At 38.7% G+C, this 1,153,433-nt stretch overlaps 1 protein-coding gene and 1 pseudogene across 2 annotated transcripts; one reads left to right on the forward strand and one right to left on the reverse strand.

Moving 5' to 3' along the window:
- Positions 1-120,824: 120,824 nt before the first annotated feature.
- Positions 120,825-125,068, reverse strand: LOC149256447 (uncharacterized). Its single transcript, XM_089455374.1, has 3 exons — positions 124,864-125,068; positions 124,631-124,713; positions 120,825-121,475 (listed from the first exon to the last, which is right to left on the reverse strand). The coding sequence occupies exons 1-3, from the start codon at positions 125,066-125,068 to the stop codon at positions 120,825-120,827; spliced, it is 939 nt and encodes a 312-aa protein (XP_089311500.1).
- A 334,540-nt stretch (positions 125,069-459,608) lies between these two features.
- On the forward strand, positions 459,609-463,891 carry LOC149256448 (ACT domain-containing protein ACR3-like; annotated as a pseudogene). The gene is made up of 6 exons (XR_016267275.1): positions 459,609-460,476; positions 460,606-460,673; positions 460,806-461,430; positions 461,808-461,912; positions 462,048-463,227; positions 463,667-463,891. The product of XR_016267275.1 is annotated as an ACT domain-containing protein ACR3-like (transcript).
- The last annotated feature ends 689,542 nt before the right edge of the window (positions 463,892-1,153,433 follow it).

The raw sequence follows: 1,153,433 nt of genomic DNA on the forward strand, positions 1-1,153,433 counted from the left end.
ATATCATTATTCAGCAGATGTTTCCCTTTTGAGTGATGTATGATGAGACTTGTCCTGGATGAATTCTTCCTTTGATCTTTCAGTGATGTGACCAAGAGCTATATCCTTCAAAGTTGACTATTAGATATCATTCATGATGTCACGAGCTCTTACTTCTAATGCTTTTCTTCTTCCTTGGACTTCCTTGTTCAACTTCATCCACTTCTTCAGTAAAATGGACTTATTTTCTATTCTTCTTGTTATTGTCCATCTTAAGCTAAGGAAAATCTTTCCTGTAATGTTCAGAGCATTGAATCTTAGCTACATTCCTCCTTCCTTTCAACAAAATGTTTGAATCGTTCCATTTGATCCTTTAACACTTTTACCCTGAACATGTCTTCTTCTATCTTGCATACTACCAACAAGTTGTTGAATGGGACAACCTTCTTATCTTTACAGATGTTGTTACCTTGTTAATGAGTTAGTGCATTTATAACAATGTGTTGGACAGTTGGCATTGTTTGGATGGCCACTAGCCTAATGAAGGAATCTGCAAGTGTGTTGGCATTGATGACAACAGTCATGCTTGGGAGATGTGTTGGGTAGTTAGCATTACCTAATTGTTGGTAGGAGTGTTGGAATTGATATCAACCAGACTAGTTCAGATTCTTGGTGCAACAGATGTTGGCAGTGGTGACCCAGGGGAAATCTCATGGTAGCTGCAGGCTTCATGCAGAGGATCACCTTAGTGTTTTTTATTTCAATTGTCTAGAGAGTCGAGGCATACAACAGTAGCATATATTTTGGAGCGATTTTAGAGGTAGATTATGGGGTCAAAGCCTACATTGTACCATATCCATTGGAAATTCCTCTGGAAGAGATTTCCAATGATATCCGGAAGTCCAGAAATGGATTCCTAGTTCAAACGTTATGGCATGTCGATGATCATAGGCTTGAAGTCCTAAGAAGGCTAGAATATCATAGGTCGAGCATATTGGCGATTGGAAGATCGAAAAATCAATATATCACCACATCCGTGATTAGAAGTCAGCGTATCAGCACATCAGTGATCAGACGCCACCATATCAGGGCATTTGTAATTAGAGGCCAGCATATTGGCGCATCGACGATCGAAGGTTAGCGTATATGAGCATCAGGAGATAGGAACCTTGGAGATTGAATTATCGACACATTGGAAATGTCTGAGGTCAACATATCAACAACATTATATTATCAAAGGTGCAATATATCAGAGTAGGTTGTATCGAAGGTTGGAGAATATAGAAATCCTAGAATTCGGCGTACCGAAACATCGGCCTATCAGATATTGCAATATCAGAAATTTTTCAAATGAGGAACCTTTAAAATGTTTCAATATTGATAAGTGCCAATAAGCCTTTAAAAGCACCGAGGAATTTCAAAAGAAAAATTAACAAATGATTTCGGTGTAAAAGCAAGGTTGGTGGGTCCTCCTCTCTCTCCTCTAGTAGGACACATGACAGCATGTGATTGGCTCCGATAAGGACACATGGTAGCATATGATTGGCTTTGATAAGGACACATGGCAGCATATGCTTGGCTCTGATAAGGGACAAGTGGAAACTGATGTCAGCATGACGTGGCAGTATGATAGACCAAGTAGTAGGCATATTCAACCCGATTGGGTAGGCTAATGACCCAAAACTTGGTGACATGTGTCACCACTAAGGAGTCACCACTTCGAGTGATAATGTCAGATCGGAAGTCGGTGATCAGAGATTGAAGAAATCAGAACTCTATAATAGTTGGAGTATTTAAAAGTTCTGATATAGAAGGGATTCTGATATTGGGTTGGCAAATGGTGGTGAGAGTTCAAATAATCAAGGACGAAAATAATTTGAGAAAGGAAGAATGGCCTATGGTGAGAGGTGCACTGTGAGGGCTAAGAAAAAGGAGCTCGACAATGGGAGGATTAGGATATCAGAACTCTAGAATAGTTGGTTATTGAAAAGTTCCAATAGAGGGAGATTCCGATATTGGGTAGGCTCTTGGTCATGAAATCCATAGAGTCAAGCATACAGAGTAGTAGCAAAGGAAGATTATCCCCTAACAGGAACATTGGATTACTGTGAAGTTGCGGTGTGGAATTTGTCTGATACACAGTACAAAAATTGAAAGGCATATGTCTTAGCAACTATGAGTTGAATGTAGAAACAAAGGAGTTTGTCTCAAGAGTAATGGCTACTATCAGAGATCGTTGGGTCAAGGTAGAAAGGACCACGATCTTTGGGAAGGAGTGTTGGGTTTGCTTTGAGGTCATCTAAGAATTAATTTTCGAACATGGAGCTTCATGTAGTGAGGCGATGAAGGACTACAAGGTCGATTATTGTTTCTGCATAGTGAAAAGAAATAGATCGGAGACGCAACATTGGAAAGGAATTCCATACCTGAGTACAGTTGAGAAGCCATGTTAAAGGATAGCCAAACCATGTGAAACCATGAATAAGTGTGGAGATCCTTAATGATAGGAGATTTGTTCACAGAGAGGACTATGTATGGTGGAGTGTGCAGGTGCACTAAGAATTCATTCTTAGAATGGAGAAACTATCAAGTTCCCACTCTCATGGTTAATGCAGTGGTAGAGACCAAGTCAGACATGACATTAGAATGGTATAGCCATGCCGAGCTACACTCACGTAGTGTGAATGCAAGAAAGAGTGGAAAAATCGATCTGGGGGAAGTAGAGGAACAAAATCCAAAAGCTCAGTTGAGTAATGTGGGGGAAAGAAGCATAGTTAAAAGTGAGCTAAGTGGAAAAGTTGTGAGTGAGTACGTTGTTGTGTAAGGCTAAGAGAGATCATGTTCTATAGCGAAAGGTCGAGAATGCCTAGGCAGAGGTAAGAGACCTCGACAACAACCCTGTTGTGAGTAAATGTGAAATTTTCATTTGTGCTACTGTGAGAAAGGCCGAAGTTGCCTATGTTGTGTTCGCAAGGATGAAGTTGCCTATGTTCTGTGAGAAAGGACGAAAGTGCCTATGTTGCAAGAAAGGACAAAGGTACCTGTGTAGAGAAATAAGGTCGAGAGTTATGGGTGTGTTGTGGAGAGAAAAATTCTAAGAGGTGAGTGATTTTTGATGAAGAGGAGAGAAAAGAGTTTCCTTAAGTGCGATGAGTGATTGTTGTTGAGCATATCAATGGGTTGTTGTAGAGTGAGCACTATGAATAGAGAGAAAAAATTTGTTATTAGGAAGAGTGGCTGCCAAACTACATAGAACATCCAGTTCCTATTTGAGTGTGTGTTGGTGCCTGCATAAAAGAATTTGGTGCTTCCATATCTAGTGGTTCTTGAGAAATATTAGGGGTTGGTGCCTCCTGTAGGTTGGCTTGCAGAAATCCAAGGAGCTACAAATTGTTGCTTGCAAAATATCTTGAGGTTGGTGCCTCACATAGTGCTTCTAGTAAGATTGATAGGTCTCTATGAAAATAGGGAGTTGGCGCTTCTTGCTAGTCAGTGCTAGAAAACAATCAAAGTGAGTTGGTGATTCTTGTTAGTGGGTGCTCACAAAATAGATTGATGTAACACAGTAGGTGCTCTTATTTACATCAATAACAACAACAAGATTTGGTGGTTTTTTCCCGAAAGGGTTTCCACGTAAAATCTTTTTGTCTCATGTGTATGATACTCATGGTTTGTATGCTTGTATGTTGATTTCATGTTGCTACCATGTTATATATTGTTGCTAATTATATCGATGGTTTCCAAGTATGAATCAGAGAATTAAATTTGCATAAAGTTTTGTTAATAGTAGAAGGAGTCCCATTTTTAAATGAATCACACCATGGTTTCGACTATGAAGTCTGGAAGGTTCGAATAATGGCCTATTTGGCACTCTAGGATGATGATATGTAGATCTTCGTTGTGATTAGAGAAAAGAGTGACCATAATGAAAAAGCCAAGGATGCCATCATGAAAGGGCTGTCTAAGCCAGATGCTGACAAAGTAAGGAATTGTAACTCAATAATGGAAGTACTGTACATACTGCAATGTCTACATGACAAAGATATCCATATGGCCCAAGAAGAGGTTGAGGAGGTCTACTGCTCTAGCAATGGTCGAGAACATGGACAAGTTGTTGCTCAGCACACTCTTGTTGATGAGGAAGAAGTCTCAGAAGAGAGACCATGTTGCTTAGAGTGTAGCACCTATGATAGTGAAGAAAATAATCTAGAGGAAAGGATATTTTCTACAAATAGGTTGACCTTGCCTCTAAAGGAGGTCAGGGACCTATCAAATGAAATTCTCAAGTAAGAGGAGAAACTGAAAAATTATGAGCTTGATAATGAGATGTTGAGAAAACCAATAGTTGAACTAAATTCTCAACAAGAAGAGGCTGGCAGACTGATAGGGATGTTAACCAATCAGCCGAGTGAAAAGGAAGCTCACTGTGGGAGACTACAAAATGAGGCAGTCCCATTGAGACGTGATTTAGAAAAGTAAAAAATAGAGTTGTCTCAATATTAAAAGTCTGAAGAGAGGAGGAAAGTCTTGGATGAGATTCCTGGAAAGACAATATCCCCTCCCATCAAGACTGGTGTGGGTTTCAAGGAAAAACCAAGCTCCAAGATTGTGAATGTTGAAGTATCAACTTCCCATGGAAGGGTAGTTCAATATTCCAACAACAAAAACAAAGAAAGAAAGATTGTTGGAAAACAAAAACAGCATGGAATGCAACAACAACAAGAGAAGAAAAGGAAACAACATCAGGCTAAGATGGCCTTCATCAACTTTGACACCTTAGCTCTAACACGATGTTAAGGGCATTAGTATTAAGCGATTTCTCTTTGATTAGTAACTACTTGTGAATGATTTTTACTTATTTATATTAGGATAATCTTCGTCTTAGATTATTAATGTTCTTCTTCATGAAACAGTAACTAATACAAGAACATAGATAGAGAAGAGACACAAAATGTAGGCTATCACTGACAACCAAAACCTTTCACTCTTTGAGAGGAAAACATGCACAAAATATTCTTATAGATATTTCAATTGTCAAATACGAAGACCAAGACCATTGACCTATTAGCCAGTGCAACACCAAGACACTATTTCTCTTGACTATCTTCTGCTTCTTTCTTCTTCTTCATGACTCCTTTTCCTTCTTGTCACTACTTCATCAAGAAACTCCTCACTACATGAACTATGATGGCACTCAAGCGAATAGGCAGAAAAACCTTCTCACTGTGTGAGCATCAAACTGTAAAGAACTGAACTATGAGCACTTCAAACTCTTCTTCACTTGTGGCACCTTCAAACTGAAGTGACACTAAATTTGTCACTGTCATTATCATTCGAATCTCAGAGGTATCATTGATATTATTTCTGCAAAGTTGTCTCTTTATTTGAGCTCATGTCTTCTCACAATATACCCGACTTTATCTCTTCTTCTGACACCCAAATTTGAGAGAAATCTAAACCTTCCTTTTCTACCTCTGTCCTCCAAAATCACAGATGGGCCATCAAACTTCTCACTGTAGATATCATCCGAAAATCTTAGAAACAGATCTGAATTTTTCAATGTCGAAATTTGAAGAGTTTGGCCACATATTTATAGTGGTTTGTCCATAAATAAGTGGACTTGACATTTCGAATAGACGTGTCTCCATATAAGGGTAGCCGACATGAGTTTCCTTTTTGTTTTGAGGCCGACTTCAAGAGCAAGACTAGTGCTTGTTGTTGGAGGGCTTCTAGACATTTTCATAGACTCATATACATTGTTATATCCCCAAGAAGGGTTCTTCATACATGACATTGACTCTTTGACTTTAATGACAAATCCTAAGGCTCTCAATGGGAGCCATCTACATAAATTCTCTTGCTCATGAAACCCATGAATCAAGTCTTACGATAATAATTTTATTCTCTTATTTTCATCGTTTACAAATATCCTAATGACATGTCATTATGAAGACCGAACCTAGTTACACTTTTCAACAGGTCGTTGTTATTTTTGTAGGGATTCAATTGAAAACGTGACAAATATATTCCTAAAATGGCCCTTCTCCAGAGCGATTTGGGTTCTAGTTCTCAAAGATTTCAGCTTAAATTGAGGATGGTCATTCAAATCGATTGAGGATTTCTTCAAGTGGTGGTTTAGGTGTTGAACAAAACACAAATTTCTTCCTCTCTTCATCATATGGGGTATATTCCATGCAAGAAATGAAAATGTCTTTGAGGAAAAGAAACTAGACATTTGTTGCACTTCTTCTCGCATCCATGCTATATATTCAGAATATGCAAAATAGACTAAGAGAATTCCAAGTGCTCGGGGCTGGATTCAAACAAGTCTAATCATGTCCCCACTAGCATGATACTTTGACGGTGCCTCGCAATAGGGTAAATGTGGTTGCGGAGCATTTATTTGAATCAAACATGGCATGGAATATCACTTTTATTGGGTTGGAGGAAGAGGTACAAACACAAAGGCCGATATTATCAGCCTATGGGGTCTATTACAAAATGCAAGGAGACTTCAGATCAACAAAATTTCTATCTTCAAGGAACTGAAATGTGTTATGGACTCAATTAGTGGAAGGGCAAGCATAGGCACTCCAAATTTGGAAAATTAGATGCATCTCATTCAATCCATAAAGAGGGCCTTTAGTAACATCAATTTCACCCATGTTTACAGGGAACACAACACGGTGGCAGATGGACTATCGAAAAAGGGTTTAATCGCGACAGGTCGGTTCATACATTACCATCACTCGAAAAATGGTGTTCTTCAAGAGGAAGGTCTTCTTCCAATTTGATAAAGAGGCTATATGGGAACGTGTAAAAGCATGTTTCAATACCTTCATATGTATCCATTGTGTTGTTGTATGTAGGTGATAGTTCATATATCGCTGAAGTTATAAGATGGTACTAGATAGTAGTTATATGATAGTTTTTGATAATAGCTCACTCAGCATCAATGGTTCGGACAATATTTGATGCTTTTTTTTTATGTGAAAATTTTTCCCATTAAGCTAGATGTTTTGACTTCCTCGATTAAAAGCTAATCCTACATATGTACTGATTTTTTTTTGTTTCAAATGAAAATCCAAGGTTTTTTTCTTACTTCAATTTTTTTATTACAAATGAAAAAGAGGTATAATTTCATATTTGGAAATTTTTTTTCCATATTCTAAATGCATTTAAAGAAAAATTTAAGTAACGAAGAATTAAGCTTTAGCATATTACGTAGGGATCACAATAGTTTGGAGATTATTTACCGAAACAATACCAAGATCCTGCACGTATATCAAAGGCAGGCCTCGTATCTTCAAACAATCTTTTTGTTAGACAAAATACCCAAAGAATTTCAGAGAGTTACTAGCAAGTACTTGCAAGTTCATCCATGGAGAGCATGCTACACAGTGACGACTGACTCAATAATATGATTAAAATCATTATTCATCGAAGATTTCTTATCACATTCACATTTGTAATATGATAAAAAAAAAAAAAAATCAAAAAATATATTATAATCAAAATCATGATTTATTGGAAGGTTTTTTAATTCATTTATCAGAATTTAGGATGATTTAGATTTGATTGTTTAATATTTTTATTTAATATATAGATAATTATTTGATTTTGCAGTGTGATATGCGGTGGAAATACTGGTTTTTATATGGCATAGGGTGGATTTCTATTATTAATTAAGAATTACGCATTAAATAAGGATAGTCTTAATAGTACATTAATTCACGTACTAATCTAATTCAATAGGTTGTAATTTCTTTATATTTAATTTTAATTTTAAAATATAAAGTTATATTTATTCACAACTTAGTACACATTCTTGTAATTTTCATTACTTTAGAATTTAAAAATACCTAACTAAAATAAAAAATTATTAATTCAATTCGCGCTTAAATTTACTAAAGGATGGTCAATTTCTTGCCCAAAATGATAACTCTGCTTGCCATTAAGTCTGTCGTGAAAGCCATGAATATAAAACTCAAACAAACCAAACAATAGTTATCAAATTTGTTTTAAAAAATCCATCAATCCATTACATAATGTAGGCGCATCCAATTGTAGATGAATCTGTTGATCGAATTGAAATGACAACAGAAACGAAAGCAGTAGCCGCAATAGCCACGAGAGGGAGAGGGTGCCTTAACTAGGATGAGTGCGTTAATAGGGAAGTGAAATTTGTGGGCAGCATGTCGCAATCTCCAGCCCGAGACACACTTAAAAATATGTTTGTATTTAATAATGTATGATGAAATATATTCAAATGTTTGTTTAATAACGTTGGTTGTAATTCAATTTTTTTTATCTTTGAAATTTCTGTTTCAAAGATAGATCACATAGTTTCCAAACCTTTCAGATAACGTATAAAATAACGTTATGAAGATGACAAATGAAATTTTCAAACTCAAATCTAAAATGATAACATTGATATGGTTGAATTTAAACGTATAGTCCTACTGATCAGCCACAGTTGAATGAATCTATGGAGTATCGAATGTCTTATCACATTATCTTCTTGCTACGTTGACTGCCCATTCACAAAAGCTGAGCTAAAATGTTTCCACTCCCAATCACTCGAGAAGATAGCAATGTGATTGTTTTGGCTAATGTGCATGAAGATGTCTTCATCACATTATTGAAAAGATGTCTTCATCACATTATTGAAAAAACCTATCATTTGTAAAATACCAAAATTTTGCATAAAAGGTCTCTCCCTTTTTTTCTTGTAAGTTCAGAGAATCAAAAATAAATGATGTGTGAATTTCACACACGCATGTTTGACGTTTTTTCTTTTGACTTCAGAGAATCAATAATAAATGATGTGGTGTGAAATAACATGCATGTTTGATTTGAGGTTGAGGAGGTTGAGGTTGTTTATCTTTGTATGTCTATCATCTTCTCGAGACGTAGTTGACTATCCATTTAACAAAAATAAAATAAAAGCCAGATAATGTATTCCTATACCTAGTCATTCAAGGTAATGTGTATGTAATTCCTACACCTAGTCATTCAAGGTAATGTGTATAATGACTAGGTAATGTGTATAAAGATGTTACATGATTGAAACAACTTATTATTTGGAAAATATATATGTATATATATATATTCTATAAAATGTCTTTCTCTTTCCTTGGGATGTTTTTATCCCGTCATTGAAACAATCTATCATAAAAGAAATTTAAAATATTTTATGGAAGGTTTTTCTTAGGTTTTATTTATTTATTTGAGAGAAACAATGATATGGTGTGAAATAAAATGTATGTTTGATCTAAAGTTGTTATTGCTTCTGAAACAGGATGGAATTTAAAGAATTGGTCTTAATTTCAATTAGAAAGACATATATTCATGCTGTCTTTAGATAATAAAAAACTATAAAAAAAATTCATTTCAATTGACCACAATATGTTATCTTTACATTTCATTTTCAAATAGATTTATTTTTATTAAATATATTAAATTCATAAAACTAGATAAGTAGTGTTTAAGATAAAGTGATAAATAATTGTTCTAACTAAAATAAATATTAAAATATTCAACATAAAATGATAAACAATTATTCAACAAAAATAAATGTAAATTATAAAAAATTAAATATTAAATAAGATGCCCTAAATTAATATAGGTCATTTAACTTGATTGGTCATTTAACTTTGTATCCTTTACACCAAAAAAACTATAATAAAATGTTAAAATGAATAATTATTTAATATAAAGAAAATTATAAATTATAAAAAAACAAATATTAAATACTATGCTGTAAAATAATGATTGGTTTGTTACTGATATTATTAACTTGAAAATAACTTTTACATTAGTAAGAAAGCTTGATTGGTTAGATTCTGTTGTTGTGATATGTGCACATAGATTAGTGTAGATATGTTTGTATGTGTGACTGTATATTAAGTTTGTTGAAGTATGATTGCTTCCGATGTGGTTGCTTGTGCGTTGCGGAGAAGAAAGTTGGACTAGAAGCCGTCCCTGGTTTACAAGGATTATCGATTCCTACAACCATGTTCAAAAATATTGATTGGAGTCCTGAGTATCTATGCCATCGACCAGGGGTTGTATTGTGTCATTCAATGCAAAGATGTGTTGCACATCATGATAAATAGGAATGTCATTCAATTGCATATAATCGTGCAGGGCCTCGATCAAGGCAGGAAATTCTGACGCTCACACTTCACTTGGCATTCTTTGGTGAGGCCGTGCAAGGGGTCCGATAAGTTGGCCACAAAATGGTATATTTGCACAGCAGAACGACCAAAAACGGGTCTGCAAATGAATTATAACCACGCTCCCTGGGCATTTTTACCTTTGAAACCTGTCCTCATCTTTCAAAGCCAACTTTAATGAGCGGCGACACCGAATGCAGCCAAGATACCATTGGATCATGGCATTGATGGTATCAGCGTGGTTTGAAGTTGATGGTATGAGTGTCGATGTGAAAGATTGAAGTTGTGACTCATTTGCAACTGTTCGTTGTGATCTGGACTCTTTGCCACCATTTTTCATTTTGCTCCGCGTGAAGTGAAAAAGAAATCCGCTAAAATTAGTTGAGGATACCTGTGTAATGCGTCTAGGGTTTGTGGTGTGAGCGGCCACATTGGACCTGTTTTACTATGCTTTGAAGAGGCGTGGAGTGGTGCGATGTTATTTGGCGCACACAATTGTCGTCATATCAGTTTTGTATGGAGTCCCGGAAAAGAACTTGTAAGCATTTCGATCATACGCTATGGAAATATCTCTAATTATTCCAGTTGTTTATAAATATTCCAACAATATTAATTCCAGTTGTTTATAAATATTCCAACAATATTAATTCCAGTTGTTTATAAATATTCCAACAATATTAAGACTTATAGTGTGTTGAGAGGGTTTGAAGTTTTTTTAAGTTTGTTTCTATTATATTTATAAAAGGTGAAAAACCAATGAATGAACAGAGGTAAATTAGTGGTTTGTATAGCTAATTTCTTGGAATATTAATTCCAACTGCAGGCAGAGTTTGCCAACACGGACAGGGACAGCGACCGCAACAGTAAAACCACTTCAGCAAAACCACATCACACTCATCCGACCGCCTTTTGCTGTGAAGCTGTTCCGTACACACAAGCCCGATGCAATAAGATTTCTCCACGCGTCCTCTGTACGTTTGCAAAACCACTGCTCCATCGGAACGTAAACGTCGATATCCACCACAACCGTCCGATTCAGTTCAACGTTCTCCGCCGTCCAGTACAGGCCTGCAACAAATAAATATTGCGTGTAGTGAAAGTCTTCCTCTTGACGGCCGTTTGCGTCAGTAAAACATTTAATTAAATTTACTTTGGTTCGTAAATGGTTGGTGAAGATTTAATTTTAATGTTTTGTGTTTGGTCACGATAGTATGGCTAAAAATAAAAAAATTGTCATATATATTTTTATTATGTATTGTGACCAGCCGCATGAAAAAAAGGGTTTTTTCCCTTGAGTGAAAAAAATGGAATGTGCAGTAAATCTTTTTGTTGAGAGTGTTTTTTTAATATATGAATAGTAGTGCAGAGGCTAAGCTGCATTGAGCTTAAAAGGCAGAAGCCGTGAAGGTATGTGTGAGTAATGGCTGTCAAGTGAAGATATGAATTGTAATGCAAGAAGTGGAACGCATATGTTTTAGATATGTTTTTGGTGATGCGTTGATCATGTAGTGTGAATATATTGTAAAAAATGCACAGCAGTGCCAGTGTAGAAGAACAGGGAGCAGCGTGGAAGTTTTTGGCATGTGTTGACTTCGTTTTGTAAGTAAGGATCGCACAGCAGTGCGAAAACGATTTTGATGTAGATCATCTGCATTGTAATGCAAAGAAAGAAGAATCGCACAACAGTGCGAAGAAAATGAAACTCGAGCAGCTTGCAAATGAAGTATAGGTTTTCACACAGCAGTGTGAATGAGAATGCACAGTGTGGTAATTTTTGTGGAGCTCATGTATTGGAATGCATAGCAGTTTTATGTAATGTGAATAACGGATTTGTAAGTTTTTATTTTTACAATAGTATATGTAAAAGTTTTTTACAGCAGTAAATGTAAACAAAAATTTACACACAGCTGTGTAATTTTTTTTACAAAGGAGACAGAGTAATTTTGCTGAAATGTTTTTGGTGAATCCCTCTGAGTGAAAGAGGATGAATGTTGTATCAGACATTATGTCTTTAATGAATACAAATCATTTTGTGTATGTGTAATACTCTGTTCTTCAGTCATTTTTTTTAAAGCTTCCGTGTACACAAAAGATCCTGTGGAGAGAAAAACAGAGCATTGCGTCCAGTTTTTTTTTGTTTTTGGGATTTTACCAAAAAAATCCCCAACAGTGGTATCAGAGTAGGGTTAGGCTTTTTGAAGGTGTTCAAGAAGCTCAAGGGAGGAGTCTTTTGTTGCAGCAGAGAAAGCTTCTCCAGCAGAGTGAAGTCTCACGCAAAAGAATCCAGGTATTTCTCAAGTTTTCTGTGTTACTGTTGAAGACAGTGAGTTATTTTAATACACAGTCAAGCATTTTAAAGCATAGTTAAGAAGTGCAAGGAATGGCCAGCACGAGCACTAGCATGGGTATTTTTAATACTCAGCTCCCACTACTCAATGTGAAAAACTATGACTATTGGGCAATAGTTATGAGAGCTTTTCTTTTCTCAGAAGATTTATGGGAATTTGTTGAAGATGGTTTTGAAAAACCAGCAAATGATGATGAGTTTAATAGCTTAACTCACGGAGAGAAAGAGCTGTTGAAGAACTATAAGAAGGAGGATGCTAAGGCCCTCTACTTCTTGTATCGAGCAATGGATGAGAGTGTGTTTCTAAGGATAGCAGCAACTAAAACATCGAGAGAAGCATGGGAAACTCTCAAGACAACCTATCAAGGCATGAAGAAAGTGAAGAGAGCAAAACCTCAGTTCATTGAGGAGAAAGCTTGTGATGAAAGCTTAGAGAAAACAGTGAACGATAAACACTGTTTGACTCATAATGAAGATGATGAGGAGATGGCTGAAGTACATCCCCAAACAGCAGTGCCAACGCAAGGGCAGCAAGAGACACCCTTGAGGAGAAATGAAAAAGAGGCAACAAATGAAGGTATGAATTCTTTGTTTTCTTTATCCAATCATGTTGATGACCCTGTTCATTTAGAAGATGGAGTTAAAGATAAGAAATCGACAGAACCCATGAATGGGAGAAAGGAATTAAAGTTCCTCGAAGATCTGTTTAAAGAATATAGAGTTCGATATGTAACTCTTGCCAAGATGGTTGAGATGGGCTTCACTGCCAACACCCTTATCAATATGACAGAAGAAGAGATTGAAGATTTGATGAAGACCCTGGTAGAACTCTATCATATGGATCATCTTATAGGGGAGAGATATGAAATTAAAACTCCCATGAGAGCAGAGAAGGACAGGTAAAAGATATACTGACCAAACCATTGGATCAGAAGAGTTTTGAATTTTTGAGGAAGTGTCTGGGTATGTCTAAACGCCCAGCAGTTGAAATTAAAGGGGAGAGTTGAAATATTAATTCCAACTGCAGGCAGAGTTTGCGGACGTGAACCGGGACAACGATGGCAACAGGAAAACCACTTCAGCAAAACCACCTGACACTCATCGGACCGCCTTTTGCTATGAAGCTGTTTCCGTACACACAAGCCCGATGCAATAAGATTTCTCCACGCGTCCTCTGTACGTTTGCAAAACCACTGCTCCATCGGAACGTAAAGGTTGGTCATGTAAAGGCTTCTGATATCCACCACAACCGTCCGATTCAGTTCAACGTTCTCCGTCGTCCATCAATCCAAGTTGCGTACAGGCCTGCAGCAAATAAATATTGCGTGGAGTGAAAGTCTTCCTGTTGACCGCCGTTTGCGTCAGTAAAACATTTAATTAAATTTACTGTGGTTCGTAAATGGTTGGTGAAGATTTAATTTTAATGTTTTGTATTTGGTCACGAGAATATGGCTAAAAATAAAAAAAAATGTCATATATTTTTTTATTATGTATTGTGACCAGCCGCATGAAAAAAAGGGTTTTTTCCCTTGAGTGAAAAAAATGGAATGTGCAGTAAATCTTTTTGTTGAGAGTGTTTTTTTAATATATGCACAGTAGTGCAGAGGCGAAGCTGCATTGAGCTTAAAAGGCAGAAGCCGTGAAGGTATGTGTGAGTAATGGCTGTCAAGTGAAGATATGAATTGTAATGCAAGAAGAAGTGGAACGCATATGCTTTAGATATGTTTTTGGTGATGCGTTGACCATGTAGTGTGAATATATTGTAAAACATGCACAGCAGTGCCAGTGTAGAAGAACAGGGGAGCAGCGTGGAAGTTTTTGGCATGTGTTGACTTCGTTTTGTAAGGATCGCACAACAGTGAGAAAACGATTTTGATGTAAATCATCTGCATTGTAATGCAAAGAAAGAATCGCACAGCAGTGCGAAGAAAATGAAACTGGAGGAGCTTGCAAATGAAGTATAGGTTTTTCACACAGCAGTGTGAATGAGAATGCACAGCGTGGTAATTTTTGTGGAGCTCATGCATTGGAATGCATAGCAGTTTTATGTAATGTGAAGAACTGATTTGTAAGTTTTTATTTTTACAGTAGTATATGTAAAAGTTTTTTACAACAGTAAATGTAAACAAAAATTTACACACAGCTGTGTAATTTTTTTTATAAAGGAGACAGAGTAATTTTGCTGAAATGTTTTTGGTGAATCCCTCTGAGTGAAAGAGGATGAATGTTGTATCAGACATTATGTCTTTAATGAATACAAATCATTTTGTGTATGTGTAATACTCTGTTCTTCAGTCGTTTTTTTTAAAGCTTCCCTGTGCACAAAAGATCCTGTGGAGAGAAAAACAGAGCATTGCCTCTGTGTTCAGTTTTTTTTTTTTGTTTTTGGGATTTTATCAGAAAAATCCCCAACAAATTTGATTGTGTGATATTGTTATAGGCTAATGGGTCTTGTTGTGCTTTAGGCTTAGAGAGCATGAGTTACAGGTTAATTTTATGAGATCCATATGTGTAAGACATGTCAAGTTGTATGGTCAAATTTTGAACACATTCAGTACCCACACAACTATCCAGATAACAGATACAACCCACACAACTATCAAGATAACTGTGAGATACAACTAGCTATGTCATGTGAGAGATGGGAGCTTGTCAACACCATGGTTCATTGCTTGGCTACTTTTTCTAATAGTTACAATTAGCTATATAATTTGGCGAAACAAAGTATGTCAACATTGTTGATCATGCACTTCGTCAAAGATTTTAGAGGCGTTTATTTTTAAATGGAGTTTGTATGTCAACATTGTTGATCATGCAAGTTTCTCAAAGATTATTAGAGGCCTTTTCAACATTGTTGATCATGCAAGTTTCTCAAAGATTATTAGAGGCCTTCTCAACATTTTTGATCATGCAAGTTTCTCAAAGATTATTAGAGGCCTTTATGCTTTAAGTGGAGCTCAAGTGAGAGCTCAAAGATGTGATGGTGAAGGAAGATGTTTGTTTGCAAGATTCTAGAGTGGATGTGAGTGCTCATGAAGACGAGTATGACATAAATCAATTACATTGTTGTAATATGTGTTCTCTATATTATTGTAATTTTTTATTTATGTAATAATGTAAGGGTTAAGGGGGGCAACGTGAGGATTGTTTGTTGGTTAGATTAGGTTGTTGAGATATTCTCTGAACAATATTCTCTTGTTTGGAATATATTGGATCTCAGGATAATTATTTGTGTGGCTTGTATTTTGGTTTTGAATGTGCAATATATGAATATTTTCAATGAATCTGTCCACAATGTTTGTTCATCAAATTTCTTTTTTGGATGATAGTGTTTCATTTTTATTCATGAAAAATATTCACATAATAAAATAAATAATTACTTATTATAAAAGAAATATAAAATAAATTAGAAAAAAATAAATATTAAATACTATGCAGTAAATTAATAGTTGATTTACTGCTTTTTATTCTAATATTATGTTTCTCTATCATTAGCCTATGATGTTTAATATTTATTTATGAAAAAATGTTCATATAATGCTATAATATAATGCTCAAATACTCCAAATATTTATGAAAAAATGTTCATATAATGCTATAATATAATGCTCAAATACTCCAATAGAAGTGTTCTCATTGTCAAAGAACCGGTCATATGGAAGATCAGTGTTTTGATCTCCATCCTTGTCGCCATTGTGGCAAGCCCAATCATTCCTCAGAAAAATGTCACCACCAACAAAAATCATCCATATTGAAGATACATTATGAATGGATTGATCCTTGGGAATGGTCATCCATAGTCAAAAGATTGTCTCAGTTCTACAACCGACTACAATCACACATAGTGCAGCCAGCAGTGAACCGATGATGGTACTCTCATGCAATTGAACGTGGGAGTACAACAGTGAAACCCCCCCCTTCAGGTGTAGGAGAGTTTCATTGTTGTACTCCCTCGTTCAATTGCATGAGAGTACCATCATCGGTTCACTGCTGGCTGCACTATGTGTGATTGTAGTCGGTTGTAGAACTGAGACAATCTTTTGACTATGGATGACCATTCCCAAGGATCGATCCATTCATAATGTATCTTCAATCTAGATGATTTTTGTTGGTGGTGACATTTTTCTGAGGAATGATTGGGCTTTCCACAATGGCGACAAGGATGGAGATCAAAACACTGATCTTACATATGGTCGGTTCTTTGACAATGAGAACACTTTTGTTGGACTTCAACTTCAGGTTGTGTGCAATTCTGTTTGCCTAAAACTTTCTCAGAACCTACTGAGGTGAGTTGTTCAAGAAATCCTGCAATCACGAACTTAATTGGCTTGGAATAATCTGGGATATGTAAGTTGGTGCCATCAGTGACATATCCTAAGCCTCATCGATTCTTGTTATGTTGAATCTCTTCCCAGGGCTTGGTGATGGGTTTGGAAGAAATTTGAATTTGTTCATGAACAACTTCGACACTTGAAGTTGTTTGGATGAGTGATTTGGAATAAGCATCTTTATCTTCATCTATATGGTTGAATGACTTGGAAGAAGTACTCTTCTGTTGCAGCTCATCTCTTTGTAGTTGCGACTCTAGTTGAAGGAACTCAATTGTTTCATGTGTTTTTCGTAGATGTCGTGAAATATCAGCAAGAGTTTCTTTGCTGATGTGCACCATGTCTTCATCACTGGAGATGATCAAACTATGAAGAATGTTTAACAACTGAATATGTTGCGCCATCTGAATTTGCTCACTTGAAATCAGGCTCTCTTGTCGTAGATGTCGTGCTTTGAACTGTTGCACTTGATTTTGTTACTTGGATGACAGGCTCGCTTGCTATGGGACTTGAATGGCACGTTCGCTTGATTTTTTGCTTATTGTACTTGCTGAGAACACTTTCTAGAGTTGTAGAACTTTCTTGCTTAAACTCTGGAATTCACACTCGCTTGATGACGATCGTGTTTGCATGAATGCTCACTTGCCTTACTTGATGATTTTACGCTCACTTGAAGGAATAGCCACGCTTGCTTGATGTCGATCTCAAATTTCTTGATTGGTGTTAGAGTTGAACTTGTTTGGTTGCTTTGATGGTTGCTGCAATGAACTTCACTCTGGCTCGCTTGAAGATTTGAACTTTGTACTGTTTTGACACAAATTGCTTGAATCAATACTCACACTCACTTGCAGGAGATGTGAACTTGTTGCTTTTTTTCTTTAGAATGAAAATTCGTGCATTCATGTGATTCTGCTTAAAGGGTGTTGAACATTGTCGAAAATGCACCCAAAAAACGCTTAATGATTTAATGATTCACTACAATGAATTCAATTTGACTCAATTCAAGACTTGGGTGTCGGTTTCAACCCAGAATGCACCCTTACAATTCAATGTAATTTGAGTTTGATTACAAGTTCAATAATGTTGATGTAGACTGTGCTTTGAAACGTTGAAGTTTACAGATTCATTAACTTGAATGTAGTGATGTAGACTTTGCTTTGAAATGCTGGAGTTTGCAGATTCATGAACTTGATTGTATTGAGTGAAATTGTTTGTTGAGGTAGAATGCCGATGTTGAAAACTTTGATTATTTGTTGTAGTGACACAAATGCATGTGTTGAGCTTAATTATCCTTCCTTGCAGCTATTTTGTTACAGGTGTTGTGCTTTCTTGCATTGAACTTTATGTGTGTTAAATGAGATCATTTATGTGTCAAAACTAGACACAAACAAAAATGCAACAACATGAAGCATACACCATCATCAACACACTCTTCATGTACCTAAGATCCCCTTATTCAATTTTGGGCGGATCTAGGACACAATCACCACAAAAATATGATATCTTTATTAATCACTGAGTATATTTGAAGCAATGATAGTGCCAAGCTGACAACCCTTTGAAACAACTCGCCTTCAAAATCTAAATGGATAGTGACACGATCCATCTAAAAGTAAAACAATACTTTGAATTACAACAACTTTCCCTTATCACTCCAAATACAAAATCACTTCTTACTTCAAAAATACAAAATATACTCCTTATCTCTCCAAAATTACAAAACACTTATCACTCCAAAATATTACAAAACAAAATTCACCTTATCGCTCCATAAAATCACTTCAAGCCTCTCCAAATTACAAAAGTTTTGGACACTTACATTTATATCCATTTCATAAAGTCATCTCCAATCTCAAAAACATAGTTCCATGGTAATCATGTGCGATCATCTTTCGGATTCAAAATCCGATCTCCATCAAACATACATTTGCTACAATTCTTAAAAAAACTCAATCTTCAAAAAGAGTTGTTTCCATTCACCCAACTCCACACACTTGCCATTCACATAAATGTCAACACCTTATCACTCCATTACATAGAGAATGCTCAAAATCTCAAAATAACTCATTAAGTAACTTTTCAAACAAAAGAAACTCTTTATGAAATCACGCGAAAAGTGATATAAAGTTACTTTTAAAAAAGGTGAACCAATTTTGGATTTTAATTTAAAACACATGCACCATTCCCTTCATAAAAACTATACGTACCATAATCATACTTATTTTTCAAAAGCTTGTTCACCTTAAACTTCTATTTGAATTTTCTTCATGCACCTTGTGAGTTCCACGTTCTGCGTATTATATCTTGAAGGACGAGATCATCGTGCTGCAGAATAGATGCTTCGCCTTTCTCAAATCACGCACAATCCACAACAACAATAATGCTAATCTTAGACTTCGGCTCTATTTCACAACAGGAAAATATCGATTTCTCATCAGGGCTCCACTTTTTAAACCATACACTTTAGCTTTGATGCGTTGAAAAGTCACTTTGAAAAAAGGAATTGTCATTTCAGATTAACACATTTCCTGCACAGATTTTATGCAGGTTCCTCCACGCCTTTTGAAGAGTATCTTTGATGCATCCTCTAGCTCTCCTGTCAACGATGATAATTGATGATCGCGCTGCTTCACTACCATTATCAGCAGTGGAAGTTCACATCGTCCATTAGCCGCACAAATCTCGTCAAAAGGAATACCGAAAACTGCCTTCCATTGAACAAAATTTCACGAGACAGCTCCTGGATCAGCCAAAAAATTATGCAATTTGAAGCCCAACTCAATTTGTTTCAGGTAGGACAAAGCAAATTGGAAAAGATGTAGGCCACGAGATTCCAACGCCAGACGTCTTGAGCTTGAGGCTTCGCAATTGCCTAGAAATTTCACATATTTTTTCGGAGAAATTTCTTACTGATAGCGTTGAGAGTCGAAATTTCAAATTGGGCGGGTCTAAGAAAGATAATGTCCCTCCATATATTGAACCACAATCGATATTCACAAATGTTTTCTCAAAGATTTCTTGGTGAAAAAAATTCGAGAATCTTCAGGCACGAGTTGAAATTTTTGAAATGGGGCTAAGTAAGCTGAATCTAATCCATACACTGAACATTAAGCCAAAAGCGTCCCCCAAAAGAGGAGCACAGAAGAATGAGAGAACCGCACCTGCAAGGATCCGTTTGAATATCGTATAGTTGACCCACAAACGAGAGCCCAAACCATACGGGGTCATTAAAAATCCTGAAAAACCTAGGTTGTGCACAATGATATTCCTCCAACATTAGAAGGGTTTCACTGATAAATAAGACAGATTTATCAGAAGGAGGGGCGAAGGCAGTGCTTGATCATCTACTGTGTGAAGGAGCAAACAATGCTCAGATCATCGCTGCGAGTACATCCATTCGATCATTCCTTTAAGCACATCACAACACAAATTTCAAACTATGAATACAAGATAAAATTAGATGATAAAATATATGATTTTGTGGCAGAAGATGACTATGCCAATCTGGTCACACAACCTCGTGCAGCTATCAAGGATTTCATGGTGGACGATGGCAGCCTCGGCTACGATTCTGGCGGTCGGTTTCCTTAGTTTTGCGGCTCCTTCACGCACTGTGGCTTGTTAATGCGAATTAGTGGCTCGAACGTAGTAGCAGCAAGCCTTTCTCACCGGACTCTATACTTTCCATGGCTTCGACTTTTTCTATTTTCACAGAGACTTCACTACTTCCTCAACAACCCCACAGCTCTAATACCACATATTGAAAAATGAACTTAACTCAGACAAATATATAAACAACACATAAAAACCAGACACATAAATATTGGCAGAAAAAGGCTGAAGCCTCATGCTTCTCTCTCACATTTTCATTCATATAAAAAAATTGAATATAGTGTTACAAATAAATAGATGAGAGATTGTGTTCTCAAATAGTGCATGCTATGTTAGACACTTTTGGTTGAGATAATTTCTCCTTTGGTTGAGATAATTTCTCACCAAACACACACCAATATAGGAGTTATCTAAACTAACTCCTATCTTAGAGGAACAACCCAAAAGTTCGGCACAAATTCCTAACTTGGAATATTTAATTTATTTATTTATTTTTGGATTTATTATTGTTTTATGAGAGAGGCTAACAATTAATCACGTAAAAGAAAATGTTACATATATAACCACTACTAAAAATAATTTTTATAACGAGGAGGACTAAAATTAATTATAAAAAACGACAGTTGAAAGACAAATGAACTTGGTCAATAAAGTCAGAGAGTACTTTCATCAAGATCTTCTCATAATTACCCTTCTTATAAGTTCTTGCATATTAGTGACTGTAACATAGTAGTGATCAAAGTTTCTAATTGCATATTAATGACTGTTACATAGTAGTGATGAACGTTTCTAGTTAAGCGCAGGCTAAGTGCTAAACCCATCATTTTTCCACAAAGTTTCTAGTTGCATATTAATGATTGTCACATAGTAGTGATGAACGTTTCTAGTTAAGCCCTGGCCAAATGCTAAACCCTTCATTTTTCCAGAGATTATCTACATATTTAGGAAAGTTGAAATATTCCATTCTATAAATATAGAAGTGAGAAGAGCTAAGGGTTTTTTTGCTTCATCCTTAAGAAAAAAGTAAAATTTTAGGGAAAATTATTAAGATTTTTAGACCCTTCATTTTCAGTGGTTTCTCTTTATGGTGAAAATATTTATGAAGGTTATAAAGTTTTATTTATTAATTTAGAAATGGGAGGAGCTAAACGTTTTCTTCCTTTAGGTTGATATAAAAATAAACTTACAAACGAACCAAACAAAAAATAGAATTATTATTAGAATTGATAATTCCATAATAATGTTACAACATATTTCAAAAATATTTGAAAAAACAAAACAAGAAAGGGTGTTGTCAACGACATCCTTCCAAATATGTCATTTAAGCATTTATGAGGTCAATGTAAATATATCGCTGTATTTTAAATTGTATATACTTCGATGTTGCTTGAAATGTGTAAGGGGCTCCTATTTTTTTAATTTAAATTTTGATATTCGTGTGTGTTTACTGTGTTACATGTAATAGTTAATTGACATTGAAAAGCCATTTAGGGGCCACATGTAACCTTTAGCTTCACACAACATCAATCATTATTCAAAATGAAGGGTTTAATGTTTAGCTCACGTCTAACTAGAAACATTGATCAGTACTTTGCAACAGTCATTAATATGCAAGAATAATGTCATTATATTTTAATAAGAAAAAAGGGTATTGTCGACCAAGGTTGCAAAATTTCAGGGAATTCAAAAAATGTCCGATTCAGACAACTTTTTTCTCAAGAAATCTAATAGAGCTTTATGAGCATTGTACCGAATCCGACCACTTTATCCTAAAATATATGTCAAATTCAATTTGTTTTAAGTCCATCGTCAAAGCCATCCATATAAAATTCAAACAAACCCAAGTATTATTATCAAATTTGAATTTAAAACTTTGACAATAAATTTTGATTTTCCCATTAATATGTCAAATTCAATTTGTTTTGGGTCAAGTAATTTGAGGTCTTATTCCATTTGTCTTGGGCGTAGAAAGGCCCCTCTTCAAAACGAAAAGGACTTAAGCAATCCATCCATTACATAATGTAGGCGAATCCAATTGTAGATGAATCCGTTGGTCGAATTGAAATGACAACATAAACGAAAGCAGTACCCGCAATAGCCAGGAGAGGGAAAGGGTGCCTGCACTGGTATTATCTAGAATGAGTGCGATAACACGGAAGTGAAATTTGTTGGCAGCATGTCACAATCCCCACATCGTCCATCGCGTGCTCGTGAAAGAAAACCGGTTCACTGGATTTGTGAGGACTCTACCAGGCTACCACTTTTCTATATATTTGGTAACCTCCTCCCGATTTCTATTTCATTATTTCAATGAGTTATCATCGATAGGGTGATACGTAGATGGTTATAGGCTATGAAGGGTGAATTGACGGCGTTGAAGTTTATATATCAATTAAGTAAATTGTGAGAGAAATTAGGTCAATAAGATTTGAATCTTGAACTTTGGGGTGAATCATTCTTGCATTAAGGAATCGTAAGCAGACGTGACATTTTGTTAACTATATATGGAATTGATCTATGACTTGCTAATCTACTTAGAAGGGAGGGAAGCCACGATGACAAGTTAACGTGCAACTTCACAAAGACACAAACCTGGAGCTTTTGGGTATTCATGTCCTATTACGAATTCCTACCCTTTCAAGAGAGAGAGAGAGTGTTTGATATTGAGAGATTCAACGCTTTAATATGGTAAGGTACAAGGAAAACTAATTTTACGAATATTTGACCTAGAAATTGAATATAATGAAATATATATGATGAAATATATTCAAAGGTTTGTTTTTATTAATCTATGGTGAAAGATATTCAAATGTTTGTTTAATAAGGTTGGTTGTAATTCAATTTTTTTATCTTTGAAAAATTTGTTGCAAAAATAGATCACATGGTTTGCAAACCTTTTAGGTAACTTATTTTCATATAAGTTATAAAATAGCCTTATGAATATATTGCAAACTTTTCAGATAACTTATTTTCATATAACTTATAAAATAGCGCTATAAGAATATGACGAATGAAATTTTCATTTCAAGTCAAATGTAAAATGATAATATTCCTATTTTTTGAATTCAATCTTTTGTAATCTATAATTTGTATATTAATCTTTTTTATTGTAGAAATTACATTATAATTTTGGAGTTTATTTGTTTCGAATTATTGAGTATGGTTCATCCTCAACATTAAGATAGAGAGTTTGATCCAAAAGCAATATATTGAAACTATTTTTGTAGAAATCTCATTATAATTTTGGAGTCTACATGTTTCGAACCATCAAGTGTGGTTCATCGTCAAAACTAAGATGAAAAATTTCATCTAGCAGAATGATGAAGAGAAAATCCAAAGATTGGAACTAAACTGTGAAATTAGGAACAAAATATTATTAAAAAAAATTATGGTTATTATTAAATGTTTAACATTCATGAATAAATTAATTGATTGAAATAAATAAATAATAAAACTAAAAATAAAAATAGAATTAAAATATATCAAGAAAAGGAAAAAAAATTGTGTTTAAGTAAAGGAGAAATTTTTTTGAAAAAAATAATGAGAGATAAAGACAAAAAAAAATTGAACAAAATATTATTACTTAAAATAATAATAATAACAATAATAAATGAACATAAAAATAAGATAATAGAAATAAGAATAAAATTAAAGAGGAAATTTGAAAAAGTGAAAGGATGATATTGGGTCATAATGATCAAAATAAAATTCCTCAATTAAAACAAATTAAAAAATATTATTAAATTATGACTAAAATAAAGAGACCTATCATATATATATATATATAATACTTAGAAAAAATTTACGAATAAATTAGAAAAGATAATAACAATTTTAATCAAGGAATAATAAGGGTGAGAAACAAGAATAACCAAAAAGAATAGAACGAGAAAGAAAACTTAGGAATAAAGGGCAAGGACCTAGTAACTTCTAATTTTCTAGCCATCACCTCTATTAAGATTACAGGGTCTCCTTTCAATCTCTATGGCCTCCCTAAATTTTCGATGATGGAAATGATCAATCATAGCAATGACTCGAGCCTCTTCAATATAGATGTGGTGTTTCATCTTCTATGCATGTTCCTGCAATGCTGAGGAGTGGGTCCTACCATAGTTGATGTGAGTTGCATGCTTCTGAATCCTTTGATTCATAGAGTGATGGGGCCAGCCCATGTGGTCCCGCCGCTGCAGTGGTGTGGTGTAAACAATCGTTGTGAATATAATAATGTGATGGATCTGTTGGATAGTTATGTGGGTTGATTTGCAATCGGCGCCGTATGGATTTATTTTTATGAGGGTTGTACCTTAACGCTCTGTCCTTTGAACATCTGTCCTCCTCGGGATCCCACGAATCCATTCAGGGTTTGGGGTTTTCACCCCTTCGTGCCCACCTCACTCTTGTTATTTCGCTTAGTCTTTTTGCTCTGCAAGCTATGTAACTCGCGGTCTTCTCCTCTGGGTGCGGTTTCCTGTTACTTGTTTGCTCGGTTCGCTGTTATGACTCCTGGTTACCCTCTCAGCTTCAGTCGTTGCTGTCTCGTCCAATATGGCCCTGTTCCTGCGGCATTTTATAATTGATCTGGTAAGTCTGGATGGCGTTGCTTCTCGGCTTGCATGTCGAACGTTGCTGTGGTTTGAGTTTTCATTATTTTCTTTCCTTAGAGGGTCCCCATCTCTGTATATGTTGTTTGTACCCTGTGTATGATTTCGATTTTCTTCTGTTGACAATGTCCGCCCCTGTGGCTACTGTTTGCTTCCGGCACTGGTTCGGCTCCTCTTCACGGTTCTTGATAACTCGATGGCGGCGTCCTCAGTTGGAATCTCTGCATGCTTATTCGGTAAGTTTGGGTTCTATGCCGGAATTGTTTTGTAACCTTCTTTTCCTATTCCTAATGTTGTGGCTCCTTCGTGAGCAGGAGTCCTCTTGGGGTTGGCTGGAAGTTATGGTTCTTCGAACAGGTAGGCTCCGTCGCCTCTTCGTCTGCTCGCCTTTTCAGAGGGTTTTTTCTTTTACCCGGTTTATACTGTCGCCTAATCTAATCCTTCCTGCGCATGTTCTTGCAGGTGTGGCTGTTCGAGTTTACCGACGTTTGGGCTTCCTGCAGTTCGGCAAACACAGGTAGTTTTCCCTTTGGTGTTTGGCAACTTGTCTTAGGGTGTTTCGACTTCAACTGTTGAACTTGGTTACTGGTCTTAGACTGCTCTCCATATGTGCTTGACCCTTCGTTAGTTGCTGGGCGTGGGTATGATGCTGAATCTTGTGCGAGTCGGTTCCTTGTTTGTTGTAGGGTTAATGTCTTGACTGTGGTTTTAATTTGGGCTCTTAATGCGGACAGTATGTAAAGAAAACTTATATTGGAAATCTATACATATATATTTTGACCGACTGTGAGGTGTATTCGTATGAATTCTAATTTAGGTGAATGACAAGGACTTGTATCATTTTTTTCCACATACCTGTGATGAGGCTTTCTTTAATGGTCTGTTTGTATGAGCTTTGGCTACTGCTTGTCGTCTAGCTTGTTATTCTTCCCTCTGGCTCGAAACCTGTAGCAAACACATTCGGCAGTCTTGCATGATACTCTATTTGCACAAATGCACAGTTTCTGGAAGCACGATAGGAATATATATATATGCACAGAATGTTTTTCTTATTATTTCTTCTCTGTTCTCTTACACGAAGTCGAACCCCTGCAATGGTTTGTTTCACCCATTTTATAATATTGTCTACAAACAGTTTTGTAACTGCTGTCAGTTGTGTTGTTGGTTATAACAGTTGTTTCATATGCGGCTTTTCCATAGCTAGTTAGTACATTCTGTTTTACATGTATTTCTCAACCGTAATATGGTTGTTTGGAAAATAAAGAATGCTACCTAATCACTACTGTTCCTAATTAAAATTAAAAACCATAACAGTATTGTTTTTCTTTGTTTTTTAGCAACTTAAAAGGTAAAGTAAAATAAATAAATAAAAAACAAAGACAGATTTACTGTCCATCCAACGAACTGTGTCCTCTGTTCTTTTCGGAAACCACTGCCCTGTTAACCAGATGCTCCTGCATCAGCCTCCCGGGGTGAAAGAAATTCATGGCTCCGTTCCATGAGTTCCTCCACCGAATAACCAGCCTTTTGTATCTGCGTCGCGTTGAGCCATGAGCTGTCCTCCATTGGACGATCTCTCCACTTGACGAGGTAACGCAGATATTCCTTCCTGCGTGTCTTCTTGGCTACCTGGGTGTTGAGGATCCCTTCAATCTCATGGGACTAAGCCGAAGGCAATTGTTTCTTCCAAGAACCGTCTCCAAATTGGGTGTTCCGTTCTGGCTGTACCACACTATCATCCTCTGCCTAGGCATTATATGGGAACAGGTCTGCCACGTTGAATATAGGTGATATGCCTATGTCAGGTGGCAGCTGAATCTCGTAAGCGTTGGCTGAAAATTTTCGTAGGATCTTGCATGGACCAATTTTCTTATATTTCAACTTATTATATGTGCCCTTAGGAAACCGTTCCCGGCGCAGATGCGCAAGGACCTCATCCCCAACATTAAAATGTACCTCTCGTCGCTTTGAGTCTGCTTGCTGCTTGTATTTCTGTACGCTGTCCTGCAACCTTAGCTTGACTTTTTCGTGAAGCTCGCTCATTGCTTCTGCAAAATCTTCCCCATCCGCGCTTCTCTGTTCCAGCTTTCCCAAATCTCGCAGTTCATGTATTCCCCGAGGGTGCATGCCATACAAAATCCGGAATGGGCTAAGTCCGGTGCTACGATTGGGTGAATCGTTATAAGCGAATTCTGCCTCGGCGAGAGCTCGATCCCATAATCGTGAATTTTCTCCAGTCAAACTCCGTAATAAATTTCCCAAGCTCCTGTCCACCACTTGCGTTTGTCCATCGGTCTGCGGATGATACGCAGAGCTGAAATTCAGTTGCGTGCCCAACTTTTTCCACAGGGTGCGCCAAAAGTGTCCTGTGAATTTTACATCCCTGTCTGAAATGATAGTTCTAGGTAGGCCATGTAATCTAACAACCTCCGTGAAAAACAAGTGTGCCACGTACGTGGCGTCACTAGTTTTCCGGCAAGGAATAAAATGAGCCATTTTTGAAAATCTATCTACCACCACCATTACTGAATCATATCCCCGCTGCGTTCTAGGCAGTCCTAGGACAAAGTCAATGCTGACTGAATCCCATGGCCTGCTTGGAACAGGTAGTGGTGTGTAAAGTCCAGTATTCTGACTGTGTCCTTTCGACAGTTGGCAGACTTTACACCTGGTTACATATCTCTGTACGTCCCTGCTCATTTTAGGCCAATAATAAAAATGTCCGAGTTGCTCCAAAGTTTTGTTGATGCCAAAATGTCCCGCTAATCCGCCACTATGCTTTTCCCGTACAATATTCTCCCTCATCGAACAGTCTGGGATACATAACTGCCCACCTCTGAACAATAATCCTTCCTGTAAATTATAGTCCAACCACGGGCTCGCATTCCTTAATACGGGATTTTGGCAGGCTTCAAAAGCTTCCTTGAAATCTGTGTCCATTTGGTACAAATCCTTCAGATGTTCGAATCCCAATACCTGTATGCTACTCTCCTGTAAGAGCAAGGCTCTTCTGCTCAAAGCATCTGCCACTTTGTTGGCTTGCCCACTTATGTGTTTTAACACGAAAGTGAAACTCTGCAAGTATTCTACCCACTTGGCGTGCTTATGGTTTAACTTGTGCTGCTGCATTATGTATTGCAATGCCGAATTATCAGAAAACAAAATAAATTCATTGCCCAGCAGGTAGTGCCTCCAATGTTTTAAAGCTTGGACCACTGCATAAAACTCCTTGTCATATGAGGAATATTTCTGTCGGCTTTCATTCAGTTGTTCACTGAAAAATGCTACTCGTCTGTCTTCCTGACTGAGCACATCGTCAATAGTTGTTCCACTTGCGTCACACCGAACCTGAAAGAGTTTATTAAAATCGGGCAGCCTCAAGATTGGCTTCTCTGTGATCTTCCGCTTCAAAAGCTGAAAACTGTCTTCTGCCGCCTTGGTCCAACAAAAAGGCTAACTGGCCTTTTTGATGGTCTCTAACATTGGTGCGCAGATTTCACTGAAATTTCTAATAAATTTCCGATAAAAAATTGCCAGACCGTGAAAACTACATACCTCAAATAAGCTCTTCGGTGACGGCCAATTTATAATTGCTGCAATCTTTTCCGAGTCCATTTTAAATTCATTTTCTGCGACTACAAATCCCAGATAGACCAGCTCCTTCTGTAGGAAAGTGCATTTCTTCAAATTTATCAGCAGTTTGTTCTTCTACAACTTTTCTAACACCTTTCGAACATGTTGAAGATGCTCTCTTTTTGTTCTGCTGAAAATTAAAATGTCATCAAGATAAACTATCACGAACTTACCAATAAATTCCTTTAACATCTCATTCATCAACCTCATAAAAGTACTAGGAGCGTTACTCAATCCAAATGGCATGACCAGCCATTCGTACAACCCTTCATTAGTCTTGAAAGTTGTTTTCCATTCATCTCCTTCCCTAATTCTGATCTGATGATAACCACTCTTCAGATCAATCTTTGTAAAATAAGCTGCTCCACTAAGACAATCCATCATGTCGTCCATCCTGGGTAAGGGAAATCTATATCGAATCGTAATTTTGTTTATAGCCCGCGAATCTGTACACATTCGCCATTCTCCACCCTTCTTGGGTGCAAGTACGGTTGGTACTGCACAAGGGCTCAAACTTTCCCTGATCAGTCCCTTATCCAGCAACTCCTGCACTTGTTTACGAATTTCCTCATTGTCTTTCGGGCTCATCCTATACGCTGCCTTGTTTGGTAAGCTCGCTCCAGGTATAAAATCAATATGATGGCTAATACTCCTCTTGGGAGGCAATTTATCTGGCAAATCGTCAACTACAATGTCTTGGAATTCTTCCAACAACTCCTGAATTTCTACAGGCAGTTCTGACTTTTCTGTACTCAGCAACATCGGTCTTGTCCTCCTTACAATTGCGTAATTGACCTCATTTTCCTCAATCTGTTTCACAAACTGTTTTCCTCCAATTAATAATGTTTTTGTTCCGCTTGGTTCTGTTGTGTCTTCCTCTTTGATGGGTACAAGCGTGTGTTTGACCCCATCTTTCACAAATTTATAGCAATTTGTCTTCCCATCGTATGTCACCTTCCGGTCATACTGCCATGGTCTCCCAAGAAATATATGGCACACGTCCATAGGCATAATATCACAGACCACCGTGTCATGATATTTGCCAATGTGAAATTCTACCTCGCACTGTTCATCTACTAGTAGTTGGTGGCCCTTCTGTAGCCACGACACCCTGTAAGGTGTGGGGTGTTTTAACCGCTTCAATCCCAGCTTTTCCACCATTTCGGTGGCAACCAAATTGTCTGTACTTCCGCTGTCTATAATCAATTTACAGCACTTCCCCCGTGATTTGCAAACTGTTCGAAACAACGCTTTTCGCTGGGTCTGTTCAGCCACCTCCTTGGCTGGTTTCAACAACACTTTGTTCAAAATTAAAGCTTCCCCTGTTTCTGCCACGTTTTCGATCTCCTGGGGTTGTGCTTCAGCTTCCTCAGGCTGCGCAACAAATGCTCCCCTCTGGCCAGCGCGTTCAGCTTCCGGGCATTCGAAGGATCTGTGCCCCCACTTATGGCACCTGTAGCACTGGACATTAGTCCCCCTTCCACGACCATTTCCTCTTCCCCGCTGATATGGTCGACCTCCTCTAGTGCTTTCTCCCTTCTCCGCTGTCCCTGAAGTTCTGGAACTGCTGCCTTCTTCACTATTGGTGGCAGTTCTCCCTCTGCCATAGGACTGTCCTCGTCCTCTACCATTCCCTCTCCCTCTCCTATTATTCTGTTTCCTATTAATTTTCTCTTCAGCCTTTACAGCACTCTGGAAGGCTTCTTCAATATTTCGGGGAGAGAGAATACTGATTTCGTCCAATATTTCCATCCTCAAGCCATTCACATACCTCGCTGTTTTTTCTGGAGTATCGTCCATATAACCAGCACGTAAATTTACTCGATAAAACTCTTCTGTGTACTCTTTTACAGTCATACCTTTCTGCCTTAAATTTTGTACTCGCCGATAAAGTTCAACCTGGTAATCTTTAGGCAAAAACCTGCCCTTCAGTTTTGCCACCATCCTTGGCCACTTCCTTATCGGCAACTTGTTCATCCGTCTTCTGTCCGCTTGGACGCTATCCCACCATAGGGCAGTGTGTCGTTCTAGCTTAGTTGCAGCAAATCTAACTCTTTTATCCTCACTAATCTCCTCATTTTCGAAATACTTGTCTAATTCACTCACCCAATCCAATAAAACATCAGCGGACAGACTGCCATCATAATTAGAGATTTCCGGTTTGGGTTTGCTGCTGGCTAACAATACTGACCTCAACAGTTTTAATTCCGGGGCTTCTTCCTCTGACCCATCTGTAACAGTTGTTGCCTCGTCTTCACTGTCATCTCCAAGTTCCGGGTCTCTTCGCCTTCCTGCCTCTACTGCTTCCAAGCGAGCAGTAAGGATTCTCAACTGTTCTCTCAAACCCTCGTCTCCTATTCTGCGTGCACCTCTTCCTCGTCCCCGTCGTTGTACTTCCATCTTTCTCTACCTCCTTAAAACAAAAAACTGCTCTGATACCACTTGATGGGGCCAGCCCACGTGGTCCCGCCGCTGCAGTGCTGAGGTGTAAACAATCGTTGTGAATATAATAATGTGATGGATCTGTTGGATAGTTATGTGGGTTGATTTGTAATCGGCGCCGTATGGATTTGTTTTTATGAGGGTTGTACCTTAACGCTCTGTCCTTTGAACATCTGTCCTCCTCGGGATCCCACGAATCCGTTCAGGGTTTGGGGTTTTCACCCCTTCGCGCCCACCTCACTCTTGTTATTTCGCTTAGTCTTTTTGCTCTGCAAGCTATGTAACTCGCGGTCTTTTCCTCTGGGTGCGGTTTCCTGTTACTTGTTTGCTCGGTTCGCTGTTACGACTCCTGGTTACCCTCTCAGCTTCAGTCGTTGTTGTCTGGTCCGATATGGCCCTGTTCCTCCGGCGTTTTATAATTGATTTGGTAAGTCTGGATGGCGTTGCTTCTCGGCTTGCATGTCGAACGTTGTTGTGGTTTGAGTTTTCGTTATTTTCTTTCCTTAGAGGGTCCCCATCTCTGCATATGTTGTTTGTACCCTGTGTATGATTTCGATTTTCTTCTGTTGACAATGTCCGCCCCTGTGGCTACTGTTTGCTTCCGGCACTGGTTCGGCTCCTCTTCACAGTTCTTGATAACTCGATGGTGGCGTCCTTAGTTGGAATCTCTGCATGCTTATTCGGTAATTTTGGGTTCTATGCCAGAATTCTTTTGTAACCTTCTTTTCCTATTACTAACGTTGTGGCTCCTTCGTGAGCAAGAGTCCTCTCGGGGTTGGTTGGAAGTTATGGCTCTTCGAACAGGTAGGCTTCGTTGCCTCTTCGTCTGCTCGCCTTTTCAGAGGGCTTTTTCTTTTACCCGGTTTATACTGTCGCCTAATCTAATCCTTCCTGTGCATGTTCTTGCAGGTGTGGCTGTTCGAGGTTACCGGCGTTTGGGCTTCCGGCAGTTCGGCAAACACGGGTAGTTTTCCCTTTGGTGTTTGGCAACTTGTCTTAGGGTGTTTCGACTTCAACTGTTGAACTTGGTTACTGGTCTTAGACTGCTCTCCATATGTGCTTGACCCTTCGTTAGTTGCTGGGCGTGGGTATGATGCTGAATCTTGTGCGAGTCGGTTCCTTGTTTGCTGTAGGGTTAATGTCTTGACTGTCGTTTTAATTTGGGCTCTTAATGCGGACAGTATGTAAAGAAAACTTATATTGGAAATCTATACATATATATTTTGACCGACTGTGAGGTGTATTCGTATGAATTCTAATTTATTTGAATGGCAAGGACTTGTATCGTTTTTTTCCACATACCTGTGATGAGGCTTTCTTTAATGGTCTGGTTGTATGAGCTTTGGTTACTGCTTGTCGTCTAGTTTGTTATTCTTCCCTCTGGCTCGAAACCTGTAGCAAACACATTCGGCAGTCTTGCATGATACTCTATTTGCACAAATGCACAGTTTCTGGAAGCACGATAGGAATATATATATGTATGTATGTATGTATGTATGTATGTATGCATGTATATATATGCAGAGAATGTTTTTCTTATTATTTCTTCTCTATTCTCTTACACGAAGTCGAACCCCTGCAATGGTTTGTTTCACCCATTTTATAATACTGTCTACAAACAGTTTTGTAACTGCTATCAGTTGTGTTGTTGGTTATAACAGTTGTTTCATATGCGGCTTTTCCATAGCTAGTTAGTACATTCTATTTTACATGTATTTCTCATCCGTAATATGGCTGTTTGGAAAATAAAGAACGCTACCTAATCACTATTGTTCCTAATTAAAATTAAAAACCATAACAGTATTGTTTTTCTTTTTTTTTTAGCAACTTAAAAGGTAAAGTAAAAAAAAAAAAAAAAAAAAACAAAGACAGATTTACTGTCCATCCAACGAACTGTTTCCTCTGTTCTTTTCGGAAACCACTGCCTTGTTAACGAGATGCTCCTGCATCATAAAGCGGCCAGTTTCGCTAATGTAGGGAGTTCCATGGAAACATGGGATAACATAAACATATTTCATATTGTTCATGTCCACCGGGTCCTTTACAAAACTTGAGGAGCTTCAAATGTTGTTAAGGGGCCTAAAGTTTGACGAAAATTTATGCTTTCTTGGGACTCACACCATTTTTCTAGTGGTCCCTTGAATAAAGGGAAGATGAACCTCATAAATCGGATGTTTGGGTTGTTTTTTTCTCTTAGGCCATTTGGATGCTTCTGGGAAAGCTTTGAGACCTTTTTTCCTACTATATCCATTATTCTCAAACACCTAAAGAAGATAATTCTTCTCATCTTCAAGGTGAATATCGTCAGAAACACTTAAGGCACGAGTAGCTAATGTGTTAAGAACTCCCATTTTTGGTTAGTTTCGACCCCGAGGATATTTTGGTTAGTTTCAACATAGTCTCCCTTTACACTAATATCCCTATTAATGAAGTCATTGAGGTTATCAACTACATTATGCATCCAGATACTACTATACTCATTAAAATTTGTCCTACCTCCACTTTCTTCATCTTGGAAGGGGAAGTTTCTGAACAAGCTTGTGGTGTTGCTAGGGTTCTCCTATTTCCCCTATCATAGCTAACTTGTTCATTGAGGGCTTTGATTCGAAAGCATTGGCCTTAGCTTAATTCAAGACAAATAATTTGAAGAGATTTATGGATGACACTTATGTCGTCTCGCCTAATTGGCGAGAACAATTCGATCTTTTTGTTCTGCATCTTAGCAATTAGTTAATCTCCATTAGGTTTACGATAGAATGTTAATCAAATGGTAGCTTACCTTTTCTTGATGTTCTTATTTCTAAAAGCGATGATGGTTCCTTCTCCCACCATGTGTTTCGTAAAAGAACTCACAAAGAGAAATACCTTCATGATAATTCTCCTCATTATCGTACTAAAAAAATGGGAGTTCTTAACACGTTAGCTACTCATGCTTTAAGATTTTTTGGTGTTATTGACCTTGATGATGAGAGGAACCATCTCCTTAAGGTATTTGAGAATAATGGCTATAGTAGGCACCAAGGTCTCAATGCTTTCCTTAACGAAAAAACTAACCCGAAGATCGGATTTATAGGGTTCATCTTCCCTTTATCCAAGGGACCACTACCAAAATCATGAGGGTCTTGAGGAAGCCTAAAGTTTTTTCAACCTTTATGCCCCTTAACACCATTTGAAGATCCTTAAATTATATAAAAGACTGAGTGGACCCGAAGAATATGAAAGGTGTATATGTTATCCCATGTTCGTGTAGAACACCCTACATTGGTGAAACTGAGCGCTTTGTAAATCAAACGATTTAGGAGCTTGCAACCGACATCAAGCATGGTAGGACTCACTCCTTAGCATTGACATAACATGGAAAGAATAAAAAAAAAAACCACATCTATATTGAAGAGACTCAAGTCTTTGTTAGGATTGATTATGTCCATCATCGAAAGTTTAGAAAGCTCCTAGAGATTGAAAGGAGACCTTGTAATCTTAATAGAGATGATGGACAGAAAATTAGCAGTTGTTGGGTCCTTGCCCTTTCTTCCTAAATTTTCTTTCTCATTCTATTCTTTTTGACTATTCTTATTTCCCAATCTTATTATTCCTTAATTAAAAGTCTTATTATCTTTTCTAGTTTCCTTGTAAATTGTTTCTAAATTATATATAAATATATAAAAATTATTATAATTATATTTATTTTTAATCATAACTTTAAAATAAGAAAAGAGCCTTGACGAGCTTTGGAAGCAGCGATGGAGAAACCCTGCACCTAGGGTTTAGCACTGTTTCTGAACAGGTTCACCAAAAGTTCTGGCAGCGCACAGAGATCGATTAACTGATCTTCTTCTCAGAGGCCGGGTTCTGGCCCGACAAATGGCAGACGGGGGGTCCACTGGGACCCCATCTTACAGGGAAATAGTCATGCAGAAACTCAAAACTCACGAGGGTTTCAATATCTCTGGGTATGAAGCTCGAAAAGACAGCTCTGGGACAAGTAGCGGCAGAGCAACCCAGGGGCAAAAAGATCCAAATCACGGATCAGAAATGCCAGGAAAAGTCAGCAACAGGCAGGAGAAGCACGGGAACAAACCGAAAGCAGGCCAAAATAGCTCTGACCCAATAATCGCCCCCTCAGATGAAGAAAAGGAACACAGGGAGGGAAAACGCCCCATAGATAACGAGGATAAATCGGAAGCTTCCAACCTCAGCCCTAAAAATACCCTGCAAGGAGTCTGCAAACCCAAAAAGAAGGAAGCCCTTAGAGTGGTCTTCTCAGATCCAGACATTCAGGCCTACAGAGACCACATGATGGAGCATGCAATCATTTGTAAATTTATGGGTCTGTGGCCAACAGAAAGAGCTCTCTGCCAATGGATCAAGCAACACTGGCGACCAAAAGGTGATGTAAGACTTCATCTCGGAGCCAAAGGTTTCTTTACTGTTGTCTTTTCTAACCTAGAAGACAAAGATAGGATCTTCGATGGAGGGCCTTACTTCCTTTCATCAGCTGGCCTCTACATGAGGCCTTGGAAGGCAAACTTCGTTCCTGAAAAGGAAACCTTCACCCAAGTCCCTGTATGGATTCGCCTCTTCTCTTTACCTATAGATTACTGGGGCCTAGCAACTCTAAAGCGCATAGGAGACCGACTTGGTACCTTCATTAAAGCCTCTGAGGCAACGATTCAAAGGAAGTACACTTCCTGTGCCAGGATCTGCGTTGAAATGGATGTCTCAGGTGCCTTACATGAAGGACTGTGGCTAGAGTTCAGAGACGAAGATTACTTTCAAGCTATCGACTACGAACAGATCCCCTTCCGCTGTAGGAAATGCCATGAACACGGTCACCTTGTAAGGGAATGCCCATTAATCAAACCAGTGGAAGAAGCCAAGCCTGAGCAGCCAGCTAAGAACCAGGAGGTTTTTAAAAAACCAAAATCACGACAAAGGACCTACAGGAAAAGAGTAAACAAAGCAGTGACAGATCCCAGCATAACTCTTAATCCCTTCAGCATTCTGGACTCAGAAGCAGACTCGGAAGGGCACAACAAAGAGACAAGGCTTCCAGAAGCTCCTCCAAAAAATAAGACAGACTACAGAGCAACAGATGCAGAGGAAACCACTGAAAACACAGCAATACACACGCATGAAGTAGCAGATGAACGAGATGAAGACACAGACATGCTAACAAGCGATGGGGGAAGTGAAGACCTGGAACTCAATGAAGTCCTAGAAAAAGAAGGGGTAAACCTGTCAGATATGGAAAAGCACTGGAGAACACAAGGACTGGAAAATATCCCAGAGGAAGAAATAAAGAAGATCAGCGACCTCTTCATAGCAAGACAACAAGCGGCGCTAGACAAGCAAAAGAAAAGATTAGGAATCATGAAAGGCACAGGTAACCAATCCAAAAGTCTTTTTCTTCATTCATTAGGACGGAAGCAAAATAAGAAAAGAGGCCGAAGGACGAATGGAGAGGTTCTTCATGATTTGGGTATCTTTATGATCAATTCAGGCAAAATGAAGGATTTACACGCCTTCCTGTCCTACCAATAACCTCATCATTATCAATGAAAATCATCTCCTGGAATACAAGAGGGCTTAACAGCCACGTCAAACAACGCCTTCTCAAGAGGAAGCTACAACAGGAAAAGCCAGATATTATGCTCATTCAGGAAACAAAATGTGCCACTGATCAGCTGGAGAATATCACCAAAAAGTTAGGGAAAACTATCAAATATATAGACATAGCCAGTCACGGATGGGAAGGAGGCATTGCAACCCTCTGGGACTCCAGAGTAATAGAAATCACCTCCATGGAAGCTACCAGATCATACATCGCCACAGAATTCCAATTAACAGGTAATTCTGAAACCTACCTCTGTATAAATGTCTATGGGCCTCAGCGTTTAGAAGATAAAATTTCTTTCCTGAACTCGCTAATGAAGCTAAAGCTAAGATACAATTATTCAAAGATCATAATGGGAGGGGATTTCAACATGATTACCTCCCTCCTGGAAAAAAAAGGAGGCCTTCGGCGTCTGAACAAAGACTCAGAACTCTTCATTGACTTCATGGAATCCGCCCAACTGGTCGACATCCCCCCAAAAAATGGGCTCTACACTTGGAGCAACCGAAGAGGAGGAGAAAACAGGATAGCCTCTCGCCTTGATCGTTTTTTGATCTCAGAAAACATCTTACTGGAAGGAACAACCGTTGATTCTGATATTCTCCCCAGTGGGGGATCAGACCACTGGCCCATCGCCCTGGAAGCTGCTTTTCTAGAGACTCCCAAAAACAGGCCTTTCAGATTTGAGAAATTCTGGCTAACTCACCCAAATTTTCCAGAGCTGTTGAAAAAATGGTGGGATGAACCCAGAAATGTAAGGGGGACCAAAATGTTTAAACTTCAGTCCAAACTCAAGTACATCAAACACAAAATCAAGGATTGGAATACAACCGAGTTTGGTAATATTTTCCAGGAAAAGCACAATATAGAAGACCGCCTAAGTCAAATTCATAAAGACTGGGCTTCGGGGATTAACAGGGAGGACTCAACTGAACAGGAAAAGATCCTTATGCAGCAATGGCAGCTTCGCTGCCAACAGGAAGAAATCCTTTGGAAGCAAAAGTCTCGTATCCAATGGTTGAAGGAGGGAGAGCAAAACACAAAGTTCTTCCATAGATCGACGATGGATTATAGGGGGGCAAATAAAATCCTTAAGCTTACCAATGCATCTGGAGAAGTCATTCAAAACCACAATGAGATCTCAACTCTGCTTACCAGCCACTTTAAGCAAATTGCCCAGGAATCTCAAGAAGATCGTTCGGAAGCCAGAGAGGAAATAACACAGGCCATACCCCAAATCATCACTCCAGCCCAAAATGCCTCTTTGTTAAGAAAGATCTCTATGGAGGAGGTGGAGGAGGCTGTAAAGGACATGCCAAATGATAAAGCTCCGGGACCTGATGGTTTTACTATAAACTTCTTCAAAGCTTGTTGGCAAACTGTCAGAACAGAGGTATGGGAAGTAGTTGAAGATTCAAGACGATCTGGCTCAATTCTTAAAGCCCTAAACTCTACTTTCCTAGCCCTAATCCCCAAAGAAGAGGAAGCCAGAACTCCGGAAAAGTTTCGCCCCATAGCTCTGTGCAACGTGATTTATAAAATTATTTCTAAGGTCATTGCTAACAGGCTTAAACCAATCCTCCCTGACATCATCTCAGAGGAGCAATCAGGCTTCGTGGAAGGCAGACAAATTCTGGACAACATCCTCTTGGCTCAGGAGATGATACATACTTTACAATCCAGAAAAATCCCTGGTATGATGATTCAACTCGACCTTTCAAAAGCTTTCGACAAAGTAAATTGGAATTTCCTGGAGGCCACCTTAAGTGCTTTTGGATTCGACATTCGGTGGATCAACTGGATCCTCGCCCTTGTCAAGTCAACAAATTTCTCTATTCTGGTTAATGGTTCCCCCTCGGCCCCCTTCTCTCCTACCCGCGGCATAAGGCAAGGAGACCCACTGTCCCCCTTCCTTTTTGTGATAGTCATGGAAGGGCTCAGCAGATATATTCACAAAGCCAAAGCGGAAGGAAAAATCAATGGATTGCGCCCTTTCCCCTCCACCCCTGCAACCACTCATCAGCAGTTTGTCGATGATACCATGCTGCATGGCTCTCCAACGATCAAAGATGCCAAGGCTTTCAAATCCATCTTATCTAAATTCAGCAGGGCATCAGGTATGGACATAAACCACTCCAAATCGACTATATTTTTCTTTAATACTCATGTTTCAATTCAGAACCATCTTACCAGCATCCTAGGCTTTCGAAAAGGTTCTCTTCCCTCGAAGTATCTGGGAGCTCCGCTCACCACTAAGCCTTGGCAAAAGCTTCACTGGGAAAGGCTCATAGCAAACATGGAAAAAAGATGCAAGCATTGGACTCACAGGGCACTAAATTTTGCGGGACGCCTAGTTTTAACTAAAGCTATTCTTCAGGCCATACCTCAATATATGCTTTCTATCCTCCCGGCGCCTAAAGCAATCCTGCAGAAAATCAGATCCATTCAAAGATCCTTTCTATGGAGTGGCAACGCAGAGAAAAGGAAATGGGCTCTCGTGGCCTGGGACAAGGTCTGTAAATCAAAACTAGCTGGAGGTTTAAACCTAATCGACCCCGACACTAGCAACAATACTGGTGGAGCGAAGCTGTGGTGGCGCTGGCTGAAGGAGACTAACCTCCCCTGGGCCAGACATTGGAAAGAGAAATACACTCCCAACTGCAGAGACCAGGACCTCATAAGACTTCAGGCTTTGCCAGAAGGTTCCCCAATTTGGAATTTGGCAAAAAAGAATAAAAATCTAATCCAAGAACACAGTTTTTGGGAGATCCGGAATGGGAAATCTGCCCTCTTTTGGGAAGACTCCTGGCAGCAGCACCCAAAGCTTGAAAACCCAGATCTTGCAGCGTACAAAATTAACTGTCAGAACAGTGGAAAGCACTCCGTCCATCACTACTGGAACCCTGATAGCCAAGATCAGGAATGGAGAGAATGGGCCCTCCCAGCCGCAACAAACCCTAATGAAGAAAATATTAACCTTCAAAACCTGCTTCTAATCCTAAACAAAAGGAAAATCAGAATAACCGCAGATGAGGACAAATTGAGATGGGGGCTGAAGGGCAATGGCAACTTCAATCTCAAAGAAGCCCGAAGGCAGATGGAATTCACAGAGCAGAGGGAGGACGTATCTTGGTACATCAAGGTTTGGGACCCCCTCTTCTGGCCAAAAATTCAAACTTTTCTTTGGCTTCTCATGCGGCGAAAGACCCTAACTTGGGAAAACCTGCAGAAAAAGGGTTTTGAAGGCCCTTCCTTTTGCCCTATGTGCAACCAAGCCGCTGAAACCATGAACCACTTATTCAATACATGTGAGTGGGCGAACCTCATTTGGCAAGAGATAGAAGCAATTATGCAGCAAAACAACAGAGATTTAGACTCCATACACAACACTATTAACAATTGGCCAAGCAATTTTTCAGAAAATCCTCAAATCAACGATATCTGGAAAGCTCTACCAGGTTTCATAACTTGGACTCTGTGGAAAGAAAGAAACAGAAGGATTTTTCAAAGCGAGCACAGGAATATGGAACATTTGAGAATTACCTTATTCCAGAACATCCGCCAATTAATTCTGGTTAAAAGTAAAGCCGACCCAGCCAGGCGAATCTCTCCTGAGGAACAGCGAATCCTAAACGCTTTCAACATTTGCACCGGCCAAAGTCTCGTCCTCCAGGCCAAACAGAAGAACATTAACAGCACGCTAACAGGATGGACTCGGCCCCCTGCAGGTTTTCTGAAGTTAAATTTCGACGGAGCCTCGAAAGGAAACCCGGGCCCAGCTGGTATAGGAGGCATAATCCGAAACCATTCAGGCGAAATACTCCATATCTACAGCACAGCTCTGGGTGAGGGCACCAACAACGAAATGGAATTCGCAGCAATGGAAAAGGGGTTAAAAATCCTTCACAGAAATCACACAGAAAACGCAATAATTGAGGGCGACTCTGAGATAGCCATAGCAGTGGCCAAGAAAATTTACAGGGGCACTCCAATAAGCAAAGTAACGAAGCACTGGCGCCTATCCATGGTCACAGAAAATATTGGGAATTTGCTTGGAAGAATGAAAGGCCTCGTCTTCCAAGCAGTAAGGAGAAAGGCAAATTCGGTCGCCGACCACTTGGCTAACCACGGGATCGAATACCCAGCTGAAATGGTGGACAGTTGTTGGCAAATGGTGGAAAATCATCATTTAAAAGACCGATGCTCTCAACTCGCTCGCTTAGATTTAGTGGCTGCGGAAAGGGCAGGTCAGCATTCCGTTTAATGATCTTACACAGGTACATGGATAGGCCGACGGGACTGGGGCCATCAACTCCTAACAACTACCGCAGGACAAGCCGGTTAAGGGCATTCATGAATATAGCAGGTTACAGGGATTTGTACAGAAACATGATCCAGGATGACATAGCCCGACGCAGAAGCGCTGGACGGAGGGACACGTGGCACACTCAAGATCGAGCAGGAGGCGGCGAAGGCAAACATTCCCAATCAATGAAAAACCCCTCCAATTTTTCGCACAATAACATTTATGGTGATCGGACAGGCAAGGATCACACCGCGATCCACTCCCCAGCCCGAAACCTCCCCGCCAATTTCTATATATTTGCTCCTGCTCTCCATTGGAGCATCATGTTTCATGCACTCAGAAGGCAGAGTCTCAATTTTCGCATTTGCATCCAGGAGGGTATCAGTCACGAAAGGTTTCTCATGGCGGGCAATAGCAGCCGAAATCAATCGGCAAACAAAGACCTGCAGACGGCCCGAGAATTGTTTGAGCGGAGAACTTCTCAGAGGAATAAGAGAAAAATTATAGACTTGGAGGCCTCTGCTCAAGAAGAGGAAGCAAAGCTCTCGGATCACCAGCTCAGCCAGGAAGTGGACTGGTTGCAGGACCCTGGTACGCCCAGCACCAGAGCAACTCAATTTGTCCGCACTCAAGCCGAAGCATGGCGGATAAAGACCATCTTGGCAAAGGCCATGGACGTTCAGGGGGAACAGGCGGAGCAACTTCGCACCCTCCAGCAGTTTGCAGCCAAGATGACAAAGGAACACAGAGCTGTGGTCGAAAGCAGCGAATTTAAACTCTGCGCTCTGCATCAGGAGATGGATTCTATCAGCAAAAAGCTCTCTGTTCTGATCAAGCTCCTCCAGAAATCCATTGAGAAGGATAGCAAGCCCGCTGATTCGCCGAAGGGAGGTCCGTCGTGCATCCACCAGGCCCAGGCCCCCAGGCACAGAGAGGCGCATGCAACCCCTCCCAACAACCATGATTAGTCTTCCCTGTCCCTTTGCGGGACTCTGCTATATTTTCTGTTACTGTGTTTTTCAGATATGTGATAATCAGTTTTTTTGGGACCAAGTCACCCTGCGTGGTGTTATTCTAGGCAGCTCTAGTTCTCTCTATGTCTTCTATAGCTCTCTCTTCCTTTTTCAATCTGTTGCTACTGAGTAAGGCTTGCCATGCAGCCAGCAATCTGCCTCGGCAGAAGTTTTGTACTATATGTTTTACTTGTTAATACAAAAGCTTATTTACAAAAAAAAAAATCATAACTTTAAAATATTCCTTAATTTATTTTCAATAATGAATTTTGTTTTCTTCCTTATGAGCCTTTCACCTTTTTAAATTTCCTATTTAATTTTATTCTTATATTTATCAATTTATTTTTATGTTCTATTATTATTATTATTATTTCCAAAAATTTTATCCTTTAGTTAAATTCCCTTATTCTTTTTATTTTTGTTATTATTATTTATTTATTTGTTGTTGTAGTAGTATTATTTTGTGCAAAAATTTTGTCCTTTACTTAAATTCCCTTATTCTTTTGTTTATTATCTTCTAATTAATTTAAATTGTTCTTCATATTTTACTTAATTTAATATTTGTTGAATTTGTTTCATTATTTTTACTCTTATTGTTTAGTTTCAACAATATTATTAGATTGTTAATTTTGACTTTTAATAATATAATCATTTTCTTTTCTTTATATATGTTAATTCTATTTTCAATTTATTTTTATTTTTTAATTTAATTTAATTTAATTAATTATTTATTTTTATTTATTAAAAATTTAATAATAATCTGTTTCATAAGAACATTAAATTTTTTTAATAATATTTTATTCATAATTTGATTTTTTTTCCAACTTTTGGATTCTCTCTTTATGAATCTATCTATTTAATCTCTTACTAGGATCAAATTCTCCACTTTAGTCTTGATAATGAACCACACTAGATGATTGGAAACACATAAACTCCAAAATTATAATGTGATTTCTATCGAAAGAATTTCAAGATACAAACATTAATACTATTGAATTTAAATGTATAACACCATTAATCAATCACAATTGAATGAATACATCCAATGTCTTATCACATTATCTTCTTGCTACATATTTGACTACCAATTCACAAAAATTGAGATAAAATGTTTCCACTCGCAATCACTCAAGAAGATAGAAATGTGATTATTTTGGTTTTTGTGCATGAGGATGTCTTCATCACATTATTGAAAAAACCTATCAATTGTACAAAACCAAAATATTTCATAAGATGTCTCTTTCCCTTTTTCTCTTTTAACTTGAGAAAATCGATAATAAATGATATGATGTCAAATAACATGTATGTTTGATTTGAGGTTGAAGTTTCTCATATTTGTGTGTATATATTTCTTACTTGGACCTCTCATCATCTTTTTTGTGTGTTTATATTTCTTACCTGGGCTTATCATCATCTTTTATTGTGTCTATATTTCTCACTTAGTTTAGGTTTATCATCATTTTCTTGAGACATAGTTTACTATCCATTTAACAGAAAAAATAAAAACCAATTAATGTGTTCTTACACCTAGTCACTCAAGAAGATAACTATGTGTTTTTTCTAGTTAATGCGTATAAATATGTTACATGATTGAAACAATCTATTGTTTGTAAAAAATAAAAATAATTTATAAAATGTCTTTCTTCCTCCTCAAAGTGTATAAAGGTGTCTCCATAGTGTCATTGAAACAATCTATCATTAAAAAAATCAATTTTTTTTTATAAAAGGTTTATCTTCCTCTTTATCTATTACTTTGAGAGAAACAATGATGTGGTATGAAATAAAATGTATGTTTGACTGGAAGTTGAGATTGCTTATGAAATAGTGATCAAATTTGAAAAGTTGGTCTTAATTTTAGTTAAAAAAGCAATATTTTCATGCCCCTTTTCCATAATGAATTATTTAAAAAAAATTCATTTCAATTCACAACAATATGATATCTTTACATTTCATTTTCAATCAAGATTATTTCTATTAAATATACTAAATTCCTAAAACTAGATGGCACGCAATGTTCAACATACAATGCTAAATAATTGTTCAGAAAAGGTAACTATAACTTATAAAAAAATAAATATTAAATATTACATAAGATTTTGTAAATTAATGATTGGTCTTTTAACTTTGTATCCTTTACACCATAAAATATGATAAAAATTCAAAATAAATAATTATTTAATATAAAAAAGCAACCTAAGTTATAAAGAAAAAATATTAAATACTACTTAGTAAAATAATCATTACTTTATTACTTTTCTATTTGATCTTTTGAATGTTATATCACTCATATTATTAACTAAGAAATAACCCTTACAATAGTATACAGGTAGGAGAGGTTTATTGGTTCAACTAGGTTATTGAGATATGGGCCTAACTCCCTCAAGGGAGGGCCAAGGGAGATGGAAGAGACCTGGAGATTGTTCCTATGTACATAGATTAGTGTATATATGTTTGTTTGTGTGGTTGTGTGTTAATCTTGTTGAAGTATGATTGTTTCCGATGTGGATTCTTGTGCGTTGCGGAGGAGAAAGTTAGACCGGAAGAATTTCCTAGTTTATGAGGATTATCAATTCCTACATCCATGTTCAAAATATTGATTGGAGTCTTGAGTATCTCTATCACTGACCGGGAGTTGTATTGTGTCCTTCAATGCAAAGATCTATCACAGATCATGAGAAATAGGAATTTCATTGAGCATAGAATCCCTTTACATTCAGGGCCTCGATTAGGGCAGGAAATTCCAAGGCTCACACTTCATTGGGCATTCTCTAGTGACGCCACACAAAGGGTTCGATTAGTTTGCCATGAAATGGTATATTTGTATAGTAGAAGGGCCAAAACTGGGCCTGCAAATGAATTGCAACCATGCTCCCAGGACCTTTCTACCTTTGAAACTTGTCCTCATCTTTCAAAGGAAACTTCAATGAGTGGTTACACCTCATGCAACTAGTATACCAGTAGATAATGGCGTCGGTGGTATGAGTGTGGTTTGAAGCTGATGGTATGAGTGTCAATGTCGAAGATTGAAGCTACGACTCATTTGAAATTGTTCATTGTGATGTGGAATCTTTGCTGCCATTTTTCATTTTGCTCCGCTTGAAGCGAAAAAGAAATATGCTAAAATTAGTTGAGGAGACCTGTGTAATATAGCGTATGTGGTGTGAGCGACCATGTTTTACTTGTTTTACTATGCTTGGAAGAGGCGAGGAGTTGTGCTATGGTATTTGGTGCACACAATTGTTTTCATATGAGTTGTGTGTGGAGGCTCGGAAAAGAGCTTGGAAGAATTGGCTTCGCCTCTGGATCTTGGACTATGGAAATTTCTCTAATTATTCCAGTTATTTAGAAATATTTCAACAATATTGAGATTTATAGTGTGTTGGGAAGCATGGAGTTATTTAGTTTGTTTCTATTTTATTTGTAAAAAGTGTAGTGTAAATTAGTGATTCTCGACATTCTTCGATACACAGAGAATGTGCTAATTTGATTGTGTAAGTCTATTATATGATAATGGGTCTTGTTGTTGTTGGAGCTTCAAGAGCATCAGTTACCAATTATTTTTGTGAGATCGATGTGTGTGAGCCAGGTCAAGTTGTATGGTCAAATTTTGAACACATTCATTTTCCACAAAACTGTCCTAGATAACTATCAGATACAATGAGCTATGTCATCTAATAGATGGGAGCTTGTAAAAAGGATGGTTCTTTAATTGGCTATTTTTTCTAACAGTTACAACGAGCTCTATAATTTGGTAGAATAAAGTATGTCAAGATGTGGTGGTGAAGAAAGAGGATTGTTTGCGAGATTCCAAAGTGGATGAGAGTGTTGATGAAGACCAGTAAGACATTATGTTGTTGTAATATGTGTTCTCTATATTGTAATTTGTGATTTATATAATAATGTAAGTGTTAATGGGGGAACTTGGAAATAACGATTACAATAATACAATAGTATATACGTAGGATTGGTTTGTTGGTTAGATTAGGTTGTTGAGTTTGTTGGTTAGATTAGGTTGTTGAGATATTCTCTAAACAATATTTTCGTTGTTTGGAATCTGTTGGATCTCATTTTTATGTAACTTGTATATTGGTTTTGAATGTGTAATATCTGATTTTTTTTGAGTGAATCTATCCACAACATTTGTTCATCAAACTACTATTATGGTGTTTCATATTTATTCATGAAAAATATTCACATAATAAAATAAATAATTTCTCTATATAAAAGTAAATATCATTAGATACTATGCCGTAATTTAATAATTGATTTACCACCATTATATTCTAATATTTCATTTATATTTACATAATAGTTAAAATATTCAAAATATAATATTCAATTAGTAGATTAATCATGTAGAAAATGCTACATATATAGCAAGGACTAAAAATAATTCTTATAATGTGAAGAAGACTAAAGATAATTAAAAAAAAAACGAGAGTCGAAAAACAGATGAACTTGTCAAAAAAAACGACAGTCGAAAAACAGATGAACTTGGTCAATAAATTCAGAAAGTGATCTTATCAAAATCTTCGGGAGGACAACCTCATAATGACCCTTCTTTCTCATTAAAATATAGTGTTCTTCTTGCATATTAATGACCATTACATAGTAGTGATCAACGTTTCGAGTTAAGCGCGAACTAAGCACTAAACCCTTCATTTTTCATCAGATTGTCCACTTATCTAGGAACTCTGCAATGTTCCATCATATACATTTAGAAATGGGAAGAGCTAATGGTTTTCTTGCTCCATCCTGATATAAAACTAAAATTTCAGGAAAATTATTAAGATTTTTAAACGTTTTATTTTCAGCGGTTTCTCTTTATGGTCAGCTTATTTATGAAAATTAAAAAGTTTATTTATTAATTTAGAAGTGGGAGGACCTAAGTGTTTTATTCCTTTGGCTTGATATAAAAGTAAACTTAAAAAAACAAAATAGTTTTGAAATTTCTTTGTTAGGATTTATAATTCCATCTAATTATGTTAGAATTCTTTTCAATTCTTTTCAAAAATAGATGAGAAAACAAAACAAGAAAGGGCTGTTGTCAACTAGATCCTTCCAAGTACGACATTTAATCATTCATGAGCTCAGTGTAAATATATGACTCTATTTTAACTTGTATATACTCCGATGTTGCATGAAATGTGTAAGGAGTTGTGATTTTTATAATTTAAATTTTGATGTTGGTTGTGTTTACTTTGTGACATGTGATAATTGACATTGAAAGGCCACTTAATGGCAACGAGAAACCCTTTGATTCATATAACATTAATCATTATTTAAAATGAAGGGTTTAATGGTTAACTCGTCTAATTGGAAACATTGATCATTACTTTGTAACAGTGATTAATATGGGAGAGAATGTTATATTTTAATGAGAAAAAAGGGCGTTGTCTATTGAGCCGAAAATTTCTCTGAAGTTCAAATCTAATTTTTTTGGGTCAACAAATCAATAGAAGGGTGTTTGAATCATTTTTTTACTGGTGAATCTTGGAATTTAAACAATCTTCGGAATCCAATTATTTTTTCTCAACAAATTGAATAGATGAGGTGCTTGAGCCCCATCAGAAACCCCTCGAATACTCAAAATTTTGAAACTTGACAGTTGTAACCTAGATTTCCCAAAATATCTACCAAATTTTATCAAAATGTTGTAAAAAATTCCATTGTTTTCTAGGCAAATTTAAGGCTCCTTAGTCTAATTATGAAGTTGTCCTAAGTAGGAGATTTCTATATTTGATCAAAATATATCTATACATACACTACATGGAAGGATAGCATAATACCCCAGAAAAAATCTTGCAAATCTTTAGTTCTGGAAGCTTGGAGGAACAGCGAGCAGTATATATAAAATCAAAGTATTTTTAAACAACAATGTCTTATGGGTGGACTTAGATTAGCAAGAGATATCTATGATTGTTGGAATTTTGACCAAATTCATGCTATAGAGGAATACCTAGAGCCAGGCAATTAAATTTGATAACAAAACTTGGTAAAATCAATGTAATGGTCAGATTCGGCTTGGAGACGAAACCCTTTTGCAGCCGAATGAAGTTTTTATAAACAAATAGGTCACAAAATACCCAATCTGATATGTATCACATCCCCCATTGAAAACATCAAGAATACACATCGACTGATATGTTGGAATTTTCTGATAAATTCCATAACAGACAGACAAAAATTGCTCTGTTTTTGCACTCTATTTTTGCACAGAAAAACAGAGAATCGCTTGCTGGAAACGGTGTTTCAGCAACACAGTTTTTTTTCAGTTGCTGTAACTTTTGTTGCAGCAACGCTCTTCGTGGTGTTGCAGCAACGTAAATTTTTTTTACGTCAAGTATTTTTTGAGTTACGGTGTAACAGCAAGAGGAAAAATAACTTGTATTTATTAAAATAAAACTAACTGTTACAGATTTGTTTTCCTCATACTGAGGGAATTTCAGAACTTCTATTGCTGAACATCTACTTCAGAAATTCATTAAGGAACGCTTCTGGGAAAAGTTGCTGTGCATTTTCCCTTTCTGCTGTCTGTTGCGTTGTTGCATCTACTCCTGCTGTCCGCTGCTATGCATTTCATTGTTCTGAAATTATTCTTCTTCCTCACGCTGCTGCGTGCTCTCCTCTGCTCTGTGTGATTCTTCAGCTGCTAACCTTAAAACAGAATTGTTGTGTGGTATTTATATGCTAAAACATATCTGATTAAAACAATAAAATATTACAAAATATCTTCTAATGTTTATCTCTAAATTTATTGCAGCAAGGCGGTGATGCTTCTATCAAAAAACAAGTCGGCTGTCTGCAGGGGAATTCAAATGAAACTTTAATGCATATTAATGTGCAAAAATATCGGGCTTGACTTTAAGGCATCGAACACGCTGGAATATTTACTGAAAATCCAGTTGTTCATTGTTGCAGTTGGAATTAAATTCCAACACTCCCCCTTAATTTCAACTGCCGCATACCCAGACATTTCCTGAAATGATCAAAACCTTTCTTTGCTAATGGTTTTGTCAAGATGTCAGCAAGCTGATCCTCTGTTCTGCAGTGCTGCAAAACAATCTCACCATTGTTAACCAATTCACGTATGAAGTGAAATTTGGTGTCTATGTGCTTTGTTCTTTTATGAAAAACAAAGTTTTTAGACAATGCTATTGCTAAGCTATTGTCACAGTAAATGGTTGTGCCCTTTTCTTGTTCATGACACAAATCTTTGAGAACTCTTCTCAGCCATACTGCTTGGCATGCTGCTGTTGTTGCTGCCACATACTCTGCCTCTGCTGTTGACAAAGCCACAACTGGTTGCTTCTTGGAAGCCCATGATATGGCTCCTGATCCCATATGAAACACATATCCCGATGTGTTTTTCCTATCATCAACACTTCCAGCCCAATCACTGTCAGTGTAACCTGTCAACATGAAACTTTCAGAAGAGGAGTATAAAATACCAAACCCCTTCGTTCCATTCACATACCTTAGAATCTTCTTGGCTGCCTGCCAATGAGTCTCTTTCGGTGTTTCCATAAATCTGGAGATTAAACTCACAGCGTGCATAATGTCCGGCCTAGTTGCAGTTAAGTACATAAGGCTGCCAACTATGCTCTTGTACAGTTTTGGAGCAAAATATTTGCTGCTCTCTTCTTTGGTTAATTTCAGCCCCACTACTGTTGGAGTCACAACAGCCTTGTTGTTCTGCATGTTAAATCTCTTCAACACAGCTTCTACATATTTATCTTGAGAAATGAAAACACCATTTTCACTTTGGAATACTTCAATTCCAAGAAAATATCTTAAGAAGCCCAAGTCAGTCATTTCAAATTCACTTTTCATGACTGCTTTAAAATCAGCAATGAGAGAAGCATCATTGCTAGTAAAAATCAGATCATCTACATATAAAACAACAATAATAATCTTACTGTCATTTTGTTTTATGTAGAGTGTGGGTTCACCATCACACTTATCAAACCCATTCTCAATCAGATAAGCATCAATTCTGTTGTATCATGCTCTTGGAGCTTGCTTCAGCCTATAAAGAGCTTTCTTCAGTTTACAAACTTTATGCTCTTGGCCTTCAACTTCATAGCCCAAAGGTTGATCAACATAAACCTCTTCTTTTAACACTCCATTCAGGAATGCAGATTTAACATCCATCTGATAAATCTTCCATTTGTATTGTGTTGCAATAGACAACACTGTTCTGACTGTTTCCATCCTTGCTACTGGTGCAAAGGTTTCATCATAGTCTTTGCCTTGTTGTTGCTTGTAGTCTTTCACAACAAGTCTTGCTTTGTGCCTGTCAATCTTACCTTCAGCATTGCTTTTGGTCTTATAGACCCACTTAACTCCAATGGCATCCTTGCCTTCAGGGAAGTCCACTAACTCCCATGTTTTACTCTTCTCAATTGCACCAATTTCTTCATTCATTGCTTCAATCCATTTATCTTCATTCACAACATCTTCAAAATGGATTGGGTCATCAATATGACAATACAAAGCGAATAATGAATTCAGACCGGTATTGTTACTTACCTCTCCTTGTTCATAAATCTCATTCAGATTTCTGAATCTTGGTCTTCTTGGTGTACTTGGAGTTCCATCCGAACTTGAGGGTATATCTGATCCTTGTGGTGTTTCAGCATCAGCTGTTTGTGGTGTAACAGCATCTTTTCTTCCTTGACTTCTCAAGGTTGTTCGAATTCCATCTTGTGGTGTGGTTTGTTGTACTTGCTGTGGTGGAGGAGGAGCCACAAAGGAAAGATTATTTGCTGCTGTCCCTTCCTCTTCTTCTTCATGAGACACAATTGTCTTCACATTCACTGTTTTTTCCAAGCTTCCATCCCAAGCTTCATCTTCAATGAACTGCACGTCTCTACTTACTATTAACTTCTTGGTGGATGGATTATAGAGTTTGTATGCTTTTGACTCATCACAATAGCCAACAAAGACACACTTCTCCCCCTTACTATCAAGCTTTTTCCTTAGCTGATCTGGTACATGTGCATATGCTACACAACCGAATACTCTCATGTGAGTGACAGCTTGTTTTTGACCACTCCATGCCTCTTCTGGTATTCTGTTCATGACAGCTTTAGTTGGGCATCTATTCAACATGTAAACTGCGCAAGTAAGAGCTTCTGCCCAATACTCATGTGGCAAGTGTTTTGCCTTCAGCATACTTCTGACCATGTCAAGAATGGTCCTATTCTTTCTTTCAACAACACCATTTTGCTGAGGTGTATACCTTGTGGTGAACTGCTTTTGTATGCCATTCTCTCTGCAAAAACGCAGAAAGTCTTGGGAGATGTACTCTCCTCCTCTATCTGTTCTGAGCACTTCGATATAATGCCCACACTGCTTTTCAACAAGAGTTTTGAAGTGGCGGAATTTCTCAAACACTTCACTCTTCTGTTTCAACATATACACCCATGTCTTTCTGGTGTAATCATCAATGAAGGTTAAAACATATTTATTTCGAGCAAATGATGGTATTTGCAGCGGTCCACACACATCAGAGTGAACAATTTCCAAGGGTGCTTTTGCCCTTATACTCTTTCCTGCTGGAAAGCTTTCTTTGTGTTGCTTGCCCAAGATGCAGTCTTCACAAAGGCTGTCTGGTTTCTCAATCAACGACAATCCCTTTACCATGCCCTTTCTGTGCAACAGATTTAGGCCGCCGAAATTGAGATGTCCAAATCTCAAATGCCACAACCAATTCACATCTTTCACTTGTTCCTGAAAGACTTCTTGTGTTACAGCCGCAATAGTTCTGCCTTCCTTCAAATCTGCCTTGAGTTTGAGAGGAAACATTCTATTGCTGGTCATCTGCACCTGTGCAATGATCTTCTTACTTGGAGGTATGTCTCTTATAGTACACAAATCATCTTTGAAGAACACGTTGTAACCTTTGTTTATGAGCTGCCCAATGCTCAAAAGATTACATTTCAGACCAGGTACATAGTATACCTCTGGCACAATCATCTGTTCTCAATTTTTTGCTCGAATACTCACTCTGCCCTTACCCTTGACGGTTATCTTATCATCAGTCCCTGTTGTTACCTCAGATTTCACATTTTCATCCAGATTGGCAAACATTGCAATATTTCCAGTCATGTGATTACTACAACCTGAGTCTAATAACCAAAAATCTTCTTGTTTGTCTTGTGCTATGTTACATGTTAACAACACGTTCTTTGGGTTCTTATCTTCTTCATTTGCAAAATTAGCATTCTCCATATTATTTATGTCATTTTGTTTTTTCTTGCATTCATTGGCGTAGTGCCCAAATTTCTTACAATAATGACATTGGACTTGGGATTTGTCATACCTTTGTCCATGAGCTTGCTGTTTGCTTGAACCTTCAGCTTGGTTCTGATTGCAGCTCCTTCCGCTTGTGCTAGCAGGATAATTTCTGCCTCTGTTTTGGCTTCTTCCACGACCTCTGTTATTTGCTCTGCCTCTACCTCTTCTTTGGCCAAAAGACATCTGAGTCTTGAATGCTTGCTCAAATGAGGAATCTATTCCTCTACTCAGTCTGTGTTCATGAGACAAAAGTGAAGCACTAAGCTCATCTACCGTGAACTGTGAGAGATCTTTTGTTTCTTCTATTGCTACCACAATAGATTCAAACCTTGAGGGTAAACATCTCAAGATTTTCTCTACAATCCTTCTATCTTCAAGAATCTCACCATGAGATCTTATCTGGGTTATCAAGCCAATAACTTGAGTGAAGAATGAATCTATTGTATCAGATTCCTTCATGTTGAGATTTTCAAAGTTTCTCCTCAACATCTGCAACTTTGCAGTCTTCACCTTCTCCATGCCTTGATAGGTAGTTTTGAGAATATCCCATGCCTCCTTGGATTTTGTTGCTGCTGCAATCCGCAGAAAAAAACTTTCATGTACTGATTGGAAGAGGAAAAAGAGGGCTTTGGCATCCTTCTTTCTGTCGCTCTTTCACTGGTCTCTTTCTGCTGCTGTCAAAGCAGCCAACGCTGTTGCATCTGCAGGTTCAGCATAGCCATTTTTAACCAGCTCCCATATTCCTTGAGAAGCAAAGAGTGCTTTCATAGTTATGGACCAATAACTGTAATTTTTTCCATTAAATTGTGGCAGTTGGGGATTTTTCAAACCTGTTTCAGCATCTGCCATCTTAACCTGTCTTGGTAAAGAAGAGATATTGAGTGTAAAATGAAAACAAGCAAAATCTTTCTCTGCTGGAAAAAGTCAGCTCAACAAACTTCTTACAGCTCCTACAGTGAAGAACAATCTCTGTTTTTGACTCACTGAGTGCCTAGACCAGCTCTAATACCATGTTGGAAGTTTCTGATAAATTCCATAACAGACAGACAAAAATTGCTCTGTTTTTGCACTCTATTTTTGCACAGAAAAACAGAAAATCGCTTGCTGGAAACGGTGTTTCAGCAACACAGTTTTTTTTCAGTCGCTGTAACTTGTGTTGCAGCAATGCTGTTCGTGGTGTTGCAGCAACGTAAATTTTTTTGACGTCAAGTATTTTTTGAGTTACGGTGTAACAGCAAGGAAAAATAACTTGTATTTATTAAAATAAAACAAACTCTTACATATTTGTCTTCCTCATACTGAGGGAATTTCAGAACTTCTATTGCTGAACATCTACTTCAGAAATTCATTAAGGAACGCTTCTGTTCCACACAGATAAACATCAAAAACGAATTACATTCAAATTTCTGCACTGCTGTGCATTTTCCCTTTCTGCTGTTTGCTGCGCTGTTGCATCTACTCCTGCTGTGCGCTGCTGTGTATTTCACTGTTGTGAAATTATTCTTCTTCCTCACGCTGCTGAGTGCTCTCCTCTGCTCTGTGTGATTCTTCAGCTGCTAACCTTAAAACAGAACTGGTGTGTGGTATTTATATGCTAAAACATATCTGATTAAAACAATAAAATATTACAACATATCTTCTAATGTTTATCTCTGAATTTATTGCAGCAAGGCGGTGATGCTTCTATCAAAAAACAAGTCGGCTATCTGCAGGGGAATTCAATTGAAACTTTAATGCATATTAATGTGCAAAAATATCGGGCTTGACTTTAAGGCATCGAACAGGCTGGAATATTTACTACAAATCCAAATGTTTATTGTTGTAGTTGGAATTAAATTCCAACATGATAGACGCAAGTGTCAAGGCATTCCAAGCCTCAACAACTTGTACCGTTTTTACATCGTGACTCTGTGAGGATATTTGTTATTATCTACTATGATTGCTGATTTCAAGCCTTCTGCAATCAAGCGGGAGAATACAAACGAACTGAATGATGTCACCTTAAATACCACAAGGTTCTTAATAATGTTCTCCCTTGCATCACAACCGCCACTATGTTCTAAACTCTTTTTCCTAGGAGTTGCCAATGAAAATGCAACGAATACTGCAAATTTGAATGACTTCACACTCACGAGGCCGCCCAGTTTTGTTACTTGCACACTTGTTGCTCCTTTTTTTAGAACCTTGTTAATCTCTTCTAGACTTGGGTGTTTCACAACGAATGAAGAAGTACAAAGTAGGGAAATTCTGGGCACGGAAAAATGCCGCCATGATGACTGTTGGCAAATTCAATGCTAACAACCTCCAAGCTCCATTACCCTGTATTTATCGCTGCAACAACCTTCTGCGTACTCTATATATAAAACGTCAAGTTGTCAAGATTTACAGAATGACTCACGTGAACCAGGCAAGTTGCAACTAGGCTTCTAGCTCGATAATAGATATCCTACAATTTATGTGGACCTATAGCCTTTCATAAGGCATTTTATAATATTATTTAATTTTTTTTAGAAAACAAGAAAAATGAACATTTACATTTTTAACAAACAATTTTAGCTTTGCACTTCTCTCACATGCTAGAGGCATTTTGACGAGCTGTGAAGTGTTCAATTTTGAACACTGCTTCTGAACACTCCTAAGACATCCAGAGATGGAAAAGGATGATTTCAGTGAAGAAGTGTTCAATTTTGAACACTGCTTCCGAGCGCTCCTAAAACATCCGGAGATGGAAATGGATGATTCCAGTGAAGTTTCTTCCAGGGATGCTTATAGGCACCAACAAATACATGGTAACCAGCGTCCATTCCATAAGGCACAAACAGAAATCGTAGAGAATCTTTCCTTTTTGTTTTTCGAACTTCTAATAATGACTTGTAATAATGGCAACTATTGCTACTTACACGTTCGGCCACCTGCATAGAAACGCGTTTATTATGGTGGTAGAATGTAAACTTGTATTGAACCCAATATCTCAATGAAGAGCTGTAGTAGCTGTCTATTGGATTCTGAGAGATTAAAATTTGCAATCGGGATCAAAATAGCCGTTTATTTTTTTGTCCTATATTGTATATTATGAATGCAGAGAGGCATGTGGAAAAATCAGATAACCTTCGAATATTACCTTTATAATAATCTCCCAGAATCTGGAATCTGGATAAGGATGCCCGTTTAGTTGTGATATGAAAGCAAAGAAGCACCTGGGGAACCGGACAACCTTCCAATATTACCTTGGTCGTTGCCTTCAGCTTTGGATGCTACCCATTGAACCACCTATACTTCTGCGCAAGTCAGTGAACAAACCAGAAACGAAATTGGGAATGGAAATGAAAATGGAATGGAGCACTCTAAAGGTGACATATTTTTTATTTTTTTATATATGTTTTTGAAAACTCTTCGATCATAAATTCAACCCCTTAAACTTACAATTTTTCAAATTTATTTTTAAATTTTCAAATCTCAAAACTATTGTTTTCTAAATCTATAAATAGATTTTATATAACAAAACCATTTTAAAAATATTCATAACTGAAATTGGTACTACACTAACGTAACCTGAATCATCTCTCTAACTTGGCATCATGTCTCTAACTTGGCTTTGCTTTACATCAGGGAAGTAACATGTCTACTTTCACTTTTGAAGTATGCTTCCCCACCTTTGTTACGGCATGTTGATATCATAATTACCCATGTTGATGTCATGAAAGCATGTCGGGTTTCATCGAGATTCCATCTGGATGAGAAATAATTCGAAATGGAGATGAGAAATAATCATTAAATAATTTGAAATGAAAAAAATGGGGGAACATAAATATAAATATAAGTAAGAATTATTAAGTAAGAATTATTAATTTGGCTAGGGTTTTTTTATGGGAAAGATGGATAGAAATTTAAGAAAGATTGAATGTTAACATTTGGGAAGATATATTTAGAAAAAATGAAAAAAAAATAAATGTTGGTTTTATATGTTTTAATTGCTCTTAGTTGTGAATAGGAAAGTTGAATTCATAATCTTGCTTTGGACGAAGCTAATAAATTAAAGTTTGAAGTGGATAGATTAATTTATTATTAATGCACAAGTGCTTGCATAAATTTAAATTTTAGTGTGCAGTAAACACTAGTAAGTCTAGACATTTGTAGTTTTACTCCTATAGAAGTGTCCAAAAAAATATGAATAATGGTGGGAAGTGACTTGTTATATGTACATTTATTTACATCTTATTTCTTTTTAATTTTTATGCGAAGATTTGCTTAAATTATTGTGGTAAGTAGTTGATAATAAATATGTTATATGAACTATTTTCCATGATTTTATTTTTGGATTAAAAAACCTTTACACATATATCTAAAAATTGTTTTTGAGTATTGGAACCATTTCCATAAATTATGGCATAAAATATGTGATACAATTATCTACATGGCATTATATTATGCAAAAGCTACAATAACACTTTCAAGTTATGGTCCAATCAAATGTTTGACATTTTTTTTTAATAATATTAAAAAAAATATTTATTTTGCAAAGTTAAACATTATAAGTTGCATTGGTCAATGCTAAACTAATAATGGTCAATGAGAAAAAGGGTTGCTAGAACCTTCCTTGGTAGGGAATAATGACTATTTTGTAAACATATTTAATTTTAATTAATAAACACATAAATACTTAATACATGCAATCAACTTTTACCGTGGATGTTATTAATTTGTAAGTAGTTTATGTAACAATCCGAGGGACCAATACCATGGCTTATCAAAACAACATGTCCAAAAATAATAACTCATTTCACAATCAAAATATTTTAATTTAATTTATTTTTGTAAAAAACTTGACTAAATCTAAAAGAAAAAAGCTATACTTTTGAAATATATGTAAACCCTTCACCTCACTATTACTAAAAATATTTATTGATATTCAACATAGATTAAATAAAGGTTTTGAGAATACATATATAAATATGCAAAATATATAAAATACTAGTTTTCTTTAATGAGTATTTTTGTAAGCTTTTCCGGTGGAATTTTTGGGTCTAATTTCTCTTGAAATCACAAGCTTGATGGGTAACTCCTGGGCCATTGAAGTAATCGAAGTGCCCTAGGGGTTTCTCAAGGTGTTGAACCCATATATATAGTCCAAAACCAGTTTAAATAACACAAATCAAGATTTCACTTCAATTGTTTCCGGTTGACGGTAAATTCCAAAAAGTTGCACTAAAGACAACTCCCATAAAATATATTCATCTTAATTCCATATCTACCAAATGTCCAAATAGATCAGATTTCTTTTCACTTTAAAAAAAATTTACACCTCAAAAAATTTGATACCTCTCCATACTTAATCGATCTAAAATTAAAATAGACCTAAACTAATATCTAAGTAAATAATTTTTAAAAAATAATTTTTAACACTCAGAGTTATAAAATTTTAATATAAATGACACTCTCTATACACCTTTATTGAGCCTTCAAGAAAATTTGGAAAAAAATCAAGTAATGCCCTAAGTAATTCGTAGAGTACAGCTTTAAAACTAAATGCGAGTGTCGTGTCATATCTTGTTTTTGAATTTAGGGATCCCTTCCGAAAGTAAGGTTAGGGATACATTCTTAATTCAACATACATTCTTTTGGTTAAAGCATTGGGTAATGGCAGTTGTGATCCAATAATAAATATTATTAAAATTCACCAAAAAAATGTATTGCACTCATTAAAAAAATGAGTTTACATTATTGGTATTTCAAGAAGAAAATAAATATTTTTAGAGGTAAATACAAAATCTAGCGCGTATCATAGACAAACAAGGTGCCCCAGAAAATTTTAGGAAATTTTAGTAGTTAATTTGCATATGTAGATTAATATTGGATGGTTTTTTTCAGAAAAGTGGTTCTTTAATTTCTATTTTTTTAAAGGATTAAAAAATTAAAAAATTTATATAAAATTAATAAATTTTTTATATAAAATTAATAAAATTTTAATATTGTTATAAGAATATGGTTAAATATTAGGGTACTAATAAGATTTAGGTACTACTAAGATTTGACAATGTTTCTAACATAAAGAAAGTTTTTATCTTTAAAATTTTCTCTTACTCAAAGTAATCTAAACTATTCTCATATGAAAAATCTCTACAATGTGACATATAATTTAAATAGTGAAATGTACTTTCCAGTGGACTTTGTAGCCTAGAAAAATATAAAATCTATTTTTCAATATATTATGGTTACAATCAATGACTTGCAAATTGTCACAACTACTCCATTTGAACAACGTCATCATAAAATATCATAAGATTTTGCAACAACTTTTTTATGTAATTCTTACTTAATATTAAAATTTAATTTTACAAGTTTTGTGCTAAAATACTAAAATAAGTTGAGAATGTAATAAATAATGTTAAAATAATATCACAAGGAATGAAGATGAGATGTAGTTTAGGAAGCCCAATATGGAAATCCCTGCCAAAACCTAAGCACTATTCTTTATGAAATTCTTTATATGTTCTTCCGCCAATAGGCCATTGTCAGGATTAAATTTAGGTAACCATTTTTCAGGATGTGTTGGCAATTGGGTCAAAGGTGCAGGCATTCTGACAGCTCCTAGGTTGGTCCATGGCCTCGTTTGAGGTTGATTATGTGCCATTGTTGAGCTATTAGTAGAAGAGGGTGAATAAGCAGTTGAAAGTGATTGGGTAGAGGATGTTGAAGCTCCAGCACCTATTTGGACTACGAGCTGGAGTTGGGAAACAGGTGTATGACCTTGCAATGGTATAGATAGAATGGATGATGATGAGGAAAAAGTCTCGCTGTTAGATTCTAATGGTGTCTTTCTAGCCCATTTTTGACTTGGTAGAGGAAATTCAACTAGTGGGATACTGATCTTTTCACTTTTTGCCCTCGCAAGCAGCTGTGATGGGATATATTGGGAAGTAACACTGGCTTGGGATAACTCAGACTCCTCTTGGGATATTGAAATCCCCTAGAGTTTGTGAATCAAATTATGTACTTCATGAAGTTCAGAAGAGGGACTTTCTGGCTTGTTTAGGGTTTCAGCAATGGGTTTTGTATTTTTGTTTTCAACTTCTCACTTAGGAAAAAGAGATTTAGAATGCGAAGGAGAAGTTGGAGCTGATGGTGAGGGAGTTTTACTCTTAGAATGGCCTGTTGATTTAGATTTACTCTCCATTCACAGTTAGGTCGTCCTTCTAGTGCCAAAAATGTTGATGCCTCTAAAATCGCTGCAACAACATTGGGGGATAACCACCCAGTCCAGCCCTTAATACAGTTCCTTCTTCGTTTGGTATGGTGGCTCCGACTGGATAATACGGGACTAGTTTCCCTATAAAGATGTGTTTAAGATGAGTGGGTGTTTAAAATATGTGAAAGTATGATAGATGGTTTGAATGATAAGACTTCTGAAAATATACTAATATATATATATATATATATATATATATATAGTTAACCCGGGTAACTAAATATCTATGCAATTTATGATGACTTCAAGTAATCAATCACCAATAAATATTAATCGATCAATTTATAGAAGTGAAGCATGAACAATTATTACTTCAAACAAAGTAATATAAAATAGGTCGCATATCATAATAGCATTAATTTCCAGCATACATGTTCAAGATATCAATTCTAGAATTACTCAGAAGTGATATAAATGCATAATTGAATGGACAGTCACATATACAACAATATTGAATCAAAAGACTGTTAAATTTCATAACATGAAACAAAATGACATAGATATAAGTACCATATGTATTTGATCATGCTACTGAAGTAACAGTCTAGTTCGTTCCTTTTTATTTATGAAAACTCCAAAAAAGATACAGAAATGCAAGTACTTTTGAAGTCTTCTTACACAAAAAAGTTTGAACCTTGATCCTTGCTCTTCTACAAAAAAATAAATTAAGAAGTGAAAAAGTGCTCTCTTCTTCAATCCAATTTTTAATACAAATTCAGGACCCTTTCTGAAATGACATGAAAGGGTCTTTATAGTGAAAATAAAAACAAACTCTTTGTAAAAGATGCTTGGAGTGGTTGTAACACCCTCTCTAAAAATATGGGATTTCATGACAAAAATAGAATTTCAAATAACTTCAAAAGATGCATTGCATATATCATTCCTCCTGTGGCTTTATTTTAAAAATCTCGAGCATCGTTTGGACTTCGGGTGGATGACTCATCTTGTCATGCAATTGACCTATGTACACCGCATCCGAGAGTTCGGGTATCATGTGATTGATTTCATCTACAAGACATTTGACTGTCATTTGTTGGCTATGCAGTTTGACCAAATAGATCCAATGTGTGCCCCAATTGAGACCTTTTAATTTTTTTAGTTTTGCTTCTCTGGTGTTCGAATCTTGCTTCCATTATTTTTCTAATGCTTTTTACCTTAGGAAGATTTTCAGGAGTGCACTCAAAAATTAAGGTGGCGCTATGTAAATTATCATTTATCAATTCAATGACATTATTCCTTCCTACCCTGGCCCTTGAAGTTGCTCTTTCTACTTTGATCAGCTGTGTCTCCAATTCTGAGAACAATATCTCTTTATGAGATTCTTCAATCACTGGTAATTTAGTAGCCCTTCCCTTTTATGTGTGTTGCCAAGAGATATAATCTGTAATCTTGTCATCTCCTTCCTCGAATTCCAAACTGGAATTGGCCGCTTGATCTACCAACGTGTTGGTTTTGATGCAAAATGGATGAATGAGGCATATCTTTTGGCATAGTTGGGTTAGCTGTTGAGATAAAAAATTATTTATTTCTAGGACTTCCTTTATAAACTCTTCAACTTTAGGATTTTCCTTGAAATGCTCTATTGAGAGTTGTAGTTGCCTTATTTTCTCATCCTTAGCTTTAATCTCTTCATGATGCACTAGTTTTAGTTGTTCAAACTCTTGGGATAGTTGTCGTTGTCTTTCAATTGCCTGCTTAATAATCCTTTGTTTCTCAGCCTTTATCTGATCTTCAAGTTGTTTAATTTTTTGATCTTTTTTCTTGATCAATAGATTAACTTCAATTGCTTTATCGATCGTGGCAGCTGTGTATGCACCTGCGAACAGAGATAATTTAGTCAAGTCTTCGGAGGGATCAGCTTATGAATCTTTCCAAATGACATTCATGTATTCATCTTGAGAGACGGTTATTGATACTTGGTCTATTTTCCTCCTCTTCCTCTACCTTTTGACTACAACCCTGTGTTTAGGGATATAAAACACATCTAACGGTGGGATTTCCTCAATACTCAATATAATCTCTAATGAAGGATTCTTAGGGATTATCTCGACTTCCCTTGCAGTTGAATCCTTGTTGGATGCCTTTTCAACCACAAGATCATGAACTATGGGTTGTTTTTCTAAGGGAGATTGCGGTGTGATAACAGTTTGGGTATCACTTTGACCCTTAATCCGATGGTCAAATTGTTCCCATTATTTTATCAACACCAGATTAATGTGAACATCTGTGTCCAATTGTTCACTGGCTTTCTTTCTTGTCTCGGCTTCACCCGAAGTTTTCTCTATGTCCTGCTCTGTGATTTTCCCTGTTTGATGGATGACTAGTGTAGTGTTTAATAAATCCAGTGGTATTGATTGAAGCCCTTGTACCCCGTACTGAATGAATTGTTCTATTTTTCTCGGTCGCAACTTGAGCTTTGCGCTATGGCTCACTTGCGCAAATGTTTCTGCTGAATGGAAGAAGTCATCGAATTCATCTTTTTCATGGATGAATTTATTAACCTTTACTTGAGTAGTAAAATTATAATTCACTTTATTTGGGTCATATTGTCTTCTGGGAATAATAGCCAGGTTCAGACCCCTTATTTTCTCAGCTTTAGCTAGTGCATGCTTGTAGTCATGCATCAAATAGATACCGCATCAGATTGGAAAGGTGGGCCATAACTGTTTCTTGGCATCTTTGAGATTTTTTGTAAGGCCCTTTTCAATCGCGTGACAGGTTATTTCCCTAGCCAGTAGTTTATAAGGGACATATAGAGGAAGCACATGCGGATGAGTGATACTACCATAAACCCTAACGTATGTAAACAATTCTTCCCCAAACCAACTACCAATTGAAGTTAGATCAATGATGGCTTCCTCAGAGAGTCAAAGGCTAGCCTATTAAAGATGGCCTGATGAATGGGTAGGATGAAGCCATGGAAATTTTTTTAAAAATGTTTCTTATATTTCTTTTTCCACAGGTATTTATGCTAAATATGGATAGGGGTTGGGTCTTGCACATTCCATATCCATCCCATGATAGGAAAATCAGAGTTAAATAAAATGGTGTCAACTATATATGCGCTCATATAAAATGGGGGAGCCACTCGGGTGGTAACAAACCTTTTCTTCGTATAATCAAGTATTTGGACATCCATTTTATCTAATAGAATGATTGCCCAATCCATCACATAAGAAATCAAAGCCCCTTCTATTAAGGGAACCATTTCAATGGAAAACTTAGGGGAATTGAGGATTCCAAATAATCCACACATCATTGTGGCAACATAACAATATGGAGACGCTAAAGAGTCCACAGAATACATACCGACTGACTCGTGCTTGTGTTTGTTAGGGAAATTCCTCCATTGTTTGATGGGGTCCGACTCTACTTCATTTTCCTTCATGAAAGCTTCAAGGAATGATTTGTTGTAGCACTTCTGAGGCTTTGGCAGATGATACATTTTCTTCAAATCCTTAGGCTTGAAGGACTCAAATATTCTCCCATTAGATGTGAAGAGTTTTCTATCTATTATGTTGATAGCTTCAACTACCCATTTTACCATGTGATTGTATGGAAAAATCTTTACGCAGACCGCTATTTGGTGAAGGAAAGAATCGGCTAAATAACTGAGTGTATTCTCTGACTCTGCAGGTCCATTAGCCATTTCCTGTCCTTCGGCTACCTTTGGGTTTTCCTTTTCCAACATATCATATATTCCTTCCCATGAAATCTTCCCACAGTCCTGGCATGTCGTATATGAGATTAACACAACCTTTTTTATTCCTTCGGCTACTGTAGGGGAAGCTTTCGTCTTTCGGGCCTTCTTTGTCATTTTGGCTAGCTGGATACTTCCAGATTCAAATTGCAATTATATGAAATAGAAAAGAGCAATAAACTTAAAACCTTCAGAGCGGCTAATGTTTGAACAGATAGTCGTTATAATAGTACAGTCGAAGATCATGGTAGGAGCATTTGGTGCAAAATATTTCGTATTATGAATTGATATTGACATGCAAGACAAAATATTTGAAGGACTGAAGTCATTAATGTTCTTAATGCTTCACCGTATTGCACAACGTCAAACTTAAAACGCATTGCATTCTTCCCAAGGCCTAATTAGAACGCGTGCCATAATTCTGCCGATTTTGCGATGAGCGATTTCAATATATATTATTTTAATATTCTGAGAGCCATCACATATCACAAATCGAGAGTTGTAAGCGCCATGTTCTAAAAGCCTTTAGAATTTATGCGATTGTGATGCATGGTGACTTTCCACAAAGAGTTGGGGAAATCCTTATTTACCTGCCTGCATAATGTTTTCTTTTTATTATCACTTTATTTATTTTTAACATCTCATCGCATTCCCCCGAAGTGAGTCTTATCTATTTCTGTTGCAATTTCAATATGCGATCAATACATGTCGTATTGCAAGTTTTCAAGTGTGGATTCATATGGTTTTTAACGATATGCGAGATGCGAGAATCTTATCACATCGCAAAGTTTCAATGGCCCATTACAACTTATTTTCCAAAATTGGTGATATGCGATATGCGACACTTTTATCGCAATCGCATGTTCACCAATGAATTTTTTTAAGAAACCTAACATTTAGGATTGTACGGTAACTTGGCCTTAAGCGCATGCGATGTGTGTTGTTTTTAGAGGGTTTTTGAAGCACTTTTATTTAAAAATCAAGAAACAATGAAATTTATTTATATATAAAGATTTTATTTCTTTTTATAAATTAAAGGGACACTATTTCCTATTTAGCGTCTAACAATAAAATTAAGTAAAATTTGAAATGGGGGGTTGTTGTATAGCACAACCCATTCTCAAGTTATAAGAGGAATCATAGCAATTAAATAGATTTGCAATCTGGATCAGTTCGAAGGATTGAAACACCAATTTTTTTCAAATATTTGCTACAAAGAGGTAGAACCAAAGAACTATATGGGAAAATTAAACTCGCTTAGGTGAAAAGTGATAGTATTGAAGAAATTAGTAAAGAATCGAAGAAATTTTTTGAGGACATTTTTAAGAAAGAATCCGTAAGGACCGAACCAATCAACTCTGGTTCGTCGATGAATTTCCCAAAATGTTCGTGGAGTACAATGAGAACATTGGACAACCAATTACTATGGAGGATATTTCTAGGGTCCTTCAATCTTTTTCCAGAGATAAATGTCTCAGGTCTGGTGGTCGGATGGTGGAAATTTTTCTCCATTCCCTAGAAATTAGGGAAAATACATCCTCAATATGGTGGAGGACTCTAGGTGATCATGGGTGGTTAAAAGTGCAATAAATTTAGCCTTCATTATATTGATTCTGAAGACAACAAATCCTAAAACCTTCAAGGACTATCACCCTATCTCATTATGTAATATCACATATAAACTGATTTAAAAAATGATTTCTTTTAGAATCAAGGATAAACTTCCTTTCCACATATTGAGAAAAAAATTTGGCTTTCTCGAGGACCAAATTATCCAAGACGTAGTAGCAATAGTGTAGGAAAGCATACACTCCATCAAAACTAGGAAGAAAGAAGCATTGGTATTGAAGGTGGATCTGGAGAAAGCCTACGATTCCATGGACTGGAATTTCCTTCAAATGATATTAACAAATATCAGATTGGATCTAAAAAATGTGGATTGGATCATGGCGTGTGTGAAATCATTTCAATATGAAAACTTGGTCAATGGAACCTTGACAGAGTTCTTTATAGTGGGTAGGGGACTTTGATAGTGTTACTCCTTGTCTCTTCTACTTTTTCTCCTAGTGATTGAAAACCTGAGAAAAAATTCAAGTGAGCAAGGGAAGAGGGCTTCTTTGATGGACTCTAGGTAACCCGAAATGTTAATGTTTCACATCTTTTACTTGTGGATGATTTGCTCATATTAGGTAGGTCTCATTACCCTAATGGAATACCCTCTTCCCTATCATAAACAAGTTTGTAGATGCCTCAAGTCTATATATAACTAGTGAAAAATATCTGATGATTCAATTTCTCAATAATAAATAGGTGGTTGCTGAGATAACACAATTATTTTGGGTGCAAGTACGAAGTTCGAGGGATTTACATATCTGGGATTTAAATTGAAACCAAACAACTATAAAATTAATGACTGGAACTGGCTCATGAACAAATACGAGAAGATGGCTCTTTGGACTCATAGATGGATATCTATAGGAAGCAGGGTCGTGTTGGTGCAGTGAGTCGTACAACATATATTCCCTTACTAGATGCATTTATAGAGGCTTCTGAGTAATATTATTCAGAGGATCAAAGCCATAATTACAAGATTCATTTGGTATAGAATAAGAGGAGAGAATAAATTCCACTTAGCTAGTTTGGATATAGTCCCAATAGGAAACGGATATGGAGGATGGGATCCGTTGGATATTAGGGGTTTCAATTGGGAATTAATGACCAAATGCTTATGGAGAGTGATAAAGGGGGAAATCATCTTGCAAGATATAATAAAAGAAAAATATATGTGTGAAACATGCATTTTTTATTGGGGAAAAACTATTCAGGAGTTGAATAAACAAGGATAATATATTTGGAATGGGCTTGTAAAAGTAAAACTTTGCATGTTAAAAAACCTCCAGTGGAATTTTGGAAATGGTGGCAAAATTCTCGCAGGAATTGACCCTATACAAGGTCTTGAAAATTATTGATTTCTTGGGGATCTCATTGAGTCTTTTCATGAAAAAGGAATTTTTTTCTAACCCAAGTACTTAAGCATACAGAGGACCATCCAATCTATCCCATATGGAAAAATGAAAAACAATTAGGCCATAGGGAAGGATAGGTATTTTCATGGAAGAAATGTGTAACATAATGTAGTCTGATAGGGATCAAGCTTGGGAACGAAGAGGATGATCTTATATAGAAGAGACCCACAAAGGAGGGACAATTTATTTTGGCTAAAGTATAAAAACATATACAAAATGAACTACAAAGAAACAAGACTAAATGTTGGTTTCATGAAGCTTGGAATAGAACTATTACCATACTCTTTGGCTGGCATGGAAACACAAAATTCTTACATGGGACAATCCGAGAAAGTGTGGATTCTCTTGTCCAGGATGTGTTAATAAATCTAGGGCATTAGTATTAGGTGATTTCTCTTTGATTAGTAACTGATTGTGAATGATTTTTACTTAGATTAGGATCTTCTTCTTCTTAGATTATTAATGTTCTTCTTCATCAAACAGTAACTAATGGATGAACATAAATAGACAAGAGACAGAGAATGTAGGATGTCATCTAGGGCCAAAAAATCACACTCTTTGAGGGGAAAACCCGCAAAAAATCTTCTTATAGAGATTCCAATTGATGAATACCAAGACCAAGACCCTTGAACTATTAGCCACTCCAAAACCAAGACTCTAGTTCTCTTGACTATCTTTTTCTTCTTTCTTATTATTCGCGACTCCTCTTCCTTCTTATCACTACTTGATCAAGAGCCTCTTCACTGCATGAACTATGATGCCACTAAGGTGAAGAGGCAGCAAACCCTTCTCACTGTGGGAGCATAAAATTGTAAAGAAACTGAACTGTGAGCCCTTCAAACCCTTCTTCACTTGCGGTAGCTTCAAACTAAAGTGACACCGAATTTGTCACAGTCATTATCACTCAAATCTCAGAGATAACATTGATATTATTTCTGAAAAATTTTCATCCTATCTAAGCTCCTTCATTCATGCAATATAATCAAATTTGTGTCTTCCTTTGACACCTAAATTTGAGAGATATAGGAACCTTACTTTTTTTCCTCTGTCCTCTGAAATCATAGAGAGACCACAATCTTCTATTTGTAGATATCATTCGAAAATATCAGAGATAGATCCAAATTTTTCACTATGGAAATGCGAAGAGTCTGCCCATGTCTTTATAGTGGTTTGTCCATAAATAATCTGACTTGACATTTTGAATAGACGTGTCTCCATATAATGGTAGCTGACATGAGTTTCCTTTCTATTTTGAGGATGACTTCGAGAGCAGGACTAGTGCTTGTTGTTGGAGGGCTTCTAGACATTTTCATAGACTCATATATAGTTTTATATCCACAAGAAAGGTGCTTCATACATGACATTGACTCTTTGAATTTAATGACAAGTACTAAGGCTCTCAATGGGAGCCATCTACATAAAATCTCTTGCTAATGAAACCCATGAATCAAGTCTTATAATAATAAGTTTATTCTGTTCTTTTCATCATTTACAAAGATCCTAATTACATGCCATTATCAAGACCGAACATAGTTACACTTTTCAACACTCCCTCTTAACTAGGGAGGTATTCATAATGGTACTTGGTCATTCTCAATCTGAATAATTTCTGATAAGAAGAATCAAATTAGTAACCCATATATCTATCATCATATCAATCAACATTTTCATATAGCAAGTCCTTGACTAACAACTCTGTCCACATGATAAAAGCACAATGTTGGTGAGACCACTGATTCATAGACACCATAATCATTGTCCCTCATGGTACATACTCCACCCATGTGTTCATAGAGGATGACCTACTTTGGACTATTCTTATCTTGGATATCCAGTCCTCAAAGAATATCATTCCATGACTACTCTTATATTGGATTCCCTATCTCATCCTCAAAGAGTATCGGATTCCAGATGATTACCCAATCCTCCATTTTGTCTTCCTAGGTGAAGACCATAATGATGTGTTTATCTCTCCTTCTTAATAAGAGAGGACATATCAATTCCAATAAAGGATTTTACTCACTCCTTCGGAAGGAATGTACTTAAGCTCCCTCGTGGCTTAGGAATTTCCAAGTTTCTTCCAAGTAGGAAAATTATTTTCAGGCTCCCTCTTAATTAGGGACCTACAAGAACTCTGCAACCAGCTACTTGAAGAGCTCCTTCCTTCAAAGTCATGAATTTATTTGTTAAGGAGTCTTCATCTTTTGAGGCTTCTTCATATGGCAGAGACCATCCATCACTTTCATCCATGGGTCAGTCTTGTCATTATTCCATTCATCGAAAAGTGATTCGTTAGTCTTCATTCGGTCTTGATTCATGTCATGCTTCCTTCTTCATGGCATATTTTCCGAAAGGATCTTACATCCTTCTATATGGTCCTCTTGCAAGCCATCCACAATTCTTCCCTTGGCAAACCTTCATAAACCCATCTAGATATTTGTTAAAAAATAAGAAATGAACACTTAAATCAAAATTACCTTTGCGATGGTCTTTCATCATGACATCTTCTAGTGTGCATCAACATCCTGCATAGACATTGGCATATCTCCCAAAGATAACCATTGTCAAGGGTCTCCATATTTTTCAAACTTCCATCAGAGGCTTCATATCTTTCCGGGAGGTCTCCTAGTCAAATTTTATTTGTCTTTCGAATGTTGATTTCCTTTACTATGGTTTCATATCTCATGATCTCTTCCTTTCTTTCTTCACAAATTTCATTCCCAGGAGCTTCCAATCAGAGTTCCTCAATTGTAGTCAACCACCTCATACTATATATCAAGAAATGTTATGTTGGTTTCATCTAGTGTCACCTATGCCTTCTTGCATCGTTTTAGAGGAGGAGACCCTTTCACCTTGATCATTCTTCTCAAGATAGAAGTAGTTATCCATGTTATCTGAAACCACACGACCTGAAATTATAGTATTGAATAAAATCATACATACCTCAGTTACCTTTAGGTCATATAGGCTTCTTTCAATAGATTTCTTAATTGAAAATATCTTCAACCCCTTAATTTGCTTCATCTCTTAGGTCATCATACCATCATCCCATGAATTAACAAAGTTGGAGTTCCTGATGAAACAATTGCTTCCGCTCTAGATCGGTGAATCCTCCAATGAGAATTCCATCAAGGAATCTTGAGGATATTGCATATCCTTATTCAGTAGATGTTTTCCTTTTGACTGATGTATGATGAGACTTGTCCTAGATGACTTCTTCCTTTGATATTTCAATGAGATAACCAAGAGATATATCCTTCAAAGTTGACTATCAAATAGCCTTGATGATGTCACAAGCTATTACTTCTAATGATTTTCTTCTTCCTTGGACTTCCTTCTTCAACTTCCTCCACTTCTTTGGTAAAATGGACTTCTTCTCTATTCTTCTTGTTATTTTCCTTATTACGCTAAGGGAAATCTTTCCTGTAATATTCATAGAATTGAATCTTAGCTACATTCTTGCTTCCTTTTGGAAAAATATCTAAATCCTTTCATTTGATCCTTTAACACTTTTACCCTCAACCCGTCTTATTCTATCTTGCATAGAAACCACAAGTTGTTGAATGGGATAGCCTTCTTATTGTTATAGACATTGTTACCTTGTTAATTAGTTAGTGCACTTAGAACAATGTATTGGACAGTTGGCATTGTTTGGATGTCCAGTGGCCTAGTGACGGAATCTACAAGTGTGTTGGCATTGATGACAATGGTCATGCTAGGGAGATGTGTTGGGCAATTAGCATTGCCTATCTATTGGAAGGAGTGCTAGCATTGATTCCAACTAGACTAGCTTGGATTCTTGGTGTAGAAGATGTTGGCAATGATGGCCCAGGGCGAATATCGTGGTAGCTGCAGGCTTCATGCAGAGGATCACCTTAGTGGTTTTTATTTTAATTGTCTGGAGAGCCAAGGTGAAAAACAACGGAAGAGATTTTGGAGCCATTTTAGAGGTAGCATGTGGGCTCAAAGCCTACATTGTATATTTCCATTGGAGATTTCTTTGGAAGATCTTTCCAATGATATGCAGAAGTTCAGAAATGGATTCCTAGTTCGAAATGTATGGCATGTAGATGATTAGGGACTTGAAGTCCTTAGAAGGCTAGAATATCAGAGGTCGATCATATCGAAGATGAAAAGATTGACACATCATCATATCACCACATCGGTGATTGGAAGTCACCATATCGGTCCATTGGAGATCGAAGGCCAGCATATTGGGGCATCGACATTCAGAAGCCAACATATCCATGCATCGATGATCGAAGGTCAGTGTACTAGAGCATCAGGAGATTGGAACCATAGAGATTGGTGTATTGGCGCATTGGAAATGTCTGAGGCCGACATATTGATGACATCATAATATCGAAGGTGCAATACATTAGAGTAGGTTGTATTAGAGGTTGGAGGATATAGAAATATGAGAGATTAACGTATTGAAACATCTCCCTATCAGAGATTGCAATATCGAAATTTTGTCAAGTGAGGAACCTTTAAAATGTTGCGATATCGATAAGTGTCGATAAGCCTTTAAAATCTCCGAGGAATTTCAATAGAAAAATTAACAAAGGATTTCGATATAAAAACAAGTTTGGTGGGTCCTACTCACTCTCTTCTAACAAGACACATGTAGAACGTGATTGGCTCCGATAAGGACACATGACAAAATGTGATTGGCTTGGATAAGGACACATGGTAGCATATGATTAGATCCGAGAAGGGACAAGTTGAAACTGATGTCATCATGACATGGAAGTACGATAGGACACGTAGTAGGCATATTCAACCTTATTGTGTAGGCTAACGAGCCGAAACCTGGCAACACATGTCACCACTAAGGAGTCGCCACATGGAGTCATGACGTCAGATCAGAAGTTGATGATCAGAGGTTGAAGAAATCCAAACTATAACAGTTGGAGTATTGAAAACTTTCAATATAAAAGGGCTTCCGATATTGGACCGGAACATGGTCATGAGAGTTCAAAGAACCAAGGGCGCAAAGCATTTAACAAAGGGAGAATGGCCTATGGTGAGAAGTGCACTATGAGGGCTAAGCAAAAGGAGCTTGGAAATTGGGGGATTAAGATATCAGAACTCCAGAACAATTGGTTATTTAAAAATTTCCAATAAAGGGAGCTTTTGATATTGGGTAGGCTCTTTGTCAGGGAATCCATAGAGTCAAGGGCACAAATTGGTAGTAACGAAAGATTAGCCCCCGACAAGAACATTGCACTACTATGAAGTCATAGTGTCGAATTTCTCTGACACCGCAGTATAGAGAGTTAAAGGTGTATGGGTTGATAGTTGTGAGTTGAATACAGAAATAGAGGAGTTGGTCTCAGGACTAATGGATACTGCCAGAGATCATTGGGTAAAGGCAAAAAGGACCACACTCTTTGGGAAGGACTGTTGGATATTCCTCGAGGTCATGTGAGAATTAATTTCCCAGCATGGAGCTCCATGCAGTGAGACGATGAAGGACTGCAAGGTCGACTACTATTTCTGCATTGTGACAAGAAACAAATTAGATATGCAACAATGGTAAGGAATTCCATGCCTAAGTATAGTTTAGAATCCATATTGAAGAATAGCCAAGCCATGCAAAACCATGAATAGGCATTCATACCCTTAGTGATAGAAGATATGTTCACAGAGAGGACTATGTTTGGTGGAGTGTGAAAGTGCACTAAGAATTCATTCTCAGTATGCAGAAATTGTCAAGTTCCCACTCTCATGGTTAATATAGTAGAAGAGACCAAGTTAGACATGACAGCAGAGTGGTAGAGCCATGCCAAGGTACACTCACACAGTCTGAATGCATGACAGAGTGGCAACATCGATCTCGGGGCAGTAGAGGGACAAAACCTAGGAGCTCAGATGAGAAATGTGGGGAAAACAACATAGTTGCAAATGATCTAAGTGGAAAACCTCTGAGTGAGTTAACTATTGTGTAAGGCTGAGAGAAAGATAGTTCTATAGAGAAAGGTCAAGAATGCCTATGCAGAGGTAAGAGACCTCGAGAGCTATGTTGCTATGAGTAAAGGTGGAAGTTGTCTGTGCATTATAATGAGCAAGGTCGAAGTTGTTTGTGTTGTGTTAGAAAGGGTGAAGTTTCTTGTGTTGTGTGATAAAGGCCAAAAGTGCCTATGCTGCGAGAGAGGTCAAAGGTTCCTGTGTAGAAAAATAAGGTTGAGAGTTTTTGGTGTGCTGTGAAGAGAAAAATGCCAAGAGTTGAGTGACTATTGATGAAGAGTATAGAAAAGAGTTGTGTGGACTTCGATGAGTGATTGTTGTTGAGCAGATCAATGGATTGCTACAAAGTGAGCAGTGTGAGTAGAGAGAAAAAAGATATTATCAGGCAGAATGGTTGCCAAACTACATAGAACATTTAGGTCCTATATGAGTGTGGTTTTGTGCCTGCATATAGCAATTTGGTGCTTCCATCTCTAATGGGTGCTTGCGAAAGCTTGGGGGTAGGCACATCCTGCAACTTGGCTTGCAAAAATCTAAGCAGCTCAAAGTTGTTGTTGTAAAACATTTCTGAGGTCGGCGACTCACATGGTTCTTCTAGTAGGCTGGATACTTATCTACAAAAAGAGGGAGTTGGTGCTTCTTGCTAGTTAGTGGTAGACAAAACTCAAATGGAGTTGGTGATTATTGTCAGTGGGTGCTCACAAAACATATTGATGTAATGAAGTAGGTGCTCTTATTTACATCAATAACAACAGCAAGCTTTGGTGGTTTTTTCCCGAAAGGGTTTCCACATAAAAAAATTATGTCTCATGTGTATGATACTCATGGTGTGTATGCTTGTATGTTGATTTCATGTTTCTTCCATATTACATATTGATGCTCATTATATGAATGGTTGCCAAGTATGAATAAAAAAATTAAATTGGCACAAAAAATTAAAATTAGCGTTAATTCTGATTCACCACCCCCCCCCGAGTTAATTATCATTGTTTCCAACAATTGGTATCAAAGCCAAGTTCCTTCGGGAATAGCTTAATCGCTAGAAGGTAGATCAATGGAAAACAATGGATAATAAAGTTTGGCTAACAAAAGAAGGAGTCCCATTTTCAAATTAATCAGACCATGGTTTCGACTATGAAGTCTCAAAGGTTAGATAGTGGCCTATTTGGCACTCTGCGATGATGATATGTATATCTCCATTTTCATTAGAGAAAATAATGAGCATAATCAAAAATCCAAGGAGCTCATCATGAAAGGTTTGTCTAAGCCAGATGTTGATAAAGGAATTGTAAGTCAACAATGAAAGTACTGGAAAGAATTCAATATTTTCATGATAAAGATAGCCATGTGGCCCAATAAGAGGTTGAGGAGCCCTACTTCTCTAGCAATTGACAAGAACATGGAGAAGTTGTTGCTCATCACACTTTTGTTGATGAGGAAGAAGTCTCAGAAGAGAGAACATGTTGCTCAGAAGCTATCACCTCTGGTAGTGAAGAAAAGGATCTAGATGAAAGGATGTTTTCTAGAAATAGGTTGACCTCAAATCTAAAGGATGTCAAGGACCTATTAGAGGAAAATCTCAAGTAAGAGGATAAACTGAAAAACTATGAGATTTAGAATGATAAGTTGAGAAAAAATAATAGTTGAACTAAATGATCAACAAGAAGAGGCTAGCAGACCGATTGGATGTCAAACAATCAACTAAGTGAAAATGAAGCTTACTGTGGGAGACTACAAAATGAGGTAGTGTCATCGAGACATGATTTAGAAAAGTAAAAAATAGAGTTTTCTCCACATCATAAGCTTTAAGGGAGCAAGAAAATATTGGATGAGATGCATGGAAAGAAAATATCTGCTCCCATCAAGACTGGTGTAGGTTTATAGGAAAAGACAAACTGCAAGATTATGAATGCTGAAGGGTCGAATTCCCATGTAAGCGGAGTTCAAGATTCCAACAACAACAACAAAGTAAGAAAGGTTTATGGACAAAAAAAGCAATATGGAAAGCAGCAACAATGAGAGAAGAAAAGGAAACAGTAGAAGGCTAAGAAGAAGCAGTTGATAGTGCAGAAGAAGGTTAAGAAGTAGCAGTCAGTAGTGCAACAGAAGAAGTTGAGGCAACTACAAGAAAGAGTGCATGATAGCAATGAAAGTTGTCATAGAAGGCACATGAAGAGCCAACAGAGGTCCTTTCCTACTCATGGAAAAAGCCTATAAAGAAAATGTAACCTATGTCATCAGGCTCCATCTTAATTAGGGACCTACAGTAGCTCCGAAACTAGCTTCTTGAGGAGCTCCTTCCTTCGATGTCATGAATTTATTTTTTAAGGAGTCTTCACATTTTGGGGCTTCTTCATAGGGCACAGACCATCCATCACTTTCATCCATGGGTCAGTCATGTCATTATTCCTTCCATCAAAAAGTTATCCTTTAGTCTTAATTTGGTCTTACTTCATGTCACGCTTCCTACTTCATGCCATATTTTCTGGAAGGATCTTATATCCTTCTATATTGTCCTCTTGGAAGACATCCACAGTTCTTCCATTGGCATACCTACATAAACCCATCCATGTATTTGTTCAAAAATAAGAAATGGCCACTTACAACAAAATTATATTTGTGATGGTCTTTCATCATAACATCGTCCAGTGTGCATCAACATCTTACATACATGTTGACATATCTCGCAAATATATCCATTGTCAAGGGTCTCCATCTTTTTCAGACATCCATAAGAGGCTTCATATCTTTCAGGGAGGTTTCGTAGTGAAATTTTATTGGTCTTCCGGATGTTGATTTCCTTTACTCTGGTTGCATATCTCCTGAGATCTTCCTTCCATTCTTCACACATTTCATTCCCAGGAGCTTCTAATCAAAGTTACTCAATTGTAGTAAACCACCTCTTACTATATATGAGGACATATTATGTTGATTTCATCTAGTGTGACCTATGCCTTCCTGCATCTTTTCAGAGGAGGAGATCCTTTTCCTTTGATCATTATTCTCAAGATAGAAGTAGTGATCCATGCTACCTGCAACCATACAACATGACATTATAGTATTGAATACAAGCATACACACCTCATTTACCTTTAGGTCATATAGGCTTCTTTCAGCAACTTCCTTTATTGAGAAGATCTTCAACCCCTTGATTTGTTTCATCTCTTATGTCATCATACCATCATCCCATGAATTCCACAAGTTGGAGTTCTTGATGAAATAATTCCTTCCACTCTAGATCTGTGAATCCTCCAATGAGGATTCCATTAGAGAATCTTGAGAATCTCACATATCATTATTTAGCAGATGTTTCCCTTTTGAGTGATGTATGATGAGACTTGTCCTAGATGAATTCTTCCTTTGATCTTTCAATGAGGTGACCAAGAGCTATATCCTTCAAAGTTCACTATTAGATATCATTCATGATGTCACGAGCTCTTAATTCTAATGCTTTTCTTCTTCCTTGGACTTCCTTCTTCAACTTCATCCACTTCTTCGGTAAAATGGACTTCTTCTCTATTCTTCTTGTTATTGTCCATCTTAAGCTAAGGACAATCTTTCCTGTAATGTTCAGAGCATTGAATCTTAGCTACATTCTTCCTTCCTTTCAACAAAATGTTTGAATCATTTCATGTGATCCTTTAACACTTTTTCCCTGAACATGTCTTCTTCTATCTTGCATAGTACCCACAAGTTGTTGAATGGGACAACCTTCTTATCTTTACAGATGTTGTTACCTTGTTAATGAGTTAGTGCATTTAGAACAATGTGTTTGACAGTTGGCATTTTTTGGATGGCCATTGGCCTAATGAAGGAATCTGCAAGTGTGTTGGCATTGATGACAACAATCATGCTTCAGAGATGTGTTGGGCAGTTAGCATTACATAATTGTTGGTAGGAGTGTTGGCATTGATATCAACTAGACTAGCTCAGATTCTTGGCGCAACAGATGTTGGTAGTGGCGACCCAGGGGAAATCTCATGGTAGCTGTAGGCTTCATGCAGAGGGTCACCTTAATGGTTTTTATTTTAGTTGTATGGATAGTCGAGGTGTACAATAGTGGCATATATTTTGGAGCGATTTTAGAGGTAGAATATGGGGTCAAAGCCTACATTGTACCATCTCCATTGGAAATTCCTCTGGAATAGATTTCCAACGATACCCGGAAGTTCAGAAATGGATTCTTGGTTCAAACGTTATGGCATGTTGATGATCACGGGCTTGAAGTCCTAAGAAGGCTAGAATATCATAAGTCGAGCATATCGGAGATTGGAAGATCGACAAATCAACATATCACCACATCAGTGATTAGAAGTCAACGTATCAGCACATCAGTGATCAAAGGCCACCATATCAGGGCATCTGTAATCAGAGGCCAGCATATTGGCGCATCGACGATCGAAGGTTAGCGTATATGAGCATCAGGAGATCGGAACCCTGGAGATCGATGTATCGGAACATTGGAAATGTCTGAGGTCAACATATCAACAACATCATATTATCAAAGGTGCAATATATCAGAGTAGGTCGTATTGAAGGTTGGAGAATATAGAAATCCCAGAATTTGACGTACTAAAACATCGGCCTATCAGAGATTGCAATATCAGAACTTTTTCAAGTGAGGAACCTTTAAAATGTTTCAATATTGATAAGTGCCAATAAGCCTTTAAAAGCACCGAGGAATGTCAAAAGAAAAATTAACAAAGGATTTCAGTGTAAAACCAAGGTTGGTGGGTCCTCCTCTCTCTCCTCTAGCAGGACACATGACAGCATGTGATTGGCTCTGATAAGGACACATGGTAGCATATGATTGGCTTTGATAAGGACACATGGTAGCATATGATTGGCTCTGATAAGGGACAAGTGGAAACTGATATCAGCATGATGTGGCAGTACGATAGACCAAGTAGTAGGCATATTCAACCTGATTGGGTAGGCTAATGACCCAAAACTTGGTGACACGTGTCACCACTAAGGAGTCGACACTTGGAGTGATAACGTTAGATTGGAAGTCGGCAATCAGAGATTGAAGAAATCAGAACTCTATAATAGTTGGAGTATTTAAAAGTTCCGATATAGAAGGGATTCTGATATTGGGTTGGCAAAGGGTGGTGAGAGTTAAATAATCAAGGGCACAAATAATTTTACAAAGGAATAATGGCCTATGGTGAGAGGTGCACTGTGAGGGCTAAGAAAAAGGAGCTCGAAAATGGGACGATTAGGATATCAAAACTCTAGAATAGTTGGTTATTGAAAAAGTTCCAATAGAGGGAGCTTTCGATATTGGGTACGATCTTGGTCATGAAATCCATAGAGTCAAGCATACAGAGTAGTAGCAAAGGAAGATTATCCCCTAATAGGAACATTGCATTACTGTGAAGTTGCGATGTGGAATTTGTCGGATACGCAGTACAAAAATTTAAAGGCATATGTCTTAGCAACTACAAGTTGAATGTATAAACGAAGGAGTTTGTCTCAAGAGTAATGGCTACTATCAGAGATCGTTGGGTCAAGGCAGAAAGGACCATGATATTTGGGAAGGAGTGTTGGGTTTTCTTTGAGGTCATCTAAGAATTAATTTTCGGACATGGAGTTTCATGTAGTGAGGCGATGAAGGACTACAAGGTCGATTATTGTTTCTGCATAGTGAAAATAAATAGATCGGAGACGCAACATTGGAAAGGAATTCCATACCTGAGTACAGTTGAGAAGCCATGTTGAAGGATAGCAAAACCATGTGAAACCATGAATAGGCATGGAGATCCTTAATGATAGGAGATTTGTTCACAGAGAGGACTATGTCTGGTGGAGTGTTCAGGTGCACTAAGAATTCATTCTCAGTATGGAGAAACTGTCAAGTTCCCACTCTCATGGTTAATGCAGTGGTAGAGACAAAGTCAAACATGACATTTGAATGGTATAGCCATGTCGAGCTACACTCGCTCAATGTGAATGCAGAACAGAGTGGAAAAATCGATTTGGGGGCAACAAAGGAACAAAATCCAGAAGCTCAGTTGAGCAATGTGGGTGAAAGAAGCATAGTTAAAAGTGAGCTAAGTGTAAAAGCTGTCAGTGAGTACATTGTTGTGTAAGCCTAAGAGAGATCATGTTCTATAGCAAAAGGTTGAGAATGCCTATGCAGAGGTAAGAGACCCTGACAACAACCTTGTTGTGAGTAAATGTGAAATTTTCACGTGTGCTACTGTGAGAAAGGCCGAAGTTGCCTGTGTTGTGTTAGAAAGGATGAAGTTGCCCGTGTTCTGTGAGAAAGGACGAAAGTGCCTATGTTGCAAGAAAGGACAAAGGTACCTGTGTAGAGAAAGAAGGTCGAGAGTTATGGGTGTGTTGTGGAGAGAAAAATTCTAAGAGGTGAGTGATTGTTGATGAAGAGGAGAGAAAAGTGTTTCCTTAAGTGCAATGAGTGATTGTTGTTGAGCAGATCAATGGGTTGTTGTAGAGTGAGCACTATGAACAGAGAGAAAAAATTTGTTATCAAGAAGAGTTATAGAAAATTCAGTTCATATTTGAGTGTGTGTTGGTGCCCGCGTACAAGAATTTGGTGCTTCCATCTCTAGTGGGTTCTTGAGAAAGATTAGGGGTTGGTGCCTCCTGCAGGTTGGCTTGCAAAAATCCAAGGAGCTACAAATTGTTGCTTGCAAAATATCTTGAGGTTGGTGCCTCACATAGTGCTTCTAGTAAGATTGATAGATCTCTATGAAAATAGGGAGTTGGTGCTTCTTGCTAGTAAGCGCTAGAAAACAATCAAAGTGAGTTGGTGATTCTTGTCAGTGGGTGCTCACAAAACAGATTGATGTAACACAGTAGGTGCTCTTATTTACATCGATAACAACAACAAGATTTGGTGGTTTTTTCCCGAAAGGGTTTCCACGTAAAATCTTTGTGTCTCATGTGTATGATACTCATGGTGTGTATGCTTGTATGTTGATTTCATGTTGCTACCATATTATATATTGTTTCTCATTATATCGATGGTTTCCAAGTATGAATCAGAGAATTAAATTTGCATAAAGTTTTGCTAATAGGAGGAGTCCCATTTTTAAATGAATTAGACCATGGTTTCGTCTATGAAGTCTACAAGGTTCGAATAGTGGCCTATTTGGCACTCTGGGGTGATGATATGTATATCTCTGTTGTGATTAGAGAAAAGAGTGACCATAATGAAAAAGCCAAGGAGGCCATCATTAAAGGGCTTTCTAAGCCAGATGCTGACAAAGTAAGGAATTGTAACTCAGTAACAGAAGTACTAGACATACTGCAATCTCTGCATGACAAAGATAGCCATGTGGCCCAAGAAGAGGTTGAGGAGCTCTACTGCTCTAGCAATGGATGAGAACATGGACAAGTTGTTTCTCATCACACTCTTGTTGATGAGGAAGAAGTCTCACAAGAGAGACCATGTTGCTCAGAATCTAGCACCTCTGATAGTGAAGAAAATAATCTAGAGGAAAGGATATTTTCTAGAAATAGGTTGACCTTGGCTCTAAAGGAGGTCAGGGACCTATCAGAGGAAATTCTCAAGTAAGAGGAGAAATTGAAAAATTATGAGCATGATAATGAGAAGTTGAGAAAAACAATAGTTGAACTAAATGCTCAACAAGAAGAGGCTAGCAAACTGACAAGGATGTTAACCAATCAGCTGAGTGAAAAGGAAGCTCATTGTGGGAGACTACAAAATGAGGTAGTCTCATTGAGACGTGATTTAGAAAAGTAAAAAATAGAGTTGTCTCAATATTAAAAGTTTGAAGAGAGGAGGAAAGTCTTGGATGAGATGCTTGGAAAGACAATATCCCCTCCCATCAAGACTGGTGTGGGTTTCAAGGAAAAACCAAGCTCCAAGGTTGTGAATGTTGAAGTATCAACTTCCCATGTAATGGTAGTTCAATATTCCAACAACAAAAACAAAGAAAGAAAGGTTGTTGGACAACAACAACAACATAGAATGCAGCAACAACAAGAGAAGAAAAGGAAACAACATCAGGCTAAGATGCCCTTCGTCAACTTTGACACCTTAGCTCTAATACCATGTTAAGGGCATTAGTATTAGGCAATTTCTCTTTGATTAGTAACTGCTTGTGAATGATTTTTACTTCTTTATATTAGGATATTCTTCTTCTTAGATTATTAATGTTCTTCTTCACGAAACAGTAACTAATGCATGAACATAAATAGACAAGAGACACAAAAAGTAGGCTATCAGTGGCAGCCAAAACCTTTCACGAGGAAGAGGTACAAACACAAAGGTTGATATTATCATCCTGTGGGGTCTATTACAAAATGCAAGGAGACTTTAGATCAACAACATTTCTATCTTAGTGAAACTGAAACGTGTCATGGACTCAATTAGTGGAAGGGCAAGCATAGGCACTCCAGATTTAGAAAATTAGATGCAGCTCATTCAATCCATAAAGAGGGCCTTTAGTAACATCAATTTCACCCATGTTTATAGGGAACACAACACTGTGGCAGATGGACTATCGAAAAAGGGTTTAATTGCAGCAGGTGCGTTCATACATTATCCTAACTCGAAAAATGGTGTTCTTCAAGAGGAAGGTCTTCTTCCAGTTTGATAAAGAGGCTATATGGGAACGTGTGAAAGCATGTTTCAATACCTTCATATGTGTCCATTGTGTTGTTGTATGTAGGTGATAGTTCATATATCGCTGAAGTTATAAGATGGTACTAGATATTAGTTATATGATAGTTTTTTATAATAGTTCACTCAGCATCAATGGTTCGGACAATATTTGATGTTTTTTTTTATGTGAAAATTTTTCCCATTAAGCTATATGTTTTGACTTCCTCGATAAAAAGCTAATCCTACATATGTACTGATTTTTTTGTTTCAAATGAAAATCCAAGGTTTTTTTCTTACTTAAATTTTTTTATTACAAATCAAAAAGAGGTATAATTTCATATTTGGGAATTTTCTTTTGTTGGAAATTTTTGGTAATTTCAAACAATTACTGAACATAGAAAATAATATGTTTCTGCCACAGGATCTTTAACACAGGGAAGCTAAATTGTTTTCTGAGAACAGAGATTTTTCACACCCATAAAAAACACTATATTCATTGATAAATAATGCCTGTTACATATTTCTTCCTCTCTGTCAGAGGGATTGACCAAGAACTTCCACAAAACAAAATACTCTGTTTTAGCTCCAATATTTATTTTTACACTACTATGTGTAAAAATAAAACTTACATTTACAGCTGTAAAAAATCAATCTCAATACATTTGCTGGAGCTCATTACATTTCATTTTCAACCAACAAAATAAATTCTTTTTCATTCCCACACTTCTGGTTTCATTATTTTCATACTGCTGGAGAATACATTTCAATAACAAGAAAAACTTTCTTCACCCTTTTCACGCTTCTGCACTTGTTACATTACATATCCACCAATAAAAATTTTATATGCGCTGCTACACATTTCAACATGCCTTCACTGAAAAATTAACCCCTACACTTTTCTTTTTCCGCACTGCTGTGCCCTTTTTTTCTTTGCATTACATATGCGAATGAACACAAAAATTACATATACCAAAACCAAAAAAAGAACTTAACAATGCCTTGACTTACCCATACCTCCGTAAGTAAAAAAAAACAATAAAATTAAAATGTTTTACCGACATTCACCTATCACATTAAATTACATTAATTACTTTTACGGAAACTGTCGGTCAAAGTGAAAACTTCATGCAAGGTTCATGCACTAGACTGAATGCAACTTTAGTTTTAATCAACGGTGGACAACGTTGAATTCAATAGGACGCATATCGTTTGCCCTAACCAAACAAACATTACCGACCGAGGAACTGATGGTTTTGGAATCGTACATTGGATGTGTGGCAGCAAGTCGGGGTGATCGGAGCCCTCCTGACAAATACCACGCTCGGAAAAAGGTGGTGCGATAAGAAATAGGTGGTTTTGTTGGAATAAATGGGGCAGATGGAAATTACAGTTTCAACACTCCCTTTTAATTTCAACTACTGGGTTATTAGACATACCCAAACACTTCCTCAAAAATTCAAAGCTTTTCTGATCCAATGGCTTGGTCAGAATGTCTGCAACCTATTCCTAAGTCCTGCAATGTTGTAAAACAATTTCTCCATTGTTCACCAATTCCCTGATGTAGTGAAACCTTGTGTCGATGTGTTTCATTCTCTTATGAAACACAGAATTCTTGGATAATGCAATAGCAGAGCTATTGTCAGAAAAAGTCACCGTTGCTTTTACCTGCTCTTGGCATAAGCTCCTTAACATCCTTCTCATCCAAACTGCTTGACATGCTGCTACATATTCTGCCTCGGCTGTAGACAACGCTACAATAGGCTGCTTTTTAGAAGCCCATGAAATGGCTCCTGAACCCATGTGAAAAACATAATCGGATGTGCTTTTCCAATCATCTACACTTCCAACCCAATCACTATCAGTGTACCAAATTAAATCTGAACATTCTGAGACAGTATATAAAATTCCAAATCTTTTAGTACCTTTAACATACCTCAGAATTCTTTTTTCTTCCTGCCAATGTGCTTCGTTTGGCCTCTCCATAAATCTGGAAATTAAACTAACAGCATACATTATGTCCGGCCTAGTTGCAGTCAAATACATGAGGCAGCCAACTATGCTCTTGTACAAACTAGGATAAAAATCCTTGTTGTTGTCCTCTTTGCTGAGTTTTAATCCCATCACTATGGGAGTGATTGCTGCCTTGTTGTCCTGCATATTAAATCTTTCCAACACTTCATTTACATATTTTGCTTGTGAGATAAAAATTCCATTTTCATTTTGATCTACTTCTATTCCTAAGAAGTATCTCAGCAAACCCATGTCAGTCATCTCAAATTCTTCTTTTATAAGTGATTTGAAATTTTTAATGAGGTAGTCATCATTACCTGTAGAAATCACATCATCAACATACAACACAACAATTAAAATTTTACCATCATTTTCTTTGATGTAGACGGTGGGTTCTCCCTCACACTTCTCAAATCCATTTTCCAGTAGATAGGAATCTATCCTACTGTACCATGCTCTTGGCGCTTGCTTCGGCCCATAAAGAGATTTCTTCAATCTGCACACTTTATGCTCTTGGCCTTTTTTCTCATAGCCTAGAGGTTGCTCAATGTAAACCTCTTCCATTAACACTCCATTTAGGAATGCTGACTTCACGTCCATTTGGTAAACTTTCCACTTGTTTTGTGCTGTTATGGATAGCACTGCTCTCACGGTTTCCATTCTTGCAACCGGTGCAAAAGTCTCCTCATAGTCTCTCCCATACTGCTGCTTGTATCCTTTGACAACCAGCCTTGCCTTATGCCTTTCTATCTTGTCTTCAGCATTACTCTTGGTCTTGTAGATCCATTTAACTCCAATGACTTCTTTACCTTTTGGTAGCTCAACTAAATCCCATGTCTTGTTTCTTTCTATGGCATTAATCTCCTCACCCATAGCTTCTATCCATTTCCTATCCTTAATTGCATCTTTGAAATGAATAGGGTCATCAACATGACAATACAAAGCGAACAAAGAATTCATATCTTCATCATAAATGTCACTTAAATTTCTGAATTTCTTACCTCTTTCATTCGGTGTGCAAGTGCTTGAAGATGCACTTGAATTTCCTCCTTGTGGTGTGCTTGGAGAAGCACTTTCATTTCTCCTCAAGGGTGTCTCTTGTTGTCCTTGTGTTGGCGCTGCTGTTTGGGGATGTATTTCAGCCATCTCCTCATCATCTTTATCATGAGACAAATAGTTTTTAACATTCACTGTTTTCTCTATGCTTCCATCCCAAGCGTCCTCCTCAATGAACTGAACATGTCTGCTCACAAAAAACTTCTTGGTAGATGGGATATACAACTTGTAAGCTTTGGATTCCTCACTGTATCCAATGAAAATACATTTCTCCCCTTTGCTGTCCAACTTCTTCCTTAGCTGATCTGGAATGTGTGCATAAGCCACACATTCAAAAACTTTCATGTGGGTGACTCCTTGCTTCCTCCCACTCCATGCTTCTTCCGTCACTTTGTTTCTCACTGCTTTTGTAGGACACTTATTCAAAATATATACTGCACAGTGTACAGATTTAGCCCAATAATCATTTGGCAAATGCTTTGCCTTTAACATGCTCCTCGCCATATCCATAATTGTCATGTTCTTCCTTTCAACAACTCCATTTTGTTGCAGGGTGTACCTAGCTGTAAATTTCTTATGAATTCCATTTTCTCTACAAAACCGTAGGAATTCCTTGGAGATATATTCACCTCCTCTATCAGTTCTCAGAACTTTGATATGCAGCCCGCTTTGGTTTTCCACAAGTGCATTGAAATTTCAAAAATTTTCAAACACTTCACTTTTGTTCTTTAGAAAATAAACCCAAGTCTTTCTGGTGAAATCATCAATGAATGTTAGAAAATATTGGCTGCCTGTTAGTGATGGAGTTTACATTGGTCCACATAGATCTCAGTGGACAATCTCTAAGGGTTCTTTTGCCATTATGCTTTTCCCTGATGGAAAACTTTCTTTGTGTCGTTTCCCCAAGATACAACCTTCACAAAGGCTGTCTAGTTTCTCTATCAATGGTAATCCTCTTACCATTCCTTTCCTACTCAACAAGTTAAGACCTCCAAAGTTGAGATGTCCAAATCTCAAATGCCACAACTAATTTTCATCCTTTGGTACGCTTTGGAAAGCCTCTTGTGTAACTGCTGCAATTACTTCTTTGTTCTTCAAATTTGCCCTTATTCTGAGAGGGAACATCCTGTTCCTTGTCATCTTCACTTCAGCAATACATCATTTACTGGGTGCTCTATCCATGATGGTGCATACATCATTCACAAAGAAAACATTGTAACCCTTTTGAACAAGTTGTCCAATACTTAAGAGGTTACACTTCATTCCAGGAACATAATAGACATCTGCTATGGTTTTCCTTTCACCTTTCTTTGTAAATATTTTAATTTCTCCTATTCCCATAACAGAAATTTTACTATCAGTCCCAAGTGTGACTTGTGGCTTCACACTCTGATCTAAAGCACAAAACAGGGCTATGTTTCCTGTCATATGGTTACTACAGCCAGAATCTAGAAACCATATATCTTCATAGTTTGTTTCAGCAATGTTACAAGCTAAAAGCACATTATCTTGGCTAATATCTTCTCTAGTGATATTTTCACTTGATCTACTATTCATAGCATGCTGTTTCTTTGATATTTTCACTTGATCTACTATTCATATCATGTTGTGTCTTCCTACATTCATTTGCATAATGCCCATATTTTTTACAATAATAACATTGGATGTTGGATTTTTCATACCTTTGTCCTTAAGCATGATGTTGTCCACTTTGTTGGCTGTTGCCTTGGCCTTGGTTCTGATTTGGATTGCTGCCTCTTCCTTGAGCATTTGTTGGACTGTTCCTTCCACCTCTGTTTTGGCTTCTGCTTCTTCCTCTCTTGTTTCCTCTGCCTTGAACTCTTCCTCTTCCAAAGGACATCTGGGTCTTGAAGGCTTTCTCTAGAGATGAGTTTTCATTTCTACTCAATCTCTGCTCATGTGTTATCAGTGATGCACGAAGTTCATCAACTGAAAAGTTTGTGATATCCTTTGTCTCTTCTATGGTGGTGACAATCACATCAAACTTTGAGGGTAGGACCCTTAATGTTTTCTCCACAATCCTCCTTTCTTCAAGAACTTCTCCATGAGTCCTTATTTATGTTACCAGACCAATCATATGTGTGAAGAATGAGTCAATATTGTCTGACTCTTTCATGCACAGATTCTCAAAATCTCTCCTTAGCAATTGTAGTTTTGCTGTCTTCACTTTCTCCATGCCTTGATAGGCTGCCTTAAGAGTTTTCCATGCTTCTTTGGATGTCTTGGCTGCTGCTATCCTTGGAAACACACTCTCATGCACTGCTTGATATAAAAATACGAGGGCTTTGGAATCCTTCTTCTTGTTGCTCTTCAATAGATATTTCCCTGCCTGAGTTAACCTATTAAACTCATCTTCATCTGTTGGTTCTTCAAAACCATCCTCAACTAATTCCCATAAATATTGTAAGTAAAACAGGGCTCTCATGGTTATTGCCTAGTAGTCATAGTTTTTCCCATTAAACTTGGGAGCTCAGTATTAAAAATACCCATACTAGTGCTAGTGCTCGTCATTCCTTGCATTCTCAGCTATGCTTCAAATATTTGACTGTGTTTTTTTACAAAAAAACAGTGACTGTTTCTTCAAGAGCAACACAAAAAAAACTTTGAGAAATACCTTGGATTCTTTTGCCTGAGACTTCACTCTGCTGGAGAAGTTGTTGCAGCAAAAAAAACTCCTCCTTCCAACTTCTTTGACACCTTCAAAGAGCTTAGATCTGCTCTCATACCATGTTGGAAATTTCTGGTAATTTCAAACAATTACTGAAGAGGGAAAATGCTTTGTTTCTGCCACAGGATCTTTAACACAGGGAATCTAAATTGTTTTATGAGAACATAGATTTTTCACGCCCATAAAAAACTTTATATTCATTGATAAATACTACCTGTTGCATATTTCTTCCTCTCTCTCAGAGGTATTCACCAAGAACTTCCACAAAACAAAATACTCTGTTTCAGCTCCAAAATTTATTTTTACACTACTGTGTGTAAAAATAAAACTTACATTTACAGCTATAAAAAATCAATCTCAATACATTTGCTAGAACTCATTACATTTCATTTTCAACCAACAAAATAAATCCTTTTTCATTCCCACACTTCTCGTTTCATTATATTCATACTGCTGGAGAATACATTTCAATAACAAAAAAAACTTGCTTCACCCTTTTCACGCTTCTGCACTTGTTACATTACATATCCACCAATAAAAAATTTATATGGACTGCACATACCTTCACTGAAAAATCAACCCGTGCACTTTTCTTTTTCTGCATTACTGTGTGTTTTTTTTTCTTTGCATTACATATGCTAATGAACACAAAAATTACATATACCAAAACCAAAAAAACCTTAACAATGGGTTGACTTACCCATACCTCCCTAAGTAAAAAAACAATAAAATTAAAATGTTTTACCAACATTCACCTATCACATTAAATTACATTAATTACTTTTACGGAAACTGTCGGTCAAAATGAAAACTTTATGCAAAGTTCATGGACGGGACTCTATGCAACTTTACTTTTAATCAACGGTGGATAGCGTTGAATTCAATAGAACATTACGGGGGAACTGGTGGTTTTGGCATCCTACATTGGACGCTTGGCAGCAACTCAGGGTGATCGGAGTCCTCCTCACAAATACCACGCTCGGCAAAAGGCGGTGCGATAAGAAACAGGTGGTTTTGCTGGAATAAATGCTGGCAGTTGGAAATTACAGTTTCAACATTTTTCCATTTTCTAAATGCATTGACAAAGAATTAAGCTTTAGCATATTACATAGGAATCAGAATGGTTTGGAGATTATTTACCGAAACAATACCACGATCCTGCACGTATATCAAAGGCAGGCCTGGTATCTTCAAACAATTTGTTAGACAAAACACCCAAAGAATTTTAGAGAGTTCCTAGCAAGTACTTGCAAGTTCATCCATGGAGAGCATGCTACACAGTGACGACCGACTCAATAATATGATTAAAATCTTTATTCATCGAAGATTTCTTATCACATTCACATTTATAATATGGTAAAAAAAGAATTCTAAAAATATATTATAATCAAAATCATGATTTATTGGAAGGTTTTTAATTTCATTTATCAGAATTTAGGATGATTTAGATTTGATTGTTTAAATTTTTTATTTAATATATAGATAATTATTTGATTTTGCAGTCTAATATGCGGTGGAAATACTGGTTTTTATATGGCATAGGGTGGATTTCTATTATTAATTAAGAATTGCGCATTAAATAAGGATAGTCTTAATAGTACATTAATTCACGTACTAATCTAACTCAATAGGTTGTAATTTCTTTATATTTAATTTTAATTTTAAAATATAAATATAAATTTATTCACAACTTAGTACACATTATTGTAATTTTCATTACTTTAGAATTTAAAAATACCTAACTAAAATAAAAATTTATTAATTCAATTCGCGCTTAAATTTACTAAAGGATGGTCAATTTCTTGCCCAAAATGATAACTCCGCTTACCATTAAGTCTGTCGTGAAAGCCATGAATATAAATCTCAAACAAACCAAACAATTGTTATCAAATTTGTTTTAAAAAATTCATCAATCTATTACAATTGTAGATGAATCTGTTGATCGAATTGAAATGACAACAGAAACGAAAGCAGTACCCGCAATAGCCACGAGAGGGAGAGGGTGCCTTAACTGGTATTATCTAGGATGAGTGCGTTAATACGGAAGTGAAATTTGTTGGCAGCATGTCGCAATCTCCAGCCCGAGACACACTAAAAAATATGTTTGTTTTTAATAATGTATGATGAAATATATTCAAATGTTTGTTTAATAACGTTGGTTGTAATTCAATTTTTTTATCTTTGAAATTTCTGTTTCAAAGATAGATCACATAGTTTCCAAACCTTTCAGATAACGTATAAAATAACGTTATGAAGATGATAAATGAAATTTTCAACTCAAATCTAAAATGACAACATTGATATTGTTGAATTTAAACGTATAGTCCTACTGATCAGCCACAGTTGAATGAATCTATCGAATATCGAATGTCTTATCACATTATCTTGTTGCTACGTATTTGACTGCCCATTCACAAAAGCTGAGATAAAATGTTTCCACTCCCAATAACTCAAGAAGATAGCAATGTGATTGTTTTGGCTAATGTGCATGAAGATGTCTTCATCACATTATTGAAAAGTTGTCTTCATCACATTATTGAAAAATCCTATCATTTGTAAAATACCAAAATTTTGCATAAAAGGTCTCTCCCTTTTTTTTCTTGTAAGTTCAGAGAATCAAAAATAAATGATGTGTGAATTTCACACACGCATGTTTGACGTTTTTTCTTTTAACTTCAGAGAATCAATAATAAATGATGTGGTGTGAAATAACATGCATGTTTGATTTGAGGTTGAGGTTGTTTATCTTTGTATGTCTATCATCTTCTCGAGACATAGTTGACTATCCATTTAACAAAAATAAAATAAAAGCCAGATAATGTATTCCTATACCTAATCATTCAAGATAATGTGTATGTAATTCCTACACCTAGTCATTCAAGGTAATGTGTATAAAGATGTTACATGATTGAAACAACTTATTATTTGGAAAAAATATATATATTCTATAAAATGTCTTTCTCTTTCCTTAAGATGTTTTTATCCGGTCATTGAAACAATCTATCATAAAAGAAATTTAAAATATTTTATCAAAGGTTTCTCTCAGGTTTCATCTATTAATGTGAGAGAAGCAATGATGTGGTGTGAAATAAAATGTATGTTTGATCTGAAGTTGTTATGAAACATGATCGAATTTAAAGAATTGGTCTTAATTTCAATTAGGAAGACATATATTCATGCTGTCTTTCCATAATGAAAAACTTGTAAAAAATGTGTTTCAATTGACAAAAATATGTTATTATCACATTTCATTTTCAATCAAATTTATTTTTATTAAATATATTAAATTCCTAAAACTAAATAAGTACTGTTAACCTAAAGTGATAAATAATTGTTAAAAAAAAACATAAATTATAAAAAAAATATTAAATATTAAATATTAAAATAATGATTGGTTTGTTACCTTTCTATTCTATCTTTTGAATATTATATTATTCATATTATTAACTTGAAAATAACTTTTACATTAGTAAGACAGGTTTGATGGTTAGATTCTGTTGTTGTGATATATGCGCATAGATTAGTGTAGATATCTTTGTATGTGTGACTGTGTATTAAGTTTGTTGAAGTATGATTGCTTCCGATGTGGATGCTTGTGCGTTGCGGAGGAGAAAGTTGGACTAGAAGCCGTCCCTGGTTTACAAGGATTATCGATTCCTACAGCCATGTTCAAAAATATTGATTGGAGTCCTGAGTATCTATGCCATCGAGCAGGGGTTGTATTGTGTCATTCAATGCAAAGATGTGTTGCACATCATGAGAAATTGGAATTTCATTGAGCATATAATCGTGCAGGGCCTCGATCAGGGCAGGAAATTCTCACGCTCACACTTCACTTGGCATTCTTTCGTGAGGCCGTGCAAGGGGTCCGATAAGTTGGCCACAAAATGGTATATTTGCACAGCATAACGGCCAAAAACGGGTCTGCAAATGAATTATAACCACGCTCCCTGGGCATTTTTACCTTTGAAACCTGTCCTCATCTTTCAAAGCAAACTTTAATGAGCGGCGACACCCCATGCAACCAAGATACCATTGGATCATAGCATTGATGGTATCAGCGTGGTTTGAAGTTGATGGTATGAGTGTCGATGTGAAAGATTGAAGTTGTGACTCATTTGCAACTGTTCGTTGTGATGTGGACTCTTTGCCACCATTTTTCATTTTGCTCCACGTGAAGTGAAAAAGAAATCCGCTAAAATTAGTTGAGGATACCTGTGTAATGCGGCTAGGGTTTGTGGTGTGAGCGGCCACATTGGACCTGTTTTACTATGCTTTGAAGAGGCGTGGAGTGGTGCGATGTTATTTGGCGCACACAATTGTCGTCATATCAGTTTTGTATGGAGTCTCGGAAAAGAGCTTGTAAGAATTGGCTTCGCCTCGATCATACGCTATGGAAATATCTCTAATTATTCCTGTAGTTTATAAATATTCCAACAATATTAATTCCTGTTGTTTATAAATATTCCAACAATATTAATTTCAGTGGTTTATAAATATTCCAACAATATTAAGACTTATAGTGTGTTGAAAGGGTTTGGAGTGTTTTTTGGTTTGTTTCTATTATATTTATAAAAGGTGAAAACCAATGAATGAAGAGAGGTAAATTAGTGGTTTGTATAGCTAATTTGATTGTGTGAGACTGTTATAGGCTAATGGGTCTTGTTGTGCTTTAGGCTTCTAGAGCATGAGTTACATGTTAATTTTATGAGATTAAGACATGTCAAGGTGTATGGTCAAATTTTGAACACATTCAGTACCCACACAACTATCCAAATAACACATACAACCCACACAACTATCAAGATAACTATGAGATACAACGAGCTATGTCATGTGATAGATGGGAGCTTGTCAACACCATGGTTCATTGCTTGGCTACCTTTTCTAACAGTTACAATTAGCTATGTAATTTGGCAGAACAAAGTATGTCAACATTGTTGATGATGCACTTCGTCAAAGATTTTAGAGGCGTTTATTTTTAAATGGAGTTTGTATGTCAACATTGTTGATCATGCAAGTTTCTCAAATATTATTATCTAGGCCTTTTCAACATTTCTGATCATGCAAGTTTGTCAAAGATTATTAGAGGCGTTTATGTTTTAAGTGGAGTTCAAGTGAGAGCTCGAAGATGTGGTGGTGCAGAAAGATGATTGTTTGCAAGATTCTAGAGTGGATGTGAGTGCTCATGAAGACGAGTGTGACGTAAATCAATTACATTGTTGTAATATGTGTTCTCTATATTATTGTAATTTTTTATTTATGTAATAATGTAAGCGTTAAGGGGGCTATGTGGAAATAATGCTTACAATAGTATATAGGTAGGATTGGTTTGTTGGTTAGAATAGGTTGTTGAGATATTCTCTCAACAATATTCTCCTTGTTTGGAATATAATGGATCTCATGATAACTAGCATTTGCACCTTATGTTGCAAAGGAAACGCCGTAAGGCATAGAGTGGGGAAGAATAGCATAGAGTGGGGAAGAATAGGGACATGTGAATGGACATTGTTGAAAGCAAGGGTGGATGATAATGAGTTACAATTGCAATAGTTAGTTATGTGTATTCTGAAAATGGATATTTTGTAAATAATAATAGTTTGTGGAAAAATAGCGACATGTGAATGGACATTGTTGAAAGAAAGGGTGAATGATAATGAGCTACAGTTGAAAGTATTAGTTATGTGTATTTTGAATAGGGATATTTTGTAAATAATAGTAGTGTGTGGAAAAATAGCAACATGTGAATGGACATTGTTGAAAGCTAGGGTGGATGATAATGAGTTATACTTGAAATGATTAGTTATGTGTATTCGAATATGGCTATTTTGTAAACAATAGTAATGTCATGTAGATGTTATCCATTATCCATGTAGTTTTTTTTGTTTATGTGAACATGTTTTTGTACAAAATAGATATATCAATAAAGCTACTCAGCCGCTTAGCAACTTTACACTATTTGATAGGAGAAAAGTAGATATTTTATTGAGAATGATTAATTAATTCTTTTAACAATTTATTGTATTGAAATATATTTTTTATAACCTAATATAAAAGAAATACATAATTCCTTCATAATTCTATATAAATAATAAAATAATTTCTATCATAAAAATAAAGATGTATAATTATTTTAATGTTAATATGAGATTTAAATAGAATATCTATAAATATTAATAAATAGTAATGAAAAATTAATTTAATTTCTATTTTAATTAAAATATTTTTATTTCAACCTTTTATGTATAAAAATATATATTATGAAAATATAAATTTTATTTAAATTTAAATTTAAAAAAAAATATCATTAAAAAATATTTCATTATTAAAAATAATCAAATCTATCAAAATTAAGATTAAATTGATCCATTAATTTTTCATTTACATACATTGAAATCGTATGAACCTTGTTTTTTTTGCAGCGTGGGATAAGAATCTCAAGTTATCATTCAGATAAATTTCTATAGTCCATGCTCTATTTTAAATATTTTACTCTTTTGTCATAACTGGAAGAATCTCAAGTTATCATTGAGATAAATAGATATCTATAGTACATACTCATATATATATATATATATATATATATATATATATATATATATATATATATGAATGGAGATCTCTGCTATGATTTATATTATTGTGGCAATGCCATTGCGTATGGAAAACTTTGTCAAAACAACATTACCCAACAAAGTTTAAGGTTCCGGAGTTTATGTGTAATTTTTTGGAATGACATTTATGGTGTTGTTACCAAAGTTTATGTTCACAATAAATATCTTCGCATAGGGATTCCATACACTTCATACGTAGTTAATTCGCAGCGTTGTAAAGAAATACAACTGTCATTTCAATTCTGCGTTCACCTCATTACCTTATATTTCCTGATGGTTTTTATTATTTTTTTGTATTAATTGCCTGCTCTGCCTGGTACATGGCACAAGCAGGCTCGTCCCATCGCAGTTCCCTTCCTCGATCACTTCGCTGCATCGATGGTGGGGATCCAAGTCATTGAATCCTACGGCTATGATTGATTCCAGGTTTATTCAAGCCAGCTCTCAAGAACTAGGCCGCATTTTCCTCTTTCGGTCGAGAGTGCCAGCTCCGCTTTCCTCCTTGTCTCCGTGAACTGGTTCCTTCTTTCACCTTGACCGTGACCATCTTGGGAGATTTTCTGGCATAGTGAATGGTTTCAACTCTGAACGACAGTTCCAGGGTAAGAAATCACTGTTTACTTGCTTCTGTATTATCTCTTCTCTGTGGTTTACGGTTTCAGTGATTTATGTTTTCCTGATTAATTCAATTCAAATACTAATGCAATTTTTGAAACCTCTTCCTTTGGATTTTGTCTTAGAGGATCAAGGAGCTACCCGTCAAGCAGTAAAGTGGTCACCCTACTAGGTTCCAACGCTCAAGAAGTTCTGGGTAAGAGTTTACCACCGGTCCTCTGGTTACTTGGCTGAGATGTTCGTCCTCTCCATGGATTTGTTGTCTATACTTCTCGAATCTTTTGTAATTAAGTTCAATGGAAAGTTGTATAGTTGGCAGCCAAGCGCTGAGAAATTTTCGTTTTGCTCTCTGTCGAAAGAGGGTTTGATTTTCGGCTTCAATTTGTAAAGTCCAAGTTAGCCGAGGGTTTGATTTATAGCTTCAGTTGTAAGTCTGAGTTAGCTTAGTTCTTTGAAGGGTTCTCCCATGTGGAGACCCCTTGTTTTAGTCTTGTTTTCTTTCACATTATCTTGTATTTTCTAAGAATCTCCTCTATCATAAAGATTATGTTTTGCTTCTCTTATCAGTGAGACTAAGCTTATTGTTCCACTGGTTAATAATTTATATGCTTTGAACGTTGTATTAGTTATGGGCTTCCACTAGATATCAAGGTTTTAATGGTCACCTTCTGTAATATAATCACATGGTTCCTAATTTAAGCTTTCATGGTTTTATGCATATGTTCATGAAATTATTCATATGTATTTATGGTTTTTTTCGTGCCCCTTCTGAATTATATTAATGTTATTCTTGTGCTCTAGTTTGTGCATTTATGCACTATATTTACCATTGTTATTTTGTTCAAGGGCATTGGAACGTATTACCAGGGTATCTCTGTCTGAATTTCCATTTGAAATTATTGTTAGAGTTTATCTCAGGTTAACTATCAGTGGGAATAGCCCCCTTCACTTGATGGATTTCCATCATTTCCTAGTAAATTCCTTCAGGTGCAAGCATCTTTGTTCAAAGTTTGCTGGTCATAAGATTTTAAGTTACAAATTCTGGGTTACCATTAATCCTCTAAGATAATTATTTTTCCAAATTTGCATTACTTTGCAACAGTATAATCTTGCAATACTTTTACAATGTGGCTACATACATGACATCTAGTTCTCGCTTGTACCCATCTTGTGGACACCCTACAGTTTTAAGATAGACATTGTCTTTAAAGAATGGGTTTTCTATAGCTACGATAGTTCATTCTTTCCTGTCATATCTTGTTTCTATGTTTACTACAGTACTAAACTCTCTATTGTTTATAACTAAGGAACCTTATGGTGTAAAATAAATTCATTAAATTACTGTTACCTCTACATTTTACATTCAATTGAGGTTCTAAAACAAATGGTCTTTCATTTTCTGTAACGGTCTCGTTTTCTTAGATATGAAGACATTGTTGCTTATTCTTTCATTTACTGCTAGAGTCCTATACAGTCACAGTAATAGAAATATTTCATTACTAAAAATAATTAAAAAATATTTCATTATTAAAAATAATCAAATCCGTCAAAATTAAGATTAAATTGATCTATTAATTTTTCATTTACATACACTGAAATCGTATGAACCTTGTTTTTTTTGCAGCGTGGGATAAGAATCTCAAGTTATCATTGAGATAAATAAATATCTATAGTACATACTCGTTATATATATATATATATATATATATATATATATATATATATATATATATATATATATATATATATATATATATATATATATATGAATGAATGAAGATCTCTGCTATGATTTATATTACTGTGGCAATGCCATTTTTCTCTCGCAAAGTTGCATCCATTGGTTTTTTTAAGATATCAAAAGAATCTAGCTGTTATGGTTTGTTATGATCGATGGGTTATCTTTCAGATTATATTGTAAGATGATGTTAGATACATTAAATCATTTTGAAATAAGCACGGACATGCCGTTGGCATTGATAAGCGGCACATGCTACAATAACTTATGTTCATTGAAAAAGAGGTTGATGTATTCATTGAGAATCTCTCACACTAACACGTGGAAACCATATCTTTATGTCGAAATTGAGGATTCTAAAACCATAAAACTTCATCCTGCGAGTGAGCATTGTAAAACTATAAAACTTTATGCAGGCAGTGCACATTGTAAAACCCAAAACAAACTTTCTACGGGGAGCACGCATTCTAAAATCCAAAATGACAATGTTAGGGCCCAAGCATGGAATTTGAAGTTTGTTCCGCCTATCCAATCAAAAGTTTGGGAAGGTTATTAATTTTTTTGTGTCGGCCATTGTAATAGCGGCTTCATATGTATCAGTGCAAAAGAAATTCTAAGTTTTAAATAACAATACTTTGTATTTAAAATTTTCAATGTTAATTAAAAATGAATTCTAAAAAACAAATTACATATAGTTCAATACGAGTAAAAAATAAATTTATATAATCAGAAGAGTTTCGTTATTATTATCTAAGTTTCTTGAAAATGAATCATAAGAATAGTTCAATATCTATCTGAACATAATAGGCTATCTACATAATAAGATATCTGAGGTTTTTTATTAATATCTAAGAGGGAAATAAGATTAGGTTCCATGACCTACCTCGGTGTCTTTCCTGAACTCGCTCGTGGCTCTCTCGAGCTCCTCGTAGATGAAGACCTATGTGCAACAAATCTTTATCTCACTGCCGGTTCTCGGACACTTGATGTCGTTGTTTCCACAGATGTAGATTTGCTCGGGTAGATCGTTGTCATGGTTTCAGACGGGTCAACCTTAAGCTTGAACCAAACCGAGATGATAGTGACACATACCAGAATGCTCACAACGATGATCTCACTACTGGTTCTCAGACACATGATGTCGTTGTTGCCACAAACGTAGATTTTCTCGGGTAGATCGTTGTCATGGTTTCAGAGGGGTCGCCCTTAAGCTAAATCCAAACCTAGATGACAGTGGCGAATACCAGAATGCTCACAACGATGATCCCCATGGTCATCTCTGTAATAATTATCGGAGTCTAAATCAAGGGAACCACCCTGCAATCCTTGGAGCAAGGCCTAGATCCAGCGCAGGCAGAGCAATTGTAGTTGCGCTGTCATTCACTAGCTAGAATACAAGCCAAAGACTGATATAGACTCTGGGGGAAGGTCGGGAAGGTGGCACCATGACAGACCCCAAAACATTTACAGTCAACTGAACTTGGGAGCAATATTCTTTCATATCAAGCTTCTCCATGAATGGAAGACGCTTTTTCATTAATCGTTTTTTTCTGTTATTCATAACTTATTTCAATTTTATTTCTGTTTTGGATCAACGATCAAAATTCATTCAATCATCTAACACACAAATCCACGGTGAACAATAGGACACGGTGGCGGCTGGGGCAATTCATTTCAAAGGGAAATGACTTACGGCGTAATTATTTATGTGGCTTGTATTTTGGTTTTGAATGTGCAATATATGATTATTTTCAACGAATCTGTCCACAACGTTTGTTCATCAAATTTCTTTTTTGGATGATAGTGTTTCAATTTTATTCATGAAAAATATTCACATAATAAAATAAATAATTACTTACTATAAAAGAAATATAAAAAAAAAATATTAAATACTAGGCAGTAAATTAATAGTTGATTTACTACTTTTTATTCTAATATTATATTTCTCTATCATTAGCCTATGATGTTTAATACTTATTTATAAAAAATATTCATATAATGATATAATATAATGCTCAAATACTCGAAATATAGTATTCAATTCATAGATTAATCACGTACAAGAAAATGTTACATATATAGCCAGGACTAAAAATAATTCTTATAACGAGGAAGACTAGAAATAATTATCAAAAAACGACAGTTGAAAGACAAATGAACTTGTTCAATAAAGTCAGAGAGTACTTTCATCGAGATCTTCGGTAGGAAAATCTCATAATTACCCTTCTTATAAGTTCTTGCATTTTAATGACTGTTACATAGTAGTGATCAAAGTTTCTAATTGCATGTTAATGATTGTTACATTGTAGTGGTGAACGTTTCTAGTTAAGCGCAGGCTAAGTGCTAAACCCATCATTTTTCCACAAAGTTTCTAGTTGCATATTAATGATTGTTACATAGTAGTGATGAACGTTTCTAGTTAAGGCCAGGCCAAGTGCTAAACCCTTCATTTTTCCAGAGATTATCTACCTATTTAGAAAAGTTGAAATATTCCATTCTATACATATAAAAGTGAGAGGAGCTAAGGGTTTTTTTGCTTCATCTTGCTTCATCATAAGATAAAAGTAAAATTTTAGGGAAAATTATTAGGATTTTTAAACCCTTCATTTTCGGCGGTTTCTCTTTATAGTGAACATATTTATGAAAGTTAGAAAGTTTTATTTATTAATTTAGAAATGGGAGGAGCTAAAGGTTTTCTTCCTGCAGGTTGATATAAAAATAAACTTACAAACGAACCAAACAAAAAATAGAAATTTTTATTAGAATTGATAATTCCATAATAATGTTACAACATATTTCAAAAATATTTGAAAAAACAAAACAAGAAAGGGTGTTGTCAACGTGATCCTTCCAAAAATGTCATTTAAGCATTTATGAGCTCAATGTAAATATATCGCTGTATTTTAAATTGTATATACTTCGATGTTGCTTGAAATGTGTAAGGGGCTCTTATATTTTTAATTTAAATTTTGATATTCGTGTGTGTTCACTGTGTTACATGTAATAATTAATTGACATTGAAAAGCCATTTAGGGGCCACATGTAACCTTTAGCTTCACACAACATCAAACATTATTCAAAATGAAGGGTTTAATGTTTAGTTCACGTCTAACTAGAAACATTGATCAGTAGTCATTAATATGCCAGAATAATGTCATTATATTTTAATAAGAAAAAAAAGTATTGTCGACCAAGGTGGGAAAATTTCAGAGAATTCAAAAAATTCCAATTCAGACTGTTGGAAATTTTTGATAATTTTGAACAAAACAGAGGAAGAAAAGTTCCTCAACTCAACACAAAGAAATGAGAGAAATCTGGACAAAGAAGATATGGAAAAAAGCTCTACTTTTATTAACCATAAAAATTACAAACTTCTTCAGAAGTACAGTTCTGGAATAACTAAAAACTCCATACTCTGTTTTTACAAACTCTGTTTTTTAACACAGATTCGTGTTTCAGCATCTAGCAGACAGTTGCTGAAACACCAGTTTCAGCCAAACAATTTGTTGCTGAAACACACAGAGAGTTTCTAAAACAACCTGTAGAATGCATTGCTGCTCCAAAACACAGCGACTCTGTTTTCTCGCTGTTTTCTCTGCTATGCCTTCTTCTCTGTCTTTTTCTATTTTTCACTCTCTAACATTCTTCTAACATAAAAAAGAACTGTTGTTCATTACATTTATATGTTAAAAACATATTTGACTTTAAACAATAAGATAATAAAAATATCTTCTAAAGCTTATCTGTGTATTAAATGGAGCAAGCGGTGATGTCTTTTGAAGAAATGAAGTCGGCTGTTACAGGGGAATTTAATTCTGAAAATTTAATGCACATTAATGTGCAAAATATCAAGCACGACTTTGAGGCATCCAACAGTCTGGAATATCTACAGCAAATCAGATTTCTGTCCAGCTGTTTATGTTGCAGATGAAATTAAATTCCAACACTCGCCCTTAATTTCAACTCCTGGATTTTTCTGCATACCCAGGCATTTCCTGAAATGATCAAAACTTTTCTTTCCCAATGGTTTTGTCAAGATGTCAGCGAACTGATCCTCTGTTCTGCAGTGCTGCAAAACAATCTCACCATTGTTAACCAATTCACGTATGAAGTGAAATTTGGTGTCTATGTGCTTTGTCCTTTTATGAAAAACATAGTTTTTAGACAATGCTATTGCCGAGCTATTGTCACAGTAAATGGTTGTGCCCTTTTCTTGTTCATGACACAAATCTCTGAGAACTCTTCTCAGCCACACTGCTTGGCATGCTGCTGCTGTTGCTGCCACATACTCTGCCTTTGCTGTTGACAAAGACACAACTCGTTGCTTCTTGGAAGCCCATGAAATGGCTCATGATCCCATATGAAACACATAACCCGATGTGCTTTTCCTATCATCAACACTTCCAGTCCAATCACTGTCAGTGTAACCTGTCAACATGAAACTTCCAGAACAGGAGTATAAAATACCAAACCCCTTCGTTCCATTCACATACCTTAGAATCATCTTCGTTGCTTGCCAATGAGTCTCTTTCGGTCTTTCCATAAATCTGGAGATTAAACTCATAGCGTGCATAATGTCCGGCCTAGTTGCAGTCAAGTACATAAGGCTACCAACTATGCTCTTGTACAATTTTGGATCAAAATCCTTGTTGTTGTCTTCTTTGGTCAATTTCAACCCCATTACAGTTGGAGTCACAACTGTCTTGTTGTTCTGCATGTTAAATCTCTTTAACACTGCTTCTACATATTTAACTTGAGAAATGAAAACACCATTTTCACTTTGGTCTACTTCAATTCCAAGAAAATATCTTAAGAAGCCCAAGTCAGTGATTTCAAATTCACTTTTCATCACTGCCTTAAAATCAACAATGAGAGAAGCATCATTGCTAGTAAAAATCAAATCATCTACATATAAAACAACAATAAGAATCTTACCGTCATTCTCCTTTATGTAGAGTGTGGGTTCACCATCACACTTATCAAACCCATTCTCAATTAGATAAGCATCTATTCTGTTGTACCATGCTCTTGGAGCTTGCTTCAGCCCATAAAGAGCCTTCTTCAGTTTGCAGACTTTATGCTCTTGGCCTTCAACTTCATAGCCTAGAGGTTGTTCAACATAAACCTCTTCTTTTAACACTCCATTCAGGAATGCAAATGTAACATCCATCTGATAAATCTTCCATTTGTGTTGTGCCGCAATAGACAACACTGTTCTGACTGTTTCCATCCTTGCTACTGGTGCAAAGGTTTCATCATAGTCTTTGCCTTATTGCTGCTTGTAGCCTTTCACAACAAGTCTTGCTTTGTGCCTGTCAATCTTACCTTCAGCATTGCTTTTGGTCTTATAGACCCACTTAACTCCAATGACATCTTTGCCTTCAGGGAGGTCCACTAACTCCCATGTTTTACTCTTCTCAATTGCACCAATTTCTTCATTCATTGCTTCAATCCATTTATCTTCATTTACAACATCTTCAAAATGAACTAGGTTATCAACATGACAATACAAAGCGAATAATGAATTCAGACCTGTATTGTTACTTACTTCTCCTTGTTCATAAATCTCCTTCAGATTTTTGAATCTTGGTCTTCTTGGTGTGCTTGCAGTTCCATCCGAACTTGAGGGTATTTCTGATCCCTGTGGTGTGCTTGGAGAAGCACTTCCTTGACTTCTCAAGGCTGTTCGAATTCCAGCTTGTGGTGTGGTTTGTTGTACTTGCTGTGGTGGAGGAGGAGCCACCAAGGAAGGATTATTTGCTTCTGTCCCTTCCTCCTCTTCTTCTTCATGAGACACAATTGTCTTCACATTCACTGTCTTCTTTAAGCTTCCATCCCAAGCTTCATCTTCAATGAACTGCACATCTCTGCTTACTATCAATTTCTTGGTGGATGGATTATAGAGTTTGTATGATTTTGACTCTTCACAATAGCCAATAAAGACACACTTCCCCCCTTACTGTCAAGCTTCTTCCTTAGCTGATCCGGTACATGTGCATATGCTACACAACCGAATACTCTCATGTGAGTGACAGTTTGCTTTTGACCACTCCATTTTTCTTCTGGTATTTTGTTCATGACAGCTTTAGTTGGACATCTATTCAAGATGTAAACTGCGCAAGTGACAGCTTCTGCCCAATACTCATGCAACAAGTGTTTTGCCTTCAGCATACTTCTGACCATGTCAAGAATGGTCCTATTCTTCCTTTCGGCAACACCGTTTTGCTGAGGTGTATACCTCGTGGTGAACTGCTTTTGTATGCCATTCTCTCTGCAAAAACGCAGAAAGTCTTTGGAGATGTACTCTCCTCCTCTATCTGTTCTGAGCACTTTGATATAATGCCCACACTGCTTCTCAACAAGAGTTTTGAAGTGGCGGAATTTCTCAAACACTTCACTCTTTTGTTTCAGCATATACACCCATATATTTCTGGTGTAATCATCAATGAAAGTTAAAACATATTTATTTCCGGCAAATGATGGTATTTGCATCGGTCCACACACATTAGAGTGAACAATTTGCAAGGGTGCTTTTGCCCTTATACTCTTTCCTGCTGGAAAGCTTTCTTTGTGTTGCTTGCCCAAGATGCAGCCTTCACAAAGGCTGTCCGGTTTCTCGATCAATGGCAATCCCTTTACCATTCCCTTTCTGTGCAACAGATTCAAACCTCCGAAATTGGGATGTCCAAATCTCAAGTGCCACAACCAATTCTCATCTTTCACTTGCTCTTGAAAGACTTCTTGTGTTACAACTGCAATTGTTCTTCCTTCCTTCAAATCTGCCCTGAGTTTGAGAGGAAACATTCTATTGCTGGTCATCTGCACCTGTGCAATGATCTTCTTACTTGGAGGTATGTCTCTCATTGTACACATCTCATCTTTGAAGAACACATTGTAACCTTTGTCAATGAGCTGTCCAATGCTCAAAAGATTACATTTCAGACCAGGTACATAGTATACCTCTGGCACAATCATCTGTTCTCCATTTCTTGCTTGGATACTGACTCTGCCCTTACCCTTGACAGATATCTTACTATCAGTTCCTGTTGTTACCTCAGATTTCACATTTTCATCCAGATTGGCAAACATTGCAATATTTCGAGTCATGTGATTACTACAACCTGAGTCTAAGAACAAAAAATCTTCTTATTTGTCTTGTGCAATGTTACATGTTAACAGCACAATCTTTGGATTCTTATCTTCTTCATTTGCAAAATTAGCATTCTGCCTACTTTTCATGTCATTTTGTTTTTTTCTACATTCATTGGCGTAGTGCCCATATTTCTTACAATAATGACATGGACTTGGGATTTGTCATACCTTTGTCCATGAGCTTGTTGTTTGTTTGAACCTTCATCCTGGTTCTGATTGCAGCTCCTTCCGCTTGTGCTTGCAGGATTATTTCTGCCTTTGTTTTGGCTTCTTCCACGACCTCTGTTATTTGCTCTGCCTCGACCTTTTCCTTGGCCAAAAGACATCTGAGTCTTGAATGCTTGCTCAAAAGAGGAATCTGTTCCTCTACTCAGTGTGTGTTCATGAGACATAAGAGAAGCACTCAGTTCATCTACTGTGAACTGTGAGAGATCCTTTGTTTCTTCTATTGCTACCACAATAGCTTCAAACCTTGAGGGTAAAATTCTTAAGATCTTCTCTACAATCCTTCTTTCTTCAAGAATCTCACCATGAAATCTTATCTGGGTTATCAACCCAATAACCTGAGTGAAGAATGAATCTATTGTATCAGATTCCTTCATGCTGAGTGTTTCAAAGTCTCTCCTCAACATCTGCAACTTTGCAGTCTTCACCTTCTCCATGCCTTGATAGGCAGTTTTGAGAATATCCCATGCCTCTTTAGATTTTGTCGCTGCTGCAATCCGTGGAAAAACACTTTCATGTACTGATTGGAAGAGAAAAAGAAGGGCTTTGGCATCCTTCTTCATGTCACTCTTCAACTGGTCTCTTTTTGCTACTATCAAAGCAACCAATGCTGTTACATCTACAGGTTCAACATAGCCAGTTTCAACCAGCTCCCATATTCCTTGAGAAGCAAACAATGCTTTCATTGTTATGGACCAATAACTGTGATTTTTCCCATTAAACTGTCGTAGTTGGGAATTTGTTAAACCAGTTCCAGCATCTGCCGTCTTAACCTGTATAAGTAAAGAAGAGATACTGACTGTATAATTAAAAACAAGAAAAAAACTTTCTCTGCTGGAGAAAATCTTCTCAATAAGCTTCTTACAGCTCCTACAGTGAAAAAACAAACTCTGTTTTTGACTCACTGAGTGCCTAGACCAGCTCTGATACCATGTTGGAAATTTCTAATAATTTCGAACAAAATAGAGGAAGCAAAGTTCCTCAACTCAACACAAAGAAATGAGAGAAATCTGGACAAAGAAGATATGGAGAAAAGCTCTGTTTTTATTAACCATAAAAATGAAAATAAAAATTACAAACTTCTTCAGAACTACAGTTCTGGAATAACTAAAAACTCCATACTCTGTTGTTACAAACTCTATTTTTTAACACAGATTCGTGTTTCAGCATCTAGCAGACAGTTGTTGAAACACGAGTTTCAGCCACACAATCTGTTGCTGAAACACATAGAGAGTTGCTGAAACAGCGTGTAGAATGCATTGCTGCTCCAAAACACAGCGACTCTGTTTTCTTGCTGTTTTCTCTGCTCTGCCTTCTTCTCTGTCTTTTTCTATTTTTCAAACTCTCTAACATTCTTCTAACATAAAAAAGAACTGATGTTCATTACATTTATATGTTAAAAACATATTTGTTTTTAAACAATAAGATAATAAAAATATCTTCTAAAGCTTATCTGCGTATTGAATGCAGCAAGCGGTGATGCCTTTTGAAGAAATGAAGTCCGTTGTTACAGGGGAACTTAATTCTGAAAATTTAATGCACATTAATGTGCAAAATATCAAGCACGACTTTGAGGCATCCAACAGTATGGAATATCTACAGCAACTTTTTTCTCAAGAAATCTAATAGAACTTTATGAGCATTGTACTGAATCCGACCACTTTATCCTAAAATATCTGTCATATTCAATTTGTTTTAAGTCCATCGCGAAACCCATCCATGAAAAATTCAAACAACCCCAACTATTATTATCAAATTTGAATTAAAACTTTTTCCAATTAGTCTTGATTTTACCATTAATATGTCAAATTCAATATGTTTTGGGTGAAATAATTTGAAGTACTATTCCATTTGTCTTGGGGTAGAAAGGCCCCTCTTCAAACCGAGAGGGACATTAGCAATCCATCCATTACATAATGTAGGCGCATCCAATTGTAGATGAATTCGTTGATCGAATTGAAATGACAACAGAAACGAAAGCAGTACCCGTAATAGCGAGGAGAGGGAGAGGGTGCCATAATTGCTATTATCTAGAATGAGTGCGATAATACGGCAGTGAAATTTGTTGGCAGCATGTCGCAATTAATTGCTATTATCTAGAATGAGTGCGATAATACGGCAGTGAAATTTGTTGGCAGCATGTCGCAATTGGGAGCACGAGACACATTATGATCGTCCATTGCGTGCTCGATAGAGAAAACCGGTTCACTGGATTGATGAGGACCCTTCCACTTTCCTATATATTTGGTATCCTCCTCCCCATTTCTATTTCATTATTTCAATGAGTTATCATCGATAGGGTGATACGTAGATGGTTATAGGCTATGAAGGGTGAATTGACGGCGTTGAAGTTTATATATCAAATAAGTAAATTGTGGGAGAAATTAGGTTAATTAGATTTGAATCTTGAACTTTGGGGTGAATCATTCTTGCATTAAGGAATCGTAAGCAAACGTTACATTTTGTTAACTATAAATGGAATTGATCTATGACTTGCTAATCTACTTAGGAGGGAGGGAAGCCACGATGACAAGTTAACGTGCAACTTCACATAGACACAAACCTGGAGCTTTGGAGCTTTGGGGTATTCATGTCCTATTACGAATTCCTACCCTTTCAAGAGAGAGAGAGTGTTTGATATTGAGAGATTCAACGCTTTAATATTGTAAGGTACGAGGAAAACTAATTTTACAGATATTTGACCTAGAAATTGAATATAATGAAATATATTCAAAGGTTTGTTTTTATTAATCTATGGTGAAAGATATTCAAATGTTTGTTTAATAAGGTTGGTTGTAATTCAATTTTTTTATCTTTGAAAATTTTGTTGCAAAAATAGATCACATGGTTTGAAAACCTTTCAGGTAACTTATTTTCATATAAGTTATAAAATAGCATTATGAATATATTGCAAACTTTTCAGATAACTTGTTTTCATATAACTTATAAAATAGCGCTATAAGGATATGACGAATGAAATTTTCATTTCAAGTCACATCTAAAATGATAATATTCATATTTTTTGAATTTAGGATTTTGTAATCTATAATTTGTATATTAATTTTTTTTACGTAGAAATTACATTATAATTTTGGAGTTTATTTGTTTCGAATTATTGAGCATGGTTCATCCTCAAGATTAAGATAGAGAGTTTGATCCAAAACCAATATATTGAAACTATTTTGGTAGAAATTTCATTATAATTTTGGAGTCTACATGTTTCGAACCATCAAGTGTGGTTCATTCAAAACTAAGATGAAGGATTTGATCTAGTAGAATGATGAAGAGAAAATCCAAACATTAGAACAAAACCGTCAAATTATGAATAAAATATTATTAAAAAAAAATTATGGTTATTATTAAATGTTTAACATTCATGAATAAATTAATTGATTGAAATAAATAAATAATAAAACTAAAACTAAAAATAGAATTAAAATATATCAAGAAAAGGAAAAAAAAATGTATTTAAGTAAAGGAGAATATTTTTTTTTTTTAAATAATGAGAGATAAGGACAAAATAAATTGAACAAAATAGTATTACTTAAAATAAATAATAATAATAATAATAATAATAATAATAAATTAACATAAAAATAAGTTAATAGAAATAAGAATAAAATTAAAGAGGAAGCCCCAAGGGATATCTCAAATGGTCGAGTTCCCGTTGCTAAGCACTTTCCCAGTTGGGAGGTCACGGGGTCAAATCTCCTCGACGCCCTCGGGGTTAGGCCTGATATGGTCGACCGGCAGATCCCTTCGGGTGGAACTGCCCCGCTTCTCTACGTGGACGTAGTGGCCACTCATTGAGTGCCCGTGAACCACATTGAAAAAAAAAAAAATTAAAGAGGAAATTTGAAAAAGTGAAAGGATGATATTGGCTAATAATGATGAAAATAAAATTCCCCAATTAAAATAAATTAAAAAATATTATTAGATTATGATTTAAAATAAATAGACCTATATATATATATATATATATATATATATATATATATATATATATATATAGATACATATACATATAACTTAGAAAAAATTTACGAATAAATTAGAAAAGATAATAACAATTTTAATCAAGGAATAATAAGGGTGAGAAACAAGAACAACCAAAAAGAATAGAACGAGAAAGAAAACTTAGGAAGAAAGGGCAAGGACCTAGTAACTTCTAATTTTCTAGCCATCACCTCTATTAAGATTACAGGGTCTCCTTTCAATCTCTATGGGCCCCCTAAATTTTTGATGATGGAAATGATCAATCATAGCAATGACTCGAGCCTCTTCAATATAGATGTGGTGTTTTATCTTCTATGCAAGTTCCTGCAATGCTCAGGAGTGGGTCCTAGCATAGTTGATGTCAATTGCATGCTCCTGAATCCGTTGATTCATAAAGCGGCCAGTTTCGCCAATGTAGGGAGTTCCATGGAAACATGGGATAACATAAACATATTTCATATTGTTCGTGTCCACCAGGTCTTTTACAAAACTTGAGGAGCTTCAAATGTTGTTAAGGGGCCTAAATTTTGATGAAAATTTATGCTTTCTTGGGACTCACACCATTTTTCCAATGGTCCCTCGAATAAAGGGGAGATGAACCTCATAAATCCGATCTTCGGGTGGTTTTTTTCTCTTAGGCCATTTGGATGCTTTAAGGAAAGCTTTGAGACCTTGGTGCCTACTATAGCCATTATTCTCAAATACCTAACGAAGATAATTCTTTTCATCATCAAGGTGAATATCGTCAGAAACACTTAAGGCACGAGTAGCTAATGTGTTAAGAACTCCCATTTTTGGTTAGTTTCGACCCCAAGGATATTTTGGTTAGTTTCGGCATAGTCTCCCTTTACACTAATATCCCTATTAATGAAGTCATTGAGGTTATCAACCACACTATGCATCGAGATACTACTATACTCATTAAAAATTTTCCTACCTCCACTTTCTTCATCTTGGAAGGGAAAGTTTCTAAACAAGCTTGTGGTGTTGCCAGGGTTCTCCTATTTCCCCTGTCATAGCTAACTTGTTCATGGAGGGCTTTGATTCGAAAGCATTGGCCTTAGCTTAATTCAAGACAAATATTTTGAAGAGGTTTATGTATGACACTTATGTCGTCTTGCCTCATTGGTGAGAACAATTCGATCTTTTTGTTCTGCATCTTAACAATTAGTTAATCTCCATTAAGTTTGCGATGGAATGTTAATCAAATTGTAGCGTACCTTTCCTTTATGTTCTTATTTCTAAAAAAGGTGATGGTTCCTTCTCCTACCATGTCTTTCGTAAAAGAACTCACAAAGAGAAATACCTTCATGATAATTCTCCTCATTATCGTACTAAAAATATGGGATTTCTTAACACATTAGCTACTCTTGCTTTAAGAGTTTCTGATGTTATTGACCTTGATCATGAGAGGAACCATCTCCTTAAGGTATTTGAGAATAATGGCTATAGTAGGCACCAAGGTCTCAAAGCTTTCCTTAAAGAAAAAAATAACCCGAAGATCAGATTTATAGGGCTCATCTTCCATTTATCCAAGGGACCACTGCCAAAATCACTAGGGTCTTGAGGAAGACTAATGTTTTTTCAACCTTTTGGCCCCTTAACACCATTTGAGGATCCTTAAATTCTATAAAAGCCGAGTGGACCCGAAGAATATGAAAGGTGTATATGTTATCCCACGTTCGTGTAGAACACCTTACATTGGTGAAACTGAGCGCTTTGTAAATCAAACGATTTAGGAGCTTGCAACCGACATCAAGCATGGTAGGACTCACTCCTTAGCATTGACATAACATGGAAAGAATAAAAACAACACATCTATATTGAAGAGACTCAAGTCTTTGTTAGGATTGATTATTTCCATCATCGAAGGTTTAGAGAGCCCCTAGAGATTGAAAGGAGACCTTGTAATCTTAATAGAGATGATGAACTGAAAATTAGCAGTTGTTGGGTCCTTGCCCTTTCTTCCTAAATTTTCATTCTCATTCTATTCTTTTTGGCTATTCTTATTTCCCAATCTTATTATTCCTTAATTAAAAATGTTATTATCTTTTCTAGTTTCCTTGTAAATTGTTTCTAAATTATATATAAATTATTATAATTATATTTATTTTTAATCATAATTTAAAAATATTCCTTAATTTATTTTCATTAATGAATTTTGTTTTCTTCCTTATGAGCCTTTCTCCTTTCTAAATTTCCTCTTTAATTTTATTATTATATTTATCAATTTATTTTTATGTTCTATTATTATTATTATTATTTCCAAAATTTTTATCCTTTACTTAAATTCCCTTATTCTTTTTATTATTATTATTATTATTTATGTATTATTATTATTATTATTATTATTATATGATAATATTATTTTGTCCAAAAATTTTGTCCTTTACTTAAATTCCCTTATTCTTTTGTTATTAATTTTTTTATTATCTTCTAATTAATTTAAAATTTTCTTGATATTTTAGTTAATTTAATATTTGTTGCCCCTGGATGCGGGGGTTTAAGGCGATGGGACGGGAGTTGGAGGCTGGCCACATGCCGATCCTCGGGCATCACGTGGCACTCCATGCGATCGGACGGCGAGATCATTCCCGGTTTAAGGCGAAGGGACCTGGGACGGTAGCAGTAAATGCCCGGAGAGTGCACTCGATCCAGAGCATCGCTGCAGTAATGGCGGATGGCAACCTGAGCAGGGTAGGTGACGATGAAGAGCATAAATCCGGTTTGGAGCAGGGAATGTTGGTCGTGTTGCATTTGGCTGGGCTCTCTGTCGTTGAAGCGGTCCCTTCTCAGACGGTTGGGTCCATTACGGGGCTGGTTCTGGTAATTGACAGTCTGGTTCACTTAGCAGTTTGCAGGGAGTCTCATCCCAATATGGTGAGACCCAGACAGAGGTTGCTGAGCCGTCGTGGTTCTTCTAGAGGAGGGGGTTCGAGCAGACCTGAGAGAGATAATACGGGGCATTGCTGCCACTGTAATCTGGCAAGCTCCATTGGAGCCATTCGCCTGCACTCAGGCCAACATATGGATGTTGGGGCTTCTAGCTCGGCCTCCTTGCCAGCTTTTGGCTCCACTATCTTCAACTTCACCAGCTCTACGGCAAACCCGAGAATCAGTGCGCATGTTTCCATTCTGTTCATCGAGAATCCTCCTGAGGTGGATGACCCCATAGAAGCTCGGGAGCAAGGGATGCAGGACTACCATGGCGAAGCAGAGCAGGCTCCGACAGCTGATTTGGAGCAGGAAGAAAAGGGACGGGCCACTGTCGAGGAAAAATCCAAGCATTCCCAGAATGCTCCTAACGCGGCTATTGGGGAAGCGGAAGCGACCTCGCCTACTGAAGCTCAGCCGGATTACTACGGCTGGTGCCCAATTGTGGAAGAGCAACCGGATGAGCCGAATGAATAATCACGCCGGCGCCCCTGCTCCACCAGGTCGCTCCAGGTTCAGTCGCCGTCTCCTGGTTTGTTGTTGGTTCAGTCAATGTTTTTTTTAGGATGTCAAAGCTATTTGTTTTTTGTGTTAATGATGAGACCACTTACTGTTTCCCCTGTGCAGGACGACTTGAACAATTCTTTTTGTCTAAGACCCCTGCGCGGGCTTCCGTCTATGGACAGTCTTGGAACTTCATGGAACCACCCCTGCCAGGGCTTGATATGGGGAATTATGTCCGGGTTTCTGTCAGTCTTAGTTTTTGTCTATGTCTGGTGCCCTTTGAGGGCAAGAGCATACTCGTCTTACCTGTTGTAATTTTGCACTCTGTACATATTTAATAGATTAGCCTTGTTACCGAGATTTTTTTTTTTTTAATATTTTTTGAATTTGTTTCATTATTTTTACTCTTATTGTTTAGTTTCAACAATATTATTAGATTGTTAATTTTGACTTTTAATAAAACAATCAATTTCTTTTCTTTATATATTTTAATTCTATTTTCAATTTATTTTTATTTTTTCATTTAATTTAATTATTTAATTATTTTTATTTTTTAACCAATTAATTTATTCATGAACATTAAAAATTTAATAATAATCTGTTTCATAAGAACATTAAATTTTTTTAATAATATTTTATTCATAATTTGACTTTTTTTTCCAATTTTTGGATTTTCTCTTTATCAATTTATCTATTTAATCTCTTACTAGGATCAAATTCTCCATATTAATATTGATAATGAACTACACCACTAGATGGTTCGAAACACATAAACTCCAAAATTATAATGTGATTTCTATCGAAAGAATTTCAATATACAGACATTGATATTAGTGAATTTAAATGTATAACACCATTGATCAATCACAATGGAATGAATACATCCAATGTCTTATCACATTATCTTGTTGCTACATATTTGACTACCCATTCACAAAAATTGAGATAAAATGTTTCCACTCGCAATCACTCAAGAAGATAGCAATGTGATTATTTTGGTTATTGTGTATGAGGATGTCTTCATCACATCATTGAAAAAACCTATAAATTGTAAAAAACCAAAATATTTCATAAGATGTCTCTTTCCCTTTTTCTCTTTTAACTTCAGAGAATCGATAATAAATGATGTGATGTGAAATAACATGTATGTTTGATTTGAGGTTGAGGTTTCTCATCTTTGTGTGTATATATTTCTTACTTGGACCTCTCATCATCTTTTTTGTGTGTTTATATTTCTTACCTCCGCTTATCATCATCTTCTATTGTGTCTATATTTTTTACTTAGGTTTAGGTTTATCATCATTTTCTTGAGACATTGTTGACTATCCATTTAACAGAAAAAATAAAAACTACTTAATGTGTTTTTACACCTAGTCACTCGAGAAGATAACTATGTGTTTTTTCTAGTTAATGTGTATAAATATGTTGCATGATTGAAACAATCTAGTATTTGTAAAAAATAAAAATAATTTATAAAATGTTTTTCTTCCTCCTCAATGTGTATAAAGTTGTCTCCATAGTGTCATTGAAACAATCTATCATTAAAAAAAAATCATTTTTTTTATAAAAGGTTTATCTTCCTCTTCATCTATTACTTTGAGAGAAACAATGATGTGGTGTGAAATAAAATGTATGTTTGAATGGAAGTTGAAGTTGCTTATGAAATAGTGATCAAATTTGAAGAGTTGGTCTTAATTTTAGTTAGAAAGGCAATATATTCATGCCCTTTTCCATAATGAATTATTTTAAAAAAATTCAATTCAATTGACAACAATATGATATCTTTATATTTCATTTTCAATCAAGATTATTTCTACTAAATATACTAAATTCCTAAAACTAGATGGCAGGCAGCGTTTGACATACAATGTTAAATAATTGTTTAGAAAAGATAACTATAACTTATAAAAAAATAAATATTAAATATTACATAAGATTTTGTAAATTAATAATTGGTCTTTTAACTTTGTATCCTTTACACCATAAAATATGATAAAAATTCAAAATAAATAATTATTTAATATAAAAAAGAAACATAAGTTATAAAGAAAAAATATTAAATACTACTTAGTAAAATAATCATTACTTTATTACCTTTCTATTTGATCTTTGGAATGTTATATCACTCATATTATTAACTTGGAAATAACCCTTACAATAGTATATATGTAGGAGAGGTTTATTGGTTCAACTAGGTTATTGAGATATGGGCCTAACTCCCTCAAGGGAGTTCCAAGGGAGATGGAAGAGACCTAGAGATTTTTCCTATGTACCTAGATTAGTGAGGGCCAAGGGAGATGGAAGAGACGTGGAGATTGTTCCTATGTACATAGATTAGTGTATATATGTTTGTTTGTGTGGTTGTGTGTTAATCTTGTTGAAGTATGATTTTTTCCGTTGTGGATGCTTGTGCGTTGCGGAGGAGAAAGTTAGACCAGAAGAATTTCATGGTTTATTAGGATTATCAATTCCTACATCCATGTAAAAAATATTGATTGGAGCCTTGAGTATCTCTACCACTGACCGAGAGTTGTATTATGTCGTTCGATGCAAAGATCTGTCACAGATCATGAGAAATAGGAATTTCATTGAGCATAGAATCCCTTTACATTCAGGGCCTCGATTAGGGGCAGGAAATTCCAAGGCTCACACTTCATTGGGCATTCTCTAGTGACGCCACACAAAGGGTTCGATTAGTTTGCCATGAAATGGTATATTTGTATAGTTGAAGGGCCAAAACTGGGCCTGCAAATGAATTGCAACCATGCTCCCAGGACCTTTCTACCTTTGAAACTTGTCCTCATCTTTCAAAGGAAACTTCAATGAGTGGTTACACCTCATGCAACTAGTATACCAGTAGATCATGGCGTCGGTGGTATGAGTGTGGTTTGAAGCTGATGGTATGAGTGTCAATGTCGAAGATTGAAGCTACGACTCATTTGAAATTGTTCGTTGTGATGTGGAACCTTTGCTGCCATTTTTCATTTTTCTCCACTTGAAGCGAAAAAGAAATATGCTAAAATCAGTTTAGGAGACCTGTGTAATGTAGCTAGCGTATGTGGTGTGAGCGGCCATGTTTTACTTGTTTTACTATGCTTGGAAGAGGCGAGGAGTTGTGCTATGGTATTTGGTGCACACAATTGTTTTCATACGAGTTGTGTGTGGAGGCTCGGAAAAGAGCTTGGAAGAATTGGCTTCGCCTCTAGATCTTGCACTATGGAAATTTTTCTAATTATTCCAGTTATTTAGAAATATTCCAACAATATTGAGATTTATAGTGTGTTGAGAAGCATTGGAGTTATTTAGTTTGTTTCTATTCTATTTGTAAAAAGTGCAGAACCAATGAATGAACAAAAAACATAGTGTAAATTAGTGATTCTCGACATTCTTTGATTTGATTGTGTGAGTCTATTACATGATAATGGGTCTTGTTGTTCTTCGGGCTTCAAGAGCATCAATGACCAATTATTTTTGTGAGATCGATGTGTGTGAGACAGGTCAAGTTGTATGGTCAAATTTTGAACACATTAAGTTTCCAGAAAACTATCCTAGATAACTATTAGATACAACGAGCTATGTCATCTAATAAATGGGAGCTTGTCAAAAGGATGATTCTTTACTTGGCTACTTTTTCTAATAGTTACAACGAGCTCTGTAATTTGGTAGAATAAAGTATGTCAACATTGTTGATCATGCAAGTCCATCAAAGATGATTTGAGGCATTTATGTTTTTAATGGAGTTCAAGTGAGAACTTGAAGATGTGGTGGTGAAGAAAGAGGATTGTTTGAGGGATTCCAAAGTGGATGTGAGTGTTGATGAAGACCAGTAAGAAAAAGATAAATTATGTTGTTGTAATATGTGTTCTCTATATTGTAATTTGTGATTTATATAATAATGTAAGTGTTAAGGGGGGAACTTGGAAATAACAATTACAATAGTATATACGTAGGAGTGGTTTGTTGGTTAGATTAGGTTGTTGAGATATTCTCTAAACGATATTTTCCTTGTTTGGAATCTATTGGATCTCATTTTTCTTTTTCTTAATTAGTCTACTCCTATATTGATACAAAAATATGATTACATAGAGGCTGATGCCTCAAGATTTCTAGCCCAAGAGATGACATTCTTACAAAAGATGTTTGATGTACTTACTGGAGGACCTCCACAGTGACTTATTTCAGGACTTAAAGTATCTGAAGACATTAGACAAGGTACCATGACACTGACCAGAAACTGAACCATACATTGACCAAAACTGACCTGTAAACTGCTAGCTCTTAGACAGATACTAACATAGACAGATACCAACATACATGAGAATGTCGCCCTCACAGGGGAATCGACAAATGGAGTTGATAGAGACCTCATATTGGGAGCTTAAAAACATGAAAAACTATGTATCCGGAGGGGATTGAACGTCTTCCTTCAGCAGCTGACAAAAACCAAAAGGCGCGGACCTGTTCAATCTTCATCCGAGGTTGTTGGCTGTTCTTCTACAATTCGGCACCCAAATTGGTCTGTGTCTTTGAATTCAGAGGGATGGACCTCTGAACCTGAAGGATCACCTCCTGCTGGTGCGCTCGGGCAGGCGTGTGCGTTTGAATTCAGAATTGGCGAGCCGCCTGAATCTCTGCGCTGGGAGACGTTCTGGTCTGCCATCCGAGGTTCCAGAGGAGTCCCAGGATTGACCTCCCCCGAACCCACAGCATCCTCGCACATCTCGACGGTAACTGACACGATGAAGGATGAGTTTCCTAGAGAACAGGGGAAGCGGAAGCGAGCTGTGTGCGAGTGTGAATGATGAGAGCAGACTTTAGTGAAGACTTGCCCTCTTCCCCTGCTCCTGCCACTTCTTGTTGTAGGATATCTATGGCAGCAGAACTTCGAAGCTTCAGACGAGGGGTCCGAAGTGGTTGAGGAAGGCTGGCACGAGACATGGCCATGGGAGCTGCCCCGTTTGCAACCAATCCTAGTGCGTTCTCTTGGCATGTTGAGGTGAGCAGAACAAACAATCGGAGAGGGAATGACGAGGTGGTGACAAAGGAGTATAGACACCGAATGAAAGGGAGCCTAGGCGCACTGATAACCGCCAGCACCATGAACCAGAGCCCGACAATGCACAGTTCTGTTTTGAGAGCAAGGAGCTGCCACCTTGCTGAACCTAAAGGCGCGCGGAGGAGAAGTAGGAATGAGGTCTAGGCCAAGCGCCATCGCAGATAAATCAGAATCGAGGGAGGGCAGCGTTAATGCTGCATTTAATAAGTTTGTGTGAAACCATATTTCCGTCCTCCTGCAAATCCATGTGGTTGTGAGTGGCGGCGCGCCCACCCTCCACGCCTCCTTCGTACCACTAACTTGACTATTCACCCGCATCTCAGACTGTTGGATCTCATTTTTATGTGGCTTGTATATTGGTTTTGAATGTGTAATATCCAATTTTTTGAGTGAATCTGTCCACAACATTTGTTCATCAAACTACTATGATGGGGTTTCATATTTATTCATGAAAAATATTCACATAATAAAATAAATAATTACTCGATATAAAAGTAAATATCATTACATACTATGCCGTAATTTAATAATTGATTTACTACCATTCTATTCTAATATTTCATTTCTCTATCAATAACTATAATGTTTAATATTATTTCAGAAAAATATATTTACATAATACTATAATATAATGTTCAAATACTCAAAATATAATATTCATTAGTAGATTAATCATGTAGAAAATGCTACATATATGGCAAGGACTAAAAATTATTCTTATAATGTGGAGAAGACTAAAGATAATTAAAATAAAAAAACGAGAGTTGAAAAACAGATGAACTTGGTTAACAAATTCAGAAAGTGATTTTATCAAAATCTTAGGGAGGACAACCTCATAATGACCCGTCTTTCTCATTAAAATATAGTGTTGTTCTTGCATATTAACGACCATTACATAGTAGTGATCAACGTTTCGAGTTAAGCGCGAACTAAGCGCTAAACCCTTCATTTTTCATCAGATTGTCCACTTATTAGGAACTCTGCAATGTTCCATTATATACACTTAGAAATGGGAAGAGCTAATGGTTTTCTTGCTCCATCCTGATATAAAAGTAAAATTTCAGGAAAATTATTAAGATTTTTAAACGTTTCATCTTCAGCGGTTTCTCTTTATGGTCAGCTTATTTATGAAAATTAAAATGTTTATTTATTAATTTATAAGTGGGAGGACCTAAGTGTTTTATTCCTTTGCCTTGATATAAAAGTAAACTTACAAAAAACCAAAATAGTTTTGAATTTTCTTTGTTAGAATTTATAATTCCATCTAATTATGTTAGAATTCTTTTCAAAAATAGATGAGAAAACAAAACAAGAAAGGGCTGTTGTCAACTAGATCCTTCCAAGTACGACACTTAAGCATTTAATATGACTCTATTTTAACTTGTATATACTCCGATGTTGCATGAAATGTGTAAGGAGTTGTGACTTTTATAATTTAAATTTTGATGTTGGTTGTCTTTACTTTGTGACATGTGATAATTGACATTGAAAGGCCACTTAATGGCAACAAGTAACCCTTCGATTAATATAACATTAATCATTATTTAAAATGAAGGGTTTTATGCTTAACTCGTCTAATTGGAAACATTGATCATTACTTTGTAACAGTGATTAATATGGCAGAGAATGTTATATTTTAATGGGAAAAAAGGGCGTTGTCTACTGAGCCGAAAATTTCTCTGAAGTTCAAATCTAATTTTTTTTGTCAACAAATCAATAGAAGGGGTGTTTGAATCATTTTTTTAATGGTGAATCTTGGAGTTTAAACAATCTTGGGAATCCAATTATTTTTTCTCAACAAATGGAATAAATGGGGTGTTTGAGCCCCATCAGAAACCCCCGGAATACTCAAAATCTTGAAACTTGACAGTTGTAACCTAGATTTCCCAAAATATCTACCAATTTTTATCAAAATCTTGTAAAAAATTCCATTGTTTTCTAAGAAAATTTAAGGCCTCCTTAGAATAATGATGAAGTTGTCCTAAGTAGGAGATTTTTATATTTGATCAAAATATATCTATACATACACTACATGGAAGGATAGCATAATACCCCAGAAAAAATCTTGCAAATCTTTAGTTCTGGAAGCTTGCAGGAACAACTAGCAATATATATAAATCAAAGTATTTTTAAACAACAATGTCTTATGGGTGGACTTAGATTAGCAAGAAACATCTGTGATTGTTGGAATTTTGACGAAATTCATGCTATAGAGGAATACCTTGATGCAAAAATGGCTCGAGGCAATTAAATTTGATAACAAAACTTGGTAAAATCAATGTAATGATCAGATTCGGCTTGGAGACGAAACCCTTTTGTACCCGAATGAAGTTTTTATAAACAAAGAGGTCACAGAATACCCAATCTGATATGTATCACATCCCCCATTGAAAACATCAAGAATACACATCCACTACTAGACCCAAGTGTCGAGGCAAGCATTCCAAGCCTCAACAGCTTGTTGTTGATATGAACCGTTTTTGCATCGTGACTCTCTAAGGATATTTGTTGTTGTCTACTATGATTGCTAATTTCAAGCCCTCTGCAATCGAATGATGTCACCTTAAATACCACAAGGTTCTTAATAATGTTCTCCCTTGCATCACAACCGCCACTATGTTCTAAACTCTTTTGCCTAGGAGTTGCTAATGAAAATGCAGCTAATACTGCAAATGTGAATGACTTCACACTCACGAGGCCGCCCAGTGTTGTTACTTGCACACTTGTTGCTCCTTTTCTTAGAACCTTGCTAATCTCTTCTAGACTTGGGTGTTTCACAACGAATGAAGAAGGAGAAAGTAGGGAAATTCTGGGCGGGGAAAAATACCGCCATGATGACTGTTGGCAAATTCAATGCTAACAACCTCCAAGCTCCATTACCTTGTATTTATCGCTGCAACAATCTTCTGCGTACTCTATATATAAAACGTCAAGTTGTCAAGATTTACAGAATGACTCACGTGAACAAGGCAAGTTGCAACTAGGCCCATGGTCTGGGCTTAAGCTCGATAATAGATATCCTGCAATTTATGTGGACCTATAGCCTTTCATAAGGTATTTTATAATATTATTTAATTTTTTTTTAGAAAACAAGAAAAATCAACATTGACATTTTTAACAAACAATTTTAGCTTTGAACTTCTCTGACATGCTAGAGGCATTTTGATGAGCTGTGAAGTGTTCAATTTTGAACACTGCTTGATGGGTCCAGCCCCTCGTCACACTTACCAATGTTAATAAAGGATTATAAATGTATTTAAATGATGAGCAGTTTGATTAAATGAGAGATTTGTTCATTCGGGAGTTGATTACAAAGATTTAATATTTGTTTGTTTCCCAGTACTTATGACTTGTACCTGCACCGCTCGTTCTTGGACAAGTGTCCACTCCTCGAAGGTATCACTCCCGCTTTGGTAATGGGTCCACAAACCCTATCTCTAGGTCACTTTGCTCGTCGAGCTGTTGAGGCTGAGGATTTCACAGTATGGTCCTTCTGTGTGATTTTCACTGTAAAACTTTATGCTGCTCCTGGTATTTTGGTTCGTCTTTCAACCTGGAAACTCATTCGACTTCACCCTCTGGTAAGAGACTCTTGTTGACACTGGTTTTCCTTTGCTTGTTTCTCCGCCTCGCGCTTAATCTCTCTGCTGAGTTATGGACAGTAGCGTACTTGAAAAGATTTAGTGATTTTCTGTGTACAAGGTTAATGTAGGTTGTTTTGCTACACTATGCGACTGTTCTTGTCTTGGCTTCTTCTGTTCAACCATTCTTTGAGCTCTCTAGTCACATTACCATGTTTCTTGGATAGGTTGTGGTCTCAGGGTCTTAGGCTTTAGTTTCTTCTTCAATGACAAGGTAAGGTCTTGTTCTCTACTATCATTCATTTCTCCTCTTCACGCTTTTGTTTAACTCACTCGCTCCTTCGTGAGCAGAGTGACCCTTGGTGACTGCAACGTAGGTGCCCTGTCTCCACAATGTAAGTTCGAAACCCTTGTCTTGGTATTTTTTTTTTCCGTCCCTTCTTTCTCTATCACATAATGCTCACGCTTTGCTGTTGGTGTCTGTCGTTGCAGGTGGGTTTGTTGTGGAGGGTTTTGGCTTCGACTTCTTGGCGTGCTGGCTAGACCCGGGTAGAGTCGCTCCTTGTCATCCTTGTCACTTGTTTTATTTCCATCGTTGGCTAGGGTTACAGTAGTCTATTGTGGAGACTTTTGACTGTCTGACAGTATGTAGTCGAGGTCTGTTAGGCTTGCATTATTTCGTTTATGGGTAGTTGTTGTAGTTTGTTTTTCGGCTAGGGTTTCTAATCCTCTCCATTATAACAAACTCATTTAGACTTGTACAACGTTATTTCGCATGGACTGTATGTATATTGGTCAGAGATTTTGTGATTGTATGTATCTTGAACAGAGATTTTTGTGGTTTATTTGTGAATGAAAAAAAGAGGGTTTACTCTTCAGAAAATACCTGTGCGATTTGTCTCTGTCTTTGTTGCTCGAAATGTATGCGACTTGTCTCTGTCTTTACTGCTCGAAATGTATGCGACTTGTCTTTGTCTTTACTGCTCGAAATGTATAAAACTTCCAGGAACCCTTTGCATTCTTTTAACTAATAATTTCTGGAACCATGCGGCCTTGTTTCTGTAACGTCCTCCATGGCTATATTTGCAAGCTTGCTTTGTTGCTTTATCGACCTGTTTTAATTAGTACAGATAGAACAAAATATCTGTATATGCATGTAGAATAAATATCAGAGAGCGTGTTTTCCTTGTATCAGGCAATTTAACAAATGATAGATAGACGGTTGTAGGATATTAGAATGTAGCTTGTGTGCTCAGAGATATTATTATTATATTTCTCCTTCTAAAAGGTCGAACCCTTTGCAATTGCATTTTGTCTCTTTTTCAATAATTGTCTGGAAATTGTTTCTCCTAACTGTTGTTGGTTGCACTCTGTTGGTTACATTTTTAGTTCAAAAACTGTTTATTTCACTACGCTACAATCTGTAAATGTTGACATGAAAATAAAAATAATTACTTGCAACAGTTTGACTAATTAATCCTCTACCTTCCTAAATATTGTTTCTTTACAAAATTAAAATAACAACAAAAGAAACAACTACAGTGTTCACTTTGCAATTTCCTTCTGAGTCCTCTCAGAGACCAAACAACCTTCCTTCATGATGACCCGTCAGCCTGATACTCCTGCATCAGGCTCCTGGGGTAATAAAAAGTCATGGCTCCGTTGCATGAGCTCCTCCACAAAATAACCCACCTTCTTTATCTGTGCCGCGTTGAGCCATGAACTGTCCTTGATTGGATGGTTCTTCCACTTAACAAGGTATCACAGATACTCCTTCCTGCGAGTCCTCTTGGCCACTTGTGTGTCAAGAATCTTCTCGATCTCATGGGGTTGAGCCAAAGGCATTTGCCTCATCCAAGAACTGCCTCCAACTTGGGTGTCCTGTTCTGGCCGTACCACACTGTCATCTTCGGGGTTGGCAGTATGTGGGAATAGGTCTGCCACGTTGAAAATATGTGATATGCCTATACCTAGTGGCAACTGTATTTCATAAGCGTTGGCTGAGAATTTACGCAGAATTTTACAAGGACCAATCTTCTTAAATTTCAGCTTGTTATATGCGCCCTTAGGAAACCGTTCTTTGCGTAAGTGTGCAAGGACTTCATCCCCTACATTGAATTGTACTTCTCGTCGCTTTAAATCTGCCTGTTGTTTGTATTTCTGAATGCTGTCCTGCAACTTTGATTTCACCTGTTCGTGTAGTTCATTCATCGCTTTGGAAAAATCTTCCCCATCAGCACTTCTCTTCTCCAATTTTCCCAGATCCCGCAACTCGTGTACTCTGCGAGGATGCATGCCATACAGGATCTGAAATGGACTGTGTCCGGTGCTGTAGTTCGATGAATCGTTATAAGCGAATTCTGCTTGAGCGAGCGCACGATCCCATAACTGTGAATTTTCCCCAGTCAAGCTCTGTAACAAGTTCCCCAAACTCCTGTTCACCACTTCCGTTTGCCCGTTAGTTTGTGGATGATATGCAGAGCTAAAGTTCAATTGTGTGTCCAAATTCTTTCACAAAGTGCGCCAAAAGTGTCATGTGAAATTTATGTCCCTGTCGGAAATAATAGATCTGGGTAGGCAGTGTAATCTAACAATCTCCGTGAAAAACAAGTGAGCTACGTGAGAGACAACACTAGTTTTTCGACAAGGGATGAAATGCACCATTTTCTAAAACCTGTCTATCACCACCATCACTGAGTCGTAACCTCACTACATTCTAGGCAGTCCTAAGACAAAGTCAATGCTGACTAAGTCCCATGGTCTACTTGGAACAGGCAGTGGTGTGTAAAGTCCGGTGTTTTGACTATGTCCTTTTGCCAATTGGTAGACTTTACACCTACTCACATATCGATGCACATCCCTTCGCGTTCTTGGCCAGTAATTGAAGTGTTTGAGCTGATATAAAGTTTTGTCTATGCCAAAATGTCTGGATAGACCTCCACTATGTTTCTCCCGAATAATATTTTATCTCATCGAACAATCAAGAATACATAACTGTCCCCCTCTAAACAGTAGCTTCTCCTGCAAGTTGTAGTCCAACCATGGACTATTGTTCTTTAGCAAGGGATTTTGATAGGCTTCATAAGCCTCTCTGAAATCCATGTCAGTCTGATACAAGTCTTTGAAATGCTCGAAACCCAACACTTGTAGCGTACTTTCTTGTAAGAGCAAGGCTCTCCTACTCAATCCATTTGCCACCTTGTTGGCCTGCCCGTTGATGTGCTTCAACACAAAGGTGAAACTCTGCAAATATTCAACCCATTTTGCATGCTTGTGGTTCAATTTATGTTGTTGCATCACATATTGCAACACTGAATTATCAGAAAATAACACAAATTCACTCCCCAACAGATAGTGTCTCCAATGCGTCAGTGCTTGGACGACATCATAGAATTCCTTGTTGTAGAATGAATACTTCTGCCTGCTTTCGTTCAACTTCTAGCTGAAAAATGCAATAGGTTTGTCTTCTTGGCTGAGTACAACACCAATAGCTATACTACTTGCATCGTAGTGAACCTGGAAAAGCTTATTAAAATCTGGTAACCTTAAAATTGGCCTTTCTATAATTTTCTTCTTTAGGAGCTGAAAGCTTTCCTCTGCTGCCTCGGTCCAACAAAAAGGCTGACTTGCCTTTTTAATAGTGTCCAACATAGGCGTGCAGATTTCACTGAAATTTCTTATAAATTTGCGATAAAAACTCGCCAGCCCATGAAAACTATGTACCTCAAACAGGCTTTTCGGAGATGGCCAGTTAATGATTGCTGCAATCTTTTCTGGGTCCATCTTCAACTCATTTTCTGCAATTACAAAGCCTAGATAAACCAGTTCTCTTTGTAGGAAAGTACATTTTTTCAAATTTATCAGCAGCTTATTCTGCTGCAGTTTCTCCAGCACTCTTCGAACATGTCGAAGGTGCTCCTCCTTAGTCCTGCTGAAAATTAATATGTCATCAAGGTACACTATCACAAACTTGCCGATGAACTCTTTCAGCATTTCATTCATCAATCGCATAAAAGTACTAGGGGCGTTACTCAAACCGAACGGCATGACCAGCCACTCGTACAGCCCTTCATTAGTCTTGAAGGCTGTCTTCCACTCATCTCCTTCCCTGATCCGGATCTGATGATAGCCACTCTTTAGATCAATATTCATGAAGTATGCTGCCCCACTTAGGCAGTACATCATATCGTCCATCCGTGGTAGTGGAAATCTGTACCTAATAGTGATTTTATTGATGGCCCGTGAATCTGTGCACATCTGCCATTCTTCTCCTTTCTTGGGAACGAGAACTGTTGGTACTGCACAAGGGCTCAAGCTTTCCCTTATCAACCCTCTATCTAGCAACTCCTGCACTTGTTTCCTGATATCCTCATTATCTTTGGGGCTCATCCGATATGCTGCCTTATTTGGTAAGCTTGCTCCGGGTATAAGGTTGATATGATCACTCATGCTTCTTTTGGGAGGCAACTTGTCCCGCAAATCATCAACTACAATATCACTAAACTCCTACAGCATCTGATGAATTTTTGTCGGCAAATAAGACATTTCTGTATTCAACAACACTGTCTTTGCCTTCCTCACAACAACATAGTTCATTTCACTTTCCTCGATCTGTTTCAAAAACTGTTTTCCACCTATTAGCAATGCTTTCGTCTCGCTTGCTTCTGTTGTCTCCTCTTCCTTGATGGGTACAAGCGTGTGCTTGATCCCATCTTTAACAAACTTGTAGCAGTTTGTCTTCCCATCGTGTACTACCTTCCGATCATACTGCCATGGTCTTCCTAGCAGTATGTGACACACGTCCATTGGCATAATATCACAGATAACTTTGTCTTTGTACCTGCCAATGTGAAATTCAACTTCACACTATTCATCAACCAACAGCTGGTGGCCTTTCTACAGCCACGACACCTTGTAAGGGGTGGGGTGCTTTAGCCGCTTCAAACCCAACTTCTCTACCATCTTAGTGGCAACCAAATTATCTGTACTCCCGCTATCAATGATCAACTTGCAGCACTTCCCGTGTGATTTGCAAACTATCTGGAATAATGTTTTCTGTTGGGTCCGTTCAGCTGTTTCTTTAGCTCGTTTCAGGAATACTTTGTTCAGAACTAAGGCCTCCCCCGTTTTCGGTACATTTTCTGCTTCTTGGGGCGGTGCCTCAGCTTCCTTAGGCTGTGCAACAAATGTTCCTCTCTGGCCAACTTGTTCCGCTTTAGGGCATTCAAAAGATCTTTGCCCCCACTTGTGGCTTCTGTAGCACTGGTAATTAGCTCCTCTACCTCGGCCATTCCCTCTTCCTCGCTATATGGCCTCCCACCTCTAGTGCTGTATCTTTTTTCTGTTGTTCTTGAAGCCTTGGAGCTACTACCCTCTTTGCTATTACTGGCAGTTCATCCTCTGCCATAGGACTGTCCTCGTCCTCTGTTGGTTCCCCGTCCTCTCCTAGCATTTTGTTTCCTAGTAATCTTTTCCTCAGCCTTCATAGCACTCTGATAGGCTTCTTCTATATTTCTCGGGGAAAGGATGCTGATTTCATCCAGTATTTCAAGTCTCAAACCACTTACGTATCTTACTATCTTCTCTGAGGTGTCATCGGTGTAACCAGTGCTCAAGCTCACTCGGTAGAATTCTGCTGTATACTCTCTTACTGTCATTCATTTTTGTCTTAAATTATGCACTTGTCGATACAGTGCAACCTGATAATCCTTAGGCAGAAATCTGCCTTTCAGCTTGGCCACCATCCTTGACCACTTCTTTATCGGTAACTTGTTCATCCTTCTTCTCTCTGCTTGGACACTGTCCCACCACAGGGCTGTGTGTCCTTTCAACTTTGTTGCAGCGAACTTGACTCTCCAGTCCTCGCTGACCTCTTCACATTCAAAATACTTGTCCAACTCGCTTACCCAGTCCAACAGAACTTCTGTGGACAGGCTGCCATCGTAATTTGGAATCTCCGGTTTGGGCTTGCTGTTGGCCAACAGGACCGACCTCAACAACCTCATCCTTGGCCCTTCTTCATCCGATTCATCTGTTATAACTATGGCTTCTTCCTCACTGTCATCTCCTATTTCTGGATCCCTTCTCCTTCTTACTTCCACTGCCTCCAAATGAGCAGTAAGGATCCTTATTTCTTCCCTCAGTCCTTCATGTGTTGCTCTGCGCACACCTCTCCCACGTCCTCATCTTCCAAATTCCATATCCTGGCACTTTCAATTTCTTGCTCTAATACCACTTGATGGGTCCAACCCCTCGTCACACTTACCAACTTTAATAAAGGATTATAAATTGATTTAAATGTTGAGCAGTTTGATTAAATGAAAGATTTGTTCATTCAGTAGTTGATTACAATGATTTAATATTTGGTTGTTTCCCGATACTTATGACTTGTACCTGCACTGTTGGTTCTTTGACAAGTGTCCACTCCTCGAAGGTATCACTCCTGCTTTGGTAATAGGTCCACAAATCCTATCTCTCGGTCATTTTTCTTGTCGAGCTATTGAGGCTGAGGTTTTCACGGTATGGTCCCTCTGTGCAAATTTTCACTGTAAAACTTTATGCTGCTCCCGGTATTCTGGTTCGGCCTTCGACCTGGAAACTCATTCGACTTCACTGTCTGGTAAGAGACTCTTGCTGACACCGGTTTTCCTTCGCTTGTTTCTCCGCCTAGCACTTAATCTCTCTGCTGAGTTATGGATAGTAGCTTACTTGAAAAGATTTAGTGATTTTTCTATGTACAAGGTTAATGTTGGTTGTTTTGCTGGACTATGCGATTGTTCTTGTCTTGGCTTCTTCTGTTCAACTGTTCTTTGAGCTCTCTGGTCACATTACTCTGTTTCTTGGACAGGTTGTGGTCTCAGGGTCTTCGGCTTCGGTTTCTTCTTCAATGACAAGGTAAGGTCTTGTTCTCTGCTATCATTCCTTTCTCCTCTTCATGCTTTTGTCTAACTCACTCGCTCCTTCGTGAGCAGAGTGACCCTCGGTGATTGCAATGTAGGTGCCTTGTTTTCGCAATGTAAGTTCGAAACCCTTGTCTTGGTATTTTTTTTCCGTCTCTTCTTTCTCTGTCACAGAATGCTCACGCTTTGCTGTTGGTGTCTGTCGTTGCAGGTGGGTTCGTTCTGGAGGGTTTTGGCTTCGGCTTCTTGGCGTGCTGGCTAGACCCGGGTAGGGTCGCTCCTTTTCATCCCTGTCACTTGTTTTATTTCCATCGTTGGCTACGGTTATAGTAGTCTATTGTGGAGACTTTTGATTGTCCGGCAGTATGTAGTCGAGGTCTGTTAGGCTTGCATTATTTCGTTTATGGGTAGTTGTTGTAGTTTGTTTTGCGGCTAGGGTTTCTAATACCATCCACTATAACAAACCCATTTTATACTTGTACAACGTTATTTCGAATGGACTGTATGTATATTGGTCAGAGATTTTGTGACTGTATGTATATTGAACAAAAGCTTTTTGTGGTTTCTTTGTGAATGCAAAAAAAATAGGGTTTATTCTTTAGAAAATATCTGTGTGATTTGTCTCTGTCTTTGCTGCTCGAAATGTATGTGATTTGTCTCTGTCTTTACTGCTAGAAATGTATGCAACTTGTCTCTGTCTTTACTGCTCGAAATGTATGAAACTTTCAAGAACCCTTTGCGTTCTTTTAACTAATAATTTTTGGAACCATGCAGCCTCGTTTCTGTAACGTCCTCCGTGGCTATATTTGCAAGCTTGCTTTGTTGCTTTATCGACCTATTTTAATCAATACAGATAGAACAATATATGTGTATATGCATGTAGAATAAATACCAGAGAACGTGCTTTCCCTGTATCAGGGAATTTAACAAATGATAGATAGACGGTTGTAGGATATTAGAAAGTAGCTTGTGTGCTCAGAGATATTATTATTATATTTCTCCTTCTAAAAGATCGAACTCTTTGCAATTTCATTCTATCTCTTATTGAATAATTGTTTGGAAAATGTTTCTCCTAAACGCTGTTGGTTACATTTTTAGTTTAAAAATTGTTTATTTACCTACGCTACAATCTGTAAAAGTTGACATAAAAATAAAAATAATTACTTGCAACACTTTGACTAATTAATCCTCTACCTTCTTAAACATTGTTTCTTTACAAAATTAAAATAACAACAAAAGAAACGACTACAGTGTTCACTTTGCAATTTCCTTCTCAATCCTCTCAGAGACCAAACAGCCTCCTCTAATGATGACCCGTCAGCTAGATGCTCGTGCATCACTACTTCTAAACACTCCTAGGACATCCAAAGATGGAAAACGATGATTTCAGTGAAGAAGTGTTCGAGATGGAAAATGATGATTTCAGTGAAGAAGTGTTCGAGATGGAAAATGATGATTTCAGTGAAGAAGCGTTCAATTTTGAACACTGCTTCCGAACACTCCTATGACATCCGGAGATGGATATAGATGATTTCAGTGAAGTTTCTTCCAGGGATGCTTATAGGCACCAACAAATACATGGTAACCAGCGTCCATTCCATAAGGCACAAAAAGAAATCGTAGAAAATCTTTCCTTTTCGTTTTCCGAACTTCTAATAATGGCAACTATTACTAGTTACACATGGGGCCACCTGCATAGAAACGCGTTTATTGTGGTGGTAGAATGTAAACTTGTATTGAACCCAATATCTCAATGGAGAGGTGTAGTAGCTGTCTATTGGATTCTGAGAGATTAAAATTTGCAATCGGGATCAAAATAGCCGTTTATTTTTTTGTCTTATATTGTATATTATGAATGCGGAGAGGCATGTGGAAAAATCAGATAACCTTCGAATATTACCTTTATAATAATCTCCCAGAATCTGGAATCTGGATAAGGATGCCCGTTTAGTTGTGATATGAAAGCAAAGAAGCACCTGGGGAACCGGACAACCTTCCAATATTAACTTCGTCGTTGCCTCTAGCTTTGGTTGCTACCCATTGAACCACCTATACTTCTGTGCAAGTCAGTGAACAAACCAGAAACGAAATTGGGAATGGAAATGAAAATGGAATGGAGCAGTCTAAAGGTGACATATTTTTTATTTTTTTATATATGTTTTTGAAAACTTTTCGATCATAAATTCAACCCCTTAAACTTACAATTTTTCAAATTTATTTTTAAATTTTCAAATCTCAAAACTACTGTTTTCTAAATTTATAAATAGATTTTACCTAACAAAAACCATTTTACATTTTAAAAATATTCATAAGTGAAATTGTTACTACACTAACGTAACCTGAATCATCTCTCTAACTTGGCATCATGTCTCTAACTTGGCTTTGCTTTACATCAGGGAAGTAACATGTCTATTTTCACTTTTGAAGTATGTTTCCCCACCTTTGTTACGGCGTGTTGATATCATAATTACCCATGTTGATGTCATGAAAGCATGTTGGGTTTCATCGAAATTCCATCCGGATGAGAAATAATTCGAAATGGAGATTAAAAATAATATTTAAATAATTTGAAATAAAAAAAATGGTGGTGAAAACATAAATATAAGTAAGAATTATTAATTTGGCTAGGCCCTTTTATGGGAAAGATGGATAGAAATTCAAGAAAAATGGTATAAAATGGTATGTTAATATTGAGAAAATATATTTAGAAAAAATAAAAAGAAATAAATGTTGGTTTTATATGTTTTAATTGCTTTTAGTTGTGAATAGGAAAATTGAATTCATAATCTTGTTTTGGACAGAGTTAATAAACTAAGGTTGAAGTGGATAGATTAATTCATTATTAACCTATAAGGACTTGTATAAATTTAAATTTTAGTGGGCAGTAACCACTAGTAAGTCTACAAATTTGAAGTTTTACTCCTACACAAGTGTTGAGAAAAATATAAATAATGGTGGGAAGTGACTTGTTATATGTATATTTATTTACATCTTATTTCTATTTAATTTTTATATGAAGACTTGCTTAAATTATTGTGGTAAGTAGTTGATAAGAAATATGTTATATGAACTATTTTCCGCCATTTTATTTTTGGATTACAAAACCTTTACACATATATCTCAAAATTGTGTTTGAATATTAGAACCATATCCATAAATTATGGCATAAAATATGTGATACAATTATCTACATGGCATTATATTATGCAAAGGCTACAATAACACTTTCAAGTTATCATCCAATCAAATGTTTGAAAATAGTTTTTTTAATAATATTAAAAAAAATATTTATTTTGCAAAGTTAAACATTCGAAGGTGCATTGGTCAATTCTAAACTAATAATGGTCAATGAGAAAAAGGGTTGCTAGAGCCTTCCTTGGTAGGGAATAATAACGATTTTGTAAACATATTTAATTTTAATTAATAAACACATAAAAACTTAATACATGCAATGAGTTTTTACCGTGGATGTTATTAATTTGTAAGTAGTTTATGTTACAATTCCAAAGGCCAATACCATGGCTTATCAAAACAACATGTCCAAAAATAATAACTCATTTCACAATCACAATATTTTAATTTATTTTATTTTTATAAAAAACTTAACTAAATCCAAAAGAAAAAAGTTATACTTTTCAAATATATGTAAACCCTTCACCTCACTATTACTAAAGATATTCATCTATATGCAACATAGATTAAATAAAGGTTTTGAGAATACATATATAGATATCCGAAATATATAAAATACTAGTTGTTTTAGTGAGACTTTTTGGAAGCTTTTCAGGTGGATTTTTTGGGTCTAATTTCTCTGAAATCTCACAGGAATTTATTGAAATCATAAGAGCTTTTGAAATCGAAGTGCCCTAGGGGTTTTTCAAGGTGTTGAATCCATATATATAGTCCAAAACTAGTTTAAATAACACAAATCAAGATTTCACCTCAATTATTTCTGCTCACCATAAATTCGAAAAAGTTGCACTAAGGATAACTCCCATAAAATATATTCATCTTAATTCCATATCTACCAAATGTCAAAATGGATCAAATTTCTTTTCACTTTAAAAAAAAATTGCTCCTCAAAAGATTTGATACCTCTCCATACTTAATCAATCTAAAATTAAAATAAATCTAAACTAATATCTCAATAAACTATTTATCAATTTTATTTATATAATAATTTTTTAAAAATAATTTTTCCCCCTCATAATTATAAAATTTTAATATAAATGACACTCTCTATAAATATTTATTGAGCCTTAAAGAAAATTTGGAAAAAAATCAAATAATGCCCTAAATAATTCGTAGAGTACAACTTTAAAACTAAATGCGAGTGTCGTGTCATATCATGTTTTTGAAATTGGGGATCCCTCCGAAAGTAAGGTTAGGGATACATTCTTAATTCAACATACATTATTTTGGTTAAATCATTCGGTAATGGCAATTGTGATCCAATAATAAATATTATTAAAATTCACCTAAAAAAAATTATCGCACTCATTAAAAAAAAATGCATTTACATTATTGGTATTTCAAGAAAGAAATAAATATTTTTAGAGGTAAATACAAAATCTAGCTAGTATCATAGACAAACAAGGTGCCCCAAGAAAATTTTAGGAGTTAGTTTGCATATGTAGATTAATATTGGATGGTTTTTTAAAAAAAAATGGTTCTTCAATTTCTATTTTTTAAAAAATGATTAAAAAAATTATAAAATTTATATAAAATTAATAAAAATTTTAATACTTTTATAAGAATATTGTTAAATATTAGGGTACTAGTAAGATTATGGTACTAGAATATTGTTAAATATTAGGGTACTAGTAAGATTTGATAATGTTTTTAACATGAAGATAAATTTTCATTCTTAAAATTTTCTCTTACTCAAAGTAACCTAAAATATCTTCACATGAAAAATCTGTAAAATCAATGTGACATATGAATTAAATAGTGAAATGTACTTTTCAGTAGACTTTGTAGCCTAAAAAATATAAAATCTATTTTTCAATATATTATGGTTACAATCAATGACTTGTAAATCGTCACAACTACACCATTTGAACAACGTCATCATAAAATATTATAAGATTTTGCAACAAATTTGTTATGTAATTCTTACTTAATATTAAAATTTACTTTTACAAGTTTTGTGCTAAAATACTAAAATAAGTTGAGAATGTAATAAACAATGTTAAAATAATATCACAAGGAATGAAGATGAGATGTAGTTTAGGAAACCCAATATGGAAATCCTTGCCAAAACCTAAGCACTATTCCTTTCGCTTTTCTTCTCACATTTTAAATGGAAATCGAAAAAAAAAAAAAAATTCTCCATGGTGTTGTTATAGGCATTTCAACTTGTATGTTTACTACAATGTTTCTACTTCATGTGTTCTATTGATAGTATCAACTTCCTTACTCTACTCAACCATACAAAAATGATCAATCTAGGAAGAATGGATTCCCTCTTTTTCCTAGTGGCCTAATATTTAGCATGTCATGATAGTCATCTACAATTAACATTATGGTTTTTTTGTGCCTCAACTCTTAATAAGGCTTATGTTTTTTTACTCCTGAGAAAATTATTGGACTTCCACATCTAAATAATTAAATTTATATGAGTAATAGGAATTGACATAGCTTCCACTCCATAATATGGTAGTTAAAATCATAAGTTCACTTGTAAGAGGCCTAACGTTCACATAAAAATTATGATTCATGTGATATATATGTCATTGGAAAGATTTCAATGTGTATAACAATGTTGAACGATTAGTAACTTTATTCGCATCTTTTAATTGGGAACTATTCATTTAATGCCCCAAATGGGACCCGTATGCTTTAGGACAAGTAATCACCAAAATAGGACATGCCTTTGAAATGGGTCATAGAAATAAATACTTCTAATATTTCCACTTAGAAACTACCATGATATATGAAAAAGATATAATTATCTACCTTGTATCATCCCTTTCCATTTGAGGATGGAAAATTTGGTTACCAAAGGATTTTACTAAATGCATTGAAGGCCCTTACCTTCTTCTTGGAGTACCATTTAGCTTCTCTTGGATGTTATCCTATCAATGCAACTTTAAATAGTTCTCGATGCTTCCTTTATTAAATTACCGAAGCTTATGGTGTTAATCCCTCTATGGTAACTAAGAGTTACCTACCATTTTCCTTGTCTAACATGGAAGAATCAGAGTTTTAACTTTAAAGAATTACTACTAGTTAAATTTGTGTATGTGGAGGTCAAATAGGTCTACATTAATTCTCACTTAATTTTTCTATTTGTTCAAAAGCATAATACTAGATAACATTTATTTTTTCTACAACCTTATAACCTTTATTTGTTCATATATAACTAGACTAAATGTCCTACCTTGAACGTATTTTTATTCTTGCATTGGTTAGATCTGTTTTGTACTTTTTCTACAAATTTTAATTGTTTATTGTCCTTATAAATGGATCTTTATGATCTTGTTAATGAAGCTTTTAGTTCTTAGTACTTCTCCTATGTTATCTACCTTTGCTTCTCCATGTTTTCTATTTCCCTCCTCAAGATAACTACTTACATACCATCCTCTTATGGGTGTGGTGTTGTGTCTTTCATAAGAACTCTTGCCCATATCTTCTGACTTGCTTTTCTAATTCTTATAATAGATACACGATGATCTAGCTTCACAGTACTTATAAATTATCTTAAGTGACTTAGCCATGGTGTATCAACTACTCTCTCAATCACCTTAGTTTACACATGCACTTGCATATGGTACCTCATGGATTCATACACATTATCTTATTTTCATTACTATTTCATGCCCTCATGTGTGTGTTTCATACTTAAACATGGTGTAATGGTTTTATAACTATCCATGAAAACAATGGGCATTAGATATTTTCAAATAACACTTTGTAACATTAAAAAATTGTTATTTGGCCTAATTATAACACAAAGGACATAATTATCTTTCGATAAGTGTCATGAAGAATTGGATAAAGTCATACTACTAAAAATATGGTTGTGGTGGTGTACTTAATGTCTGAACAATACTTAACACATTTCATCTTTTCCCTTCTACTTTCATCTCATTCATAAAAAAAGGTTTACTCCTAGTCATGTTTGACTTGTCATATGTACTTGAACATTGTATAACAAAGAAAATTGAATATTAATTTAATACTAATTCAAATGAAGTCAAATTTACCCCTAAGTGTTATACTAAAATAAAATGTCTAGAAAAAAAGGGCTAATAAATTAAGCAAGCATGATACAAAATGGGGTAGCAAAACAAAGTCCCAACGTCGTAACTTTAACCAAATCTTATTCTTGGAGCTTACATGTGTAAATAATGAATATTCCTATATATTTAAATCTATTTGGATAAGGTAAAATTCCTTCACATGACTATATAAGACTTTGGGGATTAATACATGAAATAACTCTTCTCCTTCCATAAGTTATGCATCATTTTTACCTATCTTCAACATAGTGATTTAGGAATACTTCTTATCTCGGGAATTACCACATGTCAAGGGTACTAAGGTTGTTCCCTCATGGTGAAAATTAGAAAAATATTATTATTAACTTATGTCATAATATTGCTAGAATAGATTACTTATTGTGTATTAATTACTAACTCTTGTAATGAGGCTTGAGTCACCACTATAGCTACCTGCCTTGCATTAGGATCTCTGCACTATTCCTTTACATCCATGTGGTTGCCATGGGATTCAAAAATCACATTGTAATCCATGTATCATGCCTCAAGATTCATGTACTTGCTTTAGGATTAATGACATTGCATTGTTATGTCTGACACTACCTTGGAATTTTTGATCCAAGATCTTCAAAACTGAGTTGGTTTGAAAAAATGTTGTGTGGATGATTAAATTTAAAGTAGCTTAAGAGTGAAATTATCTTAGCCAAAAGGTAATTATAATATTTTAAAGAAGGAAATAAAAAAACATAGAATGAGAAAGTGATACAATGATGTTGTTAATGAAGTTCACCCAAAATTGTAAATTATGTCTCTAGGTCCACTTCCATGGGGTGGAATCTTATATTAGCTGAAATAACCTAATTACATAAAAGACTCCAATATATATTATATATTTATTCTATATTATACTACAAAAATGTATTTTAATAATACGGCCAAAATTCCTCCCTTAGCTACTCTAAACACGACTGCAAACCACTTGATTTAAAAAGTTTGCAGGGAGGAATAAATTACAACAAATTTTGGATTTAAAATCATATCACACTAAATCCCCTTCATGTGATAGAAGTATTTTAATATATAAAACATTTGCAAGGAAGATATCCAAGGTCGACCCTACAAGTGTTACGGTCCACAATTCCTTATACATATCTTTTATTAGAATGTTTTCATACAAAGTTATTGAACAAGGCCTCTAGCTGCAACATATTAATGGTGTATTGTGATTGAACAAATTCGTAGTCCAATATGTGGATGGAATATTTTTAACACATCATAACCTTTAAATAAAGGATCTTTTATTGTTTCAACTTCTTCTGATGATTCATTGACAGGGTGGCTGCATGTACTCTCAGGGATCATGTGGTCAAGACCCATGGGCTCCAACCACCAAAATACGAAATTTAAATGATTTTGTTTGTTTTCTTGTTATGGTTGTTGGGGGAGGCCATGGGTTCAAGCCAATAGACCTTTCCCATTTTCATATTCTACTCCAACAATAACTTTAAATATAATATGTATTGTCATATAGTTGAAACCCATCGTATGTCCTATTCGTAAGTCATTCAATTGGTTCCAGTGAAGTTATGGGTTCGATCCTTGTTGCCTAAACATTACGTTGTGGGTAAAGCCTCATTTGGGAAAATTTTGGATACCACATGGCACCATACTATTAGTCTACATTTCATTGCCTCAATTGTCCAATTTGGGATACCACATCGAACTATACTATTAGTCTACATTTCACTCCCTCAATAGTCCACTTAGCACACTGTCAACACACGTTCAACTACACAATGGTCCACCTAGTAGGCAATCAACACACATTTTTCACTCCCTTAATGGTCCAATTTGGGATACCGCATGGCACCATACTATTAGTCTACATTTCACTCCCTCAATGGTCCAATTAGCACACCGTCAACACCCATTAAACTACACAATCAACTACACAATGGTCCACCTAGCACACAATCAACACCCATTCAAATACACAGTCACCTGCCATGTTAGCTTCAAAATCATCTTCCTCTTTCATGTGACCTCTTCTAATTCTACCATGTGGAAAGGAAAATTTGGGATACCACACGGCACCATACTATTAGTCTACATTTCACTCGCCCAATGATCCACCTAGAACACAGTCAACACCCATTCAACTACATAGTCACTTGCCATGTCATATTCCTTTGTCATGTCTCATTTGCTCATGTTGTCATGTGTCACCATATTTAGATCCTTTACACAAGTTCTATCCGAACCTTTCCACGTGTCATCCCTAGAAAATACAACTTGTTCTACCACATGAGTTCCCTTTGTCTACTACATTTCATTAGCTATATCAGCTCCATGCTACACATCTACACATGTCAAATCCATATCTTGCCATGTTAGCATTCATGTAGTGCCACGTGGCACCTCTTACTGTTTCTACATGGAAACCATGTCCCTCCTTTAGCTATATGATTCAAACTTCAAAAGATGATAAATTTAATGTAGGAAGTCCATTTGAGGCCATCCAAGTTGTGTTGGAAATGTATCATGGGATCTTTGACGTGGAACTATTTTCATCAAGGTTTGAGAACTTTAATTTCGCTGCATTTCTAGATCCTCCCATATTATTTCTCCCCATTCAGAATATTTTGGATCTCCAAAAAAATTATGTTGAGATATGAAGCGAAAGCACTCCCTCCCCACTTGCCTAGTAACTGTCCACCCCATTCTATGCACTTAGCTCATAAAAAAAAATTATGTCAAATATATGACAATTTAAACCATATTAATTATTCCCATCTTCCCACATTCATCTGCATTCACTACTCCAACCACTATCCTTGTAGAACACCTTAGCAACAATGACGAATATAAATATGATAATGAAAATAAAATAACAACATTTTTTATCCTCTTAACAAGTTCACACAACAAATTTTCATTTTGGAGTATTGATGTTTCCTTAAAAACATCATAGTTAGGTTTACATGCAACTACTTCATTCCCATGCTTTAGATCACATGTTTTATCCACCTTTGTAGACATGAGTGAAAAGGTTTTGCTTGCATTCACGAGCCTCTTTAATTTCCCTATGGTTACTAATAAGAGGTCATCTTTCACGTGATGCGATTTGATGATGTACTCAATTTCATCCATGTAAAGGTGGAACATTTTCTCCTTTCTATATAAACTAGCTTTCGTGTCAAACAATTGAGGTCTTCCAAGCATAACTCCACAAATACCCATGAAACCACATTTAGCTTAGCCTCATTAAAAAATTTGAATGTACCTAAGCCTGCATTTTTTAGTTACTTGTAACTTAGCATTGTTACATAGCCATCTAAGAGGATAACATGTAGGATGCATTGTTGTTTCTGATTTTATCTTCTTAATAATTGTTCTGGATACCAAATTGGCTTGAGAACTAGTATCAAAAAAGGTATTAACTTTTGTATGATTGGTTACAATCCTTATATGGAAAAGTTCATTTCTTATTCTTTCATAAATAGGAGGTGAAATAGAAGAACTAGAACCAACATGAGAAGTTGACGTACTTTTCATACCCATAACCATTATTTGTTTCTCATCTCTAGAGTCAGACCCCGTATCTCATTGGAATGTCGCAACTAGCTTCTACCTGCCCTTACAATCTCAAAAAACCTTGGGGCTAAGCTATGTATGCAATCTCTAGCAATGATCATCTTCATTCCCTCCTTTCCGCATTGGGAATAAGAAAATATCTCATCTCACTTCTTTAAAGAAGCTATTTTTTTGGTTTCTCCTTTCCTTTTCCTTTGTCTTGATTTGACTAAATGGATTCATGGAGACACCTTCACCTTGTTTACATACGTCAATGTAGATGGATTTCACATATACTTTATATAGGTTACATGGTTTGAATAAGAAAATACTATTGCAGATATAACCTTGCAAGCTACCAATGTATTTAAGGAGAGTATCTTGGATATATAATGGAATGTTAAATCCAAGGCCTTATTCCTAAACTCCTCAGTGAATTTTTTCACACTTTTTCCTTTATAGTTCCTTGGATTTTTCTATTATGTAATTGAATTATGGTTATGTAATAAGGGATATAACTACTTTTTTAATTCCAAGGTGAATCCATACCATGAGGAAAGATTCGTACCTTCCTGAAGCCTAGTTTCCGACCAAATTAGCAAAACAACTTGTAATCGAAGAGAGGCCAATTAAATTTTTACCTCATTTACAATAATCTATTGAGGCGATAGCATGGAGTTGGTTAAACTTTTTGGAGAAGCGAGGGTGCATTTTGGTGAAAATAACACTTCATTATTAATTTTAAGCACTCGATTGAGAAATTTTTTAGCACTCTATCAAGCCATTTAGGGATTTAAAAGTAGCTCGATCGAGCATTTGAACAAACCCTCGATCTAGCCCTTTTCTTACCCGAGTTAGAGGCTCAATCGAGCCCTTTTATGAACTGAGTTAGAGGCACAATCACGATTCATGGCTCAATCAAGTGTTTTAGCTTGATCAAGCATTATTTCTTTTGAAAAACCCCAGTCATGACATGAACAAGTCATTCTTCTCATACCGCTAGAGGAAAATGAGTTTGACAGAAGATTTCTATGCATGACCGAGATGGAGGAACTCAATCGAGCTATCCATCTATCTTGCCAACGGCCTAGAGACTCAAGTCTTGCTAGGTTTCCATCATTTTTGTCTCCTTGATTTAATCGTTTTTGGAAAATAAATTAGATTAGCTTGAAGTAAAACATACCATACAGAAACTACAAAAATAATTACAAAAACCACCATGAAAACCACAGAACACCACCACGAAAACCATTGAAAACTACAAAAATCAACCTAGAAAACCACCAAGAAAACCCTTGAAGACCAAAAAACAACTTAGGAAACTACTAAGAAAACCCTTGAAAGCAATTGTAATTTAAGTTCTATTTTTTATTTTTTTATTTCATTGTATAAGTTATCCACAATGATAGCATGTTTATTATAAATATTTTCTATGGTAGAAACTTTTTTTTTATAATTATTTTAGGTTTTAAAGTTTTTTTACGAATTTAGCCAAATGAATTTAAAAAAAAATGGTTTTTTTTATTATTAAAAATGTATTTTAAATTTCGAACAAATTTGACCAAAAATATGCCCAAAACAATTTCGAAACAGAAAATAATTAAACTATAACCAACAAATAAATTAGGAGCTTTAGATTGACATAATGAATATGATTGATCATGGTAAACATCTATTAAATCAAATATGAAATTTTAGTTCAGTTTTATTTCAAATTTAAATATTTTTTAAATACTTTTTAATAATAAATACGGTAATTTGTTTTTAAAAAATAATTGTATTCAAATATTTTTTTTTCTTATTTAATTAAATTTTATTAACCATATATATAAAAGAAAACATAATGTTATATATAACATAACTATATATATATATATATATAACATTTAAGATATATATAGTATAGAACATTTATCATAATTGTATATAACATCTAGTATATAACATAACTATATATAGTTATATAACATAACATAGAATGTAACATAATTATATATAACATAGTTATAGTTATAACATCACACACACAAATATTTATACTATTTAACATAGTTTTATAACTATTTAACATTATGTGCTCCTAATAGTAACATAAGATGTGTGATGCTCAACAACTTTTTAAGACTTTAGTTGATCTATGAACTGTAATTTTCCTTAAAATTTCTACTACTCGTATTTGTAGAATTAATTAATATAATGATATGAGAACTATATATTTCTTAGTTCCTGCCCTTATTAAATTTATTAGTTGAGTAATGATTTTGTAACTTACACTTTCTATATTTTTAACTAACTATATAATACAACATATCATTCATATATATATATATATATTCATTCAATTTTCAACAATGCATCATTGATACATACATTAAATCCATGATGAAAAGTGGATTTAAAGTGAATATATAAGCATTTTGACTCTTTTCTAATTTGTACCATATTGTTTCATTATGTAGTGTGTTGTACTAGAAACAATTTTTTTTTGTGCTTGCACCTAGTAGATGTCATGTGTCAAAACCAAACATTATAAGAACTTGTCTTATGGAGTATTTGGTTGGCATGAAGTTTTATTAGTTTTGCAAATAGGTTTATTTTAATTTTTTACATATATTTACATATTTATGCTCTATGAATAAAATGTGTTATTTATAAATGGGAAAAGGTGTAAGTTAGATTGGATCCCATTTTTCGATTGTGCTTACATGGAACTCAATACTTTGATTGATAATTTATCAAAAAAGAGACTTTATTTAGTTTAGGACTTCAACCTAGATTATTCTACTTGAGCTTATGTTATGCACTTGACCTGTAAGAAAACTAGAATACCAGAAATACGAAACAATATGGCCCAAAACATAGAATATCACATGAAATGAGACAAGTTGCAAAGGTATTTTATTATTCAGAAGTAGAATACAATGTTCGCTTGCCTCTTCGAGGGGGCAACCTCCAACAGAGAAGAGTTCAATTACAATAAGACTCAATACTTTCTCCCCTGCTATATAAGACTATTTATAGCTTTATGACATCTAAAACATTAAATACTAGTGGTCCTTTGTATAACATGGGCTAACCGCTTTATTTATTAACTATGACCTGTTTATAACTAATTGTGGTCCCTTTTCTATAATGTGGGTCAACCACTTACAATTATTATTAATGCAGATAACTGCTTACATGATTTATTGACTCAACTAAATAACTATGACTCTAAAGAGGATTATAACATTAATATGGGAGTTAGGGTTGGATCCTAACATGCCTCCCGCATCACAAGCAATATATTCCTCAAGGTTGAAGTTGTGGAAACTACTGAAGAATATTGGTTGCTTCCCATATCGCATCTTCTGAAGAGGTGTCTTTCCCCTTGATGAGAACTTCCTTGATCATGTGGATGCAGATAATTTTCATGAGTATTGAGGAACTTTTCAAGTCGAAGCCATAGTGAACATTTCTCATCTAATTATGGCAGACTAGTTTGAACCCTGCAATTGTTCCCCACAAGTTTGTTGAGGTAGGATACATGGAAGACTGGGTGGATTTTTGAAGTAGTTAGCAAGGCTCATTTGTAAGAGACTACTTCTATATGTTGAAGTACCTGATAAGGCCCATAGAATTTTGGGGCTAGTTTCTAGCAACCCTTTTCTTTGAGAGAGCTCTTCTTATAAGGTTGGAGTCACAGGAACACTTGATTGCCTACTTGAATTGAAATCTTTGAACGGTGTGTTGGCATTATGATACAGGTGTTGTCCTTGATGGCAACTCTCTCAGAAGATAGATCATAGTGCAGGAGGTCAAATAGCAAAGAATTAATGATTAGACTACAAAGAATGAATAAAGAGAGGTATACGGAGGTTCAGCTTGACAAAGGAGCGTATACACATCGGTTAACAAACCAAAAGGAGCGTATAACGTACACACGCACTTTCACAGAAGGAAAAGTGTGTATATCTTGGAAAACTAAGTTTTGGTCCAAGGTATTTGGTCCATGGTATTTTGATCCATGGTATTGGTCCAAGGTATCTGGTCCGAGGTATTGACCCTAGGTATTTGGTCTGAGGTATTGGTCCTAAGTGGTTTTTGGTCCATGGTATTGAGAAAGGCCTAAACTATAAAAGGAGGAGAAGATAATTAGGCCAAGCGTGCAAGTATTGAATATCTGATGAAGTGTGAGATTCAGTATGCAGGTTATGGGTTTGTGATGCTTTGCTTGATCTGAACCAAGGATGCACCTATGTGCATGATGATGGATGATGAATCGGGATCTTAAGGCTTGGAATGCATTATCATTATGAGGTTTGATCATGGATAGACTAGATAGGAATACTGAAGCATGTTTTATTCTGCAAAGGTTATGAGCTCGGTATCACTGAATTCTGAAATAGCTGTGAAGTTTTTAAGTTAGTATTTACAGATTTGTACGTGGGTTCGCTTTGGTAAAAGCATGTATACATGCTGGTTCGGCTCATCAGAGTAGCGTATACATTATGAAATATGATATCTGAATTTGTAGTTGGTTCTAGTGGATGTTGCGATGTTCTGGGTCCTGTTATATGTTCTTGTGACTATGTTTTGAGGACAGGGCTTCAGTGATTCAGTTGTTGGGTGATTCAGGGATTGAAAAGGATAATTTTAGGGGCGAATGTTCGCCCTTTGGCGAAATTAAGGGGTTTTAAATTTTTAGTGGGCGAATATTTTGTATCATAGTACATTTTTACAAATCACCTCAAATAGCCCACCTTATTTTAAGGGAGAGGATGAAAAAGGTAAATTTAGCCCTTGAAATTAGGACTTACAACCTTCCAATCGCCCATTTTCAAGAATAGGTTTTATTTAAGTGAATCCTTTCGCCCATTTTCAAGAATAGGTTTTACTTAAGTGAATCCTATGGGCCAAATACCATATTTATAAAAAGGTATGGTAAATTAATAAAAATATAAATAAATGAGAGGTATGGTAAATAAATAAAACATTTTTTTATATTTACTCCATAAGTCACCTTATATACATGTCACGGTGTAAACAAATAAAAATATAAGTAAAGTGGAGGTATGGTAAATAAATAAAACGTCTTTTTATACTTACTCAAAAGGCATGGTAAATAAATAAAAATATAAATAAACTAGACGTATCGTAAATAAATAAAACCTCTTTTTATATTTACTCCATAACCCTCGTTCTATTTATGAATGCTCAAGAAAGAGGTTTTATTTAAGTGAATCCTATGGGCCAAATACCATATTTGTAAAAGAGGTATGGTAAATTAATAAAAATATAAATAAACGAGAGGTATGGTAAACAAATAAAACATTTTTTTATATTTACTCCATAAGTCACCTTATATTTACAAACACTCAAAAAATGGGTTATATTTAGGTGAAACCTATGGCCAAAATACTATGGGACAAATACCATGGACTAGATTGTTATTAATACCATGCAAAAAACCATTATTAACCCTAATATTAGAATTAATAAAAATAAAAATGGCACATGGTATTGACCCATGGTATTCACCAAAATGGCACATGGTATTGGCCCATGGTATTCACGTGGAATGTAGCCTATTTAAATGGGGGAATTAAACCAGCATGTAGCCTATGCTAAGATTCATTAGGACATTACAAAGTTTTATTATTTAGTGAAAGACTCGCCAAGATCTTACAATATTTTATAATTGAGTAAAATATTCGCCATGCCTGGTGAGAGATTCGCCAAAAAATTATATATACATATTATATTATTGATAAAATCGCCTTCCGTTTTTCCTATATACCATGGATATTCGCCCATTTATTATATTTATAAATTTAGGGGGGGTTCTTAAAATTTTCCCTGGGGATTGATGACTGTGTATTCAATTATTCGTTAATGCAATGGTTGTATTGCAGTGCTAATTGATTTTGAGCTTCAATGTTGTTGATGGGTCCAGTATGAAAATTGGATGAAATGTGGCCTTCATATATTAGTGTAGTGATCAAGGAGTATCCAGTCTCAAAATTTATGAAATGTGGTCCCTGGAGGAAGAGAGAAGGTCGTAGCCTTCTGTAGGCTGGTGCCTACGTACTCATAAACATATCGGCCAGTACAAGAGCTATGGGGTTGGAGCTCCCTTCCAGTAGCAGCTGGAAAACGAGTGAAGGTTGGAGCCTTCAGTAGGCCGACATCTACATACTAGTAAATAGATTGGCTAGTAGAAGAGCTAGGGGGTTGTAGCTCCCTTCCAGTAGAAGCTGGAGAACGAGAGAAGGATATAGCCTTCTGCAGGTGGGTGCCGGCGTACTGGTATGAGTCTGCGCTAGTAAAAGATTGTAAGCATGTTTTTCTTATATTAAAAGAGGACAACATTAGGTGGTTTTTGTCCCGCATTGGGTTTCCACCTTAAATCTTCGTGTTCATGTGTGTTTCTTATGTGTGATGGTCTGTTCTGTTTTTACTGCACCTGGTTACTATTTATATGGTTAATGAAGTTCTAATGCACTGATTAAAGATCAACATATGATGAATTAAATGAATCATAAGTTTTCTGGATATACGCTAGTTGCCTTAAACATAGTTGCGTGTACACATGAGTTCCATTAACTGAAGTAGCGTATATAAATCTGATTATGGAAATCAAAAAGTTATTGACTTGTTAATACTGATTCACCCCCCCCTCTCAGTATTATTTCCAACACAGTGTTGGCCAACTTGTTGCTTCATTCAATTCTAAGCTTGACGTAGATTATCTTTGAGATGAGTGATCATGGTCACACAGTTTTGCTGAAGCTAATCAATAGACTATACTTTGGACGATCCAAGGATATCAGAAGCTAGTGAAGGTGGTATTTGGCCATAAAATTCCTCATAGGGCGTCATCTTGGTGGCTTCATGATAGTTAGTATTATACCACCATTCAGCTAAAGTCAGCCACTATACCCATTGATGTTTCTTGTTTGAGGTGAAGCACCACAAATAGGTCTCCAAACATTTGTTAACAACTTTTGTTTGACCATTGGTTTGGGGATGATAGGTTGTACTCATTTGGAGGTGTGTGTCCTGTAGCTTTAAAAGTTCCTACCAAAAGTTGTTGGTGAAAATGGGGTCTCGATTAGACACAATGGAAGTTGGTATTCCATGGAGTTTGAATATTTGGTCACGAAAACCTAAGCCACCATTGTTGGGGTAAATGGGTGTGGGAGAGCGCAAAAATGAGCATATTTGGAAAGTATGTCAACAACCACCATGATGACAAACTAGTTATCTGATTTGGGAGACATATAATAAATCCATGGAAACATCTGTCCAGATGGAAGTAGGGAGTGGCAAGCGCTGCAAGGTATCCAGTATCTTGATCATTTCCCCTTTGTTGTGCTAGCATAATTCACATTTAGCTACAAAATTAATAATGTCATGCTTCATACTGATCTAAAAAAAAAGAGTGACGTAGATGTGCATAAGTCTTATGAAAGCTTGAATGTCGAACAATGGGAGAGGAGTGAAGCTCTTCCAAGATTTAGGATTTGAGAGTGGAGGTTAGGGCCAACACCACCCTATCCTTAGAGAAGAGAACCTCATCCTTCTAAGATTAATCCTCTGAGGAATTAGGGTATCCTCATAATTTTTTAATGAGTTGGGACAAATAAAGGTGGCAAAGCCATTCGTAATGGTATTATTCAATCAAACCTAGTATGGGTATAGAGAGGGATATCATGGTGCCCTTGTCCTCAAACTGGCATGATAAGGCATCAACAACTACATTGTCACGTCCCTTATTGTAAATTATCTCATAATCATATCCCAACATTTTTGCAAGCCATTTATTTTGTTGTGGCCATGATAGACACTTCTCTAGAAAATATTTTAGGCTATGATAGTAAATACGATTTGGAAACGATGCCCCAATAAGTATGGTTGCCAAATGTCTATTGCATGTAATATGGCCATCATTTCTTTCTCATATGTAGATTGACCCAGATGTTTGCCACTGAGTTGTTCACTAGTGAAAGCCAATGGTCTACATTCCTTCATTAATACGGCACCAATGCCCGTACCTCAAGCATCACATTCAATCACAAAATATTTGGTGAATTCTAGTAAGGCCAATACTAGAGTGAAGCACATGTCCTCTTTGAGAGCCACGAAAACCTGTTAAGCTGCATTAGTCAATAGAAATGATTTTTTCTGGAGAATATTAGTGAGCGTTCAGGTAATGCATCTGTAATTGATGACACATTTGCGATAGAAACCCGTGAGCCCCAAGAATCCCCACAAACTCTTCAAGTTTTTCTGTTGGGGCCAATATTGCATTACCTAAATATTTTTTGGATCAACACTGACTCTATCATGAATCACAATGTGCCCCAAATAATCTACTTCTTCCATGCCAAAGGAGGACATCGATAATTTGACAAATAATGTGTGATCTTGGAGAAATTGCAATATGTGATCAACATGCTGAAGGTGTTTGTCCCATGTTATGTTTTAAATGAGAATGTCAATGAAAAGGACCAAGAAAAAATTTCTGAGATATGGTTTCCGAACGTGGTTCATGAGGCTCTAATAAGTGGATGGAGCATTACAAAGACGTGATGCAATGACTAGGAATTGATAATGGCCTTCATGAGTTCGGAATGATATCTTGGGAATTTCAACTTCCTTCATGCATATTTGGTGATAGCCCAAGCGAAGGTCTAGATTGGTAAAAAATTGGCACCATGCAATTCATCAAGAAGGTCATCTACTACTGGAATAGGAAATTTTTCCTTCATAGTGAGCTTGTTAAGGGCCCTAAAGTTGGGACACATGTTCCATTCTCCATATTTCCTTAGAACCATGACCACTAGAGATGAATAAAGGTTGGTTCTGGAATGAATATCACCGACTTTTAGGAGTTCCTTGATGATTTTTTCTATTTCATTCTTTTGTGAAAAATAATATCAATGCGGGTAGACATTTGGTGGTTGGGCACCTAGGAGAAAGGGGATGTTATGATCATGTTCACCCATAGATGGCGAGAGCTACTTAGGTGTTGTAAAGACCCATTTGTGGTGATCTAATACATGTTACATATTAGGATGAATATGAGGAGGAGTGGATTCAATTTCCTCAATGGAATTAAATTGGGCTACTATCCCATGATGGCCCTTTTCTGAAAGCTTCTTCGTTCAATGAGAGTTGATTATAGTAGGAGAACCTCCATGGAGTCCCCTTAATGTAAGAGTGTGGATGTTCTTCTTAAAGATCATATATAACTCCTGGAAATCCATTGTGATAGGGACCAATGTTTGAAGGGATTCAACACCAAGGACAATGTCACAACCACCCATTTCAATGGAAAACATGTGGGTTTTGAGGTGATAACTCCCCATCTGAAGCTTAATATTTTAACAACATCCTCCAGATTTCATGGAAACCCCATCAGCGATAAGGACATGGAAATTAGATACTTCCCTGACAAAACAATGAACATTTTTTGCTACTCTCTTATGGACAGATTTATGTGTGTTACCACTATCAATCAACACCACTATTGGTCGATGTTTAATAAAACCTTGACTTTTGAGAGTCTTGGGTGAAGAGATTCTAGCTAAGGCATGTCGTGATATAACCATCTCATCTGATGTAGTTGTGAGATCATTGTTTGGGTCAGTTTGGGGTTCACCCGCTTCTTCCTTAGGCACTTTAGTGGATGGGGCTTCATCGCCTAAGTTCTTTTCAGTAGCATCAATTTGAAAGAATTTTGGTTCCTTGCATTTAGGTCTTGGGGAGTGCTTGTCATCACAATAGTAGCAGAGTCCTTGTTTCCTTCTTAAAACCGTTTCTTTTGACAACACCATTTGAACCTTAAGTGTTTGGGTGGGGCTCGTAGCTTGGGTGTGGTGTGCCTTTACAACAAAATTTGGACAATTGGACTGGGAATTTAAAGAAAATTCTACATCTAAGGACTTGCAACATGCATCCAACCAAGTAGTTGGGTGATGCATTTAGTAATGGGATTGGACGGCTTCCTTTAGGCCACTGATGAAATATTTGAAGTAAAAGGAATCTTCTAGTCCTTCAATTCTGATGGACAATTGTTAAAAAACTGCAATGTAGTCCCTTAGCATACCTTCTTTCCTGAGTTTAGTGAGACAACCCAAAAAGTTAGATTCCTGGTCAACGTAGTCACAAATTAATTTTGAGAACATGTTCAAAGTTGGCCTCCCTGGATAACATTTTTGATGCCACTGTGTTATATAGTAATTTGTTGCACCCCCTATCTAATACCCTGAGTTGTCGAACTTTACCCAAAATGTCGCAAAGCGACAAAAGTTGTCAATGGATTCTTCATGATAAACATTGATCAGAGCATCGCTCAAGAAAATGAGAAGAAATGCCTTAAAGTAATTCTGGAAGAACTTGTCAAAAAACCCTATTTTCAAGCCCAATGCTGCTTATAATAAGAAAACCTGTGCTGGCATCCTTTGGTCTAACTAGTGACTGTTAATTTTCCTTAAGGCAACATTGTTCTTTACTATGATAGTTTCATTTCACCATTAATACTTTAAGTTCACCCCATATCATCATTTCATTATTCATATCTACATTATTATACATTAACATGTGAAATAGCATAGAAATAAACAACATCACAATCATAATCAATGTAACAAGATATAAAAGGAATAGTAGAAGAAAGCATACACACATATAGAGACACCAATATTGGCTTGCGACCAAGGCAAAACAAACTATGGGGAAAACTCTTGCAAATTTTCTTCTTCTTCTTAGATCGTCATAAAAAGTTATAACAGTGAGTACAATGAACCAAATACATATGATCAACAACATGTAACAATAAGCGAGATCTACAGAACTAGAGATCTCTCATAATAGCAGAGAAACATAGATCCGCCGATCTCTAGCAAAGAAACTGAGATCCACGAATCAATGATGCCTAGATGCCAAAATTGTAGATCTGAACTGGGTCACTCTCATCAGTATTGTCTGTGAGCTACTGGAAATGTCAAAGTTGCACTCATGAAGACATTATCTAAGTGATTCTAACAACAAAGTCACTCTAAGGAGCTCTTTGTGCCTATGACTGTGGCCCTGAATAGAGAAGAACCAAATTCACCCCCTTGCCAAGTTGTTTGAGCGACCAGCAAGTTAAATTCGCAACCTTGCAGTGCTATCCGAGTGACTAAACTCACAAAGTTTCTCCCTGGGCTACCTGAAGCCAGTGACCAGGGATCGAAACCTTCCGATTTGTCTTTAAACCTAAATTTTCTCCCCCTGCACTGCCTCCCAGTGACCAGAGGGCCAAAATCTCTCTCTTACCCACTTTGTGCCTATGAATGAGGACAAAAGAACTCATATATATGCTGGGAATTGAGATCCAAACGACGCTAACCCAGAGTGAACCTTTTGCCTGTTATCTTGGACCCTTGAGCGAACTCCATTCGTCGAAGTTGTATGAACCAAGAAAAAAGATAAGAGAATATGTGTGTTTCCAAATGATCTTGAGGTCTCTTCTATTTGTAGGATTTCTTAAGTGGTCACTTGGGGTTAAGATTGGCCCAAGCAGTTACTCCTGTGGTTAGGGCTGACCCATTCCATAATACATGTGTCAATAAAATAATTCATAACTTAACTTCCGATTGACCAAATTGGGTGATATTTAGGTCAATTTTGATCCTCTAAAAAATGGGAATCTAATGAGATCATTATCTCGGTCGTTTGATATGTCTATGGTGGAATGTTATCACATTTGTAAAATTTAACACTCCATCTCAACCAGGGAGAATTCCACCAGACAATATCTGTCCATTGATCAATATGCCATTTTGGAATATTCGGGTGTCACCACGTATCATCACAGATTATATCTGTCATGTAGTTATCATTCCATGCCCATATCAATTTTCTCATCATCACAACAAATAATTGTAGATCTCGATCTTTCCTTTACTTATTCTTGTTTATCTCTTGATTTTTCTTGCTTGTCCAAATCTTTATGTCTTATCAAGTTGTTGTAATGCTTGACTATCCCTGCTCAACTCTAACTCTAAAACTTTATCTGATCTAAAAGAAGAAGAATTTGCTACCAACAGGGAGCTAAATCTACCACCCTCTATCCATCAGGATGTTATCTAGAATCTCTGTTAGTGGGCTATTACTTAGAATATCATCAAGCTACTACCTAGACATTTCATTGGGCTACTACCCGAAAACACCCGCGGGGAGTTAGATTTACAACTCGCATCATCATCAGAGATCATATCATCAAGGAACATATCTCAACCTGGAACCATATCAAGGAGCTACTACTCAACCCAGAATCCAATGATAATGAGGAAGGTCTTATGGGACACTCTCACCTCATGTTTATGACAATGGGGAAGGTCCTATGGGACACTCTTACCCCAAGTGATCTCATATAGCGGAGCATATATCTATCATCTTATATTGAGCAATATGATAACTCTCCTCACGGGGTAGCACACCCTCAACCTTTGAATCTCATCGAGGAAAACATCTTGACCCATAATCTCATGGGGGAGCAATACATCTACAAATCCATATCTTAGAAATACAATATCCAAACATACAAGGGAGTGCATCTTGACCCTAGGATCTGATCAGGGAGCTCAATCTCAACTTGTAATCACATAGGGTTATCTCAACCCATCCTATTTCCTTTTGATCTTCCCATCTATGGTAGAACACCTGCACCATAATAGACTTGGGTTGTACACCCAAATTGGCCAAAATGAGGAGCAATATTCCCATCAAGCTAGACTTCTTGAGGGTATGATGCCAACTGGGGTATAATCTGCAAAGACCAAAAGAGGAGCAGTATTCTCTAACCCTATGAAGATAAGGAAGCAACATTCCTTAACCCTAGGTAATAGATAGGGTAACAGCCTATTGTCTAGAGTTCCCTCAACCCCAGAATACCACTATCTCATTTCCTCACCATGGAAGCTCAAGTGCAATGGGAAGAGTATGCTCAGTCTCCTCGATCAGCATCACCCCTTATCTGGAGGGGCAAGATCAATTAGTCCAAGTTTTTTTCATCATCTTCTTGCCTCAATAGCATTTGTTTCTTATTCATATAGAACATAAAATCAAATATCATGTCAGATCATATATAATCATATGAATCAAAAAAGGATACCATAATCATCCTCCCTCTCATGAAGGGGCCAACCACAATCCTAAGCTTGTTTCGAACAGTTGCACTGTCTCAATATATGATAGTACTTCAGTCCCAACCATCGATATGGGACTTAGTATCAATTGGATCATAAAAATGTACCCATGGTATCCATGTCATATCCAGATCATGCTCAAACAGCTCTTCTAAGGAGCTTCAATATCCAACCTGACAGCTAGCTATGCCAACAACATGATGATCAACCTTGGTCATGCTATGGACCTCTCATTCAAAATATCAGGGAAGATCTCATGCTAAAGCAATATCTAAATGTGCATATCAACAATAATCTCAAGTATCAGCAATACATCTATGTAGATACATATCATAGGATAAATATCACATTCTCAAAATAGAACACCTCATGCAGATATTTCAAAGCATGCTCGGTGGAAACTCTATGTGAGTGAAGCAACTCACTCATGAATGCATTATGCACATCATACACATACATATGGATGTTCAAAATGGAACATCAATTCTCCAACTATCGGATTCCATGTCAATTTCAACAACATCTTGAACTTCAAATCGGAGTATTCATGGATTTTCATTTTCATGACATTTTCCAATAGCTTTGCAATATGGAATTTCTTTCCAAATTCTAGAAATCGATTCATCATGCCATGATACATTATTTCAGGCTTCATAATATTGCTCCCTCTGATTAGATCATCATAGGCTCATCACCTGTCACAAGTAGATCATCAGGGTATAAAACCAAAACCATAATCAATATCAAAGCCATACCTTGGAACTCATCATCCTGACTTCATCAGATAACTGTCAAATCTAGACATATTTGGTTTGCAATTCTCTAAGAATAATGCCAACATTATCATACTTACATAACTCAATGTTGTACCATCAACAACAAAGTCAACTCATCAAAGTTTAAAAGATAGATCGTGGCCATTATCAAAGTCATCATTGTCAAAGTATTAATACTTTAAGCCAGGAGATAGGTGTAGCTCATAACAAATCATGACTTCATCATAACAACAACTCATGCATTATCAATCTGAACTTTATCTACTCATTCTCATAAGCATAATATAAGTCATCTGGTCACTAGGTGTAAATGAATATGTCAAGGATGAGTCATGCAGGTTCCATTCTTCTTGCCAAATCACAACTAACATTATTTCAACTATTGTGCTACGAATGAGGAGGCCAATAAGTCATCAAGCCCACATAGTATCGATGTGAGGGAAAATCAACAATCGCCAAATCATATCACTAGACATCAGGTCAAGTCCAAATTTTATTGAAGAGAGATCTATAGTCAAAGCACATCTCAATCTTTAATTCAAAGTTATTGTCAACATCATGACAAAACACTTTTCATATATACTAGTAATGCCAAATCATGCCAACTTCTTCTAGCTCAGATATAATGAAATATCTATCTGTATGTCCCGATCACATGTAAATACAAATTCAATTTTCATGTTAATGTTATGGAAAACATTTAACCTTTTCATGTTAGCAGATGTTGTTGTTATCTGCAATACATATTTGGTCCTGATATCTTTCAGCTGACCATCTAATTTCAAGCACAAAACTTCATTGTATGATAAAACAATTAACTCAACAACTTCAGAAATCAGTTAACAGTCAAAAGATATGTTAGGGACATCATCATTCAGAGTTCCAAAAGCTTTAGAAATCTTTAGATGATGGGCAACAATAGTCAAACCTCTGGTCAGTATCTTTTGGTTAGCATGGGAGTGAATTTACCTGTCTGGGAGTGCGAACAGGGATGAGATATCCTAGATTTGTGACTGCGATCAGAACATAAACCCTAATTTTTTTATGGGCTTCAAATTTAAGGTCCTGTTATAGATCAATACTATCAAACGCACTTAAAGTCATACTTTAGCAACATAGAATACAAATAATGATAAGGGTAAGAATCTTGAGAAGTGATTCTCCCTCTAATTGGGGATATGCATCATTCATCTTCATTCATGTAGGAAGCCTTTCTTGACTTGAGTCATGCAACAACAAATCTGTGAGATCATAAACATATGGATATCAGTACCATGACATTAATATTTCATCAAAGGTTTAGACTCAAAGTAAAAAATAGAAGCATCATCATATCTCAAAGATTATGAACACAAGAGCATTTTCTGTAAAGTCACTCCATCAAGTTGTTGTATCCTGTTTAACCATATTCCATCAAGACAAGACCACAAGTACTAAGAGATATGGAATATTAATCTTACACATATACTTCTCATATCAAAGTTATCGTTCTCTTCATGACCAATGAGATAAGATTAGGTCAAAAAACAAGAGTGTCAATCACTCTTTCCATATGCTTTCATCATGCTTATCACAAGAATTACCAACAGAGTCATGTATAGGAGTCAATCAACTATGCTTCTATGCCAAGTATCATTTTATAGATCCAAGGTGCTAGCCTTCTTTAATATCAAGAGATCCAACAAATAGATCATAGAAGTTTTCCAAACATCGAGTGTATCAATGTATCAACATTAGATAACCTCATTGAATTCAATAAGATGAAAGTGTTCAATACCAGGTGCATCTTTTCATCATAGGAAACATAGATCGAAGTCACTTTCATATAGATGTATGAGCCAGTAAATAAGGAGGCATTCTCATCCAACTTTAGGGCTTACCAAGTCAATAGCTGAAACACAACATACCATTCATACCTTGTAGTATTCAAATACCAGAGAATCTTATCATTAGTCATAGGCTGCTTGAAGTACTTTGTCATCTTTTCATCAAGTACCTCTCTACCCCTTTCTATATCTACATCCCAAAAGGATCCTCAAGAAGGACCTACTCATCACATCTCATCATGGAGGTTAGAAACATCCATATACTCAAATACATATGTACCAATAAAAGTTTTCATCAAATCTATAAGTAACAAGCATCATAGGTCAAGAAATACTCATCTCCAATCAGAGGTGATCCTCTCCCTCTTGAATCAATCTTCAAGAGCCATCAATGTCCATGATCTATATACCAACGTTGTCTTCAAGTATCCAACCAAATTTGCTAAGGATTATCCCATCTGGAACTTCATCATATCTTCCACGAGTTGTTCAGAATCTTATCATAGATCATGTTGGAGTTTTTTCCATAGACCAGGATTTTCTCTCCAACCATAACCTCATATAATACATCAAACCCTAATCATAAATAATCCTAGGGTTTTCTTCAAACCCTACAATTATTATAGGTCTCCACCATCCTCTTCTTGCTTCCATCAATGGTATCATCATCGGGGTGATCTCCATGGCTTTTCTTCAGCCTACCTTTGATACCATTTTAACTTTCCTTAAGGAAACATTGTTCTTTACTATGATAGTTGCATTTCACCATTAATACTTTAAGTTCACCCCATATCATATTTTCATTATTCAAATGAGCAATATTATACATAAACATGGGCATTTACATAGAAATAAACAACATCACCATCATCATAAATGCAACAGAATATAAAAGGAAAAGTAGAAGAAATAATGCACAAATATAGAGACACAAGAATTGGTCCACGACCAGGGAAAAACCTAGTATGGTAAAAAATCTTGCAAACCTTTTTCTTCTTCTTAGATCATCATAAAAAGTTATAGTAGTGAGTACAATGAGCACAATACATATGATCTACAACAGGTAACAATAAGCCATATCTACAGATCTATAGATCTGTCATAACAACAGAGAAACAAATATCAACTGATCTGCAGTAGAGAAACCCATATCCACAAATCATTGATGCCAAGATGGAAAAACCCTAGATCTGAATTGTGTCACTCTCACTAGTGTTATTTGTGCACGACTAAAAACTTCAAAGTCACACTCATGAAGACATTATTTGAGCGATTGTAAGAAAAAGGTTTCTCCTAAGAGGTCTTTGTTCCTGTGACTATGACCCTAAATAGAGAAGAACCAAAGTCTCTCTCTTTCCAGGCCATCTGAGTGACCAATAAGTCAAATTCACAACCTCACAGTGTTATTCGAGTGATTGAACCTACAAAGTCTCTCCCTAGGCTACCTAAATCCAGTGACCAGGGACTAGAACCTTCTGATTTGTCTCTAAACCCAAAGTCCCTCCCTCTGAACTGCGTCATAGTGACCAGAGGCCCAAAGTCAGTCTCTTACCCACTCTATGCCTACGACTGAGGATGAAAAACCTCAAATCTATGCCAGCGACTGAGATCTAGAAGACCCTAACAGAGAGCGAACCTTTCACTTGTTATCTCAGACCCTTGACTGAACTCCTTCTGTTGAACCTGTGCGAACCAAGAAAAAAGAGAAGAGAACATGTGGGTGTCCAAATGATCTGGAAGTATCTTCTATTTATAGCATTTCCTGAGGGGTCGCTTGGGGTAAATACTAACCCAAGTAGTTACTCATGTGGTTAGGGCCGATCCATTCCATAATACATGTGTGAATAAAATAATTCATAACTTAACTTCTGCTTGACCAAATTGGGTGATCTTTAAGTTGATTTTTGTCCTCTCGAAAAGGGGAATCTAATGCAATCATTATATAGGTAATTTGATCTATCCAAGGTGGAATTTTACCATAGTTAAAAAAATTAACAATGACTAGCACTAACAGTGTGACTTTGGATAGGAAAGTCTGGGCTGATTCTCTCTAGGTAGTTTCTCCAAAAATGGAGCAGAATATTCTCTTACTAGAAGCCTCCAGAATGGTGAATTGGTTATTGTTGAATAAGGATATGGTCGACTTCTCACATTTTGAGTCCTTGATCCTACCTTTAGGGATATTCCGCTTAAGATGTGGACCTTCTTCCCCCTTTTTTAGATCCCTAACTACCTATCCTTCCCTCTAAATGCATTTCTTTACAACCTCAAATGGTTGGTTAGACTAGATTCGTCATGTTGTTGCTTAATTATGCCTAATTGCTGCCAATTTGTGAAGGAGAAAGGAGAGCTTTAGAAGTCTTGGCTTGGACTTGGAAATCCATCCGGAAGGAGTCGTCCAACATTAAGGCAATGGTTGTATGCTTCTCTCTTGTGTTTATTATCAATACAATGCATGTTTACTTTCGATAAGCATTTAAATAACTACATTAGTATGATGCTTCTTGATCTATCATATGGTTTACATTAGAATGTATATGTTATGTTTTTCCTTTGTTGTTTTTGCTTGATCTCTCTTAAGGGTATTCGTTCGCAACAGAATAGTTAGGGTTGAGCTTGGAAGTGAGGAGATCGAGATTGACATCAAAAAGAGACCACATAGGAGTTAGGGAGGCCATCTTTCCTCTCTCATGTCATTTGATTTAAACTAGGAAATTTTTTGATGTATTTGTTTCGGTTGTTACTAGATCCACTCATTGGACTAGAGGTATCGCTTCTATCTGTAGAAGGGATTTCCTAGATAACAAATTGGCAACTCCACTGGGAAGCGTATAGCCCTTTCAACCCTCCTCTTACATTTGTCCTTTTTTGTTATTTTGGCCACCTTTTAATGATCCTTGGTTTTGATTTCCTTTGAGCCTATAATATGAGTAATCGGTCATTTAGGGTATGATGTCTAGGATTTTTCTCAACATATACTTGTTTTTCCTAAAATTTCCTCACTCAACACGTTTTTATTAGTTACATTCGCGCTAGCAGTGCTGATTTTTCCTAGTACACTCACGTTAGAAACCCTGTCTTCCATTGTTTTCCTGCGCTGGTTCATTTTCTCAGCAAACTCAGATTTTGTTGTGTAAATTAGTGCTTCTAGCATGCATTTTTCTATATAAAGTAGCGTTGATGACCCTATCAGTGTGGATCATTCTATGTAAAGTAGTGTTGATCCCTAAAATAAAGTTTTTTTACAGTTTATGCTAAAAATGGTAGTGTGTCCCGATCTCTAAGGTCATCCTCCTACTCTGTGTGCATTGAATTTTCTTTGGTTCATGTTAGTTCCTTTGTGGTGTGCAAAATTTCCTCCCATTGTTTGAAGTGGTGAAAGTAAGTTTTGGTTGAGTCTTTGATTTTGTAGGTCAATTGAATTTACTATTTTATGCTTGTATGTGTCGAAGGAATATTGATTTGTTGTTGATTAAAGCATTATTAATTCTTTTGAGACAATAAAGAAATTGATTTTTCATTCATTTAGTGTCCATCTCATAATTTACTTTTTGTAAAGTGCATCAGATCACATTGCAATGAAAAGTCATTTTTTGAGATTTATCATTGGACATAGGTTATATTGTTTATTTATTGAAAGCTAAAAGTGCATCGAGTGCATTCTCATTCGTTGAAAAAAAATTTGAAATCATTTTTCTTTTGGTGGTTACATTTTGAAAATGAAAGTGAAAGATCTAGTTAGAAAAGCTTTGTTTGCTTCATTCTTCAATGTTGCATATTTCTTTGAATCTCTTCCCTTACTAGATTAGATTTCATTGAGATGGAAAGAATCATTTTCTCATGATAGTTGCATCATAGGTGTTTAGGTGACCTCGTTTTGAGACTTAAAACCAAAACTTAATTGAAGATAAACTTAAAATTTACCTCAAGTAACCTAAGGAGCATTTGGAACTTCACACAAACATTTAACAGGTCTAGGATAGAGACATCTTCCGACGTTGTTAAACGTAGGATCTCTCATTATTTTCTAGTATTGTATCCCAGGTGTGAAATTTTGTTCCATGTATGAAATTGTATAGGACTGTTCTATAGTGCTTTCAGGTATATCAGTGGCACCCCATGCATGGTAAGTATATGGGAACGCTCTCATCGAATAGTTACGCATTAGACAACAATACTATATAATGCACTCCCATGTACCGTCATGTATATTTTCAGGTTCACTAATACATTGCTATCCATCCATAGGTAACAAAGTCTGCCGCCTTGTATACCGTGACACACCAAACACAACATTCAGGGAGATTGGTTGTCGTACATTAAGTCCTTGGTTTGCCAATGTGTATATTGCAGTTCAAAGTTTCTTGGTAAACCTTTATTCGTACTAAATCATCCTTCTTGTGGAAATACTCCAGCAAATATTAGGTTGAGACTAATGGAAACAGTTCCCGAGTTCACCCAACCAAGGAAACTCCTCTGACAGGAATCCTACTCCTTTTCGTTCTTTTGGAAATGTTGGTGCTCCCTATATTGCAACGTTTTCCCTTCATGGATTTACCATTGGTTTTTCAGTTTGGTTATTTTCAACCCCTGTTGTTCTAAATTTCTAAATTGCTCCTCAACTAGGCTCTCCTCCACCTAAAAGATATCAACCTCCAATTGCTCTTAAAGTTGACCCTTTTCCTTCTTCACTCATTCAGTCTTCTTCCTCTTCTTCTTCTTCGTCTAGTGAAAACATGCAAGTTAATAACTAGGTGGATAAGAAGAAGAATATAAGGAAGATTAAGAAGAAGAAAAATAAGTAAGGGGGAAACTAAGTAGTCGATGCTATTGATGCAATTGATGTTGAGAAACTTTCTAATCAACCTCGTAAAGTGAAATTCCCTTGCAAGATTTTTAAGGGTGACCATCTTTTTCGAGATTGCCCTGGTATTTCCAAGGTATTAAAAGTATAGTCCATTGGCTCAAAACAACCTTTTTCATCAACCTCTCGAGATCATGATGGTGACAAACCTTTAACTAGTGACAGTAAAGCCCATGTGAAAAAGGGAAAATTAAAATTTCCATGTAGATTATGTGAAGGGAATCATCCTATTCACCTTTGTCCTTATATGGATGAAGCCTCAAAAATGTTGGATAACATTACTGCTTCTCAACCTCATCTTCTAATTGGTCATCAAAAGCTTTCCCTCAAACCTAAACTAGTTGATCAAGTAATTGATCATAACTCATCCCTGGTCCATCTCACTCTCTCTGAAGTTGTATCCCATTAGTTTGTTCCTGACCAACCATTGGTTGAGAAAATGGTTGATCCGATTCTGCTTTCATTTGATCATATCCATAATGTAGAGAGTGAAGTCAATATTGCTTAGGTTATTCTGGTCTTTTGAGATTCCAAAGAATTAGGGCGAAATCCTCTTGTTCCCATGATACATGGGAACGAGCCTTCCATTCCAATGATCTAGGGGGTGATCCTCCTATTCTTGTAATGTAAGGGGGAAATTCTCCCATTCTGATGGCACCCCATCCAAGTAGTCTAGTCACATTATTTGAATTGAGTCGACTGACAGGATATCGTCTTCCTTCTCATGAGCCTTTTCAGATCACAGTACATGCTTATCATATACTTGTACTTAGCACAATCATAGATGGAGGCGCATCTACTAATATCCTGTCTTCAACAACTTGGCAAGCTTTAGGTTCTCGACAACTTGTGCCTGTTACCCAGAATTTAGTAGCTTTTAATAGAGGAACTAGTCAACTGTTAGGGATCCTTCCCAAGTTTCCTATTACTTTGGGAGGAAAGATCATCTATCTCGATGTGATGGTTGTCCAAGTCCATTTATGTTTTAATTTAATCCTCGACCGTGACTATGTTTATGCCATGGGAGCTCCTCTCTCTTCTCTCTCTCATGTGATATGTTTATCGCATGAAGGACGAATTCTGGCCATTAATCAACTTTCATTCATTGGTCTTAATTTGATTCTCCACCAACCATCTTCCCTAAATGTTCCATCTATTCAAGTGGTATCATCCCCGCCACAAGTTAATTATGTGGCCACTTGTTCATGCCATTGTCTACTGATGATCTAGTCAATGATATAGTGCACCATGTACTAGAGGCATTGGAACCTAATATTTCCATTAGATCCCTTGACATGTTTCCCTTGGAGAGCGTTGTTCTCCCATTTGATGAGAACCTCATGGAAGTTATGACCTCTTATAGGTTGTAACCAAGGTGTCATGAGGATGGTTCTTTAAATATTTCAACCTCGTTAAAAAATGAAATAGGTTCCCATAAGTATATTTCTTTTACTATGTCAACCTTGTTAAAAAGTGAAATAGGTGTCATGAGGATAGTTCTTTTACTATGTCAACCTCTTTAAAAAATGAACTAGGTGTCATGAGGATAGTTATTTTACTATGTAAACCTCATTAAAAAATGAAAGAGGTCCCCATGAGGATATTTCTTTTACCATGTCAATCTTGTTAAAAATGAAATAGGTTCCCATGAGGATAGTTCTTTTACTACGTCAACCTCATTAAAAAATGAAACAAGGTGTCGAAGCAGAGTTTCTTTACCTGCCTCAAACTCGTTAAGCAATGAAACAAGGTGTTATAAGCATGGTTATTTTCCTGTTTCAAGCTTGTGTAAAAATGAAACCAAATCCAAGCATTGTTTTTTCTCATGTTTCAATCTTGTGAAAAAATGAAACCATTTTCAATTATCCTCAAGCATAGTTTCCCATGTTTCAAGCTTGTGTAAAAATAAAACATTTCCTTTTTTACCTCACGTGATTATGATTTTATCAGCCTGTTTTTTCTATATGAGCCTTGGTTTTTTCCTTTCCATCGTCACCATATCTTTGGCTGATAATACATTTTCACTTGGTTGTTTTACCCTCGCTGGAGGAACATCTACAATGAGTGGCCTTATTAGCTAGCCTCTTGACCTTTACATGTTTTGAGTAGTTCCACCATGACCAAAACCAGTTGTTATACTTTTATACCACTCGTTCCTCTAGGTGGAGTCCTCTTTCAGTTCTTTTCAAACTCCAAAAGTATGAAAATATTGTCGAGAACTTGCCTTTTCGAACTTGTAAAAGTAAATGAAAAGACATCTACTCAGTATAAGTTTAACCTTTTTTCGGACTGAGATGAACTACCTAAGAAAAAGGAATACCTTAGTTGAACATGACTAAGAGGTTCTCTTGAATGTTGTTTTCTACCTTTTAGGATTTGAGAGACTATCTATGAAAAGGGAACTTTGGAGTTTTCTCTTCCACTTCTTTTTCAAACTCTCTAAACCTTAAAAATATGTCGAGTTAGCCCTTCGTTAGATTTGTAAAACTTAAACGATGCAGGATTTGTCACCATGATGAGACCATGCTACTCCTTCCTAGGTCTCTTTAGACCTACTAGGATGGATTCATCCGAAGGATGAACTTAAGAGGTAATCGTTAGAAATAGCAGGGGAAAAGTGGAAGTAAATGTTTCTTGTATTCTTTATGAAAGGAAACATTTCACTCTTGAACATGACACTCATCTCCATTTCTTGTCATGTTTGTGATATCCTCACTTAGTCACTTTCTTTCCTCGATTTAGGAAATCCATTTTCCACTCATTTGATCCTTACCTATCATCATCATGACCATTGATCCCATTTTGAGTCAAATGTTTGCAAACTCCAGAGTCGTGTCGTCGATATGTTCAAGAGAAGTCCCATCTGCAATTTAGACCACTTATACCCTATCCGACCTTTCTACAACAATCCTGAATCACTCTTACCTACTCTACTACATCCTTTGTTTCATGTTGATGATGTGGGAAACGTTATGGCCCTCCTTTGATGTATCACTTCCTATCGACTTCAACTCATTATCTAGGAAGATGGTCTAAAAAATCCCTTTTAGTACCTTGGAACTCTCATGCCCCAATGGCAGGTTCTTCGCATTCGACGATAGGTTCACATCAATTTCCTTTGTTCAGATGATTCTATGAGTGTTCAAATTCAAATTCCTAATTCACACTCGTGGATTGTGTTTTTGTACCTTGAGAGCCATTTTCATTATTGGTGGTTTCTCTCTTACCTGTTAACAGTTTACATCATTGAATAGTAATCAGGTGGTTTCTACCATGTTCGACTCTGACACGTTGATTCACATGGTTAGATTTGTACTTTGGTAGGATCGGTATAGAGATTAAGACCCTGGATTTCATTTAATAAATCTAGGCTGTGTGGAGTTATTTATTATTCATGACTGTATACATGATCCATTCTATTTGGATGGTTACCTCCATGTCGTGGATCAATACATATGATCCCTTTAAGTCAGATGGATGCATCCATGTCGTGGATCCACACATATGATCCTTTCTAGTTGGATGTCTGTGTCCATGTCGTGTATCCATACACATGATGTTTTCTATTTGGATGGCTACACCCACATCATGGATTCATGTATTAATAAATGGTGTATTATGTTTGATTTTGAAGTCTCGTAATGGTACTTGTGATTTCATTCTTTAGGTGGCATCTATTATACAGTAATTTTTCACACTCCCTATCTCATATCGTGAGCTATCGAACTTTGCCCAGAATGTCGCAAAGCGACAAAAGATGTCAATGAATTCACCATGAAAAACATTGATCAGACCATCCCTGAATAAAATAAGAATAAATGCCTTGAATTAATTCTGGAAGAGCTTATTAAAAAACCCTATTTTCAAGCCCAATGCTACCTTTAGTAAGAAAACCCGTGTTCGTACCCTTTGATCTAACTAGTGACTAGCACAATTTTGGATAGGAAAATCGGCATTGATCCTCTTCAGGATATTTCTCCAAAGTGGATCAAAAGCTTATTTTACAAGAATCCTCAAGAACAACAAGTTGGTTATTATTGAATAGAGATATGGTTGAGTTATCCCATTTTGAGTCCTTGATCCTATATTTAGGGACATTCCCCTTAAGATGTGGACTTTCTTCCCCCATTTGTGGATCCCTAACTCCCTCTCATTCCCTATAAATGCATTCCCTTACACCGTTAAATCGTTGGTCATACTAGATTGTTCATGCTACTGCTAAATTGTGCCTAATTTCTACCAATTTGTGAAGGAGAAAGGAGAGCTTGAGAAGTCTTAGCTTGGACATGGAAACCCATCTCGAAGGAGGCTTCCAACATCTAGGTAGTGGTTGTATGCTTCCCTCTTGTGTTTATTATTAATATGATGCATGTTTACTTTCTATAAGCATGTAAATGATTACTTTCTTAGTATGATGCGCCTTTATCTATCATATGGTTTACATTAGAATGTATATGATGTGTTTTTCCTTTGTTGTATTTGTTTGATATCTCCTACATGTATTCTTTCACAACATAATAGTGAGGGTCGAACTTGGAAGTGATGAGATCAAGATCGACATCAAAAAGCGAATGCATAGGAGTGAGGTAGGCCATATTTCCTCTCTCATGTCATTCTTATTTAAACTAGGATATTTTGCATGTATTTCTTTCGGTTGTTACTAGATCCACTCATTGGACTAGAGGGATTGATTATATTCGTAGAAGGGATTGCCTAGATAACACACTGCTACCACTACCATCTCTCTTGGTCTAGGTAAAGGGATCCCACATGTAGTTTAGTTCCATCCTCCCAAATATTATTAAGGAGGAAATACTATTCCATTTGTGCCACCCATACTATAGGGTTAGAGCCATCAAATTTGTACATGTCGAGCTTGGGTGTCTGGTGGCTCGAACATTAGTGATCTCCATTAAAATGAATGTGATGGTTGGATGAACCTTCTATGTTTACATGAACATTATGTTCTTCCCTCATGGGTTCGTGAGGGTTCTTTAGAGCTTCCAATATTTGTGTGAGTTGGGTGTTAATAGAAACGTGGAAATCATTGAATTTTTTCTCGAGGTTGTGAACCTTCTTCGCAGCCTTTTCTGGAACCATAAATCAAGACCTGGTACCAAGAATACACTAGCCCCAATCAAATTTTTAACTTACTTAAAAGTAATATTCTTGTAAAGTGGGCAAGCTTAGGAGTCTAGTGATGTGGGTCACTTTAAGCTGTGTTGGGAAAATTTTGGAACCACTTGAAAATTGGGTGTTATAAGTGAATGGTAGCACTATGACCATCTTGTCATCCTAAATCCTATGGGCTAGGTCTCTTGCAAGAATCCTAAGATGGCCCAAATTTTTTATTTTTTTTTACTCCATAATGAGTTTTATTGATAGCTGATCAATACTGCGATGGTTGAATTACATAAATATTGATACTTCTAAATATCTTGTGAAAATCAAACCTAGACTATAGTAACAAAAACACCAAGGTATTGTACTGCATAATGTGCTGCAACAATCTGGTTTGGACTATGGCGGCCAAAACTCGCACTACATAAATAGTTTGATTTGCGTTGTGAAAACCCCAACTGTTGAATTTGATTTTTACATTGGCTGCATAACCCCAACTTCTCGATCTGAATTGGACAGACACGGTCAAACGCTAATAATTGGATTTGATTTGGACAAAAAGGTAGGGGGTGATCTTTCCATAGTTTAGGGACCTATGGTCTCAACGGAGTGTGAGGTGCTACAGATCCCAATATATGCAAGGGCCCAACAATAGTTTTGACCCATTCTTTGAGGGCGCTAACTGAGGAAGATGGATTGTACCCTTAGACATACTACGAGACTACCCTATTGTTATGGGTGAAACCACCCTAGGGCTTTGGGTTGAGAACCCCAACAGAGCAGAGGGAAAAATTAAACAAGAAATGCCCAAACAATCATTAAAAATCCTTATTCTACTAAATCACGTAGGAGTGTCCTTACCCGATGTCCTTCATTTGGGTATATCTCATAGGGTGTAAACCATCAACTTCTCCCAATGTTCTTGAAACCTGAGAATTATTCAAATAGAACATACAGGATAGTAGAAACATAAAGGATATACATGATGTTAAGTTCAAATCATATAAATGAATGACTAATTATACATCAATAAAGATTCATAAATGAATTACAACATAACCTTGATGCATAAACACATTTCAAATTCAGAAACAGAACAACATTCCTTTTTATCGAAGTAAGCTATAGATAAGGTGGAGAAATACAACCTGAGTCTTTCTCCGACTACAAGTGGAACCGTCCTCTGTATCTGTCCTTTCCTGGCCTTCAACAATCTTCCTCCATCACCAACACAAGGATATCTCAAGGAAGGTGGGGGATATCTATAATTAAGGAAACAAGGGTTTCTTGAAGCTTTGGGGAGTGTAGGAGGCTAGGAATCCACCAATAGGGTCGAATGGAAACCAAGGCATTGCACAAATCCCAATGTGTGATAATCAAAGCTGATGTCAAACACAAGGGAAACCACCGAGTAAAAGACCCATGATACTGATTGATGTTGAACACAAGGTAACCTATCAATAGTGAAAATAGAGCCCGGGTGTGGCTATAGATCTACCCTCAGAGCAATTTATCGTAGTCGATAAGGACAAGTCCCGCCAACAGGAAGTCAATGGAGACCTTCTCACATTGGCATGAGAAAAGGACCAATACCAGTAATGTGATAACGGAAATGATGCTGACAACCAGGGATGGTCGATTGAAAGATAGGTCAAGAGACACTGCAGGGAGGCCAACTCAGGCTTACTTTCCTTGAACAAAAGCACAACTCAACTGTGACTATATGGCAGCATATGATAACTCTGTATAAGTTTGTCATGCAGGAGGCATAAGAAAACTCTCCATATGATTGGAAGAGGTAACCAATCGGAGGAGAACTGAATCAATAACAAGGTTAAGGCTTTCCTAAGTCAAATTAAAGCCCACCCCAATGGAGGAAAGACTTTCTCTTGAGTGCTTTTCTCAAGGGTGACACGATTGGGGCTAGCTACCATCAAAATATGGAAATAATGTCCCATTCTCGCTCTTTTTGGAATATATATATTTTTTGTCTTTTTCTTTTATATGAAGCAAAAAGAAGAATAAAATAATGCTATAGTACAGTGGAAAGAATGAGTGTCAGGAAAAACGGATGCTCTAGTTCCTGGGAGGGGAACATTCGTATGCTCAAATGTAAGGTGGTGAAACTGATCAAGGACACTCAAAGGGGTGTTCTTTCGATGGGTAAAAGGGTGTGTCAAATTGCAGAAGCTAAGTGATTGTATGGTTGATTTTGCAGAAGAAATGGTAAAAAAAGTGGCTTAAACACGAGTCCAAGTGAAGCCGGCTCAAGGCCAAAAGGTGCAGGTAGTCAATATGCAATGCAACAGTACAACTCAACACAAAGGATCCTCTAGGGTATAAGACCAGAAAGCTAGCGAAGAAGTAGAGGAATGAGGCTTCAATCCACAAGTCATGGTGGGACTAAAGAGGAATCTTGAGACTATGAACAAAAATTCAGCATGGGTGCCATGTGACAACAAGGTACTATCTAGGGTGCCCATGTTAAGGTAGGCTCTACCACACAAGTTATGACACTTCTAAGCAATGAGAAGGTTATGCACCATAACTTTGTGGAGTAGATCCTAAGGCCAAAATGGGAAAGGAAACTGATAAGTGCACAATGCAGGTGAAAAACTTAACCTATATGCCAATTTCGAGAACCAATACTAGTCAGAACGGATCAACCATAAAAATGTCCAAAGGAGAAATCTTCCAAGTTTTGTAGACATAAATAGGAACACTAGAAAAGAAGTTAATATATCCCACATATAAACTTAAGATAAAATCTTGTGTTATAGCATACAAAACTTGAAAATGAGTACCTTATATATACAATATGCTACAAGGAACCATGCAGCCTTGCGGCTTACACATAATAGTTCTTCTGGACAAGCCCCTTGTAGGGCTTAGGCCAAGGACTCCTTTGGTAGTCAAAACTCATGGCTTCAAAGAGTTCCTCCTGTGAAGGTAAATCAAACCCTGAGGAAACATGAGAACTATAAGGATCAAAATAGGGAATTAAGGGGTCCGATGTCCTTATAGGAAGAATTTGTTAGTCAACTACTGGGACCAAGTCCCAAAAAGGAGAACAATAGGTCAAATGATCCTTCTCGATAGCGATTGAACATTGAGGATTCAACACCACATAATTAACCCATGGCGGGGTAGAGTCCACTTGAACACTTGGAACAAACCAAGGGGTATTCTGTAGTAAATTCGAATTAGGGTGGTGATTATCAAATGCAAGTTGATCAATAGTGAAAATATTCCCTTTATGAGGAAAACACATCACTCGAAAGAGTGAAGACACCAAAGAATTCATATCATAGACATAATCCTGCTGAATTAGCATATTAAAGCCTAAAGGGAAATCAACCACCATCATATCGATTAAGAAAGTCTTCCCACCTAAAGTAATAGGCAATTGAGGAAGAACACCCATAAATTCCCCAGGTCTTCTATCATATGTTAACAATTGACTCTCAGCTGTCAACAACTTTGGAGAACCCAAAGCTTTCCAAGTAAACGAGGATATAATACTTGCAGAGAATCCTTCATCCACCATACATCGATAGACGTTTGTGGAATTAACTCTAACCTTTATTTGTAAAGGTACAACAGAAGGAAGACGAGGCTCGACAAGACTATCCCAATCAAAGGAGACACTCTTAGAACTTGGAAGGGGAACATTTGAAGAAACTAGAATGCCCCCTATACCAGAAGACTATGTACTAGAAATGAAACAGACTTTGTTGTTAGGAACTTCACCCCCCAAAAGAGGAGTGTAATCAGCCATAGGTTGCATTGGCTCAACCACATTGTCAACCAATGGTTGATGAGACTGATGAGAAACCATATTAGATTCAGGAGTAGAAGAACTTTCAGACTCGGACGATATCCTTTGTACCTTTGGAATACCAGGGCATAAATGAGTAAGATGGTCACCTTGCATATATTACAAGGGAACTTAGGTTTAAAACTTCCACGCATAGGTTTCTTATGAACATCCATTCTGCCAACATGACTAACAGTGGTTTGCAGAAAGTCCCAAACATGACTTGCACAAGTCAATGACTCTTTCCCAAGACAGACAGGACTTGTGCCCCCAACACTACTCACAGAAGCAATTTAGTCAACAAAAATATGATTCATGGAGGTAGGTGACCGATTGCTAGCATGATTCACAGTGACTAGACTTATGCCCCCAGCATGACTTGTAGTGGCTGAAAGCTCATCTCCAGCATGACTAGCAGAGGTTGATGACGAATTGTTAGTATGACTTGTAGTGACTAGACTTGTGCCCCCAACATGACTTGCAGTGGTTGAAAGCTCATCTCCAACATGACTGGCAGAGGTTGATGATGAATGGATAGAATTATTCTTCTTCTTCATCTTCCTCTTTCTCCTCTTTTTAGATTTCTTATTACGAGAGGGAGGATGAAGAGGAATCCCAGATTTCTCTTGGAAAGAAGATGAACAACCCAATTGATGCCCTTGAAATAAAGAATTTGTTTGAGAATATTCAAGAACATCTGGAATATTAGGAGTGGACCACAGCCAAACTGGTAGTCCAACATTCAATCCAGGAATATTCAAAGTGGCCATCAAGGGGGTACCAACATTTCCAAACAAAGGAAAAGCACAAGGACACCTTTTTGGAGGGTACCTTGGCTGGTTTCCATAGGAATATTGGCAATATCTAACTTATTCACAGATACTTCCCTTTCGAGAATGTACAAATGAATTTCCAAGGAAGATAGATGCACAATCAAAACCTTTTCCCTTAAGGAGGCAACTCCACAACTTTCAAAAGAAGATAAAAAACCCTTCAAGTTTGGTGGAGTGGTAGGTCAGTCACTCTGAATCTAAATTCCAAAAGTGACAAGAAAAAAATACCTAAAGCCAACTATATACAGAGAGCAAAGAGCACTCGACTATAAAGTCCCTAAAGATACAACCAATCAAGTAACTTCCAAGTATTTCCGTTCCAGGTGATGACGACCAGACACCAAAATACAAGAAAGCAAAGTAAGGGACCTTCCAAAGATAGTCTGGGATAATGACAGCCCAGGCCTACCAGCGAAGGTATCAGAATTAGTTACATTGACCTCCAAATAACAACCTTTGCCAGTGAAAGCACCCAAGCTTTGCAAGGGTACCCTCCAGAAGTATTGCTGAATGTGATGCAACATCAGCCTCAAGTACCACGGGATTCCCCTCCATAGCCACCTATGTGATCCCTAGAAAAGGCCACTATGGATACCAAGTCATATCAAAAGCCGAGCGGAACAGTTGTGAGGTGGGATCCAATAAGTAGGAGAGGGGGTATCTCTCTTCCTTGTCTTCACTCTCACTCGTGCTTAACTCCCAGTCACAGAGCTTTCCCGGTCTTTCTAACCATATTGGGTTTTGCTCTTTATTCAACTTCTAAGTTTTGTAATCTGAGAGGCCTTAGACAGTTAACTCTCCACTCACCTAATCCAAGGCCCTATGAACCTAAACTTGTTAGTGTTTGTTAATGCCAACAATCAAAGTTATAGTTGATTTTATTAATTGCTTGATTTTATATAACTATTCTTTAAGTCAAGGGAATTATGAGAGTGAAACTGATGATGTTTTGACGCAACAAAAACCAATAGAAACTTAGCTACATGCCAATGCAGTTATTTTATTCAATGAAAAGGGATTTCTATAGAGTTCTACGAATAAACTTGTACAAGCAACTTTTTCTTTTTCTAGAAAACACACTCCACACACCCAAAAGCTAAAAAAAATACTAAAATGTCTATAATGCAAACTACCTTAATGCAAACTCTAATGATAGTGCATGGATGCTCATACAAGAAGAAAAAATGTGTTTCTTTATAGAGACAATAAGCCAACTTGAAAATGAAGATGGCAAAAATTTGAACACAAATCTCTCTTCAAAGCAAGTGGAACAAATCGCAAAACATCACAATTCGTTTCTCAACAACAAAACAAAAGAAACTGTAAACCAAAAAAAAACTTGGAAAAAGAAAAACAAAAGCAATGTTTTTTGAGATTTTTCTTTAAGGAAACGAAAACAACTTTTTGAAGTCACAAAATTACTACTAAAACTCAAAATATCAATAAATAATCACCAGGAATCTTTGAATCTCACAAGTCATGAAATTGAAAATGAACGAAACTTGAACAAGAAAGACTACAACTTGTATAAACTGACCCAAATAACAGCAAAAGATTTCAACAAATTGACCAAAAGGCCAAGAAATAAATACTTTCAAACTTGTCAAAAAGACTCTCAAAAAGCAAGAAAAGTAATAAGGCCACCAAATAAGGGAAATCAAACAAAGAGAACTTGAAATCCAGGCTGAAAAGAAAATTGAAAACAATTTCCTATTCTGGAATACCAGAACAACCAAGAACTTCAAAACGAAGCCTTGAACACCAAGATACACACTACAAACTTGCTTACGAAGCAAACCTATGCCAAATCGTTTCTGTGAGAAGGAGATTTTGAAAAAGAAAGCTTACAGGAAAAGTAAATTCTCCAAACAACAAATGACCATACAACAACAGAAATCACCAGGCTACAAACCTAAATGGGTAGAAATATTTGAAAAAATCATCCAAAAAAATACATGTGCGACTGTGTAAAAACACAGAAACGTGCACACACATTTCTAATACAGGAAAATCGCATATGCATGAGTCTTATTTACAAAAACCTGTGTGTATATGCTACTGTAAGCAATGTAAATAGTGTATACAAAACTTTATAGGGAAAAAAAAAGTCAAGGTCTGATCAAGAAGATCAGACTTGATGCCTCAAACACTAACGGACCAAACAATGCTACAAAAATGAGCAATCAAGAAAGTGATCCTTGATTGAGAACAAACGACCCAAACCAGGAATAACAAGATTGTTATCCCTAGTGGAGTCGCCAAGTCTGTTATGGGTTAAACCACCCTAGGGCTTTGGGTTGAGAACCCCAACAGAGCAGAGGGAAAACTTCAACAAGAAAAGCTCAAACAATCATTAAACATCCTTATTCTACTAAATCACGTAGGAGTGTCCTTACCCGATGTCCTTCGTTTAGGTAGATCTTGTATGGTGAAAACCCTCAGCTTCTCCCAATGTTCTTGAAACCTGAAAATTATTCAAATAGAACATACAAGACAATAGAAACATAAAGGATATACATGATTTTAAGTTCAAATCATATAAATGAATGACTAATTATACATCAATAAAGATTCATAAATGAATTACAACATAACCTTGATGCATAAACACATTTCAAATTCAAAAACATAACATCATTCCTTTTTATTGAAGTAAGATGTAGATAAGGTGGAGAACCTGAGTCTATCTTCGGTTCCAAGCGAAACCATCATCCAGATCCGTCCTTTCCCGACCTTCAACAATCTTCCTCCATCACCAACACAAGGATATCTCAAGAAAGGTGGGGGATATCTATAATTAATGAAACAAGGGTTTCTTGAAGCTTTTGGGAGTGCAAGAGGCACAGGGATTCTTCAAACTTGATGAGGGATAGTCTCACTATAGTATCAATATCTCATACTTTCTCTTTTAAGGCGTTCCCATGGAGGTTTATTTATACCTCTCCAAGTTAGTTTTTTAGTTGGGAAACAGTTGGGCCATGGGAAATAGCAAGTGAGTAATAGGTAAAACCCGTGAACTCCACCCAAAATTAAGGAAATTTAAATTTTTAAAGTGTTTTAACATATGTGCATTGGTTGGGTATATGCTGACCCGCGTGTACATGCTTTCAACACAGGGAAAAGTAGCATATAGTGAATAAAACACTGTTTTTTAAGATTTTGGACCAAGTCTGGAAGGAAGGGTTTCCCAAGGCCATAAACAAAGCATCACATCTGCCAAGAGTGGGAAATGGTGCTATATCACCTATTGTACGTGTGAGGAGTCTCCCCTAGTGTTGTTCTCAGTGTATTGTAGCAAAAAGATTACTGATGCATTATCTAAGGTTGGGTTTCAGGTTACCATAGGAGGGCTCTGACATACCCAATGGTATGTGGAAGCTCAGTCCATGTGCGGTCATATTTAATGCGCTGATACACGAAGGGGTACCCATAGGGGCTACAAAGGAGTCCAATAAGCGTTACTAGATCTTGTAGTTCTTGTGTGCATGACTCCCAAAATATGTAGGTTTATGTTCTCAACGAAATATCCCATGGTTTAAAGACACCGAAACACATCTCTAGCGAAAAAAAAATTGTGACACACAAAAATATCACATGAAATGAGATAAGATACAAAGATATTTTATGATTAAGAAGTAGAATACAATTTTCACTTTCCTCTATGAGGGGGAAACCTCTAAGGGAGCATATCTCAATTACAATAAGATTCGATACATCGTCCCCTACTATCTAAGACTAATTATAGCTTTATGACATCCAAAACCCTAACTACTAGTGATCCCTTGCATAACATGGGTTAGCCACTTTATTTACTCACAATTGACCTTTTATAACTAATTCTGGTCCTTTTTCTATAATGTGATTCATCCACTTACAATTATTATTAATGTGGATAACCACTTACAAACTTTATTGATTCAAATAACTAACTATGAATCTGAAGAGTCTTATTACATGAATAAGGGAATTAGGGTTGGACCCTAATAGTTTATAAATGGTTTTCTTGTCAACATTTTTTTTCCTGGATTAGTTTATATGTATTATATGTAATTTGTAGAGCCATCTTTTATATGCCCACCAACCATAGCCCATCATATTTTTGGGGGATCTATTATACATGTTCGATCTAGATCAAATCACTATACTAGAGTGTTTGTTCCACTCATAGATCCTCCCTTTGACACTAGTCGGAGTGTCAAAGGAAGTGTTTATGTCTTTGTTAATGATATTGCTATGGACAGTGGACCTTCTTCACCTATTGTAGGTACATATATTTAATTCTAAATCCTCTTTAAACTTTATGTTCTTATGCCTTGAAGTTGTATTTAATTTTTAAATCATCTTCAATTCATGTGTTTGAATTTAATGTATATGTTATTATGCTTCTAGTTTGTTATATCTATTAAATTATGTTTATGATTTGAAAACCATCAACAGTGTGAAGATGAGGATCAAAGGGTAGTGTTGATCCCTGTGTGGAGAAAACCTATAGCTAGTATCACCTTTTGACGATGTTGGCGCACAACAGACATGGATCACATGAGAGTTGGATAAAATCTCTGTTAGTTCGCCTACTAGGCGTAGTTTGTCTCTAATGTTGGATAGCATCAACAGGTTGATCGAGACATACCAGAGGGGCCTAGAAAGCCACCTCCTATATTCCATTCATAAGATTAGGAGGCTGAAGGTTAAAGGCCGACATACTTTGAAGGCAGTGAAAGATGCCACCAGGAACATTTATGTTCATGGAGATTTGTTTGACATCACTCTAGACTGTCGTGCTAGACATGCTAGTCCAATTTCACTAAAATATTTTAAGAATGTTGATATGACACATTTTCTTTATGATTGATTCATTGGAGCTTGGTTCTAGTTCCCCCACCATGACCAAGTCCCCCTGTTTACTTTGCAGATCATATATATCTAGAGTTTGTGCTACATATGAGTCTAGATTACACCAACACCAGATCTAAGTTTTATGGACTCCAGTTGGGACATAGTTATGAATGTGTCGGGGCTCATAGGGAGCTTGTGCATGTAGCACCACCTCTACGATTGTTGGCACAACCATCTTATAGCGTGGTATTGCCAACAAAGCTAGAGCAGTCATCACAAATTGTTACTGAGAGATTAGCAAAGCACCTTCGTTACCTCATGGAAAACTAGTTGCATTACATGATGACTCAGATCTCAAGAGTCTAGGGTGTGACGAACTTTTTTCATATGCGCGTATGCATCTGATAACATCCATGAACTTGGAGGGTTCACGACCCACATGACACACACTAGGTGCATAGACATAGAAATTTTGACTCTTACCATCAAATTCTACATTATTTATATTAATAAGTTCATATGAGATTGCATTTCTATTAATAATTTCATGATAACATGCATGCACAACCCAACTACATAGTTGAGCTTTTGAGGTCATCTGAGGGTAAAGTTGACGAGCCAAAGCAACCTCCTCTAGTGCATGATTCCATGGCTTAGTCTCCTCCACCTCCACGTCCACCTTGTAACACTCATGGACTCACAATTGAGGTAAAAAAATTTATTCATAAGATTTCAACAATTTCTTTTTTTAAGTTACATGTATGCATGCTAATTAATTCGTAAACGAATTATAATTTTTATTTTCCATTATGTACACAGGATTAAATGCAAAGGGGAGTCGATGTTGCAATTATGTGGAAACATGAGTGGGATGTTGGGTATGGAGGCATTGAGCCACAGGCAGGGGAGTACCAAACCCAAATTGATCAGACCCTAATCCCACATAACTTCCATTTGCACTCGACTGACTCATGAGTAGGGGACTATTTAAATACATAGTTCAAAATCATTTATTTCCATATTTTTATTTTGTGCAAATAATGTTGAAACTAATTTTAATTTGAATGTGTCATATTGTAGTATCGGATTATGGATACTCACTCTGTGCAGCGAAACACACATAAGAGTTCTAGAAGTAAGACTTTCTAGAGTGTATCATAGATAATTTGTATATTCCATGCCCACTTCATAGGGAACATTCACATGTGATGTAGATACTTTGTATATTTTCATACATGGAAAGTTTATGGATGCTTATTATTTTAGTTTGTGGATGTTCATGTATAATGTAATTTGTATATATTTTCATATGGATAGTTTATTATCATACATAACTAACAAGATAACAATTTTGACTTCTCAGGAAATAAATTGAAAAATGATACAATCTTAGACTATGATGCAAGCACTTTGATACTTACTAAAATATATGTTCAGGCTTCAATTAAAAAGGACAAATAGGATCAAGATATATTTTAAACTCAATTTTAAGAGATGTCTTCAACTAGTAATTTTCAACTAATAAGTTTTATTAAACTTTATTTCTTTTGAGGTCATCTATAAGAGCTTAGTCTTAACACATGATATAAGTCATATATATTAGAATTTAATATACCAAAAAATAATTAATGATATGTTTTTAGATAATTTTGTATAATTCTATGAACATTCCTAATTAGAGTTGGCTACCCAAATATTTCAATCAATTCCTTAACTTAATACATTCAATTAAGAACATTCAAGAAGTAAAATTTTACAAAATAACAATTGTGAATTCCAGTTTCATAGATTAAGGAAATAAGTACAACCTAACTAGAATGCAAGTCACGTTGATACTTAAATTGAACTAAAATATATCATGTACATCAATTTAATGTTGAATTTATAGAAAGTGTCTTTTAGTGTAGTCAATGTGTGTTAATTTAAACAATTATTTATATGTTTCTATAATTTTATGTACTTTCCTAAATTTACTTGCCTATTTACATATTTAAATCAATTCCTTATCTTAAGTCCTTCAATTAAGAACATCCAAGAAGTAAAATATTACAAAATAACAATTTTAGTTGTCTTATTGGCTTGTAGAAAGTGTCTTTTAGTGCACAATCAATGCATGTTAAATTACAATGATTTTAAAAGATGTCAAGATGTAAACTACAAATAAGTTTTATTCAATTTTATCTCTTTTGAGGTGACCTAAAAGAGTTTAATGTTCATAACATGCTATATCTATATATATATATATATATATATATATATATATATATATATATATATATATATATATATATATATATTCTATTTGTTTCACATTTTACAATCCAATATGAATCATGTGTTTAACTTGTTCCATGTTTTATATCAAATTCACACATGCCATATTTATTAATAACATACAAATTTGTCAATGTTGTTCATAACCTAGATAGTTGAATTTTCATTTTAAGTAAAATAATATTATATTGACTTGGTTGTTACATAATGAAATGGATTTTCTAGAAACCAAATGTATGATATGTATATAGATCTATAAAATTTATTGCATGCTCTACATGACATTTAAAAAAATTAGGATACAAATTTTTAATTAAATCTAAATCTAAATCCCTATTGATTCTAAATTTTAATTAAATTTGAGATATATGGGTTTCACATAAGGATCTTATCCCTAAAAATAAAACCTCGTTGAAATTTGGTGTACTTTAGAACCTTAAGCACCTCAAGGAAACTAAAGCTTACATAACATATATGTACATCATTGTGAATTCATCCTAGATAAGAGGGAAACATTTCTCTATTCAAATTACAAATTTACAAGAGTATTCAATTGTCACATTTATAGATTACAAAAATCATACATTTGAGATCTCTTATACTAGATTAGATTAGACTTTACTACCATAGACTCGACTTCAGGGCTTGCCATTTGAATCGTCTACTCTTCTGGTGAATGGATAATAAGAATACAAGTCTCCATAATATGTTCATGGTCTAATTTTGTCATCTTCCATCTCCTTGGCTCAACTTTCTCTATTTGTATTTCTATGAGATTGGTCCGAGCTGCTATGAGTACATGACCGTATTAACAAGATATATATTCCAATATAAAATCTTTATAAATGATGTGATGAGTCTATTTTTTAACCTTTTTTAAAAAAATGGCCCATCACAACCATGTCACCAATTTTTTATGTGAATTTTCCATCTTCATATGGTCTCAACAATCTACTTTTAAGCTATGTGAATCACATCAAATAGTAGGCCATGTTCTCTTTGTTTCCTCGGGGGTAGTGACAACAAAAATATTGCCTACAGTCGAAACACAAAATATGTATTAATTAAATAGGTTAAAGATTTCAATTTAAAGATGAAACTATTAATGATAGATGGGCCATATATCCTACCTTACAAGATCAAATACTCAATCATGATCAAGTGAAATGATGGCCTCTTCATCGTGAATTTCTTGCCACGTCAAAATTGGATGAGGTCCCTTTGGATTAAGAGGGACATATTTCCATCCTTTTATGTACCCATGTTTTTCATAATGATCAAGTCTGCATCCATCAACACCAATGAAAAACTCACAAAAACATGCCATTTTTCTTGTCTCAATGGCAAAGATTCTGCTCATGTCTTTGCTCCACACATAGTGTGATTCCCTGGTTCCTTCTACAGTATTATAATACCAATCAATTATATATTCACATTGTCAAGTTCAACATTCCAGAAGAACCTCCACACAAGCCTAATAGATTTGTGACCTTCATGTCCTAAATGCGATCTACATCAGTTGACCACCTCTAGTGATGATTTAAGTTGATGTGCATTTGACTCATTTGGTACTTCCTGAATGATCAATTCACACACGAACCTGAATCATCATGCTCACCCTTTCCATGTCTCATTTCAAAGTAGCTCCAAGTATGTTTATTTTTTGCCTTATTTTGTAATTAGCTCAATGAATAAAAAGTGTGAGCTAACTTGAACTACCCTTCACAACCATCTAACCATATCCAATGCTTCCTGAATGATATGTCATTTTTTTTAATGATTCATAAATTAGGTCAAAGAAAACTTGCACTAACAATGTATCATGATCATGACCATCACTGATCTAAAATTGATACTCCTTAATCACATCACATGACTCGTCAGTCCTATCCCTACCACCAGGATTCAATTGTGCATGTTTGTATAGAACATGTACGAATATGGACACCTGGTCTGAGTGATAATACTCACTTTGGAACTCTATCTAAGGAGAAAATGTGTAATTCTCAGCAAAGCCCACCACTGATATGATTGTTCATGGCTTAAATACTTCGCTCGAATGCTTAAATTCATATGCTACCACTTGGACCAGTGTGAGTGTTTGATATATTTATGGATCTGGTTTTGAAACACCCCGTGAATTGTCAAATATGAATCTAATCCTAAACTTAGTTGATGATCTTAGGAATGAGAGTTGAAGAAGAAGGTTGATTTCCCACAAAATACTCATAATGCTTCTATGTGATCGTGACATCTAACACCCCAGATTGGTTGGGATCAATAAGAAATTTCTTATGGAATAATGCCAAATCACTGCATTCATTGCATCTTCTCCCACCTATACATATTTTCTTGTAAAACAAATATTTTGGATTGCTTCTAAACAATACTAATTAAACAAAATCATGCACTATAGGAGGATGTAGGGCGTCATGACATTTCTTCTTGTAAAATTCCTGAAAAGTGTCATAATGAAGCTAAAATTAAAGATGATATCGGCAACAACACATGTCACGGATTTTCTTAGGCATAATGAACCATGCTTTCAATATCTAGAAAATCATTATGGATATATTCACATGTTGATTTATTTCTTAAAATTCCCCGAACAATGCAACTTTTGTCATTTATACAATGTGCTTAGTGTGTTCCACATAGTCACCTTTAGCTACGACATGCTTTCTATCTGGAATAGCACAGTAATGGCTCTCCCAAAACACTACCACAAATGCTCTCAGTCATGTTCTAAACATGCCTTGGTAGCGTTTTCTGGTGATAAGATCCCAACAAATAGTTTCATCATTTAAAGTCACTTGAACCCTTAATTTGGTATGCTTGTGCAGTGTTTTCTTGAGACATGAAGAAATTTTGAAATTGTTGCCAACTTTTGTTGTCTTGATGTACTTGGTGTAACTATAACATTTGTAATTTCCCTACGTGCAACTCAAACGTCGATTTTTCTTGATTTTTCAAACTTATTGAATTCTTTTGATTTATTTTCATTGACATTCGTATGCGTCGTCTTAATTTTAACATATTGGACACCCAAAATATTTGTGGCATGTTTCGGTTTCTTATGTTTTATCAACCCATGTAGTACTTGAGCTTGTTCAACATCTAAATGATTATCAAAATATTGTTGAAATTATGATGTTATTGAGATTGTCTCTAATAGTGTGAGCAGGGCTAGGCTCCCCAAGGTCCTTGATGAGCCCCATAAATGGGTAATTATTTGGCCTCATTTTTCCTCCTAACTCAGCTTAATCCACCATTCTCATTAGTTTATTGCATGTTTTTTATTATATTTATGCTAATAGAGTGAATTGGGTTAGTCATTATGCCATGAAGTCTAATGTGTGCTTTATGTAGAGTTTTGGTCAATTTTGAGACAAAGTCAAAGGTTTAATGAGCATTTGGCAGCCAATATTCGAGGAAAACAAGAGAAAGGATTTGTAGGAGGGTGTCCCCCTCATTTATGACACCCTACCTCGAATCCTCCTTCAGAATGATTGGAGCACAAGCAGCCACATCAATACATCAAAAGGGCAGCCAAGAAAGTGAAGAAGAACTGCTACTTTTAGGGGTCTCACCATGGAAATCACCCCAGAGTTTATCAGTAGGGTTACCATTCTTCCACTTGGACTACCCTGGAGCAAAGAAGAAAAGCCATTGCGTCAAGTTGCCAAGAAAACATTCTTCCAACCAAATGAGCATCCTGTAGAGGACAAAAATGGCATCAGGAGAACAAGCATACCTTACCCTTGGGATGATGTTAGTTACCAAATTATCAAGTACATTTCCTATGAAGGGAGATATAGCATAGTTTATGGTTACCATTTCAGACTTCTGCATGAGTTGAGATATGGCATGGATATTCCCACACCCCAAAAACTTAGTATTCCCTATTTTCTCCTACAGTCCCTTATAGATTCTAGCATCAAATTGAAGGCAGGAGGTCCAGACCAATTGGCTCACCATGGACTAATTAAATTGTTGGTGGAAGAAGCCCTCCACACCTTAAAAATCCCCATAGCCTAGGATATTTTTAGAAATATGACAAGAGAGGATGATATAAAAACCCTCACATATGACCTCAGTCCTTTTGAAAGTGAGGGGGAAGAACAAAAAGGGGAAGATGAGGAGGAAACCAAAACAGAGGAAGAAGACACCAACACAGAGAAGGAAGAACCTGAAACAGGGAAGAAAAAGAACAAAATAGAGAAGGAAAAACCTGAAATAGAGAAGGGAAAGACCAAAGCAAAGAAGAAGGAACCTAGGATAGAAGAGAAAAAGACTAAATCTGAGAAGAAACAGACTAAATCAGAGAAGAAGACGACTAAAGTGTAGAAGGCAGAAACTAAACAAGATGAGAAAGAAATCCAAACAGAGCTAGAGGAGACAAAACTAGCAGAGGAAGAAAAGACAAAAGAAGAAGAAAAAAGGGCAAAGAAGACAAAAGTGTCTCTTGAGACACTAGAAAGGGAAGCAACAAATGTTGTTGCTACACTCAGCAGCCCAGTTAAGCCCAAACAAAAGAGAAAAAGGCAACCATCAATGTATTTCAGGGCTATAAAAATTACAAGAATAAAAATAGGGAAGCCACAGCCACACTCAAAAGAGCCTATCATCATTGAATATTCCCCTACTGTCAAAGGGGAAGAATCACCTTCCAAAACCCCCATCACTTATGAAAGAGGCAACGCTATATCTTCCACTTGGAAGGAGAGAATAAAACTACAAGACTCAAAAATAGTCATACAGAAGGCGCAGACTGCTCTACAGGAGACCCTAACAAAGCTACATGAGACTGAGAAACTTGAGAAAAGGGCAGAAGAAAAAACCAAAGGGAAGGATGAGGTAGCAGAGATAGCAGAACCTGACCCCTAGCCTAGTTTAGTCTCCTATTACAACCTTCTTGAAGGAGGAAAAATTATTCCAAAGAAATTCACAGTCCCACTTTTCTTTGAACTGGAAAAAGAAAGGGTAAGGAGCCATAGATGGATGCATATCGCCAAGTCCAAAGGGGTGGAGGAAATTGGACACATGGAGAACAAGCTAAGAGAGATGGGTAAGGAATTGAGCACTGTAAGACATACAGAAGAAATCAGAAGATCTCACTTGGAAGCAGAAAATGAAATGTTAAGGAAACAGCTGCAAGAAAGGGAACCACAACTAGCATGCATGGCCAGCTGGGCTATGGAGGCACTACAGTGTAGAAAACTAGCCAAATCAAATGGAGTATACCTCAAAGACCAGTGGCTACAGTTCCAGATCAAGACTCTGGCACAGAGAGGTACCATTCCTTTTAAGGATTATAAATAGTTCATGGACCTATGTGACCACAGTTCAGCAAAAGACAAGGCAAAATTGGTAGAGTTTTATTTACATAACATGGCCCTCACTGATATGAACCTAGGGGACCCTAATGCTAGGTTAGGGGACTTGTAGCAGATGGCCATGGCATCATGGATGAGTCATGAGGAGAAAAGGGCCACAGAAATCAAGAAGTTGATGGCAAAAGAACAAAATGAGCCCCTGATGATTAGAGAAGAACCATCAAACCCCATGGCTCTTGTTAGCACACGCCAGTTGCTTGCGGCTAATCCTCAAAGGGCCCCTAAGTACATCACTGATCAGGCCCAGGATATTGCACATTTTGAGGACATGGAAAGATTTCTTGGAGATGACTGCATTCGTGCCTATATGAGAAGGTGGAACACACTACCACACAGCCTACAAATTAGAGAGTATCACTCTCTAGCCAGGATGAAAGAAGTATTAAGGAGAGTATCATTGTAGAAGCACTCTACGCAGAGTTTGAGGGCCAATTAGATTGGCCTCAAGTTGAGTCCCCCACTGCTGCTAGGATTTCTAGAGGGCACAAAGGAAGAAGAAGAAAGACAACAACGAGAAGAGGTGGACAGAAAGGCTGGATTCCATGATAGGGAAGAGGATCTCACATCAGAGGCATGGGATGTCACGGAGGCCATCAGGGCCATCAAAGATGAAGAGATGGACTAGTTGCTCAGAGGATGAGCAACACATTTAGTAGGGGGTGATGATGAGCCCCATAAATGGGTAATTATATGGGCTCATTTTTCCTCCTAACTCAGCTTAATCCACCGTTCTCATTATTTTATTGTATGTTTTTTTATTATATTTACGCTAATAGAGTGAATTGGGTTAGTCATTATGCCATGAAGTCTAATTTGTGCTTTATGCATATTTTTGGTCAATTTTGAGACAAAGTCAAAGGTTTAATGAGAATTTGGCAACCAATATTTGAGGAAAACAAGGGACAAGATTTGTAGGAGGGTATACCCCTCATTTATGACCCCCTACCTTGAATCCTCCTTCAGAAAGCTCGGAGCACAAGCATCCACATCAATGCATCAAAAGGGCAGCCGAGAAAGTGAAGAAGAATTGTTGTCTATCCCTAGTCTTGGGAGCCAAGCCTCCTTGATTTTAGGAGAGTTGTTGGAGGCTCTAGTTGTATGAATAGGAGGGCTTAGGTGCTCAGTATTTTAGTTGGATTATATTCAATTTTTCACACTTTTGTTGCAGCTCTTGCTCAGCTCATTTCTAGCTTACTTTTGTGAACAGTTTATGTAATGTGACTATTATTTTGATAATGGAGATGAAATATTTTCTGAGCCAGCACTAAGTTCTTCCAGGGGGCTAAAGCTCCTAGGTTAGGGCCCAACCCAAGCTACCCATCACCTCCTGTTTTGTATTTATATGTCTTATTTCAGTTCATGAATTAGTTGCTGTTAGATCGATTTCTTCCTTAGTAAAATAGGTTTCTTTTTGGTGATTTACATAAGATTTTTCCATTTCAGTTGCTGAAGTAGGTTAAATAGTGGTAAGGGAAAGATACAAAAAGGCCATAAACAGATCCTTGACCTCCTTTCCTCCCTTTGGGACAATGAACTGAGGTCAAGGTCTGCTTGCTGCCATAAAAAGACAGTTTTGCTTCTTCCATGCAATTTCTAGTGTTACAATTTGATTTAGAGGTTAGTACTTTGCTTCAGATCCATTTTTCCATGCCTATTTCTATTTATACATTAAATATATTTCCATGCTTTCCTTCCCATATAAAATTGTTCAACATTTTATTTTCCTAGATCAGAATTTAGGTCAACATGAGATATAGTTCTAATTTTTTTTTGTACGACTAGTTCTTTTCTTGCTCAGTTTCAGTGTTTGATTTGCAGCTCTCTTGCAGTACATCTCTGCTCAAAATAATTCAATAAATCAGCCATCACCATCTCTTTTGCTACATGTTTCATAGGTCATTCACAGCCCTTCAGAAATATTCCCTAATTTCTGCACTTTTCTCATAAGCTTTCCTCTCGTCTCTTGAATAAATCCAGCCATCATTTTCTTTCCCAATCATCCTTGATGAGCTTCAGACACCTTAACACATCCCTCTAGTCCTCAGCTACCCTTTCCCACCATTTTTTCCACCTTTAAAACCTCTAAAATATCCCTCAGCACCCTCTTGTAGATCCTCCTGTAGATCCACTGCAGCCTCCTGTAGAATTTCCTGTAAGTTACTTTTTGATGTCTGATTATAGGTAAAGCCTCTAGAAGGTTTCCAGAGGCCTCTTAGGACCCCTCCACAGCTTCCTACACCTCTGAAAATCCCAAATTCACCCTCCATCACCACCTAATCACTGCCATATCCACAAACGAATAAGTTACATGCACAACAATTTCACATAAAATACATAAAAATCCAAAAAAGACAATTTATCCTCATTTCCTTCTAGAAATTGTTTGAATAGATGTAGTTTACTTCCTCGGTAGGTAATGGCACTCCCTTCCTAGATTTTCACCTCTCTTCTTGCAAAAGTAGGGTTAGTCGGTAAATTAGGGTTTGCTAGGTTTACTGCACATTTTAGTCTTTTTTCTCTTTCTGCAAGTAGAATAGCCTCTGTAGAGTTAGATTTCTTTCATCACATTTAAAGATTCTTCTGGAATTCATAGAAGTTGGCTTGAGCTCCTAGTGATCTTGTGCCAGCTGACCAAGCGACAGCCTACAGTAGGAACTAGTACTTGTGCATACAACACCGCCGCTTCCATGTTTGTTACGAACTACCGGGTTGATAAAAGTAAAGTAGGAAGCCCCAGGAGTTGCAGCATTATTGCTGCAATACTGGTACTCACAACTTTTTGGCGCCGTTTCTGGGGAAGCATCAAAGCATTTTGTGATTACTGCTTTTCTTCTATTTTCTACTGCAACATTCTGCTAAGTAGTTCATTTCAACAAAAGTAAAGTAGTTGTTTCTTTCAATTTCTGCATTTCCTTGCCTTCATTTCAGTTCTGCAATTTCCATTTCAGCAAAAGTAGATTAATCCTCTCAATTTTGAAATTTTCATTCCAGATTAGTCATTTCCTTGCTTTCATTCCAATTCTGCAATTTCCTTTCAGCAGGTTCATTTCAGTAGTTGCAATTTGTTTGTTTAATAAATTTCAATTTTGCAGGTACAAGTAGAAAAAACAAAAATCACCAAAAAAGATTTCCTTTCATGCCTTGTAGGAATAGAGATAATTAGAGAAAATTCTTACCCAATATCCTGACCACATCACAAAGCCACCCTTCTTTCTTCTTCGGTGGCAGTGATCCAGAAGAACCTTTAGGTGAACAACCAGAGATATTTGAAGAACCTATAGGAGAAGACGAAGAAGAAGAAGAAGAAGAAAACATGCCCCCTAAGACAATGGCTAAAAACATAAATGCTAGGGGAATGGAGAAAGCGTAGAGGGTACCTTCCCCATCTGAGAGACCAATGGGGACACTAAAATAAAGAACATAAGCCCTTCAACCCTACCTCACTTCCATGGATTGACTACAGAAGATCTTGACACCTTGCTGTTTGAGTTTGTTGTTATCTGTCGAACCTATGACTATGCAGAAGATGAGAAGAAGCTGGAATTGTTTCCTTCTACCCTCAAGGATGCAGCATTGCACTAGTACATGGGGTTACCTGGCAACAACATCACAATTTGGGCTCAGATGCGGCAAGCCTTTAATAACAAATATCGAGACTACTGTAGGCCAAAAGATACCAAGGAAGAAATCTTCCGAATGACCATGGGAAGTGATGAATCCTTGGAAAATTATGAAGAGAGGTTACAGCTCAGTTATAAAAGGGCTAGGTGTACACTTGACCCCCAAATCTCGGAAGTTGGTCCTGCTCAGGGAAATTCCGGAAGACCTTCTAGACACCCTCCATTTACTGGCTGGGGGAGATATCTACCAACTACCTTATGAAGACATAAATACTGTTTTTAGAAATAATTCTAGGGCAACCAGAAAGAGAGGTAGGGGGAGTCAACCCATAGCCAGTACCTTCTCATGCAGCTCATCCCTCAAAGGTGAACTTGGAAACATGTTGGAAGATTTCAAGAGTGAGATGCCACAGACTCTTGCCATGCAAATGGATACTTTGCATATCAAAAGGAAACAAGAGGAAGCAGAGAGGGCTTTGGCCTTTTTTTGTCCTAGGTGCACCAGAAGGAATCCTAGGAATGAATGTCCATTGAACTCTATAGAGGTTTGTTCGGTTTGTGAAGAAGATCATTCTACAGATAAGTTCCCTTCCTTGCCAAGACTTAAAGCTGTATACCAAGGGGTTGAAGGAGCCACTAAACCACTCTATTTCGCGAACCAAAGGAGACCACATGGACCTACACCTCACCAGCGGGGAATGCAAGGGACTTCCCACGCATACTACAACCCCAGTAAAGCCACTTCCATACCTTCTTAGGGTCCCCCCTGCTCACCCTTCCTGGTCCACACCTCCTCCTTAGTTATATCCATCTCAATATCATGCTCAACTAGCCACTCATTCATTTCACTCATCAGGGGTGAAGGCCCCATTACAACTCTCTTCCCACTCTTTTGCCTCCACTACCTGCTCAACTACAACCATTACCTCTTGCTCCACCAAGGCAACCCCAAATGCCTGCTCAACTGAACCTGAACCCAAACAATAGACAGGCTCAGCAAGTATATAGGGGAACCATCGTGCCCAACCTATGTTGTGGAGATTCAGGAGATTAAACTTCGATATCAGAAGGTTCTCCTAGATAGCCAACCTCCTCCTCAGGAGGTTGAGGAAGATAAAGATGGAAGTGAACCAAAAGAAAATCCACCCTTTCCTGAGAGATTATCCGAAACAACACAGCCTACCCTAGAAGAAACCGAACTTTTGGGAGAACTAAAACAATTATTTGTAAAGATGCCACTTCTCCAAGCCATAAAGGATGTGCCTATATACAACAAGATGATTAAAGAGAAGTGCTTCGGGCACCCAGGCAGGCACAAGATAGATGCCCCAACCATCAATGTCATAGGACAACTATCCGACCTAATGTTGGGGCAAGTAATTTGTCTAAAGTATCTAGACCCTGGAAGCCCAGTGGTTGATGTCCACATAAATGGCACCATGATCCCACATACCGTGATTGATCTGGGAGCTACCATTAATGTGATGACAAAGGACACCATGCTCAAGCTCAAACTCTAGGGCTCCATGACACAACAGTCCTGCAGTTAGTAGACCGCTCGAATGTGACCCTGGAAGGGATTGTGGAGGATGTGATGGTCTCCATTGATTGATGGGAGTACCCTGCTGATTTCCTGGTTCTCCAGCTGAAGGCAAAGCTCACTGGGTATCCTCTCATCCTCGGAAGACCCTAGTTGGTTATTGCAGATACCTACATTAGCTATCGAGTTGGGAACACGAAAATCAAGAATGGGCATATGTCAAAGCAGCTAATCCCATACCCTCTTACCCAAACTTTACTAGAACATGATCCACCTCTCTCGTTGGAGGAGGAGGATGAGGATGAAGTCTATGTTGCACCACTGTGTGCAGTAGAAACTACCATGGGGGGGAAATCGCAGGATGAGGATGATATCATTGAAAATTTAATTCAGAATCCACCCCCCAATAGTTTTCCATTAGAATATCTAGTGAAAGAAACCCAAGACAATCCCTTAGCTGATGTCTGTGTGGCCGACCCTACCTCTCTTCGTGTTAAGAACATAGAGTTCAGCCCAGAAAGAACCTTGAAAGTCAATTCATCCCTATCCACCTCCTAGGAAAAGGAATTGTGTAGCTTATTGAGGAAACATTTAGATGCCTTCACCTGGAGCTAGAAGGAGATGAAGGGAGTGCACCCTTCAGTTTGTACTCATCACATTTACATTAAGGAAGATTGCAAACCAATCAGGCAACCTCAAAGGAGGATGAATCTAACCCTTAAAGACATTGTCAAGGAAGAATTGCAAAAGTTACTGGATGCAGGATTCATCTACCCCATCTCTGACATCGAATGGGTCTCTCCTTTGGTGCTAGTGCCAAAGAAAAATTGTAAGTGGAAAATCTGTGTCGATTATCGGGAACTGAACAAGGCCACCGAAAAGGACCATTTTCCTTTGCCTTTCATAGATCAAGTGTTAGATGGTCTGGCGAGGAAAATGTTTTTCTCCTTCCTAGATGGGTTTAGCGGGTACAATCAAATCCAAATCTGTCCGGAAGACCAAGATAAGACCACCTTCACTTGTCCTCGGGGTACCTTTGCATATCGGGTCCTTCCTTTTGGTTTGTGCAATGCTCCCGCCACTTTCTAGAGAGCAGTATTGAGTATATTTTCTGAACTGGTTCATGATGCAGTGGAAATATATATGGATGATTTTACTCCTTATGGTTATAACTTTTAGGAAGCTTTATCTAACATGGGAAAAGTTTTGGACAAGTGTATTGAAATGAACCTGTCCCTCAGTTCGGAAAAATATGAATTCCTGATGACTGAAGGGACTGTGCTAGGTCATGCACTATCTCAAGAAGGATTATAGGTGGACCCCAAAAAAATTGCCATCATCCAAAGGGTCCCACCTCCTCAAAAGGTGAGAGATGTCTGAAGTTTCCTAGGCTTAGCGGGATATTATAGAAGATTCATTAAGGATTTCAGTAATTTAACCTCTCCATTGTTTGGTCTTTTGGGAAAAGATGTTGAGTTCATATGGATTGAAACCTGTCAAGAAGCCCTAGATACCGTGAAAAGTAAACTTGTGACCGCCCCAATTTTGAGAGGCCCAAACTGGGCCCTACCTTTCCACATTCACACAGATGCCTCGAACAAAGAAATAGGAGTAGCCTTAGGGTAAGTTGATGAAAATTTACCTTATGCCATATATTTTATAAGTAAAAATTTGTCAAAGGCAGAGTTGAGCTACATGATGATCGAGAAAGAACTCCTAGCTGTAGTACATTCTTTAAATAAATTCAGACATTACATCACAGGTTATCAAACTTTTATCCGCACCGATCATGTTGCAATTAGGTATCTAATGAACAAACTGGATGTAAATTCTCACATTATTAGGTGGTTGCTTTTATTGCAACAGTTTGACTTAACCATTGTTGATAAGCCTAGTAAGGAAAATGTTGTTGCTAACTTTTTGTCTAGAGTAAATTTGCCAGCAGGTGAGGAAGGAATGGTGGATGATCAAATGCCATATGAGCATCTATTTTCTATCTTAGTACTCTCCCCATGGTTTGCTGATATAACAAATTACAAGGTTTCAGCACAATTCCCACCACACCTGTCCTCAAAAGAGAAGAGTAAGATCATGAGAAAAGTGCCCCTTTCACATGGATTGGGGGAAATCTCTTCAAACTTGGCCGAGATCAGATCATGAGAAGATGTGTCAGGGAAGAGGAGGTTTCTTTGCATTCTCTTGACCTATCATGACGAGCCTTGTGGAGACCATTTTGCAGCAAAGAGGACTGCCTTCAAAATTCTGCAAGTAGGTTACTATTGTCCCACTCTTCATCAAGATGTGAAGAGATATATCAACCATTGTGATTGGTGCCAAAGGATGGGGAAACCTATTCCAAAGGATGAGATGCCCATGCAGCCTCAAGTGACTTTTGAGCCATTTGAGAAGTGGGGCATGGAATTTGTGGGTCATATCAACCCTCCTTCAAAACATAAACAATACATCATTGTGTGCATCGATTATATGACAAAATGGGCAGAGACAAAGGAAATCAAGGTAGAAACAGAAGAAAAAGTAGCTGAATTTTTAAGAGAAAACATCCTCTATAAGTTCGGGTATCCAAGAGAACTAGTTACAGATCAAGGTAGTCAGTTCACTTTCAAACTGGTTGAAGACCTACTCGCACATCATAAATTCAAGCAAAGAACTTCCACCCCTTACCGTCCACAAGCAAATGGATAGGTGGAAGTCACTAACAGAGCTTTGGAAGGAATTCTGACCAAGGTAGTGAGCAACAATAGAAAAGATTGGGGAGATTGATTGGTTGAGGCCACCTGGGCCTACAACACAACATGGAAGACCACCATAGGGTTCAGACCCTATGAACTAGTTTATGGGAAGAAGGCTTTGCTATCAATAGAATTTGAATACAATACACTAAGGATGGTAGCTCATCTGGACCTAGATATCAACCATGCACAAAGGGAAAGGCTACTCCAGCTCAATGGATTGGATGAACAAAGATTGCAGGCCCTTCTTCACACAGAGGTAATCCAGCTTCAGAGGAAAATATGGCACGAAAAAAATATCAAGGAGAAGCAATTTCAAGAAGGATATTGGGCGTTGCTCTATGACTCAAGGTATAAATATTTCAAAGGAAAGCTGAGGACAAGATGGCTAGGACCCTACACTGTAGAAAAATGCAATGAAAATGGTTCAGTTCTAATCAAAACCATTGATGAGGAAGCCATCCCCATGCTTGTCAATGGGCATAGATTGAAAATTTACAAGAAGCCCCTCTCCAAGCAAGAATTCATTGAAGATCTGAATAAGATAGTGTTGGTAGTGGAACAGGTCTCAGCCTCCACTCCATCCACTCACTGAGAAAAAAGAAAAAATAATAATGACTCTTGTGAAAACCTCTATGAGGCACTTGAGTCCCATCATTGGGTTGAAAACCTCTTTGTAGGTGGCCCAGTGATGAAAAAAACAAAAAAAAAAAGAGAATAAGATCCCTTGGTGAAAATCTCCATTGGTGGGGCCTAGGGTAGGCAAGTAGGGTGAAAACCCCCTGGAGGCACCCTAGTTGTCTTTTCAAAAAAACTCTGTGTTTTTCTGAAGACTGTGCATCCTACAGGTGACCCTATGTGTTCTACAAGAGGCTCCTGTAGAAATCATAGAGAGCCGAAATAGATTTTAAAAATAATTTGAGGAGCTGAGGATTTTTCCTGGAAAGCAGGTAGGTGATCCTAAAACTATTCACCATCCTAACCATCCATCCCACACCTGCACCACTTCATTTCCATCGATTTCTTTCCTTCCTGCAGAAAAAAAGCAGAAACCAGTTTTTAAAAAATAAGGAAATAAAAAGAACAACACCTCCACAACTCACTTGCAGCTTACCAAATCCCTCTCCATTGCCATCAAGATCTTCAGTAGCATCCTCACAGCTCCTATCACAAGCATCAAATAAAAATTTTAGAGGGAGAAGCAAATATAGGAAGGATTTCCTATAGCAACTGATCCCCTTAAAATCAAGCTCCAGCAGCAAAATAGGTGCAGCCACCGGAGTGCAAAAGATGTCCGAAGAAAGATTCAGCTAAAGGGCACTTGTACAAAGCAACTGATCCACATATCAAGAAGCAAAGAGCATATAGCAAAAGGGATACAGGCATGCAGCACTGAAATCCGAGCATGCAACAACAACAGAACCTAACAACACTACAGTACGAGCATTCGACCTGCAGGTAAGTGTCTAACCCGCTCCTCTATTGCATATATATAATTCAAAAAATGCATGAACGAATGGAATGGTTGGGATTAAACCAAAAAGGTGGCTAGTTAACTGGCCACCCTCATCCAGTTTGACTGCGCTCATCCGGAGATCCACCACACGTGTATCTAGTCAACTCACGAAAAATCCAAAAAGACAGGTAGTGGCAGATGTTTGAACTCCAACGCAAATGATGGGAAGTGATTGCAAGCAGAGGGCATGAAGACTCATGATGACACAGCAGTGGGGACCAACGGTCCAAATAATGGCAATGTACCCTTTTCGCCACCTCACATCATCGTCGGAAATATCTCGAGTGAACATAAGTACTCTGCCTCGAACTCATCCACCACCTTTGTTTCCATTTTATCATCATTCCCGCAGCTACAGAAAGCTCCATACCACCTCCATAACCTCAAAACTACCATTCTCTATCGTTTTCAGTCCTCCACCTCTTATCAGGTTCTATAGGAATAGTAACAGTTCTACAAGAGAACCTCCAACCATTTCTACAGGAGGGCCAATAAGCAGGTTTACAGAAGAGAACACGGGGTTTTCATTCAAATTTAGACTTGAAGAGGTAGGCTCGGTACAAACCCACTTTACATATTCATATATACAAGGAGTGATGCTATTTTAAGGAAGGATTAAGCCTAAAAAAGGAGAGGAATTGCATACAAAAGTCTGCATGTTTCTTGAAAAAACACAGTTTTTATCTATTTCCCGTTTCTACAAAAGATGTGTTGTCCCCTTCTCCACCTTGGGTACTCACATATACAAGGAATGATGAAATTTTAGGGAAGAATTAAGCCTGAAGAGAAGAGAAATTGCATTAAAAGAGTTTTCCTGTTTCTTAAAGAAAAACACAATTTTTTCTCTGTTTCCTTTTTATTTTTTGAAAAATTGTTGTCTCCTTCTCCATCTGAGGTATTCCAAAATATTATAAACATAATGATAGGGGGATTCATGGGGAAGGAACCCCTAAATTCAGTCAGGCTCCATGAACATCCTGAGGTAGTAGCCATTTTTACCAGAGCTAATTGGATGCCATTTTTCAAAAAACTTCGAGGGTATGATGAGGAAGTGACTCAACAATTTTCCCTTTCCTTGGTACCCCACTCAAAGACCCATGCCACTACTACTTTCAGGGGTCTCACCATGGAAATCACCCCAGAGTTTATCAGTAGGGTTACCAGTCTTCCACTTGGACTACCCTAGAGCAAAGAAGAAAAGCCACTTGGTCAAGTTGCCAAGAAAACCTTCTTCCAACCAAATGAGCATCCTGTAGAGGACAAAAATGGCCTCAGGAGAACAAGCATACCTTACCCTTAGGATGATGTCAGTTACCAAATTATCAAGTACATTTCCTATGAAGGGAGATATAACATAGTTTATGGTTACCATTTCAGACTTCTGCATGAGCTGAGATATGGCATGGATATTCCCACACCTCAAAAACTTAGTATTCCCTATTTTCTCCTATAGTCCCTTATAGATTATAGCATCAAATTGAAGGCAGGAGGTCCAGACCAATTGGCTCACCATGGACTAATTAAACTACTGGAGGAAGAAGCCCTCCACAACTTCACAATCCGCATAGCCTAGGATATTTTCAGAAATATGACAAGAGAGGATGATATAAAAACCCTCACATATGAGCTCAGTCCTTCTGAAAGTGAGGGGGAAGAACAAAAAGGGGAAGATGAGGAGCAAACCAAAATAGAGGAAGAAGACACCAACACAGAGAAGGACGAACCTGAAATAGGGAAGAAAAAGGGCAAAACAGAGAAGGAAAAACCTGAAACAGAGAAGGGAAAGACCAAAGCAGAGAAGAAGGAACCTAGGACAGAAGAGAAAAAGACTAAATCAGAGAAGAAATAGACTAAATCAGAGAAGAAGAAGACTAAAGTGTAGAAGGCGGAAACTAAACAAGATGAGAAGGAAATCCAAACAGAGCTAGAGGAGACAAAACAAGCAAAGGAAGAAAAGAAGAAAGAAGAAGAAATAGGGGAAAAGAAGATAGAAGCATCTCCTAGGACACTAGAAAGGGAAGTAGAAGCTGTTCTTGCTACACTGAGCACCCTAGTTAAGCCCAAACAAAAGAGAAAAATGCAACCATCAATGTATTTTAGGGCTCGAAAATTTACAAGAATAAAAACAGGGAAGCCACAGCCACCCTCAAAAGAGCCTATCATCATTGAAAATTCCCATACTGTCAGAGGGGAAGAATCACCTTCCAAAAACCCCATCACTTATGAAAGAGGCAGCCCTAGATCTTCCACTTGGAAGGAGAGAATAAAACTACAAGACTCAAAAATAGTCATACAGGAGGTGTAGACTGCTCTACAGGAGACCCTAACAAGGCTATAAGAGACTGAGAAACTTGAGAAAAGGGTAGAAGAACAGACCAAAGGGAAGGATGAGGCATCAGAGATAGTAGAACCTGACCCACAACCTAGTTTAGGCTCCTATTACAACCTTCTTGAAGGAGGAAAAATTATTCCACAGAAATTCGCAATCCCACTTTTACTTAAACTGGAAAAGGAAAGGGTAAGGAGCCATAGATGGATGCATATCGCCAAGTCCAAAAGGGTGGAGGACATTGGACACATGGAGAACAATCTGAGAGAGATGGGTAAGGAATTGAGCACTATAAGACATACAGAAGTAATCAGAAGACCTCACTTGGAAGCAGAAAATGAAATGTTAAGGAAACAACTACAAGAAAGGGAACCACAATTAGCATGCATGGCCAGCTAGGCTATGGAGTCACTACAGTGCAGAATACTAGCCAAATCATATGGAGTATACCTCAAAGACCAGTGGCCACAGTTCTAGATCAAGACTCTGGCACAGAGAGGCACCATGCCTTTTCAGGATTATAAATAGTTCATGGACCTATGTGACGACAGTTCAGCAAAAGACAAGGTAAAATTGGCAAAGTTTTATTTACATAACATGGCCCTCACTAATATGAACCTCTGGGACCCCAATGCTATGTTAGGGGACTTGCAACTGATGGCCATGGCATCATGCATGAGTCATGAGGAGAAAAGGGCCATAGAAATCAAGAAGTTGATGGAAAAAGAACAAAATGAGCCCCTGATGATTAGAGAAGAACCATCAGACCCTATGTCTCTCATTGGCACATGCCAGCTGCTTGCAGCTAATCCTCAAAGGGCCCCTAAGTACATCACTAATCAGGCCTAGGATATTGCACATTTTGAGGACATGGAAAGATTGCTTGGAGATGACTGCATTCATGCCTGTATGAGAAGGTGGAACACACTGCCACATAGCCTACAGATTAGGGAGTATCACTCCCTAGCCAGGATGAAAGAAGCATTAAGGAGAGTGTCATTGTACAAGCACTCTACACAGAGTTTGAGCGCCAATTAGATTGGCCTCAAGTTGAGTCCCCCACTGCTGCTAGGATTGCTAAAGGGCACAAAGGAAGAAGAAGAAATACAACAAAGGGAAGAGGCGGACAGAAGGCTGGATTCCATGATAGGGAAGAGGATCTCACATCAGAGGCATGGGATGTCAGGGAGGCCATCAGGGCCATCAAAGATGAAGAGATGGACTAGTTGCTCAGAGGATGAGCAACACATTCAGTATGGGGTGATGATGAGCCCCATAAATGGGTAATTATATGGGCTCATTTTTCCTCCTAACTCAGCTTAATCCACCATTCTCATTAGTTTATTGCATGTTTTTTATTATATTATGCTAATAGAGTGAATTGGGTTAGTCATTATGCCATGAAGTCTAATGTGTGCTTTATGCATATTTTTGGCCATTTTTGAGATAAATTCAAAGGTTTAATGAGAATTTGGCAACCAATATTCGAGGAAAGCAAGGGACAAGATTTGTAGGAGGGTGTACCCCTCATTTATGATCCCCTACCTTGAATCCTCCTTCAGAAAGCTCGGAGCACAAGCAACCACATCAATGGATCAAAAGGGCAGCCGAGAAAGTGAAGAAGAATTGTTGTCTATCCCTAGTCTTGGGAGCCAAGCCTCCTTGATTTTAGGAGAGCTGTTGGAGGCTCCAGTTGTATAAATAAGAGGGCTTAGGTGCTCAGTAGTTTAATTGGATTTTACTCAAATTTTCACACTTTTTTTGCAGCTCTTGCTCAGATCATTTCCAGCTTACTTTTGTGAACAATTTTATGTAATGTGACTATTATTTTGATAATGGAGATGAAATATTTTTTGAGCCAGCATTGAGTTCCTCCAGGGGGCTAAAGCTCTTGGGTTAGGGCCCAACCCAAGCTACCCAAAACCTCTTCTTTTGTATTTATATGTCTTGTTGCAGTTCATGAATTAGTTGTTATTAGATCGGTTTCTTCCTTGGTAAAATAGGTTGCTTTTTGGTGATTTACATAAGTTGTTTCCATTTCAGTTGCTGAAGTAGGTTAAATAGTGTTAAGGGAAAGATACTAAAGGCCATCAATAGATCCTTGACCTCCTTTCCTCCCTTTGGGCCATGAATTGAGGTCAAGGTCTGCTTGCTACCATAAAAACACAGTTTTGCTTCTTCCATGCAATTTCTAGTGTTACAATTTGATTAAGAGGTTACTACTTTGTTTCAGATCCATTTTGCCATGCTCATTTCTGTTTCAACAATAAATATCTTTCCATGCTTTCCTTCCCATATAGCACTGTTCAACATTTTATTTTCCTAGATCAGAGTTTAGGTCAACATGAGATATAGTTCTATTTTTTTTATAGTACAACTAGTTCTTTTCTTGCTCAGTTTCAGTGTTCGATTTGCAGATCTCTTGCAGTACATCTCTACTCAAAATAATTCAATAAAGAAGCCATCGCCGTCTCTTTTGCTACATGTTTCACAGGTCATTCACATCCCTTCACAAACTAATTTCCGCACATTTCTCATAAGCCTTCCTCTCGTCTCTTGAACAGATCCAACCATCATTTTCTTTCCCAATCATCCTTGATGAACTTCAGAAACCTTAACACATCCATCTAGTCCTCAGCTACCCTTTCCCACCATTTTTTCCACCTTTAAAACTTCTAAAACAGCCCTCGACACCCTCCTGTAGAATTTCCTATATGTGAATTTTTGAAGTTTGATTGCAGGTAAAGCCTGCAGAAGGTTGCCAGAGGCCTCTTAGGACCCTTCCACACCTTCCTACACCTCTGTAAATCTCAAAGTCGCCCTCCATTGCCACATAATCTTTGCCACATCCATAAACGAATAAGTTACATGCACAACAATTTCACAAAAAAATACACAAAAATCCAAAAAAGACAATTTTTCCTCATTTCCTTCTAGAAATTGCTTGAATAGGTGTAGTTTACTTCCTCGGTAGGTAATGGCACTCCTTTGCTAGATTTTCACCTCTCTTATTGCAAAAGTATGGTTAGTCAGTAAATGAGAGTTTGCTAGGTTTATTGCACATTTCAGTCTTCTTTCTCTTTCTGCAAGTAGAATAGCTTCTATAGAGGTAGCTTTCTTTCATCACATTTAAAGCTTCTTCTAGAATTCATACAAGTTGGCTTGAGCTCCTAGTGATCTTGCGCCAGCTGACCAAGTGACAGCCTGCAGTAGGAACTACTACTTGTGCATATAATATCGTCACTTCCAAGTTTTTTATGAACTACCGGGTTGATAAAAGTAAAGTAGGAAGCCCCAGGAGTTGCAGAATTATTGCTGTAATACTGGTGCTCACCAGTCCTGTGTTGTGCTTGCTTCCAATGTTTTTGAAAATGGTACACCCCTATCCAAACCACTGCAACTCCCTGTTATTCTGTCAACTTGAGAGGAAACATTCGTTCTTTCGATGGTTGATCAACTTGATAAGGAAAATATTCTTCCTCTAGTGGTTGATTAGCTTGACGTGGGACATATTGTTCCCCTAGTGATGGTTGATAAGCTTGATAAGGAACATGATTCTTTGGTGGTTGACCCGGTCTATATGGAATATCTCAATCATCATATAGTTGATCATATTTATGGGACACATCCTCTCCCTCATGTGGATGCTCAATTCCATCCCTCCATAGTGGAATACAAAATAAACTTGTAAATCAAGTGAATCATCATCATAAGACTAGTGAATAGTAGATCTAGATACACATTCTTATTTAAGAAATCAACATAGGTGGAAGGTATTGATATGATTTTATAGTAGGAAGCTAGGTAGCATAAGTTGACATGGACCAAGGATTCTAAGTTGAAACATGAAAATAAAACGGTTTTGAGCTCAGGGAAAGATGGGTTGAAGAATAGTGCACCAATAAACATATCAGTCCCTATGTCAACACAAAAGATGATTCAGAATATGATGAAAAGTAAAAGCATTCATCCGCACTCAACAAAAATCATTTTGGAAACCCTATGTTTCTAGTCACAAATCCAAGGGAAAATTTAAATGAAAAACAAGTTGAGACTTGGTAGCTAGGTAACAAAAGTTGACATGGATCAAGGGTTCTAAGTTGAAACATGAAAAGAAAATGGTTTTTAGTTCATGGAATGATAGGTCAAAAAAGAGTGCACTAGTAATGGTATCGGTCCATGTCTTAGCAAAAAAATTGATTCAAAATATAATTAAAGGTAAAATCATTCCTCCTCAATCAATAACAATCAATTTGGAAACCCTAAGGTTCTAGTTAAAAACCCTACGGAAAAGTTAAATGAAAAATAAGTTGACATTTGGCAACTAGGTAGCAGATGTTGACATGGACCAAGGGTTATAATTTGAAACATGAAAATAAAAGTGTTTCGAGCTCAATGAAAGATGGGTCGAAGAAGAGAACACTAGTAAAGGTATCGTTCCTTATGTCAACAAAAATGGCGATTCAAAATATGATGAAAGGTAAAATCATTCTTCCTCAATCAATAAAACTAAATTTGGAAACCATAGCCTTCTATTCACAAACCTTACAAACAATTTAAATGAAAAAAAATTGACATTTGGCAACTCTGTAGCACAAGTTCAAACATCAAAAGAAAAGAGTTTCAAGCTTAGAGAAGGGCGGGTCAAAGAATACTGCACCAGTAAAGGTATTGGTCCCTATGTCAATGAAAAGGGTGATTCAGAGTACGATGAAAGGTAAATGCATTCCTCCTTAATCAATAAAAAAATTAGAAACCCTAAGGTTCTAGTCACAAACCCTAGGGAGAAGTTAAATGGAAAACAAGTTGACATTTGGAAACTAGGTAGAAGAAGTTTACATGGAACAAGGGTTCTATGTTTAAACATTAAAATAAAGGGTTTAGAGCTTACGAAAATATGGATCAAACATGAGAGAAAGTCAGTAAAAGTATTGGTCCCTATCTCGACAAAGAGGATGATTCAGAATATGATGAAAGTTAAAAGCATTCAACATGTATGAATGGTAAAATAATTTTCATGATGATTTGAATTGTATGTATGAGGCACTTGAGTTGATATAATCCCTATGAAACATGTAACTTATGATAAGCATTATATTCTAAGAAAGAGATCAACTGGAAAGAATTTAGGAAAGAAATCAAAAAGACTGTTTCATTTGTAAGAACACTTGAACACATACATTTCCTTTAGGAAAACCAAATGACTCACATACATAAGACAAAGAAAAAAATAAATGGTTAATTGTCACTTTATTTCTAATGTGTGAACAATCAACAAATTTTTTTTATTTAAGGTTTTGTGTATGATTAAACTCCTAAAATTACCTAACGTCATTCCGCTCTAGTAGTAATTGGGCCTTGTGAATATTTTAGAAAAGGGTAATCATGCCATGTCATAAATGTCACTAGCGACGCTTCCAAAAACCAAAAACCAACCAAGGTACGGAGAGGGTGTTAGAGGTCAAACATGCTACGACTACAACACTAAAGATATAGCGATGCTTCTAGTAGACTGAACATGATCACCTCAGGTCTAAGTGCTCATGCACCTCAACCTATAGCAAAATATACCATAATATTTGACCACTAAGTTACCTAGGTCCAGTGTGAATGGATCAATCTCAACTTTTGGTCGTCAGTTTTAGACCCTTAAACCCTACCCCGGGTTGGATGATAACATGAAGATCTGTGATAATCCACCTCTTATGCCTTACCCCCTTCATGGGTTTCTTTCGACATACCATATTTTTCGCTGGATGATGTAGGATTTTAAGCTCTCTAAAAGAAAACTTTCTATATTTCAATATGAAAAACATCCATGAAGGCTTATGTGTTTCCTTTCACCATGGTTTTGATGTGAACTATAAATTATCATGTGGCACCTGCGGAGAATTTAGTGTGTTTAGGTTAATATTTTTTTTATAAAGGCTTTGCTTCACATAGGGTGTGGAACAAAATATAAGCTCAAATAAATTAGGTACAAATATTCTAGAAAGAGGATACCCTTTATACAAAGTTTTAGTGAGCTTAGTGTGTGGGGTAAATGTGTGTGCAAGTGAAATTGTGAGCATACAAAGCGTGAATTGATGTGGATATGTGGTGATTCTTTACAATTCCCTTAATTAAACTATGTGATGTTTGTTATTTGCAAGAAAACAAATGATGTGTGGATGATGAACCACTTACCTCTTTCCTAAGTATACTATGTAAGCATATGTTTGTGTAGAAAATTTCAAAATAAAATATAAAAAATAAATCTACTTGTAATGGTTAGTAAAGGAAATTTCTTAGTAATGATCGTGTGTGCAAGATGAATCTAGTGCACATGCATTTAGTGTTTGAATTGCATGCATGTGAATATGTGGCTCATTATCCCTTAATACCAATCCCCTAATTACACTATGTGATGTTTGTTCCTTGCAAGAAAAGAAATGATGTGTGGATGATGGACCACTTACTTCTTTCCTAATTATACTATGTGAGCATATTTTTCTGTGAAAAATTTTAAAGTGAAATATAAGCTTCAATTACTCTACCTGTAGTGGTTAGTAAAAGAAAGTGGTTAGTAGTGATGGTGTGTGCAAGGTGAATCTAGTGCACATACAAAGTGTTTGAATGCAAGTATGTGGATATGTGGTTCATGATCCTTTAATACGATTCCCCTAATTAAACTATGTGATGGTTGTTCTTTGCAAGAAAATAAACTTCATGTGTGGATAATGGGAAAACTACTTTTCCAAATTATGCCATATGTGAGCTTATAGGAAGACTAAAAATTTGTAATTTGGGGAACATTATATTTCCATTACCAACTAAATTGAATTGCGTAACTTGATTTAGTTAAATAACTAAAACTTGTTGTTTATGCATAAATCATGATTTAACTTCAAGTGATTCCAAAATTGAGAACACCCAATACAGGAATCCCCATGTAAAGGATAAGAAATTTGCAAACTAGTTGAAGGTATGCAATTTATAAAATATTGGCACACTTAAAAATTTATATTTTGTGCTCTAAATATGATGTTATGTTAACAATGAAAAATTAATTCATTTATATATACATTTTAATGATATTTTATAATTTAAGTGTTTAAAAATTTTCATTTCAGATATGTATTATATAGTAATGTGAGGTTAAATATATTTCTATAAACAGTTAATAAAATACAATATTGTCAATTTTTTAAAAATAATTTATTTAAAATTTGTTTTTATAATTTTTCCAATATCATAATTCAAATTTGTTAATTTATATATCAAATTTTGTTAATTTATATTTTTATCTTATTTATATAAAATTATTGTATTTAATTCATTTAATAATGTAAAAAAATAAAAATAAATAAATTAATGAATATATATATATATATATATATATATACCTCCATTTATCCATTTACTAAGTGAAGCATTTGACCTTTTTCAAAATTAGTTCTTCTTAACAATGATTTTTCATTTTTTAAGAGACTATATAAGTCCTAAACTAAAAGTGATTTTTACAACAAAGAACAAGTTATATTTTTGTTCATACATGTCATCCACCAAACATTTGAATTAAAACCTAGTGCCAACTAAAAGTGATTGGGAGAATGTAAAGAAAGAGAAAATTTATGTAAAAATAATAGGCCTTCAGAATAAAATTAGAGGAATTAGAGAGTAAATTTTCAATATATACTTATCTCTCAAGTAATCTAGTCGCACGAGCAATGATCTCTTCTTCACTTCTCGGCATAAAGGGTGTTCGATAAAAATCTAGTTAAAATTTTACTAGTTAATTTATGTTTGAAGCTTTGTTTGGTTTCGGGCAAGTCACATTTACCAAATGAAACATTTGAAGACTTTTTTCAAATTTACTTCTTCTTATCAACAATATTTTATCTCTTCAAAAAACTATATAAATCCCAAACTAAAAGTGATCCATATTATAACAAGGAGGGTAGTATATTTTTGTTCATATATCTCATTTACCAAACATTTCAATTATTTAAATCCAATGTCAATTATTTAAATCTACTCATTTTTATAATAATTTGCAATGTTCTTGAACTGAAGACTAATAGAAATTAAGTTTATATTTTAGATGGAATTATTTCTTAAATAACTTAATGATATGGAAGATATTTTAAATTTGAGAGAATGAGAGATGCTTGAAAAATCAAGCATTTCAGGAAATTTCAGCATAAAAGTTCCCATGAAATTTTCCGAGAATTTTCATGTCATAAACAAATCAAGATCCTTTAAATTTAAAACGAGGTAAATGTCCTAAATAATTTTAAATTGTTTAATTTGCGTATCTCTAAAATATTTTATTATTAAATTGGGTATCGGTGAAATATTTTATTATTAATTTGGGTATTCATCAAATATTTTATTAATTTAATTTACCTACCTTACTCATATGAATTAGAATATGGAAAAATTATTAACGCAATGTAAATCTCAATATTAGTGAAAAATATAAATTAAAAATGTGGGCCCATTTGACATTAATAACCATGTCCCAAAAAACACAAAAAAGTAGATAAATATAAAATATAAAATAGTTAACTAGTTAAAAAGTAGTTAAATATAAAATACAAAATAGTTAAATAGTTAAGAATAAAATATAGTTATAGTTAAATAGCTAAAAGAATTATTCCAAAAAGACAAATTACTAGATTACGGCCAAAAATATAAAATACATAGTGAAATTTAAAATAGTTAAACATAATTAAATATAGAATAGTTAAATATATGTAAATATAAAATAGTTAAAAAAACATATTCAAAAAATGATAAATTACTAGATTCTGCGCAAAAAATTAGAATATATTGTTAAGTATAAAATAATTATATATAGTCAAATATAAAATAGTTAGTTAACTATAGTATGATTAAATAGTTAAAAAACATATTCGAGAACCCACAAATTACCCGATTCTAGTCAAAAATATATTTCGCCTGAAATTGTGGCTTCATTAGACAAAATAGTTATATATAAAAAATATATAGACAATTAAATATAAAATATAAATATAGCCACTTAAATTTAAATATAAAATATATATAGAAAATTATTTTAATAAAACTGCCATATATCGAGGGATTTAGATAAAAGTAAAAAAATAAAAATAATATATTAAAAAATTGTATTAAATCTCGTGCTTATAAATATTGTGGAACATATAAAAATAAAGTATCATTAAGAAATTATAAACCATAAAATACATAAATATTCAACATTAAAAAATTATAACCCATACAATACATAACCTATTAACATAGTTTTTGAGTATTTTAATATTTGAAAGCCTACTATACAAAATGAAATTAGTTGGAAACATTATAACCCATACAATACATAACCTATTAACCTAGTTTTTGAGTATGTTAATATTTGAAAGCCCACTATAAAAAATCAAATTAGTTGGAAAATTTTTCTTGGTTAGAAGCACCATATCATTTATTTTTTAAAATGTGTAACTACAATTACCATAAAATAATAGTAAGAAGAACTTTTTTAAAGGAAGAACTTATCATAACTACAGACAATTTCACAATTCCAAATAAAAAGTGGAAGAAATGTGGGATGAGAAGTATGAGAAGGACAATGAAATTGTTGATAAGGAAACAAAAAGAAGTCAAGAGACAAAGGTTTTAGTGGATCTAGAGAAAAAGGAAGATGCTTCAATGTCTTATCAACAATGAATGTACATTGTTATCATTTGTGGTGAAGAGGGAACAATTGATTTGAGTGTTTTTTGGGGGATAATTCACATGGAAATTTTAGTATAACAACCAAGCAGGGCACAAGGAGGGGTAAGAGGATAAAAAAAATTAGAAGTTTCTACAAGGAACCTTTTTATGCACATGCAAAGATTGATATCCAATGTCTTTTATGTTTTCAATTATTTTCATCAAATCTTGACATTAAAATAAGGAACTCCTCTTTTTTCACTTTCGAACCATATTTTGCAATATATTTCACAATTACATGTTGAGAAACAACTAGATAAATTTAATTGACATTAGATTGCCACGGTCTAAAACGATTAACATTGTAAACATTTCTAGGATTTCATCAATACATACATGCTATTTTATTTCTTTTACATTTATTTTTATGAATTTAATATTGATCAATCACATGAACCTTCCATGGAATATTATAATTATATGCAGTAATACACTCTTTCTTGTGCAAGCACGAATCTACACTACACTTCATATGTCTTTAAAAAACTTATTCTCTTTAAAAAATTATCATAACCTTCATGTGAGAATTGAAATAAGAAACTTGTGAGGTTTTAAAAGGTAGGGAACATGATTTGGATTCAAGGAACCATTAAATGTTATATATTATGACGAATGTCACAGAAGTTTAATGTTTTTATATATGTTTCACAAATAATGTCTCCTCAGTTCATGCACAATGGAAGTAGGGATATTCTTTCTCCCTTTAGATAGTGACATATTTTCTCTCCTTCAACTCCTATAAGGATATAAAAAATCAATCAAAATAATGTTTATAGGTTTTGGAGCACCTATCTAACAACCATTTTTTCTAATCCCTCTTGTAAATAAATTTCCATGAATTGTAATTCGTGTAAATAATATATGGAAATTATGTCCCAATGGTTTTCTTTGGTTAAATCATATCCTTAGTTTTTTTTGGTTATCCTAAACCATCACAGTTTGTTGGCATTATGGTGCATGTGTTGTACTTGATGGCAACCCTCTCATAGAAGAACATCTCACTTACATATAACTGGATCAATCTACAGATGTGAATAAATGCTTGGGATGCAAGACAGCTCAAAGGAATAAGAAGATCAAGTTCTAAGTATGACAAGTTAGCTTTGCCCTCAAGTCCAAAGGGGGAGATTGTTGGCATTATGAGACAAGTGTTGTCCTTGATGGCAAAATGACAGATTATAGTGCAGCAGGTCAGTAGCAAAGAATTGATGATCAGACTACAAAGAATGAAGAAAGAAGTTTATATACGCAGGTTCACTATATACCAAGTAGGGTATACACGCAGGTTCACTATATACCAAGTTGCGTATACGCAGGTTCGCTATATACCAAGTAGGGTATACACGCAGTTTTATGCACGGAAAAGCGCGTACATGTTGGAAAGCTTACTTTTGGTCCGTGGTAGTTAGTCCTCCATATTTGAACCTATGGTTTTGTACCATGGTATCTCGACAAGTGTGTTGATCCCAAGTATTGGGCTCTTGGTATTGATTTATTATGGTTTTGGACCATGGTATTGAGCAAGGCCTAAGACTATAAAAGGAGAAGAAGATCATTAGGCAAGAGAATCCAAAAAAAAAGGTCTTGAATATCTAAGGAAGGATGAGATCCAGTATACAGGTTATGGGTTGATGATGCATTGCTTGATCTGAGCTAAGGAGGGATCTCACGGTTGATGGAGAACAAGATCTAAGGATAGATCGGGATCAAATGGTTTGAAATGAACTCTCTTTATATGGATGATTATGCTTATTCTAGATCTACATACTGACGCATGTAATGTTCTATAAATGTTATGGTTATGACTGATGTCTGGTACAGCTGCAAGTTATGAGAAATTATTTTTAGATTTGTACGCGGGTTGTCTTTGGCAAAAGCGCATATGTACGCGGGTTTGATTCATTATAGTAGCGTATACATTATGAAGGATAATATTTGAAGTTGTAGATGGATTTGATGGTTATGGCAGAGTTCCGTTATCTGCTCTGTGTTCTGGTGACTGTGTTGTTGACAGGGTTTGAGTGTTTCAGTGATTCAGAGATTGATGATGTTAGTAGTGATTGTTTTGAGCTTCAATGATAGTTATGGGTCCAGTATGAAAATTGGATGAAACGTGGCCTTTCAGATTATGTGTTGTGCTTCAGGAGTATCCAGTCTGAAAATTTATGAAACGTGGTACCTGGAGGAGAGAAGATTGTAGGCCGGCGACTACGTACTAGTATCTTAGCTATTACAAGAGCAAAGGGGGTTGGAGCTCCCTTCCTGGAGAGTCTGGAGAACGAGAGAAGGTTGTAGCCTTCTGCAGGTTGTAGCCTGCGTGCTGGTAAAGGACTGCACCAGTACATTGTAAAAGAAGTTTCTTAATAAAGGAAGATAGAAACGAATTGCAGCAGGTGGTTTTCACCCACATTGGGTTTCCACCTTATATCATGGTGTTCATGTGTGCTTCTTGTGTGTGATGATCTGTTCTATTTTTACTGTTCATATGGTTAATGAAGTTCTGATGCACTAACTAAAGATCAACATTTAATGGATTAACTGAATCATAAGTATTTTGGATATACGCTAGTTGCTTTAGACACAGCTGCGTATACACGTGGGTTCCCTTGAATGAAGTAGCGTATATGTATCTAAGTATGGAAATGAAAAAGTTTTATTGATCTGATAATACTGATTCACCCCCCCCTCTCAGTATTATTTCCAACAATTGGTATCAGAGTAGGTCCTTTGGTAGAAGCTTGATCGCTTGAAGGAGATCCGTGGAACTATGGGAAAGAAGCTTAAGAAGAAAGCACCTAAGAAGAAGAAGACATCTCAGAAGAACTATGACAGTGGGAGAATCGATTGGGGATTAGGTATAAGAAGCTCTTCAGATTCAGAATCAGATTCAGAATCATTTCAGAATGAAGATGAACTATCAGGTATGAATTTGCTATCCTCTGATGTTCCAGCTATCTATCCATTTGGAAAAGATGAAAGTGATAGTGAAGCAACTGAATTTGCTTTTATGGGTGAGCAATAAAAGTATCAAATAGAGGCAGTATTTAGAAGGCTTACAAACAAAACTAAAGATCAACAAGATCTATTGAACAAAAGGGAATGTGCTTTCAAAGAAGAAGTTACCAAACTAAAAGCTCAATCAGAGGAAGGAAACAAGGCAAGAAAGTTACTCAAGGACAAGGAAAATCAATGTCAAAAGTTGCAGGGTGATGTGACATCATTAAGAGATGAAGTCAATGAAAGAAGCACAACCATCAAGAAACTTAGAGATAGATCCAGTTACTATGAAAGTCTTGAAGCCACGATCTGGTCGCTAAAGGAAGATCTTGAAGAATCAAAGAAGCAGAATAAAGATCTACTGCAAGCTATTGAAAAATAGGTAAATGAAGATATCAGCTTAAAATCTCAATTGGAATGTGCCTTCAGAATTCGTCAAATGCAGCAGGATCTGAATGAAGAACAAGAAAAGGATATTCTCAAACTCAGGCATCAGTTGGAAGAAGGAAGGAAAGCTAAAGAAGACATGAAGAAGCAATGTCTAGAAAAGGAGGAACAACTTCAAGTTGAGGTAAATATCTTGAAAGGTAAATTAGAAGAAAAGGATAAACTGTTGTGATTTCAAGATAGTACTAAAGCCTTGGATGATATTCTTAGTAGTCAAAGGTCTCCTGCTATCAAGACAGGTCTTGGTTTTCATGAATCTGTTGAAGGTGAGTCTAGCTCACAAGGTGAGGCAAGGAACTATAAAGAGAAATCTAAAATGATCAACAAGGAGATAAGAGAGATGAGAAGTCAACCCCATCAACAATCAAGTAAAGAGATTCTTCAAAGGAAATCTTTTACTCCTCCTATGAATAATGTTGAATGTTATGTATGTCATAATCTTGGACATGTTGCAGCTAGATGTAGAAGAAGAAGGTTTCAAGACCATCATGCAGAAAGATCATCACATTCAAGGTACTTTAATGGATATTGCTTTTCTTGTAATATGTTTGGTCACAAAGCTGCTGATTGCTACAGGAGGAATATGAAAAACGTAAGATGTTATGCATGTAACAAGCTTGGACATATAGCAAAGGAATGCAGGAACAAAGCACGGACTTCACACCAAAAGGAGAAAACAACATCACACTTGAAGATATGAAAGAAGAAGGAAGTACAGACAGAAAGATGTGGCACAGCACAATGTACTCAGATACAGCACAACACAGACATAACAGACTCAGAGGGAGCTGAAAGTATAAAACTTCAGTATCCTGAATCTCATACGCAAGTTCCATAAAGGGAAGTCACGTATATACGCGAGTTGGACACTGCAAAGTCGCGTATATGTCAGTCTGAGGAAAAGCAGAGGGGACAGGCTCAGAAAAAGGATCCGATATGATTCAGTCCATTATCTGTTCTATTGGTTAATAGTCACAGTCTACTGAGGATGTGTGAAAATGTTTTTGATACTTTTAAGATGTTTAGAAATGTTTTGATCCTAACTTGATGATGATGATGTCTTGATGCTTATTGCTGATATATATACATGATCAGATCTAACAGTAAATAGATGGCACAAGTTGAGGGGAAGCATATGCCTTTAATAATGCATTGTTGGCATTATGGTTAATAGCCTTTGATGATGATGCCTATATGGCTAAAAGATATAGCTTGCTATGATATGGTTATGAGTTGTCCATCTCATATGATTCTTGGAGTTACATAGTTGATGTTTAGATCAGATTTGTGGATGATGCATATATGGTGATTACATGGTGATCTTCTTTACTTGGTGATGAGCCCCTCATATGCTGTTGTCATCATATACATAAATATCATACAATTATGATTGTTCTTTGCACATATATGGGTGAGGATTGGATACATGGATGATTATTCAAGTTGCATTATTGGAGACATGATGATGATGAGTTCCTACCTATATGATGATAGGTTGTTTCGTACATATGTTGATTTATGCAAATGTTCCCAAACAATGATACTTGGATCATGTAGATATTGATGTTGATGAAATGGCTATGGTGGTTCAAAGGGATGAATTGATGTAGACATACCTTGTTATAGGTTAATGACTTATACTCTACAGGACATTTACAGGTTGCTGATCTGGAATTGGTCGTATGCGAGTTTCACAAGGAGTATCCGCGTATATACGCTAGTTTCTGTGGACACAGTCGCGTATATGAAGTTTCTGAAGGAAATCAGCAGGGACAGACTCTGGTTGCAGAGAGTCTGATATGGGTCTGTCAGAGTCCATCTGGCACAGGTTCAGGGGGAGCAGATAATCTTCTAACAATGCATTGTTGGCATTACCTTAGAAGCTTTTGGTTCTAGTTCACAGCTGTTGTTGGTTTCAGGTGAAACAAAGGCAGAAGGATCTCTTGGTTGCTGATCTGAATGGTGATCGACAGATGCTGGCGATATCAGTTATTGGTGACTTTCATAAAGTCTTGCTCTAGATATTTCGGTCATATATCTCTTTTGTGATATCTCTTTCATGATGTCAAGGTCATGTAACGGCCTATATTGGTTTCCCCACTATGCCTGGGATGAAAATGTAATGCTCTTGCTTTATCATGTGTAAACTTTTGATGTATCCCCACTTGGTTGGGTGGATGAGTCAATTCTAGTATATCCCCACGTGGTTGGGAAATGGATGTATGTATTGAGTCTTTTGGTGATAGGAAGGTCTCTTATGATGTATAAGTCATGGTTCTTCTTGAAGAACATCTTTTTGTAGATCTTGCCTTCAGTCAGGAAGAGCATGAACAACACACTTCAGCAGTACAGAGACTTGGCATGTACTCAGGGGGAGCATGGACAAATTGGTACACTTTGGCATATATAAAGGGGGAGCAGATTTGGAGATTTCAGCAGGTACTCAGGGGGAGTATGGAAAGCAGAATGTTTATCAAGGAAAGAGAATATCTTGGTCCACCCTTTGCCCTTGATGTCAAAGGGGGAGAGTGATTTGGTGTTGTTGCCATCAAGTCCAAAGGGGGAGATTGTTGGCATTATGGTGCATGTGTTGTACTTGATGACAACCCTCTCATAGAAGAACATCTCACTTACATATAACTGGATCAATCTATAGATGTGACTAAATGCATGGGATGCAGGACAGCTCAAAGGAATAAGAAGATCAAGTTCTAAGTATGACAAGTTAGCTTTGCCCTCAAGTCCAAAGGGGGAGCTTGTTGGCATTATGAGACAAGTGTTGTCCTTGATGGCAAAATGACAGATTATAGTGCAGTAGGTCAGTAGCAAAGAATTGATGATCAGACTACAAAGAATGAAGAAAGAAGTTTATATACGCAGGTTCACTATATACCAAGTAGGGTATACATGCAGGTTCACTATATACCAAGTCGCGTATATGCAGGTTCGCTATATACCAAGTAGGGTATACATGCAGTTTTATGCACGGAAAAGAGCGTACATGTTGGAAAGCTTACTTTTGGTCTGTGGTAGTTAGTCCTCGGTATTTGAACCTATGGTTTTGGACCATGGTATCTCGACAAGTGTGTTGATCCCAAGTATTGGGCTCTTGGTATTGATTTATTATGGTTTTGGACCGTGGTATTGAGCAAGGCCTAAGACTATAAAAGGAGAAGAAGATCATTAGGCAAGAGAATCCAAAAAAAAAGGTCTTGAATATCTAAGGAAGGATGAGATCGAGTATACAGGTTATGGGTTGATGATGCATTGTTTGATCTGAGCTAAGGAGGGATCTCATCGGTTGATGGAGAACAAGATCTAAGGATAGATCGGGATCAAATGGTTTGAAATGAACTATCTTTATATGGATGATTATGCTTATTCTAGATCTACATACTGACGCATGTAATGTTCTATAAATGTTATGAGTATGACTGATGTCTGGTACAACTGCAAGTTATGAGAAATTATTTTTAGATCTGTACGCGGGTTGTCTTTGGCAAAAGCGCGTATGTACGCGGGTTTGATTCATTATAGTAGCGTATACATTATGAAGGATAATATTTGAAGTTGTAGATGGATTTGATGGTTATGGCAGAGTTCTGTTATCTGCTCTGTGTTCTGGTGACTGTGTTGTTGACAGGGTTTCAATGTTTCAGTGATTCAGAGATTGATGATGTTAGTAGTGATTGTTTTGAGCTTCAATGATAGTTATGGGTCCAGTATGAAAATTGGATGAAATGTGGCCTTTTAGATTATGTGTTGTGCTTCAGGAGTATCCAGTCTGAAAATTTATGAAACGTGGTACCTGGAGGAGAGAAGATTGTAGGTCGGCGCCTACGTACTAGTATCTTAGCTAGTACAAGAGCAAAGGGGGTTGGAGCTCCCTTCCTGGAGAGTCTGGAGAACGAGAGAAGGTTGTAGCCTGTGTGCTGGTAAAGGACTGCACCAGTACATTGTAAAAGAAGTTTCTTAATAAAGGAAGATAGAAACGAATTGCAGCAGGTGGTTTTCACCCACATTGGGTTTCCACCTTATATCATGGTGTTCATGTGTGCTTCTTGTGTGTGATGATCTGTTCTATTTTTACTGTTCATATGGTTAATGAAGTTCTGATGCACTAACTAAAGATCAACATTTAATGGATTAACTGAATCATAAGTATTTTGGATATACGCTAGTTGCTTTAGACACAGCTGTGTATACACGCGGGTTCCCTTGAATGAAGTAGTGTATATGTATCTAAGTATGGAAATGAAAAAGTTTTATTGATCTGATAATACTGATTCACCCCCCCCCCCCCCCCCTCTCAGTATTATTTCCAACACAGTTTTCAATTGGTTCATAATTTTCATGAATTCAAGTGGTTTCATAAAATTCCAATAATCCATGCTTTAAAGTAGTTTTCAATAGTTTGCATGGTTTCAAGTGATTTTCTTTAGTTGTTTTTACATCATATTTTTTAACTACATGGTATTACTTGCAGTGCTTAATTTATCTTAGTTTTATTGTTTCATTCTCCATTTGTTTATGGTTTTCAATCACATTTCCTAATGCATACAATATGGAGCACGTAATATGAGAAATGAGACAATTTGAATTGCCTGTATTTGCATGAATTTTTTGAATTGCATGATCTTCTTGTTCTCTCAATGGTTGGTGTATTTTTCTCATCCTTTCTCTATATTTTTCTCACATTTCCTATGTGGATGGAAATGTCTTTCCTTTTCTAAATCTCCAATTTCTCATGTTTGTTGTCAATCCTTGTGTAATATTCATGCTCTAATATTTCTCTATGAATGAACGTTTGTTGTTTTTTTCTACATTCAAATTTAAAGACTGATTTTCTTTTTTGGTTGATAGAAGAGGGTCGATCGAGCTATAGACTCGATCAAGCTCTTGAGCCATAACATTTTTCATTAATAACATTAATAAAAGCTGGTAGGTGATTGGTGGTGGTTAGCATTTTAATGGCTCGATGAAGCCATTGATTAACCACCTATATGGATCGATTGGTGGATTATTTAACGATCGATCAAGAAATTTGAATTTATAATTTAATCACTCAATCGAGCTCCCTAGGTCCTAAAAATCATAGTTTCAACACCTCTTATGTAGATTTCTTTGCAACAACAGTTTGTACCCTAGATGATTTAGGGTTAAATTTGTCCGTAAGTGGCAGAGCTAAACATGTTAGATTCATGAAAGAATATGCTATCCAATGGCATATCAATTTGACACTTTGAAATTTATATGATATTTTTCATTTAATTTCTTTTAAACATAACACTTGAAATATTTTTGGATGGTTTCAAAGGGGTTGAATCAAAACATCAATAACATAAAATATACAAAACAGAAAATTTTCAAAAAATACCACTATTTTTGTTTACGAGTCCTCATCAAAAGGTTACTCTTGTTTTTTCACTTTATTTAAAGATTTTTAAAAAATATTATGCGAACACATGTGTCTCCAAAATCCAATTGAAATATTACTTCGCCAACTTCAAAAAATAATAAAAAACTTAGTTTTGCATAAAAAAAAAATTAATATGAAAAGCTTAGTTCTCTCCGCATGTACCATGCTCATATATATATTTTTAAAATTACACATTTTAGACTAATTTATGTTACACGAACACATGCATAACTTTGAAGTTTTAAGAAAAATTGCAAGGACGAGTATTCTCTTTAATGGAAAATTGAGAGATTATACTACACTAATTCTTTTTTGCAAAAAACATTATTAGGAAAACAACATAATTCTTCAAATATTTTATTTTTACTCTGAATCAAAATTCATAATTCTTATATGAATTTTGAGGGTTGCAATTCTATAAAATAGGAAAAACTTGAAATTTCATCACCACATTGGGCCCAAAAGTGTAACCCATCTTCATGCATTAATCCATTGCACATAGTAATAGACTTCCATTTGGTCAATCCAATTATCAAATCTTTCAAAACTAAGCTTGCCATTATAGACTAGCATCTTGAAATTGACATTCAGCTTCAATACTTCTTTGACAAAATCTGTCTGTAAGGAGATGGAAGTGTAGAAAGAGGAGGAGAGTGAAAAGAATGAGTACTTGAAGTAGGATAATAAGGAGGATGATTCTTTTTAAAATCACCATCATTTCATTCATATTTTACTTTTCTCAAAAAATTACCTTCTCCAAGCTTCTTCCATTCCAAATACATTTCTTCTACCATGGCCTTCATTTCATTAAAAGCTTTGAAAAACTCTTCCTCCAAGTTAAATGGGTTTATTTCTATTGGTTAGGCCATATCTATTCATTGGGCTGACATTGAATGAATCTTTCAATTCCCTTAAATGAATGATCATTCACCTCACTTGAGTTTTCTCCTAGCTATCATGCACTCTCACAAACCAATATCAATATTGTCCTGATACCACTTCATCCAAGATATTCAAAGTAATTTGGTGTCTGAAAATGTTCAAGTGTGGATGACTAAATTTAAAGCATCTAAAGAGTGGAAATAGCTTAGAAAAAATCTCATTAAGTAATTTTAAACAAGGAAATAAAACAATAGAGAATGAGAATGTGATACAAAGAGATTATTATTGAAGTTCACCCAAAATTGTGGGCTACCTGTATGGGTCTACTTCACATGGGGTGGAATTTTCTATTAGTTACAAAACCTAATTAGATTAAGAGACCTCCAATCTACTATAGATTCTTCTTCTTTTCTCTGCTACAAAAAATTGTTTAATAATGTCATCAAAGCCCCTCCCTTCGTTGCTTCAAACATGAGTTAAAACCACTTGATTTCTAAAGTTTGTAGGTAGGTATAAATTACAAAAGTTTCACACTTACTCCCCTTGGAATGATGGAAAGTATTTGAATATATAAAATATTTGTGGGGTGATGATACAAGGTCAATCCCACAAGTGTTACGGTCCCCAATCCCTTTGCAAATTTTTTCAATCAAAATGTCTTGATATGCAACTCTTGAACAAGGTGTATGGTCATAGCATATTAATGGGGTGTTGTGATATTGTTGGACAGGTCACATGACCCATCCATAGAGAACCCATTTTTTAACACATCATAACATTCATATGAAGGTTATTCCATCTTTCCGAATTCTATCGAGGGTTCATTTATTGGGTGTCGGTGCATGGTCCTAAGTATTATGGGGTCAAGCCCTGTGGGCTCCAACTACCAATTATATGAAATTTTAAATGGCTCTTTTCATTATGGTCTCTAGGGGAGGTTGGAAGGTCAAGCTCACAGACCTCCTAATTTTAGTATTCCACTACAATGATCATTTTAAATATCACATGTACCACAATATGGTTAAAACCCTTCGCGTGACCTCTTGTAAGCTATTGAATTGGTTTATGTGAAGTCATGGGTTTGATCCTCATTTCCCAGTTGTTGTGCTATCAATAAAACCTCTTTTGGGGAAATTCAACATGCCCCGTCATACCATATGATTGGTCTATGTGTCACTACCCAAATGGTTTGATTGGCATAGCATCAACATCCAGTTAAGTACATAGTCACTTGCCACATCAACTTCCCAGTCAAATTCCTCTACCATATGTCCTCTACTCATTATGCCACATGTCATCTTTAGATCCTTGCTCTGTGTCATCTCCAAACCTTTCCATGTGTCATCCATGCACAAGTCACTTGTCCTACCACATCAATGCCATCTATCTACCACATGTCATTGAATACATCAACTTTTTACTGCACATATTCCATGTGTCAAATCTTGACTCTACCATGTCAGCATCCGTGCGGTTCCATGTGGCACCTCCTAGTGTTACCATGTGGTAGTATTGTCCCTCTTTTAGTTGTTTTTAAAAAAATAAGATCATGATAGATTTTGTGTATGAAGTACATTAAGGCCATTTAATTTGCATTGGAAGGGTCTCATCGAGCTCTTCGACATTGCATTGTTTTCATCAAGTTTTGATCACTTTTAATTTTGAGTAATTTCTAGATCCTCATAGATCAATTTGTGTGCATGACTATGGATAAATATATTTACATTGTGATCCATATCTTTATTCTTGGGATATGTGACACCACATTGAGATATTATCACTACATTGTAATCCATGATAGTATGTTGGACAATATAGAAAGTCCACATCATCATCGTTTGCCACAGGGACCATATCCTGAGGTCATTGATGTTATTACATTATTTGAAGGGAAGGAAAATTATCTTTTGATAGAGTTCATTTAATTTTGTCAAAACAATTCCATTAGATGAAAAATACCCACAAGATTTATAAATTTGGGTTATATTTAAAATTGGAAAAAGATTGACCTAGTTAAACTGTTGTTGAAATATTTCATGGGAGAATTATCATAACATTTTAACCACTTCATTCTCCACTTCTTTATGCCACACATTTAAGTCATTAGAACATATTGTGGAGAACATCTCTCTTGTATGTTTATTCCATTCACATTTTTAGTTTGGTTGATGTGATTATTTTACGATATATTACTTTATTGACTCAAAATTGGTTTAGACTATGGTACTTAAATTTTCTCTTATTTTAGGTCATAACATTCCTTCCACATATTGTATTATCTCGTGGTATTTTAATAACACATGTTTTGATACTCATGGTTTTGTGAGGTTCCTTATCTATATATGAGTTGATCCTCTATCAATCGTATTTGATGGAAATCAATTGGAAGATCTCATTTCTCATAAAAACAATTGTGTGAGTATCACATTACTCTTGAGTATATGTTCTATAACTACAATATAGGGTAATTGATATTATGTGTTTCTAGAAAAAAAGAAGCTACTACAACATCAAGAAAATATTAATACATCTCTCTTACCTCTCACAATTTTTTAAAATTTTAGCTTAAATTATTGTATAGGGCATGGATATCATGGGGTTATATTCTCTGACTATACTCTTATTTAAGTTTCATGTTGTAGTGCTTTGGATATGTCCTCATAAGAGTAGACTTCACTAGAAATCTTCTATTATTTCAATAATCTAAACTTGAAAATCATTAGCAATCATTTATGGTGCTAATCAATTTAAGTGTTGAAGAGACAAGAATGTCACTTAGGTTTTAACTATCTTACCCCATTACCCAAGTGGGATAGGTAGTGCTCTTTCTTGAATTTCTGGCCACATCATTTAAAATTTTCGCTTGTATTTTGTTACATGTAATATATGGTTTTAATTAGGTATTTATACATTTATACTATAAACTTTTATCAATCCTTTGGACCAATTAGGTTATATCTAATGGTAGTCCCAATTTATAATGAAAATCATAGCATGTTCATGCTTTAATATCTCATATGTTTTGCATATTATTTTATATATAAGGATTTAATATCAATCCTTTTCTAGATATTTTAAACAAATCTAAATTTTTTATTTCACATAATATGATTGGATCTAGTAATAATACTTCATAAGTGATTAAATCGATGCAAGAATCATTGGAATTATTTGATGGTTTTGGTCTCTTCTACAACATTTGTTTGCATGTATTCATCACTATGTTGATCAATAATGGTAGATATAACAAACATAACTCAAATTTGACTGTAGATCTATAGATTTATACACCTAAAGAGAAAAGTGGTGCTTCACCAATGTTAACACTTTAATAATTTATGTTCCTTTTAAAAGTTTATTAATGTCCTGTTTCAATTTTTGTAGTTCAAGGGTTAAATTCAAATCTAGAAATTACTTTAATATTTTCCAAAATAGAATTGGTGGTCTCATGAGTATATTATGGCTCATTTTTCATGTTTTTTATCTTGTTCACATAGTTATTTTTCAAATTCATTTATTGGAATTTAATTTTATTGTTATTAGCTTATTTGGCAGCCCTAGGATGTAGGAGAAACCTTATCTTCAATCACATTATTTCAGGGCTGAGATACCACTCCAATATCCCCAAATATCCATAGTTTCATGTGTCATCCCTCCATCTCCTCAACAAAAGGGAGATGCACAACTCTCTATCAATTACCAAAGGGTGATATCAATATCAACACCACTATTTTCATTTTCCAAGAGAGCAGTGAGCAGTCAATTATTCTATATTTTAGTTTCCAAATATGGTAAATTTAAATTGGGATGATATGAATAGCATGGAATCAATAATTGATGCCTTTAGTCCAAATTCTTTTGGCCCTAGGTGTCCAAATTCATCATGCCAAATCTATGAGAAGCCTATATAATGAGACTATTCTAAAGGTTAAAGGGAGATAAAGAGACACAATTGACATCTATATACTAGTGTCTTTCCCAAAACAAACACTTCCTTGCAGTGATGCCATCATATCGATGATAGCCAATGAGCCAAGGAGGACAAGGATCGAAGGTAATTAGTAAGGAATGACCTTACAACAAGGTACATTTGTAAGCGATTATTATTTTGTTAATATAAGATACATGATATTTCTCCCATAAACTCTATTGTTATGTATTTTGGATCTGAATACATATGTATGTTTCCAATTACATTGATGATTGTGCACTAAGTGATTTCCATTCAGAGAAATGATACTCATCATTTAGTTGTGTTATGTGTAGGCTACAAGAATTGGTAGTAGAAGCATGATCTCTGGAATTGGGGCAAGGTATTCCATGTTTAGATTAGTTAGAAAAAAAATCCATCTACTTAAGGAATGAAGTATGTATATTTATAATCCTCTTATTACCGTAAACATGAAGAGTTGTGTGTCGAAGCACTAGGGGAAAACTATAATCAATGTATCATTATTTTCTGATAGATATAGTGGCAAGATCTACAGAGAAATATCTCCTTTTCCAATAGGAGCTTTTATGAAAATGGAATTGGTGACCATATTTGGGAGAGATCATTGATTTCTCTTCATACCTTTGAAATTTATTCATTCTTTTCATTTTCTAGGAATTGTATGACCACTATTTTTTGTTTAATGTCCTTTTTAGGTTATATCTACAATTGTTTGCATAATATTAAAATTTTTGAAATTCTCACTTAGAAAGTGCATCACTCTGTTCATGTGGTGAAAAAGTGACATTTGAACATCTACCACATTTGTTCATTGCAAAGGAGTGATAACCAAGATTACATTACCTATTGTTCACCTAGAAAGAGCAATGATTCCAATAAGGTGCCTTCTTTATTATATTTTAGTCTTATTCTCCCTATTTGAGCTTGCATCTTACTTTTTTTTACTATCAAAGGGTAATATCACCTGTGGATAAAGTCTAAACCCATGTTTTTCTCAAGAAACCTATCATATTTTGGAGAATTTGTGCTCACATTTATCCATTTTTAATTTACTTGTTTGTTGCATGTTATTTGAGTTTATTATTTAGTGAAGAGCTATCTAAATAAGGTACTAGGTTCTCATAAATTTATTTTCATTTCTGATTAGTATTTTCCTTTTATTTCACTTGAAAAATCTCAACGAAAAATCAAGAGTGTCATTTTGAAGCCTTGATTTTTAAATTTTTTTCACTTTGTTTGCTTGTGTTTTCCTTATGGGGTCACTGGGGAGTGGATATCATAAGGCACCTTCATTATCTTCACAATCAAAATTTTATTTTCTACCTATTTATGTCTTTATTTTCCTCCATAGATAAGTTAAAATCACATATCTTTCTGTCAAAGCCTTAATTTAGAGTTTTTGAGTGCTTAAGGATTACAAATTGCATTACAACTTGGCCAACATAGCCTAAATCAATTGGAGGATAGGAAACTATAAATATTAGAGGAAATAAATACTTTCTACTACAAAGTAAAATCACACGTTTCTACAAAGGAAATCACACTTTTCAAGGAAATAAAAATAACTAAGAGGTGACTCTGCAAATCTATACTTTCAAAATCTTAAATCTATAAATTAATGACTAATAAACTCTATATAATGCATAAAAAGTGAACAAGGCCAAATTCCTATTATGGGATTTCACATATTTTATTGTAAGAAACACAAATTACAAGTGAGAATTCAAGAATTTCACAAAATTATGAACATAAAGAGCATTGCTATTTACGTAAATAGGTAAATATATTTTTGTAATAAAAAACGTAATTTTGTTTGCAACAATTAATTAATGATAATAACACATATATAATCTAATAAATAGACCAATTTGAAAAATTACTAAACTCCACCAAAATGTAGCAATACCTAGCTAGGTGTGGGGGGCTACCTTCTTAGAGGAGGTAATGGATGAAACGAGTAGTTGAACTTGGGCTTAGATATTCATTCACCATAGAGGAAAAAGGGATAGAAATGGTACATTATTTATTTTAAATAGTAAAACCTTTTAATACAATAGCATTACATTAAAGGATTATTCTTCTGTTACTTTGAGTTCCAAGAGGGGTTTTATATAATCATTAAATGTTTTATTATTGGAAAAGATTTTGAGGATAACCATGATATTGTACAATTCTTAGGCCATTCCAAAATTCTAATCTAAAATAGGAACCTTGATCCCAACATCTTGTTCAAATGTATGTAAATTACAAATTATTACATGGCATACATACCATTCATTTAAAATTATGACAAAACAATGTGCTTTGCATAATGAAGTGGATATATCCAGCCAGTGTGGAAATGAGAAATAAAATTATCTCCTTTGAATGATGTCGATTACTAAGGGTCCTTTAGATGTTCAACTTTTATTTTCCTTAAGCAATAGTTCCATTCCATACAATTAACCAACATCATCAACAAGTGACATTAGTGCAATAACAACAACATCTATTTCTATAATAATTGGTATAGAAACATCAGTAATGATAGTGTAGAAACTATATCGATGGCACTGTAATAGCCATGCTAGTGGATCTCGTAACATTAACGTGATGGATGGTGTAACAAAAATGGTGATGGAGAGTGTAATATCAATGTTTCCTGGATACAGAACCACAATGGTGATAGTTGGTGTGACAACATTGCCAAGAGGTGGTGTGGTAGAAACCCTCATCAGTTGTGATGCAGGAGCATCCTGCTTCAGAAAATCATTGTATATTGGGATGATTAGGGGGTATGATGTTTTAATTAATTTGTATATTTTTTAATAAATTGAGTGGAAATTTGTGTGGTGAGGTTTTAATTGTAAATATTCTCAATTATGAGAGAATATGAGTGATGATAGACTTGTAAAGATCTCATAGAGATCTTAGGGATTAGGGGATCCTAGAATAGAGGATTAGTTGAGTTAAAAGCAGAATTATAGGATTTGTAGGATTTGGATGATAGATTTTAGGGATTAAGAGAGATATTGTTGGAGTTTATTAAGGGATCTAGAACATACTTGGGTTTTAATCCATCTGTATAAATTAAGAGTAGCCCATGAGGCATGGGGGAGAGAGAAGTGTGAGAGTGAGGAATGAGAAGTTCTCCTGTAAATATTTTATGTCTTTAATAAATTATATTTGAGAGTTATATAAATTCTTGTAGTGTGGATTTTAGAGTTTTATTGTGTGTTTTGATTTAAGTGGCAGAACTTGTGTGACAATGAGGTATCAAATTCCCTACATATGCCATCCTAGATTGTGATGAACCCTTTCATATATAAGCATAAAAGGACCGGTTCCCATTAATCACATGGCCATAATCACAAAATGACACAGATAGTAGAAGAACATAACTTGGACAAAATATATCAATATAAATATAGCTAAGCTCCAAAATAGCTATCATGATAGGAAATAATGATTAATAGGGTAGAAAATGGATATGGAAAAGATATAATTATAGGCTCTCATCAAACACCCCTTACCAAGTCAAAGGTAGCTCTTCCCCTTTAAGAGAAAGACCATGTTTTCTACTTGAATAGGAGAGAGATTAGTTAGACATGGTGAAAGATCATGTTTCAACCAATGAAAATAATTAACCCATGGTCAACTAGACAACAAAACTACAGAGAACAATCCTAGAAAATGGGGGCCATTAATCGAAAAACCTCTAGGGAAAATATTATTTTAAAATCCAAACCTTGGTGGATGTCAAGTCCCCAAGACTTAGCTAGTCAAGGTGCAAGGGATATTTATGGAAACCTACACGTAATGGGCCTTACAAGTTGAACTACATTAATGAAGATTGATACTCTCAATGGGAGGTAAAGTGGGGATTCAATATCTCCCTCCGGTACCGCAAGTACTTCCCACTCGTGGTCAGTCACGTGATGCCCTCACAAACATCACTATGCATACTAGTTCATAATTAGTGACTAGGAAGAAAAATTACAAGTCATTACCAGATGTATGGGAAGGGAAAAAAAAGCTGTAAATTTTAAGGAGAACTACCACCACTTCTCTCCAAAACAATTGTACATGTAGTAGTTTGATAGACACCAAAACAAATGAATATGAGATATCACTAAAGATTCCCTAGTTCAACCACATGCTTCATACTTGTATTAGCATTGTTTTCCTCAAAATCCCTCATTTCTACAAAAGGCTTTAAGATATCTATAGTTATTATCACTTTTAGTTTTATGACATTGGAGAATTTAATCTCCAAACCTACAACAAGGTGTGAGGTGTTAATTTATGTTGGTTTTCTAAAAGGAAAGGAGTTTGATTAATTGTAGATTAATTTGTTTCTTTTACTGTCTATTGATTATTCAAGGAGGGTATTTAATGGACCAAATGGTGTTTTCACTTTGTCAGACCCAATGAAATTTTTTCTTTTTGATGAACATGATATATGGAAGAGAAGGGAATTTTCCCTTTCTATAAGCTTAGAAAATAAAATAAAATAAATCCCATTTCCAAATGTAATTACCAACAATCCCAAAATTATTTTATATCCTAAAGAAAAAAATTAAAATACTAGTGGTCATAGAAAGGCACACCCAAAAATGTTCAACCCTATTGGATTATGACATGAAAGGTTTTAGCCTTGACGAATAATAATATCAAGAAAATACAAAATCATAAATTGAAGATGCAAGGTTCTATGATATTGACTAGGTCACTATTCACTACTGAATGTTGATACATAAACCGATGCCCAAGAATTTGAAACAAACAACTATGTAATGAAAATTTTCTCTTTATTTTAAAATAGAATTACAAATGAAACAAAAAATGCACTGCACATCTAATCTACAAGAAACATGCCCAATAATTGTACCTAGATCACTACTCACTAGCACATGCTCATGCAAATATTGCAATAAAAATCAACTCCATGTGAGGCTTCTAGGTCCAAATGATGAGATTAATAGAAGAATACACACATGCATTTCCATTTATAGATAAGGTATAGTACACTTGCAACCTCCACATGCCAACATTGTACTAGATCTAAGGGTAAGTGGATTAAAAAAAAACCATTTAAATTACTTGGTTATGGGTTTCCTTTAACCAACAAGTGACCAAATGGACATAAATATACATGACCATGGGAAAAAATATGGAATCTGACATATTAGATCCCTATAAAGAGGATATTAAGATTCCATACACCTGGGAAGAGGTAATGCATAGTGATAGAATATTATAAACTTTTAAAACGAGAAAACAACTAGGGGAACTTATAACTCTAAGGAATATAAACTAGCCTCTTCCTAATGTATTCCGTTATTATATTGCCAAAGAATATCTACCACAGAGAAGAAATGATTCCCACTAGTTTAATTAAGATCAAAATTATATAGGGTATAAGTCCCTATGGCCACATACTCTAGAATGTTTTATTCATTTATATTAACATGAATGAGAGTGTAGTCCATATCTTGCTCTCATGGTTTCACTCATATGATCATAGCTCTTGTTGTTAGAAATGTGTTTTCATTGATGGTAAATACAATTAGGATGAAGGAAACAACAGAGAACACTGCAAAAAGAATGAACATCAGATCAAGGTATGTAGAAGGAAAAGGTGGAGATGGTTTAGGATATTTGAAGCCTTTTATAGTTTATAATATCTCTTCAAACATATACAGTAGCCACTTAGATGGATAGATCTCTAAAATAAATTTACATTGGTATATGGAAGTTCAAAAATGGCCTCCTCAAACACAAGTTAAAGCCAGTCAAATAAGGGACCCCCAAAGTAAACAATTATAGAGCTAAAGTGGTTAGAGATTCTTTGGGGAAAGTTAATTTTTCCATATTTTCCAAACATAGTCACGATTTAGCAGATAAGAAACATCCAAGGACTCGGCAGATGTGACCTAACAACAAAGCAATGGGGAGCATTTTGATTGGTCTTCATTGGAGCCCATTAAAATACAACCTCAGTGGATACTTCCCTAGAAGAAATAAATATGTAGACATAGGATTAATTATCAGGAAGTAGGGAAACCAAGGAGTTGGGAATGCAAGCAGTCACAAACTGAAAGGTCCTTCCCTTGAAGAAACTGAAACTACTTGTGGGTGTTAAAGTTTGGTATCATGGATCTTAGAAGCGAGGAAGCTATGAAGTCAAGGAAGTCACAAATGTTTAACCTTGGAGATAGAGCCTTTCATACAAGGAAGGAAAATATCGGAAGAAATTAAAAAAAATTAAAAAAAAAAACATGGAAGAAAAACTCAGGAAAAAACAAAGGTGCACAAAGGTGGGGAATTTTGGATGACAGTCAATTGTTCAATAATAATTGATTATTGAAGGTGTTTTAATGGTTGTTTTGGTGAGTGTTTCAGAGACAAATTGATTTATTTTTAAAACATATTGACTTCATGATTTCAATATGAAAATTGTGTGAAAGATGAATCATTGAGGTCATGCAAGTTGTGGCTTTCAAGTCAGGGGTTGTATCTCCTTCCAATAGTTGATGGTAAATACTTAGGGGTTGAAGCTCCTTTCAATAGTAGATGATAAAACTAGGGGTTGTAGCTCTTTTCAGTTGTAGATAATAAATAAAGGAGTAGTTTCTTCTTGTTGGTTGTAGCCAGATAACTTTGTAACAACAAGTTGTAGCTTGCCTTGGGAAGAAATTGAAAAACAAAATTGAAGATTTGTGTCTTCTCATTGTGATACTTATGTTATTTCCTGCAATGCCAATATGAGTTAATTGTTGAAGTATTTCTTGGTGTTATAAGTTTCATTGAAAGTGAAATAAGGTTTTAAATTCCTATAATATTGATTCACCCCCTCTCTCAGTATTTTCCTGGTTTCTAACAATTGGTGTCAGAGAATCAAGGTTACTTCAGATTAGTTTAATAGTTAGAAAAAATATCAAGGACCATGGAAAACTAGGAAGGATGATTCACCAATAGGGCACCTATGTTCAATGGAACAAATTGTGTTTTGGAAAGTAAGAATGAATACCTACATTAAATCACTTGGAGTTTATGTGTGGGATGTTGTAGAAGAAGAATATCAAAATCATCCAATTGTAATTACTAAAGACCAAAAGATGGATTTCACATGCAATGAAAATCCATCAATGCATTTTTTGTTGGCCTACCAGAATCATAACTTGTTAAGGTTATGGACTACTAAAAAAGAAAGGCTATTTGGGAAAATATGAGTAACTGCTATGAAGGAGATAACAAGGTAAAGAAATCTAAACTTAAAAGTTTTAAAATGGATTTTGAGTCTTTAAAGATGCATGATGATGAATATATCAGAAAGTATTTCTTGAGAGTTGATGAGATTGTAAGAATTACACAAGTCCTTGATGAGAAATTAGAAGAACGTGTAGTAGTTCAAAAGGTGTTAAGATATCTCCCTAGGTGGTTTAATCCCAAGGTATCAACCATTGAGGAGATGAGATAATTGAAGCCTCTCACTTTGGATCAACTACTTGGCACACTTATTCCTTATGAGATGAGAATCTCCATTGGAAATCCTACGACAAAGGGGCCAACTTTCAAAGAATATAAAAATCCCAAGGAAAATAATGATGATTCTTGTTCTGAATCAGATGAAGAAGAAGCCAAGTTTTCAAGGAACCTCAAGAGAATCTTAGGAAAGTACAAATATTTAAGTGATTTAATTATTGTAAAGTTTGTCACTATGCTTCCAAGTGTCTTCAAAAGAAGAAGAAGGAATATGATCAATGAGAAAAATTCCCAAAAAAGTACAAGGATAGGAAGAATGCCTAAAAAAGGGCTTCTACACTCGAGATTCTAGCTCATATGAGAGTGAAGGCACCCAATCCTTTGATGAGAATAGAGATGATAAAAAAACAAAAGAGTTTGTCCTTATGGCCATAGACAATCTAAAAGTTGAAACCATTAATTTTGATGGTGAAGAGGTCGAGGTAGACTTAGAAGGAGAGTTGGTTAGTGCACTTGAAGAAATTGAAAGGTTGAAAAAGAAAAATAAATATCAAAAGGAGTTGTTTATCAAAGAAAAATTTGAAGTTGTTCAACCATTACTCTTGCAAATCGAAGAAGGTAACAAGGTATAAGATACTTTAAACCAACAACTCATTGAAAAGAGTCAACATGTGAGAGGTTGGAAAGAGAGGTTGCTTTGCTGAAAAAGGAGTTAGAAAAGTCAAGGACTCAGTTGAGTCTCAACTAGAATCTTGGAAAGGGGACAACAAATTTACATGAGCTTATGGAAGCATAAAGAGTCTCCTCAAATTGATTTGGTCTTGGATTTATCATTGAATCTAGCTCAAGGGTAGAGTCAAAGGTAAGGAAACCAATGACCTTTGTGAAAGTAGCTAAATGTCGTGACAATGCAACAACAAAAGGAGAGTCAATGCAATAGAGAAAAGGAAAAACAAGTTCATAACCCAATAGCGAGTAGCAGCAACATAATAACACGAAAAAAATTTCCCAGCCAAAGACAAACAACATTGAAGAGGAAAATCAAAATGAAAAGAGATCAGTCTATCGAATGTTCATAAGTCAATTTTTTTCCAGGTATGCAGACATATTTCTATGCTATTTCTTTACATGTACCAACTATGGACATAAGGAAGAGCATTGAAGAGTGAATTTATATATGAAAATCGTCGATCAAGAAGAAGAAAATATCAGCCAGATCAAAAAGTTAAATAGAGGATGAGGAGACCCAAGTATATTGACAAAATTTTGGGAATAGAGTAGCTAACTGCATATTCAAAACTAAAAGGACTGATCTAGTCATTGAGCAAACTAGCTAAGAACCCAAAGTCTGGAAAGAAAAGGAGAACTTAGAGTAGTGTAACATTATTTTATATGCATAAAAATATGAAAATCATTTGTATATGGACAATGTTTATACCACACATGTTAGGTGATAGAAATAGGTTTTTGACATGGAAACTAGTTGAGAAAGGAAATCTGACCTTTGGTAATTGAGTGCACCTAGTAATATTTTTGGAAAAGGAATTATAAGTGCGTCAAATAGAAGAGGTAAATCCAAGAATGTATTATTTGTTGATAGGCTGAAGAACAATGTGCTTAGTGTAATTCATATTTGTGACCAAGGCTATGTTGTGGTTTTCAAGTCTAAGAATTGTCAAATCAAGTCTACAGGAAATAGTGAAGTAGTTGTTGAAGCTATGAGAATATATAACAATCTATATGTTCTGAGAGAGAAGACAGAGAGGTGCTCATTATCAAAGATTAATGAAGGTTGGATGTGGCATAGGAGACTTGGACATATGAATTTTGATTAGATAGTTAGATTGGGTAAAAAGAATGCAGTCAACGACCTACCAAAGTTATCAAAACCTTAGAATGATATTTTCAAGTCTCATCAGTTGGGTAAGCAAGCTCGAGTACCATTTATGTCCAAGGAGATCTCATAAAGTACAACATTGTAGTTAGTTCGTATGGAATTGTGTGGCCCAACAAGAATGAGATTGGTCTGAATATTTTCTTAGAGAGAAATATGATTTTTTTGAGAAGTTTGAAGACTTTAAAGCCATGGATGAGAATGAGACTAATCATAAAATCAAGAGTATAACGTATAATAATGGAGGTGAATTTACTTCAATATCATTTGATGACTTTTACAAGAAACATGGCATCAAAATTAAGTTCACTATAACCGATACTCCATAGTAAAATGGTGTAGCAGAAATAGCCAACAAATCAATTCAGTAGTTAATCAGAGCCATGATAAATGAAATGAATGTTCAACAGATACTTTGGCCAAAATCCATTCATACAATTATAGTGATACTCAACAAAGCCCATTTTAGAACAAACAATGATAAGACTCCTTATGAGTTGTGGTATGGGAGACTTGCAATAGTAAATCATTTCAAAGTATTTGGAAGTAAGTGCTACATAAAGAGGAATGATGAAAAACTTGGGAAGTTTGATGCAAGGGATAATGAAGGTATTTTTCTTGGATATCCTCATAATGGAGTATCAAGAAAGCTATAAGAAGGGCTCGGGATAGGGCCCTCTCTGAGCGTCCCCTTGGAGACAAGGAAGAAAATCAAGGGAAAGTTTACCTTCCATTCATCGAAGGGATTACAGATAAGATTGCAAAAATTTTAAGGAGGAAGAACATTCACACTCAATTTACAACATGTGGAACAATAAGGCAAATAATGAGGTTAGTTAAGGATAACATTGATCGTCAACAACTCAAGGGGGTGTACAAGATCGATTGTTCTTGTGGCAAGAGTTATATTGGGGAAACAGGTCGATCTCTGAAAATAAGGCTTAAAGAACATACTGCTGACATAAAGAATGAAAGATCCCGCACATCAGCCCTTGCTGAGCACTCATCCAAAACCAAACATCATGTGTGTTTGGAAAGCGCCAGGATAATTGCAAGGGAAGACAACTATCATAAAAGAAAAATCAGGGAGGCCATTGAAATTATGAAATACCCTCAGAACCTCAACAGGGACAATGGAAGTGAAATCAGTGGAAATTGGCTGCCTCTGATAAAGCAAATGAACCCCCCCGGACCCTTGGAAGCTCAGGATCGGAAATAAAGGGTGTTGCATTCAGGGGTTTACTTAAAGCAATTAAGGTAAATTTATATAAGTATATAATTATATTAATTATATTAATATAAAATTAATATAAATTAATTTATATTAATTTTATTAATTATATTAATCATAATAATTAATTTATATTAATTATAATAATATAATTAATATAATCTAGTTATATTAATTAATATAAATGAATTATAGTATAGATTTTAATATAAATTAGAAGGATTATATAAATTAATTTTACTTTATATATATTAGATATATTATTTTTAATAATATAATTAATATAAGTAAGTTAGTTATATTAATTAATATAATTGAATTATAGTATAGATTTTAATAATTGTTTATAATTTAATAATTAATATATTTTAACTATGGTAAAAATTTTATTCATTAATTTAAATAATAAAATCCTCATCTAATAAAAAGAAAAAGAATAAAATTAAATCAATTAAAGCAAATTTATATAATTATATAATTACATTAATATAAATTAATATAAATTAATTTATATTAATTATTTTAATTATATTAATTATATAAATCATATTAATTAATTTATATTAAATATATAAATTTTTTAAAATCTTATAAAATATTAGAATTTATATTAATTAATTTATATTAAAATATAGTAAATAGGAAATTTTTATTAAATATATAAATTAATTAAAATAATTAGAATGATTATATATACCAATTATAATTTATATATATTATATTATACATATTATTTATATATATTAATTATAATAATATAATTTAGTCATATTAATTAATACAATTTAAATATAGTAAAGGTTTTAATATTTGTCCATAATTTTAATAATTAATATATTTCAATAAAAAAAAAAATTTAAAAATTGTAAATAATAATAAAATCCTGTTTTAATGTATAAGAAAATAATAAATAAAATAATAATTAAAAATCATATGTCGGCCTCTATCTATTTATTTATGAATTTAGGGTTCTTGTATTTATTTTCAGGTCGCAATTCTATTCTCTCTCAACAATCTCTCATTCTTATTCTTTCTTATTTGTCCTGATGATGGACCCCCTTTGGGGTTCGAAACGTTGGCAAAATGAACTGAAGACTGTGGTTAATCCGGATCAGGAATCAAAAAACTCCCACAGAAGCCTAAAATCTAACAAGGGTTATAGATGCTACAATAAAAATAAAAATAATCTTTTTTATTATATTGATGTCAAAGTGGATGAATATGTTGTATTTAAAGTTAAATGACCAATAAATACCATCTCCCCTGATCTAGTGAACAATGGTGATAAGGTCAAATAGCCACTTTTCGGTGAAGAAAATGAAGAGCCCACAAGTCCTCAAGCTAAAGAATCTTCAAGGTATGTGTAAAAACACCACTCAGTTGATCAAATTGTTGGTGGTTTAGAAATAGGTGTATAGAAAAGAAGCAAGTTGTTAAATCCCTCTACACAAGTGCATGTAGCTCTATTATCCATGGAGGAACACAAGGATGTTGCGCAAGCAAGCCAAGATGATAATTGGTTAAAGTCCATGCATGAAGAACTGAATGACATATAGAAAAATCAGACTTGTGATCTTGTTCATATACCGGCAAACAAGAATGTCATTGGCACAGATTGGGTCTTTAGGAATAAGTTGAATGAGCATGGAGAAGTGGCCAGAAACAAGATAATATTAGTGTGCAAAGGCTATGCTCAAATCGAAGGTCTACATTTTGATGAAACTTGTCCTCCTATTTCTTTATTAGAAGCTATTAGAATGTTTTTAGCATTTGCTTGCTTCAAGAAATTCAAGATATATCAAATGGATGTCAAATATTATTTTCTAAATGGAGAATTGTAGGAAGATTTTTGTATAGAAAAACTGATGGTTTTCAGTTGTCGGATCAGCCAAGTTATGTTTGCAAGTTAAATAAGTCCTTATATGGTCTCAAGAAATCCCCAAGAGATTAGTATTCCAAAGTTGGAAACTTACTTTCTCAAGCGTGGTTTCAAAAGGGGCGCAACTCATAGTAATTTGTATATTAAATCTAATGATGGAAAATTAATAGTGGTGGTTCTTTATGTCGATGATATTTTTTTTCCCAGTGATCTAGATCAGATAACACACCAGTTTGCCACTAATATGAAGTTCAAGTTTGAGATGTCTATGCTTGGAGAACTCTCTTATTTCCATTGATTGCATATTGCACAGACTTCCAAAGGAATTTTTTTCTCACAAAGTAAGCATCTCAAGGAAGAATTGAAGAAATATGGCATGAGGGGGTGTTATTTGGTAAGCACACCAATGGTGACAAGTTGCATGATTTGTAAGATTGATGAATCACTAGAAGTAGACCAAACTTTATAAAAGTCTATTATTGGCAGGCAACTACATTTGACAGCTTCAAGACTAGACATTATGTAAATAGTTGGTATTGATGGAATATTTCAAGGAAACCCCAGAAAAAGCCACCCTCTAGTAGGAAAGGGAATTATTTAATATCTCAAAGCTACGATGGACTATGGACTTTAATACCCAAGAGGTAAATATTTTTCACTAACTGTTTGTAATTTTTTTGATTGGACAGGTGATGTATTTCATTGAAAAAGCACTAGTTGCGGGATGTTCCTTCTTGGAGAATGTTTATTTTCATGGTTGAGAAAGAAGAAAGCTTCAATCTCACTATATACCACTGAATGAGAATATAAAGAAACAAATTCTTTTTGCAGTCAACTCTTATGGATGAAGAAAAAATTTCGATATGTAAAATTATTTTATGATAAGTTATTTCTATTATTTATGACAATACAAGTGACATCATCATGTCATTCACTCAAAGATAAAGAATATTGTAATCAAGTACCACTTCATGAGAGAGAAAGTTGTGAATCAGATGGTAAAGTTGGAGTATGTATTTACAAAATAACGATAAGTTGATATTTTCATGAAACCTCTCCCAAGAGATCAGTGTGAGCATTTAAGGCAGATACTAGGAGCAGTTCCTCTTTCCTCCCTCCAATAAATGTTCCTTATAGAGGAAGAAATAAAACCAACAAGAATTTAGGATATAGCTATGAAGCTACCAGGTCTAGAGGATCCACACGATAGGGGGAGCATGCTGGTTTCTTTGACATTGATGTCAAAGGGGGAATAGTATTGGTAATAAAAAAATAGAAGAATAAATTCAAACAAAATAAGGAAAAGTATGTTAATCAAATGAAAGATGGAGAACAACTTCAGTATATGTGAAGTAGCATCTAAAGGAGTCCAAAGGAGAAGAAGATGATGATTCACACTATGTTTCTTTATGGTGTTGATTCCTTTTCATCAAGGTGTTTCCATCAGTGCCAAAGTGGTAGAATGTTAGAAATGTGTTGTTACTTATGGCAAAGGTGATTAGGATGGAGGTAACAACAGAGAAGAATGTAAGAAGAATGAAGATAAAATAAATTCATGTAGGAGGAAAAGGTGGATATGGTGTAGGATCTTTGAATCCATTTATTTCTTGTAAGATATCTTCAAACACATATGGGACCCACTCAGATAGATAAAAATATTAAAACTATTTCCAGTGGTATATGCAAGTTCAAAAATTTCCTCCTCGATCAGAAGTTAAAGCTAGTCAAAAAGGGACCCCCAAACCAAAACATTACAGAGTTAAAGTGGTTAAATATCCTTCCAATACATTTACATTTGGCACATTCACCAAATGCGGAAGAGCTTTAGCAGAGAAGCTAAATCCAAGGATTGAGTAGACATGGCCTGACAGAAAAGGAGCAGGGAGCATTTTGATTGCCTGTTAGTGGAGCCCATTAAAATACAACCATGGCGGGTACTTCCTTGGAAGAAATAGAGATGCACATAGAGGATTAATAGTTAGGAAGTTGAGAAGTAGGGTAGATGGGAAGCTAGAAATTCGGGATGTCGAGAAGTTGCAAAATGAAAGGTCTTTCCTTGGAAGAAATAGAAAGTGTGCACGGGTGTTGAAGCCAAGGAGTTGGGAAGTCGAGTTGGAAACATTTTAAATAAAGCGTTCGAGTTTTGGCTTGAATGAGCTGACAACTTGAATTTAGAAATCATGCCAAATATAAAAAAGAGTGTTGATGTTTAAAAAAAAATGAACGAATAAATTGGTAGCTTTGATGGAGGCATGGATACATTAGGAGGAAAAATTGGCCAAAATGCTAAGTTTGGGGATTCACCAAATTTAGAAGAACCTCAGCTAAATTCGGAAAATTTACAGAATCGAAAAAATTATTAGTTTAACTCAGAGAAACAATAGAAATTCATTACTTGAAGAACACATTGATATGACCTGACAAAAGTAGGACAATGGAAAAAATACAAGATCCATGCAAGTTACCAAGTTCGAGAGAGTTATATTTCAATTCCAAAATATCAGTCCAAATTTATTCATAGGCAGAGTCAAATTTTAAAATGAGAGTCAAAGCATAGGTGTGGAATTGTGGATGACGGTGAGTTTTTTTAGTAATAAGAGATTGTTGAAGGCGCTGTAATGGTGGTTTTGGTGAGTGTTTAAGATAAAATTTATTTATGTTGTAAAAATGATTGGATTCATGATTTGAGTATGAAAATCGTATGAACGATGAATCATTGAGGTGATGAAACTTGTGGTTTGCAAGTCAGGTATTGTAGCTCCTTCCAGTTGTTGTTAGTAAATACTTAGGTGTTGAAGCTTCTTTAAGTAATAACTAATATTGGGGGTTGTATCTCCTTTTAGTTGTAGTGGATAAATCACAGAGTAGCTACTTCTTATGGGTTGTAGCGAGAGAACTTTGTAACAACCATTTGTAGCTTGCCTTGTGACAAAATTGAAAGCAAGATTTGAAGACTTTGTGTATTCTCAATGTGATACTTATGTTATTTCTTTCCATTCTCATATGGGTTAATTGTTGAAGTATGTCTTGGTGTCCTAAGTTTCATTTCATGTGAAGGAAATCTTTAAAATTCCTACAATATTGATTCACCCTGCCCCCCTCAATATTGTACTAGTTTCTAACACTTGCAACACCAAGAATATAGTCTTTTCTCCATTACTCGACTACCTGTCCCTAAGTTACAAAATAATACCTCAAACCCATCTAATATAAAAAGAAAATAAATGGTCATTAGATCTAATCCACTCTTCTCAACTAAACGTATATGAACCAATGCTTTCAAAATATGTAATAATAATTTTCAAATATTGAAGGAGAAATATCGTAGGACTATATCACGGGGGCTTCACTAGGGGAGAAATATCATACCACATGGGTTCATATTGGGGGATATATATTGAGGAAAAAAAGACATAATATATTGGGGGATATATAGGGGGTAAAGGATTTTTTTATTGGAAGATATAAAAATCGACCTTAAAGTTAATGAAAAAATATAAAGGGGTATAAAAAATGTTAATTAAAAATGGATACCTACATTATCTAGTGACAGTAGGGGTTTTTTTAATTGGGAAGCTGTATTCGATTCATATTGGTAGGGGGTTAAATAATGGGATTTTAAGTTGGATTTTCCAATATGTAGTCAAATTAAGGGTATTGTTTAATATGCCATGAATGCACGTCATATGTCAAAGGTTCACTCAATGAATCTCCCGTGGACTATATCGATAATGAAGAAAAAATGTACTGACACAATATTACCTTGAGACTTGTTGAGATACTTTCTATCTCCAAGCTCGTTCAAGATTCTTTAGCCGTATCTCTAAATTCTAATGACATTAGCAAGGATGTCTCTCTCATGCTATATTATAGTACATTTAGGGTGTTGACCAAAGTTTTCCCATTGATGTCAAAAAGTGTTGACATTGATTTCAAAGTCCATTATCATTGATATCGGAATTGATGTCAAAGTGTGTTATCAATGATGTTAATTTTGAAGCATTTATATATGTTAATTTTATTGATGTTGAGTAAGAGTTATGAACATATCAGTTGTTGTAATTGGTTGTGTCAAGCTCAGTGGGAGATTGGTGAGTCAAGAATGGAGGTTATAGATTTGAAGCTTTGAAGGAAATTTTTCTTTAATGCCTTACCTCAAATGAGAAAACTAATTGTTTCATTATGTAGACCTCTTAGAGACCATTCCAATGGTATTTAACATTTATAAAAGAATCTAATGGTTGTTGAAAATCCCATTTTGAAGTTTCGTTAGGTTTAGCTGTGAAATATAAGGGTCCATCGAGACCCTTAGAGAAATTTGAAATTTTGATGATATCTGAGCCTGTTCGGGATATTTAGGAATATTTGGTATATCTAAGAAATTTTGGTTGCAAAAGGGTTGGAACATAGCTAAAGTAAGCCAAATAATAGATATATCTAGACACATTTTGGAAGTATGTCATATCCGGGTCATCCAAACTTGTGAAAGATATGGGACATCCAAATATTTAGACATATAATTTTCTACACAAAGTGACAAATTATAAATTGACCCAGATTCAGATTGCAAGTTCTATTGACCATTTTTTTGCTCCTAATGTTTAGATATGGGCATCTAGCCCTCGAATTTTTTTACAAAGGAAAACCAAAAAATGCACCCTGATCTAGATTATTCGGCTGAACAGATGAATGATATGGTAGATCATGTGGTTTGTGAAGTGCCATATAAGAGGATATAATGGCATATGGTAGAACATGATTAGACAAGGCAGATTATGTGGCAGTGTCTAGTAGTGATGACATGGAAAGTTATAATGTGACACACTCCATACATGTGACACATGGTAGGTGATTTTGTATCTTTTAAATGGCCATGTGGGCCAAATCCATGTGACATGTGGCACCACTCAGAGGAAGCCATGTTTAAAGGTGATATACACAATGTGGTGTAGAAAATCCTTGATCTTTATGGCAGATTTTCTATAGATTTCACAGTGTTAAATGATTTGGAATACGACTAGGTATTGGGCCAAAAATAACTCAAAACACAACTAAGTGCATTAGGTGTTAAGGTGTGGTTCTAGCGGTCATGGATGTAATGCAGGTAGATAGTCAACATGGATACAAACCTAACTAAAAATCAATTAAATAGTCGATTTCTTTCACATCAGTGATGTTGTGGCATAGAAAAACATGGAAGTACTACATTGGTTGACAAAGTTGAAGTGGCTAACGATATGTCCAACGAATATCTAGCTAACATGGCTAAATCCATTCCTTTTTAGAGGTGTATCCATGCATTTTCCCCTCTAAGAACTTTATACAAACCATAAAATCAAAATCGTCTGTATATCAGATTGAATGATTAAAATTGGTAACTACTTCTTGAACTTAAGATGTGCTTCTTGATCATGTCCGTAGAATGCTAAAGTCTGGTAGGAAAAAAATAAAGGTTTGGATTCTGAGCACTAAATTAAGATAAAGCACTAACTATTGTTAATTGTAGGGACATATGTAGCTTCTAATATAACAAGAGCTAAGCAAATGTGACCAAATTGCATGTCTTTAGAACAATGGAGGGAACTTATGCTAATTGAGGTAGCGAGAGAGAGTGTTTGATCTATATGTGAAGAAGAGAAAATTGCACATGAATTTGTATATTTTGATTTAGTCAAATGACTTGATTGGTGATATACTCAAGAATTTAAAATTCTCATGGGAAAAATCATCGAATGACATGGTATTTAAATATTCATAGGATATAAAAGAAACTAAAAACATGGTAATATTGAATGTTATATGTTCCAATGAATAACTGATATGGATGAGTATGTCAACTTAAAAATAATGAACCTAAGGTGATTTAATTCCTGATAATTGTGAATATGAAAAGACACAAGTAATGAAAATTAAAGGATGAGTAAGTGAAAGAATTGGATGTTTCTTAATAAGGACAAAACGAGGACTGATAAAGTTGGTAGAATGTTGGAATAAGGTGAGTTCATCAGAAGAGACTAGAATAGAGATGAGTGTGCATATCATATTTGAGATTCCATAGAAAGAGTTGATAAAATAAATAAGAAAAGTTGTGATCATATTTGAATGCCAAGAAAACATTATTGAGAAATATGACAAGTTATGATAAGATATGGACTTGGGGAGAGAGTTGTAGGATAGAGGAAAATATAAAATAAAATGGGATGATAGTTTGATGAATTTGGTCATGTAGTGAGATATATAGATGGTTAAAAAATATAGTAGTGAGAGAAGAAAATATAAATATGAAATTTAATGTGACAAAATACATGTGGATTTGATTTTGAAAATGAATTAAAAAAGTATCTATTAGGTTTTGCAAATTAGTTCCTACACATCACGGAGTTGGTGTTTCCTTCTTGTTAGTTCCTATAAAACAATTGGGGGTTAGTGTCTCCTGTAAGTGGGTGCTGCCTTTTGGTTGGTGCCATATAAATATAATGTAACAACAGTTTCAATCTTGCATTTACATAAAAAACTAAATTAAGATTTCTTTTTTTCTCCTTGTATGGGTTGCCATGTACAACAGATGTCACGACGGGTTACATATGTGTATGTTGTTTATGATGTTGCTATGTGATCCATGAATTGTTTATATGTTTGATTTCTAAATGAATTCAAATATTGTATACTGGTAATAATTGTTAAAAATGGTCATAATACACTTTTCACCTCCCCTCTCATTGTATCCCAGTTCCCAAAAATTTGTATCATAGTAGGTTCCATCAAGAGAAATTTAACTACTAGAAGGTAGATCCAAGGAATTATAGCTAATAGAAGGAAAAATAAGAAGAATCCATCTTAGAAGAAGAAAAATCATATCAAATGCTATGATTTTAAAATAAATGTACCAGAATCTATGTTAGAAGTGCTAGGAGATGCCAATGAAGAAAATATATTCTTGATTATGGATGGAGAAGAGGAATTTGATGTAGCACAATCCACTCTAGAAAGTAGATCACAAGAGACAATGCCTAATCATGATTGGCTTACTCGAGAAGGAATACCATTTTTAAATAAATCGAGTTATGTATTATATAAGATAATAATGGAAGCACACCTAATGGATTTTGATGTAAATGTATGGTTATCTGTAGAGCATGGAATGAAGAATAAATATAATATAAAAGAAGAAAAATTTATCTTGAAAGGAATATCAAATTTAGACTCTTATAAAGTGAGCCATTGTGAGACTATAAAGGAAATGCTAAATAAGTTTCAATGTATTTATGAAGGAGGAAATCAATAGGAACAAATAATATTAAATACCCTAGCTGCTTAAGTTATGAATTAGATAATGAGAAATAATCCCTTTTCATATATTCTCAAGTCGCTTATCATATAGACGATGAAGATAGAGGTGAAGAAAGTACTAATGAGGAACGATCTACAGGTAAGTTGTTGCTCCGCTATAAATGTAAAATATTATGTCATCTTACTCTTATTTGTGCAAATGAAATTTCAAAAAATAGTTCTAATAAAGGAGTAAGAAGTTGAGAGAAAACCCAATGAGGGAAATAAGAAAATATCTCATAACTATTCATTGGCAAAAAATAATGAGTGCACAACTAGTAGTGATGAAGAAAGAATACTTCTTATGTCTATCGAAGACATTTTAGAGTTAGAAAGTGAAATAGACCGTGGATGTGAACTTACCAGTTCACCTAATGAGATAGGTGAAGAAGAATATATTGATGAAGAAATATATTTAATAAGAAAAATAATATATGATCTAGAAGAGGTTAAGAAGCTTACATAAATTGATCAGAAACAAAAGGACTTACTACAAGAATATGAGATCAAGAATCATTATTTTGAAGTACTAAAAGAATTTAAAGTAATTTTGAAGACTCTACATGAAAAAATTCAAAATAATGAATGATGTAAAGACAGATTAATTGATCGAATGAGAGGCTCATTACGAGAAAGTAGAAGCTAAGATTCTTTCACTAGGAAATGATCTAACAAAAGCTAATGATCAACTAAATAAATATCAGAATAGTACTAGAACTTGGATGGAATTCTCAACAATCAAATATCCCATTTCATCAATACTAGTTTGAGATTCAAACATGAACCAAGATTTGAGAAAGCATAATTCAAAGAATTAGTCACCCATGCTAAGGCAATTAAAGGATCCAATAGAAATAAACTTAGAGGAAGTAATGAGCATGAACAATAGAAAAGAATTGTCCATAACTACAATTTGAAAAATGACAGGGATCGAGTGAATAAATCAGCATAATTATATCCCCCTCAAGGATAAAGTAATCAAACGTTCATAATTTCTATTCTCAAAGAAAAAGTTCCCCCAAGTATCAAATTTTTTTCAATGGATACTATTTTTCTTGCAATAACTTTGGACACAAAGAAATAGATTGTGGATATTATGCAAGAAATAAAAATGTATTGAGTAGTAGCAAGAAGGGAACATATCAGATCTCAAGAAATTACTATGTAAGAATAAATAGAGCATATGGTAAGAATGGTGCTAGAAATCACAACTCCTTTGCTCATTTCCTAGATCTTGTTGTCTGCTCAAAATGTAACAATTATGGGAACAAATCAGTTGATTGTAGATATGGAAAGATTTATATATCTCTCAAAAAGGTAAAATAGAAGAAGGAACTAATATATTGAAATTAAATAAGCATACAGAGGAAGAACAATATGAATATGCACGTTGTGCTCAAAGTTAGTTAAGCATTTTAAAAGGAGAAAGAAATCAACAAATATTTGATCTCTCCCATAAGGACAGTCAGAGTAAAAGTAAAATATACAATTTATTTTCTCTGTTTATTAATATCCCTAAAAAATATAGATATGATATCCAAAGATATAAAAAATGTGACAAAATAAGCAACCCAATTAATTCTCCAATGCAAATTAAACAAAAAAAAAAGCATGAAGGTATAGAAAAATAAGGGAGAGCAGCAAGAGAAGTGTGGTCTTGTTGTTTTGTCTTGAGAAATGGATGATTAGTGGTACATTGAAAGTATATGACCTCATCATAAAGCTAAAGGCACTCTGTTAGTTGAAGGTTTGATGCACAAGATTTTAAGTTAAATCGACAATAGTGGTAATGAAGTCATATTTTCTTTTGAAGGCTACAAAATAATGAAGAAGGAAACTACTAGAATGGTAGAAACAACAACAAGGACCCCAAGTAATGCGTAAGTCTTTGATAAATACAAGTTCAAAGAATGAGATGAGAGAGTATTATCTCTCTTATCTTATCAGTAAAATAAAAGTGAGGGGAAGAAACAACTCAAGATATAAAGGGAAGAAATATTTGAGGGTGAGATGTATGAGAAGAACCATGAAAGAGAGAATTAAGCCAATATACTATTAGAGGGAGTATCGAAAAACATATCAAGTTACATAAAGAAGAAAATAATCATTGGAGTTGCAATAGAATAATGGCATGATAAGTCCATAGTAATATCTCTCAAGAATAATTCAAGAATGTTGATGTTAGGTAGTGTTAAAGAAATTTGTATGTTGGGAGATTAAAAAAAAAGGATAATACATAAGATATGGAGGAGATACACAATCAACAATTCAATGCATCATCATTTGGTCTAAGGAACATTTGATTTCTCAAGAAAAGTAGGAAATGAAAGGTATACACATATTAAATGGTTTTCCTTATCTCTGTTAAGTAGTTGATATGATGATTCTCAACATTGATATGGAAAGGTAAGAAATTAGTAGTTAATTGATATCATAGAATGGACAATCACAAAGGGAATGCACAACACATTGTTATTTACTCGTATCATATTACAAAATGAAAAATATTTCATTTTTGGAACAACCACTAGTGTGTCTTTGACCCATTTATACAACAGTAACATATTTAGTTTATGGAGAAAAGGAAAAGTGTGCAGAGAAGGAGATGTTTGTCTCAACAAGGTTATGTTTCCAAGGGAATATATTTTTTTTTTTCCAACTTGGTGCCAATTGGTATTATTTTTTTTTTAGTACTACCAACCTCTTGTATGTTGAACAACCCTTTCAAGCGAAGCATCGTTAAATGGGGATATTAATTATTCATTAACTCTGAAATCCAGGCACTATTGAAGCACCAAAAGGAAGTATTAGGAAACATTGGAATAACATTTGAGAAATGTAGTATAGTTAATGGTAATTAAATGAATTAGAAAATGAAAAATGATCAATGATTATATTTTCACAATAAAATGGCGAGAATGAGTTTATAGCAATAATGGAGAAAGTGAGCAAAGTTTGATGGCGATTGATTTTAATCACAAGGATGAATCATCATTGGCATAATATATTCTCTTAGGGCGAGAAGAATCAGAGATACTCTCTTTTTCCATTGATGTCAAAGGGGTAGAATGAACAAACATTGCCATGTGTTATTAATTTGAAAGTAGTATCGCCATCAATGACCAACAATGTTTGGATATATTTCCATAAACACCAAAGGGGGAGATCATTGAGAAAATGATTTTCATTGATACCAAAGAGTCTGTTATTTGATGTGAAAGTGTGTTGTCATTGATGTCAAGGTGTGTTATCATTGATGTTAAAGTTGAGGTATTGTTTTATATTTGTGTTATATATTTTAAGTAGGATTTATGAGCATGTTGTTCATTGTAGTTGGTTGTGTTAATTTCAGGGGGAGCTTTGTGAGTCAAGAATGGAGTTTATAGCTTTGAAGCTTTGATGTTATTTTTTCATTAATGCCTCAACTCAAATTACAATACTAAGTGTTTCAATGTGTAGTCCTCTTAGAGACATTTTGAATGGTATGTAATAGTTTAAAAAATCCTAAAGGTTGCTAAGAAACCAAGTTCTAAAGTTTAGTCAGGTTTAGAAGCGAAATATTTGGGTCCCTTTGGATTGTTGGAGAAATATGGGATTTCGGTTATATCTGGGCATAACTAGGATATTCAAGCACATTTTTGATCTTTGGGAAATATAGGGCATGGGTTGGTTGGTTTTTGGCTAAAATAATATGGATATTAAATTTATCTGGGCATATTTGGGAAATGTGACATATCTAGGTCATCGAGACTGATGGAAAGTCTATGACATTAAAAAATATAGGAATTTCGTGGTCTACACGCAATGAAATTTTGAAATTAACCTAGACCTGGATTATAGTTTCCATTGATCATTGTTCCATTCCTAATGTTTGAGTTTTCACATCCTTCACTCATAAAAGTTTACGAAGGAAAACCAAAAAATATGCTCAAATTTGGATTGTTCCTTCATATAGATATATAACATGGTAGACAACGGGGTTGGTGATGTGGCATACAAGCGAAAGAAGTAACATAAATTAGAAAATGATTGGACAAAGTATATGATGTGGGAGTGTCTGGTGGTGATGACATGGCAAGTGATGATGTGGTACGCTGTATGCATGACATGACAAGTGATTTTGAAATTTTTTTATATCCAAGAGGAAAAAATCTATTTGACACATGGCACCACTCATAGGAATCCACTTAGAAGAATGAAATTAGCAAAGTGACGTGGTATATCATTGATATTTGTGCTAGAGTTTCTAAAAATTTCACAATGTTAATTGATATGGCATGTGACTTAGAAGTGGGCCTGAAATAACTCAAAAAATGACTAAGAGCTTTATGTGTTAAGGTGTGGTTCTAGCCTTTGGCATATACAACAGGGAACCACTCTATAAAATTAACTCAAAGTCACCCAATATTGAATTTATGTCCGGTCAGTGATGATGTGGCACAAATAAATGTAGTAGAACTAAATCGGTTGATAGAATTGAACAGGTTGATGATCTAGCCGATTAATACCTAGCTAATGTGGAAAAGTCCACTCATTGTGAGAATTGTATTGTAACATTCAAGCTTATGGGATTTTTTCATAAGTGTTGCAATAAAAATTACTCATATACTAGAGTGAACAAGAAAATGTGGTAAGAACTTCTTGAAATTAATATGTGGTCATGGTTGAAGGTCATATGAGGTAGAGTGCTAAAGTCTGGCAGGAACAAAAATTAATATTTGGCATCTGAGCACCCTAATTAAGCACTAATGGTTGTTATTTGCAAGCACTAATGTGGCTGGGAATATAATAGGTGTTAAGGAAATGTAATCGACAAGTGTGTGTGTGGAATACTAGAGAGAACCTATAATAAGTGAGGTAGTCGAGAGAGAACTTTTGTTCTCACAGAGTTGAACAAATAACCCGAATTGTATGTGAAATAACTATGCATGACATTTTCTATTTAGATTTAGTAAAATGACCTAGTTGTTCATACAATCAAGAAAGGAAAATTCTGATGGTAAAATCCATGGGCTGATACCCATGGTATTTAAGGGTATCGAGGCCATAAGAGAAAACAAAAATGGGATGATTGAACATTAACTATTCTCTTATGATTATGTGAACTTAAAAAGTTCTGAATCTGAAGCAATTTAATTCCTAATAATTGTGAATGAGAAAATATGCAACTGATAAAAAGTAGAGGCTAAGTAAGTGAAATGATTGGATGTTTCTATAGAATATAAGAAAATAATGAGGACCGAGAAAGTTGGTAGAATGGTTGAGTAAGGTGAATTAGTCATAAGAGACCAGAATAGATATGAGTGTGGATATCATATCTAAGATTACAGAGAAGGGGTTGATATAATAAATTTGAGAAGTTGTGATCAAATTAGAATGTGAGGAAAGAGTTATTGAGTATATTTGAGCAGCTATGATATTGTTTGTGCTAAGGAGAGAGTTGCGAGATAGAGGCAGAGATGAAATAGAAAGGGATGATGGTTTAAGGAATCTAGCCGTATAGTGAGATATATAACTAGTTAAGAGTTGAAGCAATGAGAGAATAAAATACAGATTGAAGTTTAACATGACAGAATTCCTGTGAATTTGATTTTATAAATGGATGAAAAAAGGAGATTATATATTTTACGGGTCAGTTCCTACACTCAAGGAGTTGGTGCTTCCTTCATATCAGTCCCTATAAAATAATTGGGGGTTGGTTCCTCCTATAAGTGGGTGCTTGGATATAAGGAAGTAGGTGTTTCCTTTTGGTTGGTGTCAATAAACATACTGTAATATAAAGTTGGAGCTTATACTTACATAAAATAGCTAAAAGAATATTACTTGGTTTTCTCCCTTTATGGGCTTCCACATACTTTTGGTGTCTCTATGTGTTACATATGTCTATGTTGTTTATGATGTTGTTGGGTGATTCATGAATTGTTTATATGGTTGATTTATAAATGAATTGAAATGTTATATATTTGTAATAACTGTTAACATTTGTCATAATATTGATTCAACCCCCCTCTCAATATTATCTTGGTTCCCAATGAAGGGTATTTAGTTAATTAAGCTCACATACCCATTAATTCACCATTTCTTTATAAAATGATGAAGAATGTTTACATATAGGTTCAAGGATTTAATTTTGATGAATAATAGAGCATACATAGGTTTCAAGGCTTATAATAGATTTTGGAAAGCCTATCCCAACTTGATCATCTTACAATTTTTTTAGTCTAAAAGATTCTACGAGTGGTCGATTATAACATTAAGGTAATAAGAAATTTATTGCACATTGGAAAGGGAGAATTGGTTGGTCACACCTTGCAAGAGGACATAGAGAGACCATTCTGAAGAAAAAAAATACCTTTTTTGGTAAATACATGTTATTTTATCATGATAAAATGAGTGGGTCCTCTATGATGCCTAGGGTGACAAATAGAAGCATAGAAAATATGACATAACCCATAGATCACATGCTCGATTGTAATAAGTGGGACTAAATTTTCCTTCAAACACAAGTGTGTAACTTTGTAAGTCATATAATCATAGGAAGAAGTAGGAGTAAGTGGAATACTATTATTTTTTAGTGATAGTAACCATTCAATATGGAGAAATCCATATAATATTGACCATGATTCATGGTGAAGCGGGTATATTTTTGTTCTCTACTATGATAAAAAAGGTAGATGCATAGTTACAATTAGGGGAAAAGGGAATGAGATTTTGAAGCCACATCATTCTTGGAGGTGTTTTTAACGTGTTAAAAAAACTCTCTATAATCACATGTAAATATTTAATAGATGTGTCCTCAACAATATCTCAATAAGCATAGTAATGACTATATACAAACAACTAATCATGAAACTATTAGATTGAGCATGGATCAAATCTAGCTAAAAGTTAATAATTTTGGGCTATGTTCACCAACTTTTTCAATGTGGTCTTCACTTAATGAAATTATAGCATAGTTACTATGTTCATGAAATACCAATAAATTCCTCCAATTCACTAGTTTCACTAGGTATCATTAAACACCGCCCAAAATCCATTTTTTGAACTATAAGCACCCCACCCAACATTTATCCACTTTTTCAAGCTCTCCAGGGTAAACATGAGCTAAGAGTTACCATGACATTACCCAACCACCAAGTTATAGTTATGGAAGTGGAGCTTACAAACCAAAACCATACTAACCTGTGAGGAACCCCAGCTCACCCATATGTCAGTCAACAACCTCTAATGATTGAACTTTGATATGGAACATCTTTTTAACTAAGCTCATAGCACATCCATGTGGGCCTTTGTTTTTTACTTATTTTTATTATGTTTATCTCGATATTTATCACTTTTTCCCACCATCTTTCTACCATATTCACCTCATTTTCATCCGTCCATGCATAAGAAGGTAACTAAAGTAAGTATTTTAATTATGTTAGTAATTTTCTAAAAATTGAGCATTTAATTAAAATTCAGACGAGATTAGAAAAGCTTGTAATAGCTCCATTGAAGTCATGGTTGCAGGACACTTGGGCTCAAACCAAGCATATATCTGGAAACTATGAGAACCAAGGATGAATGACCATCTATTGGGACACCTCAAAACAACTGCGAAGTAGCCGGTCAACGCTGGTCAAACTTGACCAGTCATCCAGAATATCCCCTAAAAAAGGGGTAGTTTTAGGATTTTTGGGGATTCTTCCTGATTTTTTGTAACTAATGGACAATTTCGACCTCATGAAGTGGGATAACATTAATGATAATTGTTTCATACTTTTTAGCTTATATGGATACCATTTTTCCTATTTAAGAAGAGGCATCCATAGTTAGAAATGATGAGAAAAAATTGAAGACTATTATTTTGAGATAATTGAAGACAAAGATTTTGTTTTATAATTTCTTTGTGATTACTGGAGTGAATGAGTTGTTGTAGCTAAGTGTTTTAACAATGTACCAGCAAGGTTGGAGGGCCCCCATACCAAGCTAAGTACACTTTGTTGTATAATGTTTATATGTGTGTATATGCTAGTTTAGTTGTTAATGTTCATCACATTTATTTGTTGTAAATCTTTATAGATGTTTTCAGTATGAATTCATTTTATGTCCATGTGTTAAGTGAAGATTGATTTCCTTTCATTAATTAGCTTGAATGTGGAATGACAACCAGGACTCTTAGAAAAGAGCCTCTTCTCCATGAGCTAGGACTAAATTGAAACAAGATTCACTTTCTTAAATGCTTTTCTAGATTAAATTCTTATGCTTTCATAGTTTACATTCTCTCATGATTTCTTAGATGTTTGGAAATGTTATTATAGAAATATTGTGGAAGGAAAACTAGGTCTCTTTGAAAAGAGCCTCTTCTTCATCTTCTAAAATAGACTAATCTCATTGACCAATCATTTATGCTTTTATAGAATAAATTTGAAATTTTTTACTTACTTTTGTAGAATGAATTATATTTGTAATATGCATTTCCATTTTCACAACTACCTTCTATATTAGTTTTTATCCAAAATTCTATAAATTATGGTTTGCTTCTAAGATTACCAACCTGGATTGATGAGTAAAATATATATTTTAATTTACCAAGTAAATTGAGTTGACATTTTTGGCGTCATTGTCGGGGAAGCATATTTGGATATAACTAATTAGGAAGATCATTTAGAAAACATAAAAAAAAAAAAAACAAAAACACAAAAAAGATTAAGATTTTTCATTATGGTCATTTATGCCAAGAAAAAAAGAGGAAAAGGGTAGATACACAAAACAAGACCTCCCAACTACTAAACCATTGGTAGAACCAGGACTACCTCCATTTGAATTAACTACACCAATTGTTACAAAAACAACCTTGGAAGAGTTAGAGGAAAAACAACATTCAAGACAAAGGTTAACATTTGTTGAAAGACAAACTTTGTTAGATTATGAAGTAAAGAGAAAACGAAAACAAACAGGAACATCTTCCATAGGAAAACAAAGAGAAATAAGAAAACCAATTGATCATCATATTTCTGAACAATTAGATTAGCCTATCTTTGAACAATTACATCAAACTATTTCTGAACAAAAAAAACAAGTTGAAAATACACAATCTCAATGTGTTACTAAAACATTTGAAACTGCTAAAAAATATATGGTAGAAGAAGGGACAGGATCTAAAATCCCAATACTCACTCCAGAACAAAGGATACAATATGAAAAAAAAAAGTGGCGAAGAAAAAGGGAGGAACAGATAACAAGAGAAGCAAAAAGGAAAATAGGTGAAGATGCCAAAAGCGAATATGATCATAAGAGAAGACAAGATGCAGAAATAGAAAATGATGAAGAAGTTACTTTGGATTCCAAATTTTAGATACTAAAGCAATTCTTGGAGAAGAGGTAAAAATGAAGAATATTCCACCTATGGTTTTACCAAATTTCTGTGCAATGTCTTTTGAAGATCCTCATTCATTCATGTTTGAATTTTATATCTTATGTCATACTTATGGTTATATTAATGATACACATAAGATTCATATTTTTCCTTCTATTCTTAAAGCAGCTACATCAAAATGGTTTATGGGATTAGGAGAACACACTATAAATTCTTGGGAAGACATGAGGAATTTTTTTCTTAAGAAGTATCAAGCCTATTGTAGGCCTAGAGATTCAAAGGAATATATATTTAGGATGTCTCAACAAGAATATGAAAGTTTGGAAGAATACTTAGAACGATTTCTTTACAACTTACAGAAATCCAAACAACATTTTCTAAATCTTGATACCATTCGAACAAATTTTCTCAAAGGAATACAAGATGAGTATCTTGATATCATCAATTTGATGGGAAAAGGAGACATCTCATATTTTCCATTTGATGAAATTACATAATTGTGTCAAAAGTATTCTATAGGTACAACAAAGATTGGAAAAGGAGTTGTAAATTCAAAAGTTACTAAATCAGCAACAGGAAGCATAACAAGAGCTAAATTAGGGAATTTGTTTCAGAATTTTAAAACTGATATTTTGAGCACATTAGGAACACAAGTTGATGTACTTAAGGCTAAGAAGAGACAAGATGAACAAGATCTAGTACTGTTAATTTTTTGTCTTAAATGCAGGAAGAAACATCTACTAAGGGAATGTCCTTTAGATGGTATTCGGATTTGTGGACTTTGTACTGAAAATCATCTAACGGATAATTGTCCAAAGCTAAAGGAATTACAAGAAAATTCAATAGATGAAAGTCAAGGAATTGACTCTCTCTATTTTTTGGCACCAAGAAGACATCGGCAACCACGGTCTACAGGTATGCCTCAAAATTTACCTTAACAAATTCCTCAACAATTTAATCGATATCCTGCCCGAACTTCATGGAATGCTCCTATGCCATAGTAGGATTGGCCTCCTTAGCGAAACCAAAACCAACCTTCACAAAGTTGGAGAGGATATGCTTATGGAGCCAACCTCCCCAACAATTTTACCCTCAACAACCATATCAACAACAATATCAATATTATCCTCAACAGTCGTATCAACAACCATATCCTCAACAACCATTTCCGTATTAGCAAACCCCTCAATCAAATCCATTCACGCAAAAATCAATGCCTACACTAACTAAACCTCAAAAGCTTCACTTGCCTTCTAACCAAACACCACCCAAACCAACTCAACTACCAGCCCAACCGGTAGCATATCCAAGCAACAAACTGGAGAGGCCAATCTACAATACTGAAGAAGGAGCATCATATTCAATTCTTCATACTCAAAACATCCACTTGAGGTCTGGAAATTAAAAAAAAAAGTCTCTGCTATGATTATAAAAGAATAATAACAACTCAATAACGAATAAATTTAGAATGGTAGAATAATAACAACTCAAACACCTCTTTTTCCATAAAGTTTAATAGAGAAAAAATCTTTAATCTCTCTTCTCGAATTTTACATTTTAGATGAATTGAAAAACTCTTATGTTAAAATTCCTATATTGTGTTATATTAAAGATATTCTTGTTTATACAAAGGCAATTAAGGAATTGTGCACAAAGAAAACTGCAAAAAGAAAACAAGATCCACCTATGATTCATGTCATTGGGAAATTAGCTAGTCTTATGTCAAAAAAAACCACAATGGAAAAATATGATGATCTCGCAATACCTATGGTAGCCATTTCAATCAACAATATTTCAGTTTCTAAAACTCTAATTTACTTAGGAGCTGTTATCAATGTCATGACAACAAAAACCATGAAATATTTGAACTTGCCAAATATCCGACCAACCACTAAAATTTTGGAACTAGCTGATAGATCCAAAGTAGTTCCAGAAGGAGTACTCGAAGACATCATTGTTTCTTTGGATTCTTAGGAATATCTTGTAGACTTCCTAGTCCTACAACCAAAATACAAATTTAGGAGGCCATAATTTAATTCTTGGCAGACCATGGTTAGCCACAGCTGATGCCTTTATTAGATGTAGATCAGGAAGTATGGTCATATCACAAGGAAAATGAAAGGAAACACATAACACTTTATTCTCCTGCCCAATCTCCTTCTTTATTATCTTGGCCTGATGAACAAAAAGAAGAAATGCAACCCATTCTAAGTATTAATCAATCTTTCGATCTTAGAGAAGAGGATAGTTAGGACTTAATGGATCTTTTCATTTCAGAACCTCACATTTTAGAGAAGCTAAGAACCCTTCAATATGAAGCCACAAATCAATTGCTAAATCAATGTTTTCAGGAAACTTGCACTATCAATTCACTACAAACATTATTTCAAGAAATTCTTCCTGTTAACAAAATAAAAAATTATCAAAGTAAATTGATTCAAATCAGCGCCGGAAGAAATCTTGACATTGGTATCAATCTACAATAATCACAAGAAGAAAAAGTAATTGTACTATTAAAGAAATATTTGAAAGCTTTTTCTTGGGATTATACAGATATGAAGGGAATCCATCCAAAAACATGTATCCATCACATTCACACAGATGAAACTATCAAACCGGTAAGACAACTAGAAAGAAGAATGAATCGAATGATGAAGGAGATAGTGAAAGAGAAATTGCATAAACTATTACAAGTAGGATTTATCTACCCAACCTCTGATAGTCAATGAGTTTCCCCCTTAGTTGTCGTTCCTAATAAAAATGGAAAATGGATAATTTGTGTAGACTATATAGAACTGAATAAGGCAACACTTAAGGATCATTTCCCACTACCATTCATTGATCAAGTACTAAACTCATTGGCAAGGAAAAAGTTATTTTCCTTTCTTGATGGATTTAGTGGTTATAATCAAATCAAGATAGCATTAGAGGATGATGATAAAACAATATTTACTTGTCAATGGCATACATATGCTTACAATGTGTTATCTTTTGGACTATGTCATGCACCTGCCACTTTCCAAAGAACAGTCCTAGCAATTTTTGTTGATATTATACATGAATGTGTAGAAGTATACATGGATGATTTTATTGTTTATGCGAACACATTTGATGATTGTTTAAACAATTTGGAATTTTTTTTACAAATATGCACTGACATAAATTTATCTCTTAGGAATGAGAAGTGTTTTATGATGCTAACTGAAGGGATAATGTTGGGACACCATATTTCATCATCTGGAATAAAAGTGGATCCAACAAAGATAGAAGTCATTGTAAACCTATTACCACCAACAACACAAAAGAGGTAAGATGTTTTATGGGATATGCAGGCTATTACCGTAGGTTCTTTGAAAGTTTCAGTAAAATAGTTTTTCCATTATTTAAAATTATTATAAAATACATAGAATTTCAATGGAATACAAATTGTAAACATGCATTTGACAAACTCAAACACAAATTGTCCATAGCACCAATTCTTAGAGGACCACATTGGTCACTACCATTTCATATATGCACTGATGCATCTGATACAGCAATAGGAGCCTCTCTCGGACAAAAAGAAAATCAATTTAACTATGCTATATATTTCATCAGCAAAAATCTAGCTCCAATAGAGTTGAATTATACTGTAATTGAAAAAGAAATGCTAGTTGTTATGCATGTAGTCAATAAATTTAGACATTACATAATAGGATATCAAGTGTTCATTTATACTGATAATTCATCCATAAAATACTTAATTAAAAAACCTATAACTAATGGAATAATCACTATATGGTTGTTATTAATGCAAGAGTTTAATGTTACTATTTTGGATCGACCAAGAAAAGACAATCAAGTAGCATATTTCATGTCAAGGATTCATCTCCCTGCTAAGACTGCCCCTGTTTCTGATAATTTTCCTGATGAGCACTCATTTTCTATAACAGTCAAAACCCCATGGTTTTCTAACATAGATAATTCTCTATCGTCCGGAAAAATACCTTCTAATTTTACCAATAAACAGAAAAATAAAATAATTAGTGATAGTGCTAGATATAGTTGGGTTAATGGAGACCTTTTCTATACTGGAGCTGATCTTTTAATTAAAAAATGCATAAGATAAAATGAAATTACTGATATTTTAAAACCATGTCTTGATGAACCATGTGGCGTCACTTTGCAGGGAAAAGAAAAACATACAAGTTCTTGAATCAGGGCTGTTATTGGCCATCAATCTTTAGAGACTCAAAGACTTATGTTAAAAAATGTGATAGTTTCCAAAGGATAGGAAAACTTGTGGTTTCCGATGAAATGGCATTAAAACCGCAAGTACTCATAGAGCCATTTGAACAATGGGCTCTTGACTTTGTGGGTCCTATAAACCCACCATTGAATGGTAAGAAGTAGATCTTAGTATGAATTGAATACGTAACAAAATGGGCAGAGGCCAAAGCAATGACCAAAGCAACGGAAATTGCAGTAGTATCTTTTCTTTATGAAGAAATATTTGTAAGATTTTGGGTTCCAAGGTATATTGTCACATATCAAGGAGAACAATTCACCTCCAAGATTGTTCAACACCTTACCGAGAAATACAAGATCAAGCATAGTAAATCAACTCCATATCACCCTCAGGTGAATGGACAAGTCAAGTCAACAAAGTACTTGTAAACACCATGACGAAGACAATGAACATGCACAGGAAGGATTCGTTAGAGAAACTAAATGAAGCACTATGGTCTTATAGTATAACATGGAAAATACTACTCAATTTATCCCCTATCATCTTTTTTATGTAAAAGAAGTTTTGTTGCCAATTGAATTTGAGATATATATATATATATATATATATATATATATATATATATATATATATATATATATATATAATAAAATGATTTGACTATGAAAACTAGATATCTGGCACAGTTCAAATCTGAATTCATATTTGGAAACCAAATCATAGGCGAGTATGAATTATTTGTTTTTCTTTTCAGTTCAAATTTCATTTCATCATTATATTTCAAGACTTGAGGACAAGTCTGCAAATAAGAAAGGAGGGAAGGTAAAATACAACTAGTATTTATACTCTCGTCTATTGTTACTTTCAAACCTTGTATACACTTCAAAAGAACCTGAAAGAAACATCAAGAAAAGTATGTCAGAAGAGACCTAAAAGAATCAAGAAAATACTCTAGAGGGACCTGAGCATCAAAAGAAAAATATGTCAGTAGGGACCTAAAAGATCAAATACTCTAGAGGGACCTGAGAAAATATATATATATATATATATATATATATATATATATATATATATATATATATATATATATATATATATATATATATGCTAGTAGGGACTCGAAAGACAAATACTCTAGAGGGACCTGAGCATAAAAAATAAAAAAAATGTCAGAGGGACCTGATTATCAACTACTTCAAAGGATTACTCCATCTCAAAAAGAGCTCCAACACAACAAATACAAAACCTTCTTCCAATATCAAGCTACAATCAAGAAAAGTTTTGTTAATTGAATTGTTTTTATGCTTTAATTTTTGAATTAATACTTATAATTAAAGAGTAAGTTTCCCTTGCTATTCCCTCCTCTTTACTATATACCCTTCTAGGCCTTCATTTCCTTTCATAAAATTCATTCATTATGCCTCCATTTTTCTCAAAATCCACTCTTCTATAGATATTTTATACCCTCATTTTTAAAATTTAAGTCAAAATCAGAGGGTAAACCTCCCTTCACTTCCAACAAAGGCAGCATAAAAATATTGACAGAGACAGGTGTGAGCAATAAGAGAAAGTCTGGGCAAGTGTTTCCTGTAAAATAAGACAATAAAATTGTTAAATTTTGAACTAAGTTGAAAGGTAGCATTGGAAAAATTTGTTACAACATGCTATATTTAACAAACAAAGCAATGCAACTACGAAGTATGAGCTTGTAGACCTCTTCTTTTGCTTGTTTCTTAAATGACCTTAAACATGGTCATTTCAAAAACATTAGAATATATTGAAAACACGAATAAGGGAATGCTTGAAGGATGCAGTATCACAAATTAATTGCATGAGTACAAAACCTTGTTCTATGTACAAACAATCTCAAGCAAAAAGGAACATAAGCCTACTAAGTCTAATGACGAAACCAAGATAATGAGACAACAGAAGCAAGAAACGATCAGCCTAACAAGGCAATGAAAGTTGGCACTCTGTCCAAACAAAATTATTAATGCATACAAAAAGCATAAGTGGAAGAGATCATGAAAATAAAATGCAGAGCTGCTTTGAAATGATTAAGCAACCAAAGGAGAAATAATTTTCGTGCAATGCTCGTCAAGAGGAACGCAGGAGAAAACACTCCATCAAGAACAACATTCCATGTAATTCAAAACACAACTATGGATATGGCAGAATGAGAATGAAACAGAGGAGAATTTAAAAGAAAACAAGAACTATGACTGTAAGTGAAACTAGCAGTGTAGTATGTGATTTTGGGGAGAGAAAGATTACACTAGTTGTGGTCACAGGTAAGAAATCCAAAAAAAATCTCATGAATGAATCATCATAGAAACTTCCACATATAAATCTCGAAGTTCTAATTCTTATAAAATGTGTCAACATAAACTCAAACTTTGGAAAATGCGTGGAGGAGATATATGTAAGAACTCAACTTTGTTTCCAGACTGGTGAATAAATGAGTAATTGACAGAGAGTAAGACTGATGAAGAAATCTCTATAGCATGGATTTGGAAATTGCATGGAGAAAATATAGGAAATAACTCAATTCTTGATTCAAGTTTGGTAAATGTGGGTAATTAACAGTCATTCAAACTCGTAGAAGAGCTGAGAATTAAGGAAATGTTGCGACAAAATTAGCCTTGAAAACCCTGTATCAAATTCATTTTATTTTGTGCCTCCGATGTCAAATGTATAGGAGACTTAAAAAAGATGCAGAATTATATAGGGCATAGTTTTGACTTCAGCACCAACTTGACCATGGTATCACACGAAAATTGGTATGTATAGGGCATCATTTTTTTCATTCTCCTAAGAATTTAATAGTGTGTTTCTTTGAAATTTTGCATAAATTTCATTTTTCAAAACCCATAAGTTGAAAGTGTTTTGTAAAAAAGTAAACAGAGCCTCTTCAATGGAATGAAGAACTGAACCTATAGGCTTTCAAATAGAAAATTGGACACCAAAGAGTATCACAAAACTCCATGAGGAAGATTTGCTTGAGTTTTAGAGTAAATTCAGAGGGCATAATGATGAAGTCATAGAATCATTTGTAGCCAATTTTTATAAAGGAAAAACAATCATAGGATGTTTGACTATTCTAGTAAATGAATAATATATGGACCAAGTCACAGGACTACCACAAACAGGGGGAAAATATCATAGGGGACAACACTTCAAGGGCAAAGAGTGGGACTAATTTTTGCAGAAGTCTAGAATAGGGACAATTAGTTGGAAAACTGGAGTTATAAGAGATTGGTTTGAGGAACCCTGGAAGCAACTCATTTTGATCATTGAAAAGTATCTTATCTATGATGGAAGATGCAGTATGGTGCACATGTTCCATGTTAAAATTCTCCAACATATGCAAGGGGAAAATAAAATTAATCTACCCCACTTCATTACAATGAGCCTATTGAAAATGATTGAGGCAGTTAATCAAAATAAAGACAAAGAGGAAACAAGTTGTTATCATCAAGGGCTAATAAGAATGATGGTTGAACATGAATTGGAAAATACAAAACATGAGATATGGGTAGACTTTATTAAGAGAAATAACTTCATAAAAAATAAAGAAAAAGAATAACAAGAAAATAGCCTAACAAGTTTTTCGAGATAATGAACACATATCCATACCGAAGAACAAGATCAAGGTAAAGGCTCCAATTAGAAAACAATGAGAGTGATAAACCCTTTTTCTCTTTCCTTAGGAAATCTAGGAAGAGGGTGTCAGAAGAAAATAGAATGCTTGAGGAGACTAGCCATATTGAAATTCAGGATGAAGGTGAACAAGGGAGTTTCGAGGAGTTGACTATTGATGAGGCACAAAAAGGACATCATGGTCACCTTGAAAACTTAGAAAGACAAGTAAATAAAAGATTGAAGGAAGTAGAAGAAGACAAATGGGACAGGTGGGGTGAGGAAACTGAAAAGGACCATTGCTCTTCATACTCTCCTTATGAGAAATTGAACAGGAAACTTAATGAAGTGGCAAAAGAAACATATGGAGATACCTCTAAACCAAGAAAAGAAAGTGAAACAGAACAAAAAGAGAAATCAAAGGCAAAAATTCATGTATTAGAGATCATGGAGATGCATCTGAAGAAATAAAACAAAATGTACAAGACAGAAAATAACCAGTTAGTGAAAGAGAATAAGAAACTAAAAAGGAAGGCAAATAAGTTGGAAACACAAAATATTCTCATTTCAAAACAGGCTTATAGATGGTTAAAAGAACAAAAACACTTAAAATACAAATATGAATCCAAAAAAGTAAAGACTGGAAATTATAAGAGGCAGGTGGAAGCAGCAGGGATAGAGGCACTTTTACATCCAGCACATGTATAGGCTTCAACATCAGCTCCTAGAAAGAGGAAAAGATCTAGGAGAGGCAACCAAGCATGAGGACATGCTTGATGCTTAGCAGGGGGGAGTGTCGGCGTCTGATTTTGACTTATTTTTATTATGTTTATCTCGATATTTATCACTTTTTCCCACATCTTGCTGCCATATTCACCTCATTTTCATCCATGTATGCATAACAGGTTAACTAAACTAAGTCTTTTAATTATTTTAGTATTTTTCTAAAAATTGAGCACTTAATTAAAATTCCGACAAAATTAGAAAAGCTTGTAATAGCTCCATTGAAGTCATGGTTGCAGGACACATGGGCTCAAACCAAGCGTATATATGGAAACTACAAGTCCCATGGATGAATGAACATCTATTGGAACACCTCAAAACAACTACAAAGTAGCTGGTCAACATTGGTCACACTTGACCAGTCATCGAGAATATCCCATGAAAAAGGGGCAGTTTTATCATTTTTGGGGATTCTTCCTGATTTTTTGTAACTAATGGAGAGTTTAGACCTGATGAAGTGGGATAACTTTAATGATATTTGTTTTTAACTATTTATCTTATATGATTATCATTTTTCCTATTTAAGAAGAGACATTCATAGTTAGAAACGATGGGGAAAAATTGAAGACTATTATTTTGAGATAATAGAAGACAAAGGTTTTGTTTTATGATTTCTTTGTGCTTTTTGGAGTGAATCGGTTTATGTAGCTGAGTGTTTTAACATTGTACCAGCAAGGTTGGAGGGTCCCCATACAAATATATGTACACTTTGTTGTATAATGTTTATGTGTGTGCATATGCTAGTTTAGTTCTTCATGTTCATCGTATTTATTTGTTGTAAATATTTGTAGATGCTTTTGTATGAATTCATTTTATGGCCATATGTTAAGTGAAGATTGATTTCCTTTATGTAATTAGCTTGAATGTGGAAGGACAACTAGGACTCTTAGAAAAGAGCCTCTTCTCCATGAGGTAGGACTAAATTGAAACAAGATTCACTTTCTTAAATGCTTTTATACATTAAATTCTTATGGTTTCATAGTTTACATTCTATCATGCTTTCTTAGATGTTTGGAAATGTTATTATAGAAAGATTGTGGAAGGACAACTAGGTCTCTTCGAAAAGAGCCTCTTATTCATCTTCTAAAATAGACTAATCTCGTTGACCAATCATTTATGCTTTTATATAATAAATCTAAATTTTTGTACTTACTTTTGTAGAATGAACTATATTTGTAATATGCATTTCCATTTTCACAACTATCTATATTAGTTTTTATCCAAAATTCTATAAATTGTGGTTTGCTTCTAAGATTACCAACCTGGATTGATGAGTAAAATATATGTTTTAGTTTAACGACTAAATTGAGCTGAAAATCCACATGGATTATGAGTTGTGCATGCGGCTAGAAATCTCAAGTTGCACAAACAGTCCTTTCTTCGTGCGTTTGCACCAAAAAGTTCCTAGAACTATGCATGTGACCACAAAATTAGTGCCAAATCTTTAGGGTTAGTCCACAAGCGACTACCCAGAATTTCCTAGAACTTTATAGAATAAATTCTAAGGTAATCACAAGTGTACACAATATATAATAGGCTAAAAACTTACTCAAACATACCAATCATATGATATTTTTTCATCAAACATATAGTAAACATAGTTGGTACATGTCGTGAATGCATATCTGATCAATTTCTTATTGTCTTCATGAGAGAATCATGAAGAAGTCTCATTTCCCTCTCAAGTTAGATGCAATAACACTTGTTATTCTATGCATGCATATAACTATAGAATAAATTATCAAATCATGAGCAAGTTCTATAATAAGAGAACATCATTTAACCATGCCTATAACCAGCATTTAAACAAAAGGAAGCCATGACAAACAAGTCATAAAATCAACAAAATAACCAATACATGTGTTCAGTATTCTCGGTAGTAATCAATACAAAAATACATATGCAAATTCCAACCACGTAAGGGACTTCTATGTACCACCCGACCATATATTGGGCTGAACCAAATTTTTCTTTCTTACAATCACTCTAGTGAAACATTCCAAGCTTTAATGCGAGATCTCATGGGATAAAAAAAAAAAAAAACAAAACAAACTAGGGCATCCAAAGGCTAAACCACCTCAACCATAAACCATAGTGATTTCACCTAAATTGGTCCAAAAATCACCAAACCAACACAAGATTGGATGCCTCATAGTTTATTCACCATACCTAGAGGAATTTTCTTGTCTCCACCCACTTGTAAATGGATTCGTAGAGAAAACCATCTCCACCACCAATGCTTGGAATTTTCCTGAGACCACCTCACCTAAATCCAACATCTTCTATAAATCCATAGCTCAACCAATAATGAATCCCATCACACCATGGTTATCTAGGAAATGGTAAGGTAAGGCTGAAACCAATGTCAATCCAGGAAAAACACATGTAAATGAAGAAAATGAAACAAACAAACAAATGCATGTGCCATGAATTCACATTCCAACAATAAAATTACACATGCAACCTGTTACCTGGAAAATATACATATTGTGGTTGTTGTTCTGACTTCCTCCCTATGTTCCCTTGCGATCCTTTGCTTGTCCTTTGCTTGCCTCCTTACTCTCTCCTCTTGGAGCTCTCTCTCTCTTTAATTGATCCAAATATAAAAGTGACAAAAAGTTTTGAACTATTTCTTTGATTCCATTTTATCATTGATGTCTATTCTCTTCCTTTGTTTTTTCATTTTCTTTTATTTTTCTGAATTTCTAATTTCCTTTGCATGGATATTCTTGTCCCTTCATCTTTATTTTATCTTATTTTCCTTTATTTCTTTTAATTAATTTTTATTAACTGCCCCTTTCATTTTCCAATGCCTTTTCTAATTTCCATATCCATAAATAAACCACAAATTATTCGCACTATAGTGTTTTTTGTTTGGCGTTGGATAAACCAACACTCCTTGTCTGTTTCCTGACATGTACTTAATGGCCTCTCGTCGATCCATTAACTATGGCGATGGGTTTGTTTACTAACACCTGTGGGTTTTGTTGTAATGGCAATCATGATTCCAACAAGTGGTATCCGAACCAAATGCCTCGAGCTTGAATCACATTGAGATCGTGTTGAGGGGGTGATTGTTCAACATTAGATAAACGAATGATCCCCTTGTATTTCGTGACATGTGCTTAACTGCCTCTCGTGGATCCATTAAATTTGGCGATGTGTCAATTTACCAACACCTATGGGTTTTGGCGTAATGGTAACCATAATTCAAACATTTTCCCCTCCATTAAGCTTGGAATACATGTCCCATGACCTTCGCCCTTGGGGGAACACTCTCCTTGTTTTATGACACTTATGACCAGAAAACCTCTAAAACCATAACATTCTAATTATGGAGATTTATAACACGGCTTGGTGCAGTATTCACAATGATGACACACACACACACACACATATAAATATGAAGAAAACTCATTTTCTTCAACAAAAAAATAAAGAAGGATATAATTCTCGCATATCGTCAGCCATATTCCATGTACCTTCATCGAGCCAAAAGCCTTTCCACTACACTTTAAAATTCTCTATTACTTAGTTCTAGAGCATGACTTGTTTCTATTTAATTTATCCATTGTGGCTTTGGCTAGCACTCTCGCTCTGGTTCCACCTACAATATAGACCAATCAATCACATGATCAATGTCCTACACATATCTCTTAAGTAATGAAACATGGAAAACATCATGGGCTTTCACTCTTTGAAATAATGTAAGTTTGTAGGCCTCTGGTCCAATCCTTTCAAGGATCTCAAAAGGATCACAATATCGAGGTTCTAACTTTGCACATGATCCAATCATTAAGGAGATCCTCTTGGGCTTGATGCATAAGTACACAATCTACCCAACCTAAAACTCAAATGCTTTATTTTGATCCATATAACACTTTTTTTTTGTCTTTTGTTGCCTTTAGATTCCTTTTAATAACTCACATTTCCCACTCCATCTTAGTTGACATATCCAATCCAATCAACACCTTATTCATTGGATCACTCCAACTGATAAGAGTATTAAAACTTCACCCATAGAAGGCCTCAAATGGACTCATCTTCAAATATTCATGATACCCATTATTATAAGAAAACTCCACCATTGGAAGATACTCTTCCCACTTCCTCTGATGATGCATGACATACATCCTCAATAGGTCCTCAAGAATCTTGTTAACTCTCTCTATCCATCGATATGTTTGTGGATGATAAGTTATATTGAAAGCTAAATTGATTCCAAATCTTGCAAACAATCCTTCCAAACATTGGAAGTGAACTTCACATATTTTTTTGATATAATCTTCTTGGGAACTCCATGCAGCCTCACTATATCCCTGATGAAGATATGAAATACCTCACTAGCTGAAGTAGTATACTTCACTGCAATGAAGTGAGCTACCTTCCTCAGCCTCTCGACCACAACCATGATGGAATCATGTTGCCTTGATGTCCCTGACAATCCTGTAATTAAATCCATGGAAATGGCCTCCCATTTCCATTTTGGAATCAGAATAGGCTACAACAAATTAGCTGGGTGCTTTCATTTCATTTTCACTTGCTGAAATTCCAAGCATTTAGCAACAAAATCAACCACCTGTTTCTTCAAATTCGTCCAATAGTAGAACTTATTCATAGTTTTCAAAATCTTCTCGTATCCTGGGGGGCTGCATATGGATTGAAATGAAACTCTCTCAATATAAGCTTCTTAAACTCGTTATTATTTCACGCATAAGTCCTACTCCTAAATCTTACCAAGCCCTCTATTGTGAGGTGATACTCTTGATCGTGATCACCCTCACCCTCTTGTTGCAATCTCTTCCTTAGTTTCTAGTACCCGTGATCCAGGTGGATATTGATGGCCACCCACCTATTCCACTTTGACACCCACCACTATTTCCTTCAGTTTTTTGAGTTTCCTTAATTGTAACATAGTTTACTATTTTTAGTAGTTTTTCGGGTCCTAAACTTTTTGGTTCTGTTTTTAGTCCCTAAACGGATATATTTTTTTTTAAACGGGAAAACATGAGTCTCTATATCATGTTTCTACTCAAAAGTTGTAGTCCTCATATTGATCTTCCTAACGACATGTTGTGTGCATCAAACGAACATTTTATACCAAAGTTACAACCCCGAGAAGTTGATGTACCAATTTACCCAAATGGGGATCACATTTTTGGCGCTTCATCTCCTAGATTTATCTTTTTGGATGTCTATGGTTTTTCATTATTTCTTAATAATAAATAGGCCATTGAGCCTCATTGTAACACAATTAAGAGGCATGTATCTGTCACATCTCTTCTCAAAGATAAGCTACCATCGCCCGAGCTAGTTTATTTCCATTCTACATGTAACCATATTTCGTTTATTTGATATTAATTAAATAAAGTGTTATTTCCACTGCAACTATGTATCTATGATTATATTTGTATTTTGTCTCATTCCTATTTAATTTCAGATTAGTGGTATCAGAGAGGTTTTCTCTTTCTTTGTTTTTCTTTACATGTCCCCAACGAGGTTAGGGTATAAGGAGTTGGGGCTCAAACCAGTTGAACCTTTTCAAGACGAGCCTCGCAAACCCTGATCACCTCCCATGGAAAAAGGAAAGAAATATGAGGGGCCAGGATATCATTTCAAAATATTACTTGAAGAATCCCTCAAGTGACAGACGAGTGTGATGATGGATAACTATTTCTAGATCCTTCGGCAGCTACCAAGAGGCAACACATCCCTTCTAGCAGCTAGTATGGAAGTGCCACACCTTTTAAGGTGGAATTTAACTTTGATATCCCCATATTTAAAGGTCAGAGAGATGAAGATGTCATAGATAAATGGTTAAATATGCTAGAAGGATATTTTTGGGTTCATGATTTTTCCAACCAGGAAAATATTACTTTTTCACTCCTCCAAGTCGCCCACCACATCAAGGACTAGTGGGAAACCTACTATGAGAAGACAGATGAGAGTGCACCCTCCCTATTTTCAATCGAACCCACTCCGAATTCTTTTCAGGATGTCATCAAGGAGAATTATTACCCTCTCGGGAGCTACGAGGATAAATACATAAAGTGGACCATGCTTCAACATGGAAGGGACCAAGATGTGTTGGAGTTCACAAATATGTTTCATACACTTCACAGGAAGTTGGGTATCAAGGATTTTGAGAAGCATTTGGTACTCAAGTACCACGGCTGTCTACATAAGTACATCCAGGACGAGATGGAGTTCCTGGACAGATCCTCGCTCAGGACGGCCTATCAATACGTTGTCAAGATGTAGAAGAAATTTAACCAGAAGAAGTGAGACTTTGGATCTGCAAAATCTGAAGCAAGGGAAAAGTGCCCCTAAATGGTAGATCAAAGGACAAATCCAATGTTGGGTTGTGTTATATTCTTTCCTGGAAAGAGGCCATGGTTGATGAAATGGCATCTCTGCACAAAAATGAGTCCAGGGATCTGGTGGAGTTGTCGGATGGAAGGAAATCCATTGGTAGCAAATGGGTGTTCAAGAAGAAAACAAATGCAGAAGGAAAGGTGGAGAAATACAAATCTCAGTTGGTAGCAAAATGTTATTCTCAGGTGCCGATAATTTATTCTGGTGATACTTTTTCTCTTGTTGCCAAGGTAGCTTCTATTAGATTATTTTCATCTGTTGTTGCTGCTTTTGATTTTGGGGTAGAACAGATGGATGTGCAGACAACATTTCTTCATATGGATCTGGAAGAAGAGATCTACATGAAGCAACCTGAAGGCTTTGCAATGAAGGATAAGAAAGAATTGGAATGCAAGTTAAAGAAGTTTCTGTATGGGTTTAAATAGTCACCAAGGATATGGTATCAAAAATTTGATACATTTATATGGGGACTTAGCTTCACCAGAAGAAAATAGGATCACTGTGTGTATTTTAAATTAATTAGTGATCATGTTATCTATCTAGTCTTGTACGTGGATGATGTGTTGGTGGTTGGAAATGACAAAGAAATTATACAAGATTTGAAGACCCAGTTGTCCTCCAAATTCGACATGAAACATCTTGGTGCTGCAAAATGTATTTTTGGCATGGAAATTAAAAGAGATTGATGAGCACTAGTATCTCAGCAAGGATGTTGCAACTCTTGAGCTACCAGCTTTACTTATCAACCCGTGTTTTGTACAAACTTGGAGGTGATAGTGCTATATGCATTAGTAAAAGTGATGGTTCTATCTGTTGTCACTGTTTAGTTGGCGAGAGACCACTGGGGCTCCAAGCCAGACTTCTATAGAGTCAGAAGAAGCTTGATTCTTTGATGGAATAAAGGTAAACCTACTCTAAGAGAGTTACTCTACTACAGTAATGGGAAAAGACAACATGTAATGCTAAACCACACCATAGCGAAATTAGCCATTTAAGAAGCTATTCTAAGAAGAAATGCTAAATCAACAATAAACAAATGCTACTATCTAAGTTGAAGAAGTAATAGGCATCAAACAGTACTAATGTGAGAGCAAAGAAACTAAATTAAATATGTTTTCACATTTTTGGTCTTTTTAGGAAAAATCAAATATGCAAACTAATTGTTCTTGTGGATGTAACAGGTGGATTGAAGGTGTTTGAGGATGGCTAACAGGTTTATGAAGTGGTTGGATGGTGTGGATGGGTCCTAGGAAGCGTTTTGTGACTTCCTAGAGGTTTCCCATCAATTTGACCTTAAAACAGGCCATTTCAGGAAATCCTACAAGATGTACTAGAAACCTATAGGATGATATTGTAGGAATTACAGGAAACCTACAAGATACAACCAAGAGCTAATTGTGAGGTGTTGGAGGTGTTTGGAATCTTAGGAAAGGTGTGTGATGGGTAGAATGGAGTGTTAGAAGGTCTAGGAGCACTAGGGAGTCAATATCCAAGATAAGAGATGGCTATATTCACTCAATGCATTCAGGAGTGTTACAATAAAATTTGTCACCATGACTATTTACAGTTAGTATGGCTCCATCAACTGTCATACTATCCTCCTTGGAAAGTCTAATACCTCTGCTCTCCATGTCAAACTCCAAGAAAGAGAAAGTCTTTAAAAATCTATATATCTCTGGGTATGCAGTTTCTCTTAGCCTTACTTGCGTGTACGCACCCCAAGTTCACAATACCTGCGTACTTGTACACTCTGTCTGTAAAGGGGAGGGTGCGTACTCCTGTAAAGGTCAAAAGGCGCAAGTTTCACTCCAAAAAAGTTACTTGTGGTCATTTCTAGAGCATTCTAGAAGCTTGTTTGACGTGTATGGAGCGCCTCCAGATGGTTCATGTATCCCTATGAAAGAGGAACTTATCCCATCAAGAGGGGAGCTATCCCATCCAAAGAGGGGCTTATCCCATTGATGGTGGACCTGAATAACTTCCTCTAGAGCACTATAAATACAGGCATTGGGCCAGAGGGAGGGGAGGTTGAAAGCTGAACATTCCTAAGGGTAGATGCTGCTGGAATTATGACTCCCTTGTAAAGCTTGAGAGGAGAGATTCCCATCCTTTCCTAGCCTTATTTGGGAGTGGGTGAGCTGATCAAAGTAAAGGAAAACTCTTGTTGGACCCTAGGAGGGACCTGCACAACACCAAGGCTCAGGTTGTAATGGTTTCTTTTGTTTCCACTTAATACAAATGAACTCATTTTTCTCAACAGATTGTTATTCATGATTTGTTTCATATACTCCTTGGTCTGTATGATGGATATGTATTATTTTATGAGTTTATCAAGTGCTATTTAATCTTTTGGCTTGTTAGTGAATGCAGGTTTCGAAGAGAAGGAGGAGCTCATCCGGATCGGCGAGACTGGACTACTACAAAGCGTTGGACTAAAGGTATGTTACAATCACCTGATTACTTGTATTCTAAATGCATGTTTAGAGAAAGGTAGTGTTTATTTGTCTTGTTTGTCACTAGAAAGCCTTTGCTTCTAGGGAGGTCGGTTTTGTCCGCAATATCGACTCTTTTCGCATGACAAAATGGCAACTCCACTGGGGAATCCATTGATGTGAATGTTTTTTCCTTTGTATGAAACTTTGGTCTGAGAAAAGTCGTTTGTTTTCTGGTTTTTGGCTGTCTGACTGTGTATTTGGGTGGGCTAGCTTAGGGTTAAATTAGATTTTAGTTCTTCTTAGTTTTACTAGAAGTACGCAGCCTCTGCGTTGAGCACAGTGCGTACTTGTATGCACTGCAGCTTTGTGCATAGAGCGTACATGCACTTGTGCAAACAGGTTGCCTGCGTACCCCGTCAAAATTGAGAAAATTTCAATTTTCTCCTTTTTTGCCTTTTAGATTTTGTTTTTAATTTGTTTTTCCTGCCCAGATCCATTGGTTATCTGCCATCAATCTTCACCTAAGCTTGTTTCGTCAGCGTCGAGAGTTTTAGTGAAATTCATAGAGATTTTTCCCTAGGATTTGATTTTTGCACTAGTCCTGTAGTGACTTTGGCTTTAGAGGTTGTCAAACTTTGGATCTCCCTGGTTTTGTTCAGTCCTCTTAGGATTCGGGCCTTTCATAGAATCCACCCTTGTGAGAAACCTACCTTTGTGTTCTCTCTTTGCCAAATCTCGAAAAAGTTTGTTGATTGAACTTTGAATTTTATTCTTGAGAAAAAGAACAAAAGATTTTGATTTTTGTTTTTGACTGGTTTTTGGTTCTGCATTAACTAGTCCTTAGTTACATTTTGACTGAGTAAAACATCCTGGAATCATCTTTAGTAGGCTTTTGCCTCATTAGATTTACTTTTAGGTGTGTTTCTCTTTAGAATTGCTTTTGAGTGAAATTGAGTTGATTTGATTGCCATATTTTTTTTTAACTTGGATTTATGTTAAGGTAAGTTTTACATGCTCTGTTAATTAGGAAAAAATACAAAAAAATATCTTTTGAAGGAAAGTTTGCTTTGGTAGCATTTATGTCTTTGAAAGGAAAAGGAATTTTCGTGAAATAATTAGTGGTCATGTGTTGTATGTTTTGGAAAAGATAAAGAGTTTGTTTCTTTGATTTTCATTGCCAAGAAAGTTGTCTTTATATCAATTTTGCATTCTCCAACTCTCTTAGCTAGGAAATTCATTGAAAAAGAAAATTAGTATAAATCATCCTAAGTGCATCTTTTTAGTGGATTTGAGTCGATTCTACACACCGCCAGTTTCATCTCCACTACCTTTTGTCTTAAAGAAAAGCCATAAAATTAACGCTTAAAGTAAAATCAACTTAGTAACTTTTTATTTACTAGGGCTCTGAAACACCAATATAGATCAGGCTAGTGTCTTGGAGTAGGAGAGTAATTAACTCTCCAAGACAGTAAAACCAAACAAGTAGCTCATCTTGTGGTAGGATAAATCCAACTGTTTCATTTGTACTCTGGGAAAGCTCCTCTTAAAGGAGAAGCACGAGACCGTGTCCGAACTAGTGAGGGGATCAATCCTCCTTCATTGGGAAATACGCCAGATACGCACGTACTACAAACGGTAAACCTCGGATTATTGTTGAGGAGCCTGGGGTCACTTGTCGGTAAACCTTGGATTATTGTCAAGGAGCCGGTGAGGGGATTGAGCTTGTTACTCTGCCCTTGCGTGCTATCGGGTCGTAGACTGTTCCCCTAGGTATATTTGTTGTTGTTGGTAACCTTAGTGACCATTATCTTTAGGATTATACCGAGGTGACGGTGGAGGGAAGATCCCACTGTACCTGGAGCAGACGTTGGCTAGACTCACTTGGATTTTCCGGGGGGTTCACTTCACTCGAGACGGTTAAAGTGGAGGAACTTGTGCCGGTCTATTCATTAAGCAGGTTGCCGGGGTAACTGTTCCACCCACCACTTCTGTACTGAATTCGGCGATGTTGGGTTTCATCTCCAACTAGTGTTTTCGGTCCGGAAGGCTACTCTTTGTGTATGGTTTGACGCCCTAGATTCTTTAGGCATGTGATTCGAATTTGTTTGGTTCTTTAGAGACTTTAGGTGGTTTGCTTTGAGATTTTACTTTGTTTGCGTGTGCAGTAGTTAAAATTTTTTAACTGTGGCTGAATTACCGAGACAGTCCCATAGACTTCGGGGCAAGTCTCCTGAGATTGTTACCGTGGCCGATTTGTTGAGGAAGTCCCGTAGACTTCGGGGTGAACCTCCTGAAGAGGTTTCGGGTCATTACGAAGGTTTGAAAGTCCTTGTAACTCCTAGTGGCAGTAAAGTAGGTTCACCTGAAGAAGGAGAGTCGTCATTGGTAGTCCATCCAGATTACCAAGGTCTAGAAACAGGTTACAATCCCGAAGCTATTGCAGTTTCCGAGCTTGCTGGTAGTTTTTCATCTACCAGTGATATAGGCGAAGAACCTGAAATATCTGAACCTATTACTCCAACTTCTAGTGCACCTGATTCACCTATGGTAGAAAGAGTCATCATCGAAAATCTTCCTGCTGGTTTGATAGCTATTGAAGAACTTGCTCCAGAGGAAGAATTTGGCGTCTCTATCCTTGAAGATCAACCTACTATTGATCTAAGGGAGCGTGAATCCATCTTTTACAGTCCTCCTAGAAGTACTACTTGGTACCTTTCGTTAACCAATTATTTAGACAACTCAGGGATAAGTTTTTCTCCACCTCGTACTCCTTATCCACCTGGAGGTATTTATACTCCTGTAAATATGTCTGGTCAGTCGTCCATGTTCACTCAATCTCCTGAATCTTTCTTGTACGGCGGTCCTTCTGTTCCCTCTGGGTATCAGTCACTTTCTGGTACTTTTGCGGGAGCATCTCCTCAACCCATTGAACATGGGTTATTAGCTGGAAACAATGGTAATAAACCGTTGGGTGTAGGGGACATTTACATGATGTTAGGTTCAGTTCCCGGTTCTCAACCTCAAGGTGGCCAAATACCGCCTGGGGGGCAGTCTCAATTAACGCCTGGGGGGCAACCTCAAGGTACACAAATTGCGTCTGGGGACAACCTCAAGGACAGTATGTACCCATAGTACAATACATTCCTCAAGGTCAACCCCAGTCTCAATATGTACCCCAAGGTCAACCTCAGTATCAATTCATAGCTCAAGGTCAACCCTAGTATCAGTACTTACCTCAAGGGTATCTACCTCAAGGTCAGTACTCGAGTCAGGGTTATCAACCACCTCAAGGTCAATCTTATGTTCAAGGTACGGGAAATGTACCTTTCAATTATCAATCCTACCCTCAATCCGGTTATGGATCTCAATATCCTCAACATGTCATGGGTCAATACCCCGGAATGAACATAGTGTGGGATCCATTGCAAGTTCAACAGGTATTGCAGCCAAGCGTACAGTTGTCATCTCAAGCTGGACAACCCTTAGTTGCTGGTTCATCCCAGCAACCAGTCCAGTCTAATGTTCAAACTTCTGTACCTTTGGTAGTTACTCAGTCACCCATTGCACCTAGTACTCCATCTCAAACGACTGCTGCAACTACCGCAACATCTATTCCTTCCACCACACTTGCTTCTAGAGTATCGACAGCTCCGGTTTCTACTGTCTCTGCAACTACTCCTCAGACATCTTTACCATTGTCTGGATCTACGATTCAAACTACGGTTCAGATGCCTGTAGGATAACCTGGTTTAAGTACGGTTGTCACTAGTCAACCACAATTCGCTTATCAATCGTACCAGGGTCAGTACCAATATGAACCTGCTGTCCAACAGCTAGTTTACCAGTATCAACCGTATCTTGGGTACACTTATCAACAACCTCAGCAACCCCAGTACGGTTCGGTTAATCCTGGTTTTCCAGAAGGATATAATATCCCAAATGCGATTCCTATTCCAAGTTATCCTGGATATTCTCCTCCTGGGACTGGTCTTGTGACCCAAAGTTTTAGGGATCCTAATCGGCAATTACCGTTTATCGCAACTTTGGATTTACCAGACTTGTCGTGCCTAACGAATGATCCAATAAATTATCTTCCGTTCTGGCCGCCAATGCCAAATAAGTTTCCCAGTGATATACCCAAGTTCGAAGGTAAGTCTGGAGAGGATCCGTCAAATCATGTGATGACTTACCACCTCTGGTGTGCTTCAAATTCTATCTCGGATGATTCGATCCGCTTACGTCTTTTCCAGCGTACGCTCATTGGTCTCGCAGCCAAGTGGTACATTGAGTTACCACGGGCCTCTTTTTACAATTTTAGTCAGTTAGCTACCTCGTTCCTAACTCATTTTCAGTTGCCGGTCAGATATGATAATGGCACGGAGCTACTAACTTCACTAAAACAGTCGACGTCCACTTATATTTCCGATCATATACATGAATGGAGACGTCGAAGGCGATTAGTGAAATTTTTTATCCCGGACCAAATCTTAGCTGAATGGTTTGTTAAATCATTATTACTGAAGATTACTGAAGACGTAGCTAAGGCTGGAGTAATTACTGAGGAGCAATTAATTGCTCAAGCGCAGTACCTTGACATAGTTTACACTCAGTCAGGTACGTTACACGAAAAGATCCTAGATCTTCCAAAGTGAAATCAAATCGATGATGCTCCTTTGGGATCTCATGCTGCTGATGGCATGATTGGTACAGTAAATACTAAAAGCAAGAAGAAGTCTTCAAAGAATTCTTCGCCCATTATAACCTTACCAGATTCCCCGACAGGAGAATCTTCTCCTGAAATTTCCGCTGTAGAGTCATCTATGGCTAAATCAAAAAACGGTGGGAAAAAGAAAGGTAAGAAGAAGAGTAAAGCAGATAAGACTCCAAAGGAGAAAACAGAAAAGTCGGAAACCAATGACGAAAAGCGCAAACCTCGATATCCTTGTCTTATTTTTGAAGAGGATCATTTTACAAGAGATTGCCCCCATCGGGCCGAGGTTGTGAAAATCGTCAAAGGTTCCCCAACTCCTGCTGTTTTGAAAGATCCATTTCCAAAGCAGGAGAGTAAGATGATAGGTTCTTCCCTGGGTGCCACTGAAGAACCCATATTGATGATGTCTCATGTAAGGATTGCGACTCGATCACAAGATTATGGTAGTAAAAGTCCTGTTGATGGATCGAAAGAAGCAGAGTCTTCTCATTCAAATCCATCAACCTCAGCTCCCGGTTCCGATCCACTACAGATCGAGAAACCTAACCCTGACTTAGTAATCAAACCGCCCGCCAAGGGTGTACTTCGAAGGTCTGCTTTCAATCCACATGCGAGAGCGGCCCAGAATTACAACATTGTTGAGGATTTAGCTGTTTCACCCTCAGCAATGTCGGCTTTAGAATTGCTGTAATGATGCCCAGCACAGCTAAAATTACTTTTGCGGCTATAGGAGCTGTTGATGTTCAGGACCCGAATCTAATAATCTTTTATCTAGAAAATAGTACACCGCGTTTGCCTCATCAGATGGCTTTCCAAATCCCAGTGATAGTCAAAAACAGGCCTATTCATCGGACTGTAATTGATGAGGGAGCTTCCACGTGTATTATGTCGATACAGTGTTGGAGATCGCTTGGTTCTCCTTCACTAAATCAATCCCCGACAATTCTTAAGGCCTTTGATGGCTGTGGGTTCCATCCGTTTGGCATTCTACAGGATTTGCCTATAGGGTTTGAAGGAAAAACCGTTAACCTTCTTTTGTGTCGAAGTTGGTCTTACGTTATGACAACGGTCGTTTCATCGGTCTTCAGAGTAATAAAGTTTCCACATAATGGCAAGATCGTAACCATAGACCAGCTGGCTTACTTTTCATCCGACCCAGCCTCTTCAGAGAGTATCCAGCATGTCGGTAAAATGACTATCCCTTACAAGGATGTTGGTGTAGGATTAGTTAAAGATGTCGGTTTACTGGGAACTTTTCCTTTTCCTCCAATCAACGTCGTGTCTTCATTTGCATCTATTCATATGATTACTTCAGACACCATTATTTACGATGATCCTTGGATCGTTCCTTCTGAATCTGAGATAGACTCATTCGGTGATGCAATGCCTTTGAGTCCATATGAAATAGCCTATGAAGCCGTGCAGTCTTTTACCGACCCAAGTTCAACCAAAATCGACCAAATGAATGTGGTCCATGAGGAATCCCTTTTCGCGTCAACCTTAGAGTTAATAACGTTTCCCGAAGTTGTGTCATCTGACGAACAACTTTGTGAAGTCCTGTGCGTAGACGATTTACCATGGGAAGATCTCCATCATAGATCTTCGTTTTTACCTTAGGATGATCGTTTTGAAAACGATTTCTCATCAATCTTTACAGCTGAATATGTCAAAGACGCTCAAAGTCCAATGAAACATCCTGATTCATAGCTGAATTTGGGAAACATTTCTCGCACTATTCCCATTGACATTTCAGTGAAGTCTGGAATTGTTGAGCACATTTATATAGGTGCCTCATGTTCAGATGACAAAATTCAAACATACAAGGCCCTATTTCAAGAATTCCGCGACATGTTTGCCTAGTCTTACGAGGAAATGCCAGTAATTGATCCCGCCATTGTTGTCCATGAGATCAAGACTTACCCGGACGCTAAACCCGTCCGGCAACGTCTGCGTCAGATTCACCCACGAAAAGCGGCTGCGATTAAAGCAGAAGTTGAGAAGCTGTTGAAAGCAGGTTTCATTTATCCGATCCCATTAACGGATTGGGTATCGAATATTGTTCCGGTTAACAAAAAATAGGCAACAATAAGAATATGTATCGACTATAGGGATATCAATCGTGCTTGTCCCAAGGACAACTATCCAACACCCTATATCGATCAAATAATTGATGATTGTGCCGGCAGTGAAATATTTTCCTTTATGGACGCTTTTTCCGATTACAACCAAATCAATATTCTACCTGCCGATCAACCAAAAACGGCTTTCATTTGTCCATGGGGGACATTTTCTTATTGCAAATTACCTTTTTGGCTTAAGAATGCCGGAGCCACTTTTCAAAGGGCGATGTCTTATGCATTTCATGACATCAAGCACATTGTGCAACCGTATCTCGATGATTTGCCCGCTCACTCCTTACATCGAGCTGATCACCTTGTCCATTTATGAGCAATTTTTATGAGGTGTCGGCATTATCATATACGGTTGAACCCACATAAATGTGTCTTCTATATTGAAGTGGGACGATTGCTGGGATTTGTAGTTTCAAAAGCCGGCATCCGCGTCAATCCCTCGAAGGTAGAAGCTATCATCAAATTGCCTCCTCCTTCGAGTCTTCGCCAACTCCAAAGTTTGCAGGGGAAAGCAAACTTTTTACGCCGATTCATTCCTAACTACGCCGAGATTACCAAGGGTTTTACCCGGTTGTTGAAACAAAATGCTCAATTCTCTTGGGATGAGATAGCTCAGAAATATTTTGATGCGCTCAAGCACGCGTTGACCCATGCACCGTTGCTGCATCCTCCCAACTACAACCAGGATTACTTTTTGTACCTCGCCGCCGCTCATTCCACCATTGGAATGGTCTTAGTACAGGAAGATGAATTCAGAACGGAACATGTGATCTATTATCTTAGTAGGACGTTAAACCCCACTGAGCTCAAATATTCACATGTGGAGAAATTGGCCTTGGCAGCCGTTCAATCTGTCCAACGTTTTCGTCACTACATTCTTCTCCGTAAAACTACAGTCATTTCGGATTGCAACCCTATGATCTACATTTTGACTAAACAATTGCTAGGGGTCAAGTACTCTAAATGGATCGTTATCCTGCAGGAGTTTGACTTGGAATTTGAAAAGTCTAAGTCTAAGAAATCTTTAGTTTTTGCGGAGTTGATGTGTGATTTCCCGCGTGCTGACACAGAAACTGTGGCAGAGGAACCCGTTGCGGACGAATCTTTGTTTCTCATTAGCACTTTAGATCCGTGGTATGGGGATATAATTGTCTATCTCCAAACCCAATCCTTTCAGCCCGAAGTTTCAAAGTCGGAACGTCAGAAAATTCGATTCCAGTCCCAACAGTACAAAATTATTGGAGATACTCTTTATCGCCGTGGGGCGGACTTGGTTTTCCGTCGTTGCTTAACTCATGAGGAAGCTGAAAGGGTTTTGAATGACTGTCACTCTGGAGCGTGTGGCGGTCATATGTCTAGGTATGCCACAGCCCAAAAGATATTGCGCGCTGGCTAGTTCTGGCCGTCCTTGTTTAAAGACTGTATTATTGCGGTCCGGAAATGCCACAACTGTCAAGTGTTTGATCGCAAGATGCGCGCACCACCTGCTCCTCTCCACCCTATAATTGTCGTTGGTCCTTTTGCTACGTGGGGTATCGATTTTATTACATGTAACCCTCACTCGGCCGGGGGGCATGCGTATATCATCCTTGCGGTTGATTATTTTACTAAGTGTGTCGAGGCGATGCCTACATTCGAGGCAGACAACAAGACAGCTGCGATTTTCGTATTCAATCACATTATTGCTAGGTTTGGTGTCCCACAAGCGATAATCACTGACCATGGGCGCCATTTTCGAAACGTTATGCTGACAGAACTTACAGGCCAGCTTGGTTTGCGTAACGATAGCTCAACTCCTTATTATCCACAATCCAATGGCCTGGTTGAGTCTATCAACAAAGTTTTAGTTATCATGATCCGACGAATCATTGGTATTCATCGGTCGAATTGGCACAACATGTTATTTTCCGCGCTTTGGGGCTACCGAACCTCAGTGAAAACGTCAACAGGGTTCACTCCTGTGATTTTTGTATTCAATCACAGTATTGCTAGGTTTGGTGTCCCACAAGCGATAATCACTGACCATGGGTGCCATTTTCGAAACGTTATGATGACAGAACTTACAGGCCAGCTTGGTTTGCTTCACGATAGCTCAACTCCTTATTATCCACAAGCCAATGGCCTGGTTGAGTCTATCAACAAAGTTTTAGTTATCATGATCTGACGAATCATTGGTATTCATCGGTCGAATTGGCACAACATGTTATTTTCCGCGCTTTGGGCGTACCGAACCTCAGTGAAAACATCAACAGGGTTCACTCCTTTCCAACTAGTTTATGGTTTGGAAGCAGTGCTGCCCATTGAATGCAAAATCTCGTCACTTCAAATGGCTGTTGAATTACTTCCAGCTACTTCCGAAGAGGAGAAGCGTCTATTATACTTAGCTCAATTAGATGAGACTCGACGTGACGCTGCATTGGCAATCGAGACTCACGCAAAACGGATGAAAGCTCAGTATGATCGCAACGTGACCCCTCGAAACTTTTCGGAAGGAGACCTAGTGCTATTATATGATCAAGCTAACGATAAATTAGGTGCTGGAAATTTTTTTCCTATGTGGCATGGGCCCTACATTGTCAAGCGAAAGCTAGCAAAAGGGGCCTATGAGCTGGTAGATTTTGATGGGGACTCTTTGGGTAAACCCAGAAATGGACTTTACCTAAAGAGGTATTATGCTTAAATGATAGGTATGGAGATTTAGTTAGGTTAGATTTTTCTTTCTAGCTGGTGTGTTTGTTAGTATAGACAGTGTGCTTAGCTTAGAGAGTGTGTTTTTCGTCGTTATTCTGGCTTATCATGGTTTTACTCTTAATATTGCAGATGTCGACGCCTCTCCAAACGTACATTGGATTTGCTGATGGTGCTTGTCGTAGTACACGGAATATCTCTTCCGCAGCGTGGGTTATCTATTCGCCCTCTGACGAGTTAGCTTCTATGCATGGGGTGAGCCTCGGTCAAACAAAAAACAACATTGCAGAATACAGTGCAGTGATTGAATTATTGTCTGAATCTATTTCGTTTGGGATTCGGAGTTTGATAGTGAGGTTAGATTCTGAACTCGTTGTATTACAGCTTAATAGAGTATATGCCATTAGAAATCCAGTGTTATTAAGGTTATTTTTGAGAGTGTGCCTCTTGGAACGTGAGTTTGATTACATTGAATATCAGCATATTCCAAGGTCATTAAATACATTAGCAGATGCAATTGCTTCTCGAATGTTAGACAGACATTTGTGATAATCATACATGTAAATTTAAAAACATTTCATCACACATGTTTAACAAGATAAGCCTGTAATAATTATATATATAGATAGGAGTGTGTCAAAAAATACATCGTCTTCGATCATAGGTTGAAAAACACCTTATGATCGGCAAAAATGATAAGTACAAAAAACCAAAATGTCACATGTGTCTACAAAAGTGACCAGCCAGTCACTGGTGGTGTCTCTATACGACACCACTGCACGCGCTACCCTACACAGGAACCTCCTAAAAGGTCCTAGGACTGTGACCACATAGCGCTGATGTCTGATAGGGATATCATCTATAGTCGTCTCTGGTATGTCTGCCGTGAGACGCTCTAGGTCTTGTTCCAACTCGGCTAAGGTCTTTGCGGCCGCATCCTGTGGGGCCGGTGCTGGTGCAACTGGTACTCTCCTCTCGAAAAGCCGGAGATTGGCCGGACGCTGTGGGCCTACATCTGCATTTTGAAAATTTTCACTGTCAGTTTTGAGATGATATAAAAACAAAAAAAAGTAAATAATTTAAAAACTTGTGGAAAATGAAGTACCTGTGTCGTCCCACTGTTCTCCTGGTGGAAGAATCATGTCCGGATCTCCGCGAAAATCAACTCTGGCATACGGAAAATCCTGTATCGAGAAGACCTGGTTCTCTAACCAGTGAAAATACTCCGGTATAAATCGGACAACCTCCGTGCCCTCGTCAGGATGACGGGCCATCACCGCAACCCATCGCATCAACTTAGCCTCTCGGGGAGGCCCAACCTCAACAGTGAGCTACTGTGGGATCAGCATTGAAACCCTCTCTAGGGAAAAACTCACAACTAAGGGCCCATAACCAAAAGTCTTCAGTTGTCCGTTTTTGGTCCTAGTCAGTTGGCCCTTTAAGTTGGCCAACACAACATCGTACCAGTTGAAAATGGTGCCCTGATAGCAATCAATCGCCATCTGCATCTGGGATCTAGTGGCAATGTGCAAAGCGAAAGCCTCGCAAAGTCTGGTAACTGTAAAGGCAATTACCATAAGTTCAGGTCGGGATATCTTTTTGATATCTATCCCCTCATCCTAGTTTTGGTTATTACACCACTCTAGTCGGAGACTAGCAATGGACTGGCCACCCGCCCTAGTCCCGGACAGAGTCAATTGTTCGCCCCTTTTGGGCAAACCAGTGAGAAAGTAAATATCCGAGGGCTCTATCTCGAGCTGGTGCCCTCCGATGTAAAAGCACTGATCTTGAACGTTCCACCTTTCGACCAGCCACTCTAGAAAGCGCACCTGGGCCCTCATGCCAGGTATGGCCCAGTATTTGTAAAGACCGCATGCCTTCAAAGCATCAATGGAAGGTTGTGTTAGATACCTATACCAATAGGTTTCATATTTCATGATTGGCTGTGGAAGGTCCAAATTTGTTCTGCTTTGATGACTCAAAGATCACATATTTTCAAGAGAATTCAAATTATGCTTATAACTTGGTATGAGCTTCTAATTTTGATGGATGATTCAACAGCTTAATCTGGATCATTCCATGGTTTAAATTTGCAATTGTAGAATAGAGAAAGGAGTCTGTCCAAACTATTTAAACTTGGCAGACAAGTAGTTCAGGTAGAGAAGAAAAGGCTCCCAACAGCTTAATCTGGGACCTTGGAAGAGATAAGGGTAGAAGTAGATAGCAATTACAAAGAAAAAGCCAAAGAAAAGAAAAAGGCAAGTAAGGGTCTGCAAGTCCAAGTGCACCCTCTAAGAAGAAATAAAAAATGCTAGGCAAGTAGTTGGGTAAGTAGTTGGGGTTGCAGAAAGGTTATCTTTACCAGTGCAGATGTGTTAACTATGCCTATCAAGGCAAAGTCTATCAAGTGACAAGGTGTTCATCTTCATCAAGTTACATCAAGGAGCATGACTAACCTCCCTCCTCCCCCCTTTCTGTTTATTGCTAACATCCCCTTATCAGCTGAGATTCATGGAGGAAGATCATGGTTTCATAGTGGTTCTTGTTCATTCAAAAGCCACATTTCTTGTGTAAAAATCTTTTCATTTTGATCTACTCTCTAAACTAAGTGAGTTTCAAACAAACTTAGTGATATCCCCTTCATTTGCCTTCCTCATCCATATTAACATCTAATTCTACTATATAACTCCCCTATCATACCTTTCCCCTACTAGTATTAAACACCATGGTGTATAAATCCCAGCATTATCTACATATTCTCCTTTTGGCATTATAGCCAAATAAAGGTCTAAGGGGACTTCAGTCCATCTGGGACTGTGGTCAACCTTGTCTTGGATGTGCTCTAACCTCTGGTTATGAGCAGAAATCTCTCCCCTGAACCCTCACCGTCCCTCTGCTAAAAAACACACAAAACCCCTTTTCTTGTATAAACCCTTGCAAAAAACCGGAAAACCCAAAACACTACGAAAAACCCATTTTTCTATAGTCCTCCGCCCCAAATATTAAATTGAATATTATATTGTGCCAGCGGGACCCCCCCCCAACCTGCTCGATCCGTCGGAGGGCCCGCCAGCTGTCCGATCTCCACCGCCCAGATCTAAAGGTGGGCGGTCATTCTCACTCCCTGACCTGCCGACCTTTAGCGTCCGGGGAAAGTGGTTTTGGCCGTCCCGTACAGGGGACGCGTGGCAGGCGGTGGGGTTGTTCGGAGCCCCCCTCCCCGTTACCGCCTTTGCCCAAAGGTGGTGCGGGGAACCCGCTTACCGCCACCCCTGTTACCGCCCTCCCTCCTACGTCATCGGCACGTCACCCTGACGTCACCTCACCAGTGCCCGCCCCAGCGTCCCGTGGCCCTCCACGCGGACCTGCCACCGCATCCGCCCGCCACCATGTCCTGCCACCCTGGCAGACACCTCCGCTGCGACGTCACCTCCGTACCCGGGTCCCGCCATGACGTCATGCTGACGTCATCGGCAGAAAAGCGCCAAGTGCACACTTTTACCAAAATTAACGTTTTAAACGACTAAATAAGCCGTTTTCGGTCATTTTCATGCAAAAGAGAAATATCCGTTGCCAACAGCTGCCGCGAATTTTCTCAGCCAGCCATCAAATTCGACAATTCAACCGCTGAAAGTTCGGAATTCGACGGCACTAAGTCTCCACAGCCCGGCCCGCGAGCTTCCGAGTCGGTTTTTCCAGGTATTTTGCCAGTTTTCCCACTTTGCCCCTGCATTCCAATTATCTGTAAAAATCACCATTAAAGGACTGGTAAAACTACTTAATTCAGTTCTGCCTGATTACCTAAACTAAACCCAAGCAATCTGCACCATCCCTAAACCACAATTCGACATCAGAGATATCAGTCCGCGGGCTAAAACTGTAAAATTTCCCCCGAGGTGCTCGACATTGTTCCCTTTTGCCGAGTATAGGCCACCTGCATTCTTTATAAAAAGAAACATCAATATCTCTGCAACTTATCTATTAGCAATTCGCATCCCTGTGAATTTGCAGCAACTTACAAGCCTGCTTGCCTTTATTCACTAAAAGAGGACACCAGACAGTGTTTACAGTTCACCTGCTACTTAAGTCTTTATAGACTTGTCAAGCCAGTACCTCCACCTGCACAAATTCAGATTATAGCATGGCAGCCTCTGCATCCTCTTCCCTCAGTGTAGCTCCATTAAATCAAACCAACAAGGAGCTGGAGGCCTTGCCATTCATTGACAAGGATTGTCTCATTGAGGACTTTGAGGGAGACAGGGACTTCTTGAAGACCTTCACTCAACTAAGGGAAGATTATAAGGATGCGCATGGTACACATGGGATATGGGAGTCAAACCTGCCCTATTACTGTCTCCCAGCTGTGAATGTTTTCCCTGAAATCATTCACCTATGTGCTGAACACTATGATGTCCAGCACAGAGCTGTCAATACTCCATCAGGGAGGATCCTCTTCTATGTAAATGCTGACTCCATCAACAAGATGTTACAGTTTGATCAGACAGAGTTGCTGATCCCGTTCTCCACAACTTATTTGCTGGAAACGGGTGATAAAATGACCAGTGAGGAGCTGCAAAAGGTCACCCGGAACTTCATGATACCTGAATGCCAGCCTACAGGGCCACCTCCCTATCTGAGGGAGCATTTCGATGATATAGGCAGGCTATTACTAGACATGATAGCCTATGTATTGGGATACCAAAACAGTGATCATGTGGATAAATCCATGCTAGTGTTGCTGTCTGTTTACAGCCCGCGTCAACCCCCTGCCCGAAAGTATAACTTTGCTAAGTTTATAGCCAATAAGATTCATGATCAATTAAGCAAAGTGGACAGACAGGGGGTCTTCAGATACTCAGCTTACATCTACCATCTGTTCATGTTTCATCATTCTGAAGCCTTCCCATGCTACATCAGAAGGCTGGATAATAAAGGGGAGAGAAGATCTGTCATCTTCTGGACCTCAGTTTATCATAAAGTCACAAATTCACCCTATACCTACTGTGAATTTGTTGACCAGTTTGTGTACCCAGTCTCTTGCATGCTGATGAGGTCCCCTCCACCTAGAATATCTAATGAGATTAAGAAAGCTATGCAGCTATCTAAGAAGTACAAAATAGGTGACTGGTACCTATATGAACACCATACTGTGTTCAGAGTATATGGTTGTGAGCTCTGTCCATACAGGCTCCCCAAGTATGTACCTATGAGATTATTTGCCTTGGAGTATTACAGGCAATTAATTCAGTCAGACCTCACCCATTTCCACAGCTCCAAGAAAAAGGCCCACCTTAATTTCAAAAATGAGTTGGGCCCCTTCATTATGAACAAGAAGGAAGGATGGGAATCTGCAGACTTGATCCTCAAAGACAAATATAAGTTGTCCTATAGTTTTCGATGGGTCCCTTATGACCCTCAAGGTTTCATCACTGCTAGGAGAAATAAGTACAGACTCCTAGGTATTAAGCACTGCCACTACCCACACATAGAAAAGTATGCCAACTTGCAAGAATGGCAGCTGGACACTCTAGTGGAGAGTTTAACTGAAGAAGAAAGAATGCTTAAAAACATGAAAGAGCTTGAGAAGACTATTGACCTGGACTATGTGCAGCAGGTACCTTTCAGGCCGCCTCACTCAGTGGGATAAGGGACCTCAATGACAAGGACAACACCACAGGCACCCTCTACATCGGCAGCAGCAGTGGATAAAGGCAAAGGCATAATGGATGCAGAACATGAAACACTGAAAGAGAAGGAAGCCCCTTCAACTGAACAGCAAACTAAGCAGCAAAATGAGCTGCAGAGGGAGGAACAAACAGAGCAGCTGAAAGATCAAACTCCTCCTCCACAAACTGAGACTCCTACAGCACCTATTTTGCAAACCCCAGCCCATGAGGAGAGGGGTTCTAAAAGAGAAAGAGAAGAGTCCACTCCTATTAGTGGACCTTCCCATCAGCCAGAGGCCAAAAGACAAAGGGAAGATTCCCCTGAGGTGGAAGACATTACTGAGGATGTCTTAAACAGCACAGGAAAGGACAGGGAGGGAAGCCAACATACAGGGACAAGCTCCTTTCAGCAGGAGCAGACTTTACAGCTTGGTTTGGAGGTGTCATCCTCATCTCAGCAAAGCCAGAAGCCTAAAGGCACTAAGGCTTCTTTTAAAAAGATCAAGGCAGCAAATGAGTTATTAAGGGCTGAGGTTTACAAACAGTTCATAGATGCTACACTAGCCCAGCAGGAAAGATTGATGTCGGTCTATGACTTCAAGGAAGAAAAAATGATATTCAGCCATTTCAAACCCAAGGGGCCACAGCCAATGACAACTGCAGATTTCATCAAAACAAGGGTGGAGGTCCTAGCTAAAGACATACATCCTATGGACCAGATTGAACTCCACAAGCAGACTGGGGAGATGGTCTATGCCACATTGGTAGAGAAGGCCACACTGGCCCATGAGCTGAAAGATTCCTTGAAGAACACAAACACTCAGCTAGATTTTGAGAGGATGTCCTCTAAGGCCAAGGACAATAGAATAAAGTCTCTTGAGGAGATTATTATTGATCTAGGGCATGATCCTAGTGATCCAACAGGTATAAAGGCCCTCATAAAGAAGAAAGATGATGATCTGAATGCAATGAAGAAGAGGTTGGGGCTGTTACCTACAGAACACCCTCAGACAGCAGAACTACAAAAAGAAAAACAGCTTAATGAACAACTTGACCTCCTTCTACAGCAAGATCATAGGATCAAAGAATTGGAGAAAGAGCTGGAAGGAACGCTACAAGACAAACAGGGAGAATCTACACTCCAGGCTCCTCCAACAGCTTCAACAACAGCAACAACTTCAGGGGCAACAGTGGCCCCTACAACAGAAGCAGCAGGCACAACAGCAGCTCCAGATGCCCACCCAAGTGTAGAAGAATTGACCAAGGCTGTCAAGGCAATGGAGCTCCAGGCAGATGAGATAAAGAAAGCAAAGGACAAATTGGCAGAGATAGATGCCAAGTATGACAAATCAAAGGTAACTATAGCAGAACAGGGCAGAGAAATTAAGGCCCTAAAGGATAAAATAAAGGCCCTGGAAAAGGAGCTCAATCTGGAAAGTACCATGGCCGACATCAAAAGAATTTTGTGGGGTAAGATTACCCAAGCTATCACCAAACAATGGAAATCCATCAAAACAATCCATGAGTACATGGATTTAATTGGCCAAGCACAGACAGAAATCCAGAGGGCCAAAACAGTGCTGGGAAACAGACCTGAGCAGGCAAACCAACTGATAGATTTTTTGAACAGGCAAGACAAAGAGGAGCTGGCAGCCATTGGCATCGTCAACAGAACAGAGGCCATCCTCACAACTAAAAAGGTGCTAACTCTCAGAAGTTATGTACAGACTGTAGAAAGAAAATGCTATGAAATACAGGCTGAGGTGGAGGAGTATAAACTCAAAATGGGAATGCTGCAAGCAAGGGGATTGCCTGGCCTGCTGAACAGCACAGGGAAATTGATTACCAGAGATCAAGTCACCAACAGGATGGCTACTTACATTGAAAATCAAATCATTGCATCTGGCAGTACTCCTGAGGAAACAGGGCCTCCAACAGGACAGAGCTTGTACACTAAACTTGAAGGCCTATTCTTCATTGAAAGTGAGGCAAATCATTTGTTTGAATCTCCTCCTAACTTTTGGCGGTATACAGAGGCCGATGAGACTCTAATAAAAATTCGGAGACATCAAATGCCTAAGGAGGACTGGTGGCAGGCCATGCTCCAAATTTTGCCACGATAGCTTCAAGTCATTCGGCCACTGACAGCTCCAGGTCACCAGAAGACAGACAGCAAAAAGGTTAGCGTTTAAAGAGCGGCCAAAAAGTGACTCATCACATAGACAATGATGGCTAGCCAAGTTTTGAACAGCGCGTCTCCAACCGACTCCAATTGCCACCAAGTCAACAGTCTCTGACCATTTTTGACAGCTAAGGGACTAAAAGTTATTACAACATTTACTCTTTCAGCTGCTGCACTCCAGCAGTTGGTAGGACATTTATGGAGCATTTACTCTTCATTCAGATATTTTCTAATGTAAATTTGTATATATACCCCCCTTAGTAACGCATAAGGGGTTGGAAAATTTTACTCTGAGGCATGTATACTCTGTACTTTCAGAAAAGTTTAATACAAAGAGCAATTCTAGCTCAGTGACTTCCTAGAACTTTGGTGTCTTGTTGATAATCTAAGTGCTGTTGCAGAACCCCTGTGTTGTTTGGTGGAATGATATGTTTTCTTTAAACTCTGTTCTGTTTCCCTGTATTATTTCATTTTCACGTTTTCATCATATCTAGCGATAAAGAAAAAGAATAGTTCAGGACATGTTTCTTCACACCCTGTGCTCAATCTTATATTGCTGCAAATGTTTTCTTCAGGATTAAAACAGACATGAATTCTTAAATGCTCATGTTATATTTAATTCCATATTGTGAAAGTTATCTAGAAATTCTTCAATGCTTCCAGGTAACAATTGCTTTCTTTCATATCAGATTACAGAAAGATTCTTAATTGCCTTTCTTATCCTGACCATATCACACCCAAACTCAATTCCAAAGCATTGTTTCCCAGACAATTATCCTGCTCTGCAGTTTTCATTACTGTATCAACACAGCACACCAAACCAAAGGACCACTGACTCCATTGCCCAATGTTATATAAGATTTGGTAAGAGCATACAAGTTTAGACTGAGCCTTTTCCAACCAAACAATTAAACCAAAGTTGAATTTCACAACTAGCCTAAAAACCAATAGAACAGAAACAATCATTAAGAGAGAGCCCTCTCTGATCACAGCTTGGCTAGAAGCTGTAATCCAAAGATTGGTTAGTGGTTACCCCGGCCGTATTCCCTTGGGAGTCACAGGGAACAACCTGGGTGTTAACATAAATGGCGACTCCACTGGGGACTTCTTAGGATTTTTCAGTTACTATCTATCTTCCAAAGCTACCATCAAGCCTGAAACCAGCCAAGAGGCCTTAGAAACTGTTTCTGTACCACAGTGACAGCTTTAGGGAAGAGCTAGTTAGGGAATCTTCATCTTAGCCTTGAAACATATATAGCCATTCCAAAATCTTCATCCAGTCCCTGCATATATAAAAACTTCCTATAAAAGTCCTGAAAAACAGTTAGAAACTGGCTCCTAAGAAAAATCCTCGACATACTAGGGCTAATCCTGACCCCAATCCACCCATGATTGTTGATAATCCAAACACTATTCCAAGAAACATCAGGAAGCAACAAAAGCAGGACCAGCCTGCTATTTTGACCTCAGTTGCAGATTTTCCCAACCTCTCTACTCCACTTAAAGTCCTCTTTAGGTCTGTTCCAAGTCCTCCTAGTTCACCATCCACATCTCAAAGTTCTCCTCCCTCATCCTCATTCACTGCACATATCCCCTTCAACCATCATTCAGGTTCAGCTTCACCTGTTACCCCTGTGGTACCCGTTGTTCCTATTATCCCAGCAGGCCCTATAAATACACACAACCCACTAAATATGGCAAATAGATATGCACCATTGTGGCTACCTGCTAATCCACCAGCTCTACCCCAGGATTACCAAACCAAAATCACATATTTTGACTCCACTGGCCCTTACTCTGCCATCCAACATGCTAAGAGGATGCAAGACCATTTTGAAAACTATGAGATAGATGATGACAGTGTGAGGATGAGAATCTTTGTCCAAAGCCTGACAGGTGATGTTAGAACCTGGTTCAGGTCAATTGCTGCAAATACTATCACGACCCCTGATGAGCTTTATCAGGCCTTTACTACCAGATGGGAGAAGAAGAAAGATCCCCTGCACATACTTGGTGAATATGAAACAATCAAGATAGGCCCTCAAGAGACTGTTCTAGAGTATTGTGCTAGATTCAACAATGTGTACAATGCAATACCACAAAACTTGAGACCCCCCCCTGATTTGGCCTTGTACAAATTCCCTGATCGATTTGATTCTGACATAGCATTTCAGTTGAGGGAAAGAGAACCTGAAACCCTTGAAGATGCTCAAAAGGCTGCTGTCACAGTGGAAGCAAACTTGATTGCCAAGAGAAACAGGGCAAGATTAGAAAAGAGAAGTATATACAAAGAAGAACCTACAGCCTTTGATCAAAAACTTGATGCCATACTCAATAGCATGAAGAGACTAGGTGACAGGGTGGAATCAGTTGAAAGAAAAGCATCATGGGAAGCTCCACAAAATAACCCTCCTAGAAATCCAAATTTTAGGAGGAACCCAAATACAAACAATGGCAGGGCTAATGCTGATCCGGAAATCAGGCCCCCATTCCAAGAAAATTATGCTGAAACCTCCACTTCGGCCGAGCCCAATGAAGATCCTTAGATTAATTTAATAGGGCTGGATGGTGAAATTCAAGTTTTCCTAACACAAGAAGATCATGAGGATGAAGAAATCAAATTGTTCCACACTAAATCGGGGGAATCCTTTGACTTTAAACAAGGCTATGACACTGCTGTTTATGAAGTCCATAAACAGTACAAGCTAAGGAGCAGAACTGTGAATGTCAACCAACCTGAAAAGAAAAAGGATAATCAGCAGCCTGAAAGAGTTATAGTCACACCACCTAGTGACAAACTAAATTCACCTACAGAAGAAGTGATTGTTGAAGAAATCACTGAGCCACTGCCCTTAAGACAGCAGTCTCTGGACACTTCGTCTTCTCACCCTAATTTAAATGTTGCTCCTCAAGAGATGAGTAAAAGGGATAAATCTCAAAGTCAAGACAAAAATCTAGAAGGAGACTTAATGAGCAAGGAAAGAATTGTCACCTACAACCCCAAGACCCAATCTGACAAACCTTTTGATCTAGAAGCAGAAATTGGCAAAATAAAAATAGCAATTCCTCTCTTGGAATTAGCCAAGCATCACAGCTATAAATTGCAAATCAACAGGTCCCTTCAACTCACTAGCAACAAAGATGATGTCAATGTACTGGATGACACCCCAGAACTCCTGTTTGGCCCAGAAGTGGATGGAAAAACAGTAGTCACAGGGGTACTGCCTTTTTATGTCAGTTTACATATTCATGACAAAATACTACATAATGCAATGTTTGACTCAGGTGCCTCCCACAACCTCATGCCAAAAGCAGTCATGGAAAGACTAAATTTGGATATAACAAGACCATACAAGGACCTGTTCTCTTTTGACTCAAGCCAAGTCAAGTGTTTAGGCCTCATAAAAGATTTATGTGTGTCTTTGGTTCAATACCCTAACAAAACAATTTTAATGGATGTTGTAGTTGCTGATATCCCACCTAAGTATGGGATGCTGTTGTCAAGGTCATGGGGAGCCAAACTCCAAGGCTCCCTACAGCTAGACATGTCTTATGCAACTATCTCTGTTTTTGGACAACCAAAAAGACTATACAGGGAAACACTCATGAAATACATGGTCAGCAGTGAGGAAAAGCCTCAAAACTTTCCCATATATGCTGTCCACTCTGACATAGACTCATATATTCTCTTCAGTGATAACACAAGTCTCTCAAAAAATGATATTGGGACTAAAACACTCATACAAGAAGAAAACATTAATGAAGGAAGTACCATCCATGAAACTTCAATCAAACATACACTAGACATTGCTCCTGCTCTAGTTGTGAAAGATTTTCAATCAAATGATGAAACTGTCCTAGAATACAAGCTAGAGAATAAACCCCAACTCCTACTTACATTACCATCTCATGAAAAGATCATCAAATCTCCGTCCCAACAAGATATCCTATGGTTCCTCGAATTTGATGGTTCAGTTAACAAATTAGGAGCAGGAGCTGGAGTTTGGATACATAATAAAGAAAACAACCATGCAGAAGGCAGGGCTTATAGATTAAACTTCAGGTGCACCAATAACATGGCAGAGTATGAAGCCCTTCTACTAGGTCTGAAGCTAGTAAAGTCATTACAAGCTGCTAGGGTTTCAATCATGGGAGATTCTGACCTGGTCATTCAACAAGTGAAAGGAAACTTTGTCACCAATGACAAAAGGTTGAGGTCCTATAGGTCTGCTGTGACTGAGATACTAAAAACCTTCTCTGAATCCCAAATCACCAAAATTTCCAGAACCCACAATCTCCATGCACATAGTTTGGCAACATTTGCTAGCACTTGCAAATTGCCACTGGAACCCAACAACCGTTTTACAGCTGAAATTAAACACAGACCCTCTGTTCCAAACAATGTCAAAGATTGGCAAGTATTTGAGGATGATATGCAAATAAACAATTTTTTAACTTTACAACAAGAATTTGTAGGATTAAATATTGACACTGACAGAGCAAGTCAATCACAAATACTTGACAGAGCAAGTCAATCACAACTTCAGTTACAACAGGTTGTTCACCCAATATCACCTAGAACAACAAAACAAATGCTAAACCCAACCATTTTCAACAAAGAGAACATTCAGCAAATCCAATCAATCAATTGTGAAGAAATGACCAATGTTGAGGCTGAGATCATAGAGCTGAAAGACAACTTTTTACCCACTGGCTTAGCTCCTTTGGAAGACATTTTTGATTCAAATGATGTTCCCAGCAAGCCAAAAATGCAGCCCATCAACAATGCCATAGAAGAGTGCAACATTGGGACTGTGGAAAAGCCCAAGATAATTAAACTGTCTGCTTCTTTACCTCCTGACCAAAAGCCAAAATACATTGACCTCTTTAAAGAATTCCAAGATGTTTTTGCTTGGAGTTATGAGGACCTGAAGTCCTATGACACCTCTGTTATCCAACATACTATCCCTCTTAAGCCTGATCAAAAGCCCTTTAAACAAAAACTGAGGAGAATCAATCCTATGCTTCTCCCAGCAATGGAACAAGAAGTACAGAAGATGTTTAAGGCAGGCATCATAGCACCAATCAGATTCTCTGAATGGATCTCCAACTTGGTCCCTACAAGAAAGAAGATCGGTGAAATTAGGCTGTGTGTGGACTTAAGGAATCTGAACCAAGTATCCCTCAAAGACAACTACCCCTTACCCAAGATGGATCACATTCTTCAAAGGGTGGTAGGGGCCTCAAGAATCTCACTGCTAGATGGATTCTCAGGTTTCAATCAAATCCTGGTACACCCTGATGACCAAGACAAAACAGCATTCACCACCCCATGGGGAACCTTCAAATATGTGAAAATGCCTTTTGGATTAAAAAATGCAGGGGCCACATTTCAAAGAGCCATGGATATTGCTTTTTCCAAAGAGATTCATGACTTCTTAGTTATCTACCTAGATGACCTTACACCTTTCTCAAAATCAGACCAAGAACATCTAAAGCATTTGAGGCAGATCTTCCTAAAATGCAAAAAATATGGAATTTCTCTGAATCCCAAGAAATCCCTGTTTGGTTTAGAGGAAGGCAAGCTCTTAGGACACATCATCTCAAAAGATGGCATTAGAATAGACCCAGACTGAATACAAGCTATCCTGCAAATGCCTCACCCAAGGAATGTCAAAGAATTACAAGGGTTCTTGGGAAAAATTAATTTCTTGAGAAGGTTTATCCCAAATCTAGCAGAGCTAACCAGATTATTAAACAACATGCTGAAAAAGGATTCAAAAGTAAAGTGGACTGTGGAAGCCAATCAAGCATTTGAAGGTATAAAATTGGCCCTCACCCAAACCCTAGTCTTAACCAACCCTCAGTTTGACAGAGAATTTATTATTTTCTCTTTTGCTTCCCAGCATACTATTGCTGCTGTTTTGTTACAAAAAGATGACCAAGGAAATGAGAAGCCAATTGCTTTCTTTAGCAAAGCTCTCAGGGATGCGCCTTTAAAGTATCAAATCATGAAAAAACAAGCTTATGCTTTAGTCAAAGCAATCAAAGACTTTAGGATTTATATCCTTTACTCCCATGTGAAAGCATATGTGCCAAGTCCTATTGTCAAAGACATTCTCACCCAAGAAAACTTAGAAGGCAGAAGAGGAAAATGGATAGCCAGTATCTTGGAATTTGACATTGAGATAAAACCTACAAAACTAATAAAAGGGCAAGGCTTGGCCAAATTAATGACAGAAACAAATTTTCAAGCCTTAGACATCAATCAGCTGGACAGTGAAACAGAGATGGCGACTCCAAAGATCAATGTAGCCTTTGTACAATCTCCTTGGTACTCTGATATCTGTTATGTCTTACAAAACCTGTGTGCTCCCCCAGGACTGTCCAAAACTAAGTGTAGGTTCTTAAAAATGAAAACATCAAAATTTTGTGTAATGGATGGCAATTTGCTTTGGAAAAACCATGAAGGTATATTATTGCACTGCTTAATTGAAAATGAAACTAACAATATCATGCAAGACTTTCATGCAGGTGACTGTGGTGGACACTTATACTGGAAGTCCACTGTGGACAAAATACTGAGGGCTGGTTACTACTGGCCCACCATGTTCTCTGATGTCAAGAAATTCACAACCTCATGTCACAAATGCCAAGTGTTTGAGGGCAAAAGACAATTGCTGCCACTTCCCTTAAGGCCCATCGCAACGGAAAGACCTTTTCAACAATGGGGCTTGGATTTCATTGGGGAAATTCATCCCTCATCTTCAGGACAACACCGATGGATTCTGACAGCCACAGACTACTTCACCAAGTGGATTGAAGCTGCCCCATGTAGGCAAGCAAATGATTCAATAATCATTCAGTTCTTGGAAAACAACATACTTGCTAGATTTGGCTGCCCTGATAAGATAATTACAGACAATGCTGCTGCTTTCAGATCCAAAAAGATGGTGAATTTCTGCCACAAATTTCACATTATCCTGGGTCATTCTACTGCATACTATCCCCAAGGAAATGGCCTTGCTGAATCATCAAACAAAAGCCTGGTAAACATCATAAAGAAGGTGTTGGAAGAAAATAAAAAGAATTGGCATAAGAAGTTAGTCAATGCCTTATGGGCAGATAGACTGACAACCGAAAGATCAATTGGGACCAGCCCTTATGAGTTGGTTTATGGACTAGAAGCCAAATTTCCCTCATCACTAGGAGTGCCTGTTATGAAACTTCTTCAAGAAAGCCAAGCTGAACCAAATGATATGCTAAGAAGGATAAATCAAATCATATGCCTGCAGCAAACCAGAGATCAAGTTTTCAGCAGAGCTCAGGTATTACAACAAAAATTAAAGAAGGCCTTTGACAGAAGAACCAAAGCAGAAGATTTTAATATTGGTGATAAAGTCCTCAAGTTGGATGCAAGAAGAGAAGAGAAAGGAAAACATGGAAAATTTGACTCCCTTTGGAGGGGACCATTTGCTGTCCAAGCAGTACAAGGTAATAATACATATTTTCTCAAAATTCTAAATGAAGCTGACTTGGATGAAGGTCCTGTCAATGGCAGGATGCTGAAGCACTATTTTGACTATTTCCCATGAGTGCAACCTAGTTGCCCTTGTATATATGCCGATGTACATATTGTTTTCTGTTTAGATTGTAAAATGCAGTTTTCCAAGCTAATTGACTGACCAGCAAAAGATAAATAGAAGCAGAGGTCTAACAAGAAGAGAAGCACAAGATTTGGCACTTCAAAACAGCAAACTTCAAAAATGATTTGGGCAGCCATGGACCAAGGCAACCTGACCTGCTGTTCTTGGTCTTTCAAGAGAAAAACCATCCCCATGTGGAGCCACTGTTAGATACCTATACCAATAGGTTTCATATTTCATGATTGGCTGTGGAAGGTCCAAATTTGTTCTGCTTTGATGACTCAAAGATCACATATTTTCAAGAGAATTCAAATTATGCTTATAACTTGGTATGAGCTTCTAATTTTGATGGATGATTCAACAGCTTAATCTGGATCATTCCATGGTTTAAATTTGCAGTTGTAGAATAGAGAAAGGAGTCTGTCCAAACTATTTAAACTTGGCAGACAAGTAGTTCAGGTAGAGAAGAAAAGGCTCCCAACAGCTTAATCTGGGACCTTGGAAGAGATAAGGGTAGAAGTAGATAGCAATTACAAAGAAAAAGCCAAAGAAAAGAAAAAGGCAAGTAAGGGTCTGCAAGTCCAAGTGCACCCTCTAAGAAGAAATAAAAAATGCTAGGCAAGTAGTTGGGTAAGTAGTTGGGGTTGCAGAAAGGTTATCTTTACCAGTGCAGATGTGTTAACTATGCCTATCAAGGCAAAGTCTATCAAGTGAGAAGGTGTTCATCTTCATCAAGTTACATCAAGGAGCATGACTAACCTCCCTCCTCCCCCCTTTCTGTTTATTGCTAACATCCCCTTATCAGCTGAGATTCATGGAGGAACATCATGGTTTCATAGTGGTTCTTGTTCATTCAAAAGCCACATTTCTTGTGTAAAAATCTTTTCATTTTGATCTACTCTCTAAACTAAGTGAGTTTCAAACAAACTTAGTGATATCCCCTTCATTTGCCTTCCTCATCCATATTAACATCTAATTCTACTATATAACTCCCCTATCATACCTTTCCCCAACTAGTATTAAACACCATGGTGTATAAATCCCAACATTATCTACATATTCTCCTTTTGGCATTATAGCCAAATAAAGGTCTAAGGGGACTTCAGTCCATCTGGGACTGTGGTCAACCTTGTCTTGGATGTGCTCTAACCTCTGGTTATGAGCAGAAATCTCTCCCCTCAACCCTCACCGTCCCTCTGCTAAAAAACACACAAAACCCCTTTTCTTGTATAAACCCTTGCAAAAAACCCGGAAAACCCAAAACACTACGAAAAACCCATTTTTCTATAGTCCTCCGCCCCAAATATTAAATTGAATATTATATTGTGCCAGCGGGACCCCCCCCCAACCTGCTCGATCCGTCGGAGGGCCCGCCAGCCGTCCGATCTCCACCGCCCAGATCTAAAGGTGGGCGGTCATTCTCACTCCCTGACCTGCCGACCTTTAGCGTCCGGGGAAAGTGGTTTTGGCCGTCCCGTACAGGGGACGCGTGGCAGGCGGTGGGGTTGTTCGGAGCCCCCCTCCCCGTTACCGCCTTTGCCCAAAGGTGGTGCGGGGAACCCGCTTACCGCCACCCCTGTTACCGCCCTCCCTCCTACGTCATTGGCACGTCACCCTGACGTCACCTCACCAGTGCCCGCCCCAGCGTCCCGTGGCCCTCCACGCGGACCTGCCACCGCATCCGCCCGCCACCATGTCCTGCCACCCTGGCAGACACCTCCGCTGCCACGTCACCTCCGTACCCGGGTCCCGCCATGACGTCATGTTGACGTCATCGGCGGAAAAGCGCCAAGTGCACACTTTTACCAAAATTAACGTTTTAAACGACTAAATAAGCCGTTTTCGGTCATTTTCATGCAAAAGAGAAATATCCGTTGCCAACAGCTGCCGCGAATTTTCTCAGCCAGCCATCAAATTCGACGATTTAACCGCTGAAAGTTCGGAATTCGACGGCACTAAGTCTCCACAGCCCGGCCCGCGAGCTTCCGAGTCGGTTTTTCCAGGTATTTTGCCAGTTTTCCCACTTTGCCCCTGCATTCCAATTATCTGTAAAAATCACCATTAAAGGACTGGTAAAACTACTTAATTCAGTTCTGCCTGATTACCTAAACTAAACCCAAGCAATCTGCACCATCCCTAAACCACAATTCGACATCGGAGCGATCAGTCCGCGGGCTAAAACTGTAAAATTGCCCCCGAGGTGCTCGACATTGTTCCCTTTTGCCGAGTACAGGCCACCTGCATTCTTTATAAAAAGAAACATCAATATCTCTGCAACTTATCTATTAGCAATTCGCATCCCTGTGAATTTGCAGCAACTTACAAGCCTGCTTGCCTTTATTCACTAAAAGAGGACACCAGACGGTGTTTACAGTTCACCTGCTACTTAAGTCTTTATAGACTTGTCAAGCCAGTACCTCCACCTGCACAAATTCAGATTATAGCATGGCAGCCTCTGCATCCTCTTCCCTCAGTGTAGCTCCATTAAATCAAACCAACAAGGAGCTGGAGGCCTTGCCATTCATTGACAAGGATTATCTCATTGAGGACTTTGAGGGAGACAGGGACTTCTTGAAGACCTTCACTCAACTAAGGGAAGATTATAAGGATGGGCATGGTACACATGGGATATGGGAGTCAAACCTGCCCTATTACTGTCTCCCAGCTGTGAATGTTTTCCCTGAAATGGAGTCCAGCACAGAGCTGTCAATACTCCATCAGGGAGGATCCTCTTCTATGTAAATGCTGACTCCATCAACAAGATGTTACAGTTTGATCAGACAGAGTTGCTGATCCCGTTCTCCACAACTTATTTGCTGGAAACGGGTGATAAGATGACCAGTGAGGAGCTGCAAAAGGTCACCCGGAACTTCATGAGACCTGAATGCCAGCCTACAGGGCCACCTCCCTATCTGAGGGAGCATTTCGATGATATAGGCAGGCTATTACTAGACATGATAGCCTATGTATTGGGATACCAAAACAGTGAGCATGTGGATAAATCCATGCTAGTGTTGCTGTCTGTTTACAGCCCGCGTCAACCCCCTGCCCGAAAGTATAACTTTGCTAAGTTTATAGCCAATAAGATTCATGATCAATTAAGCAAAGTGGACAGACAGGGGGTCTTCAGATACTCAGCTTACATCTACCATCTGTTCATGTTTCATCATTCTGAAGCCTTCCCATGCTACATCAGAAGGCTGGATAATAAAGGGGAGAGAAGATCTGTCATCTTCTGGACCTCAGTTTATCATAAAGTCACAAATTCACCCTATACCTACTGTGAATTTGTTGACCAGTTTGTGTACCCAGTCTCTTGCATGCTGATGAGGTCCCCTCCACCTAGAATATCTAATGAGATCAAGAAAGCTATGCAGCTATCTAAGAAGTACAAAATAGGTGACTGGTACCTATATGAACACCATACTGTGTTCAGAGTATATGGCTGTGAGCTCTGTCCATACAGGCTCCCCAAGTATGTACCTATGAGATTATTTGCCTTGAAGTATTACAGGCAATTAATTCAGTCAGACCTCACCCATTTCCACAGCTCCAAGAAAAAGGCCCACCTTAATTTCAAAAATGAGTTGGGCCCCTTCATTATGAACAAGAAGGAAGGATGGGAATCTGCAGACTTGATCCTCAAAGACAAATATAAGTTGTCCTATAGTTTTCGATGGGTCCCTTATGACCCTCAAGGTTTCATCACTTCTAGGAGAAATAAGTACAGACTCCTAGGTATTAAGCACTGCCACTACCCACACATAGAAAAGTATGCCAACTTGCAAGAATGGCAGCTGGACACTCTAGTGGAGAGTTTAACTGAAGAAGAAAGAATGCTTAAAAACATGAAAGAGCTTGAGAAGACTATTGACCTGGACTATGTGCAGCAGGTACCTTTCAGGCCGCCTCACTCAGTGGGAGAAGGGACCTCAGTGACAAGGATAGCACCACAGGCACCCTCTACATCGGCAGCAGCAGTGGATAAAGGCAAAGGCATAATGGATGCAGAACATGAAACACTGAAAGAGAAGGCAACCCCTTCAACTGAACAGCAAACTAAGCAGCAAAATGAGCTGCAGAGGGAGGAACAAACAGAGCAGCTGAAAGATCAAACTCCTCCTCCACAAACTGAGACTCCTACAGCACCTATTTTGCAAACCCCAGCCCATGAGGAGAGGGGTTCTAAAAGAGAAAGAGAAGAGTCCACTCCTATTAGTGGACCTTCCCATCAGCCAGAGGCCAAAAGACAAAGGGCAGATTCCCCTGAGGTGGAAGACATTACTGAGGATGTCTTAAACAGCACAGGAAAGGACAGGGAGGGAAGCCAACATACAGGGACAAGCTCCTTTCAGCAGGAGCAGACTTTACAGCTTGGTTTGGAGGTGTCATCCTCATCTCAGCAAAGCCAGAAGCCTAAAGGCACTAAGGCTTCTTTTAAAAAGATCAAGGCAACAAATGAGTTATTAAGGGCTGAGGTTTAGAAACAGTTCATAGATGCTACACCAGCCCAGCAGGAAAGATTGATGTTGGTCTATGACTTCAAGGAAGAAAAAATGATATTCAGCCATTTCAAACCCAAGGGGCCACAGCCAATGACAACTGCAGATTTCATCAAAACAAGGGTGGAGGTCCTAGCTAAAGACATACATCCTATGGACCAGATTGAACTCCACAAGCAGACTGGGGAGATGGTCTATGCCACATTGGTAGAGAAGGCCACACTGGCCCATGAGCTGAAATATTCCTTGAAGAACACAAACACTCAGCTAGATTTTGAGAGGATGTCCTCTAAGGCCAAGGACAATAGAATAAAGTCTCTTGAGGAGATTATTATTGATCTAGGGCATGATCCTAGTGATCCAACAGGTATAAAGGCCCTCATAAAGAAGAAAGATGATGATCTGAATGCAATGAAGAAGAGGTTGGGGTTGTTACCTACAGAACACCCTCAGACAGCAGAACTACAAAAAGAAAAACAGCTTAATGAACAACTTGACCTCCTTCTACAGCAAGATCAGAGGATCAAAGAATTGGAGAAAGAGCTGGAAGGAACACTACAAGACAAACAGGGAGAATCTACACTCCAGGCTCCTCCAACAGCTTCAACAACAGCAACAACTTCAGGGGCAACAGTGGCCCCTACAACAGAAGCAGCAGGCACAACAGCAGCTCCAGATGCCCACCCAAGTGTAGAAGAATTGACCAAGGCTGTCAAGGCAATGGAGCTCCAGGCAGATGAGATAAAGAAAGCAAAGGACAAATTGGCAGAGATAGATGCCAAGTATGACAAATCAAAGGTAACTATAGCAGAACAGGGCAGAGAAATTAAGGCCCTAAAGGATAAAATAAAGGCCCTGGAAAAGGAGCTCAATCTGGAAAGTACCATGGCCGACATAAAAAGAATTTTGTGGGGTAAGATTACCCAAGCTATCACCAAACAATGGAAATCCATCAAAACAATCCATGAGTACATGGATTTAATTGGCCAAGCACAGACAGAAATCCAGAGGGCCAAAACAGTGCTGGGAAACAGACCTGAGCAGGCAAACCAACTGATAGATTTTTTGAACAGGCAAGACAAAGAGGAGCTGGCAGCCATTGGCATCGTCAACAGAACAGAGGCCATCCTCACAACTAAAAAGGTGCTAACTCTCAGAAGTTATGTACAGACTGTAGAAAGAAAATGCTATGAAATACAGGCTGAGGTGGAGGAGTATAAACTCAAAATGGGAATGCTGCAAGCAAGGGGATTGCCTGGCCTGCTGAACAGCACAGGGAAATTGATTACCAGAGATCAATTCACCAACAGGATGGCTACTTACATTGAAAATCAAATCATTGCATCTGGCAGTACTCCTGAGGAAACAGGGCCTCCAACAGGACAGAGCTTGTACACTAAACTTGAAGGCCTATTCTTCATTGAAAGTGAGGCAAATCATTTGTTTGAAACTCCTCCTAACTTTTGGCGGTATACAGAGGCCGATGAGACTCTAATAAAAATTCGGAGACATCAAATGCCTAAGGAGGACTGGTGGCAGGCCATGCTCCAAATTTTGCCACGATAGCTTCAAGTCATTCGGCCACTGACAGCTCCAGGTCACCAGAAGGCAGACAGCAAAAAGGTTAGCGTTTAAAGAGCGGCCAAAAAGTGACTCATCACATAGACAATGACGGCTAGCCAAGTTTTGAACAGCGCGTCTCCAACCGACTCCAATTGCCACCAAGTCAACAGTCTCTGACCATTTTTGACAGCTAAGGGACTAAAAGTTATTACAACATTTACTCTTTCAGCTGCTGCACTCCAGCAGTTGGTAGGACATTTATGGAGCATTTACTCTTCATTCAGATATTTTCTAATGTAAATTTTTATATATACCCCGCTTAGTAACGCATAAGGGGTTGGAAAATTTTACTCTGAGGCATGTATACTCTGTACTTTCAGAAACGTTTAATACAAAGAGCAATTCCAGCTCAGTGACTTCCTGGAACTCTGGTGTCTTGTTGATAATCTAAGTGCTATTGCAGAACCCCTGTGTTGTCTGGTGGAATGATATGTTTTCTTTAAACTCTGTTCTGTTTCCCTATATTATTTCATTTTCACGTTTTCATCATATCTAGTGATAAAGAAAAAGAATAGTTCAGGACATGTTTCTTCACACCCTGTGCTCAATCTTATATTGCTGCAAATGTTTTCTTCAGGATTAAAACAGACATGAATTCTTAAATGCTCATGTTATATTTAATTCCATATTGTGAAAGTTATCTAGAAATTCTTCAATGCTTCCAGGTAACAATTGCTTTCTTTCATATCAGATTACAGAAAGATTCTTAATTGCCTTTCTTATCCTGACCATATCACACCCAAACTCAATTCCAAAGCATTGTTTCCCAGACAATTATCCTGCTCTGCAGTTTTCATTACTGTATCAATACAGCACACCAAACCAAAGGACCACTGACTCCATTGCCCAATGTTATATAAGATTTGGTAAGAGCATACAAGTTTAGACTGAGCCTTTTCCAACCAAACAATTAAACCAAAGTTGAATTTCACAACTAGCCTAAAAACCAATAGAACAGAAACAATCATTAAGAGAGAGCCCTCTCTGATCACAGCTTGGCTAGAAGCTGTAATCCAAAGATTGGTTAGTGGTTACCCCAGCCGTATTCCCTTGGGAGTCACAGGGAACAACCTGGGTGTTAACAGGTTGGTGATTAATCGCGGCCAAATCAACATCTTTGTGTTCCCTCTCGCGCCAATCAAGCATGGTGGGAAATCTACACATCATAAAACATCTGTTAGAGTCCATAAAAATGAAATTTTTTGGTTCATTTTGGAGAAATTGGAGTTTAAAAATCCACTCCGCGGTGTACGCAGCCAGCCCTTTAGAGACAGGGCGTATGTACGCACCTTCTCTTAAGGCAAGCTGCGTACGCCCAACATTTTCCCAATGGAGAAAATGTCAGGGTACGCAGGTCACCCATGGGGCACCTGTGTACCCCGAAACGCGGACCTTGAAACCCCCAAGGCCTCCAAAAAATAAAACTAAAGCCTAAAAACGAATTCTAAATGGATGGAAATGCAAGGGAGGATGTTGTAGAATACCTGATGAGACGACGTTCGGTTTCGACGGTCGGATTCTCCGGAATGTCCATGGGAAGTTTCTTGCCAAAAGCCCTTTTTCTCTCCTCAATAGTAAAATGGTAAAAATGAAATGGTAAAAGCCTTTTTATAGGTTTTTTGAGTAAATAAATGTCAAATTTGTTTATTTTCCACCATGAAAAGGTATTTTTCAAGTATTTTTATCTATCTTTAAACAGGTATGAGTAATGTGTTGGTTTTTGCGCAGGATAAAAGGATTTTCAGGGAGAAGTCATTTTTCACAAACAAAAATATCAGAGTCATCTTTTAAGCCCTTTTCTAACTCCTAAAATATGAAAAGATTGCCAAGCGTTTCTTTTACACTCGTTAAAACGGAATTAAAAGATGGTCCCCTTATAGCCCTTTTTTGACCGTAAAAACAGGAAAAGATTGCCGGATTTTTGTCGTTTCAAATTCGATAATGGAAATAAAACGACGTGTCCTTGATCGCTTTTTACTTTTCAGGTCAAAGACACTAATCATGAAAGTACTCCTTGGTCGTAATATCAAGCGGTTCTCTCAAGTATTATTTTATACTTTTTCGGGCTTGGGAGACACAACGTTACGAAAAACTTCAACCTGGAGTCTTCTTAAGTTTTTTCAGACTCTCTAAAATTGAAAAAGTCGAGTTTCTCCTATACTGGACTCGTTAAAATTTCACAGTAAAGGACCTTTTCGATTACAAACAGGAATGGACCACTCCTTCTTAGGGTTCGAATCAAAACTAAGTTGGACTCATCCGAAGGATGAGCTTATAATCAAGCATATGTTATCCTCCTCAAGCTTGTAAAAAATAAAGAGGTACTTGCCAGAAATGGTGGGGGAAAAGAGAGAAAAATGAGCCTATTTGTTATCCTTTGTCTCAAAAGAAGCCTTATTACCACTCTTGAACACGACACTTTGCATTCACCTGGGTTGGGAAATCCTTTGCCTCACAGTTGATCAAACCACATTGAAAGTCTTCAGCCGGGTATTAACTTTGGGTCAAATGTCACCAAGCCATCTGTCGTGTCGTTATGTGTTCAAGAGGTCTCTTCATATAAACCAATCATCTGCAAAATACCTGTCATCCATCTTGACCATCCCTGAGTCAGTCCTTACAACTGCATTTCTTCAACTTGATCTATGATTTCGCGTTGTGGGCTTGCCTGCAACGGGTCGCTTTCTATCGACATCAGCACATTATCTAGAAACATGACCTAGGAATCGTCAGTACCTTGAAGTTTGCATGCATCAATGGCAGGTTTCTCGCCTTTAACGACGGTTTACATCATTGACTTTCGAGCGAAGGATTCCGTGAAATGTTCGACATCAACTCATTCATTCACATCTCATGTATTGTACTGGGTACTTTGAGAACCATTGACATCACTGGTGGTCTCTCTCACGCTTGTTAATAATTTACATCATTGACTGGTAATCAAGTGGTTTCTACCATGTTCGACGTCAACTCATTTATTCACATGGATAGAATCGTACCTGTTCGGGAAGTAGAAATGAAGACCCTGGATCTAGTTTCCACCATCCAGGCTGTGAGGAGTTTTGTATTCATTATACAGTAGACTAATCATAAACAGATGGCTGCGCCCATGCTGTGTCTACAAAGTCTATGATTATGATGTACTGCAAAATCATTCCTGTATCAGAGCAGTAGATATTTTGTTAGTTAAAGTTTTCAATCTGAGTATGGGAATGCCTACCTCAGCGATGATATGATCTTATATATGTATTTTGTGTTGAATACTTGCAGGTTCTGACTGGGCTCTCCACAAGATAATCCTTGAAATGATAAAGTACTTCACCCTTCCTAGATGATATGAAACCCTTATCTACTACAGGCTTCGCACTTTAGGGGGCAATCTGTTCCACTAAAATTTGTCACCATGACTATTTGCAGTTAGTATGGCTCCATCAACTGTCATACTATCCTCCTTGGCAAGTTTCATACCTCTGCTCTCCATGTCAAACTCCAAGAAAGAGAGAAAGTCTTTAAAAATCTATATATCTCTGGGTATGCAGTTTCTCTTAGCCTTACCTGCATGTACGCACCCCAAGTTCACAATACCTGCGTACTTGTACGCTCTGTCTGTAAAGGGGAGGGTGCGTACTCTTGTAAAGGTCAAAAGGCGCAAGTTTCACTCCAAAAAAGTTACTTGTGGTCATTTCTAGAGCATTCTAGAAGCTTGTTTGACGTGTATGGAGCGCCTCCAGATGGCTCATGTATCCCTATGAAAGAGGAACTTATCCCATCAAGAGGGGAGCTATCCCATCCAAAGAGGGGCTTATCCCATTGATGGTGGACCTGAATAACTTCCTCTAGAGCACTATAAATACAGGCATTGGGCCAGAGGGAGGGGAGGTTGAAAGCTGAACATTCCTAAGGGTAGATGTTGCTGGAATTAGGACTCCCTTGTAAAGCTTGAGAGGAGAGATTCCCATCCTTTCCTAGCCTTATTTGGGAGTGGGTGAGCTGATCAAAGTAAAGGAAAACTCTTGCTGGACCCTAGGAGGGACCTGCACAACACCAAGGCTCAGGTTGTAATGATTTCTTTTGTTTCCACTTAATACAAATGAACTCATTTTTCTCAACAGATTGTTATTCATGATTTGTTTCATATACTCCTTGGTCTGTATGATGGATATGTATTATTTTATGAGTTTATCAGGTGCTATTTAATCTTTTGGCTTGTTAGTGAATGCAGGTTTCGAAGAGAAGGAGGAACTCATCCGGATCGGCGAGACTGGACTACTACAAAGCGTTGGACTAAAGGTATGTTACAATCACCTAATTACTTGTATTCTAAATGCATGTTTAGATAAAGGTAGTGTTTATTTGTCTTGTTTGTCACTAGAAAGCCTTTGCTTCTAGGGAGGTCGGTTTTGTCCGCAATATCGACTCTTTCCGCATGACAAGGAGGACTTCAATGAAAAATGATGAAAAACTAGTGAGGGTGATGGCGAAACAAGGGATGGATAAGGTGGATGAAGGGGAAGGTGGTTGCTGGTTATGAAGACTTGGTCTCCTCCTGAATCACCTTCTCTGCATAAAACATGTGTGTCTTCCAAAAAGAACTATGCAACAAGATACATTTTCATAAACTAGAAAACCATGAATCAACTACCTATATTATGCATGAAGAAAGTTGCTAAAGGGAATGAAAGCATGAGTGATATTGTATTGCATAATTGGAGATGGAAAAACATGACAATTAAATCTTCCTTGCAACATTAACCAAATACTGAATTGAAAACAACAAACACCAAAGCTCATAAAAGAACTAGAAATCTGTGTTTTTGGGGCTGCTGAAGGGTCTCTTCCTCAAGTCATGGTCCCAGAGGGAGGAAGTGAGGTTGAGACACCTGCTGATAACCTTGTGGTGATCCCCTTTTTCGTTGCTAACCTTCTACTTGAAAGAAGGCACAAATGGAAGCAAACTATCACAAAACCAATCTAATCTACACTACTTGTAATGGAAATGCATCTAATAAGCAAATTAACAATTAAGCTATGAATCTACATTAACCATACATGTACAATAAAGAGGAGCCTTGGCTGCTAGGGTTGGGCCCTAACCCAATAACTTTATCCCTCTGATTTAACTCAGTGCTTGCTCAAAACGAAACTCATTCTTATTAACAAAACAACATATTACATCAAAAGAACTGTCACAAGTCTTGCAGTTCGAAAATATAGTAGAGTTTTACAATGAAAATATTAATCTTACTGAGGTCCTAGGCCTCTCTACTTATACATCTGAAGTATCCAATGAATTCCTTAAAAATAGGGAGGCTCGGCTCCCAAACTCGAGAGAAACTAGTTCTTTGTCTCTCACTTGCTCAACTACCTTCTAGTCCTCATGATTTGATTGTTTTCACTCCGAGCTGATGGAGGAATATTCGAATGGAGGGGTAATAAATGAGGAGGATTTGCCTCCTATAGTCCCTCTTCCTTCTCCCATTTGATTTTTGACCTTTGTCTTTGCAAAAATTCCTTGATTTTCTTCCTTTAATCCTACATTAAATAGACATTAGACCACAAAGAAAAATATCCAACTGTAACTCACCTCATAAACAAAATATAATAAAAAGCATGCAATAAGCTATGAGAGTAGTTTGTTTGACTAAGCTATGAGGTGAATTAAGGCCCATATAATTACCCAATGATGAGGCTCATCATCACCCCCCTACTGAAGGTGTTGCTCATCCTCTGAGCAACTTAGTCAAAATCCATATCCTTCATGGCTCTGGTAGCCTCTCTGACATCCCATGCCTCTGATGTGGTCTCGTCTTCATGTTCATAGAACCTTGCTTTCTTTTCTACCTCTTCCCACTACCACTTTTCTTCTTCTTCTTTTATCCCTTCTAGAATCCCAAAGAGTTCTGGTGGACTGAGTTTTAGGCCTATCCAATTGACCTTCAACCTTTGCATAGATTGCTTATACATAGGTGTCCTGTTGAGTGCCTCTCTCAACCTTTGAGGGGAGTGATATTCTCTTATCTTTAAGTTGTATGGTAGGGTGTTCCATCTCCTCAGGCAAGCATGTATACTATAATCTCCTAGTAACCTAAACATGTCCTCAAAATGTGAAATTGCTTGCTCTTAGGTAGCAGGATATCTAGGTGCCAGCTATGGATCATTTGAAATCAAATTATGGGTACTAATGAGGGCCATGGGATTTCATTATTCAGCTTCGATCAAAGACATTCAACTTTCTCTCTTGCCAATATCCTTTTCATCTCTGCAACTCTTGACTCCTTATGGTTCATCCATGATGCCAAAGCCATTAATTGTAGATCTCCTAGCTTGGCATTAGGGTCGCATACATTCATGTCTATGAGGGCCATGTTGTGAAAATAAAACTCAACCATTTTGGCCCTATCCTCTAGTGTACTTTGATCACAAAGATCAATAAACTACTTATAGTCCTAAAATGGCACGGTTCCCCTCTGTTCTAGTGTCTTAATCTGAAACTGCAGCCATTGTTCTTTGAGGTAGAGAGCATAGGATTTATCTGGCATCCTACATTGGATTGCCTCTAAGGAGAGGTTGGCCATACATGCCAATTGGTTCTCTCTTTCCTGCAACTGTCCCCTCAGGCATGCATTTTCTGTCTCTAGTTGATTTCTCATTATAGCTTCTCTGTCCCTCAAGCCACTTAGCTCTTTGCCCATTTCTTTGAGTTTCTCTTCCATGTGCCCAATGTATTCCACCCCCTTTGATTTAGTGATCTGCATCCATCGGTGAGTTCTGGCCCTCTCCTTCTCAAGCTCGAAGAATAGTGGGATGGCAAATTTTTGAGGTATGACCCTGCCTCCTTAAAAAAACTAGTAATAGGAGTCCAGGTCAGGCTCGAGGCTGGGTTATTTTGTCTCTGGGTCCTCCTCTTCAGCTTCTTTCTTATCCCCTACCTTCCTTTCAAATTTTTGTGCCTCTTGTACATTCAGCAAAGTATCCTGTATGACTGTTTTTTCTTCCTGTAGATTTTGTTGTGGATCTTGTTCGATTGCCTTACCCTTTGAGGAAGTTGATCTCGTAGTAGGCCTCCTTACATAGGTGATAGGGGACTTAGGGGAAGGCATTTTGTCTTTTTTTGTATGGGAATATCCAATCGAAATAGGAATTTTGGTTTATTTTGTGGCTTCCCCTATCTTATTCTTGTCCTAAAATATAGTGGGGTATGCCTCTGCCTTTTTCCGTTTTGCTTGATTGGGGTACTGAGAGCAGTGAGGGTGGTTTTTGCCTCTCTCTCAGTGGAATCTGGAGACACCCTAGGTGACTCCTACTTGTTTTATGTCCCCTCTATTCTATTGCCTTCTTCCTTTATGTCTTTCTTGTCTTCTTCTTCTTGTAGATCTTCATCATCTCTATTGCTTTCCTCCTTAATTTCCTCCTCTGTTTCTTCATCATCCTCCTTATCTTCTCCCTCTTCTTCTTCATCTTCAACATGTTCCTCTGTGCCAACTCCTCCTTCATCCATCTCATCCTCATCTCCTTTTGTATCTTCCTCTTCCTGTTTTACTACCTCTTCACTAACAATAGGACTAACATCATAAGTGAGAGCTTTGATGTCATCCTCTGCTGGCATGTCTCTGAAAACTGGCCATGTTATAGGGGTTCTCAGGTTTTGGAGGTAATATTCTATGAGGATCCTAATCAACCCATGGTGAGCTAATTGTTGGGAATTCCCCTCCTTCACTTTTGATGCTTGAGTCTATGAGTGATTCAAGTAAGAAATATGGTATGTTCAGCCTTTGGTGAGGGGTTTTTTCTGCTCCAAATCTTAATTCTTCAAGGATCCTAAAATGATAGCCATAGACAACACTATACCTACCCTCACATGAGATGTATTTGATTATTTGGTAGCCTACCCCATTCCATGGATATGGCAAACTTTCCCTCCTTACTCCATTTTTTTCCTCAGTGGGTTCCTCACCTTCTAAAAAGAATTTTCTTTTGGCAACCTAGCTATCTCCTTTGTCTTCTTTTCTCCATGGTATGACTAGGGGATGTTTGGTGAATCTACTGATGAGCTCGCAGGTGAGAGCCCCTTATTACAATAGTGGCATGGATTCTGGTGTGTGGAGTGAGGGAGAGAGAAAATTCTTGAGCCACCTCATCATCGTACCCTCTAAATTTTTCGAAAAACCTCATCCAATTATGTCTCATGAAGATTTCAAGTACATGGGGGTGTTGTTGGATTCTTACAGTGTTTGTGGGCTCTCTCCTATGTTGGGTTGTGTTATATTTGGGTGAACATACCTATGGTTTTCAGTCCATGGTTTTGGACGCAATGGTTTTCGGTCCATGGTATTGGATGCTTCGGCATGTATATATATGTATTGTAACATTAAAAGGAATATAATGAAAAATCAAGCTGGTAGTCCTGGTTTTGGGATCCAGTGGAAAACCTTTGTGTATATGTGTTTTATGTGTTATGCTCTCGCATTGTTTATTTTCTGTCTTTTAGAATTCGTATGTAGGTAATTTTTGTACAGGGTTAAAACCTACATTTGGTATCAGAGCTATTTTGGCTTCAAGGGGATGCCTTTATTGCTGAGGGGCTTCGCTTGGGCCTTTGGTAGACCCTATTCAATGGGTGATCTGCGAGACCAGTTCTGGTGGTAAAAGAAGATGGCGAGCAGTGGAAATATAGAGATCAAGATATTTAATGGTCAGAGTTTTGAGTTGTGGAAAATCAAGATGGAGGATTTGTTGGTGGATAAAGTACATTGGATCATGGTAGATCCAGGTACTAAACCAATGGGAGTGTCCAATGAAGAATGGAAGAAGTTGGATCGGAAGGAAAATAGCACAATATGATTGTGTGTCTCAAATTCAGTATTGCAGAATGTATCAGGGGAAGCTACGACGAAGGCTTTGTGGGACAAGTTAGGGACTTTGTACCAATCTAAGTCTCTAGTGAATAAACTGTTCTTGTGGAAAAAGCTGTATAGCCTGAGGATGAAATATGGAGACTTGGTGACAAAGCATCTGAACGCATTTAATACTATGGTAAGTCAGTTAGCATCTATTGATATTAAAATTTCAGATGAAGATAAGTGCATCAGTTTGTTGTGTTCTCTATCTGATGCGTGGGATAGTCTGGTTATTGCAATAGGTAGCATTGCAATTGCCTTGTAGTTTGATGAAATAGTCTCATCCTTGCTGACGGAGGAGATGAGATGGAAAAATATGGAGAGCCAGAATCGTGATGCTTGGTCTGTACGAGGACGGTCCCAAAACAGAAACAAAAATAAGTCATCAAGTGGAATATCTAAATCTAGAGGGAGATCTAAATCTCCAGGAAAACCTGTAAATGTGGTGTGTTAGAAATGCGGAAAGGAAGGGCACTACAAAAGGGACTATAAATCTAAAGCTCCTGACAAAGGAAAGGGATCTGATGATGCTTCTTCTGCAGAGGTGAAAACCACCTCAGATGAAGGTGGGGATGTGTACTTGGCTTCTTCATGTACACATGTAGATCGTGAGGCATGGTTGGTTGACTCAGGTGCATCCTTTCACTTCACTCCCCATAAAGAGTGGTTCTTCGAGTATTGTAAATACGATGGTGGTGATGTCTTCTTAGGGGATGATAGGAAGGCTAGAATCGTTGGTTGCGAAAAAGTAAAGTTGAAGTTGCAAGGTGGAAGGGCTATAACACTTCCTAGTGTTCTGCATATTCCTGCATTAGCCAAAAATCTGATTTAACAATGTAAACTTTGAAACGGGAACTCTGGCCAAAAGACACCAAAAAAACATCAAAAACAGTGCTAAAAATGAAAAGTGTGTATACTGGAACGATGGTTTTTTTTTAGGGACAATTTTGAACATGTTTTAAAAATGGTAGTGAAAACAAAATTTTCGTACAAAATATAGCTTGAAAATGAAAAAGTGATTATACTGGAACGATGATCTTTTTGTAGGGTCAATCTTCAAAATTAAAAAAAAAATGCTAATAAAATGATCCAACAACATAAAAACGACTCATAACTTCTCATTTAACACCATATGGAAATCAAAAATTTTATTTCAAGATATGATGCATACATTAGTTAGATAAACTACCTTAAACAATTATTCAAAATCACTCATATTTTATCGCACACCATTAGAATTCACACCTTTAGATGAGTGACTGGATGCTGACGAAGATGTTCCATATTCTTCTCTTTCATCAACTAGTGCCCCATTTGAGTCCACATGCATTCCCATCATTTCATGTTTCAAAATTCTTCTAGATCTATGACTGGTTTTAGCAGACTCCCATCACAACACTGTTCCTTCTGGTAACAACCTTTTCAGAATCTCTATCATCTTGAAGCGAAGAGTTCCACTCTTTGTTAAATTGAAGTCATAAACAAGTATGTCAACATCCTCCAATTTCAATATGTCTATGCGGCGACGATTTATATTTGTACCCTTTCTTTTTATCTTTCTGCCATTTTTTTGTCAACTACCATCTCTGGCTTATACACACCATTGAATTGGTGTGTATTTGTGGCATACCAATGTACTTCAACACTTGTAACATCCTCATTTTATGTAAAGACCTTTATAACTTTAGCAACCCAAAATGGATAGCCATTGAGATCTTCATCTACTAGCACTGCGATCATGCAACCCTCCTTAATATCCTATATTGAACCCCTGTAAAGGTCTTCCATGGCTTCAAGTTGTGCACGAGATCTTCTAGAACCAATATACATCTCTCTTTCCTCTGCCTGTGAAGAATTAATGATACCTTGAGATTGTTACTGTTCAACAATGTTTATTTCCTCACGTGCATTCGACACATTTTGTAGCCAAATAAATGGATTTTTCAAAGGTATATCTTCATTTGTTCTTGTTGAAATGATATCACCTTGATTATTGAAAAATGACTCCCACCAAACTGAATCAGCAATGTCAAAGTACTCATATGTATATCTAATACATTTTTTAATTTCTTCTAGGCAATCAGAATAATTTATATCTTTGTTTTGTTTGCGTGCATTATGAACTTCACCAACTAATTGTAATAACAATATTTTTGATGCAAATATTGGATGATCTGCAATGAACTTCAAAAATTGCAAACCTGATGACGATGCCCATTTTGTAGTAGTTGAATACTTCTTGCCCCATATTAGTGTTTTCCCATCAATTTTTTTTATACGAAATTGATGTTGGAAGGTAATGTCATTAAGTTTTTCAATGCATTTCCCCTCACCATATGATCCCATAATAAACCTTCGCATGTCAACAGTTTCTTCCAACACATCAAAAGTAGGCTCTGGCATGTATGATTTCTTAATGCATTCAATTAATGATGGCAATATTCCAGCTTCCTTCCTCCTCAATGTGACTGAAAAATGACTGAACATCTGATCAATATGGTCATGAGTGTGCCCAACAAGAAGGAAACCAACCTTTACCTTCAGAAAAATTCTCAATTCAACAAGCATGTTTAGATATCCAAAAACAACCTGATGTTTTTTTCACAGCAAGTGTTGTCCAATTGTAGATACAAAACTTCAGGAAGATTACTAGACCAATGATAAAGCACATCATGAATTATGGTTATGGTCAGATTTGCATAATTATGAATATTTGGAGCTGTGAAGTACACCTTTGGCAACATTTTCCCATCGAAGACCATACAACTGACCAAGTGATACTGAATAAAATTTCCCTCGTGTAAATTTTTGGGTGTGCGAACAAAATGTGGTAAAAGTGTTTTCTTCTGGTCCATACCATCAATTATCAAACCAAAATATTTATTCGGAATATCATAACACTTCTTTCGATGCTTGTATGACTTTTTCCGTTCATTTGTTTGTTGTCCTCAATGCTCCTGAAGTTCTTTGACAATTGAATCTACACAACATAAAATAAAGCCATTAAGAAATATGTTTTCATACTTGATGAATATACAATTTTAAAAGATAAAGTTATGAATGCCTATGACCCTTCACATTTGTCCCTTTTTTATTTAAGAGAAGCAAAAGATCCCCATCCTTGTCTTCTTAGGAATACAAACATTGTTGAATTATTTCTTCCATATCTTCACAAAATATTGATATGTAATAAACCAGCCATGTCCCTCAGCACCTTCTGCATATTCTTTGTATAAGTTGTAGATTTTGTGTCTCGAAAAATTATCGGGAATATGTATTGTCACTCTATTTGGCATACGCTCTCCATGCTTTGAAAAGAAATCTTTCATCCATGACATTGCAGTGTTTGATAATGGCCCAAACTATCTTTTATGATGTACTTCATAATAAAATGTGGGATCCTTTTCCAAATTTTCTTGAATTCTTGAGAGACGAAAATTCCAATCGAATGAAACATTTTGAAAGCTTTTCTACAGATAAATAAAGTCTTAATATGATAATAATAACCTGACAATGTAGATTGCATGCGCCCAACTAAATATGAATTTTTCATGCTTTTATTCATTGACAAATATCTCTTCCTACTCTCTAATGGAAATTTGAAATCCATATGTTTCAAGCAATCTTTTTGGCAACATTCACTTGAAATGAGTGCACTGATAGAAATTATTCTCGTCAGATATTCTGCTCTACCCCTTGTATAACTAGAACATCTTGCATTGATACGAAAAGGTCTGCTCCTACTCCTCGCTCATCATTTGTATAAGGATTTTCATCATCAGTAAGAGGAATGTTATCCACACTATGATCAACTATGCTTTTCAAATACTGACTTGGAGGATATTCTTCATCTTCCCCTTCTTCAGTGTTAATGTCATAGTCCATAGGATTTGGACTCAATGGAAAATTTGACTCGATGTTTATTGGATATTCTTCCTCATGTGCATTTTCAGTGCTGCTCTCACAGTCCATAGAATTAGGACTAAGTGTATCATCATGTCCTTCATCACTGCTACCTTTATACTCATTAGAATTAGGACTAAGTGCATCATCCTATCCTTCGTCACTGCTGCTCTCATAGTCCTTAGAATCTAAACTAAGAGGACATTGTGACACTCCATTCTTTTGAAATTCATCATCGCGCTCTTCATCACTGTTGCTCTCATAGTCCTTAGAATTAGAACTAAGTGGACACCATGACACTCCATTCTTTTGAAATTCATCATCCCGCTCTTCATCATTGTTGCTATCATAGTTCTTAGAATTAGGATTAACTGGACACCATGGCACTCCATACTTTTTAAATTCATCACCCTACTCTTCATCAAAGCTGCTTTCATAGTCCTTAGAATTAGGACTAACTAGACACCGTGACACTCCATACTTTTGAAATTCACCATCATGCACTTCATTGTTGCTGCTCTCATAGTCCTTAGAATTAGGACTAATTGGACACTTTGACACTCCATTCTTTTCAAATTCATTATCACGTTGCTCATCACTGCTGCTCTCATAGTCCTCAGAATTAGGACTAAGTGGACACCGTGACAATCCATTCTTTTGAAATTCGTCATCATGCTCTTCAACACTGTTGCTCTCATAGTCCTTAGAATTAGGACTAAGTGGACACGATGACACTCCATTCTTTTGAACTTCACCATCTTGTTCTTCATCACTGTTGCTTTCATAGTCCATAGAATTAGGACTAAGTGGACACCGTGAGACTCCATTCTTTTGAAATTTGTCATCAACCTCATCATCACTACTGCTTTCATAGTTCTTCGAATTCAGACTAAGTGGAATCTGTGACTCTTTATTTATTTGAAATTCTCCATCCCCTCTTTCACCAGTGCTGCTCTCATAGTCCTTAGGATCACGACTAAGTGGAAGAATTTACTTTCTATTCATAGTGGAAGAATTCCCGCTATATTTATCCATATGAATAGAGTTGTTACGTGATGAAGATGTTGATGTTGTATAAATCGAAACTTCACTATCAGGACAATCCATCCCTTTCACATAGAAGATGTTGAATGATAAAAATGGAGAGTATCCTAAAGATAATATATAGCTTAGAGAATGAAATTTTCCCTCCAAAAATCCCCCCCCAAAAACGTTCACGAAAATATTTCCCTCCAAAATTTTTTCTCCCAAAAAAATTCGCAAAAATATTTCCCTCCTAAAAGTTTGTGAGATTTATTTCACTTCATTATCTTATTCTACAATTTAATGAAAAATGTAAACTTAATTTTTTTTATGAAATAAATCATTAAAGTTAAAATTGTAAACTACAACTTCTACCTAAATTATTTTGATAGTCAAAGTATATAATATTTACTAAACAATTGAATGTTTTTTTAAATTTTTATAATACATTCTTAAACAAGTTAATCCCACATTCACCCTGCTGTAAAACAATTCCATACTGTTCGCTTTATCATATTTTCATTCATCACCATAAAAAAATTAACATTTTAAAATTTATTAAAACTAATTAATCCCGCATTCACTGTACGGTAAAACATCTCTCTAGTTTCACCTATATATTCCATTATCACTATTACTCATGTTACATCAAGGTTTTATGAGGTTCATTGAAAGACTTGGAGCAAATTTGTGGGGCAGCTACATTGGGATCAACAACATATTCAACGAGGAATTCTCGCAATTGAAAAGTCAGTTAAATTTTTTTCCTTGAAATTTCTCATATTAAATTAGTTTAATGAAGTAGATTCTTTTTTTTCTAAACTTAATGTCAACCAAATTAAAAAATATTTCCACTGTGAGCATGGTGGGCCTAGGGCAACCCCATCCTGTAATCAGCCGGCCACCAATTTTTTTTTTTCTAAACTTAAAATTTTTTGTCAACCAAATTAACAAATATTTCCACTGTGAGCATGGTGGGCCCAGGGCAACCCCATCCTGCAATCGGCCGGCCACCCACTCCCTCCGCAGACCCTTCCGGCCCCCTCCCCAAACTCAGCCACCCCTTTCCCCCTCACCCCTCAACCCCCCTCCCACCCCACAACCCCTATCCCACCCCACCTCCCTAACCCCCACGACCCCCTCACCCCTACCCGGGCCCCCTACCTCACCCCCCACGGACCCACCCACCTGCCCCCCTACCCGACTCCCCTTTCCCCCCCTCTACCTGGTCCTCTGCCTCACCCCCTCCTCCCTCGCCACCTCACCCACCCCCCCTCCCTCACCTCACCCCTCATTCGCCTCCCCCTCACCCCTCGTTTCCCCCTTCCTCTCCTTACCCTCCCTACCCCTACCCCTCCCCATCACCCCTCGTCTCTCCCTACCCCTCACCCCTCACCCTACCCTCCTTCATCCCCCTCTTCTCCCTACCCCTCCCCCCTCATCCTCCCCCTCCCCTCATCCCCTCGATCTTCCTACCACTCCCCCTCCCCCCTCCCCTCATCCCCCCGATCTTCCTACCACTCCCCCTCCTTCCTCCCTCCCCCTCTCCCCTCGTCCCCACCCTACCCATCCCCCTCCCTCGCCGCTCCACCTCCTGCTACCTCCCTCCCCTACCCCTCCACCTCCCCCTCCTCCTCCACCACTTCCTGATCCCTCCCCCACCCCGCCCCCTCTCCCTCCCCCACCTCCCAACCTCCGCCCCCTCAGACGGCCACCCGGGTGCGCCGGCAGGCTGTCGAGGTGGTGCGGGGTACCTCCGCCTACCTCGCGCCACCTTGGCACGCCTGGGTAGTCGTCCGAGGGGGCGGAGGTCAGGAGGGGGCAGGGGGAGGGAGGGGGAGGTGGGAGGCGTGGGAGGGAGGGAGGGAGCGGGAGGCGGGGGAGCGAGGGATCGGGAGGGAGGGGGAGAGGGAGGGGTGGTGTAGGGAGGGGGAGGCCGAGGGGCGGGTGAGGGAGGGGGAGAGGGAGGGGTGGTGTAGGGAGGGGGAGGCCGAGGGGCGGGTGAGGGAGGGGTGCCAATAGGGAAGGGAGGGGGAGGGGGAGGGGGAAAGGACGGGTGGGGAAGGGAAGGGGAGGGAGGGGGGAGACAAGGAGCGGGGGGGTGAGGGAGTGGGAGGGTGGGCGGACAAGGGCAGAGGGGGAGGTGTAGGGAGAGGGGGGGGGATGAGGGGTGGGGGGGTGAGGGGTAGGGAGGGTATCGTGGGGGGTGAGGAGGAGGGGTACGGAGGGTAGAGGGGTGAGAAATGAGGGGTGAGGTGAGGGGGGGGGATGAGGGGTGAGAGGGAGGGGTAAGGTGAGGGAGTTGGGGGGCGTGGGAGGGGGGGGAACGAGGGGTGACGGGGAGGGCCGGGTAGAGGGGGGGAAGGGGAGTGATGGGGTGGGGTAGGGAGAGGGGGAACGAGGGGTGAGGGGGAGGGCCGGGTAGAGGGGGGGAAGGGGAGTGAGAGGGTGGGGTAGGGAGAGGGGCGAACGAGGGGTGAGGGGAGGGCCGAGTAGAGGGTAGGACGAGGGGTGAGGGGGAGGCCCAGGTAGAGGGGGGGAAGGGGAGTGAGGAGGAGGGGTAAGGAGAGGGGGGCAACGAGGGGTGAGGGGTAGGGAGGGTAGGAGGGGTCAGGGGGAGGGGTGCGGGGAAATGAGGGGTGAGGGTGAGGGCCGGGTAGAGGGGGAAAGGGGAGTCAGGTAGGGGGGCACGTGGGTGGGTCCAGGGAGGCGTGAGGTAGGAGTGCAAGGTAGGGGGGCTGAGGTAGGGTGTAGGGGAGAGGGGGGGTTAGTGGGAGGGACGAGTTAAGGGGCGAGGGTTAAGGGTAGAGGAAAGGGTGGTAAGGGTGGGGTGGGGTGGCCATCCAATTGGAGGGAGGGTGGTGCGGTTGGGGGTGAGGGGGTTAGGGGGAATAGGTGGAAGTGGGTTAAGGGTGGGGTGGGGTGGCCGTCCGATTGCGGGGTGGGGTGGCTCGGTTGGGGGCGGAAGGGGGTAGGCTATTGGGGGTTTGAGAGGGGGGAAGGGGGTGAAGTGGCGTGGGGGTTGTGGGCCAGTAGGGAGGGTATGGGGTGGTGGGGAGCATGGAGGGGAAGTGGTTGGGGGTGGGGTGGCATGGGGGTAGGGGGGAGGTGTGGAAGAGGGGTAAGGGTGCAGTTGGATGGTCGTTCAATTGCGGGGTGGGGTGGCATGGATCCGTTGAGGGGGAAGAGGGGTAGGGGGGCATGCGGGGTAAGGGGTGGGGAAATCACCTGCCACTCTGCGGATGGACGGGGTGGTATTAGTGGGCTTCTGCCATTTCTTTGTGTTATTTCAATTATCTAATTATACAAATTAAAAATTTAGTATATATTTTTGTTGTGGATTTAAGTTAATATGTTTTCGTTGTTTACTAATTTATGTGTTTCTATTTTTCAGGAAAATGGCATCAAAGAAGATTTTTGTGAATATGTTTGGACCAAAGACACTTAAAGGTGCATCTTCAAAAAACATTGGTGAACGAACTCCACCTGAGCTCATGGCTACAAATCTTTCAAGTGCCTCAAATGATAAGAACATGATTTCGGACTGGAAGAATTCAAAAGAGGTGAAATTCCCATCAAGAATCTGATATGTGAAAGAAAGACAAAGCCAAAATGTGAACACATATATATATATATTGATATACCGAATGAAAATGGATTTTTTGAGTTGATGGGAAGAGTCATAGATATGTGTTTGGTACCGGACACTAAAGTTGTTTACATAATTACAAAAGCTCCCAACTCGCATGAAAGGATTAAATTTCGACTAACATATTCATTGTATGACACGAGAGAGTTATCTACAAAGTTGTGTAAACAAATTTTAAATGAGATGAAACAAAACATCGTAAGTATTTTTATTTATATTTGTATTTTGTTTTCTTGAAAGTGTCTCGCTATATTTTTTTAATTTTGTTTTTATTGACATATGATATTTTGTTTGGAACAATTTTGTTGAAAGTTGTTCAATTAGGTTGGGAGGCATTCATTTCACAGAGCATGATATCATGAAAGTTGTCAGCATTTTTTACTCAGTGTTAGAAGAAGATATGGAAAACAAGAAAAATGTAGTAATTGATGATGCTACAAAACTACATCCAAAGGATCAGAAAAAAAGGCCTGTAGTGGATAAATCTAGCAAGGGTAAACAAGTTACTTTTGAGGGCAATGAAGTTGAAACTGACAGTGAAGCATATGTTTCCATTACTGAAGATGACATTGGAACTCAGAAGAGTCATAAAATACCAAAAGTAACAACGCCGAAAAATAAATATGTTGAGAATGTTATGACGAAGAAAAGTAAAGTTGAAGATTTTGAAGTAGTCATTACAGCAGTCAAGAACCCAGTGAAACTTCAAAAGAAAGCAGAGAAATCATTACACCAAGAGCTAATTTAGAGGATGGAATTATTAAAACAAAACAAAATTCCATTTGAGAGAATTTGACAAAGAAAAACTTAATTGATGGTGGTCGTACATTTCAGCTTAATGTTAGACAAACCTATAAGGCAAATGAAGGACAATATCAATATCAAGTCAGAAAGCCACACCATCTGCATGTTCATGACTTGAAGACATTGATGAGGTATAATCCATATGCTCATTTGGTTAATTATGTGCTTCTTGTTGACCCAGTTCAAGTTACCAACAAAGAAGCATTTGATAAGTCAAAATGTTTTGAATACAATTATTATGTGCTTGGGGGGAACCATTCTGTAGAAGCTCAAAAACAATTGATGGAGGAATATCCTAATAACCCACGTTTTGAAACAATGAAATGTATCATTTATGCTGGTTTATCGGATACAGAAGCAAAGTTAGTGGCATGGGATCATAGTTCAGATAATGAATATAGGATGTCTATGACTTTCATCTAAAGGGTTAGATTTATTCATAGTGAATTTCAAGAAAAATGTGGTGGGGATAGGATAAATGTTACTGCAGATTTCCGAAGGGAATGTTGTATGGAAATAGGCTATCAAATTGAAGAGAAACCCAATTCAAAAGGTGGAAAATGAAACCTTCTTAATGATATATTCAGAGGTGTTGACAACATTTTCCAATTGGAATTTAGAACTGGACATGTTTGGAGCTTGATTGATGAGATTTTTAGCATGTGGGAAAACATTGGCATTAAAAACTAGAAGGTCAAAAGGTCTAAGCCATTGATATGTGGCGACAGTAAATTAGGTCCTGACTTGAAGCAGCTTCCAAAATATATGACTATCACACCTTGGAGAGAAATGCAAGGAGCGAAAGATGAAAAAATTGTCAAAATAATATTATCTCGAGTGAAGTCAGGGGAATTATCATTGGAGGAAATGTCCGAGGAATTTTGAAAGTAAGTTTGTTGAATTATTTTTATTTATTTGTAGATTATAATTTTCTTTTAAATAAAAGATGTTGTTCTTGGTAGTATTTTTTATACATATCATTATATTTAATTTGTGTTACTTTATCTATGTAGTCACAAAGTTTACATGAAAATTCAAGAACAAATGGTTAGATTGTTGAATGAATATAGTTGGGATGATGTCGTACGCAACTATCAGGATTCACATTCTACATCAACATTAAAAGCTTTTTATCTTGCATTTAAAAAGGTATCTTGATTTACACATTCATTTTTATTCATCTGTGTACTATTTTTAATTTATAACTTACACATATATTTGTTTATTTTATAAAAGATGAAGAAGGATGATAATAGAGCGCCAACTAGCTTCAGAACCTTTATTGAAAAAATAAAGACCGAAAAACTGAGGAAGCAACGTGTTAAGAATGTTGAACTTGATCCAACTCTTACTCATTTCATTTGGAATGGGATATGTTGGGTGTGGAGCTTGATTATCTTCTATACTCAAAGGTATCGCCACATAGGACCCCAGCTCGAAATGGGGGCGGCAACGCCGCCCGTAAAATGTTCGCTGCAGGGGGGGTCCAGGGGGGGGCGGCTGCAACCTTTGGGAGCCCCCCCCTGGCGGGGGGTTTCGGGGGCGCTGCCCCCGAAGCTAAAAACAACTATAAAATTGCCTTGTAAAAGTATAGTAATTTCTAGTCAATCTGGGTCGTTCATTAGGCGGATGATCTGATGGTAGAACTTATGTTTAGTTTAGGGTTTTTTTCCCTAGAAGGCAACCCCTCTCTTTGTATGAGGGTATTGTATTTGAGGCTGTGTGATAGATGTGTATTCTGTGAGTGAGAAACAGAGAGGTGAGACTGTGAGAGAAAACAGAGGATATTACAGCGGATTTGCTGTAGGTTGTGTCTCTTCATTTTGCTGGATAATAAAAAGGAAGGACTGGCTGTTCGGGGTGGACGTAGCCCAAACTGGGTGAACCACGTATATCTGTGTCTCTCTTGTTTTGTGCGTTTTCTGTGTTTATATTTCTGCAATATTTTATGTGTTCCATTGCTCCGTAATATATAATTTTCTAACAGCATAGACACTGTTCAATATCAAGTAATACAAGGCGACTATGAAGACATTGCTAAACTCATACCTAAAAGGGAGTATGCCCTAGTTATTGAAGATATTCCCCATGGTTTCAATATTCCAAATATTGACTATGATAGTGACCCTTATACTTATCAAACTCTTAGTAAAGTGGTTGCAGGATTTGTAGAAGTCACGTCATCACCATTATGGACATTTGTGACATTTCATTCAAACACACAATTGGCAATGATATTGTCAAGCTTCAAAGGGAAAACAAATTCAAGGATGCAGCTTACATGGTAAGACGTTTAAAATGTATATTTTATTAATGTTGAAAAATTCCTTTATGTACAAGTTGATTTAACTTTTACTATTTCATGTTACAGGCAAAAGTCAAATCTTCTTAACTGTGATGATCAAGTATTTATAAATGATTGTAAGTTCATTCATATTGATAGTTGGGCAAAAGATAATAGCTCTATGTCTATGATTTTTAATCGGGTGGACGGAAAGATTCATAGCCAAATATTGGGTTATGATGCTGTTATGAGAAAACTAACATATGAAGACAAAGAAGCAAAAGGAGAGATAGTTAACATTTATCAAAAACCACAATTATTGATTAACTATCTTATACACATATGTTCAAATGAAGGAGATTGGGTTTTGGATTTATTTTCTGGCTCAGGTAAGTTTTATTATATAGAATTGAATTTCAATATGTTATTTTTTTAATTAATATGTCATTGTACTAATTTACTTCATTATTTCTTTTGTGCTTGATAATTAGGTACAACACTAGCATGCTGCCTTCAAAAAGGAAGAAATTGCATTGCAATTGAAAAAGATCCATTACAATGCAATTTCATTCAGCAAAGAATTAATGCTCTTCAATTTCTTCCAGATGCAATGCAAGAAATTGGGTTGAAGAAAGGGGACTTTACTGAATCACATGTGGCAAAAAAGGCAAAGGAACCTCCACCACCATTACATGGGATGTTTGGAAAGAAATACATTGGGAGATTGGCAGACATGAAAGAGCCATTAGAAGACGAAAATGAGAAAAGGAAGCAGAAAATATTGAGGAAGAAAACAATGATAAAACTCTAGAGGATGAAGAGTTTGGATTATGTGACATTGTTGATTAAATTTAAGTTATGCTTGGAAATCAAGCTCATTTTTTGTAACTATTAAGTAGTTATACTAGCAATATTTTGACTTTGACATTTTATGAGAAGAATATACACTCAATTAAGGTTGTTATGCGTTCAATATTTGTAATATGTGATTTTTGCATTAATTTTTAAGTTAACCATTACTTTTTGAAAAAAAATGATTATTATTATTTTTTTGACATGAAATTCATAAAAAAAAACTATTATTTAACTATTTTTAGTTAAAATTTTCGTATAAAAATTGTGATTTTCGCATGTCAATTGTAGCAAAAAATTATCAAAACGTGTATTCTTTTACTTATATTTATGTTAAAAATGGCTATTTTTATGTCAATTGTTAGAAAATATTGTTTTTTTAGAAACAATTATTTCTTGTGGATTGAAAAATTAACTAACAATGTATAAATATGTAGAATATCGAAAATTCAAAATATCAACCTTCTTATTTAAATATGAAAAACAATAAAAACCTCACTACAAAAAAAATAAAATTAAAACAAAAACAAGAAAATATGAAGAAAAAGACCACTTCAAAAATTATTAAGTTTACAAAATAATTATTTACATTTCATACATTAGAAATTTAAAAAAGTTAAAAAAAAAAAAAAAAACTTTTAAAAAAAGGGCCTGGTGCAGAATTATCATGTTCTTAAATCAGCATAAAAAACACTACCATTATAAAACGCAATGTACATAAAAAAATTATAGTGCCAAAAACTAAGCTTTAAAAAACACGTGTGTTCTGCATAACCCCTTTTCGAAATCAGGTCACTTTTTTGCTATCTCTACGGAACGGGTAACAGTATGGGTTCCCGTTTCAAAGTTTACATTGTTATTTTTGTAAGAAAGCTAGATGATGCAGGTGTAAATACAGTGTTCGAAAAATATACTTGCAAGATGGTTCAGGGAGCACTGGTATTGATGCGGGGAGTTCAGATTGGAACTCTATACAATCTACAAGGTAGGTCACTGTTGTTGATGGCTGCAACAGTTCTGTGGTTCCTGAAAGTGGAGCTGAAAATCTAGTGGTCTTTGGAGAGAAGACCATGTTGTGGCATCAAAGGCTTAGACATATTGGAGAGAAGGGCCTTCGAATACTTCATGGTAAAGGTATGGTAGAAGGTATGAGTAATAGCTCTCTAGATTTCGATTTCTGTGAAAATTGTGTATACGGGAAACAAAATCATGTGAGTTTCCCCCTTAGTGGTAAGACAGCGAAACAAATATTAGAGCTTGTGCACAATGGTGTGTTTGGACCTGTGAAGGTTCCATCACTGGGTAATTTTGTGTACTATGTATCATTTATAGATGACTTCTCAAGGAATACATGGATATATTTCCATAAGAAGAAATATGAAGTCTTTGACAGGTTTAAAGAATTTAAGGCTTTGGTGGAAAGCCAGACAGAGAAGAAGATAAAGGTGCTAAGGACAGATAACGGTGGACAGTTTTGCAGTAAGGAATTTGAAGAATTTTGTAAGAAGTGTGGTATAGCATGGCAGAAGACTACTCTATATACACCTCAGCAAAATGGAGTTGCAGAAAGAATGAACAGGACATTGATGGAAAGGGAAAGAAGCATGCTCAGTGGTGTCGGGTTAGGACAGGAATTCTAGGCAGAAGCGGTGGAGACAGCATGTTACCTAGCCAAAATATCACCTTCATCAGCGTTGGAGGAGAAGACTCCACAAGAAGTATGGACTGGTAAGAAACCCTCTCTTTCACATCTAAGGGTATTTGGATGTGATGCATATGTACATGTTCCAAAGGAGAAACGAACCAAGTTGGATAGTAAATCTGAAAAGTGCATCTTTATTGGGTATAAGGTTGGTTTAAAGGGTTATAAAATTTGGAACCCAACAACAAGAAAGTTGTGTACAACCGAGATGTGGTGTTCAGAGAGGTGAAGGATGTTATTAAATACGAAGTCCAACCAAAGGAACCTGAGAAGATAGAGTTTGAACTAAAGGAGGAAGAATCAGATTCTACAACAGAGGAGGAATCAAAAGATGAAGAGCTGCAAACTCTGGGTGTAGGAAGATCAATTCGAGAAATAAGGCAGCAAGAAAGCTATAGTAGATCTACATTCTGTTCAAATTTTTCTTTATCTATTATTGATGATGATCCTAGAACTGTGAAGGAGGTAGTAGATTCAGAGGATGGAAAACTCTGGAAAGAGGCCATGGTTGATGAAATGGCATCTTTGCACAAAAATGAGGCTTGGGATCTGGTAGAGTTGCCGGCTGGAAGGAAACCCATTGGCAGAAAATGGGTGTTCAAGAAGAAGACAAATGCAAAAGGAAAGCTGGAGAAATACAAAGCTCAGTTGGTAGCAAAAGGTTATTCCCAGGTGCCGGGAATTGATTTTGGTGATATTTTTTTTCCTGTTGCCAAGGTAACTTCTATTAGGTTACTTTTATCTGTTGCTTCTACTTTTAGTTTTGAGGTAGAACAGATGGATGTGAAGACAACATTTCTTCACGAGGATCTGGAAGAGGAGATCTACATGAAGCAACCTGAAGGCTTTGCGGTGAAGGGTAAGAAAGAACTAGTATTCAAGTTAAAGAAGTCTCGGTATGGGTTAAAACAATCACCAAGGATGTGTTATCAGAAATTTGATACATTTATATGGGGACTTGGCTTCACCGAAGCAGATCACTGTGTGTATTTTAAATTAATTGGTGACCATGTTATTTATCTGGTGTTGTATGTGGATGATACGTTACCGATTGTAATGACAAAGAAATTATCCAGGATTTGAAGACCCAATTGTCCTCCAAATTTGACATGAAAGATCTTAGTGCTGCAAACTATATTTTGGGCATGGAAATTAAAAGAGACTAGGCAAAGAGGAAGCTTTGGTTAAACCAGAGGAAGTATGTCAAGACAATACTGCAGAGGTTTAATATGCATGATAGTAAACTGGTGAAGGTGTCTATTCCTGTAGGTGTAAAGTTATCTGTTGAACAGTGTCCCAAGACACAAGAAGAGGAAGAGAATATGTCCCGTGTTCCATATGCTAGTGTAGTCAGTAGCCTGATGTATGCAATTGTTTGTACTAGACCAGACATTGCACATGCAGTGGGATTATTGAGTAGGTTTATGTCAAAACCAGGGAAGGAGCACTGGATAACAATGAAGCGGGTTTTCAGGTATTTGCGTGGCACTAGTGATTATGGTTTGTGCTTCCAAGGAAGACCAGGATTGGATAGAGTGTTGGATATTCGTGGCTTTGTTGATGCAGACTGGGCTAGAGAGCTAGATCAAAGAAGATCTACAAGTGGGTATGTGTTTAACCTATTTGGAGGTGCAGTCAGTTGGATGAGTAAGAAACAATCTATAGTGGCACTACCAACTACAGACGCAGAATACATGGCAGCCATTCATGTAGACAAGGAAGCAGTTTGGTTGCAGAGATTATGTTCAAGTATGGGGTTCGTACAAGGAGCTATAAGGATAGACTGTGACAGACAAAGTGCAATTTTCTTGGCAAAGAACCCTGCTTATCATTCAAAGACAAAGCACATTGATGTTCAGTATCACTTTGTGAGGGATATGATAGAAGACAAAAAGGTGTTGTTGGTAAAGGTGGACACTTTTAAGATAAGTGCAGATGCATTGACAAAATCTGTGAGCACTGAGAAGTTCTCCTAGTGTAGATAAACAATGGGCATTTCAGGGCTGGAAAAATGACTAAGCTCTCTTGTGGCCCCTTGTGGAAAGAAAACAACAAGTGGGAGAATAGTGGGTTGTGATATATTTTTTCCACGACTAACCTACGTAGTGAACGAGGGGGTTAGAAGGGGGGCAGAGCCCTCCCTTCGTTGCGTCGATTGCATAGCGGGGGGGTCATAGGGGGGTTTGAAGGGGGCAGGTAGGCTGTCTCTAAGAGGTCCGGTGTATCGCCCCGGGAAATTTTTGTTTGGACCCTATATTAGGGTGGGCAAACCTACCTATGGTTTTCAGTCCATGGTATTGGATGATTCGACATGTATATATATGTATTGTAACACTGAAAGGAATATAATGAAAAATCAAGCTGTTAGTCCCAGTTTTGGGATCTAGGGGAAAATCTCTGTGTATATTTGTTTTATGTGTTATGCTCTCGCATTGTTTATTTTCTGTGTTTTAGAATTCATACGCAGGTAATTTCTGTACAGGGTTAAAACCTACATCCTATTAAACACTCTTGTCATCTTGCTGGTGAAGCTCGAGGAGAAAATGATAGGTTTGAAACAATTTTTCAAATGCAAGAGCAAAACAGAGATAATTGTGTATTTAATTCCCTTCACACAGTTGCTAAACTCACTCAAATTTAGAGTATCCTTGGTTCATTTACTTGTAAAGGGGAATGTAATTTTAGAGCCTACCTCTTTAGACTAGTTTCAGTTGCCAACTCCCGTGATATCCCTTTTGAACTCTTCTCTGCCTATCTTGTATACAATCTCTATGTATCCTGTAGGAGTTCCTGTGCATGCTCCTATAGGAATTCATGTTCAGTGAATGATGGATATTTTCTTTCGGTGGGTTGCCTAGGTTATGAGAGTGAATTGAGTGAGGGAGTTTCGATGATATGAAATGCATGAATGCATGGGAATGATTTTTTATTTCCTCTTATGGTGATTCAGGGTAAGGTACGTTTCCATTTCAGCGTTGGAGGAGAAGACTCCACAAGATGTATGGACTAGTAAGAAACCCTCTCTTTCACATCTAAGGGTATTTGGATGTGATGCATATGTACATGTTCCAAAGGAGAAATGAACCAGGTTGGATAGTAAATCTGAAAAGTGCATCTTTATTGGGTATAAGGATGGTTTAAAGGGTTATAAAATTTGGAACCCAACAACAAGAAAGTTGTGTACAACCGAGATGTGGTGTTCAGAGAGGTGAAGGATGTTATTAAATATGAAGTCCAACCAAAGGAACCTGAGAAGATAGAGTTTGAACTAAAGGAGGAAGAATCAGATTCTACAATGGAGGAGGAATCAAAAGATGAAGAGCCGCAAACTTCGGGTGTAAGAAGATCAATTCGAGAAATAAGGCAGCCAGAAAGGTATAGTCGATCTACTTTCTGTTCAAATTTTGCTTTATCTATTATTGATGATGATCCTAGAACTGTGAAGGAAGCAATAGATTCATAGGATGGAAAACTCTGGAAAGAGGCCATGGTTGATGAAATGGCATCTTTACACAAAAATGAGGCTTGGGACCTGGTAGAGTTGCCGGCTGGAAGGAAACCCATTGGCAGAAAATGGGTGTTCAAGAAGAAGACAAATGCAAAAGGAAAGCTAGAGAAATACAAAGCTCAGTTTGTAGAAAAAGGTTATTCCAGGTGCCAGGAATTGATTTTGGTGATATTTTTTCTCCTATTGCCAAGGTAACTTCTATTAGGTTACTTTTATCTGTTGCTGCTACTTTTGATTTTGAGGTAGAACAGATGGATGTGAAGACAACATTTCTTCACGGGGATCTGGAAGAGGAGATCTACATGAAGCAACCTGAAGGCTTTGCGGTGAAGGGTAAGAAAGAACTAGTATTCAAGTTAAAGAAGTCTCGATATGGGTTAAAACAATCACCAAGGATGTGTTATCAGAAATTTGATACATTTATACGGGGACTTGGCTTCACCGAAGCAGATCACTGTGTGTATTTTAAATTAATTGGTGACCATGTTATTTATCTGGTCTTGTGTGTGGATGATACATTGCCGGTTGGAATGACAAAGAAATTATCCAGGATTTGAAGACCCAATTGTCCTCCAAATTCGACATGAAAGATCTTAGTGCTGCAAACTATATTTTGGGCATGGAAATTAAAAGAGACTAGGCAAAGGGGAAGCTTTGGTTAAACCAGAGGAAGTATGTCGAGACAATACTGCAGAGGTTTAATATGCATGATAGTAAACTGGTGAAGGTTTCTATTCCTGTAGGTGTAAATTTATCTGTTGAACAGTGTCCCAAGACACAAGAAGATGAAGAGAATATGTCCCATGTTCCATATGCTAGTGTAGTCGGTAGCCTGATGTATGTAATGGTCTATACTAGACCAGACATTGCACATGCAGTGGGAGTATTGAACAGGTTTATGTCAAAACCAGGGAAGGAGCACTGGATAACAATGAAGTGGGTTTTCAGGTATTTGCGTGGCACTAGTGATTATGGTTTGTGCTACCAAGGAAGACCAGGATTGGATAGAGTGTTGGATATTTGTGGCTTTGTTGATGCAGACTTGGCTAGAGATCTAGATCAAAGAAGATCTACAAGTGGGTATGTGTTTAACCTATTTGGAGGTGCAGTCAGTTGGATGAGTAAGAAACAATCTATAGTGGCACTACCAACTACAGACGCAGAATACATGGCAGCCACTCATGTAGACAAGGAAGCAGTTTGGTTGCAGAGATTATGTTCAAGTATGGGGTTCGTACAAGGAGCTATAAGGATAGACTGTGACAGACAAAGTGCAATTTTCTTGGCAAAGAACCCTGCTTATCATTCGAGGACAAAGCACATTGATGTTCAGTATCACTTTGTGAGGGATATGATAGAAGACAAAAAGGTGTTGTTGGTAAAGGTGGACACTTTTAAGATAAGTGCAGATGCATTGACAAAATCTGTGAGCACTGAGAAGTTCTCCTAGTTTAGATAAACAATGGGCATTTCAGGGCTAGAAAAATGACTAAGCTCTCTTGTGGCCCCCTGTGGAAAGAAAACAACAAGTGGGAGAATAGTGGCTTGTGATATATTTTTTCCACGACTAACCTACGTAGTGAACGAGGGGGTTAGAAGGGGGGCAGAGCCCTCCCTTCGTTGCGTCGATTGCACAGCGGGAGGGTCATAGGGGGGTTTGAAGGGGGCAGGTAGGCCGTCTCTACGAGGTCCGTGTAGCGCCCCGGGAAAATTTTTTTTGGACCCTATATTAGGTTGGGCAAACCTACCTATGGTTTTAAGTCCATGGTATTGGATGATTCGGCATGTATATATATGTATTGTAACACTGAAAGGAATATAATGAAAAATCAAGCTGTTAGTCCCAGTTTTGGGATCCAGGGGAAAATCTCTGTGTATATTTGTTTTATGTGTTATGCTCTCGCATTGTTTATTTTCTGTGTTTTAGAATTCATATGCAGGTAATTTCTGTACAGGGTTAAAACCTACATCCTATTAAACACTCTTGTCATCTTGCTGGTGAAGCTCGAGGAGAAAATGATAGGTTTGAAATAATTTTTCAAATGCAAGAGCAAAACAGAGATAACTGTGTATTTAATTCCCTTCACACAGTTGCTAAATTCACTCAAATTTAGAGTATCCTTGGTTCATTTACTTGCAAAGGGGAATGTAATTTTAGAGCCTACCTCTTTAGACTAGTTGCAGTGGCCAACTCCCGTGATATCCCTTTTGAACTCTTCTCTGCCTATCTTGTATACAATCTATGTGTATCCTGTATGAGTTCCTGTGCATGCTCCTATAGGAATTCATGTTCAGCAAATGATGGATATTTGCTTTCGGTGGGTTGCCTAGGTTATGAGTGCGAATTGAGTGAGGGAGTTTCGATGATATGAAATGCATGAATGCATGGGAATGATTTTTTATTTCCTCTTGTGGCGATTCAGGGTAAGGTACGTTGCCATTTCTGGACCATTGGTCCCCACTACCACCTCATCATTTCCCACTCCTCGTAATCAACTCCCACCTTGTATATCCGTAGTTTAACTTCTTTCTGTCCTACTCCTTCTCTATATTTGAGTTGACTGTAACTATGTGTGAGAGGACATCCGGTTGTGGATGTGTTGATTGAATGAAGGTGGCCAAGTTAACTTACCACCTTTTCACTTATAAACCAAATATCTCATAACCCTTACAATTTTTTACTACATGATATATACGAGAGAGCGAGCGGGACACTTACCTGTGGTTTCAGTGCTATGCTGCAGTTGTCAAAGACAAAAGGTGTTGCTGTGTATATTTGCTGCATGCCATTCTTCTTCCTCCACTTGTTGTATTCTAATGGCTTCTCTATTTTTGCTGGTACCTATGGTTGAAGATCTGATGTTGCTCCTTTGGAGCTCCTGGATTATCATGGTGAAGACTTGTTGCTAGTGTGATTGGTATTATGTGGGATACGTTACTACAGGAATTCCTACTAGATGTCCTGTAGCTGCTTCTCCCTCAGAACTCTTTAATCATTTTTCTTGTTGGGGCTGTGAGGGTGGTGACATGGATGGAAATAAGGAGTGGGAGTGTGGAGAGCAAAGGATACTTAGGCGATTCCCTTTACTCCTCTTTGTTTCCCTTTGTTTTTTCTTTTTTCTTTGAAGACTAGATAAAAAACTGTTGAAACTGATCTTTTTTGTAGGGATGGTGATGGTCGACAAGGTGAGGTGCTAGGGCATGAAGAAGGTGAATTTTAGGGACCTAAAAAGTCCATCATTTTCCTTTGGATTGCTACCTATAGGATTTCTAGGTCACTGTAATTCCTACAGGATCATCCTGTAGGTTTTCAGGGGACCCTGTAGGAATACAGGGGATCCTGTAGAAAAAACAGACTTTGTATAAACCAAAGCAATGGAGTGGGAAAATGACACAAATGATGGAGGGATGCATGGTAAGGAGTGAAAAAATGAATATGTGAGTGGCAGGGGTCTCCTTGGGATCCTCTTTTGCTCCTTGATTATCCTTCTCACCCACTTGCAAATGGAAATTTCATGATAAAAATATATATATATATATATATATATATAGAAACAACTAGGCTGCCTCAGAGAGGTTTTCACCCTAACTGTTTTCCCTGGGCGCCTCAAGAGTTTTTCAACCCAATGATGGGACATAGGCACCTCATGGAGGTTTTCACATGAGTCCTTATTCTTTTTTCTTCTTTTTTTTTCATTGATTTGATGAGGGAGGAGCTGGAACTTACTCCACTATCATCACTGTTTTATTGATATCATCAACGAACTCTTGTTTTGATAAAGGTCTCTTGTAAATTTTCAATCGGTGTCCATTAACAAGCAAAGGAATGGCTTCTTCATCTATGGTTCTAATTTGCACTGAACCATTATCATGGTACCTTTCCACAACATAAGGTCTGAGCCATCTTGTCCCTAACTTTCCCTTGAAGTATTTATACCTAGAATCATATAACAATGCCCAATCGCCTTCATGAAATTGCTTCTCCTTGATATTTTTATCATGCCAAATCTTCCTCTGAAGTTGAACTACCTCTATATGTAGGAGGGCTTGCATTCTGAATTCATCCAAACCATTCAATGGGAACAATCTCTCTTTCTGTGCACCACTAAGGTCCAAATCTAGTTGAGCTACCATCCTTAATGTGTTATACTCAAATTCAATGGACAACAAGGCCTTTTTCCCATAGACCAGCTCATAGGGTGTGAATCCAATGGTGGTATTCTATGTGGTATTATAGGCCTGGGTGGCCTCAACTAGTCTTTCTGCCCAATCATTCCTGCTGCTGCTCACCACCTTGGTTAAGATGCCCTCTAGTTATCTGTTGGTCACCTCCACTTTCCCATTAGCTCGTGGATGATAGGGAGTGGAGGCCCTATGCTTGATCTTGTGATGGCTGAGTAGGTATTCAATCATGTTGGAGGTAAACTGGCTGCCTTGGTCTATGATCAACTCTCTAGGGTACCCAAATTTGTAAAATACATTCTCCCTTAGGAACTCAACCACCTTCTCTTCTGTTGCTTCCCTAATTGCCTTAGTTTCAGCCCACTTAGTCAAATAATCAATGCACACAATAATGTATTGTTTTTCTTTGAAGGAGGGTCAATATGCCCAATGAATTCCATGCCCTAGTTGTTAAATGGCTTGAAAGTCACTTGAGGCTGCAGAGGCATTTCATATCTTGGAGTAGGGCTTCCCATCCTCTGGCACCGATCACACTGACTAGTGTATTTTTTCACATCCCGATGAATATTGGGCCAATAATAGCATACTTGTAACACTTTGAATGTTGTCCTCTTTGTTTAAAAGTGACCCCCATAAGGCCCATCATGACAGGTGAGAATGATGTCAAAGACTTCCTCTTCCCTGACACACCTTCTCAAGATTTGATCTAGGCCAAGTTTAAAAAGATTGTCCCCAATCCAAGTGAATGGGGTGCTTTTCCTCACTATCTTGCTCTTTTATTTGGAGGACAAGTTTGGTGGGAACTGTGCTGATACCAAATAGTTTTCTATACTAGGAAACCATGGAGAGAGAACTGAAATAGAAAATAAGTGCTCGTCTGATAACTGGTCATCCACCATTTCTTCTTCACCTGCAAGAAAATTTACCCTAGATAAAAAGTCAGCAACAACATTTTCCTTACCAGGCTTATCAACAATGGTTAGGTCAAATTGTTGTAATACAAGTAACCATCTTATAATTCAAGCATTCACATCTAGTTTGTTCATTAAATATTTGATTGCATCATGGTCAGTATGAACAAATGTTTGATAGCCTGTAATGTAATGCCTGAATTTGTTTAATGAATGCACAATAGCCAATAGTTCCTTTTCGATCACTGTATAATTTAGTTCAACCTTTGATAAGTTCTTACCGGTAAAATAGATAACATGAGGTAGTTTTTCATCTATCTGACCTAGAGCTACTCCTATGGATTTGTGTGAGCCATCAGCATGAATATGAAATGGGAGGGCCCAATTTGGGCCTTGAAGAATTGGTGCAGTGGTTAGCTTATCCTTTAGGATGTCTAAGGCATCTTGACAACTTTTTGACTGTATAAACTCAAAATATTTGGCCAACAAACCAAACAAAGGAGAGGCAAACTTGCTGAAGTCCTTTATGAACCTTCGGTAGTATCCAGCTAACCCTATGAAACTTCTGACATCTCTCTACTTTTGAGGAGGTGGGACCCTTTGGATGATAGCTATTTTGTTTGGGTCCACCTATAGTCCTTGATGAGATATTGAATGACCTAGCATGGTCCCTACAGTCATTAAGAATTCAGATTTTTCAGGACTGAGAGACAGGTTCATTTCAATGAATTTGTGCAGTACTTTGCCTACGTTTGAGAGGGCTTCTTGAAAATCATAGCCATAAGGTGTAAAATCATCCATATAAATCTCCACTGCATCATGGACTAATTCGGCGAAAATACTCAAGACTGCTCTCTGGAAAGTGGCAGGAGCATTGCATAGGCCAAAAGGAAGGACCCTATAGGAAAAATTACCCCAAGGATAGGTGAATGTGGTCTTCTCCTGGTCTCCTAGGCAGATCTGGATTTGGTTGTACCCACTGAATCCATCTAGGAAAGAGAAAAACCTTTTCCTTGCTAGGCCATCTAGCACTTGGTCAATGAAGGGTAGAGGAAAATGATCCTTCTTTGTGGCTTTGTTCAACTCCCTGTAATTGACACAAATCCTCCACTTACCATTTTTCTTGGGAACTGACACCAAAGGAGAGACCCACACACTATCGGAGATAAGGTAAATGAATCCTACATCTAGTTGTTTTTGCAGTTCTTCTTTGACTATATCTTTAAGAGCTGGATTCATCCTCCTTTGTGGTTGTTGGACTTGCTTGCAACCTTCTTTGATGTATATGTGGTGAGTACACACTCTGGGGTGTACTCCCTTCATTTCCTTGTAACTGCAAGCCAAGGCTTCTAGATTTTCCTTTAACATGCTCCACAGCTTCTCCTCTTCGAGAGAAGAAAGACATGGATTGATTTTCAAGGTTCTCTCTGGGTCGATTTCTATGGTTTTGACATGGAGTAGGTTGGAATCGGCCAAGCATAAGTCAATTGGATGATTTTTTTGGGTTTCCTTTATTGCTTCTTCTAAAGATAATGAACTGGGAGTTGGACTTTGGAGCTGGTGTTCAATCAAGTCATCCTCATCTTGATGTCCTCCTCCCATGGTTTCTTCCAAAGCATTAAGTTGGGCGAAATAAACTTCATCTTCTTCCTCCTCCTCCAACCATAATGGTAAATCATGCTCTAGAGAAGGTTGAGCAGGAGGGTATAGGACTAATCGCTTAGACATATGCCCATTCTTGGTGGTCATATTCCCAGCTCTACAGCTAATGTAAGCTTCAGTAGTGGCCAACCATGGCGTCGCAAGGATGAGAGGGTAACCAGTAAGCTTAGCCTTAACCTGAAAAACTAGGAAATTTGTAGGGTACTCCTAGGAGTCAATGGAGACCATCATATCCTCCACAATTCCCTCAGGGGTTACTGTAGAATGGTCTGCAAGTTGCAGAACTATTGTAGTCTTCCTCAATGAACCTTGGAGGTTGAGCTTGAGCATGGTGTCCTTGGTCGTCACAATTATGGCAGCCACAAGATTGATCAGAGTGTGTGGGACAATGGTGCCATTGATGTGCACATCTACTACAGGGCTTCCAGGGTTCAAATATTTTGGACATATTACCTACCCCAGCATTAAGTCGGACAATTACCTAATGATATTAATGGTAGGGGCATCCCTTTTTCACCTCCCTGGATGCTTGAAGCATTTATCCTTAATAAAATTATTGTAAATGGGAACATCTTTATTGCTTAGAGAAGGGGGATCTTTACACATATATTTTTCAAATCTCCCAGTAGTTTGGTCTCTTCTGGGGTAGGCTAGAGTGGTTGGGCTAATCTCTCAGGAAAGGGTGGATTTACTTTAAGGTTTCTTTCCTCTATGTTGGCTTAGTGGGGCCTGACCCAGGTTTGGAAGTGATTTAGCCAAGCAAATCCTGGTACTACTGGCACTTTCGGCAACAGTCCACGGAGAGCGGACTAAGGTCTCACCCAAAGTAGTATGGGAGGGTGCTAGAACTAGGTTTTCGCACCCTGGGGATGTCTGATATGTGGTGATTGGTATGCAGTCCAACTTTCTCACTTACTGCACTATGCGCACCTGCAAGTACCCTGCACCCTATGACACTATCTTCACATAGTTCTAGCCACAACATGACCCATGTTATTTACCCAAATCTTCCTTAAGTAGTCTCCATTAGCTGATTACTTAGATTAAATTCACATATAAGCATTTATACAAGTATTCATCAAGTGCACGTAGTAAATAAACTGAGTAAAAGTAATGTATAACATCAACATAAAGATTCCAGAACAGATGCACAGAATAAACTTCTCTTTATTATTTTTCACTCCCAAGTACAAACCAAACTCTGCCCTGCGCACTTAGCTGTACGAGTCCGCGCACTCAGCTGTGAACTTGTTACGCAGTATTTTGTCACCGACCCTGCATCCCCTGGTCTCGGGTAGAGTCGGTCCCTTAATGGCATCTGTTCTGTGTCATACATCAAAATATATATCCACATCTTCCATATCACTCAAGAAGATCAACCATGCTCATTAATCCTGAAGTTGACCCTTTTGACCTATGTTTTAAGATTGTCATGGGTCATCAATATCTTGTCTGCGATGATGGACCAAACTGAACTAGAACCTCGCAACATCGTTGCAAGAGTACATATGTTCTATACGACGGTCGGATTTTAGGGATCGTCGCAAGTCATCAATATCCTGCTTGCAACGATAGCTCTGAATACACTGTTGCCTCATGATGTCGTCTCTGAGTCTTTGTGTTTGACTCGCGACGACCCAAACATTGCGAATTAGTTCAAACATAATGCTTCTGGGTGGTTTTGGAACTGGTTGTTGGGTCAAGGAAGTTCACCTTTCCTCATTTGAGATGGTGGTTTTTCCTTTTGAGTAACCTCCCATGAAGATAAGCTTCCTCTCCCTCATTTTTATAGATTCCTCCTTTTATAAAAGCATCCTCTATGACTATGATCATCTAGTTTTTGGTAGTGAGAAAATTAGTTAGTTTCAGTGTGAGATTGATAGTTTGCAGTGTGAATTTCTGATAGTCTAGCAATTGGTTGTGGATTGCCTTAGCCTTATATTAGTGCTTTTAGGTGAGAGAGACAGTCATAAGCCTTTCTGGGAGACTTTTTGAGAGTGAATGCTTGTGGAGACACACTGAATGGACCCTTCGAGGGAGCTTGCAATGTCAAGGCATGGTTGTAAGATTTACTTTTGCTCATATTAATACAATCAATGGTTATTTCCTATATTGTGTATGAGATATATTTGATAGCTTATGGTTCCTTGACTTTGTAAGTGAATAGTTCATTGTTGTGCTCTATTATGTGTTCCGTTTTTCTCGTGTGTTGTTTCAGGTGAATCACTCATCAAGGAGAAGAAAATGATAGCTGGAGCAACGTAATGAAGACTGCATCGAACATCGGGATAAGGTAGGCTCTTTCAATGATGACTATTTAAGGAATTACCTGTTGTATTTGTCTTGCTGTGACTAGAGCCACTCTAGGGCTAGAGGGGTTGCCTCTGTTCGGAGAGGGAACTTTACCTACTTCACAAGTTGGCAACCATACTGGGGAGTCCTTTGTGTGTTGTCTTTTGTTTTGCTCTTGATTTGTGTTTGATTGAATTACATAGTGTCTCTTTGTTTTGGGACTGAGCCATCAGTGTTTTGGATTACTTGAGTCAATCTGGTAGTCCAACTCACTGTCTAAGTGATAAGTCTGGTGTATTTTAGTTGTTTTTGCCTTGTTTTTCCTCTTAATTAAGATCGTCGTTGTTTAGATCTTAATAGCTACGATGAATCGCCCCTGTCCTCTTTGACCAAGTTGTACGTCATGGATATCCCATCATACAGCTACGATGATCCTGAAATCAAACCATCACGAAAGATAGGTGTACTCTTGGGATGATGTCACTCAGTTTCTAACGTCGTGCCTATGACGATTTGGCTTTCATCTCATGTTGCTAGTCTAACCCCTGTGATGATTCCTGTAGGGTTGCTTTTCACAACCCTGCCTCCTAAATAGGCTAGTGTTGCTTGTCCTCTGTTGTCTCTTACATCTTATCAAGCTTGTTTTGATTGTGTTTACTAAGGTATATCCTTCTTGGTTCCATTTGTTTGAGTTTTTGGGTTTTTGGGCTCTGTGACCTAAGTCTTTTGAGGTTTCGTCAAGAAGTCACTTGTTTTGGGTTGCTTGTCCTTCTAAGATTCTGAACTACATCCACAACCATCTTATTGACTTGTTTGAAGCTATTCCCTTACTGCTTGTCGATTCTTTCTGATTGGTCTGTAGTGATTGGTCATCGAACCAGTTTGATGTGTTGATTTGATTTCCGTTCACTATTGAAACATAGATTACATTTGTTTTGATCAGTCAGGCTTGCATTTTCTTGTTTTTTATTAAATCCAAAAAATCAAAAACATTGCACTCATATAGTATGCGAAAGTGAAAGCATTTTGCATTAGTAGATTCTTCATGATTAGGAATTGAAAAGCGAAATTTGCATCTTTCATTTTTTCGTCATAGTATTTGCGAGATAAGCGAAATTGATGCATTGTGTTTCCTAGTGATTGGATTTCTTGCATGCACTGTTGTTCTTGCATTTGTTTGTTTTGTTTTCTTTCACTTGGAAATGAACTCCTTACCCTCATTTAGGTAGTCATTCATCGAAAAGAATGGTCTTTTACTCATTGTAGTTGCATCCTAGAAATTGTTGAAATACATTCGGTAGGGCCTTAAAATCGAGACTTAATTCAAGATTAACTGTTAAAATATATTGAATGAACTTAAAAATGCATTGGAACGTAATGCACACATATCTAGAGGTCTAGGCTAGAGATGTGTTCCAACATCATTAAACCTAGTTGCTATTGTTTTCACTAAGGTTGTGTGATTCCTCCTTTTGTGATTCAATAGGTACTAGTACAGATTTGTGCTCCCCGTATTGTCAAGTATATATTGCGAGACCCCACTAGGTTATCATCCTATTATCCATAGGAAGCTGAGTCTGCTGCCTTACAAATCACAATGCATCGAACACAACATTCGGGAAGATTGACTGTCGTATGGAAAGTCCTTGGTCATTCCTCTTTCATTTGATCACCAAGGTGTATATGTAGTTTTGCGATTTGTCTGGTAAACCTCTTCTCTAGTACTCCAGAGCAATCACTTTAGTTCCTTTTCAACTCTTTCAAATTAAAAGGATCATCTGAGCACTTGTCCTTTCAGGCTCATTAAACTTCGAAAGAGATAGAGTCACCTTTCGTCCTTTTCTCGACTCTTAAAATATGAAAAGGCCACGTTTTGTTTCAATGTCGTAAAATTAACTGCCCACAAAATATTCTTGGTTACAGTTAGAGTTCCATTCAAGGTGATTCCAATGGTAGCCTTTCCAGAGTCCACCAGTCGAGGTCTCCCCCCAGATGGGAGTCCTGGTCCTTTTCATTCTTTTGGAAATTCTAGTGCTCCGTATATGGAAACGTTGTCCTTGCTTGGGTTAACCATCGGTTTACCCGTTTGGTTGTTTTCAACCTTGGTGGTCCCAAGCATCATGACTCCTATTTCGCCATTTCCTTCATCTGAATCATGACAAGATGATTCTAGGGTTGACGTATCGCCTTCTTTCCCTGTTTCTTCACCCTCCTCTCCTACTTCACTTGGTGAAAGTTCCAAATCCGGTAACCAGGAGGCTAAGAAGAAGAAGAGGAAGATGAAGGAGAAGAAGTGTGATAAGCGAGAGGCCACTCGTGCAACTATTGCTCTGAGTACACCTCCAGTAGAAAAACCTTCCGATTCTTAATGAAAGGTCAAATTTCCTTGTAAGTTGTGCAAGGGTGACCATTTCCTCTGAGACTACCCTGGAATTCCCAGAGTCTTGGAGGTATGGTCTCAGATTTCGGATTGCCCATCCTCATCGACCTCTGGAACTCATTTCGATGTTACACCCTCAACTGGCAGTGGTAGGAAGAAAGGGAAGATCAGATTACCCTGTAGGTTATGTGAAGGCGACCATCTTCTTCACCTTTGTCTACTCATGTATAAAGCTTCAGCAGTTTTGGAAAATCTTACAGCTCCTCCACCCCAACTTCCAGTTGGTTATAAAAGGCTTTCTTCTAACCCTCTCTCGATTGGCAAAGATATTGACAGTTAGGTAAACTTGACTCAGGATAGAGTCAAAGTTGACCAGGTTAAATAGTGATGGTTTTGGGGCACATGGTATTGTGCACCCATAGTATTTTTCCCGTGGTATTATATGTAATGAAGATTATAAAAGGCTGGAAGGACTTCATTGTAATGTAAGACGTGGAGGTGAGCAGTGAAGGCTCACTTGGTCGGATTGGCCAAGGATTTGGCAATGCTAATAAGATCTAATTAGGTTGGGTTTTTCCCTATATTTGGGGTTTTCCCAGACAAACATTTGTATTTATGTGTTTATGGTTGTTTCTGGTTATTTTTATATTTATTCCTCTCAGTAATTATTTATGTTATGTAGTAAATTTCTTAACAACTGGTATCAGAGCCGAAGGTCTATTTGGCTGATAAACTTGCAGGAAAGAAGGGTTCCTCGTTCCAGTGGGAGCAATGGTGGAAGATGGTAATTTTAGGGTCGAGAAATTTAATGGCCAAAACTTCTCACTGTGGAAGATGTAGATGGAAGATTATTTGTATCAGAAAGATCTATACTTACCATTGGGCAGAAAAGCAAAGATGCCAGTGGGTATGAAAGATGAAGAATGGGACCTTCTCAATAGAAAGGCACTCGGAACAATACGGTTGTGCCTTGCAGCGTCAGTCGCCTTCAACATTTCGAAGGAAACAACGACAGAGGGTTTGATTAAGACATTGGAGAAACTATATGAAAAATCCTTGGCCTCAAACAAGGTATTTCTTATGGAATGGTTATTTAATATGAAGATGTTGGAAGGTGGATCTGTTGCAGATCATTTAAATGATTTTAATACTGTTACAAGTCAGTTATGTTCTATAGGGGTAAACTTTGATGATGAAGTTAGAGCTCTGTTATTCTTGTGCTCATTGTCAAAAAGTTGGAATGGTTTAGTAATGGCCATTAGTAACTCTGTGTCTAGATCTAGTACTTTAAAGTTTGATGATGTTGTTGGTGCTATCCTTAGTGAGGAAATGTGACGGAAAAGCTCTGGTGAGACATCGGGAAATGCTTTGAGTGCAAAGTCTAGGGGAAGAAAAATGGAAAGAGGAAAGAGCTCAGGATATCGCAGTAAATCAAGGAAAGGCAGATCCAAGTCCAGATCGGGGATAGTGTGCTGGAAATGTGGAAAGAAAGGACACCTAAAGAAAGACTGTAGATCTCGGAAGGGAAAAGAAGGAGATTCACAACAAGAAAAAAATCATGAAGCAAATGTAACAGGTGAGGTGTTACAAGATGCTTTGATTATTTCTTTCGAAAATATTATAGATTCATGGGTGGTAGATTTGGGGGCCTCATTCCGTGCCACACCTGATAAGAAATACTTTCATGACTATGTTCAAGGAGATTTTGGACAAGTTCGTTTGGGTGATGATAAACCCTGTAAAAGTGTTGGAATGGGTAAGGTTCTTGTAAAACAACAGAATGGAAACCAATGGCTACTAAAGGAGGTAAGGCATGTTCCAGATCTAAAGAAAAATCTGATTTCAACAGGGTAGTTAGGCGGTGAAGGTTGTGTGACAACTTTCACGGATAAAGCTTGGAAGGTCACCAAAGGAGCCCTGGTAATAGCAAAAGGCGAAAAGGTTGGTACATTGTATTTATGCAATGGTATTTCTAACTCTATTAATGCTTTAACTTCCAAAGGAGCGGATGCAGCATTATGGCATCATAGGCTCGGACACATGAGTGAAAAGGGGATGAAGATTCTTCACTCAAGGAATTTGTTTCTGGTTTTGAAGAATGTTGATTTGGACTTCTGTGAGAATTGCATTTATGGAAAACAGAAGAGAGTTAGATTTCTCAGAGTTGGGAAAGAAAAGAAGAATGAAAAATTGGAGCTTGTGCATACAAATGTATGGGGACCTGCTCAGGTATCATCTCTCGATGGCTCTCGTTATTATGTTACTTTTATTGATGATGCAACTAGAAAAACTTGGATTTATTGTATTAATAATAAATCTTATGTATTTGATACTTTCAAGAAATGGAAAGCTTTAGTTGAGATTGAGACAGGAAAGAAATTGAAGTGTCTTAGATCAGACAATGGAGGTGAATATTGCAGCAAAGAGTTTGATAGGTATTGTTCAGAGCATGGAATTCGTAGAGAGAAGACAGTTCCAAGAACACCACAAGAAAATGGTGTGTCAGAAAGGATGAACAGAACAATCATGGAGTGTGCAAGGTGCATGAGATTGCATGCAATATTGCCTTTACAGTTTTGGGCAAATGCTGTAGATACTACTGTTTATCTAATAAACAGACGGCCTTCAAGTTCCTTGGATGGTGGTGTTCCGGAGGAAGCATGGATAGGTAAAAAGGTAAACTACTCTTTTTTAAAGCCTTTTGGTTGTGAGGCCTTTGTCCATATTGATAAAGAAAATAGAACAAAGCTTGAGGCAAAGTCAAAGAAATGTACCTTTATTCGATATGGTGTTAATGATTTTGGTTATCGCTTATATGATTATGAAAATCACAGAATCATTAGGAGAAGAGATGTAATATTCAATGAAAAGGTCTTGTATAAGAATCAATTGCAGGAAAAGAAACAGGAAAAAGGAAACAAAGAATACGCAGTTCTTGATGAAATCACTAAAAATGTAAAGGTGCCTGAAAATAATAACAATCAACAACCACAATAGCAGGAACCATCACAATAGCAACATGCACCCCAAACACCTGAAAGTGGTGTTAGAAGATCTACCAGGATAAGTAGACCCCCTGAACGATACTCTCCTTCATTATATTATTTATTGTTGATTGATTCTGGTGAACCCAAATGTTATGAAGAAGCAATCCAAGTTGAAAACAGGAAGAAGTGGGAGGTAGCCATGGAAGAAGAGATGGACTCCTTAATGCATAACCAGACTTGGGACTTAGTCAGGTTGCCTGCAGGTAAAACTACATTGCAGAATAAATGGGTTTACAGGCTGAAGGAAGAAGATGGAGGAAGACAGAGGTACAAAGCTAGACTTGTGGTGAAGGGGTTTGCACAGAAGAAAGGTATTGATTTTGATGAAATATTTTCTCCTGTTGTTAAAATGACTTCAATCAAAACTATTTTAAGTCTAGTGGCAGTTGAAGATTTGCATCTTGAGCAATTAGATGTAAAATTGCCTTGTAAAAGTATAGTGATTTCTAGTCAATCTGGGTCGTTCATTAGGCAGATGATCTGACGATAAAACTTATGTTTAGTTTAGGGTTTTTTGCCCTAGAAGGAAACCCCTCTCTTTGTATGAGGGCATTGCATTTGAGGTTGTGTAATAGATGTGTATTTTATGAGCGAGAAACATAGAGGTGAGACTGTGAGAGAAAACAGAGGATATTACAGCGGATCTGCTATAGGTTGTGTCTCTTCATTTTGCTAGATAATAGAAAGGAAGGACTGGTTGTTCAGGGTGGACGTAGCCCAAACTGGGTGAACCACGTATATCTGTGTCTCTCTTGTTTTATGCATTTTTTGTGTTTATATTTCTGCAATATTTTATGTGTTCCATTACTTCGTAATATATAATTTTCTAACATTGACATGGATTCATCTCTTCCCCACCCTGCTCTTCCTGGGCCTGACTATGTTATGTCTGTTCCCGACCAACCATTGGTCAAAGAGAGTGACGGCTTGGTTTCGCTACTAATTGTTCACTCTGTTCCTGAAGAGCATAATGATCATACTGCTCATGTTCTTCTTGTCTCATCAGATTCTCCTGAATCAAAGAATGACCCTCCTATCCCAGGTCACCAAGAGAGTCCTTCTTCGATTTCTGTAGTGCATGGGCCAATCATACAATACCCCCACCAAGTAGTTTTGTCGTTTCCTTCGATTGGAGTCACTTGACTGCTTTCTGCCTCCCATCTTATGTGCCTTTCCAGATCACCATGCACGCCTATAATATGGTGGTACCTGGCACTTTATTGGATGAGGGTGCATTAGTTAGCCTCATGCCTTCCACTACTTGGCAAGCTTTGGGCTCCCCACAGCTTGTGCCTGTCACCCAGAATCTGTTGGCTTTTGACGGAGGAACTAGTCAACCTTTGGGGATCCTTTTGAAGTTCCTGGTTACTTTGGGAGGTAAAACTATCTATATAGACGTGATGGTCGTCCAAGGTGTGTTGGATTTCAGTCTTCTCCTTGGCCGCGACTATATTTACATCATGGGGTCTCTTGTTTCTTCACTTTTCTGTGTGGTTTGTTCTCCACATGACAGAAGAATTATGACTATAGTGTTGGCATTATGATTCAAGTGTTGTCCTTGATGGCAACTCACTCAGAGGTTGGTACAGGTGATGGCAACTTAATCAGAAGACAGATCTTAGTACAGCATGCCAAGGAAGTTCATATACGCATGTTCGTTAAGCCCAAGTCGCGTGTACACGCAAGTTGGTTTCAGAAAAAGCGCGTGTATGTGGAAAAGTATCTTTGGTCCATGGTGGTTAGTCCTTGGAAGTTGTGCCTATGATTTCGGACCATTGTGTCTCGACGGGCGTGTCGATCCCTAGTTTTGAAGTTGATGGTATTGTGTTACTATGGTTTTGGCTCTTGGTATTGAACTAGGCCTAAGACTATATAAGGAGAAGAAGATCATTAGGCAAAATCATCTTTCAACAAGGCTTGAATATCTAAGAGAGAAAGAGATCTGATATGCAGGTTCTGGGTTGCTTGATCTAAGCCAAGGAGAGATCACATCGGTTGATGGAAGACTAGATCTAAGGATAGATCGGGATCTAATGGTTTGAAATGCACTATCATGATATGGTTGATTATGCGTATTTCTAGATCTGCATATTGTCGCAATGTTACGTTTTGGATCTAACTAATGTCTGGTACAGCTGCAAATTGAGAAAGTTTATTTTTAGATCTGTACGCAGGTTGGCTTCGGTAAAAGCACGTGTATACGCGGGTTTTGCTCATTGAAGTAGCGTATATCTTTTGAAGCTTGATTTTGGGTTTACAGTGGGGTCTGACTGTTATTACAGAGTTCTGTAGTCTGCTCTGTGTTCTGGTAACTGGTGATTGACAGGGTTCAGTGGTTCAGTGATTCAAAGTTTGGTTGTCTTATGCTTCAATGATCTGTTGTGGAAATTGAATGATTTGTGGTCTTCAGATTGTAATGTTGTGCTTCAGGAATATCCAAGTCTGAAAATGTATGAAAAGTGATATCTGAAAGAAGGAAGATTGTAGGTCAGCACCTACGTACTAGTATCTTGGCTAGTACAAGAGCAAAGGGGGTTGGAGCTCCCTTCCAAGGAAGTTTGGAGAACGAGAGAAGGTTGTAGCCTTCTGCAGGTTGTAGCCTGCGTACTGGTATAAGGCTGCACCAGTACAAAAGATTGTAAACTGAAGTTTCATATTAAAGAAAGATAGAGACAACTTGCAGCAGGTGGTTTTCACCCACATTGGGTTTCCACCTTATATCTTGGTGTTCATGTGTGTGGCTTTTTATCTGTTCTGTTATACTGCACATGTTTACTGTTAATGTGGTGAATAATGTCCTGATGCACTTAATTGAAGAATAAGCTAACTAAATTGTGAGTTTTCTTCTTATACGCTGTTTTACTTCGTCACAGTAGCGTGTACACGCTGGTTCACTTAACTGAAGTAGCGTATATGTTTCTGAGCATTTAAAAAGTTTGATTAATCTGATAATACTGATTCACCCCCCCTCTCAGTATTATTTCCAACAATTGGTATCAGAGCAGGTCCTTCAGAGAAGCTTGATCGCTTGAAGGAAGATCATTCATCATGAGCAATTACGAGAAAGAAGCATCAATCAGGCCACCAGTTTTTGATGGAACAAATTTCAATTATTGGAAGGTAAGAGTTACTGCATATCTTCAATCTCTTGGTACAGAAGTTTGGGACATTGTAGAAACAGGCTATGCTTTTCCTTCAGCTACTCCTACAGATCCAGCTGAGAAAAAGGCATATGAAACAAATGCAAAAGCAGTCAGTACTCTATTAGGAAGTATATCTCAAACAGAATTCATGAAGGTCATGCACTTCAAATCAGCAAAAGAGATATGGGACAAAATGATCACTAGCTATGAAGGAGATGAACAGGTAAAGCAAGCTAAACTTCAAACTCTCAGGATTCAATATGAGACCCTCAAGATGTATAATGATGAAAGTGTGGCTAATTATTTTCTTCGGGTAGATGAGATTGTTAATTGTATGAAAAATTTGGGTGAAGAAATAAAAGAGACTATAGTAGTTCAAAAGATTCTAAGATCATTATCCCCCAAGTTTGAATCTAAAGTATCTGCAATAGAAGAAAAGGAAAATCTCAAAGTTCTCACTATGTCTCAGCTACATGGAATTCTAACTGCTTATGAAATGAGAAAGGGAGGTCCATCAGACAGAAGGGAAGCTGCTTTTAAGGCATCAAGAAAAGAAGATTACTATGAAGCAAGCCATGTTCCAGAAGAAGAGGAAGAAGAATCAAATTTTGTCAGAAATCTTCAAAGGGGTGCTGGAAGGTTCAGAGGTAAGCTACCTTTCAAATGCTTTGCTTGTGGAAGAGTAGGTCATTATGCTGCAAAATGTCCTAATAAGGATAAAGGAAAAGAACCTGCTAGATGGAATAAGAAACAAAGTGCAAATAAGAAAAGCTACTACACCCATGAAGATAGTGATGGCTTATCAAACAGTGATGAAGATGAACAAGGTAATAAATATAAGCTATTAATGGCATTTGAAGATGATGATTATGAGGATGCTGTAGATGTGGATAATCTCTATAATGAAATTACTAGACTCAAGAGATGCATAGAAGAAAAGAGTGTGATCATTGATACTTTGCAATTTCAAATTGATGAAAAGGAAAAACATCTTGAAAAACTAGAAGGTGAAATTGTTGGTCTCAGAAAAGAAATTGAGAAAACAAAAGCTATTAATCTTAAGTTTGTCAAAGGATCTGAAACTTTGGATGAGATTATCAATGTGCAGCGGTCTCCTCTAAACAAGACAGGTTTGGGCTATAATGGAGAAACCTCTCAAGCATCCACCTCAAAGAGTTATCTTGATGCAGCAAGAAGAAATGAGCAGAAGAACAATGAAGATAATCAGGTAAAGCAGGGACGAATTACAAACAGAAACTATCAGGGACAATCCTTCTTAAGGGTGAACAAAAGCTACAACCAACCACAGGTAAAATCTTCTCAGTTTGGCACAAGAATAGATGAAAATAGAAATTACAATCAGTTGGCTGGTAGATTCAATAACCGCAGAAGCTTCTTCAATGGACAATGCTTTTCTTGCCATAACTTTGGTCACAAAGCAGCTCAATGTGTTGCATATAAAACAATCATGACTAGGGAAGCTCAAAAACAAAGAAGTATGACAGGGATTACAAAGAGGACCTATAACAACTTTTCGGTTCTTGAAAATGAAGTTGAATGTTCTATTTGCAATAATTTTGGTCATAAAGAATCTGAATGCAGGAGCAGGTTTCAGGAGAAAAAGGAACAAGCCACGAGCACCAAAAAATGGAGAATAAAAGAACCTCAGACAGAAAGATGTGGGATAGCGTTTTATGCAGAAGGACAGGAAAATCTATGGTACATTGACAGTGGATGTTCGAAACATATGACAGGTGATAAAGAAAAACTTGAATCTTATTCTACTTTAGAAAAGGGAAAGAAAGTTTCTTTTGGAAATGATACTCCTGCAACTATAAAAGGAAAAGGTATTGCTCCTTTGAAAGAAAAGGTCAAGGCTGGAAATGTTTTGTATGTTGATGGATTGAAGCATAATCTTCTAAGTGTCAGTCAGATGTGTGATCAAAAAACCGAGGTTATTTTCAGATCGAATGGATGTCTTGTTCGTGATCTTGATACAGGTAAAACAGTTCTCAAAGGCAAAAGAACTCCAAATAATCTGTACATATTTGAAGAAGGACAACAACAATGCTATCTTAGCAAGGATGAAGAGCACTGGTTATGGCATCGAAGGTTGGGACATCTAAGTTTCTCACAAATAAGAAAAGCATGCAAATATCAGGCAGTTCGCGATCTTCCAGATATCAAAATTCCAGACAACACTATATGCAAATCTTGTCAGTTTGGAAAGCAAACCAGAACTAACTTTCCAGAAAAGGAAGGATCAGCTAGCTTGCCTCTTGAGCTAGTCCATACAGATGTATGTGGTCCATTTAGGAAAAGGACACCTCGAGGAGAAGAATATCTGATATTATTCATTGATGATTTCTCAAGGTTTGTTTGGTTAGGGCTTATGAAGCACAAAGATGAAGCATTCGAAAAATTCAAATCCTTCAAAGCATTGGCTGAAAATGAATCAGGACACAAAATTAAGTGCCTCAGATCTGACAGAGGTGGGGAGTTCACATCAAATGAATTTTTCGATTTCTGCGATGAACATGGGATAAGAAGAGAATTCTCTACAGCTAGAACTCCTCAGCAAAATGGGGTTGTGGAAAGAATGAACAGAACTATCCAACAAATGGCTCGTGCTATGCTCGATGAATCAGGTACTCCTGCAACCTTCTGGGGTGAAGCTGCACATGCTGCTGTTATCATTCTTAACAAAACAAATGTCCGAGTAAACAGCACTCAAACACCTCATGAGCTTTGGAGTGGTAAAACTCCTTCCGTAAAGCATTTCAAAATCTTTGGGAGCAAATGTTATATTAAGAATACTGATGAGCAACTTGGCAAACTTGAACCTAGAGCAGATGAGGGCATTCTTCTTGGTTATTCTCCACATAGCAAAGCATACAAGTGCTACAATAAAAGACTTGGCAGAATTGTTGACAGTATTGATATAGTGGTTGATGAGAAGGGATATATTCCTAGGCAAGTTCATCATGAAGACATTGAAGAAGATGAAGGTTACTCTCAAAGGCGAAATGATGAAGAAGAAGAACCTCAAGAAGAAGAAGAATTTCAAGAAGAACCAGAGGAGCAGACAAGAATAGAAGAGAAGACTCCATCCAGATATGTCCAAAAGAATCATCCAGAAACTCAGATTGTGGGGCAGAAAGAAGCAGGAGTACAAACAAGAAGGACACTTGCAGAAGCTTCAAGCTACTTGGCTCTACTCTCCTCCATTGAACCACAAAATGTGAAAGAAGCATGCAAAGATGAATGTTGGGTCAAAGCAATGGATGAAGAACTTGAGCAAATCGAAAGGAACAACACTTGGGAATTAGTTCCTAGACCAAAAGATAAGAATGTAATAGGAACAAAATGGGTCTTCAAGAATAAGTTAAATGAAAATGGAGAAGTAATTAGAAACAAGGCCAGACTTGTTTGTAAAGGGTATGCACAGCAAGAAGGAATAGATTTTGAAGAGACCTTTGCTCCTGTGGCAAGACTAGAGGCCATCCGAATGTTCCTTGCTCTCTCAAGCTTTCAAAACTTCAAGGTATTTCAAATGGACGTGAAATCAGCCTTCTTGAATGGAGACTTAGAAGAAGAAGTATATATTGAGCAGCCAGATGGGTTCATTCTTGGAAATGATCCAAACCTTGTATGCAGATTGAAAAAGGCACTCTATGGGCTCAAACAAGCTCCAAGGGCTTGGTACTATCGGTTGGACAAATATCTTCACCAACAAGGCTTTTCAAAAGGATCAGCAGATAGCAATCTCTATATAAAAGTTGAAAATAACAAATTGCTAATTCTTGTTGTTTATGTAGATGATATTATTTTTGGCAGCAATGAAGAGACTATGAGTCAAAACTTTGCCTTGGTTATGCAGAAAGAATTCGAAATGTCACTTCTTGGAGAATTGACATATTTTCTTGGATTGCAAATCCAACAAAATGAAGGAGGTATCTTCTTGTCTCAAACCAAATACCTCAAGCAGATCTTGAAGAAGTATGGCATGGAAGAGTCAAAGCCAGTATGTACACCCATGGTTACAGGATGCAGCCTCAGTGCAAATGATGAATCAGCAGCAGTCCACCAACCCACTTATAGATCCATGATTGGGAGTTTGCTTTATTTGACAGGTACTCGACCAGATATTACACATGCAGTAGGAATGGTTGGAAGATTTCAAGCCAACCCAAAGGAAACTCATCTTCAGGCAGTCAAAAGAATCTTCAAATATCTTCAAGGGACCCAAAACTATGGCTTATGGTATCCTAGAAATACAGATCTCACTCTTCATGCTTACACAGATGCAGATTGGGCTGGAAGTGTGGATGATAGGAAAAGCACAAGTGGAGGTGCTTTCTTCATGGGTTCCAGATTAGTATCTTGGTTCAGCAAGAAACAAAGTTCGATTGCCTTATCTACAGCTGAAGCAGAATATGTGGCTGCAGCATCTTGTTGCACACAACTTCTTTGGATGATGCAGACCTTGCAGGACTTTCAAATCACTTGCACTCCACCTGTCTCTATCTTATGTGATAATACAAGTGCAATCAGCATTTCAAAGAATCCAGTCATGCACTCAAAGACCAAGCACATACCAATCAAGTACCATTTTCTTCGGGAACAAGTGCTTGAGCAGAAGGTCAAGTTGGAGTATGTTCCTTCTAAGGAGCAAGTTGCCGATATTCTCACAAAGCCACTGCCCAGGGAAACTTTTGAATATCTCAGACAAAAGCTGGGAGTAGTTGATGCTTCATCCTGTTGTTGAAGTTTGTTTGTTCTACAAAAAGTTGGTATACGCAGGTTACGGAAGGGATATACGCGTATATACGCGGATTCATGCTGGGTAAGTCGCGTGTATGCTGGACGCTTGTTGCAGAAAGAATATCCGCGTACATACGCCGTTTTATACAGGATAAACCGCGTATATGAAGTTCTGAACAGCAAGGGAAAACTCTGAAGTTCTGAACAGCAATGGGAATGTCAGAATTCTTCAGGCACAGTTTCAGGGAGTGCAACAGGCACAGGTTCAGGGGGAGCAGCTTAAAAGTCTCATAAAGCATTGTTGGCATTCAGATGTTTTGGTTGTTGGTTTCAGGAGAAGGAGCTCAGAAAGAAATTCTGGTTGCTGATCTAACAAGATGTTTATCAGATGCTGCTGGTGCCTTTCCTAAGTCTTGGTCTAGATCTGTTGTCTCTATGTCATGTATCTCTCTTGTCATATCTCTTTTATGGTATCAAGGTCATGTAACGGCCTTTGTTGGTTTCCCCACTATGCCTGGGATGAATGCTGTAATATAATTGGTTGTTTCTGTTATGTCCCCTCTTGGTAGGGAGTATGGATGTATGTATTGAGTCTTTTGGTGATAGGAAGGTCCCTTATGGTGTATAAGTCTTGGTTCTTGTTGAAGAACATCTTTTGCAGATCTGGCCTTCGGTCAGGGGGAGCACAAGTCAGCACAGCCAAACAGAGATATCAGCATGTCCTCAGGGGGAGCACAGCCCTTTGCCCTTGATGTCAAAGGGGGAGAGTGACTTGGTGTGGTGGTTGCCATCAAGTCCAAAGGGGGAGATTGTTGGCATTATGATTCAAGTGTTGTCCTTGATGGCAACTCACTCAGAGGTTGGTACAGGTGATGGCAACTTAATCAGAAGACAGATCTTAGTACAGCATGCCAAGGAAGTTCATATACGCATGTTCGTTAAGCCCAAGTCGCGTGTACACGCAAGTTGGTTTCAGAAAAAGCGTGTGTATGTGGAAAAGTATCTTTGGTCCATGGTGGTTAGTCCTTGGAAGTTGTGCCTATGATTTCGGACCATTGTGTCTCGACGGGCGTGTCAATCCCTAGTTTTGAAGTTGATGGTATTGTGTTACTATGGTTTTGGCTCTTGGTATTGAACTAGGCCTAAGACTATATAAGGAGAAGAAGATCATTAGGCAAAATCATCTTTCAACAAGGCTTGAATATCTAAGAGAGAAAGAGATCTGATATGCAGGTTCTGGGTTGCTTGATCTAAGCCAAGGAGAGATCACATCGGTTGATGGAAGACTAGATCTAAGGATAGATCGGGATCTAATGGTTTGAAATGCACTATCATGATATGGTTGATTATGCGTATTTCTAGATCTGCATATTGTCGCAATGTTACGTTTTGGATCTAACTAATGTCTGGTACAGCTGCAAATTGAGAAAGTTTATTTTTAGATCTGTACGCAGGTTGGCTTCGGTAAAAGCGCGTGTATACGCGGGTTTTGCTCATTGAAGTCGCGTATATCTTTTGAAGCTTGATTTTGGGTTTACAGTGGGGTCTGACTGTTATTACAGAGTTCTGTAGTCTGCTCTGTGTTCTGGTAACTGGTGATTGACAGGGTTCAGTGGTTCAGTGATTCAAAGTTTGGTTGTCTTATGCTTCAATGATCTGTTGTGGAAATTGAATGATTTGTGGTCTTCAGATTGTAAAGTTGTGCTTCAGGAATATCCAAGTCTGAAAATGTATGAAAAGTGATATCTGAAAGAAGGAAGATTGTAGGTCAGCACCTACGTACTAGTATCTTGGCTAGTACAAGAGCAAAGGGGGTTGGAGCTCCCTTCCAAGGAAGTTTGGAGAACGAGAGAAGGTTGTAGCCTTCTGCAGGTTGTAGCCTGCGTACTGGTATAAGGTTGTACCAGTACAAAAGATTGTAAACTGAAGTTTCATATTAAAGAAAGATAGAGACAACTTGCAGCAGGTGGTTTTCACCCACATTGGGTTTCCACCTTATATCTTGGTGTTCATGTGTGTGGCTTTTCATCTGTTCTGTTATACTGCACATGTTTACTGTTAATGTGGTGAATAATGTCCTGATGCACTTAATTGAAGAATAAGCTAACTAAATTGTGAGTTTTCTTCTTATACGCTGTTTTACTTCGTCACAGTAGCGTGTACACGCTGGTTCACTTAACTGAAGTAGCGTATATGTTTCTGAGCATTTAAAAAGTTTGATTAATCTGATAATACTGATTCACCCCCCCTCTCAGTATTATTTCCAACATATAGTTCAATTTTCATTCTTTGGTCACCAAGTACCTCCTGTACAACCATCATCCCCTATCAGTTCTTGTTTGCTAGCAGTACATTCGCTGCCACAGGTCAATTATGTGGCTACCTGTTCTGTCTCTGCATCTGTTGATGGTCTCATACATCACGTACTGGGGGCATTGGAACCTGATCTGTCGTTGGTGTTCAATGACATGTGTCCCTCCTAGAGTATGGTTTTTCCCTCCAGTGAAGACCTCTTGGGATTCATGTTCTCGTATGGCCCACGAACGGTTTACCGAGGATAGTTCATGATCTTGTGTCAACCTCGTTAATAAATGAAACAAGGAGTATGGAGCATAGTTCCCGATCTTATGTCAAGCTCATTAAAAAATGAATCAAGGGATTTTGAGGAAAGTTCTCGCTCTTTTGTCAACCTCATTTAAAAGTGAAACAAGAGGCCCGAGGAGAGTTCTCGATCTTGTGTCAACCTCGTTAAAAAATGAAACAACTCCCTTTCCCCAATTGAGTCTTTGATTAATATCTCGTCAAATCCTAGTCGAGTCTTTCCTGGCTTTCATTATTGAACCTTCATTACATCCACCTCGTTGAATGCAATGAAGCTTGGGGGGCATGTACCTTAATTGGATCATTATGTTGGGGGCATGTTAACCTTGTTCAAGCATAGTTTTTCGTTTCAAGCTTGTGTAAACAATGAAACTGAATCCAAGCATAGTTCTCCATGGTTTGAGCTTGTGTAAAAATGAACCCGTGTGCCAATGTAGCCTTTTTGGTTTGGTGTGTCAAGTGATTTCTTGCTTATTGTGTCTTTTGTCTTTTATGCAGATGTTATGTATATTGATTGATGCATTAGTGAATTATGTATTAGGTGGACATTTGCGCAAATTATAAATCATAGACAAGCATTCAGACACAATAAATAGATGCAGTAAAACATAGATAGGTGTATATCATGTGTTGCGCACCATGGCACTCAAAAAATATATGTATATTTTCAAAAATATATGTGTGTTCAAGTTACATCGCGAGACACATGTCTCTCAAAATTTGCAGAAAACAAAACCTAGAAGTCTACTATGGATGATGCTCCCTATAGCAGACTACTGCTTGGACCACCCGTCTAAGCAGCCAGTGTATCCTATTCGACACACTCGTGGTGTGTCGTTGGTACTGTCTAGGGATCTCCTCGAATCCTTTGTAATTTAGGATCCCCTCATTCAAGCCCTCTAGGTTCTAGGCTATCTCTCCTCGGCATCGCCACTCGAAGGTGGTAAATCAACCTCTCTGGTAGCCCTCTGGGTAGTAGGAGCGAGACCTACAGGTCTCTCAGGTCCAACATCTGCAAAGAATTGAACATAATAATCAGGGCATGTATATTTAAAATCCAAAAACAAATTACAAAAATTTTGTTGGTCAAACTGAGTATACCTCTCTCATCCCACTGTTCTCCAGGAGGAAGCAACATGTATGGGTTACCTCTGAAGCCCATACCATTGTATGGCCAATCCTCGACTACGATCTACTGACGGTTTATCCACTCGACAAATTCAGGGCCCCATGACACTGGCTAGCCACCGCCTCCTCGCGGCATCACAAGAGCCCACCGAGTGATTCGAGTCTCTCATGGTCCTGGCCACCCCACCGCATGTCCGGTAGCTAAAGGATCGGTACTTGCTCCAGCATGAGTGGTACCAAGATCGAGCCATAACCAAACTGTTTTGTCTCACCATTATGGCATTTGGTCAATTGTCTCTTCATGTTAAGAGACACAGCCTCCGCGCAGTCAAACATAGTGGGATTTAGACATTTTAAGGCTAACCATAGTTTAGTTTTAGTTGCCTTGTGCTGGGCTTGGGAGCTAGCTACCCTAGTGATAGTGAACAGCAAAATCCGCAATGAAAAATCATTCACCGAGGTAATCTGTAGTTTCCCACTGGTAGATTATTTCCGTGCCCATGGGCACACTCTTGCAATAAAAGTGTCTAGCGAGTCTCCAGTAACTTGAGTACCCATCATGCGTGGTATCTCCCCTCGCTGTGACAATCTAGTCAAAAAATAGATGTCTGTGGCATCAAATTCGACTTCTTATCCATGGATGATAAATTTTCCCTCCATTGGGTTCCACGCTCGGAGAAGGTACTCCAGGAGATACAGTTGAGCTCTCAGTAGTAGTGTTAAGAAGAATTTTAATAGCCCACAATTCCATAGGATATTCTAGCAATGAGTATCGGTTGCCCCCATCTCATCATCATCATCATGAGTGTGTTCTTGCCAAGAGGAAACCATTTTGTACCCCTGCATGCACCAACATCCTTTTATTAAAGCCATTCAACCATTTTTCATCTTTTAAAACTGTGTAAAAATGAAGTTTTTTTGGTTCCGGCACTTGTCACAGCTGTTTTTAAATCAGCTATGAAAAGTCGATCTGCACAGTTCACAAATTCTCAGATCATCGCAGGTGTACATCACTTTCTTGTGACGATCTCTTTTTTTCCCTTTTCAAATTTCTCGGTCGTCGCAACCCGAAAGGGGAAACCTGCAACGACTGAGGCGGAATTGTTTCTCCCAAAAAACCTCTTCAAATGCTGGCCTAAAACATGAAATTGCATCTAAATTTGGTGGAAAAAAAAAGATAGGGATCAGGTATTTACCTGGAGGAAGCAGGAGAAGTAATGGACCATTGAGTTTCCTGGAATCAATCATTCAGTTTCACAAGTATGCAAGGTTTGAGTTTTTTTTTACCACAGTGAGAAACACAAAGTGAATTGTTTTTTACCCTAATGTCTCTTTTATAGCCTTTTTGTTCAAAATTCAGGGTTTTCTAGGGTTTTGAGCGTTAGTTGTGTATTTTTGTGAAATAGGTCCTATCCTTGAATTTCCTTGTGTAGTGACAGGTGTTTTAAGCACTGGTGATGATCAATGCTGAATTATATACTCGAGCAGTAGTGAAAAACCTTTTCCGAGTCAACTTTAAGCTCTTCTCTGACTCTTGAAATATGAAAAGATTGTCGAGCCCTTGTTGTTTTGAGTTTATTAATGGTTACGAAACATCATGTCCCCAGTAAGTTTTTTAGTTTTTCGGGCTGTTAGAGCCTAGATTTACCTTAGGCTGAAAAGGTAAGCTTCTAGGTCCACATCAAACCACGCTCAGCCTCGTAGCTAGCCCTACGAGGACAGGAGAGGGCTCTCTCCGGGTCAATCTCAGCAAAATATAATCGATGGGGCTTGATATGACTGAAATACAAACTAATTTTAGGCTAGGTATGAAGTGCAAAGATTTGATTTGATTTTTTGAAGGTTTTGGTGGAAAAAAGGGAAAGGCAAATTTTGGGTCCGGGGATGAGGCCTAGTTTTTGTAGAGTTCTGATTGGGGCAAGGAAGGCAATTTTTTTGATGCTTTAGATTGAATGTATGGATGGATTAGACCAGTGAGGAGCCAAGGAGGGCAAGAGAGTCTCAAGAGTCCTCCTTAAACATATGAAAACATTGAAAATTAAACAAAATTTCAAGGCAGAGCACAACAGTCCAGTGAATTCTACCTTAATCACTCATTTGTTTAATTTAAGAAGAAAAGAGAAGGGAGAATGATACACATAAACATGAATGAACTTACAAGTACATAGAGAAAAACACCATGAAAACACAGAGCCACTTGGATCCCAACAAGTGCTGCAAAACCCTGGTCTTTCCTTAGCCAAAAATGTAGAGATAGAATGTACAATGATGTGCCAAGAAATCCCAAGTGTCCAACCTTGAAAATGACTGAGAAATTACATAATATAGACAAGCCTAACTCCTTCCCATGCCTCTAGGGGTCGAGCTCATCATTCTAGGAGCTGTTTGAACTAATTCTAAACAAGGAACTGAAATCTACGTAGTCAAACAACTTGCCCCTATATGAAAGGAAATTGATTCATTCAGTTGTTTTTCACTTTTTAGTGAATGAATCTAACAAAACAAGTAAAAATGTGCCAATATTAAATCATGGTTATCAAATTACATCATGCAAGGTCAAGAGTAACATCAAAAAGCAAAACTGGTCAAAACTGGGTGAATTTCTGAGTTGAACAGTGAAAAGTAGGCAAAAATCCTCTATGCGTCGCGGCTGATTCTCTATACGTTGCACCACTTTGGAGCTGATTTTGAGGCACTTACGGAAGTCCAAATTGAGCCCAAGTGTGCTTTTGGGAAATCTCTACCTGTCTACTTTCCAAGCCAGGTGGAATTTCTGAAATTTTCCTCCATTTGCCCCTCCAAAAGTCAGTTCTTCCAAGATTGCTTCCTGTGTGTCAAAATAGGGGTAGTGAGGTCATTTTTTGAGTGTTTTTGACCTCCTGACGACTCAAAACTTGCCCAAATTTCTCTTCCATGCACCAGAAACCACAATTTATCATGAAAAATCTAGAAATGTAAACTTTTTGTGATTTGGAGCTCCCTAGCAAAAGCGCGCGCCACGTGGCGCAACACATAGGGAGGAAAAACCTATTTTTTAGTGCAAAAAATTTCAAAAAGTCAAAAATTGCTCCAAATTTCTTGAAATTTGGGCTGGACCTTCTCCACTAAGTGTCATGTTGGGTTAAAGAGGCTTTGTCCAATATCCAAAGTCGATCATGCTCTTTTTGCCTCTTTTGCCTTTTTGATGCCTTCCTTAATTTTGCCTTTAGATTCCTTATTCGTGCCTTGCAAACCTTGTTCCGTGCCATGTAGTGGAAAGCCATGTGTCTCAGTAATGCTTTTTCCTTGTCGACCTTGTTCAGCAGTCCCTCTAAGTGGATGTTTATCCTCTCGAGCCAAGACTCCCGATGCTTGCTAATGTGTGAGGTTTCTTGATGAGATTTATGGTGATTTTAGTTTTTTGCCTCCAAGGGTAAGAATGTATGAGGGATTGTGGAGAGAGAGGGTACGAGGGGTTTTAGAAATTTTGCTGACTAGAATTTGTGGAATAGAAAGGTTTTAGGGATATATTTTAGACTTTATGATAACAATTAGGGTTTAGGAATGTGTAGCTAGGGTTTGGGATAGTGGGAGTTAGGGATATAGGGTTAGTGAATTTAGGGATAAGGGAATTAGGGATATGGGGATGAAACTAGAAAAAGAATGGGGGAAACAAAGAGTGTGGAAGTGAGGGAATTGAATTTGGAAACAAAAACACCAACTACAAACCCTAAGCACTTGTTTGTGAGCACAAATTGCAAGGTATTAGGGTTTGAATTTTCTTTTACACAACCACAATAAATTGTATGAAAAACTCCTTCACTAGCAAGGAAGAGGGCTTGAATTACTTGCACACTAGAAGATTTGAGTGACTTTGGAAATTTGAGGGAGTTTTTGATAGAATTCAGGCTTTTTATCCCAATGCGCCGTGCCTTCCCTATGCGTCGCGCCAGTGTAAATTTACACTGGAAATTGCTGCCCAATGCGCCGCGCCTTCCCTATGCGTAGCACTTTTTCTAGGAGACTTTTGGAAGCCTTTCCGGTGTCCCAATTGGGTGCATGATAGCTCATTAGAAATGTATTTGAGTCTACTTTTCAACTCAACTAGAATTTGTCAATTTGGAGTTCATTTGCCCTATCAAAAATCAAATCTCCCAAGACTGGTCAAAATGTGCCAAATGAGGCTGCCTAAAGGCAGAGTGCTGTTGCAGTCAACTTTTGAAGGTCTTCCTCAACTCCAAATTCAGGTCATGATAGCTCATTGGAAATATCGTTGTGTCTAGTTATCATTTGACGCATCAAGCAAGTCATTTGGCCAACCAGACTAGGAGAAAACTTGATTTTCCCAAGGTCACTTCAGAGGTGCATCCATTCTCCCAAGGAAACCGTATTTTTAACATTTCTCCTAACGCATGAACCCTGTGTAAAAAGTAAAGGAGTGTTTTCTTCCCTAGCCTATCATGGACAAAAACCTCTCTCAGTTTTCCAAAATTCATCTTTTCTTGCTCAAAAACATCATTTTAGTAAAACCTATCCCGATGTGTGGAACAAGGGATTTGTCGAAATGAAGCGAAATGAAGGGGATAAGGGGCTTCTAAATTCTTGAGAAAATTTTCGCAAGTATGGAGGGATGCTAGGAAGTAGGGAAAACAAGAATATCAGAAATTGAGTAAGGGAAAGGGGTCCAAAAGGGCAAAACACAGACCTAGCCTGGAAAATTGCCAAGTTGTAGCAAGAAACTAGGGTTTGTGCAAAAATGAGGAATTTGGGGGATCTCAGTGATGGGAAGTGTTTAATAAGGTACATTAAGAATAGGGGAAGCTGTATGAACATCAGGATACAAGTTTTGCTGATGATTTGACCATCCAAGAGAAATTGCCTTCAAAACCCTAGGAGAGGGAAATGAACCTTACCTAGGCACAACTGAAGCATGAACAAGGTGTAAAATGACCCAGTGGAACTTGACATGATGATGAAAACCCTCTAAATGATGGTACAATCAGCTGAATGGTGACATGGACTGACATTTGGACAACTTTGGAAGAAGTAAAAGCAAACCCTAGACCTAATACTTAGTGACCAAATTTTTCTTGAAGACTCACTGAAATGACAAAATTTGACCTTGACACCTTAAAATAACTTTGTAAGAGCATGTTTGATCACTGGAGGAAGGTTGTAAAGACTGACACTAACATTGGCTTCAATGGGGATGGTAGCTCCTTGGAGGTGCCAAGAACGGCAGATCTTTGAGAGAGCAGACCGTGCCTTCATCCATTGGGCAATGGATTCAAAAACTCAAGCTAAAATGCATGACTGAAAACCGACACAAACTAACTCAATAACAAGACTGAAAATTGACTCACAAATGACTCATGACTAACTTAACTAAAACAAGTACTTACAAAGCTTTTTAATGGCAGCAGTCCATGAAGATTTCAAATCATGATGACAACCACTTGCATACTAATGAAATATGTACAATCAGGTGTAATGAGCTTTCCAATGTAACCAATCTAGCAGATGGCTACATACCAAATTTCTGCTCTCACTTTTCTCGAGCAGGCGGAACGATGAACCTGTAGGCAACTCAAAATAACCACTGAAACCAAAGCTTATGATAATGAACCAGGCAATATTTATCTTTTCTAATGCTTACAAAAGAATGTCGAAGGGATCTTGAAAATCTTGAAGAACTGGCTTATCTTGAGATCCAGCTGCAAAAATACAAGTACTCCCTCCATTTTGATCTGAAAGAACAATTGATTTCCGAGGGATAGGAATGCACAGAGAGGTATGTGCTTCTACCATCTGAGTGTTAGCTGTAGGTTCCTTGACCATGAGAAATCCTGACATATTGTCTCTCTCAAGCTCATATTCCTCAACTTCATGGTCTAGGTCATTCTTAAACAAAAAACAATCTTCAAGATTATAAAACATGACAGCCTTATCATCTTTGTGAAAATAAATATTATGTGTTTGCTGATCTACAAAACTGATTACAAGACTGTCATCATTTTCAAAAGAGGAAGAAGTTCCACCATCACCTTCTTGACCATGTGCACACTGCAGATCTGCGTTAACTTTGGCTGTAACTTGACCTTTCAGGAGTTGATCTATCTCATCTTCAGACAAAGGAGATAATACTTTTTGTTTTCTTTTGCTCAAGCAAGTATTGTCTTCTTGAAATAACATTTCTAAACAAAACCTGAATTACAATCCTCAATTCCCTGATCTTCTGAAATTTGGAAACATTGTTGATCATCTTCATATGACATGGCAATCAAATTATCCAAATTATCCTTTACCACTGAGTTATCAAAAGAAGATTTTTCACTTACTTGAACAAAGATCCCATCTTGTTTTCCATGAAATGACTGGATTACCTCCCCATGAAGGCTTGGGTCAGTAACTTTGTCTTCTTCATTCCAGATGATCTCAACAGTAGATCTCTCCTTCATGTGATTCAAAACAAGGTAATCTTCATCATCACAATCTGGATCTAGATCTGAAATAGCTGACTTGACTTTATCACATTCTGAAACTGAAACTTGACTTTCATGCATGTTGTCTTCTTCTATGGGCAGATTTGAAATAAAACCTTCTCTTTCATCTTTTTCCATTGTGCTAAGATCTTGATCCGGCTGCAAAGTTTCTTGAGCATCTTGATGAGTATCTTCTAAGTTCTCTTTATGCTGTTGAAATGGATTTTCGTACAGAGCTTCCACGATCTCATCATCCATAAAGTCAACATCTTCATAAACTTTCTCAAGACTTTCAATAAAACTATAAGCATGTTTGCAACAGTTCTGAACTAAATTTAATGATGGATAATATTCTTTATACCTTTCGAAGAACATGGTATGAAAATATTTCAAACAGTAAATACAAGCAGGTGGTAAACTTTCATACCAAGATCGGGCTTCACCTTCCAGAGTGGCCATGAATATCTTCATCAAGAAATCTTCAGGAAAATCAACCTTCAACTTGCGAATATGTATGTGAAATCTAACCAGATGTAAAGCAGCATCCTTCATATCATCATCTTTAAACATAGGCAAATTCCTTTGCCAATTTACCTTTGGAATTTTATTTGGAAAACTTGGAATGTGATCTCGGCTCATGGGAGCGTATCTTCTTGCAACCCGTTCCATCTTGAAAATCTTAAAGCTACTAATTTTCCTGCGGTGGAGTCACCATGAAGCATTGATCTCTGGATTTTTCAGTGAATGAAGTTACCAGGTGAATGATTTCAGCCTATCGAATTATAGACTCATCACCCAAAGTGTAGAACAATCTGATGTACTGGGGGGGTAATTCACAAGTAAAGTGTCACGTTCACAAGCTAGACTGGAGATTGACTGAAGCAGTGTTTATCTACTTGCGCTAATGCAAAGCAAGAGCGTTTCGAAGGCTACCTGGCATAACTTCAGGCTCTATCTGTAGCTTATAAAACAAATGACATCAACAAGCAAACCATTTTCTTCCCCGGTACGGTCGCCACTATGTTAGAGCCTAGATTTACCTTAGGCTGAAAACGTAAGCTTCTAGGTCCACATCAAACCACGCTCAGCCTCGTAGCTAGCCCTACGAGGATAGGAGAGGGCTCTCTCCGGGTCAATCTCAGCAAAAGATAATTGATGGGGCTTGAGATGACTGAAATACAAACCAATTTTAGGCTAGGTATGAAGTGCAAATATTTGATTTGAGTTTTTGAAGGTTTTGGTGGAAAAAAGGGAAAGGCAAATGTTGGTTCCGGGGATGAGGCCTAGTTTTTGCAGAATTCTAATTGGGGCAAGGAAGGCAATCGTTTTGATGCTTTATATTGAATGTATGGATGGATCAGACCGGTGAGGAGCCAAGGAGGGAAAGAGAGTCTCAAGTGTCCTCCTTAAACAGATGAAAACATTGAAAATTAAACAAAATTTCAAGGCAGAGCACAACAATCCAGTGAATTCTACCTTAATCACTCATTTATTTAATTTAAGAAGCAAAGAGAAGGGAGAATGATACACATAAACATCAATGAACTTACAAGTACATAGAGAAAAACACCATGAAAACACAGAGCCACACGGATCCCAACAAGTGTTGCAAAACCCTGGTCTTTCCTTAGCCAAAAATGCAGAGATAGAATGTACAATGATGTGCCAAGCAATCCCAAGTGTCCAACCCTAAAAATGACTGAGAAATTACATAATATAGACAAACCTAACTCCTTCCCATGCCTCTAGGGTCGAGCTCATCATTCTAGGAGTTGTTTGAACTAATTCTAAATAAGGAATTGAAATCTAGGTAGTCAAATAACTTGCCCCTAAGGTACATTAAGGATAAGGGAAGGTGTATGAACATCAGGATACAAGTTTTGCTGATGATTTGACCATCCAAGAGAAATTGCCTTGAAAACCCAAGGAGGGGAAAATGAACCTTACCTAGGCACAACTGAAGCATGAACAAGGTGTAAAATGACCCAGTGGAACTTGACATGATGATGACAACCCTCTGAATGATGGTACACTCAGCTGAATGGTGACATGGACCAACATTTGGACAACTTTGGAAGAAGTAAAAGAAAACCCTAGACCAAATACCTAGTGACCAAATTTTTCTTGAAGAGTCACTGAAATGACAAAATTTGACCTTGACACCTTAAAATCACTTTGTAAGAGCATGTTTGATCACGGAGGAAGGTTGTAAAGACTGACACTAACATGGGCTGGAGTCACTATTTACAAAAAGTACTCCTTGACTAAAATGGTCAAGCAGTTCTCTCGAGTACTGTTTTCTACCTTTTCACGCTTGAGAGACACAAACTTACGAAAAGGGCCCATCTGGAGTTTTCTTTTCTGTGTCTTTTTCAAACTCTCTAAACATGAAAAAGACTCTGAGTTTTACCTATGTCGGACTCGTTAAAACCTTACGACATTGGACTCATTTCCAGGATGAGACCCAAGCTTCTCCTCCCTACAGCTCGTGAAAAGTTCACTGGGTTGGATTTGTCTGAAGGACAAAATTATATTGCAAGCATATACTATCCCCTTCAACCTTGTTTTTCAAAAATAATTAGGGTACTCACCAGCAATGGTGGGGGAAAATTTGGAGATATTATGTTGGTTACCTATGGCAACTTGTCGCTTTTGAACATCGACACTTTTTGCTTCTCGCAGTGTTTGGGATATCTGCACTTCATCATTAGCCTTCTAGGGTTTGGGTCCTTCATTTTGCCTCATTCCATTCGATCCTTGCTATCTCTTCATGACCTTCGATCCCTTGCTACCAGAATGCTACCACATTCTGGAGTCGTGTCACCGATATGTTCAAGAGCTTAATCCTTTTGAATTTTGTACCCTTACATCCTCCTCTGATTCTTTGTTTCATCCATCTACATATTGTTACTTTGTCTCGCATCATTGATGTGGGAAACATTATGGCCCTCCTGCAATGGACCGCTTCCTGTCGACCTCAACTCATTATCCAAGAAGTTTATCTAGAGAATCCTTTTGGGTACCTTAGAGCTTGCATGTCCTAATGGCAAGTTATTCGCATTCGACGGCAGACTTACATCATTGGTCTTCGATCGGGTGATTCCATAAGTGTTCGAATCGAGATCTTTCTTCACACTTTATGGATTATACTAGCAGTATCTTGAGAACCATTGACATTACTGGTGGTCTCTCTCACGCTTGTTAAATGGTTCACATCATTGGCCAGTAATCAAGTGATTCTCTAGTATGTTTGACTTTGACACATTTATTCGCATATTAGAAATTGTACTATGATCGAGTTGGCTTCAAGACCCCAGACTCAGATTACATAAGTTTGGGTTGCATGGATTGGTTCGTGATTGCATACATGACTCTTTGATTGGATGGTTGTGAATGCACCTGAGTCTTTCTGGATGGTTGTGACCATACCTGTGTTTTCATATGGTCTTTTCAACTAGATGGCTATGTCCATACCACAAACCAGTTCTATTTGTCTTTTGGATGGCTGCGCCCATACCTTAACTACATGTATTTCTTTCACTATCAAAGATATCAGTTGTACTTGCATCTACAGGTTCTTTGCGATGGTGTTGTCGTTCAGTTATGGTTTTGTAAAGCATTTCACCCCTCCCACTCTCTCGGCCTTCATACTTTAGGGGGCATCTGCTACACAATATTTTGTCACCGACACCGCATCCCCTGGTCCCCGGTAGATTCATTCCCTGAATGGCATCTGTTATGTGTCATACATCAAAATATGTGTCCACATCTTCCATATCACTCAAGAAGATCAACCATGCTCATTAATCATGAAGTTGACCCTTTTGACCTATGTTTCAAGATCGTCGCGGGACATCAATATCCTCTCTGCGACGATGGACCAAATTGAACTAGAACCTCGCGACATTGTCGCAAGAGTACATATGTTCTCTACAACGGTCGGATTTTAGGGATCATCGCAAGTCATCAGTATCTTGCTTACGATGATAGCTCTGAATACATTGTTGCCTTGCAATTTCGTCTCTAAGTCTTAATGTTTGATTCGCGAAAACCTAGATATGGTGAATTAGTTCAAATAGAATGCTTCTGGGTGGTTCTAGAACTAGTTGTTGGTTCAAGGAAGTTCACCTTTCCTCATTTGAGATGGTGGTTCCGTGTTTTGAGTAACCTCCCATGAAGATAAGCTTCCTCTCCCTCATTTTTGGAGGCTCCTCCTCTTATAAAAGCATCCTATATGACTATGTGTTATAGACATTTTTGTGCCTTGCAACACCAAGCATGAAATGTCCATAAACCAAGGGCTCCTAAGTCCCTAAAAGTGTTGTTCCAACCCCTAAAGGAACAAGGTCAACAAATTACATCTTCTCCCAGAAGTTCTCCACCAGAAATTGGTCAGAATAAGTCAAAACAGGATCATTTCAGCTGCTCCACTAGCTAGCTGCGTTGCATAGCACTTAAATACACTAGCTGGGTGCATTGCAACGCACCTAAATGCACTACCAGGGTGAGTTGAGCGGTAAATGACAAACGACAGTGCCATTTCGTGAGGTGGAAAGACAATGGAAGCTTCCAGAATCTTCTCCAATGACACTTGCCTCACTGAATTCGACCAAGGATGAGTAAGAGGGTTTCAGTCTCCAAGTGGAAGCAAGAAATGACAGAGAGAAGACAGTAATCAAATCATAAGCTGACTCATCCTCCTTGCATACATCTATATATGGATCCCTCATCCCAGAGATCCAGGGGCTGGAATTTTGTGCATTGCAAGGAATTGCTGTTGGTTTTGAGATAGAGATCAGAGTATTGGGTGATTTATGCTTTGTTGGAGGTGAAGAAGGGGCTTCTTTGCTGGGAGGTTGATGCTAGATCAGGAATCATCGGTTGTAACTCCTCCTGGATCTTCTTGTTATATCAATAAAACTATTTGAGTTTCTCCTACATGCTTGTGTATCATTGATGTTTGTTACATTTGTATGTTTAGCTTAAATCTGATCCTAAGCTTTTTATGAATATAGATCCATGTCTTTGTGTAGTTTTCTTCTTCTGTGATCTTACAAGAACTTGGTGAAGCTGGGCAAGTAAGGGAGCAGGTAGCTGGAAGCTGTCAAAGAAGAGAGGGATTGTATCAAAGGATTAGCGCAAGACACAGGTCGGTTCTTTCTATCCCCCTCTATCTTTAATTCATAAAGGAAATACAAAAGTAGTTTTCTCTGTTTGTTTCTAAGGTAGCTGTCACACCTTAGTGGGATAGAGCAGTTCTAAATAGACACTTTTCCCGGTAACAAAATGGCGACTCCGCTGGGGACGATTGTCTAATTAGTTTATTTGTGTATCTTTTGTTGTTTGTTTCATAAGCTTATAAGTAGCATTCGAACTGCATTTGCCATAACAAATGCAAAGTAGACATCTGCTACTTCAATCCATTCACTGGATCTATTTATGATTTGAATAGCTAATTCACAAATGATCTGATTGCCCTTTGTGATAGCTCTTAGACCCTCCTTAGATCCACCCCCTGATTGTGCATTACTGATTGCTTTTACTCGGCCAAAAACCAAAGACTAAACTTCAAACCGTGACCCAGAACCCGGATAGAATTCTTGTTTCTGCCCCAGCGTAGGTACTGTGAAGAGTTCCTGCATTTCAGCGCAGTTCCCGAGAGGGCAACCTGCGCTACAATCCAGTTTCTCTGTGTTACAGGTGCGCTGATCAGACTAGCCTTGTGCAGCTGAGGTTCTTGTGCTTCATTCTTTCCAGTTTTGTCTCTGATTTTTACAGCCTGTGATCAGTGTATGTGTCTATTTAAAAACCCCTTTTCCTTGTTGTAATTCCGCCTCCTTTGTACAAAATAACTGTAGATGCTTTTGTGTGTTTGTTGCGTCATTTACAATTTTCCATTGCAAAAGTAGAATAGTCGTACTGTCGTCCTTTGGTTTAGATATATCGCAAGTGTCGATTTCGATCATAGGAGAAAGTTTGATTGTTGTTGATAGTTGACTATACTTTTACTTTTGCCTTTGGTCTGAATTTGTGATTTTCTAGTGTCAAAAACAAGTATTTATTTCAAAATCGTAAAGCGTCGTAATCGTCTTTATCTTTTGATTTCGAAAAGGAGCTTTTTCGCTTGAAAGCAAATTCAGATTTGTACATCAACTTTCTTTTTAGCATCAATATTAAGAAAGTCGAAAACAAATACATGCACATGTGCATTTGTATATTGACAGTCTGTTTGGCTTGATTTAGGAAAGTGCATTTACAGTGTGCTTTTTGCTCTTTGTGAAAAGATTGTGTCTTTCTTTTCCCCTAGTAGCTAGGATTTTCATTGCTGAAAAGAGATAAAAGTTTGCTTATCATCTTTAGATTGCATTTTAGGAATTACATCTACATCTCGTGGTGAACCCAAAAGGCAAAATTCATAAGAAAGATCAACTTAAAATAAATTCAATGAATCTAACAACACTTTGGAACTTAATGCACAACATTTAGAGGTCTAGGATAGAGACGTATTCCAGCGTCGTAAAGCCTAGTAACTGTTGTCCTCACCGATGGTTGGGTGATTCCTCCACTTTGAGACGATAAGTGCCAGTACGGACTTGTGCTCCCACGTACCGTCGAGTATATATTGGGAGACCCCTATAGGCTTAAATCCTTTATCCATAGGAAGCCGTGTCTGCCGCCCTATCGATCGCAATGCACTGAACACAGCATTCGGGAAGATTGACTGTCGTACCGTAAAAAGTATTCTGCAGTTTTGCGATTGGTTTGGTACTCCCTCTACCTAGATCTCCAGAGCAGTCCCTTTCGTTCCTTTTCAGACTCTTTAATGGAAAAGGTCCATCTGAGCACTTGTCACTTCAGGCTCATTAAAAATCGAAGGAGACTAGAGTCATCTTTTGTTTTTTCTCGACTCTTAAAAACTGAAAAAACAAGTTGTGTCAAAGCATCTTAAAATCTATTTTAAACGGAATATTCATTACCCCTTTCCTACGTTGATCTTGGGTTGAGAAAATGGAGTCTACCAACCAAGGAATTCCCCTTGGTGGAAATCCTAGTCCATTCTCCTCTTGGGGGAGATGTTGGTGCACCCCATATGGCCACATTGTCACTTCCAGGACTGACAATTGGTTTGCCTGTATGGCTCTTCTCAACCTCTGTCGTTCAGAACACCACTATTCCTGAACAATCGAATCAGCAATTAGACGAGTCCAGAGTTGCCCACCAACCTTCTACTTCATCTAATTCTTCCTCTCTTCCTTCCTCTTCGCTTGATGGGGCTGGTAAAGCCAAAAATCAAGTTCCTAAGGAGAAGAAGGAAAAGAAGAAGAAAGAGAAGAAGAAGAAAGAGCCAAAGGCGAATGGGGGAAAACGAGTGTCGTCTAACGAAAATCCACACACTGCACCGACCAGGCCTAAATTGCCATGTGTCATTTGCAAAGGAGACCACTTTCACAGAGATTGTCCTTGCATCCCTCGGATATTAAGGGACTGGTCTCCTAGATTTCACAACCCAGTGTCGTCAACCTCTGATGATCATGTTGAAAGCGCACCGTCGACTAGTGAAAGTGAAGTCCCAGGACAAAAAGGAAAATACAGATTTCCTTGTAAACTGTGTGAAGGCGATCATGCCGTTCACCGTTGTCCCTTCTTAGACGAAGCCAAAAGAGTTTTAGATGATCGTCTGGTTTCACCATTACGACTTCCTCTTGGATATAAAAAACTCTTGCCGAGTCCGTCACTAGTTGAAAATCCGGTTGGCCCGCTCAGGTGGTCAGCTAAAGCACCTATCATTGAAGATAAACCATCTAGATCCATACCAGATGAAAGTCAAAAGGTCGAGGCGGCAGTTGACCCGGTCTTGCCTCCAGAGGTTTCATCTTCAGATGATACAATCACTGAGGAGAACAAGGATGACACCGTCCAAATCCTCTTCATAAGCACAGACTCCAACGAACATGGGGGCAATTTACCCGTTCCTTTACCGCAGGAAGGAAGTTCGTCAGAGTCGTACCTAGTCGTCTATTCGGTCCCACCTCCAAGCAACCTAGTTGTCTCCTTCGACTGGAATCAACTAGGTAGACCCCGTTTACCAGCTAGCATACCATTCCGAATTATCGTTCAAATATAAAGAATGGTTATGGCTGGTACCATCATAGATGAGGGGGCTTCTGTGAGTATCCTTTCCTCAACTGCTTGGAAAGTGCTTGGTTCGCCATCGCTTTTGCCTGAGATGAGAAATCTGCCAGGATTTGATAAAGGAACCAGTCGACCTTTAGGGATCCTTCCTGATGTGCCCATAACATTGAGAGGGAAAACCGTTCACCTGAACGTAATGGTAGTTCAAGGACCCCTAGATTACAATCTACTCCTTGGACGAGACTATATTTATTGCATGGGAGCGATTGTCTCCTCACTCTTTAGAGTAATGTGTTTTCCGCACGAAGGAAGAGTGGTCAAGCTCGTGGACCATATTTCATTCCCTGGATCATACAGAGCAAATAGTCATATACCATCCCTAAATGGTCTTTTCACGCAAGAAATGTCTCAATCTCCAGTCCGTCCTCCCGATGAGTGCGAGTAATTCAGAGGGATATGACTAAAACCCAGGGGGCATGCGTCCTGGTCTGCTTTGGCAGGAAAACTTCGGGTATAGGGTAGGTTTCCGCGGGAGAATATGACTAATCTGTACCCCGTCCGTGATTGGAAGAGGGGTTATTCTAGAACAAGATTCTCTTGTCAAAGTTATGTGAGTTGGCGGGCATCATCACTCACCTTTGTTTGTTTCGATAGACATCGCCAAAGAAGTGTTTTGTTTGCGCCGCAAATAGAACAATCTTTGGGTAACCTGTAAGAGGTAGGCCTCTCCTGTCAAAACAAGTGTTTTGCTGGAGAGAAGTAGAGGTAACCTTGAAACTTTGTTTTATACCTGGGGGCATGCAAACCTTTTGGAGTGCAAGCAAAGAGCGATTATTTATCTGTTTTTTGGATTAGTCGTTTCCTAACTTGCATAAAGAAAGGATGTGGGGCAAAACTCTAAAAGTTGCCGTTTTTATATGAGACATTCTTATCATATGACTGGATTAATCGAACAGTGTTTACCGCGAGGTTCAAGCTCGTTAAAAAATAAACCCGAACCGAGCAAATGTTTCCACCCGCGTTTAAGCTCGTTAAAAAATGAATTATTCCCCAGTAAATAACCACCGTGAATGTAGTACTTCAGCCATTAAAGCCTTGGTCATGTTTGCACCATCACCTCCACTTTTACATTGGCCGATCATTCACCTCCATTTGATTGTTTACCCATTTTGAGGAACAGCTGTAAAGAGTGATTTCACTAGCCATTCTTGTGACACTGCCATGATTGGAAAATTCCAAACCTTACTTGGAATCAGCTGCTACCCTTTTTATCACTCGTTCCTCAAAAGACGAGTCTTCTTTAAGCTCTTTTCAACTGACTCGTAAAATATGAAAAGATTGCCGAGTCCTTGGCCTTCCAGTTTGTTAAAGGGACAGGAAGTGCTATCCCTCCTCTAGATTTTAATCTTTTTGGACCTGAGGGATTATTGCACAAAACGATTGTGCGCTTGTTTTGTTCGGCTCGTTAAAACTATCGAAAATTCATCCCTTCTGTATTGTTTTATACATTTTCGGACTTAAGGGATTAGATGACGAAAAAGGAATTTCGGAGTTACCTTTACGTACCTTTTCAGACTCTCTAAAAATGAAAAGGACTAAGTTATCTTTGTCGTTAAACTCGTTAAAAAGATTAATAGCGACAAAATTGTCTTTAGACGAGAACAAGTTTCACTATCGCTAGGCTCGTTAAAACATAGCGATGGGTTTGCCCGAAGGGAAAATTATAGAACAAGCATATGTTATCCTCCTCAAGCTTGACAAAAATAAAGAGGTACTGGTCAGCAATGACTGGGGAAAAATTGGGAAGAAAACTCAAAGAATCTTTATTGGTAGCAAGTCGCTCTTGAACATGACACTTCCACTCCGTGTCCAAGTCGGGTTGGGTTATTTCATTCACCAGTCACATCGCCATGGTCTTGCCATACCATCCACACTTGGTGTTAATGCTACCAATCCATCACATAAGTGTCACCGACATGTTCAAGAGAAGTCATCCAGAGAAGTCACATGTGTCCCACCCACTACCATACATTATACTCCATTCTTTCATGACCGCCATCCTGAACCATATATCATCAGATTGTTTTCACCTCCATCAAAATCATTTGCTCCGTTCCGTGTCATTGATGTGGGATTCATTAAGGCCCTCCTTTGATGGATCACTTCTTGTCGACATCAGCTCATTATCCAAGAAGTTGGTCTAGGAACACCCCATTCAGTACTTTGAAGCTTGCATGCCTTAATGGCAAGTTTCTCACTTCCGGCGATAGGTTTACATCAATGGCCTTCGACCGAAAGATTTTGCATGATGTTCAATGCCAGGTCCTTTATTCACATCACGTGAATTATACTGTAGTACCTTGAGGGTCATTATCATTATCGGTGATTCCTCTCACGCTTGTTAACAGTTTACATCATTGACTGGTAATCAAGCGATGTCTTTCCATGTTTGACTTCAGAACATTTCTCACATGGATCGACTTGTACCTCGAGTGAAGATCAGAAGAGATTGAAGACCCCGGATCTAGTTTCATCCATTCGGGCTGCGATATATATTCAGGAAAATAAAGACATTAAAATGTACAACATTGCAGCACAGATAATCATCCTACCAAAAGGATGATGGCTCTATCAGAATCATCAGTCTACACTCAAACGATTGTCTGTCCTATGTACATTAAAATGAATTTATAAAGCTGAGCATGGGAATGCCTGCCGCAGCTAGATCATGAAAAACAGTATGAAGATAATGTATTGTATTGTATCTTATTACAGGTCTCCTCCCAGCATTGAAAGAACTTCGGATCCTCATAATAAATCATTTCACCCGATTAACGGCCTCATACTTTAGGGGGCAACTGTTATAGACATTTTTGTGCCTTGCAGCACCAAGCATGAAATGTCCATAAACCAAGGGCTCCTAAGTCCCTAAAAGTGTTGTTCCAACCCCTAAAGGAATAAGGTCAACAAATTACAGCTTCTCCCAGAAGTTCTCCACCGGAAAATGCTCAGAATAAGTCAAAACAGGATCATTTCAGCTGCTCCACTAGCCAGCTGCATTGCATAGCACCTAAATACACTATCTGGGTGCGTTGCAACGCACCTAAATGCACTATGAGGGTGCGTTGAGTGGGAAATGACAAATGGCAATGCCATTTCACGAGGTGGAAAGACAATGGAAGCTTCCAGAATCTTCTCCAATGACACTTGCCTCACTGAATTCGACCAAGGATGAGTAAGAGGCTTTCAGTCTCGAAGTGGAAGCAAGAACTGACAGAGAGAAGACAGTAATCAAATCATAAGCTGACTCATCCTCCTTGCATACATCTATATATGGATCCCTCATCCCAGAGATCCAGGGGCTGGAATTTTGTGCATTGCAAGGAATTGCTGTTGGTTTTGAGATAGAGATCAGAGTATTGGGTGATTTATGCTTTGTTGGAGGTGAAGAAGGGGCTTCTTTGCTGGGAGGTTGATGCTGGATCAGGAATCATCGGTTGTAACTCCTCCTGGATCTTCTTGTTATATCAATAAAACTATTTGAGTTTCTCCTACATGCTTGTGTATCATTGATGCTTGTTACATTTGTATGTTTAGCTTAAATCTGATCCTAAGCTTTTTATGAATATAGATCCATGTCTTTGTGTAGTTTTTTTCTTCTGTGATCTTACAGGAACTTGGTGAAGCTGGGCAAGTAAGGGAGCAGGTAGCTGGAAGCTGTCAAAGAAGAGAGGGATTGTATCAAAGGATTAGCGCAAGACACAGGTCGGTTCTTTCTATCCCCCTCTATCTTTAATTCATAAAGGAAATACAAAAGTATTTTATCTGTTTGTTTCTAAGATAGTTGTCACACCTTAGTGGGATAGAGCAGTTCTAAATAGACACTTTTCCTGGTAACACTATGATCAGCTAGTTTTTGGTAGTGAGCAAATTAGCTAGTTTTGGTGTGAGACTGATAGTTTGCAGTGTGAATTGCTGATAGTCTAGAAATTGGTTGTGGATTGCCTTAGCCTTATATTAGTGCTTTTGGGTGAGAGAGAGAGTCATCAGCCTTTCTGGGAGACCTTTTGAGAGTGAATTCTTGTGGAGACATACTGACTGGACCCTTCAAGGAAGCTTGCGACGTCAAGGCATGGTTGTAAGCTTTACTTTTGCTCATATTAATACAATCAATGGTTATTTCCTATATCGTGTATGAAATATATTTGATAGCTTATGGTTCCTTGACTCTGTAAGTGAATAGTTCATTGTTGTGCTCTATTATGTGTTTTGTTGTTCTCTTGTGTTGTTTCAGGTGAATCACTCATCAAGGAGAAGAAAATGATAGCTGGAGCAGCGTAACAAAGACTCCATTGAACACCAGGATAATGTAGGCTCTTTCAATGATTACTATTTAAGGAATTAGCTGCGGTATTTGTCTTGCTGTGACTAGACCCACTCTAGGGCTAGAGGGGTTGTCTCTATCCGCAGAGGGAACTTTACCTACTGTTTCCGGGAAAACTAGTGTCTTTTCAATTGACTAGCCCTCTAGGTTTGGAAGAAACCCTAGAGACAACAGTTTAAAGCAATTTGTGATTTATTCTATGTATAATAGACAAGAGAAAGATAAAGCAACCAACTTTGATTGTCTGCTTAACTCCTTGCTTGATCTCTCTCCCCCTCGACAGAGATTGCAACTCCTCTTCGTATTTATCCCGCTTGGAGAGTGCCTATAGAAACACAGTAACAAAGAACCATCAAAGCATCCTAATCTATTATATCATAAGCATTATAGAATCATAAATGTAATGAACATACAATGCCATTCATAAAAAATAACATTCACAATTGCACAGTTTCATGGAAGAAAACTCAAAGAAATTTATTAAATAGAAGGGAGAATTACAACCCAGTTGTCTAATCCAACATCATCCTCCTAGCATCAAAGCCCTCTTCACCTCATGAAAAGCAAGATCACACCAACAAATACAATGCTCTTTCTCAAATACAAACTATCAGCACTTCCTTGCAAATTACAAAATTCCAGCCTCCAGATCTCTCAGATGAGGGATCCATTTATAGATGTGTGCAAGGTTGTGAGTCATCTCTGGGGTTTTGATTAGTGTCATTCCACTTGCTGTATTTGGTTCCACTTGGAGATTTCTTGGATCTCTTACTCATCCCTGGGCAAATTGAGAGAGGCAAGTGTCATAGGACAACTTTCTAGAAGATTCCATGAGCATCCACTTAGCAAACTATCTCGGAAATTTGTCCATCCTCGCTCATCGCAACCTATAGAAGGCCTCTTCAGTATGCATCACACCTAGCTAGTGTAGAAGTCAGTATGCATCGCACCCTGAGAGTGGAGCAGTCAGTATGGTCCAGTTTAGGCCAATTCTGGATGGTTTTTCAGGTGGAACTTTTGGGGAATGATGTAATCAGTTGACCATGATATTTTAAAGTATGAAACAACTCTCTTACGGGTTAAAATAGCCCTAGTTTATCGACATATAAGATTGGGGTTGCAGTGCGCAAATATGTCTATAACAATTTCCCCCTAAAGCATGAAGTTGTAAATATTTAATGTCAGGTGAAATGCTATATCAAGAGGATCTGAGGTTTTCAAACTGGAAGGTGGCCTGTATAAGATACAATACAATACATCATCATAAAATAATTTCCATGACTAGCTGAGGTGGGCATCCCCATGCACAGCTTATTAAATTCATTTCATGTACATAGGACAGATAGTTGTCTGCAGTAGCAGACTGGTGATTCTTCATATGTAGAGTCATCATCCCTGGCTTAGATGACCATCTGTGCAGCTTCTCTGTACATTTGATGTATTTATATCCTTGAATATATCACAGCTAGGATGGATGAAACTAGATCCGGGGTCTTCAAAACTCGTTCAATATTCGCCCAATGTACAAGTCAATCCATGTGAAGAAATGTTCAGAAGTCGAACATGGAAAGACATCGCCTGATTACCAGCAAATAATGTGAGCTACTAACAAACGTGAGAGGAATCACCGATAATAATAATGACCCTCAGGGTACTACAGTACAATTCACGTGGTGTGAATATATGATCCAATGTCAAACACCACGCAAAATCTTTCAGTCGAAGGCCACTGATGTCAACCTATCGCTGGAAGGGAGAAACTTTCCATTGAGGCATGCAAGCTTGAAAGTACTGAAAGGGGTGTTTCTAAGTCAACTTCTTGGATAATGAGCTGATGTAGACAAGAAGTGACCCGTCGTAGGAGGGCCTTAATGTATCCCACATTTACGAGACAAAACAAAGCAAATGATTTTCTAGAGGTGAAAACGATCTACCGACACAAGGTTCAGGAATTGTGGTCACAAAATATGAAGGGTGAAGGTATTGCAGTGGATGAGGCATTAACTGGATTTTGGTTTCTCAATTGAATGACTTCTCTTGAACATATCGGTGACAATGAGATGGATTGGTAGCGTTAACCCCAACAGATGGATGGTGTGGAAGACCAATGGTGTAATAACCCAACCCGACTCAATCATGGTGACAGAGTGAAAGTGTCATGTTCAAGAGCGACCTGCTACAATAAAATTCTTCAAGTTTTCTTCCCTTTTTCCCCAGTCATTGCTGACCAGTACCTCTTTATTTTTGTCAAGATTGACGAAGATAACATATGCTTGTTCTATAATTTTCCCTTCGAGCAAACTTGTCGCTATGTTTTAACGAGTCTAGCGAGAGTGAAACTCGTTCTTGTCTAGGTGGACAAGTTTGTCGCTATTGCTTTAACGAGTTTAACGACAAAGACAACTCGGTCCTTTTAATGTTTAGAGAGTTTGAAAAGGGACGAAAAGGGGACTATGTCTCACCTGGACGAGTTTGGCGCTATTGTTTTAACGAGTTTAACGACAAAGATAACTCGTCCCTTTTCATGTTTAGAGAGTTTGAAAAGGGATGAAAAGGAAACTCCAAAAGTTCTTTTTCGTAGCATAATACCTTAAGTCCGAAAAAGGATAAAATAATATGAAAGGGATGACTTTTCAATCACTTTAGCGAGCCGAATAGACAAGCGCTCAAACTTTTTTGTGAGATAATCCCTTAGGTCCAAAAAAGATTAAAATGTACAAGAGGAATGAATTTTCGATCACTTTAACGAGCCAAAAAGACAAGTGCTCGACAATCTTTTCATATTTAATGAGTCTGAAAAGAGTTTAATGGGGACTCGACAATCTTTTCATATTTAACGAGTCTAAGAAGAGTTTAACGGGGACTCATTTTTGAGGAACGAGTGGTGTTTAGGGTAGCAACTAGTTCTGAGTAAGCTTGGAACTTCTCAAAACATGGTGATGTGAAGAGGTTGGCTAACAAAACCACTCGTTGCGACTGTTCCTCAAAAAGGGGTAAAAAATCACGTGGAAGCGTATGATCGGCCAAAAGTATGGAGGTGATGGTAGGAACATGACTAAGGCTCAAAAGGCTGATAGCATGGAAATCACAAAGGTTATTTACCGAAGGTGGGTTCATTTTTTAAACGAGCTTGAACCGTGGGGAACTATGCTCAGTAGTAGGTTTATTTTTTAACGAGCTTGAACCATGCAATAACATATGCTCAGTTTTAGTTTTTCTTTTTATGTAAGCTACAAATGACAAAACTAAAAAGCTAAAAAGCTAAAAAAAATAAAAAGCTAAAAAGCTAAAAATGAAAAAAAAATTGCACGCCTCTAGTATGATGAAAAGGAGAGTCTCATGTAACCATATGGAAACTACTGTGGTTACGCAAGATGGTTTCGTCCACCAAATAGAGAAAAAACTTCCTTGGCTTCGTCCGCCAAATAGACAAAGGTGAATGGTGTGTCAGACCAATCACATAACCAACAGTGAAACTCATATGGTAGGATGGTTTCGTTCGCATAATAGACAAAACACTTCCTTGGCTTTGCCCACCAAATAGAAAAAGGTGAATGGTGTCTCAAACCAATCACATGACCTACAGGGAAACTTATATTTTCAGCTGGGTTCGTCTTCCAAATAGACAAGGGTGCATGCACCCTATGCTTCGTTATATTCACCGGACTACTCCCGACAATCAAATGGATGGAATGAAGGTTGGAGAGAAGGATGATTTAGGGATGATGATCGACTTAGAGCTATTCTTGAACCGGGAAATGAAAGTTGGTCAATGGTGACAATTTTGCCTTCATATGGGAAACACATCACTCGAAAGAGTGTTCAAACAATAGCTTCCATGTTGTAAACATAGTCATGTCCAAGGAGTAGATTGTAATCTAATGTTCCCAGGACTACCATCACGTTCAGGTGAATGGTTTTTCTTCCCAAAGTCATCGGTAACGTAGGAAGGATCCCTAACAGTCGGCTGGTTCCTTTGTTAAAGCTTGACAAATTCTATGTACCAGGCATAAGCGATGGCGAACCAAGCACTTTCCAAGCAGTTGAGGAAAGGATACTCACTGATGCACACTCATCTATGATAGTGCCTGACACGATCATTTTGTAAGCTTGTACTATGATCTGGAAAGGTACATAAGAAGGAAGGCGAGATCTTGCTAGTCGATTCCAATCAAAGGAAACGACTAGACTACTTGGAGGGGGTACCGAATAAATGGGAGAAATAACCCCTTGAGTAGCGGGAGTTGGCGGATTCTCTTCATGTTGTGAAGGAACGGGTGGATTGCCCCTAAGTTCATTGAATTCTGAAGTAATAAAAGGAATTTGAATGGTATCATTCTTACTCTCTTCGGGAAGGGTATGATCTTCTGAAGGTAAAACTGGGTCAACTGTCAGCTCGACCTGTTGACTTTCTTAAGGTATGGACTAAGAAGATTCACTTTCAGTGATAAGTGTTTCGATCGATGGTTGAGTTAAGTTAGTTGGATTTTCAACGAGTAAAGGACTTGGGGAGAGTTTCCTGTATTCAGATGGAAGTCGCTGTAGTGAAGCAGGACGGTTATGCAGGACTCTTTTGGCTTCATCTAAAAAAGGACAATCAGGAACGGTATGGTCCCCTTCACATAATCTACATGGAATTTTGACCTTTCCATTCTGTCCATGAACTTTACTATTACTAGTTGGTGGTGTGCTGTCAACATGATCACCAGAGGTTGATGACACTTGATGGTGAGAATGGGGAGACCATTCTCTCAAGATCCGAGGAAGGAAAGGATAGTCTCGATGAAAATGGTCTCCATTACAAATTACACAAGGAAATTTGGTTTTAGGAGGTTTAATGTGTGGATTTTCACCAGATGATTCATGGTCTCCCCATTGCTAAATGGGCTTCCTCTTCTTCTTCTCCTTCTGTTTCTTCTTCTTCTCAGCCACCTGGTTACTAGCATTGCTATTTTCACCAAGAAAAGAGGAAGAAGGGGAGGGAGAAACAAACGAAGAAGAAGGTGAAGGGTCAACTTCAGTATCAATTTGATGTTGATTCGATCACGGAGGAATCACGGTATTTTGAACCACAAAGTTGAGAAATTCCATACTAGCAGGCCAATTGTAATTCTCGGAAGGGACAATGTGGCCATATATGGAGCACCAACATTTCCCCAAGAAGAAAATGGACTAGGATTCCCCTCAAAAGGGATTCCTTTATTGGTGGACTCCATTATCTCAACCTAAGATCAACGAAGGAACAGGGATGTTATTCCGAATTTAATAAATTTTAATGATGCTTCGACAAAACTTCGCTTTTTCAATTTTTAATAGTTGAGAAAAAGCTAAAGATGACTCTAGTCCCCTTCGATTTTTAATGAGCCCGAAGTGACAAGTACTCAGATGGACCTTTTCTTTTAAAGAGTCGAAAAGGAACAAAAGTGACTACTCTAGAAATCTAGACAGAGGGATTACCAAACCAATCGCAAAACTGCAATATACACCTTGGTGATAAATTAGAGAGAAATTACCAAGGATTTATGTACGGCAGTCAATCTTCCTGAATTTTGTGTTCAGTGCATTGCGATCAATAGGGTGGCAGACACGACTTCCTATGGATAAAGGATATAAGCCTATTTTGGTCTACCAATATATACTCGACGGTACGGGGAGCACAAGTCTGTGCTAGCACTTGTCATATCAAGGAGGAGGAATCACTCAACCTTCGATGAAAATGATATTTACTAGGTTTTACGACGCCGGAACACGTCTCTAGCCTAGACCTCTAGATGTGTTGCGTTAGGTTCCAAAGCATTGTTAGGTTCATTGAGATTTACTTTAGATTTGATCTTGTTTAAAAGTTTGCCTTTCAATGGTTCATCGTGTGATGTTGATTTGAAATTCCTAAAAATGCAATCTACAATGATAAGCAATCGTTGTTTATTTTGAACAATGAAAATCCTAGCTACTAGGGAAAGAAGATTACAATTTCTTTCAAACAAAGAGCAAAGAGCACACACTAGTGCATTTTCCTAAATCATTTTTCACACAAAAACTAAATGCAAATGCAAATGCATGTATTTTTTTTCCGTTCTCCTTAATGTGAAAAATGCCAAAAAGGAAAAACTAAGTATAGCAAAGATCTGAAACATTTCATTCAAAGCGACATTTTCGACAATTTCTTTTTCAAAATAGAAAGGAAGACTAAATGACACTTTTCAATTTCGAATCGAAAATGCTTTTGACACTTCAAATATCAAAAAATCAAATCAAGTACATGACAAGAAGTTCGATCGAATATTCAGGGAAGGAAGACTCCATGAAACTTCTCTTTTTTGACACAAAATGACAGTTACAACACTTTTTGTACCAAAACGACAGATCGATTTAAGCAAATTTTTGGCAAAGGATTGTAAATGATGGAAAAATATATAAAAACATTTACTAATCCTAATCAATGGAGGCTTATCTATGTGATGCAAGTAGGCTTCAGTAATGAGGCATTGTCCATAAGCAGCAAATCAACTAAATAGAACTGAAAACAAAGACAAAACCCCCAAATTTCAAGAAGGGAAATAGGCTCAGTCAGTCATCGCACCTGGGCTTCACAAAAATAGGGATGAATCACACTTTTCAGGCTCAAGAGGTGTGATGCATACTGGTTGACAGTGACAGATAGTACGATGGGCCAGGCAGCATAACTTAAGTGGGTTTTAGCTCAAATTTCCAGCTGATTTCAGTGAGTTAAGCTGAGCTATGATGGACAATAAAGAGAAAAGTATAGAGGGATGATCTTGAGAGGTTACTGAGCTACCAAAAGGGCATCTAGAATGCTTGTAAGTCAAATGTTCAATTCATAAACTAAACCGGAGATTAACTAAAGTAGCATTCATCTACTATGAAATTATAGAGAAAGAGCAGTTCGAAGGCTACCTGGCTGACTTCAGGCTCCGTCTATAATTTATAAAGCAAACAACAACAACAAACAAACATCTATTCATTCCCCAACAGAGTTTCCATTTTGTTTCCGAGAAAACTAGTGTCTTTTCGATCGACTAGCCCTCTAGGTTTGGCAGCTACCCTAGAAACAACAGTTTAAAGCAATTTGTGATTTCTTCTATGTATAATAGACAAGAGAAAGACAAAGGAACCAACCTGGATCTTCCGCTTAACTCCTTGCTTGATCTCTCTCCCCCTTAACAGAGCTTGCAACTCCTCTCCATACTTATCCCACTTGGAGAGTACCTATAGAAACATAGTAACAAAGAACCGTCAAAGCATATTGGTCTATTATATCATAAGCACTATAGAATCGGAAATGTAATGAACATACAATGCCATTCATAAAGAATAACATTCACAATTGCATAGTTATATGGAAGAAAACTGAAAGAACTTTATTAAATAGAAGGGAGAATTACAACCCAATTGTCTGATCCAGTGTCATCCTCCCAGCATCAAAGCCCTCTTCACCTCATGAAAACCAAGATCACACCAAAAATACAATGCTCTTTCTCAAATAAAAACTATCAGCACTTCCTTGCAAATTACAAAATTCCAGCCTCCAGATCTCTCAGATGAAGGATCCATTTATAGATGTGTGAAAGGTTGTGAGTCATCTTTGGGGTTTTGATTAGTGTCATTCCACTTGCTGTATTTGGTTCCACTTGGAGATTTATTGGATCTCTTACTCATCCCTAGGAAAATTTAGAGAGGCAAGTGTCATAAGAAAAGTTTCTAGAAGATTCCATGAGCATCCACTTAGCAAACTATCTCGGACATTTGTCCATCCTTGCTCATCGCACCCTACAGAAGGCCTCATTAGTATGCATCGCACCTGGCTAGTGTAGAAGTCAGTATGCATCACACACTGATAGTGGAGCAGTCAGTATGGTCCAGTTTAGGCCAATTCTGGATGGTTTTTCAGGTGGAACTTTTGGGGAATGATGTAATCAGTTGAACATGATCTTTTAGGGTATGAAACAACTCTTTTAGGGATTAAAAGAGCCCTAGTTTATCAACATATACGATTGGGGTTGCAGTGCCAAAATATGTCTATAGCACCTACTTCAAAGGACTCTACTAGGCCTTTGTGCACTTAGCTACAGAGCCTCTTCCTACTACTACGACCCAGTACACTTCAGATTCCACTCTAGGCTCTAACCATGTCTTTGCTATTCTATATCTATCATTCGCTAAACCTAGCTATCTTTACACTTAGAGCCTCGCTCTATTTTTACAATCCCATGGTCCATGGACCATCGGTAGGCTGACACAACTTTATATTAAATTACAATACAATGCTTAGGGCAGACAACCCTATGACTCGATTGTACACATCCCGCTCTGCGCCTTCACTTCACAGAGTCTTACAATACAATTGACCAAAACTTGGTCTTTGAGCCCCAAAACATGCTATGGGGGATCCCATGCCCAACAGGCCTCTAACACAATCATCATGACTCATCCTGAGTCACTCTGCTGGTGCGGCGATCTTGGCGCAGAGTCCATCCAGTAGGTCTCGCGTAGCTTGGATGTCCATGGTACACTGTTCTGCTATCTATTGCACTTGCTATATGCGTATCTCTAAACCTTCGTGAGCAGGGTAATGTCCCTATCTAATCACATAAAGTCCCTGCATTTGTGCCAGGTTTCCTTCTATGGTAGCTGAAATTGTGAAAGCTTCACCAATCCATGGCTGGATGCACGCTTTAAGTAAGGCTTCTTTTTGTCGTGCGACATCTAACTGATCCTTCAGTGCTCTTGCCTTCTACAATTTGGCGAGTGGTAGAGTAAGGGAAACTATCTGCACATTCCCCTAGACATTGTCATACTCTTCCTGCAACTCGCGCGCCTTTGTCTCTAGGCATTGTAGGTTTGGATCTTCCTGTAGGTATGTAAGCATGGATAGTGTTTGATCCAACATCACGGTGTTGTCTTGTACTGCTTGGCCAATTTGCTCCAACCCCGTTTGGATAGCGCGGGCGCACTGCTCTCTGACCTCTGGGTGCATGGAAGGTTACACCTTCAACCGTAGTTCAGCGATCTACAAGTTTAGCTCCAACTGAACTTTTGTCATTTCCTCCCTGGCCTCGTAAACTCCAGTCGCCAATCGATAGACCTGCTCTGCTGCTGGTAGCTCTACCGGCATGGCCAACTCTGGGACACTCCTACATGCATCCTCTACCACCTACTCTAGTCCGCGAGACTACGCAACCAAATCATCATGCTTGAGGCTGAGCTGATCCATGTTGACATTATGCTCATTCAAGACCTATACTGCATGGCCTTCCCTGGCATGGAGCTCTGCGATAACCCCATCCTGCAACTAGTATATGGTTTCACGCGGCTGGGATTCCAAGTTTAAGCCTACGCCTTTCATGCTGCTCATTGCAGCCCAATCAACTTCGCTTGCTTTTGCTAGCACACCTTCGAGCAACACGAAAGGGTTGTCCATACGAGTGCACAACATCTGTTCGGCCTCTGTGGTTCCTGCTGCGACGTACAGAGCCATTGTACCTATTTGGGGGGTTGTACCTGTAAGCCTTGTAGTTGCACTCTGAGCACCCCCAACACAGCGTTCTACTCCATCATTATCTCTTGGAGCGTGTCCTTAGTGACATCATGAACTTTTTCACTAATGTCAAAAAGATCACCTTCTGTAAGCGTGATTGGGTCAATGGACATCTTGGATGCCTTAGTCTCCTTTTTGGGACCTTGTTTCTCAGGGACACACAGCCGTTTCAATTGCTGTGAGGTGGTTTCCAGATCCACGCATTCTTCATCCAGGTCAATGTCCTCAACCCCCTGCCCTATAGACATTTCCTAGCCCCCCTCTACCTCTTTTATTAGCATTGTTGTGGTTTCTACCGTCTGCATCGTTGCTGCTGCATCGATCATCTTCTGCTTTGTAGCTTCTTGTTCCTGGTGCCTCTTCTCAGCCAGCTGCATGATGCGCAACTTGGTGTCCTTCTTCCTTTGCTAGGCTGTGGCCTTCTCCATTCTTGCCAAGTCCGGGGCGCGCCACTTCGGAGGCCATGTTTCTCATGATGTGAAGATGGCGTCATCCGTAGCAATAAATGGAAGCTTTGTCCATTCCTTCGCTGGATCCTTCCGTGCCTGGACATGAATGTTGTGTGCTTTAAACTCTACAAAGCTCTTTAGAGTGGCGTACACTATGGAAGACAATCATGGCCTTCTATTTATCCATATTTGGATGCTTGCCTCCATCAACACCCAAAACACCTTGACCACGTGAATTCGATTTACGTCCTTCGTCCCCCAGAGTGAAGCGTACTTCGCGGCCTTACGAATGTCTTGGTCGATCAGCAGCAACTGGCTATCTGTCAGTAGTTCACCTGCTACCAGCGCAATGGATAAGAGCAACCACGCATAGTGGAAGGTCTTACCCTGCTCTTCGGCCTCTTTGCAGTTCATCAAAAATTCCTCACAGAGGAACTTAGCCCAGTTGAATTAGACCTCCTCTGTGCATTGCTCCGCCAGCACAACCACAGGGGCTAGTACTTCATCGGCATGACACTTCCTCGTTAATTTTCTGGCCAAGAGCTGCGTGGCTATGCGCATGCCTTTGTCCTTGATAGTCGCAATTGTATAGCCGCGCTTCTTCTTCTCCAGCTTGTACTTGGTTTTCATTGCTTCCGCGAGAGCCAAATCGCTGCTTCTACTAGCTATTTCCACAGGGTCCCTTCCCTTACAGGGAAGCCGAGAAATTCTATGAATCAGTTCCGCTATGATGGGAATCGGCTCCTCCAGCCATAGATACCCATCATGCACTAGGCACAACAGCTACCTAATGATGAAAATGGTGATGGGCACGCGATGAAAGTGGGGTATCCATTGTATATGAAGTAACTCGGCTTTCTCCACACCGCGCAGCCATTTTTGTAGCTCCAATGTGATCACTGGCCCCTCCACCTTCTATTTCATCAAGCTTTTTGTCATCATGTGTGGGAACTTCTCGCTGTCTGTGAGGTCCCAATCTTTGAATTTCATGGTAGGCACCCATCCAAGAGGTAGACCTTCAAAAGTAATGTCGTTAGGGAGGATCAGGGTCTAGAGCGCACTCTTCGTGGCCTCCAGGGCTTTGGCCACCTTAACTTTCCCCTTCCACAGAGGGACGTACATGGGTAACTTTGATGCAGAAGGCATCAGTGGGACATCCTCCTCTTCATCGTCCTGTGCCTCTATTTGGTCAATTAGCACTTGTAAGTCTTCCTCCTCTTCATCGAATTCGACGGTGATGGCTTTGCCTTTTTCTTTCATTGACAATTTGTCAAACCGTGGGTTTCTTGGGGATACATGGACTGGTCCCATTGTTTGCTTATCTTTCTTCAGTCACAGCAGCCGTGGGGATTTTGGAACTTCTGGCACAAGTGACGAATATCTAGTCTCCTCATGGACCATATGGGGCTCCGCAGCCTCACCAGTGGTATCTTCTGCGAATCGCACTCCTGGTCTGGTAGTAGTCATTATGTTTACACGGGACATGTTATGTTGCATACTCAAAGGTGGCAAGAGTGCTCGGCGCTCAATGCTCTATAATCGCTCAAGTCCCAAACAACCAAGTGTTGTCTTGTGGCTAGCCCTGGGGGTTTTTTAGCATCTTTTGAATTTGAATTCGACCATTCCCCCAACTTATGAGTCATTAATGCCTTCTTGGCGGTAGATCGTCCCAAATCTAGCTCTTAATTTGTGTCTTAATTGGCCACCGCCCGCTTCTCTTTTTCTGAAATTGGACATCTTGTCATGAACAGTGACACTCATAGTCACCTCCCAGCCTACCTGCATGGCAGCGCAGCCCCCTATGTGCGGGCTCAAACTTTGTGACATACTGATCCTGCGTGCAACCTCCTTATTGCGTAGCTCCCACACAAACTCTTTTATAGTCCCGCACTCTCTTTCAACTGTTTGAAGCGCTAAGACTGTGCTTCTAACGGCTATTCAGGTGGCTGCACCACCTATTCGAGAGTACAATTCACCTCCTAGCCTAGCCCGTGGGCACTTTTCAATTATCCTTGCAACAGTCAGCGCCGCATGTTCTTCCTTTTGTGGTGCGCTCCTCTGGTTACTTTGTTTGGTAAGGTGCGGTTGCAGCCATGGTAGTATAGTCACAATTCCTCCACGACAATCTTCTAATGCAAGATTCTGGTTGTCTGTATCTTGTCTAGTCACACTGAGTCCATTGATGCAACACACTTGCGCAATTTCATTTTCCATATTTTTGATTTCTGCATCCATTAACATGTTTTTCTTCCTTAGTCATACCCAATCATCTTTGAGTTTGCAAAGCTTAAGGTTCCCTTGTTGAATGGCTTCCTGTAACAACATAATTCCTTCATCTGGGTCCTCACATACTGTCCCAACCATGGGAGCTATTGCATGAGGATTCCTTTCCTTCAAAACTATGGTCTCGACTTGGCTCCTCAGCTTCGGAATCATCGCCACGCTTAGGTTTATGCACATGGCCCTATAGGCCGAACGGACCATTTCAACTTGTCTCACCTGGTGAACTCTATTTAGGATTCCACATACCTTCTTGAATTCTTCTACGTGGAATGTTTGTAGTGCACATCATCCCTCTTGTTGTTGTGTCTTGTTCCGATTTTTGATCGTGAATTCGGGGTGTGCTTGTGTGGACTACACAGCACATGTTTGTACCCATCAAGACAGGTGGGCACGCAAGTTGTTCCGTCCTCATTGATCGAATTTTTTTTGAAGCTGGGGGCTTCCAAATCATAGGTGCATAATCCTTCTGCCTTCGTGCCAGTCCTTGAAATTTCCTTGATGTGTATCCCACCATCGTGCGAGTGTTGCGCGTAGTGCCCATTTCAACGCATCGAATCGTTGCTGTTCTGGTACTGCGCTCTCAAATTTCCTCAGGAATTCATCCACCACTATCAATCCATCATATGCTGACAACTCTCTTGGCTCAGTTGTTACGCGATGCAGTGATCTAACCATCATGTTGTAATTCAGTGTTGTCACTTCTTGCAACCGATTCTATTAGCGCTCTACTTCTTCGTCTGAATCTAAAGTGCAGGAGCTTTCGTGCTCCCACGAGATCCTCCCATCTACAGTCAAATTCACCCAATCCTGGTCTCGCACAGCTATCTTGTAACTACAATCAAGATCATCGTTGTTATCATCACTATGCACTGGTTCAGTGTAGCGCGCTCCTTCGGCTAGGTCCAGTGGGACTACTATGTGTAACAAATTTTTCTCGAAGATCATTTTGCGCTTCTTCAAATTGATGACTCCATTCATATCACTGACCCAGTCTATTCCTAAAAATGTGGGATAGGGCTTGCTATCATCAACAATCTCTACTACTTCAAAATCTTCCCGCGTGCTCGCACCTCCAATATCAACTGTTACCCGTTGCAACCTCCCCATGGGCAAAATATTCTATTGGTTCACCATTCGTAATTGAATAGGGGACCATTGTAACATGGGCCTGCCCATGCATTCCCATGTTTGCTTCTGTAATACATTCACGTCCGACCCCAGATCTAGGACTACCTAATCCATTTCATATTCCCCAATTTATGCAGTCAATGTCATTTCCCTTCCAGTGTGCAATGCATGCTTTCCCAATTTCTATATGACGCGTGGTTCCCTTGACCTCGTGCACCTGGTGATTAGTTCCTATAGTCCTTTAACTGTCGTGTTGTCACGCAGCAGTTTCATGCATGTCTCTAGAAAGGTAGTGAGCATTAAAGGATCCATTCTTGGCTCTAGTTGATCCTTACTACCTGAAGTGGGGGCCTCCGCGAAGCTCTTCTTAGCTTCCATAAATGTCTCCTTTGCACATTATAAGTCAAACTCGGTTCCTTTACAGGAGCCTTACAAACCCACGTACTTTCCTCTGGTTGCTTCCCCTTATCCTCTCCTGTGGTAATACCACTTCTAAGCATCATGTTTACATTCGGGTCCTCTTCGTACGGCTCAGACATCATCATTTGTATATTGTTAGCTCGAGGAGGCTGGAATACCCTTTTTTCATGCATCTTTGTGATCAACGTAGGACAGTCTATTGTTTCATGATCAAACTAAGCATAATATGAATAGGATATCCTCATCGGGTTGGTAGAATCGCGGGCATAGTACCCTATTCCTCCGCAATTGTAATAAGTTAACTGTCTGTGGCCCCTTCCTAGTCCCATTCCACCTCGTCCTCATCCTCGCCCATGAAATCTAGCACACGCCATCCCTGCATCTGGGTTGAGGGCTCACGTTTTGGTCTGCATCCTATACGATGGGATCTGATCCATCATTAGCTCATAATTGTGGCAAGTGCACTGATCATGGCCTACCAATCTGCAAAATTTACAGAACAATTGCTGGGGCGTTTGTGTATATTTCTACACCAAATGAAAATTTTCCATCACATGTTTCCCTCCTAACTAACAGATTGAGCAACATAAAGTAGGTGCTGCACTCGTCCTTGCCTGCGCCTCTGATATCAGTGGCATTAGCCCTCCTCCTGCCAAGTAGTTGACAAATACTAGGCACTGATCCTTATCATGGCCCTAGCCTTTGCACTTTATGCACCATACTTCCTCGTGCACCTCTCGACGCGGTGCCCTATCCTACTTCAAGCTTTTCATTTCCAAATACAAATTTTATAGTTGCACGTGGATTTGTTGAACTCCCAACCCAAGGTTTTGTATTGGGGTCTCATGTAATCTCATCACCATTTCCAACACTTCAGCCTGGGTAGAAAGTTTCTATTGTGACAGCATTGTCCTCATGTGTGGTGCCAGAGATTGCTACAAACCATGCGCGATGTTGTGCATCTGTCAACGTAATATTGACTTCACGAATCGTACTCTTCAGTCGTTGATCTAGATCCCAGGGAGTCTCGCCTGGGAGTATCGCATTCTCTTTAAACCTGATGATTGATTACGCTTCTAACTTTGGTCTACTAAATTCTCTATTCAGCACATTCTGGATCTCTTCTATCCCTATGTTTGGGTGGTCGTTAGAGTGCTTGATATACCATGTCAATGTGCGATCCTGCATTGCGCTCACCAATGTAGCCTTCTTAATATTATCATCCGTGACACCCTTTGCTTCCCATACTGCTCTCACCATGAACCAAAATTGGTTTGGATCCTCATTCCCTACTCCTATAAACACTGGTAGTTTGATTGCGCTTGCCATACTGAACTGTGGAGGTGGTGGAGGTGGAGTGGGTGGAGATGGAGGTGAGGGAGGTGAAGCGAGTGGCGGTGTGGGTGGAGGTGGTAACCGTGGAATCCGTTGCCTTATCAAATTGACCGCGCTTCTCAGAGAAACCTTTGCGAGCGCGTCCTCACTCTCCCGCGAGGGTGAAATTAAGGGATTGCTTTCTAATTCTTCACTACTTTTGCTTCTGTAGATCTTTCCACTCTGCATAGTCCCAAACATTAATTTATTTGCATAACTCGCTTTTCACATAACAACATCTTAATCTAGGTGTTCAAAGATTTAATATACTTGCCTCATGGTCCCTTCAGAAAGCGTCACTCTGCCTTGTTGTACCTCATGGTTGTGTCTATTGCAAACTCAGTGATAAATCCCCCTATTATCCGGTCGAGTCAATGGTCCACACCTCACGCAATCTTATCCTCTAATGCTTCTAGTCTACGCACTAATTCCGGAGTCCACACTATCAGTTGGTCGAGCCTACAACTTCACTGGCTGTTGGCTAACCTCGCAATCCACTCATATAGCTATGACGGAAATGATGAAAAGAAAATCTCGTGGATTTCAGTGTACAAATAGCGATCCAACCACTATTCCTTAGATACCTGCAGATTTCTGTTTTCCTGCGTTGCGAACTCATGAATCTTCTTATCCAACCACTCTTCAATTTCCTTCTTTATTGGGTTCCTATGGCATGACATCACATATCCCTTATGCAGATCCCAGTCCTGGAAATGGAACCATTTTTTGGGTTAGTGGGTCTTGACCCAAGTTCGAAAGTGATTTAGCCAAGCAAATCCTGGTACTACTGGCCCTTTCGGCAACAGTCCGCAGAGCGCAGACTGAGATCTCACCCGAAGTAGTATGAGAGGGTGCTAGAACTAGGTTTCTGCACCCTAGGGATGTTTGATATGTGGTGATTGGTATGCGGTCCAACCTTCGCACTTACTGCGCTACGTGCACCCGCAGGTACCCCGCGCCCTATGACACAATCTTCGTGTAGTTCTAGCCATAACACAACCCATGTTATTTACCCAAGTCTTCCTTAATTAGTCTCAGTTAGAATTCACATATAAGCATTCATACAAGTATTCATCAAGTGCACATAGTAAATAAACAAAGTAAAAGTAATGTATAACATCAACATAAAGATTCCATAATAGATGCACAGAATAAACTTCTCTTTATTATCTTTAAATCCCAAGTATAAACCTGACTCCGCCCTGCACACTCAGCTGCAGGGGTCCACGCACTCAGCTGTGGACTCTACTAGGCCTCTGCGCACTCAGTTGCAGAGCCTCTTCCTACTACTACAACCCAGTACACTTCAGATTCCACTCTAGGCTCTAACCATGCCTTCGTTATTCTATCTCTATCATTCACTAAACTTAGCTATCTTTACACGTAGAGCCTCACTCTATTTATACAATCCCATGGTCCATGGACCATGGGTAGGCCGACACAACTTTACATTAAATTACAATACAATGCTTAGGGCAGACAACCCTATGACTCGATTGTACACTTTGCACTCCGTGCCCACACTTCATGGAGTCTTACGATACAATTGACCAAAACTTGCGCTTTGAGCCCCAAAACATATTGCAAGGGATCCCATGCCCAACACTCCAGTTCTTCCTCAACCTCCCTAAGTGGAGGGGGAGGTTGGTTATCCAGGAGAACTCTCCCATATCTCAGGTTAATCTCTTGGATTTCCACAACATAAGTTGGATTTGATGTCTCTCCATTGTATACTTGTTGATCCTACCTATTGTTCGGGTTTAGATTTGGCTAGGGAGGCATCTGGGGTTTCTTGGGTGGAGTAGAGTGTAGGAGCTATGGTTGGGCAGGTGGTGGAGGCAATAGAGCTGGAGAATTGTTGTATTGGGGCCTCCACCCCTAGAGTGGTGTATTCCACTGAGGTTTTGGTGGAGCATAAGGTTGGAATAACTGGCTGGCTAGCTGGGAATGATACTGAGATGCATTGGATCAAGGAGCGGGTGTAGACTAGGAAGGATGAGTAGGGGATCCCCAAGAAGGTATAGTTGTGGTTTGGTTGGGGTTGTAATATGCATGGGATGACCCTTGCATGCCCTGTTGGTATGGTCTAGGCCCAAGGGGTCTCCTTTGGTTAATGTATCAAAGTTGCTCAATGAACCCTTTAGCTCCTTGACATACAAATTTGAGTCCAGGTAAAGAAGGGCACCCTTTTGTGGAGTGGTTTTCCTCACAGAGCAAGCAAATTTCAATAGATTTCAATGGACATTCATTCCTAGGATGCCTCCTGGTGCATCTAGGACAAAATATGGCCAAGGCTCTCTCTACTTCCTCCTGCTTCCTTTTAATGTTCATGGTGTCCATTTGCAAGGCAAGGGTTTGTAGCACCTCAGTTTTGAAATCTTCCAACATGTTTCCAATTTCACCCTTGATGGATGATTTGGAAGATGATGTACTGGCCATAGGTTGACTACCCCTACCCTTTTTTCTGGCTACCCTAGAATGGTTTCTAAAGATAGTCTTGATATCCTCATAGGGTAATTGGTAGATATCTCCTCTTGCTAATAAATGTAAGGTATCTAGAAGGTCTTCTCTTACTCCCCTAAGCAGGACCAACTTTAGTGACTCAGGGTCAAGTGTGTACCTCACCTTTTTGTAACTAAGCTGGAACCTTTCTGCATAGTCTTCTAAGGATTCATCATGGCCTATGGTCATCCTGAAAATTTCTTCTTTAGTATCCTTTGACCGATAGTAGTCCCAATATATGCTGTTAAAGGCCTACTACATCTAAGCCCAAGTTGTGATGCTATCTCCAGGTAAACCCATGAACCAACGCAATGCTGCATCCTTGACGGTAGATGGAAATAGTTTTAAATTCTTCTCATCGTATGTATAGTCATAGGTTCGGCATATAACAACAAACTCAAACAGGAAAGTGTCAGGGTCCTGTGTGGTCAGGCCATGGAAATGAGGTAGGGCAGAGGGGCTTATATTTTTCATCTTAATGTCCCCATTTGTTTCCCTAATGGGGAAGGAACCCTCAATTCCCTCTCTATTCCCTCTATCATTTCTGTTTTCAGCCATTGGTTCAGTAAGAATGGGTTCCTCTTCCTCTTCTTCCCCTATAGGTTCTTCAAATATGTCAGGTTGCTCACCTAAGGGTTCCTCCAGTTCACAGCCATCGAATAAGAGAGAAGGTTGGTTGTTGGATGTAGTGGGGGTATTTGGAAAGAATTTCCCTAAGTTTTCCCTGTTCCTATGAGGCATGAAAGGAAATATTTTTGGGTTGGTTTTGTATTCCTTTTAAAACTTGGAAAGTACTTATAGAATTGAAACTTATGATTGAATGAAAATTACTGATAGAATCAAAAAGCTACTTGCTGAATTGAAATCCTACTTGCAGAATGGAAAGGAAAGAAGATAAAGCAAAATGAAATAAAGGAAACAACTAGATTACTTTTGCAGAAATAAACTAATAGCAGAATATTGAACACAAGAAATAGAAGAAAAGAAATAAGTAATCACATTCTACTCAAACACCTCCTCGACAATGGCGCCAAAAAGTGATGAGCACTTTTATTGCAGCAAGGATGCTGCAACTCCTAGGCTACCAGCTTTACTTATCAACCTTGGGTTCGTACAAACTTGGAGGTGACAGTGTTGTATGCACAAGTAAAATTGATGGTTCTGCATGTTGTCACTATTCTGCTAGCGAGAGACCACTGGGGTTCCAAGCTAGACTTCTATAGAGTCAGAAGAAGCTTGATTCTTTGATGGAAGAAAGGAAAATCTACTCTTAGAGAGTTACTCTAATGCAGTAATGCAAAAAGCCAACATGTAATGCTAAACCACACCATACCCTAATTAACCATTTAAGAAGCTATGCTAAGCATAAATTCTAAATCAACAATAAACAAATGCTACTATCTAAGTTTCAGAAGTAAAAAGCATCAAACAATACTAATGTGCAAGCAAAGAAACTAAACTAAATATGTTTTCACTTTTTTTGTCTTCTTAGGAAAAATCAAGTATGCAAACTAATTGTTCTTATTGATGTGACATGTGGATTGAAGGCATTTGAGGATGGCTAGCAGGTTTATGAAGTGGTTGGATGGTGTGGAGGTGTCCTAGGAGGCTTTTTGTGACTTCCTAGAGGTTTCCCACCAATTCTGCCTCAAAATAAGCCGTTTCAGGAAAACCTACATGATGTACTAGAAACCTACTGGATGATCCTGTAGGAATTACAGGAAACCTACAGGATACAACCGAGAGCTAATTGTGAGGTGTTGGAGGTGTTTGGAAGCTTAGGAAAGGTGTGTGATGGGTGGAATGGAGTGTTAGAAGGTCTAGGAGCACTAGGGAGTCAATATCCAAGATAAGAGATGGCTAGATTCGCTCAATGCGTTTAGGAGGATTTCAATTAAAAATGATGAAAAACTAGTGAGGGTGATCGTGAAACAAGGGATGGCTAAGGTGGATGAAGTGGAAGGTGGCTACTGGTTATGAAGTCTTGGTCTCCTCCTAAAGTACCTGCTCTGCATAAAACATGTGTGTCTTCCAAAAAGAACTATGCAACAAGATACATTTTCATAAACTAGAAAAGCGTGAATCAATTTCCTATATTATGCATGAAGAAAGTTGTTGAAGGGAATGAAAGCATGAGTGAGATCTTATTGCAGAAATGGAGATGGAAAAATATGACAATGAAATCTGCCTTGCAACATTAACCAAATACTGAATTGAAGACAACAAACTCCAAAGCTCATAAAAGAACTAGAAATCTATGTTTTTGGGGCTGCTAAATGTTCTCTTCCTCAAGTCATGGTCCCAGAGGGAGGAAGTGAGGCTGAGACATCTACTGACAACCTTGTGGTGATCCCTATTTTCCTTGCTAACCTTCTACTTGAAAGAAGGCACAAATGGAAGCAAACTATCACACAACCAATCTAATCTACACTACTTGCAATGGAAATGCATCTAATAAGCAAATTAACAATTAAGCTATGAATATACACTAAACATATATGTACAATAAAGAGGAGCCTTGGCTGCTAGGGTTGGACCCTAACCCAAGAGATTCAACCCTCTGAGTTAACTCAGTGCTAGCTCAAAAAAAAACTCATTCTTATTACCAAAACAATAGATTACATCAAAAGAACTACCACAAGTCTTTCAGCTCGAAAATAGACTAGAGTTTTACAATGAAAATCTGAATCCTACTAAGGTCCTAGGCCTCTCTACTTATACATCTGAAGTCTCCATGAACTTCCTTAAAATTAGGGAGGCTTGGCTCCCAAACTCGAGATAAACTAGTGCTTTGTCTCTCACTTACTCGGCTGCCTTCTAGTCCTCATGATTTGGTTGTTTGCACTACAAGCTAATGGAGGATTATTCGAATGGAGGGGTAGTAAATGAGGAGGATTTACCTCCTATAATCCCTATTCCTTGTCCCATTAGAGTTTTGACCTTGGTCATTGCCAAAATTCCTTGATTTTCTTCCTTTAATCCTGCATTAAATGCACACTAGACCATAAACCAAAATATCCAACTCTAACTCACCTCATAAACAAAATATAATCAAAAACATGCAATAAGTTATGAGAATAGTTGGTTTGACTAAGCTAGGAGGTGAATTAAGGCCCATATAATTATCCAATGATGAGGCTCATCTGAGATCGGGGAACGAGGAAGCTTTGGTTAAACCAGAGGAAGTATGTCGAGACAATACTACAGACGTTTAATATGTAGTAAAGTAAGCCGGTGAAGGTTCCTATTCCTATAGGTGTAAAGTTATCTACTGAACAGTGTCCCAAATAGAAGAAGAGGAAGAGGACATGTCCCGTGTTGCATATGCAAGTGCAACCGATAGCCTGATGTATGCGATGGTATGCACTAGACCAGACATTGCACATGCAGTGTGAGTATTGACCAGGTTTATGTCAAAACCAGGGAAGGAGCATTAGACAGTAGTGAAGCAGGTTTTCAGGTATTTGCGTGGAACTAGTGATTATGGTTTGTGCTACCAAGGAAGACCAGGATTGGACAAAGTTTTGGATATCTGTGGCTTTGTTGATACAAACTGGGCTAGAGATCTAGATCAAAGAATATCTACAAGTGGGTATGTGTTTAACCTATTTGGAGGTGCAGTTAGTTGGATGAGTAAGAAACAATCTGTAGTGGCATTATCAACTACAGAGGCAGAATACATGGCAGCCACTCATGCAAGAAAGGAAGTAGTTTGGTTGCATAGATTGTGTTCAAGTCTGGGGTTAATGCAGGGATCCATAAGAATAGACTATGATAGCCAAAGTGCAATTTTCTTGGCAAAGAACCCTGCTTACCATTCAAAGACAGAGCACAGTGATGTTCAATATCACTTTGTGAGGGATACGATAGAAGGAAAAAGTGTTTTGCTGGTAAAGGTCAACACTTTGAACAATACTGCAGATGCATTGACAAAATATGTGAGCTCTAAGAAGTTCTCTTGGTGTAGAGAAATAATGGGCATTGTAGGGCTGGATAAATGATGAAGCTCTCCTGTGGCCTGCTATGGAAAGAAAACAACAAGTGGAATAATTTTGGGTTGTGTTATATTCTTTCCACAACTAGCCTCCCTAGTTAACTAGGGGGTTAGAGGGGGGGTAGAGCCCCCCCTTCATTGCGCCTATTGCGTAGCAGAGGGGTAAAAGGGGGGTATGAGGGGGGCTGGTAGCCCCCCTATACGGGGTCTGAGGTAGCCCCTCGGGGAAATTTTTTTTGGACCCTATATTAGGTAGGGCGAACCTACCTATGGTTTTGTGCATGGTTTTCGCACATGGTTTTGGATATGATGGTTTTCGGTCCATGGTATTGGATGTTGCGGCATGTATATATATGTATTATAACATTGAAAGGAAAATAATGAAAAATCAATCTAGTAGTGTCGGTTTTGGGATCCAGAGGAAAATCTCTATGCATATTTGTTTTATGTGTTATGCTCTCGCTTTGTTTATTTTTTATGTTTTAGAATTCATATGCAAGTAATTTCTGGACAGGGTTAAAACCTACATCCAAGGTGGTGCAACCCAGCACAAACCATTGAGGCCATAAGAAAATAAAAACACCACAAGGATAAAGAAGGACGCATGAAAATGGTGTGAGTTACATAAGATCCCCACTCACAACACAAGTGAGTGTCGGTTTGATCTGAAGGTCGAGCTAAAGGCTTCTAAATCAGATGCGTGCTATGGATCTGCGTCATTGTCTAAAAAGTGGAATGACAAAGGGAAGTAAATTATTTATGTGGGGCCTAGTGCCATCATTTCGACCACCAAGATCCAAAAGAATGAGCTCAAATATCCAAAGGTGGGGGAGTGTCTCTTCCACTCAGAGATGTGGGTGAAGGGCTCTCTGCTACAATTCATTATCGATAGCGAGAGCCAAAAGAACCTAATTTTAGTAGATTTCGTGAAGAGGTTGGGCCTACCGAACACAACACACCCATAGGCATACACCATCGGGTGGCTTCATAAAGGACAAGATCTTCACATTAGCGAACCATGTTGCCTTCCCTACAACTTCAAACCCTTCACAGATGAGGTACTCCGTGAGGTTGCTCCTCTTGAAGTTTTTGATGTATTATTAGGACAACCATAATTATGGAAGCAGTATGTTGTGTATGAGTCTATGCCTCACATTGTTATTATAAATTCAGGCAACAAATTGTAAACGATACTGTAGGTAGCACTGCCTACTGCGATCTCTTTAATCACTGCGAAGCAACATAGTATATCATTTCCTAGACTAGGAAATTTTTTTTCCTTATAATTTGCCCTCAAGGAAAGAAAAAGATTAAGGCCACATCCTCCAGACATGGCTTCTCCACAAGGCAAAAATAGATGGAAAAGGTCATGGGGGCATACATGGACATTCTCAACTCATCCATAAGGGTACCCCTACACAATCAGGTCAAGCACTCCATCGATTTTACCCCAGGTGCACCACTACCGAATGGACCAATCTATCAATGTTTTGTTCTCAATAACAACGAAATCAAGAGGCAAATTCAAGAAATGTTGAAGAAAAGGCACATCAAGCTAAATTCATCACCTTGTGGGAACCTGATCGAGAACAAGGATGGGACCTTGAGAGTTTGTATTGACTTTTAGGCATTGAACAAGATCACTCTCTGGAATAGGTATCCAATCCCATGGATTGATGACCTTCTGCGCCAACTCAAGGGGGCAAAATATTTTAGCAAGATTGACCTGAAGTCTAGTTATCACTAGGTACCAATCAAACCCTCCGATCTATGGAAGACTACCCTGAAATTCAAGGAGGGCCTTTTTGAATGGTTGGTCATTCCTTTCGTGTTGATGAATACCCCCACAACCTTCATGAGGCTGATGGATGACATCTTACGACACTTCACCAACTCATTCATGGTGATGTATTTGGACGACATCTAGTCTTAACTCAAAGTTCGGAAGAGAACCTGCACCATATTCGACAGGTCCTCCAAACCCTACGAAAACACAAGTTGTGTGCTAATTTGGAGAAATGCACTTTTGTTATGAGCCAAGTTCAATATCTAGGGTACATCATTGATGAGCGGGGTGTGCATGTTGACCCAGCCAAGATACAAGTCATTCGTGATTGGCCAGCTCCCACCACTCCAACAGAGCTCTACATATTTCTTGGTCTTACCAATTTCTACTGTAGGTTTGTGTTGGGGTGTTCTCATATCACTTGGCATTTAATTCAAGTCACCATGGGTGGAGCGAAAGAAAATTTCTTTTGGTATGAATCCTAATAAAGGTGTTTTTTGAGTTGAAGCATCACCTCTGCTATGCACTAGTGCTCACATTACCATACCTGCAACAACCATTTATGATTGAGATAGATGCCTCTTACTATGTTATTGGTGTTTTTCACTCAACATGGGCATATAATGGCATATCACATTGAGACACTTTCAGACACAGTTTGAAAGTATCCCACCTATGACAAAGAGATGTATTCCATTGTGCAGGCCTGCTGACAATGGAAGCATTATATTTTGGGGAAAGAAATGGTCATCCACACAGACCACTAACCCCTTCAGTTCATCAAGACATAAGGGAAGTCGCAAAATGATCACCATCTGAAATTTTCCACATACCTACAATAATTCCATTTCAACATTAAGTACACGAAGGGAAGAAACAATAATGTTGCAGCCTGCCTTAGCTGAACACAGGTCATGGCATAGATCTCTGTGCTCGAATCTTGTGGGAACGAAACTTTAGGGTGGCTGCATCTTTAGAAGAGCGATCAAGAATTCAGAAACACATACCAAGTGTTCCTTGAAGGCAAGCAAGTTCCAAATTTTCACCTACAATATGCATTGTTATGCCATCCGGGACACATATATTTTCCTTAAATCAAGCCAAAATGATTTTGGAGGTGCATTACAATATTTTCATTGGACATTCTCGAATAGAGAAAAAAGTGGCATTGTTGTTGAATAGTTTTATTGGCTAAACCTTTGAGATGATTCTTGTAAATACATCAGATCCTACACTACCTGCACCATTGCCAAACCAACCATCAAGAAGTCAGACGTATACACTCATCTTCCTACTCCTAGTCAACCTTGGGAATCCATCTCCATGGTTTACATGTTGGTCCTTCCTCCTACTAAGCATGGAAACAATTATGTTTTCATGGCCGTGAACAGATTCTCTAAGATGGAGATTCTGGCCACCTGGAAGAAGAGTATCAAGCAGAAGTCACTGCTAAGCTCTTGTTTAAATGAGTTTGGATACAGTTTGGGATCCCACAATCCATTATCTTAGATTGGGATAGAAGGTTCCTAAGTACCTTTTGGTCAAGTCTTTGGTCGATGTTGGATGCCAATCTCACTATGTCCATGACTTTCTACCCCCAAACGAATGGTGAAACAAAGGTCATCAATAGAATAACCGTGCACATTTTTGCATGTACAACTTGAAGAATCCATGCACTTGGGATGAATTTCTCCCCTATGTCCAACACAGCTACAATAGAGCTCTCCATATCTCAACTGGCCACAATCCATTTCAGGTGGGGTTGGGGTTATAGCCATTATGTCCCATTGATGTGGCCATACAATTTGCAACTACTCAGGAAAATTCAACTCATGTCCATTCTGAAGCTAACATTGCTAACAACTTCATTGAGCGCATTTAGAACATATGCTAGCAATTCCATGACATATTGGATAGAGCCAATGCTAAGTACAAGCCACATTATAATCAACATCGGGTGCCACACAAGTTCCAAGTGGGCAACAAAGTTTGGTTACATATGCAGAAGGAACACCTTGTTGGGCCCCACCACAAGCTTCACCCACTCTGATATGGGCCTCACACCATCAATAAGGTTGTAGGGAACAATAATTTTGAGCTCAATATTCCACCATTCCTTTTCCTACACCCACTCTTCAATGTGGACCACCTTCGACCATACTTTCCACCATTAATGGGCATATCAGACAGTGCAGAACAACTCACACCAATAGAGTTAAACCCAAACTACATGGAACAAGACATAATTAATCGGATCATGGACACACTGATCAAGAACACTCGCCAATATAGGATACAAATGTATCGGGTTGTCAAATCTGGCCAACTCTTGCACCAAGGCAAGTGGCTCACCAGGGACAAAGTTCAATAGAAGTTTCACCAACTCATGGCGACACTCACCATAATAGGGACCAATTCTTCTAAAGGGGGGAGGACTAATCTAGGTAGATATTGGTGGCCACCCTCTTATTCCACTTGGACCCCCACCACTCTTTCTTTCAGTTTTTCAGTTTCCTTAATTGTAGAACAATTTACTATTTTTGGCAGTTTTTCGGATCCTGAACTTCTAGAGTTGTTATGAGGACCTGAACGATTTTTTTTTGGAAAATGGGAAAACATGAGTCTTTAACTCATGTTTGTAGTCAAAATTTGTATTCCTTGGCTAGATATTTATAATGAGGTATTGTGCGCATCAAATAGAGATTGTATGCCAAAGTTACGACCCCGAGAAGTTGATGTACCAATTTACCCAAACGGGACCCACAATTTTGGCGCTTCATCTCCTAGGGTTAGGATTTTGGATGTTTAAGGTTTTCCTTTTTTTCTCAATAATAAATAGGTCTTTGAGCCTCATTGCAACATAGTTCAAAGGCATGTAACCACCACATCTCTTCTCAGAGATAAGCTACCATCGCTCGAGCTAGTTTATTTCCATTTTGTATGTAAGCATATTTCAGTTATTTCATATTAATGACATAAAGTGTTATTTCTAATGCAATTCTATATTTATGGTTATATCTAGATTTTTATATGTTCCTATTTAAGTTCGGATGAACCTGTGATCACACTAGCCTACATGCAAGATCCATTCTTATAAATTTTTCCCATAAGACCTTACAATTGTTTTATGATTCACCTGCACTCTCCTACTGAGAGCATCCACAACCTTGTTCTCCTTGAATTTGATGTACTTGATATCAAAACCAAACTCACTAAGGGTACCCAACCATCTAGCTTGGCTTGGCCAAACAAATGCCTCAACCCACTGTGATCAGTCATGAATACGATCTTCCTATCAAGGAGATATTGTCTCTAGATCTTCAATGCATGAATGATTGTTGCCAACTCAAGATCATGAGTCACATAGTTTTACTAGTGCTCATTCAACTTCCTTGATTCATAAAAAACCACCGACCCTTCCTGCATTAGGACTCCATCAAGTCATTCCTTACAAGCAAGTTGTTATCACCAAAAAATGATCACCTAGCCATTTTGAACTAGGTGGATCGAAATACACCATGTAGGATTAATTTTTCCATCATAAAATGACTTTCACCATGGGAAATAATTTATAAAATAATTTTTATTAAATTATTTCTCATTAAAATTAAAAACCCCCATGAGAATTATTGAACAAATCATTATTTATTTCATTTTCTCTAGGAATAATTATTAAATCATTATTTGATAATTATTCATTTTCACATTTAACTAAATCACCTAGCGATAATTAAATAAATCACTATTTATTTATTATTCCTTAATTCTATTATTGGAATAATTGTTAGATCACTATTTAATAATTATTTCAATTTCACACCATTCTTAATCCTCTCAAAATAATTAATAAATCATTTTATTTGTTAATTATTTATAAATAAAGATATTTGACCATTTTAAATATCTTTTCCCTCTCCAAAAAATATAATAAAGTATTCCTAATGGTTAAACATTGATTTGATCAATATTATTTTATTATTCTCCATTTTTGAGATCAACCCAATACTTTTTTATAAATAAAATGGTTTTCCATTCATTCTTCGCCACGACCATTATCATCGTCACCACTATCATCTTCTTGCATTTGAGCTCCCACTTAATTTATACACATTGTTTTGGGTTTTTCACATATTGAGAGAGAGAATCGATTACTGAAGCATCAAGGAAATCAAAGGACCCATCCCACAGAGGGGGATTTTCACACCCTTTTTGTAAATCTCCTTCACCGGGCATTATCAATAAATATTATTATTCATATAAAAGTCTTTCCATATTGGGTTATTACATTGGATTTTTATTGTTGTTTATTGTTTTGGATTTCATATACCTTTTTATTGGAGGTTTTTCTCATTTTATTGTTGCAGATCTGAAGCATAAGAAGCCAAAATTTGTTGTTAGGGCCACTCGTCACCAGTGACTTAAGTGAGATGTTTTTAGTACACCATCCAAGAAATTTCACACTAAAAAATGGCGACTCCACTAGTGTAGTAATTCGGTTCTTCGGTGAATGAATTTTTATTAAATTTGAGGGTTTTATACAACTATTTATAGCCTCTGAATTTCTATTTATAATTTTCTTTCCCTTTTTGCCAAAATTCCAGATTCTAGTGGTTTTCTGGCTCTTTCTGTAGGTCACAGGTACCAGCCGAGCAAGAGATGGAAACATTTGTGTGAGACCTGCCAAATGAGAGTCTAGAGAGAAAAATTCACTTTTCAGCCCCATATATGCATTCCAGAGCGCAATTTTTGGCTAGTTTTGTGTGCTTTCAATTATTTCCAAATCAGTACCTACGTTTTGGATTTTTTTCGAGCAATCTTTGAAAAAAAAAATCAAACTTGAGGAGAGCATTGTATGTGGATTGGGAAGGGTTTCTTATCTCTATTTCAGTCTCTCCTAGGCCTATATTCTTTTAATTTTTCTCTTTTAGGAAGGAAAAATCCCCCTAGGATTTAGAGTACACCTCCACCTTTTTAGGAAGAGATTGCATGGGTGAGGAGTGTAGTGTTTCAACATTTTTCAGCCATTGATTTTCAGAGTTTGATCCATTACTTTACAACACTTGTGGATAGGTGTATTTCACCTTTTCTCCTTTAGATTTTGGATTTTTCCTTTCCCCCTTAGGATCCCCTTAAGCATCCTACGTTTCAGAGCTTCATACCTATCCTTTACAACATTTATCACGTCTGATTTTTGTTGCATGTCTAGACCATTTACAATAGATTAGTGCCTTTAGATCTCAGTCCCTTTCAAATAAGGTCTTTTATGTCAATTATGTGTCTTTGAGTAGCTTTTTTTCCTTCTCTTTCTTAGCTTCTTGATAACCTTTTTGGGTGGGGTTTTGTGTTCTTGATTGGTTGTTTATTTTTTGTCCTTCTTAGCATTGTTTACAATATTTCAATAGTTCATTTTCAGCAGCACATGGAATCATAAAACATTCTCAATTAACTCATCCACTTGACACATCATTTTCACACACTAACACCCTAAGTGAACGTGAGTTTGGTTGACACCCCCAAGCCAAGCACTACACCTTAAAAATTTAACATACATAGATTAAGTCTACTTGGGCACTAGGGCTAAACAATTTGTGTAGTTTAGGTGTAGGATCGGTGAGATAGGCTTCCAATAATACCCATTGATCACTTACACTGAGACATAGAAATTGACATATTAGGGAGCTTAAAATACTACACCATCCCAAAGGACAAATACGGAGTGTGTCAGAAACTCGATTTAGAGGGGGTTAGGCTAGGTCATCATGCAAGTGGTTCTCCTCGGTGTTACCCAACCTACGGAAATGGATCCCGTGTGGTGGTTTATGAAAAATAATCTCAAGACTCTATCACTCCCGTGGGATGAAGGTAACCATAGTAACAATTCATAGGAAAAAACCCTATAACAAAGGCTCTGGGAAGTAGTTGGTTCTCTACGCTACCTTTCTCTAGATAGCTCTATTGGTAGGGATCAGAATCTATCAAGTAAGAATTTCTTCGGAAGGCCATTTGAAATTGTATATTTAGGATTGTTTGAGGTTTTATACCACTATAGGCTAGATGTATTTTTCATTGATAGGAAGTGCTTTCTTGTATTAGAATAGCATCATTAATATAGTTAGTTTACACTTGGAACCACTGCACTAGGTGGTTGCTTGTTGTTTGTTACTCTTTTTCTCCTATCATCACCCTTTAGTCCTTAGATTCATCATTGCCTTTACATAATTGCACCCCCTAGGAATTTTTCATGGATAATTCGAGGGCCTTTCCCTCAGTTTCTATTAGAACATATTACTCCTCCCCATCAAATTAGAGTCCATCCTCCTGGTCCTCTATTGACTCCTCATTTTGACTTTAGTTCTACTAATTCTACTAGTTATTCCTATGATTTTGTCTCTTCTAAACCCTATACTGTCACCATGTCAGGAACCAATGCATGTGCAGGAAACCAAGTTGGTAACCCAAGTACTAACCAGGGAAACCCCACAAGTGGGACATCCACCAGTCTAGTCACTCCTAGTCCATTTCTTCCTTTTATGGCTAGTTTGAGTCTCCTTGATTTCAGCCAACTCATCAACGATACTCTTCTCCATGACCCCAACTAGATATCTATCCCTACCAAGCTTCCTTCCGACATCCCTAAGTTCAAAGTTAATCCTGGAGAAGATCCCACAAATCATGTTTGCTCATTCCATATGTGGTGTTCATCCAATTCTATCACTGAAGACTCCATTTGTCTTTGACTTTTCCAACACACTCTTACTAGAGCTATAGATAAGTGGTATGTCAATCAACCCAAAGCCACTGTTGGCCCTTAGTTTTGGTCTATTTTTGCTGAGGGAAACCTACTTAATCTTTATATTTTCCATCCATTTTGCATCACATCCATCTCATTTTGATATATTTTATGCATATTCAGGTGTTTAATTTTAATTTTTCAATTTCTAGAAGTTTTTATGAAAATTGAGTTTCAAGTGCAATTTTGGACTGAATCAGAAATTCCCGTAATAGCTATGTGGATGATATGTTTGCAGGACACTTGGGCTCGAGTTTGATGCATGGATGGACAGCTTTGGAACTAGGACTAAGCTAACTGCACTTGGTTCGGCCAGAACAAGCATTATTAGGCCCGGTCAAGGCTGGTCAAACATGACTAGTCACCAGAAAATCCCTAGAAAATAGGGCAATTTTGAGATTTTATGGGATTGACCATATTTCTTGGGATGAATTGGATGAGTTCGACATAGATAGGTGGATATGAGTAGATATGAGTGTTAGAGATAATATATATCAGTTTGTTTTATTAAACCTCTATTTAAAGCCAAGACTTTGATGGCTTTTGAAAAGGAATTTGTATGTAACTTCTGTATAATTGGAGTTAGGAGCTAATTTGAAGAATTTGTTTCATTCCAATTTGTTGTTCATGCTTGGTTGATTTACTAAATTTGCTGTAGCTAATATTTCTTCAAGTGTGCAAGACAAGGGTGGAGGGCCCCCACACCAAGCTAAGTACACTTCTTGGTTCAATTTTCATAGTTTTCATAGACTAGTTTTTGTTTCAAATGTATTTAGATGTCTGATGATTGCTGAATGAATATTGGTTTAATTCTAATCTACATATGAAGGGACACAAAGGAATTTAAGTTAAATTCCCCTTCTATTTGATCTTGAAATAAAATTTAATTTCATTCTCCATTTCTCATTTGAAGTTATTTCTGCATTTCTAGTTTGAAGCAATGGTGATTTTGATATAGTAGGATTGTGAAGAAGGACAATCTGGACCTCCTTAGTTAGGAGCATCTTCTTTTACATCTTTTTCATCATAAGCCATTGTTAGTTAGTGCTCTTAGATTTATCTTCATGAAAGTAGTATTGTAGGGAAGAACAACTTGGTTCTCCTAAGTTAGGAGCCTCTTCCCTCATATATTACATAAATGAATTAGAAATTTTTAAAATAGGTTTATATTTGTAATACGTACTTCTCTAAATCTTCAAATTTTATCTTCTAAACTTGATTATATCTGATGTCCATATACAGTGGATTTGCCTCCAAGTTTTACAAACCCGGATTGATAATTAAATACTTGTGTTAATTTAGTCAATAAATTAGCCCAACAGCCACTCATTCAACTTTTACAACTGTTGCCAAAGATTTTCTAGCTTATTTCGATTTTCCTCTCTGTTATGACACTGCTACCAAACTATTGACTTATTTCCCTCAAACTTCTGCCACTCGCCTATCTAACCACATTCAGGCATGGCATAGAAGGAGGAGAACATGTACATCTCCTATATTAAAAGACCATGTCTATTTGGATTGGTTCCTTAGGTCTTGTTGAGCATTAGGAAAGGTATGTAATTGCCATTATTTATTTATCTTTTCCTTGAATTCATAACTTCTTTACATTCTAAGATGGGTATATGATAAAGGATTATGATAAAGTTAAGGGGATTTATGATTAACGTAAAATGACTAATTATTGTCGTTTTTCTATGTAGAAAATGAAGAAAATGGAAGATCGCCATTTCAGAGGAAAAGACAAGACAAAACCAACTGTTGTCCCTTTGACAGGAAATCGCATCCAGATGAGGCAATCAAGATTGGAGCACATGAGCTGGGAAAAGGAAGAAGAAACACAATATCAGCACAAGAGGATGAAGAGATAACTAAAGATTAAAGATCTGGTGAATCCCTCAGGATCCTTTGATCTTGGGATCGCTACCTTAAGGATATCTATATTTTTGGTATTTCCGTGTGGCCACTATAAAAAGGGACAGTGCTGCAAGCCCAAGGGGTGAATTGTTGTTGACTTATAGAATTTGTTGTTGCAATCTGAACTTTGATCATCATCTCTCTTTAAAGAGCGATTATTGTAACTCTGTTTTCATGATTAATACATAAACTTCGTTGTTGTTCCGTCTTTTGTTGCGTCCCTGGTGGCTAAGGGCCCAACCCTAGTGGATCACATGCTTTCTATATCATTATTTTCTTATTTCAAGTCGTGTGTGGTTTTGATTTCCTGTATTTGCTTTACTGATTAATCTGTAGTTCCTTGACATTTCATTTACTTGCTCTGTTATATTGAATTCGTATTTGAATAGTAAGATACTTGCTTTGTTATATTGAATTCGTATTTGAATAGTAAGATTATTATTTGCAACTGAAAATGTTAAGTTGTTCCTTCTAAAATCATATCGCGTTGTCTAATTCAGAGATTGTTGTTCATTTACAGATTGACATTGTTGTTCATTTACAGATTGATAAGTATTGTTCATTTGCAGAGTAACACTGCTATTCATTTACAAATTGGTATTGTTGTTCATTTAGCTATGGTTTACCTATAACTGTGATTGCTGTTCATTCAGATTATTGTTCCATTACCATCACAACTGTTGTTCCCTTATAACCGTGGTTAATACTTCTGATGCTAAACTCAGATTACTGACTCCATCATTCTAGATTCACTATGTGTTTACATTTGATTTAGTTTGTTGTTCAATATTTCATAGACTTGCTTAGGTTTGCTGTTCCATTCTTGGATTGTTGTTCAGTTCATTTACTAGTTAAAGATTACGGTTCAATTCCTTTCGGTTACAATTGCTGCTTGATTTATTCCTGTAGGTTAATCTTTGTTGTTTGATATTTTCAATAGATTAGTTGTTGTTCCTCTTTATGTCAATTGAATTGTCATTTCAAGTATTTTCTTTGGTGTGAATAGAATGATCTGCAGCTGTACCAAACATTGACTATTACTGTCTAGTTCCCAGATTGGAGATCTTCTCTCTGATTGAATTTCTTTTGCATCAGTTTACAAAGGAAAGAGTTATCATTACTGCATCCTTGATTGATGATTGTTGTAGTTTCTTAAGTAAATAGTTACAAAGCATTTAAGTTTCTTGCTATTACATTTAGAGTTTTTTTCCAGCATTTGCTTACTTTTGTAAAATCACTATACTATTAGCATTACTCCTGACAAGTGACTACCTCAGACTGAGTACACTCTTGAGATAACAAATCATACCTAGATTGATAATTAATGTAGGGTAAATAGAGGTTAAAAAGACCACTTTTACTGCTCAACATTTTGGCGTCGTTGTCAGGGAAGAGCGTAGCTATTTGTTTCTTTTGAAGAGAGAGTAGTGTAAGTACCTGCTAGGAGAGAATTGGGTCTTGAAAATGAAAGGTAAGAACCTACGTATGGGGCATGTAACAGCCCTGATCCCCCGCCCACTTTCCTGTAGTTTTGTTATTGTTTTGGGTAGAAATAAGCATTTTATTTGTGTGCATGACTAAGGAGAAAAAGCCTTAAAAGAATCTTAAACCTCTACCCAAACATGATAAAGCTAAGGGGCCGGTGGCCCTTGGCTGATCAACCTTTATAGAAGAAATCCTTAAAAAAGTAGAATCTCATCCTTCAGTAGGACCTAGAAAAGTTGTTTCTAGACAACCTACTAGTTCCCTTCAGGCCACAGAATCACCATCTGTAGCCTTTGCTGAGGTGCACAACAAAACAGAGGAGCAAGATTTTCAAGAAATTGAGAATTCTAGCCCAAAATCATTACAAGAAGGGAACCTTAGTAATCTCTGCGAGGGAAGAAGAGAAACAGGGGAAATTGAAGAACCAAGATGTCCTCTTGCAATAGTTCAGTCATTACGCAACCTAGATAAGGGAAGTGTTGTAAAAATCATCCAAAATGAAGCTGAAAAAACTGAAGAGCTAAAATCCCCCCAGACTTTAGTTCAACAAGGAACTCTCATCATCCCAGACAAAGGAAGTGTTGTTAAGACCATTCCTGTTAAGATCATTCCTGCTCCTTCTAGCTAGCCTAGGAATACTCTCTTAGAAATCCCAGAAGGTTATTGGCACATATTTGACCAAATGGCCCAGAACCGGCAAACCCCCCAAACCTCCACACTGCAATATCCCATTGTAGATACTACAGTTAACTCACCTATGAAGGCCATTCCTCTCCAGCATATCCCTACATTTCTTGGCTTAACATCGGAGGATCCAGACACATTTTTGTTTGAATTTGATGTGCTATGCAGGGGGTATGACTATACCACTGATCCCCAAAACTTGAAACTATTTCCCTCTACATTAAAAGGAGCTGCTTTATGATGATTTATGGGGTTAGGTGGAGGTGTTATAAATGACGGGGATCAAATTCTAGGTACCTTCTTGAAGAAATATCAGGATTATTATAGGTCTACAGAGTTAGAAGATGAAATATTTCAGATGGTAGCTAGACCTAATGAGACACTAGAAGAATATGTTGAACGTTTTCAGTATAATCTTCAAAGATCTATGTATGCATCATTACCCTTATCTAAAAATGTATTAATAACAACATTAATTAAAGGCATGAAGGAACAATGGATTGAAACACTAAATATTATGGGAAAAGGAGACATCTATCAAGAAGATTTTGCTAACATCATTGATTTATGTATGAGGAGCTCACGAGGCAACACAAGGCTAAAACCAGCGGAACATGACGGGATCACAAGGCATAATAAGATCTCTAGAGAAGGAGTAACTCGTGCAGAAATTGGAAATTTATTGGAGAATTTCAAAACTGATATAGTGGGGACTCTAACAACGCAACTCGATATTATGCAAGCGAAACAAAAACAAGCAGAAGCAAAGCAAAATCTGGCAATATTCTGCCCCAGGTGCAGAAAGAAATATAGCCACAAAGAGTGCCCATTAGATGCAGTTCAAGTCTGCACTATTTGTACAAAAGACCACTCTACGGAGAACTGCCCCTCACTTCCTGGTTTGAAAGCAGTATACAAAGAAGCAGAAGAAGAATCAGAACTAGTGTACCTACTTAATCAGTGTTGTCAATGGCAGCCACGACAATTAGGTATGTCTCCTGATCCATCTTCTTCTTTCCAGCCTTCACAATATTATGCTCAGCAATATAATACAATGTGGCAAAATCAACCTCCCTTCTCAAATTGGTCACAACAACCATTTCCTTCATCATCACCATGGCCGAATCAAGCAAGCCAATCTAATTGGCCAAATTTTCCCTAAGCTCCACCATATTGGCAAAACAATGCATATCCAACACAATGGTCCCCTCCCACTTCGCAGAGTCAAGCCTGGCAGACAAACTGGCAAATACTGATGAATCAGCCAGCAAGAACCATTCCACTCCCTAAACCTACACTGCCAGCACTACAACAAAATCCCCAGTCCAACTTAAGGCTGCAACTCCCATCCCAACCCAACCCAAACCCAAATAACAGACCAGTTCAATCCATTCAAATAATCCAAACACAAAAACTAGAAACTGATCTAAGGGAGTGCAACGACCTTCAATTAAGGTCTGGGCACATTATAGAAACTGAGGGAGATAAAAGTGTTCAACCAGAAAATAATTTACCCGCAGAACAACCACTACAAGAAGAAGATGTGGTCAGACAACAGACTCATGACCAAGCAACCACATCTTCTCCCTCATTCCCAGAACAATTAATCATACCACGCCCAATAGAACATCCTAACTTTGATATTCTTCGAGAACTAAACAATTTGTACATAAAAATCCCACTCCTCCAAGCTATCCAAGATATCCCAATATATGAAAAGACCATTAAAGATCTATGTCTAAAAAAACCGAGGAGAATAACAAATAACCCAACAATCCAAGTAGTTGACACTCTATCTAATCTGTTATCAGGAATAGAAGCACCTGTCAAATATGAAGACCCAGGAAATCCAATAGTGACAGTGCAAATCAATGGACAAACCTTTTCAAATTCCTTCATTGATTTAGGGGCTGCAATTAATATTTTAACAACCACCACTTGTCAAAAACTAGGCATTACATTAGTAGAATAACCTCCACCTTATTAGAACTAGCTGACTAATCAGTAGTTAGGCTAGAAGGTACACTACATGATGTCATGGTATCCGTTGATTCCTGGGAATATCCTGCTGGAATTTTGATAATAAACCCCAAAAACCAACCTGATGGACACCCGTTAATTTTAGGCAGACATTGGCTTGCGACCGCTGATGCTTACAATGGTTGCCGACAAGGTAGTATGACCATAACTAGAGGGAGTAATATCAATAATCTATCCCTATACCCTCCAGCCCAGCCAAGTGTAACAATAATAAAAACTAACAAACATCTTGTATCATACCTCATAGAAAACATTAAATCCCCATTAACCATAGAAGATGCCCTCGATTTTAAAGATCAAACAGAGGATGATGTTATTAACAACTTCATTAACTAAGCTGAATCCAGATCCCATGTACAATGTCACATGATAGAGGCAGCATTTGACAATGAACTAGAAGAAGATCCTCTTAAATACACTCATGATCAAGCGATACCTACTACCTCTGTTTCAAATAGCAAAACTATAGAGATTGAGCCAGGAAAAACCTTGAACATCAATAACAACCTGACTCCTGAACAAGAAGAAAAGCTGGTCCAACTACTGAGAAAATATAAGGAAGCTTTTGCATGGGATTATCCGGACATGAAGGGAATCAATCCCCAGCTATGTACGCATCACATTTATACAGAAAAGGATGTGAGACCCGTTCGCCAACCCCAACGGAGACTCAACCCTCACCTGAAAGACATTGAAAAAGCCGAATTACAAAAACTTTTGGATGTAAACTTTATTTATCTAATCTCCGACAACAAGTGGGTCTCTCCGCTAGTATTGGTGCCAAAGAAGAATGGGAAGTGGGGGATTTGTGTATATTATAGAGAATTAAACAAAGAAACCCAGAAAGACCATTTTCCCCTTCCATTCATTGATCAGGTATTAGATATATTAGCAGGAAAGAAATTCTTTTCTTTCTTGGATGGCTTCAGTGGATACAATCAAATCTAGATTGCCCCTGAAGACCAGGACAAAACTACTTTTACCTATCCTTGGGGAAAATTTGCCTACAGATTCCTACCCTTTGGCCTATGCAATGCCCCTGCCACATTTCAAAGGGCCATCCTTAGCATCTTTTCATATTTAATAAATGAAGGGCTCGAAGTATACATGGATGATTTCACACCATATGGAGATGATTTTGACCCAGCACTAGGCACATTGGAAAAGGTACTACAACGATGTATCACCACCAGGCTCTGCTTGAGCCATGAAAAGTGCTATATGATGATTACTGAAGGACTCATCCTAGGTCACTATATCTCAGTGGTTGGAATACAAGTAGATCCAGCCAAAATTCAAATAATTTTTTTAATACCTACTCCTACCACACAGATTGAGGTACGGAGTTTTCTTGGATTTTCTAGTTATTATAGGAGATTTATAGAGCATTTTTCTCAAATAGCCACACCTTTATATGCACTAATAGGAAATGTTGATTTTTTCTGGATAGATAAATGCGACCATGCTTTTGAGGATCTGAAGAAGCTTGTGTCAACAACCTCAGTGCTCAGAGGCCCAAATTGGGACCTGCCATTTCAAATTTCATTAGATGCTTCAGACACAGCTATTGGAGTAGTCCTTGGGTAGGAAGAAGATAAAAAACCATACACAATCTATTATATTAAAAAGGATTTGTCTCCTACTGAGTTAAACTATACTGAAAAAGAATTTTTAGTTGTAATACATGCTGTAAATAAATTTAGGCATTATATCACTGGATATCCTTTTGTTTTATATACAGATCGCTCTGCCATAAAATATTTAGCAAATAAACCAATTACAAATGGTAGAGTAACAAGATGGTTGATCTTATTGCAGGAATTTGACATCACAATAAAATATCGACCTGGGAAAGAGAATCATGTAGCTGATTTCCTCTCACGAATGCCAAAACTAGTGGACGTAGCAGCAGTCGAAGATCAATTTCCAGGTGAACATTTATTCGTTGTTACTATCAAGACACCCTGGTATGCTGATGTTGCAAATTATTTAGAAGTAGGAAAATTACCAAAGCATCTAACCCCCAATGAATGAAAACAGATTGTGCAACGTAGTACCCGATTTTCTTGGATTGGAGGCTACCTATTTCATACGGGGGCAGATATGCACATCAGAAGATGCATCCATGAAGACAAAATATTTGACATTCTAAAAGCCTATCATGACGGACCGTGTGGTGGACATTTCACAGATCAAAGAACTCATCACAAAGTTCTGCAAACATGGTATTACTAGCCCACAATCTTCAAATACGCGAAGAAATTTGTTCAAGCCTATGATAGTTTCTAAAGAGCAAGACGCCCTAGATAGTCCGACGAAATGCCTTTAAACCCACAGCTAGTAATCAAACCATTTGAACATTGGGTGCTCAATTTTTTTGGTTCGATCAACCCATCATCAAACCAGAAAACATATATTCTGGTGGCAACAGAATATGTGACCAAATGGGTTGAAGCAGAGGCACTTCCAAGAGCTACAAAGGACTCTGTCATTCATTTCATGTTCCAATTATTTGTGTGATATGGCCGCCCAAGAGACATAATCATGGACAGGGGACCATAGTTAGCAAGTAATAAAATCACTGCAATGTTAAAAAATTATCATATTCAGCACAAGATTACCACTCTGTATCACCCATAGGAAAATGGCCAAGTAGAGAGCACAAATAAAGTGATAGAGGCAATATTACCAAAAACCATTGCATCACATAGACGTAATTAGGCTACAAGATTATCAGAAGCCTTGTGGGCATACCAAACAATGTGGAGAAACACCACCAGTTATTCACCATATCAGTTGGTATTTGGAAAGGAACCCATCTTTCCAATAGAGTTCGAAATACAAACATTGAGAACAACACACGAGGTCGGTCTAGATTTAAATGAGGCCCAGAGTAATAGATTGCAACAAATTAATGAGCTACACGAAATTAGACTCTCAGCTCTTCAATGCACTGCATTAATCCAGTAGCAGAGAGAAAAATGGCACGATGCCCTGAGAAAACAGAAAATCTTCCATGAAGGAGATTGGGCACTCCTATACAATTCCAGGTTTCAGGATTTTCCAGGAAAACTTCAGACTCGCTGGCTTGGACCGTATGAAATCCAGAAAGTGCATGACAATGGCACTATTACTTTGACTACTATTGATGGATCTAGACATACCTTTAAAGCAAATGGCCACCAAGTGCGACTGTACCATAAACCGCTTACTCGGGAATCCTTCTACCAACAACTCCAGGAAGATTATGACATGTAGATTCTGGCTGAGGAAGATAATTCTTCCTGGCATTTGGTTCACTAAGTAATTTTGTTGCTTTTAAATTTTGTACATAACTTTTTCTGTTATGTTTGTGTAAATTACTTTCTGTACAGATTTATGCATTTCTGCGATTTTTTTTACATTTTGCTATTCCTTTCCGAAGGAACAACACTTTCGCCATTTTGTTGTTCCTTTTCGAAGGAACAACACTTTTGCATTTTTTTGTTCCTTTCCGAAGGAACAATATTTTCACCGTTTTGCTGTTCCTTTCTGAAGGAACAAGACTTTTGCATTTTCTTGTTCCTTTCCGAAGGAACAACATTTTCGCCATTTTGCTGTTCCTTTTCGAAGGAACAACACTTTTGCATTTTGTTGTTCCTTTCCGAAGGAACAACATTTTCGCCTTTTTGTTGTTCCTTTTCGAAGGAACAACATTTTCACTTTTTTGTTGTTCCTTTCTGAAGGAACAACACCTTCACGTTTTGTTGTTCCTTTCTGAAGGAACAACACTCCCTCATTTTTTCTGTTCCTTTCTAAAGGAACAGCACTTTTACGTGTTGTTGTTCCTTTCCGAAGGAACAACACTTCCACATTTTTGATGTTCCTTTCCAAAGGAACAACACTTTCACGTTTTGCTATTCCTCTCCAAAGGAATAGCACTTTTGTATTTTTGTTGTTCCTTCCGAAGGAACAACACTTTCACTTTTCGTTGTTCCTTTCCAAAGAAACAACATTTCTGCATTTTTGTTTCGCGCTTGCTTTAGATGTTGTTCCATCTAAAGAACAACACTTTTTGAGTGCATTTTTCTTCTTTTTGTGTGTATGTGTGCTTCACCATTTAGAGGATTTTTGTGAGTGATGGTCATTTAAGGCACAACTATACATTTATGCAAGAATACAAAAACTAGAGCATACTGAAATCAGTAAACTAAAGAAAAATCGTTATCTTTAGAGAAACTGCTTTGAATTGATAAGAAGAAAGAGGAAAGGACACAACTATTTATATCACTTTGTTGTCTTTATTTTCACTAACATCAATTTGATTGATTATTTTTATCATGATGCTTCTTCATAAATCCCCATAATTCTCTTTGATCATTATTATTGAATAAGAATAAGGGAATATTCTCCTCTAGTGAGATGTTCAGACTTCTTCCACTATCCCTACTCTTAAGGAGTGTTGAGACACCCTCTGTATATAAATAGGAAAGTACTATATAAAAGAAAAGAAGAAAAGAAAAGATACATATCTATATGATTACTAACATGATTTGTTAGATGTAGGATAAGGGGTCTCATCAAGAGCCAGCCTACCATGATCATAAGGGAGAAAGTGAAGTGACATTCCCACTATGGCCACCACACCAGGGATATGATCCAAGAGGCACATCAGAAAAATAAAAAGTCCTTCGAAAAGGAGGTCTCATCATGAGCCGACCTGCCCACCTTTCACTCCTTCCTGGTGAATGGCATTGTGATTCATCTAGTTATCAAGCTAGCAAAATGGCCTCCAATCTGACATTTCACAACACTTTCCTAGGCATACACAAAGGATTATGGTTCCAAGGGTGAAATAAGCAACTCTGTCAAGGTTATGGACACTTGTGGGCAACAGAGCTCTATTGATGGTATTGAAGTCGTATTTTTTTACACTAATAGTCATTATAAACCCTTCTTCTTATATCTTTATAGTGATTTCAAATGAGATTATGTCATATAACCCTTTTGAACCTTTGATACATGAAAATCATTTACAAATCAATCATGACGGTTAAAGTGGATATTGACCACATAAGAACTTTTAATCATGTCAGCTGTCCTATCCTCTATTTTTTGCATCATATCACGACATTTCCATATTTATTAGTGATTTCCAACATAAGACTCGATTTCAGTAATCCGGTCATATTTGCAAACATGTCATCGATCTATACGTTGTTCCTTTATTCCACTGTACGATGGTAGTTTAGCATGATGCTCCTTTATTTGACAGCCGAGGATGGCCTATCACATTGTAGGGGGCCGCCGGTGATCTCCATAATTCACTGGCATATGTGTCATCTCATTATTCGGAGGTATTATGACTTCATCAAAACTCGAGAATAGCAATTCTAACAGTATTGTATTTCCCAACATGCATGGCTTGTTGTTCCAACGCCATTTCTATGTTGCTCTGTAAAAATTAACAGTGAGTTAAAGTTTGAACTGCTTGTTGTTCCATTATCTTCTCTGTGTTTTTTTAACAGCGACCTAAAATTTGAACAAGCTTGTTGTTCCATCATCATCTCTATGTTTTTATAGTGTGCTAAGCTTGAACAAAATGGGAGGAATATCAATTCATAGCAAGCCATAGGTGTTAATGGTCTCTAATTCTGCACGTGATATCTTAGTAAGGGTGGGATGGATAGCCTACCTTAACTGTCTACAACAATCTAATGAGACGGTGGCAATTGAATTTCAACAGAATTTGTAGGAAAATCATTCCATGGTGGGAGGGAGACAAATAGCAGTAACATATGAGATAATTGCTGAACTTTCGAGACTGCCTGATGTCAAACCAGTATGGACCCTGAAAAAGGTGAGACTGCAAGACGCTGTAACCATCCTCCGGGACGACGGTCAGAACCTTACTGTCAAAGGAAAAGGAGTCCTACCGGCAACCCTAGGAGAGCCTTGGGCAGAATTGGCCAGAATTATCCAAATCTACATCACTTGTGATGGTAGAAAAGATGTGGTAAGACCACGCCATCTCAAACTGTTAGCTGTGTTAAGACAAAAATGTGCTATGAATTTACCCGCTTTATTAAATTTTTTATTGCATGATGTTGCCTGAAGTATAAGAAAATCTCACCATGTAGAATCAGTAGTAAGCCATCATGGTTTAATTCGGTTGATAGTTAGTTACAGTCTTGCCCAACAGCAGAGTAGTTGGGAAGAATTTATCTTCTCGATAGATGGGGGACTGGCCTTGCCTGCCCCAAAATGAAAACACATTGCTAGCACATCAATTAGACCATCGAAACAAAGACAATCTGTTAGATTGGCAAGAAGCAGAGGAATGTTGGGAAATTCCGAGGGAAACAGTAGACAACCAGTAGAAATACATGATTCAGAAGACGAGCAACCTCCACAGGTTGAAGGAGGGGAAAATGAAGAAGAATTAGAGGAAAATGAAGAAGAGCAACCGAAAGAGGAAACTGCGCAATCTGGTCAAGAAGAACGGGAGGAAGCAGAGCAACGCAGAGAAATTCCACTGCAAAACCCTCTACAAGAAGACGAATTGGCACAAATTTTGGCCAACATGGGTGAGTATGTCCAACCTCATAGCCCACTCAACCTCGATACCGAAGAAGGGCTGCAAGAACACTCTGCTCATGATAAGAGTGCATATAAAGAGATGTGTGACGAGGAGGAAGAAGAAGAAGAATCCCAGGATCACTCTACTCATGATAAGAGTGTATCTGGGGAGAAGGGTGACGAGGAGAAAGAAAAAGAACAGTCTCAGGAATACTCTACTCCTAGTCAGAGTACACCCAAAAAAATGCGCGATGAAGAAGAAATAGAAGAAGAAGCTACCCAAGAGATAGCAGAACAAACCAGGGTTTCTACCCCTGAAAAACCTGATCAACAGAACACTGAAGAAGTGTTCCAAGAAGGAAATATGGAAATTGGCCAAGGCGAGGGTACAATCCCTGAAACACAAAGCCTAGGCCCAAGTAAAGAAACAAATATTCCTTCTAAGAAAAAAATGAAATTAAAAAGTTGCGAAAGGAACAACAGAGATTGCTTAATATAATTAAGCAACTTCACCAACAAATAAGGGTCCTAAAAATGGGGAACAATTCAAAAAGAACCCCTGGGGTAAAGTGTGCAGCCACCCAGGAAAAACCCCATAAGAAAAAGACCAAGAGGACTCAAGTCAAACCCGTTATTCAGGACCACAAGGAACAGCATGTGGTTGTTACAAATGTAGAAGAACAAATAGACAACACACCAGCCTGTGATAAGGAAGTCTAGATAGAGGCGCTGACAGTTCGTGAGAAGGAAACATAGACTATAAAAAGTAGACACAATAAGGAGATCCAAGTAGATCTCCAGCCCAAAAATTTCATGATGGATAATGACCCGAGGATAGTAATGTTGCAAAAAGATCTGGCACAAGCCCAACAAACGATAGAAAAGTTCACAGAGGAAACTGTTCCTCAAGAGAAATATCAGAAGTTACAACAGCAGCTAAATAACATCAATGCATCAGAAAGCCAGGCCTTTGATGGATGGCGAAGGGCAAAGGAGAAAGTTGAAAAGGTAACCCATAAACTAGACACAGTTATGAATCAAATGGATACCTTATGTTCTCTGTATACTGATGTTCTAGCGTGTAGGGAACCCGCCAAGAAACTATGCCTTGTTTTTTATGGAAAAATATTTACAATTGAAAATCAAGGCTATCAAGGCAGGGGTGCCTATAGAGATAAAAACCATTGATGATTTCATAAACTATTGTAAGCATTACGGGGTGAAAGTTTAGCGATTGTTATGTGAGTTTTATTTACATAATCTTGTATTAGATGGAGAAACAGAAAAGAAACCTAGCGCTTTTGTGGGAAATATCTAGCTTTAGGCATTTATTTCTTTTGTTGTTAATTAGATAAAGTGGCTTAAAGCCTACAATACCTTCCAGAGACAGGAGAATGGGTTAGATTTGTGGGTAAGGGGTGAACCTAGAAACCCATTGCAGCTATGGAATAAACATAGGAGCTTAATGAGAGCGCAGGGTGTAATCCAGACATTGGGACCTATTCACACAGAAGTCATCTGGAAAGGGGTAGAATACTTCCTAACCATAAAATACCTTGCCATAGAAGCAGCTAAATTCCGATACTAGACTTCCAATCAGAATATCAAAAGCAGAGAACTATTCAATTATGAGAATTTTAAGCTAGTTGTTGACTACTTGGTTATCTATGGTGACCTCATCTTGAGAGAAGGCCCATCTTGGTTAGGCTGTAGGTTCCGAAGTCCAATCATTTGGTATCCTACACCAGGATATAGAGCCTTATATGAATTGCCTGAAGGTCAGATAGGGAAAATTTTTGAAATCTTAGTTAGGAATCATGGTTGTAGACCACTGACTGAGAATCCTTCTCCAGCCTATTCCCTAACTGCCTTGCATGTCAATTACAATATTTTCATGAGGGCATGAAAAATGGTAAGCAGGTGGGTGTGTTGAGCATTAGGAAAGGTATGTAATTGCCACTTATTTCTTTATCTTTTCCTTGAATTCATAATTTATTTACATTCTAAGATGGTATATGATAAAGGATTATGATAAAGTTAAGGGGATTTGTGATTAACGTAAAATGACTAATTATTGCCTTTTTCTATGCAGAAAATGAAGAAAATGGAAGATTGCCATTTCGGAAGAAAAGACAAGACAAAACTAACTGTTGTCCCTTTGATAGGAAACCGCATCCAAATGAGGCAATCGAGATCAGAGCGCATGAGCCAGGAAAAGGAAGAAGAAACACAATATCAGCACAAGAGGACGAAGAGATAACTGAAGATTAAAGATCTGGTGAATCCCTCAGGATCCTTTGATCTTGAGGGATCGCTACCTTAAGGATATCTGTATTTTTGGTATTTCTGCCTGGCCACTATAAAAAGTGACAGTGCTCCAAGCCCAAGGGTCGAATTATTGTTGACTTATAGAATTTGCTATTGCAATATGAAATTTGATCATTGTCTCTCTTTAAAGAGTGATTACTGTAACTCTGTTTTCATGATTAGTACCTAAACTTCGTTGATGTTCCGTCTTTCATTCTAGAGTAACCACAACAGTGCGTCCCTGGTGGCTAAGGGCCCAACCCTAGTCGATCACTTGCTTTCTGTATCATTATTTTCTGATTTCAAGTCGTTTGTGGTTTTGATTTCCTGTATTTGCTTTATTCAGTAATCTGTTGTTCCTTGACATTTCATTTACTTGCTCTATTATATTGAATTCGTATTTGAATAGTAAGATACTTGCTTTGTTATATTGAATTCATGTTTGAATAATAATATTATTATTTGCAACTGAAAATTTTAAGTTTTTCCTTCTAAAATCATATCGTGTTGTCTAATTCGGACATTGTTGTTCATTTACATATTGACATTGTTGTTCATTTGCAGATTGATAAGTATTGTTCATTTGTAGAGTAACACGACTATTCATTTACAGATTGGTATTGTTGTTCATTTAGCTACGGTTTACCTATAACTGTGATTACTCTTCATTCAGATTATTGTACCATTACTATCGCAATTGTTGTCCCCTTATAACCATGGTTAATACTTATGATGCTAAAATCAGATTACTAACTCCATCATTCTAGATTCGCAGTGTGTTTACATTTGATTTAGTTTGTTGTTCAATATTTCATAGATTTGCTTAGGCTTACTGTTCCATTCTTGGATTTCTATTTAGTTCATTTAATAGTTAAAGATTACGGTTCAATTCCTTTCGGTTACAATTATTGCTTGATTTATTCCTATAGGTTAAGCTTTGATGTTCAATCTTTTCATTAGATTAGTTGTTATTCCTATTTATGTCAATTGAATTGTCATTTCAAGTATTTGCTTTGGTCTGAATAGAATGATCTGCAGCTATAGCGAACATTGACTATCACTGTCTAGTTCCGAGATTGGAGATCTTCTCTTTGATTGACTTTCATTTGCATCAGTTTACAAAGGAAAGAGTTATCATTACTACATCCTTGACTGATGATTACTGTAGTTTCTTAAGTAAATTGTTACAAAGCATTTAAGTTTCTTGATATTACATTTAGAGTTTGTTTCTAGCATTGGTTTACTTTTGTAAAAGCACTATACTACTAGCATTACTCTTGACAAGTGACCGCCTCAGACTGAGTACACTCTTGAGATAAAAAATCGTACCTGGATTGATAATTAATGTATGGTAAATAGAGGTTAAAAAGACCCTTTTTACTGCTCAACAGGTCTCTTTTGGACCCCATAGCTAAATATGTCACTTCTCACTTCCCTCAATATGAGGAAGATGCACTCCAAGTAGCTTTGAAATTTGACCTGATCTACACCCAGTCAGGTTAAGTTTATATTGTCATTCTTGGTTTTCCTTGACCTAGAACTGTTAGTGCACTGAGGGCGTATCATGCCATTGATTGTATCGTTAGACCATTTCACACCCTTAACTTCAACCATATGCTCCACCTCCGATGCATTACAGTCAACCCCAAGGGGAGACCAATTCCTCTTACACATATCCCCCCCCCCCCAATATTCCACATTGAAACTCTAATCAAGGTTCCAGCACATAGTATGCATATCCCTATCCACATCGGCAGATACTAGGGCTAGTTTTTGTACCACCTGTCTATCTGAATGTTGCCCCATCTCCTTACTATCCATATCCAATGCCAAGTGCTCCATCCATGCCAACACCAATGCCCCAACCCACCATGCCTCCTCCACTTCTGTCACAACAACAACCTCCTCCATAAGGTCGAGTGTATGCTCTACAGAGTGAAGCCAATCCCCCTAAAACTAAGAAAAAGGACAAGGGGAAAGGTAATCAGAACCAACAATCTCAAGTTAATCAAGGTAGACAAGGTCCACCACCTAATGCACCTCAGGGAAACTAGCTTAATCCTACAATCCAATGATATGGTAGATAACTCAAACAAAATAAGGCTCTTTGTACAAACAAACCTTGTTTTTGTTGTGGTTTATTTGGCCATTATACACATGAGTGTCCCCTTTTAACTCAAATTTGTTAAGTATGGGAAGATCAAGAAACTTCTTCTAGAGGACCGCAACACATATGTCCTCCTCCTCCTCGTTCTGAATCTCAACAGGTTCTGCTTACCAATCCTTTTCCTCACCATGGATATCTCACTTCTCAACCTACACAAGGTCATTCAACTCCCCCATCCCCACCATCTCGTCAAAACAATTATCAGATTATTTTGATTAATTTAGACGAAGTCAAAATCAAACAAGTTAACCTTCAGAATCAATCGCGCCAATATGACAAACCACCTGCTAAGTCAGCGACTAAGTCCTAACCCCAAGCTTTGACCAAGCCTCTGTCGTCATCAAATGGTACCTTACAAATCCATCCAGGTAAGGTAGAGGTTATCCATAAGATCCCCAAAGGTCCATTACACCAAAATGTTACTTCTCCTAAATCCACCCATACCTATAGCATAGTAGATGACTTGGCATAGTCTCTTGCTTCCATGTCAATGCTAGAAGTCCTCTAGATGTTCCCATCCCAACGGAAAGCTCTAATCTCATCTTTGGTGGTTGTGGATCACTGTAACGATCGTATGATTTTCTTTGACATTTACAAATCAAAAATTCCCCCCTTTCCTTCATCTGTTTCATTTGAAATACCAGTCTCCATAAGAAATATGACTATTCAACGGTGTATCATAGATGAAGCTTCCTCCACCTGTGTGATGGCTACTAGTGTTTGGAAGTAACTTGGTTCACCTAACCTATATCCTTCCACCATCACTCTTCGTGCTTGGGACGGACATCCATCTCATCCCCTTGGCTTATATCACAACTATCCTATCACTTTTGCTGGCAAGATGGTCTCTATTGACATCAAGGTAATTGATTACCCATTAGACTATATCATCCTCTTAGGTCATAGTTACACCTATGTCATGTTAGTTGTTGCATTTGCAATTTTACGTAAGATGTGCTTCCCTCATAATTGAAAGATCATCACTATCGATCAATTGACGCAATGTGATGCTAAGTCTCAGACTTCACCCCGGTCCACTATCTCATCGATAAATGAGAATAAGACTATATCGTCCCTCACCAATGTCTCTCCTAGAATCTACAAATATGCCACCTTGCTTGGTGCTTATTATGATCCATAGCCAACTCCTTCTGAGCTTATATCTTCCAATGTTTACATTCTCCAAGCATCATGGGCCACCCACAAGTGGTTTAGTATGCCTTCCCAATATCCAACACCCCCACAACCTATTGTTCCCAACTCAACCTAGCCTTCAAGTAGTACTCCTGAAGGTCCTTTCCCTTATGCTAGTATCTCTCCTAGTCCTTTTCAGCACAGAACCATTCCCTCAGGTCTTAATCATCTCGAAGCAGTTCCCCCGGGTCATTACCCTGTTGCTCATATATTGTTCTTATTACCACCCCTTGGAGTTTATTCTACACCTGTCATGGTTACATTGAATTTACCTAACATTACCTTGAGGGTCCCAATCTAGTACATTGATCCTCCCGCAAAGACTCCCCCTGATCAACTAAAACCTTACACTTCTTTGACCGCATTTCAACTTGTTGTTCCTACCCCTTCCTTTTCTTCAGTTCCTCAACAACATCAACAAGAACCTACTCCTATTGTGAAAGCATTTGGTGAGGGTGGAAAATCCTAGAAAAAAGGAACCAAAGACAAGGCACCCCAACCAAATCCATATCCTCCTAAGCCACCAAAGCCTACTCCTCCATGTGCTTTGTGTTATGTTGTTGGTCATGCCAGTAATAATTGTCCAAAGCTCCCACATATCAATAATGTTGTCTCTGATACCTTCCCTAATTCTAACCTTCCTGAGGTCCATGTCACCTTACCTGAATCAGCTAAGAAGAAAAGATCATTACACATGAACCACCCCTATGCTTTATGTGATAATTATGGAAATTATTCTCACCGTTGTCCATATCTCAAAGACTTTCGTGATACACTTCAAGTGCTTTGTGAAACAGAGGCCTCTCATAGTGAGTCCAACTCTCCTATACTTGCAGGTCTTGGTCCCACTGCTATGCCAGAGCAGGAGGTCTGTCAACCACCCATCATGATCCCTCCCCCTGATGTAGAGATGGCGAATAGTAGCACTCCTATTCTCTACCTATCATCATCCATGGAATCGATATATTGGGACTCCCTTGACATCTGTTATTGTGATTTATTTGAACCCTTTTTCAACAAACACTTCGTTCTCAACATTGGTAGATGTCACATCTACTAGTCATATGTCCCACCTTGTTGATGATGCACATTTGAACCTTGTCTCTGATGATGGTGCCTGAGGTAGCTCCTCTTCATCATGTGGTTTCCCTTCCTCCAGTCCTCCCATCTTTCATTCCAATGAGGAAATCATGGAAGCCATGACCACCCCTGATTATCCTTGGAATGATATACACCATCATGCATTCTTCCTTCTACAACAAAGCCATGAGCAATATGTTGTGGAGTCCAACATTATCCTCACCTATTTACAAACCCAGAAATTTCCCCCTCATCTTCCTTATGATGATCAACGACATATTCGACATTATCCCTTTGTTATCTCCTCATCGGGGACTGTTGGGCCTAGGTTTTGGCAACTTTTTGACAGCATTCCTAAGGCTTTACCCTTTTTTAATACCCATTTTTCCTATCTATTACCATCCTTTTGATACCTAGTGCCACATTTTGACCACGAAAGGTGATTCAAACTGTAAGGTATGCATATCATTAAACATATAATTTTTCTTTATTCCTAACAAATTTGATATTGAAAGCTAACTAATTTGAATAATCTATGACTATCAAAAGAACTAATCAAATTTCCTACCAAACATCTATTTTTTGGCAGATCCACGGTTTCCTGCAGCAACATTGATTTCCTGCAGCAATGCCAATTTCCTGCAGCAAGACTGATTTCTTGTAGCAGTTGTAGAATTTCCGATCACTCCCAGGAGAAACAAGAACATGGGTTTAATTGGAAAAACCTTCCACACAGATTCTATCCTATCGGCTACTCCATATTTAGCTTTCTCAATTTCCCAGCTCTCGTCCTTCTCATTTCAGCCAATTTCAGGGAAAAGTGGTTCATTTTCAGCAAATCTGCATTTTCTCCATGCTTCCAGTCATGGAGCAAAACCATCGATTTCTATTTACTATGTCTTTGTCTCATTTTAGCAAAAATATGTAGTTTTTACTTAGTTAGGCAAAGGAACTGCCCTGTAGGATGTATAATCACAATTGTTATAGACAATTTTGTGCCTTACAGCAACAAGCATGAATTGTCAATAATCCAAGGGATCCAAAGTTCCCTAAACATGATGTTCCTACCCCTAGAGGAACAAGGTCAGCAAACCAACAGCTCTCAGATCAGTTCTCCACCTGAAAACACTAAAAAACAAGCAATCCTGAAATCAAAGCAGGTGCTCCACTAGGCTTCTGCGCTGAAACACAACTGCTCCATGGTGTACCTGCGTTGCAAAGCAGGCAGAACAAAGCCCACCTGCGTTGGGCGAGTTTGGACATGTGGCACAGTGAGTCATTGCTTTGGAATCTTCCAAAAATGACACTTGGATCAGGTATTTCGCCTTGTGATGAGTCAGAGGCTTTGTTTCTCCAAGTGGAAGCAAGGTTCACCAAGTGGACTCAAGAACTGAAGATCAACTAAAGATTAACTGAAGAGAGAGAGGACACAAGGCAGCTACACATCAGTTGCAAGCTGACTCATCCTTTCTCAATTCATCTATATATTGAGCTCTCTCCTATGAGCTCAGGAGGCTGGAATTTTGTGCAAAGTAATGATATGTTGTTGGTTTCATTCTTGAGTTATTGGGTGATTGTTTGAGAGAGGTGAAGAAGAGCAATTCTTTCTGCTGGGAGGTGTTGCTGGGTTGGAGCCTGCAATGGTTGTAATCCTCTCAGAACCTTTATTTCTTCATTAATAAAAGCTATTGAGGTTCTTCTATGTGCTCTTGTTTCAATTATGTATTGTGATGATTGCATGTTTGGTTTACACTAATCCATGAACCAGTTATGATTGCATGCCTCTTGTAGTTTCCTTCTTTGTCATTGTGCAGGATCTCATTGCAGCTGGGCGAGCAGAAGGACAAAGAGCTGGGAGCAAGCGGCCAAAGAGGAGAGTTTGGATTCGACATTAAGCGCAAGGCAACGGTTAGTGCTTTCTCCATCCTCTTTTGCTTTCATAAAGAAGTAAACCTTCAGTAGTTTGTTTTACAGTTGTTGCTAAGGAACTGTCACCCTTAGAGTGGGTTAGGGTCATCCGAGTCGGATACTTTTCCCTACAACAAACTGGCGACTCCACTGGGGATCGTATCCGTTTGATTGTGTTTGTAGTATTTTGCTATTCATTTCCTGAACAAAAGAGTACCAAATCGAAAAGCTTTTGACTATATCAAAAGCAAAGTAGAGGGGCTGCTACTCTTGCTCATTGTCTGAGCAGATTCATGATTTGAAGAGCTGATCTACAAAGATCCTTGTAAGCTCTTAGTGATAGCTTTGCACCTTCTAAATCATCCCTTTGAGTGTGCTTGACTGAATGCTTCTGATTTGAGCAAAAACCGTGCATTTTTGAGAAAATTATGACCCGGAGACTGTGAAAACGCAATTCTCGTTTTCCAAAGCAGGTAGTACACAGGCTACCTGCTTTGCAACGCAGGTCCCGAACTGACTACCTGCGTTGAGAGTCAGTTTGACTGTGCAGAGCCTGCGTTGACCCAAATTTGCTTAGTGCATTTGGGGTTTCCTCCTTTCTCTTGCCTGTTTTCACTTAGTTTTGCTGCTAGGTGTCAGTCTTGTGCCTGTTTTGAAACCAGTATTACTTGCTATCATTCTGCCTCTGTTATATAACGAAATTGTACTTGTTCTTTGTATTTCTTACTCATTTACAATTTCCCACAACGAAAAGTAAACTAGTCATGATTTTGGCCTCTTAGATCTGAACCTGTGTTAGGCGTTTTGCTGGTCTAAAGAGTTAGCTTGTTTGCTATCCATAGCTGATTAGTCATTTTACTTTCGTTAGTATGGTTTGATTTCATGTATTTCCAGTGATTAAGCAAGTGAATCTTAAGGCGTCTTTTGATTTTGGACAAACTTGTTTGTTTTCGCTTTAAATCGAAATCAGAGTTATATAACCACTTTCTTTTTGTAATCCATCCACATTAAGAAAGGGAAAAGAAAATACATGCATTGTGCTTTTTGCATTTGAAAAAGTTTGCATGATGATTTAGGAGAAAGTGCATTAGTTTGTGCTTTGTGAACTGTGTGAAAAGAATTTGCTTTTCTTCTCCCTCAGTAGTTAAGATTTTCATCAGTCAAAAAGATTTGAAAAAGCTTGCTTCTCATCTTAGACTGCATTTAGGAATTTGTCATATACATCTCGTGGTGAACCTTGAAAGGCAAACTTTAAAAAGATCAACTTAAAATATACTGAATGAACCTAACAACGCATTTGAAACATAACGCAAACATCTAGAGGTCTAGGTAGAGACGTGTTCCGGCGTCGTTAAACATAGTGACTGTCGATCTCTACGAAGGTGGGTGATTCCTCCTGAGAGTCGGTGGCACTAATACGGACTTGTGCTCCCACGTACCGTCGAGTATATATTGGGAGACCCCTATAGGCAATTATCTTTTATCCATAGGAAGCCGTGTCGGCCGCCCTACTGATCGCGATGCAGTGAACACAGCATTCACGAAGATCGACCACCCGTACCGTAAAACGTATTCTGTGGTTTCGCGAAAGGTTTGGCACACCCTCTGCCTAGATCTCCAGAGCAGTTTCTTTTGGCCCTTTTCAAACTCTATAACTGAAAAGGTCCAACCGAGCATTTGTCACTTCGGGCTCGTTAATACATCGAAGGCGACTAGAGTCATCTTTAGCTTTTTCTCGACTCTTAAAACATGAAAAAGCAAAGTTATGTTTAAAAGCGTCTAATAAAATTCATTCAAATTGGAAACACAAATTTTCCCCTTCATATTTTAGTTGATCGAGTAATCCGCAATCGTGGAAGAAAGTCAATTGAATATCCGTCGTTCTCGGAGGCTTGCGAGTCAACCGTCTTTGTCTCCGGAATCGAAAACAATCCGGACAAAGCGAGCTCGTCGGACTAGTTCAAAATCTCCTTTAAAAGTTAGAACAAGCGTTCCAACAACATCTGAGATTCTGGTCACTCCAAACATTTCCGGAAACCCTGCCTCTATAGAAGAAGTTCAATCGCCACAGAGGGACAGTAATACTGATCCCAGTCTGGGGGCAAATACTTGTATGACTGAACCAGTTCCATCTGTAACCGGTCCAGAGAGTTTTGTTCCTCAAACATCCGTCGCGGTCGATACAACCCCTTCTTCGGCACCGGAAATCTTTTACGGACCTGACGGTCTTCCTCTTCCACCTGGTCTGATTGCGATAGAGGAAATTATAGAAGAACCGCAAGTATCCACTCCAAGTCAGTTTGGGGTAGGGGTCGCTCTATTTCCTGCTACAACAGAAGTTTGTCTATCACCAGTGGAAGTTCCTGTAGAATCACTAGGTGATCAATTGGATAGACTAAAAATGACTGAACAACCGTCGACATCTAGGACTGTGTCGAATGACACGGCGACAGCAGAATTACCTGCTGCAAATCCAACAATGTTCGCCGGCATACCATCTGTCCCAACTAGCTCGCAGTCGCTAGAAGGAGTCCATCAAGAGACTATCTCGACAGTATGGTCTGTTCCTGTTTGTTCCGGAGTAATGTCTGGTAACTCTCATGGTGAGGCTCATCAAATTGACCCTTTTGGGAATCTAATTAGGCCATCCAGTCCTCCAAGGCAGGCAGTTGCCTTGAGTTCTGGGTTGCTACCGTATGGGGGGCAGTACCCATACGGGAGCTCTCAACCTTATTCAAGTTATGGCGGAATTGCAACGAGTAGTTGGGTACCTGTGCTATCCCAGCCACCGAGAGTTGTATATTCTATGCAACAGTGTGTACCTGTGACAAACATCCCAACTACACCGGCTATTGTGACCGTGTCGCAAGTTCAAACAATGCCTGTTGTGTGTCAACCTCAGATTGCTCAGGTTCTCATGCAACAGCCACTTGACCCTGCGACCCAACCATGATCACCTACTGGTGGGACAACACAAGTACAGTTGGGTACGACTACCCCACATCTTGGTCCAATGGTTAGTGTAGCGCAACAACCCATGGTGTCGCAACCGTGGATAATGCAATACCAACAGCCGCAATTCCAACAAGTGTACCAAGGTTCTGAACAGCAAATATTTGCGAATACTGGACAAGCATATATTCAAAATGGTCAAAATCAACCACTTTATAGTGGTCAAGTCCATCAACCGTATTCATCATACCAACATCAACTCCATTATGCTGGTATGCAAAGACCGACTGTTCAGGCGATTCCATCGTATCCTGGTTACGCTTCACCTAACTTGAACCAGCAGTTACCATTCGTGGCAACTTTAGAGTTGCCTGATTTACATCGGTTAACAAACGATCCAATTGCTTACGCCCCTTGGTGGCCAGTGATTCCACACAAACTTCCATCCGACATTCCTAAATTCAATGGAAATCCAGGTGAAGACCCGTCGAATCATGTGATGACATTTCATCTATGGTGTTCGTCGAACACTTTGAATGACGATTCGATAAGGCTTCGCCTCTTTCAGAGGACATTGACAGGTCCAGCGGCAAAATGGTATATAGAATTGCCTAGAGCTTCATTCGACAATTTTGGCTCCCTTGCCACAACATTCTTGACCCACTTTCAATTACCAATAAGGTATGAAACAGGAACGGAGATATTGACTAACTTCAAACAGACAACCGCGACTCATATATCAGATCATATACATGAGTGGCGACGTCGACGAAGAATGGTTAAAACATACGTTCCTGATCAGCTTTTAGCTGAGTGGTTTATAAAGTCATTACTTCCGGCTATAACGGAAGATGTAGCAAAGGGAGGAGTCGTAACAGAAGAGCAAGTCATCGCTCGTGCACAATACTTGGATTTAGTATATACTCAGTCCGGCACGCTCTATGACAAAATACCAGACGCCCCTAGACCAGAGTTTTCAATCCCTCCTCCTCCTAAATCAAACAGTGACTCTCATGCCAGCGATGGCGTGATTGGCACGGCAAACACGAATCCGAAAAGGACCCATCAAAAGAAGGCCCGTAAGGATTCGAATCAAAATGCGCATGAAGAAGTTCTTGCTTCGGAAGTAAATGCCGTATCGACGGATAAAGGCAAAGAAACCAATCAACCAGGAAGCAAGAAGAATCAAAACAAAGGGAGGAAGAATAAACAAGGTGGGTCATCCCCTAAGAAAAATTCTTCAAACCCTCCTGGGAATAGGAAACGGTTTCCGTGTCAAATATGCGATGACAAAGATCACAACACTAAGGATTGCCCATTCAAAGCTGAGCTAAAGAGGTTCTTTAAAAGTCCTCATACCTCACCTGTGTCAAGTGATCAATTTCCTAACCCAGGTCAAAATCTGGTTGATAGTGGAAACGCTTCCCCGTCCCAAGTACTTATGTTGTCGATTTCGAAACAGCAAAATGATGCTTTGATTTCGACAAGGAGCAAAGATTATGGGAATCCGCAGGTGTCGAGCGATAAAGGGACAGATCAACCTAGCAGTTCGACGACAACTTCGGCAGAAGTTGTACCCCCCATCACACATGAATTAACAATAAAACCGCCAAAGGGAGTAATACACAAGTCGACATTCAATCCTCGTGCCAGAGCGGCACAGCATTACAACATAGTAGAGGATTTGGCGCAATCGCCATCTGTTATGTCGACTCTTGAGGTATTACAGCATTGCCCATCCCAAAGGCAGGCATTGTTATCAGCGATTGGTGGGGTGGATCCTAAAGATTCCAATCTGGTATCCTTTGATCATAAAGGGTATGATCCTCAGTTGCCGGCTCAATTAGCTTTCCTCGTCCAAGTGAAAGCCCTCAACAAAACAGTTCATAGAACGATTATTGATGAGGGAGCATCAACATGTATTATGTCGATGAGTTGCTGGAAAACTTTAGGATCTCCAACCTTGTCGCGATCATCGACAACGTTAAAAGCATTCGACGGGAGGATATACACCCCTTACGGTATCCTTAGTAACCTGAAGGTTGAACTAGGGGGCAAAACAGTAGAAATAGATGTTGAAGTCATCGATGGCAATCTTGACTATAACATCCTACTGGGAAGGCCATGGATTTATGCCATGCAAGCTGTTGTGTCGACTTATTTTAGGAAGATCGCATTCCCCTTTGAAGGAGGGATTACGGTCGTCGATCAACAAAACTTCCTCCCTAATGGTTCACAAGTTACAGGAAGCGTTCCCATGATCCATGGCAGCGACCGGTCGATTCAAGACATTGGAGTAGGTCTGTTGAAAGATCCCACTATGATGGGAACTTTCGCACTACCACCTCCTATTTGCATAGGAAATGTACCATTTGTAGCAACATGCAATATGGTATCCACCTTGAAAGTCACAGAAGGCAGAGTCGCTATGGATCATGCAATGGTTTTGCCACCAAACCCCATTGAAATATTGTAGCAATCAATGTTTCATGCGTGGGAGGCAAACCCAAATCAACGCTCGTCGAGCGTTTGGGTAGATAGATCTAAGGAATATGGTACCCCGTTAGATCCTTGGTCGAAAGTACATGGGACTGACGAAGGAATCTTACAATCAATGATGATTGAGGGGGCACCATGGAATGATCACCACCATCGTTCCCTTCTTCCAGAATACGAGGAAGATACTCAGAAAGATCTTTACCACCCTTCAGTCTTTGAATTCCTAACAAATACTGTAAACACGGTGGATTCCGAGCGAAACTTATCGAATATCGAAGAGACTATAGCCATAAATATCTCAACAAAACCTGATGTTGTAGAGAATATTCATGTTGGCAAAGGTTGTTCCCCTTCAGAACTGAAAATATATAACGCTCTCTTTCGTGAATTTAGATATGTCTTTGCTTGGTCATACGATGAAATGCCAGGCATCGACTCGAGTATCGTTGAACATGAAATCAAAATGTATCCTGATGTCAAACCAGTAAGACAACGGCTTCGACAGGTGCACCCTAAGAAAGCCGCTGCCATTAAAGCAGAAGTTGAGAAACTTCTCCATGCTGGATTCATCTACCCGGTTCCTCTAACCGATTGGGTATCGAATATTGTCCCTGTTATGAAGAAACAAGGGACGATAAGAGTGTGCGTCGATTATAGGGATGTAAACCAAGCTTGTCCGAAGGACAACTACCCTACACCCTTCATCGACCAGATAATTGATGAATGCGCCGGATGTGAAATCTTTTCCTTTATGGATGGATTTTCCGGGTATAATCAAATAAATATCCGCCCACAGGACCAGTCAAAGACTGCATTTATATGTCCGTGGGGCACGTTCGCTTATCGAAAATTACCTTTTGGCTTGAAGAACGCAGGGGCAACATTTCAGAGGGCTATGAATTACGCCTTCCATGACATCAAGAGCATTGTTCAACCATATCTCGACGATCTTCCAGCTCATTCACGAAAGCGGACTGATCATCCGCAGCATTTAAGAGCGATATTTTTACGTTGCCGACACTACAAGATAAGACTCAATCCTCACAAATGTGTGTTTTGCGTCGGTTCTGGTCGTTTACTTGGCTTCGTAGTCTCTAAAGATGGGATTCGTCTCGACCCCTGTAAGGTTCAGGCAATCATTAATTTGCCTCCACCTTCGAATTTGCTTCAGATTCAGAAACTCCAAGGGAAAGCAAACTTTCTGAGGAGGTTCATTCCAAATTACGCAGAACTTGCTAAAGGTTATACACATCTTTTGAAAAAAGATGTACCCTTCGATTGGGACCAGGTTGCGCAAGCTTCCTTTGACGCTTTGAAAGAGTCCCTAGTAAAAGCATCATTAATGTACGCCCCAGATTATCTTAGGGATTTTAACCTGTATCTAGCTGCAGCAGATACAACCATTGCGATGGTTTTAGTACAAGAAGTCGATGGAGTTGAACATCCTGTATATTATTTAAGTAAAAACTTAAATGATACAGAAAGTAAATATTCTTACGTTGAAAAGCTAGCGCTCGCTGCTGTTCAAGCGGTACAGAGATTTCGGCATTATATCCTCTTTAGGAAAACTACCATTCTGTCAGATTGCAACCCCGTGACTTATATACTGTCGCGACAGTTGCTGGGGGGCAAATATTCCAAATGGATAGCAATCCTTCAAGAGTTTGATCTGGAATTTGTGAAATCCAAGTCAAAGAAAGCTCTAGTATTCGCAGAATTATTATGCGATCTCCCATCATCGTCCAACGACGAAACTTCTAAGGAGTCTATAGTGGACGAGACTTTATTTCTGATATCTGCAAGCGATGAATGGTATGGAGATATAATTATCTATCTCCAAACCCAAAAGTTTCGGCCTGACACCTCTCACTCCGAACAGAAACGTATACGATACCAAGCAAAAGACTACATAATCGTCGGTGATACTCTTTACCGTCGGGGTATCGATACCGTTCTGAGGAGGTGTCTCACCCATGAAGAAGCCGAAAAAGCCCTGAATGAGTGTCATTCGGGCGCGTGTGGGGGGCATCAATCAGGTTTCGCTACAGCCCAAAAGATATTAAGAGCAGGATATTTTTGGCCAACGATGTTCAAAGATTGCATAATCGCAGTCCGAAGTTGTCATTCCTGCCAAATCTTTGATAGCAAAACTAGAAGACCACCCGCACCGCTGCAACAAATAGTTGCGGTTGGGCCTTTCGCCAAATGGGGCATAGATTTCATGCAATGTAACCCCACCTCGACCGGGGGGCATGGGTATATTATAGTCGCAGTTGACTATTTTACCAAATGGGCCGAGGCGATGCCTACATTGGACAATACTGGTGAAACAGCTGCCCTATTCTTTTTCAATCATGTAGTCGCCAGGTTCGGTGTACCCCAGGCTATAGTTACAGATCATGGATCGCACTTCCGCAATCACATGATGGTCGAATTAGCTGCCAAACTAGGGCTATCGTACGACAGCTCTACTCCGTATTATCCACAAGCCAACGGACAAGTTGAAGCAATCAACAAGATCCTGAAGCGTATGTTGCAGAGGATGATCGGAGTTCATAAAAGAAGATGGCACCTAATCCTGTATGCAGCCTTGTGGGCCTACCGAACCTCGGTAAGAAACGTGACCAGTTTCACACCTTTTCAATTGGTGTACGGTCTAGAAGCAGTCTTACCGATCCAGTGTGAAATTTCGTCGCTTAAACTCGCAATCGATCTCCTCCCCGGAACTTCGGAAGAAGAGGCTCGTTTCATGGAATTAATCCAATTGGATGAAACCCGTCGTGATGCCGCTTTGGCTAACGAAGCCCATAAGAAACGAGTCAAGGCTCAGTTCGACAAAAATGTCAAACCCCGTGTCTTCTCAGAAGGTGATTTGGTCTTGCTTTATGACCAAGAATCCGATAAATTAGGAGCAGGCAAATTCAATTCCTTATGGATGGGCCCCTATATTGTTAAAAGAGTATTAGCAAAAGGAGCCTACGAGTTAATAGATTACGACGGAATTCCACTGGCACAGCCCCGGAACGGGCTGTACCTCAAGCGTTACTATGCTTAAATAGTAACCTGCGTGCTTTTGTTATATTTTGTTTTCGCCAAAGTTCTTACTCTGGTTGAGTGATTCCCTTTTGCATTCGTTGCAGATGTCAAACCTCATGGAGACATGTGTTGGATATGCCGACGGAGCAAGTCGTAGTTCGCGAAACCTATCCTCCGCAGCGTGGGCCATTTTTAATCCAAATGGCGAGTTAGTAAGTTTCAGAGGTGTATGTATTGGGCAATCAACGAATAACATCGCTGAATATAGCGCGTTGATAGAACTACTCTCTGATGCCATCGCACGAGGCATACGCCGACTAATTGTCAGGCTAGACTCACAGCTCGTAGTACTACAACTCAATGGTATATATTCTGTCCGCAATCCAGCTATTTATCGCATGTTCCTAAGAGTAAAGATCTTGGAAAGACGATTTGATTCAATTCAATATCAACATATTTCAAGAAATCTAAACACATTAACAGACTCATTGGCAAACTATGTGTTAGACAGACATTTGCAACATTTATAAAGGACACATCATAAAAAGTGTACATATGAATCATCCAAAGCAACCAGAATAAGACTCGAAAACCAAAATATATATATAAGCTGTTCATAAAGTTCATACATGATGTTCTGCAACCAAGACAAAATTGGTCATATGACCTAAAAACTCAAAATGCTAGGGGGCACCCTAGCCTAGTGATGCTCCTGATAGTAAGCCACAGTATGTGCGATCATGCGCAGAAGACGGGTCCATCGTCTAGGTACACCGATAGTATGCTGCTGCATCGGTAAAGGTAACTCGTCAACCTGTACATCCGGAAGACCACGGGTAAGGTTCTCAACCTGCCCCTGCACAGCTGTAAGGGTCTCTGTGTCGCTAAGATCACGGATAATAACTCTCCGAGCAGGTTCCTCTGCCGGAACAGTAACAGGTGGCCTCGGACGAAATGCCGGACGAACAGGACCGACATCTGCAAGCGCACATGAGTTCAATTAAAGTCTTGAAAGAATAAAGCACAAGAACATTATGAATGAAAACAATGAACGGTAATATGGTTGAAGTTCTTACCAGTAGCATCCCACTGAGCACCGTCTGGCAGTATCATATCCGGATCGCCTCGGAAATCCATACCAACATATGGGTACTCGGAAAAAGCCATCTCCTGGCGATCGAACCACCTAAAGAAAGCAGCATTGAAAGAAATCTGGGATTGACCGGCATGCCTGGACATGTGATCGACCCATCGCTGCATACGTGGCTCGGTAGGAGAAGGCACTCCGAGATCAATGTACTGAGGTTGCATCAGAGGGATCTTCTCCAAGGCGAAGGCTGTCAGAATTGAACCAAAACCAAAGTTCTTCAGCTTCCCGTCTTTCACCTTGTTCAATTGATTTTTCATCTGACTAAGCACTGCATCACTCCAGTTGAAGATTTTCGGTTGGAGACATTCCAAGGCATGCTGCATGTGAGACCTGTTGGCAACATGTAAAGATGCGCTACCGGCCATCCTACCAAGAGTATACAGAATGGACCTGAGAGGCCTGCTAGTAACATCACAGATAACCACCTTGCCGTCTCTGCTCGGCTGGGACCCCTCCCTGCAATACTGGCGAACATAATCTCTCACGGAATCATTCCCCCGAACTGTACCTGATAAAGAAATGGGGGCACCCCGCCTTGACAGGCCAGTCAAGAAGTAAATATCTGTCACAGTCAATGGAATGGGTTTGTTCCTGATCTGGAATACTTGGTTAACAGGATCCCAAGCATCAAGTAAATACTGCAGTAGTGAAATCTGTGCTCTCATGCTAGAGATACGGAAAAACTTCAATAAACCACAGTCTCGCAATGCGCCCACCGTAACAGGATCATGAAGGGCAATCATATCTTCTTCTTCGTGTTCTCGTTCTCGCCATGTTAGGGCCATCTTGCTCAAGAATCCCTGCAAAACAAACAAGAGGATGAGTCAGCTCCTGAAATTGATGAAAAACTGGCGAAAATTTCATCAAAAAACTGTGAAAAATTGTTGCTTTTTTGCCCCAAAGCAGGTGCCCAGTGTACTACCTGCGTTGGGGGACAAGCTGCCTTCAAGCAGCTTGGATCCCAACGCAGGTTTCGAATGGGGTACCTGCGTTGATCAGGGGGCGCCCTGGCAAAACCCCAGAGGCTCAACAAAGCAGCAAAACAGGCATAAAACAGGAAAATGAAACCATGAAAATGAAGAGCTAAGGTTTAGCTCCTACCTGGTCCAAACGGCGCCGAAAATCGTCCGCAGAATCCTCCGGAATCAGCTGGTGAAGATCGAGGGGAAAGAGGCTCCTCCAAAGCTCCAACAAGCAAAATGCAAATGAAATGGTAAAATGAGAGGTAAAACCCTTTTTATTTTGCTTTCTTACGTAATTCAAGGTAAATATTGTAAGTTAATCTCATTTTCAAGTAAATATTACCCATTTCTAACTAGTTTGTTGCAGCAAATGGAAAATGCAGTGCTATCAATGAAAAAGAGAAGCTAATTATGGTAAAAATCAAAAGTAAACCATATATCGAGCAGTTTTAGCAATGTTCATGCTCGTTAAAAAATAAACGCAAGAATCGAGCAGTTTTTGTGCAGAAGTTCATGCTCGTTAAAAAATAAACGTAAATTGTGAGCAATCTTTCCCTAGCAGTTCAAGCTCATCCAGAAAAATGAACCGGTAAACAACCTCGAGAAATGTAACCTTTGAAAGCCATATTAAAAGCCCTTGGTCGTGTTTATATGCCATCACCTCCATCTGTTCATTTGGCCAATCGTTCACCTCCATATGTTTGTTTACCCATTTTGAGGAACAGCTGCGAAGAGTGATTTCACTTAGCCATCCTCGTGACACTGCCGTGATTGGAGAATTCCAACCTGTACCTAGAATCTGCTGCTATCCCTGTTCATCACTCGTTCCTCAAAAGACGAGTCTTCTTTGAGCTCTTTTCACTGACTCGTAAAATATGAAAAGTTTGCCGAGTTTTGGCCTTCCAGCTCGTTAAAGCGACCGGAAAGCTATCCCTCCTCTAGATTTTAATCTTTTTGGACCTGAGGGATTATTGCACAAAAAGATCGAGCGCTTGTTTGTTCGGCTCGTTAAAGCAACCGAAAATTCATCCCTTCTGTATTGTTTTAAACTTTTTCGGACTTAAGGGATTAGATGACGAAAAAGGAATTTTGGAGTTAACTTTTCGTACCTTTTCAGACTCTCTAAAAATGAAAAGGACCGAGTTTTCCTTGTCGTTAGACTCGTTAAAATGATTAAATAGCGACAAACTTGTCTTTAGACGAGAACGAGTTTCCCTATCGCTAGGCTCGTTAAAACATAGCGATGGGCTTGCCCGAAGGGCAGGTTATAGAACAAGCATATGTTATCCTCCTCAAGCTTGACAAAAATAAAGAGGTACTGGTCAGCAATGACTGGGGAAAAATTGGGAGAACCTCACAGTATTAATGGTAGCAAGTCGCTCTTGAACATGACACTTTGTCCTCCGTAGCACATCGGGTTGGGTTGTTTCATTCACCGGTCGCAGAATCATGGTCCTCGCCACACCATCCACCATTGGGGTAATGCTACCAATCCATCACATCAGTGTCGTTATATGTTCAAGAGATGTGGTTCTGTAAAGAGTCAACCGTGTTCCACCCACTGCCATACATTATCCTTCATCCACTTCATGACCGCCACCCTGAATCATACATCACAGTTTGTTTTCACCTCATCATAATCACTAGCTCCGTTCCGTGTCATTGATGTGGGATTCATTAAGGCCCTCCTTTGACGGATCGCTCCCTGTCGACATCAGCTCATTATCCAAGGAGTTGATCTAGGAACACCCCCCTCAGTACTTTGAAGCTTGCATGCCTCAATGGCAAGTTTCTCACTTCCGGCGACAGGTATACATCAATGACCTTCGACCAGAAGATTTTGCATGGTGGTCGACGCCAAGTCCTTTATTCCCACCATGTAGATTGTACTGCCGTACCTTGAGGGTCATCATCCTTATCGGTGATTCCTCTCGCGCTTGTTAACGGTTTACATCATTGACCGGTAATCAAGCGATGTCTTTCCATGTTCGACTTCAAGAAATTCTCACATGGATCGACTTGTACATCGAGTGAAGATCGGAAGAGTTTGAAGACCCCGGATCTAGTTTCATCCATCCGGGCTGCGATATATATTCAGGACATAAAGACATTTGATATGTACATCATTGCAACAGATGATCATCCTTTTAAAAGGATGATAAATTCGGCAGAGAATTATCAGTCTAGCATCAGACGATCGTCTGTTCTATGTACCAAAATGTAGTTATAAAGCTGAGCATGGGAATGCCCGCCTCAGCTAGATCATGAAAAATGTATGAAAAATAATGTATTGTATTGTATCTTATTACAGGACACTTCTCAGCAGATTGAATGAACTTCGGATCCTCTCAATAAAGCATTTCACCCGATAAACGACCTCATACTTTAGGGGGCATCTGTTATAGACAATTTTGTGCCTTACAGCAACAAGCATGAATTGTCAATAATCCAAGGGATCCAAAGTTCCCTAAACATGATGTTCCTACCCCTAGAGGAACAAGGTCAGCAAACCAACAGCTCTCAGATCAGTTCTCCACCTGAAAACACTCAAAAACAAGCAATCCTGAAATCAAAGCAGGTGCTCCACTAGGCTTCTGCGCTGAAACACAACTGCTCCATGGTGTACCTGCGTTGCAAAGCAGGCAGAACAAAGCCCACCTGCGTTGGGCAAGTTTGGACATGTGGCACAGTGAGTCATTGCTTTGGAATCTTCCAAAAATGACACTTGGATCAGGTATTTCGCCTTGTGATGAGTCAGAGGCTTTGTTTCTCCAAGTGGAAGCAAGGTTCACCAAGTGGACTCAAGAACTGAAGATCAACTAAAGATTAACTGAAGAGAGAGAGGACACAAGGCAGCTACACATCAGTTGCAAGCTGACTCATCCTTTCTCAATTCATCTATATATTGAGCTCTCTCCTATGAGCTCAGGAGGCTGGAATTTTGTGCAAAGTAATGATATGCTGTTGGTTTCATTCTTGAGTTATTGGGTGATTGTTTGAGAGAGGTGAAGAAGAGCAATTCTTTCTGCTGGGAGGTGTTGCTGGGTTGGAGCCTGCAATGGTTGTAATCCTCTCAGAACCTTTATTTCTTCATTAATAAAAGCTATTGAGGTTCTTCTATGTGCTCTTGTTTCAATTATGTATTGTGATGATTGCATGTTTGGTTTACACTAATCCATGAACCAGTTATGATTGCATGCCTCTTGTAGTTTCCTTCTTTGTCATTGTGCAGGATCTCATTGCAGCTGGGCGAGCAGAAGGACAAAGAGCTGGGAGCAAGCGCCCAAAGAGGAGAGTTTGGATTCGACATTAAGCGCAAGGCAACGGTTAGTGCTTTCTCCATCCTCTTTTGCTTTCATAAAGAAGTAAACCTTCAGTAGTTTGTTTTACAGTTGTTGCTAAGGAACTGTCACCCTTAGAGTGGGTTAGGGTCATCCGAGTCGGATACTTTTCCCTACAACAACAATGGATTTGATTTGTAATGGCACTAGCAAGGTACTAGGATAGGTTAATAGATAGAGGCTAAGAAACATATATCAGACCTCTATACTATTGTAATGTGTTATTTTTTAGATCAATATAAACTTATGTTTTGTTGATTTTTCTATAAACCCTTGATTTATCAAAGGGTTGTGAGTGAGGGAGGCCCCCCTTCACTCACAACTCCAATAGTTGTAGCTTGTTCTTAATTTCATTCTCTTATATATTGAAAGTAGATCTGCACAGAGTTCTTGTTCTCTTCGTTATTTTCATGGCAGCATATTCATTTCATGGTTAATGTTTAAGTTTATTGCATGAATGGTTTAATTTGATTGAAAGTTAGAAATAGGCATGCATCTTGTGCTCAGATTTGCAAGATTGAATGATTGGAAAGAGTATGATTTAAATTGTTGTTTGATTCTTAATCTTTCTCTTGATGTGCATCAACAATCTTAGATGTTGTGGAGAGATGAATTATTTTCTTCATAACGTTTGTTGCTAAGTGGTAAGAGAGAGAAGGGAATTTTGGGATTGTACAAGTGGTATTTTTTCACTGGAACTGTTAGCTTGCATGTATTTTTTACGGCACCTCACAAGGTGACAAATAACCCTTGGATAATAATCAATATATGTATGTCAAATTATAAAGTTATATTTTTCCCCAATAATGAAAATCTTCAATGTCATGGTGTTGACATTGTCCTTTGATGTTGTCTCAACCATTCGTTGTCTTCTTACACCTTTCAGAAAGATCCCTCATCCACACCTCATATCAGTTATGCCGATGGTGTGAGTCACTTCTCCAAGAATCTAGCCTCAACAACTTGGGCCATTTTTAGCACCTTGCATTTGTTAGTCCACTCCACTGACATCTGCATCAGATCTGCCACCAATAACGAAGATGAGTATGATGTTGTGATAGGTTTATTAGTTGATGCCCTTGATCCTCGCATCCTTCACCTTGATGTTTGTCTTCATTCGTTGCTACTTGTCATGTAATTAAACAACGTTTATCATTTGTTTAATCCTATCCTATTTAGAAAAAATATCTATGAGTTAAGCTTTTGGAACGTGAATTTGAAACCATTACATTGAGTCATGTTCCTAGAGTCCAAAATCACTATGTAGATACGATTTCAAATAACATTATATATTGGCATTTATCACATGGATATACAATAAGACATCCATAACATAAGAAAATGGTGAAACAATCACAAAAAGATGCATAGCCATATTATGTATCATTATATCCAACATATATTGTTTGGAGTCCACCACTTTAAATACATCTGACATGCTGATTTCATGTTACAAAAAAAATGGGGACCCACATGTCCCTATGAATAATCACTATCATCTGGAGGATCTCGATCCAATGGATCCATCCCACCAGCTTGTAACTCTTGCACTTCCTGACCAGCCATAACAATGCACCTCGTGACACCTCGGTGCTCTATGGGAAGACCCATGCACTCATTTGTATACTGATATTCTAACTCATTCCACCCATGTTTTTCCACCCCGATCGGTAGCATGTTGAACGTACAATGGAGATCCTCTAGTAGAGGATTGCTACCTGATATTTGTTGTGATGTTGAACCACCGTGATTTGCAGCCCTAAGCATTGTGGCTCATCTTGTATATACTGTTGGCTTCACTAGTGCTTTATCTACATACCACGAAGTTTAGAAATCAGTACCACATACACATATTTATTAAACTATAAATGCATCAAATATAGAACAACTTTAACTTACCATATATACCCCACGCTCCTCCCAGAAAAACTTTAAATATTAGTGTTTCCCTAACTCATGAACAAGAAAATCAATTAAGACATACATTGGAAGATTTTTGATATACATTTTATTGGGAATATACGGATGTGAGGGGCATTCACTCGAACACTTGTATTCATCAATTTTAATTATAAGGAAATGCCAAGCCTGTAAGGTAGCCACAAATAAGGAGGAACTCTGCTTTAAGAGAAATTGTAAAAGATGAACATCAGAAGTTATTAAATGTAGGCTTCATTTATCCTATTTGAGAAAGCCAATGGGTATCTCCATTGGTTATCGTCCCTAAGAAGAATCGAACATGACAAGTGTGTGTAGATTATAGGGAACTAAATAAAGCCACATTAAAAGCCCATTTTCCCTTGCCTTTTATAAATCAAGTGTTGGAAACCTTAGCAGGAAAGAAGTACTTTTATTTCTTGGATGGGTTCAACAGGTATAACTAGATCAAGATAGATCCAGAGGACCAGGATAAAACAACATTTACATGTCCATGGGGTACTTATGTATATAAGGTATTACCATTTGGTCTATGCAACACACAAGCCACATTTGAAAGGGTGATAGTTGGCATTTTTTCTGATATTGTACATGATTGCGTAGAGGTCTGTTACAAGAATAAGTACCCTGGGGATTTGGGTTGAAAGCCAATCAGAGAAAGAGAAAACTACAGTAAGAAACACTCATACAACTTAGGAAACATGCTTATATAAACAAACTATGCGATAGAGACCATACTTGGATGTACTTCGTTTGGGTAGTTCCAGCAGGGTTCAGACCCTCTACAACTCCTAATGATCTTCGAATCTGCAAATCAACCAATCCGAACATACATAGCAACATATAGATAAAAATTTTAATGAAATCAACTTTATATCATATAAGAAAGATGATTAGTTATACATCAAAATAACATTCATACATGAATCACAACAATATCTGATGCATAAAAAAAGTTAATCTCAGGAACAAGACAATGTTTCTTTTTATTGTAGAATGCTATAACCCACACGAAGAGAATTCACCTGATTCTTCTTCTTTCGGCTCCAAGCGGAACCATCCTCTAGATCCGTCCAGTCCCAGTCTTCAATAGCCTCCTTCCATAACCAATACCATGATATCTCAAGCAAGTGGGAAAATATCAACACTTAAGGAAACAAGGGTTTCTTGAAACTTGTGGAAGTGCTTGAAGCATAGGGATACTTTAGACTTAGTCAGGGAATAATCTCATTATAGTTATTCTCTCTCTTCTCCTCCTTAAGGCCTTCCCATAGAAGTCTATTTATACTTCTCCCAATTAGTTTTTTTAGTTGGGAAACAGTTGGGCCATGGGCACTAGGAGGTAATCAATAGATAAAACCTATGAACTCTGCCCATAGTTAAGGAAATTTAATTTTTTTAAGTGTTTTAACACATATACGTGGGTTGGGTATTGACTAACCTGCGTGTATACATTTTTATCACAGGGCAAAGTAGTGTACAGGGAAGAAAACACTCTTTTTAAAATATTTGGACCAAGTCTGGAAGGAGGGGTTGCCCTAGGCCTTAAACCAAGCATCACAAGTACTAAGGGTGGTATTTGGAGTTATAACAGATGCCCCCTAATATATGAGGTCAGAAGGGGTACATGATGGCTGAAATGTATTAAGCATATGGGAAGGAATTCTGTCAAGACTGAGAAGGACTTCACTAGAATTCAGCCTGCCAAGCCATCAAAAAGAGATTAGAAAGAAACAACTGTCTGAGGCGGGCATACCCATGCTCAGAGAAAGTAAAGCATGTCCGCATATCAAGTACAAGTAGATCCACTATGTATATAAGTATAAAGGACTGAAATTACATAATGGATCATCTGATCGTGATTGAAAGTACATGTCTGAATATCACATATAAGAAGATGATCAATGAAGCTAATCACTGATGCCAAAAATTGATCCCAATAGTGCCAAATGAACATGATGGAATAAGATGATACTACATTGCAACTCAGATGCTAGCATATACGATGTCGTTGTGAAGGACTGCAACATATAAGGTGGATGGTATCGACTAGCAATAATAAGAACAACTGACAAGTGAACCAAAACATGTTGATGCAACCCGAGGTCTTCACCGACCGCCATGGTACATTTCTACACAATGGGAATAAATGATCTGAAGTCGACCATGTGAGAAATCGTTTGACTACGGTAATTGATGTATACCATTAACAAATGCAAGACTACTCACCAATAATGATAATGAGAGTCAAGGTACCCAGTACAATCTAACAAGTGCGAATGAATGAGTTGAAGTCGAACACCTGGAAGAATCTATCAATCAGGGGACAATGATGGTTTCCCACTATTGATAGTGAAGGAATCTGCCACTAATGACTGCTAACCCCAAGGTACTGCCAAATGGACTCTAGATATTTTTCCCAGAGAAATAAGCCGTAGTTGATAGGAAAAGATCCGCTAGAAGGAAGGCATTAAGGCATCCTTCATCAATCTAGCGCGAGTGCAACCTGTAGGACAATAATGTGGAAGGAATCGGACAAAAAAATATGTAGTAACCCAACCAATGCACGTTTCTAGCGTACACAAGATGTAGCTAGCGCACGATATAAACCCTCTAAACAAACCAATAATGAAAGCTAACACAAAGGCGAGGAATCCACCAATAGGGTCAAATGGAAACCAAGGCACTGCATAAATCCCAATGTGTGATAATGAAAGCTGATTTCGAACACAAGGGAAACCACTTAATCAAAGACCCATGATACTGATCAATGCTTAGCACAAGGTGACCTATCAATAATGAAAATAGGGCTAGGGTAGAAATATGTAGTTGTCGATAAGGAAAAGACCCACCAGTAAGAAGTCAATAGAGACCTTGTCAAACCGGCATGAGCACAGGACCAATATAACTGATTTGATGACAAACATGACTGACAACCAGGGATGGCCGGTCAAGGGACACCATAAAGAGGCTGACTCAAGGTTACTTCCCTTGAACAAAAGTACGACTTAATGATGACTATATGGCAGCATTTGATAACTCTGTATAAGTTCGTCATGCATGAGGCACAAGCGAACTCTCCATATGATTGGAAGAGGTAACCAATCGGAGCAGAACTGACTCAATAACAAGGTTATGGCATACCTAAGCCAAACTAAACCCTGCTCAAAATGGAGGAGAGACTTTCTTTTGAGTGCTTTGTTCAAGGGCGACACGACTGACTCTAGCTGCCAACAATATATGGAAATGTTGTCCCGTTCTCGATCTTTTTGGAATATATAATTTTTTTGTCTTTTTCTTTAAGCTGGAGAAATAATAAAAGAATGCTATAGTATAGTGGAAAGAACGAGTGTTAGAGAAACAGATGATCTACTTCCTGGGATGGGAACAATCCTATGCTCAATGTAGGGAGGCGAAATTGGTCAAGGACACTCAAAGGGATGTTCCTTCCACGGGTCAAAGGATGTGTTAAGTTGTAGAATCTAAGTGATTGCATGGTTGATTTTGCAGAAGACATGGTCAAATAAGTGGCTTAAACATGAGTCCAAGTGAATCTGGCTCAAGGCCAAAGCGTGCAAATAGTCAACATGCAATGCAGAAGTACAACTCAACACAAAGGAGCCTCTAGGGCATAAGGCCAGAAATAAGCATAGAAGAAAGGAGAATGTGTATTCAATGCACAAGTCATGGTAGAACTAAAGAGGACTCCTGAGCCTAATCAATATAACAGCATGGGCAACCAATGTCAGTGAGGTTCTAACAATGATGCCCATGTAAAGGATGGCTCTACCATTGCATCATGATTTAAAAAATCGACGAGTGAACATGGTTTGCTAACCAAGACATGATGGGGTCGACCCTATGGCTAATGTATCACTGAACGGAGGCTAGTATGCAAAATGTAATGGAAAAAATGGTTTCCCTAAAACTTATGCTAGTAAGTGAATGATACTTGCCATGACGGGTCAGCAGTCATGCGGCCAAAATAGGATCTCGAAGAAGTGTCCAAAATATCGTGAAACAATAACCCATTCTCAACAATCCAAGCCCACAAGTCAAAAAATTCATGAGACGAAAAATCAAGTTTTGAGAAAAAAATTTGAAATTTCAAAGCTATATATTGACTTTTAGACTCACAAATTTTTCATTTGCATTTGGAAAAAAGTTGTGGATCAAAAAAGGAGCAAACTTGCCTCTGAAGAATTCAACCGTTCAAATCATGCCAAAGTTACCAGGTAACCCTCAAACCATACTTGCAATGTTTTGTGATGTTTTTTATAAGTTTTAATTAAGATTTGACCGTGGGAATTCATGTCAAAAAATCCAACTCTGCATACATGCAGTTTGGCTGTGACCAACCCGCATATACAACGGCCCTACACGTGACTGTGTGTAAAGGGAACTCGCGTGTATGCAGGTTGAAATTCAAACACAAATTCTAACAGTTGAAACTCATTTATTTTCTAGATGATCATCACATGGAGAGAGAGAGAGAGCATACCACAATTGAAAATGAGGTAATGAATGACCAAACTGCACTAGATGCATTGAGAGGGTGCGGCTTGTTGAAATTCTTCAAAATGCCGAACATGAAAGCTAACACACGCCTGCTCGAATTACTGATCCACTACTCGAGTGTGGAGGATGATGCCTTCATGATAGATCAAATGCCTCTCAGGATTGAGGTGGAAGACATCTACTTTATCACAGGTCTCTCCCGAAGAGGGGAGGCTGTGCATTCAACCGGCAGGACACAGAGTAGTCTTTCAATAGAAGACTATGTACACATATACTATCCTGGGCATCTAGAAAAGATTGGAAGTCAGATTCCAATCAAACACTTGGATAGTTTATCTCTAAGGATTCTACTATTTACCATTGTCAGGATAAACGGATCAACTTCACTACATCATGCTTCATGGGTGCCCATGAGCCTGGCAGTGGAATTCCTAACCACTATGTTCGATTGGTGCACACCTCTTCTAACCAACATGAAGAGACAACTAACCTCCATTTAGAAAGATCAGACAAAAAACTTTGGATATGGGACCATTTTATGCTCCTTCTTTTTCAAAAAGGTAACTGGGCTACGTCCCAAGGTGTCTATCTCTATCAATAGCCCGCGAGTTCCATGTATGGGTAGGTGGGTTGACTTGATGAAATGCCTTAGAGGTGGGGATGTGCCGAGGATGACTTTCGATGATGAGTTTTTCACCTGGTGGTACCAACAAATCATCGCAGTCAACCACTACCGTTATGCTGGAATGGATTTCTGAGGAGATCCAGACTTGGTGTTGCCACCAAATGTAGCATGGGAAGACATAGGTAACAATTTTTTAAGTTTTTATCAATTTTTAAGATATTTTTCTTTTTTAAATATGAAATGAACTTAGAAATATTTTTTATGGGAAAAAACACTGAGAAAATGATCCTGTTCCAAATGTGGGTCCAGTGAGATCAGATGGATTCCCGTGGCAAAGGAATCATGGAAGAGGTGTTGAAGAGGTAGCTACTGAGATAGAGAGGGTTTTATATGTAGTCCAAAGAAACTTGGTGAGATTGACTCACCAGGTAACGATGATAGCCATAGAGGACCTACCTGAGGAGATGCAGTGCCGCGTGGTAGGAGTACCATGGGACTGGGTCTGCATGCTTCGGCTTGTGGCCAATGCAGTAGTTACCTTCATAGCTGCTCATCCTGATTTGGGTTGATAGATAGACTGGAGATTATTATGGGCATTTAATCCCGATTTTGTATAGTATATATATATATATATATATATATATATATATATATATATATATATATATATATATATATATATATATATATATATATATATATATATATATATATATATATCCAAATTTTTTATGTTTGTTTAATTTGATGAATTATTGATATCACAAAATGCCCCACAAAATATAAACAAAAATACAATATATACAAAGAAGCAATTGCTCAGCTGAAACCTAAGAAAAATACTTTTTACAGTAGAGCCCATCAAGGGGCTCCGCTAGCTTGTTCCTAGAGATGTTTATAGGTACGGTCCTTGATCTAATCGACATATGACCTTCGGCAGATAAATGTGTTGGAGCCAAAGGGTTTGACACTATACAAACATCACTAGTAAGTAGATTGGAGAACCTGGATTCGACTTCCTGCAAAGGATGAAGAAAATATGAACAATGATGTAAATCTTCCCAAGGTCAATCTACAACCGTCATTGCTTCTAAAATTTCTTCCTCTTATGGTAAAATTGTATCTAAGAAATCTAGAATAGAAGTAGAGTCAAGGGTCCAAGTTGGAGCCACATCACCATCTAACTCCTCCTCTAAAAAAGGAGTGGGATGGTTCTCTGTAGAGTCAACGGTAGATTGATAGCTAATTTCTTCTACGGACATGGGAAATACCATTCCATTAACTTCCTGTCCATATAATGTGGTCGTAGATGAAGGTAAGGCCCAAGGGTCTGAAGGCCCCTTGGAGGATGAAATTGTATCGATTCTAGCTGTAGGAGGGGGAAGATCAAATAAACCCATCAAAGAAGAGTACATCCAAACTCCTAAACTCTCTATAGGTTGATGGGGATTATCCACCAATGGAATGGTAGAATTTGAAGTTGCATGAGAATCACCCAAATAATAATCTAATTGATTAATTTTGACAATTCTCCCCTCATGAGGAAAACAAAGGATGCAAAATAGAGATGAAACTATGGCGTCCATCTCATAAAACCAATTTCTTCCCAAGAGGAGGTTATAAGCCAAGTTGGCATCAAAAATTTCTACGTCAATATTAATGACCTTTCCTCCAATACATATAGGAAACGTTGGGATAATTCCGTGTGGCCTATGAGAATGACCATCAAATTCTATTAAGAGAGTCGGTGAAGGAACAGTTGAAGGTGATCCAATGGCCTTCCAACATGACATAGACATTACGCATGTGGAAGCCCCCTCGTCTATAACTGTCCGAAAAATATTGGTTTTCTGGTAAGTAGACTTTATCTGGAAAGCCATATGGTGAGGAAGTCTCTTTTTGACATTGAGCATATCAAAAGTGAGAACTAAAGAATTTTTTGGATCTACTGTCCCGATTGCCAAAAGAAAAGCACTTCTTTGAGCAGGACACAACTGGAGTACCTCTAATGCAGACATAGCACATGGACTTTGAGCCAGATCGTCTACAATCCAGTAGTTCTGGGCTGCCCTAACATTAGCATTAATCGTCGAGTGCTTAGCAGAACCTTTCGATATCTGAGGTACATATTCAACAGAGGTTCGCGCAATACGAAACGAGTATGAGGTTTCGGGAACAGATTTTTCCTTAGATGTTTCTGTTTCATCGTAATCGCATGCACATGTGGCAATGTCGACATGAGAGTTCATCATAAAAACATTTGAGGAATTTTCCCCTTCCTAGTTTCCCCCTACGAAGGTACCAGCATTCGAGTTCGTGCCAGCAAGTAATTGTTGCCCTTAGGGAAAAGGGTTAGTCACAATAGCTTGGGAGCTAGAGGGCCCTTGCTGCACTAACAAGCATTGAGCATCCTGAATCTTGGGGCAAAGGTGAGTCAAATGATCTCCATTGCATAACATGCATGGAAATTTAACCTTCTTTTTAGACTTTTTCTACCCTCACCGGCACTGTTGCCGGGGTTGTTCGCATTACCCTTCCCTTCCTGATTTTTCTTCCTACCTCATCCCTTCTTCTTCCCATCGGATTGTTTATTTCCTTTGGGGTTAGAAGTATGGACGAAGTTAATGGAGGTAGGTTGGGAGGGTGAAGGTGTAGACGGTGCTACCTGGTTAGAAGAAGCAGTTTGTAGAGACAGTTGCTGCAATTGGTTCAAAAGGTTCCTCGTATTTGCGTCAATTGATCCAACTATAGCATCGGCGTGAGGTTCGAGCTTTGGTTTGGCGAGTCGCCTCTCCAGGAATCCAGCCTCAGTAGCTTGGGCCATGTTTACCACCTTGCATTTGTTAGTCCACTGCAATGACGTCTACATCGGATCTACCACCAATCACCATGATGAATATGATGTTGTGATAGGTTTATTAGATGATTCCCATGATCCTCGCATCCTTCAACTTCATGTTTGTCTTGATTCATTCCTACTTGTCATGTAATTAAACAATGTTTACCATGTGCATAATCCTATCCTATTTAGAAAAAATATCTACGAGTTAAGCCTTTGAAATGTGAATTTGAAACCATTACATTCAGTCATGTTCCTAGAGTCCAAAATCACTATGTAGATACCATTTCAAATAACATTCTAAATTGGCATTTATCACCTGGATATACAAGAAGACATCCATAACATAAGAAATTGGTTAACCACAATCATCACAAAAAGAGGCATAACCATATTATGTATCATTATATCTAGCATATAGTTTTTGGAGTCCACTACTATAAATACATCTGACATGCTCATTGCATGTTACAACAAAAAAATATGGGGACCCACATGTCCCTATGGCTAATCACTATCATACGGAGGCTCATGATTGAATGGATCCATCCCACCAGCTTGTAACTCTCGCACTTCCTAACTAGCCATAGGAATGCACCTCGTGATACCTCAACGCTCTAAGGGAAGACCAATGCACTCATTTTTATTCTAATATTATAACTCATTCCTCCCATGCTCTATCAACTCGGTTAATATCACATTGAACCTACAATGGAGATCTGCTAGTAGATCATCACTACCTGATATTTGTTGTGATGTCGAACCACCATGATCTACAGCCCCAGGTGCTATGGCTCATCTTGTATATATTGTCGGTTTCATCAGTGCTATATATGAATACCACAAAGTTTAGAAATCAATACCACATACACATATTTATTAAAATATAAATGCATCAAATATACAACAACTTTAACTTACCATCTGGACCCCATGCTCCTCCTGGCGAAAGTGGTAAGTCAGGATCTTCCTGATATTTCATTCCCCTATATGAATAGTCATCTATGTACATTAGCATTTGTACCCAATGTGAAAAAAACTTAGGTTGGAACACCGGTCTAAATCCCCTTCTTCCACCTTGTCACAGTATCTTCCCCCAATGATGAATATTGGGCCCTTATGTGCCCCCATCATGGATATGTACATGTGGTCAGATGGTTGGGATATTCTCAAAGAAGAATGAGAATAAAACTATCCAAAATGAATAGTTACCATTGGTTCATCACCTGCATAGTTTTAACTATCGTTTCAATGACCACAAAATCATTCGGGCTCACCCATAGTATCTCACTGTCAATACACTCTCCACAAGCATCATTTGTCCCCCAACGATGTGATGAAAGACATGACTACCCAAGATCTGCAACAATATTGCGATTGTAGCTTGTGTCTTGAGCCTTTCTAAGTCACTGATATTGATGGTTTTTCCCTTGGCATGAATATCCAGTACACAATGATGATACACAAACTCTCCTATATGCCTCCCACGAGGTAGCACTGGATGTATCTCCCCCACCATCCTTAACGGGGGAAATCCTATCAGAAAAAATATGTCCTAGATCGTGATCTCGATCATGTCCCCTTGTACTATAAAGGCCTCCTTATCTGGGTCCCAATAGCTCACAATCCTCAATAGCAAGGGCTCACCAAACCTCATCAATGGGTGCTTCAAAAACTTCAGCATCCCATACTCTTTGAAAACCCCTTTGACTGCTTGGTTCCCATGAATTTCAGTAGAAATAGTTTCCAAATCACTTTCTCGCCATGACACCTTTAGCTCTGCCATACCTGTAACATACCATTATGTTTTGTCAGTTCAGAGTCAAAGGCACATATCATCAGTTCAAAGCTTCAACTCAAGGAGGACCCGACATCCTATTTTTCCTCTTAGTCTAGAACATAGTTTTTTCCCTCAGAATTGCGTTGGATGCATTTATCAGCCCAATTTCTACATTCTAGAACATAGATCAGGGCCAAAAAGTGTGCTCCGACTGGGATGAAGACCAGGGGTTTCACCGAGTGAGTTGAAACCCTAATCTGAAAATCTAGTCCACAAAAATTGGTGAGTAAGGTTAGGCCACCCACCTCCAACTTAAAGATCCTGATTCTGATGGTGGGTTTGTCTGTTATGTTCTCCACAAGATTTAGGGCCTTCCCCTCCTCTCCAAATTATCCAACAGCTCACTATGCAAATGAATTGGATTTGGGGGCAAGAATCCCTTTTATAGAAAAAACTCTAGTTTTCCCGTCGCCCACTATGACAAAACGGTAACTTGATTTGATGAGTTCTCAGCACCTTTGGAAATCTCTCACCGAGTTCTATAATGTGTTTCCCTTTATTTTTGGTATTTTGACACTTTACTACGAATCCATTTCTTCCATGTGGTCTCACTTTGTTGCATATTAAAATCAAATTTCTTCATTTGAGACACTCGTACTCTAGTACCACTTTACCTTTGCATTGGTTACTCATGTGTCGATTTTCATCATAAGTAACAATAATTTATTCATGTTTTTATGGTCCCCTCCAGGCCTCCCTCATGTGGCAACATCATCAAATCACCCTTGTTCAGAGCATCTGAGATGAGTCATCCTTGTATCTATGGAGTCTGTTCCAAGACCCCTTGAGGCTAGTTACAGTATTCCATACATAGTTGTGTCGCATTATCCCAACGTGTTCATCTTTGGCCTCAAGCTATACTTCTCCATCTTTCAAAAGCCCTCGTCTAAGTAATTCAGCATCCCCTCTAGAATCAAGTCAGTCACTGCCAGGTTAACCATGCATATTATGCTCTGATAAGGGAAGTAGTTAGTCGACCACTCATCTTCTTTCCTTCCATTGTCATCTCTGGCATAAGTCCATCAGTCACTTTACTATGATCCCTTGTACCTTTGTTGAGGATTCTCAATTAACTTAACTCTGGTGGGATCTCTTCTATCAACTTCAACACATTTATTCCAGAAGTTCGGTCTAGAGGGTAGTGTACCTTGGTTCTAGCCTTGATTTTTGTTCGGTATCTTGGATCAAGTAAAGGGAATAATCATTTTCCATTGAATTGGTTGTTTCTCATGTGATTGAAGCTAGCTCATTATTGCTTGATTGAGAATCATAAACTTGATGGTTATGTGATCTAGACGATTATCCTAGTGATTCTCAAGTGTGTGTGATATGTTCCTAGCCTCATAAGGTGGTGGCCATTCAGGTGGCCCCCCACATGCCCGAATTTAAGCACATGTTGATCCAGCCTTAGATGCATTTCTGCAGATGTGATGGGTTTGGTTTCAACCTCTTATGGCACCCATAACATGCATGTCTCCTTCAGATGATCCATTCAGATCTTTAGAGCCCTTTCCTATTCATGCTTACAATCCGCCCTTACCATGTTAGCTTGAGGGGCATTATGTCTCATGTACTTAGCTATTATTGTATTCATTCTTGGCCTATGTCTCTCCAAGCACATTATGTATATGGGATTCATTGTATTATTTTCTGGCCCATTGATGCTAGCATATCATGTATCATGTACTCTATACCACATTGTTGGGCTCACACATATTATTTTTACTCAATTATCTCGACAGGTATGAGTACGCCTCCCCTGCCTCATTTGAGATCATGTACTCCAACATAAAAGGAGACTTATATCATTTTAGTAGGTATCGCCCCCTTCATTTTTGTCCTTCCTTGCATTGCTTTAGTTCTCTCTCCTCCCCTGCCTCATTTGAGATCATGTACTCCAACATAAAAGGAGACTTATATCATTTTAGTAGGTATCGCCCCCTTCATTTTTGTCCTTCCTTGCATTGCTTTAGTTCTCTCTCTCTCTCTCTCTCTCTCACTGACTCCCCTTGGGTGTCTCATGGAAGTGTAACCTACAATGTATTTCAGTCAAACAATTTGTTCCTAACACTCATGCGTTGGGGGGGAATCCATTATCATTGAAAAATTATCACCTAGCCACTTTTAACTAGGCAGATCAAAATACACCATGTAGGATTAATTTTACCATAGTAAAATCGCTTTCACCATGGGAAATAATTAGTAAACCATTTTTATTAAATTATTTCTGATTAAAATTAAAAAACGCCATGAGAATAATTGAATAAAACATCATTTATTTAATTTTCTCTAGAAATAAGTGTTAAATAATTATTTGATAACTATTCCTTATCACATTTAACTAAATCACGTAGGAATAATTAAATAAATAACTATTTATTCATTATTCCTTAATTCTATTATTGGAATAATTGTTAAATCACTATTTAATAATTATTTCAATTTTACACCATTCTTAATCCTCATGAAATAATTAATAAATCATTTTATTTATTAATTATTTCTAAATAAATATATTTGACCATTTTAAATATATTTTCCCTTTCCGAAAAAATATAATAAAGTATTCCTAAGGGTTAGATCTTGATTTGGTCAATATTATTTTATTATTCTCCATTTTCGAGATCAACTCGATACTTTGTTATAAATAAGAGGGTTTGTCATTCATTCTTCATTATGAACATTATCATTGTCACCAATATTGTCTGTTTTCATTTGAGCTCCCACTTGAGTTCTACACATTGTTTTGGGTTTTTCACATATTGAGAGAGAGAATCGATTACTGAAGCATTAAGGACATCAAAGGATCCATCCCATGAAGGGGGTTTTTCAAGCCCTTTTTATAAATCTCCTTCACTAGGTGTTATCAATAAATATTATTATTCATTTAAAAGTCTTTCCATATTGGGTTATTACATTGGATTTGTATTGTTTTTTATTGTTTAGGTCACATATATCTTTTTATTGCAGGTTTTTCTCATTTTGTTGTTGCAGATTTGAAGCGTAAGTAGCCACAAATTATTGTTAGGGTCACTTTTCACTAGTGACTTAAGTGATATGTTTTTAGTACACCTTCCAAGAAATTTAACACTAACACATGTACAAACCACAAACTCCTTATCAGGTTCTACAATATTCAAAACCAAAGCATTTGTAAGCAAATGCTTCAACTGATTAAAACTAATTGCACACTCCTCGGTCCATTCAAACTTCTTTCCTTTCCTCTGCAAAGATGTGATAATATAGAAAATCTTGGAGAAGTTCCCGATGAACCTCTTTTAATAACCTGTTAGTCCTATGAATCATCTGACCTCATCCACATTCTTCGGACCTAGCCACTTGATGATAGCTTTAATATTTTTCAGATCCATTACTATCAATTCCTTAGAAACAACATGTCTCAAGTAGTGAATATGAGTCTAAAAGAAACTACAATTGTTGAGCTTGGCATAATTGATGCTTTCTCAATAATCTCAATGTTGCTACTAGGTGCTCTACATGGTGCAACACATTTTCCATCAAACACAAGAAGGTGGTTTAAGCATTGGTAAGACCAAAAGGAGCCACCACAAAATCATAGTGCCCATACCTTGTACGAAATGAATCCTTGTAGATGTCTTCTTCTTTGATGCACACCCGATGATATCCTGATCTCAATATGTTTTTGAGAATAATGTTACTCCCTTCAGTTGATCAAACAAATCATCAATCTAAGGCAATGGATAGTTGTTCTTGGTGGTCACCTTGTTCAAGTTCATGTAATCAACGCACAATCTGAGAGTACAATCCTTCTTCTTTAGAAACAACAGTAGTGTACCCCAGGGCAACATACATGGCCTTATGTATCCCTTATCAAGCATCTCTTTAAGTTGCAACTTCAATTCCACCAACTCTAGAGTGCTCATACAGTAAGGTGACTTAGATGTTGGTGTTGCCCCTAGTATCAACTCAATAGAGAAATTATCCTCTCTATGAGGAGGTGACTTTGGAATCTCTATAGGAAACACATCTTGAAACTGTTGTAAGATAGGATACTTCTTCAGGAATTCATCATCCTCATCCTTCTTCCCTTTGCCACTGGAAACATGAACTATAAACAATACATGCCCTTTCCTAAAGCTGCGCTTGGCTTTCATAGATGTAAACACCTATTGATGGGCTGAAATGTATCGCCAACAACTAGGGGGTATCCCCGATGTGAAGTCCGAATTAGACCTCATACCATTTGGGATAGGAGCCCCATTCTATATGTGGGTCTGGTTGTCGTCATAAGTATTTGCCCTCTTGATTATACAATGAGGAAGTGCCAAAGTAGGGGGAAGAATGAAATGCCCAGACAATGAAACAAAATTAGTCCAAGATTGAAAAATTGTGGAAAGAGGTACAAACAAGTCTCATCGGACATAAGAAGAGGTATGTCATGAGAGGGATCAACGAGCCAAAACTCAGTCAAACATACATAAAAAATAACATGCTAGAAGTTAATTGAAAAATAGCTTACAATAGATCACTGACATGGAAAGGAAAAGGTAAAATCATTTTCGAAAGAAAAACATACGTGCAACCACTATGAATCAGTCCATAACATATTGCGTATATGAAAGCGCACATACAAATATAATGAAGGATCAAACATCCAATGCAACCACCATTATTAAGCATAGGAATCAGTGTCAAATATAGAGGGCATGTTATTAATTTTGTTGCAACTTGAAGTACATAACTAGCAATTGGTCAAAACCCAACAATGGAACATGGGTTGCTCATATAATTGCCTCATGAAAAACCCTAGCCTCACTGCAAGTCCACTCTACTAGTTGTCAAGCGCTGAGTGGGTCTGGCTCTCAAGCATAATTAGCTTTCTAATCCTAGCCTCAAATGAAGTGCTAAAGTCCCCTATCTATGAGGAAGGATGGTGCATTTATAGAGATGAGATGATTGTTCACCTTTCGTGACCATTGAGCTCCCCTCATGACTCTTGAACTTCCTCACTGCTCTTTCATGCTTATTTCTATTACATGCATAATTCACCTCAGCATGGCCACTAGCATTACGATGAGGAACATTCACATGGTGCTAGAAATAAGACATGAGGAGAGTATTGAGGGTTATTTGAAACCCTGGGATATTCATTATCAATATTTTTCTTAGTCATGAGACAAGCCTATTTGTTTTCTATTCTGCCTCACATACATATGTCCACCTTTGATGTTGTTCCTTTTGTATGGTTGACCAGTTCCTAGAGCTTGCTAGGAACTATCTTCCCGCCTTGTAGCTTTTATGAGAAACCCTAACCCCTTTCCCATGGTAATACTTCTCACTCCCTTCCTTTTAAATTCATCGTAGGAGGTTTAATGGGCCTTGACAACACCTTTTGTGGAAAGCACCATCCCCTTTAGAGCTTTGATGAGGCCTTCCCCTCATCCTTGATGCCCACGTTGACTAATATTTCACATTAGGGATCTCAACAAGAGACTGTCTTACTACTATGCCAATCCTGGAAAAGCATATTCAATATTTTGGATACGACCTTGAAAATTCTTAATTATATGAAATCAAAGTAAATTAGAGTGATTAACAAATTATGTGAGATCAACAAGAGTTTGCATCCCTTTTATACTGATTTCCCTTTTCTGCTAAATTGCATTAAACCCTAATTCCTCAAGCTTCCCTTTTGGTACCATCATTATCCTTTTCACTACCTCATACAAATGTCCTCAATTGATCTGAGAGGTCCCTATTCAAAACAACAATGTTTACATGGCCACGTTTCCTAGGAAGAAACCCATCAATATTCATCGATAGAAATGTATAAATGAGTGTCCTTTTGAAGATCAAGGGGTATCCAAGAACCCTCATATAATTTGTGCACCATCTATCTGCAAGTTGTAATGTAATTTACATTCCATAGGACCAACCCACTTGCATGGTGTGTATCTTAACAATCTTTTGACACATTTATAAACCATTTGAATGATTTCATATGCACAAAATGCTCTCTATGTCATGTTTCCATAGGTTTTCGACCGATCCCTTTATTATTCCTGGATGTTGGCTCTAATGTGATACTTATGGCCTCGTCATGGCCCAAGCCTCCATTCAACACCTTCATGTCCATCATACTATTCTTATTAAAAACTAAGGTTGCATAGTCACATTATGACGGGCTCACATCTTCTAGTTGATTTCTTTAAGGCATAAAAGTGTGATGGTATGACCCCGGTGGAAATGTGACTTGTTGTAGGTCGAACAGTCACATCTCTGATAGGTCACATTCCATGTAGGCTTGCCTCAATGTGGACGTTAGTTTGTGGTTTAAATTTCAGCATAATAGTGCGCTACCACCATTCTAAAGAACCTTGTTTAATTTCACACCTTCGCCAATGTTTTGTGCATGCGATACACTGAGCACCACTTCTTATTTATCAACCTACCTTCCCATATTACATTGACACAAACGTGAATATGGGTCATTTGTAATGACACAAGTTTAAGGGTAGGGGAGTAGTAGTGTCAACGGGAGCAGCAATGTCAATGGGATTTACTGAGGGTAATGTGGTTCGCTAGGTAGTATTACAATAGAGATTACATTGCTGGCCACATCATCGGGCACATCTTGTGACCTTAAGAGGGCTTGCATCATCGCACAAGTTGCACCAGCAACTGACTTATGTCAACAGCGATTCTGCGACTTAGCGACCATAGGGGAGGTTGCATAGTCATAGCACTAGTTGGGTCGCACTCCTGACTATCTAGCTGCAACTTCGTGAACTTGCGGGAGGTCGCAATTTGACCAACGCTCTAGCTCTTCAGATGCTTCATGCATTGCCAAACAAATGTGATCCTTTGTGTTGAGTGCATGATGGTTTCATCACATTATAACATGCCATAGATACAATAACACTTATTTCATATATGTGGCAATGGTCCCTTGGAGGTTTTGTTTCCACTATTGATGATTTGCATGCATGGTGCTCATGGTATGCCAATCACACCCTTTTTGATTTTGAAGCAGTAAGTTACAATTATTTGATGATCCCCAAGGTTTTATTTCATGACTCTCGATAGACACATTTTTCAAGCACTCAGTGTGCCTAAACCAAACTCCCACATTCTACATACATGTCCAACAGTCGGTTCCCAGTATAGACACACAACGTGTAACGAGTTGTTCTGGAATGGTTCTGAAACATATAATGCAACACTCAACTTCATCATATGAAGCATGGAGCATAAAACCCTTGGACGATGCACCTATGCACACTTTCAATATTTCCACATGTTTCTCACATGGGTTGAACTACTGCAAATCGATTTGCAAAATTTGAGTCATTGACTCGCTACCCTCAGTCTTTATATTGACGGGTGAAACTCGTTTGCTCCAATTCGTTGTATGAAATGTTATGGTCAAAGGATTTAAATCATACCAAATAGCCTCAATGAAAAGAAGGACCTCACATATCAAGAGAAACCTTTTCACTACATATTAAATGTAGTATCATGAATATGTCCAGCCCTGCATAGTATGATTTTAGTGGTGCCTTCGAGGTTACCTCTCCATGTTTGCGCATAATGCGTGTGATATTTGTAAATTACCATTCTACCACAACACTAGTAAGGCCGTGAGGGGTGAGCTGCATAGTGTTCTCCTTTGACATCTCATTGGTGTATATGAACCTCTATTCTAGTATAACGTTGATGTGTGCTTTCCCATGTAGTTTATAATGAACCAAGACTAAAACAGGTTGTCAAAAGGCCCTTTATCTTTTCTTTAAGGTCATGAACTGATAGCACACTTTGGAAATAACTTCAAGAGGCTCGACTGGTTTCATGTCAACGTATTGTTAGTGTAGATTTTGCAACAATTGATGTGTATCTATGCTCACTCCATTTAATGCCCCATTTAATTCTTTTCCTTAGGGTATCCAAGGTCCATTACCCCTTTTAAAACTCCTTAAACAAGTACGTGAGGTTCACAGTGTTCATTAAAGACACCATATTTGTGTTAAGGTATTATTTAATGCCAATTTTGCATTGATCAATATGTATCCATGGCTCCTTCAGCTAATTCCCTGCAAAAAGGATGGAATGAGAACAAGTTAGCTTGTCATAGCGATATTTCCATATGAGAGCATGAAAGAAAACCATCTTCACGTGAGAGCATGAAAGAAAATAAATAATAATGAAAATAGTTTATTCACGGAGCATTAACCATAAATGACCCAAATTAAGATGTTATGGGTGGCATGGGTTGAGAAAGTCATGCTTCAAATTCTCCTTTTTGAGATGAATTCTAAACTAGGAATCAATGGAAACCCCAATCGTGAGTGACTTTAATATATGTATTTCCTATGGGGGATGACATATTTGAATAGAAATTGCCTTGAAACACTTGTGAACATGCATTATGAGGGGTGAGAATTTTTAGTCATGTCAAACTAGGGTTTCAAGGGTGAAAGGGAAAGAAAACATTGTTGTGACCCTAATGCACATGTTGACATGGGGGGGAAACAACCATGAACCTAGGGGACACAACATGCAATGATTCTTCCCATGATGATAAACAATGTAGGTGAGAATTGTAGAAATTCCCATTGTAGATCACTTGATAATGCAATAGATTAAAGCAAAATACAAGATCTACTTCTACAACAAACTTTGTGGAAGCTTAATCGAATTGAGCAAGATCAATTGAACAAATATAACTGATAAGGAGAAATCATTCACACATAACACAGAAGAAATAACCAGGGGAAAGCCTCAGCCTAAAACCCCAAATCTGTATTATCATACAAGTGGAAATATAGCCAGTATTACAAAAAGAATCAACTCAAAAGCTATCCTGCTCTCTCTGCAATACCTATGCTACTCATAGACAGTCAAAGGCCTCTATCTAACCTCTGGTCTACCCTCCAAGCCTCCTATTTCTTTGCGCAATTTTGACTGGGGTCTAGTGCAGCCACTTGTGGCAATTGGCCTCTTCACTCACTCACTAACCTTTGATCCAACTACATTGTCCTGAAGGAGATAAATCCTTCTCCATGGATGAGCTTCCTTTATAGGAAAAATCCATCCAACTGATAGTACATTGTCCCTCCCCTGATCTCAACTGGGTCTCTGTCTGAATTGACATGCATGAGTTATTCATGAGAGAATATTCAGTTATCTGAAGAACAACAATTATATTCAAGCATGCATTAACTAACTGAACTCAAATTAATTTAAACAAACTATTTAAATCAATCTAACTGGACTTGAATCAGTTAACTGAGTCAACTAATTACTACTCAGATTAGAACTCATCCTTATCTCTTTAACTAATGGATAAATTCCTTAAGTGATAGAGAAACTGGTGCATGTCCTCACATAGACTTCATGTTTTATTTTTCACAACTAATTAACTCATGGTTAATTAATTAATTTATTTTCAAACAGTTGTTAAATTCAAATTCGAATTTTACTTCTCAATTTTAGTCCAGGGACTGACTAAAATTGGAATCCATCCCGAAATGTTATTTTTAGCACTTCCATTTCTCATTCCTTGTTGCTCAATCTAGCACTGGTACCTAAACTGCTATTTATAGCAGTGCTATTTTTTGCACTTCTATTTTTAGCATTTCTTCTTGCTATTTTCAACAAGAATGCACCCTTCCTTTCGACAATTTAGGGTCTCTCCCAAACCCTAATATGGGCAACATAATGAAAGGCCACTTGAAGTCTTGTATGTCTACACACAGTGCCTCCACTAATTGACAAAGTACATTATAGGAGGATAGGTTTAGAAGTCACGGGGCTGTCAATGTTTCTTCAAGCAACACACCCCCAAACCCTAATGCAATCATAAGGTTTATAACTAGGAGAAAGCATGATGTGTGGATGAAATGCATGAGGTGTGAGCGGGTGGATCAACAAGGTTTTATAGGAAGGGTCGCGGGGAGAGTAACAAGTTGAAGGCCTTATCGAAACCCTACTATCTTGGGGTGAGCAGTAGGGTACCCAAAATTTTGGATATGCCCAAACAATTTGGGTGGTGTTGTAGTAGCTACACCAATTGGTGAACCACTAGAAAAATCTAGTATCTTGGTCAACATCCATGTAATAGTCTAAGTCCAAATAATAATGAAAGGGAATATTGAACAGTCGCTATGGGTACCTCTTGTGTTGCCTCAACCTTTACAGATATACCTTGCCTTTGTGTCTCAACTAAGTATTTCTAGCTAGTAAACACCTAATTAGAAGTTCCCACATGCCAGTAGATGATGATGATGCAATGAATTAGGTAGAGGACTTATTGTATTCATAATTTTTTTAAATAAGTTTATGATATTTCTTCGTTGGAAGCAGCCCTGGACAGTACCCTGACGCAGTCACTTCAATAAATCACAGACATTGCTCCACTACCAGTGAGCCTAGTCAATACCCCAGTGGAGTCATTGTGTTACCTCTCTGTGTCGTAATCCTTTCTAAATCCTTTTTCCTTTATTTAATTTCATTTTCTTCAATCTGTGCATTTGCACTTATTACTGGGTATTCATTGTGCCAGGGCAGATTAGGTATCCCAACTTATCTTACGAGTAAGAGAGATTGTCTCTTATTTGATAGAAACTAAGAGATATCCTCATTTAGGTTTTCCCTCATGCCGTTCTCCCACATATCATCTCCAGTTAACAAGTGAACAATGAAAACAAGCCATTGAAACATTCAATACCACATTAAGCACAAGGTTCTGGTTATGGGTATAGGTCATTCAAACTTATTAGGGTCCCCCATAAGCAATCCATTCTTATTTTCCTTGTTAATAAGTTAGACTCATAGGAGAGATATCGAGGGTGTAAATTTGATGACTGGTTTTAAGGGAGGCTACCTATTGGAGTAACCATCACAACTACACGCAGTCATTATGGCTATGGTTTTAATGTTGGTAACCATTGAAGCTCTTCTAGGGTTTCAACATGTGCGAGGTGACTGAGAAATATTCCTTTAGGGTTTGAGCATGTGCAAATAGGTGTGAGAAAGATAGTCACAACACCAAATTTTTTAAGGCTTCAGGTTCATGAAGGCTTATGTAGTGGCATTCAACATAGAGGAAAATGTGAGGTTATGTCAAAGGTGAGTATATTCAAGCATGAAGAAAGATGCATGATGTAATGTAGCAAACAGGGCTTAGGATGCAATGTAATGCTATGTGCAGAAGAGATTAGATAATTGCAGATAAAATAACCATGCAAAGATGTTATGCATGCTATGCATCAACGAGAAGTTCAAGAATGTGAATGAAAGCCAATGGAAAATTGAAATGCAAGAAAATACATTACCTACAGTAAGGAAAGCCAAACATAAAAAATTTAAACCATAAAGAAAAATGATAAGGAGAAAACCTTAATCAGAAAATTAATAAGAAAAACCTAAAACATAACTAGTCGAAACCCTAAATCCTAATTTATCTAGAGAGGAGGTCGGGTCATGTGAAATCAAACTTCCAATGTCACCACCGCAATAGTTCCTTCTTTGCAAAAACAAAGATGAAAATGATTAGAATCTTTAAAAAGAATTGTGCAAAAGCCAAAATGCTCACGTGTGAAACATGCACAACAACTATAAATCCACTTCTACTTACAGGAAAATGTGCTAGAAAAAGATCATTCAAGGAAAGCTTCAACCCAATCCTAGTAAACAAAATCACAAATGTGAAATTTATAGTCATCTCGCCATGACATATATCCATTCATTCTTAATCCTAAATCCCATGTAAGTAAGGCAATATGTTTCCTACTAGCACAATAATTAATCAAATAATATCCTTCAATCCAATCAACAACCCTATCATGATATGGAAGATGATCAACTTGATGACCCTGAAAAGAGTGGTTTTCGCACGGTGTAACTTGGATACCAAAGGATTCAAGCATGGAAACCCTAATTTCGGAAACCCTAGTTTGAATTTATCCATGGATTTCATCAAGGATGTGAGGTCTTGACATAACCATAGTGGAAGCTAAGGTGCCTCACCATCCTGACAAATCTCTGAACCTTCAAAAGGTACACCATCAAATATCGGTAGTTTCGCAAGATTAGGAAGTGAATGGATATGGTCAGCATTAGTTATGCGAGGACAATTACCAATGAACACGTTGTTAATTGAATTAGATGTTTGAATATTGATAGGTTGGCAGTTCAACAAATCAGATTATTTAGATTCCCAAGAATGAATTGAATCAACCAGAAGAGTCTTAGGTAGATGGGAGGTTAGGCGATTGGCACCTTTCCAAGATTGGAAGACATTGTTTTCTTGTATACATTCACAAACTGCACTGGTTGGGCAACAATAAAAAAATATTTGAGACAACGACCAGAGTACTCCCTTCAACAAACAAATTAGGGTATAAAAGTTTATGCATATCAGCTGATAGGGGGTGGAAATATGTGTTCAGAGAAACCTCAACTAAGTCAAAGGATTTCTGAGATGAGCTTGCATCTGGCAAGATGATGTTGAGAGGAGAGTGAAGTGAATAAACCCTAATTTGATTGGGTTTAGGGGTCTCTTCAGGAAAGTGAGAACCTGACATAACCATCAACAGAAGTTGAAGTTCGTCAATTGCCTGATGAGTCCCCAAACTTTCGTAAGGTGAATCATCGAATTCTAGTGGCTTTGTAGGATCAACACATGGGTACAAACAATAATCACTAGGGGCATGAGAAAGTATGTTTTCGGTATAGTGACAACCATTAAAGCCACCAGTTTGATCAATTTGGGTATCTGGCACATAAGGCTCTCCTTGGATTGCGAGTGAAGAGGAATTAATGAGAGGACCATATTGAATTGGTTGAGATGTAAGCCCTTATCCTTCACCTGTTAAATATTATGGATGGAAGAGATCAAGAAAAGGTGATTCATCATTCTCATAATGGAATTGTGAAACATCACCCTCATGTTTATTGTTGCAACCAACACCAGTAGGATAAATTTTCGAATGGTTTGTAGTAACCTTCAGTGTAGTAGACCCATGAAAAAAATTAGGGTACAATGGATGCAAAGGGTCAGATGAAGGGGAACCAATTGGACAAGGACTCACATCCTGCACATTAGTGTCAGCTAGAGGGAGAAATGGATTTGCATGCATGTCATGGTCCTTGGATTTGATAAGACAATCAACTTTATGTGAGATAAGACCCGAGCCATTTTCGACAAGTGAATGAAATCTAGAATTGAGTGATACATGTGTTCAATGGACAATGCTAGTTCCATCCACAGGAAGAGACGTTATATCAACATAATTTTCAGATTCAAAATCAAAAGGATGTACAAGAGCTTCAGAGTCAAGACAATTTGATTCATTTCCCAAAAAGCATTTTTCATCATCTTAACCATTTACGACCAAAATCTTATTATGTAACAAATCAAGAGGAGGATGAGAAATGCCACAAGCAGTAATTTCCTCCTCGAAGGCTTGAGGTTTTTCTGGATTTAGAGAGATAGGAAAAACAAGATTAGGGGTAAAACCTGGACAACTTGTAACTTTTATATTATCATGATACTCATGACAATCAAGGTTTGTTTCCGATTGAAGGTGTTGCAAAGAAATGAGAACCAACCATTGAAAATGCATACTTAATACACCCAATTGACATCTCCTTCAGGAAATTCAAAACAAATATGAACAAATCTAGCAACAAAATCCTCTAAAGATTCTTCAGGTTTCATTCTAAGCTCATTTATCCTTCTAAACACATCTTGAAAATCGTACATATGGAATGCTTGTCGGACCTTACCGATGAGTTGCTCGAATGAATGAATGGAAGTTGCTAGAAATGTGTGGAACCATCGCTTCACGCAACCTTCAATGGTAAGGAAGAGAAGCACACACACAAAACCCTTCGTCGTCGACCTTGTAAGATTCACAAAAAATAAGGAAATACAAAATATGCTTGGCCAAGTACGGTCCATCCTCGCCATCAAACTTTAACTAAGACAAGTGATAGAGAGGCTCATCGAGGATTAAACATTGACTAATGGATAAGTTAGCGAATCACCTTGGGAGTGACATTTGAGATAGAACCATCTACATATATGAGACTAAAATGTATGCTCCAAGGGCTCAAATTTTCAATTGGGCCTCCTCCAAGCGCTAATTTCTTGACAGGATGAAATGTACCGCCAACAACTAGGGGGTGTCCGCGGTGTGAAGTCCTAATTATACCTCACACAGTTTGGGATAGGAGCCCCATACGATATGTGGCCCTGACTTCCACCATAAATACTTCCTCTCTCGTTTATCAAATGAGGAGGTGTGAGAGTAGCAGGAAGAATGAAATGCCTAAACAGTGAAACAAAATCAGTCCAAGATTGACAAATTAAAAAAAGAGAGTTAAAAAAAGAGGGATAAACAAGTGTCAGCAGATATAAGAAGAGGTATGCCATGAGAGGGATCAGTGAGCCAAAACCCAGTAATACATACATAAAATATAACATGCCAGAAGTAAGTGCAAAATAGTTCACATTAGATCACTAACATGGCAAGGAACAAGTAAACAAAGATTCAAAAAAAAAACATACATGCAACCACTATGAATCAGTCCATAACATATTGTCTACATGAAAGCACACATACAAATATAGTGAAGTATCAAACATACAATACAACCACCATGCATAAGTATGTGAATTAGTGTCAAATAGAGAGAGCATATTATTAATGTTGCTGCAACTTCAAGTACATAACTATCAGTTGGTCAAAACCCAACAGTGGGGCATGGGTGGCTCATATCATTGCGTGATGCAAAACCCTAACCTCACTCAAACTTTACTCTACTAGCTTCCAACAGCTGAGTGTCTCTAGCTCTCAAGCATAAATCAGATTTCTAATGCTAGCCTCAACTCAAGTGCTAAAGTCCCCTATCTATGAGGCATGAGGGCGCATTTATAGAGATGAGGTGACTATTCACCTTCCGTGACCCTTGACCTCCCCTCATCACTCTTGAACTTCCTCACTTCTCTTGACATGGTGCCAGAAAGAAAACACAAGGATAATATTGAGGGTTATTGGAAACCCTAGGATATTCATTATCAATATGTTGCCTAGTCATGAGACAAGCCTATTTGGCTTCTATTCTCCCTCACATACATGTCCACCTTTGATGTTTCACTTTTGGTATGGCTAACCGGTTCCCACAGAGTGCTAGGAACTATCTTCCCATCTTGTAGTTTTTATGAGAAAGCTAACCCCTTTCATATGGTCAAAGTTCTCGCTCCCTTCCTTTTAAATTCATCATAGGATGTTTAATGGGCATTGACAAGTCCTTTTGTGGAAAGCACCATCCTCTTTAGAGCTTTGATGAGGCCTTCCCTTCATCTTCCTTTTAAATTCATCATAGGATGTTTAATGGGCATTGACAAGTCCTTTTGTGGAAAGCACCATCCTCTTTAGAGCTTTGATGAGGCGTTCCCCTCATCCTTGATGCCCTCGTAGCCTAATATCACACATTAGGGATCCCAGCAAGAGATTGTTTTGCTATGCCAAACCTGCAAACATATATTCAATATTTAGGATACAACCTTGCAAATTATTAATTATATGAAATCAAAATAAATTAGAGTGATTAACCGATGATGTGAGATCAACAATAGTTTGCATCTGTTTTATACTGATTTCCCTTGTCTGCTCAATTGCATTAAACCCTGATTCCTCAATCTTACATTTTAGGACCACCGTGATCCTTTTCACTGCCTCATACAAATGTCTTCAATCGATATGAGAGATCCCTGTTCGAAACAACATACATGGCCATATTGCCTAGCAATGAAGCCATCAGGATTCACTGACAAAAATATATGAACGAGAGCCCTTTCGACGATCAAGCGGTACCCAGGAACCCTCGTATAATTGGTGCACCATCTATCTACAAGTTGTAAAGTAATTTACATCCCATGGGACTATCCCACTTTCATGGTGTGTTGTGCACGTCTTAACAATCTTCCGATGCATTTATAAATCTTTTGAATGATTTCATATGCACAAAACGCCCTTTGTGTCATGTTTCCACAGGTTTTCGACCAGTTCCTTTATTATTCCTGGATGTTGGATCTTATGTGATGTTGATGGCCTCGGCATGGCCCAAGCCTCCATTCAACACCTTCGTGGCCATCATACCAATCTTGTGACAAACCAAGGTTGCATAGTCACATTATGACGGGATCGCATCTTCTAGATGCTTTCTTTAAGGCATAAAAGTGCGATGGTGTGACCCCATTGGAAATGCAACTTGACGTTGGTCACACAATCGCATCTCCAATAGATCGCATACCTTGTAAGCTTGCCTCAATGTTGACGTTGGTTTGTGGTTTCAATTTCACCGCAATAATGTGTTACCACCAACCAAAATAACCTTGTTTAATGTCAACCCTTAGCGAGTGTTTTGTGCATGCGAAACACTCAGCACCACTTCTTATTCATCAACGTACCTTCCCATAGTACATTGGCAGAAATGTGAATATGGGTCGTTCGCATGATGCAGGTTTAACGGTAGGGGAGCAGAAATGTGAATGGGATCATATGAGGGCAAGGTTGATTCCCAAGTCGTGTTACAGCGAAGGTCTCATTCCTAACCACGTCACCGAGCACAACTTATGACCGAAAGAGGGCTCACATAGTCACACAAGTCGCATCAATCACTGGCTTATTTCAATGGGGATTTCGCAACTTAGCGACCTTAGAGGAGGTCACATAGTCGCAGCTTTGGTTGGGTCGCACTCCTGGCTATCTAGCTCCGACTCTGAAGTGCGACTTCACGACCTTGGGGGAGGTCGCAATTTGACCAATGCTCTAGCTGTTCAGATGCTTCATGCATTTGCCCAATGAATGCGATGTGCTGTGTTGAGTGTATGAAGGCTCTGTCACATCATAACATGCCATAAATACGATAACGCTTATTTCATATGTGTCGATGGTCCCTTGATATGTTTTGTTGCCACTATTGATGATCCACATGCATGGTTCTCATGGTATTCCCGTCACACCATTTTTGATTCTAAAGGAGCAGTTTTAGAATTATTCGATGATCCCCAAGGCATTATTTCATGCCTCTTGATACACACATTTATCAAGTACTCGGTGTGCCTCAACCAAACTCCCATAATTTACATACATTTTCAGCAGTCGGTTCCTTATATATGGACGACGTGTAACCAGTTGTTCTGGAACCGTTCCTTACGTATAATGGAACACTCAGCTTCATCATATGAATCGAAGAGCATAAAACCCTTGGCGACACACCTCTGCACATTTCCAATATTTCCACGCATTTCTCACACGGGTGGGACTACTGCAAATTGATTTTCACAATTTGAGTTATTGACTCGCTACCCTCAGTCTTTATATCGACAGTTGAAACTTGTTCGCTCCAATTCGTTGTATGAAATATTATGGTCAAAGGCTTTAAATCATACCAAATAGCGTCAACGAAAATATGTATACTTGTTGGTGGCACCTCTTTGTAAAATAAGGAGCTCACGTATCAAGAAAAACCCTTTCACTACATATTAAATGTAGTATCATGAATATGCCCAGCCTTGTAGTATGATTTTAGTGGTGCCTTATAGGTTACCTATCCATGTGTACGAATACTACATGTGCTCTTTGCAAATTTCCATTCTACCACAATGCTAGTAAGGCAATGAGGGGTGAACTACATAGTGTTCTCTTTTGACATTTCATTGGTTTATATGAACCTCTATTCTAGTTACGCCGTAAGGCGTTTCCCTCTGAAATCAACTCCCCTAATTTCCTTTCTGTCTTAATGCTAACCGTCAGATGCATTGTTAGACGATTGAACAATAGGATGCCGTCCAATTTAATTGAAAAACATTAAAAAAACTTTTAAAATAAAATTGGTTAATTAAAAATTTAATTAATTATGTTACCTACAAGCCTCGTCCGTCGTGTTTTTCTTTGCCGCAGGAGGACGAGGAGGGCCGCGGATGGGAGTGAGGGAATCCCTTCTTTGCTGCAAGATGACGACTCAGGATTGTTGAGGCATGGTTAGGGTAACGACCCACGGGAAGCAGCGAAAACACTGCCATTTGCGCACCTTTTTAGAATGAAATCCAGATCTTGTAAAAATCTATGCACTCATTCTATCTCCATGGTACATTTGTCCTTTGATTGATCCAACAATGGAGATTATGGTAGTTCAGTAGAGGTAATAACCATCGTCAGGGTTTCCGCTCATTCTTATTGTTTTGAAAGAGATCCCCTTTTCAGGTAAGGGTTTTTCATTGCTTCTCCAGGGCCTTCCATTTGTAGGTTTACGGGTGAGTTTCCTTTTTTTTCTTTTTAAACTCCAAAAAATGTTTCTTCTCTATTGGGGTTTCCGCCTGATCTTCACATTTGAAATTTCCTTCTATTGGGGTTTCCGTCTGATCTTCACATTTGAAATTTCTTTCGAGTTCATTATTGTGTTGGTTAACTAGATCATGGAGGCCATTGCCATGGCAAGGCATTGCTAGTGTTACAATGGCTATTTCCAATCATGGTAAGAAACCCCTCCCACCTATGCTTGTCCTCATGGGGATGGAAGGATTGTTGGCTTCAGCCCAAGGCTGAAGAAAATCCTGTGCAACTACAGGCTGTTAGTAATTTTGTCATGATGATGTGCTTCTCTCTCAGTAGTTGGGGTTGTGGATGATCTCTGTGCAAGTGGATAGTAGGAACAAGCATGGCATACTTCTTGAAGTGGTCCAACTTTTGACTGATCTAGATATAACCATTTCGAAAGCATATATTTCCTCAGATGGTGGATGGTTTATGGATGGTAAGCTCGCTCCTTTAGATCTATCATTGAACATTTCCCTTTTCATCTCTGCAAATGCTGCTGTGTGGACATTGCAGGGGACTCAGCCAATTGTTTGATTGAATGATTCAAGTTTTACTTTTGTGTTAGCGTTTCATGTGACAGACCAGCTAGGGGATAAACTTACAGATGAAAGCATCATTGAATACATACAGCAGGTAGCTTTAGCTTGACGTTGGAAATTAAATTATTTTAACAAGAGGATGCTGTGCAGATTGTTGGTATATTGGATTTGTTGGAATTGTTTATGAGAATTTACTCATTAATATTTGTTGACTTTCTTGCTGCAGTCCTTGGGACCAAAGCGTGTCACTTCCAGTAGAGAGGTGAAGACTTGTTTAGGTAGGATTGTAGGTGTACAATCATCCATTGGAGAATACACAACAATAGAATTGACTGGGACAGATCGCCCTGGTCTTCTTTCAGAAATTTCTGCAGTGCTTACAAGCTTTGGTTGCAATGTAGTAGCAGCAGAATCTTGGACCCATAATATGAGAGTAGCATGTGTTGTATATGTAACCGATGAATTATCAAACCAGCCTATAGAGGATGAAGTTCGTCTGTCTACCATTAAGGAATGACTTTCAAACGTGCTTAAAGGGAATGACAATGGCACCAAAGGAGTCAAGACAGATTTTTCCATGGGCTTAACTCACCGAGAGAGGCGTCTGCACCAGCTGATGTTTGCTGACAGGGACTATGAGTGTTCTTCTGATTCCTCAGACCCCACTTTGTTGGATGAAAACAAGAAGCCTGTCATTACCATCGAGAACTGCAATGAAAAAGGCTATTCTGTGGTTAATATCCAGTGTAGAGACAGGCCAAAGTTGTTGTTTGATACAGTCTGTACTCTGACAGATGCAGTATGTTGTCTTTCATGCTTCAATCACTTGCAATTTACCTTATGCATTGCAGGTAAGTTAAAGAGGTAAAAATATATGCATTTTCTTCCATCAGGCTGTGGCTTAGTGATTGAGATGGGAGCCAGCATGCAAACTGTTCAAATTCAAATCTTAGTTGCCCTTTGTATGTGAGGGAAGGTGTTTGACCCTCCCAAAATTGTTTTCCCTCAAGAACCGAACACATAAACATGTCCTTAATTAATGTGTGGCAATAATGTGTTCAGTCTTTCTGATTGGGCTAGTGGGTATATACTGTGATTTGTATATATTGTGATTAGGTGTGCTGTTAAGGAATTTCTTAATATTAAGGTTATTAGTTCAAAACTCATCTTCTCATCTGTCTTAACCCAAAAAAAAATTCTAATTAAATAAAAAAAATTGCACTTACAGGAATATTACATTCGGCATATGGATGGTTGTACCCTAGACACAGAAGATGAGAAACACAGAGTTGTCAAGTGCTTGGAGGTTGCAATAGAACGCAGGGCATCTGAGGTCAGTGGATTTTGCCTTCCATATTTTAAATCTTTCAAGTTTTATCCAACTAATTGCTCACTGAGATGTTGATCTGAAGATCTAAATCTCTACTTCTGTTGCTGAATCTAATAACCTCTAGCTCCTACTGAACAGGGCCTGAGTCTTGAGCTGTGTGCAAGCGATAGAGTAGGCCTTCTTTCGGATGTCACTCGCATGTTCCGTGAAAATGGTCTCTCAGTGACAAGAGCAGATGTGACAACATGAGGGGATAAAGCGATCAATGTATTCTATGTCAGGGATGCTTATTCATGAAATCTTGCCATGAATATCGATATGAAGGTAGTTGAAGCTATGAGGAGAGAAATTGGCCATACCGTGTTTCTGCAGGTTAAGAATATGCCAAGTGACATTGCTAACTCTCTCCCAGTCGATTCCGGATTGAAATTCAGATTTTTTTTTGTTAGTTTATTCAAGGCCCAGCTTGACCGTCTCTCATGCAATTTTCGTATGATCAAGTTCTGAATCTCAATGGCAGAATGCTTACTACCACTAATGCTTCTACTCCTTGTGCGCTGAACTTGATCCCATGGCCACTTTCGAACCCAGTGTTGCTTCATTCGCTTTGTATCTTATAGTGGCAGGCAAGATTATCAGATGAACTTATGTTTGGAGTTATTTAACCTGTATGTATGAATGACTGACTTGGGATAGAAGGGTGTTTCAGAGAAGCTCGCTTGTAATGATATCTTACTGGTTATTATCATGCCATGCCTTGTCTGTTTATTTCTTTAATGGAATGGAAAGCTAAATTCCTCCCTCTTCTTCTCCCTCCAGGAAGAACGTTAGTAAAGTTATTTTTTTGGTATTAGATTAGAAAACCAATTACGGTCTCTTTTGAATTAAGATAATCTACCAGACAAGCTCAATCAAGAATTTTGAATAATAAGTCAGTGGGTTTCTTAGAAAAAGTCAAGGATAGATTTCTCTTTACAAATGGCTTAATTAAAGCGTTGATAAATTATTTTTAACCTTTAAAAGAACACTGTAAGGAGTCTTAACATAGATATGTAAATCACACATATAGTCTTTCACTTTATTATTGACTGCTGTAATTGTTTTGAGACTCTGTTTATCCTTACACGTGAGTAACTGTCTTGGAATTGATGTCTTACTGGCTTTCTAATTGTACAATTCAGTGTTCAACCAGAAGTCCCTATATAATGCCTACAAGAAGCACACCAAAAACATCCCTTTGAATGCGGATGAATATACAAAGATGAAAGAAACTGATCCAGAATTTTATCGTGATTGTTCAAATCTGCAATATGGAAAGGTAAGGTTATACATGTTTTATTTGGATTTTAAGATGAGGAAATTATTTTTGCATGTATAAAATTTAAACTCTTTGGATAGAAGGTCATATCAGATGGAAAGTGAGTTTAAGCTAGTAAAACATATGAGCTTGAAGTCAACACTTGCAATCTATCACTTGGAAGATTGCCTGCCACTATAGTATCTCCATTGCAGTTCCCAGTGCCAACTAAAAAACGGGAGTTGGAATTCTCATGGCCTCTTAGAGGATTATAGTTTTATTGTGATATTGGTTTTATAACACTGTTTATATAAGTTGTACTTGACTCTAGCTTTACCTTTTTTAAAACATATTTGAAGATATATTTCCTCCAAAAACATGTAGCTACTCATTTTAGCATCTCAGTTTGTATTTTAAATAAATTTTTAACATTTGATTTTCATCACGATGTGTCATGTAGGTGTGATCGTATACTTGGTATGGTAAAGGATTAAAGCAGATTTCTTATGGCTGAGGGGAATCAAAATTCTCTGATCATCGACCTGTTTATTCTGCGGTTTATTATGTTTTATTATGTTTTCATGGCGGAGGTGGACATGCTCAACAAAAGAAACTTAAAGAAAGATTTCATCAGTTCAAGTTCAAAATTCCATGTTGAAGAGCTTCTGCCATGAACCCAAAATTCTCTTCAAACTCCCAAAATTTATGTAAGGAATTTATCCACTCTGTCTTACTATACCATTATGACTACAAAAAATTCAGCTAAAATCAATGTCCACTCCCTTTCAAAGGATCAATTAGCCATTCGAGCATGGTGAATGAAAAGGTTTCAGCTAATTATATTAATCATCTATCCTCAATGACTCCATATTGATGCATTTGGTTCCATTTATTATTAGACAAGTGTGATATGCTGGAAAAATTTGTTGAACAAACAAGAAGAATCATGAATGCACATGGTTCTAAACGTGTACCTTTTCAACAGCTAGCACATCAAATATGAATTCCATAAAGAAAATCAGGATAAATTGTGAACTCGAATTCCATAAAGAATATCAGGATATATTATGAACTTGAATAGATTTGTTCAAAACAAATCTAATGCCTATCATGGTAAACATTTTCATTATATGATTTCTAATCAACCTCCCCTTCATTTTAAGTTACCGGAAGTAAGTGGTAGGTGAAATATAAGGGGTAATTTGAATATTTTGTAATATAGAAATTTTATATTAGACATACATTTTCATTATATGATTTCTAATCAACCTCCCCTTCATTTTAGGTTACCGGAAGTAAGTGGTAGGTGAAATATAAGGGGTAATTTGAATATTTTGTAATATAGAAATTTTATATTAGACATTATTAAGATTTATTAAATTTTCAAGTATTGGTTACCTTAGTTTTATTAAATTTTTTAGTGGTGGTTACCCTCTGTTTTCATTGGAAGCAGGGGAAATATAAATCTAAGGGGATATAATTTTGAGAAGTAATTTGAATATTTTGCAATATATAGTTATTATATTAGACATTAGTAAGATTTATTAAATTTTCTAAAATTTAAGAAATATTTCTCTTTTTAAAAAAAATTTGAATTTTTTATTAAATTAATATTAAATTAGTATAATTACATTTTTCAATATATAATATATATAAAATATTTAACGTAAAAATAAAACATTACAAACAATACTATTTTTTCATGTTCTATAAAGCATTAAAAATATATAAAATATATAATCTTTCATGCCCACTAGAGAATTACTATTATCACAGGGGATATATAAATCTTAAAGATAATTTGAATATTTTCCAACATCATATTTTAGATTTTTTATAACAATACCATCTTTTCATGTTCTATAAAACATTAAAAAAATATCAAATATAAATCTTAAAGATAATTGGAATATTTTCCAATATCATATTTTAGATTTTTTATAACAATACCATCTTTTCATGTTCTATAAAGCATTAAAAAAATATCATCTTTTCACGTAAAATATAATATAAATCTCAAAGATAATTTGAATATTTTACAATATCATATTTTAGATTTTTTATATTAAACATTAGTTAAAATTATTAAAATTTCTAAAATATTTTTGTTTTTTAAATTTTCTTGAAAAATCTATTAAATTAATATAATTATACTTTTTAATATATAATATATGTTAAATAATTAACCTAAAAATAAAACATTACAAATAATACCATCTTTTCATGTTCTATAAATCATTACAAAAATACCCCCCCTTCACACTATAGTGATTGGAGTTTGAGGTCAATTTTTTTTTTTGCTCAAGCAAGAGTTGTACCTTCTATTTAATTAATAAGGAAAATAAATTACACAAAATACAAGAGCCCACAAGGAAGAAAATTTGCCAATTTATTGGCCGTTCTTCACACATAATTAAAACTAATTGTGTGAAGGCACTGAAGGTGAAGTTGAATCCGTTGAAAAACCCGGATCAGCCTCCTGTGTTTAGAGACTATTTCCGAAGCCTACTAAAAATTAGTCAACTACTCAACTAATAAGTTTGCAGTGGATTATTTGTGTATGGGTTATACAATAATATGTCATTTTGAATATTCAAATATCTCTTCAAAACTAAGAAAAGAGATTAGAAGTTATATCTACATATTATTTGTGTTTGTAAAGAAAGTAAGCAATACCTTTTTTTTTATAAATTAGTAATCTAAATTTCCAAATTTTATTAGTATAATGTTAATTTTTATCATTCCATTATTGTTATTTATATTTACATTTTGTTTTAATAGAACAAATATAAGGCAAGGTTAGACTTTTTCAACAATTTATTTTCATATTTTGTAATGCTTACCTCTTTGGTGTTATTGTCATGCGGAAGATAGTTGTATGCACAAAGAAATTTAGTTATGCACAAAAGAAATTTAGTTATGAGGAAGGTTTTAGATACATAAATATTATCTTCCCAAAAAAAAGCCATATGTTACCCCAACCAATCAAATGTAAATGTGAAGCAAAAACTCAAACTCCAATCTATTTTCGATCTAACAAAAAAAAATATCAAAAACTCCAATCTATTTATGCTCTAACTAAAAAATATACCTTGGTTGAGGTTGAGTATCGACATTGATTGTTGGAAATCACAAATGGACCCAACCATTTAAAATATATTCATCATTTACAAATTAAAAGAACAACATATAGCTCAAGATAAACAAAATAAGTTACTTTAAAAACGTATTACTACATAGTTCAATAAAAAAAAATATTAAGAACATTTCACTACATATAAAGTCATAAGATACCAAGTTGAATAATTACATGAATTCTAAGTGACAAATGGAGGAGGTTGTTTAAAGATTCACCGAAAGCACATATTTTGGGTTACTCCCATGTAACTGAGTGTTTATGGACAATGTTATGAATATGATCAATGATATACATATATAACAATAACATGAAGTTGAAAATGGTTCAATTAACACTAACATGAAGTTAAAAATGGTATGGATTCAGTTTCTACAAAAGCCTCTTTTTCTAAGATATCATCAGTTTGGACATATTAGAGACTTCACAAGATGATAACCTCTTTGGTGTGGTCCTCGTGGTAAAGATAGTTGCATGCACAAAATAATTTATTTTTTGAGTAGGTTTCACGTACTTAACCATCCTCTTACTAGAAATAGGCCTTAATTTTTGAAACACCTAACTAACCTCTTACTAGAAATAACTTCAATTACATTATAAATTACAATGATTGGAATATTGTTGCTCAACATCCAAAATTTTCAGCTTCAATTACAAGCCATTTGATCCATATGCATCTATGAGTAAGTAACTCAATCCTTTTCCCCTATGTTTTCACACTTCACTGTTTCGAACAACACCTTATCAAATTTTCATTTAAATGCTAATAAGTTGAGATATCCATAGTCATGTTTATGTCTTTGATGGTGCTTTTACAGATGACAATGCATTGTTTTGGGGAATCAAATACTACAATGATATGATTTTGGAAGACTAATGGGGAATGACAATGCATTGTTTTGGGGAATCAAATACTACAATGATATGATTTTGGAAGACCAATGGGGAATGTCTAGTCTGAATTGTTTCTTCGGAAGGATACACAAACATTCACTCTAAAACAAAAGTGGGTGGTCCCTCCAAGAAGTGTTGACAAATCACTCTTCATTTATGTTTTTTTCCCATATGTAGCCTTACGGCGTTTCCATTGCAACATTTGATGCAATTGCTAGTATAACGTTGATGTGCGCTTTCCCATGTACTTTATAATGACCCAAGACTAAAATGGGTTGTCGAAAGGCCCTTTATCTTTTCTTTAGGGTCATGAAACGATACCACACTTTGGAAATAACTTCAAGACGCTCAACGGTTTAGTGTAGATGCCACAATAGTTGATTTGTATCTACGCTCAGTCCATTTAATGCCCCAATAATTCCTTTACTTATGGCATCCAAGGTCCTTTTACCCTTTTGAAACACTTTAAATAAGTACGTGAGGTTCACACGGTTCATTAAATCCACCATCTTTGTCTTAAGGGATTATTTAATGCCATTGTTGCATTGATCAATGTGTATCCGTGGCTCCTTTAGCTAATTCCCTGCAAAAAAAGATGAAATGAGAACAAGTTAGCTTGTCATAGCGATATTTCCATGTGAGAGCATGAAAGAAAACCATCTTCACATGAGAGCATAAAAGAAAACGAATAACAATAAAAAATAATTTATGCACGAAGCATGAACCATAAATGACCCAAATTAAGACGTTAGGGGTGGCATGGGTTGAGTAGTTCATGATTCAAATTCTCCTTTTTAAGATGAATTCTAAACTAGGCATTAATTGAACCACGAATCGCTAGTGACTTCAATATTTGTGTTTCCTATAGGGTATGACTTATTTATAGAGAAAGTGCCTTGAAACACTATTGAACATGCATTATGAGGGGTGAGAATGTTTAGTCATGTCAAACTATGTTTTCAAGGGTGAAAGGGAAAGACAACATTTTACGACCCTAATGCACATGCTGACATGGGGAGGAAAACAACCATGAACCTTAGGGACATGAGACACAATGAGTATTCCCATTATGTTAGAGAATGCATGTGAGAATGTGCCCTCCCTTTTGACAATTTATGGTTTCTCCCAAACACTAATATGTGCAACATAATGAAATACCACTTGAATTCTTGTATGTCCACACACAATGCCTCCACTGATTGACAATAGACACTATAGGAGGATAGGTTTGGAAGTCACAGGGCTCCCAATGTTCCTTCAAGCAACACATCCCCAAATCCTAATGCAATCATAAGGTTTATCACTCGGAGAAATAATTATGTGTGGATGCAATGTATGATGTGTGAGTGGGTGCATCAACAAGGTTTGATAGGAAGGGTCGTGGGGAGAGTAACTCTTTGAATGCATTATCGAAACCCTAGTAGCCTAGGGCGAGCAGTGGGGTACCCAAATTTTTTGATATGCCCAAAAATTTTGGGTGGTGTTGTACTGGCTACAACACCACTCTAACTGATGTAGGCTTATTCTTTCTCCACAAGCCTCTCTTTTCCCCATCATCATCCAGGCAATCAATGGATTTCTCATTACAATCTACCTTGGTCCTGTGAATGAACAATCAATCCATGACCAATAAGATACTATATGAACCCAAAGGAAGCACATTTATATGCGTTGATATAGACATACCATTAAACTCAAATGCATGATGTCTCGCCCAGTGATGAACTCTTCTCTTGGTCTCTATAGCTAATTGCACCAACCAAGATTCTCCATGCACTTCTTTATTTGAACGAGACTGGTCCACCAGGGTAGGACTAACATAGCTATAATTAGATCTAGGATCAATCAAAATGGAAACAACTTGATCACAAAGCTTACCTTCCATCTCAATAACATATGATTGATGATCTATCTCCTTGTTATCAAGAACTACATAGCTCATAGGAATGCTCTGAACAACATCCACAACTATTTGCGCCTCCTGAGCACTACAGATTTGTGGTCTGCCACCCTAGTACAATGGACAATCCTTCTTGCAATGGTCTTTACCACAAATACAACACTTCAACGGTTCCCTGCCACTGCCTTTGTTCTGCTACTCTCCAAGATGAGACCCATGTCCTTTCTCAGCTAAATTAAACTTCCTGTGTGGGGATGCACTTTCTTTCTCACCTACATCCTAATATTTTCCTTGATTCTTAGGCCATTTTCCTCTAGTCTTCTCATTACCTTTCGAGACACACTAGAACTAAGGCTTGCACTTTGACTACTCATAACAATGCTTTAATTTTATGATAGCTTCCTTTAATTACAAAGGCTCATGAAACTCAATTTGATCCTTGAATGACAAAGGAAATCCACTTATGAACCTTTGAATATTTTCTTTATGATCCTTGAGGTAGGGAAAATACCTCAACAACTCTAGAATTTTTTTTATATACTCTTCATATGTCATGGAACCCATCATAAGCTCATAGAAATCCTTAGGCATCATAATATCTCTCAGACAGGTACATATTTTTGAAGAGTCTTTCAAAATCATCGTTTCCATTATTACTAAAGTGTTGTCCTTGATGGAAACCTACTTGATAAAGATGTCAAAATGATAGTAGCAAGATGATTATATAGGATGGTACAAATGTGACAGAGAAAATGGACAAAGGAGTATCATTTCAGAGACAGAAAGATGATAAAGCTGAATTTTGGGACAGTATGCGTGGGTCCTATGAATAAATACCACATACGTATGCATGTATGGTGAAGTAAAGTTGCCTACATATTCTACACCATGGTAATTGGAATACCAAGGGTCTTTATCATGATAATGGCACATAGTAATGAGCACGACAATGGATATTTGATCCTATCAAATAATACCATCGACATAAACTAAAGGATTGGCCTAAGGCATTGGCTAAGGCTTATACTATATAACAAGTTGGAGATTAGGTGTTAGAGTGTGCAATTTTTGTGTTATCTATGAATAATTTGATCTGAAATAGGTGTGCACCAAGGAGCAAAGAAAAGACAAGGATTTGAAAAATCTGAACCAAGGCAATATTCAATGATTATAAATTTGTACGTTGGTTTTCCATTGAAAGGGCACATACATATGCAGATCTTCTTCTAGGTAGTCACATATAGATTCTGCAAAAGTTGAGAATCAGTACACATGTGTCAAACATGAGAAGCATATACACACGTAGATGTTCTTTGTAATAGTCACATATACAAGGCTAGGGTTTGGAGTATGAGATGATGATGATGGTTGATATATTATGTTATGCTTGTTTTTTTCTGTCAATTAAGTATCTCTTATGATAATCCGTGTTTGACAGTATTGATTGGGTTGAACAGATTATGACATAGAATTTTACTAAGTGATGATGCTACTGTGTGGTGATTTGTATTTGGTTGGTTTCGGTATCTGATTGAGTGATTGATTCAATGGTATAGTGATTCAAATTCAATAATGAGTGTTTTAAGATTTGTAGGCGGATACTCATAAGGAGAAGCACGTACATAGGAAGGTATGATTTAAAGCAATAGCATATACATTCTGACATATTCTTGATCAAGGTTTGCAATGACAACAACTAGATTCTGTGAAAAACAGATTATGGTCCGGTACTCTGGTGAATGGTTGCGTACTGATAGGAATTAGTATAATTTAGTTGTTTCTTTTATTCAGATTCAGTGATTGATTTGATGATTCAGTTGGTTCAATAATTGGGTAGTTGATTTCAAAACTGTTGGGAGTGGATCTAGTTTGAAACATTCTGAAAAGTGATCCACAAATAGCTAAGGATAACAATATTCAAAAAAGGGGTTGTAGCTCCCTTACAGTAGGAACTGAAAAATGAGAGAAGGTTTTAGCCTTCTACAGGTAGGATTTTTCATGTCGTTTAGAGTTTGTGCCAATAGAAGATTAAGAAATTTCTTTTTGATAAAATAATAACACAGAGACGACAACAATGGTTGTTTTCTCCCACATTGGGTTTCCACCTAAAATGTTGGTGTTCATATGGTTTTTGTGTGTTGATGTTCTATTTTCTTCTTAACTGCCCATAATTACTCATTAGTTAATGAAAATGAAGTAATGATACAATGATTAATGATGAAGAGATGATGAAATTAATAATCAGATAATCTATGTGGATGTATGTGAGTTTCTTTAATAACAGTCACATACATACGCTAGTTTCATTTATAACAATAGCATATACAAATCAAAATAAGAAATTGAAAATTTAAAGTGTGTAAAATACTAATTCACCTCACCTCAGTATTTTTCTTAAAAATTGGTATTAGAGCAGGTGCTTTAGAAGAAACTTGATTGCTTGAAGGGATATTCATCAAGATGAGAAATCAAGAGAGAGTAGCATCTATCAGGCCACCATTGTTTAATGGAACCAACTTGGTTTTTTGGAAAGTCAGAATGAGATCATATCTACCACTTGGAGCTTATGTTTGGTCTATTGTTGAGGAGGTTATTATTATCCATCCTCCATTCGAACAAATGAAGTAGAAAAGAAAAAATATGAGACCAATGCAAAGCTTTTCAATGGCCTTTTGGGAAGCTTGGCAGAATCATAATTTGTGAAGGTCATGTAGCTGAATACTGTAAATTCTATATGGGAAAAAATAATCCAAAGTTATGAAGGTGAAACTAAGGTAAAGAGTGTCAAACTTCAAACATTTATAATTCAATATGAAATTCTCAGATTGCATAGTGATGCAAGTATTGCAAGTTTATTTCTTAGGGTAGATGAGATCGTTAATTCAATGAGAAATCTTGGTGATGAAGTAAAAGATTCAATGCTTGACGAGAAAATACTGAGATACCTAACTCCAAAATTTTATTCAAAAGTCTCTTCCATTGAATAAATACAGGATTTGAAGAACCTTACTATTGAACCACTTCATGGGATCTTAATAGCTTATGAAATGAGAAAAAGGGGTCCCTCAGATATCAAAGAAGTGGCATTGAAAGCTACTTATAAAGGAAAATAAAAGGATAATCTTAAGGAATCAAGGTACGTATCACATGAAGAAGAGTTGGACTTCACAAAGGAACTCCAAGTAGGAACTAGTAGATTTAGAGGCAAGCTTCCTTTCAACTGCTTTGCTTGTAGAAGAGTTGGTCATTATGCTACTAAATTCCCTTATAAAGAAAACCATGAGAAAGGGAAGAGTTCTGAAAAAGTAAATATTAGAGGAAGGTTTAACAATAAGAAACATTTCTACACACATGAAGATAGTGGCGATCTTTCAAAGGATGAAGATGTTGAATCAGATCAAGAATATCAATTACTTATGGAATTTGAAGATAAATGTGTTGATGAGTTTGATGATGTTTTTATGGATTCCCTAGAAGAAAAGGATAATATCATTGAAGAAATAATTCAACTTAAAATACTTCTGGAAGAAGCTAAATTAGTTGAAGAATCCCTGAAGAAACAAATTCTAGAAAAGCAGAGGCACAATGAAAAGTTAGAACTAGAAATAGTGAATCTAAGAAAAGAACTTGAGAAAACAAAGGGTCTAAATTATAGATTTTCTAAAGGGTCTGAGAACTTAGAAGAAATCATCAAATTACAACGCTCTCCTCTAACAAATAAAGGTTTTGGAAATAATGGAGAATCATCAAAGGCTATCTAATCTTCTGAAACATGTACAAGAAGCTATCTAAATGTAGTAAAGGGAAGCGATCATCAAAATTCCAACTCTCAGTACAAGAATGAGGAATCAAAAGCCTCTCAGCTAAAACATCCTTACCACAATCAAAGGAGAAGCTACTAAAAAAAGGTACTATATCCCAAAGAACTTCTACTTCAATGGTTAATGTTTCACTTGTCATAATTTTGTCATAAAGCTGCTAAGTGTGTCACTTATAAAACTATCATGACTAGAGAACTAAGAAAACAAAAGAATGAGATTGGGTCAAAGAAATAATCTTACAATTCTTTATCATGTCTCCAAGATGAAACAAAAAGTTGTTTTTGCAATAAATTTGGCATAAAGAAACTAGATGTAGAAGCAAAATGAGACCATCCCCTTAACATGAACAAAAGGAATCAACATCCAAGGTATGGAAAAAGAAAACCATATAATCTGAAAATTGTGGTTTGACCTTGTATGTAAGAGATCAAGAAAATATGGGGTACATTGACAGTGGATGTTCAAAGCATATGACAGGTGAAAAATACAAGTTTATGTCCTTTAATGAAATGAAGAAAGAAAATAATGTAACCTTTGGAAATAAATCAATTGTTTTTATCGAAGGGAAAAGAACTATTTTTCTAAAGAAGAAGGTTAAGGCTGGAAATTTTTTGTTTGATGATGGATGGAGACATAACTTGTTGAGTGTTATTCAGATGTGTGACAGAGGGCATGAGATTGTTTTCAGATCAAATAATTGTGTGGTACAAAATCTCGATACAAGGAAGATTGTGATAAAGCGAACAAGAACTCCAGGAAATGTCTATGTCCTGGAAGGCAGCCAAAATCATTGTTACTTAAGCAAATTAGAAGAAAGATGGCTTTGGTACAAAAGGTTGGGACATCTAATCTTCACTTAACTACACAAGTCAAACAAAATAGGAGCAGTTCATGACTTGCCTAACATCTCCCTAAGAGAAAATAGCATATGCAACTAAAGTCAATTCGGTAAGCAAACCAGAGTTCAATTTAATCCTAAATAAGGTAATTCAAGTAAGCATCTTGAACTTATTCATACTAATTTTTGTGGTCCTATGAGAAATAAATCTCCTTGGGGTGAACAGTACTTCATATCATTCATTGATGATTTTACAAGTTTGTGTTGGATTGGCTTATTGAAACATAAGGACGATGTATTTGATAAATTTAAAGTTTTCAAGGATCTAGTAGAAAATGAGTTAGATTTGACGATAAAATGTCTTAGATCTAATAGAGGTGGAGATTTTATATCAGATGATTTTTTTGACTTTTTTGAACAACATGACATCAAAAGGAAGTTTTCTATAGCTAAAATGCCTTAACAAAATGGAGTGGAAGAAAGAATGAACAAAACAATCCAATAAATGGCACGTGCCACACTTTATGAGTCTGGAATGCCTCATACCTTCTAGGGGGAAGAAACACATACAACCATGAATATCCTTTAAAAATCTCATATTCGAGTAAACAATGATAAAACTCCTTATGAACTATGGTTTTGTAAGCCTCCAACTTTCAATAATTTTTGAATCTTTTGAAGCAAATTTTACATAAAGAAAAACGATGATAAGCTTGGAAAGTTTGAATCTAGAGCTGATGAAGGATTCCTCCTTGGATACTCTTCTAGAAGCAAGGGATATAAATGCTACAATAAAAGGCTTCAAAATATTGTTGAAAGCATTGATGTTGTCATTGATGAAGCATCCACATGTACCAAAAGGGAAGCTCCAATAGATGACGAACCAATTCCTACTACAAGTCAAAGGATGCAAAATAAGGTAATAGAGAAGCATTAGAAGAAAGAAATGAAGATATAGATACATTAGAAAAGACACCTTCAAGGTACATTCAGAAAAATCATTCGGAATATCAAATTTGAGGTGAAAAGGAAGCAGGAGTACAAACTATAAGAACTCTTGTTGGAAATTCTAGTTACCTAGCCTTACTATGCACAATTGAACCTCAAAAATTGAATCAGGAAAGAAAAGATAAATGTTGGGTTAAGGCAATGAATGAAGAAATTGATCAAATAGAAAATAACCATGCCACAGGGGCTTCACTCAATGAACCTTTGTCCTATCATGTGCGTTCGCGGCATATTAAACAATACCCTTATTTTGACTACATATTGGAAAAAATCCCTAAAAATCACATTATTTAACCCCCTACCAATATGAACGAAATATACCTTCCCAATTTAAAAAACCCTACTTCCACTAGATATTGTAGGTATCCATTTTTTCATTAACATTTTTTATACCCCTTTATATTTTTTCATTAACTTTGAACTCCATTTTTTATACCTTCCAATATAAAAACCCTTTACTCCCTATATATCCCCCAATATGTTATGCCATTTTTTCCTCAATATATATCCCCCAATATGAACCCAAGTGGTATGGTATTTCTCCCCCAGTGGAGCCTCGTGAACCATACATGGGAATTCATACCAAGGCCTCATGATAAAAATGTTATTGGGACAAAATGGGTATTCAAAAACAAACTGAACGAAAATGGATAATTAATTGGAAACAAGGCAAGACTCATATGAAAATTCTATGCTCAACAAGAAAGAATGGACTTTGAAGAAACATTTTCACCCATAGCTAGACTTGAAGCCATAAGAATGTTCCTTGCATTTTTAATCTTTCATAACTTTAAAGCATATCAAATGGATTTTAAATCTTCATTTCTAAGTGGGGACCTAGATAAAATATTGTTTGTAAACTTAAGAAGACATTGTATGGATTAAAACAGGCTCCAAGTGCATGGTATTATCATCTTGAAAATTATCTTCAACAACAAGGCTTCACTAAGGGGTCTGCAAATAGATATCTATATATCAAGATGGATAAAGATAAACTTTTGATAGTTATTGTTTATGTAGGTGACATCATATTTGGAAGTAATGAAGAATCCATGAGTCAAAGGTTTCTTTAGTTATGTAGCAATAATTTGAAATGTATTTACTTGGTGAAATAAATACTTTCTTGGTCTTCAAGTTCAATAAACAAATAATGGTATCTTTCTCTCACAAACCAAGTATCTCAAGCAAATTTTGAAGAAATATGGAACAAAAGAGGGCAAGAATGTATGCACACCAATGATAACAGAATGTAATATTTGTTCACGTGATGATTCTCCTTTAGTGAATCAACCAAAATATATATCTGTGATTGGAAGCTTTCTCTACCTTATGGGCATGAGACCAAATATTATGCATGAAGTTGGGATTGTTTGACAATTTCAAGCAAATCCTAATGAAACACATCTCCATGTAGTTAAGAGAATATTCAAGTATTTATAGGGAACATAAGATTTTGGTCTATGTTATCCCAAAGATGCATATTTTTTGCTTCATGCTTACACAAACACAGATTGGTCAAGAAATATTGATTATCGAAAGAGTACTAGTGGAGGAGCATTTTATTTGGGATCTTGCTTGGTATCATCGTTTAGCAACAAAAAAATCTCCATCGCTTTATCAACTGTTGAGGCAGAATATGTTCTTGTTGCATCTTACTATACTCAACTTCTATGGATGGTGAAAACATTGTGGGACATTCAAATCGCTTGTCCTCAACCTATACGTGTTCTTTGTGATAATTCTAGTGCCATAAGTGTTTCTAAAAATCCAGTCATGCACTAAAAGATGAAGCATATTCCAATGAGATATCACTTTTTGTGAGAACATGTTCTTGAATAAAAGGTAAAACTAGAATATGTTCCTTAAAGGAACAAGTTGAAGATATATTTACAAATCCTCTTTCATGTGATTCTTTTGAATATCTGAGATAGAAACTAGGAGCGATCTCTTCTTCATCACTCTGTTAATGATTCTAATAGATATTTCATGTTTAGAGGGAGCTGAGACTATAAATTAATGCAATTTACTTTTTTTACACAAATTCCATGAAGGAGAATCATGTATATGCACGCGTTTTTATCTATGCAGTCACATATGTTTCTTTGAGATGAAGAAATAGTGGGACAACCTCAAGAAAAGTCTCTGATATGTTGGCACAGTTTCAGGGGGAGCCTTTGTTATGCCTCTCATAGAACATTGTTGGCATTATAGCTGCTTGAGAACTACTTTCTAAACGGTGATATTTTTTTTATTATTTCTTGCTAACATTGATGAAGAGATGCTTAGTAATGCTTGAAAAGAATTGGTCATACATTGATGGTTGATGATGAAAATCATGCCGTTGTTACCTTGAGGTCTCCATTTTTTGTTATAAATAGCATATTTGTCTCTATGTAAAGGTCATGTAAAGATCCATGCTATAATAATTGTGATATTCAATCATGTTTTTGAGTAAGTCAATTATGTATGTAATCCCATTTTGGGCATTTGATGTAATGTTGAGTCAAATATGTAACCCCACTGTGTTGGGTGATTGATGAAATCATGAGTCCTTGGTGATATGAAAGGTCATATTTGGTTGATTCATAGAGTCATGTAATTATTTGTATATCTTCGAAAATATTCAACATATGCTCAGGGGGAACATCGTCAATATACAATGTTTATATTCAGTAGATCATATATGTCGTTCTCATCTCTACAAAGGGAGAGAGATGTCTTCTTTCATCAATGATCAGCTCTTTTCCCTTGATTTCAAAGGGGGAGAGTAGCTTGGTGTTTGGAGAATAATTCTTGGAGAGAAGCTTGTTGTGCTTACAAATGCTTTTGCAGGTATTTAGAGGTGATGGTGACGAAACACCAAAGTGGTTGCCATCAAGTCCAAAGGGGGATATTGTTGGCATTATGACTAAAGTGTTTTCCTTAATGAAAACCTACTTGATAAAGATGTCAAAATGATGGTAGCAGGATGATTATACACGATGGTACAAATGTGACAGAGAGAATGGAAAACGGAATATCAATTTAGAGATAGAGGAATTATAACAATGAATTTTGGGAAAGTATACACAGGTCCAGAATTATGCATGCGACCATGAAATCAGTGCCACATTTTGAGGGCTAGCCTACATGCCACTATCCAGAATCGCCCAAAACATTCCAGAACAAAGTCTAAGGAAAACACAAGTCTACATAAGCTATACTAGGCTCAAAATGTGCCCAAACATACCAATAATATGATAAGCATTTCGTTAAACATGTGGTAAACATAATTTCTATAGGTGATGAATGCATATCTAATCAATGCCATATTATCTTCATCAAAGAATCATTAATAAGGATCAATTCCCTCTCAAGTTAGATGCAACAATAATTGTTATACCATACATTCAAATAACCATACAATAAATTATCGAATCATGAACAATATCTATAATATGAGCACATAATTTAACCATGCCTATAACCAGTATTTAACCATAAGGAAACCATGACAAACTAGTCATAAAATCCACACAACAACTAATACATGTGCTCATTATTCTTGGTAGGAATTAATGTAGAAATACATATCCAAATGCCAATCAAGTCAGGGACTTCCATGTACCACCTGAGCATAGATTGGCTGAACCATATATTTCTTTCATCCAATCATCCCCATGCCATATTCAAATCATGAATATGGGATCGCGTGGGATAAACCAAAGCGAAACAAACCTCCTCAACCCTCAACCACAGTGATTTCACCTAAACCAATTTAAAATTTACCAAACCAATAAAAGCTTTCATGCCTCCAAATTTCTTCACCATACTTAGAGGAATTTTCCTCACTCCACCTACCTTTCAAGGGCTTCCCAAAGAAAACCATCTCCACCCCCAACCCTTGGGATTTTCCTGAGACCACCTCACCCGAATCTAAAATCTTTTGGCAATCCAAAGATCAACCAATAATGAATCCCGTCACCCCATGGTTGTCTAGGAAATGGCAAGGAAAGGCTAAAACCACTATCAAGTGGAAGAGAGAGAAAACTGCTCACATCGGACGGGTAAACATCGAGCAAGTTATCTGCCCGATATGTGCAATGACAATAGGATCTGGAGGGTCCAGATCAACGGCGGAGATGCGACCTAATGGATGACCGATTTGACGAAGTTATAAAGTAGAGTGTGTGGGATTTTGAAGTCTGACGTGGACAATGAGTTGGCAGAGATTCATGTTTTGCGAGCATTCTTGGAGTAAATGAAAATAACACCTGTTTCAAATGATCGAGTGTTTCGAGTGAACTTGACATGCTCATTCGTTAAAGGAATAGGTGGCCACCTCCCTATAAGGCATTATGCAATTACTATAGCTGCCGAAAGAAGGGATTCGAATGGATAGAGGAAAGGAACTAGATAGCTGAGAAGCGGAAACGAACAGTGAGAAAGCAGATTGGCTTAAAAGCCATAGACTTACAGAGAGGAGAAGGGGGTAGCCTAGGAAGCAGTAAGAAGACCTAGAAGTAGAGAAACCAGAGTCGAGCTGACCTGAAGAAGCAAAGGCAGCAAGTGAGCCAGGGTTAAGACAAAGACAGAGAGACTTGGGGGATCCAAGTACATTCCTACTGATTGTATCTGTTGTGTGAGACTCAAATTGAGCTCACTGCAGAGCCACCAGAGGTTGGAGCCAGAGCCGCAAAGCCAGAGAGCTCTAATAGACTTTTAAAGAGCCACAAGGCTACAGTGAAGTTGCAGGATAGTAGGAGATCGAATGATCGAGCTGTGCCTGGTTGTCTGAGGTGTGTTGAAGAGAGGAGAAGGAGTTCCAAAGACAAATGCAGAATTCTGAGGGAGTCAGAGAAGCGAGAAGCTCGAGAAGCTCAAAGCACTGACTGAAGGAGTCAAGTCTAGAGAAGCCTAGACCTATCTGCAAAACAAGGACAACCAGGGGTAAAATGCCATTCTAAGCCCATTGGTTCAGCTGTAAACCAATCGAGTTAAGTGTAGCACTTGTAAAAGAATTGAAGCCATAATCCTAGAGAGTCTAATCGAGTTGATTAGACCTGAAGGAGATGTAGCCCAAGATATCACGGTGAAATCCATATTATATTCTTGTCTTATGGGTTTTTTGAATTGCTGCTTTATTTACTGTTATTTGTGTTTCACATTAACATAAGAAAATGAACATAAGCACTCAAAATTCAAAAACAAATACAAACATACACCTATATGTTCAACCATTTCTTAATTCCGCATTGGTTAATCATTAAGATTTGGGAAAATTTAAAGCTTTGGAAGTGGGAGAGGTTCTTGTAAGTTAGACAAGAAGCCTAAGATCCCCATTTTCAGATCACATACATCCTAATTTATCATTGTTTTCTAAAATTTTGGAGTAGGCTTGGAGATAGGTTCAAAGGTTCAATTTTGATGAATAGTATGCCATACATCAGTTCTAAGGCTTATCATAGATCATGGCCAATCTATCTCAAGTTGAAATCCTTGCAAATATTTGAGGCTAGAAGGTTCAAGGGGTCATCGCTTGTTTCATTAAGGAAAAAATAAATTGGTTACATGGTGGGGAGGGATAAGAAGTGGCTATTATTTCATTTCAAGAGGACAATGAGCATTAGTTCTAAAAAAACATGGATTTTTGTGAGAGGGATGTGTGATTTTATCATGATGACATTGATAGGTCCCTTGCAACGTCTAGGGTGACAAATGAAGTATTAAAGGTACGAAAGAGCTCATAAATAACATTCTCAACTTTAAAGAGTGTAAATAAATTTTCCATAAAAGATTTAATGTATAGTTTTATAAATGATATCATTATAGGAAGAAATAGGGGTAAGTGGGAGAGTAATATTTTGACTCATAATAGCAATTCCAATAGTAGGAGTAGTCCATACGATATTTACTTACCATAGTAGGAGTAGTCCATATGATATTTTCCATGATACATCGTGAAGGGGTTGGATTATGATTCTCTATTATGATGGAAAAAATAAATACATAGTTACAATCATGGGAAAATGGAATGTGCATTTAAAGCCACACCATTCTTAAGTTTGGGCTATGTTGACCAAATGATTCTCATGTGGCCTTCACATAGTGAACTTGTGAAATATCTCTCATGCTCATGAATATTAAGGTATACCTCTAATCTTACTAAGTATTGACAAATATCTCCCAAAATCCTTTTTTCGAAACTCCACTCCCAGTAAAGGTTTCAAATAAAACAAGCCATTATTTTTACTAGATACTACTTTTTATGACCCTCAATACCTACAAACTCATTGGTACTTTGCATCTACCCAATACCTAAAATATATTAAAAAAAAAATCACAACATTAAAACCCCTTTACAAATGAATGTGATAAAACATTGATTTATGAAATAAATACCTAATATCTCTTCATAGATTATATAAGTTGCACAAGAAAATTTTAAAAAATGTAAAAAAACAATATAGAGTACAATACATACTTATTGGTAGTACATGACTCAATTCCCTTTTGAAATGAAACTAATATTTAACTTGCTATACACTCCTCCCCTACTTGTACTTAAAAGCTGTACTTAAAGGTTACCATCTTAGTGCACATAAACACAACCTTCATTATCATAAAAAAAAATATTATGATATAAAAAATGCAATAGAATTCATAAAATTAACACAGACTTATTTAATAATCTCTTAGTATAATTTAATATAACGGAGTAATCTCTTAATATAATGTATTATATAGGAACTTTATAAACGAAACATTATCTATTTATACATTTATATTATCATGGCTTGTGCCACGTAGATATATAAACCAACCCCATTTTATTATACATTACATTTAATCACATTAAGGAATACATCCAATGCCTCACTAAGGAATTTCAAATCGAGTATTAATCCAGCATAAAGAAATTATTTTGATGTCGATTATTTATCACCATCCATCAACCTTCATCGACCATTATTCGTGAGAAAAATTGCATTACGTTTTTGTTATGGAAGGATCAACATTCATGTGTTTAGCCAACCCTAATTCATGCCATAATTGCCCGAGGATTTACTCACATAATTGTATAACTGTATCATGTTAATAAAGCCACAATATCCCCGGATGCGGGTGCCAATGCGACAGCCAGGGAAGGGCCACATGCCGTGCATGTGCCTCCCCGTGTTGAATTAAGGCAGACACTTCATACTGCCGTCGAGGATTGAAGAATGTATGTTCGGGCTCAAATGCATTCAATGCCGCACAGGGTGAAACACTGGAGGTGCAGAGTGCAGTTATGGCAGGCTACTTTCGAGAGAATGATGGATAGGTTAAGAGCGGCAAGGGAGCATTGCAGGCTCATTTGTATTGTGTGCATTGTATGGTGCTGGAGCATTTCGGTCTGGGGGGTGCCCGTTCCCTGCAAGCTTCAGTTACTGCTGTTGCAGCTTACCAGCACGAGGTGGTGGAACAATTAGAGTGGGTACTCACGAGTGAGAGTCATTCGTGTGAATTTGGTCCGGGAGCTGACATAGGAGGTCTCAACTCCACAGGGGGGCGACGCAGGGCGGAGAATTGTTCCTCAGAAGCTCCAGGAGGGAAAATGGCTCCAAGGCAAAGACTGCTTAGTAGGCACGGCACAGCTCGCGGAGGCTCTTCGCGCAGCCATGTCGCAGACTCTCATCACCATTGCTGTTGTCAATATTGCCACCGAAGGTCAGGCGCCTCTCCTTTACGGGTTAGCCAGTATATGGATTCCGTCAGTCCCAGTGCCGGGCCACCCCCGCTGCCAGCGTTTGGCACCGTCGTTTTCACTCTGGGAGGCTCAAGGAACAACGCTCGTATCAATGCACATATATCTGTTCTTTTCACGGAGGACCCTGAGGATGAGGAGGGAGGCTCAGGTAGCAAGGAGGAGCCCTCCGAGGACATGCAGGAAATCATTGAGGAAGCACAAGTGGGAGTTCTGGAGCAGACTCCTTCCCATCCACAAGCGAATGAAGCGTCGTCCTCCAAGCAGGCTGAAGTGGACGCTTGGGAAGGCCGCCCTGAAGGAGATGGATGGAGCCGAATCCTCGAGAAAAAGCCTGAGGAATGACAACCCTCGGCAAGCTCCGTCTCCATCCTCTTTTGCTCAGGTCCGGTATCAGCTCTTTGTTTTTATCTATGTCGGATACAGGCCAAGTATCTCTATCTGGGTCTTGTTTGTTTTTCCTTATGTTATGGTTATCATAGTCCTGCCAGTTCGGCTTTTGTCAGTGTCTGTCAAGGATCCTCGGTCACCCCTGCGTGGGTATAGTTCTGTTTTTGGATGGAAACCCCTTCGTGGGTCGCTGATGCAAGTAGTGGGTACAGTTTTAAATTTTGTCATAGGCTCGAAGCGAGTAAGTCTAGTTAGGAAGCCCCTACGCGAGCCTACTTTGAATCATGAACAGCCTCAGTTGGCCCTCGGCCACATGTCATTCTGGATGTAAGGTTTTACTGTACATAATATAATAGATTAGTCTAGTTTAACGAGAAAAAAAATAAATGCCACAATATATCATAATGTTCTGAGTCTTTTATTAGCACCTTACTAGCTTGTGATATTATTTTTTAACGGAGTTGTCTATAATGCGACTTTTTGGAGATTCCCGTGACGGAATCCGACGGAAGAAATTGAGATTAAATCATGATTTGTTGCAGTTAAAATGGTTTTTTAATTGCATATTTGGATTCAGCACCTTGAAAAACCCCTGGGACGCTTTGATTGTGCAGAAACTAACTATCAAACTTGCGATTCCAATAAATTGCTGCCGGATTTTGACCGGAAAAATCCACCGGAAAGACTTTCAAAAAGTCACTTTATAGACAACTGCTTTTTTAACATCCTAAAAACATATTTAAAATAATTATTATAACAATAATGGCATTTTTTTTATTTATATTATATTATTTTTTAATATTTTAAAAACATACTTAACATAATTATTATAACAATAACAGCACTTCTTATCTTAAAGATTATGATGTAAATATGTATGAAATCGATGGATAAGTTCCTTATGGTTATACATCAAGGAAGTTTTTTCGTCTATTTATTTAACTACCCAACTTTGTATCGCTGTAAATAACACTAACTTTTTTATGAGTTCGATCATATAATGTATAAAGATAAAATACATACTCGCCATCCATTAAGTGTAATAAAATGAGAAATTTTATAATTTATCATAATATATATTAATAACAGAGATACTATAATTTATAATTCATAGAGTTGCGTTAAGTATTTTTTCTGATTAATTTTAATTGAAATTTGGTATGGGTTTTTGAAAATATGAATTTAAGTTGTTTAATCAGTAGAATTCTAGTTTTTTTTAGGATTTTCAAGATTTATGCATTCAAAAATATACTTTAAAGAATAAAAAATCACAATTATGACTTCACATCAAGGAGTGCTTTAAGAGAAGGTCCATTACTATCCATCCAAGATCTAGTGAGCAAGATACATTATTTTAAAATAAATAAAATAAAATCTCCACCTCACAAAAGAAAATAAAATACTGTGAAATAGTCTATTTGAAAACATGGTTTCTAGTTAATTTTAATCAAAATTTGGTAGAAATTTTTAAAAACATGAGTTTAAGTTGTTTAATCTATAAAAATCTAGTGCCTTAAAGATTTTTAGGGTGCTGAATCTATTTATACATTCTAACATGTATTTTAAATGACAAAAAATCACAATCTTATTTGAAATTATATCATCAGATTTTTTGAAAAATACTATTCCATTTATAATAATATAGTTTAAATAAATTTAATAAACAAATTACCTTAATAATATATAATTTGAATGAATTTAAGATATATATAGATATTAAGATAAAAACAATCAATTATTTTATTAATATTTATTTCCTTGAGTATAATCTTACTGTTTTTAATTTTCTGTTCAAAGAAATAAGATACACTTTTTCGAAATATATAAAATAAAACAAAATCCTCATCCCACAAAAAAGAACAAAAGAACAGCTCATCATATTTTTGAGAAAATATCAAAATAATAATAATACCAAACTCCTTACCTAGGATTTTATAAGTATCCATACGAGCCTTGCGATGTTTTTATGACTAAATATAAATGACAGCTCAGCAATAAACAAAGTGCCTTGTGTCTGTTCTCATACCAGATAGTAAAGTTCCATGAGCTAAGATGGCTAATATCAGCCACTGAACACAAGGCAGATGTGTAATCCCATCTGAAACTGATGAGGCAGAGGAGATGATCCATGGCTGCCAGTGAAGCCTTCTACTGGTTAGGCATAAACAATTTATCTATATTGCAATTGCATAAACAATTTATCTATATTGCAATTTGGATATGAGCTGCCACCAATTTAAAATTTACATATAACCTGCAAGTTTACTGTAGAAACTGCATGCGTTACAATAACTGAATATCACTCTAGCGATTATAGAGTGTTAGTGATCACAAAATTAACCCCTGTGCCATGGCTTATTGGTCACAAAATGAGTAGTCTCATACACAGGATGCTCTATTTTGTACAAGTCCAACCTCATGTCGCTGGTTGCCAAATTCTCCAGTTCGAACAACTCAGAACTTGAACAGCTCGAAGCATCGTCTTCTTCTTCCACTTCCTCTGGCTTGTCAGGACCCTTCTTTACCACAGTTTCCATTTTGTTGTTCCTTTTCTGATACTTGGCAATAATTTCCTTAGCTGTTGCTGCAGCTGCAGCATGCCTTTCCTCCTCGGCCATATGTTGTTTCAATTCTTTGCTGACCAGTGGAAGCTTGTATCGATCTACTGACCGATGCATAATTTGTGAATAATTCGAAGGATTTGGATTAGTGTCTGGATGTGTAATTTGAAGATACCTTTCCATTTTCTGATGACACTTCTCCACACAGGGTTGAGGGTTCTCATCCACAATTACACTTGTTGGGCAAAATGTTACAGACTTATGATTGTTCAACCCTCTTGATATTTTGCTCAAACATGGCCGCGATTGGACTGAAGAATAAGATGAATATATGGAGGCAGTTTTTCTCTCAGAAGAATCACATGAAATGGAGTCAGTTACAGAAGAAAATGATGAAATTTTTACCTTCTTGGTAAAGCTAGACATAAACAGCGAATTGAAAAAAACTGCGAGCTTCCTTCCCGGAGAGATAGGCTGCTTGGGCTTCTCGGAATCCTTACCAGGTTTGGACTTTGACTTAATCTTGGCGTGATGATCTGCAGCTATGAAGGACTTCTCTTTAAATCGAAACCCTCCATCTTTAACTAATGATTTTCCTTGTAAATCTCGAGAGCAATCTGCACCAACAGTCCATTTGCATGCTTTATCTCCACGACCGGCCACATGATGAGAATTCCTGTGTGTTTTGTTAACAGTAGGAATTGAAGACCTATGTGTGTAAAGGGACTCTGCATCTGAAGATAAATATGGGCATGAGATTGAGGATTTATCTCTGCGATACTCAGAAGAATACGATGTTGCAGATGACATATTAGACCGAAACGACAGGTGGAGTTCTGATCTGCTCCGCGTATATGCAGCCTCAGCTTCGTGTTTTTTAGCTTTGAAAGCACACATTTTAGCAGATTCCCCACGAACAGATTTCTCATTATTCAGCCATGGATCTTCGTCCCTCTGTGTCTCGAATCTGGAATTCCTTCCAAATCTATTGATCTCGGCCTCGACATTTCTCGTCTCTACTTGACTTCTACTCTTCATGTAGCCCATCGTTTCTCTGTCATCGTCGGTCGACTTAGAAATTGCTGCGAGCAGAGCAGACGAGAAAGTCTGATTTCTTGATCTATGATTATGATTGCGATGCAGTGTCTGTCCATTGCGCGAATTATAATCCATTGGATGCCAATCTAACTTCTTCAAGAAGAATTAAAAGAATTATTTCTCTCCTAAGGATGGGTGAGGATACTAGATGGGGAAGAATTATTTCTCTCCTAAGGATGGGTGGGGATCTTAGGATGGGTAGGGATAATAGATGGGATACTGGAGAGGAGTGTTTACTGGAAATGTTAGAGGTTTCATTTTAATTTTTTAAGATAGCTATTATGTTATAGATGGAGTGTCTACTCAAAACCTTATATTTTATAAATAAAGTATCTACTCAAAAAGTTATAGATAAAATATCCACTCAAAACTCTCTCTAAATGTTGCAAACTAATACATACAATTCATTTTAGAAAAGCTATCAAACAAACAGAATTAAGGCAGTGCTAATCAGTGATAGTACTAAACAGAATTACGACAGTGCTAATCAGTGATAGTACCCTACAATCTTGCATCCAGAATCAACTTGCTATCTTGCAATCCAGGACCTGCAACACTATATATAACTAGAAAAAATGTGGATGGTCTCCTTACGACCATTCAAAATCCACAAGGCTGCAGTCGAAGCAACCAATAGAAAAATGAAGAAAATACATAAAACCTAGGGATTCAGATTTTCTGAGACACTTCCTCCCCTCCTGTGAATTCATCCTTGAGGATTAGCAGAGCTGCAAATTTGTCGCACCAGAATCCATATCAGCTTTCTGTCATTTCCTCCACAAATTAGATGAGCAGACACACAGGGCAATGGATGATTTAGCCGCACTTTCTGGACTAGTGTCTATTATTACCAACCACGACATTGCGATCGGTTGTGATTTATGGACTCAGACAAACAAGTTGTTGAAGAATAGAGCCCTCAAATATCACCCCCCACAAATATCACCTCGGTACTTTACTTTTAACTTTTTGATGATGGGGATTGAACCAGCCGCCTATACCTGTCTGCACGCCAAAGAACTATAGCAAAGAAAAAGAGTGGGTACAACCACCGATCGACATGTCTATCCAAAAGTTAAGTGGGACGTCTATTTTCACTTTAAAATAGGCCCCGTGGGTTTCTCTCTGGTGGTTGAAATTGAGATGGCGCTGTGACAAATAATGATCCAAACTCCAGTGGACAATAGACCATGAAACAATAATAGGTCTTGGTGCCCATGGATGAAATTGAAATGAGTTTTTTTACAAAATTCTATCTTAATAAAAAGCTCAACTGGTAAATGTTTTTAGTTATGATTATCCCATGTGGATTTTAAATTTTTTGCTTTATTATTATTAAATAATATTTATAAATATTAAAATAAAAAATTTATAAATTATAAATTATTTATTTTTTTAAATCATATATTATTATATAATTTTAAGGTCACTGTTAAACCGGATATCATATTAGTGTATTTGAGTGTTAAATCAAAATATAGTGTATTTGAGTGTTAAATCAAAATATATATTTATCACTCTATTTTGAACTTATAATCTCTTAAAAAAACAAAAAAACTTACTTATATTCTTAATCATTATTACACTTTTTTAATTAACAAACATATATTATATAATAATTAAAACTTTAAGATACATTGAATATGTACATTTTTTTAAACTAATGATTAAAATGGGTAACTATAATATTCCAAACTACAATATAGATAAAACCATGTGAACTTTTAACTATTTGTTCACATTGATTATTATTACAGAATTCAATTTTCATAAATAACCAAAACTAAAACATGTGTATTGAATAGGAAAAACATGTATATTGAATAAGAGATTTCATTTTGATACGGATACAATACCATGTGAGCTTTAAGTTAATGGCTGAAATAGAAATGAGATTACTTTTGATTGATAACCAAAATTAAAACATGTGTCTTGATGAAGACATTTCATTTTTATAAACGGCCACGGAAGAATGATGTATATTGAATAAGAAAAAGCAACAAGATATTTTGAAAACCTAGTTCAGTAGATCTGCTTTTGAGTTAATAGTTAAAATTAAAATCAGTTCTTGTGATCGTTTCCATTTATTTTCATTGAAATTACAAGTTCATATCAATTGTAATTCTTCTTATATGTATTATTTTTTAATATAAATAAAATGAGTTGAAATATAAAACATATGGTATAATTTAATAAACATGAAAAAGGAGTGTAACATTGTCATGATAAAGTATTAAAAGAATTGAACTTGCAAAGAAAATTAAAACCAAACAACGAGAATGTTGAGTCAATCTTTGAAATTGAAATTTAAATGTGATTATTATCCTAAATCTCATTTTTAACACACAACCAAGACATGTATATTGAAGCAGAAGTAAAAAGGAGAAATCCATACGAAAGTAGTTTAGTATTTGTGGTTTTGAAGCGATGATTGAAATTGTAATGAAATGTCGTGGCTATTTAAATTCAAGTAAAAAGAAAGTTATAATGATAAATAAATTAATTAAAATTTTTTAATAAAATTTTAAATATATATAAATTGATGATGATGATGGTTAACATCCACTGAGATCAAACTTTGGTCTATCAGATCTAAAGAAACCAATTATTTAGTTTGATTTAAGATTTTATTCCTATGCTCAAAAAGCTTGGAGAGAAGCCTCGTGAGTTCACTATAATTTTGACATCGTAAAAGGCTAGGAAGTTAAGTATTGCAACAAAGGTTATGAAACTGAGATCTAATGTCACAATGTGGTTGTACGTGGGGCATTCTAAGAGGAAGTGATTTTCGTCCTCGATGTTCATATTCTCACAAAGATGGCACGTCCTTTCCATCCATGGTGTTTTAGGCACTGCCCAACGACCCGTTTCACTATGGTTCTAATCTTGGCTATATTAATTTTCTTCTTTGAGCTAGTTAAAACAGAGAGATACTTTTGATCTTCTAGGGTGGGGTTGATGACCTCCTTATAATATCTTAATTTTCTTTTAGCTTCTATGTTGAGATTTTCTGTTTGGAGCCAAATAGGAAAAATCTGAGCTGATGACAACAATAGAAATTCAGTTCCTAGATTAACTCCAGGTTGTTGGGAGGGAGTTAATGCCTCCTATATTTGATGTGAGGGAGTTAATGAGGCTGTTAGATTCTCTATGCTATATAACAGGCAATCATTCGGATGGTTTGCTAAGAGGGTGAGAGTTTTATGAGGTTTTCAGTATGTAATCTCCAATTTGATTAATAAATTCCTGATGCCTATGTTTGGTGGACGTAGCCCAGATTGGTTGGGTGAACCATGTTAAACTTTTGTGTTTATGTGCTTGATATTCTGCTGTGTGTTTATTTTGTTTGCTGTGCCTCTAGATTCCAACAATTGGTATCAGAGCATGTTGGAGGCAAGTTGAATTGCGCGCTGTAGGCGAAGCGCTGGTGTGCCTATATGTCCCTTGCTGCGTGTGTGTGCTGGAGCTGATATATCTGGTGGAGTTCTGCGTGAAGAGCTGGGGTTGGTGCGTATAAAAATGGAGCAGCTGTTGCTGGAGCGCTGGCTGTGCTGGAGCGCTGAGGGTGCGTTTGTTTTGGACGTCACTGTTGCTGCGTGGATGTGACCTGCTGGGTGGATAAGCGATATTGCGTGCTGGAGGCAGCCGGAGTTTTGGTTGCTATTCGTGTGCATGGAGCTGTATTGGCTGGAGCTGCATAGCGTGGAGGTATTCAGAACTGCCCACCGGAGAGCAAACGTTTGCGTAGGGCGTTGGAGGAGTCAGCAACTGCGATTGAAAGGAATTTGCACAGGCTTTACGGTAACTCACTGATAAATCTATATTATACATTTGAATGTGTGATTGTTTCTGAAAGAGAACCTCAGAATGAATGTTTGATCCATAAAAAAATCGCATTGTGAGTTCAATGGGCGTCTGATTTGGTACTGCGTATTTCTATAAATCGTTTTTATGATATACCTGGTGCGTATGAGGGATATACCTGGTATCTGCTGTGCGTGAAATTGGTTCTGCGTGGGTTTATCGCCAGCGTTCAGAGTCTCACCTCCAAATTCGATATTGGTATCAAGGTAGGCGTTTTAATTTCTACTTTTCGTGAATAGCAGAATATGAACACTGTCTTCTATCGTTGCAAGTAACGAATGCATTTGGTGTTGAGATTTTCTGCAAAACTATTTGTGGCAAAACTGTAAATAAAACATTGGCTTATTGGTGTAATTTATTGGTGGATGCTCAGTACCGAAAGCGCTTCTGTAACTTTCAGAGTAATTGCTCAGTGGATGCTCAGTTTTTTATACTGCAATTTTTCACAGCAATAAGTCAGTTTTTTTTTGTTGTGTAAAAACAAAGGCATAGGCAGTTTTTTGAAAAAAAACATAAGGAGTTTGTTTTTTAAATTGCTGGTATTTAAACGTTGGTATTGGAGATTATTGTGTTTTTTGATACAAAATGGCGAAAACTAAAAGTGCCCGGTTTGAAATTGAGAAATTTAATGGCAAGAATAATTTTGAGATCTGGAAGGTAAAGATGCACGATCTGCTGGTTCAACAAGGTGTGGCGAAAGCACTGTTGGGGAAAAACAAAAGGCCTCCTTCCATGACGGAGGATGAATGGGATGAGATGGACGATAGAGCTCTGAGCGCAATTCGGTTATGTCTGGCGAACGATGTTCTGTTCAACATTGTGTTAGAGAAAACCGCCGCAGGCTTGTGGTCGAAGCTTGAGAAGCTCTATATGACGAAATCTTTGACAAATCGGATTCTCCTGAAACGGCAGCTTTACGGTTTGTGGATGAAAGAAGGTACCTCAATTGCTGATCACCTGAATGTTTTTAATACCTTACTGGTGTAATTAGACAGTCTAGATGTGAAATTTGATTCAGAGGATAAGGCAATAACTCTATTATGTTCATTGCCCGAATCCTGGGATCACTTTGTTACTTCCATAAGCTTTAGTACCTCAGAAATCCTTGAGTTTGAAGATGTTGTTGGAGCCTTGTTGGCTGAGGAGACGAGGAAGAGGTCGAATGCAGACACCTCTACATCAGAGGTAATGATGGCCAGAGGTCGCTCAAGAGAGAGACACTCCGGGGGAAAGCATAGCGACTCTCGCTCAAAGTCCAAAGGCAAGAAGCCAAAGGTGAAGTGCTGGCATTGTGGCAAGGCTGGACATCTGAAAAAGGATTGCTGGAAGTGAAAGCAGGCTGCTAAAGAAGGCTCTTCGACAGAAAAGAAGGAAGCCAACACCACAGATACAGGTTCAGTATCTGGTTTAGGTATGAGTGATGAGGTATTGTCTGTTAATGTTTCAAAACATGATCAACATTGGTTGTTAGATTCCGGGGCATATAACCACATGTGTATACATAGAGATTGGTTTAAAACATATAGATCAGTTGATGATGGAGTCGTGTACATGGGTAATGATGTCACGTGCAGTATTGTTGGAATAGGAAGTGTACAACTACAAATGTTTGATGGCACAACCAAAAATGTTAACTGATGTGAGGCATGTACCAAATTTAAGGAAAAATTTGATTTCATTAGGAGCACTTGATTCAAATGGATATAAAACTGTAATTCAAGGTGGAGTAATGAAAATTTACAAAGGCATCTTACTAGTTATGAAAGCTAAGAAAGTAGGAAATCTATTTCAGTTAGAAGGTAGAACTGGGTCAGATCATGTGTCTGTGTCTAAACATGACAATAGTTCCATTCACTTATGGCATCAAAGATTGGGGCATATGAGTGAAAGAGGATTGAAAATTTTGGCTGACCGAAAGTTACTTCCTAATCTAAGATCTGGAAAATTGGATTTCTGTAAACATTGTCTGTTTGGTAAACAAAGTAAACAAAAGTTTAAAACAGGCAAACATACTAGTAAAGGCATACTTGATTATATCCATTCAGATGTTTGGGGTCCAGCCCCTACAGCGTCATATGGTGGCTCGTCATATTTTGTGTCATTTATTGATGACTTTTCTTGGAAAGTATGGGTCTACATGTTGAAAAAGAAGTCTGATGTTTTTACAGTTTTCAAGCAGTTTAGAGCATTGGTAGAAAACAGCACTGGTAGAACAATAAAGTGTTTAAGAACTGACAATGGTGGTGAGTTTACTTCCAAGGAGTTTGACAGCTATTGCAAGGATGCAGGGATCGAGAGGCATAAGACCACGGTTTATACTCCTCAGCAAAATGGAGTTGCTGAACGCATGAACAGAACTCTTCTAGAAAGAGCAAGGTGTATGCTGAGTAACGCCGGGTTGAAAAAGGAGTTGTGGACAGAAGCAGTGGCAACAGCTTGTTATGTGATCAACCGATCTCCATCAACGGCGATAGGCTGCAAGGTTCCGCAAGAGGTATGGAAAGGACACCCTTGTGACTATTCTAAACTCAGAGTGTTTGGTTGTGATGCATATGCTCTTGTGCCTAAACATCAGCGAACTAAATTAGATCCGAAATCGAAAAAGTATGTCTTTGTTGGGTATGGTGATGGAACAAAGGGATTTAGATTGTGGGATCCTACTACCTGCAAAATCATCATCAACAGAGATGTAAAGTTTGATGAATCCTCTCTTGTATAGTTAGATGTAAATAGTAGATTGAAACAAGATGATGTATCTGATTTCCAGCATATTCAGTTTGACAGCATTTCTAATGATAGTGATAACGACCATAGTTCAGATTCTAGTCATGAACATGTTTCAGAATCAGATTATGAACAGGGTTCAGATGGAGGTCATGAACAGGTCTCAGATGGCGATCATGAAGAAGTTGGTACAGATGATAGACAGCCAATTGTGGAAGCACCAGAAACATTCTTAAGGAGGTCTACAAGGATCAAACGTCCTCCAAGAAGGTATGATGATCATGTTACTTCAGTTGCTTTGATCGCTAATGATGATGAACCTTTGTGTTATCAGGAAGCTGTAGAAGGTTCAAATAGTGACAAATGGAAAGCAGCCATGAAGGAAGAAATGATGGCCTTAGGTAAGAATGGCATGTGGGATCTGGTTGAACTTCCTAAAGGCAGGAAAACTGTGGGATGCAAGTGGGTGTTCAAGGTGAAACGGGGTGTGAATGATACGGAAGACAGGTACAAAGCGAGGCTGGTTGCAAAAGGGTTTTCTCAGAAAGCTGGCATAGACTTTCATGAGATTTTTTCACCAGTGGTTAAAATTGTTTCAGTTAGAATTGTGTTAGCATTAGTGGCTTTGCTTGATTTAGAGTTGCAGCAATTAGATGTTAAGACTGCATTTCTACATGGAGACTTAGATGAGGAAATATATATGGAACAACCGAAAGGGTTTGTTCAGCATCACAATGAGAAATTTGTCTGTAGGCTCAAGAAGTCATTATATGGCCTGAAGCAGTCGCCTCGGCAGTGGTATAAGAAGTTTGATTCTTTCATGTTGAGTCAGAAATATGTAAGAAGTGAATATGATCATTGTGTTTACTTTAAGCAGTTAAATAATGGCATGTTCATTATCTTAGTGTTGTATGTTGATGATATGCTTTTAGCAAGCAAAATCATTGAAGAAATCAACAGGTTGAAGACTTAGATGGCAAGGACATTTGATATGAAAGATATAGGAGCAGCAAGACAGATTTTGGGCATGGAGATTTTCAGAGACAGGAGCAATGGTAAGCTATGGCTATCACAACAGAAGTATGTTGAGAAAATACTTTTGAGGTTTGGTATGGATAATGTGAAGCCTGTTTGAGTCCCTTTAGCTTCCCATTTTAATCTTTCTTCGAGTTTATGTCCTAATACAGATGAAGAAAAGGGTTATATGTCTCGAATTCCATATGCCAATGTAGTAGGGTGTTTAATGTATGCGATGGTTTGTACTCGACCAGATATTTCACATGCAGTTGGGGTTGTCAGCAGGTACATGGCAAATCCGGGTAAAGAACACTGGTCAGCAGTGAAATGGGTGCTTCGGTATTTGAGAGGCACAAGTAGTTATTGTATTTCTTACAATAAGAGTAGTGAATTTGTTTGCGGATATGTTGATTCCAATTTTGCAGGTGATTTGGATAAGAGAAGATCAACTTCAGGGTACGTCTTTACTCTTGCAGGTGGAGCTATAATCTGGATGTCAAAGCTACAGAATATTGTTGCTTTATCCACTACTGAAGCAGAATACATTGCTGCTTCTCATGCTTGCAAAGAGGCGGTTTGGTTGAAAGGTTTGCTTGGTGAGTTTGGTAGGTTACAGGACAACGTCAGGTTACTTTGTGATAGTCAAAGTGCAATACATTTGGCTAAGAATCCGGCCTATCATAGTAAATCAAAGCATATTCCAATTAAGTACCATTTTGTAAGACAGGTTATCACTGAAAGGGGAGTCTCTCTTGAAAAGGTGCATACAAAGGAGAACTGTGCAGACATGTTCACGAAACCAGTTTTGTTGTCGAAGCTACGCTGGTGTTTGGCTTCTCTTGGCTTGCAGAAAAGATAAAATAATAATAACAGGGCATCAGGCGAATTGTTGTCAAGTTGGAGATTGTTGAGATTTTCTGTTTGGAGCAAAATAGGAAAAATCTCAGCTGATGACAACAATAGAAATTTAGTTCCTAGATTAGCTCTAGGTTGTTGGGAGGGAGTTAATGCCTCCTATATTTGATGTGAGGGAGTTAATGAGGCTGTTAGATTCTCTATGCTATATAACAGGCAATCATTCGGATGGTTTGCTAAGAGGGTGAGAGTTTTATGAGGTTTTCAGTATGTAATCTCCAATTTGATTAATAAATTCCTGATGCCTATGTTTGGTGGACGTAGCCCAGATTGGTTGGGTGAACCACGTTAAACTTTTGTGTTTATATGCTTGATATTCTGCTGTGTGTTTATTTTGTTTGCTGTGCCTCTGGATTCCAACATTCTAAATCTTTTTCACACCACAATTTTTCTTTGAACTTAGACGTAAGAATATTTTTAATGTTATTAATGTTTTATAGTGCAACATTCTAGTCAATCTCCCAATGGTTTAACCAGGCCCTCGTGTCTTTATACCAACCTCATTTGAGCCTTTGGTGGTTTTGAAAGCTAGCTTAGGAAGTCTATGGTCTCCTATGTTACAATAGAAGCCTAGTCATAGCTAGCCTCTCGATAGGGGAAAGACCCACTTCTAGAAAGAGAATATGATAGGCTGTATTGCTTTTAATTTTGAGGTTATACGTTATAAAATGCTTCTGGATTTGCTCAATCTTTCTCCACGATTCTCTAGAGATGCTGCAACCCCAAACCTCACATCCATGTAAGATAACAGGAGTGACTAAAGTTTCAAAGAGGAACTTCTTTCTATCTCACATTACGAGGTTTTCCGTTTTAAAATTATTTTCAAGATCAAAATAAGTTTTCCACCCCCCATTAATCTTTTTTCTCAGTGCTATAGTTCCAATTGAGCTTGTGGTTAATATCATTTCCTAGGTACTTGTAAGAAGACACTTCCTCCAAGTTACTAATAGTGTGAGTTGTACCATGAGGTAAGCATTTGGTTCGAAATTGAACGCAGAGCTATACCATTATACCGCAGAGAAAGATTACAAGCCACAGAGATTACAAGCTGTAGAGATATACCCTTACAAACCGCAAAGAAAATATGTAATGTATTTTATAAATCAATATAAATGAGATTGGTGAAATTTTTATGTTAAAATAGTTTCTAAAAATAATTATATATGTGGAAGAATAAAGTATTTTATTAAGTCAAAATTAATCTTTTATATATATATATATATATATATATATATATATATATATATATATATATATATATACCATGAAAAACTAATAATAATATATTTTTAAAGTAAAATATTCAATGTCAACTGAGAATCATATTTCTATATTATCTCTACTTAATCATTTAAAACATTCAGTTGAAATATGGAATAAAAAATAATAATAACAAAATAATAGGCTAATATTTCCTATAAATAAAAGATTTTAATATCAATTATACATATAATAATATTAATTATACATATAATAATTGTATAGTATTTTTATCTCTCTATTTAAAAAATTGAAAATAAAAAGTTTCTTATTTAGGTGAAAGGTTTTTTTTATAAAGAAATGTAAAAATATTTCAATACTCATGAGGTTAACAAGTTAATTTTGAGAAAGTATTGTGAAATATTAATAATGAAAATTTCAATATTTGTAATAAATAAAATATTAAAATGTTAATCTTAAATAAAGTAAGTGTAAGTGGATTTAATATTTTTAGAAGGATCAAATCTTTTTAGGTGTAAAAGGTTTTCCAAATTTTTTTAATAAAAAATTTCAAAAACTTTATCATTCTCCATATTTAATAGCTTAGGAATATTAAATTTATGTTATTTAATTAAATTTATGTTATTTAACGTCAACTTATGAATTTGAATTATAAGATAAAGAAATATATATATATATATATATATATATATGAACATAATCAGCCAAACGTAAATAAACATTAAATTATAACTAATCAATGATTGATATTAAAAAATTATATTATTTTCCATTAAAATAGACCAATTAATTTATGTTACTACAAAATTCAATCTTATAAATAGTTAAATACATTTCTATGGAATAAGGTAAAAGTAAATAAAATCATATGAAACATTGGAGGCATGTACTTAATATTTATTTGTTAATTTATATTATAAAATATATTTTATATTGTGTTTTATTATTAAAATAATAATTTAAATTCAAATAAACATTAAATTATAATTAATTAGTGATTGAAATTAAAAAAAAAAAAAATATTATTTTTTATTTTGAAAATAACTAAGAGTTGAAATTGAAAGGAGATGTTATTACAAAATTTAATTTTGATAAATAGTGAAATCTATATGTATATACTCGAGAAACTTTTAAGAAATGTAATTTTATCATAGGATTGACACTAATAACACGATGGACAATCCTCAAAAATTGGATAAGTTGACAAACAAGTAATAGATTATGGCTAATAGTTTGGCAGATGGAAGTTGGCAACGACCTCCAAGTGGCTATGCACAACTGAAGTTTTGTTGATGGCATATTATGGGAATATCTTGAAATCAAGAGAGAGGTAAATTGTTTGATCTCTCATTAGATTCTTCAAGAGAGGAATGGGTGAGCTTTAGAGGGTTCAACCAAGGGTGCGTCCAGATATAGCCACTTAGAGAATCTTGGGGTCTCTAAGTGGTGATTGATGATGGAGGGCGAAGTAGTGCACATTCCATTGACATGCTCCATTGGGGGATGCATAATACAATAAATTTAGTTAGATAGTTTCTTTTCGGATGCATGTTATTAATAGCAAGTTTGAGATTTTTCTATAATTGTTGAAGGGGTTGGTTTTCTAGGCCTCAAGGTCACATATTTTACATTCCACAGTAGGTTTTTTTATAGTTACAATTTAGATAGAGATTATTATCTTTGAGACCTCTTCATGCTTGGATGGTTTGGTGTTTTTAGTGAGCTAAGGTCTTAAGCTTTGTTTTGAATTAATATCCAGTAATTTCATGAGTATTTGACGTTGATACTGAATGTCTCTCTGGCATTCTACACTTCATTACTAGTGCATTACTAGTCTTTATTTGTATCAATGGTTCCCTTTTTTAGGAGGGATAAGCTATTTTACAATTTCTTCATATCAAAGTGTCTCCTTTGTGTTTTTTTTTTGTGTATTATGAGATAGTAGTTATATAAGTGGGATCTAATCAGATTCGTACAACTCCTTAGCTTGGTAAATGATGTTCCTTCATTTGTAATGGTTCTCCATTAGCCTAGATCGAGAATTTTGAATTTGAGTAAGTATTTTTTGACATTAAACGGATTCAGCTAGATTGTGATTCATTAATTTTGGTTTTTCTTAGAGAACTCTTGATTTACTTCTTTGGTAGTAGACATTTGGTGGAGTATGTCATTTTTATCTCATTTACAAGGTGGAATGATTTTAAGTTATCCCTTAGGTGTAATCTATGAAGGCATTTTTTGTGGACTACTACTTTGGGAGTGTTGCATGTGGGTTATGTGGCATCTATGATGATGACACATCATTTATTGGAGAGGAAGCCTCTATCGATGATGAAGACATAGAGAGGGTTGTCATTTTGATAGAAAAACAAATATCATCTCCTAGTAGCAGCTTGCAGTTTTGTGCATCTTCTCATAAGCTTATTGATGAGCCTCATAAATGGGTAATTATATGGGCTCATTTTACCTCCTAACCTAGTCAAACCAGCCATTCTCTTAGCTTATTACATGATTTTTTGATTATATTGATGCTTATAGAGTGAGTTGACTTAGTTATTGTGCCATGTGGTCTAATGTGTATTTAATGCAGATTATTGATGATTTTCAAAGTCGAAGTCAAAGTCACAGATCTAGTGGACAAATGGCAGCAATAACTCGAAGTGGACATAGGAGAGGACTTATAGGAGGGAATACCCCTCATTTATTACTCCTCACTTCAAATTCCCCTCCATTCAGCTTAGATTACAAGCTATTTAATCATGCACTAGGAGGCAGCCGAGCAAATGAAGGATGACTGATGATTATCTCAAGTTTTGGGAGCCAAGCCTCCCTGATTATAAGGAAGTTGTTGGTAGATTCATTTTTATAAGTAGAGAGGCATAGGGCCTCATTAGGGTCGGATTTTTATTGGATTTTTGCTTATGTAAACTCTGCCCAATTTCGAGCTTGTTATTTTGTGACAGTTTCATGTAATCTTGCTATTGTTTTGGAAATAAAGATTGAATCCTTTTGGAGTTAGCAATGAGTTACCTCAGAGGGCTAAAGCTCTTGGGTTACAGCCCAATCCAAGCAGCCAAGCTCCTCTTTACTTGTATTTGTATGTTTTATTTCAGTTATAGATTAGGTTGTTGTTAGATGTATTTCTTTTATGGTTAAGAATAGGTTGCTTTTGATGATTTAGTAGTTCCCTTCCATTTGTGCTTTCTGTAGTAGGTTAAACAGTGATCAACAAAGATTCAAAAAGCTAGCAACAGTGCCTTGGCCTCTCTTCCTCCCTTTGGGACCATGATTTGAGGCAAAGACCCTCTTACTGCCCCAAAAACACAGATTTTCCTCCTTCATAGGACTTCTAGTATTTGCAGCTTTTTAGAAGGTTAATAGTCCAGTCTTGCTTTGCTTTAGGTATTCTTCATCATGCTTACTTATTGATTTACAATAGTCTTCTTTCACGCTTTCCTTTCCTATAATACTTCTCAATATTTCCTTTCATAGATCATAGTTTAGACTACTTTGATGCAAAACTATATTTTTCTAGATGCACTCATTTCATTGCTTGTTTGATCTTATTGGTTGATTGTTAGTTCCTTTGTAGCAGATCTCTTCTAGCAGTAGGCAATCCTATCAGCCATCACATCCTCCATCTGATCCATGCCCTATAGGTCACCTAAACCTCACCTCAATTCTGTCTTAGTTTCCTGCATTTTTCCTAGAACTTCTTCCTCTCTCCTTGAGCAAATCCAACCTTATTTCTCTCTCCTGTTGGTTCATGGTAGACCATAGGCACCCTAACACCTCATTCCAACCTCCATCCACCTCTTTCACCCCCTCTCACACCCTCAAAACAATGAAAACTTCTATTGGCCTCCTCCTGTAGGCCTCCTATAGAACATTGTTTTTCCTCCTGTAGATTTCTTGTGTCCTCCTGTAGATTTTCCTGTAGGCTTTCTTTTGAAGGCTGAGTGTGGGAAAAGCCTCTAGAAGGCCACCTGAGACCTCCTAGGACCCATCCACACCATCCTACATCCCGTCAAGTACTAAAACCGCCCTCCAACACCACCTATTCACTGCCACACCCACACATAATAAATTTACATGCATGTCAATTTCACATAAAAATACATAAAAATCCAAAAATATGTTTTTTGCTTATTTACTTCCAAAATAGCATTGTTAGATGTTGTTTACTTCCTTGTGTAGGTAATTGCATTCCATTCATGGTTTTCATAGTGCTTTCTGCAAAAGCAGAATTAGTTGGTTAATTAGGATTTACTAGGTTTACTTCACATTTCAGTCTTTCTCCTTTAGTTAGAGTAGCATCTGTAGAGTAATCTTTCTCTCCTTTCATCACATATAGAGCTTCTTCTGGAATCCATAGAAATTGGGCTGAGCTCCTAGTGACCTTGCGTCGGCTGACCAAGTGACAACCTGCAGTAAGAACTAGTACTTGTGCATACAACACCGATGCTTCCAAGTTTGTTACGAACTACCGGGTTGATAAGAGTAAAGTAGGAAGCCCAGGAATTGTAGCATTATTGCTACAATACTGGTGCTCACCACTTTCTGGCACCGTTGTCGAGGAAGCGTCAGAGTATTCTATGATTACTGCTTTCTTCTATTTCCTATTGCAACATTCTGTTAATAGTTCATTTTAGCAAAAGTAGACTAGTCATTTCTTTTCCTTTCAAGTTCTACATTTCCTTGCTTTCCTTCTCAATTCTGCAAATTTCTATTTCAGCAAGTTCATTTCAATTAGTTCCAATTTGTTTTGTTCAATCAATTTCAATTTTGCAGGTACTATCAGTGTGGGAAAAAAAGAAACAAAAACCAACCAAAAATATTTCCTTTCATGTCTCGTAGGAATAGAGATAACTTAGGAAAATTTTTGCCCAACACCCCCACTGCTTCACACAGCCAGCCTTCTCTCTTCTTCAGTGGCTATGATCAAGAAGAACCCTTAGGTGAACAGCCAGACATATTTGAAGAACCTATAGGGGAAGAAGAAGAAGAAAACATTCCTTTGGAGCCAATGGCTGAAAAAGAAATGCTAGGGGAAATTGAGAGAGAATAGAGGGTACCTTTCCCATTCGGGAGACCAATGGCGACACCAAAATTAATAATATAATCCCTTCCACCCTACCCCATTTCCATGGTCTGACTACAAAAGATCCTGACACCTTTTTGTTTGAGTTTGTTGTTATCTGTCGAACCTATGACTATGCAGAAGATAAGAAAAAGTTGAAACTGTTCCCTTCTACTCTCAAGGATGTAGCACAACGCTAGTTCATGGGATTACCTGGAAATAGCATCACAACTTGGGCTCAGATGCATGAAGCCTTTAATAACAAGTATCGAGACTATTTCAGGTTAAAATATACTAAAGAAGAAATCTTACGAATGACCATAGGAAGTGATGAGTCCTTGGAAGACTATGAAGAGAGGTTCCAGCTCAGTTACAAAAGGGTCGGGTGTACACTTCACCCTGAGCCTCTGAAGTTGGTCCTGCTCATGGGAATCTAGGAAGATCTTCTAGACACCTCCATCTACTGGCTGGGGGAGACATCTACCAACTACCCTATGAGGACATAAAGACTGTTTTTATAAATCATTCTAGGGCAACCAGAAAGAAAGGTAGGGGGAGTTACCCCATAGCCAGTACCTCTTCCTCCAACTCATCCATTAAAGGATAAATTGGAAACATGCTGGAAGACTTCAAGAGTGAGATGCTGCAAACTCTTGCCATGTAAATGGACATCTTACATATCAAAAGAAAAGAAGAGGAAGTAGAGAGTGCTTTGGCCATTTTTTGCCCTAGATGCACCAGGAGGCATCCTAGGAATGAATTCCCATTGAATTCTATAGAGGTTTGTTTAGTCTGTGAAGAGAATCATTCTACAGATAAGTGCCCTTCCTTGCCCAGACTTAAAGCTGTATATCAAGGGGCTGAGGGAGTCACTAAACATCTCTACTACATAAACCAAAGAAGACCGCCTGGACCTAGACCATACCAGCAAGGGATGCAAGAGATATCTCAAGCATACTACAACCCCAATTGAGTGCTCTCCATACCTTCTTGGGGTCCCCCTGATCATCCTTCCTGGTCCACACCACCTCCTTGGTCCTTCACATCTCAATATTATGCTCAACCAGCCACCCATTCATTTCAATCCTATGCTCAGCCATAGCCTCAGTGGAATGCATCTAATCATGGGTGGAGGCCCCAATACAACTATCTTCCTGCTCTTTTGCCTCCACCACCTACCCAACCACAATTGTTACCTCCTGCTCCACCAAAGCAACCCCAAATGCATGCCCAACCAAATTCGAACCCAAACAACAGACAGGAAGAACAAGTGTATAGTGAGGAACATTCATGCCCAACTTATGCTGTGGAGATTTAGGAAATTAACTTGTGATCAAGGAAAGTTCTCCCAGATAGCCAACCTCCAACCAGGGAGGTTGAGGAAGATAATGTCAGAAAATTATATATTATTGAGCAATGGAACACATAAAATATTGCAAAAATATAAACACAGAAAACGCATGAAATAAGAGAGACATAGATATACGTGGTTCACCTAGTTTGGGCTATGTCCACGGAGAAACAACCAGTCCTTCTTTTTTATATTATCCAGCAAACTGAAGAGATACAACCTACAACAGATCCACTGTAACTCCCTCTTCGCTCTCAATCTCCTCTCTCTTCCTCACTCAGAATACAGATATACATAGACGCAATACAATTCCCTCATATATATAGTGAGGGGTTACCTTCTAGGGAAAAACACCCTAAATAACTTCTATCATGAGATCTCTGCCTACTGAACAGCCCAGATTAACTAGAAATTACTATACCTTTATAAGGAAATTTTACATCTATTCTTAGTTTCGGGGGCACAGTCAGCCCCCCTGGACCCCCCTGTAGTGAATATTTTACGGGCAGCATTGCCGCCCCATTTCGAACCAGGGTCCCATGCGGTGATACCTTTGAATGCAGAAGATAATTAGGCTCCACACCGAACAATCTCCCACTTGGAGACTGATTATAGCTACTCCACCGCTGCTTCATTTCTTGTAAATGACTCCACTTTGGACCTGGTTGTCGGTGGGCTCTAGTATTGCAGCAATAATGCTGCAACACCTGGGACTCCCTTCTTTACTTTTATCAACCCAGTAGTTCATAACAAACTTGGAAGCGACAGTGCTATATGCACAAGTACTAGCTCTTGTTGTAGGCTGTCACTTGATCAGCTAGCACAAGTCCACTAGGAGCTTAAGCCAACTTCTATGAGCTCTCAGAAGAAGCTTTTAACTGTGATGGATGAAAGCTAACTCTAAGGAAGCTAATCTATTTGCAGAAAGAAACTAAAAGCTGAAAGGAAATGCAAACCCTAGAAAACCCTAGTTTTACCAACTAACCCTACTGGTGCAAGAAAAGAGATGAAAGCTACTGAAATGGATGCCATTGACTCTTGGAAAGGTAGAATGCATGTGTCTAAGCTACTTCTGAAGTAAAATCTGGAAAAAACATCTTTTTGTATTTGTGAGTCATTTTGCAGAATTATTATGCATTTGCTTTAACTATTTTTTACTGTGCAGAGTTTGATTGATGAAAGGAGATGGGGTAGGCATTCGCAGGTGGTTGGGAAGGTGAGAAGAGGGCCTAAGGGGTCCCTAGAACCCTTCCAGAGAGTTTCACAGTGATCAGATCTCAAGAAACTTCCCACGTGATCTTCTACAAGAAGTCTGCAGGGGTTCTATAGGATGTTCTACAGGAAGAGCCGAGAGAGGATTTTTGAGGGTTTATGGAGGAAAACTGGTGGGAAAGTGGAAATGGAGGTTGGATGAGGTTGTGAAGAGGTTTAGGACCTGGTAAATGAGGCTAGGGAGTGATGAAGAAAGTTGGATTTGTTCAAGGATGGAGGGAGCAATGTTGCACAAAAATAAAGAAATTAGGTCAAACTGGCAAAGTGTGGCAATTGAAGGGAAGGAATCTGGAAGTTGGGGTTGGAGCAGGTGGTGTGAGGGAGGAAGGATAGGCAAGGATGGATTACAGGTGATCTACACACAATCTCTCAAAACTAATCAAAGAAAGACTAAAAAAATCAGAGATCGATCTACTGTGACCTAATCTGACCTAAAAAACCAGCAATCATGATGAACAGAACTTTATTGGTAGAAATCATGTAAGATAGCTATGAAAACCAAACAAGAACAGATCTACGCATGTAATCACAACTGGTATCAACTTTTGCAACTGAGAATCTAACACTAGCAATTGCATGAAGAAGCAAGAACAACATTTTTGTGGCAACAAGGACACCTTGGTCTCAGCTCATGGTCCCGAGGAAGGAGAGGTGAGATCAAGGGTTTCTTGATGGCCTTTTTTGAAGATATTTTTGTTACCAACCTATCAAATCAACTTGAACATGAAAATCTATTCCAATCATCAAAAATGACCTAAGTAACAAAGCAATATGTTAATATAAGTAGCAAAAATTATTCTAGGAATGCAACAAAAACATATAAAATTACACAAAATGAGGTACTGGCACTTGGGTTGGGCCCAACCCCAAGAGCTACAACCTCCTTAAAGAAGCTTAGAGCTGATGCAAAATGAAATTGATCTCCATTACTCAAAAAATAACCATGTCACAAAAGTGTTTACAGCAAAAGCTCCAAAGTGAGTTGAAAAGCAGAGCAGCACTAAAGTGTGAAAATACAATTGTTCAAAAGCTAACCTACGAAGGCTGGAAGCCTTCCTATTTATGCAATACGAGGACCTCCAAAAACCCTCCTTAACTCAAGGGGCTTGGTTGCTCAAAACTACAAGTCATCAACCACTTCACAAAAGCTGCTCGGCTGCCCTTGGGGATCATCTTCGGTGGGCTGCTGAACTCCAAGCTGATGGTGGAGAATTCGAGGAAGGGGCCATTTAGTGCAAGAGACACCATTCCTACAAATCCTTAGCCTTGTTTCCTCATATTTGGCTTTCAATGGGCTCATAAATGCTTGACCTTGGTCCAAAAGATGTCTAAAAATTTGCAATAAGTAGGTATTAGACTTCATGGTCAAGTGACTATTCTCGTTCATTCAATTAACATAAATATACTCAAAAGCATGCATAAACTATGAAGAATGGTGGATTAATGGAGAAAAATAGGCAAGATGAGCCCAATAATTTACCCATTTCTGGGGCTCATCATCACCCCCCTGCTAAATGGGTTGCTCATCCTTTGAGCAACTAATCCAGCTCGTCATCTTTGATTGCCTTGACTGCCTCTCTAAGATCCCAGGCTTCCGAGGTGATGTCCTCTTCTTGGTCATGAAACCCTGCTTTTCTCTCTACTTCCTCCCATTTCATGTGCTCTTCTTCTTCTTTGACCCCTTCCAACAGTCCTAAAAGCAATGGAGGACTAAACTTTAGGCCGATCCAGTTGGCCTGCAGATTTTGCATTGAATTTTTATAGAGTGGTACTCTTGCCAAGGCCTCCCTCATCCTTGTTGGGAAGTGGTATTCTCTGATTTTTAGACTGTGGGATAGTGTGTTCCATCTCCTTGTGCAAGCATGAATGCAGTTATCTCCCAAAAGTCTTTCCATGTCCTCAAAGTGAGCAATGGCCTGAGCTTGTCTTTCAATGTAATCTGGGTGAACTTGGGGGTTGTTGGAAAGTTGATGATGGGAATACACTAAAGCTAAGGGATCTTCTAATTCTTCTCTGATCATGAGTGGCTCCCGTAGCTCCCTGTCCATAACATTCCGAATTTCTGTTGCCCTCTTTTCCTCATGGTTTAACCAAGAGGCCATGGCCATGAGTTGCACATCCCCCAATGAAGCATTGGGGTCCCACAAATTCATGTTTGGAAGGTCAAAGTTGTGTAAATAGAATTCTGATAACTTGGCCTTATCTTCTGCTGAGCTACTATCACACAAAGCCATGAATTGAGGGTAATTCTGAAATGGAATGGTGCCCCTTTGGGCCAAGGTGTTAATCTGGAACTGCAACCATTGATCTTTAAGATATAAGGCATATGAATTGGTAGGTTGCCTATATTGCAAGGCTTCTACTACCCAACTGGCCATGCAGTCCAGTTGGGCTTCTTTCTCTTGCACCTGTTGCTTTAGAAACTGTATTTCCTCTACTGCTTGTGACTCCTTTTCCTGTAGCAGTTTTGTTAGCGCCTCAATCTCAACTTGTAGCTTGTCCTTTTTTTGTTGTTCATCAGATGTTTCCTTGTCTGTTGGAGGCTCTTCTCGCTATTGCTGTTCTCCCAAAATGGAGGGCCTATCTTCCCTATGACTTCCTTGTAGTTGTAGCTGCTGTTTCAGCAGCTCATTCTCTTCCTGCAGCTGGGCTCTTTTGCAGCTTTCTACATGTCTGACCATGGCCAGTTCTCCCCTTAACTCTTTTAAATTCTCCTCCATGTGGCCTATGTCCTCAATTCCCTTAGATTTGGCAATTTTCATCCATGTGTGTGTTCTGATCCTCTCCTATTCCAATGCAAGGAAGAGTGGCACAACAAATTTTTGTGGGATGATTTTCCCACCCTCTAACAGGTTGTAGTACGAGCCCAAGCTAGGCTGAGGGCTTGGTTCCAGTATCTTCTCGGTCTCTCCCTCTCCCTATGATGATTTGGCTATCTTTTCCTCCAATTTCTCGGTCTCTTTTAACTTAGCCAGAGTTTCCTGTAGAGACGTCTCGGCTTCCTATAGAGTTGTCTTTGAGTCCATAATCTTAATTCTCTCTCTCCAGGTGGAGGTTTTTGGGCTTCCTCATTCATAGGTGATAGACATCTTTGAAGGGTACCCTTCTTTTGGTTTAGCTGTTGTGTCCTGAATGACAATTGGCTCTTTTGACTATGGCTGGGGTCTACCCACTTTTATCCGTGTGCTCCTCCTTGCCTTAAAGTACATGGAGGTTTTCCTCTTTCTCTGCCCTTTTTGTTTTGGAGGTGTGCTTAAGGCAGCAAGCATAGCTATTGCCTCCCTCGCCAATATCTCAGGCTATTTCTCCTCTTGCTGTTCTTTTTCCCTGGTTCCTGTAGAAATCCCTGTGTCAATTATTTCTGTCTGTGTTGCTGCTATTTCAGGATGTGTCTTTTCCTTTTGTTTCTGTGTGCCTGCTTTGGCTGTGACAGCCTTCATTTGGGGTTTTTCAGCCCTCTCTGCTCTACTCTACATTCTCTTTTCCCTTGGTGTTTGTGCTATTGTTTCCTCCTCTGTTTTAGGCTCAACAATCTGGCCCATTTCCCCTTTTTCTTTCTGTTCTTGCTGTGCTTGAATGTCTTGTGTTCCTTCACCATTGGTTTTCTCACCTTCTTCAGTGTGTTCTCCCTCCTCACTGCTGGATGAGGTGATGTTTTTGGCCAAAATTCTAATATTTTCATCCCTAGACATGTTTCAGAAGATTTCCCAAGATATGGGGACAGTGTAGGTGTGTAAGGCATCCTCCACCAATAGTTTGATGAGCCCATGATGGGCCAATTGATCTGGGATCCCTTCATTTAACTTTGTTCCACATTCTATTAGTGATTGAAGAAGAAAATAGGGGATGCTCAGTTTCTTGTTTGGAGGTGAGTCAATTCCATGTCTTAGTTCACACAGTAACCTGAAATGATAACCATAGATGATGCTAAATATTCCTTCACATTTAATGTACTTCATGATTTGGAAACTAACTTCACTCCAGAGAGGAGGTAAGCTGGTTCTTCTAACCTCATTTTTGTCTTCAATAGGATGCTCCATGGGTAGAAAGAATATTTTCTTGGTAGCTTGGCCCAATGACCTCTCTTCTTTGCTCCAAGGGAGCCGTAATGGTAAACCAGTAACTCGACTGATGAGCTCCAGGGTAAGTTCTAGGGTCAAACCCCTAAAACTAACTGTGGCATGTGTCTTTAATTGAGGTCTCAGGGACATTAAAAATTCCTCAGTTATCTCCTCGTCATGACCCTGAATATTTTTAAAGAAGGACATCCAATTGGCTTGGGTGAAAAGGTCCACCACCTCACGATGCTCGTGCAGTTTGCTGGAGTCCGAGGGTTCTTTCCCTATGAATCCACCTGGCATGGTGAGAGTGCTCTTTTTATGCCTTGATCAGAAAAGGGAATGTTATTTATGGTTTCCCCCTAAACTCAAGAAGGAATTTCTCGTGTGTCCAATATCAATTAGCAACAATTCCCTGGTTTTAAGAGTGCTGTTACTCAGAACTCTGTTGTCTGTTTATGAAAGGAAGAATTTTGTTTCTATAGATAGAGTACAAAGATCAAGTATTCTTCTCAGCACACATATAGATATGAAAATTCAAAATTTTTCATACACAGGCTAGCCCCCACAACTGCATATATCCTCCCTACAAGAGAATTTAAAAAAAAAAAAGGAAACATGGAGGAGAATCTTGATGCAGAAACAACTGGGAAACCCAGTGCAATACACAGGAAAACGTTTTACGTCCAATTCACAGGTAGATTTTTTCTCTGATTTCCAAACCTAGTGTTGTTCAGCTCACCACCTTTGCAAAACATACCATGCATAGAGGATTTTTTTGAGCCTACCTCATTTGGAGCTCCAAATTCGACGAAGAAAAATCCCAGGCTTCCCTGCTCCAGAAAGCTATGCAGTCTTTCCTGTAGAACTCTTCCTGTAGAAGACCCCCCCGGTTCTTGTAGAATGTCACTGCACCTCTGAGCAAGCTCGATACGTGGGAGATTTTCGAAAACAGGTAGAAAAACCGGTGGAGGACGACTGGTTAACAGTTTTTGGAAGCGGAGGATGCGTACTCCAGTCGAGGATGTTGCAAGTGCAAAATGAACAAATTGGTGGTGTAAGTTTCAACCGAGCATCTTTTAACTGCGGCGTGATTCGTGGTGAGGGAATGAGGTGGCCGGATCGAACCGTTGATCCGATGTCACGGCCATAATTTCTCTGCGTGTTTCTGACCGCCATCACCTCCCCTCTGCCGTTAACTGCCGCCACCACTACCAGTCCCGACGATTTCTCCCTGAATGGACACTCCACACGTGCTGGATGCACATCTCATTGGCGATTTTGAATGTAACTAGGCTTGTTCAGATCCCACGAGGCTATGTAACTGGCCGAGGGTGGCCAGTTGACTGGCCATCGATTCCACTCAATCCGAGCCATTTCCATAGGCATGCAGTGTTTAAAATATAGTTTATGCAATTGACGAATGATTTTAGGCACTTACCTGTGTGGTCACAGTCATGTTATGCAGACTTCGGGTCTTGGAACCACTCCTTCATTTGTTGCTTCTTCATGCACGGGTTTTGGAACCCATTCCTTCATTCGTTGATGCTGCATGCACGGGTTTGGATCCTATTCCTTGTTTGTTGTCATTGCATGCCCAGGTTTTGTTTGGCTTTGACTGTTGATGATATTCTCGCGTTCAAGATGAGCCCTTTTCATTTCTCCTTTGTCGTTTTCGGCTGCCCCTGTCTCCAGAGTATGTCTTCCAGAGGGATCAACTGCTACAGGATTCTTGTAGGATGTCCTGTAGCTGCTTGGCCTCCTGGAATGCAAGCTAAAACGAGTAGGGCTATATTGCTAACGAGGGATTCAGCTGATGAGGATTCTAGATGGAGATTGACAGGTATGGTGAGTGAGACACTACTTCTTGATTTGTCACTAAAAGTTCTTGCTAGCAATATGAGGAAAACAGGGTTTTTTTTGTGTGACTGTGCAGGAACAAATAACAGGATGGGTGCAACGGAGGTGTAAAGAGATGAAACGGCGTGACATATGGTGATGGACGGAAATAGGGGTGTTTACAAGCCTAACAGGCAGATTCCAACCTTCAAATTCCCTCCTAAGATCAATTCTGGCCTTTCTGAAGGTTCTATAGGATCTTCCTGTAGAAGACATAGAACTTCCTATAGAAGGCCCAGAACTTCCTGTAGAAGGTGAAATCTTGACCCGAATGTGATCAAATCTTAGGAAAGGGGAGTGGTCATGGAGGAAGTGTTTGTGAGGGATGCTCGCAGCCTGGTGCTGACCTTTGTCCTTATTTTGTGTGACCCTCCTAACATGCAATGTCTTCCCTACAACCTGCAATTCTTCAACAGAAATTTGGTCTATTTCTTGTTTTCTTCTTTTTCTTTTCTTTTTTCTCTCTTTTTTTTTTTTGTTTGAGAGAGAAAGTCGAGGCGCCTCCAGGAGGTTTTCACCCTCACTTTCTGCCCCAAGTGCCTCTAGGAGGTTTTCACCCAAGGATCTTTTTATTCTTTTTCTGTTTTTTTTCTCTTTTTTTTTTTTGATGATCAAGGTGTGGGTGGAGTAGAGACAGGGCCCTACTCCACTACCAGCACTGATTTATCTAGCGTTTCAATGAACTCCTGCTTAGAAAGGGGCTTCCTGTATATCTTCAAACGATGCCCATTGACAAGCATGGGGTTGGCTTCTTCATCAATAGTCCTGATAAGGACTGAACCATTTTCATTGCATTTCTCCACTGTATATGGTCCCAACCATCTTGTCCTCAACTTCCCTTTGAAATCCTTGTATCTTGAATCATATAACAGTGCCCAATCTCCTGGCTGAAATTGCTTCTCTTTAAGGTGTCGGTCATGCCATACTTTTCTTTGAAGTTGGAGTACCTTTGAGTGGAGGAGGGCTTGCATTCTTTGTTCATCTAGTCCATTCAGCTGAATTAATCTTTCCCGTTGTGCATGGCTAAGATCTAGGTCTAGCTGAGCTACCAACCTCAATGTGTTGTATTCAAATTCTATGGACAGCAAAGCCTTCTTCCCATAGACCAACTCATAAGGTGTAAAACATGTTATAGTTTTCCAAGTGGTGTTGTAGGCCCAGGTGGCCTCAACCAAGCGATCTGCGCAATCTTTTCTACTTCTGCTCACCACTTTAGTCAAAATCTCCTCCAAAGCTCTGTTAGTGACTTCCACCTGTCCATTTCCTTGCGGATGATAAGGGGTGTAGGTTCTGTGCTTAATCTTGTGATGAGCAAGCAGGTCTTCAATCAGGTTAGAGGTAAACTGGCTCCCTTCATCTGTGACTAATTCTCTTGGGTAGCCAAATTTATAGAAGATATTTTCCCTCAAAAACTCAACCACTTTTTCTTCTGTTGATGCCTTGATTGCCTTCATTTCTGACCACTTTGTCAGGTAGTCTATGCACACAATGATGTAAGAATTTTGCCTTGAGGGAGGGTTGATAGGACCCACAAAGTCCATGCCCCACTTCTTAAATGGCTCGAAATTCACCTGAGGCTGGAGGGGTATTTCATCCCTTGGAGTCGGTTTCCCCATCCTTTAACATCGGTCACAATTGCTAATGTATCTTCTGACATCTTGATGAAGAGTGGGCCAATAGTAGCTTGCGTGTAGAATTTTGAAAGCGGTTCTCTTTGCTGCAAAGTGGCCTCCACAGGGTCCATCATGACAGGTCAGGAGGATGTCAAAAACTTCCTCCTCCCTGACACAATGCCTCAGAATCTAATCCGGGCCAAGTTTGAACAAGTTGCCCCCAATCCAAGTGAATGGGGCACTTTTCCTCATGATCTTGCTCTTATCTTTTGAGGATAGGTGTGGTGGGAATTGTACTGAAACCAAGTAATTTGCTATATTAGAAAACCATGGCGAGAGTATTGAAATAGAAAACAGGTGTTCATCTGGAAGTTGATCATCCACCACCCCTTCTTCTCCTGCAGGCAAATCTAGTCTAGAGAGAAAATCAGCAACGACATTTTCCTTACCTGGCTTGTCAACAATGGTCAAATCAAATTGTTGCAATAAAAGTAACCACCTAATGATATGATAATTTACATCAGGTTTATTCATCAAATACCTAATTGCAGCATGATCAGTGTGTACAAATGTTTCATAACTAGTGATGTAGTGTCTGAACTTATTTAGGGAATGGACTACATCTAGGAGCTCTTTCTCGGTTACAGTATAGTTTAATTCCACCTTGGACAGGTTTTTGCTGACAAAGTATATGGCATATGGTAGCTTCTCTTCAACTTGTCCTAAGGCTGCTCCTATGGCTTTGTTCGAGGCATCTGTGTGAATGTGGAAAGGCAGGGCCCAGTTCGGACCTCTCAAGATTAGGGCAGTTACCAGCTTATCCTTCAACACATCTAGAGCCTCTTGACAACTGTCAGTCCATATAAACTCAACATCTTTCCCCAAAAGCCTAAGCAATCGAGAGGCTACCTTACTAAAATCTTTAATGAACCTTCTATAATATTCTGCTAAGACTAAAGAACTTCGAACATCCTTTACCTTTTAAGGAGGTGGAACCCTTTGGATGATAACAATCTTGTTAGGATCCACCTGTAAGCCTTGCTGAGAAATTGTATGACCTAGCACGGTCCCTTCAGTCATCAGAAACTCACATTTTTAAGGACTGAGGGACAGGTTCATCTCAATACACTTGGTTAAAACTTTTCCCAGGTTAGTCAATGCTTCTTGGAAGTTGGACCCATAAGAGGTAAAGTCATCCATATAGATTTCCACCGAATCATGAACCAGCTTAGCGAATACGCTCATTACTACCCTCTGGAAAGTGTCAAGATAATTGCATAACCCAAAGGGAAGGACCTGGTAGGCAAAGTTACCCCATGGACAAGTGAAAGTGGTCTTCTATTGGTCTTCCGAACTGATTTGGATCTGATTATACCCGCTGAACCCATCTAGGAAAGAGAATAACTTCTTCCCTGCCAGCCCATCTAACACTTGATCTATGAAAGGCAAAGGGAAATGGTCCTTCTTGGTGGCTTTGTTAAGTTCTCGATAATCTACACAGATTCTCCACTTCCCATTTTTCTTAGGCACAAGCACCAGAGGAGAAACCCACTCGCTGTTAGAGATGGGGTAGATGAATCCTGCATCTAGCAACTTTTCCAATTCTTCTTTAATAATGTCCTTAAGGGATGGATTCATTCTCCTTTGAGGCTACCTGACTAGTTTACAATCCTCTTTAATGTAAATGTGATGGGTACAAACTGAAGGGTGGACTCCCTTCATCTCCTTGTAGCTCCAAGCAAAAGCATCCAAATGGTGGTTCAACAAGCTACATAGCTCCTTCTCTTGAGAGGGAGATAGGTACAAGTTGATCTTCAAGGTTATTTTAGGGCCAAATTCCACATTTTTAACTCGGGAAGAGGTCAAATCAGCCACACAGAGATCCCCTAAAGCACTAGCTGGTGTACCTTCCACCAACTCCTCTAATGGTAGCACACTGGGAGGTGGATTTTGAATCAAATTTTCAATCAAGTCATCCTTGGTTTGAGGACCTCCCTAGGTGGCTTCCACTGTGCACATTCGTGCTGAGTAGACTTCATCCTCATCTTCCTCCTCCAACTAGAGAGGTAAGTCATGTTCTAGCAGAGGCTGGGCAGGAGGGTATAGGACTAACTGTTTGGACATAGGCCCATTCTTGATGGTCATGCTCCCAGCTCGACAACTAATTTAAGCATCTGCAGTAGCTAACCAAGGCCTTCCCAAAATGAGGGGGTATCCAGTGAGTTTTGCCTTTGGCTTAAGGACCAAAAGGTTCGCAGGGTACTCCCAAGAATCAACAGAGACCAGGACATCTTCCAAAATCCCTTTGGGAGTCACGGTGGAGCGGTAGGCTAACTGCAGTACTGTCGAGGTCTTTCTTAGGGAATCCTGAAGGTTAAGTTTGAGCATAGTGTCCCTGGTCATCACATTAATGGCAACCCCTATATCAATCAGGGCGTGGGAGATTATGGTGCCATTGATGTGGACATCCACTACAGGACTCCCAGGGTCCAAATATTTTGGACAGATTACTTGTCCCAACATTAGGTCGAACAGTTGTCCTATGAAATTGATAGTTGGGGCATCTCTCTTGCGCCTGCCTGGGTGCCTGAAACATTTCTCTTTGATCAATTTGTTGTAGATTGGTACATATTTGATAGTCTAGAGAAGTGGTATTCTTACACATAGCGGTTTAAGTTCTCCTAGAAGTTCAGTCTCTTCTGGGTTTGGTTGCGTGCTTCCAGTTAGTCTCTCAGGAAAGGGTAGAATGGCTTTGGGTTCACTTTCCTGTTTCTCTTCTTCATCCTCCGGAGGAGGAGGTTGATGATCTGGAAGGACCTTCCTAGATCGTAGGTTGATCTCCTGAATATCCACAGCATAGGTAGGGCATGTTGTCTCTCTAGTATACACCTGCTAGGCCTATATGTTGTTGTGGTTTGGGTTCAGTTGAACAGGCATCTGGGGTTGTCTTGGAGGAGCAGGAGGTAATGGTTGTGGTTGAGCAGGTGGTGGAGGCAGAATAGCGGGAGGAGAGTTGTACTGGGGCCTCCACCCCTCTTGCGGTGCATTCCACTAAGGTTGTGGTTGAACATGAGAACGAAACGAATGAGTAGTAGGTTGAGTATGGTACTGAGGTGGATATGACCAAGGAGGGGGTCTGGACTAGGAAGGATGAGTGGGGGGACCCCAAGAAGGTATGTGAGTGGATTGGTTTGGGTTGTAATATGTTTGGGATGTCCCTTGCATCCCCTATTGGTAAGGTCTGGATCCGTGTGGCATCCTTTGGTTGAGGAAGTAGAGTGGTTCAGTGGCTCCTTCAGCCCCTTGGTACACAGCTTTAAGTCCGAGTAAGTTTGGGAACTGGTTTGTAGGGTGGTCTTCCTCACAAATGAAACATACCTCTACTGAGTGCAATGGGCACTCATTCATAGGATGCTTCCTTGTGAATCTGGGACAACAGATGGCCAAAGCCCTCTCAACTTCCTCTTTCTCCTATTGGATTCGGAAAGTATCCAGTTGCATGGCAATGGTCTATCTGACCTCGCTTTTAAGGTCTTCCATCCAATTTGTAAACTCATGTTTGGAGAAGGTTGCACTAGCTGAAAGTGGATTCCCCCTACCTCTTTTCTAGGCTGCCCTAGAATGGTTTCTAAACACAGTCTTTATGTCCTCATAAGGTAGTTGGTAGATGTCTCCTCCAACTAGAAAATGGAGGGTATCTAGAAGGTCTTTAGGGACTCAGAGTAGAACCAGCTTCAGAGATTCAAGGTCAAGTGTGCACCTGGCCCTTTTATAACTGAGTTGGAACCTTTCTTCATAGTCTTCCAGAGACTCATCACTTCCCATGGTCATTCGAAAGATTTCTCCCTTCGTTTCCTTTGACCTATAGTAGTCTCGGTATTTGTTGTTAAAGGCTTGCTACATTTGAGCCCAAGTTGTGATATTGTTTCCAAGTAACCCCATGAACCAGCGTAGTGCTGCATCCTTGAGGGTCGAAGGAAAGAGTTTCAACTTTTGCTCGTCTTCTGCATAGTCATAAGTTCGACAAAGGACAGCAAACTCAAACAAGAAGGTGTCAGGGTCTTCAGTGGTCAATCCATGGAAGTGAGGTAAGGCTGAGGGACTTATGTTTTTCATTTTTGTGTCCCCATTTGTCTCTCGGATGGGAAAGGCACCTTCTATTCTTTCCTCATTCCCTATACCGTTCCTGTTTTTAGCCATGGTCTCAAGAGGGATGTTTTCTTGCTCTTCTTCTGTTATAGGGTCTTCGTATATCTCTGGAGGTTCACCTATAGGTTCTTCTAGATCACCACCACAGAAGAAGAGAGAAGGGTGACTCAGTGATGTGGTGGGGGTGTTGGGTAAGAATTTTCTTGTATGGTCTCTGTTCCTACGAGGCATGAAAATGAAATATTTTTGGTTGATTTTTGCTTTTTCTGCTTGTACCTGCAAAACTAAAGTGGATTGAACTGCAACTAACTAAAATCTATCTTGCTGAAATGAAAATGCAGAATTGAGAAGAAAGCAAGAAAGAACTAATTTATGCTGCTGAAATGAAATTGCAGAAAGGAAATGCTAAGCTATGCTTGAAGAATTGAAATGCTAATTTACGCTTGCGGAATTGAAATTGTAGAATGGAAATGCTAATCTACGCTTGCATAGTTGAAATTGCAGAATGGAAATGCTAATCTACGCTTGGAGAATTGAAATGCTAGTCTAGGAAAGCAGGAAATGTCTAATCTACTTTTGCGGAAATGAAATTGCAGAATGGAAATGAGACAACTACTCTACGCTTGCTGAAATAAACTACTGAGTAGAAGGTTGTAGTAGAAAATAGAAGAAAAGTGGCAATCACAAATACAGATTTCTATTTCAGAAAGTTCATTTCAATTAGTTGCAATTTGTTTTGTTCAATCAATTTCAATTTTGTAAGTACTATCAGTGTGGGAAAAAAATAAACAAAAGCCAACCAAAAATATTTCATTTCATCTCTCCTAGGAATAGAGATAACTTAGGAAAAATTTTGCCCAACACCCCCACTGCTTCACACAGCCAGCCTTCTCTCTTCTTCGGCGACTGTGATCAAGAAGAACCCTTTGGTGAACAGCCAAAAATATTTGAAGAACCTATAGGGGAAGAAGAAGAAGAAAACATTCCTTTGGAGCCAATGGCTGAAAACAGAAATGCTAGGGGGAATTGAGAGAGAATAGAGGGTACCTTTCCCATTCAGGAGACCAATGGGGACACCAAAATTAATAATATAAGCCCTTCCGCCCTACCCCATTTCCATGGTCTGACTACAGAAGATCCTGACACCTTTTTGTTTGAGTTTGTTGTTATCTATCGAACCTATGACTATGCAGAAGATGAGCAAAAGTTGAAATTGTTCCCTTCTACTCTCAAGGATGCAGCACTGCGCTAGTTCATGGGATTACCTCGCAATAGCATCACAACTTGGGCTCAGATGCATCAAGCCTTTAATAACAAGTATCGAGACTATTCCAAGTCAAAATATACTAAAGAAGAAATCTTACGAATGACCATAGGAAGTGATGAGTCCCTGGAAGACTATGAAGAGAGGTTCCAGCTCAGTTACAAAAGGGTCGGGTGTACACTTCACCTTGAGTCTCTGAAGTTGGTCCTGCTCATGGGATTCTAGGAAGAGCTTCTAGACACCCTCCATCTACTGGCTGGGGGAGACATCTACCAACTACCCTATGAGGACATAAAGACTGTTTTTATAAATCATTCTAGGGCAACCAGAAAGAAAGGTAGGGGGAGTCACCCCATAGCTAGTACCTCTTCCTCCAACTCATCCATTAAAGGAGAAAATTGGAAACATGATGGAAGACTTCAAGAGTGAGATGCTGCAAACTCTTGCCATGCAAATGGACATCTTACATCTCAAAATAAAAGAAGAGGAAGTAGAGAGTGCTTTGGCCATTTTTTGCCCTAGATGCACTAGGAGGCATCCTAGGAATGAATTCCCATTGAATTCTACAGAGGTTTGTTTAGTCTGTGAAGAGAATCATTCTACAGATAAGTGCCCTTCCTTGCCTAGACTTAAAGTTGTGTATTAAGGGGCTGAAGGAGTCACTAAATAGCTCTACTACATAAACCAAAGAACACCGGCTGGACCTAGACCATACCAGCAGGGAATGCAAGGGATATCTCAGGCATACTACAACCCCAACCAAGTGCCCTCCATACCTTCTTGGGGTCCCCCTACTCATCCTTCCTGGTCCACACCACCTCCTTGGTCCTTCACATCTCAATATTATGCTCAACTAGCCACCCATTCATTTTAATCCTATGCTCAGCCATAGCCTCAGTGGAATGCATCTCATCATGGGTGGAGGCCCCAATACAACTCTCTTCCTGCTCTTTCACCTCCACGACCTACCCAACCACAACCGTTACCTCCTGCTCCACCAAAGCAACCCCAAATGCCTGCCTAGCCAAATCCGAACCCGAACAACAGACAGGAAGAACAAGTGTATAGTGGGGAACCTTCATGCCCAACTTATGCTGTGGAGATTCAGGAAATTAACTTGCGATCAGGGAAAGTTCTCCTAGATAGCCAACCTCCAACTAGGGAGTTTGAGGAAGATAATGTTAGAAAATTATATATTACGGAGCAATGGAACACATAAAATATTTCAAAACCATAAACACAGAAAACGCATAAAATAACAAAGACACAGATATATGTGGTTCACCTAGTTTGGGCTACGTCCACGGAGAAACAACCAGTCCTTATTTTTTATATTATCTAACAAACTGAAGAGATACAACCTACAGCAGATCCACTGTAACTCCCTCTTCGCTCTCAATCTCCTCTCTCGTCCTCACTCAGAATACAGATATACATAGACGCAATACAATTCCCTCATATATATAGTGGGGGGTTGCCTTCTAGGGAAAAACACCCTAAATAACTTCTGTCGTCAGATCTCCACCTAATGAACGGCCCAGATTGACTAGAAATTACTATACTTTTACAAGGAAATTTTACATCTATTCTTATTTTCGGGGGCGCAGTCAGCCCTCGTGGACCCCCCTCTAGTGAATATTTTACGGCAGCATTGCCGCCCCATTTCGAGCTGGGGTCCCATGCGGTGATACCTTTGAATACAAAAGATAATCCGGCTCCACACCCAACAATCTCCCACTTGGACACTGATTATAGCAACTCCACCGCTGCTTCATTGGCTAGAAAATGACTCCAATTTGGACCTAGTTGTTGGTGGGCTCCAGTATTGCAGCAATAATGTTGCAACTCCCGGGACTCCCTTCTTTACTTTTATCAACCCGGTAGTTTGTAACAAACTTGGAAGCGACGGCGCTATATGCACAAATACTAGCTCTTGCTGCAGGCTGTCACTTGATCAGCTGGCACAAGTCCACTAGGAGCTTAAGCCAACTTCTATGAGCTCTCAGAAGAGGCTTTTAACTGTGATGGATGAAAGCTAACTCTAAGGAGGCTAATCTATTTTGTGAAAGAAACTAAAAGCTGAAAGGAAATGCAAACCCTAGCAAACCCTAGTTTTACCAACTAACCCTACTAGTGCAAGAAAAGAGATGAAAGCTACTGAAATGGATGTCATTCAATCTTGGAAAGGTAGAATGCATGTGTCTAAGCTACTTCTGAAGTAAAATATGGAAAAAAACATCTTTTTGTATTTGTGAGTCATTTTGCAGAACTATTATGCATGCGCTTTAACTATTTTTGACTGTGCAGGGTTTGATTGACGAAAGGAGATGGGGTAGGTGCTTACAGGTGGTTGGGAAGGTGAGAAGAGGGCCTAAGGGGTCCCTACCACCCTTCTAGAGAGTTTCACAGCGATCAGATCTCAAGAAACTGCCCACGTGATCTTCTACAGGAAGTCTGCAGGGGTTCTATAGAATGTTCTACAGGAAGAGCCGAGAGAGGATTTTTGAGGGTTTATGGAGGAAAACCGGTGGGAAAGTGGAAATGGACGTTGGATGAGGCTGCTAGGGAGTGATGAAGACAGTTGGATTTGTTCAAGGATGGAGGGAGCAATGTTGCAAAAAAATGAAGAAATTAGGTCAAACTGGTAAAGTGTGGCAATTGAAGGGAAGGAATTTGGAAGTTGGGGTTGGAGCAGGTGGTGTGAGGAAGGAAGGATAGGCAGGGATGGATTATAGGTGATCTGCACACAATTTCTAAAAACTAATCAAAGAAAGACTAAAAAAATCAGAGATCTATCTACTGTGACCTAATCTGACCTAGAAACCCAGCAATCATGATGAACAGAACTTTATTGGTAGAAAATCATGTAAGATAGCTATGAAAACCAAACAAGAATAGACCTATGCATGTAATCACAACTGGTGTCAACTTTTGCAACTGAGAATCTAACACTAGCAATTGCATGAAGAAGCAAGAACAACATTTTTGTGGCAGCAAGGACACCGTGGTCTCAGCTCATGGTCCCGAGGAGGGAGAGGTGAGATCAAGGGTTGCTTGATGGCCTTTTTCAAAGATATTTTCTATTACCACCCTACCAAATCAACCTGAACATGAAAATCTATTCCAATCATCAAAAATGACCTAAGTAACAAAGCAATATGTTAATCTAAGTAGCAGAAATTATTCTAGGAATGGAGCAAAAACATATAAAAGCACACAAAAGGAGGTACTGGCACTTGGGTTGGGTCCAACCCCAAGAGCTACAGCCTCCTAAAAGAATATCAGAGCTGATGCAAAATGAAACTAATCTCCATTACTGAAAAAATAACCATGTCACAAAAGTGTTTACAGCAAAAGCTCCAAAGTGAGCTGAAAAGCAGAGCAGCACTAAAGTGCAAAAATACAATTGTTCAAAAGCTAACCTACAAAGGCTGGAAGGCTTCCTATTTATGCACTACGAGGACTTCCAATAGCCCTCCTTAACTCAATGGGATTGGCTACTCAAAACTGCAAGTCATCAACCACTTCACAAAAGATACTCGGCTGCCCTTGGGGATCATCTTCGGTGGGCTGCTGAACTCTAAGCTGATGGTGGAGAACTTGAGGAAGGGGCCATTTAGTGCAGGAGACACCCTTCCTACAAATCCTCAGCCTTGTTCCCTCGTATTTGGCTATCAACTGGCTCATAAATGCTTGACCTTGGTCCAAAAGATGTCCAAAAATCTGCAATAAGCACGTATTAGACTTCATGGTCAAGTGACTATTCTCATTCATTCAATTAACATAAATATACTCAAAATGATGCATAAACTATGAAGAATGGTGGATTAATGGAGAACAATAGGCAAGATGAGCCTAATAAGTTACCCATTTCTAGGGCTCATCAGTTGTTTCTCATCTTCTTCATCATACTTGAAGTCCAATTGAAACTGAGAAGATTCTTAGTTTCTCCCTGGTTACAACTTTTGTTAACATATCTACAGGATTCTAGTTAGTGTATATCTTTTCCAGCTTCAACTATTCATCTTCCAACGCTGAGCGTATGAAATGATACTTGAGCTGTATATGCTTAGTCTTGGAATGAAATGCAGAGTTCTTTGCAAGATGTATGGCACTCTTGTTGTCACTGTATAACTTTCCCAACTCCTGCTTCTTACCCAATTCATCTAGAAACCTTTGTAACCAAATAATTTATTTACCATCCTCTCTAGTAGTAACATATTCTGCTTCTATTGTTGAAAGCGCAAAAACACTTTGGATTTTTGAAACCCAACTGACAGCTATTCCACCTACAGTAAATACATATCCTGTAGTGCTCCTCCTGTTATCTCTATCACCTGCAATACCTGCATCAACATATCCCTATAGATAAATCTTTGAACAACCAAAGCATAATGCTTGATTTGTGGTACCTCTCAAATACCTGAGAATCCACTTCACTGCCATCCAATTTTCTTTTCTTGGATTGTTCATGTACCTGCTTACAACTCCCACTGCATGTTCAATATCAGGCCTTGTGCAAACCATTGCATACATTAAACTTCCAATTGTTGATGCATATGGAACTTTAGACATATGAGCCATTTCTTCCTGAGTCTTAGGACACTCATCCTTAATTTGAAATGGCTAGCAAAAGGTGTACTAACTGGTTTTGCGTTCTGCATATTAAACCTTTTCAACACCTTTTCTATGTACTCACTTTGAGACAATTTTAATTGTGATTCTTCCTGTCTCTAGTTATTCTCATACCAAGGATTTGTTTTGCAAAACCCAAATCCTTCATTGCAAATGAGTTTGCCAATTTCCTTTTGAGCACATTTATTTCCTACATGTTAGAACCTGCAACAAGCATGTCATCTACATACAATAACAATATAATATAGCTACCATCATTTTTCCTTTTGAGATAAACACAATGATTAGAGTGACATCTAGTATAACGTTGTTCAGACATAAACCTGTCAAATTTTAGATACCACTGCCTTGGAGCCTGTTTTAAGCCATACAAGCTGTTCTTCAACCTACACACTAGTTTCTCCTTCCCTTTTACCTCATATCCTTGTGGCTGCTGCATATATATCTCTTCCTCCAAATCCCCATGGAGAAAGGTTGTCTTTACATCTAAGTGCTCAAGCTGCAAACCTTCAGCTGCTACTAGACTTAAAATAGTTCTAATTGAAGTCATTTTAACAATAGGAGAAAATATTTCATCAAAGTCTATACCCTTTTTCTGTGCAAATCCTTTCACCACAAGTCTAGCTTTGTACCTTTTCCTACCTCCATCTTCTTCCTTCAACTTGTAAACCCATTTATTCTACAATGTTGTTTTACCTGTAGGCAACCTGACTAAGTCCCAAGTCAGGTTATGTGCTAAGGAGTCTATCTCTTCTTTCATGGCTTGCTCCCACTTCTTCCTAGTTTCTACCTTTCTTCATAACATTCTAGTTCACCAGAATCAGTCAACAATACATAATATAATGAAGGAGAGTATCGTTCAGGGGGTCTACATATCCTCATAGATCTTCTAACACCACTTTCAAGTGTTTGAGTGCTTGTTGTTGTTGTGGTTCTTGTTCTAGTTGTTGATCATTATGATTTTCAGGTACCATCACTTTTTCTGTGATCTCGTCAAGCATTGTGTATTCTCTGTTTTCTTTTTCCTGTTTCTTTTCTTGCATCTGATCCTTATACAAAACCTTTTCATTGAATATGACATCTCTGCTCCTAATGATTTTGTGATTTTCATAATCATATAAGCGATAACCAAAATCATTAACACCATATCCAATAAAAGTACATTTCTTTGATTTTCCTCAAGCTTTGTTCTATTTTCTTTATTTGTGGACAAAGGCTTCACAACCAAAAGTCTTTAAAAAATGGTAGTTTACCTTTTTACCTGTCCATGCCTCCTCTCGAATACCACCATCCAAGGAACTTGAAGGCCCTCTGTTTATTAGATAAACGGCAGTATCTACAACGTCTGCCCAAAATTGTAAAGGCAATCCTGCATGAAATCTCGTGCACCTTGCATGCTCCATGATTATCCGTTCATCCTTTCTGACACACCATTTTTTGCGGTGTTCCTAGAACTGTATTCTCTCTATGAATTCCATTCTCTGATCAGTATCTATCAAACTCTTTGTTGCAATCCATTGTATGATCTGAGACACTTCAACCTTTTTCCTGTCTCATTTTCAACCAAAGTTTTCCATTTCTTTAAAGTATCAAATACATTAGATTTATTTTGAATACAATAAATCCAGGTTTTTCTGGTTGCATCATCAATAAAAGTAACATAATAACGAGAGCCACCAAGAGATGATACCTGAGTAAGTCCCCATACATCTGTATGCACAAGCTCTAATTTTTCACTCTTATTTTCTTTCCCAACTCTAAGGAATCTGACTCTCTTCTGTTTTCCTTAAACACAATTCTCACAGAATTTTAAATCAGAGGGGGGGGTGAATCAGTATTATCAGATCAGATAAAACTTTTCAATTTCATACTCAGAAATATATACGCGACTTCAGTTAAGTGAACCCGCGTGTACACGCGACTGTGTCTAAAGCAACTAGCGTATATGCAGAGATCTTATGATTCAGTTAATCTTATCTTCAGTAAATGCATCAGGATATTATTAAGCATATTAACAGTAAACAGGTGCAGTATAACAGAATAGATCATCACACAAAAGCCACACACATGAACACCATGATATAAGGTGGAAACCCAATGTGGGTGAAAACCACCTGCTGCAATTTGTCTCTTTCTTCTTTAATGAGAAACTTCTTTTACAATGTACTGGTGCAGTCCTTTACCAGCACGCAGGCTACAACCTGCAGAGGGCTACAACCCTCTCTCGTTTTCCAACTACTTTTGGAAGGGAGCTACAACCCCCTCAGCTCTTGTACTAGCTGATCCATTTACTAGTACGTAGGTGCTGACCCTACAACCTTCAGGGACCACGTTTCATACATTTTCATACTGGATCCAAGAGTACAAAGCAAACATTACCGCAATACAATCATCAACTTATACTTGCATGATAATTCATTAAACAACCCAATACCGAATCACTGAAACCCTGTCATCAAGAACACAGAACCCAAACCAGAATCTAGAACTCTGCAACAACCACCAGAATCAGCAGCAACCTGAAATATCAACACTTATCATGCATACGCTACTTCACTGTACCAAAACCGCGTGTATACGCGCTTTCTCCAAAGGCAACCCGCGTGCAGATCTAGAAATGATTACTTCTGCCTTTGCTGTCAGATCCGACCCTTGCCAAGCGTCCCGAACAGATAACCAGCAATACCAGATCCTCTCACTACGTCAGACACCCACACACATCTTTGCCTAGTGATCTTCTCCTTATATAGCCTTAGGCCTTGTTCAATACCAAGAGCCAAAACCATAGAAACACAATACCATCAACTTCAAAACTAGGGATCGACACGCCCGTCGAGACACAATGGTCCGAAACCATAGGCACAACTTCCAAGGACTAACCGCCATGGACCAAAGGTACTTTTCCACATACACGCGCTTTTTCTGAAGCCAACCTGCGTGTACACGCGACTTGGTCTTAACAAACCTGCGTGTATGAACTTCCTTGGCAAGCTGTACTAGGATCTGTCTTCTGATTAAGTTGCCATCTCCTGTACCAACTTCTGAGCATCTGTACCAACCTCTGAGTGAGTTGCCATCAAGGACAACACTTGAATCATAATGCCAACAATCTCCCCCTTTGGACTTGATGGCAACCACCACACCAAGTCACTCTCCCCCTTTGACATCAAGGGCAAAGGGTGGACCAAGATATTCTCTTCTTTGGTATACCCTCTCCTGTCCATACTGCTGTCCATACTCCCCCTGAGTACATGCTGAAATCTCCAAATGTGCTCCCCCTTTGTGTATGCCAAAGTGTACCAATCTATCCATCCTGCTCTTGCTGAATTGTGCTGTTCATGCTCCCCTTGACTGTAGGCAAGATCTGCAAAAGATGTTCTTCAAGAAGAACAAAGACTTATACATCATAGAAGACCTTCCTATCACCAAAAGACTCAACATACATTCATCACCCAACCTAGTGGGGATATACCAATATTGACTCATCCACCTAACCATGTGAAGATACATGATAATACATGAACATTTCATCATTCATCCCAGGCATAGTGGGGAAACCAACATAGGCCGTTACATGACCTTGACATCATAAAAGAGATACATGACATAGTGATGAAATATCTAGACCAAGACTTATGAAAGCCACCAACAGCATCATGATCTGTACCATAAGCATCAGCCTGCAATACCATTCCTAAACAGTAAGATGTATCATTTAGCTTCATAGACTTTATCAACACCTTCTAACCATAATGTCAATAATGCATTATTTGAAGAATATTCTCCCCCTGAGTGTAAGCCAACCATGTCTGAACCATTTCCTGAGTCTGTTCTGCTCCCCCTGAGCCTGAGCCAACCATGACTGAACCTGGGTCTGTTCTGTTGCCCTTTCTCCATATACGCGACTTTGCAGCCTGTAACTCGCGTATATACGCGACTTGTCTTCATTATATAAGCGTATGCAGGATGGAATACTGAATTTCATCACTTTCAGATTCCCCTGTGTCTGTTATGTCAGCTGACTGAGTTATCCCACACCTTTCTGTCTCTGTCTTCTTCAATTCCTGCAACTGTGATGATGTATGGTCCTCTTGTCTTGAATTTTGAAATCTGCTCCTGCATTCCCTTGCTTTATGCCCATAGTTGTTGCATGTATAGCACCTTATATTTTTCATGTTCCTTCTATCACAATCAATTGCTTTGTGTCCATATGCATTGCAGGCAAAGCAATACCCTCTGAAGTACCTGGGATGCGATTAATTTTCTTGAACCATTCTACTTCTGCATCTGGCTGCAACATGTCCAAGATTATGACATACATAACATTCAACATTATTCAGCGGAGGAAATAATCGTCTATTACGTCCATAGTTAGGAGTGAAGGATCTTCCTTGAGGAATTTCTTTCCTTGGTTGTTCCTTGAGCATTTCAGATTTCTCATTAGAGTTTCTTGTCTCACCTTGTGAACTAGATTCACCTTCAACATATTCATGAAAACCAAGACCAGTCTTGATAGCAGGAGATCTTTGACTATTAAGAATATCATCCAAGACTTTAGAACTATCTTGAAATCGTAAAAGCTTATCCTTTTCTTCTAGTTTACCTTTCAAGATATTTACCTCAACTTGATGTTGTTCTTCCTTTTTCAGATACTGCTTCCTTAGGTCTTCTTCAACTTTTCTCCCTTCTTCCACTTGTCGCTTTAGTTTGATCACTTCATGTTCTTGATCTTCAAGATCTTCTTTTAGAGAGAGGATCTTTGATTCAAGTCTCTGAATAGTTGTGCTCTGATCTTTTGCTATATCCTGCAATTTCTCCCTTACCCTGGTTTCTGTCTCCAATAGTTCTTTTAGTTTGGCAACTTCTTCAGTTTCTGCATTCTTCTCTTCATGTGCCATGAGACTTTTAATATCCTCGCTATTATTGGATGAAGCATTCTTCTTCTTATGTGCCATGAGACTTCTAATATCCTCACTATCATTTAATGAAATTTTAATATGGGTATAATAGCTTCTACCATCTTCTTCATATATCTTTTCTTTGTTATGAGGACATCTAGCAGCATAGTGACCAACTCTACCACATAGAAAACATTTGAAAGGTAGCTTATCTTTGAACCGTCCAGATCCCCATTCAAGATTCTTGACAAAATTTACCTCATCTTCTTCCTCTGACACTTCGAATGCGGCCTCTGGTGGTACCTCTTGTCGCATTTCAAAAGCAGTTAAGATCCCGTGAAGCTGTGACATGGTAATTTTCCGCACATTCTCCTTTTCTTCTATGGCAGATACTTTAGAATCAAATTTAGTAGACAGAGATCTCAAAACCTTTTGAACTAAGACAACTTCCTCAAATTCTTCACCCAGATCCCTCATACAATTCACAATCTCATCCATACGCAGGAAATAATTAGCTACGCTTTCATTACTTCGCATCTTAAGAGTTTCATATCGGATTCTGAGAGTTTGAAGCTTTGCTATTTTTACCTGATCATCTCCTTCGTAGCTTGTAACGATTTTGTCCCATATTTCCTTAGCTGATTTGAGATGCATGATCTTCATAAATTCTGATTGAGTCAAAGTACTCAATAGGACAGTAACTACTTTGGCATTGAGCTCATATTGCTTTTTCTCTGCTGGATCTGTAGGAGTTGCTGATGGGAATTTGTATCCTCCTTCTACGATTCCCCAAACTTCTGCTCCAAGCGACTGTAGATATGCAGTGGTTCTTATCTTCCAGTGAGTAAAATTGTTCCCGTCAAAGACTGGTGGCCTGATGTGTGCCTCTCTTTCTGGATTAGCCATTTGATGGATCTTTTCCTTCAAGCGATCAAGCTTTCTCTGAAGGACCTGCTCCGATACCAATTGTTGGAAATAATACTGAGAGGGGGGGGTGAATCAGTATTATCAGATCAGATAAAACTTTTCAATTTCATACTCAGAAATATATACGCGACTTCAGTTAAGTGAACCCGCGTGTACACGCGACTGTGTCTAAAGCAACTAGCGTATATGCAGAGATCTTATGATTCAGTTAATCTTATCTTCAGTAAATGCATCAGGATATTATTAAGCATATTAACAGTAAACAGGTGCAGTATAACAGAATAGATCATCACACAAAAGCCACACACATGATCACCATGATATAAGGTGGAAACCCAATGTGGGTGAAAACCACCTGCTGCAATTTGTCTCTTTCTTCTTTAATGAGAAACTTCTTTTACAATGTACTGGTGCAGTCCTTTACCAGCACGCAGGCTACAACCTGCAGAGGGCTACAACCCTCTCTCGTTTTCCAACTACTTTTGGAAGGGAGCTACAACCCCCTCAGCTCTTGTACTAGCTGATCCATTTACTAGTACGTAGGTGCTGACCCTACAACCTTCAGGGACCACGTTTCATACATTTTCATACTGGATCCAAGAGTACAAAGCAAACATTACCGCAATACAATCATCAACTTATACTTGCATGATAATTCATTAAACAACCCAATACCGAATCACTGAAACCCTGTCATCAAGAACACAGAACCCAAACCAGAATCTAGAACTCTGCAACAACCACCAGAATCAGCAGCAACCTGAAATATCAACACTTATCATGCATACGCTACTTCACTGTACCAAAACCGCGTGTATACGCGCTTTCTCCAAAGGCAACCCGCGTGCAGATCTAGAAATGATTACTTCTGCCTTTGTTGTCAGATCCGACCCTTGCCAAGCGTCCCGAACAGATAACCAGCAATACCAGATCCTCTCACTGCGTCAGACACCCACACACATCTTTGCCTAGTGATCTTCTCCTTATATAGCCTTAGGCCTTGTTCAATACCAAGAGCCAAAACCATAGAAACACAATACCATCAACTTCAAAACTAGGGATCGACACGCCCGTTGAGACACAATGGTCCGAAACCATAGGCACAACTTCCAAGGACTAACCGCCATGGACCAAAGGTACTTTTCCACATACACGTGCTTTTTCTGAAGCCAACCTGCGTGTACACGCGACTTGGTCTTAACAAACCTGTGTGTATGAACTTCCTTGGCAAGCTGTACTAGGATCTGTCTTCTGATTAAGTTTCCATCTCCTGTACCAACTTCTGAGCATCTGTACCAACCTCTGAGTGAGTTGCCATCAAGGACAACACTTGAATCATAATGCCAACACTCTAAGGAATCTGACTCTCTTCTGTTTTCCTTAAACACAATTCTCACAGAATTTTAAATCAACATGCTTCAAACCTGGCAACAAATTTCTTGAGTGAAGAATCTGCATCCCCTTCTCACTCATGTGCCTGAGCCTATGATGCCACAATGTTGTATATTCTCCTGTAGAGGTTAAAGCATTAACAGAATTAGAAATACCAATGCATAAATACAATGTACCAACCTTTCCTCCTTTCGCTATTACCAGGGATCCTTTAGTGACCTTCCAGGTTTTATCTGTGAAAGTAGTTACGCAACCTTCACCTCCCAACTGCCCTGTTGAAATCAGATTTTTCTTCAGATCTAGAACATGCCTTACCTCCTTCAATAGACACTGATTTCCATTTTGCTGTTTTATGAAAATTGTATCCATTCCAATGATTTTACAGGGTTTATCATCACCCAATCGAACGTGTCCAAAATCTCCTTGAACACAATCATAAAAATGTTTCCTATCAGGTGTGGCATGGAATGAGGCCCGTGAATATACCACCCAGGCATCAATAATATTTTCTAATGAAAGAATCAAAGCATCTTGCAACACATCACCTATTACATACGCTTCATGATTAGTTTCTTGTTGCGCATCTCCTTCTCTTCTCTTCCGAGACTTGTAGTCTTTCTTCAGGTGTCCTTTCTTCCCATATTTCCAGCACACTATCCTCGATCTAGACTTGGATCTACATTTTCTTGATTTACTGCGATATCCAGGGCTCTTTCCTCTTTCCATTTTTCTTCCCCTAGTCTTTGTAGTCAAAGCATTACCTGCTGTCTCACCGGAGCTTTTCCGTTGCATTTTCTCACTAAGGATTGCACCGAAAACATCATCAAACTTTAAAGTACTAGATCCAGAGACAGAGTTACTAATGGCCATAACTAAACCATTCCAACTTGTGAGCAATGAGCACAAAAATAACAGAGCCCTAACTTCATCATCAAAAGTTACCCCTACAAAACTTAACTGACTTGTAACTGTATTAAAATCATTTAAATGGTCTGCAACAAATCCACCTTCTGACATCTTCATATTAAATAAATTCTTCATAAGAAATACCTCATTTGAGGCCGAGGGTTTTTCATATAGTTTCGCCAATGTCGACATTAAACCCTCTATTTTTGTTTCCTTTGAAATATTAAGCGCTACTGATGCCACTAGGCATGACCGTATTGTTCGAAATGCCTTTCTGTCGAGAATATTCCATTTTGTGTCTATCATACTCATCGGCTTCTTTGTCTTTCCACTCAATGGTAGGTATAAATCTCTCTGATACAGATAATCTTCCATAGCTGGTAGTTTTGGTCGTTGAATTTTTCGACCCTAAACCTACCATCTTCCTCCATTTCTCCCACTCGAACCAGGAACCCTTCTCTCCTGCGAGTTTATCAGCCAGATAGACCTTCGGCTCTGATACCAGTTGTTAGAAAATTATATATTACGGAGCAATGAAAAACATAAAATAATGTAGAAATATAAACACAAAAAACGCATAAAACAAGAGACACACAGATATACGTGGTTCACCCAGTTTGAGCTACGTCCACGGAGAAATAGCCAGTCCTTCTTTTTTACATTATCCAACAAAATGAAGAGATACAACCTACAGTAGATCCGCTGTAACTCCCTCTTCACTCTCAATCTCCTCTCTCTTCCTCCCTCAGAATACAGATATACATAGACGCAATACAATTCCCTCATATATATAGTGAGGGGTTGCCTTCTAGGGCAAAAAACCCTAAATTAAATATAAATTCTACCGTCAGATCTCCACCTAATGAACGGCCCAAATTGACTAGAAATTACTATACTTTTACAAGGAAATTTTACATATATTCTTAGCTTTGGCGGCACTACCCTCGAAACCCCCCGCCAGGGGGGGCTCCCAAAAGGTCGCAGTCACCCCCTAGACCCCTCCTGTAGTGAATATTTTATGGGCAGTGTTGCTGCCCCATTTCGAACTGGGGTCCAATGCGGCGATACCTTTGAATACAGAAGATAATCAGGCTCCACACCCAATAGATAAAGAGGAAAACAAACCTAAAGCAAATCCACCCTTTCGTGAGAGACTATCTGCGACAGTCCAACCTACCCTAGAAGAAATTGAACTCCTAGGAGAATTGAAGCATTTATGTGTAAAGATACCACTTCTCCAAGCCATAAAAGATGTACCTATCTACAATAGTTTGATCAAAGAGAAGTGCTTTAGGCATCCAGGAAGGCGCAAGAGAGATGCTCCAACCATCAATGTCATAGGACAACTGTCCAAATTGATGTTAGGGCAGGTAATCTGTCCAAAATATATGGACCCTCGAAACCCAGTAGTTGATGTCCACATCAATGGCACCATGATCCCACACACCTTGATTGATCTGGAAGCTGCCATTAATGTGATGACAAAGGACACAATGCTCAAACTTAACCTCTAGGGCTCCTTGAGGAAGACCATGACCATGCTACAGCTAGCAAACTACTCCACTGTGACCCCTGAGGGGATTGTGGAAGATGTAATGGTCTCCATTGATTCTTGGGAGTACCTGTTGATTCCTTAGTTCTCCAGCCAAAGGCAAAGCTCAGTGGATATCCTCTCATTCTGGGAAGACCCTGGTTGGCTACAGCTGATGCCTACATCAGTTATCTAGCTGGTAACATGACCATAAAGAATGGGCACATGTCCAAGCAGTTAATCCTATACCCTCCTGCCCAACCCTTGCTAGAACATGATCTACCTCTCTCGACAGAGGAGGAAGATGAGGATGAATTTTATTCCACACCACTTTGTACATTAGAAACTGCCATGGGGCGAAAACCCCAAGATGAGGATGATATGATCGAAAATTTGATTCAGAATACACCTCCCAGTATATCACCCTTAGAAGAAATAGTAAGAGAAACCTAAAACAATCCCTCAACTAATCTCTGTGTGGTCGATCCTACTCCTCCCCATGTCAAAAATATAGAGTTCAGCCCAGAAAGAACATTGAAAATCAATCCATCCCTATCTACTTCCCAGGAGAAGGAGCTATGTAGCCTGCTGAGAGAACATCTAGATGCCTTCACCTGGAGTTATAAGGAAATCACGGGAGTGCACCCTTCAGTATGTACTCATCATATATACATCAAGGAAGATTGCAAACCAGTCAAGCAACCTCAAAGGAGGATGAATCCAGCACTTAAAGATATTGTTAAGGAAGAACTATAGAAATTGCTTGATGCAGGATTCATATATCCCATCTCTGATAGTGAATGGCTCTCTCCTTTGGTACTAGTGCCAAAGAAAAATGGTAAGTGGAGAATCTGTGTCGACTATCGAGAATTGAACAAAGCCACTTAAAAGGACCATTTTCCTTTACCTTTCATATATCAAGTATTAAACGGTCTGGTAGGGAAAAAGCTTTTCTCTTTCTCAGATGAGTTTAGCGGGTACAATCAGATTCAAATCAGCCCGGAAGACCAAGATAAGACCACTTTCACTTTTCCTTGGGGTACCTTTGCATATCGGGTCCTTCCTTTTGGTTTGTGCAATGCTCTAGCCACTTTCCAAAGAGTGGTATTGATTATATTTTCTGAACTGGTTCATGATGCAGTAGCAATATACATGGATGATTTTACTGCTTATGGCTCTGACTTTTAGAAAGCTTTATCTAACCTAAGAAAAGTTCTAGACAAGTGTATTGAGATGAACCTATCCCTCAGTCCGGAAAAATGTGAATTTTTTATGACTGAAGGGACCGTGTTAGGTCATGCAATATCTCAACAAGGACTGCAGGTGGACCCCAACAAAATTGCCATCATCCAAAGGGTCCCACCTCCTCGGAAAGTGAGAGAGGTCAGAAGCTTCATAGGCTTAGCTGGATATTACAGAAGATTCATTAAAGATTTCAAAAAGCTATCCTCTCCTTTGTTTGGCCTCTTAGGCAAATATGTTGACTTCATATGGTTAGAAAACTTTCAAAAAGCCTTAGATACCTTGAAGAGCAAGCTAGTGACTGCCCCAATTCTCAAAGGCCCAAATTGGGCCCTACCTTTCCACATTCACACAGATGCTTCAAACAAAGCAATAGGAGCAGCCTTAGGACAAATTGATGAAAAGTTACCTTATTCCATATACTTTGTAAGCAAAGACTTGTCAAAGGCAGAGTTAAACTATACAGTGACTGAGAAGGAACTCCTAGCTGTCGTGCATTCCTTAAACAAATTCAGACATTATATCACAGGCTATCAAACCTTTGCACACACCGATCATGCTGCAATTAGAATATTAATGAAAAAACTAATAGGTCCCTATAATACTAATGATTACCCCATTAATGTTGTAGTTATATCCCTTATTAATATTGTTGTGCCCCTATTGTCCCCATATTGTTATTATTGTGCCCCATAGAATCCCTCTATTGTTATTTTTGTGCCTTTATATTATTATTGTTAGGTCGGCTGGGTTATATTATGACTCCTTAGACTCCTATATATAGAAAGGAGGTTTTGTCATTTGAATCATCAAAGAATCATTCATTTGTGTAATGTAAAGGAGGTTGCCCCCTCGAAGAGGCTGAATTCTAAGGCATTGATCTATCTTTTCTATCTCTTTGTGAGCTGGTTTCATAACATTTGGTATCAGAGCTTTGGATTCTAGGGTTTCGCTGCTCCAAATAGGTCATCGTGGTATTTTCGCTATAACTGTTTTCTGCGACATTTCAAAAGGAAAAAAAAACCCATTTGAGACGAAATCGCACTAAACCTTGGGTCTGAATTTCAGAGTTTTTCGTGCTATATTTGCAGAGATATGATCTGAGGAAGTTGGTCTTTTTGCAGACTCCTGAATTAAATTCCAAACAGGGGACCGGGGGAAAATCGTCATAACTTTCTCTCTAAGCATTGGATTGAAGTTTTGTAAGAAGGTACAAAAAGAGGACAGACTGTAGTTTCTTGTATATATCTTTTAGAGCCAAAGGTCAAAACAGGGACACGTGGCAGGTCGTACAAGTTCGCTCTACTGAACTAGTCTATAATCAGGTCACTGTGGGAGATTTGGCATAACTCTTCCTTGGACAATCCAATTTGGATCAGACTGGTGGCATTGGAAAGAGGGCACAGAGGGATACCACAGGTCACAATTTTAGAACTAGATGAGCCGAAATTACAGAGATACATCAGAGGCAATATCGAGCTCCTACAAAGTGAAAAAAGGTGTGTAGATTTTTTTAAATTTTTGCTTAAGCTTGGTTTGAAAATTTATTTTGAAGGAATTCAAAGGGCATAGTAGAGCATTATTATCGGTAACTGATGCCCCGAGGAAAGAAAATGCAAACACCTAGTAAGCAACCTGAAATCTCTAGCATGACTCATGAAGAAGAGGAAGAAATGCTACATGATATATCAAAATTACAAGACCAAGTGCAACAAATGTCACTCTCACAAAAGCTAACAGAAGCTAAGATAAATGGTGTGGAATCTAAGATAAAGGGCATGGAAGCTAAGATGGATGATTTGAAGATAGATTTGAGGATAGATTTGAAGAGAGACATGGCAGATTTGAAGACAGATTTGACAAATTTTCTACAAGATATTCTTACAAATAGTGAAAGGGTAGTAAAGGAAACTCATGATGCGAACAAAATAAATTTTAATCATGATTTCATAGACTCTAATGTTGGATCGAAGACCCACCATATTCCAAAAATCGATATGAGGAAGTTTGATGGCAAGGATCCCGCAACATGGATATTACAGATGGAGAAATTTTTCAATCTCAATAATGTGCAAAACACACAAAAGGTATGTATTGCAACTTTATATTTGGAACCAAATCAGTTTGTATGGTATCAATGGCTTTACTCTTGTAAACAAATTATCAGTTGGGCTATTTTTACGGAATAATTGACAGCACATTATGAGGATACAAAAAGCAACACTTTTTTTAGCCAATTGATAAGTCTCAAACAAAACGGTTCAATAATGGAGCACATTGAAGAGTTCCAAAAATTTAACATAAGGGTAAAAAATATTCCAGAAGAGCATAGGATTGATGTGTTCATAGGGACTTTAAAGGATAATATCCAACATGATGTTTGCCTTTGGGAACCTAATTCATTAGAGAAGGCATTCAGGTTAGCAAGAAAGATGGAAAGCAAAATTATGGCAACTAGGAAGCATACCACTCACAACTATAAAGATGGAAGTGTTGTTTCCCCTAGTCTTCCACAACCTATAAGGTTGACACCACAACAATTGGAAGAAAAAAGAGCAAAAGGGCTTTGTTACATTTGTGATAGCAAATACACTAAAGGTCATAAGTGTACTTGACATTCAGGTTAGCACCAGAGTGTCAAGTGCTGGCTGCAAATGGAGGAACAATAAATTGCTCTGGAAAGTTCCATAATATCAAACTATCCATGGGAGAATATGTATTGACTAGCCCAATGCTTTCCATTCCAATGGGAGGTGCTGATGTTGTACTAGGAGTCCAATGGCTACAATCCTTGGGTACAATAGCTTTTAATTTTCAAGAACTTTTCATGAAATTTTCTGCAGAAGGAAAGGAAGTTGAATTAAGGGGTATTGTAGGGAAACCGGGAAAGATAATCAGCTCTAACGGTATGACAAAGCTTCTAAAAAATGAATAAAGAGGTGTAATTGCACAATTATGTTCGCTAGATGTTTCCACATTGAAATCATCTATTTCTCCAGATCTCCAAAAAGTCTTGGACAATCATTCCAAGGTATTTGAGACTCCCAAAGGTTTCCCACCTATTCGTGATCATGATCATGCTATTCATCTGATTTTAGGAAGTGTTCCTCCAAACATCAGGCCATACAGATATCCCTATGCCAAAAAGAGTGAAATTGAACGTATGGTTGCAGAAATGCTAGAGGCTGGTATAATTCAACCTAGTCAAAGTTCTTTCTCTACTCTAGTAGTATTGGTGCACAAGAAGGATGGATCATGGTGCATGTGTCCAGATCATAGGGAGCTCAACAAGCTCACTATTAAAGATAAGTTTCCCATTCCTGTCATTGATGAATTACTGGATGAATTGCATGGATCAATTTACTTCACCAAGTTGGATCTTCATTCAGGATATCATCAAATCAGGATGAAGACTGAGGACATTCCGAAAACAGCATTTAGAACTCATGAGGGTCATTATGAATTTTTGGTCATGCCTTTTGGCCTTACCAATGCACCTTCTACATTTCAAGGTTTGATGAATTCCATTTTCAAACCCTTCCTTAGAAAATTTGTGTTAGTATTTTTTGATGATATACTAATCTACAACAAGTCTTGGAAGGATCATGTTGAACATGTTGACAGGGTGCTACAACTATTGGAGGAGAAACAATTATATGTAAAAAGATCCAAATGTTTCTCTGGAGTACAAGAGGTGGAATATCTGGGTCATATTGTATCTCATGAAGGAGTTAAGGTAGACCCTAGAAAAATTAAAGCCATTAAGGAATGGAAAATCCCCACATCCATAAAGCATCTGCGAGGATTTCTTGGGTTGACAGGGTATTATCGCATGTTTGTTAAGAATTATGGGAGAATAGTAGCACCTCTAACAATATTTTTAAAGAAAGATGCATTTTCATGGTTTTTAGAAGCAACAAAGGCCTTTGAACATCTTAAAAAGGCAATGCGCTAAGCACCGGTCTTAGCTACACTGGACTTCACAAAAACCTTTATTATGGAATGTGATGCTTCAGGAAATGGAATTGGTGTTGTTTTAATGCAAGATGAAAGACCCATTGCTTTTGAAAGTCGTTCAATTAAGGGAAAGTTTTTACACAAAGCTATTTATGAGAAGGAAATGTTGGCAATACTACATGCACTTAAGAAATGGCGACCCTACCTAATGGAAAGACACTTCAAGGTAAAAACGGATCATGATAGCCTTAAATACTTTTTAGAACAAAGATTATCCTCTGAAGAGCAACAAAATTGGGTCACAAAGATGTTGGGTTATGACTTTGAAATCATCTACAAAAAAGGGAAGCAAAATGTGGTGGTAGATGCACTCTTAAGAAAGGATGAGGATGTGGAAGAATTATTGTGCGCCATTTCTATTATCCAACCAGATTGGATAAACGAAGCAATGGAGGAATGGAAGAATGATGAAGAAGTGTGGGCACTTATTCAAAAGTTACAAGAAGATTCCAGTACGTCTGATACATTTAGCTGGCAAAATGATTCGTTATGGTACAAAGATCACTTATACCTCTGTAAGAATTCCCAACTCAAACAAAATATTCTTATGGAATTGCACACTTCTCCCTTAGGAGGGCACTCAGGATTTTTAAAAACTTACCACAAGGTTAAGAAGGAAATTTTTTGGGATGGCCTTAAATCAGATATTCAAAAGTTTGTGGTAGAATGTTTGGTTTGCCAACAAAATAAAGTTGAAACAATTAAGACCCTGGGTCTATTACAACCTTTATCCATTCCAAGCCAACGTTGGGAGGAGGTTCCAATGGATTTTATCACAGGTTTACCCAAGTCTGAGGGAAAGAGTGTCATTGTGGCAGTAGTTGACAGACTTACCAAGTATGCACACTTTTGTGCATTATCACATCCATTTAAAGATAGTACATTTTCTACTGCATTTATGGAAACAATTCAAAAGCTACATGGAAACCCAAAGATTATTGTAAGTGATAGAGATCCCATTTTCAGTGGAAATTTTTGGACAGAATTATTTTCTTGTCTCAGTACTCAGTTAGCTCATAGCTCATCTTATCATCCTCAATCTGATGGGCAAACTGAGATAGTAAACAAATGTTTGTAAGGATATCTTCATTGCTTTGTATCTGATAAACAGACATAATGGGTCAAATGGTTGCCTCTGGCTGAATGGTGGTATAACACTTCCTTCCATATAGCAACAAAAATGACCTCATTTATGGCACTTTGTGGATATCATCCACCATCCATCACATCATATTTAAGAGAAAATTCTAAGGTTCAAGCAGTGGAACATCACATCGAGCATCAACAACAAGTCCTCCAACTCTTAAAGGACAACCTCGTGTTGGCACAGAATAGAATGAAACAACAGGCAGATCAACATCGCAGCGAAAGAAGTTTTGATGTAGGTGATTGGGTATTCCTACGGCTACAACCATATAAACAAATGTCCCTCAAGCAAGCTAAGAAGGATAATAAATTATCACCAAAGTATTATGGTATGTACAAGGTGTTGCAAAAGATTGGTACTATGGCATACAAATTGGAGCTTCCTGCAGCTTCTCGAGTGCACCTAGCTTTCCATGTTTCATGTTTAAAGAAGGTTATAGGCGACAAGCTCCTAGTTCAAACAATATTGCCAGAACTTGACGAGGAAGGAAAAATTATATTGCAATCGGAAGCAGTCACAAAAACAAGAACTCGACAACTACGAAATCAATCAATTTCATAGTATCTCATCAAGTGGAAGAACTTATCCGCTGAAGATTCCACATGGGAGGATGAGAATTTTATACAGAAGCATCCAAAACTACTCAAGCGTTGAGGACAACACTTTTTTGAAGGAGAGGGGCATGATCGGTCCCTATAATATTAATTATTGCCCCATTAATGTTGTAGTTATATCCCTTATTAATATTGTTGTGCCCCTATTGTCCCCATATTGTTATTACTGTGCCCCATAGAATCCCTCTGTTGTTATTTTTGTGCCTTTATATTATTATTGTTAGGTCAGCTGGGTTACATTGTGACTCCTTAGACTCCTATATATAGAAAGAAGGTTTTGCCATTTGAATCATCAAAGAATCATTCATTTGTGTAATGTAAAGGAGGTTTCCCCCTCGAAGAGGCTGAATTCTAAGGCGTTGATCTATATTTTCTATCTTTTTGTGAGCTGGTTTCATAACAAAAACCAGATGTAAATGCTCGCATTATTAGATGGTTGCTTTTACTGCAGCAGTTTGATTTGACCATTATTGATAAGCTTGGTAAAGAAAATGTTGTTGCTAAGTTTTTGTCTGGAGTAAATTTTCTTGCAGGTGAAGAAGGAATGGTGGATGACCAAATTCCAGATGAACATATGTTTGCTATCTCAGTCCTCTCTCCATAGTTTGCTGATATAGCAAACTACTTGGTTTCAACACATTTCCCACCACACCTGTCCTCAAAAGAGAAGAGCAAGATAGTAAGGAAAAGCACCCCTTTCACCTGGATTGGGGGTGTCATGCGGAAAGAGTCAATTTTGCGGACAAAACCAACCTCCCTAGAAGCTAAGGCTTTCTAGTGACAAACAAGACAATTAAACACTACCTTTCCCTAAATATGCATTTAGAATACAAGTAATCAGGTGTTTATAACATACCTTTAGTCCAACGCTTTGTAGTAGTCCAGCCTCGCCGATCCGAATGAGCTCCTCCTTCTCTTCGAAACATGCATTCACTAACAAACAAAAGATTACATAGCACCTGAATAACTCGTAAAATAAAACATATTCATCATACAGACCAAGGAGTATATGAAACAAATCATGTATAACAATCTGTTGAGAAAAATGAGCTTAATTGTATTAAGTGGAAACAAGAGAAACCATTACAACCTAAGCCTTGGTGTTGTGCAGGTCCCTCCCAGGGTCCAACAAGAGTTCTCCTTTACTTTGATCAGCTCACCCACTTCCAAATGAAGCTAAGAAAGGATGGGAATCTCTCCTCTCAAGCTCTATAAGGGAGTCCTAATTCCAGCAGCATCTACCCTTAGGAATGTTAAGCTTCCAACCTCTCCTCCCTCTGGCCCAATGCCTGTATTTATAGTGCTTTAGAGGAAGTTAATCAGGTCCACCATCAATGGGATAAGCCCCTCTTTGAATGGGATAGCTCCCCTCTTGATGGGATAAGTTCCTCTTTCATAGGGATACATGAACCATCTGGAGGCGCTCAATACACGTCAAACAAACTTCTAGAATGCTCTAGAATCGACCACAAGTAACTTTTTTGAAGTAAAACTCGCGCCTTTTGACCTTTACAGGGGTACACACCCACCCCTTTACAGGCAGAGCGTACAAGTACACAGGGAATGTGAACTTCAGGTGCGTACACGCAGGTAAGGCTAAGAGAAACTGCGTACCCAGAGTTATATATATTTTTAAAGACATTCTCTCTTTTTTGGAGTTTGACATGAAGAGCAGAGGTATAAGACTTGCCAAGGAGGATAGTATGACAGTTGATGGAGCCATACCGACTGCAAATAGTCATGGTGACAAATTTTAGTGTAACAGATTTCCCCCTAAAGTGCGAAGCCTGTAGTAGATTAGGGTTTCATATCATCTAGGAAGGGTGAAGAACTTTATCATTTCAAGGATTATCTTGTGGAGAGCCCAGTTAGAACCTGCAAATATTCAACACAAAATACATATATAAGATCATATCATCGCTGAGGTAGGCATTCCCATACTCAGATTGAAAACTTTAACTAACAAACTAACTACTGCTCTGATACAGGAATAATTTCGCAGTACATCATAATCATAGACTCATGTAGACACAGTATGGACGCAGCCATCTGTTTATGATTAGTCTACTATATAATGAATACAAAACTCCTCGCAGCCTGGAAGGTGTAAACTAGATCCAGGGTCTTCATTTCCGCTTCCCGAAATAGTACGATTCTATCCATGCGAATAAATGAGTTGATGTCGAACATGGTAGAAACCACTTGATTACCAGTCAATGATGTAAACTGTTAACAAGTGTGAGAGAGACCACCAGTGATGTCAATGGTTCTCAAATTACCCAGTATAATCCGTGAGATGTGAGTAAATGTGTTGATGTCGAACATGTCATGGAATCCTTCGATCGAAAGTCAATGATGTAAAATATCGTCAAAGGCGAGAAACCTGCCATTGATGCATGCAAATTTCAAGGTACTGACGATTTCTAGTTCATCTTTCTAGATAATGTGCTGATGTCGATAGAAAGCGACCCGTTGCAGGCAAGCCCACAACACGAAATCATAGTTCAAGTTGAAGAAATGTAGCTGTAAGGACTGACTCAGGGATGGTCAAGATGGATGACAGGTATTTTGCAGATGAATGGTTTATTTGCAGTGACCTCTTGAACACATAACGACACAACAGATGGCTTGGTGACAATTGACCCAAAGTTAATACCCAGAAACCGGCTGAAGATTTTCAATGTGGTTTGATCAACTGTTAGGCAAAGGATTTCCCAACCCAGGTGAATGAAAAAGTGTCGTGTTCAAGAGTGGTGATAAGGTTTTTCTGAGACAAAGGATAACAAATAGGCTCATTTTTCTCTCTTTTCCCCCACCATTTCTGGCAAGTACCTCTTTATTTTTTACAAGCTTGAGGAGGATAACATATGCTTGATTATAAGCTCATCCTTCGGATGAGTCCAACTTAGTTTAGATTCGAACCCTAAGAAGGAGTGGTCCGTTCCTGTTTGTAATCGAATAGGTCCTTTATTGTGAAATTTTAACGAGTCCAGTATAGGAGAAACTCGGCGTTTTTCAATTTTAGAGAGTCTGAAAAAACTTAAGAAGACTCCAGGGTTGAACTTTTTCGTAAATTTGTGTCTCCCAAGCCCGAAAAAGTATAAAATAATACTTGAGAGAACCGCTTGATCTTTACGACCAAGGAGTACTTTCATGATTAGTGTCTCTGACCTGAAAAGTAAAAAGCGATCAAGGACACGTCGTTTTATTTCCAATATCGAATTTGAAACGACAAAAATCCGGCTATCTTTTCATGTTTTTACGGTCAGAAAAGGGCTATAAGAGGACCGTCTTTTTAGTTCCGTTTTAACGAGTGTAAAAGAAACGCTCGGCAATCTTTTCATATTTTAGGAGTCAGAAAAGGGCTTAAAAGAGAACTCAAGGTTTCACTTTTTCGTAAGTTTTAACGAGTTTGAAAAAATGATAAAATTTTCTCATGGTTTTCATTTTTTCATTAATTTTAATGAGTTCGAAAAAATGATAAAAATGTACTCATATGGCCGACTTTCAATTTAATTTACGAGCAGGAAAAGATGGAAAGAACTCGGCATTTTCATTTGTTTTACGAGAATGAAAGATAGCAAAATAATCTCGGGATTTTCATGAGTTTAACGAGTCTTGAAAATAACTGAAATTGACTCGAGATAGGTTTCATTTTTACAAAAGCTTGAAACAGAGAAAAACTATGCTTCAAAGTAGTTTCAATTTTACACAAGCTTGAAACAGAGAGAAAACTGTGCTTAATGCCCCCTAAGCGTAACTGCTAGAGCGCATGCCCCCCCAGCTTCATTTCATTCAACTAAGTACAAGCTAGATGGAATGAAGGTTCATGTACGAGATCATTTGAAAGACTCGACCTAAAACTGTAAGAAAATTATGCAAAACACTGAAATAACTAACCTAAATATATAACTTAACATTTACAAGATCTAGTCAAACTCTCGATTCAAATAGAGGAGGATTTGTTTCATTTTTTAACGAGCTTGACATCAGAAAAGAACTATGCTCGGATTCGGTTTCATGTTTACGCAAGCTTGAAACGAAAAACTATGCTTGTTATAAGTTCTCATGCCCCCAACATAATGACGCAAAACGAGGTACATGCCCCCCAAGCTTCATTGCATTCAATGAGGTGGATGGAATGAAGCTTTACTTTCAAGATCTTGGAAAGACTTGTGGGAGTTGTTTCATTTTTTAGTGAGGTTGACACAGGAAAAGAACTATCCTCAAAACCCTTGTTTCATTTTTTAAACGAGCTTGACACAAGGTAAGGAACTATGCTCGTAACTACTCTCTACAATATACCTAACAAAAAACTCTACTCTAAAAACCTTGATTCATTTTTTAACAAGCTTGACACAAGACAGGGAACTATGCTCTAAAATACTTGATTCATTTTTTAACGAGCTTGACGCAAGACAAGGAACTATGCTCATAAAATCCTTGATTCATTTTTTAACGAGCTTGACACAAGACAAGGACTATGCTCATAACTACTCTCTACAATCTACCTACTTAACCTACCCTTGTTTCATTTTTTAACGAGCTTGACACAAGACAAGGAACTATGCTAAAAAAAAACCTTGATTCATTTTTTAACGAGCTTGACACAAGACAAGGAACTATGCTCATAAAATCCTTGATTCATTTTTTAACGAGCTTGACACAAGACAAGGAACTATGCTCTAAAAGTTCGCATGCCCCTAGTATAATGATGCAAAGCAAGGTACATGCCCCCCAGGCTTCATTGCATTCAATGAGGTGGATGGAATGAAGGTTTACTTTCAATATTTAACTTGAAAAGGGAGTTGTTTCATTTTTAAGGAGGTTGACACAAGAAAAGAACTATCCTCATACCTGATTCATTTTTTAACGAGGTTGACTTAGTAACAGGAACTATCCTCATACCTGATTCATTTTTTAACGAGGTTGACTCAGTAACAGGAACTATCCTCATACCTGATTCATTTTTTAACAAGGTTGACTCAGTAACAGGAACTATCCTCAAAATCCTACTTTCTACAATCTACCTACATATCCTAAAATCTACCTGATTCATTTTTTAATGAGGTTGACTCAGTAACAGGAACTATCCTCTAACACCCTGTTTCATTTTTTAACGAGGTTGACACAGGAACAAAACTATCCTCGTAACCCTGATCATGGCTTCCAACTGGAAGAAAGACATGTCAATGGCCACACCTTGATCATGGCTTCCAAGAGGTCTTCATCAGAAGGAAGAATACTTCTCTGGAAGGAACACATGTCAAGGGACTCAAAAGGGATAAGAACATCGTGTTTAAGTAATCCCATAGAGTTTTCCATGTCAATTACTGGATCTAAATCAAAGGAAGATGAGCAAACAGTGAGAGGCTCACTTACATCGGTAACTGAAAACATGGGACCAGTTGCCACATAATTAACCCGTGGCAGGGTAGATACCACTTTAGAATCAGGAACATTTAGGGGTGTCATATTATTGGTAGTTGAAACAAGACTAGGGAACGCAAGCTGGTCGACAGTCACAATACTGCCATTGTGAGGGAAAGACATCACGCGAAAGAGTGTCGATACAACAGCTTTCATTGCATAAACATAGTCTCGCCCAAGGAGTAAATTGAAATCCAAGGGACCTCGAACTACCATAAGATCAATATTGACAGTTTTACCTTCCAAGGTAATAGAAAACTTAGGAAGGATCCCTAAAGGTTCACTAATGGTTATGTTAAAAGCTTTCAGATTCTACGTAATAGGCGCAAGCTGAGGGGAACCTAAAGCTCTCCAAACAGTTGAGTATAAATACTAACAGAAGCACCTTCATCTACCTGAGTACGATGTATGTCCCTACCACCAGCCTTGACAATTATTTGGAAAGGGATGGAGGAAGGAAGACGACGTTCTGTCAGTCTATTCCAATCAAAGGAAAAGACCTCAGTACTTGGAGGGGGTTCCATAGAAACAGGTGAAATGCCCCCCGGCATAGAAGAATCTGATGTAACAAGAAGAACCTGAGCGGTATGAAGTTCACTCTCTAAAGGGAAAGTGGGATCGACCGAATGTGAAATTGAATCGACCACTTGATCAACTAATGGATCATCAACCTGAGTGACATGAGTTTCACTCTCCAATGGAAGAGTGTGATCGACCGAATGTGAAATTGAATCGACCACTCCGTCAGTTGACGGTAGGTTGGGAGAAAGTTTACGGTAACCAGTTGGAAATTCTTGCTGTGGAACAGTAAGGTTTTCCAACAATTTTGAGGCTTCATCCATGTGACGGCAAATGTGAGTTTGATGACTCCCTTTGCATAACTTACAAGGAAACCTAACTTTACCCTTTTTCCCAGGAACCTGACTATCACTGGTTGATGGATCAATGGAAAGTTGATGAGATTTTTCTGACAATACTTCCAGGACCTTTGGAATACCAGGACAATTGACAAGGAAGTGGTCACCCTTACAAAGCTTGCAAGGGTATTTGGGTTTACGATGCATGTCGGAGTTTTCCTCAACACAACTAACACTTATAGTCGTGGTTGGTTGGTTGACTTCTTTCTTATCCTGCTTCTTCTTCTTCTTCTTCTTCCCTTTCTTCTTCTTCTTAGACACCTGGTTACTAGCATCAAGGCTTTTACCAAGCGAAGAGGAAGAAATGGAGGAAGAAAAATTAGGCGAAGAAGGTAAAGGGTCAACAGAAGGTTGGTGATGTTGAGATGGTGAACTCTGTTGAGGTGAAGCATCCGGTTGAGATGGAACAATTGGAGTACTTTGGGCCAACGAAGTTGAAAATAACCATATCGGTAAACCTATTGTAAATCCAGGTAATGACAAAGTAGCCATATAAGGAGGACCAACATTTCCAAAGTAAGGAAAAGTACTAGGATTCTCGTTAGGAGGGGTTCCTAGGTTGGTAAATTCTGGAACATTTGCCATTATATTCAACTTCAGTGAATTTTATTAACAATTTAAAAATAAAATTAACAATTCACAATTCACACCTAACAATTAAAATTCACAATTCACACCTATGGTCTCTAAAAATAAAAACAACAAATTAACACACGCTATCAAATCTAGGAGTCAAACCACATACAAACAGTGACCTTCTGGACTGAAAACACTAGTTGGTGATGAAATCCAACATCGCAGAATTCAATACAGAAGTGGCGGGTGGAACAGTTACCCCGGCAACCTGCTTAATGAATAGACTGGACCAAGTTCCTCCACTTTAACCGTCTCGAGTGAAGTGAACCCCCCAGAAAATCCAAGTGAGTCTAGCCGATGTCTGCTCCATGTACAGTGGGATCTTCCCTCCACCGTCACCTTGGGTAGAACCCTAAAGATAATGGTCACTAAGGTCACCAACAACAAAAAATATACCTGGGGGAACAGTCTACGATCCGATAGCACGCAAGGGCAGAGTATCAAGCTCAATCCCCTTGCCGGCTCCTTGACAATAATCCAAGGTTTACCGACAAGTGACCCCAAGCTCCTCGACAATGGTCAATCCAAGGTTTACCGTTTGTAGTACGTGCGTATCTGGCGTCGTTCCCAATGAAGGAGGATTGATCCCCTCACTGGTTCGGACACGATCTCGTGCTTCTCCTTTAAGAGGAGCTTTCCCAGAGCATAAATGTAACTATTGGATTTATCCTACCACAAGATGAGCTACTTGTTTGGTTTTACTATCTTGGAGAGTTAATTACTCTCCTACTCCAAGGCACTAGCCTAAGCTATGTTGGTGTATCAGAGCCCTAGAAACGTAAAAATTACTAGATGAATTTTAATTAAGCGCTGTTTTATTTAGGCTGTTATTACTCAAATGGGTAAATGGATACGAAACCAATGGTGTTATGACCCAACTCAACTGAATGCAATCGAATATGATAATGTAATCTTTTCAATTCGATGAATCCTACCTAAAGTAAGGAGAGAGTTTCCATTCACTTCCAACAATGCAAAAAAATTGATCACTAAGAGAAAATATAACAAATTCTCTAATGCACTAATTTCATCAAGAAAAACTAATGCAAATCAATTCCAAAATAGTTTTTTTTTTATTTTTATTTTTGTGTAAATTCAAATCAAAGAAAACTGATCTAAATCTACGATTGATTTTTCAGAATGTAAACTATGCAATTGTAATATATGCACAATTCACTTGAAAAGTATGCAAATGTAATCTATGCACATTTTTCATTAATATTCTGAAAATGAGAATTCTAATTATGCAAATGTGATCTATGCAAGAGAATTCTCAAACACAAGACGATTCTAATGTAATCTAAGAACCAATCAAGTGCAAGTCAAGAAAATTGGGTGAGAGTTCCAAAGATCAAAAAATAAAAACACTCAAAGGCGATTAACACTCATACACAATTTAGCCCCCCCCCCCCCCGGCGAATGAGGGGGAAATTTTTTTGCAAAAACAAAAGCAAAAAAATGCAAAATTGTGAAAGGAATGAGAGAAACCTCCAAGCAATGACCAAAGGAAAACAAATCAAGAATTTCTCAAAAAGAGACTCAAAACACCCAATTGATAAAATCTTAGAGCAGGAATGCTAATGAAACAAGCTTAGATGAAGACTTCTGACAGGTAACCAGTGGATCTGGGCAGCAAAAACAAATTATAAGCAAAATCTAAGAGTCAAAAAGGAAAAAATTGAAATTTTCTCAACTTTTGACAGGGTACGCAAGCAACCTGTTTGCACAGGTGTGTGTACGCTCTGTGTACAAAGCTGCAGTGCGTACAAGTACGCACTGTGCTTAACGCAGAGGGTGCATACTGCTAGCAAAACCAAGAAAAAAAAAATCTAACTTAACCCTAAGCTATTCCACCCAAATTCATAGTCAATCAGTCAAAAACTAGAAAGAAATCGACTTTTCTCAAATCAAAGTATCAATTAAAAGAGAAATCAATCAAATCCATGGATTCCCCAGTGGAGTCGCCATTTTGTCATGCGGAAAGAGTCAATTTTGTGGACAAAACCGACCTCCCTAGAAGCTAAGGCTTTCTAGTGACAAACAAGACAATTAAACACTACCTTTCCCTAAATATGCATTTAGAATACAAGTAATCAGGTGTTTATAACATACCTTTAGTCCAACGCTTTGTAGTAGTCCAGCCTCGCCAATCCGGATGAGCTCCTCCTTCTCTTCGAAACCTGCATTCACTAACAAGCAAAAGATTACATAGCACCTGAATAACTCATAAAATAAAACATATTCATCATACAGACCAAGGAGTATATGAAACAAATCATGTATAACAATCTGTTGAGAAAAATGAGCTTAATTGTATTAAGTGGAAACAAGAGAAACCATTACAACCTGAGCCTTGGTGTTGTGCAGGTCCCTCCCAGGGTCCAACAAGAGTTCTCCTTTACTTTGATCAGCTCACCCACTTCCAAATGAAGCTAATAAAGGATGGGAATCTCTCCTCTCAAGCTCTATAAGGGAGTCCTAATTCCAGCAGCATCTACCCTTAGGAATGTTCAGCTTTCAACCTCTCCTCCCTCTGGCCCAATGCCTGTATTTATAGTGCTTTAGAGGAAGTTAATCAGGTCCACCATCAATGGGATAAGCCCCTCTGTGAATGGGATAGCTCCCCTCTTGATGGGATAAGTTCCTCTTTCATAGGGATACATGAACCATCTGGAGGCGCTCAATACACGTCAAACAAACTTCTAGAATGCTCTAGAATCGACCACAAGTAACTTTTTTGAAGTAAAACTCGCGCCTTTTGACCTTTACAGGGGTACGCACACACCCCTTTACAGGCAGAGCGTACAAGTACGCAGGGAATGTGAACTTCAGGTGCGTACACGCAGGTAAGGCTAATAGAAACTGCGTACCCAGAGTTATATATATTTTTAAAGACTTTCTCTCTTTTTTGGAGTTTGACATGAAGAGCAGAGGTATAAGACTTGCCAAGGAGGATAGTATGACAGTTGATGGAGCCATACCGACTGCAAATAGTCATGGTGACAAATTTTTGTGTAATAGGGGGCAATCTCTTCAAACTTGACCTAGATTAGATCTTGAGAAGATGTGTCAGGGAGGAGGAATTATTTGGCATCCTCCTGACCTGTCATGATGGGCCTTGTGGAGGTCACTTTGCTACAAAAAGAACTACCTTCAAGATATTTCAAGGAAGCTACTACTGGCCCACTCTTCATCAGGATGTGAGGAGATATATCAGCCAGTGTGATCGGTGTCAAAGGATGGGGAGACCTACTCCAAAGGATGAGATGCCCATGCAACCTCAAGTAACCTTTAAGCCATTTGGAAGTGGGGCATGGAATTTGTGAGTTTGATCAACCCTCCTTCAAAGAAAAAACAATACATCATTGTGTGCACCGATTACCTGACAAAGTGGGAAAAGACAAAAGAAATCAAAGCATCGAGAGAGGAAAAAGTAGCTAAGTTTTTGAGAGAAAACATATTCTACAAGTTTGGGTATCCAAGAGAGTTGGCCACAGATCAAGGCAATCAGTTCACTTCCAATTTGATTGAAGACCTGCTCACACATCATAGAATCAAGCACAGGACATCCACCCCTTACCATCCACAAGCCAATGGGCAGGTGGAGGTCACTAACAGAGCATTGGAAGGGATCCTAACCAAGGTAGTGAGCAGCAGCAGAAAAGATTGGGCTAACAGAATAGTTGAGTCCACTTGGGCCTATAACACAACATGGAAGACCACCACAAGGTTCAAACCCTATGAACTAGTGTATGGGAAGTGTTAACACTCGGGTTGTCCTTAAGCTCCTTAAGGGATACGGCCGAGGTAACCACAAGCCAATCTTTGGACTACAGGTCCTAGCCTACCTGCAATTAGAGAGGGCTCTCTCTTTATAATTTAGCTTTGTTTTGGGTTGATTTTAGGCTAGTTATGATGTTCTTGGGTTTTGTTTTGATTTTGGTGGGAAGGAGGATTCTTTCAAGCAGAGTTGGGATGTATACTGTGAGAAGTTCAAACCATTGGGCATGGAGTCATGGTTTAAGGCTGCTGGTGCATTTTCTTGGTCACAAGAGGAATACAGAGCAGGATAGCTACACATAAAACAATACCAATTACTGAAAAAGATGGAATGAGGGCCAGAGATGAAAGGCAATTAAGGATCTTTCATCAGCTAGTAGAGAAGGAAGGTGAGTGAATGTTTATCTAGGAGTAGTCAAGGATTCCTAAATAACAGTCATAGATGGATGAATAGAGCAAATACGAGCCATGAGGTATTCATATTTATGCCTAAATCAGAAGAAAACATATAGAAATCACAGAAACTGAGCATAGATTGCTGCTAGGCAAATTCTAAGCTAATATTTATTTTTGCAACATGGATCGTGACATATAGATGGTAAAACATATATAAATTGAAAAATAGAGACAAGAAAGACTTATTGAACCATGTGGGAGCACGAGAATCCTGTAGTCACTCTTCAAGCCATTCAAACATCCAACAAAAAGTCCATCAACAAGCTCTTCAGCAATCTTTGATTATAGAAGCTCACAAATATACAGCACAAGTCTAAACTCTGGATTATCAACCAACCAACCCTTTTTTCATAACAGAGGGTGGTTTAAATAGAGAAAATATCTACAAACAACAGATCTGAGACAGATCTCATGAAATAAATGTCTTTAACCTAATTTTTACAGAAGTAAATGCCAGAAATATCTATCTAACAGTTGCGCTGGGGTAGCGGGTATCTCAAAATATCTATTACAGCAGATCTTAAGCAGATCTGAGGGAAATGAGTGCTTTAATCTATCTTATCTTGAAGTAAATGCATAAAATGTTTATCTAAGTGCTGTGCTAGGGCAGCCACATCAAAAATGAGTTTAAATTTGGTCCTTTGGAGCTCTGCACTGGCCATTTAGCAATAACTGCGCCTTGGGCTCTGCAACGCTGCTCTTATGTGGCTTGGTGCAGTGTTCTGCAATAACTGAGCCTTTAAACTCTTGAGCTACTTCCCTTAGGCGGTTCTGCTGGCCTTAGGTGGCACTGATTCTCTTAAAATTTGATATGAGTCGTCTTTAATGGTTTTAATTCTGTTCTAGTGATACTTTTTGACCTTTTGGGGCTTTTTAAAGTTCATCTGCCTTGCGCCATAACTGCTGCATTGATATTTCTTTTGTCTGATATTCTTTTCGGCACTCTAATACTCTTTAAACTAAATCAGGCCGCTTTTCTCCCACTGAAACACTTTGCTGCTGCAAAATCACCCCTGCCTGCCACATTTGGCATAAAAAAAACGTTGTTGGGCATTCCGCGGTCTTTGGAAAGCTATCGGCGCTTGGCCGATCAAAACACTACTAAAAAGTGATGAATCAATGCAAAAATGGCGGAGATCGGGCATTGATGGCTTGCCGAGGCAAAAACTTGCTATTTGGGGCAATTTGGGCCTGGAACGATCCAAGAATGGCTGAGAAACGATCATGATCCTTTGGAGAAAGAGCGCGCTCCGCCGCCGAATTGAAAATATGAAGAATGACCCTTTTCCATTTAAAAGGGAAAATAACACTTTATACATGAATTTTGACCCAAAACAGGCGAAAAGCGAACACTGTAGCTTGGATTAGATCTGGGCCGTTGGACTAGCGCGGGAAGATCTAATGTCCACGATTAAATCGGCATATCGCTGTCGGGAGGACCATCGGGCGTAACATATATGGGCGGAGCGAAATGGCATAACGTGACATGATCAAGGTCGTCGATCTAAGGGTCCAATCCGACGGCTCAGATCTAGTCGGCATGTCGCTCATCGGCGGGATGGAGCAACACATACATATGAGATTGCAATGGGCCGATTACCGAAATAGGGAGCGATGGATTGTGGACCGTCGATGCGGTTGCGCGATCGGACGGCGACGATTAACTCGGCGCATCGGCGGGGGAATTGTTATAATATATGATATGCGATACGCCGACTGCTGATGCGATATCGCAATCGGCGATCGGCGACCCACCATGGCATATGTATTATTCCATAGCCTTTGCGATACGCCGACAGGCGAAATCGCATCGGCGCTTATGACTCGGGCCTGCATATATGTGTTGCGTTAACGCATGACTCCCCTCCCGACTACGATATCGCATCGGAGGGGGTCCCAAAAGAGCCCTTTACCAATCGGACCAGGATTTTTATAAAGAGGCAAAGGTTTATGAAGTTGGAGGAGCATTCTTTGATATTTTGGATGGATTATAAGGCATCGGAGGGGGTCCGATAGCCCAAAAAGGAGGAATTTCATGCCTTGAGGGTTTTTTAATGGTTTTTTGCATGATTTTTTGGGTTTTTCATGCCTTGGAAGGAGTTCAAAGGCACTTAAGAGGAATTTTATGTGGTTTGAGAAGGGTTTTAAGGCCAAACAAGGGGTTTATGCCTTGAGAAGGTGAAAAGAAGTCAAAAAAGATGGTTTTTATACATATGGAGGGGATTTTATGCATAGGAATGAGTCTTAGTTGCATTGGAAGATGGTATGAGGGGGGAAATGAGGGTTCTTGCTGAGTTTCAGATAAACTTAGCAATTCCCAAGTGTACTTATGGTTATTTTTCAACCAGGGGGAGGGGATAAGTATATAGGGGAGCTATTAACATAGTTTTAGGAGGGGAAGGGGAGATAGATAGGGAGTTACATAATAGAGTTATTAGTTAACATGATAATGATAAGAAAAAGCGCTAAGTATGTAAATCTTAGGCTATCAAGGAGAAATGAGACTTGTAGAGGAAGTATGGACATTCCTTGAGTAAAGCAGATCTTTTACCAAGGCAACTGATATGAAATATGATGAAACTAAGAGATATCAAGCAGATCTTGATCTCTTTAGGCGAAGTTAGTGAGTGATTTTGGGAAGAGGAAGAAGGGGGAGTTAGACATGCCTCTCTTGAGCTCCACCAAATGGACTTGGCCTCAAACTTGTGATGTGAATAGATATGACACTTGAAAACATGAAATGGATCACAATCCATGATTCTGCAACCACAAAGCTACCTACCCAACCTACTCACCTAGCATTTTCTCTTCTTTTTGGTTTGGGTGCACTTGAACTAGCATACCCAGCTTTTCAAATTTTCTTCTTGCTATCCTCCTATCTATATCTACTCTTATTGCATCCAAGGGCTCAGATTAAGCTGTTGAGCACCCTTGTTTCTCTACCTATCTACAAATCTGCCAAGATTAGGCTGTTTGGGCAGATATTCATTCTCTACATTCTACAACAAGAAATTGAAACCTAGGGAGGCCAAGATTAAGCTGTTTGGCCTTCCCTTAACTGAAAACTCATCAAAAATGGATTAACACATCAAAATTGGAATACAACAGTGGCATTTAGACTAGCACACTTTCATGGCCTTTTCTTTGGCCTCTTTTTGGAAATATGGAACCTTGCAACATGGAAAGATGACATATTTGGCATGTAAAACAGTCAATCATGAAATATGAACACCTATTGCAATAGGAGGCTAACAGTGGCTCCACTTGGGGATGGATTTTCCTTGTGAAAAGCTAAGAACAGCAGGTCAGACTGCCTTGATCTTCTATTGTTGCTGTAGACTGAAACTTCCCCTGTGTTGACTGCTAAATGTGTGAAACTTTGAAATATGAGCAGCACTCTCCTTCAACTGAATTGTTGTGAAAATGAAGCATTTCCTTCCTTCTTCTGCGTTCTTGATATTATATACAATGTTGCTTGAACATTGCCTTTGAAATAAACACAAAATAGGAAACAAACTGGTGTACTCTCCTTTGCTTCTGTCTAGAAAAAGTTGCAGATGTGAAACTAAAAATGCTTCTTTCTTTTTGATACTATTGATTGAAAAACTATAAGCTATAAACAGCTTCTTTTTAACTGAATCGTTGTGATATGACAGCGCTGCTCTTGCGGAGATTAATGCAATGACAGAGATTTGAAATGGAGGACTTGCTTTGGTTCTGCCTTTAAATAAATTTGTTCTTGCTCCTCTAACAATCGGACTGCTATACAAAAAATAAAAGTGCTGATAATATACAAATATCAATGTACAAAGAGATATATACAGAGCTGCATTATGTTCAACAAAAGGGATCATGATAATGATTTAACATTCGGCCATTAACAGGGCCTTCTTCAACAGTGCTACCTGTTAGCCTCCTGTTGCAACAAGTGTTCATCTTTCATGATTGACATTTTTACATGCCAAATATGTCATACTTTGCATGCTGCAATGCTTTATATTTCCTAAAGAGGCCAAAGAAGGGGCCATGAAAGTGTGCCAGTCTAAATGCCACTGCTTTATTCCAATTTTGATGACTTAACCATTTTTGAAGAATGTTCTGTTAAGGGAAGTCCAAATAGCCTAATCTTGGCTTCCCTAGGTTTCAATTTCTTGCTTTAGAATATAGGGAATGAATATCTGTCCAAACAGCTTAATCTTGGCAGATTTGTAGATAGGTAGAGAAACAAAGGAGCCCAACTGCTTAATCCGGGCCCTTGGCAGAAATAAGGATATATTTAGATAGGAGGGCACTCAAAAGAAAAATTGTAAAGCAGGGTCTGCAAGTCTAAGTGTACCCAAACCAAAAAGAAGAAAAAATGTTAGGTAAGTAGGCTCGGTAGGTAGTTTTGAGGTTGCATAATGTTGATTTGTGATCAATTTTGTGTTTCAAAGTGATATTGTACTTCAGATCACAGGTACCAGGCAGTTTTCATTTGGAAGAGCTCAAGCGAGGCATGGCTAACTCCCCTTTCTTCTTATTCCCCAAATCACTCACTAATTTCCTAAAGAGGTCAAGATCTGCTTGATTCCTCTTAGTTTCATTATTTTCCATATCATTTGCCTGGGTGAAGATCTGCTTCACTCAAGGATTTCCATTCTTCCTCTATGAGTCACTTTTTCCCCCTTGATAGCCTAAGATCCACATACTTAGCACTTTTTGTCATCTCCATATTAACTACTAACTCTATTATTTAGCTCCCTAAATCATTTTCCTATCCCCTACTATGCAAAAATATATAAAATCCCAAAAATATTAAATAAATCCCCCCCTTCGCACTATAGTCATATTTTTCTAAGTCCGGGAGGCAGTAGTCCATCTGGGGCTCCTACTAATCCATCCGTGTCCAAACTAGAGTTAGTCTGACACCTGGTCATGCTAACAACCATTCCCCCTTAACCCCAACCCTACAACACCCATATTCCTCCCTTATACTAAAGTTTTACATGTAAATATCTACCCCACCCGCTTATAACCTTGTAAACCCACTCTTCTAATGTTTAAAACCCCCCCCCCCCCGCGATTTAATAAATTATTCAAATGCGCCGTGAGCCCCGTCCTTTATCCCTCCGCTGCCTCATCTGTGCTGTCGACCGTCAGATTTGGCGTGCCGCAGATCAACGGTGGGCGGGTCTTGTCATCTCCGAAGCCGCCGAGGGTTAACGCCCAGGAGATCAGCGGTTTTCCCGTCGTACTCCTGCCACGCGTCACCCTTTCGGCTGTGGCAGAGCCCCCTCCTCCAATACCACCTATGCGGAAAGGCGGTGCGCCATGAAACCGGATACCGCCTCCGCCGAGTGACGTCATCCTGCCACGTCATCAAACTGCGTCGGCCTCCTGCCACCGTACCGCCAAATCATCCTGCCACGTCCCTGCCACCGTGTCACTGCCACGTCATCCACCGTACTGCTGACATCATCCTGCCACGTCACCACCGTACTGGGACCCACCACTGACATCATGCTGACGTCACCGTCAAAAAGCACGTAAGGCGCAAATCGGAGCCTAGGAAGCCCGGAATCAAAATCTGAGGCAATTTTTCATGCGCGATTAGCGCCTAGCGCTAATCGCGCATGGCTACGGGAAATATGCCAAAATGGAAATCCCCTTCGTGACTCGGCCTCCAGCAAGCCTGAAAAGCGCAAAATGACCAGAATTCCTTTGCGAAGCATTCAGAAAGGGGAAAACACAGTTTTTAAAGAAACAGAGGGCCGAACAGCTGCAATGAAAGGTCGATGAGATAGTCTAAAGCACTCAAAAGACATTAAAGAGGCCAGGTTCAGCGCCAAAGAGTATCAGGAAGCGACAAAGTGTATCAGTGAAGATATGTCAGTGGCCCGAAGCAGGAAAACATTAAAGAGCCCCCCAGCAAAGTCAACGAAACAATGCTAAGCCATTTAAAGCTCTCAGATCAGTGATTAAAGCATTTAAAGCCACATGAGATCTGTGGATCAAAACCCAAAGCATAGTTATGGCTAAGTGATCAGCACAGATGCGATAAAGACAACACATTAATTCCTTTTTGTTACAGCTGCACCCAGCGCAGCTCGAGGATATTTTCCCACATTTATTTCAGACATGTGTTAGGTTTAAAACATTTATTAAAACAGATCTGTCTGAGATCTGATTAGGGTAGATATTTTGCTTATATAAACAACCCTAATTCATTGTTTAAGGGGTTGGTTGGTTGATAATCTTCATGAGAGACTCGCACTGGAGATCTGAGATGTTTTACCTAATCAAAGATTGCTGAAAAGCTTTAGAGAAATGATTGTCTGCTCTGTGTCTAATGGTTTTAAGAATTGAATGCGGAATTCTTGTACTGCAATATGAATCAATAAGTGTTCCCTACCTCTGTTATTTCAATTTCACATATGCTCAAGTCACAGAACAAAGGATTGGTTTAGAATTTGCTTAGCTGCACTCTATGCTCAGTTTCTGTGGCTTCTTAATGTTTTCCTCTTGATTTAGGCATAAATATGAATTCTGTTATGGCTCATGTTTGATCTATTTCACATATGAATGACTGTTATCTAGGAATTCTTAGCTGCTCCTAGATAGGGCTCATTTATCTTTCTTCTGCTAACCTGAATGAGGGATTCTTAGTTGCCCCTCATTCCTTAGCCTTTAATCCATCTCCTTTACCTTGAATGATTGTTTCATATGCATCTGTCTTGCTCCATAATTCCCTCTTGTGACCAAGAAAACGCACCAACAGTCCTACTCCTTGACTCCATGCCCAATGGTTCTAAAAATTTCATGCTATCCCTACCTCTTTACCTGAAAGCATCATCCTTCCCACCAAAAAATCAAAACAAAACCCCTTGAACTCAATAACTAGCCTAAAAACCTTATCAACAAAGCTAAATTAGAAAGAGAGAGCCCTCTTTGATTGCAGGTGGGCTAGAACCTGCAGTCCAAAGATTGGTCTGTGGTTACCTCGACCGTATCCTTTTGAGCTGACCAAAAGGACAACCTGACTGATAACATAATGGCGACTCCGCTGGGGACCATCCTCAGTTAATTCCACGAATCAAGTTGGAAAACTCCATGGGAACAAAAATCAGTTGTTCAAAGTGTTGTCTATTCCTTAAAACTACAGATGAAGTCTGAATGTCGGCCAAGAAGCCTTTGAAACTGTTCTTTCTTTGCATTTGCAGGAGTAAATAAATGCTACTTCAGTCAATCTTCATGCTAGTTTTAAACTGCAGATAGCTGTCCCAAAAGTTTGATCAATTCCTTGCTAATTCTAAAAAACATTCACAAAAAATACCAAAACAAATTCAGAATCTGGCTCCCAAAAAGAATTCTTGTTATACAAGGACAAATCCAGACCCAAATCCCCCAGCTGCTTTTGAAAATCCGAACTTAATCCCAAAGATCCTTAGGAAGCAAGAACAAAGAGAAGACTTTGCTGATAATAGTCCTGAAGCAGTTCACCCAAGCAGTGTTCCAACCCCTGTCAAAGTTTTATTCCATTCAACCCCTGTTTCCCCTTGTTCATCATCCACCTCTCAAAGCACTCCTTCCACACCTCCATTCACTGCACATACTACCACTACCACCATTGTTTTTACAGCTGTTCCCGCTGTCCCTATTGTCCCAGTTGTTCCACTTATCCTTGTAAACATGGCTAATAGATATGCACCCCTGCAATTACCTGCAAACCCTAGGGCTATGCCTCAGGATTATCAAACTAAAATCACATATTTTGATGGAACTGGTACTTGCACAACCCTTCAGCATACAAAGAAAATGCAAGACTATTTTGAGAACTACGAAATAGACGATGATAGCGTGAGAATGAAAAATTTTGGCCAAAGTCTGACAGGTTATGTCAAGACTTGGTTCAGAGCACTTGCTGCAAATTCCATAACCAATCCGGATGAGCTTTATCAATCCTTTATCAACATATGGGAGAAAAAGAAAGACCCCTTGCACATACTAGCTGAATACAATACAATAAAAAGTGGCCTTCAGGAGTCCTTCTTGGATTATTGTGCAAGATTTAATAATGTTTATAATGCAATACCACAGAACTTAAGACCTCCACCTGACCTTGCCTTGTATAAATTCCCTGATGGATTCGACCCGGATATGGCCTACCAGTTAAAAGAAAGAGCCCCTCAAACCCTTGCAGACATGCAAAATGTTGCTGTTAGCGTAGAGGCCAACCTAATTGCCAAAAGAAACAGAGCTAGAATGGAGAGAAGAACCACCTTCAAAGAAGAACCCTCAGCCTTAGATCAGAAACTTGATGCTATTATCAATGGCATGCAAAGGCTGGGAGACAGAGTAGAAAGTGTTGAGAGGAAGTCATCATGGGAAGGACAACAGTCCAATACCATAAGGAACCCAAATTTTAGGAAAACGTAGAACACAAATGTTGGTAGGTCTAGCCCAGACCATGATATAAGACCCCCTTTTCATGAAAATTATGCGGAAGCATCTACATCTAGTGAGCCCCCAGAGGACACTCACATGAACTTGGTGGATTCGAGGGCTGAGCAACAAATTTTCCTAACTCAACAAGACCAAGATGAGCATGACTTGAATCAATTTCAGACTAAGTCTGGTGAATCTTTTGATTTTAAACAAGGCTATGATACTGCTGTGTATGAGGTCCACAAACAATATAAGCTGAGAACTAGGACCATTGACATTCCTGAACCTGGTAAACCAAAGGACGCCAAACAGCCCAACAAGATTAAAGGCAAGGTTGTCATAACAGAACCAGCAGATATACCTGTCCCAAACCCGCATCAAGTGACTGTAGAGGACATAACAGAAATGCAGCCTTCTAATGATCAGCCTCTGCCACCCTTTTCCTCAAAAGAGAATTTGAACAACGTTCCAAAAAGCCCTCCTAAAACTGAAAAACCACAAGCAGTCACTTCCCATAACACTGATAAACAAGACCAAATTGCTGATACTCCAATGGAAAAAGGGAAGCTTGCCTCTCAAAATACTAAGACCCAATCTGAAAAATCATTTGACTTAGAGGCAGAAATAGGTAAACTGAAGATATCCATCCCCTTATCTGAACTTGCCAAACATGATGTGTATAGGCAACAAATTCAAAGGTCACTTCAAATGCCAGAAGTCAAGGATGATGTCAATGTTCTTGATGATCAACCTGAACTACTGTTCGGTCCAGAAGTTAATGGAAAATCAACATATGGATCTGTTCTACCTTTTTATGTCAGTTTGCACATACATGACAAAGTCTTACACAATGCCATGTTTGACTCAGGTGCCTCACACAACCTTATGCCCAAAGCTATAATGGAAAAACCGAACCTTGATATTACAAGACCCTACAAAGATCTATTCTCCTTTGACTCAAGTCAAGTCAAGTGTTTAGGCCTCATCAAAGACCTGTGTGTCTCCTTAGTCCAATTTCCTAACAAGACAATCCTCATGGATGTGGTGGTTGCTGATATTCCACCAAAGTATGGCATGTTATTGTCAATATGTTGGGGAGAAAAACTCCAAGGATCCCTCCAATTAGATCTCTCTTACGCCACTATGTCTGTCTTTGGGAAACCAAAGAGACTGTATAGAGAAACACTGATGAAATATGTGGTAACTAGTGAGAGCAAGCCTGAAAATTTTCCCATTTACTCAATCCATTCTGACATGGATTCTTTTATTTTATTTAATGATGAAACAAGTCCTCCCATTGATGACAAGCCGTTGGCTTTAGAACTGAACACCCACGTCAATAAAGAAATGGTTTCCCATACTGATAAAACTGTCAACACAATAAAGGCAACCAGCTTACAGGAAGAACCTCCCCAAACAGAAAATTCAAATCTGTCCACTGCAAGAATGACTGAAACTCTTGATATTAACCACAAGCAAGAAATCACATGGTATTTAGAGTTTGATGGCTCTGTTAACAAGTTAGGAGCAGGGGCGGGTGTCTGGATTCACAATACACATAAAAATCATGCAGAAGGTCATGCCTACAGACTGAACTTTAAATGCACCAACAACATGGCAGAGTATGAGGCTCTCCTTTTAGGCCTTAAACTGCTCAAAGCTCTAGGAGCTACAAAGATGTCCATCCTAGGTGACTCCAATTTAATCATACAACAAATGAAAGGTAACTTTGTTACCAATGACAATAGAATGAGGGCCTATAGGACTGCTGCCACTAATATACTCAATGCATTTACTGAATCCAAGCTTGCCAAGATTTCAAGCGAGCATAACATTCATGCACACAGCCTAGCTACTTTTGATAGTACATGCAAGCTCCCTTTTGAGACAAATCACCATTTTACTGCTGAGATAAAACATAGGCCTGCTATCCCAAATAATGTTAAAGATTGGCAAGTGTTCGAAAATGATGCCCAGATTAACAACTTCCTCACTCTTGAGCATGAGTTTTCAAATATTAACATTGACATGGATGCCATGACAGATGAGCAATAGCAAACGAACGAAAGTCAGCAGGTTGTAGCTACTGTAACAGCCAAACAAATGTTAAACCCAACTGTTTTTGACAAAACCAATATAGAAGAGCTGAGACAAATGCATTTGGAGGAAATAGCTGAAACAGAGGCCGAGATGGTTGATCTAAAGGATAACTTTCTCCCTGCTGGCCTCACTCCGTTAGAAGATATGTTTGATGCAAATGATGTTCCCATGAAGCCAAAAATGCAGCCCTTAAACACTGCTATAGAATAACATAACATCGGGACAGCAGAGAAGCCCAAAATTATCAACTTATCCAAAAATTTGCCACCCGATCAAAAGCCTAAATATGTTGATTTGTTCAAAGAATTCCAAGATGTATTTGCTTGGAGTTATGAGGACTTGAAGTCCTATGACACCTCAGTAATCCAACACACCATTCCCTTAAAACCAAACCAAAAGCCCTTCAAACAGAAACTGAGGAGAATCAATCCTATGCTTCTCCCTTTGATTGAAAAGGAAGTGAAAAGAATGTTTGAAGTAGGTATCATAGCACCCATCAGATTTTCTGAATGGGTATCCAATCTTGTTCCCACAAGAAAAAAGACAGGTGAGATTAGGCTATGTGTAGACCTAAGAAATTTAAACCAAGTCTCCCTAAAAGACCACTACCCATTGCCCAAAATGGATCATATTCTGCAGAGAGTAGTGGGGTCATCTAGAATTTCTTTGCTAGATGGATTTTTAGGTTTCAATCAAATACTGGTTCACCCGGATGACCAAGACAAGACAGCCTTTACCACACCGTGGGGAACATTTAAGTATGTGAAGATGCCTTTCGGACTTAAAAACACTGGTGCTACCTTTCAAAGGGCAATGGATATTGCATTCGCCAAAGAAATACATGATTTCATAGTTGTCTACCTTGATGACTTAACCCCTTTCTCTAAATCTGATCAAGAGCACCTGAAACATTTGAGGCAAATATTCATGACATGTAGGAAATATGGCATTTCCTTGAACCCCAAGAAGTCTCTCTTCGGCCTTGAAGAAGGCAAACTTCTTGGCCATATCATATCAAAGGACGGGATTAGAATTGATCCTGAAAGAATCCAAGCCATCCTCCAAGTCCCATATCCAAGAAACATAAAAGAGTTGCAAGCATTCCTTGGAAAAATCAACTTCTTGAGGAGATTTATTCCAAATCTAGCCGAGCTAATAAGACTGTTAAGTAACATGTTAAAAAAGGATGCTAAGGTAAAATGGTCTCTTGAGACCAAGCAAGCCTTTGAGAGTATCAAAACTGCCTTAACCCAAGCCCCTGTCCTCACCAGTCCACAATTTGACAAAGATTTCATCATATTTTCATTTGCATCGGAGCACTCCATAGCCGCTGTCCTTTTGCAAAAGGATGACCAGGGAGCTGAAAAGCCAATTGCATTTTTTAGCCGAGCCTTAAGAGATGCCCCTCTGAAGTACCCAATCATGGAGAAGCAGGCCTATGCCCTGGTCAAAGCAATCAAAGATTTCCGAGTCTACATTTTATATTCACATGTGATTGCTTATGTACCAAACACTGTTGTAAAAGAAATATTAACCAAAGAGGGATTAGAGGGCAAAAGAGGCAAATGGATTGCAAACATCCTTGAGTATGACATAGAAATAAAACCAATGAAACTGATAAAGGGACAAGGTTTAGCCAAACTGATGTCCGAAACGAACTTTCAAGCCTTATACATTAACCAATTGGACAATGAACAGGAGCTGGCGACTCCACAGATCAGTGAAACCTTTTTGCAATCCCCATGGTATGCTGAGATATGCTTTGTATTGTTAAACCTGTTTGCTCCCTCGTGATTGTCCAGAACTAAGAAAATATTTTTAAGAATGAAGGCTTCAAAGTTTTGTGTCATAGATGGTGCATTATTTTGGAAAAATCATGAAGGTATATTGCTTAATTGTTTAACCATGAATGAAACTAACAATGTCATGAAAGAATTCCATGCAGGTGACTGTGGAGGACATCTATATTGGAAGTCCACTGCTGATAAAATTTTAAGGGCTGGTTTCTATTGGCCCTCTCTTTTTGCAGATGTAAGGAAATTTTCCATTTCATGTCATAAATGCCAAATCTTTGAGGGCAAAAGAAAGTTGTTGCCCCTGCCCCTTAAACCCATCTCAACTGAAAAGCCTTTTCAACAATGGGGTCTTGACTTCATTGGAGAAATCCATCCCTCTTCCTCAGGCCAGCACAAGTGGATTCTAACAGCCACCGACTATTTCACCAAGTGGGTTGAAGCCATCCCATGCAGACAGGCCAATGACTCCATCATTATCCAGTTCCTTGAGGGCAATATCCTTTCTAGATTTGGCTGCCCTGAGAAGATCATTACTGACAACGCCACTGCTTTTAAATCCAAAAAAATGATCAATTTTTGCCATAAATTTCACATCACCTTGGGGCATTCCATAGCTTATTACCCCCAAGGTAATGGCTTGGCTGAGCCATCTAATAAGAGCCTGATTAATATCATAAAGAAAGTGCTAGAAGAAAACAAGAAGAACTGGCATACAAAACTCACAAATGCCCTATGGGCAGACAGACTTTCAACAAAGAAATCCATTGGGATGAGCCCTTAGGAGCTAGTATATGGCATGGAGGCCAGATTTCCTTCATCCTTGGGCATCCCTACTATTAGACTGTTACAGGAGATTCAGGCTAAACCAAATGACATTCAACGAAGAATCAATCAGACCATTCATCTTCAGCAAACCAGAGAGCAAGTTTATGACAGAGCTCAGATTTTGCAAGAGAAGCTCAAAAAGATGTTTGATAAAAGAGCTAAGGCGGAAGATTTCTGTGTTGGCAACAAAGTTCTAAGGTGGGATTCACGAAGAGAAGACAAGGGAAAACATGCAAAATTTGATTTTTTATGGAAAGGGCCATTCGTTATTTCTGTTGTTCAGGGAAATAACACATATTTTCTCAAATCTATAGAGGGCAGCACTACTGAAGAAGGCCCTGTAAATGGCCGAATGTTAAAACATTACCATGATCCTTTTTAAGGGATACAATGCAGCTCTGTATATATCTCTTTGTACATCGATATTTGTATATATCAGCACTTTGTTTTTATTTTTTGTATAAGCAGTCTGAGTGTTAGAGGAGCAGCAGCAAAGTTTGTGAAGACACAACCAATGCCAGTATTCCATTTTTTTAAAGCTCTGTCTCGGCATTAGTCTCAGCAAAATAGCAAGAATAGCACTATCATATCATAGAAATCCATGGTAAAAAGAAACTGTTTGCGGCTTGTAGTCTTCTGTCAAACAGTATCAATAAGAGAGGAGCAATCTTTTTAGTTTCACATCAGCAACTGTTTCCAGATCAGAGGCTAAGGAAATGCATCAGTTTTGATCCATGTTTTGGATCTATTTCAAAGGCAATGCTCAAGAAACATTGTATATAATATCAAGCACGCAGAAGAAAGCAGGCAGTGCTTCACTTTTTATGACAATGCAGTTGAGTAGATGGCTGTTTATATTTCCAAGTTTCACACTTTAGCAGCCAGCGTAAAGAAGTTTTTCCAATCCACAGCAACAATAGAAAATCAAGGCAGTCTGACCTGTTGTTCTTGGCTTTTCACAAGGAAAATCCATCCCCAAGTGGAGCCACTGTTAGCCTCCTGTTGCAACAGGTGTTCATCTTTCATGATTGACATTTTTACATGCCAAATATGGCATACTTTGCATGCTGCAATGCTCCATATTTCCTAAAGAGGCAAAAGAAGGGGCCATGAAAGTGTGCCAGTCTAAATGCCACTGCTGTATTCCAATTTTGATGACTTAACCATTTTTGAAGAATGTTCTGTTAAGGGAAGTCCAAACAACCTAATCTTGGCTTCCCTAGGTTTCAATTTCTTGCTTTAGAATATAGAGAATGAATATCTGTCCAAACAGCTTAATCTTGGCAGATTTGTAGATAGGTAGAGAAACAAAGGAGCCCAACTGCTTAATCCGGGCCCTTGGTAGAAATAAGGATAGATTTAGATAGGAGGGCACTCAAAAGAAAAATTGTAAAGCAAGGTCTGCAAGTCTAAGTGCACCCAAACCAAAAAGAAGAAAAAATGTTAGGTAAGTAGGCTGGGTAGGTATTTTTGAGGTTGCAGAATGTTGATTTGTGATCAATTTTGTGTTTCAAAGTGATATTGTACTTTAGATCACAGGTACCAGGTAGTTTTCATTTGGAAGAGCTCAAGCAAGGCATGGCTAACTCCCCTTTCTTCTTATTCCCCAAATCACTCACTAATTTCCTAAAGAGGTCAAGATCTGCTTGATTCCTCTTAGTTTCATTATTTTCCATATCATTTGCCTAGGTGAAGATCTGCTTCACTCAAGGATTTCCATTCTTCCTCTATGAGTCACTTTTCCCCCCTTGATAGCCTAAGATCCACATACTTAGTGCTTTTTGTCATCTCCATATTAACTACTAACTCTATTATTTAGCTCCCTAAATCATTTTCCTATCCCCTACTATGCAAAAATATATAAAATCCCAAAAATATTAAATAAATACACCCCTTCGCACTATAGTCATATTTTTCTAAGTTCGGGAGGCAGTAGTCCATCTGGGGCTCCTACTAACCCATCCGTGTCCAAACTAGAGTTAGTCTGACACCTGGTCATGCTAACAACCATTCCCCCTTAACCCGAACCCTACAGCACCCATATTCCACCCTTATCCTAAAGTTTTATATGTAAATATCTACCCCGCCCGCTTATAACCCCGTAAACCCACTCTTCTAATGTTTAACCCCCCCCGCCATTTAATAAATTATTCAAATGTGCCGCGGGCCCCGTCCTTTATCCCTCCGCCGCCTCATCTGTGCCGCCGATCGTCAGATCTGGTGCGCCGCAGATCAACGGTGGGCGGGTCTTGTCATCTCTGAAGCTGCCGAGGGTTAACGCCTGGGAGATCGGCAGTTTTCCCGTCGTACTCCCGCCACGTGTGAGCCTTTCGGCTGTGGCGGAGCCCCCTCCTCCAATACCACCTATGCGGAAAGGCGGTGCGCCATGAAACCGGGTACCGCCTCCACCGAGTGATGTCATCTTGCCACGTCATCAAACTGCATCGGCCTCCTGCCACCGTACCGCCAAATCATCCTGCCACCGTACCGCCAAATCATCCTGCCACGTCCCTGCCACCGTGTCACTGCCACATCATCCACCGTATTGCTGATGTCATCTTTCCACGTCACCGCCGTACTGGGACCCACCACTGACGTCATGCTGACGTCACCGTCAAAAAGCACGAAAGGCACAAATCGCAGCCTAGGAAGCCCGGAATCAAAATCTGAGGCCAAAATGGAAAGCCCCTTCGTGACTCAGCCTCCAGCAAGCTTGAAAAGCGCAAAATGACTAGAATTTCTTCGCGAAGCATTCAGAAAGGGGCAAACACAATTTTTAAAGAAACAGAGGGCCGAACAACTACCATGAAAGGTCGATGAGACAGTCTAAATCACTCAGACGACATTAAAGAGGCCAGGTTCAGCGCCAAAGAGTATCAGGAAGCGGCAAAGTGTATCAGTGAAGATATGTCAGCGGCCCGAAGCAGGAAAACATTAAAGAGCCCCCCAGCAAAGTCAACGAAACAACGCTAAGCCATTTAAAGCTCTCAGATCAGTGATTAAAGCATTTAAAGCCACATGAGATCGGTGGATCAAAACCCAAAGCATAGTTATGGCTAAGTGATCAGCACAGAGCCATAAAGACAACACATTAATTCCTTTTTGTTACAGCTGCACCCAGCGCAGCTCGAGGATATTTTCCCGCATTTATTTCAGACATGTGTTAGGTTTAAAACATTTATTACAACAGATCTGTCTGAGATCTGATTAGGGTAGATATTTTGCTTATATAAACAACCCTAATTCACTGTTTAAGGGGTTGGTTGGTTGATAATCTTCATGAGAGACTCGCACTAGAGATCAGAGATGTTTTACCTAATCAAAGATTGTTGAAAAGCTTTGGAGAAATGATTGTCTGCTCTGTGTCTAATGGTTTGAGGAATTGAATGTGGAATTCCTGTGCTGCAATATGAATCAATAAGTGTTCCCTACCTCTATTATTTCAATTTCACATATGCTCAAGTCACAGAACAAAGGATTGGTTTAGAATTTGCTTAGCTGCACTCTATGCTCAGTTTCTGTGGCTTCTTAATGTTTTCCTCTTGATTTAGGCATAAATATGAATTCTGTTATGGCTCATGTTTGATCTATTTCACATATGAATGACTGTTATCTAGGAATTCTTAGCTGCTCCTAGATAGGGCACATTTATCTTCCTTCTGCTAACCTGAATGAGGGATTCTTAGTTGCCCCTCATTCCTTAGCCTTTAATCCATCTCTTTTACCTTGAATGATTGTTTCATATGCAGCTGTCTTGCTCCATAATTCCCTCTTGTGACCAAGAAAACGCACCAGCAGTCCTACTCCTTGACTCCATGCCCAATGGTTCTAAAACTTTCATGCTATCCCTGCCTCTTTACCTGAAAGCATCATCCTTTCCTCCAAAAAATCAAAACAAAACCCCTTGAACTCAATAACTAGCCTAAAAACCTTATCAATAAAGCTAAATCAGAAAGAGAGAGCCCTCTCTGATTGCAGGTGGGCTAGAACCTGCAGTCCAAAGATTGGCCTGTGGTTACCTCGGCCGTATCCTTTTGAGCTGACCGGAAGGACAACCTGAGTGATAACACTTCCCTCTACAGATTTGAGGAAATATGTGTTATTGCCCTGAACAACAGCGATAAAAAATGGCCCTTTCCAAAGGAAATCGAATTTTTCATGCTTTCCCTTGTCTTCCCTTCGTGAGTCCCACCTTAGGACATTGTTGCCAACACATAAATTCTCAGCCTTAGTCCTCTTATCAAACATCCTTTTGAGCTTCTCTTGCAAAATTTGAGCTCTGCCATAAGCCTGCTCTCTTGTTTGCTGCAAATGAATTGCTTGATTTATCCTCCTTTGTATATCATTTGGCTCAGCTTGAATCTCCTGTAACAGCTTGATAATAGGAATTCCCAAGGATGAAGGAAATATGGCCTCCATACCATATACTAGCTCATAAGGGCTCATCCCAATGGATCTCTTGGTTGAAAGTCTGTCTGCCCATAGGGCATTAACAAGCTTTTTGTGCCAATTCTTCTTGTTTTCCTCCAGCACTTTCTTGATGATGTTAATCCGACTCTTGTTGGATGATTCGGCCAAGCCATTACTTTGAGGGTAATAGGCTGTGGAGTGGCCTAAGGTAATGTGAAATTTATGGCAAAAATTGATCATCTTTTTGGATTTGAAGGCAGCAGCGTTGTCAGTAATGATCTTCTCAGGGCAGCCAAATCTAGAAAGGATATTGCACTCAAGGAATTGGATAATGATGGAGCCATTGGCTTGCCTACATGGGATGGCTTCAATCCACTTGGTGAAATAGTCGGTGGCTGTTAGGATCCACTTATGCTGGCATGAGGAAGAGGGATGGATTTCTCCAATGAAGTCAAGACCCCATTGTTGAAAAGGCTTTTCGGTTGAGATAGGCTTAAGGGGCAAAGGTAACAACTTTCTTTTGCCTTCAAAGATTTGGCATTTGTGGCATGAAACAACAAACTTCTTTACATCAGCAAAGAGGGAGGGCCAATAGTAACCAGCCCTTAAAATCTTGTCAGCAGTGGACTTCCAATATAAGTGCCCTCCACAGTCACCTGCATGGAATTCTTTCATAACATTTTCAGTTTCATTCATGGTTAAACAGTTAAGAAATATGCCTTCATGATTCTTCCAAAACAGGGCACCATCTAAGACACAAAACTTGGAAGCTTTCATCTTTAAAAATCTCTTTTTGGTCCTGGACAATCCTTGGGGAGCAAACAGGTTTAACAATACAAAGCATATATCAGCATACCATGTGGATTGCAAAAAGGTTTCACTAATCTGTGGAGTCGCCAGCCCCTGTTCATTGTCCAGTTGGTTAATGTCTAAGGCTTGAAAGTTTTTTTCGGACATCAATTTGGCTAAACCTTGTCCCTTTATCAGCTTGGTTGGTTTTATTTCAATGTCATACTCAAGGATGTTAGCAATCCACTTGCCTCTTTTGCCTTCTATCCCCTCTTGGGTTAATATGTCTTTTACAACAGCATTTGGGACATAGGCAATCACATGTGAATATAGAATGTAAACTCTGAAATCTTTGATTGCTTTAACAAGGGCATAGGCCTGCTTCTCCATTATTTGATATTTCAAGGGTGCATCTCTAAGGGCTCGGCTGAAAAATGCAATTGGCTTTTCATTTCCTTGGTCATCCTTTTGCAAAAGGACAGCAGCTATGGTGTGTTCAAATGCAAATGAAAAAATGATGAAATCCTTATCAAATTGAGGGCTTGTGAGGACTGGTGCTTGGGTTAATGCAGTTTTTATGCCCTCAAAGTCTTGCTTGGTTTCAAGAGACCATTTTACCTTGACATCCTTCTTTAACATGTTGCTTAATAGTCTTATCAGCTCGGCCAAGTTTGGGATAAATATCCCTAGGAAATTGATCTTTCCTAAGAAAGCTTGCAACTCTTTGATGCTTCTTGGATAGGGGATTTGGAGGATGGCTTGAATTCTTTCAGGATCAATTCTAATCCCATCTTTTGAAATGATATGGCCTAGTAATTTGCCTTCTTCAAGGCCAAATAAAGACTTGTTGGGGTTCAAGGAAATGCCATATTTCCTACATGTTAGGAACACTTGTCTCAAATGTTTTAGGTGCTCTTGATCAGATTTGGAGAAAGGGGTAAGGTCATCAAGATAGACAACCAAGAAATCATGGATTTCTTTGGCAAATCCAATGTCCATGGCCCTTTGAAAGGTGGCACCTACATTCTTTAGCCCAAAAGGCATTTTCACATATTTAAATGTTCCCCACGGTGTTGTAAAGGCTGTCTTGTCTTGATCATCCGGGTGAACCAGTATTTGATTAAAACCTGAAAATCCATCTAGCAAAGAGATTCTAGATGACCCCACTACTCTTTGTAGGATGTGGTCCATTTTTGGCAATGGGTAGTGGTCTTTAAGGGATACTTGGTTTAAGTTTCTTAAGTCCACACATAGTCTAATCTTACATGTTTTCTTTCTTGTGGGAACAAGATTGGATACCCATTCTAAAAATCTAATGGGTGCTATGATACCAACCTCAAACATTCTTTTCACTTCTTTTTCAATCAAAGGGAGAAGCACGGGATTGATTCTCCTTAGTTTTTGTTTGAAGGGCTTTTGATTTGGCTTTAAAGGGATGGTATGTTGAATAACTGAGGTGTCATAGGACTTCAAGTCCTCATAACTCCAAGCAAACACATCTTGAAACTCTTTGAACAAATCCACATACTTTGGTTTTTTATCAAGTGGCAGATTTTTGGACAATTTAATCATTTTGGGCTTCTCTGCTGTCCCAATGTTGTATTCTTCTATGGCAGCGTTTAAGGGCTGTATCTTAGGATTTTTGGGGACATCATCAGCATCAAACATATCTTCTAATGGAGTGAGGCCAGCAGGCAGAAAGTTGTCCTTTAAATCAAGGATTTCGGCCTCTATTTTGGCTATTTCCTCCAAATGCATCTGTTTCAGCTCTTCTATGTTTTCTTCATCAAAGATGGTTGGCTGTAGCATTTTTCTAGCTGTTTCAGCTGTTACAGTTTGCTGGATTTGGTTCATTGCTTGCAGTTGTGGGTGATCCATGGCATCTTCATCAATTTTTAGGCCTAAAAACTCATGCTGTAAGGTAAGAAAATTGTTGATTTGAGCATCATCCTCAAACACTTGCCAATCTTCAATATTGTTAGGGACTGCAGGCCTGTGCTTTATCTCAACTGTAAAGTGGTGGTTGGGCTCAAAAGGAAGCTTGCAAGTGCTAGCAAAAGTAGCTAGGCTGTGTGCATGTAGATTATGGCTTCTTGGAATTTTAGCAAGCTGGGATTCAGTGAAAGTATCAAGTATTGCAGTGGCAGTAGTCCTATAAGCTCTAAGCCTCCTATCATTTGTAACAAAGTTTCCTTTCATTTGCTGTATGATTAGGTTAGAGTCACCTAGAATGGAAACATTGGCAGCTCCTAGAGATTTGAGCAGTTTAAGGCCTAAAAGGAGAGCCTCATACTCTGCCATTTTGTTGGTGCATTTGAAGTAAAGTCTGTAAGCATGACCCTCTGCATCGCTGTTATGTGTATTTTGAATCCATATTCCTACCCCTGCTCCTAGCTTATTAACAAAACCATCAAACTCTAAATACCATGTGATTTCTTGCTTGTGGTTAGTATTCAGAGTTTCAGTCATTTTAGGATTGGGCGGACCTAGGTTTTGTGCTTCATGTGGTTCTTCTTGTATGCTGGCTGCATTGATTGTTTTAACAGTCTCATGGGTATGGGCAGCCAATTCTTTATTGATGCATGTTTCTTGTTCTAAAGCCAAAGGCTTATCATCAGTGGGAGGAGACATATCATCATTAAACAAAATAAAAGAATCCATATCAGAATGGATTGAATAAATAGGAAAGTTTTGGGGCTTTTCCTCACTACTTACCACATACTTCATCAATGTTTCTCTATACAGTCTCTTTGGTTGCCCAAAGTGTTATTGGGAAAAGTGTCTATTTAGAACTACTCTATCCCACTAAGGTGTGACAGCTACCTTAGAAACAAACAGAGAAAACTACTTTTGTATTCTTCTTTATGAACTATAAACAATGAGGAATAGGATGAACCAACCTGTGTCTTGCGCTAGTCCTTCTATCCAATCTCTCTTCTCTTTGACAGCTTCCAGCCACCTGCTCCCTCACTTGCCCAGCTTCACCAAGTACCTGTAAGATCACAGAAGAAGGAAACTATACAAAGACATGGGTTTATATTCGTAAATAACTTAGGATCAGATTTGAGTTAACCATACAAATGTAACAAGCATCAATGAAACACAAGCATGGAGAAGAAACTCAAATAGTTTTATTGATATACAAGAAGATCCAGGAGGAGTTACAACCGATGATTCCTGACCCAGCATCAACCTCCCAGCAAAGAAATCCCTTCTTCAACCCCGACAAAGCATAGATCACCCAATTCTCTGATATGTATCTCAAAACCAACAACAATTCCTTACAATGTGCAAAATTCCAGCCTCTGGATCTCTGGGATGAGGGATCCATATATAGATGTATGCAAGGAGGATGAGTCAGCCCATGATTTGATTAGTGGCTTCTCTCTGTCAGTTCTTGCTTCCACTTGGAGACTGAAAGCCTCTTACTCATCCTTGGTCGAATTCAGTGAGGCAAGTGTCATTGGAGAAGATTCTGGAAGCTTCCATTGTCTCTCCACCTCGTGGAATGACTCTGCCACTTGTCATTTCCCGCTCAACGCACCCTGGTAGTGCATTTAGGTGCGTTGCAACGCACCTAGCTAGTGGACTTAGGTGCTATGCAACGCACTTGGCTAGTGGAGCAGCTGAAATGATCCTGATTTGACTTATTCTGAGAAGTTTCTGGTGGAGAACTTCTGGGAGAAGCTGTAATTTGTTGACCTTGTTCCTTTAGGGGTTGGAAAAACACTTTTAGGGACTTAGGAGCCCTTGGTTTATGGACATTTCATGCTTAGAGTTGTAAGGCACAAAAATGTCTATAACAGTTGCCCCCTAAAGTATGAGACCGTTTATCGGGTGAAATGCTTTATTAGGAGGATCTGAAATTCTTTCAATGTTGGGAGGAGACCTGTAATAAGATACAATACAATACATTATCTTCATATTATTTTCATGATCTAGCTGAGGCGAGCATTCCCATGCTCAACTTTATAAATTTATTTTTATGTACATAGGACAAACAATCGTCTGATGGTAGTGTTGTAGGGAAAAGTATCCGACTCGGATGACCCTATCCCACTCTAAGGGTGATAGTACCTCAGCAACAACTGTAAAGAAAACTACTTAAGGTTTACTTCTTTATGAAAGCAAGAGAGAATGAAGAAATGCACTAACCATTGCCTTGCGCTTAATGTCGAATCCAAACTCTTCTCTTTGCTTGCTTGCTCCCAGCTCCTTGCTCTTTTGCTGGCCCAGCTACAATGAGATCCTGCAAAATAACAAAGAAGGAAACTACAAGAAGCATACAATCATAACTGATTCAAGGATTAGCATAAATCAAATATACAATTATCACAACACATCATTGAAACAAGTGTATATAGAAGAACCTCAATAGCTTTTATTAATAGAAGAAGTAAAGTTCTGAGAGTGTTACAACCATTGAAGGCTCCAATCCAGCAACACCTCCCAGCAGAAAGAATTTCTCCTCTTCACCTCCCTCAAGCAATCACCCAATAGCTCTATAGTGAAACCAACAGCATATCATTACTTTGCACAAAATTCCAGCCTCCTGAGCTCATAGGAGAGAGCTCAATATATAGATGAATTGAGAAAGGATGAGTCAGCTTGCAACTGATGTGTAGCTGCCTTGTGTCCTCTCTCTCTTCAGTTGATCTTCAGTTCTTGAGTCCACTTGGAGAACCTTGCTTCCACTTGGAGAAATAGAGCCTCTGACTCATCACAAGGCGAAATCCCTGATCCAAGTGTCATTTTTGGAAGATTCCAGAGCAATGACTCAGTGTGCCACTTGTCCCATCTCGCTCAGCGCAGGTGGCCTTTGTTCTACCTGCTTTGCAACGCAGGTACACCATGGAGGAGTTGAGTTTCAGCGCAGAAGCCTAGTGGAGCACCTGCTTTGATTTCAGGATTGCTTGTTTTTGAGTGTTTTCAGGTGGAGAACTGATCTGAGAGCTGTTGGCTTGCTGACCTTGTTCCTCTAGGGGTAGGAACATCATGTTTAGGGACTTTGGATCCCTTGGATTATTGACAATTCATGCCTGATGCTGCAAGGCACAAAATTGTCTATAACAGATGCCCCCTAAAGTATGAGGTCGTTTATCGGGTGAAATGCTTTATTAGGAGGATCCGAAGTTCATTCAATCTGCTGAGAAGTGTCCTGTAATAAGATACAATACAATACATTATTTTTCATACTTTTTCATGATCTAGCTGAGGCGGGCATTCCCATGCTCAGCTTTATAAATTCATTTTGGTACATAGAACAGACGATCGTCTGATGGTAGACTGATAATTCTCTGCTGAAATTATCATCCTTTGAGAAGGATGATCATCTGCTGCAATGATGTACATATCAAATGTCTTTATATCCTAAATATATATCGCAGCCCGGATGGATGAAACTAGATCCGGGGTCTTCAATCTCTTCCGATCTTCACTCGATGTACAAGTCGATCCATGTGAGAATTTCTTGAAGTCGAACATGGAAAGACATCGCTTGATTACCGGTCAATGATGTAAACCGTTAACAAGCGCGAGAGGAATCACCGATAAGGATGATGACCCTCAAGGTACAGCAGTACAATTCACATGGTGGGAATAAAGGACTTGGCGTTGACCACCATGCAAAATCTTCTGGTCGAAGGTCATTGAGGTATACCTGTCGCCGGAAGTGAGAAACTTGCCATTGAGGCATGCAAGCTTCAAAGTACTGAAGGGGTTGTTCCTAGATCAACTCCTTGGATAATGAGCTGATGTCGACAAGGAGCGATCCGTCAAAGGAGGGCCTTAATGAATCCCACATCATTGACACGGAACGGAGCTAGTGATTGTGATGAGGTGAAAACAAACTGTGACATATGATTCAGGGTGGCGGTCATGAAATGGATGAAGGACAATGTATGGCAGTGGATGGGACACGGTTGACTCTTTGCAGAACAACATCTCTTGAACATATAACGACACTGATGTGATGGATCGGTAGCATTACCCCAACTATGGATGGTGTGGCGAGGACCATGGTGATGAGACCGGTGAATGAAACAACCCAACCCGATGTGATACGGAGGACAAAGTGTCATGTTCAAGAGCGACTTGCTACCATTAAAGCTGTGAGGTTCTCCCAATTTTTTCCCCAGTCATTGCTGACCAGTACCTCTTTATTTTTGTCAAGCTTGAGGAGGATAACATATGCTTGTTCTATAACCTGCCCTTCGGGCAAGCCCATCGCTATGTTTTAACGAGCCTAGCGATAGGGAAACTCGTTCTCGTCTAAAGACAAGTTTGTCGCTATTCAATGAATTTAACGAGTCTAACGACAAGGATAACTCGGTCCTTTTCATTTTTAGAGAGTCTGAAAAGGTACATAAAGTCAACTCCAGAATTCCTTTTTCGTCCTCTAATCCCTTAAGTCCGAAAAAGTATAAAACAATACAGAAGGGATGAGTTTTCGGTACTTTTAACGAGCCGAACAAACAAGCGCTCGATCTTTTTGTGCAATAATCCCTCAGGTCCAAAAAGATTAAAATCTAGAGGAGGGATAGCTTTCCGGTTGCTTTAACGAGCTGGAAGGCCAACACTTGGCAAACTTTTCATATTTTACGAGTCAGTGAAAAGAGCTCAAAGAAGACTCGTCTTTTGAGGAACGAGTGATAAACAGGGATAGCAGCAGATTCCAGGTACAGGTTGGAATATTCCAATCACGGCAGTGTCACAAGGATGGCTTAGTGAAATCACTCTTCGCAGCTGTTCCTCAAAAGAAGGTAAACAATCATATGGAGATGAATGATTGGCCAAATGAACGGATGGAGGTGATGGCATATAAACACGACCAAGGGCTTTTTAATATGGCAGTCAAAGGTTACATTTACCAAGGTTATTTACCGGTTCATTTTTTCTGGGTGAGCTTGAACTCTAGGGGAAGATTGCTCACAACTTATGTTTATTTTTTAACGAGCATGAACTATGTGCTAAAACTGCTCGGATCTTGCGTTTATTTTTTAACGAGCATGAACATTGCTAAAACTGCTCGAATCTTGCGTTTATTTTTTAACGAGCATGAACAATGTTAAAACTGCTCGATTTTGCATGCCCCCAGCATCATAATAACGCATGTCAAAGGAGGGTGCCCCCCAAGCTTCATTGCATTCAACTTGGTGGATGGAATGAAGGTTTACCTTTGAATTTTGAAAAGGGGATTTGTTTCATTTTTTAACGAGGTTGACATAATAAGAGAACTATCCTCATGTCTCCTTGTTTCATTTTTTAACGAGGTTGACACGAGATAAGAACCGTCCTCGGAGCCCACTGTATTTACAGTATTTCCATTAGGGCGACGATCCATGCTGACAAAATATTTAGGAGTCTTCTGAATCCGTTGGATATAGAAGATTTCATATTGTAGGTTTCCACTGTGGCTACTTCCGCCAGATTACCTGCCGGCGGTAGGGCAAAAGTACCCATTAAGGCAGGGTCTTTTAGGAGACCTACTCCAATATTTTGGAGCGATTGATTACTTTCATGGATCATTGTGCTGCTTTCCGTAACTTGAGAACTGTTGGGGAGAAATGTTTGTTGGTCGACGATTGTAATTTTTCATTGAAAAGGAAATACAATCCTCCTGAAGTAGGTCGACACAACTGCAGCCATGGCATATATCCAGGGTCTTCCCAGTAGGATGTTGTAATCGAGGTTTCCGTCGATTACTTCAACATCAAATTCTACTGTTTTGCCCCCCAGTTCGATTTGCAAGTTACTTAAAATCCCGTATGGAGTGTATGATCGTCCATCAAATGCTTTTAATGTCGTTGACGATTTTGACAAGGGTGGTGAGCCCAAATTTTTCCAGCAACTCATCGACATAAGACATGTAGATGCCCCCTCATCAATAATTGTTCGGTGAACAGTTTTGTTGAGGGCTTTCACTTGAATAAGGAAAGCTAGTTGAGCTGGTAACTGAGGGTCATATCCTTTATGATCAAAGGCCTCAAGATTGGAATCCATTGGGCCAACCCCACCTATGGTTGATAATAAGGCTTGCTCTCGGGAGGTGCAATCTTGCGCTACCTCAAGTGTCGACATAGAGGACGACGATTGGGCCAGGTCCTCTATTATATTATAATCCTGTGTTATTTTTTCACGAGGATTAAATGTCGATTTGTGTACTACTCCCTTTGGCGACTTTATCATTGGTTTAGGAACGATGGGTGGCACAACTTTGGTCAAAGTTGTTGTCGAACTACTAGGTTGTTTATTTGCCTTGTTGTTCAACTGCTTTGGATTCCTGTGATATTTATTCCTTGTCAAAGCATTATTCTGCTACTTTGAGGTGGACAACATAAGCACTTGGGATCAGGAAGCATTTTGATTAGCAACCAGACTTTGTCTTGGATTAGGAAACGGATCAGTCAATACTGCTGGGGTTTTTGAACTCTTGAAGAGTTTCTTAACTTCAGGTATATGTGGACAATCTTTCGTCCAATGATCCTCATCGCATATATGACACCCTGTCGGGGGTCTCCCTTTCCTTTTCTTTTTCTTCTTGCCCCCTGGTTGCTTCAGTTGTTTGCCCTTATCGGTCGACATGGCATTTACTTCTGAGGCAAGAAGTTCCTCATTTGCATTTTGACTAGAAATTTTGCGTTTGCCAGTCACGCCATTACTGGCGTGAGAGTCAGTATTCGATTTAGGAGGGGGAGGAATTGAAAATTCAGGTCTAGGGGCGTCAGGTATTTTTTCGTAGAGCGTGCCCGACTGAGTATATACTAAGTCTAAGTATTGAGCACGAGCAATGACTTGCTCCTCTGTTACGACTCCTCCCTTGGCCACATCTTCCGTTATAGCCGGAAGTAACGACTTTATAAACCATTCAGCTAACAGTTGATCGGGAACGTAAGTTTTCACCATCCTACGACGACGTCGCCACTCATGTATATGATCAGATATGTGAGTGGCCGTTGTCTGTTTGAAGTTGGTAAGGAGCTCTGTTCCCGTTTCATACCTTATCGGTAATTGAAAATGGGTTAAGAAAGTCGTGGCTAAGGAGCTGAAATTGTCGAAAGAGGCTCTTGGCAATTCAATGTACCATTTAGCCGCTGGACCTGTCAATGTCCTCTGGAAGAGGTGAAGTTTTATCGAATCATCATTCAGGGTGTTTGATGAACACCATAGATGGAATGTCATCACATGATTCGACGGATCTTCACCTGGATTTCCATTGAATTTAGGAATGTCTGATGGAAGTTTATGCGGAATTGCTGGCCACCAAGGGGCATAAGCAATTGGATCATTCGTCAGCCGGTTTAGATCTGGTAATTCTAGAGTTGCTATAAAGGGCAACTGTTGGTTCAGGTTAGGCGAAGCATATCCAGGATAAGATGGTATCGCCTGAGCAATGGGTCTTTGCAGACCAGCATAATGCTGACAACTTTGACAAAGTTGATGGGCATAACCATTATAGCATGGTTGCCCATTACTTACAAAGACTTGTTGCTCAGGTCCTTGATATGATTGCTGGAATGGCGGCTGTTGAGATTGAGCCAGCTCTGGTTGTTGGACCATTTGCTGTTGACCAATACTGGATGATTGACCAAGATGAGGAGTCACAGTACTTGTTTGAGCCTGAGTCGCTCCAAATAAGGAGGCACTACCCTGAGATTGTGATTGATGCAACGCATTCACCATAGCAGGAGTGGTGGTGATATTCGACACAGGGTGTACTGTTTGCATTGAACATACAACTCCTGGTTGTTGAGGCAGTATTGGTACCCAACCGCTAGATGTGATTCCAGTTTGACCTGAACTTTGTTGTAAACTCCCACATGGTTGTTCTCCGGGAGGGAACAATGAAAGAGCATACTGCCCTCCACATGGTGGAAATCCAGTACTTAAAGGGTAAATTGGCCTTTGAAGACACATTGGATCAATTTGTTGAGTTTCAACATAAGAAGTACCAGATGATAATCCAGATGAAGAAATAGGAACTAACCATATTGTTGTCCCTGATGGGACTCCGGCTTGTTGTTGGCAATTTGCCGGGACAGATGGTATACCAGCAAACATCGTTGGAGTAGCAGCAGGAGGCTTAGCTGCTACTGTGTCGGATGACACAGTCCTAGATGTCGACGGTTGTTCAGACATATCTAGTCTATACAAAAGATTTCTTAGCGATTCTACAGGAACTTCCACTTGTGGTGGACTAACTTCGAAGATCAACGCAGGAATAACAGGTGATTATGTTCCGTTTAAAATAAATTTTATTAACGACGCTTTAGACACAACTTTGCTTTTTCATGTTTTAAGAGTCGAGAAAAAGCTAAAGATGACTCTAGTCTCCTTCGATGTTTTAACGAGCCCGAAGTGACAAATGCTCGGATGGACTTTTTCAGTTATAGAGTTTGAAAAAGGCCAAAAGAAACTACTCTGGAGTTCTAGGCAGAGGGTGTGCCAAACTTTTCGCAAAACCACAGAATACGTTTTACGGTACGGGTGGTTGATCTTCGTGAATGCTGTGTTCACTGCATCGCGATCAGTAGGGCGGCCGACACGGCTTCCTATGGATAAAGGCTTTGTTCCTATAGGGGTCTCCCAATATATACGCGACGGTACGTGGGAGCACAAGTCCGTATTAGTGCCACCGACTCTCAGGAGGAATCACCCACCTTCGTAGAGATCAACAGTCACTAAGTTTAACGACGTCGGAACACGTCTCTACCTAGACCTCTATGTGTTTGCGTTATGTTACAAAGCGTTGTTATGTAAATTGAATTTATTTTAATGTTGATCTTGCTTAGCAGTTTGTCTTTAAGGATCACCACGAGATGTATGTAACAAATTCCTGAATGCAGTCTAAGATGAGAAGCAAACTTTTCAATCTTTCAACTTTGAAAATCTTAACTACTGAGGGAGAAGAAAGGCAAATCTTTTCACACAGTTCATAGAGCACACACTAATGCAAAAATTTCCTAAATCGTCATGCAAGCAGTCAAATGCAAAATGCACAATGCATGTATTTTCTTTTTCCTTTCTTAATGTTGATGGGTTACAAAAAGAAAGTTGTTATATAACTTTGATTTCGATTTAAAGCGAAAGTAAACAGGCTAGTCCAAAATCAAAAGACACCTTAAGATTTACTTGTTTAATCACTGGAAATACATGAAATCAAACCATAATGACGAAAGTAAAAAGACTAATCAGCTATGGACAGCAAACAAGCTAACTCTTTAGACCAGCAAAATGCCTAACACAGGTTCAGATCTAAGAGGCCAAAAGCAAGACTAGTTCACTTTCATTATGGGAAATTGTAAATGATGTAAGAAATACAAAAGAACAAGTACAATTTCGTTATATAACAGAGGCGGAATGATGGCAAGTAAGGTTGGTTTCAGATAGGTACATGGACTGGTAACTGGCTGCAAAAAACAATAGTGAAAACAGGGCAAGAAACGGGAGGAAACCCCAGCAGCACTAGGCAAAACTGGATCAAAGCAGGTAGTACACTGTCAGTTTGACATTCAGCGCAGGTCCTGAAGGGGCTACCTGCGTTGCAAAGCAGGTAGCCTGTGTACAGCCTGCTTTGGAAAACGAAAGTTGCGTTTTCACAGTTTCCGGGTCACAGTTTTCTCAAAAATTCACGGTTTTTGCTCAAATCAGAAGCTATCAGTCAAGTACACACTAAGGGATGACAAGGAAGATGAAAAGCTATCACTAAGAGCTTACAAGGATCCTTGTATATCAGCTCTTCAAATCATGAACATGCTCAGAAATGAGCTAGAGTAGCTGCCCTCTACTTCGCTTTTGATATAGTCAAAAGCTTTTCGATTTGGTACTCTTTTGTTCAGGAAATGAATAGAAAAATACTACAAACAATCAAACAGATACGATCCCCAGTGGAGTCGCCAGTTTGTTGTAGGGAAAAGTATCCGACTCAGATGACCCTATCCCACTCTAAGGGTGATAGTACCTCAGCAACAACTGTAAAGAAAACTACTTAAGGTTTACTTCTTTATGAAAGCAAGAGAGAATGAAGAAATGCACTAACCGTTGCCTTGCGCTTAATGTCGAATCCAAACTCTTCTCTTTGCTTGCTTGCTCCCAGCTCCTTGCTCTTTTGCTGGCCCAGCTACAATGAGATCCTGCAAAATAACAAAGAAGGAAACTACAAGAAGCATACAATCATAACTGATTCAAGGATTAGCATAAATCAAATATACAATTATCACAACACATCATTGAAACAAGTGCATATAGAAGAACCTCAATAGCTTTTATTAATAGAAGAAGTAAAGTTCTGAGAGTGTTACAACCATTGAAGGCTCCAATCAAGCAACACCTCCCAGCAGAAAGAATTTCTCCTCTTCACCTCCCTCAAGCAATCACCCAATAGCTCTATAGTGAAACCAACAGCATATCATTACTTTGCACAAAATTCCAGCCTCCTGAGCTCATAGGAGAGAGCTCAATATATAGATGAATTGAGAAAGGATGAGTCAGCTTGCAACTGATGTGTAGCTGCCTTGTGTCCTCTCTCTCTTCAGTTGATCTTCAGTTCTTGAGTCCACTTGGAGAACCTTGCTTCCACTTGGAGAAACAGAGCCTCTGACTCATCACAAGGCGAAATCCCTGATCCAAGTGTCATTTTTGGAAGATTCCAGAGCAATGACTCAGTGTGCCACTTGTCCCATCTTGCTCAGCGCAGGTGGCCTTTGTTCTACCTACTTTGCAACGCAGGTACACCATGGAGGAGTTGAGTTTCAGCGCAGAAGCCTAGTGGAGCACCTGCTTTGATTTCAGGATTGCTTGTTTTTGAGTGTTTTCAGGTGGAGAACTGATCTGAGAGCTGTTGGCTTGCTGACCTTGTTCCTCTAGGGGTAGGAACATCATGTTTAGGGACTTTGGATCCCTTGGATTATTGACAATTCATGCCTGATGCTGCAAGGCACAAAATTGTCTATAACAGGTAGACTGATGATTCTGATAGAGCCATCATCCTTTTGGTAGGATGATTATCTGTGCTGCAATGCTGTACATTTCAATGTCTTTATTTTCCTGAATATATATCGCAGCCCGGATGGATGAAACTAGATCTGGGGTCTTCAATCTCGTCCGATCTTCACTCGAAGTACAAGTCGATCCATGTGAGAAATGTTTTGAAGTCGAACATGGAAAGACATCGCTTGATTACCAGTCAATGATGTAAACTGTTAACAAGCGCGAGAGGAATCACCGATAATGATAATGAACCTCAAGGTACTACAGTACAATTCACGTGGTGTGAATAAAGGACTTGGCGTCGAACACCACGCAAAACCTTTCGGTCGAAGGTCATTGATGTATACCTGTCGCCGGAAGTGAGAAACTTGCCATTGAGGCATGCAAGCTTCAAAGTACTGAATGGGGTGTTCCTAGATCAAATTCTTGGATAATGAGCTGATGTCGACAAGAAGTGATCCGTCATAGGAGGGCCTTAATGAATCCCACATCAATGACACGGAACGGAGCAAATGATTTTGATGGAGGTGAAAACGATCTGATGATATATGGTTCAGGGTGGCGGTCATGAAAGAATGGAGTATAATGTATGGTAGTGGGCGGGACACAGGTGGCCTTTCTGGATGACTTCTCTTGAACATGTCGGTGACACTTATGTGATGGATTGGTAGCATTAACCCCAAATGTGGATGGTATGGTGAGACCATGGTGATGTGACCGGTGAATGAAACAACCCAACCCGACTCGGGCACAGAGTGGAAGTGTCATGTTCAAGAGCGACTTGCTACCAATAAACATTCTTTGAGTTTTCTTCCCAATTTTTCCCCAGTCATTGCTGACCAGTACCTCTTTATTTTTGTCAAGCTTGAGGAGGATAACATATGCTTGTTCTATAATTTTCCCTTCGGGCAAACCCATCGCTATGTTTTAACGAGCCTAGCAATAGTGAAACTCGTTCTCGTCTAAAGACAAGTTTGTCGGTATTAATCTTTTTAACGAGTCTAACGACAAAGATAACTCGGTCCTTTTCATTTTTAGAGAGTCTGAAAAGGTACGTAAAGGTAACTCCAAAATTCCTTTTTCGTCATCTAATCCCTTAAGTCAGAAAAAGTATAAAATAATACAGAAGGGATGAATTTTCGATTGCTTTAACGAGCCGAACAAAACAAGCGCTCGATCTTTTTGTGCAATAATCCCTCAGGTCCAAAAATATTAAAATCTAGAGGAGGGATAGCACTTCCCGTCGCTTTAATGAGCTGGAAGGCCAGAACTCGGCAATCTTTTCATATTTTACGAGTGAGAAAAGAGCTTAAAGAAGACTCGTCTTTTGAGGAACGAGTGATGAAATGGGTAGCAGCTGATTCCAGGTAAGGTTTGGAATTTTCCAATCACGGCAGTGTCATAAGGATGGCTAGTGAAATCACTCTTCGCAGCTGTTCCTCAAAATGGGTAAACAATCAAATGGAGGTGAATGATCGGCCAATGGAAAAGTGGAGGTGACGGTGCAAACACGACCAAGGCTTTAATGGCTGAAATGCTACATTCACGGTGGTTATTTACCAGGGGATAGTTCATTTTTTAACGAGCTTAAACGCGGGTGGAAACATTTGCTCGGTGCGGGTTTATTTTTTAACGAGCTTGAACCTTGCGGTAACACTGCTTGATTAATCCAGTCATATGATAAGAATGTCTCATATAAAAACGGCAACTTTTAGATTTTTTCCCCACATCCTTTCTTTATGCAAGTTAGGAAACGACTAATCCAAAAAACAGATAAATAATCGCTCTTTGCTTGCACTCCAAAAGGTTTGCATGCCCCCAGGTATAAAACAGAGTTTCAAGGTCACCCTCTATTCGAGCTGACAAAACATTCGTTTTATCAGGAAGGGTACTACCTCTTACAGATTACCCAAAGATTGTTCTATTCGCGGTGCAAAAAAAACACTTCTTCGGCGATGTCTACCGAGATAAACAAAGGTGAGTGGCGGCGCTCGCCAACTCACATAACTTTGACAAGAGAATCTTGTACTAGAATAACCCCCTCTTCCAATCACGGACGGGGGTACAGACTAGGCATATTCTCCCGCGGAAACCTACTCTATACCCGAAGTTTTCCTGCCGAAGCAGACCAGGATGCATGCCCCCTGGGTTTCAGTCATATCCCTCCGAATTACTTGCGCTCATCGGGAGGACGGACTGGGGATTGAGACATTTCTTGCGTGAAGAGACCATTTAGGGACGGTACATGACTATTTGCTATGCATGATCCGGGAAATGAAAGCTGGTCCACGAGCTTGACCACTCTTCCTTCGTGCGGAAAACACATTACTCTAAAGAGTGAGGAGACAATTGCTCCCATGCAATAAATATAGTCTCGTCCAAGGAGTAGATTGTAATCTAAGGGTCCTTGAACTACCATTACGTTCATGCGAATTGTCTTCCTTCTCAATGTTATGGGCACATTGGGAAAAATCCCTAAGGGTTGACTGGTTCCTTTATCAAAGCCTGTCAGATTTCTCATCTCAGGCAAAAGCGATGGCGAACCAAGCGCTTTCCAAGTAATAGAGGAAAGGATACTCACAGAAGCCCCCTCATCTATGATGGTACCAGCCATGACCATTCTATATATTTGAACGATAATTCGGAATGGTACACTCACTGGTAAACGGGGTCTGCCTACTTGATTCTAGTCGAAGGAGACAACTAGGTTGCTTGGAGGTGGGACCGAATAGACGGCCGGGTACGGCTCTGACGAACTTCCTTCCTGCGGTAAAGGAACGGGTAAATTGCCCCCATGTTCATCGGAGTCTGTGTTTATGAAGAGAATTTGGACGGTGTCATCTTTGTTCTCTTCAGTGACTGTATCATCTGAAGATGAAACTTCTGAAGGCAAGACCGGGTCAACTGCCGCCTCGACCTTTTGACTTTCATCTGGTATGGATCCAGATGGTTTATCTTCAATGATAGGCACTTCAGCTGACCACTTGAGTGGGCCAGCTAGATTCTCAACTAGTGATGAACTCGGCAAGAGTTTTTTATATCCAGGAGGAAGTCGTAACGGTGAAACCGGACGATCATCCAAAACTCTTTTAGCTTCGTCTAAGAAGGGACAACGGTGGACGGCATGATTGCCTTCGCACAGTTTACAGGGAAATCTAGCTTTCCCTTTTTGTCCTAGGGCTTCACTTTCACTAGTTGACGGTGTGCTTTCAACATGATCACCAGTGGTTGACGAAACCGGGTTGTGCAAGCGAGGAGACCAGTCCCTTAGTATCCAGGGGATGCAAGGACAATCTCTGTGAAAGTGGTCTCCTTTGCAAATGACACATGGCGATTTAGGCCTGGTCGGTGTAGTGTGTGGATTTTCGTTAGACGACACTCGTTTTCCCCCATTCGCCTTTGGCTCCTTCTTCTTCTTCTTTTCTTTCTTCCCCTTAGGAACATGGCTTTTAGCTTTACCAGTTCCATCAAGCGAAGAGGAAGGAGGAGAGGAAGAATTAGAGGAAGTAGAAGGCTGGTGGGCAACTCTGGACTCGTCTAATTGCTGATTCGATTGTTCAGGAATGGTGGTGTTCTGAACGACAGAGGTTGAGAAGAGCCATACAGGAAAACCAATTGTCAGTCCTGGAAGCGACAATGTGGCCATATGGGGCGCACCAACATCTCCCCAAGAGGAGAAAGGACTAGGATTTCCACCAAGGGGAATTCCTTGGTTGGTAGGCTCCATTTTCTCAACCCAAGATCATCGTAGGAAAAGGGTATGAATATTTCGTTTAAAATAAATTTTAACACGCTTTGAAACAACTTGTTTTTTCAGTTTTTAAGAGTCGAGAAAAAACAAAAGATGACTCTAGTCTCCTTCGATTTTTAATGAGCCTGAAGTGACAAGTGCTCAGATGGACCTTTTCCGTTAAGGAGTCTGAAAAGGAACGAAAGGGAATGCTCTGGAGGTCTAGGTAGAGGGAGTACCAAACCAATCGCAAAACTGCAGAATACTTTTTACGGTACGGCAGTCAATCTTCCCGAATGCTGTGTTCGGTGCATTGCGATCAGTAGGGCGGCCGACACGGATTCCTATGGTTAATAGGTTTTAAGCCTATAGGGGTCTCCCAATATATTCTCGACGGTACATGGGAGCACAAGTCCATACTGGCACTTATCGTCTCAAAGTGGAGGAATCACCCAACCCTCAGTGAGGACAACAGTTACCAGGCTTTACGACGCCGGAATACGTCTCTAGCCTAGACCTTTAAATGTTGTGCGTTAAGTTCCAAAGCGTTGTTAATTTCATTGAATTTATTTTAAGTTGATCTTTCTTATGAAGTTTGCCTTTTGGGATCACCACGAGATGTAGATGTAATTCCTAAAATGCAATCTAAATATGATAAACAAACCTTTATCTCTTTTCAGCGATGAAAATCCTAGCTACTAGGGGAAAAGAAAGACACAATCTTTTCACAAAGAGAAAAGAGCACACTGTAAATGCACTTTCCTAAATCAAGCCAAACAGACTGCCAATATGCAAATGCACATGCATGTGTTTTGTTTTTCACTTTCTTAATATTGATGCCTAAAAAGAAAGTTGGTGTACAAATCTGAATTTGCTTTCAAGTGACAAACACAAACAAGCTTCTTTTCGAAATCAAAAGGTAGAGATGATTACGACACTTTATGATTTTGAAATAAATACTCGTTTCGACACTAGAAAGTCACAAATTCAAACCAAAGGCAAAAGTAAAAGCATAATCGACTATCAACAGCAAATAAACTTTCTCCTATGATCAAAATCGACACTTGCGAAAGATCTAAATCAAAGGACGACAGTACGACTATTCTACTTTTGCAATGGAAAACTGTAAACGACGCAACAAACACATAAAAACATCTACAGTTTCTTTTGTACAACTAAGGCGGAATATCAGTAAGGAAAAGGGGTTTGAAACAGTGAAATACTGATCACAGGCTGCAAAAATCAGAGACAAAACTGAAAAAAATGAAGCAAAGAACCTCAGTTGCACAGGGCTAGGCTGATCAGCGCACCTGTTACACAGAGAAACTGCATTGCAGTGCAGGTAGCCCTCTCGGGAAGTGCGTTGAAATGCAGAACCTCTTCACAGAGCCTGCGCTGAGGCAGAAACGAGAATTCTATCCGGGTTTTGGGTCACGGTTTGCAGTTTAATATTTGGTTTTTGGCCGAGTAAAAGCAATCAGTAATGCACAATCAGAGGTAGATCTAAGGGGGGTTCTAAGAGCTATCACAAGGGCAATCAGTTAGTCTATGAATCAGCCGTTCAAATCATAAACAGATCCAGTGAATGGATGGAAGCAGCAGATGTCTACTTTGCATTTGTTAATGGCAAATGCAGTTCGATTGCTACTTCTATGTTTATGAAACAAACAACAAGAGAAACACAAACAAACTAACTAGACACGATCCCTAGTGGAGTCGCCATTTTGTTATCAGGAAAAGTGTCTATTTAGAACTACTCTATCCCACTAAGGTGTGACAGCTACCTTAGAAACAAACCTACTTTTGTATTCTTCTTTATGAACTATAAACAAAGAGGAATAGGATGAACCAACCAGTGTCTTGCGCTAGTCCTTCGATCCAATCTCTCTTCTCTTTGACAGCTTCCAGCCACCTGCTCCCTCACTTGCCCAGCTTCACCAAGTACCTGTAAGATCACAGAAGAAGGAAACTATACAAAGACATGGGTTTATATTCATAAATAACTTAGGATCATATTTAAGTTAACCATACAAATGTAACAAGCATCAATGAAACACAAGCATGGAGAAGAAACTCAAATAGTTTTATTGATATACAAGAAGATCCAGGAGGAGTTACAACCGATGATTCCTAACCCAGCATCAACCTCCCAGCAAATAAATCCCTTCTTCAACCCCGACAAAGCATAGATCACCCAATTCTCTGATATGTATCTCAAAACCAACAGCAATTCCTTACAATGTGCAAAATTCCAGCCTCTGGATCTCTGGGATGAGGGATCCATATATAGATGTATGCAAGGAGGATGAGTCAGCCCATGATTTGATTAGTGGCTTCTCTCTGTCAGTTCTTGCTTCCACTTGGAGACTGAAAGCCTCTTACTCATCCTTGGTCGAATTCAGTGAGGCAAGTGTCATTGGAGAAGATTCTGGAAGCTTCCATTGTCTCTCCACCTCGTGGAATGACTCTGCCACTTGTCATTTCCCGCTCAACGCACCTTGGTAGTGCATTTAGGTGCGTTGCAATGCATCTAGCTAGTGGACTTAGGTGCTATGCAACGCACTTGGCTAGTGGAGCAGCTGAAATGATCCTGATTTGACTTATTCTAAGCAGTTTTTGGTGGAGAACTTCTGGGAGAAGCTGTAATTTGTTGACCTTGTTCCTTTAGGGGTTGGAACAACACTTTTAGGGACTTAGGAGCCCTTGGTTTATGGACATTTCATGCTTAGAGCTGTAAGGCACAAAAATGTGTATAACACAAAGACTGAAATAGTGGCATAAGAGAGATCTAATTGGAGGGGTCCTTGGAGTTTTGCTCCCCAAGATCTTGATAAGAAAATGCCATACTTGGGTGGAATGTCAGCAACCACCACGTCCATTAGAATTGCTTTGTTGGGATATTGGACTAAAGACACACATAAATCTTTGATTAAGCCTAAACACTTGACCTGACTTGAGTCAAAGGAAAATAAGTCTTTGTAGGGTCTTGTTACATCAAGGTTTAGTTTCTCCATATCAGCTTTGGGCATAAGGTTGTGTGAGGCACCTGAATCAAACATGGCATTATGCAAGACTTTATCATGTATATGTAAACTAACATAAAAGGGTAGAACAACTCCATGTGCTAATTTGCCATTGACTTCAGGTCCGAAAAGGAGCTTAGGTTGATCATCTAGTACATTCACATCATCCCTATTCTCTGGCATTTGCAGCGATCTTTGATTTGCTGCCTGTACACATCATGTTTGGCAAGCTCAGAGAGGGGGATGGAGATCTTAAGTTTGCTTATTTCTGCTTCTAAGTTAAATGGTTTCTCCAATGGAGTCTTTGTGTTGGAAGTAGCAGATTTCCCCTTTTCAAGCGTATTTTCTGCGTTTTCCTCTTGATTATCAGCATTATTGTGAGTGATACCTTGCGGTACTTCTATTTTGGGAAGGCTTTTAGGAGTGCTGTTCAAATCTTCTTTTGAGGACAAAGGTAGCAGTGGCTGATCATTAGAGGGCTGAATGTCTGTTATGTCTTCTATAGTTGCTTCCTGTGGGTTTGGGACAGTCTTATCATCCAGTTCTGTAATAACAGCCTTGCCTTTAATCTCGTCGGACTGTTTGCCTTCCTTTGGTTTGATGGGCTCGGGCACATCAATTGTTCTAGTTCTTAGTTTATATTGCTTGTGCACTTCATACACAGCCGAATCGTAGCTTTGTTTAAAGTCAAAAGACTCACCAGACTGAGTCTGAAATTGATTAAAGTCATGCTCACCTTGGTCTTGTTGGGTTAGAAAAATTTGTTGCTCACCCTTCAAATATATCAAGTTCATATGAGTGTCCTCTATGGGTTCACTAGACGTAGATGCTTCTGTATAGTTTTCTTGGAAAGGAGGTCTTATATCATGGTCTGGGATAGACCTACCAGCATTTGTGTTCTGAGTTTTCCTGAAATTTGGGTTCCTTATGGTATTGGGATGTTGTCCTTCCCATGATGATTTCCTCTCAACACTCTCTACTCTGTCTCCCAGCCTGCGCATGCCACTGATAATAGCATCCAGCTTTTGGTCTAAGGCCGAGGGTTCTTCCTTGAAGGTGGTTCTTCTCTCAGTTCTAGCTCTGTTTCTTTTGGCAATTAGATTTGCCTCTACGCTAACAACAACATTTTGCATGTCTGCAAGGCTTTGAGGGGCTCTTTCCCTTAACTGATAACCCATGTCGGTATCAAAACCATCAGGGAATTTATACAAGGCAAGATCAGGTGGAGGTCTTAAGTTCTGTGGTATTGCATTATAAACATTATTAAATCTTGCACAATAGTCCAAGACAGCCTCCTGAGGGCCTCTTTTAATGGTGTCATATTCAGATAAGATGTGCAGGGGATTCTTCTTTTTCTCCCATCTGTTAAGAAATGTTTGGTAAAGGGCCTCTGGGTTAGCTATGGAATTTGCAGCAAGGCCTCTAAACCAGGGCCTTACATCTCCTGTGAGGCTTTGGACAAAAATCTTCATTCTTACACTATCATCATCTATCTCATAACTCTCAAAATAGTCCTGCATTTTCTTGGTGTGTTGCAGGGTTGTGCAAGAACCAGTACCATCAAAATATGTGATTTTAGTTTGGTAATCCTGAGGCATAGCCCCAGGATTAGCAGGCAGCTGTAAGGGCGCATATCTATTAGCCATATTAACAGGTATAAGTGGAACAGCAGGGATAAATGGAATGCCTGGAACAGGGGTGATAACAGTGGTAATGGGAGTATGTGTAGTGAATGGAGGTGTGGAAGGAGTGCTTTGAGAGGTGGACGATGAACTAGGGGAGGTAGGGGTTGAACGAAATAAAACTTTGACAGGGGTCGGAACACAACTTGGCTGAACTGTTTCAGGACTAGAATCAGCAAAATCCTCTATTCGCTCTAGTTTCCTTAGGTTTCTTGAGATTAAATTCGGATTTTCAAAAGCAGCTGGGGGATTTGAGTCTAGATTTGACCTTGTATAACGTGAATTATTTTTGGGAGCCAGCTTCTAGCTTGTTTTTTGGGGATTTTTCTAAGAATATATGGGTTAGAAAGAAACTTTTGAAGATCTGATTCTTTCCCAGCGGAGCTTTCGAACTTGATTCGTGAAATTATTTGAGGATGTTCCCCAGTGGAGTCGCCATTATGTTAACACTCAGGTTGTCCCTAAGCTCCTTAAGGGATACGGCCGAGGTAACCACAAACCAATTTTTGGACTGCAGGTCCTAGCCTACCTGCAATCACAGAGGGTTCTCTCTTTATAATTTAGCTTTGTTTTGGGTTGATTTTAGGCTAGTTATGATGTTCTTGGGTTTTGTTTTGATTTTGGTGGGAAGGAGGATTCTTTCAAGCAGAGTTGGGATGCATAGTGTGAGAAGTTCAAACCATTGGGCATGGAGTCATGGTTTAAGGCTGCTGGTGCGTTTTCTTGGTCACAAGAGGAATACAGAGCAGGATAGCTAAACATAAAACAATACCAATTACTAAAAAAGATGGAATGAAGGCCAGAGATGAAAGGCAACTAAGGATCTTTCATCAGCTAGCAGAGAAGGAAGGTGAGTGAATGCTTATCTAGGAGCAGTCAAGGATTCCTAAATAACAGTCATAGATGGATGAAATAGAGCAAATACGAGCCATGAGGTATTCATATTTATGCCTAAATCAGAAGAAAACATATAGAATCACAGAAACTGAGCATAGATTGCTGCTAGGCAAATTCTAAGCTAATATTTCTTTCTGCAACTTGGATCATGACATATAGATGGTAAAACATATATAAATTGAAAAACAGAGACAAGGAAGACTTATTGAGCCATGTGGGAGCACAAGAATCCTGTAGTCACTCTTCAAGCCATTCAAACATCCAACAGAAAGTCCATCAACAAGCTCTTCAGCAATCTTTGATTATAGAAGCTCACAAATATACAGCACAAGTCTAAACTCTGGATTATCAACCAACCAACCCTTTTTTCATAACAGAGGGTGGTTTAAATAGAGAAAATATCTACAAACAATAGATCTGAGACAGATCTCATGAAATAAATGTCTTTAACCTAATTTTTACAGAAGTAAATGCCAGAAATATCTATCTAACAGTTGCGCTGGGGCAGCTGGTATCTCAAAATATCTATCACAGCAGATCTTAAGAAGATCTGAGGGAAATGAGTGCTTTAATCTATCTTATCTTGAAGTAAATGCATAAAATGTTTATCTAAGTGCTGCGCTGGGGCAGCCGCATCAAAAATGAGTTTAAATATGGTCCTTTGGAGCTCTGCGCTGGCCATTTAGCCATAATTGCGCCTAGGGCTCTGCAGCGCTGCTCATATGTGGCTTGGTGCAGTGTTCTGCAATAACTAAGCCTTTAAACTCTTGAGCTACTTCCCTTAGGCGGTTCTGCTGGCCTTAGGTGGCACTGATTTTCTTAAAATCTGATATGAGTCGTCTTTAATGGCTTTAATTCTATTCTGGTGATACTTTTTGACCTTTTGGGGCTTTTTAAAGTTCATCTGCCTTGCGCCATAACTGCTGCATTGATATTTCTTTTATCTGATACTCTTTTCGGCACTCTGATACTCTTTAAACTAAATCGGGCCGCTTTTCTCCCACTGAAATACTTTGCTGCTGCAAAATCGCCCCTGCCTACCACATTTGGCATAAAAGAAACACTGTTGGGCATTCCGCTATCTTTGGAAAGCTATCGGCGCTTGGCCGATCAAAACACTGCTAAAAAGTGATGAATCAATGCAAAAATGGCGGAGATCGGGCATTGATGGCTTGCCGAGGCAAAAACCTGCTATTTGGGGCAATTTGGGCCTGGAGCGATCCAAGAATGGCTGAGAAATGATCATGATCCTTTGGAGAAAGAGCGCGCTCTGCCGCCGAATTGAAAATATGAAGAATGACCCTTTTCCCTTTAAAAGGGAAAATAACACTTTATACATGAATTTTGACCCAAAATGGGCGGAAAGCGAACACTGTAGCTTGGATTAGATCTGGGCCGTTGGATCTAGCGCGGGCAGATCCAACGGCCACGATTAAATCGGCATATCGCTGTCGGGAGGACCATCGGTCATAACATATATGGGCGGAGCGAAATGGCATAACGCGACATGATCAGGGCCGTCGATCTGAGGGTCCAATCCGACGGCTCAGATCTAGTCGGCATGTCGCTCATCGGCGGGACGGAGCAACACATACATATGAGATTGCGATGGGCCGATTGCTGAAATAGGGAGCGATGGATTGTGGACCGTCGATGCGGTTGCGCGATCGAACGGCCACGATTAACTCGGCGCATCAGCGGGGGCATTGTTATAATATATGATATGCGATACACCGACTGCCGATGCGATATTGCAATCGGCGATCGGCGACCCACCATGGCATATGTATTATTCCACAGCCTTTGCGATACACCGACAGGCGAAATCGCATCGGCGCTAATGACTCGGGCCTACATATATGTGCTGCGTTAACGCAAGACTCCCCTCCCGACTGCGATATCACATCAGAGGGGGTCCCAAAAGAGCCCTTTACCAATCGGACCAGGATTTTTATAAAGAGGCAAAGGTTTATGAAGTCGGAGGAGCATTCTTTGATATTTTGGATGGATTATAAGGCATTGGAGGGGGTCTGATAGCCCAAAAAGGCGAAATTTCATGCATTGAGGGTTTTTTAATGGTTTTTTGCATGATTTTTTGGGTTTTTCATGCCTTGGAAGGAGTTCAAAGGCACTTAAGAGGAATTTTATGCGGTTTGAGAAGGGTTTTAAGGCCAAACAAGGGGTTTATGCCTTGAGAAGGTGAAAAGAAGTCGAAAAATATGGTTTTTATACATATGGAGGGGACTTTATGCATAGGAATGAGTCCTAGATGCATTGGAAGATGGTATGAGGGGGGAAATGATGGTTCTTGCTGAGTTTCAAATAAACTTAGCAATTCCCAAGTGTACTTATGGTTATTTTTCATCCAGGGGGAGGGGATAAGTATATAGGGGAGTTATTAACATAGTTTTAGTAGGGGAAGGGGAGATAGATAGGGAATTACATAATAGAGTTAGTAGTTAACATGATAATGATAAGAAAAAGCACTAAGTATGTAAATCTTAGGCTATCAAGGAGAAATGAGACTTGTAGAGGAAGTATGGACATTCCTTGAGTAAAGCAGATCTTTTACCAAGGCAACTGATATGAAATATGATGAAACTAAGAGATATCAAGCAGATCTTGATCTCTTTAGGGGAAGTTAGTGAGTGATTTGGGGAAGAGGAAGAAGGGGGAGTTAGACATGCCTCGCTTGAGCTCCTCCAAATGGACTTGGCCTCAAACTTGTGATGTGAATAGATATGAAACTTGAAAACATGAAATGGATCACAAGCCATGATTCTGCAACCACAAAGCTACCTACCCGGCCTACTCACCTAGCATTTTCTCTTCTTTTTGGTTTGGGTGCACTTGAACTAGCATACCCAGCTTTTCAAATTTTCTTCTTGCTGTCCTCCTATCTATATCTACTCTTATTGCATCCAAGGGCTCAGATTAAGCTGTTGAGCACCCTTGTTTCTCTACCTATCTACAAATCTGCCAAGATTAGGTTGTTTGGACAGATATTCATTCTCTACATTCTACAACAAGAAATTGAAACCTAGGGATGCCAAGATTAAGCTGTTTGGCCTTCCCTTAACTGAAAACTCATCAAAAATGGATTAACACATCAAAATTGGAATACAGCAGTGGCATTTAGACTAGCACACTTTCATGGCCTTTTCTTTGGCCTCTTTTTGGAAATATGGAACCTTGCAGCATGAAAAGATGACATATTTGGCATGTAAAACAGTCAATCATGAAATATGAACACCTATTGCAATAGGAGGCTAATAGGAAGAAGGCTTTGTTGTCAATAGAATTTGAATTCAATACCCTAAGGATGGCATCTCAGCTGGACCTAGACCTTAGCCATGCACAGAAACAAAGATTACTTCAGCTCAATGGATTGGATGAACACAGATTGTAGGCACTTCTCCATACAAAGGTAGTTCAACTTCAGAGAAATATAGGGCATGACAAAAATATCAAGGAGAAGCAATTCCAAGAGGGAGATTGGGCACTAATCTATGATTCAAGATACAAAGATTTCAAAGGCAAGCTGAGGACAAGATGGTTGGGACCCTACACTGTAGAGAAATGAAATGACAATGGTTCAGTTTTGATCAGAACCATTGATGATGAAGCCATCCCCATGCTTGTCAATGGACATCGGTTGAAAATCTACAAGAAACCCTTCTCCAAGCGAGATTTTATTGAAGGTCTGGATAAAACAGTGATGGTAGTGGAGCATGTCTTAGCTTCCATTTCACCCACTCACTGAAGAAAAATAAAAAAGAAATAAAAATTAAGGACTCAAGTGAAAACCTCCATGAAGTGTTTGAGTCCCATCATTGGGTTGAAAACCTCTTCTGAGGTGGCCCAGTGATGTCAAAAAAAATGAGAGAAAAAGAAGATCCTTGGGTGAAAACCTCCCTTGGAGGTGGCCAGGGTAGGCAATTAGGGTGAAAACCTCCCTGAGGTGCCCTAGTTGTTTTAAAAAAAAAAAAAAAATCATTTGCATTACAGGTTGCAGGAGGACTACAGGAAGCAGAAGAATGTGCCAAGGGAACCCTGACATCCACACCAACACCTATCCTATCTTCTCCACACTTTTCTCCATCATTTCTACCATTTCTTTCACCCCACTGTGTTTTTTTTCAAAAACTGTGTTTTCTACAAGAGGCTCTGTATTTTCTACAATAGGCTCCTGTAGAAATTATAGAGAGCCAGAAATGAATATAAAAGGCAGTCCGAGGGAAGCTTCATAAAGAACCTATAAACCCTCCTACAGTCTTCATACATCCTTGCTATCACTTCCAAGCCTGCATCACATCCCAAGCATCATTCTTCTTCCTGTCCAAGAAAAACACACACAAAAAAAACAATTTTTCAGGAAAAGAAAAAAAAATAAGAGAGGAAGTAGCACCATCCACCTCACCTGAAACCTACCTACTACCTCTCCATATCTATCTACACTTTGGCATCATCCTCAAAGATCCAAGCATAGAAAGAAGCTAAAGTTTCAAGGGGAGAAAAAGCTACAGGAGCTCCTGTAGGAATTCCTGTAGCAGTGGATCCCATCAAAACCCAGCACCAGCAGCAGAAGAATGCACACATGAAGGTTCAATAAGGCACCTAAAGCTCAGAACCACCTAGAGGAGAACCTGCACAAGACACATCAGCAAGAAAATAGCATGCATCAAAAGAAATAAAGGCATGTAACAGAGAGGGAGCCACAACAACTCACAACAAATACATTCAGATCACAGGTAAGTAACTAAATTGCTCCTCTGTTTGCATTTGTGTAATTAGAAGTCATGAAAAAGCAACGAGATGGTTGAGGTTGAACGAGGGAAAGGTGGGCAGTTAACTTGGCCACCTTCATCTAGTTAACTCCACTCATCTGAGATGTCACCCACACGTGCGCACAGTCAACTCAAGAAAGATGTCAAGGACAGGTAGTGGAGGAAGTGTGAACTCCGATGCAATCATCAGGGATGATTACGAGGAGGGGCCATGGTGACAAGGCAAGTGGGGACCAACGGTCCGAATATGGCCAACGAATACTTTGCCATCTCACCCCCCATCACCGGAAATATCCATAAAGGTTAATAAGTACTCCTCCTCGAGCACTCTCACCACCTTTTCCTTCATTATCCCCTCGTAACTCAGCTACAACAGTCTCCTTGTGCCCCCACAGCCTCGTAACCATCATCCTCCATCGATCTCTCCCATATTCCTACTCTCGGTGTTTTCTATAGGAGCACTTACAGGTTCTACAGGAGCACCTACAAGAATTCTACAGGAGGGACAGCAAGCCTCTACAGGAGGGGCAGTGAGTTGTTTTGAAGGGAGAAAACACGGGTTTTAGCACGATTTTTAGTCTGAGGAGGTAGGTTCCATGCATGACCCCAATATCAATATATGCAAGAAGTGGTTTCAAATTGAGAAGGAAATAAAGTTTTTAGGAGAGGAGAAAATACATAAGAAAATTTTTCTACTTATTTAAAAAAACAGAGTCTCCTCTGTTTCTCTATTTTTCTCAAAAATTGTTGTCTCCATCTCCATATTTGGTTTCCCAAAATAGTATCAACAAAATGACAGGAGGGTTCATGAGAAAGGAACCCACTAACTCCACTAGGCTCCATGCACATCCCCAAGTAGTGGACTTATTCACAAGAGCAAATTGGATGAACTTTTTTGATAAATTCTGAGGGTTTGATGAGAAGATTGCCCAAGAATTTGCCCACTCTTTGGTTCCTCACCCAAGAAAACATGCCACTGTCACCTTTAGAGGTACTTCCATGTAGATAACCCGTGAATTTATCAGTATGGTCACTACCCTTCCTCTTGGGCTCCCTTGGAGTAAGGATGAGAAATCAATTGGCCAAGCTGCCAAGAAAAACTTCTTCCAAAACAATGAAACCCGTGTAGAGGATAAAAATGGCATTAGAAGGGCTATCATACCATATCCTTGGGATGAGGTTAGCTAACAAATAATCAAATACATTTCGTGTGAGGGGAGGTACAGCATTGTCTATGTCACTTTAGAATCCTTCATGAATTAAGATATGGCATGGACACTCCAGCACCTCAGAAGTTCAACATCCCCTACTTCCTCCTGCAGTCCCTCATTGACTCCAGCACTAAGGTTCAATCAGGGAATTCAGAGTAGCTAGCTCACCATGGGTTAATCAAAATTTTAGTGGAAGAAGCCCTCCATACATTTACACTCCCTATAGCATGGGAAGTCTTTCGAAACATGACAGTTGAGGATGACATAAAGGCCCTAACCTATGATGTCAGTCCTACTGGCAGTGAGGAGGAAGAGCAGCAAGGGGGAGAAGGTGAAGCCACTGGTGGCTTAGCAGAACAAGAAAGGAAGGAGGAAGAAACTAAGATAGAGGAGGAGAAAGCTGAAGAAATAGAGCAGGAAGAAACAGAGCAAACAGAGACAGAAAAAGAGACAGAAGGAGGAGAAGAAGAGGAAGAAAAGGAAAAACAAGGAGAAGGGTCCCCTAAGACTCTAGAAAAGGAGGCAGCAACTTCCCTTGCTGCCCTCAGTACACCAATCAAGCCAAAGCAGAAGAGGAAAAGGTAGGCCTCCATGTATTTCAAGGCTAGGAAGAGCACAAGAATCAAAATAGGCATACCTCAGCCCTCTTCAAAAGTGCCAATTACAATTGAAGATTCACCCTCTACCAAAGGGAAAGAATCCCCTTCCAAGACACCTATCACATATGAAAGGGGGACTCCTAGATCTTCCACATGGAAGGAAAAGGTAGTACTACAGGACCCAAAAATAGTCCTACAGGAGGCTTAGACAGTTCTACAGGAGACATTGCCAAAACTACAAGAGACCCAACAGCTTGAGAAAAGGATAGAAGAACAACCATAGGGGAAGGAGGAAGAACCAAAGATACAAGAACCTGATCCCCAGCCTAGTCTGGCTTCCTATTACAATATGCTTGAGGGAGGAAGGATAATTCCACAAAAGTTTGCAATTCCACTATTCTTTGAATTAGAGAAAGAGAGAATAAGAACACATAGATGGATGCAAATAGCCAAATCCAAGGGAGTTGAGGATGTTGGCCATATGGAAAACAAACTCAGAGAAATGGGCAGAGAGTTGAGTGATATCAGAAATAGGGAAGAAATTACAAGAAGCCACCTTGAAACTGAAAATGAATTGTTAAGGAGGTAGCTACAAGAGAAGGATACTCAGCTGGCATGCATGGCCAACTTATCCATGGAGGCATTGCAATGTAGAACACCAGCAAAATCCTATGGCCTATATCTCAAGGACCAATGGTTACAATCCCAGATAAAGACTTTGGCACGAAGAGGCACCATGCTCTTTAAGGATTACAAGCAGTTTATGGATCTGTGTGACCAAAACACATCAGAGGATAAGGCAAAAATGGTAGAATTCTACCTACATAACATGACCCTCACAGACATGAATGTGTGGGACCCCAATACCAGGCTAGGGGACATGCAACTAATGGCCATGGCCTCATGGATGAACCATGAAGAGTTGAGGGCAGCATAAATAAGAATATTGATGATAAAAGAGCATAATGAGCCATTAATGATAAGAGCTGAGCCATCAGATCCCATGGCACTCATCAGCGCACACAACCTACTTGCGAATAATCCTTAGATTTCCCCTAGATATATAAGTGATTAGGCACAAGCCATTGCACACTTTGAGGATATGCAAAGGCTACTTGGAGATGACTATGTGCATGCATGCATGAGGAAATGGAACACCTTACCACATAGTTTGCAGATCAAGGAATCTCATTCCCCCATGAGGATGAAGGAGGCATTAAGAAGAGTTCCAATGTACAAGTGCTCCATGCAGAGGCTGAAGGTCAACTGGATTGGCCTCAAACTAATTCCCCCACTACTGTTAGGCATGCTGGAAGGCAGAAGAGAAGAAGAAGAGGAGGAGCAGTGGGAAGAGATAGACAGGAAAGCAGGATTTTATGACAAGGAATAGCAGACCACATCAAAATCTTGGGATGCTAGGGAGGCCACTAGGGCCATAAAAGATGAGGAGATGGACTAAGTTGCTCAGAGGATGAGCAACACTTTCAGTGGGGGGTGATGATAAGCCTCATAAATGGTAATTATATGGGCTCATTTTACCTCCTAACCTAGTCAAACCAACCATTATCTTAGCTTACTACATGATTTTATGTTTATATTGATGCTTATAGAATGAGTTGAGTTAGTTATTGTGCCATGTGGTCTAATGTGTATTTAATGCAAATGATTGATGATTTTCGAAGTCAAAGTCAAGGATCCAGTGGACAAATGGTAGAAATAACTCGAAGTGGACAGAGGGGAGGACTTATAGGATGGAATCCTCCTCATTTATTACTCCTCACTTCGAATTTCCCTTCATTCAGCTCTGAGTACAAGTAGCCGAATCATGCACTAGGAGGCAGTCGAGCAAGTGAAGGATGACTGATGATTATCTCGAGTTTTGGGAGCCAAGCCTCCTTGATTTTAAGGAAGCTATTGGTAGCTTCATTTGTATAAGTAGAGAGGCCTAGGGCCTCACTAGGGTCGAATTTATGTTGGATTTTTGCTTATGTAAACTCTGCTCAACTTCAAGCTTATTATTTTGTGACAGTTTCATGTAATCTTGCTATTGTTTTGGAAATAAAGATGGAATCCTTTTTGAGTTAGCATTGAGTTACCTCAGAGGGCTGAAGCTATTGGGTTAAGGCCCAATCCAAGAAGCCAAGCTCCTCTTTACTTGTATTTGTATGTTTTATTTCAGTTATAGATTAGGTTGTTGTTAGATGTATTTCTTTTATGGTTAAGAATAGGTTGCTTTTGATGATTTAGTAGTTTGCTTCCATTTTTGCTTTCTATAGAAGGTTAAACAGTGATCAACAAAGATTCAAAAGGCTAGCAATAGTGCCTTGGCCTCTCTTCCTCCCTTTGGGACCATGATTTGAGGCAAAGACCCTCTTGCTGCCCCAAAAACACAGATTTTCCTCCTTCATAAGACTTCTATTGTTTGCAGCATTTTAGAAGGTTAATAGTTCAGTCTTGCTTCACTTTAGATATTCTTCATCATTCTTACTTCCTGATTTTCAATAGTCTTCTTTCATGCTTTCCTTTCCTACAGTATTTCTCAGCATTTCCTTTAATAGATCATAGTTTAGACTAATTTGACGCAAAACTCTATTTTTCTAGATGCACTCATTTCATTGCTTGTTTGATCTTATTGGTTGACTGTTAGTCCCTTTGCAGCAGATCTCTTCTAGCTGTAGGCTAGCCTATCATCCATCACATCCTCCATCTGATCCATGCCCTACAGGCCGCCTAAACCTCACCTCAATTCTGCCTTAGTTTCCTGCATTTTTCCTATAGCTTCTTCCTCTCTCCTTGAGCAAATCCAACCTTCTTTCTCTCTCCCGGTGGTTCATGGTAGACCATAGGCAGCCTAAAACCTCATTCCAATCTTCATCCACCTTTTTCACCCCCTCTCACACCCTCAAAACAGTGAAAACTACTCTCGGCCTCGTCCTGTAGGCCTCTTGTAGAACGTTGCTTTTCCTCCTATAGATTTTCCTGTAGGCTTTCGTTTGAAGCCCGAGTGTGGGAAACGCCTGCAGAAGGCCACCTGAGACCTCCTAGGACCCATACACACCATCCTACATCCCCTCAAGTACCAAAACCGCCCTCCAACGCCACCTATTCGCTACCACACTCACACACAATAAATTTACATGTATGTCAATTTCACATAAAAATACATGAAAATCAAAAAATATGTTTTTTGCTTATTTACTTCGAGAAATAGCAGAGTTAGATGTTGTTTACTTCCTTGAGTAGGTAGTGGCATTCATTTCATGGTTTACATATTGCTTTCTGCAAAATTAGATTAGTTGGTTAATTAGGATTTACTAGGTTTGCTTTACATTTCAGTCTTTCTCCTTTCTGTAGTTAGAGTAGCATCTGTAGAGTAATATTTCTCTCCTTTCATCACATATATAGCTTCTTCTAGAATCCATAGAAGTTGGCTTGAGCTCCTAGTGATCTTGCGCCAGCTGACCAAGTGACAACCTGCAGTAAGAACTAGTACTTATGCATACAACACCGATGCTTCCAAGTTTGTTACGAACTACCAGGTTGATAAGAGTAAAGTAGGCAGCACAGGGGTTGCATCATTATTGCTGCAATACTAGTGGTCACCACTTGTGGTGGAGAGTTTAGAGGAGAACACTGGCACACAACAGTCTCTTCAGAACCCACAGGTTCATAGAGAAAAACATAAGGTTGTTAATTGGGTTACAGAGCATCGAGAGAACATTCAGGATAAATGTTACGTCGAACAAACTCTCCAATATCACTAAGAGGACCTTTATGGTTTGTTGGGAATTTGGGCACTTAGACATTAAGCAAATGGAATGGGTGGACCCTGTGTGGGCACCAGTGATTTCTTATGCGCCTAAGATGATTCTTTTAATGAATCACATGTACTATTTTCATTTTTTATCTTGATAAGATGCGAAGAAATCCCATCGGAGGCTTTATGTCTATGAGCATTGTCTTTTGAGCTTGCAAAGATTGAATTTTAGATTTAACCATTTTTTAGAAAAATCAAGAAAAAAAGAAGTGTGGGTCTAGTAACCTAGGTTGCCTATATGGACTCGTAGGGCTCTGAGGGGCATTGGGAATGAGATAGGTATTTTTATATATCTAGAATAAAAAATTTGGGCTATTGTGGACAAGAGGATGGCTTGGCTCCTAGTTGAGGTAAATTTCTTGGGTTGACTCTTGGAAGAGAATGAGCTATGTTCGGAAGGGAATCACCATAAAAATAATATAGACTATTGGAGGATCTCATCTCATTATCTTGAATTCCACTAGACTAAACATGTTATAAAGTTTTTCCCCTCTCGTGGAAAGTGGGATGATAAGTGAAAGGGTAGGAAAATGTCTTCACACCTTGTTGTGGAGGTAAGTGACAAAAGGGTCAAATTTGTGTCATCTTCAAGAAAACATACATCATGAACTGACATAGGCTACTTATCTTCTTTACCAACTACTTGTCATGATATTCAACAACCTGGGGATAACATTAATGAAGGAACATGGTCTCCATGTTTTGGAGAGGATGTGGGTTTCACATCATATGGTCATAGTATTCCTTAGGAAGTGTTTGATAATATTTGGGTTGAGAATATATTTCAACCTCTCCATTGCTCTAGTTCTTGTTTTCCTAAGATTTCAAGCATGGTACAACCTAATGGAGTCGTAGGAAAACCCCAATCTCTTGATTTACAAGCATACCCTAATCATACACTACCATTACTTGTTGAATCTAGTTGGTATGTTGCAATTCATAAGGAGGGACCCTTAAAAAGTACACATGGTACAGGTTTTCTATCACAACCTTATTATCCTCATTTTGATGAGCATTGCTTTCCCTATAAGAGTTTCAATCTACATCCCTGCCTATTTTTTCTACCATTTACTCCCCTACCTATAATTCCCCCCACCTATGGAAAATTTCAATGTAATAATTCAAATAAATAGAAAGGCTAGGAAAACATATGATTTCTCTTTGGATGATTGTACTCTTGTATCGATTTTGGTATTACACATGTCAGACTTGCCTCACCCTCTTTCTCATTCACATGATGACAAGGCTCTTAAAGACTTTTCCTCTGTTTTGGTTTCCAAATGATAATTATTTCATTGAACATTAGAGGTTTGTGACATGCCTAAAAAACATTCCCTTAAGTATCTGTTAAATTCAACAAAACCCTCTATAATATTTTCTCAAGAGATATTGGTGAATGAGGAAAAAGCTCATTCTTATTTTCTAAGCCTTTGTCTAGGTTGGCATCTTTGTGTAACTGGATCAAGAGGCTTATTAAGGGGATTGGTTTTCCTTATAACTCATGTACATGTATTTTTTTTTAACAATTATGTTTAGGGGCTCAATTCATAAGCTCTATATCAATAATTATTATGGACCATAAGTGGTAGCATTAGATTTCTGGAACTAGCCAGACATGGAGGACCTTTTGAGTGTGGATTCTCTCCTTATAGTGGAGATTCTAAATTTGACCATGTTTTCTAATGATATTTTAGGGATAAAAGTATATTGGACCCTTATGTAGTCTTTTTCCAGAACTATTTTGTGCAGCACCACCTTGTGGATGTATCTCCTCTTCCTATTTAGCCAACTTGGAGCAATGGTTTTTTAGGTATTGATGGGGGGGGAAAGTGTTTAGACGAGTTCCTATTGTAGATACTCTTCAAAGTTTGGGTGTATTTAGCTATTGGGTATTGTTTGCTAGCATCTTGGATCCAGGTGGCACTAGTGAGTCATACAAGACAAAGAGGACTGATGGAAGCTCAAAAATCAAAGTTTTTAGAAGTTTCTCAAACCAAGTTCAAGTTGTAGATCTGGTTTTCCTGATCACAACGGTGTGAACGGTTCGTCAAACCGAGTCCGTATGGAGAAGTTAGAACCAATCAAAGCTCAGGGTTGACTTGCTCACTAGGCAAGGTTAAGGAGGACACATTTTGGACAAAACCCAGCCATTGGATTCCAGCCAGATCTGGCTGGATTCTGGGTGAATTTTTTGCCTCCTTAAAAGAACTCCTTCGTCCAAATTTTGAAATTTTTGAAATGAGTTGTTAGTATTAAAAATTATATATATATATAAAAGAGGGGGGTGGTGGGCCACCACCCCATGCCTCTCGACCCCACATCACAATACATTAAAAAAAAACATAATGTGTTATTTTGGGCCGGCAGGAATCGAACCCGCTCGGCCACGTGGCCGACCCACACCACAGGCGGCCCAATCAATGTACCACACATAAACCAACGGCCCAAACTGTGCAATCAAACCAATGCACAAAAAATTAAAGCGCCGACAAGCAAGGGGTTGCGGAGTTGTGGGGGTGGGCCGCCCAATGCGGACCTGACCCCCAAAAACCAAATAAATTCGGATTTTCAAAATTAAACGAGCGTGCAAATGGAGGGGTCAGGGTTTGACCACCTGACCTCCTCAATATAATTTGGGATTATTACCAATCCACCTAAACGATTTTCATGATAAATCTGCCCACTAATTTATATATAAACCTCAATTTCATAGTGCACAAGATAGATGGAGGAACCAGGAGCAGGCACGGATTTCAAGACAGAGGAGGCAAAATCTTGGCATGCGGTTCGAGGCAGCGTTTTGTAGGAAGGGTGAAATTTCACTGTGTCAGATTTTGACAAATTTTATATGGTTTCAGCACTTCTCGATTTCAGTAACACAATGGAATTGTCCGTGTCTCCATCAGAGTTCTGCATTTTTCATCCATTTTCAGTATGAGGGTGGAACCATGACTGCTATAGAAACAGGGAGCAGAACCATGATCCTTGAAATTTTCCCAAGGAGATAATTTTTTTCCATGTTGGAATATAGTCAAGTTTATAGTCATTTTTCATGGTTTTCCACAAGGATCACAATAGCAAGTTCAAATTCACCTTTGGAGTTGCAGATTTCCAATCCACCTATGGAGCAAAATCTTTGAGGAATCTAGGGGGAATCTAAAAGATTCCTTGAGCCCCAGATTCTCAATTTCTTAGAATTCAAAAATTGGATAGTCGATTTTGCACTATTCAACGCCACAAATCTGATGGTACATTTAGATTTCTCATTTGCTCATTCTATTCTTCAACCACTTTTCTAAGTGGAGTGTAGGGGTTGACACTCATGTGCGAGCAGCCATTTCCGTGTGATTGATGACGTGAGATCAATGGCACGAACAACTTCAGTAGCTTGACATCTGCTTCTTCAGATGGCCCTTGATTGTGAGGTATATGCAGTGTTCATGTACTTCTTTTGCTATGCATTGTGCTGCACAGGTCCTTGCTTGATGTTTGATGTGGGATCTTGTTTCTTACTCGTTTTTACAATTCCTTGCTTGATGTCATGCGGAATCGTCTATGTGATGTACTTGTTTTCATGATTCGTCAAGTTGTGTTTTGAGACCCCTTTGTTGTATGTTGATGGGATACTCATGTTGTCGTCATGCATGTTTCCATTGAGATCCCTTTTATGCCATGTTGGAAGGATGCTCATCATGCATGAGTTTATGTCATACTGATAGGAATCCTTTTTTACTGAGAGTTCCTATAGCGTAACATATCTTGGAGCCACTCCTGCGTGAGGTAATTTTCTTTGTATGATAGTGACATCACCTCTTATGTACATCATCACTATTGACAACACTTAATACAGTGGCCTACACCATCTCAACACCGAGGCCCGGAGATGTAGTCCCGCTTGGACGAACTCCGTTATCAACGGCTTATGTTTTCATGCGTTGATGATTGTTATGTTCCTCTTCTTTACAACATGCAGATGTATTCATTGATGTTCTTTTAAAAATGCAATTTAACACATCATGAAAGTAAAAGGTCTTGGAAGGGTCCTTTGTCACACCCGAACCTGGATCAAGTGGTATCAGTGCGATATTTGTGTGTATGTGAATTGTAATGTGAACAATGGAACATGCAGCAACAAAGGATGAAAAAGTGATGTACGAGACCATGCTCAAAATTTCCAAAAGAGTGGAAATGATGTATGAAACTCTATAGAAAGAGACAGAGGAAAAGGAGTGATTGTAGCTTCAGTTGCAAGCCACAGAAGAGGCCCTGGAAGAACTGAAGCATAACAACCAAAGTCTTCAAATAGATAACGTTGAATTGAAGATGTGTCTACATGAAGAGAAAGATGAGAAACATAGTTTGCTATGACAACTGCAAGCAAAGGACGAGGCCTTGGAAAAGCTTCAACATGACCCATGTGAGGTAAAATGTAATCCTCTGAATTCATGTATGTGTCCTTATGATGATTTTGCTATTTTTGAAAATCGTACCACATGAATTGGCTCCAAACTATTGAAGAAAATGGGCTATGAAGGGAAAGGCTTGAGCATTAATGGCCAAGGCATTGTCAACCCCATCAAATTACAATAATTACCCCGTCAGGTAGGACATGGGTATGTCAGAAAGGATGTTTGGGAATGCGCCAAGACAGAAAGTGAACCACCAACAATAGATGATGAGCAGCCCTCATCAGTTCTTTCCAAATGGACAGAGGAGGTAAAATATGTTGATTTCCTTTCGGTTTCGTTGTCACATAGTATGATTTCTGTTGGAGATATGGAGATCCCAATTACAGGGACAAACATGAGGCTCCTTACCAGAACAAGGCACGAGGCGGAGAAATAACTTCATGTTAATAACCAATGCATAACTCAACCATTGGAGGGTGTGCAGAGACCTCAAATTGCAGGCTTGAGATACACTAAAGGAGAATGCTCGAAGGTGTCAGATTCCTCCGAGACATCGTTGAAATCATCGAGGAAAGAGAATGATGGGAATACATCACCATCATCCCATGGTAATTTCCATTGCATGGAAAGAGCTGAGGCAAGCTCTCATGCCATACTTACACCAGAGACAACAAGGAAAGGTATAACTAGTTTCGATATTCGAATGGTCATTTCAATTATAATTATGTTTTTAAAGATGAACGTAAAACATGGCATCGGAAAACATGTACCCTTTGTGGATTACATAACCATACATTTTATAAGTGTTGGAAAAGAATGGAAACACACAAAAGGATGAGGCGTGAAAGACCGTCTCAACAACAGGTAAAGAAACATGTTATATAGATCTGAAGGAAGAAGACCTATTGTGGTCATTGCGACAAAATTGGCCATCAAAGAGCCACTTGTTGGAGGCTCCATCCAGAGCAGCGCCTTAAAGACAAAGCGTCGATGCATGAACCATGTGAAGCAGTTGTTCAACCATCGAATGTGCCACAAGGAGGTGACCCATTCACCTTGATAAGTGAAAAATGGTTTCTAGATATGTTAGCATTTCATGGTCATAATTTTGTAAATAATTGTTGCATTTTAAAATGTAAAAGTGATGATGTGTTTCTATCACTTGTTCAACAACAATGATGTTTGATATTATTTTGGGTTGTATGTTAAACTTTGAAAGTGATGTCGTGTTTCCATCATTTGTCAAGACAATAGTGTTTGACCTTATGATTGTAAATCATGTGTTGCAGTGATGATGTGTTTTTCCATCACTCGTTGAAGAAACAATGATATGTTGGCCTTGTTTTCGTAGCGTGGTATTGTTTCCATTTTTATGTAAACTTGGGCGTTGAGTATGTGTTATAAACTCGTGGCAAGTGTGAGATGCTTGGGTCATTAGTTGGTCATGAAAGTCAAGCATGTAATTTGCAAAACAATGTACTACAAGTTGGAGAGGTTGCAGGTGTCGACTCATCGCTTCAGGCTCTGAAGAACAAACGTGAATGAGATGAAAGCGAGACCCTTTCAGGACACTTGTGATGCAGACAAGGTACAAAGAAGTTGCAGATTATTTTTCATGCTTTTGGAGGACCAAAAGCTCCTCAGTGGGGAGGATTGATCCAGGTGGCTCCAGAGAGTCACACAGGATAAAGAGGACTGATGGAAGCTCAAAAATCAAAGTGTTCAAAAGTTTCTCAAACCAAGTTCAAGCTGTAGATCTTGTCGTCTTGATCGCAACGATGTGAACGGTTCATCAAACTGAGTCCATATGGAGAAGTTAGAGCCAGTCAAAGTTTAGGGTTGACTTGCTCACTAAGCAAGGTTAAGGAGGACACATTTTGGACAAAACATGGCCACTAGATTCTAGCCAGCTCTAGTTGGATTCTAGGCAAATTTGTCGCCTCCTTAAAAGCAATCCTTCGTCCAAATTTTGAAATTTTAGAAAATGAGTTGTTAATATTAAAAATTTTATAAAAGAGGGGGGTGGTGGGCCACCACCCCCACCAGCCCACGCATCTCCACCCCACTTCACAATACATTAAAAAAAACACATAACATGTTATTTTGTGCCGGCGAGAATTGAACCCGCCCGGCCACGTGGTCGGCCTGCACCACAGGCGGCCCAATCCATGTACCACACATAAACCAATGGCCCAAACCATGCAACGAAACCAATGCACAAAAAATTAAAGCATCGACAAGCAATCGGTGGCAGGCCGCCCAATGCGGACCCGACCCTCCAAAACCAAATAAATACAAGTTTTCAAAATTAAACAAGTGTGCAAATAGAGGGGTCAGGGTTTGACCACCCGACCTCCTCAATATAATTAAGGATAATTACCAATCCACCTAAACGATTTTCTTGATAAATTCGCCCAGTAATTTATATATAAACCTCATTTTCATAGTGCACGACATAGATGGAGGAACTAGGAGTGGGCATGGATTTCGAGACAGAGGAGGCAGAATCTTGGCACGTAGTTCGAGGCAGCATTTTGCAGGAGGGGTGAAATTTTGCCTTGTCAAATTTTGACAAATTTTATATGGTTTCAGCACTTCTCGATGCCACAAATGCAATGGCGCTTTCCATGTCTCCATCAGAGTTCTGCATTTTCAGCCATTTTCAGTATGAGGGTGGAACCATGACTATTTGTTATTGGTAAAAGTGTCTATTTAGAACTACTCTATCCCACTAAGGTGTGACAGCTACCTTAGAAACAAATAGAGAAAACTACTTTTGTATTCTTCTTTATGAACTATAAACAAAGAGGAATAGGATGAACCAACCTGTGCCTTGCACTAGTCCTTCGATCCAATCTCTCTTCTCTTTGACAGCTTCCAGCCACCTGCTCCCTCACTTGCCCAGCTTCACCAAGTACCTGTAAGATCACAGAAGAAGGAAACTATACAAAGACATGGGTTTATATTCATAAATAACTTAGGATCAGATTTAAGTTAACCATACAAATGTAACAAGCATCAATGAAACACAAGCATGGAGAAGAAACTCAAATAGTTTTATTGATATACAAGAAGATCCAGGAGGAGTTACGACCGATGATTCCTGAACCAGCATCAACCTCCCAGCAAAGAAATCCCTTCTTCAACCCCAACAAAGCATAGATCACCCAATTCTCTGATATGTATCTCAAAACCAATAGCAATTCCTTACAATGTGCAAAATTCCAGCCTCCGGATCTCTGGGATGAGGGATCCATATATAGATGTATGCAAGGAGGATGAGTCAGCCCATGATTTGATTAGTGGCTTCTCTCTGTCAGTTCTTGCTTCCACTTGGAGACTGAAAGCCTCTTACTCATCCTTGGTCGAATTCAGTGAGGCAAGTGTCATTGGAGAAGATATTGGAAGCTTCCATTATCTCTCCACCTCGTGGAATGACTCTGCCACTTGTCATTTCCCGCTCAATGCACCCTGGTAGTGCATTTAGGTGTGTTGCAACGCACCTAGCTAGTGGACTTAGGTGCTATGCAACGCACTTGGCTAGTGGAGCAGCTGAAATGATCCTGATTTGACTTATTCTGAGCAGTTTCTGGTGGAGAACTTCTGGGAGAAGCTGTAATTTGTTGACCTTGTTCCTTTAGGGGTTGGAACAACACTTTTAGGGACTTATGAGCCCTTGGTTTATGGACATTTCATGCTTAGAGCTGTAAGGCACAAAAATGTCTATAACAGTTGCCCCCTAAAGTATGAGGCCGTTTATCGAGTGAAATGCTTTATTAGGAGGATCCGAAGTTCTTTCAATGCTGGGAGGAGACCTGTAATAAGGTACAATACAATACATTATCTTCATAATGTTTTCATGATCTAGCTGAGGCGGGTATTCCCATGCTCAGCTTTATAAATTCATTTTTATGTACATAGGACAGACAATCGTCTGATGGTAGACTGATGATTCTGATAGAGCCATCATCCTTTTGGTAGGATGATTATCTGTGCTGCAATGTTGTACATTTCAATGTCTTTATTTTCCTGAATATATATCGCATCCTGGATGGATGAAACTAGATCCGGGGTCTTCAATCTCGTCCGATCTTCACTCGAAGTACAAGTCGATCTGTTAACACCCAGGTTGTTCCCTTTGACTGCTTAGGGAATACGGCCGGGGTAACCACTAACCAAACTTTGGATTACAGGTCCTAGCCTACATGTAATTAGAGAGGGCTCTCTCTTTTGATTTTAACTTTGTTTTTTAAAGATTTTAGGCTAGTTATGAGATGGGATTTTTGTTTAAATTTTGGTTGCAGACTATTGTTCAAGGAAGGACATACAAATATCAAAGAGAGTTTAATCCATTGGGCATGTGGAGTCCAGGAATGAAAGTGTTTGATATATGTGATAAAGAAAGCTTCATTGCAGGGCCAGATGGGTATTCATGATACAAACTTAGATTTTTAGACAATAAACAGTATAAATTACACCAGTAAAAGGCAGTTAAGAGTTCTTTCACAGTGCAACACGAAATGAAGAACAAATCCTACTCAGCAGCAACAGAGAATTACTGAATAAAGACTTATCATGTGGTTAGAGCAAATAGGAGCATTTAAGAATTCCATAGTTGCAGCTAACCCTGAAGAAAACATATTTAGTAGTAAGGATCGAGTTTAGGGTGTCTTTAATGGACAAATCCTGAACTAGTCTTTTACCTTTCTACTAAGATTAAACACCATACATCACAGACAGACGATGCAAGAGATGAAACACACATACAGTTAGAAAACACTTATTGTATCACGTCATAACGCAAGAATCCTGCAGCAGTCAATAATTTCATCACATCAGCTCCAAGCCAAACTCATTCCTTTAAAACCAACCGCTCCTTTGTATTATGTCTTTCAGAGGAATACAGCCGAGTTCTCTTGAACAAATCAGTAACAACAACCCCCCATCAACTGTGCGGGGGTGCATATATACAAAATATCATAGAAATATCTCAATAGTGAGTTATTGCACAATAACTGCTCTTACCAACTTTTCAAGATATTTCTCACAAAATTAAAAGCTACTTTAATGAATATACAACAACTACTTGCTGTTTTTCAGAAGTTCTTGACTTTTGAGGGCAACTGGCTCTGCAGGGTGCTTTGCATTGATTATGAATAATACGCTCTTTATTGCTCTGTCGTGCTGTAGCTATCTCAGCCCCGTCATCTGCATTTGTCGATGTTGCTTTAGTGGTCAAATTGGTTTGCTGAGTTGGCTCAGTCCACTCTTTTCCAGTCATAGTAAATATATCAACTATCTGAACATGATGATTTATATTTGATGTACAAAAATTTGATGAAAAATCTGTTTGTTCACAGCAATGTCTGTATCATGCTTGTCCACCATTCCTAAGTAGGCAACTGTTGTCTCAAAATTGTGCCTAATGTTTCATCTGCCTCAGTATATTTGTAGTAATTTGGAGGCACTTCAAATAGATGTCTAATCTCATTCATGATAAAAAACAAATTCTCTATTCTGTCATAGAGGCTCTGCCCAGATGCAAGCCCTGTTTCCTCTGGGGCACTTGATGTTGCAGTGATTTGATTTGTAGCAAATGTATTTACCCTCTTGGCATAGTTTTCATGGGATAGTAACCTTCCTGCACTGTTTAGTAAGCTGGGAAGGCCTCTGTTATGCAATGCTGTAAATTTCTCCATGAACTTGTTCACCTCTGTCTGCATTTCCTGGCACCTTCTATCCAATGTCTGCACAAGATTTCTCAAAGTGAGCACCCTCTTTACTAGCAAAATGGTATCAGTTCTGTTAGAGATGCCCATTGCTGCCAGTTGGGGACCTGTGCGATTATTAAGGACATTGATCATCCTATTGGCTATCTCAGGCATATTGCCTAGAGATGCCCTTGCTCTTTGACTTTCCTTGTGGGCCATGCCTATGAGATCTATGTGCTCATGGATGGTTTCAATATATTGCCATTGATCTATTATAGACTGACCAATATTGGCCCACAGGACTTTCTTGATTTCAGCCACCACTTTGTCAAGAGAGAGCTCTTTCTCCAGTTATTTTATTTTCTTCTCAAGAGCCTTCACCTCTCTTGTTTTTTCAGCTACACTTTGCTTTGATTTATCATACTTTTCATTAAGTGTAGCTAATTTTTCCTTGGCCTCATTTAGTTCTGCCATCTGGGCCTCCAGAGCTTGAAGTTCTTTCATCATATTTTGCATATCAAGGCTGGGTGTCTGTCCTGATGTTGTTGCTGGTGCCGCTGCTGTATTTGGTGCTGATGTTGAAGGGCCTGTCCCAGCTGTTTGTTCTGTGGTAGGACTTATGATTTGATGAGGTTCCTCAAGGTTAATCACTTGCTGAGGGGGATGAGATGTCTGCCCTCCTTCTTTCTGTTTCAGGGCTGCCTATAATGCTCCCTCTGTTGCTATCAATCTCCCTTCTGTTTCTACCAATTGTTTGTGTAGTGTCAGCAGCATGGCTGCTACATCTTGGTCCTTTCTCTGCTGAGCAACATCTTCTGTTTGAGGGTGAAGGGTTGCTGGAATTTTGACCATCTTCCTCAAAGCTGCTATATCTTCCTCTTTTTTCTTTAGTAGTGCCTGCACAGCTTTGGGATCACTTGGGTCATGCCCAAGCTCTATAATGATATCTTCCAAAGGCGAAATCCTGTTGTCTTTGGCTTGAGAAGATGCTTTCTCCAATTCTAATTGGGCAGTAGTATTATGGAGACTATTTTGCAGTTTGTGTGCTAGAAAGGTTTTGTCTGCAAGAGAGGAGTAGACCATCTCACCCGTTTGCTTATGTAGCTCAATTTGGTCCATTTGGTGGATGTCTTTTGCAAATACTTCCAGGTTGGTTCTTATGTAATCTGCAGCTGACTGTGGCTGCAACATAGTAGGCATGAAATGACTCATAGTCATCTTCCCCTATGTTATGTCATATGTTGACATAAGCCTCTGCTGGTTTGTGGGAGCCATCTTGAGCAAATGATTGTAAAGCTGGAGTCTAACTGGCTCATTCCTTTTCTTAATATCAATAAATTGCTGCTTAATGCTAGATTCTACCCTTCTTTGCTGGCTTGAGGAGATGACCTCTCCTCCAAGTGGTCTTTCTTGTTCCTGTTGGAAGGAACTGGCTGATGCTTCCATGCTAGGGGGGCCCATACCTATGGATGGTCCAATAGGCATCTCTTCTTCAGAAAAAGGATTTAATCTTTGCCTTTTCTCCCCTTGTTGACTTGCTGATGTAGTGAGGGGAGTTTCTTGCTGTCTATCCCTCTTCCTGGTTCTCTCTTCATTCAACGGCGTTTGGAGCACCGAGGTATCCACTACTGTTTCCTGCCTTGGAGGCACACTCTCTTGAGCCTGTTGCTCTGTAGATACAGGGACCTCAGCCATTTCTTCTTGCTGTTTGGTCTGCTCTTTCTGCTGTTCTGCTGTTGGGAGCGGCTGATCCTGCTCCATTTCTTTCCCTTTATCTGTGCTGGCTGCCTGAGGAATAGTTTGAGCTGCTTGCTGGGGAGCTATAGAAGATGAGGCAGCTGCTCCAAGTTGAGTATGATAAGAAGAAGAAACCTGTCCACAATATTCCAAGTCAGCTTCCTTCTCAAGTTTCTTTGCTTCTTTTTGTGCTATTTCCTCTTTAGTACTTGCCTCTTCTAGAGTGCCCTCTTTCCATCTTAACAGATTTTCATATTTTTCAATATGAGGCAACCTAACATGATCATAGCTAGCCAACTTATACTTGACCCTTCTAAGACTAATGAAATGATTGGGATCATAGGGTATCCAGAGGAAACTGGTTTGCAACTCGAGGCACTTTAGGATCTTATCTGCTTCTTGCCATGCCTCTTCTCTTTTATTATAAATAAATGGGCCTAGCTGGTTTTTGACTTTGAGTTGTACCTTCTTATTTTTGTTGTGGAAATGGACCATGTCTGCATTTCCAAATTGTCTGAAATACTCTAAAGAAAAAAGTCTCATAGGGACATATCTTGGTAGCCTATATGGGGCTAACTCACAACCATATATTCTGATTACTGTATGGTGTTGGTAAAAGTACCAATCCCCAATGCTGTAGGCCTTTGAGAGCTGGAGGATTCTTTGCATCTCATCTGTCAATCTTGGAGGAGGGGCACTCAACAGCAAGGACATGGCTGGATGGATAAAAAGGTCTATGAATTCACAGTAGCTGTATGGTGAATAAGATGTATGATGAAAGATTGAGGACCAAAATACCACAGACTTTGGGTTTCCCTGAGCATCAAACTTCTTGAGAGTAATAGGGAAGCTACCAGGCTGGTAAAATAGGAACAAGTGATAGATGTAAGAAGTGTATCTAAATATCCTTTCCATCTCTAGATTCATCAATTGCTCATGAATTTTATTGGCAATGTATGTAGCATAATCATAGTGAACAGAAGGAGGCTTTCCAGGGGAGAAGATAGACATCATTGCCAAAATGGTTTCATCAGCATCCTCAGTTGACCTGTAACCCAGGACATAACTGATCATATCCACAAGCAACCTGCCCAACTCATTGAAATATACATTTCCTATAGGAGGGGTCCTCATAGTTTGAGAGCCTGATTCAATGAATAGCTGATTAATCTTTATGATTTGGGCACTCGACAGCTTGCCTCCTTGGTCTATTAAGTGCATCATGGACAGAGGAGTCAGTGGCTTTGTACTGTGAAAGTGCAGCATTTGATTTATAGCCTCAGGGGTGACATGGAACAAAACTGAACCTGAGGGACTAAGGACAGCTCTTTGACATGGATCATAGTTGGCACTGCATCGATGAATTAAATCTGGGAGGACATTGACTTGAGGAAGATTGAAAATGGGCAAATTGGAGTCCCAAATCCCTAGAATATCAGTTCCATTAAGATGTTTGGCTTTCAGCTCATTGAGTACATGAATATGATACTTGCTGTACAATGGAATTACTTCTGACATCTGGTAGTCTCTGTCAGCCAGGGCCTGCCATTCTAGCTCTCTTTGTGGGGAATTCAAGGGTGGAATGTTTAGAGCTACAGGGGCTTCCATGGTCAATTGATATTTTGAACTATATTTGAACTTGTTTTTCTGGGCACAACAACACAGAACAATGAATTTTGCAATGAGGGGGCAATTTCCAGTGAGGGCAGGGTAGACAGAGGAGAAACTGAGTCGAAATGCTCCAGGAAGGTATTCAAATGAGCAAATGCTAGGTTTAAGGTGGCCTTCCTGGTGGATTTGTCTGGCAAAAGGTTTGGATTTGCGAATGTGCAAACAGACAGTGAATTTCGGGTAATTTGGCTCAATGTGGAAACTCTGTAGGTGAATTCAGCCTTACAGTGGGAAATAAATGGTAATCACCGAGGATTTTTTGGTAATTACAGTGTTTTTCTTCTCCTAGCTTGTTCAGTGAACTATGTGAAAAACCAGGCGCGGAGGGGAGATTTTGATAAATACGTGGTGCAATCGGCCAATGGTGGAATAACAGGTGAATTGAGGGTGCCCACAGTCTTTAAATCAATTTCTACAGGCTGGCGGCGAGGACGACGTGAAATTGCATGCAAGAGGCGCAACAGTCTTTTGGTGAAAAAGTGCGAAAAATGTGATTTTTGGCGAAAATATGGGAAATTTGGCCTTTGGCGCGCTTTTCTTGGATGATGTCAGCATGACGTCATAGGTGGGGTCAGTACGGAGTGATGACGTGGCGGTCAGTGAGTGGTCCGCGTGGATGGGGGACGTGGCGGGCTGCTCAGGGCAATGGCGAATGGAACGGTGATGCGACGCTGAGGTGGCAGTGGCGTGGAGATGACGTAGGGCCGACTGGGCGGGCGGTAAGCGGTAATATTGGACTGCTTAAGGTACGGGCGCAGTATTGGCAGGAGTCCGCCCGATAAAACTCAGGAGCGACGCGTGTCCGAGCCCTGACGTCATGGTCTGACAAATTTCGGGTGCTAACGTACTGCCCTCGTGGGTGGTCCGATATCGATGTGAGCCGTCGGATGGGAGGGCCCAGATCCGACGGTCGACGGGAAGCAAAAGTGATAGGACAATACGGAGGGGAGCGGGCAATAAACAATAATATTTCTGGGGATGCGCGCTGTAATCAAAACTTTGGATAAGCGGAAAAAATGGGTTTTGCGATGTTTTATAAGCCAACATGGGTTAATTATCATTTGTTCACAAAGCGGGGTTAGGGCTGTTAAACCAAGCAGATCTTGGATTAATCCCTAAACTTTGTTTTTGGCGTTATTTTGCCTATTGCGCTTAAATCTCTTAGCGCTCCAACCTTTGAAGTTTTAAGGCTATATTGCCTAGGGAAGGGGGAATATATACTTTGGGGCTTTTTATATACAATGGTGATATAGTAGTAGGGAAAAGGGGAATATAGGGAATTAAGTAATAATGGTTAATAGTTAATATGGGAGGGGGATATGAATGAGAGGTGATAGACACTAAGTTTTAGGGAACAAACTTAGTTTTGAGAGTAGATCAAAATGAAAAGATTTTTACACAAGAAATGTGGCTCTTCTATACAACAAGGATCAACAAATGAGTTTGATTTCTCTTATGAACCAAGGTGATAGTGGGATGTTAGAAAGGGGTTTGATGGGGGATGATTGGGAAGTTAGACATGCTTCACTTTGTTGCTACAAAACTGCTGAATAGGAAGATCTGCACTGGCCACCATGTGTTTCCTTTGCTTAGGCCAGTGATATGAAAGAAATCATGCTTCTGCAACCCCATCTACCTACCCATTCTATTGCCTAGCATTTTTTATTACTTCAAGGAGGGTGCACTTAGACTGGCAAACCCTCATGTGCCCTTTTCTTTTCCTTTGGCATTTCCTTTTGATTTTCTATCTAAGGCTAGCCTTATTACTTCCAAGGCCCCAGATTAAGCAGTTGGGAACCTTCATTCTCTACCTAACTACTCATCTGCCAAGATTGAACAGTTTGGACAGATTTCTTTCTCTAATCTACAACAAAATTGAAATGTGGCATGACCCAGCTTAGACTGTTGGATCACCCATTCAGAAGTAGGACATGCATCAAACAACTGTAGGTAAGTGTTTCCTACAAAAATATGAGATCTTTGCATCATCAAAGTAGAGCATATTTGCACTTCCCCTGCCAATCATGAAAAATGAAACCTATTTGTATAGGTAGCTAACAGTGGCTCCACTTGGGGATGGTTTTTCTACTTGAAAGACCAAGAACAGCAGGTCAGAATGCCTTGGTTCTTGACTTCTTATCAAAACTTGAGAGCTTTCTCTTTGGATTTCAAAAACTGGAATCTGTCACCATTGTGGAACTTCTGAAATAAAAGCCTTTTCCTGCTTATTTACAAAACTTCTGAAACTGAACTATCTATATGCTGAAAGAAAATACTATATACAACTGATAATGTATAGGAAAAAGCCATGTTATATACATGGAAAGTGGTCAAAATAATGCTTTAACATCCGGCCATTCACAGGGCCCTCTTCAGCTTCAGTGCCATCCAAATTCTTCAAGAAATAAGTGTTATTTCCTTGTACTGCTTGAATTACAAAAGGTCCCCTCCAAAGGGAGTCAAATTTTCCATGCTTTCCCTTGTCTTCTCTTCTTGAATCCCATTTAAGCACTTTATCACCAATAAAGAAATCTTCAGCCTTAGTTCTTCTGTCAAAGGCTTTCTTCAGCTTCTCTTGTAGGATTTGAACTCTGCTATACACTTGATCTCTGGTTTGTTGTAAACAGATAATCTGATTGATTCTTCTTTGCATGTCATTTGGTTCAGCTTGACTTTCTTGAAGTAGCTTCATGACAGGGACCCCTAATGATGAAGGGAATTTGGCTTCCATTCCATAAACCAACTCATATGGGCTGACCCCAATAGATCTTTTGGTTGTTAGCCTGTCTGCCCACAAGGCATTTACAAGCTTCTTATGCCAATTTTTCTTATTCTCTTCCAGTATCTTCTTAATGATGTTGATAAGGCTTTTATTAGATGATTCAGCCAAACCATTGCCTTGAGGGTAGTATGCAGTAGAATGGCCCAAAATGATATGGAATTTGTGACAAAAGTTCACCATCTTCTTGGATCTGAAAGCAGCAGCATTGTCTGTTAAAATCTTGTCAGGACAACCAAATCTGGAAAGAATATTAGTTTCGAGGAACTGAATGATAGTAGAATCATTTGCTTGTCTGCATGGAATAGCCTCAATCCATTTAGTAAAGTAATCTATGGCTGTTAGGATCCATTTATGTTGGCCTGAAGATGAAGGATGAATTTCCCCAATGAAGTCCAAGCCCCATTGCTGAAAGGGCCTTTCTGTTGCAATAGGCTTTAAGGGAAGTGGTAGTAACTTTCTTTTTCCCTCAAACACTTGACACTTGTGACATGAAGTGGTAAAGTTTTTAACATCAGAGAACAGAGTGGGCCAATAGTAACCTGCCCTTAATATCTTATCCACAGTGGACTTCCAATACAAATGTCCACCACAATCACCTGCATGGAAGTCTTTCATAATATTGTTAGTCTCATCCATATTCAAGCAATTCAGTAGTATACCTTCATGATTTTTCCATAGTAAATTACCATCTATAACACAAAATCTTGAAGCTTTCATTTTCAGAAATCTAGATTTGGTTCTGGACAATCCTGGGGGAGCACACAGGTTTTGCAATATATAACAGATATCAGAATACCACAGGGATTGTTCAAAGGCTACATTGATCTTTGGATTCGCCAGCTCTGGTTCATTGTCCAGTTGGTTAATATCCAGGGCTTGGAAGTTTGCTTCAGACATCAATTTAGCCAAACCTTGCCCTTTTATCAGTTTTGTAGGTCTTATCTCAATGTCAAATTCCAATATGTTAGCAATCCATTTTCCTCTTCTGCCCTCTAAGTTTTCTTGAGTCAGTATGTCTTTCACAATGGGATTTGGTACATAAGCAATAACATGGGAGCATAGGATGTAGATCCTAAAGTCTTTGATGGCTTTGACCAAAGCATAAGCTTGCTTTTCCATGATCTGATATTTCAGAGGTGCATCTCTAAGAGCTCTACTAAAGAAAGCAATAGGTTTTTCATTCCCTTGATCATCTTTCTGCAATAAGACAGCAGCAAAGGTATGCTGGGAGGAAAAAGAGAAAATGATAAATTCTCTGTCTAATTGAGGATTTGTTAAGACTGGGGTTTGGGTAAGGGCCAATTTAATACCTTCAAAAGCTTGGTTTTCTTCTACTGTCCACTTCACTTTTGAATCCTTTTTTAGCATGTTGTTTAGTAATCTGATCAATTCTGCTAAGTTTGGGATAAACCTCCTTAAGAAGTTGATCTTTCCCAAGAAGGCTTGTAATTCTTTAATATTTCTTGGATGGGGCATTTGTAAGATGGCCTGTATTCTGTCTGGGTGAATTCTGATGCCATCCTTTGAAATGATATGACCCAATAGCTTACCTTCTTCCAAACCAAATAGATATTTCTTAGGATTTAAGGAAATTCCATATTTCCTACATGTTATGAATATTTGTCTCAAGTGTTTCAGATGTTCTTGGTCAGATTTTGAAAAAGGTGTGAGGTCATCTAAGTAAATAACAAGGAAATCATGAATCTCTTTAGCAAAAGCAATATCCATTGCTCTTTGAAATGTATCTCCTGCATTTTTCAACCCAAAAGGCATTTTGACATATTTGAAAGTCCCCCATGGGGTTGTGAAAGCTGTTTTATCTTGATCATCAGGGTGGACTAGGATCTGATTGAAACCTGAAAATCCATCAAGCAATGAGATTCTTGAAGCTCCCACCACTCTTTGGAGAATGTGATCCATTTTAGGTAAGGGATAATTGTCTTTGAGGGATACTTGATTCAAATTCCTTAGATCAACACAAAGCCTAATCTCCCCAGTTTTCTTTCTTGTGGGCACCAAATTTTAGATCCAGTCAGAAAACCTGATTGGTGCTATGATATCGGCTTTAAACATTTTTTGTACCTCTTTCTCAATTGAAGGGAGAAGCATAGGATTGATTCTTCTTAATTTTTGCTTGAATGGCCTTTGATCAGGCTTGAGAGGGATGGTGTGTTGAATAACAGAGGTGTCATAGGATTTTAAATCCTCATAACTCCATGCAAACACATCTTGGAACTCTTTAAAGAGGTCAATGTATTTGGGCTTCTGGTCAAGAGGTAAAGATGCAGATAATTTTATTATCTTGGGTTTTTCAGTAGTTCCAATGTTGCATTCTTCAATGGCAGCATTAAGGGGTTGCATTTTTGGTTTTCTAGGAACATCATTTGAGTCAAAAATGTCCTCCAATGGAGTTAGGCCTGTTGGTAGAAAATTGTCTTTTAGCTGTATGATTTCAGCCTCTGCACCAACTATTTCATCAAAATGCAATTGTTCAAGTTCTTGCATATTTTCCTTGTCAAAGGTTGTTGGACAAAGTATTTGATTTGCTGTTTTGGGTGATATAGTTGTTTGGTCTTTTTCAGTCAGTGGCTTTGTGTCTTTCACAGAATCAACATCAATGTTCAAACCTGAAAATTCATGCTGCAAGGTCAAGAAACTATTTATCTGTGTGTCATCCTCAAATACTTGCCAATCTTTGACATTGTTTGGGATAGAAGGTCTGTGTTTTATCTCCGCTGTAAAACAATGGTTGGGTTGAAAAGGCAATTTGCATGTACTGGCAAATGTAGCTAAACTATGTGCATGAAGGTTATGGGTCCTAGGTATTTTGGTCATTTGAAATTCAGTGAAAGCTTTGAGTATTTCAATAGCAGCAAACCTGTATGATCTTAGTCTTTTGTCATTGGTGACAAAATTGCCTTTCACTTGTTGAATAATTAGGTCTGAGTCTCCCATGATTGAAACTTTTGTGGCCTGTAAAGATTTTACCAGTTTGAGGCGTAGCAGAAGAGCCTCATACTCTGCCACATTATTAGTACATCTGAAATTAAGCCTATAGGCTCAACCTTCTGCATGATTGCTTTGTTTGTTATGAATCCACACTCCAGCTCCTGCCCCTAATTTGTTGACTGATCCATCAAACTCAAGAAACCAAAGGATTTCTTGATTTAGGGGAGATTTAACGGCTTCTCTATGACTTGGGATTATAAGTTGGAGTTCTTGTCTTTCATCTGGTTTGTCTTCTAGAATTGTCTCATCAATTGATTGCTCAACCTTGATTTCTTGGGAACTTGATCGCTTACTCATATGCAGATCTTGTTCAAGTAAGACAGATTTGTCATCACATATTGGACCTATATTGTCATTGAACAGAATGAAGGAATCCATGTCTGAATGGACTGCATAAATAGGGAAATTTTGAGGTTTTTCTTCATTGCTCACCATGTATTTCATGAGTGACTCTCTGTATAGCCTCTTTGGTTGCCCAAAGACAGAGATGGTGGCATATGACATGTCCAATTGCAGGGAACCTTGGATTTTGGCTCCCCATGATCTTGATAACAGCATTCCATATTTGGGTGGAATATCAGCAACTACAACATCCATTAAGATTGTTTTATTTGGGTACTGGACAAGGGACACACATAAATCTTTTATCAAGCCTAAACACTTAACTTGGCTAGAGTCAAATGAAAATAGGTCCTTATATGGTCTTGTGATGTCTAGATTCAATCTCTCCATTACTGACTTAGGCATCAGGTTATGAGAGGCGCCTGAATCAAACATTGCATTGTGTAATACCTTATCATGAACATGCAAGCTGACATAAAAAGGTAAGATTCCAGTACCTCCATTCTTTCCATCAACTTCTGGACCGAAAAGCAATTCTGGGGTATCATCCAGCACATTGACATCATATTTATTATGGGTCAGTTGAAGGGACTTCTTGATTTGTTGTTTGTAAATGTTATGCTTGGCTAGCTCTGAAAGAGGAATGGCTATCTTCAATTTACCAATTTCAGCTTCGAAGTCAAAAGGTTTTTCAGATTGGATCTTGGTGTTCTGGTTAACAACCTTTTCTTTCTCAATTGAGTTTTTAGAGGTTTCTTCTTGACTCTCAATCTGATCTTGAGGTTTGTCCTTTTTGCTTACTTTTTGAAAAGTGTTACTTGGATTGTGCTGTGAAGGCGGTGTAGCCAATGGTTGTTGATTTGAGGGAAATGCTTGAATTACCTCTTCAACTGTTACTTCATTTGTAATTGTATCAGCTTTGTCAATTGGCTCTGTGACAATAGCCTTCTTAGGCAGTGGGGTGTCCTTTGTTTTCTCAGGCTGTGTCACATTTATAGTTCTGCTTCTCAATTTGTATTGCTTATGAACTTCAAAAACAGCTGTGTCATAGCCTTGTTTGAAATCGAATGATTCACCTGATTTGGTTTGGAACTGATTTATGTCTTCATCTTCATGATCTTCTTGACTCATAAAAACTTTCTGATCATCGTTCAAGCCCATCAAATTGATGTGGGTATCATCTATCTGCTCACTATAAGTGGATGCTTCAACATAGTTTTCTTGGAACGAAGGCCTAATCTTTGGTTTAGGACTGGCCTTGCCAACATTAGGATTTTGATTTCTTCTAAAATTGGGATTCCTGATAGGGTTATTCTGTGGTGCTTCCCATGATGATTTACTCTCAACTGATTCTACTTCTTTCCCTAACCTATGCATACCAGTGATTATTGCATCTAATTTCTGATCCCAGCCTGAAGGCTCTTCTTTGAAGGTAGTCTTTCTTTCAGTTCTGGTCCTATTTCTCTTAGCTATCAGGTTGGCTTCTACACTAACTGCTATGTCTTGCATCTCAGCTAAAGTTCGGGGAGCCCTTTCTCTTAATTGGTATGCCATATCTGAATCAAACCCATCAGGAAAGGTGTATAGAGCTAGATCAGGTGGGGGTCTAAGATTTTGGGGAATAGCATTGTAGACATTATTGAACCGAGCACAATAGTCCAAGACAGTTTCTTGGGGACCTCTTTTGATAGTATTGTATTCAGATAAAATATGAAGTGGATCCTTTTTCTTCTCCCATCTGTTGATAAAGGTTTGATACAGGGCTTCAGGGTCAGCTATGGAGTTTGCTGGGAGTGACCTAAACCATGATCTTACATCTCCTGTTAGGCTTTGCACAAAAATTTTCATTCTAACCCCATCATCATCTATCTCATAATTTTCAAAATAGTCCTGCATTTTCTTAGTATGTTGAAGGGCTGGATAAGAGCCCGTACCATCAAAATATGAAATCTTGCTTTGATAATCTTGGGGCATAGGCCCTGGATTGGCAGGTAACTGCATTGGAGCATATCTATTAGCCATGTTTGGTGGGACAATAGGGATAACAGGAACGAATGGGATAAGGGGAGGAAAGGGGATGAGAAGGGTATGTGTAGTTGATGGAGGGGTTGAAAGGACACCTTGTGAAGTGGATGAAGAACTAGGAGGTTGTGGAACAGTGGTATGAGGATGTAGAGAAACCTTAGCAGGGGTTGGAATACTAGTTTGAGATCCTACTTCAGAACTTGAATCTGATAAAGTCCCTTCTGATTTGTGTCTCTTAAGGATTCTTGAAATCAAGTTTGGATTTTGAAAGTCAGGTGATGGATCTGGATCTGGGTTAGATCTTGTATAGCGAGTTTTCTTCTTAGGATCCAGTTTCTGTGATTTTCTTTAGGAGAATTTTCTCAGAGGTATTGATATTCGACAAGGACTGATCAGGTATAGCACAACTGTATGGAACTTAAGACTGAATAAATATTGATTGAGGCAGCTTTTATGTACTCCTGCAAATGCAAAGCCGAGGCAGTTTCTAAGGCTGTCTGGCTGTCACTCAGGCTTTATCTACAGTATTAAGAATCAGACAGGGGGTTTATGAATTTCATCCACTCCCAGTGGAGTCGCCATTTATGTTAACACCGAGGTTGTTCCCTCTGACTCCTGAGGGAATACGGCCAGGGTAACCACTAACCAAACTTTGGATTACAGGTCCTAGCCTACCTGTAATTAGAGAGGGCTCTCTCTTTTGATTTTAACTTTTTTTTTTAAAGATTTTAGGCTAGTTATGAGATGGGATTTTTGTTTAAATTTTGGTTGCAGGCTATTGTTCAAGGAAGGACATGCAAATATCAAAGAGAGTTTAATCCATTGGGCATGTGGAGTCCAGGAATGAAAGTGTTTGATATATGTGATAAAGAAAGCTTCACTGCAGGGCCAGATGGGTATTCATGATACAAACTTAGATTTTTAGACAATAAACAGTATAAATTACACCAGTAAAAGGCAGTTAAGAGTTCTTTCATAGTGCAACACGAAATGAAGAACAAATCCTACTCAGCAGCAACAGAGAATTACTGAATAAAGACTTATCATGTGATTAGAGCAAATAGGAGCATTTAAGAATTCCATAGTTGCAGCTAACCCTGAAGAAAACATATTTAGTAGTAAGGATTGAGTTTAGGGTGTCTTTAATGGACAAATCCTGAACTAGTCTTTTACCTTTCTACCAAGATTAAACACCATACATCACAGACAGACGATGCAAGAGATGAAACACAAATACAGTTAGAAAACACTTATTGTATCACGTCATAACGCAAGAATCCTGCAGCAGTCAATAATTTCATCACATCAGCTCCAAGCCAAACTCATTCCTTTGAAACCAACAGCTCCTTTGTATTATATCTTTCAGAGGAATACAGCCGAGTTCTCTTGAACAAATCAGTAACAACAACCCCCCATCAACTGTGCGGGGGTGCATATATACAAAATATCATAGAAATATCTCAATAGTGAGTTATTGCACAATAATTGCTCTTACCAACTTTCAAAGATATTTCTCACAAAATTAAAAGCTACTTTAATGAATATACAACATCTACTTGTTGTTTGTCAGAAGTTCTTGACTTTTGAGGGCAACTGGCTCTGCAGGGTGCTTTGCATTGATTCTGAATAATACGCTCTTTATTTCTTTGTCGTGCTGTAGCTATCTCAGCCCTGTCATCTGCATATGTCGGTGTTGCTTTAGTGGTCAAATTGGTTTGCTGAATTGGCTCAGTCCACTCTTTTCCAGTCATAGTAAATATATCAACTATCTGAACATGATGATTTATATTTGATGTACAAAAATTTGATGAAAAATCTGTTTGTTCACAGCAATGTCTGTATCATGCTTGTCCACCATTCCTGAGTAGGCAACTGATGTCTCAAAATTGTGCCTAATGTTTCATCTGCCTCAGTATATTTGTAGTAATTTGGAGGCACTTCAAATAGATGTCTAATCTCATTCATGATAAAAAACAAATTCTCTATTCTGTCATAGAGGCTCTGCCCAGATGCAGGCCCTGTTTCCTCTGGGGCACTTGATGCTGCAGTGATCTGATTTGTAGCAAATGTATTTACCCTCTTGGCATAGTTTTCATGGGATAGTAACCTTCCTGCACTGTTTAGTAAGCTAGGAAGGCCTCTGTTATGCAATGCAGTAAATTTCTCCATGAACTTGTTCACCTCTGTCTGCATTTCCTGGCACCTTCTATCCAAATGTCTACACAAGATTTCTCAAAGTGAGCACCCTCTTTACTAGCAAAATGGTATCAGTTCTGTTAGAGATGCCCATTGCTGCCAGTTGGGGGCCTGTGCGATTATTAAGGACATTGATCATCCTATTGGCTATCTCAGGCATATTGCCTAGAGATGCCCTTGCTCTTTGACTTTCCTTGTGGGCCCTGCCTATGAGATCTATGTGCTCATGGATGGTTTCAATATATTGCCATTGATCTGTTATAGACTGACCAATATTGGCCCACAGGACTTTCTTGATTTCAGCCACCACTTTGTCAAGAGAGAGCTCTTTCTCCAGTTCTTTTATTTTCTTCTCAAGAGCCTTCACCTCTCTTGTTTTTTCAGCTACACTTTGCTTTGATTTATCATACTTTTCATTAAGTGTAGCTAATTTTTCCTTGGCCTCATTTAGTTCTGCCATCTGGGCCTCCAGAGATTGAAGTTCTTTCATCATATTTTGCATATCAAGGCTGGGTGTTTGTCCTGATGTTGTTGCCGGTGCTGCTGCTGTATTTGGTGCTGATGTTGAAGGGCCTGTCCCAGCTGTTTGTTCTATGGGAGGACTTATGATTTGAGGAGGTTCTTCAAGGTTAATCACTGGCTGAGGGGGCTGAGATGTCTGTCCTCCTTCTTTCTGTTTCAGGGCTGCCTGTAATGCGCCCTCTGTTGCTATCAATCTCCCTTCTGTTTCTACCAATTGTTTGTGTAGTGTCAGCAGCATGGCTGCTACATCTTGGTCCTTTCTCTGCTGAGCAACATCTTCTGTTTGAGGGTGAAGGGTTGCTGGAATTTTGACCATCTTCCTCAAAGCTGCTATATCTTCCTTTTCTTTCTTTAGTAGTGCCTGCACAGCTTTGGGATCACTTGGGTCATGCCCAAGCTCTATAATGATATCTTCCAAAGACCTAATCCTGTTGTCTTTGGCTTGAGAAGATGCTTTCTCCAATTCTAATTGGGCAGTAGTATTATGGAGACTATTTTGCAGTTTGTGTGCTAGAAAGGTTTTGTCTGCGAGGAGTAGACCATCTCACCCGTTTGCTTATGTAGCTCAATTTGGTCCATTGGGTGGATGTCTTTTGCAAATACTTCCAGGTTGGTTCTTATGTAATCTGCAGCTTACTGTGGCTGCAGCATAGTAGGCATGAAATGACTCATAGTCATCTTCCCCTATGTTATGTCATATGCTGACATAAGCCTCTGCTGGTTTGTGGGAGCCATCTTGAGCAAATAATTGTAAAGCTGGAGTCTGACTCGCTCATTCCTTTTCTTAATATCAATAAATTGCTGCTTAATGCTGGGTTCTACCCTTCTTTGCTGCCTTGAGGAGCTGACCTCTCCTTCAAGTGGTCTTTCTTGTTCCTGTTGGAAGGAACTGGCTTATGCTTCCATGCTAGGGGGGCCCATACCTATGTATGGTCCAATAGGCATCTCTTCTTCAGAAAAAGGATTTAATCTTTGCCTTTTCTCCCCTTGTTGACTTGCTGATGTAGTGAGGGGAGTTTCTTGCTGTCTATCCCTCTTCCTGGTTCTCTCTTCATTCAACGGGGTTTGGAGCACCGAGGTATCCACTACTGTTTCCTGCCTTGGAGGCACACTCTCTTGAGCCTGTTGCTCTGTAGATACAGGGACCTCAGCCATTTCTTCTTGCTATTTGCTCTGCTCTTTCTGTTGTTCTGCTATTGGGAGCGGTTGATCCTGCTCCATTTCTTTCCCTTTATCTGTGCTGGCTGCCTGAGGAATAGTTTGAGCTGCTTGCTGGGGAGCTGTAGAAGATGAGGCAGCTGCTCCAAGTTGAGTATGATAAGAAGAAGAAACCTGTCCACAATATTCCAAGTCAGCTTCCTTCTCAAGTTTCTTTGCTTCTTTTTGTGCTATTTCCTCTTTAGTACTTGCCTCTTCTAGAGTGCCCTCTTTCCATCTTAACAGATTTGCATATTTTTCAATATGAGGCAACCTGACATGATCATAGCTAGCCAACTTATATTTGACCCTTCTAAGACTAATGAAATGATTTGGATCACAGGGTATCCAGAGGAAACTGGTTTGCAACTCGAGGCACTTTAGGATCTTATCTGCTTCTTGCCATGCCTCTTCTCTTTTATTATAAATAAATGGGCCTAGTTGGTTTTTGACTTTGAGTTGTACCTTCTTATTTTTGCTGTGGAAATGGACCATGTCTGCATTTCCAAATTGTCTGAAATACTCTAAAGCAAAAAGTCTCATAGGGACATATCTTGGTAGCCTATATGGGGCTAACTCACAACCATATATTCTAATTACTGTATGGTGTTGGTAAAATTACCAATCCCCAATGTTGTAGGCCTTTGAGAGCTGGAGGATTCTTTGCATCTCATCTGTCAATCTTGGAGGAGGGGCACTCAACAGCAAGGACATGGCTGGATGGATAAAAAGGTCTATGAATTCACAGTAGCTGTATGGTGAATAAGATGTATGATGAAAGATTGAGGACCAAAATACCACAGACCTTGGGTTTCCCTGAGCATCAAACTTTTTGAGAGTAATAGGGAAGCTATCAGGCTGGTAAAATAGGAACAAGTGATAGATGTAAGAATTGTATCTAAATATCCTTTCCCTCTCTAGATTCATCAATTGCTCATGAATTTTATTGGCAATGTATGCAGCATAATCATAGTGAACAGAAGGAGGCTTTCCAGGGGAGAAGATAGACATCATTGCCAAAATGGTTTCATCAGCATCCTCAGTTGACCTGTAACCCAGGACATAACTGATCATATCCACAAGCAACCTGCCCAACTCATTGAAATATACATTTCCTATAGGAGGGGTCCTCACAGTTTGAGAGCCTGATTCAATGAATAGCTGATTAATCTTTATGATTTGGGCACTCGACAGCTTGCCTCCTTGGTCTATTAAGTGCATCATGGACAGAGGAGTCAGTGGCTTTGTACTGTGAAAGTGCAGCATTTGATTTATAGCCTCAGGGGTGACATGGAAAAAAACTGAACCTGAGGGACTGAGGACAGCTCTTTGACATGGATCATAGTTGGCACTGCATCGATGAATTAAATCTGGGAGGACATTGACTTGAGGAAGATTGAAAATGGGCAAATTGGAGTCCCAAATCCCTAGAATATCAGTTCCATTGAGATGTTTGGCTTTCAGCTCATTGAGTACATGAATATGATACTTGCTATACAGTGGAATTACTTCTGACATCTGGTTGTCTCTGTCAGCCAGGGCCTGCCATTCTAGCTCTCTTTGTGGGGCATTCAAGGGTGGAATGTTTAGAGCTACAGGGGCTTCCATGGTCAATTGATATTTTGAACTATATTTGAACTTGTTTTTCTGGGCACAGCAACACAGAACAATGAATTTCACAATGAGGGGGCAATTTCCAGTGAGGGCAGGGTAGACAGAGGAGAAACTGAGTCAAAATGCTCCAGGAAGGTATTCAAATGAGCAAATGCTGGGTTTAAGGTGGCCTTCCTGGTGGATTTGTCTGGAAAAGGTTTGGATTTGCGAATGCACAAATAGACAGTGAATTTCGGGTAATTTGGCTCAATGCGAAAACTCTGTAGGTGAATTCGGCCTTACAGTGGGAAATAAACGGTAATCACCGAGGATTTTCTGGTAATTACAGTGTTTTTCTTCTCCTAGCTTGTTCAGTGAACTATGTGAAAAACCAGGCGCGGAGGGGAGATTTTGATAAATACCTGGTGCAATCGGCCAATGGTGGAATAACAGGTGAATTGAGGGCGCCCACGGTCTTTAAATCAATTTCTGCAGGTTGGCGGCGAGGACGACGTGAAATTGCATGCAGGAGGCGCAACAGTCTTTTGGTGAAAAAATGCGAAAAATGTGATTTTTGGCGAAAATATGGGAAATTTGGCCTTTGGCGCGCTTTTCTTGGATGACGTCAGCATGACGTCATAGGTGGGGTCAGTACGGAGTGATGACGTGGCGGTCAGTGAGTGGTCCGCGTGGATGGGGGACGTGGCGGACAGCTCAGGGTGATGGCGGATGGAGCGGTGATGCGACGCTGAGGTGGCAGTGCCGTGGAGCTGACGTAGGGCCGACTGGGCGGGCGGTAAGCGGTAATATCGGACCGCTTAAGGTACGGGCACGGTATTGGCAGGAGGCCACCCGATACAACTCAGGAGCGACGCGTGTCCGAGCCCTGACGTCATGGTCTGACAAATTTCGGGTGCTAACGTACTTCCCTCGGGGGTGGTCCGATATCGATGTGAGCCGTCGGATGGGAGGGCCCAGATCCGACGGTCGACGGGAAGCAAAAGTGATAGGACAATACAGAGGGGAGCGGGCAATAAACAATAATATTTCTGGGGATGCGTGCTGTAATCAAAACTTTGGATAAGCGGAAAAAATGGGTTTTGCGATGTTTTATAAGCCAACATGGGTTAATTATCATTTGTTCGCAAAGCAGGGTTAGGGCTGTTAAACCAAGAAGATCTTGGATTAATCCCTAAACTTTGTTTTTGGCGTTATTTTTCCTATTGCGCTTAAATCTCCTAGCGCTCCAACCTTTGAAGTTTTAAGGCTATATTGCCTAGGGAAGGGGGAATATATACTTTGGGGCTTTTTATATACAATGGTGATATAGTAGTAGGGAAAAGGGGAATGTAGGGAATTAAGTAATAATGGTTAATAGTTAATATGGGAGGGGGATATGAATGAGAGGTGATAGACACTAAGTTTTAGGGACCAAACTTAGTTTTGAGAGTAGATCAAAATGAAAATATTTTTACACAAGAAATGTGGCTCTTCTATACAACAAGGATCAACAAATGAGTTTGATTTCTCTTATGAACCAAGGTGATAGTGGGATGTTAGAAAGGGGTTTGATGGGGGATGATTGGGAAGTTAGACATGCTTCACTTTGTTGCTACAAAACTGCTGAATAGGAAGATCTGCATTGGCCACCATGTGTTTCCTTTGCTTAGGCCAGTGATATGAAAGAAATCATGCTTCTGCAACCCCATCTACCTACCCATTCTATTGCCTAGCATTTTTTATTACTTCAAGGAGGGTGCACTTAGACTGGCAAACCCTCATGTGCCCTTTTCTTTTCCTTTGGCATTACCTTTTGATTTTCTATTTAAGGCTAGCCTTATTACTTCCAAGGCCCCAGATAAAGCAGTTGGGAACCTTCATTCTCTACCTAACTACTCATCTGCCAAGATTGAACAGTTTGGACAGATTTCTTTCTCTAAACTACAACAAAATTGAAATGTGGCATGACCCAGCTTAGACTGTTGGATCACCCATTCAGAAGTAGGACATGCATCAAACAACTGTAGGTAAGTGTTTCCTACAAAAATATGAGATCTTTGCATCATCAAAGTAGAGCATATTTGCACTTCCCCTGCCAATCATGAAAAATGAAACCTATTGGTATAGGTAGCTAACACGATCCATGTGAGAAATGTTTTGAAGTCGAACATGGAAAGACATCGCTTGATTACCAGTCAATGATGTAAACTGTTAACAAGCGCGAGAGGAATCACCGATAATGATAATGACCCTCAAGGTACTGCATGTACAATTCACGTGGTGTGAATAAAGGACTTGGCGTCGAACACCACGCAAAATCTTTCGGTCGAAGGTCATTGATGTATACCTGTCGCCGGAAGTGAGAAACTTGCCATTGAGGCATGCAAGCTTCAAAGTACTGAATGGGGTGTTCCTAGATCAACTTCTTGGATAATGAGCTGATGTCGACAAGAAGTGATCCATCATAGGAGGGCCTTAATGAATCCCACATCAATGACACGGAACGGAGCAAATGATTTTGATGGAGGTGAAAACGATCTGATGATATATGGTTCAGGGTGGCGGTCATGAAAGAATGGAGTATAATGTATGGTAGTGGGTGGGACACAGGTGGCCTTTCTGGATGACTTCTCTTGAACATGTCGGTTACACTTGTGTGATGGATTGGTAGCATTAACCCCAAATGTGGATGGTATGGCGAGACCATGGCGATGTGACCGGTGAATGAAACAACCCAACCCGACTCGGGCACGGAGTGGAAGTGTCATGTTCAAGAGCGACTTGCTACCAATAAAGATTCTTTGAGTTTTCTTCCCAATTTTTCCCCAATCATTGCTGACCAGTACCTCTTTATTTTTTTCAAGCTTGAGGAGGATAACATATGCTTGTTCTATAATTTTCCCTTCGGGCAAACCCATCGCTATGTTTTAACGATCCTAGCGATAGTGAAACTCATTCTCGTCTAAAGACAAGTTTGTTGCTATTAATCTTTTTAGCGAGTCTAACGACAAAGATAACTCGGTCCTTTTCGCTTTTAGAGAGTCTGAAAAGGTACGTAAAGGTAACTCCAAAATTCCTTTTTCGTCATCTAATCCCTTAAGTCCGTAAAAGTATAAAATAATACAGAAGGGATGAATTTTCGATTGCTTTAACGAGCCGAACAAAACAAGCGCTCGATCTTTTTGTGCAATAATCCCTCAGGTCCAAAAAGATTAAAATCTAGAGGAGGGATAGCACTTCCCGTCGCTTTAACGAGCTAGAAGGCCAGAACTTGGCAATCTTTTCATATTTTACGAGTCAGAAAAGAGCTTAAAGAGGACAAGTCTTTTGAGGAACGAGTGATGAAATGGGTAGCAACTGATTCCAGGTAAGGTTTGGAATTTTCCAATCACGACAGTGTCACAAGGATGGATAGTGAGATCACTCTTCGCAGCTGTTCCTCAAAATGGGTAAACAATCAAATGGAGGTGAATGATCGACCAATGGAAAAGTGGAGGTGACGGTGCAAACACGACCAAGGTTTTAATGGCTGAAATGCTACATTCACGGTGGTTATTTACCAGGGGGTAGTTCATTTTTTAACGAGCTTAAACGCGGGTGGAAACATTTTCTCGGTGCGGGTTTATTTTTTAACGAGCTTGAACCTTGCGGTAACACTGCTCGATTAATCCAGTCATATGATAAGAATGTCTCATATAAAACAGCAACTTTTAGAGTTTTGCCCCACATCCTTTCTTTATGCAAGTTAGGTGACGACTAAGCCTACGAGTTTAAAGGGTTAGAGGTCCTAAAAATTTAAAAAATAAATAGTCGCCCATCGCTTGCACTCCAAAAGGTTTGCATGCCCCCAGGTATAAAACAGAGTTTCAAGGTCACCCTCTATTCGAGCTGACAAAACATTTGTTTTATCAGGAAGGGTATACCTCTTACAGGCTACCCAAAAATTGTTCTATTCGCAGTGCAAACAAAACACTTCTTCGGCGATGTCTACCGAGATAAACAAAGGTGAGTGGCGTCGCTCGCCAACTCACATAACTTTTGACAAGAGAATCCTGTACTAGAATAACCCCCTCTTCCAATCACGGACGGGGGTACAAACTAGGCATATTTTCCCGTGGAAACCTACTCTATACCCGAAGTTTTCCTACCGAAGCATACCAGGACGCATGCCCCTTGGGCTTCAGTCATATCCCTCTGAATTACTCGCGCTCATCGGGAGGACGGACTGGGGATTGAGACATTTCTTGCGTGAAGAGACCATTTAGGGACGATATATGACTATTTGCTATGCGTGATCCGGGAAATGAAAGCTGGTCCACGAGCTTGACCACTCTTCCTTCGTGCAGAAAACACATTACTCTAAAGAGTGAGGAGACAGTCGCTCCCATGCAATAAATATAGTCTCGTCCAAGGAGTAGGTTATAATCCAAGGGTCCTTGAACTACCATTACGTTCATGTGAACTGTCTTCCTTCTCAATGTTATGGGCACATCGGGAAGGATCCCTAAAGGTCGACTGGTTCCTTTATCAAAGCTTGTCAGATTTCTCATCTCAGGCAAAAGCGATGGCGAACCAAGCGCTTTCCAAGCAGTAGAGGAAAGGATACTCACAGAAGCCCCCTCATCTATGATGGTACCAGCCATGACCATTCTATATATTTGAACGATAATTCGGAATGGTATGCTCACTGGTAAACGGGGTCTACCTAGTTGATTCCAGTCGAAGGAGACAACTAGGTTGCTTGGAGGTGGGACCGAATAGACGATCGGGTACGGCTCTGACGAACTTCCTTCCTGCGGTAATGGAATGGGTAAATTGCCCCCATGTTCGTCGGAGTCTTTGTTTATGAAGAGAATTTGGACGATGTCATCTTTGTTCTCCTCAGTGACTGTATCATCTGAAGATGAAACTTCTGAAGGCAAGACCGGGTCAACTACCGCCTCGACCTTTTGACTTTCGTCTGGTATGGATCCAGATGGTTTATCTTCAATGATAGGTGCTTCAGCCGACCACTTGAGCGGACTAGCTGGATTCTCAACTAGTGACGGACTCGGCAAGAGTTTTTTATATCCAAGAGGAAGTCGTAACGGTGAAACCGGACGATCATCCAAAACTCTTTTAGCTTCGTCTAAGAAGGGACAACGGTGGACGGTATGATTTCCTTCGCACAGTTTACAGGGAAATCTAGCTTTCCCTTTTTGTCCTGGGGCTTCACTTTCACTAGTTGACGGTGTGCTTTCAACATGATCACCAGAGGTTGATGACACCGGGTTGTGCAAACGAGGAGACCAGTCCCTTAGTATTCGGGGGATGCAAGGACAATCTCTGTGAAAGTGGTCTCCTTTGCAAATGACACATGGCGATTTAGGCCTGGTCGGTGCAGTGTGTGGATTTTCGTTAGACGACACTCGTTTTCCCCCATTCGCCTTTGGCTCCTTCTTCTTCTTCTCTTTCTTCTTCTTTTCTTTCTTCTCCTTAGGAACATGGCTTTTAGCTTTACCAGTTCCATCAAGCGAAGAGGAAGGAGGAGAGGAAGAATTAGAGGAAGTAGAAGGCTGGTGGGAAACTCTGGACTCGTCTAATTGCTGATTCGATTGTTCAGGAATGGTGGTGTTCTGAACGACAGAGGTTGAGAAGAGCCATACAGGCAAACCAATTGTCAGTCCTGGAAGCGACAATGTGGCCATATGGTGCGCACTAACATCTCCCCAAGAGGAGAAAGGACTAGGATTTCCACCAAGGGGAATTCCTTGGTTGGTAGGCTCCATTTTCTCAACCCAAGATCAACGTAGGAAAAGGGTATGAATATTCCGTTTAAAATAAATTTTAACACGCTTTGACACAACTTGTTTTTTCAGTTTTTAAGAGTCGAGAAAAAACAAAAGATGACTCTAGTCTCCTTCGATTTTTAATGAGCCTGAAGTGACAAGTGCTCAGATCAACCTTTTCCGTTAAGGAGTCCGAAAAGGAACGAAAGGGACTGCTCTGGAGGTCTAGGTAGAGGGAGTACCAAACCAATCGCAAAACTGCAGAACACTTTTTACGGTACGGCAGTCAATCTTCCCGAATGCTGTGTTCGGTGCATTGCGATTAGTAGGGCGGCCAACACGGCTTCCTATGGATAAAAGGTTTTAAGCCTATAGGGGTCTCCCAATATATACTCGACGGTACGTGGGAGCACAAGTCCGTACTGGCACTTATCGTCTCAAAGTGGAGGAATCACCCAACCATCAATGAGGACAACAGTTACCAGGCTTTACAACGCCGAAATACGTCTCTAGCCTAGACCTCTAAATGTTGTGTGTTAAGTTCCAAAGCGTTGTTAAGTTCATTGAATTTATTTTAAGTTGATCTTTCTTATGAAGTTTGCCTTTTGGGATCACCACGAGATGTAGATGTAATTCCTAAAATGCAATCTAAAGATGATAAACAGACTTTTATCTCTTTTCAGCAATGAAAATCCTAGCTACTAGGGGAAAAGAAAGACACAATCTTTTCACAAAGAGCAAAGAGCACACCATAAATGCACTTTCCTAAATCAAGCCAAACAGACTGCCAATATGCAAATGCACATGCATGTGTTTTGTTTTTCACATTCTTAATATTGATGCCTAAAAAGAAAGTTGATGTACAAATCTGAATTTGCTTTCAAGTGACAAACACAAACAAGCTTCTTTTCGAAATCAAAAGGTAGAGATGATTACGACACTTTATGATTTTGAAATAAATACTCGTTTCGACACTACAAAGTCACAAATTCAAACCAAAGGCAAAAGTAAAAGCATAATCAACTATCAACAGCAAATAAACTTTCTCCTACGATCAAAATTGACACTTGCGACAGATCTAAATCAAAGGACGACAGTACGACTATTCTTCTTTTGCAATGGAAAACTGTAAACGACGCAACAAACACATAAAAACATCTATAGTTTCTTTTGTACAACTGAGGCGGAATATCAGTAAGGAAAAGGGGTTTGAAATAGTGAAATACTGATCACAGGCTGCAAAAATCAGAGACAAAACTGAAAAAATGAAGCAAAGAACCTCAGCTACACAGGGCTAGGCTGATCAGCGCACCTGTTACACAGAGAAACTGCATTGCAGTGCAGGTAGCCCTCTCGGGAAGTGCGTTGAAATGCAGAACCTCTTCACAGAGCCTGCGCTGGGGCAGAAACGATAATTCTATCTGGGTTCTGGGTCACTATTTTCAGTTTAATCTTTGGTTTTTGGTCGAGTAAAAGCAATCAGTAATGCACAATCAGAGGTAGATCTAAGGGGGGTTCTAAGAGCTATCACAAGGGCAATCAGTTAGTCTATGAATCAGCCGTTCAAATCATAAACAGATCCAGTGAATGGATTGAAGCAGCAGATGTCTACTTTGCATTTGTTAATGGCAAATGCAGTTCGATTGCTACTCCTAAGTTTATGAAACAAACAACAAGAGAAACACAAGCAAACTAACTAGACACGATCCCCAGTGGAGTCGCCATTATGTTATCGGGAAAAGTGTCTATTTAGAACTACTCTATCCCACTAAGGTGTGACAGCTACCTTAGAAACAAACAGAGAAAACTACTTTTGTATTCTTCTTTATGAACTATAAACAAAGAGGAATAGGATGAACCAACCTGTGTCTTGCACTAGTCCTTCGATCCAATCTCTCTTCTCTTTGATAGCTTCCAGCCACCTGCTCCCTCACTTGCCCAGCTTCACCAAGTACCTGTAAGATCACAGAAGAAGGAAACTATACAAAAACATGGGTTTATATTCATAAATAACTTAGGATCAAATTTAAGTTAACCATACAAATGTAACAAGCATCAATGAAACACAAGCATGGAGAAGAAACTCAAATAGTTTTATTGATATACAAGAAGATCTAGGAGGAGTTACAACCGATGATTCCTGACCCAGCATCAACCTCCCAGCAAATAAATCCCTTCTTCAACCCCAACAAAGCATAGATCACCCAATTCTCTGATATGTATCTCAAAACCAATAGCAATTCCTTACAATGTGCAAAATTCCAGCCTCCGGATCTCTGGGATGAGGGATCCATATATAGATGTATGCAAGGAGGATGAGTCAACCCATGATTTGATTAGTGGCTTCTCTCTGTCAGTTCTTGCTTCCACTTGGAGACTGAAAGCCTCTTACTCATCCTTGGTCGAATTCAGTGAGGCAAGTGTCATTGGAGAAGATTCTAGAAGCTTCCATTGTCTCTCCACCTCATGGAATGACTCTGCCAGTTGTCATTTCCCATTCAACGCACCCTGGTAGTGCATTTAGGTGCGTTGCAACGCACCTAGCTAGTGGACTTAGGTGCTATGCAACGCACTTGGCTAGTGGAGCAGCTGAAATGATCCTGATTTGACTTATTCTGAGCAGTTTCTGGTGGAGAACTTCTGGGAGAAGTTGTAATTTGTTGACCTTGTTCCTTCAGGGGTTGGAACAACAGTTTTAGGGACTTAGGAGCCCTTGGTTTATGGACATTTCATGCTTAGAGCTGTAAGGCACAAAAATGTCTATAAAACTATTTCAGAAACAGGGAGCGGAACCATGATCCTTGAAATTTTCCCGAGGAGGTAATTTTTTTCAATGTCGGAATATAGTCAAGTTTACAGTCATTTTTCATGGTTTTCCACAGGGATCACAATAGCGAGGTCAGATTCTTCTTTGGAGTTGTATATTTCCAGTCCACCTATAGAGCAAAATATTTGAGGAATCTAGAGGGAATCTAAAAGATTCCTTGAGCCCCAGATTCTCAATTTCTCAGAATTCAAAAATTGGACAGTCGATTTTTCACTATTCGATGCCACAAATCTGATGGTGCATTCATATTTCTCATTTTCTCATTCTATACCTCAACCACTTGTCTAAGTGGAGTGCGGATGTCGACATTCATGTGCGAGCAGCCATTTCCATGTGATTGATGTCGTGAGATCGATGGCACGAACAGCTTCAGCAGCTTGACATCCGCTTCTTCAGATGGCCCTTAGTTGTGAGGTATATGCAGTGTTCATGTACTTCTTTTGCTATGCATTGTGCTACATAGGTCCTTGCTTGATGTTTGATGTGGGATCATGTTTCTTACTCATTTTTACGATTCCTTGCTTGATGTGATGTGGAATCGTCTATGTGATGTACTTGTTGTCATGATTCATCATGTTGTGTTTTGAGACCCCTTTGTTGTATGTTGATGGGATACTCATGTTGTCATCATGCATGTTTGCATTGAGATCCCTTTTATGCCATGTTGGCAGGATGCTCATCATGCATGAGTTTATGTCATACTGATAGGAGTCCTTTTTTACTGAGAGTTCCTATAGCGAAACATCTCTTGGAGCCACTCCTGCGTGAGTGCATTTTCCATGTATGATAATGACATCACCTTTTATGTAGATCATCACTATTGATAGCACTTAATGAAGCGCCTACACCATCTTGACACTGGGGCCTGGAGACGTAGTTCCTCCTGGACGAACTTTGTTATCAATGGCTTATGTTTTCATGTGTTGATGATTGTCATGTTCCTCTTCTTTACGGCATGCAGATGTATTCATTGATGTTCTTTTAAAAATTCAATTTAACACATTATGAAAGTAAAAGGTCTTGGAAGGGTCCTTTTTCACACTCGAACGTGGATCAATCTTGGATCATTATCGAATCTTTCTTCAATGGAAGGATAAATCCTTCCATCAAAAATATCCCTACAAGTTTAACCATGTGTGGTTGTACGAGGTGGAGATTTGGTACAAGATTGTGGAACCAACAAATTGAGGAAGTATATTTGGGCAATATGTATAGAATTTGTAGAAAACTGGGAATTATTGAAAAATAAGTCAAGTTATGGGAAAGGAAGATAAAGAAGTTTCCTTCATTTGAGTTGGAGGAAATAAACAAAAGTATGGAACATCTGGCAGTTCCAAAAAGGTAAACATTTTCTCAGAGGACATCCAGCTGAAATTATTAGATCTTGAAAAAGAAATACATACATATTGATTCTTTAGGAAGAGGAGTGGCATTTGAAAATTTGAGCTATTTCGATTTATCTAGAGACAAAAATACAAAGTTTTTCCATGAATTTCTCTTAGAGAGTTATAAGGACAATACCATCTACGAGATTCACATGGAATACGATAGTCTTATTCAAACCTTAGAGTATCTTCAACATGAAGTTGTTAGATATTTCAATAGTTAATTCAAGGCAAGGGACTTTGTTGATATTAACCTACAAATCCAAATTGCATAAACCTTGCCATGTATTTTTAGTCATCAAGACTTAATAGACATTAGTAGACTGATTACTCTATTGAATGTGTTGGGAGTCTTAAAATCCTTTGCCAAGGACAAGATCCTTGACCCTGATGGATGGTCAATCGAACCTTTTAGCTTCTTCTTCCACCTTATGGGGTAGGATTTGTTACAAACAGTGGAGGAATATAGGACTACTTTGAAGGTATTAGGTACATTAAATTCTATATTTGTGGCTTTAATCCTTAAAACATTAAAATTGGTTGCTTTTAAATATTTCCACCCTATTTCATTATGTTGTCTTGTACAAGTTGATCATTAAGATCATTCCATATCGATTAAGAGACAATTTTTCACTCATGTGTCCTTGTAGTAGTTCAAATTTCTTAAGGATAGGTAAATCCACGATGCAATTTGTATTGCACAAGAGTTTCTCCACTTGATAAAGGATAGATAATTGAAGGCTATAATCCTTAAATTGGACCTTGTTAAGTTATATGATTGTGTTGATTAGACTTTATTGCACATATCGTTGTAAATGATAGGCCTCTCATACAAATTTTTGTGGTGGATTATGGTGTGTACCACCTCTGTGAAATTTTCTCTTGTTATTAATGGAATTCCATCACTTTTTTTCAAGGCTTCTCAAGGGTTGACGCAAGGTTGTTCACTCTCACCCTTACTATATGTGATTGTCATTGAAGGCCTCAAGAGAATGACTATGGTGGAGAAGGAGAAAAATAAAATTAAGGGCATTGAAATATCAAGAAACATTTCATTGACACATATAATGTTCATTGAATATGTGCTACATTTTGGTATGGTGGTTTTGTAGGAATGGGGCTCCTATTTTTATATTATTGAGGTTTTCGAGAGAGTGATGGGGTTGTTGGACAGTAGAGAAAATTCTTTATTTATTTAATCAGATGTGGATGAGGAGGTATTTTAGGGAATCACTGAGTTGATTTCTTTCAAATGTTAGCCCTTGAAAAGATACTTTACCTACTTGAGGTTTCTCTTTTAGGCCTCAAATTTCCATATTTTAGACTGGATGTGGCTGGTGCAAAAATTTGAAAACAACTTTGGAAGTTGGAGTTTGAGGTGGATAATTTGGCAAGGGATTCCCTCCAAAACCTTCTAGTATATTACATGCTCATTGCCAAAATTCCCAAAGGCATTATGAATAAGCTAAACTTTATTTTAGCAACTTTCATTTGGTCAAGTTTAAAGGAGAAGAAAAATATCCATCTTGTCATGTTGAGGGATATTACTAAGTGCTAATTTTTTATAACAATGGTATGTTCTATGCTTAAGAGAAATTTACTTCAATTTTCTTATTAGCCTAATATCAATTTGTAGATTAGAAATCACATTAAAATGACAATAAATGCGGATAGAACATAAATAAAACACTAGAAGACAAGCCAATATAGGAGGACACAAGATATGGCACCAGCTAGGGACAAACCCCAATGTGGGGAAACCCTTTGATCAATTCTTCTTATTATTCTTCAAAATTTCAACAAAGAGAAAGAGTACAATATGTAATATTCACTTTCCCAGTCAAAGTGAAATCTATCCAGTCAAACAGCAGCCATAGAAAGCCCTAATGAGAACGTCAACGCTGGTCCACAGGGAAGAATTTGACCTCCAAAATAGCTTGGTCAAACCCAGTCACATCAAACTCCAACACTGATCTGAATCATCCCAAAATAGTTTCTAAAAACTCAGTCAAACTTGGTCAACATAGGTAAACGTTGCAGTCAATCCCTTCTTCATTCAACACTAGTCAAACAGTATGGATTGACTCGATTTCTATGACCATAAATGTAGCATGTCCAAAAAAAATCCCCTAACAAAAATGTAGTCAAACAAGTCAATGTTGGCTGGTAAACGTGGATCAAACCCTTCCTAAAATTCAGTCAATGTCCAAAACAAAAAATTGTTGTCCTTTCCTTCACACGTGTGGAGAGAGAAGCTACCTAGAAATTCGTACCCAATTAGATGAGGAGAGAGATATGTTTGAAGATAAGTGAGAAAATGAGGAAGAGGCTCCTTCTATTTATATGCAATGTTGAGGATGAATAGACATGACTATTGGGCTTTTGATCCTACATTAGTTTGTTGGTCGACCTACCATTTGTCCATAAATAAAATAAATTCATAATTTGATCCAGGTGGATGTTGGTGGCCACCCACCTATCCCATTTGGACCCCCACAACTGTCTCTTTCAGTTTTTCAGTTTCCTTAATTGTAGCACAATTTACTATTTTTAGCAGTTTTTCGGGTCCTGAACTTTCGGAGCCCTTTTGAGGCCCTAAACGACTTTTTTGGGGGAATCTAGGGACAACATGGGTCCATGGACCCATGTTTCGCTTCCCAGAGTGGTAGTGCTTGGATAGATCTTTCTAACAAGCTATTATATGTGTCAAATGGAGATTGTATGCCAAAGTTACGACCCCCGGAAATTGATGTACCAATTTACCCAAACGGGGCCCACAATTTGGCGTTTCATCTTCTATGGTTAGGTTTTGGGATGTGAAGGGTTTTCCATTGTTTCTCTACAATAAATAGGCCTTCGAGCCTCATTGTAACGCAGTTCAGAGGCATGTAGCTGCCACATCTCTTCTCAGAGTTAAGCTACCATTGCCCTAGCTAGTTTATTTCCATTTCTGTTTGTAAGCATATCTCAGTATTTTACATTAATGAAATGAAGTATTATTTCCACTGCATCTTTGTGTTTATGGTTATCTCTGTAATTTGTTGCATTCATGTTTAAATGCAGATCAGTGGTGTCAGAGCGGTCTTCTTTTTCTCTATTTTTCTTTGCATGTCCCCAACGAGGTCGGGATATAAGGAGTTAGGGCTTGAACTAGTTGAACCTTTGGAAGAATAGCCTCGCAAATCCCGATGGCCTCCCATGGTGGATGAGAAGAAAGATGAGGGGGCAGGAGATCCTATCAAAATCTTGCTCGAAGAAGCCCTCGAGCGGTAAAGGAATGCGATGATTGATATCTTTGTGTAGATCCTTCAACGGCTACCAAGAGGCGACGCATCGGCTTCCAACAGCTACTCTGCAATGCCACACCGTTTAAGGTACAAGTTAATTTTGAAATCTCCATATTCTAGGGTCAGATAGAAGCAGATGCCGTGGATAAATGGTTAAATCTGCAAGATAGGTATTTTTCTGTTCATGAATTTTTGAGTCGGGAAAAGATTGCTTTCGCTCTTCTGAATGCAGCCCCCCATGTCAAGGACTGGTGGGAAACCTACTACGAGCAGAAGGATGAAAGCACAGGCTCACTATTTTCAGCCACACCCACTTGGGATTCATTCCTCGGTGCCATCAAGGAGCAGTACTACCTTCTCAAAAGCTATGAGGACAAATACATAAAGTGGACCACACTGCGGCAGGGATGGGACCAAGATGTGCCAGAGTTCACAAAAATTGTTCATACTCTTCGCACACAGTTGGGTATCAAAGATTTTAAGATGCATCTAGTACTCAAATACCACGGCTTCCTACACAGATACATCCAGGAAGAGATGGAGTTCCTAAACATCTCCTCGCTCGGCACTGCGTACTGATACGCTGTCAAAATTTAGCAAAATTTCAAACAAAAGAAGCAAGACTTTGGATCTGCAAATCCGAAGACCAAAGGACAAAGCCAAGGCAGGGTGACCCAAGACAACCTGTCAAAGCCGCAAGGAAAAAACAACACCACGAAGTCGAAGAAGGACACAGGAAAGTGGTGTGAGTTCCACAAGAGCCCCACTCACAACACAAGTGAGTGTCGGACCAAGCAGTCGTTGGTGGCCGAGTTGAAGGCTTCCGAATCAGATGCATGTTCTGACCCTGAGCCAGAACCCGGCAAGGGGAATGGCAAAGAGAAACAGATCATTGATGCGGATCCCAGTGCCACTATTGCCACTTCCAAAATCCAGAAAAATGAGCCCAAAAATCCAGAGGAAGGGGAGCGTCTTTTCCACTCATAGATGTCGGTGAAGGGTTCACCGCTGCAATTCATTGTCGACAATGGCAGCCAAAAGAGCCTCATTTCAGCGGAGGTCGTGAAGCGGTTGGGCCTACCGACTACACCACACCAGTAGCCGTACAATATTGGGTGGCTTCATGAAGGACAAGATCTCAAAGTTCGCCAGCAGTGCCGCATTCCCTATAGCATAAAGCCCTTCACAGACGAGGTATTGTGTGATGTTACACCTCTGGATGTTTGTGATGTACTATTAGTCTAGCCATACTTGTGGAGGCGACATGATGTGTATGAGTCAAGGCCTCGTGCTGTCATTATTTCTTTGAATAATTCATTATACAGGATACCGAAGGTAGCCCCACCTACTGCCACATTTTTTATCACTGCTAAGAAAGGCAGCAAGCTCATCTCCCAGACCAGGAAATTCATCTGTCTAGTTCACTCCCAAAGTAAGGGGAAGATCATCACCACATCCATGACCCCTGCGAAGGGTTCCTCCACGCAACAGCAGCAGCAAAGGGATATGGTCATGACAGAACACAGGAACAACTTCTCCTCACCCACAGGGGTACCACACAAGTTTCAGGTGGGTGATAAAGTCTGGTTACATCTACAGAAAGAACACCTTACAAGAGCCCATCAGAAGCTCCAACCACACTAACATGGTCCTCACACCATTACCAAGGCTGTGGGAAATAATGCTTTGGAGCACAACATTCCTCCATTCCTTCGCATGCACCAAGTGTTCAATGTGGACCATTGCCGAACGTGCTTCCCACCATTACTGGACACATCAGAGATTGCATAACAACTCACTAGAGACCCAACTCAACAGAAGCTTCCTCATCTCAGGGAGAAACTCAACACAATGGGGACCATTGCTTCCTAAGTGGGGAGGAATGATCAAGGTGGATATTCGTGGCCACCCACCTATCCCATTTGGACCCCCACAACTGTCTCGTTCAGTTTTTCAATTTCCTTAATTATAGCACAATTTACTATTTTTAGCAGTTTTTCGGGTCCTGAACTTCCGGAGCCATTTTGAGGCCCTAAACGACGTAGTGCTTGAACAGATATTTCTAATGAGCTATTGTACGTGTCAAACAGAGATTGTATGCCAAAGTTACGACCTCGGGAAATTGATGTACCAATTTACCCAAACAGGGCCCACAATTTGGCATTTCATCTTCTAGGGTTAGGTTTTGGGATGTAAAGGGTTTTCCATTGTTTCTCAACAATAAATAGGCCTTTGAGCCTCATTGTAACACAGTTCAGAGGCATGTAGCCACCACATCTCTTCTCAAAGATAAGCTACCATCGCCCTAGCTGGTTTATTTCCATTTCTGTTTGTAAACATATCTCAGTATTTTACATTAATGAAATGAAGTATTATTTCCGTTGCATCTTTGTGTTTATGGTTATCTCTATAATTTTTTGTGTTCCTGTTTAAATCTGGATCATAATTCCATTTGTACATTTCAGAATGGGATGGTGTTTAGATCAATCCTACACCTCTCGAAGAGAGGAATCGAATAAAAATATCAGTTGCATCATATGAGTTGTTCAAGGTGGAGTTTTTCCCTAGTTTCCAAATTTAATAATCCCTCTCAACTAGGAAGAACTCCACCTACCAAACCATCTGAAAATCAATACCATCCCTGATCTGCTCTGTTGAACCATGAAGAAATAATGAAGAAGAAATGATCGAGAATGTTTCATACCATTCTCCACTGACCCAAAGTCAATCTCAATTGATCCCAGATCAATATTAGACATCCTAGCATAGGGAGTACGATAGTACATGATGTGTCCATCGGTAGTAATATGGTCCCCATCCTCATTTCCCTACTCATTGTCCAGATCAGAGGTACTTCTCATGAGTCCCAGACTTCATGGGTAGGATATACCGGTAGGAGAAGGTGAACCACTCATCCTATGCATATCTCAACATTAGGTATCACAGGGGAAGGTGAACCACTCACCCTCTACATCATGCACCACTAAGAGAAGGTGAACCACTCACCCTATGGTTGCTCATTGCTCCAAGAAGTACCTCAAGCCCCCCCGAGCTCCCGAAGACCCCAGAGTTCAACATCCATCTCATACGGGATGATCCAGGTGGATATTGGTGGCCACCCACCATGTCCATTTGGACCTCCACCAGTGTTTCTTTCAACTTTTCAATTTCCTTAATAGTAGCACAATTTACTATTTTTAGCAGTTTTTTGGGTCCTGAACTTCTGCAGCCATTTTGAGGCACTGAACGCCGTTTTTTCAGAAACCTGGGAGAAACATGGGTCCATGGACCTATGTTGCTCTTCCCAGAGTTGTAGTTCTTGGATAGATCTATCCAATGAGATATTGTACGTGTCAAACGGATATTGTATGCCAAAGTTACGACCCTGGGAAGTTGATGTACCAATTTACCCAAATGGGGCCCACAGTTTAATGTTTCATCTTCTAGGGTTAGGTTTTTGGATGTTTCGGATTTTCCCATGTTTCTCAACAATAAATAGGCATTCAAGCCTCATTGTAAGATAGTTTAGAGGCATGTAGCCGCCACATATCTTCTCAAAGATAAGCTACCATCGCCCTAACTAGTTTATTTCCATTGTTGTTTGTAAGCATATTGCAGTATTTTACATTAATGAAATGAACTATTATTTCCACTGCATCTCTATGTTTATGGTTATCTCTGTAATTTATTACGTTCCTGTTTAAATCCAGATCAGTGGTATCAGAGCAGTCTGATTTTTCTCTGTTTTTCTTTGCATGTCCCCAACGAGGTCGGGATATAAGGAGTTAGGGCTTGAACTAGTCGAACCTTTGCAAGACCAGCCTCGCAAATCTCGATCGCCTCCCATGGCGGATGAGAAGAAAGACGAGGGGGCATAAAATCCTATCAAAATCTTGCTCGAAGAAGCCATCGAGAGACAAAGGAACGCGATGATGGATAGCTTTGCCCAGATCCTTCAGCGGCTACCCGGAGGCGATGCATCGACTTCCAGCAGCTACTCTAGAAACATCACACCCTTTAAGGTACAAGTTAATTTTAAAACCCCCATATTCAAGGGTTAGATAGATGCAGATGCTGTAGATAAATGGTTAAATATGCTAGAGGTTTATTTTTCTATTCATGAATTTTCAAGTCGGGAAAAGATTATTTTCGCTCTTCTCAAACCAGCCCCCCACGTCAAGGACTGGTGGGAAACCTACTGCGAGGAGAAGGACGAAAATACTGGCTCACTATTTTCAGCTGCACCCACCTGGAATTCATTCTGGGATGCCATCAAGGAGTAGTACTACCCTGTCGGAAGCTATGAGGATCAATACATAAAGTGGACCTCGTTGTGGCAGGGAAGGGACCAAGACGTGCCGGAGTTTACCAATATTTTCCATACCCTTCACACAAAGTTGGGTATCAAGGATTCAGAGCAACATTTAATACTCAAATACCACAGCTTCCTGCACAAGTACATCCAGGAAGAAATGAAATTCCTAAACATCTCCTCACTCCGCACAACATACCGATATGCCGTCAAGGTCGAGCAAATGTTTAAACAGAAGAAGTGAGACTTTGGATCTGTGAATCCAAAGCAAGCAAAAGGTGCCCCCAAACCGCAGAACAAAGGACAAAACCAAGGCGGGGTGGCCCAAGACAACCTGCCAAAGCTGCAAGCAAAGAACAGTACCATGAAGCCGAAAAAGGACACAGGAAAATGGTTTGAGTTCCATAAGAGCTCCACTCATAACACAAGTGAGTGTCGGGCCAAGCAGTCACTGGTGGCTGAGCTAAAGGTTTCAGAATCAGATGCATGTTCCAACTTTGAGTCAGAACCTAACAAGGGGAATGACAAAGGGAAGCAGATTATCGATGCAGAGCCCAACACCACCATTGCCACCACAAAGATCCAGAAGGAGAAACCCGAAGATCTAGAGGAGGAGGAATGTCTCTTCCTCTCCCAAATGTGGGTAAAGGGATCCCCGCTATAGTTCATTGTCGACAGCAGGAGCCAAAAGAACCTCATTTTGGTAGAGGTCGTGAAGCGACTGGGCATACCAACCATAGCACATCCACAACTGTACACCATCGGGTGGCTTCACCAACGACAGGTTCTTCCTGTGAGCCAGCAATGTCACCTTCCATACAACATCATGGCCTTCACGAATGAGGTATTGTGTGACATTGCTCCCCTTGAAGTATGTGATGTACAATTAGGACAACCATACTTGCGGAAGTGACATGCTATGTATGAATCAAGGCCCTGTGCCATTATTATTACTTTGGGAAATAATTTGTACATGATACCAGAGGTGGCACCGCCTACCGCCATCTCTTTGGTTACTACAAAAAAATGCAGTAAGCTCATTTCTAAAACCGGGAAATTTGTTTTCATGATGATATGCTCTTAAGGAAAGAAGAAGATCGTGGCCACGACCTCCAAACAGGGCCCCTCCGCATGACAACTACAGATGGACAAGGTCATGGAGGAGTACGAGGACATCTTCAACCTCGCTCGCAGGGGTTCCTCTGCACCGTCAGGTCAAGCACTCCATCGATCTGACCCCAGGTGCGCAGCTGCCCAATGGACTAATCTATCGGCACTTCGTTCTCAAGAACGATGAAATAAAGAGGTAGATTTAGGAGATGTTGTAGAAAGGTCACATCAATAATGTATCCCAGGTTCAGTATCTGGGATACATTATTGATGAATAGGGGGTGCATGTTGATCTAGCCAAGATCCAACTCGTTCGGGATTTGCCCTCTCCAACTACTCTAACAGAGTTCCGCAGCTTTCTAGGTCTTGCCAACTTCTAACACAGGTTCGTGTTGGGATTTTCTCATATCACTTGGCCCTTGAGTTAAGTCACCAAGGGAGGAGTGAAAGCAAAATTCTTTTGGTCTGAATCTCAACAGAAGGCATTCACAGAGTTGAAATATCACCTTTGCTTGGCGCCAGTGCTCGCATTGCCAGAATTGCAACAACCATTTGAGGTCGAGAAAGATGCCTCTAACTATGCTATTGGGGCAGTCCTTACTCAACACGGGCATCCAGTGGCATATCACAATGAGACACTTTCAAAAACAGTCTGAAAGTATCCCACTTATGACAAAGAAATGTATTCCATTGTGAAGACCTACTGACAATGGAAACATTACATTTTGGGGAAGGAAACAGTCATCCACATAGGCCACCAATCCCTCCACTTCATACAGACCCAAGGGAAATTGCAGAATGATCGCCATCAGAAGTGGTCCACATACCTGCAACAGTTCCATTTGAATATCAAGTATAAGAAGGGAAACACCAATAATATTGAAAATTGCCTCATTCGACCACCAATCATGGCATTAACCACCGTGCTCAACTCTTGTGGGCATGAGACTTCTGACAGGCCACTTCTCTACAAAAGCGACCCAGTATTCGGCCACACATACCAGACACTCTTGGAGGGTCGGCATGTTCCAGATTTTCACCTCGAGGATGCTCTGTTATGCCACCTAGGTCACCTTTGTGTTCCTTGAAGCGAGTGTGCAAAGATGATTTGGGAAGCACACTATAGTAGGGCAGCTAAGCATTTCGGGGTCAAGAAAATGGTGGCAGTACTGCAGAAGTATTTTTATTGGCCGAATCTTCGACAGGATGTCAGGAAGTACATCGGATCATGCACTACCTACGCCATTGCCAAACCGACCGTCAAGAAGCAAGGCCTTTATACCCCACTGCCTACCCCTAGTTGACCTTAGGAATCCATCTCCATGGATTACATGTCAGGCCTTCCTTCCACTAAGCATGGAAACGACTATGTTTTTGTGGTCGTCGATAGGTTCTCGAAGATGGCCATTATGACGACCCGTAAGAAGAATATCACAACAGAAGCCACTGCTAAACTCTTCTTTGAATGAGTGTGGGTACACTTTGGGATCCCACAGTCTATCATCTCAGATTGGGATAGCAGGTTCCTTAGTACATTTTGGTCCAGTATCTGGTTGATGTTGTACACCAAACTCACTAAGTCCACAACCTTCCATCCTCAAACTGATGGCCAAACAGAGGTTATCAACAACATGATTGTACACATTTTGCACAGGTAAAACTCAAAGCATCCATGCACATGGGACGAGAGCCTCCCCTATGTTCAACATAGCTACAACCGGGCTCTCCACAGCTCGACTGGCCACAACCCTTTTCAGCTGGGTTTGGGATTCCAGCAACTATGTCCCATTGATGTGGCCATGCCATTTGCAGCTACTCACGCAGATTTGGCTCATGTCTAGTGCGAAACGAATAAGGAAAACAACGTCATTGAGCACATCCAACATATTCGCCATCAGGTCCATGACATTTTGGAGAAATCAAATGCCAAGTACAAGGAGCAACATGATCAACATCAGGTGCCACACAAGTTTCAGGCGGGCGACAAAGTTTGGTTGCATTTCTAAAAGGAACGCCTTACCAGAGCCTATTGGAAACTTATACCACTCCGATATGGTCCTTACCCCATTACCAAGGCTATGGGAGACAATGCATTTGAGCTCAGCATTTCCCCATTCCTTAGCCTACACCTAGTGTTCAATGTGGACCGCCTTCGACCATACTTTCCACCATTACTAGACACATCCGACATTGCAAAACAACTCACACCCACAAAGTTAAATCCAGACTGCATGGAACAAGCTGCAGCTAATCAGATCATGGACACATAGATCAAGCACACTTGCCAGCAGAATATCCAACTCTATCGAGTTGTCAAAGCAGGCCAACTCCTTCACCAGGGCAAGTGGCTCACCAGGGACCAAGTTCAACAGAAGTTTCCTCATCTCATGGAGGAACTCAATGCAATGGGGACCATTGCTTCCTAAGTGGGGAGGAATCATCCTGGTGGTTATTGGTGGCCACCCATCAAGTCCACTTGGACCCCCACCATTGTTTCTTTCAGCTTTTTAGTTTCCTTAATTGTAGCATAATTTATTATTTTTAGTAGTTTTTCGGCTCGTGAACTTCCAAAGCTGTTTTGAGGCCCTAAATGATGTTTTTTGGGAAACATGGGAGAAGCATGGGTCCATGGACCGATGTTTCTCTTCCCAAAGTTGTAGTTCTCGAATAGATCTTTCTAACGAGATATTGTACGTGTCAAACGGAGATCGTATGCCAAAGTTACGACCCCGGGAAGTTGATGTAACAATTTACCCAAACGGGGCCCACAGTTTGGTGTTTCATCTTCTAGGGTTAGGTTTTTGGATTTTTAGGGATTTCCCATGTTTCTCAAAAATAAATAGGCCTTCGAGCCTCATTGTAAGACAGTTCAGAGGCATGTAGCCGCCACATCTCTTATAAGAGATAAGCTACCATCGTCCTAACTGGTTTATTTCCATTGTTGTTTGTAAGCATATTTCAATATTTACATTAATGAAATGAAGTATTGTTTCTGTTGCATCTCTATGTTTATGGTTATCTCTGTAATTTATTGCATTCCTATTTAAATCCGGATCACGGGACCCTCATAAGATGGTTTCTCCACAACTCCAAGTCGTTCACGGAAGGTTAAGGATTTGACCTTCCCCAAGGGCTTGGTAAGAATATCTGCGACTTGATCATCAATCCCAATATGACGAAGTCTTATTGCTCCCTGTTGTACCATATCCCAGATAAAGTGGTACTTGATATCAATATGCTTGGAGTGATCATGAAACACAGGATTCTCAGAAAGATGAATCCCACTTTGGTTGTTACAATAGATCAAAGTGGTATCCAACACATGTCCAAATAGCTCACTAAAGAGCTTCGTCAACAAAATAGCTTCACAAGAAGCCATACTAGTAGCAATGTATTCAGCCTTAGCCGTGCTCAAAGAAACTGACTTCTACTTCCTACTCATCAAAGATATCGAAGTAAAACCTAGAGAGAAGCAATATCCAGACGTGCTTTTATGACCCACCACACTTTCAACCTAGTCAGCATCAAAATAACCATCGATCCTTACATTACCAATAATGCATCTCAGTCCATAGGTGATTGTGGCCCAAAGATATCTCAAGAGATTCTTGGCAGCAATCCAATGTGTGATGAGGCTCAAACATAAACTGACTCAATGTGTTCACTGCAAAACATATGTCCGAATGGGAGTTCACCAAGAACATCAAGGCCCCCACGAGTTGATGATATTTAGAAGGATTTCCCAAATCGGGCCCAACAACACTTCCACATAACTTCTTGAAGTTAAATTCAATCGGAGAAGTCACAGACTTGCAATCCACCATCCCAAATATTTCAAGTAGCTTCACGATGTATTTTCCTTGAGAAAGGAAAATCTCACCTACCTTTTGCTAGACCTCCAACACTATGAAGTAATGGATCAATCCTAGTTCCTTCATCTCGAATTTGGAAGCCAAATCCCTCTTACATTCATGAATAAGACGGTATGCACTAGTCAGAAAGAGATCATCCACATAAAGTACCAAGATGAGATGTATATCATTCTCAACCTTAAAATAAAGGTTTGGATCAAATTCACTTCTCGTAAATCCCAACTTCATAAGATAGTTGTTGAACTTCTCACACCAAGCTCGGGGAGCTTTCTTCAACACATAGAGGGCTTTCTTCAACCTACATACATGTGTCTAACGATATTGAACTTCGAACCCCTCAAGTTGTTCTGCATAGACTTCCTCCTTAATTGAACTATGTAATAAGGTAGTCTTGACATCCATCTGATGTAGATTCCATCTTTGCGAGGCAGCAAGGCCTATAATTGAATGGATGGTATATTGGGCAACAAGTGCAAATATCTCATCATAGTCACCTTTCTTTTGAGAGAAGCCTCGAGCAACAAATCTAGCCTTGAACTTTTCAGCACTTCCATCCGTTCCATACTTGATCTTATAGAGCCATTTCGAGGTGACAACAAATTTGTCCTTGGGTCTAAAGACCACATCCCAGACATCATTCTTCATAATTGACTCATAATCTTCATTCATACCATCGTTCCAAACTTGGTGCTTCATAACTTCTTCAAATGTGCAAGGTTCAGATTGAAAAATGGTGCTCAAGGTAGTTAAGTACCCTATTCAGCTTCTTACCTTCACAAAATGTCCCCCTTAGTGAAACATGTCTCTCAAAATCTTCGAGAGTTTCCATAAGCCATGAGGGTCTCCTTTTTAAGGAGGAGGATTCATGAGGGGGTGGATCAATGGGAGCCATTGGTCCTTCAACATCGGGAACCGTCTCGTCCTATGATTCTCCCTTCTTTCCTAAATCTGCTTCTTTGTCATTCCTTGGAATAGGAATGTTACTAATCTTTCCAAGGCGAGCATCTTCATCGAAGGTGACATCATGAATTATCTCCACTTCTCTTTGAACAAGAATATAGCTTTTATATTCCTTAGAAGTTTCATTATACCCCACAAATGTTCCTTTCTTCCCAGAAGCATCCAATTTGCTTCTTTTTTCTTTCCACACATAAAAATATACGGGGCTACCAAAAATTATAATGTGAGAAACATGAGGTTTCTTACCGGTGAAAACTTATTCGACAGTTTTGGAGTCCAACGCTTGGTGAGGGAATCTATTTTGAACATACACGGCAGTGTTTGCAGCTTCGACCCATAACTTCAGAAGGCTTTGACGATGAAGCATGGCTCGAGTGGATTTAATACAACAGTTCTTCCTTTTAGAAACACCATTTTTCTCAGGATTATATGTGGTAGTAGTCTCCCTCTTAATGCCATCTTCTCCATAATAGTTATTGAACTCATTTGATTCATATTCGGTCCCATTATCAATCCTCAATATTTTTATCTTCTTCCCCTGGTTTGATTTTTTACCAAAGCTTTGAAAGAACGGAACCATGAGAATACTTCATCCTTCTTATTTAAGAAATAAATCCAAGTCTTGTGAGAGAAATCATCCACAAAGATAGCATAATGTAAATATCTCCCCAAAGAGTTCATGGGCATCATACCACATAGATCAAAATGAACCAATTGCAATGTGTTAGTAGTCTTGTTATCATTGGAGGGGAATGGTCCCCTTGTATTCTTTCCTTCGAAACACCCCTGGCAAACACCTTCATGTTCGACTTTAATTTCAGGCATACCCATCACCATCTTCCTCACATCGGGTAGAGCCTTATAATGTAGATGGGCAAACCTCTGATGCCATAATTTAGATTAAAGAGATGTGTCGTAAGACATAGCTCCCAATGGACTTCCTTCAACTTGATATAGGATATCAACCCTGAATCCAAGTGTAACTGTGTCTTTGAAATTTTTATTCCACACACATACCTTTCCATAGATGAATTCCACCTTGAATCCTTTGTCCTCCATTGCCGATATAGATACCAAGTTCTTCTTTAGATCAGGTACATATAGTAATTCTTGTAGATGAATGGTGTTACCTTGATTCAATTGAAGAGTAACATTCCCAACTCCCTTCACGGGATAGGTGGCCTTGTCTCCAAGGATAATTTCAAAATTTGTATCCTTTTCAATCAGATTTGAAAGAGCTTCCTTATACCCAATGAAGTGACTTGAGGCACCACTATCAATCAATCCATTTCCCAAGGTTTCTGGAGCAGATGCAGTAGAGAGGGCAGATATAAGATAAAATTATTTTTTCTTATTATCAACAAAATTATATTCAGCATATCTAGATTTTTTTTATGTCTTTGGAGGGCGATAATTTCCATGTTGAGTAGCAGGAGCATTCCTTTTTCCTTTGTTGTTGAATCTATCATTCCTTTGATTTTTGTTGCCCCTGAAATTTTTGTTGTTGTGATTATCATCATCATGAGGTGTATCCCTTCTATTAGGAAACTCCCTAGCATAGTGGCCAAACTTGTTGCAAATGAAGCATCTTCCCTTCCTTCCATTCCTGAAACTCGATCTTCCTTGACATTGCTTCTTTAAACCTGCATTGTTCTTCTTTTTAGCATGAGTAGAGAATGTAGTAGGATCATTCCTATTTGAAGACATATCTAGTTCCCTCATCCTTGTTTCTTCTTGATAACATCTAGTTAGTAATTCTTCAAAACCTATAATCATGTCGTTGTTAAGAAGAGTAGTGTTGAACAAGTGCCATTCACGGGGGAGTCCTCCAAGGGTAATGAACTTGGTTTGCATTTCTAGCTTTGAATATGCCAACCAACCTATCATATATCTCCTTTGATGTGTTCAAATCACTGACATAAGCAACTAAATTATTATGACTAGAATCCCTGATGATCTTCTTTGCTTTGACTTTACCCTTCTTGTACTTTGTCTTAGCAACAACTGGTGCATTACAAGGAGGTTCAGAAATATTTCCCTGCACATAGTCCATAACATCTTGCTATTCTAAAGTCAAATCAAGATATATATTCCATGCATGAAGATCAGAATTATCATGAAGCTTGTGATCATATTTGAAGTAGGATGTGGAGGCCATTGAATCTTGTCCTTGCCCAACAAATCTTAGTGATTTCTCTGCTTAGTGGTTGGTCTTTTCACTCTGATGCCATGTTAATTTTAGATAACAATGGTATTTTCTATGCTTAACAAAAATTTACTTCAATTTTCTTATTAGCCTAATATCAATTTCTAGATTAGAAATCACATTAACATGACAGTAAATGCAGATACAACATAAATAAAATAGTAGGAGACAAGCCAAGACAAGAGGGCACTGTTAGGATATTTCGACACATAGGAAATAGTTAAGTATAACTTGGTCTAGTGTAGAGTTAGGTAAAGTGTGTTTCTTTACTATGTACAATTGTAACTTACAAGCTGACGATCATGATATGTTCTAGACAAGAAGTGATCCGACGGTTCATTCTCTCCTCGGCATTACCGACACTTAATCTGTGGCTTAACACCCAATTGGTCCATGATCTCTATTTAAAGAGCATCGAGGGTCATTTGTAGGGTGACCGTTCATAAGAGAAACTTATGTAAATTTTATTTCTTTTATTAATAAATTGCCTGAAGTGGCCGCGTTGGCTCAGGCCTTGGACTGTTTCCCTCTTTAAGGGTTTTAACCACGTCAAGAATACTGGTGTATTGATCTGTGATGTATTTGTGAGCGGTGTCCTTTGGTGTTCTATCTCAGGAACCTACCTTGTAAATTCCTACATGGTATCAGAGCTATTTGAGGGCCCATCCGTTGGTGATCCAAATCTGAATTCGACACAACTACATCCGACTATCGTTTCCTAGATCTATTGTTTTTTACTGCTTCGAGGCTGAGAGGACTGCTCTATTGTGTTAAGAGCATCTATTCCAGTGAGGAACCCCTTTCGTTTCACACGAAAAGGTTTTCGGTAGCCCTATCTACGTCATTTTTAAGATCTGGAGGTATATAGTGTTTATTTGCAGTTTTTAGTTATTTTCTCTCTGTTTATTTCAGTTTATTTATCTCTCTGTTTTTTATTACTGGATCTATACATTTCATTTCTGCGTATTCTCTTTGCCCCACGACTCTGTGTGATCTGGGCAAATCAAAAACAAAGAGGAAGGATTTTTCTCATGCATATGCTCTTTTCTGCTGCGCCTTAGTGTGATCTCGGAAAATCAGAAACATTGAGGAAAATTTATAGTTTCTGGCTAAAGCTAACTTCAATCCATAAGGTTTGTTTTTTTTTGGTATGTCCATGTTGAGTTTTGTGGTTTTTGTTTTGTAGGCAAAAAAGAGCTTTTTCAAGTAAGCACTCGCCCCAAAGCTTTAGTGACAAAAAAAAAAAAAAAAAATAAATAAATAAAATAAAATGCCTCTTTTCCAAAAATTACTAACCCTTTAAACTAGCTCACTTGGTCCAAAGTTACTTTATGAGAATAGAGGTCTTGAGTTCAAGTCTTTCTTTTTGCAGAGTTACTTTTTCAAAAAGCACATATAACTTATGTTTTAAAATTACTTTATGTAAAAGTGTTCTCACCCATTATAAAAAGTGAGTCACTTATAATTTTAAAGTCTCTTTATCTTTTATTTAAATTACAATTTAGTGGATAGCTCATAAAGTACCATTGTAAAAGTGACTTTCACCTATTTATAAAAGTGAGTCACATAAAAACTTTTTTTTTTAAGTGAGCTAATTAGATTAAGTTTGGAAAGGGGTGGAGAGAGGGGGGTGGTGATTTTTTCTAAATATAACATTATCATTCACTTCTGCACATTCACACACTTCATCCGCATCTTCAACAATTTTTTTCAAAAAGTCATAACTTCTTCATCCGGAAGCCGTTTTTAGAGCCTTTTTTTTTAATCAACCTAATTTTTCGAGATCTTTCCATTGGAAAATTTAGTTTTAGCATCTACAACTTTAGCATATGTTAAAATGGAAATTCCATGCCAATTTATTCTTGACAGCACCAACTACTTCCAATGGTGGTTCTACATTGTGGATTTACCTAGAAGTAAAGGCCTTTCCAGAATAGCTTCAGGCCAAGAAACTAAACCTAAAGATGAAGATAAGGCAGCCAAATGGCAAAATAGGCAAGATCAAGCATGTGGGTTGATATGGATGTCTATTTCTCCAGACCTTAGATTCCATATCGTAGAACTTGATACCCCTAATGAAGCAATGAAACAACTCACTAAAGTTTTTGGAATAAAAAATGAAATTAGAGCCCATCAACTTGAAAATGAGTTGCTTACATTGGACCCCAATAACTTTTCTTCCATTGAAGATTTTTTGTCCAAGTTCAAGGCCCTTAGACTTCTCTTGGAAGGTTTTAAGGTTAAGAAAGAAGATGATAGCCTTATCTATTCCATTCTAACTGAGTTGGGACCAGCGTACTCTGCGTTTGTTTCCACCTTCCATTGTACAAGATAAGCCTTTGTTTCTCAAGGACAAGACTACAAGTCCCCTTCCTTTGATGCCTTTTGTGATTCTTTAATAAAAGAACAAGAAAAACTCTTACACCTTGATCTTCTTAATCTTGGAAACTCTTCTAAGAAAGCCTTAGCTGCCCAGCAGCAATCAAATTCAAAGAATCCTAAGAAGTAGTTCCTAAAAAGAATGGTCCTAAACCAAACAAGATTCCTAAGCAATTTCAGTCTCAAAATGAAAAATTATTTCAACAAAATGATAAGGAAAATAAAAACAAAGGGAAGAAGACTCATAGACATTGCCACTTTTGTAATCGAGATGGCCACTTAGAATCCAAATTCTTTAAGAAGATGGAAGCCTTGGAAGCAACAATGAAGAAGCATAACATCCATTTGGAGAACTCTTCAACTTCAACTTCGTCTTCAGGAATAACACTTTCTGCATGTGGTTGTCAAGAATCTCAGTCCAGTTATGCACTAAATGTGTCTTCTTCTTCTCATTCTCATCAGTGGCTCATTAATTCTGGAGCTTCTTATCACATGGCCAAAAAAAAGGCCACGTTTTCTTCTTTAAATGATTGTAACACCAAAAATATATATGTTGGTGATGATAGATGTCTTAGTGTTGTAGGGACTGGAACTGTTCATCTAAACAATGGTCAATTTAATGATGTATTATGTGTTCCAACCTTATCCTGCAACCGTCTATCTATATATCAAATAACTCATTCAGGTGAAGGTAAAACCATTGAATTTTCACCTCACGATGTTGTAATTAAGGACCTAAAAGATCCTAAACAGATTTTAGCTACTGGCATTGCTGATGATTCTACAAGGTTGTATAATTTTAAAAACTTTGGGTCGGTATTTGTTGCTCATAATGATGAAGTGAGAAAACTTTAGCGTGAGAGATTTGGTCACTTAAACTATCGCTCTCTTCAAAATCTATGTAAAGAAAATATGGTGACAGGTCTTCCTATGGTATCTTGCAAAGATGGTGCTTGTTCTGGATGTGTACTTAGAAAACATCATCGGGATAGTTTAGAAAAACGTGCCTCTTGGCATGCCTCAGCCCCTTTACAACTTATCCATAGTGATTTTTGTGGTCCACTTCTAGTTGTTTCATTCTCTGGCTACAAGTATTTCTTAACTTTCATTAATGATTTCTCCAGACACACTTGGGTATACTTCTTAAAACTCAAGAGTGAAGTATTTAACATGTTCTTGGCCTTTAAGGCCTTTGTTGAAAAAAAATCTGGACATGAAATTCTTAAGCTAAGATCTGATAATGGCGGAGAATATGTTAACAACAAATTCATCAACTTTTGCACTGAGAATGGAATTCAAATGCAACATACTATTCCATATACTCCACAATAAAATGGTGTAGCTGGAAGGAAGAATCGCACCTTAAAGGAAATGGCTAATTGTATGCTTCAATCTAAAGGACTTAGTCTTAATTTTTGGGAAGAAGCAATTAACTATGCAAATTACATAATAAATCGCACTCCTACTAAGATTTTAAAGAATATCACTCTAGAAGAAGCATAGAACTCAATTAAACCAGATGTAAGTCACTTTCGTATTTTTGGAAGTGAAGCATAGGCCCATATTCCAGATGAGAAGCATAAATCTCTAGAACTTGAGAGTGAAAAATGTATTTTTGTTGGATATTCTGAACATGTCAAAGGATATAGACTTATTCCACTTAAGTCCAAAAATGTTATCATTAGAAGAGATGTAAAGTTTGCTGAAAATATATCGGCCTACAAGCCTAGTTCGACAAATATGACACCTCTCTCTATCCCTTCTACTTTTGAAATTATTTCTTCTTCAGATGATGATAGCAAGGATGGCAATCCTCCCTGACCTTCTCAGGATTCTCCTTCAGCTCCTCAGCTTCCAAAATGGGTTCATGCTACTCGAGATGTAGCAGGTGCTCTTGCAGGTGATCCTACATATCAGCGATGTACACGTTCTCAGTTCGATAGAGCCTCTTATTGACTGGATCAAGCTTTAGAAAATTATGATCCATACACCTTTGCAGAATCGACGTACACGTTCTCAGTTCGATAGAGCATCTTCTTGACTAGTTCAAGATTTAGCGAATTATGATCCCGACACCTTTGTAGAAGCTTCAGGCCATCCATATTGGGACGTAGCTGTGAATGAATAATATCGTTCATTATTGGAAAATGATACATGGGATCTTGTTCCTCTTCCAATGGGACGAAAACTTGTTAGATGCAAATGGGTTTGCAGAACCAAGTTTGGACCAGATGGAAAATTTGATAAGCGTAAAGCTCGTCTTGTTGCTAAGGGTTTTTCACACGTTGAAGGCATTGACTGTACTAAAACCTTCTCCCCTGTTGCCAAAATGAACTCTATCCACCTTGTTCTTTCCCTTGCTACCTCTTTCAAATGGGAAGTCCATCAGATGGATGTTAAATCTGCCTTCTTGCATGGGGACTTGCATGAAGAAATCTATATGGAACAACCTCCTGGCTATATACAAACAAACTCCAACCTTGTATGTCATTTTAAGAAATCCCTTTATGGTCTCAAGCAAGCCCCTTGTGCTTGGTATGCCAAAATGGATAGCTTTCTTTTAGATACTGGATTTTCTAAGTTTCATTCTGACAATACTGCCTACACTAAGAAATTGGGTAAGTCTCTTGTCATTCTTGTTCTTTATGTTGATGATCTTATCCTTACTCGTAGTGATCCAAACCTTATAAACCATGTGAAGTCCGGCCTTAAAAAGAAGTTTGAAATGATAGACTTAGGGCACTTGCATTATTTTCTTGGTCTTCAAGTCTTGCAAACCAAGGAAGGTATTTCCCTTTCCCAGTCCAAGTATGCCTGTGATATTCTACGCCATTTTCACATGGAAGACTGTAAGCCAACCCATTCTCCCTTTCAGTCTGGAGCCAAACTTTCAGTCACTTGTACTTCCCCTGAAGTTGATGCTACCTTATACCGTCAGCTTGTAGGAAAAAAAATTATCTGACCCATACTCGTCCTGACCTTTCCTTTGTTGTTGGCCTACTTTCTCGATTTATGCAAAACCCACATGAAATTCATTGGAAGCAGCTAAAAGAATACTTCGTTATGTTAAAAGTACAATTCATTTTGGGATTCATTACAGTGTAGAAGCATCTCCTCGATTGGTTGATTTCACTAATTTCGATTCAAATGGTGACCCTAATGATCAGAAGTCTACTACAGGTTATGTGTTCACTCTTGGTTCTAGACCTATTACATGGGCTTGCAAGAAAAAAAGTGCCATTTCTCTTTCTTCCACAGAAGAAGAGTATCGTGGCGTCATAGAAGATAGTAAGGAAGTCATGTGGCTTCGTTAGATACTGTCAGAGTTTGGTTTTCAGTAGCAACATCTGATAACACTTTGGTGTGATAATCAAAGTGCCATTCAACTATGCAAATATCCAGTCCAACATCAGCGCAGAAAACACATTGAATTACACATTCACTTCATCAGAATTCTCATTCATGACCATGTTCTTGAAGTGCAATATTGTTCAACCAATGTTCAAGTTGCAGACATCTTTATAAAGGCTCTCATAGAGTGCGAAGTTTTCTAAACTTCAATTTATGGTTGGAGTTCAGGAAGTTGTCACTAAGGGGGGATAGGCTCTAATGCCTCCTTCCTTCTCCCATTGTGTCATATTTGTACATCCTTCAATCCTATCCCAAGTTGTTCTTAAGGGGGGAAGTTAGGATATCCTGACACATAGGAAATAGTTAAGTATAACTTGGTCTAGTGTAGAGTTAGGTAAAGTGTGTTTTCTTTACTATGTACATTTGTAACTTACAATTTGATAGTCTAGAAAGTCATGATACGTTCTAGACATGAAGTGATCTAACGGTTCATTCTCTCCTCAGTATTACCGACACTTGATCCGTGGCTTAACACCTGATTGGTCCATGATATTTATTTAAAGAACATGGAGGGTCATTTGTAGGGTGATCTTTCATGAGAGAAGCTTATGTAAATTTTCTTTCTTTTATTAATAAATTGCCTCAAGTGGCCGCGTTGGCTCAGGCCATGGAATGTTTCCCTCTTTGATGGTTTTAACCATGTCAATAATATTAGTGTATTGATCTGTGATCTATTTGTGAGAAGTGTCCTTTATTAATAAAAGAGAAAGATATGGCGCCAACAAGGGACAAGACCCAATGTGGGGTAACCCTTTGATCAATTCTTATGATTATTATTCAAAATCTCAACAGAGAAAAAGAGTACAATATGTAATATTCACTTGGCCAATCAAAGTGAAATCTGTCCAGTCAAACGGTAGCCACAGAAATCCCAAACCAGAAAGTCAATGCTGGTCAACAGGGAATAATTTGACTTGCAAAACATCTCGGTCAAACCCAGTCAACTTGGCCTCCAATAGTCATCTGAAGTAGGCCAAAACAGTTCTAAAAAACACAGTCAAACTTGGTCAACGTTGCAGTAAACACTAGTCAAACAATACAGGTTGCGTTGATTTATGTGCCTAGAAATACAGTCTGCCCAAAAATAATTTTCCCGAACAAAAATGCAGTCAAAGAAGTCAAGGTTGGCTGGTCACTGCTTGTCAAATCCTTCTCGAAATTCGGCCAATGTTGGTCAACATCCAAAAGAAAAAATTGTTGTCCTTTCCTTCACATATGTGGAGAGAGAAGTTGCCTAGAAATCCGTACATAATCATGAGGAGAGAGATATGGTGAAGATGAGTAAGAAAATGAGGAAGAGTCTTCTTCTATTTATATGCAACGCTAAGGATGAATAGACATGACTATTGGGCTTCTGAGCCTACAGTAGTTTGCTAGCCAACCTTGATAATTTGTCCATAAACAAAATAATTTCATAATTCCATTTGTTCATGTGAGAATGGGATGATATTTAGATCAATCCTACACATCTCGAAGAGAGGAATCCAATAAAAATACCAGTTGCATCATATGAGTTGTCCAAGGTGGAGTTTGGCCCTAGTTGCCAAATTTAACACTAATCCTATGCACGATGGAGGATGGGGTCTAAAAAACCTTGAATCGTTTGGATGGGCGTTTGCGCTAAAATCTTTATGGAGGGTGATTTTTGGAGTGGGCATTTGGCATGAAGTCATTCTTGACAAGTATTTTAAGAATATAGGGATTTATGAATGAATTCATTCACAAGCACATCAAAGGAGAGGGGCATCATACATTTGGAGGAGCCTATTAGAAGTCAAAGCGTAGATCTTTAAAAGGTCACAATGGCATATATGTTTGGTTCAGTTGGTAAGAGTGGGAGTGTATGATTTTGAAGGGACTAAAGGAAATTATAGGTTTTCTACACAACTTCTCAATTATCTTCATGAAAAGGACATCTTCTTATTAATTCAATTTAAAAAGGAAAATGATTCCTCTGTTCTTATTCCTTAGTGGGTCATTGCATTAGACTTGGGTTTAGAGGAAGATATTACAAAGTAATGGGAAACATACAAGGAGGACTTGTACGAAGTGAGAATCTCATTGTCCTCACACGATGAAACTTTAATATGGAATGAAAGGGGTATTTCTAGTAGGGTATCGACAAAGGATCCCTACTGTTTTATTGCAAACTCATTTGGTTATGAAGATAGAATGTGGTGGTTCAAAAAGATATAAACTTGTAAATCATTTTTGAAACTCAAAATATTTACCTGGTCCTTTCTGAATGGTTGTATTATTACATGGGACAATGTGAAGAAGCAAGGTATTAGTGGGTCTATCAAATGTGCCATGTTTTCAGCTGAAGAGGAATCAATTCAACATTTATTCTTACTTTTCCCTTTTGCTAAAAGTATTTGGGAAAGGGTGTTATATCTTCTTGGTATCAATTCAGTTTGGGTTTCAACCTCTTTCCGTGATAGTTTGTTGGATTTGATGAGTAGACATCATGCTTACAAAGAACTTCTAGTGTTCATTTTTCAGTGCATATGGAGAAGAAGAAACTCATACATTTTTAGGGGAAGGTGCCTTATCTCCATTTAAGTTGTGTGTAAATAGTTGCTTAATTGATAAAGTTTGGTCTAGAGGATAAACATAAAAATACTAGGAGGACCTAGTCTCATGAACTTGCTAATTCTTTTCAAATGCTTATTTTGATGGGGCTTCAGAATTGTGACACTATAGGGAGTGGACAAATTATATTTTTGTTAGAGAATCTGAATTACAATTTTTTTTGGGAAAGTGGAGAGGGTACAAATACCCACACAAAATTAATTTCTCTATTGGGTATATTATTCTTTGTGAATAAGAAAACAGTTCCCTCTTTAATAGTGTTTGGATATTCCATAATTTTATATTTATTGACTAAATGATAGGGTGTCACTTGAGGCATCATTTGTCCATAATTGGAAGAAAAGGGTAAAGACCTTGGCATCGTTTTTCAATAATATTACCTTCCACCACGTATACAGGGAATTAAACAAGGATGTTGATCTATTATCAAAGTGGGGTGTAGGTCAACATAGGAACACAAAGAACATGTGTTGGTGGTTAGAGTGAAGATGTCATTAACAAGAAACTAGCAATACGAGTTTTATAAATAAATTTTGTGAGTTATTATCACTAGTTTTTTGAAGAATTATCTGAACAATCTCTATATATATTATGTAAATAGAGGTGAAAATTGACACTCTTTTTAATTGATGTAATCATTGCATATAGATATTTATATACAGACATATGTAAACAATTTTCATTTTTAATGAAAAATACTAATTTTTTCTTCTTTGGGCAAAAAAATGCTATTTTCACAAACCTTAGGGAAATTGGAACGTAGAATCTCGGTAAATACACTCCATTTTCATTAAACTTCTGAATCAAAATGCCTAAAGAAATATTAAATAAATTATTATATTTCTTAAAATTGAATTAAAATAAATATAAAAAATAATGAAAATATGATAAGTATAAAACTTGATAATTTTTATTTTTATAATTATTTATTTTAAAATAGAGATAAGATCAGATACGAAAAATAAAGTGCGTTGTACAAATTAATATTATAAAATATATCATTGTAAATTTCATTTTTTGTAACTACTTTATTCGATGAAGTACATTGATATCAATAAAATGAGTACCATGAGGGTACACTGTTCCTATACATAAGACTGAACGTTGTTGTTATCATATGATATTTATTTAAAATGATTATCAAGAAATAATATTTTATAATAAAATATTATATTTTTTATTTTTGAAAAATATATTGTAATGATAAAAATTGAGTTGTATTGTGTTAGAAATTAATAGTTAAAATTAGTGAATGATCCCCTTTACATCACCATGAAACTATGATATTTTCAATTTACAATTGAAATTGAATAGGATGTTGTTACGTAATTAAACCTTCGTAAATAATCAAAGAACATATTAATCAAAATTAAATATAATCATGGGCCTTAATTCAATAAAATAGAACTTTAACCATGGTGGTTAATTCAATAACATTAAACTATGTGATTTTCAATTTATAAATATAATTATGATAATTTATTTAATAATATAATCCTGAGATTTAATTTAATAGATATGATTTAATCATTAAAATAAATTTAATAGATATGATTTAGTTTATTATTAATAGATATGATTTAGTTATTGAAGTTAAAAAAAAATGATTTAAATAAATATTTAGTTTTTGCCAAAGCAAGAGTCGAGCCTTCTATGTCATTAAAAGAGAAAATAAATTACATAAAGTACAAAGCCCACGAGGCCCTGAGGGCTAAGGGCAGCACCCTGTACGCCCAAAAATCAAACCCTAACAACAAAACTTTAGACTAACCAAAATGAGCATGCCCCAAGCGCCCACGTAACCTTTTACAAACGGGTCCTAAACGAAAAGGAAACAGGTTCTAAAAGGATATCGGGTTCATCTATTAGCCATACTCTAGATAATGAATCCCGCCAGGGGTCTATTACTCATCCCACCTTTCCTCTTTAATCTCAACCGTTTAATCTTCTCGCCAGATCCGACGGCCATGGAGAAAATCGTGGAACTAAGCAGCCCGTCGCTTAACCCACAGACCCACCGACCAGCACACTTATTCCAAACTGTCGATCCCCCATGAAAAATCGGACGGTTAAGAATCATATCGCATGGGTCAAGTGGACCGAAAAATAATGCACGATGAGGGCGGAATTCGTTTCCTCTCCTTGGCCATGTGTCAACATATGTATGGAATCACTCCCAAAACTCTAAAACTGCTTTCCATCTAGAACTCTTGCGATACACTGTAAACCGCTTCGAGGGTGGTATGTTGTCCATTGATAGAGAACCTGAGTTATTCAACCCGCCGATAAAACCCAGATTTCGCCGCTTCGCCCTAATCCGACCATGCAGATCCTCCCGCCAACATTTCCCGCACATTTATCCTCTGCGGCAACTGTGTCCGAAAGTATCTGGGATGCGGAGACCAACTGTGCACTGCCGTCTACAAGGCCCAGCTTGAGAGATCGGTCTAGAAACAAAATGAAACCTGATCATCTGGAATCAGCTTCCATGGCTCTGAATTGATCCATCCTTCGATCATCCTTAGCTTGATCATAACAAAATGCCTTTAATCTGCTATGAGGCATATCTTGCCACTCCATTTTAACCTTACCCTCTAAACAAATCACTCCTTGGTTGGCTAGAATATCCGCCAATTTATTGGCCGATATTTGCACATGATTAAATCTAACTGTGCGGAGGCATTGGAGGTGTTGTTGAATCCTTTGAAAGACGTGGATCAGCCTCCAGTGCTTGGAGACTTTTTCCGATCTTTGCACATGATTAAATCTAACTGTGTGGAGGCATTGGAGGTGTTGCTGAATCCTTTGAAAGACCTGGATCAGCCTCCAGTGCTTGGAGACTTTTTCCAGCGCTGAGCCATGGATGATTCTCCTGACTGAGTTAATAATTAGCTCAGAATCCACTTCAACTATCGCATTCTGGTGGTTATCCTGCTTTAGAAAATCAAGACACTGTTCCATAGCCATGAGTTCCGCCATATTGTTGGTGGCTCTTCCTAAATGGCAATGAAAGATGACCATAATGTTGCCATTTTTGTCCCTCAACACCCCTCCAAAGCCGGTAGTTCCTAGGTTGCCTTTTGAAGCTCCATCAATATTGAATTTAAAGAAACCCTGTGGGGAAGGGTGCTAGATATCCTGGTCGGTGACCATCTGAAAAACCTTCCTATCACGGTCCTGAGGGATGAGCCCCTGTAATCCTAGCCGATTAAGAATTCTCAACTCAACAACTGAAGGAGGGTTCATAGGGGGATGCTGAACAATAGTGCCAACCGTTTCCTTTATCTGTTTTATGATCTGCTCAAATAGTCGATGGGGGTGACTTCTTTCATTCTTGAAGATTCTTTTATTCCTTTCTTTCTAGACATTCATATTATAAATCTTGGTGAAAGATCCCAAGCCATATCTAGAAATTCATTCTCTGAGAAGTTACGTCTCCATTTGGCATGTGCGTTGATAATACACCCTTGGTCTCTATCAGTCTGCTGGAGTATGGCAGTAAACGAATCCCACAACCAAGAGGTAAAACTACAATTATTAAGAAGATGCTCCATAGTTTCCTCTTGTAAACCACAGAGCTGGCATCTGGAAGGCCCCAGAACACCCCTCTTCCTGATGTTTTCCCAAGTCAAGATTTTCTTATGATAAACCAGCCACATGAAAAGCTTGATTTTCATCCATCCTTTATGCCTCTAAAGGTTCATCCAAATTCTATCTGGATCCTGGGAGTCCAGCCCAAGGAGTAAGCGTTTTGCCTCCTTAAGATTAAAGGAACCCTCATTATTATTGCCCCGTCTTAGTTGGTCCTACCCTTCAATAACTAATATCCTCCTTTGCTCCACCAAATTCCTAAGCTCCTCTGCGTTTTCTTTCAAAGGGTTACCATCTCTGTAATCCATGTGTCTCCAAGCTCTCCATTTTCTTTCATTGATGGTATGATCCCAAAAATCTTTTACCTTAATTAAACCTTTAGAGTCTATCTCATTCTTGAGCTCCACAAAATCCTCTATAAGTAGTATAGGTTCTTGTTGCCATTTATCTTCCCAAAATAAGGCTAGATTTCCTTCTCTGATTTCCCAGAAGCTGTTTTGTTGAATTAGTCCTCTATTCTCCCAGGCCTTGTTCCAAATGTGTGAGCCTTTTATACTTCCAGACATTCTTATGTGATCATTATATTGCCAAGAGCTGGCATATTTTCCTTTCCAGATGCTAGCCCATTGTGCCTTTGGATCTTTGACCCAGTACCACCATAATTTTGCCCCTAAAACTTTACTAAGAATCTCCAGTTCATCCAAATCAAGTCTCCCATAGATTTTGGGTTTGCAAATTTTATCCCAGGCCACTAAGGCCCATTTCTTTCTTTCCTCCCCCTCACCGCAAAGAAAATCTCTTTGAATGGATCTAAAAAGTTACAAGACACCTTTAGGCGCTAGGATTGCTGATAGCATGAAGACTCGGATTGCTTGAAGAACAACTTTTGTGAGGACCAGCCTTCCAGCCAAGTTTAAAGATCTTATAGTCCAATTCTTGATTTTGTCTTGCATCTTATTAATCACTTGCTCCCAAATGCCCTTGTGCAAAGGTTTAGCAGTTAGTGGTACTCCCAAATATTTTGAAGGGAGGGTATCTCTTTGAAAGCCTAGAATTTTGGAAATATTCCTCTGAATGGCTATATTAGTATTAAAGAAAAAAAAAATTGATTTGGAAATATTAACTTCCATACCTGAAGCCATTGCAAAGTCACCTAGGATTTGTTTATATGCGAGAGCTTCTTTGACCGAAGGGATTCCCTGCAGCATGGTATCATCCACAAATTGTTGATGAGTCAAGGCCTATCCATCCTCAGATAGTTGGAGACCCTTAATCTGACCTATTTCTTTTGCATGCTTGATAGACCTACCTAGTCCTTCCATCATGAGGATGAAGAGAAAGGGAGAGAGTGGGTCTCCTTGTCTGAGGCCTCTTGAGGGAAAAAAAGTCTCCGAGGGAGAGCCATTTACCAGAATTGAAAAGCTGGAAGAAGTAACCAGGGCCATGACCCATCTAACCCAGCTGTGATCAAACCCAAATGCAATAAGAACTTTCCTAATATAGGTCCAATTCAGCTTGTCATAAGATTTTGCTATATCCAATTGCATAATCATACCTGCCTTCCTATTGCTGGTCAACGAGTGCACCACTTCATGAGCTTGAATGATATTATCAAGGATTTGTCTACCTTCCACATACCCCGATTGTTCTGCAAAAACTAGAGTAAGAAGGAGAGTTTTGAGTCTATTGGACACCACCTTAGAAATAATTTTATAAACCACATTACACAAAGTAGTGGGTCTAAACCTATCAGGAGTTTGAGCCAAGTCTTGTTTTGGGATCAGGGAGATAAAGGAGGTATTGAGAGCCTTGAAAATGGTCATATTCCTCCTAGAATCTTCTACTACATTTAGAATATCCTGTTTGACAATACTCCAGCAGGCCTTGAAAAAGTCCACATTGAAACCATTAGGGCCTGGCGCCTTGCCATTTTGAATTTCCTTAAGGACCTCAATGACCTCCTCTTCAGTCACTGGCCTATTAAGGTTAAAATTGTCCTCTCTAGACACCAGCCTGGGTATATGTCTTGTAAGATCCCTAATGGACTGATTTCGATCTGAATTGGGTTCCTTTGCTATATCGCTAAAGTGCCGAACTAGCACAGCTTCTATTTCTTCATGAGAATTGAGAAAATTACCATCCTTGTCCTTGATCGAGGAAATCCTGTTATGGGCTCTATTCTCAATTGTGGATCTATGGAAAAATCTAGTATTCCTCTCACCTTCTTTTAGCCATTGAACTCGAGACTTTTGTCTCCAAAATATCTCCTCTTGTTTACATAAATTCTCCCAGTCTTGCTGGTATTTGGAAACCTGGTCACTTTTGTCTTTGTCAAAGCCATCCGTGATAAGGGCTTGATTGAGTTCCTACATTTTACCTTCAACAGATTTTTTAGCTTCAAAAATATTGCCGAATTCATTTCTATTCCAGTCCTTGAGCCTGAGCTTGATGTGTTTTAGTCTTTTTTGAAGAAGGAACATTCTTGAGCCCTGAATGTTCAAATCTTCTGACCACCAGGTTGCTATGTTGCTAATGAAATATGGGTGGGAGAGCCATATGTTCTCAAATCTGAAAGGTCTATTTCTAGGGGTTCCAATGCCCTGCATCTCTAGCTGAACCATCTAGTGCTCTGAGCCTCTGAAAGGGAGAACTCTTGCTCTCATTTCCTTGCCTATGAGCATAAGGTCCTCTGAGATGATGAATCTTTTTAGTTTAGAGGCCACTTGAGACTCACCTCCTCTTTTGTTGTTCCAGGTAAAGAGACCATTACTTGTTACAATGTCCACTAACTTCATATTATCTATGAACGTTTGAAAAGCTAAAGAATCTTTACCTACAATTCTGGTTCCCCCTTTTTTCTCTGAAAGTGACTTGATCATGTTGAAATCACCCCCCAAAATCCATGGTAATCCTACATGTCTGTCTCTGAGATCCTCCAGAGAATTTAGAAACCTGAGTTTCTCATCCATTCTTTGAGGACCATAAACATTCGTTAATAGGTAGGTTTCCTTGTCTCCCACCAGCTGAATGACCACAGATAAATAATCCCTGGATGCCTCAGCATCTATTATGCCAATTTTTTGGGGATTCCAAAGAGTGAGAATACCTCCTGCAGTATTCTCTGCTTTAACTTCTAGAAACTCAAATCTATTGAGCCATTTGCTATGGATTTCTTTTATTTTCTGAATGGAACATTTGGTTTCCTAGATGAAGATCACATCCAAACCTATTTGTTTCATTCTATTACTCAGTAGTCTTTGTTTTCTTTTACTACCTAGACCCCTGATATTCCAAGAAGTAAACTTCATAATTAAAGATTTGTGAAGGAGTAGCTGGTTAGGTCTTTCATCTTACCTAAATCTATCATTAGCTTTCCACATTCCATCAATAGCTCATTCTGCTTTTTTCTACCTCTTTTCTTTCCTGGGTTTCTAGGTGCTAATCCTGGTGTGGTTTTCATCGTTTTCACAACTTCGCTGCCCTGTCTTTCCTTATTTCTTTGCCCCTACATTCCTTTGTTCTAGGTTTTCCATAAAAACGACTGTTGAACTCTGCGAAATTCCTCTAGAGGTAACGAATCCACACCTTCCCTGGTTACTTAATCCAGGAAACCTTCTAGATATAGGTTCTATTTCTCAAGTATTTCCTGTAGTTCATCGTCCTCCATTCCATCTCACTTTGGTTCATATCCTGGTCCATTTCCAGATCAGCTTCATTCATCATGGTTTCTTTTTGTTTGATATTATCATGTACTTGATCATTATCTTCTTCTATACCCTCCTCCACTAGCTTCCCTTCTTTTGTCTGATCTGCTTTTGTGATCCCTTCTTCCTCTTCGAGAACTTGGAACCTATTTTGACTGGTTTGTTGCCCTCCTGATTTTTGTGTCTTTGGCCCCCTTTTGCTTCCTTTTTCTTTATGTTCCACTTTGTGAAAGCTTTCAGTATCTTTTATAGTGTTAGCTTTGTTCTTATTCTCTATTTTACTGAGAGGGGAGTCTCTCATTAGGTGCCCATGCTCATGGCATTTGCGACATCTGAAGGGAATATGTTCATAATCTACTGTTTGAACCCATTATTCATCATAAACTTCCAGGATTACTTCATCTGGTAGAGCTCCAGAGAGATCCATGTCCACACATATTCTAGCAAAGGAAGTATATTTTCCCCTTCTAGTGGTCTTAGAAGCTTTAACAAAACGTCCTAACCTGCTTCCTATGGCAGATAAGGATTCCGTTTTCCAGTAATCAAGAGGTAGAGAATAGAGTCTTACCCAGACCGGGAATGATGTGAAAGTTTCATGTTCCGGAACAAAATTCATGATCTAAGGTCGCATATAGAGTCCTGCTGTAGCATAAAAGTAGGGTCCTCCTTCAAACACTCTATCCTTATCTTCAATGTTTGCAAATACCACAGTAAAGAAACCCTTTGACCCAAGATGTAGGTCAATGCTTCCTTTTGGTTTCCAGTGATATTTAATCCATGTTTGTAAAGCTTTTTTAGTGGGCCATAAACCCATGAATTTGCAAATGATTGCATAAGTCTGCATGTGTTCCCTGTGCGCCTGTAGCGCAGGATCATTTAAAACAACTCTGGGTATGACCGTAGCTTTAGGTTTACATGGTCCCTTTTGTGCTTTGTCTTTAGTTCCCTGTTCCTTGTCTTCTTCCTCATTTTCCTTAGTGTTGTTATTCTCCCTTGATTTAGTGCCATCTTGTTCCTCTTCACTGTTTCTCTTCCTTCCTTCTGAAGGACCTCTATCATTCTCCATTGGTTTTTTACCCTTGCTGGCCACAACCTTCTTGTAGGAGGGAGTGGAGCTCCCTCCTTTGCGACCCTCCATAGAGCACGAACTCTGCAAAAACCTGGAGCCCTAGCAAATCGCCCTGCACAGTTTTTCGCCTCCTCTTGAGTCCTATTTAAATAAATATTTATTGATAATGAGAAAAATAAACTAAAAAAATTATTACAATTTTATTTTAAATGTTGATTATATTTTTTAAAATAGTTTTGTGATATAATTTAAACAAAACAAGTACTATATAGTAGCTTATAGTTGTTGTTTAGTTTAAATATATAGAGAATAGTCTTTCAGATTAATCACATTGTAAGGATTGGGTCGATTTTTCGAACATACTAATGTGTTTGTCTAATGTGTTTGTCCTGAGGATGAACCACATTAGTTGGTTCGAAGCATCGACCCAATCCTTACAATGTGATTAATCCAAAAGATTATTCTCTACATAATGGATCACAACAGTCTTAGATCTAACATAGTTTAAATATAGTTAAATTAAAATAGAAGTATTGAATTCAAGTTAGTGTTAATGTTTAGAATCAAGTGAATTTAGGCTTTATTAGATGGTAAATTGAGGTATTTTGTTAATTGTAATAATGCATTCTGGCGATAGGGAATCCAATCCTGCCTAACCACAGTAATAATGACTTATTTTAATAATAATGCTTTTGTTGAGAAAGTTGTCCCAAATGTTTCACATTTTTTATGTGAAGTATAGATAAATATATTTTAAAAAATAATTATTTTTGTCAAATATTTTTGAAAAATAAATTAAATATATTCCTTAAAACAATATAAATATTAAAAAATAATTATTTTATCTACTTAATTATTTGTTATTTAAATTGATAAATATTTTATTTTTTTATTAATATTAAGTAAAATCACATAATTCTGTTTATTTATTAAAATTCATTTCATTTTGAAAAAAAAAAGACTAACAATAATTAATATAACAATTGTTTTTGCTATAATTAATATTAAAATGTTCCTTAAAAAACAACCAAACAAAATTTGTTATTTTTTAGTCTTTGTCATAAAATTTGTTAGTCTTTGTCATAAAATTTACACCTTTGAAATAACATAACATATATTTGGAATTGAATACACATGGTGATGAGGGATAACCATATTAATGAACATGCCTACATTTGCTGTGCGTGTAACAACATGTATTATTATTATTATTATTTTCGGAGCATCCATTTAACATGAACTCGTTTTAAAACCAGATTTAAAGCATGTACCATAAAGCAACATATAGATGTAAATATTTAATTTGATAATGATTTAAGTGTTTTTTTTTTTTAAAGCAAAATTAGCGTTCGTGCACAGTATGATCATCTGACCATCATAATTTGGAAATAAGAGGTAAACAATATCAACGAATCAAAAGCAAGAAAAATATATTTAAATTATAAAAATGTTGAGATTTTTGGTTTTAATAAAGTAGGCAAAATCTCATGTATGTGACAACAATAGGATTTGTTGGTAAATTAGCTCTATTTTGTTGGGAAAGAGTTAATGCATCCTATATTTGTTGTGAGAGGATTTATGAGTCAGTTGGATTCTCTTAGCTATAAAATATATGCCCGTACACATATTGGGGTGTGGTAGTAGAGTGTATAAGGAAATAATTATTTGTAATCTCGTGATTAATAATAAGATTGCCGATGCCTCTGTTTGGTGGACGTAGCCCAGATTGGTTGGGTGAACCACGTTAAATCACTGTGTCATTTGTGTATGGTTTTTATATTGTATTTGTCTTTTATATTCCGCTGCGCACTGTTATGCTCTAACAAAAAAGAAATAAATAATAAAAAAGATTAAAGTTAAAGTATGACAAAGGTAAAAAAAAAAGTAGACACAATTAACTTAATACACAATCATGGGAAAACTAATGCATTATACCTCCTGCCGCCAGTATAATAAGATAATGCCGCGGGTATAATAAGATAATGAAATAAGAAAAATGAATTATAATTTATAGTTTACAATTTAGTGTAGATAAGATTTAAATGGGGCAGTGCACGGTGGTTCTACTTATTGAATCTATGATATAGGAGGTGTATTTATGGTATATTAAATAATATTTTTAATTTGATTACATATCGTAAAATATTTCTAAAAATAATTTTATTTAACTCCTTATAAAATAAGCCTAATACATCTTTCCAATTAAAAAAACCTTTACTTTCACTAGATATTGTATGTATCCATTTTCCATTAACATTATTTTATATTTTTTTATTCATTTTGAGCTCAATTTTTTATACTCAACATATAAAACCATTTACCCCTATTATATGGTCAATATATTATGTCACTTTTTCTTCAATATATATCCCTCATTATAAATGCATGTAATATGAGGAACGTAATTCATTTTCCCAGTTGGGGAATATTTGTGTTTGGGAGAAGGATGGCGACCAAGGAGGAAAGTTTCCCTTCAAAAATCCACCTTGCACTAACATGTTATCATACTCCAATCTTAAGGCCTCATAGGCATTGATCTTTGTGGATTATGCAAGTCATAACATTCTTGCTCAAACACAGGTCACCTTGAATTGAATTCACCGTGAATTTTCTTTGTGTTTAGAGGTTTCCATTGAAGATGTTGCATACTTCATGGTTGGATCTAGTTATTTTAAGAAGCAAAATGGAATGTTTTATATCTACGGTGATTTTTATAGCGACGAACATAATTATAGCCTAGTCGCTTGCATATTTTAACAACCTTTTCCTACTTGTTTTCTCATTCCAAGTAAGGGGAAGGAACACGCCCTTTTATCTTGCTTCCTTCCTCCTCACCCTTGCATTACTTCTACTTAATCCTTGTGCTCTCATAGGTTGTTGTGTTGCGAAGAGACTTTGTACAATTTTTACTTTCAACAAGTTGGTTTCTCATGCAGTTATACCTTGTTTTATAGTGTCAAACTCTTACGCAAAGAGGAGTCTTGATTGACCTTTCATTCTAGATATGTTGTGCTTTGTGGGTGACTTTTCTCTCATTTGAATGCCATTCTAAATACCGATTATTGTTTGCCTCCTCCAACAGGTTCATTTCATTATTTGTCGGTAATCTGCCTAATTTTGCTTTATTCATGAAACTTTTTGTCTCTTTCCTATTCCTCTCCTAAGCCGCTTTCTATGGATGATTCTCATTTTGTCCCATAACTCCCATTACATAGTTATTCTTTCCCTCTCCCTCCCAATTTCTTTATCCTACATCACTCTTCAGCTAGTCATTGGATTTATTCACTTGCTATGTTCCACTAGAGAGGAAAATTGGGAAGGAGGATAAGAGGTCATGATGGCCTCATCAACACCCATGCTCGAGTTAGACTGCATGCCTCCTCAGAGAGATACAGAGCACACACCATTGACAATCTAACAAGAATTTGAAGATATTGAACAAGAAGTGGCTAGAGAAAGAGATTATGTCTTTGAATTAGAAGTCATGGTATCCATCTCTAGTTGGTTCCTTGACCCGGGCTTGCAAAGAGGGCTTTGCAACCGATATCTTCTTATAGTTGATCTATATTCTCTCCTGAAGGAGATGTTGGGAAAAAATTATTTGATTGTAATTAAAGTTGTGATGAACTCCTCCTTCAAATGGAGGAATTACGCTTGCTATACTAGATCATGGACAAGCGTATGCAACACATGGGTGTTGTTCTCCTATATGGTTGCAGGCCACCTCCTCTAGTCAGTATTCATCATCTAGCTTCGAGGAAATAACATTTCTATTCTTGTTGCTCCTACTATATATGGCACTTGATATACTAGATATGTTATAATTAGATTAAATATTCTTTCTATATTATGTAATTGCAATTTATATGGTTGAAACCCTAGTTTTTATGCTAGTCATATTAGACATATCATACAAATTATGTATATATTGATAACTCTATATTGGAATCTCATATTTTTCCTTTAGTCTAGTTTCCGAACTCGCATACCAAGGCATTCTCAAGTGTTTTCCTATTATATGCAATGTAAATATTTTCCTAATTAATAATAGAATCTCAATTTACAAAGAAAAATATTTTTTATATATAAAAAACGCCCCATGCTTAATGTTGAAATTAAATTAAATATTCTATAAAATTGATTTTATAAAAAAAATCATATAATATAAATATATGCATTTTGATGCGAAAGTAATTTATTAAAGATTGTCTTCTTGAAATGGAAACATATTTTTTTTTCCATTTTCCAAATTTAATTTAATTAAACAATAATATCTATATATATATATATATATAACAACTTTTTATAACCAGTTTATTCAATAATATATAAACCATTGAAATACAACTTAATAAAGATAAGGTAATGTAATATAAAAAGTTAAATATAAAATCCAAATTTAAAAATATAGAAGAGAAAATTAAAAATATATAAATATTAATTAAAATATATTTTTAACAATTTTAAATTAATTTTCTTATAAAACCTATAATAATGTGCTTTGTATTTAAGAACAAAAAAACAGCAGAGATTTCAAAAGGTTATATCGTCAAACCTACGCATACAGACCATTACATTCTGAACTATAAACCATTATATTCTCAACCTAGAATATATGACGATGTCTTATTCAAACCATTAAGTTACGAAATAGTTATTAATCATTTTTTATTAATAATTTTTTGAGAACTTAGTTATTTGTTTTATCGTTTTAGTGATTAATAATTTTTCATTTAAAATGTTTTTAAACTGGTATTATTATACAAAGAGAAATAATTTTACAATCCATTATAAATGGGACAACTAACTTTTAAGTGTAATGCCTTATAAATGGGACAACTAACTTTTAAGTGTAATGCCTTCAAAACAACTTAGATTAATCTTAATTTAAGATATATGAATAAACAGTGAAATCCATTTTAAGGGTCTAAAAGGTGGAGAATTTCACAGGTTTGATCCATCTCATTCCATAGTTAATATTAAAAATAGGATGATCATTTATATTTATAAAATGTAAGATTATATTTTGGTCATTAATTTAATTTTACAATGATTGAATTGTAATGATATTATTTATATGAAAATATTATTTAAGATATAAATAATAAAGTTATAAAAATAAAAGAATAACTTATTATTTAGTTTAAATTATTAAATTATTATTTTTTAATTTATGTAATTATTATTTATTGGGTGAATTTTATTAATTAAAAATTTGGGATTTATATAGGGAATTATAAAAGTGAATTCAACTTCTCACACGGACTATATTTAGAAATAGACTCTCTTTAAGGTGGAGAGCGACATTTGAGAAACAAAAGTAACTAGATTACAACTAGGATATTAGTGTAATTGAGCTTGTACAAAGATAGCTAAAAATAAGATATTAAAAACCATAAGAAAATCACCATCAAGCTCATGGATCAAAATTTGAGCGTGCAAATAGGATTAGTGCTTTTGGGTCCTCTAATGATCTTCTTATAACTAGGGGATTATCGAGATGTTGCTCGATATTCTCCATCGTTTGATCTAGATCCCGCGAGTTCCTGTGCAGGTGCTCAAGAGAGCAAAGAATGTCCATGCATGTATCATGATGGTCTAGAAAATTCTACCCCAAGAGAAACTCATTTTCGAGTAAAAGTATACCTTATGCATATATTGATTGAACCAACCTGTCATATGCCCTATATCGATTATCCAACCAACCCACTCAGTTAGAACCTCTGTGTCTAATAGGGAGTTCCTATGAGAAGAGTCTTACCCCTCTTCTCTGGTTAGTTCTTCCTATATATGGGTTGGTATGAGCTCTTATTAATGAGAGGAAATATTCTTTATCTAATGGTGCAAATGAATGTTGCCTCGGTGGGCCTACCCTTGATAATAATCAACTCCTTTTCTACGAGTTTGTTGGCACATCATGGTAGACTAAGCAACTGAATATCCAGGTTCAGATCACATCCCAATCTATTTGAGAAGGGAATTGAAGGCAAGTGACCACCACAAATTTTTGGTACTAGAAAGAACTTGTTGATGAGTAGGGGGACTAGTTAGTAAGAGGTGTAATACAACCACACAAGGGAGCAGGAACAATTGAATTTCCCCCAGTATAAAAATTCACTTCATCCACCAAACCATAATTTTTCGAGCATACAACCAAACACTCTAACTATCAACATAACAAAACCACAATGTAAAAACAAAAGCAGAGCTATTAACATGAAGGGTGATACATAACCAAAGACATGATTGGATTCTCACTGCCACTGAATTCCAATCCACCACCAAGCCTCACGTCATTGGTTTGGCCTCCAACAACACCACTCTCGCTGTAAAAAAATAGGCCAAATGAAAGAAAGGAAATGGAGCCATAAGCTAGAACTAAAATGCACAATCATTACAATAGCTAAATACCTTCAACCACCAGTATCCTACCCAACACGATGCAATACGATAACTACCAAACCACCAAGGACACTAAGCTTTCACATAAACACAACCAAAAGGAATGAATGGACCCAAAATTGCAAGCTAAAAATAAAGACACCATCACTCATAGATAACATGCCCAAAGATTTATATAAAAATCCATGGAACAAGAAGAAGGGATAACTTGGACTCAAATCCCAAAAACAACATATAAATACCATTAAATTCCTTACCTCTCCAAATTCCCCACTGACCACCCTAGAGAATAACAAAATTAATTGAACAAATCCATTACTAAAGCACTTTATGGCATAGGTCAAACTGAAAGGCAAAACTTGCTCAAACCACAATGCAAAAACTAACTAGTTGTAGGCGGTGCAAAATACTTTTATAGCGTTTCCAGAAATTCTGTTTTCAGGCTCTTGGAAGGAAAAAAGACTAGATCCTCTGCATATGTTACTCTCCACCACCTTAACATGTCATCCATGCTCTATAATGATCTCCTACTACCTCTCCTTGTCACGATTTTTCCGTTATTGAATTAATGGGCCGCCCTCTAATAGGAAAAAATGTGTTACTGCCTACAAAACAAATATGCTACAAAACATGATTTGGGGGTCACATTAACAAGAATGCATAACAACTACAACTCAAAAATCGAATGTCTATAAGCACATAATGCTATAGACTTTGGCCATGTGACACACAATTCAAACTAGAGATAATAACACATATTTATGAGTAAATGTGTTGTGCACAACTTATTTTTATTTATTTCACATGTACAGACTGAGATGTAGGAGAAGAATCTCTCCTCCTCTCCAACTGATACTCATTTTATGCATAATATTTGCATGTTATTTGCTTCCCTTTCTCTCTAATTGAGGGAAGTCAAAAAGACAACAACATAATGATTCTTTCATTCCTAGACTCTTCAACATATTTGAATTTTGTATTTACATTAAGTATTTAAAATATCATGAAAGGTGACAAAATCGATTTTCCAGCTCAACATGTGGCCAATCCAACACATTTTCAAGGCCCCTCCATTTCTTCATCACAATAATGGTCTAATTCTTTTGCATTATACTCCCCAAGAAGAAAAACTCGTGAGCTCCTACTGATAAGGTCCTCTAGAGAGGAACCTACCTTCTATGGAGCTGCAACAATCATCCATGTAGAATGATCTAGCAAAAAGTCCTTCCACTTCACCAAAAAGTATAGATACTAATTTCCCCTAGAATGCCTTGCAACTCTGGTGTCCAAGATTCTTTCGGCTTCTAGATCCACTGCACAGGTATTTACTTCATCCAACTGTGCTCGCTAACTTCTCCACTACTCCCATTCATTGTGGTGGCACCTTCACCACCATCTTGGTAGGGGTACAAATCAAACACATAGAAGATAGGTGAGATACCCATGGCCAGAGGTAACTCCAATTCATAAGCATTTGTAGAAAATTTTCTGAGTATTCTGGAGGGTCCTAATTTCTTCATTTTGAGTTTTCTATATTCCCCCTTGGGAATCTCTCCTTCCTTAGGTGTGCTACGACCATGCCCCATACCTCAAAGTTTACCTCTCTTCTTCTTAAATCTGCTCTTTGTTTGTACTTGTAGTTATTTTCTTGTAGCTTCTATTTGATCTCCTCATGTAAGTCAGTCATTGTCGTTGCAAACTCTTCCCCATCAACACTCCTCTACTCAAGTTTTCCTAAATCTCTTAGCTCACAAAATCCTCTAGGATGCATCCCATACAACATCTGAAATGGAATGTTCCTAGTGCTCCTATTTGGTGAATCATTGTATGCAAACTCAACTTGCGATAACATACAATCCCATTGTTTGGGATGCTCTCGCACAAGGCTCCTCAATATGTTCCCAAGACTCCTATCCACAAATTTATTTCTCCCATCAGATTGCGGATGATAGGCTGAGTTGAAGTTCAATTGTATTCCAAGCTTCTTCCACAATGTCCTCCAAAAATTTCCTGTGAACTTGGTGTCCTTGTCAGATATTATACTCTTTGACAAGCCATGCAATCAGAAAATATAATTGAAAAAAAAATGAACCAAATGTGTAGCATCGCTAGTCTTGTAGCATGGGATAAAGTGAGTTATCTTCGTAAATATTTCCACAACTAAAAGCATAGAGTCCTTACCTCGTTGTGTTCTTGGTGAACCCAAAACAAAATCCATACTCACTAAGTCCCATGGTCTACTAGGAATGGGCAAAGGACTACATAGTCCAACATTTTGACTTCTCCCCTTTGCATGTTGACATACTCTACATTTTCCTATATATTTGTGTACATCATCTCTCATCTTTCACTAGAAGTAGAAGTGTTATAGCTGCCCAAGTGTCTTGTCCACACAAAAATTCCCTTCCAATCCACCATTGTGCTTTTCCTACATCAGATTTTCTCTCATTGAAAAATGAGGGATACGTAATTGATTGTTCTTGAACAAAAAACCATCTTGCAGCATAAACTCCCTCCATAAGCTGCTATCTCTTCTCATGGGGTTCCTGCATGCTTCAAAGGTCTCTTAGAAATGAACACCACCCTCATACAAGTCATTCAAATAACCAAAGCCCAAAATTTGTACATGGAACTTCTGCATGATCAAAATCCTCTTGATCAAAGCATCAACTACCTTGTTCTCTTGTCCACACACATGTTCCAGAACAAAAGTGAAACTTTGTAGGAATTCCACCCACTTGACATGCTTATGGTTCAACTTGTGTCGTTGCATTATATATTGTAATCCAGAATTGTCAAAGAGAAAAACAAGTTCCGTGGGCATCAAATAGTGTCTACAATGCTTCAAGGCTTGAACCACCACATATAATTCCTTGTCATAAGAGGAGTATTTCTTCTTTGAATAATTCAACTTCTCACTAAAATATGAAACAAGTCTTGCTTCTATTGAGAATTCAATAGGGGAATGTATATGTTAATTCTCTTAACTTGATAACTATTTGTGTTACCTTTTTACTTGTTAGCTTTGATATATTATTCCAATGTGAAATACATCAAACAACTACCAAAACAGTAAGAATAGTGACACAATATATAGGCTACAAGCTAGGGCCAAAACCCCTCCTCTTCAGGGGAGGACCCAAAAACATCTTCTTTTCTTTTAGATCTTTAAATTCATGAATACCATGACCTAGACTCAGACAAATACCCTGCAATATTAATTCTTCCTTGACCTCCATCTGAAATATCTTCGACCTCCCAGTAAATATGAAATTATACTACCCAACAATTGTTGCTTCTTCTCTAGTAGACTTAGACCTCCCTCTAACTTCTCTTCCCTTGACTTCACTTGCCTGTATTTGAGTCCTAGGGATGGTAGGAAACCATAAGAGACCTTCTCTTGCATTCTTGCGCATCTTTCTTCCAAAATCGAATCTTAGTCTTCCCTACTGCAGAAACCCTAACTTCACACTTCCACAAGAATCTGTTGCTTAGACCTTTGCATTGCCACAAAAGATTTTGCTGCCCAGATTTCGCATTGCCCCAAAAGATTCTGCTGCTCATATTTTGAACTACCCCAGAAGATTCTGTTGCCCATATTTCATACTGTCAGAAGAATCTAGATAGACCCAAACACTTTGACTTTCCTTGTCCTTCTCTTCTTTGTATTTCCCTTTTCAACCTTCTGTTGCTTCCTTGGCATGAGAGATGAGTGACTGATTGATCCAAATGGAGGACGAGTTCTTCTTATATATAGGCTTCCTTCAAGGGTGGACGTGGCTCTTAATGTAGGCCAACTTTATCTTGGATGTATTTTTGACATTTTCAAGACAAAATAATTTTTCTTTTACAATTTACAATGTGTCCATACGGTCTTTCATATATGACAATGAATCTTGTTAGCACTCCGTAAATCCCTTAAGGCTCAGGACAAGGATCCCATAGGTAGCCACAAACCACTTGTAGGTTAAGGTCCAGTCCCCCTAACCTGGGAGAGGGCTCTCTTACTGGATCAACTATCAATGAAAATATTGATAGGATATGGATTTTAGACTGGTTATTAAGATTAGGGGTAGATGATATAAAGTTGAATGGAAATTGTTGGGAGAGAGGGCCACTGAAGTATAATATTATAGCACATCAAGGCATGCATGATCCATTGTGAAAACAGAGGCAAGGTAGGCATATATATCAAGTCAATTGTCAATTGTAGTATAGTGAAGAATGGGGGAAACACATAAATATTCAGTGAAATGTAACAACACATAAGGTTATGGATTCTTCTACACAAATTATAAGCAACTTTTCAGAAGAAACATGACAGAGCAATAAAGAATTATATCATGTATTAGATCCAAAATTGTCCTGAGAATAAAAAAATGAATTTAAGACAACAGTTTCAGAAATGGATATTAATTAAACACAAGGAAAACAAAGACTTAATGTCACGCACCACAAGAATCTCTGAAATATATAACAAAGTATGCTCTGATATTTTATCGAAATGTTTACATACAATGCCTCTTCCTCTCAACAATTCTCCATCATCATTACATTGTAGATTTAGCCTTTTATAAAATTTAGGCCAAGGGCCAGATACATTGCTTTTTATCTAGCTAAGTTGATCAAAATTTGTGTCTAATAATTTTTGATAGAATCAACAAGATTCAGGTCAAATATAGGAACAACATTCTAATCCTTATCTGCTCGGCCTAAACAAAAACAATATTACCAAACCTTCCTTATACAACTGTTTGTATCCTCTTGAAAATCTCGACCTACCTGCTATGATGCCAAAAATCCTACTAAAAATCTCTCGGATGTCTTATCGGGTCACTTATGAATAGTATAGACCATAAAAACATGTTGGATTATCATGACTATGGAAATGATGTGAATAACTTTGCCTCAGTGCCTTTATGTATTTCTTAGTTTTGTGACCAGAGGCGAAACCCAGACTTATTTTGTCAAAGCTTTAGTTGTGTGCCGCTTTGAACTGTGTGGGGGTATGAAACTCTGCGATATGTATAGCCCCCGGGGCTTAGGTGGTAGCTTCATAATCGAGACTTGGGGATTTAAGTCCAAATGATTTTTAGGGGCTAAACCATTTGTCTTTAAAGGGGGGCGATTCTTTAAAATGATTTAGAATATTGCCACATTTTAAACAGTCCCCATGTGAAATACATGGGACCACAACCCATACACGCCCAAGCTTATTTTCATATCAAAATATCACAATAGGTGATCTCATAGCGATGCACATGGTGGAAGCTTTTAAAACTTACAATCACCGAATGACGATCACCCTTTATGTTGTGGCCCCTGGTCCTGTGAAGCTTCATGAGACCATGTTCCATACCCCTTATCAGAGCCCTTCTCTCGGCAATTCCAATCGACAGTTTGATTCAGTGCACACATTACCTTTCGCTGATTGTGATCGCCAATCACCTTTTGCATGTGGCCCTTGGTCCTGTGACCCTTCATGTGCCCATTTTCAGATCTCTTATCAGAGCCCCTCTCCCATATGTTTTCACTCCGATGCACAACAAGCCTCAACCTATGATCGCCCATATGCAATTGCTGATCTTATCACTTCCACATCACTGCCACGTCACTGCTACATGAGAGCGTGTGAGTGGTGACATGTGTCACCCCTTTTTTCCCTTTTTGACCCTAAAAATTTCGATTTTTCCTACCATGTGTCCACCATACTGCCACATTATTGCTGACATCATCCTCCATGTAGCCCTTATCAGAACCAATCGCTGACTTCCACATGTATCTAATTGGATCCAATCTCTATTTGTCACCTGTCCTTTATCAGATCTAATCATTAGGCGACATGTGTCTCTTTGGGAGGAGAGAGAAAAGGCCCAGCTTTCTCTATTTTGGCAAAAAATTCCTTGGTTAAAATTCTTTCGGCCTTCCCAACACTTTAACACTGGAGGCCTATTTATGTCTCAATCCTAAGGTTTTATTCACAAATCGGTGATCGCATATCGAAACTTTTGATATGTCACCACCCTGCCACCCTTTTCAAATCGTCGATGTGATCTTCGATGAGGCTTGGACCCTAGATTGTCGATCTCTAATATTCTCTATGATCCAACTACTGATCTTCGATATTGTAATCCCGCATATCGCAATTTTGAAATATGATGGCCTTATCCTTCTTTACAAATCTCCGATCAGTGATCTCTGATATGCCTAATCGGAGATCAAATTTCGCTTGTTTCAATCTGACCTATTTTGCTTTCCCCTCCAAACCTCTGATATGCGAGATTTGGGACTAAAAACTTAGGCAAATTTTCTTTATTTTCTACTTTGCAAAGGGGAACTTTGATTTTCTCTAACTTTTGAATTTGGGGATCTTGGACTAAAAAATTAGGCAAATTTTCTTTATTTTCTACTTTGCAAAGGGGAACTTTGATTTTCTCTAACTTTTGAATCTGTGGTCTATTTGGAGAGTTCCAAAATTTTATCCTGAGATCCATATGATGGTTTCACCTGCAAGATCATTTCACAGAGGCTTGACAAGAAAAAAGCCTTCCCAACCTTAGACTAGTTTGATAAATGACCCTTTGAACATGAAAGCCTTTTAGGCTATGACACCTAGAGATTCATTGTTTAAACTAACCAAAATGAATTATGAGAGGCCAACCCCACAAATTCCTATTATAGGACTCTAACAACTCTTATACCTAGGACAAACCCTAGAAGCACTAAATGGGTGCTTGACCTATAAAATAAATTCCTTGGGCAAGAAACCCAAGCTTAATAATAACAATAATACTTTCCTTTTCATTTTATATATACACGAGTACATTTCATAATTATGAAGACCGAACCTAGTTACACATTCTTCAACACTCCCTCTTAACTAGTGAGGCATTCATAAGAGGTACATGGATATTCTCAATATGAAGACATCTCATAAGAAGAGTCAGATTGGTAACCCATCTATCTAGCATCTTAATAACCAACATTTTCACATAGCAAGGCCTTGACTAATAGCTCTATCTCTCCACAAGATCATAGCACAATGTTGGTAAGACCAATGATGTACAGACACCATCATGATTGTGTCTCCAAGGTACATACCCTACTTAGGTGTTCATAGATTATGCCCTCCCACTGGAGTATTCTTATGTTGGGTATCTAATCCTCAAAGAATATCCATCCAAAACTACTCTTATCTTGAATTCCCTACCACATTCTCAAAGAGTATTGAATTCCATATGGTTACGCAATCCTCCATTCTTTCTTCCCAAGTGAAGACAAGAATGTTGTGTCTATCTCTCCCTCTCAATTAGGGAGGACAAATCACCAAATCAAGCTTGTTCCTTAAGTATGCAAGCTTCTTGTTTGGAAGTGCTTTCATCAATATGTCAGCTACCTGCTCATCATTGGAGATATACCATATCTACACCACACCATTTTGTACTAGTTCTCATATATAGTGATACTTGTAGTTGTTATGCTTTGTCTTCCCATGAAACACCGGGTCCTCAGAAAAACAAATACAGCTAGTGTTATCATAACGTATCACTGTAGGGTCCATTAGTCCTTCAAATAAGTCAGACAACAACTTGCTTAACCAAGATGCTTCCCTGCTAACTTCACACGTTGCCCATATTCTCCAATTTACTTTTCTTGTTCATGGCCTTCACTCAGACTTATGACTATTAGTCCTGGTCTAGTGCATGACACATGAAGCAGAGAACCATATCTGTCACTCCCTCTCAACTAGGAAGTACCTCTTTATCTGACCTCCCTCTTAATCTTAGGAAGGTCTGTTCTATTCATGCTTCGTTTAGGAGATTAGCTTCTTCTTTTCAATATCGGAGAATCTTTCATGGCTTCCAACCATTTCATCAGAGTTATCGTCATTCCCATCATGCTTATCACATCAATGGACATCTTCACCAAGTTGATGATTGTGTACCTGCACAACATTAATAGCAGGTACAACTAATTATACAGAATCATGATGTTAGCCATGTTAGAATCACATAAGCATTTCAACTTTATACATATAAGATACCTAGCCTTAATTACGAACAAGAGACATATACTTGTTAACATATTCGCTAGGGACTTGTCATAACAATATTTCATTCCATATAGGGTTTCAATGTTTCTTCCAAAGGTATGACATACCTTACTTCAACATTTTGCAAACCCTAGAAACACTTTACACAAATATAGATCTACAAAGCATCTAACAACCTTTCAAAATACATATGTTAGACTTCTCACTTGGGATTCATACAAATCCTACATTTCATATAAAAGTATCAATCAAAGCCAATCATAGCTCAGTCATTATCCTAACTAGCTTCCACTAGGGTTAGTTCCAAACCCCTAAATTTTCAATGAACCATTAGACAATCAATAACATGACCAACAACTACTAGGGTTCGTTGAAAACCCTAGATTTCCAAGAAATCATCAATCTCAACCAAAAATTCAAATTTCAACAAATCTCTCACACATATCAAGTTAACATTCATCAAATATTTCTACTTCAACTAAGGTTCGACTCCAAAACCCTAGAACTCATAAATTCATCAAAGTTTATACAAATCTCAAATCATCATATTCTAGAGATTTTTAGTTTGACTAAGGTTTAATTCCAAAACCTTAGAATTCCATTTTCATAATATCAACAAGCATTACATACATAGATATCAGATTGTTACATTTCACACTAGACAATGTTACTACTAGGATTTAACCGCAAAAACCTAGATTTTCATTTCCAACCATCACTTAATAGATTTCATATTGTTATATTACACACACTAGACAATTTTAACTTTACAAAGGTCTAGCTATAACACCCTATATCTTCATATATCATCATCCTAGAATCTCAGATAAGGACTTCCATTAAATCCTAAAGCTCATGGCCATCAATGACTAGGTCAACACATATATAGGAATTCATAACCATACATTTCATATCATGTGATATTCAAACCCAACGTCTCAACAATATGAAATAAGATTTAGACACTCAATCATTTCGATCAGACTAGGGTTTGATCACACAAAGACACACATACCAAGGAAATCATTTTTAAGATAGTATAAGGGTCTTTCTCACACATTCCACCAAACCCTAATGATATAGGTTTCCAATGTAGAACACAACAAACCTTACATTACCAAAACTTCAAAGGTTTAGAATTTTGGATTTTGGCTTTCATCCTTAACAAGTCACGTTTTCCTAATTATACCAAAATCCTAAACATGAAATTATCAATAAAAATTCAACCAACATTTCACAATATCCCTAAACAACTTAGGGTTTCATACAATGACAATAGCATACCCTTCGGTTAGGGTTTTTCTAGAACCTGTTTATGGTTCTACAAAAATCATATAAGAGTGGTGTTATCAATGGGCTAGAAAGGATTGGGATGTTTCAACCTTTAACCTAGTGTAACTATTTCAGACCACTTGAACTGGAAGTTAGTCCTTGCAATTTGAGAGGGCTCTCTCAAATGTTTACCAAATCTTCTTGAAACAATTGAAATAGTTAGATGACTAACTCTGATCTCTTTTTGTGATTTTATAGGTGAAGAAAAATATGATGACGACTACCATTCAACATGGAGTAAATTTAAAACAAATTTTGGTCAACAACAATGTTTATTGGAAGTTGAGGCATCTATAGATTTTAAACTGACACAAATGAACATCTATAATCATAGATATTAAATGAAGGAAATTGAAGCAGTTTGATAAGATTTCCAAGTAATCAAGATACTATGTAAAACTTGAAACAACATGATAAAAACCCATAAAAGCTATGACATGAATCTCAGGTACATAAACAGAGTAGTTGCAAATTTTCTATTTAAAGGATCAAAATATTACGAAAGATCAGTTCTTCACATTCTTCATCAACCCTCCTCAAAGTCTAAAATCTACATATTTATAGAGAAAATATCTTTTTACATATCTTTCCACTTGGGCCAAATTCAATCCTCTATTCTAGAGACCTATTCCTAATTTTCTTCTAACTAACAGAGTCCTCATAGGGATTTTTTGTTTTGCAATAGTTGGAACTCAACTAGGACTCTACTAGCTTTAAAACCGTAACCACTTTTTGTTGATGTACATAACCAAAGCCAATTTCATGCTAGATTTTTTGGAGTGCCATTAAATCTTCAACCTATTGATAGACATCAATTTAATTTCCCTTTTTTTCTCACTGTCTTGATGAGATGGTTGATATGTAGATGTGGCTATTTGCTGACTTGGCATGCTGAAAAATAGGAGTTTATCATGATGAGATGGACACCCTTTAACATCTGAAATCCATATGGAGCTTGGATGTTTGATATCAAAAATCTTCAAAAAGGTAGAAAAAAAATGTTTTTTCATGATTTCATAGCAAAACAACATTTTCAGTAGTTTTATAGCAAACTTTGGTAGCAACTTTGAAAAACACTCCTATGCTACCTTTTTCCTCGATATGCTGGTTCTACGGTCTTTGTTGATGTTTATCAGCTAAACATAGGCCTTTAGAATGACCTTTATTGAACTTTAGACCATCCATAACCCCCAGGGAATGCTACAACAATTTCGTAGCATAAACGCAGCTTCATTATGGGAAGTTGCTACGAAAGCTCCAAAATTTTGATTTTATCAAGTTTCCATGATTTTAGTGCCTCCTTATGACTTCTAATATCACGTTGAATATACATATGGTTGAGTTAATTGAAATAGGTATAGTAAAGACAAAAATGAAAAATTTTCCATATCATGGATTAGCACTTACTTCAACAACAATCTTAAGGTTTCTCTTCTTGAGTTTAACGTGGATCATTTCAATTGGACTTTCTGGCACTGTAACTTGTCCTTCTAGGTTTTTCCTATATTCCTGTAACCACCTATTTCTTTTATACATATGTTCCAACATTCTGTGTAAATGCAGAGTCCTTTTTATCATCTTCTTAGACTGGTTTGCAATTTCATCATAAAAGCATATTTGCTTTAACACTTCATTTTGCTATTCATCAAACTCGAGCTTGGTCTTGATCACTACTTGTTTGGCCTCCCTTAACTATTCTTGTAGGACTTTTATTTTACTTTTTTCTTGAGCAAACTCCTTGCCTTTGTTTTTCTTTGATGATTTCTTTGATAACTCTGTTTTGCTCAATGGAGGTATCTTCTCAACTTGTTGCATTAATCTTGTGACAGGTTTCCTTGGCCTAAAAATGAAACCTTGTTCTTGTTGAGTAAAATCTAATTTCTTTTCTCTTTTACTTTTCTTCTTGTTTTAGTTGGGGTCACTTCTACAGGTTACTCAACTGGGCTTTCTTCAATGTCTATAGCTTCTAGAATGTCAATCAATCTTCCCTTCTTTGCACTCTGTTCTTGTTCTTTATTCTCTCTTCTGTTCATTCTCCTCTTAGTACTTGTAGAAGCTTCAATTATATTTTGCTTCTCTGTCAATGATTGTTGTCTTGCTCTAGGTTGTTGCCCTATTTTAGGTTGCTGCCCTCTTCTAGGTTGTTGCCTTGTTCTAGGGGTTACAGATTTGGATATTGAAGTTTCTCTAGAGGGGGTACCAACATCTAGTGCATATTCACTTAGGAACAAAATGGTAATCAAATCCTTGTTCAATCTGTTTAGCTCTTCAACTACTAACAATTTGATAATATCATGATGAAAAACAAAGGTACTAATTGCATCTTGTTTAGCTTACACCTTGTCATCCATATTTCCTAAACTTCTAAAGTAATAAAAGGGAATATCTAAGGACTATTTACCTATGAAGTGGAGCAGCGACCTCAAGTAGTATTGGTGGACCATATGGAACCTTCCCTCTCATGTAAAATACTTCTGAATAACCATAAGAAAATTGGAATAATGTTCTTTAAGACAAGTTATGGGGATGCCCACTATCATATCAATCCCTTGATGTTCTTCCTTAAGGAATTCATCACAATTCTGCAGCTGGAACTTGTGAACTTTAAACCATGTTTCCCCTGACCTTGGGATTTCAGTAGCATGAGAAATGGTGTTTGGAGAGAGATTCAAACATAGGATGCCCACCTTTGTGCCAACCCTTGTGAAATTGAGAGCGAATTCCTTGGTGATTTGTGCATGAAAACCTTACAATTTTTGACAAAATCGAAGGCAGCCTACGCTGGTAAATGGTTGTATAAAAGTTGGGTCTTCTGAAAGAAGTTTCATGTCTGTGGGCTCATAACACACTACCACCCCTCCTTTGTAGTGTTTTCTAGTGGCCATACTTTCTAACACGTTGAGAGCTACTTGTGAGCAACTTCCTTTTCACTTGCACAACAAATTTAGAACACCTAGACCTCACCTATACCATGACTAAACATGTTTTGATAGTGCAAACCCTGATCTATGAAAACACTTGTGAATATTTTTTATAAGAGAAGATGGTATAAAGGGAAAAGAAGAGGTAAAAGTGAATAAAAAGGAGTGGAGGACACGAGAATCAAGAGGCATAATGAATTAGTACATTTGGCATCACTAACAATCATTTTCAACAAAACCGTTATAAAACAACAAACTTTCATAGCGAGATATGTTTTGGAGAGGACTGTTTAGCTTTGGAAGTGTCAGGGACTTTCGTAGAAAATTTTGGTTTTGTCTAATTGCGTTTGCTGCGAAAGTTTGTGAAAGTGTCTGACTAACCTAATATGAAATGATGACCTCAAAAATGGATGGAGTGGTGACGTTTTCTTGTTATGATGACCCTATTAAACATTGAATGGACCCTATAATAGGTGTCATATGAACCTAGACATAAAAACCCTATCTATAATGACCAATCAAACTAGAAGATGGTTTTTAGGGTTATCATATATAATAAGTTGGGTGGGTAGACCTATCAAGAGACGAACCTCCCAAACAAGAATCACTAAGATTCAATATGATATATTCATAACAAGGTTAATAATAGATCATCAAATGAATAAACCTTTCAATCAATTTAGTCAAAGCATACCTTTTTTTCTTAATTAACCTTGTTTTGAGAGATCCTCCTTCTTGTAGATGTTTTTCCTAATCAAGACAACAGAGGGAGAAAGGTGATTACTATTTAATATAATCAAAACTAAATGAGTACATGAACCCAAAACTAAAAAGACATGAGATACTTATCTTTAAAAGTTGATGGGGGCTTCCTCTGAAGCTTGAGGGAAACCTACAATCTGGAAAAAACAGAATGTTGTTGAGGTGGATGTTGCTTCCATCTTCTAGCTTTATAGATGATGATTCAATGTGTTTCACTAGATAGCTCTTGTTGTCTCCAAGTTCCACTGAATATGCAGATTTTCATTTTGATAAGGTCTTCAATTAGTGGGAGTGATCATTCATGTTCCTTTATGCATCACTATCAATCACCCAGATGTCTACATCTTGAAAGGTCCTAGAGAAAGTCGAAAAGAGTCTTTCATCCATTTCCTTGAGTGATACCTTGTTTGAAGAGAATATGATATTCCATACTTCTTTGAAGAGAATATGAGATTCCATACTTCTTTGATGCCTTTGAGATGGCTTGCAATATTTGTGATGGCCTTCTTCATTGTAGAGGAAATATTCATGATGCCCTTAGAGAACCAAAGCTATGATACCATGTTGAGAATTCAATAGGGCAATGTATATGTTAATTCTCTTAACTTGATAACTGTTTGTGTTACCTTTTTACTTATTAGCTTTACTCTTTATTATTCCAGTGTGCAATACATCAAAAACCTACCAAAATAGTAATAACATTGACATAGTATATAGGTTGCAAGCTAGGGCCAAAACCCCTCCTCTTGAGGGAAAAACCCAAAAATTTCTTCTTATCTTTCAGATATTTCAATTGATGAATACCATGACCTAGACTCAGAAAAATACGCTACAATATCAAGTCTTCCTCGGCCTCTAGTTGCAATATCTTCGAACTCCTAGTAGATCCAACATTTTGCTGCCCGGCAACTGCTTCTTCTTTTTTAGGATACTTTGATCTCCCTCTAACTACTCTTCCCTTAACTTTTCTTGCTTTTATTTGAGTCCTATAGCTAGTAGGAAACCCTAAGATACCTTCACTTGCCTTCTTTCTGTTCTTTCATCCAAAATCAAACCTTAGACATCCCTAGTGCAGAAACCCTAACTTCACACTTCGAGAAGAATCTACTGCTCAAACTTCACACTGCCCTAGAAGATTCTACTGCCCAGATTTTGCACTGCCTCAAAATATTTTTCTGCCCATATTTTGTACTGCCCTCGAAGATTTTGTTACCCAGAAGAAACGGCTTCCCATATTTCATACTTCCATAAGAATGTAGAGAGACCTAAACACTTCGACTTTCCTTATTCTTCTCTTCTTCGTATTTCCCTCTTCGACCTTCTGTTGCTTCCTCCTTCGCATGAGAGATGAGTGAATGATTGATCCAAATGGAGGACAAGTTCTTCTTATATATAGGCTTCCTTCAAGGGTGGACGTGGCTCTTCATTTAAGCTGACTTGACAACTCATTAGGCTGACTTGATCTTGGAGGTATTTTTGACATTTTCAAGAATGTGCAGATAGGGTATTTGATATATGAAAATGACTCCTATACCTAGGACAAACCTTAGAAGCACTTAATGGGTGCTTGATGTATAAAATTAATTCCCTTGGCAAGAAACCCAAGCTCAATAATAATAATAATAATAATAATAATAATAATAATAATAATAATAATAATAATAATAATAATTTATTTTTCATTTTATATATACAAGAGTACATTCCATAACTATGAAGACCAAACCTTTGCACATTATTCAACACCTTCTTGACTCAATGCTTCCCCAATGGCTATATCACTAGCATCACAACTGACTTGGAAAAGTTGATTGAATTTAGGGAGCTTCAATATCGGTTTCTCGGTGATATTTTTCTTCAAGAGCTGTAATTTTTTCTCTGTTGTTGTTGTCCAACAAAATTGTTGTCTATCCTTCTTATTTGTTTCAACGATGGGTGCAAAAACACCACTGAAATGGTTGATGAATTTCTGATAGAAGATATCGAAAGCATGAAAACTCCTAGCTTCGAAAATGTTCTTGGGTGAAGCCCAACTTACAATCACCTCTATTTTCTCTAGATCCATTTTCAACCCATCCTTTGAAATGAAAAATCCTAAATATATCAACTCGGGCCTCATGAAAGTACATTTATTGAGGTTAATCAACAATTTCTCTTTTTGCAACCTTTCTAGAACATAACTTACATGCCTAAGGTGTTCTTCCTTTGTTGGCCAGGATGAGCTTGATCTCTTCTTTGATCATCTTAACAGGCAGTCCTCAGCCATTAAGTTCACTAAGGAGCAGGAAGTTGAGGGATGCCTTCCTTTCCTTGATATTCTTATTTCTAGGAATGATGATGGTTCCCTCGCCCATCAAGTTTTTTGAAAGAAAACTCATACGGAGCAGTATCTTCATGCCAGTTCCCACCATTTCCCAGCTCAAAAGATGGGTGTTCTTAGTACCCTTGCTACTCGGGCCCTGAGGATCTCGAACAAGAAGAGATTTGAGAAAGAAAAGTCCCATCTGCTGGATGTCTTTGTGGAGAATGGTTACAGTAGATACATGGGTCATAGGGCTTTCATTAAAGCTTCCAAGAATTCCCTGGTGAAAAGAGAGCCAAAAGATCGTGTTCCTGGTGTCCATCTTCCTTATGTTCAAGGGATCACCGATAGAATTGGTAAGATCCTCAGGAGACATAGTATCCCGGTGTCCTTCAGGCCCCTAAACACCATTCGTTTGTCTCTCAGATCGGTGAAGGATCCCATCGACCCTAAAGATATGAAGGGTGTTTATACGATCCCTTGTTCTTGTGGGACCCCCTATATTGGGGAGACTGGTCGTTCCATTAATCAGAGGATTAGTGAGCACGCAGCGGATCTGAAGCATAGGAGATTTAAGTCTTCCGCTTTGGCTGAACATGCTGAGAAAACCAATCATCATGTTTGTATCGAAGAAGCCAGTGTTATTGCTAAGGTTCCGCATTTCCATCATCGAAAATTCAGGGAAGCGCTTGAGATCGAAAAGAGACCAAGCAATCTCAATAGAGAGGATGGTTGGAAAGTCAGTAGGTGTTGGGTCCCAGCCCTCTCTTCCTAGTCGTTTTTTCGTCCTCTTTGGTTTTTGGTGTCTTTTATCGTTATTTTCACTTATTTATTTATTTTATTATTGTTATTATTATTTTATTTATTTGTTTATTTATTTATTTATATTTTTCTAATCGTGTTTATAGCAACCTATTTCTCCTGATGCCTTTCCTATTATTTGTATTGATTATTTTATTTAAGGGCCTCCGTGTAACTAATTTCCTTTCTTTACTGCTTATATTTCTAATCTATCATCCTTTGTTTTTCTTTATTACCTTTATTATTTAACACACAATTTTTATAATATTTTTAAAATAAAATTAATTTTATACATTACTCTATACATCTAATTTTTCCTTTTTATTTTTATTTTTATTTAGTTATTAATTTTTTATTTTATTCTATTATTATTTATTATTATTATTATTTTATTTATTTATTTATTTATTATTATTTTTATTTATTTTATTTTTATTCTTATTTTTATTTTTATTTTTTGTATTTATTTTATTCATTTATTTATTTTATTGTTATTTTTATTATAATTTTTATTTTTATTCATTTAGTTATTCACATTTAACTCTTATTCACATTTAGTTATTTATTTTTATTTATTTATTATTTTAATTATTATTATTTTATTTATTTATTTTTATTTTTATTTTTATTTTTATTTATTTGTTTATTTATTTTTATTATTTTATTTTGTGTTTTTTTGTATTTATTTATTTATTTTATTGTTATTTAATTTGTTATTATTATTTTATTTTTATTCATTTAGTTATTTTTATTCACATTTAACTCTTATTCACATTTAATTTATTCATAGAAGCGGTTCGTTGCAACTAATTTCCTTTTAAAATAATTGACCTTTAATTTTTTAAATAATTATTAATAAATTATTATTTTGATCCCGGTCCATTAGTCAATATTAACGGTTGGTCAAACTAACCGTTGGAGGCTCTGCTCGGTCTATATAGCATGCTAAGCTGGATCTGTTTCTTCAACTTGTCCTGACAATGAACCACACTGGTTGGTTCGAAACGCGTCGACAAATGAGATTCCATGTGATTTTCGCCGAAATCTTTCTCTAACTTGATATGGTTCACAGAAGCCTAAACTCTATTAATATAGTGATGAATCAAAGCAAATGAACATAGTTTTGAATATTTCTTTTTGAATGATCTGATGTCTGGTTCTCAAAATTGTGTTCGGTGGCACGAAGTGTAGAGATGTGGTTGTGCATGGGTACAAAAGGAGTGGAATGAAAGCTTCTTCCACACCTCTGCATTAATTATTTAAAAAAAAATGTTGATTATCTGAATTTGATAGTTACTTGAACCTATATCGCCTTATATTGCTAATTGTCTAATTATTTTTTATCATGGCTTGCACTTTCAACAATCAAAGAGGTAGGTTTATAGTAGAAGTATGTGGGAGTGGAAAAGTTTGTAAATGAAAAAAAATATGAGTTGTTGTAAAAAAGATTATTAAATACTGAGATAGATTAATTTATGTCATCGATCTTTTTTGTATGTTTCAACTGTTTAATGTTATGTAGAGTACGGATATGCAAAGGAAGATTTCATTTTGTTTCTTCCATACCTCCACACTTAGAGCCACCAAACATAGTTCATAGTTGTAGGTCAATCTAGAATGTATTGAGAGATGCATAACATTGGAAATTAAAGTTTCTTCTATTTTCCCTATAAGCATAGTCACTGCTCAATTAAGATTATGCCTCTTGTGTTGAACTTGGATTTTCTGGTTATTCAAGAATGCTCGCATTTTCTACAATTTGTCATTATTTTCATTTGAAATTCTGTATCTTCACATAGCTTTGTTAAAGTAAAAGATTAAAACATATAATTTGATAATTCAGTGATAGACCAAATCCAACGAACAAATTTTTGAATATTGCATTGCAAATGATCTGATACCTGGTTCTCAAAACTATGTTCAATGGCACTAAGCGTGGGGATGCGGTTGCACATAGGTATGGAAGGAGAAAAATGAAGGCTTCTTCCACACCTCCACATTATCTTAAAAAACAATGATTGTTGGTTGAATTTGATAGTTACTTGAACCTATAATGGCTTATATTGCTAACATTTTAATTAGTTTTTAGCTTTATCATTTCTTTGATCCACCCTTAAGAAGAATGTAGCATGAAATGCAAAACATTACAAATTAAAGTTTTTGTTCCTTGCTCTGCACACCCATTGTCCTACACGACACTCCTTTCATTTAATTTTGGATACTATGTTTCTGCTTAAAGTTTAAATAATTTCATGGCTATAGAATAAGGTTCCCTCGACACATTGTTTTTCATTATTAATTGATTCATATGTATTGTCATGTGGTAGAGAGATGTGAGGAAGGAGGACGAAAATATTTTGAAAGACATTTTTTTCCTTACTCCACACAATCGTTCTTCTGCATAATAATACTTCTTTGCATGCATTGAAAAGACACTTAATCTAATATTGCATAATAATAACTAGCATGTGCTAATAAAAACAAGCACACGCCGATCCACCATTAAGATAAAATGTAGCTCGAGATGCAAAAAAATACAAATTAATGTTTTTGTTCCTTGCTCTGCATGCTCATTCTCCTACAACGCTCCTTTCTCACACACATAAAAAAGACACTTCATTTAATATTAGATACTAAGTTTCTGCTTAAAGTTTTAATGCACCCTCATTCCTTATTGTTAATTTATTAATATGCACTTCCATGTAAGAGAGAAGTGTGGGGAAGGAGGATGAAAACATTGCGGAAAAAAAAAAAAATTGTTCCTTACTTTGCACACTTGTTCTCCAGTAAAACACTACTTCTTCACACGCATTAAAAATACACTTAATTCAATATTGCACAATAATAAGTATTTAATCCACAAATGTGAAATCACAAATGCACACCTTGAATACCAAGATTCTCTATTTCTAGTTTTTAAACAATTGTTTCTAGTTTGGAAAATCGCACATCCCACGTCGATCCACCCTCAAGGGAAAATGTATATGGAGATACAAAACCTTACAAGTTAAAGTTTATGTTTATTGCTGTACACATCCATTGTCCCACACAACACTCTTTTCTCACACGCATTATAAAGAGACTTCATTTATTATTAGATACTAAATTTATGTTTAAAGTTAAATTAGTTTCGTGTATGTGCAAGAAAGCTTCCTATGCACCCCTATTCCCCGCACATATTCCTCCACACATATTCACAACTCTATGCAACTATTCTCCTACATAGCTAAATCTATAAAAGGTTAAAATGGAAAATGTTTAACGTGAAATAAGAGATAAACTTACTAGTAATACTTGTATGACTCTAGTGTGGGAGCACTAACTAAAGAAATGCCCCCCACTACCTCCACTGTCCCACCCACTTTATGTAAAGGACTTGCTCAAAGCATTTTGTCATTTTCAGTGTCAAAGAACTTATTGACAAAATGTCCATTCACAAAACTAGTCATTTTTTAATTTTAAAATGATTTTTCAGACATTAAAAAATATTGAACGTAAATTTCTCCCACCGGGAAAATTATGTCACATAAAGCCTCATTCTCAGCTAATCGAAAATTGGAAAATTGGAAATAAGATTTCCTGAAATTAGAAAATTATTTATTTCGCCAACATAATCAATGGGCAACCACTTGAAAGTAATTGCTAAACTAATTTAAAACACTCTTGTCCCACATTGTTCGATAATTGAGTATTCGTGGAATCATTGATCCGTAATAGTCTTATTTATTTCAAACACCATAATTAAGACTTTGAATATAAAGATTTTGTCAGATCTCTCACGTCTATTACAGCGTGTAGCTTACGCTATTACAGATAATTATTATAAAAGGATCTTACTTTTCAACGGAAAATTATAACCCTAGTAGGAAACTAATCCTTTGATGGGACCATTTAATTCTGATAGTGATAAGTATATATTCTGAAACCATAATTCTATGGTTGGAGTTATAAGATTTATTTATAAAATTTATGAATTTATATGTTTTATTATTTAAAATTTATTATATATAAGGAGGAACCAAATCTTTTATTGTGTGATTATTTGATTGAGTTTATCATTTGAAAATGATTATGATTTGTTTTTTTTGAGTGATTTGATTTCTCTAAGACATATACATTTAAAGGTAAGATGGATTTATGTTATGTATTGTATATGTAAATAAGATACATGTCAATTTCATGTTGAGGTTAAAGGGAATTACACATCTCTTTTGTGCTACACAACACAAGATTAAGATGTTTTAACCATTAATGTGAGGGAAACATGTATTTTTGCATAAACTATATGTATATATAGTAATTGAAAGTAGGAAAAATCTTATTTTTATTTGTGCTTTCCATGCTTAACTATGAAGGAGATGTGTAATTTTGTCAGTTCTTAACATGGAGTTGACACATGGCATTTAAATATATTAATAAATAAAAAACATTTTAGTGTTGACCATCAAGAAAACATTTCTATATCAATTATATATCTCAAAGCTGACTTTTATGAGAAAAAAAATCTAAATAAGAGTTTTCCTTATAAAAGCTTTGAACAAGATACTTACACCCTAGGAAATGAAGGTAGCATTTACCTACACACATACTTTAAGGCTGGAATTGCAACTAATCATGTTATTCATCTAAACAATGATTCTGATGTTAATCATTTATGGGTTGACAATGATATTCTTTTTATTAATAAGTACAAAAGAAAGTTTGGAAATCGGGCCAAGGCTTTATTTGGTACCAAGCTAATCAAGCTATGTAGTTCTCAAGATCTAATAATTTGCAATGGTTTGATTGAATGAGTTGTATCCATGCGCTAGGCAACAATATTGTGGATTATGTGATATCATTATCCATACATACAACCAAATAGTAAATTTCAACCTTTTAAATGACCATGAGCTTGACTCTAGTCATAGGCGTTTATCCCTAGCTCTTATCTTCATCATGCATAATAGCTCAATTGAAGAAAATCTAGTAACTAGAGGTACTTGATTTATGATAAAAATAAAGTTGATATTTTCTTAAAACATTTAATTAGCAAATCACATCTCCTATCTTATAAAACAAAATATTAAAGAGCTCTATCATAATTTTACAACAATCATCTCTACTTCTAGTAAAAAATTCTTGGCATAGGTGTTATGTAAAAGAAAAATAAAATAGTGAACCTTTGGTATGAAAATGACTGTAAAAGTACTAAGAAATTCATTAGGGATTTCTCGAATGAGTCTTTAAAATATGATAAGATAAGTAGACACAAATCCCTAGTTAAAAGAAAGAAGGAACTACAAACATAGAAAGTAAGAGAAGTTTTTGCACCTATCCAAGACAATTCCTATATGGCTAGAGAGGTAAATTCTAACTTTTAAAACTAAAGAAAATAATATGATTCCCCAAGAGGATTATAACTCCTACGTCAAAAATTATGGATCCCCTATTACCATGAGTGAAATTTCAAATTTTTCTATAGAGGATAAAGCGTTTTCAATAGGAGTAATAATGTTTTATGGTTAAACAACACTTAAAAGGGAGAGATAATGGCATTGAAGGCTACCAAGATAAAATATTAAAAATTGGAGGGATTATCCTCATCCCACAGATACATAAACTCTTTCGTTTAGTAGTCAAGCAAGGCTTCCTTAAACCCTAGACTCAAATCTCCATTTTTATTATGATTAAAAAATGGAGATAAATCAATACAATAATTATAGGGTTGATTGTGTTTAGCCTCATATTAGCCAAGATATACAAAAGTACCATGGAAAATAAGATCAACATATAACATGAAAGTCACACACAATGAGAAAATCTAGATTTAGAGGCTACCACTAAACTGTACTTCATCCAATTAGGCTTAGGACCATTATAAAGGAGTTTTGCAACAATAAAACCAATCTTATTTAATTTTTATTTTTTTTAATTTTAAAGAAGATTTTGGCATAGTTCTCTCTCGGTGTTAACCCTGTACAATTGTTTGAAACCAAAAAATTACTGAGAGGGTAGTGAATCCGTATTTTATAATTCTTATCAAATATTTAGGCAATTTAAACACATTCACCAGTATAATAATTCATCAATCATACGAAAATTAAACACCAAATATTGACATGGAAACCCATATCGTACAACGCCACAAATTCATTTTGATTGTGATGTAAATGTAAGCATCAACTCTAAATTATATCAAATTATGTAGGCAACAACATACAAGAGGCTCCAACCCCCTTCTTTTGCAAGAAACAACTTGTTGGAAGCACAAACACCTTTATATTTGTGGGCACAAACTTGAAGGACACCCTTGTCCCTCTAATTTGCAAGTATCTACTTACTAAGTGTTATGAAACCAACTCACAAATAGACATTACATCAAAAAATTAAGAATTATCCTCTTTGAGGGGGAAACCTCCTTTACAATACATAAATGAACAATTCTTGGATCATACAAATGACAATACCTCCTTTGTATATATATGAGTTTAAGGGGTGACAAAATAATCAGAGCCAACATAACAATAATAATCTAAGGACACAAAAATAACAATAATGGGCTTCAATGGGGCACAAAAATAACAATAGGGGGGATACATGGGCACAAAAATAACAGTAATGGGCTTCTATGGGGCACAACAATAATAATATGGGTGTACATGGGCACAATAATTACAATACATGAGATGCACTAACAATAACAATATGGGAGCTACACTAGTATTATAGGGACCTAACATGCCCCTCTCCTTCAAAAAATTGTTGTCCTCAATGATTGAGTAGTTATGGATGCTTATGTTTAAAATTCTCCTCCTCCCATGTGCAGCCTTTAGCGGGTAAGTTCTTCCACTTAATGAGATACTCTAGAATTGTTTGATCCTGTAGCTGCCAGGTTCTTGTTTCCATGACTGCTTCAGGCTCAAATATGTTTTTTCCTTCTTCTTCAAGTTCTGGCAACGCTGTTTGAGCTAGAAGCTTATCACAGATAACCTTATTTAAGCATGAAATTAGGAAAACTAGGTGTACTCGAGAATATGTAGGCAACTATAATTTGTATGCCATAGTATTATTTTTGCAACATCTTGTAAGGACCGTAGTACTTGGGTGATAATTTATTATCCTTATTAGCTTGCTTGAGGGACATTCGCTTGTATGGTTGTAGTCGTAAAAATACCCAGTCACCTACCTCAAAACTTCATTCACTACAATGCTGATCTGCCTGTTGTTTCATTCGATTTTGCACCAGAGTGAGGTTGTCCTTTAATAGTTGGAGAACTTGTTGTTGATTCTCAATGTAATCTTTCACTCCTTGAACCTTAGATTTTTCTCCTAAATATGATGTGATCGATGGTGGATTATATCCATAAAGTGTCATAAATGGGGTCATTTTTTCTGTAGTATGGAAGGAAGTGTTATACCGCCATTCAACTAGAGGTAACCACTTGACCCATTGTGTTTTTTTATCAGATACAAAAAAATGAAGATATCCTTCCAAATAATTCTTCGTTATATCAGTTTTCCCATCAAATTGAGGATGGTAAGTTGAACTATGAGCTAATTGATTACTAAGACAAGAAAATGATTGCGTCCAAAAATTTCTAGTGAAAATGGGATATCTGTCACTTACAATAATATTTGGGTTTTCATGAAGCTTTTGAATTGTTTCCATAAATGCAGTAGAAACTGTATTGGCTTTAAAAAGATGAGACAATGCACAAACGTGCACATACTTGGTAAGTCTATCAACGACCACCATGATGACAGTATTTCCTTCAGACTTGGGAAAACTTGTGATAAAATCCATTGAGACCTCGTCCCAATGTCGACTTGGAATGACTAAAGGTTGTAATAGACCCACGGTCTTAATTGTCTCAACTTTATTTTGTTGGAAAACCAAACATTCTATTAAAAACTTCTAAATATTCGATTTTAAGGCCATCCCAAAAAAACTCCTTTTTGACCCTGTGGTAAGTTTTTAAAAATCCTGAGTGCCCTACTAAGGGAGAAGAGTGCAATTCCAAAAGAATATTTTGTTTGAGTTTGGAATTATTGCAAAGATATAAGCCATCTTTGTACCATAATGAATCATTTTTCCAGATTAATGTATAGGATTTACTGGGATCTTGCTGCAACTTTTGAATGAGTGTCTACAACTCTTCATCATTCTTCCAATCATCCCTTGCATTTGTTATCCACTCAGGTTGGATAATAGAAATGGAACAAAGCAATGCTTCCACATCCTCATCCTTTATAATTTGAGAGTGCATCTGCAAAAACATTTTGCTTCCCCTTTTTGTATATGATTTCAAAGTCATAACCCAACATCTTTGTGACCCATTTTTTCCACTCTTCTAAAAAAATATTTGTTCCACAAAGAATTTAAGGTTATCATGATTTGTTTTCACCTTGAAGTGTCTTTCCATTAGGTAAGGTTTCCATTGCTTTAGTGCATGTAGTATTTCCAACAGTTCCTTCTGATAAATAAGTTCATGTAAATACTTTCCTTTGATTGGATGACTTTCAAAAGCAATGGGTTTTTCTTCTTGCATTAAAACAACCCCAATTCCATTTTCCGAGGCATAACATTCCATAATAAAGGCTTTTGTGACGTCTAGCATAGCTAAGACTGATGCTTTGCACATTTCCTCTTTAAGATGTTGAAAGGACTTAATTGCTTCTAGAGTCCAAGAAAATGCATCTTTATTCAATAATGATGTTAGAGGTGCCCCTATTCTACCATAATTCTTAGTAAACATGCGATAATACCGTGTCAACTTGAGAAATCCTCAAAGATGCTTTATGATCGTGGGGATTTACCATTCCTTAATGGCTTTAATTGTTTTATGGTCTACCTTAACACCCTCATGAGATACAATATGACCCAAATATTCCACGTCCTATACTCCAAATAAACATTTTGAGGATTTTGAATATAATTATTTCTCCTCCAACAGTTTGAGCACCCAGTCAACATGTTGAACATTATCCTTCCAAGAATTGTTGTATATTAATATATCATCAAAAAATACTAACACGAATTTTCTAAGGAAGGGTTTGAAAATGGAATTCATCAAGCCTTGAAATATTGAAGGTGCATTAGTAAGGCCAAAAGGCATGACCAAAAACGCATAATGACCCTCATGAGTTCCGAATGTTGTTTTCAGAATGTATTCATTCTTCATTCTAATTTGATGATATCCTAAATGAAGATCCAACTTGGTGAAGTAAATTGCTCCATGTAATTCATCCAACAATTCATCAATAACGGTGATGGAAAATTTATCTTTAATAGTAAGCTTGATGAGCTCCCTATAATTAGGACACATGTGCCAAGATCCATCCTTCTTGTGCACCAATACTACTGGAGCAGTGAAAGAACTTTCACTAGGTTGATTTATACCATCCTCTAGAATTTCCGCAACCATATGTTCAATTCACTCTTTTGGGCATAGGGATATATGTAAGGCCTGATGTTTGGAGGAACACTTCCTGCAATCAAATGAATAGCATGATCATGATCATCAATAGGTGGGAGACCTTTGGGATTCCAAAATACCTTGTAATGATTGTCCAAGACTTTTTGGAGCTCTAGAGAAATAAATGATTTTGATGTTTGAACATCTATTGAGAATAATTTTGAAATTATGTCTCGTTGTTATTTCTTGAGAATATTTTTCATGCCATTAGAGTTGATTATATTTCATGGTTTGCCTGCGACACCCCTTAATTCAAATTCCTTTCCTTCCCAAAAAGAATTCAAGAAAAGTTCTTGAAAATTAAAATATATCATCCCCAAAGATTTCAACCATTGGACTCTTAGTACAACATCAAAACCACACATTGGAATGGAAATCATAGGACTATTCAATACATATTCCCCCATGGATAACTTGATATTATGACACATATAGAGCAATTTATAGTTCCTCCATTTGCAACCATTACTTGACATTCTAGTGTTGGATATAGGAAGCAATTCAATTCCTTCGCTATCTTACAATGAATAAAATTATGGGTACCACCCGAATCAATCAATACTATTACCTTTTTCTTCTTGATATGTCCTTCTATCTTCAGTGTTTAAGGAGTGGTAATTCCTACCAATGCATTACAAGATATGGTTGGATTCATTTCTTCTTTCTTTCGGGTTGGTTCCTGGTGTATATCCTCTTCTTTTTACATTTCTTGATCCTTTTCTTCCTCGTCCTCACAATATATGTAAAATAATTTCTTCTCAGCACACTTATCACCTTTAGTATTTACTATCACAACTGTGACAAATCCATTTTTCTCTTTTTATCTCCAATTGTTGTGGTGTCAACGTTGTAGGTTGTTGAAGGCTAGGAGCAACAAAACTTTTGTCTTTATAGTTGTGAGTAGTAGTCTTCCTTGTTGCCATAATTTTTCTTTCCACTTTTCTTGCCACACTGAATGCCTTCTCCATTGAATTAGGTACCCAAAGGTGAACCTCATGTTGGATGTTATCCTTTAAAGTCCCTATGAATACATCAATATTATGATCCTATGGAATATAATTTACACTGATATTCAAATTTTGGAAGTCCTCAATGTGCTCCCCATTGAACCCTTTTGTTTGAGATTTATCAATTCGCAAAAGAAGGTGTTGCTCTTTGTATCTCACAATGTGCTATCCTCTCCTCTGTCAAAATTGACCAAGTGACAAGAGGTTTACGAGAAAAAATCCATCGATTCCATACCAATGATTGGATTATAAATATAAAGATGCAATGTGTATCTTTTGTGTGTGTTTCACATTATGGAGATCAAATATTGCTCCATCTATAGTATCCATGTTGCTGGATCCTTGCCATCAAACATCCTCATATAAATCTTTGGAATATGGTGGGTGATGTAGGGTTACCCTTGCTTACACCCACAATATGCATGTAATATGCATAATCACATTTGTTCCAGGAATTTTAACTCACTATCGAGTCAAAATTTTCAACCATCAATGGTTTAGGCCCCATTTATTGAACTCTACAGAATCATTCATTACAATAGCCCAGTCTTTATTAGACCACCTTTCTATCGGACTTAATCACCCCTTATAAACATTCGTTAATATTTTATTAAGTCCTTAAAGCCGCGTATATACATCAAACCTCACACTTTGCTTTGGTTAGTTCGGACTTAACCCATAAAACCTTCATATCGTGCTTTATTCTACTATAAACCCTTTATAATAGATAGCACATAAGACCACATAAATCACACCTTTTCCGCCAATCCTCGGCCTTTGCACAGTTACCGAAGTTACCTTTATCAGATCAATTCTCCACCGTAGATCTCATTGTTTAATCTGATGGTTGACATTACATCTGATCAACAAAACCAACCGTTGATCCTGCGCTGTAGATCTTCACCTCATTTATCCAATGCTTCTCAACGATATCGGCTGGACAACTTGTATGAGGATTACCTGTCCGATAAAGAAGTTTCCTCTCTCTCCTCGGCTGCTACGTTTCGAACGGTTTATGGAATTGAGTGCTCACCCTCCAATACCACTTACGGTTTTGAGGCCACCCGAAAATCCGCCTTCGCTTGTAAGCCCGCTTTCCTTATTTGATTAACTTCCAATCTATTTAATGCCCAATGACCGTAGATGTTATGCCATTGACGTCTATGACGGCTCTCTGGATTCCTCATCCGTTAACTCTTACATTGATCTCCATTGTTCATTTCTTTGACTTTAAGTTGCGTGATTTAATCCTGGTCTCTTATCTCCTTCAATTTGGTCCGTTGATCTCCAAGATCCAATGGCTCCTATGCATCAACTCTTCACCTTCCCGCTCTTCTCTTTAGTTATGTTTTACGCTATTTCTTTAGTGTTTATGTGGTTTTTGGTTTCATTTAGGTTCTATTCCTTCAGTTGTTTCACTGTGCACTCCCTCCTGAGCTTCGACTTTGATCTTTCTAGTGGATTAAACAATCCATTATGGTCCTCCTCATCATGCTTCTCTTTGTGTCATCATTGAACTCCGCCTGCAGCTTTGTTACACAGAATACACTAACTCAATAATCATTCACCATTCGATACACAACGAAACACCTATACAACTTGGAATTGAATCTCTGTGCATACATACATACACACACACACACACACACACACACACACACACACACACACACACACACACACACACACACACACACACACATATATATTAACAAACAATTACATGATGAGACTCTCTATCTCTCTCTGGCCTGATTCTTCTGATTTGTGGCCTATTTTTGCACTTTGTTCATAGGCTTACAACCACACTTTAGCTATCTATCTTCACCTTCCCGCTCTTCTCTTTACTTATGTTTTACAGTATTTCGTTAGTGTTTATGTGGTTTTTGGTTTCATTTAGGTTCTAGTCCTTCAGTTGTTTCACTGCGTACTCCCTCCTGAGCTTCCACTTTGATCTTTCTAGTGGATTAAACAATCCATTATGGTCCTCCTCATCATGCTTCTCTTTATGTCATCGTTGAACTCCGCCTGCAGCTCTGTTACACAGAATACACTAACTCAATAATCATTCACCATTCGATACACAACGACACACCTATACAACTTGGAATTGAATCTCTGTGCATACATACATACATACATACATACATACATACATACATACATACATACATACATACATACATATATATATATATATATATATATATATATAGATATAGATATATAGATATAGATATTAACAAACAATTACATGTTGAGACTCTCTATCTCTCTCTGGCCGATTCTTCTCATTTGTGGCCTATTTTCGCACTCTGCCCATAGGCTTACAACCACACTTTAGCTATCTATCTAGCCTATCTAAAACATCTAACTTTCTAACCTCTGTCTTTGCTTTTTAGGCTTACATTTATACAAAGGGATTATAAAACCAATTCTTGGTTTAGATCCATAGATTCCTCAACAAAATCCTAAAATCTCTTCCTCATCCCTAATGATCCTCTCTAATCCATAAAATCATGAACTAACTCCTAATCTGAGTTTTACAATTAATTCTCAAATCCTCTCCTCTCTCAATTATCCTAATCCCTCATGTTCTCCTACATTCGAGAACATTTACAAATATGCCTCACTATATTCAATTAAGTCCTATTCTCATTAAAATCACTGAAAAGCCTAAATAATTACATTAATTCACACTTAGGATACAAACCCCTTGAAAACACAATACCCCTTTGTCTACTAAAATACAATGACATTATTGGGTTGAAAGCTCCCGCATCATACTCCTAAAGTAGAAAATTTTCATGATCTCCTGATCATGTGGGTTCATACGTTGATAGAAAAACCTCAAGGGTCCCAAAATTTAGTTTGTAGCCGCCCAAATGCTTTGCACCTTTGTTGCTATTGTACTTCTGCTGTTTTCTGTTTCATCTTCCTCTCCTTGTCAATCAGGTTCATACTCTGATTGATCATGCTTCCTGCTGCTATCATTCTCTTCCATATGGACTGTTTCATCATCAACTTCCATAATTCTTCAATCTCTGTGATGCAGGAGCATCAAGGCCAACTTCCATTTTTTTATTTATGTAATAAAGGGGGGTGTGACATTTTAATTATTAATTAATAAAATAGGAGATAAATTCTAAAAGTGAGGATTTTGTAAATAATTCTCAAATATGAGAGAATTTGGTCAGTTGAGGATGTAAAGGGATGAGAGATTTTAATTTAGAAATTAGTTTCATTAATTTTAGGTGAGAGAGGATCCTTAGGGATTCAAAAGTGATTTTAGGATTTGTTGAGATATTTGGGGATTTTGTTGAGTGATTAAAGGGATATGAACCAGAATTGGTTCAATTCAAATTGTATAAATTTATGAGCCTCAAAGGAAAATTAGAGTAGGTAGGGTAGAATAGAAAGGAGAAGTAAAGCTTGGACAGCCAAGGCTTGTAAGCCTCCGGCAATTGTAAGGCCATTACTGTTGCACATCCGGCAAAGACAAAGTCTGTAAGTGCTTTCATTGTTAATGTAAAAAGTGGTTTCAGAATTGCGTAGTTCGATTTCTGGAGTGGAATATATCTTCTACAATTGGGTTTAAATGAAGAATGCCCATTTTATATAATTTGGTTGAGAAATCATTGTTTATGAGTTCATTGCAAAACTATTGAAGACAGAAGACATTGAATCGAACATTAAATCCTGTGTGAATGGTTAATTTGCAATATAATAGGAAATCGATCTGAATAATCGATGTTGTAATTGGGTTGTATTGTGACTCTGCACCGGAATAAAGGAATTGGTATTATTAATATCAATATTGTAGTGTTGATGGAATGCGGTGATGAAAGATGATTGGGTTTTATGAATTTCTGTTTTAATACAAGAATTTAAATCTATTTCTGAGAATCGATGTTATGGTTAGAAATCTGGTTGAATTCCCAATTGAATGAGGTATTCAAATTGGCATATGACAAGTTGTGCTGATGCAGAGGTTAAAGTCCAAAACTGACATTGATATGCTTGTGGGAAACTACAGTGAAGGCGTAAGTATCAATTGTTGAAAAAGGAACAAAATCGACTCATAGTTCACACTATAGACATCGTTTCCAATCTGGGTAAATGACGAGTTGGGTTTGGGAATATAAAACAACGTTTCAGATAAATAATGAGTTCTGGGATCTGCGTTATAAGTTCACAGGTATGAATTAGTCAGATCCAATTGAATCGACTACCATTCTGAATTTTATGTGTTGTGCACTGATTAAATGGAGATTTTATGTGCTGGATCGACGCTGATTGCGTTGAATTGCAAAATGCTTAATTGCTAGGATCGTTTCACCTATTGAGTTTGTGCTATGAATCCAAATAGATGGAGATTGATTCCAGTCTTAATTACAGTAAATAAATCAAGTTAAAACGTAGACAGTGTTATGGTAAAGTTGTGGGTTGATTCCCGTGTCATTTTATAATACAAATGCAGAGTGATTTGAGTTTTATTAGCACTGAAGAAATTGTGGGTAGTAAACTGAATTTGTAGGTTGAGTTCTGATTGAAATCGACTCTGATTAACGACTCTTTTTGTATCTAAACATACTGTCTTGGCACTGGAAAGGCTGTATGAACAAGTTAAAGATTGAACGCTGGCATTTAAGACTGTATAGAAAAATGGCAATTGCAATATAATTACAGAGGTGCAGACACTGAGAATCATCTGATAGGAATTACAATTTCAGAAGTAAAATTTAATGAAGCATTTGTACTTAAGGGTGGAAACTTGAATTGAATAAAAAGTAAAGACTTGCGCTATTGGAGGTAAGTTACTGAATTCTGGTCAAATATAAAGAGCGTGGTTATCAAAACAAGCAAGTTGAGTCTTGTTTACATTGTGTGCAGTGGTATTAAACACATTGGGGCATTTGTTTTGTGAATTTTGATTGTGAACTAAAATCAGATATTAAAAGCCCTATGTAATGGGTAATGATGTTTAATGGATGAATTGAAGAACTTCCATATGTACTGTTGAAATTGTCGAGTATTTAGTTTTATTTGGATAGAGATTTGAGATGCATTTCTTATATGCATGGTAGTGTTTGAGGATTCTGGGTTGCAGGCTCTGCCTGCGCCATTTTTGGTATCAGAGCTGGAATGGCTCTGTTTGAAGAATCAAGTTTTTAAGTTGAGTTAATTGCATGTGATGAATGAGTGTTAGATTTTGGAACTAATGAATATTGCAGCATAGAGATGCAGTGCAGTTGAGAAGTGAAACAAGATCAACATGATCTTGAAAGGTGAGCCGACAGGTATTATTTATCTCTAGTTTAAAGGTTATGCTTGGATAATTTGATTTATAGGCATAGTGAAGAAATCTCAGCGGGAAGAAGTAGATCACAGATAGAGTGCAGTGATGAAGGAGTCCAGCAAGGGATTCTAGGTGAATGTGGCAGAACCTAAAGATTCAAAAGAGGTTGAATGAAAAGGACAAGTGTGTTCTTGGAAGTTGCAGATGAGAGAAGCCTGAAGAAGCAGTGGAGAATGCTCAAAGGGTTCCAGCAGAGGACCGGGTGATTACCAAAAGACCAGATCTGGAGGGAAGGATTGGTGAGGTAAGTGGCAGCAAGAGAGTTTGCTGTTGTAGAGGCTTGGTGCAACTCATGGGTGAGAAACTCATAGCGAAGGAGATGACTACTGAAAGTCATAAAGGAGAAAGCAAAGGTTCAGAAAGAGGCCACAACAGAAAAGAGAAGAAATATGCCAAGGCAAATGGCATAAGATAGCAGTTGACTCAGGAAGTGTATGAGAAAGAGAAAGCTGAGATAGCAGCTCATCTTGAGCTATTGATGGAGTTGTTACGGGAAAATGTGAAAGACCAGAGACATGGTTTGCTGATGAGGAAGAGAGTGAAGTGGCAGAGGCTACAACAGAAAAGAGATCGACAGATAAACATGCAGTTAACAGAAGAGCTGAAGAAGCTCGAGAAGATGATGAGTATACAGTTGAGTCGTGAAGAACTCAGAGCAACTGAGTTGAAAGTGGAGGTTTCCATTGGTGAAATAGAGGAGAAGATCATTGATGATTTCTTGAGTTATTGGGTAAATCCAGATCAGCTGGATAATGTAAAACCGTGTATTTTTGTAGCTGACAATTGTGATGTGATTACAGGTTTTACTGAGGAGGATGTGCAATCTTGTGAAACTCTTACAGAACAAGAGGAAGTTCTTATGGATGCAAAAGAAATGGATTAGTCTGTAGCATGGATAAGTGAAGCAATAGTTAAGACTGTTGAACTTTGTGATTTTCAAACTGAAAGTTTGTGTGTGAATGCAGGGACTATAAGTGATGATGGTATGCTTCAACAATGCCACAAAGAAATTGCATTGTTGGAATACTTGTTGGAGAATCCAGAGTATGACAGGGAGATTGCAGAAGAAAGAGTTCAGTACAGTGAACAAGAGGAGAAAGACATCATGGAAACAGATGGTATGAGAGGAAGACTGGTTGATAGTCTTGAGAGTTCTTTAGAGAATTCTTTGGGAAGAGAGAATCAGCATACTGATGTGCTGATTGAGAGGGAGAATTCAGAACAACATACTGAGGTGCTGGCAGAGGGAAGTAAGGCACTGATGCCTTATGATTTTTGTTTTAACAAGTGTTTTGTGAATGCAGGTATTATCGCAGGTGTTGAAGGACATTTGACTCAGTTGAGCAGTCAAATGAAGGAGAAAGACGAGAATTCTGTGGAAATTTCTAATCCATGGGATGAGGACGTTATGTTGCTGGAAAGGATGCTGAATGATCAGAATTCAGTGCAGAAAGAATCTCAATTTCAGAATTGGGAGTTGCAGATGCATAGAGATGAAGATAGCAGAAAGGAGTACACAATGTACCAGTCCAGTAAGTTGCTGATAGGAGAAGGCAAGGAAGAAGTTTTCCGTTGTAGAAGACAAGAGGGCATGGATGATTGGGTGGCAGTAAGAAATGAGAAGGTAAGAACGGAAACAAGTATAGAAGTAAGAACAAGAGCAAGTATAGAAGCAAGAAGTCAACAAGTGACGGTAAAAATTGAACGAGTAAGAACTGAGCAAGCCGTCTTAGCTCAGCAGGCAGCAAGAAATCAGCAGCTTGAAGATTTATTGGACAAGGAAATTGAATTAATCAGAAGAATCATGTTGGAAGTGTCTCAGAGGAAGACATCAACAAGGAAGAGAAGTAGCAGAAGCAACAACAAAATAAAGACAGAGACAGATTGTGAAAGTGCAGCAAGTGGAGCAAGACAGCATAAAGTGTGGAGACCTGGAGAAGAACAACAGACAGAAGCAGCGACAAATGGAAAGTTGCAGCACAAGATATGGGATCCAGGCAAACAGAGATCTGAACACATGATCAGGCGATCATGATTAATTTCAAACTTGGGAGTCTGATGCAGGAGCATCAAGGCCAACTTTCATTTTTTATTTATGTAATAAAGGGGGGTGTGACATTTTAATTATTAATTAATAAAATAGGAGATAAATTCTAAAAGTGAGGATTTTGTAAATAATTCTCAAATATGAGAGAATTTGGTCAGTTGAGGATGTAAAGGGATGAGAGATTTTAATTTAGAAATTAGTTTCATTAATTTCGGGTGAGAGGGGATCCTTAGGGATTCAAAAATGATTTTAGGATTTGTTGAGATATGTGGGGATTTTGTTGAGTGATTAAAGGGATATGAACCAGAATTGGTTCAATTCGAATTGTATAAATTTATGAGCCTCAAAGGAAAATTAGAGTAGGTAGGGTAGAATAGAAAGGAGAAGTAAAGCTTGGACAGCCAAGGCTTGTAAGCCTTCGGCAATTGTAAGGCCATTACTGTTGCACATCCGACAAAGACAAAGTCTATAAGTGTTTTCATTGTTAATGTAAACAGTGGTTTCAGAATTGCGTAGTTCGATTTCTGGAGTGGAATATATCTTCTGCAATTGGGTTTAAATGAAGAATGCCCGTTTTATATAATTTGGTTGAGAAATTGTTGTTTATGAGTTCATTGCAAAACTATTGAATATAGAAGACATTGAATCGAACATTAAATCCTGTGTGAATGGTTAATTTGCAATATAATAGGAAATCAATCTGAATAATCGATGTTGTAATTGGGTTGTATTGTGACTCTGTACCGGAATAAAGGAATTGGTATTATTAATATCAATATTGTAGTGTTGATGGAATGCGGTGATGAAAGATGATTGGGTTTTATGAATTTCTGTTTTAAATACGAGAATTTAAATCTATTTCTGAGAATCGATGTTATGGTTAGAAATCTGGTTGAATTCCCAATCGAATGAGGTATTCAAATTGGCAGATGACAAGTTCTGCTGATGCAGAGGTTAAAGTCCAGAACTGACATTGATATTCTTGTGGGAAACTACAGTGAAGGCGTAAGTATCAATTGTTGAAAAAGGAACAAAATCGACTCATAGTTCACACTACAGACAACATTTCCAATCTAGGTAAATGACGAGTTGGGTTTGGGAATATAAAACAATGTTTCAGATAAATAATGAGTTCTGGGATCTGCGTTATAAGTTCACAGGTATGAATTAGTCAGATCCAATTGAATCGACTGCCATTCTGAATTTTATGTGTTGTGCGCTGATTAAATGGAGATTTTATGTGCTGGATCGATGCTGATTGTGTTGAATTGCAGAATTCTTAATTGTTAGGATCGTTTCACCTATTGAGTTTGTGCTATGAATCCAAATCGATGGAGATCGATTCCAGTCTTAATTACAGTAAATAAATCAAGTTAAAATGCAGACAGTGTTATGGTAAAGTTGTGGGTTGATTCCCGTGTCATTTTATAATGCAAATGCAGAGTGATTTGAGTTTTATTAGCGCTGAAGAAATTGTGGGTAGTAAACTGAATTTGTAGGTTGAGTTTTGATTGAAATCGACTCTGATTAACGACTCTTTTTGTATCTAAACACACTTTTTTGGCACTGGAAAGGCTGTATGAACAAGTTAAAGATTGAATGCTGGCATTTAAGGCTATATAGAAAAATGGAAATTACAATATAATTACAGAGGTACAGACACTGAGAATCATCTGATAGGAATTACAATTGCAGAAGTAAAATTTAATGAAGCATTTGGACTTAAGGGTGGAAACTTGAATTGAATAAAAAGTAAAGACTTGCGCTATTGGAGGTAAGTTACTGAATTCTGGTCAAATATAAAGAGCGCGGTTATCAAAACAAGCAAGTTGAGTCTTGTTTACATTGTGTGCAGTGGTATTAAACACATTGGGGCATTTGTTTTGTGAATTTTGATTGTGAACTAAAATCAGATATTAAAAGCCCTATGTAATGGAAATGAGTAATGATGTTTAATGGATGAATTGAAGAACTTCCATATGTACTGTTGAAATTGCTGAGTATTGAGTTTTATTTGGATAGAGATTTGAGATGCATTTCTTATATGCATGGTAGTGTTTGAAGATTCTGGGTTGCAGGCTCTGCCTGCATCACTTTGTCTCCAGTTCATCCTTGTATTGGTCCATATTTTGCCTCTTACTTCTACCTCTTTCTCTTTGCTTCAGGTTGTTGCTGTTGTCCACTAACTCTTCAAAATGATGTTGGTTACTTTCACTTTGTACTTGTTGGTTTACTTTTTCTTCTACTTTTGCTCTTGCTACCATTGTAGACATTGCTCTTGCTCTTGCTCCAACTTTTGCTTTGATTCCTATGCTTACTGCCTCCCTTTCATCTTTACCCTCTTTCATGGTTATTTATGTCTGCACTGAATCATGACTTTCCAGCATTCTCTCTAGCAATTGAGCATCTCTATTCCATGGATTAAATTCTTCCACAAAATCTTCTTCTTTCATTTTTATTTGGTTGCTCATCTGTGCCAAATTTCCTCCAGCATCTGCAACTAAACCTGCACTCACAAAAAAATTATTAAAATAAAAAACATAAGGCTTCTACGCCTTTTCCTCCTTTGGCAACAATTCATTTTGCTACTCTGTCTTCTCCTCCTCTATCAGCACATCAGTATGCTGATTTGAATTCTCAAAATAATTCATGAGACTGTCAACTAGTCTCTCCTCCACACCATCTGTTCTAATGATGTCTTTATTTCCCTGTCCATTGTAGTGAACTTCTTCATTCTCGTTCAATTCTGATTTTACAACTTGAACACTTACTTTTTGGTCTTCTAGCCTTTTCTCCAAAAGACTTAACTCCTACCACAAATTTTCCATCTCACTTGGAATTTCTCCCAAAAGTTCTGTACAATCATCACTATCTTCTTCTTTGTCACAAGCATAACTTATTGACACTGTTTCTTCATTCTCGATTAGAATAAAATTCTGATCCTCCATCTCTTTGATAGTTTTAGATGTTTTTCCATCACTCTCCCTTTGATAATTTAAGAAAATCAATTCCTCGTTATTCTCCTCAATAGCAAATTTCTTATCATAGGACATAATTGTCTCATCCCTACTGAAGATATTTCCTCCAGTAAGCATGGAATTTATGAATTCCTTCTGCTGTAATAACTCAACTTTCTCTTCCTTTGAAAGACAATCATCATCATACTTTACCTGGCAATTTTCAGCTTCATTCAGGACATTTCCATAAAATGGTTTGTCTTCTGCAATACCTGCATTCATAGACAACCTGTCAGTTGTAAAACCACAAGACCTCATGATCTCATCTGATGATTCAATCACCAATTCCTCCAGCTGTTCCAAGTCCTTTACATGACTTAGAAATATTTCGATGGTCTTCTCCTCAATCTCATCAATTCCTTTACTTGATTGCTTGATATCCTTCCCTACTTCCTCTTTTAAAACATAATTTAGATTCTGCCTATTTTCTTCCCTCTTTATGTAAATATCGGCAAATTTTCCTTCTTTACATGTTTCACCTGCAAACATACACAAATTATTAGATTTAAAGTCATTAGACCTTTTTCCCTCACTTGAAGTTTCAGTCTCCAAGTCTTCATCTTCACCCAGAACTTGACCCTTCTCTGGTTCACAAATGGACACTTCCATTTCCAACTCAACTTCTTTGAGTTTTCCCATTAACCACCTTACTTGCCTTTGTTGTAGCCTTCTATGCAACTTATGCCACTTCACTAGCTTCTTCTTTAATACCCAACCTTGTCTCTGGCTTTCCTCTAGTATCATCATCAATACATCGAGTTATTCTTTCATCTCTGCAATTTCTTTGTCAATTTTCTCTTAACTCATCCTCTTTCCATTTTCCTTGGCATTCTCTTTCTTCATCTTTCTTCTACTGTGGTCTTCCTCAGAACCTCTACTATGACTATCAATAGCCATCTTCTTCTCTATCTTGTGAGCTCCTCACTCACTCACTATGAGTTGCATTAAAGCCTCTGCAAAAAAAAGTCCTCCTTGTTGCAACTTACCTCACCAAGCTTTCCTATGTACTTGGTCTTTTGGAAAGAACTTGGTTCTCTATCTCTGGAACCTCTTTTGAGCACTCCTCTCTGCTCCTTCTAGGCTTTAACTCATCTGCACCTCTTAAGAACACAACTGTCCTCTTGCATTTCAATCACCATGAAATACTTGGTTCTGACCACCTCTTCTTTCACTTAGAAAGTCTTACCAGCTTCTTCATTCCTTAGCAATTCTACCCACATCCTTTGTGGAATTACCTTTGTGAACTCCAACAATACCCCTACAGTAACAAGTCTCCTCCTTGCTACATATGCCTCACTAAGATTCTCTCCTTTGAGCTCAGTCTTTTAGCATCTCTCTGGTTCTTTCCTTTGGAACCAATTGAGCACTCCTTGCTCTAGGTTGCTGCCATATTCTCACCTTTTTTCGTTGTTATCTTTCATCAATGTACAAACACACATTCTCCAATCTTCAAATCAAATTAAACAAAACATGTCATCTCACCTTCAAGATCTTTGCATGATCTTGTTCAACATTTCCTGCCCTTTAAAATGGTTGTCTTCGGTTCCTTGCATCTGCAAGTTCCAATATTCTGTTATACCTTACCTCTGTGTACCTACTATTTGTCAAGTTAAAATTTGATCACCCTTGCCTGCATAAACACTTTAACACATAACTTTGTTTTAATTCTTTCACATAGACTTTATTTGTTCTGTTTAACACCAGTTGTTTCAATTACAATTCTGCTCTGATACCAAATGATGCAGGGTTACCCCTGCTTACACCCATAGTATGCATGTAATATGCATAATCACATTTGCTTCAGGAATTTTAACTCACTATGGAGTCAAAATCTTCAACCATTAATGGTTTAGGCCCCCTTTATTGAAATCTACGAAATCATTCATTACAATAGCCTAGTCTTTATTAAAACACCTTTCTATCGGACTTAATCACCCCTTATAAACCTTCGTTAATATTTTATTAAGTCCATAAAGCCACATGTATACATCAAACCTCACACTTTCCTTTGGTTAGTTCAGACTTAACCCATAAAACCTTCATATCGCCCTTTATTTTATTATAAACCCTTTATAAAGATAACACATAAAACCACATAAATCATACCTTTTCTGCCAATCCTCGGCCTTTGCATAGTTGCCAATGTTACCTTTATCGGATCAATTCTCCACCGTAGATCTCATTGTTTAATTTGATAGTTGACATTACATCCGATCAGCAAAACCAATCGTTGATCCTACGCCATAGATCTTCACCTAATTTAATCCAACGCTTCTCAATGATATCGACCGAACAACTTATACGAGGATTACTCGCTTGATAAAGCAGTTTCCTCTCTCTCCTTGGTTGCTACGTGTCGAATGGTTTATGGAATCGGGTGCTCACCCTTCAATACCACTTACGGTTTTGAGGTCGCCCAAAAATCCACCTTGTCTTGTAAACCTGCTTTCCTTCTTTGATTAACTTCCTATCTATTTAACGCCCGATGATCGTAGATGTTGTACCATCGACGGCTACAATGGCTCTCCGGATTCCTCATTTGTTAACTCTTACATTGATCTCTGATGTTCATTTCTTTGACTTTACACTACGCGATTTAATCCTGGCCACTTATCTCCTTCAATTTCATCGGTTGATCTCCAAGATCCAACATCTCCTATGCATCAACTCTTCACCTTCATGCTCTTCTCTTTACTTATGTTTTACACTATTTCTTCAATGCTTTTGTGGTTTTTAGTTTCATTCAGGTTCTAGTCCTTCGGCTGTTTTACTACGCACTCCCTCCTAAGCTTCGACTTTGACCTTTCCAGTGGATTCAACAATCCATTATGATCCTCCTCATCATGCTTCTCTCTGTGTCATTGCTGAACTCCGCATGTAGCTCTGTTACACATAATACACTAAATCACTAATCATTCACCATTCGATACTCAACAACACACTTATACAACTTGGAATTGAATCTTTGTGCATATATATATATATATATATATATATATATTAACAAACAATTACATGATGAGACTCTCTGTCTCTCTCTGGCTTGATTCTTCTGATTTGTGGCCTCTTTTTGCACTCTGCCCGTAGGCTTACAACCACACTTTAGCTATCTATCTAGCCTATCTAAAACATCCAACTTTCTAACCTTTGTCTTTGCATTTTTAGGATTACATTTATAAAAAGGGATTCTAAAACCAATTCCTGGTTTATATCCATAGATTCCTCAACAAAATCCTAAAATATCTTCCTCATCCCTAAGGATCTTCTCTAATCCATAAAATCATGAACTAACTCCTAATCTGAGTTTTACAATTAATTCTCAAATCCTCTCCTCTCTCAATTATCCTAATCTCTCATGTTCTCCTACATTCGATAACATTTAAAATATGCCTCACTATTCTCAATTAAATCCTATTCTCATTAAAATCACTCAAAAGCCTAAATGATTACATTAATTCACACTTAGGAGACCAACTCCCTTGAAAACACAATACCCCTATGTCTAATAAAATACAATGACATCATTGGGTTGAATGCTCCTGCATCAGTGGGCCTTCAATCCAAAGGTAGAGCCTATGAGATCATGATTAACATTCCTTTTGTTCTCATCATGAGTTTCATCTAATACCTTTTCACCATTAGGAAGCATTTATTGTAGCAACTTTTTCAAACCTTGCTTCAAACCTTCAGTGTCTTCTTTTAAACCATTCTTCAAATCTTCCAAGTTGCCTTTCTTTTTTGCTTCTATGCCATCTTTCAAACCTTACATGTTTGATTTTAAACCATCCATCTTATCTTCATTTCATTTTTTTTACTCTTTGCGTGAGCGAAGTTTGTTGCACTTGGTCTCGTAATTTTGATATATCATGTTGCATTTCTTCCTCTTATTCATGTATCATAGAAGAGCTTTCCGTTTTCTTACTAGGTGTGTCCATTTTCTTATTTCAAGGAATTTTAAAATCAACCAACGATATCTATGCTTCACTATGCCCCTTCAATAACTTCAAGTTTATTTTTCAAACAAAAGTTATGCAAAATTTAAAAAAATGCACACCTTTCTCTTTCTTTTCAGGACGTAGCTATTGTAGCTATTGTATCTCGATAATTTCAAATATCCAAGATGTTAAATTACATCATGTATTATCCCTTAAGTCTTATTTCCAACCCAAAAAGTCACACCAAGATTGGATTCCTCAAGAAATAGTTATGCCCAATCTCCCACGATGACCTCATTATAGGTTGGTTCAGTAGAGAGAACTTGTACAAAGTGAAACTCATCTCCGTTTCAACCTTCAGCCCTGAAAATGGTGTCCAAAAAACAAAATTCCATCCTATTTCTGTCACTTTTCACAAAATTCAAATTTGATGCTTAGAGAGTTTATGGCGATTTTTAGTAGGTCACTTATTTGAGATGGAATTCTGGAGCCTCCAAAAACCTTAACTTCCTCGGACGATATCTTCAAAAATATAGTGAGACAAGTTCTAAAATTTGTACTCGAAGTTCACCAAGATTTCCACTTCACACAACTACAATTTCAGCTTCTGAAGCTTCATATAAAAAATTTCATAGCAACAATTCCACGATGGCCTGTTTGAATCAACAAAACCCTAGAATCCAAACTTCTGATACCAAATGTTATGCAATGAACTCACAAATAGATAGATCAACGACTTAAAAATTATCTTATTTGAGGGAAAAACCTCCTTTACATTACATAAATGAACAATTCTTGGATAATACAAATGAAAATACCTCCTTTGTATATATAGGAGTCTAAAGGGTCACAATATAATCAGACCTAACATAACAATAATAATGTAAGGGCACAACAATAACAACAATGGGCTTCTATGGGGCAAACCGATAACAATATGGGTTCTACATCGGAACAACAATATCAATATCAGGGCTACACAGGCACAACAATAACAATAAGGGGGCTACACTAAAAATAACAATAAGGAGGCTACACTAGTATTATATGGACCTAACACTCAACCTATCAGATCCATCGTTCATCTAATTTTCAAACTCAAATCTGTCACGTCATACAAAATTCACTAAGTCAACAAACTTTAATTCCAAATATTCTCTATCTCTCTCCTTAGTTGCATATTTTGCTTCTTTGTTTTTATATTTGCTTCAATTTTTTTCATAGCTTGTCTACATTTGAATTTCTCTCTTGTACAATAGCTTCATATCTCTACCAATCTACACTTACTCCCTCTACAAAACTCAATTATTCCTACTATTTATCTCTCCAACTTAGCTTAGTGCTTAGAATTCATTAATTTTCACAATAATGTAGCTCTCACTTTATTCTCGGTTTGCACTATAGTTCTATAGTTCACTAGAGTTTAAAATGTTTCTTTTGCACGAGAACATTCACACAATCTTGTCATCTGTTCATATATCCTTTATATATTGAAATCTAGTAGTTTTTTCCCTATTTGATGCCACCTTTTATTTTTCTTTATATAACTGAATTTAGAACCCAACACTAATTTTCAAACCCTTTATAAATTTCTACATAATTTTACATTTACAACACCTAACGGATGAATCTTAATTATTTGGGCATTTTCAGATTGGTCATTCACAATGCATTGATTATGTGCTAATGGGTGGTGGTTAGTGGTCAACAATTGACGAGCCTACTATCTCTATGCATTGGTGGTCGTTAAGAAATGGGAAGTGACTTATGACCCCCACTTCAGATGTTAACAAAAGCACCAAAATCCTATAACGCTGAAAAAGCTTGCAAATCCAATCCTTGACAAAGATTGCAAATATCCAAAGTTGCCATGTGATGTCCACATACACTAATTAGCATGCATTGTGCATCCTCTCTTTCCATATTATCTCCACATGTACCAATCACCACATTCCAAATGTCATCGATGTCACTTTCCATCTGTCATCCATGTCAGCTACTATGAGTTGTCCACATCATCCTCTATAACCATTTAGATCCTGCCACAGTATTGCTAGATATGAATCACGAAAAATCCACTTCGCCTATAAAAAAATGTCAAATTCACCTACCATGTGTCACCCTCATGTGCTGCCACATCATTATATGAGCAAGTCATCTGCTAAGTGTGCAACCACATCATAATCTGCACCATGTCACCTTCCATCTCATGTCGACTTGTCTACGAGTTCTATTTCTTGTAGAATAGGGTTGAATGATGACAGGTAGTGGGTGATGGTTAAACATGTGTCACATTACCATCCTCCCTACCATGCATGCTCTCACATGATCTGCCAAGTTAGTGAACTTTCCATCTCATCACTTAGGTTGTGTTTGCCCCTTGTTATGTAAAAATAATTATAAATTATAAACCATGGTTATGTGGACCCACAATATAGTTTTAAACTCGATGATAATGGGGGTTTGTAATTAATTTCAGCCATTGACCGAAATTGTGCCCCCCGCCCCCCTTATCCCACTAACATCCAATCATAGGTACCAATCCACAATTCACCATAGTTGTCCAATCTTGGAAATATGTGGATCAAGGGAAGTACCACGCTATATCGCACAACTTCAGTTAAAGGTTCCTTATCCCCTAATTCCTTTGGAGTTAGTTCAAGAGCCATTTACCATTGGAAATCTTAAAGACAGGGATATCTAACTTAACACTTAGCTTTTTCATTTGAGAAAAGGAACTAAAGAGGAAGTGCCTTCAAATATATCACCTTCATCCACAACCTCAAGTGTGACATTAACAAATCAATTAAATCACCTTAACACATTAATGAAAACACATCAACATATTAACTTTTGCAAAAAAACTCATAATAAAATAGAGAAGAACTAATGGAACAAAAGGGCACATTGAAGTCAATTTTTTGTTTTTGTTATGTTTACTACGTTACATCAAAGTTATGATGTAGTGATGAGTCTATGTTTTGTACGGTTGAATATCACTCTATTATACCTTTCCAACAATATATCACACTTGTAAAAACTACTCTCGGATGAGAATTTATAATCGTTCAAAGTTGGAAGCTCTAATGAGGACCAAAAGCACCAAATTTATTTGAAAAATGAGAAATTAGTTAAAGATTGCAAATATTGAGGGTAGATCCAAACATTGGCAACCAATCAACATCTTTGAGCACATGAATTTGTGCATTATTTAACGTAGTTAGAGAATGTGCACCTTTTGACTAATCTACTAATGGTCAAAAGCATGAATGGTGGATGATATGGAGATATGTATGATTTGGAATGTCATGTCTAGACGTATGAAGTGTTGACAAGTTCCATACTAAGGGAAATGACATGGATTTCAATGATGATGTGGCAACTTGAGTATGACCAAGTCTAATGGTGTGGAATTACAATGACATGTGGCAATTTTTGTTAGTTGGAAATGATGATGTGGTAAAGGTGATGACATTGCAGTACAATGACACATGGCGACTAGCTATAGGCTAAAAGAAATCATGTGGCAGCAAGGATGACAAGGTGATGACATGGCATGACACATCAACATGATGACATTAGTAGGGTGACATGGAAATATAGATGACTGCCACATGGCATGTAGAAATGATTTTTTTTATTTATTGGTCAAATGGCCAAAAATGTGTGACACATGGCACCTCTCACTAGATACCACATAACATGAGGACACCATGCTGAAATCAACACATGGGTGACCATGGACCCCTAAGACTATGTCTCATGGCATGGTCGTATCATGAAAGGGCTAAGTTGTAAAATCTTTAGGTTACGAGAAAGGTTCATCCATTAGTCATATTGTCAGCATGGTTGTTCACACTGGTAAAATTATCTGGGAATTACCTTTTGAATACTAGTTTCATGCCAACCTCCAATTCGCAGTACTCATTCAAGTCATTATATATATGCATAATGGTGAGGTGTGTCATATGGAGAGACTTGTGAAAAACAAAGAATTATGAGCTCTTTAGTTGAAATAATAATTTATGGTTTTTCATTTGTAAATGGTCTTGGTTTCAAAACCTGTGGTAAAGTTTCATTTTTCATGTGATGTGGTTCCACTTGGATTGGAACTTTATTGGGATTGTGCTGCAGAGGGTTCTGTTCCAGCTTATTTTTTGTGATTAAGGTGTTTTATGAGGTTTTATGGTTACACATATATGCTATATATTTTGTGTTGTTTTGGCTTAGGGTTAAGTCTCCAACCAGAGGATTTGTTAGTTATAGATATGCTCTATGGCTTCCTATTTCCTAGCTCAGGGCTAAGCCCCCGCCACATGCTTCCTTGATCAACATAATTCACTGTTGTTTTCTTATTGATTGGTTCAAGGTTCAAATACCACCATGGGTTCATTGGTTAACATATGAAATTTGGTTCATTGTGTTGATTGGCTGGGGCTTCAAATCTCTATAGCATGATTTGTTGGTTACCAAATATATGTTTGTTGTGTCTCATTGTTAAATGGGTGCATTAATTACAATTTGATGAAAAGGGTATGATGACATTGTTTATGAGTGCAGGGTAGGTTATGAAAATATTGTGACAAATGTTAGGGTCCTATAAATATAGGTAATTATAACTTGTGTCTAGTTATTTATTATGGCAATATGCTTGTCAAGTATAACCTATTAATTACTAGGTGTCATAGCGTAAAGGTTTGCTTTTCTAAGGAGTCATCTACTCCTTTAGGTCTTGTGTTCTAGATAGGGAAGTTTGAGGTCATTTTTCAAACATCGAAAGGACTTCCCTTTCCACAGTAAAGTGCTTAGAAGCAACTTTCCAGTGGTATATTCATTTCTTCAAACTGACTTCGAGGTAAAAAGTTAGAGAAAGTTGAAGATCCTCTTTCAAAACCCACAGAACAAAAGAAAAGGCTAAGTAAAACTTCAAATCCAACATATCGGAGGTTTTGGAGAGAGAAAGCAGTTGACAACATATCAAAATTCCAATTATAAATCATCGATATTGGCGTTCAGAAAGCAGAGGTTTGAAATCCTGTAGTTCGGAGGGTCTAAGCTATATCGGCAATCATAAAGTCTTGTATGTCGCATATTGATGATCGAAGATACTCCATCCCATAGTTCGGAGGTGGCGCAACATAATATGCGATTAAAATGCTGGGGAATGCCAAAACAAATTTACAAAGGAATTGTTCACAAAAGCAGTCTAGGTCGAGCTTTTTCTCTCTCCTCCCAAAGGGACGTGTGGTAGCTAGTGATTGGTTGCTATAAGTGCCACGCGGTGGCTAACATCATCATGATGTGGTTGTATAGTGGACACATGGAAAGTGGATTCAACATTTTCAAGGGTCAGAGGAGGCTGAAAAGGAGTGACACATGTCGTAAATCGACGATTAGAAGTTGAGGTGTGTTGTGCAGTATAATGAAATCACTGATTGGAATTCTTTGATTGAGGGGCTCCGATGTGGGGGTTGGCTTATGGTCATATGGGTAACCAAAGGAATAGACACAAAGTTGAAAAGGTTATCAACTTTTGGTGATTGTTGGAGCCATATTGTATATGATATTGAAAACTGTCGATTGGAAATCGTTGGGAGATGGGCTCTGATAAGGGGGCTGTAACGTGGCCATGAGAAGCATCATAGGACTAGTGGCTTAGCATAGAAGGTGATCAGTGTTCGCAATCAATGGAAATAAAATGTGTACACCAAATGAAACCACCAATTAGAAATCTCCGAGAGAGGAGCTTCGATGTGTGGGCTAGACCATGGTTATAAAGAGTTCAAAGAATCATGAGCTATCAACATAAGGACCTAGGCACATATACTATGGTCTCGTGCAACACAGTATTATAAATAATAAGCCCCCTTTCTAGCAAAAGAGTTTTTACACACAAAGAGGTTTTCGCCTTGCGATTCCACCTTAGCCTTGGGGGCTAGGCACATTGGATATTTCACACCCCGCATGATATAAAGTGTCACACAATGAAAACCTCCGATTGAAAGTTTCGATATAAGGCAACTAAAAACAAATGGAAGAAGACTGATATACATTGCAACTTTTGTAATCATGATGGCCACTTAGAATCCAAATGTTTTAAGAAGATGGAAGCCTTGGAAGAAGAAATGAAGAAGCATAGCATCTATTTGGAGCACTCTTCAACTTCAACTTCATCTTTAGGAATAACACTTTCTACATGTGGTTGTCAAGCATCTCGGTCTAGTTATGTACAGAATGTATCTTATTCTTCTCATTCTCATGACTGGCTCATTGATTCTGGAGCTTCTTATCACATGGCCAAAAACAAAGCCATGTTTTCTTCTTTAAATGATTGTAACACCAAAAATATATATGTTGGTGACGATAGATCTCTTAGCATTGTAGGGACTTGAACTATTCATCTAGAAAATGGTCAATTTAATGATATATTATGTGTTCCTACATTATCCTGCAACCTTCTATCTGTATATTAGATAACTCATTCAGGTGAAGGTAAAATCGTTGAATTTTCACTTCATGATGTTGTAATTAAGGACCTAAGAGATCCTAGACAAATTTTAGCTACTGACATTGCTAATGATTCTACAAGGTTGTATAAGTTTAACAAGTTTTGGTCATCAACTCCTCCCTCAGTATTTTTTTCTCATAATGATGAAGTGAGAAAACTTTGTTGGCATGAGCGAATTGGTCATTTAAACTATCGCTCCCTTTAAAATCTATGTAAAGAAAATATGGTGACGAGTCTTCCTATGGTATCTTGCAGAGATGGTGTTTGTTCTGTATGTGCACTTGGAAAACATCATCGGGATAGTTTTGAAAAAAGTGCCTCTTGGCATGCCTCAACCCCTTTACAATTTTTTCATAGTGATTTATGTGGTCCACTTCCAATTGTTTCATTCTCTGGTTACAAGTATTTCTTAACTTTCATTGATGATTTCTCGAGACGCACTTGGGTATACTTCTTAAAGCTCAAGAGTGAAGTCTTTAACATGTTCTTAGCCTTTAAGACCTTTGTTGAGAAACAATCTGGACATCAAATTCTGAAGCTGAGATGTCATAATGGCATAGAATATGTTAACAACAAATTCATCAACTTTTGCACTGAGCATGGAATCCATTTGCAACATATTGTTCCATATACTCCACAACAAAATGGTGTAGCTGAAAGAAAGAATCACACCTTAAAGAAAATGGCTAAACATATGCTTCAATATAAAGAACTTAGTCTTATTTTTTGGGCAGAAAAAAATTAACTGTGCAAATTACATAGTAAATCACACTCCTACTAAGGTTTTAGAGAATATCACTCCAGAAGAAGCATGGAGATCAAGTAAACGAGATGTAAGTCACTTTCGTATTTTTGGAAGTGAAGCATGGGCTCATATTCCATATGAGAAACATAAAGCCTTAGACCTAAGACTGAAAAATGTTTTCTTGTTGTATATTCTGAAGATGTGAAAGAATATAGACTTCTTCAACCTAAATCCAAAAATGTTATCATTAGAAGAGATGTAAAGTTTGTTTAAAATATATCGGCCTATGACGCTAGTTCGGCAGATGTGTCACCTCTCTCTATCCCTTCTACTTCTAAAAATATTTCTTCTTTAGATGATGACAACAAGGATAGAAATCCTCCCCCACCTTCTCGAGATCCTCCTTTCATTCCTCAACTTACAAAATGGGTTCACGCTACTCGAGACGTAGCAGGTGCTCTTGTAGTTGATCCTACAGATCAACGTCATACACATTCTCAGTTTGATAGAGAATCTTCTTTACTGGCTCAAGCTTCTGTGAATTATGGTCATGACACCTTTACATAAGCTTCAAGCCATCCAGATTGGGGCACAACGATGAATGAAGAATATCGTTCATTATTGGAAAATTATACATGGGACCTTGTCCCTCTTCCAAAGAGACGAAAACTTTTTAGATGCAGATGGGTTTACAGAACCAATTTTGGACCAGATGGAAAAGTTGATAAACATAAATCTCTTCTTGTTGCTAAGTGTTTTCACAAGTTGAGGGAATTGACTATACTGAAACCTTCTCCCTTGTTGCAAAAATCAACTCTATCTGCCTTGTTCTTTACCTTGCTTCCTCTTTCAAATGGGAAGTCCATCAGATGGATGTTAAATCTGCCTTCTTGCACGGGGACTTGCATGAAGAAATATATATGGAACAAACTCTTGGCTTTATGCAAACAAACTCCAGCCTTGTATGTAGCTTAAGAAATCACTTTATTTTTTCAAGTAAGCCCCTCGGGATTTGTATGTCAAAATGGATATCTTTCTTTTAGATACTAGATTTTCTAGGTGTCATTCTGACAATACTGTCTACACCCAGAAAGCGGGTAAGTCTCTTATCATTATTGTTCTCTATGTTGATGATATTATCCTTACTAGTAGTGATCCCAACCTTATAAACCATGTGAAGTCCAGCCAAAAAAGAAGTCTGAAATGACAGACTTAGGAAACTTGCATTATTTTCTTGGTCTTCAAGTCTTGCAATCCAAAGAAGGTATTTCCCTTTCCCATTCCAAGTATGCATGTGATCTTCTACGCCACTTTCACATGGAAGAATATAAGCCAACCCCTTCTCCCTTTCAGTCTGGAGAAAAAATTTCAGTCACTTGTACTTCCCCTGAAGTTGATGCTACCTTATATTGTCAGCTTGTTGAAAAAATTTTGTATTTGACCCATACTCATCCTGACCTTTCCTTTGTTGTTGGCCTTGTTTCTCGGTTTATGCTTAACCCACATGAAATTCATTGGAAAGCAGCTAAAAGAATACTTTTTTATGTTCGAGGTACAGTTTAGTTTGGGATTCATTACAGTGCAGAAGCATCTCCTCTATTGGTTGGTTTCACTGATTCTGATTGGGCTGGTGACCCTGATGATAAGAAGTCTACTGTGGGTTATGTCTTCACTCTTGGTTCTGGACCTATTACATGGGCTTGAAAGAAACAAAGTGTCATTTATCTTTCTCCAGCAGAAGCAGAGTATTGTGGTGTCATTGAAGCCAGTAAGGCAACCCCTTGGCTTCGTCAGATCCTGTCAGAGTTTGGTTTTCAGTAGCAGCATGCAACTACACTTTGGTGTGATAGTCAAAGTGCCATTCAACTATGCAAAGATCCATTCTAACATCAGCACAAAAAACACATTGAACTACACATGCACTTCATCAGGAACCTCATTCATGACCATGTTCTTGAAGTGCAATATTGTTCAACTAATGATCAAGTTGCAGACATATTTACAACGGTTCTCACAGAGGCCAAGTTTACTAAACTTCGATTTATGGTTGGAGTTAAAAAATTTGTCACTAACGGGGGATAGGCTCTAATGTTGCCTTCCTTCTCCTATAGTGTCATATTTGTACATCCTTCAATCCTATCTTGAGTTCTTCGTAAGGGGGGATGTTAGGATATTTCGACACATAGGAAATAATTAAGTACAACTTGGTCTAGTGTATAGTTAGGTAAAGTGTGTTTCTTTAGTATGTACTTTTTGTAGCTTACAATCTGACGATCACGATATGTTCTAGACATGAAGTGATTTGACGGTTCATTCTCTCCTTGATATTACTGACACTTGATCTATGGCTTAACACCCGATTGGCCCATGATCTCTATTTAAGGACCATGGAGGGTCATTTGTTAGGTGATCGTTCATGAGAGAAGCTTATGTAAATTTTGTTTCTTTTACATCAATAAATTGCATGAGGTGGCCGTGTTGGCTTAGGTCATGGACTGTTTCCCTCTTTGAGTGTTTTAACCACATCAAGAATATTGGTGTACCAATCTATGATCTGTTTGTGAGTGGTGTCCTTTGGTGTTCTATCTAAGGAACTTACCCTGTATATTCCTACACTATCTTTATAAAATATGTGATTTTGGAAGGAAGAATGGATTTGTTAGAGAGTTAGAGAGCATGTGAGAGTTCATTATTCATGATTTATCTAAAAAATATGAGCATGATGTGAAGTAGATTTGAAGGGAATAAGAGGTAGATATAAAGATGGAGATATGAAAGATTGATGACCATGTAAACCAGCATGTTGTTTCTTGTATGTATCGAGGGATTATAGTATTCTTTCAATTTGGATCTTGATAAAGAACGGGTTGTAGCCTATTGAGGTAGGAGCCTCCTCTCAGTTGTGGCATGCAGAAAACTTATGCGAGTTAGATCTTCCTTACATGTGGTAGCTTGCAAAAAAATTGAGGTAGAAACCTACTATAGGTTGGAACCTGTAGAAAATCAGATGTAATAAGGGAGTAGGATCTTTCCTTTACATAAAAACAATAAAAAATTATTATTTTATCCCTTTATGGGCTTCCACTTATATCTGGTGTCCATATGTGTTGATGTTATGTGCTTATGTGATGTTTTGGATTACTTATTACTTGTTGTTCACATATTCAATTTGTTGGTAATTATGTGTTAAGTTGTTCATTTAAAAAGTTTAGGTAATGAATTTAAAAAAAATAAATGCAATGTCCATTAATGTACTAAACTTATTCACCCCACCTCCATCCCCTCTCTGTTTAGTCACGTTTCCATGACCCACCTCCATAAACTAGTGGACCACATTTCATAATATTCAGACTGGAGCCACAAACAATATAGGTCTTCAAAAACAAATCATGTTGTTGTTGTTATCACTCCATAATTTCCCTAGGTTGTGGAGAGAATCCCAAAGGTAGCCACAAAACCACTTTTAAAGATGGGATCTATCCCTTCTAACTTTAGAGATGGATCTCTCTATCTGATTTAGATTTCTATTTTAAGATATTAGGTTAGTTACGAAAGTTTGAGGTGGGATTTTCAAAGGTTTGGTTGAAAGATTCAGGGAAAGTCCATTGGGCATGGAGTCATGAAACTTTTAGGAAATCAATCAAAAAATAGTAGAGCAACTATAACAAGGCATGACAGGCAAGCTTTTGGATCTTATAGAGTGTCTATGGAGTGAAAATGATGAATATTATTAAGACTCAATTAAATATAGAGCATACTGAGATGAATTCTATATTCAACATCAGACATAAAACATTGATATTGTTTACAAGCCAGAGAAAAGTAAAATTAAGTAAATTTAGCCCTTAATCTTCTTGAAACAATAAAGAGAGACAACATATGGAAAACTAAGAGAATAAACCATTTCACAAGAGAATGTACATCACCAATTTCTTGACACACAAATATTGGAACAAAACTCTCTGTATTACTGTAAATTGATCCCTTTCAGTACAATGCACAACTTACATCAATGTACAACCTTTCTTCATACAAGTTCCAACCCTTATTACATATTCATAAATTTTTTAAATAATGCTTGACATAACAATTTTAAAAAATAATAGCTCTGACTTAATTACAGAAACATAGATAAATTAAACATCTCTCAAATTCATGAATGCAAAGATGAACTAAGAGATTTTGTATGTCCTAGAATAGTTATGATAAATATGCTTTTATTCAGGCAATAGAAAACTGGTGAATTGCTTCCTTGAAAGTAGAACAAGTCCCTCTACGAATTAAGCATTTCTGCTTATCAAAATAGGTCCCTCTGCAATTGCTTCTTCTTTCTCATTTGTTTCCGCTGAAAACTTTGAGCCTTAACAATAGGAAATTAGTTTTTCAATACTAATCCTCTTTCTTGAAATCTGAGTGGTTGTAGTTGTTTTCGCAACATTGTCCATACACATCATTATGATTCTCCTTCCCAAGATTCAAAAACTGCCAATCCATTCATACTCTAACACTTCAAATTATTTCATTATGGGAGCCTTTAAACCCTACAATATCATTGTGATGTTATTTCAGAGCTTTTTCCTCATCAGAAATTTACTTAAGAAACATTAAAATTAGAGTGAATTTTGATATTCCCTTAACCCTTTTGTGTTTATCCCCATTCCTGTATTTCTTTGCATAGTACCAAGGGTTATGACCTGGTGCTATGCCTTAAGGTTCTAAGGCCTTTCATTGTTGTTGGGACTATTCTTTTTCTTTATAAAATGTTTTGGCATCTGAGCTCTTTAAACCATACAAATTTGTGCCAAACCTAACATTTTTTTGAGTTGATTTTTCATTGTGAGACTGAAATTGCTTAGGACCCTTGTTTGGTTTAGAACCATTCTTTTTAGGATGTTTCTTCATAGGATTCTTTGAACTTGTTTGCTGTTGGGCTGCTAAAGATTTCTTAGTATTAAGAAGACGAAGATGTAAGAGTTTTTCTTGTTCTCTTATTAATGAATCACAAAAGACATCAAAAGAGGGGGGCTTGTAGTCTTGTCCTTAAGAAATAAAGGATTCTCACATAGAATGGAAGGTGGAAACAAAAACAGATTAGGATAGTCCTAACTTAGTAAGAATAGAATAGATAAGGCTACCATCTTCTTTCTTAACCTTAACACCTTCCAAGATAAGTCTAAGGGTTTTGAACTTGGACAAAAAATTCAATGGAAGAAACATTATTGGGGTCCAACATAAGCAACTCATTTTCAAGTTGATGGGCTCTAATTTCATTTTTAATTACAAAAACTTTATTGAGTTGTTTCATTGCTTCATCCGGGGTATCAAGTTCTGTGATATGGAATCTAATGTCTGGAGAAATATACAACCCTATCAACCCACATGCCTGATCTTTCTTATTTTCCCATTTTGCTTGCTTATCTTCATCTTTAGGTTTAGACTCTTGGCTTGAGGCTATTCTATAAAGACCTTTAATTCTAAGTAAATCCACAATGTAGGATAGCCATTGGAAGTAGTTGGTGCTGTCAAGAATAACTAGGCATGAAATTTCCATTTTAGAAAAAACAATTAAGCTCTATATGTTGAAACAAAGTGTTCCAATGGAATGATCTCGAAAAATTAGGCTGATTAAAAAAAACAGCTATGAAAACAGATTCTAGATGAAGAAGTTATGGAATTTTGAAGAAAAGTTGTTGAAGATGTTGACAAACCATGTGAATGTTGGGAAGTGAATGATAATGTTATATTTAAAAGAAATCCCCCCCTTCCACCCCCCCTCCAAACTTAATCTAATTAGCTCACTTTAAAAAAAAACTTTATGTGATCCACTTTTATAAATAAGTGAAAGTCACTTTTACAATGGTACTTTACGAACTATCCACTAAATTGTAACTTAAATAAAAGATAAAGTGATTTTAAAATTATAAGTGACTCACTTTTTATAATGGGTGAGAACATTTTTACATAAAGTAACTTTAAAACATAAGTTATATGTGATTTTTGAAAAAATAACTTAGCAAAAGGAAAGACTTGAACCCAAGACCTCTATTCTCATAAAGTAACTTTCGACCAAGTGAGTTAGTTTAAAAGGTTAGTAATTTTTGGAAAAGAGAAAGGGGGTTCTTTTTGCTTTGCTCACTAAAGCTTTGGAGTGCATGCTTACTTGAAAAACCCCTTTTCACCTACAAAACAAAAAAAACACACAAACCAAAATGGAGACACAAAACTAATCCAAGCCTTACGACTTAAAGTCAGATTTTGCCAAAAACTATATATTTCCTCAATATTTCTGATTTTCCGAGATCACACTAAGGCGCAATGGAAAAGAGCATATGCATGAGAACAATTGTTTCTTTCTATTTTTTATTTTCCCAGATTGCACAGAGTCATGGGGCAAAGAGCATACAGAGAAATGAAAGGTATAGATCTAGTAATAAAAAAATTTATACTAGACTATAATCCAAAATAAAAAGAGAGATAAATAACTATAACCACAAATAAAGACGGTATACCTCTAGATCTTAAAAATGACATATCTAGGGCTATCAGAAACCTTTTTGTGTGAAACAAAAGGGGTTCCTCACTGGAACAAATGATCCTAACACAATAGAGAAGTCCTCTCGGCCCGAAAGTAGTCAAAAACAGTAGATCTAGGAAATGACAGTCGGATGCAGTTGTACTGACTTCGGATTTGGATCACCGACAAATGTGGCCCTCTAATAGCTCTGATACCATGTAGGAATTTACAGGGTAAGTTCCTTAGATAGAATACCAAAGGACACCACTCACAAATAGATCATAGATTGGTACACAAATATTCTTGACGTGGTTAAAACACTCAAGAGGGAAATAGTCCACGGCCTGAGCCAACATGGCCACTTTAGGAAATTTATTAATGTAAAAGAAATGTAGTTTAAATAAGCTTATATCATGAATGGTCACCTAAAAAATGACCCTCCATGCTCTTTAAATAGAGATCATGGACCAATAGGGTGTTAAGCCACAGATCAAGTGTCGGTAATACTAAGGAGAGAATGAACCGTCATATCACTTTATGTCTAGAACATATCGTGACCATCAAATTGTAAGTTACAAAAAATAGATACTAAAGAAATACACTTTACCTAACTATACACTAGACCAAGTTGTACTTAATTATTTCCTACGTGTCGGAATATCCTAAAAGATAGTTTGTTGGTTGTTTGTGTTCCACATACGAAGATGAAGTGACCAGGCTTGTCTCTTTGCCTTCCACTCATTCATTTCTAAGATCTTCATATTTTTAATATTAGAACACAAATAAGTTCTCCACAAAATATTATTTTCAGCCACCTATAATGATTAAATACGCCACAAAAATACCAACATATGCAAGAAAGTAACACATTATAACATCATAGCACATGTAAAACTTTCACTTTCTAATGCAAGAAATATGCATGCAACATATGAAATAAATGCAGCACTCTCAAAGCCATATATTTTTTCTGCAACATCTTCTATCACTACTTCTTCATGCCATTACTTCAGTCACCTTGAGCCTCCCCTTTTTTGTCATGGAGTCTTTCCTTTTCCTTACATCACTACAATTCAAATCAACCATTATATGCATATAGCAACATAAACAAGCCAATACTTGTCATCGACATTTGTTATGCACACATCTATCTCACTAATCAACACCAAGAAACATACGTAAGCACGAACAAAATTTCTCTAACACCTTTTGAGGCATAACACACATATGAAATCATAACACACATCTTATGAAAGTATAATGGATTAAAATTTCTCAACATGAGCTTATGCATTAATGTTTGTCAACATGTGTTGAGAACCCAACAAGTATTACATCTACTCCTTTTTCATCATGCCATATCACCTATTACTACTCCTTTGTTGTCCCTCTTCCCAATGTGCTCCTGCCTTACTGCTTGTGGATACCTTGTTACTCATGTTGTTCCTTTTCCATTAATGATAACAATGCCAAAATTTTCCCCATTTGGCATTGATGGAAAGGGGTATAGTGAAGATCTGCAAGAAGATCACAAGCTTTAGTGTTCGCCACTATCAAATTTATGATTCAAATGTCGATGTTCTTTTTGCATGGAATTATAATAGAACCAACAAACAAATGGTTAAAGATAATGGCCTGTCAAATCTATCTAATAGAAAAAAGAATTTCCTAGTATTTTCCCTGCAATTTCCACCTGGGGAGGCGCCACTCGGGCCGCCCGGGCCCGCGCCCGGGCTTGCACGAGTCCCTCGTGCAGGCACCACCCGGGCTGCCCACGCCCCCACCTGGCAGGCGCAGGGCAATTCCGGGAATTGCCCGCGCCCCCGCCCGGCAGGTGCAAGGAGATTCCCAGAATCACCCTGCGCCTGCCGGGCGGGGGCGCGGGCGGCCCGGGTGGCGCCTGCACAAGCCCCTCGTGCAGGCGCCACCCGGGCCGCCCGGGCCCCTGCCCGGCAGGCGCAGGGCGGTTCTGGGAATCTCCCTGCACCTACCGGGTGGGGGCGCGGGCGGCTCGGGTGGCGCCTGCACGAGAGAATTGCCCTGTGCCTGCCTGGCGGCGGCACGGGTGGCCTGGGTGGTGCCTACACGAGGGGGGCTCGTGCAGGCGCCACCCAGGCCACCCGCTCCCCCGCCCGGCAGGTGCAAGGCGATTCCCAGAATCGCCCTGCGCCTGCTGGGCAGGGGCGCGGGCGGCCCGGGTGGCGCCTGCACGAGGGCGGCTCGTACAGGCGCCACCCGGGCCGCCCGCGCCCCCACCCGGTAGGCGCAGGGCAATTCCCGGATCGCCCTACGCCTGCCGGGCGGGGGTGCGGGCGGCCCGGGTGGCGCCTGCACGAGAAATCGCGCTGCGACTGCCGAGCGGGGGCGCGGGCAACCTAGGTGGCGCCTGCACGAGGGGCTCGTGGGGCCGAGGGAGGGTGGGTGGGGCGCTTGGGCGGAGGGAGGGTGGTTCGGCACCCTGGCGGAGGGGGGTTCGAGTGAGGCGGGCGAGTGGGTGAGGGCGCTGGGCGGGGGGGGTGAGGGCGCCGGGAGGGGTGGGGTGGGCGGGCGGGCGAGGGCGCCCGGAGGGGTGGCGGGTGAGGGTGCCCTGGCCCGGCGAGTGGGTGGGTTGGGGAGAGGTAGGGAGGGCGCCCGGAGGGGTGGGGCGGGTGGGTGAGGGCGCCGGGAGGGTTGGGGCGGGCGCGTGTGGGGGGGGGAGTAGGGAGGGCGCCAGGAGGGGTGGGGCGGGCGGGCGGGGAGGGTGCCGGGAGGGGTGCGGCGGGTGGGTGGGTGAGGGTGCCTGGCGGGGGGGCGGGTGAGGGCGTCGGGTGGGGTGGGGCGTGCGGGCGGGTGAGGGCGCCGGGAGGGGTGCGGCGGGCGGGTGGGTGAGGGCGCCCGATGGGGGGGCGGGTGAGGGCTCCAGGAGGGGTGGGGCGGGCGGGCGGGTGGGTGAGGGCGCTGGGCAGGGTGGGGCGAGTGAGGGCACCTGAGCCAGGCGGGCGGGTGGGTGTCACGCCCCTACACCTGCGGTAGTCTTCCAACCACTTATAGCGAGGTGCGGCACCACCGAACGCTTTCTTTTCACCAATACTAACATTCATGGACTACGCCTAATTCACTTGTCCTTACTTAGTTTGTGTTTCGCAACCAAGTAAAATTATGTTTATCCTTTATACCAATGAACACCCATACTCATTCATTATCAATAGCAATTATAACAAGAACAACAATTGCACAGTATAAAGGGAGGGGCAACTCCCTGAACAATGAGTCTGCCCGACAATATATAATAATCAATCTTTCTTCACAATAATACAATCATCACAAGTAATGCTTGGAAAAATCCAAGCCAATACTTAGCTTCTTTTACAACATAGGCAAATTAGCCTTTTACAATAACCATGTGCACACCTTGCACGAAGAGTGGGTGCTCACCCGAGCCACCAAGACACCCTTGTCAATCCTGACACAATTCTACACTTAAGACAACCTTGGCCACACCTTGCCCAACCCTCGACTGGCTCTAAGTAATACCAAGACTGCGCCTTCAAGTAATGGGCATGAGCTATGCACACTCCTTCCAAATCTGCGCACTTGTTTACCCTTGAATGCTATGCGAAGTTGCCTTGTTCGAATTGGTTTCAAATGAGGTCTCAACGCATACAATATATATGCACACCAACATGGGTGGTGGCTCTCCAGCCGACCCCCAAAATAATATTAACACACCCTTTGCACGCGCCCAAGTATGTGTCGGCCTCGCCCATACTCTTCTCCATGCTTGTTGGGTATAAGTTCACCGTCGCACTTTGCCTTAGCCATTTTTCATTGTCGCACTTCTTATGTCGCACTTCGTCGCATTGTCGTGCAGCGCGCGCCTGCCCGTGCGCCCGCGCACCCGCCCGCGTGCCGATCGTGCACGCCGACTCGTCCGACGCCCAACTACGCCGCGCCCGAGGACCTTACATCCTCCTCCACCTAAAATCGTTGTCATCCTCGACAACATACCATCCCTGTAGCCATTCACCAAGATCATCACTATCCATGATGTCAACTCCTCCACATAAGGCAAACATCCCTGCAACATATGTAAGACTCCATCTCCAGCATGTCTCACCTTAGTGACCAATTGCCACCAAGATAACCATACCAAGGTATACACCTCTACAGTATGTCCTCCATCAGATATCATCTCGATCCATGATCATCGACCCTTTTGCCACAATCTCCACTGCAACATCTCGTGTCGACCTCATCATGTGTCTCCATGTGAACCTCTGTCATGATACTCCAACAAAATTCCAACACATCTCTGCACACTTCGCGACCCCATGTCTGAACTAGTTGGGTAGCTAATCCAACTGTCACGCTCAAACCATGAGAGTGAACATCCTCATGCCATCATCAGTTGTTCCTCAAAACATCCTGCCACATTCTTGACTCATCAAGAATCTATCTCCATAATCCATGCTCAGGTCCATGGAAACTCCATCCATCTGCAACATGTCATGATGCTTGATGCCAAGCCATCCCTGCACCATCAGTCATACCTGCTCCACATGTTTAAGGGACTCACTGCCATGAGCAGCTAACAATGAGCCCCATCTTCTCATCCATATAAGAAGATGTAGAGGGAGTAGAGCCTGAAGGCTCTCCCTTACTAATCAACTCAATCCATCTATCCTGATCCTCAATCTCCATCCTTTGTAGATAAGCAACCCGGTCTTCCTTCTGGACATCTGGCCTCACATATACCTCCTCATCATCATCATCATCCTCGACCAACTCTAGCCTCCTTGACAAGTCCAAGATGCTATCTGAAAGTGATCTGATGACTAATGACTGCTCGGTAAGCTTTGCCTCAATAGTAGACAATCGCTTACTCATGTCTCCCATTCTCTTCTCATCCTCCATTTGCATCACTCCCAATTTACAATCAGGCCTTGTCACACCAATGGTTGGCACACAAATGGGTACATCTTCCCTTCCATCATAAATGTAGAGCTTCTTCAAATGTGGAACAATCATAGCATCAAATTGTTTCATGAATTCCATCCCCAATACAGCTTCATAGTCATCAATCCGCACTATAGTGAAGTCGACCTTCCCTCTCCATTCACCAAGTGTAGTGTCCACCCTCTCAGCTATACCAAGAATCTCAATAGAAGGAGAATTCATTGTCTTCATTTGTGCCTTTGCCGGTACAAATTTCAGCCCAATCCTTCTCGCAGTATCTTCTCCCATGAAGTTGTGAGAAGCCCCACTATCCACCATAGTGAGTACATCAGCACCCAACCTTCATTCGAACATACTCCAATCTGTTCCTCTCAGGATCTCTCCTAGAGACCACCTCCGTATTAGCAGAAGCACCAAGTATCTGCATCATCCCCACAGAAGCACCTTCATTCTTCGCATCAGATTGTGCAATAGCAGCCACCTTTGGTTTAGAAGGGAAATTCTTCACCGTGTGTGGTCCCGCACATATCCAACACTTCAAGGCTTTCTTTGTCTTCGAACTATCATCCGATTTCGAAGCATCATCCTTCTTCTTATCTTTCGGTTTATCAGACTTCTTCTTCCTATCATCAGAAGTCTCATCATAATGCTCCACCAACCTGTCAACAGCAGCAAAAGCTTCCTCAAGTGTCCTAATCTTCTGCCTCTTCACTTCATTGTGTGCCCAAGGCTTCAACCCAATAATGAAGTTGAACACCTTGTCCCTCTCCGCCATGTCAGGAAGTTCCAGAGCTGCACTTGCAAACTCCCGCTGATATGCTTGTAGGCTCCCGGTCTGCTTTATGTACTTAATCTTTGTCCTTGCTTCCCATGTTTCATCCTGAGGACTAAAATGGGTCTGCAAAGCTTTCTTCATGTCATGCCACGAAGTAATGTCATCAGCACTGCCATTGGCAATCTGATCCAGCCTCCTTCGCCACCACATCTTAGCATCCTTTGTTAAGAACTGAGCAGCTACCTTGACCTTTGTCTCATCATCAGATAGACCCAACCGTTCCAAGTATTGCTCCATGTCCCATAGAAAGTTGCTAAGAGTCTTTTCATTTCTTGTACCATCATAAGATTCTGGTTCCTTGACCTTCACATGACGCACTCCTCCACCTGAGTTATGCCTCACTGCCTTCTTCAACGCCGTGATCTCATCCTTGGCTTCGTCAAGATTCTTCTTCAAGTTCACGATCTCTGCCAAACCCTGATCTCTTGCTTCTTCAACCTCCTTGACCCTTATTTCAAGTTGTGTACACATAAGATCAGTGTACTCATATTGTTTCTGGAGTTCATCGTGTTGTGTTCAGAGTTCATCAAGTTCTTCCTTCCTCTTTGAATTGGCCTCTTGTTCTTTAGCGAGAAAGTCCATCTTCTTTTCCCAAGAAGTCTCCATAACCTCCATTCTCACCAACACTTTCTCCATAAGTGTGATGGTAGCATCCTGCACACCCTGATGACTAGACCCAGCTTGAGATTCAGCTGTCATCTCTAACAACTTCTTCCTCTTTTGCAATCTAGTTTCGACCATCCAACAGCTTCACCAAGTCACCTGCAATTTGAACCAACCCTTGTTCCACTTGTGTGAAATGGCTTCCTTCACCTGCAAGTACCCTTTCCACTATCACGAGCAACCCTGCTCACCGGCTTCAAACCGAAGTTCTGTTCTCACCTGTCAAGTGTGTACCAGCTTCAATGCTTCAACACCTGAACATGTTCACAAACTTCAGTGTAGCAGCTTCAACCTTCAACACCCCGAATCAGCTGCTCCAATACCACCTATCAAGGTTGGTATCAGCTTTTCGTCAAGCCTCTTCAACCCTGAATCATCTCTGATACCACCTGTCACGCCCCTACACCTACGGTAGTCTTCAAACCGCTTATAGCGAGGTGCGGCACCACTGAACGCTTTCTTTTCACCAATACTAACATTCATGGACTACCCCTAATTCACTTGTCCTTACTTAGTTTGTGTTTCGCAACCAAGTAAAATTATGTTTATCCTTTATACCAATGAACACCCATACTCATTCATTATCAACAACAATTATAACAAGAACAACAATTGCACAGTATAAAGGGAGGGGCAACTCCCTGAACAATGAGTCTGCCCGACAATATATAATAATCAATCTTCTTTTAATAATACAATCATCACAAGTAATGCTTGGCAAACTCCAAGCCAATACTTAGCTTCTTTTACAACATAGACAAATCAGCCTTTTACAATAACCATGTGCACGCCTTGCACGAAGAGTGGGTGCTCACCCGAGCCACCAAGACACCCTTGTCAATCCCGGCACAATTCTGCACTTAAGACAACCTTGGGCACACCTTGCCCAACCCTCGACCGGCTCTAAGTAACACCAAGACTGCGCCTTCAAGTAATGCGCATGAGCTATGCGCACTCCTTCCAAATCTGCGCACTTGTTTACCCTTGAACGCTATGCGAAGTTGCCTTGTTCGAATTGGTTTCAAATGAGGTCTCAATGCATACAATATATATGCACACCAATATGGGTGGTGGCTCTCCAACCGACCCCCAAAATAATATTAACACACCCTTTGCACGCGCCCAAGTATGTGTCGGCCTCGCCCATACTCTTCTCCACGCTCGTTGGGTATAAGTTCACCGTCGCACTTTTCCTAAGCCATTTTTCATCATCGCACTTCTTATGTCGCACTTCATTGCATTGTCGTGCAGCGCGCACCCACTCGTGCGCCTGTGCGCCCGCTAGTGCACCCGTTGTGCACGTCGACTCGCCCGGCGCCCAACCGCGCCCGCGCCTGAGGACCTTACAGGGGGGGAGTAGGGAGGGTTGGGGCGGGCGGGTGAGGGCGCCCGTGCCGTGCGGCAGGGGTTGGGTGAGGGTGCCCGAGAAAAATGTTTTATTCGTGATTTACTTTTTTTACACTAGAATGTTAATGCATGTCCTTTTGGAATATGAGGGGCGGTGGGTGGGGCGATTTTTGATTAAAATTTATGATATATTTTCGTTGTTAATTTAAGTTAATATGTTTTTATTATTTACTGATTTATGTGTTTCTATTTTTTAGGAAAATGGCATCAAAGAAAATTTCAGTGAATCTTTTTGGACCAAAGACTCATAAAGGTGCATCTAAAAGAAACATTGGTGAACGAACTCCACTTGAGCTCATGACTACAAATCTTTCTAGTGCCTCAAGTGATAAGAAGATGATTTCAGACTGGAAGAATTCGAAAGAGGTGAAATTTCCATCAAGAATGTGGTATGTGAAAGAAAGAGAAAGCACAAATGTGAATATATATCTATAGATTGATATACCTAATGATAATGGAATTTTTGAGGTGATGGGAAGAGTCCTAGATATGTGTTCGGTACTGGAAACTGAAGTTGTTTACGTACTTAAAAAGCTCCCAAGTCACATGAAAGGGTTAAATACCAACTATCATATTCATTGTATGACACGAGAGAGGTATCTACAAAGTTGTGTAGTCAAATCGTAAATGAGATGACACAAAACATCGTAAGTATTGTGATTTATATTTGTATTTTGTGTTTTTGAAAGTGCTTAGCTATATTTTTTAACTTTGTTTTTTATTGACATATGATATTTGATTTGGTAGAATTTCGTTGATATTTGTTCAATTAGGTTGGGAGGCATTCATTTCATTGAGAATGATATCATGAAAGTTGTCAGCAGTTTTTACTCAGTGTAAGAAGAAGATACGGAAAATAGGGAAAATGAAGTAATTGATAATGCTACAAAACTACATCCAAAGAATCAGAAAAAAAGGTCTCTGGTGGATAAATCTAGCAAGGTAAACAAGTTACTTTTGAGAACGATGAAGTTGAAATTGACAATGAAACATATATTGTTATTACTGAAGATGACATTGGAACTGAGAAGAGCCATAAAAATCCAAAAGTAACAATTCCCAAGAATAACTTTGTTGGGAATGTTATGACCAAGAAAAGTAAAGTTGATGATTTTGAAGCAGTAATTACTAGCAGTCAAGAACCTAGTGAAACTTCAAAAGAAAGAAGAGAAATAATTACACCAGGAGCTGATTTAGAAGATGGCATTATCAAAACAAAACAAAATGTCATTCGAGAGAATTTGACAAAGAGAAACTTAATTGATGGTGGTCGCACATTTCAGCTTAATGTCAGGCAAACCTATAAAGAAAGTGAAGGACAATGTCAATATCAAGTTAGAAAGCCACATCATCCGCATGTTCACAACTTGAAGACATTGATGAGGTACAATCCATATACTCATGTGGTTAGTTATGTGCTTCTTGTTTATCCACTTCAAGTTACCAACAAAGAAGCATTTGATAAGTCAAAAGGTTTTGAATACAATTATTATGTGCTTGGGGGGAACCATTCTTTAGAAGCTCAAAGACAATTGATGGAGGAATATCCTAATAACCCACATTTTGAAACAATGAAATGTATCATTTACGCTGGTTTATCTGACACAGAAGCAAAGTTAGTGGCATGGGATCATAATTCAGATAATGAATATAGGATTTCTATGACTTTCATCCAAAGGGTTAGATTTATTCATAGTGAATTTGAAGAAAAATGTGGTGGGGATAGGACAAATGTTACTGCAAATTTCCGAAAGGGATGTTGTATGGAAATAGGATATCAAATTGAAGAGAAAACCAATTCAAAAGGTGGAAAAGGCAGCAAACATAGAGATTTATTCAGAGGTGTTGATAACATTTTCCAATTGGCATTTAGAACTGGAAATGTTTTGGAGGTTGATTGATGAGATTTTTAGCATGTGGGAAGACATTGCCATTAAAAACCAAAAGGTCTAAAAGTCTAAGCCATTGATATGTGGTAATAGTAAATTAGCTCCTGAAATGAAGCATCTTCCAGATGATATGACTATCACACCTTAGAGGGCGATGCAAGGAGTGAAAAATGAAAAAATTGTCAAAACAATATTATCTCGTGTGAGGTCAGGGAATTATCATTGGAGGAAATGTATGAAGAATTTCAAAAGTAAGTTTGTTGAAATATTTTTATTTATTTCTAGATTATAATTATATTTTAAATAAAACATGTTGTTCTTGGTAGTATTTGTTATACATATCATTATATTAACTTTTTGTTACTTTATCTATGCAGTCACAAAGTTTACATGAAAAGTCAATAACAAATGGTTAGATTGTTGAATGAAGATAGTTGGGATGATGTTGTACGCAACTATTTAGATTCAAGTTCTACATCAACATTAAAAGATTTTTATCTTGCATTTAAAAAGGTATCTTGATTTATACGTTCATTTTTATTCACCTGTGTACTATTTTTAATTTATAACTTACACATATATTTGTTTATTTTATAAAAGATGAGGAAGGATGATAATGGAGTGCGAGATAGTTTCAAAACCTTTATTGAAAAAATAAAGATCGAAAGACTGAGGAAGCAATGTATTAAGGATATTCAACTTGATCCAACTCTTAATCATTTCATTTGGAATGGGCTAGACACTATTCAATATCAAGTAATGCAAGGCGACTATGAAGACATTGCTAAACTCATACCTAAAAGGGATTATTCCCTAGTCATTACAGATATTCCCCATGGTTTCAATATTCCGAACATTGACTATTATAGTGACCCTTATACTTATCAAGCTTTTAGTAAAGTGGTTGCGGGATTTGTAGAAGTCACGTCATCACCATTATGGAGTTTTGTGACATTTCATTCAGACACACAACTGACAATGATATTGTCAAGCTTCAAGGGGAAAACAAATTCAAGGATGCAGCTTACATGGTAAGACGTTTAAAATGTATATTTGATTAATGTTGAAAAATTTATTTGTGTACAAGTTAATTGAACTTTTACTATTTCATGTTACAGGGAAAAGTCAAATCTTCTTCACAATGAAGATCAACAATTTATAAATTATTGTGAGTTCATTCATATTGATAGTTGGGCAAAAGATAATAGCCATATGTCTATGATTTTAATCGGGTAGATAGAAAGAGTCATAGCCAAATACTGACTTATGATGCTGTTGTGAGAAAACTAACATATGAAGACAAAGAAGCAAAAGGAGAGATAGTTAACATTTATCAAAAACCACAATTATTGATTAACTATCTTATAGACATTTGTTCAAATGAAGGAGATTGGGTTCTGAATTTATTTTCTAGCTCAGGTAAGTTTTATTATAAGGAATTGAATTTCAATATTTTATTGTTTTAATTAATATGCCATTGTACTAATTTAGTTCATTATTTCTTTTGTGCTTGATAATTAGGTACAACACTAGCATGTTGCCTTCAAAAAGGAAGAAATTGCATTGCAATTGAAAAAGATCCAGTGCAGTGCAATTTCATTCAGCAAAGAATTAATTCTCTTCAATTTCTTCTAGATGCAATGCAAGAAATTGGGTTGAAGAAAGGGGACTTTAGTGAATCACGTGTGGCAAAAAAGGCAAAGGAACCCCAACCACCATTACATGGAATGTTTGGAAAGACATACATTGGGAGATTCGCAGACATCAAAGACCCATTAGAAGAGGAAAATGAGCAAAATGAAATAGAAAATATTGTGGAAGAAGACAATGATGAAACTCTAGAGGACGAAGAGTTTGGATTACGTGACATTGTTGATTAAATTTAAGTTATGCTTGTAAATCAAGCTTTGCAATGTTTTGACTTTGACATTTTATGAGAAGAATAAACACTCAATTAGGGTTGTTATACGTTCAATATTGGTAATATGTGATTTTTGCATTGATTTTTAAGTTAATCATTATTTTTTGAAAAAAAAAGTGATTTTTATTATTTTTTTGACATGAAATTCATAGAAAAAACTATTATTTAACCATTTTTAGTTAAAATTATCGTATAAAAATTGTGATTTTGACATGTCAATTCTAGCAAAAAATGATCAAAACATGTAGTTTTTTAGTTATATTTATGCTAAAAATGGTTATTTTTATGTCCATTGTTAAAAAATATTGTTTTTTAGAAACAATTATTTCATGTGGATTGAAAAATTAATTAAGGATGTATAAATATGTAGAATATCGAAAAGTCTAAATATCGACCTTCTAATTTAAAAATGAAAAACAATAAAAACCTCACGAAAAAAATATTTAAAATTAAAATAAAAAAAACAAGAAAATGTGAAGAAAACGACCATTTCAAAAATTATCAAATTTACAAAATAATTATTTACATTTTATACATTAGAAAATTTAAATCCAAAAAACAGGTCTTTTAATAAAGGAGTGTGATGCAGAATGCTCACTTTTTTAAATCAGCATGAAAATCACTACCATTCTAAAACGTGATGTACATAAAAAAATTAAAGTGCCAAAAACTATGCTCTAAAAAAACATGTGTGTTTTGCATCACCTCTTTTCAAAATCAGGTCACTTTTTTGCTATCTCTACGAAATGGGTAACAGTATCAGTTCCCGTTTCAAAGTTTACATTGTTTTATTTATTTTTATGGATTTTCTTAGAATTTTTACAACAAGTGAATTAGGATTGATGGCATTCTGAAGTTTAGATATATTCATTATGGTCACCATAGTATGTCCAACAATGATAAAAGTGTCATGAGCAACCTGACCTACTTCATCACAAAAAATGTGCTTGACAATGTTTGTGGTCACCATAGAAATTGATATCAAATCATCCTTCCCTTCCTCTTCCACAACATCCATAATTTGGTTGAAAGAGTCCCATGAAATAAAAAAAATTCCCTAGGTAACGTCTTGAATAACTGTTTTTCAGCCTTGGAGTTGTTTGTAGATATTCTCACTACACCAATTTTTAAATAGTTTATCCTCTTCACCACATTCTCACTTCTGCTACAGTTTCCAACCTGTTGATAACACCAAGGGGTGTCTCAAGGGTATCATCAGGGAATATCACATTGTTAATCAAGCCCCCAACTAACAAAGGTATTTCCCCCATCATTTCAGCTCTTTTGTTATTATCATAATGGAGATAGAGACTATAGAGAGTCGTAATGGCTTCTTTGTGAGCTCTCGAATCCCCTTTTGCAAGTAACTTAATGAGAGCATGTATGGTATCCAAATGGCCCAAATTGTGGCCTTATTTATATCCACCATATATTGTAGTAGTGTAACTACACATAATGCCAAAGAAGTTTGATAAAATCGTAATGTATAATGCCAAATCATTTTGATAATAATGTAATATATATAGCACCAAAGCATATATAATACCAAAGAATTTTGATAATCCCTGAAGCATGACTATAACTTTACAAATCTTTGGGTATTTGAATAACACGTTGAATATTAGAATTTTTGATGATCTGAATATATTCTCACCAACTCTATGCTCATATATAATAATATATAATGACATATATATATATATATATATGTATGTATGTATGTATGTATGTACTCCCAACTATCTGTTACAGGAAAATTTGGGCACATCAACCCCGACTTCCAGATCTGTATTATTAGGGTCCATCAATCCCTAATTCAGTTGTTTTCATTCCCTAATGAAGTCAACCTACATCATGCTTTCCTCCCAAGAGTTTCATGTCACCATTCATCCAAAAAATGCCCCTAGGGAGATCAACACAGATGGCTCTTTATCAGGCTGCAATGCATTGCAGGAACTACACTATCTGGGTGCTATGCATCGCACTTAGCCTTTGTTTCACCTGCGATGAGCGAGATTGATCAAATTTTTGAAATGAATCCATTGGATTCCTCTTCCAATGGACGCTTCTGGAAGTTTCTAGATGGATGGAGCTTACTTTTGGATGAGGAAGAGGATGAATGAACCATAATCCATTATCCCTTCCTCCATGGAACCACTTCCCAATTTTGGCAAAGCATTCATGAGGGCCATTAATGGCTAAACCTCCTCCATTCAACTATAAATTAACCAAGTATTCAAAGGTTGGGGGAGGCTGAAACTTCATAAGCTAAGTAAGTGTTGTTGAAATGAGATTAGTAGAGAGAGTAATGTTTTCATGTCAAATTGTTGTTTCATGAGGAGAGAAGGGTTTGAAGCTGGAAGGATGACACTGAATCAGACATGCATCTACATGGGTTGTAATCTTTCCTTCTATGAATAAAGAATTCTATGTTTTTTCCAATTCATGTGTTATGTGATGTATATTGTACTTTCGATTCTATAATATGTTTAGTTAACAGATTGATATGTATGCTTTGATGGTTTTCTGTCTCGGCTTATATGCGGGTACCTTTCAAGCGAGTTAAGTATGGAAGGGAGTGGCAAAAGCGGTCAAAGGGAAGAGGGATCAAGCAAGAGATATAGGTTGGTACTTTTGCTCCTCTTTATTTTATCTGTTAGCTATAGGAAAAGAAATGGAATTACTTTAACTATTGTTCTAGACTTGCTACTAGGTCTAGGGGTTAGTCGTTTGGAGAAACACTAAATTTGCCTGTAACACTATCATTGTAATATACGTTGCAATAATGTTGAACATTATATCAATGGAATATTATATCAACACCATCAATAAGCACTCCAATAATATCACTCAGGCTAAGAGTGGCATCATGTTTTCATATGTTGGCTCCAAACTAGTTGTTGTAGGTAAATCTAGCACCCTATGTCACAAGTGCTTCGGGAGATAGAGAAAGCTTCCTAGTGATAGCCTCTGGGATGATTGTAGACGAGTTCCTAGGACATATGAAATAGAGGAGTGCATGAAATATTATATGTGAGGGGTTATCAACACTCCAATTGTCACGTAAAAAGGTAATAGGAGGGGCTTGGTTCAATAAACCTTCATTAAGGTGGAATCAAGCCAATACATGGATTCAAATGAGGGGGAATATCAAGAGAATAATAAAAGAGAAATGTCTTCTCCTAGTGGCCGACACACAACAATGAGACAACTTTAAAACTAATGTTGGATTAATGGTGGAGAGGAGGACAAGAAGGAGGGAAACATATGTAGAGGGTTGTAAATGAACATAATCCTTAGTAATAATATTCCAGCAGAAATATGGAAGAGAAAGGAAGGTGAAATGGAATAAATAGTTGATCATTGATTAAGGTTTCATACTACATATTAATATTGGTATCATTCTCTGCTTAACAACCAAAGTAAATTTGAGCCACCACAGGTACTGTAAGGTAATCAGAAACATAAGTAAATCTGTAATTCTATAGGTACTGCATGGTAATGAATAATAGAGGTAAATTTGTGATACGCACATGTACTGTTTACTATTGATAAGATAAGAGAAATCCATGAACTAGCAAGAAACAAACAACTCCATTAACACTATTTCAGGGAAAGAAATACACAAGTGAAACGAAATTACCAAGAAAACATGATGCACATCCATTATGGTTGGAATCAACAGGGATTTTCATTAATACAAAGGGTTCAAACAACTAGTAAATACATTAATCCCAACATCAGTTCAGTCCCCTCGATGAATACAGTAAGTAGAACAAATGGTATCTCAGAACTCAGACCCAACGGGTGAGAAATTCTGGAACCAGCCAGCCTGCCCAACCAACCAACCAACCCCCTCTATTTACAGTGTTGCTTCCCCCTATTTATAAGAGGAGGGGGAGAATTTATCAAACATGATTCAATACAACATATCCCTGGGCTGAGTCTCAGCTGTCAGATCAGCTGGTTGTCTTGGCCAAGCTGAAGCTCTATTGCCCAAACTGTGATTACAATAGGGATTTCCTACATTTCTTGGAAACTTACAAAAATTAATGAACAGAGAAGGAAGTTGGAAAGAGGAAGGAGGAGTTGTCCCTCTACTATTCTTGTGGAGGCCTCTCGTCGAGCCACATCCTTGTCATGATGCATTTCTCTGTTTTTGAAGAGACTCATTGTCTATTCTCCTTTAAATGCTTTCAGTTTCGACTTTGGAGGCGTATTGCACATTGATCCTTCCTTGAATGCGTCCATAGCTATTATGAATGATATGTACCCCATGATTTACTGCTAAAGCTGATTTAGGGGTTGAATATGTCATTTCAGTCTTAAACCTCTTGCTAAATGCAATCAGGGCCTTGATCTTCCTAGGGACATATATTACAGTGTAACAAAGTAGTATTTTGGGTGCGGATTTTATTGCGGAAATACACGAAACAGGTGAGTTCCGACTGCTTTTTGATTTTTCCCTTAGCCCTTCATGCTTTCAACCCCTTTTTATTTCTTCTTTCATGTGATCAGGGGCTTAATCGAGCGCTTAGGCCTCAGGTGCTAAGGCCTATGGAAACCTATTTGAGGGCCTTTTTCCTTTATAACTCCAGGAGCCTTCATTAACTTGAAACCCTTATATAATACATCTCAATAAAATATCGCATCCAGGGGGCCTTTTCCTTATCGCAGTCATAGCCAGGTAGGATATCAGTGAGGAATTTATTTTTACTTTGTGTGATGGCCGATCTCCGATCCCCGAGGTGACGTCATCACTGCCACATGTCACCTAGAAATGGCCCCATAAGACCCTTGAAAATGCTGAAACTGAGTGACATGTGTCACCCATACTACCACATCAGCATCTGTACCGCCACGTGGAGGAGAGAGAAGGTGTCCGCCCGACCTTGGTTTTTCCATGAAATTCCTTTGTATTTGGTTTTCGGCCTCCCTTGAAATTTTTACACTGTAGCATAGAATAGGTCTCCCACACAGTCTTGGAATGGAAACCCCGCCGATCGCCAATATCCGGGACTTCACCGATATGTCAATGTGTCGATGCCATGTAGAGGAGAGAGAAGGAGGCGACCTGACCTTTTCTTTTTCATGCTTTCCCTCTGTCGATGATTCTCAGCCTCCCCCGGCGATGTAACACTATATCACAAAATTGGCAGTTCATGGGGCTTTTAAAGTGGAAACTCCCTTTACATCGTTGATTATCGATAATGCAGGACTGCGGAATGTTGGAATACAGGAAGTTCGATATGTAGGATGTGGTATGGGGTATGTAGGACTGCGGGATCGCGGGACTGTGGGACTACAAGATTGTGAGACTGTGAGATCGCGGGACTGTGGGATCGTGGGACAAGAGGACTACAGGATCACGGGACTGCAGGACTACGGGACCTGCAGCATGCGGGATTGTGATTTTCCCGTGGACCTCCTAATGCGATCTGCTTTTCTCCTTTGGTGATTTCTCTTTGTTTTGTAGATTTCCCAAGGGTAACTTCAACATGCTCTAACTTCTGCTCCAAGAGTATTTCTCTTTGTTTTCTAGATTTCCCAAGGGTAACTTCAACATGCTCTAACTTCTGCTCTAGGAGTCCATTTTTGGATTTCCATATACTGTTGGAAATCTCTTTCTGAGCACTATGCAATGGGGATGGTTGGATTTATCACTGGGAGCTCCTAAGGCAGAAAAATGGCTTCAACTTCACTACTAGTCAGAACTTGAGGCAAATGAATACTCATAAAGCATGAGTGACAATGCCTTTGCTGGAAAGATGCTGAGAACCTGCAGACCAATATCCTTCACCATTGAGCATGGAGTCAGAAATATATGAACTTTGTAACCATTAAAATCTCCATGGGACTTTCCTCATCAATCCAAAAAATGCAAAAATAAAAATTCTAACAAATGAAAATTAAATGCTCAGTTTGTGAGCTTATTTATGTACATTCCTACTTATGCACCAGAGCTTAATTCACCTAAGTGAGTTCCTCTCTCCAATGGAGCCATGCCAACATTACAATACTAGACCATATGCCATCACACTGCTGAAAAAGAAAAATCAAATAAGCAAGCACCATGAAAAATCAGCAAATGAAGAACCTGATACATGCTACTGAAATAACCTCTATTATTGGCTTAAGAATAGACTCATGTACTCTGACACGGGGTCATGGAAAAGGAAATAAAATTTTGCAGATGCGTTAATATGATAAGTAGTTTGCTGATCAATATCCTCTTGTCCAGGGCAGCCACAAACACCTTTTAGCTTCTCAACTTCAGCATTTTCAAGAAAAATTGGTTGCTGATATTTTACTGCCCATTTTTCAATGGGACAATCATCTTGGAAATCTGAAACAAACCCTTCATTTTAAGAACTATAAGATTCATAGATTGGAGGGTATGTTGAGAATTATTGGCAGAAATCATTTCGTAACAATTCAGCTTTGGGGTCTTCTTAGAAAACTTGATGTTGGGAGATTTCTCGCCACTTGCTGGTAAACAACTCCTTCTGAACCTCCATGACCATTTCCTCTTCCTATCAATCATATGAATCATAGATTGGAGGAGATCCTTGATACTACTTTCCACGTGGAAGATATGCGTCGTCCTGATGGGCGGCTTTTTCATGTTCATCTTCCCATAACTCGGAGTATGCTAGCTCTCCCTCACTTGACTCTCCATCAGAGTTATATTCATCATAAGAATGAGCAGCATCATAATCAACTGAATAAGACCTCTGAGAGTTTATTCGCAGCTCAATGATGTTTTCTTCTTCTCTCTTTTTCTCATGGGGAGATGCTTCTTGATGTGAGTAGATATCTTCATGGAACGAGCTCTCACATACATCTTCAGTAGGGTTATTTACCTCAGGAATATCTTCATCATTACAAAGTGTGTAGAAATCTTCAAATAGAGAATTCAGTGGATAAAATATTTTGAAATATTGATAGAATTGTATATGAAAACATTTCAAAGAAGATATGCTACCACGAGGTATCATTTTAAACCAAACTCTAGCATCGACATCTAAAGACCACTTGTCGGGTAGATAAATCGTTCTTGCGGACAAGACCGATCTCCCTAGTATCTATGGATATCTAGCGACAAGCAAACCAAACAAATTCTATCTTTCTCTAAATATTGCGATTTATAAATAAAAGCCAAGAGATGTTTTAGACCCTACCTCAAGTCCTATCCCAGTTTGTGGAAGCCACGCTCTGTTCGTCCAAATGAGCTTCCTTTTAAAGAACCTGCAAACACAAACAGGCACACATCAAATAACACCTACATAGCCAATATAATAAACCATATTTATCATGATGATCAAGGAATTTATAAAATAAACCATAGAAGACAATTTAATAAGAAAAATGAATCTGATTGTATTAACTTTAAACAAACAAGAACTTTACAACCTTGGTGCCTTGATGTTGTACAAGCTCCTCCCAGGGTCCAGCAAGAATCTCCTCTACTTTGACAAGTTTCACTCTCTTCCCAAAGAGATCAAAAGGTATGTAATCTCTCCTCTCAAGCTCAATTAGGAAGTCTAAATTCCAACAACATTTACCCTAAAAAATATTCAGCTTTCAACCTCCCTAGCAACCAGCCCAATGCGTCATTTTATAGTGCAGAGGAAGGAAGTTACCAGGTCCACCTTCAAAGGGATAGAGTCCTCCTTCAAAGGGATAAGCTCCTCTTATCAAAGGGTTAGCTCCTTTAGTTATGGGATGCATGAACCACCTAGGAGCGAACTTGCCACCTCAAGATTCCTTCTAGAAGCATCCAGAATTAATCCAAAGTGAGTTTTAATAGTAAACTTGCTCCTTTTCTTACTTTTATAGGGGTATGCACCCTTTCCTTTAGAGACAGAGCGGGCAGGTCCACAGGGAACATGACCAAGGGGTGCGGGACCACAGGTAATGCTAAGAGAAAGTGCGGAACCATAGTTTTAGAGATTTTCAAGGAATTCCTCTCATTTTTAAGGCTTGACATGAAGAGCTGAGGTTTAAGACTTGCAAAGGAGGACAGTATGAGTGGTGATAGACTCACACTGACTGCAAAACGTCATGGTGAAAATATTTTGTGTAATAGATTGCCCCCTAAAGTGTGAAGTCTGTAATAGATAGTATTTGTCATCTATGAAGAGTGAAGTACTTTATCATTTCGAGTATCATCTTGTGGAGAGCCTGGTTGGAACCTGTAAAAACATTCAATACAAAATATATATATGAGATCATATCATCGCTGAGGTAGGCATTCCCATACTCTGATCAAAACTGACTAGAAAACTAACTAAACTGCTCTGATATAGGAATGATCTCGTAATACATCACAAGTATAGACACATGTAGACACAATATGGGTGCAACCATCTGTTTATGAATAGTCCACTGTATAATGAATACCAAAATTCCTCGCAGCCTGGATGGTGGAAACTAGATCCATGGTCTTGATTTCTACTTCCCGAAATAGTATGATTCTATCCATGCGAATGAATGTGTCAAAGTCGAACATGGTAGAAACTACTTGATTACCAGTCAATGATGTAAAATGTTAACAAGTGTGAGAGAAAACACTAGTAATGTCAATGGCTCTCAAAGTACTCAGTACAATCCATGAAATGTGAATAGATGTGTTGATGTCGAACATGTCACGAAATCCTTTGATCGAAGGTCAATGATGCAACCTGTCGTTGAAGGCGAGAAACCTGCCATTGAGGCATGCAGATTCCAAGGTACTGACGATTTCTAGATCATCTTTCTAGATAATGAGCTGAAGTCGATAGAAAGCGATCTGTCATAGGCAAGCCCACAACACGAAAACATAGATCAAGTTTGAAGAAATATAGTTGCAAGGACTGACTCAGGGATGGTCAAAATGGATGATAGATATTTTGTAGATGAATGGTTTATTTGCATTGACCTCTTGAACACATAATGACACTACAAATGGTTTGGTGACAATTGAACCAAAGCTAATACCAAGAAATCAGCTGAATACTTTCAATATGGTTTGATTAACTGTTAGGCAAAGGATTTCCCAACCCAGGTGAACAAAAAGTGTCATGTTCAAGAGTGGTTAAATGTTTTTCTGAGACACAAAGTATGAAAAACAAGTTCATTTTTCTTTCTTTTCCCCCACCATTTCTGGCAAGTACCTCGTTATTTTGACAAGCTTGAGGAGGATAACATTTGCTTGATTATAAGCTCATCCTTCGGATGAGTCCAACTTAGTTTAAATTTGAACCCTAAGAAGGAGTGGTCTATTCCTATTTGTAATTGAACAGGTTCTTTACTGTTAAATTTTAACGAGTCCAGTATAGGAGAAACTCAACGTTTTTCAATTTTAGGGAGTGAGAAGAAAAACTTAAGAAAACTCCATGGTTGTCCTTTTTCGTAAATTTGTGTCTCCCAAGCCCGAAAAAGTATAAAATAATACTTGAGAGAGCCGCTTGACCATTACGATCAAGGAGTACTTTTCATCATTAGTGTCTCTGATCCAAAAAAGTAAAAAAGCGACCAAAGACACGTCATTTTATAACCAATATCGAATTTGAAACGACAAAAATCCGGCAATCTTTTCATGTTTATACTGTCAGAAAAGAACTGTAAGTGGACTGTCTTTTTAATTCCGTTTTAATGAGCTAAAGAGAAAAACTTGGCAATCTTTTCATATTTTAGGAGTCAGAAAAGAGCTTAAAGATGACTCTAATGTTTTTTGTTGAAAATGATCCATTTTGCCTGAAAAATCCGATATTCTACACAAAAACGCAACATTACTCATACTTGTTTAAAATAAATAAAAATTCTTCAAAAGTTACCTCTTTAAAGTGAAAAATAAACAAATTAAAAATTCATTTATTCAAAAAAGCTTATAAAAAGGGCTTTTGTAAATTCCTTTTTACCATTTGACTTCAGAGTGAGAAAGAGAGCTTTTGGGTAAGAAACTTCCCGTGAAGATTGTAGAAAACCTGTCCGTTGGAATCGAACAACGTCACCTCCAGGTAATCCACATCGCTTTACTCTTGCATTTCAACCGTCTGAATTTTGTTTTTAGGTTTTTATTTTCACTTTTAGGAAGAAATTGGTTTAAAAGACCGCTCGCGGGGGTCCGCAGGCACAGCATTGGAAGCATGTGGACCCCAAATTTTTCCTACACAGGAAAAAGCCAGGGGCCTGCACCTGTTGTTCAGGCAGAGTGCGGACCTACGCACTGTCTCTAACTAGAGAGTGTGGTCCCCATGACACATGTTCTAAAATTCTAAATTCTTCAAATTCCACCCAAAAACTTTGTTTTAAAATGTTCTAATCCGCCTTTTCTTTCAATGTAGGGTATACACCATGCTTAGTTGGCAGGAACGGGAGAACGAGGATGTGGACCTGGCCGCAATTAATCATCAACCTTCGATAGATGCATTGAAGGCATGCGGGTTACTTAAATTCTGGACCATACCTGGCATGAGGGCCCAAGTAGGCTTTCTGTAGTGGCTGGTAGACAGGTGGAATGTACAGGACCAATGTTTCTTTATTGGTGGCCACCAGCTCGAAATGGAGCCAGAGGACATTTACTTTTTGACCGGTTTGCCTAAGAGAGGTGAACAATTGACTCTATTCGGGGCTAGGCCAGGTGGCTAGTCTGTCGATAGTCTCTGGCTAGAGTTTTGTAAAGACCAAACCAAGGATAAAGGGATTGATATCAAAACCATCTCCTGTCCTGAACTCAAAGTGATTTCATTTATTGTCACCAGACTCTGCGGAAGCGCAGCACTACATATGGCCACCAGATCCTAAATGTGGATGGTAGTAGACTGTTTTCGAGGCACTGTCTTCAATTGGTGCGAAGCTGTGTTGGCTAGTGTAAAAGGCCAACTAACTAGAGCAAAGAACGGACAACTGAAAAACTTTGGATATGGTTTCTTAGTTGTGAGCTTTGGTCTAGAGAGGGTCCTAATGTTGGTCCCACAACATCTTTCCATTGAAGCTGGACTTCCTCGAGAGCCCAAGGTGATGCGTTGGGTTGCAGTTATGGCCCGTCATCCTGAGGAAGGTTCAAAGGTTGTTCGATTTCCACCTGAGTATTTTCATTGGTTGGAAAACCAAGTTTTTGTGATTCAGGATTTTCCTTATGCCGGGATGGATTATCGCGGTGACCCAGACATGGCTCTTCCACCAGGAGAGCAATGGGATGACTCAGGTAAAATCATTTTCAACATTTTCTAATTTAATTTTTTTTTTGTTTTGTTTTTAAATCATCTCAAAACTGATAGTAAAAAGTTTCAAATGCAGATGTGGGTCCACAGCGACCAGCCACTCTCTGGCCCTGTGAGAGGAGACAGCCAGCTGCAGCAGCACCAGCCCCACGGGACGAATCTACAGAGACCCTGGCCAAATTGGAAAACCATCTAGAGAATTTGATAGCAGACATTCCAGAGACTAGCATAGATGAAATTCCTCTTAGGCTACAATGTTATGTGATTGGGGTCCCAAGACCTTTCAGAAGGTTCCTTTGTAGGGTGGCCCGTGCAGTGGTTTCTTATCGTGATCATCACCAGTGATAGGATGATCGCCTTTTGTAGACTCATATGACATTTTTGCTTTTTGTACTATCATTTTTGCCGATCATAAGGTGTTTTTCAACCTATGATCGAAGACGATGTATATTTGACACACCTCTATGCTATGCTATATCACTATTAGTGGCTATCTTGTAAAAAATGTTATTAAATGTTTTTAAATTTACTGTTTGATTATTGCAAATGTCTACTTAACATTCGAGAATAAATTGCATCTGCTAGTGTATTTAAATATCTTCGAATATGCTGATATTCAATATAGTCAAATTCACGTTCCAAGAGACGAACTCTCAAAAATAATCTCAATAACACCATATTTCTAATGGCATAAATTCTATTAAGTTGTAACACAACGAGTTCAGAATCTAACCTCACAATCAAACTCCGAATCCCAAATGAGATGGATTTATATAATAACTCAATCATTGCATTATACTCTGCAATGTTGTTCGTTGTTTGACCGAGGCTTACCCCATGCATAGATACCAACTCATCAGAGGGTGAATAGATAACCCAAGCTGCGGAAGACATGTTTCGTGTATTACGACAAGCACCATCAGCAAAACCAATGTATGTTTGAAGAGACGTCGACATCTGCAATATCAAGAGTAAAATCAAGGTTAGCAGGAATAATGACAAAAACACTCTCTAAACTAAGCACACTTTTCTAATCTAAAACATACCAGCTAGAAAGAAAACTAACCTAACTAAAATCTCCACACCCAGATTTAAGTATAATATCTCTTCAGGTAAAGACCATTTTTGGGTTTACCTAAAGAGACACCATCAAAATCTACCAATTCATAGGCCCCTTTTGCCAGCTTTCGCTTAACAACATAAGGACCATGCCACATGGGTACGAATTTTCCAGTGCCTAGCTTATCATTTGCTTGATCGTACAGTAAGACTAAGTCTCCTTCTAAAAAATTACAAGGTGTAACATTTCGATCATACTGAGCTTTAATACGTTTGGCATGAGTTTCGATTGCTAGTGCATCATCACATCGATTCTCATCTAGCTGAGCCAAGTACAAAAAATGTTTCTCCTCTTCGGAAGTGGCTGGAAGTAATTCTATGGCCATTTGCAATGACGGGATTTCGCATTCAATGGGTAACACAGCTTCCAAACTGTAAACTAGTTGGAAAGGAGTGAAACCAGTTGATGTTTTTACTGAGGTTCGATACGCCCAAAGCGCTGAAAATAACATGTTATGCCAATTCGACCTATGAATCCCAATGATTCGTCGGATCATAATGACTAGAACTTTGTTGATGGCGTCAACCAGACCATTAGCCTGTGGGTAATATGGAGTTGAACTATCGTGACATAGGCCAAGTTGGTCCGTCAGTTCAGTCATCATAATATTTCAAAAATGACGCCCATGATCAGTGATAATCGCTTGTGGAATACTGAACCTAGAAATTGTATGATTGAAAATGAAAATCGCAACAGTTTTGTCGTCTGCCGAAAATGTAGGCATCGCCTCAGCCCACTTGGTAAAATAATCTACCGCAAGGATGATATACGCATGCCCCCCGGCCAAGTGAGGGTTACATGTAATAAAATCAATACCCCATTTCGAAAAAGCAACAACAGCAATTATAGGGTGGAGAGGAGCAGGTGGAGCGCACATCTTTTGATAAAAAATTTGGCAGTTGTGGCATTTTTGGACCACGTCAATACAATCTTTAAACAAAGACGGCCAGAAATAGCCAGCGTGCAATATCTTTTGGGCTGTGGCAAACCCAGACATATGACCGCACACGCTCCAGAGTGATAGTCATTTAGAACCCTTTCAGCTTCCTCATGAGTTAAACAACGTCGGAAAACAGAGTCCACCCCACGACGATATAGTGTATCTCCAATAATTTTGTATTGTTGGGATTGGAATCGTATTTTCCGACGCTGAGATCTTGAAATTTCAGGCCAAACGGATTGGGTTTGGAGATAAACTATGATATCTCCATACCATGGATCAAGAGTGTTGATAAGAAACAAGGATTCATCCGCAATGGGCTCTTCCGCCACAGTTTCAGTATCAGCACGCGGGAAGTCACACATCAGCGCCGCAAAAACTAATGATTTCTTTGACTTAGATTTTTCAAACTCCAAGTCAAATTCCTGTAGGATAACAATCCATTTGGAATACTTGCCCCCTAGCAATTTTTTTGTCAAAATAAAGATCATAGGGTTACAATCGAAAATTACAGTAGTTTTGCGTTGTAAAATGTAATGACGAAATCGTTGGACAGATTGAACAGCTGCCGAGGCCAATTTCTCCACATGTGAATATTTTAGCTCAGTTGGATTCAGGGTTCGACTAAGGTAATAAATCACATGTTCACTACCAAATTCATCTTCCTGAACTAACACCATTCCGATGGTGGAATGAGAGGCGGCGAGATATAAGAAGTAGTCCTGGTTGTAGTTAGGAGGATGCAATAATGGTGCATGGGTCAACGCGTGCTTTAGTGCATCAAAAGATTTGTCAGCTATCTCATCCCAAAAGAATGGAGTATTCTGTTTCAACAACCTGGTAAAACCCTTTGTTATCCCGGTGTAGTTAGGAATGAATGGACATAAAAAGTTTTCTTTCCCTTGCAAACTTTGGAGTTGGCAAAGAGTCGAAGGAGGAGGCAATTTGACAATAGCTTCAACCTTCGAAGGATCGACACAAATGCCAACTTTTGAAACAACAAATCCCAGTAAACGACCCATTTCTATATAGAAAATACATTTGTATGGATTGAACCTAATTTGATAATGCCTACATCTGATAAAGATTGCTCGTAAATGAATGAGATGATCGGCTCTACGTAATGAATGAGCAGGTAAATCATCGAGATAAGGTTGCACAATGTGCTTGATGTCATGAAACGCGTAAGACATAGCTCTTTGAAAAGTTGCTCCGACATTCTTCAGCCCAAAAGGTAATTTGCAGTAGGCAAATGTCGCCCATGGACAATTGAAAGCCATTTTTTGTTGATCAGCAGGTAGAACGTTGATTTGATTGTAACCGGAAAAACCATCCATAAAGGAGAATATTTCGCTACCGGCACAATCATCAATGATTTGATCGATATAGGGAGTTGGATAATTGTCTTTGGGACAGGTTTGATTAATATCCCTATAATCGATACATATTCTTATTGTTCCTTGCTTTTTGTTAACAGGTGTTGACCTAAGTTGTCATTGATGTCAATATGGCAATATTCTGGATACTAGAGGATGATGTGAAGCCAAGGGGATGCAGAGCAAATTTATGAAGAGATAGGAGCAAGGCCATCAGGATAGCCAAGCCATAAGCAAAGAGGAGTTACCTAAGGAGGCATATCAAAGCATATTACAGGATATCAGAGCAAGAGAGGCATTCATATATGCAAGGAGGTCTTTGAAAGACACTACCAAGCCAGAGGAGCCACATTGGACTAAGAGGAGCTGCAGAAGGAACCATAAAGCAAGGAGGCATATCAGAGTCATCAGGAGCCATCGGAGGAGCAATGGAGACGAGAGGAGCAGATGGAGACGAGAGGAGCCATAGAGGAAGCAGACAGAGTTAGAGGAGCCAAGAGGAGCACACAAGAGGAGCCAAGAGGAGCCAAATGGAGAACACAGAATGCTGTAACACTATCCACGGCATAAACATGCATATGGTGGCAAAGACTTGTATATGCATGTAACACAAACAGAGCTATCGGAGGCGGAAGACTTAGACTCATATGCAAATACACTGACGGAGTGAAAAAGGTAGAGTTTATATTGTATGAGCAGGCTACGTTATCGGGCTTGTAAAACCCATGTATGCATGCTTTAACAGCTGTTGAACACTGTTCAAAAAGTTGGAGAAAAGTTGCTAAAATATCAATTTCTCCGTTGCTGAAACACCTCCGTGATGAAATTATATTTCTCCGTTGCTGAAACACCGACACTTGTCAAAAATTTGCTGATACACCAGTTTCAGCGTTGCTGTAACACCAGTTTCGGCGTTGCTGAAACATCAGTTTCAGCGTTGCTGTAACACCAGTTTCGGCATTGCTGAAACACCAGTTTCGGCGTTGCTGAAAGACCTCCGCGACGACATTATATTTCCACGTTGATAAAACACCTCCGTGACGACATTATATTTTTGTGACACCATCAATCGAAGGTAATCATGAGGAAGAGAAAGTGAATGGAGGAGGGAAGCCAGAAGGTCAAGCGAGTGTAGAGGAAGCCGAAGCTCAAGCGAGCGAAGAGGAAGCCAAAGAGCCATTGAGTAAGCGAAAACGAATGGACAAAGTTATGAGAATTTATAAAACAGTAAAAAGAGAGAGTTGTTGTTGTTGGAGCTATTGTGGTTGTGGCAAAGAACCAGAATGTATGCCAACAGACGCAGTAGAGGTGGTTAAGCGTTGTATGAAGTTGTTGTTGCTGCTGTAGCTACTGTTGCTATTGCTGTAGCTGATGTTGCTGTTGTTGTAGCTGCTGCTGTTGTTGCTGTAGCTGCTGTTGGTGTTGCTATAGCTGCTGTTGCTGTAGCTGCTGTTGCTGTTGCTGCTGTTGCTGTAGCTGTTGTTTCTGTAGCTGCTGTTGCTGTTGCTGGAGCTGCTATTGCTACTATTATTGCAGCTGTTGTTGTTGCTGCTGTTGCTGCTGCTGTTGTAGCTGCTGTTGGTATTGCTGCTGCTGTTGGTGCTGCTGTTGTTGCTGTAGCAGCTGCTGCTGTTGTTGCTGCTCTGTTGTTGCTGTTGCAGCTGTTGTTGCTGCTCTGTTGTTGCTGCTGTAGCTGCTGTTGCTGTAGCTGTTGTTGCTATAGCTGTTGCTGCTGTAGCCGCTGCTGCTGTTGGTGCTGCTGTTGTTGCTGTAGCTGCTGCTGTTGTTGGTGCTGCTGTTGTTGCTGTAGCTGCTGCTGTTGTTGGTGCTGCTGCTGTTGCTGTTGCTGCAGCTGCTGAAAGTTGCTGAAATACACTGTGAAGGCCGTTATAGCTGCTGAAATACGCTGGAGGAAATAGAGGCCATGTGAGGGTCCAACAGAACAGAAACAGGGTGCAGCAGAACATAAAGAGGGATGAAGGACCAACAAAATAGTAGGCAGTCGAAGGGGAGAAACAGCCAGCAGAGAAATAGTCATGCTGAAGCATTCATTGTGACAATGAGAACATAAGCTTGAACAGAAAATTGTTCTTTATACAGAGTTTAGTGCAGCTAACAGAAGACTGACTAAAGCTGTGTGAAGACATTATCAGAGAGAAAAAATGGCTATTGGAGACTATGTGTGGGCAGTGTGCAAAGTTGTAAAGACTCATTCATAAGAAGAGTGGTTGTCATTGATACTGTAGCTTGGAGACTACAGTGAAGCTGTAAATAGATAGAACTCAGCAGAGAAGAGTTCTGAGAGCAGAAGGATTGGAGTCCTTGGGGTTGGTGCCTCAAAAGCAAGAAGGATTGGAGTCCTTGGGCTGGTGCCTCAGAAGTAAGTAGGATTAGAGTCCTTGGGGTTGATGCCTCAGAAGTAGGAAGGATTGAAGTCCTTGAGAGTTTGTGCTCCTAAGTCCAAGATTGGTGTCTTGGCAAAATAGAGTTGGTGCTCTGGAGGTTGGAGCCTCACCAAAGTCCAAGTTGGAGCTTGGCAACTGATTGCAACCATCTATATGTTGTATCTATTTTACTGCACAGTTTATATTAATAAAAGCATTTATTCTTGCTGTTCATCTTGTGTTCTGAATATATATGTTTTAACTGGTAAAACAATAGTGGGAAAAAGAAATACTTATTCACCCCCCCTCTCAGTATTTCCAACAATTGGTATCAGAGCAGGTACCTTCATTCAAAGCTTAACAGCTTGAAGGTCGACATTTAGAACACAAATGGTGAGGTCAAGGAAGAAAGTCTCCAATCCTCCTAAGGATGTGTCTCCCTCTACTAATAAAATAGAAGACAATCAATTTGATGAGGCTCCAAGGCTCAATGGGAACTTTAGTATATGGGAAGCAAGAATGAGGAATTTCCTACAAACTCAAGGCATTGAAATCTGGAAATCAGTGATTGCTGATAGCAGGATGGATGAGGAATCCAAGGATTACAATGCAAAAGCAATGAAGGCAATCTTGAATGGGCTACCTGATTATGTAAAGAACAATCTAGGAAAATGTTCATCAGCAAAGGGCATTTGGGACAAACTTCATGATCTTCACTCAAAAGGAGCATTGACCATGACCATCAGCCAAGAAGATGATGGAAATCTAGAAGGAAATCCAAAACCCATCATAGAAGCTGAACATGAGAATGATGACATCAAGGCTAAAACAGACTTAGAAGATGAAGAGAATGAAAAAGATTTTGTAGAAGAACTCCTCGCTAAACTTATGATTTCCATGGAAGAAATTAACAATTTGAAAGAGGAAAATGAGGAACTTAAGAAGAGAGCACTAGTTGGCAACCAAGATCAAACAAGAAAGAAAGTTGACCTCATCAAGCTTCAAGTACAAGAAAGGGATGAAGAGCTTGCTAAGCTTAAGAAGGAATATCATCAAAGCAAAAGAAAGCATCATGAAGAAGTCATATCCATGACAAATCAATTGGACAAAGCAAAGAAGCAGGAAGATATCTTTTCAAGCCAACTTGAACAAAGGCACAAGAGCTTGAACAAACTTGAAGAAGAGATTGGTCAGTACAAGGTACAGGTCTCCTCCCTTAAGTCTCAATTACAAGAAGCCAGGAAACAGGCACAAGGAGCTGAGAAGAAAATGGAGAGCGGTCAAGCAAAGAATGAAGAAATCTTCAAAGTAAAGTCAGATATCATCTCCCTTAAAATAGAAGCAGATGAAGCTACTCGTATCAAGGAAGAAACTGAGGAAAAACTTGCTAAGAAGAATAATGAGTGTGAAATATTGGAAGAAGAGATTATCTTCCTCAGAACAAAAGTTGAAAGGATGAACAAAACCTTGAAGAGCTCTCAAGCCTTGGATGACACGCTCAACTATCACAGATGTCCATCTGATAAATCAGGTCTTGGATATGTAGGTGAATCCTCAAACAAGAATGAAAATGCTTCAAACAAAAGAGATGTGAAGAAGCTAGAAAGAAATGATGATGCTCCCAGCTCCAGCAAAGGCAAGGAGAAAAATCAAGGCTGCAATAGAACAAATCCTCTTCTAAGGAGAAAACCAGCTCCAAGAAGAAATGTAGATGATGACAAAGATGCAAGAAGAAATGGTTATCATCAAAGGATATCAAGGCAGAAAGGCTTCAGAAGTACATCAAGGAAATCCCCATCTCCCAGGTACCAAAGTTCATTTTTTGGTTATTGTTATTCTTGTACAAACTTTGGTCACATGGCAAAAGACTGTAAAGCATATCATAAAGATAAATGTTATGGTGCCCAACCACTCTATAGAGATAGATATTATAGTCCCCAACAATCTATAAGAAAGAATTTTGCAGGAAGAAATCATGAATTCTTATTCATGAACAATGTAGAATGCTTCAAGTGTCATAACATTGGTCATATGGCACATGATTGTAACTTACCATGGGCTCTTACACAAGCTAGAACCATGCAAAAGAAGAAAGTTACACAAGTATGGAGAAGGAAGGAAATACAATCTAAAAGTCCCTTGAGCTCTCCAGCCAACATCATATGTCATTGGCCTAAATCTTGACAATCTAAGCATCTTATAAGAAGACTCTGCCAAAAGGAGATGATGCATACAGTTAGGGGGAGCCTGTGATTCTTGATCATTATTGTTGAAGCTATTAGTGAAAGGGTCCTGATGAAATCCTTTCTAAACTATATTAATAGTCATTCTTTGATAAAGATCATTTCTCAGGGGTACTCCATTGAAGAATATGATCCTGTAACCATTCTTTGGACTGTTGTTAAAGAAATAGGGCAAACAACCATGGTGCTGTTATCATAGAAGTTTATGTCTTAAGTCAGGAATTAAATGTGAGAACAGATAAATTCTGGACACTGATAGAGGCAGTCTTCAAACAAATAGATATATCTGGAATGGAGTTTGAAGTAAGAGCAGCTAGCAGCATATAACAAACTGAAGCATTGCAAAAAGATGCAGATCTGCAATTGTATTTAAAAGACAGTCACATATTGGATATCTAAATCTGCTAAGAGGAAATAACTAGCTGAGATATGTACAAAAACACAAGGAAAGGATAGCAGTGAGTTAAGAAGAAGCAAAGAGACACAAATAAATTCAGATCTAAAGAAAGACAGGATGAAAGACAATCTCAGGGGCATTTTCTCTTGATTCGGACTATGAAAGGACAGCAATATTACCTGTGGAGACAGCAATATGGATTGAAGCATAACAAGCCTAGACTTGGACACTTGGCGTATGGCCATTTGCAATCTAAATGAAAGCATTAAAGTAAAGCATTCTTAAGCATTGTTGAAGCCATGACAAAGCAGTTTTGAGACATTAAGAAGGAATAATGTGCAAATTGATGATAAAATATCAATCCTTCTATCTTGAGTAAAAAGAAGAAGAGCACTATGACAGGGCGAGTCACAGACCCATGAAGATCTACCATTCATGAAGAACAGAAGCAGTTTGATAGGGGGAGTCCCAGGGCACTCCTTTGCCATTGATGTCAAAGGGGGAGAGAAGAAGAATATTGCCATCAATAACAAAGGGGGAGATTGTTGACCTAAGTTGTCATTGATGTCAATATGGCAATATTTTGGATACTAGAGGATGATGTGAAGCCAAGGGGATGCAAAGCATATTTATGAAGAGATAGGAGCAAGGCCATCAGGATAGCCAAGCCATAAGCAAAGAGGAGTTACCTAAGGAGGCATATCAAAGCATATTACAGGATATCAGAGCAAGAGAGGCATTCATATATGCAAGGAGGTCTTTGAAAGACACTACCAAGCCAGAGGAGCCACATTGGACTAAGAGGAGCTGCAGAAGGAACCATAAAGCAAAGAGGCATATCAGAGTCATCAGGAGCCATCGGAGGAGAAATGCAGACGAGAGGAGCAGATGGAGACTAGAGGAGCCATATAGGAAGCAGACAGAGTTAGAGGAGCCAAGAGGAGCACACAAGAGGAGCCAAGAGGAGCCAAATGCAGAACACAGAATGCTGTAACACTATCCATGGCATAAACATGCATATGGTGGCAAAGACTTGTATATGCATGTAACACAAACAGAGCTATCGGAGGCGGAAGACTTAGACTCATATGCAAATACACTGATGGAGTGAAAAAGGTAGAGTTTATATTGTATGAGCAGGCTACGTTATCGGGCTTGTAAAACCCATGTATGAATGCTTTAACAGCTGTTGAACACTGTTGAAAAAGTTGGAGAAAAGTTGCTAAAACATCAATTTCTCCGTTGCTGAAACACCTCCGTGACGAAATTATATTTCTCCGTTGCTGAAACACCGACACTTGTCAAAAATTTGCTGATACACCAGTTTCAACGTTGTTGCAACACCAGTTCCAGCGTTGCTGTAACACCAGTTTCGGCGTTGCTGAAACACCAGTTTCAGCATTGCTGTAACACCAGTTTCGGCGTTGCTGAAACACCAGTTTCGGCGTTGCTGAAACACCTCCGTGACGACATTATATTTCCACGTTGATAAAACACCTCCGCGACGACATTATATTTTTGTGACACCATCAATTGAAGGTAATCATGAGGAAGATAAAGCGAATGGAGGAGGGAAGCCGAAAGGTCAAGCGAGTGTAGAGGAAGCCGAAGCTCAAGCGACCGAAGAGGAAGCCAAAGAGCCATTGAGTAAGCGAAAACGAATGGACAAAGGTATGAGAATTTATAAAACAGTAAAAAGAGAGAGTTGTTGTTGTTGGAGCTATTGTGGTTGTGGCAAAAAACCAGAATGTATGCCAACAGACGCAGTAGAGGTGGTTAAGCGTTGTATGAAGTTGCTGCTGCTGCTGTTGCTGATGTTGCTGTTGCTGTAGCTACTGTTGGTGTTGTTGTAGCTGCTGTTGGTGTTGCTGTAGCTGGTGTTGCTGCAGCTGCTGTTGCTGTTGCTGCTGTTGCTATAGCTGTTGTTTCTGTAGCTTCTGTTGTTGTTGTTGGAGCTGCTATTGCTACTATTATTGCAGTTGTTGTTGCTGCTCTGTTGTTGTTGCTGCTGCTGCTGCTGCTGCTGTTGTAGCTGCTGTTGGTATTGCTGCTGCTGTTGTTGCTGTAGCAGCTGCTGTTGTTGTTGCTGTTGCAGCTGTTGTTGCTGCTCTGTTGTTGTTGTTGTTGCTTCTGTAGCTGCTGTTGCTGTAGCTGTTGTTGCTGTTGCTGTAGCTGTTGCTGCTGTAGCTGCTGTTGTTGCTGTATCTGCTGCTGCTGTTGGTGTTGCTGTTGTTGCTGTTGTTGGTGATGCTGCTGAAAGTTGCTGAAATACGCTGTGAAGGCCGTTACAGCTGCTGAAATACGCTGGAGGAAATAGAGGCCATGTGAGGGTCCAACAGAACAGAAACAGGGTGCAGCAGAACATAAAGAGGGATGAAGGACCAATAGAATAGTAGGCAGTCGAAGGGGAGAAACAGCCAGCAGAGAAATAGTCATGCTGAAGCATTCATTGTGACAATGAGAACATAAGCTTGAACAGAAAATTGTTCTTTATACAGAGTTTAGTGCAGCTAACAGAAGACTGACTAAAGCTGTGTGAAGACATTATCAGAGAGAAAAAATGGCTATTGGAGACTATGTGTGGGCAGTGTGCAAAGTTGTAAAGACTCATTCATAAGAAGAGTGGTTGTCATTGATACTGTAGCTTGGAGACTATAGTGAAGCTGTAAATAGATAGAACTCAACAGAGAAGAGTTCTGAGAGCAGAAGGATTGGAGTCCTTGGGGTTGGTGCCTCAAAAGCAAGAAGGATTGGAGTCCTTGGGTTGGTGCCTCAGAAGTAAGTAGGTTTAGAGTCCTTGGGGTTGATGCCTCAGAAGTAGGAAGGATTGAAGTCCTTGAGAGTTTGTGCTCCTAAGTCCAAGATTGGTGTCTTGGCAAAATAGAGTTGGTGCTCTGGAGGTTGGAGCCTCACCAAAGTCCAAGTTGGAGCTTAGAAACTGATTGCAACCATCTATATGTTGTATCTATTTTACTGCACAGTTTATATTAATAAAAGCATTTATTCTTGCTGTTCATCTTGTGTTCTGAATATATATGTTTTAACTGGTAAAACAATAGTGGGAAAAAGAAATACTGATTCACCCCCCCTCTCAGTATTTCCAACAATTGGTATCAGAGAAGGTACCTTCATTCAAAGCTTAACAGCTTGAAGGTCGACATTTAGAACACAAATGGCGAGGTCAAGGAAGAAAGTCTCCAATCCTCCTAAGGATGTGTCTCCCTCTACTAATAAAATAGAAGACAATCAATTTGATGAGGCTCCAAGGCTCAATGGGAACTTTAGTATATGGGAAGCAAGAATGAGGAATTTCCTACAAACTCAAGGCATTGAAATCTAGAAACCAGTGATTGCTGATAGCAGGATGGATGAGGAATCCAAGGATTACAATGCAAAAGCAATGAAGGCAATCTTGAATGGGCTACCTGATTCTGTAAAGAACAATCTAGGAAAATGTTCATCAGCAAAGGGCATTTGGGACAAACTTCATGATCTTCACTCAAAAGGAGCATTGACCATGACCATCAGCCAAGAAGATGATGGAAATCTAGAAGGAAATCCAAAACCCTTCATAGAAGCTGAACGTGAGAATGATGACATCAAGGCTAAAACAGACTTAGAAGATGAAGAGAATGAAAAAGATTTTGTAGAAGAACTCCTCGCTAAACTTATGATTGCCATGGAAGAAATTAACAATTTGAAAGAGGAAAATGAGGAACTTAAGAAGAGAGCACTAGTTGGCAACCAAGATCAAATAAGAAAGAAAGTTGACCTCATCAAGCTTCAAGTAGAAGAAAGGGATGAAGAGCTTGCTAAGCTTAAGAAGGAATATCATCAAAGCAAAAGAAAGCATCATGAAGAAGTCATATCCATGACAAATCAATTGGACAAAGCAAAGAAGCAGGAAGATATCTTGTCAAGCCAACTTGAACAAAGGCACAAGAGCTTGAACAAACTTGAAGAAGAGATTGGTCAGTACAAGGTACAGGTCTCCTCCCTTAAGTCTCAATTATAAGAAGCCAGGAAACAGGCACAAGGAGCTGAGAAGAAAATGGAGAGCGGTGAAGCAAAGAATGAAGAAATCTTCAAAGTAAAGTCAGATATCATCTCCCTTAAAATAGAAGCAGATGAAGCTACTCGTATCAAGGAAGAAACTGAGGAAAAACTTGCTAAGAAGAATAATGAGGGTGAAATATTGGAAGAAGAGATTATCTTCCTCAGAACAAAAGTTTAAAGGATGAACAAAACCTTGAAGAGCTCTCAAGCCTTGGATGACATGCTCAGCTATCACAAATGTCCATCTGATAAATCAGGTCTTGGATATGTAGGTGAATCCTCAAACAAGAATGAAAATGCTTCAAACAAAAGAGATGTGAAGAAGCTAGAAAGAAATGATGATGCTCCCAGCTCCAGCAAAGGCAAGGAGAAAAATCAAGGCTGCAATAGAACAAATCCTCTTCTAAGGAGAAAACCAGCTCCAAGAAGAAATGTAGATGATGACAAAGATGCAAGAAGAAATGGTTATCATCGAAGGATATCAAGGCACAAAGGCTTCAGAAGTACATCAAGGAAATCCCCATCTCCCAGGTACCAAAGTTCATTTTTTGGTTATTGTTATTCTTGTACAAACTTTGGTCACATGGCAAAAGACTGTAAAGCATATCATAAAGATAAATGTTATGGTGCCCAACCACTCTATAGAGATAGATATTATAGTCCCCAACAATCTACAAGAAAGAATTTTGCAGGAAGAAATCATGAATTCTTATTCATGAACAATGTAGAATGCTTCAAGTGTCATAACATTGGTCATATGGCACATGATTGTAACTTACCATGGGCTCTTACACAAGCTAGAACCATGCAAAAGAAGAAAGTTACACAAGTATGGAGACGGAAGGAAATACAATCTAAAAGTCCCTTGAGCTCTCCAGCCAACAACATATGTCATTGGCCTAAATTTTGACAATCTAAGCATCTTATAAGAAGACTCTGCCAAAAGGAGATGATGCATACAGTTAGGGGGAGCCTGTGATTCTTGATCATTATTGCTGAAGCTATTAGTGAAAGGGTCCTGATGAAATCCTTGCTGAACTATATTAACAGTCATTCTTTGATAAAGATCATTTCTCAGGGGTACTCCATTGAAGAATATGATCCTGTAACCATTCTTTGGACTGTTGTTAAAGAAATAGGGCAAACAACCATGGTGCTGTTATCATAGAAGTTTATGTCTTAACTCAGGAATTAAATGTGAGAACAGATAAATTCTGGACACTGATAGAGGCAGTCTTCAAACAAACAGATATATCTGGAATGGAGTTTGAAGTAAGAGCAGCTAGCAGCATATAACAAACTGAAGCATTGCAAAAAGATGCAGATCTGCAATTATATTTAAAAGACAGTCACATATTGGATATCTAAAGATGCTAAGAGGAAATAACTAGCTGAGATATGTACAAAAACACAAGGAAAGGATAGCAGTGAGTTAAGAAGAAGCACAGAGACACAAATAAATTCAGATCTAAAGAAAGACAGGATGAAAGACAGTCTCAGGGGCATTTTCTCTTGATTCGGACTATGAAAGGACAGCAATATTACCTGTGGAGACAGCAATATGGATTGAAGCATAACAAGCTTGGACTTGGACACTTGGCATATGGCCATTTGCAATCTAAATGAATGCATTAAAGTAAAGCATTCTTAAGCATTGTTGAAGCCATGACAAAGCAGTTTTGAGACATTAAGAGGGAATAATGTGCAAATTGATGATAAAATATCAATCCTTCTATCTTGAGTAAAAAGAAGAAGAGCACTATGACAGGGGGAGTCACAGACCCATGAAGATCTACCATTCATGAAGAACAGAAGCAGTTTGATAGGGGTAGTCCCAGGGCACTCCTTTGCCATTGATGTCAAAGGGGGAGAGAAGAAGAATATTGCCATCAATAACAAAGGGGGAGATTGTTGACCTAAGTTGTCATTGATGTCAATATGGCAATATTCTGGATACTAGAGGATGATGTGAAGCCAAGGGGATGCAAAGCATATTTATGAAGAGATAGGAGCAAGGCCATCAGGATAGCCAAGCCATAAGCAAAGAGGAGTTACCTAAGGAGGCATATCAAAGCATATTATAGGATATCAGAGCAAGAGAGGCATTCATATATGCAAGGAGGTCTTTGAAAGACACTACCAAGCCAGAGGAGCCACATTGGACTAAGAGGAGCTGCAGAAGGAACCATAAAGCAAGGAGGCATATCAGAGTCATCAGGAGCCATCGGAGGAGCAATGCAGACGAGAGGAGCAGATGGAGACTAGAGGAGCCATATAGGAAGTAGACAGAGTTAGAGGAGCCAAGAGGAGCACACAAGAGGAGCCAAGAGGAGCCAAATGGAGAACACAGAATGCTGTAATACTATCCATGGCATAAACATGCATATGGTGGCAAAGACTTGTATATGCATGTAACACAAACAGAGCTATCGGAGGCGGAAGACTTAGACTCATATGCAAATACACTGACGGAGTGAAAAAGGTAGAGTTTATATTGTATGAGCAGGCTACATTATCGGGCTTGTAAAACCCATGTATGAATGCTTTAATAGTTGTTGAACACTGTTGAAAAAGTTGCTAAAACATCAATTTCTCCGTTGCTGAAACACCTCCGTGACGAAATTATATTTCTCCGTTGTTGAAACACCGACACTTGTCAAAAATTTGCTGATACACCAGTTTCAGTGTTGTTGCAACACCAGTTTCAGCGTTGCTGTAACACCAGTTTCGGCGTTGCTGAAACGCCAGTTTCAGCGTTGCTGAAACGCCAGTTTCGGCGTTGCTGAAACGCCAGTTTCGGCGTTGCTGAAACACCAGTTTCGGCGTTGCTGAAACACCTCCGCGACGACATTATATTTCCACGTTGATAAAACACCTCCGCGACGACATTATATTTTTGTGACACCATCAATCGAAGGTAATCATGAGGAAGATAAAGCGAATGGAGGAGGGAAGCCGAAAGGTCAAGCGAGTGTAGAGGAAGCCGAAGCTCAAGCGAGCGAAGAGGAAGCCAAAGAGCCATTGAGTAAGCGAAAACGAATGGACAAAGGTATGAGAATTTATAAAATAGTAAAAAGAGAGAGTTGTTGTTGTTCGAGCTATTGTGGTTGTGGCAAAGAACCAGAATGTATGCCAACAGACGCAGTAGAGGTGGTTAAGCGTTGTATGAAGTTGCTGCTGCTGCTGTTGCTGTTGCTGTAGCTGATGTTGCTGTTGCTATAGCTGCTGTTGCTGTTGCTGTAGCTGCTGTTGGTGTTGATGTAGCTGCTGTTGCTGCAGTTGCTGTTGCTGTTGCTACTGTTGCTGTAGCTGTTGTTTCTGTAGCTGCTGTTGCTAGATCTGCTATTACTACTATTATTGCAGCTGTTGTTGCTGCTGCTGCTGCTGTTGCTGCTGCTGTTGTAGCTGCTGTTGGTATTGCTGCTGCTGTTGGTGCTGCTGTTGTTGCTGTTGCAGCTGTTGTTGCTACTCTGTTGTTGCTGTTGTTGCTGCTGTAGTTGCTGTTGCTGTAGCTGTTGTTGCTGTAGCTGTTGCTGTTGTTGCTGTAGCTGTCGCTGCTGCTGCTGTTGGTGCTGCTGTTGTTGCTGTAGCTGCTGCTGCTGTTGGTGCTGCTGTTGTTGCTGTAGCTGCTGCTGTTGTTGCTGTAGCTGCTGCTGTTGTTGCTGTTGGTGTTGCTGCAGCTGCTGAAAGTTGCTGAAATACGCTGTGAAGGCCGTTACAGCTGCTGAAAGCTGCTGAAATACGCTGGAGGAAATAGAGGCCATGTGAGGGTCCAACAGAACAGAAACAGGGTGCAGCAGAACATAAAGAGGGATGAAGGACCAACAGAATAGTAGGCAGTCGAAGGGAAGAAACAACCAGCAGAGAAATAGTCATGCTGAAGCATTCATTGTGACAATGAGAACATAAGCTTGAACAGAAAATTGTTCTTTATACAGAGTTTAGTGCAGCTAACAGAACACTGACTAAAGCTGTGTGAAGACATTATCAGAGAGAAAAAATGGCTATTGGAGACTATGTGTGGGCAGTGTGAAAAGTTGTAAAGACCCATTCATAAGAAGACTGGTTGTCATTGATACTGTAGCTTGGAGACTACAGTGAAGCTGTAAATATATAGAACTCAGCAGAGAAGAGTTCTGAGAGCAGAAGGATTGGAGTCCTTGGGGTTGGTGCCTCAAAAGCAAGAAGGATTGGAGTCCTTGGGCTGGTGCCTCAGAAGTAAGTAGGATTAGAGTCCTTGGGGTTGATGCCTCAGAAGTAGGAAGGATTGAAGTCCTTGAGAGTTTGTGCTCCTAAGTCCAAGATTGGTGTCTTGGCAAAATAGAGTTGGTGCTCTGGAGGTTGGAGCCTCACCAAAGTCCAAGTTGGAGCTTGGCAACTGATTGCAACCATCTATATATTGTATCTATTTTACTGCACAGTTTATATTAATAAAAGCATTTATTCTTGCTGTTCATCTTGTGTTCTGAATATATATGTTTTAACTGGTAAAACAATAGTGAGAAAAAGAAATACTGATTCACCCCCCCTCTCAGTATTTCCAACAATTGGTATCAGAGCAGGTACCTTCATTCAAAGCTTAACAGCTTGAAGGTCGACATTTAGAACACAAATGGCGAGGTCAAGGAAGAAAGTCTCCAATCCTCCTAAGGATGTGTCTCCCTCTACTAATAAAATAGAAGACAATCAATTTGATGAGGCTCCAAGGCTCAATGGGAACTTTAGTATATGGGAAGCAAGAATGAGGAATTTCCTACAAACTCAAGGCATTGAAATCTGGAAATCAGTGATTGCTGATAGCAGGATGGATGAGGAATCCAAGGATTACAATGCAAAAGCAATGAAGGCAATCTTGAATGGGCTACCTGATTCTGTAAAGAACAATCTAGGAAAATGTTCATCAGCAAAGGGCATTTGGGACAAACTTCATGATCTTCACTCAAAAGGAGCATTGACCATGACCATCAGCCAAGAAGATGATGGAAATCTAGAAGGAAATCCAAAACCCATCATAGAAGCTGAACATGAGAATGATGACATCAAGGCTAAAACAGACTTAGAAGATGAAGAGAATGAAAAAGATTTTGTAGAAGAACTCCTCGCTAAACTTATGATTGCCATGGAAGAAATTAACAATTTGAAAGAGGAAAATGAGGAACTTAAGAAGAGAGCACTAGTTGGTAACCAAGATCAAACAAGAAAGAAAGTTGACCTCATCAAGCTTCAAGTACAAGAAAGGGATGAAGAGCTTGCCAAGCTTAAGAAGGAATATCATCAAAGCAAAAGAAAGCATCATGAAGAAGTCATATCCATGACAAATCAATTGGACAAAGCAAAGAAGCAGGAAGATATCTTGTCAAGCCAACTTGAACAAAGGCACAAGAGCTTGAACAAACTTGAAGAAGAGATTGGTCAGTACAAGGTACAGGTCTCCTCCCTTAAGTCTCAATTACAAGAAGCCAGGAAACAGGCACAAGGAGCTGAGAAGAAAATGGAGAGCGGTGAAGCAGAGAATGAAGAAATCTTCAAAGTAAAGTCAGATATCATCTCCCTTAAAATAGAAGCAGATGAAGCTACTCGTATCAAGGAAGAAACTGAGAAAAAACTTGCTAAGAAGAATAATGAGTGTGAAATATTGGAAGAAGAGATTATCTACCTCAAAACAAAAGTTGAAAGGATGAACAAAACCTTTAAGAGCTCTCAAGCCTTGGATGACATGCTCAGCTATCACAGATGTCCATCTGATAAATCAGGTCTTGGATATGTAGGTGAATCCTCAAACAAGAATGAAAATGCTTCAAACAAAAGAGATGTGAAGAAGCTAGAAAGAAATGATGATGCTCCCAGCTCTAGCAAAGGCAAGGAGAAAAATCAAGGCTGCAATAGAACAAATCCTCTTCTAAGGAGAAAACCAGCTCTAAGAAGAAATGTAGATGATGACAAAGATGCAAGAAGAAATGGTTATCATCAAAGGATATCAAGGCAGAAAGGCTTCAGAAGTACATCAAGGAAATCCCCATCTCCCAGGTACCAAAGTTCATTTTTTGGTTATTGTTATTCTTGTACAAACTTTGTTCACATGGCAAAAGACTGTAAAGCATATCATAAAGATAAATGTTATGGTGCCCAACCACTCTATAGAGATAGATATTATAGTCCCCAACAATCTACAAGAAAGAATTTTGCAGGAAGAAATCATGAATTCTTATTCATGAACAATGTAGAATGCTTCAAGTGTCATAACATTGGTCATATGGCACATGATTGTAACTTACCATGGGCTCTTACACAAGCTAGAACCATGCAAAAGAAGAAAGTTACACAAGTATGGAGAAGGAAGGAAATACAATCTGAAAGTCCCTTGAGCTCTCCAGCCAACAACATATGTCATTGGCCTAAATTTTGACAATCTAAGCATATTATAAGAAGACTCCGCCAAAAGGAGATGATGCATACAGTTAGGGGGAGCCTGTGATTCTTGATCATTATTGTTGAAGCTATTAGTGAAAGGGTCCTGATGAAATCCTTGCTGAACTATATTAATAGTCATTCTTTGATAAAGATCATTTCTCAGGGGTACTCCATTGAAGAATATGATCCTGTAACCATTCTTTGGACTGTTTTTAAAGAAATAGGGCAAACAACCATGGTGCTGTTATCATAGAAGTTTATGTCTTAACTCAGGAATTAAATGTGAGAACAGATAAATTTTGGACACTGATAGAGGCAGTCTTCAAACAAACAAATATATCTGGAATGGAGTTTGAAGTAAGAGCAGCTAGCAGCATATAACAAACTGAAGCATTGCAAAAAGATGCAGATCTGCAATTGTATTTAAAAGACAGTCACATATTGGATATCTAAATCTGATAAGAGGAAATAACTAGCTGAGATATGTACAAAAACACAAGGAAAGGATAGCAGTGAGTTAAGAAGAAGCACAGAGACACAAATAAATTCAGATCTAAAGAAACACAGGATGAAAGACAATCTCAGGGGCATTTTCTCTTGATTCGGACTATGAAAGGACAGCAATATTACCTGTGGAGACAACAATATGGATTGAAGCATAACAAGCCTGGACTTGGACACTTGGCATATGGCCATTTGCAATCTAAATGAAAGCATTAAAGTAAAGCATTGTTGAAGCCATGATAAAGCAGTTTTGAGACATTAAGAGGGAATAATGTGCAAATTGATGATAAAATATCAATCCTTCTATCTTGAGTAAAAAGAATAAGAGCACTATGACAAGGGGAGTCACAGACCCATGAAGATCTACCATTCATGAAGAACAGAAGCAGTTTGATAGGGGGAGTCCCAGGGCACTCCTTTTCCATTGATGTCAAAGGGGGAGAGAAGAAGAATATTGCCATCAATAACAAAGGGGGAGATTGTTGACCTAAGTTGTCATTGATGTCAATATGGCAATATTCTGGATATTAGAGGATGATGTGAAGCCAACTGGATGCAGAGCATATTTATGAAGAGATAGGAGCAAGGCCATCAGGAAGGCCAAGCCATAAGCAAAGAGGAGTTACCTAAGGAGGCATATCAAAGCATATTACAGGATATCAGAGCAAGAGAGGCATTCATATATGCAAGGAGGTCTTTGAAAGACACTACCAAGCCAGAGGAGCCACATTGGACTAAGAGGAGATGCAGAAGGAACCATAAAGCAAGGAGGCATATCAGAGTCATCAGGAGCCATCGGAGGAGCAATGCAGACGAGAGGAGCAGATGGCGACTAGAGGAGCCATATAGGAAGCAGACAGAGTTAGAGGAGCCAAGAGGAGCACACAAGAGGAGCCAAGAGGAGCCAAATGGAGAACACAGAATGCTGTAACACTATCCATGGCATAAACATGCATATGGTGGCAAAGACTTGTATATGCATGTAACACAAACAGAGCTATCGGAGGCGGAAGACTTAGACTCATATGCAAATACACTGACGGAGTGAAAAAGGTAGAGTTTATATTGTATGAGCAGGCTACGTTATCGGGTTGTAAAACCCATGTATGCATTCTTTAACAACTGTTGAACACTGTTGAAAATGTTGGAGAAAAGTTGCTAAAACATCAATTTCTCCGTTGCTGAAACACCTCCATGACGAAATTATATTTCTCCGTTGCTGAAACACCGACACTTGTCAAAAATTTGCTGATACACCAGTTTCAGCGTTGCTGCAACACCAGTTTCGGCGTTGCTGTAACACCAGTTTCGGCGTTGCTGAAACACCAGTTTCGGCGTTGCTGAAAGACCTCCGCGACGACATTATATTTCCACGTTGATAAAACACCTCCGCGACGACATTATATTTTTGTGACACCATCAATCGAAGGTAATCATGAGGAAGATAAAGCGAATGGAGGAGGGAAGCCGGAAGGTCAAGCGAGTGTAGAGGAAGCCGAAGCTCAAGCGAGCGAAGAGGAAGCCAAAGAGCCATTGAGTAAGCGAAAACGAATGGACAAAGGCATGAGAATTTATAAAACAGTAAAAAGAGAGAGTTGTTGTTGTTGGAGCTATTGTGGTTGTGGCAAAGAACCAGAATGTATGCCAACAGACGCAGTAGAGGTGGTTAAGCGTTGTATGAAGTTGCTGCTGCTGCTGTAGCTGCTGTTGCTATTTCTGTAGCTGATGTTGTTGTTGTTGTAGCTGCTGTTGTTGTTGTTGTAGTTGTTGTTGGTGTTGCTGTAGCTGCTGTTGCTGTAGCTGCTGTTGCTGTTGCTGTTGTTGCTGTAGCTGTTGTTTCTGTAGCTGCTGTTGCTGTTGCTGGAGCTGCTATTGCTACTATTATTGCAGCTGTTGTTGCTGCTGCTGCTGCTGCTGCTGCTGCTGCTGTTGTAGCTACTGTTGGTATTGCTGCTGCTGTTGGTGCTGCTGTTGTTGCTTAGCAGCTGCTACTGTTGTTGCTGTAGCAGCTGCTACTGTTGTTGCTGCTCTGTTGTTGCTGTTGCAGCTGTTGTTGCTGCTCTGTTGTTGCTGTTGCAGCTGTTGTTGCTGCTCTGTTGTTGCTGCTGTAGCTGCTGTTGTTGTAGCTGTTGTTGTTGTAGTTGTTGCTGCTGTTGCTGTAGCTGTTGCTGCTGTAGTTGCTGCTGCTGTTGGTGCTGTTGTTGTTGCTGTAGCTGCTGCTACTGTTGTTGCTGTAGCTGCTGCTGTTGTTGGTGTTGCTGCTGTTGCTGTTGCTGCAGCTGCTGAAAGGTGCTGAAATACGCTGGAGGAAATAGAGGCCATGTGAGGGTCCAACAGAACAGAAACAGGGTGCAGCAGAACATAAAGATGGATGAAGGACCAACAGAATAGTAGGCAGTCGAAGGGGAGAAACAGCCAACAGAGAAATAGTCATGCTGAAGCATTCATTGTGACAATGAGAACATAAGCTTGAACAGAAAATTGTTCTTTATACAGAGTTTAGTGCAGCTAACAGAACACTGACTAAAGCTGTGTGAAGACATTATCAGAGAGAAAAAATGGCTATTGGAGACTATGTGTGGGCAGTGTGCAAAGTTTTAAAGACTCATTCATAAGAAGATTGGTTGTCATTGATACTGTAGCTTGGAGACTACAGTGAAGCTGTAAATAGATAGAACTCAGCAGAGAAGAGTTCTGAGAGCAGAAGGATTGGATTCCTTGGGTTTGGTGCCTCAAAAGCAAGAAGGATTGGAGTCCTTGGACTGGTGCCTCAGAAGTAAGTAGGATTAGAGTCCTTGGGGTTGATGCCTCAGAAGTAGGAAGGATTGAAGTCCTTGAGAGTTTGTGCTCCTAAGTCCAAGATTGGTGTCTTGGAAAAATAGAGTTGGTGCTCTGGAGGTTGGAGCCTCACCAAAGTCCAAGTTGGAGCTTGGCAACTTATTGCAACCATCTATATGTTGTATCTATTTTACTGCACAGTTTATATTAATAAAAGCATTTATTCTTGTTGTTCATCTTGTGTTCTGAATATATATGTTTTAACTGGTAAAACAATAGTGGGAAAAAGAAATACTGATTCACCCCCCCTCTCAGTATTTCCAACAACAGGAACAATATTCGATACCCAATCCGTTAAGGGAATTGGATAAATGAAACCTGCTTTAAGTAATTTTTCAACTTCTGCTTTAATAGCAGCAGCTTTTCGCGGGTGGATCTGATGCAAACGTTGTCAGACGGGTTTAGCATTCGGATAAGTTTTTATTTCATGAATAACAATTGCTGGGTCAATTCCTGACATTTCCTCATATGACCAGGCAAACACGTCATAGAATTCTTGAAATAGGGGCTTATGTGTTTGAAATTCATCTTCCCTACAAGAGGCACCTATATGAATGTTTTCAACAATTCCAGGTTTAACTGAAATGTCAATAGGAACTGTTCGAGAAATATTTCCCAAATTTAACTCAGAATTAGGATTTTGAAAAGGATTATGAGGTTCTTTGACATAATCAGTTGTAAAAATAGATGAAAAATCATTTTCAAAATGATCAATCTCAGGTAAGAATGAAGATCTATGATGAAGATCTTCCCATGGTAAATCATCAACAGACAAAATTTCACGAATTTGCTCATCAGTGTGAACAAGTTCAGAAAATGTTGTTGAATTTGAGTTTGATGTTGAAAGTGATTCTTCATGGACTACATTCATTAAGTCAATTTCGGTTGAAGAAGGGTCGGAAAATGACTGTATGGCCTGATACACAATTTCATAGGGACTCAAAGGCATAACATCACCAAATGAATCCATCTCAGATTCAGAAGGTATGATCCAAGGATCATCATAAACAATAGAGTCTGATGAAATCATATGAATGGTTGTAGTAGAAGGCGATACATTAGGAGGAGGAAAGGGAAAAGTTCCTAGTAAACCAGAATCTTTAACTAATCCTACTCCAACATCCTTATAAGGTATAGTTGTTTTGCCGACATGCTAGATACTTTCAAAAGAGGCTGGGTCGGATGAAAAGTAAGTTAGCTGGTCTATAGTTACGATCTTTCCATTATGAGGAAACTTTATAAGATGAAAGACCAATGAAACAAAAACAGTCATAGCGTAAGACCAACTACGACCCAAGAGAAGGTTGTAATCTAGAGGGCCATCAACCACTTCCACATCTAGATTAATAGTTTTGCCTTTAACCCCTATGGGTAAATCCTGTAGAATTCCAAAAGGATGGAACCCACGGCCATCAAAAGCCTTTAGAATCGTCGAGGATTGATTGAGTGTAGGAGAACCAAGCGATCTCCAACACTGGATCGACATAATACACGTTGAAGCTCCCTCATCAATTATAGTCCTATAGCAAGGTCTGTTTTTGACTAACAATGGAATCTGGAAAGCCATTTGATGAGGTAAGCGAGGTGTACTATTTTCTAAATCAAATATTATAAGGTTCGATTCCTGAATATCAACAGCTCCTACAATTGATAATAGCAATTTACGTTGTGCTGGACATGATTGCAGCACCTCCAAAGCCGACATTGTTGAAGGTGAAATGGCTAAAAATCTTCAACAATGTTATAGTTCTGAGCAGCTCTCGCATGTGGATTGAAAGTTGACTTTCGAAGTATAACCTTGGCAGGCGGTTTGATTACTAAGTCTGGGTTAGGTTTCTCGATCTGTAGCAGATCGGAATTGGGAGTTGAAGTTGATGGGTTTGAATTAGAAGATTTTTCTTCCTTACCACCAACAGGACTTTTACTTCCATAATCTTGTGATCATGTTGCAATCCTAACATGGGACATCATCATTATGGGTTCTTCTGAGGCATTTGAGGAAGAACCTATCATCTTACTGTCTTGACTAGGAAAAGGATCCTTCAAGACAGCAGGCGTTTGAGAACCTTTGACGCTTTTCGCAACCTCAGCGCGATGAGGGCAGTCTCTTGTAAAATGTTATTCGTCACAATTGAGACAAGGATAACGAGGTTTGCGTTTCTCATCAGTAGATTCTGTTTTATCTAGTTTCTCTTTCGAATTTTTATCTGATTTATTTTTCTTCTTCCCCTTCTTTTTACCGCCAGTTTTTGATTTGGCCGTAGATGACTCTACGACATGAATATCGGCATAAATTTCAGTGGAAGAGTCTCCTGTCGGGGAATCTGGTAAATTTATGACGGGAGAAGAATTCTTGGAAGATTTCTTCTTACTTTTCATGTTAACTGAACCAATCATACCATCAGTGGCATGAGACCCTGAAGGAGCTGTAGTTATTTGATTTTGTTTAGGAAGATCGGGGATTTTCTCGTGTAACGTACCCGACTACGTATAAACGAGGTCAAGGTACTGAGCTTGAGCAATTACTTTCTCTTCAGTAACAACTCCTACCTTAGCTACATCCTCATTGATTTTAGGTAATAATGATTTAACAAACCATTCTGCTAAGATCTGATCCGGAATAAAAACTTTCACTAAACGCCGTTGACGTCTCCATTCATGAATGTGATCTGAAATATAAGTGGATGTTGACTACTTTAATGAAGTTAATAATTCCGTGCCATTGTCATATCTGATAGGCAACTGAAAATGAGTTAAGAACGAAGTGGCTAGCTGACTAAAGTTATAAAAAGTGGCTCGCGGTAACTCAATGTACCACTTGGCCGCAAGACCAATTAGAGTGCGTTGAAAAAGACGTAAATGAATTGAATCATCTGAAATGGAGTTAGATGCACACCAGAGGTGATAGGTCATCACATGGTTCAACGGATCCTCTCCTGATTTACCTTCAAACTTTGGGATATCACTAGGAAACTTATTCGGCATTGGCGGCCAAAACGGAAGATAATTAATCGGATCGTTCATAAGGCGTGACAAATCAGGCAAGTCCAAAGTTGCAATGAACGATAACTAACGATTAGGGTCTGGAAAACCCTGGGTCATAAGACCAACCCCAGGAGGAGGATATCCAGGATAAATTGGAATTGGAATGGCATTTGGGATATTATATCTTCGCGGAAAACCCGGATTAACCGAACCGTAATGGGGTTGTTGAGGTTGCTGATAAGTATATCCAGGGTACGATTGATACTGATAGACTGGGTTCTGCACAGGAGGACCGAATCGGTACTGTCCCTGGTACGGTTGATAAGTAAATTAAGGTTGACTTGTGACAATCGTACTTGGACCAGGTTGTCCTACAGGCATCTAAACCGAAGTCTGAATTGTAGGTCCAGATTGAGGTAAAGATGCTTGAGGAATTGATGCAGGAACAGTAGAAACCGGAGCTATCGATACTCCAGAAGTAGGTGGGGTAGATTGAACAGATGTTGCAGTAGTTGCAGTAGTCGTTTGAGGCTCAGTTCAAGGCGAACTAGGCCCAGGGTGAGAAACTACACCAGGTGTAGAAGTTTGAATAGTAGGCTGGACAGGTTGCTGGGTTGAACAAGAAACCAAGGGTTGTCTAGATTGAGATGACAAATGCACATTCGGTTGCAAGATCTATTGAGATTGAGATGGCTCCCACACTACATTCATTCCAGGGTATGGACCCATAGAAGGTTGAGCATATTGAGAACCGTAACCAGGTTGAGGGTAGGGTTGATAATTCAAAGGTACATTTCCAGCTCCTTGGACAAATGATTGACCTAAAGGTGGTTGGAAACCTTGGGTTGGGTACTGACCATGAGGTTGATAACCTTGATGCACGTACTGAAACTGGGGTTGACCTTGAGGCATATATTGATACTGGGATTGAACTTGAGGTACATACTGAGTCTGGTGTTGACCTTGAGGAATGTACTGTCCTGAAGGTATGTACTGTCCTTGAGGCTGCCCCCTAGGCAGTAACTGGGTACCTTGAGGTTGCCCCCCAGGCGATAATTGAGGACCTTGAGGTCGCCCCCCAGGTGGTAACTGGCCACCTTGAGGTTGCGGATTTGGAATGGTACCTGACATCATAAGAATGTCTTCTACACTCAATGACTTAGTTCCGTTATTACCAATTAATAACCCTTGTTCAACAGGTTGAGGAGATGCTCCCGAAAAAGTACCAGTAAGTGACTAATACCCAGAGGGAATAGAAGGACCGCCATATAAAAATGTTTCTAGAGATTGAGAAAACATGGATGACTATCTCGACATATTCAAGGGAGGATAATAACCTCTAGTTGTTGGATGATAAGGAATGCGAGGTGGTGAAAAACTTAGTCCTGGGTTTTCTAGAAAATTGGTCAATGAAAGATACCAAGCGTCCCTCCTAGGTGGATTGTAAAAGATCGATTCACGCTCCCTAAGTTCTATAGTTGGTTGATTTTCAGGGATAGATATACCTTCTTCCGGAGTAACAAGTTCTTCAATAGCAATAAGTCTAGAAGGATGATTTTGGGTAATGACTCTTTCTACCCTGGGTGAACCAGGACCACTAGAAGTTGGAGAAGCGAATCCTGATGATGGAGTACCAATAGGTTCACTTTCAGGTCCAGAAATTTCAGGTTCCTCGGCTAATTCACTAGTAGAAGAAAAACTACCAGTAACTTCGGAAAATGAAATTGGTTCAATAATATACTCGGGTGCTTGAACTTGATAATCAGGATGCACAACTAAAGAAGATTCTCCTTCTTCTGGTGACCCAACTCTACTGTCACTAGGAGTTACAAAGGCTCGTAGCCCTTCAAGCTCGCTTGGTGAAAACTCAGGAGGTTGGCCCCGAAGTCTACGGCACTGCCTCGGTAATTCAACCACGATTAAATATTTTAATTACTTCACACGCAAACAAAGAAAAATCTCAATGAAAACCACCTAAAGTCTCTAAAGAACCAAACAATTTGAAGCACACGCCTAAAGAATCTAGGAGGTCAAACCACACACAAACAATAACTTTCCGTACCGAAAACACTAGTTGGTGATTAAATCCAGCGTCGCAGTATTCAATACAGAAATGGCGGTTGGAACAGTTACCCCGACAACCTGCTTAATGAAATAGACTGGCACAAGTTTCTCCACTAAACCGTCTCGAGTGAAGAGAACCCCATAGAGATTCCAAGTGAGTCTAGTCGATGTCTGCTCCAGGTACAGTGGGATCTTCCCTCCACCGTTACCTTAGGAAAGAATCCTATAGATTATGGTCACTATGGTTAGCAACAGAAACAAATATACTTGGGGGAACAGTCTGCGATCCGATACACACGCAAGGGTAGAGTAGCAAAGCTCAATCCCCTTGAAAGCTCCTTGACATAATCCAAGGTTTACCAAAAAGTGACCCCAGGCTCCTCGACAATGGTTAATCTGAAGTTTACCGTTTTTAATACGTGTATATCTGCTGTCGTTCCCAATGAGGAAGGATTGATTACCCCACTGGTTCGGATATGACCTCATGCTTGACTCCTTTAAGAGGAGCTTCCCAGAGCATAGATGTAACAATTGGAATTTATCTCCCACCGCAAGATACAACTACTTGTTTGTTTTTAATATCTTGGATTTAATTACTCCCTACTCCAAGATACTAGCCTAAGCTATGTTGGTGATAAAGAGCCCTAGAAATAAAAAGATTGCTAGATAAATTTTACTTTAAGTGTTATTTTTATGGTTGTTTCTTAAGTCAAAAGGTGTGGAGATGAAACTTTATGGTGTGAAGACTCGACTCCAAAACACTAAAAAATGCACCTAAGACGATAAACAATCCTTTTTCCTTCAATGAATTTCTAGCTAAAGAAAGAGTTGAGAATGCAATTGCTTGAAAAACAAATTTTTCCTTAACAAACAAATGAAAAGAAAAACTTTTTTGTCTTTTTCAATAAACTCAAAAACGAGACTACTAATTATGCTCACGAAAAATATCCCTTTCTTTTCAACACTCAAATACTACAAAAACAAACTTTTCAAAAGAGATTTTTTTTTAATTTCTAGAACACACTCAAAACTATTAAAAATCTAATCTTGAGATCTATAAATTCTAAAAATCTAATTGAAGTAAAAGCTTACAAAATTTCTTTTCAAGGATGTTTTACTTAGTTATCAGCAAAATAAGGACTAATTCGTTCATAATAACAAATTAATCAAGAAAAAACCAGCTTATGTTTTCTTTTTTTAAAAATGAAATCCAAAACTTTCAAAACAAGTTCTTTCGAAGCTTTGCAAAGAGAAAAACAAGATGTATTCCTCACCAAAGGCAGATTTTACAAATTAGTCAGACTCATAAAGAAGACCAGCAAAAACCAAGGTGATCTGATGTTTCTAAGGCTTCTAAGCTCTGAGTTACTACAAAGACCAAACGAAAATCAAGCCAGGCACACAAAACTTCTAGAAATTCACCTAAAACCTAAATGCCAATGGAATTCACCTACAAAAAATTTCTGACAAGACACGTGCAGATCTGGGCAGAGGCTAAAACACATAAACAAATCCTAAGCTTAACTGAATGAAAAGATTTTAAGTTTTTTAAAATTTTGACAGGGTCCGCAGGCTCCCAGTATAACTAGGTGCATTACCGCTCTCTGTAGTAAAGTGATAGTGCGGGGATGTACGCACTGTGTTACAACCAGAACATGCGGTCCTCTCTCAAAAGCGTGAAAAACAAAAACAATTCAAAATCTAAAGAAACTACCCAATCCCACACACATCAAGCAAAAACCAGAAACAGAGAAAAAGTTTCTCAAGTCAAAGTAAAAGCAAAGGCAAAAACCAAAAATTCAAGTCCCCAGTGGAGTCGCCATTTTGTCGAGCGGATAAATCATTCTTGCGGACAAGACCGATCTCCCTAGTATCTATGGATATCTAGTGACAAGAAAACCAAACAAATTCTATCTTTCTCTAAATATTGCGATTTATAAATAAAAGCCAAGAGATGTTTTAGACCCTACCTCAAGTCCTATGCCAGTTTGTGGAAGCCACGCTCCGTTCGTCCAAATGAGATTCCTTTTAAAGAACCTGCAAACACAAACATGCACACATCAAATAACACCTGCATAGCCAATATAATAAACCATATTTATCATGATGATCAAGGAATTCATGAAATAAACCATAGAAGACAAGTTATTGAGAAAAATGAATCTAATTGTATTAACTTTAAACAAACAAGAACTTTACATCCTTGGTGCCTTGATGCTGTACAAGCTCCTCCCAGGCTCCAGGAAGAATCTCCTCTACGTTGACAAGTTTCACTCTCTTCCCAAAGAGATCAAAAGGTATGTAATCTCTCCTCTCAAGCTCAATTAGGAAGTCTAAATTCCAACAACATTTACCCTCAAAAATATTCAGCTTTCAACCTCCCTAACAACTAGCCCAATGCCTCATTTTATAGTGCAGAGAAAGGAAGTTACCAAGTCCACCTTCAAAGGGATAGAGTCCTCCTTCAAAGGGATAATCTCCTCTCATCGAGGGGTTAGCTCCTTTAGTTATGGGATGCACGAACCACCTAGGAGTGAACTTGCCACCTCAAGATTCCTTCTAGAAGCATCCAGAATTAATCCAAAGTGAGTTTTTAATAATAAAATTGCGCCTTTTTGACTTTTACAGTGGTCTGCACCCTTTCCTTTAGAGACAGAGCGGGCAGGTCCGTAGGGAACATGACCAAGGGGTGCGGGATTGCAGGTAATGCTAAGAGAAAGTGCGGAACCAGAGTTTTAGAGATTTTCAAGGACTTTCTCTCATTTTTAAGGCTTGACATGAAGAGCTGAGGTTTAAGACTTGCAAAGGAGGACAATATGAGTGGTGATAGACTCACACTGACTGCAAAAATTCACGGTGACAATATTTTGTGTAACACCACTTGAACAACTTCATTTGTACATCTTCAAGAAAAGTACCTTGTTTCTCCATGCATTCGTGAAAGTATTTGAGTTGTTGGTCAGGTCTTCTCTTTGTGTTCCCACTGAATCTAGGAAAATAGGAATTCCACTCATGACATGCAGGGACATGATTGGGATAACCAACAATAGAAGAGAAATCTAGTAGGGTAAAATGGTTGGACAGGAATGCAAGAAGGGCCATCTTGAAAACCTCCCTATGTGACTGATTTTAGCTTCAAAAGTAAGTAGCGTTTTGGGTTGTTGTAGCATCTGAATGAGTATGGGGCTACTTGAAAGTCAAGATGATCAAATAGAGATAGGGACAATGGAGCTGCTAGGATGTTTACTATAAATTTGGTAGTGGAGTCGCTAAGGCAAGAGACCTTCAACCCGCACTTCCCTTCCTCACCTAACAGGGAAATGTAAAACTTTGTTGTACTGAGCGAAAAATATTCTAATTTGTTCCTTGGCAACGACACCATAAAGATGGTGTAGCTAAATCTGGAACCTTGTGGCACAAGTGCTTCGGGAGATAGAGAAATCTTCCTAGAGACAACCTTTAGGTTGATTGTAGACCAGTACCTAGGACATATTAAATAGAGGAATGCATGAAAGATTATATGTGAGGGCTTATCAACACTCCAATTTCCACGTAAAAAAGTAATAGGAGGGGCTTGGTTCAATAAGCCTTCATTAAGGTGGACTCAAGCCAATACAGGGATTCAAATGAGGGGGTATATCAAGACAATCTTAAAAGAGAAATGTCTTCTCCTGGTGGCCAACACACAACAATGAGACAACTTTAAAACTGAAGTTGGAGTAGTGGTGGAGAGGAGGAAAAGAAGGAGGGAAACATATGCAGAGGGTTGTAAATGAACAAAATCCTTAGCAATAATATTCCAGCAGAAATATGGAAGAGAAAGGAAGGTGAAATGGCAGAAATAGTTGATCACTGATTAAGGTTTCAAGCTACATATTAATATGGGTATCATTCTCTACTTAACAACCAAAGTAAATTTGAGCCACCACAGGTACTGTAAGCTAATCACAAATGCAAGTAAATCTAATTCTACAGGTAATGCATGCTAACAAATAACATAGGTAAATATGTGATATGTACAAGTACTGTTTACTATTAAGCAGCTAAGATAAATCCATGAGCTAGCAAGAAACCAGCAACTCCATTAACACTATTTTAGGGAAAGAAATACATAAGTGAAATGAAATTACCAAGAAAACATGTTGCACATCGATTATTCTTGGAATCAATAGGGATTTTCATTAATCCAAAGGGTTCAAAAAACCAGTTCATACATTAAGTTCAACAATAGTTCAGTCCCTTCCATGAATACAACAAGTAGAACAAATGGTGTCTCAGAACTTAGATCCAGTGGGTGAGAAATTCTGGAACCAACTAGCCTACCCAAACAACCAACCAACCCCCTCCCTTTACAATGTTTCTTCCCCCTATTTATAAGAGTAGGGGGAGCGTTTATCAAACATGATTAAATACAAAATATCTCTAGGCCGAGTCTCAGTTGTCAGATTAGTTGGCTATCTCACACAAGGTGAAGCTCTGTTGCCCAAATTGTGATTACAATAGGGATTTCCTTCATTTCTTGGAATCTTACGGAAATTGATGAACATAGAAGGAAGTTGGAAAGAGGAAGGAGGAGGTGTCCCTTTATTTTTCTTGTGGAGGCCTCTGGTCGAGCCATGTCCCTACCATGATGCATTTCTATGTTGTTGAAGCAATTCGCTGTCTATTCTCCTTTAAATTCTTTCGGCGCCAACTCGCAGAATGATCCCTCCTTGAATGTGCCCATACCTGTTTTGAATGCTCCATCCACCATGATTTACTGCTAAGGCTGATTTATGGGTTGGCTCTATCATTTCAGCCTTAGATTTCCCACTGAACGCAATCGGCACTGTGTTCTACCTGGGGACATATATTACAATGTAGTAGAGTATTCTTTTGGGTGTGTATTTTATTGCAGAAATACAGGAAATAGGCAAGTTTTGACTGCTTTCTGATTTGTCCCTTAGCTCCTCACCCTTTTAGTCCCTTCGTACTTCTTCCTTCATGTGATTGAGGGCTTGTAGAGTGCTTAGCCCTCAGGTGATAAGGCCTATGGAAACATGTCTAAGGGGTTTTTCCTTTATAACTCCAGGAGCCTTCATTAACTCTTTATACCACATCAATCGATATCCGGGACGCGAAACCCTTATATAATACACCTCAATAAATTATCGCATCTGGGGGGCATTTTCCTTATCGCAATCACAACTAGGGAGGATATCGGCAATGAAATGAAATTTTACTTTGTGTGATGGCCGATCGCCAATTCTTGGGGTGACGTCATCACTGCCATGTGTCACCCTTTGATTGGTGACACGTGTCACCTAGAAATGGCCCCATAAGACCCCTGAAAATTCTGAAACTGAGTGACGCATGTCACCTATACTGCCACATCAGCATCCGTACCACCACATGGAGGAGAGAGAAGGGGTCCGCCCAACCTTGGTTTTTCCATGAAATTCCTTTGTATTTGGTTTTTGGCCTTCCACAAAATTTTTATATTGTATCGCAGAATCACCCCACCACATGGTCTTGTAATGGAAACCCCATCGATTGCCGATATCTAAGAGTCCGCTGATATGTCGATGTGTCGATGCCACATGGAGGAGAGAGAAGGGGGTGGTCCAACCTTTGTTTTTTCATTCTTTTCCTTTGTTAATGATTCTGAGCCTCCCCCAACGATGTAACACTATATTCCAATATCGGTAGTTCGTAGGGATTTTAAAGTGACGGCCCTCTTTACATCATCGATTTCTGATAATGTGGGATTGCGGTATGCGGGACTGTCGGAAGGTCGATATGTGGGATGCGGTATGTAGGATGCAGGATTGTGGGATCATGAGACTACGGGATTGCAGTACCGCGGGACTTCAAGATCACGAGACTTCAGGACTGGAGGATAGCGGGACTGCGGGATTACAGGACTATGGGATCATGGGACTACAGGATCACCAGACTGCGGGATTGCGAGACTATGGGACTATAGGACCTGCATGATGCAAGATTATGATTTTCCCTCAAACCTCTAATTGTGATCTGCCTTTCTCCTTTGGTGTTTTCTCTTTTTTATCCATATTTCCCAAGGGTAACTTCAACATGCTCTAACTTCTTCTCTAGGAGTCCATTTTTGGACTTCCATATACCATTGGAAAGCTCTTTCTAAGCACCCTACAATGGGGAGGGTCAGATTAAGCACTAAGAGCTCTTGTGGCTAAAAAATGGCTTTAAATTCACTACTAGTTAGCACTTCAGGCAAGTGAATACTGATAAAGTAGTGAGTTACAACACTAATAATCTATACCTATGATGGATCTTGTTGCATATAAGAAGTAATACCAATATTTATAAAGCCACCACCTATAGGGACAGATAGAACATGTAGTGGGCCTAGATTTTGGTGTAGAATTTCCATTCTAATAATCCCTTGGCCTACGATGACATCCAAATTATCAAAATGAGGTATAAATATGTGTCCCTCTTCTTCAATTTATCACTTAGCATAAGTTTGGGCTTCATCATAGGAATCTGCAATAAGAACTGTTAGTGCCAGTCTTCGCAGCCTGTCACCAGGGATCAACATGAGCACTTACTATGTTTGGTTTGGTTAGATGTTTTGCACATGCTATTCAACACAAAACATGTCACAATTGTGTCCATCAGAAGAAGCTTGGAAAAATATTTCCAACAGCATATCACACTCCTATAACCGGTTTCTGGATCATAAGATATGATCGAAATGAATGATTGATTCTTGGTTATGCGTGTTTTGAGGTCAGTTCCTGCACACAGGGACGAGTTTACTACAAAATCAGTTTGGACAGGAATTTTACAAAAGTGAAAGAGGTTTTTTTCCATCACATACCAAATAACAAAAAACTCCTTCATTTTATGCATAGGCTCTACTATGTGGGAGATATACAGTGATATTTGGAGCCTGCATTAAAACAAAGCAAAATTTTCATTTATTTTACTATTTTAGTCATTTTAGTGCGGTGCCATTTTACAATAGATGGAAAGTAATTTTGCAAACACCAAGGACATTTTTGTTAACCATGAGCCATATAACAAAAACCCCTTTTAGTTTATTCACAGGGGTCGTGAATTTGGATATGTGACTAGATATTTACAGCTCATTTTTACAAATTTAAATTTTTAATGATTTTCTGTTTTAGAGACGATTTTGTGGCACAGATTACGATAAACTGGAAACAGATTTCCAAAATTTGAGAGAGGTTTTTCTCCAAAATGAACTTATCTACAAAAACCTCTTTCCATTTTGTAACAGGTGCTATGGTTTAGGAGATACGAGTTCATATTGAACACCTATTTTCAGAAATTCGGTCCAAGTTTAATGTCACTGATTCTATTTTGAAGAAAATGGTTGAGCTCAATCCCCTTAGTACAAGGATGAGAAAATGTATATATTTTATGAATTTCATAGTGTAGATTTTGGATTTTGGCAGCAAAGAAGCATTTGGATTGTGTAAAGTTTTATTGAATATCATAATAAAGCAGTCTTTTTCCCTTAGGATCTGGGATTCATCATGGTGCTAATGTTTAGTATGTTTTTCTTGTAATTCATTTACACATTATGTTTTTTCTGCCTTGTTACAACATTATCTAAGTGATATGTTAGGAATTCATCCGTAATTATGCTCCTTTCATGATGATTTTGTTGTTAGTTGTAATGGTTGTCTTAACAGAATTCATCCTTGGCTAGATGCTCTATTGAGCAACCTCGTGATTCTCTTTCATCTAAAGTTGTTGTTGTAGATTCATTCTTTGTTTGATGCCTACAAGGCAGCGGGATTTCTCCCCTATACTTATCACATTTACAATCTTCACTTGGCTGAACATGGCACTTAATTTGCCCCAGGTATGCTGGCAGAAACTGACATCGATTCCATAGTCCAAATCATCCTTTCTCTTGCTGTTTCGACCCAAAACCTAAATATCAAACTAGAAACCCTGAGCTACTATACCTAGCCTAAAATCTACAATAAATTCGGTCATCTCAAGCCCTAATAACCAATATACTAATTGAGATTGATAAGGAGAGAGCCCTCTCTCGACCTGGTAGGGATAACTACAAGGTTAAGCGTGGTTTGATGTTACCTTAGACCTACCTTCCTTCAGCCTGAGGCAGATCCAGGCCCTAACATAGTGGTGACCATACTAGGAAAGAGGTGATAGATCTTCTCGGGGAAAGATCATTCAAGTTGCAGATCTAATTGCTGATGGTGGACAACAGTCAAACACATATGAAGGCTGAAATCATCTACCTGTTGACTCCAATGTTCAAGATCCTGAGCTTCGACTTCACTGCCAAAGAATCCAGTTTTCAGAACATTGATGGTAATCACTGATGATGGGGTATGTGGAAAATCTATTATCTAGTGAAATGTTATTGATTTTAAGGAATGAGATAGCAAAATTTCAGATTGATCAGAGTTTTTTAACATCATTGCTTCTTAGCTTGAAATCCAGCCGACTCACACCTAAGAATAAATATTGTTTTCTTGGCTTAGTGGTTGAAAGATTGGAAAATGAAAATGAATTATTGGATGTTCAAATTAAATCACATGAATTCCAAGACCCTAAAGAGTTCTTGGAAACTCTCCCTCCTCCCAAAGAAGAAAAGATAAGGCTGCCCTTGGATGGTTGGATTGAAGGATGTTATGATTTACAACGAGGATGTGACAATCTCCAGCCAAGAGCATATGTTGATGAGCTGGGGCAGCAGATAGAATCTGGTTTCTATGATCCCATAGCAGCATATATGGAATATATTTTTAGGTTGAAAGGAAAACCAGGTTTCCTTTTACAGAGCTAGAGGTACTATGGGTATATACTTTTGGTAGGATTTCCAACTATCTTCTGGTTCAAACACTATCAGAAAACAACATCATTGTTATAGTTACTTGATTGGTTGACATGGCATTACAAAATCACTTGGTCTATTGGTTTTGCAACAAAGTAGGGTAGATTTGTAAATAAATAAGCTACCAAAGGAAACATTTCAGTTTCTGATATTTGTTATGTAGAGGTTGCAGTATGTGTATGTTTGGATTGGTATGAGTTCTTTTGAGTTTTCAACTATTTGACTATATTTTCCAATGGATGAGGCACTTGGTCTACAGTGTTATTGACACCTCCAAGGAGCTGACATCCCCAATAAGGCCGATGTTAGTGCCAGTCTTCGCAGCCTGTCACCAGGGATCAACATGAGCTCTTACTAGGCTTGGTTTTGTTAGATTTTTTGCACATGATATTCAACACAAAACATGTTACAAATGTGTCCATCAGAAGAAGCTCAGAAAAATATTTCCAAAGGTATATCACACTCCTTTAACCAGTTTTTGGATCATACGATATGACCGAAATGAATGATTGATTCTTGGTTATGCATGTTTTGAGGTCAGTTGCTGCATACAGGGACAAGTTTACTACAAAATCAGTTTGGAAAATAATTTTACAAAAGTGAAAGAGGTTTTTTTCCATCACCTACAAAATAAAGAAACCTCCTTCAGTTTATGCACAGGTGCTACTATGTGGGAGATATGCAGTGATTTTTGGAGCCTGCATTAAAACAAAGCAAAATTTTCATTTATTTTACTGTTTTAGTAATTTTAGTGCGATGCCATTTTACAATAGATGGAAAGTAATTTTTCAAAACCAAAGGAGGTTTTTGTTAAAAATGAGCCATATAACAAAAACCTCTTTCCGTTTATTCACAGGTCTTATGAATTTGGATATGTGACTGGATCTTTATAGCTCATTTTCACAGATTTAAATTTTTAATGATTTTCTGTTTTAGAGATTATTTTGTGGCACAAATTACGAGAAACTGGAAACGAATTTCCAAACTTTGAGAGAGGTTTTTCTCCAACATGACCTTATCTACAAAAATATCTTTTAGTTTTGTAACATGTGCCATGGCTTACGAGATACGAGTTCATCTTCAACACTTATTTTCAGAAATTCGGTCCAAGTTTAGTGTAACTGATTCTATTTGGAAGAAAATGGTTGAGTTCAATCCCCTTAGTACAAGGATGAGAAAATGTATATATTTTATGAATTTCATAGTGTAGAGGTTGGATTTTGGCAGAAAATAAGCATTTGCAGTGTGTAAAGTTTTATTGAATATCATAATAAAGCAGTCTTTTGCCCTTTGGATTTGGGATTCATCATGGTGCTGATGTTTAGTATGTTTTTCCTGTAATTCATTTACACATTATGTTTTTTCTGCCTTGTTACAACATTATCTAAGTGATATTTTAGGAATTCATCCGTAATGATGCTCCTTTCATGATGATTTTGATGTTAGTTGTAATGGTTTTCTTAACAGAATTCATCCTTGGCTAGATGCTCTATTGAGCAACCCCATGATTCTCTTTCATCTAAAGTTGTTGTTGTAGATTCATCCTTTGTTTGATGCCTGCAGGGCAGTGGGCTTTCTCTCATATACTTCTCACATTCACAATCTTCACTTGGCTGAACATGGCATTTAATTTGCCCCAGGTTTTCTAGCAGAAACTAACATCGATTCCATAGTCCAAATCATTCTTTCTCTTGCTGTTTCGACCCAAAACCTAAAAATCAAACCAGAAACCCTGAGCTACTATACCTAGCCTAAAATCTACATTAAATACAATCATCTCAAGCCGAAATTGCCAATATCCTAATTGAGATTGACAAGGAGAGAGCCCTCTCCTAACCTGTTAGGGCTAGCTACCAGGTTAAGTGTGGTTTGATGTTACCCTAGACCAGCCTTCCTTCAGCCTGATGCAGATCTAGGCCCTAACAAGAACTACAATTTCACCTGGGCAGTTAACTAATTTCTACTTGATTTCATGTTAGGTCCCTATAATACTAGTGTATTCCACTTATTGTTATTGTTAGTGTAGCCCCCTATTTTTATTGTTGTGCCCATGTATCTCCCATGTTGTTATTGTGGTGCCCCCTAGAAGCCCACTATTGTTATTGTTGTGCCCTTACATTATTATTGTTATGTAGGCTTTGATTATGTTGTGACCCCTTAGACTCCTATATATACCAAGAAGGTCTTATCATTTGTATCATTGAAAAATTGTTCATTTATGTAATGTCAATGAGGTTTCCCCCTCGAAGAGGAAATTTTTTAAGTCATTAATCTATCTTTTCTTCTATTCTTTGAGCTGCTTGCATAACTTTTGGTATCAAAGCTTTGGATTCTAGGGTTTTGCTACTTCAAATAGGCCATATTGGAATTTTCACTATAACATTTTTTCTACAAAGCCTTAGAAGCTAAAATTACAACCATGTGGAGCCGAACTATTGGTGAACTATGTACAAAATTTAGATCTTGGTTCACTATATTTTCGGAGAGATGATCCGAGGAAGCTAGGGTTTTTGCAGGCTCGAGAATTGCATCTCAAGCAAGTTATTGAGGGAAAATCTTCATAACGTTCTCTCCGAGTATCAGATTTGAATTTCCTAAAAAGGGATAGAAAGAGGACAAACTATAGAATTTTAGGTATCATTTTGAGGGCTGAATATAGAAACAGTGACACGTGGAACTCCATACAAGTTCACTCTACTGAACGAGTCAATAATCAGGTCATCGTGGTAGATTGGGCATAACGCCTTATTGAAGAATCCAATATCAGTATTATTTGTGGGGTTGGAAATAAGACTCAAAGGGCTACCATAGGATGAAATTTAAGATATTGGAGATCTAAAATTACTGAGATACAACACTTTTTTTTTTTTTATCAAGTAAGAGTGGAACCTTCCATTAATCTAGAAAAAATTACATAATGTACACTTCTGTAACAGAGCACCAGCTCTGTGAAAATTCAACAGATAGCTGGGTTGGAAAAACCCCGAACCTAACTCCAACAAGACTACAAAAGAACGGTTGACACAACATTCCACCCAACATAGAGTGCAGAGAAACCAAAAAAACACCCATGATCTGACCATCCTCAAGGCGTTGCTCTAGATAAACAGCGAACTGGAAACCAGTTATCCGAACCTGAAGGAGAGGTTAAAAGATTCTAAATTTCTCAAATCTTGTGCATCAAATAACTCGAAAGCCCTTGAAGACAAGGGCCCATAGATCCGAGGGCCCATAGTACTACAACAACTAACCCAAGAACTGTCCTTAACCTTCAGTTATCTATTTTACTGATGACCATGCGATCCAACCCTTGTTGATCCCATGATCATGAGCTGATTTTGGGTTGACAACATGCCCACACTTTATCTTTTCTTACAGACCCGAAGAGAAACATAAGTTGTTGCACTATACTTTTTCAGGTCCATTTGAAGAGTTAACATTCATGTAGTTTTTCTGCCCGAAATCCTTAGGATGAGGGAGTTCCAAAGAGACCACGACCACTTTCCCACTCTTTAACTTTTCGTACGGACCCAAAGAGTAAATAAGCCACTGCACTAAAGGTTTTTGGGTCTGTTTGTGGAATTAACTTTCATGCAGTTTTCTGCTTGAAATCCATAGGATGAAGGAGTTCCAAAGAGATCTCGACAACTTGCGCACTCTTTATCTTTCCTTACAGACCTGAAGAGTAAATAGGCCAATGCTCTATATTTTTTGGGTCCATTTGAAGAATAAACCTAAGTGCATTTTTCCGCCCAAATTCCATAGGATAATGGTCTTCAGGGAAATCTTTGGTCAGTTGCTTGCCAACCTACCCATTGTTTACCACTTGCTTCTTCCCTGTGATTGGTCCACTTTCGACTGTTTCCATTAGTCTTCTCTATGATTGTTTATCATACTTTGAAAGTACTCCCTATCTTTGATAGCCTGCCTATGATAGTCCTTGTGCAATTTCCCTGAGGGTGTCGACATCCAGGCATATCTTCTATTGCTTTTTGAATAGAGTACTCCTTCATTCACTAGACGATCCGCTAACCTATTAGCTATTCTGCACACATGAACAAAGTTGAGTGTTCTCATGGCTCTCAGGTGGGATTGTAAACATTGATAGACCTGCAATAACTGCCAGTGTTTCGACACTCTTTCTGGTGTTGTTCCATTGCATATCTTCTTAATCGAATTAATTATCAATTCAAAGTCAGCTTTAATTATGGCATTATGTGAATTTGATTCAATCAAGATTTCTAGGCATTTCTCTAAGGCCATGAGTTCCACCATATTATTAGTGGCATTCCCCAAATGCCTATGAAATATGTCTTTTATGTATCCCTGCTCATCTCTTATGACTCCACCATAACCAGCCACCACAGGGTTTCCTTTAGAGGCTCCATCTATATTAAATTTCAAAAAACCATGAGGAGGAAGTTGCTAGAAGTCCTTATCTATTGTTGCATGACTTACAATCTTGCTTATGCTCTGGGGGAAGGGCAACTGGAAACCCAAATGCAATAGTATTTGTGCATCTTGGTCTTGAGGTGGGTTCTCCGGGGGGTTCTTTAGAAGGGTTCCCACAATTTTTTTGAGCTCTCTCATGATCTAAGCTATGATGCTATGGGATGAGCCAATTATTTTCTTGAAAATCGTATTGATGTGCTCTTTCCAGACATCCTAGATTAGGAAGCCTGGAACCAGATTCCAAGCTTTCTTGATTATTTCATTATCTGAGAAGTTTATCCTCCAATTCTTCAAAGTGTCGGCGATGCTGAAATTGTCCCTATCCATTTGTCTAAAGATTGAAGCCACCAAATTCCACAAGGTAGAGGTGAATGGGTAGAGGTTGAGTAGGTGTTCCATTGTTTCTTCTTGTAATTCACATAACTAGCATCTAAATGGACCGACTACACCTCTTTTTCGAAGGTTTTCCCAAGTCGAAATTGTTTTGTGGTGCACCAACCAAATGAACAGTTTGATTTTCATCCAGTGCAGGTTCTTCCGTAGGTCCTTCCATACCTTATCAAGGTTTTGAAAGTCAAGCCCTAGGGCCATTCTTTTGGCTTCTTTGAGGTTGAAGTTTTCTTTGTTTTTTCTTCCCCATCTCAGTTGGTCAGACAATGTTGATATCAAAATCTTTCTCTATTCCAAGATCAATGCAAGAGCTTCTACTTGGGCCTTTAAAGGGGTCTCTTCACTATATACCAAGTCCTTCCATATTCACCATTTTCCCTTGTTCCTCACCTGATCCCAGAATTCACTTACCCTGAGTAAACCTTTACTGTCAGTGTCATTCTTGAGATTGGCTAGTTCTTCTCTTAACAAGTTAGGTTCCTGCTGCAAGCTGTCCTCCCAAAACCAAGCTAGGTTCCATCTCTGATCTCCTAGAAACTATGCTTCCGAACAATGACTTTGTTCTCCCATGCATTGTTCCAAATGTGGGAGCCCTTGATGAGCCCAGACATTCGAATGTGATCCCTTTCTTGCCAATTGTTTGCATACTTCTGTTTCCAGACCTTGGCCCAAGGGGTTACTATTTCCTTTAGCCAGCTCCACCATAGTTTTGCCCTCAAAACTTTGCTTAGGGTTGTAGGGTCATGAAGACCAAAACCTTCGTGGGTCTTAGGTTTATAGATCTTATCCCATGCTAAAGCCCATTTATTTTTCTCTTCCCCTTCCCCCAAAGAAAGTCTCTTTGGATATTCCTAATGTGTTGCAAAACTCCTTTAGGAGCTGGAAGAGTTGAAAACATGAAGATGGGAATAGTTTGTAGGATAGCTTCTATTAGCACTAGCCGTCCTACTAAATTCAAAGACCTGCTTGTCCATTTCTTGATTTGTCCTGGAATTTATTAGTTACTGGCTCCCAAACTTCCTTGCTCAAAGGTTTGTCTGTTAGATGTATTCCTAAATATTTGGAGGGTAGTTGTTCTCTTTGAAAGCTGAGAATTCTTGTGAGGTTTCTCTGAATAGCAATGTTAGTATTAAAAAATAAAATCTTTGATTTGGTAAGACTTACCTCTATACCAATAGCCATAGCAAAGTAGTTCAGGATTTGTTTGAAAGCTTTGGCTTCCTTGATGGTGGGTGTACCCTGCAGCATGGTGTCATCCACAAATTATTGATGAGTCAATGCATCCCCATTCAGGGTGAGTTTGAGACCCTAGAGTTTTCCTTCTACATTGGCTGATTTGATCGCATTGCCTAAACCTTCCATCATGAGAATAAAGAGGAAGGGAGAGAGTGGATCTCCTTGTCTAAGGCCTCTTGAAGGCCAAAAGGTTCTGGATGGTGAGCCATTAAGTACGATTGAAAAACTAGCGATGGTGACAAGGGCCATTACCCATCTTATCTAGTTGTGGTCAAAGCCATATGCTTTTAGTACTTCCCTGATGTACGCCAAGCTTAGCTTATCATAAGCTTTCGCTAGGTCCAGTTGTATGATCATACTTGCTTGCTTATCGCTATTGAGAGAATGTACCACCTCGTGAACTTGAATGATGTTATTTAGAATTTGTCTTCCTTTCACATATCCAATTTGCTCCTCAGACACAAGAGTTGGAAGTAGGGGCTTGAGTCTGTTTGCAATTACTTTGGAAATAATTTTTTACACCACATTGCATAAAGCTATGGGTCTGAATCTATCTAGTGTCATAGATTTTTCCTGTTTTGGAATCAAAGTTATGAAAGTGGCATTAAGCACCTTCAAAACAGTTTTGGATTTCCTCAAGTCCTCCACCACCTCAAGGATATCTTGTTTGACTATTTCCCAGCATGCTTTGAATAAGTCTCCATTGAACCCATCTAGGCCTGGAGCTTTCCCATTTTGCATCTCTTTAATGGCTTCGCTAACCTCCTTTTCAGTCACTGGCCTGTTAAGATTGTAATTATCTTCTCTAGTTACATGTTTTGGAATATACTTTGTGAAATTGTTGATAAATTGTGATATATGTATGAGAGGCTGCTCTACTATGCTTTGGGAATGTTGTACCAGAGAAGATTCGATTTCTTCGTGGTTGTTGAGGTGTTTTCCTTGAGTATCTCTAAGTTTTTAAATCCTATTATGGGACCTATGATCCATGGTTGACTTGTGAAAAATCTTTGTGTTTCTTTCCCCTTCTTTAATCCATTTCACTCTCGATTTCTATCTCCAGAAGATCTCCTATTGTTGGCATCTGTCTTCCTATTATTGTGAATAGAGTCAGCTTGTATTTTCCTTTCCTCGGTAAAGACATCTGTGATGAGGATCTGGTTAATTCCCTGTAGTTTTTGTTCAACTTCCTTTTTGGCTTTGAAAATATTGCCAAACTCATTTTTGTTCCAATATTTAAGATTGAGCTTGATGTGTTTTAGTCTCTGTTGCAGTAGGAACATGTTATTTCCTTGAACGGGCATCTTTTCTGCCCACCATTTCCCAATATTGCTGATGAAGTCAGGGTGGGTGAGCTAAACATTTTCAAACCTAAAAGGTTTGTTCCTTGGAGTGCTTATAAGAGAAGCTTCAAGTTGGATAGGCCAGTGATCCGAGCCTCCAAAAGGTAGGATTAGAGCAGATAGGTCAAGGCCAGTGAGAATGAGGTCCTCAGAGATTATCAATCTATCTAGCTTAGAGGCAACTTGTGTTGGGTTGTGTTGTATTCTTTCCACGACTAGCCCATGTAGTTAATCGGGGATAGAAGGGAGGCGGAGCCCCACCTTCGTTTCACCGATTATGTAGTGGGGGGAGTCGTAGGGGGTTTGAGGGGTGCAAGTAACCCCACTCTATGGGTTTTAGGCTAGCGCCGTCGAAAATTTTGGTTTTGGACCCTATGTTATGTTTGGAGGACCTACCTATGGTTTTGTGCATGATTTTTGCACATGGTTTTGGATGCGATGGTTTTCAGTCCATGGTTTTGGATGCGATGGTTTTCAGTCCATGGTTTTGGATGTGATGGTTTCAAGTCCATGGCATTGGATGCTTCGGCATGTATAAATATGTATTATAACATTGAAAGGAACATAATGAAAAATCAAGCTGGTAGTCCGAGTTTTGGGATCCAGGGGAAATCTCTGTGTATATGTGTTTTATGTGTTATGCTCTCGCATTGTTTATTTTCTGTGTTTTTAGAATTCATATGCAGGTAATTTCTATACGGGGTTGAAACCTACATTTGGTATCAGAATTGTTTTGGCTTCAAGGGGACACCTTTGTTGCTGAGGGGTTTCGCTCGGGCCTGTGGTAGACCCCGTTCAGTGGGAGATCTACGGGATCGATTCTGGTGGTGAAAGAAGATGGCAAGTAGTGGAAAGATAGAGATTGAGAAATTTAATGGTCAGAGTTTTGAGTTGTGGAAACTCAAGATGGAGGATCCTTTGGTGGATAAAGATCAGTGGATCGCAGTACATTTGGGTACTAAACCAACAAGAGTGTCTAATGAAGAATGGAAGAAGTTAGATTGGGAGGAAAAGAGCACAATATGTTTGTGTGTCTCAGATTCAGTATTGCTAAATGTATCAAGGGAAGCTACAGTGAAGGCTTTGTGGGACAAGTTAGGGACTTTGCACCAATCTAAGTCTTTGGTGAATAAACTATTCGTGTAGAAAAAGCTATATAACCTGAGGATGAAAGATGGAGCCTCGGTGACATAGCATCTGAACGCATTTAATACTGTGGTAAGTCAGTTAACATCTTTTGATATTAGAATTTCAGATGAAGATAAGTGCATCAGTTTTTTTTGTTCTCTTCCAAATTTGTGGGATAGTCTCGTTATTGTAATAGGTAGCAATGCAACTGCCTTGTAGTTTGATGAAATAGTCTCATCCTTGCTGACGGAAGAGATGAGACGAAAAAATATGGAGAGCCAGAATGGTGATGCCTTGTCTATACGAGGACGGTCCCAGAACAAAAACAAAAATAAGTCATCGAGTGGGAGATCTAAATCTAGAGGGAGATCTAAATCTCCAGGAAAATTTGTAAAGGTGGTTTGCTAGAAATGCGAAAAGGAAGGGCACTACAAAAGGGACTGTAAATCTAAAGCTCTCGATAAAGGAAAGGGATCTAATGATGCTCCTTCTGTAGAGGTGAAAACCACCTCAAATGAAGGTGGGGATGTGTACTTGGCTTCTTCAAGTACACATGTAGATCATGAGGCATGGTTGATTGACTCAGGTGCATCCTTTCACTTCACTCCTCATAGAGAGTGATTATGCAAGTATGAGAAATACAATGGTGGTGATGTATTCTTAGGGGATGATAGGAAGTCTAGAATCATTGGTTGCGGAAAAGTAAAGTTGAAGTTGCAAGGTGGAAGGATTAGAACACTTCCGAGTGTTCTGCATATTCTTGCATTGGCCAGAAATCTGATTTCTGTAAGCAAGTTGGAAGATGCAGCTGTAAAAATAGTGTTCGAGAAGGATACCAACAAGATGGTTTGGCGAGCACTGGTATTGATGTGGGGAGTTTGGATTGAAACTCTATACAAGCTGCAAGGTAGCACTGTTGTTGATGGGTGCAACAGTTCTGTGGTTCCTGAAAGTGGAGCAGAAAATCTAGTGGTCTCTGGAGAGAATACCATGCTGTGGCATTAAAGGCTTGGACATATTGGAGAGAAGGGCCTTCGAACACTTCATGGTAAAGGTATGGTAGAAGGTATGGGTAATAGCTCTCTGGATTTTGATTTTTGTGAAAATTGTGTATATGGGAAGCAGAATCGAGTGAGTTTCCCTTCTAGTGGTAAGAGGCGAAACAAATATTAGAGCTTGTTCACAGTGATGTGTTTGGACCTGTGAAGGTTCCATCACTGGGTAAGTCTATGTACCATGTATCATTTATAGATGACTTCTCAAGGAATACATGGATATATTTCCTTAAGAATAAATCTAAAGTCCTTGACATGTTTAAAGAATTTAAGGTTGTGGTGGAAAACAAGACAGAGAAGAAGATAAAGGTGTTGAGAATAGATAATGGTGGAGAGTTTTGCAGTAAGGAATTTGAAGAATTCTGCAAGAAGTGTGGTATAGCACGACATAAGACTACTCCATATACACCTCAGCAAAATGGAGTTGCAGAAAGAATGAAAAATACATTGATGGAAAGGGCGAGAAGCATGCTTAGTGGTGCCAGGTTAGGACAGGAATTCTGGGCAGAGGCGGTGTAGAGAGCATGTTACCTGGTCAACAGATCACCTTCATCAGCGTTGGAGGATAATACTCCACAAGAGGTATGGACTGGTAAGAAACCCTATCTTTCACATCTGAGGGTATTTGGATGTGATGCATATGTAAATGTTCCAAAGGAGAAACAAACCAAGTTGGATAGTAAATATGAAAAGTGAATCTTTATTTGGTATAAGGTTGGTTTAAAGGGTTATAATCTTTGGAACCCAGTAACAAGGAAGGTTGTGTACAGCCGAGGTGTGATGTTCAAAGAGGTAAAATATGTTATTAAACATGAAATCCAACCAAAGGAACCTAAGAAGATATAGTTTGAGCTAAAGGAGGAAGAATCAGACTCTACAACAGAGGAGGAATCAGAAGATGAAGAGCCATAAACTCCAGGTGTGAGAAGATCAATTCGGGAAAGAAGGCAACCAGAAAGGTATAGTCCATCTACTTTTTGTTCAAATTTTTCTTTATCTATTACTGATGATGATCCCATAACTGCGAAGGAAGCAGTAGATTCAGAGGATGGAAAACTCTGGAAAGAGGCCATGGTTGATGAAATGGCATCTTTGCACAAAAATGAGGCTTGGGATCTGGTGGAGTTGTCAGCTGGAAGGAAACCCATTGGCAGCAAATGGGTGTTCAAGAAGACGACAAATGTAGAAGGAAAGGTGGATAAATACAAAGCTTGGTTGGTAGCAAAAGGTTATTCCCAGGTGTCGGGAATTGATTTTGGTGATATTTTTTCTCCTGTTGCCAAGGTAACTTCTATTAGGTTACTTTTATCTGTTGCTACTGCTTTTGGTTTTGAGGTAGAGCAGATGGATGTGAAGACAACATTTCTTCATGGGGATCTGGAAGAGGAGATCTTATGAAGCAACCTAAAGGCTCTGCGGTGAAGGGTAAGAAAGAACTAGTATGCAAGTTAAAGAAGTCTCTGTATGGGTTAAAACAGTCAGCAAGGAAGTGGTATCAGAAATTTGATACATTTATACGGGGACTTGGCTTCACCAGAAGCAAAGCATATCACTGTGTGTATTTTAAATTAATTCATGATCGTGTTATTTATCTGATCTTGTATGTGGATGATATGTTGCTGGTTGGAAATGGCAAAGAAATTATCTAGGATTTGAAGACCCATTTGTCCTCCAAATTCGACATGAAAGATCTTGGTGCTGCAAACTATATTTTGGGCATGGAAATTAAAAGAGATCGGACAAAGAAGAAGCTCTGGTTAAACCAGAGGAAGTATGTCAAGACAATATTGCAGAGGTTTAATATGCAGGATAGTAAACCAGTAAAGTTTCCTATTCCTGTAGGTGTAAAGTTATCTGTTGAACAGTGTCCCAAGACACAAGAAGAGGAAGAGGACATGTGCCATGTTCCATATGCAAGTGTAGTCAGTAGTCTGATGTATGCGATGGTCTGTACTAGACCAGACATTGCACATGTAGTGGGAGTATTGAGCAAGTTTATGTCAAAACCAGGGAAGGAGCACTAGATAGTAGGGAAGCGGGTTTTCAGGTACTAGACCAGACATTGCACATGTAGTGGGAGTATTGAGCAGGTTTATGTCAAAACCAAGGAAGGAGCACTAGATAGCAGTGAAGTGGGTTTTCAAGTATTTGCGTGGCACCAGTGATTATGGTTTGTGCTACCAAGGAAGACTAGGATTGGACAGAGTGTTGGATATTCGTGGCTTTGTTGATGCAGACTAGGCTGGAGATCTGGATCAAAGAAGATCTACAAGTGGGTATGTGTTTAACCTATTTGGAGGTTCATTCAGTTGGATGAGTAACAAACAGTATGTAGTGGCACTATCAACTATAGAGGTAGAATACATGGTAGCCACTTATTCAAGCAAGGAAGCAGTTTGGTTGCAGAGATTGTGTTCAAATATGGGGTTAGTACAGGGAGCTATAAGGATAGACTGTGACAGCCAAAGTGCAATTTTCTTAGCAAAGAACCTTGCATATCATTCAAAGACAAAGCACATTGATGTTCAGTATCACTCTGTGAGGGATATGATAGAAGACAAAAAGGTGTTGCTGGTAAAGGTGGACACTTTGAAGAATACTGCAGATGCACTAACAAAATCTATGAGCTCTAAGAAGTTCCCTTGGTGTAGAGAAACAATGGGCATTGCAGGGATGGATAAATGACTAAGCTTTCTTGTGGCCCCCCGTGGAAAGAAAATAACAAGTGGGAGAATGTTGGGTTGTGTTATATTATTTCCATGACTAGCCCATGTAGTTAACCGTGGGGTTAGAAGGGCGGTGGAGGCCCCCCTTCATTGCACCAATTGCGTAGCTTGGGGAGTCATAGGGGGTTTGAGGGGTGTGGGTAACCCCACTCTATGGGGTCCATGGTAGCAAGCCAGAAAATTTTGGTTTTGGACCCTATGTTAGGTTGGCCGGACCTACCTATGGTTTTGTGCATGATTTTCGCACATGGTTTTGGATGCAATGGTTTTCGGTCCATGGTTTTGGACGCGATGGTTTTCGGTCCATGGTATTGGATGCTTTGGCATGTATAAATATGTATTGTAACATTGAAAGGAACATAATGAAAAACCAAACTGGTAGTCTCAATTTTTGGATCCAGGGGAAAATCTCTGTGTATATGTGTTTTGTGTGTTATGCTCTCGCATTGTTTATTTTCTGTGTTTTTAGAATTCATATGTAGGTAATCTATGTACGGGGTTAAAACCTACAACTTGAGAAGCCCCTCCCCTATTATTATTCTAGGTGAAAGTACCATTTTTTGTCTTTGTATCCATTAGCCTCATGTCACTTAGGAAGTTTTGGAAGGCAATGGAGTCTCTGCCTAGTGTTCTAGTCCCACATTTTTTTTTTTTCTGTAAGAGATCTAATCATATTAAAGTCCCCTCCCAGAATCCAGGGCATAACAGGATGTCTTTCTCTTAGCTCCTCCAGTGAGATAAGAAGCCTGAGTTTGTCTTCAAGTTTTTGAGGACCATAGACATTTGTGATTAAATAGACTTCCTTATCACCCAAAGGTTGGATCACCATTGAAAGGTAGTTCCTAGATGCTTCAGCATCAAGGATTCCAAATTTCTGGGGGTTCCAAAGTGTGAGAATCCCTCCTGCTGTGTTGTCTACTTTAACTTCTAGATATTCATACTTGATGAGCCATTCGCTATGTATCACTCTTATTTTATCTATTGAACATTTTGTTTCCTAGATAAAAATCATGTCTTGTTTTTCTTCTTTTATTCTATTGCTAATATTTTTTTGTTTCGTTTTACTTCCTAGACCCCTAATATTCTAGGTCGTGAGCTTCATTAAGAAAGGTTTGCAAATGACTAACTAGTAAGATATTTAATATTACCTGAGTTAATCATGAGTTTCCCACTCTCTGTCAGCAACTCATTCTGTCCTTTCCTTCCTCTTTTCCTTCCTGGGTTTTTGGGAGAGTGTCCTGATGTTGCCTCCATCATTTTTACCCCTCTATTATCCTAGCTATCAGGGTTTCTTTTGACTCCAGAACCCTTTGCTTGAGATCTCCAAAGGAAGAGATGTTGCACTCTATCAAACTCCTCTTGTGGTAGGGAATCAACCCCTTTGGTGGTTCCCTGCTCTAGGAACTTTTCTAGATTGAGATTCTCCCTTTCAATAATTTCTTGCAGATCATGATCCTCCATTCTAACCTCGCTTGGGGCAATCCAATGGTCCATGTCAAGTTCCATAGTTCTTGGTAGATCCTCCTTTACTTTGTTGTTTTTACATATATCCTCCATGCTGTCATCTTTTTCCTCATCTGCAGGATTATCCTCTAGTACCTGGTTCATCCAATTGTTCCCGCCTTCTTCTTCTAAAATCTTGAAGCTGTTATGAATTGGTTGCTTATCCTCATTGGTTTTCTTCTGGTTCTTTTTCCCTCCTTTCCCTTTGCCTCCCACCCTGGTAAAGCCTTCAGGATATTTTCCTGTGAAGGTTTTAATATTGTTCTCTAGTTTTTTTAATGAGAAGTCTTTGAAGAGGTGCCCATGTTCATGGCATTTGTGACATCTGAATGGGACATGTTCATAGTCCACCGCCTGCACCCATTCTTCATCATATACTTCTAGAATTATTTCATCTAGAACTACTCTAGATAGGTCCATTTTTACGCATATTTAGGCAAAGGAGGTGTATTTTCCTCGCAGAGTCGCATCTGATATTTTTAAGAAATGCCCTAATTTATTGCCTATGGCTTTTAAGAATTCTGGCAGCCAGTAATCTAAAGGTAGGGAGTAGAGTCTTATCCATACCGGTACTAATGTGAATGTCTCTCGTTCTGGGATAAAATTCATCACCCATGGTCGCATGTAGAGGCCTGCAGCAGCATAAAAATATGGTCCTCCTTCGAACACTCTGTCTTTGTCCTCTAAGTTTGTGAACACCACTGTGAAGAAACCCTTGGACCCAAGGTGAAGGTTTATTTCCCCCTTTGGTTTCTAGTGGTTTTTTATCCATGCATGCAAAGCCTTCTCCATTGGCCATATCCCCATAAATTTTCATATTACCGCATATGCCGCCATGTGATCCCTATGCACCTGTAGCACTGGATCACTTAATACAACCTGGGGTGTAATGGTTGACTTAGGTTTACATAGTCCTGTCATATTCTTATGCTCAGCTCTTTGACTACCTCCTCCTGTTCTCTTCTCTCTTCTGACATTCTCTTGATTCTCTTCTTGCTCATGTGACCTGATGTTTTTCTGTTTTTCTATGCTGACACTCATAGTTTTTGCCTCCATTGGTTTCTTGAAGTGGTTCGAACCAGCTTCCTTGCCTCTGTTCACAATTGCATGACTGTAGGAGGGAGTGGAACTCCCCCCTTCTTGCCCCTCCATGGTTACCAGCACTAATACCCTGTTGCAAACACTCGTTCTGCTCGCTCTCCGCGTTTTCACGAAATATCAAAAACTATACAGGTGAATGTATTGTGAACATTCCTAAGATACAACACTTTCAATATAGAGCTCCTAAAAAGAAAGAAAAATGTGTGTATTTTTCTAAATTTTGCATAAATTTTGTTTGAAAAATCAATTTGAAGTGATTCAAATGGAATAAAAAAGCATAGATATCATTTTTTGATTCAAAATTCATTGAAACGAAAAAATTTATACACCTATTAAGAAACCACAAATCTCTTCTATGACGGATGGAGAAGAGGAATAAATGCAACATGATATATGAAAATTACAAGACCAATTGCAACAAATTTCACTCTCGCAAAATGTAACAAAAAATGAATTGGAATCCATGATGAATGTTAATATAGATGATATAAAAATGGTCATGGGAGTTTTTAATGATGGTTTAAAATCATACATGGAAGCAATGATGAATGTTAAGATAGAGGGGTTGAAATAAGGTTTGACAAAGTTGCTAGAAGAAAGGCTTCCTAGTGGTGACAAGGTAATCCATGAAAATATTGATGAGGACAAAAGGAATATAAATTATTATTTTAGAGACTCCAAGGTTGGGTTTAAGAACCATCACATTCCAAAATATGAGGGAGTTTGATGGAAAGGATCCAGTAACATGGATACTACAAGTGGAGAAATATTTTGATCTCCATGATGTGAAACACTCATAAAGGGTATGCATTGCAACTTTATATTTAGAACCCAATCAGTTTGTATGGTATCAATGGCTGTTCTCTCATAAACAACTTGTCACTTGGTTCATTTTTACGAAGGAAATGATAGCACATTATGTGGATACAAAGAGAAACACCTTCTTTATCCAATTGGTAAATCTCGAACAAAAGGGTTCAATGGCAATGCACATTTAGGACTTCCAAAAAGTGAATATCAGGGTAACAAATATTCCATAGGAGCATAGGATTGATGTCTTCATAGGGAATTTGAAGGATAACATCCAAGATGAGGTTCTCCTTTGGGGACCTGACTCATTGGCAAATGAATTCATGGTGGAAAGAAAAGTTGAAAGAAAAATCATGGCAAGGAAGGATACCACTCACAACTATAAAGATGGAAGTGTTGCTACTCCTAGCCTTTCACAACCTACAAGGTTTATTCCACAACAGTTGGAGGAAAAAAGAGAAAAACTAATTTGTTATAGTTGTGATATAAAATACACTAAAGGTCATAAGTGTGCTGAGAATAAATTATTCTACATAGATTGTGAAGAGGAGGAAGAAAAGGAACAAGAAACATCAAAATAGGAGGATATACATGAGGAACCAACCCCTAAGAAAGAGGGAATTAATCCGACCATATATTTCAATGCATTGGAAGGAATTACCACTCCTTAAATACTCAATATAGAAGAATATATAAAGAAGAAAAAGTTAATAGTGTTGATTGATTAAGGTAGTACTCATAATTTTATTCATTGTAAGATATCCAAGGAATTGAATTGCTTCCTATATCGAGCACTAGAATGTGAAGTGATAGTTTCAAATGGAGGAACTATAAATTTCTCTAGAAAATGCCATAATATCAAGATAACCATGGGAGGATATGTATTGAATAGCCCAATGATTTCCATTCCAATGGGTGGTGCTGATGTTGTAGCAGGAATCCAATGGTTACAATATTTGGGGACGATATCTTTTAATTTTCAATAACTTCTCTTAATTTTTTTTTGGGAAGGAAAGGAAGTTGAATTAAGGGGTATCAGAGAGAAATTAGGAAATATAATTATATCTAATGGAATGAAAAAACTTTTTAGGAAAGAAGAACTAGGTGTAATTGCACAATTATGCTTATTAGAGTCCCAAACATCAAAATCATCTATTTCTCGATATCTCCAAAAAGTCTTAGACAATAATTATAAGATATTTAAGACTCCCAAATGCCTCCCACCTATTCATGACCATGATCATGCTATTAATTTGATTCCAGGAAGTGTTCCACCAAACATCAAACCTTACAAATATTCCTATTCCCAGAAGAGTGAAATTGAACGTATGGTTGCAGAAATGCTAGAGGCAGGTATAATTCAAGCTAGTCAAAGTTCTTTATCTGTTCTAGTACTATTGGTGTACAAGAAGGATGGATTATGGCGTAAGTGTCAAGAATATAGGGATCTAAACAAAATCACTATTAAATATAAAATTCCCACTCCTATAATTCAAAATTATTCGCATGAATTACATGGAGAAATTTAATTCACCAAGTTGGATATTCATTCAGGATATCATCAAATTAGAATGAATACTGAAGACATTCTAAAAAAAACATTCAGAACTCATGAGGGTCATTATGGATCCTTATTAATGCACCTTTGACATTTCAAGGTTCGATGAATTCCATTTTCAAGACCTTTTAAAATTTGTGTTAGTATTTTTTGATGATATACTTGTCTACAACAAGTCTTGGAAGGTTCATGTTCAACATGTTGATAGGGTGCTCAAACTATTGGAGGAGAAACAATTATATGCAAAAACCTCCAAATGTTTCTTTGGAGTACAGGAGGTGGAATATCTAGGTCATATTGTATCTCATTAGGGTGTTAAGGTAGATCCTAAAAAAATTAAATCCATTAAGGAATGGAAAATCCCCACAACCATAAAGAATCTTCGAGTATTTCTCGGGTTGATAGGGTATTATCAATTTTTTTTAAGAACTATGGGAGAATAATATCACCTCTAAGAACATTACTGAATAAAGATGCATTTTATTGGACTCTAGAAGCAACTAAATCCTTTGAACATCTTAAAGAGGAAAGGTTTGAAACACCGGTCTTAGCTACACTTGAATTCACAAAAACCTTTGTTGTGGAATGTGATGCCCTAGGACATGGAATTGGTGTTGTTTTAATGCAAGAAGGAATACCCATTTCTTTTGAAAGTTATCCAATCAAAGGAAAGTATTTACATAAACCTATTTATGAGAAGGAAAAGTTGGAAATACTACATGCACTAAAGAAATGGAGACCTTACCTAATGGGAAGAAACTTAAAGGTAAAAACAGATCATGATAGTCTTAAATAATTTTAGGAACAAATATTATCTTCAGAAGAGTAGCAAAAATGGGCCAACAAGATGTTGGGTTATGCTTTTGAAAGCATCTGCAAAAAAGGGAAGAAAAATGTTGTTGTAGATGCACTCTCAAGAAAGGATGAGGATATGGAAGCATTTCTTTGTGCCATTTCTATTGTTCAACCTAATTGAATAATCGAAACAAGGGATGAATGGAAGAATGACGAAGAGGTGTGGAAATTTATTCAAAATATGAAGAAAGATCCCAATACATCTGATACATTTAGCTGAAATAATGATTCATTATGGTACAAATATCGTTTATATCTTTGTAAGAATTCCCAAATCAAGCAAAACATTCTCTTGGAATTCCACACCTCCCACTTAGGAGGGCACACAGGATTTTCAAAAGCTTACCATATGGTCAAGAATGATTTTTTTTGGATGGCCTTGAATCTGATATTCAAAAGTTTATGGCAGAATGATTGGTTTGCCAACAAAATAAATTTGAGTCAATTAAGACCTAGGGTCTATCACAACCTCTACTCATTCCATGTTAGAATTGGGAGGAGGTCTCAATGAATTTTATCACAGTTTTACCCAAGCCTGAAGGAAAGAGTGTCATCATGGTGGTAGTTGATAGAATTACCAAGTATGCAAAATTTTGTGCATTATCTTATCCTTTTAAAGCTAGTACAATTTCTACTGTATTTATGGAAGAAATTCAAAATCTACGTGGAAATACAAAGATTATTGTAAGCGACCAAGATCCTATTTCCACTAGAAATTTTTGGACGAAATTACTTTCTTGCCTTGGTACTCAATTAGCTCATAATTTTTCTTATCATCCTCAATCTGATGAGTAAACTAAGATAATGAACACATGTTTGGAAGGATATCTTCGTTGCTTTGTATATGATAAAAAAACACAATGGGTCAAGTTGTTACCTCTACCTAAATGGTGGTAATACACGTCCTTCCATAATGCAGCAAAAATGGCCCCATTTATGGAACTTTATGGATATCATCCACCCTCCATCACATCATATTTGAGAGAAATTTCTAAGGTTCAGGCAGTGGAATATCACATTGAGAATCAACAACAAGTTCTCCAACTCTTAAAGGATAACTTCACTCTAGCGCAAAATCAAATGAAACAATAGGCAGATCAACATCGTAGTGAAAGAAGTTTTGACGTAGACAATTGGGTATTTTTACACCTAAAACCATTCAAACAAATGTCCCTCATGCAAGCTAAGAAGGATAATAAATTATCACACAAGTACTATGGTCCTTACAAGGTGTTGCAAAATATTAGTACTATGGCATAAAATTGGAGTTGCCTACATCTTCCCGAGTACACCAAGTTTTCCATGTTTCATGCTTAAAGAAGGGTATTGGTGATAAGCTCCCATTCAAACAGTATTTCCGTAACTTGATGAAGAAGGAAAAATCATATTTGAGCCTAAAGAAGTCATAGAAACAAGAACTTGATGACCATGAAATGAATTAATTTTAGAGTATCTTATTAAGTGGAAGAATTTACCCACTGAAGACTCTACATGGGAGGATGAGAATTTTATACAAAAGCATATGGAACTACTCAAGCATTGAGGACAACACTTTTTTGAGGGAGAGAGGCATGTTAGGTCCCTATAATACTAGTGTATTCCCCTTATTGTTATTGTTAGTGTATCACCCTAGTGTTATTTTTGTTCCCACGTATCCCCCATGTTATTATTGTTGTTCCCCATAGAAACCCACTATTATTATTGTTGTTACCCTACATTATTATTGTTATGTGGGCTCTTATTATATTGTGACCCTTGTTTTCACTCACCGCTTTTTCAGTCACCAGTTACTTCAAAACACAAATAGCGGTGATGTTGGGGGCCAAATTTTGAGGCCATAAAAGCTATGAGAGCCATAACAAACCCTATCCATTGCCTAGTGCTTGGAAGGAGCTTTCCAACAGCATATGGAAGTCTAGAAATGGACTTCCAAAAAAAAATCTAGAGCTCATTAAAGAATCCCATTGGAAAGGCCAACAAATGAAGAAAAATGGCTAAGTGTTGATCAAAATTGCAATTGGGCCTGGAGGAATTATCGCATCACATGAAGACAAAGATATCGGCCGATCGGTGAGCCTGAGTGAAATAGACATCGGTGTTGGCGATCACAGTACACATCCATATCGCAATCGGCAAAGTCCAAGCGGTCCTCCCTTAAGGATTATCGACAGAGGTGAAGGTCGATTGTGATATATAGACCAAACTTGTTGGGGGCAGCAGATTTCTGAAATACAAAGAAAAACATAGAAAAATATGGTTAGGCGAGCCCTTTTCTCTCTCCTCTGTGGCGTACATGTGTCGAGCCATAAGAAATATCACACATCGACCATCGGCGAAGGCAAAGGGATCCCACTTAAGAGATATCGGCAGATCCATCAGCCAATTGTGATTTACGATTTCTCACTGTTTTACCGGGGGAGGGATGATGAAGGTTGACACATGAAAGGCATGAAAAAATACGGTTGGTCAGGCTCTTTTCTCCCTCCTCTAGGAGACCATATGGCGGCCTCTGATTATTCCGTTGATCTGACATGGCAGCTGATGTTTGTGATGATGTGGTAGGTATGGAAGATGACGTGGCAGGTAGACACGTGGCACTCATTTTTGGCATTTTCAGGGGTCATATGGGGCTGTTTACAGGTGCCACGTGGCACCACCCATAGGGTGACATGTAACAGTGATGATGTCAGCAATGACTCTAGCAGGTTATCGACAATCGGTGATCGCAAGTGTCAAGGGGTAAAGAGCTAAGGCCATAGAGAGGCACTGATTGCGATTTGCGAGATTTCCCCCCAGGCGTGATAAAGGATTAAAAGTCAGGTTTATAAAGACCCTGCATCTAGACTTTCGGCCTGCTCCAAGGAAAGGTTAAAGCACGGTTTAATCGGCCGATGAGGGACTTCTGCAATATAAAGAAAAAGGCCCCCCACATAGCCGTTGAGAGCTTTAGCACCAAAACATATGGGCCCCTTGTTCCAGCTCCTAGTCACATGAAAAACACTACAGAGGGGATTGTAATAAAAGGGGCCTAAGAGAAAATCAAAAGTGACCGCTTGTTCATTTGTTTTAAAACATTAAAGGTCTGTGACCACACAATTGTTTACTATAACATAAGGCAACCAGAGGAATGAAAGGACTGCGTAGTGATTTAAGTGGGCAGATGGGTTGGTAGCGGTGATATTAAATAAGGCATGGCACGATTGAAGAGTAGCATGGGGGAAACTCAGGAAGGCTTAATGGAATGGCATGGTGCTCCACTCCCTCTACACATAAAAGGACCACTTGGGCACACGCATTTCCCACTCCGCTCCCTATTCCATCGAAAAACTCTCTGAGGTAGTTAAGGTAGAATTGAAAGAAACCGACCGAGTAGTAGTGAACCACCTCAGGCGCATAGATAAGCATGATGAAAATAGGGACATGGCTTGATATGAAGCTTCCACTGGAACAATAAGGGGACACCTCCTCCTTCCCCTCCCCCCTTTCTTTCTTTGTGCTTTTATTTATGCTTATTTCCAAGAAAGGGATTGGATCCTGATTGTAATATTTTTCGGGCAACATAGCCTAACACCGACCGAGACAACTAGTTTAGCATGAGAGCTAGGGCTTGGGCTCAGCTAGTTTGTAAAATGTTTTCTAGCTCCCCTCCTCTTATAAATAGGGGGAAGCAATATTCTACAACGGTTCCATAATTTCTCACCTGAGTGGTCGAGATTTTGAGTAGCCATTTGGTTAAATTTGTTTTCATGGGACTTCATTGATATTACGGCTGAGTGTATGAAATGGTAGTTGGGCCCTTTAGGATAGATGGTGTTTCCTTGTTGATTCCAAGCACCATTGATGGGTAGTATGTCTTCTTGGTAATATCCTTCCATTTTTCATTTTTCCTCCTTGATATAGTTTAAATGTTGCTATTGAGTTTCTTGGTGGGTTATGGATTTACCTTACCTGCAAATAGAGAACAATACCTTGGGTAGCTCATATTTACTCTAGCTAGTGGCAAAGAATGATATTGATGTCATGTTCAGCTTGAAACCTTCTTTTGCACTCCTCTATTTCTATCATTTCATTGGAAAACCATGGTTTAGGATTCTGTCTTGCTTACAGCCCTATCCATTGAATTCCACTTTCTGTTGGAACATTTCTACCTAGGATTTTGTTGTTACAACCCTATGCATTTGTTTCCCTCCTTCCTTTCCTTCTATCAATCGTCACTACAACTTTCGTTTAAGCTGTCTCATTTTCGTGTGTCATCCACCAGAAGGAGAAGTCATTTCTCTTTGAGATTTCCAAAATATCCCTACATCATTTGGATCCATGAGTTGGCTTGAATCTACCTCTTTGAAAGATAATTGAACCAAGCCCCCTCCTATTAATTTTTACGTGAAAACTGGAGTGCTAAAATCCCACTCATACCATATTACAATCACTCTTATATTTAAGATGTCCTAGGCATTGGTCTACAATCAACCCATAGGTTGTGTCTAGGGAGCTTTCCTTGCCTCCTGCAACACTTGTGCTGCATGGTGTAATATTTAGCCACAACAACCCCTTAGACTCCTATATATACCAAGGAGGTCTTATCATTTGTATCACTAGGAGTTTTCCATTTATGTAATGTAAAGGAGGTTTCCCCCTCGACGAGGAAAATTTTAAGTCATTGATCTATCTTTTCTTTTGCGCTTTGATATGGTTGCATAAAATTTCATGGGTAGTTACAGGAATTAAAATCACTACATTATGTTTTAGTCTTTCTACTGCATTTTAATATATATGCCACCGAAATATAAAAAAGTGATCTTAAAAATTGATATGGAACATGCTTGTATTGATTTCTGGCTTATACGTAATGCATTTTATCCAATGACTTACTAATCTTCGGATTTGATTCAATTGGTTCACTTTTCCTTAGATTTTTTGTTTAGACTTCGATGTAATGCATTTACTTCCTAATATTTCACTATCAAATTTTGACACTTTACACTTTATATATTGTTCTCATAAATCAACCACCCTATGGACATGTGACTGTAGTGATAGATCGAAATGAATGATGACATCGACACAACCATTATGTAAGGAATATGATCCTTCTTTTGATCAAAACCAACAAAAAAAAAATAACCAACTCCACAACAAATAACCAAGGCCAACATAATATTAACATAGAGTAGGCAGATTCCCCTTGCTTCCAAAATTATTTGGAAAGGACTCATCGGGCTTCTCACTGTTCTCAACATGGTCAAGAGTAGAACTCTTTGTCAGAAATGACACAAAATTACATTAACCTTCTTGTGTATTGAATATATGATGGGTGCCTCCAATACATTATTCGTTGTTTTTTCACATCTCTAAATGCCATGTATTCACTACATTTGCAATCTAATTACTATAAATAGCTGCAGGTTCACACATAATATTATAATTCTCCACAATTTTGCATAAACACTTGCAAAATGGGGTAGCAAGCTAAGTGGGCTTGATTGTGGGGAAAACTCCACAGTTAAGCGCGCTTGAGCCAGAGGAGTTCTGGGATGGGTGACCTCCTGGGAAGTCCTAGTTACCGGGTGCAAGCCCCGGAAGTGATGATTGATGCTATGTGATTCATTTCACTAGTTTCAATCCCACTTCTTCACCCCTGTGAGCATCACCCGATGTAATGAGTGCTAAGTGAACTATTCAAAAATCATGAGAAATTAGTCAGTTACGACTACCTCTCAAGGAAATGGTCATACATGAATGACTTACTTAACGCAGTTGAATCCCAAAATGATATTAATATAATGCACTGCGTAAACCCCCATACTTAAATTCAAAAAGAGTCAAGGGATCTCTACTTGAATGGTTCATGAGGCACAATACTTGCTAAGGTTTTGCAAATGGGGTAGCAAGCTAAGTGGGCTTGATTGTGGGGAAAACTCCACAGTTAAGCGCACTTGAGCCAGAGGAGTTCTGGGATGGGTGACCTCCTGGGAAGTCCTGGTTACCGGGTGCAAGCCCCGGAAGTGATGATTGATGCTATGTGATTCATTTCACTAGTTTCAATCCCACTTCTTCACCCCTGTGAGCATCACCCGATGTAATGAGTGCTAAGTGAACTATTCAAAAATCATGAGAAATTAGTCAGTTACGACTACCTCTCATGGAAATTGTCATACATGAATGACTTACTTAACGCAGTTGAATCCCAAAATGATATTAATATAATGCACTGCGTAAACCCCCATACTTAAATTCAAAAAGAGTCAAGGGATCTCTACTTGAATGGTTCATGAGGCACAATACTTGCTAAGGTTTTGCAAATGGGGTAGCAAGCTAAGTGGGCTTGATTGTGGGGAAAACTCCACAGTTAAGCGCGCTTGAGCCAGAGGAGTTCTGGGATGGGTGACCTCCTGGGAAGTCCTGGTTACCGGGTGCAAGCCCCGGAAGTGATGATTGATGCTATGTGATTCATTTCACTAGTTTCAATCCCACTTCTTCACCCCTGTGAGCATCACCCGATGTAATGAGTGCTAAGTGAACTATTCAAAAATCATGAGAAATTAGTCAGTTACGACTACCTCTCATGGAAATGGTCATACATGAATGACTTACTTAACGCAGTTGAATCCCGAAATGATATTAAAATAATAATTATTTCAAATCATTTCAACACTGCTCCAAAGTGTGTTAAAGAAGGCACATTGTATGAACTTATTAATAGTAGCCCAACTTTTATCAATATTCTAGAATGCATTTGTCAATGAGCTATAATATAAAAAACTATTCATGCTACTTCTATCACCAGTTCTTCATCCCCCTTTTTCATATGCTAGACAATAACTTGAGAGATTCCATCCATTTTGATCAATTTAGTTGTAGCCTTACAATTTGGACCCTTAATGAGAATAGACAAAACCCAATATGTAGTTATTGATGTCGAAGCCTTGTTATATAACATCCACCATTAAAGTGACACTCATCTGCATTGTGCTAATAAAATGTCTCTAATCTCCTCTCCTCCTCCAAAAAAATTCCTAAAGCCCATGCACACTGTTAGGTACTAAACTCTTTCGATCAAGGATTTTGTTTAGCAATGGATAGGAAACTTGCATAGAAGAGCTCCTCTAATAAAGGAGCTATTGTTTGATCCGAGTGACCTATTGCTATATTTTTGAGGCACTAAGTTGCCTCCAATAACTCCTCATTTGATGAACCAAATGAAATGCATTAAACCACTACCTAAAAGTGCCTCCTTTCTGACTAGAAGTGCCTTAAAATACTTGCATCTTTTCTCTCCATTTTAAATGAAAGTTCATTCTACAGCCTCATTTGTCCAACAATATTCCCAATTGACATATTAATAGAATCACACAATGAAATGGATTTTTCTCTCAATTTTCAGGAGAAGGCCTCCCTTAAGTGATGTTTTAGCTCTGGTTGTTCATACTGACATAAACTCTTTATCTCTCTTTCCATTTTTTCCTTTTTTTGTTATTTTTTGGGTTCTATTTCCCTTTTTCATGCATGAAATGAAATGAGAAATATACTCTTTCTTTAATGGTACCTTTCGCTTGAGATTTTTATCGTGATTAAGGCCTAGGCAGAATTTCTCTTACTCAGATTTGGAGGAAATAGTTTCCTAGGGAGTAGAGGCACTGAGATTCATGGAGAAATGGTAGAGATGGAAGAGAACCAGGGTAAAAATGGTAGAACTGACATGTTAAATAGGTATACAGAGGAAATGAAATGATAGTGAGGGAACACAAGTTGAGGCCACAAAACTAGTGGCTTTCACACAATTGAGTAGTGTTTGAAATGACAACAAATTATAATTAATGTATTGATGTGAATATTAAAACTGAGTTACTTTTCAGTCAGTTTTGTAACTATAGGATGTTACGTAACACAATAGTCCATATCAAATTGGTGATTTCCCGAGAGGTTTAATGTAATGTTATGGAGAGTCATTTTTTGACCCAGAGGAATAAGAATTCCAATTCCTTTCCTTGTGGAGGTTTCCTTAACACACTGTCAAGGCTTTACCACGTAATTCTAGTGTATGTTTATGTGATTTAGTTTCTATTTTAAACTACACTTTTCTTCCTTACTTATGTTTTAAAGAGCTCAAATACCAACAGGTGGTATCAGACCTTGGTTGTGATGTTTGTGAGGTTATTTTTTTCTTTAAACATCGCCCACCCACAATGCCACCAGTAAGAAGTTGAGTCTGCCATCGCACAATCAAGAGACTCGTCTTTCATCAAACTTGCCTATCATCGAATGATTAGAAATCCTTTGGTAAGAAGTCCAGAAGTTAAGTCGTAGTGAAGTGTTATTCGCGATAGAGAGTAAGGATTGAAACCTTGTCTGGAGCCTGCAAATTTTGTGTTAGAAGGATCCAAGTAAGCAGAGTCACCGCTCGTTGAAGTTTGGAAGGGGTAATTAGAAGGAGTTGAGTAAGAAGAGCTGTCGCTTCTTGAATTCTACCAAGGGTCGTTAGAAGAAGTCCACAAGATAAAGCAAAGTCACCACTCAAAGAAGAGGTGTATAACATGTTCCAAGCCGCCATTCCACAAAACAGTCAAATAAATTGAGGAGTCGAGTTGTTTTCAAGAGAACATCGAAGATGCGAGGGTTGTTTTCTGCTTTTAAACTTTTCACAAGAAAGGTTTTGGGCCCACAAAATTGTGCAAAAGGGAGTAGATTTACTGCTAAAGAAATTCGCCATCGAGAGAAACTTTCATTACACAGTGAGAAATTCGAAGTAGTCTTGGAATTGAGCAATCTACTGGGGTAATTTTTTTTTAAGAACACTTGCCGTAGGAATTCAAAGAATACTTTTTTTTTCTCTCGAAGAAAGAATTCTCTATAAAATTATTTAAAAGAAAAAAATCTGGAGTTTATGAAGATTGTTTCAAAAAGGAAAAAGGTCGCTTTTTTTTTTTCTGTAAAGAGGAAGGGAAATTTTATTTATTTTTTAAATCAAGAAGCATAACAAACTTTTGTTGGAAGCAAAAGGTGAAACCCTAGGAGGATTTTTTTTCCAAAAAAAACCGAAGCTGAAAGATGGAAAATCTAGAAGTAGAATTTTGAAAGTGCCCATGTAGGAAGAAATGGCTAAAATGACTAATTCTAAGTTTGAGGTGGAGATGTTCACCGGTAATAAAAAAAATTCGATTGTGGAAACTGAAAGTAAGGGATTTTCTGGTGCAACAAAGGTTGCACAAAGCATTAGATGAGGTTAGAAATAAACTTGCTGGAATAATATATTTGGATTGGGAGGACTTGGATGCCTAAGCTCTTAGTACAATCAGGTTGTGCCTTGCGGATGATGTTCTCTTCAACATTGTTGAAGAAACCTTAGTGTCAAGTTTTTGGGGGAAGTTGGAAAAACTATATATGACCAAATATTTAACCAACATAATTTATTTGAAGAGGCAACTATATAGCCTTCGGATGAAGGATGGTGCTAAAATTGCAAAACAATTAAATGTATTTAATACACTTATTTTCCAGTTTTCAGATATGGATGTTAAATTTCAAGAAGAATATAAATCTATTACCTTGTTGTGCTCCTTTCCTGAGTCTTTGGATCACTTTGTGACTTCTATCAGTTTGAGCACGGCTGAATCTTTGGAATTTGATTTTGTTGTGGGAGATTTGTAATCTAATGAAGTACGAAGGAAGTATAACATTGAAAATTTGTCAACAGAATCCATCGTAGACAAAGGTCAGTCCAAAGAAAGAGGAGAGAAAGCAAAGAAAAATGTTGTTACTACAACAAAATAGGGAATCTCAAGAAAGATTGTTAGAAAAGAAAGGAGTCCATTGAAAACCCAAAGAAAGAAGAAAATCAAGTTGATTTAGGTATGTTTGATGAAGTTTTATCTGCTAAATTAGGCATGGTAGATGAAGCTTTTCCTGTTTGCAATGTTTTTAAGAATTATGAAAATTGGTTGCCAGATTCTGTTGTTTCTCATCACATGAATCCGCAAAAAATTTGGTTCACTTCATATGAAGCCATGAATGGTAGTTATGTGTTTATGGGTAATAATGTATCTTGTCAAACTATTGGGATGGGAAATGTCACAATTAAAATGTATGATGATACAATTAGAACATTTAATGATGTTAGACATGTACCTGAGTTAAGAAAGAATTTTATTTCTTTGGGAGTATTGGACTCAGAAGGCTACAAGTTTATAGGTGAAAATGGAGTGTTGAAAGTTTCAAAGGGTGCTCTGGTTGTTATGAAGGAAGAGAAGATTAGAAACCTTTAAAAATTAAGCGAAGTACTTAGGTCATTGAGGCAATGACTATATCTAAGAAGGAAAAACAAGATACTCACCTATGGCATCGGTGACTGGGTCATATGAGCAAGAACGACCTTCAGGTACTGATGAATCATAAATTACTTCCTAACTTGAAATCCATGAGTTTCAATTTTTGCAAACATTGCCTATATGGAAAACAATGTAAACAAAAATTTAAAACTAGAAGTCATAATAATAAAGGAATTTTGGACTATATTCATTCTTATCTTTGAGGACTATCTCCTACTGTATCTTATGGAGGTGCATTATACCTCTTAACATTTATTGATGGTTACTTCAGGAAAGTCTTGGTCTATATGTTGAAAGAAAAGTTGATGTATTTAATGTTTTTAAACAATTTAAAACTATGGTTGAAAAGAAATTAGGAAAATCAATTAAATGTTTAAGAACTAACAATGTGGTGAATTTACTTATATTTTGAACAATATTGCAAGGATGAAGGGATTGTTAGAGATACAACTATTGTCTATAATCCTTAGCAAAATGGCATTGTTGAACATATGAATCAGACTCTTATGGAAAGAGCCAAAAGCATGATCAACAATGCTAACTTGCAGAAGGAGTTGTGGGAAGAAGCAGTATCTACTGCTTGTTATTTGGTAAATAGATCACCTTCAGTTTCCATTAATTGTAAAATTCCTAAAGAAGTTTGGTCAGGTCAGTATTGTCATTATTCATATTTAAGAATTTTATGTCGTGATGCCTATGCTCTTATTCCAAATAATTAGCGTTAAAAGTTAGACCCAACAGAAAAATGTTATGTCTTTGTGTTGGGAATAATACTGAGAAGCGGGGGGGGTGAATCAGTATTATCAAATCAATATAACTTTTTCATTTCCATATTCAGATTCATATATGATACTTCAGTTAAGGAAAACCGCGTGTATACGCAACTGTGCTTAATACAACAAGCGTATATCCAGTAAACTTATGATTTAGTTAGTTGATCCTTAATGAGTGCATCAGAACATTATTAACCATATGAATAGTAAACAGGAGCAATAAATAGAACAGATCATCACACAGAAGAAGCACATATGAACACCATGATGTAAGGTGGAAACCCAATGTGGGTGAAAACCACCTGCTGCAAGTCATCTCTATCTTTCTTTAATAAGAAACTTATTTTTACAATATTTCTGTACTGGTGCAGTCTTATACTAGTACACAGGCTTCTACCTACAGAAGGCTACAACCTTCTCTCATTTTCCAGCTTCTCCTAGAAGGGAGCTGCAACCCCCTTAGCTTTTGTACTAGTTGATCCTTTTACTAGTACGTAGGTGCCAGCCTACTTAATGCTCCAACCATCACTCATTTTCCAGCTGCTATTGGAAGGGAGCTACCACCCCCTTAGCTCTTGTACTAGCTGATGTACTAGTACGTAGGTGCCAACCTACAGAAGGCTATAACCTTCTCTTTCTTCCTCCAGGTACCACGTTTCATAAATTTTATCCAATTTTCATATTGGACCCATCAATATCATTGAAGCACAAAATCAATCAACACTAGCATCATCAGTCTCTGAATCACTCAATATTGAATCACTGAAACCCTGTCAACAAACTGAAATCACCAGAACACAGAGCAGAACACAGAACTCTGCAACAATATTCAGAACCAACTATATCATCAGAAATCATGCATACACTACTTGGAAGAGCCAAACCAACATGTATACTCAACTTCACCAAAGTGAACCAGTGCATATGTCAAGAATTACTTACTGATAACTTCGCTGCACTTCCTGACTTTAGACATACCCAGATCATTACATATGCAAGGAGAATACATAGGTTAGCAACCAGATCTAGTCCATCAGATCACATAAAGATAAGTCATTATGATCCTGATCCATTATAGATCTCATCCATCAAAACTGAAGCTAAACATAATCAACCAATCTGAATATGCAGAATACTAACACTAGTAAACAGTCACTAGAACTCAGATTTTGCATCAACAACCAGAACCACCTGTAACTTCAAACATCATAGTTCATATTGTATACTCTACTTAGATGTATCTAACCTGAGTATGTACGTGCTTTTATCAAAGTCAACCACCGTATACATCTGTAAATATTCATTCATGTTTTGCAGTTATTTCAATCTTAAGTTATACCCAGATCAGAACATTACATGCGTCAGTATATAGATCTAGAACAAGCATGATCAAACCATATAGAGATGATTCATTCCAAACCATTTGATCCCAATCTATCCATAGATCTTGTTCTCCATCAACTGCTGAGATTCCTCCTTAGCTCAGATTAAGAAAAGTATCATGAACCCATAACTTGCATACTAGATCTCATACATCATCAGATATTCAAGACATTCTAAGTGCATTTTCCTAATGATCTTCTTCTCCTTTTATAGTCTTAGGCCTTACTCAATACCATGGTCCAAAACCATTTAGAACCAATACTAGGGACCCAATACCTGGGTTCAACACTTTGGATGCAATACCAAGGTCCAAAACCATAGGTCTAAATACCATGGACCCAAAAATAAGGTTTCCCACATGTACGCGCTTTTTTGTGCATGAAAGTGCGTTCATACGCATACGCGACTTTTGATCAGCAATCCCGTGTGTATACACACCTTTGTATATAGTGAACCTACGTGTATACTTTTCTTTCTTCAATCTTTGTAGTCTAATCATCAATTCTTTGCTACTGACCTACCGCACTATGATCTGTCATCTGTGTGAGTTGCCATCAAGGACAACACTTGTATCATAATGCCAACAATCTCCCCCTTTGGACTTGATGGCAAAACTAACTTACCATACTTAGAACTATCATCTTAACGAGTTGTCATTGTTCATTACATCTGAACTGATTCCTTTGAGATGTCCTGCATCCCATGTATTCTGTCACATCTGATATCTCTTATGTAGATTCATCTAGTTATATATAAGTGAGTTGTTCTTCTATAAGTGCGTTTCCATCAAGTACAACACATGCATCATAATGCCAACACTTTGTTGGGTATGACTATGCGGTGAAAGGATACAAGTTGTGGGATCCTTCTTCATGTAAGGTAATCATAAGTAGAGATGCAACATTTGATAAATTGTCTCTTCTAAAATCAGATGTTGAAAAAGTTGAACAAAAATAGCTATCACTGAATTATAAAATTTAGTTCGAGGCTAAACCTTTTTTAGAAATTCAAAAGGAAGAAGAGACTTCTATAGAAAAAGGTGAAGAAGATGCAAAAGAAACTCTAGAAGTTTGGGAACTAGTCCATCAACTAGTCACTCTAAGGAGATCTACAAGGGAAAGAGGAACACCCAAAAGGCATGAATATTCTTCTTCATCTATTGCATTGATTATTGAATATGGTGAACCTTCTTGTTATTAGGAAGCAATGGATGATGCAGATAGTGAAAAGTGGAAAAAGGTTATGGCAAAGAATGTTATGAAACCAAATCACAAAAAGATAGAAAGGAAATATGATGAAAATGAGAAATTGGGGTTGCCCAAAATCCCAATTTCATGTGAAAAATCGATCCTGGACCATGGGTTATAGGCCACAAGTCCCGACGGAAGCGATTTATATCTTACAACGTGGAATTATATTAACTATCGATCATCCCTTTAACCATCGTTGCAACTCAATCGGTCATTGTTTCCTTGCCAATGGACGGATTGTTCAGTCATTTGAAAATCTATTACAATAGACAGAATTTTGCGTTTAATATTAAAACATAACTCTGTGCCTTGATTAATTTCGATTCCCAATTACCAGATTCAATTCTGGTTCCATGTCTCAACAGCATGATTGTAATCAATTTACCAACATAGCAATAGGCTTCTGATGACAGCGTTCAGGGTTTCCATGCCGACATGATTCTCCACTACTCTGATCCAATTCAATTGGAGGTTGGAAATTAGAGATCGTTGATCTGATGCGATACTGCTTGCCACAGTTCTGATTCGCTTAAATTTCAAATCCAGCTTATAACGCTTCAACTTCATCCAAAGGTTCTGTTAACACCCAGGTTGTTCCCTATGACTCCCAAGGGAATACGTCCGGGGTAACCACTAACCAATCTTTGGATTACAGCTTCTAGCCAAGCTGTAATCAGAGAGGGCTCTCTCTTAATGATTTGTCTCTGTTCTATTGGTGTTTTAGGCTAGCTGTGAAGTTCAACTTTGGTTTAATTGTTTGGTTGGAAAAGGTTCAGTCAAAACTTGTATGGTCTTACCAAAATCTTATATAACATTGGGCAATGGAGTCAGTGGTCCTTTGGTTTGGTGTGCTGTGTTGATACAGTAATGAAAACTACAGAGCAGGATAATTGTCTGGGGAACAATGCTTTGAAATTGAGTTTGGGTGTGATACGTTCAGGATAAGAAAGGCAATTAAGGATCTTTCTGTAAACTGATATGAAAGAAAGCAATTGTTACCTGGAAGCATTGAAGAATTTCTAGATAACATTCACAACATGGAATTAAATATAACATGAGCATTTAAGAATTCATGTCTGTTTTAATCCTGAAGAAAACATTTGCAGCAATATAAGATTGAGCACAGGGTGTGAAGAAACATGTCCTGAACTATTCTTTTTCTTTATTGCTAGATATGATGAAAACGCGAAAATGAAATAACATAGGGAAACAGAACAGAGTTTAAAGAAAACATATCATTCCTCCAGACAACACAGGGATTCTGCAACAGCACTTAGATTATCAACCAGACACCAGAGTTCCAAGAAATCACTGAGCTGAAATTGCTCTTTGTATTAAACTCTTCTGAAAGTACAGAGTATACATGCCTCAGAGTAAAAATTACCAACCCCTTATGCGTTACTAAGGGGGTATATATACAAATTTACATTAGAAAATATCTGAATGGAAAGTAAATGTTCCATAAATGCTCAGCCAACTGCTGGAGTGCAGCCGCTGAGAGAGTAAATGCTGTAATCACTTTTAGTCCCTTAGCTGTCAGAAAATTGTCAGAGACTGCTGTCTTGGTGGCTCTTGGAGTTGGCTAAGGGTACACCGCCAAAATTTGCGCATTTCTTTATCTTTTGGCTAGCCGTCATAGTCTGTATGCTGAGTTAGCATTCAGCTGCTTTTAATGCTAACTTTATCCTTCTGTTTGTCTGATAGTGACCTGGAGCTGGCAGTGACCAAACAGCTGGAGCTACCGTGGCAGAATTTGAAGCATTGCTTGCCACCAATCTTCCTTTGGCATCTGATGCCTCCTAATCTTTATTAAGGTCTCATCGGCCTCTATATACCTGTAAAAATTAGGAGGAGTCTCAAAAAGGTGGTTCACTTCATTCTCAATAAAGAATAGGCCTTCCAGTTTATCATATAAACTTTTTCCTGAGGGAGGCCCTGTCTGTTCAGATGTACTGCTAGATGCAGTAATCTGGTTCTCAATGTATGTTGCCATTCTGTTGGCAAATTGATCATGGGAGACTAATTTTCCTGCACCAGTTAGGAGGCTGGGCAGGCCTTTTGCTTGCAGTTCTGCCAACTTGATGCTGAATTCCTCCACATTTGCTCTGATCTCATTGCACTTCCTCTCCACAGCTTGTACATAGTTCCTGAGAGTGAGCACTTTCTTGGCAGTGAGAACGGCTTCTATTCTGTTAGGGATACCTATGGCTGCCAGTTCCTCCTGTTCCTGCCTGTTGAGGAAGTCTATCATTCTGTTGGCCTGTTCTGGTCTGTTTCCCAGCAGTGTTTTGGCCTTATTGATTTCTGTATGTGCTTGGCCCAACAATTCCATCTGCTGATGTATCGTTTTTATTGATTTCCATTGTTGGGTAATAGATTGGCCTATTTTGGCCCATAAGATCCTTTTTATTTTGGCCAAAGCTGTTTCTAGGTTCAATTCTTTTTCTAAGGCCTTTATCTTGTCCTTGAGGGCCTTTATTTCTCTGCCCTGCTCTGCCACAGTTATCTTAGACTTGTCATATTTGGAATCCAGCTCTGCCAATTTCTCCTTGGCTTTCTTTATTTCATTGGCCTGGAGTTCCATCTCTTTGACAGCCTTGGTCAATTCCTCTATGCTTGGGCTGACATCTTGGGCTGCTGTTGTGTTTGCTGCTTCTGTTGTGGTGGCCCCTACTGCCCCTGAAGTTGCTGCTGTCGTGGAAGTAGTTGGAGGAGCTTGGGCAATAGATTCTCCCTGTTTATCTTGTATTGCTCCTTCCAGTTCTTTCTCTAATTCACGGATCCTCTGGTCCTGCTGCAATAAGAGGTCTAGTTGGTCTTCAGCCTGTTTTTGCTTTTGAAGCTCAGCTGTTTGAGGGTGCTCTGTGGGCTGCAGCTTCAACCTCTTCCTCAATGCATTGAGATCATCATCCTTCTTCTTCATGAGGGCCTTTACACCTGTTGGATCACTAGGATCATGCCCTAGATCAATAATGATCTCCTCAAGAGACTTTATTCTATTGTCCTTGGCCTTAGAGGATATCCTCTCAAAATCTAGCTGAGTGTTGGTGTTCTTTAAGGACTCTTTCAGCTCATGGGCCAATGTGGCCTTCTCTACCAAGGTGGCATAGACCATCTCCCCAGTCTGCTTGTGGAGTTCAATCTGGTCCATGGGATGTATATCTTTAGCTAGGACCTCCACCCTTGTTTTTATGAAATCTGCAGCTGTCTTAGGCTGCGGCCCTTTGGGCTTGAAATGACTGAATATTATCTTTTCTTCTTAGATGTCATAAACACACATCAGTCTCTCTTGCTGGGCTGGTGTAGCATCTATGAACTGTTTGTATACCTCAGCCCTCAATAGCTCATTCTGAGCCTTTATTTGCTTGAAAGAAGCCTTGGTGCTCTTGGGCTTCTTGCTTTGTTGTGAAGGAGAGGATACCTCCAAGCCAAGCTGTAAAGTTTGCTCTTGCAGAAAGGAGCTTGTCCCTGTGTGCTGGCTGCCCTCCTTGTCTCTTGCTGTGCTGTTCAAGACATCTTCAGTAATGTCTTCCACCTCTGGGGAGTCTGCCCTTTGCCTTTTGGCTTCTGGCTGGTGGGAGGATCCACTGAGAGGAGTGGACTCTTCTCTTTCTCTTTTGACTCCCCTCTCTTCATGTGCTGGGGTCTGCAAAATTGGGGCAGTAAATGGCTCAGTTTGAGGTGGCGGTGTTTGCATTATGGGGGTCTCTGGCAGCCCAGTCTGTGGCAGAACAGTTTGTCCTTGTTGCTGCTCTGTTTGCTGATCTATTTGCTGCTCTGACTGTTCCTTTCCCGCTTCATCCTCTGCATCCATTATGCCTTTGCCTTTATCTATTGCTGCTGCTGATGTAGAAGGTGCCTGTGGTGCAGTCCTTGTAACTGAGGTCCCTTCTCCCACTGAGTGAGGCGGTCTGAAAGGTACCTGCTGCACATAATCCAGGTCAATAGTCTTCTCAAGCTCTTTCCTATTTTTAAGCATTCTTTCTTCTTCAGTTAAGCTCTCAACTAGAGTGTCCAGCTGCCATTCTTGTAAGTTGGCATATTTTTCTATGTGTGGGTAGTGGCAGTGCTTAACACCTAGGAGCCTGTACTTATTTCTCCTAGTAGTGATGAAACCTTGAGGGTCATAATGGACCCATCGAAAACTATAGGACAACTTATATTTGTCCTTGAGGATCAAGTCTGCAGCTTCCCATCCTTCCTTCTTGTTCATAATGAAGGGGCCCAACTCATTTTTGAAATTAAGGTGGGCCTTTTTCTTGGAGCTGTGGAAATGGGTGAGGTCTGACTGAATTAATTGCCTGTAATACTCCAAGGAAAACAACCTCATAGGTACATACTTGGGGAGCCTGTATGGACAGAGCTCACAGCCATAGACTCTGAATACAGTATGGTGTTCATATAGGTACCAGTCACCTATTTTATATTTCTTAGAGAGCTGCAGAGCTTTCTTGATCTCATTAGATATTCTGGGAGGAGGGGACTTCATCAGCATGCAAGAGATTGGGTACACAAATTGGTCAATAAATTCACAGTAGGTATAGGGTGAATTTGTGACCTTGTGATAAACTGAGGTCTAGAAGATGACAGATCTTCTCTCCCCTCTATGATCCAGCCTTCTGATGTAGCATGGGAAGGCTTCAGAATGATGAAACATGAACAGGTGGTAGATGTAAGCTGAGTATCTGAACACCCCCTGTCTGTCCACTTTGCTCAACTGATCATGAATCTTATTGGCTATGAACTTAGCAAAGTTATACTTTCAGGCAGGGGGTTGGCGTGGGCTGTAAACAAACAGCAACACTAGCATGGCTTTATCCACATGCTCACTGTTTTGGTATCCCAACACATAGGCTATCATGTCTAGTAACAGCCTGCCTACATCATTGAAATGTACATTCAGATAAGGAGGTGGCCCTGTAGGCTGGCACTCAGGTCTCATGAAGGTCCTGGTGACCTTTTGCAGCTCCTCACTGGTCATCTTGTCACCAGCTTCCAACAAATAACTCATGGAGAATGGGATCAGCAACTCTATCTGATCAAACTGCAACATCTTGTTGATGGACTCAGCATTTATATAGAAGAGGATCCTCCCTGATGGAGTATTGACAGCTCTGTGCTGCACATCATAGTGTTCAGCACATAGGTGAATGATTTCAGGGAAAACATTCACCGCTGGGAGACAGTAATAGGGCAGGTTTGACTCCCATATCCCATGTGTACCATGCCCATCCTTATAGTCTTCCCTCAGTTGAGTGAAGGTCTGCAAGAAGTCCCTGTTTCCCTCAAAGTCTTCAATGAGACAATCCTTGTCAATAAATGGCAAGGCCTCCAGCTCCTTATTTGTTTGATTTAGTGGAGCAACACTGAGGGAAGAGGATGCAGAGGCTGCCATGATATAATCTGAATCTATACAGGTAGAGGTAATGGTTTGACAAGTCCTTAAAGACTTAAGCAGCAGGTCAACTGTAAACACAGTCTGGTGTCCTCCTTTTAGTGGAAAATGTAAGCTGGCTTTTGTAGTTTGCTGCAAATTCACAGGGATGTGAATTGCTAAATGGCAAGTTGCAGAGATAGTGATGTTTCTTTGGTAAGAATGCACGTGGCCTGTACTTGGCAAAAGGGAACAATGCCGAGCACCTCGGGGGCAATTTTACGGTTTCGGCCCGTGGAATGACCGCTCCAATGTCAAATTATAGTTCAGGGATGGCGCAGGTTGCTTGGGCTTACTTCAGGTAACAGGCAGAGCTGAATTCAAGAGTTTTACCAGTCTTTTAATGGTGAATTTTACAGAGAATTGGAATGCATGGGCAAAAGTGGGAAAACTGGCGAAATACCTAGAAAAACTGGCTTGAAAGCTCGCGGGCCGGGCTGTGGAGGCTTAATGCCGTCGAATTCTGAACTTGTAGCGGTTAAAATGTTGAATTTGATGGCTGGCGGAGAAATTTCGCGGCAGCTGGTTGGCAACGGCTACTTCTCTTGCGCGTGAAAATGACCGAAAACGGCTCATTTGGTCGTTTATAACGTTAAATTTAGAAAAAGTATGCATTTGGCGCTTTTCCGCCGATGACGTCAGCATGACGTCACGGCGGGGCCCGGGTACGGAGGTGACGTGGCTGCTAAGGTGTCCGTCAGGGTGGCAGGACATGGTGGCGGGTAGATGCGGTGGCAGGTCTGCGTGGAGGGCCACGGGACACGGGGGCGGGCATCGGTGAGATGACGTCAGGATGACGTGCCCATGACGTAGGAGGGAGGGTGGTAATAGGGATGGCGGTAAGCAGGTTCCCCGCACCACCTTTGGGCAAAGGCGGTATCGGGGAGGGGGGCTCCGAACAACCCCACTGCCTGCCACGCGTCCCCTGTACGGGGCGGCAAAAACCGCTTTCCCCGGACGCTAAAGGTCGGCAGGTCGGGGAGCGAAAATGACCGCCCACCGTAAGATCTAGGCGGCGGAGATCGGACGGCTGGCGGGTCCTCCGACGGATCGTGCAGGTTGAGGGGGGACCCGCCGGCCGATTAAAATATTCGCTTAAATATTTCGGGCGGGGAACCTTGGAATAGTGGGTTTTTATGGGTTTTTCGGGATTTCTTGGGTTTTGCATAATTTCAAAGGGGTTATGGGTAGGAAAGGGTTTTTGTAGGGTCTTTCCTTTGCAGATGAAGGTTTAATGAGTGAAATAATTTGGAATAGGGAGAGAAATGAAGTGGAGGTTCACCATAATGACCAGGTGTCATTTTGATTCCTTTTTTAGAAACCATATGGCTATAATGCCAAGGGGAGGGATATTTATAAAAATTTGGGGTTTATACACCATGGTGTTAATACTAGTAGGGGACGGGTGAGATAGGGGAGTTACATAATAGAATTAGAGGTTAATATGGATGAGGAGGGTAAGTGAGGGGGATACCACTAAGTTTGTTTGAAACTCATTTAGTTTAGGGAGTAGATCAAAATGAAAAGATTTTTACACAATAAATGTGGCTTCTAAAAAGATTAAGAACCACCATGAAACCATAATTCTTCCATGAATCTCAACTGATGAGGGAATGTTAGTAAATGACATGAAAAGGGAAAAGGGAGGTTAGACATGCTCCTTTGCTTGCTGCAACTTGATGAAGAAGAACCCCTTTTTAATTCATTAACTCTGCGTTGGTAAACAAAGTCAACACACCTGCAATGGTAAGGATAACCTTTCTGCAACCCCAACTACTTACCCAACTACTTGCCTAGCATTTTTTGTTCTTCTTGGTGGGTGCACTTGGACTTGCAGACCCTTACCTGCCTTTTCTTTTCTTTGGCTTTTTCTTTTGCTTTTTCTATCTACTTCTACCCTTATTTCTTCCAAGGTCCCAGATTAAGCTGTTGGGAGCCTTTTCTTCTCTACCTGAACTACTTGTCTGCCAAGATTAAACAGTTTGGACAGACTTCTTTCTCTAATCTACAACTGCAATTTAAAACATGACATGGTCCAGATTAGGCTGTTGGACCATCCATCAAAATTGAGATGCATTAATCTATTTACACACCTTGTACTTCCTTGGAAATATGTGATCTTTGCATGATCAAAGCAGAGCATATTTGGAACTTCTATAGCCAATCATGAAATATGAAACCTATTGGTATAGGTAGCTAACAGTGGCTCCACATGGGGATGGTGTTTCATTTGAAAGACCAAGAACAGCAGGTCAGATTGCCTTACTCCTTGGTTGCTCTTGCCCATTTTGTAGTTTGTTGCTTTGAAGTGCCAAAATTGTGTGCTTATCTTCTTGGTAGACCTCTGATTCTATTTACCTTTTGCTGACAGTCAATAAACTTGGAAAACTGCATTTTTACAATCTAAACAGAAAATAATATATACATCTGCATATATACAAGGGAACCTCAGGCTGCACTTATGGGGAATAGTCAAAATAGTGCTTCAGCATCCTGCCATTCACAGGACCTTCATCCAAGTCAGTTTCATTAAGACTTTTTAGGAAGTAAGTGTTGTTACCTTGCACTGCTTGGACAGCAAATGGTCCTCTCCATAAGGAATCAAATTTTCCATGTTTTCCTTTGTCTTCTCTTCTTGCATCCCACTTGAGGACTTTGTCTCCCACATTAAAATCTTCTGCTTTGGTTCTTCTGTCAAAGGCCCTCTTTAGTTTTTCTTGTAACACCTGCACTCTGCTGAAAACTTGATCTCTGGTTTGCTGCAGACATATCATTTGATTAATCCTTCTTTGCATATCATTTGGTTCAGCTTGGCTTTCTTGAAGAAGTTTCATAACAGGCACTCCTAGTGATGAGGGAAATTTGGCCTCTAGTCCATAAACCAACTCATAAGGGCTGGTCCCAATTGATCTTTTGGTTGTTAGTCTATCTGCCCATAAGGCATTGACTAGTTTCTTATGCCAATTCTTTTTATTTTCTTCCAACACCTTCTTTATGATGTTCACCAGGCTTTTGTTTGATGATTCAGCAAGGCCATTTCCTTGGGGATAGTATGCAGTAGAATGGCCCAAAGTAATATGAAATTTATGGCAAAAGTTCACCATTTTCTTGGATCTGAAAGCAGCAGCATTGTCTGTTATTATTTTGTCAGGACAGCCAAATCTAGCCAGTATGTTGTTCTCCAAGAACTGAATGATTATTGAATCATTTGCTTGTCTACATGGGGCAGCTTCAATCCACTTGGTGAAATAGTCTGTTGCTGTTAAAATCCATCTGTGCTGTCCTGAAGATGAGGGATGAATTTCCCCAATGAAATCCAAGCCCCATTGTTGAAAAGGTCTCTCTGTTGCAATGGGTCTTAAGGGGAGTGGCAGCAACTGTCTTTTGCCCTCAAACACTTGGCATTTGTGACAGGAGGTTGTGAATTTCTTGACATCAGAGAACATGGTGGGCAAGTAATAACCAGCCCTCAGTATTTTGTCCACAGTGGACTTCCAGTACAAATGTCCACCACAGTCTCCTGCATGAAACTCTTGCATGATATTGTTAGTTTCATTTTCAATTAAACAGTGCAGCAATATACCTTCATGGTTTTTCCAAAGAAAATTGCCATCCATTACACAAAATCTTGATGCTTTCATTTTTAAGAACCTACACTTAGTTTTGGACAGTCCTGGGGGAGCACACAGGTTTTGCAAGACATAGCAGATATCAGAGTACCAAGGAGATTGTTCAAAGGCTACATTGATCTTTGGAGTCGCCAGCTCTGTTTCACTGTCCAGCTGATTGATATCTAGGGCTTGGAAATTTGCTTCTGTCATTAATTTGGCCAGACCTTGCCCTTTTATTAGCTTTGTGGGTTTTATTTCAACGTCAAATTCCAAGATGTTGGCAATCCATTTTCCTCTTCTGCCCTCTAGGTTTTCTTGAGTGAGTATGTCTTTTACAATAGGACTTGGCACATATGCTATGGCATGGGAATAAAGGATATAAATCCTAAAATCTTTAATGGCTTTGACTAAAGCATAAGCTTGCTTTTCCATGATTTGATACTTTAAAGGTGCATCTCTAAGAGCTCTGCTAAAGAAAGCAATGGGCTTCTCATTGCCTTGGTCATCTTTTTGTAATAAAACAGCAGCAATAGTATGCTGAGAAGCGAAAGAGAAAATAATAAACTCTCTGTCAAACTGCGGATTGGTCAAGACTGGGGTTTGGGTAAGGGCCAATTTTATACCTTCAAATGCTTGATTGGCTTCAACAGTCCACTTCACTTTTGAGTCCTTTTTCAGCATGTTATTTATTAATCTGATTAGTTCTGCCAAGTTTGGGATAAACCTTCTTAAGAAATTGATTTTTCCCAAGAATCCTTGCAACTCTTTGACATTTCTTGGGTGAGGCATTTGTAGGATAGCCTGTATCCTATCTAGGTCAATTCTTATGCCATCTTTAGAAATGATGTGGCCCAATAGCTTGCCTTCTTCCAAACCAAAGAGGGACTTCTTAGGATTCAAGGAGATTCCATACTTTCTGCACTTTAGGAATATCTGTCTTAAATGTTTGAGATGCTCTTGGTCAGATTTTGAAAAAGGTGTGAGATCATCTAAGTAAATGACTAAGAAGTCATGAATCTCCTTAGCAAAAGCAATATCCATTGCTCTTTGAAACGTTGCCCCTGCATTTTTCAATCCAAAAGGCATCTTTACATATTTGAAAGTTCCCCATGGGGTTGTAAATGCTGTTTTGTCCTGATCATCAGGGTGCACCAGGATTTGATTGAAGCCTGAGAACCCATCCAGTAATGAAATCCTTGAGGCCCCTACCACTCTTTGGAGAATGTGATCCATCTTGGGTAAGGGATAGTTGTCTTTGAGGGATACTTGGTTTAGATTCCTTAAGTCCACACACAGCCTAATTTCACCGGTCTTCTTCCTTGTAGGGACTAAGTTGGAGATCCATTCAGAGAATCTGATTGGTGCTATGATGCCTGCCTTAAACATTTTCTGTACTTCTTGTTCCATTGCTGGGAGGAGCATCGGATTGATTCTCCTTAATTTTTGTTTAAAGGGCTTTTGATCAGGCTTGATAGGGATAATGTGTTGGATTACAGAGGTGTCATAGGGCTTTAGGTCCTCATAACTCCATGCAAAGACATCCTGGAACTCTTTAAATAGGTCAATGTATTTGGGCTTTTGATCAGGAGGCAAAGATGCAGATAATTTAATTATTTTGGGTTTGTCAATTGTACCTATATTGTATTCTTCAATGGCTGCATTTAAGGGCTGCATTTTTGGTTTTCTGGGAATATCATTTGAATCAAAGATGTCCTCTAGGGGAGTTAGGCCTGTTGGTAGAAAATTGTCTTTTAGCTCTATGATTTCAGTTTCAGCATTGGCCACTTCCTCACAATTGATTGATTGAATTTGCTGAATGCTGTCCTTGTTGAAAATAGTTGGATTTAACATTTGTTTTGCTGTTTTGGGTGATATTGGGTGAGTAATCTTTTGAAACTGTATTTGTGATGGACTTGCTGTCTCAAGTATTTGTGATTGACTTGCTGTCTCAAGTATTTGTGATTGACTTGCTGTCTCCATGTCAATATTTAATCCTGCAAATTCTTGCTGCAGAGTTAGAAAGTGGTTTATTTGCTTGTCATCCTCAAATACTTGCCAATCATTAACATTGTTTGGAATGGAGGGTCTGTGTTTCACCTCAGCTGTAAAACAGTGATGGGGCTCAAAAGGCAGCTTGCAGGTACTTGCAAAGGTGGCTAAACTGTGAGCATGCAGATTGTGCGTTCTAGGAATCTTAGTGATTTGGAATTCAGAGAAAAAGTTTAGTACCTCAGCAACAGCAGCCCTATAAGTCCTTAGTCTTTTGTCATTGGTGACAAAGTTTCCTTTCACTTGTTGAATAACTAAATCTGAATCACCCATGATTGAAACCCTGGCAGCTTGTAAGAATTTTACTAACTTGAGGCCTAGTAAAAGAGCTTCATATTCTGCCATGTTGTTAGTACATCTGAAATTCAATCTATAAGCTCTGCCCTCTGCATGACCATTTTCTTTATTGTGTATCCAAACTCCAGCTCCTGCCCCTAACTTGTTGACTGAGCCATCAAATTCAAGGAACCATAGAATATCCTGTTGGGAAGGAGACTTTATGATCTGTTCATGGGCTGGCAATGTGAGTAGAAGTTGTGGTTTTCCATCTAGCTTGTCTTCTAGGACAGTTTCATCATTTGTTTGGGCAAGCTTGAGATTCAGGAGAACAGTAGTATCTAGTGTTTGTTTGACTGTTGTTTCATGGGTGGTGAAACTTTCCCTTGAGTCTTTCTCTTGTATGAATATCTTGGTTTCATCCTCATCCTTTGAGGGCATTGTGGTGTCATTGAAGAGAATGTATGAGTCTATGTCTGAATGGACAGCATATATGGGAAAGTTTTGAGGCTTTTCTTCACTGCTGACCATGTATTTCATTAGTGTTTCTCTGTACAGTCTTTTTGGTTGCCCAAAGACAGAGATGGTGGCATATGACATGTCTAATTGCAGGGATCCTTGGAGTTTAGCTCCCCATGATCTTGATAACAACATCCCATACTTAGGTGGGATATCAGCAACTACCACATCCATTAAGATTGTCTTGTTTGGGTATTGAACCAGGGACACACATAAGTCTTTTATGAGACCTAGACACTTGACTTGGCTGGAGTCAAAAGAAAACAGGTCTTTGTATGGTCTTGTTATGTCCAAATTCAATCTTTCCATGACTGCTTTTGGCATGAGGTTGTGAGAAGCACCTGAGTCAAACATTGCATTGTGTAGTATTTTGTCATGAATATGTAAGCTGACATAAAAAGGTAGTACCCCTGTGACTATTGTTTTTCCATCCACTTATGGGCCAAACAATAATTCTGGAGTGTCATCCAACACATTGACATCATCTTTGCTGTTAGTGAGTTGAAGGGATTTCTTGATCTGTAGCTTATATATGTCATGCTTGGCTAGTTCTAAGAGAGGAACAGCTATCTTTAATTTACCCATTTCAGTCTCTAGGTCAAAGGATCTTTCAGATTGGGTCTTGGGGCTATAGATAACTGTCCTTTCCTTGTTCATTAAATCTTCTTCTTGATTTTTATCTTGACTTTGGGACTTACCCTTTTTACTCATCTCTTGAGGAGAAATGGTTGGATAAGGATGAGAGGGGGGACTGACCATAGGCTGCTGTTTCGAGGAGGGTGGTTCAGTGATCTCCTCAACCATTACTTCTTCTGCAGGTAACTTTGTTTTGTCATTAGGTGCTGTGACTATAACTTTTTCAGGCTGCTGATTATCCTTCTTCTTTTCAGGCTGGTTAACATTCACAGTTCTGCTCCTCAGCTTGTATTGTTTATGGACTTCATAAACAGCAGTGTCATAGCCTTGCTTAAAGTCAAAGGATTCACCTGATTTAGTTTGGAACAATTTGATTTCATCATCCTCATGATCTTCTTGTGTTAAGAACACTTGAATCTCACCATCTAGACCCATCAAGTTAATCTCAGGATCCTCATTGGGTTCTGCTGATGTGGAAGTTTCTGCATAATTTTCTTGAAAAGGGGGTCTTATGTCTTGATCAGCACTGGTTTTGCCCATGCCTGGGTTTTGAGTTCTCCTAAAATTTGGATTCCTAGGAGGGTTGTTTGGTGGTGGTTCCCATGATGATTTTCTTTCAACCGATTCCACTCTATCACCCAATCTTTTCATGCCATTGAGTATTGCATCCAGCTTCTGATCAAAGGCAGTGGGTTCTTCTTTGAAGGCAGTCCTCTTTTCCAACCTTGCCCTGTTTCTTTTGGCAATCAGGTTGGCTTCCACTGTGACTGCAACCCTTTGGGCCTCTGCAAGGGATTGAGGATCTCTTTCTTTCAACTGATAGGCCATGTCAGGGTCAAAACCATCAGGGAATTTGTACAAAGCTAGGTCAGGAGGAGGTCTTAGATTTTGTGGAATTGCGTTATATACATTGTTAAATCTTGCACAATACTCCAAAACAGTCTCTTGGGGACCTCTTTTGATAGTGTCATATTCCCCAAGTATGTGCAGAGGATCTTTCTTCTTTTCCCATCTACTAGTAAAGGCTTGATACAGTTCATCAGGAGTTGTAATGGAGTTTGCATTCAGGGATCTAAACCAAGTTCTTACATCCCCAGTTAGGCTTTGAACAAACATCCTCATTCTGACACTGTCATCATCTATTTCATAGGTCTCAAAGTGGTCTTGCATCTTCTTAGCATGCTGAACAGCTGTCAGAGGGCCATTGGAATCAAAATATGAGATTTTGGTTTGGTAGTCTTGGGGTAAAGCTGCAGCATTAGCTGGTATCTGCAGAGGTGCATACCTGTTAGCCATATTTACAGGATTTAGAGGATTGACAGGGGCAGCTGGGATAATAGGAACAGTGGGTATCACAGGGGTGACAAGTAAGGGTGAACCTAGAATGTTGGTCAAGGGGATATGAACAGTGGATGAGGATATGAGAGGAGGAGTTTGAGATGTGGATGGTGAACTAGGGGAACTAGGGGTAGACCGGAAAAGGACCTTGCATGGAGTAGGGATGAGGCTGGGATGATCTGACTCTGAAGTCAAATCAGCAGGTTGCTCCTGCCTTTGCTGCCTCCTAATGTTTCTAGGGATGGTATTTGGATTATCAACAATGATGGGTGGATTAGGGTCAGGATTTGCCCTAGTGTGCCGTGGATTTTTCTTAGGAGCCAGCTTCTAACTGTTTTTTAGGATTTTGTAGGAAATTTTTATATTTAAAAGGACTGGATGAAGATTTTGGAATGGCTATATATATTTCAAAACTAAGATGAAGATTCCCAAAAAAGCTCTTCCCTAAAACTGTTAACGTTACACAGAAACAGATTAAGGCCTCTTGACTGATTTCAGGCTTGATAGTAGCTATGGAAGATATATAGAAATCGAAAATCTCAAGCAGGTCCCCAGTGGAGTCGCCAATTATGTTAACACCCAGGTTGTTCCCTATGACTCCCAAGGGAATACGGCCGGGGTAACCACTAACCAATCTTTGGATTACAGCTTCTAGCCAAGCTGTAATCAGAGAGGGCTCTCTCTTAATGATTTGTCTCTGTTCTATTAGTGTTTTAGGCTAGCTGTGAAGTTCAACTTTGGTTTAATTGTTTGGTTGGAAAAGGTTCAGTCAAAACTTGTATGCTCTTACCAAAATCTTATATAACATTGGGCAATGGAGTCAGTGGTCCTTTGGTTTGGTGTGCTGTGTTGATACCGAAATGAAAACTGCAGAGCAGGATAATTGTCTGGGGAACAATGCTTTGAAATTGAGTTTGGGTGTGATATGTTCAGGATAAGAAAGGCAATTAAGGATCTTTCTGTAAACTGATATGAAAGAAAGCAATTGTTACCTGGAAGCATTGAAGAATTTCTAGATAACATTCACAACATGGAATTAAATATAACATGAGCATTTAAGAATTCATGTCTGTTTTAATCCTGAAGAAAACATTTGCAGCAATATAAGATTGAGCACAGGGTGTGAAGAAACATGTCCTGAACTATTCTTTTTCTTTATTGCTAGATATGATGAAAACGCGAAAATGAAATAACATAGGGAAACAGAACAGAGTTTAAAGAAAACATATCATTCCTCCAGACAACACAGGGATTCTGCAACAGCACTTAGATTATCAACCAGACACCAGAGTTCCAGGAAATCACTGAGCTGAAATTGCTCTTTGTATTAAACTCTTCTGAAAGTACAGAGTATACATGCCTCAGAGTAAAAATTACCAACCCCTTATGCGTTACTAAGGGGGTATATATACAAATTTACATTAGAAAATATCTGAATGCAAAGTAAATGTTCCATAAATGCTCAGCCAACTGCTGGAGTGCAGCCGCTGAGAGAGTAAATGCTGTAATCACTTTTAGTCCCTTAGCTGTCAGAAAATTGTCAGAGACTGCTGTCTTGGTGGCTCTTGGAGTTGGCTAAGGGTACACAGCCAAAATTTGCGCATTTCTTTATCTTTTGGCTAGCCGTCATAGTCTGTATGCTGAGTTAGCATTCAGCTGCTTTTAATGCTAACTTTATCCTTCTGTTTGTCTGATAGTGACCTGGAGCTGGCAGTGACTAAACAGCTGGAGCTATCGTGGCAGAATTTGAAGCATTGCTTGCCACCAATCTTCCTTTGGCATCTGATGCCTCCTAATCTTTATTAAGGTCTCATCGGCCTCTGTATACCTGTAAAAATTAGGAGGAGTCTCAAAAAGGTGGTTCACTTCATTCTCAATAAAGAATAGGCCTTCCAGTTTATCATATAAACTCTGTCCTGAGGGAGGCCCTGTCTGTTCAGATGTACTGCTAGATGCAGTAATCTGGTTCTCAATGTATGTTGCCATTCTGTTGGCAAATTGATCCTGGGAGACTAATTTTCCTGCACCAGTTAGGAGGCTGGGCAGGCCTTTTGCTTGCAGTTCTGCCAACTTGATGCTGAATTCCTCCACATCTGCTCTGATCTCATTGCACTTCCTCTCCACAGCTTGTACATAGTTCCTGAGAGTGAGCACTTTCTTGGCAGTGAGAACGGCTTCTGTTCTGTTAGGGATACCTATGGCTGCCAGTTCCTCCTGTTCCTGCCTGTTGAGGAAGTCTATCATTCTGTTGGCCTGTTCTGGTCTGTTTCCCAGCAGTGTTTTGGCCTTATTGATTTCTGTATGTGCTTGGCCCAACAATTCCATCTGCTGATGTATCGTTTTTATTGATTTCCATTGTTGGGTAATAGATTGGCCTATTTTGGCCCATAAGATCCTTTTTATTTCGGCCAAAGCTGTTTCTAGGTTCAATTCTTTTTCTAAGGCCTTTATCTTGTCCTTGAGGGCCTTTATTTCTCTGCCCTGCTCTGCCACAGTTATCTTAGACTTGTCATATTTGGAATCCAGCTCTGCCAATTTCTCCTTGGCTTTCTTTATTTCATTGGCCTGGAGTTCCATCTCTTTGACAGCCTTGGTCAATTCCTCTATGCTTGGGCTGGCATCTTGGGCTGCTGTTGTGTCTGCTGCTTCTGTTGTGGTGGCCCCTACTGCCCCTGAAGTTGCTGTTGTCGTGGAAGTAGTTGGAGGAGCTTGGGCAGTAGATTCTCCCTATTTATCTTGTATTGCTCCTTCCAGTTCTTTCTCTAATTCACGGATCCTCTGGTCCTGCTGCAATAAGAGGTCTAGTTGGTCTTCAGCCTGTTTTTGCTTTTGAAGCTCAGCTGTTTGAGGGTGCTCTGTGGGCTGCAGCTTCAACCTCTTCCTCAATGCATTGAGATCATCATCCTTCTTCTTCATGAGGGCCTTTACACCTGTTGGATCACTAGGATCATGCCCTAGATCAATAATGATCTCCTCAAGAGACTTTATTCTATTGTCCTTGGCCTTAGAGGACATCCTCTAAAAATCTAGCTGAGTGTTGGTGCTCTTTAAGGACTCTTTCAGCTCATGGGCCAATGTGGCCTTCTCTACCAAGGTGGCTACCATCTCCCCAGTCTGCTTGTGGAGTTCAATCTGGTCCATGGGATGTATATCTTTAGCTAGGACCTCCACCCTTGTTTTTATGAAATCTGCAGCTGTCTTAGGCTGCGGCCCTTTGGGCTTGAAATGACTGAATATTATCTTTTCTTCTTGGATGTCATAAACAGACATCAGTCTCTCTTGCTGGGCTGGTGTAGCATCTATGAACTGTTTGTATACCTCAGCCCTCAATAGCTCATTCTGAGCCTTTATTTGGTTGAAAGAAGCCTTGGTGCTCTTGGGCTTCTTGCTTTGTTGTGAAGGAGAGGATACCTCCAAGCCAAGCTGTAAAGTTTGCTCCTGCAGAAAGGAGCTTGTCCCTGTGTACTGGTTGCCCTCCTTGTCTCTTACTGTGCTGTTCAAGACATCTTCAGTAATGTCTTCCACCTCTGGGGAGTCTGCCCTTTGCCTTTTGGCTTCTGGCTGGTGGGAGGATCCACTGAGAGGAGTGGACTCTTCTCTTTCTCTTTTGATTCCCCTCTCTTCATGTGCTGGGGTCTGCAAAATTGGGGCAGTAAATGGCTCAGTTTGAGGTGGCGGTGTTTTCATTATGGGGGTCTCTGGCAGCCCAGTCTGTGGCAGAACAGTTTGTCCTTGTTGCTGCTCTGTTTGCTGATCTGTTTGCTGCTTTGACTGTTCCTTTCCTGCTTCATCCTCTGCATCCATTATACCTTTGCCTTTATCTATTGCTGCTGCTGATGTAGAAGGTGCCTGTGGTGCAGTCCTTGTAACTGAGGTCCCTTCTCCCACTGAGTGAGGCGGTCTGAAAGGTACCTGCTGCACATAATCCAGGTCAATAGTCTTCTCAAGCTCTTTCCTATTTTTAAGCATTCTTTCTTCTTCAGTTAAGCTCTCAACTAGAGTGTCCAGCTGCCATTCTTGTAAGTTGGCATATTTTTCTATGTGTGGGTGATGGCAGTGCTTAACACCTAGGAGCCTGTACTTATTTCTCCTAGCAGTGATGAAACCTTGAGGGTCATAATGGACCCATCGAAAACTATAGGACAACTTATATTTGTCCTTGAGGATCAAGTTTGCAGCTTCCCATCCTTCCTTCTTGTTCATAATGAAGGGGCCCAACTCATTTTTGAAATTAAGGTGGGCCTTTTTCTTGGAGCTGTGGAAATGGGTGAGGTCTGACTGAATTAATTGCCTGTAATACTCCAAGGCAAACAACCTCATAGGTACATACCTGGGGAGCCTGTATGGACAGAGCTCACAGCCATAGACTCTGAATACAGTATGGTGTTCATATAGGTACCAGTCACCTATTTTATATTTCTTAGAGAGCTGCAGAGCTTTCTTGATCTCATTAGATATTCTGGGAGGAGGGGACTTCATCAGCATGCAAGAGATTGGGTACACAAATTGGTCAATAAATTCACAGTAGGTATAGGGTGAATTTGTGACCTTGTGATAAACTGAGGTCCAGAAGATGACAGATCTTCTCTCCCCTCTATGATCCAGCCTTCTGATGTAGCATGGGAAGGCTTCAGAATGATGAAACATGAACAGGTGGTAGATGTAAGCTGAGTATCTGAAGACCCCTGTCTGTCCACTTTGCTCAACTGATCATGAATCTTATTGGCTATGAACTTAGCAAAGTTATACTTTCGGGCAGGGGGTTGGCGTGGGCTGTAAACAGACAACAACACTAGCATGGCTTTATCCACATGCTCACTGTTTTGGTATCCCAACACATAGGCTATCATGTCTAGTAACAGCCTGCCTACATCATTGAAATGTACATTCAGATAAGGAGGTGGCCCTGTAGGCTGGCACTCAGGTCTCATGAAGGTCCTGGTGACCTTTTGCAGCTCCTCACTGGTCATCTTGTCACCAGCTTCCAGCAAATAACTCATGGAGTATGGGATCAGCAACTCTGTTTGATCAAACTGCAACATCTTGTTGATGGACTCAGCATTTATATAGAAGAGGATCCTCCCTGATGGAGTATTGACAGCTCTGTGCTGCACATCATAGTGTTCAGCACATAGGTGAATGATTTCAGGGAAAACATTCACCGCTGGGAGACAGTAATAGGGCAGGTTTGACTCCCATATCCCATGTGTACCATGCCCATCCTTATAGTCTTCCCTCAGTTGAGTGAAGGTCTGCAAGATGTCCCTGTTTCCCCCAAAGTCTTCAATGAGACAATCCTTGTCAATAAATGGCAAGGCCTCCAGCTCCTTATTTGTTTGATTTAGTGGAGCAACACTGAGGGAAGAGGATGCAGAGGCTGCCATGATATAATCTGAATCTATACAGGTAGAGGTAATGGTTTGACAAGTCCTTAAAGACTTAAGTAGCAGGTCAACTGTAAACACAGTCTGGTGTCCTCCTTTTAGTGGAAAATGTAAGCTGGCTTTTGTAGTTTGCTGCAAATTCATAGGGATGTGAATTGCTTAATGGCAAGTTGCAGAGATAGTGATGTTTCTTTGGTAAGAATGCAGGTGGCCTGTACTTGGCAAAAGGGAACAATGCCTAGCACCTCGGGGGCAATTTTACGGTTTCGGCCCGTGGAATGACCGCTCCAATGTCAAATTATAGTTCAGGGATGGTGCAGGTTGCTTGGGCTTACTTCGGGTAACAGGCAGAGCTGAATTCAGGAGTTTTACCAGTCTTTTAATGGTGAATTTTACAGAGAATTGGAATGCATGGGAAAAAGTGGGAAAACTGGCGAAATACCTGGAAAACCTGGCTTGAAAGCTCGCGGGCCGGGCTGTGGAGGCTTAATGCCGTCGAATTCTGAACTTGTAGCGGTTAAAATGTTGAATTTGATGGCTGGCGGAGAAATTTCGCGGCAGCTGGTTGGCAACGGCTACTTCTCTTGCGCGTGAAAATGACCAAAAACGGCTCATTTGGTCGTTTATAACGTTAAATTTAGAAAACGTATGCATTTGGCGCTTTTCCGCCTATGACGTCAGCATGACGTCACGGCGGGGCCCGGGTACGGAGGTGACGTGGCTGCTGAGGTGTCCGCCAGGGTGGCAGGACATGGTGGCGGGTAGATGCGGTGGCAGGTCTGCGTGGAGGGCCACGGGACACGAGGGCGGGCATCGGTGAGATGACGTCAGGATGACGTGCCCATGACGTAGGAGGGAGGGTGGTAATAGGGATGGCGGTAAGCAGGTTCCCCGCACCACCTTTGGGCAAAGGCGGTATCGGGGAGGGGGGCTCCGAACAACCCCACCGCCTGCCAAGCGTCCCCTGTACGGGGCGGCAAAAACCGCTTTCCCCGGACGCTAAAGGTCGGCAGGTCGGGGAGCGAAAATGACCGCCCACCGTAAGATCTGGGCGGCGGAGATTGGACGGCTGGTGGGTCCTCCGACGGATCGTGCAGGTTGAGGGGGGACTCGCTAGCCGATTAAAATATTCGCTTAAATATTTCGGGCGGGGAACCTTGGAATAGTGGGTTTTTATGGGTTTTTCGGGATTTCTTGGGTTTTGCATAATTTCAAAGGGGTTATGGGTAGGAAAGGGTTTTTGTAGGGTCTTTCCTTTGCAGATGAAGGTTTAATGAGTGAGATGATTTGGAATAGGGAGAGAAATGAAGTGGAGGTTCACCATAATGACCAGGTGTCATTTTGATTCCTTTTTTAGAGACCATATGGCTATAATGCCAAGGGGAGGGATATTTATAAAAATTTGGGGTTTATACACCATGGTGTTAATACTAGTAGGGGAAGGGTGAGATAGGGGAGTTACATAATAGAATTAGAGGTTAATATGGATGAGGAGGGTAAGTGAGGGGGATACCACTAAGTTTGTTTGAAACTCATTTAGTTTATGGAGTAGATCAAAATGAAAAGATTTTTACACAGTAAATGTGGCTTCTAAAAAGATTAAGAACCACCATGAAACCATAATTCTTCCATGAATCTCAACGGATGAGGGAATGTTAGTAAATGACATGAAAAGGGAAAAGGGAAGTTAGACATGCTCCTTTGCTTGCTGCAACTTGGTGAAGAAGAACCCCCTTTTTAATTCATTAACTCTGCGTTGGTAAACAAAGTCAACACACCTGCAATGGTAAGGATAACCTTTCTGCAACCCCAACTACATACCCAACTACTTGCCTAGCATTTTTTGTTCTTCTTGGTGGGTGCACTTGGACTTGTAGACCCTTACCTGCCTTTTCTTTTCTTTGGCTTTTTCTTTTGCTTTTTCTATCTACTTCTACCCTTATTTCTTCCAAGGTCCCAGATTAAGCTGTTGGGAGCCTTTTCTTCTCTACCTGAACTACTTGTCTGCCAAGATTAAACAGTTTGGACAGACTTCTTTCTCTAATCTACAACTGCAATTTAAAACATGACATGGTCCAAATTAGGTTGTTGGACCATCCATCAAAATTGGGATGCATTAATCTATTTACACACCTTGTACTTCCTTGGAAATATGTGATCTTTGCATGATCAAAGCAGAGCATATTTGGAACTTCTATAGCCAATCATGAAATATGAAACCTATTGGTATAGGTAGCTAACAGGTTCTGTCAAGGTTTGGACATTAAAGTCTTTCTATTGAGGGATTTTTCTATGAACAATCTCGACAGGATTCTAATTGAAAGAATTTCCATACGCTATGCCTTGGTTCCACCTCATTCAACCGTAATTGCATTCAAAGAATGATAACAGTTAAACAATACATAGATCACCATCGACCCTGGAATGGTCGATGTCGATTGACAAACTCACGATACGAAATTAACCTAATTATAAAAAACACATAAACGCAGTCAACACACACTAGAACAAGCTTACATATATTATATAGAATAGTTACAAAATTAAGGCATTTCAGCCTTAAAACCGAGCTCACGATCGCTACATCCTGTCACTCACAAATGCCTCCTTGATCAGATATCTCATGCCCTCTCAATCTCTGTCTTATATAAGAAGCGTTTGAAAGGAAGAACCGATCAGAACCGCTCCTTTTTTCTCCCACAAAAGACGCGTGCATGCTTTAAATCTTCTTTATCCGCTTTAAATCTACTTTAACGCAGACTTTCCTTTGTTCTGCTGTCGTGGCCCATGTTTGCTCGCTTTGGTGCTGGTGCTCCCGCATCATACTCCCGAGGCACAAAAATTTATGACCTCCTGGTTATATGCTTCTGGTCTTCATAATATCTTTAACTTGTGAGCTGCAATTTACCTCTGCAACAACAAGTCCTCCTTGCTGCATCTTACCTCACCAATCCTTTCTTCCGGATCTGGTCTTTTGGTAATCACTCTAGGCTATTGCAATCTTCTCACCTTCCTCTGCAATCTTCTCACCTTCCTTTGCTGCTACCTACACAAAATATAAAGACCATACATACTTTATCAAGAACTCTACCTCCTTCCGCATAATCTTTTTCTCGCTCTGATACCAAACTGATGAAAATGAGAAATTGGGGTTGCCCAAAATCCCAATTCCTTTAAAATCTTGATCTTGGACCTGTGGGTTATGGCCCACTAAGTCCCGTCGGAAGCGATTTATATTAAATATCGATCATCCCTTTAACCATCGTTGCAACTCAATCGGTCATTGTTTCCTTGCCAATGGACGGATTGTCCAGTCATTTGAAAATCTATTACAATAGACAGAATTCTGCGTTTAATATTAAAACATAACTCTGTGCCTTGATTAATTTCGATTCCCAATTACCATATTCAATTCTGGTTCCACGTCTCAACAGCACGATTGTAATCAATTTACCGACACAGCAATAGGCTTCTGATGACAGCGTTCAGGGTTTCCACGCCGACATGATTCTCCACTACTCCGCTCCGATTCAATCGGAGGTTGGAAATTAGAGATCACTGATCTAATGCGATACTGCTTGCCACAGTTCTGATTCGCTTAAATTTCAAATCCAGCTTATAACGCTTCAACTTCATCCAAAGGTTCTATCAAGGTTTGGACATTAAATTCTTTCTATTGAGGGCTTTTTCTATGAATAATCTCGACAGGATTCTAATTGAAAGAATTTCCATACGCTATGCCTTGGTTCCACCTCATTCAACCGTAATTGCATTCAAAGAATGATAACAGTTAAACAATACATAGATCGCCATCGACACTGGAATGGTCGATGTCGATTGACAAACTCACGATACGGAATTAACCTAATTATAAACAACACATAAACGCAGTCAACACACACTAGAACAGGCTTACATATATTATATAAAATAGTTACAAAATTAAGGCATTTCAGCCTTAAAACCGAGCTCACGCTCGCTACATCCTGTCACTCACAAATGCCTCCCTGATCAAATATCTCACGCCCTCTCAATCTCTGTCTTATATAAGAAGCGTTTGAAAGGAAGAACCAATCATAACCACTCCTTTTTTCTCCCACAAAAGATGCATGCATGCTTTAAATCTGCTTTATCCACTTTAAATCTGCTTTAACGCAGACTTTCCTTTGTTCTGCTGTCGTGGCCCATGTTTTCTCGCTTTGGTGCTGGTGCTCCTGCATCAAAATATCAATGCCTTAGAAATCATCCTCTTCAAGGGGGAAACCTCCTTTACATTACACAAATGAACAATTATTGGATGATACAAGTGAAAAAACCTCCTTTCTATATATAGGAGTCTAGGGGGTCACAAGATAACCAAAGCCAACCTAATAATAATAATATAAAGGCACAAAAATAACAATAGTGGGCTTCTATGGGGCACAATAATAACAATATGGGGACAATAGGGGCACAACAATAACAATAAGGGCTACAATGACAATAGTAATGGGGGAATGACTACTATTATAGGGATATAACATGCCCTTCTCCTTCAAAAAAGTGTTCTCTTCAATGCTTGAGTAGTTCTGGATGCTTCTGTATAAAATTCTCATCCTTCCATGTGGAAGCTTCAGCGGGTAAGTTCTTCGACTTGATGAGATACTCTGAAATTGATGGATTTCGTAGCTGTCGAGTTCTTGTTTCTGTGACTACTTCAGGTTCCAATATTATTTTTCCTTCCTCATCAAGTTATGGAAATATTGTTTGAACTTGGAGCATGTCACCTATAATGTTCTTTAAGCATGAAACATGGAAAACTAGGTGCACTTGGGAAGCTGCAGGAAGCTCCAATTTGTATGCCATAGTACTTATCTTTTGCAACACCTTGTACAGACCATAATACTTTGGTGCTAATTTATTATCCTTCTTAGCTTGCTTGAGGGAAATTTGTTTATATGGTTGTAGCCGTTGTTGGCTTAGTGGGTCTCGACCCGGGTTCAGAGTTAGTTTTTCCAACCAAATCCCTACACTATTGGCCCTTTTGCCATCAATCTATGGAGCGTGCACTGAGGTCTCACCCAAATCAGTATGGGGGATACTGGAACCAAGTTTATGCACTGAGAGATTAGTGTAATGTCATTTTATTCCCTCAACCTGCCTTCACGTAGATCAATAATACTTTAGGGATGATCAATATAACTTCCCTTAATCAGCTTCTATACCGCCACGAACATTCAGGACTGTCTTTCGTGGACCCTAAACAAGTGAATCAACCACTTACACACCTCTCTAACTACTCCTAATCCATTGTTTTACCTAGATCAGCCTAAGCGTTGAGAACTTTAACATGCAATAAGATATGCTTCGCGTAAACAATTAATATTAAATGTGTTCAGATAACAACATCAATTATTTAAAGTCACGCATTAATACAATATTACTTCATTACCCATCATTCATTACAGCATAAAAGTACATTCATTCATAATAGAAGTAAACGGACAAAACATAGGAATTTCTGGAATAGTCTCTTTATTAATACTTTAGTTCTGCTTACAGACTTAAGACTTCCATGCGCACTTAGCTGCAGGGGTCCACGCACTCAGTTGTGGACTCTAATATAGGCCTCTTCGCACATAGTTATAGAGCCTCTCTTGTACTCTAAGCATTCTTCACCCGTTTCTCTACTGACCCATTACATTCATGTTCATCATCGATCCTTATGCCTTAGACTCTCTAAGACTCTCCTACTTATACAATCCCATGGTCCGCGGACCATGGGTAAATCTATAAATTACAACACATCTTACATAAAAGAAGGGTGAAAACCTCTATGAAACTTTACTATCTACATGCTCTACGACCACAAATTGCGGAAACTTTACATTTTATACAAAAAAAACTTGGGCCTTTTGCACCAAAACTTGGGCTTTTGCCCCAAAATTGACCCTAGGGGACCTTGTTCCAATAGGCCCCCAACAAAAATACCGTGACTCACCCTCGAGTCACTCTGTTGGCACAGAGATCTTACTGTAGAGACATCCCAACTCTATTTGTGCCATTGTTACCTTAGTTGCGATTTGCATGGCTGCTTGTTTGATCTCCTCCACCAGCTACTCTGTTGTTGGTCCCGTACTGTCTTCCTCGATTTTCTGATGTGTTCTCTATAGGCTTTCCAACTTCTCCTCAATGTTCGTAGAGATAACGTAGGCCTCATCTAACCAAGGCCCCAATTTAGCCTTAAGGATGGCTCTTTCCTCTATGTTGCTTCCACATGTTCAAGCAACTGTAATTGCCTCATGCAGCTTAGCCAATCGTTGTGCTATAGTGATGGTGTCTGTCGTCGCTTTCACTTCATCATACTGTTGCTGCAATTCATGGGCCTCTATGATTAACCTTTGCAGGTTTGGATCTTCCTACAGATCCATGACTACCTCCATGGATTACTCAAAGAGCGTGGTGCAATCCACCACTGCGACATCCACTATTGCGATTCCATCCTTCACAGCAGCTTCGCGCTATTCTCTAACCTCTGGCGAAGTTGAAGGCTGTGACTTTAACTCTAATGCTGTGGTTTTTAGGTTTAGTTAAAACTGAACCTTGGCCACTTCCGTCTTCGCATCGTGCACACCTGCAACAAAATTCCTGATCTTTGCCTCCAATGGTGATTCCTCTAGGGTATGCAGTTTAGGGATTGTTTTGCATGCCTCAGCCACCATGGCTACAAGCTAGTAATTCGACGCCTAAACTTTCTTCTAGGCCTCCAGTGTTGCTGATTTTTCCACAAACATCTATTCATTGTTGACTTTATACTCGCTCATTAGGCTCAGCACGCGTTTCTCTACAATATTAAATTCTTCTATCACACCTACTTGTAGTGTGTGAAGACACTCGCTAGGGAGCAGAACCAAGTTGAGGCCAATATTCTTCAAAGTGCTGAAAATAGACTTATCAGTGGCTGCCTCCGCGCTCAAAGCTCCATCAAGCAGCACGACTGCCTGAAGATATAATGATCGGACCATCTCTATTGCTTGAGTGGTCCCTGGTACTAAACTAGTTGATGTCACATTGCTCTATCCTGCACCTGCTTGGATTCTCATTGTCTGGATCTGCAGCTCGCACAGATCCTTCTCGATGGTGCTCAGTGCCTACTTCTACTGTTACTCAAATTTCTGCAGTAGTTTTGTTGTTGTATCCCGCAGCTTGTCTCCAATTTCTTCCAAGTCACCATCCATCAAATTAATCGGATCCAGCAACGACTTGGTGGCTGTCATCTTCTTTCGTGGTCTTTCCTTTTCCTACTCCCTGTACTGCTTTACTCAAAAGGGACTGCTTTCCTGTTGATCACCACCGCCCTGCTCTGACTGTTCTTCCTCCTCCATTTGGGGTGAGGGAGACTTCTAACTTCTTTTGGAGTTGCGCTCTTTGTGCTCTGCATGTTCATTCGTGACGCGCTCCGCTTCTACGTAGGCCTTCTCCTTGGCTTCTTTCTTCCTCTTCTGAGCCAACTGCTAAACTTTCTGTCTAGCCGCTTCCTTTTTCTTCTTTTTCGTAGACTTGCTAGTCCCAGTGGAGACATCAGATGTGGAATGCCACTCTGTTGGCCAACACTTGATGACCTCTGCAATAGCATCATCTGTAGGAAGGTATGGCAAGTTAAACCATTTCTTCTCGGGGTCCTTTCATGCCCAGATATACACATTATGGAAGTTCGCTTTGAACTTTGCGTACCTTGAAAGATGTTCAAACACGGTTGGTGACACCGCGGCTTCTGTTTGATGGCCATGCGAATGCTTGCCTCCATTAGCACCCAAAAGAATTTTGTCTTTGTCACCCGTGCATCATCTTTTATGGCCCAGAGAGATGCAAATCTTGTGGCTTCCAGTAAATCCTTCTCCACTGGAGGAAATTGGCTATCCTCTGGAAAATCCCACGCGACGAGCACTATCAAGAGCAACAACCATGAATAGTGGAACGTCTTACTGTCATTCTGTGCCTCTCTACAATTTGCAAGGAACTCACTACACAGGCAGCGTGCCCAGTTGAACTGTACGCCCTTCGTGCACTGTGATGCCAATGAAACCACTGGTGCTAACACCTCATCCACGTGGCACTTTTTCATAACCTTGCCAGCCAAAATCTACGTGGCAACCTTTACCGCGGGGTCCATAATGGAAGTAATCGAGTACTCTCGTGACTTCTTCACAAGTTTAAACTTGTCCTTCATCTTATCAGCGAGGTCACGCTCGCTCGTCTTTCCGCCAAACACCTTGACCAGATTTAGCCCAAAGTATGGCAATAGCGTGATCTGATGGATCAGCGTATTAGTGATGGGGATCAACGCGTTCAGCCATAAGCAATCGTCATGAACTAGGCACAACAACTACTTAATTATGATCATGTTTATATTTGAGCAATGGTAGTGGGGCACCCACAACAGGTTCAACAACCCTGACTTGTTTATTCTGCGAATCCATTCCACAGGCTCCAACGTGGTGACACCAAACTCTTTTTAGAAGACCCTATGCATGAAGGTGTCAGTAGCAAGGTGGGGGAACTGCTCGTGGTCTGCTAAATCGCAATCTTCAAGCTTTAAGTGCGAGATTCGCACCAATCGCGAACCTCCAAAGGTGATGTTCTCAAGCAACAGGGGTGTGTTGAGGAGGAATTGTCTTGCATCTAGGTCCTTTGGTACCTTCACTTTTCCCTTTCGTGGAGGGATATACTCCGGAAACTTAGGTATATGGTCCAGCCCCTCAATATCTATATCCACATCCTCCTTAGCTTCTAGATCCACCACTTCCCCTTCTCCTTCGCACTCAATGTTTCTTTCCTCTGAGCGTGTGTAGCGGCATGCTTCCTCAGGGACTCGTGCACTGGCACTGACTTCTTTTTTTTTTTTTATCTTTTTTCGGCTTGGGGATCTCTCTCACTAGTGTAAGATTTGGCATAGGCACTGCTACTGGAACCTCCACACTCACAACTTTCGGAATTGCTCCCTCAGAAGTGACATTGCCACCAGTACTCATGGTTTTCACAGGGGTTGGTCCTAGCATATTTTCTAGGATGAATGTCTGATTTACCTCTGATAACTTTGAAAATGCAAGGCTTGCGACTAAATCCTCCCAATATGAGTGATTCATAGGAAATCAACAGTTCAAATCAGAAATTCTCATAATGCAAAGTGTTTCTTGTTGGGCGACCACACGTAATTTATAGGCAAATTTGAATTCAAATTCGACCGTTCCCCCTAAAATCCGTTCATAAATGCTAGAGTGGTGGCAGAGTTTCAAATATTTCACCCATAAATTCAGCCTTAAATGCCTTAAATTCCACCTCCCCACTCTTCTTAACCGTCTCCTCACTATCAAATCATGAATAGTGACGGTAACGGTCAGTTTTTGGCTACGCTGCGCAGTCTCTCCTTCTATAGCGCAATGCCCTTTGCGCTTCTTCTGGTACTATGACACCCTTCTATTTCACACATAGCCCCTATCGTGTAGCTCTACACACTGGGCAGTGTAATTTATAGTCCCGTGCCTCCTGTAGCTGCTTGGAGCACTAATAATGTGCTACCGTCATGTAGTCATTAGGCTAAATCCCCGATATATGGCTTCAATCGACTTCCATTTACCTTTCCTGAAAATGGATCTTCGTTCAATTTCACGAGCTGAACTGCTCCACCATTGGTAATCTCTTTGATAACATAGGGCCCCAGCCAATGCATCTGAAATTTTCCTGGAAACTTATCAAACTTAGTATCATATAATAAAACTAAATCATTTACCTTGAAGGTGCGTAGTTTGATGTGTCGATCGTGCCATGCCTTTTTGCGTTTCTTTTGAACCTGCTGATGGAATCCAGCCAAAAATCTATCTTCCTCAAGCTTTGCTAGCTGCACGAGCCTTTCTTCTAAGGCTCTACAGTCTGCCATTCCTGTAAAATATGCTATGTGTAGACTAGGCACAATGTATTCCATAAGCATCATGGCCTCTACGCCATAGACCAGCCTAAAAGGTGTCTGACCAATAAGCTTCTTACAAGTAGTTCTATAAGCCCATAATATTGCTGGCACATACACGTCCCAATCATACCTCTGTGCATTTCAAACCTTTGTCAGCACACCTTCCAATATTTTATTAAATGCTTCAACTATCCCATTGGCCTAAGGAGGAAATGGCATACTCTTCTAATGATAAACATGGAATTATTCTATTAGTGCGCTGATTGTTTCATTGAGGAAATGTGTACCACGATCACTCATCAAAATCTTCAGGCAACTGAACCTGGTCAACACATATTCAAATAAGAACTTCATTTTTGTTGCCCTTGTACAGTCCTTCACAGGCTGTGCCTCCACCCATCTGGTCAGATACTCAGTCGCGGTGATGATGTACCACACACTTGTCTTCTTGCTTGGAGGCCGAATTGGTCCTACAAAATCAATTGCCCATTTATCAAATGGTTGCAATGATACCTACAGATTCAGAGGCAGCTCATCCCTTCGCGATGGCCTACCGGTTCTCTGACATGCATCATATGCCCTACGATATGCTTTGGAATCCTTATGTAATGTCTGCCACCACAACCCAGCGCATAAAATATTTTTCATTGTTTCTTTTATGGCATAATGGCCTCCCATAGCCCCTCCATGAGTTTCAGCTAGGATACTGTTTCGTTCAAAATCAGGCACATAGCATCATAGTATCTTGTCTGATCCCATCTTATACAAGTGGCCTGCAATAACAGAAAAGTCTGCTGCGCGTACCACCAATTCCTTCTTCTGTTGACTAGTGTATCCTTCTGGAGCCATTCCTGTAGTCAGGAAGTGGATAATGTCTACAAAGTGATTACCTGTTATGCATACCACAAAGAATTGCGTGTCAGGCAACCACTCATCCAAATTGGTGGGATCCTCTCCTATTGCAATGTGTGATAGATGTTTTGGCCCTGCATTCAATCATCCTAGCTTCACAATTATCTTGAAATCATACTCCAGAAACAATAGTAACCATCTACATATCCCCCCTCGAACACGAGCTTCTTGACTAGGTATTTTAATGCAGAATGGTCTGTGTACATCTTAAAGTGTCTACCTAGCAGGTAATGTCTGAACTTTTGGAGCACGTATGCCATAGCCAACCCTTCACGCTGTGTCATCAAATCATTTTTTAAGCCTTAGACAACTTCCTACTTGCAAACACTACAAGGCGATCCAATTCTCCTTCACTGGCCTGTGTCGGCACTGCTCCCAACGCAATACATGATGCATCCACATGCACATGAAATTCCTTCTTCCAATCCGGGAAGACTAGGATCAACATGGTGACCATTTTCTCCTTCAGTACATCTATACTCTATTGATATTCTTCATCCCAATAGAATGTAGTGTCCTTCTTTAATAGTTTTTCCATCGGCACGGTAATCTGGGAATAACTCTTGATGAACTTTTGATAGTATCCATTATGACCTAGTGTTGCGTGCAACTGTTTAACACTTCTTGGCACCTCCAAATTAATTATAACCACAATCTTAGCAGGGTCCACCATTAATCCTTGTCTACAGACCACATGACCCAGCAAGATTCTGAAAGGGACGCAAAATAAGAATTTCTTCAAGTTTAGCATGATCTGATACCTTCGGCATGTATCCAACATCAAGCGCAAACTAGCTACATGGTGCTTTACTAGTCCAAATACTGTCCAATCATCAAAATATACCTCCAAAAATTTGTGAATGAACTCTTTGAACGTCGCGATGACTACGCGTGAGAAGATCGCCGATGCATTTTTAAGCCCAAAAGGCATTACCGTATACTGAAAGCATCCCCACTCAGTCATGAAGGTCATCTTACTCCTGTCTTTTGGTGTGATCTTTATCTGATGGTATCCAGAGAACCCATCAGTGAATGAATATGCTTCTTGCCTGCCAAAATTATCCAATACTTCATCTATGAACAGAGTTGGAAAAGGATCATGAAAGCAAGCATTGTTGAGCTTCCTAAGATCTACGCAAATACTGATTTCATCCTTTTTCTTCTTTTCTCGAACTACCATTGGACTCACCTAATCAGATTCCTCCACTAGTTCAACAATACATGCTACAGGCATCTTGTTGAACTCCAGACAAACCTTTTCCTTATATTTGGGATTAAGGTGATATGGCCTTTACTTAACAGACTTCGCATCTAGTTTTAAATTTATTTTCATCACTCCCAAATCATCGACGATGCCTTCGGAGTTCAAAAATTTCATGGGAAACAAATCTTGGTATTCACGAAGCAACTCAGTGACCTTGTCCACCCTAGCATCATCCAAGTAGTCCCTTGTCTTCGCAAACTTTGGTTCCGCTTATGTGCCAATGTTTACCTGTCGGGTTTCCAGCAGCGTACTGATATCTGGATTCTCTATCTGTGACCCCTCAACTTCGCAGTGGCATTCTTCCTCTAGGATGTTAATGTTCCTTGGATCCTCCTCTTCTTCTTCAGCAGTCACATTATAGCACTACAGCACATGGCACAACTAGGTGCTCCAATCTGGTTGAATCAAGTCCAAAGGATCCTGCGATATTCTGAAGATCACTGCCTTGACCTCCTACAATGCCTCATCAATACATTCAAACTCATCTTCAAAGCTGAATGTCATCAAGAATACCTGTTTCAAAATGTCCCATTCTTCTATGTCATGGTAGAGCTTTGTTTCCAAGTACCAATTCATTGGTATTACATCCAAAGTGTGACAAAATAAATGCACCCACTCAAGTTGCAGCTCCCTTCCATAAGCGTGAGTCCATTTTGGTAAGTGGTTGCACGGGTCATTCCTCCCATCATATTTCTCTATTAGTTGCACTTTTTGGTGACCAAACCACAACCTCATCATTCTTCTGTATTCACACCATCCATCAAAATTGTCTCTATGCGTACCCCATGATCTGGATTTAAATAGGAACACAAAAAATTATAGAGATAACCATAAACACAATGATGCAGTGGAAATAATACTTCATTTCATTCATGTAAAATACGGAAATATGCTTACAAACATAAATGGAAATAAACCAGCTAGGGCGATGGTAACTTATCTCTGAGAAGAGATGTGGTGGCTACATGCCTCTGAACTGTGTTACAATGAGGCTTGAAGGCCTATTAATTGTTGAGAAATAATGGAAAACCCTAAACATCCAAAAACCTAACCCTAGAAGATTAAACGCCAAACTATGGGCCCCGTTTGGGTAAAATTGCTACATCAACTTCCTGGGGTCGTAACTTTGGCATATGATCTCCGTTTGACATGCACAATATCTCATTAGAAATATTTGTCCAAGAAATACAACTTTGTTCCATGGAACCATGTTGCTTCCAGTTTTCCCAAAAAACGTCGTTTAGAGCCTCAAAACAGCTCTGAAGTTTAGTACCCGAAAAACTGCTAAAAATAGTAAACTGTGCTACAATTAAGGAAAATGGAAAGTTGAAAGAAACAATGGTGGGGGTCCAAGTGGACTTGGCGGGTGGTTACCAATATCCACCTGGATCATTCCTCCCCCCTTTGGAAGAAATGGTCCCCATTGCATTGAGTTCCTCCATGAGATGAGGAAACTTCTGTTGAACTTGCTACCCAGTGAGCCACTTGCCCTGGTGAAGGAGTTGGTCTGCTTTAATAACAACTCGATACAATTGGATATTCTACTGGCGAGTGTGCTTGATCTGTGTGTCCATGATATGATCAGTTGCAACTTGTTCCATGCAATCTGGATTTAACTTTGTGGGTGTGAGTTGTTCTGCAATGTCAGATGTGTCTAGTAATGGTGGAAAGTATGTTCGAAGGCGGTCCACATTGAACACTGGGTGTAGGCCAAGGAATGGGGGAATGCTGACTCAAATGCATTGTCTCCCATAGCCTTGGTAATGGTCTAAGGACCATATCAGAGTGGTCTGAGTTTCTGATAGCCTCCGGTAAGGCGTTCCTTTTGCAAATGCAACCAGACTTTGTCGCCCACCTGAAACTTGTGTGGCACCTAATGTTTATCATGTCGTTGCTTGTACTTGGAATTTGATTTCTCCAGAATGTCATGGACCTACTGGAGAATATGTTGGATGTGCTCAATGAAGTTTGTTGCCTTATCTGTTTTGGATTGGACATGAGCCGAATCTGCATTAGGAGCTGCAAATGGCATGGCCACATCAATGGGATAGTGGTTGGAATCCTAAAACCGCCTGAAAAGGGTTATGGCCAATCGAGCTGTGGAGAGCCCAGTTGTAGCTGTGCTGAACATATGGGAGGCTCTCATCCAATGTGCGTGGATGCTTTGAGTTGTACATGCACAGAATGTGTACAATCATCTTTTTGACAACCTCTGTCTGGCCATCAGTTTGAGGATGGAAGGCTATGGACTTAGTGAGTTTGGTGTCTAGCATCGACCAGAGACTGGACCAAAATGTACTGAGGAACCTGCTATCCTGATCTAAGATGATAGACTGTGTGATCCCAAAGTGTACCCACACTCGTTCAAAGAAGAGTTTAGCAGTGGCTTCTTTTGTGATATTCTTCTTGCAGGCCGACCATAATGGCCATCTTCGAGAATTTGTCGATGACCACAAAAACACAATCGTTTCCATGCTTAGTGGAAGGAAGGCCTGACACGTAATCCATGGAGGTGGATTCCCAAGATCGACTAGGGGTAGGCAGTGCAGTATAGAGGCCTTGCTTCTTGATGGTCGATTTGGCAATGGCATAGGAAGTGCATGATCTGATGTACCTCCCAACATCCTATCGAAGATTCAGCCAATAGGAATACTTCTATAGTATTGTCACCATTTTCTCGACCCCGAAATGACCAGCAGTCCGACTGTAGTGTGCTTCCCAAATCATCTTGGCATGCTCGCTTGAAGGAACATAAAGGTGACCCAGGTGGCATAACAGGGTATCTTGAAGGTGAAAATCTGGAACATGTTGAATCTCCAGGAGTGTCTGGTACGTGTGGCCGAATTCTGGGTTGCTTTTGTAGAGAAGTGGCCAATCAGAAGTCTTGTGCCCACAAGAGTTGAGCACGGTGGTTAACACCATGATCGGTGGTCGAATAAGATAATATACAACATTATTGGTGTTGCCCTTCTTATACTTGATATTCAAATGGAACTATTGTAGGTATGTGGACCACTTCTGATGGCGATCATTCTGCAATTTCCCTTGGGTTTGTATGAACTGCAGGGGTTGGTGGTCTATGTGGATGATCGTTTCCTTCCCCAAAATGTAATGCTTCCATTGTCGGCAGGCCTGCATAATGGAATACATCTCTTTATCATAAGTGGGATACTTTTGGATTGCGTCTGAAAGTGTCTCACTGTGATATGCCATTGGATACCCGTGTTGAGTAAGGATTTCCCCAATAGCATAGTTAGAGGCATCTGTCTTGACCTCAAATGGTTGTTGCAAGTCTGGTAATGCAAGCACTGGTGCTGAGTAGAGGTGATCTTTCAACTCTGTGAATGCCTTCTGTTGAGATTCAGACCAAAAGAATTTTTCTTTCGCTCCTTCCTTGGTGACTTGACTCAAGGACCAAGTGATATGAGAAAATCCCAACACGAAGCTGCGGTAGAAGTTGGAAAGACCTAGAAAGTTACGGAGCTCTGTCAGAGTGGTTAGATATGGCCAATCCCAAATGACTTGGATCTTGGCTAGATCCACATGCACCCCCTATTCATCAATAATGTATCCCAGATACTGAACTTGGGTCATGCCAAAAGTGCATTTCTCCCAATTGGCACATAACTTGTGTTGCCACAATGTTTGAAGAACCTGTCGGATGTGTTGGAGGTGCTCTTCCAAACTCTGGCTGAAGATCAAGATGTCATCCAAGTATACCACTACAAATGAGTTGGTGAATGGCTGCAAGATGTCATCCATTAGCCTCATGAAGGTTTTAGGATCATTCGTCAATCCAAAATGCATAACCAACCATTCGAAAAGGCCCTTCTTGGCTTTGAAGGTAGTCTTCAACACATTGGAGGGTTCGATTGGTACTTGGTGATATCCTGACTTCAAATCGATCTTGCTGAAATATTTTGCCCCCTTTAGTTGGTCCAGGAGGTCATCAATCCATGGGATCAGGTACCTATTATGGACAGTGATCTTATTCAGCGCCCGATAGTCAATACAGAGTCTCCAAGTCCCATCGTTCTTCTGTACCAACACGATTGGGCTCCCACAGGGTGATGAACTCAGACAGATGTGACCTTTTGGCAGCAGCTCCTAAATCTACCTCTTGATTTCATCGTTCTCCAGAACAAAGCACCGATAGATTGGTCCATTGGGCAGTGGCGCACCTGGGGTCAGATCGATGGAGTGCTTGACCTGACAGTGCAGAGGAACCACTACAGGTGTTGTAGCATTTTTTGGTTTTGATAAGATAGAATATTTGAAAAAATGTTAAGTTAGGATATGGACATAATAATAGTGAATAAAATGTTTCTGAAAAATATCTAGATGATGATGTCCATATCAAAGAAAATGTTAGGTTAGATGTCCTAAGAAATCAAGACAAAAAGAAAATGTTAGGTTAGAAAGAAAAAAAAAAAACTCTGAAAGTGAGCAAGTCTAAATGCCACTACTATTTTTTCTACAAAATAATGGTTGTGTGTAGCTTGTCATAAATGCCACAACCCATGACAGTCAAACTATTTAATCTTGACTGCTTCATGCTTTAAATTTGATTTTATGGCTAGAGAATAAAGATTTGGCCAAACTATTTAATCTTGGCAGATCAGTAGTTAGGTAGAGAATAATAAGGTGCTCATCAGTTTAATCTAAGCACTTGGATGTTATAAGGTTAGAATTAGATAGTTTTATTTTGTAAAAATAAGAAGAAAGGAAAAGGGTTTGCTAGCTTAAATGCACCGATTAAGTGAATAAAAAATGATAGGATAAGCAAAGGGCAAGTAGAGAAAGGCTACAGAAGTATGATGACTAATTGGACAAAAAGTACATTTATCATGTTTTACTATGTTTTTCTATATCCATTAGGAAATTACACAAAGCAAATGAAGGTCAACAAGATCAATTAATTAATTTCCATCATCCTCATTCATCCCTATGTTTACTAATTTCCCCTTCCACCTTCATATAGTTCATATTCACCCATTTTCAATAAAAAATCGCTTTTCCTAAGGTTAAAACACTTTTTGCCTAGGAAAAGTAAAAAATCCATGCTAAATCCCCTTTTACTCAAAAACCCACAAAAATTTGTTTAGCCTAACTATTAATGTATATATGTGAAAAGAAAATAAATCATAAAAAGCCTTATACTTAGTCTATTTTCCCTTTTGCTCATATTTTATATTAACACTAACTTAATGTATTAAACCCCTAAAATTTCCCTTTCCCGTCTATATTAACTCCTTTTAATAAAATACCTTGAAACCAATAGTTTTATTATTAAAACTATATATTTAATACAATATCGCATCGGCAGATCATAAGCCTTTCAACGTGCATCCACTCTCCCCGCATTGCAATATGCGATTCCGATGGGAATCCGAACCCGATGCAAATATATACCAAAATTTAATGCCATATCACATCTGCCCCTCATCGCAAGTCCTAACTAAACCACACCCTCCGCCATTGCAATCTCTAATATGTGATGGGAACCCGGACCCGACACAGTATTAACTGTCATTTATTTTCCACATCGCTTCTGGCCCCTATCTTATTCCTTTGCGATAGGCCTTCCTCCGCTAAACTATGATTGCGATATGTGATGAACCCAGACCCGGCGACATTTATCAGCTCGAGTTCATAAAATTTCAAGTCCACCATATCGTGTTTTGTGAAGGATTTCTTTGTTAAATCGTTTTTATGATTTAAACAAAGAACCTCGCTAATCTCAGTTTTAACCCATAAATAAATCCATAACCGCAATAATTAGTCATTGGGACCCTCTACGCTACTTGTTCACTCCACCATCATCCGATCCAATACATTCAAATCTATCGATCCGCAGTGATTTCGGGTAGGCTCTCTGTCCAAGCATTACCTGCCCAAAAAGTGGTATTCCACTGACCTTGCATTGCTATGTGTCAGGCTCAAATTGTTTTGGGTGACCTCTCCCAAAACTGCTCGCGCCTCATAAAGCGGTGCGAAGAAAACAAAAACCACCTCTCGCATAACGACAAAATGACCACTGTTCACTTTGCCCCATATTTAAAAAAAAAAGACGTTTTTCAGTTTAAATGAAAAAGTTACCATTTTGCTTTTATTTTGCTTGTTTTCACAGTAAACACTCCAGAAGCCTCTACTACCAATTAATCCATGGTTTTACCTTCCGATACACTCTGGACTCCTTCCAATATCCTCTCAAGGTCAATAAAACCATTGATGTCCTCCTCTGTCACCTATGATTTCTTAACAATTTCTGTGTTTTGCAGGTAAAAACTTTTGTTCCATGCTTACAAAGGAAAAGCATGCATGCGGTTTGAAGACAAATCTAGAAGGATTTACTATTAAAAAATACAATAAGAAAATATGAAATGCACAGTAAAGGTGAAAAGGAACACAATAAAGGTTACTAAGTAGGGTCAAAGGCTATTTATAGAGTTTAAAAGAGTATCAGATGAAGATCAAATGAAGGAATTAACCAGCGCAAAGGATACAAACAATCAAGCAGCTTAAAGGGGAAAAATATCAAACAACAAAGCCAACACAACCTGAATAAAAGGGACATCAAGAAGAAGTTAAAACGGCTGCCCCTATCTTCTTGTATGAAGATCTGTCCTTTCCTAGAATAAATCTTAATCAGTTTTAGGATATTTTTTTAGTTTCATAATTGTATAAATAACTCTCTTCTTGAGTTGTTGTGTGTTCGAAGTTGGAGGTTTATTATTCATTGCTTGTAAAGTCTTGACTGTTCATGCTACTTTGGACCTGGTTGCACCTTTGAAGGAAGCTTTTCTAGACACTTGATGGACTCAGTCTTTCTGGAACCTTAATACAAAGCAGAGGATTCTAAATTTGGTTTTACACAGTTTTTGTTACCCTGTAAGTTTTTCCAATTATCATTTTATCTATTTATTCATATGCTTATGACTTTATAGAGATATCTAGGTAGGAAGAATTGTGTCTCAATTTATTCCTATAAGCTCCTGAAGTGATCATATATTAAGAGAATGGATTAATGAACTATCTATTTAGCTAATCCCCTCTAATCAATAAATCATCAGCATCTTGTGTAAAGCTTAAGTACACTGCCTTGAACCTTTGGATCGTAGTTTAGAAGGTTTTCACACTTATGATTGTTCTATTTTACAGTCTGGAAACTGTGATAATCATATTATTTTAAGTCTTCTTCTCACCACTATTTTTGATATATATCACTGTGCGAAGCTTTATAGTAGCCCTTTGTTGAGATATTAGTATAACCCAAAGGATTAAGTATTTCAATTCTACATTTGTCTTCATTCATTTGGTCTTCCAAAACTAAAACCAAAAACCCCAAAACAATTATTTTAGATGCTCTGGCATTGGTAGCTGACCTACTACTATCTCAGAGGTACAACATCAGACTGGCGCCATTGCCGGGGATTCGAATTTCTTTTAAGTTTCCCTTAGGACAATGATAGTCATTCATTCTTTTCCTTTAAAGGTGATTAAAGGATTTAGAAAGGTTAAAATCATTCACCTAGGTGACTCCACACTCCCAAGATGGCACCTTTTAAACATACCAGATCTCATTCAGAAGCTGACATAGTTAGTCCTCTGTCAGATCTGAAAGGCTTCTGAGAAAACCCAGTTCTAAAAGGGGACACCAACCATCTTTTTCTTCTTCTTCTTCAGTCTTACAGTCTAAAGAATTAGAATGATTTGACCCCTATAGTAATAAACCATCTGATCCTGATTACTTCAATTTATCACCTAGGGTTGTTGAACTTCTAGATAAAGGATTTGATTTTAAGTCAACCTACCTTATTCATTCATTATAATCTCATCCAATACCCACACTACCACCAGGATCACCTAAAACTGAATCTGATTTGGGTGTTAATCTACCAGATTATAAACCCATAGATTTCATATCCCTTATCACCTATCATTTTCCTTCCATTTTTGAAAGACCTAAAGCTTCTTCATTTGAACAACCTGAGGAGACCTTCTCTATATATTCCATCCAATCATCTTTTTGAAACAAAAGAAGGTATTCCTTTACAGGTCCCAAAGTTAGTTCTTAAGACTCCTTTGAAGTCTTTCCGGAGATTTCCTCCTCCTTCACCTCCAACTAGTTCATCAACCCCTAAATCACCGTCTTCTTCCTCTATTTCTTCTTCATCCTCTACATCCACACAAACACCACATACTTCACCTTGAAAACCTCATATACCTTAAGCACCTCATACACCACCTACTGTCATGGCTTTCTGACCTATTGTACAAGCTAGATATGTTGTCTTAGTCTTACCTAATAATGTTGATGCATTCCTAGTTGAATACTTAAAATACCTTCCCAAGTACAATGGAGGAATTGGTCCCTCAGCTAAGGACCATCTTCAAGCTTTCCTAGACTTTGCAGTCAACATGAATGTTGAACAAGAAAATGTTTATATGAGATTGTTTGTACAGACACTTGAAGGAAATGTGAGGATTTGGTTTAGGCAGTTACCAGCAGCTTCCATTAGAATTTGGGAAGAGCTTACAATCATATTTAAAAATCAATGGGGTGTGAAAAAGGATCCTCTTTATTTCCTCAAAGAATTTGAAGAGCTTAAAAGGAACTTTGGTGAACCAGTATCAGATTTTATCAAAAGATTCAATGAACTCTATCACAAAATGCTTGTTGATTGTAAGCCCCCTGTAGCAGCAACTAAGTCTAGATTTTCTAAAGCTTTTGATGATGACTTTGTTGTTATGCTACGAGAAAGAACTTCAAGAACTCTTGAAGATATGAAAACAAATGCTATAGAAGTAGAAGCAAATAGGGAAGCCTCAACTTCTTTAAAACTTAAGGAAGAAAAGGCCCAAAGAAAACTCAAATATGTTCAAGAAGCCTCTAGTTCCTCTAAGACTAAATCAAAAGACTCAAAAATAGATGAAATAACATCTCTTCTTAGAAACCTATCAAATAGGATTTCAAAGATTGAGACCCAACCTAGGACAATACAACAAAAACAATATAAACTTTGAAATGGGAACTATAAACTCAAAATGAGAACTCTGCCCAAAAAACATGAAAAACAGTGCTAAAAACGAAAAATATGTATACTAGAACGATGTTTTTTTTAAGGGTCAATTTTGAACATGTTTTAAAAATGGCAGTGAGAACGAATTTTTTGTGCAAAAATTGTGCGAAAACTAGCGTGAAAATGAAAAGTGCTAATAATGGAACGATGGATTTTTTTTAAGGTTAATTTTCAGCATTTAAAAAAAATGCCAGTAAAACCGAATTTTTTTGTGCAAAAATTGTGCAAAAAACACCCTCAAAACGAAAAGTGTTGATGCTCGAATAACACTTTTTTTTTGGATAAATTTTCAACATTTTGAAATAACGGTGTAAAAGATTTTGTTATGACTCCGAAAAACATTAAAATTTCAAAAAAATAATGAAAACATAAAATTAAAAATAAAACAAAAGTAGAAATAATGAAAAAAAACACAAAAAAAGTAAAAAAAAAAAATCAAAACGTAAATAAAAATATACATTTAAAAAAAAAAATCAATAATAAAAAAAAAAAAAAAAACAAAAAACAAAATTAACCTATAAAATAAAAGAATTAAAAAATTAATTTTTTTTGAAGAAATAAATAATAAGAAAAACATATTTTCAAAAAAATACCATTTTTTTTTAATGTGGTAAACCATAAAAAAAATTGGAAAAAAAAATAAAAATAAAAAAAAAACTATAAAATTAAGTAAAAATAGGAAAGTTTAAAAAAGCATTAAGAAAAACTAAAAAAAAATAAAAAATTAAAAACAAACTAGATTAAAAAAAAAAGAAAAATAACAAAAGAAAGGAAAAAAAATTTAAAAACTACAAAAATTAAGATTTAAAACATTTTCACAAAACCCTAAAAAACAAAAATGTGTTAAAATTAAAAACAAAATAAAAACTCAGAAAACAATTAAATTTAAAAAAAAATACATATTTTCAAATTAAACACCATTTTAAAAAAAACGTTAAAATTAAAAAAGCTAAATATGTTTTTGATATTTTTAAAATAACATTTAAAATATTTAAAATATATATATTCTACAAATATATATAAAAATTAAAAAAAACAATTAAAAATATATATATATATATATATACAATAAACATATTTAACAAAATTTATTTTTTATTAAAAAAGACAATTTTATGGGCCACCGCCCCACGAGCGGCCTGGCGGTGGCTATTCGATTCTGAGAATCGAATAGCCACTTCGCAACCACCCCCACGGGTGGTTGGGCGGTGGCTATCTGATTCTCGGAATCAGATAGACACCACTCAGCCGCCTGTGGGGGTGGCCGGGTGGTGGCTATCTGATTCTCAGAATTGGATAGCTACCGCTCGGCCGCTCGTGGGGACGGCCAAGTGTTGGCTATCTGATTATGAGAATCGGATATCCACCTCAAGGGCGTTCATGGGTGGTTATCCGATTCCAAGAATCGGATAGCCACTGCCTGACCGCTGGTGGGGGTGGTTATCTGATTCTCAGAATTAAATAGCCATCGCTCGACCGCCTATGAGGGTGGCTATTTGATTCTCGGAATCGAATAGCCATCGCCCGGATGCTTGTGGGGGTGGCTATCCAATTCTCGGAATCGAATAGCCATTTCCTGGTTGCCCATGGGGGTGGTTATCCGATTCTCGGAATCGGATAGCCACCGCTGAGCCACCTACGGGGGTGGTTGGGCGGTGGCTATCTGATTCCGAGAATCAGATAGCCACCGCCCGGCCATCCCCATGGATGGCTAAGCAGTGGAATCGAATAGCCATCGCCCAGTCATCCTTGGAGGTGGTCGGGCGATGGCTATCTGATTCCGAGAATCGGATAGCCACCCCCATGGGCAGTCGGGCGGTGGTTATTCGATTCCGATTACGGGAATTGATACTGTTATGCGTTCAATATTTGTAATATGTGATTTTCGCATTAATTTTTAAGTTAATCATTATTTTTTGAAAAAAAATGGTTATTATTAATTTTTTGACATGAAATTCATAAAAAAAAAACTATTATTTAACCATTTTTAGTTAAAATTTTCGTATAAAAATTGTGATTTTGACATGTCAATTCCAACAAAAAATTATCAAAACGTGTAAATTTTTAGTTATATTTATGTTAAAAATAGTTATTTTTATGTCCATTGTTAGAAAATATTGTTTTTTAGAAACAATTATTTCATGTGGATTGAAAAATTAATTAAAGATGTATAAATATGTAGAATATAGAAAATTCAAAATATCGACCTTCTAATTTAAAAATGCAAAACAATAAAAACCTCACTACAAAGAATGAAAATTAAAATCAAAATAAGAAAATATGAAGAAAACAACCACTTCAAAAATTATTAAATTTACAAGATAATTATTTACATTTCATACATTAGAAAATTTAAAGTCAAAAAATAGGTCTTTTAAAAAAAGGGTCTGATGCAGAATTACCACTTTTCTAAATTAGCATGAAAATCACTACCATTCTAAAATGCAATGTAAATAAAAAAAATTAAAGTGCCAAAAACTATGATTTAAAAAAAGCATGTGTGTTCTGCATCACCCATTTTCAAAATCAAGTCACTTTTTTGCTATATCTACAAAACGGGTAACAATATCAGTTTCCGTTTTACAGTTTACATTGTTCAAATAGTGACTAGACCCCAAAACAAAAATCAAAGTCAGTATAAAAGAAATCCACCACTACAAATTCTTCAGAGACCTAACAATGATTAATAGGTTCCTACTCCTCTATTGATAGATGACCAACAACCCGATGATAATACTATGACAATTATTGAAAATATTAATAGTATGGATTCTTCTTCCAATCAAACAACCATCATTCCTCTCTCACAACAAAATCAGGTTCAAGAAGATAAGGAAGCTTCACAGGTCTCTAAATATCATGCTTTCTCTGAATTTTTAATTGTAGAGTTAAATAAGAGGTATGATCTTAGGCCTAGGCCTGGTCCTGGGAGACCTCCAAAGGAAACTCCAATAATTGAACCACGTACCAAAACTGTTGAAGCTCAAACAACTCTTATTCATCCCTTAGATCAGTCAGTTGATACTACCCAAACTAGTAAAAACATTTGACTACATTTAATGTTGAAAAGGAATTAGAGAGTGTTAAGATCCCAATTCCACTGTCAGAACTTTCAAAAAACCCTGGTTACAAAATCCAAGTCACAAAATGGATACAAAATACCTCGGTTGATGCTAAAGGTGATGTCATAACCCTGCAATATGAAAACCCAACAATAGTTTTTTGCCTTAGTTCAGACATGATAGATGAGATAGTGCCTCATTTCTATGTAACTCTTAAAACAAATGATTCCATGTTGTATAATTGTATGCTTGATTCAGGAGAATCACACAACCTTATGCCAAAATCTATCATGGACCATTTGAAACTAGAGATAACTAAATCCTACCATGACCTGTACACCTTTGATTCTAAAAGGGTGCCCTGTTTGGGATTGATCAAGGATCTAGTGGTTACCCTTGTCCAAATTCTAGTGAAAAGTGTAGTACTTGATATTGTTGTCACAGATATCCCTCTCAAGTTTTGAATGCTCCTTTCTAGGTCTTGCTGTGCCAAATTAGGGGGAACTCTACAGATGGATATGTCATATGCTATTATTCCTGTTTATGGAGGAGAGTAATTAAGATTATATAGAGAGTTAAGATTTATACATATTGTTTGTAAGACTCACCAACCAAGGAACCATCCAATTTATGCAATAGATCAAGACTTTGGTTGTTTTCAACTCACTTCAACCCAACATAAAACTCAAGTTAAAATTGAAGAGTTAGTTGAAAGTCCTGAACCAAACCAAATTGATATTTGGAAACTGTTCTTTGATGGATCTTGCACGAAAGATGGGGCTGGAGTTGGAGTAGTTTTAATTTCACCTGAAAAAAGAAAATATAACCTAATCATGTAAATTAGATTTTGAAGTTACAAATAATGTGGTTGAGTATGAAGCTTTCCTTTTAGGATTACAATTACCCAAAATCTTAAAAGTTCAAAATTTAAGTGTTTTTACTGATTCAGAACTTATTGTTAAGCAAGTAAGAAATGCTTGATAGACCAAGCACCCTAGACTTAGGTCCTATCGAAATCAAGTATGGGATTCAGTTGAAAACTTCTTTGATGCTTTTAATTTGACTCATATTCCCAGAAAGCAGAATATTGATGCAGATGCCTTAGTTGTATGTGCTAGCTCTTTTAAAATTCATGATCATACTGATGTACTCTATTAGATACAAGTCAAATATAGGCAATCTATTCCAGATAATCTGAAACATTGGCAAATATTTGAAGATGATGAACAATTGAAATCATTTTTGTAGGTAATAGATGATTTTTCATTTCTACAAATTGATGAAGATAGAACTGAAAAAAATGAAAATATAGATGGAAATGATACTTTAGATTTTAGAACCCTAATTTCTAATCATGACATTATTCAATTATCTAACAATTTTATTACAAAAGGACTTATTCCTTTAGAAAAATTGTTTGATCAAAATGATGTTCTCCAAAACCCTGAGTCCATTTCTTCAGAAGATGACCTAGAAGAGATTAACATTGGAACTGATGAAAATATCAAAAACATCAAAATATTTGCATCTCTAGACCCTGAGATCAAAGCTGAATATCTTAAGTTACTCCAAAATTATAAGGATGTTTTTGCTTGGACTTATGCTGATCTAAAGACCTATGATACTTCATTAATGCAACATAAGATTCCTTTGAAGCCAGAAGAAAAACCTTATCAACAGAAACTTCGAAGGATAAATCCAGCCCTTCTACCAACTGTAGAAAGGGAGATTAAGACAATTCTAGATGCTTATATCATCCTCCCTCTTAGATATTTTAATTGGGTTGCAAATATAGTTCCTGTTAGAAAGAAAAATGGAGAAATAAGACTCTGTGTGGATTTTAGAAATTTGAACAAGGCATCATTAAAAGATAATTATCCTTTTCCCAAAATGGATCAATTACTTCAAATGGTTTCGGGAGTACAAAGAAATTCTATGCTTGATGGTTTTTCAAGTTACAATTAGGTGAATATTGATACAATAGATAGAGAAAAGACAGCGTTTACTACACCTTGGGGTATATTCATCTACGCTAGGATGCCATTTGGCTTAACCAATGTTAGAGCAACATTTCAGAGAGCTATGGACATAGCTTTTATGGGACAGGTAAATAAATTTGTGGTTATTTATCTTGATGACATAATTGTTTTTTCTAAATCTAATCAAAAACATCTAAAGCACTTGATGAAGGTTTTTGACAGGCGTAGAAAATTTGGAATATCATTGAACCCTAAGAAATCCTTGTTTGCTGTCAAAGAAGGAAAATTGTTGGGCCATATAATTTCAAAGGAGGGAGTAGTAATTGTCCCCAAATGAGTATCTGCCATTGAAACATTGACCTTACTTAGAAACAAGAAGGAGATTCAAGCTTTTCTAGGCAAGATTAATTTTCTAAGGAGGTTTATTCCAAATTATGCGGAGATTGTAAAAGATATAACTGACATGCTCTGAAAGGACCATGAAATCAAATGGACTCCCTCTTCTAGGCATGCATTTGAACAAATAAAAAGGGCTATCTCTGACGCTCCCTCCTTAGCTAGCCCTGATTATACTAAGCCATTCAGTATTTTCTCTTTTGCCTTTGAAACAACCCTTGTTGTCGTTCTATTACAGAAAAATGAAGATTCCCATGACCAACCCATAGCCTTTTTCAGCAAGGTTATGAGAGATGTTGAGCTTAAGTATGACGTCATTGAGAAGCAAGCCTATGCCCTCATTTAAGGCTTGAAATCATTCAGAATGTATGTCTTACATTCACCTATTATTGCTTATGTCCCTAATAGTGCTGTGAAAATTGTCCTAACCCAACCAGACACTGATGGAAAAAGAGGTAGATGAATCACTCAAATTTTGGAGTTTGATCTAATTATCAAGACTACCAAGCTAGTAAAAGGTCAAGGATTAGCCAAGCTTCTAGTTGAATCCAACTGCAAAGTACTTGGAATCAATTCCATTTTAAAAATACAAGGGAAGAATACATAAGAACCTCCTGTCCTTGCACAAGGGAAGAATCCACAAGAACCTTCTATCCTTGCAGAAGGGGAGAATCCACCAAGGAAAATTTTAAAAACCCCCCCTAAATTTATAAATATAATAAATGGGCGAATCTCCATGGTATATAAGAAAAATGGAAGGTGATTTTATCAATAATATAATATGTATATATAATTTTTTGGTGAATCTCTCACCAGGCATGGCGAATATTTTACTCAATTATAAAATCTTGTAAGATCTTGGCGAGTCTTTCACTAAATAATAAAACTTTGTAAAGTCCTAGTGAATCTTAGCATAGGCTACATGTTGGTTTAATTCCCCCATAAAAAAAGGCTACATTCCAGGTGAATACCATGGGTCAATACCATGTGCCATTTTGGTGAATACCATGGGTCAATACCATGTGCCATTTTTATTTTTATTAATTCTAATATTAGGGTTAATAATGGTTTTTTGCATGGTATTAATAACAATCTAGTCCATGGTATTTGTCCCATAGTATTTTGGCCATAGGTTTCACCTAAATATAACCCATTTTTTGAGTGTTCGTAAATATAAGGTGACTTATGGAGTAAATATAAAAAAATGTTTTATTTGTTTACCATACCTCTAGTTTATTTATATTTTTATTAATTTACCATACCTCTTTTACAAATATGGTATTTGGCCCATAGGATTCACTTAGATAAAACCTCTTTCTTGAGCCTTCATAAATAGAAGGAGGGTTATGGATTAAATATAAAAAGAGGTTTTATTTATTTACGATACCTTTAGTTTATTTATATTTTTATTTATTTACCATACCTTTTGAGTAAGTATAAAAAGACGTTTTATTTATTTACCATACCTCCACTTTACTTATATTTTTATTTGTTTACACCCTTACATGTTATAAGGTGACTTATGGAGTAAATATAAAAAATGTTTTATTTATTTACCATACCTCTCATTTATTTATATTTTTATTAATTTACCATACCTCTTTTATAAATATGGTATTTGGCCCATAGGATTCACTTAGATAAAACCTATTCTTGAAAATGGGCGAATGGATTCACTTAAATAAAACCTATTCTTGAGAATGGGCGAATGGAAGGTTGTAAGTCCTAATTTCAAGGGCTAAATTTACCTTTTTTACCCTCTCCCTTAAAATAAGGTGGGCTATTTGAGGTGATTTGTAAAAATGTACTATGATACAAAATATTCGCCCACTAAAAAATTAAAACCCCTTAATTTCGCCAAAGGGTGAACATTCGCCCCTAAAATTATCCTTGGAATCCACAAGAACCTTCCCTTCACCCTAAAGGGAAGAATCCATAAGAAACTCTACCTTCAGAGCAGATCAGTCCTATACACATTGATGAAAAATTCTTGTTGTCAAACTGGTATCAAGATATTGTAAATTTTTTGATCCATTTTGAGCGTCCAGCATCATTCTCCAAAACCCAGTGTAAAACCCTTAAGTTAAAATCAGTCAAGCACTGCATTATAAATGCAAATTTATATTGGAAAGATCGACTGAGTATTTTGTTATTATGTTTAACAGAATCAGAAACTGAAGGAATCATTGATCAGTTTCATACAGGGTTTTGTGGGGGACATTATGCTTGGAGAGCAAGAACATACAAGATTTTGAGGGGAGGATTTTATTGGCCCACATTGTTCTTACAAGTAGGGGAAAAGGTCAGAGGTTGTGTTTTTTGTCAAATCTTTGTTGGTAAACAAAAATTACCAACTCTTCCACTTATTCCATCAATAGTTTCAGCACCTTTTTCTCAGTGGGGATTAGATTTTGTTGGAGATATTCACCCCACTTCAAGTAATAAGCATAGATGGATCCTCACTGCAACAGGCTACTTTACTAAATGGATGGAAGCAATTCCAGTCAAAAATGCTACTGATTCAGTAATAATTAAGTTTATTCAGGAGAATATCTTATCTAGATTTGGTTGCCCAACTCAAATTGTCACTGATGATGCACCATATTTTTCTAGTGTTAAAATGATTGACTTTTGCTAGGAATATCAGATTTTGTTACATCATTCAACTCCATACTACCCTCAAGGTAATGGCCTTGCAGAGTCATCAAACAAAAGTCTGGTAAAGGTAATAAAAAAGACTCTAGCTGATCATAAGAAGAACTGAGATTCACATTTGATTTATGCAGTATGGGCAAACAGAATTACTCCAAAGAGATCAATTGGAAAATCTCCATTTAAATTAGTCTATGGGAAAGATGCAATTTTCCCTACCAATTTGGCATTCCCTGTTTTAAAATTCCTACAGGATTCAATAGATGAACCTAATGATTTTTCAAGAAGAATAAATCAGATTATTGAACTTAATGAAAACAGAGATGAAGTTCAATACAAATTGATGAAATATCAAAATAAGATGAAGACGCTGTTTGACAGAAAAGCCAGGGAGAGGGACTTTAAGGAAGGTGATCTAGTTCTAAGATGGGATGCCAAGAGAGAAGAGAAAGGGAAGCATAGCAAATTTGACAATCTATGGTTTGGACCTTTAGAAATTGCTGAAGTGAAGGTTAACAACACTTTTGTGCTGTAGAGTCTTAAGGGGCTATATTCCACTTATCCTGTAAATGGAAGGTTTCTCAAACATTACATTTAGTACTAAGAAGTTGAAATAGTTTTCATTGTAAATACGCCAGTTTTCTTTTACTTTTCAAGATGTCAATGTGATTTTTCTTACAACAAGGTCTCCATAGCCCAAGGAGAAGGCACATGGATCTGCAGCTTCTCTGCATTCTACAGGAGAAAGTGGTCCCCAGTTGGAGCCAATGTTGTAGCATTTTTTGGTTTTGATAAGATAGAATATTTGAAAAAATGTTAAGTTAGGATATGGACATAATAATAGTGAATAAAATGTTTTTGAAAAATATCTAGATGATGATGTCCATATTAAAGAAAATGTTAGGTTATATGTCCTAAAAAATCAAGACAAACAGAAAATGTTAGGTTAGAAAGAAAATAAAACAAATAAACTCTAAAAGTGAGCAAGTCTAAATGCCACTACAATTTTTTCTGCAAAATAATGGTTGTGTGCAGCTTTTCATAAATTCCATTACCCATGACAGTCAAACTACTTAATCTTGACTACTTCATGCTTTAAATTTGATGTTATAGTTAGAGAATAAAGATCTGGCCAAACTGTTTAATCTTCACAGATCAGTAGTTAGGTAGAAAGTAATAAGGTGCTCATCAGTTTAATCTAAGCCCTTGGATGTTATAAGGTTAGAGTTAGATAGTTTTATTTTGTAAAAATACGAAGAAAGGAAAAGGGTTTGCTAGCTTAAATGCACCCATTAAGTGAAGAGAAAATGATAGGATAAGCAAAGGGTAAGTAGAGAAAGGTTTTAGAAGTATGATGACTGATGTAGTATACCTAGGGGACATAATATGGGGTACAAAGGGAGGTACCCAAGGGAATAATGTAATAATTGGATGGGCCATAGTAATAAATAAGTTGGTTAACCCGTATCATGTAGCGGACCACATGTAGTTAGCAATAATGTAATTAGCCCATGGTATTAGATAGATGGTCTTGAGGGAACCATGGTAATGACCCATCGTATTGTATGTATGAGGCTTATATAGAGGCTATATACTCCCCATTGAGAGATGTCAAGGATTATTTCATGAACATGCATATGGCTTGTGGAGTGTTCTCCTTCCTTAAGGAGTGAATGTATTGTGTTTCCCTACCTTAAGGGTTTGATGTTAATAAAGTGAAGCATTTCTATCTATATTCAGATCTTGTTATTTCTTGGGTTTATTTGTATTATCTTATATTTTCATATCAGATCCTTAACAAGTGGTATCAGAGCACTTTCTTGGGCAAAGCGAAGAATTTTTTTTTAATTTTTTACAGGAATTTTTTGAGCGGAGAGTTTGCAGATCAAATATGTATGTTCTAGTGCAAAATCTATAGAATCAAATTACATATCTGAGTTGTTGATGAAAAAATACTCAATTTGAAAAAAAAATCAGTTGAACCGAAGTCCGGATGAAGGAGATCTCGCTGATTTAAAAATCAGTGTTGTTGTAGAGATTTTTTTAGGGTGGCAAGTTTGCAGATAATATCTATATGTTTTGGTGGAAAATCTGCAAAATATAATTATAGATCTGGATTTTTTCTGAAACAATACCCAAGTTCAAAAAAAAATCGGCTGAATTGGAGTCCAGATGAGGAAGATATTGCTAATTTAAAAATCAGTTGGGTTGTAGACATTTTTTCGGAGCGACGAGTTTGCGGAGCAGATCTGTACGTTTTGGTGAAAATCTGTAGAATCTAATTGTAGATCTGGATTGTTTGTGAAAAAATACCCAAGTTAAAAAAAAATCAGTCGAATCGGAGTCCGGATGAGGGAGATATCGCTGATTTAAAATCAGTTTTTTTCTTTTCAGAAAATTTTTGTGACGGCGGGACAGTTGCAGCGCGGACCTGAAATTCCATTGCCTAGATCGAGATTTCTACCACATAGGAAGATGCAGAATGGTTGCTTCATTTCCTAAAAATGGTCGTAATAGGGATTCTGAGCAATATTGATGGAATTGTGGCTATTTCAAATTTTTGCGAAGTAAGCGATTTGTTTTACAAACCCTCTTCATGGCTTATAACAGTAAGTTTTTTAAAGGACAAGATGATTGGACTTCTATTGAAAAATTTATAGCATATCATAAGTTGGACCATCCAGGGTGTTGGAAGGACAAAATAGGGTCTTATTTCAGAAATGACACTGCTATATGGTGGCAATCACTTGACAGTGAGTTTCTGAGGTTATGTAGCACTGATGTAATAGAAGAACTACTTTTGGACGAATGGTCTTATACTAGAAAGGAGAAAACCACAAAACCTAGCAAAGATTTTATTCGTACAGGAAAGAAGGAAACCAAGAAACCTAAAGGGTTATTTTTTGCTAGTATTTCCTTATTGCAGGTTCATGGATTGATTCAGAAGGAGAAGATTGTTGTGTCTATAAATCCTAGTTGCAAGCAAAATTTTATCAATGTTAATTTGGTAAAAAATTTGCAAGTTCCAGCAAAACACATTGAAAACATACAGGTTGATAATGAGGATGTTCAAGTTTATAAAGATTTGAAGCTTTCTATGGATAAGTATGTGTTGCATTGTAACTTTTATACTTCAGATATGGATAACGCGGATGTTGTTTTGGGATATCCTTGGATGGAATCTGTGGGTACTGTCAATATTAATGTGCAAAAGAAATTCCTAAAGCTCTGGTATAAAAAGAAGAAAATTACATTGCAGGATATTTCCATTAAGACCCAAGTAGAGACTATGGAGGAAAAAGCACAAAGCTCTAATGACACGTACACATTAGATGATGAGCCTTTGATGGTCGACAACCAAACACAAACATCAAACTAGGTACAAGAAAAATAGGTAGATTCCAAGGTGGCTGAAGCAGAAACTGTTACAGGTATGGATACATCAGATGAGGACTCAGTGGTTGAAGTAAATAAGCAACAACAAAAAATGCCACAACATGTATCAACTACCAATCAGGCTCCATTAAGTGGTGAATTAAAGAAAAAGACACCGTGGGTTAAAAATTTAGCATATCACCATTCACATCACCCCACAAGAAAACGACCAACAAGATGGCAATAAATTAGCCACAAGGACAACAATCCCGGCATGACAGATAGAGAGGAGCAATGATCCACCTACTACACATCAACATAGAAGAATTGCGAGGGTCAGCTTCCATCTCAAGCGAGTGAGGCACCAACGAGATCGAGGGTTCACCTTTCTCTTGGATGTCTAGATGCGCATACATGGTACGAGTGGACTAATCTTTTGAGTAGATCTTATTATTTGTGTTCTTCCCATGTTTCGGGTACGAAACATGTTAATGGGGGTGGAATGTAGTATACCTAGGGGGTATAATATGGGGTATAAATGGAGGTACCCAAGGGAATAATGTAATAATGGGATGGGTCATAGTAATAAATAAGGTGGTTAACTCGTATCATGTAAGGGACCACAAGTAGTTAGTAATAATGTAATAAGCCCATGGTATTAGATAGATGATATTGAGGGAAACATGGTAATGACCCATGGTATTGTATGTATGAGGCCTATATAGAGGCTAGAGACTCCCCGTTGAGAGATGTTAAGGATTATTGTATGAACAAGCATATGTCTTGTGGAGTGTTTTCCTTCTTTAACGAGTGAATGTATGGTGTTTCCCTACCTTAAGGGTTTGATATTAGTAAAGTGAAGCATTTCTATCTATGTTCAGATCTTGTTATTTCTTGGGTTTATTTGTATTATTTTATATTTTCATAAGATATATAACAACTTATTGGACAAAAGGTACATTTATCATGTTTTACTCTATTTTTCTATGTCCATGAGGAAATTATACAAAGCAAATGAAGGTCAACAAGATCAATTAATTAACTTCCCTCATCCTCATTCATCCCTATGTTTACTAATTTCCCGTTCCACCTTCATATAGTTCATATTCATCCATTTTCCACAAAAAATCCATTTTCCTAATGTTAAAACCCTTTTTGCCTAAGAAAAGTATAAAAACCATGCTAAATCCCCTTTTACACAAAAACCCACAAAAAGTTGTTTAGCGAAAGTATTAATGTATATATGTGAAAAGAAAATAACTCATAAAAAGAATTATACTTAGTCTATTTTCCCTTTCCACTCATATTTTATATTAACACTAACTTAATGTACTAAACCCCTAAAATTTCCCTTTCCCGTATATATTAACTCCTTTTAATAAAATACCCTGAAATCATTAGTTTTATTATTAAAACTATATATTTAATAAAATGTCACATCGACGGATCACAAACCTTTCAATGTGCATCCACTCTCCCCGCATTGTGATATGCGATTGCGATGGGAACCCGGAATTGACGCAAATATATACCAGAATTCAATGCCATATTGCATCTGTCCTTCATAGCAAGTCCCAACTAAACCACACCCTCCGCCATTGTGATCTCCGATACGCGATGGGAACCCTGACCTGACGGGGTATCAACTATGATTTATTTTCTACATCGCGTCCAGAGCCTATTGCATTCCTTTGCAATAGGCCTTCCTTTGCTAAACCGCAATTGCGATATGCGATGCACCCGGACCCAATGACATTTATCCACCCGGGTTCATAAAATTTCAAGTCCGACATACCGTGTTTTGTGAAGGATTTCTTTGTTAAATCGTTTTTATGATTTAAACAAAGAAGCCCGCTAATCTCAGTTTTAACCCATAAATAAACCCATAACTGCCATAATTAGTCATTGGGCCCCTCCGCGCTGCTTTTTCACTCCACCACCATCCAATCCAATACATTCAAATCTATTGATCCTCAGTGATTTCAAGTAGGCTCTCTGTCCGAGCATTACCTGCTCGAAAAGTGGTATTCTACTGACCTTCCATTGCTACGTGTCAGGATTAGATTGTTTTGGGTGACCTCTCCCGAAACCACCCGCGCCTCATAAAGCGGTGCGAAGAAAACCAAAACCATCTCCCGCATAACGACAAAATGACCACTTTTCACTTTGCCCCATATTTCAAAAAGAAAGTCGTTTTTCAGTTTAACGCAAAAATTACCATTTTGACTTTGTTTCGCCTGTTTTCACAGTAAACCCTCCAGAAGCCTCTGCGACCAATTAAGCCATGGTTTTACCTTTCGATACGCTCTGGACTCCTTCCAATATCCTCTCAAGCTCAATAAAATCATTGATGTCCTCCTCTATCACCTATGATTTCTTAACAATTTCTGTGTTTTGTAGGTAAAAACTTCTGTTCCAGGCTTACAAAGAAAAAGCCTGCATGCAATTTGAAGCCAAATCTAAAAGGATTTATTGTTGAAAAACACAATAAAAAAACTTGAAATGCACAATAAAGGTAAAAAGGAACACAGTAAAGGTTACTCAGTAGGGTCAAAGGCTATTTACAGATTTTAAAAGTGTACCAGATGAAAGATCAAATGAAGGAATTAACCAGCGCAAAGGATACAAACAATCAAGCAGCTTAAAGGGACAAAATATCAAACAACAAAGCCAGCACAACCTGAATAAAAGGGACAACAAGAAGCAGTTAAAATAGTTGCCCCTATCTTCTTGTATGAAGATCTTTCCTTTCCTAGAATAAATCTTAATCAGTTTTAGGATATTTTCTTAGTTTCATAATTGTATAAATAACTCTCTTCTCAAGTTGTTATGGGTTCAAAGTTGGAGGTTGATTATTCATTTCTTGTAAAGTCTTGACTGTTCATGCTACTTTGGACTTGGTTGCACCTTTGAGGGAAGCTTTTCTAGACACTTGATGCACTCAGTCTTTCTGGAACCTTAATACAAAGCAGAGGATTCTGAATTTGGTTTTACACAGTTTGTGTTATCCTGTAAGTTTTTCCAGTTACCAATCATTATGTTTTTCTTCATATGATTATGACTTTATAAAGATATCTAGGTAGGAAGAATTGTGTCTTAATTTATTCCTATAAGCTCCTGAAGTGATCATCTATCAAGAGAATGGATTAATGAACTATCTGTTTAGCTAATCCCCTCTAATCAACATCTTGTGTAAAGATTAAGTATACTGCCTTGAACCTTTTGAATGTAGTTTAGAAGGTTTTCACATTTATGATTGTTCTGTTTTATAGTCTAGAAACTGTGATAATCGTATTATTTTTTGTCTTCTTCTCACTGATATTTTTGATCTATATCACTATGTAAAGCTTTATAGCATCCCTTTGTTGAGATATTAATATAAACCAAAGGATTAAGTATTTCAATTATACATCTGTCTTCATTCATTGGTCTTCCAAAACGAAAACCAAAAGCCCCAAAACAATTATTTTAGATGCTCTGGAATTGGTAGCTAACCTAATACTATCTCAGAGGTACAACACAGGGGAGGTGAAGATGTCCTCGTACTCGTCCATGGCCTTGTCCATCTGTAGTTGTCATGTGGAGGGCCCTGTCTGGAGGTCGTGGCCACCATCTTCTTCTTTCCTTGAGGGCATATCATTAGGAAACCAAATTTCCCAGTTTTGGAAATGAGCTTACTGCATTGTTTTGCAGTCACCAAAGAGATGACGGTAGCTGGTGCTACCTCCGGTATCCTATACAACTTATTTCCCAAAGTAACAATAACATCATGGGGCCTTGACTCATACACAACATGTCGCTTCCACAAGTATGCTTGTCCTAATAATACATCAAAAACATCAAGGGGAGTAATGTCACACAATACATCATTTGTGAAGGGCTTGATGTTGTATGGAAGGAGACACTGCTAGCTCACGTGAAGATCCCGTCCTTGTTGAAGCCACCCAATGGTGTATGGTTGTGGATGTGTTATGGTTGGTAAGCCCAGTGACTTCACGACCTTTGCTGAAATGAGGTTCTTTTGGCTCCCACTGTCGACAATGAACTGTAGCGGGGAGCTCTTTACCCACATCTGTGAGTGGAAGAGATGCTCCTCCTCCTCTGGATCTTCGGGTTCCTCCTTCTAGATCTTCGTGGTGGCAATGGTGGCACTGGGCTCTGCATCGATAATCTGCTTCCATTTGTCATTCCCCTTATCGGGTTCTGACTCTGAGTCGAAACATGCATCTGATTCTAAAACCTTTAGCTCGACCACCAGTGACTGCTTGGCCTGACACTCACTTGTGTTGTGAGTGGAGCTCTTATGGAACTCACACCACTTTCCCATGTCCTTTTTCGGCTTCGCGACATTGTTCTTTGCTTACAGCTTTGGCGAGTTGTCTTGGGCCACCCTGCCTTGGCTTTGTCCTTTGTTCTACAGTTTGGGGGAACCTTTCCCTTGCTTTGGATTTGCAGATTCAAAGTCTCACTTCTTCTCTTTAAACTTTTGCTCGACCTTGACGGCATATTGGTATGCCGTGCCGAGCGAGGAGATGTTCAGGAATTCTATTTCTTCTTGGATGTACTTGTGCAGGTAGCCGCGGTATTTGAGTATCAAATGCTACTCCGAATCCTTGATACCTAACTGTGTGTGAAGGGTATGGAAGATATTGGTAAACTCTGGCACATCTTGGCCCCTTCCTTGCCCTAGCATGGTCCACTTTATGTATTGATCATCATAGCTTCCGATAGGGTAGTACTGCTTCTTGATGGCATCCTCGAATGAATTCCAACTGAGTGCTGCTGAAAATAGTGAGCCAGTACTTTCCTCCTTCTACTCCTAGTAGGTTTCCCACTAGCTCTTGACGTGGGGGATTGCTTTGAGAAGAGCAAAAATAATATTTTCCCGCCTAGAAAAATCATGAACAGAAAAATAACCCTCAAGCAGATTTAACAATTTATTGACAACATCTACATCTATCTGACCCTCGAATATGGGGATTTCAAAATTAACTTGTACCTTAAATGTTGTGGCATTTCCATAGTAGTTGTTGGAAGTCGATGCGTCGCCCCCAGGTAGCTGCTGAAGGATCTGAGAAAAGTTGTCCATCATCACGTTCCTTTGTTGCTCGTGGGCTTCTTCGAGCAAGATTTTGATAGGATATCTTGCCCCCTCATCTTTCTTTTCATTCGCCATGGGAGGCTATCGAGATTTGCGAGGCTGGTCTTGCAAAGGTTCGACCAGTTCAAGCCCTAACTCCTTATATCCCGACCTCGTTGGGGACATGCAAAGAAAAACAAAGGAAAAGCATATCGCTCTGATACCACTGATCCAGATTTAAATAGGAACGCAACAAATTAAAGAGATAACCATAAACACAGAGATGCAGTAGAAATAATACTTCATTCCATTCATGTAAAATACTAAAATATGCTTACAAACATAAATGGAAATAAACCAGCTAGGGCGATGATAGCTTATCTTTGAGAAGAGATGTGGTGGCTACATGCCTTTGAACTGTGTCACAATGAGGCTCGAAGGCCTATTTATTATTGAGAAACAATGGAAAACCCTAAACATCCAAAAACCTAACCATAGAAGATGAAATGCCAAACTGTGGGCCCCGTTTGGGTTTGGGTAAATTGGTACATCAACTTCCCAGGGTCGTAACTTTGGCATATGATCTTCGTTTGACGCACACAATATCTTGTTAGAAAGATCTATCCGAGAACTACAACTTTGGTAAGAGAAACAATGGTTCATGGACCCATGTGGCTCCCAAATTTCCCAAAAAACATCGTTTAGGGCCTCAAAACGGCTCCGGAAGTTCAGGAGCCAAAAAACTACTAAAAATAGTAATCTGTGCTACAATTAAAGAAACTGAAATATTGAAAGAAACAATGGTGGGAGTCCAAGTGGACTTGGTGGGTGGCCACCAATATCCACCTGGATCACCCCACCATCTTGCGGGTGTAGCGCACAGTGCCAAATCCAAGGCTTGGAAGTGATGCTTCTCTGGTACTTCCCTTTCAAATACATCCAAAAGTTTATATACGTCAGTTAGATAATCATAATAAGGCAAAATCCTTAGCTCTGATGATACACAGTGCAACGATTAAGTCATCATGTTACAGCACAGCGTAGATACTTCATGCAACCTATTCTGCCAGTGCTCCATCTCTTCATTTGAATCTGATGTCTAGTACTTTTGCAGTCCCATGCAATGCACCCATCAGTTTTCTGATTAACCCAATATTGATCTCGCACTATTATTTTATAGATTTAGTCTAGATCATCATTGCTTTCCTCATAATCATGGACCGGTTCAGTATAGCATGGTCCTTTTGCAGGGTCCAAAGGTACTACCACGCAGAGTGATTTCCTCTCAAATGACATTGTCCACCTCTTCAGATTGGTTACCCCATTCATGTCGATAGCCCAATCAATTCCTAGGAGCACGGGGTAATGATTGCTATCATCAACAATTTCTATTACCTCAAAATTTGCCAATGCGCTCGCGCCTTCAATATCTGCTATCAATCCTTGCAACCTTCCCATGGGGATAATCTTCTGTTGATTTTCCATCCTTAATTGAATCGAAGACTACTGCAGTTCAGGTCTCCCCATTCTCTCCCATGTCTGTTTAGGAAAAAAAATCGCATCTGACCCAAGATCCAGAATAACTTGGTCCATTTCATATTCTCCTATTTGTGTGGTGAGCCTCATTTCACGCCTAGTTCTTTCCTTATGCTTTCCTATTTTTCTGACTACATGAGGTCCTTCAAGAGAAGTTTCTTTATGTCACATTTATTTATCAATTCCTATAATCCTTTCATGCCCTTGCTATTTCGTAGAAGCTTCATATAGGTTTCCAAGAACGTAGTAATCATGGAGGGGTCCATTTCTTCCGAAAGCTTATCTGGACTTCCTAAGGTAGAGGCCTCAGTGAAGCTTTTCTTCTCTTGCACCAATGTTTCTTTCGCGTGCTCCAAATCAAACCCAACCTCTTTTTCTGGAGCCTTGCAGACCCATTCACTTTCCTCAAGTTGTTTTCCTTTTCCCTCCAATCATCATTCCACTTCGTAGCAAGATATTCACATTAGGATCTTCTTCGAGGGGTTCAACCCTCATCATCTGTAGGTTCTGGGTAGGCTGTTGAGGCTGTGCCCTCTTCTCCTGCATCTTAGTTATTAATACATGGCAATATTCTATTGTGTGATCAAACTGAGTATAGTATCGACATGAAAGGTGTGTCGGGCTCATGCATTCTTGTGCATAGTGTCCTGGCACTCCGCAATTGTAGCAAATAACCTATCCCCAACCTCTCATAGGTCCTCCTCCTCCTGGACCTCATCTGTACCCCTGATATTATCCGTGCACTCCCCTAGTGCCTTGATCCAGAGGCCGTGTTTTTGTTTGCATTCGATACGCGGTCGTTCTTTCCATCATCAACTCAGAGCTATGATAGTTGTGCCCATTTTGACCCACCAATTTACAGAAGTTGCATAAGAGTTGTTGCAGCCTCTAGACAAATTTCTGCAATAAGTGACAATTGTCTGTTACATGTTTTCCAGCTACCTGACAGATAGCACACCATAGCACAGGCCCTGTACTTGGCCCTGCTTGAGCTTCTGGCCTCAAAGGCGTTGGCCCACTTCTTGAAACATAATTCGCAAAGACAGGGAAATGATCTTTATCATTCCCCTCACTCTTACATTTCAGACACCAAACTTCCTTGTGCACCTCTTTCCAAGTCGCGCTATCCTTCTTCAGGATTTGAAACTCTAGGAAAAGAATTTGTAGCTCTGCGTGAATTTACTGAACTCCCAAAGTAGCATCTTGAATCAGTGTCTCATGCAATCTCATCACAATTATTAGGGCTTCCGCCTGGGTTCAAATCTTTTGCTATGATAAAGCAACCCTTAGATGGGGTAAGTGCGAAGGTACAAACCATTCACGGTGCTTCCCATCAGTGAGATTCAAGTTAGCTTCACGGATTTGGCACTTTATTCTCTGATCCAGCTGCTAGGGTGTTTCACCAGGTCTCATCATGATTTCCTTGAATCCAACAACTGATTGCGATTTAGACTTGGGCCTACTAAATTCCTTATTCAGTGCAGTCTAAGTGTCCGCTAATGAAGCCATTGGTTTATCAATGTAGTACTTAATGTACCACATTAGCACGCAATCCTGTAGAGAAGTAACCAACTGCACTTTCTTCGTATGATCATCTATAATATTCTTTGTTGTCCACACGACCTTCATGATGAACCAAACCTAGTCCGGGTCCTCATTTCCCAAGCCCTTGAAAACAGGAAACTTCATTGTATTCGACATATTGAACGGTGGCAGAGGTGGTGGTAGCGTGGGTGTAGGTGTATACTGTTGAGGTGAAGGTGGAGGTGGTGTGGATGGATGAGGTATTCGTCGCAACCCTTGCCTTATTAACTAGACAACGCTCTGAGGTGAATCCTATGCTGCTCCTTCATCATCACTCAAAGGAGGCTCAATCAATTCTCCCTCTATCCCTGAAGAACCTTCCACTTTGTGTAGCTCCAAACATCATGGTAATGGCACAACCCGCTGTTCACACAAGAGCATCTTAATCCAAGTATTCAAAGATCTTAAATACTTACCTTGCGGTCCCTTTGAAGAAGCATCACTCTGCTTCACTGTAGTTGACCGAGGTATCGACCATGAATTCTGTCACAAATCCTCCTATGACCTGATCAAGCCAGTGATCGATAGTGCGGGTGATCTTATCTTCAAAGTCTTTCAATCTCCGCACTAGCTCCGGGGTCCACACTATTGGACCGTCAAGCCTCCACCTTCCTTTGTCATCTGCGAATTTAGCGATCCACTCATATAGTTCCATCAGGAAGGAACAAAAGAAAATTTCGAGTATCTTTGTGTACATATACCTATCCAACCACTATTCTTTTGTCAAGCACACATTTCTGTTTTCATGTGCCGCAAATTCATGGATATTTCTATCCAACTACTCCTCAATTTCTTTCTTAGTTGGATTCCAGTGATGCGACATAACACATCTCCTTATGCAAGTCTCAATCTTAGCAATGGAACCATTTGTTGGCTTAGTAGGTATTGGCCTAGGTTCAGAGTTATATTTTCCAAACAAATCCCTACATTGCTGGCCCTTTCGGCATCAATCCGTGGAGCATGGATAGAGGTCTCACCTAAAGCAGTATGGGGGGATGCTGGAACCAAGTTTCTGCACCCATATATTAGTGTAATGTCATTTTATGCCCTAAACCTGCCTTCGTGCAGATCGATAAGCCTTCAGGGATTAGCGATATAACTTCCCTTAATAAGATTCTATACCTCCGTGAACATTCACGACTGTATTTCGTGAACCCTAAACAAGTGAATGAACCACTTACGTGCCTCAGTTATTACTCCTAATCCTTTGTTTTACCCAGGTCAGCCTAAGCGTTGAGAACTTTAACATGCAATAATATATGCTTCGCAAAACAGTTAATATTAAGTGCATTCATATAACAACATCAATTATGTAAAGTCGCAACATCAATACAGTATTAATTCATAACCCATCATTCATAACAACATAAAAGTGGATTCATTCATAACATAAGTAAATGGACAAAACACAGGAATTTCTAGAATAATCTCTTTATTAATACTTTAGTTCTACTTACAGACTTAGGACTTCCCTACGCACTTAGTTGTAGGGGTCCGTACACTTAGCTATAGACTGTACTCTAGGCCTTTGCGCACACAGCTGTAGAGCCTCTCTTCTACTCTAAGACTTCTTCACTATTTTCTCTACTGACCCATTACATTCATCTTCATCATCAATCGTTATGCCTTAGACTCTCTAAGACTCTCCTACTTATACAATCCCATGGTCTGCGGACCATGGGTAGATCTATAAAAGTTGACACATCTTACATAAAAGAAGGGTGAAACCCTCTATGAAACTTTACTATCTACGCGCTCCGTGGCCACAACTTGTGGAGACTTTACATTTTATACAACAAAACTTTGGCCTTTCCCCCCAAAACTTGGGCTTTTGCCCCAAAATTGACCCTAGGGGACCTTGTCCCAATATCCATATGAATACCTAATCACCTACATCAAAAAAAAATTGTTGCGATGTTGGTCTACCTGTTGTTTCATTCTATTTTGCACCAAAGTGAGGTTATCCTTTAAGAGTTGGAGAACTTGTTGTTGATGCTCAATGTGATCTTCAACTGCTTGAACTTTTTTGGATCAACGAAGCCCTAGAATCCAAAGCTCTGATACCAAATGTTATCAAACCTACTAAAAAAAAGATAGAAAGGAAATATCAACGTCTTAGAAATCAACTCCTTCGAGGGGGAACCTCATTTACATTACACAAATGAACAATTATTGGATGATACAAATGACAAAACCTCCTTTCTATATATAGGAGCCTAAGGGGTCACAATTGTTGTTGGGAAAAATTAATTGCTTAGTAAAAAAAAATCACCTAGACATTAATTTTCAACTCGAGGAGCATCTTTTTATTTCAAGGCAATTAGAAAAATATATGCGTAACAAATACCAACAGCTAACACTGGTTCTATATGATTGTGCTCTATACTATCAAGCTCATTCAACAAGAAATAAAATGCAGGAATTGAATAATAAAACTAAAATTAAAAAGAAGAAAGTAAATCACAGGAAAAACAATTATGTTAATCACACAACTTGAATCATTGCTAAACTAAACCACACATTGTTGAATTGGAAATTTAATCTATTACACCCAACATAATTCAAATGCTAATCTAAAGTAGTAAATTAAATGAAATCTAGAAATTAGATGAAATAACAAATCTAGAAAATGCAGCAAACAACAAATTAGCTAAAAGAAAGGAAATCTACTTTAAGGAATGACAATTGAAATTTAAATAAACAAACACATAGCTACACTAATTTACATGTTCAAGGCAACACCTCGTCCAAGGTAGTGGCCCAACTGCCCAAGACTCAATTCTGCCTTGAGAAATAATTCAGATCGGATTACAAGTAATAGATGTAGAACTCAGTGGATAGCTTCCTTGATTAAAACATATGAGAGAAATAATTACATAAAATTGAAGTTCTTAGTTTTGTCTCCAATTCAACAATTGTTCATCTCCCATCTGTCATCCCTTATCTCATCTCCTACATCCTATCTAATAATTTTCCATCTCCTATATCCTAATTATCTCTCCATTATCCCCTCCTCCTCTTTGATCTCTGTTTTCATTTAAATACACATAGAGAAAACAGAAGTTACAACAAAGTTGTTTACAAACTGATTTCCATTACAAATTTGGATTGTACAAAAAAAATTCATAAGCAAGATCATATTTGAAATATCTTTCCATCAATATTCAGCAGGAACAAGTCGAATTTGGTATTGTAATTGGAAGAATTTGGAAAACGGTTGCAATAGCAAATATGATAAAATCACCTTCGAAGAAGCTTGCGTTTCTCTCAATCCAAACCGAATTTTGGAAAGCTACTTATAACAAACTAATTTGATCCAGTCTGGACAAAACCCATGTTTCAGATTTTCAAGATTCGCCTTCATTTGTGTGAAAAGTCCAACGCAAAATGATCATTTCTTATTCCAACGAATTTATGAGTTGGAATATTTGATTATGAGCTAGAAATCATATTTGCAATTTGGAAAAGGTCTTGGAGGCTAAAATCGTGAGTGATGTTACAAAAAATTTATTAATAAACCATCATTGGCAAAATCATGCATAATAATAATCAATTTATTAAAAATAAAGGAGAAGAAGCATTATTTACTCACAAGAGCATAAATAACTATAAAATGGAATTATATGATAGATTATGATTAATCACATGATAAATAATGGTAGAAATTGATGAAATAGACGTTAAAAAGTGATAATAATAATGACAAATTAGTGGCCGAACAACAATATAACCAAAGTCAGCATAACAATAATAATATTAGGGCACAAAAATAACAATAGTGGGCTTCTATGGGGCATAATAATAACAATATGGAGACAATAGGGGCACAACAATAGCAATAAGGGCTACAATGACAATAGTAATGGGGGAATGACTAATATTATAGGGACCTAACAAAGAAATGGATTCCTTAGCCAAGAACAAAACCTAGTATCTTGTAGAACTTCCTCAAGAGAGAAGTGTTTTGGATGCAAATGGATCTTCAAGTTGAAGCGAAATGTTAATGGAAGTATCAAAAGGTATAAGGTGAGGCTGGTAGCATAAGGGTATTTTGAGGTTGAAGGTATTGAATTTCATAAGATTTTTTCACCAGTCATAAAACTTATTTATATTCATACTTTGTTAGCTTTAATTGCATTACCTGGCCTTGAGTTAGAATAGTTAGATGTTAAAGCAACTTTTCTTCATGGATATTTGGATGAAGAGATTTATATGGAACAACCAGAAGGTTTTTGTAGAAGGTCGCAACAGAATATTAGTTTGCAAGCTCAAGAAATCATTGTATGGTGTGAGGAAGTCTCCGAGGCAATGGTACAAGAAGTTCAATTCCTTCATGGTGAGCCAGAACTTTACTAGAAGTGAGTATGATCATTGTGTATACTTTAAAAGCTTCAATGGCATATTCATTATCTTGGTCTTATATGTTGACGATATGCTTATTGGAAGTAAAAGCGTGGAAGAGATCAACAGGTTAAAGGCTTAGCATTCTAGGACATTTGTTATGAAGGATCTTGGAGCTGCAAAACATATCTAGGGCATGGAGATACACAAAGACAAGAAGAATGGAAAGATATGGTTATCACAACAAAAGTATGTGGAGAAAATACTTGAAAAGTCCAGTATGAACAATGTAAAACCTTTTAATGTTCCATTAGCTTCCCATTTTAAGATTTCTTTGGGTTTGTGTCCTAAAAGAGATGAAGAAAATAAGTATATGTCTCATGTACCATATTAAAATGTGGTAGGAAACTTAATGTATTTGATGGTATCTATAATCCCTGACATTTCACATGCAGTTGGAGTTGTCACCAGGTTCAAGGAAAATCCAAGAGAAGAACAATGGCGAGGAGTGAAATGGGGGCTTAGGTATTTTAGAGGCACAAGTGACCATTGTATCATCTTTAATGGTAGTGAAGGGTGAGTCTACAGATATGGGGATGTTGATTATGCATGTGATTTGGGAAAGAGGAGATTTACTATAGGATATGTATTTTCTCTTGCAGGTGGAGCAATTAGTTGGATGTCAAAGATTCAAGAAACAATTTCTTTGTCCACTACTGAAGGAGAGTACATAGCTGCTTTAGATGAATCTAAAGAGGCATTGTAGTTGAAATGTATACTTGCGGAGAGTGGAAGGACACATGAGAAAGTGAATGTATTATGTGTCAGTCAGAGTGTTATTCATTTGCTACAAATCCAACTTATCACAACAAGGCTAAGCACATTGATAGAAGGTACCATTTTGTAAGACATGTGATCGATGGCGATGAGGTAGCTCTCAAGAAGGTCCATATGCAGGTAGAATCGTGTAGATATGTTCATAAATCTAGTTTTAGTAAACAAGTTGCGATGGTGTCTAGATTCTCATGGCTTGTAGAGGAGATGATGAATTGGCATGGACAAGGGGTTAGAAAAAATATTGTCAAGGTGGATATTGCCAAAAATGACAATAATTATCATTAAATGTATTGATGTAATTAGTAAAACTGAGTTACCATTGAGTTATTTTTGTAACTATAGGATGTTACGTAATGAAATAGTCCATATTAAATTGGTGATTGCCCGAGAAGCTTGATGTAATGTTTTGGAGAGACTTTTTTTGACTTGGAGCAATACGAATTCCAATCCCTTGCCCCGTGGAGTTTGCTTGTCACACTGTCAGGGTTTACCATGTAAATTCCTATGTATGTTTATGTGATTCAGATTCTCTTTTAAATAGCATTTTTCTTCCTTACCTATGTTGTTAAAGGGCTCAAATACAAACAAGGAGGTTAGGAAGGAACCTACTTTAATACCATGTTGAACTCTGTAGGCCTAAATTAAGATAAATGTGAGATTCTTATAATTAACAAAATATACATATTAATACATATTTTCTCGACTCTTGGTTTGATATTCCGAGAGGTCTCTTGGACTTCTTAGAAATATTAGCCTTCGCTTCAGGATTTTTTCCTTCCTCTTAACTAAATGTGTCGAGTCCAAATAACCCAAGAGGATTATGCTTCCAACAAAATCAAATTTCAAATTTACTTAGAGTAAGAATCTCATCCTTAATTTAATTGATACATCTCTCTCCTAGTGGATTGGGTAAATACTTAGAAGGCCTTAGATTTTATTGTGTTTTTCATTACTATTAGTAAGTCCTATAAGGGAATCCTCCCTTATGTTGGATTTATACTTCACTCGTGGAAATTATTTCAAATGTGGGAGTGATAACACTTTAAATTTTCAAAACCTTGTAAAGGCTTTGCATGCTTAATTTTGTGATTAACAAACCCAATCCATTTTTCCATAAATCTTTGTGGTTTATGAAATCAAATATATAATAATAATAATAATAAATTCTTAATCTCATTTTCTTTCATTTTATAATATATATATATATATATATATCTATATATATATATATATAGAGAGAGAGAGAGAGAGAGAGAGAGAGTGAGAGAGAGAGAATTTTTCTTTACTTCATTTTCCTATATATCATATATGTAAAAAAATATTACATGACTTCATAAATAAAAATGCACTTAGTATGTCCCTAATGGGGGTGAGATCATTGGTAGGTAGCCAGGTGGGGATCCATGCCCACCATCTCAAGCTAGATGATATTGAAGGGAATTAATGTTAGGGAGTGTTGTGGCTAACCTCATGCATGCATTCACATGCAAAGGCATCTACTTCACGTCAAGCTAACTTGTGAAGGGGTTTTGGACAATGCTAGAATGATGATTTTATCCCATCGAAAAATGGGTATTATGATGAGGTTGTCGAGACCTATGAATTACATGAGATGGATACCATAGGAAATTCTCCCCACCACCAATTTGATCTATTTGGATGGGGTGAATAGATCACGGTTATTTTGGAAGGCTTTTGTTGTAGTGCCACATTTGCTTGTTGTAACTATTCACTTGCTTAGTTATCCTATGTACATGGAAGGTCAAGGTTGAGTTCAACTCAGTAATTAACCTTATCCATAGTATTTTGTCTATTTTTATTGTATTATTCTATCCCGTTCTGGTTTTGGTTGTCCACCATAAGGACTCTAGAGAAGGTTTTGTAGGGCTTATTGATGGAGCCATTTTATTTTTCATCAAAGTTTAGAAGGTATTATTAAATGGGAATATAAAGTGTAGTGGGAAGGTTATTGTGCCATTTTTTGTTGAGTTTGTCACCAATTGTGGTTTTGGAGGGGTTGTCAAGAAAATTCCTCTCATGGAAGTTGTTTGGGTTGAAGGATTGTTTCCTCCCAACATTTAAGAATTGTGTCATGGTGTTTTATTTTTCGTTCCTACATGCTGTGCTGAGATGATTTGGTTGGTGGCCTTTGAGGTATATCTTAGGGTTTGTAGTTAGGGGCTCAGCATATTTATGGGTTTCCACCAATCTGTTGCAATTACAATTATTAGTTGGTACTGGAGTCTTTTTCCATGAAACCTCATACATAGTTGCAGTTGTCATTTGACATTCTGGGTGCTCCGGAACTCGAAAGAGTGAAGGTGGCCTACTGTGGTTAGTTTGGTTGGAGGGAAGTTAGGGTCTCCAGCAATATAGTGGCTCTCATGTTGAGGTGGGTTTTTTCTAGTATTGGGATGGTGCTAGTGTCTAGGAGTGTGTTGGTAACCTATAGTGTAAAATATATTGAGCTTGTGTAGTGACTATGGGCATAACAAGAGATAGGGGGCATTTTGTGAGATATTTTCTATTTCTTATTTGCTAGCATCCATGCAATGCCATCATATTCATATGAGGCTGCGTGGGGGAGGCAGTAGAGATCCCCAGGTTTGCAATCTAGACCAAGACCAAGAAAGGGATGCAGTTGAAACCTTCCGCGAGTCCACCTCAACACAGGTCCATAATGAGTTTAGAAATGTTGAGAATCTAGCTCCAAGAGATAGACACTCTATGTTTGATTCAAAGTCGGTGGATGAATTTGAACAACTGGTCTTGGATCTTGGCCACACAAGAGAATGAAGGAAAATGAAATGTTTGTTGGGGAGAATCTTGATGGAGTGGCAAGGAGACTAGTATGGTATATTCACCAACCTTGAAGATATCAAAAGAGAGTAGGGGAATATGACGTTCCACATGGAGTAGATGGACAAACACCTTGCATGCATATAGTGGCATATACCTTGCCTTGCTACTTCTTTAATTCCTCCGGCTCAAGTGTGAAGGGCCCAACATGATCTTAGTCTATGTGTTTCTTTAATTTAGTATATTTGTTGGTACTTATTTTAATGATTTACTCTGACATTATCATCTTGTTAATGAAATTAAAAATTCTAATTTTATTGAAATTTTAACCTGGATATTTTAAATACAATGAATGAAACCTTGCTTGCTTCCCATAAAGCATACCTTACTTGTCTAACTATTAAAAATGCAACTCTGTTTTGATGAATGAAGAGAACCACCCATTAACTTAAAAAAAAATGCTCTTAGTATGGATAAATGTGTGAGATGACTGTAATTTAGAATGAAATTACCATGGATAATATATCTGTAATTTAATATAATTCAAATAAAGAAAAGAAAACGGAAAAATTAAAATTATTAAAGTAAAATCAGGGAAACCATATTATTTCAGAAAAAAATTAGCTTACATGTGCATTTATCTGATAAACTGCTAGACACGAAGAAAACTACATCTTCATATAATTGATGTAGGAACCATGGTTTAATAGCTAAATATAAGCCACTTAACAAGGCGAAGCTATTTATTCCCATCATACATCAATAGGGCATAGGAGATGATCCACAGCTGTCAGTAAACACTTTATCATATAGGTTGTAGACACTGCGTTACAATAAGTCAACCTTACTCTCCTGGGGATTAGATAGTGTTATCACAAAATAAACTGATCTTCAAAGGCTTTATTAGTGACGAAACACTTTATCATATAGGTTCTGGACACTGCGTTACAATAGGTTCTGGACACTGCGTTACAATAGTCAACATTACGCTCCTGGGGATTAGATAATTATCACAAAATAAACTGATCTTCAAAGGCTTTATTAGTGACGAAATGAGTAGTCTCATAAACAGGAAGTTCTATTTGGCACACGTTCATGTTCATGTCGATTGCTGCAAAATTCTCCAGCTCAAACAAGTCAGAACTTGAACAGCTACTATCATCATCGTCTTCCTCCTCCACTTCCCCTGGTGTAACAAGGCCTGCAATTACCATAGCTTCCATTATGGCGTTTTTCCTTGCTGTTGCATAGTCGTCGTCCTCAACAATATGTTGTTTCAATTCTTTGCTGACCAGCGGAAGCTCCGAGGCACCTGCAGAAGGATGTGTAATATGCAGATAATTTGCAGAGACTGGACATTGTGTAATTTGTGGATCTTTTTGCATTCCATAGAGACACTTATTCCTAATAGGACGAGAGTCCTGATCCGCAATTACACTTGATGGGTGGAATGTTACAGACTTTTTACTCATTCCACCACTGTTCTTCGACCCTCCAGATATTTTGCTCAAACATGGCCTAGACTGGACTGAAGTAGAAGATGAATAAACAGATGCTTGTTTTCTCTCAGAAGAATCATGTGGATTAGACTCACTTACAGAAGAAGATGATGAAAGCTTTCGCTTCTTCGTATCACTGGCCATGAACAATGAATTAAGAAAATTTGCGAGCTTCTTTCCAGGAGAGGTTGGCTTCCTGGGCTTCACGGGATCCTCAGGAAATTTGGACTTTGACTTCAACTTAGCATGACCATCTGCAGGCATAAATTCTCTGTGCTTGCTATATGGAGCCTTGGCTTCGTGTTTCTCAGAATTGTAAACACCCATCTTGGCAGATTTCCTACCCATAAATTTTTCCTTATCAGTCAATGGATCCTCGTTCCATTGCCTCTGTATTCTTGGATTTCTCGTCTCTATTCGACTTCCATTCTTGCTGTATGCCAATATTCCTCTCTCGTCTTCGGTTGATTTACAAATTGCAGCGAGCAGAGCAGATGAGAATGAAAGATTTCTGGAACGATGAAGATGGTCATTTCGGCGATGGAGACGCTGTCTGTTGTGAGAATAATAATCCATTCGATCAGAATCCCAGTTCTCCATGAACTGAAAACTCTAGCTGAATCCACAAGTATTTGAAGAAAGAATTAGGTCACCATAAACCGCTGTCTCGAACATAAAACATGTGGATTGCCTCACAACTATTCAAAAGCAGGGAGGCAAGAAATGTACTAAACCATGGACTTAGAATTTTCTGAAAGACATCTTCCCCTCAGGTTGCTTCAGTGTTGAGGATTACCAGAGATGCAAATTTGTAGCCTCAGATTCCATATAATTGTCTTTCCGCCATTTCCAGAATTTTGTGGATTCTCCAAACAGACAAACAGACAGTGGAATGGATGACTTTCCGGCGCTGTGTGTGAAAAGTACCGAATAACCAATACATTCAATCTCTATTTATAAAAATATGCGGATCGATCAGACATGATCAAACATGGGATGCAGATATCAAGGAGATAACATAGACAAAACGTCCAATATTGATTTTTTTTCGCCCCTTTCGTTTTCTAACTTTTAATCGATGTCATTGTTACCCAGGGCCACACGCACTGAAGTAGGTTTGTGAAAAACCATGTCTACATTGTGATTGGTTGTTAATTATAAGTGTTGAACCTCAGAACCTGCAAGTATCGCATGCCTATTGTGAATCAAGGGATTGGTTGTCCATTGTGTAACTGTTGAACCAAAGAACCTGCAGTTAAGGATCAAATTAGAGACCAGGATTTATTTTGTTATATTTTAATATGAAGGGTTAATTTCATTTTAGCAATTTAATATTGACAAGTTAATATATATATATGAATGAAATGAAAAATAGGTAGATTTTAAACTAAAAAAACTCTTACATATAACAAGATTCTAGGCACATTTAAATGAGGTTCACCAGTATTACAATTTATATAAAAATCACATATAAGAAATTTAATAAGATTATTTATTTATATTGTATGAATTATATGAAGAGATTGAATTGGACCTCTTATTTATAATCCATATAAAAAACATACAGAAAGAATTTAATAGTACTATTTACTTTTGTATTTTATAAACATCATTTTTCAAATATAATAAAATTGTTTTAAAATATACTTTTTTTTTTCTCACATAGTAATCGACTCATTCTTTCAACAATGCTCAACCAAATTTTAAATAAAACCATAATATAGTGTTACTTTTTTAATATCATTGTCATTTTCAATTTAAAAACAAAACAAAAACTATTTAAAACCTCCACTGATTCACTTTCAACCTCCTAAATCTCAGTTATTGAGTTTAGGAGAGTGGTTTGCACACATATAACAACATAAGTTTCCACCAAACATTGAGCACCAAAGCAAGCAAGCGGAGATTGAGCTCTTCATCAAGACAACTAATATTAATAAAGTATGTCATCCTCAAGTATAATGGGTTTTAATTATAATTTATAATTATTTTACATTATATTTTAAACAAATTTGGTAGTGTATTAAATTATATTCCAATAAATTATGCAATTGATTTAAAATAAAATTAATATAAATTAAATAAAAACAAAAATAATAAAAAATCAATAAAAATTATTCTAATATGTATAAGTATATAAATATATTAAGCGAAAAAATAAAATCGTGATAGTATTCATTATAATAATACTTTTAGTGTCAACGATAATAAGCTAGTTCCTGTTACACAGGTTTGAATCTTGAATTATGATTTCAATTGTAATTATAATTGGAATTTGTGTGCATTAACATGTAAGGCTGTATGAACAATTTTTCTTTGATATAAATAATTGGATCTGAATATTAATACAATCACTCTACGATAATATAAATAATATATATTTTTTGGTTAATTATTTTTTATTAAATTATAATTTAAGTATATAAAATATATTACAGGTTAATATTAATAATCAAATCATTTATCGCAATTATATTATTTTTCTATCTATAAAAGTTAACTAAAATAAACTGATTTTATGTATATTGTTAAGTTAAGATAGATGTTTAGTATAATTATAATGAAAAATTACATACAATCAACTATGTAGTGTTAGCAAACCACAACTGTGAAGCATATGAGAAAATAAAATATATTTCACTAAACATAAATATGAAAATTATGAGACCTATGTATTCATCAGTGTTTAGAGGAGGTAGCCGAAGCAAGATGTCGAATGCTTGGGTCTATTAGAAAGTGTCTCCCACATTGAATATGTCTCTCAGTTGGGGCTAGTCCAACAAAGTTTTCATTCCCAATTTAGGGTGATGGAGTGAAAATATCGGTTCCTTCAACCTCTAGTATAGCCAAGATCTACCATCCAGTCAAAGGCTCCTATTTGAATTTGTAATTCAAAATGGGCATCCCAAGCATTTACAACTCATGCTTTAAGTGCGAGAATTTATTTTGGCACCTCAGGAGGGGTTGTAGAAAGATAGATAATTATTGCAGACCAGGCTTGGGTATGGGCTTTGAGTCTTCTTATGGAGCCTCGACCACCAAAACTACTCCTCGGGTGTGTTCATTTTCTTGGCATGACACTAAGTGAGGGTGAGAGCCAAACAACAGGAAAGTTAAGAAATGGGTGCAAGTCAGGGGAATGAGAGCTAGAGGGAGGTTGACATAGAGAAAGCAAGGTGAAAAGCTTCCAACATGTAGGGCAGATAGACAACATTAAATGAGCGACACAATAGGAAGTAAGAGGGCATTGTGGGTTTGAGAGGGAGCCAAAAGAACTCACATTATGGGATTACCAATAGGCATCTCTACCCTAATGATAAAACATACAATCTTGGACTAGAATATCAAAACCTCGTAACTGTAAAAACAATGCCAACAAGAGATGATGGTAAATAAAGAATTTATGATTGTTTTGGATGTGTGCTTGTTATAGAAGTTCTCAGCTAAGACTTCGTCTTGTCCCCCTCACCAGGTGTTGTTTAAACCCACTATATGCATCCTTACTATCACGAGAAGGTAGAAAAGTTCGCATTTGAGAATGGGATAGGGAGTCTAGAAGGATATACTAGGAGACCTTAGGCCTTCCCTTACTAGACAGCCACACAACCAAATATTGGGAAGGAAAAAAACCCAGCTCCAATTTGGTGATACCATGAAGCTACCAGAATATAGAAAAAAGATTCCAATATTGACAAAAATACATAAAGGGTACAAGGGTTTCCATATTAATTTGTTCATTCCCCATTATTCATAGCATGTGTGACTACATGGGGGTGAGTGTGTGTGCGGGGGATTTGGATTTAATCATTTATGGCATTTATTATTAGAAAATAAAGGAATTGTAAAACACTAGATGGTAATTAAAAATTGCAATATGAAGTGAATTAAACATTTTATGATTAAAGAAGACAATTTGTTGAATCAATAATCAATGATTATATACTTATATAGAAGAAGACAATATAAATTATTTGGTAAGAACCTAGTGAGTGTTAAACTCTATACAAGCCCCATGTTAACACTTAAACCCCTTATTAAGTTTTAGATATTGAGTTATTATATTTTTATTGTTATATTGTTATGTTGGTCAAAACATTTCATTCTACCATTTTATTATATTTGTCCATTTTGTCTCCTATATACACATGGGAGTGAGGGAAAATTTTAAGAACGACCCTAAATTTATATGTATAATAAATGGGCTAATCCCCGTGATACATAGTAAAAATGGGAGGCGATTCTATCAGTAATATAATATGTATATATAATTTTTTTGGCAAATCTCTCACCAGATTATATTATCTTGTACAGTGATGGAGAATCTTTCACCGAATTATAAAATCTTGTAAGATCTTGGCAAATCTTTTATTGAATAATAAAGCATTGTGAAGTCTTGGTGAATGTTTTGTTAAAGTATGAAACCATATATGATAATAAGAAAACATATTCATTAAACTGTAATATACTAACATACATGTTTGGAAAAAGAAACATAATTTTCTTTTCCTACAAACAATGTTCCAAGTTTCAGTGGCCGTGTTTGTCAAGGTTCTTAAAATACACTCTTTCATATCTTTCTATTAGTTTTGATAATATTCCACAACAAACTTCTTGTAGGTGTTGATATTGACAACTAGTTCTGTCAAGGTAGGAGAGATTGATCTTTTCTCTACAACTTTTGTCAAGCTACCACTTTTTTCAAGTTATCAAATTTCCTTCTTATTCCATAGACTCCAACTGCGAGATAGAAAAAAACATATCAAGTTTGTTTACCCAACACGCTAACAAGTAGCAAGTCCCAACTATATTATATAAGAACGTATTAGGTATCCTAAGGGCTTGAAGAGGATCTAATTGAAAGAAGTGACCATTGTGAGAATCTTTCCAATCAATATATGAATATATAAATGTAGATTTATTATTATTTTAATTGGAAATCTTCAATTAAATAATAAAATTTAATTACATCTCTCCAAATCTAAATTGCTTATTAGCACAATTCACTACCCTCATAGGTCTCACATTTTTTAACAGCATTGTAACATGTAGATTAATTTCATTTTTGGTGAACAATCTCCACCTTTTAGGAAAATATGGTGCAGTGGCTCCAACCCCTACAGATCATTAGGACAAACTAAGAATAGCACAGAAGATGAAAGGTTGTACAAACCAACTTATTTTTCAAACAACTAATCTAACATCAGTACCTAAACTTTTTCATGAAGATATCATATTGAGAATGTTTGAAAAATGGTGAGAAATCTTCTGCGAGGGTGATGCGGAAAGAGTGATAAGGTTTCATTGTTTTGATTATTTTTTTTAAATCAGAAAAAGTTAAAAACCAATATTAATGGAGATATTGGTATTTTTTACTAAATTTTGTGAAGTGACTAAATGTAGCTTTAACCATTCACCTTAAGATGTCTTTACAATATAATTTCCTAAGTCTATTTAATATCTTCATTATCATAAAAACCAACATATATCCATCTTAACTCCACATCTACCACTCTTAGGGGGATGAAATCTATTTATCCCTCTGAGCGTAGACCCAAAATTAAGATGGATCTAAGATGGTAGAATTTCCCCTTTAAATAGTCTATGCTCATGTTAATACCATGGTATTACCATGGATCAAAACCATCAGTTATCATAAACGTGGAGCTTAAAAATTACTATTAGTAATTTATAAAAATTAATAAAATTAATAATTGATTTTTATTTTAACCAAGTTAAAATGTTTAACATACATCAAATTACAACATCCATTTTTACTCTTGATCCACCAAGCCCCGAGAGGGATCAAATATTTTTTCACTCTATACTAGTTTGCATATCACGATATTTGATACCTCTCAGGGCTTAGTAGATCTAGAGTAAAGATGGATCTATGCTAGTTTAATTCCCCCATTTAAATAGGCTACATTCCACGTGAATATTATGGGTCAATACCATGTGCCATTTTTATTTTTATTAATACTAATATTAGGGTTAATAATGTTTTTTTGCATGGTATTAATAATAATCTAGCCCATGGTATTTGGCCCGTAGTATTTTGCCCATAGGTTTCACCTAAATATAATGCATTTTTTGAGTGTTCGTAAATATAAGGTGACTTATGGAGTAAATATAAAAAAATGTTTTATTTGTTTACCATACCTCTCATTTATTTATATTTTTATTAATTTACCATACCTCTTTTACAAATATGGTATTTGGCCCATAGGATTCACTTAAATAAAACCTATTTTTTGAGTCTTCATAAATAAAAATAAGGTTATGGACTAAATATAAAAAGAGGTTTTATTTATTTACCATACGTCTAGTTTATTTATATTTTTATTTATTTACCATACCTTTTAAGTAAGTATAAAAACATTTTATTTATTTACGACCTCCACTTTATTTATATTTTTATTTGCTTACACCCTTGCATGTATATAAGGTGACTTATGGAGTAAATATAAAAAATGTTTTATTTATTGACCATACCTCTCATTTATTTATATTTTTATTAATTTACCATAACTCTTTTATAAATATGGTATTTGACCCATATGATTCACTTAAATAAAACCTATTCTTGAAAATTAGGGTGAATGGAAGGTTGTAACTCCTAATTTCAAGGGCTAAATTTACCTTTTTACCCTCTCCCTTAAAATAAGGTGGGCTATTTGAGGCGATTTGTAAAAATGTACTCTCATACAAATTATTCGCCCACTAAAAATTTAAAACCCCTTAATTCCCCCAAAGGGTGAACATTCGCCCCTAAAATTTTCCATGATGGGAGTCCTAATGTTGGTATCATCACACATTATCCTTTAAATTGTATTCATTGTAAAGGGAGGTTTCCCCATCGAAGTGGACTATAATTATTTACTTTTTAGTATTTTTTGGGCACATGATTCATAACATTTTGTATTAGTGCTATGATCTTAAGGTTTTTCTACTTCAATGTGACATCTTGGAATTTTCACTTTAACTCTTTTTCAAGACCATTCACAAAATCATTTTCTTTTTTCGTTCCAATTTTCCTTTTGGGATGCTTCAAACCATGAAGGTTGGTGTTGTATAAGAAAACATATAAATGTATCCCTCGACAAAATATTAGATTTTGGTTCACTATAAGCTTTATATATATCTATATATATATATATATATATATATATATATATATATATATATATATATATATATATATATATATATATATATATATATATATCCTTTGGAAACTAGATTTTGCATGAAATTAGTTTCAAATGAGTGATCTTGGTATTTTCACTATAATGTTTTCTTTGTGACACTTTAGTTGGTGAAATTTTTAGATATTTGAGAATACATATCAAAGTACCTCAAGTAGAATTTTCATAATCAAATTTGAAGAGTTGGACACATGGAACGCTTTACAAGTTTGTGTGGGAAGAGGTCAAAAATCAACAATTTTGGGAAAGTTACTATATTTTCCATTTGGCACACAATATTTTTTTCAAATGTGTACAAATGTTTAGAATACATATAATCAAGGTATTACAAGCCAAAGTTTGAAATTAATAAACGCTCAATTCTCAAAGATATATCAACAGAAAGGACAACCCTCCAAATAGTCTCCAAATAAAGGTTTTGAAGGTATATAACTTACAAGTGACATGACATTGATTAGACCATACAAATTTTTGGGTTGAATTAAAGTTATGATAAAGAGGGCTATTATTATGACCCCAAAGAAAGATCCAAAAGTTGGTACATGAACTAAATCTCTTGAAGGCTCTTTCATGACTCATTAAAAAGTAGAAGACTTCAATTTTAATTTATCCACATTGAAAAGTAAATTTAAAGAAATAAGTGATACTAGGGTTTAATTGTCACATGTGAAAGGATCAATTGAAAATATGGAATAGGATTTGGGGGGCAAGTAAGTAAAACATTAAAAGGGAGATGATGGATGAGTTGGAAAAGGATGGGAATGAAAATAATAAAGAAATAAAAAATAAATATTAAAAATTTTATTACAAAGTCTCCAAGGAAATCATGAAAATAAGGATAAGAATGATGTTGAGAATAAGTCACAAATGGCAAGTATTTTATACAACTAGAGAGTGCAAATATTGAATTATAAAATCATAGTCATGATTTTTCACTCCAAGATCCACATCTTTAGGGATTTAAGTCAACATCAAGGAATCACTTCATTTTGAAGATTAATATGAGGATGGTTGGTTGTAGTGATCCTATAATGTGGATATCCCAAATAGAGAAATTCTTTGATATACACCAAATGAAATTCTTACAAAAGGTAAATATTACATCCATGCTTTTAGAAGAAGATAATTTTTAATAGTATTAATGACTTTTTAAAAGGAAAAATAATTCTAGCCCCACGGGGATAGGCAAGTTGGTAATCACAATGCGGTGAAGTTCGTTAGAAAGGCGAGCTCTATACTGAAGGTCACGAGTTCAAACCCCCCAGACTAGCCCGGAGTTGTAGAGAGGGGCGGGCGTAGTTCCCAGGGATTATAGTGGTAGCAGTCAGAATCGACCCCATGTTACGTGAGTTGCGAGGCTACTCCAGTTTTTGATTCCTCTGTAATAAAAAAAAAAAGAAGGAAAAATAATTCTATTGTATCATGGTCCATTTTTATAGAGGAACTAATATAACATTATAAAGATATTAAGAACAATACATTATTTATTCAAATAATCAATATTTGACAAAAAACAAATAGCTACACATCACATTCGGCAATTCCAAAAGTTGAATCTTAGGGTAGAATACATTTTATAGGATAATTTGTTAAATCTCTTTGTATAAAGTAAAGAAAAAAACATCCAACATGAGGTACATCTCTTTGATCCTAAATTCCTAGAGCATGCTTTCAGTCAAATAAAGAAATTTGAAATTAAAAATATTACTACTAAAATATTTGTCACTAAAACTATAAAGAACATCATACTCCCTCTCCTAACCTAACTCAATCAATAAGGTGGACACTTTAGCAATTGGAGGAAATAAGACCAAAGGCGATATGTTTCAATTGTGACAACAAGTAAAGAAAGGAAATAAATTCCATGAGAGGAAATTGTACTAGATAAACTATGAAGAGGAAGAAGATTAATAATTCAAACTAATATGAGATTTAGATCTAGAAGAGACCACTCTCACAATATATTATCATGCATTTTCCAATATCAATACTCTGCAAAACCTCAAGATATAAGGCTATATAAAAAATAAGAAGGTAACAATGTTGATTGATTGATTTAGTGCCCATAACCTCATCAATTATAAATTGGAAAGCTTTCTCAATTCCTTTGTATATCTAGCACCAAAATTTCAAAATAACTATTGCAGATGAAGGTACTATATATTGTTCTAGTTAAATGTCATAATATTAAGCTAAGTATGGGGGAGTATTTATTACATAGTCTCATGATTGCAACCCACATGAGTGGTGTTGATGTTGTATTAGAGCTCCAATTATTACAATAATTGGGAACAATGACCCTTAACTTTCAAGATATTTTCATGAGATTTTCCTCAAAAGGAAAGGATATTAAGCTTAGAGTTATCCAAGGGAAACCCTCTAAAGTGATGAGCTATAATAGTATGACAAAATTTCCAAAAAGGGTGCCACTATCGTATAATTGCACAATTGTGTTCATTAGATGTTCAAACGTCTCTATCCTTTGTTGTAGTGGATCTCCAAAATATTAGCAAAGGTAATTTCATGGTATTTAGAGAGATGACTATGGGTCTTATGATTTCTCGTGATCATGACCATGCTATTCATTTGTAATCTCGAAGTGTCCAAAAAACGTGGCCTTACATATATCAAGGTTTAAGGGTTAAAAGCATGTGTTTTCTCCTAAAAAGTTACATGTTCAAATACAAATGGAAGAGATTATACACACATTCCTATGCTTTAATAATACATATAAGAATCCTTTATTCCATAAACAAAGTGGTATCCTATACCAATTGAGTTTGTAACTTAGCTATAAGCTTTTTTTTCACAACTCTTCCCACTACAGATATGCTATTACTAGGATTATGTAAAGCTCGATCGAGCTTGAATGCTGCTTAGGATAGTTTTAATTCCACCAATAGTGGATTCCACGTTCAATCCCTCCCCATGTGGTTTATATCTATCTATCTATCTATCTATATATATATATATATATATAAAAGCATGTGTTTCCTCCTATGAAATTACAAGTTCAATTCCAATTCTAATAGATTATTTATACTTCCCTAGGCTTTAATAACATAGAGAAGAGTTCCTTACCTATAAGTAAATGAGTCTCCTATGCTAATTGTGTGTCTAAATTAACCATAAGTTTTTATTTATTTATTTTTCCAATAAGCAAAGGGGTCTCTCATACTAATTGGGTGTTTAACGTAATCATAATTGTAATTTTTTTCCGACAAATTTTCCTACTAGTGGGATGGTATCACCATGATAGCTTAGTGAAGAATAGATGTACATTGAAAGAGTTTCAATTCCCATAAAAATCATTTTCATCCTCAACTCCTTCTCATGTGATTCAAATCCAAAACTCAACAGAAAATAAACCTTACACAGACCCATAATTTACTCTTCATCAATAACTATAAAATTATATTATTATTATAATAAAACACACATATTACTTTCTCAACACATAAAAAAAACAATACATAAAATTAAGCTATTCGAAATATTGAATGCTTATACCTTCTTGAAAACATAACTAAAACCCACTTCAGTTTTAGTTAGTATTACTTGAATTACACGTTCTATGTATGTGCATAGCTAGCCACAAATGTACTATGTGTTTACCAAGAAGCCACAAATGTAGTATGTGTTTACCCAGAAATAGTGTGAATAAAAAATAGTCCACTGCATATTTAAAAACAGAGATGGAAAGCAATGCTTAAACCATGTTGAACACTTATGTCCCACCACTTTAAATTTCCTTTGTTTTATCATCGATGTTCTAAATCAATCTTTATATAAAATCACATTCTTAAATTATCCATGGAATATTGACAAGGGACAACCCAAAAAAAAAAAAGGTTCAAAGCACGCCTAAGCTTTAGGAGCTTACATTATTACGAAGAACAATCATAACATGTCTTTTCTGGAGACTTCTAAGCACATCAGAATTCAAGAAAGACAATGGCGGCTTTGAAGTTTAGAATCAGCAAACATACATTTTACGAACATAGCTCGTAAAATGTTTTTTTCTAGGGAACCAGTCGTACAACTTTATAAAGTAATGTATGTTTCTATAAATGTAGTGGTTTTTTTGAAATTAAGTATTATACATAACCTATATTATTATATGGGCGGCAGGCAGGCATGATATTATGTATTTTATTTTATTTTTAATTGTGTAATAGTTTTTTTATTTTTTTATTTTTTTATTTTCATGAATTATAGTTTTTTTTCATATTTTTAATTTAAGATGATTTATTATTATATTAAAAATATATTTTAATAAATTTAATTATAAAAAATTATATGTATTAATAAAAATAAAACATATATATTAAAGTACATATATGTTAATATAAATAATATTAGTTAATTATATTTTTTAATGTTTGGTAATGGCATTCAACAATATAATATTTGATTAGTTGTTTTATTTTTGTGGTGAAAATTTTGTCTTTATTGTTTTTAAAATTAATTAAGCCATATTTGTGTTAACCTACAAGTACTAACTATTATTAGCCCTTGTTAAATGGTGAAAGAGAAATTTAAAAACTATAATATATTATTTTAATTTATAATTTTTTATTATAAAGATAATAAAGAAATTGAGCTTTTGGCTTTCTGAGTTTAGGATTCTTCCATATTTGATGAAATTTCGAATATTTTATACTACAAATAATATTGAAATAATCATTATTTATTATTAGGTTAAGGAATTATAACATTCTATTATTTTTGTGAATGAAATTTCAAATTGTGAAATATATTTTTTTAATAGTAATTGGAAAATATATATTTGAAAAAAGGTGGGGAATGCACACAATAAATATATAACAAATTTATGTTTTATAAATTCATGATAGAGATGGATAACAACAACAAAAAATGTCCTCCATCAAAATGAAAAATACAAGCCATCTAAGACCTTCCAAAACTTAGTCTTACTACCTTTTGGTTACAAGCGTATATTCTAACAAATTGCTTAAACAAAATGACACAAAAATAGAGCTTAATGAAGAATTGGTCAAAATTCCCCCGCCACCCCCCCCCCCCCCCACACCCCAACTAAAATCAAGAGAGTCTAGAGCTTGTGGAGAACTATAGTTTTTTTCTTTGTGTTATTTTCGACCTTTTGTGAGTGGGTGAGAGGAGCAATTTTTTCTTTAACACATCTAAAAGAAGGGAGAGGAGGGGGCATTGTTCCCTTCCTTCTCTATATACTCTTTTGAGGGTGACTTTTTCTAAAACAAGGGCCTTAGCTTGTAATCTTCCATAGATATCAATATGAGAATTACATATTCTTTTGGAGGACCGTGCTTTCTAATTGCACTCAAGCTCATGGAAGCTTGTTTTCATTGGGATCCTAAACCTCTTCTACTTCCTCATGAGATTGTAGAGCTTCAAATCTATTGCTAGAGTTAGATCTAGGGTTGGAGGGAGGTTGAGGCATACTTCTCTCTTTCTTAATTTTTTTTTGAATCTTTGCTCATCATTGTTATAAAGAGTTTGATTTGGCTTTGAAAATGACAAGGAGTCTTTGGTATTAGGATAATTTTGCAAAGTTCTCATGCTCATGCCAAGTGTATCATTTGAAGGGAACCTTCTCATGATCAAGAGATTAAAAGTGACTTCATCTCTCTAATTCAAGTTGAATCACCTTAGACAATCCCTTACCAAAATATATTTCCATGCATACTCTAGCATAGGTGAGAATACCTTGATTAGGCTCTACGTAGGTTATATAATCACCTAGTTTTTCTTTTTTATTTCTTTGAGGGTATCCTGACTTCATAATAGAATTGGAAGGTGTTAAATTCTAAGTCATACTAGGGAAATAGGTATTTCCACATGGACATTGAATACAATGGTCCATTAGAATAGGAACATTACTTTGGAACCCTTGAAAGGTGGGCCAGATTTGATGAACAAGCCTATAGTTTTTTTACTCTAAAAGATGAATACAAAGAAACCCTTACCATAATAAAACAATGGAATAGACTCTTGATCACCTCAATTCTTGGAAATTCATTTAAAGACAAAGTGAGAACTATACCATAACCCTTTAAACTTGCTAATTTCTCATCTCTCCTTTAAGACACTAATAATATCAAGAGTCTCAGAAGTTCCTAAATCTCATTTGGAAATGGCTTATGCCCATTCGGTACATCTGTATTTTTAAAGGTCAATTTAGCATCTCATTAGAGAAATTTTGAGGTCTAAAATGGGCCTCCCAAGGAATATTATAAAATAATAGTGGAAATAATAATATAAGATTAGTTTATATCATCAAATTCTAGAGGAAAAAAAGAAAAAAAACCTACTTTTGCAACTTATCTCCCTACTGTTTTTCACAAATTTAAAGTGAGAGAACTCATTGGATGTGAAATTTAATTCCTCATCCAAGGAGTACCCATGTTGCATATTTTCAATGCACCCTTCTACACGAAAATGAGAAATACATGAAAAATTGGATTGCAATCACATTTTTTATGTATTTATCATTTCTCGTTTAGCAGGGTCCATCAAAATTATGTAACATGGGTACTCCTTAGACGAGGAGTTAAATTTTGCATCCAATGAGTGCTCCCGCTCGAAATTTGAGTAAAACCGTAGGGAGATAAGTTGAAAATATGAGTTGAAAAGGTAGTTTCTATTTTTTTATTTTTAATATTTTTACCTTTTTACTCCAAAAATGGTGAATCATCCCGCATGGTTGATATCATCATCTTGAATCCTATTGGTTATTATAAAGCTTATTTTGGTTATACATTTTTGTTTGAGGCCCATTTTAGACCTCAAAATTTCTCTAATGAGAGGAAGTCCCAAATAGGGCATCCATATTAAATTTGAGAGGAACGCCCAGTATGAAGATACAACAGGGAAACACACACCAAATAGCAAGAAATTGACAAAGAACACAAAAAATTATGGATAGAACCTTAGATCTAACTAATGTGTGAGGTTGAATTCTCATAACGTGAGGTGCAAATGTATAGGGAATCCATAGCCATAATAATAGCCCAAAATTCAAGTCCATTCTCCTCACAAAACCAAATATTATTATCGAAATCACCAAATATAAAAGAATGAATAATTTTATTTTAATATATTAATATAATCTCAACCAATAATAAAACAAAAAATAAATAAATTTAAACATTTATTATATAAAATTGTACCATTTTATCTTATATTAAAATGTAATAAAAAAAAATTGTAAGCTGAGTAGGACCTTTCTTTCCATTATCTTTCAAAAAGCAGACAAGTTACATCTAGAAACTATGTGGTTAGGTGACCTCAACCTGCCCAGAGGGAAACCAGATATGTTGGCCACCTAACAACATGATAAGCCATCCAAAAACAAAATAATACGAGTCTGTCTATCCAAGATAAATAAGCATGTATGTCCTGAAACTTCCTAGATTCTAGATAACTATAAACATAAGCATATACAATATAAGATTGTTGCATACAAAACTAAACATGAAACATCCAACTATTCATCATCAGTATAATAAAAAAGAGTAGGATCCTTTGCATTGAAGCCTTCAAGCTCAAAGCATAGGATACATGAGATATGTTGTTCAATGCGGTTGAGGTGACCATTCTACCTTTGGATCTAAAATTGGATCTGCTGGAGATCTTTGCTATAATCCCGAGAGCCTTTGAGAAGAAGAGGTCAAACCAGAAGGAATATATCCCAAAGCTTTCACCAAGAGATTCTTCATCATCCAATACAGATGGACAATTTTCTTATACTAAGAAGTTCTTCCCCACGTGTGTCTATGGTTTGGCAGCAGAGATTGCCAATCTTCCATATCACTGTCCATAAGGTCAACTTGTTGGTTAAGCTCAACTTCCCAAGATTCTATTAGTTGGCGGACTTGGGTTGAACTACCCTCATGGTCCACGGAGATAGCTTCATTGATAATACGTGAGTCAGATTTGCGACCACAAGGTTTACCCTTAGGTTCATTAGTGAGATGAGACTTAAGCACACCCCGGTATTTCTTGCCTCATCCACGAGAGCCCCGGGTGGCCTTGCCCTTTCCTGCAATAGCATAGGACATGGTTCAAGGATTTCAAAGATGAATGGTGACAGAAAGTGAAGATTGTGTTAGCCAACTTGAGGATGGGTCCGACTCGTCCATGCTCATCTTAATCTAAACCCATTTCCTCCCTTTGATGCATACTCCCACCCAAAAGTTTAAAGAGTTTTGGAACCAAAAAAACAAGGGTCCCTCTATACTTAGTGTAATTGAGGCCATGAGAAAAATCTGAGCCAGTCACATACTAAAAACCAAAAGTCTCAAAACCTATTCTACCATCATTTGAAAGGAAACCAATGCCACAACACCATGGCCAGGGCCAGGAGGATGGATAGGAGCAAGACAAAGGCCCTGCCCACCAAATACCCATATGCAACAAGAGAATTCCAGAGGAAAGATACACAGGCGTAAAGCAAACACATAAACCCTCATACCAATCTCCAATTTCCAAATATGATTTCTAGTGGACCATCTTCCAAAACATCAGTATAGAATAGTTCCATTCGTCTCAAAGACTATCAAAACTTGCTAATTAGCCATGGATGCAGAGAGACAGAAATTAGGACCGAGAACATACCTGTGAACACTGGTATGAGTTGACGGTAGATGGGCCGACACCCAATGAGGGACTGTAAAGTGAACCTCCCACAAGCCACAAAGCTGCTCAGACCAAGGTGGAATTGACCAAGGATTGCCCACAAAATTTTTACCAAAATTACCAGCATGAAAACCCAAAACATTCCTTTCAAGGTTGTTTCTTCCACCTTCATGAATGCAATTAAGAAGAGGCACAAGAAGCCACCACAACATGTACCTCATGCATGTTGAGGGTGGTGGAGTACCATGTCAACATCATCAAATTAATTTCCTGGAAGGGGAGGGGTGTTCTCTATACTGTTCACACCCCGATTGAGGAAAAATGTAATAAGTTATGAAAGTTATAAACTAACTTTAAAAAACAAACTTACAAAAATAATATAATATTATTTCTCTGAGAGGCACTCTACATCCCAGTATGGGGGTAGATCTCAAGAATAAACAAGTAAATATTTAACATTTTTAATCTAGTGTCAGTCCTATTTAAAAATCAATCTAATTATTATTATGTATAAACTCAATATAAATTTAAAATATAAAGAGGTTTACGAGCACTCAAAAAATAGGTATGGTAAATAAATAAAAATATAAATAAACTAGAGGTACAGTAAATAAATAAAACCTCTTTTTGTACTTACTCCAAAGGTATGGTAAATAGATCAAACCTCTTTTTATATTTACTCCATAGACCTCTTTATATTTACAAAAACTCAAAAAATAGGTTTTATTTAGGTGAAGCCTATGAGCCAAATACCATAGGACAAATTATTATTAATTCCATGAGAAACAAAACATTATTAACCCTAATATTAATATTAAAAGATTATTATTATTATTATTATTAAATCTAATATTCATATTAATATATTATAATATTAATATTATTAGATTTAATAATTTTGGATTAATACATTATGAAATTTGCTATATTATAATATATATTAATATATCATGATATATATTAACTCTCTCTCTATATATATATGGGAGAGAATAACAAAGACATAGAGTGATAGAGGTGGAGAGATAGGAGAAGTGACAAGGGACCTATGGAGATAAACTAAAGGAGAAGGGAGAGGAGGAATGAAGAGAGAGAGAGGGAGAGCAGTGATAGAGGTAGAGAACGGTAACTGAGGGAGACATAAAGATGGAGGGGGGATAGAGAGAAGGAGAGAGGGAGGGAGATAGTGAGAGGATTGCATGGGGGAGAGAGATGGGGGAAGATAGAGGGAGGTAGGAGAGAAAGGGAGAGAGAGGAAGTAAGAGAGAGAGAACTTGAGAGAGGAAGAGGAGAGAGGGAGGGATAGAGAGATGGAGTTGGAGGGGAGAGAAGGAGGGAAGAATAAATATGTAGAGAGTGAGAAGTGGAGAGAGGGATGGAGTGACAAGCGGGGAGAGTGTGTGTGTGTGTGTGCATTTAGGGATGAGATAAAGAGACAAAGGAGAGACAAAGAGTATGGGGGAGAGAAGGAGAGTGCAGTTACCAGAGGTTACAAAACAAGAAAGAAAATGAAACTAAATATAACCATACAAGTAAAAACAAAGGATTTACGTGGTAAAACTCTGACAGAGTGTCAAGAAAACATCCACAGGACAAGGGATTGGAATTTCTATTCAATCAATGAAATGATTCTCCATTACAATAGTTTGGGAATTCATCATTTTTATATGAGCCTCCTTAGTTACATAACTGCTGATTCGGTATGAAACTGACTTGGCAATAACTAATACAATTTACCCAAATTTACATTTACATTAATTTGTTGTCAATTACCAACAAACTCCACCTTGACAACAATTTTCCTAATCCCTTGCCCATGCCCATTCATCATCTTTTTTGCAAGCCAAGAGAAGATAAACACCATCGCAACTTCTCTACTGTAGTTGGCTTTGTGAATATATCTGCACAATTCTCTTGTGTATGGACCTTTTGAAGAGCTACTTTTCCGCCACCGATCACATGTCTCAGAAAATGATATCTTACATCAATGTTCTTGGTTTTCTTGTGATAAGCAAGATTTATAGCCAAGTGAATAGCACATTGACTGTCACAAAGTACATTCACTTTCTCTCGCGTCCTTCCAATCTCATCAAGTAGACCCTTTAACCAAATTGCTTCTTTACTGGCATCTCGAGCAGCTATATATTCTGCTTCGGTAGTGGATAACGCAACTGTTTCTTGAAGCTTTGACATCCAACTAATTGCTCCACCTGCAAGAGTAAATACATAACATGTAGTAGATCTTCTTTTGTCCAAATCACCTGCATAATCAGCATCTACATATCTATAGATTGATCGTTCACTACCATTAAAGATGATGCAATGGTTACTTGTGACTCTTAGATATCGAAGCACCCATTTCATTGCTCGCCAATGTTCTTCACCTGGATTTTCCATGAACCTGCTGACAACTCCAATTGCATGTGAAATGTCAGGTCTTGTAGATACCATCGCATACATTAAGTTGCCTACAACATTTGCATATGGTACATGAGACATATACTGCTTTTATTCATTAGTTCTAGGACTCAAAATCAAAGAAAGCTTAAAATGGGAAGCTAATGGAACATTAACAGGTTTCACATTGTTCATACAGAACTTTTCAAGTACTTTCTCCACATACTTCTGTTGTGATAACCAACTCTTACCATTTTTCCTGTCTCTATGTACCTCCATGCCCAAGATATGTTTTGCTGCTCCAAGATCCTTCATATCAAATGTCTTAGAGAGTTGAGCCTTTAACCTATTGATCTCTTCCATGCTTTTGCTTGCAATAAGCATGTCATCAACATACAAAGCTAAGATAATGAATATGCGATTGAAACTTTTGAAGTATACACAATGATCATACTCGTAATAAAGTTCTGGTTGACCATGAAGGAGTCAAACTTATTGTACCATTGTTTGGGAGACTGCCTCAAATCATACAATGATTTCCTGATCTTGCAAACTAATCTTTTGTTGTGACCTTGTACAAAACCTTCTGGTTGTTCCATATATAACTCTTCATTCAAATCACCATGTAGAAAAGTTGTTTTAACATCTAATTGTTATAACTCAAGGTTAAGTAATGCAGTTAGTGCCAACACAGTACGAATAGAAATAAGTTTTACAACTGGTGAAAAAATCTCATGAAAGTTGATGCCTTCAACCTGAGAATACCCTTTCGCTACCAGTCTCGCCTTATACCTTTCGAGACTTCCATCAAATTTTTGTTTCAGTTTGAAGACCCATTTGCATCCAACAACACTTCTCCCTTCAGGAAGTTCTACAAGATCCCAGGTATTGTTCTTGGCTAAGGAATCCATTTCTTCTTCGATAGTTGTTTTCCATTTTTCGCTATCTGTATCATCTACTACTTCTTGATAACAAGAAGGTTCCCCATCTTCAGTAATCAAAGCAAAAGATGAAGCAGAATCTTCATACCTTTTGGGAGTTTTTCTTTCCCTTGTAGACCTTCTTAGAGTGACTAGTTGCTGAACTGGTTCAGAATTATATCTTCAACACTTTTTTCTCCAGAAGTCTCTTCTTCCTTTTGACTTTCACCGAAAGGTCTAGCATCCAACTGAATTTGTTGATTTGGTGATACCTATTCCTATTCAATTCTTTCAACATTTGATTTTAAAAGATAAGATTCATCAAATGTTACATCTCTACTAATGGCTATCTTCCGCGATGTAGGATCCCACAACCTGTATCCTTTCACTGCATAGTCATACCTAACAAAGACATAACATTTTGATTTTGGATCTAATCTTGAACACTGATTTTTAGGAATAAGAGCATAAGCGTCACAGCCAAATATCCTTAAATGTGAATAATCACAAGACTGACCTGATCAAACTTCTTCAGGAATTTTACAATTAATTGCTACTGAAGGTGATCTATTAACTAAATAACAAACAATGGATACTTCTTCTGCCCACAACTCCTTTTGCAAGTTAGCATTGTTGATCATGCTTCTGTCTCTTTCCATAAGAGTCGGATTCATAAGTTCAACAACACCATTTTGCTGAGGAGTATAAACAGTAGTTTTGTGTCTAACAATTCCTTCATCCTTACAGTATTGTTCAAATTATATTGAAGTGAATTCACCACCATTGTTAGTTCTTAAACATTTAATTGATTTGCCTGTTCTTTTCTCTACCATTGCTTTAAATCGTTTAAAGATATTAAATACATCAACTTTATTTTTTAGCATAAAGACCCAAAATTTATGGGATAAATCATCAATAAACATTAAAAAATATAGAGCACCTCCATATGATACAATAGGAGATAGTCCCCACAAATCAGAATTAATATAGTCTAAAATATCTTTACTATTATGATTTCTAGTTTTAAATCTCTGTTTACACTGTTTTCCTTACACACAATGTTTACAAAAATCCAACTTCAAAGATTTTAGATCGGGAAGAGATTTACATTTCATTAGTATCTAAAGACCTTTCTTGCTCATGTGACCCAATCGTTGATGCCATAGGCGAGTACCTTCTTCTTCTTTTTTTGACACAATCACTACTTCACTGACCTGAGTACTTTCTTTGAGTCTGTAAAGATTTCCGACCTTTTATGCTTTCATAACAACTAGGGCATCTCTAGAGACTTTCAGCACTCCATTCTGACCTGTAAACTTATAACCATCTGAATCCAACACTCCCAAAGAAATCAAATTTTTCTTCAATTCAGGTACATGTCTAACACTAGTTAATGTTCTAACTATGTTATCATACATTTTAATCCTGATATTTCCCATCCCAATAGTTTGACATGATACATTATTACCCATAAACACAAAACTACCATTTACATCTTCATATGAAGTAAACCAATTTCTGTGTGGACACATGTGATGAGAAGCACCAGGGTCTAATAGCTAGCTTTCAAAACCCTGAGAGACATTACATACAGGTGAAGTTTCATCTATCATACATAATTCTTCAGCAAATAAAACATCATCTATCATACCTGAAGCAACCTGATTTTCTTCCTTCTTCAGGTTATTAGACTCTTTTCATTTCCAACAATCTTTCTTCAGGTGTCCAATTTTATTGCTGTGCCAACATTTTGCCTTACACTTCTTTCCTTTTGATTTAGATCTAGAAGACCCCCTTGTTTTTTCTCCTCTTTCCTTTGACCATACTCTAGCTATCATGGCTTCTGATGTTGCTATTTTAGTACTGGATTTCCTTCGTACTTCTTCAGACAAGAGAGGTCCCACAACTGATTCAAATTTCAAAGAATCGGTGATGCTCAAACTGATTGAAGTTATGAAGTGGTCCCATGACTCGGGTAGATAACACAACAAGGTTATAGCTTTGTCTTCCTCCTGAATTTTAACTTCCACCTCTGCTAATTGGCATATAAGTGTATTAAAAACATTTAAATGCTCTGTAACTTTTGAACCCTCCTTCATTCGAAGAGTGTACAATTGTCTTTTCAAATAAATTTTAGTGGTTAACGACTTTGTCATATATAGTTTTTCCACTTTTTCCCATAAGCTTGAAGTTGTACTTTCTTCAACAATGTTGAAGATAACTTCATCTGCCAAGCATAACCTAAAGGTACTAAGAGCTCAAACATCCAAGTTCTCCCAGTTTGAATCTTTCATGCTAGCAGGTTTCTTATTTGCCCCACCTAATGCTTTGTGCAACCCTTGTTGCACTAGCAAATCCCTAACTTTCAGTTTCCATAGAGAAAAGTTGCTCTTGCCGGTGAATTTCTCCACCTCGAACTTTTAATTCGACATCTTGGCCATTTTCTTTCCTATAAATCCTTCTTTTAACTAGGTTTCTTTAAAAAACAAGGGTTTAGGGTTTCCTCTTCAGAATCTGAGATTTTAGAAAAAAAAAAAAAAAAAACTCTTTTCTACAATTTAGAGTTTTTTTTGGTTTAAAAACAAAAAATCCCTATTCAGATTTTTTTGTAACTCTTCCAAAAAAAAACATTTGCCTCCTTTTTCTTATATATTAAATCAAAAACCATTCAACTGAAAAAAAAAAAAAATACCCATTTCAGTACCTAGATGGCCAGCAATAGCTCAGGTCAGAGGACTTCCACGTACGTTCCTTCATGTGCAGAGGCAACATTGTGGTTCTACTCGTCACACTGGGCTAGAGAGCTTCCTTATAAAAAAAACCCTTCACATGCAGCCACGCAGGGCTTCCTTCACGCGCAGGCTACACTGCTTCCACCTTCCACGCATTTCTCAGGTACAACTCTTCCTTTGGCGACAAACTCTTCCTCTAGACAACGACAGGCTTCCTTGATGAAATATTGCATCTAGACACGCCAGCAAACACACGTAGATACAGAAAAACGTCTCTCGCTCTAGTTTTGGACAGGGCCAATCATCCACACTGGTTCACATGCAGATACCTTCTGGACAGGGCCAACAATGGGCACACAGTGTTTCCTTCCTGCTCTCCTTGATGCGAACCCTTGCTCTCCTCGACGAAAACTAGTAGACACCAGGCCTCCTCGCCACAGGGCCAAAAACGAGTATAACCCCATACAGAGAGCAGAGAGCTATGGTCCATGTAGACGTGGAGAGTTATGGTCCATGCAGCTTTGGTCCAGGGTTGCTACTCGACGATTCTGGACAGGGCCTCTATGTTGGTTCTAGGACGCAAAGAGCACGACTCTGAATGGGCAGCAAAGTGGTCCACATAGAGACTTCTGGTCTTTAACACTAGCAACCGTTCCACTGAAACAAATGACCTAGCTAGCCTTCCTTTGATTTCTTTCACTTTTTCTTGTGCAATGTCTCCTCCACTCATCTGAACTCTTCTATGATACCATTTGCAGTTAACAGAGGCTACAAAACAAGAAATAAAATGAAACTAAATATAACCATACAAGTAAAAACATAGGATTTACGTGGTAAAACCCTGACAGAGTGTCAAGGAAACATCCACGGGGCAAGGGATTGGAATTTCTATTCAATCAATGAAATGATTCTCCATTACAATAGTTCGGGCATTCATCAGTTTTATATGAGCCTCCTCAGTTACATAACTGTTGATTCGGTATGAAATTGACTTGTCAATAACTAATACAATTTACCCAAATTTACATTTACATTAATTTGTTGTCAATTACCAATAGAGAAAGGGAGGGATATAGTAGCATAGTTGGAGAGAGAAAGATAGAGAGAGGACTTGAGAGATAGGAAGAGAGTGATGGGGGAAGAGAGAGGGAGGTAGGAGAGAAAGGAAGAGATAGGAAGGATGAGAGAGAGGAGGAGAGAGGGAGGAGGAGAGAGGGAGGGGGAGAGAGGGAGGGAAGAATAAAGACATAGAGAGTGAGAAGTGGAGAGAGAGAGAGGGAGTGAAAAGGTAGAGATGGAGAGAGAGTGTGTATTTTTGGGGCCGAGATAAAGAGAAAAAGAAGGAGAGATAGAGAGAGGGATATAGTAATAGAGTTGGAGGGTGAAGAGAGAGAGAGAGAGAGGTGGGAGATGAGGGGAGAGAAAGAGAGGTTGGAGAGGAAGGGAGAGAGAGGAAGGAAGAGAGAGAGGATGTGGGATAGTGGAGAGAGGGAGGGAAAGAGAGATGGAGTTCGAGGGGGAGATATAAGGAGGTAAGAAGAAAGACATGGAGAGAGAGAGAGAGAGGGAGCGAGAAGGAAGATGGAGAGAGAGGGAGAGAGGATAATAGGACGGAAAAGAGATAGAAGCAGGGGGGAGGGAGAGAAGGGGAGAGAGAGAGAGAGAGAGAGAGAGAGGAGGATGGAATGATAGATATATATATTGAAGAAGGAGTGTATGTTTTGGGGGTGACATAGAGAGACAGAGGGATTTAGAGATGTACATGGAAGGTGAAGAGAGGGAAGAAGAGAGAGATGGAGAGAGGGAGGGAGGGACAAAGAGACTAATAAATATGGAGTGAGAGAGAGTGTGTGTTCGGGTGGGTGAGATATAGAGACAAAGAAGGACAAAAGGAGGGAGATATAGATATAGATGGAGGGGGGAGAAAGGGAATACAATTTATTGCACTAGATGGATTTATTTCAGTGTAGATTGTGATTTCTAATCCTATTTGATTGCTTGCATTAGATGCATTGATTTTAGTCTAGATGTTGATTTCTAATGATATTTGTTTTCTTGCGCTAGATACATTGATTTCAATGTAGATGATTTATAATCATATTTTACTGCTTGCACTAAATGCATTGATTTTAATGTAGATGGTGATTTCTAATCCTATTTGATTTCTTTCACTAGATGCATTAATTTCAATGTGGATGTTGACTTCTAATTATATTTTATTTCTTGCATGAGATGCATTTATTTCAATGTAGATGATTTCTAATCCTATTTGATTGCTTGCACTAAATTATTTGATTTCAATGTAGATGGCGATTTCTAATCCCATTTTATTTCTTGCAATAGATGCATTGATTTCAGTGTAGATGTTGGTTTCTAGTCCTATTTTCTTACTTGCACTAGATGCATTGATTTGAGTGTAGATGTGTTGGGTTAGTTGGGCTTGACCTAGGTTTGGATTTTACTTCACATCAACAAAACCCTCAGACACCAGCCCTTTCAGCAATGACCCACAAGCAAGTCAAAGTGTCACCCGAGGTGGCTATGGGTGATTGCAAAACCAAGTTTCTGCAACCTTGAGGGCCTGTGCGGAAGGGTTCCTAACTTCACTTTTCTATACCCTAATCACCCTTCGAACCTTCATAACATTACTATGAAATGTTTTCTAGCTATAGACTTAGTCACATGAATTTTAATTATAGAACAATAATTGTTGCGCTAACATACCAATGACTTGTAATTACTTCACATAAACAACTAGAACACAAACACAAATACCGATACACAAGACTTTGCCAAAACTTCTTCTTCCTTATTAAGATAGATCTTTCAGTATATATAACTTCTCAACCTATGAGACCATCTCTAGGTGGTTTGTGCACTCAGTTGTAGACTCTTCCAAGTCCTCCGCACACTCAATTGTAGAGCCTTTCCTTAGATCCAAAACATAGAACAAAAGACTCGATCACTTGTGCTCTCCCTATGATGTGATATAATGATTCATTCTCGAAAAACTATTACATGTCCTTAAATACTTTACATTGCTACAAAAACCATGGTTCACATACCATGGAATCAGCAAAAAAATGAACTAAAACCATGATACCCATTACAATATTAGGGGCTTCGACCCACCGTGAAGCCCCTAGACTCTGCACGGTAAATAGAAATGCGTGGACTCCGTAGACACTGCTCCTCAAAATTTGGATTCTTTGACCAAAACTGGACCAAGTTGGGCCACGCCCAACAGGCCACCAACACTCACATGTCATTGTCCTGAGTCACTTAGCTTTGGTGCCCTTGATATTTTCTACGATGCTATTGTAGACGAAATTGTACTGTTGGACTATTTCTCCTCCCTGCTTTTCCTCTCACTGCACTTCTTCCAACAATGCCTTTATTGTTGGTCCGACAGTATTTTGTAGCAGTTATTTCTCCCTTTGTCATAGCTCCCTAAGCCTTTCGTCTACTACTTTCAAAAGTTGGAGGGCCTCATCCTGCCACAGCTGAGTCCTCTCTATCAAAATCTACTCTTTCCTTTGAATATCTTCAATCTGTCTTTGGATATTCTTCCCTTCAGTGATGCTGGAGAGCCTTTGCGAGGCTGGTAGGGTCTTCACAGTTTCCAGTATCTCTTCCCACTATTCTGCTTTGCCTATAGCTCCTCTTCAATCCTCTGAATGTTTGGAAGCTCTTGTAGTGAGGTCCAAATCTGCATGGTCTCATCTAGTAACTTTCCACAATCTTCGACTCTGTCAAAGATGCCTTTCACTGTAGTTTTTAGATCAATCTCCCTTTTCTCACCTAATTCCAATGGCGTGATTGGCTTCAACCTTATTTGCAGCTCATAAATATTCACTTCATATTCAAACTTTATTTTTGCGAGCTTATTCTTTGACTCCTTTATCGTGAAGTTGAGCTTCACAATCTTCTCTGCTAGTGGTTCTTCTTTGAGGACCTTTTCTTCTGGAACTTCACTACAGGTTTTTGCAATGGCTTCCTCTAGTTGTTGTTTTTGTTGGCGTGCTTTGTCCCTTTATTTGATCAATTGATTGGTCTCCTTCTCTAGTGAAGCTCTATCCTTTTCCACCTGAATTCTTAACAGTGAAGTGTGTTGTTCTCACTCCTTCAGTTCATTTGTAATACTTTGATGGAACTTGTGTAATACATGAGTTGGCAGTGCAACGATGTTCATGTTAACAAGGTCCCACCCTCATGCTCTTTATCTGTCCTTAATGGATTCAAACTATAACACCACACCTAGTATCTGCAAAATCCTCAATTCAATTGTCGGCTCTATCCATCGCTCTAGCTACAGTAGCTGACCTATCTGTGTTGGTTGTCTGGCTACCTATGCCAATACCTTTAACTCCATGATGCCTTGCTGAACATTTGTCAAGATAATTTTGTAGCAATCATTGACCTTGTTCCAGGTCTTTGTTATTACTTCCTAGACCTTTTCTCCAATCTCCTCGATGTCTCCATCAATGAGGACAAGAAATATCGTTCCCTTATATTTTCCCGTCATCTGTTTCTTTTGTGTGCCCATAGTTACTGTAGGTACCCTCTTTTTGATTATGAATGGTGATTCCTTTACTGGATCTATGTTGCTGAGAGGGTCCTGGGTATCCTATTTTGTCTTTGACTTCCATGATTCCTGCTAGCCCTTTCTCTACAAATTCTTGGGAAATTTATTTAATTCTTCTCTCCAACATATACTTGACTTACTCTTGATCGCAAATTCTCAAATTAAATTCTCCAGATATCAAAGTGTAAAATGTGGAGCAAGACATAGATTTTATAGAGAATTTGAATTTTGAACCTCATGATTACCTTAGATATTGTTCATTTAATGCAGTTATGGCACTAGATCTGACAAGTTGTGCTTCATAAATGTGTTTTTCCCGTGCCTTTTAACTAAAATTTCCTTGTAACGACAACTTTTTCCTTCCAATTGTCATATTTTTCTGGTTATCTTTGAAAATCACACAGTAATCTACCCTTCATTGCGGTTCTTTCAGAATTTGACATACTTTTGAATATCGCATAGTAATCCTCCTTTGGCATGGTTCTTTCGGACGTTGACATACTTTTGAATATCATACAATAATCTTCCTTTGTAAAGTCCCCTTCTGTAGAGTAGTTTATTGTCCAGTGCCCACTTTCAATTGTAGGTGGCACTGAGAATTGTCTCCTTTCATATTTCAATGCAAAGCTCTAGGGACATAGATGTCCATGTATACCTTCAATCTGCTACCATTCACTCGTCGTAGAATCAGCTCACCATTTAAATTTGCAATCTGAACTGCGCTACCACAACAAACATGTTTGATGATAAACGGTCCTAACCAATGTGTCTTAAATTTTCTTGTGAACTTCACGAGTTTGCTATCATATAAGAGTACAAGATCTCCTTCCTAGAATGTATTTTTATTGATGTGCCTGTCATGCTAAGCTTTCTCCCTTTCTTTTTTTATTTTCTGATGAAAATCGGCTATAAACATGTCATCTTCCAAAGCAAGGAATTGTGCCATGTTCTCCTCCATTATATCAAAATCTTCCATGTATGTGAAGGCTACAATTCTTACACTAGGTACAATGCACTTCATAGGAATGATTGCTTCTTTTCCATATACCAACCTAAAAGGTGTATAGCCTGTCAATTTCTTGCATTTTTTCCTATATGCCCACAACACCACTGGAATCCTTAGATCCCAGTCATTTTTGTTCACACTTCACACTTTTGTGAGTGCATTCTCCATAATTTTATTGAAAGCTTTGACTGTCCCATTCACTTGAGGGTGATACATGGTAATTTTATGATGTTGTACTTGAAACTCTTTAGTTAGTGCCTTAATAGTTTGATTCAAGAAATGTGAGTCTCAGTCAGTCATTAATATCTTCAGACACCCAAATATGGACATAATGTATTCAAAAATTTACTTCTTGGTTGTATCTACATTGCAATCCTTCACGGGCTATGCATTATTCCACCTCATCAAATAATTAGTTGCAGTGATTATGTATCTTGTGCTAGTCTTCTTTCCTTGTGGGTTAATAGGTCCAACAATGTCAATGACCCATTTTTCAAATGCTTGCAATGTCACCTGTGGATTTAATGGAATTTCATCTCTTCTAGATGGACTTCCTGTTCTTTGACATATATCACATGCTTGCCAAAACTCTTTTGCATCCTTATGTACTGTGGGCCACCATAACCCAGCTCTCAAGATTTTCTATGCAGTGGCCTTTCCTGCATAATGTCCACCTGTGACTCCTCCATGAGATTTTGCTAGAATACTCCACCTTTCATGTTCTTGGACGTATATTCACAGTATTGCATGCAATCCCATTTTTTACAATTCCCTGGAATCAAATTGAAATCAACTTATTTTACCACCAACTCCTTCTTCTGTTGTGTAGTGTACTCTACGAGCGCCATTCCTGTGGTCAGAAACTGAATAATATATATGAAGTGATAATCCGTGACCTTGATTGTAAACAACTACACGTTGGGCAGGTTAACTTCGATACTGGTGGTTTCTTCTCCTATCTCCAATCTCAAAAAATGATCGGCCCTGAGATTCAATGTTCTTGGCTTGACTACAACCCCAAAATATACTCTCAGAACAACAACAACCATCAACAAATTTCTCCTTCTAAAACAGGTTTATTCACCATATATTTCCGCGTGGAGTGATTAGTGAACATCTTGAAATGTGATCCCAACAAGTAGTTACTAGACTTATATAATGCATAAACCACAGATAACCCTTCTCTTTATGTTGTATTATATTTATTTTCCGCCTTGGGCAATTTTCTGCTTGCAAAAGCTATGGGTTGATCAACTTCACCTGCTGCTGGCTATTCCAACACTATAACCAATGCTATGTAAGATGCATCGATATGTACATGAAATTGCTTCTTCCAGCCCTAAAAAAATATGATTTGCGCAATTATCATCTTCTCCTTTAGTAGATCCAGATTCTTATGACATTCTTCTTCCCATTTAAAAGTGACATCTTTCTTCAATAAATTCTCCATTGGTGCAGTTATCTGTGCATACTCCTTTATAAAAAAATTCTAATAACCAATGTGTCCAAGTGTTTTGCGTAGTTGTCTCACTATTTTCGGTGCTGACAAGTTCACAATGACTGCTATCTTCATGGGATCCACCAACAAACCCTATTTTCACGCAATATTCCCTAATAGTATGCGACATGGAAAACAAAATATTCACTTCTTCAAGTTTAATGAAATTTGATACTTCCTACATGTATCCAACGTAAGCCTTAAGCTTACAATATGCTTATTTAATAGCCCAAAGAATGTCCAATCATCAAAGTAAACTTCCAAGAATTTGTGTAAGTACTCCTTAAATGCTGCGACTACAACTCTAGAAAATATGGCAAGCACATTCTTCAAGCCAAAAGGCATCATTGTGTACTGAAATGAGCCCCACTCCATTACAAAAGTTGTCTTATGTCGATCATCTGGAACAATTCTGATCTGATGGTAACCTGAAAAGCCATCTAGGAAATAATAGGCCTTGTGACCTCCTACATTGTCCAACACTTCGACTGTAAATGGTGTAGGGAAGGGGTCGTGAACACATGCATTATTTAGTTTCCTCAAGTAAACACAAATTGTGATATCTCCTTTAGTCTTCTTTTCCTAAACCATCATGGACTTACCCATTTAAACTCTTCGACATGCTCGATGATCCCTGCTGCTAGCATTTTTATTTTTTTTTATTCTTCCTTCAATGTTTCCTTGTATTTCGGATTCAACCTATAGGGTCTTTTCTTCACAGCCTTCAGGCTAGGTTTTAGAGGGATCCTCATAACTCCTAGGTTCCCTAATATTCCATTCATTTATTAAACCTTTGTAGGGAATAGCTGCTAGTATTCATGTAGTAGCTCTGTGATTTTACTAACTATATCTGCGTCCCCATAGTCACCAATTGTTGTGAACTTTGGGTATTCCTCTATCTCAATGTTCACTTTCTGTGTTTTTACTAGATGCATTATATCCGGTATTTTTGGTTCAGGTCCAACAACTTCACGATGTCCTTCTAATTCTAGTATATCAATACTGCATCGATCATCATCTTCTTTGGCAGTGATATTATAACATTCCAATTCATTTTGTAACTGTGTAGCCCAATCGTGCTGCCAAGTTAATGGAACGTCATTTTCAAAAACCTTTGCTCTAATTACCAGAAAAGTTGAGTCCATATATGGGCAATCATCTTCCAAACTGAACGCTAGTATGAACCCTTCAACCAAATCTATTTATTTCGTAGTTCCATGTCGTAGTTCTGTTTCAAGATACCAATTTATAGGAATCATTTGTAGTGTGTGGATAAACCAATGTACCCACTCGTCTTCTGGAATTTCTTTCCAAACCGAAGTGCAGCAGTGAATATGCTCCCAAGGATAAACCTTACCATCATACTTCACTTCTATTTCTATGTCGATTGAGCCAAACCTGACCCACATTTATCTTTGAAACTTCTGCCAATTTGCTATATTTATTTTATGAGTACCCCACCATCTAGTAGGTGTAGAGCTCAGGGCTACATCCAAAGCTTGCAACCTTTGTTTTGTTATCACTCTGTAATTTCTTAGGCTATAAAGGAATTGCAGAGGTAACCACAAAACCACTTTTAAGTTTAGAAGCTAGCCCTTCTAAACTCAGAGAGGGATCTCTCTATCAGATTTATCTTTGTTGCTTTAGGATTTTAGGCTAGATGTAAGGTTCAACATTTGGTTTTCGAATTGTTTGGTTGAAATTGCAGAGAAAGGCCATTGGGAAAATGGAGTCGAAGGCCTTAGGGTGATTAGATGTAAAAATATCAGAAAAGATGTAACAGGGCAAGGTAGGTAGACTATTGGATCCTTGTAGCTTGATGGAGTGATAGAGAGGAAACAATTAAGGTTCGATTAAACATAGAGTAGTTAATAATTCTATATTTAATTTCAGTTTGAACACATAGATTTTTCTTATAAACCAAGAGAGAGTGTAATTAAAAACATTCATTATTTCATTTTCTTTAAACAATATAAATCCGAAAAACATATGGAAAACAAAGATACGACACGTTTACAAAAAGAAAAAACATCACCAGTTTACTTGACATAAGAATCCTGGAATATATTTTTGTATTAAAGAAATGATCACTTTCGTCTAAGTGAAGAACTTTACATCAATAACATGCTTTCTTCATCCATCCAACCTTTCTACTTCGACTTATCAATTACTTATACAAAATTATTAAAAAATATCTTGAGTGAAAACCTTAAGACATCTTACAAAATATCCTAAACTATTTGTAAAATTAGAACAAAAATATAGATAACTGAAGCTGTTGTGATGCTCTGGCATTATCTTCAAGGTTTGTTCTTGATGACTCGGCCTGAAAAAGTGATGCCTTGTTATTGGGGTAAAAATTGTCTTACTCAAGTAATTCACACAATTCTTCCTATCTTTTTTCACTTGGAGTGGCGAATCCTACTAACTTTCTAAAAGTTTAATCCACATCAGTATACTTTTGAAAAGTAGGTGTTAGCTACCTATACCAATAGGTTTCATATTTCATGATTGGCAATGGAAAGGTCCAAATATGCTCTGCTTTGATGATGCAAAGATCACATATTTCCATAAGAATACAATCTGTGCTTATAGCTTGATGGGGACTCAAATTTTGATGGATGGTCCAACAGTCTAAGCTGGATCATGTCATGTTTTAAATTTTCAGTTGTAGAATAGAGAAAGGAGTCTGTCCAAACTGTTTAATCTTGGCAGACAAGTAGTTCAGGTAGAGAAGAAAAGGCTCCCAACAGCTTAATCTGGGACCTTGGAAGAAATAAGGGTAGAAGTAGATAGAAAAACAAAAGAAAAAGCCAAAGAAAAGAAAAGGCAAGTAAGGGTCTGCAAGCCTAAATGCACCCTTCAAGAAGAAACAAAAAATGCTAGGCAAAGTAGCTGGGTAAGTAGATGGGGTTGCAAAAGTGGTATTCATTTCAGATTTAACCTTGATGGTCAAGATGAGAAAAGAAAAGCAAAGAAGCATGTCTAACTTCCCAATTATCCCTTTTTCCCACTCATTACTAACATCCCCTCATCAATTGAATTGCTTAGAAAACTTGAGGTTTGATGGTGGTTTTATTCATTGAAAAGCCACAGTTCTTGTCTAAAAATTCTTTTCATTTTGATCTACTCCCTAAAAGTAAGTGAGTTTCAAATAAACTTAGTAATCCCCCCCCTCATTCACATTTCCCCCCATATTAACTCTAACTCTACTATGTAATTCCCCTATGTTACCTTTCCCCTACTATTATTAACACCATGGTGTATAAACCCCAAATTTTGTATAAATATCCCTCCCCTTGACATTATAGCCAATAAATCCTCTATCAGGGATCAAATTGGCATCTGGTCACTTTGATGAACCTAAACCTCACCCCTCTCCCTTCTTTGAAGTCATTCCACCCATTAAGCCTTTGTTTGTAAAGAAAAAACCTTGTAAAAAACCCTTCCTAGCCATAACCCCCTTCGAAATTATGAAATTACCCAAAAAACCCACCTTTTGGCACTTATCCAAAGTTTCGGGCGCTATATTGGTTTTATTGAAAATACATTGAAAAACCTTACAAAGCACCATACCCCGATGGTCTTCCGCTAAGCGCGCATCCCAAAAAATATATTTTTTAAATCCCGCCCCCCTTCCGTATCGCTCGATCGTTTCATTAACCCGTCAGCCGTCCGATCGAGCGCCTCTGATCGGACGGCCCTTATGCATATCGGGTTGGTCCCCACGCCCGACAGTTAGCGCCCGAGAAAATGACGAAGGGTTACGTCAGTCCTCGGCCACGCGGCACCTTCTCAAGTCTCTCGGAGCGGCCTCTGACAAAACCGGGCCGTATTGTAAGCGGTCCGAGAAAACCGTTACCACTATTGCACTTACCACCCGGTTTGCTGGTCCCCTGTCACGCCCACGTCAGAGCCACGTCGCTGCCACCCCGCCGTTGCATCACCTCATTCGTCCGTCCCTTCGCTGACATGGCTGCCACTTCAGCATATCCATGGACCAACCAAGACCTGCCACATCACCCTGTGACGTCATGCTGACGTCATCCGACTCCGACCCCACCTGATGACGTCATGCTGACGTCATCCAAAAACGCGCCAATATTGCCAAAAATCTATTTTAAGCCAAAATTTCGTGTTTTTTCTACTTTTGCCGAAAGAGACTGTTGTTGTTCCTGCATGAATTTAACGACCATACCAGCACCAACCTGCACTGTTCGACTCCAAACCGCGGGCGCCTCCGTCGTACCTGCATCTGCAACTGTCAGTGGCAATCCGCAAGGTATTTCTCGAAATTATTCTCTGCACCTGGTTTTTATCCAAATTTCTGCAAACAAACTGTTAAGGGAGTGTTAAGACGTTGAATTCACCGTCTAGTATCCAGTAACCTGCACCTATTTCCCTCTGGCAAGGCAACGAACAGTTTACGAAACCTGCATTTGACTGAAACAACCTGAATTCACGGGTAGCTCGCGCAATCGTGAGCTAGAAATCTCTGCTGGCTAAATTCAACATAGAAAAGTTCTGGTCAGCCCTGCTATTTGTCTTTATCAATCTGTTAAACAGTATTTCAATTGTTGTGTGCTCAATTAACCCTCTGATCCCTAAAATTCATACTTTCATTGTAAGGAATCACCTCTGTGTTGTTTTGCTTATTTCAACCAGTTCACCTGCAAGTCAGAAGCTTGATAGACCATGGAAACTCCAATTGCACTGAACATCAAGCCTCTCAATACCCCTCACAGGGAGTTAGAATGGAAAGCTCTGGGGGATATGGATTATCAAATGTTAGACTATTTTCCATTAGGCTCCAAATATAATATTCAGTTGCTAAATGAGTTGAAAGCCCAACACCTTAGTGGAGTTGATATCCTAGGGATTTGGGACTCAAACTTGCCCATCTACAACCTCCCCCAGGTAAATCCTATGCCAGAATTGGTCCACAGATGCCAGGAGTGCTATGATCCATGCCAAAGAGCTGTCCTCAGCCCCACAGGCTCAATTCTGTTCCATATCACCCCAGAGAGCATAAATGAGATGCTGCATTTCCACACTGCAAAACCATTGACCCCCCTCTACATGCAGAACTTGATAAAGAAGGGGACTAAGTTGTCAAATGACCAGGTCATCAAAATCAATCAGCTGTTCATACAACCAGGCTCTGAAGCCATCAGAACTCCTCCTATTGGATATGCATACTTAAATGAATTGGGCAGAATGCTAGTGGATTTGATCAGCTATGTCCTAGGGTTCAGGGGAGTGGAGGATGTGGATGATAGTATAATGGCAATGCTGTCTATATTCTCTCCTGGAAAGCCTCCAGCTGTACATTATGACTATGCCACATATATTGCAGATAGGATCCATGACCAGCTAATGAATCTGCAAAGGGAAAGACTGTTCAGATACACTTCGTACATTTACCATTTATTCTTGTTTTATCAACCAGGCAGCGTCCTCATTCCCCTGAAGCAAGTTAATGCCCAGGGGAATCCAAGGTCAGTTGTGTTTTGGACCTCTGTTTTTCATTGCACCTCTGTATCACCATACACATACTGTGAGTTCATAGACTTGTTCATTCATCCAGCTATGACATTATTGTATGGTGTTTCTCCTCCAAGGATAACTGATGACATGAGGAGAATTCTCCATCTAAACAAAACCTACAACATTGGTAATTGGTACTTTTACCAACACCACACAGTGATCAGAGTTTATGGCTGTGAGTTGAAGCCTTATAGGCTGCCAAGGTATGTCCCCATGAGACTTTTTGCCCTAGAATACTTCAGGCAATTTGGGAATGCCGACTACCTCCACTTCCAAAGTAAGAACAAGAAGGCGCAGTTAAAGGTAAGGAGCCAGCTGGGCCCTTTCCTATATAACAAAAAAGAGGAGGGATGGAAAGAGGCAAATAGTATCCTAGAGGCCCTCAAACTGCAAACTAGTTTTGAGTGGATACCCTATGACCCCAATCATTTTGTTTCCCTCAGGAGGATAAAATACAAATTGGGTACCTATTCACATATGAGGCAGCCTGAGATTGAGCAGTATGCCAATGCATTGAGCTGGAAAAAGGGCACCCTAGAGGAGGAAATTACTAGTGAAGAGCTGCTAGAAAGAGAGGCTAGGAATATTCAAAAAGAAGCTGACTTGGAAACTTGTGGACAGGTCCCCCTCTCATATCAAAGACAACTTGGAGCAGCTGCCTCATCCTCAACAACACATCAGCAAGCTGCCATGAATACTCCACAGACATCCAACAAAGGCAAAGAAAAGCAGGTGGAACAGCCACCTCCTATGACTGAAGAGCAAATGGAAACACTAGTGCAACAACAAGAAGAAATGATGCAGCAGGAAGTGCAGCAACAAACACAACACCAACAGCAAGAAGAACAAAGACAGGAGCAGCCCGTCCAGCAAGAGAAAATAGTGGAAGCCCCTAAATCCACTGAACAAACTGTGCCTCCAAGGCAAGAAACTTCAGCTGAGGCATCAATCCTCCAAACTCCACAAAAGGAGGATACAAGCAGGAAAAGGGACAGAGAGACTCCCCTTACAACATCAGCAACTCATGGGGAGAAAAGACAGAGAATCAATCCCTTCTCAGAGGAAGAAATGCCAATGGGACAGTCTTTTGGTATGGTCCCACCCAGCAGGGAAGCATCAGCAAGTTCCTTTCAACGGGAACAGGATAGAGCAATGGGAGGAGAAGTGAGTTCCTCAAATCAGCAAAGGGAAGGTGGACTCAGCATTAAACAACAGTTCATCGACATTAAGAGGAGAAATGAGCCCATCAAGATACAGCTGTATAACCATCTGTTAAACATGGCTCCCACCAATCAACAAAGACTCATGTCTGCATATGATGTGCAGGAAGGCAAAATGATCATGAGTCATTTTATGCCAACAGCAGTGCAGCCCCAATTTGCCTCTGACTACTTGAGGACCAACCTGGAGGTCCTTGCCAAGGATATCCACCCAATGGACAAAATAGAACTGCATAAGCAAACGGGTGAGATGGTCTATGCTTCCCTGGCAGACCAAACATTGGATAACTACATACTACAAAATAGCCTTAACAACACAGCTGCTCAGCTTGAGTTGGAGAAGGCATCCTCTCAAGCAAAGGACAACAGAATTAGGTCCTTAGAAGACATTATCATAGAGATTGGGCATGATCCCAAAGACATCAAGGGCATACAAGAGATATTAAAATTGAGGGATGCAGACATGGCAGCTTTGAGGAGAAAGATCAAACTCCCAGCCACAATTCACCCTCAAACAGATGATGTTGCCCAGCAAAGACATGATCAAGAGGCCACAACCTTGTTGATATCTCTGTACAAGCAGCTAATCCAAACCCAAGAAAAACTGGGAGAATCAGAGGCTGCACAGGCAGCATTACAGGCAACCTTGAAACAAAGAGAAGAAGGTCAGACTTCTCAGCCTCCTCCTCAAATCATTAATCTTGAGGAAACTGCTCCCATTGTTACTCCTCCTCCTCAGCAAACAGAACCTACAACACCAACTACATCGACAGCTGCACCAACAACAGAGCAGACTCATAGTCTGGATATGCAGAAGCTTCAAAATGAAATTCAAGTCCTGGAAGCTCAAATGTTAGAGCTCAATCAAGCCAAAGAATCTTTGGCTAAAGTAAATGAAAGATATGATAAGAGCAAACAGAATGTGGCTGAGAAGGAAAGAGAGATAAAAGCTCTCAAAAAGAGAATAACTGAGCTTGAAAAAGAGCTCACACTAGATAAGGTGACAGCAGAGCTCAAAACAGTCCTATGGGCCAATATTGGCCAGTCCATTACTGATCAGTGGCAGTTCATTGAGACCATAGATGAACAGTCAGCACTTATTACAAAGGAAAATAGGGAGATACACAGAGCAAGAGCAAGCCTTGGCAACATGCCTGATGCTGCCAATAGAATGTTCAACATACTAAATAATAGGACAAGCTCTCAACTGACCACCATGGGAATTGCTCACAGGACTGAGACAATCTCAATGGTTAAAAGGGTCCTGACATTAAGAAACCTGGTTGGAACATTAGAAAGGAGAACCCAAGACATGCAGACCGAAATCAACAAGTTCATGGACAGGTTTCAGGTGTTACAAAACAGGGGCCTCCCCAGCATACTAAGCAGTGTGGGAAGACTGCTTACCCATGAAAATTATGCTAAAAGGGTCAATGCCTTTGCTGCAAGTCAAATTGCAGAACAGCCCAGCACTTCAGCAGAATCAGGGCCAGCATCAGGGCAGACTCTATATAATAGGGTGGAAAACCTGTTTTTCATCATGAACGAGATCAATCATCTGTTCGATGTGCCTCCAAATTTCTATAAATATACAGAAGCAGATGAAACCATAGAGGCAATTGTGAAGCACCAATTGCCCACACAGGAAGTCTGGAACAAATTGACACAGCTAATACTATCAAGCCAGAACCTGTAATGTTATGTTTTGTCAAATTTATAAGTGATCATACACACGGAAAATTTTGGTAGATAAGCATACAAAGGAAGGATGAAAGGCTGAGCCAACTCAGCAGGGCTATTCGGTCACCACAGCAACAAACACAGTCACAGGTGGCAGGGCCGAGAAGATACAGCGCAGCAAACGTAAAGGCACATTTTCCAGCATTAAAGCCAACCGTTCCAACCGACTCAGTGACCTCCAAAGGTCAAAATATCCTCTGACAGACTTAAAGAGCAGTTAGGTTGCATTCAAAGCTGCAATAACTTCTTTTCTACTTTTCTGTACGAAGTAATGAAGATATTTCTCTCTCAGATGACTCAATGCCTGAGATATTTTGTATAAACATTTCTATAAAGTCCCCTTCGCATGAGTTTGCAAGGGTTGTTGTTGATTTCATTTCTATATTTCTGTTGCTGTACAACTCTCAGAGAAATAATACAAAAGGTGGATGGAATTTCCAAAGCTCTGTGTTCCTTGATGCACTGTGGTGGCTGGCTGATTGTTACAGGATTCCTGCATATTTCATAGCACAATAAGTCTTCTTTAAAACTCTGTGTTATATGTTTTCTAGTCTTTCACCTTCTTTCATGTTTATGAGTTTTTACACTTAATGGCAAAGTAAAAGAATAGTTCCAGGATTTAATCACAGATTACCCTGAACTCAATCTAAGCTGTTATAAATGTTTTCTTCAGATAGAGTAAATAAGGTGTAATTCTTAATTGCTACACTTTTCAAGCTATATCTTTCACTGTGATAAATATTTTCAGGAATTCAAGTTTGCTCCTGAAGCATCTATCTCTTTCCCACACCCCAGCTTAGTGGAAAATTCTTGAATGCTTTTCACTGGTTGTTCACATGTCACCATCATAATCTAACTTTGTTATATGAAGTATTTAAATGGCCCTGTAATTTCAGCAAATCATCTCAAGGTTTCTAAACACTTGTAGCCACAGACTCCATTGCCCAATGAAATAAACTCATCTGCAGGTTGCACACTTCAAGTACAGAAAGATATCCCTCAACCAAAGCACAAAACTAAACACCATCATTTCATAGCTAGCCTAAAATCTCCACAAAACAGAGACAAATTATAAAGAGAGAGCCCTCTCTGATTACAGTGTGGCTAGGCATTGTAATCCAAAGATTGGTTAGTGGTTACCCCGGCCGTATTCCCTTGGGAGTCATAAGGGAACAACCTGGGTGTTAACATAATTGGCGACTCAACTGGGGACTTCTTAGGATTTTCCAATTTCTATACATCCCTCAAAGCCTGAAATCAAGCCTGAAACAAGACAGGAGGCCTTCAAAACTGTTTCTGTGTCACATTGACAGTTTTAGGGAAGAGCTCTTTCAGTGCATCTTCATCTCAGCTTTGAAATATATGTAGCCATTCCAAAATATTTATCCAGTCCTTGCAAATATAAAAAACTTCCTATAAAATCCAAAAACAGTTAGAAGCTGGCTCCCAAGAAAAATCCACGGCATACTAGGGCAAATCCTGACCCTAATCCACCCATCATTGTTGATAATCCAAATACCATCCCTAGAAACATTAGGAGGCAGCAAAGGCAGGAGCAGCCTGCTGATCTAACCTCAGATTCAGATCATCCCAGCCTCATCTCTACCCCATGCAAGGTCCTTTTCCGGTCTACCCCTAGTTCCCCTAGTTCACCATCCACATCTCAAAGTCCTCCTCTCACATCTTCGTCCACTGCACATATCCCCTTGACCAACACTCTAGGTTCACCCTTACTTGTCACCCCTGTGGTACCCACTGTTCCTAATATCCCAGCTGCCCCTGTTAATCCTCTAAACCCTGTAAATATGGCTAACAGATATGCACCCTTGCAGATACCAGCTAATGCTGCAGCTCTACCCCAAGATTACCAAACCAAAATCTCATATTTTGACTCCAATGGCCCTCTGACAGCTGTCCAGCATGCTAAGAGGATGCAAGACCATTTTGAGACCTATGAAATAGATGATGACAGTGTCAGAATGAGGATGTTTGTTCAAAGCCTAACTGGGGATGTAAGAACTTGGTTTAGATCCCTGAATGCAAATTCCATCACAACTCCTGATGAACTATATCAAGCCTTTACTAATAGATGGGAGAAGAAGAAAGATCCTCTGCACATACTTGGGGAATATGACACTATCAAAAGAGGTCCCCAAGAGACTGTTTTGGAGTATTGTGCAAGATTTAACAATGTATATAACGCGATTCCACAAAATTTAAGACCTCCTCCTGATTTAGCCTTGTACAAATTCCCTGATGGTTTTGACCCTGACATGGCCTATCAGTTGAAGGAAAGAGATCCTCAATCCCTTGCAGAGGCCCAAAGGGTTGCTGTTACGGTGGAGGCCAACCTAATTGCCAAAAGGAACAGGGCAAGGTTGGAAAAGAGGACTGTTTTCAAAGAGGAACCCTCTGCCTTTGATCAAAAGCTAGATGCAATACTCAATGGAATGAAGAGATTAGGTGACAGAGTGGAATCGGTTGAGAGAAAATCATCATGGGAAGCACCACAAAACAACCCTCCTAGGAATCCAAATTTCAGGAGAACTCAGAACCCAAATGTTGGCAAGGCTAGTGCTGACCAAGACATAAGGCCCCCTTTTCAAGAAAATTATGCAGAAACTTCCACATCAATAGAGCCCAATGAAGATCCTGAGATTAACTTAATGGGTCTAGATGGTGAAAGTCAAGTTTTCTTAACACAAGAAGATCATGAGGACGATGAAGTCAAACTGTTCCAAACTAAATCAGGTGAATCCTTTGACTTTAAACAAGGCTATGACACTGCTGTTTATGAAGTCCATAAACAATACAAGCTGAGGAGCAGAACTGTGAATGTAAACCAGCCTGAAAAGATAAAGGATAATCAGCAGCCTGAAAGAGTCATAGTCACAGAGCCTAATGATAAAACAAATTCACCTGCAGAAGAAGTGATTATTGTAGAGATCACTGAACCACTGTCCTCAAAACAGCAGCCTGTGGCCACTTCACCTTCTCAGCCTAATTTGAATGATACTCCCCAAGAGATGAGTAAAAGAGGCAAGTCCCAAAGTCAAGATAGAAATCAAGAAGAAGATTTAATAAACAAGGAAAGGACTGTTATCCATAACCCCAAGACCCAATCTGAAAAACCCTTTGACCTAGAGACTGAAATTGGCAAACTAAAAATAGCAATTCCTCTCTCAGAACTAGCCAAGCATGACATCTATAAACTACAGATCAAAAAGTCCCTTCAACTCACTAGCAACAAAGATGATGTCAATGTGCTGGATGACACCCCAGAATTACTGTTTGGCCCAGAAGTGGATGGAAAAACGGTAGCCACAGGGGTATTACCTTTTTATGTCAGCTTACACATTCATGATAAAATACTACATAATGCAATGTTTGACTCAGGTGCCTCCCACAATCTTATGCCAAAAGCAGTCATGGAGAGATTGAATCTAGACATAACAAGACCATACAAGGACCTGTTTTCCTTTGACTCCAGCCAAGTCAAGTGTCTAGGTCTCATAAAAGATTTATGTGTGTCTCTGGTTCAATACCCAAACAAGACAATCCTAATGGATGTGGTAGTTGCTGATATTCCACCTAAGTATGGGATGCTGTTATCAAGATCTTGGGGAGCTAAACTCCAAGGTTCCCTGCAATTAGACATGTCATATGCCACCATCTCTGTTTTTGGGCAACCAAAAAGACTGTACAGAGAAACACTCATGAAATACATGGTCAGCAGTGAAGAAAAGCCCCAAAACTTTCCCATATATGCTGTCCATTCAGACATAGACTCATACATTCTCTTCAATGACAGCACAACTCCCTCAAAAGGTGAGGTTGAAACCAAGATACTCATACAGGAGGAAGACTCCAATGAAACGACAGTCAACCAAACACTAGATGTTGCTGCTGCCCTAGTTGTCAAGAACATCCAATCAAACGATGAGACTGTCCTAGAAGACAAGCTAGAGGAAAAACCACAACTGCTACTCACATTGCCAGCCCATGAACAGATCATTAAATCTCCTTCCCAACAGGATATTCTATGGTTCCTTGAATTTGATGGCTCAGTCAACAAGTTAGGGGCAGGAGCTGGAGTTTGGGTACACAATAAAGAAAATAGTCATGCAGAAGGCAGAGCCTATAGATTAAACTTCAGATGTACTAATAATATGGCAGAATATGAAGCTCTTTTACTAGGCCTCAAGTTAGTAAAGTTCTTACAAGCTGCCAGGGTTTCAATCATGGGGGATTCGGATCTAGTTATTCAACAAGTGAAGGGAAACTTTGTCACCAATGACAAAAGACTAAGGACTTATAGGTCTGCTGTTGCTGAGGTACTAAACTTTTTCTCTGAATTCCAAATCACTAAAATTCCTAGAACCCACAATCTGCATGCTCATAGTTTAGCCACCTTTGCAAGTACCTGCAAACTGCCTTTTGAGCCCCATCATTGTTTTACAGCTGAGGTAAAACACAGACCCTCCATTCCAAACAATGTTAATGATTGGCAAGTATTTGAGGATGACAAGCAAATAAACCATTTTTTAACTCTGCAACAAGAATTTGCAGGATTAAATATTGACACTGATACAGCAAGTCAATCACAAATACTTGATACAGCAAGTCAATCACAAATACTTGATACAGCAAGTCAATCACAAATACTTGATACAGCAAGTCCATCACAAATACAGTTTCAACAGATTGCTCACCCAATATCACCTAGAACAGCAAAACAAATACTAAATCCAACTATTTTCAACATAGACAACATTCAGCAAATTCAATCAATTAATTGTGAGGAAGTGGCCAATGCTGAAACTGACATCATAGAGCTGAAAGACAATTTTCTACCAACAGGCCTAACTCCACTAGAGGACATCTTTGATTCAAATGATATTCCCAGAAAACCAAAAATGCAGCCCTTAAATGCAGCCATTGAAGAATGCAACATAGGTACAATTGACAAACCCAAAATAATTAAATTGTCTGCATCTTTACCTCCTGACCAAAAGCCTAAATACATTGACCTCTTTAAAGAGTTCCAGGATGTCTTTGCATGGAGTTATGAGGACCTAAAGTCCTATGACACCTCTGTTATCCAGCATACAATCCCTCTCAAACCTGATCAAAAGCCCTTTAAACAAAAATTGAGGAGAATCAATCCTATGCTTCTCCCAGCAATGGAACAAGAAGTACAGAAAATGTTCAATGCAGGCATCATAGCACCAATCAGATTCTCTGAATGGATCTCCAACTTAGTCCCTACAAGAAAGAAAACTGGGGAAATAAGGTTGTGTGTGGATTTAAGAAATCTGAACCAAGTATCCCTCAAAGACAACTATCCCTTACCCAAGATGGATCACATTCTCCAAAGAGTGGTAGGGGCCTCAAGGATCTCATTACTGGATGGATTTTCAGGCTTCAATCAAATCCTGGTGCACCCTGATGATCAAGACAAAACAGCATTCACTACCCCATGGGGAACTTTCAAATATGTAAAGATGCCTTTTGGATTGAAAAATGCAGGGGCAACTTTTCAAAGAGCAATGGATATTGCTTTTTCCAAAGAGATTCATGACTTCCTTGTCATTTACCTAGATGACCTTACACCTTTCTCAAAATCAGACCAAGAACATATAAAACATTTGAGACAGATCTTCCTAAAATGCAGAAAATATGGAATTTCCTTGAATCCCAAGAAATCCCTGTTTGGTTTAGAGGAAGGTAAGCTATTGGGCCACATCATTTCTAAAGATGGCATTAGAATTGACCCAGATAGGATACAGGCTATCCTACAAATGCCCACCCAAGAAATGTCAAAGAGTTGCAAGGATTCTTGGGAAAAATCAATTTCTTGAGAAGGTTTATCCCAAACTTAGCAGAACTAATCAGATTATTAAATAACATGCTAAAGAAAGATTCAAAAGTCAAATGGACTGTTGAAGCCAATCAAGCCTTTGAAGGTATAAAACTGGCCCTTACCCAAACCCCAGTATTGACCAATCCTCAGTTTGACAGAGAATTTATCATTTTCTCTTTTGCCTCCCAGCATACTATTGCTGCTGTTTTATTGCAAAAAGATGACCAAGGAAATGAGAAGCCAATTGCTTTCTTTAGCAAAGCTCTTAGAGATGCACCTTTAAAGTATCAAATCATGGAAAAGCAAGCTTATGCTTTGGTCAAAGCCATTAAAGACTTTAGGATTTACATCCTTTATTCCCATGTTATAGCATATGTGCCAAGTCCTATTGTCAAAGACATTCTCACCCAAGAAAATTTAGAGGGCAGAAGAGGAAAGTGGATTGCCAACATCTTGGAATTTGATATTGAGATAAAACCTACAAAACTAATAAAAGGGCAAGGCTTGGCCAAATTAATGACAGAAGCAAATTTCCAAGCCTTGGACATCAACCAGCTGGACAGTAAATCGGAGCTGGCGACTCCAAAGATCAATGTAGCCTTTGAACAATCCCCTTGGTACTCTGATATATGTTATGTATTGCAAAACCTGTGTGCTCCCCCAGGATTGTCCAGAACTAAATGTAGGTTTTTAAAAATGAAAGCTTCTAAATTTTGTGTTATGGATGGAAATTTATTGTGGAAAAACCATGAAGGAATATTGCTAAACTGCCTAATTGAGAATGAAACTGACAATATCATAAAGGAATTTCATGCAGGTGACTGTGGTGGACACTTGTACTGGAAGTCCACTGTGGATAAAATACTAAGGGCTGGGTACTATTGGCCCACCATGTTCTCTGATGTCAAGAAATTCACCACCTCATGTCATAAATGTCAAGTGTTTGAGGGAAAGAGACAGTTGCTGCCACTTCCCTTAAGGCCTATTGCAACAGAGAGACCTTTTCAACAATGGGGCTTGGATTTCATTGGGGAAATTCATCCCTCATCCTCAGGCCAACATAGATGGATCTTAACAGCCACAGACTACTTCACCAAGTGGATTGAAGCTGTTCCATGCAGACAAGCAAATGATTCCACTATCATTCAGTTCTTGGAGAACAACATATTGGCTAGATTTGGCTGTCCTGATAAAATAATAACAGACAATGCTGCTGCTTTCAGATCCAAGAAAATGGTGAACTTCTGCCATAAATTTCACATCACCTTGGGCCATTCTACTGCATACTATCCCCAAGGTAATGGCCTTGCTGAGTCATCAAATAAAAGTCTGGTAAACATCATAAAGAAAGTGCTAGAAGAGAACAAAAAGAATTGGCATAAGAAGCTTGTGAATGCCCTATGGGCAGATAGACTAACAACCAAAAGATCAATTGGGACCAGCCCATATGAGTTGGTTTATGGATTAGAGGCCAAATTTCCTTCATCACTAGGAGTGCCTGTTATGAAACTTCTTCAAGAAAGCCAAGCTGAACCAAATGATATGCAAAGAAGAATCAATCAAATCATATGTTTACAGCAAACTAGAGACCAAGTTTTCAGCAGAGTTCAAGTTCTACAAGAAAAATTAAAGAAGGCCTTTGATAGAAGAACTAAGGCAGAAGATTTCAACATTGGTGACAAAGTCCTCAAGTGGGATTCAAGAAGAGAGGATAAGGGAAAACATGGAAAATTTGATTCCCTTTGGAGAGGACCATTTGCTGTCCAAGCAGTACAAGGAAACAACACTTATTTCCTTAAGAGTCTAAATGAAACTGATTTGGATGAAGGTCCTGTGAATGGCAGGATGCTGAAGCACTATTTTGAATATCACCCATAAGTGCAGCCTGAGTTTTCCCTTGTACATATCCAGATGTATATATTATTCTCTGTCAACATGTAAAAATGCAATTTCTCAAAGTTTTCTTAAACTGCCAGCAAAAGGTGAATAGAATCAGAGGTCTACCAAGAAGAGAAGCACACAATTTTGGCATTTCAAAGCAGCAAACTTCAAGATTGGCAAGAGCAGTCAAGGTGCAAGGCAATCTGACCTGCTGTTCTTGGTCTTTCAAATGAAACACCACCCCCATGTGGAGCCACTGTTAGCTACCTATACCAATAGGTTTCATATTTCATGATTGGCAATGGAAAGGTCCAAATATGCTCTGCTTTGATGATGCAAAGATCACATATTTCCATAAGAATACAATCTGTGCTTATAGCTTGATGGGGACTCAAATTTTGATGGATGGTCCAACAGTCTAAGCTGGATCATGTCATGTTTTAAATTTTCAGTTGTAGAATAGAGAAAGGAGTCTGTCCAAACTGTTTAATCTTGGCAGACAAGTAGTTCAGGTAGAGAAGAAAAGGCTCCCAACAGCTTAATCTGGGACCTTGGAAGAAATAAGGGTAGAAGTAGATAGAAAAACAAAAGAAAAAGCCAAAGAAAAGAAAAGGCAAGTAAGGGTCTGCAAGCCTAAATGCACCCTTCAAGAAGAAACAAAAAATGCTAGGCAAAGTAGCTGGGTAAGTAGATGGGGTTGCAGAAGTGGTATTCATTTCAGATTTAACCTTGATGGTCAAGATGAGAAAAGAAAAACAAAGAAGCATGTCTAACTTCCCAATTATCCCTTTTTCCCACTCATTACTAACATCCCCTCATCAATTGAATTGCTTAGAAAACTTGAGGTTTGATGGTGGTTTTATTCATTGAAAAGCCACATTTCTTGTCTAAAAATTATTTTCATTTTGATCTACTCCCTAAAACTAAGTGAGTTTCAAATAAACTTAGTAATCCCCCCCTCATTCACATTTCCCCCCATATTAACTCTAACTCTACTATGTAATTCCCCTATGTTACCTTTCCCCTACTATTATTAACACCATGGTGTATAAACCCCAAATTTTGTATAAATATCCCTCCCCTTGGCATTATAGCCAATAAATCCTCTGTCAGGGATCAAATTGGCATCTGGTCACTTTGATGAACCTAAACCTCACCCCTCTCCCTTCTTTGAAGTCATTCCACCCATTAAGCCTTTGTTTGTAAAGAAAAAACCTTGTAAAAAACCCTTCCTAGCCATAACCCCCTTTGAAATTATGAAATTACCCAAAAAACCCACCTTTTGGCACTTATCCAAAGTTTCGGGCGCTATATTGGTTTTATTGAAAATACATTGAAAAACCTTACAAAGCACCATACCCCGATGGTCTTCCGCTAAGCGCGCATCCCAAAAATATATTTTTTAAATCCCGCCCCCCTTCCGTATCGCTCGATCGTTTCATTAACCCGTCAGCCGTCCGATCGAGCGCCTCTGATCGGACGGCCCTTATGCATATCGGGTTGGTCCCCACGCCCGACAGTTAGCGCCCGAGAAAATGACGAAGGGTTACGTCAGTCCTCGGCCACGCGTCACCTTCTCAAGTCTCTCGGAGCGGCCTCTGACAAAACCGGGGCCGTATTGTAAGCGGTCCGAGAAAACCGTTACCACTATTGCACTTACCGCCCGGTTTGCTGGTCCCCTGTCATGCCCACGTCAGAGCCACGTCGCTGCCACCCCGCCGTCGCATCACCTCATTCGTCCGTCCCTTCGCTGACATGTCCGCCACTTCAGCATATCCATGGACCAACCAGGACCTGCCACATCACCCGGTGACGTCATGCTGACGTCATCCGACTCCGACCCCACCTGATGACGTCATGCTGACGTCATCCCAAAAACGCGCCAATATTGCCAAAAATCTATTTTAAGCCAAAATTTCGTGTTTTTTCTACTTTTGCCGAAAGAGACTGTTGTTGTTCCTGCATGAATTTAACGACCATACCAGCGCCAACCTGCACTGTTCGACTCCAAACCGCGGGCGCCTCCGTCGTACCTGCATCTGCAACTGTCAGTGGCAATCCGCAAGGTATTTCTCGAAATTATTCTCTGCACCTGGTTTTTATCCAAATTTCTGCAAACAAACTGTTAAGGGAGTGTTAAGACGCTGAATTCACCGTCTAGTATCCAGTAACCTGCACCTATTTCCCTCTGGCAAGGCAACGAACAGTTTACGAAACCTGCATTTGACTGAAACAACCTGAATTCACAGGTAGCTCGCGCAATCGTGAGCTAGAAACCTCTGCTGGCTAAATTCACCATAGAAAAGTTCTGGTCAGCCCTGCTATTTGTCTTTATCAATCTGTTAAACAGTATTTCAATTGCTGTGTGCTCAATTAACCCTCTGGTCCCTAAAATTCATACTTTCATTGTAAGGAATCACCTCTGTGTTGTTCTGCTTATTTCAACCAGTTCACCTGCAAGTCAGAAGCTTGATAGACCATGGAAACTCCAATTGCACTGAACATCAAGCCTCTCAATACCCCTCACAGGGAGTTAGAATGGAAAGCTCTGGGGGATATGGATTATCAAATGTTAGACTATTTTCCATTAGGCTCCAAATATAATATTCAGTTGCTAAATGAGTTGAAAGCCCAGCACCTTAGTGGAGCTGATATCCTAGGGATTTGGGACTCAAACTTGCCCATCTACAACCTCCCCCAGGTAAATCCTATGCCAGAATTGGTCCACAGATGCCAGGAGTGCTATGATCCATGCCAAAGAGCTGTCCTCAGCCCCACAGGCTCAATTCTGTTCCATATCACCCCAGAGAGCATAAATGAGATGCTGCATTTCCACACTGCAAAACCATTGACCCCCCTCTACATGCAGAACTTGATAAAGAAGGGGACTAAGTTGTCAAATGACCAGGTCATCAAAATCAATCAGCTGTTCATACAACCAGGCTCTGAAGCCATCAGAACTCCTCCTATTGGATATGCATACTTAAATGAATTGGGCAGAATGCTAGTGGATTTGATCAGCTATGTCCTAGGGTTCAGGGGAGTGGAGGATGTGGATGATAGTATAATGGCAATGCTGTCTATATTCTCTCCTGGAAAGCCTCCAGCTGTACATTATGACTATGCCACATATATTGCAGATAGGATCCATGACCAGCTAATGAATCTGCAAAGGGAAAGACTGTTCAGATACACTTCGTACATTTACCATTTATTCTTGTTTTATCAACCAGGCAGCTTCCTCATTCCCCTGAAGCAAGTTAATGCCCAGGGGAATCCAAGGTCAGTTGTGTTTTGGACCTCTGTTTTTCATTGCACCTCTGTATCACCATACACATACTGTGAGTTCATAGACTTGTTCATTCATCCAGCTATGACATTATTGTATGGTGTTTCTCCTCCAAGGCTAACTGATGACATGAGGAGAATTCTCCATCTAAACAAAACCTACAGCATTGGTAATTGGTACTTTTACCAACACCACACAGTGATCAGAGTTTATGGCTGTGAGTTGAAGCCTTATAGGCTGCCAAGGTATGTCCCATGAGACTTTTTGCCCTAGAATACTTCAGGCAATTTGGGAATGCCGACTACCTCCACTTCCAAAGTAAGAACAAGAAGGCGCAGTTAAAGGTAAGGAGCCAGCTGGGCCCTTTCCTATATAACAAAAAAGAGGAGGGATGGAAAGAGGCAAATAGTATCCTAGAGGCCCTCAAACTGCAAACTAGTTTTGAGTGGATACCCTATGACCCCAATCATTTTGTTTCCCTCAGGAGGATAAAATACAAATTGGGTACCTATTCACATATGAGGCAGCCTGAGATTGAGCAGTATGCCAATGCATTGAGCTGGAAAAAGGGCACCCTAGAGGAGGAAATTACTAGTGAAGAGCTGCTAGAAAGAGAGGCTAGGAATATTCAAAAAGAAGCTGACTTGGAAACTTGTGGACAGGTCCCCCTCTCATATCAAAGACAACTTGGAGCAGCTGCCTCATCCTCAACAACACATCAGCAAGCTGCCATGAATACTCCACAGACATCCAACAAAGGCAAAGAAAAGCAGGTGGAACAACCACCTCCTATGACTGAAGAGCAAATGGAAACACTAGTGCAACAACAAGAAGAAATGATGCAGCAGGAAGTGCAGCAACAAACACAACACCAACAGCAAGAAGAACAAAGACAGGAGCAGCCTGTCCAGCAAGAGCAAACAGTGGAAGCCCCTAAATCCACTGAACAAACTGTGCCTCCAAGGCAAGAAACTTCAGCTGAGGCATCAATCCTCCAAACTCCACAAAAGGAGGATACAAGCAGGAAAAGGGACAGAGAGACTCCCCTTACAACATCAGCAACTCATGGGGAGAAAAGACAGAGAATCAATCCCTTCTCAGAGGAAGAAATGCCAATGGGACAGTCTTTTGGTATGGTCCCACCCAGCAGGGAAGCATCAGCAAGTTCCTTTCAACAGGAACAGGATAGAGCAATGGGAGGAGAAGTGAGTTCCTCAAATCAGCAAAGGGAAGGTGGACTCAGCATTAAACAACAGTTCATCGACATTAAGAGGAGAAATGAGCCCATCAAGATACAGCTGTATAACCATCTGTTAAACATGGCTCCCACCAATCAACAAAGACTCATGTCTGCATATGATGTGCAGGAAGGAAAAATGATCATGAGTCATTTTATGCCAACAGCAGTGCAGCCCCAATCTGCCTCTGACTACTTGAGGACCAACCTGGAGGTCCTTGCCAAGGATATCCACCCAATGGACAAAATAGAACTGCATAAGCAAACGGGTGAGATGGTCTATGCTTCCCTGGCAGACCAAACATTGGATAACTACAGGCTACAAAATAGCCTTAACAACACAGCTGCTCAGCTTGAGTTGGAGAAGGCATCCTCTCAAGCAAAGGACAACAGAATTAGGTCCTTAGAAGACATCATCATAGAGATTGGGCATGATCCCAAAGACATCAAGGGCATACAAGAGATATTAAAATTGAGGGATGCAGACATGGCAGCTTTGAGGAGAAAGATCAAACTCCCAGCCACAATTCACCCTCAAACAGATGATGTTGCCCAGCAAAGACATGATCAAGAGGCCACAACCTTGTTGATATCTCTGTACAAGCAGCTAATCCAAACCCAAGAAAAACTGGGAGAATCGGAGGCTGCAAAAGCAGCACTACAGGCAACCTTGAAACAAAGAGAAGAAGGTCAGACTTCTCAGCCTCCTCCTCAAATCATTAATCTTGAGGAAACTGCTCCCATTGTTACTCCTCCTCCTCAGCAAACAGAACCTACAGCACCAACTACATCGACAGCTGCACCAACAACAGAGCAGACTCATAGTCTGGATATGCAGAAGCTTCAAAATGAAATTCAAGTCCTGGAAGCTCAAATGTTAGAGCTCAATCAAGCCAAAGAATCTTTGGCTAAAGTAAATGAAAGATATGATAAGAGCAAACAGAATGTGGCTGAGAAGGAAAGAGAGATAAAAGCTCTCAAAAAGAGAATAACTGAGCTTGAGAAAGAGCTCACACTAGATAAGGTGACAGCAGAGCTCAAAACAGTCCTATGGGCCAATATTGGCCAGTCCATTACTGATCAGTGGCAGTTCATTGAGACCATAGATGAACAGTCAGCACTTATTACAAAGGCAAATAGGGAGATACACAGAGCAAGAGCAAGCCTTGGCAACATGCCTGATGCTGCCAATAGAATGATCAACATACTAAATAATAGGACAAGCTCTCAACTGACCACCATGGGAATTGCTCACAGGACTGAGACAATCTCAATGGTTAAAAGGGTCCTGACATTAAGAAACCTGGTTGGAACATTAGAAAGGAGAACCCAAGACATGCAGACCGAAATCAACAAGTTCATGGACAGGTTTCAGGTGTTACAAAACAGAGGCCTCCCCAGCATACTAAGCAGTGTGGGAAGACTGCTTACCCATGAAAATTATGCTAAAAGGGTCAATGCCTTTGCTGCAAGTCAAATTGCAGGACAGCCCAGCACTTCAGCAGAATCAGGGCCAGCATCAGGGCAGACTCTATATAATAGGGTGGAAAACCTGTTTTTCATCATGAACGAGATCAATCATCTGTTCGATGTGCCTCCAAATTTCTATAAATATACAGAAGCAGATGAAACCATAGAGGCAATTGTGAAGCACCAATTGCCCACACAGGAAGTCTGGAACAAATTGACACAGCTAATACTATCAAGCCAGAACCTGTAATGTTATGTTTTGTCAAATTTATAAGTGATCATACACACGGAAAATTTTGGTAGATAAGCATACAAAGGAAGGATGAAAGGCTGAGCCAACTCAGCAGGGCTATTCGGTCACCACAGCAGCAAACACAGTCACAGGTGGCAGGGCCGAGAAGATACAGCGCAGCAAACGTAAAGGCACATTTTCCAGCATTAAAGCCAAGCGTTCCAACCGACTCAGTGACCTCCAAAGGTCAAAATATCCTCTGACAGACTTAAAGAGCAGTTATGTTGCATTCAAAGCTGCAATAACTTCTTTTCTACTTTTCTGTACGAAGTAATGAAGATATTTCTCTCTCAGATGACTCAATGCCTGAGATATTTTGTATAAACATTTCTATAAAGTCCCCTTCGCATGAGTTTGCAAGGGTTGTTGTTGATTTCATTTCTATATTTCTGTTGCTGTACAACTCTCAGAGAAATAATACAAAAGGTGGATGGAATTTCCAAAGCTCTGTGTTCCTTGATGCACTGTGGTGGCTGGCTGATTGTTACAGGATTCCTGCATATTTCATAGCACAATAAGTCTTCTTTAAAACTCTGTGTTATATGTTTTCTAGTCTTTCACCTTCTTTCATGTTTATGAGTTTTTACACTTAATGGCAAAGTAAAAGAATAGTTCCAGGATTTAATCACAGATTACCCTGAACTCAATCTAAGCTGTTATAAATGTTTTCTTCAGATAGAGTAAATAAGGTGTAATTCTTAATTGCTACACTTTTCAAGCTATATCTTTCACTGTGATAAATATTTTCAGGAATTCAAGTTTGTGTTGGCATTATGATTTAAGTGTTGTCCTTGATGGCAACTCACTCAGAGGTTGGTACAGGTGATGGCAACTTAATCAGAAGACAGATCTCAGTACAGCATGCCAAGAAGCTCATACACGCCGTTTCGTTAAGCCCAAGTCGCGTGTACACGCTAGTTCGATTCAGAAAAAGCGCGTGTATGTGGAAAGGTTCCTTTGGTCCATGGTGGTTAGTCCTTGGAAGTTGTGCCTATGATTTCGGACCATTATGTATCGACGGGCGTGTCGATCCCTAGTTTTTAAAGTTGATGGTATTGTGTTACTATGGTTTTGGCTCTTGGTATTGACTAGGCCTAAGACTATATAAGGAGAAGAAGATCATTAGGCAAAATCATCTTTCGACAAGGCTTGAATATCTAAGAGAGAAAGAGATCTGATATGCAGGTTCTGAGTTGCTTGATCTAAGCCAAGGAGAGATCACATCGGTTGATGAAAGACTAGATCTAAGGATAGATCGTGATCTAATGGTTTGCAATGCACTATCATGATATGGTTGATTATGCGTATTTCTAGATCTGCATATTGTCGCAATGTTACGTTCTGGGTCTAACTAATGTCTGGTACAGCTGCAAATTGAGAAAGTTTATTTTTAGATCTGTACGCAGGTTGGCTTCGGTAAAAGCGCGTGTATACGCGGGTTGTGCTCATTGAAGTAGCGTATATCTTTTGAAGCTTGATTTTGGGTTTACAGTGGGGTCTGACTGTTATTGCAGAGTTCTGTAGTCTGCTCTGTGTTCTGGTAACTGGTGATTGACAGGGTTCAGTGGTTCAGTGATTCAAAGTTTGGTTGTTTTATGCTTCAATGATCTGTTGTGGAATTGAATGAATTGTGGTCTTCAGATTGTAATGTTGTGCTTCAGGAATATCCAAGTCTGAAAATGTATGAAAAGTGATACCTGAAAGAAGGAAGATTGTAGGTCAGCACCTACGTACTAGTATCTTGGCTAGTACAAGAGCAAAGGGGGTTGGAGCTCCCTTCCAAGGAAGTTTGGAGAACGAGAGAAGGTTGTAGCCTTCTGCAGGTTGTAGCCTGCGTACTGGTATAAGGCTGCACCAGTACAAAAGATTGTAAACTGAAGTTTCATATTAAAGAAAGATAGAGACAACTTGCAGCAGGTGGTTTTCACCCACATTGGGTTTCCACCTTATATCTTGGTGTTCATGTGTGTGGCTTTTTATCTGTTCTGTTATACTGCACATGTTTACTGTTAATGTGGTGAATAATGTCCTGATGCACTTAATTGAAGAATAAGCTAACTAAATTGTGAGTTTTCTTCTTATACGCTGTTTTACTTCGTCACAGTAGCGTGTACACGCTGGTTCACTTAACTGAAGTAGCGTATATGTTTCTGAGCATTTAAAAAGTTTGATTAATCTGATAATACTGATTCACCCCCCTCTCAGTATTATTTCCAACAATTGGTATCAGAGCAGGTCCTTCAGAGAAGCTTGATCGCTTGAAGGAAGATCATTCATCATGAGCAACTACGAGAAAGAAGCATCAATCAGGCCACCGGTTTTTGATGGAACAAATTTCAATTATTGGAAGGTAAGAGTTACTGCATATCTTCAATCTCTTGGTACAGAAGTTTGGGACATTGTAGAAACAGGCTATGCTTTTCCTTCAGCTACTCCTACAGATCCAGCTGAGAAAAAGGCATATGAAACAAATGCAAAAGCAGTCAGTACTCTATTAGGAAGTATATCTCAAACAGAATTCATGAAGGTCATGCACTTCAAATCAGCAAAAGAGATATGGGACAAAATGATCACTAGCTATGAAGGAGATGAACAGGTAAAGCAAGCTAAACTTCAAACTCTCAGGATTCAATATGAGACCCTCAAGATGTATAATGATGAAAGTGTGGCTAATTATTTTCTTCGGGTAGATGAGATTGTTAATTGTATGAAAAATTTGGGTGAAGAAATAAAAGAGACTATAGTAGTTCAAAAGATTCTAAGATCATTATCCCCCAAGTTTGAATCTAAAGTATCTGCAATAGAAGAAAAGGAAAATCTCAAAGTTCTCACTATGTCTCAGCTACATGGAATTCTAACTGCTTATGAAATGAGAAAGGGAGGTCCATCAGACAGAAGGGAAGCTGCTTTTAAGGCATCAAGAAAAGAAGATTACTATGAAGCAAGCCATGTTCCAGAAGAAGAGGAAGAAGAATCAAATTTTGTCAGAAATCTTCAAAGGGGTGCTGGAAGGTTCAGAGGTAAGCTACCTTTCAAATGCTTTGCTTGTGGAAGAGTAGGTCATTATGCTGCAAAATGTCCTAATAAGGATAAAGGAAAAGAACCTGCTAGATGGAATAAGAAACAAAGTGCAAATAAGAAAAGCTACTACACCCATGAAGATAGTGATGGCTTATCAAACAGTGATGAAGATGAACAAGGTAATAAATATAAGCTATTAATGGCATTTGAAGATGATGATTATGAGGATGCTGTAGATGTGGATAATCTCTATAATGAAATTACTAGACTCAAGAGATGCATAGAAGAAAAGAGTGTGATCATTGATACTTTGCAATTTCAAATTGATGAAAAGGAAAAACATCTTGAAAAACTAGAAGGTGAAATTGTTGGTCTCAGAAAAGAAATTGAGAAAACAAAAGCTATTAATCTTAAGTTTGTCAAAGGATCTGAAACTTTGGATGAGATTATCAATGTGCAGCGGTCTCCTCTAAACAAGACAGGTTTGGGCTATAATGGAGAAACCTCTCAAGCATCCACCTCAAAAAGTTATCTTGATGCAGCAAGAAGAAATGAGCAGAAGAACAATGAAGATAATCAGGTAAAGCAGGGACGAATTACAAACAGAAACTATCAGGGACAATCCTTCTTAAGGGTGAACAAAAGCTACAACCAACCACAGGTAAAATCTTCTCAGTTTGGCACAAGAATAGATGAAAATAGAAATTACAATCAGTTGGCTGGTAGATTCAATAACCGCAGAAGCTTCTTCAATGGACAATGCTTCTCTTGCCATAACTTTGGTCACAAAGCAGCTCAATGTGTTGCATATAAAACAATCATGACTAGGGAAGCTCAAAAACAAAGAAGTATGACAGGGATTACAAAGAGGACCTATAACAACTTTTCGGTTCTTGAAAATGAAGTTGAATGTTCTATTTGCAATAATTTTGGTCATAAAGAATCTGAATGCAGGAGCAGGTTTCAGGAGAAAAAGGAACAAGCCACGAGCACCAAAAAATGGAGAATAAAAGAACCTCAGACAGAAAGATGTGGGATAGCGTTTTATGCAGAAGGACAGGAAAATCTATGGTACATTGACAGTGGATGTTCGAAACATATGACAGGTGATAAAGAAAAACTTGAATCTTATTCTACTTTAGAAAAGGGAAAGAAAGTTTCTTTTGGAAATGATACTCCTGCAACTATAAAAGGAAAAGGTATTGCTCCTTTGAAAGAAAAGGTCAAGGCTGGAAATGTTTTGTATGTTGATGGATTGAAGCATAATCTTCTAAGTGTCAGCCAGATGTGTGATCAAAAAACCGAGGTTATTTTCAGATCGAATGGATGTCTTGTTCGTGATCTTGATACAGGTAAAACAGTTCTCAAAGGCAAAAGAACTCCAAATAATCTGTACATATTTGAAGAAGGACAACAACAATGCTATCTTAGCAAGGATGAAGAGCACTGGTTATGGCATCGAAGGTTGGGACATCTAAGCTTCTCACAAATAAGGAAAGCATGCAAATATCAGGCAGTTCGCGATCTTCCAGATATCAAAATTCCAGACAACACCATATGCAAATCTTGTCAGTTTGGAAAGCAAACCAGAACTAACTTTCCAGAGAAGGAAGGATCAGCTAGCTTGCCTCTTGAGCTAGTCCATACAGATGTATGTGGTCCATTTAGGAAAAGGACACCTCGAGGAGAAGAATATCTGATATTATTCATTGATGATTTCTCAAGGTTTGTTTGGTTAGGGCTTATGAAGCACAAAGATGAAGCATTCGAAAAATTCAAATCCTTCAAAGCATTGGCTGAAAATGAATCAGGACACAAAATTAAGTGCCTCAGATCTGACAGAGGTGGGGAGTTCACATCAAATGAATTTTTTGATTTCTGCGATGAACATGGGATAAGAAGAGAATTCTCTACAGCTAGAACTCCTCAGCAAAATGGGGTTGTGGAAAGAATGAACAGAACTATCCAACAAATGGCTCGTGCTATGCTCGATGAATCAGGTACTCCTGCAACCTTCTGGGGTGAAGCTGCACATGCTGCTGTTATCATTCTTAACAAAACAAATGTCCGAGTAAACAGCACTCAAACACCTCATGAGCTTTGGAGTGGTAAAACTCCTTCCGTGAAGCATTTCAAAATCTTTGGGAGCAAATGTTATATTAAGAATACTGATGAGCAACTTGGCAAACTTGAACCTAGAGCAGATGAGGGCATTCTTCTTGGTTATTCTCCACATAGCAAAGCATACAAGTGCTACAATAAAAGACTTGGCAGAATTGTTGACAGTATTGATATAGTGGTTGATGAGAAGGGATATATTCCTAGGCAAGTTCATCATGAAGACATTGAAGAAGATGAAGGTTACTCTCAAAGGCGAAATGATGAAGAAGAAGAACCTCAAGAAGAAGAAGAATCTCAAGAAGAACCAGAGGAGCAGACAAGAATAGAAGAGAAGACTCCATCCAGATATGTCCAAAAGAATCATCCAGAAACTCAGATTGTGGGGCAGAAAGAAGCAGGAGTACAAACAAGAAGGACACTTGCAGAAGCTTCAAGCTACTTGGCTCTACTCTCCTCCATTGAACCACAAAATGTGAAAGAAGCATGCAAAGATGAATGTTGGGTCAAAGCAATGGATGAAGAACTTGAGCAAATCGAAAGGAACAACACTTGGGAATTAGTTCCTAGACCAAAAGATAAGAATGTAATAGGAACAAAATGGGTCTTCAAGAATAAGTTAAATGAAAATGGAGAAGTAATTAGAAACAAGGCCAGACTTGTTTGTAAAGGGTATGCACAGCAAGAAGGAATAGATTTTGAAGAGACCTTTGCTCCTGTGGCAAGACTAGAGGCCATCCGAATGTTCCTTGCTCTCTCAAGCTTTCAAAACTTCAAGGTATTTCAAATGGACGTGAAATCAGCCTTCCTGAATGGAGACTTAGAAGAAGAAGTATATATTGAGCAGCCAGATGGGTTCATTCTTGGGAATGATCCAAACCTTGTATGCAGATTGAAAAAGGCACTCTATGGGCTCAAACAAGCTCCAAGGGCTTGGTACTATCGGTTGGACAAATATCTTCACCAACAAGGCTTTTCAAAAGGATCAGCAGATAGCAATCTCTATATAAAAGTTGAAAATAACAAATTGCTAATTCTTGTTGTTTATGTAGATGATATTATTTTTGGCAGCAATGAAGAGACCATGAGTCAAAACTTTGCCTTGGTTATGCAGAAAGAATTCGAAATGTCACTTCTTGGAGAATTGACATATTTTCTTGGATTGCAAATCCAACAAAATGAAGGAGGTATCTTCTTGTCTCAAACCAAATACCTCAAGCAGATCTTGAAGAAGTATGGCATGGAAGAGTCAAAGCCAGTATGTACACCCATGGTTACAGGATGCAGCCTCAGTGCAAATGATGAATCAGCAGCAGTTCACCAACCCACTTATAGATCCATGATTGGGAGTTTGCTTTATTTGACAGGTACTCGACCAGATATTACACATGCAGTAGGAATGGTTGGAAGATTTCAAGCCAACCCAAAGGAAACTCATCTTCAGGCAGTCAAAAGAATCTTCAAATATCTTCAAGGGACCCAAAACTATGGCTTATGGTATCCTAGAAATACAGATCTCACTCTTCATGCTTACACAGATGCAGATTGGGCTGGAAGTGTGGATGATAGGAAAAGCACAAGTGGAGGTGCTTTCTTCATGGGTTCCAGATTAGTATCTTGGTTCAGCAAGAAACAAAGTTCGATTGCCTTATCTACAGCTGAAGCAGAATATGTGGCTGCAGCATCTTGTTGCACACAACTTCTTTGGATGATGCAGACCTTGCAGGACTTTCAAATCACTTGCACTCCACCTGTCTCTATCTTATGTGATAATACAAGTGCAATCAGCATTTCAAAGAATCCAGTCATGCACTCAAAGACCAAGCACATACCAATCAAGTACCATTTTCTTCGGGAACAAGTGCTTGAGCAGAAGGTCAAGTTGGAGTATGTTCCTTCTAAGGAGCAAGTTGCTGATATTCTCACAAAACCACTGCCCAGGAAAACTTTTGAATATCTCAGACAAAAGCTGGGAGTAGTTGATGCTTCATCCTGTTGTTGAAGTTTGTTTGTTCTACAGAAAAGTTGGTATACGCAGGTTACGGAAGGGATATGCGCGTATACACGCGGTTTCATGATGGGTAAGTCGCGTATATGTTGGACGCTTGTTGCAGAAAGTATATCCGCGTACATACGCTGTTTTATACAGGAAAAATCGCGTATATGAAGTTCTGAACAGCAAGGGAAAACTCTGGAGTTCTGAACAACAATGGGAATGTCAGAATTCTTCAGGCACAGTTTCAGGGAGTGCAACAGGCACAGGTTCAGGGGGAGCAGCTTAAAAGTCTCATAAAGCATTGTTGGCATTCAGATGTTTTGGTCGTTGGTTTCAGGAGAAGGAGCTCAGAAAGAAATCCTGGTTGCTGATCTAACAAGATGCTTATCAGATGCTGCTGGTGCCTTTCCTAAGTCTTGGTCTAGATCTGTTGTCTCTATGTCATGTATCTCTCTTGTCATATTTCTTTTATGGTGTCAAGGTCATGTAACGGCCTATGTTGGTTTCCCCACTATGCCTGGGATGAATGCTGTAATATAATTGGTTGTTTCTGATATGTCCCCTCTTGGTAGGGAGTATGGATGTATGTATTGAGTCTTTTGGTGATAGGACGGTCCCTTATGGTGTATAAGTCTTGGTTCTTGTTGAAGAACATCTTTTGCTGATCTGGCCTACTGTCAGGGGGAGCACGAGTCAGCACAGCCAAGCAAAGGTATCAGCATGTCCTCAGGGGGAGCACAGCCCTTTGCCCTTGATGTCAAAGGGGGAGAGTGACTTGGTGTGGTGGTTTCCATCAAGTCCAAAGGGGGAGATTGTTGGCATTATGATTTAAGTGTTGTCCTTGATGGCAACTCACTCAGAGGTTGGTACAGGTGATGGCAACTTAATCAGAAGACAGATCTCAGTACAGCATGCCAAGGAAGCTCATACACGCCGTTTCGTTAAGCCCAAGTCGCGTGTGCACGCTAGTTCGATTCAGAAAACGCGCGTGTATGTGGAAAGGTTCCTTTGGTCCATGGTGGTTAGACCTTGGAAGTTGTGCCTATGATTTCGGACCATTATGTCTCGACGGGCGTGTCGATCCCTAGTTTTAAAGTTGATAGTATTGTGTTACTATGGTTTTGGCTCTTGGTATTGAGCTAGGCCTAAGACTATATAAGGAGAAGAAGATCATTAGGCAAAATCATCTTTCGACAAGGCTTGAATATCTAAGAGAGAAAGAGATCTGATATGCAGGTTCTGAGTTGCTTGATCTAAGCCAAGGAGAGATCACATCGGTTGATGAAAGACTAGATCTAAGGATAGATCGTGATCTAATGGTTTGCAATGCACTATCATGATATGGTTGATTATGCGTATTTCTAGATCTGCATATTGTCGCAATGTTACGTTCTGGGTCTAACTAATGTCTGGTACAGCTGCAAATTGAGAAAGTTTATTTTTAGATCTGTACACAGGTTGGCTTCGGTAAAAGCGCGTGTATACGCGGGTTGTGCTCATTGAAGTAGCGTATATCTTTTGAAGCTTGATTTTGGGTTTACAGTGGGGTCTGACTGTTATTGCAGAGTTCTGTAGTCTGCTCTGTGTTCTGGTAACTGGTGATTGACAGGGTTCAGTGGTTCAGTGATTCAAAGTTTGGTTGTTTTATGCTTCAATGATCTGTTGTGGAAATTGAATGAATTGTGGTCCTCAGATTGTAATGTTGTGCTTCAGGAATATCCAAGTCTGAAAATGTATGAAAAGTGATACCTGAAAGAAGGAAGATTGTAGGTCAGCACCTACGTACTAGTATCTTGGCTAGTACAAAGGGGGTTGGAGCTCCCTTCCAAGGAAGTTTGGAGAACGAGAGAAGGTTGTAGCCTTCTGCAGGTTGTAGCCTGCGTACTGGTATAAGGCTGCACCAGTACAAAAGATTGTAAACTGAAGTTTCATATTAAAGAAAGATAGAGACAACTTGCAGCAGGTGGTTTTCACCCACATTGGGTTTCCACCTTATATCTTGGTGTTCATGTGTGTGGCTTTTTATCTGTTCTGTTATACTGCACATGTTTACTGTTAATGTGGTGAATAATGTCCTGATGCACTTAATTGAAGAATAAGCTAACTAAATTGTGAGTTTTCTTCTTATACGCTGTTTTACTTCGTCACAGTAGCGTGTACACGCTGGTTCACTTAACTGAAGTAGCGTATATGTTTCTGAGCATTTAAAAAGTTTGATTAATCTAATAATACTGATTCACCCCCCCTCTCAGTATTATTTCCAACAGTTTGCTCCTGAAGCATCTATCTCTTTCCCACACCCCAGCTTAGTGGAAAATTCTTGAATGCTTTTCACTGGTTGTTCACATGTCACCATCATAATCTAACTTTGTTATATGAAGTATTTAAATGGCCCTGTAAATTTCAGCAAATCATCTCAAGGTTTCTAAACACTTGTAGCCACAGACTCCATTGCCCAATGAAATAAACTCATCTGCAGGTTGCACACTTCAAGTACAGAAAGATATCCCTCAACCAAAGCACAAAACTAAACACCATCATTTCATAGCTAGCCTAAAATCTCCACAAAACAGAGACAAATTATAAAGAGAGAGCCCTCTCTGATTACAGTGTGGCTAGGCATTGTAATCCAAAGATTGGTTAGTGGTTACCCCGGCCGTATTCCCTTGGGAGTCATAAGGGAACAACCTGGGTGTTAACAGTAGGTGTGACGTAAAATAAGTGTTTGATCTCATGTTTGATATATAGATCAAAATCCAAAGCTTCCATGAAAGCTTTTCCTGTCATGCTTCCTTTGATTCCAACAAACTTTGATTTATCCCTTGCTATGTGGTGCAATTGCTGGTGATACTCTTCTAAACTGATCAACTTGTCTCCAATTCCTATTAATCCAGGTAGCCCCTTCTGATTAAGCACATTAAATTTATTGTAAAATTTCTGAGCACTTGACTCTATATTGTGACATTTACTCTCCAATTGCAGCATAAGGTTCCATTTTGTAAGGATTTTCCTCACTTCCAAAATTGTCTCCGTCCTATCTACAATTTCTAATTCTTCTAACTGTTCTTTTGTTTTAGAATTTAGAAGTCTGATGAGAGCAGTAGCTTCACGGGTTTCTGCCCTAAATATTCTTTTGCTTCTTCAATGATGTCTTTTGACCTCTATATTAATTTTTCTTGCTGAAAGATAATTTGAATTGAGGGCCATATTTCAGTCATGGCCTCATTTATTTTTATCTATATTCTCTCTTTAGCTTGTGCCAATGTCTATGCCATTGCTTATTCACTTTGCACTTGCTCAATCTGATGTGTTAGCATGTGTGTTTTATGCAATTCTATCAAGTATACATTATCAACTTTTAGTTTCTTCTCTTGAAGGTTCTTCAACTAAGTTTTCAACTTCTCAATTTCCTATCCTCTGATTGAGAGGTCATCCATTGCCTTCATAGGTTCCTCTGAAGAATCTGTTGATTGCCCCTCGACTGTAATGGTTGTTAAAGTGGAAGCTCCTGCTACTGATGTAGATGCAATAGGGACTACTATCAATGGAACTACTGCTAATTGTGTTGTTTGTTCTCTCTCTTTTAGAAACTTCTCCATTTCAACCTCCATAGCCTTGATCTATCCACTTTGTTCAATTAGGATCCTGAACATATCTTCTTTTTCCTTCTCAAGCTCCCCAACTTCCTTAGTCTGTGGGTCTTCTGTGGATGGAAGCTTGAGCTGCTTCTTGAGTGTTGCAATATCAACATTCTTCCTTTTGACAATCTCTTCTGCTACTTTCACATTGCTGGGATCATATCCCAGTTTGATTACAAGGTATTCTAATGATTTGATCTTTGTATCTTTGGCCAGAGAGGAGACTTTTTCTAACTTAAGCTGAGATTGGATATTATTCAAAGAGGCTTGTAGCTTAGAAGCTTCCATTGCTGATGTAGTCAATGTAGAGTACATCATCTCCCATGTTTGCTTGTGCAGGTCTATTTGATCAGTGCTGAAGGAAAAAATAGATTTCTTATAATATTCAGGGGTCTTTGGGAAAGGGATTTGAGCCTATAGAAAGGCTATCTGCATTTTCCCTTTTTCTGTGTCAAAGGAAGATAGTAGCCTATGTTGTGAGGAGGCTGTCTACTTCCAAAACTGTGTATATGTTGTAGCTTTTAGCTGCTCATTTTTCTTCTTGATTTCTCTGTACTTAGCAAATATGTTTGGTTCAGCTTGGTCATGAACCAATTCTCCTGTCTGAGAAGTGTCCACTGGATCTTGGGAGGTTGAAGAGGATGGAGATCCCACAAAAATATCCTCAGTTCTCCTTGTAGCATGAGGGCCTGTCAAAACAAGTGTCTCTATATTTTCCTCTTCAAAGGATCCTTCTGTTGTTGAAGTAGTCTTCTTCCCGTTCTTATAGATTTGAAACTCCTTTTCAAGAATTTTTGTGACTGTAGGGGAATCCTCTTCCCTTGGTATCTTTTCATGCTTCCCCTATGGCGTAGGAGTTTTTTCTGTTGTAGTGGAGAGTACCCATTCTTCTACCTCCTGCAAAGTGTTTTCTTACCACTGATCCTGGTTCACATACTTCTCGATCTTTGGCCTAGGGGTGTGTGAGTAGGGAGTAGTCTTTTGTTCTACTCTCAACCTTGAAATGATTCCCAGGGGTCATAGGACTAGGTGAATCTCAATGTGAAATTCATTTTCTTTAGGAGGATATCTACTTCTTTGGCTGCTTATCTACTTGATCAAGGATCAATGTTTTAGCTAAAAAATGAAAGTGCTTAGAATTGCTTCAGACCTGAATGAATAGATAGAGCTCGTTTCCAGGATCCCAATGCTATAAATGGTTCGAAAAACCAACATCGTATGCAAAACTTAGAGCTTCTAAAAGTTTGGTAAAAAAAAGCCCCGTGGGGCCAGCCCCCACCCCATGTGACCAAGTGCCCGAACGAGGAGCTAGGGGCCAACTGTTAAGTGGGATTAGTGTAGCACTAATAAGTTTAGCATTTAATTTATCCGTAATTAAGTTGGCAGAATTTATGGCAGAGCCACTAAATCCATAACCACCACCAAACTTGGCGGACTTAACTGGGGTATCTCCAGATTTAGCAGAGGTTTTCTAGGAAAAACTATTTGAGCCATAACTTACTCAATTCTCAGCCCAATTTCAAACATGAATAGTCATTTTTGGCTAATTGGCATGCTTATAATGCATTGGAGTAGGTTTCAGAGGCAAAAGAGGTCATATCCATGTGTTTTTGGTCACTTGAAGATTTTTAAAGACTAGGGCCACCAGGTGTTGGAGGCCATTACCAGAGCAACTGGTAACTAAATTGAGTAAAAAAATAGTCATGTTTGGCTTATTGGAATGCTGGGAACTTATTGGAGTAGGCTTCAGAGGCAAAAGAAGTCATATAAAAGTGGTTTTTTCACTTGAAGATTTTTGAAGCCTAGGGCCACCAGGTGTTGGAGGCCATTACCAAAGCAGCTGGTAACCAAATCGAGTAAAACAATAGTCATTTTTAGCTAATTGGCATGATGGAAACTCATTGGAGAAGGTTTTAGAGACAAAAGAGGTCATCTACAGGTTTGTTTGGTCACTTGGAAAATTTTTAAGCCTAGGGCCACTAGGTGTTGGAGGCCATTCCCAGAGCAGCTGGTAACCAAATTGAGTAAACAAATAGTCATTTATGATAGATTTGAATGTTTTAAACCCATTGGAATAGGTTCTGATAGCATTAGATGCATGTAACATAAATTTTAGCACTATTGAAGCTAATACAAAGGCCCACACTATGAATATGGACCAAGGAGATGTAGCCTAGGAGGGGTGAACTCCTTCAACACGAATTTGTGTATTAAGCTCTGTTATTTGCACTTGCTATGTTTTTATATGCTGTTGTTCAGCCATTTAAATTCATGCTTTTAAAGAAATGAAAAACACTAAATTTCACCAAGTTTGATGAATTGACAATCACATGCTCATGGATAAACTCTTGATGGATAAGAAAACCAAATCAAAGAAAATTTTATATCTGGAAATGATACTAGCATAGCATTAACTAGAAATCAATTTCATATCAAGTTGGTATCAGAGCACAAGGTTTCTTTCTTGATTTGCTTGAAGGGTTTAATAGTTGCAATTGTTGTTATGATTACAAGGTTGAAGTTGCAGAGAGGATAAGGGAAGCTACGGATAGCTAGTCCTGAGATCAGGACAAGAAGGAAGAAGGCTAAGAAAGCACCATACTCACCCAAAGGACCACAGTAGCACTTGAATCACCTCAAGTTCCATCTCGATCAGTTTAGATAGAAGAGGCACAGATTGCACAAGAGGTTGAAGTGATTGAAGAGGTACAACCAGTACAAAATTTTGAGCCTAAATCCATAGCCATTATGTCTGGAGAAATAAAGCATGAAGGTCCCTCTTCAGAAGAGGAAGAATTCAAGAATATTTCTATACTTTGACTGAGATGGTTAAAGTACTCTATGAAGAGAGGAACACTAGAATGGTTGGAGAGAGTTCTAAACCTCCACATAGAGAAGGAAGCTTAGAGAACGAAAAACATGAAAAGAAGGATTCCAAAGGGAATGGTGGAAAGCCACCTCCATGTCCACCATCCTCATCATCTTCCTCATAATCTTCACCATCTCCCACAGCATCATCTTCCACTACCACCACTGCCCATACTCATTTCAAAACCCCAAAAGGAAAAACTCCATTACTGAAATTGGACATAAAATTCGAACTTCCCATGTACAATGGAGAAGTGAATGCAAAAAAGTTGGACAATTGGATTCGACAGTTGGAGGTATACTCCAAAATTCAGAACCTTCGAGAAGACGACATAAATATCTAGTTGGCTTCACTGAAGTTAGAAGGAGCTTCACTAGTTTGGTGGGAAGCAAAGACTCAAGAGGAAATGTGAATCCATGGTAAGATATCCATATCTTGGGTTGAATTTGCTTCTACAATTAAAAGAAAGTCTTATCATTTAGCTTATATGCAAAAAGTCATCATGAGTTGACAAAAGTTAGGCAACTAAAAGGCCAAACTATCCAAGACTACACTCAAGAGATTAGGAAGAGGGCTTTATTGTTGGGAGTAAACTTGAATTCACAAGACACACTCTTGAAATATATTGGAGGTTTACATTCCTATTTGCAACATACTATCCTTATGTTTAACCCAAGAAACTTAGATGAAGTATGTGTGCAAGCCATGCATCTTGAGGCAAGGGGAAATAAAAACATAGAGGGGAAAGGTGAAAGTGAGGGTAAGGGAAAAGAGAAGGGAGGAAAATGGAAGGGAAAGAAGAATGCAAGTATCAAAAAAGAGAAGGAAAAACTCACATGCAAAAATTGTTCAAAGGCTGGCCATGATGAAGACCATTGTTGGCAACTTCATCCAGAATTAAAACCAGATAGATTGAAAGCCAAAGAGAAGGGAAAAATTGTTGCTATAGCTGAAAAAGACTTAGGGTCAGATTCAGGAGATGAGACAAAAATTACAGCTATGGGTTTGAAAGGTCAACATGTTGAAAGTACTAGTTCCTCAAATAGTCACAACAACACTCCAAATGAAGACAAAAGGGAAAAGTTGTTCACTGTCAGAGTAATCTCAAATCGTACCAAGATTAATGCACTATTTGATAGTGGATCACAAGAAAACCTGATTTTAGAAGACTTAGTTAAAGAGCTTAAGCTTGAAACCATACCACATCATAAACCATACCCTTTGGGTTGGATAGTTAAGAATGCCAATTTAACGGTTTCAAGGAAATGCATTTTTAGATTTGCTATTACTGCAAACTTTGTTGATGAAGTCGAGTTAGACGTCGTTCCACTTGACATTTCTGGAATTATCTTGGGAATTCCATATTTGTATGGTAGGAAAGTGATGTTTCATTTCTATGAGCATAAATATCATTTGCTTAAATATGGGGTGAAGTATATTGTGAGAGCTCATCACAAGAAACTGAACATTTCTTTAGTTAATGCAGGGCAAATGAAGAGGCTAGTGAATACAATTCAAAACTTGACTTTATTGATGATCAAACAAAGAGATGTTTTGAATCATACTTTTCATAAAGATGCTTATATTCGTAATTAGTTGTTTAAGAATGATAACAGGTTCCCTTTGAAAGAAGGTGAAAAACATTTGTAGCAACCAACATTTGTGTTGAGCGGTGTTGAAAACAAGGTGTCAGTGCAAGAAGTTGCAAAGGTCAAAGAGAAGAGGATAAAGCAGCTTGGAAAAGAAGGCATGGGTTTCACAAATGTTCATTAGTGGTTTACAAAAGGCACATTACAATGGCGAAGAAACTTGGGCAAAAGTTGACTCAAGTACAAGGCAAAAGCAACTAAAAATTTCCATAGAGACAAAGTGCAAGGTGAGAAAGATTCCAAGTTTCCTTTGATTGTTCACCAAGGTAGGAACATGATGTTTTCTGCAAAACTAGATTGTTGTTCTTTAAATTCAAAAATATTGCAGCATGACGATGTCAAAGACAATAATAGATGGTTGTCAGAATCAAGGAAAATTTTGACTTTTTATGAAAAGATCCAAATGACAAAATTAGGAAAATTTCAATGGATAAAGACTAGAAGGATGAAGGAATAGTCCCCTCATCAACATAATTAGTGATCAAGGGAGCTTTTGGGGTCCAAAAGGCTTCTTGTGGGGAGGAATGATCATGGATCAGTATTTTAGATAAAAATTGAAAGTGCTTAGAATTGTTTCAGACCTAAATGACTGGAGAGTGTTCATCTCCAGGATTCCAATGCCATGAATGGTTCGAAAAACTGACATCATATGCAAAAGTTGGAGCTTCTGAAAGTTTGGTTCAAAAAAAGCCCTATGGGGCCAACCCCCACCCCATGTGACCAAGTGCTCGAACCAGGAGCTAGGGGCCAACTATTAAGAGGGATTAGTGCACCACTAATTAGTTTAGCATTTAATTAATCCATAACTAAGTTGGCAGAATTTATGGTGGAGCCACTAAATCCGAAACCACCCACAAACTTGACGGACTTAACTGGAGTCTCTCCATATTTAGTGGAGGTTTTCTAGGAAAAATTGTTCGAGCCATAACTTACTCAATTCTCAGCCACATTTCGAGAATGAATAGTCATTTTTGGCTAATTGGCATGCTGGAAACTCATTGGAGTAGGTTGCAGAGGCAGAAATCATCATCTAGAGGTGTTTTTGGTCACTTGAAGATTTTTGAAGCCTAGGGCCACCAGGTGTTGGAGGCCATTACTAGAGCATCTGGTAACCAAATTGAGTAAAAAAGTAGTCGTTTTTGGCTAATTAGCATGATGGGAACTCATTCGAGTAGGTTTCAGAGGAAGAAGAGTTCATATATAGGTGCTTTTGGTCACTTGAATATTTTTGAAGCCTAGGGCCACTAGGTGTTGGAGGCCATTACCAGAATAGCTGGTAACCAAATCGAGGAAAAAAATAGTCATTTTTGGCTAATTGGAATGATGGGAACTCATTGGAGTAGGATTCGGAGGCAGAAGAGGTCATGTACATGTGGTTTTGGTCACTTGAAGATTTTTGAATCCTAGGGCCACCAAGTGTTGGAGGCCATTTCTAGAGCAGCTGGTAACCAAGTTGAGTAAAAAATAGTCATTTATGATACATTCGAATGTTTTAAACTCATTGGAACAGTCCCTAAGAGAATTGGATGCATGTAGCAACAATTTTAGCAATATTGAAGATAATACAAAGGCCTACACTATGAAGCTGGACCAAGGAGATGTAGCCGAGGAGGGGTGAACTCCTTCAACAAAAAATTGTGTATTGAGCTATGTTATTTGTGCTTGTTGTCTTTTTATATGCTTCTATTCAGCCATTTAAATTCATTCTTTTAAGCTCATGCAAAACACTAAATTTCACCAAGTTTGATGAATTGACAATCACATGCTCATGGATAAAGTCTTGATGGATAAGTAAACCAAATCAAAGAAAATCATGGAAAATTTTAGGGGCTAATGTTCGCCCAGTGGGCTAATTTCCACGATTTTTCCACAAAAAAGATTCGCAAATTTCCAATTTTATAAAAGACGATTCGCCCAAATTTTAGAATATAAAATTATTTTACCTTAAAAATCGCCAACATTATATAAAGACTATATATAAAATCATTATAAATTTGAATAAGTTTACAAATATATCAATAAACAGTTTATAATTTGCATATTAGGGATTAGTGAGATTCGCCAATGTTTTAAACTTCAAGAAAATTTTCCATCCTTAAAATTTTCCTTCAAGAAAATTTTATATATGGAAATGATACTAGCACAACATTAACTAGCAATAAATTTTAGATCACTACTATTGCAAATGAATGGGCCCACCTGTGTTTTTATCTTAAACTGTGATTTCTTCTTTGTTGCCACAAAATGAAACTCATCCATATCGATAATCTGTCTTATGTACTCCAAGGAGAAAATCTGAATTGGGACAAACTTTGGTAATATTTAAGGTGGAAACTCACAGCGACAGACCTTGATCTTTGTGTAGTTCTGGTACAAGTACTAGTCACTTATTTTAATTTGTTCACTAAGATGGAGGAATCTCTTAATCTCAGGCCCTATTCTTGGCTCAATATCATTGTTTAATAAATATGTGACTGTGTATAAAAATTGATCAACATACTCTGTGAAAGTGACTTCATTGGAATGCTTCCTTACCAAGGAAGTTCAATGAATTACTGATTGGGGACTGCCTTTCTCATCAAACTTCTGCAAAGGAAACTAAAACGTATTTGCGTGATGGTAAAGAAGAAAATAAACAAGTATTGAAGCATATTTGAAGGCTCCCTCTATGGAGAACTTGAGGAACTGACCATGGATTGCATCTGATATAAATTGACTATAGTTGAAGATAGAGGGTTTTTCACTTGTTGGAAGCCTGATAAAAAACCAAAAATGGCCTTATTAACCCGCTGATCGGATTGGTAGCCCAGTAAACATGAAACAATAGAAATGATTTTCTTGGTCATCTCTTGTATATTAGAGGATGAATAGCGGGGGATTTTTCCTGGGTAATTTGGAATCCTCTGGTAGAAAAGTGTCAAAAATCTTAGCTCTCTATGGGAAGGTTAGGTTTTGGTAGAATTCCATGAGGGGATCTACTAAAGATGTTTTTAGAGAGTTGAAGTTTTTCAATTGGAGCATTTGGGAGATGGATTCAACTGTAATGGTGAAAAATATATTATTACTTTGGGCCATAATTTCCCTATGACTCGAGATATATCTCAATTGAAACCATGACACAAACTTAGGAAAGTGGTAGGTCTAGGGAAAAATGAATTGGGTTAGGGAGGATTCCAACAAACCCAATTCATCAGTGAGGTCTATGAATTTCTATTTTAACTAGTTGTGGAGTTGGTACAAGTTGAAATCACATATGATTTCAACAATATTGTATTGCTAGTCTACTAGAGGTTGGTGGTCTAGATCTAAAACAAGGGGTAGTAGGGGGTTGTCCTCTGTGACTTTAGATTTTCATTTAGGTGTCGTGATAAAAGAGAAATGAATAGGAGGTTTGAATTACCCACGAAAATTGGTCAAAAATTTGGTATTTGAGGTGTAGACTAGTAATTGGATGGATGCACGGGTCATAGTGGTGGTTTGGATCATTGTTGCAGTGATAGGTTATGGTTTGCAGGAGGGGCACTGTAACAACTCTGATACACTTTTTACCTTGAAACAACAAAAGAAGGGTGGATAGAATAGGTTTATTTGATAATATAGGAAAAATGGCTTACCATTGTGATTTAGCAATTGGAGGAATGGGTCCATTGTTGCGAGAACAGATAAATATTAATTGCTCAATAGTTTGATGATGAGGTGGCGAAAGTTCCAGGTGGTAGCAATGTATTGGGGAGAAGTGGGGACGAGAGGTTGATTTTGCGGAAGGGAAATGGGTGAATAGGGGGATAACACATAGTGGCATGGTATAGGTCCAAGGTGGGGATGGGAGGCCCACCTGGTAGATGGTGAATGGAGTGGAAGCAGAGTGGAGTCAACGGTCATAATAGTAGGATCGAGATGGAAGATTTTATAAGGGGCGAGAGGAAGTTTGTGGTATTAGTGTGGGGGGGGGGGGGGGGGGGGGTGCAAAGTGGATGTGGAGAGGAAACGTCACCAGGGAAGTATAGGAGGGAAACCCTTTTCAGACCCGCCCCCCCCCCCCCCAGTTAACCATCAGAGGGATGGGGGGGGGACCAAAGCTCATCACCTGCCATTGATTCGAGTAGGTGAGATATTTACCATTCAATGTTGCATAATCTTTATTTCAAAAATGGAAAAATGTCTCGTCACGTTGAAATTTATTCAAAAGTATATATATATTTGCACTTTTACCATGTAAAGAGGGATTATTACATTAATTTTATTTCATTGCCAATTAAACCATGATTAAATAATGTAGTTTAATTAATCAACTTTAACTAATCTAATCAACTCAAAGTTAAGCCATGATTAAACATTGTAGTTAACCAATTTTATTCTAACTACTGTAATTTAACAATAGTTACACTGTGTGGTTAAAAAATTATTTTTTTGTAACTAAACATATTTAATCAAGCCTAATCATGTTTAAACTGTGTGATTAAACAAACTAACCCTATTTATCTAACTTCAATGTGGCATTTTAACTGGCAACACATTATTAAAACTTTCTAAGGTACTAGTAATGCATTTTTTCATTTTTTGAGTGGCATTTAGACTTGCTCACTTATTTTTGGGGTATTTTGATTCCTTTTTTTCAATTTCCTCATATTTTTTATTTCTTCACATATATATTTTTTATTTTTGCATCCCTTTTCTTTTCTTTTCTTTTATTCTATTTTTTCTTTTTCTTTTCTTTTGGAAATAATTTGCAGAAAGGAAGATTATTTACAATAATCATATACATGAAAATTCATAGATAATCAGCTTATGATCCTATGGATTATAGGACCCCAACATGTTCTTCTGCTATTTGTCTTTCACATTCATAAAAAAAACAGGCCTACATCTATGATCCCATCATAATAAGGCATATCACATACATTAGAAGCTATGCAACAAAGTCATTTTGTGGTAGAGAATTCATATAACCTGTTCTGCCAATTTTCTAGTTCTTCCTTGGAATTTGAAATAAAATAAGTGTCTTGTTCCCAGCCCAATTTGCCAACTGTAGTGGGATTAATCCAATCTTCCTCATTAGCTATTATTTTATCTATGTCATAGTACTCATTCCGGACAAGTTTTGTATAAGGTACTCCTTTTGAGCGGTCTAGAGGGACAAGGAACCTCATATCATATTTTACGAACACCATTTGTCTATTCTTCAAATTTATTATCGCCTAATTATTGAAATCCCAATCCAATCCAAGCAGCGCTGGATAGGGGTTGTTATCATCTATAATTTCAATCACTTTGAAGTCTGCAATGGTTCAGACTCCTTCGATATCTACTATGATGCCAGGTAACCTTCCCATAGGGACGTTCTTCTATTGGTTGGCCGTCCTCAACTGTATCGGTGACCATTGCAAATTATATCTTACCATTAACTCCCAAGCTTTTGATGTAACACGTTGGCATCAAATCATAAATCCAGGATTAATTGATCCATGTCATATTCCCCAATCTGTGCAGTTAATCTCATTTCCTTCCCTGTTCTCTTCTCGTGTTGATGTAATTTTTTTACTGCATGTAGATCGCTTCATGGTACCTTTTTATCAGTGTAGGAGTCTATCAACTCCTGGAGTCCTTTGAAAACCATTTTATTCCTCAACAACTTCATGCAAGTCTATAAAAATAACTTCAAAATACTTGGATCTAATTCTTGTGTTGGAGTAGACACTTTTTTGTAGTCCTTCATTGTCATTAGCTTCGGTTGCACACTAGATGTTGAAGCCTGTTGGGATGGGGTCCGTTATGGTCAATTTTGGGGAAAAATCCCAAGTTTTGATGTAAAAGGATGAAAAGTCTCCAAAAATTGTGGTCATAGAGCACTAACTAGTTAAAAGCCAAAAAGGGTTTTTACCCTCCTTTATGTAAAGTTGAGTCTGATTTTGAGATCTACCCATGATCCACAGACCATGGGATTGTATAAATAGGTTTGTCTTAGAGAGTCTAGGATATAGATATGCTTTTGTCGATGGGTACGAACGAAGAAGTCTAGAGCCAAGAAGGAAGTCTTAGAGGGGAAAGGCTCTGCAGCTGAGTGCGCAGAGGCCTAGAGTAGTGTCTGTAGCTAAGTGTGCAGACCCCTGCAGCTGAGTGTGTAGGGAAGTTTTGATTCTATAAATCTTTGCTAAATATCAATAAAGAATATTGTTCTAGAAATTATACTGTTTAGTCCCTTTACTTCTGTTATGTATGAATGCGTTATATGTTGTGGTGAATGATGGTTTTATAAAATAATGATGTATTGATGCGCGAATTTACTTGATCTGTATTGTTATCTGAACGTAATTAATGTTAAGTGATTATGCGAAGATCATAACACTGTCTGTTAAAGTTATTGAACACATACACAACTACGAGTAATTACTGATCTAAGGTGCATGTAAGTAGCTAATTGGCCTATTCAAGGTCAGCAAAAGTCATCCATAGACTTTCGCAAAGGTCTAGACACCGATTAAGGGAAGTTACAACATTAGGCCACAGGAGCATAGAGGTCTATACAAAGGCAGATCTAGGTCAGCAAAAGACGTCCCTACACTGATCTCTCGGTGTGGAAACTTGGTTCCAACATCCCCCCATACTGCTTCGGGTGAGACTTAGTTCACGCACTATGGAATGATGCCGAAAGGGCCAGTAGTGTAGGGATTTGTTTGGCACAACTAACTTTGAACTTGGGTGAGGACCCCCTAAGCCAAAAAATGGTTTCGTTGCCAGGACCGGGATCTGCATAAAGAGATGTGTGATGTCACATCACTGGAATCCAACCAAGAAGGAAATTGAGAAGTGGTTGGACAGGTAGATCCACGATTTCATGGCATAAGGAAACAAAAATCTGCGCTTGACAAAAGAAAAGTTGTTGGATAGATATTTATACATAGAAATACATGAAATATTATTTTGCACCTTCCTGATCAAACTATACGAGTGGATCAATTGGAAAATGGCCAAGGAAGGTGGAGGCTTGACAGTCCGATAGTGTGGACCCCGAAGCTCATGGGGTGATTGGAAACTTTTGAAGATAAGATCACATGCGCAGTTGATCATTGGTTTGATCGAATCATAGGAGGATTTGTTACATTGTTCGTAGTCGATACCTCAGTTTGTAATAGCAAAGCAGAGCAATGCTTCTTCAAGGGGCCGCGATGTAAGTATATGAGATATTTGAATACTTGGATTAAGATGTTATGTCGCTTCCTTGATGTTTGGAGTTACGTGAAGTGGGAAGATCTTCAGGGATAGGGGAAGAATAGGCCCTGAATATAGCCTGTTGATTGAACATCCTATGAGTGACGATGAGGGAGCATCACACGCTTCACTGCAAAGCACTATCGAGTTGATAAGGCAAGGTTTTCCATGAATACCTCATCCGTCCACACCACCTCCACCTTCACCTCCACAACATACACTCTCGCCCGCACCGCCACCACCACCACTGCTGGTCAGCTTGTCGAATACAATCAAGTTGCGAGTTTTCAAGGGCTTAGGAAGTGAGGATCAGGATTAGTTTTGGTTTTTTGCGAAGGTTGTGTGTACAACACAACAAATTACGGATGATAATATTGTTGGAAATAATACTGAGAGGGGGGTGAATCAGTATTATTAACTCAAATATTTTCTTTTTCAACTTCAGATCATATACGCTACTTCAGTTAATAAAAACAACGTATATACACAACTACAGATAAAGAAACCTGCATATACAAAGCAGACTTATTATTTGATTTATCTTTCAGATGTCAGTCATTAATTTGTGAATCAGAAGCAAATAAACAATACCAGAAACAGTGAAACAGAGCAGAAGACAGTCACACACAAGAACACAAGATATAAGGAGGAAACCTAATGTGGGTGAAAACCCCCTGCTGTAATTCGTCTCTATCTTCTTTTTAATTAGAAACTTCTCTTTACAATGTTTTGTACTGGTGCAGACTTTACCAGTACGCAGGCTGCAACCTGCAGAGAGCTACAACTCTCTCTCGTTCTCCAGCTTTCCTGGAAGGGAGCTCCAACCCCCTTAGTTCTTGTACTAGCCTTGAGATACTAGTACGCAGGCTCCTACCTGCAGAAGGCTGCAACCTTCTCTTTGCTTTCAGGGACCTCGTTTCATTAATTTTCAGACTGGATCCACAAGTAACATCAATCAAACATCAAGAATTTCTGCATCAACCAAACTTCTTTTCACCAATCAAAGCTGAATCAAATAAACCCTTCTCTGACCGCTGTACCCAGAACACAGTAACTGTAACCAAACACCAAATTCTGAACCCAGAACACTGCAGCAATAAAATAGAAGCAGCTAGAGCATAAATCAAGATATGTACGCTACTTCACTATTTAGAAACCTGTGAGTATACGCTTCTGTACCACAACCAACCTGCGTATACGGTTCTTTCACTTACAGAAAAAGCTTGTATACGTGCCTGCACTTCATTGAACCTGCGTACAGATCTATAAAGGATAATTCATTCTTTTAAACATTCAGTCATTAGTTAACCCAGATTATTAGATTTATAGATCAAGCGTGAGCCACATATAACAGATCAAAATCACACAGAGATACCAATGTTCTTGAGATTTTGATCCATCCTTCCTTTAGATCCAGATCTGCACCATAATCCAATCACTAGTATTCCAGATCTAGCATAACATCAGATATTCAATAATTCAGATGATATTCATGCCTAATGATCTCCTCCCTCTTTTATAGAGCTAGACCTTTCTCAATACAACGGTCCAAAACCATAACAAAACAATACCAAGGGCCCAATACTTGGGATCAACACACTTGTCGAGATACCATGGTCCAAAACCATAGGTTCAAATACCGAGGACTAACTACCATGGACCAAAAGTAAGTTCTCCAACATATACGCACTTTTCTTTGCATGAAAGTTCGTGTATACGCATACGCTCCTTTGAAACGTCAAACCCGCGTGTATACGCGTCTTTGTCTAGATGAACTTGCGTATATGTCTTTTCCTTCTTTCTGAAAGCCTGAACTGAGATTTGTTACCAAAGAGAGTTGCCATCAAGGACAACACATGTGCCATAATTCCAACAATCTCCCCCTTTGGACTTGACGGCAACCCAAAATCCTCAATGTCATTCTCCCCCTTTGTCATCAAGGGCAAAGTGTTGTGCTCCCCCTGAGTACATGCTGAAATTTCTGCCCTGCTGAGCTGACCATGCTCCCCCTGACTGTAGGCAAGATCTACAAAATATGTTCTTCAAGAAGAACCATGACTACTACATTATAGAAGACCTTCCTATCACCAAAAGACTCAATACATACATCCATCACCCAACCAAGTTGGGATCATCCACCCAACCAAGTGGGGATACATCAGAAAATTACATATGACAACCAAGTTCATTACATGTTCATCCCAGGCATAGTGGGGAAACCAAGATAGGCCGTTACATGACCTTGACACCATAAAAGAGATACCACAAAAGAGATACATGACATAGAGACGAAATATCTAGAACAAGACTTATGAAAGTCACAAATAACTGATAGCAACAGCATTTGTCAATCACAATTCAGATCAGTAACCAAGATTTCCTTATGTTTTCCCTCTGCCTCTACTCCACCTAAAACCAACAACAACTGTGAACTAGAACCAAAAGCTTCTAAGATAATGCCAACAATGCATTATTAGAAGATTATATGCTCCCCCTGAACCTGTGCCAGATGGTCTCTGTCAGACCCATATTAGACTCTCTTCAACCAGAGTCTGTCCTTGCTGATTTTCTTTAGAACTCCATATATGTGATTGCACCTGCATAAATCGGCGTATGTACGTAGATCTTCCTCATTCAACTAGCGTACACCCATTTTTCTCTGAAAAAAACATGATTTAATAGCAAGATGATGCTTCAACTACTCCCAGCTTCTGTTTGAGGTATTCAAATGCCTCCCTGGGCAGTGGTTTGGTGAGAATATCAGCAACTTGTTCCTTAGAAGGAACATACTCCAATTTGACCTTTTGTTCCAACACTTGTTCCTGGAGAAAGTGATACTTGATCGATATGTGCTTGGTCTTTGAATGCATGACTAGGTTCTTTGAAATGCTGATTGCACTTGTATTATCACATAAGATGGAGATAGGTGGTGTACAAGTGATTTGAAAATCTTGCAAGGTCTGCATCATCCAAAGAAGTTGAGTGCAGCAAGATGCAACAACCACATATTCCGCTTCAGCTGTAGATAAGGCAATCGAACTCTGTTTCTTGCTGAACCAAGATACTAATCTGGAACCCATAAAGAATGCACCACCACTTGTTCTCTTCTTGTCATCCACGCTTCCGGCCCAATCAGCATCTGTGTAAGCATGAAGTGTGAGATCTGTATCTCTAGGATACCATAAGCCATATTTTTGAGTTCCTTGAAGGTACTTGAAGATTCTCTTGACTGCCTGAAGATGAGTTTCCTTTGGATTTTCCTGAAATCTTCCAACTATTCCCACTGCATGCATGATGTCTAGTCGAGTACATGTCAAATACAGTAGACTTCCAATCATAGATCTGTAGGTTGGTTGATGCACTGCTGATTCATCATTTGCACTGAGGCTGCATCCTGTGACCATGGGGGTACATACTGGTTTTGCATCTTCCATGCCATATTTCTTCAAAATTTGCTTGAGATACTTGGTTTGAGACAAGAAGATACCACCTTCATTTTGTTGGATTTGCAAACCAAGAAAATATGTCAGTTCTCCAAGCAAAGACATTTCAAATTCTTTCTGCATCACCAAGGAAAAGCTTTGACTCATAGCTTCTTCATTGCTACCAAAGATAATATCATCTACATACACAACAAGTATTAGCAATTTGTCATTTTCAATTTTTATGTAAAGATTGCTATCTGCTGATCCCTTTGAAAAACCTTGTTGATGAAGATATTTGTCCAAACGGTAGTACCAAGCCCTTGGAGCCTGTTTAAGACCATAGAGAGCCTTTTTTAGTCTACATACAAGATTTGGATCATTCCGAAGGATGAAACCATTTGGTTGCTCAATGTACACTTCTTCTTCTAAGTCCCCATTCAGAAAGGCCGATTTCACGTCCATTTGAAAAACTTTGAACTTCTGAAATCTTGATAGAGCAGGGAACATTCGGATGGCCTCAAGTCTAGCAACGGGAGCAAAAGTTTCTTCAAAGTCTATTCCTTCTTGTTGAGCATACCCTTTACACACAAGTCTGGCCTTGTTTCTAATTACTTCCCCATTTTCATTCAACTTATTTTTGAAGATCCATTTTGTCCCTATGACATTCTTATCTTTTGGTCTAGGAACCAACTCCAAAGTGTTGTTCTTTTCGATCTGCTCAAGTTCTTCATCCATTGCCTTGACCCAGCATTCATCTTTGCATGCCTCTCTTACATTTTGTGGTTCAGTGGAGGAGAGCAATGCCAAATAGCTTGAGGCTTCTGCAATTGTTCTTCTTGTTTGTACACCTGCTTCTTTCTGCCCCAAAATCTGAGATTTTGGATGATTCTTCTAAACGTACGTGGATGGAGTCTTCTCTTCTATCCTTATTTGCTCCTCAGGTGCCTCTTGAGGTTCTTCTTAATCATCTGTCTGATTTGGAGAGTAGTCTTCATCCTCTTTGATATTTTCATGATTTACTTGCCTAGGGATGTATCCTTTTTCATCAACCACTACATCAATGTTGTCAACAATTCTTCCAAGTCTTTTATTGTAACACTTATATGCTTTGCTGTTGGGAGAATAACCAAGGAGAATGCCTTCATCTACTCTAGGTTCAAGTTTGCCAAGTTGTTCATCAGTATTCTTAATATAGCATTTGCTCCCAAAAATTTTGAAATGCTTTACCGAAGGAGTCTCACCATACCAGAGCTCATGCGGAGTTTGAGTGATGTTCGCTCGGACATTTTTTTTGTTGAGAATAACAACCGCAGCAAATTCAGCTTCACACCAGAAGGTTGTGGGAGTTCCAGACTCATCAAGCATAGAACATGCATTTGTTGAACCGTTCTGTTCATCCTTTCCACCACTCCATTTTGCTGAGGAGTCCTAGCTGTAGAGAATTCCCTTCTTATTCCATGTTCTTCACAGAAATCGAAAAATTCATTTTAGGTAAACTCCCCACCTCTGTTGGACCTCAAGCACTTAATTTTGTGATCTGATTCGTTTTCGGCCAAAGCTTTGAAGGATTTGAATTTTTCGAATGTTTCGTCGTTGTGCTTCATAAGTCCTAACCAAACCATCCTGGAGAAGTCATCAATGAATAATATAAAGTATTCTTCTCCTCGAGGTGACCTTGTCCTAAAGGGACCACATACATCTGTATGGACTAGCTCAAGAGGCCTGCTAGCTGATCCTTCCTTTTTAGGGAAGTTAGTTCTGGTTTGCTTACCAAACTGACATGATTTGCATATTGTGTTGTCTGGAATTTTGATATCTGGAAGACCACGAACTGCCTGATATTTGCATGCTTTCCTTATTTGTGAAAATCTTAGATGCCCCAACCTCTGGTGCCATAACCAGTGTTCATCATCCTTGCTCAAATAGCATTCTTGTTGTCCCTCTTCAAATATGTATAAATTATTTTGAGTTCTTCTACCTTTGATCACTGTTTTTCCTGTATCAAGATCACGAACACTACATCCATTTGATCGAAATATTACTTCGGTTCCTTGATAGCACATCTGATTGACACTCAGAAGATTATGCTTCAAGCCATCAACATACAAAACATTTCGAGCTTTGACCTTTTCTTTCAGCTGAGCAGTGCCTTTTCCTTTTATGGCTGCAGGGGTATCATTTCCAAAAGAAACTTTCTTTCCCTTTTCTAAAGCAGTATATGATTCAAGTTTTTCTTTATCACCTGTCATATGCTTCGAACATCCACTGTCGATGTACCATAGATTTTCCTATCCTTCTGCATAAAAGGCTATCCCACATCTTTCTGGTTGTGGTTCCTTTACTCTCCATGTTCTGGTGCTTGAGGCTTGTTCCTTTGTCTGCCGAAACCTGCTCCTGCATTTAGAATCTTCATGACCGAAGTTATTACAAATAGAACATTCAATTTCATTTTCAAGTGCCGAAAAGTTGTTATAGGTCCTTTTCATAATCCCATTCATACTTCTTTGTTTTTGAGCTTCTCTAGTCATGATTGTCTTATAAGCAACACACTGAGCTGCTTTGTGACCAAAGTTATGGCAAGAAAAACATTGGCCATTGAAGAAACTTCTGCGATTATCAAATCTACCAGCCAAATGATTGTAATTTCTATTGTCATCCATTCTTGAAGCAAATTGAGAAGTTTTTACCTGTGGCTGATTGTAGCTTTTGTTCACCCTTAAGATGGATTGCCCCTAGTTTACTTGGTAGTCTTTGTTTGTTCTTGATGTAATTCGTCCCTGTTTTACCTGGTGATCTTCATTGGGATTTTTCTCATTCCTCCTTGCTACATCAAGATAACTCCTTGAGGTGGATGCTTGAGATGTTTCTCCATTATAACCCAGACCTGTCTTGATTAGAGGAGAACGCTGTACATTGATAATCTCATCCAGAGTTTCAGATCCTTTAACAAATTTAAGATTAAGAGCCTTTGTTTTCTCAATTTCTTTTCTAAGGCCAACAATTTCACATTCTAACTTCTCAAGAGATTTTTCTTTTTCATCAAGTTGTAATTGCAGGGTATTAATGATCATATCCTTTTCTTCTAAACATATTTTGAGTCGAGAAATCTCTTCATAAAAACCATCTACATCTATAGCATCCATGTAATCATCATCTTCAAATGCCATTAAAAGTTTATAATCATTACCTCGTTCATCTTCGTCACTATTTGATAGGCCATCACTGTCTTCATGAGTGTAGTAACTTTTCTTAGTTGCATTCTGTTTCTTCTTCCATCTAACAGGTTCCTTCCCTTTGTCAATCTTATCCTTGTGAGGACATTTTGGCAGCATAGTGACCGACTCTTCCACAAGCAAAGCATTTGAAAGGTAACTTACCTCGGAACTGTCTAGTACCCCGTTGAAGATTTCTGACAAAATTTGATTCTTCTTCTTCTTCTGACACGTATCCTGACTCATAGTACTCTCCTTTGCCTGAAGCCTTGAAGACAACTTCTCTCCTGTCTAATGGACCTCCTTTCATCATTTCATAAGCAGTTAGAATTCCGTGCAGCTGTGACATTTTAAGGCTTTGTAGATTCTCCTTTTCTTATATTGCAGAAAATTTAGATTCAAACCTAGGGGACAAAGATCTTAGAACTTTTTCAACCACAACAACCTCTTTTATTTCTTCACCCAAAATTTTCATACAATTAACAATCTCATCTACATGAAGAAAATAGTTAGCCACACTTTCATCATTATACATCATGAGATTTTCATACTGAATCCTGAGGGTTTGAAGTTTTGCTCGTTTTACCTGATCATCTCCTTCATAACTCAGAAAAATCTTGTCCCATATCTCTTTTGCAGATTTAAAATGCATGACCTTGACAAATTCTGATTGAGATAGGCATCCTAATAGAGTATTGACCGCCTTTGCATTTGTTTCATATTTCTTCTTCTCAACCAGATCTCTAGGAGTTGCTGATGGAAAAGTATACCCTATATCTATGATATCCTAGACTTTTGTACCAAGAGATTGAAGATAGGCAGTAACTCTTACCTTCCAATAAACGAAGTTTGTCCCATCAAAAATCAGTGGCCTGATTGATGCTTCCCTCTCATAGTTGCTCATGATGAAAGATCTTTCTTCAAGCGATCAAGCTTGTTCTGAAGAACCTGCTCTGATACCAATTGTTGGAAATAGTACTGAGAGGGGGGTGAATCAGTGTTATTAAGTCAAATATTTTCTTTTTCAACTTCAGATCATATACGCTACTTCAGTTAATAAAAATAGCTTATATACGCAACTACAGATAAAGAAACCCGCGTATACAAAGCAAACTTATTATTTGATTTCTCTTTTAGATGTCAGTCATTAATCTGTGAATCAGAAGAAATAAACAGTACGAGAAACAGTGAAACAGAGCAGAAGACAGTCACACACAAGAACACAAGATATAAGGAGGAAACCCAATGTGGGTGAAAACCCCCTGCTGCAATTCATCTCTATCTTCTTTTTAATTAGAAACTTCTCTTTACAATGTTTTGTACTGGTGCAAACTTTACCAGTACGCAGGCTGCAACCTGCAGAGAGCTACAAATCTCTCTCGTTCTCTAGCTTTCCTGGAAGGGAGCTCCAACCCCCTTAGTTCTTGTACCAGCCTTGAGATACTAGTACGTAGGCTCCTACCTACAGAAGGCTGCAACCTTCTCTTTGCTTTCAGGGACCTCGTTTCATTCATTTTCAGGCTGGATCCACAAGTAACATCAATCAAACATCAAGAATTTTTGCATCAACCAAACTTCTTTTCACCAATCAAAGATGAATCAAATAAACCCTTCTCTGACCACTGTACCAAGAACACAGTAACTATAACCAAACACCAAATTCTGAACCCAAAACACTGCAACAATAAAATAGAAGCAGCTAGAGCATAAATCAAGATATGTACGCTACTTCACTATTCAGAAACCTGCGAGTATACGCTTTTGTACCACAACCAACCTGCGCATACGCTTCTTTCACTTACAGAAAAAGCATGTATATGCGCCTGCACTTCACTGAACCTGCATACAGATCTATAAAGGATAATTCATTCTTTTAAACATTCAGTCATTAGTTAACCCAGATTATTAGATTTATAGATCAAGCGTGCGCCACATATAACAGATCAAAATCATACAGAGATACCAATGTTCTTGAGATTTTGATCCATCAATAGACCTTATCTTTCTTGCGCTCAGGTTCCTCCTTCCTTTAGATCCAGATCTGCACCATAATCCAATCACCAGTATTCCAGATCTAGAATAACATCATATATTCAATAATTCAGATGATATTCATGACTAATGATCTCCTCCCTCTTTTATGGAGCTAGGCCTTTCTCAATACCACAGTCCAAAACCATAACAAAACAATACCAAGGGCCCAATACTTGGGATCAACACACTTGTCGAGATACCATGGTCCAAAACCATAGGTTCAAATACCGAGGACTAACTACCATGGACCAAAAGTAATTTCTCCAACATATACGCACTTTTCTTTGCATGAAAGTGCGTGTATACGCATGCGCACCTTTGAAACGTCAAACCCGCGTGTATACGCGTCTTTGTCTAGATGAACCTGCGTATATGTCTTTTCCTTCATTCTGAAAGCCTGAACTGAGATCTGTTACCAAAGAGAGTTGCCATCAAGGACAACACCTGTGCCATAATACCAACAAATATAAATAATGCGCAGTTGCTCACCGCTCTGCAGGACCGCGCACTAACATGGTATGTTAAGTACTCCACTGGTAATCCGTTGGAATCATTGGAAGATACTCAGACCACTTTTGTTGGGTTGTGTTATATTCTTTTCACAACTAGCCCACATAGTTAACTAGGGGGTTAGAGGGGGGGCGGAGCCCCCACTTTGTTTCGCTGATTGTGTAGCGAGGGGGTCACAGGGGGTTTGAGGGGTCCAGGTTTTGGACCCTATGTTAGGTTGGGCAGACCCACCTATGGTTTTGTGCATGATTTTCGCACATGGTTTTGGATGCGATGGTTTTCGGTCCATGGTATTGGATGCTTCGACATGTATAAATATGTATTGTAACATTGAAAGGAACATAATGAAAAATCAAGCTAGTAGTCCCGGTTTTGGGATCCAGAGGAAAATATCTGTGTATATGTGTTTTATGTGTTATGCTCTCGCATTGTTTATTTTCTGTGTTTTAGAATTCGTATGCAGGTAATTTCTGTACAGGGTTAAAACCTACATTTGGTATCAAAGTTATTTTGGCTTCAAGGGGACACCTTTGTTGCTGAGGGGTTTCGCTCGGGCCTGTGGTAGACCTTGTTCAATGGGAGATCTACGAGATCGATTCTGGTGGTGAAAGAAGATGGCGAGTAGTGGAAAGATAGAGATTGAGAAATTTAATGGTCAGAGTTTTGAGTTGTGGAAACTCAAGATGGAGGATTTGTTGGTGGATAAATATCAGTGGATCATGGTAGATCTACGTACTAAACCGATGGGAGTGTCCGATGAAGAATGGAAGAAGTTGGATCAAAAGGAAAAGAGCACAATATGATTGTGTGTCTCAGATTCAGCATTGATGAATGTATCAGGGAAAGCTATGGTGAAGGCTTTGTGGGATAAGTTAGGGACTTTGTACCAATCTAAGTCTCCGGTGAATCAACTATTCTTGCGGAAAAAGTTGTATAACATGAGGATGAAAGATGGAGACTCAGTGACAGAGCATTTGAACACATTTAATACTGTGTTAAGTCGGTTAGCATCTATTGATATTAAAATTTCAGATGAAGATAAGTGAATTAGTTTGTTGTGTTCTCTACCAAATTCGTGGGATAGTCTGGTTATTGCAATAGGTAGCAATGCAACTGCCTTACAGTTTGATGAAATAGTCTCATCCTTGCTGACGTAGGAGATGAGACAGAAAAATATGGAGAGCCAGAATGGTGATGCCTTGTTTGTACGAGGATAGTCCCAAAACAAAAACAAAAATAAGTCATCGAGTGGGAGATCTAAATGTCCAGGAAAACCTGTAAAAGTGGTGTGCTGGAAATGCGGAAAGGAAGGGCACTACAAAAGGGACTGTAAATCTAAAGCTCCTGATAAAGGAAAGGGATCTGATGATGCTTCTTCTACAGAGGCAAAAACCACATGAAATGAAGGTGGGGATGTGTACTTGGCTTCTTCAAGTACACATGTAGATCATGAGGCATGGTTGATTGACTCAAGTGAATCCTTTCACTTCACTCACCATAAAGAGTGGTTTTGTGAGTATGAGAAATATGATGGTAGTGATGTCTTCTTGGGAGATGACAGTAAGGCTAGAATCATTGGTCGTAGAAAAGTAAAATTGAAGTTGCAAGGTGGAAGGGTTAGAACACTTCCGGGTGTTCTGCATATTCCTGCATTAGCTAGAAATCTAATTTCTGTAAGCAAGTTGGATGATGCAGGTGTAAAAATAGTGTTCGAGAAGGATACCTGCAAGATGGTCTGGGAGCACTGGTATTGATGTGAGGAGTTCGAATTGGAACTCTGTACAAGCTGCAAGGTAGCACAGTTGTTGATGGGTGCAACAATTCTGTGGTTCCTGATAGTGGAGAAGAAAATCTAGTTGTCTCTGGAGAGAAGACCATGCTGTGGCATCAAAGGCTTGGACATATTGGATATAATGGCCTTCGAATACTTCATGGTAAAGGTATGGTGGAAGGTATGAGTAATACCTCTCTGGATTTTGATTTCTATGAAAATTGTGTATATGGGAAGCAGAATCGGGTGAGTTTCCCCTCGAGTGGTATGAGGGTGAAACATATATTAGAGCTCGTGCATAGCAATGTGTTTGGACCTATGAAGGTTCCATCACTGGGTAAGTCTGTGTACTATGTATCATTTATAAATGAATTCTTAAGGAATACATGGATATATTTGCTTAAGAAGAAATATGAAGTCTTTGACAGGTTTAAAGAATTCAAGGCTCTGGTGGAAAACCAGACAGAGAAGAAGATAAAGGTGCTGAGGACAAATAATGGTGGAGAGTTTTGTAGTAAGGAATTTGAAGAAGTCTATAAGAAGTGTGGTATAGCACGACAGAAGACTAATCCATATACACCTCAGCAAAATGGAGTTGCAGAAAGAATGAACAAGACATTGATGGAAAGGGCAAGAAGCATGCTCAGTGGTGCCAGGTTAGGACAAGAATTCTGGGTAGAGGCGGTGGACACAACATGTTACCTTGTCAATAGATCACCTTCATCAACGTTGGAGGATAAAACTCCACAAGAGGTATGTACTAGTAAGAAACCCTCTCTTTCACATCTGAGGGTATTTGGATGTGATGCATATGTACATGTTCCAAAGGAGAAAAGAACAAAGTTGGACTGTAAATCTAAAAAGTGCATCTTTATTGGGTATAAGGATGGTTTAAATGGTTATAAGCTTTGGAACCTAGTAACAAGGAAGGTTGTGTACAACCGAGTTGTGGTGTTAAAATATGTGGAAGATGTTATTAAACATGAAGTCCAACCAAAGGAACCTGAGAAGATAGAGTTTGAGCTAAAGGAGGAAGAATCAGACTCTACAACAGAGGAGGAATCAAAAGATGAAGAGCCACAAACTCTGGGTGTGAGAAGATCAGTTTGAGAAAGAAGGCAACTAGAAAGGTATCGTCCATCTGCTTTCTGTTCAAATTTTTCTTTATCTATTACTGATGATGATCAAAAAACTATGAAGGAAGCAGTAGATTCAGAGGATGGAAAACTCTAGAAAGAGGCCATGGTTGATGAAATGCCATCTTTGCACAAAAATGAGGCTTGGGATCTGGTGGAGTTGCCAGCTGGAAAGAAACCCATTGGCAGCAAATGGGTGTTCAAGAAGAAGACAAATGCAGAAGGAATGGTGGAAAAATACAAAGCTTGGTTGGTAGCAAAAGGTTATTCCCAAGTGCCGGGAATTGATTTTGGTGATATTTTTTCTCCTTTTGCCAAGGTAACTTCTATTAGATTACTTTTATCTGTTGTTGCTACTTTTGATTTTGAGGTAGAACAGATGGATGTAAAGACAACATTTCTTATTGGGGATCTAGAAGAGGAAATCTACATGAAGCAACCTGAAGGCTTTGCGGTGAAGGGTAAGAAAGAATTGGTATGCAAGTTAAAGAGGTATCTGTATGGGTTAAAACAGTCACCAAGGATGTGCTATCAGAAATTTGATACATTTATAAGGGGACTTGGCTTCAATATAAGTAAAACAGATCACTATGTGTATTTCAAATTAATTGGTGATTGTGTTATTTATTTGGTCTTGTATGTCGATGATATGTTTCTAGTTGGAAATGACAAAGAAATTATCCAGGATTTGAAAACCCAATTTTCCTCCAAATTCGACATGAAAGATCTTGGTGTTGTAAACTATATTTTGGGCATGGAAATTAAAAGAGATCAGGCAAAGAGGAAGCTCTGGTTAAACCAAAGGAAGTATGTCGAGACAATATTGCAGAGATTTAATATGCAGGATAGTAAACCGGTGAAGGTTCCCATTCTTGTAGGTGTAAAGTTATCTATTGAATAGTGTCCCAAGACACAAAAAGAGGATGAGGACATGTCTCGTGTTCCATATGCAAGTGCAGTCTGTAGCCTGATGTATCCAATGGTTTGTACTAGACCGGACATTGCACATGTAGTAGGAGTATTGAGCAAGTTTATGTCAAAACTAGGAAAGGAGCATTGGATAGCAGTGAAGTGGGTTTTCAGGTATTTGCGTGGCACTAGTGATTATGGTTTTTGCTACCAAGGAAGACCAGTATTGGACAGAGTGTTGGATATTCATGACTTTGTTGATGCAGTCTGGGTTGGAGATCTGGATCAGAGAAGATCTACAAGTGGTTATGTGTTTAACCTATCTGGAGGTGCAGTCAGTTGGATAAGTAAGAAACAATTTGTAGTGGCACTATCAACTATAGAGGCAGAATACATGGCAACCACTGATGCAAGCAAGGAAGTAGTTTGGTTGCAAAGATTGTGTTCAAGTATGGAGTTAGTACAGGGAGCTATAAGGATAGAGTGTGATAACCAAAGTGTAATTTTCTTGGCAAAGAACCCTACATATCATTCAAAGACAAAGCATATTGATGTTAAGCATCACTTTGTGGGGGACATGATAGAAGACAAAAAGGTGTGAATGGTAAAGGTGGACACTTTGAAGAATACTATAGATGGATTAACAAAATATGTGAGCTCTGAAAAGTTCTCTTGGTGTAGACAAACAATGGGCGTTTCAGGGCTGGATAAATTACTAAGCTCTCTTGTGGCCCCCTGTGGAAAGAAAACAACAAGTGGGAGAATGTTGGGTTGTGTTATATTCTTTCCACGACTAGCCCACGTAGTTAACCGGGGGGTTAGAGTGGGGGTGGAGGCCCCCCTTTGTTGCGCCGATTGCGTAGCGGGCGAGGGGGGGGGGGGGGTCATAGGGGGTTTGAGGGGTGTAGGTAACCCCACTCTATGGGGTCCAGGGCAGCGCCCCGGAAAATTTTGGTTTTGGACACTATGTTAGGTTGGACAGACCCACCTATGGCTTTTTGCATGATTTTCGCACATGGTTTTGGACGCGATGGTTTTTGGTCCATGGTTTTAGACGCGATAGTTTTCAGTCCATGGTATTGGATGCTTCAACATGTATAAATATGTATTGTAACATTGAAAGGAACATAATGAAAAGTCAAGCTAGTAGTCCCGGTTTTGGGATCCAGGGGAAAATATCTATGTATATGTGTTTTATGTGTTATGCTCTCGCATTGTTTATTTTCTGTGTTTTAGAATTTGTATGCAGGTAAATTTTGTACGGGGTTAAAATCTACAGCTTTGAAAAAGGAATTCTGTAAACCTAAATATGCCTCGCAATCGGTAATTAGATTTAAGGAAATCATGATGAGGCCCAATGAAACACCATGGGAGCTAGATCAAAGACTGAAGTGTGGGATCCATGAAGTTAATATGAATCTCACATATAGTCAGCACTGCGATTGATTTATAGCCGCACTCCTGCCCCACTTAAGGATTGCTTTGTTGCAGAAAAAGGTAGGAACTTAGGCGAAAACCCTGTAAATCACTATGAAATTGCATGAGACACCTATCCAGGACGCTTCGTTGGGAGTTCAACAGATTCATGCAGAGTTGCGGAACCTCTGCTTGGAGTTGCAGAGCTTGAAAAAGGAAAAAGTGGCTCAGTCAAAGGTGCGCGAAGAAGTTTGGTGTTTCAAGTGTAAAAACCAGGGGCATGATAAAGATCACTGCCTTGTCTTCGAGAATTACATCACATGAGGGGGGCTAATGCCCCTAAGGTAGTAGGCTTTAGTAGGACCAAGTGCAGGGCTTGCACTATGGTGCGCTAACTTCCAGGTGGCAGGAAAACATGTAACATATAATTGTCACTTACTGCAAAAGTTTGTGCAGACCCTGCAACAATTGTTTTGTGATTTCTACAAATTGGTGGGCCATGATGAGAACCAATGTGGAAGCCATGAACTAATGATGGAGAGGATGCCTACGTATCAAATGCAGGTAGAAACACGACCTCCATATCAAAGCGTTGGGGGAACACGCGAAGGATATCAAGGGTGCAGGCAAGGCCGAGGAGGATGCGGACCTGGTAGGGGTTTTAGGTAGGTCATTTGTTACAATTGTAGAAAGCCAGGACACTACACGCGGCAGTGTATGAATCAGACATGCTCATCATGTCAATACTACACTTAGTTTTACCACACAACCAAAGAATGTCTTGTGTTGATTACCAGGATGCAGGAGAAGAGGTCGTAGCCTCAAAATCCTATCGAGAACTTACATATGTTGAGGGTCGAGCCCTGCGAAGAGGACCTGAATGTGAATGTCGTGTTATGAAGTGGGATCGCGATTAGTGACGATAAGAGAAATCAACCAGAAGAAGGTGGATGGGTCCACAAGGCTCCAAAAAAGGAGGTTGGGTTTGATATAGAGCATGCGAAGGAAACGTTCATGGAAGTGAAGAAAATCTTCGCTAAGGCCTCTACCTCAGGAAGTCAAGACAAACTACTTGTAGAGGTTGACCCCTCTCTGCCTACCACCTTCTTAAAGACTTGTATGAAACTACTGCGCAATAGAAAGGGTATGAAAGGACTATAGGAGTTGATAAACAAATGTCTTGGTAAGGATAATGTTCCTGATGGACCTTGCGTAGTCAGAAAGATTGGTAAGCACAAGGCAAGAATAGAGCGCAAGATGAGGCTTACCGTACAAATAGGAGACTATGAGATGGACCAAGTTATTTTGGATTTGGGGTCTGACGTGAATGTATTGCCTAGACATACCTGGGAGAGAATGGGGAGACCTGTGCTACAATGGTCTCTGATTCAACTAAGGAAGCCGAACCAGAAGAAGATTACCCCTATGGGACGATTGCAGGGAGTTGCCATAAATATAGAAGGTGCAAGCACCTTGGCTAATTTTGAAGTGATAGAGATTTTTTATGATAGCAATCCATACCCCACACTCCTGGGAATTGATTGGGCTATCAAAATGAATGGGGTCATCAATTTGAAGAAGCGGACAATGTCGTTTGAAAGGAAATTGCTTCGCGTTGTAGTACCATTGGACCCTGCAGAAGGACCACGCTATACTAAATCGGTCCGCGACTATGAGGAAAGTCATGATGATTTGGATCAGATCTATAAAATAAAAATGCGAGACCAAGACTTCTGACAGCTGATGGATGAATTACATGGGACCGCGAAAGTTCCTGTACCTCAGATTCAGACGAAGAGTTGGAACATTGGCTAAACATGTTGCACGAAGTATCCACATTGCGCTACAACATGATGACCAAATCGTTGTGCCGTGTGTCATCGGAGGTAAGAAATTTACCTTATTACCATGGTTTAACTGACATAGATAAAATTTTGGATGCTTTTAAAACAGAATTTCTAGAGGATCACTGCTTTCAGGCAGTAGATTTGGCACTCTGCGCTATGCCCGCTCGATATTGGGGTATGCACAAAGTCAACTTTGATGAGTGGCGCTATTACAAAAGGATGATGAGGATGTGATTTGGTCACCCTAAAGTATGGTTAACCGAGAAATATGATGGGAGGAATGATCAACATGATCCCCTGGCAAAATGGACTAAAGTGTATGGAATGAAGCTGCAACTAGAATGGGTGCATTTATTCTCTCACACTCTGATATAATCCCTATGAATTGGTATTTGGAAATAGAGCTCTGTCATGGCACCATAGAGTGGGATATATTAAGAGAATGGTTATTGAGGACATTCATATTTGAAGATGGGTTCGAAAGAATTGATGAGGCGCTGCAGGAGGTTAAGACAATGATCTTCTGAATTCCGCAGGATCCTTTGGAATTAGTTCAACCAGATTGGAGCACCAACTGCGCCATGCACTGGAATGCTATAATATGATTTCTGAAGTGGAGGATGAGGATGCAAGGAATATTAATATCCCAGAAGTGGAAGGCCATCACAAGGTTGGAAGTTCACAGATAGAGAACCTGGATATCACTACGTCGCTGAAGACTATGCAAGTAAACATTGGTATTGAAGCGAAGCCTAAATTCGTGAAGATCGGAGATTATTGGGATGATGCCACAGTGGATAAAGTTGTTGAGTTACTCTGTGAGTACCAGGATCTTTTTCCTACAAAATTTTCAGACTTGAAAGGCATCATAGGTAATTTGGGAGTGATGAAAATAACTTTGAAACCGGACGCGAAACCTGTTAAGTAGAGGCCATATCGCATTAATCCCAAATACAAGGAAAAAGTCTGCTTGGAATTGGACAAGATGCTTGAGGCAGGTATTATTGAACCAGTGGAGGAATCTGATTGAGTGAGCCCAAAGGTAGTTTAGGAAAAGAAGCAAAAGGGAAAGATAAGGATTTACGTAGATCTAAGAAAGCTTAATGATGCCTACATTCATGATCCTTTCCTAACATTGTTTACTGATGAGGTACTCGACAATGTTGGTGGGTAGGAGGCCTACTCATTTACTTATGGGTGGTTTCGATACCATCAGATCAAGATTGCACTAGAAGATAGGAGTAAAACAACCTTCGCAATGGAATCGAGGTGTTTTCAGTACACAGTGATGCCCTTCAGACTCAAGAATGTGCCGATGATATTCTCTCACGTAGTCATCATGATGTTCAAAGAATTTATTCACAAATTCTTGGAGGTATATTTTGATGACTGGATAGTGTTGGTCTAGTAAAGCACCATGTAGCCAGTCTATGCTTAATGTTGGATACGTTTCGAAGGTACCAGATCACATTCAACCTAAAGAAGTGCTTGTTTTGTGTCCCCTTTGGGATTTTTCTGGGTCATGTGGTATGCAAGAAAGGACTCATGGTGGACCCTACCAAGATCACGGTAGTAATCAATTTGGAATCCCCAAGGAGTGTTAAACAGCTACACACAACACTGGGCCATACTAGGTACTATCAAAAGTTCGTCAAGGCTTATGCTCATATTACCACACCCATGGAGAAGTTGCTAAATAAGGATACTACATTTTGTTGCGATGAAGAATGTCAGCATAGTCTGGATGTCCTGAAGGAAAATATGGTCACCGCACTAATATTGGTCTTCCTGTATTGGAAGAAGGAATTTCATGTGCACCATGATGCCTCATGTATTGTGTTGGAAGCAGTACTGACATAGGCTGGTGAAGGAGAGATGGATCATCCTATAGCGTTTGCGAGTAGAAAGTTGTAAAAGGCTTAAAAGAATTATTCGAAAATAGAGCACGAAGGATTGGGTATGGTGTACGTGCTCCAAAAATTCAGACACTATTTGTTGGGCGAACATTTCAAGATGTACACAAAGCATTCTGCATTGAAGTATGCAGTCAATAAGCCTATGTTGGGGTGGGGGTGAATATGTAGGTGGCTGTTGTTATTTCATGAATATGATTTTGAGGTGTCAAAACAGGAAGATTGAATGCAGGACCTAACCATATGTCGCGCATTGAGACAGGAGAGGTGCCTACTAATTTGGAGGAAGGGATGCTCGACGTGTAGCTATTTGCAGTGCGTGTAGAAAACAACCACTTTGCAAATATTATCCATTTTTTGACCACAGGGATAGCTCTAGAAGGCTACACCAGTCAGTAGAAGAAATAATTGATAGTACGCATGGCTGATTTCTCAGTAATTTCCAGAAATTTGTATAAAATGGGATCAAACGAGATACTCTAACGGTATGTGCCCGATTTTGAAAGAAATAACATCCTTATGGAGGCTCATGGAGGAGCTGCAGGAGGGAATTATGCAAGAAAGGCAACAACGCAGAAAATTTTGCATGCTGGGTTGTGGTGGCCTACGCTACATAAAGATTCCAAAGCATATTGTAGTGTGTGTGATGCATGTCAAAGAATGGGCAGGCCATCACGAAGGGATGAACTTCCTCTGAATCCTTAGGTGATGTCACAGCCATTTGAGAAATGGGCTATTGACTTTGTAGGACCAATTCAGCCTCACGGTAAGAAAATAGGTGTGCACTACATCATCATCGCGACAGAGTATCTGACTAGATGTGTCGAGGCACAGCCTGTAAAGGAAATTACAGGGGCTACAGTAGCTAAAGTTTTGTTTGAGTATGTGCTAACTAGGTTCGGGTGCCCAAGAGTGTTGATGAGTGATCACGATGCGCACTTCCTCAAAGAAAAGATCAACGCGCTGACAGAATAATTTCATGTTTATCGTCAAAAGAATACACCATATCACCCCCAGGCTAATTGAATAGTAGAGGCCTTCAATAAGATATTGGAGAATGCACTAACAAAGATTTGCAATGCGCATCAGAATGATTGGGATGCATGCATATTGGTAGTATTATGGGCGTACATGACTACTTGCAAAAAACTAACAGGTTCTACACCTTTTCGGTCGGTCTATGGTGTAGAAGTTGTGATGCCTATGGAATATATCATGCCTAGTCTATGCATAGAAGCCTTCATAGTGATGGCGGACTATGGAGCCTTAGAAGAATGGCTCGTGCAATTGATGGAAATCGAAGAGGACAAATTCTTGGCTGGATTTCATCAGCAAGTCCAGAAGGAATGTGAAAAGGAATGACGCGATCGACACATTAAGCTATGCACATTTAAGGTAAATGACTTGGTTTTATCATATGATAGTAAGTTCGCTAAATTTCCAAGAATGTTTCATATGCACTTGTTGGGACCATATGTCATCAAAGAAATCACAAATGGGGGTGTGGTTCATCTTGCAAAGCTGAACAGAGAACCCTTCCCGGGAAAAGTGCATAGAGGATCCAAATCAATGACTACATGATAACAGCACAGTCTTAGCACTCCAAGCAGCTGCAAGGGAGCGCGGGGCTATAAATGACATTGTCTGGTTTGTAGAGCTACGCAAAAAAGGAGCTGCGAAAAAAAGGGTGATGTCACAATATTAGAAGGTGCATGAAGGGAGCTACACTGTGAGGGGAGATACCACAAAGCACATCCAAAAAATGATTGTTATAGTCACTATTCATGCTTTGACATCCAGGCAATGGTTAAGTGGAGAGGGGGGGGGGGGGGGAGGTCAACATTTAAGGCAAATTTTTTTGAAGATTTTCCACCAAATCAACATTTATGGATGGATTTTGGGGGGTTTAGTCGGATTCGAATTCAAATTTGCGAATAAATTACGCATGGCCATATAGTAGAGAACACTTTTGATCCTTAGAATTTTTGAGCTGTGTTGTCCGTCGTTTATGAATCCTCAGTTTTTCATAGATTTGGTCACAAGCTTTGTGTTTGATACTTTACCTAAGGATACCCAACAGTTTATTCGTAGCACTATGTTAGGACTAGGTGAGACTGCAAGCACCAGAGGAACTGTTGCCTCTAAAGGAGTGGCTCTAGAAGTTATGAGCATGGAGGCTCTAACTCATGTGCCTATGGTGTCGAGGTCGCCTAGGTCGAAGCCTACACCAGTGCGTGAAAACCCCAAGCCGAAGAAAGACAAGCAAAAGAGACCGATGCCAGTGTGCAAGTCATCGAGAAAGCACTCTGCTACCCAGGCCCAGAAGAAAGATAAGTTGCTAGCAAAGGATAAGGAGAAGGTGGTAGATTTAGAGGCTGAAGAGGGCACAGAGGATATAGATGTTGAGGGCGTGGAGCCCATCTCCAAGTTGTTGGATTATATCCATCTACGTAAAGGAAAGGTGAAGGTCACCAAGGAACCATACGTAGATAAATTCCTCATTCATACGCCCTTACTACTAGAAAGTATCACCTTTGAGGCCTGCACCTAGCCCAAATTCCCCATTTAAAAATGGAACACTGGGATTTGGCTGACCATGAGAGGTTTCCCCACCACGAAATGGAGAATTACATGAAGTGGGTGTATTACAAAGAACCAGGTGTCACTGCATTGGAGCCAGTTGAGTGGAGTCACGAAGTAAATCAATCAGGGTTGTTGAACCTTCTATGGGTGTGCCACTGCCACCACTCCAACATCAATATCACCTATATAAAGAAACTACTGACTTTGGTGCATGATGGGTGTTACACTAAAAAATGTCACCTTGACTACTTACAGTTAGTATGGCTCAAATCAACAGTCATGCTACCCTCTTAGGCAAGTCTCATGCCTCTGTTATCCATCTCAAACTCAAAGAAGAGAGAAAGTCTTGTAAAAATCATGTTTATCTCTGGGGTCGCAGGTTCTCTCTAGCCTTACCTGCGGGGACGCTGACCATGTTCACAAAATCTGCGTCCATGGACGCTCTGTATGTTAAGGGACAGGTGCGTCCCTCTGTAAAAGGCAAAATGCGCGAGTTTTATCTTGAAAAAGTTACTTGTGGTTACTTCTAGAACATTCTAGAGGTCGGTTTGATGAAATGGATGCGCCTCCAGTTGGTTCATGTATCTCTATTAAGGGGGAACTTATCCCATCAATAAGGGAGCTATCCCACCCAAAGAGGGGGATGATCCCATTGATAGTGGACCTGAATAACCTCTTTACAGCACTATAAATAAAGGCATTGAGCCAGAAGGAGAAGAGGTTGGAGCTATACATTTTCTTTGGGTAAATGCTGCAGGATTTAGGTCTTCCATTAGAGCCTTTGTGAGGAGAGATTGTCTTCACTTGATTCTACTTGGGAGAGGGTGAGCTTTGTCAAAGTAGAGGAAAACCCTTGATGGACCCTGGGAGGAACTTGCACAACACCAAGGCCAGGTTGTAAGAGTTTCTTTGTTTCGTTATTAATACAAACTGGTTTATTTTTCTCAATAGCTTGTGTTAATGAGTTATTTCATGTGTTCCTTGGTCTGCATGTTGAATATATGTTTTATTATATGAAATGCAAGTGCTTGGTAATTGTTTGATTGTTTGTGGTTGCAGGAATTGACTTGAAGGAGGAGCTCATCCGGATCGTCAAGAACGGACTTCAACAACAGCGTTTTGGAATAAGGTAAGCCTAAACACTTGTAGTTTTCATGTTGTAAAAGGTGTATTTAGAGAAAGATCACTCCATTTTGTCTTGTTTGTCATTAGAATGTCTTAGACTTCTAGGAAGGTCAGTCGTGTCCGCACCCTTGACAGATTCCGTGTGACAAATTGGCGACTCCGCTGGGGAATCCATTAATGAGAGAGTCTTTTCCTTTATATGAACTTTGCTTTGAGAAAATCATTTTTATTTTCTGGTTTTTGACTGTGAGAATTAGTATTTGGGTGGCTTAGCTTTAGATTTAGTTGGTTTTAGTTTTTCTTCCTTTTTCCAGAAGGACGCAGTCTCTGTGTGCTGCACAGTGCGTCCTTGGACGCGCTGTTGTCGACTGCACAGTGCGGGGCCGCACCTGTGACAACGGGTGGCCTGCGTCTTCCTGTAAAAGTTAAGAAAATTCCATTTTTGCTTTAAATTACTTTTAGATTTTGTTTTTCCTTAGTGTTTTCTGCCCAGATCCTTTAGTACCCTGTCAAGAATTCTCACCTGAACTAGTTTTGTGAGCTTTGAGTGTTTTAGTGGTTTTCAACGAAGTTTAGACCTAGGGTTTGATTTTTGGAAAGGCTTTGTAGTGACTTTGATAGTAGAAAGTTGTCCAGCCTTAGATATCTCTGGTTAGTCAACCTTCTTAGAAGTTGAGCCTGTCGTAAAGTCTCCTTGTTTGAGCAACTTGTCATTTGAGTTGTTTTGGGTCAAATTTCGAATTGCTTGTTTTTAAAGTATTGATTTCCATTTTACAAAAAGAACAAAAAGATTAGAGTTTTGTTTTGGCTAGTTTTTGATTCTGCAATAAGCTAGTCCTTGATTTGATTGTGATCAAGTAAAACACCTTAGAAATAATCATTGTTAGTTTTGGCCTCGTTAAGATTGCTTAGAGTAAATTTGCCTTTAGTTTGCTTATGAGTGCATTTTCATAGATTTTAAGAGTTGTTAAGATTGATTTTTGGTTATATTAGATTTATTTGCTTTATTAAAAGAAAAATACAAAAACATCTTCTTAAAAAGTCTTGTTTCAAGTAGCTTTTTGTTTTCAAAAGAAGAAAAGAGTTTTTTCGTGCATGTAAAGAGAAGTTATGTTTTTATGCTTGGAAAAGAAAAACGAATTGTTTCTTTGATTGTCTTCAATTAAGAAGTTGCTTTTATAAAGATTGCATTCTCTCAACTTTTTAGTTAAGCAATTCATCGAAAAAGTAAAGTAGTGGATAAATCATTTTAGGTGCATTTTGTAGTGGTTTCGAGTCGAGTCAACACACCACTAGTTTCACTTCCATCACCTTTTGACTTAAGAAACAACCTTAAAAGTAACGCTTAAATTAAAATCAATCTAGTAATCTTTATTTTTCTAGGGCTCTGAAGCACCAACATAGCTTAGGCTAGGGTCTTGGAGTAGGTGAGTACTTAACTCTCCAAGACTACAAAACCAAACAGATAGTCTATCTTGAGTAGAACAAATCCAATTGTTTCAGTTACATTCTGGGAAAGCTCCTCTTAAAGGAGAAACACGAGCTCGTGTCCGAACCAGTGAGGGGATCATTCCTCCCTCGTTGGGAACGACGCCAGGCAGTACGTATTACAAACGGTAAACCTCGGATTAACCATTGTCGAGGAGCCAGGGGTCACTTATCGGTAAACCTTGGATTGTTGTCAAGGAGCCGGTAAGGGGATTGGAGCTTGCTACTCTGCCCTTGCGTGCTGTCGGAGTTTAGACTGTTCCCCCAGGTGTAATTGTTGTGATTGGTAACCTTAGTGGCCATAATATCTAGGATTCTACCCAAGGTGACGGTGGAGGGAAGGTCCCACTGTACCTGGAGCAGACGTCGGTTATACTCACTTGGATTTTCTGGGGGGTTCGCTTCACTTCGAGACGGTTAAAGTGGAGGAACTTGGTCCAGTCTATTCATTAAGCAGGTTGCCGGGGTAACTGTTCCACCCACTATTTCTGTACTGAATCCTGCGAGGTTGGGCCTAATCACCAACTAGCGCTTTTGGTCCGGAAGACTACTGTTTGTGTGTGGTTTGACGCTCTAGATTATTTAGGCGTGTGCTTCAAATTTGATTGGTTCTTTAGAAGACTTTAGGTGGTTTGATTTGAAATTTTTTACTTTGATTTCGTGTGTTGTAGTTAAAATCTTTAATTGTGGCGGAATTACCGAGAAGGTCCCGTCGCATTGCGGGCCAGTCTCCTGAAGTTGTTTCTGTGGCCGAATTGTTGAGAAGATCCCGTGAACTTAGGGGTTCACCTCCTCGAGACGACCCCAGTTATTTAGAAGGGTTAAAGGTCCTTGTAACTCCTCCTAGTGGCAGTAGAGTAGGTTCACCTGAAGAAGGAGAATCTTCTTTGGTAGTCCATCCAGATTACCAAAGATTAGAAACAGGTTACAATCCCGAAGCTGTTACAGTTTCCGAGCTTGCTGGTAGTTTTTCATCTGCCAGTGAAACAGGCGAAGAACCTGAAATTTCAGAACCTGTTACTCCAACTCCTAGTGTTCCTGATTCACCAAGAATAGAAAGAATTATCACCGAAAATCTTCCTGTTGGATTAATTGCTATAGAAGAACTTGTTCCAGAGGAAGAAATAGGCGTTTCTGATTCTGAAGATCTAATTACCCTTGATCTAAGGGAGCGTGAATCCATCTTTTACAGTCCTCCTAGAAGTGAATCTTGGTACCTTGCATTAACCAATTTTTTAGACAACTCAGTAGGTTTTTCTACACCTCGTACTCCGGTTCCACCTAGAGGAATTCATTCTCCTGTAAATATGTCTGGTCAGTCATCTGTGTTTTCACAAAGTCCTGAATCATTTTTACATGGCGGTCCTTCTGTTCCTACTGGGTATCAGTCACTTTCTGGTACCTTTGCGGGAGCATCTCCTCAACCTGTTGATCATGGGTTATTAGTTGGAAACAGTGGTAATGTACCATTGAGTATAGGTGAAGTTTATATGATGTCAGGTTCAACTCCCATTAACCAACCTCAAGGTGGCCAATTACCGCCTGGGGGGCAACCTTCGTTAATGCCTGGGGGGCAACCTCAAGGTACTTCATTTGTGACTGGGGGGCAACCTCAAGGGTATCAACCCCAAGGGTATCAACCCCAGCCTCAATATGTACCCCAAAGTCAACCTCAGTATCAGTATCAACCTCAAGGATGGCAACCTCAAGGATGGCAACCCCAAGGGTATCAACCCCAAGGGTATCAACCTCAAGGATACCAACCTCAAGGTCAAGGTCAACCCCAGTATTCGTATTTACCTCAAGGTTATCAACCTACGGGTCAATACCCTGGTCAAGGTTATCAACCACCTCAAGGGCAATCATATGGGACTACACCTTACAGTTATCAACCCTATCCTCAATACGGCTATGGATCTCAGTATCCTCAACCTGTTACGAGTCAATACCCTGGAATGTTAACATGGGATCCGTCACAGGGTCAACAGATGTCGCAACCAAGTATACAGTCGGTACCTCAAGCAGGACAACCTGCAGTTCCTGGTCCACCCCAGCAACCGCAACCTGTCCAGTCAAGTGTTCAGACCCCTGTAACTTCTGTAGTTACTCAGCCGCCAATTGCACCGAGTACTCCACCTCACACGGCTGCAGCAACTACCGCTTCATCTACCATGCTTACATCTGGAGTATCGGCAGCTCCGGTTTCTACTGTCCCTGTAACCGCTCCTCAGACATCTGTACCGTTGTCTGGACCCACGGTTCAAACCACAGTCCAGATGCCTGCAGGTCAACCTGGTACAAGTACGGTTGTTACTACTCAACCTCAATTTGTTCAACCTCCGTACCAGGGACAGTATCAACCTGGGCAAGCTGCCCAACAACCGGTTTACCAGTATCAACCGTATCCTGGGTACAATTATCAACCACCTCAACAACCCCAGTACGGTCCGGTTAATCCTGGTTTTCCAGGAGGATATAATATCCCCAATGCGAATCCTGTTCCTAGTTATCCTGGATATCCTCCTCCTGGGGCTGGTATTGTGACTCAGAGTTTCAGAGATCCTAACCGGCAGTTACCATTTATTGCGACTTTAGATTTACCCGACTTGACGCGCCTAACGAACGATCCAATTCAATATCTTCCGTTCTGGCCGCCAATGCCAAATAAGTTGCCCAGCGATATACCCAAGTTCGAAGGTAAGTCTGGAGAGGATCCGTCTAATCACGTGATGACTTACCACCTCTGGTGTGCATCAAATTCCATCTCAGATGATTCTATCCGCTTACGTCTTTTCCAGCGTACACTCATTGGTCTCGCAGCCAAGTGGTACATTGAGTTGCCACGGGCTTCTTTTTACAACTTTAGCCAGTTAGCTACTTCATTCTTAACTCATTTTCAGTTACCAGTCAGATACGATAATGGTACAGAATTATTAACTTCGCTAAAACAATCGACATCCACGTACATTTCTGATCACATCCATGAGTGGAGACGTCGAAGAAGATTAGTGAAAGTTTTTATCCCGGACCAAATTTTAGCTGAATGGTTTGTAAAATCATTATTACCAAGAATTACTGAAGATGTAGCTAAGGCCGGCGTAGTTACTGAGGAGCAAGTCATTGCTCAGGCACAATACCTTGACTTAGTTTACACTCAGTCGGGTACGTTACACGAGAAAATTCCGGATCTTCCAAAGTCAAACCAAATCGCTGCTGCTCCTTCGGGATCTCATGCCGCTGATGGTATGATCGGTATCGTGACTACGAAGAGTAAGAAGAAGTCTTCCAAGACCTCCAATACTCCAATTATCACTTTGCCTGATTCTCCGACAGGAGAGTCTTCTCCTCCTGAACTTACCGCCGACATTCACGCTGTAGAGTCATCTACGGCCAAATCCAAAAACGGTGGAAAGAAGAAAGGAAAGAAGAAGGCTAAAGCAGACAAGGCTCCAAAGGAGAAAACGGAAAAGTCGGAAACCAATGACGAAAAGCGCAAACCTCGTTATCCTTGTCTCATTTGTGAAGAAGATCATTTTACGAGAGACTGCCCTCATCGGGCCGAGGTAGTGAAAATAGTTAAAGGTTCTCCGACTCCTGCTGTGTTAAAGAATCCATTCCCCGAGCAGGAAAATAAGATGATAGGTTCTTCTTCGAATGCCAGTGAAGAACCCATTTTGATGATGTCTCATGTCAGGATTGCGACTCGATCGCAAGATTATGGTAGTAAGGCTCCTGTTGATGGTAAAGAAGCAGAATCTTCTCACTCTAACCCATCAACCTCAGCTCCTGGTTCCGATCCACTACAGATCGAAAAACCTAACCCAGACTTAGTGATTAAGCCGCCCGCCAAGGGTGTACTTCGAAGGTCTGCTTTCAATCCACATGCGAGAGCAGCCCAGAATTACAACATTGTTGAAGACTTAGCTGTTTCACCTTCAGCAATGTCGGCACTCGAAGTGCTGCAATCATGTCCAGCGCAACGAAAATTGCTTTTGTCGGCTATTGGAGCTGTCGATGTTCAGGACCCGAACCTAATGATCTTTGATCTAGAAAGTAGTACACCGCGTCTCCCCCATCAAATGGCTTTCCAAATTCCAGTGATAGTCAAAAACAGGCCTATTCATCGGACTGTGATTGATGAGGGAGCTTCTACGTGTATTATGTCGATTCAATGTTGGAGATCGCTTGGTTCTCCTTCGTTGAACCAATCCCCCACCATCCTTAAGGCCTTTGATGGCCGTGGGTTCCGTCCGTTTGGTATTCTACAAGAATTGCCTATAGGGGTCGAAGGTAAAACCGTTAGTCTGGATGTGGAAGTGGTTGATGCCCCTCTAGACTACAACCTTCTTTTGGGTCGAAGTTGGTCATATGCTATGACAGCGGTCGTTTCATCGGTCTTCAGAGTCATTAAGTTTCCACATAACGGTAAGATCGTGACTATTGATCAGCTGACATACTTTTCATCCGACCCAACCTCTTTAGAAACTATCCAGCATGTTGGTAAAACGACAATCCCTTATAGGGACATTGGTGTAGGTTTAGTTAAGGATTCCGGTTTACTGGGAACTTTTCCTCTCCCTCCACTCAATGCAGACCCTTCGTTCGCAACAATTCATATGATCACGTCAGAAAACATTATTTATGATGATCCTTGGTATGTTCCCTCTGACTCTGAGCTAGACTCACTCGGTGATGTTATGCCGTTGAGTCCGTATGAGATTGCTTATGAAGCTCTTATGTCTTTTACCGACTTTCATTCAACCGACCAAATGAATGTGGTCAGTGAAGAGTCACTTTTCACCTCACCCTTAGAACGGATAACGTTTCCCGAAGAAGTGTCATCTGACGAACAACTTCGCGAAATCCTAAGTGTAGATGATCTACCATGGGAAGATCTCCATCACAGATCTTCGTTTTTACCTAAGGATGATGCATTTGAAAATGATTTTTCATCTATCTTTACCGCTGAATATGTCAAAGACGCTCAGGATCCAACGAAACATTCTGATTCAGAGCTGAATTTAGGGAATATTTCTCGTACTATTCCCATTGATATTTCAGTGAAGCCCGGAATCAAGGAGAACATTCATATAGGTGCCGCATGTACTGACGAAGAAATTGAAACTTACAAGGCCCTATTCCAAGAATTCCGCGACGTGTTTGCCTGGTCCTACGAAGAAATGCCGGGAATTGATCCTGCCATTGTTGTTCATGAAATCAAAACCTACCCGGATGCTAAACCCATTCGGCAACGGTTGCGTCAGATTCACCCTCGAAAAGCAGCTGCAATCAAAGCCGAAGTCGAAAAGCTGTTGAAAGCAGGTTTCATTTATCCGATCCCGTTAACGGATTGGGTATCGAATATTGTTCCCGTCAATAAAAAACAAGGAACAATAAGAATCTGTATCGATTATAGGGATATCAATCGAGCTTGTCCAAAAGACAACTATCCTACGCCTTATATCGATCAAATTATTGATGATTGTGCCGGAAGTGAGATGTTTTCCTTCATGGATGGTTTCTCAGGTTATAATCAAATCAATATTCTACCTGCCGATCAACCAAAAACGGCATTCATTTGTCCATGGGGGACATTTGCTTATTGCAAATTACCTTTTGGCCTTAAGAATGCCGGTGCTACTTTTCAACGGGCCATGTCTTATGCATTTCATGACATCAAGCACATTGTGCAACCCTATCTCGATGATTTGCCTGCTCATTCTTTACACCGAGCTGATCACCTTGTCCATTTACGAGCAATCTTTATGAGGTGTAGGCATTATCGAATTCGGTTGAATCCCCACAAGTGTGTTTTCTGTATAGAAACAGGTCGATTGCTGGGATTTGTTGTTTCCAAAACCGGCATTCGCGTCGATCCCTCGAAAGTCGAGGCTATCATCCAATTGCCTCCTCCTTCGAGTTTGCGCCAACTCCAAAGTTTGCAAGGGAAAGCGAACTTTTTACGCCGATTCATCCCTAACTACGCCGAGGTCACTAAAGGTTTTACACGGTTGTTGAAACAGAACGTACAATTCTTTTGGGACGAGATTGCTCAACAATCTTTTGATGCACTGAAACACGCGTTGACCCATGCACCGTTATTGCATCCTCCCAACTACAACCAGGACTACTTCTTATACCTCGCAGCTTCGCATTCCACCATTGGAATGGTGTTAGTTCAAGAAGATGAATTCAAGGCAGAGCATGTGATATATTACCTTAGCAGAACCTTAAATCCAACTGAGTTAAAATATTCACATGTGGAGAAATTGGCCCTGGCAGCCGTTCAAGCTGTCCAGCGTTTTCGTCACTACATTCTTCTCCGCAAAACTACTGTTATTTCGGATTGCAACCCTATGATTTATATCTTGACAAAACAACTGCTAGGGGGCAAGTACTCTAAATGGATCGTCATCCTGCAAGAGTTCGACTTGGAGTTTGAGAAGTCCAAGTCTAAGAAATCTTTAGTCTTCGCGGAATTGATGTGTGATTTCCCGAGTGCTGACACAGAGACTGTGGCAGAGGAGTCCATTGCGGACGAATCTTTGTTTCTTATTAGCACTGTAGATCCGTGGTATGGGGATATAATCATCTATCTCCAAACCCAAACCTTTCGGCCTGAAGCTTCCAAGGAAAACCGTCGAAAAATTCGGTTTCAATCCCAGCAATACAGAATTATTGGAGATACACTTTATCGCCTGGGGGCAGACTTAGTTTTTCGACGTTGTTTAACTCACGATGAGGCTGAGAGAGTTTTGAATGATTGTCACTCTGGAGCATGTGGCGGTCATATGTCTGGGTATGCCACAGCTCAGAAGGTGTTGCGCGCTGGCTATTTCTGGCCGTCTATGTTTAAAGATTGTATCCTTGCCGTCAGAAAATGCCACAACTGTCAAGTGTTTGATCGCAAGATGCGCGCTCCACCTGCTCCTCTCCACCCTATAATTGCCGCTGGTCCATTCGCCAAATGGGGCATTGACTTTATTACTTGTAACCCTCACTCGGCCGGGGGGCATGCGTATATCATCCTTGCGGTTGATTATTTTACTAAGTGGGCCGAGGCGATGCCTACATTCGACGCAAGCGGCAAGACAGCTGCACTTTTCGTATTCAATCATATCATAACTAGGTTTGGTGTCCCACAAGCAATCATTACGGACCATGGAAGCCATTTTCGAAATGTCATGATGACTGAACTTACAAGCCAGCTTGGTTTGCGCCACGATAGCTCTACACCTTATTATCCGCAAGCCAACGGTTTGGTTGAGTCAATCAACAAAGTTCTAGTCATCATGATTCGACGGATCATTGGTATCCATCGAACGAATTGGCATAACATGTTATTTTCGGCGCTATGGGCATATCGAACTTCAGTGAAAAATTCAACAGGTTTCACCCCTTTTCAGCTAGTTTATGGCTTAGAAGCTGTGTTACCTATTGAGTGCGAAATCCCATCACTTCAAATGGCTGTCGAATTACTTCCAGCTACTTCCGAAGAGGAGAAACGGTTGTTATACTTAGCTAAATTAGATGAGACTCGACGTGACGCTACTTTAGCTATCGAGACTCACGCGAAACGAATGAAAGCTCAGTACGATAAAAATGTAACCCCTCGAAGTTTTTCGGAAGGAGACCTAGTACTATTATATGATCAAGCTAACGATAAGCTAGGTGCCGGAAAATTCGTTCCCATGTGGCATGGGCCCTACATTGTAAAGCGAAAGCTAGCAAAAGGGGCTTATGAGTTAGTTGATTTTGATGGGGACTCTTTGGGCAAACCCAGAAATGGACTTTACCTAAAGAGGTATTATGCTTAAAATGATGGATGGAGAAATTTTTAGATAGGTTAGATTTCCTTTCTAGCTAGCAAGTGTGTTAGTTTAGTCAGTGTGCTTAGCTTAGCAAGTGTGGTTTTTCGTCATTATTTTGGCTCATCTTGGTTTTACTCTTGATATTGTAGATGTCGACGCCTCTCCAAACATACATTGGATTTGCTGATGGTGCTTGTCGTAGTACACGGAATATCTCTTCCGCAGCTTGGGTTATCTATTCGCCCTCTGACGAGTTAGTTTCTATGCATGGGGTAAGCCTCGGTCAAACAACGAATAACATTGCAGAATACAGTGCAGTGGTTGAATTATTATCCGAATCTATTTCATTTGGAATTCGACGTTTGATAGTGAGGTTAGATTCTGAACTTGTTGTATTACAGCTTAATAGAGTTTATGCCATTAGAAATCCTGTGTTATTAAGGTTGTTTTTGAGAGTGCGTCTCTTGGAACGTGAATTTGATTACATTGAATATCAACATATTCCAAGGTCTTTGAATACATTAGCAGATGCAATTGCTTCTCGAGTGTTGGACAGACATTTATAATAATCATGCAAGTAAATTTAAAGACATTTCATCATACATGTTAAACAAGATAAGCCGGTAATAGTGATATATAGATATAGATAGAAGTGTGTCCAAAAATATATACATCGTCTTCGATCATAGGTTTAACACACCTTATGATCGGCAAAATGATAGTGCAAAAAGTCAAAAATGTCACATGTGACTACAAAAGTGACTAGTCAATCACTGGTGGTGCTCTCTGTACGACACCACTGCGCGGGCTATCTTGCGCAGAAATCTCCTAAACGGTCCAGGGACCGCGACCACGAAGCGCTGAAGCCTCATTGGAATATCATCCATAGTAGTCTCAGGTATATCTGCCGTGAGACGCTCTAGATCATGCTCCAAATCGGCTAGTACTTCTGCTGTCGCATCCTGTAGGGCCGGTGCCGGTGCAGCTGGATGTCGTCTGTCGTAAGGCCGGAGATTGGCTGGACGCTGTGGTCCAACATCTGCATTTTTAAAATTTTACTGTTACTTTGAGACGATATATATGAAAAATAAAAAATACATAATTAGAAAACTTGTGAAAATGAAAGTACCTCTGTCATCCCATTGTTCTCCCTGTGGAAGAACCATGTCCGGATCACCTCTGAAATCCATTCCGGCATATGGAAAGTCTTGTATCACAAAAAGCTGGCCCTCTAGCCAGTCGAAGTAACTGTCTGAGAATCGAACCACTGCAGCACCCTCGTCAGGATGCCGGGCCATCACCGCAACCCATCGAACAAGCTTTGGCTCCCGAGGACCCAAGTCATCAACAGTGAGTTGCTGAGGGATCAGCATAGGAACTCTCTCCAAGGCAAAGCTCACGACTAGAGGCCCATATCCAAAAGTTTTTAGTCGTCCGTTCTTTGCCTTGGTTAGTTGGCTCTTCATATGAGCCGACACAGCTTCGCACCAGTTGAAGATGGTGCCTTGGTAACAGTCAACTGCCATCCGCATTTGGGATCCGGAGGCAATGTGCAAGGCGGCCGCGCCACAAATCCTAGTGACCGTAAATGCAATAACTCTAAGTTCCGCCAGAGCGATGTGCTTTATCTCCACGCCTTTTTTATGGCGAGTCCCTGGTCTGCACCACTCCTCGCGGAGATCATCAAGGGATTGGCCACCCGGCCTGGTCCCCGCAAGGTTGAGTTGCTCACCTCTGTTTGGCAAGCCAGTGAGAAAGTATACATCCGAGGGCTCTATCTCGAGCTGGTGCCCTCCAATGTAAAAACATTGATCTTGAACGTTCCATCGCTCAACCAGCCATTCCAAAAATCTTACCTGGCCCCTCATGCCCGGTATGGTCCAATATTTGTACAATCCACATGTTCTTAAGGCATCCAGAGAGGGTTGGTGGTTAATCGCAGCTTCATCGTCTTCTACGTGCTCTCTCTCTCTCCAGTCTAACATGTTTTGGGCCCTGCACATCAAAAGAGTCAATTAGAAATTAATTTGAGAAAATTTGGTGGTTTTTTGAGAGAGTTAGGGTTTTGAAATGCGCCCTTTGCGGAAGACGCACCCCGGCTTTTTAGCACAGGGCGTCCGGACGCAGCTCGCCTGAAGGCGGACTGCGTCCCCCGACCTTTTTCCCGTGTGAGAAAAAGTCGGGGGACGCGGGTCACCCGAAGGGCACCTGCGTCCGCCGAGGGGCGCATTTTGAACCCAAAACCCCCCAAAAAATGAAACAGAGACCAAAAACAAAAAACTAAACGGATAAAAATGAAGAGTGGGATGTGTAAAATACCTCGGTGAAGCGGCGTTCGATTCCGACGGTCAGATTTTCCGCAGCAACCACGGGAAGTTTCTTGTCAAAAGCTCCTTTTTCAACCTCAACAGTGAAACGGTAAAAATGACATGGTAAAAGGTCTTTTTATAGGTTTTTTGGATGAATTAGTTCATTTTTTACCATGAAAAGATGTTTTCGAATGTATTTTTGCCTATTTTAAACAGGTATGAGTAATGTGTCGCTTTTGTGCAGGACGAAGGGATTTCGAGGGAAATTGTAATTTTTCACAAACAAAATTTCAGAGTCATCTTTTAAGCCCTTTTCTGACTCCTAAAACATGAAAAGATCGCCGAGTGTTTCTTTTTCACTCGTTAAAACGGAATTAAAAGACGGTCCCCTTTTAGCTCTTTTCTGACCGCAAAATCAGGAAAAGATTGCCGGGTTTTTGTCGTTTCAAACTCGATAAGGAAATAAAACGACGTGTCTTTGATCGCTTTTTACTTTTCAGGTCAACGACACTATTATGAAAGTACTCCTTGGTCGCAAGATCAAGCGGTTCCCCCAGGTATTATTTTATACTTTTTCGGGCTTGAGGGACACAAATATACGAAAAAGTTCAACGTGGAGTTTCCTTAAGTTTTTCAGACTCTCTAAAAATGAAAAACGCCGAGTTTCTCCTATACTGGGCTCGTTAAACTTTTACAGTAAAGGACCTGTTCAATTACAAACAGGAACGAACCACTCCTTCCTAGGGTTCGAATTTAAACTAGGTTGGACTCGTCCGAAGGATGAGCTTATAATCAAGCATATGTTATCCTCCTCAAGCTTGTTAAAAATAAAGAGGTACTTGCCAGAAATGGTGGGGGAAAAAAGAGAAGAATGAACCTATTTGTCACCTTTTGCCTCAGAAGAAACTTTATTACCGCTCTTGAACACGACACTTTTCATTCACCTGGGTTGGGAAATCTTTTACCTCACAGTTGACTAAATCACTTTGAAAATCTTTAACCGGGTTCAGGGATCAACTTTGAGTTATTCGTCACCAAACCATCTGTTGTGTCGTTATGTGTTCAAGAGGTCTGCAAGCAAAACTTTCATCTGCAAAATACTTGTCATCCATTTGACCATCCCTGAGTCAGTCCTTACAGCAACATTTCTTCAACTTGAACAATGATTTCGTGTTGCGGGCTTGCCTGCAACGGGTCGCTTTCTATCGACATCGACACATTATCTAGAAAGATGACTTAGGAATCGACAGTACCTTGAAGTCTGCATGCATCAATGGCAGGTTTCTCGCCTTTGACGTCAGTTTACATCATTGACTTTCGATCAGAGGATTCCGTGAAGTGTTCGACATCAAAACATCTATTCACATTTCACGGGTTGTGCTTGGTACTTTGAGGACCATTGACATTACTGGTGGTTTCTCTCATGCTTGTTAACAGTTTACATCATTGACTGGTAATCAAGTGGTTTCTACCATGTTCGACATCGAATCATTTAATCACATGGCTAGAATCGTACCAATTCGGGAAGTAGAAGTGAAGACCCTGGATCTAGTTTCTACCATCCAGGCTGCGAGGAGTTTTGTATTCATTGTCTATGTAGACTTATCATAAACAGATGGCTGCGTCCATACTGTGTCTACAAAAGTCTATAAAAATAATGTACTGCAAGATCATTCCTGTATCAGAATAGTTAGTCCATTAGTTAAAGTTTTGAATCTGAGTATGGGAATGCCTACCTCAGTGATGATATAATCTTATCCATGTATTTTGTGTTGAAAATTGCAGGTTCCAACCAGGCCATCCACAAGGCAATCCTTGAAATGATAAAGCGCTTCACCCTTCCTAGAATTACAAAACCCTATTCTATTCCAGGCTTCGCACTTTAGGGGGCAATCTGTTACACTAAAAAATGTCACCTTGACTACTTACAGTTAGTATGGCTCAAATCAACAGTCATGCTACCCTCTTAGGCAAGTCTCATGCCTCTGTTATCCATCTCAAACTCAAAGAAGAGAGAAAGTCTTGTAAAAATCATGTTTATCTCTGGGGTCGCAGGTTCTCTCTAGCCTTACCTGCGGGGACGCTGACCATGTTCACAAAATCTGCGTCCATGGACGCTCTGTATGTTAAGGGACAGGTGCGTCCCTCTGTAAAAGGCAAAATGCGCGAGTTTTATCTTGAAAAAGTTACTTGTGGTTACTTCTAGAACATTCTAGAGGTCGGTTTGATGAAATGGATGCGCCTCCAGTTGGTTCATGTATCTCTATTAAGGGGGAACTTATCCCATCAATAAGGGAGCTATCCCACCCAAAGAGGGGGATGATCCCATTGATAGTGGACCTGAATAACCTCTTTACAGCACTATAAATAAAGGCATTGAGCCAGAAGGAGAAGAGGTTGGAGCTATACATTTTCTTTGGGTAAATGCTGCAGGATTTAGGTCTTCCATTAGAGCCTTTGTGAGGAGAGATTGTCTTCACTTGATTCTACTTGGGAGAGGGTGAGCTTTGTCAAAGTAGAGGAAAACCCTTGATGGACCCTGGGAGGAACTTGCACAACACCAAGGCCAGGTTGTAAGAGTTTCTTTGTTTCGTTATTAATACAAACTGGTTTATTTTTCTCAATAGCTTGTGTTAATGAGTTATTTCATGTGTTCCTTGGTCTGCATGTTGAATATATGTTTTATTATATGAAATGCAAGTGCTTGGTAATTGTTTGATTGTTTGTGGTTGCAGGAATTGACTTGAAGGAGGAGCTCATCCGGATCGTCAAGAACGGACTTCAACAACAGCGTTTTGGAATAAGGTAAGCCTAAACACTTGTAGTTTTCATGTTGTAAAAGGTGTATTTAGAGAAAGATCACTCCATTTTGTCTTGTTTGTCATTAGAATGTCTTAGACTTCTAGGAAGGTCAGTCGTGTCCGCACCCTTGACAGATTCCGTGTGACAATGGGTGTTTATGGATGAGCATGCCTATCCCCATCACGGACATGGTTATCCATTGGATCACACTTCTCCCACATTTAGGCTTGAACCCGGCCAAGGAGTTTGGCAGAAAAACCAGTGAGCGCAACTTGGCAGAAAAATGAAGAAGAAATTTGACCTAGTCAAGAAGCCAGGTGGGTACTCCATAATGTCCATCAATGATCTCATGATACAAATTGCAACGCAGATATTAGCTGGTAAATTCATGAGGAAATGTTGCGCGGATGAGGTTCCAACATCTGTGATCTTGTTAGATACAAAGTGCAGGGAGGGCGTGCATTTTAATTGGTTGTGCTACCTCTACAGTGAGTTCCTTGCGAATTGTCGCGAGGCTTAGGACAAGAGCAAGAATTTCCACTATGCATGGTTGTTGCTCTCCATTATGCTAGTTTCTTGGGAGCTGTTGGAGGATAGTCAATTTCCTCCCTTGGAGAAAGGATTTCCGGAGGCAACACAATTTTCCTCCGTTTGGGCCACGAAGAACCCTACGTGAGTCACAAAGGCAAAAACTTTATGGGTTCTGATGGAGGTGAGCATTCGCATGGCCATCAAATAACGGCCTCAGTTGTCACCGAATGTGTATGAGTAGTTGTCGATGTACACAGAGTTCAAGGCAAACTTTCATTGTGCGTATATCAGGGTGTGGAAGGATCCACAACATAGGTGGTTTGATCTTTCCTATATTTCCATGGATGATGCAATTCAGGACGTCATAAAGCACTGGTTAGCAGACTAGTACTCTCTATCCGAACTGGTCATGGGTACTAGAAAAGGCGTGGGGAGTTCCATGGAGAAGAAGAAGAAGGACGCAACAAAGTAGGCAGTCCAAAAGTTGGTCACGTTGCGAAGGAATGAGGCTGAGGAGAAGGTCTAGCTAGAAAAGGAGTGCACTGCAAAGTGTTGGCTAGTTGAATTGTTTATGAATTAAACATTCAAGTACCACATTAATTGTCAACCAGGGAAAGTCTTTTTATTCCAAAGGCTACTGCGTACTGTATGTAATCAAAATCTAAAAGCATTGAAAAGCTGTAGTATACGTGATTCTTATGCTATGTCATTACAGTACTTGTTAAAGTAAAAGAAATTAATTAAAACTACAAATCTGGAAAACGAAATGATGGATGCTCTGTTGGCAGAGGATCAGGACCCTATCCTCCAGGTGGGGACGTTCAGCACCTGCCCCTGTAATCAGATTTACTAATGCACACTGCACTCTCATTCATCGGTGAGAAACAAACTCAAATGATTAATGAAACAGAGTACTGGCAAAACAGATAATACCAGAGGTAATGCTATCAAATCCAAGCAGAGTACCAAAAAGAAACTATTGCACACTTACACACTTGACAAGAAAGTAAATGGGCGAATCTTGTGAGGAAGGTGGGCCCAGTCCCTCTCACAAGATCCCCCAGGAAAACGAAGACTGGATTAAGTGCTCAAAACAGTTTTATATTCATCTGCCAAAAAGATTAAATACAATAGAGTTCAGACTTGCTGATGTTCTCAGAATTTCCTCTTACAAACTGACCATAGACACTGACTAATCCCTTTTTCATGTAGATGTCTCCTCTTTATAGAGGAGACATCTATTACAATAAAGTATTACAGCCCATTCAGTTAACCCATCTTATCAAAAATAAGCAATTCAGAATGTTGTTACAACAGTATGATAATACATTCTTTCTTGAGTTCTAGCTGTTACACAGCGGGTAACTGACTTCGACCGTCTTCTTGGGATCTTCATATTCCTTTGCCATTTCCCCATGCTGTTCCTGATTTAGGCTATGCTGACTGTGTTCTTCTTGCTTTAGATCTCCGCTTGATTATGCCACGTCAAGGTTCTTTAAATAGTTGCCATCTGTTATTCGCGGCTGTTACAAAATAGCTTGCTTTAGGTGATTGTTGTTGCTGACTGTAGCAACTACGGAGTTGCTGCTTCTGGTGTTGCAGCAACTGCGTAGTTGCTGTTTCTGGTGTTACAGCAACTGCATAGTTGCTGTTTTTGGTGTTACAGCAACTATACATTGTAATTCATGCAAGCTTAAGGCAATTACTTGACAATTTAGTCAGCGTTTCCAAGGATAAGTATAAAGATATTCACGAATATGAAATAAACAATTAAACATAGATATGCGGGAGGTTACTTCATACCTTGGGGTCAATATGTCATTATAAAATAAAAGCTTTCAACTTATGACTGCAAAAGGATAATAATACGGCAAAAGATAAGGTCAAAAATAGGTCAATTGTGAGTCCCAACATCCCCCCCAACTGAAGAGATTGCATGTCCCCATGCAATGGCTACTCTGAGTCTGAGTCGGAGAACTGGGACGAACAATGCAGATTACTAAGACAATAGCTGTAGGGAGTAACATCAAACTTGTCTCTGAAACCACAAACAGTTCGTATATGCTTCCATGCTGCCGCCTCTTCTCTGTTAGAAAGTCCAAACTGGCCCTTATACTGATCACCAGTCAACCATAAAAGTGGGAATTTAAATTTATAACCCATCCAATTTTCAGCACAACACTGCACGCATTCAACATACCGAGGTACCCTTGAAAGTGCTACTTGCAGATTTGATGGGTTATACGGGTGATATTCCTGCCTTTCTGCAGGGCAGTTATCCCAAAACAGTTTATTTGCTTTAACAACCAAGGATGCTTTAGTCTTTACATACTGCTGACAGTCTGTTAGGACCTCTGTTTGCAGTCTCATAACATGATCCTTCATATCAGAATTACTTATCATTTTTAAGTGTTGTGAAATGAAAGTGGCAGCGTTCTGTGGTTCAGCTCGAATCCACAGAAGACAATTCTGTTCGTTTTGGAGGCCTGAGACATAGGCATTTTGCCAGGTAAGTTGATTAGCCAGAAAGAAGATGAAGGCCCTCAATTGTATGTCACCCACTACGGGTATCATGTTCATGTTCGTTTCTTCAGACACGGCCTCATTATGGAGGTATAGTTCACATAGCAAGTTTTGATCACTTTTGGGTGCCTCTGCAAAGGTCTGCATAAACTGTTCTGCTGTGACCACTTGATGAGGCCTCCCATCTTTGATAGCCTTCAGCTGAATGAATGCAAGTCTTTCCCTCAGAAATGTAGCATAGTTAAAAGAGGGTTTCCTTGTGGCAAGCATTCTTTGACATAACTCAAACATCTGGGACATTCTGTGTTTCAGTTCCTTGATTTCTTTATACTGGGCCCTACACTGTTCCAGTGCTTCCCAGTTCTTATAAGCATGATCAAACCATGTCCCCTTTTGTTGTTCGAATGCTTTGCCTTGATACTGTTGATATTCTCTCCACCATCTACCTTTTAATTCCTGAAAACTTTTTGTTTCTATACATGCATCACTAACAGTGGGGAGCTCTGTTTGCATACAGGCATCAATCATGGTCATCTGCTGTGTTGAAGTGGGCTGGGATGATCCAGCATCTCTCTCTTCATCTCTGACCAGAGTTTCTTCCTCCTGTTGGACTAATCCATTTTGCTCCAAATTGGTTTTGGTGGACCGGGGTGAATCTGTTTCTTTTTCTTCATCTGCTCCTTGCTTCTTGCTAGGCGAATTCAATTCTTCTTTATTCCCTTATGAAACTATTTGCTCTTCTTCTATAATAGTCTGGGCAGGCCGTGATGAATCTGTGTCTTTTTCTTCCTCCTCCATAATGCTCTGGGTATGCCGAGGTGAATCTGTACCTTTATCCTCATTTTCTTCTATATCTTTTTCTTGTTCCATAACACTTTCAATATTTCTTTCTTCATTTCCTGGTTCTTGCATAGCAGATTGGGTAGGCCGGGGTGAGTCCTTGTTTTCTTCTTTCTTTTCTTCCTGCATAGTGTCGGGAAGCTCCTCTGTTTGTTCCTGTGCAGTCTCTGAGGAACTTACTGGTTCTTGTGTGTCAGTAAGCTACTGGTCTTATGCAGTTTCAGATGAACTCACTGGTTCTTGTGTGTCAGTAAGTTTTTTCTTGGCTAGTTGAATTGTTTATGAATTAAACATTCAAGTACCACATTAATTGTCAACCAGGGAAAGTCTTCCTTCCTCCTTTGCCGCCTGTAAAATTAGGTTTCTTGCGTCCTCTCATACACCTGTTATTTTCACAAAGAAACCATTAATGCTTTTAGAATTCTTTAGTTGCCTTCCCCAGCAACGGCGCCAAAATGTTGGCTAGTTGAATTGTTTATGAATTAAACATTCAAGTACCACATTAATAGTCAACCAGGGAAAGTCTTTTTATTCCAAAGGCTACTGCGTACTGTATGTACTCAAAATCTAAAAGCACTGAAAAGCTGTAGTATACGTGATTCTTACGCTATGTCATTACAGTACTTGTTAAAGTAAAAGAAATTAATTAAAACTACAAATCTGGAAAACGAAATGATGGATGCTCTGTTGGCAGAGGATCAGGACCCTATCCTCCAGGTGGGGACGTTCAGCACCTACCCCTGTAATCAGATTTACTAATGCACACTGCACTCTCATTCACCGGTGAGAAACAAACTCAAATGATTAATGAAACAGAGTACTGGCAAAACAGAGAATACCAGAGGTAATGCTATCAAATCCAAGCAAAGTACCAAAAAGAAACTATTGCACACTTACACACTTGACAAGAAAGTAAATGGGAGAATCTTGTGAGGAAGGTGGGCCCAGTCCCTCTCACAAGATCCCCCAGGAAAACGAAGACTGGATTAAGTGCTCAAAACAGTTTTATATTCATCTGCCAAAAAGATTAAATACAATAGAGTTCAGACTTGCTGATGTTCTCAGAATTTCCTCTTACAAACTGACCATAGAGACTGACTAATCCCTTTTTCATGTAGATGTCTCCTCTTTATAGAGGAGACATCTATTACAATAAAGTATTACAGCCCATTCAGTTAACCCATCTTATCAAAAATAAGCAATTCAGAATGTTGTTACAACAGTATGATAATACATTCTTTCTTGAGTTCTAGTTGTTACACAGCGGGTAACTGACTTCGACCGTCTTCTCGGGATCTTCATATTCCTTTGCCATTTCCCCATGCTGTTCCTGATTTAGGCCATGCTGACTGTGTTCTTCTTGCTTTAGATCTCCGCTTGATTCTGCCACGTCAAGGTTCTTTAAATAGTTGCCATCTGTTATTCGCGGCTGTTACAAAATAGCTTGCTTTAGGTGATTGCTGTTGCTGACTGTAGCAACTACGGAGTTGCTGCTTCTGGTGTTGCAGCAACTGCGTAGTTGCTATTTCTGGTGTTACAGCAACTGCGTAGTTGCTGTTTTTGGTGTTACAGCAACTATACATTATAATTCCTGCAAGCTTAAGGCAATTACTTGACAATTTAGTCAGCGTTTCCAAGGATAAGTATAAAGATATTCACGAATATGAAATAAACAATTAAACATAGATATGCGGGAGGTTACTTCATACCTTGGGGTCAATATGTCATTATAAAATAAAAGCTTTCAACTTTATGACTGCAAAAGGATAATAATACGGCAAAAGATAAGGTCAAAAATAGGTCAATTGTGAGTCCCAACACAAAGTAGCAGGCTAAACAAGAACAATGTGACTTTGAGCGAAGCGGTAAATCCCCCTCGCCCCACACCGAGGAAGAGGAACAATCAGAGCAGGGTGGTGGCAGTGATGAAGGACAAAGAACTCCATTCTAAGTGAAGAGGTACAGGGGACATTAGAAGGAGGGGCCCCAGAAGAAGTCAAAGGTGACGAAGCCACCACTCAATCCCATTACGCTCACAGAAGGCGATCTCGACGTGATCAGGGATAAAGTACGCAACACCACTGTGGAACTATTGCAACAGTTCAAACAACAGCATTTGCAGTTGCTAGGCACTATTCAAAAGGATCTACTCGAACTACAGATCCAGACCAATAGGATCCAGGTGGGCACATGGTAGGTGAGCACCACACAAACGAGCCTGGCACCAAGGACCATTCAGGCTACCGAGATGGTCCGTCAGTGGATCTCTAGGTAGTCGTGGTACCTGAAGGGTCCTTGAGCATGGAATCAGCTGATGGCAAGGTCATCATAAGTACTCTGAAGAACACTGGCCTCAACCTCGTAGCGCTCCCCAATGAATATCTTCATACGCTACAGATAGGTGTGACGACATAATTAAGAGCACGGGAGCAACGTGCTCTTAGCTTAATAAATGAATATTATGTGAACAATGAGCAAATGTTCATTGAGAAGAAAAAGGACCTAAAGGCGATGGAAACAATATAGGCACAGAGCACCCAGCTGGCGGCGACAGTTGGAAAGGCATGTAGGACAATTTCGAAGTTGCACATAACTAAGGAGGCACCGCTTGAAGCTAAGATATGGAAGCTAGCTACAGGCGTCCGCGATGCTAAGGTAGAGGTGGCCAAAGTTTAATTTTAGTTTGAATTCAATATGAAAATCACAGAACTGGAGCTCAAGTCACAGCCTTCGACTCCACCAGAAGTTCGTGAACAACGTGAAGCTCCTGTTAAGGAAGGAATTTCTACTATGGATGCCACGGCTTTTGACTGCACATCTCTGTTTGAACAGGCCATGGAAGTGGTGATGACCCTGCAGGAAGATCCTGTTAGTGTCGGTCTTGAAAGCCCTCCATCAGTGATCAAAGCTCTTTGCATTTGCATTAGTAGGTGTCTCATCAGTGTCAAAGTTTGCATCTCGTTAGGCATGCCATAACCCTGATGGAGGAGCTAGTCAATTCATACCCCTCTTGGCTTTGCTGGATCAGGTCATATCAGTCATTGAGTTTTTCAAGCTTGTCTTGATGTGTCTTGATGTCAAAATTCTAGGTCTAGGGTTTTGGTCATTTGTCTCTGCAAGGTCATGTCTCTGAAAATCCTTGAGTCCCCAGCAAGCCAGAGGGAGGATGGTAAACTTGTTCCTTTGATATTTTCATCATATACAGTTCATTTCTAACCTTGGATTTAAAAACTCTGTTTTTAAAGCCAAGGTCATGATAATTTTTTATAAAAAGAATAAATTTCCAAAAAGATTTCAAAAAGGCAGCAATAACCCTGGTCCCCTTGCCACAGTCCTTCAGATGATCTACCTGCAAAAAGAATCAAGTCAAAGCACTCAAAAAGTCAACTTCAGGATAAAGGAAACTAAAAATCAGTGTTTTAAAGAAAAGTGTCAAAATAGACTTTATAAAGTGGGTTTATGGATAAATTTTTTCAAATGAAGATTATAAAAGGTCATATTCCCTCTAAACACTCTCATTGTGCATTTCAAAGCTTGCAAGAGAGGTTGTGAGAGAGTGATAGGCAAAAGAGGCAAAAACACAGTGATTTCGGGCAGTTAGCAGGTGCGCGACCCGTTCAAACCGGTGCGCGACCTGTTGGGCGGTGCGCGACCCGTCCAGGGAACTCCAGCAGTTCAAAATTTCAACGGGCGCGACCCGTTGGGCGGTGCACGAACCGTTGGGGAGCCTGCGCGACCCGTTCATCTGTTTGCAATCAAACTCCAAACAAACTTCTTCATCTCCCTTCAAATCTTCTCAATCGGTCGAGGTAGGCTCTTATGCATGGTTTTCAAGATTGTGTGGTGAATGTAAGGTTGTATGCTATGATTTTAACCTCACATTATGCGAATGAAAGGACATAAATGACTGCTTGTTAATGTTTGTAAAATGCTACGGTTTTGTGACTGTTTCAAGTGATTTTGTCCCATTTGGTTCCCTCCCTTTTTTCCCCTTTCATTCACAGTCATGCTTTCATCTCTGTCCCATATTATTTGTACATGAAATGTAAACTTTTTCCCCATCCCTAATCTATAAAACCCTACCCCTCTCCCAAGCACACAAAACCCTAATTCCCTCTACCATACACATGCAAAAATAAAAGCAAAAAGAAAAGATACATTTGCAAATAAAGAAAAGAGTCATGTGAAAATAAATGTTGCTGTATATCTAAAGTCATGTACATAACCCCTACATGCCCTTGACATCCCCTTGTACATGAAAACCTTCCCTCTATGTTAAAACAATGTACATGTACTCCTTATAAGAAAATTTGCCTTATGATACACATGAACTCTTATAAGTAAATTTGGTGTATGGTTTCCCTATGTCCCTATTGATACATGTATGCTCCTTCCATGTTTACTATCACACATGTTTTTGTCCCATATACAAACATCTATGCAAATGATTTCCTAAATTCAAATACATGTTCCTATAAGCATGATCATTTGTAAAATTTCCCTTGAAATTCCCTGTTATTTTCATGTATTCCCATTCCTTGTTAAGAAGTTCCCTCCCCTAACATTTCCCTCATGTTTGGTTCCCCTTGAAACAGCATAGATTTCAGCATCTTTTGCAGGCAGAGACAGCAGTTCATTTTGTCCACTTTGCTCCAAAACCATGTCAGAAACCGAAACTTATGAGCAAAGTGATGACCGTTCATCATCTACAGAAGTTGAGGAACAGAGGAGGCCTCGTAGAGGGGGTAAGGGAGGCCATCATAAGCGGGAGGAGCCTACTTCTTTGGCAGAATTACAGGCTTGTCCTTTGGCAGTGAATTGTTTCCAATATATGTCTTGCTATCAGTTTTGTGAGAGGATCTCTCGGATTCAGCATCATAGAGAGTTGGCCCGCTTGTTTGTCTTACACCTCCATGATGGACATGTCACTCTTGCAGGGGTGAACTTCATATTGACACCTGAGGTGATCTCAGAGGCTACAGGGATACCAAATGTGGGTGAGGTGTGGCCTAAGCGCAGATTACTTGATTTTGTTCACTTTGAGCCCTATGTCCGGCCATCATTTGTGAGACTGTTGACGGGTGTTTTCCCATTCAGATTTCTCCGGAGCGAGTATGCTCCCCTCATGAGACTTATCATGCATTACTTTACCTGTGAGGGCAGATTTTCATAGGTGTATTCATATCACATTCGCCTGTTGATGCATTTCACCCAGGTGAGGATGATGAACCTCTCGGTCTTCTTGTTTCATAACATTCAGAGGATGGTGCCCATGTTGCAGAGAAAGACCTCGGCCCAGCAGTACAGGAGCTTATGTCATTATGGTTTGATTCAACTCATAGTCTTGCATCAGTTGACTCAGCAGGGCATCTTATGGGAGGAGTTCATCTCCCGTGAGTTTTTCACAGTGCCACCTCAGCCACATCAGGAGGCCATTCATGAGGAGGGAGGACCACCTCAGCAGCCTGATGCTCCCATCACTCGACATATCAGCTCCACTCCTTTGGTCACCTATCAGAAAGGCCCAAGGGCTTTATTTGCAGCAGCTAGGCGAGTACTATCTCCACAGAAGGTGGAAGGGGTCTCGCCTTCATCTTCATATCAGCGAGTGTTATCTCCACATCAGGTGGAAGGGGCCTCGCTATCTTCGCCAGCACAAGTACTACAGAGGGGCAAAGAGCCCATGATTCATGAGGGTCCGGTGATTGATCTTGAGGCCAGTTCTCCTAGCCAAGAGGCGAAGGAGATCATTCAGCATCTCAAGGCTAAAAATGATGTTTTACAGAGGAGACTTGAGGGTGCCCAATGGACTATTACTTACCTGGAGCAGTGGAACAAACAGTTAGAGGAGGAGAAAGCACTTGATGAGCTATGGAGGATTCGTAGCGACCGAGTCTTCAACCATAGAAGACCCGGTGATCCGTTGCCTGTTGACCGAGAGTCAATGCTCATTCAAGAGAATGCCCACTTGGAGAGGTTGTTGGCTAAGTCCAACCAAGAGAAAAATCTGCTAAGGAACATGAAGAATCACTATTGGGCGAGGATGCATGTTTGCAAGGCCAAGATGAAAATGTTCCAAAGGAGGTTGTCCGAGGCTCTTAGGCGGAAGAAGAAGACCAAACCACTCTGTATCTTGGCTGAGGCATCCCTCAAGGATCATGAAACCCACTAGCCTCTTCACAGCACCAAGCACAAAAATTTTTGGAAGTTTTGGCTCATTTTTGGCATTTTTGGGAATTTACAGGTTTTGGCTTCTCAACGGGTCTCACCCCCGGTGAGACCCTTTGTCATCGTAGCTCCGTTTTGAAAAAACTCAACATTTTTAGATTTTTCATACAAAGTTACACATTCCTATGGATGGACTTGAGTTTTCATGGGGATTTGGGCCTCCAGAAAGTCAAAATACATGCAAAATTTGACTTTCTGCCCCTTTTTTGAGTTGCAGAAAGCAGTCTTGGGAGGATTGATTTTTGACTAGGCAAATTACCTCCAAATTCAAAAATTCTAGTTGGGTTGAAAATTAGACTCGCAGACCTTTCCAACGAGCTATCCTGCACCCAATTCTGATACCAGGAAGGCCTCCAAACAGAGCTGCCAATGTGCGCGACCCGTTGAGGAAAAGTTGCCAGATTTGACCAGTTCAGCCCAGAAATTGCAGTTTTGACCTTTTTCGACTTTCTGAGGTTAATGATGATCTTGATGGATGTAATTATGACACTTTTTGGATACTTTTACTCTTGTTTAACTCTTCTAGAAGATTTTTGCATGTAAAAGGGTAAAAATTGACTGTATGAACTGGTTTCCAAGTTTATAGAGGCAAGTTGTTTTGACTGCCTATTTTGTAGTGCTTAGTTTAGAAGTGGTTCAAACAGCTCCTAGGATAGTGAGCTCGACCCATGGAGGCAGGGAAAGAGGTTAGATCATCTATATTATGTACTTTCTTGCTCATTTTCATGGTTGGACTCTTGAGGGAGAAGCTATCATTGTATTATCACTTGTATCTCTGCAATTTTTGGCTAAGGAAGACCAGGGTTTTGCAGTCATCTTTGGGATTCTTGTGGACTCATGTGTTGATGGTGTGTTTCTTCATGTTATTGTAAGCTTTGTTATGTGATTCATTTCCTTTCTATACTGCTGCATATTAAACAAATGAAGTGATAAAGTTAGAATTCATGCTTGCCATGCTCTGCCTTTAAATTTGTTTAATTTCTATGTTTTCTGCTGTCTAAAGAGAATTCAAATCCATTGTTTGCTCTCTTTAGCTTTCTTATCTTTCCTCCTAATCATCCACTTCAGTTAAAAAAATCAATATAGGCTCCTACCTTGCCCCAAAGACCCCCCTGCAGAAACTGTGTCAAATCCCCGCACCCTAAATTGCAGTTCCTCAAATTGCCACCAAAAACCCAAAAAACCCCCAAATCAACCTTCAAATCAGTTTACTAGCCTAATATCAGTGTTACCTTGATTGGTCATCTCTTCCTATTGAAAATTTACCGAGATTGACCGGAGAGAGCCTTCTCCTGCCTCGTAGGGCTAGCTACGAGGATGAATGGTTTGATGTAGCTTTGAGATTTGCCTTTTCAGCCTGAGGTGAAATTTCAAGTGCTAACAGATCCCACCCTATAGATCTTAAGTACAAATATCCGCAAGCTGTAGCAGCAGTATGATGAAGAGTGACGAAGTGCTCCATTGCTATAGCACAGTGCCTCGCCAAGCTATAGGAGGCTAAGCGGCTCCTTACATAGGTGGAAGAAGATCAAAAGAGGAAGCAGTCCTTAAGGCCAGGTTGGGGCCTTGGTTGGATGAAGCTTACCTAGTTTTGGCCAACATGTAGGAAAAATTGGCGAACTTGCATTAGCGTTAGTAGATAAATGCTGCTTCAGTCCATCTCCATGAGCTTCTGAATACAGCACTTCATTTCATTTTACCCCAGTACATGTATCAAGTTCAGATCTGATTGTTGATAGTGGACAACGATCAGACACTTGCAAGGCCGAAATCATTCACTGGCGACTCCTTCACTGAAAAATCCAGAGATCAATGCTTCATGGTGACTTCACTGCAGAGAGATCAGTAGCTTTGAGCTTTTCAAGATGGATCGGATTGCAAGAAGATACGCTCCCCTGAGCCAAGATCACATTCCAGGTTTTCCAAATAAAATTCCGAAGGTAGATTGGTCAAGGAATCTGCCTATATTTAAAGATGATGGTAAGAAGGATGCTGCTCTACATCTGGTTAGATTTCACATGCATATTCGCAAATTCAAGGTTGATTTTCCTGAAGATTGCTTGATGAAGATATTCTTGGCCACTCTGGAAGGTACAGCTCAATCATGGTATGAAAGTTTGCCGCATGCTTGTATTTACTGTTTAAAGGATTTTCATGCTATGTTCATTGAACGATATAAGGACTCTTATCCATCATTGAATTTAGTTCAAGACTGTTGCAAGCATGCCTATAGTTTTATTGAAAGCCTTGAGAAGTCTTATGAAGATGATAATTTCATGGATGAAGAGATCATGGAAGCCCTGTATGAAAAGCCATTTCAGTAGCACATAGAAATCTTAAAGGATACTTGTCAAGATCAGTAGGTTGAAGATGGCCATATGGCTGTAATTGATGAAAGAGAAGAGCTTGTTTCAGATCTACCCACAGAAGAAGACAGTGTGCAAGGTAGCCAAGATTCAATTTTAGAATGTGATACAGTCAAGTCAGCTATTTCAGATCAACATTCAGATCATGATGACCAAGCATATCTTGTGCTGAAGCCCATCAAAGAGAGCTCTACTGTTGAGATCATAGACAGAGTTTTGGATTCAGATGTTCATGAACAGCAAGGTGAGATCTTTGTGCAAGTAAGTGATGAATCTTCTTTCAATAATTCAGTAATAAATGATAGTTTGAATGCCTTGTCATATGAAGATAATTATTGTTTAAGCAGAAGAAAACAAAAGGCATTGTCTCCTTTGTCTGAAGAGGAGATAGATCAACTTTTGAAAGGTCTTGTTACAGCCCAAGCTACAGCAGATTTACAATGCACACATAGTCAGGAAAGTGTTGAGAAAACTTCTTCCTCTGTTGAAGAAGATGATTGTCTTGTAGATCAGCAAATAGATAATTTTTTCCTTCACAAAGATGATAATCCGGCTGTCATATCATATGAAGATCACCTACCATATTGTCTGACTACCGAAGATCAGGGCATACAAGATTACCTTTCAGATTCTTCATATGTTTCATGTGCTGAAGTGTTTTTCCAAGAAGAGATCTGCTCACCCATTTGTTCGGAGTTTTTTGAAGCCCATGAACATACTTTCACCGAAGCACATGAGGAAGGTAGATCAGAAATTGAAGCAAAGGAAACCTTGTTCTTTCAGCAGGAGGTGGCAATGGCAAATCCTCTTGTTTTTCAAGATCCTCTAGCAAGTTTGTTGAAGCCAGCAGTGATAGTGTTTATTGTAGTGTTCAGTGATGAAGGAGATCATGGTCAGCTATGTTTTTGGATGCTCAGTTATAGGTTTGTACTGGGGACTAGAAGACCTGATAAGAAGAATCAATCAAGAAGGCATCTGCTTGATTGGTTGCATTGGCATTTTGATATAGTTTGATGTATATTGTCTTGTAAGAAACATAGGTGGTTGTCATCATGATTCCAAATCTTGATGGACTGCTGCCCTTTAATGAGCTTTGTAAGTTCTTGTTTTAGTTAAGTCAGTCATGAGTCATTTGTGTTTGGTCTGTTGAGTGAGTTTTTCAAGTTCTTTCAGTTTGCCATCAAGTCAGTTTGAGTCAAGTTTCAGTTACGTTTCAGTCAGTTTTTAGTCAAGTTTCATTCAATAAATGTGTCAAAGGTGTAAATAATGACTCCATCGCCCAATGGTCAAAGGCACTGGTCTGCTTTCCCAGAGGTCTGAGGTTCTTGGTACCTCCAAGGAGCTACCATCCCCATTGGAGCCAATGTTAGTGTCGGTCTTGAAAGCCCTCCATCAGTGATCAAAGCTCTTTGCATTTGCATTAGTAGGTGTCTCATCAGTGTCAAAGTTTGCATCCTGTTAGGCATGCCATAACCCTGATGGAGGAGCTGGTCAATTCATACCCCTCTTGGCTTTGCTGGATCAGGTCATATCAGTCATTGAGTTTTTCAAGCTTGTCTTGATGTGTCTTGATGTCAAAATTCTAGGTCTAGGGTTTTGGTCATTTGTCTCTGCAAGGTCATGTCTATGAAAATCCTTGAGTCCCCAGCAAGCCAGAGGGAGGATGGTAAACTTGTTCCTTTGATATTTTCATCATATACAGTTCATTTCTAACCTTGGATTTAAAAACTCTGTTTTTAAAGCCAAGGTCATGATAATTTTTTGTAAAAAGAATAAATTTCCAAAAAGATTTCAAAAAGGCAGCAATAACCCTGGTCCCCTTGCCACAGTCCTTCAGATGATCTACCTGCAAAAAGAATCAAGTCAAAGCACTCAAAAAGTCAACTTCAGGATAAAGGAAACTAAAAATCAGTGTTTTAAAGAAAAGTGTCAAAATATACTTTATAAAGTGGGTTTATGGATAAATTTTTTCAAATGAAGATTATAAAAGGTCATATTCCCTCTAAACACTCTCATTGTGCATTTCAAAGCTTGCAAGAGAGGTTGTGAGAGAGTGATAGACGAAAGAGGCAAAAACACAGTGATTTCGGGCAGTTAGCAGGTGCGCGACCCGTTCAAGCCGATGCGCGACCTGTTGGGCGGTGTGCGACCCATCTAGGGCACTCCAGCAGTTCAAAATTTCAACGGGCGCGACCCGTTGGGCAGTGCGCGACCCGTTGGGAAGCCTGCGTGACCCGTTCATCTGTTTGCAATCAAACTCCAAACAAACTTCTTCATCTCCCTTCAAATCTTCTCAATCGGTCGAGGTAGGCTCTTATGCATGGTTTTCAAGATTGTGTGGTGAATGTAAGGTTGTATGCTATGATTTTAACCTCACATTATGCGAATGAAAGGACATAAATGGCTGCTTGTTAATGTTTGTAAAATGCTAGGGTTTTGTGACTGTTTCAAGTGATTTTGTCCCATTTGGTTCCCTCCCTTTTTTCCCCTTTCATTCACAGTCATGCTTTCATCTCTGTCCCATATTATTTGTACATGAAATGTAAACTTTTTCCCCATCCCTAATCTATAAAACCCTACCCCTATCCCAAGCACACAAAACCCTAATTCCCTCTACCATACACATGCAAAAATAAAAGCAAAAAGAAAAGATACATTTGCAAATAAAGAAAAGAGTCATGTGAAAATAAATGTTGCTGTATATCTAAAGTCATGTACATAACCCCTACATGCCCTTGACATCCCCTTGTACATGAAAACCTTCCCTCTATGTCAAAACAATGTAAATGTACTCCTTATAAAAAAAATTGCCTTATGATACACATGAACTCTTATAAGTAAATTTGGTGTATGGTTTCCCTATGTCCCTATTGATACATGTATGCTCCTTCCATGTTTACTATCACACATGTTTTTGTCCCATATACAAACATCTTTGCAAATGATTTCCTAAATTCAAATACATGTTCCTATAAGCATGATCATTTGTAAAATTTCCCTTGAAATTCCCTGTTATTTTCATGTATTCCCATTCCTTGTTAAGAAGTTCCCTCCCCTAACATTTCCCTCATGTTTGGTTCCCCTTGAAACAGCATAGATTTCAGCATCTTTTGCAGGCAGAGACAGCAGTTCATTTTGTCCACTTTGCTCCAAAACCATGTCAGAAACCGAAACTTATGAGCAAAGTGATGACCGTTCATCATATACAGAAGTTGAGGAACAGAGGAGGCCTCGTAGAGGGGGTAAGGGAGGCCATCATAAGCGGGAGGAGCCTACTTCTTTGGCAGAATTACAGGCTTGTCCTTTGGCAGTGAATTGTTTCCTGTATATGTCTTGCTATCAGTTTTGTGAGAGGATCTCTCGGATTCAGCATCATAGAGAGTTGGCCCGCTTGTTTGTCTTACACCTCCATGATGGACATGTCACTCTTGCAGGGGTGAACTTCATATTGACACCTGAGGTGATCACAGAGGCTACAGGGATACCAAATGTGGGTGAGGTGTGGCCTAAGCACAGATTACTTGATTTTGTTCACTTTGAGCCCTATGTCCAGCCATCATTTGTGAGACTGTTGACGGGTGTTTTCCCATTCAGATTTCTCCGGAGCGAGTATGCTCCCCTCATGAGACTTATCATGCATTACTTTACCTGTGAGGGCAGATTTTCATAGGTGTATTCATATCACATTCGCCTGTTGATGCATTTCACCTGGGTGAGGATGATGAACCTCCCGGTCTTCTTGTTTTATAACATTCAGAGGATGGTGCCCATGTTGCAGAGAAAGACCCCGGCCCAGCAGTACAGGAGCTTATGTCATTATGGTTTGATTCAACTCATAGTCTTGCATCAGTTGACTCAGCAGGGCATCTTATGGGAGGAGTTCATCTCCCGTGAGTTTTTCACAGTGCCACCTCAGCCACATCAGGAGGCCATTCATGAGGAGGGAGGACCATCTCAGCAGCCTGATGCTCCCATCACTCGACATATCAGCTCCACTCCTTTGGTCACCTATCAGAAAGGCCCAAGGGCCTTATTTGCAGCAGCTAGGCGAGTACTATCTCCACAGCAGGTGGAAGGGGTCTCGCCTTCATCTTCAGATCAACGAGTTTTATCTCCACATCAGGTGGAAGGGGCCTTGCTATCTTCGCCAGCACAGGTACTACAGAGGGGCAAAGAGCCCATGATTCATGAGGGTCCGGTGATTGATCTTGAGGCCAGTTCTCCTAGCCAAGAGAAGAAGGAGATCATTCAGCATCTCAGGGCTGAAAATGATGTTTTACAGAGGAGACTTGAGGGTGCCCAATGGACTATTACTTACCTGGAGCAGCAGAACAAACAGTTAGAGGATGAGAAAGCACTTGATGAGCTATGGAGGATTCGTAGCGACCGAGTCTTGAACCATAGAAGACCCGGTGATCCGTTGCCTGCTGACCGAGAGTCAATGCTCATTCAGGAGAATGCCCACTTGGAGAGGCTGTTGGCTAAGGCCAACCAAGAGAAAAAGCTGCTAAGGAACATGAAGAATCACTATTGGGCGAGGATGCATGTTTGCAAGGCCAAGATGAAAATGTTCCAAAGGAGGTTGTCCGAGGCTCTTAGGCGGAAGAAGAAGACCAACCCACTCTGTATCTTGGCTGAGGCATCCCTCAAGTATCATGACACCCACTAGCCTCTTCACAGCACCAAGCACAAAAAAATTTGGAAGTTTTGGCTCATTTTTGGCATTTTTGGGAAATTTACAGGTTTTGGCTTCTCAACGGGTCTCACCCCCGGTGAGACCCTTTGTCATCGTAGCTCTGTTTTGAAAAAACTCAGCATTTTTAGATTTTTCATGCAAAGTTACACATGCCTATGGATTTTCTTGAGTTTTCATGGGGATTTGGGCCTCCAGAAGGTCAAAATACATGCAAAATTTGACTTTCTGCCCCTTTTTTGAGTTGCAGAACGCAGTCTTGGGAGAATTGCGTTTTGACTGGGCAAATGACCTCCAAATTCAAAAATTCTAGTTGGGTTGGAAAGTCGACTCGCAGACCTTTCCAACGAGCTATCCTGCACCCCATTCTGATACTGGGACGGCCTCCAAACAGAGCTGCCAATGTGTGCGACCCGTTGAGGAAATGTGCGCGACCCGTTGAGGAAAAGTTGCCAGATTTGACCAGTTCAGCCCAGAAATTGCAGTTTTGACCTTTTTCGACTTTCTGAGGTTAATGATGATCTTGATGGATGTAATTATGACACTTTTTGGATACTTTTACTCTTTTTTAACTCTTCTAGAAGATTTTTGCATGTAAAAGGGTAAAAATGACTGTATGAACTGGTTTCCAAGTTTATAGAGGCAAGTTGTTTTGACTGCCTATTTTGTAGTGCTTAGTTTAGAAGTGGTTCAAACAGCTCCTAGGATAGTGAGCTCGACCCATTGGAGGCAGGGAAAGAGGTTAGATCATCTATATTATGTACTTTCTTGCTCATTTTCATGGTTGGACTCTTGAGGGAGAAGCTATCATTGTATTATCACTTGTATCTCTGCAATTTTTTGCTAAGGAAGACCAGGGTTTTGCAGTCATCTTTGGGATTCTTGTGGACTCATGTGTTGATGGTGTGTTTCTTCATGTTATTGTAAGCTTTTTTATGTGATTCATTTCCTTTCTATACTGCTGCATATTAAACAAATGAAGTGATAAAGTTAGAATTCATGCTTGCCATGCTCTGCTTTTAAATTTGTTTAATTTCTATGTTTTTTGCTGTCTAAAGAGAATTCAAATCCATTGTTTGCTCTCTTTAGCTTTCTTATCTTTCCTCCTAATCATCCACTTCAGTTAAAAACATCAATACAGGCTCCTACCTTGCCCCAAAGACCCCCCTGCAGAAACTGTGTCAAATCCCCGCACCCTAAATTGCAGTTCCTCAAATTGCCACCAAAAACCCAAAAAACCCCCAAATCAACCTTCAAATCAGTTTACTAGCCTAATATTAGTGTTACCTTGATTGGTCATCTCTTCCTATTGAAAATTTACCGAGATTGACTGGAGAGAGCCTTCTCCTGCCCCGTAGGGCTAGCTACGAGGCTGAATGGTTTGATGTAGCTTTGAGATTTGCCCTTTAAGCCTGAGGTGAAATTTCAAGTGCTAACAGATCCCACCCTATAGATCTTAAGTACAAATATCCGCAAGTTGTAGTAGCAGTATGATGAAGAGTGACGAAGTGCTCCATTGCTATAGCACAGTGCCTCGCCAAGCTGTAGGAGGCTAAGTGGCTCCTTACACAGGTGGAAGAAGCTCAAAAGAGGAAGCAGTCCTTAAGGCTAGGTTGGGGCCTTGGTTGGATGAAGCTTACCTAGTTTTGGCCAACATGTAGGAAAAATTGGCGAACTGTCAGACTACATAGCAGAAGATCAAGCGAGCCAGTGAAGGGACAACAATAGAGTAGCTGGTAGAGCAAGTGAAGCAGGTAACCATGCAGAGCATGGTTGAAGTCACAATTGTACAAGTAGAGTTGGGGGATATTCACTGCAAGATCACCACGCCAGCTGAGTGACTCGAGGGCAAGTCACAACCTTTCTGTTGGGGGCTTGTTGGGATGGGGTCCCGTGGGGTCAGTTTTGTGGCAAAAGCCCAAGTTTTGATGTAAAAATATGAAACATATCTGCAAATTGTGGTCGTGAAGCATGTAGCTAGTTAAAAGACAAAACGGGTTTTCACCCTTCTTTATGTAAACATGAGTCGACTTTTGAGATTTACCCATGGTCTGTGGACCATGGGATTATATAAATAGGTGTGTCTTAGAGAGTCTAGGATATAGAGATGCTTTTGTCGATGGGTACGAAGGAAGAAGTGTAGTGGAGAGAAGTAAGTCTTAGAGGGGAAAGGCTCTGCATCTGAGTGCATAAAGTCCTAGAGTAGTGTCCATAGCTAAGTGCATGGACCCCTACAACTGAGTGTGTAGTGAAGCTTTGAGTCTGTAAACCTTTGTTGAATATCAATAAAGAATATTGTTCCAGAAATTCCTGTGTTTAGTCCCTTTACTTCTGTTATGTATGAATGTGTTATATGTTGTGATGAATGATGGTTTTATAAAATAATGATGTATTGATGCATGAATTTACTTGATCTATATTATTATCTGAATGTAATTAATGTTAAGTGAATACGCGAAGATAGCGCTTTCTGTTAAAGTTATCGAACACTTAGGTAATTCCGAGTAATTACTGATCTAAGGTGCACGTAAGTAGCTAATTGGCATGTTCAAGGTCTACAAAAGTCAACCATAGACCTTCACAAAGGTCTAGAGGCCGATTAATGGAAGTTACAGCACTAGGCCTCAGGAGCATAGAGGTTTGCGTGAAGGCAGGTCTAGGCTACCAAAAGGACATCCCACTGATCTCTGGGTGTAGAACCTTGGTTCCAGCATCCCCCCATACTGCTTCAGGTCAGACTTCATCTCATACACCATAGATTGATGCCAAAAGGGCCAGTAGTGTAGGGATTGTTTTGGTGCAACTAACTTTGAACCTGGGTTAGGAGCCCCTAAGCCAACAAAGCCCCATAATCCATGAAGCTTCGCTTAACTCCCATGAATGTTTCTTTTTACTTTTAGATACTGAACCCATGGGCTTTTTCTGTGGTCTTTCTTACCCATGTTTCTTCTACTTACTTCTTACCTTTATCTTCTCCCATCATAGTTCTAATCCTTGTTACAATGTTGATGCGTGGTTCATCCTCCCTTAGCTCAGCATTCATCATTTAAATATTTGTTGCGGGATGGTGGTTCATTTTCTGTTGCATATTCTCTATAAGGATGAGACATTCTTCTATCATGTGATCAAAAGATTTTCAATAGTTGGAACTTGTAGTAGGGTTCTGACAGTCTCTTGTGAAGGGTCCTACCTGTCTATAGTTATAATAGATAATCTCACCCTATGCTCGACCAACTCCTCCTCCTTCTCCTCCTCCTCATCCTTGGAAGCCTCCTTGACTAGGATGTTGTTATGACTCATCGTGTGTATGTCCTACAGCTTACAGTCTCTAAGTCATAACTTTGATAGTTTCTCTCATCATGGCCTAATGATTTACAAAATTTGCAAAATGGTTGCTTTGGGGTTTCCATGTACTTCTATAATAAATAGCAATCTTCAGAGTGATGTTGGTCTCTCATTCTACAAATTGCGCACCACAAAATGATCCTGGGTTTACTGGATTAGGTGCTCCACTTGCCAAGTAATCTCTGAACACAGGGCATTGATCCTTGTAATGGCCCTCTTCTTTGCCTTTTGTACACCATAACTCTGATCTGGTTTCTTTACTGTTCTTGAGATCTTGCAATTCCAAGGTCAAGTTTGCTAGCTGATTCTCAATTTGTTGTACTCCTGCATAAGTATCTTCAATCTGCGAGGCCTCAAGCTTGATTGCAATCTCCAATGCTTTGGCTTGAGTCGTTATCTTCTACTGTGTCAAGGGTAACCTAATATGTGGCAGAAGCGCAAATCTAAACAATTATTTATGTTGTTCTGGGGGTATGTTAAATCTTACCTGTCCCGTTAACACCTTGAATCGTTGATCCAACTCCCACAGAGACTCAGTAGTCGTCTCTTTTATTTCCTTCATCTTCAGAATGAACTGTGATTCTGATTTCGGCTTCTTGAATTCTGATACCAGCACTTTATTAATATCATCCAACGAAGCAACTTGATTAGTCACATAATACTTCATGCACCATGTCATTGCTCTTTCTCGTAACATCATGATGAGTTGTGCCTTCTTTAAAACTTCATTAGTGATATGTGTTGCTTTCCATACTGCATCAACTACAAAGAAAAACTACTTAGGATCCTCTGATCTAAGTTCTCTAAAGATAGACAACTTATTGTCATCGGCCATTTTTCTTCTAGGGGGGGTTAGGGGGACGGGGAGGAGGTACAAGGGAATTATTGGGAGGGGCATGGGGCGTAATGGAAGTAGATGGATGGGGAATCCCAAAGATGCCTTGATTTTTCTCAACTCCTAACTTCAACACACCTTCAGGATGGGAGGGGGAATATTGTGAGGTTACAGGGTTACTTCCTTATTCTTCACTCTCAGACCCACCTAACCAGGGACTGTAGTCAGTCTCAATAAATTCATTTGGTTCACCTTCTTCTCTATATCTCTTTCCACTTCATGTAGACACTAGTCCTGGTTCATACATATTCCCTCTTCGTCCAAGCATTAATCTAATGGCATTCGTAGTACGCCCTTTTCACACAAAATCATTTTAATCCAAACTTCAAAGAATTTAGCTACTTACCTTGCGGACACTTGAAAAATGTTCACTTAGCTTCATTGTAAGATACAGTTATGTCTATTGCGAATGCAGTAGTAAATCCTCCCAAGATACTATCAATCCAAAAATCAACTGCTCTTGAGATATTGTTGTTAGTATTCTTGAGTCGTTGTATCAATTCTGGGCTCCTTGCAGTAGGCTTGTTGTTTTTGGAACAAGTAGTATGCTCGGTCAAATTTGATACCCATTCATATATTTCATTAGCAAACATCATGAAGAAGATCTCGTGTTGTTATGTAAAGAGATACTTCTGCACCTAGGATTCAGTCAGAAATCAAGGATTTTTGTGTTCCTGAACTACGAATTGTTGCTTTTTCTAATCTACCCAATCTTGTATTTCCTTGTTTGATGGATGCCACATCGAAATCCCTAAACCAGATCCCAGTCCTGGCAAAAGAATTATTTGTTGGGTCAATTGGGCTTGACGCATGTTCAGCTTGTACTTCACACTAGCAAAATCCTCAGACATCGGCCCTTTCAGCAACAACCTTCCAGCACGTCGAAGTCTCACCCGAGGTGGCTATGGGTGATTGTAGAACTAGGTTTCCCCAACCTTGACGGACTGTGCGAGTGGCTCTTAACTTCACTTTTTTGTACCTTAATCACCCTTCGAGCCTTGATAACATTACTACATAGTGTATTCTAAATACAAACTTAGTCACATTCATTTTAATTACAAAACAATAATAGTCATGCTAACATACCAATTACTTGCAATTACTTCGCATAAACATATGGAACACTAATATAGATATAGATATGCAAGAGTTCACCAAAACTTCTTCTTCTTTATTAAGATAGATCTTTCAGTATATACAACTTCTCAACTTGCGCACCTAGCTATAGTTGTTTCGCGAACTTAGTTGTAGACTCTTCCAAGGCCTTCACGCACTCAACTGCAAAGCCTTTCCTTATGTAACAACCCTATTGAAAATTTCATGTAATAAAATTTAATAAAGGCAAAATAAGGCCACGGTTAAGGGACACTTATTCCAAGATAACTGTTTAGCAAAGATATCCTAGTGGGCATCACTAGATGTGTGTTTTGGCTAAGAAAAATTGGAAAAGGCTAAGGCAAAGGCTTTAAAAGGAATTAAAAGGCATTTTTGGCACATTTATTTATGAAAATAAAGGAAATTAGGAGAATAGGAACGTTAAAGGTCACAGGTTGCATGTGAGGAGGAAAATGAAGGAAAATAGTGGAAAATGAAGAAAATAGAGGCCTCATTCATAAAAATATTTCTGAGGATCAGTTGGTAACCTCTTTTCAATTTAGCTTTAGAGCTCTCTCTTTTTCTCTCTCACACACCCTTGATCACTTAGATTTTTTCTTGGAGCACTCTAGTTTGAAGTAAGGAAAGGAAAGAAAGATCAAGCAACTTCAACACGAATAATTGCAAGTAACCTTTTGCATGTGTGATTTCATAGCTGGTTTGGACATGCATGGATTTGCATGTTGGTGTATGGTTTTGTTGCTGTCAGTGGCATGGCTTTGTCGGGTTATGATAGTGGATTTCAGCCTAGCCTTGCTTTTTTCTGGATTCCATGTTGTTGGGATATTTATTTTGGTTTTTGAGCTTTGGTTTTCCAGATGGATTTTGGAATCTAGGGTGGAGGTGGTCTGAAGTTCCATTCCTAAATGCCTTAGAATCCCTTGACTGGTTTTGATGGGATACACGGTAAAGCTTGAGGGGGAAGTGCAAAATTAATCTTTTCCCGATTGGAAAATTCATGAACTAAAAAATATCCTTCCAACAGATTTAACCATTTATCTATGACGTCTGCATCTATTGAACCTTCGAATATGGGATTATCAAAGTTAACTTGTACCTTAAAAGGAGTGGCACCTCCAGAGTGGCTACTGAATGAAGAAGCATCGCTCGTGGGTAGCCATCGAAGGATCTAAGCAAAGTTATGCATCACCATGTCCCTCTGTCATTCGAGGGCTTCCTTGAGCAACATTTTGAAAGCATAGCCTACCCCCTTGTATTTATTTTCTTCTACAATGGGATGTCGTTGGGTTTTGTGAGGCTGATATTGCAATGGTTCAACAAGATCAAGCCCTAACTCCTTATACCTTGACCTTGTTGGGCACATTTAAAGAAAAATAGAGAAAGAGAAGACTGCTATGATACCACTAATCTGAACTTAAAGAGGAACAAAACAACTTACAAATATAATCATAAACACAGAGATGCAGTAGAAAATGACTTCAAGTCATTAACAAAAAAGTATTGAACTATGCTTACAAAAAGAATGGAGATAACATAGCCGGGGCGATGGTAGCTTATCTCTGAGAAGAGATGTGGTGGCTACATGCCCATAAACTGTGTTACAATGAGGCTCGATGACCTATTTATTGTTGGAAAACATGAGAAAACCCTAAACAACCAAATCCCTAATCCCGGGAGGTGTAACACCAAGAGTTTGCGGGTTGGGGTTAGTTGGGCAGTCAACTTCCAGGGGTCATAACTTGGTGATATTATCTCCATTTGGCGCGTATGATACCTTGTTGGAAAGGTATCACTGAGTAATACAAGTTTCACCATAGGCCCCTACTTATTGCTAGGGGACTGCTACGGACCCCAAAAAATTTCCATTTAGGGGGTCAAAATGACTTCGGAATTTCATGAATTGAAAAACTGCTAAAAATAGCAAATGCTGAAATGAATAAAGAAAGAGATGAAACTGACTGGGGGGTCTAGGTGGAATAGGCAGGTAGCCACCAATATCCACCTAGGTCATTCCTCCCCAATTAGGAATTAGTGGTTCCCATTCCGTGCAGAGCCTCCATGAGGTGAGGAAATTTCTATTGAACGCAGTCCCTCGTGAACCACTTTCCCTGGTGAAGGAGTTGGATTGCTTTGACAAATCGATATAACTGTATCCTCTATTAGTGAGTGTTACTGATCTGTGTGTCCATGACCTGATGATTTTTATTTTGTTCCATGCAGTCCGATTTGAGCCTTGTTGGTGTGAGTTGTTCTGCAATGTTAGATGTGTCCAGGAATGGTGGAAAGTATGGCCGAAGGCAATCTACATTGAACACTGGGTGCAGACCAAGGAATGGTGGGATGCTTAGCTCGAAGGAATTGTCATCGATGACCTTAGTGATGCTGTATGTCCCACATCGGAGTAGGTGAAGCTTGCACTGGGGTTGGGAAAGGCGGTCCTTCTGCAAATGTAGCCAAACTTTGTCGCCCACCTGGAACCTGTGTGGCACTCAATGCTGATCATGGTGCTGCTTGTACTTAGCATTGGCTCTGTCCAATATATCATGGACCTATTGGAATATGTGTTAAATGAAATCAATGAAGCTATTATCCCTTTCATCTTTAGACTGAACGTGAGCCGAATCTACCTTATTTGTTGCAAATGGTATGGCCACATCAATGGGGCATAATGGCTGAAATCCCAGCCATACATGAAAGGGGTTATGGCCTGTTGAGCTATGGGGAGATCTATTGTAACTGTGTTGGACATAGGGGAGACTTTCATCCCACGTGCATGGATTCTTTGATTTGTACATGAGCAGAATGTGTATGATCATCCTGTTGACAACCTCTGTTTAGCCATCAGTTTGGGGATGGAAAGCTATGGACTTATTAAGTTTGTATCCAGAATCGACAAGGGACTTGACCAAAATGCACTTAGGAATCTGTTGTCCCAATCTGATATAATGTACTATGGGATCCCAAAGTGTACCCACACTTATTCAAAGAAGTGCTTAGCAATGGCCTCTACTATGATACTCTTATTGCAGGCTGCCATGATGGCCATCTTAGAGAATCTGTCGATGACCATGAAAACATAATCGTTTCCATGCTTAGTAGAAGGAAGGCCCGACATATAATCCATGGAGACAGATTCCCAAGGCTAGTTAGGAGTAGGTAGAGGAGTATACATGCCTTGTGTCTTGATGGATGGTTTGGAAATGGCATAGGCGGTGTAGGATCTAATGTACTTCCCAACATCTTAACAAAGTTTCGGCTAATAAAATACTTTTGCAATACCACCACTATTTTCTCTACTTTGAAATGTCTAGGGCATTGACTGTAGTGCGCCTCCCAAATCATCTTAGAAAGCTCACTTGAAGTAACAAAAATGTGTCCCAAGTGGCATAACAGTGTATACTAAAGGTAAAAATTTGGAACTTGCTACCCTTCCAGGAGTGTGTGGTATATGCTGCCGAATTTTGGTTCGCTCTTGTAAAGATGCAGCCACATTGATGTCTCCTACCCATAGGAGTCGAGAATTTTGATGTTGGCATTATGATGTATGCGTTGTCCTTGATGGAAACTCATTTGTAACAAAACAAGTATATGATAACTAGATGAATCTATAGGTCAGATGAGAGGTGACAGAATGATGGAACATAGACGAATCTACAGGTCAGATAAGAGGTGAAAGAATGATGGAACCGAATGATGATGAATCTAAAAAGATATGAGAGATGACAAAATAATAGAATAGAATGATGGTCAAAGGTTTACAACTCAGAATCAAAAGCTTGATATGGTAAATTGTTGGTATTATGAATTAGGTGTTGTCCTTGATAACAACCTACCTGATAAAGGTATAAAGAGGATGTGACAAAATGTTGTTGGCATTATGATACAAGTGTTGTCCTTGATGAAAGCTCACTCACAGGTTAGTTCAGTTTTGATGAAAGGAAACTCACACTGTAACAGGTTTATTCATATGTAACAGGGCATTGGTACAAAAGAACAGGTAGATGGAACTAAGGTCTACTGATCAGAATAAAAAAGTTGAAGGAAACGGATGGCATCAAGCAGTTTAATATGTGTATGCTAGTCCACTTAGTCAAAAGAATGTATACATGCTGCTTCATAGAAAAGAAAGAGCGTATACGTATACATGCACTTTCACAAGAAGAAAAGCCCATATATGTTGGAAAATCAAGGAAATTCAAGAAAAAAGAATACCAGGGGTCAATACCATGATATTAGCGCACAATATTGAGCGAAGTAATGACTATTTGATCCTATCCAAGAATCCCACAGGTCCTAAATGGTTTTGGTCTGAGGTATTGAGAAAGGCCTAAAACTATATAAGGAGGAGAATATCATAAGGCCAGAGTGTGCAAGTAAAAAGGTTTTCTCTGGAGTAATTCTATCTGAAGTATATTTTATGTTGCGGGGGCCATGTTTATGATTTGATCTTAAATATTATGTGCACCTTGAATTCAATGTTGGATTAGGATTATGAGACCTGAAATGACTTATCATTGAATGATCTGATATTGGTTGGGCTAGATCTGATTGTGTACACCTGTTTTATTCTTTAAATGTCATGATCTGGGTTTTTCTAAACTCTGGAATAGTGACAAAGTTATGAGTTAATATTTGCAGATCTATACGTTGGTTTGTCTCAGTAAAAGCACATATACATGCAAGTTCTTGATCCAGGTGACCCCAGACACATGTAGAAGTCCAAGAGGACTCAGGAAGGGCAAAAGTTCAAAGTGTTTGGATTTTTCTTGAACTATGCTCATGTTGAAGATCTCGTCATTGTGATCATGGTGGTGTGAATGGTTCATCAAACCGAGTCCGTATGCGAAAGTTAGGAGAAGTAAAAGTTGAGGGTTGAATTGGGTGATTGGGCAGGCTTAAGGAGGTAGTAATTTGGACAAAATCTAGCCATTGGATTCCGGCCAACCTGGGCCAGATTTCGGGAAAATTTGTTGGATCATTAATTTGTCTAATATCCCTTATATTAGACAAAATTGGAAAATGTGATTGTTTTTATGAAAAATATATATATATATATATATATATATATATATATATATATATATATAGCGGGTCATGACCCCCGCCGACCCTCCAACCTCCTACCATATACATATTGTATTGCAAAGGGGTGTGCAGGCCACCTCCAGTGGACCCGGCCCACACCCCAACCACTCCAAATGACATAAATTAACCGTGGGTGGCGGGGTTCGAACCTGCCTGGTCGAAATGGCTGGCCCACCACTTGGGTGCCCACACAACTCCAACAGTTCCATTTAATACCAACAACAACATGCTCTATTTTGCAATACGCCAACCCAAAGACATCACATTGCCTAACATATCTGATCAGTAGACCCGACCCCAATAATATTAATGCAGTTTAAAAAAAAATGGTTTTAATATGGAAGGGTCAGGGTTTGACCACCTAACCTCCTCCTTATAATTCGACCTTCAAACCAATCCATCTACAACAGTTTTGTTGAACATTCCATCCAACACAATTTTTATTTAAACCTTCATTCATTTGAGCGTCGAGGAGGAGTAGAGGAGAGAACACACATTTCTATGTAGGTGGAACAATGAGCAGTGCAGAGAGGGGGCCAAAACCATGATCTGAGCAATTTCTCCAAGAGGCTACATTTTCACTTTGTCATTTTTCGACAAATTTTATATGGTTTCAACATTTCTTGATGCCACGAACTCAACGGTGTTGTCCATTTCTCCATCAGAGATCTGCAATTTTCTAGCTTCTTTAATTTTGGAGGTATAAGGTCACCATTTTGACTTTTGATGTACCTTCATTATTTTTCCATCTAATTAAAATAGGGCCTCCCCACTAATTCGAGTAGGGCCCAGAGACGTAGTCCCTCCTGGACGAACTCCGATATCAATCATGTGTCTTCTATGTGTGAATTGCTATTCTTCTCTTCCTCTTCTTTTATGCGCTTGTAATTTCATGGTTAAATGGAAGCTTAATATGTAATTCTTAATGCATCACAAGGAAAAGATTTTTGGGATCAATTGGTGTCAGAGCTAGTCCTTGTAGATGTGAATTGCATGTTTGTATGCTAACAAGAAACAGGCTCCGAAGAGGCGAAGGGAAACTAAGGTCTTTCGATCCCAAAGCGGGGCGTGCAAATCGAAGTAGGAGCATGGTAGATGAAGAGCCTCGTTATGAAGAGGAGCTCACTTTCTGCAAAACACTCTATACAATGGTAGAAAATGTCGATCAATTGCTTTCAAGGCTAGAGAAGGCAAAAGGGAAAAAGGCAAAAGGACAAGGTTCAGTGCATGGAAATGGTGGAGAAGGACCCCCTCCTTCTCCTTCCACAAGTGAAAGCTCTTCTTCCTCTCATCACCATCATCATCTAAGAAACCTTTCTTTAAATTAGATGTCAAATTTGATCTTCCCATGTATAATGTTGAAAGTAATGTAGAAAAGCTTAATAACTAGATTAGGCAGATTGAGATCTACTGCACGATTCAGTAGATTGAAGAGGATGAGGCAAAGATTTAGCTGGCCTCCCTTCGACTCAGTGACACTGCTCTCGTCTGGTGGGAGAGAAAATTGCGAAGCAGTACGAGTGTGGGTAATCTTCTTTCCTCATGGCCTAGTGTCATTTCTGCATTAAAAGAACAATTCTATCCCTTGGGTTATAAGCAAAAGGCCTTAATCGATTGGCAATACTTAAGGAAAGGCAGAGGTCAGGATGTTCAGGGCTTTACCAAGGAGTTTAGAAAACAAGCACTTAATTTGGGCATTGTACTTGACTCACCTGAAGTAGTAACTAAGTATATTGGATCATTACATAGTTACATTAGACATTCATTATTATTGTCTGAACCTACTACCATTGATTCAGCCAGTCTAAAGGCCATTCATTTGGAAAACAGGGAAACACATGGATGAGATGACCACCCAAAGAGAATCGCAACAGCTAAGAAAAGGGGAGCAAAGCCCTCTTGTACACATTGTGAGAAAGAGGGGCATGGTGGAGAAATTTGCTAGAAGATGCACCCTGCGCTGAGACCTGAAAGGAATGACAGAAAGGGGAAGTAGAAGGCTGCCACCACTGTGCAGCAAAACCAATATTTCAAGTCAGAGGAAGAAGAAAAGGTCACAACTTCGGGATTTGACTTGGGGTTTGATTCTGATGATGAAATGATGGTTGTAGCCCTTGGGATCACGATAGGATGAACCATAGATTTGGGGTCTGATTTCGGCAATGAATCAAGGATTTCAACAGACATAACAAAAAGGGCACTCCCCACAGCAGGACTCCAAGAACTTGAGGAGATCAACCACCACATCCAAGCAGAAATTGCTGAGCTAAGGAGGTTTCTATAGGAGGCAAGGGAAGAAAAACAAATATTACTATGCCAGTTGTAAGCCAAGGATAATGATCTGGATTTAAACAGGAACGCAATAAAATACAGAGATAACCATAAAGACAGATATGCAGTGGAAATAATACCTCAATTCATTACTGTAAAATACTGAAATATGCTTACAAAGAGAAATGGAAATAAATCAGCTAGGGCGATGGTAGCTTATCTCTGAGAAGAGATGTGGTGGCTACATGGCTCTGAACTGTCTTACAATGAGGCTCGAAGGCCTATTTATTGTTGAGAAACAATGGAAAACCCTTCACATTCCAAAACCTAACCCTAGAAGATGAAACGCCAAATTCTGTGCCCCGTTTTTGGGTAAGTTGGTACATCAACTTCCCCGGGTCGCGAATTGGTCGTACTATCTCCGTTTGACGTGCATGATAGCCCGTTGGAAAGATCTCTCCGAGAACTACGACAAAAAAGACAATTTTATTAGAAAAATCGTTGGCGGTGGATTTCCCAAAAAACGTCGTTTAGGGCCTCAAAACGGCTCCGGAAGTTTAGGACCCGAAAAACTGCTAAAAATAGTAAACTGTGCTATAATTAAGGAAACTGAAAAAAAACTGTAAGAAGCACTAGAGGGGATCCAAGTGGAATTAGCGGGTGGCCACCAATATCCACCTAGATCAGACCTCCCCCCTTAGGAAGCAATGGTCCCCATTGCATTGAGTTCCTCCACGAGATGAGGGAACTTCTGTTGCACTTGGTCCCTGGTGAGCCACCTGCCCTGGTGAAGGAGTTGTCCTGCTTTGACAACTCGATACAGTTGGATATTCTGCTGGCGAGTGTGCTTGATCTGTGTGTCCATGATCCGATCAGTTGCAGCTTGTTCCATGCAAGCTGGATTTAACTCTGTGGGTGTGAGTTCTTCTGCAATGTCGGACGTGTCTAGTAATGGTGGAAAGTATGGCTGAAGGCGGTCGACATTGAACACCAGGTGCAGGCCAAGGAATGGGGGAATGCTGAGCTCAAATGCATTGTCTCCCACAGCCTTGGTAATGGTGTAAGGGCCATATCGGAGAGGTCTGAGTTTCCGATAGGCTCCGGTAAGGCGTTCCTTTTGCAAATGCAACCAGACTTTGTCGCCCACTTGAAACTTGTGTAGCACCCGATGTTGATCATGTCGGTGCTTGTACTTGGCATTTGATTTCTCCAGAATGTCATGGACCTGCTGGCGAATATGTTGGATGTGCTCAATGAAGCTGTTTGCCTTATCTGTTTTAGACTGGACATGAGCAGAATCTGCGTGAGTAGCTGCAAATGGCATGGCCACATCGATGGGACATAGTGGCTGGAATCCCAATCCCACCTGAAAAGGGTTGTGGCCAGTCGAGCTGTGGAGAGCCCGGTTGTAGCTGTGTTGAACATAGGGGAGGCTCTCGTCCCATGTGCGTGGATGCTTTGAGTTGTACATGCGTAGAATGTGTACGATCATCCTGTTGATGACCTCAGTCTGGCCATCAGTTTGAGGATGGAAGGCTGTGGACTTAGTGAGTTTGGTGTTCAGCATCGACCAGAGGCTAGACCAAAATGTACTGAGGAACCTGCTGTCCCGATCCGAAATGATAGACTGTGGGATCCCAAAGTGTACCCATACTCGTTCAAAGAAGAGTTTAGCAGTGGCTTCTGCTGTGATATTCTTCTTGCAGGCCGCCATAATGGCCATCTTCGAGAACCTGTCGACGACCACAAAAACACAGTCATTTCCATGCCTAGTGGAAGGGAGGCCTGACATGTAATCCATGGAGATGGATTCCCAAGGTCGACTAGGGGTAGGCAGCCGGGTATAGAGGCCTTGCTTCTTAATGGTCGGTTTGGCAATGGCGCAAGCAGTGCATGATCTGATGTACTTCCTGACATCGTGTCGAAGATTTGGCCAATAGAAATATTTCTGCAGTACTGCTACCATTTTTTCAACCCCAAAATGTCCAACGACCCGACTGTAGTGTGCTTCCCAGATCATCTTGGCACGCTCGCTTGAAGGAACACAAAGGTGACCCAGGTGGCATAACAAGTCGTCCTGGAGGTGAAAATCTAGAACATGTTGGCCGTCCAAGAGTGTCTGGTATGTGTGGCCAAACTCCGGGTCGCTTTTGTAGAGCAGTGGCCAATCAGAAGTCTCGTGCCCACAAGAGTTGAGCACGGTGCTTAATGCCATGATCGGTGGTCGACTGAGGCAATCTGCGACATTATTGGTGCTTCCCTTCTTATACTTGATATTCAAATGGAACTGTTGTAGGTATGTGGACCACTTCTGATGGCGATCATTCTGCAATTTCCCTTGGGTCTGTATGAACTGCAGGGGTCGGTGGTCTGTGTGGATGACCGTTTCCTTCCCCAAGATGTAATGCTTCCATTGTTGACAGGCCTGCACAATGGAATACATCTCTTTGTCATAAGTGGGATACTTCTGGACTGTGTCTGGAAGTGTCTCACTGTGATATGCCACTGGATGCCCGTGTTGAGTAAGGACTGCCCCAATAGCATAGTCAGAGGCATCTGTCTCGACCTCAAATGGTTGTTGCAAGTCTGGTAATGCAAGAACTGGTGCTGTGCAGAGTCGATCTTTCAACTCTGTGAATGCCTTCTGTTGAGATTCGGACCAAAAAAAATTTGCTTTCGCTCCTCCCTTGGTGACCTGACTCAAGGGCCAAGTGATATGAGAAAATCCCAACACGAACCTGCGGTAGAAGTTGGCAAGGCCTAGAAAGCTACGAAGCTCTGTCAGAGTGGTTGGAGATGGCCAATCCCGAATGACATGGATCTTGGCTGGATCCACATGCACCCCCCGTTCATCAATAATGTATCCCAGATACTGAACCTGGGTCATGCAAAAAGTGCATTTCTCCAAATTGGCACATAACTTGTGTTGTCGCAGTGTTTGGAGAACCTGTCAGATGTGGTGGAGGTGCTCTTCCCAAGTCTTGCTAAAGATCAAGATGTCATCCAAGTATACCACTACAAATGAGTTGGTGAATGGCCGCAATATGTCGTCCATTAGCCTCATGAAGGTTACAGGAGCATTCGTCAATCCGAAAGGCATAACCAACCATTCGAAAAGGCCCTCCTTGGCTTTGAAGGCAGTCTTCCACACATCGGAGGGTTCGATTAGTACCTGGTGATATCCTGACTTCAAATCGATCTTGCTGAAATATTTTGACCCCTTTAGTTGGTCCAGGAGGTCATCAATCCATGGGATTGGGTACCTATTATGGACAGTGATCTTGTTCAGTGCCCGATAGTCAATACAGAGTCTCCAAGTCCCATCCTTCTTTTGTACCAGCACGATCGGGCTCCCACAGGGCGATGAACTTGGACGGATGTGACCTTTTTGCAGCAGCTCCTGAATTTGCCTCTTGATTTCATCGTTCTCCAGAACAGAGAGCCGATAGATTGGTCCATTGGGCAGCGGAGAACCTGGGGTTAGATCAATGGAGTGCTTGACCTGACAGTGCAGAGGAACCCCTCCGGGGGAGGTGAAGATGTCCTCATACTCCTCCACAACCTTGTCCATCTGTAGTTGTCGTGCGGAGGGGCCCTGTCTGGAGGTCGTGGCCACCGTATTCTTCTTTTCTTGAGGGCGTATCACCAGGAAAACAAACTTACCGGTTTTGGAAATGAGCTTGCTGCATTGTTTTGCAGTAACCAAAGAGATGGTGGTAGGCGGTGCTAACTCTGGTATCCTGTACAACTTATTTCCCAAAGTAACAATAACAGCACAGGGCCTTGACTCATACACAGCATGTCGCTTCCACAAGTATGGTTGTCCTAATAACACATCACAAACTTCAAGGGTTGCAATGTCACACAATACCTCATCCGTGAAGGGCTTGATGTTGTATGGAAGGCGACACTGTTGTCTCACGCGAAGATCCCGTCCTTGGTGCAGCCACCCAATGGTGTATGGTTGTGGATGTGCTGTGGTCGGTAAGCCCATCCGTTTCACAACCTCTGCCGAAATGAGATTCTTTTGGCTCCCGCTATCGACAATGAACTGTAGCGGGGAGCCCTTTACCCACATCTGGGAGTGGAAGAGACGCTCCTCCTCCTATGGATCTTCAGGTTCCTCCTTCTGGATCTTCGTGGTGGCAACAGTGGCGTTGGGCTCCGCATCGATAATCTGCTTCCCTTTATCATTCCCCTTATCGAGTTCTGACTCAGAGTCAGAACATGCATCTGATTCTGAAACCTTTAGCTCGACCACCAGTGACTGCTTGGCCCGACACTCACTTGTATTGTGAGTGGAGCTCTTATGGAACTCACACCACTTTCCGGTGTCCTTTTTCGGCTTCGCGGCGCTAATCTTTGCTTGCAGCTTTGGCGGGTTGTCTTGGGCCGCCCCGCCTTGGCTTTGTCCTTTGTTCTGCGGTTTGGGGGCACCTTTCCCTTATTTCGGATTCGCAGACCCAAAGTCTCGCTTCTTCTGTTTAAACTTTTGCTCGACCTTGACGGCATATCGGTATGCCGTGCCGAGCGAGGAGATGTTCAGCAATTCTATTTCTTCTTGGATGTACTTGTCCAAGCAGCCATGGTATTTTAGTACCAAATGCTGCTCTGTATCCTTGATACCTAACTTTGTGCGAAGGGTATGGAAAATATTGGTAAACTCTGGTACGTCTTGGTCCCTTCCCTGCCGTAGCGTGGTCCACTTTATGTATTGATCCTCATAGCTTCCGACAGGGTAGTACTGCTCCTTCATGGCATCTCGGAATGAATCCCAAGTCGGTGCAACTGAAAATAGTGAGCCTGTACTTTCATCTTTCTGCTCGCAGTAGGTTTCCCACCAATCCTTGACGTGGGGGGCTGCTTTGAGAAGGGCGAAAATAATCTTTTCCCGACTGGAAAAATCATGAACAGAAAAATAACCCTCTAGCACATTTAACCATTTATCGACGGCATCTGCGTCTATCTGACCCTCGAATATGGGGATTTCAAAATTAACTTGTACCTTAAATGGTGTGGCGTTTCCAGAGTCGCTGTTGGAAGCCGATGCGTCGCCCCTGGGTAGCCGCTGAAGGATTTGGGCAAAGTTGTCCATCATCGCGTTCCTTTGTCACTCAAGGGCTTCTTCGAGCAAGATTTTGATAGGATCTCCTGCCCCCTCGTCTTTCTTTTCATCCGCCATGGCAGGCCGTCGGGATTTGCGAGGCTGGTCTTGCAAAGGTTCGACCAGTTCAAGCCCTAACTCCTTATATCCTAACCTCGTTAGGGACATGCAAAGAAAAATAGAGAAGAAAAGCAGACCGCTCTGATACCACTGATCCGGATTTAAACAGGAATGCAATAAAATAAAGAGATAACCATAAAGACAGATATGCAGCAGAAATAATACCTCAATTCATTACTGTAAAATACTGAAATATGCTTACAAACAGAAATGGAAATAAACCAGCTAGGGCAATGGTAGCTTATCTCTGAGAAGAGATGTGGTGGCTACATGCCTCTGAACTATCTTACAATGAGGCTCGAAGGCCTATTTATTGTTGAGAAACAATGGAAAACCCTTCACATTCGAAAACCTAACCCTAGAAGATGAAACGCCAAATTGTGGGCCCCGTTTTTGGGTAAGTTGGTACATCAACTTCCCGAGGTCGCGAATTGGTCGTACTATCTCCGTTTGACGTGCATGATAGCCCGTTGGAAAGATCTCTCCAAGGACTACGATGGAAAAGACGATTTTTATCAGAAAAATCGTTGGCGGTGGATTTCCCAAAAAACGTCATTTAGGGCCTCAAAACGGCTACGGAAGTTTAGGACCCGAAAAACTGCTAAAAATAGTTAACTGTGCTATAATTAAGGAAACTGAAAAAAAACTGTAAGAAGCACTAGAGGGGATCCAAGTGGAATTAGCGGGTGGCCACCAATATCCACCTGGATCAGATAAGGCCTTGGAAAACTAGCAGAATAGCTATCTGGAGGTAAAAAGCGATTCTCAAATTTCATATGATTTTCATGATGATGAATTTTCCGCTATTGAAAAACATACTACAGGGATTGGATCCAAACTATTGAAGAATATGGGGTATCATGAAAAACATACTACAGGTATTGGATCCAAACTATTGAAGAATATGGGTTATCATGGAAAGGGCCTCAGCATCAAAGGCCTCGACGTCGTAAACCCCATCGAAATCGAGGAATTGTTGTGTCATGCAGGACTTGGATACGCCAAAAAGGGAATGGGAGAAAGCTCCAATAAAACTAGTAACCAACCAACGATAGATGATGAAACTCCTTCCTTATAGTCCAGTGATAGTGAGGGCTCCATGAAAAATTATCAGAGTAACACCACGGCAAAGTGCCCGAAGGAAGCCGTAAAAGTTTGGAGGAAAAAGAATCGTTGTAGTCATTCCAACAAAGAGGGACACCAACAAACCACGTGTCTGATGCTCCATGCTCCAAAAACTTCACTAGAGGAGCTGAAAGGGAACATGTTCAATAAATGAATCCACCCCATTCACGGTGGTTTGCTTTATTAAGTTGGGTTTTTAGATGTAGTAGCTTGTTATGGCCACCATTATATATCATATGTGCAAGTAAATGTAAAAATGATGGTGTGTTTCCCATCACTTCAAAATGCAACGATGATATTTTGGCTTTTCCTTATTAGTAGTTGAGGTATTGATTACTTTTTATGTAATTTTTGGCCAAGGAGTTTGTGCTATAAACTCTTGGCAAGGAAGGGTTCTTGAGTCATGTGTGGTGTGCATGATTGAAAAAGATGTACCAGTTTCGCATGTAGGTGATTGAAAGTGTGGATTGAAAAGGACACAAACAATGTGCTAAGTGTAAATTCTTTTCGGGTCCAAAAGCTCCTCAGTGGGGAGGATTGATCCAGGTGGATCCAGACACATGCAGAAACCTAAGAGGACTCAAGAAGGGTAAAAAATCAAAGTTTTTGGATTGTGCTAGAACTAGGTTCATGTTGAACATCTCGTCGTCATGATCGTGGTGGTGTGAACGGTTCATCAAACTGAGTCCGTATGCAAAAGTTAGGAGCAGTCAAAGTTCAGGGCTGACTTGAGTGACTGGCCAGGGTTAAGGAGGTAGTAATTTGGAAAAAATGTAGCCACCGGATTCCAGCCAACCTAGGTGACATTCCGGGTGAATTTGTTGGATCGTTAATTTGTCTAATATCCCTTATATTAGACAAAATTGGAAAAATGTGATTATTTTTATGTATATATATATATATATATATATATATGATATATATATATATATATATATATATATATATATATATTATCTATCTATATATATATATATATATATATATATATATATATATATATATATATATATATATATATATATATATATATATTTACTTGGCGAGCCATGACCCCCGCCACCCCCATCGCACCCCAAACTAATCATTAAAACAAATTTTTATTTAAATTTTTATCTACCGGCCATGACCCCTGCTGACCCTCTAACCTCCCACCGTATACGTATTTTATTGTAAAGGGGTGGTCGGGCCACCTCTAGTGGACCCGGTCCACACCCCAGCCACCCCAAATGATATAAATGATTCGTGGGTGACGAGTTTCGAACCCGCCTGCCCGGAATGGCCGGCCCACCACTCGGGCACCCACACAACACCAATAGTTCCATTTAATACCAGCAACAACACGTTGTATTTTGCAATATGCCAACCCAAACAAATCACATCACCCAGCATATCCGATGAGCGGAGGTTAAGGGGCAAGCCACCCAATGCAGACTTGACCCCAAAAATATTAATGCGGTTTTTAGAAAAAAATTGGTGTTAATATGGAGGGGTCGAGGTTTGACCACCTGACCTCCTCCTTATAATTCGACTTTCAAACCTATCCATCTACAACAGTTTTGTTGAACAATCTACCCAACACATTTTTTATTTAAACCTTCATTTGTTTGAGCACCAGGGAGGAAAGGAGGAGCGGACATGCATTTCTATGCAGATGTAACCATGAGCAGTGAAGAGAGGGGGCCGGAACCATGATCTGAGTAATTTCTCCAGGAGGTCATATTTTCACATTGTCAGTTTTTGACAAATTTTATATGGTTTCAACATTTCTCGACGCCAAGAACTCAATGGTGATGTCTGTTTCTCCATCAGAGATCTACAATTTTCAGGCTTCTTAAATTTTGGAGGTATAAGGCTATCATTTTGACTTTTGATGTACTTTCATTATTTTTCCATCTAATGAAAACAAGGCCTCCCCATTAATTCAAACAGGGTTTAGAGACGTAGTCCCTCCTAAATGAACTCCGATATCAATCTTGTGTCTTCTATGTGTGACTTTCTATCTTCTCTTCCTATTGCTTTATGCACTTGTAATTTCATGGTTAAATGGAAGCTTAATATGTAATTCTTAATGCATCACAAGGAAAATATTGTTGGGATTAGTTCTACTCTTCCAAGTAGCGTATACAAAAGAAAAGCCTCTTCTTCAAATTTGACTAATCTATCTAATCAATACCATTGTTTTACTGCTGTCTGCCAATGATGTCTTCTTAGATCTGAATGTAAAACTTAATGCATAAGAAGTTTGGTGTCTGATTGATTGATTGTCTAAGTAAGAAGGGTTATCTCTATTACTGCTTGTGTAAATATCCATTAATTGACAATAGATGTTTAGTATATTGCTCGTTGGTATAGACTTGATTCAGAAGTTTTATGTTTCAGTAGTTTTGAGGCTATATGCAGGTTTGGTTAAAGGAAGTAGCGTATACACGCATGTTGGGTTCAGTAAAGTAGCGTATACATTCTGATGCATGATTTTTGAGGTTATAGCTGGTTTTGAATGATGATGCAGGTTTCTGGGTTCAACATAATGTTCTGGTGATAGTGATCTGATTGTTCAGATTAACTGATTGTTGGTTGATGCAGTTTCAGTTTCAAATTTTCTGATGGGTCCATTATGAAAATTTGATGAAACGAGGCCTTCATTTGTATTGTTGTGTACCAGGAGCATCCAGTCTGAAAATTTATGAAATGTGGTCCCAAGAGGAAGAGAGAAGGTCGTAGCCTTCGGTAGGTTGGCGCCTACATACTAGTAAACACAATGGCTAGTACAAGAGTGAGGGGGTTGTAGCTCCCTTCCAGTAGAAGATGGAAAATGGGAGGAGGTTGTAGCCTTCTACAGGTGCGTGTCTATGTACTGGTATGAGTCTACACCAGTACAAGATTGTAAATAGACTTTGTTAATATTAAAAGAAGACAAAGATGACAACAACAAGTGGTTTTTCTCCTGCATTGGGTTTCCACCTTAAATCTTGGTGTTCATGTGTGTTGCTTATGTGTGATGGTTTACTATGTTTTTACTGCACTCTTCAACAAGTTACTGATGCATTGATTAAGGTTCAAAACATGATAAATTGACTAAATCATAAGTTCTCTGGGCATATGACAGTTTCTCTAATCACAGTAGGGTGTAGATGCAAGTTCACTTCACAGAAGTAGCGTATATAAATATGTTTGGGAAATGAAAAATTATTGAAATGTAATATTGATTCACCCCCCTCTTAGTATTATTTCCAACAATTGATATCAGAGCAGGTCCTTCAAAATAAGCTTGATTGCTTGAAGGAAGATCTTTCAAGATGAATAATCACGAAGGCATGGGATCTATCAGACCACCAATATTCAATGGGAGAAACTTGGTATATTGGAAAATAAGAACGAGAGCCTATCTTCAATCGCTTGTAGCTGACCTTTGAGAAATTGTGGAAGGAGGATATTAGTTTCCAGAAGCAATACCTACAGACTCTGCAGGTAACAAGTTATATGAAACCAATGCCAAAGTTGTTAATACTTTATTGGGAAGTCTGTCAGAAGCAGAATTTGTCAAAGTCATGCATCTCAAGATATCCAAAGAGACATGGGACAAAATCATTCAGAGTTACGAAGGAGACTCCCCGATAAAACGTGTTAAGCTTCAAATTCTCAGAATTCGGTATGAAACTCTTAAGATTCATAATGATGAGAGTATTTCTAGTTACTTTTTATGTGTAGATGAGATTGTTAATTGTATGAAGAATCTAGGTGAAGAGATAAAGGAAGTTATTTTAGTTGAGAAATTTTTGAGATATTTGTCTTCTAAATTTGAGTCAAAAGTATCTGCCATAGAAGAAAAATAGGATCTTCAAACTATTACTGTCACTCAACTCCATGGAATCCTAATTGCCTTTGACATGAGGAAAGGAGGTCCATCTGATATGAGAGAAGTTGTTTTTAAAGCTTTAGCAAAGGGAAAATAAAAGAAAGAGCGCAATGACGCAGTATACATTTTAGAAGAAGAAGATGAGGTAAATTTTGTCAAGAAGCTTCAACGGGGTTCGGGAAGATTCAGATGTAAGCTACCATTCAAATGCTTTTCTTGTGGTAGAGTTGGCCATTATGCTGCCAAATGTCCTTATAAAGATAAATATGTAAGGGGAAAGGAATATGCAAAAGGAAATAGAAAACAGGTTGTCAATAGAAGGAGTTACTATACACATGAAGATAATGATGGTTTATCTAATAGTGATGAAGATGAAACTGAACAAGATTATGGACTTCTCATGGCCTATGACAATGATGCTTTTTTGGACGCTTTAGAAGAGGAAGATTTTCTTGAAGAAATAAAATAAAATCAAAATCCGTTTAGAAGAAAATAATATGGTCATAAATACATTGACACATCAGCTCGCTGAAAGAGAAAAACACAATGAGAATCTAGAATGTGAAATTGTGGGTCTAAGAAAAGAACTTGAGAAGACAAAATCTCTTAATCTTAGATTTGCTAAAGGATCAGAAACTTTAAATGAAAGCATCAAAGTGCAGCGTTCTCCTCTTATAAAGACAGGTCCTGGACATACTGAAGACTCATCTCAGTCACAGAAGTCGCCAGCCTCCACTAGAAGCTATCTTGATGTAGCAAAGACAAATGAACAGTATGTCAATCATCAACAAAGGCCTAAAAGTACTCATCAGGTAAATCATACTCAATTTACTCCAAGGATGAATATCAGTAGAAGCTTCAACCAACAGGTAAACAATGCCAAAAGATTCTATGATTGCAGGAACTTCTTTAATGGGCAATGTTTTTCATGCCATAACTTTGGGCATAAGGCTGCTCAATGTGTTTCTTACAAAATCATCATGAATAGAGAGCACGAAATCAAAGGAGTGTAATTAGATCAATAAAAGTTCCTATAATAACTTTTCTCATCTTGAAGATGAAATAGAATGTTCGATTTGTAACAACTTTGGTCATGAAGAATCTTAATGTAGGAGAAAATTTCGGCCAACACTTCAAAAAGAGAAATCATCATTAAATTCCAAGATATGGAGAAAGAAGGAATCTCAATCAAAAAGATGTGGCATACCTCTGTATGTAGAAGGACAAGAGAATCAGTGGTACATTGACAGCAGATGCTCCAAACACATGACAGGTGATAAAGATAAACTTCATTCTTATAATGATTTAGAAAATGAAAAGAATGTCTCATTTGGGAATGACACACCAGCAGTCATTAAAGGTAAAGGTTCTGTTTTCTTGAAAGAAAATGTTAAAGCTAGAAATTTCATGTATGTAGATGGTTTAAAACATAACTTGTTGAGTGTCAGTCAAATGTGTGATCAAGGAAATAATTTTTTTTGTCGATCAAATGGATGTGTGGTTCATGAGCTTGATATAGGAGAGACTGTGATGAAAGGTACAAGAACTCCAAATAACTAATACATACTCAAAGGAGGACAACAACTATGCTATCTAAGCAAAGCAAATGAAAAGTAGCTATGGCATAGAAGATTGGGACATCTAAGATTTTCTAAGATAAGAAAAGCATGCAGAATCAAGGCAGTTCATGATCTTCCAGATATCAGCATCACAAAAAATACCATATGCAAACCATGTCAGGTCAGTAAGCAAACCATATTTCACTTTAGTGAAAAAGAAGGATCAACAAGTAAGCCTCTTGCACTCATCCATACTCATTTATGCGGACCAACAAGGAAAAAGTCACCTTGTGGAGAAGAATACTTTATTTTATTTATTGATGATTTTTCCAGGATGTGTTGGATAGGTCTACTAAAGAATAAAGATGAAGAATTTGAAAAATTTAAAGCCTTCAAAGCTTTAGTCATAAATTAATCAGATCGAAAAATCGAATGCCTCAGATCTGATCGAGGGGGAGAATTCATATCAAACGAATTATTTGACTTTTGTGAACAACACGGAATAAAAAGGCAATTCTTTGTCACAAGAACTCCTCAGCAAAATGGCGTAGTGGAAAGAATAAATAAAGCAATTCAACAAATGGCTCGAGCTATGCTTGATGAATATGGAACTCCTGCAACCTTCTGGGGTGAAGCTGCATTTGTTGCCGTAACTATTCTCAACAAAGCGAATGTTCGGGTAAATAGAATTCAAACTCCATATGAACTTTGGTATGGTAAGCCTCCTATTGTAAAACACTTTAGAGCGTTTGGAAGCAAATGTTTCATCAAAAGGACTAATGAAAAACTTGGTAAGTTTGAACCTAAAGAAAACGAATGAATTCTTGTTGGTTATTCATCCATAAGTAAAGGATACAAATGTTATAACAAAATACTTCGGAAAATTGTTGAAAGAATTGATGAAGCATGCAGAAATCCAAAACAAATGAAATCAAGAGAGGAATATGACAATAAGGAATATGGGGAATTCTTTCCCGCATCAAATCAAAATGATATGGAAGAAGAAACCAATGAAGCACCAGAAGAAGATGCAATAGACACGAAAAAGGCTCCATCCAGGTATGTTCAGAAGAATAATCTAGAATCTCCAATTCTAGGAGAAAAAGTGCCCGGAGTACATCCAAGAAGAACTCTTACAGGGACCTCAAGTTAACTAGAATTACTATCCTCCACAGAACCTCATAATGTAAATGAAGATTGGAAAGATGAATGTTGGGCTAACTTAGGCCATGGATGAATAACTTGACCAAATTTAAAATAATGATACTTGGGAATTAGTTCCTAGATCTCATGATAAAAATGTTATAGGAACAAAATGGATATTTAAGAATTGTAGGAATTTACAGGGTAAGTTCCTCAGAAAGAACACCAAAAGGACACCGCTCACAACCAGATCTCAAATCAATACACCAGTATTTTTGACGTGGTTAAAACCCTCAAAGTGCAAGGAGGGAAACAGTCCACGGCCTGTCCCAACGTGGGTACTACAGGAAATTTATTAATCAAAGAATGAAAATTTACATAAGCTTCTCTCATGCACAGATTACCCGAACAATGACCCTCCATGCGCTTTAAATAGAACTCATGGACCAATCGGGTGTCAAGCCACGGATCAAGTGTCGGTAATACCGAGGTGAGAGTGAACCGTCGGATCACTACATATCGTGACCGTCGGATTGTAAGTTACAAAATGTACAACGGTAAAGAAACACACTTTACCTAACTCTAACCTAACTCTATACTAGACCAAGTTGAACTTAACTATATCCTATGTGTCGGAATATCCTAACATCCCCCCTTAAGAACAACTTGGGATAGGATTGAATGATTTACAAATATGACACAATAGGAGAAGGAAGGAGGCACTAGAGCCTATCCCCCCTTAGTGACAACTTCCTGAACTCCAAGCATATATCGAAGTTTAGTGAACTTCGCCTCTGTGAGAGCCTTTGTGAAGATGTCTGCAACCTGATCATCTGTTGGACAATATTGCACTTCAAGAACATGGTCATGAATGAGCTTTCTGATGAAGTGCATGTGTAGTTCAATGTGTTTGCTACGCTGATGCTGGACTGGATCTTTGCATAGCTGAATGGCACTTTGATTATCACACCAAAATGTGGTTGGATGCTGCTGCTCAAAGCCAAACTATGATAGGATCTGACGAAGCCACAAGGCTTCCTTACTAGCTTCCACGGCACCACGATACTCTGCTTCTGCTGACGAAAGAGAAATGGCAGCCTGTTTCTTACAAGCCCATGTAATAGGTCCTGAACCAAGAGTGAAGACATAACCGGCAGTAGACTTCCGATCATCATGGTTACCAGCCCAATCAGAATCAGTGAAACTAACTAGCAGAGGAGCTGCTTTGGCACTGTAATGAATCCCAAACTGTACTGTACCTCGAACATAACGAAGTATTCTTTTAGCTGCTTTCCAATGACTTTCACGGGGGTTTTGCATAAAACGAGCAACAAGGCCAACAGCAAAGGAAAGATCAGGACGAGTATGGGTTAAATACAAGAGTTTTCCGACAAGTTGACGGTATAAGGTAGCATCAACTTCAGGAGAAGTACAAGAGACTGAAATTTTGACTCCAGACTGAAAGGGAGAAGGGGTTGGCTTACAGTCTTCCATGTGAAAATGACGAAGAATATCACAAGCATACTTGGACTGGGAAAGGAAAATACCCTCCTGGGATTGCAAGACTTGAAGACCGAGAAAATAGTGTAAGTGTCCTAAGTCTGTCATTTCAAATTTATTTTTAAGGCTGGACTTCACATGGTTTATAAGGTTGGGATCACTACCAGTAAGAATAAGATCATCAACATAAAGAACAAGGATGATAAGAGAGTTGCCCACTTTCTTGGTGTAGACAGTATTGTCAGAATGACACCTAGAAAAGCCAGATTCTAAAAGAAAGCTATCCATTTTGGCATACCAAGCCCGAGGAGCTTGCTTGAGGCCATAAAGGGATTTCTTAAGTCGACAAACAAGGCTGGAGTCTGTTTGTATAAAGCCAATGGGTTGTTCCATATAGATTTCTTCCTGCAAGTCCCCATGCAAGAAGGCAGATTTAACATCCATCTGATGGACTTCCCATTTTAAAGAGGCAGCAAGGGAAAGAACAAGGCGGATAGAGTTCATTTTGGCAACAGGGGAGAAGGTTTCAGTGTAGTCAATGCCTTCAACCTGTGAAAAGCCCTTAGCAACGAGACGAGCTTTATGTTTATCAACTTTCCCATCTGGTCCATACTTGGTTCTGTAAACCCATTTACATCTAACAAGTTTGCGTCCCTTTGGTAGAGGAACAAGATCCCATGTATCATTTGTCATCAATGAATGATATTCTTCATTCATAGCTGCTTCCCAATGTGGATGGCCTGAAGCTTCTGCAAAAGTGTCAGGATCATGATTTACTGGAGCTTGAGCCAGTAAAGAAGAGGCTCTTTCAAACTGAGAACGTGTACGTCGCTGATCTGTAGGATCACCGGCAAGATCACCTGCTGCATCCCAAGTAGTACGGACCCATCGTGGAAGTTGAGGATCTTGAGAAGGTGGGGGAGGATTATCATCCTCGCTTTCATCATCTGAAGAAGAAATGTTTTCAAAAGTAGAAGAGATAGGAAGAGGTGGCACATCCGCCGGACTAGGCTCGCAGGCCGATTTATTTTCATCAAACTTTACATCTCTTCTAATGATAACATTTTTGGACTTAAATGGAATAAGTCTATAACCTTTTACATCTTCAGAATATCCAACAAAAGTACATTTCTCACTCTTAGGTTCTAAAGCTTTATGCTTTTCATCTGGAATATGGGCCCATGCTTCACTTCCAAACACACGAAAGTGACTTACATCTGGTTTAATGGAACTCCAAGCTTCTTCTGGAGTGATATTCTCTAGAACCTTAGTAGGAGTGCGATTGATTATATAATTTGCACAATTAATTGCTTCGGCCCAAAAACTAAGACTGAGTCCTTTAGATTGCAGCATACAATTAGCCATTTCCTTTAAGGTGCGATTTTTCCTTTCAGCTACACCATTTTGTTGTGGAGTGTATGGAACAGTATGTTGCATTTGAATTCCATTTTCGGTGCAAAAGTTGATGAATGTGTTTTTAACATATTCTCCACCATTATCAGTTCTTAGCTTAAGAATTTGATGTCCAGATTGTTTTTCAACAAAGGCTTTGAAGGCCAAAAAGGTGTTAAATACTTCGCTCTTGAGTTTTAAGAAGTATACCCAAGTGCGTCGGGAGAAATCATCAATGAAAGTTAAGAAGTACTTGCAGCCAGAGAATGAAGCAACAGGAAGAGGACCACATAAATCACTGTGCACAAGCTGTAAAGGGGCTGAGGCGTGCCAAGAGGCACGTTTGTCAAAACTGTCCCGATGATGTTTTCCGAGTACACATCCGGAACAAACACCATCTCTGCAAGATACCATAGGAAGACCTGTCACCATATTTTCTTTACATAGATGCTGAAGGGAGCGATAGTTTAAGTGACCAAATCGCTCATGCCAAAGTTTGCTCACTTCATCATTATGAGCAATAAATACTGAGGGAAGATTTGATGACCCAAAGTTGTGAAACTTATACAACCTTTTGGAATCATCAGCAAGACCAGTAGCTAGAATCTGTTTAGGATCTTTTAGATCCTTGATTACAACATCATGAGGTGAAAATTCAACAATTTTACCTTCACCTGAATGAGTTATCTGATAGACAGATAGAAGGTTGCAGGATAAGGTTGGAACACATAATACATCATTAAACTGACCATTGTCTAGATGAACAGTTCCAGTCCCTACAACATTAAGAGATCTATCATCACCAACATATATATTTTTGGTGTTACAATCATTTAAAGAAGAAAACATGGCTTGGTTTTTGGCCATGTGACAAGAGGCTCCAGAATCAATGAGCCACTCATGAGAATGAGAAGAAGAAGAAGATACATTTAATGCATAACCAGACTGAGATGATTGATAATGACATGCAGAAAGTGCCATTCCGGAAGTTGAAGTTGAAGTAGGCTCCACATGGATGTTATGTTTCTTCATTGCGGCTTCCAAGGCTTCCATCTTCTTAAAGCATTTAGATTCTAAGTGGCCATCTCGATTACAAAAGTTACAATGTCTATCAGTCTTCTTCCATTTGTTTTTATTGGTCTTATCATTTTGCTGAAATGATCTTTCATTTTGAGGCTGAGATGGTTTAGGACCATTCTTTTGAGGATATGACTTCTTAGGATTCTTTGAATTTGGTTGCTGCTGGGCGGCTAACGCTTTCGTGGAAGAGTTTCCAAGATTAAGAAGACCAAGGTGTAAGAGTTTTTCTTGTTCTCTTATTAAGGAATCACAAAAGGAGTCAAAGGAAGGGGCCTTGTATTCTTGTCCTTGACAAATGAAAGCTTCCCTTGTAGAATGGAAAGTGGAAACAAATACAGAGTAGGCTGGTCCCAACTTAGTAAGGATGGAATAAATAAGGTTACCATCTTCTTTCTTAACTTTAACACCTTCCAAGAGATATCTAAGGGTCTTGAATTTGGACAAGAAATCTTCAATGCAAGAAAAATTATTAGGATCCAAAGTAAGCAGCTCATTTTCAAGTTGATGGGCTCTAATTTCATTTTTAATCCCAAAAACTTTAGCGAATTTTTCTAATGCTTCATGAGGAGTCTCAAGTTCTGCAATGTGGAATCTAAGATCAGGAGAAATAGACATCCCTATCAAACCACGTGCTTGATCTTGTCTATTTTCCCATTTTGCAGCCTTGTCTTCATCTTTTGGTTTCTTCTCTTGGTCTGTGGCTATTCTGTAGAGACCTTTACTTCTAAGTAAATCTTCCATGTAGGCTACCCATTGGAAGTAGTTAGTGCTGTCAAGAATGACTTGGCATGGACTTTCCATTTTTTTTTTTAAAACTGAAGCTGAAGATGCTGAAAGTAAGTGTTCCAATGGATAGATCTCGAAAAAATAGGCGGTTTTAAAAAAAACGGCTCTGAAAAAGGCTTCCGGATGAAGAAGTTATGGCTTTTTGAAAAAAAAATTATTGACGTTGCCGGCAAAGTGCGCGAATGTGCGGGAATGAAAAAATCCGCCCCCACAAAATGGAGACTTGAACCCAAGACCTCTACTCTCTTAAAATAGCTTTGAACCAATTGATCTATACAAAAAATTAGAGAGAGAGAAAGAGAGAGAGAGAGGGGGGGCGCCTCGGTTTGCGTGCTTGCCTTGAGAAAGCTCTTTTTCCCTACAAAACACAAAACACAAAACCAAACACGAATATGCAAAGAAAAACGAACCTTGCGGCTCGAAGTTAGCTTTAGCCAAAAAACTAGAAATTTTTTTAAAAAAATCTCAAAGTTAGCTTTAGCCGAAAAACTAAATATTTTTCTCAATGTTTCTGATTTTCCGAGATCACACTAAGGTGCAGGGAAAAGAGCATACGCATGAGAAAAATCCTTCCTTTCTGTTTCTGATTTGCCCAGATCGCACAGAGTCGCAGGGCAAAGAGCATACGCAGAAATGAAAGGTATAGATCCGGTTAAAAAAAAAGGCTAAATAAAATGAGACCGAAATAAGCAGAGAGAAAATAACAGTAAACTGCAAAAAAACACTGTATACCTCCCGATCTGAAAAATGACGCAGCTAGGGCTACCGAAAACCTTTTCGCGTGAAAAGAAAGGGGTTCCTCACTGGAACAGATGCTCCGAACGCAACAGAGCAGTCCTCTCGGCCCGAAAGCAGTCAGAAACAGCAGATCTAGGAAACGACAGCCGCATGCAGTTCTACCGGCTTCAGATTTGGATCACCAACGGACGCGGCCCTCAAATAGCTCTGATATCATGTAGGAATTTACAGGGTAAGTTCCTCAGAAAGAACACCAAAAGGACACCGCTCACAACCAGATCTCAAATCAATACACCAGTATTTTTGACGTGGTTAAAACCCTCAAAGTGCAAGGAGGGAAACAGTCCACGGCCTGTCCCAACGTGGGTACTACAGGCAATTTATTAATCAAAGAATGAAAATTTACATAAGCTTCTCTCATGCACAGATTACCCGAACAATGACCCTCCATGCGCTTTAAATAGAACTCATGGACCAATCGGGTGTCAAGCCACGGATCAAGTGTCGGTAATACCGAGGTGAGAGTGAACCGTCGGATCACTACATATCGTGACCATCGGATTGTAAGTTACAAAATGTACAACGGTAAAGAAACACACTTTACCTAACTCTAACCTAACTCTATACTAGACCAAGTTGAACTTAACTATATCCTATGTGTCGGAATATCCTAACAAGAATAAGTTGAATGAAAATGGAGAAGTTATTAGAAATAAGGGAAGACTTGTTTGTAAAGGGTATGCTCAATAAGAAGGTATAGATTTTGAAGAAACTTTTGCACCTGTTTCCATACTTGAAGCCATAAGGATGTTTCTTGCTCTTTCTAGTTTAAAAAATTCAAAGTATATCAAAAGGATGTAAAATCAGGTTTTCTTAATGGAGATCTAGAAGAAGAAGTTTATATTGAAGAAATAGAACGATTCATTCTTGGAAATGATGCAAAACTCATATGCAAGCTCAAAAAGGCTCTCTATGTTCTGAAACGGGCTCCAAGGTCTTGGTATTACCTTCTTGATGAATATCTACAACAACAAGGTTTCACAATAGGTTATGCAGATAGCAATTAATACACAAAGATTGAAAATGATAAACTGCTAATTATTGTTGTTTATGTTGATGATATCATCTTTGGTAGCAATGAAGAATCCATGAGTGATAATTTTTCTTCAGTAACACAACAAGAATTTGAAATGTCCTTACTTGGTGAATTTACTTATTTTCTTGCTCTACGCGTACAACAAACAAAAGATGGTATTTTCCTTTCACAAACAAAATATATCAAGCAGATCTTGAAGAAGTATGGAATGGAATATTCTAAACCAGTATGTACTCCAATGGTAACAGGATACAGTATCAGTTCTAACGATGAATCACCAGAAGTAAACCAACCAACATATAGATCTATGATCAGAATTTTGCTCTATCTAATGGGTACCAAACCTGATATCCTGCATGCAGTAGGAATTGTTGGAAGGTTCCAAACAAATCCAAAGGAATCACATCTTCAAGAAGTTAAAAGAATTTTAAAAATATTCAAGGAACTTAGGACTTTGGACTATGGTATCCTAAAGATATAGATCTTACTCTTCATGCATATACAAATGCATATTGGACAGGAAATGTTGATGATCAAAAGAGTGCTAGTGGAGGTGCATTCTATATGGGTTCATGGCTAGTGTCTTGGTTCAGCAAGAAACAAAGTTCGATTGCCTTATCTATTGCTGAAGAAGGATATGTGGATGTTGCATCTTACTGCACACAACTACTTTGGATGATGCAAAAATTTCAAGACATTCAAATTACATGTACTCCACCTATTTCCATTCTATATGATAATAAAAGTGCATCAGTATTTCGAAAAATCCTATCATTCACTCCAAGACCAAGCACATACCCATTAAGTACCATTCTCTACGAGAACAAGTTCTTGAACAAAAGGTTAAGTTGGAGTATGTTCCCTCCAAAGAACAGGTTACTGACATATTCACCAAATCGCTTCCCAGAGAAACTTTTAAATTTCTCAAACAAAAGCTGGGAGTAGTTGCTGCATCATCCTGTTGTTAACTCTAGTTTTCAAAGGAAGGTTATTATATGTGAGTTTCATGAATTATATTTGTGTATACACACGGGTTTTTTTGCCTGAAGTGTTATGAAACCAGCTCACAAAAAGATAGAAAAGATAGATCAATGCCTTAGAAATAAGCCTCTTCGAGGGGTCAACCTCCTTTACATTACACAAATGAAAAATTATTAGATGATACAAATGAAAAGACCTCCTTTCTATATATAGGAGTCTAAGGGGTCATAATATAATCAGAGCCAACATAACAATAATAATGTAAGGGCACAATAATAACAATAGTGGGCTTCTATGGGGCATAATAATAACAATATGGGGACTAAATGGGCACAAAAATACAATGAGGGGGTTGTACTAATAACAATAAGGGGTTACACTAGTAGTATAAGGACCCAACATGCCCCTCTCTTTCAAAAAGTGTTGTCCTCAATGCTTGAGTAGTTCTTGATGCTTCTTGTTGGAGAGGTAAATCCCCTCTGCGGACAGAGGGGATCCCACTAGCCCAAAATGGGTCTAGCAACAATCAAATAATACTATCATGCAAGTTCCTAATTGCAAATTAAAAGTGGATTACGAGAACCTACTTGGATTCCAACGCTAGTATTGTAGGAGAGTTGATGCTCCAGTTCCTTTGCTCCAGCCGGTCACGATCCTCACGATCTCCGTGAATCGACACCTGCACATGCAAAGAACGATATGAATACAAGCATAAAATCCAAAAGATGCAATTATATATCGGTCAGAAAAGATATAATTCAATCATCATTATAATGAACAGCAAGAATGGAACCATAATGATAGTCATCTATTATTGATAATCAACAAAGGAGTATACAACCGAAGTTCTGACGTCAAATCCTCCTTTGGCTGGGTGATCAGCTACACATGTCTTGCAAAGCTTGTCGGGATCAGGAACAAGCCTCTCTCTCGCTTTGACTATGAATGCAAATAAGACTCAACAACAATCTCTCAGACTTCTGACAGTATCATTCTCCCTATACTCAAAACTAGCCTGTCAAATGCACCAGAACAAGCTTTTATAGATGGAGGAGGAGGAAGAGATACAATGAATCCAGAGATTCATGGGATAAGCATTATCCTCGACAAGCTATTGTGGATGATGATTCTCGACATCCATGAGATTGAAATTATCCCTGAAAAGCCACATGAGTCGAAAGGAAAAAACTCTAGGGCATGCATTTGTGAACAAACTTTTCCAAACTTGGTTGGCGCGGGTAAGACTCTAAGACAGAGCGCCAATGAGTGCTCCCTCTTTGAAGAATTTCCTTCATTGGCGCGGGTGATACACTGTGGATCCGCGCTAATGGAAAAAGGGGACTCTTTAGGGATATTTTGCAGGAGATGTCTTCAAGGCATATGAAGTCCATACTTAGGGGAACATAATGCAAGTGTTTTCAAGTTATGTGACTGCTCACAAGTCCCGGAATGAGTCCTCCAAAGTGCGGGAAAGGGGTAATAGGGACGGTGACCAATGGTGACAAATTACTATGTAACAGATGCCCCCTAAAACATGAGGCCCGAGAGAGAGAGAGGGGTGAAATGCTTTACAAGAACACATGCAGCTGCCGCCGGAGAATCTACATAGAGAGATACAACTGATAGCTCAAGTACATGATATATGTGGTATGGGCGCAGCCATCCATAACAGAGTACATAATAATCTAGATCCATGGTATGGGCGCATCCATCCGGTTAGGATCGATGAATAGACTCAGGTATGGCCGCAGCCATCCAGTGAATGAGTCATGTAACAAGAATCCGGAAAATCGCAGCCTGGATTCCAACAGACAAAATCCAGGGTCTTGCGCTCCATCTCGACCCGAACAAAAGTACAAGTTCAAGCATGCGAATACATGAGCTGAAATCGAACATGCATGAACATCGCCTGATTACCAGTCAATAATGAAAACTGTTAACAGACGCGAGAGGTACCACCAATAATGACAATGGCCCTCAAGGTACTATAGGTACAATCTACGGCGTGTGAATCAGTGAGCTGGCGTCGAACACCCATAGAATCATTCGATCGAAGGCCAATGATGAAAACCTCAGGTCGAACACGAAGAACTTGCCATTGAGGCATGCAGGCTCCAAGGCACCGAAAGGGAGTCTCTAGATCCGCTTCCTGGATAATGAGCTGAAGTCGACAGGAAGTGACCTTGATCGAAGGTGGGCCACAGTGTTTCCCACATCATCGACACGAGACAGAGAAAGAATGTTGTGGTGGATCAAAATTGTGTGAGCTATCAGAAGGAGGTTCTCATTTTGTAGAGGTCAACTTCTCTTGAACATATCGGCGGCACGACAGTGGAATTGGCAGTATTTGACATCAATGGATCAAAGGTCACGGTGATGAGGCAATGAGCAGATGAGAGGTCAAACAGGATTACCCAAATCCATGGAGGCAAGTGAAAAATGAGATGAGATGTTCCCACCCGGACACGAAAGCAGACAAGTGCCATGTTCAAGAGCAACATACTGCCGACACGATAATAATTATGGTTCCATTTTCCCCCACCATTTCTAGCGAGTACCCCAATTATTTTTATTTACAAGCTTGATGGGGATAGCATCTGCTTGTAACGTCATCTTGACGAACTCCAATGTCATCAAGTTTTAACGAGTCTAACAAAGGAAAAACTCGGTGTCTTTTCATGTTTAGAGAGTTTGAAAAGACTGCGGAAAAGAAAACTCCAAGGGTGTCCTTTTCGTAAAGTTGTGTCTCTCGAGCCCGAAAAAGTATAAAACAATGCTCGAAAGAACCGCCCGATCATTACGATCGAGGAGTACTTTTCATAAGTAGTGATTTCGACTTGAAAAAGTAAAAAAGCGATCGAAACCACGTCGTTTCGAAACCGTTAACGAACCTGAAACAACAAAGGTCCGACGATCTTTTCGTTTTTACACAGTTGGAAAAGAGTTTAAAGACGACCGCCTCTTATTTACGTTTAACGAGTCAAGAGGAATAACTCGGCGATCTTTTCATGTTTAGCGAGTCAGAAAAGAGCTGAAAGATGACTCCAATGTGAAGATGTTCAACAATCCCTGGTTTCACAGAGATGTCGATGGGCTGGGTTTGCATAATCTTCGCCATATTTCCTTAAGAGGAGACTTGATAAACTTGGATAGGTGTTTGAAGGGTTTGAAATGGGAGACAAGGAGCAAACCGCTCGAGACAAGTAAGCACATCCTGATGGGCAGGGAGAAACGAGGAACGATGGTGAGAATCATGCCAAGGTGGTTCCTCGGGAGACATAGTCTCAATAATGGCTTCGTCGGAAGGGAATGTTTCTTTTAAAGGGTCCGAAGAAGCCTCATCTACAAGCCATGAGGATGGAGCGAACAAGTCGAGAACCTTGCTCGAAGGAGCAAGTTCAGAAGAGGGAGCCGATGCAGCAATGATTTCGACATAGTTGAGCTCGGCAGGACTCAACGGCATCTGATCGCCCCAAGAATCTACTTGATCAGTGGGAGGGAGGATCCACGGATCAGAACAAGTAGTAATCATATTGACGGAAGCGAAGTTAGGAGGTGGGAGCGGAAAAACACCCATGAGGGCGGGATCTTTGAAAAGCCCGGCTCCCAGACTCTCAGATGATTTGGAGGTATGCTCCACAAAAGGGATGTTGCCTTCAGAAGAGGAAGCAAAGAATGACAACTGGTCTACGATAACAATCTTCCCTTGATGAGGGAAACAGATGATATGAAACAAAGATGAAGCTACAGCTTGCATCGCGTATATCCAACTACGTCCGAGAAGGAGGTTGTAGGTAAGATTAGCATCAACAACTTCAACTTCCATCTCGATCGTCTTCCCTTCCAAATAGATGGGCAAACGTTGGAGTATACCGTAAGGATGGGATGCTCTTCCATCAAAAGCTTCCAAGGTTTTGGGAGACTGGCTTAGCGTCAGAGATCCAATAGCTTTCCAACGGGCAACAGACATGATGCAAGTTGAAGCACCTTCATCAATGACTGTACGATGAATCGTTTTGGAATTAATAATAACCTGTATGAGGAATGCGATTTGGGGAGGCAGTATCTGTGTATGGCGTTCCAAGTAAAAAGTAATCAAATCCGAGTCGGCTGGGTCTATGCCACCAATAGCCGATAGCAAGGACTTCCTCTGAGAAGGGCAGCTTTGGAGAACTTCTAAAGCGGACATAGCCAACGGAGTCTGAGCTAAGTCCTCAACAATATTGTAGTGCTGTTCAACATGAGCATTTGGATTGTAAGAAGATTTCCGGAGTACTCCTTTTGGGGGGGGTCGAATAGGCATTTCAGTACTAGGTCTCTCGATGTGGAGCGGGCCTGAACTGAACGGAGGAGCACTAGAGGGGACCTCAGGCTCTTTCCCGGCAGATGACGGATATTCTTTTGTTCGAGTACTGATGTGGACAGGTATTGTTCCAGCCATAAATACTTAGGAACTGAAGGAAGATGGAGGTTGAGAGGGGTCAGCCACCATTTGAGTCTGTTGCGAGGGAAAGGGTTCTTTGAGCACTGCAGGAGTCCCGGGAGCGCCTTTCAACAAACGACTAACTTCGGACCACCTAGGGCAGTGTTTGGTATAGTGATCTTCATCACAGATAAGACAAGGATACTTGGGTTTGCGCTTGGCACCTTCCTCAGGCGGAGGTTTAGGGGAGTCCTGTTTAGGTTGATCTGGCTTATTCTTCCCTTTTCCTTTCTTCTTTCCTTTCGAGGCTTTGTCTGCCGTGGTGGACTGGACGACATTGACCTCGTAAGTAATATTCGAAGTGGGTGTTACCTGAGAAGTGTGTTCATTCGAAGCATTTGATTTTTGCTTCCTAGGGTTCGCAGAATTTTTCTTCGAGGATGAGTTTAGAGAACCAATAATACCGTCAACAGTTGGTGTTGGCGGGGCTTTGGATGTTCCTGGTCTCGGGGCATCAGGCAAATAATCATACAATGTACCAGACTGAGAATAAACCAAGTCAAGGTACTGAGCGCGCGCGATAGCTTGCTCTTCAGTGACACATGCCCCCATGGCAATGTCTCGAGCTATTGGAGGAAAGAACGAAGTCGTAAACCAATCGGTAAGAAGTTGGTCGGGAATCCAAAATTTGATCATACGTCTACGTCGTCTCCATTCATGGATATGATCAGAGATATGCGTAGCCGTTGTCTGTCTTAAGGATGTCAGGAGGTGTGTACCCGTTTCATATCGAATGGGCAACTGAAAATGAGTGAGGAATGCCATAGCCAACGAGTTGAAATCCTGAAAGGATCCGCGAGTGAGTTCAATATACCACTTAGCTGCAGAGCCAGTGAGAGTCCTTTGAAAAAGGCGAAGCCGAATCGAATCATCAAGCCATGAATTGGATGAACACCACAAGTGATAGGTCATGACATGAGCTTGAGGATCTTCATTAGCTTTACCATCGAATTTTGGACAGTCACCAGGAATTTTCGTTGGAACCGGAGGCCAATACGGATTATGGAGAATGGGATCAATGGTCAGTTTGGATACATCCGATAATTCCAAAGTCGCTAAGAAAGGTAACTGAGGATTGAAGGACATCTGGGGATGCTGGTAGGATGGAGCACCAGGGTTCCAACCAACTGGCAGTTGCCCCCATGGGCTTGGTCTGGACGGATTTGGCCCCATAGGGTTTTGTCCGTAGGGATTTTGGTTCTGCCCCCCAGTGTTCCATGGATTACCAAACTGTCCTGCAGGGGCACCATACGGTTGTGAATAATTCTGATAAGGATTTTCCTGTAGTTGTTGATAATTTTGATATGGGGCAAACGAAGGTTTCCCTTGAGGTTGCTGGTAACCATACGGTGGCTGGACTCCAAACTGAGTTTGAGAAATAGGCTGAGTTTGATAGACTGGTTGGGATTGAATTCCAACTTGCATTTGAAGACCGGATGGGGCCTGGGGTCCAGCCTGGGGCAAAAAACCAGGTTGAGCAGCGCCAGAAGGATGTCCTATAGATTGGGCTATCGGGCCAGAAGGATGACCTAGTTGATATTGAGGTTGGCCCACCTGCCTAGAAGGTTGTACTTGCTGGGGGTGGAGTTTTTGTTGCACAACTAAGGGTTGTCCTAACGGACCAGATGGCCAAGTGGGCTGGGCAGTTGGTTGGCCTGATTGGATTTGAGGCTGGCCGACTTGCCCAGAAGGTTGACTATACTGGACGGTGGGCTGACCATATGGTTGACCAACTTGTCCAGATGTTGGACCATACTGAACATTAGGTTGGTTTGGGTGAACATACGATTGACCAATTTGTCCAGTAGGATAACCTTGCTGGATACCAGGTTGGCCTTGTTGAACAGAAGATTGACCTGAGTTACCAGAAGGTTGAGCATAAGGGTTGAAAGACGGACCACCAGAAGCGAAAGGTTGTCTCTGGAAGGGTTGTCCTTGTTGGTCTTGATGAGGTGGTTTTTGGGATTGCGTAGACGATACTTGGCCACCATTATAAGAGGTGGGGCCCCAATCAATTGACAGCGGAATTGAAATCTCAACAGTCGGTTGAGACGACAAAGGCCTACCAAGATGTGGTAAATACTGATCGTATGGCCCCTCTGCTGGGACGTTCGACGTAGGATCAAAGACTCTGAATATAGAGGCCGAAGGACGACTGAAAATAGGAGTCGAAGAAGCTACACATACTGTTGGAATGGTTGGGATTGAGGTAACAGACGTACTGCGACTTTGTGGAGTAAAAGGATCCATGGTGGGAAAAGTGAGTTGTGACCAAATAGAACTCGTGAAGGGAGTTCCAGAGTACATAACATCCTTTATTGCTTTATAGCCTGGAGGTAGTCTCCCAGTAGTAAGGGTGCTACTAACAAGTATAGATTCCGTTGCGGTGGGAATTTCACCGCTCGTCACAACGGATTCTTCAGTCGAAGTAGGGGATACGTCCTCCATGTCGGAAGAAAATAGTGGGGCTGAAACATGAGGGGAAGTGTATTCCCAAATAGGGATACCGTCCTCAGAAGGTTCCCAAACGGGGTTCCAATGAAATTCGTAAGTCTCGTCGCCTGGAGCATGAGAATTAATCGGTTGTATACTCGAAATAACAGGAAGAGTTTCACTCACAACCGGTATCTCGACAAAGGAAGAAGACGAAATTGGTAATTCCGCCAGGATGAAAACTTCACAAAATCCTAGGGAATCTAACGAGACAGGACCCTACTCAAACTAACGCAAACAAGATCTAACCGGGTAAATGTGTATCGTGGCCGAATAAATTTTAAGACAAAGGAACTGAACTTGACCTTTTCATGTTTTAAGAGTCGAGAAAAGGACAAAAAGATGACTCTAGTCTCCTTCGAATATTTAGTGAGCCCGAAGTGACAAATGCTCAGGTGAACCTTTTCTTTTAGGGAGTCCAAAAAGGGTCAAAAGTGACTACTCTGGAGAACTAGGCAAAAGGTTTACCAAACAATCCGTAAAACTGCTTATACACCTTGGCAATCAAATGAAAACCAAGGACTTCCCCTGCGACAGTCAATCTTCTCAAATGTTGTGATCAGTGCATTACGGCTTGTAAGGTGATAGACACGGCTTCTTGTGGATAAAGGATGATAACCTAGTGGGGTCTCCACATATACTCGACGGTACGTGGGAGCACAAATCCGTGCTAGACCACTATCGAGTCACAAAAGGAGGAATCACCCAACCATAATTTGAAACAACAGTGACTAGGTTTAACGACGCCGGAACACGTCTCTAGCCTAGACCTCTAGAATGTATGCGTTAAGTTCCAATGCATTTTTAGATTCATTCAGTTCATTTTACAGTTGATCTTTGATTAGGTTTCAGTTTTCAGGTCCTACCGTATGTTATCTCTCAGAATTTCCTAAATGCAAGCTATATGCCAAAATATATCATTCCATTCGATGAATGCTAACTACAGAAGAGTTGAGATCTTTCAAACAAACAAAATGATCATCAAACAATCAACAAAGATTCTAATGCAGCTAATGGCAATAAATGAAACTTTTTTTTTTTTTTTAAAGTGACTAATTGCTAATAACAGTGAAGAATGCTAACTTCCATTAACTAATGCAATGCAAAAAGATCGTTTGTTTTTTTTAATGGCATAATGCACTTAAACAAATTTTGAGAGATGATAACAAAGAGTAAACAGACAAATTTCACTCAATGAAAATAGAATCAAGTCTGAAACACCAAGACAATCTGTCAAGCCATGAAGAATCACAAAGACCTCAATGAGCTATGTGATCTAAGCCCAAACGAAGCCAAGCGAAATCCAAACGAACAAGAGGTAGATTGCTCGAAGCACACAATAAAAGTTTTGACAACCACTAGACAAGCGCAAAAAAACAGCCAAGAAGTCGACTGGACAATCAAAGAACCAAAAACTCCCACAGAAGGCTCGATGTACAAAGCCACTAGATGCTCCAGGGCTGGGATATGAGATCGATGGAAAGAGGCAAACACCCGAAGGATGAAGGTCAAAAACCAGCCAAACAGGGCTCTGACACACTCCAGTAGCTGAAAAAGATGTGAAAAAAATAGAAATCCGAGTTCAGAAGCTTTCCAAACAAGCAAACTAGCAAAGTTCACAGGCCTGGCGCAACTGTCAGTCTGTAACTCACGCTATTAAGGGATTAGCGCGAGTTTTTTTCGTGCAACCTGTGCCCACTGGCACGACTGTCAGATAAAAAATCACGCTAATAAAGTTTGCTGGCTTAAAAATAAAAAACAAGAAGTCTAAGGTCTGATCGACAGTATCCAGACTGACCAAGCAACAAGAGACAGCAAAGGATCCAAACCAGAAAACTATCTAAGCAATCAAAACAAGAGAAAACCAAAGTTCAAGACAAACTCCAAGATGTTCAGTTTGCAAAACCAAACGGGAGATTGACTGAAGTGGCGTTGATCTACTTCGCTAATGCAGAGCAATAGCGTTTCGAAGGCTACCTGGCCGTACTTCAAGCTGCGTCCAAAGTTTACGAATCAAACAACAAATAGCTTCCCCAGCGGAGTCGCTAAATTGTTGGAGAGGTAAATCCCCTCTGCGGACAGAGGCGATCCCACTAGCCCAAAATGGGTATAGCAACAATCAAACAATACTATCATGCAGGTTCCTAATTGCAAATCAAAAGTGGATTACGAGAACCTACTTGGATTCCAACTCTAGTGTTGTAGGAGAGTTGACGCTCCCGTTCCTTTGCTCTGGCCGGTCATGATCCTCACGATCTTCGTGAATGGACACCTGCACATGCAAAGAACAATACGAATACAAGCATAAAATCCAAAAGATGCAATTATATATCGGTCAGAAAAGATATAATTCAATCATCATTATAATGAACAGCAAGAATGGAACCATAATGATAGTCATCTATTATTGATAATCAACAAAGGAGTATACAACCGAAGTTCTGATGTCAAATCCTCCTTTGGCTGGGTGATCAGCTACACATGTCTTGCAAAGCTTGTCGGGATCAGGAACAAGCCTCTCTCTCTCTCTTTGACTATGAATGAAAATAAGACTCAACAACAATCTCTCAGACTTCTGACAGTATCATTCTCCCTATACTCAAAACTAGCCTGTCAAATGCACCAGAACAAGCTTTTATAGATGGAGGAGGAGGAAGAGATACAATGAATCCAGACATTCATGGGATAAGCATTATCCTCGAAAAGCTATTGTGGATGATGATTCTCGACATCCATGAGATTGACATTATCCCTGAAAAGCCACATGAGTCGAAAGGAAAAAACTCTCGGGCGTGCATTTGTGAACAAACTTTTCCAAACTTGGTTGGCGCGGGTAAGACTCTAAGACAGAGCGCAAATGAGCGCACCCTCTTTGGAGAATTTCCTTCATTGGCGCGGGTGATACACTGTGGATCCACGCTAATGGAAAAAGGGGACTCTTTAGGGATATTTTGCAGGAGATGTCTTCAAGGCATATGAAGTCCATACTTAGGGGAACATAATGCAAGTGTTTTCAAGTTATGTCACTGCTCACAAGTCCCGAAATGAGTCCTCCAAAGTGTGGGAAAGGGGTAACAGGGACAGTGACCAATGGTGACAAATTACTGTGTAAAACTTCTGTATAAATTCTTGTCCTCCCATGTGGAATCTTCGGTGGGTAAGTTCTTCCACTTGATGAGATACTGTGAAATTGATCTATTTCATAGCTTTTGATTTCTTGGTTCTCTGACTGCTTCAGGTTCCAATATGATTTTTCCTTCCTTGTCAAGTTCTCGCAATATTGTTTGAATTGGGATCTTCTGCAACTTTCGAATGAGTTCCCACTCCTTTGGGCATATGGATATATGTAAGGCCTGATGTTTGGAGGAACACTTCTTGGAATCAAATGAATAGCATGATCAAGATCACGAATAGGTGGGAGGCCTTTGGGAGTCTCAAATACCTTGGAATGATTGTCCAAACATTTTGGTGATATGGAGAAATACATGATTTCGATGTGGGATCCTGTAGTTAACATAATTGTGAAATTACACACCTTTGTTCATTATTTAGAAGCTTTGTTATGTTGTTAGAGTTGATTATCTTTCCAGGTTTTTCTTCGATACCCCTCAATTCAACTTCCTTTCCTTCCCAAAAAAATTTCAAGAAATGTTCTTGAAAATTAAAAGCTATCGTACCCAAAGATTGTAGCCATTGGACTCCTAGTAAAACATCAGCACCACCCATTGGAATGAAAATCATTGGGCTATTCAATACATATTCTCCCATGGATAGCTTGATATTATGGTACTTTCTAGAGCAAATTATGGTCCCTCCACTTGCAACCATCACTTGACACTCTAGTGCTGGATATAGGAAGCAATTCAATTCCTTGGCTATCTTACAATCAATAAAAGTATGCGTACTGCCCGAATCAATCAACACTCTTACCTTTTTCTTCTTGATATGTCCTTCTATCTTGATAGTCTGAGGAGTGGTAATTTCTTCCAATGGATTACAAGATATGGTCAGATTTATTTTTTGAGACTAGATATGATCTTTCAATTCTGAACAATCTTTTTTCTTGATATGTCCTTCTATATTGATAGTTTGAGGAGTGGTAATTTTGTCCAGTGCATTACAAGATATGGTCGGATTCATTTCTTCTTTCTTGATGTGATATTTCACTTCTTGAACCTTTTTCTTGTTGATATGTCCTTCTATCTTGAGAGTTTTAAGAGTGGTAATTCTTTCCAATGCTTTATAAGATATGGTTGGATTCATTTCTTCTTTCTCTGGGGTTGGTTCTTGGTGTATATACTCTTCTTTTGGCGTTTCTTGATCCTTTTCTTCTTCCTCTCCACAATCAATGTAAAATAATTTCTTCTCAGCACACTTATGACCTTTAATGTATTTTTTATCACAATTGTAACAAAGCCCTTTTCTCTTTTTTATTCCAATTGTTGTGGTGTAACCCTTGTAGGTTGTGGAAGGCTAGGAGAAACAACACTTCCATCTTTATAGTTGTGAGGGGTAGAATTCTTTGTTGCCATAATACTGCTTTCCACTTTGTAACAAAGCCCTTTTTATATTTTTTCTTCCAATTGTTGTGGTGTTGCTCTAAAGAAGGTGTTACTCTTTGTATCCTCATAATGTGCTATCATTTCCTCCGTGAAAATTGACCACGTAACAAGTTGTTTACGAGAACAAATCCCTTTATACCATAAAAAATGATTTGGTTCTAAATATGAAGATGCAATACATACCTTTTGTAACAGTGGTACACCATGTAGATCAAAATATTGCTCCATCTGTAGTATCCAATTTACTGGATCCTTTCCATCAAACTTCCTCATATTGCCTTTTCTTGATTTTAGGAGCTTGATATTGAAATGACTGTAACTCTGTACTTTCAAATCTCAAAGTTCTAAAATTTTCTCTTGCAGTATTCCTTTGAGTCCCCTTTCTAACCCCACAAGTCTGATCAGAATTTGATTCTCCAAGAAAGAGTTATGCCCAATCTCCTAAGATGACCTAATTATATAATGTTTCAGTAGAGCGAACTTGTACGACATGCCACGTGTCATTGTTTCAACCTTTGGATCAAAAAACTATGAACAAAAAACTACAGTCTGTCCTCTTTCTGTAACTTCTTACAAAATTTCAATTTGATGCTCAGAGAGAAAGTTATGACGATTTTCCCAAGGTCACCTATTTAGGATGTAATTCAGGAGTTTTCAAAAACCCTAACTTCCTCAGATCATATATCCGAAAACATAGCGAGACAATATCTGAAATTCGGACCCGAGATTCCAAATGATTTCTTATCAAATGGGTTTTTATCTTTAGCTTCTAAAACTTTGTAGTGAAAAGGTTATAGCAAAAAGACTGCGATGACTTGTTTTAGATGAAATTTTGGAGCTTGCAAAAACTATAACTTCCTTAGATCACATCTTCGAAAATATAGTGAGACAAGCTCTGAAATTTGGATTCGAGATTCAAAAATATTTTGTCTCAAATGGGTTTTAGTTTTAGCTTCTGAAACGTCGCAAAAATAAATTTATAGCGAAAATTCCACGATGACCTGTTTGGAGCAGCAAAAACCCTAGAATCCAAAGCTCTGATACCAAATGTTAAGAAGCCAACTCACAAAAAGATAGAAAAGATATATCAACGCCTTATAAATAATCCTCTTCGAGGGGGAAACCCCCTTTGCATTACACAAATGAAAAATTCTTAGATGATACAAATGACAAGACCTCCTTTCTATATATATAGGAGTCTAAGGGGTCATAATACAATCAAAGCCGACATAACAATAATAATGTAAGGGCAGAATAATAAAAATAGTGGGCTTCTATGGGGCACAATAATAACAATATGGGGACTACATGGGCACGACAATATAATAAGGGGGTTGTACTAATAACAATAAGGGGTTACACTAGTAGTATAGGGACCTAACATGAAGTAGCGTATATGTTTTTCTAACAGAAAAATAGTGGGTTAGACTCTCATATGGGTGCTCTGTCTGATATTGACGATTAAAGTCTAATGAAATGCTTTGTTCATTGATTTTTATATGACTGACAAGGATGCCTTGATGAATGACTTGTTGATTATGCATAGGTTCAGGGGGAGCATTAGCCTTCACACACATTCTGCATTGTTGACATTATGGTTGCTAAGTTAAGCTATAGTTTCATATATTTATATCATTTCTTACATAATTCATGTAAAGATCTAGGGGTTGATATGACTCCTTCTTTCATAGTCTATATTTGAACGAGTCATGTTGGGCATATGATGTAATTTTTTTTTGCACTATGCCTGGGATGGATGATGTAATAATTGTTTTATTTTTGTCATGTATAAACAATTGATATATCCCAACTTGGTTGGGTGGATGAGTCAGATGTGTTGTATCCCCACTTGGTTGGGTGATTGATGTATGTATGAGTCATTGGTCTTAGGGAGGTCATACTCACTTAGTTGAGTTATAGAGTCATGTTATTCTTTTGAAACATATCTTTACAAAATCTACATGTCCTTAGGGGGAGCATGGACAGCATAATGTATATCAAAGAAAGATAGTAGGTTGGTTTGCCCTTTGACCTTGATGTCAAAGGGGGAGAGTATTTTGGTGTTGGTGTTACATGTTATCTCTAACATTTTCTACAACTTGCAGTAATCAACACCATCATGGTTGCCATCAAGTCCAAAGGGGGAGATTGTTTGCATTATGATACAAGTGTTGTCCTTGATGGAAACTCACCCACAGCTCAGTTTAGTTTTGATGAAAGGCAACTCGGAGTGTAATAGGTCTATTTAGATGTAACAGGGCATTGGTATAGAAGAACAAGTCGATGGAACTAACGTCTACTAATCAAAATAAAGAATTTGAAGGAAAAGGATGGTGTAAAGAAGTTTAAGCTGTGTACACAGGTCCACTTAGTCAAAACAGCGTATACACATTGGTTCATAGAACAAAAAGAGTGTATACGTAAACACACACTTTCATAAGAAGAAAAACGTGTATATGTTGGAAAATCAAGGAAATTCAAGAGCAAAGAATACCAGGGGTCAATACCATGGTATTAGCCCACAATATTGAGTGGAGTGATGACTATTTGATCCCGTCTAAGAATACCACGAGTCCTAAGTGCTTTTGGTGTGAGGTATTGAGAAAGGCCTAAAATTATATAAGGAGGAGAAGATCATAAGGCCAGAGTGTGCAAGTAAAAGGGTTTTCTCGGGAATACTTCTATATAAAGTATATTTTATGTTGCAGGGACTCTACTTTTGATTTGATCTGAAATATTATATACACCTTGAATTCAATGTTGGATCAAGATCATGAGACCTGAAATGACTTATCATTGACTAATCTGATATTGGTTGGGCTAGATTTGATTGTGTACACCTGTTTTATTCTTTAAATGTCATGATCTGGGTTTGTCTGAAGTCTGGAATAGCAACGAAGTTATGAGTTAATATTTGCAAATCTATACATTGGTTCGTCTCGGACAAAGCGCGTATACATGCAGGTTCTACTCTTCCAGGTAGCATATACAAAAGAAAAGCCTATTCTTCAGATTTGACTGATCTATCTGATTAGTTTTGTTGTTTTACTGATGTCTATCAATGAATTCTTCTTACATATGAATGTAAAACTGAATGCATAAGGAGTTTGGTGTCTGATTGATTGATTGTCTAAGTAAGAAGGGTTACCTCTACTACTGGTTGTATAAAGCTCTCTTAATTGATAGTAGATGTTCAGTAAATTATTGGTTGGTAAATACTTGATTCATAATTTTTATGTTTCAGTAGTTTTGAGGTTATACACAAGTTTGGTTAAGGGAAGTAGTGTATACACGCGGATTGGGTTCAGTAAAAAGTAGTGTATACATTCCGATGCATGATTTTTGAGGTTACAGATGGTTCTGAATGATGATGCAGGTTTCTGGGTTCAACATAGTGTTTTGGTGGCAATGATCTGGTTGTTCAGATTAACTGATTGTTGGTTGATGCAGTTTGAGTTTCAAAGTTTCTGAAGGGTCCCGTATGAAAATTTGATGCAAGGAGGCCTTGATTTGTATTGTTGTGTACTAGGAGCATCTAGTCTAAAAATTGATGAAACATGGTCCCTGGAGGAAGATAGAAGGTCATAGCCTTCTGTAGGTTAGCGCCTACGTACTAGTAAACACATTGGCTAGTACAAGAGCTAGGGGGTTGTATCTCCCTTCCAGTAGAAGCTAGAAAATGAGAGAGGGTTATATCCTTCTGCAGGTGGATGTCTGTGTACTGGTATGAGTTTGCACCAGTACAAGATTGTAAACAAATTTTCTTAATATTAAAAGAAGACAGAGATGACAGGAGCATGTGGTTTTTCTCGTGCATTAGGTTTCCACCTTAAATCTTGGTGTTCATGTGTGTTTTTTGTGTGTGATGGTTTATTATGTTTTTACTACACTATTTAACAAGTTACTGATGCATTGATTAAGGTTCAACACATGATAAATTGACTAAATCATAAGTTTTCTAGGTATACACTAGTTTCTCTAATCACAATAGCATGTACATGCAAGTTCACTTCACAGAAGTAGCGTATATAAATCTATTTGGGAAATGAAAAATTATTGAACTGCAATACTGATTTACCCCTCCCCCCCCCCTCCCCAAGTATTATTTCCAACACATGCAAGACAATTCAGAGGAATCAGTTTAGAAGTGACGTATGATGGAAACTCACATTGTAATAGGTCAATTCAGAGGTAACAAAGTAATGGCATAGAAGAACAGGATGATGAGACTAAAGGATTGTAGATGAGAATGAAGAAATTGACAAAAGAGAATGTTTTAAGTTGTATATGTTGTTTACCCTAGTCCAAGTAGCATATACACGTGAGTACACTGAATAAAATGGGCGTATACATATGCATGCAGTTTCACAGAAAGAAAAGCACATATAGGATGGAAAAATAAGGTTAAAGAATACAAAGGGTTCCATACCATGGTATTAGCCCACAATATTGATTGGAATAATGGTTACTTGATCCCATCTAAGAATACCATAGGTTCTAGGTGTTGTTTTGGTCCGAGGTATTGATAAAAGGCTAAAACTATAAAAGGAAGTGAAGATCAAAGTGTAAGGGTGTGTAAATAATGAAAATCTTATGAAGAGTTAGATTAAAATAAAATATGCATGTTATGGGTTATTTATGCTTTGCTTGATCTGAACTAAGTATGCACTTGACTGTTTGATGATGGATGAGATCCAATGATGGATCAGGATCATAAGACCTGAAATGACTTATCATTATATAATCTGATAATGGTTACGCTAGATCTCAGTGCTAACAAATGTTTTATCCTTTAAATTCTATGATATGGGTATATTGAAGTCTGGAATAGCTACGAAGTTATAAGTTATTATTTACAGATCTATACACTGGTTTTCCTTGGTGAAGGTGTGTATACACACTGGTTTGGCACTTCCAAGTAGCGTATGAAGAAGAAAATCTTGTTGTTCAGAGATGACTCATCTATCTGATCAATGCTGCTATTTTACTGTTGTTTGTCAATGGTGTCTTCATTAGATTTGAAAGTAAAACTGATTGTATAAGGAGATTGAGTCTTGTTGATTGATTGATTGAGTAAGAAGGGTGATCTTTGTTGCTATCTATTTATAACTTTGTAATATGAAAATAGATCTTTAAAATGTCATTGGTTGGTATAGTTTATGGTTTAAAAGTTTTATGATTCAGTATATTTAGAGGTATACGTGGGTTGGGTTACAGAAAGTAGTGTATACATGCAAGTTGGGTTCATTGAAGTAGCATATACATTCAGACGTATGATTTTTGAGGTTGCAGTTGGCTCTGGTTGTTGATGCAGTGTTTTGGGTTCAGGTCTGTGTTCTGGTCATAATGATCTGACTATTCCAGTTGATTGGTTGAATTTTCATTAAGTGTCGGTTGATTGGGTTTTGAGTGAATGGTTGATTCAGTTGTATCAGAAATTAATGATTGGGTGATTCAGTTGTGTCAGAGGTTTCAATGATTATTTGATTCAATTGTGTTAGAAGTTTCAAAGATTGGTTGATTCAAAAAATGATTATTGGGTTTCAGTTATGTCGGATATTGATGACTGGGTTTAAGTGATTGATTGATGATGGATGAATGTGTTACAAAGATGAGTTACAGTTTTATTTTTGTTATTCAGCTTAAGTGTTGATAATGGGTTCAGTATGAAAATTTGATGAAACATGGCCTACAAGTTATGATGTGTTGAAGCAGGTGGATCCAATCTGAAAATTTATGAAACATGGTCCATGGAGGATTTTGGGGGTTGGAGACTTCAGTAAGGAAGTCGAATCTTCTTGCCAGTAGTAGCTGGTGATCATATCAGTGAGTTATAGCTCCCTTCCAATAGTAGCTGGATAATGAGTGAAGGTTTTAGCCTTTTGTAGGCCGATCCCTACGTACTGGTAAACATATCAGCCAGTACAAGAGCTAGGGGGTTATATCTCCCTTCCAGTAGAAGATGGAGAATGAGGGAAGGTTGTAGCCTTCTATAGGTGGGTGCCTGCATACTGGTATGAGTCCGCAATAGTACACGATCGTAAACAAAATTTTCTTTATATTAAAAGAATACAGAGACAACAACAATAGGTGGTTTTTCTCCTGCATTGGGTTTCCACCTTAAATCTTGGTGTTCACATGTGTTTCTTATGTGTGATGGTTTATTTTGTTATTACAGCACATGGTTGCTGTTTATATAGTGTTTAATAAAGTACTAATGCACTGGCTAAAGACAAACATATGATGGATTAACTGAATCATAAGTTCACTGGATATATGCTAATTGTCTTAAGAATAGTCATGAACACATGCAAGTTCTGTTCAATAAAGTCGCGTATAGAAATATGAATATGAAATGTAAAAAGTTATTGATTTGTAAATATTGATTCACCCCCCCTTTCAGTATTTTTCCCAGCAAGTGATTAGCGCCATGATCGATGGTCAGTTGAGGCAATCAACAATGTTATTGGTGCTTCCCTTCTTATACTTAATGTTCAAATGGAACTATTGCAGAGATGCGGACCATTTCTGATGGGGATCATTCTGAAACTTCCCTTGTGTCTGTATGAACTATAGAGCTCTTTGGTCTGTGTGGATGACCGTTTCCTTCTCCAAAATGTAATGCTTCCATTGACGGCATCCCTGCACAATGGAATACAATTCTTTGTCATAAGTGGGGCACTTTCAGACTATGTCTGAAAGTGTCTCATTGTGGTAAGCCAATATATGCCAATGCTGAGTAAGAACCGCACTAATAGCATTGTTGGAGGCACTTTCCTCAATCTCAAATGGTTGTTGCAGGTATGGTAATGTGAGCACTGGTGCATAACAGAGGTGATTCTTCAACTCAAATGATTCTTTTTGTTGGGTTTTTGATTGAAAAAAAAAATCTTTCACTTCGCCCTTGGTGACTTGACATAAAGGCCAAGTGTTATTAGAGAACCCCAACATGAACCTGAGGTATAAATTGGCAAGACCCAAAAAGCTATGAAACTCTATTAGAGTGGTTGGGGCTGGCCAATCCCGAATGAATTTTATCTAGGATGTGTCCACATGTACACCCTACTCATCAATGATGTATCCCAGATATTGAACTTGGGTGATGCCAAAGGTTCATTTATCCAAGTTAGCACATAGATTGTGTTGTCGTAGGGTGTGAAGTACCTATTGAATATGGTGGAGGTGCTCTTCCCAACTTTGGCTGAAGATCAAGATGTCATCTAAATACACCACCACAAATGCATTGGTCAAGGGTCACAATATTTCCTCCATCTATTGTTGTTGTGTAGAGGAGCTTTGCCTAGAAGTTGTGGCCGTAACCTTATCCTTGCCCTGGGTATGAATCATAAGGAAAACAAATTTCCTGGTGTGGGAAATGAGATTACTACTTTTCTTTGTAGTTATCAAATCTATGGTGGTAGGTGGGGCTACCTCCGATATCCTGTACAACTTATTAGCCAAAGTAATAATCAAAAAGCGAGGTCTAGACTCATATACAACATGGAACTTCCACAAGTATGGTTTTCCTAACAATACATCACAAATTTCAAGAGGAGAAATGTCAAACAGTACCTCATCTATGAAGGCCTTGATGTTGTAGGGAAGATGACATTGTTGGCTAACGTAAAAATCTCGTTCTTGGTGAAGCCACCCGATGGTGAATGATTGTGGATGTGATTTAGTCTTTAGGCCCACCTGCTTCATGACCTCTACTGAAATGAATTTCTTGTGGCTCTTGTTGTCGACATTGAACTGCAATGGAGAACGCTTCACCCACATTTGTGAGTGGAAGAGGCGTTCCCCCTCCTTTGGATCTTCAGGCTCAATCTTCTTGATCTTGGTGGTAGCCACAGTGGCACTGATCTCCACATCAATGATCTGCTTACCTTTGTTAATTACATTATTGGGTTTTGGTTCAGAGTTGAAACATGCTTCTGATTCAGAAGCCTTCATCTCAGCCACTAGTGATTGATTGTCCCAACACTCACTTGTATTCTTAGTGGAGCTCTTATGGAACTCACACCATTTCCCTGTGTCCTTCTTTGCCTTCGTGGTATTTTTCTTTGCTTGCGGCTTCGGCGGGCTATCCTGGGTAGCCCTACCTTGGCTTGGTCCTTTTTTCTTGTTAAACACACACATGGAAGCAACATAATATTAAATATAAGCAGGAGAGTACATTTATTATTAACAAATGATATACATTTATAGTACATGGTGTGACCCTTGGATCCATATTCCAAGTGGTCTCTTGGACTCCTTTTGGCTATTCAGTTTCCACACCAACCCTTAGAGGATTAGGTGTCCAACATTCCCCCCCTTAATCCAAAGGGTCATGTATGAGTCCAAGAAGAGAGCTGTAATACAAAATGTGAAAAAAATGCATGGCAGCACTAGGCTGAATGTGCTTTCTGAAATGTTGGTATAAAGGGCAGTGATTTAAGGATGACCACCAACACTGGAATGCTTAGTGAAATTCCTAGAACTCTTCGAAAACTGGCAAGAAGCTGAAGTCTTCTGCTAGAGGAAGTGCCCCTATTGTTTTGAAGAGGGAAACCTACAACCATGAAAGGGAGGTCTCACCCCACATAAAAGGGAGAACTTCAACCTGAAAAGGGAAGTCTCAACCTGTGATGGTTTAAGGATGACCAACAACTCTGGAATGCTTAATGCAATTCCTAGAACTCTTCCAAAACTGTCAAGAAGCTGAAGTCTTCTGCTAGAGAAAGTGTCCCCAATTCTATTCTTGGAACTCTTTCGAAATTGGCAAGAAGCTGAAGTCTTCTACTAGAGGAAGCATCCCCAATTCTTTGAAGAGGCAACACCGACTAAAGGCATGTTCAAGGGAATCTTTGTCTCTATCTACAACTCTGAATCTGGTATGGCAAGTTGTGGCTCAAGCTCGCTTGATGTGGCTTTGAAGCTTGTAGACGACATTCATTTCCCCCCCTGTCAGATACAAGGTCAGAAGATGAAGAAATCTCAACTGCAAGACTGTTCAATACTCTAGAACAAGTTCTGACATGTGACTGGAATATCTTCTTGGCTATTGATGCCCATTGCCAAGAAGCGATCCATCCAAGATGAATCTTTGTTCTTGTAGGAGGTTTGTTTCTGAAGCATCTGTTTGAAGAATGATTGGTTTTATGACAATGCTTACATGGATGAAGATCAAAACAATGATCTTTCACATGGCCAACTCGGTCACAATGTTGGAATTTCACAATCTGTTGTTGTTGCTATGGAAGAGGGGCAGAATCTGGAACCGCTGGAGGTGAACTGTCATAAGGAGCAGGTGAAGATGAACCATCCTGAAAAAAATCCAACACTTTGAAATTGAATTGGCTTTGAGTAATCTGGAATATGAAAGGACATGTCCTTCTCATATCCAAGACTAGTTCCATGCTTGTTGCAGGCAAGCTCTTCCCAAGGTTTGATGATTGGCTTGGGAAGTGCAGGCTAAATTTCTGTTGTTGCATGCAAATCTGTTATTGTATTAGGCACTGAATCTGAATTTGCAACATTATTGACTTGTTGTTGATGGGAGTCTATGTCATTGTTCTAAACAGAAACAGGTTTAGAATGACAACTCCATTGTTGTAATTCTGCTTGCTGTAGCTCAGATTCAAGATGCAAAAATTCAATCTTGTCATGTACATCTTGTAAACAACTATGAATATCGGTGAGAAAATCCTTGCTGATTTTGATTGTATTATCCATAGTAGAGAGTATTAGATTGTTCAGTGACTCTAATATTGCACCAATTGGAGCCATTTTTAACCTCAAAAAATAGTAAAACAATGAGGAAAAGATAGAAACCAATTGCTCTTTTATATAAACTTATGTCAACAACTTCAAATAAATCTTGGCAGTTTGTAGTAGATACAACGCACAAAGAATAGTGATACCTGGAAAACAAACTCTATGTTGGATTGTTGAAATCTCGCAGCTGAATCTTTATTTGGCTGTCAAAAGTATGAATCCTGGTGCCTACGATCTTGCAAAGAAAAGCAAGCTGGGAAGAAACTAAATAATAAAATTTCTCTGGTCACATGGAAAAGTCGGCCGAGAGGTAACACAATCCAAGGCTAGGTATTTTCAAAGGTCATTTGCCTATAAAATCACTAGATGTGATTCTATTTTTCACATGAAAGAGATTGATACTCGATATATGATCAAGAACTTTAACATATTCTGCCCGTGAAGTAGGAATGGTGATCATGGATTTTCTGAATTCAAAATTGAAAGCCTTGAGGAGAAATGGTGAACACCATGGATGTTCATCCTATGGTGTCATAAATTTTTCTAACAAATGTTGAAGATGGGCAAGGCTCTGTAGGTCTTGAAGATCTGGGCAATACTTGCTACATTAACAGCGTTGTTCATGCCCTTTATGCCCTTTATTTCTGCGCGCCTTTCAGAAATAAATTACTCCAATATTATGGTAATGTCAAAGGTCAAAATGATAATGATAATCTACTAAAGTGCCTGGCATATTTATTCTATCTCTTGAACTCCAAAAAGATGTCTCACGTTTGTCCCCAGCAATTCGAAGAGCTAGTAATGAAATGGAACGAGATTTTCAATTGCAGAGAAGTCGATCACGATGCACATGAATTTTTGACATTTTTTTTTAATAATATGGACGAATAAATCACAGGATTCAGTTACACAACTTGACAGACAATACCTTTTTTTTTAATCTTCACGTTAGGTTCACCATAGGGCAGTTGTAGATACTCGCATCCTACTAAATTTTCAAACCCTTAATAGTGCTCCTGCAATTCAATAATTCTGCTGATTTTCCCCTCTAGTCGGAAGCTCACCCTTCAAGATCTCAAATTCCGATGATGAACCTAATGTTGGTCCTCAAGACGATGACCACAAGTATGCTATTGTGCGCTTGTGCCTTCCTTCCCAAAACCGAACCTCACTCTCAAAATAAAGAACGCAACACTCTTTCATTACTCTGCCCCTGCTATTCTCATCATACATGGCAGGTTCACTACCATTGCACCCCTGGAAATCTCTGGCAAGGCCTCAATACTCACTCCAGATTACCTCCTCTCCACTCTACTCCTATACACAAACCTATAACAAAAGGCCAAGAGAAGAAACTTGGAAGCTTTACAGGCCAGTAGTATGGGGGACTCAACGTCAATTTGAGCTCAGCCGTTCTATTCACTTGACGATTCTTATGCCCTTACGTGCCATTCTACCCTGCGCAAGTTCAAGGAGTTCATTCATAGCTTCAATGGTGTAAAATGGGGCTTCCCTGACAGAGAGGGCCTTGTACACAACCTGAAGTTTCTACCAGTCGCCATAGAAGACATCGATTCATTTGATGTAGAATTATCAGAGAAAGTCCACAAAGCTCCCATCGATTTCTTACCTCTATTTGAGTTGGCAGCTGCAGTGCTTTTAGCTGGACTGAAGTTGAAGATCGTCGGGGAAACAGGTGAAATGGAAGAGCCAAGCACGGGAGAAGTGGTTTATGGCAATGGAAGTCATTATATACAAATTTCAGACCTATTTTGCATATATGTGCATCAGGCAAGGCTACAGGTGGCCTTTTTGCAACAAACTATCATCGTAGAAATGGCACTGGTTATTTTGACATAACTGAGATAACTGGTGTAGAACCCAATGGTCATAGAAGGAAATCACACCTCATTGTAGCATTTCCACAACATATTCACATGGAAAAGCGTTCAACCTAGAGAAAAGTAGGCAACACAGGTGGCCATGATGACAATTTCATGGGCACTCTCTTCAGCCCTTAGTTCCCTTATGGCTTAGCCCTCAGATCTCGTTCAGAACCTCATGTCTAGTGGGTGTGATAAGACAGGTAAGGTTTCAAAATTTTATAATGATTCTTGGCAGAAAAAATGTATTAAACACATATGATAGGTATGGCAGCATATGGCAGGTATGGCAGCGTATCAGGGATGGCAATGTAGGAATTCACCTGCCACTATGAGCATTTTTCATGCTAGTTGTCAATATAAACGTAACTATCTAATGACTACCAAAAACGAAGCTATATAAATGGAGTCGGTAATATTTTAACGCAGTGGTGGAGTGGAGTTTATACCAGAAATCAGAGCTGGTTGATATATCGCAGTTATGATACCACACCATAATATTGGGTATGGCAACCGGTGGGGAGAGCGATATGCTAAGTGTTAGGCTGAGAATGGTAGAGCTTAAATGCACACAAGTGCCACAAAACTAGTGGCTCACACAAGATTTGAACAGGTTAGGAAGGAACCTGCTCTGATACCATGTTAAACACACACATGGCAGCGACATCATATTAAAGATAAGCAGGAGAGTACATTTATTATTAACAAATGATATACATTTATAGTACATGGTTTGACCCTTGGATTCATATTCCAAGTGGTCTCTTGGACTCCTTTTTGCTGTTCAGTTTCCACACCAACCCTTAGAGGATTAGATGTCCAATAGGGGGCACCTTTTCCTTACTTTGGATTTGCAGATCCAATGTCCCACTTCTTCTGTTTAAACTTCTTGCCAACCTTGACAGTGTACCGATACGTCGTGCCGAGTGAGGAAATGTTTAGGAACTCCATCTCATCCTAAATGTACTTGTGTAGATAGTCACGGTACTTGAGAACCAAATGTTGCTCAATATCCTTGATACCCATCTTCGTGCGAAGGAGATGGAAAATATTTGTGAACTATCCTTTCCTTGCCATAGTGTGGTCCACTTTATGTATTTGTCTTCATAGCTCTTGACAGGGTAATATTGTTCTGTTATGGTGTCTTGGAAATAATTCCAAGTGGGTGTAGCTAAAAAATAGCGAGGGTTCACTCTCATCCTTTTGTTCACAGTAGGTTTCCCACCAATCCTTCACGTGTGGGGCGGCTTTAAGAAGCGAAAAAATAATTTTTTCCCAATTGGAAAATTCATGAATTGAAAATTATCCTTCCAATAGATTTAACCATTTATTTAAGGTGTCTATATCTATTAGGCCTTCTAATATGGGAATATCGAATTTAACTTGTGCCTTTAAATGGGTGGAACCTCTAGAGTGGATGTTAGATGAAGATGCATCGCCTGTGGGTAGCCGTAGAAGGATCTCAACAAAGTTATCCATCATTGCCTCTATCTGTCGCTTGAGGGATTTCTCGAGCAACATTTTAAAAGGATCTCCTACCCCTCGTATTTATTTTCTTCCACCATGGGAGGTCGTCAGGTTTTGCAAGGCTGATCTTGCAATGGTTCAACCAGATCATGCCCTAACTCCTTATACCCTAACTTTGTTGGGGACATGTGAAGAAAAGAAGATAAAGAGAATACCACTATGATACCACTAATCTAAACTTAAATAGGAATGAAACAACTTACATATATACTCATAAACATAGATATAGCACAAAAAATCTTCATTTCATTAATAGAAAAACACTGAACTGTGCTTACAAATATAATGGAGATAAGATAGCTTGGGCAATGGTATCTTACTCTAGGAAGATATGTGGTGGCTACATGCCTCTAGATTATGTTACAATGAGGCTCAAGGGCCTATTTTTTGTTGGAAAACATGAGAAGACAATAAAAAACAAAAACCATAACCCTAGGAGATGTAACACGAAGCGTTTGTGGGCCCTGTTGGGTTTATTTGGGCAACCAACTTCCTGAGGTCATAACTTGGTCATATTATCTATGTTTGGTGCATATGATACCTTGTGAGAAAGGTCTTTTTGGGTACTGTATGTTTTACCACAGGTCCCTACCCATGTCCATGAGCCTACTGCGGACCCCAAGAAAATGTCATTTAGGGGGTCAACATTGCTCTGGAAGTTCTTGACCCGAAAAACTGCTAAAAATAGTAAATGCTGAAATGAACAAGGAAATAGATCAAACTGAATGGGGGGTCTAGGTGCAATATGTAGGTGGCCACCAATATCCACCTAGATCATTCCTCCCCCCTTAGGAATCAATGGTCCCCATTGCATGCAGATCCTCCATGAAGTGAGGAAATATTTGTTGAACCCGGTCACTGCTGAACCACTTGCTTTGGTGAAGGTGTTGGCCTTCTTTAACAACTCAATATAACTGTATCTTCTATTGGCGAGTGTTATTGATCTATGTGTCCATGACATGATCAGTTGTGGCCTATTCCATGCAGTTCAAGATGAGCTCTGTTGGTGTGAGTTGTACTACAATGTCGGGTTGTTATACAACATTTTGTACTGTCCCTGTGCTCCCCATTACTTGATCCTGGAGGACCTCTACAATGAACCCTACATGTTACCCTTCATGAAGAAACTCTTATTATGTCCCTCTTTAGGAGCAGAACAATTCCCTTTTGCACCATTTCCCCAAAAACTTATGTTTTTCGCAGTTTACAAGACTGGTGCTAATGGCCTTTGTCCTCGCGGTGATATGTAGGGATCAACACTATCCCTAGCACCTATCGAAGTGACTGAGATTTGTTCTAGTCACGCCGGTCCTATTATGGAAAGTGTTTTTAAATAAAGAGATGAAGCTTCCAGCTCTAGAAGCTTCGTAATGGAAGCCTGGTAAATGGTTTGGCCGGATGGGGTCGAGGATGTCAGTTTGGGCTCCTTTCCCGTATAATGATGGAACTACCTCAAGAGATAAGACCTTCTCCCATGAGAAGAGGATCCATCTCCCATACATTCATCCTATATAAACCTCCCATTTTCCCAAGCACAAGCCAGTGTTAATGTTGGTGTGCTAGTGCTAATTAAGTTTGGAGTAAACAACAATCTATTCATAGTTGCAGCTCTCTAGTTGTGTGAGAGAGAAGTGTGAATTTGGTTTGCAGTGAAGCCTAAAGGGAAGAGCCTTAAAACTATTGTTGTTGAGGCCATCATGGAATGCTAGCAGGAGTGTGTGGGAACTTGGTCTTATCAGAGGAGAATGGCAACGTCAAGACAATGGTGTAATCACTTCTTGATTCAATATATATCCAACTATCGATTGATTTCCTACATGATTTTTCATTTTACATATTCATGGCTTAATTTTTCTTGACTTGTTAAGTAGGTTGAATTACAATTTTTCTATTGTCACAGTTGTTGTTGGCTATTGTTTACTTGTTTTAGCTGTTTGAAGAAGGAAGCGAGATATAGTTGGAGTGAGCAAGCAAGCACATCATCAAACGGGATAAGCGTACTAAGAGGTAGGCCCTCTTAATTGGTTATAACCTAAGGAAATCTTCCATAGAATGTATTAGTTGGCTAGACCCATTATCAAGCTAGAGGAATTTGTTTGTGTCCGCACTTATAATTTTACGTCACCACAAATTGGCGACCATACTGGGGAACCAATCCTTTTGTTTGTCTTGGATTTCATGATTTCGTGTGAACTTTTCTAGTTCCACTTTCTCCCTCTGGTTTTGTTTCTTTTCTCATGCTTACTGGTCTGATTTTGAAATTCATAGTAGCAGATATGGTCCTTGATTCAATTTTTATTTTTTATTTTTTTCTTGGCTCCCTTGATCAACTCACTTAATGCTCTTATAGTCGCACTGATTAGGGCGATCTGCTAAGAAATAGTCGTGCCAACCAGCCTCTGGTGCTTGTTGTCAGTTAGGTAGTCACGCCAATGCCTGTAAGTGAAGATTAGGGTTTGTCCCCAATCTTGGCCAGTGTGTTTTTCTCTCATGATTTTGACCCCGTAAGCCTTTTAGACCATTTTCTCCCTGACTAGAAAGCTGCTTTTCATTTGGTTTTGTTTGCTTGCTGGCTTATCATTTTTCTACTTGATTTCTTGAGTCATTGGGTGTTCAGTGACACTAGGGCATCTAGATTGTTGTCCGTTCAACTGTTTGTGAAGTCAGTGAGTCGAGTTGTAGGTGTACTTACTCCTTGCATTTCGTTTGCGGTCTTTTACGACTTTGACCTCCATTACACCTGCTTGAAAAGTTTTCGTTTGCTTGTATAAACGTTTCTTTTCCAACATAGATTACATTTCTTGTCTTGTTTTTGGTAAAGTCTGTGCTTCGTTAGTCTGAATGAGCCTCTCTTTTCATGTTTTCATTTTCTTGAATAGTTGATTGTCTCGAAAACTTTTTCATTGAAGTGTTGTATGCAAAAAGTTTATTTCATTGTTTCATGAAAAGTATGAAATTCTAGTTTATTGCATCATTATATTACAATAGCCTACATCATTAAAGACTAGGATTGCATTGGCACTTGAAAATGGAAAGAACTCTTTTTCTTTTGAAAGGACTGTTATAAATGTTCTTGTTAGGAAATTAGGAATTGGAATGCATTTTTCATTAGTTTACTTTTCTTCGAAAAGTGAAGTAGTGAAAGATCATTTTACTTTTAGTTTCTACCTTCTCTAGTGTAGGAAATTCATCGAATTGAAAGGGTCTTGTCTTATTTAGTTGCATTTAAGATTTTTCGAGCTACATCGCTAAGACCTAAAAACTGAAACATAACTCAAGATAAACTTTAAAATCAATTCAATTAACGTAAGGCACATTTGAAATTTAATGATCATATCTAGAAGGTCTAGGCTAGAGATGTGTTCCGGTGTCTTTAAACCTAGGAACTGTCGTTAGCTTCGACATTAGATAGTGCTACTATGAATTTGTGCTCTCTATACCATTGAGTATATCAAGGGAGGCCCCTCTAGGGTACAATCCTTTATCCTTAGGAAGTTGAGTCAGCCACTTTGCAAATGTGATACACTAAACATAGAATTCGGGGAGATTGTCTGCTCGTACTTCTTGGTTCACCGGGAGGTATTCTGCAGTTCACAGTTGTTTGGTATTGCTATTTACCTAGATCATCAGTGCAGTCATTTGATTGTTTTGGCTCATTAAACTTAAAAGATCATTCAAGCACTTGTTCTTTCGAGCTCGTTTCCTATCAAAAGAGTCATCTTTGTTTCTTTATCGACTCTTAAAAAATGAAAGAGCGCCAGTCTTTTTATGCGTCTTAATAACTGATTGCCCATGATTTGATAACATCCTGTTAGTCTTTTCCGAGACCAAATCATGAGTTTCCTTTATTTATTTTTTCTGTCGACTAAGACAAGGTCATCGTTGCTGAACCATCTGGTTCACCTAGTTCCTCTTCCTCTCCTCTGTCTGAAAGATTGTCTGAGGAGCTATTTCCTGAGTTACGAGAGTCACTCGAGGACCAAGGTATTTAACTCAAAATTGTTCTGGGAATTCAACCTTTGTCATCTCGTCCTCCACCTACTTTCGATATTGGGTCATCTACTGATCTTGGCTCGAAATCTCTAGACAATCCCATTCAAACTCCTGAGAACTCGCCAACCACTGATGATCATCTTGGACTAGTTATCCACCCTCTGAATCCTCTATTTGATCCTATTGTGATATCACCATAGCATCCTTACAGTCCGTACAACTAGCCGGGTGTTCCTTTGGAGCTATCCCCTCGTACTTCTTCGGCCATTCATCATCATTTGTTCCTGAATATGGAACCCAAAGGCGATGCTTTAGTCACCTCTCTGGAGGAGTCAGAAGTCTCTACTCCAAACACTGTCGAGGAGGAAGAGCTTCATTTTCGTCCTGAGGGTGTCCCCTATACAGGTTGTATTCCCACCAGTTTTCCACCCAAATATGTGTCTTTAGCACAGTTGGTTTCAGGTACACCTAGTGCCTTGTCTCTTTACCATAACCCTGTTTGGGCATCAGGCACCATGCCTACTTCAGGTCCATTCATTGTGAACACAACTTCCCAACAGGTTGTTACCTTAGTCCCGGTGCAACGCACCATTCTGAACACCCTTGTATCATCATTCCCAGTAACTCATCTAGCCTAACCGATGGTTTCAAGGAATGTTTCTATCAGTTTCTCCATCCTTCTAGTTACTGGCCAGGCTATGCCACCGCCTAGGGGGCAAAAGCTGAATGTTTCTATGGTGTCAAGTGCCACGAATGTGAGTGGCTCACAAGCTCACATGCTTGGTTTGAACTGGCCCTCTTCTGGTGTTATTCACAACCCTGCTAATCCTACTAAATCAAGCAATGTCTAGTAGCAACAGGTTCATAATCCTGTTAGTCCATCTGGATTGACCAATGTCCAGTATCAGTATCTCTATGAGGCTTGGGTCCAATACCAAACTCCTTACATTCCATATGGTTCTCAAGGAATGGTTAATCAACCTTACACCCTTCAATCTGGGCAGTATATTTAACCTGGCTCATCAACCTTCTAGGGTGGCTATAGCCAGATTCAGTTCGGAAATTTCTCGTGCACTGTTCAAGTACCCTTGTAACAGTGAGGACAACGTCTACAACAATAAGGGAAACCTTTGTTACTGCAAGGGCAACCTTTGTTGCAGCAAGGGATATCCGCGCAACAGTAAGGGAAAATGATCCCATAACAAGGTCAGCTGCAACAACTGCAAGGTCAATCCTTGCATTAGTTGTAGTAAACCATGCAGCAATAGATTCAATATGCTCCGCATACCTCCTAGACCATGTCCTCGTAAGGCCAACCTATGCAGTCCCAGGGAAACTTTTTGTAGCCACAAGGTCAACCCTTGCAACAACAAAACCAAGCCAAGCAACAACAACCCTTGTATGCATATCAGCAGGGTCAACCCTTGAAATGGTGTTAAATTGGTAACTAGGGCCAAACTCCATGTGGGTCAGTGTATTCATGGCAGCTGATAATTTTATTGGATCCCTCTCATCGAGAGGTGTAGGATTGATCCAAATATCATCTGATTCTGATAAGTATTTATGGAGATATGAATTTATTTTGTTTATGTAATTATTATCAAGCTGACTAGCTCTTATGTAGGCTCTAGAAGCCCAAACGTCATGTCTATTCAATCATCCACGCTTTTAGTATAAATAAGAGAGGATTTGGAGTCATTAGCATAACACACAATTCTTGAGTGATCTCCTCTTCTCCATGTCTTGGGTTTTTCGAGAAGGAGTGAGACACCAAGAGAAACTCACATTGGCCCAAAAGATGATGCCTTATCTACGCAGTCATGAAAACCTACCAATGCAAATCATGGGGCTCTTACACACTGTAACATAAATGGTGGCCATACATAATGGGGTAGCCACAGTCAATTCATGGTAGCCGTAGGTGTAGCTGCAGTCACAGTGCTGAGGTGAATGAAGGTCTAGAATGAAGCCGCAGTGAAGGTGAATGAAGCCGCAGCAAGGTCAATAAAACATTGTCATACACAGCAATGCAGGTCATACATATACATGGAATACGTCGTCATACACAACAATATATATATATATATATATATATATATATATATATACATCAGCAAATGTACCACACGGTCCTATAATACACATATGGAATATGGAACACAAACGCAGTTACAGGATGGAACGCTATCAAGACAGCAAGAGAACACGTTGTAATGTGAACGCAGTCACATGATGAGGAAAAGGAACATGCAGTAATCACATGATGAGGCAGCAAGGGAACATGCGTAATGAATGTAGTCAAAGGGAGCACCACTGTCCCTAAACCCTAACACGTTGTAATGATCACAGTCAAAGGGAGAACTTAGAGCAGTTATCCCATACGCAGTTCATGGAAGACATGGATATGCTAAAGCACCCATATGCATGTTAATATGCCGCAGTTCATATGCATATATATATATATATATATATATATATATATATATATATATATATATATATATACGTACGTTGTAGAACACAGTCATATATATACAAAACGCAGTCATCATGGATTATATATACACTTCGGTGGCATAGAGATAAGGACATTGTTATTATGTGTGATCTAGAACATAGCCTAGCTGCTTTCCTAGGCTGCAAGCCATAGCAAGCAGCAAAGGCTGATATCAACAAAAGCAAATTGTTGCAACATGATGAAGCAATGAGAAGGAAAAGGCAGCAACATGATGGGAAACACTATGAGATCATGTGCATGGGTGACACAATGATACATGGAGCAGAGGCAACAACATAATGATGATGCACATTAGCGAGGGCAGCAACATGATGATGATGCACATTAGTTTGAGTAGCATAATGATGGATAAGATCATGGACATGGGCAGCATGATGATAATCATGATTAGTACAGAATGGTGCAGTATGCAGTGGTGCAACTAGAGGACCAAATGCAACACGATGATAGGTATCAGTTGAAGCAGAATGTCTTCAACGGATCTCCTCGTTATAGGATATGATCTATGCTTAGATCTAGACAAGTCTAAGTGTTGACTTCTATTGTAAATTTACTCTCTCTCTCTCTCTCTCTTTCTCTGCTAAACTTTGAAGATAAAAGAAGATTTGATCAAAAAGGGTTTCCCCACACATTGTGGGGTTTTTCCCTGTCTTGCGCCACATCCTGTGTCCTCTTGTCTTGGCTTGTCTTCTACGATTTGTATTTATGTTCTATCTATAGTTTACTTTATTCTGATGTGATTTCTAATATGGAAAAGAAATTAATAAATTTCTCTAGCATAGAACATACCTAAAATTAACATGGTATTAGAGCTGAGGTGAAGACAATGCCCAAGCAAGAGTGAATATATCAGAATGGGGTAGTAGAACTTCTGATGGCATACCTAAAGATCACTTCATTGGGAATTTCAGATCTAAGGGTGGAAGGAAAGGTAGATGTCTTGGTTATAAGCAAGGCCCTTATGTGAAGGAGTGTCCAAATGGTAGAGATGCAGCTCATCAAGGACATGGCCGACTCTTCAAGGAGGCAAGGAACCCCACGAATGGAAATCGAAGTTTTTAAGGTGACAATCATTGATGGAAAGGTACGTGTTTGAAAATAAAATTTTCAAAGATGCTTTTGAGTTCAGGGTTGTATTAAGTTATAAGAAGTCCACTAGGGACCATGTCCATTGACACATAACACCGGATGTCTGTGGGTGAGATGGTGACATGGAAGCCTAAATTCAAAAAGAGCATGAAAGTACATGTTTGAGATGTACCAAAGGAAAATCTTACAAGGGGACCATTCCCCTCATGTAGCAGAATCCACAATTTGAAACAACCCGTGGAGGTTGAGATTCATAAACAAGAATCTCATGTATACATGTGGAAGAAAGGCTTCTGTGGCTTGAAGAAAAACACCCTGGGCGTAGTATGAGAGACTGATAGTTGTTTGATGAAGTTGAGATTCACTAGGGAGTGAAACCGATCCAAACCATTATCCGAAGGTTATGGATAATAGACCTCTCATACCAGCACCTTATGCGGATGAACTATTTTTGACAGTTGCAGACCCTCTCATTTGCAAAAGTAAGAGGGAGTTGGATTCCAGATGTGAAATGGTAAACTGCAAGCCTATGACTACCTCGAGGAAGTTATATGGTAGTGATGTCGGACCAGACTTGAGAAAGTTCTTAGTGAACTTACTTCCGGACATATGTTTTGCAGCTAACAGGGGGAGCTCATATTTGGATGAGCCTCACTGGATTGTGCTAAGAATCTTCTGAGATGTCTTCAGGGCACAATCTCTCATGGATTGAGATACACTACCTGAAATATGAAGCTGCATGATTATTTGAATGTTGATTGGGCAGCAGTGTGAAGGATCACTGGAGCACTTCTTAGTGTTGTTCCTCTTTGGATTCTGCTTCTAAGTGGAAATCGGAAGTCGGTTGTTATAAGCATCACTGAGACCGGATACATATCTATGAGTATGATCTCGTATGAAGCTGCCTGGTTGGGGAAGCTCATCAGTGAGTTGTACACATGATGAATACCACTGTGATACTCTGTAACAACCAGAGGTGGGATTCGATTATTGAGGAATCCCGTATTCGATGATTGCTCCAGTGGATATACATTAGATACTACCTTATCTGTGATATGGCAAGTCGATGAGCAAGGAGGTTCCATCGCATTAAGATGATGTACAGGTCGATACACTTTGTCAAAGCCCTAGGGGAAAGATCAAATCTATGATTTTCCCAAATGACTTGGAGTCATCAAGAAACCCTCGTACAAGGGTCTTGCATGTTGCATAAATTGAGCTTTGGGAGCTCTGGGGGCTTCGGTTCTTACTGGAGCGACATACGACCACAGGGTGACTCGCCCTCCCCTGGTGGTGCGCATTGGAATAAGAAGATTTTCTCTCTTGTGGGACAGATGATTCGGTCTCCTATGGACAGAATGATTTTCTCTCCTATGGACAGGATTGATGTGTTCTCCATGGCGATTGTAGCAGGATTGATGTGTTCTCCTGTGAAACCTGGATTGATGTGTTCTCCATGGTGATTGTAGCAGGATTGATGTGTTCTCATGTGAGGCCTAGATTGATGTGTTCTCCATGGCGATTGTAGCAGGATTGATGTGTTCTCCATGGCGATTGTAGCAGGATTGATGTGTTCTCTTGTGAGGACATGATTGATTAGTTCTTATATCAAGGCATCCTAGCCATTCAGTCTAGGACTCATGGGAAGTACCTCTCATCTGATCAATGACTAGGGAAATGTAGATAGGGACCATAGTAGTACCGATGGACAGATCGCTGTATCTACCATATGCCCTATGCTAGGATGACCTCCAATTATCTGGGATCAATGATACTGGTCTGGGACCAATGGTAGGAGTTGTACCATACTATGATGCTAACTTCGGGTCGGTTGAGACTGGTTTGGGACCAGTGGTACATACTCTGAGACTAACTTTGGGTTAGTGGAGAATGGCATGAAACATTCTTGATGAATTCTTCTTCTTCATAGTTCAGTAGATCTAAGTTGAGTATAGCAGAGCAGAGCTAGCAGAGCTGAGCAGAGCAGAGCAGAGCAAGCAGAGCTGAGCAAAGCTGGGCAAAGTAATGCAGGGCACTGATGGCAGAGATAGTACAGTCGGACTTATGGATCAACGGATGGAGTTCTCCCTAGTTGAGAGGGAGTGTTAAATTGGAAACTAGGGCCAAAATCCATGTGGGTCAGCTTATTTATGGCAGCTGATAATTTTATTGGATCCCTCTCATTGAGAGTTGTAGGATTGATCCAAAGATCATCCGATTTTGATAAGTATTTATGGAGATATGAATTTATTTTGTTTATGTAATTATTATCAAGCCGACCAGCTCTTATGTAGGCTCTAGAAGCCCAAACGTCATGTCTATTCAATCATCAACATTTTAATTATAAATAAGAGAGGATTTGGAGTCATTAGCATAACACACAATTCTTGAGTGATCTCCTCCTCTCCACGTCTTGGGTTTTTGGAGGAGTGATACACCAAGAGAAACTCACGTTGGCCCAAAAGATGATGCCTTATCTACAAAGTCATGAAAACCTACCAACGTAGATCATGGGGCTCTTACACGCTGTAACATAAATGGTGGCCGCACATAATGGTGTAGCCACAGTCAATGCATGGTAGCCGCAGGTGTAGCTGCAGTCACAGTCCTGAGGTGAATGAATGTCTAGAATGAAGCCGCAGTAAGGTCAAATAAAATGTTGTCATACGTAGCAACGCAGGTCATAATTATACATGGAATACGCTGTCATACACAACAATTCTATATATATACGCATCAATAAATGTACCACGTGGTCCTATAATACGCATATGGAATATGGAATGCAAACACAGTCACAGGATGGAACGCTGTCAAGACAGCAAGAGAGCACGCTATAAGGTGAACGCAGTCACATGATTAGGCAAGGGAACAGGAAGTAATCACATGATGAAGTAGCAAGGGAACACGCATAATGAATGCAGTCAAAGGGAGTGCCACTATCTCTGAACCCTAACATGTTGTAATGATCACAATCAAAGGGAGCACCTGGAGCAGTTATCCCATACGCAGTTCATGGAAGACATGGATATGTTGAAGCACCCATACGCAGGTTAATATGCCGCAGTTCATATGTATGTCAACGCAGATATATATACGCAGGTTAATATGCCGCAGTTCATATGAATGTCAACGCAGATATATATACATATATATATGCGTTGTAGAACACAGTCATATATATACAGAACGCAGTCATCATGAATTATATATACACTGTAGAACGCAGTCATATACATACGGAATGCAGTGATCATGGATTATATTTACACTGTTCATGGAGGTACAAATACGTTGTTCATTATGAATCATATGCAGCCCTAATATAATGAACAACAATGATATTGTCTAGGTATATACACTTCGGTGGCATAGAGATAAGGACATTGTTATTATGTGTGATCTGGAAAATATATATAATGCAGTCATGGGCAACAACATTATGTGTGATCTAGAACATAGCGTAGTTGCTTTGCTAGGCTGCAAGCCATAGCAAGCAGCAAAGGCTGATATCAACAAAAGCAAATTGTTGCAGCATGATGAAGCAATGAGAAGGCAGAGGCAGCAGCATGATGGGCAGCACTATGAGATCATGTGCATGGGTAGCATAATGATACATGGAGCAGAGGCAACAACATAATGATGATGCGCATTAGCGAGGGAAGCAGCATGATGATGATCCACATTAGTTTGAGTAACATAATGATGGATAAGATCATGGCCATGGGTAGCATGACAATAATCATGATTAGTATAGCATGGTGCAGTATGTAGTGGTGCAACTAGAGGACTAGATGCAGCACGATGATAGATATCAGTTGAAGCAGAATGTCTTCAATTGATCTCATCGTTATAGGAGATGATCTATGCTTAGATCTAGACAAGTCTAAGTGTTGACTTTTGTTGTAAATGTATTATCTCTCTCTCTCTCTCTTTCTCTGCTGAACTTTGAAGATAAAAGAAGATTTTATCAAAAAGGGTTTCCCCACACATTGTGGGGTTTGTCCTTAGCTTGCGCCACATCCTGTGTCCTCTTGTCTTGGCTTGTCGTCTATGATTTTTATTTATTTTCTATCTATAGTTTACTTTATACTTATGTGATTGCTAATATGGAAAAGAAATTAATAAATTTCTCTAGCATAGAACATACCTAAAATTAACAAATGGTAAGGCTAGGGTCAAGTCCTGTAGTAGCAGGTCAAAATTCCTAAAGTCCTAGGTCAACAGGTTCAAAATCCTTCTAGCCAAGGGCATCAAGTACAAAACCCTAATGCCTTAAGTTAGCAAGTTCAAAATCCTTTTGGTCAAGGGAAGCAGGTGTAGAATCCCTATGTCTAAGGGAAACAAGCATATCAACCTTATGCCCAAGGACATCAGGTCAAAAATCCTCTTATTCAAGGACAACAGGTTCATCACCCGTATGTTCAAGGACAATAGGTTCAATATCCATATGTCCAGGGTCAACAGGCTCAACAGCCTTTTAACCTGTACGTTACTTATTAGCAACCTATGGCCAGATAGTTCCAAGGTATTCAAGGTCAAAATCCTCCCTATGGTCAAGGTAACCCATAATGGGGGCAACATCAGATTCCATATGTATCTTTCCTTACAAATGATCCTATCCTTCATTCACCATACTGGCCTCTAGTGTCGTCCAGGATACCAAGCGACTGTCCAAAGTTTGATGGGAAACCAAAAGAAGATCCTCAGGCCCATGTGATGACATATCACCTTTGGTTCTCTTCGAACTCTTATGCTGATGATTCCATTCATCTCCATCTTTTCCAATGAACCCTTAGAAGCACTGTAGCCAAGTGGTACATCGAGCTTCCTTGAAGTACTTACCATGACTTTAACTCTTTAGAAATGGCTTTCCTCATGCATTTTTAGCTGACAGTTCACTATGAAAGTGACACCTATTTTCTCACATCACTTAAGCAAGATAATATGACACACATCTCTGATCACATCCATGAATAGAGATGTGGATGTTGCCTGATCAAATTTGAGATTTCTCATCAGTTGCTCATTGAATGGTTCACTAAATCATTCATGGCCCCAATTGCTCACAATATAGCTATGGGTGGATGCGTTACTAAAAAGCAAGCCATTGCTCATGCCCAATACTTATATCTAGTTTACTCTCAGTTTGGCACTTTGTATGAGTTATTACCCGATGCTTTGTGGCCATCATCTGATCCCACAACATCAAAGTCACAAGTTGTACCTCCTGTCGATGGAGTTATTGGTTCAGTATCCAGACCCTACTAATCTTCTTCCTAACAGAAGTCGGTCTCTAATATTGTTCCTAGTGTTTCTTCCTAGAATCCACCTGGCCGTGGTAAAACCTCAGAGGTCCACGTTGTCCAGTCTACCATAGTGGACAAATCCTAGAAAGGTAAGAAGAAATGCAAAGGCAAGGGTAAGGTCGATGCCCCAAAACAGGGTCCTCCCAAATCATTTGTTGGTGAATCTTCACAACGGAAACCCAAGTATCCCTGCCTAATTTACGAGGAAGATCACTACACTAAGGATTGTCCCTGATGATCTGAAGTTAGTCATTTACTCAAAGCGACCCCTATTGTCCTCAAGGAGCCATTTCCTTTTTAGCAGACCCAAATGGTAGACCAACCCCAATCATCTACATCCTTAGGATCTCGTGTGCATGATGAGTACGCCTATTAATGTGGCTACTAGATCGAAAGATTACCAAACTCCTGCTTCGACAACTAGGAAAGAGAAAGAAGCCACCCCTTCTTATTTTGGGCTGAGTTATGGCCCTCTTCATATCGAGCACCCTAACCCTGATTCCACTGTACGATCACCTTCTCAAGGTGTTCTCTGGAAATCCTCGTACAATCCTAACACTCGAGTTGCTCAACACTATAATATTGTTGAGGATTTGGCTCAAGTGTTGTCAGCTATGTCAGCTCACAAGGTGCTCTAAAGCTGCCCATCACAACGGAAATATTTCTCGTTAATTATCAAGGTTATTGATCCCACTGATTCCAATTTGATATGTTTCGATCTAGAGAACCATGTCTTGGGTCTCCCTCATCAGATTTCCTTTCTCATTCTGCTAATCATCAATGGGAAGACCATCCACAGGATTGTCATCGATGAAGGTGCTTCTACCTGCATCATGGCAACCGCATGTTAGAAGGCTCTTGCTTCTCCTACTTTGAACCAACCTCTGAACACTTTGGAAGCATTCAATGGGCGCGACTCGTGGCCCTTCTATGTCTTACCTAACCTTTCCTTTACTCTGGAAGGAAAGATAGTGCAAGTCGAGGTAGAGATTCATTATGCCAATCTCAATTACAATCCTCTACTCGACCAAAGCTGGACCCATGCTATGCATGTTGTAGCCTCCTCCCTATTTCGCGTGATTCATTTTCCCCATCAAAGGAAGATTGTCACTGTCGACCAGTTGTCTTTCTTTACCTCTTCCTCCTCAAATGACAATGTTCTGTATGTCAAGCACATTGGTGCTCCCTATGAGAGTGTTGGGGCAGGTCTATTTAAAGATTCTGCCTTAATGGGAATTTTTCCGCTCCCACCTCCTCATGTGGCCTCTGTGAACATGGTCTTGGTTAAATCTAATCCTTGGGTCATACCTTCACCAGATCTTGTTGATACCTGGGGCGAGGTTATGCTGCCTAGTCCCACCGAAGTCAATTATGTGGAAATTGTTCCGGCTTCCAGTTCTGCATCCTCTTATTCTTCTGTTTCAAAGACCTCTCTCGATATGTGCTCTCAATCCTTGTGGCTTGGTGCTTTAAAATCACTTGATACCTTAGCTAAGACCTTGCTTGCTGATGAAGGTATCATGGAAGTCATGTCTCTCTAGGAACCACCTTGGACGGATACTCATAATCGCTCCTCATTCCTGCCTTGTCCGGCTGTCATGTCTACCGTTCTCGAAGGGTCCTCTTCTCTGTTTCCTTCCCAGCCACTTTCGCCACCGATCATGACTCATGAAGTGTGGTTGGAAGGAAATTTGGGTAAGAGTACTCTATCAAGCTTGGTATCATTGAACATGTCCATATTGGGGTATCGTGTTCTCTGAATGAGATCAAGACTTATAATTTTCTATTTTGAGAATTCTGTGATGTGTTTGTGTGGTCCTACAAAGAAATGCCTGGCATTTATCCTAGCATCGTTGTGCACAGAATACCAACTTATGAACACGCGCAGCCCATTTTCCAATGGCCCTACCTAGTGCACCCTAGGAAGGCCACCACTATCAAGGGTGAAATTTAAAAAACTTCTCAAAGCTGGGTTCATCTATCCCATCCCTCTTATATATTGGGTTTCCAATATTGTCCGAGTGACTAAAAAACAAGGCTCAATCTGCATTTGCATTGATTATCGAGATCTTAATCATGCTTGTCCTAAAGATAACTATCCTACTCCCTTCATTGATCAAATCATCGATGAATGTGCCAGAACCGAGATTTTTTCCTTTATGGATGGTTTTTATAGTTACAATCAGATCAACATTACACCGGACAACCAAGAAAAGATGGCTTTTATCTATCCGTGGGGTACGTTCATGTACAGAAAGCTCCCTTTTGGCCTAAAAAATGTTGGAGCTACATTTCAGCAAGCAATGTCCTATGTGTTTCATGATATTCATAACATTGTCCAGCCTTACATGGATGACCTTCCCACTCATTCTCGTAAGTTCCAAGATCATCCTAACCATCTTTGGTAGATTTTTGTACATTGTAGACACTACAACATTCAGTTAAACCCGCATAAATGTGTTTTCTGTGTAGAATCCATACGACTCCTCCTCTCCATTATTTCCAAGGATGGTATTTGCCTTGATCCATTGAAAGTTGAGGACGTTGTAAACTTAGCCCCTCCATCTTCATTGCACTAGCTCCAAAGCCTGCATGGAAAGGCAAGCTTTCTCCATCGTTTTATACTCAATTATGTTGGGCTAGCTACAGGATTTACCCGGTTGCTAAAACAGGGAACACCCTTTATATGGGATGAGGTGGCCCAAAACTCTTTTAATGATCTTAAGGACGTCCTCATAAATTCTCCTCTAATGTACCCTCCAGATTATTATTGAGATTACTTCCTTTACCTAGCTGTCACCCCTAGGACCATTGCTATGGTCTTGGTCCAAGATGATGATGAAGGAAACGAACATCTTATCTACTACCTTAGTCGTAATCACCTCGACACTGAAACACATTGTGCACATGTCAAGAATTTGGTTTTGGTTATCATCCTGGTTGTTCAACGCTTTCGGCACTACATCCTTTTATGCGCAACTACAGTGATTTCCGAATGCAACCCCATGACCTATATCCTGACTCATGAGTTTTTGGGGGGAAAATATTCTAAATTGATTGTGATCCTGCAAGAATTTGATTTATTATTTACTACTGCCAAATCTAAGAAGTCACTCATTTTCGCTGAACTAATTTGTTCCCTTCCTTCTAAATCTCTCCCTGCTGGTGTAGATGAATAGCTCCTAGATGAGACTCTCTTCCTGAATAGAACCCTCGATCCCTGGTACGGTGGTATCATCATGTATCTCCAAAGGTCCACGTTGTGGCCCGCATTGACTAATGGTGATCGCCAAAGGATCCGACATCACTCCCAACCCTACCATATTATTGGCGATACTTTACACCATGTTGGTGTCGATTCAGTTCTTCACTGACACCTTATGATCGAGGAAGCTGAAAGAGTTATCAATGGTTGCCACTCTCAGGCATGTGGTGATCATATGTTTGGTTATGCTACCACTCAAAAAATCCTTCGTGCTGGTTATTTCTTGCCATCCATTTTTAAGGACTGCATCCTTGTTGTTCGCAAGTGCCATGAATACCAAATTTACCAACGCAAGATGCGTGCCCCACCGGCTCACCTACACCCCATCATTACCATTGGTCCTTTTTCAAAATGGGGCTTTGATTATATGACATGTAACCCTCGTTCGGCTGGGGGGCATGGCTATATTATGGTCGTTGTGGATTATTTCACCAAATGATCAAAGCGATGCCTACATACTCTGTAGATGGTAAGACAACAACTCAAGTCCTTTTCAACCATGTTATTTCCAAGTTCGGTGTACCTCAAGCCATTGTCATAGACCATGGCTCCTATTTTAGAGATTACATGATGGCTGAGATGACATCTACATTGGGCTTGCACCACGATGGCTTGAGCCCATATTACCCTCAGACCAATGGCCAAGTTGAAGCCATGAACAAGGTTTTGGTTATAATGCTTCAACGTACTATTGGGATGCACAAGTCAAATTGGCATCTCATTCTCTTTTCAGCTCTGTGGGCTTACCGAACCTCGACCAGAGATGCAACTGGTTTCACACCATTCCAGCTATTCTATGGCTTGGGAGGAACATTTACGATCGAAAGCGAGATTCCTTCACTCAAGGTAGCTATTGAACTCCTCCCTGAAACATCACCTTAGTAGGAATGCCTCTTATATTTAGAATGAATGGATGAGAATCGTCATCTCGCTGCCTTCATTATAGAAGCACAAAAGAAATGGGTAAAGTCCCATTTCGATTAATTGGTCTCCCCTTGCGCGTTCTCTGAGGATGATTTGGTCTTACTATACGACCAAGATAATGATAAGTGGGGGGCAGGCAAGTTCGAACCAATGTGGCATGGGCCCTAAATTGTGAAACATGTTTTGCAGAAAGGAGCCTATGAGCTTATTGATTATGAAGGAAATCCTCCGGATAAGCCACGAAATGGGATTTACCTCAAGAAGTACTATGCTTAGGTCATCTTGCATGGTTTCTTGTGTACATTAGTGTGTCATTCATTTTTGTACAGTGTGGTTTGGTGTGTTATTTTTCAAATAGATTTTCTGCTTACTATGCCCTTCTTGCTTTGCAGATGTCTATGACTCCTCACATCGGTTTCGTTGATGGTGCTTGCCATAGTACCTAGAACCTATCATCCACAACATAGGCCATTTATGACCCTAAAAGTGAATTGATTGACCTTCAAGGTATTTGTTTAGGTCGTACAACTAACAACATTGCTGAATACAGTGTGGTCATCGAACTGTTGTAAGAAGCCATTGCTCTTGACATTAGAGAGTTGGTTATCAACCTGGATTCACAGTTTGTTGTCCTTAAACTCAACGGGAAACATTCCATCAGAAACCCTCAAATATTGAGAATGCATCTCCGTATTCATCTATTGGAAAGACATTTTGATTACTTTACATATCATCATATTCCTAGGCGCATGAATACATTGACAGATGAATTAGCTAATTATGTGTTGGATAGACATTTATGAAACATGTGAAAAGATAAAACAAACCATTTGTACCATAGTAAGCAAGAAAATACAACACACAGATATATATGGTGATAATGTTTGATACATCAGAACCCCAAAAAGTAATGTGTGTCCAAAATAACATTGGCGGCTCGTAGACCTCATATATTCGTGGCACGCAAGCCTCAGAAAATGTAAGTGCTAGACCTAAGAACTAATCCACATGGTGATAATGGTAGCATGATATAGCTCATGCAACATGAGCTAGCAATCGGCGGATCCAATCCTAGACTCCCACCATGTGTCTCTAGTATTGGTGAGGAAAGTCTCCTACGCGAGCATACTCTAGGATGCCACAAGTCAACACCTCAAGTTTCCTCATGATATCCTCCTCGTTGCTAGTCCCCTTCTGATAAGGAGCGACAACATCAATTGGGCAAGGGATGCACATGGCTATTGGGGACATCCCAACAGGCTGCTCTGGTCCAGCGTATGCATTAACAAGAGAAATGTTATAAGAACATATATACAAAAACAATTAAAATTTTCAAATTTTCAAAATTGTTTGTTTACCTTCATCATCAAAATCCTCTCCATCTGGTAAGGGCATGTCTAGATCTCCATGGAAGTTGGTCCCACTGTATGGTCAGTCCTCCGTGACAATCTTCTATCATCGTATCCATGAAAAGAATGTAGGTTTGTATGACATGTGCTGACCCCTAGTGATCTTGTGCATCAAACAAATCTAACGAGCCATCCGCCGATCATGTGGCATGGGAGGATATACCTCAGCCAGCTAATATTGGAACAATGGCACCTTTTCCAAGAAAAAGGTCACGAGCATAGATCCAAAGCAAAATTGTTTGAGATTCCCCACCTTAGCTTTGGCCAGTTGGCGCTTTATGTTGCTCTTCATGGCCTCTGCCCAGTTGAAGATTATAGGTGTTGTACAGTTGATAGCATATAGGAACTTCGACTTGTTGGTCTCATGTATTGCCTGGGACCTCGCCACTTTGTTGATGGTCAACAAAAGCACTCTCAGTACAATATCCTGAAGAGTAGAAATCTCAAACTTCCCACTCTTGGATTTCAAGTCCTCAGGGAAGTGTTCAACAAGCAATGAGGATATGCTTGCCCCAATCAGTCGTGACCCATACAAGTTGACTGGTTCCCCTCTTCGGGACAGTCCAGTGATGAAATATATATCTAAAGTTTCCAACTCCAGCTCCTGGTCACCAATGACAAATATTTCTCGATTTATGTCCCAAAGACTAATCAGGTACCGAAGCAACTCAGGTTGGGCCCACATCCCTTGTGTGAGAAAGAATTTGAGGAGCCCACAAGCCATCAAAGCTTCCAAGCAATATGGATCATTCAGTGCCTAGGTTTCCACATCCTCGTGTTCCCGTTCTTTCCAAATCCACCATTTTCAATGATTCTTTCCAGCAAAAGCCATTAATTTGGGTCAACAATGATGCTTGGTCCATAAAATTCGAGTTTTAATGGTGTTTTTGCGATGAAATATGGGTTTTCCCTATTCACGTCGCCAGCGCACCTGTTTTAAAAATAGTTGCATCGATAGTGTGAAAGGCCTTTTTAACTACCCTCGGCTGGCGCGAATCCATGCCTAGAAGTCACGCTGACCGAGGGAAAAAAAAACTTTTTACATAACCAACCTCAAAAAACCCAAAAATGGTTAAAAACGGGAATAAAAGACATGAAAATGGAGCTCAGGGCTTTGGCTCTTACTTGTAACCAGCAGCTCGAAAAATGACCTCCTAGATCTCCTGCAATTTGATCTAGAACATTTAGGGCAAAAGTGAGTAAAAAGTCTTCATAGCAAGGTAAAATGGTAAATGGTAAAAATATATTTACTTTTCTCCTTTTTATTCATTTTTTCATGAAAATATTAGGTTTTTGTAAATATGTTAACCTATTTTTCCTCAAGAACTGGATAATACACTTTACCTTTTTGCACAGCGACAGGTGATGGATGTTTAACGATGATGATGAGTCACGTTTCAGCTCTTTTCTCGACTCATTAAGCTCATATGAAAAGATTGCCGAGTATTTTTCCCTTTTGACTCGTAAAAGAGAATAAAATGGGGGGTCCACTTTCAAGCTCTTTTCCGACCCTTTAAAAGCGAAAAGATGATCGAGCCCTTGTCATTTTGAACTCGTTAACGGATGTGAAACATCGTGCACCCAGTATAAGTTTACCCCTTTTTTGGGCTGGGATGCACTATTTACGAAAAAGGTACTCCTTGACTAAAATGGTCAAGTGATTCTATCAAGTATCGTTCTCTACCTTTTTAGGCTCGAGAGACACAAATGTACGAAGAGGGACCATGTGGAGTTTTCTTTTACGTGTCTTTTTCAAACTCTTTAAACATGAAAAGGATACTGAGTTACACCTTTGTCAGACTTGTTAAAATATTAAATGACATCGGATTCGTCACCATGATGAACATGAGCTTCTCCTTTCTAGGGCTCGTTAAACTTACTAGGTAGGATTCGTCTGAAGGATGAACTTATAGTGCAAGCATATGCTATCCCCTTCAAGCTTGTGATTAAAAAATAATTGGGGTACTTGCCAGAAATGGTGGGGGAAAATTTGGAAATCTAATCAGTTGTGTCGATAGCTCACTCTTGAACATAACACTTTTTGCTTCGTGTCGGGTTGGGATATCCTCCTTTCTATCGTTGACCTTCCTGTGTTGGCCTATTCATTTTTGCCTTCCGTTTGATCTCTACCATGTCATCATGACCACCAAACCTATGGATCCAAAAGCTGCCAAACTTCTATTTGTGACACTGATATGTTCAAGAGTTGTCCTTCTGTAGTTACACTTACCTATGATTCTCTGTATCATCCAAAACCATTTTGCATCCTTTTGTCTCATGTCGATGATGTGGGATACATTATGGCCCTGTTTCGACATGGTCGTTTCCCATCAAATTCAACTCATTATTTGGGAAGTTGACCGAGAGACTCCCTTCGAGTACCTTAGAGTTTGCATGCCCTAATGGCAAGTTCTTTTCACTCAATGACAAGTTCACATCATTGGCTTTCGATTGAGTGATTTCACAGTTGTTCGATTTCAGTTCCTCTATTCACATTTCGTGGATTGTACTAATAGTACCTTGAGAACCATTCTCATTATTGGTGGTTTCTCTCACACTTGTTAAAAATTTACGTCATTGATTGGTAATAAAGTTACTTTCTAGCATGTTCGATGTCAACACATCTATTCACATGTTGGAATTTGTACTTTGATTGGGTCGTGTTGGAGCGCAACACCCTGGGCTCAGATTACAAAAAAGTCCAAGTTGCGAAGTGATGTGACATGGTTATGTTGATATACATGTCTCTTTCAGATGGATGGCTACAACCATACCATGAGTTATCATATGTGATCCTCCTCATTATTGGATGTCTACGACCATACCTTGGTTTCATTATGATCCTCTTTGACGGATGGCTGCACCCATACCTGGATACATTTGCATGATCATTCTCTGGATGGCTACATCCATGCCACGATTCATGTATCATTTAATAGAGTTCTCAGTTATGTATATGTATATGTACTTTCTTGTAGGTTTTCCAACGGCAGACTACAGTTCCCCGCACTAATTTATAAAGCATTTCATCCCTCACTCTAGTTTCGCCTTCACACTTTAGGGGGAATCTGTTACAGAGCATTTTGTCATTGTCCCTGTACTCCCCATTCCTTGATCCTAAAGGACCTCTATAGTGAACCCTACATGCTTACCCTTCATGAAGAAACTCCCATTATGTCCCTCTTCATGAGCAGAGAAATTCCCTTTTGAACCATTTCCCCAAAAACTTTTGTTTTTCCCAGTTTACAAGACCGATGCTAATGGACTTTATCCTCCTCACGCTGATATGCAAGGATTAACACTATCCCTAGCACTGACCGGAGCGAATTATATATGTTAAAGTCACATTGGTCCTCTTATGGAAAGTTTTTTAAATAAAGAGCTGAAGCTTCCAGCTGTAGAAGCTTCGTAATGGAAGCTTGGTAAATGGTTTGGTCGGATGGGGTTGAGGATATTCATTTGGGCTCCTTTCCCCTATAATGATGGAACTACCTCAAGAGATAAGACCTTCTCCCATGAGAAGAGGATCCATCTCCCATCCATTCATCCTATATAAACCTCCCTTTTTCCCAAGCACAAGTTAGTGTTAATGTTGGTGTGATAGTGCTAATTAAGTTTGGAGTAAACATCAAGCTATTCATAGTTGTAGCTCTCTAGTTGTGTGAGGGAGAAGTGTGAATTTGGTTTGTAGTGAAGCCTAAATGGAAAAGCCTTAAAACTATTGTTGTTGAGGCCATCATAGAATGCTAGCAGAAGTGTGTGGGAACCTGGTCTTGTCAGAGGAGAACAACAACGTCAAGACAATGGTTGTAATATCTTCTTGATTCAATATATATGCAACCATTGATTGATTTCCTACATGATTTTTCATATTACATAGTCATGGCTTAATGTTTCCTAACTTTTTAAGTAGGTTGAATTACAATTTGCCTATTATCACGGTTTTTATTTTTTGTTGTTTACTTGTTTCAGGTGTTTGAAGAAAGAAGCGGGAGATAGTTGGAGCGAGCAAACAAGGACATCATAAAATGGGATAAGCATACTAAGAGGTAAGCCCTCTTAATTGGTTCTAACCTAAGGACATATTCCATAGAATTTATCCGTTGTGGCTAGACCCATTATCCGGCTAGAGGAATTTGTTTGTGTCCACACTTATAATTTTACTTCACCACACAAATGTGTCCAACAATGGTGGAAAGTATGGCTGAAGGCAATCTACATTGAATATTGTGTGCAGATCAAGGAATGGTGGGATTCTGATATCGAAGGCATTGTCACCAATGACCATGATGATGATGTATGGCCCATATTGGAGTAGGTGAAGCTTGGAGTGGGGTCAAGCGAGGTGCTCCTTTTGCAAATGTAGCTAAAGTTTTTTTCCCACCTAGAACTTGTGTGAGACTCGATGTTGATCATGGCACGACTTGTACTTAGCATTGGTTCTGTCCAATATATCATGGAACTACTAGAGGATGTGTTCAATGCGCTTAATGAATTTGTTAGCCCTTTCAGCTTCGGACTAAACGTGAGCCGAATCTACCTGAGTGGATAAAATGGTATGGCCACATAGATGGGGCATAATGGCTGAAATCCAAGTGCTACCTGAAAGTGGATGTGGCCTGCTGAGTTGTGGAGAGCTCCATTGTAGTTGTGTTGGAAATAGGGGAGAATTTCATCCCACATGCATGGATTCTTCTAGTTGTACATGCGCATAATGTGTACGATCATTTTGTTGACATCCTCTATTTGGGCATCAGTTCATGGATGGAAAGTCGTTGACTTAGTAAGTTTTGTATCCAACATCAATTAGAGACTTGACCAAAATGCACTTAGGAATCTACTATCCCGATCTTAAACAATAGATTGTGGGATTCTAGAGTGTACCCACACTCACTCAAAGAAGAGCTTAACAATGGCCTCTGTTATGATACTCTTCTTGGAGGCTGCCATGATGGCCATCTTAGAGAATTTGTTGATGACCACTAAAACGAAATCATTTCCATGCTTAGTAGAAGGAAGGCCTGACATGTAATCAATGGAGAAAAATTCCCAAGGCTGGCTAGGAGTAGGTAGAGGAGTATATAGGCCTTGCTTCTTGATGGTTAGTTTGGAAATGGTGCAAGCAGTGCAGGATCTAATGTACTTCCCAACATCCTGACGAAGTTTCAGCTAATAAAAATACTTCTGTAATACCGCCACTATTTTGTCTACTTCAAAATGTCCAGAAAGATGATTGTAGTGCACCTCCAAAATCATCTTGGCATGAGCACTTGAAGGAACAAAGATATGTCCCAGGTGGCATAACAGTGCATCCTGAAGGTGAAAATTTGGAACTTGCTTCCTTTCTAGGAGTGTCTGGTATATGTTGTTGAATTCTGGATCACTCTTGTAAATATGTAGCCACCCTGATGTCTCATGCCCATAGGAGTCAAGTACAGTGATCAATGCCATGACTGGTGGTCGGTTAAGGAAATCAACGATGTTATTGGTGCTTCCCTTCTTATATTTAATGTTCAAATGGAACTGTTGCAGATAGGTGGACCATTTCTGATGGAGATCGTTCTGCAACTTCCCTTGTGTCTATATGAACTGTAGAGGTTGTTGCCCTGTGTGGATGACTGCTTACTTCCCCATAATGCAATCCTTCCATGGACGGTTGGCCTACACAATGAGATACATTTCTTTATCATAAGTGGGGTACTTTCAAACTGTGTCTGAAAGTGTCTCACTGTGGTAAGTCGTTGGATGCCTATGGTGAGTAAGAACTACACCAATAGCATAGTTGGAGGCATTTGTCTTAATCTCAAATGATTGTTGTAGGTCTGGTAATGTGAGCACTGGTGTAGAACATAGGCAATTCTCCAAGTCACAAAATGCTTTTTTTTGGGCTTTCGACCAAAAAAAATTTGTTTTTTCTCTGCCCTTGGTGACTTGACTTAAAGGCCAACCAATATGAGAGAATCCCAACATGAACCTATAGTAGAAATTGGCAAGAGACAAAAAGCTACGGAGCTCTATTAGACTGGTTGGGCCTGGCCAATTCCGGATGACTTATATCTTGGATGGGTCCACATGTACAACCTACTCATCAATGATGTATCCCAGATATTGAACGTGGGTGAGGCCAAAGGTAAAATTATCCAAGTTAGCACACAACTCGTGTTGTTGTAGGGTTTGAAGGACCTGTCGACTATGGTGGAGGTTCTCTTCCCAACTCTCATTGAAGATCAAGATGTAATGTAAATACACCACCATGAATGCATTTGTGAAGGGTCGTAAGATATCGTCCATATGTTGTTGCTATGCAGAGGAGCCCTGCCTAGAAGCCGTGGCCACAACCTTCTTCTTTCCTCGGGGGTGAATCACAAGGAAAACAAATTTCTTGGTTCGGGAAATGATCTTACTACCTTTCTTTGTAGTGATCAAAGAGATGGCAGTAGGCAAGGCTACATCCAGTATCCTGTACATCTTATTAGCCAAAGTAATAGTCATAGAGCGAGGTCTAGACTCATAGACAACATGTCACTTCCATAAGTATGGTTGTCCTAACAATACATCACAAACTACAAGAGGAGTAATGTCACAAAATACCTCAACCGTGAAGGGCTTGATGTTGTAGGGAAGGCGACACTGCTAGCTGACACAAAGATCTCCTCCTTGGTCAAGCCACATGATGGTGTATGGTTGTGGATGTGTTGTACCCTTTAGTCCCAGCTGATTCATGACCTTTGCTGAAATGAGGTTCTTTTGGCTCCTACTGTCGACAATGAATTGTAGCGTAGAATCCTTCACCCACATCTGTGAGTGGAAGAGGCATTACCCCTCCTCTAGTTCTTTAGGCTCAATCTCTTGGATCTTGGTGGTGGCCATGGTGGCACTGGGCTTAATCAATGATTTTCTTCCCTTTATCAGTTCCCGTATTGGTTTTGATTCAAATTTGGAACCTGCATCTGATTCAGAAGCCTTTCGCTTGGCCACTACTGAATTCTTAGCCCGACACTCACTTGTATTGAGAGTGGAGCTCCTATCGAATTCACACCATTTCCCCATTTCATTCTTCATCATCATGGTGTTGCTCTTTGCTTGTACCTTCAGTGGGCTATCCTGGGTAGCCCTGCCTTAGCATGGTCATTTTCTATGGTTTGGGGGTGCCTTTTCCTTGCTTTGGATTTGCAGATCCAAAGTCCCACTTTTTCTGTTTAAACTTCTGCGAAATCTTGACAATGTACCGATACACCATGTCGAGTGAGGAAATGTTCAGGAACTCCATCTCATCTTCGATGTACTTGTGTAGACAGTCACAGTACTTGAGCACCGAATTCCGCTCAATACCCTTCATACCTAGCTTCGTGCAAATGGTATGGAAAATATTTGTGAACTCTAGCACATCTTCGTCCCTCCCCTTCTATAGCATGGTCCACTTTATGTATTTTTCTTCATAGCTCCTGACACGGTAATATTTTTCCTTGATGGCATCTCAGAAAGAATTCCAAGTGGGTGTAGCTGAAAACAATGAGGGTTCTCTCTTGTCCTTTTGTTCACAATAGGTTTCCCACAAGTCCTTAATGTGTGGGGCGAATTTGAGAAGTGAAAAAGTAATGTTTTCCTGATTAGAAAAGTCATGAACTGAAAAATATCTTTCCAACATATTTAACCATTTTTCTATGGTGTCTGCATCTATCAAGCCTTCAAATATGTGAATATCAAAGTTAACTTGTACCTTAAAAGGAGTGGCACCTCCAGAGTGGCTGGTTGATGAAGATGCTTTGCATGTGGGTAGTCGTTGAAGGATTTGGGCAAAGTTATCCGTCATCGCATCACTCTATCGCTTAAGGGCTTCCTCAAGCAACATTTTGAAAGTATCTCCTACCCCCTCGTATTTCTTTTCTTCCTCCATTGGAGGTCGTCGGGTTTTACGAGGTTGATCTTGCAATGGTTCAACTAGATCAAGCCCTAATTCTTTATACCCTTACCTCTTTAGGGACATGCAAATAAAAAAAAGAAAGAGCAGACTGCTCTGATACCACTGATCTAAACTTAACAAGGAATGCAACAACTTACAGATATAATCATAAACACAAAGATGCAGTAGAAAAAAACTTAATTTCATTAATATAATAATATTGAACTATTCTTGCAAACAAAATAGAGATAAGATAGCTCGGGCGATGGTAGCTTATCTCTGAGAAGAGATGTGGTGGCTACATGCCTCTGAACTGTGTTACAATGAGGCTCAAGGGCCTATTGATTATTGGAAAACATGAAAAAACCCTAAAAAACTAAAACCCTAACCCTAAGAGATGTAACACCAAGAGTTTATGGGCCCCGTTGGGGTTAGTTGGGTAGCCAACTTCTCGGGGTCGCAACTTGGTCATATTATCTCCATTTGGAGTGTACGATACCTTGTTGGAAAGGCCTTACTGAGTATTATAGGTTTCACAAAAAACTCCTTGCATGGCCATGAGCCTATCGCAGACCCAAAAAAGACTTCGTTTAGGGGGTCAACAATGCTCTCAAAGTTTAAGACCCAAAAAAATGCTAAAAATAGTAAATGCTGAAATGAACAAGGAAATAGATGAAACTGACTGGGTGGTCTAGGTGGAATAGGCGGGTGGCCACCAATATCCACCTAGATCAAGAGTGTTACCCTAGGGACTAACATTGTTGGCCGGAGGCTGGGAAGTGTTATAACTCACCTGGGTTTTTTCTAGGGTGCGCTACTCTACCCTAAGTTGCTCAAACAATAGTGGAACTCAGGGACAGACTGTCTGAGTAGTTAACTTTTCTCTTGAGGGGTCTAATGATGGTGTTGGATGACTGTGTGTGATGTTCCATCGATTCCACTTCCTTAAGGACACATAGGAGGTCGAATCCCATCATAGTAGCCTCTCGTCTCATGTTTACCTTTGTTGGCATGGTTACTTGGGTAGACCAAGGAGGGGGTGTTAAAGATTGGTATCAGAGCATGGTTCACCCCTCGAACTGGATGGGCAGTGTGTGTTGGTCACACATGCATGCTAATTGCATTTGTGTCTCTTACACTTGTGTTTCATGTGCTAGAAGCATTGCATCATGTTGATCATGATGGTAATAAAGTGTCATGGGGAATTTGACGATTCATCTTGTGGAATGTTTCATGAGAAGTACATGACTAGTTACTTGATTATGTGCAGCTTGATTTTATGCAACTTGACTATGTTCTTGTATCTTAGGTTACAATTTTGAATATTTTGATTACATGTATGAGTCTTGTAGTTGATTACGATAATTGATCACTTATGCTCGACTACAAGCGTTTATGTGTATGTGTAGTTGACTAGGAATTTCTTATGCATATTGACGGTTGCATGTGGAAATGTGTACAATGGAGTAATGGTTGTTGTCATGCATGAGGTCATAGCATGTAGTGTTGATATGGCCTTGCATTGATGACTGGACCTAACTAGAGTGATGCTTATGTATTTATACATTTAATCATGTATGTCTATATTATGTTGTTATGATTATGTTATACATGTACCATGTTGATTTGGTGATCTTACAGACAAGGTATCCTCCCCGAGCTATGCTAAGGTACGTCGATTTATTGTGAGTTGGTTTATCTGACATATTATGCATTGCAGGAAGAAAGATCAATGGTTAGCAATATAGTTGATTACAAAGACTCTCACTATGAATCTGAAGAGTAGTATGGTGGTGGGAATCCTTCCAATTTGGTAGTTACATTGAGAATAATGAAGAAAGAAATAAGGAGTTGCAAAGAAAACAATGACAAAATCATGTAGGCACGAGAAAAACAAGTAGAGGCGAATGTGATACTACTTCAGAGTTTGTTAGAATTGAAGCGATAGGGACCACTTCAGATCATCCACGGACAGGAGAACAAGACTAATGTGGCATATGACAACAGGTCTCACAATAGACATAGGTTGGATAGATCTGACACGATCAAAGATGGCAGGATGTTGGACACTCTAGATAGGAGAGGTACTAGACACATTTATTATTCTAGTTCTAGTTCTGATAGGCATCATGATCACTATTGTTATCATCCTTATAGGAGGAGTGATAAGGGATACTTTATATATGAGTTTAAGAAATTGAAGACACCTACATTTGATGGGGAAATGAAGAAATCAAAAGATCCAGAGGCTTGGTTTCTTGGTATGAGGAAATTATTTAGATTGCATGATTACTCAGAAAACATGAATGCGAGAATAACCACTTTCAGTCTTAAAGGTAAGGTGGATACTTGGTGGGAATATGTGAAGAATGTAAAAGTTATTAATGAATATGATTTGACTTGGCATGCATTTGAAAGGCTCTTCAAGAAGAAGTATTTATCCGAAATATACTATCATGAGAGAGTTAAATAGTTTTACAAGTTGTAGATGGGTTCTATGATAGATCATGAGTATAATAGAAGGTTCTTAGAGCTATTAATATGTGTGCCTTACCTCAAGGAGTGTTAATGGAAAAGTTTCCCTAGGGTCTTGGGCTGATACCCTAGCAGACTGCAAGTTGTCTATGCATAGAAACACACATTCCATAAAGCCATAATGCTAATATAAGCAAACTCTACAATAAGGGGCGTACCTGAGGTCCTACATTTGACAAGGTCCTTCCAGAGTCCAAACCCTTCTTGGAGATACTTTTGCTCCTTTGACCTGCAAAACAACCAATTCAAGAAAGTACAACAGTATATGGACTAAACATTATAAAGAAACCATCTTCATATTATAAAGAAAGGTAGTTAGTTATGCAATTAAACAACCATTCACATATGAATTCTAAATGAATATCATAAACATGAAGGAGATTTATATCAGCAACAAAGACATGTGTTTCTTTTATTATAGACAAATAATGTACAGAAAGGAATAATTTCACCTGAGTCATCCTTTCGCAGGCTCCAAGTGGAACCGTCCTCTAGATTTGTCTAGTCTCATGCCTTTAACAAAGTCCTTCCATGACTTACTCCATGATATCACAAGTAGTAAATGGACATCATCACACAAGGAAACAAGGGTTTTCTGTAAAAATGGGGGAAGTGCAGGAGGCACAAGGATCTTCAGACCTGGTCAGGGAAATCTCAGCATAATAACCTTTCTCTCTCTTCTCTCCTCCCTTACGCCTTCCCATTGAATCCCTTTTATACTTCTCCCAAAGTAGTTTTTTAGTTGGGAATTCATTGGGAACAGTTGGGCCAAGAGCACTAACAGGTGATCAGCAGGTAAAACCTGCAATCTCTGCCTGAAATTAAGGAGATTTAAATTTTTTTAAGTGTTTTAAGACATATACGTGGGTTGGGTATACACAGACCCGCATATACAGGCGTTTAGCTCAGCGCAATGTCTCGTATAGGGAATAAAACACTATTTTTTAAATTTTGGACTAGGTCTGGAAGGAGGGGTTGCCCTAGGCCATGAGTGCAGCATCACAAACCCCAATAGTGAGATTTGGAGCTATAACAGATGCCCCCTAATATATGAGGTCAAAAGGGGTACATGATGGCCGAAATGTATTAAGAAAGTACATGCAAAGGAAATATGTCAAAAACTGAGAAGGACTTCACCAGAGTTCAACCTGCCAAGCCACAAAAGGAGATCAGAAAGAAACACTGTCTGAGGCGGGCATACACTGTCTGAGGTGGGCATACCCATGCTCAGAAAAAGTAAAGCATGTCCGCATATCAAGTACAAGCGGATCCACTAAGTATACAAGTATAAAGAACTGGAAAAACATAATGGATCATGTGATCATGATCGAACAAGTACATGTCTGAATATCACATATAAGAATGTCAATGATGCTGAAGGATGAATCGAATCACTGATATTGAAAACTGATCACAAAAGGTACCAACTGAACATGATGGAATAGGATGGTACTACACTGCAAACTCAGGTGCCAGCATATAGAATGTCGCCATGACTGACTGCAACATATAAGGTGGAATGGTATCAACTAGTAGCAACAGGAGCAACTGTCAAGTGAACCAATGAATGCTGATACAACCTGAGGTCTTCACCAACTGCCGTGGTACATTTCTACACCATGGGAATAAATGATCTGAAGTCAACCATGTGAGAAATCGTTTGATTACCGGTCATTGATGTATACTATTAACAAACGTGATACTACTCACCGATAATGATAATGAGTGTCAAGGTACCCAGTACAATCTAACAAGTGTGAATAGATGAGTTGGAGTCAAACACCCAGTAAGAATCCATCGATCAGGAGAGAATAATGGTTTCCCACTGTCGATAACGAAGGATCTGCCTCTAATGACTGCAAACCCCAAGGTACTGCCAAATGGACTCTAGATCTTTGCCCCAGAGCAATGAGTCGGAGTCGATAGGGAAAGATCCACTAGAAGGAAGGCATTAAGGCATCCTTCATCAATCTAGCACAAGTGTAACTCGTAGGCCAATAATGTGGAAGGAATCGGACGAAAGAGATTTAGTAACCCAACCGAAGTACGTTTCTGGTGTACACAAGATGTGGCTAGTGCACGACAGAAACCCTCTGAACCAACCAATAATGGGAGCTGACACAGAGGTGAGGTATCCACCAATAAGGTCAAATGGAAACCAAGGTACTGCACGAATCCCAATGTGTGATAATGTAAGCTGATGTCGAACACAAGGGAAACCACTCAGTCAAAGACCCATGAGACTGATCGATGATGAGCACAAGGTGACCTATCAATAATGAAAATAGGACCAGAGTGCAGCTCTAGGCCTGTCCTCAGAGCAAGATGTTGTCATCGATAAGGAAAAGACCCGCCAGTAAGAAGTCAATGGAGACCTTCTCAAACGGGCATGAGTAAAGGACCAATATAACTTATGGTATGATAAACATGATACTGACAACCAGGGATGGCCGAGTGAAAAAATGAGTCAAGAGACACCGCAGAGAGGATGACTGAGGCTAACTTCCCTTGAACAAAAGCACAACTCAATGTGACTATATGGCAGCATATGATGACTCTGTATAAGTTCGTCATGCAGGAGGCACGAACGAACCCTCCATATGATTGGAAGAGATAACCAATCGGGGGAGAACTGACTCAATAACAAGGTTAAGGCGTACCTAAGTCAAACTAAATCCTGCCCAAATGGATGAGACTTTGCTTTGAGTGCTTTGTTCAAGGGCGACACCACTGACTCTAGATGCCAACAATAAATGGAAATATTGTCCCGTTCCCGCTATTTTTTGGAATATATAATTTTTTTTTTGTCTTTTTCTGTTAAGCTGGAAAAATAAGAAAAGAATGCTACAGTACAGTGGAAAGAACGAGTGTCGGTGAAACAGATGATCTAGTTCCTGGGAATGGAACATTCCTATGCTCAATACAGGGAGGTGAAAACTGGTTAATGACACTCAAAGGTGTGTTCCTTCCACGGGTCAAGGTGTGTCAAGTTGCAAAGGCCAAAGATATGCAATTTTGATTTTGTAGTCATCATGGTCAAAAGTTTGCTTAAACACGAGTCCAAGTGACGCTGACTCAAGGCCAAAAGGTGAAAACGGTCAAAATGCAATGTGGTGGTACAACTCAACACAAAGGAGCCTCTAGGGTATAAGGCCAGAATGAAACGAAGAAGCAAAGAGGAATGAGGCTTCATCGCATAAGTCATGGCGGGACTAAAGAGGACTCCCGAACCTACTCAGATCGGAGCAGCATGGGCAACAAATGTCAGTGAGGTGCTAATTACAATGCCCATGTAAAGGATGGCTTCTACCATCGTGTCATGATTTAAAGAATCGGCGAGTGAAGATGGCTTATGAACCATAACACGATGGGATTGACCCTATGGCAGATGTATCGAAAAATGGAGGCTAGTATGCATAATGCAACGGAAAAATGGCTTCCCTAACCTATATGCCAGTGAGAAAATGATACCTACCATGATGGGTCATAAGTCATGGAACCGTCTCGAAACTGTCAAAAAAACGTCCAAAATGTCCTGAAAATCAAACCATTCTCGACATTCCAAGCTCCCAAGTTAAAAGTCCCATGAGGCCAAACAAAATAAAATTTTGAAAAAATTTGCATTTTCAAAACCTATAAAAGAGCTTTTGGATTCACCATTTTCACCATTTGAGTTTGAGAGCAAAGAAGTGGAGCAAAAGGAGCAAACTTTCCATACGCCAAACTCAACAGTTCAGATTCTTCCAAAATCCCTAGGTAACTCTTATACTTGTCTTGCAATCCATTGTGTTAGGTTCCTATACCAATAGGTTTCATTTTTCATGATTGACAGTGGAAGTGCCAAATATGTTCATCTTTGATGCTACAAAGGTTCCATATTTTGTGAAATGAAAAGAGAGTTAAAAAGCGTAAAGAGGGTATGCCTTAAAAGAATGATCAAAAGGCAATAAAAGGAATTGGTAAAAAAAAATAATAGAAATGAACCCCAAAGAAAGACCAGAAAAGTGGCTAGCCAAAATTCCACTGCTAGCTTGATGGATGGCCCAACAGTTCAATCTGGACCATGCCATGTTTTAAATTGCTTGTTTTAGACTAGAGAATGAATATCTGTCCAAACAGTTCAAGCTTGGTAGATGAGTAGCTAGGTAGAGAAATGAAGGAGCCCAATTGCTTAATCTAGGCCTTGGAAGAGATATTAGATAGGAGGGCAGTCAAAAGAAAGGAGGATAATCAGGGTCTGCAATTCTAAGTGCACCCATGCAAAAGGAAGAAAGAATGTTAGGTGTATTAGGCTGGGTAGGTAGTTTGAGGTTGCAGAAGCAAGGTCTGATCACTTGATGTATTGACAATTACAACTTGCCTCATCAATGAAAGAAATGCCAAAGCAGTTGTTTGATGACAGAATTATAGAAGCATGTCTAACTCCCTTTCACCCCCCCCCCTTCAAAGTTTCTTACTAACACCCCTGAAGGACCTTGGAATCTGCCCAACCAGTCCTGTTATCACTTCATTCTTGTAAAAATACTAAGTGAAGTTTTGGCTTTCCTCAATGAAAAGAAGCCACATTTCTTGTGTAAAAGTAATTTCTCCACATTCCATTCATCCCTATGTCCAAGTTTCAGTTCACAAACTTAGCCTCTCCCCTATACTTCACCTCATAAACCCATATTAACTCCTAACTCTATTGTATAGCTCCCTAGCTATTTCCCCACCCCTATTTTCTACAAAAAACTATATAAAACTCCAAAAAGTATTACATATCCTACCCTAAAGCATTATAGCTTTGTAAATATGGTTTTTGGAAATAATATTCCATCTGGGACTATTATCAACCCTTCCACGTCCTAACTCCGGAGTTAACTTAACATTTGGTTAAGTTAATAACCATTGCCCGCCCCTTTACCCTTAAAACCTTACTATCCTACCTATCGCGCATATGTTTGGGGTTTTTGTTTAAAATGTTTAAACTAAACATTAGAACTTTACCCCCCGCAAGCATAACCCCCAAACCCACATTAACCTAAGGTTTTCAACCCCCCACGACGCGTTTTTGTTTAAATAATACGGGCAGGTCCCATCCCTAACCCCTGTCACCTTACCTGTGCCGCCGACCGTCCGATTTCGCGCGCCTCAGATCAACGGTGGGCGCTCGTTTTGAGCCCCCGATCCGCTGGAGGTTAACGTCTGGGGATGGGCGGTTTCCTTGCCATTCCCCTACCACGTGTCGACTACCCAGCATGTTCGGAGGCCCCTCCCCCAATACCGCCTGTGCTCAAAGGTGGCGCGGGAAAAACCGGGTACCACCCTCCGTCCCCTGACATCAGCAATCACGTCAACTGTGACGTCACCACCACGTCCCCGCCGCTGCTCCACGTCACTTACAAGCTCACCCGCTTGTCTCCCCGTCCCGCCACTGTGTCACCGCCACGTCTTCATCCGAGTTAGCGTCCACGTCACCATGCCGTACCTGGGACCCGTCGATGATGTCATGCTGATGTCATCATGGAAAAGCGCCAAAAGCGGAAATATGTCAAATTTTTTATAAAAACGCACAAAGTGACCATTTTGGGTTATTTTCATTGGTTAGTTTGGGAAGCTCCATGTTCGTTGTTCATGCCATTTTACCTCCAGAATTCGAATTTAAACAGTTAAGATGCCACCACCTGCAGATTCGACGTTAGTACTCACCATTCAACCAACTCAACCACCCTCGACGCTAGTTAAACCAGGTATTTGCCGAATTCCATCTATTCACCCCTATTCTTCCCATTTTCTCAATTTCATTCACTCAATTACCTGCAATTTCCTAAGTTAATGATTCTGTCCCTCCTAACTCCTGCCTAAATTCACTGATACACCCCCTGTTTAAAAGGAGCCCGGCAAACCCCGGCCCATTCGCAATTTCACCGTGCCAAAACTCATTTTCGAGCTCGGGTTCCCGATAAAATTTCATACCAGCTCGGCATTGTTCCCTTTTGCCGCATTCCACTACAAAAACCTCAGTGCATTGAGCTGTGATAATCCCTTTCCCCTCTGCATTTGGCCCTCACAGTCTCTCAATCCAGAGAATTTGTTAAAAGAAAAAACAAAGCATAAACCAAACTCTGCAAAGTTTGCCTTTTCACCACAGTTACAAATATTGAAGATTTTTGGTTCAGCTGAACTCATTCTGCAACCCCTCTACAAATTCTCATAAGCAGTTATCCTCGGTCTGTTGCTGCTCTAAAAGCATCACTCCAAAGATAACATTAGAAAAGTTTTATAATGGCTACTCGATCAGCACTTAGTGTCACTCCTATGAATCCACCAAACAGAGAGCTTGAAGCCATGCCTCTTGCTGATAAGGATCACCTCATTCAAGATCTAGTTGGTGACAGAAATCACTTGCAGACCTTCTGCCAGTTGAGAAACAACTTTCTAAACAACTGTGACATGTATGGTATATGGGAGTCCAATTTGCCTTATTACTTCCTTCCCTCTGTCAATATTTTTCCCGAGATTATCCGCTTATGTGCTGAGAACTATGAGCCAACTTAGAGGGCTATTAATTCTCCATCTGGGAGAATACTTTTTCATATTACTCCTGACTCCATCAACCAAATGCTTAACTTCAAACAGACTCAGCTGTTGTTTCCCTTCTCCATGAACTATTTGTTGGATGTAGGCTCCAAGCTCTCTAGCTCTGAAATTGAAAAAATTACCAAGACATTCATGAGGGCAGACTGCCAGCCTACAGGGCCACCTCCTTTCCTATATGTCCATTTTAATGAGGTGGGCAAACTGCTAGTTGATATGATCTCTTATGTGATGGGTTTTAAAACAAGTGAGCACATTGATGAAACAGTGTTTGTGTTATTATCTGCATATAGTCCAGGACAGCCCCCTGCTTACAAGTATAACTATGCCAAGTTCATAGCCAATAAAATAAATGATCAACTAGTGAAACTGGATAGGGAGGGAGTATTAAAATATTCATCATATATCTACCATTTGTTCATGTATTACCAGTCTGAATGCTTCCAATGCCCCATCAATAAGTTGGATTCTAAGGGTGAAAGGATGTCTGTCATCTTTGGTCATCAGTTTTCCATGAGGTTCAAAACTCTCCATTTTCCCCTTGTGAGTTCATTAACCAATTTGTATACCCAGTCTCTTGTCTCCTAATGAGATCCCCTCCAACTAGATTGTCATATGACATACAAAAGACCTTACAGCTGTCCAAGAGTTATAAAATAGGTGATTGGTACCTATATCAAAATCACACTATCATTAGAATCTATGGTAGTGAGCTCTGTCCTTACAGGCTCCCGAGGTATGTACCAATGAGACTGTTTGCCTTGGAATACTATAGGAAACTCATTAATTCTGATCTTACTCATTTTCACAGTGCCAAAAAGAAAGTTCACCTGAAATTCAAAGACCATCTAGGCCCCTTCATTATGAACAAGAAAGAAGGTTGGCAAGATGCTGATCAAATTTTGAGGGACAAATATAAGTTAAAGAGGAGCTTCTGGTGGGTCCCTTATGACCTGGAGGGTTTTATCAATGCTAGAAGAGTTAAATACAGGCAGCTGACCTATGACCATTGTAAATTTTCACAAATTGAACAATATGCCAACCAAGATGAGTGGCTGCAAGGCACATTAGTTGAGGAATTGACTCAAGAGGAAATAATGGAGAAAAATGTCAAGGATTTAGAAAGAACTCGTGACTTGGATTCTTTGTAGTAGGTAACATTCAAGTTGCCACATCAAATTGGAGAAGGCACTGTTGGAAATAATACTGAGAGGGGGGGTGAATCAGTATTATCTAATTCTTTTAATAAATATTCCTTATTTGTTCCTTGAATTATTTTTGCATGTCAGTACCATAAAATAATGAGCATGAACAAAGAAAACAGATAGTCACACCAAAGAACACAAGATGTAAGGTGGAAACCCAATGTGGGTGAAAACCACCTGCTACAATATGTCTCTATCTTCTTTCAAATTAGAAACTCCTTTTACAATGGTTTTGTACTGGTGCAGTCCTTTACCAGTACGCAGGCTGCAACCTGCAGAGAGCTACAACTCTCTCTCGTTTTCCAGTCTCTCCTAGAAGGGAGCTACAACCCCCTACTTCTTTTCTTACAAGGACCACTTTTCATGAATTTTCAAACTGGATCCATAAGCATCAAATGATCATCAAGTATAAGAGAATCACCCAATCAACTGTAGTAACCAGATCAACAATAATAGGACCAAACCCAGAACACAGCAAAGATTTTAAGAGAAGTAAGCAGCTTCACCCATGTACTGCCTGCTTACAGTAAGCACCCTGCTCAACTGCTCGCCTGCTTACGTACGCACCCTGCTCAACTGCTCGCCTGCTTATGTACACACCCTGCTCAACTGCTCGCCTGCTTACGTACACACTATAGTCAACTGCTCACCTGTGTACCTCGCTCTGAGTCTATTGAACTGCCTGAGGACCTCCACACCTGCAACCCTTCTGTGCCTGCATACCGGCGCACCTGAAACGCTTCATTCCTGCGTATGTACGCACTTTTCCTTCACTGTACCTGCGTACCTTCAGGCAAAGATGATTTCAAGACTTCAGAAATAACCCAGACAGTCAGATCTACAGATCTGAACATGCGCCGAAGAGATCTCAATTCATCAGTAGATTCGCCTTATTTAGATCTAGACATACTCCCAAGAATAGGTTTTATTTAAGTGAATCCATTCGCCCATTTTCAGTTTTATTTAAGTGAATCCTATGGGCCAAATACCATATTTATATAAATTAATAAAAATATAAATAAATGAGAGATATGGTAAATAAATAAAACATTTTTTTATATTTACTCCATAAGTCACCTTATATACATGTAAGGGTGTAAACAAATAAAAATATAAGTAAAGTGGAGGTATGGTAAATAAATAAAACGTTTTTTATATTTACTCCATAAGTCACCTTATATACATGTAAGGGTGTAAACAAATAAAAATATAAGTAAAGTGGAGGTATGGTAAATAAATAAAACGTCTTTTTATACTTACTCAAAAGGTATGGTAAATAAATAAAAATACAAATAAACTAGACGTATCGTAAATAAATAAAACCTCTTTTTATATTTAGTCCATAACCCTCGTTCTATTTATGAAGGCTCAAGAAAGAGGTTTTATTTAAGTGAATCCTATGGGCCAAATACCATATTTGTAAAAGAGGTATGGTAAATTAATAAAAATATAAATAAACGAGAGGTATGGTAAACAAATAAAACATTTTTTTATATTTACTCCATAAGTCACCTTATATTTACCAACACTAAAAAAATGGGTTATATTTAGGTGAAACCTATGGCCAAAATACTATGGGACAAATACCATGGACTAGATTGTTATTAATACCATGCAAAAAACCATTATTAACCCTAATATTAGAATTAATAAAAACAAAAATGGCACATGGTATTGACCCATGGTATTCACCAAAATGGCACATGGTATTGACCCATGGTATTCACCTAGAATGTAGCCTATTTAAATGGGGGAATTAAACCAGCATGTCGCCTATGCTAAGATTCACTAGGACTTTACAAAGTTTTATTATTTAGTGAAAGACTCGCCAAGATCTTACAAGATTTTATAATTGAGTAAAATATTTGCCATGCCTCGTGAGAGATTCGCCAAAAAATTATATATACATATTATATTATTGATAAAATCGCCTTCCATTTTTCCTATATACCATGGAGATTCGCCCATTTATTATATTTATAAATTTAGGGGTGGTTCTTAAAATTTTCCCTGATCTCCTTTGCTTTATATAGGAAATCTCTTCCTTAAATCATGGATCAATACCACGGGCCGACACCATAATAACACAATATCGTCGGCTAAATACCAAGAGTAAAACATAAGAAAACCCCACATGTGAATTTCTTTGCCTTGAAATGTGTGCACTGGGGGTACGCACCTCCTGAACGGGATAACTGCGGGTATGTACGCACTTTATGTAACACCGACCTGCATGTACGCACCTTATGTAAGGTGTACCTATGTACCCCTTATTTTCTTCAATATTTGATAGCTGATCATCAATCTCTGCTGCTGACTTGAAGTACTGTGATCTATCACCTGAATGGGTTGCCATCAAGGAAAACACTTTAGCCATAATGCCAACAATCTCCCCCTTTGGACTTGATGGCAACCTCAAAACTTCAGCTTCATTCTCCCCCTTTGACATCAAGGGCAAAGGGTTATGCTCCCCCTAAGAACATGCTCCCCCTGAATATGAACCAGATCTGCAACGAAGAACCATAATCCACCATGAAAGAGATAGAGACATATTGCAGCTGCTTCCAAGATCTCCTTCTGCACATCCTCCATAATGCCAACAATGCATTATATGCTCCCCCTGAACCTGTACCATCAATCAGAAGAGGTTCAGCAATAAGATGATGCATCAACAACCCCCAGCTTTTGCCTGAGGTATTCAAAAGTGTCCCTGGGAAATGGTTTGGTGAGAATATCAGCAACTTGTTCCTTAGAAGGAACATACTCCAACTTGACCTTCTGTTCAAGCACTTGTTCCCGGAGAAAATGATACTTGATTGGTATGTGCTTGGTTTTTGAATGCATAACAGGATTCTTTGAGATGCTGATTGCACTTGTGTTATCACATAAGATGGGGATAGGTGGTGTACAAGTGATTTGAAAATCCTGCAAAGTCTGCATCATCCAAAGGAGTTGGGTGCAACAAGATGCAGCAGCAACATATTCCGCTTCAGCTGTAGACAAGGCAATCAAACTCTGTTTCTTGCTGAACCAAGATACCAGTCTGGAACCCATAAAGAACGCACCACCACTTGTGCTTTTCCTGTCATCCACGCTTCCGGCCCAATCTGCATCTGTATAAGCATGAAGTGTAAGATCTGTATCTCTAGGATACCATAAGCCATAATTTTGAGTCCCTTGAAGATATTTGAAAATTCTCTTCACTGCCTGAAGATGAGTCTCCTTCAGATTTGCCTGAAATCTCCCAACTATTCCAACTGCATGCATGATGTCCGGTCGGGTACCTGTCAAATAAAGTAAACTTCCAATCATAGATCTGTAGGTTGGTTGATGTACTGCTGCAGATTCATCATTTGCACTGAGGCTACATTCTGTGACCATGGGTGTACATACTGGTTTTGCATCTTCCATGCCATATTTCTTCAAAATCTGTTTGAGATACTTGGTTTGAGATAAAAAGATTCCTCCTTCTTTTTGTTGGATTTGCAAACTAAGGAAATATGTCAGTTCTCCTAGCAAGGACATTTCAAATTCTTTCTGCATGACCAAGGCAAAGCTTTGACTCATAGCTTCTTCATTGCTGCCAAAAATAATGTCATCTACATACACAACAAGTATTAGCAATTTGTCATTTTCAACTTTTATATAAAGATTGCTATCTGCTGATCCTTTTGAAAAGCCTTGTTGATGAAGATATTTGTCCAAACGGTAGTACCAAGCCCTTGGAGCTTGTTTGAGACCATATAGAGCCTTTTTCAATCTGCATACAAGATTTGGATCATTTCCAAGAATGAACCCATCTGGCTGTTCAATGTATACTTCTTCTTCCAAGTCTCCATTCAGAAAGGTTGATTTCACGTCCATTTGAAATACTTTGAAGTTTTGAAAACTTGAGAGAGCAAGGAACATTCGGATGGCCTCAAGTCTTGCAACAGGAGCAAAGGTTTCTTCAAAGTCTATTCCTTCTTGCTGCGCATACCCTTTACAAACAAGTCTGGCTTTGTTTCTAATTACTTCCCCATTTTCATTCAATTTATTTTTGAAGACCCATTTTGTTCCGATAACATTCTTATCCTTTGGTCTAGGAACCAGTTCCCAAGTTTTGTTCTTTTCGATCTGCTCAAGTTCTTCATCCATTGCCTTCACCCAACATTCATCTTTGCATGCCTCTTTCACATTTTGTGGTTCAGTAGAGGAGAGTAATGCCAAATAGCTTGAAGCTTCTGCAACTGTTCTTCTTGTTTGTACACCTGCTTCTTTCTGCCCCATAATCTGAGATTCTGGATGATTCTTCTGGACATATCTGGATGGAGTCTTTTCTTCTATTCTTGTTTGCTCCTCTGGTTCTTCTTGAGTTTCTTCTTGAGGTTCTTCTTCTTCATCATTCTGTCGTTGGGGGTAGCCTTCATCTTCTTCGATGTCTTCATGATGTACTTGCCTAGGAATGTATCCCTTCTCATCAACCACTACATCAATGCTGTCAACAATTCTACCAAGTCTTTTATTGTAGCATTTGTATGCTTTGCTATGTGGGGAGTAACCAAGAAGAATGCCTTCATCTGCTCTAGGTTCAAGTTTGCCAACCTGCTCATCAGTATTCTTGATATAGCATTTGCTCCCAAAGATTTTGAAGTGCTTTACTGAAGGAGTCCTACCACTCCAGAGCTCATGAGGAGTTTGAGTGCTGTTCACTCAGACATTTTTTTTGTTGAGAATAACAACCGCAGCATGTGCAACTTCACCCCAGAAAGTTGCGGGAGTTCCTGACTCATCAAGCATAGCACGAGCCATTTGTTGGACTGTTTTGTTCATTCTTTCCACAACTCCATTTTGCTGAGGAGTTCTTGCTGTAGAGAATTCTCTTCTTATCCCATGTTCTTCACAGAAATCGAAAAATTCATTTGAAGTAAATTCCCCACCTCTGTTGGATCTGAGGCACTTAATTTTGTGACCTGATTCATTTTCAACCAAGGCTTTGAAGGATTTGAATTTTTTGAATGCTTCATCTTTGTGCTTCATAAGTCCTAACCAGACAAACCTGGAGAAATCGTCAATGAATAATATCAAGTATTCTTCTCCTCGAGGTGTTCTTTTCCTGAAAGGACCGCATGTATCTGTATGTACTAGCTCAAGAGGCATGCTAGCTGATCCTTCTTTCTCTGGAAAGTTAGTTCTGGTTTGTTTTCCAAACTGACATGATTTGCATATGGTGTTGTCAGGAATTTTGATATCTGGAAGATCGCGAACTGCCTAATATTTGCATGCTTTCCTTATTTGTGAAAAGCTTAGATGTCCCAACATCCGATGCCATAACCAGTGCTCATCATCCTTGCTCAGATAGCATTGTTGTTGTCCTTCTTCAAATATGTACAGATTATTTGGAGTTCTTTTGCCTTTGATCACTGTTTTACCTGTATCAAGATCACGAACAAGACATCCATTTGATCTGAATATAACCTCGATTCTTTGATCACACATCTGGCTGACACTTAGAAGATTATGCTTCAATCCATCAACATACAAAACATTTCCAGCCTTGACCTTTTCTTTTAACTGAGCAATGCCTTTTCCTTTTATAGTCGCAGGAGTATCATTTCCAAAAGAGACTTTCTTTCCTTTTTCTAGAGCAGAAAATGACTCAAGTTTTTCTTTATCACCTGTCATATGCTTCGAACATCCACTGTCAATGTACCATAGATTTTCCTGTCCCTCTGCATAAAATGCTATCCCACATCTTTCTGTTTGTGGTTCCTTTATTCTCCATGTTTTGGTGCTTGAGGCTTGTTCCTTTTTCTGCTGAAACCTGCTCCTGCATTCAGAGTCTTCATGACCAAAGTTATTGCAAATAGAACATTCAACTTCATTTTCAAGAACCGAAAAGTTGTTATAGGTCCTTTTTGTAATCCCGGTCATACTTCTTTGTTTTTGAGCTTCCCTAGTCATGATCGTTTTATATGCAACACATTGAGCTGCTTTGTGACCAAAGTTATGGCAAGAAAAGCATTGTCCATTGAAGAAACTTCTGCGGTTATCGAATCTACCAGCCAATTGATTGTAATTTCTATTGTCATCTATTCTTGAACCAAATTGAGAAGATTTTACCTGTGGCTGGTTGTAGCTTTTGTTCACCCTTAAGATGGATTGCCCCTGATAGTTTCTGTTTGTAATTCGTCCCTGCTTTACCTGATGATCTTCATTGTTCTTTTGCTCATTTCTTCTTGCTGCATCAAGATAACTTTTTGAGGTGGATGCTTGAGAAGTTTCTCCATTATAGCCTAGACCTGTCTTGTTTAGTGGAGACCGCTGCACATTGATAATCTCATCCAAAGTTTCAGATCCTTTGACAAACTTGAGATTAATAGCTTTTGTTTTCTCAATCTCTTTTCTAAGACCAACAATTTCACCTTCTAATTTTTCAAGATGTTTTTCCTTTTCATCAATTTGAAATTGTAGAGTATCAATGATCATGTTCTTTTCTTCTATACATCTCTTGAGTCTAGTAATTTCATCATAAAGGTTATCCAAATCTATAGCATCCATATAATCATCATCTTCAAATGCTATTAACAACTTATATTCATTACCTTGTTCATCTTCATCACTGTTTGATAGACCATCACTATCTTCATGAGTGTAGTAGCTTTTCTTATTTGCGTTCTGTTTCTTGTTCCATCTAGCAGGTTCCTTTCCTTTATCCTTATAAGGACATTTTGCAGCATAATGACCTACTCTTCCACAAGCAAAGCATTTAAAAGGTAACTTACCTCTGAACCTTCCAGAACCCCTTTGAATATTTCTGACAAAATTTGATTCTTCTTCCTCTTCTTCTGGGACGTGGCTTGCTTCATAATAATCTCCTTTGCCTAATGCCTTGAAAGCAGCTTCTCTTCTGTCTGATGGACCTCCCTTTCTCATTTCATAAGCAGTTAGAATTCCATGTAGCTGAGACATAGTAAGAATTCGTAGATTTTATTTTTCTTCTATTGCAGATACTTTAGATTCAAACTTGGGGGACAATGATCTTAGAACCTTTTCAACCACAATAGCCTCTTTTATTTCTTCACCCAAATTTTTCATACAATTAACAACCTCATCTACCCGAAGAAAATAGTTAGCCACACTTTCATCATTATACATTTTGAGAGTCTCATACTGAATTCTGAGAGTTTGAAGTTTAGCACGCTTTACCTGTTCATCTCCTTCATAGCTCGTGACAATTTTGTCCCATATCTCTTTTGCGGATTTATAGTGCATTACCTTCATGAATTCTAATTGAGATATACATCCTAATAGAGTACTGACTGCTTTCGCATTTGTTTCATACTTCTTTTTCTCGGCTGCATCTGTAGGAGTAGCTGAAGGAAAAGCGTAGCCTGTCTCTACGATGTCCCAAACTTCTGTACCAAGAGATTGAAGATAGGCAGTAACTCTTACCTTCCAATAATTGAAGTTTGTCCCATCAAAAACCGGTGGCCTGATTGATGCTTCTCTCTCGTAGTTGCTCATGATGAACGATCTACCTTCAAGCGATCAAGCTTCTCTGAAGGACCTGCTCTGATACCAATTGTTGGAAATAATACTCAGAGGGGGGGTGAATCAGTATTATCTAGTTCTTTTAATAAATCTTCCTTATTTTTTCTTTGAATTATTTTTGCATGTCACTACCATAAAATAATGAGCATGAACAAAGAAAACAGATATTCACACCAAAGAACACAAGATGTAAGGTGGAAACCCAATGTGGGTGAAAACCACCTGCTGCAATATGTATCTATCTTCTTTCAAATTAGAAACTCCTTTTACAATGGTTTTGTACTGGTGCAGTCCTTTACCAGTACGCAGGCTGCAACCTGCAGAGAGCTACAACTCTCTCTCGTTTTCTAGTCTCTCCTGGAAGGGAGCTACAACCCCCTACTTCTTTTCTTACAAGGACCACTTTTCATGAATTTTCAAACTGGATCCATAAGCATCAAATGATCATCAAGTATAAGAGAATCACCCAATCAACTGTAGTAACCAGATCAACAATAATAGGACCAAACCCAGAACACAACAAAGATTTTAAGAGAAGTAAGCAGCTTCACCCATGTACTGCCTGCTTACAGTAAGCACCCTGCTCAACTGCTTGCCTGCTTACGTACGCACCCTGCTCAACTGCTCGCCTGCTTATGTACGCACCCTGCTCAACTGCTCGCCTGCTTACGTACGCACTGTAGTCAACTTCTCACCTACGTACCTCGCTCTGAGTCTATTGAACTGCCTGCGGACCTCCGCACCTGCAACCCTTCTGTGCCTGCGTACCGGCGCACCTGAAACGCTTCGTTCCTACGTATGTACGCACTTTTCCTTCACTGTACCTGCGTACCTTCGGGCAAAGATGATCTCAAGACTTCAGAAATAACCTAGACAGTCATATCTACAGATATGAACATGCGCCGAAGAGATCTCAATTCATCAGTAGATTCGCCTTATTTAGATCTAGACATACTCCCAAGAGATCATAATATTTCAGATCTATCCCTCATAAGATATTCAACCAAAACATGCTCAAGCCAAATGATCTCCTTTGCTTTATATAGGAAAGCTCTTCCTTAAATCATGGATCAATACCACGGGCCGACACCATAATAACACAATACCGTCGGCTAAATACCAAGAGTAAAACATAAGAAAACGCCACATGTGAATTTCTTTGCCTTGAAATGTGTGCACTGGGGGTACGCACCTCGTGAACGGGATAACTGCGGGTATGTACGCACTTTATGTAACACCGACCTGTGTGTACGCACCTTATGTAAGGTGTACTTGTGTAACCCTTATTTTCTTCAATATTTGATAGCTGATCATCAATCTCTGCTGCTGACTTGAAGTACTGTGATCTATCACCTGAATGGGTTGCCATCAAGGACAACACTTTAGCCATAATGCCAACAGGCACATCTGCTACTACTACCACACAAGTCGCCTAGGGACCGTCTACATCAGCAACATGTACAACAAAAGGGAAGGAAGTAATGGATGCAGAGAAAGAAGTGACTACAGAGCAGCCTGCCACTTAAATGGAGCAACCTCAAGGATAGCCTTTTCCACTGCAAACAGAGGCACCACAGGTGCCTACTTTACAGACTCCTGCCTATGAGGAAAGAGGCAGAAAACGAGATCGAGAAGAATCCACACCTGCTAGTGGGTCTACACAGCAGCCCGAAGCCAAGAGGCTAAAGGTTGATTCTCCAATTGAGGAGGAAGTCAGTGAGGAAATCTTTGGAAGTCCAAGGAGAGACAGAGAAGGGAGTCAACACACAGCTACAAGCTCTTTCCAACCAGAGCAAGACAGACAACATGGCATGGAGGTGTCTTCCTCCACACAGCAAAGTAAGAGGCAACTAGCATCAAGGCCACCTTTAAAGAAATTAAGGCACAAAATGAGATATGAAGAGTACAATTGTATGACCAATTTCTTAAGGCAACACCTACCAAGCAGGAAAGGTTGATGGCAGCGTATGACATCAAAGAAGAAAAGATGATTCTCAGCCACTTTAAGCCCAAGGTTCAGTAGCCTCAAACAGCTGCAGACTATGTCAAAACAAGGTTAGAGGTCTTGGCCAAGGGCATTCACCCATGGATCAAATAGAGTTACATATGCAAGTAGGGGAAATGGTCTATGCCACACTTGCAGACAAGGCCACACTGGCCCATGAATTGAAAGAATCTCTGAAAACACCAATACTCAGCTTGATTTAGAAAGAATGTCCTCCACAACCAAAGGAATAGAATTAAAACATTGGAGGACATTATTGTGGACCTGGGGCATGATCCTAAGAATCCCAAAGCTATCAAGGCCCTAATGAAGAAAAAAGAGGATGATATTACTGCTCTAAAAAAGCAAATGAGGCTCTCCTCAACTATGCACCCACAAACAGGAGAACTGGTGAAAGAGAAAGAAGTTGAGGATACAATGGACCTGCTAATGCAAATGAACCAGAGAATAATTGAAATAGTGGGAGAGTTGGAGAGAGCACTGCAAGGAAAGCAAGGAGAGTCGACCTCCCAGCCACCTCAAACTGATCCAACTACTGCTGTAGCTACACAAGCAGCAGTGACCCCTCCTATTATTCCAGCAACTACAACAACTACAGATGCTGCAGCGGCAACAACAACAGCTCCTGAGTCTAGCATAAGCATGGATGAATTGACAAAAGCTGTTAGGGAGCTCAAGCTTCAAGCAACAGAGATAAAATAGGCCAAAGAAAAGTTGGTTGATCTAGAAGGAAAATATGATAAATCCAAGGTGAAAGTGGTTGAACAGACAAGGGAAATTAAGGCCCTAAAGGACAAAATAAAGGCCTTGGAGAAGGAGCTGAATTTAGAAAAGACTCTGGCTGAAATAAAAAATATTTTGTGGACTAGGATTGACCACTCTATCACTAGACAGTGGAAATCAATCCGAACTATGCATGAACAGATTGAATTAATAGGCCAAGCCCAAATTGAGAGTCAGAAGGCTAGAGCAGCATTAGGAAATATGCCTGAGTAGGCTAGCAAAATGATTCACTTCCTGAACACTCACACTAAAGAGGAGTTGGCAGCCTTAGACATCAGTAACAGGACAGAAACTGTTTTAACAGCAAAAAAGATGCTGACCGTTAGAAATTTTGTGCAAAGTTTGGAGAGAAAGTGTCAGGAAATGCAGGCAGAGGTAGATAATTACAAGCTGAGGATGGGAGCATTGCAAGGCAAAGGATTGCCCAGCCTATTGACCAACGCTGGAAGACTGCTGACCAGTGAGCAGTATGCCACCAGGATGAGTAACTTTATTTCAAATCAGATCATAGCATCCACAAGTACCTCAGAAGAAACAGGACCTCCATCAGGACAAAGCCTTTATGATAAGCTGGAAAATTTATTTTACATTAAACATGAAATCAATCACTTGTTTGAGGTCCCACCCATTTTTTACAGGTACACAAAGGCAAATGAGACATTAATAAAGATACGAAGACATCAACTGCCTAAAGAAGATTGGTGGCAGGCAATGCTGGAAATTTTGCCAAAGTGATCTTGGTCCTTTATCTTTTTGGTCAACCTCAGGTCAGCTACAGGTCAACAGAATTGAATACGCAAGCACCAGGCATAGCATGAAGACAAAAGGCCGATCAGGTGAGAACGGTGACTCAGCAGGTGAGAATGGTGACTCAGCAAAATGATGGGACAGCAAGCCCAAAAAAGGAAAAAATGCAGATTTTAAAAGCGCAGCCCCAACTGACTCAGTTGGTCACAAAAGTCAAAATTCTCTGACAGAATGGACAGCTAATACATTAAATATTTACTGCAGCATTTACTCTTTCAGCTATAATTCCTCAAGAGTTGGCAAAGAAGTTATGAGCTATTAACTCATCAACTAGATATTTTGTAGCTTATTTTTTGTATATATACCTCCCCACAGAATGTATTTGGGGTTGGTGATTTTCTCTCTAAGACACTGCGTTGTAAATTTTCAGACTATCTAATACAAATGGTTGGGAAAGTTCATGATCTCTGCACTGTTTGATGTCAAAGTGATGATCTGCGTTCTTCTAGAGAATTCTTGTGTTGTTTAATGGAACAATAAGTTATTCTAAACCACATTTTGTCTTTCTGTGTTTGCTTAATTCACATATATGTTTCATTATCTTAGCTATAGAGAAGAAGAATAGCTTAGGACTTGCTTGAATGCACCCTCTGCTCAATCTCTGTTGCTAACTGTGTTTTCTTCAGAATTAATCATGAATATGAATTCTTAACTACTCATGTTTGTATTGATTCTTTCATTATGAATGTTGTTTAGGAATTCTTAAGTGCTCCTAGATAACATTCCCACATTTTCCCTCTATCAGCATAGTGAAATATCCTTAGTTGCCTTTCATTCCCTGATTTCATGCCATCATATTCCAGATTTGAAGAATTGTTCCATGGATGTCTGTCTGGCTTTGTAGCATTGCCTTCTTCCCAAGAAATACTTCCAGCAGCACACCATCATCGACTCCAAGGCCAATGGTCTAGACTGTTCTGAAACTACATACCAGTTCTTACTGAAATCATCATCCAACCAAATTCAAAACAAAATCCTGTCCATCATAACTAGCCTAAAATTACACCAAAACAAAGCTAAATCATAAAGAGAGAGCCCTCTCTGGTTGCAGGTAGGCTAGGACCTGTGGCTGAAAGATTGGTTAGTGGTTACCTCAGCCGTATTCCCTTGGGAGTCAAAGGGAACAACCTGAGTGATAATATAATTGGCGACTCCACTAGGGACAGAATGAATTTTCCAATTGTTGTATATTCCTTAAAACTACAGATGAAGCCTAAATGTCAGCCAGGAAGCCTTTGAAACTGTTCTTGCTTTGCATTTACAGGAGTAAATAAAAGTTTCTTCAGTCAATCTTCATGCTAGTTTTAAGCTGCAGATAACTGTTCCAAAATTTGATCAGTTCCTTGCTAATTCTAAAAGCATTCCCAGAAAATACCAAAAACAAATTCGGAAGTTGGCTCCTAAAAAGAAAACTCGTTACACCAGGGAAAATCCTGACCCAGATCCTCCAGCTGTTTTTGACAATCCTAATTTAATCCAAAAGATCCTAAGGAAACAAGAGAAACAAGAAGATTTTGTTGATTCTAGCCCTGAATCAGTTCAGCAAAGTTATATTCCAACCCCTGCTAAACCTTTAGTCCGTCCTCACATTGCTCCCTCTTCTGCTTCTTCCTCATCCACCTCTCAAAACATATTCTCCACACCTTCATCTTCTGCACAAATTTCCATTGCTGTCCCTGTTGTTCCAGTTGTTCCATTCCTTCCTGTTGTCCCATTTGTCCCTGTAAATATGGCAAATCGTTATGCCCCTTTACAGCTACCTGGAAATCCTGGGGCTATGCCTCAGGACTACCAAAGTAAGATCACTTATTTTGATGGTACTGGTACATATACTGCCTTACAGCATACCAAGAAAATGCAAGACTACTTTGAAAATTATGAGATAGACGAGGATGATGTGAGAATGAAAATTTTTGTCCAAAGTTTAACAGGTGAGGTAAGGACTTGGTTCAGAGCACTTGCTGCAAATTCCATAGCCAATCTGGATTCTCTTTACCAATCCTTCCTCAACAGATGGGAAAAGAAAAAAGACCCACTGCATATCTTATCTGAGTATGACAGCATAAAAAGAGGCCCACAAGAGACTGTCCTAGATTCTTGTGCAAGATTCAACAATGTTTACAATGCCATCCCTCAAAACCTTAGGCCTCCACCTGATTTAGCCTTAATCAAATTCCCTGATGGATTTGATTCCGACATGGCATATCAACTGAGGGAAAGAGCCCCTCCAACCTTAGCAGACATGCAAAACATAGCCGTTAGTGTAGAGGCAAACCTTATTGCTAAAATAAATAGGGCAAGAGCTGAAAGAAGAAATACTTTTAAAGAAGAACCTTCAGCATTTGAAAAAAAGCTTGATGCAATCATCAAAGGCATGGACATACTTGGGGACAGGGTGGAAACCATCGAGAGAAAATCATCATGGGAAGGTCAACCAAGTACTGCTAGAAACCCAAACTTTAGAAAGAATCAAAATCCAAATGTTGGAAGGGTTGGTCCCGACCAGAATATCAGACCTCCTTTTAAAGAAAACTACGTTGAAGCCTCAACATCTAGTGAACCAACCGAGGACCCTCACATCAACTTAATGGGATTGGACAGTGAACACCAAGTCTTTCTAACACAAGAAGATTAAGAGGCCCAAAATTGCAATCAATTTCAAACCAAATCAGGAGAGTCATTTGACTTTAGGGAAGGCTGTGATGCAGCAGTTTATGAGGTACATAAATAGTATAAACTAAGGAGTAGAACCATATATGTGCCTGAACCGACCAAATCTAAGGATAATAAACAGCCAAAAAGGACAAAAGACAAGGATGTTCTCCCAGAATCCTCTGATAAAACAGACCCACACCCAAGAGAAATCACTATGGAGGATATATCAGATGTACAACCCTCTAAAAATCAGCCATCTTTATCCCTCCCCTCAAAAGTAAGTTCAAACAGCATTCCTGAAAATAAATTCAAAATAGATTCAACTCAAAATCATACCAATGATGAAGAAAAGGTCACTGAAAATTCAGCTGAAAAGGAAAAATCTACTGCCCATAATACAAATACTCAGATAGGAAAACCCTTCAACTTGGAAACATAAATAGGTAAGCTGAAGATAGCTATTCCTCTCTCTGAACTTGCCAAACATGAAGTATATAGACAGCAAATCAATAGGTCACTCCAAATATCAGACAATAGGGATGCTGTGAATGTTCTAGATGATCAACCTGAATTACTGTTTGGTCCTGAGGTTAATGGAAAGACAACAAATGGAGGAGTTCCACCCTTTTATGTCAGTTTAAACATTCATGACAAGGTGTTACACAATGCAATGTTTGATTCCGGGGCCTCACATAACTTAATGCCCAAATCTGTGATGGAAAAACTAGACCTAGATATCACAAGACCATATAAGGATTTGTTCTCATTTGATTCAAGCCAAGTCAGGTGTCTAGGCCTAATTAAAGATTTGTGTGTTTCCCTAGTCCAATGCCCAACCAAAACAATTCTGATGGATGTGGTGGTAGCTGACATTCCACCCAAATATGGTATGCTTTTATCCAGATCATGGGGGCCCAAACTCCAAGGATCCTTGCAACTAGACATGTCCTATGCCACTATTTCAGTCTTTGGGCAGCCGAAGAGGTTATACCATGAACACTAATGAAATATGTGGTGAATAGTCAAGAAAAACCCCAAAACTTCCCCATCTATTCAATACATTCCGACATGGATTCATTCATTTTGTATAATGCTGACATGTGTACCAAAACTGATGCCAAATTGCTAATAGCAGCACAGATAGAGGGTTTGAATGAACAATCTGCTGCTCAAAATCAAAAAACTTTTGATATGATTGATACAACAAAGGAAAATGACACATCAAATGACTTACAAGAACCCAATCTACCCATGGTGCAAATGTCTAAAACTCTCAATGCAAACCTTGACCATAAAACCTTATGGTATTTAGAGTTTGATGGCTCTGTAAACAAATTAGGAGCAGGGGCAGGGGTTTGGATTCAAAACATGCAGAATGACCAGGCTGAAGGTCATGAATATAGGTTAAACTTTTGATGCACAAACAATATGGCCGAGTACGAAGCCCTTTTGTTAGGTCTCAAACTCATCAAAAATCTAGGTGCAACCAAAGTCTCAATTCTAGGGGATTCAAATCTAATCATACAGCAGATGAAGGGAAATTTTATCACAAATGATCTTAGGTTAAGGGCTTATAAAGGGGTAGCCATTCAAATACTTGACACCTTCTCAGAATCCCAGTTAACTAAAATTTCCAGAAATCTCAATTTACATGCACATAGCTTGGCAACCTTTGCCAGCACTTGCAAGCTACCTTTCGAACCCAACCACCGTTTCACTACCGAAATCAAACATAGACCTGCTGTCCCTGATAATGTTAAAAATGGGAAGATATTTGAAAATGATACACAAATAAATAATTTCCTCACTTTGAAAGAGGAATTCTCCAACATGAACATTGATACAAGCACTGTGGACGACCAACAACAAAAGCACAAAATTGAACAAAACAAATCAGCTGAAACAACAAAATTGATTTTGCATCCAACTACTTTTGATGACAGCAATGTACAGGAGCTGAAGCAAACAGATTTTGATGAAATAGCTGAAACAGAAGCCAAAGTAATTGATCTAAAAGAAAATTTTCTGCCCATAGGTTTAACTCCTTTGGAGGATTTGTTTGATTCAAATGACATTTCTAGGAAGCCAAAAATGCAACCACTGAATACTGAAATTGAGGACTGCAACATTGGAACCATAGAACATACCAAAATGGTAAAACTCTCCAAAGCCTTGCTTTCTGATCAGAAATTAAAATACATTGACTTGTTTAAAGAATTCCAAGATGTCTTTGCCTGGAGTTATGAGGACCTCAAGTCCTATGACACTTCGGTCATCCAACATACTATACCCTTGAAAGAGAACCAAAAACCTTTTAAACAAAAGCTTAGGAGAGTGAATCCTTGTCCTCCTTCCCCTCATTGAAAAAGAAGTTAAACGAATGTATGAGGCAGGAATCATAGCTCCAATTAGGTTCTCAGAGTGGATTTCAAATCTAGTGCCTACTAGAAAGAAGATGGGAGAAATTAGACTGTGTGTTGACTTAAGGAATTTGAACAAAGTCTCTCTCAAAGACCATTACCCCTTACCAAAAATGGATCATATCCTACAAAGGGTAGTGGGAGCCTCTAGGATCTCATTGTTAGATGGATTCTCTGGATTCAATCAGATTTTAGTACACCCAGATGATCAAGACAAAACTTCCTTTACAACACCTTGGGGAACTTTTAAATATGTCAAAATGCCTTTTGGGCTTAAGAATGCAGGGGCAACTTTCCAAAGAGCAATGGACATAGCCTTTGCCAAAGAAATCCATGATTTCCTAGTAGTCTACCTTGATGATCTCACTGCCTTTTCAAAATCAGATCAAGAACACTTAGAACATTTGAGGCAAGTTTTCCTAATTTGCAGAATATATGGCATATCTTTGAATCCAAAGAAATCACTGTTTTGCCTAGAGGAAGGCAAGCTCCTAGGTCATATAATCTCAAAAGATGGCATTAGGATCGACCCGGACAGAATTCAAGCTATCCTTCAAGTGCCTCATCTGAGAAACATCAAAGAACTACAAGGCTTCTTAGCGAAGATCAACTTCTTGAGAAGATTCATTCCTAATTTCGCTGAGCTCATAAGACTGTTAAACAATATGTTGAAGAAGGATTCTAAGGTCAAATGGACCATGTAAGCTAAACAAGCCTTTGAGGATATCAAAAGAGCTTTGACAAACACACCAGTCCTCACAAGTCCTAGGTTTGATAGGGATTTCATCATTTTTTCCTTCGCATCTGAGCATACAATTGCTGCTGTCCTATTACAAAACAATGACCAAGGGTGTGAGGAGCCCATTGCTTTTTTCAGCAGATCTCTCAGAGATGCTCCCTTAAAATATCAGATTATGGAAAAGCAAGCTTATGCCTTGGTAAAGGCCATCAAAGATTTCAGAATCTACATTTTATACTCTCATGTGATCGCCTATGTCCAAAATGCAGTGGTCAAGGACATTTTAACCCATGAAGGAATTGAAGGCAAAAGGGGCAAATGGATTGCCAATATCTTAGAATATGACATTGAAATCAAGCATACAAAACTGATAAAAGGACAAGGGCTAGCCAAACTAATGTCTGAAACCAATTTCCAAGCCCTTGATATCAATGAACTAGAAAACGAAGAGGAGATGGCGACTCCACAGATCAATCAAGCCTTTTGCAATCTCCCTGGTATGCTGATATATGTTTTGTATTGTTAAACCTACAAGCTCCTCCAGGGTTGTCCAGAACTAAGAAAAGGTTCTTGAAAATGAAAGCATCAAAGTTTTGTATCATAGACAATGTTTTGTTTTGGAGAAATCATGAAGGAATTTTACTTAATTGCCTAACATTGGATGAAACTGACAATGTCCTCAAGGAATTTCATGCAGGTGACTGTGGAGGACACTTATACTGGAAATCAACAGCTGATAAGATCCTAAGGGCTGGATTTTATTGGCCCTCCTTGTTTACTGATGTGAAAAAATTTGTAATGTCTTGTCACAAATGCCAAATTTTTGAAGGCAAGAGAAAGCTGTTACCTTTACCACTCAAGCCTATTTCAACTGAAAGACCATTCCAGCAATGGGGTTTAGACTTCATTGGTGAAATCCACCCTTCATCCTCTGGCCAACATAGGTGGATTTTGACTGCTACAGACTACTTTACCAAATGGATAGAAGCCATCCCTTGTAGGCAAGCCAATGACTCCATTATTATGCAATTTTTAGAAACCAACATCTTGTCCAGGTTTGGTTGTCCAGATAAAATTATTACAGACAATGCTGCTGCTTTCAAATCCAAAAAAATGATCAACTTTTGCCATAAATACCATATGACCTTGGGCCATTCCACAGCCTATTACCCTCAAGGCAATGGCCTAGCTGAGTCTTCCAACAAAAGCCTTATCAACATCATCAAAAAGTTCTTGGAGGAGAACAAAAAGAATTGGCATAAGAAGTTGGTGAATGCACTATGGGCAGACAGATTGACCACCAAAAGATCCATTGGCACAAGTCCATATGAACTAGTTTATGGAATGGAGGCAAGATTCCCTTCATCTTTAGGAATCCCTGTAATCAAGTTGCTACAAGAAATACAAGCTGAGCCTAATGATATTCAAAGAAGGATCAATCAGACAATTCACTTGCAACAGACAAGAGAAGAAGTATATCACAGAACCCAAGTACTGCAAGAGAAGCTCAAAAAGATGTTTGACAAAAGAACCAAAGCTGAAGACTTCTTCATAGGAAACAAAGTGCTGAGATGGGATTCTAGGAGAGAGGACAAAGGGAAACATGGCAAGTTCGATTTCTTGTGGAGGGGACCTTATGTCATTTATGTTGTACAAGGTAATAACACCTATTTTCTGAAGAGTTTGGATGGCTCAAATACTGAGGAAGGCCCAGTCAATGGGAGGATGCTCAAACATTATTTTGACCCCCTTTGATGAAACAAAACACAGCTATATATTGTACATAAATATTTGTATTTCCAGCATTCTCATTTACATTGGTTAGATAAGGGACCAAGTGAAGAAAATTTCGAGGAAAATTAGGGTACTGCACCATTTTTGATATATGTTTTGAGTCTATCATTGGAAATCAAGAGAAAGCACTTGGAAACTATGAAGATGATGATGAATGCTCAGAGAAACCAGTAAATACAGAGCTGTAATTTCACAGCAGATCAGCTCAAAGGGTACTTCATACAAGTTACAAGAATTCAGATCAATGGTCTCTAACAGAAGGAAAGTTCAGACTGCAGCAAGAATGGAAAGATAAGGAAATCTGACTTGCTGTTCTTGGCTTTTCATATGGAAAAGCCATCCCCAAGTGGAACCACTATTAGGTTCCTATACCAATAGGTTTCATTTTTCATGATTGACAGTGGAAGTGCCAAATATGTTCATCTTTGATGCTACAAAGGTTCCATATTTTGTGAAAAGAAAAGAGAGTTAAAAAGTGTAAAGAGGGTATGCCTTAAAAGAATGATCAAAAGGAAAGAAAAGGAATTGGTCAGAAAAAATAATAGAAATGAACCCCAAAGAAAGACCAGGAAAGTGGCTAGCCAAAATGCCACTGCTAGCTTGATGGATGGCCCAACAGTTCAATCTGGACCATGCCATGTTTTAAATTGCTTGTTCTAGACTAGAGAATGAATATCTGTCCAAACAGTTCAAGCTTGGCAGATGAGTAGCTAGGTAGAGAAATGAAGGAGCCCAACTGCTTAATATGGGCCCTTGCAAGAGATAAGGGTACATTTAGATAGGAGGGCAGTGAAAAGAAAGGAGGATAATCAGGGTCTGCAAGTCTAAGTGCACCCATGCAAAAGGAAGAAAGAATGTTAGGTGTATTAGGCTGGGTAGGTAGTTTGAGGTTGCAAAAGCAAGGTGTGATCACCTGATGTATTGACAATTATAGCTTGCCTCATCAATGAAAGAAATGCCAAAGCAGTTGTTTGATGGCAGAATTATGGAAGCATGTCTAACTCCCTTTCAGCCCCCCCTTCAAAGTTTCTTACTAACACCCCTGAAGGACCTTGGAATCTACCCAACCAGTCTTGTTATCACTTCATTCTTGTAAAAATACTAAGTCAAGTTTTGGCTTTCCTCAATGAAAAGAAGCCACATTTCTTGTGTAAAAGTCATTTCTCCACATTCCATTCATCCCTATGTCTAATTTTTAGTTCAAAAACTTGGCCCCTCCCCTATACTTCACCTCATAAACCCATATTAACTCCTAACTCTATTGTATAGCTCCCTAGCTACTTCCCCGCCCCTATTTTCTACAAAAAACTATATAAAACTCCAAAAGGTATTACATATCCTACCCTAAAGCATTATAGCTTTGTAAATATGGTTTTGGGCAATAATAGTCCATCTGGGACTATTATCAACCCTTCCGCGTCCTAACTCCAGAGTTAACTTAACATTTGGTTAAGTTAATAACCATTGCCCACCCCTTTACCCTTAAAACCTTACTATCCTACCTATCGCGCATATGTTTGGGGTTTTTGTTTAAAATGTTTAAAATAAACATTAAAACTTTACCCCCCGCATGCATAACCCCCAAACCCGCATTAACCTAAGGTTTTCAACCCCCCGCGGCGCGTTTTTGTTTAAATAATACAGGCGGGTCCCGTCCCTAACCCCCATCACCTTACCTGTGCCGCCGACCGTCCGATTTTGCGCGTCCCAGATCAACGGTGGGTGGTCGTTTTGAGCCCCCAATCCGCAGGAGGTTAACGTCCAGGGGATGGGCGGTTTCCCTGCCATACCCCGACCACGTGTCGACTGCCCGGCGTGTTCGGAGGCCCCTCCCCCAATACCGCCTGTGCTCAAAGGTGGTGCGGGGAAAACCAGATACCACCCTTCGTCCCCTGACGTCAACAATCACGTCAACTATGACATCACCACCGCGTCCCTGCCGCTGCTCCACGTCACCTACCAGCTCACCTGCTCGTCTCCCCGTCCCGCCACCGTGTCACCACCATGTCTTCATCTGAGTCAGCGTCCACGTCACCATGCCGTACCCGGGACTCGCCGATGACATCATGCTGACGTCATCACGGAAAAGCGCCAAAAGCGCAAATATGTCAATTTTTTTATAAAAAACGCGCAAAGTGACCGTTTTGGGTCATTTTCATTGGTTAGTTTGGGAAGCTCCGTGTTCGCTGTTCACGCCATTTTACCTCCAGAATTCGAATTTAGACAATTGAGATGCCACCACCTGCAGATTTGACTTCAGTACTCGCCATTCAACCAGCTCAACCACCCTCGGCGCTAGTTAAACCAGGTATTTGCCGAATTCCATCTGTTCACCCCTGTTCTTCCCATTTTCTCAATTTCATTCACTCAATTACCTTCAATTTCCTAAGTTAATGATTCTGTCCCTCCTAACTCCTGCCTAAATTCACTGATACACCCCCTGTTTAAAAGGAGCCCGACAAACCCCGACCCATTCGCAATTTCACCGTGTCAAAACTCATTTTCGAGCTCGAGTTCCCGATAAAATTTAATACCAGCTCGGCATTGTTCCCTTTTGCCACATTCCCCTACAAAAACCTCAGTGCATTGAGATGTGATAATCCCTTTCCCCTTTGCATTTGGCCCTCACAGTCTCTCAATCCAGAGAATTTGTTAAAAGAAAAACCAAAGCATAAACCAAACTCTGCAAAGTTTACCTTCTCACCACAGTTACAAATATTGAAGATTTTTGGTTCAGCTGAACTCATTCTGCAACCCCTCTACAAATTCTCATAAGTAGTTATCCTCAGTCTGTTGCTGCTCTAAGAACTTCACTCCAAAGATAACATCAGAAAAGTTTTATAATGGCTACTCCATCAGCTCTTAGTGTCACTCCTATGAATCCACCAAACAGGGAGCTTGAAGCCATGCCTCTTGCTGATAAGGATCACCTCATTCAAGATCTAGTTGGTGATAGAAATCACTTGCAGACCTTCTGTCAGTTGAGAAACAACTTTATAAACAACTGTGACATGTATGGCATATGGGAGTCCAATTTGCCTTATTACTTCCTTCCCTCTGTCAATATTTTTCCTGAGATTATCCACCAATGTGCTGAGAACTATGAGCCAACTCAGAGGGCTATTAAGTCTCCATCTGGGAGCATACTTTTTCATATTACTCCTAACTCCATCAACCAAATTCTTAACTTCAAACAGACTCAGCTATTGTTTCCCTTCTCCATGAACTATTTGCTGGATGCAGGCTCCAAGCTCTCCAGCTCTGAAATTGAAAAAATTACCAAGACATTCATGAGGGCAGATTGCCAGCCTACAGGGCCACCTCCTTTCCTATATGTCCATTTCAATGAGGTGGGAAAACTACTAGTTGATATGATCTCTTATGTGTTGGGTTCTAAAACAAGTGATCACATTGATGAAACAGTGTTGGTGTTATTATCTGCATATAGTCCAGGACAGCCCCCTGCTTACAAGTATAACTATGCCAAGTTCATAGCCAATAAAATACATGATCAGCTAGTGAAACTGGATAGGGAGGGAGTATTAAAATATTCATCATATATCTACCATTTGTTCATGTATTACCAGTCTGACTGCTTCCAATGCCCCATCAAGAAGTTGGATTCTAAGGGTGAAAGGAGGTCTGTCATCTTTTGGTCATCAGTTTTCCATGAGGTTCAAAACTCTCCATTTTCCTACTGTGAGTTCATTGACCAATTTGTATACCCAGTGTCTTGTCTCCTAATGAGATCCCCTCCTCCTAGATTGTCATATGACATACAAAAGACCTTACAACTATCCAAGAGTTATAAAATAGGTGATTGGTACCTATATCAAAATCACACTGTCATTAGAATCTATGGCTATGAGCTCTATCCTTACAGGCTCCCAAGATATGTACCAATGAGACTGTTTGCCTTGGAATACTATTGGAAACTCATTCATTCTGATCTTACTCATTTTCATAGTGCCAAAAAGAAAGCTCACCTGAAATTCAAAGACCATATAGGCCCCTTCATTATGAACAAGAAAGAAGGTTGGCAAGATGCTGATCAAATTTTGAGGGACAAATATAAGTTAAAGAGGAGCTTCTGGTGGGTCCCTTATGTCCCGGTGGGTTTTATCAGTGCCAGAAGAGTTAAATACAGGCTGCTGGCCTATGACCATTGTAAATTTCCACAAATTGAACAATATGCCAACCAAGATGAGTGGCTGCAAGGCACATTAGTTGAGGAATTGACTCAAGAGGAAATAATGGAGAAAAATGTCAAAGATTTAGAAAAAACTCTTGACTTGGATTTTTTGCAGTAGGTAACATTCAAGTTGCCACATCAAATTGGAGAAGTCACATCTACTGTTGCAGCCACACAAGCCGCCCAGGGACTGTCTACATCAGCAACAGGTACAGCAAAAGGGAAGGAAGTAATGGATGCAGAGAAAGAAGTGACTACAAAGCAGCCTGCCACTTCAATGGAGCAACCTTAAGGACAGGCTCCTCCACAGCAAAGAGAGGCACCACAGGTGCATACTTTACAGACTCCTGCCCATGAGGAAAGAGGCAGAAAACGAGACCGAGAAGACTCCACACCTGCTAGTGGGTCTACACAGCAGCCCAAAGCCAAGAGGAAAAAGGTTGATTCTCCAATTGAGGAGGAAGTCAGTGAGGAAATCCTTGGAAGTCCAAGGAGAGACAGAGAAGGGAGTCAACAAACAGCTACAAGCTCTTTCCAACAAGAGCAAGACAGACAGCATGGCATGGAGGTGTCTTCCTCCACACAGCAAAGTAAGAGGCTAGCTAGCATCAAGGCCACCTTTAAAGAAATTAAGGCCCAAAATGAGCTATTAAGAGTACAATTGTATGAGCAATTTCTTAAGGCAACACCTACCAATCAGGAAAGGTTGATGGTAGCGTATGACATCAAAGAAGAAAAGATGATTCTCAGCCACTTTAAGCCCAAGGTTCAGCAGCCTCAAACAGCTGCAGACTATGTCAAAACAAGGTTAGAGGTCCTGGCCAAGCACATTCAACCCATGGATCAAATAGGGTTACATAAGCAAGCAGGGGAAATGGTCTATGCCACACTTGCAGACAAGGCCACACTGGCCCATGAATTGAAAGAATCTCTGAAGAGCACCAATACTCAGCTTGATTTAGAAAGAATGTCCTCGACAACCAAAGACAACAGAATTAAAACATTGGAGGACATTATTATGGACCTGGGGCATGATCCTAAGAATCCCAAAGCTATCAAGGCCCTAATGAAGAAAAAGGAGGATGATATTACTGCTCTGAAAAAGCAAATGAGGCTCTCCTCGACTATGCACCCACAAACAGGAGAACTGGTGAAAGAGAAAGAAGCTGAGGATACAATGGACCTACTAATGCAAATGAACCAGAGAATAATTCAAATGGAGGGAGAGTTGGAGAGAGCACTGCAAGGCAAGTAGGGAGAGTCGACCTCCCAGCCACCTCAAACTGCTCCAACTACTGCTGCAGCTACACAAGCAGCAGTGACCCCTCCTATTATTCCAGCAACTACAACAACTACAGATGCTGCAGCGGCAACAACAACAGCTCCTAAGTCTAGCATAAGCATGGATGAATTGACAAAACCTATCAAGGAGCTCGAGCTTCAAGCAACAAAGATAAAACAGGCCAAAGAAAAGTTGGCCGATCTAGAAGGAAAATATGATAAATCCAAGGTGAGAGTGGCTGAACAGACAAGGGAAATTAAGGCCCTGAAGGACAAAATAAAGGCCTTGGAGAAGGAGCTGAATTTAGAAAAGACTCTGGCTGAAATAAAAAAGATTTTGTGGACCAGGATTGACCACTCTATCACTAGACAGTGGAAATCAATCCGAACTGTGCATGAACAGATTGAATTAATAGGCCAAGCCCAAATTGAGAGTCAAAAGGCTAGAGCAGCATTAGGAAATATGCCTGAGCAAGCTAGCAAAATGATTCACTTCCTGAACACTCACACTAAATAGGAGTTGGTAGCCTTAGACATCAGTAACAGGACAAAAACTGTTTTAACAACAAAAAAGGTGCTGACCCTTAGAAATTTTGTGCAAAGTTTGGAGAGAAAGTGTCAGTAAATGCAGGCAGAGGTAGATGATTACAAGCTGAGGATGGGAGCATTTCAAGGCAAAGGATTGCCCAGCCTATTGACCGGCGCTGGAAGACTGCTAACCCGTGAGCAGTATGCCACCAGGATGAGTAACTTTATTTCAAATCAGATCACAGCATCCACAAGTACCTCAGAAGAAACAGGACCTCCATCAGGACAGAGCCTTTACGATAAGCTGGAAAATTTATTTTACATTGAACATGAAATCAATCACTTCTTTGAGGTCCCACCCAATTTTTACAGGTACATAGAGGCAGATGAGACATTAATAAAGATACGAAGACATCAACTACCTAAAGAATATTGGTGGTAGGCAATGCTGGAAATTTTGCCAAAGTGATCTCGGTCCTTTCTCTTTTTGGTCAACCTCAGGTCAGCTACAGGTCAACAGAATTGAATACGCAGGCACCAGGCACAACATGAGGACAACAGGCCGAGCAGGTGAGAAAGGTGACTCAGCAAAATGCTGGGACAACAAGCCCAAAATGGAAAAAACACAGATTTTAAAAGCGCAGCCCCAGCCAACTCAGTTGGTCACAAAAGTCAAAATTCTATATCAGAATGGACAGCTAATACATTAAATATTTACTGCAGCATTTACTCTTTCAGCTATAATTCCTCAAGAGTTGGCAAAGAAGTTATGAGCTATTAACTCATCAGCTATATATTTTGTAGCTTATTTTTTGTATATATACCTACCCATAGAACGTATTTGGGGTTGGTGATTTTCTCTCTAAGACACTGCGTTGTAAATTTTCAGACTATCTAATACAAATGGCTGGGAAAGTTCATGATCTCTGCACTGTTTGATGTCAAAGTGATGATCTGCGTTCTGCTACAGAATTCCTGTGTTGTTTAATGGAACAATAAGTTATTCTAAACCACGTTTTGTCTTTCTGTGTTTGCTTAATTCACATATATGTTTCATTATCTTAGCTATAGAGAAGAAGAATAGCTTAGGACTTGCTTGAATGCACCCTCTGCTCAATCTTTGTTGCTAATTGTGTTTTCTTCAGAATTAATCATGAATATGAATTCTTAACTGCTCATGTTTGTATTGATTCTTTCATTATGAATGTTGTTTAGGATTTCTTAAGTGCTCCTAGATAATATTCCCACATTTTCCCTACATCAGCATAGTGAAAGATCCTTAGCTGCCTTTCATTCCCTAATTTCATGCCATCATATTCTAGATTTGAAGAATTGTTCCATGGATGCCTATCTGGCTCTTTAGCATTGCCTTCTTCCCAAGAAATACTTCCAGCATTACACCATCATCGACTCCATGCCCAATGGTCTAGACTGTTATGAAACTACATACCAGTTCTGACTGAAATCATCATCCAACCAAATTCAAAACAAAATCTTGTGCATCATAACTAGCCTAAAATTACACCAAAACAAAGCTAAATCATAAAGAGAGAGCCCTCTCTGGTTGCAGGTAGGCTAGGACCTGTGGCTGAAAGATTGGTTAGTGGTTACCTCGGCCGTATTCCCTTGGGAGTCAAAGGGAACAACCTGAGTGATAACACATTGTAACTAGTTTTAGAATTTTTAATTAATGTTTTATCGTTGAATTTTTTGCCAAAAATTTCACTGCAGCATATACGCGGGTTGGTAATATGAAACCCGCGTACACGCAGGCCCTCTACGCGACTGTGTGCAAAGTGCCCCGCATATACGCCGCGAACATTTTAAACAAAAAAAACTAACAATTGAAAATCATTTTTTTCAGGAGGCCGGTCACTTGGCGAGAAAGAGAGCATACCGCAGTGGATGATGAGGTCATGAATGATCCTGATGCTTTGGATGCCCTACGGGGATGTGGTTTACTTAAATTCTTCAAACTGTCGAATATGAAAGCAAACACACATCTACTTGAGATTCTCACTGATTATTTATAATATCGAGGAGGATGCCTTTATGATTGACCAAATGCCACTCAGGATAGAAGTGGAAGATATCTATTTCATCACGGGCCTTTCCTGAAGGGGAGATGTAGTACATTCCTGAGGCAGGACACAGAGCAGTCTCTCGATCGAGGACTACGTACAGATATATTGCCCGAGACATCCAAAAGAGGTTGGAAGTCAAATCTCCATCACACATGTGGCGAGTTTACCGCTGAGGATAATCCTGTTCACCATAGCTTGAGTGAACGGATCAGCTTCTCTACACCAGGAATCATGGCTAACCATGAGCGTGGCAGTTGACTGTCTCACCACTGTATTTGACTGGTGTACTCCCCTTCTGGCTAGCATGAAGAGCCAGCTCACTTCTATCAAGAGGGGGTAGACCAAAAACTTTGGGTATGGGACTATTCTGTGTTCTTTCTTTTTTGAGAGGGTCCCAGCACTCCGCCCTAGGGTAGCAATTTCCATCAGCACCCCACGAGATCCACGCATGGGCAGGTGGGCTGACCTGATGAAACGTCTAGGGGGTGGGGACGTCCCACGGACCACATTTGACGATGACTTTTTTACCTGGTGGGATTAGCAGATCATCGCCATAGATGAATACCCTTATGCTGGGTTGGATTTCCGAGGAGATCCCGATCTAGCGTTACTACCGACCGCAGCATGGGGCGACATTGGTAAGTATTTTTGGTTTTTATGATTTTTTTTTTTTGGATTTTTCAAATATAATAATGAATTTTGAAAAATGTTTTTGATGGGATTCAAATGAATAATATGATGATCATGTTCTAGATATTGGGCCAGTACAACCAGATGGGTTCCCGTGGCATGGACAGCGCAGCCGAGGAGCCAAAGAGGTGGCTGCTGATCCAGAACAATTTCTACATACAATTCAGTGACACTTGGTGAGACTAACTCACCGAGTACTGATGGCTGCCGTAGAGGACCTTCCTGAGGATATGCAGCATCATGTGGTTGGCATGCCACGTCACTAGGTTCACACTTTTAGGCATGTAGCCAATGCAGTAGTTGCCTACTTAGCCGCTCATCCTGAGCCAGGGCATTAGATATACCAGACATGATTATGGGCGTTTGAGTCCCAATTTTGTATATTTTTTGGACAGGCTTATGTACACTCGAGATGTTTTATGATATATATATATATATATATATATATATATATATATATATATATATATATATATATATGTATATATGTATATATGTATATATATATATATATATATATATATATATATATATATATATATATATATATATATATATATACATATATACATATATATATACATATATACATATATACATATATATACACATATATATATATATATATACATATATATATATATATATATATACATATATATATATATATATATATACATATATATACACATATATATATACATATATATACATATATATATATATACATATATATACATATATATATACATATATATATACATATATATATACATATATATATACATATATATATATATATATATATATACATATATATATATATATATATATATATACAGTTCGATTTTTTGATGCTTGATTTTATTGTGATGAATGTTTGATATGACAGTCTAATGCTTGATTAGTGATAGAATCTGCTAACCAATTATGAGATCTTGGAATGTGCAAATAATTAATATAAGTAAATTATCTTTGCAACAACCTCACCCTTAAATACTGGCGATATAAACATGGATCCATTACCCGATAAATGTTGTTCAATTGTGACACTATCAATTGTGAATCAAGATAAACTACCAACGAGTCAATTCCATAAGAGATTGCCTTGGATAGTAAATTAATGACGGCAGTATACTCAGCCATGTTGTTTGAAGTGGGACCAAATCATACACCCCTTGATACCATCAATTGACCAGTTGGATAGTAGAGTACCCAAGCTGCAGAAGCGAGATTCCAAGTGTGCCAACTAGCACCATCGGCGAACCCAAAATAGACCAAGTCATCCATCAACACCTGCTACAGTAGACCAAAAAGTGTTGATATCAAAAACTCTCGATAAGATATATACAAATACACATAATGTACAAAGAAGCCTAGCTGCTAAGAAAAGGACTTCTTAAGGTAGAGCCCGTCAGGGGGCTCCACCCACTTGCTCCTAGGGATGTTTATCGGTACAATTATCGAACCAATCAATATACTTCCTTCGACAAATGACTATGTTGGAGCCAAAGGGACCATACAAACATCGCTAGTCAGACTGGAGGACCTAGACTCGAATTTATGCGAAGGGGAATGAAAACATGACCAACGATGTAAATCTTCCAAAGGTTGATCTACAACTGTCATTGCTTCAAATATCGCTTCTTCAGATGGAAAAATGATTTCTGAGCAATCCAACGCAGAAGTGGAATCAAGGTTCCGAGGATGAGCCACATCACCATCTATCTCATTCACAAAAGAAGGAGTAGAATGGTTGTCTGCAGAGTTGGTGATAAACTCACATCTAAGCTCTACTACAGACATAAGAGATTCTATTTCACCCACCTTGCCATCATCCGATGTGGTCGCAGATGAAGATAAGGGTCCAGGATCCGAAAAATAATGAGCTTGAAAAAAATCTTTCCATAAAGGGTCCCGGGAGGATGAAATTGTATCTATTCTAGCCGTAGGAGGGGGATGATCAAACATACCCATCAATGAAGAGTACATCCCGACTCCTAGATTCTCAGTAAGCAGACGAGGGTTATCCACTAAGGGAACAATAGAGTCTGAAGTTGCTCGAGGATCGACTAGAGAATAATCCAATTGATCAACCTTAGTGATTTTCCCTTCATGAGGAAAGCAAATGACATGAAATAGAGTCGAAACAACAGCTTCCATTTCGTATACCTAGTTCCTTCCTAAGAGGAGATTGTAGTCTAGGTTAGCATCGATGACTTCTACTTCAATATTAACGACCTTCCCTCCAACACATATAGGAAAGGCCGGGATAATCCCATATGGCCTATGAGAATGGCCATCAAACGCTTTCAAGAGGGTAGGTGAAGGCACAACCGATGGTGATCCAATGGCCTTCTAGCATGACATAGTCATGACACATGTGGAAGCTCCCTCATCTATAACCGTCTGAAAAATATTCATTTTCTGGTAGGTAGACTTTATCTGGAAAGCCATGTGCTGAGGAATTCTCTTTTTGACATTATTCATGTCAAAAGTGAGAGCTAAGGAACTACTTGGATCCACTGCCCCCATTGCCGACAGCAAGGCACTTCTTTGAGCAGGACATGACTAGAGAACCTCTAAAGTGGACATAGCACATGGACTGTAAGCCATATCTCAACAATGGAGTAATTCTGGGCTGCCCTAATATTAGGGTTGATAGTCGCGCATTTAGCAGAACCTTTCGGTACTCGTGGTATAGTCTCGACAGAGGGTCGCTCAATATGAAGTGGGTTGTTAGTTTCGGGAACTGTTTTACCCTTGGAAGTTTCACTTTCACCATAATCGCGTGACTGTGTGGCCACATTAGCGTGAGAACCCATCATGAAAACATTTGATGATTTGTCCCCTTCCTGGTTGCCCCCTGCGGAGGTACCAGGGTTTGAACTCGTGCTAGAAAGAAGTTGTTGCGCTTGGGGAAAAGGGTTGGTTAACACAGCTTGAGAAATAGAAGTCCCTTGCTGCCCTAACAAGTGCTGAGCATATTTAATCTTTGGGCAGAGATGAGTTACAAGGTCTCCACTACATAGCTTGCATTGAAACTTGACTTTCTTTCTAGACTCATTTCCACCACCAGCAGCATTATTGCCAGATTTATTTGCGTTATCCTTCCCATCCTGGTTCTTTTTCTTACCTCGTCCTTTCTTTTTCTAATTGGAATTTTGATTTCCTTTAGGGTTATCAGATTGGATGGCATTAATCAAAGAGGGTTGGGAAGCCAGAGGGTTAGACGATGTGACTTGGTTGTTAGGAGCAGTTTGCAAAGACAACTACCGCAATTGGTTCAACAAGTTCACCGCATTTGTGTCTACCGACCCAACGATAGCATCCGCATGGGGACCTGGCTTCAACTTGGCTATATCAACCTTAGGCCCAGGAGCATCTGGAAAGTATTTTTGTAGGATCCCAGACTGAGAGTAGATCAATTCTAATTGCTGAGCCCTAAAAATGGCTTCCTCCTCAAAATAGACTCCAGACATGGAGACATCCTTAGAGATCTCAGGTTGTAAAGATTTCAAAAAGCATTCGAGACAGTACTGTGGAGGGATTTTGACTTTAATGAGCCTCTTGCTCCATCTCCATTCCTGAATATGGTCAGAAATGTGAGTTGCCTTATCCTGACGAAAAGTGGCCAGAAGTTCAGTTCCGGCATCATAACGGACAGGCAATTGGAAATGATTTAAGAAGATATTAGCTAAGTCAGCGAAAGATGTAAAGCTACCCCCTGGCAACTCTATATACCACTTGGCTGCATTACTAGTCAAGGTGCGTTGAAAAAGTCTCAACCTAATCAAGTCATCAATAAGGGAGTTCGATGAGCACCACAAATGGAATGTGGTTACATGGTCGCCTGGGTCTTCACCGCTCTTCCCTTCAAATTTTGGAATGTCCGAAGGGAGTTTGGTTGGGACTGGAGGCCAGGCCGGATTGTATTTGATTGGATCATTTTTTAATTTAGTGAGTTCTGGCAAGTTCAAAGTTTCCAGAAACGGAAGCCTAGGAGGACCTCGGGGATTCCACCCAGACTAGGTGGAGCTCCCAAAGTTCTGAAAAGATTGGCCTGGATTTTGGAAGGCACCAGGCTGCCCGAAGTAACCAACAAAACCAGCTGAACCAAAAGGCAAGCCTTGTGATCGAACAAAATTCATAGTTTGACCAACTCCGGCCGCAAAACCTCCATAACCAGCAAATCGTCCTCCTAAAGGATTATAAGGAGTTGATAACCCCTGATACGAATTCCAAGTAGAAGTTAAGGGAGGAATACTTTGAAATGAACTAACTGTGGAGTACGACCTATTCCCTTGTTGGCTTAAAAATGGATTCCCAGTTCCCATGCCACTAACCGCATGGTTAGTCCAACCTTGGAAAGGATTGCTGCTTTGTCTAGTAGAAGAAAAAGGCATAGATCCTACTGTCGGGTTGGAATGTGGTATATGACCACTTCCAAAAGGAAAACCCTAGAATGAAGCTGATCCACCCATCATGGATGTGGCGGCACTAAATGGAACTGATGGAATACCCTGTGAATGGGTGCCAAATGGGAAGAATCCAGAACTAAAAGCATTGGTTTGGGAATTTCCACTCGTGGAAGGAATGGAGGTAGACCCAACTAAAGATGTGCTAGCAAAAGACCCAAACAAAGAAGCAGAGGAGATGGAAATCGTTCCTCCCCCTTGTACTGATGTTGGAGTCTACATAGTTGTAGAACTTGTAGTAGAAGCCATGCTTCCAGTAGTGGTCATCGATGGTAAGTGCGTAATGTGACCTGGACTTGACAGTCTATGCGTCGGAGTCCCAACGTACTATAATACTTCCAGATGGCTAGATGGTAGGGGAGACTTCGGAGCCACTAACGACTCTAAGAGTTCTTCTACCTCTATGTTATTCTCTGTTTGAAAGAAAACTCAAGAAAGAAATGGAGTGTGCATCTCTTGTTCTGCGGAAGTGCCAGCCCTTACTTGAACACTAATGTCCCCGAGAGGAGGATCAATCCCCGATGCGTCAACTGCCATGGGACGAAACCCACCAGCAGTATTACTTCTGCACCTTCTAGGAGAAGGCTTTAAACTTGGTGGTGAAAGACCACAAAGTCTTCTAGACCATCTAGGTGATCAGTCAACCACTTTGAATTTTTTGTCAAGATCTAACTAAAGAATCAAAAAATTGAAAGTTAGGCCAGCTAAGATCATAGAGCACACACTATAAAGTCCCTAAAGATATCAGCTAGTCAAACAACTTCCAAGTATTTCCGCTCCGGGTGATTAGGACGGGACACCAAAATACAAGAAAGTGAATTAAGGGGCCTTCCGAAGATAGTCTGGGATAATGACGGCCCAGTCCTATCAGCGAAGGTAACAGAGGAAGTTACGCTGACCTCCTAACAACAGCCTGCGCCGGTACAAGCCCCTAAGCTTCGGAAGGGTGCCCTCCAGTAGTACCGTTTAGAGTGATGCAACGTTGACCTCAGATGCCACGGGATTCCCCTCCACAACCACCTGTGTAGATCCCTAGGAGTAGCAACTATGGATACCAACTTGTTGTAGAAGCCAGGTGGAACAGTCATGAGGTAAGATCGGACAAGTAGGAGAGGGGGTATCTCTCTTCCCTGTCTTCAAAAACCCTCGTGCTTAACACCCAGATCCAGAGCTTTCCTGGTCTTCCTAACGCTATTGGATTTTCACTCACTATTCAGAATCTTATTTTTGACAGTTTAAATGGCCTTGGAGAGTTATCTCTCCACTTGCCTAATCCAAAGCCGTAAAATATCCTAAAACTTGTGGGTGTGTCTAACTTGACAATTATAAAAAGTTCTAGTATATTTTAATTAGCACTTGCTTTTAGATGGGCTGTTTTTAAGTCAAGGGATAAGTAGAAGTGAAACTAGTGGTGTTTTGACGCAAAAGAAATTAATAAAAACCAAACTACATGCAAATGCACTTGTTTTAATTTTTCGATGAAAAGTAATTTCTACAGGGTTCGGAGGAACTTCAAGGAAAACAACAATTTTTCTTTTCTTCTCTTTTACTCATGCTTCACACTCACAAAAGTTAACAAAGCTATGGATGCCTAAAAACATGTGCAAATCTATCCTAATGCAATAAGTAGATGCTGATGCAAGACTTAAGACTACTTTGAATCAAGAAATGAAAGTTACTTGTTTATCAATTTTTATTTTGCCACTTAAAATGTTTAGATGGAATATGAGTCGCTACCATTCATTTCGTCTAAACACTAAAAACAAGTTTCAAGACAAACAACAATGCACTTTCATTCACTAAAAGGATACCAAATCAAAACAAAGTTCAAGAAAGAAAAACCAAGTTTTTCAAAAAGTTTTCTTCAAAAGCAAAAACAAAAATGTCTTTTCAAAAATGATCTCAACAAGATAGAAACTTTATGATTGAAGAATAGGCAACAAACAATTTTGCAAGTTGACAACACACAATGGATGAAAACTCAACAAAAAGAAATGTGTTTAAAGATGCTCTTAACAATCAAAAGCAGGAATGAAAGCTTTGGCAACAAAGACCAAAAGATCAAAAAGACAATTTTCAAGAAAGTGTCAATCAACAACTTTCATGAAACAAGAAAAGTAGATGGTCACAAAAAGCAGTTTTGTCAAGCAAACAAAAAGGTCACCAAAAACAAGATTTAACACAAAGATTGAGATCAATCTTCCTGCCCTGATGAATCAGAGCAGCCAAGATTCCCAGCAAGAAATCTTGCATGCTTAAGCAAAAACGATGACACTTGCAAAAAAAAAAACAAGACCAACACTTCTCACAATCAGAGAGAATTTGAAATCAGATACTTGCTGTAAAACTAACAACTGACACTGGAAAGTAACTGTTCAGGACTAAATCAAACCAGCAGACAGACCTTCAGAAACAAAAGATTTAAAAAATCTTGAAAATTGCAAGATATATGCGACTGTACTGATGTACAGATTGCGTGTATACGCGACTGTGCCTAAGGAAACCTGCGTATACATGGGTTCACTTAAGGAAACATGCGTATATACTCTTCTGTAAAAAAGAAAAACAACGTATATAAAATATTTCAAGAAAAAATAAAAACAGTGTGAAGAAATTGACCAAACTTACAATTCAAGTTCCTAAAGGAACAGACTACACAGCAATAGCAAGCAAATAGACAGCTGAGCCCTGATTGGCTTGAACACACCCAAACTAGGAACAACAACGGTGTTGTCCCCAGTGGAGTTGCCAATTCTATTAAGGGAAAAGTTCCCCTAGGGTCTTGGGCTGATACCCTAGCAGACTGAAAGTTGTCTATATACAGAAACACACATTCCATACAGCCATAATGCTAATATAAGCAAACTCTACTGTAAGGGGCGTACCTGAGGTCCTACGTTTGATAAGGTCCTTCCAGAGTCTAAACCCTTCTTGGAGTTCCTTTTGCTCCTTTGACCTGCAAAACAACCAATTCAAGAAAGTACAGCAGTATATGGACCAAACATTATAAAGAAACCATCTTCATATTATAAAGAAAGGTAGTTAGTTATCAAATTAAACAACCATTCACATATGAATTTTAACATGAATATCATAAACCTGAAGGTGATTTATATCAAGAAAAAAGACCTGCATTTCTTTTATTATAGACAAATAAAGTATGGAAAGGATAATTTCACCTGAGTCGTCCTTTCAGAGGCTCCAAGCGGAACCGTTCTCCAGATTCGTCCAGTCTCAAGCCTTTAACAAACTCCTTCCATGACTTACTCCATGATATCACAAGTAGTAAATGGACATCATCACACAAGGAAACAAGGGTTTCCTGTAAAAATGGGGGAAGTGTAGGAGGCACAAGGATCTTCAGACTTGGTCAGGGAAATCTCAGCATAATAACCTTTCTCTCTCTTCTCTCCCCCCTTAGGACTTCCCATTGAAGCCTTTTTATACTTCTCGCAAAGTAGTTTTTCAGTTTGGAAGTCTTTGGGAACAGTTGGGCCACAGGCACTAACAGGTGATCAACAGGTAAAACCCGCGATCTCCGCCCGAAATTAAGGAGATTTAAATTTTTTTAAGTGTTTTAAGACATATACGTGGGTTAGGTATACACAGACCTGCATATACATGTGTTTAGCTCAGGGCAATGTTGCGTATAGGGAATAAAACATTGTTTTTTAAATTTTGGACCAAGTCTAGAAGGAGGGGTTGCCCTAGGCCATGAGTGCAGCATCACAAAACCCAAGAGTGAGATTTGGAGCTATAACAAGGAGGAGAAGGCCAAGGTTCAAAGATTCATCAGTGGATTTCCAGTTGCATACATAGACCGGATTGAGTTCGATGAGCCTAGATTGTTGGAGGAGGCCATTTGAAAGTTGAAGCATTGTTATGAGTAGTCGACGCATAAGGTTGATCCTAAGCATGACTTCGAAATAAATGACAAAGATAAAGGAAAATGGCCACCGAAGAGAGGAACAACTTAAGATGTAAGTGAGAAAGAAAATGTAGTTCCTTACAAAAGATTCAATACAACTAAGAAGGGACATGGAGAGCAGTTTGCTAGAGGTGGTGGTAGGGAGCCATTGCACTGTTGGATATGTGGTAAGGATCAACATAAGAGGGATTTTCCATAGTATCTTAGTGGTGGTAGACCCCAGAACTATAGTGATCAGGAGGCGCATACAGTTGGTGATGTTGGTCATAATATTCCTTGGATCTATGCAGCCATGGACAACAGGCAGATAGATCATTTAGGAATCGACCATTGAGATGGACGGTAAGCTTTGTGATCAAGGTGTTTCTATTTTGATTGATATTGGATCTAACTATAGTTATATTAACCTTGACCTTGTGGATAAGTGTGGTTTGAGAAAATAAGTGCATGCAGAATCTTGGTCGGTCCAGTTGGCTATAGATACAAAGAAGTGAGTTCACCATTGGAAAATAGTTTGTGCATTCGAGTTAAATGGTATGCCTACAAAAACACATTTGAATGTATTTCCATTGGGATCATATAGTATGATTTTGGGTATGGATTGGCTATACCTTGATAAAACCAAAGTGGATTTCTTTGACAAGGCCATTGAGTGAGTGGATGATAGTGGTGAAAAGAGGACTTTGGAGGGAAATAAGAAGCCTACATCAGTGAGGATGGTTGCCTCCATGTAGGCTAAGCATAGTTGCAGAAAAGGTTGTGTGATGTTTGCAGTACACATTTCTAGTGGAAAGGGTAAGGAGGTTGAGGATGTTAATGCATTAAGTAGGTACCTAGTATTGCAGCAGTTTCAGGATGTATTTCCTGAGGACATTTTAGAGTTTCCACCTCATAGGGAGGTAGAGTTTTCTATTGAGTTGGTGCCACGGGTAGCTCCAACATCGAAATCACCTTATATGATGAGAAAACTTGAGTTGGTAGAGTTGAAGTTGCAATTAAAGGAAATGTTGGACAAAGGATACATCAGACCCAGTGTATCACCTTCGGGCGCACCAGTGTTGTTCATAAAGAAGAAAGATGGTACTCTTAGACTGTGCATTGACTACAGGTAGCTAAACAAGGTAACGATCAAGAACAGGTACCCTTTGATGAGGATTGATGATTTGTTTGATCAGTTAAAGGGAGATACAATGTTCTCTAAGGTCGACTTGATATCAGGATACCATTAGGTATGCATTAAGGAAGAAGATATCTGCAAGACCAGGTATGGGCATTATGAGCTTTTTGTTGTTCCATTTGATTTAACTAATGCTCCAGCTACATTAAAGTTTTTGATGAATAGTGTATTGCATCCTTATTTGGATAAGTTTGTTACTGTATTCATTGATGACATATTGGTATTTTCTAAGAATGAGGAAGAACATGATGAATGTTTAGTAGTGTTGAGGTTGCTAGGAGAGCATTAGTTTTATGCTAAACTCAACAAGTCCAGTTTCTTTCAGACTAAGGTAGATTACTTGGGGCATGTTGTCTCCAAGGATTACACAATAGTGGATCCAAAAAAAGATAAGGGCTATCGTGGAGTGGGCAACTCCTAAGTATGTGGATGAGGTGAGATCATTCATGGGATTGGCAGGTTACTACAGGAGGTTCATGAAGAACTTCTCATGAATTGCATATCCTATCACATAATTGCAATGAAAAGGTAAGAATTTTGAATGGACAGAGGAGTGTGAGGCTAGTTTTGAGTAGCTTAAGTAGTTATTGACACACGCACTAGTGCTAAAGATTGTGGATCCAGACAAGGTGTTTGTAGTGTGCACAAACCCTTGCAAGAGAGGACTTGGTGGAGTTCTCATGTAAGAAGGATAAACAATGTGTTATGAGTCACGGAAACTAAATGAAAATCAGCAGAACTATCCAACGGATGATCTTAAGCTAGCATCGATTATACATGAATTGAAGATGTGGAGGCATTATATTATAGGCAGGAGGTTCACATTAATGAGCGATTATAGTGCTTTGAGGTATTTGTTTGACCAGCTAAATCTAAATGCCAGACAAGCTAGATGGTTGGATACTCTTAGTGAGTTCGACTTCAAGATCAGATACATCAAAGGGAAAGAGAATTGGGTTGCATATGTTCTTAGTAGGGATGGATAGGTAAATCATATAGCAACTATGAGCTCTTATGAGATAGATTTACAAGATAGGATCTTACAGGAAAGTCAACAGGATGAAAAATACATTGAGATCATGCACAAGTTACAATAGAGTACAAGTACAAGTATAGGTGCAAGTGCAAGTGTAGGTACAGGTATAGGTACAGGCTATCAGGACGCAGACTACCGTCTCATGACAGATGGTTTGGTGATGTTTAGAGACAGGATCTATGTGCCGAATTGTAGTGAGCTCAAGAAGATTATCTTGAGGGAGCTTCATGTGAAGCCATACTTGCGTCATCTAGAATACCAAAAGACATTGACGGTGGTGAAGAAGTTTTACTATTGGCCAAATATAAATAAGGAAGTGGCAGATTTCATGGTTAGATGTTTAGATTTTTAGTAGGTAAAGGCAGAATGAAAACATATGGGTGGTCTACTACAACCTATTGCAATTCCAGAATGGAAATCGGAGGTAATTTCCATGGATTTTATTACAGGTCTTACGAGGATGGTGAAGCAACATGACTCTATTATGGTCGTGGTTAATAGGTTAAGAAAGGTAGCTCAATTCATTCTAGTAAAGACCACATATTCAACCAATGAGGTAGCACATTTGTTCATCAGAGAGATAGTGAGACTGCATGGTGTTCTAAAGAAGATTGCATCAAACAGGGATGCAAAGTTCAATTCCAAGTTTTGGAAGGAGCTATTTGCAGGTTTTGGTATAGAGTTGGCATTTCGTACAATTTATCATCTGCAAAGAGATGTACAGATAGATAGGGTAAACAATATGTTGGAGGATATGTTGAGGATGTACTTGATGCACCAGCAGAAGAAATGGAAGGAGTATCTTGCATTGGTTGAGTTCACATACAAAAATGGTTATTAGGAGTCATTGAGGATGAGTCCTTTCGAGGCATTGTATGTATAGAGTTGTAACACTCCCATCAGTTGGAGTGATATAGTGAACATGGTACTTATTGGACTAAACATGTTGGAAGACATGGAGCAGGAAATGCAAGTTGTAAAGAAGAATCTAAAGGAAACACAGGATAGATGGAAAAGTTATGCGGATTAGCACAAGGTGTTCAAGGAGTTTCAGGTTGGGGAGCATGTGTATTTGTGCACCAATTCCAAGGAAATATCTTTGAGGATTGGATAATGTGCCAAGTTGGCACCACGATATTATGGGTCTTTCAAGATCCTTGAGAGGATTGGACCAGTGGAATATCGACTTGCACTGCCTCCAACAGTGAAATTCCATTAAGTTTTCC

The sequence above is a fragment of the Pinus tabuliformis genome, chromosome 7 (genome assembly GCF_031772625.1).
Source record: "Pinus tabuliformis cultivar Carrire ecotype Pingquan chromosome 7, CPIR1, whole genome shotgun sequence".
Lineage (NCBI taxonomy): Eukaryota > Viridiplantae > Streptophyta > Pinopsida > Pinales > Pinaceae > Pinus > Pinus tabuliformis.

Excerpts from the sequence above, each read along its gene's own strand:
- LOC149256447 (XM_089455374.1), bottom strand. The coding sequence starts at position 125,068 with ATGAGGTTGTTGAGGTCGGTCCTGTTGGCCAACAGCAAGCCCAAACCG. Across the intron at positions 124,714-124,863 it reads CACAGCCCTGTGGTGGGACA|TAAGAGAGTATACAGCAGAA; the intron begins GTGTCCAAGCAG and ends AATGAATGACAG. Across the intron at positions 121,476-124,630 it reads CAGAGAAGATAGTAAGATAC|AGCTTGACTGGGGAAAATTC; the intron begins GTAAGTGGTTTG and ends AACTTGTTACAG.